The following is a 1,153,433-nucleotide window of genomic DNA, read 5'->3' on the forward strand; positions in this document are numbered from 1 at the left end:
AAAATTGTCATAAAAAGGGTGTATCCCACTCAAACCGTAAGACCTAGGTAAAATAATATGGTATTCGTAAACTGCATGTCCTAAAAACTCCATATACCAAGTTTCATTCCAATCGTTTAAATTCTCATTTAAAGGGCGCATCCCATATAAACTATCATACCTAGATAAAAGAATATATGCTCTTCGTACACAGCATGCACGAAAACAACTACAAGCCGAGTATTATCGAAATCGGTTAAAATTGTCTTCAAACGTACGCACCCCACCTAAGCTATAAGACCTACGTAAAAATAAGTATGATATTCGTAATCAACATGCACGAAAGCCTCTATATGATCAGTTTCATTACAATCGCTTAAAATTGTCATAAAAAATGCTTATCCCACATAAACTATAAGACTTAGGTAAAAATAACTATGATAGTCGGAACCAGCATGTTCAAAGACCTGAGACAAACTGTCATATGACATAGTTAAAGAGTAGAAGGTGGGTTGAAATCAGGGGAGTCATCGATCACAATATTAGAAACTTATATGCATATATTTACAAATAGTAGTTCCAGAAACGATGGAAACAGAAACAAAGATTGAAAAAAATGAATGGAAGAGAGGCTGGCGTAAAACATATACACAGCGCAAGATCTTATCGGGACACAATTATCGTTTCTATAGATACACGCAGATCAACTTTCTCTTGTTCCAGATATGATCCATATATAACATTCATACATAACTACATATGATATGATCCACTTTTACACTACTTTTTTCTATCGTTTGTCTAAGAACTCTATAGTTTAAATAATAATAAAGTAAATATTTCTTTCAACTTTTAACAAATAAAATCTCACAACATAGTTTACTAATATGTTGTATACAGATTTTTTAAAATTAATTCAAACATATAGAGTACGAAACACGTAAAGTGTATGGGTTGGCAAAGAACAGGTAGCGGCCACAGCCCTTGATTGTTGGACGGAGTGATAGGGCTAACTACATATTGTGTGAGTCTCAGTAGAATATAAGTGTACCTCTGTCGACCAAGCAGTCATAAACTAAAATAAGTTAACTTTAATTCCAAAGAGGCCAAATTATTAAAGCTCCAATATATGGTGTTAGCGTGTTGAAAGTGGTAAGTGTGCTGATTATGTATCGAGTAACAACATTTAGGTGACGGTCAAAGTGATATAATCCCACAAATTTTACGGGAAACCTCATCCTAGAAGATTAACAGTTTTTAAAAGAAAATCCTCAGTGACAGATCCTACGTACAGCTGTGCGATATTTCTGTTTATCGATTGATAAATATGTTTAAGTATCGAAAAGTTTTAATATCGATTTTCAATATTTTTCAATATTTCGGTATCTTTCAGTGTTGCGATATTACGATTCCTCTATGCATTTAATGCTTTAATATGTCCATGTTACGCAATATTTCGATATTTTCTATTTATCCTCTTCAATCCCAGGTAATTATCTGCAATCGTACAAATTTATAAATTTGTGTATTTATTTCGTAGAAAAAGCAAATTTGAATATTTTCTAATTGGAGTGCTATAAAACATACGTTGACGTTTTGTGAGAAGACAGTACTTATGTATATTTATTTTTATAACCCGAAGCTGCATTATCGAATAAACCAAAAAAAAAGTGAATTTCAGTACATTTTTTATCTAGTGCACTATGTATATTAGTATTCTTCAACTATTAAAATACGAGCACAAATCTCAATGCTGTGTACCAAAGGCGACTTGTTAGGTAATTGCGACAGTAGAAAATAAAATGGTATTACTTCAAATAATCAGCCGTAAAATTTTCTCGTGTTCTGACTGTTGGGAACAAAAGTAAAAACAGTAAGTAACATTTCTTCTCCCCGTGTGATGCGACAAAACTTTTAAGTTTTACGGACATGACTTCCCTCCCGAGCCGAGTCTGGTATTTAAATGGTAATTTTTATTATTACTATATCCCTTCTTTCATCTTCTGCATTTCATATCTATTTCACTTTGCAGGCAAATCATCTGGACAGTTTCTATTTTCTTTATACACAAAAACATCTTTCCCTTAGCTCACTTGAAATTTTTTTATATCGAACACCCAACCTTACTCCATCTTTGGTAGGTTTTGTCTTCAGCCTTCTGTCTTTGAATATCTGCATCACATTCACGTAAGAATTCTTGGTTGGTTCAAGGCTTATCATCCTATATAGTACAGATACTACAGGAAACGTGCAATACAACTTAAAGCGTTATCGTAACCACATGAGCTCCCACCAGAAATCGAATACCGGTTTCACACACAACATTCGTTTACAGCTGTTGTGTGCGTTTTATTGGTCTTATTAGATTGGATATATTATAATCAGCTTTCTGTACTTTTTGCGATACACGCACCGTAGGAGCAGTGACGACATCAGCTTTACTTTCTTGGCATAGGGTGTGTGTGTGTGAATAGGCAGATACATTTTTTGGATACACAGTTATATTTTCGTGTACCGATAAACTGCTGTACGATAATACAGCATGCCTGCGGTGGGCTTGTCACGAGGACGGAAGGCGAAAGAAGTGATCGGAAAGCTCCTTTCCCCTGGTCCCTTCTAGTGTGGTCACTGCGTAGGTGCCATAAACGTCTGCGATTTTTGTTTCAATACTGGACGAAATTAATATATAGAGAATATAATACGACAGAGGACGAAATACTGTACAAGCGTAGAAAGCATAGGAACTGGAATAACAATAGACTCTGATAATAATAATAATAACTCAAAAAATAATTTTTTACGATGTGAAGACTTTGCATTACATTTTTCACCTTGCCATGGCACTCTGGCACCCCGGTACGCCGGTTGCAGATCACTGACCTAGATACTGGGTGTATCAAAAGACCGAAACTTTGTTATGATAAAGATACAACAGAAGAAGGAATAGGAGCTTTTCAATCTAAAATCTCGGATTTATTCCAAGCGCACCAGCTGTTTCCGCTCCACACTTTAAGGTATCCAGTGTTAAACGTTGATAGTGTTTTTCTGTTTATTCTGAAGGATATACGAGTATATCGTATATATCGTATATAATACTCACTGTCACAGCTGCTTCAAGATAGATTCCCGGCGACGTCACCACCAAACATTTCAGGACTTTGGAGATACATTAGTATTGCGAGGATTGTAACTCACACTGTAATGGATGTTTGATACCTCATTTTATGTTCAGTATAAAGTCTACATCCCGAAATTATATCTTGGCTATGTCACTGATTTAGATACAATGAAAACAACCAGTAGGATTTTATCGATTATAAATCTTACGACCACGGCTGAAAATTACAACATGATTGCTTAATATGATGCTGGAGTTAATGATTAATGCTAATGAACTAATCCTTAAGAGAACAACAAAAACGGTAATGAAAATGATAAAATTAACGTCTTCTTTAACCAATAAGGACACAATTCTGCTTTGATAAACAAGGAGTATGGAGAAGATATTTCTTTGATTTTTATAAAAAGGTACGGGCTACCGCACTAGGCCTTATCGCTCCAATTACCTAAACTGTTAGGCCACAGCTAATATTGAAACATTCATTTGGGAAATAGGTATAAAACAATTTTTCTTGGAAAAATTAATTGAATCAACTTCACCCTTTCTCCCCAAAAATGTACCAAAACTTCAGATTTTTCATTAGACGTATGTCATACTGTATATGTTAGAGCAATTAACAAAATAATTGTTTTGCAATATTAACAAAATCCCCTTAGCCATTTTTTGAGAAAATCGTTAAAGATCTCACTCCAAGAGTAAACTACATTTTATGGATCATTTTCAATCGTGCGAGTTTAGCGATATTTTTAGCTTATCAATGAAACATTTATTTACGAAACTTGAAGAAAATAGTTTGTCGTTTGTCAGGAAAGTTCAGTTGTTTTACAAAACCAAAAGTAATCGAAAAAATACAATAATCTAGCCCTAATATGTTTCTCGTAGGGAAATTATTTTTACCACAATATAGGGTCATTAATGAAATATTTATGAATTATTAACAAAATCGTGAGACATTTTTGTGAAAATCGTCGATAAACAAATCACCCCCAATTCACAAACAGTCCCTCGTATATTTATTGACGTCAAATGACTTATGACATATTGCCAGGCTCTTCGTGAAGTACTTATCTATGAAATACGAATAAAATACCCTGAGCCGTTTTTGAGGAAAGTACCGATAAAAAGCTCAGCCCCAAGAATAAACTATCAAATTTTTCCCAGGGAATTGTTTTATACCACATAATAGGGTTCTTAATCAAATATTAATTTACGAAGCATAAAAAATATTGTTGGAGGCATTTTTAAGAAGATCGTCCTTTTCGATGTTTACTATTCAGTAAACTGCTCTAATTTGAAGAAACCTTAGCTAACGGACGGACAGATGTATACCGAAAAGTCACGTTTTCGATATGTACGTTTCATGAATGATGTAAATCCGTTGAGTTCCTATTTTTTTCAAGATCGCCATACTTTCTATCCGTTGTTAGAAAGCAAAAAGTAAAAAAATGGAGATGGTCTTACAGGCGAATCGAAAACTCACAAAGAAAAGTAATGAAATGGACGTAGAGAGAAATGGAAAAGAGAAGGATTGCAAAGAACAGGGAGATATCTAGGTATAACTGATAATTATAGTGATGAAGACGTGTACCTAGAAGTGTAATAGGTAAATTGCGGAGAAACCGGGAGGATGCTTATTAAAAGGAAAACTTCATATTAAAAAAGGAAAGTTGACATAAATTTTCATGTAGAAAACTTTCCTTTTAAAGAAAAGAAGAAGTTAATTTAGGTATTTTTATAACGATAAATGTCCTAACGTTATAGCCACGAAGATTTAGGCAGGACAGATGGCTTTTATAATGACATTTCATTAGTACTACGGTTCCATTCGCAAAATAATTTTTAGTTTTCTATTGTAAGAATATTACCATTAGCTTACGACGCTCATTGATCGGTTGGTTGGAATTAAATCTCCCTTTTTAGCACCTAGGCTATGTGACAAGAGACACACAAATGTAATAACCAAAGCAGATTGCTCGGGTTTGTATTTGAAGCAGCTACCACAACTAAAACTTCAAGCAAGATACCAAATCGTGGGATAAATCCATATTGAAGGATTTTTTAACATTTGCTTTTAGAAAAGGGATAAAGGAAGTTTTCGTCGAAATTAGCAGCGTAGGTTTATGGGGGAGTTTTACACTTTATCGACGTCAACAATTATTTTATGGACCGAAAATAGCCTAGTAACTCTGAAATCTGAAATCAGGTTAATTGTAATTTTATGCTAGAAGAAAATACATGGTAGAGGAAAATGTCATTAACAAAGCTGCTGTCGGCCTACAACAGACGTAAATTGTGCTCAGGTATTGAACAAATATACTGCGAAATGAAGAAATTTTCCAGTTTTTCTATTTCTTTTCTTTTTATTTTCATATTATTTTTTAGTTACATCCAGCAGAAGATCAGGGATCAAAGGAGTGTCAGGAATAATAAGTTTTTAAAATAAAATATGTTTGTTTCTGTCAACATACTAAATTCCTTCTTTCAAGGAAAATCATTCTTTAAAAGCTATTTGACAAACGTATAAATCGATATTTGCGGATAATTAATCATATATCACCACGAGGAATTTATAAACCACGAGATGAGATTTTATAACGTTTGAAGTTAACATAACTGATTTGAACGCATAATCGTAATCTGTCACGAAGGACAGAAAGTGGCAGTAATATTTTGGATTTATTGATAATATGTGCGGGACCACGTATACGAAAAATGCATTCGCGGTATCATTGTTAAGTCCCCGGGGTTACATATACAAGGAACGTTCAAATGAAAATTCACGAAACGTCGTAGAAACCAAACGTCGTACTTTGAAATAGCATTATGTATCGCTTTGAAATAAAGTACTGCGACATCTAACGAGAGAATGTAAGCTCCGGCCTCGTTGTGACCATGCGTGGCTGCCTTTCACATTATGCAGGAGAGAATCAGCCAATTATGTGTTCCGTCCAAGTCGAATTGAGTCGGCAATGTGTGGGAGGAAATAATAGCGTCACAATGAAACATTCGACGATTGAGGAGCAGCGCGGTATTATCCGATTTCTGACTGGGGAAATGGTTTAATCGGTCGCTATTCATCGCCGGTGACTGTATACGAGAGAGGCTGTGTGTTCAAGAATTCAGTTAGAAAGTGAGATTTTTCTGCTTGTCCACATGTCTCGTAGGTCACACAAAGTGTACTGAACAAGTTGAAGTCGAAGCAGCTTGAGCATATGTCCTACAGTTTGGACATAGCTCACTGAGACTTCCATCTGTTTGGCCCGCTAAAAAGACATCTCAAAAACAAGCGCTTGAACTCGGACGAGAACTGAAAGGAGGAGTGGAAGACTGGCCGCTATCACACCCACTGGATTTCTGGGAACAGGGAATCCTTCGGCTCATAATACAGTGGGATAGTTGTGCTCAGGCGTCTGGTAATTACTTTTGAATTAAGACTTCGATTATACCCACAGTGTCCTCTTTCACCCTTCTATTTGAACACCCCTCAAACATCAGACATAAATATAAAAAGAAATCAATACATTCTTTTTATCGAGTTTAGTTATAGAGAACGCTGAGAAGCAAAACTTGGCTGCCATAATGGTTCTCTGTTGATAAGAACGGCTTCTTAAATGTTATATAATGATCCTACTTTTTTTAAATCGCCAATTTTTAAATCGATAAATTTGTGTTCTTCTATCGCAAGCATGCATACTATTAAGTATGCACAGTGCTAATAATATTATCAAGGAAGCAGATGGTAGCAATGATCCTCCAGACCCCTGGAGGTGCGGTAAACCTCGAAACTGTTTTGCACAGGGATTTGGTATTATTCCAGTGACGAGAAAACTTATTTAAGAAGAGACCAAAAGAAAAAACAGATGGCGGGAGAATATTCAAAGAAAAAGAAAAAGTAGGTGATCTATACATTTTCTTAAGAAAGCTTCTTGTAATAATAAGTTAAATGATGGAAAGACTATAAAGTTCAAGTGGTAAATGAAATTTGTACAGCATTTTTACAAGTTTCTCACAATACTGATTAAAGTAGGGTTCATGGATTGTCAGAAGTGAAGTTAAATTCTGTAGCTCAGGACTCACATTGCGGACCTGATAGAATACTTCAGCCGGTGGTATCTGTCCCGTAGTCCGTAGTTTTCCTATCAATGTTCTAGTCTACAGATGGATAAGACGAAACCGGTTCCGTCACCACTGTGCCAAGTTGCTGCACATTTAATATCAGCACCAGACCTTAGTGATGTACTGGAAACTTTTGTTTACTTTTGTAAGGTGTTGACATTTCTCACTCCTATTTTTTGCGGTCATGGGTCACAGATTGTTTTCTTTCTTTAAGTGCAGTGACCATAACGACTAGCAAAGTTTGGGCTCTACACCAATCACAGAAATGTTTTGATTTACCACTGATACATCCAAAGATTTCGGTATATGGTTCGTGGAGCCTTTTTTCGAACGCACGCTTGAGGAATCGTAAAACACCAAAGTTTCACCAACAATATTGCCAAATTTTTGAGACGTGCTGAACGAATTAGTTTCGCAAAAACACATACTAAATAAATCTAAAGATAGTGTATCTTCATGAGATATTTTCCATGCTGCGCCGGAGATGATAGAGGCAAAATTTCATTCATAGGAGTTATCAACCGACCCTTCACTTTCTATGGGGTAAAAAATCGGTATAATTAGATGAACTAAGCAATGTAGGCAGTGTTGAATGATATTACGAGGAGTGTTCCATAATTCCTGATGTGAAAGAACTTCCACTTTTCCACATAACCCCCTTTCACTATAGTGCACTTCCCTCAACTATGTTCTAGATAAGTTTTTCTGAAAATCGGGTCCAAGGACCCCTGGGTGTCCACGACGCCTAAAAATTGAAATGTAATAAAATGGAACTCACATCAGTTATGCAAGAGTATTTTTTAAGATTAAAAAACTGTAGCTGTGGGCGGTACGTGTACAAAACAATAGCTATTAATCATTTCTAGTGCTCAAGGATTTTATTGATTTTTCAGTTGAAAAACTCTGCCGAAGTCCATAAAACACTTGTAGAACACTTGAGAGAATTAACTGCAAGCTATCGAGAAAACGTTCCTGCTCTGGTAATAGTTGGATTGAAAATCCTTCCACTAATGTAGAAATCCATGACATAGATTCTACAAGGTAAGAATCTCTAACACAGAACGAGAGCAACTTGTGCTACTATCGTGCCATACATAATGAAAAAGCGTTTTCAAAGAAAATGAGCTTTGAAGCTTTTGGTTGTGCGTGCGTTGTGAGAATGAAGTGTTGTCTAAAAAACCATTGCTACATTTGATGCCTTTCCCTACAACTTACTTATGTGAGCACACCTTTTGTGCCCTTTGCGGTATTAAAACATTAAAGCGAAATCGCCTTAAGGCGGAATAGGACATAATATTGATGGTGATAGAACTGAGTCCAAGCACTTCAATGCAGTTATGGAAAAATACAAAGAATGTCATTACTCACATTACGCACATTTGAGAACATTGTTTGCACCTGGATTTCCTTTTTTAAAGAGCCAATCTTGAAAGTTACTGTATTTTCAATTGAAATTTCGTTCATTAGGAAGCAATAATTTATCTTATAATAAATTCCTTATTACATTATTTTTATTGATCGTTTTCTTGTCAGTGATAATTTTAATTTGTATAATTTTTTAATACCATGTGATTTTTCAGATGGCATTGCACACCCACTTTACGAATGAACAGGGAATACGCGTTTTAGGAACGTTTGAGAACCACTATAAAAGTTTTTAGAGAAATCCTCAACGGCTATGACCGAAGCCATTCTTCGACAACCTGCATAACATGTTCATGGTTGGCAAGCTTTATTCCTCGCGGGTGCTACTCATCCTTCCGAAACAGGTGAACGTCACATGCGGCAAGAACTTTAGAGTTAGGAGAGTGCTCGAGTATTTCACACCCGACATTGGCAATAGCGCAGGGGTTAAGGTGGCCTTTGTGAGTAGAAGCATTATAATGCAGGAGCAGCACTTTTATGTGTAGCATGCCTCTGAGTTTCCCCTTGATTGCCTGCCTTACTTTTGCTATCAGTTGTAAATAATACTCACTTGTAATTGTCGTTGGACCCTGCAGACAATCAATGAACAGTTTGCCTTTACTATACCCCCTCCCAGAAAAAAAATGTTGCCATTATCTTGCCAGCTGATTGCATCATCTTAAATTTCTTGAGGAGTGGACACCGTGATGCCGCCACTGCATGCTATGTTGGTTGGACTCTGGACCGCAATGAGTACCCAGGTTCCACATAGCCATAAGAATACATAGTCAAATCAATTTAACTCTCTCCACATTTCGGATTTCCACGCACTCGTGCTATGTTCAACGAATTTTAAAATTTACAAGAGAAAAAGAATCCTTTTTTAAAATAATGTTACTTTAGTTTCGTATTTCAAGATAACTCATAAAGTGTCTGGTTTAAGATTGTTTAACTGTAAAAAGAATAGAAAAAGGTTCATTTTTCTAATGCTTTTCCGTAGTACGTAAGGTGTTAGTCAGGGCTGGATTAACATATCTGGAGGACCGGGGCTAGAAAAAAAAACATGAGGCCCCTGCTGACTTCACCTAATAAATTTCTCTCAAATTACAGTAGGAAAGTTAAAGGAATATGTTTAATATTTTTGGTTATATTTTATTTTATGATGATGATTATACGTTCAGGTTCTTTTCAGAAACCCAGTTGAGATTTTGGTCAGATTGGAGGATCCTATTGACCTAAATTCCCGATGCTACAGCCTCCCTAAGTCTCTTCCTTAATCCGGTCCTCGTGTTAGTGTATGTGCTTTCGTGTGCATTCCGTAAGCTGCTATCCCGATTGTAGTACGATCTCTGGTTTAAAATTACAGAGGTTCAAAAATTTCGTATCCAATTCTCTGAAACATATCGGCTATTTAAGTTCTTTCTGTGCTTTTTTTCTTTTTTTTTTTTTTTTTTTTTTTTTTTGCTGATGCAGTATTGGGAAGTCTCAATTATATATTTTGATTCGACTATAGGATATACATACACTTACTAACTGGTCAATATTTGTTCCCATTTCATTCTTTCTTCTAAAATTTTGTACGATTATTACAACGAACTTCTCAAATAGTGGACGTTTTTTCAAGAAATAGCTGACTTTTTATTAAAAACGACCTTTTTACATGTAAACTTGAAAACATTTTACCTTATAATTGTGTGGATGATGTTGAATCTGCATTGGTTCTTGAAGTTGCCCCACTCAGTATTTTTTTGACCGAAGTGCTGCACTATGTTGTTGCAACAAGTATTAGTAAAATTCTTCATAATTCATGTGTGAAACTACGAACATTTTAGTACAATGACTGATCCCGTAACTGACTGTATTAATTAGCGTTTTTACACTAAGTATTGATTAGAGAAAACATTCTTTACTCACTGAATTACCGTATTGCTAAAATCGGAAAATAAAGTTGATAAAGTTCACTGGAAATTTCAATGGTATTTTATTTCAGAAAAATGTCAATAACTACTCTTCAACAAGAGTTAAATTTTCATTCTAGACCAAGTACTGATAGAAGGTAAGGAATAACTAATGGGTTATTAGGACTAGGCTATATGCTATTGCCTATACTTATACAATTACTTACATAACTTTCGTCATTTATAGTTTCTTCTTCCATTGATTATTTTCTGAAATATCATAGTTGCTTAAAAATTACAAATTCAACCAAACTTACTTGATCAAACTTGGCATGGTTGTAAATCTTGAAAACATTCTATTCACGTGAAATAAATATGTGTTGAGGCTTGTAGGTCCCGAGTTAGATGAGATCAAATTTTAAGTTTGGGCTTCGACCCATTTTTGAGAATCAATCTTAATTACGAGTTGATTAGAAAACAATGAAGAACAGTTCTCTAACACAATTGAAAAACATACTAATATTTCAAACAAAATATTCACCAAATATAAATATGAATAAATAACAGACGACTCAAAAATAATTGAAACGAAATCTTGAAATTGAAGAATCACATTATGTCTGACGTGCTTTTCCAACGCCGGAAAGATGGCAACCCTAATTTCATTGAAATTACCTGTGAAGAAATATAAATGTTCTATTTCACTATCTTACAAATACCTTTCATTTACTAATATTGATATGATTCAAATGCCTGACAAAGGAGGGTAACGGGGACGAGGTCGCTCAGTGCTAGTGGGTTCGATCCCAGCCCCCGCCAAGTGAACTTTGTGGTGGACAAACACCGTGTGCGTGGGTTTTCTCGGGGTTCTCCCGCTTCCTCCCACTTTCTTCATTCCACAATCTCATTCATTTTTCATAATCACCGTCTCCTTTAGCCAAACCGTCATAAACGTGGGACGTAAAGCTCAAAAATAATGTGGGTAAGTACTTGTTTTTCTAACACGCTGAAACACAGAAACTATATCGGCAATTTAGACCCAATTCCAGATCTCCGATACAGATTCAAAAAACGATTGAGATTGTGATTCTGTTCCGATCTATTCCACCTCACAAGCCGGCAATTTTGTTATATAGTAGGCATATGCACGTTCGGCGCAAGACGCGGATTTGATTCCCGGCGGGAGCTCATGTGGTTCGATTGCCACGTTAATCAACAGGTTCACGTCTCATATATCCTTGCTGGTGAAAGGGGCGCTCAACTGAAATCAGCAACATTTCGTGGGGGAACTGAAGTGGTTAGGACACAACGATAAGGCGGAAGTTCATGTCAAATGATTCAGTGCTCAAAAGGCATGTTACAATTCTCACCAAACAAACAATGAAGCAGCAGAGGCACATGATATGTCCATGTACATTCAGCACAACAAAAGATTACGTAAGGCAACATATTTTTTTCCAGGGCACGGGAGCGATAGTGAATATTGAGAAAAGCACTATGTTATGAAAAATTATATAAAATACCTGTTTTAGATAAATGTTAATCTAAATAGTTAATTTCAGATACAGATTAAACATTTATGGATAAGATGTTTATCTCACAAGGAGACTTACGAAAGTGAAACTAACCGATTTGAATGAAACTTTGTACACTTCATTCACAGAATTTCGAAAAATTTCGAAAAATAATCGACATTTATTTTTTATATTTTTCGGCTTTGGTGCAGGTTTAAGAGTAGACACAAACTTTGAACGTAGAAGTGATCTTGAAGCTTACACAGAAAACAATTATTTAATGTAGATAAAAACATGCTGCGAGGTGGGGGAGTTTCAGAACAACTGATTTAGAATCTGACGTTAAAATTAGAAAATGCAAAATGGTGGATTCAATTTGATGATTACAATTACAAACGTTTTGTGGTTTGAAATGGTCTGCAGTTAGGCAAGAACAATTATAGTTGGCAGGGTTACTGCGAGGAGGATACAGACCGATTTGAAACACCTTTCTCTACTTATTTTAACGAGATGCTTGATTAAACTAAATTTCTATACCTTTCACAATTCGGGGTGTTTGTTTATAGTAAGTCTTCTTGCTTGTGGATATGTCCGAGTTTCATAAATCCTCAATTGTTATAATTATGAATTTAGTGCAAAACGTTTTACAGTATTGATATTCTTTAAAAAGATTTGTGAAGCATAAACATAGTTTACACAGCGCACGCCTTATTACAGCAATAACTGTGTAGAAATTAAAAAAAAATATATGCATAATTTTTGAAATAAAATTGTACGAAATTGTCAAACATAGGATGTTTTTATTACAAATAACCGCTTTCGTATTTTAGATACCTATATATTTGCAAATATGGGTGAAGAAAACCTATTTATGAATCAATGATTGGATCTTTATTACGAAGATGTTAATTTATGTTGTAGAGAAGGACAATGTCAAAAAAATGTCCCAAGAAATTTTTCCAGGGTCTAGAGAAAATACATCAAAATGGTAAATTAAATTGATCCTGAAGGAAAGGTTTCTTTTTTGAGATATTTTTTGGAGGTTTAACTCGGGATTCAAATATAATATAAATCACTTAAATAAGCACCCGATTAGCGAGATGCGATGTGAGTCACTTTCAATAAGCACTCCGAGTAGTAAGAGTCGAGGGGTTCGTTCTCAAGAAGCATCCCTAGTAGTGAGAAGCGATGCGAATCAGTTTAAATAAGCACGCCGAAGAGTGAGAGCGTCAGAAAGTCGCTTTAATCAAACATGCCGCTAAAATATGTAAAGAAAGAAGTTTCAAATCGATTTTCAACCTTCTCGCAATAACGCATGCCAACTATGATTGATCTTGACTAACTGCAAACCATTTCAAGCCAGAACATATTTGTAATTGTAATCAACATATTGGATTGATTTTTTTTAATTTTGATATCAAATTCTGACTCAGCTGTCCTAAAACGTCCCTCGGAGTATGTTTTCTTCTATATTAAATGATTGTTTTCTCTCTAGGCTTCAGAACCTTCCCTAACGTTCAAAGGGTTCCGAGTGACTTTAAAACCGTACAAAGGCCGAAATTTTTTTAACAAATAAGTGTCCATTACTTTTCTATGTTGTACAAATCTGCAAAGTTTCATTCAAATCGGTGAGTTGCACTTACGTAAGTTTCCTTGTTAGAGACTCATTCAGTTGTTTAAAACGACGGCCACAAGAATTGTCTTACATATTGCTATGACCAGATTTATTACAAGAATATCTTCTAATTTTAGAATTTACATACAAACTGTGAAAACAAAGTTGTCACAGTCATTTTCTAATATGCATTTTTTCTGAGTACTCATGTTTCAATGTAATTAAGTTGTCCCTTAAAAGGACAAACGTGTAATACATTTAAATTCATTTGGTCAGTACAAGAGCCTGATCAAGAGCATATCCAAAAAGCTATTCCAGTGTCCCATATTGAACGTCTAAGTACATAGCAAGAAAATTAAAAAAAAAACGCGTTAGAATTGTCAGCACTTCCTATTTATGTTTCTATATTTACATTTTTCTTTCGAAACAATTCAGATCTTATGCTTTTCCTTTCTTCCGTCGAATCTGGTATAAAAGGAGTCTCACTGCCGTGAGAATGTTTCTACGTCATCCTCACGCACAAAGTAAAGGAACTGTTTGAATGGCGGGAGAGTTAATCAAAAAGATGGATATGTCCTTCTGAGCATTTATTAACAAATGCAGCTAGCATTTATTAACTTGTGGTGATAGCAAAGTTCAAACTGCCTCTCGCCCGTTTACGAACGAGTTGTTTCTTTCGCAGTAAAACTTGTTTTAAATACCCACTTCTAATCCGATAAAGCGAAGTAGAGACTAAACAGAGTGTCTCTTGCTTTAACGCGGTTGCCAGTTTTAAGTAATAGTGTAATAAGTTAACTTGACGGGAATCGGGTAATTTAAATATAAACAATTATGTAGTTTTTTTACATACTTTTAAATTGTTGTAGACTTATTTCTCAAAAACTGCTTGTACTTATCTACTTTGTGCTATTATTCTACACTGTAGATAACTGAAATATTGTAATACTGTAGAGGTCCTAATAGCGCCTGTAATTTTTTAAAATTATATTAATAGTGGGTGTGTGCGTTTGACATTATATTATCCAGATATGTTATTGGTTCCAGTACCATTTATATCTTGTAGGTGACGTTGGCACCATAATTCATTAAATATACTGGGTTTGTCAGGAAAGTAATAGGACTGAGTCTATTTAAAAAAAAATATTAAGCCAATCGTTACAATTCTTTAAAAACTTTCAAAATAGGCACCTTTTGTTTCGATGCAGCGCTGCCAGTGCGATTTCCAAGCATTGAAGGCGTCACGGAAGTCATTCTCCGGAACAGCCTTGAGAGCCGCGGTACGAGCTGCTTGGATCCACTCTGTCGTCTCAAAATGCTTACCTTTCATCGGGCGTTTCAGACGAGGAAACAAAAAGAATTCCGGTGGGGCACACCTGGGCTGTAGGGCGGCTGCGGAAGCGTTGGGATACCGGCCTTGCTCAGGTAGCTGTTCACAAGAAAGGCAGTGTGAGCCGGGGCGATGTCGTGTTGCAGCTTCCAGTCGGCTGCGATGTCTGGTCGAACCCGATTGACCCTTCGTTTGAGTCTCTTGAGCACTTCCACGTAAACGTTGGCGTTGACGGTTTGTCCAGGAGGAACAAATTCATGGTGGACTATGCCTTTGAGATCAAAAAAGACCATGAGCATCGTTTTCACTTTGGATGTGCTCATTTTCCCCTTTTTTGGGCGAGGATACGCCGGCGTGTGCCACACTGAAGATTGCCTCTTTGTGTCGGGATCATATTGCTATGACCAGATTTATTACAAGAAGATCCATGATTTGCCTTATTACAAGAAGATCCAGTGATTACGTTATTCAAAAATTGGTGGTCACCTTCACAGATGTTCAAATTTCTTAGCACAGTTCCACTCGCCACAATTTCTGGTCGTCAGTGAGTACTTTTAGGACAATCTTCGCGCTCACCTTGCGCATGTTCAAATGCTCCATCACAATTTCATGAACCACAGTTTTTGGCAAACTTAACATCTGGGCAATTAAACGAATACTTAGTCAATGGTCTAAGTTCAAAACTTCGCGCACACGAGTCACATTGTCAGGGTTTGTCGAAGTCGAAGGTCTTCCAGCACGGTCTTCATCGGCGACCTCATCCCGGCCCTCCGAAAAGACCTTGTGCCACCGAAACACACCACTTCTTCCTAAGCATCATTTGGGTAAGCCTGCTTGATCAGTTTAACACAGAATTTAATCGGGTAACTCTCCTCTAACGAACGCTGCATTTTCGGCTTGCACCACGCACAGAAACACGTCGCGCGAAAAAGCCTGTTCTGACTCTCCATGGTCTCGGAGACAACTGACCAACCGCTTGTTCGTTAGCTTGGAACACCCTCTACCGGTTCCATTCGGTGCGCTTGGATCCAGTCACTCCTGTGCTCCACAATGTTCAATAGTAGTTGAAATATGTGTTCATATTTCTATGTATGTTGTAGCCTTTTGTAGTCTATGGTCTGCTGCTGCTGGTCCTGTCTTGAATCCGAACCGGGAGTGAGAGTTGGAACTGTAATTTATAATAAAATGGAACTGCTCATGCGTAATCAATTGTATATGAGTGTGAACGAAAAATAGGATATTGTCTTTTATAATGGTTCGAAAACAATGATCGTAACATCCCACTCTTTCCGTAGTCTGCTCTCAGGTACCGATCCTGATACTGGAACTTGACTCGGAGCTGGAGCAAGAACCTGGAACAATTTGCGCATGCGCCACCAAGTGTTTCGTAAACCTAGTTTGTGTTTGTTCCCGCATTCCTATCCTTGTTGGTACCTGAATATGGTTTAACACCTTACCAGTTCGGACCGGAAAAATTGTTGGTACATTTTCCGGTACAAATCAATTTTTAAGACTGCAGGAACTCCGTTAAAAACCACCTGTGCCTTCTGACCGAATTTTGGGAAGATCCCAATAATTATAGAAAAATGTGAGAATGTGTTAAAAACGTGTGTATGCTTTGTCGAATTAGCTGTCTCCTGATGGTCTCACACTTTAACTAAAAACGTAAGGCGCATACCGCATCTATTAGTACTGCCCTGCATACGGGATGGAGAAACTAAGGTTAGTGGAAGGAGGTGATGAGATGTGCGGGGGAATAAACCCACAAGTAAATGGACACAGTGCTTGTTGGTACAAATACAGCATTGGAATTTTAATTTGCGCAGTCGCGTCGACTCCCAGTAACTTGCCTGTCACATGACGTAAGTATAGGAGAGGGTGTGTTTATATGAGGGGAGGTGTTGATCGCAATTGGAGAAACGTGTATGCATATGTTTAAAACTCATACTTTAAGAAACGATGGGAACAGAAACGAAGATTATTATATATGCATGGAACGGAGGCTAGCCTAAAACATATACACAGCACATTATCGTATCGGGGTACAATTATTGTTTTTATCTGCACACGTAGTTTGAATTTCTGTTGCACCAGATACAAACGTTTGCGACCAGTGTCCGAAAGGAAAGTTTTTTCATTTGAACGAGACCTAAAACTAAATATGCTTCGAGGTATGCTATAATGGCCTTAGATTGAAGACTTACATGTATATTTGCAAATAACAGATTCATACATAACTACATACGATGTTCCAACTTTCACACTATTTTATTTCCTTCTTTTGTCAAACAACTCATTAGTTTAAAGATAATAATATTCTAAATATTTATTTTAACCTTTAACAAATAAAAAGCTCACATACATAGTTTATCAGTGGGCCCTATACGGATTTGTTCAATTAATTGAAATATGTAATTGGAAAGACCTAAGATATCAGGGTTGGCAAGGGACAGGCAGCGACTGCAGCATGTCATTTTTGCTGTGAATACGCATTCTTTCAGTCTCAGTAGAATAGCAGTGTGTTTGTATCGAGCAAACGGTTATAAAGTAAAATACGGTAAGTCTAAATTTGAAAGAGGACGTATTATTAAATCTCGGCACTATGGTATGAGCGTGGTGAAGGTGGTAAGTGTGTTCAGTGTCGGGAGTAACAACATTCAGGTGACTTTCAAAGTGATAAAATCTTACAAAATTTACGGGGAAACCACATCCTCGAAGACGAAAAGTGGTTTAAGGAAAATGCATGTTGACAGGTCCCACCTACAGCTGTGCGATATTTCGATATGTGGATTCATAGATATTTTTAAGTATCGAAAACTTTCAAAATAGATGAATTTAATATTTCGATAATTCAATATCTTTCAATATTTCAGTATTTTTCAGTATCACGATATTACGATTGTTGGATAATTTTATTGCTTTAATATTCTCATGTTTAACAGTATTTCGATATTTTCAAGTTAACCTCTTCAATCCGAGATACTCATCTGCAATCGTACAAATTTATATAGTTGTGGATCTGTATCGTAGAAAAATCATATTTGTATATTTTTAAATTGGAGTGCTATAAAACATACATATGACGCTTTGTAAGAGGACAGTAGCTACGTATATTTATGTTTATAACTCCATGCTGCATAATCGAAAAAATAAAGAAAATCTGTGAATTTCAGTATATTTATTATCTAGTGCACTATATATATTAGTATCGTTCAACTATCAAAATATGACCAAAATATATTAAAGGTGTCAACCAAATGCAGTTCGTAATTTAAATTACGACTGTAAAGAATAACGTGGTATTGCTTCAAAGAAACAGTCGTAAAATTTTCTCCTGTTCTAACTGTTGAGAACATATACAAAAACAGTTAGTAACATTTCCTCTCTGTTTGATATCACAAAACTTTTAACTTTAAAGACATGAAACGGGTCCGGTGTCTAAATGGTAATATTTATAATGTCTCTTCTTTCTCCTGTATTTTATATCTGTTTCAGTTTGTATGCAAATCATCAGGATGGTTTCTATTTTTCTCAATATAGAAAAACATCCTTCATTTACTTATTTGAAACGTTTTGATTACGAACACCCAACCAAACTTCATCTCTGGTAGTTTTTGTCTTCAGCTTTCCTTTCTTTCTTTACATAACTGCATCACATTCATCTTTCCGTTTCCACAATTAATGCAGATTAAATGTTCGCCTCCAGCCTTATATTCGCGATAGTACTTGGTTACTTGGAGTTTTTTTTTCTCCTATGTTACCTTACTAAGTTGAGTTCATAATTGTTCATGGAGGTGAAGGAATGGATAAAAGTAAATATTATAGTAGATTTATCACCGTAGAGTCACTTCAGTTCCGTACCAGAGTGTCAATGTTTCCCCCTCCACACGTCTTCATTTTCCTAAGTTTTAAACTATGTAGTGATCGAAATTAATCGGTACCTCAAGATGTAGGGAAGCGTAAGAGTAATTGGCAAAATTTGGCTTATATTAATATGCCACTACAAGAAAAATATTTTTTTTTTAAATTTTGGCAAACCCAGTTAAGATTTTCTTTATTTTATCAACTTCGACACGTTTCCCATACTTTAATCTGAACTCTTCTCAGATTCTGAAGCGCAGGATATTTTTTCTTAGAGATTCTAAATAAGAGACCACACTATTCTTTCGTTAGTTCTGGGGTCTCCAATGGCAGGGACAGGATACCGTGTGTATACTGTGATTTCCATAAAGCCCTTGTCGTTCTGAAAATCTTGTTCTTGGACTTGTTTCGCAATTGGAGATATATGCTATACTTGGCCAAGTGTTTCGGCATATTGAACATTATATTTGTCTCTTCTACAATTCGTTTTAACATAAAAGACCCTGTTCTTCATTTCATTTATCCAAATACATCAGTTGCAAATTAGTTGAGTAACAATAAAAATAGTTAGTATACAACAATATGGACACATTATTCTTGTTTTTAAAGTAAGAAAATCTCCTTCCGTGCTTTACCATTAGGTATGTTTCCTAGTATTGAAACTATATCACCTATCTGCACCGCCAAGCTTATTCTTTAGATTAGGAAGCTGGTTGCTCTTTCATTACCGGGTAACTGTGTGATGCATTTTCCGACTTTCTTTAAGACGTTTAGGCCTTCCCTTTCCTACGAGCCACCGGATCCAACTGCAGCTGGTAAGAATTGATATATTTCCATAAGATTGTTGTATTTTCATCCTTTCTCTATCTCTTTCCGATCTGATGAATTGAAAAGAAACGAAGGTTGGAAGGTGCAAAAGTGTCTGTGCATGTAAGGTCACAAATTAAGACTTAACCTTTCTTCCAAGGAAATGAGGATACCCCATCTGGTCTACTACAGCCATTTGGCTCCGTTATTGCCGGTACACGTGCGGAGATGATTGGTCAAACTATGATGTCGTTGCATTCCGAGGGTCGAGGATGTCTACCTGTGCTTTTATGCAGGAGAGACCATGCAGTCCTTTTTTGTCAACAGGATTTTTGCGCGCTTGTTATTTACTAGCTTCGCAAATATCTACTCCCAACCTTAACGAATTCCTATCCTAAGGGATTCATAATTCAGGTGAAGGCCTAGAGGACGTGATGGCAAACATTTGAACCAAGGACGATGCAGCGATCAGTCTGGCCTTGTTTTCTGGGTTGTCGGAAGACTGTATTAAAATGAAAAATTTCATTGTATGATAGGTTCTTCCCATGTGGATTGTTTAGCCCTGAAACTGAAGTCAGATAAATCGGAGCCCAACCAACAACGACCATGTGGACGAGGAATCTTGAACTTCAGAATCCCAGTGAAGATTGTTGTTCTGTTGGAGAAGTGATTTTATTACACATTGAGAGCCGTAGAATGATGCCAAGAAGTCGCGAATAGCCAAATCTAAGACTCTTCAAATCAAGATTAACTGGGAGAGATCCCTGAAGCCATTTGCAATCCTCAAGGACACAATTTAGGATAGACTCCAAACCAGATTTTATACTGTTGTCATATCTTTCTAATTAATCCTCTTCATTCCATGAAGGTGAACATAGAAGAAAATATAATAATCTTGGGATGGAAAATGATCTTCCTAGTAAGTAAAAGCAGAATGGTCAGGTATTGATGATAGATGTGATAAATACATGTGTAACTGGTTAAGCTTCTCAGTTAACAGAGTTCTCAATATTTCAGCTGAGGGAGTAGCTCCAAGGAGGAAAGCGTTTGATGGCGACATGAATTGGATACCTGGAGCTACTTGGTTGTTTGACGAAAACAGTGTGCGCTTTTGTTCATTTGTAGTTTCAAGAAAGCTGATTTCACATTTCGAGAAATTTAGTTGCAAACCAATTGTAGCTGTCTGTATGTTGATCATTTTCAATGTATTTAATACAATAGCGGGATCAACAGCTATTGCACCATCATCGAGGTACCAGATATTTAAGTCTGTCTTGATATTATTGTCTATATGCTGCAATGTTACTGCAAATAATGCTGGACCCAAAGGATTACCTTGTTGAACTCCTCTTTCTAATAAGATAATATCTTTGCCATAATATAAATTCTAGCTTGCTGGCTTCACCATAGATTTGGTGTACATAGGGGTATATCGAAGGAAAACTTTCTTTAACGATACATAGCATTGTATACCTGTCTATTTCATTGAATGCGTCCCTAAAATTTATTTTTAAGAAAGCTTTGGGTTTTTGGTGATGGTATGAGTAATAGATACGTGGTGTATGTGCTGCCGATTCAGCACCATATTGAATGAATTCTCCAAGTTGGTGTGGAGCAAGGAATTGGAGTAGTGTTTGTTTAATCCTCCCACAGATAATCTTGGATGCAAATCTGAATTTGAAGTATCTCCGATTCTGAGATGGAGAATATATATGTGAAAGGACAGATGGAGGAAATAGATATCCAAGAGATAGCACATAGTGTTTATAAGGAAGTATGTGCAGGAGAACACCACGCCAACAGGTATTCGGATCTATCAGTGAGACATAAAAAGCTAATGAAGAAAGCAGAAAAGCAGATCACGTAATAGCTCACGTAAAAGCAGCACACGATAATAAGAAGAACTAAAGGAGTGCAAGACAGTTAGAAAGAGACAGAAAAAGAGTGAAAATTAATAAAAATTTATCTACATTTGTGAGAGAAGCGATGAGACATTTGGACAATTAGTAAAAAAAATTGATGTGAAACGGAGAGAAAGTTTGAAGAAAATGAAAACAAACTAGGATGGTCTGAGCAGAAAGAAGTAAGTGCAAATAGCGTAATAGTAACTGGAAATGTAAAATTAACATACAAAATAAAGACATGTTTGGAATTAAGCGAGAGGTAAGCTATAAGCGGGAAACAGAAGAGAAACAACCATATTGGTCAATATTGTTGAAAAAGCAATGTTGCCAAGCACTAAGAGAGTCTTTAAGAGAATAGAAAAAGTAATGAAAAATAAGATTATAAGAAGATGCAAAAAAGAAGAAAGTATTGAAGTCCCTAACGCTGATATTGGATAATATGTATGCATGATTGGTGAGTGTAAAAGAGCCTCTAAGCTTAGCTTAGAGACTGAGCCTTGTAGTAGAGATTGTAGTGAACAGGTAGGCAGAGAAGGTATAAGGAGGAGGAAAAATCTAATAACATTTTGAAGAAATGTAAATGAATGCCTTGGAATATTGAAACAGACTAAGCGTCGTTTTGAGAAATTTGCTAAAACAATTTAGGATGGGAAAAGAAATTAGGCTAGAAATGAAATTGGACGGAGAAACGAAAATCAAATTCATGGACATGATATTAGAGAAAATTGGAGGAAAATTCGAGAAAACTAGGTACAGGAAAGAACCCAATGCTGAGATATACTTCATAAGAGGGGTGACGTAGACATAAGGACCGAGAAGAATTTTATACTGAACATGAGAAAGAGGGATAAAAATATAGATAGTCACGAAGAAAGAAACAAAGAAAGCAGACATAGGAATACCATGCCAGCTACTGAAGAGAAGCTTTAAAGGGAAGAAAAGAGGAAGATGTGAACAATGAAGGAAAGAATTTAACACCATTGAATGCCTTACAGAAACAAATCACTTCCTTATTTGACACATAGATTGAAATTATGTATGGCAATTATCCACCACTGAAACTGGATAATTTTATAATGCGTGTTGAGTAATATAGTACTTTTGCCAATTTTAAGATTTAAAGCTTATATAGTACCCTGTCATGTTACTTGATAACTCTAATCTCTTATATGATGAATTTGAATAGCTAAGTTCTTACTAGAGACTTTTATTGTTGTAGCTATCCAAGATTTGTTATTTGTTATTAGAATTGCGCGAAGGTCTCCAGGAAATGCCTTATTGAAGTAACGACTGTGTGCGTCATGGAAAATGTTACAAGCTTCTTTAAAGATTTTTTGGCGTATATTTTCTCCCAGCTTTCATGACTAGGTATAAAATTGAAATGGGAGATATTCATTCCATTAAAAATTCTTGTGTATGCAGATTTGACTTTCGAGTTTGTTTTGATTCCCTTTTTGTAAAATGAAAATATTGAAATGAAATAAGTGAGCTTTATGATCCGCGAAACCACTCTTTATGACCGTAACTGTGCTGTTTATATATATTTTCGTTATAAAGTAATTGATCGATTACGCTACGACTATGATAAGTTATTCTTGTAGGTACATTGACCATTCGTGTTAAATTATACGTATTTAAGAATAGGTTGAGTTGATCATCGATATCAGTTACATGATAATTTACATTCAGTCCACCTACTCTAACAACATAGTTATTAGACTGAGCAAAAAAGTCCATAGTTAATTCAAGGTTTTCAATAAAAATATTCAGATCGCTGTGAGGAGTTCTATAAACACATATTACAAACAGGTCATGAGTCTTATTGAAATACATAATCATAAAGTAATTCGAAACTAAGGTATCTATATTGGTAAGAATGTGCTTTCTTGTTCATTTTTTCTCCGTTGCTGAAAGGACAATGGAACCAGGTACAACGAACAAATAAAATGATCCATCCATGCTGGAATGAGAAAAGAGAAAAAGAAAAGGAGTTGAATGCCATTCTCTTTTAAAGTCAGTTATATTTCAACTCACGTACTTCTCAACGTGTGGTCATATTAGCTTGTAGGCTAACCACTAAACCTGTAATCGTAATATGGTCAGTTCGATTACAACATCGTTTATTCTTTTCAGTTTTTAATGATATTATCCTTAGTGCATAGATATTTCTTTTAAATAATTATATTTCAAGAACTCAATTGTATATGTATATATATTCAACGAATCAGTCGCAGACATAAGTTTGTTTTAATAATAACATTTTGAGTGGGCGTCTAGACTATATTATACATGAATGTTAAGTACTAATTAAGCAAAACTTGTAATGGCAATGCAACTCGTTTCATGTAGCTTACAGGCTACAAAGGACGCTGAACTCCAGATTAATCAAGTAAACAAGATTCAAACTGTGTAACTAACGACGATGTATTAGCTTTTCTATTAAATGTTTGCGTTTCGAATACAAATTGGAACTATTTAGCTTGTCCATTAAAAATAACCTGCAGTATATACTTCGCAGTATATAATGAAAATTCCGCACATTACTGTACCATTTAGAATAAGACTGATATTGTCATATAAAGATAAAGTTTCCTTATGGTTTTATAAAAATGAGAAAACGTTTTCAAATATCTCATTCAACACTTTCAATAATTTCAATACGTAGTGGGTATGACGTAGTCACTACCATTCGCCTATTAATATATAGGTACTAACATCAAAATGAGATGACGACCCTGTTGAAACAAGGTCGAATACAAAGGATTATACTGTTAATCGAGGATTGTAACGGAATAATTAACCAGATTCGCAGATTTGTATTACGGTTACTTTATATAGAAACATAGTATTCGTAAATAGTAATCGTTCATTTTATCACAATGTACTACAATTTTTACTTAACATAAAAAGACTATGGCCTCTTTTCTCAAACCCGTTAAATATATATTTATTTAACTTAGACTATATTACATTCTATAGAGCCTCTTTTGGACATGAACTATCTGGGTCGGAAGCCAAAGAGCGAATATTTATCCATGCATAACTTGTGCAATAGATTAAACTTCCGAACTAAATTGAACGTCGACCTCAAAGATTCAATATTAAACCAGATGGGAAGGACGAAAGATATTAAAATTCAGTTTATATATTTGGTGTTGTGGTCTAAAGTGAAGTATTTCCTATACGGCACAACATTTTAAAATCTGTTTTCACATTAGTCAATGTATCATCGACTACTATATAACATAAACGTTGTGACCGCAATGACATTTAATTATGTGTAGTCCATAATCAGTACAACATATTAAAATTATGTATCCAAACAAAGCAGTTGTCATTGACTATTATATACGACAAAAATTGTGAAAGATCAAATATCAAACCTTGTATAACTCAAAATTGTTGCGATATATTAAATTATTTTCCATCTTAGCAATGTTACATTGACTACTATATGCACCAAATTTGTGAACCTCGAGGTAAAAGGTTAAATATTTACTTGTTACAACATGCTAAAATTTTGTATGCTGTTTCATTGTAAGTACCGCAAAGATTTGATATGAAAAAAGCTGAGATCTCAAGTCAACTCTTATGGGCATGATACATTTTTCAAACCCTATTTAACATACCAGGAATTTCTTCTTTAATGTTTCTATGACAGTGTATATTTCTCTCTTTTTTCATCCTCTTTGAAGATTCTTTTTATCCCATGTTCGTGAAGAAGATCTATGTAGAAGCAAGTATTTCAACCATTAAATTTGATAATTTCTTTCCTTTATTTCTTTCTTAATTTTCTTCCTTTTACTTACAAACTTGATTTTTTAAATATTTATGTATTTTGCACAATTATAACCATTAACATTACCACTATTGACTAGTTCGAAGTTCCTTTGATATTGACAAATTTAGTTTCGGTGCAGCATCTTGGAACTTCGTATTAGTTCGTACATTTGTGTCCTACCAGACAAAATAATATATCACTCAAATAAACCAAGAAAGGTCATTTCAAAATGTTCAAAAATTTTCAATTTGTACAAAAAAATTAAATTCATATTAAACATTTTAAATTTTTTAAACACTTCAATGGCCTGTAATGCGACAGTTTCAAATTTGAAATTTAATTAGGAAAATATTCTGTACTTTTTCTACTCCGAAAACAATTTGTACCAATGTGAGAAACGAAGGATGATCATCTAAAATTTGAATTGCTTCTTTTCTTGCGCTGCTAAATCTCCAATTTTGTATTTTAACTAACACAGAAGTCTCTACGTTTATCGGATACGTCTGTAGCAACCAGGACAAATGTACTATTAGAATAAGCGACAAAGGGTCATTACAAAATTTGCGGACCAAGTTTGTATTCCAAATTTTCAAATCAACATTTAACTACCTTAAAATTGTGTACCAGTCCCATATCTTTTTATACATATAATGAAAATAAAATGTACCATTTAAATAAGCGAAGGAGAGCAATATTAAACTTTGTAGTTTCATTTAGTTTAGTGCGATCTTTTCAAATTCTAACTAAGTAACTAACTCAGTACCTTCTTACTGAATATTTATGTTCTATGATTTTCTAGTTACACATATTTAATAATCTATATAAAGCGTATCCAAAATGGAGTCTATAGAATGTAATTTAGACAGAGTAAATCTATTTTGTAAGGTTTAAAAATCAGTATATTATCTTTTATAATGTATGTATAGTTCCTGCTATGATAAATTACAGTGAATAATTAATGCCCCGTTAGTGCAATTGTGTTACATAGGTGTCGATATAAGGCTTACGGTTTCCTTGTGTAATTTGTGCCATGCTGAATAGAGATTCGGAAAAGAATGTAGTAAAATAAATCCATCTGCTATGCTAAATAACTTTTAAAAAGTTTGGTTTATTCTTTCGTAACAGAGTCTGCATTTAACATAATTTGTACTATGTCATTTAGGAGTTGAGAGTGTGTTGTAGTCCTTCATAAAAACCTTACCACAAATCTATAGTTATAGTGTAAACTCTGCTATGGTAAAGATTGGTTTGACGAAATGTTTTAGTAATTTCTGTTATTATTAATAGGGTTATTTAAGATAGGATTTTCTTAGACCTTACAAATTCCTTGCCTTTAAATAGTGGTTGAAAACGTGCTCGTGCTCTTGCCTAAGTTTATGTTGGTAACATGGGGTTGAAATTATGCTCGTGCTTTGCGAAACATTGGTGAAGATATTTTTGTACCATTTCATAATATGTGGTAGGAAAATTCGCTAAATTCCTTTTTTGTTTTTATGCTCAATTTTTGCTTATAAACGGTTGAAAGGTGCCCGTAATATTTTATTAGATTTTTATATAACTTTTGTTATGCTAAAATATTAGCTTGGTATATGTGTTCATATTCTCTGACTATCATTTATGCTGTGTTAAGTATTTGATAATGTGCTTAGGGGATGAAAAACGAGCCTTAGTCCTTTGTCAGCGAATCAGAAAGGGCCGTACAAGGGCCCATTTTAGCATACGTTATGATGTGTAAATTCCCAGGAAGATATTTTTCGGGAATGTTCATCGGAAGACTCCCCAAAATGGGAATTTTCCGGGAGTTTATGTACACTCACGTCCAAGATTATTTTCGTATATCTATAAATATGTTGTTAGAGAAATATAGTTTGATAACGAATTCGGCCGGTATTTCTTATAATGTTAGTATGTGTATAATCGGCGAAAACATGTGGGTGGAAAATTTTATTTAAAAAGATCAGTAAATAAGAACAATAAAATGAAAATAATACTTTCTTGTCCATTAGAAACATTTTGTTTTACTCATTCTAATTTTCGTATTTATATGTCTATTCCTATGAAAATTACCACAAATATACATGTTCTGATTATACACATACTATCAGTATTAAAAGTACCCTGAGAAATCATTACCGAAATATACAGACGTGTGCAAATTATTAGAGTAAAGTTGGAAAAATGAAGAATCTTAAACATAATTTTAAATAAATCCTGAATTCCTGCGTTCTTTCACCTTGTTACAACCTGTTAGTACTTTGTACGCATTCCTTTCAATTTTATTACCATTTCTATACACTTTGTCATGTTTTGCATTAACTTTGCAAAAGTATATTTCACTTCCTCATCGCGATGCCATATTCTGATAAGTGCTGCGATGAGATCAATCTTGGTAGTTACACTTTTTCTCTTCACTTTTTTCTTAACAATAGCCCACAAGTTTTCGATAGGGTTTAAGTTGGGACAATTTCCTGGCCATGACAGAACCTGAATACCATTTTCCCTCACAAAATAAATTATAGTCATTGCTTTATGGTATGGGGCTCCATCATGCATATAAATAAAGTTCCCATCCGGAAATCATTCCTTCATTTGTGGTTCTAGCACCTTTAGATATTGATTTTGATTTATCATTCCTTTCACGAGATACAGTCTACCAGCACCATACACTGACATACAGCTACAGACCATTAACTGATGTTGGGTGCTTTACTGTTTGGGAAACACAGTTTGGTAAAAATGTTTCATCTGACGTCCTGCAAACATTTTGGGTACTTTCCTCACTTATGGAAAATATTTATTCATCAGGGAAACATGCCTGGAAATAGCATAATGTATATCAGTGTATTGATTTTAAATTTTACCACAATATCATAAACCAAACATCATATTCGGAGAAGCAACTCCTCCCGTAAACTCTTGTACAATAAAGTTAAAAATATTCAAGTGTACTACAACCTCCCAAAGATGTCCCAATTGACAAAATATATAGGATAAATATGTCAAGTTTGGTACTTTACCTTGCTCCAGTCATCCTTGAATCTATTTTTCATTTCCTTTGCCCATTCCAACCTCCTCTTTTTCATTGCTGTGGTTAACTCCGTCTTTGTGCAGGACCTTCGCGCTGGTAAGCCCGCTGCACAAAATTGTCTTCTCACTGTAGATGAAGATATGTCACATTCGTACGCCTTTTAATGATCTGACAAATCTTTGCTAGTAGTTCTTCTATTCGATTTGGCCATCTGTAATAGTTTCCTTTGAACACGAGGACTGATTTTCGCTTTATATCGACATTTACCTGAGCGGTTTTGTGTATATGATGCACCGAGCTTCAATGCCCGACTTATTCGACTACTGTGTTTTGAGAAATACACAGTTTCCTATCTATTTCTTGCTTGTGTAGCGTTTTTCGTGCACAAGACATTCATTTAATGTAATTTTACGTGGTGATACGTCTTTGGTTTTGCCCATAATTGTCACTTTCGCTAAAGCTCAAAATACAGAACGAAAGAAATTTCAATACTTTTTTCCTACAGATCTTTAGCTAAAAATAACACTTAAGAAAGCAAAAATGCATGTGTTTTGAACTTAATACACATTAAACTATCATTTGGAGTATTAAAAACATAATAACATTGAATGCAAATTTAATGCGACGTATAAAGAATGGACCATCATGTGCTAATATAAGTATACAATGATGCAGTTGTTTAATATTGTTGCCAGTTTCTTACCACTGTTGACAGTAAGAAATAAAAAGGATCATTACTTTCTATTGACAAGGTATATATAAAGCCTAGAACATACTTTAGGTTTTAAAAATATCAACTGTACACAATACAAATGGAGAAAAAACCAAAATTCCTCGAAAATCCTGAAGAATCGACATTTAGTGTAATAATTTGCACACGTCTGTATTCTTACAAGAAAACAGTTATAGATATGCCCCAATCATTTTGGAAATGAGTGTACAATCACAAAGAAAATTGCATTCTATTACTATATTATGATTTTAAAGTTAAATTCGTTTTCATATCACAGTATTACTGTCACCCCAAAGGAGTCTTCAAAATGTATATTCTGAACGGTATTGTGTTCTTTTATAATACTTTATTATATTTAAAAACTACGCATAAATGTATATTTACTTACAATATCTACTTATTTACTTATATATTATTTATTTATATTGAAGTAAATATGTGTGAAAAATAGTATAGGTAGTACACATACATAACGAATAAACAGTATAAATTTATATGTAAGTGGATTTTCTAAACTTGACCCTACTACTGATATAAACATGTAAAATTTCTAAATGTTATAAAAAGTTAGGTTGGGTAACTGCCAGAAGAAACAGGTCTCACAATTAATCAACATTTGCAAATACATATTTATATTCACAATATCTCCAAGACACTGATATATCTCTTTAATTTTGCACACACACTGCCACACACAAAATTTATTCCTACCTATTCCTCAAACTTTTATGGTGTAATTCACATGTAAGGGAAATTTGAGTTTTTTTTTCAGACACTCGAATCAACAACAAGATACACACCAACGTCTATTTCAAACAGTGGTTCGGGTGTACTAATAGTACCTATTTCATCTCTATTTCTACATAATTTCTACATTATTTAAAAAGCAGTTCCTTTTCTACATTTGTAAGTTAGTATTTTGCTACTTTTTAGTACAAATGGAAATACAACATAGAAGTTAATATTATTACTTATATAAAGTACAGGCAACGAATTATTTTTTTTATCCTCCAAAGTATTTATTTAAAACCTACAAGTAAATCATATTAAATGAAAATAAAACAATTAGTTACATGGATCTTATAATTTTTAGCATAATGTAAAGAATTCGAAATTCCTTCCCGGGAAACCCTCAACGGTCTCATAACCCTCAACGGTCATAAATTCCACACAAATGGACAAAACTCCCACACGCAATAACGGTCACAATCACCACAAAAATGGTTAAAACTCCTACAAAAATGGAAAAAACTCCCACATAATCGGAAAAATACCCGATAATTTAAAATGATCCTAGTAGCCCTTCTTTTATGCTTCACACGCTGAAAATAATAAAAGGAAATCGAAAGAATGCTTATGATCTAAAGTGAACAAGGTGATAAGTGGACAAGTCCATTGAATTTTAGATCTTAAGCGATGTCGGGACATGCTTTTATTATTTTCAGCGTACTGAGCTTGCAAGCAGGAGCCTTTCAAAGTGTGGGAGATTTGTCTGATTGTGTGGGACTGTCAGTCATTTGTGTCGCGGTTGTGACAATTTGTCGTGTGGGAGTTTTCTCCATTTCTGTAGGCTAGTGGGGTCCTGCTACCAGTGGAGTTCAATTTGTATTTAAACGGCATCACAACTGATAACAATTACCTTAGCTATGATAGAAATTTATGAATTCATATTACATTGGTCGATTTCGATACTTTACGGTCACGAATTCACACCACTGAGTGCAAATAATAGCTTATATGGTTGTAACACAACTGATTTACGCGACCCTGAAAACAATTAATTCCACTCTAGTATTAAAGTTTCCCATCGCTTTTATATGCTGCTCTCTCCTGCTTCCCATTGGTGTGTTAGGAATGTTACCCAAGCAGCACTCCTTTTCAAATTGCACACTTTCCAATTCCAATGTGTACGATTTATGGTTGAAACAACTTAAATCATACCAAATGTAAGTAGGAACTCTCTCTCTCTCTCTCACACACACACACACACATACATACAGACTGTTCCATAGCTCGTGTAATTTTCTACAGTACTGGTAGAAGATGAAGTTTTCACACTAAATATATAAAATTTGGCACTCTTATTGAGAAATAGAAAAAATATCTAAACACAAAAGTTCATTTTCCTTTTGAGAGATTCAATACTAAATTTTGGGAGCAGTTCTCTCAAATAGTTTTTCGTAAAATTTTGCGGCAAATGAGTTGTATTTTTTAGAAAATGCAGAAATACTCATTCACAAAGGTAGTAAACTTGTCTCAAACATTATTTTGGGAAGGCCCTCCCTTCGGGGGCAAGGGGCGTAAAAAGGAGGTGGGTGATGTGATATCAAATTTCCAAAATTTATTTTCGGAGTGCCAGTAACCGTCACATTATTCACGAATGTCACAGAACTAACGCCGCAATGCTCCTTGCATGTAAAAGTGAATGATAATGGGGCTACAGCTCCCTTGCAAAAATAAGAAAATCACAAAAATTTCCTTAGTAGGGACATACGAGAACAATGTAATTTTTGTTTTTTTATTGTGAAATTTGGCGTCATTGTAGCAAAGGAGTATGCGCTTTTGAAATCTGGAATGCTATTCTGGTACCGCAGCGCCTTAGGGGGCAAAGGGGGCGAAGCGTTAGATGATTTATCCTCATAAAAGTTCAAAATTTGGTTCCCGAAATGCCAGTGAGCGTCAGAGTTTTCAGAAATGTCACAGAATTGTTATTCTAATGCTCCTGGGATGGCCAGTGTCTTATGTAGGGCTATAGTTCGCTTTGAAAAATAAAAAAGACGATAAATATCCTTAGTAGGGACAAACGAGAAGAAGGTATTTTTGTCAATTAATTTGAAATTTGGCGTGGACGAAGCAAACGAGTATGCTTTTTTGTATCTGTAACATTATTTTGTTAACGTACTTGCTTAGGGGGCACACGGGGTGAAGCATAAGTTATTGGATCTTTATTAAACTTTCAAATTTTATTTTGGAAAATCCAATGTGTGTCAGATTATTCACAAATATCACAGAATTAGCATTCCATTGCTCCTTGCATGTGAAAGTGACTGATCAGTGCTTTACCACTGATACATCGATTCGTGGAGCCTTGTTTCGAACGCACGCTTGAGGAATAGTCAAACACCAAAGGTTCATCAACAATATTGCAAAATTTTGGATACGGGCTGAACGATTTCGTTTCGAAAAAACACATACTAAATAAATCTAAAGATACTGTATCCTCGTGAGATATTTTCCATACAGCGCCGGAGATGATAGAGGCAAAATTTCATTCATATGAGTTGTCAACCGACCCCCTCACGTTCTATGGGGTGAAAAATCGGTATATTTAGGTAAACGAGGCAACGTAGACAGTGTTGAATGATATTATGAGGACTGTTCGATAATTCCTGATGTAAAAGAACTTCAGCTTCCCATTTAGCTTCCTTTCGCTATAGTGCACTTCCCTCAACAATGTTCTAGATCAGTTGTTCTCAAAGACGGGTCAACGGACCCCTGGTTGTACACGAAACCTCTAAATTGAGATGTAATAAAATGGAACTCACATCAGTTATACAATAGTATTTTTAAGATTAAAAAATTGTAGCTGTGGTCGGTACGAGTAAAAACAATAGCTATTAATCATTTCTAGTGCTCAAGGATTTTATTGATTTTTTCAGATGAAAAACTCTGCCGAAATCCATAAAACACTTGTAAAACACTTGAGAGAATTAGCTGCAAGCTATCGAAAAAACGTTTCTGCCCTGGTAATAGTTGGATTGAAAATCCTTCCACTAATGTAGAAATCCAATATATAGATTCTACAAGATTCTACATTATTTTTGTTGATCGTTTTCTTGTCAGTGATAATTTTAATTAGTATATATTTTTTTAATTTCATATGATTTTTCAGATAGCATGGAAGTGGGTCCGCACACCTACTTTCCGAATGAACAGGAAGTAGGCGTTTTCGGAAAATTTGAGAACCACTGTACCAGTTTTTAGAAAAATCCTTGACGGCTATGCTTGAAGCCATTCTTCGGCAACCTGCATAACATGTTCATCGTTGGCAAACTTTGTTCCTCGCAGGTGCTACTTAATCTTCCGAAACAGGTGAAAGTCACCTGGAGCACGATCTTTAGAGTGGGTAGAATGCTCAAGTATTTCATACCTTACATCGGCAATAGCGCTGAATGTAATTATAATGCAGGAGCAGCACTTTCATGTGTAGCATGCCACTGAGTTTCCCCTTGATTGCCTGCCTTACTTTTGGAACCTGTTATGAATAATAGTCACTTGTAATTGTCTTTAGACCCTGCAGATAATCAATGAACAGTATGCCCTTAACATAGCTCCTCCCAGAAATTTTTCTCCCATAATCTTGCCAGCTGATAGCATTTTCTTATATTTCTTGAGGGTTGGACATCATGTTGGAGCCACTGCATCCTATGTTGATGGACTCTGGACCGCAATGAGTACCCAGGTTCCACACAGCCATAAGAATACATAGTGAAATCAATTTAAATGTCTCCACTGTTCTGATTTTCACGCACTCGGGTTATGTGCAAGGAATATTAAAATTTACAAGAAAAGAAGGATCTTTTTTTAATATAATGATACTTCAGTTTCGTATTTCAAGATAACTCATTAAGTGTCTGGTTTAAGATAGATTAACTGTAAAAATAATAGAAATATTTTCATTTTTTAATGCTTTTCCGTAGTATGTAAGGTGTTAGTCAGGGCTCTATTAAACTATGTGGAGGACCGTTGCTAGAAAAAAAAATATGGGGCCCCTGCAGACTTCACCTAATAAATTTCTCTCAAATTACAGTAGGAAAGTTAATGGAATATGTTTAATATTTTTGGTTATATTTTATTTTATGATGATGATTATACGTTGATGTTCTTTTCAGAAACCCAGTTGAGATTTTGATCAGATTGGATGATCCTATTAACCTGTTGGCCCGAGGCTATAGCCTTCCTAACTCTCTTCCTTAATCCGGTCCTCGTGTTAGTGTATGTGCTTTCGTGTGCATTCCTAAAGTTGCTATCCATATAATAGTACGTTCTCTGGCTTAAAATAAGAGAGAGGTTGAAAAATTTCGTATCCGATTCCCTGAAACATTTCGTCTATTTAGTTTATTTTTTCTTTTTTCTTTTTTTTTTGTTGATTTTGTAGTGTGAATCTGCATTTGATGTTTTGATTGGACTATAGGATATAAATACACTTACCAACTGGTCAATATTTGTTCTCATTTCATTCTTTCTTCTAAGGTTTTTTACGATTATTACAACGAAATTGTAAAACAATGGACATTCTTTCAAAAAATAGCTGAATTTTTATTAAAAAGCTGAACTTTTTTACATGTAAATTTGAAAACATTTTACCTTATAATTTTCGTGGATGATGCTGAATCTGCATTGTTTCTTAAATCTTAATTGTTTCTTGTAGTTGCCCCAGCCAGCATTTTTTGACCGAAGAAATGCATTATGTTGTTGCAACAAATATTTGTAAAATACTTCATAATTCATGTGTGAAACTACGTACATTTTAGAAAAATGACCGATACCGTAACTGACTGTAATAATTAGCGTTTTTACACTAAGTATTGATTAGAGAAAACATTACCGTACTGCTAAAATCGGAAACTAAAGTTGATAAAATTCACTGGAAATTTCAATGGTATTTTACTTCAAAAAATGCTAATAACTACTCTTCAACAAGAGTTAAATTTTCATTTTAGACTAAGTACTCATATAAGATAAGGAATACAAAATTGATTACTAGGATTAGGATATATGCTGTACGACTATGCTTATACAATTACTTACATAACTTTCGTCATTTACAGTTTCGTCTTTCATTGATTATTTTCTGAAGTATTATAGTTAGTTACAAATTACAAATTCAACCAAACTTACTTGATCAAACTTGGCATGATTGTAAATCTTGACAACATTTTTATTCACGTGAAATAAATATGATTTGCAGGCTTTTAGTTCCCGAGTTACATGATATCAAATTTGAAGTTTGGGATTCGACACATTTTCGAGAATCAGTCTTAATAATGAGTTGATTAAGAAACAATAGACAGTTCTCTAACACAATTGAGAAACATAGTAATGTTTCAAGCAAAATATTGAAAAAATAGAAATACGATTAAATGTCAGACTACCCAAAAATAATTGAAATTAATTTTGATATAGAAAAATCACATAATATCGGACATGCTTGGCCAACGCTGGAAGGATGGCAACCCTAATTGGGCACGTTAATCAGCACGTTCACGTCTCATATACCCTCGCTGGTGAAACGGGCTCTCAACTGAATCAACAACATTCCGTGTGGGAACTGAAGGGGTAAGGCGGAATTTCATGTCAAATGATTCAGTGCTAAAAGGCATGTTAAAATACTAACCAACCAAACAATCAAGGTGCAGAGGCACATGAGATGTCCATGTACATTCAGCACAACAAAAGATTACGTTAAACAACTTATTTTTTTCCGGGACACGGGAGCGATAGTGAATATTGAGAAAAGCACTGTGTTATGAAACATTATATAAAACACATGTTTTAGATAAATGTTAATCTAAAACGTTAATGTTAAATACAGATTAAACAGTTATGTTTAAGATGTTTATCTCACAAGGAGACTTACCAAGGTAAAACTAACCGATTAGAATGAAACTTTGTACACTTCATTCACAGAATTTCGAAAAATTTCGAAAAATACTCGACACGTATTTTTTTTATATTTCGGCATTTGTGCAGGTTTAAAAGTAGAACCAAACTTTGAACGTTAGAGTTGATCTTGAAGCGTAGACAGAAACAATTATTTAATGTAAAAAACCTACTGCCAGGTGGGTAGTTTCAGGACAGCTCTTTGTGACGTTTAGCAATAGCCTCGATTCGCTTAGGGTCTATTTTTACCCCGTCGCGTCCTACGACAAATCCTAAAATAGGTAGTTCAGAATACATGATGGATTTAATTTTAAGTTAGCTTCTCGCAACCGAGTGAATACTTTTCTAAGTCTATCTAGCTTCTCGTCTATTGATTTTCCAAACACTATCAAATCGTCCATATAACAGGCCATGATATCGAATTTCAAACCGGCAAATACTTTATCTATCATTCTTTGAAATGCTGCGGGGGAAGTGGATAGTCCTTGTGGGGTAACGTGGAAACAAAAGAGGCCCGCGGAACAGATGAAGGCTGTTTTCAATTTGTCCTCTTCCCTTAAGGGGATTTGGAAAAATCCTGATCTTAAATCCATGGAGCTTACAAATTGAATATTTGCGAATAGATCTATCAAATCGTTGATTAACGGAAGAGCATAACAGTCTGGAGATATTATAGAATTTAATTTTCTGAAATCCACTACCAATCTCTTAGTATTATCTTTCTTATTGACTAATAGGACCGGAGACGCATAAGGGGATCTACAAGGAAATATGATGTTTTGTTTGAGCAATCTGTCTATTTCTTCCTGCATGGCTCTCTTAGTCTCTAAGGTCTCTCTATAAGGAGGTGAAGATACCGGAATGTTGGAAATTAATTCAATGGAGTGTTCATATTCATGCGTGACGGTCATATCGTCAATTGTCCACGCTAAAATATCTTGAAATTCAGTTAATAAATCTACTACTCTCTTTCGATCTTCAGGGGACAGGTCCGAAGAAATATCAATTTCTTTACCAATATCGTGTTGTACTTTAGAATTCGATTTCTTTACTTTCTCAGGGGAAGGTGAGCTGGCCTTAACCATATTCACTCTTGCCTCTGGTGTTGGAACACATTCCTCTAAATGTCCTATGATTTGAGCATCTGGAATAGTGACGTCCCGCTTACTCAAATTAAACACAGGCAATCTAACATATCCATTTTCTTCTTCATACATTGTAGGTGGTATTAAGCATGAGTAGGTGCGATGCAAAACATCATTCGCTTCAACATAATAGTTTCCAGTTATAGGATAACTTGGTTTCACTTGCACTAACCCAACCTTCCCAGCAGGTATTCGCATGCGCTCGGCAGTTGTGATCAAGTTACGAGAGGTTTGCTGCTCAATACAATTGATTTTCAATATAGGACATTCATCCTCAGGTTGGGAACCACAATGTGCGTCTTCAGAAAGGGAAATTGACTCATGAAGTTCTAAACTACTTTGAGGCACATCAATATTCGTAGGGGATACTAATGTTGAACTAACTTTCCTATTCGTCCTAGAGTTACCATTTTTGTTATAAAACTGAACATGCGATAAATTAAGTACTGTTTGCTCCTTACGATTTGGCAAATACTGGACATAAAACTTCATGTTAGGATGTATGTGATTACCCTTAATGAGAATGGACTGTAACCCAATGCCATACGTATAACGCTGAAGGAAATCCATTCCTAGAACCAGTTTCTCGTCTAATTGAGACTGTTTAACTAAGGCCACATTTAACCACAAGCGACGCGATCTTCGACCATAAGTTCCAACTTGGAAACTTAATCGAACCACTGGGAGTGGTTCAGTTAACTTATCCCCCAATGTGCGCAAACGAATAGTGGCACGCATTCGCTTAGCAATTGGAAAATTTTGAGGGATCATTTCTTCAGCTAAAACCGAAATTTGGGAACCGCTGTCCAATAAAGCATCTACCTTTTTATTAAAAATACGAATTGGTATCGTGGGCAATCTGTGATCACACAAATTCGTTCGAGCTCTTTTCACTTCAATTGGCCTACCATCTCTCCCGATTTCACGTCTATATGTCCACATTCTTTTAACAAACGAATTGTCTTTAGCACCCATATAAGGTTTTACATGATGTGGTCTTAATTCTCTACCTTTTTTCTTCATTTCCCGATGAGATTCAGTATAAACGTCAGCTAAGTACAATAACCGCAGCACATGGATAACTTGATCTATGGTCGATACTTCCTTTAAGACTAAAGCTTGGACATAGTTACTAGGCAATGCCTTATATAGTAGGCGTAATAACTCTCTTTCTCCAATTTCAGGTCTCACGAATTTCCAATCCCGTATTAAAGTATACGCGAAGTTATCAGGTGGAAAACGAGGAGGAAGTCGTTTCCTCTTCAACTTTTGTTCAAGCTGACCTTTATACAAATCATCAGGAAATGCTCGAGAAATCATTTGCTTTAATTCCCGAAATTGTATCTGTCGGATGGCATCTTTATGACATAAAAACCAATCAAGAGCTGAATTTTCAAGACAGGCTACTAAATATATATGCTGCTCCAGGTCATCCCAGTTTAAGGCACGAGCTATGGTCTGATATTCATCAGGGAATTTAGTAACCGATTCGTTAGGGTTTCCTTTAAATTTTGGCAATTTAAATACCGGGACATTGGCTACTTGATTATCAGTTTCTTCCTGTACAATTGTTTCATTAAGGTTTTGCCCATTTTCTACTTGGGATTCTTTCGGAGAGGGTGAATTAACTTTTATAGATTTATTCTCGTCCAATTGTAATGAATCCTCTGAGGGAGTCTTCATATCGCGATTATCTAATATTTCATGCCTAATATTCTCATATAACAACAATGCAAGTGCATTATCGGCAGTGGGGGAATATTTCACTGGAGGAGGGTGAGAAGCAACTTGCGGATATTTAGGAAAACTTAGATTTTCTATGCAAGGTTCGTCATTTGCAAAATCTTTGAATTCTTCATTTGATTCATATGAGAAAGGACTTGGTGTTAGTACATCATGTACAGTCTTTTCCTGATAGAGCTCCTTCTTTGCCAATTGCTTAATTTCATCTTCTGAATCATATTTACTTGATTCAGGTGGTGAATTTTCTGGGAGTTTACTTTTCAAGGGTTCGCCCACATGAGGTGGTATATCAAATGGAAAATAAACTTCATCCTTAACTGCTTCTGAGGCAACTACTTGCTGCTGTGCTTCGGTCTTTAAAGGTGTCGACACAAACCTAGGATCAAACTCAAAATCACTCGTCATAATACCAGGGGATTCTTCGGAAGAACTAACTGCATCTTCATTAGAAGGGTTAGTCAGTTGTTCTGGCTTAAGAAAAATTGTCCGTTTCGCGACCACCGGTTTATATTGTGTACTGTCCAAAGGAGTCAAGGATGACATTTTATTACAAGTTTCTTCAAACTTAGCCAGATTTTCCTTATAACGTTGCGTTTTCGTTATCGGTTGCTTATCCACAGGATCTGGTAAACTATACTGCTGTGGATGATTTATTCGCGGTTCAAGAGAAGTAGGCGAACTAGCTACTGGCAAACTAGCCGGCTGCACTGGCAAATCGGTTGCTTCTTTTGCCATGGGACATAACTCGGAACGCAAAGTCTTCGTGAGCGCAGTTTTCTGAGCGAGAGATTTCCTACAATATTTGCAATTTGCCTCTCCTGATTTTGTAATATACCAGGCATTATACTTCGGCGGAGATTTCTTAGGTTTGAAAAAGGGGAACCAATGGAAAGACATTTTAAATTATGAATTAAAATTTTTGTTTTCTCTAAGCGAAGGAAAGAAAGAAAATATATATATATATGGGGTATTTCACTATGAGTAATGTAATCAATCACTAATTGCCATTATAATCCACAATAATACATTAGCAAAATTGCAACAATTCACATAATTTACGTAAAGTAAAATGCACTGTGAACAATATACCAAACAAAACATAAACAAAAACAGAGAAAAAAAATGATGTCATAGCAGCACTGCAAAATTTTTCGTCCCGAAAAATGGAAAAGAAAGAAAAGGCTTTGGACGTGCCCCCATTTGTGACGTTTTGCAGACTCCATTTTTAATTATTTAGCTCGTAATTTCCACACAAAGATGAGATCTGCTCGCACTATAAGTTAGTGGATGTCACAAAAGTATTTTAAACAAATTACACCATGACTTTCATGGGAAAAGTGGATTAACCTAGGGGAAAATGACAACATAAATTTAAATTATTGAGTTTATTATACAACTAAAATGGTAGTATACATCAACATTTAATTTAGGTATTTTACAAAATTAATTAGTAAAAGTAGTGATATTTGCCTCTTCAGTGATCTTTGACTACATTATCATAATTTGAAGAACTAAATAGACTTTCAAGTATTTGAGTTAGCAAAGATAAAAAAAATGAATTACGAGTATGCGACGTTTACTCTTATTCGTGAGAGTTTTACTATCAACTGATGAATCATTTTGCAGTGCTGACTGACATATTATTACTTGAGCTCAAAATAGCAAATGTGCATGTACATACCTTGAATAGAAGTCTTGTTACACCCTGCAACTTGGTGTCCCGAAGGTCTGAGTTCTTATACACGTCGTCACTACGTCGTTGCCGCCCGAATGAAAAAATTATCTAGACCTTGAGGTCCCTTTTTATTATTTTTGCAAGGGCCACTCCCAAACCGCACATCAGTCATCACATCCTGGTCGTCAGATTCACAAATATGGAAACTTATTGCTCTTTGCATTCTGATTGGCTATTAGCAAGTAACCGCACCCAAAATTATGGCGTGATCCAGCACACACGTGGATGGCGTGACTGTTACCGCCGGAAGATTTCAATAACAGGATTTCCAGAATTATCCACATTTATCTATGACTGGTCCAGAGATTCTTAACTATTAACCAAAAATTTCCGCAAATGCGGGGTCACGTTGACAAATTTGTAAACATCCTATGACCTTTTTGCGCAGTAAAACAACCACAATCACCTTCGAGGTTTTGCGTAGTTCCGTTCTCTGTTACCAGCTCATGATAAGCTATAAGAGAAAACCGTCCTGTAATTGCACATTAATCCAAAATAGCCTTTTTCAATTCCTTCAATAAAGAGCAATGTAACCATATTTTGAAACTGGCGTAACATCATTTAGAATCTGACGTCAAAATTAGAAAACGCATAATGGTGGATCCAATATGGTGATTACAATTACAAACGTTGTCTGGTTTGAAATGCTCTGCATTTAGCCAAGAACAATTATAGTTGGTAGGTGTTACAGCGAGGAGGATACAGACCGATTTGAAACACCTTTCTCTACTTACTTTAACGAGATGCTTGATTAAAGTAAATCTTTATACCTCTCACTATTCGGGGTGCTCGTTTATAGTAAGTCTTCTCGCTTGGGAATATGTCCGACTTTCATATAATGCATAATTTTTTAAATTATGTTACGAAATTGTTAAGCGTAGGAGGTTTTCATTACAAATAACCTATTTCGTATCCTACATACCTATATATTTGCAAATGTAAGAGAAGAAAACCTTTTCAAGAATCAATGATTGGATCTGAATTACGGAGATGTTAATTTATTATAGAGAAGGACAGTGTCAAAAAATGTCACAAGACATTTTTCCAGGGTCTAGAAAATACATCAAGATGCTAAATCCAATTGACCCGGCAGGAAAGGATGCTTTTATGATATACTCTTTTGAGATCCAACTCGGGATTCAAATATAATATAGATCACGTAAATAAGCACCCGATTAGTGAGAGGCGATATGAATCACTTTCACTAAGCACTCCGAGTAGTAGGAGCCGCGGGATTCACTTTCAAGAAGTATACCTAGTAGTGAGAAGCGAGGTGACTCATTTAAAGTAAGCACCCCGAATAGGGAGAGAGTTAGAAAGTCACTTTAATCAAACATGCCGCTAAAATAAGAAAGGAAAGAGGTTTCAAATCGGTTTGCAATCTTCTCGCAATAACGCATGCCAACTATGATTGTTCCTGGCTAACTGCAGACCATTTCAAACCAGAAAACGTTTGTAATTGTAATCACCTTATTGAATCCACCATTTTGATATTTAAAATTTTGACGTCAAATTCTTAATCAGCTGTCATAAAGCCTCCTTCGGAATATGTCTTCTTCTATATTAAATTATTGTTTTCTGTCTATGCTTCAAAATCTTCCCTAACGTACAAAGGTTTACCGAAGGACTTTAAAACCGTACCATGATCGAAATTTAAGAAAAATAAGTGTACATTCTTTTTCCATGTTGTACAAAGCTGCAAAGTTTCATTCAAATCGGTGAGTTACACTTCCGTAAGTTTCCTTCTTAGAGACACATTCAGTATTGCCTCATATAAAAAGAGTCTCACTGTCGTGAGAATATTTCTACGTCATCGTCCCGAAGAAAGTAAAGGAACTGTTTGAATGGCGGGAGAGTTAATCAAAAAGGTGGTTATATCCTTCTGAGCGTTTATGAACAAATGCAGCGACCACTTGTGGCCATAGCAAACTTCAAACTGCCTCTCGCCCGTTTTGGAACGAGTTGTTTCTTTCGCAGTAAATACCCACTTCTAATCCGATAAAGCGAAGTGGACACAAAACTTATAGTCTCCTGGTTTAAAGAGGTTGCCAGATTTAAGTAATAGTGTAAGATGTTAACTTCACGGAAATCTGGTAATTTAGATATAAACATTTCTGTAGTTTCTTTTTACATACTTCAAAATTCTTGTAGACTTATTTCTCCAAAACTGCTCGTACTTATCTACTTTTGCTATTATTTTACACTGTAGAAAACTGAAATATTGTAACACTTTATATAATGTTAATAGTGTGTGTGTGCGTGTTTGACATTAGATCATCCTGATATGGTATTGGTACCAGTACGATTTATATCTTGCAGGTGATGTTGGCACCAGAATTCATTACATATAGTACGGTACCACACGTGTTCCCAAAAATCTGCCATAAATAGCGAAATAAGTATTTTCCCTCCGCAAATATGAACAAATGCATTTTGATCTCACTCTCGTTTTCGTATCTCTTCTAATTTTTTATGCACATTTCGTTCCAACAAGTCGGTCTCCCAACTCGGAGCCAACAAGTACGCAAATACGCGTGTATATATATATATATATATATATATATATATATATATATATATATATATATATATATATATATATATATATTAACAACCTCCAACCGTCGTGCCTAAATTGCATGGGGATAAATCAATGTGTGACTGTTGAAGATCGCTACTACTCACCATCTGTGATGAGTAGGTTTGAAGCGGGAACAGAGAAAAACCACACAAATTTAACTTTCATTTAAATATCTGTATTCTATGAAATATCATGTGTTAATTTTGTTAATGTAGACTGTGTATAACGCGTCAGATCACATATCGTAAGCATCTAAGAAGTCAGTCACGAATAACTTGTACATAGCTGAGATACACATACCTCGCTAATAGATGACTGCCTGGACTGGATGTTGAAGTTCTACAACGATGAATAGTTCGTGCTGCGAATAGTCTATGTTAGCCGACTATTGTTCAACCATAATCCAAGTTAATGGTTGCACTGGATAATGCTAGATCTTCCTAGATCTTCTCCTGGACTGGACTCACAGTTGACTGATTACTGTGATAAGAGTACAAGTGGTTCTCTCTGTCGATCCTCCACTTCTGATCCCAATCCTTTCGGACCAGAGGTTTTTATTCTCATTTTCCAGACATTCTGGAATTCCTGTTGTTGACTTTTTGTATATCTCAGCTATTGGTAAAACATTGGTTTCACCCGAATTACATCGTGATCAAATTCTCAGACCAACAACATTCTGCAAATCTGACAGTTATGCCACAGTCAAAGTGTGTCACTGTTACAGCATTACATTATTGATGACATTTGAATTATTCAACCAAAACATTGCAAATCACAATAACATACAAACTGACGACTTAGCGTCTAGCCATAACAAAACATAACATTCAACGCATTTACAAATTATTGACGTAAACAAATAAACACAAACACGTGTTTACACTATATGACAACATTTCATTACTATACTTTGATACAACATTTAATAACTGAGGTGCTCTATCTCCTAAATAATATGTTCTAAAACCGTATATATCCACATGCCCCCCCTTCAAAAGGAGGGAACTGCGTTCACGAATAAATTTCTCTACAGAAATTGACAAAATATTAGGTATAAAATACAAACAAAAATAATTAAATATTTTTGTTCATCGCCCTGTATATATGCATATTAATTTAACCATTTATCATACAAAAAAAATCTGTCAAACATCGTTTATTTATTTCCATTCATTCTTTTTTTAAAAGAAATCTTGACGAGAGTCTTTATAAAGAGTATCGGCTCCTGCCATCTATTGGATTTTACACATAACTACATGTAACTATCTTTTACTTCCTGCGCTCTCAAACGCACATACATATACTTTTTATTCTCTCGTTCTCGAAATTTTCCATTGCATTTAGTAGCAAAGTCCAAAACAGTGTTTGTTACCACTGCACTTATTTCACCAATATCAGTGTCTTCACCACTGATGTTTTAATGAACACAAAACACTTTATTATACACTCTTCATCTCCTAATGATACACTAATTCAGAAACAACGTCCCATCTCGTTGCATGACTTTTACAACACAATTAAAATTTGAAAATATAACAATCACTTCCCTGTTAGTATCTTTCCTATTCATACAGTTAGCAACTCTGCGTAACTTCCTTGCCATAGATTGATTGCTCAGCAGAGTTTTTGGCAATGACATCGAGAATGTTCCACGTAGTTTCCTATTAGTTGCGTCGCTTCGATACTTACAGTTGACCATGAAATCGTGTCCGCACTTTTCGTTAAAAATTTGAAAATTGTTCACAAAATTAAGATATCACACTTACGTACATAAACTTTTTCACCTCTCGAGTTCGCGGATAAATGTTCATCCGTTTTTTCCGTCTCGAAATTAGATAATTTCGTGATTTCTGGTGCATCACTCTGAATTTTGGTGTTGTGGAACGTCTCTTGTGTACCAACTACATCTGAATTATTTTGTGCTAACTCTCTGTGCTTTGGATAGTGATCTGAATTATTTTCTGTGTTACTAGTGTGTTTTCTAGTGTGATTTTTATTAACTAGTGCATAGATTGGAATTGAATCGTAGTGCTCTATGTGATTAACATCGTCATATGCCTTATTTTTATTTTCAACATTTCCTATCTGTTCTTTCTTCCTACTAAATTTACGTAATTTAATAACTAAATACACTATAACTATAAACGTCGCTAGTACTAACACGGTTAAAGTTGTTAATGCAATAGTAACTATTATAGACTTCTTCTCTATATTGCCTCTAAATATAAATAACTATTTGTGAAATCCCGTTTTTATTTATTTTAAAACTAATATTACTAAATCTTTGTCTATGGTTCTTTTTCGTAAAAATATTACGTATTCTTACCATAGATCTAGTTTCAATGTTCTAAATCTGTTCATTATTCCCTATAAAATGCACAACAGATGCATATTCTGAACAATGACTAGTGTTCTAACAGTTATGTAACCTATTCGGATACTAAAATGTTACCCTTGTTACATTTTAATTCGTTTAACGCCGTATTTCTCATTTTTTTTCAAAGTCGTAAAATCCTACATTTTCACGCATATTTATGCATTTAAATACACTTTACTACTGGTTTTACTGTTATATGTAGGTACTACTATCTTTATTGATGGTTATTCCATCATTCTTTAACATTACAAAGTTCTATTTACTTTGAATTCATTCATATTGCATCAAAAATCGTCGTGAATGAGAGTAACTTCTCATGTGTAGGCGTGGCTTGTTGCTATGGATCAGCCATGTTGGCTTAGAAGCTCCACCCATAAATACGGATTCCTCTCTCTCTCTCGAGACAAGCGATTCCATCCACCGTGAGTAGAAACTTCCAGTGAACTGAAACGCTATAAGTTGTTACTTCTCTACACATGACTATTGAAGTAACTAATGAACTGAATACTTTAACTTATTATTATAATAATAATCGATATGCCAATTGATTATTCTATAACAATAATGAATCAATAGTTTTTACTCTCATTTTTTAAAAAACTTGAATTTAGAAAATGAATTTTAATTTAAAATAACTTGTTTACATACAACTTAACGACAATTATAGACATGATGCATTATGACTGTATTCTATTTTGACTATTTCTCGTCTATTATCTATTATTTTCTACTTTTCTATTTAAACTGTTTACTTCTTTTAACGACTTTTTCATACTTTTTACGACTTCTATTCTTCATTCGTACGCTAGCCTCTATAATATTTACTATTTGTCTATTTGTCTAGCTTTTACTAATAGACAATTTTTCTACTTTTTGCTGCTTTTCATAGCTTTAAGCTACTGATTTCACTAATATTATGCTGTTATATAACCTAGCTATTATCTATTTACGTGCTCGTATCTATTTTATCTATGATGTTCTATTTACTATGCTTATTGTCTACTGCTTTTCTTTCTCTACCAAAACACTGAATTTTGCCGTATTAGTACCGCGTAACCATTCTTATTCAAAAACTTATTCGTTTCACCAATTCAAATAGACTACTCCTAGTTTTGTCTAGGATCAAATAACCTAGGCTTTTCGACTCGTAACTACCACATACTGTTGGTAAGTATTTCTACATGTTACCAATTGTTTCACATACTAATAAAATATTCCTTTTCAGATTTTTATTTCAACTTAGAACCTTTTTTTCAAAAAAAATACCATTCTTCTTCATATCCAAAAATGTAAAACTTTTTTTTCACAACCCAAGGCACATACAACATCGATTTACATGATATGCTTACTTCATTAATACCTATTGATTATTATTATTATTATTATTATTATTATTATTCTTTATTTTGAAATTTATACTGCCCAATTGATCTATAAAGCCTACAATACAATACTAGTAACAATAATGTCGTTGATATTAATGCTATGATTATTCCAAATATTACATATATAATATAATCTGTTTTTAGATGTAGTTCTGGGAGTGATGTATCGACTTTTAATTTCAATAACTTTTCGGTTAAACTATTTAACTCCTGCGTATATAACGAAAAATTTACTTGTCTCTCCGTCCAATTTCCAATCAATTTAATATGTTTATTTTGAACGTGTATTATTCTCTTAGTTGGAATTACCAGCTCTCCTATTATTATGTTGTCAAATTTATCATACTTTATGAAACTTGATTTAGATTTAGTTTGATCTCGTTTCTCGTTTCTCGCTTCGCGATTTTACATTTGTTCTTCTCGATCTTTTGTAGATCATCTACAAACTTATCTAAACTAGCGTAGGCTATCGTCCCTACTTTCTCCATATAGTATGGATGTAATCCACCAACTATTATTCCAATTTTCTTTATATCCGTCATATTTGAGTCTAACCTCTCGCAAAGAACGAGCATGTCATATACATAGTTTATGACAGCTTCGTCTTCTTGTTGCAAACGTTCCTTAATCCTGTCTTCAATATCGAGCGTCACATTCGATTTAGTAAATTCCTCAACGATTTCTGCCTGTAAATCCTTATATTGGATTTCCGCTGTATTTTTCCGTTTCAGGAACAATTTTATCCAATGTCTCCCTACTCCTTTAAAAATATTTGGTATCAACTCTTTTCTTTTGTTTTCGGCGATACCTGCCATCTGACAAGCATCATCGAACTCATCAAAGAAAGAAACGATGTCACTATCGTTTTTCAAATCAAACTTTGGTAATTTATTTATGTCCGCGTAAAAAGTACTATTAGAAGTCCTTACTGTTACTATTTACTAAATTCTGATCTAAATTTATAATGGATGGAAAATCTTCCGACTCGGATTTTATCACAGGACTACTAGGAAAGTTGAACACCGGTTCCTTACTTAAAATAATTTTGGGACTCGCGGCTGTGACTTGACTAATAGAATGTTTTCGTCGTTCAGGTGTCCTTACACCAAATAAGTTATGTACTTCAATACTAATTTCCTTATTTGCCTTCTGTGCCCTCGTCAACACAGTATTTTCGTTCATTTATCAATATATACTTAATACAACTTATATTTCTGACTACGAAGTGGGGGAGGGTGGTGTGGATTAACCTGATTACATTATCTACTAGAGTCAATGTCTAAGCCTTTCGTGATCCGAACCAAATCTCGTATTCAATTGGTGAACGTTAACATTACAAAATTTTACCATCCTAAATTACTTAATCTACAATTATTTTAAACCGGGACTTGAACCAAAAAATCCTTCATCATAACAAGGTGAGCTATGCACTAGGACCGCTATAAAAACCAGCAAATCTCCACCATAACAACCTCCAACCGTCGTCCCTAAATTGAATGGGGATAAATCAATGTGTGACGGTTGAAGATCGCTACTACTCACCATCTGTGATGAGTAGGTTCGAAGCGGGAACAGAGAAAAACCACACAAATTTAACTTTCATTTAAATATCTGTATTCTATGAAATATCATGTGTTAATGTTGTTAATGCAGACTGTGTATAACGCGTCAGATCACATATCGTACGCATCTAAGAAGTCAGTCACGAATAACTCGTACATAGCTGAGATACACATACCTTGCTAATAGATGACTGCCTGGACTGGATGTTGAAGTTCTACAACGATGAATAGTTCGTGCTGCGAATATTCTATGTTAGCCGACTATTGTTCAACCATAATCCATGTTAATGGTTGTACTGGATAATGCTAGATCTTCCTAGATCTACTCCTGGACTGGACTCACAGTTGACTGATTACTGTGATAAGAGTACAAGTGGTTCTCTCTGTCGATCCTCCACTTCTGATCCCAATCCTTTCGGACCAGAGGTTTTTATTCTCATTTTCCAGACATTCTGGAATTCATGTTGTTGACTTTTTGTATATCTCAGCTATTGGTAAAACATTGGTTTCACCCGAATTACATCGTGATCAAATTCTCAGACCAACAACTTTCTGCAAATCTGACAGTTATGCCACAGTCAAAGTGTGTCACTGTTACAGCATTAATTCTTGATGACATTTGAATTCTTCATACAAACTGACAATAACATACAAACTGACGACTTAGCGTCTAGCCATAACAAAACATAACATTCAACGCATTTACAAATTATTGACGTAAACAAATAAACACAAACACGTGTTTACACTATATGACAACATTTCATTACTATACTTTGATACAACATTTAATAACTGAGGTGCTCTATCTCCAAAATAATATGTTCCAAAACCGTATATATCCACAATATATATATATATATATATATATATATATATATATATATATATATATATATATATATATATATATGTGTGTGTGTGTGTGTTAGTGTGTGTGTATTTGTGTATTAATATCTGTTTCACTGGTTTCTTCGTAGAAGAGTGAACTAGGAAAAGAAATGGACTATCTTTGTTATCTAGGCGACGCTTCTCCATTTCTGCATGTGGTCATAACATTTCCACTTTGGTGTGAGAATATTTGTTTCGTCGTTTTTTGCTGCGGGGACAATTCCTTTCTTGCGATATCTTGAAATGTCTGCCATGTTCGTAGTGGGATCCAGCTTCTCCTGTGTTGTGTATTCGGAACCGGAATTTGTACCCCAACTTGAGTCGGAACAGTTTGCGCATGCGCCACCAAGTGTTCCGTAAACCAGTATGTGTGCGTGAGAGAGAGAGAGAGAGAGAAAGAGCTGGAAAGGAAACCAGACGCTAGCGGTGAGCGGATCACTGCTCTACAATGTTTCAATAGTAGTAGAAATATGTGTTCATATTTCTACGAATGTTGTAGCCTTTGGTAGTCTATGGTCTGCTGCTGCTGGTCCTGTCTTAAATCCGAACCGGGAGTGGGAGTTGGAACTGCAATTTCTACTAAAATGGAACTGCTCGTTCGTAATCAAGTGTATATGTGTGTGAACGAAAAATAGGCTATTGCCTTTTATAATGGTTCGAAAAGAGTGATCTAGTACTGGAACTTGACTCGGAGCTGGAGCATGAACCTGGAACAATTTGCGCATGCGCCACCAAGTGTTTCGTAAACCTAGTTTGTGTATGTACCCGCATTCCTATCCTTGTTGGTACCTGAATATGAACACCTTACTAGTTCGGACCGGAAAAATTGTTGGTGCATTTTGCGGTACAAATCAATTTTTAAGACTGCAGGAACTCCGTTAAAAACCACCTGTGCCTTCTGACCGAATTTTGGGAAGATCCCAATAATTATAGAAAAATGTGAGAATCTGTGTAAACCGTGTGTAAGCTCTGCCGAATTAGGTGCCTCCTGATGGTCTCACACTTTAACTAAAAACGTATACACTTAGTAGTGGCGCATACGACAACTACTGGTACTGCCCTGAATACGGGATGGAGAAACTAAGGTAAGTGGAAAGAGGTGGTGAGATGTGCGGGTGAATAAACACACAAGTAAATTGGCAAAGAGATTGTTGGTACAGATACAGCGTTGGAACTTTCATTTGCGCAGTCGCGTCGATTCCCAGTAGCCTGCCTTTCACATGACATAAGTAAAGGAGAAGGTGTGTTGATATCAGGGGAGGTTTTGGTCGCAATTGGAGGAACGTGTATGCATATGTTCAAAACTCATACTTCAAGGAACGATAGGAACACAAACAATGATTTTGATATATGCATGGAACGGAGCCTAGCCAAAAACATATACACAGCACATGATCGTATCGGGATACAATTATTGTTTCTATCTGCACACGTAGCTCGAATTTCTGTGGCACTAGGTAAAATCGTTTGCGACCAGTGTCTGAAAGGAAAGTTTATTCATTTGCTATATTGGTCTTAGTTTGAAGCTTTACAAGTATATTTGCAAATCGCAGATTCACACATAACAACATACGATGTTCCAACTTTAACACTATTTTATTTCCTTCTTTTGTTAAACAACTTTAAAGATAATAATATTCTAAATATTCATTTTAACCTACAACAAATAAAAATTACCTTCAATAAATATCTGGGTTGGCAAGGAACAGGCAGCGACTGCAGCATGTTATTGTTGCTGTGAATACGTATTCTGTCTGTCTCAGTAGAATAGCAGTGTGCTTGTATCAAGCAAACTGATATAAAGTAAAATACGTTAAGTCTAATTTCTAAAGAGGACATATTATTAAATCTCGCCTTTATGGTGTGAGCGTGGTGAAAGTGGTAAGTGTGTTGAGTGTCGTGAATAAAAACATTCATTTGACTTTCAAAGTGAAGATCTCTTATAAAATTTACGGGGAAACCACATCCTCGTAGACGAAAAGTGGTTAAAAGAAAATTCATGGTGACAGGTCCCACCTACAGCTGTGCGATATTTCAATATGTGGATTCATAGATATTTTTAAGTATCGAAAACTTTTAAAATCGATGTATTAATTCTTTCGTTATTTCAATATTTGGGTACTTTTTAGTGTCACAATATTACGATTCTTAGATAATTTTATTGCATTAGTATGTTCATGTTTAGCAGTATTTCGATATATTCAAGTTAACCTCTTCAATCCCAGATACTCATCTGCAATCGTACAAATTTATATAGTTGTGGATTTGTATCGTAGAAAAATAATATTTGTATATTTTTAAATTGGAGTGCTATAAAACATACATATGACGCTTTGTAAGAGAGAGTAGCTACGTATATTTATGTTTATAACTCCATGCTGCATAATCGAAAAAATAAAGAAAATCTGTGAATTTCAGTATATTTATTATCTAGGGCCCTGTATGTATTAGTATCGTTCAACTATCAAAATATGACCAAAATATATTAAAGGTGTCAACCAAATTCGGTTCGTAAGGTAAATTACAACTGTAAAGAATAACGTGCTATTGCTTCAAAGAAATAGTAGCAAAATTTTCACCTGTTCTGACTGTTGAGAACTTATACAAAAACAGTTAGTAACATTTCTTCTCTCAGTTTGATATCACAAAACTTTTAACTTTAAGGACATGACATACCTCCCGAAACGGGTCCGGTGTCTAAATGGTAATATTTATTATGTCCTTTCTTTCTCCTGTATTTTGTATCTGTTTCAGTTTGTATGCAAATCATCCGGACGGTATCTATTTTTCTCAATACAGAGAAACATCCTTCACTTCGCTCATTGGAAACGTTTTGATTTCGAACACCCAATCTAACTTCATCTCTGGTAGTCTTTGTCTTCAGCTTTCCTTTCTTTCTTTACATAACTGCATCTCATTCATCTTTCCGTTTCCACAATTAATGCAGATTAAATATTCGCCTCCAGCCTTATATTCGCGATAGTACTTGATTACTTAGAGATTTTTTTCTCCTATATTACCTCACTATGTTGAGTTCATCATTGTACATGGAGGTGAAGGAAAGGATAGAAGTAAATATTATAGTAGATTTATTACCGTAGAGTCTCCTCAATTCCGTACCAGAATGTCAATGTTTCCCCCTCCACACGTCTTCATTTTCCTAAGTTTTAAACTATATAGTAATCGAAATTAATCGGTACCTGAAGATGTAGGGAAGCGTAAGAGTAATTGGCAAAATTTGGTTTATATTAATTTGCCAAAACAAGAAAAAAATATTTATTATTTAATTCTGGCAAACCCAGTTAAGATTTTATTTATTTTATCGACTTCTACACTAGTTTTCCATACTTTAACCTGAAATCTTCTCAGTTTCTGAAGCGCAGGATATTTTTTTATTAAAATTCTAAATTAAGAGACCACACTATTCTTTCGTTAGTTCTGGGATCTCCAATGGCATGGACCGGATACTGTGTGTGTACTGTGATTTCCATAAAGCCTTTGTCGTTCTCAAAAATCTCGCTCTGGGACTTCTTTCGCACTTGGAGATATATGCTATACTTGGCTCGAGAAACGTACGGCGAGATTTTGGCCCGCGAGGTCTTGGCTACGCGAGGTTCTGGCCCGGCGAGATTTTGTGCGGCGATGTTTCAGCCACGAAATTTTGTCCGTATCCCTGCCGGTACACGTACGGAGATGATTGCTCTCAAAATGATGTCGTTGCAGTTCGAGTGTCGAGGATGTCTACCTTTGCTTTTTATGCAGGAGAGAACATGTAGTCATTTTTTGTCAACAGAATTTTTGCGCGCTAGTTATTTATGGGGTTCGCAAATATCTACTCCCAATCTTAACGAATTCTTATTCTAAGATTCATCGTTCAGGTCAAGGCCTAAAGGACGAGATTGCAATTATTTGCGCCAAGCACCTAAGTCAATGGACGATGCAGCGATCAGTCTGGCCTTGTTTTCTGGGTTTTCGGAAGACTGTAGTTAAAAATGAAAAATTTCATTGTATGATAGGTTCTTCCCATGTGGATTGTTTAGCCCTGAAACTGAAGTCGGATAATCGGAGCCCAACCAACAGCGACTATGTGGACGAGCAATCTTGAACTTCAGAATCCAAGTGAAGATTGTTGTTCTGTTGGAGAGATGATTTTATTAGACATTGAGAGCCGTAGAATGATGCCAAGAAGGTGAAAATAACCAAATCTAAGGCTCTTCAAATGCCTAATCCATTAAAATTAACCGGGAGAGATCTCTGAAGCCATGTACTATCATCAAGGACATAATTTAGGATAGACTCCAAACCAGATTTTATACTGTTGTCATATCTTTCTAATAAATCCTCTTCTTTCCATGAAGGTGAACATCGCAACAAATATAATAATCTTGTAATGGAAAATGATGTTCTTAGTAAGAAAAAGCAAAATGGGCAGGTATTGATGATAGATGTGAGAAATACATGTGTAACTGGTTAAGCTTCTCAGTTAATAGAGTTGTCATTGTATCAGCTTTGAAAGCAGCTCCAAGGGGGAAAGCTTTTGATGGCGACATGAATTGGATACCTGAAGCTACTTGGTTGTTTGACGAAAACAGTGTGCGCTTTTGTTCATTTGTAGTTTCAAGAAAGCTGATTTCACATTTCGAGAAATTTAGTTGCAGACCAATTGTAGCCTTCTGTGTGTTGATCATTTTTAATGTATTTAATACAATAGCCGGATAAAAAGCTATTGCACCATCATCGAGGTTGCAGATATTTAAGTCTCTCTTGATATTATTGACTATAGGTTGCAATGTTACGGCAAATAATGCTGGAATTAAGGATCACCTGGTTGAACTCCTCTTTCTAATAAGATAATATCTTTGCCATAATATAAATTCTAGCTTGCTGGCTTCACCATAGATTTGGTGTACATAGGGGTATATCGAAGGAAAAGTTTCTTTGAGCAAGGAATTGGTGTAGTGGTTGTTTAATACCCCCACAGATAATCTTGGATGCATGTCTGAATTTGATGTACCTCCAATGCTGAGATGGAGAAAATATAAGTGGAAGGACAGATGGAGGAAATAGATATCCAAGAGATAGCACATAGTGTTTATAAGGAAGTATGTGGAAGAGAACACCACGCCAACAGGTCTTCGGATCAATCAGTGAGACAAAAAAGCTAATCAAGAAAGCTCACGTTGGATATCATAATAAGGAGAACTAAAGGAGTGGAAGACAGGGAGAAAGGGACTGAAAAAGAGTGATAATTAAAGAAAATTTATCTACATTTGTTAGAGAAGTGATGAGACATTTGGACAATTGGTAAAAGAAATTTGATGTGAAACAGAGAGAAAGTTTGAAGAAAATGAAAAGAAACTAGGATGGACTGAACAGAAAGAAGTAAGTGCAAATAGCGTAATAGTAACAGGAAATGCAAAATTAACATACAAAATAAAGACATGTTTGGAAATAAGCGAGAGGTTTAAGCTCTAGGTGGGAAACAGAAGAGAAAGAACGATATTGGTCAATATTGTTGAAAAAGCAATGTTACCAAGCACTAAGAGAGAGTGCGTCTTTAAAACAATTGAAAAAGAAATGGAAAATAGGATTATAAGAAAATGAAAAAAGGAGAAAGTGTTGAAGTCCCTAACGCTCATATTGGATAATATGTATGCATGATTGGTGAGTATAAAAGAGCCTCTAAGCTTAGCTTAGAGACTGAGCCTTGTAGTAGAGATTGTAATGAACAGGTAGGAAGAGAAAGTGTAAGGAGGAGGAATCTAATAACATTTTGAAGAAATGTAAATATTTGGCTTGGAATATTGAAACAAACTAAGCGTCATTTCGAGAAATTTGCTAAAACAATTAAGGACAGGAAAAGAGATTAGGCTAAAAATGAAAATGGACGGAGAAAGGGAAATCAACTTCATGGACATGATATTAGAGAGAATTGAAGGAAAATTCGAGTAAACTAGGTACAGGAAAGAAACAAATGCAGAGATATACTTCATAAGAGGATTGACGTAGGCAAAAGGAACTAGAAGAATTTCACACTAGACATGAGAAAGAGGGTTAAAAATATAGATAGCGACGAAAAGAGAAACAAAGAAAGCAGACATAGAAATACCATGCCAGCTACTAAAGAGAAAGAGATACTGAAGAGAAGATTTAAAAAATAGAAAAGAGGAAGATGTGAAGAATGAAGGAAATAATGGTTCAGAAATGTGATAAAACGGAGGTACTGAAGAAACGTTGAAGAAGGAAGAGATTAAAACTTATAGAAAAGAAGGAAAGAGGATAATATAGTTACTGAGAGAAAAAGGAAAGACGAGACAAAAGGAAGACAAGATCAAAAGAGGAAGGAGTAATGAATCAAGTTAATTGTAAAAAGTGCTAGATGAAGTACGGAGTGGAAAGAGGAAAGATATTAGAACAAAGGAATATATGATGCTACACTAAAAAATAAATAAAATGAAATGATTTTTTTTAAATTTTACGTCGCACAGTTACGCAGGCTTGGCTGTAGAACACGGTAGTGATGAGAAATGAATGGAGTTGTGGAATGGATAATTGGAAGAAACAGGAGAACTCCGGGAAAGCCTACTCACACGGCTCTTATCCACTACGCGCAAGCTCAGATCGAACGAGGGACCCCAAACGCCAAAGCTGAACGCCCTATCACTGAGTTAAGACTACAAAGACCGAAGAACGCAATATATTAAAGAAGCCGGACATGAGATAAATTGGGAATGAACAAAGGATTATAGAGGGAAAAGGAATTTGATTAGGAAATGGAAAAAAACCTAGTATATTAAGAAATATGGAAAGAGAAAATGTATGTGAGATATATTAAAAAATGCCTTATTGTATTTACGGAAGAAGAAATGTCGTATTGCTAGGGGTGTTTCATCTAAACTATTGATTCTTCAAAAAATGTATAGGACCTTGTTGCGGTAGTCGAATAATAAACATTTTTGTTACAAAATATTGTTAATAAAATCTCCATTCTAAATGACAATAAGAGAAATAGGTCTAAATGTTTTGCAAGTTGTCCTGGAGTTATCTATCCCTAGAAGGTCCCATACTTCCCGCTGCATGGCGCTGGTTGTGCCTGTATGCTCCTCTGGAGTGTGCAGGTAACGAGCGGCGTATTGTTCCAAATAAATGAATTGGGTGTAGTTCGTTCTAGATTTGTTGCGACTTGATAATATGGAGAAGTAAAATGAAATTTTGTTAACTTAGTGGAAAGAAGGACTGAGATTTATCCATAGTATGGATTAAGGAGGTTCTGGCCAAATCAAACCACGAAATTAAATAAAGAAGTGGTTCTTTTTAAATAAAAATTATTCTTTTTAAATAAAGAAGTGGTTTGACCTGGTTCGTATGGTAGATTTAAGTCTCCTTAGATTACTATTATACTGAGGCCATATCTTTTGACTTAACAGCTATTTATGAGCTGGTGTTGCTGCTTGCTAACCTATTTGTCATAACCAGTTAATTTTAACTACTAAAATATGCACAAAATCACATAAACTAATTCGTTGCTTTAAATATAGTATTTTATGAGTATAACAACCCTTATTGTTCTTTGGTCTGGGGATTTTATACTCCATTCGTTCTTTGTCAAATAAAACCTTGAAGAAAGTGCTGAAAACTACTTGTTACCGACAGTTGAGATGTATTTAACAGATTTATGTGAAGTCGAATACTATATCAATAACATATGTATTTCTTGTTATTGAATTTCTTCGTATTATAGTAAAGTTTGTTATCTCTTTTGGGAAATAGGTTGTTGTAATTGCGACTATAACTGGTAACCTGCTATACCGCTTACAATCATACAAAGTCACTGTTTCCGTTAATTTTCTTCTTTTTTTGTCTCTGTGTAAGTATGATAGTTTTGGATTTATCTCTTTAATACCAAATAATTCTTTACTGAGAATTTCCGTTGGGATATAATTCTATATGTGTGTTTATTCCGCAACAACCTTATTACAGCAAATTTTATGCTCTTTCTTTTGGATAATAATGTATTTTGAGCTAGAATGTAAGGGATCCAAGTTTTTTTTTTAATTTTATAATGCTAGTTTAGGAGGATTCTGGTTTAGGCCCCATTTTACCAAGATTGTTGCACCAGCGTAAATCCGAATAGGATACAAATTTAGTATGCTATTTAGATGATCGTAATACACAGGTTTATCAAGTTTTTAAAGCTACCTCACTTAATGAAATCAAAACGTAATTATTCACTGGACTACTGGTTTTAAATCCTTGTTCGTGGGAGAAAAGAAACATGCTTAGGATGACTGGTTTTCTAAATATTTTATCTGCATTTTAAGTTTTCTTAATACTCAATATAACACTTTTTTGTTATATGGATTTCTCGTTTACAGAGAAGAGATACCATTTTTTTTAATTAAAGAAGATTAGCAAAGTAATCTCAAAATTTAATTTGCATTGCAGAAATGTAAATTACAAAAAATGTGACTATAGAATTGAATGGTTGTTTTGTTTCATATTTTCAAAATATTTGTGTGTGAACTGAGTTTGTTTGTAATTTTCTTTTGTAACACCATTGAATACCTTACAGAAACACATCAGTTGCTTAGTTGGCACATAGATTGGAAGAAGCTTTTTATATTATTGCCAGCGTTTCGTGATTTTGGTAATGCAATTTTTATATTTCTTTTAGTGGAAAACTTGAATATTATTAAAAATAATTATAAGTTTCTTTACGTCATCACTAGAATTAGTTTATGTTGAAATTATGTATAGTAATTATCCTCCACTGAAACTTTTCCATATCAGGAAAATTTGATTAACATGCTTTACTGAATTTAGCTATTAGGGTTTTAACTTTTGCCTAGGTTTACTTTATTCTTAGAATTTTATCCATAAATTCTTTACTAGTCTGGAGGAAATCCATCGAAGCTAAAAATTTCGGTATGTCTATTGTTTCTCGGTGGCTTTTACCTAACTTGCGGGTGCTGAATCGTAATCTTCTGGGTGTACAAATGTACACCTTGGGCATTTCGAGTAATTCAAGATGGCGGCCACAATGGCAGCTGTAAAATTGATAGGAATAGTTTTGTATATTTTATCAAGATAGGTATCAAATTATATGCTTTTTGGGTTGCAGATTCTAATAACAATGTCAAGAATGTTATGAAATCTATACAAATCGAGGTATTTAATATGGCACCCTATATGGCGGCCGTAAAATTGATAAGAATATTTTTGCCGTATTGTGTGGACATGGGTATCGAATTATATGTTCTTTGGGTTGCAGATTTTAATAGTTACTTCAGAAATCTTATGAAATTGATAGAAATCAATCTATTCAATTTGGAATATTCAGATTTACGACCCCCGAGCTAGGTACATACTTAGAACAATATCTGATACACTGAAATGTTGGATTGGGTGTTGATGCTTTCTCCGTCACCGCAACTCACCTTGTTTGCGCTCCAGAACATTTTTTTACCCACATTTTGGGCTTGTCTATATTTATTTACAAAAACATTCCTTTCTGTGTGCAAAAAAAAGCTTAGGTTTGAAGATTTTCTTATATTTTTTGCTGGACGTTTTCTTCTTAATCAAGAATTATGTTGCTGGCCACATTAATGCGAAACATGTACATTTACAATACAAAATGCTGATGTTTCTATGTTACTCCGCAACAAAATAATAAACATCACAGATCAGTCACTTGTCAGTCTTCGTCAGAAGAAGTATCCATGTTTTCGTATTCTAGATTCATAGTATTTTGACGTGTGAAGATATTGTGGCATAGTTTAGAGGCTTCACAATTGCAGAAGTCAGTCCAGCTATTATGATTTGCCACACAGCCACAACGTCCTTTACACATGTTTTCAGAAGAACAGCCGCAATTCACCATCTTCAAGATGTCTTTCGGTGGCACCACAGTTGTCGGAGGTACATTAACTGGTTCCAATATTTTGTTCAACTCATTACGATACTACCCAAAATGTGTCGGATCCATGTCTGGTGGGTCTGGTTTATCTGCTTGTTTCCAAATACAAGGCTGGAAATGAGCTTTTTCTACATTTTCAGAGAATGCCTCCGTAGTTGGTGGCAAGCTCTTAATTTTCGGGATATGTACGGCAGACTTCTTTGACAATTTCTTCAGCCAGACATCTCTTCTGACATCAGACATTGTAAGGCCAGTTATCCTACCACCATACCAAAAAGCTATAAACTCAGTTGCCTCCTGAACCACATCTTCAAGTAGTGTTGTCTTATTTCCAAGCTTTTGAAGTTCCTTCCCACATTGTAGTACTTTCATTGCCTTCTGCTTTCCAATGCCATAAAGAGTAGGAACTGTATCGCAGCCAGAAATATAATAAAGTGCTAGTAAATTTGAAATAATGCCACGGGTTTGGACACAGACAATCCAATGTCAATAACTCCTCTATGTCTTTGAGTTGCCTCCATAAACATGTTACAAGTAAGTTTATGTGTGCGGTAGTGGTGCATCAGGAGGTGAAGAACATCCGTGTCATCACTAATTACATTTATTGTACAATTTCTGTCCAGCTGATTGGCTACCATCACTACTTGTGTGATAATTATGACATCAGCCTCCTCGTGAGTGTTTTTCATATCTGGACGTTCCTTGATACAATCAGCAGTTATTTCTAGGCTTTTGGTGGAATCTTATGCAACCCTTCTGTCATTAGATACTTGCAGATCAGCTGTACTAGTTGTACCTTATTCTTCGTAACATTCAGCACAACTTTTTGGGAGGGCAAGGACGTGTTGAAAGACAATTTATGATACCCGCTACATGTTGATCCTATTCTGACGCTTCTTATTCCTCCTTTGGTGCTGTACTCCTTATATTAGTCAAATATAAGGTACATGTTGCATTTGTTCAATTTTCCAAGCACATATGACCGATACAATTTTTTGAAGTCAAGAACAGTTCCGTTAGATGGCCAGTTGATCACCCACAAAACAGCATACCCAAATATGATAGCATCTTCGTGCTTGTACGATCTCATAGACTTCTCTACCTGTAATATTTGTTTCAGTATTGACTTTCTTTTGCAGAACCTGTGAGTCTCATATTCATGAAACAAAGATGTTGAAGACATCGGGAAGCTCATATGAAATCACTCCTTTAGCATCAATATCCCTTCTAGATGTGAGTCACATTGCACGCGTGTACAAGAGTTCTGTGTCAGTTACGCCAATACTAGCTGTTCTTTTAACGTCATCTCAGGAAACATTACGAACCGTTGTTTAGATTGGATCGTGAAAACCAGTTGGTAGTTTTTCTTCGTAAGAGCAACGCCTTCTCACCTATGTCAACAGCATTATCAACATTCACTTTCTGGGAACAAATTTTCAATGTCACAATATTCACAATAGTTTTTGGGTGATCACCGGTCTTCAGAGGATCCATACAATGAAACAGCTTTTCCTTTAACTTATTTCGATCTGCATGATTTCCTTTTACTCGAGGTGGCATTCCTTCCGTATGCTTAGTTATTTCCATATCTCATCCAGCATCTCTCATGACATAAATGTCATTTACTAAACGACTGCAGGTGTTAAGACTGAAAGCCCATCGCTTCACTGCTGATGGATTTAGTGTAAGTCCGATTATGCATCCTGTTACATGGCCATAACGCATAAATGTATTCTCAATGAACATGTCTGAACGTATAGCATTCCAGATACCTGGTTTGTGACGCAGAACATGTCCGCCTTTCATAAATCGTTCTAGTATTTCACTTGGAAGTATCTCTTATTTTGTTTCTGAGATTTTCCTAAATTCTGTGAAAATGCTGCCATCTGTGAGCACAAAATTAAGATTTTATGATTTATTATTACTCATGTCAGTATATATTTTACAAAAATGGGTTTCAGAAATGACAACATAAACTCCTTTTGCAGCCGCCATATTGGGCGCCATATTTAATACCTTGATTTGTATCAATTTCATAACATTTTTTACTTTATTATTGGAATCTGCAACCCAAAAAACATATAATTTGATACCCATCTTGACAAAATATACAAAAATATTCCTATCACTTTTATAGGCGCCATATTTGCCGCCATCTTGAATTACTCAAAATGCTGAAGTTGTACATTTTTACAACCAGCAAATTCATATTCAGCGCCATCAAATGAGCTAAAACCGCTGAAAAACATTAGACACACTGAAATTTTTGGTTTGGTCCAAAACTAGGGTTTATTCACCAGACTATACGCTTTACCCTTTCCAGAAATCATCTCACCATTATTTCTCTCCTCAAAATTTAGTAAAAGAACGCTAATATACTTTAGAGTACCAAAGATTGGATATCGTAAAATGTAAGTATGTCATACTGTAAAATATGTGCCAAGATATATTGAAAGATATTTACTAACGTGATAAATTTACATAATTGTGTCAGAAGGGCTAAGTGAAGAAACATCGTTTCGTGCGAGAGCTTGAGGTTAAATATAACTTGTATTGCAGCGGCGGAAGGTTGCCAAGCGCTCTCGTTTATCCCTCAGCAAAGAAGGATATTTTTTTTTGAAACTCATGTTCCGTAGATGTAGACAGTCTTGATTTTTTGATTGTTTTGATTTTTTGCTTGTTAGAAGGAATTACTTTGGGTTTTTTTAAACAATAATTGCTCTGAAAGAGGCTGACTATTTGAACCTATAGTTTTCTAAATATTCATTAAATGATTGTTCAAAATAATATCAATAATAAATGGATCACTAGTAAGATTGCCTCTTGATTCAATTTCAATGTTTTCTTCAATTACTCGTTCTTTAGTATGCTTCATGTTTAATTATCTTCCGTAATTTGGCGGTCTTATTTTCAGTTTTATTATATTTTGCCAATTTTCAGGTATTTTTATTTTTTTATATAGCTTATATAGTGTTCTGTCATGTTACTTGGTAACTCTACTCTCTTATATGATAAATTTGAAGATCTTAAGTTCTTACTAGAAACTCTTATTGATGTAGCTATCCAAGATTTGTTATTTGTTATTGGAATTGGGCGAAGTTCTCTAGGAAGTGCATCATTGAAGTAACGAGTGTATGCGTCCTGGAAAATGTTACAAGCTTATTCAAGATTTTTTGGCGTATATATCTTCCCAGCTTTCATGGCTACATATAAAATTGAAATGGGAGATATTTCTTTCACTAAAAATTATTGTTTATGCGGGTTTGACTTTCGAGTGTGTTTTGATTCCCTTTTTGTAAAATGAAAATATTGAAATGAAATAAGTGAGCTTTATGATCCGCGAAACCACTCTTTATGACCGTAACTGTGCTGTTTATATATATTTTCGTTATAAAGTAATTGATCGATTACGCTACGACTATGATAAGTTATTATTGTAGGTACATTGACCATTCGTGTTAAATTATACGTATTTAAGAATAGGTTGAGTTGATCATCGATATCAGTTACAAGGAAATTTACATTCAGACCACCTACTGTAATAGAATGTTTATTAGACTGAGCAAAAAAGTCCATAGTTAATTCAAGGTTTTCAATAAAAATATTCAGATCGCTACGAGGAGTTCTATAATCACATATTACAAACAGGTCATGTGTCTTATTGAAATACATAATCATAAAGTAATTCGAAACTAAGGTATCTATACTGGTAAGAATGAGCTTTCTTGTTGATTTTATCTTCGTTGCTGAAAGAAGAATAGAAGCAGGTACAACGAACAAATAAAATGATCCATCCATGCTGTAATGAGAAAAGAGAAGAAGAAAAAGAGTTGAATGCCATTGTCTTTTAAAGTCAGTTATATTTCAACTGACGTAGCTCTCAACGTGTGCTCATATTAGCTTGTAGACTACCCACTAAACCTGTAATCGTAATATGGTCAGTTTGATTACATCATCGTTTATTCTTCTCAGTTTTTAATGATATTATTCTTAGTGCATAGATATTTCCTTTAAATAATTATAATTCAAGAAATTACTTGTATATGTGTATATATTTAACGAATCAATCGAAGACATAAGTTTGTTTTAATAATAACATTATAAATGGGCGTGTAGACTGAACTTCGGTATATTATACATGAATGTTAAATACTAATTAAGCAAAACTTTTAATGACAATAGAACTCGTTTCATGTAGCTTACAGGGTATAAAGGGCGCTGAATGCCAGTACAATCAACCAAATAAGATTCAAACTGTGTAACTAACGACGATTTACTATTAGCTTTTCTATTAAATGTTTGTGTTTCGAGTACAAATCGGAACTATTTAGCTTTTCCATTAAAAATAACCTGCAGTTTATACTTGGAAATTCGCAACTATAATGAAAATTCCGCACATTCCTGAACGATTTAGGATAAGACTTATATTATAACAATAAAGTTATAACTTTCCTTATTGTTTTGTCAAAAATGAGTAAACATTTTCAAATATCTCATTCAACACTTTGAAATAATTTCAAAACGTAGTGGGTATGACATAGTCACTACCATACGCCTATTAATATATAGGTATTAACATCAAAATGAGAAGATCACCATTTTGAAACAAGGTCGAATAGAAAGGATTATACAGTTAACCGAGGATCATACCGGAATAATTAACCAGATTCGCAGCTTGTGTATTACGAATAACTTATATTGAAATATAGTATTCACAAATAGTTATCGTCCATTTTATCATAATGTACTACAATCTTTACTTAACAAAAAGCATACAACCTTTATATGTTCTCTTTTCTCAAACCCGTTAAATATATATTTATTTAACGTAGACTATATTACATTTTAAAGAGCCTCTTTTGGACATGAACTATCTAGATCGTAAATCAAAGGACGAATATTTCACCGTGCATAACTTGTGCAATAGATTAAAATTCAGAACTAAATTGAACGTCGACCTCATAGATCATATATTGAACCAGATGTGAAGGACGAAACACATTAAAATTCAGTTTATATATTTGGTGTAGAGGTCTAAAGTGAAGTATTTGATTATGTGCAGGCCATAAACAGTACAACATATTAAAATTCTGTATCCAAACAAAGCAGTTGTCATTGACTATTATATAGGGCAAAAATTGTGAAAGATCAAATATCTAACCTTGTATGACTCGATATTGTTACGATATATTAAATTATATCTTCTAAATTAGCAATGGTACATTGACTACTATATACACCAGATTTGTGAACCTCGAGGTTAAAGGTTAAATATTTACAACATGTTACAACATGTTAAAATTTTGTATGCTGTTTCATTGTAACTAGCGCAGAGATTAGATATTAAAAAAGCTGAGATCTCAAGTCAACTCTTAAGGGCATGATAAATTTGTCAAACCCTATTTAACATACCAAGAATTTCTTCTTAAAAGTTCCTATGTCACTCTATATTTCTCTCTTTTTTCATCCTCTTTCTTTCAAGACTCTTTTTATCCCATGTACGTGAAGTACGTTTTTCTTAATTTTCTTCCGTTTACTTTCAAACTTGATTTTTTAAAATATTTATGTACCTTACACAATTATAACCATTAACATTACCACTACATTTAATAGTTCCAAGTTCCTTTGATATTGACACATTTACTTTCGGTGCAGCATCTTGGAACTTCGTAATAGTTCGTACATTTTTGTCCTACCAGACAAAATAATATATCATTCAAATAAGACAAGAGGGGTCATTTCAAAATGTTCAAAAAATTTCAATTTGTACAAAAAAATTAAATTCATATAAAACATTTTAAATTTTTTAAACAGTTCAATTGCCTGTATTACGACAGTTTCAAATTTTAAATTTAATTAGCACATAATTCTGTGCTTTTTTCTACTCCGAAGGCAATTTCTACCCATGTAAGAAACGAAGGATGATCATCTAAAATTTGAATTGCTTCTTTTCTTGCGCTGCTAAGTCTCCAATTTTGTATTTTAACTAGCACAGAAGTCTCTACAATTGTCGGATACGTCTGTAGCAACGAGGACAAATGTACTATTAGTATAAGCGACAAAGAATCATTACAAAACTGGCGGACCAAGTTTGTATTCCAAATTTTCAAATCAACATTTAACTAGCTCAAAATTGTGTACCAGTCCCATATCTTTTTATACATATAATGAAAAGAAAATGTACCATTAAAGAAGCGAAGGAGAGCATTATTAAACTTTGTAGTTCCATGAGTTAGCGCGATCTTTTCAAATTCTAACTAAGTAACTAACTCAGTACCTTCTTACTGAATATTAAAGTCCTATGATTTTTTAATTACACACATTTAATAATCTATATAAAGCGTATCTAAAATGCGGTCTATAGAATGTAATTTAGACAGAGTAAAACTATTTTGTAAGGTTTAAAAATCAGATTATTATCTTTTATAATGGATGTATAATTTCTGCTATGATAAATTACAGTGAATAATTAATGCCCCGTTAGTGCAATTGTATTACATAGGGGGCGATATAAGGCTTACGGTTTCCTTGTGTAATTTGTGCCATGCTGAATAGAGATTCGAAAAAGATTGTAATAAAATAAATCCATCAGCTATGCTAAATAACCGTTAAAAAGTATGGTTTATCCTTTCGCATCCTTTCGTTCTGCATTTAATATAATTTGTACTATGTCATTTAGGAGTTGAGAAAGTGTTGGAGTCCTTCATAAAAACTTAACCACAAATCTATAGTTATAGTGTAAACTCTGCTATGGTAAAAATTGGCTGACGAAATTTTTTAGTAATTTCTATTATTATTAATAGTGTTATTTAAGACAGTTTTCTTAGCCTTTACAAATTCCGTGCCTTTAAATAGGGGTTGGAAAAGTGCTCCTGCTCTTGTCTATAAATATGTTGTTAGAGAAATATTGTTTGATAACGAATTCGACCGGTATTTCTTATAATGTTAGTATGTGTATAATCGGCTAAAACAGAACAATAAAATGAAAATAAAGCTTTCTTGTCCATTAGCAGCATACTGTTTTACTCATTCTAATTTTCGTATTTATATTTCTTTTAATGTGAAAATTACCACAAATATACATTTTCTGAATAAACACATACTATCAGTATTAAAAGTACCCTGCAAAATCATTAAAGAATTATATTCTTACAAGAAAACAGTTATAGATATTCACCAATCATTTTGGACATGAGTGTACAATCACAAAGAAAATTGCGTTTTATTACTATATTATGATTTCAAAGTTAAATTCGTTTTCATATCACAGTATTACTGTCGCCCCAAAGAAGTCTTCAAAATGTATATTCTGAACGGTAATGTGTTATTTTATAATATTTTATTATATCTAAAGACTACGCATAAATGTATATTTACTTACAATATCTACTAATTTACGTATAGATTATTTATTTATATTGAAGTAAATATATGTGAAAATGGTATACTTAGTACACATACATAAACAATAAACAGTATAAATTTATATGTAATTGGATTTTCTAAACTTGACCCTACTACCGATATAAACATGTTAAATTTCTAAATGTTATAAACAAATTAGGTTGGGTAACTGCCAGAAGAAACATGTCTCACAATTAATCAGCATTTCCAAATACATATTTTGTTCACAATATCTCCAAGACATATCTGATACATCTGCACAATATCTGATTTATCTTTATACTTTTGCACACACACTGCCACAAACAATATTTATTTTTACCTATTTCTCAAACTTTTATGGTTTAATTCACATGTAAGGGAAATCTGTTATTTTTTTCAGACATTCGAGTCAGCAACAAGAGACACACCAACGTCTATTTCAAACAGTGGTTCGGGTGTATTAATAGTACCTATTTCGTCTCTAATTCTACATAATTTCTACATTACTTTAAAAAGTAGTTCCTTTTCAACATTTGCAAGTAGTACTTTGGTACTTTTTAGTACAAATGGAAATACAACTTAGAAGATAATATTATTAGTTATATAGAGTACAGGCAACGAATTATTTTTAACCTCCAAATTATTTATTTAAAACCTACAAGTAAATCATACTGAATGAAAATGAAACAATTAGACACATGGATCGTATAATTTGGAAGATAAATTTAAAAATCGAAATAAATTCCTTCCCGGGAATTTATATGCCAGGGGAAACACCCGAGAATATTCCCGCTGCCCATATCTAGGCATACCTGGTCGATACTTGTGGGCAAACACGTCTCCGAAAACCAAACCTCTCACACTCAGAAAATGTCAAAACGCAAATACAAACCGGGTAACCCGCACACAAATGGACAAATCTCCCAAATTCACGATCATAATTTCCTCAGCCAAAACTCCCCCACAGGTAAGATCTCATAACTCTCAACGGTCATAAATTCCACACAAATGGACAAAACTCCCACACGTAATAACTGTCACAATCACCACATAAATGGATACAACGCCTACAAAAATGGACAAAACTACCACATAATCGGAAAAATCCCCACTAACTTAAATTGATCCTAGTGGCACTTCTTTTATGCTTCACACGCTGAAAATTATAAAAGGAAATCGAAAGATGCTTATGATCTAAAGTGAACAAGGTGATAGGTGGACAAGTCCCTCGAATTTTAGATCTTAAGCGATGTCGGGACATTATTTTATTATTTTCATCGTACTGACCTTGCAACCAGGATCACTTCAAAGTCTGGGAGATTTGTCTGATTGTGTTTGACTGTCAGTCATTTGTGTCGCGGTTGTGACAATTTGTCGTGTGGGAGTTTTCTCCATTTCTGTAGGCTAGTGGGGTCCTACTACCAGTGGAGTTCAATTTGTATTTAAACGGCATCACAACTGGTAACAATTACCTTAACTATGATAGAAATTTATGAATCCATATAAAATTGGTCGATTTCGATATTTTTCGGTCACGAATTCACACCACTGAGTGCAAAAAATAGCTTATATGGTTGTAACACCACTGATTTACGCGACGCTGTAAACAATAAATTGCACTCTAGTATTAAAAGTTTTCCATCGCTTTTATATGTTTCTCTCTCCTGCTGCCCATTGGCGTGTTAGGAATGTAACCCAAGCAGCACTCCTTTCCAAATTGCACTCCTTTCGAATTCCAATGTTTACGATTTATGGTTGAAACAACTTAAATCATACCAAATGTAAGTAGGAACACTCACACACACACACACACACACACATATATATATATATATATATATATATATATATATATATATATATATACAGACTGTTCCATAACTCGTGTAAATTTCTACAGCATGGTAGAAGATGAAGTTTTCACAATATTAATATAAAATTTGGCACTCTTATTGAGAAATATCTAAAATATCTAAACACAAAAGTTCATTTTCCTTATGGGAGATTCAATATTAAATTTTGGGAGCAGTTCTCTCAAATAGTTATTCGTAAAATTTTGCTGCAAATGAGTTGTATTTGTTAGAAAGTGCAGAAATACTCATTCACAAAGCTAGTAATGCAGTCTCAAACATTATTTTGGGAAGGCCCTCCTTTTGGGGGACAAGGGGCGTAATAAGGAGGTGGGTTATGTGATACCAAATTACCAGAATTTATTTTCGGAGTGACAGTAAACGTCACATTAATCACGAATGTCACAGAATTAACGCCTCAATGCTCCTTACATGTAAAATTGGCTGATAATGGGGCTACAGCCCCCTTAAAAAATAAGAAAAACATCATAAATATCTTTAGTAGGGACATACGAGAACAATGTATTTTTATTTTTTTATTGTAAAATTTGGCGTCATTGTAGCAAAAGAGTATGCGTTTTTCTGAACGCAGCACCTTTGGGAAGCATTAGATGATGGATCTTTATAAACGTTCAAAATTTTGTTCCCGAAAGGCCAGAGAGTGTCAGAGTTTTCACAAATGTCACAGAATTATTATTCTAATGCTCCTTGCATGACCAGTGTCTTATGTAGGGTTATAGTTCCCTTTCAAAAATAAAAAAGGACGATAAATATCCTTAGAAGGGACATACGAGAAGAAGCATTTTTTGTCAATTAATGTGAAATATGGCGTGGATGAAGCAAAAGAGTGTGTGTTTTTCATATCTGTAATATTATTTTGGGGGGGCACAGGGGGTGAAGCATAAGTTATTGAATCTTTATAAAAATTTCAAAATTTTATTTTGCAAAATCCAATGTGTGTCAGATTATTTACAAATGTCACAGAATGAATATTCCATTGCTCCCTGCATGTAGCAGTAACTGATCAGTCCTTTACCACTGATAAATCGAAAAATTTCGGTATACGATTCTTGGAGCCTTGCTTCGAACGCACGCTTGAGGAATCGTCAAACACCAAAAGTTCACCAATAATATTGCCAAACTTTGGAGACGTGCTGAAAGATTTAGTATCGCAAAAACACCTACTAAATAAATCTAAAGATACTGTATCTTCGTAAGATATTTTCCAAAGAGCGCTGTAGATGATAGAGGCAAAATTTCATTCATAGGAGTTGTCAACCGACCCCCTCACGTTCTATGGGGTGAAAAATCGGTATATTTAGGTAAACTAGGCAATGTAGGCAGTGTTGAACGATATTACGAGGAGTGTTCGATAATTACTGACGTAAAAGAACTTCCATTTTTCCAACTTAGCCCCCTTTCACTAGAGTGCACTTCCCTCAACAATGTTCTAGATCAGTTGTTCTCAAAGTCGGGTCCACAGACCCCTCGGTGTCCACGAAACCTAAAAATTGAGATGTAATAAAATGGAACTCACATCAGTTATGCAAGAGTACTTTTAATATTAAAAAACTGTCGTTGTGGGCGGTACGTTTACAAAACAATAGCTATATATCATTTCTAGTGCTCAAGGATTTTATTGATTTTTCAGTTGAAAAACTCTTTGCCGAAATCCATAAAACACTTGTAGAACACTTGAGAGCATTAGCTGCGAGCTTTCGGGAAAACGTTCCTGGGCTGGTAATAGTTGGATTGAAAATCCTTCAACTAATGTAGAAATCTAAGACATAGATTCTACAAGATCTCTAACACCGAACGAGAACAGCTATTTGAGCTTTCGTGCGATGCGTCATGAAAAAGCGTTTTCAAAGAAAAACAGCTTTGTAGCTTTTGGTTGCGTGTGCGTTGTGAGAATGAAGTGTTGCCTAAAAAAGCATTGCTATATTTGATGCATTTCCCTACAACTTACTTATGCGAGCACACCTTCTCTGCTCTTTGCAGTACTAAAACCTAAAGGCGAAGTCGCCTTAAGGTCGAGTTGGACCTAATATTCATAGTGATAGAACTGATTCCAAAGATTTAAATGCAGTTATGGAAAAATACAAAGAATTTCATTACTCACATTACTCACTCACCCCACATTCGAGAACATTTTTTATCAAGTGGATTTCCTTTTTTAAAAAGGCATTCTACTCTATTTTTAATTGAAATTCGTTCATTAGGAAGCAATTATTTATCTTAGAATAAATTACTTATTACATTTTTTTTTGTTGATCGTTTTCTTGTCAGTGATAATTTTAATTAGCATATTTTTTAATTTCATGTGATTTTTCAGATAGCATTGCAAGTGGGTCCGCACACCCACTTTCCGAATGAACAGGATGTACGCGTTTTCGGAACGTTTGAGAATCACTGTACCAGTTTTTAGAAAAATTCTTGACGGCTATGCTCGAAGCCATTCTTCGACAACCTGCATAACATGTTCATCGTTGGCAAACTTTGTTCCTCGCAGGTGCTAATTAATTTTCCAAAACAGGTGAAAGTCATCTGGGACACGATCTTTAGAGTTGGTAGGGTGCTAAAGTATTTCATACCTGACATCGGCAATAGCGCTGAAGGTAAGGTGGCTTTTGTGAGTAGAAGCATTATAATGCAGGAGCGGCACTCTCATGTGTAACATGCCTCTGAGTTTCCCCTTGATTGCCTGCCTTACTTTTGGGACCTGTTATGAATAATAGTCACTTGTTATTGTCTTTGGACCCTGCAGATAATCAATGAACAGTATGGCCACCTCCCAGAAGTTTTTTTTTAAATCTTGTCAGCTGATTGCATTTTCTTATATTTCTTGCGGGTTGGACATCATGTTGGCGCCACTGCATGCTATTTTAATGGACTCTGGACCGCAATGATTACCCAGGTTCCACACAGCCGTAAGAATACATAGTGAAATCAATTTAAGCTGCTATCGCGATAATAGTACGTTCTCTGGTTTAAAATAAGAGAGAGGTTGAAAAAGTTCCGATTCGCTGAAAGATATCAATACTGGTCAATAGTTGTTCTTATTTCATTTTTTCTTCTACGATTTTGTAAGATTATTACAACGAAATTGTCAAACAGTGGACATTCTTTCCAAAAATAGCTGACCTTTTATAAAAAATCTGGACTTTTTTACATGTAAATTTGAAAACATTTTACCTTATACTTTTGCGAATGATGCTGAATCTGCATTGGTTCTTAAATCTTAATTATTTCTTGTAGTTGCCCCAGCCAGCATTTTTTGACCGAATTAGTGCATTATGTTGTTGCAACAAATATTTGTAAAATTCTTAATAATTCATGTGTGAAACTACGAACATTTTAGTACAATGACCGATCCCGTAACTGACTGTATTAATTAGCGTTTTTACACTAAGTATTGATTAGAGAAAACATTCTTTACTCACTGAATTACCGTACTGCTAAAATCGGAAAATAAAGTTGATAATGTTCACTGGAAATTTCAATGGTATTTTACTTCAGAAAAATGCCAATCACTACTCTTCAACAAGAGTTAAATTTCCATTCTAGAGTAAGTACTCATATAAGATAAGGGATACATAATGGATTATTAGGAATAGGCTAAATGCTATACACCTATGCTTATACAATTACTTACATAACTTTCCTCATTTATAGTTTCGTCTTTGATTGATTATTTTCTGAAATATTAAAGTTAGTTAAAAATTATACTATATTATAGATAAATTACAAATTCAACCAAACTTACTTGATCAAACTTGGCATGGTTGTAAATCTTTACAACATTGTATTCACGTGAAATAAATATGATGTGCAGGCTTTAAGTTCCCGAGTTACATGAGATCAAATTTGAAGTTTGCGCTTCGACACATTTTCGAGAATCAATCTTAATAGTGAGTTGATATAAAAACAATGGACAGTTGTCTAACACAATTGAGAAACATAGTAATGTTTCAAGCAAAGTATTGACCAAATAGAAATATGATTAAATGTCAGACTACTCAAAAATAATTGAAATGAAATCTTGACATAGAAAAATCACATAATGTCGGATATGCTCGGCCACCGCCTGAAGGATGGCAACCCTAATTGGCCACGTTAATCAGCAGGTTCACGTCTTATATATCCTCGCTGGTGAAACGGGCGCTAAACTGAATCAACATTCCGTGTGGGAACTGAAGGGGTAAGGCGGAAGTTCATGTCAAATGATTCAGTGCTAAAAGGCATGTTAAAATCCTTACCCACCAAACACTCAAGCAGCAGAGGCACATGAGATGTACATGTAAACTCAGCACAAGAAAAGATTACGTTAAACAACTTATTTTTTTCCAGGGCACCGGAGCGATAGTGAATATCGAGAAAAGCACTATGTTATGAAACATTATATACAACACATGATTTAGATAAATGTTAAACTAAGACAGATTAAACATTTATGTATAAGATATTTATCTCACAAGGAGACTTACCAAGGTGAAACTAAACGATTAGAATGAAACTTCCTAGACTTCATTCACAGAATTTCGAAAAATTTTTAAAAAATAATCGACACGTATTTTTTATATTTCGGCATTGGTGCAGATTGAAGAGTAGAACCAAACTTTAAACGTTAGAGTTGATCTTGAAGCCTAGACAGAAAGCAATTATTTAATGTAAAAAAAAAAAAAAAAAAAAAAACTACTGCCAGGTGGGTAGTTTGAAGACAGCTGATTTAGAATCTGACTTCAAAATTAGAAAACGCAAAATGGTGGATCCAATATGGTGATTAAAATTACAAACGATTTCTGGTTTGAAATGGTCTGCAGTTAGCCAAGAACCATTATAGTTGGTAGGGGTTACTGCGAGGAGGACACAGAACGATTTGAAACACCTTTCTCTACTTGTTTTAACGAGATGCTTGGTTAAAGTAAATCTTTATTCCTCTACTATTCGGGGTGCTCGTTTATAGTAAGTCTTCTCGCTTGTGAATATGTCCGAGTTTCATATAATGAATAATTTTTGAAATTAAATGTTACGAAATTGTCAAACGTTTTCGTTACAAATAACCTATTTCGTATCCTACATACCTATATATTTGCAAATGTGGGAGAAGAAAACCTTTTTAACAATCAATGATTGTATCTTCATTACGGAGATGTTAATTTATGTTATAGAGAAGGACAATGTCAAAAAGTGTCCCAAGAATTTTTTCCAGGGTCTAGAAAATACATCAAGATGCTAAATCCAATTGATCCTGCAGGAAAGGATTCTTTTTTGAGATACCTTTTTGAGATTCAACCTGGGGTTCAAATATAATATAGATCACTTAAATAAGCACCCGATTAGTGAGAGGCGATATGAGTCAATTTCAGGAGCACTCCGAGTAGTAGGAGCCGCGAGATTCACTTTCAAGAAGCACCCTAGTAGTGAGAAGCGAGGTGACTCACTTTAAATAAGCACACCGAATAGGGAGAGAGTTAGAAAGTCACTTTAGTCAAACATGCCGCTAAAATAAGTAAGGAAGGAGGTTTCTAATCGGTTTGCAACCTTCTCGCAATAACGAACGCCAACTATGATTGTTCTTGACTAATTGCAGACAATTTCAAACCAGAAATCGTTTGTAATTGTATTCACCATATTGGATCCACCATTTTGATATTTAACATTTTGACGTCAAATTCTGAATCAGCTGTCCTAAAGCATCCCTTGGAGTATGGTTTCTTCTATATTAAATGATTGTTTTCTGTCTATGCTTCAAAAGCTTCCCCTCTGCGCAAAGGTTATCGAGGGAGTTTAAAACCGTACCATGGCCGAAATTTAAGAATAATAAATGTCCATTCTTTTTCCATGTTGTACAAATCTGCAAAGTTTCTTTCAAATCGGTGAGTTACACTTCCGTAAGTTTCCTTGTTAGAGACTCATTCAGTAGTGCAATAATGATGGCCACAAGAATTGTCTTACACAGTGCTATGCGTGCATTATTACAAGAATCTTTTCTAATTCTAGAATTTACATAAAAAACTGTGAAATCAAAGTTGTCACAGTCATTTTCTAATGTGCAATTTTTGTACCGAGTGTTCATGTTTCAGTGTAACTAAGTTGTCACTTAAATTGACAAATGTGGAATACATTGAAATTCATATGCTCAGTACAAGAGCCTGACCAACAGCATATCCGAGAAGCAATTCCAGTATCCCATATTGACAGTCTAAGTACTTAGCAAGAAGATGCAAAAAATAACTACGCGGTACAATTCTCAGCATATCCTATTTATGTTTGTATATTTACATTTTTCTTTCGAAGCAATTCAGATCTAGTGCTTTTCCTTTCTATCGACGAATCTGATATAAAGAGAGTCTCAATGACGTATCACAAAGTAAAGGAACTGTTTGCATGGCGGGAGAGTTAATCAAAAAGGTGGATATATCCTTCTGAGCGTTTATGAAAAAATGTAGCGACCACTTGTCATCATAGCCCGTTTGGGAACGAGTTGTTTCTTTCGCAGTAAAACGTGTTTTAAATACCCACTTCTAATCCGATAAAGCGAAGTGGACAACAAAACTGAGAATTTCCTGGTTTAACGCGGTTGCTGATTTAAGTGATAGTGTAAGAAGTTAACTTCATGGAAATCTGGTAATTTATATATAAACAATTCTGTAATTTCTTTTTACATACTTTTAAATTCTTGTAGACTTTTTCTCCAAAACTGCGTGTACTTATCTACTTTGTGCTATCATTCTACAATGTAGATAACTGAAATATTCTAGCGCTTTAGATAATGTTAATAGTGTGTGTGTGTGTGTTTGACATTAGATCATCCAGATATGTTATTGGTACCAGTACCATTTATATCTTGCAGGTGATGTTGGCTCCAGAATTCATTGCATATAGTACGGCACCACACGTGTTCACAAAAAACTGCCATGAATAGCGACATATGTATTTTCCCTCTGCAAGTATGAATAAATGAATTTTGATATCACTCTCGCTTTTGTATCTCTTCTAGTTTTTGTTTATGCACATTTCGTTCAAACAAGTCAGTGTCCCAACTCGGAGCCAACAAGTACGCATATACGCTTATAGGTAAATGTGTGTGTCTCTCTGTGTGTGTGTGCATTAATATCTGTCTCACTGTTTTTTTCGTAGAAGAGGGAACGAGGAAAACATATGGATTTTGTATGTTATCTATTCGCCGCTTCTCCATGTGGTCGTAATATTTCCACATGGGAGTTCGAATATTTGTTTCGTAGATTTTTGCTGCTGTGACACAGCCTGTCTTGCGTAATCTTGAAATGTCTGTCATGCTCGTAGTCGGATCTAGCTTCTCCTGTGTTGTGTATTCGGAACCGGAACTTGTACTCCAACTTGAGTCTGAACAGTTTGCGCATGCGCCACCAAGTGTTCCATAAACCAGTGTGTGTGCGTGACAGAGAGAGACAGCTGGATAGGAAACTAGACTTTAGTGGTGAGCGGACCACTGCTCTGCAATGTTTCAATAGTAGTTGAAATTTGTGTTCATATTTCTACGTATGTTGTAGAATTTTGCAGTCTATGGTCTGCTGCTGTTGGTCCTGTCTTAAATCCGAACCGGGAGTGGGAGTTGGAACTGTATTTCTACTAAAATGGAACTGCTCATTCGTAATCAAGTGTATATGTGTGTGAACGAAAAATAGGCTATTGTAATTTATAGTGATCTTAACGTCCTACTCTTTGCGTAGTCTGCTCTCGGGTACCGGTTCTGGTACTGGAACTTGACTCGAAGCTGGAGCATGAACCTGTAACAATTTGCGCATGCGCCGCGAAGTGTTTCTTGAAACTATGTTGCCGCATTCCTATCCTTGTTGGTACCTCAATATGGTTTAACACCTTACCAGTTCTGACCGCAAAAATTGTTGGGACATTTTCCGCTACAAATCAATTTTTAAGCGTGCAAGAACTCCGTTAAAAACCACCTGGACCTCCCGGTCGAATTTTGGGAAGTTCCCAATAATTATAGAAAAATGTGAGAATGTGTGTAAACCGTGTGTATGCTCTGCCGAATTAGCTGTCTCCTGATGGTCTCAGACTTTAAATAAAAACGTATGGCGCATACCGCATCTATTGGTACTGCCCTGCATACGGGATGGAGAAACTAAAGTAAGTGGAAAGAGGTGGTGAGATGTGCGGGTGAATAAGCACACAAGTAATGGGCACAGTGCTTGTTGGTAGAGATACAGCCTTGGAACTTTCATTTGCGCAGTCGCGTCGACTCCCAGTAGCGTGCCTGTCACATGACATAAGTAAAGGAGAAGGTGTGTTGATATCAGGGAGGTGTTGGTCAAAATTGGAGGAACATGTATGCATATGTTCAAAACTCATACTTCAAGGAAAGATGGGAACACAAACAAAGATCGTGATATATGCATGGAACGGAGGCTAGCAAAAAACATATACACAGCTCATGATCGTATCAAGATACAATTGTTTTTTCTATCTGCACACGTAGTTTGAATTTCTGTTGCACCAGATAAAAACGTTTGCGACCAGTGTCTGAAAGGAAAGTTTATTTATTTGAAAAAGAAATAAAACTAAATATATGCTTAGAGGTATGCTATAATGGTTTTAGTTTGAAGCCTTACAAGTATATTTGCAAATCACAGATTCATACATAACTACATACGATGTGCCAACTTTCACACTATTTTATTTCCTTCTTTTGTCAAACAACTCATAAGTTTAAAGATAATAATATTCTAAATATCTATTTTAACCTTTAACAAATAAAAAGCTCACAGACATAGTTTATCAATTGGATCTATACGGATTTGTTCAATAAATTCAAATATGTAATTTGAAAGACCTAAGATATCTGGGATGGGAAGGGACACGCAGCGACTGCAGATTGTGATTGTTGCTGAAGATGAGAGGGCTAATTACGTATTTTGTGAGTCTGAGTAGAATAGCAGTGTGCTTGTATCCGGCAAACGGTTATAAATAAAATATGTTAAGTCTAATTTCGAAAGAGGATATATTATTAAATCTCGGCTCTATGCTGTGAGTGTGGTGAAGGTGATAAGTGTGTTGCGTGTCGTGAGTAACAACATTCAGGTGACTTTCAAAGTGATGAAATCCTACATAATTTACGGGGAAACCACATCCTCGAAGACGAAAAATGGTTTAAAGAAAATCCATGTTGACAGGCTCCACCTACAGCTGTGCGATATTTCAATATGTGGATTCATAGCTATTTTTAAGTATCGAAAACTTTTAAAATCGATGTATTAATTATTTCGTTATTTCAATATTTCGTTACTTTTCAGTATCACAATATTACGATCCTTCGATAATTTTATTTCCTTAATATGTTCATGTTAAGCAGCATTTCGATACTTTCACGTTAACCACTTCAATCCCAGATACTTGTCTGCAATCGTACAAGTTTATATAGTTGTGGATTTGTATCGTAGAAAAATCATATTTGTATATTTTTAAATTGTAGTGCTATAAAACATGCATATGACGCTTTGTAAGAGGACAGTAGCTACGTATATTTATGTTTGTAACCCCAAGCTGCATAATCGAAAAAAATAAAGAAAACCTTTGAATTTCAGTATATTTATTATCTAGTATACTGTATATATTAGTATCGTTCAACTATCAAAATATGACCAAAATATATTAAAGGTGTCAAAAAAATGCGGTTCGTAAGGTATATTACGACTGTAAAGAATAACGTGGCATGGCTTCAAAGAAACAGTCGTAAAATTTTCTCCTGTTCTGACTGTTGAGAACATATACAAAAACAGTTAGTAACATTTCTTCTCTCAATTTGATATCATAAAACTTTTAAATTTAAGGACATGACTTACCTCCCGAGACGGGTCCGTTGTCTAAATGGTAATATTTGTTATGAGTCTTCTTTCTCCTGTATTTTGTATCTGTTTTAGTTTGTATGCAAATCATCAGGATGGTTTCTATTTTTCTCAATACAGAAAAACATTCTTCACTTAGCTTACTTGAAACGTGGACGAGCAATCTTGAAGTTCAGAATCCCAGTGAAGATTGTTGTTCTGTTTGAGAAGTAATTTTATTAGACATTGAGAGCCGTAGAATGATGCCAAGAAGGCGGGAATAGCCAAATCTAAATTTCTTCGAAAAAATAATCCATCAAGATTAACTGGGAGAAATCCCTGAAGCTGTGTGCTATCCAAACCAGATTTTATACTGTTGTCATATATTTCTAATAAAACCTCTTCCTTCCATAAAGGTGAACATCGCAGGAAATATAATAATCTTGGGTTGGAAAATGATGTTCTTAGTAATTAAAAGGCAGAATGAGCAGATATTTATGATAGATGTGAGAAATACATGTGTAACTGGTTAAGCTTCTCAGTTAATAAAGTTCTCATTGTTTCAGCTGAGGGAGGAGCTCCAAGGAGAAAAGAGTTCCGTGGCGACATGAATTGTATACCTGGAGCTACTTGGTTGTTTGACGAAAACATGACATGACATTTTTTTTGAGTTTTACGTCCCACGGTTATGCCGGTTAGGCTAAAGGAGACGGTGATGATGAGTAATGAATGAAATGGTGGAATGAAGAAAGTGGGAGGAAACGGGAGAACCCCGAGAAAACCCACGCACACGGTGTTTGTCCACCACAAAGTTCACTTGGTGGGGATCGAACCCGGGACCCCAAGCACCAGAGGTGAACGCTCTACCACTGAGCCACCGTGGCCCCTTTGACGAAAACAGTGTGCGCTTTTGTTCACTTGTAGTTTCAAGAAAGCTGATTTCACATTTCTTGAATTTTAGTTGCAGAACAATTGTAGCTGCCTGTTTGTTGATCATTTAAAATGTATTTAATGCAAGAGCGGGATCAACAGCTATTGCACCATCATCGGGGTACCAGATATTTAAGTCTGTCTTGATATTATTGACTATAGGCTGCAATATTATTGCAAATAATGCTGGAACTAAGGGATCACCTTGTTGAACTCCTCCTTCTAATAAGATCATATCTTTGTCATAATATACATTCTAGCTTGCTGGCTTCAACATAGATTTGGTGTACATACGGGTATATCGAAGGAAAACTTTCTTTGACGATAGATAACATTGTATACCTGTCTATTTCATTGAATGCGTTCCTAAAATATATTTTCAAGAAAGATTTGGGTTTTTGGTGATGGTATGAGTAATAGATACGTGCTGTATGTGCTGCCGATTCAGCACCATGTTGAATGCCTATTCCGAGTTGGTGGAATTGGAGTAGTGGTTGTTTAATCCTCCCACAGATAATTGTGGACGCAAGTCTGAATTTGAAGTACCTCTGATGCTGTGAAGGAGAATATATAAGTGGAAGGTCAGATGGAGGAAATAGATATCCAAGAGATAGCACATAGTGTTTGTAAGCAAGTATGTGGAGGAGAACACCACGCCAACAGGTCTTCGGATCAATCAGTGAGACATAAAAAGCTAATCAAGGAAGCAGAAAAGCAGCTCACCTGGGACAGTATAATAAGGAGAACTAAAGGAGTGGAAGACAGGAAGAAAAGGACTAAAAAAAAGGGAAATTAAAGACAAGTTACCTACATTTGTGAGACTGAGCTTATAGACTGCGCCTTGTAGTAGAGATTGTAATGAACAGGTAGGAAGGGAAGGTATAAGAAGGACGAAAATCTAATAACATTTTGAAGAAATGTAAATGATTGCCTTGGAATATGGAAATAGAATAAGCGTCATTTCGAGAAATTTGCTAAAACAAATAGGGACGGGAAAAATTAGGCTAGAAATGAAAATGGACGGAGAAAGTAAAATCAACTTCATGGACATAATATTAGAGAAAATTGGAGGTCAATTCGAGAAAACTAGGTACAGGAAAGAACCCAATGCTGAGATATACTTCATAAGAGGAGTGACGTAGACATAAGGACCGAGAAGAATTTTATACTGGACATGAGAAAGAGGGATAAAAATATATATAGCCACGAAGAAAGAAACAAAGTAACCAGTCATAGAAACACAATGCAAGCTACTAAAGGGAATCATATACTGAAGAGAAGCTTTAAGAAATAGAAAAGAGGAAGATGTGAAGAATGAAGAAAAGAATTGTTTGGAAATGAAAGTTTATGCGATAAAACGGAGGTACTGATAAATGTTGAAGAAGGAAGAGATCACAACTTATAGAAAAGAAGGAAAGACGATAATATAGTTACTGAGAAAAAGGGAAGACGAGAGAAAGGAAGACAAGATCAAAAGAGGAAGGAGTAATGAACCAAGTTAATTCTAACAAGTGCTAGATGAAGAACGTAGGGGAAAGAGAAAAGAGGTTAGAACAAAGGACTAGATGTTACTACACTAAAAATAAAAAAAATGGAATAATTTTAAAAAATTTACGTCGCAGAGTTAGGCAGTCTAGGCTGAAGAACATGGTAGTGATGAGAAATGAATCGAGTTGTGGAATGGATAATTGGTCGAAACGGGAGAACTCCGGGAAAACCTACTCACACGGCTCTTCTCCACAACAAAGTCCACTACGCGCAAGCTCGGTTCAAATGAGGTACACCCAAACACCAAAGCTGGACGCTCTATCACTGATCTAAGACTTCAAAGACTGAAGAACGCAATATACTAAAGAAGCGGGACATGAGATAAATTGGGAATGAATAAAAGGATTATAGAGGGAAAAGGATTTTCATAAGGGAATGTAAAATAGCCTAGTATATTAAGAAATATGGGAAGAGAAAATGTATGAGAGATATGCTAAAATTACCTTATTGTATTTACGAAACAAGAAATGTCGGATTGCTAGGGGTGTTTCATCTAAACTATTGATTCTTCAAAAAATATATAGGACCTTGTCGCGTTTAGTCGAATAATAAACATTTTTCTTACAAAATATTGTTAATAAAATCTCCAATTTAAATGACAATAAGAGAAATAGCTCTAAATGTTTTGCCAGTTGTCCTGGAGTTATCTATCTCTGGAAGGTCTCATACTTTCCGTTGCATGGCGCTGGTTGCGCCTGTATGCTTTTCTGTAGTATGCAGGTAGCGAGCGAAGTATTGTTCCAAATAAATGAATTGGGTGTAGTTCGTTCTAAATTTGCTGCGACTTGATAATATGGGTAAGTGAACTCAAATTGTGTTAACTTAGTGGAAAGAAGGAAGGGATTTATCCATAGTATGGGTTAAGTAGATTCTGGCCAAATCTAACCACTAAATTAGTATTCTTTCTAAATAAATGAGTGGGTTGTGCTGGTTCGTATGGTAAATTTAAGTCTTTTTAGAATACTATTATACTTAGGTCATATCTTTAGACTTAACAGCTATTTAAGAGCTGAGGTTGCTGCTTGCTAACCTATTTGTCATAACCAGTTAATTTTAACTACTAAAAGATGCACAAAATCACATAAAGAAATTCATTGCTTTAAATATAGTATTTTATGAGCTTAACAACCCTTATTGTTCTTTGTCTGTGGATTTTATACTCCATTCGTTCTTTGTCCAACAAAACCTTGAAGAAAGAGCTGAAAACTACTTGTTACCGACAGTTGAGATGTATTTAACAGATTTAAGTGAAGTCGAAGACTATATCAATTTCATATGTATTTCTTGTCATTGAATTTCTTCGTATTATAGTAAAGTTTGTTATCTCTCTTGGGAAATAGGTTGTCGTAATTGCCACTATAACTGGTAACCTGCTATACCGCTTACAATCATACAAGGCCACTGTTTCCGTTAATTTTCTTCTTTTTTTGTCTGTGTAAGTATGATAGTTTTGGATTTATCTCTTTAATACCAAATAATTCAGTACTGAGAATTTCCGTTGGGTTATAATTCTATATGTGTGTTTATTCCGCAACAGCATTATTTACAGCAAATTTTACGCTCTTTCTTTTGGATAATAATGTATTTTGAGCTAGAATGTAAGGGATCCAAGTTTTTTTTTTAATTTTATAATGCTAGTTTAGGAGGATTCTGGTTTAGGCCCCATTTTACCAAGATTGTTGCACCAGCGCAAATCCGAATAGGATACAAATTTAGTATGCTATTTAGATGATCGTAATCACAGGTTTATCAAGTTTGTAAAACTACATCACTTAATCCAACCAAAACATAATTATTCACTGGACTACTGGTTTTAAATCCTTGTTGGTGGGAGAAAAAAAACATGCTTAGGATGACTGGTTTTCTAAATCTTTGATCAGCATTATAAGTTTTCTTAATACTCAATATAACACTTTTCTATTATATGGATTCCTCGTTTACAGATAAGACTTACCAATTTTTTTCTAATTAAACAAGATTTGCAAAGTAATCTCAAAATATAATTTACATTGTAGAAATGTAAATTACAAAAAATGTAACAATAGAATTGAATGGTTGTTTTGTTTCATATTTTCAAAATATTTTTGTGTGAACTGAGCTTGTTTGTCATTTTCTTTTGTAACACCATTCATTGCCTAACAGAAACACATCACTTGCTTAGTTGGCACATAGAGTCGATGAAATGTTTTATTTCATTGACAGCGTTTCGTGATTTTGGTAATGCAATTTTTATATTTCCTGTAGTAGAAAACTTGAATATTATTAAAAATAATTATAAGTTCCATTACGTCATCACTAGGATTAGTTTAGGTTGAAATTATGTATAGTAATTATCCTCCACTGAAACTGTTCCATATCAGGAAAATTTGATTAACATGCTTTACTGAATTTAGCTATTAGGCTTTTAATTTTTGCCAAGGTTTACTTTATTCTTAGGATTTTATCCATACATTCTTTATGCTTTACCCTTTCCAGAAGTCATCAAAATTTAGTGAAAGAACGCTAATATACTTTAGAGTACCAAAGATGGGAAATCCTAAAATGTAAGTATGTCATACTGTAAAATATGTGCCAAGATGTATTGAAAGATATTTACTAACCTGATAAATTCACATAATTGTGTCAGAAGTGCTAAGTGAAGAAACACCGTTTCGTGCGAGAACTTGAGGTTAAATATAACTTCCATTCCAGCGGCGGAAGGTTGCCAAGCGTTCTCGTTTATCCCTCAGCAAAGAAGGATATATTTTTTTTCAAACTCATGTTCCGTAGATGTAGACAGTCTTGATTTTTTGATTGTTTTGATTTTTTGCTTGTTACAAGGAATTGCTTTGAGTTTTTGTTAAACAATAATTGCTCTGAAGGAGGATGACTTTTTGGACCTATACTTTTCTGAATATTCATTAAGTGATAGTTCAAAAGAATGTCAAAAACCAATGGATCACTGGTAAGATTGCCACTTGATTCAATTTCAATGTTTTCTTCAATTACTCGTTCTTTAGTATGTTTCATGTTAAAATATCCTCCGTAATTTGGCGGTCTTATTTTCAGATTTTATTATACTTTATCCAATTTTAAGATATTTTTATGTTTTTATATAGCTTATATAGTACCCTGTCATGCTACTTGGGCACTCTACTCTCTTATATGATAAATTTGAAGATCTTGAGCTCTTACTAGAAACTTTTATTGTTGTAGCTATCCAAGATTTGTTATTTGTTATTGGAATTGGGCGATAATCATCATTGAAATAAGGAGTGTATGCGTCATGGAAAATGTTACAAACTTCTTTTAAATATTTTTTGGCGTATATATCCTCCCAGCTTTCGTGACTAGGTATAAAATTGAAATGGAAGATATTCGTTTCATTAAATTCTTGTGTATGCGGATTTGATTTTCGAGTGTGTTTTGATTACCTTTTTGTAAAATGAAAATATTGAAATGAAATAAGTGAGCTTCATGATCCGAGAAACCACTCTTTATGACTATAACTGTGATGTTAATATATATATATATATATTTGTTATAAAGTAAATGATCGATTACGCTACGACTATGATAAGTTATTCTTGCGGGTACATTGACCATTCGTGTTAAGTTATACGTATTTAAGAATAGGTTGAGTTGATCATCGATATCAGTTACAAGGAAATTTACATTCAGACCACCTACTATAACAGTATGTTTATTAGACTGAGCAAAAAGTCCATAGTTAATTCAAGGTTTTCAATAAAAATATTCCGATCGCTACGAGGAGTTCTATAATCACATATAACAAACAGGTCATGAGTCTTATTGAATTCGAAACAAAGGTATCTATACTGGTAAGAATGTGCTTTCTTGTTGATTTTATCTTCGTTGCTGAAAGAACAATGGAAACAGGTACAACGAACAAATAAAATGATCCATCCATGCTGTAATGAGAAAAGAGAAGAAGAAAAAGTGTTGAATGCCATTGTCTTTTAAAGTCAGTTATATTTCAACTGACGTAGCTCTCAACGTTTGCTCATATTAGCTTGTAGGCTAACCACTAATTCTCTAATCGTAATATGGTTAGTTCGATTACTACATACATTCTTTATTCTTTTCAGTTTTTAATGATATTATCCTTAGTGCATAGATATTTCCTTAATTAATTATAATTCAAGAAATCACTTGTATATGAGAATATATTTAACGAATCAATGGAAGAAATAAGTTTGTTTTAATAATAACATTTTAAATGGGCGTCTAGACTGACCTTCGGTATATTATACATTTATGTTAAATACTAATTAAGCAAAACTTGTAATGGCAATACAACTCGTTTCATGTAGCTTACAGGCTATAAAGGACGCTGAACTCCAGAGTAATCAACCAAATAAGATCCAAACTGTGTAACTAACGAAGATTTATTAGCCTTCTATTAAATGTTTGTGTTTCGAGTACAAATTGGAAATATTTAGCTTTTCCATTAAAAATAACTTCCAGTATATACTTGTAAATTCGTAACTATAATGAAAATTCCGCACATTCTTGTACCGTTTAGAATCAGACTGTTAACGATAATGTTATAACCTTCCTTATTGTTTTATCAAAAATGAGTAAACATTTTCAAATATCTCATTCAACACTTTGAAATAATTTCAATACGTTGTGGGTATGACGTAGTCACTACCATACGCCTATTAATATATATGTATTAACATCAAAATGAGAAGACGACCCTCTTGAAACAAGGTCGAATAGATAGGATTATATTGTTAACCGAGGATCATACCGGAATAGTGAACCAGATTCGCAGCTTTTGTATTACGAATAATTGATATAGAAACATAGTATTCACAAAAATAGTTATCGTCCATTTTATCATAATGTACTACAATCTTTACTTAACATAACAAAAAGCATACAGCCTTTATTAAAGACTATGGCCTCCTTTCTCAAACCCGTTAATATATATTTAATTAACTTAGACTATATTACATTCTAAAGAGCCTCTTTTGGACATGAACTATCTAGGTCAGAAGTCAAAGGACGAAAATTTAAGCGTGCATAACTTGTACAATAGATTAAAATTCAGAACTAAATTGAACGTCGACCTCAAAGATCAAATATTAAACCAGATGTGAAGGACGAAACATATTAAAAGTCAGTTTATATATTTGTTGTAGAGGTCTAAAGTGAAGTATTTGATTATGTGTAGCCCATAAACAGTACAACATATTAAAATTCTGTATCCAAACAAAGCAGTTGTCATTGACTATTATAAACGGCAAAAATTGTGAAAGATCAAATATCTAACCTTGTATAACTCGAAATTGTTACGATATATTAAATTATATTTTTAACTTAGCAATGTTACATTGACTACTATATACTCACAATTTGTGAACCTGGAGGTTAAAGGTTAACTATTTACTTGTTACAACATGTTAAAATTGTGTTTGTTGTTTCATTGTAAGTACCGCAAAGATTTGATATGAAAAAAACCTGAGATCTCAAGTCAATTCTTATGGGCATGATAAATTTGTCAAACCCTATTTAACATACCAGGAAATACCTTCTTAAAAGTTTCTATGTCAGTCTGTATTTCTCTCTTTTTTCATCCTCTTTCAAGACTTTTTATCCCATGTTCGTGAAGTAGATCTATGTAGAAGCAAGTAGTTCAAACATTAAGTTTAGTAATTTCTTTCCTTTATTCCTTTCTTAATTTCTTTTCTTTTACTTACAAACATAATTTTTTTAATATTTATGTACCTTACACAATTACAACCATTAACATTACCACTACATCTTCTAGTTCCAAGTTTCTTTGATATTGACACATTTAGTTTCGGTGCAGCATCTTGGAACTTCGTAATAGTTCGTACATTTTTGTCATACCAGACAAAATAATATATCACTCAAATGAACCAAGAGGGGTCATTTCAAATGTTCAAAAATTTTCAATTTGTACAGTACATTTTATTCATATTAAACATTTTTAATTTTTTAAACAGTTCAATTGCCTGTATTTCGAGAGTTTCACATTTGAAATTTAATTAGCACATAATTCTGTACTTTTTTCTACTTCGAAGACAATTTGTACCAATGTAAGAAAAGAGGGATGATCATCTAAATTTGTATTGCCTATTTTCTTGCGCTGTTATGTCTTCAGTTTTGTATTTTAACTAACACAGAAGTCTCTACATTTGTCGGATACGTCTTTAGCAACCATAACAAATGTACTATTCCAATAAGCGGCAAAGAGTCATTAAAAAATTTGCGGACCAATTTTGTATTCCAAATTTTCTAATCAACATTTAACTAGCTCAGAAATGTATACCAGTCCCATATCTTTTTATGCATGTAATGAAAAGAAAATGCACCATTTAAATAAGCAAAGGAGAGCAATATTAAACTTTGTAGTTTCATTTAGTTTAGTGCGATCCTTTCAAATTCTAACCAAGTAACTAACTCAGTACCTTCTTACTGAATATTTATGTTCTATGATTTTCTAATTACACATATTACTTAATATATATAAAGCGTATTCAAAATGCTGTCTATAGAATGTAATTTAGACAGAGTAAAACTATTTTGTAAGGTTTGAAAATCAGATTATTATCTTTTATAATGGACGTATAATTTCTGCTATGATAAATTTCAGTGAATAATTAATGCCCCGTTCATGCAATTGTGTTACATAAGGGTCGATATAAGGCTTACGGTTTCTTTGTGTAATTTGTGCCATGCTGAATAGAGATTCGAAAAAAAAATGTAATAAAATAAAGCCATCTGCTATGCTAAATAACCGTTAAAAAGTGTGGTTTATCCTTTCTTAACAGAGTCTGCATTTAACATAATTTGTGCTATGTCATTTAGGATTTGAGAGTGTGTTGTAGTCCTTCATAAAAACTTAACCACAAATCTATAGTTATATTGTAAACTCTGCTATGGTAGAAATTGGTTGACGAAATGTTTTAGTAATTTCTATTATTATTAATAGGGTTATTTATGATAGTTTTCTTAGCCTTTACAAATTCCTTGCCTTTAAATAGTGGTTGAAAACGTGCTCGTGCTCTTGCCTAAGATTATGGTGGTAACATGGGGTTGAAATTATGCTCGTGCTTTGCGAAGCATTGGCGAAGATATTCTTGTACCGTTTTAAAATATGGGGAGGAAAATGCGCTTAGTTCCTTTTTTGTTTTTATGCTCAATTTTTGCTTATAAACGGTTGAAAGGTGATCATAATATTTTATTTGATTCTTATATAATTTTTGTTATGCTAAAATAAGAGGTTGGTATATGTGTTCATATTCTCTGACTCTCATTTGTGCTGTGCTAAGAGTTTAAAAATGTGCTTAGGGGATGAAATACGGGCCTTAATCCTTTGTCAGCATATTAGAAAGGGGCCGTACAAGGGCCCAATTTCGCATTCGTTATGAATTGTAAAATTCCAGGAAGATATTTTTCGGGTAAATTCACCGGATGATTCCCCAAAATGGGAATTTTCCGGGAGTTTATGTACACTCACGTCCAAGATTATTTTCGCATGTCTATAAATATGTTGTTAGAGAAATATAGTTTGATAACGAATTCGCCCGGTATTTCTTATAATGTTAGTATGTGTATAATCGGCGAAAACATGTACGTGGAAAATTTTATGTAAAAAGATCAGCAAATAAGAAAATTTAAAATGAAAATAAAACATTCTTGTCCATTAGCAACATTTTGTTTTACTGATTCTAATTTTTGTATTTATCTTTATTTTCCTATGAAAATTACGACAAATATACATTTTCTGATTAAAAACACATACTATCAGTATTAAAAGTACAATGCAAAATCACTATAGAATTATATACTTACAAGAAAACAGTTATAGATATGCACCAATCATTTTGGGCATGAGTGTACAATCACAAAGAAAATTGCATTATATTACTATATTATGATTTCAAAGTTAAATTCGTTTTCATATCTCAGTATTACTATCGCCCCAACGGAGTCTTCAAAATGTATATTCCGAACGGTATTGTGTTATCTTATAATACTTTATTATATTTAAAGGCTACGCATTAATGTATATTTACTTACAATATCTACTTATTTACTTATATATTATATATTTATATTGAAGTAAAAATGTGTGAAAAATGGTATACTTAATACACATACGTAACCAATAAACAGTAAACATTTATATGTAAGTGGGTTTTCTAAACTTGACCCTACTACTGATATAAACATGTTAAATTTCTAAAAGTTATAAACAAATTAGTTTGGGTAACTGCCCGAAGAAACAGGCCTCACAATTAATCAACATTTGCAAATACATATTTATATTCACAATATCTCTAAGACGATGGTATTTCTATTTAATTTTGCACACACACTGCCACACACAAAATTTATTTCTACCTATTTCTCTAACTTTTATGGTGTAATTCACATGTAAGGGAAATCTGAGTTTTTTTCAGACATTCGAGTCTGCAACAAGAGACACACCAACGTCTATTTCAAACAGTACTAATAGTACCTATTTCGGGTGTACTAATAGTACCTATTTCATCGCTATTTGTACATAATTTCTACATTACTTTAAAAAGTAGTTCCTTTTCAACATTTGTAAATAGTACTTTGCTACTTTTTAGTACAAACGGAAATACAACTGATCATATAAAATACAGGCAACGAATTATTTTTAACCTCCAAATTATTTATTTAAAACCTGCCAAATGATAATAAATGAAAATAAAGCAATTAATCACATGGATCTTATAATTTGGAAGATAAAGTAAAAAATCGAAATAAATTCCTTCCTTGGAATTTATATGCCAAGGGAAACACCCGAAAATATTCCTGTTGCCCATAACTAGGCATGCCTGGTCGATACTTGTGGGCAAACACGTCTCCGACAAGCAAAACTTCCACACTCAGAAAATGTCAAAACGCAAATACAAACGGTCATAACCCGCACACAAATGGACAAATCTCCCGAATCCACTAACGATCATAACTTCCACAGCCAAAACTCCCTCACACGTAAGATCTCATAACTCTCAAAGGTCATAAATTCCACACAAATGGACAAAACTCTCACACGTAATAACGGTCACAATCACCACATAAATGGATAAAAGTCCTACAAAAATGGACAAAACTACCACATAATCAGAAAAATCCCCAATAATTTAAAATGATCCTAGTAGCACTTCTTTTATGCTTCACACGCTGAAAATAATAAAAGGAAATCGAAAGAATGCTGATGATCTAAAGTGAACAAGGTGATAGGTGGACAAGTCCATTGAATTTTAGATCTTAAGCGATGTCGGGACATGCTTTTATTATTTTCATCGTACTGAGCTTGCAACCAGGATCATTTTAAAGTGTGGGAGATTTGTCTGATTGTGTGGGACTGCCAGTCATTTGTGTCGCGGTTGTGACAATTTGTCGTGTGGGAGTTTTCTCCATTTCTGTAGGCTAGTGGGGTCCTGCTACTAGTGGAGTTCAATTTGTATTTAAAGGGCATCACAACTGGTAACAATTACCTTAACTATGATAGAAATTTATGAATCCATATAAAATTGGTCGATTTCGATATTTTTCGGTCACGAATTCACACCACTGGTTTACGCAACCCTGAAAACAATGAATTCCACTCTAGTATCGAAAGTTTTCCATCGCTTTTAAATGTTGCTCTCTCTTGCTACCCATTGGTGTGTTAGGAATGTTACCCAAGCAGCACTCCTTTCCAAATTGCAGTCCTTCCGAATTCCAATGTTTACGATTTATGGTTGAAAAAACTTAAATCATACCAAATGTAAGTAGGAACACTCACACACACACGCACACACACACACACACACACACACATATATATATATATATATATATACAGACTGTTTCATAACTCGTGTAAATTTCTACAGCACTGGGAGAAGATGAAGTTTTCACAATATTAATATAAAATCTGGCACTCTTATTGAGAAATATCTAAAATATCTAAACACAAAAGTTCAATTTCCTTATGGGAGATTCAATGTTAAATTTTGGGAGCAGTTTTCTAAATAGTTATTCGTAAAATTTTGCGGCAAATGAGTTGTATTTGTTAGAAAATTCAAAAATACTCATTCGAAAAGCTAGTAAAACCGTCTCAAACATTATTTTGGGGAGGCCCTCCTTTTGGAGGGCAAGGGGCGTAAAAAGGAGGTGAGTGATGTGATACCAAATTACCAGAATTTATTTTCGGAGTGACAGTAAACGTCACATTAATCACGAATGTCACAGAATTAACGCCTCAATGCTCCTTACATGTAAAAGTGACTGATAATCTGTCTACAGACCCCTTGCAAAAATAAGAAAATCATAATAAATATCCTTAGTAGGGACATACAAGAACAAGGTATTTTTTTATTGTTTTTATTGTGAAATTTGGCGTCATTGCAGCAAAGGAGTATGCGTTTTTGAGATTTGGAATGCTATTTTGGTAACGCAGCACCTTTGGGCGGCACAGTAGGCGGCTGCAGATATGAAAAAAAAAACGCCTAACCCTCAAAAAATTCCTACAAAAGGTTTCTCAACGGTTTTTTGTAGTATCAAATGTGCTAAATAACATATTAAAAGTTTACCAAAATTTGACTCCCGGAAAGGCCCAATTTTTAAGATGGCGTTCAAAATGGTTGTTAACTCTTACAATTTTAGGCTTTCAGTCAAGTAGCTACTAAATCATCACTATTTATCCTTGATTTATGGTTCGTGCATCATTCTCTTTAGAATAAAACAAGCTTTCGGGTGGTGCCATTCAAATGTGTGCGTGACCTATGTGGAAAGGAAAATTAAGAATAATTTGAGAAATTTCCCTCTTTAAAATCCCTTTTCAAAAGTTTTGCGCCCTATGAAGCGGCTCCAGGTAAGAATACACGACCCAAACCTTCCTAGAGAAATACTATGGGATATAGACTATGTATGTGCCAAATTACTTGTGAAATCTTTAGTAGTTACGAGAGAATAAAATATTTACCAATATCCTACTCTGTGAATATATCTAACCAAATATATAAGAGACAATAAATAGTACAGAACATAAAAGTTTCTAACACAGTACTATTAATCTGGGTGTTATCATTCGTGACTTATTGTTTTTAGAATGAAGCAAGCTTTCCTATTGTATCATTCCCATGCGTCAATGATGCACGTGGAAAGGGAAATTGTGGATAATTCGGAAAAATTCCCCCTAAAGTTCCCTTTTCTAAAGTTTTACGCCATTTGAAGCGCCCCTGGACAAGATTACACTACCTTAATGTTTCTAGAAAATTACTATGCGGTATATGGTATGGGTCTGCTAAATTTCATTCCGATATCTCATTATTTTACTATGTTATTTGTTATTACTTTACTGGATTAATTAACATAGTATGGCAATGTAATAATGTTTTATTTTATTCCTTTCAACCTTCAGTATGAATGCTAACCTTGCAACCCGCGAAATCTGTCCTATTGGCCATGAAAACTTAAGTTGTGGTTCAGACATTGTACGACTTCGTCAGAAGGAAGCTGAAGGAGTCAACAAAGCAAGTTCAGAAAGAAGAGATAAGTTGTTAATTTCAACAGGAGAAAAAATACACTCAAAATGCAAGCAGCGCTACAGCAACAAGAAATACATTAAAAACAAACAACAAAAAAGATTTGAACCACCAAAGAGAAGTGCTAGGGTATCTTCAGGTCCTTCTAACAGCCAAATAAATTGTCTCTTCTGCGGTATTACAGTCACACCAGGAAGTACTGGTATTAGTTATGTGAAAACAGAAGTAATTGTGAACAGTATTATTGAGTGTTGTAATAGTCGTTTAGATGAACGGGTGAGTATAGTGAAAGGAAGAATAGAATATAATGGACATTACCTGCACGCCGCTGGCTGTGTTTGCCATCACTCTTGTAGCAGTAATTTTCGTTCTGAGCTTTGCATGCTGCTACAGTTCCATAATGACTAAGAGGCGAAACGCAGTAGATCTGGCCGACCCAAAAACAAAGATTAAGAGCAAGCATTCTTCAAAGTTCGATCTTATCTAGAAAATAATGATAATGAACCCTTTCTTTCATACCTGATTTCCTGTAAAAATTGGTAAATGGTATTTTGTAGGTAAAATATAAAGTATGATGACCGGGAAACCAGTACAGAGGGCTTTACGTGGACATCTCGTGTTAGACAGATGTCTCAACTTTCTAATTGTCTCAGATCTAGAAAAAGACAGCGCACAATTTGTGTCACTAGTGAATGAAGCAGAAACGCTACATTCATCAATAATATTGAAACAGATTACAATCGAAAGTGACATAAAGTCGGATACGCTAATCGAAATAAAGAAAATTATTGACATAAGAATGACAGAATTTGGCCACAGGTCAGAAACAAGTTTACTTTGGACAAATTATCAGAAAATGTTGCAGGTTGCCCGATCACTCATCAAAGCACAGGGTCCTGGATGATGCATCTGCAAGCGGTGTTAGACTGTCTGCCAATATTTGCTGCAGCTGGACACTATAACTACCTAAAATCTGTTTATATCTATGTGCAAGAAATGAGTCAACTGCAGAGCCGCATCCTGATGTATATACCGCATTTGCCAAGGGATTCCATGTAATTCGCCGCAGTAAGCAGTTCTGGGCAGGCCTTAGTCCAGATATAGTAATCGAGCAGACATTAATGAGATCCTTAAAGAGCAGTGGCAGGTTGATCTAAGGAAGTGGCATGACTGAAGAAATGCGTGCTTTGTGGACAATGTCCACATCTATCTCATCTCAATATCACGATGACACGCAGGAATTCAATGGTCTTACATACACAACCAGTCATCAGCATCGAGAAACAACATTGCCAAGGATGAAAAGAGATTACTGAAACTTGGAGAAGATTAAAGAAAAACATGTAATCTGTATGTCATTCTCACCAGATTCTTCTTTGGGAAATATTGTTACGGGTAAATTGCCATAGAGCATGTCAATGTGCATAATTCACAGATGATCGGGAAAAATATTGTACAAAATATAATTTGAAAACTAATTTTAATGTATCATTTAAAATAAAAGACCAAGCAAAAACCCTTGCCAACGAGTCCAGCATTAAAATTGACAAAGACAGAACCATTGCTCCTGCTCTTCTCTGTGAACGATTTTTGGTTGTCAAAAACTTCAGAACTTTCTTTAGAACATGTATTGAGCTATGAGCTCAGTCCATTTGCAGTAGCCATGTTTGACGCCAAGTACATTTCGTAAAAGTGACAAAGCTCAACTGGCTAATGCGATTGAGGTGTATATTACTAAGCAATCTAAACAAGCTATCATGGATTCGGGTTCACCAACTGAACATTATGTGTTAGATGGTAGTTCACTTTTTCATCGGCTGCCTTGGATAAAGAGCAAGAGTTATGGTGGCATTGCAAGTTCATACGTAGAATTTACCATAAAACATAATGGTAAAGCAAATGTTATTTTTGACTTTTACGAAGCTCTTCCTTCCATCAGGGATAATACTCATCATCGAGGAGGCCAAATCACCCATTTCATTATCCGCTTCAATGAAGCAACAGTTTCTAGGGGAAAAAAGATGATTTTCCTGCCACAACTAGCAACAAAAAGGAACTTTTCACATGGTGGCAGAAGAACTGCAGAAAAGAGGCTGCAGTGTTATCAATGCATCAGGAGATGCAGACGTAGGCATCGTCAAAACATCTGTCAAGTCGTGAGAGCAACATTCATTAACATTGATTGGGGAGGATACAGATTTACTCATCCTACTTCTTTATTGTGCTCAGTTTGATAATAAAGGCCTATATTTTCGTTCGGACAAGTATACACTTCATAAGATATATGACATCAATGAAATGAAACGTGTTCTGGGTGGTAATGTATATTCGCAATTGTTGTTCATTATGCTTAAACAGGATGTGATTCAACTTCGCACATATTTGGGGTAGGCAAGAAGTCAGTATTCCAAAGATTCGTAAGCAGTGAAAAAAATCAGAACTGTGGAAATGTGTTCCTGCTGCCACATCAAACAAAATCTGTTGTAGCATCGTTAGGGGTAAAGGTAATGGCTATCTTGTTTATACTCAGAAGTACTGACATCTTTGCGCTACCAAATCTTCAGTAAAAGAAAAACTGTTTCTTCCATGCCATTCATCACTCCAGAGTGCCTCCCTCCTACTGAGTCCTCTACAAAATGCCACAGCTTTAAAGTTTATTACCAAATCAAGGTTTGGACCAGAAATGACAGTGATATGAATGCAGTTGGTTGGAGGTGGAAACTATGGCAGAATCAGTATATACCTGTTATGACAGATACATCTGTTGCACCAGAAAGTCTTCTTCATATGCTCCATTGTAATTGTTCAACTGCCTGCCTAACAAAACGGTGCAGTTGCAAGAGATATGGACTACCATGCACATCTGTTTGCAGACCTTCCCAAACAGAAAACTGTGAAAATATTTTTAATGAATCTGTTTGGGATGAAGAATGTAACAAGGACTATTCTTAAATACGTTAATGTTTAATAAAACGTATATTAATTTTGTGTAAACTAAGGACAAAGAAACTATTCTTTACCATTTCGATGTAACAAATGTATTTGAGACTATAAAAAATACACTTCAAATACATTAGAATGAAAACTGAGGAAACAAAATATTTTGAATGAAATACTATGGGAAGAAAAAATCTTACAATGATTGTTGTAAATATTTTAAAGAAAAATTCTGTTAATTTTTGCTAACATAAGAATAAAGAAAGTACTGTTTAGAATTTCGGTGTAGCAGATGTGTGTTAAGTCCATAAAGTTGTGAGTAGACACTAGAATAACTTTTGTGTGATGAAAACTGTAGGATGTGCTATTTATTGCCTACTTATAGGTTCGGTTAGGTATATTCACAGAGTAGGATATTGGTAAATTCTTTGTTTTCTCGTAACTACTGAAGACTTCAGAATTTAATTTCTCACACATATAGTCTATTCATCATAGTAATTTTTTAGAAACGTTAAGGTAGTGTACTTTAACTGGGGCCGCTAAAGAAGACGCAAAACTTCTGAAAAGGGAATTTTTAGAGGATTTTTTCGAATTATCCACAATTTCCCTTTTCACATATATCATGGACGCATGTAGATGATACCATAGGAAAGCTCGCTTCATTCTAAGAATAATGAGTTACGAATTATATACCCGGATTAATAGTACTGTGTTAGAAACTTTTATGTTCTGTCCTATTTATTGTCTACTTACATATTTGGTTAGATATATTCACAGAGTAGGATATTGGAGAATATTTTATTCTGTCGTAACTACTAAAGATTTCACAATGTAATTTGGTGCGTGCATAGCCTACATCTCATAGTATTTTTCTAGGAAGGTTTGGGTCGTGTATTCTTACCCGGGGCCGCTTCAGAGGGCGCAAAACTTTAGAAAAGGGATTTTTAAGAGGAAAATTTCTCAAATTATTCTCAATTTCCCTTTCCACGTAGGTCATGCACACATTTGAATGGAACCACACAAAAGCTTGTTTCATTCCGCAGAGAATGATGAACGAACCATAATGCTAGAATAAATAGTGATGACCCAGTACCTACTTGAATCAAAGCCTAAAAGTGTAAAAAAAATAACAACCATTTTGGACGCCATCCTGAAAATTGGGTCTTTCCGGTGGTCAAATTTTGGTAAACTTTTAATATGTTATTCAGCATATTTGATACTACAGAAAATCGTTGAGAAACCTTTTGTAGGAATTTTTTGTGGGTTAAACCGTATTTTCAGCCGCCTACACGGGGCGGAGCATTAGTGAGGGATCTTTATAAAAGTTCAAAATTTTGTTCTCGAGGATTTTTTTTTGAGATACTTTTTTGAGATTCAACTCGGGGTTCAAATATAATATAAATCACATAAATAAGCTCCCGATTAGTGAGAGGCGATATAAGTCAAATTCACTAAGCACTCCGAGTAGTAGGAGCCGAGGGATTCACTTTCAAGAAGCATACCTAGTAGTGAGAAGCGAGGTGACTCACTTTAAATAAGAACACCGAATAGGGAGAGAGTTAGAAAGTTATTTTAATCAAACATGAAGCTAAAATAAGAAAGGAAAGAGGTTTCAAATCGGTTTGCAACCTTTTCGCTATAACGAATGCCAACTATGATTGTTCTTTGCTAACTGCAGACCATTTCAAACCAGAAAACGTTTGTAATTGTAATCGCCATATTGGATCCACCATTTTGATATTTAAAATTTTGACTTCAAATTCTGAATCAGCTGTAGTAAAGCCTCCTTTGGAATATGTTTTCTTCTATATTAAATGATTGTTTTCTGTCTATGATTCAAACTCTTCCCTAACGTTCAAAGGTTTACTGAGGGACTTTAAAACCGTACCATGGCCGAAATTTAAGAATAATAAGTGTCCTTTCTTTTTCCATGTTGTACAAATCTGCAAAGTTTCATTCAAATCGGTTTGTTACAGTTTCCTTGTTAGAGACTCATTCAGTAGTGTAATAATGATGGCCACAAGAATTGTCTGACACAGTGCTATACCTGCATTATTACAAGAATATCTTCTAATTCTAGAATTTACATACAAACTGTGAAAACAAAGTTGTCACAGTCATTTCTAATGTGCAATTTTTGTACCGAGTGTTCATGTTTCAGTTTAAATAAGTTGTCACTTAAAGTGACAAATGTGGAATACATTTAAATTCATATGGTCAGTAGAAGAGCCTGATCAAAAGCATATCCGAAAAGCAATTAAAGTGCACCATATTGAACGTCTAAGTAAGTTACTTAGCAAGAAAATGCAAAAAGTGGCTAGGCGTTACAATTCTCAGCATATCCTATTAATGTTTCTATATTTACATTTTTCTTTCGAAGCAAATCAGATCTTGTGCTTTTCCTTTCTATAGACCAATCTGATATAAAAAGAGTCTCACTATCGTGAGAATGTTTCTACGTCATCGTCACGCACAAAGTAAAGGAACTGTTTGAATGGTGGGAGACTTAATCAAAAAGGTGGTTATATCCTTCTGAGCGTTTATGAACAAATGCAGCGACCACTTGTGGTCATAGCAAACTTCAAACTGTCTCTCGCCCGTTTGGGAACGAGTTGTTTCTTTCGCAGTAAAACGTGTTTTAAATACCCACTTCTAATCCGATAAAGCGAAGTGGACACAAAACTTTTAGTCTCCTGGTTTAACGCGGTTGCCAGATTTAAGTAATAGTGTAAGATGTTAACTTCACGGAAGTCTGGTAATGTAGATATAAAGAATTCTGTAGTTTCTTTTTACATACTTTTAAATTCTTGTAGACTTATTTCTCCAAAACTGCGTATACTTATCTATTTTGTGCTATTATTCTACACTGTAGATAACCGAAATATTGTAACACTGCAGATAATGTAAATAGTGTGTGTGTGTGTGTTTGACATTAGATCATCCAGATATGTTATTTCTACCAGTATCATTTATATCTTGCAGGTGATGTTGGCTGCAGAATTCATTACATATAGTACGGTTCCGCACGTGTTCCCAAAAAATGCCATAAATAGCGACATATGTATATTCCCTCCACAAGTATGAATAAATACATTTTGATCTCACTCTCGTTTTTGTATTTCTTTTAGTTTTTGTTAATGCACATTTCGTTCAAACAAGTCGGTCTCCCAACACGGAGCCAACAAGTACGCAAATACGCGTATAGGTAAATGTGTGTGTCTGTGTGTGTGTGTGCATTAATATCTGTCTCACTGTTTATGTTCGTAGAAGAGGGAACAGGGAAAACAGATGGAGTTTGTATGTTATCTATTCGCTGCTTCTCATTTCTCCATGTGGTCATAACATTTCCACTTGGGATTTCGAATATTTGTTTCGTAGTTTTTTGCTGCTGTGACACAGCCTGTCTTGCGTAATCTTGAAATATCTGCCATGCTCGTACTCTGATCCAGCTTCTCCTGAGTTGTGTATTCGGAACCGGAACTTGTACTCCAGCTTGAGTCGGAACAGTTTGCGCATGCGCCACAAAGTGTTTCGTAAACCAGTGTGTGTGCGTGAGGGAGAGAGAGAGCTGGGAAGGAAACCAGACGCTAGCGGTGAGCGGACCACTGATCTATAATATTTCAATAGTAGTTGAAATATGTGTTCATATTTCTACGTATGTTGTAGCCTTTTGTAGTATATGGTCTGCTGCAGCTGGTCCTGTCTTCAATCCGAACCGGGAGTGGGAGTTGGAACTGCAATTTCTACTAATGTGTGTGAACGAAAAATAAGCTATTGTATTTTATAATGGTTCGAAAACAATGATCGTAACATCCCCCTCTTTTCCTAGTCTGGTCTGGGGTACCGGTTCTGGTACTGGAACTTGACTCGGAGCTGGAGCCTGAACCTGGAACAATTTGCGCATGCGCCACCAAGTGTTCCGTAAACCCAGTTTGTGTATGTTCCAGCATTCCTATCCTTGTTGGTACCTGATTATGGTTTATCACCTTACCAGTTCGGACCTTTCTCCGTTAAAAACCAGCTGGGCCTTCTGGCCGAATTTTGGGAAGATCCCAATTATAGAAAAATGGGAGAATGTGTGTAAACCGTGGGTATGCTCTGCCGAATTAGCTGCCTCCTGATGGTCTCACACTTTAACTAAAAACGTATGGTGCATACCGCATCTATTGGTACTGCCCTGCATACGGGTTGGAGAAACTAAGGTAAGTGGAAAGAGGTGGGGAGATGTGCGGGTGAATAAACACACAAGTAAATTGGCACAGTGCTTGCTGGTACAGATACAGCCTTGAAACGTACATTTGTGCAGTAGCGTCGACTGCCAGTAGCGTGCCTGTCACATGACAAAAGTAAAGGAGAAGGTGTGTTGATATCAGGGAGGTGTTGGTCAAAATTGGAGGAACATGTATGCATATGTTCAAAACTCATACTTCAAGGAAAGATGGGAACACAAACAAAGATCGTGATATATGCATGGAACGGAGGCTAGCAAAAAACATATACACAGCTCATGATCGTATCAAGATACAATTGTTTTTTCTATCTGCACACGTAGTTTGAATTTTTGTTGCACCAGATAAAAACGTTTGCGACCAGTGTCTGAAAGGAAAGTTTATTTATTTGAAAAAGAAATAAAACTAAATATATGCTTAGAGGTATGCTATAATGGTTTTAGTTTGAAGCCTTACAAGTATATTTGCAAATCACAGATTCATAATTAATTACTTACGATGTTCCAATATTCACACTATTTTACTTCCTTCATTTGTCAAACAACTCATAAGTTTAAAGATAATAATATTCTAAATATTTATTTTAACCTTTAACAAATTAAAAGCTCACAGACGTAGTTTATCAGTTGGCCCTATACGGATTTGTTCTATTAATTCAAATAAGTAATTGGAAAGACTTAAGATATCTGGGTTGAGAAGTTACAGACAGCGACTGCAGATGGTGATTGTTGCTGAAGATGATATGGCTAATTACGTATTCTGTGAGTCTCAGTAGCTCGTATCGAGCAAACGGTTATAAAGTAAAACATGTTATGTCTAATTTCCATAGAATACATATTATTAAATCTCGGCTCTATGGTGTGAGCGCGGTGAAAGTGTAAATTGTGTTGCGTGAGTAACAACATTCAGGTGACTTTCAAAGTGAAGAAATCCTACAAAATTTACGGGGAAACCACATCTTCGAAGTTGAAAAGTGGTTTAAAGAAAATCCATATAGCTGTTTGACAGGTCCCACCTATAGCTGTGCGGTATTTCGATATGTGGATTCATAGATATTTTTAAGTATCGAAAACTTTTAAAATCGATGTATTAATTATTTCGTTATTTCAATATTTCGGTACTTTCCAGTATCACAATATTACGATTCTTCGATAATTTTATTGCCTTAATATGTTCATGTTTAGCAGCATTTCGATATTTTCACGTTAACCACTTCAATCCCAGATACTTATCTGCAATCGTACAAATTTATATAGTTGTGGATTTGTATCGTAGAAATATCATATTTGTTTATTTTTAAATTGGAGTGCTATAAAACATACATGTGACGCTTTGTTGCTACGTATATTTATGTTTATAACTCCAAGCTGCATATTCGAAAAAATAAAGAAAACCTGTGAACTTCAGTATATTTATTATCTAGGGCACTGTATATATTTGTATCGTTCAACTATCAAAATATGAGCAAAATATATTAAATGTGTCAACCAAATGCGGTTCGTAAGGTAAATTACGACTGTAAAGAATAACGTGGTATTGCTTCAAAGAAACAGTCGTGAAATTTTCTCCTGTTCTGACAGTTAAGAACATATACAAAAACAGTTAGTAACATTTCTTCTCTCAGTTTGATATCACAAAACTTTTAACTTTAAGGACATGACTTACCTCCCGAGACGGGTCCGGTGTCTAAATGGTAATATGTATTATGTCCTTTCTTTCTCTTGTATTTTGTATCTGTTTCAGTTTGTACGCAAATCATCAGGACGGTTTCTATTTTTCTCAATATAGAAAAACATCCTTCACTTCGCTCATTGGAAACGTTTTGATTTCGAACACCCAATCTAACTTCATCTCTGGTAGTCTTTGTCTTCAGCTTTCCTTTCTTTCTTTACATAACTGCATCTCATTCATCTTTCCGTTTCCACAATTAATGCAGATTAAATATTCGCCTCCAGCCTTATATTCGCGATAGTACTTGATTACTTAGAGATTTTTTTCTCCTATATTACCTCACTCAGTTGAGTTCATCACTTTCATGGAGGTGAAGGAATGGATAAGAGTAAATATTATAGTAGATTTATTACCGTAGAGTCTCCCTAATTCCGTACCAGAGTGTAAATATTTCCCCCCTCCACAGGACTTCATTTTCCTAAGTTTTAAACTATGTAGTAATCGAAATTAATCGGTACCTCAAGATGAAGGGAACCGTAAGAGTAATTGGCAAAGTTTTTCTTATATTAATTTGCCACTACAAGAAGAAATATTTATTTTTTTTATTTTGGCAAATTTTCTTTATTTTATCGACTTCTACACTAGTTTTCCGTACCCAAATCTGAACTCTTCTCAGCTTCTGAAGCGTAGGATATTTTTTATTAGAGATTCTAAATTAAGATACCACAACATTCTTTCGTTTGTTCTGAGGTCTCCAATGGCGTGGACTGGATACTTTGTTTGTACTGTGATTTCCATAAAGTCCATGTCGTTCTGAAAATCTCGTTCTGGGACTTGTTTCGCACTGGGAGATATATGCTATACTTGGCCAACTGTTTCGTTATATTGAGCATTAAATTTGTCTCTTCTACAATTCGTTTTAAGATAAAACACTATGTTCTTCATTTCATTCATCCAAATATATCAGTTGCAAATTAAAATTGCATTGTTACAGTTGAAAGAGTAACGAATAACAATAAAAAATAATTAGTATACAACAATATGGACAGATTACTCTTATTTTAAAGTAAGAATATCTCCTCCAATGCTTTACCTGGAGGAGTTTCCTAGTGTTGAAGCTACATCACCTCTCTGCACCGCCATGCTTACTCTTTGGATTAGGAAGGTGGTTGCTCTTTCATTACCGGATAACTGTCTGATGCGTATTTTGTTCCTTTCCCTATCTCTTTCCGATTTGTTGAATTGAAGAGAAATGAAGGTTAGAAGGTGCAAAAGTGTCTGTGCATGTGAAGTCCCAAATTAAGTCTTTACTTTTCTGACAAGGAATTAAGGATATCCCATCTTTTTTTTTCTTCTGTTCTCACAATGATGTATTACAGTTCGACTGTGGAGGATGTCTAACTGTGCTCTTTATGTAGGTTCGCAAATATCTACTCACAGTCCTAACGAATTCCTATTCTAAAAGATTCATCATTCAGGCGAAGGCCTAGAGAACGTGATGGCAAACATTTGGGCCAATGACCTGCCTCAACGGACGATGCAGCGATGAGTCTGGCCTTGTTTTCTGGGTTGTCGGAAGACTGTAGTAAAAATGAAAAATTTGATTGTATGATAGGTTCGTCCTATGTGGATTGTTTAGCCCTGAAACTGAAGTCGGATAAATCGGAGCCAACCAAAAACGACCATGTGGACAAGCAATCTTGAACTTCAGAATCCCAGTGAAGATTGTTGTTCTGTTGAAGAAGTGATTTTATTAGACATTGAGATCCGTAGAATGATGCCAAGAAGGCGGGAATAACCAAATCTAAGGCTCTTCGAATAAATAATCCATCAACATTATCTGGGAGAAATCCATGAAGCCATGTGCAATCCTCAAGGACACAATTTAGGATAGATTCCAAACCAGATTTTATACTGTTGCCATATCTTTCTCATAAATCCTCTTCTTTCCATGGAGGTGAACATCGCAGGAAATATAATAATCTTGGGTTGGAAAATGATGTTCTTAGTAAGTAAAAGGCAGAATGAGCAGATATTTATGATAGATGTGAGAAATACATGTGTAACTGGTTAATCTTCTCAGTTAATAGAGTTCTCATTGTTTCAGCTGAGGGAGGAGTTCCAAGGAGGAAAGCGTTTGATGGCGACATGAATCGGATACCTGGAGCTACTTGGTTGTTTGACGAAAACAGTGTGCCGTTTTGTTCACTTGTAGTTTCCAGAAAGCTGATTTCATATTTCTAGAAATTTAGTTGCAGACCAATTGTAGCTGTCTCTGTGTTGATCATTTAAAATGTATTTAATACAACAGCCGGATAAACAGCTATTGCACCATCATCGAGGTACCAGATGTTTATGTCTGTCTTGATATTATTGACTATAGGCTGCAATATTAGGGCAAATAATGCTGGAACTAAAGGATTACCTTGTTGAACTCCTCTTTCTAATAAGATAATATCTTTGCCATAATATAAATTGTAGCTTGCTGGCTTCACCAAAGATTGAGTGTGCATAGGGGTATATCGAAGGAAAACATTCTTTGACGATAGATAGCATTGTACACCTGTCTATTTCATTGAATTCGTTCCTAAAATATATTTTAAGAAAGCTTGAAATAGATACGCGCTGTATGTGCTGCCGATTCAGCACCATGTTGAATGCCTACTCCAAGTTGGTGTGGAGCCAAAAATTTGTGTAGTGGATGTTTAATCCTCCCACAGATAATCTTGGATGCAAGTCTGAATTTGAAGTAACTCTGATGCTGAGAAGGAGAATACATAAGTGGAAGATCAGATGGAGGAAATAGATATCCAATAGATAGCACATAGTGTTTATAAGGAAGTATGTGGAGGAGAACACCACGCCAACAAGTCTTCGCATCAATCAGTGAGACATAAAAAGCTAATCAAGGAAGCAGAAAAGCAGCTCACCTGGGTCAACCTAATAAGGAGAACTAACGGAGTGGAAGACAGGGAGAAAGGGACTGTAAAAGAGTGAAAATTGAAGACAAATTATCTACATTTGTGAGACTGAGCTTAGAGACTGAGCCTTGTAGTAGAGATTGTAATGAACAGGTAGGAAGAGAAAGTATAAGGAGGAGGAAAATGTAATAACATTTTGAAGAAATGTAAATGATTGCCTTGGAATATTAAAATAGACTAAGCGTCATTTCGAGAAATTTGCTAAAACAATTAAGGACGAAAAAAAATAGGCTAGAAATGTAAATGGACGGAGAAAGGAAAATCAACTTCATGGACATGATATTAGAGAAAATTGGAGGAAAATTCGAGTAAACTAGGTACAGGAAAGAACCCAATGCTGAGAGGAGAGACGTAGACATAAGGACCGAGAAGAATTTTATACTGGATATGAGAAAGAGGGATAAAAATATAGATAGCGAGGAAGAAAGAAACAAAGAAAGCTGACACAGAAATACCGTGACAGCTAATAAACGGAAACAGATACTGAAGAGAAGCTTTAAGAAATAGAAAAGAGGAAGATGTGAAGAATGAAGGAAAGAATGGTTTGGAAATGAAAGTTTATGCGATAAAACGGAGGCACTGAAAAAAAGTTGAAGAAGGAAGAAATCACAACTTATAGAAAAGAAGGAAATATGATAATATAGTTACTGATAGAAAAAAGGAAAGACGAGAGAAAGGAAGACAAGATCAAAAGAGGATGGAATAATGTACCAAGTTAATTGTAACGAGTGCTAGATACTAGATGAAGTACGTAGGGGAAAGAGGAAAGAAGTTAGAACAAAAGACTAGATGATGCTACACTAAAAATTAAAAAAATATGAAATGATTTTTTTTAAATTTTACGTCGCACAGTTACGCAGGCTAGGCTGAAGAACACCAGGGATGGGAAATGAATCGAGTTTGGAGTGGATAATTGGAAGAAACGGGAGAACACCAGGAAAACCTACTCACACGGCTATTCTCCACAACAAAGTCCACTACGCGCACACTCGGGTCAAACGAGGGACCCCCAAACACCAAAGCTGGATGCTCTATCACTGAGTTAAGACTACAAAGACTAAAAAACGCAATATATATAAGAAGCGGGACATGAGATAAATTGTGAATGAATAAAAGGAGTATAGAAGGAAAAGGATTTTGATAAGGAAATGTAAAATTGCCTAGTATATTAAGAAATATGGGAAAAGAAAATGTATGAGAGAGATACTAAAAATTACTTTATTGTATTTACGGAAGAAGAAATGTCGGATTGCTAGGGGTGTTTCATCTAAACTATTGATTCTTCAAAAAATGTATAGGACCTTGTTGCGTTTAGTCAAATAGTAAACATTTTTGTTACATAATATTGTTAATAAAATCTCCATTTTAAATGACAATAAGAGAAATAGCTCTAAATGTTTTGCCAGTTGTCCTGGAGTTATCTATCCCTCGAAGGTCTCATACTTTCCGTTGCATGGCGCTGGTTGCGCCTGTATGCTTTTCTGGAGTATGCAGGTAGGGAGCGAAGTATTGTTCCAAATAAATGAATTGGGTGTAGTTCGTTCTAAATTTGCTGAGAATTGATAATATGGGGAAGTGAACTGAAATTGTGTCAACTTAGTGGAAAGAAGAACTGAGATTTATCCGTAGTATCGGTTAAGAAGATTCTGGCCAAATATAACCACTAAATTAGTATTCTTTCTAAATAAATGAGTGGTTCTTGCTGGTTTGTTTGGTAGATTTAAGTCTCCTTAGAATACTATTATACTTAGGTCATATCTTTTGACTTAACAGCTTTTTAAGAGCTAAGGTTGCTGCTTGGTAACCTATTTGACGTAACCAGTTAATTTTATCTACTATTAAAGATGCACAAAATCACATAAAGAAATTCATTGCTTTAAATATAGTATTTTATGAGTTTAACAACCCTTATTGTTCTTGGATCTGGGGATATATAAATTTCATATGTATTTCTTGTTATTGAATTTCTTCGTATTATAGTAAAGTTTGTTATCTCTTTTGGGAAATAGGTTGTTGTAATTGCCACTATAACTGGTAACCTGCTATATCGCTTACAATCATACAAGGTCACGGTTTTTGTTAATTTTCTTCTTTTTTTGTCTCTGTGTAAGTATGATAGTTTTGGATTTATCTCTTTAATACCAAATAATTCAGTACTGAGAATTTTCGTTGGCATATAATGCTATATGCGTGTTCATTCCGCAAGAACCTTATTTACAGCAAATTTTATGCTCTTTCTTTTGGATAGTAAAGTATTTTGAGCTAGAATGTAAGGGATCTGAGTTTTTTTTATTTTATCACGCTATTTTAGGAGGATTGTGGTTTAGGCCCCATTTTACAAAGATTGTTGCACCAGCTCAAATATGAATAGGATACAATTTACTATGATATTATATGATCGTAATACACAGGTTTATCAATTTTTTAAAACTACCAAACTTAATGCAACCAAAAGCTAATTATTCACTGGACTACTCGTTTTAAATCCTTGTTCGTGCGAGAAAAGAAACATGCCTAGGATGATTTTGGTTTTTCTAAATCTTTTATCTGCATTTTAAGTTTTCTTAATACTGAATATAAAATTTTCTGTTGAATGGATTTCTCGTTTACAGAGAAGAGTTATCAAATATTTTTTTTCTAATTAAACAAGATTTGCAAAATAATCACAAAATAAAATATACATTACAGAAATGTAAATTATAATATATGTAACAATAGAATTGAATGGTTGTTATGTTTCTTATTTTCAAAATATATTTGTGTGAACTGAGCTTGTTTGTAATTTTCTTTTGTAACACCATTGATTGCCTTACAGATACACATCACTTGCTTAGTTGGCACATAGAGTGGAAGAAGCTTTTTATATTATTGTCAGCGTTTCGTGAATTTGGTAATGTATTTTTTATATTTCTTTTAGTAGAAAACTTGAATATTATTAAAAATAATTATAAGTTATATTACGTCATCACTAGGATTAGTTTATGTTGACATTATGTATAGTAATTATTCTGCACTGAAACTTTGTTCCATACTAGGAAAAATTGATTAACATGCTTTATTGAATTTAGCTATTATTCTTTCAACTTTTGCCAAGGTTTACTTTATTCTTAGGATTTTGTCCATACATTCTTTACACTTTACCCTTTCCAGAAGTCATCTCACCATTGTTTCCCTCCTCAAAATTTAGTAAAAGAACGCTAATATACTTTAGAGTATCAAAGATTGGAAATCCTAAAATGAAAGTATGTTATACTGTAAAATATGTGCTAAGATGTATTGACAGATATTTACTAACGTGATAAATTCACATAATTGTGTCAGAAGGGCTAAATGAAGAAACACCGTTTCGTGCGAGAACATGAGGTTAAATATAACTTCCATTGCAGCGGTGGATGGTTGCCAAGCGCTCTCGTTTATCTCCCAGCAAAGAGGATATTTTTTTTTCAAACTCATGTTCCGTAAATGTAGACAGTCTTGATTCTTTGATTGTTTTGATTTTTTGCTTGTTAGAAGGAATTGATTTGACTTTTTCTTAAACAATAATTGGTCTGAATAAGGTTGACTATTAGAACCTATAGTTTTTTGAATATTCATTATGTGATTGTTCAAAAGAATTGCAATAATACATGGTTCACTAGTAAGATTGCCACTTGATTCAATGTCAATGTTTTCTTCAATTACTTGTTCTTTAGTATGTTTCATGTTTAATTACCGGTCTTATTATCGGTCTTATTTGGCGCTCTTATTTTCAGATTTTTTTATGCGTATTGAGTAATATCGTGCTCTTGCCAATTTTAAGATATTTTTATGTTTTTTATAGCTTATATAGTACCCTGTCATGTTACTTAGTAACTCTGCTCCCTTATATGATAAATTGGAAGATCTTAAGTTCTTACTAGAAACTTTTATTGTTGTAGCTATCCAAGATTTGTTATTTGTTATTGAAATTGGGCAAAGTTCTCTAGGAAATGCCTCATTGTAGTAACGAGTGTATGCGTCATGGAAAATGTTACAAGCTTCTCTTAAGGATATTTGATGTATATTTCCTTCCAGCGTTCATGACTAGTTAGAAAATTGAAATGGGAGATATTCGTTTCATTAAAAATTCTTGTGTATGCGGATTTGACTTTGGAGTGTGTTTTCATTAGCTTTTTGTATCCTCGTCGCCATAAGTGCCTTTACATCGCAGTGACGGGTATGTGACCGCGCAGTACTCCAAGGAAGGGATGGTTGTATAAGAATTTGTGATTAATTTTGAAGAGTTCTTATTTTGACTAGGGAATTAACATAGGTGAAGTGAGTAAAGACACAGATTTGAAGCATCAGTTCACTGCTATTGAAGCATCAGTGCACGAAAAGATTCGTATTCTCAGTTTTTCTATTTATTGTTTTATATGTTAAGTTAAACACCACAATATGTATCACTGATATCGCAGATCGTATTATTTTTTAAAATCGTGTTTGTAACCTATTGTCAAAACATTCATCTCCAGACATGATGTAGAGAGAAGAGAAAGAGATACGACATCTGTAATATATGTATATGTGATTCACTAAGTAACTGTAGAAATTAGTTAAAGGACAGATAAGAGAGCGAAAAGGAGCTCTAGAAGTCTGAACTTTTTAGAAACGTCCCAGATAGGTGAAAATATAGTTAAAAATTGCAAAAGGTATCATGTAAATTACCTCTCTTTTCTTATATTCTAGTATACTTTTTCTTTCACATCCAAACATCTCTATTCAGAATTACGAGATAAAGGTGGAGAGAGAAACATTCCCATTTCAAGAATTATATCAGGAAAAAAATCTTTTAACTTAGATTAGATTCGAACTCGCAACCCTTGAATCCATGGCTCAGCGCTCTACCGATTGAGCTAACAACTACTGTTGGAAAAGCCAGATTTCTACAACTACCGGTTGCTGAATGGTGTGTATTAACCAAATTTGCCGAGATAATTGCTTCATATAGCTATAATAATAATAATAATAATAATAATAATAATAATAATAATAATAATAATAAAGTAGAAGAAGAACAGAATCTAAAAAGTCACATATGTTAAAAGTTTGACGTGCAGAGTAAGTCCTAATATGAGATTTTATTAATTATATATAATAAATGTAGCGTGGTTTATTCGTGCGTGCTACTCAAACTGCGCAACTCACTACCTAGTCCCATAAGGATTGTACGCGTATGGTACAGTAGCCTTGCGTCCTCCAACCGTGAAGAATGTTTCTGTTTGAACCTATGCGTGTCCTAAGAGGAAGGAGGAGATTGAAAGAAAGAAAAGTGGTTTAGAAATTATGCAAACGTAGAATATCTCACGAGGCGAGGTGATATAGAGTTCAGCGTGTCTTTCAGCTACTACTCTATACAAGACGTACATCCACGACTTAACGTGGAACCCGAATCACACGACTCCTGACGGGAATCGAAACCCGTATCACCTCTAGTTCTATCATGGGAGACACAGGAACATGTAAAAATAATCGGAAATGAACGATATTAATGTTAAATCCATAGCTTTTGAGTGCATGAATTATGTATGATACCCTCTATATCGTTCACATCGAATTTTAGCGTTATCTGCATGGAGGTTTAATAGGAGGGGTGAAAATTAAAAATTCCTAATTGAAATATATGAGTGTCTATTCAATAGCTTTCGGGGTCACTGAAATGCATAATTACACTCCCGATACTATTAAAGCCCAAAGCTTTACTCTTTCGTTAGCAGGAAGTTTATTCATTTACTTAACTCAGGACACCTTAAAGTTAAGGATATGAAACTCGATGCATATATTTCTAATTCAAAATTATTAGATACGTATTGTAGCTTAGACTTCTAAGGAGGGGAAGGGACAATTTACGCAATGATTTCCTTCACATTCGAATAAAATACTGCCTCATTATATTGCAAAAACTCATTTCGAGTGGTGTCATTGCTAATAGTTTTCCGTATTTGTTTATATCCCTACTCATTTATAACAGTATCTCACTTTTCCTTTGACGGGAGCAACACCTAAGCGAGCATTCAGTAAAGTAAATGCCATTAAAATCTATATTCATAGCACAGTGGTGTAAATAAAGTTGAGCTCTTTGGCAATCTTTAGCATGGGAAGCGAATAAAGCCACCACATTGGAAAAGCAGCTAATGAATTCCTCTCCGAAATAGATCACCCGCACATTTATTTTACAGGTGGTGGTTTATAGCTATACTTAAGTTTGACGAAATTGCTCCAGTGAGGCGAGACACTGAAGTCATTCGTAATAAGGGGGAAGGGACATGTAAAAGTAGTCAAATATGAACAATATTAGTATCGAAATCATAGTTTTCGTGGTCGCAGATGAATAGTGACGCTGTCGATGTTGCTTAGGTAGAAGTTAAGCCTTGGTTGGCATGGAGGTCAGAGTGGGAGGGTGACAGGTAAAAAATAAATAAAATAAAATCAAAACATCCTATATTTGTGTCGAATATATATTTTTCGGTATCTCTGACATAAATAGTAATATTCCAGATGTGGTATATGACCAAGGTCGGCCCCATTCGCATGTGGTTTCAGAGGAGAGAATCGGTGAAGATTTCAGAACAGTTCCTTTGACTTAAGTTTCAGTACACTGAGAGGGAAGAGTGGTAACACACAAATACTGGTGTCACATCCGGACCTATCAGAGGTATGATTTCTGGGGAACTGTCGTTGCTCCAGGGAGGCATTACCCCCTGATCAGTCCCTAACATTCTTACTGCTTTACAGGGGCGTAGGCAGGAATTTATTTCAGTGATCGAAAGCATTTTTAGGGGTAAATTGTGCACCCTCCAGGAGCCCATGTAGCATCGTACGTTCAACAGTACTTTTTCTGAGTCAAAACTTTGTCTCTCTCTCTCTCTCTCTCTCTCTCTCTCTCTATATATATATATATATATATATATATATATATATATATATATATATATATAACAGTAACAGGGGCGGTTGTAGACATTTCGTAACTGTAAGCAAATAATATTTAGGCGCCCCGCCTGTATGATAATAAAAGAATTGAATGCTGTAATGGACAAAAATTCTTCAGATAATTGTTACAATTACAAATTTCTTCAATATATAATAATTCAGTCTTCCAGTGAGTATTAAAGGAAGATGGCAAAATTAAACCTAATTAACTGTGGATGAATCATGACCAAAGTTCCAGTTGTAATAACTTATATCTTTTTATTATTATTATTATTATTAAATAAGCACAGGAAACAACTAAAATGTATACCTAAGATGTATTTTGACAAATACAGTTGAAACATAAAAGTCGAAATAGAATAAAACTAATGAGCTTCAAGTCTAACATTATCACAGGTTTGATTTTGACAAAGAGATACGCTCTTACACTTCATTAAAAGCATATTTAAATAGTGTTTCCTAGTGATACAAATATGGTAATTAGCTTAATTTCTCGTTTTCTTTGTTACTGTAAAGTTCATGTTATAAAGACACTTTTCTGGCTTTCAATTTGGCAAAATCTCTTATTATTGCATCCATATCAATTTCATTCAGAATGTCATCTTCAATGGCCATCAAAGCTAGTCCATTTAATCGTTCTTGAGATATACTTGATTTCAAATAATTCTTTATTAATTTTAGTTAAACTAGTTCAATACACAACAAATGACAAAAGTGTGTCTTAATTTATATGTAATTTGTCCCCGATCAGTGGCAGAACTTTAAAATCATGTTTCTCCGCAAAAATTCTTTTCAGGGCCCCTTATGCCTATAGAAAAATTCAATTCTTTCATGTTTCTTTCCAACATAGACGTTCGAAATCAGGCAGTAACACAATGTAAACACAAGTAATGATGCACCCATTGAGGTCCGAAGATTTTTTCGGAATAGCCTACAAAATGCAAATAATTTTGTGTATTTGCCCCCTGAAATTATGCTAATTGGGGGATCCAGACTCTCAGACTGCCTGTTCAGTGTTTCGTCCACACATATTTTAGGGGGACACTCCCCCCGGGAGGAGATCAAAATAATACGTCTATAATATAATAATAAATAAAAGAGTACCAGCAGTGGCCCTACTAAGTGTGCCCCCCGGAAGATGTTTTCTGAATAGAAAACTGCACCTATTAGGGATGCGCACGATACAAGATTTGTGGCTGTCTCGTCTCGAAAATGTGCTGTAAAAGTGATGGCTCGACTCGAAAAATGTATATTTCTCTATTGGAAGAGCCGTGTCTCGACTCGAATTTTGTCTGGAAAATTCTGTCTCGACCTGGCCCCTTGCGCATCCGTAGCACCTATGTCGTTACATCCCTGAACACAAGTAACTAATATTCAAAACTCTACTTTGCATTAGAATTATTACTAATTTAAAATATCGCTCCATCTAAATTTATTAGCAGAGAATGGATTAATAATTATTGTTATCTGTCATAATAAAACGAGCATCTGTATACGCTGCTGTGATTGAAAGTGAGAGTACTGAAAAAAAATACTTGTCATTCAAATGACCTTTCGTCGCTTTCGATTATATCCTTTCAAGTTATATACTTATATGCCACGTGAAAACTAATTGTATTCAAACAAATTTTGAAATACACGAAATTTTGAATTCAGACCCGTAACCGAAATGACCGTATCGTTCCATTTAAATTCAACAATTAAATTACTGCAATCAGGTTAAAATAAATTTGTCAGCTTCAAAAGAATGTCGACCTGCAAATGCTTCGTTAACAGTGACTGATATTGACAACTCCCCACCTCAATATTTGTCTAATTTTGTCCAGCACTCGAAAGAAACTTTTTTAGAGCCTTCGGTTGCCTCTTATCTTCTTTCACGTTTTGTAGCTTTCTTTTCCGATAAAATGCTCACTTGGTTTTATATTGTTGGTCATTATTATTACATGAAAACCAAAGTACTATTAAAAAGTGAAAGCACACATCATTATAAGTTAAAAATATAAACAAAAACAAAATGACTTAGGATAGAAATGAAAATGTTGACGAATGACAAATGACTAATAGATATTAACAAAGTGAGCATTAAGCACTGGACAGCGATTGTGAGTCATTAGGAACTTAAGTTAAAATTTCCCTCAGAAATGATTTTTAAAGAACCCATTTGTACCGCCCGTCTTTTCTTAGTATTCGCTCCACTCCCTGGACAAATGGACAAGAAAGCCTACTTGCTTGCATGGGGGCCCGAAGAATGTTTTTAGGGTGGTCATCTCCCTCGTTACTATATTACGTTTGGTATTTTTATGTGTATTAAGAAAATCTTAAGAAATTATACATATACATTATACTTGTCGTAAGCCAGGTGGGGCCTGGCCCTTTCGTCCCCTTTTGGGTGCCCATGCTTGCTTCAACTTTGATAATGTGCATTTCATTTACGGTGATCTTTCTCAACCCTTAACTGTTGAGAAAGGAATGAAGAGTCTGTTATATTTGTATTTTGTGCATATGGTGGGATTGGGGAAAGAATACCAGTCTTTAGCTCTACGGTCATAGTGCTTAATACAACATCTATTGGAAAGCTAAATTTACATTGATTTTATCTCATATTCGTAAAATATCCCTTTTCCCTCTTTAAAAGATCTATCCTGTGCCATGGAAATTTTCCTCAAACTAGCATCTCTTGTGAGTGTGGCATTGGCATCAATTTCTAGAGGATATCAGGCTTAGCGCCTATTTTGAATTCTCCCTGTATGTTGTTATTGTTCTTCAAACAAGAAATTGTAATTATTAAATAATAAAGAAGAGACTTCCCTATGTTGTCACCTCATCCCAATACAAATTCATGCTTACCATTCTCTTCCTAGTTTCCGTAACTTCATCAAAACAAGCTCAGCCACGCCGTTTCAGCAATTAACAAACTTCCCTATTGACCAAGATAATTGTGATGAGCTAGTCATCCACGTGCGGAGCACCAGGAAGAAGCGAAAGCAAAGAAGTAGAACAAAACCAGGGGACACGGGACCCTCGAGGTGAGAAGTGTGACAGAAACCGCCAGAAACACACTTTGGACCCCTATTCAGAAGAGTCGTCGTAGCAGCAATTGAAAGACGGTCGGCACGCCTGGGCCCTCACCAACCATTGCATGACAGAGGTGTCATTCTGAAGAGGCCAGGACATCTGGGAGCTGTTGCCCTGAGGTCGAGAGGTTCTTCACTCTCGAACGTGAGGTCCGGGATCGATACCAGACGGAAACACTCAACGAATTGGAGGATAAGGCTTCACCCGATATTTGAAGAGGTTCATCATACCGAAATGGCTGAGGTACAGTAAAACCCTTTCCTTTCCTAACCTTTGTGTCTCTGTGATTTCTTCTATTAGAAAACATGCATTTCATTTCATTCATCCCCAATTAATTACTTCAGCGCTGTACTGCTCAGATCCCCACGTACTTTCTCTCTTGCCATGCAAAGTGCTATCCCCACATTCTTTCAGTAAAGAACTGATAATTGAGCAAATAACTGTGGTTGTAACTCCACAGTACAGTACAGCAAGAAATTGATGTGCGAGTCCATTTCATTTGTAAAGGGGTGTTTTACAGCCAACCAAGCGAAGATTCGACTTTATTGTCCTTTTGATGTATTTTATCTGTACCTCAGTCTGTACAATATTTATTCGAAGCTATATGAGGAAAATTTTTCATCATAACATTTTTAAAATGAATATTTACATTTAAAACAAAATTCATTTTTCTAATTTGGTGGCCTGTTCACCTGGCGCCTCCTGCGAACGCGTAGTTCGCAGGATTCAAGATCCGGCCCTGCAGTAACAATGGAATTCTGGATTACCGCCCGACTATCGTTGTTGTGAAAACATTCATCATAATATGACGTAGGAAAATGAGTTACATTAAGGTCTAAGATCTAACATCAAAGTTGAAACATCGCAAGTAAAACAAAAACATATAATAGCAAAAAGTTTTGAAAATAATTTCAGTTTAAACTAGCTGCGACTACATTTATTTCAAAATTGAACTTCTGGAGCGCAACATATGAGCGTAACTAAAAGAAAAAATCAATAAGAACAGTCAGGATTTGAACCTAAAGAAAACAAGTAGGAGTCCCTTATACTAACAATTCATCTACTATATTTTGTTTACTAAAAATATTTTCCATGCAGCAAAATGCCATTTCACACTGAAACATTAACAACATAAGAACAAAGTTTTCAAGAAAATTTCCCAAAGCTTATGTATTAAAAGTATCCCGGTATTCGCCCAGTGGTACTGCAAAATCACTAGTCAGGATGCCTCGTATCGAAATTTGAACCGGGAGACTCTCAATTACGAAGCGTCAACACTAACCAGTAACCTTCGTTTGCTCAGTAAATGTCTTCAAATTACTTTTCTGTAATTATTTTTCAAAAATGTTTATTATTTTCATGAAGCAAAGAGTGCATCTTCTACTTGGGTTGAGAACTATATCTACTATACTTCTAACAGTCAACTAATAGTTGATGTTCATTATTTCTATCGATTTTCTACGTCTACTAAGTTATTTCAATTTTTTATAAGTTTTCCCTTCCGTTTATGACAATGATTAGAAATGAAGGCTCCTCTTCTTACACAAATCTTGATCATTGTAATATTTTTTAGTCTAAATTCTGAATTATTGAAAATATTTAAATTAGTTAGAATGAAGAGGATAATACTAAGAAACATGATTAGAAAAAAAAGAAACATTGTTGTTTAACGAATTGATAGAATCAAGCTTTTTCAAAACATAAAAAGTACTGTATGGCATGGGATGATCATGGAAAAAGTAAAAATAGCCATCGAGGACACACTAACCAATCACTGTACGCAGGTAAGTCAAGGTTCGTTAACTTGAAAATGAAATGAAATGAAATCTTTGACTTTTACGTCCCGCGGTTATGCCGGTTAGGCTAAATGAGACGGTGATGATGAATAATGAATGAAATGGTGGAATGAAGAAAGTGGGAGGAAACGGGAGAACTCCGAGAAAACCCATGCACACGGTGTTTATCCACCACAAAGTTCACTTGGCGGGGACTGGGATCGAACCCGTGACCCCAAGCACCAGAGGTGAACGTTCTATCACTGATTCGTTAACTTGGTTATATGAAGAAATCACTAACAGAAAATAGCTGATAGCTTTACGCCTAACCATCTCAGCGACCTCGAAACTATGAACTCTACATGAACATCGGTTGTCGTTTTCGATCATTTTATATGCTACTCCCTTCGAAGGTCGCAAGCTGTCTTGCCCCTTATCCTAATGCATGAAAAGCAAATAATATTTTCGCCAGCGAGGGGCAGGGAAGGGAGAACGCACACAACTCGCTGTATAGCTTTAGGGCAAATACCTAAAGGCACAAGCAATAAACCACTTGACCAAGAGCAATGTTGCGAAACATAAGGCAGGGTAAGCCCACGCTCAGCCTGTTCGGCACAAAATCACTGACCCTTCGAACAAGATAACATTATTGCGCTCTCAGAGTCAGGTTTTAATTGCATTTGTGTTGAAGTACGTTTTCTTTGATTTTTAAACATTTGATGAATTTCTTACACACTGTTGTGTATGATATTTTCTATGTGGAATATTATTGAATATTTTCTACTGTACACATTGTGTAAATAGAACTCATCTGTATTTCTTACATTGACTTGAAAACTTTAGCAATGCCCTCATGCGCTGTGTACGGCTTTAGAATGAACACACGAAATAGAAAAGTAGGTGATGCGAATGTCAAGTTCCGTTCATTTCCAAAGCAGGGAGATTTACAGCAATTGTAAAGCAATAGGGGTGTAATTTTGTCATCTGTGGTTGGACCCAAAAAGCCGTAGGTCCACGCTGCTTATGCCCTTAGCAGAGCTGAGCTGATTTTGAGTTTAACATCCCGTTCAGCAGCGAGGCTATATGATATGTAGACCTACTGGTTAACGTGGAATCCGAATCACATGAACTCCCACCGAGAATCGAACCTGGGTCTCCCACGCCAAACGCGCGTACGCTAAGCTTGTACCCTTAGTTTTATGAAATTTACCAAATGAATTAATATCTACATATTTTAACACAGTATATGAGTTCTTTGCTATATTGCTTTTGTAGTAATATTTTTGTCATTAATTTGCTTTATTATGTATCTTTCTATATAAAATAACAAGTTCTGGCTGGCTGATTGATCAACGCTAGGCCAAACCGCTTAAGCTAGAAACTTGAAGTTTAGAAAGGGCATATGATTTGTAATGTAAGGTTCCATTAAAAGAAGAATATTTGGAAATTTGAAGGGAAAAGGGAGAAAGAGGAGTGGCAATTATCTTAAAATGCCCATACCTTGGAATCTTTGAGTGTTAACGACATGAAATTTGGTATATGGACTTCTCATTTAAAATAATTAGATATGTATGTAAGCGTTTTTATGATATTTGCCCTAGAAAGGAAGAAAATAGGGTAAAGTTACAATTGTTATAATTGGATGGTCATAACTCGAAAATCGTTAAGGCTATTGACATGAAAATTGGTTGAGTTGATTTTGAGTTCAACGTCCCATTCAGTAGCGAAGCTATATGAAACGTTAACCTACTGATTAACGTGGAATTCGAAATACATGAGCTCCCGCCGGGAATGAAAATTGGTGTTTAGGTTTTGCAAGTAAAACAATTATAGACATGTTTCTGCGTTTTTTCATTTTTCCTTAGAAAAAAAGGTTTAAATTGTAATTGGTAAAATAGAATGGCCATATTCCAAAATCCCTTAAGAGTAGAAACATCTTGATTAAAGATGTATTTCAGCGTTTTATATATATTACGGTTAGAAGAAAAACAGCAGGAAGTCAAAGTTGGGAGTTGAAATTGTTACAATAAGATAGCCATATCTCGAAACCACTTAAGATCAGAGGTCTTAGGGATATGAGAAGTGAGAGGTCGGAGAAAGAGCAAATGCAAGCGTCTGGGGGCGGACTCCCCGCCTAGCCGAAAGCAAGTTATGCAATAAAAAAATTTGCATCAGTTAGACTTTACACGGCGGTTTCTGGGTGTTGGTTTTTGAAGCTCCAAGTTAATCACATAACTTCAATTTACATGTCTTTATTTTCTAAAATTCAGCAGTTGTTTATAAGTGGGTATTTTGGACTCAAATTTTACATTTAAATTCATATGTTTTTTCGTTATTTATATCTGGTATCAACTTTGTTTTCTTTATCAGAAAGATAGAAGAAATTTTCGATTATTTTTACATGTTCCTGTGTCTCCCATGATAGAACTAGAGGTGATACGGGTTTCGATTCCCGTCAGGAGTCGTGTGGTTCGGGTTCCACGTTAAGTCGTAGATGCACGTCTTGTATAGAGTAGTAGCTGAAAGACACGCTGAATTCTATATCACCTCGCCTCGTGACATATTCTACGTTTGCATAATTTCTAAACCACTTTTCTTTCTTTCAATCTCCTCCTTCCTCTTTGGGCATGCATAGGTTCAAACAGAAACATTCTTCACGGTTGGAGGACGCAAGGCTACTGTACCATAAGCGTACAACCCTTGTGGGACTAGGTAGTGAGTTGCGCAGTTTGAGTAGCACACACGAATAAACCACGCTTACATTTATTATATATAATTAATAAAATCTCATATTAGGACTTACTCTGCACGTCAAACTTTTAACATATGTGACTTTTTAGATTCTGTTCTTCTTCTGCTTTATTATTATTATTATTATTATTATTATTATTATTATTATTATTATTATTATTATAGCTATATGAAGCAATTATCTCGGCAAACTTGGTTAATACACACCATTCAGCAACCGGTAGTTGTAGAAATCTGGCTTTTCCAACAGTAGTTGTTAGCTCAATCGGTAAAGCGCTGAGCCATGGATTCAAGGGTTGCGAGTTCGAATCTAATCTAAGTCAAAAGATTTTTTTCCTGATATAATTCTTGAAATGGAAATGTTTCTCTCTTCGCCTTTATCTCGTAATTCAGAATAGAGATGTTTGGATGTGAAAGAAAAAGTATACTAGAATATAAGAAAAGAGAGGTAATTTACATGATACCTTTGCAATTTTTAACTATATTTTTACCTATCTAGGACGTTTCTAAAAAGTTCAGACTTCTAGAGCTTTTTTTCGCTCTCTTATCTGTCCTTTAACTAATTTCTACAGTTACTTAGTGAATCACATATACATATATTACAGATGTCGTATCTCTTTCTCTTCTCTCTACATCATGTCTGGAGATGAATGTTTTGACAATAGGTTACAAACACGATTTTAAAAAATAATACGATCTGCGATATCAGTGATACATATTGTGGTGTTTAACTTAACATATAAAACAATAAATAGAAAAACTGAGAATACGAATCTTTTCGTGCACTGATGCTTCAATAGCAGTGAACTGATGCTTCAAATCTGTGTCTTTACTCACTTCACCTATGTTGATTCCCTAGTCAAAATAAGAACTCTTCAAAATTAATCACAAATTCTTATACAACCATCCCTTCCTTGGAGTACTGCGCGGTCACATACCCGTCACTGCGATGTAAAGGCACTTATGGCGACGAGGATACAATGAAAAGATTTAAAAGAAATAATTGAGCTTAATGATCCGAGAAACCACTCTTTATATCTCTAACTTTGCTGTTTATGTATATTTTTGTTATAAAGTAATTGATCGATTACGCTACGACTATGATAAGCTATTCTTGTAGGTACATTGACCATTCGTGTTAAATAATACGTATTTAAGAATAGGTTGAGTTGATCATCGATATCAGTTACAAGGAAATTTATATTCAGACCACCTACTGTAACAGGATGTTTATTAGACTGAGCAAAATAGACCATACTTAATTCACGGTTTTCAATAGAAATATTCAGATCGCTGTGAAGAGTTCTATAATCACATATTACAAACAGGTAAAGAGTCTTATTGAAATACATAATCATAAAGTAATTCAAACTAAGGTATCTATACTGGTAAGAATGTGATTTCTTGTTTTTATCTTCGTTGCTGAAAGAACAATGGAAGCAGGTACAACGAACAAATAAAATGATCCATCCATGCTGCAATGAGAATTGAGAAAAAGAAAAAGGAGTTGAATTCCATTGTCTTTTAAAGTCAGATATATTTCAACTGACGTAACTCTCAACGTGTGCTCATATTAGCTTGTAGGCTAACAACTAAACCTGTAATCGTAATATGGTCAGTTCGATTACATCATCGTTTATTCTTTTCAGTTTTATGATATTATCCTTAGTGCATAGATATTTCCTTTAAATTATTATAATTCAAGAAATCACTTGTATATGTGTATATATTTAACGAATCAATCGAAGACATAAGTTTGTTTTAATAATAACATTTTAAATGTGCGTCTAGACTGAACGTCGGTATATTATACATTTATGTTAAATACTAATTAAGCAAAACTTGTAATGGCAATACAACTCGTTTCATGTAGCTTACAGGCTATAAAGAAAGCTGAACTCCAGAATAATAAACCAAATAAGATTCAAACTTTGTAACTAATGACGATTTATTAGCTTTTCTATTAAATGTTTGTGTTTTGAGTACAAATTGGAACTATTTGGCTTTTCCATTAAAAATAACCTGTAGTATATACTTGTAAATTCGTAACTATAATGAAAGATCTACACATTCTTGTACCTTTTAGAGTAAGACTGATATTGTCACATAACGATAAAGTTTCCTTATTGTTTTATCAAAAATGATAAAACATTTTCAAATATCTCATTCAAAATTATCAAATAATTTCAATACGTAGTGGGTATGTCATAGTCACTACCATATGCCTATTAATATATAGGTACTAACATCAAAATAAGAAGACGACCCTCTTGAAACAAGGTCGAATAGATAGGATTATAATGTTAACCGAGAATCATACCGGAATAATGAACCAGATTCGCAGCTCTTCTATTACGAATAAGTTATATAGAAACATAGTATTCATAAATAGTTATCGTTCGTTTTATCATAATGCAGTACAATCTTTACTTAACATAACAAAAAGCATACAGCCTTTAGAAAAGGCTATGGCCTCTTTTCTCAAACCCGTTAAATATTTATTTATTTAACTTAGACTATATTGCATTCTAAAGAGCCTCTTTTGGACATGAACTATCTAGGTCGGAAGTCAAAAAACGAATATTTAACCGTACATAACTTGTGCAATAGATTAAAATTCAGAACTAAATTGGACGCCGACCTCAAAGATCAAATATTAAACCAGATGTGAAGGACGAAGCATATTAAAATTCAGTTTATATATTTGGTGTAGAGGTCTAAAGTGAAGTATTTGACTGTGACAATTTCCTATACGGTACAACACTTAAAAATCTGCTTTCACATTTGTCAATGTATCATCGACACTATATAACATAAGTTTTGACCTCGATATCAAAGTAAAATATTTAATTTAGAATAGCCCATAAATAGTACTACATATTATAATTCTGTATCCAAACAAAGCAATTCTCATTGACTATTATATACGGTAAAAATTGTGAAAGATCAAATATCTAACCTTGTATATCTTGAAATTGTTACTATATATTAAATTATATTTACTGACTTAGCAATGTTACATTGACTACTATATACACAAAAAGTTGTGAAACTCGTGGTAAAAGGTTAACTTTTTACTTGTTACAACATGTTGAAATTTTGTTTGCTGTTTCATTGTAATGACCACAAAGATTTGATATGAAAAAAGCTGAGACATCAAGTCAAATCTTATTGTCTCAAGTCAACTCAAATTTGTCAAACCCTATTTAACATACCAGGAATTTCTTCCTAATTGTTTCTATGTCAGTCTATGTTTCTCTCTTTTTTTATCCTCTTTCAAAATTCTTTTTATGCAATGTTTGTGAAGTGGACCTATGTAGAAACAAGTAGTTCAACCAATAAATTAAAAAAAGATTCTTTCCTTTATTTCTTTCTTAATTTTCTTCCTTTGTCCTACAAGCTTGATTTTTTTAAATATTTATGTAGCTGATACAATTACAACCATTAACATTACCACTACATCTACTAGTTCCAAGTTTCTTTGATATTGACACATTTAGTTTCGGTGCAGCATCTTGGAACTTCGTAATAGTTCGTACATTTTTGTCATACCAGACAAAATAATATATCACTCAAATGAACCAAGAGGGGTCATTTCAAAATGTTCAAAAATTTGCAATTTGTACGAAAAAAAAATTAAAATTTTTAAACACTTCAATTGCCTGTATTGCGACAGTTTCAAATCTTAAATTTAATTACCACATAATTCTGTATTTTTTTGTACTTCGAAGGCAATTTATACCCATGTAAGAAACAAAGGATGATCATCTAAAATTTGAATTGCTTCTTTTCATGCGCCGCTAAATCTCCAATTTTGTATTTTAACTAACACAGAATTCTCTACATTTGTCGGATATGTCTGTAGCAAAAAGCACAAATTTACTATTCGAATAAGCGATGGAGAGTCGTTACAAAACTTGCGGACCAATTTGGTATTCCAAATTATCAAATCAAAATTTAACTAGCTCAAAATTGTGTACCAGCCTCATATCTTTTTATATATATAATGAAAAAATGTAGCGTTTAAATAAGCGAAGGAGAGCAATATTAAACTTTGTAGTTTCATTTTGTTTAGTGCGATCATTTCAAATTCAAACTTTAAGTAACTAACTCAGTACCTTGTTACTACATATTTATGTTCTATGAATTTCTAATTATACATATTTAATAATCTATATAAAGCGTGTTCAAAATGGGGTCTATAGAATGTAATTTAGACAGAGTTATGTAATTTAGACAATATAACCACAAATCTATAGTTATATTGTAAACTCTGCTATGGTAAAAATTGGTTTACGAAATGTTTTAGTAATTTCTATTATTATTTATAGGGTTATTTAAGACAATTCCTTGCCTTTAAATAGTGGTTGAAAACGTGCTCGTGCTTTTGCCGACGTTTATGTTGGTAACATGGGGTTGAAACTATGCTCGTGCTTTGCGAAACATTGGTGAAGATATTCTTGTACCATTTCATAATATGGGGTAGGAAAATGCGCTGAATTCCTTTTACTGTTCTTATGCTCAATTTTTGCTTTTAAACTGTTGAAAGGTGCTCATAATATTTTATTAGATTCTTATATAATTTTTGTTATGCTAAAATAATAGGTTGGTATATGTGTTCATATTCTTTCACTATCATTTCCGATGTGTTAAGTGAGTGAAAATGTGCTTAGTAGATGAAAAACGATCCTTAATCCTTTGTCATCATATCAGAAAGAGTCCGTACAAGGGCCCATTTTAGCATACGTTATGATGTGTAAATTCCCAGGATGATATTTTTCGGGAATATTCACGTGAAGATTCCTCTAAATTTCTCAAAATGGGAGTTTACGTGCACTCACGTCCAAGATTATTGTCGCATGTCTATAAATATATTGTTATAAAAATATAATTTGATAACGAATTTGACCGGTATTATTTATAAATTTAGATGTGTATAATCGGCGATTACATATACCTCGAACATTTTATGTAAATAAGAAAAACACAAAGAAAATAAAACTTTCTTGTCCATTAGCAACATTTTGTTTTACTCATTCTAATTTTCGTATTTATATTTCTTTTCCTATGAAATTTACAACAAATACACATTTTCTGATTATACCAAACTATCAGTATTAAAAGTATCCTCCAAAATCATTATCGAATAATATTCTTACAAGAAGACAGTTTTCATATCACAGTATTACTGTTGTCCCCAAAGGAGTCTTCAAGATGTATTTTCTGAACGGTATTGTGTTATTTTATTAATACTTTATTATATTTAGAGAGTACGCATAAGTGTATATTTACTTACAATATGTCCTATTGAGGTAAATATGTGTGAAAAATGGTATACTTAGTACACATACATAACCAATAAACAGTATAAATTTATATGTAAGTGGATTTTCTAAACTTGACTCTACAACTGGTATTATAAACATGTTAAATTTCTAAATGTTATAAACAAATTAGGTTGGGTAACTGCCAGAAGAAACAGGTCTCACAATTAATTAAAATTTGCAAATACATATTTATATTCACAATATCTCCAAGACGCTGATATATCTTTTTAATTTTGCACACACACTCCCACACACAAAATTTATTTCTACCTATTTCTCAAACTTTTATGGTGTAATTCACATGTAAGGGAAATCTGAGTTTTTTTCAGACATTCGAGTCAGCAACAAGATACACACCAACGTCTATTTCAAACAGTGCTTCGGGTGTATTAATACTACGTATTTCATCTCTATTTCTACATAATTTCTACATTACTTTAAAAAGTAGTTTCTTTTCAACATTTGTAAGATAGTACTTTGCTACTTTTAAGTACAAATTGAAATACAACTTTGAAAATCATATTAGTTATATAAAGTACATGCAACGAGTTGACGCTAAATTTAAAATCAAGTCAACACAGGCAACGAATCTAGTTTTTTATCCTCCAAATTATTTATTTAATACCTACAAGTAAATCATAATAAATGAAAATAAAGCAATTAGTCACGTGAGCTCCCACATAATCGGAAAAATCCCCAACAATTTAAAATGATCCTATTAGCACTTCTTTTACGTTTCACACGCTGAAAATAATAAAACTAATTCGAAAAACATGTTTACGATCTAAAGTGGACAAGGTGATAAGTGGACAACTCCCTTGCAGTTTAGATCTTAGCGTTGTCTGGACATGCTTTTATTATTTTCACCGTACTAAACTCGCAACCATGATCATTTCAAAGTGTGGGAGATTTGTCTGATTGTGTGGGACTTTCAGTCATTTGTGTAGGGGTTGTGACAATTTGTGGTGGGGGAGTTTTCGACATTTGTATGGGCTAATGGGGTCGTGCTACCAGTTTAGTTAAATTTGTATTTAAACGGCACCACAACTTTTAACAATTACCTTAACTATGATAGAAATTTATGAATCCATATTACATTGATTGATTTCGATATTTTACGGTCAGAAATCCACAACACTGAGTGCAAATAATAGCTTATGTGGATCTAACACCACTGTTTTACGCGACCCCGAAAACAATCAATTCAACTCTAGTATCGAAAGTTTTCAATCGCTTTTATATGTTGTTCCCTCCTGCTACCTATTGGTGTGCTAGGAAAGTTACCCAAGCAGCACTACTTTCCAAATCCAATGTGTACGATTTATGGTTGAAACAACTTAAATCATACCAAAGGTAAGTAGGAACGCACGCACACACACACACACACACACACACACACGCACACATACATACATCCAGACTGTTCCATAATTCGTGTAATTTTTTACAGCACTGGGAGAAGATGGAATTTTCACACTTATTATATAAAATTTAGCACCCTTATTGAGAAATATCTAAATTTTTCAATTTTCTAAACATAATAGAAGATAATTCTTTTTAGCACCCCTTTTAGGGAATAAACACAAAAGTTCATTTTCCTTATGGAAGATTCAATGTTAAATTTTGGCAGCAGTTTTCTCAAATATTTATTCGCAAAGACGGCAAATGAGTTGTATTTGTCACAAAATGCATATATACTCATTCACAAAGCTAATAAAGCCGTCTCAAACATTATTTTGGGAAGTCCTTCCTTTTCGGGGGTAAGGAGCGTAAAAATGTGGTATGTGATGTCTTACCAAATTCCCAAAATTTATTTCCGGAGTGTCAGTAAACGTCACATTGATCACGAATGTCACAGAATGAACGCCCAAATGCTCCTAACATGTAAACGTGACTGATAATGAGGACATACGAGAAGAATGCATTTTTTTATTTTATATTGTGAAATTTGGCATCATTGTAGTAAAGGAGTATGCGTTTTTGAAATCTGGAATGCTACTTTGGTAACGCAGCGCCTTAGGGGGCATAGGGGGCGAACCAGTAGATGATGGATCTTTATAAAAGTTTATTTTTTTCCCGAAATGCCAGTAAGCGTCATTATTTTCACAAATGTCACAGAATTAATATTCTAATGCTCCTTGCATGGATAGTGTCTTATGTAGGGCTATAGTCCCTTTTGAAAAATAAAAAAGGACGATAAATATCCTTAGCAGGGACTACGAGAAGAAGGTATTTTTTGTCAATTAATGTGAAATTTGGCGTCGATGAAGCAAAACGGTATGTGTTTCTCATATCTGCTATATTACTTTGTTAATGTACTGGCTTAGGGGGGCACAGGGCGTGAAGCATAAGTTATTGGATCTTTATACAAATTCCAAGTTTTATTTTGGAAAATCCTATGTGTGTCAGATTATTCACAAATCTCACAGAATTAATATTCTTATGCTCCTTGCATGTGGCAGTGACTGATAATGGGCTACAGCCACCCTTCCAAAAATAACATAATTTACGGTAAACATCCTTAACAGGGACATACGGGAAGGAGATAAATATGCTTTACAATTAATGTGCAATTTGCCATTATTGTAGAAGAATATTGTGATTTTTTTAAAATTTCGAATTTAGTGTAAATGAATATCGTCTGTCAGTGTAACAGTTTGAGGATATAGCTTTATTCTTTGGCATGACTGGAATAAAAATTGTGTGTGTGTGTGTGTGTGTGTTAATCTCCGCTTCGGTCTTTTAGTCGTAGAAGAGAACGAGTAAAACGATTTGATTTCTTATGTTATTTATGCGCTGGTTCTGCATTTCTGCATGCTGTCACAGCTTTTATAGATTTGTAGTTGGAATATATGTTCATTTTATACCTCTGTAGGGTTGCGAAATATACCATAAGTTTCTGCATGTTGTCAAGCGACTGATGCTGCTGAGTTCAACTGGAATCGTAACTGGGAGTTGGAAGTACAATATTCTGCGCACTCGTGTAATTTCTACTAAACTGAAAGTGCGCATTCGTCACCAAGTGCTCCGTAAACCATGGGTCAGTGTGTGTGTGAGAGAGAGCCGAAATGCAATCTTTAAATTTTAAGTCCCACCAAAATGCCGGATAAGCTGAAAAATACATTCGAAGAGAGAGCGAAACACTGAGAAACCGCAGTTTTACTCTAAGGCCTAGAAAAAAGCAAAGAATATATTCGTATTTAACATGTCCGAAAACACCTACATACCGGCCAAATCGTTTAAAATTGTCTTAAAAAGTGTATATCTCACATAAATCGTAAGACCTAGGTCAAAGAATATGGTATTCGTAATCAGTGTGTCCGAAAACTCTATACGTCGAATTTCTTTCAATCGTTTAAATTTTCATTATAAAGGGCGAACCCCATATAAACTATAATACGTAGGTAAAAACATATATGTTATTCGTACCCAGCTTGCACGAAAACCACTACAAGCCGAGTATTATCGAAATCGGTTAAAATTGTCTTCAAATGTACGCACCCCACATAAGCTATAAGACTTACGTAAAAAAAAATATGATATTCGTAATCAACATGAACAAAAGCCTCTATATGATCAGTTTCATTACAACCGCTTAAAATTGTTATCAAAAGTGCGTATCCGACATATACTTTAAGACCTAGGTAAAAATAAGTATGATAGTCACAACCAGCTTGTTCAAAGTCCCCTTTATGCCGAGCTTTATGAAAATCAATTAAAATTGTCATACAAATAGCGTATCTCACATAAACTCTAAGAACTAGAAAAATAAATGACAGTCGGAATCAGCATGTTTGAAAATCCCTATTTACCAGGTTTTATACAAATCAGCTGAAATTGTCATAAAAAAGGGCGTATCTCACTTAAACTACTTGGCTGAAGTAAAAATAAATATGATGTTTGTAATCAGCATGCTGGAAAACTCATATTTGCCGAGTTTCATCCAAATCGGTTTCAAATGTCATACAAAGTGCGTAACGCACATAACTGTATGACCTAGGTAAAAAAGATAATATTTGTAATCAGCATGTTCGAAAACCCCTATACACTGAGTTTCATGCAAAATGGTTAAAATTGTTACAAAAGGGCGTAGCCGACATACTTCACTATACGCCATAGTCATAAAAAAAGCCAAAACACCGCCGTCAATGTCATACTCGTGCTGCTCCTGTGTGTTATCGAAACTGGAACTGGAACAGTAGTCGTAATCGGAATTGTAATGTTTCTGTGCATCGTTGTTATTTGCACTAAATTCGAAATGTAATTTTATTGGGCATGCGCTACCAAGTGCATCGTGAACAATGTGATTGTTTGCGAGTTTGCGTGTGTATGTATGTGTGTGTGTGTTCCCGCAATCCTATCCTTGTTGGTACCTGCATATGGTTTAACACCAGTTGGGACCGAAAAAAAGTTGGGGCATTTTCCGGTGCCAACAACTTTTAAGCCTACTGAGGCTTCGTGCCGAACCCCTGAGCCTCCTCGCCGAAATTCGGGAAATTCCCAATAATTATAGAGAAATGTTAGAATTTGTGTAAACCGTGTGTATGCTCTGTAGAATTAGCTGTCTCTTGATGGTCTCACACTCTAATTAAGAAATGATGTGTAAATATGACGCATACCCCATCTATTGGCACTGCCCTGCTTACTGGATGGAGAAACGTAAGGGAAGTGGATAGAGGAGGTGAGTCGTGTGGAGGAATAAACACACAAGTAAATTTTCAAAGTGCTTTTTGGTACCGATACAACGTTGAAATTTTCGTTTGCGCAGTCGCGTCGACTCCCAGTAGCCAGCCTGTCATATGACATAGTTAAAGAGTAGAAGGTGGGTTGAAATCAGGGGAGGCATCGATCACAATTTTACAAACTTATATGCATATATTTACAAATCGTAGTTCCAGAAACGATGGAAACAGAAACAAGGATTGAAAAAATGAATGGAAGAGAGGCTGGCGTAAACATATACACAGCGCATGATCTTATCGGGACACAATTATCGTTTCTATTCATACACGCAGATCGACTTTCTCTTGTTCCAGATATGATCCATATATAACATTCATACATAACTACATACGATATGATCCACTTTTACACTACTTTTTTTTATCGTTTGTCTAAGAACTCTTTAGTTTAAAATAATAATAAAGTAAATATTTATTTCAACTTTTAACAAATAAAATCTCACAACCGTAGTTTACTAATATGTTGTATACAGATTTTTCTAAAATTAATTCAAACATATAGAGTACGAAACACGTAAAGTGTATGGGTTGGCAAAGAACAGGTAGCGGCCATAGCCCCTGATTGTTGGACGGAGTGATAGGGCTAACTACATATTGTGTGAGTCTCAGTAGAATATAAGTGTACCTCTGTCGACCAAGCAGTCATAAACTAAAATAAGTTAACTTTAATTCCAAAGAGGCCAAATTATTAAAGCTCCAATATATGGTGTTGGCGTGTTGAAAGTGGTAAGTGTGCTGATTGTGTATCGAGTAACAACATTTAGGTGACGGTCAAAGTGATATAATCCTACAAATTTTACGGGAAACCTCATCCTAGAAGATTAACAGTTTTCAAAAGAAAATCCTCGGTGACAGGTCCTACGTACAGCTGTGCGATATTTCTGTTTATCGATTGATAGATATATTTTATATGTATCGAAAAGTTTTAATATCGATTTTCAATATTTTTCAATATTTCGGTATCTTTCAGTGTTGCGATATTACGATTCCTCTATGCATTTAATGCTTTAATATGTCCATGTTACGCAATATTTCGATATTTTCTATTTATCCTCTTCAATCCCAGGTAATTATCTGCAATCGTACAAATTTATAAATTTTGGTATTTATTTCGTAGAAAAAGCAAATTTCAATATTTTTTTATTGGAGTGCTATAAAACATACGTTGACGTTTTGTGAGAAGACAGTACATATGTATATTTATTTTTATAACCCGAAGCTGCATTCTCGAAAAAAAAACAGTGAATTTCAGTACATTTGTTACCTAGTGCACTATGTATATTAGTATTCTTCAACTATCAAAATACGAGCACAAATCTCAATGCTGTGTACCAAAGGCGACTTGTTAGGTAATTGCGACAGTAAAAAATAAAATGGTATTACTTCAAATAATCAGCCGTAAAATTTTCTCGTGTTCTGACTGTTGAGAACAAAAGTAAAAACAGTAAGTAACATTTCTTCTCCCCGTGTGATGCGACAAAACTTTTAAGTTTTACGGACATGACTTCCCTCCCGAGCCGAGTCTGGTATTTAAATGGTAATTTTTATTATTACTATATCCCTTCTTTCATCTTCTGCATTTCATATCTATTTCACTTTCGAGGCAAATCATCTGGACAGTTTCTATTTTGTTTATACACAAAAACATCTTTCCCTTAGCTCACTTGATTTTTTTTTTATATCGAACACCCAACCTTACTCCATCTTTGGTAGGTTTTGTCTTCAGCCTTCTGTCTTCGAATATCTGCATCACATTCACGTAAGAATTCTTGGTTGGTTCAAGGCTTATCATCCTATATAGTACAGACACTACAGGAAACGTGCAATACAACTTAAAGCGTTATCGTAACCACATGAGCTCCCACCAGAAATCGAATACTGGTTTCACACACAACATTCGTTTACAGCTGTTGTGTGCGTTCTATTGGTGTTAACGGTAAGTTTGGATATATTATAATCAGCTTTCTGTACTTTTTGCGATACACGCGCCGTAGGAGCAGTGACGACATCAGCTTTACTTTCTTGGCATAGGGTGTGTGTGTATGTGAATAGGCAGATATATTTTTTGGAAACACAGTTATATTTTCGTGTACCGATAAACTGCTGTACGATAATACAGCATGCCTCCGGTGGACTTGTCACGAGGACGGAATACGAAAGATGTGATCGGAAAGCTCCTTTCCCCTAGTCCCTTCTAGTGTGGTCACTGAGTAGGTGCCATAAACGTCTTCGATTTTTGTTCCAACACTGGACGAAATTAATATATAGAGAATATAATACGACAGAGGACGAAATACTGTACAAGCGTAGAAAGCATAGGAACTGGAATAACAATAGACTCCGATAATAATAATAATAACTCAAAAAATAATTTTTTTACGATGTGAAGACTTTGCATTACATTTTTCGCCTTGGTATGGCACTCTGGCGCCGAGGTACGCTGGTTGCAGATAACTCGTCTAGTATACTGGGTGCATCAAAAACCGGAACTTTGTAATGATAAATATACAACAACAGAAAAAGGAAAGTTGTTGGAAATAGGTTTTCAATCTGAAATCTTCAATTTATTCGCACCAGCTGTTTCTGCTCCACACTTTAAGGTATCCAGTGTTAAACAGTGATAGTGCTTTTGTGTTTAATCTTATTGATATACGAGTATATCGTATATATCGCATATAATACTCACTGTCAAAGCTGCTTCAAGATAGATTCCCGGCGACGTCACCACCAAACATTTCAGGACTTTGGAGATACATTAGTAATGCGAGGATTGTAACTCACACTGTAATGGATGTTTGATACCTCATTTTATGTTCAGTATAAAGTCTAAATCCCAAAATTATATCTTGGCTATGTCACTGATTTAGATACAATGAAAACAAACAGTAGGATTTTATCGATTATAAATCTTACGACCACGGCTGAAAATTACAACATGATTGCTTAATATGATGCTGGAGTTAATGATTAATGTTAATGAACTAATCCTTAAGAGAACAACAAAAACGGTAATGAAAATGATAAAATTAACGTCTTCTTCAACCAATAAGGACACAATTCTGCTTTGATAAACAAGGAGTATGGAGAAGATATACTCTTTGATTTTTTATAAAAAGGTACGGGCTACCGCACTATTCCTTATCGCTCCAATTACCTAAACTGTTAGGCCACAGCTAATATTGAAACTTGCATATGGGAAATAGGTATAAAACAATTTTTCTTGGAAAAATTAATTGAATCAACTTCACCCTTTCTCCCCAAAAATGTACCAAAGCTTCAGATTTTTCATTAGACGTATGTCATACTGTATATGTTAAAGCAATTAACAAAATAATTGTTTTGCAATATTAACAAAATCCCCTTAGCCATTTTTTGAGAAAATCGTTAAAGATCTCACTCCAAGAGTAAACTACATTTTATGGATCATTTTCAATCGTGCGAGTTTAGCGATATTTTTAGCTTATCAATGAAACATTTATTTACGAAACTTGAAGAAAATAGTTTGTCGTTTGTCAGGAAAGTTCAGTTGTTTTACAAAACCAAAAGTAATCGAAAAAATACAATAATCTAGCCCTAATATGTTTCTCGTAGGGAAATTATTTTTACCACAATATAGGGTCATTAATGAAATATTTATGAATGATTAACAAAATCGTGAGACATTTTTGTGAAAATCGTCGATAAACAAATCACCCCCAATTCACAAACAGTCCCTCGTATATTTATTGACGTCAAATGACTTATGACATATTGCCAGGCTATTCGTGAAGTACTTATCAATGAAATACGAATAAAATACCCCGAGCCGTTTTTGAGGAAAGTACCGATAAAAAGCTCAGCCCCAAGAATAAACTATCAAATTTTTCCCAGGGAATTGTTTTATACCACAATATAGGGTTCTTAATCAAATATTAATTTACGAAGCATAAAAAATATTGTTGGAGGCATTTTTAAGAAGATCGTCCTTTTCGATGTTTACTCTTCACTAAACTGCTCTAACTTGAAGAAACCTTAGCTAACGGACGGACAGATGTATACCGAAAAGTCACGTTTTCGATATGTACGTTTCATGAAAGATGTAAATCCGTCGAGTTCCTATTTTTTTTTCAAGATCGCCATACTTTCTATCCGCCGTTCGAAAGCAAAAAGTAAAAAATGGAAATGGTCTTACAGGCGAATCGAAAACTGACAAAGAAAAGTAATGAAATGGACGTAGAGAGAAATGGAAAAGAGAAGGATTGCAAAGAACAGGAAGATATCTAGGTATAACTGATAATTATAGTGATGAAGACGTGTACCTAGAAGTGTAATAGGTAAATTGCGGAGAAACCCGGAGGATGCTTATTAAAAGGAAAACTTCATATTAAAAAAGGAAAGTTGACATAAATTTTCATGTAGAAAAGACTTTCTTTTTTAAGAAAAGAAGAAGTTAATTTAGGTATTTTTATAATGATAAATGTCCTAACGTTATAGCCACGAAGATTTAGGCAGGACAGATGGCTTTTATAATGACATTTCATTAGTACTACGGTTCCATTCGCAAAATAATTTTTAGTTTTCTATTGTAAGAATATTACCATTAGCTTACGACGCTCATTGATCGGTTGGTTGGAATTAAATCTCCCTTTTTAGCACCTAGGCTATATGAAAAGAGACACTTTAATATAATAACCAAAGCAGATTGCTCGGGTTTGTATTTGAAGGAGCTACCACAACTAAAACTTCAAGCAAGATACCAAATCGTGAGATAAATCCATATTGTAGGATTTTTTAACATTTGCTTTTAGAAAAGGGATAAAGGAAGTTTTCGTCGAAATTAGCACCGTATTTTTATGGGGGAGTTTTACACTTTATCGACGTCAACAATTATTTTATGGACCGAAAATAGCCTAGTAACTCTGAAATCTGAAATCAGGTTAATTGTAATTTTATGCTAGAAGAAAATACATGGTAGAGGAAAATGTCTTTAACAAAACTGCTGTCGGCCTACAACAGACGTAAATTGTGCTCTGGTATTGAACAAATATACTGCGAAATGAAGAATTTTTTCAGTTTTTCTATTTCTTTTCTTCCAGCAGAAGATCAGGGAACAAAGGAGTGTCAGGAATAATAAGTTTTTAAAATAAAATATGTTTGTTTCTGTCAACATACTAAATTCCTTCTTTCGAGGAAAATCATTCTTTATGAGCTATTTGACAAACGTATAGATCGATATTTGCGGATAATTAATCATATATCACGACGAGGAATTTATAAACCACGAGATGAGATTTTATAACGTTTGAAGTTAACATAACTGATTTGAACGCATAATCGTAATCTGTCACGAAGGACAGAAAGTGGCAGTAATATTTTGGATTTATTGATAATATTTGCGGGACCACGTATACGAAAAATGCATTCGCGGTATCATTGTTAAGTCCCCGAGGTTACATATACAAGGAATGTTCAAATGAAAATTCACGAAACGTCGTAGAAACCAAACGTCGTACTTTGAAATAGCATTATGTATCGCTTTGAAATAAAGTACTGCGACATCTAACGAGAGAATGTAGTCTCCGGCCTCGTTGTGACCATGCGTGGCTGCCTTTCACATTATGCAGGAGAGAATCAGCCAATTATGTGTTCCGTCCAAGTCGAATTGAGTCGGCAATGTGTGGAAGGAAATAATAGCGTCACAATGAAACATTCGACGATTGAGGAGCAGCGATTATCCGATTTCTGACTGGGGAACTGGTTTAATCGGTCGATATTCATCGCCGGATGGTGACTGTATACGAGAAAGGCTGTGTGTTCAAGAATTCAGTGAGAAAGTGAGATTTTTCTGCTTGTCCACATGTCTCGTAGGTCACACAAAGTGTACTGAACAAGTTGAAGTCGAAGCAGCTTGAGCATATGTCCTACAGTTTGGACATAGCTCACTGAGACTTCCATCTGTTTGGCCCGCTTGAACTCGGGCGAGAACTGAAAGGAGGAGTGGAAGACTGGCCGCTATCACACCCACTGGATTTCTGGGAACAGGGAATCCTTCGGCTCATAATACAGTGGGATAGTTGTGCTCAGGCGTCTGGTAATTACTTTTGAATTAAGACTTCGATTATACCCACAGTGTCCTCTTTCACCTTTCTATTTGAACACCCCTCAAACATCAGACATAAATATAAAAAGAAATCAATACATTCTTTTTATCGAGTTTAGTTATAGAGAACGCTGAGAAGCAAAACTTGGCTGCCATAATGGTTCTTTGTTGTTATAACTGCTTCTTAAGTGTTATATAATGATACAACTTTTTTAAATCACCAATTTTTAAATCGATAAATTTGTGTTCTTCTATCGCAAGCATGCATACTATTAAGTATGCACAGTGCTAATAATATTATCAAGGAAGCAGATGGTAGAAATGATCCTCCAGACCCCTGGAGGTGCGGTAAACCTCGAAACTGTTTTGCACATGGATTTGGTGTTATTGCAGTGACGAGAAAACTTACTTAGGAAGAGACCAAAAGAAAAAACACATAAGACAATATTCAAAGAAAAAGAAAAAGTATGTGACCTGTACATTTTCTTAAGAGAGCTTCTTGTAATAATATGTTATATGATGGAAAGACTATAAAGTTCAAGTGGTAAATGAAATTTGTATAGCATTTTTACAAGTTTCTCAGAATACTGATTAAAGTAGGTTTCATGGATTGTCAGAAGTGAAGTTAAATTCTGTAGATCAGGACTCACATTGCGGACCTGATAGTATACTAAGCCGGTGGTATCTGTCCCGTAGTCCATAGTTTTCCTATAAATGTTCTAGTCTACAGATGGATAAGACGAAACCGGTTCCGTCACCACTGTGCCAAGTTGCTGCACATTTAATATCAGCACCAGACCTTAGTGATGTACTGGAAACTTTTGTTTACTTTTGAAAGGTGTTGACATTTCTCACTCCTATTTTTCGCGGTCATGGGTCACAGATTGTTTTCTTTCTTTAAGTGCAGTGACCACAACGACTAACAAAGTTTGGGCTCTACACCAATCACAGAAATGTTTTGATTTACCACTGATACATCGAAAGTTGTCGGTATACGATTCGTGGAGCCTTGTTTCGAACGCACGCTTGAGGAATTGTCAAACACCAAAGTTTCACCAACAACATTGCCAAACTTTTGAGACGTGCTGAACGAATTAGTTTCGCAAAAACACATACTAAATAAATCTAAAGATAGTGTATCTTCATGAGATATTTTCCATGCAGCGCGGGAGATGATAGAGGAAAAATTTCATTCATAGGAGTTGTCAACCGACCCTTCACTTTCTATGGGGTAAAAAATCGGTATATTTAGATGAACTAAGCAATGTAGGCAGTGTTGAATGATATTACGAGGAGTGTTCCATAATTCCTGATGTCAAAGAACTTCCACTTTTCCACATAACCCCCTTTCACTATAGTGCACTTCCCTCAACTATGTTCTAGATCAGTTTTTCTGAAAATCGGGTCCAAGGACCCCTGGGTGTCCACGACGCCTAAAAATTGAAATGTAATATAATGGAACTCACATCAGTTATGCAAGAGTATTTTTTAAGATTAAAAAACTGTAGCTGTGGGCGGTACGTGTACAAAACAATAGCTATTAATCATTTCTAGTGCTCAAGGATTTTATTGATTTTTCAGTTGAAAAACTCTGCCGAAGTCCATAAAACACTTGTAGAACACTTGAGAGTATTAACTGCAAGCTATCGAGAAAACGTTCCTGCTCTGGTAATAGTTGGATTGAAAATCCTTCCACTAATGTAGAAATCCATGACATAGATTCTACAAGGTATGAATCTCTAACACAGAACGAGAACAGCTATTGCTACTATCGTGCCATACATAATGAAAAAGCGTTTTCAAAGAAAATGAGCTTTGAAGCTTTTGGTTTTGCGTGCGTTGTGAGAATGAAGTGTTGTCTAAAAAACCATTGCTACATTTGATGCCTTTCCCTACAACTTACTTATGTGAGCACACCTTTTGTGCCCTTTGCGGTATTAAAACATTAAAGCGAAATCGCCTTAAGGCGGAATAGGACCTAATATTGATGGTGATAGAACTGAGTCCAAGCACTTCAATGCAGTTATGGAAAAATACAAAGAATGTCATTACTCACATTACCCGCATTTGAGAACATTGTTTACACCTGGATTTCCTTTTTTAAAGAGCCAATCTTGAAAGTTACTGTATTTTCAATTGAAATTTCGTTCATTAGGAAGCAATAATTTATCTTATAATAAATTCCTTATTACATTGTTTTTGTTGATCGTTTTCTTGTCAGTGATAATTTTAATTTGTATATTTTTTTAATACCATGTGATTTTTCAGATGGCATTGCAAGTGGGTCCGCATACCCACTTTACGAATGAACAGGGAATACGCGTTTCCGGAACGTTTGAGAACCACTATAAAAGTTTTTAGAGAAATCCTCAACGGCTATGACCGAAGCCATTCTTCGACAACCTGCATAACATGTTCATCGTTGGCAAGCTTTGTTCGTCGCGGGTGCTACTCATTCTTCCGAAACAGGTGAAAGTCACATGCGTCAAGAACTTTAGAGTTAGGAGAGTACTCGAGTATTTCACACCCGACATCGGTAATAGCGCAGGGGTTAAGGTGGCTTTTGTGAGTAGAAGCATTATAATGCAGGAGCAGCACTTTCATGTGTAACATGCCTCTGAGTTTCCCCTTGATTGCCTGCCTTACTTTTGCTATCAGTTGTAAATAATACTCACTTGTAATTGTCGTTGGACCCTGCAGACAATCAATGAACAGTTTGCCTTTACTATACCCCCTCCCAGAAAAAAATGTTGCCATTATCTTGCCAGCTGATTGCATTATCTTAAATGTCTTGAGGAGTGGACATCGTGATGCCGCCACTGCATTCTATGTTGACTGGACTCTGGACCGTAATGAGTACCCAGGTTCCACACAGCCATAAGAATACATAGTCAAATCAATTTAACTCTCTCCACATTTCGGATTTCCACGCACTCGTGCTATGTGCAACGAATTTTAAAATTTACAAGAGAAGAAGAATCCTTTTTTAATATAATGTTACTTTAGTTTCGTATTTCAAGATAACTCATAAAGTGTCTGGTTTAAGATAGATTAACTGTAAAAAGAATAGAAATATTTTCTTTTTTCTAATGCTTTAACGTAATACGTAAGGTGTTGTTCAGAGCTAGATTAACCTATCTGGAGGACCGTGGGCTAGAAAAAAATGCTGCTGACTCCACATTATAAATTTCTGTCAAATTACAGTAGGAAAGTTAATGGAATATGTTTAATATTTTTGGATATATTTTATGATGATGATTATACGTTCAGGTTCTTTTCAGAAACACACTTGAGATTTTGATCAGATTGGAGGATCCTATTGACCTAAATTCCCGATGCTACAGCCTCCCTAAGTCTCTTCCTTAATCCGGTCCTCGTGTTAGTGTATGTGCTTTCGTGTGCATTCCGTAAGCTGCTTTCCCGATAGTAGTACGATCTCTGGTTTAAAATTACAGAGGTTGAAAAATTTCGTATCCAATTCTCTGAAACATATTGGCTATTTAAGTTCTTTCTGTGTTTTTTTTTTCTTCTTTTTTTGCTGATGCAGTATTGGGAAGTCTCCATTATATATTTTGATTGGACTATAGGATATACATACACTTACCAACTGGTCAATATTTGTTCCCATTTCATTCTTTCTTTTAAGATTTTGTACGATTATTACAACGAACTTCTCAAATAGTGGACGTTTTTTCAAGAAATAACTGACTTTTTATTAAAAACGACCTTTTTACATGTAAACTTGAAAACATTTTACCTTATAATTGTGTGGATGTTGAATCTGCATTGGTTCTTAAATCTGCATTGGTTCTTGTAGTTGCCCCAGTCAGTATTTTTTGACCGAAGTACTGCACTATATTGTTGCAACAAGTATTAATAAAATTCTTCATAATTCATGCGTGACACTACGAACATTTTAGTACAATGACCGATCCCGTAACTGACTGTAATAATTAGCGTTTTTACACTAAGTATTGATTAGAGAAAACATTCTTAACTCACTGAATTACCGTACTGCTAAAATCGGAAACTAAAGTTGATAAAGGTCACTGGAAATTTCAATGGTATTTTACTTCAAAAAATGCCAATAACTACTCTTCAACAAGAGTTAAATTTTCATTTTGGAGTAAGTACTCATATAAGAAAAGGAATACAAAATTGATTACTAGGACTAGGATACATGCTATACGACTATGCTTATACAATTACTTACATAACTTTCGTCATTTACAGTTTCGTCTTTCATTGATTATTTTCTGAAATATTATAGTTAGTTAAAAATTACAAATTCAACCAAACTTACTTGATCAAACTTGGCATGATTGTAAATTTTGACAACATTGTATATTCACGTGAAATAAATATGATGTGCAGGCTTTTAGTTCCCGAGTTACATGATATCAAATTTCAAGTTTGGGCTTCGACACATTTTCGAGAATCAGTCTTAATAATGAGTTGATTAAGAAACAATAGACAGTTCTCTAACACAATTGAGAAACATAGTAATGTTTCAAGCAAAATATTGAAAAAATAGAAATATGATTAAATGTCAGACTACCCAAAAATAATTGAAATTTAGTTTTGATATAGAAAAATCACATAATATCGGACATGCTTGGCCAACGCCGGAAGGATGGCAACCCTAATTGGCCACGTTAATCAGCACGTTCACGTCTCATATACCCTCACTGGTGAAACGGGCGCTCAACTGAATCAAAAACATTCCGTGTGGGAACTGAAGGCGTAAGGCGGAAGTTCATGTCAAATGATTCAGTGCTAAAAGGCATGTTAAAATACTAACCAACCAAACAATCAAAGTGCAGAGGCACATGAGATGTCCATGTACATTCAGCACAACAAAAGATTACGTTAAACAACTTATTTTTTTCCGGGGCACGGGAGCGATAGTGAATATTGAGAAAAGCACTGTGTTATGAAACATTATATAAAACACATGATTTAGATAAATGTTAATCTAAAACGTTAATGTCAAAGACAGATTAAACATTTATGTATAAGATGTTTATCTCACAAGGAGACTTACCAAGGTGAAACTAACCGATTAGAATGAAACTTTGTACACTTCATTCACAGAATTTCGAAAAATTTCGAAAAATAATCGACACGTATTTTTTTTATATTTCGGCATTGGTGCAGGTTTAAAAGTAGAACCAAACTTTGAACGTTAGAGTTGATCTTGAAGCGTAGACAGAAACAATTATTTAATGTAAAAAAACCTACTGCCAGGTGGGTAGTTTCAGGACAGCTCATTTAGAATCTGACGTCAAAATTAGAAAACGCATAATGGTGGATCCAATATGGTGATTACAATTACAAAAAGTTTTCTGGTTTGAAATGCTCTGCATTTAGCCAAGAACAATTAGAGTTGGTAGGGGTTACTGCGAGGAGGATACAGACCGATTTGAAACACCTTTCTCTACTTATTTTAACGAGATGCTTGATTAAAGTAAATCTTTATACCACTCACTATTCGGGGTGCTCGTTTATAGTAAGTCTTCTCGCTTGGGAATATGTCCGAGTTTCATATAATGCATATTTTTTTAAATGAAATGTTACGAAATTGTTAAGCGTAGGAGGTTTTCATTACAAATAACCGCTTTCGTATCCTACCTACCTATACATTTGCAAATGTAGGAGAAGAAAACCTTTTCAAGAATCAATGATTGGATCTGAATTACGGAGATGTTAATTTATTATAGAGAAGGACAGTGTCAAAAAATGTCACAAGACATTTTTCCAGGATCTAGAAAATTCATCAAGATGCTAAATCCAATTGACCCTGCAGGAAAGGATGCTTTTATGATATACTCTTTTGAGATTCAACTCGGGATTCAAATGTAATATAAATCACGTAAATAAGCACCCGATTAGTGAGAGGCGATATGAATCACTTTCACTAAGCACTCCGAGTAGTAGGAGCCGCTGGATTCACTTTCAAGAAGTATACCTAGTAGTGAGAAGCGAGGTGACTCGTTTAATTAAGAACCCCGAATAGGGAGAGAGTTAGAAAGTCACTTTAATCAAACATGCCGCTAAAATAAGAAAGGAAAGAGGTTTCAAATCGGTTTGCAACCTTCTCGCAATAACGCATGCCAACTATGATTGTTCCTGGCTAACTGCAGACCATTTCAAACCAGAAAACGTTTGTAATTGTAATCACCATATTGAATCCACCATTTTGATATTTAAAATTTTGACGTCAAATTCTTAATCAGCTGTTATAAAGCCTCCTTCGGAGTATGTTTTCTTCTATATTAAATTATTGTTTTCTGTCTATGCTTCAAAATCTTCCCTAACGTTCAAAGGTTTACCGAGGGACTTTTAAACCGTACCATGATCGAAATTTAAGAAAAATAAGTGTCCATTCTTTTTCCATGTTGTACAAAGATGCAAAGTTTCATTCAAATCGGTGAGTTACACTTCCGTAAGTTTCCTTCTTAGAGACACATTCAGTATTGTCTCATATAAAGGAGTCTCACTGTCGTGAGAATATTTCTATGTCATCGTCACCCACAAAGTAAAGGAACTCTTTAAATGGCGGGAGAGTTAATCAAAGAGGTGGATATATCCTTCTGAGCGTTTATGAACAAATGCAGCGACCACTTGTGGTCATAGATAACTTCAAAATGCCTCTTGCCCGTTTGGAAACGAGTCTTTTCTTTCGCAGTAAAACGTATTTTAAATACCCACTTCTAATCCGATAAAGCGAAGTGGAGACCAAACTTATAGTCTCCTGGTTTAACGCGGTTGCCAGATTTAAGTAATAGTGTAAGATGTTAACTTCACGGAAATGTGGTAATGTAGATATAAACAATTCTGTAGTTTCTTTTTACATACTTTTAAATTCTTGTAGACTTATTTCTTCAAAACTGCGTGTACTTATCTACTTTGTGCTATTATTCTACACTGTAGATAACTGAAATATTGTAACACTGTATATAATGTTAATAGTGTGTGTGTGTGTGTTTGACATTAGATCATCCAGATATGTTATTGGTACCAGTACCATTTATATCCTGCAGGTGATATTGGCACCAGAATTCATTACATATAGTACGGTACCACACGTGTTCCCAAAAAACTGCCATAAATAGCCATATATGTATTTTCCTTCCGCAAGTATGAATAAATGTATTTTGATCTCACTCTCGTTTTTGTATTTCTTCTAGTTTTTGTTTATGCACATTTCGTTCCAATAAGTCGGTCTCCCAACTCGGAGCCAACAAGTACGCAAATACGCGTATAGGTAAATGTGTGTGGCTCTCTGTGTGTGTGCATTAATATCTGTCTTACTGTTTTTTTCGTAGAAGAGAGAACGGGAAAACAGACGGACTTTATGTGTTATCTATTCGCTGCTTCTCCATTTCTGCATGTGTTCATAACATTTCCACTTGGGTGTTCGAATATTTGTTTCGTAGTTTTTTGCTGCTGTGACACAGCCTGTCTTGCGTAATCTTGAAATTTCTGCTATACTCGTAGTCGGATCAGGCTTCTCCTGTGTTGTGTATTCGGAACCGGAACTTGTACTCCAACTTGAGTCGGAACAGTTTGCGCATGCGCCAAAAAAGTGTTTCGTAAACTTGTGTGTTTGCGTGACAGAGAGATAGAGAGCTGGAAAGAAACCAGATGCTAGCGGTGAGTGTACCACTGCTCTACAATGTTTCAATAGTAGTTGGAATATGTGTTCATTTTTCTACGTATGTTGTAGCCTTTTGTACTCTATGACCTGCTGCTGCTGGTCCCGTCTTAAATTCAAACCTGGAGTGGGAGTTGGAATTGTAATTTTTACTAAAATGGAACTGCTCATGCGTAATCAAGTGTATATGTGTGTGAACGAAAAATAGGCTATTGTACTTTATAATGGTTCGAAAACAATGATCGTAACATCCCACTCTTTGCGTAGTCTGCTCTGGGGTACCGGTTCTGGTACTGGAACTCGACTCGGAGCTGGAGCATTAACCTGGAAAATTTGCGCATGAGCCACCAGGTGTTTCGTAAACCCAGTTTGCGTATGTTCCCGCATTCCTATCCTTGTTGGTACCTGAATATGGTTTAACACCTTACCAGTTCCGGCCTTACTCCGTTAAAAACCAGCTGGGCCTTCTGGCCGAATTTTGGGAAGATCCCAATAATTATAGAGAAATTTGAGAATGTGTGTAAACTGTGTGTATGCTCTGCCGAATTAGCTGCCTCCTGATGACACTTTAAATAAAAACGTATGGCGCATACCGCATCTATTGGTACTGCCCTGCATACGGGATGGAGAAACTAAGGTAAGTAGAAAAAGGTGGTGAGATGTACGGGTGAATAAACACACAAGTAAATTGGCAAAGAGATTGTTGGTACAGATACATCCTTGGAACATACATTTGCGCAGTCGCGTCGACTCCCAGTAGCGTGCCTGTCACATGACATAAGTAAAGGAGAAGGTTTGTTGATATCAGGGGAGGTGTTGGTCGGAATTGGAGGAACGTGTATGCATATGTTAAAAGATCATACTTCAAGGAACGATGGGAACACAAACAAAGATCGTGATATATGCATCTAACGGAGGCTAGCCAAAAACATATACACAGCACATGGTCGTATCGGGATACAATTATTGTTTCTATCTGCACACGTAGTACGAATTTCTGTTGTCCCAGATAAAAACGTTTGCGACCAGTGTCTGAAAGGAAAGTTTATTCATTTGAACAAGACCTAAAACTAAATATATGCTTAGAGTTATGCTATTATGGTTTTAGTTTGAAGCCTTACAAGTATATTTGCAAATCACAGATGCATGCATAACTACATACGATATTTCAATTTTCACACTATTTTATTTCCTTCTTTTGTCAAACAACTCATAAGTTTAAAGATAATAATATTCTAAATATTTATTATAACCTTTAACAAATAAAAAACTCACAGACATAGTTTATCAATTGGCCCTATACGGATTTGTTCAATTAATTCAAATATGTAATTTGAAAGGCCTAAGATATCTGGGATGGGAAGGGACACGCAGCGACTGCAGATTGTGATTGTTGCTGAAGATGATAGGGCTAATTACGTATTCTGTGAGTCTCAGTAGAATAGCAGTGTGCTTGAATCGGGCAAACGGTTATAAAGTAAAATACGTTAAGTCTAATTTAGAAAGAGGACATATTATTAAATCTCTGATCTATGCTGTGAGCGTGGTGAAGGTGGTAAATGTGTTGCGTGTCGTGAGTAACAACATTCAGGTGACTTTTAAGGTGATGAAATCCTACAAAATTTACGCGGAAACCACATCCTCGAAGACGAAAAGTGGTTTAACAAAAATCCATGTTGACATGTCCCACCTACAGCTGTGCGATATTTCGATATGTGGATTTATACATATTTTTAAGTATCGAAAACTTTTAAAATCGATGTATTAATTATTTCCTTATTTCAATATTTCGGAATTTTTCAATATCACAATATTACGATTCTTCCATAATTGTATTGGCTTAATATGTTCATGTTTAGCAGTATTTCATTATTTTCAGGTTAACCTCCTCAATCCCAGATACTTATCTGCAATCGTACAAATTTATATAGTTGTGGATTTCTATCGTAGAAAAATCATATTTGTTATATTTAAATTGGAGTGCTATAAAACCTACATTTGGCGCTTTGTTGTTACGTATATTTGTGTTTATAACTCCAAGCTGCATAATCGAAAAAAGAAAACCTGTGAATTTCAGTATATTTATTATCTAATGCACTGTATATATTAGTATCGTTCAACTATCAAAATATGACCAAAATATATCAAAAAAGTCAACCAAATGCGGTTCGTAAGGTAAATTACGACTGTAAAGAATTACGTGGTATTGCTTCAAAGAAACAGTCGTAAAATTTTCTCCTGATCTGACTGTTGAGAACATATACAAAAACAGTTAGTAACATTTCTTCTCTCAGTTTGATATCACAAAACTTTTAACTTTAAAGACATGACTTACCTCCCGAGACAGGTCCGGTGTTTAAATGGTAATATTTATTATGTGCTTTCTTTCTCCTGTATTTTATATCTTTTTCTGTTTGTATGCAAATCATGAGGACGGTTTCTATTTTTCTCAATAAAGAAAAACATCCTTCACTTAGCTCATTTGAAACGCTTTGATTTAGGACACACAACCTAACTTCATCTCTGGTAGTTTTTGTCTTCAGTTTTCCTTTCTTTCTTTACGTAACTGCATCACATTCATCTTTTCGTTCCGATAATTAATGCAGATTAAATATTCGCCTCCAGCCTTATATTCGCCATAGTACTTGGTTACTTGGAGATTCCTTCCCCTATATTACCTCACTAAGTTGAGATCATCATTTTCATGGAGGTGAAGGAATGAATAAGAGTAAATATTACAGTAGATTTATTATAGTAGAGTCTCCTTAATTCGGTACCAGAGTGTCAATATTTCCCCCTCCACATGTCTTTCTTTTCGTAAGTTTTAAACTATGTAGTAATCGAAAGTAATCGGTACCTCTAGATCATGGGAAGCGTAAGAGTAATTGGCAAAATTTGGCTTATATTAATTTGCCAAAACAAGAAAATATATTTATTTTTTTTAATTTTGGCAAACTCAGTTTGAATTTTGGCAAGATTTCCTTTATTTTATCGACTTCTACACTACTTTTCCATACTTAAATCTGAACTCTTCTCAGCTTCTGAAGCGTAGGATATTTTTTTAAATTAGAAATTCTAAATTAAGAAACCACACATCCTTTCGTTTGTTCTGGGGTCTCCAATGGCATGGACCGGATACTGTGTGTGTACTGTGATTTCCATAAAGTTCTTGTCGTTCTGAAAATCTCGTCCTGGGACTTCTTTCGCACTTGGAGATATATGCTATACTTGGCCAACTGTTTCGGCATATTCAGCATTATATTTGTCTCTTCTACAATTCGTTTTAACATAAAAGATTCTGCTCTTCATTTCATTCATCCAAATACATCAGTTGCAAATTAAAATTACATTATTACAGTTGAAACAGTAACGAATCACAATAAAAAATAATTACTGTACAACAATATGGACACATTACTCTTGTTTTTAAAGTAAGAAAATCTCCTCCAGTGCTTTACCAGGAGCTATGGTTCCTAGTATTGAAGCTACATCACCCTTCTGCACCGCCATGCTTATTCTATGGATTGGGAAGCTGGTTGCTCTTTCATTAGCGGATAACTGTGTGATGCGTTTTCCTACTTTCTTTATGACGTTTAGACCTTCCCTTTGCTACGAGCCACCGGATTCAACTGCAGCTGGTAAGAATTGATATTTTTCCATAAGGTTGTTGTATTTTCTTCCTTTCTCTATCTCTCTCCGATCTGTTGAATTGAAGAGAAAGGAAGGTTATAAGATGCAACAGTGTCTGTGCATGTGAAGTCCCAAATTAAGACTTTACCTTTCTTCCAAAGGATTAAGGATATCAAATCTGTTTTTTTTATCTACTACAGCAATTTGGCTCCCTTGTTGCCGGTACAAGTGCGGAGGTGAGTGCTCTCACAATGATGTCATTGCAGTTAGAGTGTCTAGGATGTCTAGCTGTGCTTTTTATGCAGGAGCTAACATGTATTCCTTTTTTGTCAACATGATTTTTGCACGCTTGTTATTTATGGGGTTCGCAAATATCTTCTCCCAATCTTAACGAATTCCTATTCTAAAAGATTCATCATTCAGGTGAAGGTCTAGAGGACGTGATGGCAAATCTTTGAGCCAAGCACCTGCGTCAATGGACGATGCAGCGATCAGTCTGGCCTTCTTTGCTGGGTTGTCGGAAGACAGTATTAAAAATGAAAAATTTGATTGTATGATACGTTTTTCCCATGTGGATTGTTTAGCCCTGAAACTGAAGTCGGATAAATCGGAGCCGACCAATAATGACCATGTGGACGAGCAATCTTGAACTTCAGAATCCCAGCGAAGATTGTTGTTCTGTTGGAGAAGTAATTTTATTAGACATGGAGAGCCGTAGAATGATGCCAAGAAGGCGGGAATAGCCAAATCTAAGCTCTTCGAATGAATAATCCATCAAGATTAACAGGGAGAAATCCCTGAAGCCATGTGCTACCATGTGCTGAAGGACACAATTTAGGATAGACTCCAAACCAGATTTTATAATGTTGTCATATCTTTCTAATAAATCCTTCTTCTTTCTTGAACATCGCAGGAAATATGATAATCTTGGGATGGAAAATGATGTTCTTATTAAGTAAAAGCAGAATGGGCAGGTATTGATGATAGATGTGAGAAATACATGTGTAACTGGTTAATCTTCTCAGTTAATAGAGTTCTCATTGTTTCAGCTGAGCGAGCAGCTCCAAGGAGGAAAGCGTTTGCTTGCGACATGAATTGGATACCTGGAGATACTTGGTTGTTTGACGAAAACATTGTGCCCTTTTGTTCATTTGTACTTTCAAGCAAGCTTATTTCAAATTTCTAGAACTTTAGTTGCAGACCAATTGTAGCTGCCTGTGTGTTGATCATTTTCAATGTATTTAATACAACAGCTGAATCAACAGCTATTGCAGCATCATCGAGGTACCAGATATTTAAGTCTGTCTTGATATTATAGAGTATAGGTTGCAATGTTACGGCAAATAATGCTGGACCTAAAGGATTACCTTGTTGAACTCCTCTTTCTAATAAGACAATATCTTTGCCATAATATAAATTCTAGCTTGCTGGCTTCACCATAGATTTTTTGTACATAGGAGTATATCGAAGGAAAACTTTCTTTGACGGTAGATAGCATTGTATACCTGTCGATTTCATTGAATGCATTTCTAAAATCTATTTTTAAGAAAGTTTTGGTATTTTGTTGATGGTATGAGTAATACATACGTGCTGCATGTGCTGCCGATTCAGCATCATGTTGAAAGCCTATTCCAAGTTGGTGTGGAGCAAGGAATTGGAATAGTGCTTGTTTTATCCTCCCACAGATAATCTTGGATGCTTCTCTGAATTTGAAGTATTTCTGATGCTGAGAAAGAGAATATATAAGTGGAAGGTCAGATGGAGGAAATAGATATCCAAGTGATAGCACATAGTGTTTATAAGGAAGTATGTAGAGGAGAACACCACGCCAACAGGTCTTCGGATCAATCAGTGAGACATAAAAAACTAATCAAGGAAGCAGAAAAGCAGCTCACGGGGGACACCATAATAAGGAGAACTAAAGGAGTATAAGAAGGGAGAAAGGGACTGAGAAAGAGTGAAAATTGAAGACAAGTTATCTACATTTGTGATACTGAGCTTAGAGACTGAGCCTAGTAGTAGAGATTGTAATGAACAGGTTTGAAGAGAAAGTATAAGGAGGAGGAAAATCTAATATCATTTTGAAGAAATGTAAATGATTGCCTTGGAATATTAAAATAGACTAAGCGTCATTTCGAGAAATTTGCTAAAACAATTAAGGACGGAAAAAAAAGGCTAGAAATGTAAATGAACGGAGAAATGAAAATCAACTTCATGGACATGATATTAGAGAAAATTGGAGGACAATTCGAGAAAATTAGGTACAGGAAAGAACCCAATGCTGAGATATACTTCATAAGAGGAGTGACGTAGACATAGGGACCGAGAAGAATTTTATACTATTCATGAGAAAGATGGTAAAAATATAGATAGCGACGAAGAAAGAAACAAAGAAAGCACACATAAAAATACCATGCCAGCTACTAAAGGGACACAGATACTGTAGAGAAACTTTAAAAAATAGAAAAGAGGAAGATGTGAAGAATGAAGAAAAGAATGGTTTGGAAATGAAAGTTTATGCGATAAAACGGAGGTACTGATAAATGTTGAAGAAGGAAGAGATCACAACTTATAGAAAAGAAGGAAAGACGATAATATAGTTACTGAGAAAAAGGGAAGACGAGAGAAAGGAAGACAAGATCAAAAGAGGAAGGAGTAATGAACCAAGTTAATTGTAACGAGTGCTAGATGAAGAACGTAGGGGAAAGAGGAAAGAGGTTAGAACAAAGGACTAGATGATGCTACACTAAAAATAAAAAAAAATGAAATTATTTTTTAAATTTTACGTCGCGCGGTTACGCAAGATAGGCTGAAGAAGACAGTAGTGATAAGAAATGAATCGAGTTGTGGAATGGATAATTGGAGGGAACGGGAGAACTCCGGGAAAACCGAACCACACGGCTCTTCTCCACAACAAAGTCCACTACGCGCAATCTTGGGTCAAACGAGGGACCCCCAAACACCAAAGCTGGATGCTCTATCACTGAGCTAAGACTACAAAGACTGAAGTACGCAATATATTAAAGAAGCGGGACATGATATAAATTGGGACTGAATAAAAGGATTATAGAGGGAAAAGAAATTTGATAAGGAAATGGAAAATAGCCTAGTATATTAAAAAATATGGGAAGAGAAAATAAATGAGAGAGATACTAAAAATAACCTTATTGTATTTACGGAAGAAGAAATGTCGTATTACTAGGGGTGTTTTATCTAAACTATTGATTCTTCAAAAACTGTATAGGACCTTGTTGCGTTTAGTCGAATAATAAACATTTTTGTTACAAAATATTGTTAATAAAATATCCATTTTAAATGACAATAAGAAAAATAGCTCTAAATGTTTTGACAGTTGTGCTGGAGTTATCTATCCCTGGAAGGTCTCATACTTTCCTTTGCATGGCGCTGGTTGTGCCTGTATGCTCCTCTGGAGTATGCAGGTAGCGAGCGAAGTATTGTTTCAAATAAATTAATTGGGTGTAGTTCGTTCTAAATTTTCTGCGACTTGATAATATGAGGAAGTTAACTAAAATTGTGTTAACTTAGTGGAAAGAAGGACTGAGATTTATCAATAGTATGGGTTAATGGAGATTCTGGCCAAATCTAACCACTAAGTTAGTATTCTTTTTAAATAAATGAGTGGTTTGTGCTGGTTCGTGTGGTAGATTTAAGTCTCCTTAGAACACTATTATACTTAGGTCATATCTTTAGACTTAACAGCTATTTAAGAGCTGAGGCTGCTTCTTGCTAACCTATTTGGCGTAACTAGTTAATTTTAACTACTAAAAGATGCACAAAAAACATATAGAAATTCATTGCTTTAAATATAGTATTTTATGTTTTTAAAAACCCTTACTATTCTTTGCTCTGGGGATTTTTTACTCCTTTCGTTCTTTGTCAAACAAAACCTTGAAGAAAGAGCTGAAAACTACTTGTTACCTACTGTTGAGATGTATTTATCAGATTTAAGTGAAGTCGAATACTATCTCAATTTCATATGTGTTTCTTGTTATTGAATTTCTTCGTATTACAATAAAGTGTGTTATCTCTTTTGGGAAATAGGTTGTTGTGAGTGCCACTATAACTGGTAACCTGCTATACCGCTTACAATCATACAAATTCACTGTTTCCGTTAATTTTCTGTTTTTTTTTCTGTATGTGTATGATAGTTTTGGATTTATCTCTTTAATAGCAGATAATTCAGTTCTGATGATTTCCGTTGGCATATAATTCTATATGTGTGATTATTCCCCAACAACCTTATTTACAGCAATTTTTATGCTCTTTCCTTTGGATAATAATGTATTTTGAGCTAGAATGTAAGGGATCCGAGCTTTTAAAATTTTTGTCACGCTATTTTTGGAGGATTGTGGTTTAGGCCCCATTTTACCAAGATTGTTGCACCAGCGCAAATCCGAATAGGATACAAATTTAGTATGCTATCTAGATGATCGTAATACAGAGGTTTATCAAGTTTTTAAAACTACCTTACTTAATGCAACCAAAACCTAATTATTCACTGGACTACTGGTTTTAAATCCTTGTTCGTGGGAGGAAAGAAACATGCCTAGGATGACTATGATTTTCTAAATCTTTGATCTGCATTTTAAGTTTTCTTAATACTGAATATAACATTTTGTGTTATCTGGATTTCTCGTTTACACAGAAGAGTTATCAACTATTTTTTTTTCTAATTAAACAAGATTTGCAAAGTAATCACAAAATATAATTTACATTGCAGAAATGTAAATTACAAAAAATGTAACAATAGATTTGAATGGTTGTTTTGTTTCGTATTTTCAAAATATTTCTGTGTGAACTGAGCTGTTAGTAATTTTCTTTTGTAACACCATTGAATGCCTTACAGAAACACGTTAGTTGCTTAGTTGGCACATAGATTGGAAGAAGCTTTTTATATTATTGCCAGCGTTTCGTGATTTTGGTAATGCAATTTTTGTATATCTTTTAATAGAAAACTCGAATATTATTAAAAATAATTATAGGTTCCTTTACGCCATCACTATTATTAGTTTATGTTGAAATTATGTAAAGTAATTATCCACTGAAACTGTTCCATATCAGGAAAATTTGATTAACATGCTTTACTGAATTTAGCTATTACTCTTTTAACTTTTGCCTAGGTTTACTTTATTCTTAGGATTTTATCCACACATTCTTTACTAGTCTGGAGGAAATCCATCAAAGCTAAAAATTTCGGTATGACTAATGTTTCTCGGTGCCTTTTACCTAATTTGAGGGTGCTGAATCTGAATCTGCCGGGTGTACAAATGTACACCTTGAGCGTTTCGAGTAATTCAAGATGGCGGCCAGAATGGCAGCTAAAATTGATAGGAATACTTTTGTATATTTTATCAAGATAGGTAGCAAATTATATGTTTTCGGGTTTGCAGATTCCAATAATAATGTAAAAAATGTTATGAAATCGATACAAATCTAGATATTCGATATGGCACCCAATATGGTGACCGTAAAATTGATAAGAATATTTTTAGAGTATTGTATGGACATGGGTATCAAATTATATGTTTTTTTTGTTGCAGATTTCAATAGTTACTTCAACAATCTTATGAAATGGATAGAAATCAATATATTCAATATGGAATATTCTGATTCGCGATCCTGGAGCTAGGTACATACTTAGAACAATATCTGATACACTGAAATTTTGGATTGAGTGTTGATGTTTTCTCCGTCAGCGCAACTCACCTTGTTTGCGCTCCAAACCTTTTTTTCTTACAGTTTGGGCTTCTCTATATTTATTTACAAAACCATTCCTTTCTGTGTGCAAAAAAAAAAAAAAAAAAATTAGGTTTGAAGAGTTTCCTATATTTTTTCCTGGACGTTTTCTTCTTAATCAAGAATTATGATGCTGGGCAAATTAATGCGAAATATGTACATTTACAATACAAAATGCTGATGTTTCTATGTTACTCCGCAACAAAATAATAAATATCACAGATCAGTCACTTGTCAGTCTTCGTCAGAAGAAGTATCCATGTTTTCGTCTTCTAGGTTCATAGTATTTTGACTTGTGAATATATTCTGGCATAGTTTAGAGGCTTCACAATTGCAGAAGTCAGTCCAGCTATTATGATTTGCCACACAGCCACAACGTCCTTTACACATGTTTTCAGAAGAACAGCCGCAATTCACCATCTTCAAGATGTCTTTCGGTGGCACCACAGTTGTCGGAGGTACATTAACTGGTTCCAATATTTTGTTCAACTCATTACGATACCACCCAAAATGTGTCGGATCCATGTCTGGTGGGTCTGGTTTATCTGCTTGTTTCCAAATACAAGGCTGGAAATGAGCTTTTTCTACATTTTCAGAGAATGCCTCCGTAGTTGGTGGTAAGCTCTTCATTTTCGGGATATGTACGGCAGATTTCTTTGACAATTTCTTCAGCAAGACATCTCTTCTGACATCAGACATTGTAAGGCCAGTTATTCTACCACCATAGCAAAAAGCTATAAACTCAGTTGCCTCCTGAACCACATCTTCAAGTAGTGATGTCTTATTTCCAAGCTTTTGAAGTTCCTTCCCACTTTGTATTACTTTCATTGCCTTCTGCTTTCCAATGCCATAAAGAGTAGGAACTGTATCGCAGCCAGAAAGATAATGAAGTGCTTGTAAGTTTGAAATAATGCCACAGTGTTTGGACACAGACAATCCAATGTCAATAACTCCTCTATGTCTTTGAGTTGAAATCATACACATGTTACAAGTAAGTTTTTGCGTGAGGTAGTGGTGCATCAGGAGGTGAAGAACATCCGTGTCTTCACTAATTACATTTATTGTAGAATTTCTGTCCAGCTGATTGGCTACCATCACTACTTGTGTGATAATTATGACATCAGCCAATAAGCTAAAAACCGCTGAAAAACATTAGACATACTGAAATTTTTGGTTTGGTCCAAAAGTAGGGTTTTTTCTCCACAATATACGCTTTACACTTTCCAGAAGTCATCTCACCATTGTTTCTCTCCTCAAAATTTAGTAAAAGAACGCTAATATACTTTAGAGTACCAAAGATTGGAAATCCTAAAATGTAAGTATGTCATACTGTAAAATATGTTTCAAGATATATTGAAAGATATTTACTAGCGTGATAAATTTACATAATTGTGTGAGAAGGGCTAACTGACGAAACACCGTTTCGTGCGAGAACTTAGGTTAAATATAAATTCTATTGCAGCGGCGGAAGGTTGCCAAGCGCTCTCGTTTATTCCTCAGAAAAAAAGGATATGTTTTTTTCATACTCATGTTCCGTAGATGTAGACAGCCTTGATTTTTTGATTGTTTTGATTTTTTGCTTGTTAGAAGGAATTGCTTTGATTTGTTTGTTAAACAATAATTGCTCTGAAGGACGCTGACTATTTGAACCTATAGCTTTCTGAATATTCATTCAGTGATTGTTCAAAAGATTATCAATAATAAATGGATCACTGGTAAGATTGCCACTTGATTCAATTTCAATGTTTTCTTCAATTACTCGTTCTTTAGTATGTTTCATGTTTAATTATCCTCCGTAATTTGCCGGTCTTATTTTCAGATTTTATTATATTTTGCCAATTTTAAAATATTTTTGTTTTCATATAGCTTATATAGTACCCAGTCATGTTACTTGGTAACTCTACTCTAGTGTATGATAAATTTGAAGATCTTAAATTCTTACTAGACACTTTTATTGATGTAGCTATCCAAGATTTGTTATTTGTTATTGGAATTGGGCGAAGTTCTCTAGGAAGTGCATCATTGAAGTAACGAGTGTATGCGTCCTGGAAAATGTTACAAGCTTATTCAAGATTTTTTGGCGTATATATCCTCCCAGCTTTCATGACTAGGTATAAAATTGAAATGGGAGATATTTGTTTCATTAAAAATTCTTGTGTATGCGGATTTGACTTTCGAGTGTTTTGATTAGCTTTTTGTACAATGAAAATAATGAAATGAAATAAGTGAGCTTCATGATCCGAGAGACCACTCTTTATGACTGTAACTGTGCTGTTTATATATATTTTTGTTATGAAGTAATTGATCGATTACGCTACGACTATGATAAGTTATTATTGTAGGTACATTGACCATTCGTGTTAAATTATAGTATTTAAGAATAGGTTGAGTTGATCATCGATATCAGTTACAAGGAAATTTACATTCAGACCACCTACTGTAACAGAATGTTTATTAGACTGAGCAAAAAAGTCCATAGTTAATTCAAGATTTTCAATAAAAATATTCAGATCGCTACGAGGAGTACTATAATGACATATAACAAACAGGTCATGAGTCTTATTGAAATAGGCTACATAATCATAAAGTAATTCGAAACAAAGGTATCTATACTGGTAAGAATGTGCTTTCTTGTTGAATTTATCTTCATTGCTGAAAGAAGAATAGAAGCAGGTACAACAAACAAATAAAACGATACATCCATGCTGGAAATAGAAAAGAGAAGAAAAAGGAGTTGAATGCCATTGTCTTTTAAAGTCAGTTATATTTTAACTGACGTAGCTCTCAACGTGTGCTCACGTTAGTTTGTAGACTGCCCACTAAACCTCTAATCGTAATATGGTCAGTTAGATTACAACATCGTTTATACTTTTCAGTTTTTAATGATATTATCCATAGTGCATAGACATTTCCTTTAAATAATTATAATTCAAGAAATCACTTGTATATGTGTATATATTTAACGAATAAATCAAAGACATAAGTTTGTTTTAATAATAACATTTTAAATGGGCGTCTAGACTGAACTTCGGTATATTATACATGAATGTTAAATACTAATTAAGCAAAACTTGTAATGGCAATACAACTCGTTTCATGTAGCTTACATGCTTTAAAGGACGTTGAACTTCAGAAGAAACAACCAAATAAGATTCAAACTGTGTAACTAACGACGATTTATTAGCTTTTCTTTTAAATGTGTGTGTTTCGAGTACAAATTGGAACTATTTAGCTTTTCCATTAAAAATAACTTACAGTATATACTTGTAAATTTGTAACTATAATGAAAATTCCGTACATTCCTGTGCCATTTAGAATAAGATTGATGTTATCATATAACGATAAAGTTAAATCTTCCTTATTGTTTTATCAAAAATGAGAAAACATTTTCAAATATCTCATTCAACACTTTCAAGTAATATCAATACGTAGTGGGTATGACGTAGTCGCTACCATACGCCTATTAATATATAGGTACTAACATCAAAATGAGAAGACGACCCTCTTGAAACAAGGTCGAATAGAAATTATTATACTGTTAACCGAGGATCATACCGGAATAATTAACCAGATTCCCAGCTTTTGTATTACGAATAATTTATATAGATACATAGTATTCATAAATAGTTATCGTTCATTTTATCATAATGTACTACAATCTTTACTTGACATAACAAAAAGCATACAGCCTTTATAAAAGAATATGGCTTCTTTTCTCAAACCCGTTACATATATATTTATTTAAATTAGACTATATTACATTCTAAAGAGCCTCTTTTGGACATGAACTATCTAGGTCGGAATTCAAGGGACTAATATTTAACCATGCATAACTTGTACAATAGAATAAAATTCAGAACTAAATTGAACGTCGACCTCAAAGATCAAATATTAAACCAGATGTGAAGGACGAAACATATTAAAATTCAGATTATATATTTGGTGTAGAGGTCTAAAGTGAAGTATTTGACTGTGACAATTTCCTATACGGCACAACATTATAAAATCTGTTTTCACATTAGCCAATGTTACATCGACTACTATATAACACAAAAGTTGTGACCGCACTTAAAATTACAAACGTTCCCTGGTTTCAAATGGTCTGCAGTTAGCCAAGAACAATTATAGTTGGTAGGGGTTACTGCGAGCAGGACACAGAACGATTTGAAACACCTTTTTTCTACTTATTTTAACCAGATGCTTGATTACAGTAAATTTTTATCCCTCTACTATTCGGGGTGCTTGTTTATAGTAAGACTTCTCGCATGTGAATATGTCCAAGTTTTATATAATGCATAATTTTTGAAGTCATGCATCATGAAGAATGCATAAAATGTTACGAAATTGTCAAACGTAGGATGTTTTCATTACAAATAAACGCTTTCGTATCCTACATACCTATATATATGTTTGCAAATGTGGGAGAAGAAAACCTTTTTAAGAATCAAAGATTGGGTCTTCATTACTGAGATGTTAATTTATGTTATAGAGAAGGAAAATGTCAAAAAATGTCCCAAGAATTTTTAAAAGGTCTAGAAAATACATTAAGATGCTAAATCCAATTGATCCTGCAGGAAAGGATTCTTTTTTGAGATAGTCTTTTGAGATTCAACTCGGGGTTCAAACATAATATAAATCACTTAAATAAGCACCCGATTAGTGAGAGGCGATATGAGTCACTTTCACTAAGCACTCCGAGTAGTAGGAGCCGCGGGATTCACTTTCAAGAAGCATACCTACTAGTTAGAAGCGAGGTGACTCACTTTAAATAAGCACTTCGAATAGTGTGAGAGTTAGAAAGTCACTTTAATCAAACATGCCGCTGAAATAAGTAAGGAAAGATTTTTCAAATCGGTTTGCAACCTTCTCGCAATAACGAATGCCAACTATGATTGTTCTTGGCTAACTGCAGACCATTTCAAACCAGAAAACGTTTGTAATTGTAAACACCATATTGGATCCACCATAATGATATTTAAAATTTTGACTTCAAATTTTGAATCAGCTGTCCGAAAGCCTTCCTCGGAGTATGGTTTCTTCTACATTAAATGATTGTTTTCTGTCTATGCTTCAAAATCTTCCCTAACGTTCAAAGGTTTACCGAGGGACCTTAAAACCCTTCCATGGCCGAAATTTAAGAATAATAAATGTCCATTCTTCTTCCATGTTGTACAAATCTGCAAAGTTTCATTCAAATCGGTGAGTTACACTTCCGTAAGTTTCCTTGTTAGAGACTCATTCAGTAGTGCAATAATGATGGCCACAAGAATTGTCTTACACAGTGCTAAGCCTGCATTATTACAAGAATATCTTCTAAATTTAGAATATACATACAAACTGTGAAATCAAAGTTGTCACAGTCATTTTCTAATGTGCATTTTTTGTACCGAGTTTTCATTTTTCAGTGTAATTAAGTTGTCACTTAAAGTGACAAATGTGGAATACATTTAAATTCATATGGTCGGTGCAAGAGCCTGATCAAAGCATATCCGAGAAGCTATTCCAGTGTCCCATATTGAACGTCTAAGTACTTAGCAAGAAGATGAAAAAATAACTACGCGTTACGATTCTCAGCATATCCTATTTATGTTTCTATATTTACATTTTTCTTTCGAAACAATTCAAATCTTGTGCTTTTCCTTTCTATCTACGAATCTGATATAAAAAGAGTCTCAATGTCGTGAGAATGTTTCTACGTCATCGTCACGCACAAAGTAAAGGAACTGTTTGAGTGGCGGGAGAGTTAATCAAAAAGGTGGATATATCCTTCTGAGCGTTTATGAAAAAATGCAGCGACCACTTGTCATCATAGCAAACTTCAAACTGCCTCTCGCCCGTTTGGGAACGAGTTGTCTCTTTCGCAGTAAAACGTGTTTTAAATACCCATTTCTAATCCGAAAAAGCTAAGTGGAGACCAAACTGAGAGACTCCTGGCTTAACGCGGTTGCCAGATTTAAGTATTAGTGTAAGAAATTAACTTCATGGAAATCTGTTAATTAGATATAAAAAATGTAGTTTCTTTTTACATACTTTCAAATTCTTGTAGACTTATTTCTACAAAACTGCGTGTATTTATCTACTTTGTGCTATTATTCTACACTGTAGATAACTGAAATATTGTAACGCTGTAGATAATGTTAATAGTGTGTGTGTGTGTGTGTGTGTTTGACATTAGATCATCCAGATATGTTATTGGTACCAGTATCATTTATATCTTGCAGGTGATGTTGGCACCATAATTCATTACATATAGTACGGTACAGCACGTGTTAAAAAAATGCCATAAATAGCTATATATGTATTTTCCCTCCGCAACTATGAATAAATGCATTTTAGTCTCACTCTCGTTTTTGTCTCTCTTCTAGTTTCTGTTTATGCATTTCGTTCCAATAAGTCGGTCTCCCAACACGGAGCCAACAAATACGCAAATACGCGTATAGGTAAATGTGTGTGACTGTGTGTGTGTGTGCATTAATATCTGTCTTACTGTTTTTTTCGTAAAAGAGAGAACGAGGAAAACAGCTGGACTTTTTGTGTTATCTATTCGCCGCTTCTCCATTTCTGCATGTGGTCATAACATTTCCACTTGGGTGTTCGAATATTTGTTTCGTAATTTTTTACTGCTGTGACACAGCCTGTCTTGCGTAATCTTGAAATGTCTGTCATGCTCGTAGTCGGATCCAGCTTCTTCTGTGTTGTGTATTCGGAACCGGAACTTGTACTCCAACTTGAGTCGGAACAGTTTGCGCATGCCGTACAGTGTTCCGTAAACCAGTGTGTGTGCGTGAGAGAGAGAGAGAGAGCTGGAAAGAAACCAGATGCTAGCCGTGAGCGTACCACTGCTCTACAATGTTTCAATAGTAGTTGAAATATGTGTTCATATTTCTACGTATGTTGTAGAATTTTGTAGTCTATGGTCTGCTGCTGCTGGTGCTGTCTTAAGTCCGAACCGGGAGTGGGAGTTGGAACTGTAATTTCTACTAAAATGCTCATGCGTAATCAAGTGTATATATGTGTGAACGAAAAATAGGCTATTGTATTTTATAATGGTTCTAAAATAGTCATCGTAACATCCCACTCTTTGCGTAGTCTGCTCTCGGGTACCGGTTCGGGTACTGGAACTTGACTCGGAGCTGGAGCATGAACCTGGAACAATTTGCGCCTGCGCAACCAAGTGTTCCGTAAACCTAGTTTGTGTATGTTTCCGCATTCCTATCCTTGTTGGTACCTGAATATGGTTTAACACCTTACCAGTTCTGACCAGAAACATTGTTGGGACATTTTCCGCTACAAATCAATTTTTAAGCCTGCAGGAACTCCGTTAAAAACCACCTGGGCCTTGTGGCCGAATTTTGGGAAGCTCCCAATAATTATAGAAAAATGTGAGAATATGTGTAAACCATGTGTATGCTCTGCGAATTAGCTGCCTTTTGATGGTCTAACACTTTAACTAAAGCGTATGGCGCATACCGCATCTATTGGTACTGCCCTGCATACGGGATGGAGAAACTAAGGTAAGAAGAAATAGGTGGTGAGATGTGCAAAGGAATAAACACACAAGTAAATGTGCACAGTGCTTGTTGGTACAGATATAGCCTTGGAACTTTCATTTGCGCAGTTGCGTCGACTCCCAGTAGCGTGCCTGTCACATGACACAAGTAAAGGAGAAGGTGTGTTGATATAAGGGGAGGTGTTGGTAGCAATTGGAGGAACGTGTATGCATATGTTCAAAACTTATACTTCAAGGAACGATGGGAACACAAACGAAGTTTGTGATATATGCATCTAACGGAGGCTAGCCTAAAACATATACACAGCACACGATCGTATCGGCATACAATTATTGTTTCTATCTGCACATGTAGTTCGAATTTCTGTTGCACCAGATAAAAACATTTGCGACTAGTGTCTGAAAGAAAGTTTATTCATTTGAACAAGACCTAAAACTAAAAAAAATGCTTAGAGGTATGCTATAATGGTTTTAGTTTGAAGCCTTATAAGTATATTTGCAAATCACAGATTCATACATAACTACATATGATGTAGAGTAATCTGTAAACGTCCTTTTTTTGACTTTGAAAGTACTTATACTCTATGTACATACTGTCGTTAAAGTAATGAATATTGTAATTAATCTAAGTACTCTCATTGAAGTACAAAGGTTCAATTGTAATTAAATTATTACGGCTTTTTTTTACCGGTACTTTAGAAACAATTACAGACATGTAATTATACTGTACCGGACTGTGGTCTCATTACTTCAGTGGCGCCTGTCTGCGTACGTAATAACGACCTACATATTTTTTGTCCACTTTTCTTTTATATGCGTTCCTCTGTAAAGCATGTTAAAGTGACAGGATGAATTATTTTTTTGATAAAGTTTTAAATATGAAATTGAACGAAACGGTCGGCTGTGTTTGTACTTCATGTTGATTAATTATTTCTTGTCTACTTTGTAACATTTTGAATGTCTAAACAGAGCTCGCCCATATATAAAGTGATAAGTTGAATGGATTTGTAATGAGGGTGTGAGATAGAACGAATCGGCAGACTTTGTAGTGCTTTGAATTATAGTGACAAATTTAAATAAAACAACGTTAGTTACTGAAAATAAATTATTTTGGGTTTAAATGAGAAAAGAATGTTAATTTAGTTTTGGGTAGGGTGGACATTTTAATATAAAGAAGTAATTAATAATGTAAAGAATTCACGCATGGTTCTTGAAGTGTATAATTAATGTCAACCGTTTGATTTTGATAGACTTTTTTGAAACGGAAACGGAATCCTTTAAAGATTATTTTTTTGGGAAAGAACAGGTAAACTGCAACGCGACAGGTTCAGGACGCGACAGGAAAATTAATTCAGAACGACAAGGGTTCTTTAAGAAAAGAGACCACCATTTGTTTAAGTGCCCGCAGGGGAGGTTGGGCGACACAGAGGATGTAATATATGAGTCACGGAGAGTGAGAGTAATAAAATCATTCTAGAATTTGGTAGAACTTTTTGGATTTATTTTCGTTGGTATACAAACTTTGATGCAAATCAAGTGGTTACATTTGAAGAAATAAAAGTGCACGATGCGTTTGAGTTGGTGAATTGTATTTTATAGAATTTAACAGAGAAGTAGAATTTATCTGTAAGTACTGGCTTTGTTTTTTTCTTGTTTTATGTTTGTTGTTTTTTTATATGAGAAGGGACATTGGAAATGAAATACACGTAAACACTTGTAATTGTTGGGAGTATAAGGGGGACGGAAGTGTTTGTTTTTTTATTGGGAATTGATTGCGGATTTTCCGGCATCGAAAACCATATGATTCGGTGTATTTTTATGGAATTATAAATTAACTAATGTATAGTGTAATGTAATATGGAGGCTACAGGGATTTAATATTGGTTATTGCACTTTGATTTGAACCAGGGCTCTCCCACGTGGAAAACCGTAAGCTAAATTTTTTGTTCGATGGAGTATTTACTTATTTGGCACTAAAATTGAACACAACCTGTGACGCTGCCGGGAATCGAATCAGGATCTACCGCGCCGAAGTGAAATTTCTCGAGTTACTACTCGCCAAATTTCACAAGTTTCGTGGATACGAGTTTCTTCTTTTTCTGGCATGAGAGCAAAGCAAAAACACTTATTCTGGCATGAGTCTTATATACTAGAATACAGAATTTTTATTGTTACAACATTAAACATTAACTTTTGCATTAAAGTGTTTTACTAACATTATGTTACTAACCGTTTTGTTAAACGAAGTTCCAGAAAACTTTTTCTTGCAGAAAATTACACTACATATTGTTTCTTCGGATAAACTAAAATGAAGAATGTTTATTGCTACAACACTATACAGATAAAATGTTGCACTAAAAAATTCTTTTACAAACATTTTGTTACTAACTGTTTTGTTAAACGAAGTTCCAGAAAACTTTTCTTGCAGGCAATTACACCACATATTGTTTCTAACATTACTGATAAACTAGAATGCAGAATGTTTATTGTTAGAACATTAAACATTAACTTTTGCACTAAAAGTGTTTTACTAACATTATGTTACGAACTCTTTTGTTAAAGGAAGTTCCAGGAAACTTTTCTTGCAGACAATTACACCACATATTGTTTCTAACGATTCTGATAAACTAGAATGCAAAATGTTTATTGTTAGAACATTAAACATTAACTTTTGCACTAAAAATTTTTATTAACATATCTTGTTACCAACTTTTTCTGTTAAACTAAATTCCAGAAACTTTTCTTGAGAAAATTACACTATATATTTTTTAACTTTTCTGATAAACTAAAAATAAATAAACTTATCGGTAACTTTTCTGTTACAACACTATACAAATAAATTTTGCACTAAAAATGTTTTACTAACATTTCGTTACAAACCTTTATTTTTTGTTGTTAAACTAAATTCCAGAAACTTTTCTTGCAGAAAATTGACATTACATTTTTTTTCTAACTTCTGAGAAACTAAAATGTAGAAACGTTTTGGTTACAATATACATTAACTATTGCACTAAAATTTTTATTAACATTTTTTTACCCACTTTTTCTGTTAAACTGAATTTCAGAAATATTTCTCTTGCAGGGGAATACACTACATATTGTTTCTTCGGATAAACTAAGATGCAGAAAATTTTCCTTTCATTGAAAATGTATTATAGAAACTTTTAAATAGTATGAATACAAACATTTACTTATATAGATAATAAACAAACTTTAAACTTAAATATGAAACTAAAATATCAAAAAGTAATCATAACAAGTGCACTTACAATTGGAATCCAATTTTGAACAATTGAGATAGTTAACATCTAAACCTCCACTGCTAAAGACTTAGAAATAATTGATTTGCTCAATTATAATTTATTATGATGTAACGTAGTCTTCACAGTAATAACTAGTTGGTTCATAAGTTAAAAATTTACTGATTTAAATGTGCAACTGATGGATGTAATTTAATAGTGGATGAACAAAATAAGTTCATAAAATGCTGAATAGCTTATATCACGTATTAGAACCTTGGAAAACAAAACATATGGCCAAAATACATATCAGTATGATTACTTTTCAGCTATATAGTCAAAACAATTATATATCGTTAAAATAATATTCAGGCATATCTTCAAAAAAATGTATCAATATACCACTAAATGTCTTCAAATACGTGTCTAACTACATTACTTGTGAATAGCGTGCACATTTTTAACTGGATATGTCAAATAAAATTATAGAAAATTTTAAAAATCTTTATCAAATATTTTAGATTAATAACTAATATGATTTCAATTGTCTCTCTAAATTCATGAATCTCTTATTTCCTTACACATTCTCCTTCTACAAATTTTCATCATGATTCTGTTTCACCCTTCTTCTGTAACTTAAAACATGCTCATATCACAATACTCTAAGGTTTCCATAGTCGTCTAGTTACACAAAACATTTCAACTATCTTCTAGTAATTAAAATAATATACCAATCAGTACAATATCAAATAATTAAAACTAACTGTATAAACAAAATGCTTTGCATCTTCATGTGTATAATAAAAAACGAAAATACAATTAATGTATGTGAGACTAAAAAACTATTAGGACGTAAAAGTAAATAATTTAAATCATCCACCGTCTGTGCTTCTAACGTTTTTCAGTGTTGCCAACTGATAGATCATTTTCCTATCGCTGTAGAAAAAAATGTAACGTTCAGCTTAAATATAAAAGTGTAACTTTCATATGTATTCAAATGATATCAATCATCTCCTGAACGAAGGTCTCCATTATTTTCTTCTACATGTTTCCATCAGCTGATCTCCATCCATTTGTACAGTTTCTGCTAAACGGCAGAATATATCTATACATTTTGTATTCGATTGTCTTCTATGTACATCGCTTCTTATCTCTAGAAAATCCAATGTATGTTATTTCTCGTCCATCTTCTATCTGTTCTAGGTATGTGACCCACCAGTTCCGTTTCTGCTTCATTGCAGAGTATGTCACATCCTACATAGCATAAGTTTGCGCTTCACTTGCACTAGACTTGCGGAACTTTAAAAAGTTTTCTGATCTCTAAGTTAGCAGCAAGCGAGCATCTGCAAGATTCTAACAATCTGTCAGTTACATACTAGTAGCCAACTTGCATTAAAAGTTGTGAATTGCTGATTTACACACAGTTGGGGCCATTTTCGTTTCGCTTGCTATTCTTCACTTCCTTCTTAGAAGTCTTACGATCATAGTACAGCCGGAAATTCCTCAATATCAAATATAAGAACACAATTATATTTCAAACAAAACAACTTAAATGCAATATGTTTTGTTAAAAATATTAAGCAGTCATTTCTTAGGGCTAAGTCTCGATTTTGTTTGAAGTATAGCAAATATAATTATAGTAATAATTATATAAATACAAAATAGATTGCAGCACACTTCCTAATGCATTTTTTTTTGTCACAGAAATCACAAACTTCCAAAAAGAAACTTATGAAACATTACTTAAAAATACGTTATTTTTACGTAGCATAAATGTCAAGTATACTGCGTAAAGCTTTCGTTATATCTAAAATGCAACCCATCCTAACTCTTAATAGAGCTAGTTACATCATGCAGACGGTGTGTAGGACAATTAAAGGGTATGCTTTATCCAGTGCTATCTTAAAACAAGCCATTTCTCATTTGCTTGTTTTTATACAGTAGATATTGTTACCGAATTAAAACTACTATCCTTATTGTAACAACAAGGCGTCTCAGTAACTCAGTCACGGTAATTCCTAATAGGTCGGTTAAGCCAATAGTTGTTATTATCTGAGCTGCCTCGTATCTGACGGCAAACACGGCGCTAGTGAACAGAAAAATTTGCGGACGACCTACAGAATTTCAAAGTTAGTAAATCTTGTCATAAACTTAAATACTATAATCAATATATAAGGCTAGTTCCAATAATAAGTACATTAATCACACTATTAGATGTCGTTGCCTGCACTGCCGAATAAACGTTTATCTCTTATATTCCGTAACAAAAAAGTGTCGCTACCTACCTTGATTAGATGACTACAAGTTGTCTCTGACGTACACTACCTGTTATTACATATATATCTCCTCTTACTAGTCACTTCTCATACAAAGTCGCTCGGCGAGAAACAAATATGATTTCTATATTTAAAAAGTGCCTTTAAACCATGCAATCATCGTGATTAATATTAGACAACTTATTCTCGGATCATTTTAGCACACTGCAGTACGCAGTATTAGTACTGTGTACTAATTTCATACACAGAATTTCAATAAAGAGAATTCTTCGTTAACTAATACCGTATCATGTTCTAATTAATTTTACATTATCCCCATCTAAAAATGCTTGATCTAAAAATCTATGAACTAATGCCCCAATAAAATAGTATGGTTATGTCTCATACGAAATGTCTTCCTTTCATCTGAAGAAACATTATGTCTGTTTCCGTCTACCACTATTATTCCTTCCCTTCATAAATTACTTATAAGTATTCGCTTTCATCCGTCTACTTTACGCTAAACCCTAGATATATAATACTAGCAAAACAAAATAATCTCACTGATAATGTTAGAATAAAAACGTCCCAGCCTGTATGTCACATACGCACGTAGAATTACATTCTTGGTGCTAATTCTTATTCTCCATACTGTCTAATATATTCCTATAAATTAATGGGTAGCTTGGGCGCTTTTCGTACACGTTGGCCCAAGTTCAATTCTCGGTGCTTCTTTCATATAAACCATAGTAATCGTTTTACTTTTTAAACTAGTTTCCCATCTTTCATAGCCAGGAAATGCAAGCCTAAGGCGTTAAAGTGAAATAACACATGCTCTATACCTACAAAAGGCGCTTGTCCGGTATTCAATTAATGAAACTGAAACGTGACTTTGAGCAAAATAACATTTTCAAATACTCTCCTCCCATTTACAACACAAAACTCCTATCTATTAATTTACGACCGCTGTAAATCACGAGGTGAATATACCGTATTTTAGTTTACGTAACAGTTTTAAACACGAATAAATCATCTTTGTGGCTAAGTGGTTAGCGTACGCGCCTTTGGCGTGGGGAATAAATTTCCTGCTGAAGCTCAAGGATTCTGATTCCACGTTAATCAGTAAGTCCATGTCTCACATAACTATGGTGCTAAAAAGGCACACTAAACTCCAAATCAAATACGATTATTTGTACCTTCAAGGAACAATAAGAAAAAATCTAAATTTTCTCATAAAATTATTACAAAAGTATCACATACCAAGCTTTATTCAGCTCCTGCATTTCACAAAGTTAACTTTTTTCCAGGTGCGCCTCAAAATGAAAAAAGTTGGGAACCACTGACATATGCTAACAAATATAAAAATATTATTCGTCATCAAAATTCAAACTTATGTTCAGTTCAATATTACTAAAGATAAAAACGAGCAAAATTCAAAGCAGGTGTAGGCTACCCAGTTCCTTTCCCCTACTGTAAATGTTAATACCACACACAAAAAATAATAAAAAATAATACTATATTACATAAGTAATCAGTTTCACCCATCATTTAATGGTCTTTTCATGTAGCACTAACTTCTTATATTCTGAAGATATGCTAGAATTCTATGAGCAAAAAATAATCGCATATTTATAATGAAATTTATCTGTCTGTGTGTCTATGCATCTATTCTTTTAATATGAAAATAATAACTACGCCTCGTCCTGACGGAGAGGTCCAAACAATCCAAAATTCCTTGCTATTTGTTTATTGTGTTTGGCTTTCGGCGCGGTAGATCCTGATTCGATTCCCGGCAGCGTCCAGGTTGTGTTCAATTTTAGTGCCAAATAAGTAAAAACTCCATCGAACAAAAAATTTAGCTTACGGTTTTCCACGTGGGAGAGCCCTGGTTCAAATCAAAGTGCAATAACCAATATTAAATCCCTGTAGCCTCCATATTACATTACACTATACATGAGTTAATTTATAATTCCATAAATATACACCGAATCATATGGTTTTCGATGCCGGAAAATCCGCAATCAATTCCCAATAAAAAACAAACACTTCCGTCCCCCTTATACTCCCAACAATTACAAGTGTTTACGTGTATTTCATTTCCAATGTCCCTTCTCATATGAAAAAAAATCAAACATAAAACAAGAAAAAAACAAAGCCAGTACTTATAGATAAATTCTTCTTCTCTGTTAACTTCTATAAAATACAATTCACCAACTCAAACGCATCGTGCACTTTTATTTCTTCAAATGTAACCACTTGATTTGCATCAAAGTTTGTATACCAACGAAAATAAATCCAAAAAGTTCTACCAAATTCTAGAATGATTTTATTACTCTCACTCTCCGTGACTCATATATTACATCCTCTGTGTCGCCCAACCTCCCCTGCGGGCACTTAAACAAATGGTGGTCTCTTTTCTTAAAGAACCCTTGTCGTTCTGAATTAATTTTCCTGTCGCGTCCTGAACATGTCGCGTTGTAGTTTACCTGTTCTTTTCCCAAAAAATTAATCTTTAAAGGATTCCGTTTCCGTTTCAAAAAAGTCTATCAAAATCAAATGGTTGACATTAATTATACACTTCAAGAACCATGCGTGAATTCTTTACATTATTAATTACTTCTTTATATTAAAATGTCTACCCTACCCAAAACTAAATTAACATTCTTTTCTCATTTAAACCCAAAATAATTTATTTTCAGTAACTAACGTTGTTTTATTTAAATTTGTCACTATAATTCAAAGCACTACAAAGTCTGCCGATTCGTTCTATCTCACACCCTCATTACAAATCCATTCAACTTATCACTTTATATATGGGCGAGCTCTGTTTAGACATTCAAAATGTTACAAAGTAGACAAGAAATAATTAATCAACATGAAGTACAAACACAGCCGACCGTTTCGTTCAATTTCATATTTAAACCTTTATCAAAAAATAATTCATCCTGTCACTTTAACATGCTTTACAAAGGAACGCATATAAAAGAAAAGTGGACAAAGAATATGTAGGTCGTTATTACGTACGCAGACAGGCGCCACTGAAGTAATGAGACCACAGTCCGGTACAGTATAATTACATGTCTGTAATTGTTTCTAAAGTACCGGTAAAAAAAAGCCGTAATAATTTAATTACAATTGAACCTTTGTACTTCAATGAGAGTACTTAGAGCAATTACAATATTCATTACTTCAACGACAGTATGTACATAGAGTATAAGCACTTTCAATGTCAAATAAAGGACGTTTACAGATTACTCTACTTATATGCATCTAACGGAGGCTAGCCTAAAACATATACACAGCACACGATCGTATCGGCATACAATTATTGTTTCTATCTGCACATGTAGTTCGAATTTCTGTTGCACCAGATAAAAACATTTGCGACTAGTGTCTGAAAGAAAGTTTATTCATTTGAACAAGACCTAAAACTAAATATATGCTTAGAGGTATGCTATAATGATTTTAGTTTGAAGCCTTACAAGTATATTTGCAAATCACAGATTCATACATAACTACATACGATGTGCCAACTTTCACACTATTTTATTTCCTTCTTTTGTCAAACAACTCATAAGTTTAAAGATAATAATATTCTAAATATTTATTTTAACCTTTAACAAATAAAAAGCTCACAAATGTAGCTTACCTATTGGCCCTATACGGATTTGTTCAATTAATTCAAATATGGAATTGGAAAGACTTAAGATATATGGGTTGGCAAGGGACAGGCAGCGACCGCAGCTTGCGATTGTTGCTGGGGACGATAGGGCTAATTACGTATTCTGTGAGTCTCAGTAGAATAGCAGTGTGCTTGTATCGAGCAAACGGTTATAAAGTAAAATACGTTAAGTCTAATTTCGATAGAGGACATATTATTAAATCTCAGCTCTATGGTGTGAGCGCGGTGAAAGTGGTAATTGTGTTGTCGTCAGTAACAACATTCAAGTGACTTTCAAAGTGATGAAACCCTACAAAATTTACGGGGAAATCACATCCTCGAAGTTCAAAGTGGTTTAACAAAAATCCATGTTGACATGTCCCACCTACAGCTGTGCGATATTTCGATATGTGGATTCATAGATATTTTTAATTATCAAAAACTTAAAATCCATGTATTAATTATTTCGTTATTTCAATATGTCGGTACTTTTCAGTATCACAATATTACGATTCTTTGATAATATTATTGCCTTAATATGTTCATGTTTAGCAGTATTTCGATATTTTCCTCTTCTATCCCAGACGTTAACCTCTTCTATCCCAGATACTTATCTGCAATCGTACAAATTTATATCGTTGTGGATTTGTATCGTAGAAAAATCATATTTGTATATTTTTAAATTGGAGTGCTATAAAACATACATATGACACATTTTTTGCTACGTATATTTATGTTTATAACTCCAAGCTGCATAATCGAAAAAATAAAGAAAACCTGTGAATTTCGGTATATTTATTGTCTAGTGCACTGTATATATTAGTATCGTTCAACTATCAAAATATGACCAAAATATATTAAAGGTGTCAACCAAGTGCGGTTCGTAAGGTAAATTACGACTTGAAAAAATAACTTGGTATCTTCAAAGAAACAGCCGTAAAATTTTCTCCTGTTCTGACTGTTGAGAACATATACATAAACAGTTAGTAACATGTTTTCCCTCAGTTTGATGTAACAAAACTTTTAACTTTAACGACATCATTTACCACCCGAAACGGACCGTTGTCTAAATGGTTATATTTATCATGTCCTTTATTTCTCCTGTATTTTGTATCTCTTTCAGTTTGTATGCAAATCATCAGGACGGTTTCTATTTTTCTCAATACAGAAAAACATCCTTCACTTAGCTCATTTGAAACGTTTTGATTTCGAACACACAACCAAACTTCATCTCTTGTAGTCTTTGTCTTCAGCTTTCCTTTCTTTCTTTACATAATTGAATCACATTCATCTTTCCGTTTCCACAATTAATGCAGATTAAATATTTGCATCCAACCTTATATTCGGGATAGTACTTGGTTACTTAGAGATTTTTATCTACTATAATACCTAACTAAGTTGAGTTCATTACTTTCATGGAGGTGAAGGAATGGATAAGAGTAAATATTATAGTAGATTTATTATAGTATAGTCTCCTCAATTCCTTACCAGTGTCAATATTTCCCCCCTCCACACGTCTTCATTTTCCTAAGTTTTAAACTATGTAGTAATCGAAATTAATCGGTACCTGAAGATGAAGGGAAGCATAAGAGTAATTGGCAAAATTTGGCTTATATTAATTTGCCACTACAAGAAAAAAAATTTTTTTGGCAAACCTAGTTAAGATTTTCATTATTTTATCGACTTCTACACTAGTTTTCCATACTTAAATCTGAACTCTGAAGCGTAGGATATTTTTTAGTAGAGATTCTAAATTAAGAGCCCTCAACATTCCTTCGTTTATTCTGGGGTCTCCAATGGCATGGACTGGATACTGTGTTTGTACTGTGGTTTCCTTGTCCTTGTCGTTCTGAAAATCTCGTTGTGGGGCTTCTTTCGCACTTGGAGATATTTGCTATACTTGGCCAACTGTTGCGGCATACTCAGCATTATATTTGTCTCTTCTACAATTCGTTTTAACATAAAAGACTCTGTTCTTCATTTTATTCTTCCAAATACATCAGTTGCAAATTAAAATTACATTGTTACAGTTGAAACAGCAACGAATAACAATAAAAAATAATTAGTGTACAATAATATGGACACATTACTCTTGTTTTTAAAGTAAGAAAATCTCCTCCAGTGCTTTAACAGGAGCAATGGTTCCTAGTGTTGAAGCTACATCACCTATCTGCACCGCCATGGTTACTCTTTGGATTAGGAAGCTGGTTGCTCTTTCATTACCCAATAACAGTCTGATGCGTTTTCACACTTTCTTTATGACGTTCAGGCCTTCCCTTTCCTACGAGCCACCGGATTCAACTGTAGCTGGTAAGAATTGATATTTTTCCATAGGGTTGTTGTATTTTCATCCTTTCTCTATCTCTCTCCGATCTGTTGAATTGAAGAGAAAGGAAGGTTATAAGATGCAGAAGTGTCGGTGCATGTGAAGTCCAAAATTAAGACTTTACGTTTCTTCCAAAGGATTAAGGATATCCCATCTGTTTTTTCATCTTTTCTACTACAGCCATTTGGCTCCCTTGTTGCAGGTACACCTGCGGAGATGAGTGCTCTCACAATGATGTCGTTGTAGTTCGAGTGTCAAGGATGTCTAACTGTGCTTTTTATGCAGGAGCTACCATGTAGTTCTTTTTTGTCAACAGGATTTTTGCACGCTTGTTATTTATAAGGTTCGCAAATATCTACTCACAGTCTTAACGAATTCTTATTCTAAAAGATTCATCATTCAGGTGAAGGCCTAGAGGACGTGATTTCAAACATTTGAGCCAAGGACCTGCCTCAATGGACGATGAAGCGATCAGTCTGGCCTTGTTTTCTGGGTTGTCGGAAGACTTTAGTAAAAATGAAAAATTTGATTGTATGATAGGTTCTTCCCATGTGGATAGTTTAGCCCTGAAACTGAAGTCGGATAAATCGGAGCCCACCAACAACGACCATGTGGACGAGCAATCTTGAACATCAGAATCCCAGTGAAGATTGTTGTTCTGTTGAGGAAGGATTTTATTAGACATTGAGAGCCGTAGAATGATGCTAAGAAGGCGGGAATAGCCAAATCTAAGGCTCTTCGAATAAACAATCCATCAAGATTAACTGCGAGAAATCCCTGAACCCATGTGCTACCCTAAAGGACACAATTTAGGATAGACTCCAAACCAGATTTTTTACTTTGGCATATCTCTCTAATAAATCATCTTGTTTCCATGAAAGTGAACATCGCAGGAAATATAATAATCTTGGGATGGAAAATGATGTTGTTAGTAAGTAAAAGGCAGAATGAGCAGATATGCAACTGGTAACTGGTTCATCTTCTCAGTTAATGGAGTTCTCATTGTTTCAGCAGAGAGAGGAGCTCCAATGAGGAAATTTTTGATGAAGACATGAATCGGATACCTGGAGCTACTTGGTTGTTTGACTAAAACAGTGTGTGCTTTTGCTCATTTGTAGTTTCACTGTGATTTCACATTTCTAGAAATTTAGTTTCAGACCAACTGTAGCTGCCTGTGTATTGATCATTTTCAATGTATTTAATACAACAGCTGAATCAATAGCTATTGCACCATCATCGAGGTACCAGATATTTAAGTTTCTCTTGATATTATTGACTATAGGCTGCAATATTACGGCAAATAATGCTGGACCTAAAGGATCACCTTGTTGAACTCCTCTTTCTAATAAGATAATATCTTTGCCATAATATAAATTCTAGCTTGCTGGCTTCACCATAGATTTGGTGTACATAGGGGTATATCGAAGGAAAACTTTCTTTGACGATAGATAGCTTTTCTATACCTGTCTATTTCATTGAATGCGTTCCTAAAATCTATTTTTAAGAAAGCTTTGGGTTTTTTGTGATGGTATGAGTAATAGATACGTGGTGTATGCGCTGCCGATTCAGCACCATGTTGAATGCCTACTCCAATTTGGTGTGGTGCAAGGAATTGGAGTAGTGGTTGTTTAATCCTTCCACAGATAATCTTGGATGCATCTCTGAATTTGAAGTACCTCTGATGCTTAGAAGGAGAATATATAAGTGGAAGTTCAGATGGAGGAAATAGATATGCAAGATATATAGCACATAGTGTTTATAAGGAAATATGTGGAGGAGAACACCACGCCAACAGGTCTTCGGATATATCAGTGAGACATAAAAAGCTAATCAAAGAAGCAGAAAAGCAGCTCACGGGGGACACCATAATAAGGAGAACTAAAGGAGTATAGGAAGGGAGAAAGGGACTGAGAAAGAGTGAAAATTGAAGACAAGTTATCTACATTTATGAGACTGAGCTTAGAGACTGAGCCTAGTAGTAGATATTGTTATGAACAGGTAGGAAGAGAAAGTATAAGGAGGAGAAAAATCTAATAACATTTTGAAGGAATGTAAATGATTGCCTTCGAATATGGAAATAGACCAAGCTTCATTTCGAGAAATTTGCTAAAACAATTAAGGACGGGAAAAAATAGGCTAGAAATGAAAATGGACGGAGAAAGGAAAATCAACTTCATGGACCTGATATTAGAGAAATTGGAGGAAAATTCGAGAAAACTAGGTACACGAAATAACCCAATGCTGAGATATAGTTCCTAAGAGGAGTGACGTAAACATAAGGACCAAGAAGAATTTTATACTGGATATGAGAAAGAGGGATAAAAATATAGATAGCGAGGAAGAAAGAAACAAAGAAAGCAGATATAGAAATAGCATGCCAGCTACTAAAAGGAAACAGATACTGAAGAGAAGCTTTAAAAAATAGAAAAGAGGAAGATGTGAAGAATGAAGGAAAGAATGATTTGGAAATGAAAGTTTATGCGATAAAACAGAGGTACTGAAAAAACGTTGAAGAAGGAAGAAATCACAACTTAAGAAAAGAAGGAAAGACGATAATATAACTACTGAGAGAAAAAGGAAAGACGAGAGAAAGGAAGACAAGATCAAAAGAGGAAAGAGTAATGTACCAAGCTAATTGTAAAGAGCGCTAGATGAAGTACGTAGGGGAAACAGGTAAGAAGTTAGAACAAAGGAGTAGATGATGCTACACTAAAAATAAAAAAAAAAATGAAATGATTTTTTAAATTTTACGTCGCACAGTTACGCAGGCTAGGCTGAAGAACACGGTAGTGATGAGAAATGAATCGAGTTGTGGAATGGATAATTGGAAGAAACGGGAGAATTCCAAGACTACAAAGACTGAAGAACGCAATATATTAAAGAAGCGGGACATGAGTTAAATTGGCAATGAATAAAAGGATTATAGAGGGAAAAGGATTTTGATAAGGAAATATAAAATAGCCTAGTATATTAAGAAATATGGGAAAAGAAAATGAATGAGAGAGATACAAAAAAATACTTTATTGTATTTACGGAAGAAGAAATGTCGGATTCCTAGGGGTTTTTCATCTAAACTATTGATTCTTTAAAAACTGTATAGGACCTTGTTGCGTTTAGTCGAATAATAAACATTTTGTTACAAAATATTGTTAATAAAATCTCCATTTTAAAAGACAATAAGAGAAATAGCTTTAATGTTTTGCCAGTTGCCCTGGAGTTATCTATCTCTGGTAGGTCTTATACTTTCCGTTGCATGGCGCTGGTTATGCCTGTATGCTCCTCTGGAGTATGCAGGTAGCGAGCGAAGTATTGTTCCAAATAAATGAATTCGGTGTAGTGCGTTCTAAATTTGCTGCGACTTGGTAATATGGGGAACTGAACTAAAGTTGTGTTAACTTAGTGGAAAGAAGGACTGAGATTTATCCATAGTATCGGTTAAGGAGATTCTGGCCAAATCTCAAAACGAAATTAGTATTATTTCTAAATAAATGAGTGGTTTGTGATGGTTCGTATGGTAGATTTAAGTCATCTTACAATACTATTGTACTTAGGCCATATTTTTTTTTACTTAACAGCTATTTAAGAGCTGGGGTTGCTGCTTTCTAACCTATTTGACGTAACTAGTTAATTTCAACTACTAAAAGATGCACAAAATAACATAAAGAAATTCATTGCTTTAAATATAGTATTTTATGAGTTTAACAACCCTTATTATTCTTTGGTCTGGGGATTTTATACTCTTTTCTTCTTATTGAATTTCTTAGTATTATAGTAAAGTTTGTTATCTCTTTTGGGAAATAAGTTGTTGTAATTGCCACTATAACTGGTAACCAGCTATACTGTTACAATCATACAAGGTCACTGTTTTCGTTAATTTTCTGTTTTTTTTTTTTTTTTTTTTTTGTCTCTGTGTAAGTATGATAGTTTTGGATTTATCTCATTAATACAAAATAATTCAGTACTGAGAATTTCCGTTGGCATATAATTCTATATGTGTGTTTGTTCCGCAAGAACCTTATTTACAGCAAATTTTATGATCTTTGTTTTGGATAGTAATGTATTTTGAGCTAGAATGTATGGGGTCCGATTTTATTAAAATTTTATCACGCTATTTTAGGAAGATTGTGGTTTAGGCCGCATTTTACCAAGATTGTTGCACCAGCGCAAATCTGAATAGGATACAAATTACTATGCTATTTAGATGATCGTAATACACAGGTTTATCAAGTTTTTAAAACTACCTCTTTTAATGCAACCAAAACCTAATTATTCACTGGACTACTGGTTTTAAATCCTTGTTCGTGGGAGAAAAGAAACATGCCTAAGATGACTTTTGTTTTCTAAATCTTTTATCTGCATTTTAACTTTTCTTAATACTGAATATGACATTTTTGTTAAATGGATTTCTCGTTTACAGAGAAGAGTTACCAAATACTTTTTCTAATTAAACAAGATTTGCAAAGTAATCACAAAATATAATTTACATTGCAGAAATGTAAATTATAAAAAATGTAACAATAGAATTGAATGGTTGTTTTGTTTCGTATTTTCAAAATATTTGTGTGTGATCTTAGCTTGTTTGTAATTTTCTTTGTAACACCATTGAATGCCTTACAGAAACACATCAGTTGCTTAGTTAGCACATAGATTGAAAGAAGCTTTTTTATATTATTGCCAGCGTTTCGTGATTTTGGTAATGCAATTTTTATATTTCTTTTAGTAGAATATTAATAAAAATATTATTAATAAAAATATAATATTAATAAAATATGAATAAAAATAATTATAAGTTCCATTACGTCATCACTAGGATTAGTTTATGTTGAAATTATGTATAGTAATTATCCTCCACTGAAACTGTTCCATATCAGGAAAATTTGATTAACTGAATTTAGCTATTAATCTTTTAACATTTGCCTAGGTTTACTTTATTCTTAGGATTTTATCCATACATTCCATACGCCTTACCCTTTCCAGAAGTCACCTCACCATTGTTTCTCTCCTCAAAATTTAGTAAAAAAACGCTAATATACTTTAGAATACCAAAGACTGGAAATCCTAAAACGTAAGTATGTCATACTGTAAAATATGTGCCAAGATGTATTGAAAAATATTTAATAACGTGATAAATTCACTCATCTTCCGTAGATGTAGACAGTCTTGATTTGTTGATTGTTTTGATTTTTTTCTTGTTAGAAGGAATTGCTTTTTTTTTTGTTAAACAGTAATTGCTCTGAAGGAGGCTGACTATTTGAATTTATAGTTTTGTGAATATTCATTAAGTGATTGTTCAAGAGAATATCAATAATAAATGGATCACTGGTAAGATTGCCACTTGATTCAATTTCAATGTTTTCTTCAATTACTCGTTCTTTAGTATGTTTCATGTTTAATTATCCTCCGTAATTTGGTGGTCTTATTTTCAGATTTTCTTATACTTTTTCCAATTTTAAGATATTTTTATGTTTTCTTATAGCTTATAACCCTGTCATGTTACTTGGTAACTCTACTCCCTTATATGATAAATTTGAAGATCTTAAATTCTTACTAGATCTTAAGAATTCTTACTAGAATTCTTAAATTCTTAGGTATCCAAGATTTGTTATTGTTTGGAATTGGGCGAAGTTCTCTAGGAAGTGCATCATTGAAGTAACGAGTGTATGCGTCCTGGAAAATGTTACAAGCTTATTCAAGATTTTTTGGCGTATATATCTTCCCAGCTTTCATGGCTAGATATAAAATTTAAATGGGAGATATTTCTTTCACTAAAAATTATTGTGTATGCGGGTTTGACTTTCGAGTGTGTTTTGATTCCCTTTTTGTAAAATGAAAATATTGAAATGAAATAAGTGAGCTTTATGATCCGCGAAACCACTCTTTATGACCGTAACTGTGCTGTTTATATATATTTTCGTTATAAAGTAATTGATCGATTACGCTACGACTATGATAAGTTATTATTGTAGGTACATTGACCATTCGTGTTAAATTATACGTATTTAAGAATAGGTTGAGTTGATCATCGATATCAGTTACAAGGAAATTTACATTCAGACCACCTACTGTAACAGAATGTTTATTAGACTGAGCAAAAAAGTCCATCGTTAATTCAAGGTTTTCAATAAAAACATTCAGATCGCTGTGAGGAGTTCTATAAACACATATTACAAACAGGTCATGAGTCTTATTGAAATAGGCTACATAATCATAAAGTAATTCGAAACAAAGGTATCTACACTGGAAAGAATGTGCTTTCTTGTTGATTTTATCTTCGTTGCTGATAGAATAATGGAGCAGGTACAACGAACTAATAAAATTATCCATCCATGCGAGAAGAAAAAGGAGTTGAAATCCACTGTCTTTTAAAGTCAGTTATATTTCAACTGACGTAACTCTCAACGTGTGCTCATATTAGCTTCTAGGTTTACCACTAAACCTCTAATCGTAATATGGTCAGTTCGATTACAACATCGTTTATTCTTTTCAGTTTTTAATGATATTGTCTTTAGTGCATAGATATTTCCTTTAAATAATTATAATTCAAGAAATCACTTGCATATGTATATATATTTAACGAATAAATCAAAGACATAAGTTTGTTTTAATAATAACATTTTAAATGGATGTCTAGACTGAACTTCGGTATATTATACATGAATGTTAAATACTAATTAAGCAAAACTTGTAATGGCAATACAACTCGTTTCAAGTAGCTTAAAGTCTATAAAGTACGTTGAACTCCAGAATAGTCAACCAAATAAGATTCAAACTGTGTAACTAACGACGATTTATTAGCTTTTCTATTAAATGTTTGTGTTTCGATTACAAATTGGAACTATTTAGCTTTTCCATTAAAAATAACCTGCAGTATGTACTTGTAAATTCGTAACTATAATGACAATTCGGCACATTCTTGTACCGTTTAGAATAAGATTGATATTGTCATATAACGATAAAGCTATAACCTTCCTTATTGTTTTATCAAAAATCAGAAAACATTTTCAAATATCTTATTCAACACTTTCAAATAATTTCAATACGTAGTGGGTATGACGTAGTCACTACCATACGCCTATTAATATATAGGTACTAACATCAAAATGAGAAGACGACCCTCTTGAAAGAAGGTCGAATAGAAATTATTATACTGTTAACCGAGTATCATAACGGAATAATTAACCAGATTCGCAGCTTTTGTATTACGAATAATTTATATAGAAACGTAGTATTCACAAATGGTTATCATCCATTTTATCATAATGTACTACAATCTTTACTTAACATAAAAAAAGCATACTGTTTTTATAAAAGTCTATGGCCTTTTTTCTCAAACCCGTTATATATTTATTTAACTTAGACTATATTACATTCTAAAGAGCCTCTTTTGGACATGATCTATCTAGGTCGGAAGTCAAAGGACGAATATTTAACCGTGCAGAATTTGTGCAATAGATTAAAATTCAGAACTAAATTGAACGTCGACCTCAAAGATCAAATATAAAACGAGATGTGAAGGACGAAACATATTAAAATTCAGTTTATATATTTGGTGTAGAGGTCTAAAGTGAAGTATTTGACTGTGACAATTTCCTATACGGCGCAACATTTTAAAATCAGTTTTCACATTAGTCAATGTATCATCCACTACTATATAACACAAAAGTTGTGACCGCATTGTCAAAGTTAAAATACTTAATTATATGTACCCCGTAAACAGTACAACATATTAAAATTCTGTATCCAAACAAAGCAATTGTCATTGACTATTATATACGGCAAAAATTGTGAAAATTCAGACATCTAGCCTTGTGTAACTCGAAATTGTTAGGATATATTAAATTATATTTTCTAACTTAGCAATGTTACATTGACTAGTATATACACCAAATTTGTGAACCTCGAGGTAAAAGGTTAAATATTTACTTGTTACAACATGTTAAAAATTTGTTTGCTGTTTCATTGTAAGGACCATAAAAAATTGATATGAAAAAAGCTGAGATCTCAAGTCAAATCTTATTGTCTAGAGTCAACTCAAATTTGTCAAACCCTATTTAACATATCATGAATTTCTTCTTAAAAGATTCTATGTCAGTCAATATTTCTCTCTTTTTTCACCCTCTTTCAAGACTTTTTTTATCGCATGTTCGTGAAGTAGATCTATGTAGAAGCAAGTAGTTCAAACATTAAATTTTGTAAATTCATTCCTTTATTTCTTTCTTAATTTTCTTCCTTTTGCTTACAAACATGATTTTTTTTAAATATTTATGTACCTTAAACAATTATAATCATTAACATTACCACTACATCTACTAGTTCCAATTTTCTTTGATATAGACACATTCAGTTTCGGTGCAGCATCTTGGAACTTCGTAATAGTTCGTACATTTTTGTCCTACCAGAAAAAATAATATATCACTCAAATAAACCAAGGGGGGAATTTCAAAATGTTCAAAAATTTTCAATTTGTACGAAAAAATTTAATTTATATTAAACATTTTAATTTTTTTAAACACTTCAATTGCCTGTATGGTATATGTGTTCATATTCTCTAACTATCATTTGTGCATTGGTAAGTGTTTGAAAATATGCTTAGGGGATGAAAAACGAGTCTTAATTATTTGTCAGCATATCAGAAAGTGGCCGTACAAGCGCCTATTTTAGCATACGTTTTGATGTGTAAATTCCCAGGAAGATATTTTTCGGGAATTGTCACCGGATGATTCCCCAAAATGGGAATTTTCCGGGAGTTTATGTACACTCACGCCCAACATTATTTTCGCATGTCTACAAATATGTTGATAGAGAAATATAGTTTGATGACGAATTCGCCCGGTATTTCTTATAATGTTAGTATGTATGTAATCGGCGAAAACATGTACGTGGAAAATTTTATGTAAAAGGATCACTAAATAAGAACGATAAAATGAAAATAAAACTTACTTGTCCATTAGCAACATTTTGTTTAATTTTCGTATTGATATTTCTTTTCCTATGAAAATTACTACAAATATACATTTTCTTATTAAACACATACTATCAGTATTAAAGGTACCCTGCAAAATCATTTTCGAATTATATTCTTAGAGAAAACTGTTATAGATATGCGCCAATCATTTTCTACATGAGTGTACAATCACAAAGAAAATTGCATTCTATTACTATATTATGATTTCAAAGTTAAATTAGTTTTCATATCACAGTATTACTGTCGCCCCAACGGAGTCTTCAAAATGTATATTCTGAACGGTATTGTGTAATTTTATAATACTTTATTATATTTAAAGAGTAAATAAATGTATATTTGCATACAATATCTAGTTATTTACTTATATATTATTTATTTATATTGAATTAAATATGTGTGAAAAATGGTATACTTAGTACACATACATAACCAATAAACAGTATACACTTATATGTAAGTGGATTTTCTAAACTTGAGCCTACTACTGATATAAACATGTTATATTTCTATACGTTATAAACAAATAAGGTTGGGTAACTGCCAGAAGAAACAGGTCTCACAATTAATCAACATATGCAAATCCATATTTATATTCACAATATCTCCAAGACACTGATATATCTTTATAATTTTGCACACACACTGCCACACACAAAATTTATTTCTACCCATTTCTCAAACTTTTATGGTGTAATTCACATGTAAGGGAAATCTGAGTTTTTTTCAGACATTCGAGTCAGCAACAAGAGACACACCAACGTCTATTTCAATCATTGGTTCGGGTGTTCTAATAGTACCTATTTCATCTCTATTTCTACATAATTTATACATTACTTTTAAGAGTAGTTCCTTTTCTAAATTTTTAAAGTTAGTATTTTGCTCAGAAGATCATATTATTAGTTACATAAATTGCACGCAACGAATTTAATTTTTTAACAACCAAAAAATTTATTTATAACCTACAAGTAAATCATAATAAATGAAAATAAAGCAATTAGTCACATGGATCTTATAATTTGAAAGATAAATTAAAAAATCGAAATAAATTCCTTCACAGGAATTTTAATGCCAGGGGGAAAACCGGAGAATATTGCCGCTGCCCACAACTAGGCATATCTGTTCGATACTTGTGGGCAAACACGTCTCCACTCCGACAACCTCAGAAAACCCTCAAACTCAGAAAATGTCAAAACGCAAATACAAACGGTCATAACCCGCACACAAATAGACAAATCTCCCAAATCCTCTAGCGATCATAACTTCTAAAGCCAAAACTCTCTCACAGGTAAAATCTCATAACCCTCAACGGTCATAAATTTCACACAAATGAACAAAACTCCCACACGTAATAACCGTCACAATCACCACATAAATTTATAAAACTCCTACAAAAACGGACAAAACATCCATATAATCGGAAAAATCCCAATAATTTAAAATGATCCTAGAAGCACTTCTTTTATGCTTCACACGCTGAAAATAATAAAGGGAAATCGAAAGAATGCTTATGATCTAAAGTGGACAAGGTGATAGGTGGACAAGTCCCTTGAATTTTAGATCTTAAGCGATGTCGGGACATGCTTTTATTATTTTCAGCGTACTAAACTTGCAACCAGGATCATTTCAAAGTGTGGGAGATTTGTCTGATTGTGTGGGACTTTCAGTCATTTGTGTGGCGGTTGTGACATTTTATCGTGTGAGAGTTTTCTCCATTTCTGTAGGCTAATAGTGTCCTGCTACCAGTGGAGTACAATTTGTATTTAAACGGCATCACAACTGATAACAATTACCTTAACTATGATAGAAATTTATGAATCCATATTACATTGGTCGATTTCGATATTTTACGGTCACGAATTCACACCACTGAGTGCAAATAATAGCTTATATGGTTGTAACACCACTGATTTACGCGACCCTGAAAACAATGAATTCGACTCTAATATCAAAAGTTTTCCATCGCTTTTATATGTTGCTCCCTCCTGCTACTCATTCGTGTGTTAGGAATATTACCCAATCAGCACTCCTTTCCAATTCCAATGTGTACGATTTATGGTAGAAACAATTTAATCATACCAAATGTAAGTAGGAACACTCTCACACACACACACACACACACACACACATACATACATACATACATACAGACTGTTCCATAACTCGTGTAATTTTCTACAGCACTGGGAGAAGATGAAGTTTTCACACTATTATTGAGAAATATCTAACATATCTAAACACAAAAGTTCATTTTCCTTCTGGGAGATTCAATGTTAAATTTTGGGGGCAGTTTTCTCAAATAGTTATTCGTAACATTTTGAGGCAAATGAGTTGTGTTTGTTAGAAAATGCAAAAATACTCATTCACAAAGCTAGTAAAGCTGTCTCAAACATTATTTTGGGAAGGCCCTCCTTTTGGGGGGCAAGGGGCGTAAAAAGGAGGTGGGTGATGTGATACCAAATTCAAAAAAAATATTTTTGGAATGGCAGTAAACGCCACATTAATCACGAATATCACAGAATTAATGCCTCAATGTTCCTTACAAGTAAAAGTGACTGATAATGGGGCTACAGCCACCTTTCAAAAATCAGAAAATCACAATAAATGTCCTTGGTAGGGACATACGAGAACAATGTATTTTTTATTTCTTTATTGTGAAATTTGGCGTCATTGTAGCAAAGGAGTATGCGTTTTTGAAATTTGGAATGCTATTTTGGGAACGCAATGCCTTAGGGGGCACAGGGTGCGAAGCATTAGATGACGGATCACAAGTTCAAGTTCAAAATTTTGTTCCCGAAATGCCAGTGAGCGTCAGAGTTTTCACAAATGCAACAGAATGAATATTCTTATGCTCCTTGCATGGCCAGTGTCTTATGTAGGGCTATAGTTCCCTTTGAAAAATAAAAAAGGACGATAAATATCCTTAGTAGGGACATACGAGAAAAAGGTATTTTTTGTCAATTAATGTGAAATTTGGCGTGGATGAAACAAAAGGGTATGTGTTTTTCATACCTGTAATATTATTTTGTTAATGTACTGGCTTAGAGGGGCACAGGAGGTGAAGCATAAGTTATCGGATCTTTACAAAACTTTCAAATTTTATTTTGGAAAATCCAAGGTGTGTCAGATTATTCACAAATGTCACAGAATTAATATTCCATTGCTCCTTGCATGTGCCAGTGACTGATCAGTGCTTTACCACTTATACATCGAAACATTTCGGTATACGATTCGAGAAGCCTTCTTTCGAACGCACGCTTGAGGAATCGTCAAACACCAAAGGTTCACCAAAAATATTGCCAAACTTTGGAGACGTGCTGAACGATTTAGTTTCGCAAAAACACCTACTAAATAAATCTAAAGATACTCTATCCTCGTGAGATATTTTCCATACAACGCGGGAGATTATAGAGGCAAAATTTCATTCATAGGAGTTGTCAACCGACCCTCTCAAGTTCTATGGGGTGAAAGATCGGTACATTTAGGTAAACTAGGCAATGTAGGCAGTGTTGAATGATATTACGAGGAGTGTTCGATAATTCCTGATGTAAAAGAACTTCCACTTTCGCACATAGCCCCCTTTCACTATAGTGCACTTCCCTCAACAATGTTCTAGATCAGTTATTCTCAAAGTCGGGTTCACGGACCCCTGGGTTTCCACGAAACCTAAAAATTGAGATGTAATAAATGGAACACACATCCGTTATGCAAGAGTATTTTTAAGGTTAAAAAACTGTAGCTGTCTGCGGTACGAGTACAAAACAGTAGCTATTAATCATTTCTAGTGTTTAATGATTTTATTGATTTTACAGGTGAAAAACTCTTTGCCGAAATCCATAAAATACTTGTAGAACACTTGAGAGCATTAGCTGCAAGCTTTCGAAAAAACGTCACTGCCCTGGTAATAGTTGGATTGAAAATCCTTCCACTAATGTAGAAATCGAAGACATAGATTCTACAAGATATCTAACACCGAACGAGAACAGATATTAGAGCTATCGTGCGATACATCATGAAAAATCGTTTTCAAAGAAAATGAGCTTTGTAGCTTTTGGTTGCGTGTGCGTTGTGAGAATGAAAAGTTGTCTGAAAAAGCATTGCTATATTTGATGCCTTTCCCTACAACTTACTTATGCGAGCACACCTTCTCTGCCCTTTGAAGTATTAAAACCTAAAAGCGAAGTCGCCTTAAGGTCTAGCCGGACCTAATATTCATAGTGATAGAACTGATTCCAAAGATTTAAATGCAGGTTTGGAAAAATACAAAGAATATCATTACTCACGTTAGTGACCCCACATTTGAGAACATTGTTTATCAAGTGGATTTCCTTTTTTAAAAAGCCATTCTACTGTATTTTCAGTTGAAATTTCGTTCATTAGAAGCAATAATTTATCTTATAATAAAATACTTATTACATTATTTTTATTAATCCTTTTCTTGTCAGTGATAATTTTAATTTGTATATTTTTTAATTTCATGCGATTTTTCAGATAGCATTGCAAGTGGGTCCGCACACCCACTTTACGAATGAACAGGAAGTAGGCGTTTTTGGAACGTTTGAGAACCACTGTACCAGTTTTTAGAAAAATCCTTGAGGCTAAGCTCGAAGCCATTCTTCGACAACCTGCGTAACATGTTCATCGTTGGCAAACTTTGTTCCTCGCACGTGCTATTTAATCTTCCGAAATAGGTGAAAGTCACCTGGGGCGCGATCTTTAGAGTGGGTAGGGTACTCAAGTATTTCATACCCAACATCGGCAATAGCGCTGAAAATAAGGTGGCTTTTGTGAGTAGAAGCATTATAATGCAGGAGCAGCACTTTCATGTGTAGCATGCCTATGAGTTTCCCTGTGAGTGCCTGCCTTACTTTTGGAACCTATATGAATAATAGTCAGTTGTAATTGTCTTTGCATCCTGCAGATAATCAATGAACAGTTTGCCCTTACTATACCTCCTCCCAGAATATTTTGGGCATAATCTTGCCAGCTGATTGCATTCTCTTATATTTCTTGAAGGTTGGACATCATGTTGGCGCCTCTGCATGCTATGTTGATGGACTCTGGACCGCAATGAGTACCCAGGTTCCACACAGCCATAAGAATACATAGTGAAATCAATTTAAATCTCTCCACTGTTCGGATTTTCACGCACTCGGGCTATGTGCAAAGAATTTTAAAATTTACAAGATGAGAAGAATCTTTTTTAATATAATGTTATTTCAGTATCTTATTTCAAGATAACTCATTAAGTGTCTGGTTTAAGATAGATTAACTGTAAAAAGAATAGAAATATTTTCATTTTTCTAATGTTTTTCCGTAGTACGTAAGGTGTTAGTTACGGCGGTATTAATCTATGTGGAGGACCAGGGCTAGAAAAAAAACTGTAGGAGATTGATTGGACTATAGGATACAAATACACTTACCAACTGGTCAATATTTGTTGTCATTTCATTCTTTCTTCTACGATTTAGTAAGATTATTACAACGAAATTGTCAAACAGTGGACATTCTTTCAAAAAATAGCTTACTTTTTATTAAAAAGCATTACTTTTTACATGTAAATTTGAAAACATTTTACCTTATAATTTTGTGGATGATGCTGAATCTGCATTGGTTCTTAAATCTTCATTGTTTCTTGTAGTTGCCCCGGCCAGCATTTTTTGACCGAAGTAATGCGTTATGTTGTTGCAACAAATATTTGTAAAATTCTTAATAATTCATGTGTGAAACTATGTACATTTTAGTACAATGACCGATCCCGTAACTGACTGTATTAATTAGAGTTTTTACACTAAGTATTGATTAGAGAAAACATTCTTTACTCACTGAATTACCGTACTGATAAAATCGGAAAATAAAATTGATTAAGTTCACTGGAAAATTCAATGGTATTTTACTTCAGAAAAATGCTAATAACTACTGTTCAACAGGACTTAAATTTTCATTCTAGAGTAAGTACCCATATAAGAAAAGGAATACATAATGGGTTATTAGGACTAGGCTATATGCTATACGCCTATGCATATACAATTACTTACATAACCTTCGTCATTTATAGTTTCGTCTTTCATTGATTATTTTCTGAAATATTATAGTTAGTTAAAAATTACAAATTCAACCAAACTTACTTGATCAAACTTGGCATGGTTGTAAATCTTTACAACATTGTATTCACGTGAAATAAATATGATGTGCAGGCTTTTAGTTCCCGCGTTACATGATATCAAATTTGGAGTTTCGGCTTCGACAAATTTTCGAGAATCAATCTTAATAATGAGTTGATTAAAAACAATGGACAATTCCCTAACACAATTGAGAAATATAGTAATGTTTCAAGCAAAATAGTGACCAAATAGGAATATGACTAAATGTCAGACTACTCAAAAATAATTGAAATGAAGTCTTGACATAGAAAAATCGCATAATGTCGGACATGCTCGGCCAACGCCGGAAGGAGGCAACCCTAATTGGCCACGTTAATCAGCAGGTTCATTTCTCATATCTCCTCGCTGGTGAAACGAGCGCTCAACTGAATCAACAACATTCCGTGTGGGAACTGAAGGGGTAAGGCGGAAGTCGTCTCAAATGATTCAGTGCTCAGAAGGCATGTTAAAATTTTTACCAACCAAACAATCAAGCTGCAGAGGCACATGGGATTTCCATGTACATTCAGCACAACAAAAGATTACGTTAAACAACTTATTTTTTCCAGGGCACGGGAGCGATAGTGAATATTGAGAAAAGCACTATGTTATGAAACATTATATAAAACACATGTTTTAGATAAATGTTAATCTAAAAAGTTAATCTCAAAGTCAGATTAAATATTTATGTATAAGATGTTTATCTCACAATGAGACTTACGAAAGTGAAACTAACCGATTAGAATGAAACTTTCTAGATTTCATTCAGAGAATTTCGAAAAATTTCGAAAAATAATCGACACGTATTTTTTATCTTTCGGTATTGGTGCAGGTTTAAGAGTAGGACCAAACTTTGGACGTTAGAGTTGATCTTGAAGCGTAGATAGAAAACAATTATTTATTGTAAAAAAAACCCTACTGCCAGGTGGGTAGCTTCAGGACAGCTGATTTAGAATCTGCCGTAAAAATTAAAAAATGCAAAATGGTGGATCCAATATGGTGATTAAAATTACAAACATTTTCTGGTTTGAAATGGTCTGCAGTTAGCCAAGAACAATTATAGTTGGTAGGGGTTACTGCGAGGAGAATACAGACCGATCTGAAACACCTTTCTCTAATAATTTCAACTAGATGCTTGATTAAAAAAAAGTCTTTATACCTCTCACTATTCGGAGTGCTCGTTTATAGTAAGTCTTCTCGCTTGTGAATATGTCCGAGTTTCATTTAATTCATAATTTTTGAAATAAAATGTTACGAAATTGTCAAAGGTAGGAGGTTTTCATTACAAATAACCGCTTTCGTATCCTACACACCTATATATTTGCAAATGTGGGAGAAGAAAACACTTTTAAGAATCAGAGATTGGATCTTCATTACGGAGATGTTAATTAATGTTATATAGAAGGACAATGTCAAAAAATGTCCCAAATTTTTTTTCCAGGGTCTAGAAAATACATCCAGATGCTAAATCCAATTGGTCCTGCAGGAAAGGATTCTTTTTTGAGATACAATTTTGAGATTCAACTCGGGATTCAAATATAATATAACTCACTTAAATAAGCACCCGATTAGTGAGAGGCGATATGAGCCACTTTCAATAAGCACTCCGAGTAGTAGGAGCCCCGGGGTTCACTTTAAGAAGCATCCCTAGTAGTGAGAAGCGAGGGGACTCACTTTAAATAAGCACCCCGAAGAGTCAGAGATTTAGAAAGTCACTTTAATCAAACATGCCGCTAAAATAAGTAAGGCAAGAGGTTTCAAATCGGTTTGCAACCTTTTTACAATAACGCATGACAAATATGTTTGTTCTTGACTAACTTCAAACCATTTCAAACCAGAAGACTTTTGTAATTCTAATCAAAATATTGGATCCGCCATTTTGATTTTTAAAATTTTGAAGCCAAATTCTGAATCAGCAGTCCTAAAGCCTCCCTCGGAGTATGTTTTCTTCTATATTAAATGATTGTTTTCTGTCTATCTTCCCTAACGTTCAAAGGTTTACCGAGGGACTTTAAAACCGTACCATGGCCGAAAGTTTGAGGAAAATAAATGTCCATTCGTTTTCCATCTTGTACAAATCTGCTAAGTTTCATTAAAATCGATGAGTTACACTTCCGTAAGTTTCCTTGTTAGATACTCATTCTGTAGTGTAATAATAATGGCCACAAGAATTGTCTTACACAGTGAGACATTATTACAAGAATATCTTCTAATTTTAGAATTTACATACAAACTGTGAAATCAAAGTTGTCACAGTCATTTTCTAATGTGTAATTTTTGTACGAGTGCTCATGTTTCAGTGTAATTAAATTGTCACTTAAAGTGGCAAATGTGGAATACATTTAAATTCATATGGTCAGTACAAGAGCCTAATCAAAACCATATCCGAAAAGCAATTCCAATGTCCCATATTGAACGTCTAAGTACTTAGCAAGAAAATACAAAAAATATCTACGCATTACAATTCTCAGCATATCCTATTTATGTTTCTATATTTACATTTTTTCTTTCGAAACAATTCAGATCTTATGCTTTTCCTTTCTATCGACGAATCTGATATAAAAGGAGTCTCACTGTCGTGAGAATGTTTCTACGTCATCGTCACGCACAAAGTAAAAGAGGTGTTTGAGTGGTGGGAGAGTTAATAAAAAAGGTGTTTATGAACAAATGCAGCGACCACTTGTGGTGATAGATAACTTCAAACTGCCTCTCGCCCTTTCGCCGTAAAACGTGTTTTAAATACCCACTTCTTATCCGGTAATGCGAAGTGGAGACCAAACTGAGAGTCTCTCAGTTTAAAGTGGTTGCCAGATTTAAGTATTAGTGTAAGAAGTTAACTTCACGGAAATCTGGTAATTTAGATATAAGCAATTCTGTAGTTTCTTGTTACATACTTTTAAATTCTTGTATTGACTTATTTCTCCAAAACTGCGTGTACTTATCTACTTTGTGCTATTATTCTGAACTGTAGATAACTGAAATATTGTAACACTGTAGATAATGTTGTAAGTGTGTGTGTGTGTGTCTGACATTAGATCATCCAGATATGTTAGTTGTACCAGTACCATTTATATCTTGCAGGTGATGTTGGCACCAGAATTCATTACATATAGTACGGTACCACACGTCTTAAAAAAACTGCCATAAATAGCGACACAAGTATTTTCTCTCCGCAAACAGGAATAAATGCGTTTTGATCTCACTCTCGTTTTTGTATCTCTTCTAGTTTTTTTTATGCATATCTCGTTCCAACAAGCCGGTCTCCCAACTCGGAGCCAAAAAGTACGCAAATATGCTATAGGTAAATATATATATTTGTGTGTATGTGTGTGTGTGTGTGTATATTAATAACTGTTTCACTGTTTTTTTCGTAGAAGAGAGAACGAGGAAAACATATGAGCTTTGTATGTTATCTATTCGCCGCTTCTCCATTTCTGCATATGGTCATTACACTTCCAATTGGGAGTTCGAATATTTGTTTCGTAGTTCTTTGCTGTTGTGACACAGCCTGTCTTGCGTAGCCTTGAAATGTCTTCCATGCTCGTAGTCGGATCCAGCTTCTCCTGTGTTGTGTATTTGGAACCGGAACTTGGACTCCAACTTGAGTCGGAACAGCTTGCGCATGCGCCACCAAGTGTTCCGTAAACAAGTGTGTGTGCATGTGAGAGAGAGAGAGCTGGAAAGGAAACCAGACGCTAGCGGGGAGCGGACCACTGCTCTACAATGTTTAAGAGTAGTTGAAATATGTGTTCATATTTCTACGTATGTTGTAGCTTTTTGTAGTCTATGGTCTGCTACTGCTTGTCCTGTATTCAATCCCAAACGGAAATGGGAGTTGGAATTGTAATTTCTACTAAAATGGAACTGCTCATGCGTAATCAAGTGTATATGTGTGTGAACGAAAAATAGGATATTGTCTTTTATAATGGTTCGAAAGCAGTGATCGTAACATCCTACTCTTTGCGTAGTCTGCTCTCGGGTACCGGTTCTGGTACTGGAACTTGACTCGGAGCTGGAGCATGAACCTGGAACAATTTGCGCATGCGCCACCAAGTGTTCCGTAAACCTAGTTTGTGTAAGTTCCTGCTTTCCTACCCTTGTTGGTACATGAATATGGTTTAACACCTTACCAGTTCGGACCGAAAAAATGTTGGGACATTTTCTGCTACCATCAATTTTTAAGCCTGGAGGAACTCCGTTGAAACCACGTGGGCCTCCTGGCCGAATTTTGGGAAGATCCCAATAATTTTAGACAAATGTGAGAATGTGTTTAAAACGTGTTTATGCTCTGCCGAATTAGCTGTCTCCTGATGGTCTCACACCTTAACTAAAAACGTAAGGCGCATACCGCATCTCTTGGTACTGCCCTGCATATGGGATGGAGAAACTAAGGTGGTGAGATGTGCGGGGGAATAAACACAAAAGTAAATGGGCACAGTGCTTGTTGGTACAGATATTGCCTTGGAACTTTCATTTGCGCAGACGCGTCGACTCCCAGTAACGTGTCTGTCACATTACATAAATAAAGGAGCAGGTGTGTTGATATCACGGGAGGTGTTGATCGCAATTGGAGGAACGTGTATGCATATGTTCAAAACTCATATTTCAAGAAACGATGAGAACACAAACGAAGTTTGTGATATATGCATCTAACGGAGGCTAGCCTAAAACATATACACAGAGTGATGGGAAGTAGGAATATTCCCGGTGGGAAGGAATTTAAAAATGGGAATATTCCCGCGTTTTGTTCCCTGGCCTATAAATTCCCGGGAAGGAATTTATTTCCATTTCTTTACTTTATATTCCAAATTATAAGAACCATATCACTAATTACTCTATTTTAATATATTATAATTCACTTCTAGGTTTTAAAGAATTTGGAGGTTAAAAAATTTAAAATTATTTGATAACTAATAATGTGATTTTGTAAATTCCATTTCCATTTGCACTAAAAAGCAGGGTAATTGCTTAGTATTGAAGGCCAAAACTAGCAAGAAGTAGGATGATTTACGGAAGAAATGAGTTGACAGTTATGTTCAAGTTGTCAAGAAAGTATCGAACACATTTGTTTTAAGGCAGTAGAGGCTTTATACAAAACGGAAAGGTAAGTGGAAGTGATTTATGTGAGAAAAAAAATGAATTGTTGATAACGAAGATAGAAAACAACTTGCCATGTGGGGCTCTAACCCGCCTTCATTCGCTAACGCTCGTTCTGCAATGCTGTCTGAATTTAATGTTGGTAACGTAATTTAAGGTATGAAACCATAAAACAACCGCATCGGAATAGAATATCGCAAAAAAAATGTAGGTGCAAAAGCTGGCCCCCAATGCTAAAGAACAGCCAAAATTAGCAAAGTACTAAGTTAAAAATAATAAAAAGGAACCATTTTGTAAAGTAATTTAGAATTATGTAGAAATAGAGATGAAGTACTATTAATAAACCCTGAAACACCATTAGTAATAGACGTCGGTCTGTCTCCTCTCTCTGACTCGAATTTCTGAAGTGGTACTCGGACTTCTTTTACATGCGAATTAACGAATGGAATTTCGAGAAATAGGTAGAATGAAAGGTCGTATATATCAACGTTACGTACTAAAATATAAAGATAAGTATGAAAGTATCTTGAAAATTTTGTGAACATAAATATGTATAAGCAAATGTTGATAAATTGGTGAGACATGCATCTTCTAGCATTTACCCAATCTAATTGGTTTATAACATTTATAAATTTAATGTGTTTATAATATCAGTAATAGAGTCATGTTGAGCAAATCCACTTAATATAAATTTAAACTGTTACTATATAATTTACTATATAATTTTTTACATATATTTAATTCATAGAACATACTGTAAATAAATATGCATTTATGGGTACGTTCTAAATATAATAGTACCGTTCAGAATAAATAGATTTTAAAGAGTCCTCTGGGGACAACAGTAATAATATGCTGTGATATAAAAATTAATTCCACTTTGAAATCATAATATAATAATAGAATGCAATTTTCTTTCTGATTGTAGATAAATTCCCGGATAAATTCCCATTTTGGGAATCTTCCCGGGAATATTCCCAGGGAATATTCCCGAAAAATATCTTCCCGGGAATTTACCCATCACTATATACACAGCACATGATCGTATCGGGATATAATTATTGTTTCTATCTGCACACGTAGTTCGAATTTCTGTTCCACCAGATAAAAACGTTTGCGTCCAGTGTCTGAAAGGAAAGTTTATTCATTTGAACAAGACCTAAATCTAAATATATGCTTAGAGGTATGCTATAACGGTTTCAGTTTGAAGCCTTATAAGTATATTTGCAAACCACAGATTCATACATAAGTACATACGATGTTCCAACTTTCACACTATTTTATATCCTTCTTTTGTCAAACAACTCATTATTTTAAAGATAATAATATTCTAAATATTTATTTTAATCTTTAAAAATAGAAAGCTCACAAACGTATTTTACCAATTGGCTACGTATATTTATGTTTATAGCTCCAAGCTGCATAATCGAAAAAAGAAAACATGTGAATTTCAGTATATTTATTATCTAGTGCACTGCTTATATTGGTATCGTTCAACTACCAAAATATGACCAAAATATATTAAAGGTGTGAACCAAATGCGATTCGTAAGGTAAATTACGACTGTAAAGGATAACGTGGTATTGCTTCAAAGAAACAGTCGTAAAATTTTCTCCTGTTTTGACTGTTGAGAACGTATACAAAAACAGTTAGTAACATTTCTTCTTGCAGTTTGATATCACAAAACTTTATCTTTAAGGACGTGACTTACCTCCCGAGACGGGTCCGGTGTCTAAATGGTAATATTTATTATGTGCTTCCTTTCTCCTGTATTTTTTATCTGTTTCAGTTTGTATGCAAATCATCAGGACGGTTTCTATTTTTCTCAATACAGAAAAACATCCTTCACTTAGCTCACTTGTCTGGTAGTTTTTGTCTTAAGTTTTGCTTTCTTTCTTTAAATAACTGCATCACATTCATCATTCCGTTTCCACAATTAATGCAGATTAAATATTCGCCTCCAGCCTTATATTCGCGATAGTACTTGTTTACTTGGATGTTTTTCTCCTATATTACCTCACTAGGTTGAGATCCTCACTTTCATGGAGGTGAAGGAATGGATAAGAGTAAATATTAAAGTAGATTTATTATACTAGAGTCTCCTTAATTCCGTACCAGAGTGTCAATATTTCCCCCCTCCACACGTCTTCATTCTCGTAAATTTTAAACTATGTAGTAATCGAAATTAATCGGTACTTCAAGATCAAGGGAAGCGTAAGAGTAATTGGCAAAATTTGGCTTATATTAATTTGCCAAAACAAGAAAATATATTTATTTTTTAATTTTGGCAAATCGAGTTTGAATTTTGGCAAGATTTTCTTTATTTTATCGACTTCTACACCACTTTTGCATACTTAAATCTGAACTCTTCTCAGCTTCTGAAGCGTAGGTTATTTTTTATTAGAGATTCTAAATTAAGAAACCACAACATCCTTTCGTTTGTTCTGGGGTCTCCAATATCATGTATCGGATACTGTGTGTGTACTGTGATTTCCATAAAGCCCTTGTCGTTCTGAAAATCTCGTTCTGAGACTTCTTTCGCACTTGGAGATATATGCTATACTTGGCCAACTGTTTCGGCATATTCAGCATTATATTTGTCTCTTCTACAATTTGTTTTAACATAAAAGACTCTGTTCTTCATTTCGTTCATCCAAATACATCAGTTGTAAATTAAAATTACATTGTAACAGTTGAAACAGTAACGAATAACAATAAAAATAATAAGTATACAACAATATGGACACATTACTCTTGTTTTTAAAGTAAGAAAAACTCATCCAGTGCTTTAGCAGGAGGTATGGTTCCCAGTATTGAAGCTCTATCATTTCTCTGCACCGGCATGCTTATTGGTTGTATTACGAAGCCGGATGCTGTTTCATTACCGGATAACTGTCTGATGCTTTTTCCTACTTTCTTTATGACATTTAGGCCTTCCCTTTTCTACGAGCCACCGGATTCAACTGCAGCTGGTAAGAATTCATACATTTCCATAAGATTGTTGTATTTTCTTCTTTTCTCCATATGTTTCCGATCTGCTGAATTGAAGAGAAAGGAAGGTTAGAAGGTGCAAAAGTATCTGTGCATGTGAAGTCCCAAATTAAGACTTTACCATTCTTCCAAGGAATTAAGGATATCCCATCTGTTTTTTTATCTGTTCTATAACAGCCATTTGGCTCCCTTACTGCCGGTACACCTGCGAAGATGTGTGCTCTTACAATGATGTCATTGCATTTCGAGTTTCGAGGATGCCTACCTGTTTTTTTATGCAGGAGCTACCATGTAGTCCTTTTTTGTCAACAGGATTTTTTCACGCTTGTTATTTATGGGGTTCGCAACATCTACTCACAGTCTTAACGAATTTCTATTCTAAAAGATTCATCATTCAGGTGAAGGCCTAGAGGAAGTGATGGCAAAGCTTTGAGCCAAGCACCTGCCTCAATGGACGATGCAGCAAACAGTCTGGCCTTGTTTCCTTGGTTGTCGGAAAGCTGTATTAAAAATGAAAAATTTGATTGTATGATAGGTTCTTCTCACCAACAGCGACCTTGTGGACGAGCAATCTTGTCCCAGCGACTTCAGAATCCCAGTGAAGATCGTTGTTCTGTTGGAGAAGTGATTTTATTAGACATTGAGAGCGGTAGAATGATGCCAAGAACGAGGGAATAGCCCAACCTAAGGCTCTTCGAATGAATAATCCACCAAGATTAAGTGAGAAAGACCTCTGAAGCGATGGGCTGTCCTCAAGGACACAATTTAGGATAGACTCCAAACCAGATTTTATACTTTGACATATTTTTCTAATAAATCCTCTTTTTTCCATGAAGGTGAACATCGCAGGAAATATAATAATCTCGGGATGGAAAATGATGTTCTTAGTAAGTAAAAGGCAGAATGAGGAGATATTGATGACAGATGTGAGGAATACATGTGTAACTGTTTAATCTTCTCAGTTAATAGAGTTCTCGTTGTTTCAGCTGAGGAAGCAGCTCCAAGGAGAAAAGCGTTTAATGGCGACATGAATTGGATACCTGGAGCTACTTGGTTGTTTGACGAAAACTGTGTACCCTTTTGTTCATTTGTAGTTTCAAGAAAGCAGATTTCACATTTCCTGAAATTTAGTTGCAGACCAATTGTAGGTGCCTGTGTGTTATTCGTTTTCAATGTATTTAATGCAATAGCGATATCAACAGCTATTGCACCATCATCGAGGTACCATATATTTAAGTCTGTTTTGATATTATTGACTATAGGTTGCAATGTTACGGGAAATAATGCTGGACCTAAAGGATCACCTTGTTGAACTCCTCTTTCCAATAAGATAATATCTTTGCTATAATATAAATTCTAGCTTGCTGGCTTGACCATAGATTTGGTGTACATAGGGGTATGTCGAAGGAAAACTTTCTTTGACGATAGATAGCATTGTATATCTGTCTATTTCATTCAATGCGTTCCTAAAATCTATTTTTAAGAAAGCTTTGGGTTTTTTGTGATGGTATGAGTAATAGATACGTGGTGTATGCGCTGCCGATTCAGCACCATGTTGAATGCCTTCTCCAAGTTGGTGTTGAGCAAGGAATTGAAGTAGTGTTTGCTTAATCCTTCCACAGATAATCTTGGATGCAAGTGTGAATTTGAAGTACCTCTGATGCTTAGAAGGAGAATATATAAGTGGAAGTTCAGATGGAGGAAATAGATATGCAAGATATAGCACATAGTGTCTATAAGGAAATATGTGGAGGAGAACACCACGCCAACAGGTCTTCGGATCAATCAGTGAGACATAAAAAACTAATCAAGGAAGCAGAAAAGCAGCTCACGGGGGACACCATAATAAGGAGAACTAAAGGAGTATAAGAAGGGAGAAAGGGACTGAGAAAGAGTGAAAATTGAAGACAAGTTATCTACATTTGTGATACTGAGCTTAGAGACTGAGCCTAGTAGTAGAGATTGTTATGAACAGGTAGGAAGAGAAAGTATAAGGAGGAGGAAAATCTAATAACATTTTGAAGGAATGTAAATGATTGCCTTGGAATATGGAAATAGACCAAGCGTCATTTCGAGAAATTTGCTAAAACAATTAAGGACGGGAAAAATAGGCTAGAAATGAAAATGGACGGAGAAAGGAAAATCAACTTCATGGACCTGATATTAGAGAAATTGGAGGAAAATTCGAGAAAACTAGGTACACGAAATAACCCAATGCTGAGATATAGTTCCTAAGAGGAGTGACGTAAACATAAGGACCAAGAAGAATTTTATACTGGATATGAGAAAGAGGGATAAAAATATAGATAGCGAGGAAGAAAGAAACAAAGAAAGCAGACATAGAAATAGCATGCCAGCTACTAAAAGGAAACAGATACTGAAGAGAAGCTTTAAAAAATAGAAAAGAGGAAGATGTGAAGAATGAAGGAAAGAATGGTTTGGAAATGAAAGTTTATGCGATAAAACAGAGGTACTGAAAAAACGTTGAAGAAGGAAGAAATCACAACTTATAGAAAAGAAGGAAAGACGATAATATAACTACTGAGAGAAAAAGGAAAGAGGAGAGAAAGGAAGACAAGATCAAAAGAGGAAAGAGTAATGTACCAAGCTAATTGTAAAGAGCGCTAGATGAAGTACGTAGGGAAAGAGGTAAGAAGTTAGAACAAAAGACTAGATGATGCTACACTAAAAATAAAAAAAATGAAATGATTTTTTAAATTTTACGTCGCACAGTTACGCAGGCTAGGCTGAAGAACACGGTAGTGATGAGAAATGAATCGAGTTGTGGAATGGATAATTGGAAGAAACGGGAGAATTCCAAGACTACAAAGACTGAAGAACGCAATATATTAAAGAAGCGGGACATGAGGTAAATTGTGAATGAATAAAAGGATTATAGAGGGAAAAGGATTTTGATAAGGAAATGCAAAATAGCCTAGTATATTAAGAAATATGGGGAGAGAAGATGTATGAGAGAGATACTAAAAATTACCTCATTGTATTTTCGGAAGAAGAAATGTCGGATTGCTAGGGGTGTTTCATCTAAACTATTGATTCTTCAAACAATGTATATAGTATAGGAAAATTAGTTCGAAGTGCGGAAAAATAGTATAACAAGCTGAAAATTGGTGGATGGGTTCTTTGGATTCCCCTGATTAACATACTCAAAATCCCAAAAAATCCCACCTGGGCAACATGCCGCCATTTTGGAAAATGGCCGCCATCGAAAATTGTGTTGCTTAGGTTCCTTTTGAAGGCCATAACATCAGACACAAGAGAGATATTGATGTGCGGTTTGCGCGAGGTTATCGCAGACACTCCAGACTATTCACTGAAAACAACATTTAAACCTTTAATTGGAAATCTATGTAAACAAAGTATATAAAAATTTCAACTGCGAAGTTGTCGTCTCTATAAGGGGAAGTGAACTGAAATTGTGTTAACTTAGTGGAAAGAAGGATTGAGATTTATCCATAGAAGGAGTAATGGAGATTCTGGTCAATTCTAACCACTAAACTAGTATTCTTTTTAAATCAAATTTCTGAGACAAGAAGTGAAAAATGAAAAAAAACGAAATGAGTGGATTGTGCTGGTTCGTATGGTAGATTTAAGTCTCCATAGAATACTATTATGCTTATGTTTCCCATTTCATATTAAATTGTTCTGACAAGAAAAGAAATGTAATGAGAATTAATTCTAAATTAGGTCATATCTTTTGACTTAACAGCTATTTAAGAGCTGGGGCTGCTGCTTGCTAACCTATTTGACGTAACCAGTTAATTTTAACTACTAAAGGAAGCACAATAACACATAAAGAAATTCATAGTATTTTTTGAGTTTAACAACCCTTATTGTTCTTTGGTCTGGGGATTTTATACTCCGTTCTTTGTCAAACAAAACCTTGAAGAAAGAGCTTAAAACTACTTGTTACCTACTGTTGAGATGTATTTAACAGATTGAAGTGAAGTTGAATACTATCTCAATTTCATATGTATTTCTTGTTATTGAATTTCTTCGTATTATAATAAAGTTTATAATCTGTTTTGGGAAATAGCTTGTTGTAATTGTCACTATTGCCACTATATACAAGGTCACTGTTTCCGTTAATTTTCTGTTTTTTTTTTGTTTTTTTTTGTCTCTGTGTGTGTATGATAGTTTTGGATTTATCTCTTTAATACCAAATAATAGAGTACTGAGAATTTTCGTTGGCATATAATTCTATATGTGTGTTTATTCCGCAACAACCTTATTTACATCAAATTTTATGCTCTTTCCTTTGGATAATAATGTATTTTGAGCAAGAACGTAAGCGATCCGAGCTTTTTTAAAAATTTACACGCTATTTTAGGAGGATTGTGGTTTAGGCCCCATTTTACCAAGATTGTTGCTAAAAGCGCAAATATGAATAGGATACAAATTTAGTATGCTATCTAGATGATCGTAATACACAGGTTTATCAAGTTTTTAAAACTACCTTACTTAATGCAACCAAAACCTAATTATTTACTGGACAACTGGTTTTAAATCCTTGTTCGTTGGAGAAAAATAACATGAATAGGATGATTTTGGTTTTGTAAATCTTTGATCTGCGTTTTATATTTTCTTAATACTGAATATAACATTTTTGTTAAATGGATTTCTCGTTTACACAGAAGAGTTACCAAATATTTGTTTCTAATTAAACAAGATTTGCAAAGTAATCACAAAAAATAATTTACATTGCAGAAATGTAAATTACAAAAAGTGTAACAATAGAATTGAATGGTTGTTTTGGTTCGTATTTTCAAAATATTTTTGTGCGAACTGAGCTTGTTTGTAATTTTTGTTTTGTAACACCATTGAATGCCTTACAGAAACACATCAGTTGCTTAGTTGGCACATAGAGTCGATGAAATGTTTTATTTCATTGACAGCGTTTCGTGATTTTGGTAATGCAATTTTTATATTTCCTGTAGTAGAAAACTTGAATATTATTAAAAATAATTATAAGTTCCATTACGTCATCACTAGGATTAGTTTAGGTTGAAATTATGTATAGTAATTATCCTCCACTGAAACTGTTCCATATCAGGAAAATTTGATTAACGTGCTTTACTGAATTTAGCTATTAGGCTTTTAACATTTGCCAAGGTTTACTTTATTCTTGGGTTTTATCCATACATTCTTTACGCTTTGCCCTTTCCAGAAGTCATCAAAATTTAGTGAAAGAACGCTAATATACTTTAGAGTACCAAAGATTGGAAATCCTAAAATGTAAGTATGTATACTGTAAAATATGTGCCAAGATGTATTGAAAGATATTTACTAACCTGATAAATTCACATAATTGTGTCAGAAGTGCTAAGTGAAGAAACACCGTTTCGTGCGAAAACTTGAGGTTAAATATAACTTCCATTCCAGCGGCGGAAGATTGCCAAGCGCTCTCGTTTATCCCTCAGCAAAGGGGATATTTTTTTTCAAATTCATTTTCCGTAGATGTAGGCAGTCTTGCTTTTTGATTGTTTTGATTTTTTGCTTGTTAGAAGGAATTGCTTTGATTTTTTGTTAACCAATAATTGCTTTGAAGGAGGCTGACTATTTGAACCTATAGTTTTCTGAATATTCATTAAGTGATTGTTCAAAAGAATATCAACAATGAATGGATCACTGGTAAGATTGCCACTTGATTCAATTTCAATGTTTTCTTCAATTACTCGTTCTTTAGTATGTTCCATACTTAATTATCCTCCGTAATTTTTTCGGTTGTATTTTCAGATTTTATTATATTTTGCCAATTTTAAGATATTTTTATGTTTTCATATAGCTTATATAGTACCCTGTCATGTTACTTGGTAACTCTACTCTCTTATATGATAAATTTGAAGATCTTGAGTTTTTACTAGAAACTTTTATTTTTGTAGCTATCCAAGATTTGTTATTTGTTATTGGAATTGGGCAAAGTTCTATAGGAAATGCCTCTTTGAAGTAACGAGTGTGTGCGTCCTGGAAAATTTTACAAGCTTCTTTTAAAGATTTTTTAGCGTATATATCCTCCCAGCTTTAACGATTATGTATGAAATTGAAATGGGAGACATTCGTTTCATTTAAAAAAATCTTGTGTATGCGGATTTGACTTTCGAGTGTGTTTTAATTAGCTTTTTGTACAATGAAAATATTGAAATGAAATGAGTGATCTTCATGATCCGAGAAACCACTCTTTATGACTGTAAATGTGCTGTTTTATATATATCTTTTTGTTATAAAGTAATTGATCGATTACGCTACGACTATGATAAGTTATTCTTGTAGGTACATTGACCATTCGTGTTAAATTATACGTATTTAAGAATAGGTTGAGTTGATCATCGATATCAGTTACAAGGAAATTTACATTCAGACCACCTACTATAATAGGATGTTTATTATACTGAGCAAAAAAGTCCACAGTTAACCCTCGAGAAGTCGCGCTGAGAAAGTAACGCGACTAGTCGCGCGCGGTCAAAAAGACCGCACGAACTTAATGTGTTCCAGATATTGTTTTAAACATTTTTGTTGGATTAGAAACGTAATTTTGTATATTTTCTGAATATAAGGGAATATTTTTTTTACTATTATAATAAGTTTTACAGTAATAACTATTAGCCCTTAATATCGCAAGGTGTGTCCAATGGACATAGCTTTGAATTTTTGGAAGCTGTATCTTTATTATTTTTAAAATTTTCTTTTCCTTCTAGGTATGATTCTAACTACTCAACAGCATTATAGTACCATAGTAAGTTCGTTCTAGGTGCTGATTCTTGTTGCATATGGCGGTTTTTATTACTTTTAGTTCGTTAATGCCGCAAGATGTGTCCAATGGACACATATTTAAAGTGTATTGAATAATTCTATTTTCAAAATTTTTGAATCAATTATCAGACGTTATATCCTCCCCTCGTTCTTATTTGCGTTCTTCTTTCGTGTTTTCTTTCTTTGTTTGTCTCTTTTTCGATATTTATGTTGATAAAATTTGATAAAGTATATCTTGTATGTAGTTGCTTTCTTGACAGATGTGGCTGGCAATATTGTTATGCGTTTTTAGTAATTCATTTGTTTTCCCTTGCTTTTCTGTTGATGGATGTTATTCCAGATTATTTATCTTTTGAAATATTTTCCTTTGTCTTTGTGAGTGTACTTTATCTGTAAATATAGCAAAAAGAAAACTGAATGATACAGAAATTGGACAAATACTTGCTGATGATGAATCGCGTTTAGATTACAGTATAAATTCAGATGAAGAATTGCTATTGCTAGAATTGAAAGAATTGCTAGAAAGTGATTCGAGTGAGGCGGATCACGTGAGTAATGTAAGTGAACATGAAGATCAAGAAAGTGCTTCAGATAGTGCTAATGACATTCAAGTTCCTACTCATTCAAGTGTAAGTGAATATGTAAGTAAAAATGGGACCCGTTGGAATACGGACGTTCCAACTCCTACCAAAATAAAAGCACGAAATATTGTTAGAGGCAGTTGCAATAAAGTAGTTCTTCCTGCTAACTGTGAAGTAAAGGCTCCTGAAGATGTGTTCCACTTATTCGTTGGAATGGAACTCGGAAAAACCTTACTAAGAAACGGTCTAACAATACTAGACACTGTGAGAGAAAACAAACCATTTGTTCCTGAAGAATTGAAACCAAGCAAGAACAGGGTTGAGCAATCATCTATCTTCGGGTTCACAAGTGATTTTACATTAGTTTCCTATTGCTCGAAACCGAAAAAGGCTGTTATTCTTTTGTCAAGCATGCACACACTGACGATATAGTTGTTGGTAAAGAAAAGAAGCCAGAAATAATACTATATTATAATGAAACAAAATGCGGCGTTGATAGTTTAGATCAATTAATACACTCCTACTCCTGCAAAAGGAAAACCAATCGATGGCCTCTAGCATTCTTCATGAATCTTCTGGATGTATCTGCTGTAGCCGCCTATGTTGTGTGGTTGAATATCAATCCTCAGTGGAACATAAGAAAAGCGAACTCGAGACGACATATGTTTCTTGTGGAGTTGGCGGAATCCTTGGTTCTCCCTCAAATCCATCGAAGAAAAAAATTAGGACTTCAGAGACCTGTTCTTACTGCAATCGACGTGACACGTTATACTTCTTTAGCTCAGTCAAGTATATCATCCACAGGTGTTGTCACACTGAAATCTACGCCCAAGAGAAGATGTTACATGTGTAACCCCAAAAAGTGCAGAATGCAGAGACAAGTGTGTGATATTTGCAAGACGAATGTCTGCTCTGAGCACTCAAGTGTTATCAGAAAGTGTCTGAAATGCTGCATGGGTAACTCTTAAGGAGAAATATACAAAAATGTAATGTCAATGATATACCAAAGCATTTGTACTAGAAATATTAAATATTTTCAAAGGTTTTCAAAATGAGTCGCTTATCATACATTAAATACTCGAGGATGGAAACCCTGAAAAATATATATATTTTGTCTTGTATTAGAATGTAGAATGTAGTGATGTTAAATGTGTGAAATGTTGAATGTTTTGTCAACAATACCAAACAAGTCTATGAAGAAAACATTAGTGTTCTGTTTTTCAAAGTAGTTGCTTATCTTTGGTATTACAAAGAGATGGAAACACTGAATATTATATATATTTCCTTATATTAGAATATTTTGATGTTCAATGTACAACTTAATCCATGTTATGTCAATAATATACAAAAATATATCTATGAATAATATATTTGTCTTTACTTTTACAAATTTGTAGAACTTATCTTTAGTAATACAAAGAACTTGGAAACACTGAATATTATATATTTGGCTTATGTTAGAATGTATTGATTTTAAATGCACATTTCTACAAAATTGCAGTTATGAAAAAATAAAATATTAAAGTATTGAAAACGAAATGAGGTGAAAAATCGTAATGTATCCATTGGACACACCTTACGGTTTTGTGTAACTGAAATACCTTGCGGTATTAAGGGTTAGAGAAACCTATAATTAGACATGTACTCTTTTTTATTTCTTATTTCGAATAAAATGTTTTTTTTTCGTTACATATTTCTTTAGATGTAGCTACGCACTGGTTTTATTGAAAATTCTAAATCTGATTATGATCTTTTGTTTTTGTCAACTCTTTGGTTCATCTAAAATTAGAAATGCAATAGTTAATTAGTAAAATAAATACTGTATAAACATAACAATAACATAAAGCTTCACGGCGCATTTTACATTCAACTAGAGCTCACTCGTAGCTACTCGGTTAGCATACACGCCTTTGGCGTGGACTTCTGGGTTCGATTCCCGGTGAGAGCTCATGTGGTTGGTATCCTACGTTAAGCAGTAAGTCCACGTCTTACATATCCTTGATTATGAAAAGGGCTCTAAATTGAAATCAAATCAAATTTACATTCAATTATTTTACGGTCCTGTTATTTTGAAACTTCACCTATACAACACTACATTGAATTATTCTAGGTTATCCTCAAATTTACACTGTTATACACTCGTCGTTGCTTATTTTGTCCTCTCCTGCTCCGACTACATTCAGGGAATCGTTGGTCATTTCTGGGTTTTAAATCATCAGATTCGCCGCAGAGTCCTCACTTCACATTTCGTGTATATATATTTGTTATGATCTTCCACAGACAAAGCTTCCACGATATCATCTCGGCGGACTTAATTAAATAGTTCATTCCTAATATTTCCCTCCGTTGTTTTAAGCTGTTCATTTTTAACTTTCTCTTTTTTCACACTTGGTCTTAGTTTGTTAACTCTGTCGACCTCTCTTCCGACCATTAAAATTATATTTATGTTTATAAAGCTTAAAACATCTCCAAAGCAAAGGTCACGTGCAGAGTGAAACACTGAGAAAACACATTACACGGTTAGTCGCGCGCGGTGGAAAGCACCGCGGAATCACTAAACAATCACTAGTAGTTAAACTAAACAACTGAAAACGGAGTGATTGAGCAGGAATATTCGAGAAGGTGAGGGAGAAGATTAGTTAGACGGAGAAGTATGTCGGACAGACAGAATGGACACACGATCAAAAATAATTTCCCTGCAGTGCCTTTGACCGCGGCGCGACTACTCGAAGGTTAATTCAGGGTTTTTAATAACAAATATTCAGATATCTGTGAGGAGTTCTATAAACACATATTAAAAACAGGTCATGAATGTTATTGAAATACATAATGATAAAGTAATTCGAAACTAAATATCTATACTGTTCAGAATTTGCTTTCTTCTTGATTTTATCTTCGTTGCTGAAAGAACAATAGAAGCAGGTACAACGAACATATAAAATGATCCATCCATGCTGGAATGAAAAAAGAGAAAAAAGAAAACGGAGTTGAATTCCATTGTCTTTTAAAGTCAGTTATATTTCAACTGACGTAACTCTCAACGTGTGCTAATGTTAGCTTGTAGGCTAACCACTAAACCTCTAACCGTAATATGGTCAGTTTGGTTACAACATCGTTTATTCTTTTCGGTTTTTAATAATATTATCCTTAGTTCATAGATATTTCCTTAAATAATTATATTTCAAGAAATCACTTGTATATGTGTATATATTTAACGAATCAATCGAAGACATAAGTTTGTTTTAATAATGACATTTTAAATGGGCGTGTAGACTTAATCTCGGTATATTATACATGAATGTTAAATACTAATTTAGCAAAACTTGTAATGGAAATACAACTCATTTCATGTAGCTTACAGGATACAAAGAACCCAGAACTCCAGATTAGTCAAGTAAACAAGATTCAAACAGTGTAACTAACGACGATGTATTAGCTTTACTATTAAATGTTTGTGTTTCGAGTACAAATTGGAACTATTTAGCTTTTCCATTAAAAATAACCTGCAGTATATACTTCTAAATTCGTAACTATAATGAAAATTCCGCACATTCCTGTACCATTTAGAATGAGACTGATATTGTCATATAACGATAAAGTGATAACGTTCCTTATTGTTTTATCAAAAATGAGAAAACATTCTCAAATCTCATTCAACACTTTCAAATAATTCCAATACGTAGTGGGTATGACGTAGTCGCTACCATAGGAATATTAATATACCAATATCAAAATGAGAAGACGACCCTCTTGAAACAAGGTCGAATAGAAAGGATTATACTGTTAACCGAGGATCATACCGGAATAATTAACCAGATTCGCAGCTTTTGTATTAGGAATAATTTATATAGAAACATAGTATTCACAAATAGTTATCGTACATTTTATCATAATGTACTACAATCTTTACTGAACATAACAAAAAGCATACAGCCTTTATAAAAGGCTATGGCCTCTTTTCTCAAATTCGTTAAATATATATTTATTTAACTTAGATTATATTACATTCTAAAGAGCCTCTTTTGGACATGAACTATCTAGGTCGGAAGTCAAAGGACGAATATTTAACCGTGTATAACTTGTGCAATAGATTAAAATTCAGAAATAAATTGAACGTCGACCTTAAAGGTCAAATATTAAACCATATGTGAAGGACGAAACATATTAAAATTCAGTTTATACTGTATATTTGGTGTAGAGGTCTAAAGTGATGTATTTGACTGTGACAATTTCCTATACAGTACAACACTTAAAAATCTCTTTTCACATTTGTCAATGTATCATCGACTACTATATAACAGAAAAGTTGTGACCTCGATGTCAAAGGTATAATATTTAATTATGTATAGCCCATAAACAGTACAACATATTAAAATTGTGTATCCAAACAAAGCAATTGTCTTGACTATTATATATTGGAAATATTGTGAAAGATGAAATATCTAACCTTTTATAACTCTAAATTGTTACGACATATTAAATTATATTTTCTGACTTAGCAATGTTACATTGACTACCATATACAGCAAAAGTTGTGAACCTCGAGGTAAAAGGTTAAATATTTACTTGTTACAACGTGTTAAAAATTTGTTTGCTGTTTCATTGTAAGGACCGCAAAGATTTGATATGAAAAAAGCTGAGATATCAAGTCAACTCTTATGGGCATGACAAATTTGTCAAACCCTAGTTAACATACCAGGAATTTCTTCCTAAAAGTTTCTATGTCAGTCTATATTTCTCTCTTTTTTCATCCTCTTTCAAGATTCCTTTTTGTGCAAAGTTCGTGAAATGGATCTATGTAGAAGCAAGTATTTCAATCAGTAAATTTAAAAATTTCTTTCCTTTATTTCTTTCTTAATTTTCTTCCTTTTACTTACAAGCTTGATTTCTTAAATATTTATGTTCCTTACACAATTATAATCATTAACATTACCACTACATCTACTAGTTGCAAGTTCGTCTTATATTGACACATTTAGTTTCGGTGCAGCATCTTGGAACTTCGTAATAGTTCATACCTTTTTGTGCTACCAGACAAAATAATATATCACTCAAATAAACCAAGAGGGGTCATTTCTAAATGTTCAAAAATTTTCAATTTGTACAAAAAAAATTCTTATTAAATATTTTAATTTTTTTAAACACTTCAATTGTCTGTATTACGACAGTTTCAAATTTGAAATTTAATTAGCACATAATTCTGTACTTTTTTCTACTCCGAAGACAATTTGTACCAATGTAAGAAACGAAGGATGATCATCTAAAATTTGAATTGCCTATTTTCTTACGCTGCTATATCTTCATTTTAACTAACACCGAAGTCTCTACAATTATCGGATACGTCTGTAGCAACCAGGACAAATGTACTATTAAAATAAGCGACAAAGAGTCATTACAAAACTTGCGCACCAAGTTTGTATTCCAATTTTCAAATCAACATTTAACTAGCTCAAAATTGTGTACCAGTGCCATATCTTTTTATTCATATAATGAAAAGAAAATGCACCATTTAAATAAGCGAAGGAGAACAATATTAACTTTGTAGTTTCATTTAGTTTAGTGCGATCTTTTCAAACTCTAACTAAGTAACTAACTCAGTACCTTCTTACTGAATATTTATGTTCTATGATTTTCTAATTACACGTATTTAATAATCTATATAAAGCGTATTCAATATGGGGTCTATAGAATGTAATTTAGACATAGTAAATCTATTTTGTAAGGCTTAAATATCAGATTATCTTTCATACCGGATGCATAATTTCTGCTATGATAAATTGCAGTGAATAATTAATGCCCCGTTTGTGCAATTGTGTTACATAGGGGTCGATATAAGGCTTACGGTTTCCTTGTGAAATTTGTGCAATGCTGCATAGAGATTCGAAAAAGATTGTAATAAAATAAAACAATGTGCTATACTAAATTACCGTTAAAAAGTGTGGTTTATCCTTTCGTAACAGACTCTGCATTTAACATAATTTGTACTATGTCATTTAGGAGTTGAGAATGTGTTGTAGTTCTTAATAAAAATTAACCACAAATCTATAGTTATAGTGTAAACTCTGCTATGGTAAAAATTGATTGACGAAATGTTTTAGTAATTTCTTAAGAGGGTTATTTAAGACAGTTTTCTTAGCCTTTACAAATTCCTTGCCTTTGAAAAGTGGTTAGAAACGTGTTCGTTCTCTTGCCTAAGTTTAAGTTGGTAACATGGGGTTGACATTATGCTCTTGCTTTCGCAAAACATTGGTGAAAATATTCTTGTACCATTTCGTAATATGGGGAAGGAAAATGCGCTTAATTCCTTTTCTGTTCTTATGCTCAATTTTTGGTTATAAACGGTTGAAAGGTGCTCATATTATTTTATTAGATTCTTATATAATTTTTGTTATGCTAAAATAATAGGTTGGTATATGTGTTCATCTTCTCTGACTATCATTTGTGCTGTGTTAAGTGTTTGAAAATGTGCTTCCAGGATGAAAAACGAGCCTTAATCCTTTGTCAGCATATCAGAAAGGGATGTACAAGGGCCCATTTTAGCATACGTTATGATGTGTAAATTCCCAAGAAGATATTTTTCGGGAATATTCACCGGAAGATTCCCCAAAATAGGAATTTTCCGGAAGTTTATGTGCACTCACGTCCAAGATTATTTTCGCATGTCTATAAATATGTTGTTAGAGAAATATAGTTTGATAATGAATTCTCTCGGTATTTCTTATAATGTTAGTATGTGTATAATCGGCGAAAACATGCACGTGGAAAATTTTATGTAAAAAGATCAGTAAATAAGAACCATAAAATGAAAATAAAACTTTCTTGTCCATTAGCAACATTTTGTTTTACTCTTTCTAATATTCGTATTTATATTTCTTTTCCTACGAAAATCACCACAAATATACATTTTCTGATTATACACATACTATCAGTATTAAAAGTACAATGCAAAATCATTATCGAATTATATTCTTACAAGAAAACAGTTATAGATATGCGCCAATCATTGTGGACATGAGTGTTCAATCACAAAGAAAATTGCATTTTTTTACTATATTATGATTTCAAAGTTAAATTCGTTTTCATATCACAGTATTACTGTCGCCCCAACGGAGTGTTCAAAATGTATATTCTGAACGGTATTGTGTTATTTTATTAATACGTTATTATATTTAGAGAGTATGCATAAATGTATATTTACTTACACATCTACTTATTTACTTATATATTATTTATTTATATTGAGGTAAATATGTGTGAAAAATGGTATACTTGGTACACGTACATAAGAAATAAACAGTATAAATTTACATGTAAGTGGATTTTCTAAACTTGACCCTACTACTGATATAAACATGTTAAATTTCTAAATGTTATAAACAAATTAGGTTGGGTAACTGCCAGAAGAAACAGGTCTCAATTAATCAACATTTGCTAATACATACATACATATACATATATATATATATATATATATATATATATATTCACAATATCTCCAAGACACTGACATATCTTTATAATTTTGCACACACACTGCCACACACAAAATTTATTCCTACCTATTTCTCAAAATTTTATGGTGTAATTCACATGTAAGGGAATTCTATTTCAAACAGTGGTTCGGGTCTATTAATAGTACCTATTTCATCTCTATTTCTACATAATTTCTACATTGCTTTAGAAAGTAGTTCCTTTTCAACATTTGTAAGTTAGTACTGTGCTACTTTTTAGTACAAATGGAAATACAACTTAGAAGATCATATTATTAGTTATATAGATACAGGCAACGAATTTAGTTTTTTAACCCCCAAATTATTTAATTAAAACCTACAAGTAGATCATAATAAATGAAAATAAAGCAATTAGTTACATGGGTCTTACAATTTGGAAGATAAAGTAAATAAATCAAAATAAATTCCTTCCCGTGAATTTACATGCCAGAGGAAATACCCGAGAATATTCCCGCTGCCCATAACTAGGTATACCTGTTCGATACTTGTGGGCGAACAGGTCTCGACTCCGACAACCAAAACCACCAAACTCAGAATATGTCAAAACGCAAATTCAAACGGTCATAACCCGGACACAAATGGACACATATCCCAAATCCTCTTACGGCTATAACTTCCACAGCCAAAACTACCTCACAGGTAAGATGTCGTAACCCTCAACGGTCATAAATTCCACACAAATGGACAAAACTCCCAAACATAACAATGGTCACGATCACCACATAAATGGATTAAACTCCTACAAAATTGGACAAAACTCCCACATAATCGGAAAAAATCCCCGATAATTTAAAATGATCCTAGTAGCCCTTCTTTTATGCTTCACACGCTGTAAATAATAAAACGAATTGGAAAGAATGCTTATGATCTAAAGTGGACAAGGTGATAGGTGGACAAGTCCATTGAATTTTAGATCTTAAGCGATGTCGGGACATGCTTGTATTATTTTCAGCGTACTAAACTTGCAACCAGGATCATTTCAAAGTGTGGGAGATTTGTCTGATTGTGTGCGACTTTCTGTCATTTGTGTCGCGGTTGTGACAATTTGTCGTGGGGGAGTTTTCTCCATTTCTGCACGCTAATGGGGTCCTGCTACCAGTGGAGTTCAATTTGTATTTAAACGGCATCACAACTGCTAACAATTACCTTAACTACGATAGAAATTTATGAATCCATATTACATTGGTCGATTTCGATATTTTGCGGTCACGAATCCACACCACTGAGAGCAAATAATAGCTTTTATGGTTGTAACACCACTGATTTACGCGACCCCGAAAACAATGAGTTCCACTCTAGTATGGAACATTTTCCTTCGCTTTTATATGTTGCTCTCTTTTGCTACCCATTGGTGTGTTAGGAATGTTACCCAAGCAGCACTCCTTTCCAATTCCAATGTGTACGATTTACGGTTGAAACAACTTAAACCATACAAAATATAAGTAGGAACACACACACACACATACACACACGCACATACATACAGGCTGTCCCATAACTCGTGTAATATTCTACAGCACTGGGAGATGAAGTTTTCACACTATTAATATATAAAATTTGGCACTCTTACTGAGAAATATCTAAAATATCTAAAAACACATAAGTTCATTTTCTTTATGGGAGATTCAATGTTAAATTATGGGAGCAGTTTTCTAAAATAGTTATTCGTAACATTTTGAGGCAAATGTGTTTTATTTGTTAGAAAATTAAAAAATAATCATTCACAAAGCTAGTAAAACCGTCTCAAACATTATTTTGGGAAGGCCCTCCTTTTGTGGGGAGAGGGGCCTAAAAAGGAGGTGGGTGATGTGTTACCAAATTCCCAAAATTAATTTTTGGAGTGACAGTAAACGCCACATTAATCACACTCAAAAAAAAGAAACCTTACTAGTAAACGAGAAAAAGGTGGACACTAACCAAGTTAGTTTGTCAATATATAGACAACAGAGTCGTGTGTCCCAGCAGCCAAGCCAAAAAGGTTAACGAGGGAAGGTGATCGTAACCTTGTGTTACAGGTTAACATTGCTAAGTTACAGTGTAAAAACTCACAGGTGTACGCTAACCCATCACGTAATTACCACTATCAATCATAGCCTGTAACCGGTAACCTTGTTAGTATGTTGGAATAACCGACTGCTCGGTTAACGAAACAGGGTGCGACAACTTTCTAACCGTGTATTTTGATTAGTATAACTTATTTAATAAATAACAGTAACAGATATTCACTCAGCCACGAGCACATCAAAAAATACAATACTAAAATAAATAATAACTACCTAAATTTATCTTCATTTCTAGTATGTACTTTTTTTGTCCTCATCCCGTTTAAAGGATAACGCACGGGCACGTCACCTTCACGGTAATTTTGTGGTTATGTATAGAGTATCACGCCGGAGCCCCTGACTCCATGAGTAATATGTTATAAAGAATATATCAAGATGTGCTGGTGGTTTGTTGGATGTTGCTATTGTTTTGGTATGTATGGGAGACTACATCTGCAACTGTCGCAGAGTAGCTGATTATGAATTCTTTACCAGTTCTGGAGAGATTTTAAATGTGTGGTGTTCGATGGACGTACCGCAGTGCATATTCGCTGCCGATATTAGCTATAGCTGGATGTATATGTCTGGGTAAAGTACGCCAGAACTTATTGTGGAGATGCCGTAGAACGTCTCTGACAGTGGGTAGCTCTAAGTCTTCCAGGATCTGGCTGTCTAGTGTCTATCTGTGGTGACCAGTGATTATACGACCAGCTCGAGTTTGCACACTCTCGAGAGTTTGTACGTGACTATGGGAAGCATGTTGCCAGGCAGGGCATGGATAAGAGATGGTAGACAGGATTATCATTTTGAAGATGTGAACTCGGACCTCATGAGAAAGGGAGCTAGAGCGCAAGATGGGGTACAACGCTGAGATTTTTCGTAATGCTCTCTGTTTTATGTCTCTAATGTGTGCGGCGAACGTTAGACTACGATCTAAAGTTACACCCAAATATTTGGGGTGAGTAGCATGAGGAATGCGTGTGTTCTCATAGTTTAGATTTCGATGGACTCGGATGCGTCTCCGACTGTGGATGACAGCACAGCTTTTGTCTGCATTAATTTTGATTCTGCAACGTCTTGCCCATTGTTGAAAACCTATGAGTTGGCGTTGTATGTATACGTAACACTGTGGAAGTGAGCTACTGGTCGTGAAAAAGGCAGTATCGTCGGCGTATGTTGAAATAAAGCAATGGGGTAAGGTCGGGATATCTGCTGTGTACAGATTATATAAAAGCGGTGAAAGTACAGCGCCTTGTGGAACACCTGCTTTAATAGGTTTAGACGTGGATTTAACACCGTCAACAGACACATGGAATTTTCTGCCAATGAAGTAGGAACGCAGTAAATGCAGAAGACGATCTGAAAAACCTTGCGTTTATAGTTTATATAAAAGTCCAGCTAACCATACTTTATCAAAGGCTTTTGAGACATCCAGGTAGACTCCAAGGGTGTGTTGTTTTCTGTTGAAAGCCACTGTTAAATGATCCACTACTCGCACGAGTTGTGTAGCAGTGCTATGTTGTGCACGAAACCCGAACTGATGAAATGGTAAAAGGTCCGTAGTAGCTACATGCTGTTTTAGCCTCCAAAGAAACACACGTTCAAAGAGTTTACTTAGGTGTGACAGAAGACTTATTGGCCTATAGTTTCCCGGGAGAAGTGGATTCTTCCCGGGCTTGGGGATGGTGATAATACGAGCTTCCTTCCAGGTCTTCGGGAAATAGCATAAGTGAAAGATGGCATTGAATAAATAGGTTAGGATGACCAGTAGTTTTCTGGTTGGATGTTTTAGGATATCAGATCGAATCCTGTCGGGCCCGGATGCTGTCTCCGCCGGCAGACATTTGATGTGTCTTTCTATTTCTCGAGGTGTAACTAAGATGATGTCATGTATAGGGTTTTGTGTAGTTAGGCTATGTAGTGTGGTTCGGATGTGCTGTTTGAGATAGGGATCAAGACGTGATCTGTTAGGCTGGAACTGTTCTTCCAGGGAGTCAGCGAAAATGTCCGCTTGCGACTGTGGGTATTGAGTCAGTTCTAGTGGGCCTTGAAGGACTTTAGCTCTGGAAGCATTTGTAGCACGCTGAAAGGATTCAGAGAATGTCCAAATTTTTCGATCATTTGCTGTGATATTTCGAAAAGTATCTTCCCAGTACTGTTGATTTTGTCGCTGTGTGAGGATCTTGAGCTTCGCACGCAGTTTGTTACATAATGTTTTGTATGCTGGATGTAGTGTGTGCTGCCATCGGCGTCTAGCCCAACGTTTTAAATGGAGATAGATCTGCAGATGTAGACTGTCACATTGTCCTGTGTGCGTTGGAGAGATTTTGGTAGTGGAGTTCGCTGCCTCTGCTGTTCGAAGTACTAATGAGATGTGAGAAACCGCTTGGTCGATGTCTTCAATAGTAGCTGGCCGATCTCGGAGATCGATCATATTGTTTAGTTTTTGTTTAAAGATATCCCAATAGGTTTCTATTTGCTTAAAAATAGGGACACAATGGGCAATGCTGCGGTGTGAGACGTGAAAAATGACTGGATCATGGTCAGAGTCTAAATCTGAGATAACATAAGGATGGACAGTAAAGGGTACGTCTTTACAAAGAGCGACGTCAAGCACATCGGGTTGTCCGCCGAACTTTGGATGATGAGTTGGGTCTGGCGGAGCACTGATGTTGAAGTTGGACGTGAGGAGGTATTGGTGTAAATCGTCTCCAGCACTGTTTGAAGTAATCGAGTTCTATTCTCCATGTTTAGGATTAAGATCTCAAGCTAAAATGACCTTTGGCCCTAAGTTTGCGATGACATCGAAGTCTGTGGGCTGTAGTTGTGTGGCCGGGGACCTGTACCCGGTAACCAATATTAATGGAACGCCTAGAGTTATTAGCTCAACAGCAAGTGCCTCCAAAGTAATTAGAGGTGGTATTGTAACCAACCTGACTGGGAAAGCCTTTTTAATTATAAGTAGTAATCCTCCTTTCTGTCTGCCCACTCTATCCTGCCGATAGAAAATGTAATTGGGTAGTCGCCAAGTAGTGATCCGAGCAGTAAAGTATGTTTCTTGCACAAACATGACATCAACTCTATGGTGTGTGAGAAATCTAATTAGCGTTTGTTTCTGCCCCTCGAAACCATCTGCATTCCATGTAGCAAAGATAAGTGTATGATGTACGACGCTGGAGTTAGAAACAGCCATCGTCAACCATTTCTGCTATTGTTTCTATTACTGCTGCAGCCTTGGAAGCTGAGTCTGCTGCTTGACGGAAACGGGTAATACCACGTTTAATATGCGTTATGATTTTGTGGAAATGTAACCCCTTGAGGAATGAAAGAATATACTTTAGGTCCAGGTCTTCTTTGGGGCTCTCCTGCTTTTCGGCAGAAGCTGATTGGATGTGGGAAGCAGGAGGGGCTGCAGCGTCTTCATTGTCCGTAGCCATAGGTTGGACATTAATAATAGTGGGATCGGGAATTGTCTCTGCTGCTGGTTTGTTGACAGTTTTCTCCGCTTTATCTTGAAGTTTTCTCGGCTGCTGTGCCGGCAATTTAAGAGCCTCAGAATAGGATTTGAATACTGGACATCCACGATAATTTGCGGGTGATGTCCCTGACAATTTGCGCAAGTGGCGGGTGTGAAGGAGTCGGATTTACTGCAGGACTGGGTAAAATGAAATTGACCACATTTGAGGCAGCGCGGATGCGCTTGGCAGGTGTCCTGTGAATGCCCCAAGCGTTGGCATCTGTAACACTGTAGCACCGAGGGAGGCTTATATGGTTCGATTTAGACCTTGTAATGAAGTAGGTTGTTGATAGCATAGATCTCTTTAATAGCTGCACTTCGTTCCAGAGCAATCAAAAACAGTGGCATCATAATTTTCTTGTTATCTGTCTTGCTTTTGCGAGACATTTGATGAACGCTTGTTGGTTTGTAGCCCAGTCGGATAAATTCATCCTTCAGCTCGTCTAAGTCAGTGTCAATAGCCAGTTTTCGGACAACCACCTTAATAGGCCTTTCATTTTTTGCTACCCCTGTGGCATACTCAGTTTTTGTTTGATCGCAGTAAGCCTGGATAGAATTGTAGTCATCTTTGTTTGCCACTTGAATCCGAATGCGCTCCTTAGTTGACTGAGCTAGAGGGGGCTCCTTCAATGCTCGTGACAAATTCTTAATAAATGTATAGGTGTTAGTAATTCCGTAAATGAAAATCGGAGGAGGCTTGAAACTGGGTGGCTGTTTGGTCGTGGCAGCTTTAGTGCTGGTACAAGCATTATCTGATTGTGCTGGGGACAAGACCTCAAACTTATTACTGAGTGGAAGAGGTGGATAGTCGGAGACACTATTAGTGAGGTGTTCTGTCTTGATGTTTGCTAAAGAAGAACTACGTCGCTTCAGCGTTCCTACTACCGTGAAGTCCATGTCTTCAGGCTTACTCGAAGTGGATGGTTGTGAAGCACTGGACTGCTTAAGTGCAGTGGATTTCAATTTTGCTGGGGCGGCTACTTGCTTCTTTTTTGCCTAAAGGCACTAGAAAATCTTCTGGTTTGTAAGTTGGTTTTGCTATTTTGGCCCTGAGACCTGGAATCCGGGGTGACTGTACTTTTTTATCTGACTTTGCTGCTGGCTTGTGAGAAGCCATCTTAGTAACTAAACTGGGAGATGGCGCCAGCAAAAGAGAGTACTTATCGCCCCTGTATACTGTGGTGTCTTAGAGCAATGCTCTAAGGGTGAGTTTATTTAAGGTGCCTACTCCTCCGAAGAGGAAGCACTAATATAAATCGTTATCCGATAGATATGCCAAAGTCGTCAACTAGTTTTAGTATTATCAGCCTCCGAAGAGGAGAATATCGAAAACAAATCGTTAACCAAGAGAATAGCAAGTTCGTCAACAGTAATAATCAATTAGGAGTATTAGCCTCCGTAGAGGCTTAAATCCCATTCGACGGTTGTTTCCTTAATCCTCAGAGAGGTAAGTAATCCAACCGTATTAATGAAGTTCGCGATTTAATTAATGGGGATGGACTCACTAAAATGACTTGCTTATTTTTCTCCGCCAAATACGGATACCCTATTTTTTTTTACCTAGTTAGAGATTCCAGGTGGCCAGTTCCGGATAACGCCCTACCCTTATAAGCCACCAATATCACAAGTATTTAACAACTAACAGTGAGAGTTTGTTTGGGTGATACTCTTCCCTATAAGCAAAGACGTAAAAGCATTTTGGTATTTGTACCGTAAAGCAACGTAAAACGCATTACGTTTCCTGAACACATTACAAAATTATTGTTACGAGTGTGTGAATTATTTGACGACAATTACATAACTAGTAGTGCTACCATCTAGTGTGGATATTTGTACTTGAAACATGTTACATAACATTTTATTCATTTAAATCTCAGAATATGCATAAACCTCCGTAAATAAACTTTCCTTCACATTTGTCTATTAATTTATGTAGAATCCATATTTTAATAACTGTTTTCCTATTCCTTCGGATGTATTCATAATTCTTAAAACATTTCGTTCTTAAAATTGCAAATGGCGACCTTGCTTTCTGTACTTCTAGTAATGCAGTGTTACCAGTAAACAAGTTTCGGAGGGTTAAATTTGCCTTGTGTGAAAATCGGTTGATAACAACACAGTGTTTTAAATTAAATTAACCTTCTTCAATTGGTTACCTTCTTCTAAATTATTTTATAGGTTAATAGCAACCAAACACTGGATTCTTTCTACACATTTTCTAGTAACCTTTCTTGATTGATTACCGGCGATCTCGTAAAATTAACCTTTTTTGTCTTAGAATGGTTGTTACAAATTATTAACTGGCTCTAGCAGCTAAATTGTCCATTAACCGCCACTAGGTTACCACTTATATTTCTCAGTGCACGAAAGTCACAGAATTAACGCTTTAATGCTCCTTACATGTAAAAGTGACTGATAATGGGGCTACAGCCCCCTTTCAAAAATAAGAAAATCACAATAAATACCCTTAGTAGGGACATACGAGAAGAATGTATTTTTTAATTTTTATTGAGGAACTTGCCGTCATTGTAGCAAAGGAATATGCGTTTCTGAACTTTGGAGCGCTATTTTGGTAACGCAGCGCCTTAGGGGGCACAGGGGGCGAAGCATTAGATGATGGATCTTTATAAAAATTCAAAATTTTGTTCCCGAAATGCCAGTGAGCGTCAGAGTTTTCACAAATGTCACAGAATTAATATTCTAATGCTCCTTGCGTGGCCAGTGTCTTATGTAGGACTATAGTCCCCTTTGAAAAATAACAAGGACGATAAACGTCCTTAGCATGCTGTCACAGCATACATTTCTGCATGCTGTCACAGCTTTTATAGATTTGCAGTTGGAATATATGTTCATTGTATACCTCTGTAGGGTTGCGAAATATACCATAAGTTTCTGCGTGTTGTCAAGCGGCTGATGCTACTGTGTTCAACTGGAATCGTAACTGAGAGTTGGAACTACAATTTTTGTGCACACTCGTGTAATTTCTACTAAACTGAAAGTGCGCATTCGTCACCAATTGCTCTGTAAACCATGTGTTAGTGTGTGTGTGACAGAGAGCCGAAATGCAATCTTTAAATTCTATGTCCCACCAAAATGCTGGATAAGCTGTAAAACATATTCGAAGTGAGAGCGAACCACTGAGAAACTGCAGGTTTACTCTAAGACCTAGATAAAAGACTATATTCGTATTTAACATGTCCGAAAACACCTACATACGGTGTTCCATCCAAATCGTTTAAAATTGTCATAAAAAGGGTGTATCCCACATAAACCGTAAGACCTACGTAAAATAATATGGTATTCGTAATCAGCATGTCCGAAATACTCTATATGCCGAGTTTCATTCCAATCGTTTAAATTGTCATTTAAAGGGCGCATCCTATACCTAGGTAAAAACATTAATGCTTTTCGTACACAGCATGCACGAAACCCACTAAAAGCCGAATATTATCGAAATTGTTTAAAATTATCTCCAAACGGACGCAACCCACATAAGCTATAAGACATACGTAAAAATAAATATGATATTCGTAATCAACATGCACGAATGCCTCTATATGATCAGTTTCATTACAATCGCCTAAAAGTATCATCAAAAGTGCGTATCCAACATAAACTACAAGACCTAGGTAAAAATAAATACGATATTCAAACCAGCATGTTCAAAGACCCATCTATGCCGAGCTTTATAGAAATCAATTAAAATTGCCATAGATATATCTTATCTCACATAATCTATAAGAACTTGGAAAATAAATGTCGGAATCAGCATGTTCGAAAATCCCTGTACACCAAGTTTCATAGATATCGGCAGAAATTGGCAGAAAATGGGCGTATCTCACATAAACTACTTCGCTGAAGTAAAATTAAGTACGATATTTGTAATCAGCATGTTGGAAAAGTCATATATACCGAGTTTCATCCAAAACGGTTACAATTGTGATACAAAGTGCGCATCCCACATAACAGTAAGACCTAGGTAAAAAATATATATGATACTTGTAATCAGCATGTTCGAAAACCCCTATACACTGAGTTTCATCCAAATTGGCTGAAATTGTTACAAAAGGGCGTACCCGATATAAACTGTAAGGTAAGAACTTCACTATACACCATAGTCATAAAAAAAGCAAATACACCGCCGTTAAAGTCATACTTGTGCTGCTACTGTGTGTTATCGAAACCGGAACTGGAACAGTAGTCGGCATCGGAATTGTAATGTTTGTGTGCATGGTTGTTATTTCCACTAAATTGGAACTGTAATTTTATTGGGCATGAGCTACCAAGTGCTCCGTGAAGACGAATCCCACTTTCCGAATGAACAGGAAGTAGACGTTTCTGGAACGTTTGAGAACCACTGTACCAGTTTTTAGAAAAATCCTTGAGGCTAAGCTCGAAGCCATTCTTCGACAACCTGCATAACATGTTCATCGTTGGCAAACTTTGTTCCTCGCAGGTGCTACTTAATCTTCCGAAACAGGTGAAAGTCACCTGGGGCACGATCTTTAGAGTGGGTAGGGTTCTCAAGTATTTCATACCCAACATCGGCAATAGCGCTGAAGGTAAGGTGGCTTTTGTGCGTAGAAGCATTATAATGCAGGAGCAGCACTTTCATATGTAGCATGCGTCTGAGTTTCCCCTTGATTGCCTGCCTTACTTTTGGAACATATATGACTAATAGTCACTTGTAATTGTCTCTGGACCCTGCAGATAATCAATGAACAGTTTGCCCTTTCTATACCTCCTCCCAGAATTTTTTTGCCATAATCTTGCCAGCTGATTGCATTCTCTTATATTTCTTGAAGGTTGGACATCATGTTGGCGCCACTGCATGGTATGTTGATGGACTCTTGACCGCAATGAGTACCCAGGTTCCACACAGCTATAAGAATACATAGTGGAATCAATTTAAATCTCTCCACTGTTCGGATTTTCACGCACTCGAGCTATGTGCAAAGAATTTTAAAATTTACCAGATAAGAAGAATCTTTTTTTAATATAATGTTTCTTCAGTTTCTTATTGCAAGATAACTCATTAAGTGTCTGGTTTAAGATATTCATTTTTCTACTGCTTTTCCGTAGTACGTAAGGTGATAGTCACGGCTGTATTAACATATGTGGAGGACCGGGGCTAGAAAAAAATATGTGGCCTCTGCTGACTTCACTAAATAAATTTCTCTCAAATTACAGAAGGAAAATTAATGGAATAAGTTTAATATTTCTGGTTATATTTTATTTTATGATGATGATTATACTTTCATGTTCTTTTCAGAAACCCAGTTGAGATTTTGATCATATTGGAGGACCCTATTCATCTGTAGGCCCGAGACTATAGCCTCCTTAACTCTCTCCTTTAATCCGGTCCTCGTGTTAGTGTATGTGTTTCGTGTTCATTCCTTAAGCTGTTATCCCGATAATGGTACGTTGAAAAAGTTCGTAACCGATTCCCTGAAACATTGTCTACTTTTTTTTTTTTTTTTTTTTTTTTTTTTTTGGTGCGGTTGTGAGAATCTGCATTTCAGGTTTTGATTTTACTTTAGGATATAATTACACGTACCAACTGGTCAATATTTGTTCTCTTTTCATTTTTTCTTCTACGATTTTGTAAGATTATTAGAACGAAATTGTTAAACAATGGACATTCTTTCAAAAAATAGCTGACTTTTTGTTAAAAAGCTGGACGTTTTTACATGTAAATTTGAAAACATTTTACCTTATAATTTTGTGGATGATGCTGAATCTGCATTTGTTTTTAAATCTTCATTGATTCTTGTAGTTGCCCCAGTCAGCATTTTTTGACCGAAGTTATGCATTATGTTGTTGTAACAAATATTTGTAAAATTCTTAATAATTCATGTGTAAAACTACGAACATTTTAGTACAATGACCGATCCCGTAACTGACTGTATTAATTAGCGTTTTTACACTAAGTATTGATTAGAGAAAACATTCTTTACTCACTGAATTACCGTACTGATAAAATCGGAAAATAAAGTTGATAAATTTCACTGGAAATTTCAATGGTATTTTACTTCAGAAAAATGCCAATAAATACTATTCAACAAGAGTTAAATTTTAATTCTAGATTAAATACTCATATGAGATAAGGAATACATAATGGGTTATTAGGACTAGGCTATATGCTATACGCCTATGTTTATACAATTACTTACATAACTTTCGTCATTTATAGTTTCGTCTTTCATTGATTATTTTCTGAAATATTATAGTTAGTTAAAAATTACAAATTCAACCAAACTTACTTGATCAAACTTGGCATGATTGTAAATCTTGACAAATTTGTATTCACGTGAAATAAATATGATGATCAGGCTTTTAGTTCCCGAGTTACATGAGATCAAATTTAAAGTTTCCGCTTCGACACATTTCCGAGAATGAATCTTAATAATGAGTTGACTAAACAACAATGGACACTTATCTAACACAATTGAGAAACATACTAATGTTTCAAGCAAAATATTGACCAAATAGAAATATGATTAAATGTCAGACTACTCTTGACATAGAAAAATCACATAATGTCGGACATGCTCGGCCAACGCCGGAAGGGTGGCAACCCTAATTGGCCACGTTAGTCAGCAGGTTCACGTCTCATATATCCTCGGTGCTGAAACGGGCGCTCAACTGAATCAACAACATTCCGTGTGGGAACTGAAGGTGTAAGGCGGAAGTTCATGTCAAATGATTCAGTGCTAAAAGACGTGTTAAAATCGATTAGAATGAAACTTTCTAGACTTCATTCACAGAATTTCGAAAAAATTCGAAAAATAATCGACACGTATTTTTTATATTTTGGCATTGGTTCAGGTTTAAGAGTACAACCAAACTTTAAACGTTAGATTTGATCTTGAAGCGTAGACAGAAAACAATTATTTAATGAAAAAAAAAAACCTACTGCCAGGTGGGTAGTTTCAAGACAGCTGATTTATAATCTGACGTCAAAATTAGAAAACGCAAAATGGTGGACCCAATATGGTGATTAAAATTACAAAAGGTTTTCTGGTTTGAAATTGTCTGCAGTTACCATAGAAGAATTATAGTTGGTAGGCGTTACTACGAGGAGGATACAGATAGTGATGGGCAGTGGGAATATTCCCGGTAGGAAGGAATTTAAAAATGGGAATATTCCGGTTTTTTCCCTGGGCTATAAATTACCGGGAAGGAATTTATTTCCATTTCATTACTTTATCTTCCAAATTATAAGAACCATATGACTAATTACTTTATTTTAATATATTATGATTTACTTCTAGATTTAAAAGAATTTGGAGGTTAAAAAAATTAAATTATTTGACGGTACTTTATATAACTAAGAATGTGATTTTTTTGTTCCATTTCCATTTATCACTAAAATGTAGGGTAATTGTTTAGTATTGGAGGCCAAAACTAGCAAAAACTAGGATGATTTACGGAAGACATGTGTTGATAGTGATGTTCAAGTAGTCAAGAAAGTATCGAACATATTTTTAAGGTATTCGGGGATTTATACAGAATGGAAAGGCAAGTGGAAGTGATTTATGTGAGAAAAGAAAGTGAATTGTTGTTAACGAAGATAGAAAACAACGTGTTGTGCGGGGTTATAACCGCCTTCATTCGCTAACGCTCGCTCTGCAATGCTGTCTGAATTTAATGTGGTAACGTAATTTAATGTGTGAAACCATAAAACAACCGCATCGGAATATAATATAGCAAAAAAAGTAGGTGCAAAAGCTTGCCCCCAATGCTAAATAACATCGAAAATTAGCAAAGTACTAATTTAGAAATGATGAAAAGGAACAATTTTGTAAAGTAATTTAGAATTATGTACAAATAGAGATGAAGTACTACTAATAAACCCTGAAACACCATTAGTAATAGACGTCGATCTGTCTCCTCTCTCTGACTCGAATTTCTGAAGAGGTAGTCGAACTTCATTTACATGTAAATTAACATATGGAATTTCGAGAAATAGGTAGAATGAAAGGCCGTGTATGGCAATGTTACGTGCTTAAATATAAAGATAAGTAAGTATCTTGCAAATTTTTTGAACATAAATATGGATGGGCAAATGGTGATAAATTGGTGAGACATGTATCTTGTAGCATTTACCCAATCTAATTGGTTTATAACATTTATAAATTTAATGTGTTTATATTTGGTCTAGGAATTAATTCGTGCGGTTGGTACGCACACATTGAAGCTGTAGTACAAACACAAAATACATAAATACCTTAAGAAAAATATTGTCCATCGCTAGCCACCACTTTCGCCCATCTGTCAGGCAATGTACGGATTCCGTGGCGAAAGAAGTCCTCATCCTTGGAAGCGATCCAGTCAGAGACCCATGTTTCGATATCTTCTGAAGAAGTAAACCGCTGTCCAATCAAATCGTTGTTCATGCAATCGAACAAGTAGTAGTCCGAAGGAGCAACGTCTGGTGAATACGGCGGGTGGGGTAAATCTTCCCATCCGACATTTTCTAAATAGGTTTTGACCGGTTTTGCGACATGTGGGCGAGCGTTATCATGTTGAACAATAAGTTTATCATGTCTGTTCTCCCATTCTGGTCGTGTTCTGGCCAGAGCTTGCTTCAAATGCATTAATTGTCGTCGATAACGTTCTCCATTCATAGTTTCACCCGGTTGCAGCAGCTCATAGTACACCACACCTTTCATATCCCACCATATGCACAGCATAACCTTTGCACAGTGAATATCTCGTTTTGGTTGTGAAGGACCTGGTTCACCTGGTTTCACCCAGGCCTTTTTTCGTTTAGGGTTCTCGTAATGGATCCGCTTCTCATCACCCGTAATAATTCGATGCAGAAACCCCTTTCTGCTCTGTCGTTGAAGCAGCAATTCGCAAATGGTTTTTCGTCTTTCAACGTCTCTGTCTTTCAATTCATGTGGAACCCAATGTGACATCTTTTGAATCATTCCCATGGCTTTCAAGCGTTTGGAGACTGTTGTTTGATCAACGCCTAATGCTGCTGCAAGTTGTTCCTGCGTTTGACACGAATCCTGCTCGAGCAATGCTGTCAATTCTTCGTCTTGAAATTTTTTTGGCTGTCCAGCTCGCTCTTGGTCTGCCAAGCCGAAATCACCACTTCTAAACCGTGCAAACCACTTCTGACACGTTCGCTCAGCTAGAGCATGGTCACCATACACTTCCACCAAAATACGATGACTTTCAGTCGCACTTTTCTGCATGTTAAAGTAATGCAGCAGGACACCCCGCAAAAACACTTTATCAGGCACAAATTGCGCCATGTTCACTTAACTACAAACTGGTGTTGTTGATGCTTTAATCCACTGCCCTATACTACGAGCGATACGCGATGGCAGGGGTTTGCAACACATGTGTGGATACACGGAACTGTGGGACGCTCCGTTCGTTTCGCCATCTCTTGTCCACCCGCACGAATTAATTCCTAGACCAAATAATATCAGTAATAGAGTCTAGCTGAGCAAATTCACTTACATATAAATTTAAACTGTTACTATATAATTTTTCACACATATTTACTTGAAAGAACATATTGTAAATAAATATACACTTATGCGTACTCTCTAAATATAATAAAGTGTTAATAGAATAACATAGTACCGTTCAGAATATAGATTTTATAGAATCATCTGTGGACAACAGTAATAATATGCTGTGATATAAAAATTAATTCAACTTTGAAATCATAATATAGTAATAGAATGTAATTTTCTTTCTGATTCAACATAAATTCCCGGATAAATTCCCATTTTGGGAATATTCCCGGGAAGTTACCCATCACTAGATACAGAACGATTTGAAACACCTTTCTCTACTTATTTCAACGAGGTACTTGAAAAAATAAATCTTTATACCTCTCACTATTCGGGGTCCTTGTTTATAGTAAGTCTTCTCGCTTGTGAATATTTCGAGTTTCATAAGATGCATAACTTTTGAAATTAAATGTTACGAAATTGTTAAACGTATGAGGTTTTCGTTACAAATAACCGCTTTCGTATCCTACATACCTATATATTTGCAAATGTGGGAGAATAAAACCGTTTTAAGAATCAATGATTGGATCTTCATCACGGAGATGTTAATTTATGTTATAGAGAAGGACAACGTCAAAAAATGTCCCAAGAATTTTTTTTCCAATGTCTAGAAAATACATCAAAATGCTAAATCCAATTTATACTGAAGGAAAGGATTCTGTTTTGAGATACTCTTTTGATATTCAACTCGGGGTTAAAATATAATATAAATCACTTAAATAAGCACCCGATTAGTGAGAGGCGATATGAGTCACATTCACTAAGCACTCCGAATAGTAGGAGCCGCGGGTTTCACTTTCAAGAAGCATCCCTTGTAGTGAGAAGCGAGGCGACTCACTTTAAATAAGTACCCCGAATAGTGAGAGAGTCAGAAAGTCACTTTAATCAAACATGCCGCTAAAATAAGTAAGGAAAGAGGTTTCAAATCGGTTTGCAACCTTCTAGCAATAACGAATGCCAACTATGATTGTTCTTGGCTAATTGCAGACCATTTCAAACCAGAAGACTTTTGTAATTCTAATCACCATATTGGATCCACCATTTTGATATTTAAAATTTTGACGTCAAAATCTGTATCAGCTGTCCTAAAGCCTCCCTCGGATTATGTTTTCTTCTATTTTAAATCATTGTTTTCTGTCTATGCTTCAAAATCTTCCCCTCTTTTCAAAGGTTTACCGAGGGACTTTAAAACCGTTCCATGGCCGAAATTTAAGAAAAACAAATGTCCATTTTTTTTCATGTTGTACAAATCTGCTACGTTTCATTCAAATCAGTTTCTTACACTTTCGGAAGTTTCCTTGTTAGAGATTCGTTCAGTAGTGTAATAATGATGGCCACAAGAATTGTCTTACACAGTGCTATGCCTGCATTATTACAAGAATGTCTTCTAATTCTAGAATTTACATACAAACTGTGAAAACAAAGTTCACAGTCATTTTCTAATGTGGAATTTTTGTACCGAGTGTTCATGTTTCAGTGTAATTAAGTTGTCACATAAAGTGACAAATGTGGAATACATTTAAATTCATATGGTCAGTACAAGAGCCTGATCAAGAGCATATCCGAGAAGCAATTCCAGTGTCCCATATTGAACGTCTTAGTACTTAGCAAGAAAATTCAAAAAAAATCCTACGCGTTATAATCCTCAGCATATCCTATGTATGTTTCTATATTTACATTTTTCTTTCGAAACAATTCAGATCTTTTGCTTTTCCTTTCTATCGACGAATCTGATATAAAAAGAGTCTCAATGTCGTGAGAATGTTTCTACGTCATCATCATGCACAAAGTAAAGAAACTGTTTGAATGGCGGGAGAGTTAATCAAAAAGCTGGATATATCCTTCTGAGCGTTTATGAAAAAATGCAGCGACCACTTGTCATCAAAGCAAACTTCAAACTGCCTTCGCCCGTTTGGGAACGAGTTGTTTCTTTCGCAGTAAAACGTGTTTTAAATACCCACTTCAAATCCGACAAAGCGAAGTGGACACCAAACTGACAGTCTCCTGGCTTAACGCGGTTGCCAGATTTAAGTATTAGTGTAAGAAGTTAACTTCACGGAAATCTGGTAATTTAGATATAAACAATTCTGTAGTTTCATTTTACATATTTTTAAATTCTTGTATTGACTTATTTCTCCAAAATTGCGTGTACTTACCTACTTTGTGCTATTATTCTACACTGTAGATAACTGAAATATTGTAACACTGTAGATAATTTTAATAGTGTGTGTGTGTGTTTGACATTAGATCATCCAGATATGTTATTGGTACCAGTACCATTTATATCTTGCAGGTGATGTTCGCACCAAAATTCATTACATATAGTACGGTACCACACGTGTTCCCAAAAAACTGCAATAAATAGCGACATAAGTATTTTCCCTCCGCAAGTATGAATAAATACATTTTGATCTCACTCTCGTTTCTGTATCACTTCTAGTTTTTGTTTATGCACATTTCGTTCCATCAAGTCGGTGTCCCAACTAGGAGCCAACAAGTACGCAAATACGGGTATAGGTAAATGTATCTGTCTCTGTGTGTGTGTGCATTAATATCTGTCTTACTGTTTTTTTCGTAGAAGAGAGAACGAGGAAAACATATGGGCTTTGTATGTTATCTATTCGCCGCTTCTCCATTTCTGCATGTGGTCATAACATTTCCACTTGGAAGTTCGAATATTTGTTTCGTAATTTTTTACTGCTGTGACACAGCCTGTCTTGCGTAATCTTGAAATGTCTGCTATGCTCGTAGTCGGATCCAGCTTCTCCTGTGTTGGTACAGATATAGCCTTGGAACTTTCATTTGCGCAGTCGTGTCGACTCCCAGTAGTGTGCTTGTCACAAGACATAAGTAAAGGAGAGGGTGTCTTGATATCAGAGGAGGTGTTTTGGTGGCAATTGGAGGAACGTGTATGCATATGTTCAAAACTCATACTTCAAGGAACGATGGGAACACAAACAATATTTGTGATATATGCATGGAACGGAGGCTAGCCAAAAACATATACACAGCACATGATCGTATCGGGATACAATTATTGTTTCTAACTGCACACGTAGTTCGAATTTCTGTTGCACCAGGTAAAAACATTTGCGACCAGTGTCTGAAAGGAAAGTTTATTCACTTGAACAAGACTTAAAACTAAATATATGCTTAGAGGTATGCTATAACGGTTTCAGTTTGAAGCCTTGTAAGTATATTTGCAAACCACAGATTCATACATAATTACATATCATGTTCCAACTTTTACATTATTTTATTTCCTTCTTTTGTCAAACAACTTATTAGGTTAAAGATAATAGTATTCTAAATATTTATTTTAACCTTTAACCAATAAAAAGCTCATAGACATAGTTTGTCAGTTGGCCCTATACGGATTTGTTCAATTAATTCAAATATGTAATTGGAAACACTTAAGACATCTGGGTTGGGAAGGGACAGGCAGCGACTGCAGATTGTGATTGTTGCTGAAGATGATAGGGCTAATTACGTATTCTGTGAGTCTCAGTAGAATAGCAGTGTGCTCGTATCGAGCAAACGGTTATAAATTAAAACACGTTATGTCTAATTTCGATAGAGGACATATTATTAAATCTCGGCTCTATGGTGTGAGCGCCGTGAAAGTGAAATTGTGTTGTCGTGAGTAACTACATTCAGTTGACTTTCAAAGTGATGAAATCCCACAAAATTTACGGGGAAACCACATCCTCGAAGTTGAAAAGTGGTTTAAAGAAAATCCATGTTGACAGGTCCCACCTACAGCTGTGCGATATTTCGATATGTGGATTCATAGATATTTTTAAGTATCAAAAACTTAAAATCGATGTGTTAATTATTTCGTTATTTCAACGTTTCGGTACTTTCCAGTATCACATTATTACGATTCTTCGATAATTTTATTGCCTTAATATGTTCATGTTTAGCAGTATTTCGATATTTTCACGTTAACCTCTTCAATCCCAGATACTTATCTGCAATCGTACAAATTTGTATAGTTGTGGATTTGTATCGTAGAAAAATCATATTTGTATATCTTTAAATTGAAGTGCTATAAAACATACATATGACGCTTTGTTGCTACGTATATTTGTTTATAACTCCAAGCTGCATAATAGAAAAAATAAAGAAAAACTTTGAATTTCAGTATATTTATTATCTAGTGCACTGTACATATTAGTATCGTTCAACTATCAAAATATGAACAAAATATATTAAAGGTGTCAACCAAATGCGGTTCGTAAGGTAAATTACGACTGTAAAGAATAACGTGGTATTGCTTCAAAGAAACAGTCGTGAAATTTTCTCCTGTTCTGACTGTTGAGAACATATACAAAAACAGTTAGTAACATTTCTATTCTCAGTTTGATATCACAAAACTTTTAATTTTAAGGACATGTCTTACCTCCCGAAACGGGTCCGGTGTCTAAATGGTAATATTTATTATGTCCTTTCTTTCTCCTGTATTTTGTATCTGTTTCAGTTTGTATGCAAATCATCAGGACGGATTCTATTTTTCTCAATACAGAAAAACATGCTTCACTTAGCTCATTTGAAACGTTTTGATTTCGAACACCCAACCTAACTTCATCTCTGGTAGTTTTTGTCTTCAGTTTTCCTTTCTTTCTTTACATAAGTGCATAACATTCATCTTTCCTTTTCCACAATTAATGCAGAATAAATATTCGCCTCCAACCTTATATTCGCGATAGTACTTAGTTGCTTGGAGATTTTTTTCTCCTATATTACCTCACTCAGTTTAGTTCATCACTTTTATGGAGATGAAGGAATGGATAAGAGTAAATATTATAGTAGATTTAATATAGTAGAGTCTCCCTAATTCCGTACCAGAGAGAAAATATTTCCCCCTCCACACGACTTCTTTTTCCTAACTTTTAAAATATGTAGCAATCGAAATCAATCGGTACCTCAAGATGAAGGGAAGCGAAAGAGTAATTGGCAAAGTTTGGCTTATATTAATTTGCCACTGCAAGAAAAAATATTTATTTTTTTTATTTTGGCAAATCCAGTTAAGAGTTTCTTTATTTTTTCGACTTCTACACTAGTTTTCCATACCTAAATCTGAACTGTTCTCAGCTTCTGAAGCGTAGGATATTTTTTATTAGAGATTCTATTTTAAGAGACCACAACATTCTTTCGTTTGTTCTGAGGTCTCCAATGGCATGGACTGGATACTGTGTGTGTACTGTGATTTCCATAAAGTCCTTGTCGTTCTGAAAATCTCGCTCTGGGATTTCTTTCGCACTTGGAGATATATGCTATACTTGGCCAACTGTTTCGGCATATTGAGCATTATATTTGTCTGTTCTACAGTTCCTTTTTACAAAAAAAGACTCTGTTCTTCATTTCATTCATCCAAGTACATCAGTTGCAAATTAAAATTACATTGTTACAGTTGAAACAGTAACGAATAACAATAAAAAATAATTATAATACAAAAATATGGACACATTACTCTTGTTTTTAAAGTAAGAAATTCTCCTCCAATGCTTTACCTGGAGGTATGGTTCCTAGTGTTGAAGCTACATCACCTCTCTGCACCACCATGCTTACTCTTAGGATTAGGAAGCTGGTTGCTCTTTCATTACCGGATAACTGTGTGATGCGTTTTCTTACTTTCTTTATGACGTTTACATCTTCCCTTTCCTACGAGCCACCGGATTCAATTGCAGGTGGTAAGAATTGTAATTTTTCCATAGGGTTGTTGTTTTTTCTTCCTTTCTCTATCTCTTTCCGATCTGTTGAATTGAAGAGAACGGAAGGTTAGAAGGTGCAACAGTGTCTGTGCATGTGAAGTCCCAAATTAAGACTTTACCTTTCTGACAAGGAATTAAGGACATCCCGTTTGTATTTTTTCATCTGTTCTCTCAATGATGTATTGCAGTTCGACTGTCGAGGATGTCTAACTGTGCTTTTTTTGTAGGTTCGCACATATCTACTCACAGTCTTAACAAATTCCTATTCTAAAAGTTTCATCATTCAGGAGAAGGCCTAGAGAACGTGATGGCAAACATTTGGGCCAATCACCTGCCTCAATGGACGATGCAGCGATCAGTCTGGCCTTGTTTTCTGGGTTGTCGGAAGACTGTAGTAAAAATGAAAAATTTGATTGTATGATAGGTTCTTCCCATGTTGATTGTTTAGCCCTGAAACTGAAGTCGGATAAATTGGAGCCCACCAACAACGACCATGTGGACGAGTAATCTTGAACTTCTGAATCCCAGTGAAGATTGTTGTTCTGTAGAAGAAGTGGTTTTATTAGACATTGAGAGCCGTAGAATGATGCCAAGAAGGCGGGAATAACCAAATCTAAGGCTCTTCTAATAAATAATCCACCAACATTAAATCCCTGAAGCCATGTGCTATCCTCATGGACACAATTTAGGATAGACTCCAAACCAGATTTTATACTGTTGTCATATCTTTCTAATAAATCCTCTTCTTTCCATGAAGGTGAACATCGTAGAAAATATAATAATCTTGGGATGGAAAATGATGTTCTTAGTAAGTAAAAGGCAGAATGAAAAGATATTGGTGATAGATGTGAGAAATACATGTGTAACTGGCTAATCTTCTCAGTTAATAGAGTTTTCATTGTTTCAGCTGAGAGAGGAGCTCCAAGGAGGAAAGCGTTTGTGGCGACATGAATCGGATACCTGAAGCTTCTTGGTTGTTTGACGAAAACAGTGTGCGCTTTTGTTCATTTGTAGTTTCAAGAAAGCTGATTTCACATTTCTTGAAATTTAGTTGCAGGCCAATTGTAGCTACCTGTGTGTTGATCATTTAAAATGTATTTAATACAACAGCCGGATCAACAGCTATTGCACCATCATCGAGGTACCAGATATTTAAGTCTCTCTTGATATTATTGACTATAGGCTGCAATATTACGGCAAATAATGCTGGAACTAAAGGATCACCTTGTTGAACTCCTCTTTCTAATAAGATAATATCTTTGCCATAATATAAATTCTAGCTTGCTGGCTTCACCATAGATTTGGTGTACATAGGGGTATATCGAAGGAAAACTTTCTTTGACGATAGATAACATTGTATACCTGTCTATTTCATTGAATGCGTTCCTAAAATCTATTTTTAAGAAAGCTTTGGGTTTTTAGGTGATGGTATGAGTAATAGATACGTGCTGTATGTGCTGCCGATTCAGCACCATGTTGAATGCCTACTCCAAGTTGGTGTGGAGCAAGGAATTGGAGTAGTGGTTGTTTAATCCCCCCACAGATAATCTTGGATGCAAGTCTGAATTTGACGTACCTCTGATGCTGAGAAGGAGAATATATAAGTGGAAGGTCAGATTGAGGAAATAAATATCCAAGAGATAGCACATAGTGTTTATAAGGAAGTATGTGGAGGAGAAAACCACGCCAACAGGTCTTCGGATCAATCAGTGAGACATAAAAAGCTAATAAAGGAAGCAGGAAAGCAGCTCACAGGGGACACCATAATAAGGAGAACTAAAGGAGTATAAGAAGGGAGAAAGGCCCTGAAAAAGAGTGAAAATTGAAGACAAGTTATCTACATTTGTGATACTGAGCTTAGAGACTGAGCCTTGTAGTAGAGATTGTAATGAACAGGTAGGAAGAGAAAGTATAAGGAGGAGGAAAATCTAATAACATTTTTAAGAAGTGTAAATGATTGCCTTGGAATATGGAAATAGACTAAGCGTCATTTCGAGAAATTTGCTAAAACAATTAAGGACGAGAAAAAATAGGATAGAAATGAAAATGGATAGGGAAAGGAAAATCAACTTCATGGACATGATATTAGAGAAAATTGGAAAAAAAAATCGAGAAAACTAGGTACAGGAAGAAACCCAATGTTGAGATATACTTCCTAAGAGGAGTGACTTAGACATAAGGACCGACAAGAATTTTATACTGGACATGAGAAAGAGGGAAAAAAATATAGATAGCGAGGAAGAAAGAAACAAAGAAAGCAGACATAAAAATACCATGCCAGCTACTAAAGGGAAACAAATACTGAAGAGAAGCTTTAAAAAATAGAAAAGATGAAGATGTGAAGAATGAAGGAAAGACTGGTTTGGAAACGAACGTTTATGCGATAAACGGAGGTACTGAAAAAACGTTGAAGAAGGAAGAAATCACAACTTATAGAAAAGAAGGAAAGACGATAATATAGCTACTGATAGAAAAAAGGAAAGACGAGAGAAAGGAAGACAAAATCAAAAGAAGAAGGAGTAAGGTACTAAGTTAATTGCAACGAGTGCTAGATGCTAGATGAAGTACGTAGGGAAAGAGGAAAGAAGTTAGAACAAAGGACTAGATGATGCTACACTAAAAATTAAAAAATGAAATGATTTTTTAAAAAAAATTTACGTCGCACAGTTACGCAGGCTAGGCACAATAACACGGTAGTGATGAGAATTGAATCGAGTTGTGGAATGGATAATTGGAAGAAACGGGAGAACTCCAGGAAAACCTACTCACACGGCTATTCTCCACAACAAAGTCCACTACGCGCAAGCTCGATTCAAACGAGGGACCCGCAAAAACCAAAGCTGGACGCTTTATCACTGAGTTAAGACTACAAAGACTGAGGAACGTAATATATTAAAGAAGCGGGACATGAGATAAATTGGGAATGAATAAAAGGAGTATAGAAGGAAAAGGAGTTCGATAAGGAAAAGTAAAATAGCCTAGTATATTAAGAAATATGGGAAGAGAAAATGTATGAGAGAGATTCGAAATTTTACTTTATTGTATTTTCGGAAGAAGAAATGTCGGATTGCTAGGGGTGTTTCATTTAAACTATTGATTCTTCAAAAACTGTATAGGACCTTGTTGCGTTTAGTCGCATAATAATAATATTTGTTACAAAATATTGTTAATAAAATCTCCATTTTAAATGACAATAAGAGAAATAGCTCTAAATGTTTTACCCGTTGTCCTGGAGTTATCTATCCCTGGAAGGTCTCATAGTTTCCCTTTCATTGCGCTGGTTGTGCCTGTATGCTCCTCTGGGGTATGCAGGTAGCGAGCGAAGTATTGTTCCAAATAAATGAATTGATTGTAGTTCGTTCTAAATTTGCTGCGACTTGATAATATGGGGAAGTGAACTGAAATTGTGTTAACTTAGTGGAAAGAGGGACTGAGATTTATCCATAGTATCGGTTAAGAAGATTCTGGCCAAATCTAACCAGTAAATTAGTATTCTTTTTAAATAAATGAGTGGTTGGTGCTGGTTCGTATGGCAGATTTAAGTCTTCTTAGAAAACTATTATATTTAGGTCATATCTTTTGACTTAACAGCTATTTAAGAGCTTGGGTTGCTGCTTGCTAACCTATTTGACGTAACCAGTTAATTTTAACTACTACAAGATGCACAAAATCACATAAAGAAATTCATTGCTTTAAATATAGTATTTTATGAGTTTAACAACCCTTATTGTTCTCTGGTCTGGGGATTTTTTACTCCTTTCGTTCTTTGTCAAACAAAACCTTGAAGAAAGAGCTGAAAGCTACTTGTTAGCGACAGCTGAGACGTATTTACCAGATATAAGTGAAGTCGAATACTATCTCAATTTCATATGTATTTCTTGTTATTGAATTTCTTCGTATTATAGTAAAGTTTGTTATCTCTTTTGGGAAATAGGTTGCTGTAAATGCCACTATAACTGGTAACCTGCTATACCGCTTACAATCATACAAGGTCACTGTTTCCGTTAATTTTCTTCCTTTTTTTTGTCTCTGTGTAATTATGATAGTCTTGGATTTATCTCTTTATTACCAAATAATTCAGTACTGAGAATTTTCGTTGACATATAATTATATATGTGTGTTCATTCCCCAACAATCTTATTTACAGCAAATTGTATGCTCTTTCTTTTGGATAGTAATGTATTTTGAGCTAGAATGTAAGGGATCGGAGCTTTTTAAATGTTATCACGCTTTTTTAGGAGGATTGTGGTTTAGGCCCCATTTTACCAAGATCGCTACACCAGCGCGAACCTGAATAGGATACAATTTACTATGCTATTTAGATGATCGTTATACACAGGTTTTTCAAGTTTTTTAAAACTACCTCACTTAATGCAACCAAAAGCTAATTATTCACCTGAGTACTGGTTTTAAATCCTTGTTCGTGGGAGAAAAGAAACATGCCTGAGATGACTTTGGTTTTCTAAATCTTTTATCTGCATTTTAAGTTTTCTTAATACTGAATATAACATTTTGTGTTAAATGGATTTCTCGTTTACAGAGAAGAGTTACCAAATACTTTTTCTAATTAAACAAGATTTGCAAAGTAATCACAAAAAATAATTTACATTGCAGAAATGTAAATTACAAAAAGTGTAACAATAGAATTGAATGCTTGTTTTGGTTCGTATTTTCAAAATATTTGTGTGTGAAATGAGCTTGTTTGTAATTTTCTTTTGTAACACCATTGAGTTCCTTACAGAAACACATCAGTTGCTTAGTTAGCACATAGACTCGAAGAAGCATTTTTATATTATTTCCAGCGTTTCGTGATTTTGGTAATGCAATTTTTATATTTTTTAGTAGAAAACTTTAATATTATTAAAAATAAGTATAAGTTCCATTACGTCATCACTAGGATTATTTTATGTTGAAATTATGTATAGTAATTATCCTCCACTGAAACTGTTCCATATCAGGAAAATTTGATTAACATGCTTTAATGAATTTAGCTATTAGGCTTTTAACTTTTGCCAAGGTTTACTTTATTTTTGGGTTTTATCCATACATTCTTTACGCTTTGCCCTTTCCAGAAGTCATCAAAATTTAGTAAAAGAGGGCTAATATACTTTAGAGTACCAAAGATTGGAAATCCTAAAATGTAAGTATGTCATACTGTAAAATATGTGTCAAGATATATTGAAAGATATTTACTAACGTGATAAATACACATAATTGTATCAGAAGGGCTAAGTGAAGAAACACCATTTCGTGCGAAAACTTAGGGTTAAATATAACTTCCATTCCAGCGGCGGAAGGTTGCCAAGCGCTCTAGTTTATCCCTCAGCAAAGAAGGATATTTTTTCTTCAAACTCACGTTCCGTAGATGTAGACGGTATTGATTTTTTGATTTTTTTTGATTTTTTGCTTGTTACAAGGAATTGCTTTGAGTTTTTTGTTAAACCATAATTGCTCTGAAGGACGCTGACTATTTGAACCTATAGTTTTCTGAATATTCATTAAGGGATTTTTCAAAAGAATATCAATAATAAATTGATCACTGGTAAGATTGCCACTTTATTCAATTTTAATATTTTCTTCAATTACTCGTTCTTTAGTATGTTTCATGTTTAATTATCCTCCGTAATTTGGCGGTCTTATTTTCAGATTTTATTATACATTTTCAAATTTTAAGATTTTCTTGAATAGCTTTTATAGTACCCTGTCATGTAACGTGGTACTTCTACTCTCTTATATGATAAATTTGAAGATCTTAAGTTCTTACTAGAAACTTTTATTGTTGTAGCTATCCAAGATTTGTTAATTTGTTACTGGAATTGGGCAAAGTTCTCTAGGAAATGCTTCATTGAAGTAACGAGTGTATGCGTCCTGGAAAATGTTACAAGCTTCTTTTAAAGATTTTTTGTCGTATATATCCTCCCAGCTTTCATGACTAGGTATAAAATTGAAATGGGAGATGTTCGTTTCATTAAAAATTCTTGTGTATGCGGATTTGAGTTTCAAGTGTGTTTTAATTAGCTTTTTGTACAATGAAAATATTGAAATGAAATAAGTGAGCTTCATCATCCGAAAAACCACTCTTTATGACTGTAGCTGTGCTGTTTACATATATTTTGTTACAAAGTAATTGATCGATTACGCTACGACTATGATAAGTTATTCTTGTAGGTACATTGACCATTCGTGTTAAATTATACGTATTTAAGAATAGGTTGAGTTGATCATCGATATCAGTTACAAGGAAATTTACATTCAGACCACATACTACAACATTATGTTTATTAGACTGAGCTAAAAAGTCCATAGTTAATTCAAGGTTTTCAATAAAAATATTCAGATTGCTGTGAGGAGTTCTATAAACACATATTACGAACAGGTCATGAGTCTTATTGAATTCGAAACTAAGGTATCTATACTGGCAAGAATGTGCTTTCTTTTTCATTTTATCCTAGCTGCTGAAAGAACAATGGAAGCAGGTACAACGAACAAATAAAATGATCCATCCATGCTGGAATCAGAAACGAGAAAAAGAATTCCATTGTCTTTTAAAGTCAGTTACATTTCAACTGACATAACTCTCAACGTGTGGTCATATTAGCTTGTAAGCTAACCACTAAACCTCTAATCGTAATATGGTCAATTCGATTACAAGATCGTTTATTCTTTTCTGTTTTAGTGATATTATCTTTAGTGCATAGATATTTCCTTTAAATAATTATAATTCAAGAATTCACTGGTATATGTGTATATATTTAACGAATCAATCGAAGACATAAGTTTGTTTTAATAATAACATTTTAAATGGGCGTCTAGACTGAACTTCGGTATATTATACATGAATTTTAAATATTAATTAAGCAAAACTTGCAATGGCAATAAAACTTGTTTCAAGTAGCTTACAGTCTATAAAGGACGCTGAACTTCAGAATAATCAACCAAATAAGATTCAAACTGTTTAAATAACGACGATTTATTAGCTTTTCTATTAAATGTTTGTGTTTCGAATACAAATTGGAACTATTTAGCTTTTCCAATAAAAATTGTACCGTTTAGAATAAGAATGACTATAATGAAAATTCCGCACATTCCTGTACCATTTAGAATGAGACTGATATTGTCATATAACGATAAAGTGATAACGTTCCTTATTGTTTTATCAAAAATGAGAAAACATTCTCAAATCTCATCCAACACTTTCAAATAATTCCAATACGTAGTGGGTATGACGTAGTCGCTACCATAGGCCTATTAATATACCAATATCAAAATGAGAAGACGACACTCTTGAAACAAAGTCGAATAGAAAGGATTATACTGTTAACCGAGGATCATACCGGAATAATGAACCAGATTCGCAGCTTTTGTATTACGAATAATTTATATAGAAACATAGTATTCACAAATAATTATCGTCCATTTTATCATAATCTTTACTTAACATAACAAAAAGCATACAGGCTTTATAAAAGGCTATGGCCTCTTTTCTCAAACCCGTTAAATATATATTTATTTAACTTAGACTATATTACATTCTAAAGAGCCTCTTTTGGACATGAACTGTCTAGATCGGAAGTCAAAGGACGAATAACTTGTGTAATAGATTAAATTTCAGAACTAAATTGAACGTCGACCTCAAGGATCAAATATAAAACCAGATGTGAAGGACGAAACATATTAAAATTCAGTTTATATATTTGGTGTAGAGGTCTAAAGTGAAGTATTTGACTGTGACAATTTCCTATACGGCACAACATTTTAAAATCAGTTTTCACATTAGTCAATGTATCATCGACTACTATATAACACAAAAGTTGTGACCGCAATGTCAAAGGTAAAATATTTAATTATGTGTAGCCCATAAACAGTACAACATATTAAAATTCTGTATCCAAACAAAAAATTGTCATTGACTATTATATACGGCAAAAATTGTGAAAGATCAATGTCTAACCTTGTATAACTCAAAATTGTTAGGATATATTAAATTATATTTTCTAACATAGCATTGTCACATTGACTACTATATACACCAAATTTGTGAACCTCGAGGTAAAAAGTTAAATATTTACTTGTTACAACATGTTAAAATTTTGTTTACTGTTTCATTGTAAGGACCACAAAGATTTGATATGAAAAAAGCTGAGATCTCAAGTCAACTCTTACTGTCTCAAGTCAATTCAAATTTGTCAAACCCTATTTAACATACCAGGAATCTCTTCCTAAAAGTTTCTATGCCAGTCTATATTTCTCTCTTTTTTCATCCTCTTTCAAGACTCTTTTTATCCCATGTTCTTGAAGTAGATCTATGTAGAAGCAAGTAGTTCAAACATTAAATTTTGTAATTTCTTTCCTTTATATCTTTCTCAATTTTCTTCCTTTTACTTACAAACATGTTTTTTTTTAATATTTATGAACCTTACACAATTATAATCATTAACATTACTATTACATCTACTAGTTCCAAGTTTCTTTGTTATTGACACATTTAGTTTGGGTGCAGCATCTTCGAACTTCGTAATAGTTCGTGCATTTTTGTGCTACCAGACAAAATAATATATCACTCAAATAAACCAAGGGAGGTCACTTCAAAATGTTCAAAATTTTTCTATTTTTACGAAAAAATTAAGTTCATATTAAACATTATAAAGCTTTTAAACACTTCAATTGCTTGTATGGTATATGTGTTCATAATCTCTAACTATCATTTGTGCTGTGTTAAGTGTTTGAAAATGTGCTTAGGGGATGAAAAACGAGTCTTCATCTTTGTCAGCATATCAGAAAGTGGCCGTACAAGGGCCTATTTTAGCATACGTTATGATGTGTAAATTCCCAGGAAGATATTTTTCGGGTATATTCACTGGATGATTCCCCAAAATGGGAATTTTCCGGGAGTTTATGTACACTAACGTCCAAGATTCTTTTCGCATGTCTATAAATATGTTGTTAGAGAAATATAGTTTCATGACGAATTCGCCCGGTATTTCTTATAATCTTAGTATGTGTATAATCAACGAAAACATCTACGTGGAAAATTTTATGTAAAAGGATCAGTAAATTAGAACAATAAAATGAAAATAAAAGTTTCATGTCCATTAGCAACATTTTGTTTTACTCATTCTAATTTTCGTATTGATATTTCTTTTCCTATGAAAATTACCACAAATATACATTTTCTGATTAAACACATACTATCAGTATTAAAGGTACCCTGAAAAATCATTATCGAATTATATTCTTACAAGAAAACAGTTATAGATATGTGTCAATCATTTTGGACATGAGTGTACAATCACAAAGAAAATTGCATTCTATTACTATATTATGATTTCAAAGTTAAATTCGTTTTCATATCAGAGTATTACTGTCGTCCCAAAGAAGTCTTCAAAATGTATATTCTGAACGGTATTGTATTATTTTATAATACTTTCTTATATTTGAATCACTGATTGGAAAAAGGGAATAAGTGCATCAGACCTAAGTTTTCAAAAACGCTAAAAAACCTTCCCGAGGCGTTGTTTGTATTTGTTGCAAAAAGTGTATAATTGATTACTTGTAGCAAAAGAACTAACAAACACTAAGACAAGAAGAAGAATCTTGTATTACAGCACTGCAATTGGTTAGATAAGTTTAAAAATGGAAAAAGTATTCCCTTTTTCCAATCAACTGGAGTTGGACGCAATTCTAATTGTATACAGGGTATGTAATGTGCAGTTTATGATAGAAAGCTATGAAAATATACATGCTGAATACAATGTTGTATGTTAATCTTGGATATATGTATCCGAACTATCACACAAGTTAGGCTTCTAACACTTTTATTGTCACTTTTTTTTTTTTTTGTAAAACACACGTTATTCGTACAGCAAGAAAATTAATACAATAGACAGCTGAACAAAATACGTAGCAAAATACGTTGTCAAAATAGAATGACTTTACATAGGGTCCTATGCGTCTGCATCTTCGTCTTCTACAGTTTCTTGGTCAGTAGTTTTCCATGAACAAATCATCCTATAAAACTTTTTGTATTGGTCAGGTATGCATTTGTGAAGAATCGTTGATCTTTTTCTGATTGATCGGGACTTGCCAATCGTATGCCTTTGACGTTGGCAGTGGAACGTTTGTGACATTACTTTTGAATAATCGAAAAAATATCAGTTCTTAGTTCATTGATAAACTTATGAGCTTGCACATAACCTAGATATTCTGCTTTATAAACAGTGTCTTTATTTACTTACTTGGAATTTCGCTGTTTTGTCCACAATGCTACCTGAAGATTTCTTGTAAAACGGTTACCACCAATGTTCAAAATCTAAGATTTCTTCATTGACAACTTCGTAAACCTGAAATGGAGTATCAGTATTTCTTGCATTCGTAATCATGTGGTTATACTGTGCTGGTAAATAAATGCGATTGTGTCGTTTGTGTTCTCGTTTGATTATAACAAAATTTCGGTCACATGGTAAAAACTGTATCCTCTGACAGGCAAATATTGCTGTACAGTGGTAAACCGTTATGACACGATCAGACTGAGAAGCATTAATGTCATTGTATGATTGCAGTTTTGGTATTGTATGATCACAACTTGTATCACTGAAAACACGTAAATTTGTAACTGATTGGGGCAAATATTTCTCTATAAATTGTGCAATGCAAAGACAAGGCGAAGTATGGTAACGTCAGCAGAGGGCTCTAATGGTTGTCTACATACAGTCTCACAGTTGTGATCATCAACTGATGGTGTATATAGTGACTGGAAGAAGGAAATAAGAAACGTAGTTATTCCCTTTTTCTAATCAGCGAGAGATTTTGTCTTCTACATTGGTCATATAGAGTTGCCCAAACATTCCTATTTTCTACTCAACGATGTAACTATCTTAAAGGAACACATCTGCTATCTCAGGTTAAAATCGCAAAAAAATGTACTTATTCCCTTTTTCCAATCAGTGGTTCATTTAAAGAGTACTCATAAATATATATATACTTACAAAATCTACTTATTTACTTATATGTTATTTATTTATATTGAAGTAAATATGTGTGAAAAATGGTATATTTAGTACACATACATAACCAATAAACAGCATAAATTTATATGTAAGTGGGTTTTCTAAACTTGACCCTACTACTGATATAAACATGTTAAATTTCTAAATGTTATAAACAAATTAGGTTGGGTAACTGCCAGAAGAAACAGGTCTCACAATTAATCAACATTTGCAAATACATATTTATATTCACAATATCTTCAAGGCATTGATATATCTTTATGATTTTGCAAACACACTGCCACATACAAAATTTATTTCTACCTATTTCTCAAACTTTTATGGTGTAATTCACATGTAAGGAAAATCTGAGTTTTTTTCAGAAATTCGATTCAGCAACAAGAGGCACACCAACGTCTATTTCAAACAGTGGTTCGGGTGTATTAATAGTACCTATTTCATCTCTATTTCTACATAATTTCTACATTACTTTAAAAAGTAGTTCCTTTTCAACATTTGTACGTTAGTACCCTTCTACTATTTAGAACAAATGGAAATACAACTTAGAAAATCATATTATTAGTTACATAAAGTACAGGCAACGACTTTAGTTTTTTAACATCCTAATTATTTATTTAAAACCTACAAGTAAATCATAATAAATGAAAATAAAGCAATTAGTCACATGGATCTTGTAATTTGAAAGATAAAGGAAAAAATCGAAATAAATTCCTTCCCGGGAATTTATATGCCACGGGGAAAACCCGAGAATATTCCCGCTGGCCATAACTAGGCATACCTGTTCGATACTTGTGGGCAAACACGTCTCCACTCCGACAACCTCAGAAAACCCCCAAACTCAGAAAATGTCAAAACGCAAATACAAACGGTCATAACCCGCACACAAATGGACAAATCTCGCAAATCCTCTAACGATCGTAACTTCTAAAGCCAAAACTTTCTCACAGGTAAGATCTCATAACCCTCACCGGTCATAAATTCCACACAAATGGACAAAACTCCTACACGTAATAACGGCCACAATCACCACATAAATGGATAAAACTCCTACAAAATGGACAAAACTCCCACATAATTGGAAAAATTCCCAATAATTTAAAATGATCCTAGAAGCACTTCTTTTATGCTTCACACGCTGAAAATAATAAAAGGAAATCGAAAGAATGCTTATGATCTAAAGTGGACAAGCTGATAGCTGGACAAGTCCCTTTAATTTTAGATTGTAAGCGATGTCGGGACATGCTTTTATTATTTTCAGCATACTAAACTTTCAACCAGGATCATTTTAAAGTGTGGGAGATTTGTCTGATTGTGTGGGACTTTCAGTCATTTGTGTCGCGGTTGTGGCAATTTGTCGTGTGGGAGTTTTCTCCATTTCTGTAGGCTAATAGTGTCCTGCTACCAGTGGAGTACAATTTGTATTTAATGGCATCACAACTGATAACAATTACCTTAACTATGATAGAAATTTATGAATCCATATTACATTGGTCGATTTCGATATTTTGCGGTCACGAATTCACAACACTAGGTGCAAATAATAGCTTATATGGTTGTAACACAACTGTTTTACGCGACCCCGAAAACAATGAATTCCATTTTAGTATCGAAAGTTTTGCATCGCTTTTATATGTTGCTCTCTCCTGCTACCCATTGGTGTGTTAGGAATGTTACCCAAGCAGCACTCCTTTCCAATTTCAATGTGTACGATTTATGGTTGAAACAACTTAAATCATACCAAATGCAAGTAGGAACACACTTTCTCTCTCTCTCACACACACACACACATACATACAGACTGTTCCATAACTCGTGTAATTTTCTACAGCACTGGAAGAAGATGAAATTTTCACACTATTAATATAAAATTTGGCACTCTTATTGAGAAATATCTAAAAATATATAAACACAAAAGTTCATTTTCCTTTTGGGAGATTCAATGTTAAATTATGGGGGCAGTTTTCTCAAATAGTTATTTGTAAAATTTTGCTGCAAATGAGTTGTGTTTGTTAGAAAATGCAAAAATACTCATACACAAAGCTAGTAAAGCCGTCTCAAACATAATTTTGGGCAGGCCATACTTTTGGGGGGCAAGGGGCGTAAAAAGGAGGTGGGTGATGTGATACCAAATTCACAAAATTAATTTTCGGAGTGCCAGTAAACGTCACATTAATCACGAATGTCACAGAATTAACGCCTCAATGTTCCTTACAAGTAAAAGTGATTAATAATACAGCCCCCTTTCAAAAATAAGAAAATCACAATAAATGTCCTTAGTAGGGACATACGAGAACAATGTGTTTTTTATTTTTTTATTGTGAAATTTGGCGTCATTGTAGCAAAGGATTATGCGTTTTTCAAATCTGGAATGCTATTTTGGTAACGTAGCGCGTTAGGGGGCACAGGTGGCGAAGCATTAGATGATGGATCTTTATAAAAGTTCAAAATTTTGTTCCCGAAATGCCAGGAGCGTCAAAGTTTTGTAATCAATATTTACGTCGTGGTTCGGAGTGACTTATTTCTCATATATTCCCCTTTGCCTTAGTTGTGATTCCCAGTTACACTACGACGATTCTGATTACTGCCCATGCCTACAATTTCAACTTGCGATGACTGGGAGCACGGCGGATGAAAATGTAGACAACGTAAAACTTTTTGTTAAGCTACACACACAAAAGAGTTAAGTATTAAATATATAACAAATGACAAAATGACTTTGTATAGAAAAAATGTAATATTACTGTATAAGCACAAGTATTACATGCATGTACGTCTCAAATACATTCACAATTACAATTCAGCATTAATAACACGACGGTGTGGTGGCTTAAATAGTAGGTAACGTGGTGTCTTAAAATGGTATGTAACTCACGTGTTTCTTCGGCTAGCCTGTTGAGGTTGCTCCTTCGATGTCCTGTATTCGAGTATATGCGGTGTTTCTGAAGTTGCAGTCAAAAGTTTGAATCCGGGCTGCGATTTTCTCGATAAGAGTTCCGGATTGCCGTTATGAATGTGGGCCCTGTTCCATGGGGTCGTTATCGACGTACTATCAGACAGGTGCACTTATGTAAAAAACCACTGTGAGAAAATACGAACTGTCACTTTTGTATATATATAAAACTTCGTCACACAGAACGTTTATATGTGCGTAATCATCTAGTAATACAATAATTATAGGCAGCCTGAATGCTGCTTTTAGAAAAGCGCACTATGCGCGAGCGAACACCGACAAGTTTCTCGTCGATGAGACACAGGGCGACTGCACGCTTTGTTCAATTCGCTATTCTGTATATGTTCCGGAGGCTAGAGCTCTCCGGTGATGACGTATGATAACAAGTTCACACTTTTTGGCTGAAGACGTGTGGACATTTTAAATAATCGAATCAGCGTTGGGTGATGACAGGAAGTAAGATGTATTTGCAACTTTCCCGTTTTTTCCGGACTGAGAGCGTTCACAAAGGAAATCATTGTCTCTGCGTCTTATGTCCATATTTGGTTACGAAATCTAACGGAAGTCTACTAACACAGATGAAAAGACATTCCAAAGCGATGAGAAGCGATTCTAGAACATTTGGAACTATACGAGGGTTGGTTATTAAAGTTCAGGATAAGTCTATTTTTCCTATATTTCTTTTAAATTCGGAAAAATGAGCTATAGGACGGTGACATACTATTGGGGCATGAACAGTGTCCGAGCAAATTGATTCAATTTGTGAAGAAAACTCTTTCCGTTGAAGGGTTAATAGTCCATACTAAAATGTCACTCGAGGGTTTTTATGTTTTGAAACGTCCTATATATGAATCGACTGTCACTGAGAATTCACCATAAAGATTCAGTATATCGGGACTACACTGTATGTAACATGCTTCACTAGTTCACTGAAGTGTTATTAGAAAATCACTGTATTATGGAACACTCTGTTTATAAATTGAAGATCGTTGGGGACTCACTATGAAAATTCGGCGTATTGGGACTGCACCGTGTATAAGAAACTGTGAGGTTTTTCACCCTATATGACAACAAGCCACCTTTGATAAAGCCACCTATAATGTTTTTTAAAGGCACTTTTCATTTATATAAAGCCACCTTTAAGTTCTAATTAAGCCACTTTTAAGTCCTGATTAAGCCACCTTTAATAAAACGTTCATTATTATTTCACTTATTTGTATCTTCAGTTCATAGTTTTCTATTTATTCATTTATTTTTATTCATGTACTTATTATTTTTCGAAATATCGGTTTCTCACCATAGCTATATGCATTTCAGTTTACTTTTCAATCATTTTTGTTAAACACGTGACATATTTAAGTATGTTACCCAATGAATATACAAATAAACACTAGTGCAAAAATACTTAATTCCTAAACAATAGTAAAAATGTGTATACCGATTTCGGAAGTGTTGCTTAACCACAAAATAAACGATAATATCGGAATTCCTAATGTGTAATTTGTGTAATGTAATGTGTGTACATATGCACCTTTTTACAACAACCTTAGTTAATACTTAAATTCTCTTATTCAAGATATTTTATGATATTCAACTACCAAATATAAACGTCTAATGTAACATCAAAATGATTATATCAACTAATATATATTCATACATATAAAATATTAATAATTCCAAAAGAAATTTCAAAACAAGAATTCGTAAAATAGTTATGACGTAAATCACATACTAATTATCCAAAATCTATATTCCAACTTATTAAACAACAAGATACTAAAAGAGTCTAAAATCAAATATACTATTAAGTTTTAATAATCATATTGCTCAAACAACAAACAAAAGATTAATTGTTTTGTTTCAAATAAATTTAGAATCACATGTCAACTCACTTTTTTTAATTATCAGCATTGCTCACTGCAAACGTAAACTTTATTTTACTTATTTATTAATTGCAATAAATATGCGGGCATCAACACTAGTGCACGGATCTTATATAACATTGGCGAACATACGACTTTTGGCTGATACAATCATTTCCTAATCTCATTTTCAACAAGCACCTCATTGGAAAAGGCATAATACAACTCCATTTTACGGGCATTAAACGCAAACACATATCGCATAATAAGAGGGATTTGCAATTCACCACTAAAACATTAAACACTTAGAAAAGACGTTCCCTACTCATCTAGGAGCAAACTAGGTATTCAGGAAGTAACAAGGAGTATCCACCTCCAAACGCGAACTGCACTCTAATGGCCTTTGGTGTCACGTTAACATACACATACATCATAAGAATAAACTCATAGAAGAATGCCGCTCTATACAGCCTTTGGCATTTCGAAAATAGCCCTAATTAACTCGTAATGCTCAATTGCCATTCGGTTGAAAAACGTATACAGCTCAAAACCCTTTACACTCAATGATTTTGTTCGCTCGATGACCATTATCAATATCAACGTGACTAACAGATTTAAACCTGATTTCCTCAACATACTATAAGCAATGGGATTTATTAATTACTATTAAATTGTACAACAAACCAATTTCTTTCCATTATTTCTTTCCCTTTTTTTCAAATTTCAATTCTCAAATTCAATCTAAATTTCATTACATATTACTATTATTATGTGAGTTTCTTGACAAGTGTTGACTCGAAACGATACCTTCTCTCCTTGCAAACTTTTTAACGTAAAAAATAATCGGTTAAACAACATAATAATTCGCTAATTATGATCACTCTATTCAAATGAACTGTGTAGCGAAAGCTTCAACTAACACTTTTCTCATATTAAAATGAATAAAACTCTAATAAAGTGAATTAAACTAAATTTTTTCACCTGTATGAATTATTGAAGACAAAACAAAACAAAATTAGGTATTATCTCCTTTGTGTGAGTCGTTGAGCAATAGATAAACTTGTAAAAACTATGAAAGCAAACTTTTTTTTATACTTTCCACATTAAGATTACTTATTCATTTCTAAATATCTGTTTTCCAGAATAATAATTGGAATTATACGAATATACTATGTAAATATAATACGATATATGAACAAAGTTTGAATTCTAACTACGTTTTCTCACTAGATACGGAAAATCTATTCATAAGACTAGTAAAGTTCAAACTGGACAAAACCTACCTATATACTAACATTTTTACGTATTGTATCATAATATGCAAAACAATTAAAATATAGATCTTTATACTTGTAGTACATAACCTAACTAGTAAACTTTCAAACATTTTTATATATACATGAGTTAAACGGCGGTTAAGCCTTTCGAAGTGCCATCCTGAGTGTCATTCGTTGACAACACAGGTTGTAAGTCCTTAATTATACAAAAATATAGGTTAGTGAATTGGTCCCAAAGACCAAAAGGCACCGACTTACAATCTCACGTAGCTGGAGTGTGCCGGGTCGCCGGACTCCCCGACGATTTGAATAAATCGCTCCTGCACTAAATCCTAGTCCCTCGCAGCTGAATGCTTCACGCATTACAGCTATGACACAATCGGGTAAATTTTTTCCAACCCCAATTGGACTGTCAGTATCTAGACCTAAAGAAGGAGTTTTAAGAAAATAAACACGTGAAGAGGACAACAAGAATACTCTGGGGGAGGGGAGTTCGATACTACAGTCCTGCATCTCAATATCATCAACCATTCAATAACTATTAATTATTTTTTGTCCGCTCATACCTATAAAATTAGTAGGTTTGCAATTGCATCCACTAAAAGAGCGCCAGCCGATACGAAGATGTGCGGCCTATCTGGCAAAATGCACTTATCAACTCCAGGTATATAGTCACATCCGAGATTAAAGTCACAATCATGTAAATCTTCCACCAATCTGACACCACAATTATCTACAACTTGAAATGACAATTTTCCAGTAGACTGATAGAATTTTGAATGCGTAAGGGAACGCTAATCGGCTTTGAACACGAACGTATCATGCTTAACATTCTTTCTTTCTTTTAAATGGGTAATGAAAAATAAATAAGAAAGTTGTAATGACCTCAACGAAACAAGAAAATAAGGTCAATACTACGAGTCCGACCATGATAATCAGTGGGTTGAAAATTATACAATGTTCAATTAAGAACCAACAGACTCTTCTCATACAAAAAGGATTGAAAAGAAATGAAATAGAAGAAAATTTTCAAATCCTCAATTAATCGTTACATTCGACAAATATCATTTAAAATTGGAACATCATGTTCATGATTTAACTGATTCTATTCTAAACAATTATTATTTACATTTTCATTTCCGAAAATAAATTCATCTTAAAATTTTGAACACCATTTATCAACTTTTATGCAAAACTAAACCAATGATGTTAATGAATCCAAAATTAATAACAAATGTTATTATCAAATTTTTATGCTGGTTATGACACGCTATTGTTTTATGTACTGTTCATTTCACAACTCACATTTATCATAGGTAATTATTACCTAAACAAAACAAACACTTTATGCATCGATACCAAATTGTGTTGGTTATTATTGGTAGTTCAGTTTCCGTGAAATATTATAACAAAGCTTACAATATATTATATTTTCTAACGGTACTCCATGCACTTCTTATTATTTTATTTCACGAAAACAGGACTACATGAAGGAAAGAAGGGAGCAAAATTATTTACTAAAATCCCAAATAAATGTAATTTATTATCTCTTTTACGTCAATTAAAAATGAATATCTAATAAAAACATGAAATTTTTAAGCGTCAAGTAACTATCTTGTTCTTAAATAAATATATTTAAAATGCCGCAAGCCGAAATGGAATTTAGAAGTGTGTGTGTCTAAAGGCCAAATTCACACACTAGCTGAGGCCCAATCGGACGCCATCCCGATTTCGTCACTGTAATTTTGAAATATAGTAGTGACGTCTCTAAGGGTTGGATCATATTTTTCAACCTTTTGCCTCTTCTCAACTTGTAGAACAGTTTCTGTAATTAAATTAAACTAAATTCGAACTTCATTAACGTCGTAACAAATACCCATTGACTTTGCATAACGAACATCATATGTGAATAGTTTCATAAACAAATTTATTAAATTCAACAGTATTTTCAATTACTTACAAAACCATACTAAGTATTATTTAATTTTCAGTATTTCGACGCCTAACCAGTCTTATATTGCAAAACTCATTATGCTTTTGCACATACTTAATGACAAAGTCGGATCAAAAGATTCATTAACTGAAGGACGCACTTTTTTTTCAAAATCCAAATTTCATAATTATTGTGATATTCCTCAATATTTCTCTAATTGAATTTGAAGTATCTCTAATTGCCTAACATTTCTCTAAATGCCTAATGGTATGGGGACAGCTAGATGTTTATATAAATTTAAAGGTGAGTGAATAAAAACTCAAAAGAAAACGGAATGGTAAAATTTTATTAATGACATTTGGTTCCCAAAACTGGAAGCACCTGAAAAGAAATAAGACATACAAAACATAAATATCCTAAGAAATATTTGATACAAAAGTTCTGTATCCAAAACGGGATAACCATAGTTTTCAAAAGTGGAGGGGCATTATTAAAATTTCAAAGTCCGAAATCGCGATCTAAAATGATTACCTATTTAAAAGTTCCAATGCTGTCCTTCCTCTGCTTTCCACATTCCTCTTTCATCTCCCAAAACTGTAAAGAAAGATTAAAATATGACATTTCAATGAAAGTACCTGATTATAAATGGATACTGTGGTACCTACGGATGGGCGCATCGGTGACGGTATGCACACACTTGAAGCTGAAAACAAATTCCTAACTTTCGAAATTGGATAGGGAATAATTTAAAATAAAAGAGGTGACAATCTTTACGTTTCTATTGATGTCTCTAAAAGAAGAAAGGTACGACTTCTTACTTTTCAATTTCACTTACTCCCCCTTTTTTTCAATGCCATAGTTGGAGTCCGCTGGAGTAGTTAGGCTTAATCACCTTAAGACACTCGCTAGTCCATTCAGGTGAGCGCATACAATAATCAGTGAGGTACAAATCACGTGTTTTGTACAGGAAATAATTTATCTTATGCATATTTTCCAATCGTACAGAACGTTGTTTAAGCTGTGTTTCATTACTGCCTTCACTCATTGGTTCTTGATGGTTGTGAATTTCACACTCAGGTTGCAACAGAGGTAATGGATCATCGATTGTTTCAAGTCGATGGGGAAGGTTCTGCAATTTACCAATTTCATCTTCAGGTAAATGTTTCTTAGCCAATAATAACCAAGTATTGTACGTTTGCGGTGTAGGTGTCCAGATTTTGACCCTATCCATAGATTGATATCCTATACTTTCACCACTCAAAGGGTCCCGTAACTCAACTGCTCTGTCATTACTTGACACACTAGTACATATGTATGGCCCACGGAAAAGTTCAAAAAATTTTGCGATTTGTTTCTTTATAAGGCTGCTCACATTATGCTGTCGCACAAATACAAAATCTCCCACGCGCACTAGACGTCTATGTGTTTGGGTTTCATTCCATCTTTTATTCCTCTTTTTGATTTTTTCAGTTCGTTTCATATTGGCCAAAACTAATTTATTGCTCCAATTTACCCCATCCTCATCAGACACATCTTCCTTAATATTAATACCGAAATGCAAAAATATGCGGCGTGAAGAGTCAATGTTTAGATGTAAACTTGCTGGTGAAACTCCTAAATTTTGTGAAATAGAGTAATTATACAAAAGCACAGCCTGTGTCAGATTCTCAGCCCACTCCGTATGTGATTGTGAACATAAAGTTCTTAACGTTTGGACTAGTTCTTTATTCACTCTCTCTACCAAAGAACTTTGAGCATGATAGACAGTACAATACTTGATGACCACATTGTATTTTTTCATAGCTTGAACGAAACATTTAGAATGGGAAACCGGCGCATTATCTGATAAAATAAAACGAGGCAGTCCAAGCATAGGAAAATAATATTCTTCAAAACATCTAACAATCGCTTTGGCTGTAGAACTCCTTAATGCAAATGCTGTACAATACCGTGTGTACAAATCCATAATAACAAGAGCAAAACGCTTCTGTGATTTTCCAATTGGGTACGCTCCTAGCATGTCAATGGAGATGCAATCTCGCGGTCTTCGTGAAGGAATAGTACTTAACAACTTAGCTGGTGGGTGTTGATCTAACTTATAATTTTGTTTCCATGATCTACTGTTTCGAAATTCAATTTCGTCCACCGTTCCTTCTAAAACACGTATGACGTTTCTGTAGTCTGGACATTCTCTTTGAAGATCTGCTAATCGCTGAGGAGAAATATTAAGAACTTCATCTTGTAATACTTGGAAGGAATGTACCTTAAGCAATCTATCTTCATGCGATGGAAATAATCTGCTAAGGTCGTCACAAAATTTATTAGTCTCTCCCTTGACAAATTCTATGTCATGTTGGAATTCGCTGATTTCTGCACCCCAGCGCGATACCCTATTGTTCCAAGATTTTACACGTTTAAGAAATAAAAGAGCATGGTGGTCAGTGACAATAATAATTCGTCTTCCTAACAACATGGGTCCCCATTTTCTCAAAGCGTATATGACTGCAAGGCATTGAAGTTTCGAAATCGAGTACCGATGTTCGCATGGGATCAAGGTATGGCTAATACACTGAATAATTCGTGGTTTCCCATCTTGTTCTTGCCATAATTTACACCCTATTCCGACGGTCGAAGCGTCTACCTGGACATAAAAAAGGTTTTGTAAAGTCAGGATGTGACAACAAAATATTTGCACAAATGTCATCTTTAATTTGATTAAAGACTCTCTCACATTCTTCAGTCCACTGCCATTTTTTACCCTTCTTTTCCAATGCGTACAACGGAACGACTTTCGTAGCATAATCCGGTATGAAATTTTGACACCAATTAAATAATCCTAACGCAGATTGCAAGCTTTTAATATTGGTGGGTACGGGTAATTCCCTTACTGCCTTTATGGTCCTTTCATCTTTCTTTATTCCTTTTGGGCTAATAATGTACACCAAAAATGATACTTCTGGTGCGCAAAATAGGCACATATCGATATTCAACGTTATATTATACTGTTTGAACTTGGCAAAAATCTTATCTAACAACTGTAAATGATCCGGGAATCTGTCATTCGTGATCAAATTATCATCTATGTACCGAATGATTTTGCTGTGTAACTCCGGGCCTAATACATGAGACATCATAGCGTTAAGGCTTGCCCACCATTCCTATACCCAAAAGGTACTCGCTGATATTGATAGCACTGTCCCTCGAAATTGAATGCTGTGTATGACTGAGACTTGGGATGCAGAGGACAATGGTGGTACGATGAATTTAGATCCAAGACGCTAGTAAAAGGTTTACCCTGTAATTTGGCTAACAGATCTTCTATTCGTTCTGGTTCGACTTGTCTTAAAACTGAGTGTTCATTGACAGCCCTCAAATCAATGCATAATCTTTGTTTATTGTTCTTTTTCGGGACAACTAGAATGGGGTTGCTGTCAATAGACTAACTGTTAGTGATTATTCCCAATTGCAATAACTTTTTATTCTCTCCTCGTACAAACGGTAAATGCTTGTATGCTATGGGATACTGTTTACGAACCAAGGGTTCATTAGTGTCAATCTCCATTTCATATTGAAAACCTTTACATTTGCCGGGATAGTTCGAGAAGATTTCTCTATATCGAAACAATAAATCCAAAAGTTGTTCCTTTTGATGGGGGCCTAATGTACTAGCACGATCAACAGCAGCTTTCAATTGTTGTGATGTTGCTACCCGTTTAAGAATAGTTACTTCCTGACCACAATTAATATTATTTACACATGGTTGTCTTACACTGACGTCTTCTTCATCAGCTGACCCAACACAAGACTCGCTGTCATCGTCACGACCTGATGGTTCAATGGGCAGGAGGGAAACAACCACCCTAATGTTATCATATTCTAATGAAATATTACCTTGACTAAGATTGATGATACTTTGCAATTGTTCTAATGCATTCAAGCCAACTATAAATTGCTCATTAAGGTCTGCCACAACAAAAACTTCCAATGTAAATGTAAGTGAATCTATTTCGACTGGCATGACGGTCCTACCCTTGCACTTTTTCTTAAGCTTTCCACTGTAATCTACAATAAGAACATCATCAGCTGGTTGTAATTTAGGAAATGAGATTTCTTTTGTAATTTCTTTCCACAGGTCATAGGAGGCTAGCGAAGTCTCTGCTCCCGTATCGCACAGTGTTTTTACTTCGATTCCATTCACGCGTGTACTAATGTAAGCAGAATATTGCCTACCATACGCTTTGACTATCTTTTCTTCAAGTTTATCTTCTTCGGTGTCACTCCTAGCATCCTGATCTAAATCTGAGTCACATTCGAATGTAAAATTTCGAACACGGAATACATTGTTGGGGATTTGATTAGTGGTTATTTCGACGGATGTCCCCCCTTGAAACCCGTCTTCATTCAGTTTTCCGATTCTTCGCGTGACTGGTCTTGGGTTCGATTCTGGTTTGACCTATCATTATTCTGGGCTCTCCAATTGTGTCTATAGTTTCCCCGTCCTCTATTATTCCCGCGACGTTGTCCTGGTCTACGGTTATTATTACTACGCCAATTATTGTCCCTTTCACTACGGAGTTCTTGGGTTCGATTCTGTTCGTTGTTCGTGCGTGCATTTTCAGCATCCTGATTGTTCGTATTACGAGGGTTTTGTCGATTACCGTCTCCTTGATTGTTTCGTCTGTTATTCTTTTGTTGAGCATTAGATAAATTATTTGTCGTTCGAGCTTGTTGTACGTGAAATGTACGATTATCTTTATAATTATTGCTATTATACGTATTGTAATTTCTCTTCATGTTACCATTTTCAGTAAGTCGTAATGATTCAATTCTGGCAATACTTGCTAAGAACTGTTGAAAAGAAGTACACGGATGTAACGTCAGTTCTTCGCGATACCTGCGCGGCAAAGTATCAATAATGCTTGCAATGATCTTCGCAGGTGAACTTTCCGGGTTCAAGTCTCTCAATTGTTGGTACTGTTTGGTAGCAAAACTGCGAACATTGTCGTGAGTCTTGGTATCAAATCTTTTGCTTCTACACGAAGAAATTTGACTAGCGACAATGGTGTCTGAATCAAATGTATCTCTTAGTGCCCTTTCGAACTTACTAAAAGTTTCGGATTCTCGAGGGTAATTGGTGACCCATTCTTTAGCGACTTGTTCCACAAGACAGGGGATGAGATTAACTAAATCATCTTCATATATACCTACAACTCGAGGTTTTTCATTCAAATCTTGAATATATGAGCGGGCAGTTGTACCATCCAAGAGTCCTGTATATTTTGGTAAGTACTTTAAATCTCTGACTTGAATGACGCGTTTAGGCTTAAAAACTCTACGTGAGTATACTCGTTTGCCACTACTATCAGATCCATCGGATTCGAATCCCTCACTTTGATAGTCTGAGTCGTGGTACTCATGATTAGATTGACTTTCCTTACGTGGAGACCTATGAGTATCAGTATGTAGTTGTTGTAATTTGTTTTCAATATGCTCTTGTCGTGCTAACAATTCACGGTTTACTTTTTCGAACCTATGCAATTCATGAGTAAAGTCGCGGTCATGTTCGGATTTTACAATGACAGTGGGCTGTTTTTCAAAATGCTCGGTTATCATTTCAACAGTGGCTTTATGATGTTCTCTAAAACTTTCTAAGGTATGTTCGATTCCATCTGATCGCTCACTATTTAATTTCAAAATTTGCCGGTGCGCATGCACATCTTCACCTATCTCACTTGCTTTTTCCGCGAGTTCTTTAACATACCCGTTCAATTCATGTATGGTGCTTTCATGTTTGTTTACACGGAAACTAATAACCTCACATTTCCCATTCATAAGTACCTGATATTTTTCTATTTCATCCACTTGATCTTTTACCCCTTGCACTTCTTCTTTCAGAACATTAATATCGCGTTGTTGTTTTTCAGTAGCTTGCCTACACTCAATCTGTACCATTTGAACAACTTCTCGTAACTCATTAATATTTTTCTTATGTTCCGCGTTGTCCGTCTCGACGCGTTTGGTTAAGTTAGCTAATGTAACGCGAACCTCAGTAATGGAATTGTTGGTGGTTGTAATATCGGTACTTAATTGGTCGAATTTACAATCAAACTTATTTTCTAGTTCTAACTTGTTGTTCGTGCACTCGTTTGCCAATTCCTTTATTGACTCTTTGCATTCATTTCCTAATTCGTCTATTCGCTTGTTCTTACTATCAATTTTATGTCCTACGTTCACTATTATTTTCTAATTTTTGCTCTAATTTCTCAGACTGTATCTCTAATTTTTCCTCTAGTTTCTCAGACTGTTTCTCTAATTGTTCTGTTAACATTGCCTGAAATTGTTCTAAAATATTCGCTTCCATATTTACTTAAATTACAACATAAACCATCTAAAAATAAACAACTGACTTCAATGATGTAATATGAACAAACACTTTTCTGAAACTATTTCATCATTCCCATTTCCTTAGTTGTGATTCCCAGTTACACTACGACGATTATGATTACTGCCCATGCCTACAATTTCAACTTGCGATGACTGGGAGCATGGCAGATGAAAATGTAGACAACGTAAAACTTTTTGTTAAGCTACACACACAAAAGAGTTAAGTATTAAATACATAACAAATGACAAAATGACTTTGTATAGAAAAAATGTAATATTACTGTATAAGCACAAGTATTACATTCATGTACGTCTCAAATACATTCACAATTAGCAATTCAGCATTAATAACACGACGGTGTGGTGGCTTAAATAGTAGGTAACGTGGTGTCTTAAAATGGTATGTAACTCACGTGTTTCTTCGGCTAGCCTGTTGAGGTTGCTCCTTCGATGTCCTGTATTCGAGTATATGCGGTGTTTCTGAAGTTGCAGTCCCAAGTTTGAATCCGGGCTGTGATTTTCTCGATAAGAGTTCCGGATTGGCGTTATGAATGTGGGTCCTGTTCCATGGGGTCGTTATCGACGTACTATCAGACAGGTGCACTTATGTAAAAAAACACTGTGTGAAAATACGAACTGTCACTTTTGTATATATATAAAACTTCGTCAAACAGAACGTTTATATGTGCGTAATCATCTAGTAATACAATAATTATAGGCAGCCTGAATGCTGCTTTTAGAAAAGCGCACTATGCGCGAGCGAACACCGACAAGTTTCTCGTCGATGAGACACAGGGCGACTGCACGCTTTGTTCAATTCGCTATTCCGTATATGTTCCGGAGGCTAGAGCTCTCCGGTGAGAACGTATGATAACAAGTTCACACTTTTTGGCTGAAGACGTGCGGACATTTTAAATAATCGAATCAGCGTTGGGTGATGACAGGAAGTAAGATGTATTTGCAACTTTCCCTTTTTTCCGGACTGAGAGCGTTCACAAAGGAAATCATTGTCTCTGCGTCTTATGTCCATATTTGGTTACGAAATCTAACGGAAGTCTACTAACACAGATGAAAAGACATTCCAAAGCGATGAGAAGCGATTCTAGAACATTTGGAATTATACGAGGGTTGGTTATTAAAGTTCAGGATAAGTCTATTTTTCCTTTATTTCTTTTAAATTCGGAAAAATTAGCTATAGGACGGTGACAGTTTTCACAAATGTCACAGAATTAATATACTAATACTCCTTGAATGGCCAGTGTCTTATATAGGGCTATAGTTCCCTTTGGAAAATAAAAAGGACGATAAATATCCTTAGTAGGGACATACGAGAAGAAGGTACTTTTTTGTCAATTAATGTGAAATTTGGCGTGGATGAAGCCAAGGAGTATGTATTTTTCATATCTGTAATGTCATTTTGTTAATGTATTTGCTTAGGGGGGCACAGGGATGAAACATAATTTATCGGATCTTTATAAAACTTTAAAATTTTATTTTGGAAAATCCAATGTGTGTCAGATTATTCACAAACGTCACAGAATTAATACTCCATTGCTCCTGGCATGTGCCAATGACTGATCGAGAAGCCTTCGAGAAAGACTGATCGGTATACGATTCGAGAAGCCTTCTTTCGAACGCACGCTCGAGGAATCGTCAAACACCAAAGGTTCACCAACAATATTGCCAAACTTTGGAGAAGTGCTGGACGATTTAGTTTCGCAAAAACACCTACTAAATAAATCTAAAGATACTGTATCCTCGTGAGATATTTTCCACACAGCGCTGGAGGTGACAGAGGCAAAAGTTCATTCATAGGAGTTGTCTATAGACCCCTTCACTTTCTATGTTGTGAAAAATCGGTATATTTAGGTAAACTAGGCAATGTAGGCTGTGTTGAATGATATTACGACGAGTGTTCGATAATTCTTGATGTAAAAGAACTTCCACTTTCCCACATAGCCCCCTTTCACTATAGTGCACTTCCCTCAACAATGTTCTACATCAGTTGTTGTCAAAGGCGGGTCCACGGACACCTAGGTGTCCACGAAACCTAAAAATTGAGATGTAATAAAATGAAACTCACATCAGTTATGCAAGAGTATTTTTGAGGTTAAAAAACTGTAGCTGTGGGCAGTACGAGTACAAAACAGTAGCTATTAGTCATTTCTAGTGCTCAAGGATTTTATTGATTTTTCAGTTGAAAATTTTTTCCGAAGTCCATAAAACACTTGTAGAACACTTGAGAGCATTAGCTCCAAGCTTTCGAGAAAACGTCCCTGCCCTGGTATTAGTTGAATTGAAAATCCTTCCACTAATGTAGAAATCCAAGACATAGATTCTACAAGATCTCTAACACCGAACGAGAACACCTATTGGAGCTATCGTGCGATACCTTATGAAAAAGCGTTTTCAAAGAAAATGAGCTTTGTAGCTTTTGGTTGTGTGTGCGTTGTGAGAATGAAGAGGTGTCTGAAAAAGCATTGCTATAATTGATGCCTTTCCCTATAACTTACTTATGCGAGCACATCTTCTCTGCCCTTTGCGGTATTAAAACCTAAAAGCGAAGTCGCCTTAAGGTCAAGTCGGACCTAATATTCATAGTGATAGAACTGATTCTAAAGATTTAAATGCAGTTATGGAAAAATACAAAGAATATAATTACTCACATTAGTGACCCCACATTTGAGAACATTGTTTATCAAGTGGACTTCCCTTTTTAAAAAGCCATTCTACTGTATTTTCTAATTGTCGTTCATTAGAAGCAATAATTTATCTTATAATAAATTACTTATTACATTATTTTTATTGATCGTTTTCTTGTCAGTGATAATTTTAATTTGTTTATTTTTTTTAAATTTCATGTGATTTTTCAGATAGCATTGCAAGTTCGTCCGCACACCCACTTTCCGAATGAACAGGAATTAGGCGTTTTTGGAACGTTTGAGAACCACTGTACCAGTTTTTAGAAAAATCCTTGAGGCTAAGCTCGAAGCCATTCTTCGACAACCTGCATAACATGTTCATCGTTGGCAAACTTTGTTCCTCGCAGGTGCTACTTTATCTTCCGAAACAGGTGAAAGTCACCTGGGGCACGATTTTTAGAGTGGGTAGGGTGCTCAAGTATCTCATACCCAACGTCGGCAATAGCGCTGAAGGTAAGGTGGCTTTATGAGTAGAAGCATTATAATGCAGGAGCAGCACTTTCATGCGTAGCATGCGTCTGAATTTCCCCTTGATTAACTGCCTTACTTTTGGAACCTATATGAATAATAGTCACTTGTAATTTTCTCTGGACCCTGCAGATAATCAGTGAACAGTATGCCCTTACTATACCTCCTCCCAGAATTTTTTTGCCATAATCTTGCCAGCTGATTGCATTCTCTTATATTTCTTGAGGGTTGGATATCATGTGGGCGCCACTGCATGCTATGTTGATGGACTCTGGACCGCAATGAGTACCCAGGTTACACACAGCCATAAGAATACATAGTGAAATCAATTTAAATCTCTCCACTGTTCGGATTTTCACGCACTCGGGCTATGTGTAAAGAATTTTAAAATTTACAAGATAAGAAGAATCTTTCTTTTAATATAATGTTATTTCAGTTTCTTATTTCAAGATAACTCATTAAGTGTCTGGTTTAAGATATTCATTTTTCTAATGCTTTTCCGTAGTACGTAAGGTGTTAGTCACGGCGGTATTAAGCTATGGGGAGGACCAGGGCTAGAAAAAAAACTGTAGGAGATTGATTGGACTATAGGATACAAATACACTTACCAACTGGTCAATATTTGTTCTCATTTTATTCTTTCTTCTACGATTTAGTAAGATTATTACAACGAAATTGTCAAGCAGTGGACATTCTTTCAAAAAATAGATGACTTTTTATTAAAAAGCTGGACTTTTTACATGTAAATTCGAAAACATTTTACCTTATAATTTTGTGGATGATGCTGAATCTGCATTGGTTCTTAAATCTTCATTGTTTCTTGTAGTTGCCCCGGCCAGCATTTTTTGACCGAAGTAATGCGTTATGTTGTTGCAACAAATATTTGTAAAATTCTTAATAATTCATGTGTGAAACTATGTACATTTTAGTACAATGACCGATCCCGTAACTGACTGTATTAATTAGAGTTTTTACACTAAGTATTGATTAGAGAAAACATTCTTTACTCACTGAATTACCGTACTGATAAAATCGGAAAATAAAATTGATTAAGTTCACTGGAAAATTCAATGGTATTTTACTTCAGAAAAATGCTAATAACTACTGTTCAACAGGACTTAAATTTTCATTCTAGAGTAAGTACCCATATAAGAAAAGGAATACATAATGGGTTATTAGGACTAGGCTATATGCTATACGCCTATGCATATACAATTACTTACATAACCTTCGTCATTTATAGTTTCGTCTTTCATTGATTATTTTCTGAAATATTATAGTTAGTTAAAAATTACAAATTCAACCAAACTTACTTGATCAAACTTGGCATGGTTGTAAATCTTTACAACATTGTATTCACGTGAAATAAATATGATGTGCAGGCTTTTAGTTCCCGCGTTACATGATATCAAATTTGGAGTTTCGGCTTCGACAAATTTTCGAGAATCAATCTTAATAATGAGTTGATTAAAAACAATGGACAATTCCCTAACACAATTGAGAAATATAGTAATGTTTCAAGCAATATAGTGACCAAATAGAAATATGACTAAATGTCAGACTAATCAAAAATAATTGAAATGAAGTCTTGACATAGAAAAATCGCATAATGTCGGACATGCTCGGCCAACGCCGGAAGGAGGCAACCCTAATTGGCCACGTTAATCAGCAGGTTCATGTCTCATATTTCCTTGCTGGTGAAACGGGCGCTCAACTGTATCAACAACATTCCGTGTGGGAACTGAAGGGGTAAGGCGGAAGTCGTCTCAAATGATTCAGTGCTCAGAAGGCATGTTAAAATTTTTACCAACCAAACAATCAAGCTGCAGAGGCACATGAGTTGTCCATGTACATTCAGCACAACAAAAGATTACGTTAAACAACTTACTTTTTTCCAGGGCACAGGAGCGATAGTGAATATTGAGAAAAGCACTATGTTATGAAACATTATATAAAACACATGTTTTAGATAAATGTTAATTTAAAAAGTTAATGTCAAAGACAGATTAAACATTTATGAGTAAGATGTTTATCTCACAAGGAGACTTACGAAAGTGAAACTAACCAATTAGAATGAAACTTTCCAGACTTCATTCACAGAATTTTGAAAAATTTCGAAAAATAATCGACACGTATTTTTTATATTTCGGCATTGGTGCAGGTTTAAGAGTAGAACCAAACTTTGAACGTTAGAGTTGATCTTGAAGCGAAGATAGAAAACAATTATTTGATGTAAAAAAAAAACTACTGCCAGGTGGGTAGTTTCAGGACAGCTGATTTAGAATCTGACGTAAAAATTAGAAAATGCATAATGGTGGATCCAATATGGTGATTACAATTACAAACGTTTTCTGGTTTGAAATGGTCAGCAGTTAGCCAAGAACAATTATAGTTGGTAGGGGTTACTGCGAGGAGCATACAGAACGATTTGAAACACCTTTCTCTACTTATTTTAACGAGATGCTTGATTATAGTAAATCTTTATACCTCTCACTATTCGGAGTGCTCGTTTATAGTAAGTCTTCTCGCTTGTGAATATGTTCGAGATTCATATAATGCATATTTTTTTAAATAAAATGTTACGAAATTGTCAAACGTAGGAGGTTTTCATTACAAATAACTGCTTTCGTATCCTACTTACCTATATATTTGCAAATGTGGGAGAAGAAAACACTTTTAAGAATCAATGTTTGGATCTTCATTACGGAGATGTTAATTAATGTTATAGAGAAGGACAATGTCAAAAAATGTCCCAAGAAATTTTTCCAGGGTCTAGAAAATACATCAAGATGCTAAATCCAATTGAACCTGCAGGAAAGGATTCTTTTTTGTGATACTATTTTGAGATTCAAGTCTTGATTCAAATCTGGATATAAATCACTTAAATAAGCACCCGATTAGTGAGAGGCGATATGAGTCACTTTCACTAAGCACTCCGAGTAGTAAGAAGCGAGGCGACTCACATTAAATAAGCACCCCGAAGAGTGAGAGAGTTAGAAAGTCACTTTAATCAAACATGCCGCTAAAATAAGTGAGGAAAGAGATTTCAAATCGGTTTGCAACCTTTTTGCAATAACGCATGACAAATATGTTTGTTATGACTAACTACTAACCATTTCAAACCAGAAGACTTTTGTAATTATACTCAAAATATTGGATTCGCCATTTTGATATTTAAAATTTTGAAATCAAATTCTGAATCAGCTGTTCTAAAGCCTCCATCGGAGTATGTTTTCTTCTATATTAAATGATTATTTTCTGTCTATGCTTCAAAATCTTCCCTAACGTTCAAAGGTTTACCGAGTGACTTTAAAACCGTACCATAGTCGAAATTTTAAGAAAAATAAGTGTCCATTCGTTTTGCATGTTGAACAAATCTGCTAAGTTTCATTCAAATCGGTGAGTTACACTTCCGTAAGTTTCCTTGTTAGATACTCATTCTGTAGTGTAATAATGATGGCCACAAGAATTGTCTTACACAGTGCTATGCCTGCATTATTACAAGAATATCTTCTAAATCTAGAATTTACATACAAACTGTGAAAACAAAGTTGTCACAGTCGTCTTCTAATGTGCAATTTTTGTACCGAGTGCTCATGTTTCAGTGTAATTAAGTTTGTCACTTAAAGTGACTAATGTGGAATACATTTAAATTCATATGGTCAGTACAAGAGCCTTATCAAAAGCTTATCCGAAAAGGAATTCCAGTGTCCCATATTGAACGTCTAAGTACTTAGCAAGAAAATACAAACAATAGCTACGTGTTTTAATTCTCAGCATATCCTATTTATGTTTTTATATTTACATTTTTTCTTTCGAAACAAATCAGATCTTGTTCTTTTCCTTTCTATCGATAAACCTGATATAAAAAGAGTCTCACTGTCGTGAGAATATTTCTACGTCATCGTCACGCACAAAGTAAAGGAACTGTTTGAATGGTGGGAGAGTTAATCAAAAAGGTGGATATATCCTTTTGAGCGTTTATGAAAAAATGCAGCGACCACTTGTGGTCATAGCAAACTTCAAACTGCCTCTCGCCCGTTTGGGACCGAGTTGTTTCTTTCGCCGTAAAACGTGTTTTAAATACCCACTTCTTATCCGGTAAAGCAAAGTGGAGACCAAACTGAGAGTCTCCTGGTTTAAAGCGGTTGCCAGATTTAAGTATTAGTGTAAGAAGTTAACTTCACGGAAATGTGGTAATTTAGATATAAACAATTCTGTAGTTTCATTTTACATATTTTTAAATTCTTGTATTGACTTATTTCTCCAAAATTGCGTGTACTTACCTACTTTGTGCTATTATTCTACACTGTAGATAACTGAAATATTGTAACACTGTAGATAATGTTAATAGTGTGTGTCTGTGTCTGACATTGGATCATACAGATATGTTATTGGTACCAGTACCATTTATATCTTGCAGATGAGGGTGCCACCAGAATTCATTACATATAGTACGGTACCACACGTGTTCCCAAAAAACTGCCATAAATAGCGACATAAGTATTTTCCTCCGCAAACAGGAATAAATGTATTTTGATCTCACTCTCGTTTTTGTATCTCTTCTAGTTTTTTTATGCACATCTCGTTCCAAGAAGCCGGTCTCCCAACTCGGAGCCAACAAGTACACAAATACGCTTATAGGTAAATGTGTGTGTGTGTATGTGTGTGTGTGTGTGTGTGTGTGTGCATTAATATCTGTTTCACTGGTTTCTTCGTAGAAGAGAGAACGAGGAAAACATATGGGCTTTGTATGTTATCTTTTCGCCGCTTCTCCATTTCTGCATATAGTCATAACATTTACACTTGGGAGTTCGAATATTTGTTTCGTAGTTTTTTGCGGCTGTGACACAGCCTGTCTTGCGTAATCTTGAAATGTCCGCCATGCTCTTAGTCGGATTCAGCTTCTCCTGTGTTGTGTATTCGGAACCGGAACTTGTACTCTAACTTGAGTCGGAACAGTTTGCGCATGCGCCATGAAGTGTTCCGTAAACAAGTGTGTGTACGAGAGAGAGAGAGAGAGAGAGCTGGAAAGGAAACCAGATGCTAGCCGTGAGCGGAACACTGCTTTACAATGTTTCAATATTAGCTGATATATGTGTTCATATTTTTACGTATGTTGTAGCCTTTTATAGTCTATGGTCTGCTGCTGCTGGTCCTGTCTTAAATCCGAACCGGGAGTGGGAGGTGGAACTGTATTTCTACTAAAATGGAATTGCGAATGCGTAATCAAGTGTATATGTGTGTGAACGAAAAATACGGTATTGTCTTTTATAATGGTTCAAAAACAGTGATCGTAACATCCTACTCTTTGCGTAGTCTGCTCTCGGGTACCGGTTCTGGTACTGGAACTTGACTCGGAGCTAGAGCATGAACCTGGAACAATTTGCGCATGCGCCACCAAGTGTTCCGTAAACCTAGTTTGTGTATGTTCCCGAATTCCTATCCTTGTTGGTACCTGAATATGGTTTAACACCTTACCAGTTCTGACCGGAAAAATTGTTGGGACATTTTCCGCTACCGTCAATTTTTAAGCCTGGAGGAACTCCGTTGAAACCACCTGGGCCTCCTGGCCGAATTTTGGGAAGATCCTAATAATTATAGAAAAATGTGAGAATGAGTTTAAAACGTGTGTATGCTCTGCCGAATTAGCTGCTTTCTGATGGTCTCACACTTTAACTAAAAACGTAAGGCGCATACCACATCTATTGGTACTGCCCTGCATACGGGATTTAGAAACTAAGGTAAGTGGAAAGAGGTGTGAGATGTACCGGGGAATAAACACACAAGTAAATGGGCACAGTGCTTGTTGGTACAGATATAGCCTTGGAAATGTCAGTTGCGCAGTCCCGTCGACTCTCAGTAACGTGCCTGTCACATGACATAAGTAAAGTAGAAGGTGTGTTGATATTAGGGGAGGTGTTGGTCGCAATTGGAGGAACGTGTATGCATATGTTCAAAACTCATACTTCAAGGAACGATGGGAACACAAACAAAGAGTGTGATATATGCATCTAACGGAGGCTAGCCTAAAACATATACACAGCACATGATCGTATCGGGATATAATTATTGTTTCTATCTGCACACGTAGTTCGAATTTCTTTTGCACAAGATAAAAACGTTTGCGACCAGTGTCTGAAAGGAAAGTTTATTCATTTGAACAAGACCTAAAACTAAATATATGCTTAGAGGTATGTTATAATGGTCTTAGTTTGAAGCCTTATAAGTATATTTGCAAATCACAGATTCATACATAAGTACATACGATGTTCCAAGTTTCATACTATTTTATTTCCTTCTTTTGTGAAACAACTCATTAGTTTAAAGATAATAATATTCTAAATATTTATTTTAAACTTTAACAAATAAAAAGTTCACAAACGTATTTCACCAATTGGCCCTTTACGGATTTGTTCAATTAATTCAAATATGTAATTGGAAAGACCTAAGGTATTTGGGTAGGAAGGGACAGGCAGCGACTGCAGATTGTGATTGCTGCTGAAGATGATAGGGCTAATTACGTATTCTGTGAGTCTCAGTAGAACAGCAGTGTGCTTGTATCAAGCAAACTGATATAAAGTAAAATACGTTAAGTCTAATTTCTAAAGAGGACATATTATTAAATCTCGGCTCTATGGTGTGAGCGTGGTGAAAGTGGTAAGTGTGTTGAGTGTCGTGAATAACAACATTCAGTTGACTTTCAAAGTGATGAAATCTTACAAAATTTACGGGGAAATCACATCCTCGAAGACGAAAAGTTGTTAAAAGAAAATTCATGGTGACAGGTCCCACCTACAGCTGTGCGATATTTCAATATGTAGATTCATAGATATTTTTAAGTATCGAAAACTTTTAAAATCGATGTATTAATTATTTCGTTATTTCAATATTTCGGTCCTTTTCAGTATCACAATATTACGATTAATCAATAATTTTATAATTTTATATTACGATTAATCAATAATTAGTATGTTCATATTTAGCAGTATTTCGATATTTTTAAGTTAATCTCTTAAATCCCAGATACTTAACTGAAATCGTACAACTTTATATAGTTGTGGATTTGTATCGTAGAAAAATCATATTTGTATATTTTTAAATTGGAGTGCTATAAAACATACATATGAAGCTTTGTAAGAGGACAGTAGTGACGTATATCTATGTTTATAACTCCAAGCTGCATAATCGAAATAATAAAGAAAACCTGTGAATTTCAGTATATTTAATATCTAGTGCACTGTAGATATTAGTATCGTCAAACTATCAAAAAATGAACAAAATATATTAAAGGTGTCAACCAAATGCGGTTCGTAAGGTAAATTACGACTGTAAAGGATAACGTGGTATTGCTTCAAAGAAACAGTCGTAAAATTTTCTACTCTTCTGACTGTTGAGAACATATACAAAACAGTTAGTAGCATTTCTTCTTTCAGTTTGATATCAAAAAACTTTTAACTTTAAGGACATGACTTACCTCCCGAGACGGGTCCGGTGTCTAAATGGTAATATTTATTATGTGTCTTCTTTCTCCTGTATTTTATATCTGTTTCAGTTTGTATGCAAATCATCAGGACGGTTTCTATTTTTCTAAATACAGAAAAACATCCTTCACTTAGCTCACTTCAAACGTTTTGATTTCGAACACCGAACTTTACTTCATCTCTGGTAGTTTTTGTCTTAAGTTTTGCTTTCTTTCTTTGCATAACTGCATCACATTCATCTTTCCGTTTCCAAAATTATTGCTGATTAAATATTCGCCTCCAGCCTTATATTCGCGATAGTACTTGGTTACTTGGAGATTCCTTCTCCTATATTACCTCACTAAGTTGAGATCATCACTTTCATGGAGGTGAAGGAATTAATAAGAGTAAATATTATAGTAGATTTATTACCGTAGAGTCTCCTTAATTCCGTACCAGAGTGTCAATATTTCCCCCCTCCTCACGTCTTCATTTTCCTAAGTTTTAAACTATGTAGTAATCGAAATTAATCGGTACCTCTAGATCATGGGAAGCGTAAGAGTAATTGGCAAAATTTGGCTTATATTAATTTGCCAAAACAAGAAAATATATTTATTTTTTTTTTAATTTTGGTAAACCCAGTTTGAATTTTGACAAGATTTTCTTTATTTTATCGACTTCTACACTACTTTTCCATACTTAAATCTGAACTCGTCTCAACTTCTGAAGCGTATTCTATTTTTTTTTATTAGAGATTCTAAATTAAGAAGCCACAACATCCTTTCGTTTGTTCTGAGGTCTCCAATGGCATGGACATGATACTGTGTGTGTACTGTGATTTCCATAAAGCCCTTGTCGTTCTGAAAATCTCGTTCTGAGACTTCTTTCACACTTGGAGATATATGCTATATTTGACCAACTTTTTCGGCATATTGAGCATTATATTTGTCTCTTCTACAATTCGTTTTAACATAAAAGACTCTGTTCTTCAGTTCATTCGTCCAGATACATCAGTTGCAAATTTAAATTACATTCTTACAGTTGAAACAGTAACGAATAACAATAAAAAATAATTAGTAATCAACAATATGGATACATTACTCTTGTTTCTAAAGTAAGAAAATCTCCTCCAGTGCTTTACCAGGAGGTATGGTTCCTAGTATTGAAGCTACATCACCTCTCTGCACCGCCATGCTTATTGTTTGTATTAGGAAGCCGGTTGCTCTTTCATTACCGGATAACTGTGTGATGCGTTTTCTTACTTTCTTTATCACGTTTAGGCCTTCCCTTTGCTACGAGCCACCGGATTCAACTGCAGTTGGTAAGAATTGATATTTTTCCAAAGGGTTGTTGTATTTTCTTCCTTTCTCTATCTCTTTCCGATCTGCTGAATTGAAGAGAAAGGAAGGTTAGAAGGTACAATAGTGTCTGTGCATGTGAAGTCCCAAATTAAGACTTTACCTTTCTTCCAAGGAATTAAGGATATGCCATGTGTTTTTTTTTCATGTGTTCTACTACAGCCATTTGGCTCCTTTATTTCTGGTACACCTGTGGAGATGAGTGCCCTCACAATGATTTCATTTCAGTTTCAGTGTCGAGGATGTCTACCTGTGCTATTAATGCAGGAGCTACCATGTAGTCACTTTTTTGTCAACAAGATTTTTGCACGCTTGTTATTTATTTAGTTCGCAAATATCTACTCACAGTCTTAACGAATTCCTATTCTAAAAGATTCGTCATTCAGGTGAAGGCCTAGAGGACGTGATGGCAAAGCTTTGAGCCAAGCACCTGCCTCAATGGACGATGCAGCGATCAGTCTGGGCTTGTTTCTTGGTTGTCGGAAGACTGTATTAAAAATGAAAAATTTGATTGTATGATAGGTTCTTCCTATGTGTATTTTTTAGATCTGAAACTGAAGTCGGGTAAATCGGAGCCCACCAACAGCGACCATGTGGACGAGCAATTTTGTCCCAGCGACTTCAGAATCCCAGTGACGATCGTTGTTCTGTTGGAGAAGTGATCTTATTAGACATTGAGAGCCGTAGAATGATGCCAGGAAGGAGGGAATAGCCAAATCTAAGGCTCTTTGAATGAATAGTCCACCAAGATTAACTGGGAGAGACCCCTGAGGCGATGGGCTGTCCTCAAGGACACAATTTAGGATAGACTCCAAACCAGATTTTATACTGTTGTCATATCTTTCTAATAAATCCTCTTCTTTCCATGAAGGTGAACATCGCAGGAAATATAATAATCTTGAGATGTAAAATGATGTTCTTAGGAAGTAAAGGACAGAATGAGCAGGTATTGATGATAGATGTGAGAAATACACGTGTAACTGGTTAATCTTCTCAGTTAAAAGAGTTCTCGTTGTTTCAGCTGAGGAAGCGGCTCCAAGAAGGAAAGCGTTTGATGGCGACATGAATTGGATACCTGGAGCTACTTGGTTGTTTGTCGAAAACAGTGTGCCCTTTTCTTCATTTGTAGTTTCAAGAAAGCTGATTTCGCATTTCTTGAAATTTAGTTGCAGACCAATTGTAGCTCCCTGTGTGTTGATCATTTTCAATGTATTTAATACAACAGCCGGATCAACAGCTATTGCACCATCATCTAGGTACCAGATATTTAAGTCTGTTTTGATATTATTGACAATATGTTGCAAGATTACGGGAAATAATGCTGGATCTAAAGGATCATCTTGTTGAACTCCTCTTTCTAATAAGATAATATCTTAGCCACAATATAAATTCTAGCTTGCTGGCTTCACCATAGATTTGTTGTACATAGGGGTATATCGAAGGAAAACTTTCTTTGACGATAGATAGCATTGTATACCTTTCTATTTCAATGAATGCGTTCCTAAAATCTATTTTTAAGAAAGCTTTGGGTTTTTGGTGATGGTATGAGTAATAGATACGTGCTGTATTTTCTGCCGATTCAGCACCATGTTGAATGCCTACTGCAAGTTAGTGTGGAGCAAGGAATTGGAGTAGTGGTTGTTTAATCCTCCCACAAATAATCTTGGATGCATCTCTGAATTTAAAATACCTCTGATGCTGAGAAGGAGAATACATAACTGGAAGTTCAGATGGAGGAAATAGATATCCAAGAGATAGCACATAGTGTTTATAAAGAAATATGTGGAGGAGAACACCACGCCAACAAGTCTTCGTATCAATCAGTGAGACTTAAAAAGCTAATAAAGGAAGCAGAAAAGCAGCTCAGGGGGACACCATAATAAGGAGAACTAAAGGTGTGGAAGACAGGGAGAAAGGGACTGAAAAGAGAGTGAAAATTAAAGACAAGTTAAATGCATTTATGATACTGAGCTTAGAGACTGCGCCTTGTAGTAGAGATTGTAATGAACACGTAGGAAGAGAAAGTATAAGCAGGAGGAAAAATCTAATAACATTTTGAAGAAATGTAAATGATTGCCATGGTATATGGAAATAGACTATGCGTCATTTCGAGAAATTTGCTGAAACAATTAAGGACGGGAAAAGAAATTAGGCTAGAAATGAAAATGGACGGAGAAAGAAAAATCAACTTCATGGACATGATATTAGAGAACATTGGAGGAAAATTCGAGAAACCTAGATACAGGAACGAACCCAATGCTGAGATATGCTTCCTAAGTGAAGTGACGTAGACATAAGGACCGAGAAGAATTTTATACTGGACATTAGAAAGAGGGATAAAAATATAGGTAGCTACGAAGAAAGAAACAAAGAAAGCAGAGATAGAAATACCTTGCCAGCTACTAAAGAGAAACGAATACTGAAGAGAAGCTTTAAAAGGAAGAAAAGAGGAAGAAGTGAAGAATGAAGGAAAGAATGATTTGGAAATGAAAGTTTATGCGATAAAACAGAGGTACTGAAAAAACGTTGAAGAAGGAAGAGATTAAAACTTATAGAAAAGAAGGAAAGAGGATAATATAGTTACTGAGAGAAAAGGGAAAGACGAGAGAAAGGAAGACCAGATCAAAAGAGGAAGGAGTAATGTACCAAGTTAATTGTATCGAATGCTAGATATAGTACGTAGGGGAAAGAGGTTAGAACAAAGGAATATGTGATGCTACACTAAAAATAAAAAATGAAATGATTTTTTAAATTATACGTCGCACACTTACGCAGGCTTGGCTGAAGAAGTGGGTAGTGATGAGAAATGAATCGAGTTGTGGAATGGATAATTGGAAGAAACGGGAGATCTCCGGGAAAACCTACTTACACGGCTCTTGTCCACAACAAAGTACACTACGCGCAAGCTAGGGTCAAACGAGGGACCCCACACACCAAAGCTGAATGGTCTATCACTGAGTTAAGACTACAAAGACTGAATAACGCAATATATTAAAGAAGCGGGACATGGGATAAATTGGGAATGAATAAAAGGATTATAGAGGGAAAAGGATTTTGATAAGGAAATGGAAAATAGCCTAGTATATTAAAAAATATGGGAAGAGTAAATATATGAGAGAGATACTAAAAATTACCTTATTGTATTTTCGGAAGAAGAAATGTCGTATTTCTAGGGGTGTTTCAGGGTAAACTATTGATTCTTCAAACAATGTATAGGACCTTGTTTCGTTTAGTCGAATAATAAACATATTTATTACAAAATATTCTTAATAAGATCTCCATTTTAAATGACAATAATAGATATAGCTCTAAATATTTTGCCAGTTGTCCTGGAGTTAACTATCCTTGGAAGGTCTCATACTTTCTGTTGCATGGCGCTAAAGTGCGTCCAGTAAGAGAACGTCTTTGACAGCTCGCAGTGACATTGCCACTACTCGCGTGTCAAGGTTTTTTTCGGTGCAACTGTAGTGGCAATTTAATTAATGGTATAAGACAGAGTGATCGTGGTTGGTAACACTGGTATCAAAGTAGGGGCTGCAATGTCCCACCGCATGTGGTAAGAAATATCAGAGACCATCTCATCTTGGCCGTGCTATAGTTGTGCCTGTATGCTCCTCTGGAGTATGCAGGTAGTGAGCGAAGTATTGTTCCAATTAAATGAATTGGGTCTAGTTCGTTCTAAATGTGCTGCGACTTGATAATATGGGGAAGTGAACTGAAATTGTGTTAACTTAGTGGAAAGAAGGACTGAGATTTATCCATAGTATGGGTTAATGGAGATTCTGGTCAAATCTAACCACTAAATTAGTATTCTTTTTAAACCAAATTTCTGAGACAAAAAGTGAAAAATGAAAAAAAAAAAAGATAATGAGTGGATTGTGCTGGTTCGTATGGTAGACTTAAGTCTCCATAGAATACTATTATACTTATTTTTCCCATTTCATAATATATGTTGTTTTGACAATAGATAAAAGTAATGAAAATTAATTTTAAATTAGGTCATATCTTTTAACTTAACAGCTATTTAAGAGCTGGGGCTGCTGCTTGCTAACCTATTTTACATAACCAGTTAATTTTAACTACTAAAGGAAGCACAAAAACAAATAAAGAAATTCATTGCATTAAATATAGTATTTTATGAGTTTAACAACCCTTATTGTTCTTTGGTCTGAGGATTTTATACTCCGTTCTTTGTCAAACAAAACCTTGAAGAAAGAGCTTAAAACTACTTGTTACCTACTGTTGAGATGTATTTAACAGATTTAAGTGAAGTCGAATACTATCTCAATTTCATATGTATTTCTTGTTATTGATTTTTTCGTATTATAATAAAGTTTATTATCTCTTTTGGGAAATAGGTTGTTGTAATTGCTACTATAACTGGTAACCTGCTATACCGCTTACAATCATACAAGGTCACTGTATCCGTTAAGTTTCTGTTTTTTTTTTTTTTTTTTTTTTTTTTTTGATCTCTGTGTGTATGATAGTTTTGGATTTATCTCTTTAATACCAAATAATTCAGTACTGAGCATTTTCGTTGGCATATAATTCTATATGTGTGTTTATTCCGCAAGAACCTTATTTACAGCAAATTTTATGCTCTTTCTTTTGTATAGTAATGTACTTTGAGCTAGAATGTAAGGGATCAGATTTTTTTAAAATTTTATCACGCTATTTTAGGAGGATTCTGGTTTAGGCCCCATTTTACCAAGATTGTTGCACCAGCGCAAAACTGAATAGGATACAAATTTAGTATGCTATTTAGATTATCGTAATACACAGGTTTATCAAGTTTTTAAAAGTAACTCACTTAATGCAACCAAAAGCTAATTATTCACTGGACTACTGGTTTTAAATCCTTGTTAGTGGGAGAAAACAAACATGCCTAGGATGATTTTGGTTTTGTAAATCTTTGATCTGCATTTTAAGTTTTCTTAATTCTGAATATAACATTTTGTGTTAAATGGATTTCTCGTTTACAGAGAAGAGTTACCAAATATTTTTTGTAATTAAACAAGATTTGCAAAGTAATCACAAAATATTATTTACATTGCAGAAATGTAAATTACAAAAAAATGTAACAATAGAATTGAATGTTTGTTTTGGTTCATATTTTCAAAATATTTGTGTGTGAACTGAGCTTGTTTGTAATTTTTGTTTTGTAACACCATTGAATGCCTTACAGAAACACATCAGTTGCTTAGTTGGCACAAAATAGGAAGAGGGTTTTTATATTATTTCCAGCGTTTCGTGATTTTGGTAATGCAATTTTTATATTTCTTTTAGTAGAAAACTTGAATATTAATAAATATAATTATAAGTTCCATTACGTAATCACTAGGATTAGTTTATGTTGAAATTATATATAGTAATTATCCTCCACTGAAACTGTTCCATATCAGGAAAATTTGGTTAACATGCTTTACTGAATTTAGCTATTAGGCTTTTAACTTTTGCCTAGGTTTACTTTATTCTTAGGATTTTATCCATACATTCTTTACGCTTTACTCTTTCCGGAAGTCATCTCACCATTTCCTCAAAATTTAGTAAAAGAGCGTTAATATAATTTAGAGTACCAAAGATTGGAAATCCTAAAATGTAAGTATGTCATACTGTAAAATATGTGCCAAGATGTATTGAAAGATATTTTCTAACGTGATAAATTCACATAATTATGTCAGAAGGGCTAAGTGAAGAAACACCGTTTCGTGCGAGAACTTGAGGTTAAACACAACTTCCATTCCAGCGGCTGAAGGTTACCATTCGCTCTCGTTTATCCCTCAGCAAAGAGGATAATTTTTTTTCAAATTCATGTTCCGTAGATGCAGGCAGTCTTGATTTTTTGATTGTTTTGATTTTTTGCTTGTTAGAAAGAATTTATTTGATTTTTTGTTAACCAATAATTGCTCTGAAGGAGGTTGACTTTTTGATCCCATAGTTTTCTGAATATTCATTAAGTGATTGTTCAAAAGAATATCAATAATAAATTGATCACTGGTAAGATTGCCACTTGATTCAATTTCAATGATTTCTTCAATTACTCGTTCTTTAGAATGTTTCATTCTTAATTATCCTCCGTAATTTGGCGGTCTTATTTTCATATTTTATTATACTTTTGCCAATTTTAAAGTATTTTTATGTTTTTTTATAGCTTATATAGTACCCTCTCATGTAACGTGGTAATTCTACTCTCTTATATGATAAATTTGAAGATCTTAAGTTCTTACTAGAAACTTTTATTGTTGTAGCTATCCAAGATTTGTTATTTGTTATTGAAATTAGGCGAAGATTTCTAGGAAATGCCTCATTGAAGTAACGAGTGTGTGCGTCCTGGAAAATGTTACAAGCTTCTTTAAAAGATTTTTTGGCGTATATATCCTCCCAGCTTTAATGACAAGGTATGAAATTGAAATGGGAGATATTCGTTTCATTAAAAAATTCTTGTGTATGGGTATTTGATTTTCTAAAGTGCTTCTATTAGGTATTTGTACAATGAAAATATTGAAATGAAATAAGTGAGCTTCATGATAAGAGAAACCACTCTTTATGACTGTAACTGTGCCTTTTATATATCTTTTTGTTATAAAGTAATTGATCGATTACGCTACGACTATGATAAGTTATTCTTGCAGGTACATTGACCATTCGTGTTAAATTATACGTATTTAAGAATAGGTTGAGTTGATCATCGATATCAGTTACAAGGAAATTTACATTCAGACCACCTACTATAATAGAATGTTTATTATACTGAGCAAAAAGTAAATAGTTAATTCAAGGTTTTCAATAAAAAATATTCTGATCATTTCTATAAACACATATTACAAACAGGTCATGAGTCTTATTGGAATACATAATGATAAAACAATTCGAAACTAAGGCATCTATACTGTTAAGAATGTGCTTTCTTGTTGATTTTATCGTCGTTCCTGAATGAACAATGGAAGTAGGTACAACGAACAAATAAAATGATCCATCCATGCTGGAATGAGAAAAGAGAAAAAGAAAACGGAGTTGAATTCCATTGTCTTTTAAAGTCAGTTATATTTCAACTGACGTAACTCTCAACTTGTGCTAATATTAGCTTGTAGGCTAAACACTAGACCTCTAATCGTAATATGGTCAGTTTGGTTACAACATCGTTTATTCTTTTCAGTTTTATATGATATTATCCTTAGTTCATAGATATTTCCTTTAAATAATTATATTTCAAGAAATCACTTGTATATGTGTATATATTTAATGAATCAATCCAAGACATAAGTTTGTTTTAGTAATGACATTTTAAATGGGCGTCTAGACTGAATGTCGGTATATTATACATGAATGTTAAATACTAATTTAGCAAAACTTGTAATGGCAATACAACTCGTTTCATGTAGCTTACAAGACACAAAGGACACTGAACTCCAGATTAATCAAGTAAACAAGATTCAAACTGTGTAACTAACGACGATGTATTAGCTTTTCTATTAAATGTTTATGTTTCGAGTACAAGTTGGAACTATTTAGCTTTTCCATTAAAATTAAGTATAATAATATACTTGTAAATTCGTAACTATAATGGAAATTCCGCACATTCCTGTACCATTTAAAATAAGACTGATATTGTCATATAACGAAAAAGTGATAACCTTCCCTATTGTTTTATCAAAAATGAGAAAACATTTTCAAATATCTCATTCAACACTTTCAAATAATTCCAATACGTAGTGGGTATGACGTAGTCGCTACCATAGGCCTATTAATATACCAATATCAAAATGAGAAGACGACCCTCTTGAAACAAGGTCGAATAGAAAGGATTATACTGTTAACCGAGGATCATACCGGAATAACTAACCAGATTCGCAGCTTTTGTATTACGAATAATTTATATAGATTCATAGTATTCACAAATAGTTATCGTTCATTTTATCATAATGTACTACAATCTTTACTTAACATAACAAAAAGCATACAGCCTTTATAAAAGACTATGGCCTCTTTTCTCAAACCCGTTAAATATATATTTGTTTAACTTAGACTATATTACATTCTAAAGATCCTCTTTTGGTCATAAACTATCTAGGTCGGAAGTCAAAGGACGAATATTTAACCGTGTATAACTTGTGCAATAGATTAAAATTCAGAACTAAATTGAACGTCGACCTTAAAGATCAAATATTAAACCATATGTGAAGGACGAAACATATTAAAATTCAGATTATATATTTGGTGTAGAGGTCTAAGATGAAGTATTTGACTGTGACAATTTCCTATACAGTACAACACATTTCAATCTGTTTCACATTTGTCAATGTATCATCGACTACTATATAACACAAAAGTTGTGACCGCAATGTCAAAGGTAAAATATTTAATTATGTGTAGCCCATAAACAGTAGAACATATTAAAATTTTGTATCCAAACAAAGCAATTTTCATTGACTATTATATACGGCAAAAATTGTGAAAGAACAAATATCTAACCTTGTATAACTCGAAATTGTAACGATATATTAAATTATATTTTCTGACTTAGCAATGTTACATTGACAACTATATACGCCAAAAGTTGTGAACCTCGAGGTAAAAGGTTAAATATTTCCTTGTTACAACATGTTGAAATTTCTGAGATCTCAAGTCAACTTTTATGAGTATAATAAATTTGTCAAACCCTATTTAACATACCAGGAATTTCTTCTTAAAAGTTTCTATGTCAGTCTATATTTCTCCCTTTTTCATCCTCTTTCAAGACTCTTTTTATCTCATGTTCGTGAAGTAGATCTATGTAGAAGCAAGTAGTTCAAACATTAAACTTAATAATTTATTTATTTATTTATTTATTTTCTTCCTTTTGCTTACAAGCTTGATTTCTTAAATATTTATGTAGTTACACAATTATAATCATTAACATTACCACTACATCTACTAGTTCCAAGTTCCTTTGATATTGACGCATTTAGTTTCGGTGCAGCATCTTGGAACTTCGTAATAGTTCGTACATTTTTGTCCTACCGGACAAAATAATATATCACTCAAATAAACCAAGAGGGGTCATTACAAAATGTTCAAAGTTTTCAATTTGTACAAAAAAAAAATTAAATTCATATTAAACATTTTAAATTTTTTAAACACTTCAATTTTCTGTATTACGACAGTTTCAAATTTGAAATTTAATTAGCACATAATTCTGTGCTTTTTGTACCCATGTAAGAAACGAAGGATGATCATCTAAAATTTGAATTGCTCATTTTCTTGGGCTGCTATATCATCAATTTTGTATTTTAACTAACTCAGAAGTCTCTACAATTGTCGGATACGTCTGTAGCAACCTGGACAAATGTACTAATCCAATAAGCGACAAAGAGTCATTACAAAACTGGCGGACCAAGTTTGTATTCCAAATTTTCAAATCAACATTTAACTAGCTCAAAATTGTGTACCAGTCCCATATCTTTTTATACTAACTAACTAACTAACTCTATGGCCTATGGAACCCGGAGGTTCAGTGCCGCGTTCACAAAAGCTCTCCACTGACTTCTATCCTTAGCTAATTGCATCCAGTTTCTACTTTGTATTCCTATTTCTGCGAGATCCATCTTAATATTATCCTCCCATCTGCTCCTAGGTCTTCCTAATGGTCGTTTTCCTATGGGTCTACCAGTCAAGACTTTGAAAGCGTTTCTACTTTCTTCCATTCTAGCTACATGACCTGCCCACCTAAGCCTCCTAGACATGACGACTCTAACAATGTTGGGTAAACCGTATAAACTATGTAGTTCCTCGTTATGAAGCTTCCGCCATTCCCCATTCTCGTTCCTCTTGGGTCCGAATATTCTTCTCAGGATCCTGTTCTCAAATACTTTCAGTCTATGTTCTTCCCTCAGAGTAAGCGACCAGGTTTCGCAACCATACAGAACAACAGGCATGATTATCGTTTTATATATTTTAAGCTTCAAATTCCGCGACAGATTTCGCGACGACAAGAGATTTTGTACCGAATAGTAACATGAATTCCCTGCTTTTAGTCGACATTTAATTTCTTCGTGAATATGATTTTCGTCTGTTAATATTGATCCTAAATATTTGAAAGTATCCACTTTATCAAAAGCATTATTTAATATTTTATAATAAAAAGAAAATGAACCATTTAAATAAGCGAAGCAGAGCAATATTAAACTTTGTAGTTTCATATAGTTTAGTGCGATGTTTTCAAATTCTAACTAAGTAAATAACTCAGTACCTTCTTTGTGAATATTTATATTCTATGATTTTCTAATTACACATATTTAATAATATGTATAAAGCGTATTCAAAATAGGGTCTATAGAATGTAATTTAGACAGAGTAGATCTATTTTGTAAGGTTTAAAAATCAGATTATTATCTTTTATAATGGATGGATAATTTCTGCTATATAAATTACACTGAGTAATTAACGCCCCGTTAGTGCAATTGTGTTACATAGGGGTCGATATAAGGCTTACGGTTCCCTTGTGAAATTTGTGCTATGCTGAATAGAGATTCGGAAAAGACTGTAATAAAATAAAGCCATCTGCTATGCTAAGTTACCGTTTAAAAGTGTGGTTTATCCTTTCGTAACAGTTTCTGCATTTAACATAATTTGTACTATGTCATTTAAGAGTTGAGAATGTGTTGTAGTCCTTAATAAAAAGTTAACCACAAATCTATAGTTATAGTGTAAACTCTGCTACGGTAAAAATTGGTTGACGAAATGTTTTAGTAATTTCTATTATTATTAATAGGGTTATTTAAGACAGTTTTCTTAGCCTGTACAAATTCTTTGCCTTTAAATAGTGGTTGAAAAGGTGTTCGTGCTCTTGCATAAGTTTATGTTGGTAACATGGGGTTGAAATTATGCTCGTGCTTTTGCGAAACATTGGTGAAGACATTCTTGTACCATTTCATAATATGGGGTAGGAAAATGCGCTTAATTCCTTTTCTGTTCTTATGCTCAATTTTTGCTTGCAAACGGTTGAAAGGTGCTCATAATATTTTATTAGATTCTTATATAATTTTTGTTATGCTAAAATAATAGGTTGGTATATGTGTTCATATTCTCTGACTATAATTTGTACTGAGTTAAGTGTTTGAAAATGTGCTTAGGGGATGAAAAACGAGCCTTAATCCTTTGTCAGCATATCAGAAAGGGTCCGTATAAGGGCCCATTTTAGCATACGTTATGATGTGTATGCTTCCCAAGAATATATTTTTCGGGAATATGCACCGGAAAATTCCCCAAAATGGGAATTTTCCGTAAGTTTATGTACACTCACGTCCAAGATTATTTTCGCATGTCTATAAATATGTTGTTAGAGAAATATAGTTTGATAATGAATTCTCTCGGTATTTCTTATAATGTTAGTAAGTGTATAATCGGCGAAAACATCTACGTGGAAAATTTTATGTAAAAAGATCAGTAAATAAGAACAATAAAATGAAAATAAAACTTTCTTGTCCATTAGCAACATTTTGTTTACTCATTCTAATTTTCGTATTTATATTTTTTTTTCCTATGAAAATTACCACAAATATACAATTTCTGATTATACACATACTATCAGTATTAAAAGTACCCTGCAAAATCATTATCGAATTATATTCTTACAAGAAAACAGTTATAGATATGCGCCAATCATTTTGGACATGAGTGTACAATCATTAAGAAATTGCATTGTATTACTATATGATGATTTTAAAGTTAAATCCGTTTTCATATCACAGTATTACTGTCGCCCCAAAGGAGTCTTCAAAATGTATATTTTGAACGGTATTGTGTTATTTTATTAATACTTTATTATATTTAGAAAGTACGCATAAATGTAGATTTACTTACAATATCTACTTATTTACTTATATATTATTTATTTATATTGAAGTAAATAAGTTTGAAAAATGGTATACTTAGTACACATACATAACCAATAAACAGTATAAATTTATATGTAAGTGGATTTTCTAAACTTGACTCTACTACTGATATAAACATGTTAAATTTCTAAATGTTATAAACAAATTAGTTTGGGTAACTGCCAGAAGACACATGTCTCAGAATTAATCAACATTATCTAATACATATATATATTCACAATATCTTCAAGGCATTGATATATCTTTATAATTTTGCAAACACACTGCCACACACAAAATTTATTTCTACCTATTTCTCAAACTTTTATGGTGTAATTCACATGTAAGGGAAATCTGAGTTTTTTTCAGACATTCGATTCAGCAACAACAGACACGAAAACGTCTATTTCAAGCAGTGGTTTGGTTGTATTAATAGTACCTTTTTCATCTCTATTTCTACATAATTTCTACATTACTTTAAAAGGTAGTTCCTTTTCAACATTTGTAAATAGTACTTTGCTACTTTTTAGTACAGATGGAAATACAACTTAGAAGATCATATTATTAGTTATATGAAGTAGAGGCAACGAATTTAGTTTTTTAGCCTCCAAATTATTTATTTAAAACCTACAAGTAAATCATAATAAATGAAAATAAAACAATTAGTTACAGGGATCTTACAATTTGAAAGATAAAGTAAAAAAATCGAAATAAATTCCTTCCCGGGAATTTACATGCCGGTGGAAATACATGAAAATATTCCCGCTGCCCATAACTAGTCATACCTGTTCGATACTTGTGGGCGAACAGGTCTCGACTCCTACAACCAAAACCCCAAAACTCAGAAAATGTCAAAACGCAAATTCAAACGGTCATAGTCCGCACACAAATCGACAAATCTCCCAAATCCTCTAACGGTCATAACATCCACAGCCAAAACTCCCTCACAGGTAAGATGTCATAACCCTCAATGGTCATAACTTCCACACAAATGGACAAAACTCCCAAACATAATAATGGTCACGATCACCACATAAATTGATTAAACTCCTACAAAAATGGAAAAAAACACCCACATAATCAGAAAAATACCCGATAATTTAAAATGCCCTTCTTTTATGCTTCACACGCTGAAAATAATAAAGGGAAATCGAAAGAATGCTTATGATCTAAAGCGGACAAGGTGATAGGTGGACAAGTCCCTTTGAATTTTAGATCTTAATCAATGTCGGGACATGCTTTTATTATTTTCAGCGTACTAAACTTGCAACCAGGATCATTTCAAAGTGTGGGAGATTTGTCTAATTGTGTGAGACTTTCAGTCATTTGTGTCGCGGTTGTGACAATTTGTCGTGTGGGAGTTTTCTCCATTTCTGTAGGCTAATGGAGTCCTGCTACCAGTGGAGTTCAATTTGTATTTAAACGGCATCACAACTGATAACAAATACCTTAACTATGATAGAAATTTATGAATCCATATTACATTGGTTTCGATATTTTACAGTCACAAATCCACACCACTAAGAGTAAATAATAGCTTATATGGTTGTAACACCACTGTTTTACGCGACCCCGAAATCAATGAATTCCACTCTAGTATGGAACATTTTCCATCGCTTTTATATGTTGCTCTCTCCTGCTACGCATTGGTGTGTTAGGAATGTTACCCAAGCAGCACTCCTTTCCAATTCCAATCTGTGCGATTTACGGTTGAAACAAATTAAACCATACAAAATGTAAGTAGGAACACACACACACACACACACACACACACACACGCACACACACACAAATACATACAGGCTGTCCCATAACTCGTGTAATTTTTTATACTGAGAAATATATACAATATCTAAAAACACAAAAGTTCATTTTCTTATACGAGATTGAATGCTAAATTTTGGGAGCAGTTTTCTCAAATAGTTATTCGTAAAATTTTGCGGCAAATGAGTTGTATTTGTTAGAAAATTCAAAAATACTAATTCACAAAGCTAGTAAAGCCGTCTCAAACACTATTTTGGGAAGGCACTCCTTTTGGGGGGCAAGGGGCGTAAAAAGGAGGTGGGTGATTTGTTACCAAATTCCCAAAATTAATTTTCGGAGTGACAGTGAACGCCACATGAATCACGAAAGTCACAGAAATAACGCCTTAATGCTCCTTACATGTAAAAGTGATCGATAATGGGGCTAGGGCCCCATTTCAAAAATAAGAAAATCACAATAAATATCCTTAGTAGGGACATACGAGAACAATGTATTTTTATTTTTTTTTATTGTGAAATTTGCCGTCATTGTAGCAAATGAGTATGCGTTTTTGAAATCTGGAATGCTATTTTTGTAACGCAGCGCGTTAGGGGGCACAGGGGGCGAAGCATAAGATGATGGATCACAAGTTCAAGTTCAAAATTTAGTTCCCGAAATGCCAGTGAGCGTTAGAGTTTTCACAAAGGTCACAGAATGAATATTCCAATGCACAGAATTAATATTCTAATGCGTGGCCAGTGTCTTATGTAGGACTATAGTCCCCTTTGTAAAATAAAAAGGACGATAAATATCCTTAGCAGGGACATACGAGAAGAAGGTATATTTTGTGAATTAATGTGAAATTTGGCGTGGATGAAGCAAAAGAGTATGTGTTTTTCATATCTGTAATGTTATTTTGTTAATGTATTTGCTTAGGGGGCACAGGGGGTGAAGTATAAGTTATCGGATCTTTATAAAACTTTCAAATTTTATTTTGGAAAATCCAATGTGTGTCAGATTATTCACAAATGTCACAGAATTAATATTCCATTGCTCCTGGCATGTGCCAGTGACTGATTAGTGTTTTACCACTGATAAATCGAAAAATTTCGGTATACGATTCGAGAAGCCTTCTTTCGAACGCATGCTTGAGGAATCGTCAAACACCAAAGGTTCACCAACAATATTGCCAAACTTTGGAGAAGTGCTGGACGATTTAGTTTCTAAAAACACCTACTAAATAAATCTAAAGATACTGTATCCTCGTGAGATATTTTCCATACAACGCGGGAGATGATAGAGGCAACATTTCATTCATAGGCGTTGTTTATCGACCCCTTCATATTCTATGTTGTGAAAAATTGGTATATTTAGGTACACTAGGCAATGTAGGCAGTGTTGAATGACATTACAACGAGTGTTCGATAATTCTCGATGTAAAAGAACTTCCACTTTCCCACATAGCCACCTTTCATTATAGTGCACTTCCCTCAACATGTTCTAGATCAGATGTTCTCAAAGTCGAGTCCACGGACAGCTAGGTGTCCACGAAACCTAAAAATTGAGACGTAATGTGTAACGCGATCTCCACCTTTACTCGTACAAGTGATTGAATGGAGCCGTCGTTAGGTAGAACAAATGTACCATTCGGGCATATCCACACTTATAACGTATAGCAGGTTCAGAAATTAAATTATTTAATGCATAAACAATGTTAATTAAATATATAGTAATCCTGAGTTCAAAAATATTAGAGCAAATGCAGCTACTATTCATAAATATACTTAATAGTATGGTTAATCGGAAAAATAATATTCTTTGTTCTATTCATTAACTTTATAACAAATTCAATAAAGTAATACATATAATGACTGCTAATAAAGAATTCCATCCAAAGAGGCTACTTCAATAGACAAATATTTCTCCAGCAAATAAGCTGATAACCTTAACTTCCTAGAAAATTACATATAATCTGTAAGAATTTTTTAAATCTGAACAATTCTTAGTTACTTATATCAAACTTATTTCTTTATAATTAATAAATACAGTAATTAACTCAAGAATATTTTGAATACAATATTCCTCCTTGTTATTTGCATACTATAGGCATGGAACTTCACACAAAACATGTATTAACAGGATCAAATGGAAACACACTTTTTTTTAAACGTAGCACCAAATAACTATAACTTATTTCACACATACACCGATCCTCAATTGAATTCTTAGAATATAATAATATCACGTAATAAGATTTTAACTTTCAGAACTATGCTTTCAAGATACAAAATAGCAACTGGTTAACTGGTTTTACCCATTTCGAACAAAATTCGAAACTCAGGATAGCTCAGACTTCTACCTTTGGATTCAACAGCTAAAGTGCTGTTGCCTATAGACAGAAATTAAACGTAGGAAGATAGTTCGCACAAATTCCGCTGTTGGCGCTATTATAATGTGAAGCTGGTTTACTTTTTTTTTAAACTCTAAATAAACATCTCGTTACACATTCACCTCTCCCTCAAAAAAAATATTTTTTTTTTGTTATGAAATATGCAGAATCTCGTTTGTCTCAAAGTCATGATTAATCACCAAACTATTATCACTATACCTACTAACTAGCAGAAACATACTTCCCAACTACACCAACTAAAGAAAAATAAACTAAAAATAAAAAAATAACCCCAAAATACAATCAAACCACTACCATACTCTACACTCTCTCTACAGTTAGCAACTATAGTAATTCGTCTATGATTCGCATCTTTCATAAATTTACAAACACTTCCAGAAAAATTATGAAATAGCACCTAAATGCAATTTCCTGATTTTCCTAAGCAATATTAAATATAAAGCGAAAGATATATATATATATATATATATATATATATATATATATATATATATATATATATATATATATATATATATATATATATTACATATTCAATAATAGAAAAAGAAATTACATTGTAACTTACAATTTCTGTCTTGATTACATACTGAACGAATAGTTTCCAGTTGAAAAATAATATGTTGATTTATCCATAACCAGTTTTATCGGAATAATCCATTTCCATCCAAGAGACATGACAAACAGACTGGAATCCGGTCCACGGAATTCTCCATTAACAATTGACGATACAATCCAGACTATTGGACTAAAAGCCCAATTTACAATTAAGGAAGCAATACATTAGACATATTTAGACCGACACATTACAGGCCTGCAATGAGAAAACTATTTTAACATATAACAGTTTAAAAATTACTTAAAATTATGTTCATCTATTGTCTTATAGCACCAACGTAAAGCTTCAATAACACTTTATGATTCTTAATTTTTCTTTTTTTAAATTTTTTTCTTTCTTTTTTTAAATGAAGATTTCTAATTAACAATAGGGATTCTCCTTTCTCTGAAAGGTTTTGTCATTGAGACATGTACTCTACGAATATCTCTGTCATTTACAACAGATTTAACCTGTAAGGAGTTTTCACCAAGGAATTTCTGGAGTTCGAATGGCCCCAACCACCTTTCTGATAAACTCTTCGTAATGCTATCAGCCAAAGATGACTTGGTTTGGGCTTTAATTAAAAGTTTATCACCCACTTGATAATTAGTAGGTATTCTTCGTTTATTAAAAATTTTCTTTTTCCTATGCCATGCTTTCTCCATATTATGGAGCGCATTTACCCACAAATTGGGGTCTTTCTTTTGGATATCTAGCTCCTGCACATTCCATTTTACCTCTAATGGGTCTCCGCAGTTATAGTTACAAACTAAATCAAAGGGACTACACTTGGTGTCCTCATGAACAGCGCTGTTAATCGAGTACTCTATTTCGTATAGACCAGTATCCCATTGATTCTGTCTCTTACTAAAGTATATCCTCAACGAATTTTTCAAAACTGAATTGTATCTTTCAGCTGCGTTTGAGGCACTATGGTACGGAGAAATTCGAATATCGCGAATACCATTACTATATAAAAAATCTTTAAATAGTGCAGAGCTATACACACTAGCATTGTCATGTGCCAAAGAAAATAAACAGCCATGTCTACACATTAATTTATATAAACGATTGATAATGGCTTGACTAGAGAGTACACGGAGTGGTTCTAAGAAAACTTGCTTAGAAAACGAATCTACCACAATCAAACAGTGGCGTCCCGATCGTGTATTGCACATTGGACTTATTGTGTCCGTATACCATCTCCCATTTACAAATTTTTCAAAATCTGATGTTAATTGACCCATTTGTTTCCTATTATTAGGTTTATTTTTCTGACATAGCTCACAGCATGACACAAATTGTTTTATATCTTCTACCATCCCACTCCAAGTATATTTGGCTGCTATACGCCCAATAGTTTTTCTTGTCCTTAAATGGCTTCCGGGTAAAATACAACTATGATGAAACTCTATAATACTATTGGCTAGACATTTTGGAAGACAAATCTTATACGGGTTTTTTATAGCTTTAGTCTTTTTACACAGAATCCCTTTAATTAACTTATAATCCTCTAATCTCTCCTTTCGTTCTAAACGATGTATAATCTCCATTAATTCAGGATCTCTAGCTTGATGATCTTTTATAGATATGTTAGCAAATGGCATATTCCAGAGATTTACTAAGCATAAATTATTAATCTCTTGTTCCATGGTTGGCTCCAAATACATAGATTCAAAATTTTCTTCGTCAAACAATCGTGACATAAAATCTGCACTTATATTCAAGTTACTTGAAACAGATTTTACAGTGAAATCAAACGCTAATAATCGATACAATAAACTACCATACCTTTTGACCCTTCGTATGTTACGTATAGCATACGCTAAACCCACATGGTCTACCCTCAGTTCGAATTTATTATGCAAAAAGGTTTTATATCGTTCCATGCATTCAACCGTTGCCATAAGTTCCAACAAAAAGATGGGCTTATTTAAATCATATTTACGTAAGCGTCTAGAAAAGAATGCTACCGGAACTCTATTTCCCTGACTATCTAATCGTTCTAACGTGCCTCCTAAAGATTTTAAACAGGCATCCGATGTAATTATAAAGGGTTTATTCAAATCTGCAAGTTTCAATACTACATAAGCTTCAAATAATTCCTTTATCTGATCTAAAGCTCTTTGCTGTTCTTCTCCCCACTCAAATTTACACTTCGATGAACGAAGTCGAGTTATCGGTTCCATCACATCATGAAAGTTTGGTATAAACCTACTATAAAACTGTAAAAAACTAGCTAAGCTAATCAAACTTTTATGATTTTTCGGTGCAGGTAATTTCCTGATAACTTCTATTCTAGAAGGATCCATACATAGATTTCCGTTTTCAACAACAAATCCCAAATATGAGATCTTTTTCTGAAATAATGCAGATTTATTAATCGACAATGTTATACCAACCTCATTAAACTTCTGCTAAATCGACTCAATTAGCTGTTTATGACCCTCTATATCTTTACTTACTGCCACTATATCATCAAAAAACCAATCCACACCTTGTTCTTTCAAAGGATATAGCAAATCAGTTAAAACCTTTGACAAAATAAATGATCCTGAAGATATACCAAAAGGCACATACTTATATTCAAATAAACCGCGATGAGTTAAAAAGGCGGTATATTGAGTCGAATTTTCACTAAGTTTCAAATGATGATATGCTGCGTGAACATCAAAATGGCTGTAAATAACTCCCTGTGATAGACTAGCTAACACATCTTCCATACGAGCAGTATATTGTGCATTTAAACACAAACGAGAATTTAGAGATTGATAATTCACAACAAGCCTTTTACTTCCTGACTTATTGTTGACAAGAAAACAAGGAAAAGCCCACTGGGAATTACTAGGACGAATTATTCCTTGAGCAAGTAAATCATCCAAAATTACATCCATTTGCTTTTGTTCTGCCCGCGAAAGAGGGTAAGGTTTTTTCCGTATAGGTGTATCGTCTTTTAACAATATTTGATGTTCAAATCCATTAATACATCCTATCTTATTACTAAAAACATTAGGATATTTATTTATTAAATTATCAACATACCCTTGTAAAGTATGATCCTGTTCCAAGAAACTAGGGTCTACTGTGATTGGTGACAATGCTGATGGCCGCTGTTCAAAATTCCCTGACCTCTCCGGATACAATGAAGAAAAAGTCTCTCCTGGGTTGGCAACAATGGGAGGATCCAAGGGCGCTGACGATATGGAAACCTTGCAGACCCCTGGCGACGAAGTCATTTTCCTTTCTCTACAACCGTCCATCCTCATAAACAAATTGGCATAAGCAGAAGCACCATCGATACAAAATAAATCGCTTTGCGCAGAATAAGAATTATCTTTATGGGAGGGGGGTGACAGATTTTAAGTAAGGGGTACCACGGCACGTTCTTGTTTCAATAAAAGTTTGTTATTGTCAAAGTCTATCTGAGCACTTATAAATTTTAGTTCCTGGACTCCTACGATAAATGTAGGTTCTAAACCTTCCACTAGAAAGAATTTCAATTTGTAAGTTTTCTTATGAAATCTAATAAATAAGAAAACACAGGAATTCAACTCGATCTTTTGTCTGTCCACACCTACTCCACTAAATTTTTGCTCATAGAGACGCACAGGATTATTTAAAGTTTTATTCCACTTCTCAAAGTACTGTTTATACACCAAGGAAACTGAGCTACAACTGTCAAGTCCTCCTTTTAATTGTTTCCCCATAATAAAGGCATTGACAAATGCTGCAATTAAGTTCTTAAATGTTCCTTTGTTTGGATTCTCAATCTTAACCTCCTTAAAGTTTGAAGAAAGTTTATTAACTGGACCTTTATTGACCTTACTTGCTTGGGAACGAACCCGGGACCTCTCACTATTTGTAACACTGCGTACCCGCTCACCGCTTTCAATGTTCAACTTAGCTATACATTGAGAAAGTTTATGTGGGCACTGAGAAACTCTATGATTTCCTTGACAAAAATAGCACTGAACTACTTTTCTTCCTACTGTTTCCTTTTGTTGATGTTTAACTAAACTATTGTAAACAATTAAGTTCCGCTGATGTAACTCATATTTTTCCACTTCTGCTTTCACAAATTCCAGAGATACTGGACGATTATATTTAAAAAAAGTTCATAACGTATTTGAGGCTTCATCCCATTTAAAAGAATGTCAATTAATGTTTGTATATCTTCTCTCCCGTGTGTGATCACATAACTATCCACCACACTCTCGACGTGAGATACTATATTAACCTCCGGCTTTTGCAAACAATAAATATATTTACGTTCTATTTGTTGTTTACCTATCGGGGTCACAAATTTTGAATACAATAGGTAACTAATATGTACCCACTGATTTGAACCCTTTATCAAATTAGATAACTCATGATTGATAAGGCCACTACTCCTTCCTAAAGCTATAATAAACAAAGCTTCTTTCGGGAACAAGTTGAGTTTCATAATCTTATAAATCTCTAATAAGAAAAGAAAAATCATTTCGTCTTTAGTTCCATCACAAAAAGGGATTCTTTTTATTTTTTCCGAAAAATTCTCATTGGCAGCTGATACTGCTAATTTATTCATATCCACAGAGAACGGCATAAAATTATGTAAATATGGCTTACTACGTTCATTCTCTGTATTGATTTGCTTATCAATTTTCCAACAGTCTTTTTCATTTAAAGCAAAACAGCTCTTATCTACCACAGGTGCGCTGAAACCAGTTTGCCTTAACTGACCTACCGCAACACTCTCACTCTCATTCCTCAAATCGTGAGTCGTTGCACCTGCCATGGTCGAAGTGTAAACACTGCTGGTATCTGAATCTAACAACGGTGATAAACTACCAGCTGTTTGTGGCTCAACTGCCCTACAGTAACTGTCCCTATATCTTTCGTTTTCTAAAAACGAAAAATCTTGCTCCCTCAAAAAAGGATTTAATGGATTAGATATTATCAAACCACCATCTCCATTAGGAAAATGATTTAAATTTAACTGGCCCTGATGGGTACGTTCACTACTCGTATCTGACATGTTTCTGGTTCGAACTCCGCAATATATAAAACTCAACTCTCACAAAATTCTTTCGATATGTTACCAAACAAGTGATATCCTGACAAGTAAGAACTAGATACGTGTATCGTAACAAAATTAACTACACTGGTGCTAGCAATACTATATTTCATGTAGATGAAAAACAGAACCTGCTTTCCCAAATCTATCCTTCCTACTACTTAAAATAATAATATCTCTACTAATGAAAAATAAGAAGGAAGACTTTAGCTGTTGAATTTGTGTAACGCGATCTCAACCCTTTACTCGTACAAATGATTGAATGGAGCCGTCGTTAGGTAGAACAAAAGTACCCTTCGGGCACATCCACACTTAAAACGTATAGCAGGTTCAGAAATTAAATTATTTAATGCATAAACAATGTTAATTAAATATATAGTAATCCTGAGTTCAAAAATATTAGAGCAAATGCAGCTACTATTCATAAATATACTTAATAGTATGGTTAATCGGGAAAATAATATTCTTTGTTCTATTCATTAACTTTATAACAAATTCAATAAAGTAATACATATAATGACTGCTAATAAAGAATTCCATCCAAAAAGGCTACTTCAATAGACAAATATTTCTCCAGCAAATAAGCAGATAACCTTAACTTCCTAGAAAATTACATATAATCTGTAAGAATTTTTTAAATCTGAACAATTCTTAGTTACTTATATCAAACTTATTTCTTTATAATTAATAAATACAGTAATTAACTCACCAATATTTTGAATGCAATATTCCTCCTTGTTATTTGCATACTATATGCATGGAACTTCACACAAAACATGTATTAACAGGATCAAATGGAAACACACTTTTTTTTTTAAACGTAGCACCAAATAACTATAACTTATTTCACACATACACCGATCCTCAATTGAATTCTTAGAATATAATAATATCACGTAATAAGATTTTAACTTTCAGAACTATGCTTTCAAGATACAAAATAGCAACTGGTTAACTGGTTTTACCCATTTCGAACAAAATTCGAAACTCAGGATAGCTCAGACTTCTACCTTTCGATTCAACAGCCAAAGTGCTGTTGCCTATAGACAGAAATTAAACGTAGGAAGATAGTTCGCACAAATTCCGTTGTTGGCGCTGTTATAATGTGAAGCTGATTTACTTTTTTTTTAAACTCTAAATAAACATCTCGTTATAAATGGAACTCACATCAGTTATGCAAGAGTATTTTTAACGTTAAAAAACTGTAGCTGTGGGCGGTACGAGTACAAAACAGTAGCTATTAATCATTTCTAGTGCTCAAGGATTTTATTGATTTTTCAGTTGAAAATTTTTTTTCCGAAGTCCATAAAACACTTGTAGAACACTTGAGACTTTTAGCTGCAAGCTTTCGAGAAAACGTCCCTGCCCTGGTAATAGTTGAATTGAAAATCCTTCCACTAATGTAGAAATCCAAGACATAGATTCTACAAGATCTCTAACACCGAACGAGAACAGCTATTGGAGCTATCGTGCGATACATCATGAAAAAGCGTTCTCAAAGAAAATGAGCTTTGTAGCTTTTGGTTGTGTGTGCGTTGTGAGAATGAAGAGTTGTCTAAAAGAGCACTGCTACATTTGATGCCTTTCCCTACAACTTACTTATGTGAGCACACCTTTTCTTCCCTTCGCAGTATTAAAACCTTAAAGAGAAGTCGCCTTAAGGTGTAATCGGACCTAAGATTGATGATGATAGAACTGATTCCAAAGATTTCAATGCGTTATGAAAAATACAAAGAATTTCATTACTCACATTAGTGACCCCATATTTGAGAACATTGTTTATCAAGTGGGTTTCCTTTTTTTAAAAAGCCAGTCTTGAAAGTTAGTGTATTTCCAATTGAAATTTCGTTTTTTAGGAAGCAATAATATATCTTAGAATAAATTACTTATTTTACTATTTTTATTGATGTTTTTTTGTCAGTGATAATGTTAATTAGTATATTTTTTAATTTCATGTGATTTTTCAGATAGTCCGCACACTTATTTTTCCAAATGAAGAGGGAGTACGCGTTTTCGGAACGTTTGAGAACTAAATTTAGATACCAAATTTAGATAAATCCTTGACGGCTATGCTCGAAGCCATTCTACTCGTATCGTCTATTTAGGTTCTTTCCTTTTTTTTTTTTTTTTTTTTTTGCTGATGCGGTAGTAAGAAGTCTGTATGTCATGTTTTGATTGGGCTATAGGATATAAATACACTTACCAACTGGTCAATATTTGTTCTCACTTCATTCTTTCTTCTACGATTATGTAAGATTATTACAGCGAAATTTTCAAACAGTGGACATTTCTTTCAAAGAATTGCTGACTTTTTATTTAAAAGCTGAATTTTTTACATATAAATTTGAAAACATTTTACCTTATAATTGTGTGGATGATGTTGAATCTGCATTGGTTCTTGTAGTTGCCCCAGCCAGCATTTTTTGACCGAAGTAATACATTATGTTGTTGGAACAAGTATTTGTAGAATTCTTCATAATTCATGTGTGAAACTACGTACATTTTAGAACACTGACCGATCCCGTTGCTGACTGTATTAATTAGCGTTTATACTCTAAGAATTGATTAGAGAAAACATTCTTTACTCACTGAATTACCGTACTGCTAAAGTCGGAAAGAAAAGTTGATGAAGTTCACTGGAAATTCCAGTGGTATTTTATTTCAGTAAAATGCCAATAACTACTCTTCAACAAGAGTTAAATTTTCATTAGAGACTAAGTACTCATATAAGAAAAGGAACATATAATGGGTTATTAGGACTAGGCTGTATGCTATACGCCTATGCTTATACAATTACTTACATACAATTACTTGGCATGGTTGAAATCTTGATAACATTTTATTCACATGAAATAAATATGATGTGCAGGCTGTTAGTTCCTGAGTTAGATGAGATCAAATTTGAAGTTTCGGCTTCGACAGTTTCCGAGAATCAATCTTAATAATGAGTTGATTTAAAAAAAACAATGAAGGACAATTCTCTATAACAATTGAGAAACATACTAATGTTTCAAGCAAAATATTGCACCAATAGAAATATGATTAAATGTCAGACTACTCAAAAATAATTTTAATGAAGTCTTAACATTGAAAAATCACATAACGTCGGAAGTGCTCGGCCAACCCTGGAAGGATGGCAACCCTAATTTCACTGAAATTGCCTGTGAAGAAATGTTCTATTCCGTTATCTCACCAATACTTTTCATTTACAAATATTGATATGATTAAAATGTTTGACATAGGTTGGTAACTACTTGTTTACTAACACGATGAAACACAAAAACTATTCTCCAATTTAGATTAAATTCTAGATCTCGGATACAAATTCAAAAAAACTTTGTAGATTGTGATTCTGATCCGATCATTTCCACCTCACAAGTCGGCAATTTTGTTATATAGCAGACATATACACGTTCGGCGCAAAACGCGGATTTGATTCCCGGCGGGAGCTCATGAAGTTCGATTGCCAGGGTTAATCAGCAGGTTCACTTTTAGCAGTATTTCGATATTTTCAAAGTTAACCTTCCAATCCCAGATACTCACCTACAATCTCTTAAATCCCAGATACTTAACTGAAATCGTACAAATTTATATAGTTGTGGATTTGTATCGTAGAAAAATCATATTTGTATATTTATAAATTGTAGTGCTATAAAACATATATGACGCTTTGTAAGAGGACAGTAGCTACTTATATTTAAGTTTATAACTCCAAGCTGCATAATCGAAAAAATAAAGAAAACCTGTGAATTTCAGTATATTTTTATCTAGTGCACTATATATATTAGTATCGTTCAACTACCAAATATGACCAAACTATGTTAAAGGTGTCAACCAAATGCGGTTTGTATGGTAAATTACGACATTAAAAAATAACGTTTTATTGCTTCAAAGATACAGACGTAAAATTTTCTCCTGTTCTGACTGTTGAGAACATAAACAAAAACAGTTAGTAACATTTCTTCTTTCAGTTTAATGTCACAAAACTTTTAACTTTAAGGACATGAGTTACCTTCCGAGACGGGCCCGGTGTCTAAATGGTAATATTTATCATATCCCTTCTTTCTCCTGTATTTTAAATCTGTTTCAGTTTGTATGCAAAACATCAGGACGGTTTATGTTTTTCTCAATACAGAAAAACATCCTTCACTTAGCTCATTTGCAACGAAAAATAATTAGTATGCAACAATCTGCACACATTACTCTTGTTTTTAAAGTAAGAAAATCTTCTCCAGCGCTTTACCAGGAGATACGGTTCGTAGTATTGAAGCCACATCACCTCTCTGCACCGTCATGCTTACTGTTTGGATTAGGAAGCTGGTTGCTCTTTCATTACCGGATAACTGTATGATGCGTTTCCCTAATTGCTTTATGATTTTTAGGTCTTCCCTTCCCTACGAGCCACCGGATTCTCCTGCAACTCGTACGAATTTATATTTTTACATAAGGTTGTATTTTCTTCTTTCCTCTATCTCTTTCCGACCTGCTGCATTGCCCGCCTGGATTGAAAAGAAAGGAAGGTAGGAAGGTGCAAAAGTGTCTGTGCATGAGAAGTCCCAAATTAAGGCTTTACCTTTCTTCCAAGGAATTAAGGATATCCCATCTTTTCTTTTTCCATCTGTTCTACTACAGCCATTTGGCTCCTTTATTGCCGGTACACCTGCGGAGATGAGTGCTCTCACAATGATGTCGTTGTAGTTCGAGTGTCAAGGATGTCTCTCTGTGCTTTCTATGTAGTCCTTTTTTGTCAACAGAATTTTTGCACGCTTGTTATTTATCGGGTTGGCAAATATCTGCCCACAGTCTTAACGCAATTCCTATTCTAAAAGATTCATCATTCAGGTGAAGGACTAGAGGACGTAAGGGCAAAGGTTTGAGCCAAGTACCTGCCTCAATGGATGATGCAGTTTTCAGTCTGGCCTTGTCTTCTGTGTTGTCGGAAGACTGTAGTAAATATGAAAAATTTGATTGTATGATAGGTTCTTCCCATGTGGATTGTTTAGCCCTGAAACTGAAGTCGGATAAATCGGAGGCCACAAACAACGACCATGTGGACGAGCAATCTTGAACTTCAGAATCCCAGTGGAGATTGCTAATCTGTTGGAGATGTGATTTTATTAGACATTGAGAGCCGTAGAATGATGCCAAGAAGGTGGGAATAGCCAAATCTAAGGCTGTTCAAATGGCTAATCTAACATTATTAATTGGGAGAGATACCTGAAGCCATGTGCTATCCTCAAGGACACAATTTAAGATATACTCCAAAACAGATTTTATACTGTTGTCATACCTTTCTAATAAATCCTCTTCTTTCCATGAAGGTGAACATCGCAGGATATATAATAATCTTGGGATGGAAAATGATGTTCTTAGTAAGTAAAAGACAGAATGAGCAGACATTGATGATATCTGTGAGAAATATATGTGTAACTGGTTAATCTTCTCAGTTAATAGAGTTGTCATTGTTTCAGCTGAGGTAGCAGCTCCAAGGAGGAAAACGTTTGATGGCGACATGAATTGGATACCTAGAGCTACTTGGTTATATCACGAAAACAGTGTACCCTTTTGTTCATTTGTAGTTTCAAGAAAGCTGATTTCGCATTTCGAGAAATTTAGTTGCAGACCAATTGCAGCTGCCTGTGTGTTGATCGTTTTCAAAGTATTTAATACAATAGCCGGATCTCCAGCTATTGCACCATCATCGAGGTAGCAGATATTTAAGTCTCTCTTGATATTATTGACTATAGGTTGCAATGTTACGGCAAATAATGCTGGAATTAAGGATCACCTGGTTGAACTCCTCTTTCTGATAAGATAATATCTTTGCCATACTATAAATTCTAGCTTGCTGGTTTCAGCAAAGATTAGGTGTACATACGGATATATCGAAGGAAAATTTTCTTTGACGACAGATAGCATTGTATACCTGTCTATTTCATTGAATGCATTCCTAAAATCTATTTTTAAGAAAGCTTTGGGTTTTTGGTGATGGTATGAGTAATAGATAGGTGCTGTATGTGCTGCCGCTTCAGCACCATGTTGAATACCTACTCCAAGTTGGTTTGGAGCAAGTAATTGGAGTAGTGGATGTTTAATCATACCACAGATAATCTTGGATAGAAGTCTGAATTTGAAGTACATCTGATGCTGAGAAGGAGAATAGATAAGTGGAAGGTCAGATGGCGGAAATAGATATCCAAGAGCTAGAACATAGTGTTTATAAGGAAGTATGTGGAAAAGAACAACACTCTAACAGGTCTTCGGATCAATCAGTGAGACATAAAAAGCTGATCAAGAAAGCAGAAAGGCAGCTCACGTGGGACACCATAATAAGGAGAACTAAAGAATTGGAAGACAAGAAGAAAAAGACTGAAAAAGACTGGATATTAAAGACAAGTTTTCAACATTTGTGAGAGAAGTGATGAGACATCTGGAAAATTAGTGAAAGAAATTTAATGTGAAACAGAGAGAAAGTTTGAAGAAAATGAAAAAAAAACTTGGATAGACTGAGTAGAAAGAAGTAAGTGCAAATAGCGTAATAGTAACTGGAAATGTAAAATTAACAGAACAAATAAGGAAATGTTTGGAATTTAGCTAGAGGTTTAAGATATAGATCGGAAACAGAAAAGAATAAACCACATTAGTCAATATTGTTGATAAGGAAATGTTGCCAAGCACACAAAGAGTGTGCGTCTTTACAACAATAGAAAAAAACATGGAAAATAACATTATAAGTAAATAAAAAAAGGTAAATAAATAAATAAAAGTCCCTAACGCTGATATTGGATAATATGTATGCATGATTGGTGAGTATAAAAGAGCTGCTAAGCATAGCTTACAGACTGAGCCTGGTAGTAGAGATTGTAATGAACAACTAGGAAGAGAAAGTATAAAAAGGAGGAAATATCTAATATCATTTTGAAGAAATGTAAATGATTGCCTTGGAATATGGAAATAAACAAAGCGTCATTTGGAGAAATTTGCATTAAGAAATATGGGAAGAGTAAATGTATGAGAGAGATACTAAAAATTACCTTATTGTATTTACGAAACAAGAAATGTCGTATTGCTAGGAGTGTTTCATCTAAACTATTGATTCTTCAAAAACTGTATAGGACCTTGTTGCGTTTAGTCGCATAATAATAATATTTGTTACAAAATATTGTTAATAAAATCTCCATTTTAAATGACAATAAGAGAAATAGCTCTAAATGTTTTACCCGTTGTCCTCGAGTTATCTATCCCTGGAAGGTCTCATACTTTCCCTTTCATTGCGCTGGTTGTGCCTGTATGCTCCTCTGGGGTATGCAGGTAGCGAGCGAAGTATTGTTCCAAATAAATGAATTGATTGTAGTTCGTTCTAAATTTGCTGCGACTTGATAATATGGGGAAGTGAACTGAAATTGTGTTAACTTAGTGGAAAGAGGGACTGAGATTTATCCATAGTATCGGTTAAGAAGATTCTGGCCAAATCTAACCAGTAAATTAGTATTCTTTTTAAATAAATGAGTGGTTGGTGCTGGTTCGTATGGCAGATTTAAGTCTTGTTAGAAAACTATTATATTTAGGTCATATCTTTTGACTTAACAGCTATTTAAGTGCTGGGGTAGCTGCTTGCTAACCTATTTGAAGTAACCAGTTAATTGTAACTACCAAAAGAAGCATAAAAAACACATAAAGAAATTAATTTCTTTGAATATAGTATTTTATTAGTTTAACAACCGTTATTGTTCTTTGGTCTGGGGATTTTTACTCCTTTTGTCCTCTATCAAACAAAACCTTGAAGAAAGAGCTTAAAACTACTTGTTACCTACTGTTGAGATGTATTTAACAGATTTAAGTGAAGTCGAATATTATTTCGATTTCATATGTATTTCTTGTTATTAAATTTGTTCATATTATAATAACATTGTTATCTGTTTTGGAAAATAGACTGCTGTAATTGCCACTATAACTGGTAACTTGCTTTACCGCTTACAATCATACAAGGTCACTGTTTTCGTTAATTTTTTTTTGTCTCTGTGTGTGTATGATAGTTTTGGATTTATCTCTTTAATACCAAATAATTCAGTACTTAGAATTTTCGGTGGCATATAATCATATATGTGTTTATTTCGCAACAACCTTTTTTACAGCAAATTTTATGCTCTTTCTTTGGAGAATAATATGTTTTGAGCTAGAATGTAAGGGATCCGAGTTTTTTAAAAATTTTATCACGCTATTTTAGGAGGATTCTGGTATAGGCCCCATTTAACCAAGATCGTGGCACTAGCGGAAACCTGACTATGATAGAAATGCGGTTTGCTATTTAGTTGATCTAATACACAGGTTTGTCAAGTTTTGAAAACTACCTCACTTAATGCAACCAAAACCTAATTATTCACTGGACTACTGGTTTTAAATCCCTGTTCGTGTGAGAAAACAAACATGCTTAGGATGACTTTGGTTTTGTAAATCTTTGATCTGCATTTTAAGTTTTCTTAATACTAAATATAACATTTTGTGTTATGTCGATTTCTCGTTTACAGAGAAGAGTTATGAAACATTTTTTTCTAATTACACAAGATTTGCAAAGTAATCATAAAATATAATTTACATAGAGAAATGTAAATTATAATATATATAACAATAGAATTGAATGGTTGTTTTGGTTCTTATTTTCAAAATATTTGTGTGTGAACTGAGCTTGTTTGTAATTTTCTATTGTAACACCATTGATTACCTTACAGAAATACATCAGTTGCTTAGTTGGCACATAGAGTGGAAGAAGCTTTCTATATTATTGCCAGCGTTTCGTGAATTTGGTAATGTATTTTTTTATATTTCATTTAGTAGAAAACTTGAATATTATTAAAAATAATTATAAGTTCTATTACATCATCACTAGGATTAGTTTATGTTGAAATTATGTTTAGAATTATTCTCCACTGAAACTTTCTTCCAAATTAGGAAAAATTGATTAACATGCATTACTGAATTTAGCTATTAGGCTTTTAACTTTTGCCTAGGTTTACTTTATTCTTAGGATTTTGTCCATACATTTACACTATATCCTTTCCAGAAGTCATCTCACCATTGTTTCCCTCCTCAAAATTTAGTAAAAGAACGCTAATATTCTTTAGAGTACCAAATATTGGAAATCCTAAAATGTAAGTATGTCATACTGTAAAATATGTGCTAAGATATATTGAAAGGTATTTACTAACGTGATAAATTCACATAATTATGTCAGAAGGGCTAAGTGAAGAAACACCGTTTCGTGCTAGGACTTGAGGTTAAATATAACTTCCATTCCAGCAGCGGAAGGTTGCCAAGCGCTCTTGTTTATCGCTCAGCAAAGACGGATTTCTTTCAATCTCATGTTCCGTAGATGTAGACAGTCTTGATTATTTTATTGTTTTGATTTTTTCTTGTTAGAAGGAATTGGTTTGATTTTTTCTTAAACAATAATTGCTCGGAAGGAGGCTGACTACTTGAACTTATAGTTTTCTGATTTTCATTAAGTGATTGTTCAAAAGAATATCAATAGTACATGGATCACTAGTAAGAGTGCTACTTGATTCAGTGTCAATGTTTTCTTCAATTACTCGTTCTTTAGTATGTTTCATGGTTAATTATCCTCCGTAATTTTGCGGTCTTATTTTCAGATTTTATTATATTTTGCCAATTTTAAATTATTTTTATGTTTTTTATGGCTTATATAGTACCCTGTCATGTTACTTGTTAACTGAAATCTCTTACATGATAAATTTGAATATATTATTTTCTTACTAGAAACTTTTATTTTTGTAGCTATCCAAGTTTTGTTATTTGTTATTGAAATTGGGCAAATTCTCTACGAAATGCCTCATTGAAGTAACGAGTGTATGCGTCATGGAAAATGTTACAAGCTTCCTTTAAGGCTTTTTGATGTATATTTCCTCCCAGCTTTCACGACTAGGTAGAAAATTTAAATGGAAGATATTCGTTTCATTAAAAATTCTTGTGTATGCGGATTTGACTTTCGAGTGTGTTTTGATTAACTTTTTATACAATGAAAAGATTTAAATGAAATAATTGAGCTTAATGATCCGATAAACCACTCTTTATGACTCTAACTGTGCTGTTTATATATATTTTCGTTATAAAGTAATTGATCGATTACGCTACGACTATGATAAGTTGTACTTGTAGGTACATTGACCATTCATGTTAAATAATACGTATTTAAGAATAGGTTGAGTTGGTCATCGATATCAGTTAGAAGGAAATTTATATTCAGACCACCTACTGTAACAGGATGTTTATTAGACTGAGCAAAAAGTCCATAGTTAATTCACGGTTTTCAATAGAAATATTCAGATCGCTGTGAGGAGTTATATAATCACATATTACAAACAGGTCATGAGTCTTAGTGAAATACATAATCATAAATTAATTCGAAACTATGGTATCTATACTGGTAAGAATGTGCTTTCTTGTTGATTTTTTCTCCGTTGCTGAAAGAACAATGGAAGCAGGTACAACGCACAAATAAAATGATCCATCCATGCAGTAATGAGAAAAGAGAAGAAGAAAAAGGAGTTGAATTCCATTGTCTTTTAAAGTCAGTTATATTTCAACTGACGTAACTCTCAACGTGTGCTCATATTAGCTTGTAGGCTAACAACTAATCCTGTAATCGTAATATACTCAGTTCGATTACAACATCCTTTATTCTTTTCAGTTTTTAATGATATTATCATTAGTTCATAGATATTTCCTTTAAATAATTATAATTCAAGAAATCACTTGTATATGTGTATATATTTAACGAATCAATCCAAGACATAAGCTTGTTTTAATAATTTCATTTTAAATGGGCGTCTAGACTGAACGTCGGTATATTATACATTTATGTTAAATACTAATTAAGCAAAACTTGTAATGGCAATACAACTCGTTTCATGTAGCTTACAGGCTATAAAGAAAGCTGAACTCCAGAATAATCAACCAAATAAGATTCAAACTGTGTAACTAACGACGATTTATTAGCTTTGCTATTAAATGTTTGTGTTTCGAGTACAAATTGGAACTATTAAGCTTTTCCATTAGAAATAACCTGTAGTATATACTTGTAAATTCGTAACTATAATGAAAATTCCACACATTCTTGTACCATTTAGAATAAGACTGATATTGTCATATAACGATAAAGTTTCCTTATTGTTTTACCAACATTTTCAATTATCTCATTCAAAATTTTCAAATAATTTCAATATGTAGTCGGTATGTCATAGTCACTACCATACGCCTATTGATATATTTGTACTAACATCAAAATAAGAAGACAACCCTCTTGAAACAAGGTCGAATAGATAGGATTATACTGCTAACCGAGGATCATACCGGAATAACTAACTAGATTCGCAGCTTTTCTATTACGAATAATTTATATAGTAACATAGTATTCATAAATAGTTATCGTTCGTTTTATCATAATGCAGTACAATCTTTACTTAACATAACAAAAAGCATACAGCCTTTAGAAAAGGCTATGGCCTCTTTTCTCAAACCCGTTAAATATATATTTATTTAACTTAGACTATATTGCATTCTAAAGAGCCTCTTTTGGACACGAACTATCTAGGTCGGAAGTCAAAGGACGAATATTTAACCGTACATAACTTGTGCAATAAATTAAAATTCAGAACTAAATTGAACGCCGACCTCAAAGATCAAATATTAAACCAGATGTGAAGGACGAAACATATTAAAATTCAGTTTATATATTTGGTGTAGAGGTCTTAAATGAAGTATTTGACTGTGATAATTTCTTATACGGTACAACACTTTAAAATCTGTTTTTACATTAGTCGATGTATCATCGACTACTATATAACATAAAAATTTTGACCTCGATATCAAAGTAAAATATTTAATTTTGTATAGTCCATAAACAGTACTACATATTAAAATTCTGTATCCAAACAAAGCAAATCTCATTGTCTATTATATACGGGAAAAATTTTGAAAGATCAAATATCCAACCTTGTATAACTCGAAATTGTTACTATATATTAAATTATATTTACGGACTTAGCAATGTTACATTGACAACTATATACACCAAAAGTTGTGAACCTCGAGGTAAAATTTTAACTTTTCACTTGTTACAACATGTTGACATTTTGTTTGCTGTTTCATTGTAAGGACCACAAAGATTTGATATGAAAAAAGCTGAGATCTCAAATCAACTCTTATTGTCTTAAGTCAACTCAAATTTGTCAAACCCTATTTAACATACCAGGAATCTCTTCCTAAATGTTTCTATGTCAGTCTATATTTCTCTCTTTTTTCATCCTCTTTCAAGATTCCTTTTTGTGCAAAGTTCGTGAAATGGATCTATGTAGAAGCAAGTAGTTCAATCAATAAATTTAAAAATTTCTTTCCTTTATTTCTTTCTTAATTTTCTTCCTTTTACTTACAAGCTTGATTTTTTTTAAATATTTATGTAGCTGATGCAATTACAACCATTAACATTACCACTAGTTCTACTAGTTCCAAGTTTCTTTGATATTGAAATATTTAATTTCAGTGCGACATCTTGGAACTTCGTAGTACTTCGTACATTTTTTTCCTACGAGACGAAATAATATGTCACTCAAATAAACCAAGAGGGGTCATTTCAAAATGTTCAAAAATTTTCAATTTGTACGAAAACAATTTAAATTTTTAACCACTTCAATTGCCTGTATTGCGACAGTTTCAAATTTTAAATTTAATGAGCACATAATTCTGTATTTTTTCTACTCCGAAGCCAATTTGTACCAATGTAAGAAACTAAGGTTGATCATCTAAAATTTGAATTGCCTATTTTCATGCGCCGCTAAATCTCCAATTTTGTATTTTAACTAACACAGAATTCTCTACAATTGTCGGATGTCTGTAGCAACCAGCACAAATGTACTATTCGGATAAGCGATGAAGAGTCATTACAAAACTTGCGGACCAATTTTGTATTCCAAATTTTCAAATCAAAATTTAGCTAATTCAAAAATGTGTACCAGCCTCATATCTTTTTATACATATAATAAAAATGTAGCATTTAAATAAGCAAAGGAGAGCAATATTATACTTTGTAGTTTCGTTTAGTTTAGTGTGATCATTTCAAATTCAAACTTTAAGTAACTAACTCAGTACCTTCTTACTGAATATTTATGTTCTATGAATTTCTAATTATACATATTTAATAATCTGTATAAAGCGTGTCCAAAATGGGGTCTATAGAATGTAATTTAGACAAAGTAAATCTATTTTGTAAGGTTTAAAAATCAGATTATTATCTTTTATAATATATGGATAATTTCTACTATGATAAATTGCAGTGAATAAATAATGCCTCGATAGTGCAATTGTGTTACATAGGGGTCGATATAAGGCTTACGGTTTTCTTGTGTAATTTGTGCTATGCTAAATAGATACTCAAAAAAAATTGTAATAAAATAAAGCCATCTGCTATGCTAAATAAGCGTTAAAAGTGTGGTTTATCCTTTCGTAACAGAGTCTCCGTTTAAAATAATTTGTACTGTGTCATTTAGGAGTTGAGAATGTGTTGTAGTCCTTCATAAAAACGTAACCACACATCTATAGTTATAGTGTAAACTCTACTATGGTAAAAATTGGTTGACGAAATGTTTTAGTAATTTCTATTTACAATTAATAGAGTTATTTAAGACAGTTTTCTTAGCCTGTACAAATTCCTTGCCTTTAAATAGTGGTTGAAAACGTGCTCGTGCTCTTGCTTAAGTTTATTTTGGTAACATGGGGTGGAAATTATGCTCGTGCTTTTGCGAAAAATTGGTGAAGATATTCTTGTATCATTTCATAATATGGGGTAGGAAAATGCGCTTAATTCCTTTTACTGTTCTTATGCTCAATTTTTGCTTTTAAACTGTTGAAAGGTGCTCATAATAATTTATTAGATTCTTATATAATTTTAGTTATGCTAAAATAATATTTTGGTATATGTGTTCATATTCTTTCACTATCATTTCTGATGTGTTAAGTGTGTGAAAATGTGCTTAGTGGATGATAAACGAGTCTTAATCTTTGTCAGCATATCAGAAAGGGGCCGTACAAGGGCCCATTTTAGCATACGTTATGATGTGTAAATTCCCAGGAAGATATTTTTCGGGAATATTTAAGTGAAGATTCCTCAAAATTCCTCAAGTTGGGAGTTTACGTGCACTCACGTCGAAGATTATTGTCGCATGTCTATAAATATGTTGTTAGAGAAATATAATTTGATAACGAATTCGACCGGTATTTGTTATAAATTTAGATGTGTATAATCGGCGATTACATATACGTCGAACATTTTATGTAAATAAGAAAAATACAAAGAAAATGAAACTTTCTTGTCGATTAGCAACATTTTCTTTTACTCATTCTAATTTTCGTATTTATATTTCTTTTCCTATGAAATTTAGAAGAAATACACATTTTCTGATTATACACATACTATCAGTATTAAAAGTATCCTCCAAAATCATTATCGACTTATATTTTTACAAGAAGACAGTTTTCATATCACAGTATTACTGTTGTCTCCAAGTGTATATTTACTTACAATATGTCCTATTGAAGTAAATATGTGTGAAAAATGGTATACCTAGTACACATACATAACCAATAAACAGTTTAAATTTATATGTAAGTGGATTTTCTAAACTTGACTCTACTACTGTTATTATAAACATGTTAAATTTCTAAATGTTATAAACAAATTAGGTTGGGTAACTGCCAGAAAAAACAGGTCTCACAATTAATCAACATTTGCAAATACATATTTATATTCACAATATCTCCAAGACACTTATATATCTTTTTAATTTTGCACACACACTGCCACACACAAAATTTATTTCAACCTATTTCTCAAACTTTTCTGGTATAATTCACATGTAAGGGAAATCTGATTTTTTTTTCAGACATTCGAGTCAGCAACAAGAGAAACACCAACGTCTATTTCAAACAGTTGTTCGGGTGTATTAATACTACCTATTTCATCTCTATTTCTACATAATTTCTACATTACTTTAAAAAGTAGTTTCTTTCCAACATTTGTAAGTTAGTACTTTGCTACTTTTTAGTACAAATTGAAATACAACTTTGAAGATCATATTAGTTATATAAAGTACAGGCAACGAGTTGAGCTCCTTCGTGGCTATGGGGTTAGCGTACGCGCTTCTGGCGTGGGAGACCCGATTCCCGGGGGGACCTCATGTGGTTTCGAATCCACGTTAATCAGTAGGTCCACGTCTCATATAGCCTTGCTGCTGAACGGGACGCTAAATTTAAAATCAAGTCAACTCAGGCAACGAATCTAGTTTTTTAACCTCCAAATTATTTATTTAAAACCTACAAGTAGATCATAATAAATGAAAATAAAGCAATTACTCACATGAACTCCCACATAATCGAAAAAATCCCGAACAATTTTAAAATGATCCTAGTAGCACTTCTTTTACGTTTCAGACGCTGAAAATATTAAAACGAATTCGAAAAGCATGCTTATGATCTAAAGTGGACAAGGTGATAAGTGGACAAGTCCCTTGGAGTGTAGATCTTAGCGTTGTCTGGACATGCTTTTATTATTTTCACCGTACTAAACTTGCAACCAGGATCATTTCAAAGTGTGGGAGATTTGTCTGCTTGTGTGGGACTTTCAGTCATTTGTGTAGCGGTTGGGACAATTTGTCGTGGGGGAGTTTTCGACGTTTCTGTGGCCTAATGGGGTCCTGCTACCAGTGGAGTTCAATTTGTATTTAAACGGCATCACAACTGATAACAATTACCTTAACTATGATAGAAATTTATGAATCCATATTACATTGATCTATTTCGATATTTTACGGTCACAAATCCAAAACACTGAGTGCCAATAATAGTTTATATGGTTGTAACACCACTGTTTTACGCGACCCCGAAAACAATCAATTCAACTCTAGTATCGAAAGTTTTCAATCGCTTTTATATGTTGTTCCCTCCTGCTACCTATTGGTGTGCTAGGTAAGTTACCCAAGCAGCACTCCTTTCCAAATTGCACTCCTTTCCAAATCCATTGTGTACGATTTATGGTTAAAACAACTTAAATCATACCAAAGGTAAGTAGGATCGCACGCACACACACACACACACACACACACACACACACACACACACACACACACACACACACACATACACACACACACACACACACACACACACATACATACATCCATACTGTTCCATAATTCGTGTAATTTTTTACAGCACTGGGAGAAGATGAAGTTTTCACACTATTAATATAAAATTTAGCACCCTTATTGAGAAATATCTACATTTTTCGATTTTCTAAACATAATAGGAGATTATTCATTTTAGCCCCCTTTTAGGGGTGTAAACACAAAAGTTCATTTTCCTTATGGGAGATTCAATGTTAAATTTTTGGAGCAGTTTTCTCAAATAGTTCTTCGCAAAGATTTTGCGGGAAATGAGTTGTATTTGTCACAAAATGCATATATTCTCATTCACAAAGCTAAAAAAGCCATCTCAAACATTATTTTGTGAAGGCCCTCCTTTTTGGGGCTAAGGAGCGTAAAAAGATGGTATGTGATGTGTTACCAAATTCCCAAAATTTATTTTCGGAGTGTCACTAAACGTCACATTGATCACGAATGTCACAGAATGAACGCCCAAATGCTCCTAACATGTAAACGTGACTGATAATGACATCCCCCTTTGAAAAATAGAAAAATCGCAATAAATATTCTTAAGTAGGGACATATGAGAAGAATGCATTTTTTATTTTATATTGTGAAATTTGGCATCATTGTAGTAAAGGAGTATGCGTTTTTGAAATCTGGAATGCTGCTTTGGTAACGCAGCGCCTTAGGGGGCATAGCGGGCGAAGCGTTAGATGATATATCTTTATAAAAGTTTAATTTTTTCCTTGTAATGCCAGTGAGCGTCAGAGTTTTCACAAATGTCACGGAATGAATATTCTAATGCTCCTTGCATGGATAGTGTCTTATGTAGGGCTATAGTCCCCTTTAAAAAAAAAAGACGATAAATATCCTTAGTAGGGACATACGAGAAGAAGGTATTTTTTGTCAATTAATGTGAAATTTGGCGTCGGTGAAGCAAAAGGGTATGTGTTTCTCATATCTGCTATATTATTTTGTTAATGTACTGGCTTAGGGGGGCACAGGGGGTGAAGCATAAGTTATTGGATCTTTATACAAATTCCAAGTTTTATTTTGGAAAATCCTATGTGTGTCAGATTATTCACAAATGTCAGAGAATTAATATTCTTATGCTCCTTGCATGTGGCAGTGACTGATATTGGGCTACAGCCACCCTTCCAAAAATCACATAATTTACGGTAAACATCCTTAACAAGGACATACGGGAAGGAGATAAATATGCTTTACAATTAATGTGCAATTTGCCATTATTGTAGAAGAATATTTTGATTTTTTTTAAAATTTTGAATCTAGTGTAAATGAATATCGTCTATCAGTGTAACAGATTGAGGATATAGCTTTGTTGTTTGGCATGACTGGAATAAAAAAATGTGTGTGTGTGTGTGTTAATCTCCGCTTCGTTCTTTTGGTCGTAGAAAAGAACGAGTAAAACGAATGGACTTCTTATGTTATTTATGCGCTGGTTCTGCATTTCTGCATGCTGTCACAGCTTTTATAGATTTGTAGTTGGAATATATGTTCATTGCATACCTCTGTAGGGTTGCGAAATATACCATAAGTTTCTGCATGTTGTCAAGCGGCTGATGCTACTGAGTTTAACTGGAATCGTAACTGGCAGTTGGAACTACAATATTCTGCGCAATCGTGTAATTTGTACTAAACTGAAAGTGCTCACTCGTCACCAAGTGCTCCGTAAACCATGGGTCAGTGTGTGTGTGTGAGAGAGCCGAAATGCAATCTTTAAATTTTAAGTCCCACCAAAATGCCGGATAAGCTGAGAGAGAGCGAAACACTGAGAAACCGCAGTTTCACTCTAAGGCCTAGAAAAAAGCAAAGACTATATTCGTATTTAACATGTCCGAAAACACCTACATACCGGCCAAATCGTTTAAAATTGTCTTAAAAAGTGTATATCTCACATAAATCGTAAGACCTAGGTCAAAGAATATGGTATTCGTAATCAGCGTGTCCGAAAACTCTATACGCCGAATTTCTTTCAATCGTTTAAATTTTCATTATAAAGGGCGAATCCCATATAAACTATAATACGTAGGTAAAAACATATATGTTATTCGTACTCAGCATGCACGAAAACCACTACAAGCCGAGTATTATCGAAATCGGTTGAAATTGTCTTCAAACGTACGCACCCCACATAAGGTATAAGACCTACGTAAAAACAAATATGATATTCGTAATCAACATGCACGAAAGCCTCTATATGATCAGTTTCATTACAATCGCTTAAAATTGTCATAAAAAATGCTTATCCCACATAAACTATAAGACTTAGGTAAAAATAACTATGATAGTCGGAACCAGCATGTTCAAAGACCCCTCTATGCCGAGCTTTATGGAAATCAATTAAAATTGTCATACAAATAGCGTATCTCACATAAACTATAAGAACTAGAGAAAAATAACAGTCGGAATCAGCATGTTCGAAAATCCCTATTTACAAGGTTTCATACAAATCGGCTGAAATTGTCATTAAAAGGGCGTATCTCACTTAAACTACTTTGCTGAAGTAAAAAAATAAACATGATATTTGTCATCAGCATGTTGGAAAACTCATATATACCGAGTTTCATCCAAATCCGTTAAAATTGCTACAAAAGGGCGTACCCGACACAAACTTTAAGGTAATAATTTCACTATACGCCTTAGTCATAAAAAAATTGAAAACACCGTCGTCAATGTCATACTCGTGCTGCTTCTGTGTGTTATCGAAACCTGAACTGGAACAGTAGTCTGAATCGAAATTGTAATGTTTCTGTGCATGGTTGTTATTTCCACTAAATTCGAACTGTAATTTTATTGGGCATGCGTTACCAAGTGCTCCGTGAACAATGTGATTTTTTACGAGTGTGCGTGTGTATGTGTGTGTGTGTGTCTTCCTGCAATTTTATCTTTGTTGGTACCTGCATATGGTTTAACAGCTTCAAGTTGGGACCGAAAAAATTGTTGGGGCATTTTCTGGTGTCAACAACTTTTAAGCCTACTGAGGCTTCGTGCCGAACCCCTGAGCCTCCTCGCCGAAATTCGGAAGGTCCCAATAATTATAGAAAAAGGTAAGAATTTGTGTAAACCGTGTGTATGCTCTGCCAAATTAGCTGCCTTTTGATGGTCTCACACTCTAGCTAAGAAATGATGAGCAAATATGACGCATTCCGCATCTATTGGCACTGCCCTGCTTACGGGGTGGAGAAACGTAAGGGAAGTGGAGAGAGGAGGTGAGTCGTGCGGCGTAATAAACACACAAATAAATTTTCACAGTGCTTGTTGGTAGCGATACAACTTTGAAATTTTCGTTTGCGCAGTCGCGTCGACTCCCAGTAGCCAGCCTGTCATATGACATAGTTAAAGACTAGAAGGTGGGTTGAAATCAGGGGAGGCGTTGATCACAATTGTAGAAACTTATATGCATATATTTGCAACTAGTAGTTCCAGAAACGATGGGAACAGAAACAAAGATTGTGATAAATGAATGGAAGAGAGGCTAGCGTAAAACATACACAGCGCATGATCTTATCGGGACAGAATTATTGTTTCTATATACACACGCAGATCGACTTTCTCTTGCACCAGATACGAAGGTCTGGGACCAGTGTCTGAAGTGAAAGTTAATTCATTTGAAGAAGAACAAACATAAATATATGCTTAGAAGTACACTAGAAGAGACTAAGATTGAATACTTACAAGCACATTTGCAAATCACATATTCATACATAACTACATACGATATGATCCAACTTTCACACTAATTTATTTCTATCGTTTGTCAAACAGAACTCTTTAGATTAAAAATAGTAAATATTTATTTTAACTTTTAACAAATACAACCTCACAACCGTAGTTTACTAATATGTCGTATACAGATTTATTAAATTAATTTAAACATATGGAATAGGGAACACGTAAGACGCCTGGGTTGGCAAAGGACAGACAGCGGCCGCAGCCCTTGATTGTTGGTCGGAGTGATAGGGCTAACTACGTATTGTGTATCAGTAGAATAGTAGTGCACCTCTGTCGACCAAGCAGTCATAACTAAAATAAGTTAACTCTAATATTCAAAGAAGCCAAATTAATAAAGCTGAAATATATGGTGTTATCGTGTTGAAAGAGATAAGCGTGCAGAGTGTGTAGCGAGTAACAACATTTAGGTGACGGTCAAAGTGATATAATCCTACAACATTTACGGGAAACCTCATCCTAGAAGAGGAACAGTTTTTAAAAGAATATCCCCGGTGACAGGTCCCGCGTACAGCTGTGCGATATTTCGGTATATCGAATGATAGATATTTTTAAGTATCAAAAACTTTAAAGATCGATTTTTAAATTTTTCATTATTTCGGTATTTTTCAGCGTTACGATATTACGATTCCTCGATGCTTTTAATGCTTTAATATGTCCATGTTTCGCAATATTTTGATATTTTCTATCAACTATCATAATACGAGCACAATATCTTAATGCTGTCTACCAAAGGCGACTCGTAAGGTATTATACGACAGTAAAAGATAAAGTGGTATTACTTCAAACAAGCAGCCGTAAAATTTTCTCATGTTCTGACAGTTGAGAACAAAAATAAGAACAGTAAGTAACATTTCTTCTTCCAGTGAGATGTGACAAAAGTTTTACGGACATGACTTCACTCCCGAGCCGAGTCTGGTGTTTAAAAGGAAAATTTTATTATTACTCTAGTAGGGGAGATATGTAGGTTCTGCCCCACTTTCCCTCTCCACCCCCTAACTGCCCCAAAAATTTATGAAGCCACCCCTGACCATTGTACTTTAACACAGAAGGATACCCCAAAGTGAGATTGAATATGCTTTTATGACATTGAAATCATAAAAACTTACATCTAAAACTTATAACTAAAACTACACTACATATAATTATATCTACTCCTCTTATATCTTATAATGCCCCCAAGCTAACGTATTTATACCATCTCGCGCTATATATCTTTTATCGTCCGAGGAATCTAGTGCCAGCTTATGAACGGTTATGGTATATATATCGTGCTTATAACTTCTAATGAGGTTTATGTCCTTATACGTTTTAACATTTTTAAATAAGCTTTCTTTATAATCATCAAATTGCAACTCCTTGGCAACTACGCATTTAGTTACTCCTTTAGCTTTTTTTCTTTTCTTTATTTTCTACTCTATTAGCATACATCTTTGATCTCAATCCAGTAAACTCTGTCGTTATCTTACCTTTATTCTCATCTTTCATCTTACCTATTACTTTTTTGTTTATTAGTGGTAGTCCATATATGTTATTTTCCTTGTATTCACTCGTGTCAAACTGGTCAATTATTTCTGCTATATCTTTGTAAAAGTCTTCAGTCTCAATCTCATATATAAAGCTATCGGTGTCCATATAACATAAATCTATATTGTTTCCATATTTCGGCTTCATCGTGTTATAATGAAAATCATACATTAACAGTTTTGATAGTTCTAATACACTCATACCAACATATATTGGCTTATTAAACGTTAATCGCTCTTTTTTCATATGTATAGCACACAAGTTCTCACTAAATATTGTTCTGTAATCAAAGTTAAGTTTAGCAATTAATGCTTCTACCCTCTTAGGATCACATTCTAATTGTATGGGCTGCCTCTTTCTAATATTTTCCATTGTTTTTCCGAATACCGAGTTATTCATGAGCTTATAAAAATCTTTTTCAAACTCATTTTTAGCTTGCGTCCTCATCTCTGTATTTAAATCAATGTATTTCTTTAGCCAGTTTGATTGTTTAAACTCTAATACCCTATGCACTTTCTTCAATCTCATTCCAAGTGACATATAAAGTTTTAAGTTTCTATAGTGAATTACATATCTTTCCTTATTGTAAAGCGTTGTTAATAATTTCGATTGTTTTGAGCCGGGTGGACACATGTTTTCTGGAGCTAATGGTAAATCAGAATGCTTGTTATGTAAATGCTTTGGATATTCTAAATCTACTTCTAATATGTAGCAAGTTTCTGAGTCATCTGGAATGTTGTTTATATCTATATATGGTTTAACCCACTTAAAGTCTTTATAAGGCATGTATTGACTCATCGCCCACTCTTATAAATTGTTTGCGTCTAGATATGCTAGGTATGTTGAACACTCATCCTTATTATAATCTTGCATATATTTGTTGTTAGCTTTTACATATCTTTTACTGCATTGTGAGATTCCTCCTCGTATACCCTTTTCTAACATTAGTATTTTATCATAATCAGTCAGCATTTCTAAGTTAATTTTAGTCATTTTTAACATTGCATCCCACGATAGGCCTGGTGCTGTATAATACCAAGCAGGATCTAATCCATATGCCTTTAAACACACATCTCTAAAGTTTTCAAATATATCTGTTAATTGGAGGATATCCGTTTTGTTATAATGTTCAGTTAAGTCCTCCAATAACTCTAGATTGAATTCTTTACAAACTCGCACATGAAGCTTATAACGTTCAGGACTCATTTTTTCTCCTGTTAATCTGTTTGTAAATTTGTCTGGAGATAATGACACAGGTTCTTTCAATTTTTCAAATGAATCAACATAATCATATGGATAATCACCTTTAGTATTAACTAGATCAAGTTTATCAATCGGGAAAAACTTTAATGTTTCTCGAAATTGTTCTGGCTTTAAATTCTTTGTTAGCTCTGCTAAACTCTTTGACATAAATCTAAATGAATCAACAAATCTTAAATTTATTCCATCTTTTTCTGGTCCTGCTTTTACATATTTTTCATATGTTATGTACCTTTCCTCATTATTAGCGATCAGTTTAATTTTCTGTGTATCATAAGCTAACTCCTTAATAAACAAATGCGTATCATAGCCAGTTAAGTTGTGAAGAAATACAGGAACAAAGTTGGGATTTTTATAGTTTAAATTGCAATAACTGTGAGCTGCACCTCTAAACTTTCCAGTTAAATGATCATGATCTCTTACCTTTGCTTTATTTTTATTTATCTTATACAAACATTTTTTTAAGTCATGCTTCCATTCTTCTATTTTTTCACTCATATCATCTTTATCCTTGTAGAACTGTATTTTCTTCTTCAGTATATTTATTTTTTTCTCAACAGCTGGTGGTAAGTCATTCAAGTTTTTCTCACATATATGACAAGTATCCGACCTGTTATAAACTTCTATTTCCTCCTCACTAAGCGGGGTCATATTAACTACTCTGTTATATATTTTCATAATTTCTATTGCTTCTTTTTGTAACATTTCAATAAATACTTTCGCAGCATCTGGACCTATATAACTAACAGGGGCTTTGTTGTCTCAATTTGAATACTTGACATAGTAACAAAAACTCATTGGCTTATGCTTTTGATATTTTACTGTTTTACTACAATTATGCTCTATTTTTAACTTACATAAGATACATTCAAAGTCAGCAATTATCGTAAATGGAACTCTTAATGATCGATTATAGTTTTGAAACTTTATTTGATTGTCATATGGTTTAGGAAGTTCTATTCTAACAGCCTCATGCTCCTTGCAATATAGCTCATGGTTTTGCAACTGCTTCTCATTTCGAAAGTGTCTCGTTAAACATCTGTCGAAGAAGTATAGTTTTTCCTCATGTTTTGTCACTTGACTTCTTACTAATCGTGATAGGTTTTTTATCCAACAAAAATGATTGTTTTTTTCTTCCAAAAGCTATCTGAAGAATTTGTTAATGAGTTTATAGATAAAGTTGATTTTGATGCTATATCTTACAAAAACGAACTCTCTGAAGCGTTTATACGAGAACATGCAGATAGAGTTAATTGGAGGTACATATCTGGAACTAAACAATTATCAGAAAACCTTATAAGAGATTACGCTGACAAAGTAGATTGGGAAATGATTTCAATGTCTCAAAATTTAACAGAAGAATTTATTGCAGAGTTCGAAAGCAGAGTTCATTGGGTTAACATTTCAACTTATCAAGACCTATCTATAGACTTTATATATACATATAAATATTTTGTGGATTGGAGAGCTATAATAAGAAAATATCATAATAATCCCAATTTAGGTGATATGTTGAATGTAGCATTCACTGTTGCAGCAGAGGTAATGTTTAACTAATTATCTTTTATGGCTATTATACCATAAAAGTTGTTACCTTTACAAATATCTAAACACACAACTTATTGTTAATTGTCTCTTATACTCAAAAAGAAATCAACAACAAACTCGTCGTCTTCTTCAATATCCACGTGACAACCATACGAAACAACACGGCTGTATTTTTCTTTGCCTTTGTTTAGGAGGTTGACTGAGTTTGGATCCTTGGTCTCTGATAACACTGACATACTTGGGTACTTTTCTTTGAGACACTGAAGTCTTGCTTTGATGTTTCGCTGCTGAACCCTTCCAACCCAATATTTGTATGACTCGTAACGCCTAACCTGATCGTGTTTGTCTGTGTCGTACTTGTCTAGTATGTCTTGAAGCTGACCAGCCGTGAGGTTCTTTTTAATAATAAGTAGTTTTTGTACTTTCCCTGGATCTTTTTTTATGTTCTGCAGCTATTGACTTGAGTTCTTTGTTTTGAATCCTTAATTTTTCCATTGATTGCTCAACTTCTTCTAATCTGGTTAGTAACTTTTCGCTGTTTTGTGCATATTGTCTAAAGTCTCGAGTGAAGTAATTGATAATAATCTGGTTACATTTAAGATAAAACTCAGGAGAAAGCCATAAAGATATAGCAAGAATTAATTCCTTAGTTACGTATTGACCAGTTATTTTCTTTGTTAACCCATCTTTATTATCCCCAGTTACTTCGTAGTCGGCGCCAGATATCCCGCACCGGCTTTGATTTATGTAAGAGACCAACTCTATGCTATGTTTGCTACATTTCCAATCTCTGAACCTTTTACCAGCACTCTGACACAACTTGGTAGCGTTAAAGTATCCAGTGTCCTTATCTATAATCAATTTAAAATCTCCAAACAGACCATACCAATAATTGTCTTTAATCTGTTCATAACAAATATCGTTTAAGCTAAGTGAACTATCCATAGTACTCATATTTATTATATAGAAAATCTTTATTTTTAACTTCATTTTCGTTACCAGCTAGTTTTACTGTGTAAGATGAGTTTCTGAAGTTCCTAGCTTTGGAGGAATTTTGAAGTGGTCTATATCTAGACCGCTTATCTTTTCTGAAATGAGCTTGTCTTCTGATGTTTTGTTTTGTCATGATGGTGTATTTTGCAACCGGAAAATCTTCCGTTCGGGGGGTTTGTTTGTTCTAATACAACGCTTTGTACTTTGATGGGCTAACCCATAAAAGCAATAGTATATTTAGTTTTTCGTATTTTTATGCTTAAATGTCTCTTAACTGAATAAACCTGTCAACAAGATCTATATCACTTAAATCTGTGTTCATATGCGAACCGTGCCAAGTTATCTTAACATCATAGCGTTCTTTAGCTCTGTTGTATAAGTTGATAGAGTTTGGATCGTTGACGTTACGCACAATACTCATACTTGGATACTTAAGTTTGAGTTGTTTAATCCTACTTTCGTAATTGTATGTTTGTACTCTTCCAACCCAATACTTATATCGTTCTATTCTTTCTTTTTGATCTCGTTCTTCTTCGTCATAGTAAAGGAGTATATTTTCAAGTTGTTCCTTAGTAAGGTTTTTCTTGATAATGAATAGCCTATGTATCTTTCCTGGATCTTCTGTATATGGTGCTGCAACTGTTTTAAGATAATCAACTTTGCTTTCTAGTTCTTGGTTGTGCAAACGTAATTCATCCATTTGTTGTTCTATCTCTTCTACTCTTGATTGCAGCTCTTCTTGGTCTTCTTGAATTTGTTTAAAATTAGAAACGAAATAGTCTTCGATGATATCATAGCACTTGTCATAGAAGTCTTGTGATATCAAAATGGCAATAGCGAGAAATATTTTCTTATGTACATATGTTCCTGAGATAACTGAGGTCGATTCTCTGTCACCCCTTTTACTGGATATGTGGAAAAGCAACTCCCAGGAAGCCGGGAGTTGAATTTTTCATCATAATACCTCATTAGATCTTTTGATTGTTTATTTTGTAACCAGTGATCGAACCTTTTACCTCCATCTTGACACAACTTGGTTGCATTGAAGTACCCAGTGTTCTTATCTATAATCAGCTCGAAGTCACCAAAGACGCCGTACCAATAGTTGTCTTTAATCTGTTCGTAGCAAATATCGTTTAAACTAAGAGAACTGTCCATAGTACTCATATTTATTATATAGAAAATGTTGATTTTTCACTTCATTTTCATCCACCTAGTTTCACTGTGTAAGATGAGTTTTTCAAAGTGACTCAATTGGGACCACCAGCACTGGCCCCCTTTCAAACATACAATCTCATACAATTTTCATTAACGAGCCTGCGATGATAGCGGAGCAATATGGTTCCTTTTGACTCAACTATGTAAATTGGGTTTTGATGGTGCAGATCTGCTACAGCTAATTTTTATGTAGAGCAACAGAGCAAAAGTGCTCCATTGTTTTATTCCATTATGTTGTTAATTTCTAATAATTTCTACAGCCGGAATTCTGGCCCTGGAAATACACGGTTTTGCAGCTCCCCGGAAAACTGGGAAGCTGGTTTTCTTTGATAATTTCCACAGCCGGAATACCGACCCTGGAAATATATGTTATGAGAGTAACGTTTCATTACTGTATAAGATGAATTTTCAAACTAGCCCGAAATAGGTCCACTTAGTTTGTTATTAACTTTGTTTTGGAGCGACCCCTCGTATAAATACTAGCGCTGGAAATATATGTTATGGGGGTATCGTTTCGTTACCCCCTTATCTCATTTAAACCAACCTTTTATGGCATAATATCCATAAAAGACAAACATTTATATTTACACTACAACATTACTTTTATCTATCCAACTATTATGCGAATCATCAAACCCTAGCCATTTAACGTATACTTTGTCACCTTTCTTTCTCAACACTTTCTCCACCAAGTATTCATCTTTATGTTTCGTCTTTAATAGTTCTGGTTCGTAAAATCTACCTTGCACATCCTCTTCTTCTAAATCTTTAATTCTATATGTAGGTGGATTGGATGGAATAACTTCACTAATAACAAATACTTCTGTTGACGAATTAGGTGTATATCCTTTCTCAAATAACCCTTTCGAGTTACTTATACGAACATGATCACCTAACTTGTATTTGGGCTTAACACGCTTATATTCTTTTTGATACACTTTCTCCAATATTGTTTGCTCATTCTTCTTATTAACTTCTATAGGTTTTAAACCAATTGTTCTATGAATTTGACGATTATACTCTTTAACTAGTGTTGGTAATATCTCTATCCATTTATAATTCCCTTGTGTTGTGAACCTTTTCCACATGTTCTGCTTAAGTGTTCGATTAAATCTCTCAACAACAGAAGCTTTCTTACCACTATAGGTTGAGTAGTGATTAATCTGATTTTCCTCCATCAATTTCTTAAACTCTTTATTATAAAACTCTTTACCTTGATCAGTTTGTAAGTTACTAGGTTTTCTCGTTCTTAATATGGATTCGAATGCTTCTGTAACATTCTTTCCACTCTTATCTTTAACAGGAACAGCAAGCGCATATTTCGAGAACACATCTATAGTCGTTAGCAAATATTTATAACATTTATTGATTTTGGAAACGCCTTTTGACACACCACTATCCATTTCTACAAGATCAGCTTGCCAAAGATCATCGATACCTTTTATAACTACACTTGATCTGTCAAAGATTTTTCTAGATGGTTTGCGAATTTCTTCTATAATGTCTCCTCTAACACCTTTACCTTATTCTAGTCAATCAGGCTTTTTAACGAATTGAGTTTTAGTAACACCACATACAGAGCAAATACCTTTTTTTAGATATCTTCCATTCTTTGTTGGTTCAAGTCTAATAGTATCTTTCTTCGTATCTGTTAACTTCTTACACTTAACACAATACATCCTGTTTATTATATAGAAAATCAATAACTATCGCTGTTTAATAATATGCTATCAACATTCTCACCATCATCATCATTATCTTCGTCTTATCTTTCTACATGCATAAGAAGCAAAAGTAATTTACCATGTTTCAGATCAGAACCTTTAGATGGTCTAACTGCTAATTTATCATTTGTATTAAAGTGCAATGGAAAAGTTTCAACTAGAGAATCATTTAAATATATATATATCTATATAATACGTATTGTAAGATGATTCTATATGCATTAACCTACCTTTATAAAGAAATTTGTATGTGATAGAGAGATTATGTATTAAAAAGAACGGAGTCTCAACATTTTCTGATATCAATCGACTATGAAGCTCTATAACATAACTCCGTTTGATGAAGTCAAGCTCTTCTTTTAACATAGCAATGTCTTTTCTCACAACTGTATTATCTAACTCTGATGTCATTTTAACATTACCAAAGATATCCATATTTATTATATAGCAAACGTCTTTAGGAAAGCTCTCTTTCTATGTACATTACAACAAACAATAATTGTCCTTCTTCCATAGCAGAATTTTTATTTGGTTTAATCGTAATTATATCGTACTTCTTAAAGTCAAAAGGTATCTCTTTAATTAAAGTATCGTCCAGATATATATCTAGAAAGTATTTATCCAAACTTAAGTCCATGTTCATTATTTTTCTATTATAGAGAAATTTGTAACCGTTAGAGAGATTAAATATTCTAAAAATTGGCTCCTTAACGTTTTTAGCTCTTAATCGATATAGTAGAAGCATGTTTTTTTTCTGCATAACCAATTTAGTAGTATCCATCCTAATCTTTTCAATATCTTCTTTCTTGACGTATGTGTCTTGTAACGTTTCTAATGCATCTTCAAATCGTTTTCTATCGTTCTCTACTTGACCTTCTATTGATCTAAGTTGACTTACGCTAACAAGATCATTTAAATTCTCCAACAATTTTAATTTTTCTTCACTAATATCAACATTATCTTTTCTATCTTTAACATTACCAAATATATCCATACTCATTTATTATACAGAAAATGCCCATCCTAATTTTTCAAAACATTTCTTTAACATCTCTATTTGTTGAGGTGAGTGTTTAAAATCAATATCAACATGAAGATCGTGCTTTTTCAACAGATGGTACAATACACATTTCAAGTTAATAAACAATACTCTTTTCGGATACAGCTCCCTAAAGACCTCGTGTAAGTTTTCGAACTCACTTTTAAGTGCTTCCTCCATATGTTGTAATTTTAATGGTTTTTGATCGGTAAGGTGATAGTGTTTGTTTTTCTTTAGTACTTCTAGAACATCTTTTGTTGATATTAAATGTTTTGGCATATCTCCAAATTTATCATTTAACACCTTGAACACCTCTTCGGGAATAATTCTATCCTGTAAAGCTTGCAAACCAGATAACTGTAACTTAAATCTTTTTGTAGTATCGTACCATGGTTTTCTTACGCAAGCAGCTTTCACTTCTTCACAAGTACTGTAAACCCAACCACTCTCTACAGAACAATCGTCACAAATGTATCTACTTATACCTTTTGTTAATGACTTACTACCACAATAACTGCATTGTAATGGTCTAGAACTATAATTTGTCAACAACTTCTTTAAGGTAATTATTGGACGTAACTTTTCCAACTCTTCTTCTGTGTACAAAAATTTAGGTATTAGCATTTTCCATAAATCAATAGCATTATATACGTTGTCTTTTAAGTCTATTTCGCTAACATCCTGAAAATACTGATAAAAATTATATCTATCTAGTGCATCGAGTTCATCCTCATGCTTCTCAAAATAATCTAAAAATCTATTGTGTATAGCTTCCATATTTATCTTAAAGAAAATTTTTATGGATACAAACCATAAAAGCACTTAATCATTTTTAATCATATACATAACGTCATTAAAAGAATACCCTTGATTTAGAAGAGTTAAAACCTTAACAGAAAGATGACCACATATAACTGAATTAAAGTCTTGTATTCGTTCGTCATTGTAAAGTAAGTTTTCGGTACCAAGATATTGTACCAGTTGTTTAGGAGGAACACCACCATAAGAATCGAACACGTACTTTATGTTGTTATCTTTCCAATAGCATATCCAATGAGTACCAATGTTTTCTGATTTATCAAGGTTAACTACACCACCACAGGTTTTTGTGGAAGTTCATCACTCACAAATACACCTCTAAATCGTTTCCTCTCTATATCGAAGTTGGTCAATGGTTTTAGTTTCTTGACTTCTTTGGTTTACCTGCCGCCTGCTTCCATAGCCATATTGTGTCTTTTTTGTTCTTCAAGTTCTTGTTTATTCTTCTTAGCATCAAGTACAGTTTTAGTAATCGCTGCTGCACCACCTGCTAATGAGCCAACTGCTCCTAAAGCTGCTAAAATGGCTGGAATTGGAAAGATAAAACCGCCAATATGCTCTTTTTTAATCTTTTTCATTTGTATAGTAGTTAAAGTTAAATCCATTCCTTTACCTTCTTTATCGTTAAGTTGTTTCTTTGTTAATACATGATCAATATTTAAATCATTTAGTTCGTTATAAGGAACACTAAACATACAACCTTTAATGAAGCACATCTTCTCTATTTATTTAAGAGAAAATCTTAGTTTGTAAAAGTACAGTTGTTTAGCTCCACCAAAATCAATTACGGAAACATTCTCATCTGTTATCCTTATCTCAAAATTGTCAACCTTGTCTTTGGATATAGGGAAAAATAATGGTTAAGTAGGTTCGTAAATGATGCTATGTTTAAACTCAGCATCTGTTTTAAATGATGCTATGATCCCTGTTTCTCTATGTGTGTATTCTCTCTTTAACAAACATGCCATCTGCTATATTACAGTGAACATTTATAGTATCAAACGGATGAAACTTTGGCAACTTACTTCCAATATGGGTTTTGTTCTTTTCTAAAACTTCAAAAACATTAAACCCGAGGACAGTGCCTATACTCCCAATTGTAACATCATTACTATCAGTTTCAATTTTAACTCTATTTCTTAAATGATCTTCTGATAATGTTATGTTGATGGATTGAGATTTTAAATATTCATTAAGACTGTTTAAGCTGTATTGCCCTCTGGTATAAAAACTTGTCTATCACCATATGAGAAACTGTTTTTTTCTGTTGTTATATTTGGTGTTAGATATGTACTGTAAAACCCAACTAGTCCTATACTTAAATTGTTGTTACTGTTGTCTAATTCGTAATGGAGTTTCTTCTTTAAAACCGAAGTATCACTCGTTAGCTTAAATACCTTAGCCATTTATTATATAATAAATGAACGAGTTTGATTTACCTAGAGATATTCCAAGAGAGAAAGTAATCAAGCTAATAGAAGATGTCATTCGAAAGTTAGAATACAGTTTAAAGAAGAAAAAGAGAAAACTACAAATTGTTAAATATGCATACTACAATTTGATCACGTTATCAGTTACTCTTTCTGCAACAACTGGGTTTATTAATATTTTTATACCTGTAACAATTTATTCAATATTAACAACGTCTCTTGCAACTGGAAGTGCTATAATAACAGGTTTGTCTTCTAAGTTAAACATAAGCAAAAGAAAAGACGAATATAAAACCATTGTCACCTGAATTAACTCATTTAAAGAACAGTTAGAGATGATAATAACATTGAATGGTGAAATGGATAGCGAATATATAAAAGATACGTTACTTAAGATCAGAGAACAACTTAAAGATATAAGATCATAAAATTTGCCCCGCTGTATTCGGAGGTCCAAAAAGTCCAAGACTTCAACGTGTATATTTTTGGTTGCACCGATCGGAGCTCCCTATCTATTAAGTATTTTCTCGCATCTAAAGGTTCAAATCCAGCAGACCTCTTAATCTCAGTCACATACTACAAGAAGGCACTTGCTACGATCCTAACTCTATCAATCTGTTTAACCGCCTCAAAGAACAAGAAGCTATGCAAATACAAGTCAAGCCCTTAAAGATAACGTAACACCTGGAGACTACAAATGGTGTCCGCATTACGGACACCCTTCCAAATGAACAACCTCACACAACCTTCATCAACGAACCGGGTCTGTACTAGTACTATGAGCAGAAAATTAATCATCGGATTTTTAAAGGTGAGCAAAACGCTCACCCCTGATTTTCCCTATAATAAATGAGTAAGAAAACTATTAATTGGGATGTAAAAGAGATGATAAAAGAAACAACAGCTAAGAAAAGAAATGGAGAACTTATACCTGATGATGTTCGATGCCTTATCGTGGGTCCGTCGGCGTGTGGTAAAACTTTTTTGCTATTTAACTTCTTATTACAGCCAGGTTGGTTAAACAATAATTACTTCTACACATATTCTAAAAGCATGAATCAGCCAAAGTATCAGCAGTTAAAAGATCGATTTGAAAAAGCAGAACCAAAGTTTAAGAAGCAAATAGCAACGATCTTAAGCGGTAATGATTCTATTGTACCTATTGATGAATGTGAAGAATACTCTGTTGTTGTGTTTGACGATTACATTTTGGAGAATCAAGATACTGTTAGAAATTACTTTACAAGACGTAGGCATAGACATTTAGATTGTTTCTATCTTGCACAAACATATTCGAAAGTACCTAAACAGCTTATAAGTGATAACGGTAACTTCCTATGCATATTCAGGCAAGATGATACTAATCTTAAACATGTGTATAATGAGTTTGTTGGAGGAGATATGTCTTATGATAAATTTAAAGAGTTATGTTCAAAATGTTGGCAAGAAGATTATGGTTTTATAGTAATTGATATGACAAGGAAGGTAAACAATGGTAAGTATAGGAACAAGATAGAACACTTCTTAAACGTTTGATGTTTATTGACGTTTTACGTTTTAACGTTTGACGTTCTTTGACGTTTATTGACGTTTTCGCACGTTTATTGACGTTCTTTGACGTTTATTGACGTTTGTTCGTTTCCTATACAATAAATGGATGAGAAAGAAATTGATAAGAATATTAAGTTGAAGGAGTTCTTGATAAAGGGCTTCAAATCTTGGAAGAAAGGAAGAGCAGGTATATACGATAAATTTAAAACACAAGAGCAACCAGTAATTGATGCTATTCAAAACTTGGGAAGTGAGATCAAAGAAGTAGCAGAACAAAATAAAAATCTAATAACTGAACTTGTTCCAGTTGCACATAAGACGGCTTCAATAGATCCTAGTCTACTAGAAACACCTAAAAAGATAACTTATGATAGTTCTCCAAGTAGTAGTGATACGCCTATAACGGGAGAAATAAAACAAATGAGGAAACAAATTAAAGACAAAGTGGAAGGAGTAGAACCTTTAACAACAGCACAGTCATTTGGTAAGATTGCAAGGAAATATTATAGTAAAGGAAATGATACTGTGTTTGGAATAAGAACTGTAGAATAAGATGGAAAAATAATAAACAAGATAGGAAATTTGGAAGTTAAAGTGAATGGTGATGATTTGATAAGTAATTGTAAAACTTATAAAGGAACAGAAGGTCTATGGGAATTGTTAAGGACGAATACTAGTAAAACCATTGAAGATTATGATGATGAAGATTTTGAACAGTACAAGAAAATAATAATAGAATCAGATGCTGCCTTCCAAAAATATAGCCGAGATAAAAAAGTAGCATCTAGCAGACGTTCTAAGTACATTAATATTATCAAGCCTATTTGGGATAATTATATTAAACCATCTTTACCTCCAACTCCTAAAAAGAACACGACGCCTAAAAGGACTGGTGAAGGAATTAAACAATATACAGAGATACCTAAAGAATATATATGGATGGATAATGTGAGAAAATTAATTGATCGGCTAATAGTTATAGATGGAGAAGAAAAGGCTGGCAATAATAACTTTTACAATGAGAAAGTAGGTATAGTGAGTATGATTAATAATAAGCTTTCACAGTTTATTCCAAATGATCCAAAAGGTATAGGTTATTTGATTAAGATCTTAAATACATTACCACCACGATTCTGGAATGATGAGAAGCTTGGGAAAGGATTAGTAAATGATTTGATTAATAAACTCCCATTTGAATTACATATTCCAGGTTTTAGATTTTGCGGTCCGGGAACTAAGCTTCAAGAAAGGTTAGAAAGAGGTGATGAAGGTATTAACCCATTAGATGAGGCTTGTAAAGAACATGATATATACTACAGAGACAATAAAGATACAGAGTCAAGACATATTGCAGATAAGGAACTAGAAACTAAAGCATGGAAAACAGCATTTAGTAGTGATGCGCCAATTGGTGAGCGATTAGCTGCTTTTGGGGTTGCTACTGCTATGAATGCTAAGGTTAAGTTGGGATGGGGATTATAAGTTTTTAATTGTTATTATGCGTGAATCTTTTATGGGTATATCAAATAAAAGCGTTGTTTCAAAATTTTCTTTATAATAAATGGATAGTGTTGAGAGTTACAAGTTACAGAGCTTTAAGGCTAACACAAGAACATTTAATAATTTGAATGAAGCTAACAAAGATATTGAATTCGGTATCGATGTGGGGGATGGGTTTGTACATCCACACAAAGCAGATTGTCATATGACTTTTGAAGTTGTTGGTGCATCAGTTGGAGGAACATTTGGTGCAATTGATACTATAAAACTTGTAGATAACTTCTTACCATTTTCTTTTCTTAAATTGAGGTTAGAAAGCATGGAGTTGTTATAGATAAGATTGACCTACCAGGAATAACATCTACAGCTATTTAAACATTAAAGATTTCAAAACTAGAAGTTGAATATTTAAAACAAGCAGGATTTGAAACAGATGATAAACTTGGTCTGAGAAAAGACTTTAGTGTTTTGTATCCATTAAGATTAATTCCAGGCTTTTTAAGTGATTATAAAGAGGTTATGTGGAAAGGTGGATTGAGAATAACATTTACAAAAACTAACAAAAATAACGATGTTTTGTACAAATGTACTGGATTTGGAGCAGCTCGACATGATGGAAAAATAACAATAAAAAGTATGGAGATAAGAATGCCTATTGTTGAATACGAATCTAATTACGAAAACAAGTTAAAGTTGAATATTCTTAAAGAACCCAAAATCATGTTTTCATTCCATACTTATCAATGTGTTCAAAAGACTGTTGTAGGTCCTTTCTTGGAGGTTGATGTTACTACTCAATTTAATTCTAGACAATTTGATATGCCTGATTTCGTAGTTGTAATGTTCCAAACTGATAGAAGTGGCAAACAAACACCAGACGCAAGTAAGTTTGATCATTGTAAGGTAAAGAATATCTATCTTAAGAATGGGAGGAATGAGGTATTTCCAAAAGAATCAAGAAACTTAGATATTGCTAACAAGGATTATTTTAAGATGTATGAAGATTATACTGCGTTTAAGAGAATAACATGTGGTAACACTGAAATGTACTATGACCCTAAAGAGTTTATAGATAACAGACCAATGTATGTGATTAATTGTAGTAAGAGGAAGAATGTATCGGTAAATGAGAGAACAAACATAAAGATTGTTGTAGACTTTGCAGAAGCTGTGGCATGCTTATACTATATGTTATGCGATTTTAATTGGGCGAAAGAACTTTACATATGATCCCAAGAATGAGAAAGTAGTAGAAAAGTTTTAAATAGTTAACAAAATATCAACGGACATATAGAGATTTTATGGGTGAGCATTTTGCTCACCTTACGGTTCAAGAATCTAACCGCGCTGGCCCTTTATCAGTTAGCCATAGGCAACCATATAAGAGAAAAATATCAAAAAACAGTATTCGACTTTAAAGGGTATCGAAAAGATACCCTTGCATCCTCAAACTGTTTTCATTAACGATTGTTTTATGGAAGTTTTTCCATAAAACGAAATTGATAAAAAATGATTAAATATTTTTTTGTTGAAGATAAGAATTGAAGAGTGTTCATTGATTTTCTATATAATAAATACGATGGCAAAACACGTTGATTTTTTAAACAAGCTTGGAAGTCTTAAACAAAAACCGGTTATTGGATTAAGAGAATTAGAAATAAATACGGAATATAAAATTGTAAAAATGGAAAAGATTAAAACTAAGTTTGGAAAGAGCATTTTGGTCGAGTGTGAGGAGTTCAAAGTTTTTCTTCCACCTAGATTTACAAAACACTTAACAGATAAAATGATTGATGAGATCTTTAAAGATGGAATAAAAATCAAATACACTGGTCTAAAAGAAAACTATCCAACTGTTGAGTTCTGTATGTAAATCCAAAAAAATGAACAAAAATGAACAAAAATATGTCGTCAGGAGTAAAAAATGGAGTGGTTAGAAATGGATCCCCAAAAGTAGTTTATACTTACTAACAATTTCTATGTAATTGTGAAAAATGTGCAAACCGAAGTTCAAGTAGTTTTTGATATTAACGGCTGTCTATTCAGCTTGAATTATGATCAGTGGACAGAGTTTAAGAAGTCATTGTTTCCTATTGAGAACGAGGTTAGCAGAAGATTCCATTATCAGTATCCGAACTTGTAATTTTAAGTATGTTCTAAGTGCTGTTTGGTTATAAAGCCATAAAACTGAGATCTTTAGACATACGCAATGCATAAGGAAAAGCAGTGCTTTTGAATGTCATTCGAATTTTAAATATCCATATATAAACAAGAAATTTATTTGAGTTTTTAAATAATATCCTTAAAGTTATGCAACCTACACTACATTCCGAAAAATTTAAATTTATTTCTCTATTGATTGACGTTCAAATTTTAAAAATCGGTTAATATTTGACGATGTTATAGCCAAATCAAAATTTCGGGAATTTTTACGGGTTTATTTTTGAGTTTTCGGGAAACTGTTATTCTTTTAAAAAGTCTTAGAATTTTATGTCGATTATGCTATTTTTTTATTTTTCAAATTTATGAATTTTTATGTTTTGCAGTGTTGCAAACTTAGAACCAAATTTGTTACTAGACTTAGTGATTTTTTAATTTTATAGGTTGGCAACACTTATGGGTCAGCCAAACACTAATTGCCAAAAATTAAATATCAACCCTCTATCTCTTATAGGAACCAATATATCCACAATTTTCTTATTTTTCGTTTTAAATTTGCCGGGCAGGCGAACATATTCAAGCAGTTACTCACCTACTCAATAGATGGCGTTACATATCACTTAGTTTATCACTTTGCTAATAGATGGCGTTACTTGTAGAAGTATTTGTTCATATATAAGGACCAATTTTCTCTCCTATATACAGCGTTAACCCGTAGCTCAGTTGGTTAGCGCGCAGTTCCATAAAGCTTGTGGTTCGTAAACTGATAACGTAGGTTCGAATCCTAGCCATGGAATTGCAAATTTATATCTACGGCCGGGGTATAAATTTGTTATTTCTCAAGGAACTGTAAAGTGAACTGAGCTATACGGCTGTCTTTCATCACAGATGGCTACAGTGTCCTCACCTCTGACTCATGTATGGGATAAGGCTTGGAGTCTCTGCTACTTGGGACAGCAAAAAGGGAAGGGGAAGGGAGGGGAACCTGGCGCCAGGAATGGGACGGGATGGATGCAATAAGATTGTGAGCTGTGTGGGTGAATGTTGTGACTCGTATTCCGATAGGTAGCTATACTGAGGCTGGGTGGAAAGCCACAAGTTCGCTTACAGACCTCAAAGGAAGGAAGGAAAGAAAGAAAGAAAGAAGAAAGGCACATAGAAATTGAACTAAAAATCCTAGGATCTATCTGGGGGGAAAACAACAACAACAACATCATCGCTGACCTCTCAGATGGATCCTAGGATTTCTGCGACGGCAGTTTTGCTGAAATAAACTATGATTTTTTAAAACATATTTCTTATGATCTCGTGTGGTGGTGTTCCAATGTTAGAACTGGAATCGTTCAAAATGAATCAGTGACAGATCACCTGTTCCGGAGCTGTATGTATTCCTTCTCATTGAGTTTTTAAAGCTAATTATTAACGGATTTTCATGATTCAAGAGTCAAATGAAAGCTTATAAACTGGAGATTAAGATGCGATAAATATATTTTGTGTAGGATTGTAAGTTTTTATGATTTTAAATGTCATAAAAGCATATTCAATCTCACTTTGGGGTATCCCTCTGTGTTAAAGTGCACAGTGGCGGCTTCGTAATTTTTGGTAGTTAGGGGTGGAAGGGGGAAAGTGGGGCAGAACCTACATATCTCCCCTACTTACTCTATCCCTTCTTTCTTCTTCTGTATTTCGTATTTGTTTCACTTTGCAGGCAAATCATCTGGACAGTTTCTATTTTCTCTATAAACAAAAACATCTTTCCCCTAGCTGACTTGAAACTTTTTGATATCGAACACCCAACCTTACTCCATCTTTGGTAGGTTTTGTCTTCAGCCTTCTATCTTTGCATATCTGCATCACATTCACGTAAGAATTCTTGGTTGGTTCAGGTCTTAGCATCCTATACAGTACCGATACTATAGCAAACGTGAAATACAACTTAAAGCGTTATCCTAATCATATGAGCTTCCACCAGAGATCGGACACGGGTTTCACACACTTCATTCATTTTCAGCTGTTGTGTGTGTTCTATTGGTCATAACGGTAAGTTTGGATATATTATAATTAGCTTTCTGTACTTTTTGCGATACACGTACCGTAGGAGCAGTGACGACATCTGCTTTACTTTATTGGCATAGGGTGGGTGTCTGTCTCAATAGAGAGATACATTTTTTGGAAACCCAGTTATATTTTCGTGTACCGAAAAACTGCTGTATGATAATAAACCACGCCTGCGGAGGGCTTGTCACGAGAACGGAATGCGGACAATGTGAATGAAGGGCTATGTTCCCCTGGTCCCTTCTAATGTTGTCACAGCATAGCAGTCATAAACATCTTCGATTTTTGTTCCATCAATGGACGAAATTAATATATAGAGAATAAAATACGACAGAGGACGAAACACTGTACAAGCGTAAGAAGCACAGGAACTGAAATAACAATAGACTCTAATAATAATAATAATAATAATAATAATAATAATAATAACTCAAAAAATAATTTCTTACGATGTGGAAAATTTGCATCACATTTTTCACCGAGCTATTGCACTCTGGCGCCGAGGTACGCTGGTTGCAGATCACTCGTCTTGTATACTGGGTGCATCAAAAACCGGAACTTTGTAATGATAACACAACACAAAAGGGAAAGTTGTTGGAAATAGAAGGTCTTCAATCTGAAATATCAAATTTATCCCAGCGCACCAGCCGTTTCCTCTCCACACTGTAAGGTGTCCAGTGTTAGACATTGATATTTTTTCTGTTTAATCTTAAGGATATACGAGTATACCGTATATATCGTATATAATACTCATTGTCATAGCTGCTTCAAGATAGATTCCCGACGACGTCACCACCAAACAAGTCAGGACTTTGGAAATGCTTAAGTAAATCGAAAAGTGTAACTCACACTGTAATGGATGTTCGATAATTCCTTTTATGTTCAGTATAAAGTCCAAATCCCAAAATATATATCTTGGCTATGTCTCTGATTAAGTACAATTAAAACAAGCAGTACAATTTTATTGATTATAAATCTCACGACCACGGCTGAAAATTGCAACATGATTGCTTAATATGATGCTGGATTTAATGGTTAATGCTAATGAACTAATCATTAAGAGAACAACCGAAACGGTAATGAAAATGATAAAATTAACATCTTGTTTAACTAATAAGGACAGAATTCTGCTTTGATAAACGAGGAGTAGGGAGAACATATATCTTTGATTTTTTATAAAAGGTACGGGCCACCGCATTAGACCTAGTCGCTAATAATCCATAGCTAATATTGAAATTTGCATTTGGGAAATAGGAATAAAATAATTTGTCTTGGAAAAATCAATTGAATAAACGTCACCCTTCCTCCCCAAAATATACCAACTCTTCAGATTTTTCATTAGACGTATGTCATACTGTATATATTAGAGCAATTAACAAAATAATTATTTTGCAATATTAACAAAATCATCTGAGCCATTTTTGAGAAAATCGTTAGAAATCTCAACCCAAGACTAAATGGCATTTTGTTGTTCATTTTCAATCATGAGAGTCTAGCCATATTTTTAGCTTATTAATGAAACATTTATTTACGAAACTTGAAGAAAATAGTTTGTCGTTTGAAAAAAAATGTCAGGAAAATTCAATTGTTTTACAAAACCAAAAGAAATCGAAAAATACAAGAATAAACTACCTCTAATAGGTTTCTCGCAGGGTAATGATTTTTACCACAATATAGGGTTGTTAATGAAATATTTATGAATTATCAACAAAATAGTGAGACATTTTTGTGAAAATCGTCGATTAACAACACAACCCCAATTCGCAAACTGTCCCTCATATATTTATTAACGTCAAATAACTTATGACATACTGCCAGGCTATTCATGAAATATTTATCTATGAAATACGAATAAATTAGCCTGAACTGTTTTTGAGGAAAGTGTCGATAAAACGCTCAACCCCAAGAATAAACTATCCCTCACAAATTTTTCCCAGGGAAATGTTTTATACTACAAAATAGGGTTGTTAATTAAATACTGAATTATGAAACATAAAAAAATTGTTGGAGGCATTTTTGAGAAGATCGTCTTTTTCGATGTTTACTCTTCACTAAACTACTCTAATTTGAAGAAACCTTATCGAACGGACGGACAGATGTATATCGAAAAATCACGTTTTCGATATGTAAGTTTCATAAAAGATGTAAATCCGTTGAGTTCCTAATTTTTTTTCACGATCGCCGTACTTTCTATCCGTCGTTCGAAAGCAAAAAGTAAAAAATGGAAATGGTTTTACAGGTGAATCGAAAACTGACAAAGAAAAGTAATGAAAATGACGTAGAAAGAACTGGAAAAGAGAAGGATTAGCAAAGAACTGAGAAATGTCTAGGTATAACCGATAATAATAGTGATGACGACGTCCTACGGCAGAACCTAGAAGTATAAAAGTTAATGGCGGCGAAAGCGGGAGGCTGCTCATTAAAAGAAAAAGCTTCATATTAAAAACGGAAAGTTGACGTAAGTTGTCATGTAGAAGAGATTTTCTTCTTTTAAGAAAAGAAGAAATTAATTTAGGTGTTTTATAACGATAAATGTCCTAACATTATAACCACGACGATTTACGGCAGGATGGCTTTTATAATGACATTTCATTAGCACTACGGTTCCATTCGCAAATTATTTTTAATTTTCTAATTTATGAATATTACCATTAACTTACGACGCTCATTGATCGATTGGTTGGAATTAAATCTTCCTTTTTAGCACTTAGGCTATATGAACGGAAGCACACTAATGTAATAACTAAACCAGATTGCTCTGATTTGTATTTGGAGCAACTACCTCAAATAAAACTTCAACCAATGATACCAGCTCGTGGGATAAATCCATATTGTTTGATTTTTTAGCATTTGCTTTTAGAAAAGGGATAAAGGAGGTTTTCGTCGAAATTAGCAGCGTAGGTTTATGTGGGAGTTTTACAATTTATCGTCATCAACAATTATTTTATGAACAGCCTAGTAAATCTTTAATCTGAAATCAGGAAAATTGTAACTAAATGTTAGAAGAAAACACATGGTAGAGGAAAATGTCTTTAACAAAACTGCTGTCGGCCTACAACAGACGTAAACTGTGCTCTGGTATTGAAAAAATATACTGCAAAATGAAGACTTTTTTATAGTTTTTCTATTTCTTTTTTTACAATATTTTCTTTAATTACATCCAGTAGAAGATGATAGCACAAAGGAGTGGCAGGAATAATAAGTTTTGAAAATAAAATATATTTGTTTCTGTCAACATACTAAATTTATTCTTTCAAGGAAAATCACTTTTTAAAAGCTATTTGATAAACGTATAAATCGATATTTGCGGATAATTAATCAAATATCGCAGAAAATAACAGTTAATGCTTGTGTTTTTCTTACTTTGCAAGTGGAAATTGAAGAGCAAAATGGGAATTTCTACACCACGAGATGGGATTTTATAACCTTTGAAGATAACATAACTGATTTGAACGCATAATCAAAATCTGGGGCGAAGGACATTAAATGGCGGTAATATTGTGTATTTATTGATAATGTGTGCGGGACCACGTATACGAAAAGTGCATTCGCGGTCTCATTGTTAAGTCCCCGAAGTTACATATACAAGGCAATTTAAATGAAAATTCTGGAAACGTCATAGAAACCAAACGTCGTACGTTGTAATTCGCAATATATATCGCTTTGAAATAAAGTACTGCGACATCTAAAGAGAAAATGTAGTGTTCGGCCTGGTCGTGCCCAAGCATGGCTGCCTTTCACACGATGCACGAGAGAATGAGCCAATTATGTGTTTCGTCCAAGTCGAATTGAGTCGGCAATGTGTGGAAGGAAATAATGGCGTCACAATGAAACATTCGACGATTGAGGAGCAGCGAGGTATTATTCCATTTCTGACTGAGGAAAGGGTTTAATCGGTCGATATTCGTCGCCGGATAGTGAATGTATACGGGAGAGGCTGTGTGTTCAAAATTTCAGTGAGAAAGTGGAGTTTTTGTCTGCTTGTCCACACGTCTCGCAGGTCACACCAGGTGTATTGAATAAATCGAAGCGGGAGCAGCTTGAGCATCCGCCCTACAGTTTGGACATAGTTCATTGCGACTTCCATCTGTTTGGCCCGCTAAAAAAGACATCTCAAAGGCAAGCGCTTGAACTCGGACGAGAACTGAAAGGAAGTGTGGAAGACTGGCCGCGATTTCTGGGAACAGGGAATCCTTCGGCTCATAATACAGTGGGATAGTTGTGCTCAGGCGTCTGGTAATTAATTTTGAACTAAGACTTCGATTATCCCCACTGTGTCATTTTTCACCTTTCCATTTGAACACCCCTCGTATATCAAACTTAAATATATAAAAAAATCAATACATTCGAGTTTAGTTAGAGAGAACGATGAGAAGCAAAACTTGGCTGCCTGTTGATAAGAACTGTTGGTTCTAATCAACCAACCTGTTGATAAGGCTGCCTGTTTGTTCTCTGTTGACAAGAACTGCTTCTTAAATGTTATATAATGATCCCACTTTTTTAAATCGACAATTTTTAAATTGATAAATTTGTGTTCGTCTATCGAAAGCATGCATACTATTAAGTAACCCACTGTGCTAATAATATTAACAAGCAAGCATGTGGTAGCGACGATCCTCCAGACCCCTGGAGGTGCGGTAAACCTCGAAATTGTTTTGCACAGAGCTTGGGTGTTATTCTAGTGACGAAAAAACTGATTTAGGAAGGGACCAAAAGAAAGAAAAATAAAAACACTTTTGCGGGCCAAGATTGAAAGAAAAAGAAAATTAGGTAACCTATACATTTTCTTAAAGAAAGCTTCTTGTAATACTAAGTGCTATGATTGAAAGACTATAAAGTTCAAGTGGTAGATGAAATTTGTACAGCATTTCTTCAAGTCTCTGACAATATTGATTAAAGTAAATTTCGCGGATTGTCAGAAGTGAAGTTAAATTCTGAAGATCAAGACTCATATTGCGGACCAGATAGAATGCTGCAGCCAATGGTATCTGGCCCATGGGCCGTAGTTTTCCCTTCAATGTTCTTGTCTACAGATGGATGAGACAGATTCGGTTCCGTCACCACTGTGCCAAGTTGCTGCATAATTCTTATCAGCGCCAGACCTTAGTGATGTACTGGAAACTTTTGTTTACTTTTGTAAGGTGTTAACATCTCTGCACTCCTACTGTTTTGCGGTCATGGGTCATATAATGTTTTCTTTCTTTAGCTGCAGTGACCATATCGGCTAGCGAAGCCTGGGCTCTACACCAATCACAGAAATGTTTTGCTTTACCACTGATACACGAAAGTTTTCGGTATACGATTCGTGGAGACTTGTTTCGAACACACGCTTGAGGAATCGTCAAACACCAAAGGTTCACCAACAATATTGCCAAACTTTGGGGACGTGCTGAAAGATTTAGATTCGCAAAAACACAAACTAAAGATACTATATCCTCGTGAGATATTTTAAATACAGCGCTGCAGATGATAGAGGCAAAAGTTCATTCATAGGAGTTGTCAACCGACCCCTCACGTTCTATGGGGTGAAAAATTGCTATATTTAGGAGAACTAGGCAATGTAGGCAGTGTCGATTGATATTACGAAGAGTGTTCGATATCAATTCCAATTTCCCACATAGCCCCCTTTCATTATAGTGCACTTCCCTCAACAATGTTCTAGATCAGTTGCTCTCAAAGTCGGGTCCAAGGACCCCTGGGTGTCCACGACGTTTAAAATTGAAATGTAATAAAATGGAACTCACATCAGTTACGCAAGAGTATTTTTAAGATTAAAAAACCGTAGCTGTGTGCGGTACGAGTACAAAACAATAGTTATTAATCATTTCTAGTGCTCAAGGATTTTATGGATTTTTTTAGGTGAAAAACTCTTTGCCGAAATGCATAAAACGCTTGTAGAACACTTGGATTATTTTTATTGATTGTTTTCTTCTCAGTGATAATTTTAACCCTGCAGTGCTCGCTTGCGGACTCTCAGTCCGCTGTCAACAATGGTTGATTTTTTCCCGCGCAAAGGACTCCTCCCCCTTCCTTGTTTTTCATACCACCTAACAATCGGCTTCTGGTTATCAGTACAGAGTTGCACTTCGTAGCGTGCACAAGTATTGGAGATGTTAGGTAATGAGGTGCGTGAGCCCGCAGCGACCAATAATGTTAGCTAAATATAGTTGTCACCAGAAAGATGTGGGAAAGCTCAGTGGGAAACAAATATAAATATGACGAAGAGAAAAGGCCTATCCAGCGTTTGTTGGATGAGTGCTCAGTCATTGGAAATGATACCGTGTATGAAGATGATGAAGATGAGAGAGAAGACGACAATTTGACTACTGAAATCATCGACACGGACACCGAACAGGAAATATCTGATGAAGAGGAAGTGCCACATAGCAAACAAGTTAGTCCATTTTATCTGGGGAAAGATCAGAAGACACAGTGGATTTTGCACGTACCCCCGAAAAACGTAAGAACAAGATCAGTGAACATAGTGACGCATTTATTTAGTGTAAAACTAGCCACGAGGGATTTGAAAGACCCACTCCAAATTTGGAAATATTTTTTCCGAAAGAAATAATGAACGCTAATGTAGATAATACAAACCAAAATGGCACATGTAAGACAAAAACTATACGCGTGACCTAGATGCAAAAGAAACAGATGTTGCTGAAATTCAGGCCCTCATTGGCCTGATATATTTAGCAGGAGTTTTGAAATGTAGTAAGCTTAACGCTGATGACCTGTGGTGAACGGATGGTACGGGCGTAGAAATTTTCAGATTCACTATGTCTCTATCCAGATTTCGATTTCTTTTACGTTATGTTAGGTTTGATGACGCCGCAACTCGTGAACAGCGCAAAGCTCAAGATAAGTTACCTGCGATTAGATTCGTTTTTGACACATTTGTTCAAATATGTAAAACTGCTTACACACCTTTCGAGTTTGTAACCGTGGATGAAAAACTTGAAGTATTCCGAGGAAGATGGGCATTCCGCCAGTATATACATAGCAAACAGAATAAGTATGGAATTAGAATATTTGCTCTTTTTGATTCAAAAATGTACTATACAAGCAATCTGGGAATATATGTTGGCATGGAGCCTCCGGGATCTTATCGAGTGGATAATATACCGTCATCTGTGGTTGAAAGACTTTGTGAACCTATAAAAGGGACGGGTAGAAATGTCACCACGGACAATTGGTTTACGAGTGGGGAACTAATGAAGACGTTAAAAGTAAACTAACGATTGGCATTGCTGGGTACCATCAGAAAAAACAAGAGAAAATTACCCCTTGAATTTTCAAAGCCAGTTAGTCATCCCTAGAGATCATCCATGTTTATTTTCCAGGAAGATTGTACCTTAGTGTCACACATTCCCAAGAAGAAAAAAAATGTTCTCTTTATATCAAGTATGCATCATGATGACAGTGTTGACGCAGAAACTGGAAAACCTGAAATGATATTGACAAACAATGAAACTAAAGTTGGTGTAAGGTGGACAAACTTTGTTCTGTCTATGTGCAAGAAACACTCGCCGATGGACATGGTTGTGTTCTATTCTATGCTCAACATTGGAGGCATAAATTCCTACATTGTTTACAATACGAACAACTGTAACTTGTGTGTTCCTCGACGAGAATTTTTGAAAGAGTTGTCCCTACGAATGGCAGAGAGCCTTCTGAAAATTAGAGCAACTGTCTGCAATATTTCCGGCGGTCTGAAGAACCGAATTCATGAGTTTCTTGGAACGGAAGCTACTCAAAACGTACCTGAAACTTCCAAAGGCGTCTGGGGAAGGTGCAGTAAATGGGACAGAAAGAAGAACCGACCTACTAGGTATTGTTGCATTCTATGCAAAACATTTTTGTGCTTAGAGCATTCATCAGTTGTGTATGTAGAATGCATTGAAAGTGCCTCGTGAGAAAAAAAGTGATTGGGAAAATATTACAGAATGTAATTGTATCTAGAACATGCGTAGTTTGTATTGAAAGGCCTTCATAGAAAAAATTCAGTGTTGACGGATTTTTTTTTTGTTTGTTTTGCGAATGACACTATAATATAACAATATACATACTATCTATTTTATATTATATAAGCTCTGAGTTACAATAATGTTAAACAATTGGGATTTTAATTAAATCTTATCACGTAAAACATGTTCTGTAACTCATTCTAAAGCAAAGATTTACTACAACAAAATTAAATAAACAAAAATATGCTACCGATAAATTCAATTACAAAATCAAGTGAAATAATAATAGTTTAAAACAAGTGTTTTCGTGAAGGTGTATATTTTTTCAATAAAATATTAATATTCTTTGCGATTTTTGTAATATCATTTATTTAGTATGCAATTAAAAACTTACCTGCGGAATGGCAGTCCGCAAGGACTACTCATGTCATAAAATGAGCGCGACTACAGCAGTGTTAATTAGTATATTTTTTAATACCATGTGATTTTACAGATAGCATTGCAAGTGAGTCCGCACACCCACTTTTCGAATGAACAGGGAGTACGCGTTTAAGGAACGTTTGAGAACCACTGTACCAGTTTTTAGAAAAATCCTTGACGGCTATGCTCGAAGCGATTCTTCGACAACCTGCATAACATGTTCATCGTTGGCAAACTTTGTTCCTCGCAGGTGCTATTTAATCTTCCGAAACAGGTGAAAGCCACATGGGGCACGATCTTTAGAGTGGGTAGGGTGCTAAAGTTTTTCATACCCGACATCGGCAATAGCGCTGAAGGTAAGGTGGCTTTTGTGAGTAGAAGCTTTATAATGCAGGAGCAGCACTCTCATGTGTAGCATGCCTCTGAGTTTCCCCTTGATTGCCTGCCTTACTTTTGGAATCAATTGTGAATAATAGTCACTTGTAATTGTCTTTGGACCCTGCAGATAAACAATGAACAGTATGCCCTTACTATACCTCATCCCAGAAAAAAGATGTTGCCATAATCTTGCCATCTGATTGCATTTTCTTAAATTTCTTAAGAGGTGGACATCATGTTCGCGCCACTGCATGCTATGTTGATGGACTCTGGACCGCAATGAGTACCCAGGTTCTACACAGCAATTAAGAATACATAGTGAAATCAATATAACTCTCTCCACTGTTCAGTTTTTCACACACTCGTGCTATGTGCAAGGAATTTTAAAATTTACAAGAGAAGAGAAATCTTTTTTAATATAATGTTATTTCAGTTTTGTATTTCAAGATAGCTCATTAAGATTCTGGTTTAAGATAAATTAACTGTAAAAGGAATAGAAATATTTACATTTTTTAAATGCTTTTCCGTAGTTCGTAAGGTGTTAGTAAGGGCTGGATTAACATATATGCAGGACCGGGGCTAGAAAAAACTTATGTGGATCTTAACTTGGTCACTTATGTGCTGACTTAACTTAATGAATTTCGCTGAAATTACAGCAGGAAAGTTAAAGGAATATGTTTAATATTTTTGCTTATATTTTATTTTATGATGATGATTATACGTTCATGTTTTTGTTTTTAGAAACCCAGTTGAGATTTTCTCCGGGATAAGAGAAGCCTCTCTAAGTCTCTTCCTTAATCCGGTCTTCGTGTTAGTGCATGTGCTTTCTTGTGCATCCCTGAAGCTGATATCCCAATAGTAGTACGTTCTCTGGTTTAAAATTAGAGAGGTTGAAAAATTTCGTATCTGATTCCCTGAAACATATCGTCCATTTAGGTTTTTCCCGTTTTTTTTCTGATGCTGTAGTGGGAAGTCTGTATTTGGTGTTTTGATTGGACTATAGGATATACATACACTTACCAACTTGTCAATATTTGTTCCCATTTCACTCTTTCTTTTACGATTTTGTAAGATTATTATTACAACGAAATTGTCAAACAGTGGACATTCTTTCAAAAATTAGCTGACTTTTTATCAAAAAACTGGACTTTTTTACATGTAAATTTGAAAACATTTCACGTTATAAATGTGTGGATGATGTTGATCTTCATTGGTTCTTAAATCTTTATTGTTTCTTGTAGTTGCCCCAGCCAGAGTTTGTTGACCGAAGTAATGCATTATGTTGTTGGAACAAGTATTTGTAAAATTCTTAACAATTCATGTGTGAAACTACGTACATTTTAGTATAATGACCGATCCCGTAACTGACTGTATTAATTAGCGTTTTAACACTAAGTATTGATTAGAGAAAACATTCTTTACTCACTGAATTACCGTATTGCTAAAATCGGAAAATAAAGTTGATAAAGCTCACTGGAAATTTCAGTGGTATTTTCGTTCAGAAATATGCCTATAACTACTCTTCAACAAGAGTTAAATTTTCATATATAGACTAAGTACTCACATAAGATAAGGAACATATAATAGGTTATTAGGACGATGCTATTTGCTATACGCCTATCCTTATACAATTACTTACATAACTTTCGTCATTTATAGTTTCGTCTTTCATTGATTATTTTCTGAAATATCATAGTTAGTTAAAAATACAAATTCAACCAAACTTACTAGATCAAACTTGGCATGGTTGTAAATCTTGGCACCATTGTATTCACATGAAAAAATTATGATGTGCAGGCTTTTAGTTCCCGAGTTACATGAGATCAAATTTGAAGTTTGGACTTCGACACACTTTTGAAAATCAATCTTAATAATGTGTTGATTAAAAAAAACATTGAAGGACAGTTCTCTAACACAATTGAGAATCATACTAATGTTTCAAGCAAAATATTGAACAATTTGAAATATGATTAAATGTCAGACAACTCAAAAATATTTGAAATGAAGTCTTCACATTGAAAAATCACATAATGTCGGACATACTAGGCCAACGGCGGAAAGATCGCAACCCTAATTTCACTGAAATTATCTGTGAAGAAATATAAATGTCCTATTTCGGTATCTTACCAATACTTTTCATTTACTAATACTAATATGATTCAAATGCCTGACAGAGGTGGGTAACTACTTGTTTACTAACACGCTGAAACACAAAACCTATATCTCCAACTTAGATTCAATGCCAGATCTCGGATACAAATTCAAAAAACGATTTAGATTGTGATTCTGATCCGATCACTTCCATCTCACAAGTCGGCAATTTTGTTATATAGTAGGCTTATGAATGTTCGGCGCAAGACGCGCATTTGATTCCAGGCGGGAGCTCATGTGGTTCGATTGCCACGTTAATCAATAGGTCCACGTCTCATATAGTGTAGCTGGTGAAAGAGACGCTCAACTGAAATCGACAACATTCTGTGTGGGAACTGAAGGTGTTAGGACACAACGATAAGGCGGAAGTTCATGTCAGATGATTCAGTGCTCAAAAGGCATGTTAAAATCCTAACCAAACAAACAATCAAGCAGCAGAGGCAAATGAGATGTCCATGTACATTCATGACTACAAACTATTACGTTAAACAACCTTTTTTCAGGGCACGAGAGCGATAGTGAATATTGAGAAAAGCACTATGTTATGAAACATTATAAAAATATATATTTTAGATAAATGTTCATCTAAAAAGGTAATTTCAGAGACAGATTAAACATTTAAGTATAAGATGTTTATCTCACAAGGAGACTTACGAAAATGAAACTAACCGATTTGAATGTAACTTTGTAGACTTGTAAAATTTTGAAAAATAATCGACACGTATTTTTTATATTTCGGCAGAGGTGCAGGTTTAAGAGTAGAACCAAACTTTGAACGTTAGAGTTGATCTTGAAGCGTAGACAGAAAACAATTATTTAATGTAGGAAAAAGCATACTGCCAGGTCTGTAGCTCAGTACAGCTGATTCAGAATCTGACGTCAAAGTTAGAAAATGCAAAATGGTGGATCCAATATTTTGATTACAATTACAAAGGTTTTCTGGTGTGAAATGGTCTGCAGTTAGCCAAGAACAATTATAGTTGGCAGGGGTTACTAGAAGAAGGATAGAGAACAATTTGAAACACCTTTCTCTACTTATTTTAACAAGATGCTTGATTATGAATTTATTAAAAAAACGTCTTACAGTTTTGATATTCCGTAAAAAGATTTGTGATGCAAGTAGTGTACACATGTAGGTTCTAGCGCACTTTCCAACTCATCAGTTCTAGTGCACTTTTTATCCCTCTCAAATTGTCCTAGCTAAAAACATTTACAAAAGAAGCACGAAAAGGACAAAAGAAATTTTAAGCCAATGCACATAACATTGAAAAGAAATAAACAATCTAGAACACTTTTTATTTTTCTTCCAGTACTTTGACCATTAGCACAGAAGGAAAGCACAAAGGCATTTTACATAAGGGATTCAAAAACTATACATAGCGCAAAGTATTTAGATAACAACAATTCTAAAGTGAGATTGACTTGGCTTTTATGAGATTTAAAATTATAAAATCTTACATCTAAAAACTCTAACATAAATAAATTTTCAAAGTAAAAAGCAGCAAAACCTGTGCACAGGTGGACCTGAGAGGACTTACGCCTTTCTCTTATTTGTTTGTTTGGTTTTGCTTTTGGCTGCCTCTCAGGCTCCTTTTTCTCTGTTTCTCGTTCTGTTGTTTCTGCTGCTTCTTCTCTTGTGCCTCCGTGTTGCTTTCTCGACTAGTGTTAGTCTCTATTCACGCCAACTCGCTCTGATCTGTATGGCTTGTAGAGGAGAGAGTGAAAATCCTTTTTCCGGCTTGGAGGCGATTCGAACATGCGCCGACCACGCCGATAACTACTCACAGTTGCAAGACTATGAGCAAGGACGCTCGGCTAACACGTACTCAGAGAAATCAAGTGAAAATCAGTCCTTATATATGAAGAAATACTTCTACAAGTAACGCCATCTATTAGCAAGGTGATAAACTAAATGATATGCAACACTATCTATTGAGTGAGTGAGTAAATGCTTGGATATGTTCACCTAGCTTGCAAATTTAGCTTAAGCATAAATGTTCAAAAAGAAAAAGTCAGTGTTGCCAACAGAATTATCAATAATTATACTGTTTCCTCAAATATTTTTAAGAGGATAGTTTTACCCATCCATAGTTACAATATGATAACTCATCAATTAAAATTTGGCAAACTTAAAAAAATAAGAGTTTTCAACACCGCAAAAGTAAAAATTCAGATATTTGAAAAAAGTAAAACTGGCATAATATACATAAAATTCTAAGACTTTTTAATGAATACCATTTTCCCGAAAACTCAAAGATAAACCCGTAAAAAATTCCCGAAATTTTGAAGTTATTATAACTGCCAAATATTAATCGATTTTCAAAATATAAACGACAATCAATAGAGAAATAAATTTACTATGTTTTCAATGTCTTTAATTATCTTTAGGACCACTGTATTTGATTTTTAACGCATCATTAATGATCTCATCAATCATTTTATATGTTATGTGTTTTGTAAATCTAGGTGGAAGAAAAACCTTAAAGTCATCGCATTCAACTAATATGCTCTTTCCAAACTTTGTTTTAATCTTTTCCATTTTCACAATCTAATATTCTGTATCTAACTTATTCTCTTAATCCAATAACTTATTTTTGCTCAAGATTTCCAAGTTTTTTTAAAAGCTCAATATGATTCGCCATTGTATTTATTATATAGAACATCAATGACCACTCTTCAGTTTTTATCTTTAACAAAAAAAAATTAATCATTTTTGCTAATTTTAAAATAACGTTTAGGGAAAACTTCCATAAACATTTCAAAAATACATTTAACTATTTCAAACTCATCTACTACTTTCTCATTTTAGGGTCATATGTAAAGTTCTTTTGTCTAATTAAAATCGCATAACATATAGTATTACCAGGTACAGCTTCTGCAAAGTTTACTAGATCTTCATGTTTGTTCTCTCATTTACCGATACATTTTTCCTTCTACTACAATTAATCTCATACATTGGTATATTATCTATAAACTCTTTAAGATCATAATACATTTCGGTATTACCATATGTTATTCTCTTAAACGCAGTATAATCTTCATACATCTTAAAAATTTCCTGTTATCAATATCTGTTTCTTGATTCTTTTGGAAATACTTCATTCGTTCCATTCTTAAGATAGATATTCTTTACCTTACAATGATCGAACTTACTTGCATCTGCTGTTTGTTTGCCACTTCTATCAGTTTGGAACATTACAACTACGAAATCAGGCATATCAAATTGTCTAGAATTAAATTGAGTAGTAACATCTAACTCCAAGAAAGTACCTACGACAATCATCTGAACACACTGATAAGTATGGAATGAGAACATTATTTTAGGTTATTTAAGAATATTCAACTTTAACTTGTTTTCGTAATTAGATTCGTATTCATTAATAGGCATGCTTATCTCCATATTCTTTATTGTTATTTTTCCATCACGAGGAGGTGTTGCACCTGCTCCTGTTTCAACCCATTTATACAAGACGTCAATATTGTTGTTAGCTTTTGTAAATGTTATTCTTAATCCACCTTTCCACATTACCTCTTTATAATCACTGAAGAAGCCTGGAATTAATCTTAATGGGTGCAAAACGCTAAAGTCCTTTCGTAAACCAAGTTTATCATCCGTTTCAAATCTTGCTTGTTTTAGATATTTATTTATTTATTTATTTATTTATTTATGACTTCTTTTACGTGGCGAAGTTAAAGCTCTGCAGCCTTCTCCGAGCACTTAACCACGTGCATACATATTTTTTTTAAAAAACATCAATATATAGAAAACATTAACAATTACAAAATAAAATTATTGAACCACATAAAAAGAAGAATATACTACTTAAGTAAAAAAATAGTTAAACACTTGAAAAACAAAAACTGAAATTAATATACAATATAGGAAACAAAAATAACACGGAGAAACTTAAAATGCATAAATCATATAGCGGTACCAGAACTATGAATATATAAGCTGTACAAATTAACATAGGTTACCTATTGGTTGTGTGTACATATGTGGGTTATTAATAATCTCGTAAAACGAAGATGACTCATGAGCTACCAGTATCCTTATCTTTACTTAAGAGAAGGGAATTTACAGATTTTTTTTAATTTTGGCAACTGTGGAAACGTTGTGTATTAATTGAGGTAAACTGTTCCAGAGGCGTGTAGTACTTACTGTGAAGGATTTTGAGCATGAATCGGAATTGTGACTGGGTATGGAGAGTAAGAAATTATCTTGTGATCTTGTGCTTCTAGTATGAAAGTCTGATAAATATAAAAATCTACGGGCAAGATACGATGGTTCTGACGTAGTAAGCATTTTGTACAATAGGGTAAGATTATGTAAATTTCTTTTTGCAACTAACGTCAGCCATGACAGTTTTTTTATAAAAGGATGTGAGATGTTCCCTGTAAGTTATATTGAAAATAAATCTAACGCATGCATTTTGCGCTCTTTGCAAGCGCTTTGATTGATTTTCTGTTAGATCAGAATAGACTGAGTCGCAATAGTCAAGATGTGGAAATACCAGTACCTTGAGAAATTTGATCTTCAGAGATATTGGTAAGAAATTTTTTAGTCGATTTAACGTATGCAGGGCACCAAATGCTCTCCTACAAACTCCATGTATTTGATCTGACCAGGAGAGATTTTGATTTAGTATGATTTAGATTTAGATGATTTAGATGATTTAGTAGTTTGTTTAAATCAGTATTTATTTTTTCAATCGCATTATTAATATCTTGTGAAAGAAAAGAAGCATATAACTGAAAATCATCAGCGTAAATATGTTATTTACAATAGGTTAGAATTTTAGGGAGATCATTAATGTAAAGGGCAAAGAGAAGGGGACCTAGTACGCTACCCTGCGGCACTCCACTGTTGATACAATGCCATGTCGATATGTGATCCTGATTGATCACTACTGATTGATTACTACAAGATATTCAACTTCTGGTTTGGAAATCTTTAATGCTCCTATAGCTGTAGATGTTATTCCAGGTAGTTCAATCTCATTTATAACTCCATGCTTTCTAACCTCAATTTGACAAAAGAAGAATGGTAAGAAGTTATCTGCAAATTTTATAGTATCATTTGCACCAAATGTTCCTCCAGCTGATGCACCAACAACTTCAAAAGTCATATGACAATCTGCTTTGTGTTGATGTACAAACCCTTCCCCCACATCGAAATAAAACTCAATATCTTTGTTAGCTTCATTCAAATTATTAAATATTTTGTGTTAAGTTTAAAACTCTGTAACTCGTAACTCAATACTATTCATTTATTATAAAGAAAATCTTGAAGCAACGCTTTTATGGAATCGAACCATAAAAGAATTATACATAATAACATTTAAAAACTTATAATACACATCCTAACTTAACCTTAGCATTCATAGTAGTACCAACTCCAAAAGCAGCTAATCGTTTACCAATTGATGCATCACTATAAAATGCTCTATTCCATGCTTTAGTTTCTAGTTCCGTATCTGCAATATGTCTTGACTCCGTATCTTTATTGTCTCCGTAGTATATATCGTGTTCTTTGCAAGCCTCATCTAAAGAGTTAATACCTTTATCACCTCTTTCTAATCTTTCTTGTAGCTTAGTTCCTGGAACACAGTACGAAAATCGTGGAATATGTAGCTCAAGAGGTAATTTATTAATTGAGTCATTTACTAATCCTTTTCCAAGCTTCTCATCACTCCAGAATCGTGGTAGTAATGCATTTAAGACCTTAATCTAATAACTATACTTTTCGGACCATTAGGAATAAATTGCGAAAGCTTATTATTAATCATAATCATTATACCTACTTTCTCATTATCAAAGTTATTATTACCAGCCTTTTCTTCTCCATCTATAACAATTAGCCTATCTATAAGCATTCTAACATCATCCATCCAAATGTATTTTTTACGTATCTCTGTATATTCTTTAATTCCTTCACCAGTCTTTTTAGGTGGCATGTTCTTTTTGGGAGTTGGAGGTAGATATGGTTTAATATAATCATCCCAAATAGGTTTGATAATATTAATGTACTTAGAAAATCTATTAGATGCTACTTTTTATCACGATTACATTTTTCAAAGGCAGCATCTGATTCTATTATTATTTCCTTGTACTGTTCAAAATCATCATCCTCATTATCTTCAATGGTTTTATTAGTATTCATCGTTAACAATTCCCATAGACCTTCTGTTCCTTTATAATTTTTACCATTAATTATCAAATCATCACCACTCACTTTAACTTCAGAATTTCCTATCTTATTAATTATTCTTCCACCTTCTTCAACAGCTCTTATTCCTAATACACTATCATTTCTTCTGCTATAATATTTTGTTGCAATCTTACGAAATGATTGTGCTGTTGATAAAGGCTCTACTTCTTCGACTTTGTCTTTATTTTTTTCTCATTTGTTTTATTTCTCCTGTTATAGGTGTATCACTACTACTTGGAGGACTATCGTAAGTTATATTTTTAGGTGTTTCTAGTAGACTAGGATCTATTGAAACCGTCTTATGTAGAGCTGGAACAAGTTCAGTTATTACATTTTTATTTTGTTCTGCTACTTCTTTGATCTCACTTCCTAAATTTTGGATAGCATCAATTACAGGTTGTTAGTGCGTCTTAAATTTAGCGTAAGTCTTTATCAAGAACTCCTTTAACTTAATATTCTTATTAATTTCTTTCTTATCCATTTATTATATAGAAAACGTCAAAAAACGTGAAAAACATGAAAAAACATCACACTTTTATAAAGTGTTTTATCTTGTTCCTATACTTGCCATTGTTTACCTTCCTTGGCGTATAAATTACTCTAAAAACCATAATCTTCTTGCCAACATTTTGAATATATCTCTTTAAATTTGTCATAAGGCATATCTCCTCCAAAAAGCTCGTTATACATATGTTTAAGATTAGCATCATCTTGTCTAAATAAGCATAGAAAGTTAACGTTATCTCTTATAAGCTGTTTAGGTACTTTTGAATATGTCTGTGCAAGAAAGAAACAGTCTAAATGTTTATGTCTACTTCTCGTAAAGTAATTTATAACAGTATCTTGGTTCTCCAAAGTGTAATCATCAAACAAGACTGCAGAGTACTTTTCTCATTCATCAATACGTACAATACAACCATTACTGCTTAAGAACGTTGCTATTTGCTTCTTGAATTTTAGTTCTCCTTTTTCAAATCGTTCTTTTAATTGCTCATACTTTGGCTGATTCATGCTTTTAGAATATATGTAGAATTAATTATTGTTTAACCAACCTGGCTGTAATAAAAAGTTAAATAACAGAAAAGTTAAATAACAACCAGATGGACCCACAATAAGACATCGAATATCATCAACTATAAGTTCTCCATTTCTTTTCTTAACTGTTGTTTCTTTTATCATTTCCTTTACATCCCAGTTAATAGTTTTCTTACTCATTTATTATAGAGAAATTTTTGATTCAGACCCGCTAAATCGTCGGGTCCTTATATTATAAGTTAAGCCCTTGGTGCCAGCACCTTTTATGATCTTATATCTTTAAGTTGTTCTCAGATCTTATGCAACGTACCTTTTGTATATTCTTAATCCATTTCGCCATTTAATGTTATTATCATCTTTAACTGTTCTTTAAATGAGTTAATAAAAGTGACAATGGTTTTATATTCACCTATTCTTTTGCTTATGGTTAACTTAGAAGACAAACCTGTTATAATACCACTTGCAAGAGACGTTGTTAATATTGAGTAAATTGTTACGGGTATAAACATGTTAATAAACCCAGTTGTTGCAGAAAGTATAATCAATAACGTAATCAAAGTGTAGTATGCATATCTAACAATTCGTAGTTTTTTTCTTTTTCTTCTTTAAGCTGTATTCTAACTTTTCAATGATATCTAATATTAACTTGATTACTTTCTTTCTTGGAATATCTCTAGGTAATTCAAACTCATTCATTTGTTATATAATATATGGCTAAGGTATTTAAGTTAACGTGTGATACTTCTATTTTAAAGAAGAAATTCAATTTCGAATTAGACAACAGAAACAACTATTTAAGTATAGGACTACTTGGGTTTTACAGTACATATCTAACTCCAAAAGTTACACAAAATTCGTGGTTTAACTATGGAGATGAAACTGTTCTTATACCAAATGGACAATATAGCTTAAACAGTCTTAATGATTATTTAAAATCTCGTTCCATAAACATAAAGTTAAAAGAGGATCATATAACAAAGAGAGTAAAAATAGAAACAGGCGATATTGATACCATAATGGGAAATATAGGTACTGTTCTTGTATTTACGTTTTATTAATTTTTAGAAAAAAACAAAACACATATTGGAAGTGAGTTACCAACGTTTTATCCGTTCGATACAATTAGTGTTCACTGTAATATAGCAGATGGTATGTTTGTTGAAGATACAAAGTACACACATAGAGAAACAGGAATTATAGCGTCATTTAAAACAGATGCCAAGTTTAGACATCGTATTATTTATGAGCATACTTATCCATTATTTTCCCTATATCTAAAGACAAGGTTGATAATTTTGAGGTAAGATTAACAGATGAAAATGATTCCTTAATTTATTTTTGTGGAGCTACAACAACTGTACTTTTACAAACCAAGATTTTCTCTTAAATAAATAGGAAGATTTCTTCTATTAAAGGTTGTATGTTTAGTGTTCCTTACAGTGAACTAAAGGATTTAAATATCGATCGTGTAATAACAAAGAAACAACTTAACGATACATTCAAGAAAATTAAAGAAGGTAAAGGACTGAATTTAACTCTAACTTGGGGTCGCGGTAGCTCAGTGGCAGAGCGTTCACCTCTGGTGCTTGGGGTCCCGGGTTCGATCCCAGCTCCGGCCAAGTGAACTTTGAGGTGGACAAACACCTTGTGCGTGTGTTTTCTCGGGGTTCTCCCGTTTCCTCCCACTTTCTTCACTCCACCATTTCATTCATTACTAATTATCACTGTCTCCTTTAGCCTTACCGGCATAACCGTGGGACGTATAACTCAAAGATTTCATTTCATTTTTAACTCTAACTAAAATTTCGTATTTGATTTTAAGAAAAATATCGTCTATTTAGGTTCATCCCGAGATTTTCTGAGCTCCATGTTAATTATTTATTATATGCCCTCATAATATGATTTACTATGATCCTTTTTCTTATATACTGATGCGGTAGTGGGAAGTATGCATTTGATGTTTTGATTGGGCTATAGGATATAAATAAACTTAACAACTGGTCAATATTTGTTCTCATTTCGTTCTTTCTTCTTCGATTTTGTAAGATTATAACATCGAAATTGTCGAATAGTGGACATTCCTTATGAAAATAGTTGACCTCTTATTAAAAAGCTGGACTTCTTTTACATGTAAGCTAGAAAACATTTTACCTTATAATTGTTTGGATGATGTTGAATCTGCATTTGTTCTTGGATCAGAATTGTACTTGCCGAAGTATTGCATTATGTTGTTGCACAAATATTTGTAAAATTCCTCATAATTAATGTGCGTGAAACTACGTACATTTTAGTTCATTGACCGATCCCGTAACTGAGTTTATTAATGTGCTTTTTTCCACTAAGCATTAATTAAAGAAAACACTCTTTATTCGCTGCATTACCATTCTGCTAAAATCGCAAAATAAGGTTGATAAGTTGATAGAGTTTACTGGAGATTTCTATTGTTACTTCTAAAAAATTTCTCTCACCACTCTTCAGCAGTTAAATTTTCGTTCTACACTAAGAACTTATACAAGATTAACATATAATGAGTTATTAGGCCTAGGCTATATGCTTAACTACATACATAACGCAAACTTTTTAAAAATTTGTGTCATTTATAGTTTCGTCTTTCATTGATTATTTTCTGAAACAAAGGGGAATTATACAGTACGAATTCAACCAAACTCATCGATCTCAATCTAACTTATGAAATATTATGATGTAGGCTCTTAAAATTGAAATCTTTGAATACGTCATTCGGTCATGCCGGATAGGCTAAAAGTGACGGGAATGATGAGTAATGAATGAAAATGTGGAATGAAGGAAGCGGAATGAAACCCACGCACACTGTGTTTGTCCACTACAAAGTTCAGTTGGCTAGGTATGGGATCGAACCCGAGACCCCAAGCACCACAGGTGAACGCTCTAACACTGAACTACCCCAGACCCATGCAGGCTTTTAGTTTCTGAGTTACAGGAGATCAAATTTGAAGTTTAGACTTCGAGAAATTTTCGAGAAATAATTTTGCTATAAGTTTGATTATAGACCAATGAAGTACAGCTTTCTAACGTCATTGAGAAACATATTAGTTTTAATGCAAAATATTGAACAAATAGAAATATGAATAATGTTACACTTTCAATAATAATTGAAATGACGTCTGGACATATCAGAAGATCACAAGATGCCGGAGATGGCCAGCAAACTTAGATGGCAACCCTAATTTTACTGAAATTATCTGTGAAGAAATGGAAATGTTCTATTTTGGTATGTTACTTATACTTTTCACTTTACCAATGTTGATATGATTCAAAAGCCGGAAAGAAATGGGTGACTACTTATCTATTAACATGCTGAAGTTCAAAACAACTATATCTACAATTTAGATTCAATTCCAGTTCTCGGATACAAATTTAAAAAAGAACTATTTAGATTGTGATTCTGATCCGACCACGTCCACCTCACAGTTTGGCATTTTTCAAAAAAAAACCCTGCAAATACACACTCTTTCCTTAGTGTAATATGGATGGCATATGCACAAGACGTCGGTTTTATTCTCGGCGGGAGCTCATTGTGTTCGATCTTTACGTTTATCAATAGATTCACGTCTCATATAGCCTCGCTGGTGAAAGGGACGCTAAACCAAAGTCAACAATATTCCCAGAGGGAACTGAAGGGATTCTTACATGACGATAAGCACACCGATTATCGACAGATGCAGAGACCGTTTAATCACACATAACGTTAAAATAAGTACGGAAAGGGTTTCAAATCAGTCTGCAACCTTCTCGCAGTAATTCCAGTCAACTATGATTGTTCTTGGCTAACTGCAAACCATTTCAAACCAAAATACTTTTGTAATTGTAATCATCATAACGGATCCGCCAATTTTAATTTTCTAATTTTGAAGTCAGATTCTGAATAAGTTGTCCTACACCCCTGGGCGTAGGTTTTCTTCCAGAATAAATGATCGTTAAGTGTCTGTGCTTTACGACCCCTTCTAACATTCTAAGGGTTGTTTCTACCCCTAAACTCGCACCACTGCCCAAATGAAAAACTACATCTTGATTATTTTCAGATGTTCTACAGATCCATTCAAATCTGTAACTTTCACTTCCGTAAGAGACGCATTCAGTAATGTACGAATGGCAAGGATTATAACAAGAACATTTTCTAATTCTCTAATTTACATACGAACTGTGGAAAGAAAGTTGTAAGATACATTTTCTAATGTGCAATTTTTGTACTGAGTGTCCATGTTGTTTCTCAAAGAATCAAATGTGGCATATATTTAAATTCATATGTTGCATGTGGTCAGTACAAGAGCCCGATCAAAAGTCCGCTTCGTCTATCCGACACACAATTTCAAATGCCCCAAATTGAACGTGTAAGTACTTAGTAAGAAAATACTTAAAATTACTACACGTTAAAATTCTCCGCTAAATCTATTCATGTTTCTGTGTTAACATTTTTCCTTCGAAGCAGTTGAGATCTTGTGCTTTTCCTTTCTATCGACGAAGGGGTAAAAAGGAGTCTCACTATCGTTAGAATGTCACGAAGAAAGTAGAGGAACTGTTTGAATGGCGGGACAATAAATCGAAAAGGTGGACACATCCTTCTGATATTTTATTAACAAATGCAGAGAGGACTTATGGTCATTGCAAACCTCGAACTGTCTCTCGTCCTGTTTACGAAAACTTTTTACCCGGTAGAATTTGTTTTAAATACCCACTTCTAACCCGATAAATCGAAGTGGAGAACCAACATACAGTCTCCCGGTTTAACTTCATTTCCGGAATTAAGGAGTAGTTGCTATCCCTTGATGAAGGAGGTCGCGTGAATTAGCCTTGCACTTCCGACTTTCGTTCACCACAAAGTAAAATTCTTCCAATCATCCCCTTCGTTAGGATGCATAAACATGCTTTGCCAACCTCCATCCAAGCTTGGAAAGACCTGAATGACAAGATTAGTCGAAAGCGGTCGTTTACGTATGAACTATCATAATTTAAGAGGCAAAAAGAAAAATGTATATTAACTCTACCTCCTTTTTTCACCTGCAATTGTCTACCGCGAGGTATAATTAACTACTTCCATATCAAAGCGACGTACATGCCGCAAACTAAACTCTCGTGTTGAAATTAGGTTTTACACTCAAAGAAATTAAATAACAAATCGAACACCGGGAATTCTTTTTAAATTATCATATTTGCCCATAAAATTACCTGTCTTACATGGAAGAAGTGACACAATGAATTTCATCTATTAATATTGCCTAAAACATGTACAAATATTAAACATATACACAATGAAATAAAATTTACACTGTTGATATCAATTATGCGGCCATAAAAAAGATTACATGAAAGGTGTCCTACTTTTATACCAACGAGAAATGCCAATTATACTAACCAGAAAAAAACGAAAAAGTATCATTTTAACTAGCTAAGAATTTATGTATCTTTTGTACCACTCCTATAAACGAAAGGTTAAATATATGTGTTCTACTTTTTATTCCCACGAGAAAAAATGAACGTCCATTTTAACTAATAGAGTATTTTATATTATTTTGTAGTATCAAAATAAAGAAAAGCATAGATTTGTGCTAACCAGAAAAAGCAAAAAGAGACCATTTTTACTAATTCAGAAGCTCTATATTATTTTGTATTACTCAAGCAAACGAAGAAATAAATTTGGATGATATATTTAGTTTTGATCCAACCAGATAAAAGTGAAGAATGGATAAAATTTGAGTGGATTATTTCCTTTATTACAACTGAAAAAGAAGAAGGGCCATTATATATTTTGTATTATTCAAATTAACGAATGAATAAATATGCACTTACCGAAAAGGCGAAGGTTGAGCATTTTAACTAACTCAGCATTTTATACTTTTTTGTGCTATTCAAATAATCGAAGGAACAGATTTGAATGATATATTTTATTTTTGTACCAACCGGAAGAAAATTAAAAATTCCATTTTAACATTCTGAGCATTTTATACCTTTTTGTATTATTTAAAAACTGAGGATAATTTGAGTGGGCTACTTCATTTGTGTACCAATCAGGAGAAAAGCAAAGAAGGTCCATTTTAACTATCTCACCACTTTATACCTTTCGTGCTATTCAATTAAACGGAGAGATACATTTGTACCAACCAAAAGAAAAAGGGAAGAAATGCCATTTAACTAACTAATAGTTTTATGCTACACAAAAACAATAAATTTGCACTAACCAGAAAAAGCGAATAAATACCATTAAAAATAACTCAGCATGTTATACCATTTTGAGCGACTCAAACTAATTAAGGAATAAATTTGAATGGTCTATTTTTTTTTCTGTGCCAACGGGAAATGCCATTTTTAACTGGATCATAATTCCTAGACCATGTTGCACTATTTTAACAAACGAAGGGATAAATTGAGTTGTCCATTCAATTTTGTGTCAATGAGACATGCCATTTTAACTAGTTCAGAATGTATATAGCTTTTTGTATTGTTTAAACAAAAAAACGAATAAATTTTTACTAACGAGAAAAAGCGAAGAAGTTTCATTTTAACTAACTCAAAATTTTATATCATTTTGTAAAACTCAAATAAATGAAGCAAGAAATTTTTGTTGCCTTTCAGTTTTAGCAACTTGGAAAAAGGAAGGATTTGACATTTTGTACTAATCAAATGAACTAAGGAATACATTTGGGTGGCCCATTTAGTTTTGTACCAACCACGAAAAAAGCGAGGAAGATCCATTTTAACTAGCTTAATATTTCTGTACTACTCAAATAAACAAAGGAATACATTTGGGTATTCTATTTTATTCCTGTACTTTTCTTCGTTTATTTGGGTATTGCAAAATGATATAAAGTTCTGAGTTTGTTGAAATGAAACTTCTCCGCTTTTTCCTCGTTAGTACAAATTTACTCCTTCCTTTATTTGAATAGCACATAAAGTTATAGTCATTCGGAGGTAGTTAAAATGGCATTTCTGATTGCCACAAAATTAAATAGTTCACTCATTTTTTCTTTCTTTATTTGAGAAATACAAAATGGTATAAAATGATCAGCTAGTGAAAACTGTCATTATTTGTCTTTTTTATATCAATACACCGTAGAACATCCAAATTCATTCTTTCGTTTACTTGAATAGTATAAAAGGAATATAAATTGACCTTCTACGTTTATTTAATCTTTTTAATAGAAAAGTTGAGAAGTGTTCATATTCTTTTCTGCTTGGTGTAAAATTGAATAGGTCACTCAAATTTATTACTTCGTTTATTTGAGTAGTAGAAGATAGTATAAAGTGGTGAACTAGTTAAAATGGACCTTTTTGATTTTCTTCTAATTGGTACAACAATAAAACGGAATACCCAAATTTGATTGAGTAGTACAGAAATATTGAGCTAGTTAAAATCTACTTTCTTCGTTTTTTCGTGGTTAGTACAAAAAAAAATGAGCCACACAAATTTATTCCTTCGTTTATACGAGTTAGTACAAAATGTTAATTCCTTTCCTTTTTCCAGCTTACTAAAAAACTGAATAAGCCTCACAAATGTATTGCTTCACTTATTTGAGTATTACAAAATGATATAAAATTTTGAGTTAGTTAAAATGAAACTTCTTCGGTTTTTCTGGTTAGTACATATTTATTAGTTTGTTTTGTTTAAACAATACAAAAAGTTATAAATATTATGTGCTAGTTAAAATCTCATTTCTCATTGGTACAAAATTGAATGGGTCATTCATTTTTTCCCTTCGTTTGTTTAAATAGTGCAACATGGTTTAAAAAATCTGAGGTAGTTAAAAATTGCATTTCCTGTTAGTACACATTTGAATAGCCCAAATAGGAATAAAACACTCAACGAATTAAAATGGGCTTTCTTGTTTATTTCTCATTAATACAAAAGTAAATGAATCACTCAAATTTATTTCTTCGCTTTTTCTACTTGGTCACAAAAATTTATCCGTCGCTCCGTTTACGAGTTATTTACGTTTAAATGTTTAATTTTTGACCGCGATAGTTAGTACTTTTGGGCCATATAGTAGGTAGTAGTATAACTAAACGTCGAAACAAGTCTTCAATGCATTGCTCCCTTTACTAGTTTTTCGAGTTTAAATATTTTATCTTTCACCTCGATATTATATACTTTTTGCAAAATATAGTAGTTGGTGACCCATTATTAAATGTGGATGCAGGACCTAAATGCGTTGCTCCGTTTACGAGTTATTCAAGTTTAAATATTTGACCTTTGACTTCGATGGTCAGTGCTTATGGGACATGTAGCAGTTGGCGACCTGTTACTAAATGTAGAAATAACGTCTCAATATGTGGATCCGTTTACCAGTTATTCGGGTTTAAATGTTTGACCTCTCACCTCGATAGACCGTTTCTTTGGAAATGTAGTAGTTGATGACCCATTACTAAATGTGGAGACAGGAGTAATTGGTCCAGCGTTACGTTTATTAGTTATTCTGTTTTAAATATTAGACTTTGACCTCAATGGTCAGTACTTTTGGAACATGTAGCAGTTGACGCATTGTTACTAAATGAGGAAATAACAAATCAATACGTTGCGAAGTTTGCGAGTAATTCGCGTTGACATATTTGAACTTTGACCTCGATGGTCAGTAGTTTTGGGATATTCAGTAGTTGCCAAATTTTTACTAAATTTGGAAACAGCATCCTAATACGTTGCTCCGTTTAGGAGTTATTCGGATTTAAATATTTGACCTTAGACCTCGATGGCCTGTACTTTTGCCGCATGTAGTACTTGATGACCTGTTACTAAATGTGGGAACAGCATCTCAATATGTGGCTTCGTTTATGAGTTATTCCAGTTTAAATATTTGACTTTGACCTCGACGTTCAATTCTTTTGGGACATCCATTGCTATATGAATGCTTGTGTAATTTCTGCAGTGTCACATAGGTGTTCATAAAAGGGAACTTGTACACATATTCTCTACTGTATTAAATAGGGGTTGTTAAATAGTGGTTTAAAAATAAGTTATACTCTTTTATACATAGAAAGTTGAGAAAATAGGTTCTCATAGTCTCTGTGTTAAAATTGGGGTTCATATAAGTAGTCCTAAAGGAGAACATATAAACTCCCCATTATGCACTGTTATGTTTGAAGTCTTTTATAGGTTACATAGAAGTGCTTGTAAAATATGCGTTCGTAGTCTCTGTGTTCATAGCTTTATGTAACTCTTGCTATGTTAAAATAGGGGTGAAAAATAAGCCAATCTCGTTTATCAGCTCTGCTCCGTGTTCGTAGTCTTATATAATTTCTGCTACGTTACATACGGGTTCGAAAATGTGTTCATAATCTTTTATTATCTCTGCTACGTGTCCGTAGTCTGCTATGTTAACGGACGGGATAATGGACGGGAAATAGGACTAGTACGCCTCTACTATGTTAGTATCCTTTCTTCTATGTTCCGTAATCTTGTGTAATATGTGCTATGTTAAATAGGAGTTGAGGAATAAGTCATTTTTATCAGATCTGCTATGATACATAGGAGTTGAAAAAATAGGCCAAACCCTTTTATGCACAGGGGTTGCGTAAATATATGTTCATAGTCTCTTTGTAATTTCTGCTGTGGTAAAATAGGGGTTGTGAAAGTGGTCAAAAAAGGGAACGAATACACCCTTAAAATGGGGTCGTAAAAAACGAGTTTTCCATGGCTTGATGGTACGTGTGTCATGGGCTATGTTATATAGTCTTATGTAATTTCTGCCATGTTAAAATAGGTCTTGAAAAAGTGGTCATAAAAGGGAATGAATATACCCCCAAAATGTGCTCATAAAAGAGAACGATTTTTCAGTGTGTTCGATCTTCCATGGTTGGACGGTATGCGAGCCATGGCCTATCCTGCGACACTGGACTATCAAGTACTTCGGATCAGGCACCACCGAACTCTTTTGTGCCAGATCGGTAATTTTACCTCTACTACCTTCTTGAATAATATTTACCTATATATTTTTTAAGAACTTGGATTTAGCAAACACTAACACCCACAGATAAAATTCGAGTTGAGTATTTGATGAAACAAGCAAAGAGTACTAATCGTCAATTAGAAACAAATATGTATATCTTATAACTTATTTTTAGAAAGGTAATGTAATATAACATTTTACATTTGCTATGGAAGAGAATCATCGTCCCAATTCAGATGAGAATATTTCTTTATTTATTTCAGTTCATGTGTGAAATTTAGCTAACAAGATGATTTAATTAACGTTCCTTCCTATTACAAAAATAAATTGTGACAAGGATTATGGAATTTAATAATCGTTATACTTCAGGACAATGGAAGAAAACTCGTCTTTTTATCACGAAAAATGGATGTGTTATTTTTGTAATTTCTCATGGATTGTATTTTTTTAGTTCATTAGTGAGCACTACTTTTCCTCCAGTTTATTGAATAAATGAATTTCGGCTCGCTCTTTGCTCTAAATATCATACAACAAGCACATTACTGGTTCATTCCAAGAATCGAGCTGAACATAATGTTTGGTTGATGATTCTAAGTGGTAAAATAGTGTAGGGACAACGTACTATAGTTGTCACTAATACAGCTAATGAACATAATTTCAAACCCTTTTCCACACAAGTATATTTACAAAACTATCGCGAAGAATGGAAGACTGACTTCCTATTCTAAATGAACATTCCTTAAGAGGGGTGGAAGGAAGGTATCACAGAGACGATTTTCAAATGTTGGTTGGGAAAGGACAAATATACCCGAGATTACCAATGCAGTTCAAAACTTCATTGATCTGAAATATTTTCTTTTATTTTACTGTTCTTGGAATCCAACTCTGTTCTGCTATTCATGTAAACCCTGTCCCAGCCGATGAATCAGTGCTTTTATCATATATTAAGAAAATATACTCCGTATAAAAAACAAATTACTTGAATGCTCATAGAACCTAGGTTAGATAAGGGAACAGGATTGTTATGCATGATCGAATAGTGGCTGATCGATAATCCTTTGAACGACCGCGAAATTAACCTTACAAATAATTTATCCATTTATCATAAACGCCGCATATCTCGTGCACTTCGAGTGATGATTTGTATTATTGGTAACTGGAAGAGCAAGATGAGACGAGATTTGGATCAGGTTTGTGGACTTATTTAGGTAGAAGTTTATGTTCCAAACCTCACTCAGTGTTTATTGGATACTTCTATAGGCCTTCACAAGACCAACCCCCATTACAACTTAGAATCTTGCTTTGACGCACTGTTATACGCGTTGTTACATAGTGAAGTCTTGGGTGATTGCAACCTTTGGGTGATTGCATATTGGGTGATTGCAACCTTTCCATGACGTGGCAGGACAGTATGCATGGGATAACTAAAGATGGAAACGGCATTTACTTTATGAACAATTTTATTCATAGACTTGGACTAAGTCAACATAATATGCTTAATATCTGCATAAAATGAAGTCTTATTACGTTCACTCTAACTTATAACCTCTTCCGTTGTACCATACAGAGTTTTCCTCAAATTTCGATTCCTTGGATGTTTCTTTCGATTTTGTAACGCTTCCATCCCCAGCGTTTTGGAGTAATTGAAAAAATCCAATAAAGGCTGCAGGAGAAGCCTACACCAGACACATCAAATATGCGCTGCTGATTTCAGTTTTTCGAAAATCCAGAGAGAAATTTACACACAAATCAGTTAAATACTTTAAATAAATAACAAACAACACTTCCAATTTAAAAAGTTATTACAATACTATTACAATTTATGAAGTTTTCTGCAAAATTCAGGACTAAATCCCACCACTCGATCACAACAACTCCAAGATTAAGGGTAGTTAAAGATTTTGTCATTCCTCAGGCGAACTTTAAAAAAAATGTTCAAAGCTTTATTCCAAATAAGCAATCGTAGTTTAACTTTCAATGGCCAATCAAGGACCTTACCACTACACCACTAATATTATATCTTTTTGCAAAATATTTTATATTTTAAGTCAAGCATCAAATGCGATTTACACATGAACTCTTCTAGTAAAATTTGAAAAATTCCTTTGCTTTCCGACAAATAAGAGGTCTCACTCCCACAAAAACTTCAGATAAATTAGCAAATGAAGAAAGAACAGAAAGCAAAAATTAATTTTATGAAAAAATTTAGATCCTTCACAGAATATTATAGTCAGAAAAATAATCAATAATCCAAAAGTAAAATTATGTTTTATAATAAAACTTATCAAACTTAGACAGCGCAATCAAGACCAAACAGTTCAAACAACGATAACTTTTTTTTTACCTTTTAGAAAAACTAATTTAATCACACGCCCGGAATATTTATCTCGGAATTGACCTTATATAAAAATAAGAATAATGAACGGGAATATTCAATTTTAGGAACATTAAACCTGTAAGGAAACAAGTAACCAATTATATTATTAAGGATTTGGATACAATCCTGCTGCTTTTTTCTCTCCCTGGATTTTCAAATATTAATTGAGTCAATTCTAACAATTTAATTCTAATCGAATGTGGACACAAAATCACAACCCAGATTAACACTTATGAACGAGGACAATACACGCTACAGTCAAAATAAAGAAAATTCAACTCGCCTTTAATCATTTTTACCTCGAGTTCCCCGAGTTTACGAATTCCTGGCCGTAATTTGCTCCAGACTCAATAAGAAAGAGAATAAACCAAGGTCTAGTGAGCTGCAGTTTCTTCCAAATTAACCTTTCCCAATTCTCCCACTAACACAAAGTGAAAAATAGGACTTCAATCCTCAATTTCCCTCATGCAAAAATTTAAAAGATCTTTTATTTACTGCCGTTTTATACTTGAGTTAAAAAGGTGGCTTTACTTCATTCTCTTGAAACTATTAGTAACCAAACGGAAATAATAAATCAAAGTTCCTTTTTTGTCTTTTAACAAGGCTTCAGTTAACTCTGAATTCACACAAATTTGAAAAATCACGTATACGGAGCAAAGCAACAGAAGCAACATAATTCTCACTACAGTTGATTATTCTCACTTCACTTTTTGAGACTCTTATTCTGCCACCAAAAGGAAACCAACTCAAACATGATAGCAATCAAAAGACGAAAATTCAAACGGCCTCCATTCAAACGCTGCCCACTTAAATCGAGCAACACAATATCGATTCATCCAGTATCACGATTCAACCTTGCTGAAGCGACCTGCTTGCAGTTGTCGAAAACCGAACATGCGCAACGCCCTACCAGCGCTAACGCAAACGACCTTGGCAGAGCTTCACAGAAAGCAAAGGAAATCTTCTCACATTCGATATCACAATTTAACCTGTCTTTCTCTCGCTGATTTATTTTTTTATCTTTTTATGTTTGACAAGTTTTTATCTTTCCTTTTTAATGATGAAGAGATAAATAATTGAACAGATAATATATCTAAATATACAATACTTATTTGTTGTGACGATTCTGTTACAACCTCGACGCCTCAGAGAAAAATTCTCCAACTCTTCTTTCTGGATAGCTAAGAAACACAAAAAGATTATTAACCACGTCAAACAATTCAATTTACATAATTTAAACGAAAAATTTGAAATATATTCAATTATTTTTTGAATAGTATATATATTAAATATTTTTCTCTTAGTATGGTAACAGTAATATTTATTTTATATATATCAATAAGTTAACGTTTCATCAATATTAACTTCAACAAACTGTATTTATATACACTTTAATTAAAATTTTATCTTCGAATTTCGAATTCTAAACTCAATTAAGAACAATCTAAACTATTTTAAAAATAGTTTGTAATATAAATTCTAAGGATTCAGCAAGGATGTTTTTATTGAGAATTACTATTATTATGAACTTCTCGATTTAAAATTTTTCTAGATTTATATACTTTAACTTAAGGGCATGCGATCTATGATAAGATTCTGGTGAATCATTTCATCTGATATAAGATCTGTTAAAAATCTCCTTACAACAAGTGGACCATACCATTTTTGGCTAATGATGTAGCAATTCTGTCTTTCAATGATGATTTTACATTAGACTTCAATAATACCTTGTCAGCAATAAAAAAAAATTACTGGATTCCTCCTTTTCATCATCAAATTACGCCTTTTACCCCAGCTTTTCTCCATGTTTTCCATTGCATTATTCCATAGTTCAGCAACAGACTTATCTCCATAATCGGAACTTACGATGTTCCATCGATTTTCTAAAGGTGTTGAATATGGACGTCCTAAAAACAACTCGACTGGACACATCTTCAGTACCTGATGTTCACTGATGTTTAAGGTGAACTTTAACTGCAGAATTAGTTTGGACCACAGATGTTGTTTCTTGGAAATGTAAGCTCATTAAGCCGCCTTCATGGTCTTGATAAATCTTTCAAATGCATTTCCTCGAGGCTGATATGGACTCAATCTAATATGACGAATACCTAATCCAAATAGGAATATTTTAAACGTCTCTGACACAGAATTGAAGCGTTATCCGTCGATATGGTCTGCTGGAAACCTGACCGGCTGAAAATCCCCATCATCTTATTGACTATCACCGTTGAATTGATATTCCTCAACTTTTCTAATACAACAAATCTACTTGCATTATCGACTCCAATTAAGATGAACCTATACCCATTTGAATTTGGAAAAGCTCCTACAATATCAAACCTCCAATTGGCGTTTATTCTTCTGCTGAATTCAGAAACCAAATTTCCCATCTTCTTCTGATTCACGTCTTTCGTTTTGTGACAAATATCGAACGTGGTAACATACTCCTTAAAGTGTTCCTTCATATTCTTCCAAGTACATTTCCTCACTAGCTTCTTCAGTGTTCTATAACTTTCAGAATGTCCCTCAACTATTTTATCATCATGATGGTATTCAATCAGAACTTTTTGTAATTTCTTAGGAATTACAATAGTTTTCTTCATAGGATCTTATTATTTAGAAATAGCCAGAAACATCTTCCCCACGCTCTAATTGTTCTATTATCGCATTAGCTCGATATCTTCCCGCTGCAACTTATCTGTAGAATCTTCAACCAAAGGAAGCTTCCACATATTTGCCTTTTTCATGTTATTCTTAAAGGCAGCTAATCCAACTGGTCCTTCTAAAACTGGAAATTCAAAAATGTCGTACATCCTGATTAAAAAATCTGCTACTGTGTTATCAGCTGACCGAACATGTTTGATCTTAAAATCAAACTGACATAACGTTTATATCAATGGACCAAATTTGAGGAGTCTTTTACTATTGTTTAATATTCAGGTTAACGCCTTATTATCCATGAGCACGTCAAATTCATTTACTAAATAACGTTTATAACAGGATATAGTTTTGACAACTCAACAACTCAATAATTTAATAAACTCAATTTCATAAATACCCCGGTGCTTATCAGCCTCAGAGAGTCGTTTACTGAAATAAGCAACATGATGAAAGTTGCCTTTCTCGTTTTCTTGTGAAACGCACCCCGCTACGCTCTTCCCTGACACGTCGACATTAACAACGAATCCTTTATTTAAATAAGGCGTTGTTAAAATTACATGTTCAATTAACAAATTATTTAGCCTACCTAACAATCTTCGATGTTCCATGGTCCACTCAAATTTTACCTTAGGTTACTTCAAAGCACTAATTGGTCGCATTAACTCTTGAACTTCATATGTAAACTTGGAATAATAATTAAATAAACTCAAAATTTTCATCAACCCACGTCTGTTTCTCGGAGGTGGTATATTTTTAATAGCTGAAACTCTACTAGTATCTATTTCCATCTGGTTGCCTTCTATAACATAGCCTAGCTAGTTAATACGACAAATAAAAACATTTATCCAAGTACACAGTAATATTATATTCTTTAAACCTTTCCAAGACTTTCTCAAATGTTTTCATATGCTCTTCAATGGAATGGGAAGATATAAAAACATCATCAAAAAAGTTTAACTCCTTCATCTATCATATTTCCTAATACTCTTTCCATTGCTCTCGACAAAATATTACTTACAGTCTTGGTTCCGACTGCTAGACAGGTATACTGTTAACACGCCTTAGCCATTACAATAGTGGTAATGTCTCGGGACTTTTTATCTAATTGAATTTGAAAATAGGGCTGGCGTAAATCGATTTTCGTATATACGCGCTTATCTGCTAACCAAGTAAGACATTCTTCCAAATTAGAATCCTTGTTAAATCCTAATTTATTTCACGCACGTACTTAAAATTTAGTATCCTCCATTCACTAAGAAAGGGACAATGTAAAATCATACACTTTAATGCTATTAAACATTACTTTCCAACGCATATTAGAAGAGAATATATATATATTTCCAAACTATTAATATTTGATACTAACTTTTCATAAAAACAAAACATTTACAAACGCGTGATAACACAATAACGCTTTTGAACTATTCTCAAAAATTATCACTTGATATAAAATGGCCCAACAACTTGTACACGATCACGGGACGATATCGTTAATGCGCACGAAAGGAAAGGAAAGAATATAAGGTTAAAATTTAATAATTATATAGAGGGAACTAATAAGAAAATTGCGTAGCAAACGCTTTACAAACTGTGAATAACTCATTGTCTTGGAGGGAAACTTTGCTTCTACGTTTTCAAGTTACCGCGGTGGCTCAGTGGTAGAGCGTTAACCTCTGGTGCTTGGGGTCCCGGGTTCGACCCCACCCTCCGACAAGTGAACTTTGTAGTGGATAAACACCGTCTGCGTGGGTTTTCTCGGGGTTCTCCCGTTTCCTCCTACTTTCTTCATTCCACCATTTCATTCATTACTCATCATCACTGTCTCCTTTAGAATAACCGGCATAACCGTTTGACGTAAAACTCAAAGATTTCATTTCAACGTAAAACACTCTTAATGGTTGCATTTCGCATGGAGTACAAAGTATAATATCTAGTAGAAACATCCATAATTGACAATGCACACTTATAACCTGATGAAGAAGAAACATACGGCCCTAAGATGTCAATGGAAATACGTACTGCGATTAACAGTAATACTTTCCATTGGTCTTGCCGGAGGTGATGTTTCTACCTTTGGTTTTTTACATACTATAAAGTTATTAATAAAATTACTAATATCTTTTCTCATGGATTTCCAATAAGAATTTCATTCACAAAACCAAAGTTCTTTTTCTCAATTCCGAAGTGAACTCGTTGACAATGCACATGTTCTACAACGACACGAACTAATGAAGGTGGAATAGAAATTCACCAGGAATTTGGGAAAGTAATTTTTTTTTAAAAAAAGTACACCATTCTCAAGTTTATAACATTTTTCGAGATTTCCGGTTTTTCGCTTTCGAATATGGGTCTGTAGGCTTTTGAAGAAATTCCATGACTGAATTATATTCTGGATGTTCACGTTGTTTTCCAATTTATTTCTGTATGGTCATATTTCCGGAAAACGATGGTATTGTTTCGGAGTTATTCGCCGTATGAATTTCAGTTTCAGGAGCTAAAATAATGCGAGACAAGGCGTCACTAGCTTTATTCCGCGAATATGAATGATTTTCAAATCAAAACTTTGTAATTCAAGACTCCAACGAGCTAAACGAAAGTTCCAGTTTCTGACTTTATGTAGGTACTCTAATGACTTAAGGTCAGTATACACCTTAACATGTTTACCATACAGTAGATGTTCCCATTTACGAATAGAAATTCTATCGCTAGTGTTTACTGTTCAGTTGTAGTATACGCTCGCTGAGCTTCATTTAAAGTTTTACTTCAGAACCCAATAATATTACGTTTGCCAGTAGCTACGTCCCCGACTAATATGCATTTACAAGTACAGCTTTATTTTCGTATTCTTTTCAACAGTTAACCAATTTAAAACTATCGTAAAGAAGAATATGTAGTCAATTTCTTAAATACTTCGCTCCGCAGGAACCCGTTCAGCGCGTGCAACAAGCAAAAACATGTTTAACGTCTCACAAATGGCAAAGGAGAAAAAAAGCAAAACAGCACGGCAGTGCCTCATCGCAGTCAGAGCTGACAACATGGTTTCGGTCGTCACATACGCCAATAGTCCTACAAGCGGTTTGCAATAGTTATACAGTTACAATATACGTTGTGCCACAGTAGAACTACAGACGGAATGTGCACGAACTGCAAATGAAAATGTTTGTTACAAGCATGAGTCACTGTTGCACCCTCTTTACAATCTACACATCATTGTTCTCCCACTTTTTGACCTTGACAAACAGAAGTACTAGGCTTTCCGAGTTCACAACCATAGCCTGTTTTTGTACAGAGTACGTTTTCAGTTCTTCGATTGACTGTGCGCGCGAAGAACAAGGGTGATGATCGGGCTACCGTATACTGCAGTCAGAAACACCCGGTTGCAATAATAAATGTAAAATAAAAATGTAGAGCCTTGACAATGCCCTGAGGAAAAAAAATATATAGATAGATAGATAGATAGATAGATAGATAGATAGATAGATAGATAGATATAGATATAGATATTTGCGAAAATACTTATATTTGATACTAATTTTTCATGAAAATAAAACATCTAAAAACGCGTGATAACACAATAACACTTTTGAACTATTCTCAAAAATTATCACTTGTTATAAAATGGCCCAATAACTTGTACACGATCACGGGACGATATCGTTAATGCGCACGATTTTTACAACCGAATGAGTGCGGTGAATGAACTAATGACAAAAGAATTCTCTGCAGATATTTCACTCTCATTATGTTGCATAAAAGGTTCTCTTCGGCATATAAAATATCACGATCTTCGTGGTACAAATTTCAATTACATCTTCTTCTAATTCGCCGTCACTTATAGGCAGACGAAACCATTGTAAGTTCGTCATTGACGTACAACACAATAAAATGTTAGAAACAAAGTTGCATTCTCTTACACAATTTTATACTTCGATGCCAGATATATTGAATTATTTAAACACTAAATATCTATGCAACTTAATAAAGATATCTGAAAGTGCAAACTCAATACATAGTACTATCATGAAGTTTGTAAACACTCTGACGCGCGTCTTTTGAGAGCCCCAGTTTGTAGCCTTTTGAGCAGTGCAAGAATACACTATCAATACAAAACAGTTCATAGAAAACACTGAATTTTCACTTCACTGCTCCACTACTAAGGAACAATAAATCAATTTTTTCCCAATTGAACTTGTATAGGAAATATTGATGCGTCCATTAATATGAAAAAGTTAATAATTATGAATAAAACTATTATTACGTAGAATTTGTTGTTTTTGCTCATGTCTATTTTGCGTGGGTGTCAGTAAAGAGAGTAGAAAAATTCCTTACCTAGTTTGGTCTGACGGGGGATGCAGGGCTGTCTGGAAAAGCGAGGAATTGTTTGGGTAAAAAATTCCTGTGCTTCGCTCTCCTCTGAATGTTTTCTGGTTGCATTTTATTTCCAAGAATTGGCGTTAATTAATACGAGGGTTTATTTAAAATTTCTGTATATCTATATTGTTATAATGGTTCGATAGGTAGTTTTGCTACAAAAACAGGATATCTTTTCGAACCTCACATATATATAAAAGGCATTCTCGTGAGGTGGGGAACCATTTAGTGATTCGAATAACAGGAGAGGGAGTTTTGTTTTTCTCTGGTTCCATTTCACGGAATGGGAATTCCTTGGATAAAACAGTTTAAATGATGACTGTCGTGAGGGTATTTTCAGAATTAGCAGAAAGGTTCATGAATAGTATAGCGAGTTGGCAAGTGAATTTACGGGTAGCGTAGAGCTTTATTTGTTTTACTTCTCAATCTAAGGAAATAAATAAATATATTTTGATTTTGGATAATGTTTAGCTCGCGATTTCTCTTTAAATGCTTTAACAAGGAAATTCAGTATTAGTAGTTTACATTAGAGTTTGCCTTGGCTCCTTGCCTGGGTCTAGTGTATAGGCTTATTGCTTTTGAATTGGAGGGCTCCTGGTTCGAGTGCGGCTGACGTATGGCTATGTAAGGCCAGGCTGATTGTTTGCTTTTGAAATACACATGTAGTTCCGCTCTAGAATGCTATTGGACTGGAATAGGTTTAAGCTGTCTGTATAGATCTGACTGCTGATCTAGAAAGGTCTCTTATTAGGGTATATTCCTATTTCCTCTCTGAACCTATTCCTAGTAAATCGTTAGATAGTATCCCTCTTGAGGATGGTCTGGTTCCAGGATTTTCCTCGCTTAGGTTTAGGCCAGGTGCTGGATAACTGGTGAAGGCACCTTTAGTACTGTAAATTCCTTCGCTTTATCAGCTTGTAAGAGAACGTGTCGTGAGTGGACCGTGATTAATTAGAGTATTAGTTTATGTAATTTTGTCTTAAGGACTAAAGTAGGAACTTCTTAGATCTATTATAGTAGAAACTAATTCCCTATTCTTTACGGATTAGTATAGAGTTATACTTAAGCCCTTCTCAGTCTCGGGAGGGCAAATAGAGACAAATAAATATTTTATCTACAAATCATAGACAATTCTGAGCTATACTTCACTCTTTATTGAAATAAAGATATCAAAAAGAGGAAATTTGATGAGTTTTCATTATAATTTGAGTCTGGTATGCTAGTTGTATTAAGAACTACCCAAGATTCTTGCAAACGGAGTGAATAAAAAGGTTAATCTAGAATTGGTCGACAAGAAAGCTTGTTCTAGGATATTTAAAGTATTAAGAGATATTTAACGCATCTTTTCTCTCTGCCTCGCTTGAGTAAGTTCAAGGAAATAAAGGAAAAAGGGGATCTTAAACCGATCTGGTCGAAAACAAACTTCGTGAAGTTAATTATTTGAAGTTAGTGGTTCTATCATTCCTCCTCCAGAGGAAGTGAAATGAATGAAATGAGATCTTTGTTTTACGTCCCACGTTATGCCGGTTAGGCTAAAGGAGACTGTGATTATGAGAAATAAATGAAATGGTGAAATGAAGAAAATGTGAGGAAACTGGAAAAACCCGAGAATACCCACTCATACGGTGTTTGTCCACCACAAAGTTCACTTGGTAGGGGCTGGGATGGAAACCGGGACCCAAAGAACCAGAGGGGAACGCTCTACCGCTGAGCCACCGCGGCCACTTCCTCCAGAGGAGTATTCTATTTGGAAAGATAGCTGTTTACTGGTGGGTGAGGTAATAACTTTAGATACTGGGAGTCTGGTAATAGCACTCGCACGCAGAGAGGTACGCCCATAAATGTTGCAACTGACGGCTCGTAGTTGGAGAGATTGCAAACAGTGGACACGTACACAGCGTTTACACTCCGCCCATTTTTTCATGAAAATACGAAATACGTATTCCCTCCTTTTACGCCTACATAATCTGTGCACAATCTCATTCATTTCGGCAGAGTTCTTCTTGCCTTTCGGGCGTCAACTTTCAAACATTTAGGTGGGGCTTCTGCAGAAAGTAAAAAAAAAGCACGTATTCATTTACGTGTGATATCTACCTCCGAAATTTTATCAGAATTGGAGTGTTACACTTGGGAAGTGTTACATGTAAATCAATCGGTCATCCTACTCTGGAAAATTGCCAGTAAAATATCTTCCTCTTTATTAAACCATATGCGCTTTTACATTCTGAAACCGGATTTACTTTACGATTCAAACTCAGTTGTCTCTCACCGAAGACAAGTATGCTAATAATTTTTAAAATATTATTCTAGCCTCAGAGGTCTTGAGTTCGATTCCCGCGCAAGGGAACCTTTTTATCTGTTTTCCGAAATATTAATTTTATACATTTTAGCCTCAATTAGTATTTTATCCAAGTTACACACAAAACAAATATCGATAATTGTTTTGCGAACTAGGTTTATGAAGTGGTACTTAGTAATAGAGTTATTATCAGAGGTCATAGGGTTGTTTACAACAAAAACAAACCATTTTTGTTGCAATTTGTATTTTCTTGCAAATAATTTACGACTAATTTACATAATTTTTATCGAAGTTAAAATGTAGGGATTGTTTATTTGAGTACAAAAGAGTACACATAAATTTGTTACTTTGCGAGAGAATTGAAACTAGGATCTCTGGTTCCGCAGGCCAATATGCTAGCCGTATGAATACACAAAACCGGGCTACCATCCCACAATTTCATAACTTTTCAGTTCCTTTCCTTTGCTTATGTAAGTGCTTATTCAAGTGTTGTGCATCACCCTCCCGAAATAAAATTCTAAATGCGCCTATATATATTGATATCACTAGTTATATTATGGTTACCATAGTCGTTGTGTAAAAACTGTTTTTAGTCTTCGTGTCCTTATCAGTGGACAGTGCGAATTACAAGGGGGATAAGGGAAAATTCTCTTTCGCAATGCTGGATGTATTCTATAACCAGGGGTCATTTCAGATGACAATAGCAAGAGAGACTATGACAGATGTAGCCAAGTGCGTCATTGAGGGCAAACAGAGGGCACAATAAACCCACGAGAGTTTGAGGAATATATATACTTTAATCAATTGTCTATTAATATACTAGTACAAAATGTGAAAGTCTTATGTCGGTGGTGCTCTTGCCTCCGTCAAGCGAAGTCTCAAATGGTGCCTCTATTTGTAGCATACATCCAGCATTACCAAAGGGGATTTCCCCCTCATATTCCTTGTACTTCGCACTTTCCACGGATATGGATAGGAAGCGTCAAAAACAATCAATATACAGTGGCGTATTTAAGAATTTTTTTCGGTGAGGGACACGTGAATAACTACTTACATTTTTCCTTTTGGGTGGCGACAAATTGTAGTGAAAATGTGCATATATGAAATTTATTTCGAGGGTGCACATATAAAGTATTCATATTACAAACTGGGAGAGCGTAAACAATTCAATTGGTGACAAATCTATATTTTTCCCTTACCTCCAGTTCTGTCTCTGCTTTTTCTCTGTCATATTATATTGTCATCAATTGAATTGTTTTCATGCCGAGAAGAATGGAGCGTGTAATACATTCAGAAAGGTCTTGGCCACAATGTTAATATCTCCACCTTAACCCGCAAATACAACCCTTTCCAGGGCTACATACAAATTTCTGCAAATATTTATAGCAGTAAAGCACACCTTGTATCCGACTTTTGTGCAATACTACTAACAAAATATTAGCTGCTGCCTTTCATTTAACATGAAAAGATAAAACCAATATGAAGAAACACAACTTTGAATTTCTGGTACTCAATGACAATGATACTCATATATGTTGCAACCGTTGCACTAAACTTGGAATAATGCGAAACACTTACATACACACACACACACACAAAGCGAGACGGTGAGAGATGCACATAGGAAAGCATATCAGAGAATTAAACTGAAACACTATGTAAAGACTCTCCGTTGTAAAAGAATTTAAGTCTCTTCACGTGACCTTAGGGGTATCTGGAAAATTTGTTCGTCTGGAACCACTATCCGACTTTCGATTGTCTGTTTAACACATTTTTATCCCTATAAGAATATATTTCAAGAACATAAATAATATGCTGTTATGAGAGTGTTGTGAAGTGCACTCTATATAACAGTAGCAAACAAATATACTTCATAGGATATAATGTAAATATTTTATATAATTTTTTGGACATTACGAAAAAAAGAATTTCATAAGAAAACGAATGAAGCATTTGGTAATCGAACTCTTGACATTACGATTTGAAATCCAACAGCTTACTACTAAGCTAATACATGCACTTTTGGTAATCTTCTTCTAGAGACGTATAGCGGACTTACAAGGCAATGAAAGTTTTATTTACTGTTCAATTTTGATTTTTTTCACTACGTAGGCGAGAAATATGTTCTATGTCTTAACATCCATCAGTCATTTGCATAAGGAAAGGATATTTTACATATCGAGATGTTATTTTATATTTATTATATATTATTTCTTATACGTATTAACCATATACTGAGATCAATGTTTCGAAATAATGCATCATTGAGTACCGTATTTCAATCAATATTGGTTTTTATCTACACTTCATAAGAAGTATTATTACATTTAAAAGAAGAAACACACAACTGCAAATCATTTCCCGGTTGCAAATATTGGTTTGTAGGTTCAAACCTGGTTCCCTTTCTTCCGTCGATACCCGATGTTGGGCTTAGATATTTTTTCCTGAAAACAACCTTAAAGAGTGATGCCATTCTTTATGGAATAGCATGTACTTGGTAAATTTCTCCCTTTAATCCTCAGTTACGTGAAGGACAGTAGAGAGAGAGAGAGTTTATTTTTTGCGGGGCGACTTTAATTCGCAACCCATGATCTCAAGGGAGTGTAATTGGGCCCATGGCATTTCTCCTATATATGGATGATCTTTACTCGAACTTATCACTTAATCCTAGTGTCCTTCTGCTTTTCGCTGAAGACAGAGAATCTCGTGTCTCCATGAATCAATTGTGTTACAGAAAAGCATGGATTACCTTATAGGCTTATGTAAAATCTTGCACTTGAAAACGAACAGTAAGAAATTGTAATTAGAGTTACTTTGTAAAAACTTTCTGTTCCCTCCACATAAGGTATAATTGATTTCCCTTTTACAATTTCTTCCAGTCTCAGTGATCATGATGTCATCTTTGATTCAAAATTTACATTCCCTAAAAACAACATCCCAATCTACAAGAATTCCTTGCGCATATTGGGGCTTCTTTATCGATTTACTGAACGAAGTACAATTTCATCATAAGCAACTTTCCTAAAACTATAATAGCATCCAAGATCGAACATTGCTCTCGCATACAGGCCATGACACCAAATACACATCTCATCAAACTTGGCTCAAATCTCAATTTCTTTATTTCTGTACTCTAGTTTCGTGCTCTTGCACGTCGAATATTATCTAAGGATGAACCTTTGCGCCATCCTAATACCCAGAAAATACGCAAAAATATCTCTAACCTGAAATTTCATCGTAAAATAGTTAATCGAAACTTCAGAACGGAAACATTACTTCAGGAACTAACTTTATATGTCTCTTCCCACGTTAGCCAGAATACCTACCTTTTCAACCTTGCCCACTCTAGATTGGCAATTATATAGAGATTTTTAGTTTTGCAGACTACCGAACTGTTATAATAATTTAATAACTGACGTGGATTTTTTCGAACTACCCGGTATCAGGAACAGCAATTAAGTGATTTCTGACGAAATACTGTTACTCTTACAGCGTTTTTTTAACACGGTTCTTTTATGTTATTTTAGTTGTCTTTTTTTCTTTCGTCAATATTTTGCTGTGTAAAATGGCAAAGTTATGCTCTTCCTGGGAATTTGCTCAATAAATAAATTTAGTCCTGGAAACGTTATTCTAAGTATATAATGATTATGATATATTCATGGAAATAAACGTGTTAATGACACCTAAAATTTCACAGAATTTCCTGTAAATATTTCTGTTGAAAATATAGTCATTATCCTGCTATACCGTCTGTATCGTCGTACAAAAAGTGTGAAACAAGACAAACGTTAAGCCAAAAACTTTAAATAGCAGAATTTATATTATTTTATAAATTATATTATATTATTTTAAGATATAGCTCATTGATTCTTTTCTGAAGATGGAATCCTTTAATCTAATAATTTCAAAAATATAACAAATCAATGCAAGTTTAAGTTAGAAGCTAAATGTTCATACGTGTTTGACAAAATGACGATCAAACTAATAATTTTGATAAGGTAGTGTTAAATGAAGCTACTAAATATGTTTAGATAGTTCGTTCCATAAGAATCAAATGGAACATCATATTTGAAACATTACAAATATATTTAAAGCGTATCGTAGATTTAAAAGCAATATCCTTATTATGTGTAAATAACAGTATGGATGTCATATTTTACTTCTAGGTGGCGTAAAAAATGGAAGTATTTAAAACAGTTGCTGTGCTCCTCACCATTTTCTATTTGATGATATGTGTTCCACATATTGATGGTAAGTGCGTTTTTACAAACCTGTCCGTTTTTACAATCATCTTATATAGCTTTCATAATCTAAGGAACAAGTCTTCGTTAGAGACAAAATAAATTTATTTAATATTGATATATATTTTAAATCAAACTTGCTGCTGCAACTACGAATACAGACCTTAATAGCTTAATGATACTTTCCAAATTTTAAATAATTTCGAATCGATGTAACTAACATGAACACTAACCTGAAAATGAATATCAATTTCTTGAAAGCTGTAATTAGGGAAGACAAGCTAAGTTATATCTCTTTGTTTTACTGTTTTTGTTTTCCGTAACATAAAAGCGCTTACTTGTGTATTGTTGTCCAAATGTTTAATGTTACAAAGAAAGTTAAATTTGAATATGGATTTTTAATTTTGAGTTACTTCCTGAACAGCCTTGACGAATTCTCTTACAGGAACAAGAACGCAAATGAAGTAATTGTAATAATTACCTTACAAGGTTTAGAGATTTTTTTAGATAATAATTTGAGAACGTCAGTTAAGAAATGAATGATTATAATGATATTATGAATTTATAGTGATATTCTATATTTATAACTGAAATATTAGTTTAGAAAATAGTCAAATCTACTGACGTCATACAGGCTGTGGTTAAAGATTTTGTGCCCTTCCGTAAGAGACCTTCTTAAAGTTGCCCCCGTCGTTTGATGAGGAACTAAAGTGCATACTTCGCAACAAAAAGTGCATTGAAGCTATGGAAGGATTTTCCCAGTGAATATACTTACAAGAACTTTACAGATATTACAAGTCATAGTAAATATCTTATGAAAAGAAAGTACGAGTAGTACATTGAGCCCATTACAATTGATACAAGTAATATTCTAGACAATAATTAACAAATAGTTCTAGTATACGGACTAAACTGACCTACAAAAATGCATGTGCAAATGAAAAAGTCTAAGGTTTTTAATGAATATTTTGCTAGTAGCTTTGCTTCATCCCATCCCGCTTCTCCTTCCTTCCCTCTCCCTCTTCACCCTGTTTATTCTTTATCTTAGTCTTCTACCAATACCACTTTAAGGTGGACCCAGCAGCTGGTCTATGGGCCAGAAGAAATTTACACTTGCTTCCTACGCAGCGTTCCCAATTCACTTTCTCAAAACCTTTCGAATTTATTAAATCGCTGTTTTGTAGAAAGTGTCTTTCCTACCTGTTGGAAGAGAGCTGATCCTCTCTCACTCGTTTGTGAAAAGATAATCAAAAACATGATTTTTCAATTTGTTGCTCCAGTTATAAATCTCACAACACGGCTTGTTGCCAGGAAAATCTTGTGCTACTAATTTAACTGTTCTGTACGATGCTGTGGACAGAATCTCAGTAAATTCTCAACTCAACATTTTCTATTTGGACCTAGATAAGGCTTTCAATTCATTCCCACACTATCTTCTTGTATAAAAACTTCATTCTAGATTGAATTTACATGGCAAATTACTTAGTCTTCTTTAAATCTATCTCCGTACTAGGACACAACGAGTTTCATTTTAAGGTTACTTTTCTGATTTTATTCCCGTAATTTCTGGAGTTCCTCAAGGCAGTGCCCTTGGATCATTTCTCATCCTATTATACATATATTATCTGACTTCTTTGTTCACAAAAAGCTCCACCAATATTCTTTTATTCGTTGATGACTGCAAACCCAACAGACAAGTTCAATCCGAGTACAAGGCGATAATTCCTCAACATTATTCTTCCATCCTTCTCAACTTGTGTAACTCCTGGAAACTTAGCTTAAACATTAAAAAACGTGCTTCTCTCACGATTTCTCTAAAAAGGAACCTATAACACATTTACAAAATTGGTCGTAAGATCATAAGCCCCGTCTCCTCTTTCAAAGATCTTGGTACTATAATTACAGTAAGCATACTTTTGAGGATCATATAAGCACAATAACGTGTACTGCTATGAGAAAACTGGGACTCCTTTAACGCTTCACTGACACAAAAATTCCTAATTACTTAAGCTTTTTCTATAAGTCATATGTTGCTCCCACTCTTGACTACTGTTCTCTTAACTAGTCTATGGCCTGCCTTACTCACTAAAAAATTAAATTCCGTAATTAATTCATTTTAAGCCATTTTATACTACCGAGTGCCTCACCTAAGAACACTTCCAAAAAATTACGTTTTAAAATCCCTCAATATCTAACCTTCCATAGTGAGAAATAACATTTCTGACCTAATATTTTTGCAAAAAAGTGAAAATGGCCACATATCATGTGAACAGTAGTTAAGTCAGATAAATTTTCCTGTTCCCGCTAGAACAGCACGGTCTAGTAATCTCTTTGACACTCGAGCGGCGAGAGTTAATATTGTCCAAAGGTCTCTTCTAAACCGAGTTGTCAGCACCAATACTAGTTCCCAGAAACTGTAGACGTTCTTTTAATTGAGTATACTTTCATATCATCTATTAATTAACTATTCTTGTAATGTCGCTGTTGTGTTGTACCACCTTCACCTCAAATTATTATTAAATTCTTATAAAACGCCTAAAATGTTTCAATGCAAAATGACATATCGCTGTATCTGAAACATCTCTAGCGCCATTGGGTTTATTACTGTATATACAGTGCCTAACGGGAACCCTTGTATACTAACATAAACCTTTAGGGATAACAATAGTGGTTATATTCTCGTGAGTCATTATACAAAACAATTTGGTTACATGCTTGGCGTAAGTCATATTTACTGAAAAGCATTTTATCTGATAACCCTGACAAACATTCCTCAATGTTCGGAAATCGTTAACTAGTAATTCATTTGCCTTTACTATCGTTAACTATTAATTCATTCTCAACTATTAATTCATTCCCAGGATCGTTAACTATTAAGTCATTCCCAACAATGCTATATGTATTATTTTTATTTCTAACTAGAAAACAACTACTAGTGTAATCGGAATGATCCACCTCAATTAACATTCCTTGCCGAATTAAATCTTGTATTTGTTCTTCACATATTTTCTCTTTGTTTGTTGGTACATTAAAATGGTTTTGTTTAAACGGTTTTTTTTCAGACAAGGATAACCTACCTACATAACCATTAACACACCCACTCTTTCCGTAATGACATCAGTATACTTTTCTTTAATCAAATTAATGAATTAATTTACATCCGATAATATTGAGAAATGAACATCGTTTTACCTTTTCTGATCCGTCATTACATGACAGATATTCAGGCTCTCCCCCGAATATTAACACTTAAAATAACAAACAAAATCTTAACAGATACCTAGAGTTAGGAAACTATTATAGAATAGCCTCGGATATCCTTAGTTCCACTCCTAGAGTAGGGAATAACAGATTTGTTATAAATTCCAATAATCAGTCAGAAATTTGAGTTCATGATTTTGGTAAACGAGAAGAAGCTATTCAAAATACAGCTTCTCAGCTGGGAGCTAACCGTATTCATTTGAATTTAGAACACAAGTTAATGCTAAGGTATGCTCACATGAAATCTTATTCTTATTTAAAAAATAGACTATCGAGTATCAGGAATGTGAGTGGAAATAATAGCTATCATATTTTTGAGATGTTGGTCAAAATAGATCAGATTCAATTGGATAGTAATTATTCGTTTAATGTGATTTTGTCCATCTTGATTTCAAAATGTGAAGGCATTGTACTGAAGTCAGTAGCTTCAGCGTTGAATAATAACATTAGTTGGGAAAATTTAAATACAATATGGTTTCAAGATTTATTACTCTAACTAGTTTTCATTCATTAATAAGTAAAAGGGTCTATAGAAAGCAACATTTTAGTGAGCTTCTTAATGACTAATAATAGTCTCAATGAATATTTTAAACTTGGGTTTTAGTGAAGGGGATATGGTCATGATTATACTTAGTGGTATGAATCCGAATCAGAGGTTCAGAATGCCTAATAGTTATGTACCGAATAATAGCATGGAACTTCTTCAAATTTCACAGCAGGTTGTTTTGCATACTCGGGAACAAGTATAATATAATAAACAGATGGGTGTTAATAAAGGAAAGGAAACAATGGTTGTTTCTAAAAACTTATCAAAAGTTTCAGAAGTCAGATCGAATGATCAAAAATATTCCTTAAGATCTAAGACAAAATCAAATCAAATGAGTGATGACGTCAGGATTTCGATGGCTCCGGGTTCCTTAAATGGAAATAATAAAAAGTATCAATGGGTAGTTCGCTCAAATGAAAGGTTTAATAGTATTCCGTCGGGGACAGATGATTTAGTAGCAACTTTTGTCTCCGGAAAATTTAACAATGTATTGACAAACATTTGCGTAGATGGAGGATCGAGATTTAACCTTGTCACGAGGAATTTGGTTAGTCGTTGTTGTGTTAATCGATATATAAGCAAGATTGACGTACGGACTGTGCATACTCCTTTGGGATTCAACTTCACCACGAGTGAAGAAATTTAGTTAATTGAATTTTTAAGGGCTTTTTCAAACTGTAATTTTTAGAATGGTTGAGATGTTACCCTGTGATTGCCTGTTGGGTATGCCGTTCCTTCATGTTACCTCTGCGATGTCAGACTATAAAAATAATTGTTTGAAGTTATGCGACGGAAGAAAGAAACTGCGTTTGAACTATCATCGAGATTTCTTCGATCGACTTAAAAAGGGATTGAAATCAAGTGACCAAGATGACCAACGGAAGTTTTCGCTTGGAAATGAGCAACAAAAAATATTTTTTTAAATCACGATACTCCTAGATTATTTCTGATATTTATTAGAGATGATTGTTCTCTGTTCGGATGTTGCAAAAAAGGAATCCAATGCGAATTGGAACTTCAGCAATTGGAAAGTCAGCTTCGATGTTCCGACTATATGGCAGTTGAAGAAATATGATAGAGTGTGAACTTTCGAACAATTATATTAAGCCAGTCAGCAGTATACCGTATAAAGAAGGAGAGGAGAATATGGATATTATATTTACAGCTTGTTTCCCACTTGTAATAATAACAATTCTCTCTTATCTCCATATAGCCCTATTGGTTTATTACTGTATATATAGTGCCTATAGATCTACTAGCATGGTGTAGAATTAATTACTAAATAATATTGAGAAATTGGAGGAAAAACTAGATATTTTGTAGAGAAGTAGTAGGACATGGTCACTTCGGGGCCAAAAAATCTAGACCAACCCATTTCGGACATATTTTTAACCAGCGCAGAAGTAACCAACTAATTATACAAAGCTACACGGCGCAAAGTATTCCCATAACTACAATGTTAATGGGAGATCGCATAGGCTTTTATGACATTTAAAATCATAAAAACTTACATCTGACTACAAAAAGTCACTAAATCTAATTACAAAAATAAAAAAATCACTAAATCTAGTTACCAAATTACAAAAATCACTAAATCTAGTTACAAAATTACAAGAAAAAATCACAAAATCTAGTTATAAAAATTATAAAAAATCACTAAATCTAGTTACAAAATTACAAATAAATCACTAAATTAAGTTACAAAATTACAATAAATCACTAAATGTAGTTACAAAATTACAAAAAATCACTAAATCTAGTTATAAAAATTATAAAAAATCACTAAATATAGTTACAAAAATTACCAAAATCACTAAATCTAGTTATAAAAATCACTAAATCTAGTTACAAAAATTACAAAAAAATCACTAAATCTAGTCATAAAAGTTACAAAAATTTAGAAAATCTAGTTATAAAAAATTACAAAGAATCATTAAATCTAGTTATAAAAATTACAAAAAATCACTAAAATCCAGGTACAAAAATTACAAAAATCATTAAATTTAGTTACAAAAGGATTTACATAAGGATCAAATAGAACTTTATAGCACTTAACTATAAACAATTTACATCTAAAACTTACATCTAAAAACTTACAATCTAAAATCTTACATCTAAAACTTACATCTAAAAATTTACAATCTAAAATCTTACATCTAAAACTACAACTCTTCTAACTTAGAATGTCCCCATGATAGAGTAGTTACCCCATCCTTTAAAACACATCTCTTATCATCCACAAAACTTAATCCTAACTTATTTACTTCTATACTGTACAAATCGTGCTTATAACTTCTAATCAAATTCATCTTCTTATAATATTCTTTTTGGTTGAACAAGCAGTCTTTATAATCGTTAAATGATAGTTCTTTACTTACAACATATTTCTTAACTCCTTTTGCTCTCTTACATTTATCTTTTTCGAATCTGATTGAATACATTTTTGATATTAAACGAATAAATTCTTCTATGATTGTTCCTCTAAGTTCATCTTTCATCTTACCAAGTATTTTCTTATTAACCTGTGGTATCTTATATCTGTTATCTTTAGAGTAATCACTCGTGTCGAAGTAATCAATATAATTATTCATGTCTTCGTACACATCTTCTGTTTGGATATGGTATATATAACTATCGGTATCTGTATAACATACTTCTATTTTGTCTTGATATTTTGGTTTCATCACATTATAATGGAAATCGTACATTAAATATTTTGACAAACTAGAATTGACATACCAAGATAAATCGGTTTGTTAAATAGCACTTTAACCTTGTTCATGTGAAATGCTACTAAATTTTCCGTAAAAACTGTAGTACTCTTATAATTTGGTTTTGCTACAAGCTTCTCGTATTTTTTCTCATCACTTACAAGTTTAATATTAAATCTCTTTCTAATATTCTTCATAGTTTTCCCAAATACTGAATTATTCATGAGTTTATAGAAGTCTTTTTTAAAATCATTTGTTGTTTTCGTTCTCATTTGTGTGTTTAAATCAATATATTTCTTTAACCAATCTGATTGTTCGAACTCTATTACTCGATGTATCTTGTTAAGTTTTAATCCAAGTGAAAGACATTGTTTTAGGTTTCGATAGTGAATTACATATTTTTCTTTGTCATATAGGGTTGTTAATAGCTTTGATTGTTTGGAACCAGGCGAACATATATTTTGAGGAGCTAATGGATACTATTTGTGATAGTCATGTAATTCTTTAGGATATTGAAGATCAACTTCTAATATGTAAATAGTATCAGAATTATCAGTTATACTTGTAAAATCTATTTCTTCAATCTCATCTTCACTTAACCATCTAAATCCCTTGTACGGTAAATATTAACTCATTGCCCACCCACACAAGTTATTGGCATCTAGATACATTAAGTAAGAACCTTCTTTATTATTATCATAATCTTCCATATATTTATTATTTGCTTTAACATATCTTTTTGAGCATTGACTAGTCCCGCCCTTTATACCTTTCTCTACCATCAATACCATGTCATAATCCCACAACAATTCTAAATCTATATTTGTCATCTTTAACATTGCATCCTACGCTAAACCTGGTGCTGTCATATACCAAGCAGGATCAAGGTCATAAGCTTTAAGACATGTTTTTCTAAAGTTCTCAAACACATCTGCTAACAAGAATCTGTTTTCAAATATAAATCATGGTATTGTCCGAGATTCTTACTGTCAAATGTTTCCCATACTTTCTTTGCATGTTCATAATCTTCATCACTTATATGTGTATTCATAAGCTTGATGAAGAATGCTTCCTTTAGCGGTAATTTTTTTCTCTAAACCTATCCCAATTGTTAACATAATCATATGGGTAAACACCTTTTCTTATACAAGGTGAAACTGTTCTTGATTAGGATAAAAGTTTTGGGTATGTATCATTTTCTCAGGTTTCATGTTCGATGATAATTTGTCTAAACTAGAAGCCATAAATCTAAATGAATCTACAAATTTCAATTTAATAGTTCCAACCTTTTTACTGAATGATATGTATCTTTCTTCATTATTGGGTATTAGATCTATTTCTTCTTTATTACATCCAAGTTATTTTATAAACAAGTGTGAGTCATATCCTGTCAAGTTATGTATGATCACTGGTACAAACTTTGGTATTTGACTTTTAAATTGCAATTACATAGAGGCGGTACAAATTTTCTTGTTATATGATCATGATGCTTAACTTTATAATTTTCTTTAGTATACTCCTGCTTACAGTGATAACAACATTTAGATTAATTGAACTCTTTTCTCTGAATTTTGTTAATGGTAATTCGTTATTTTGTTTGTATATGTTCGATATGTGTTTAGCTTTTTTGTTAACAGTCTTATAAATTTACTAGCAGCGTTCTCATCTCTATACAAAACAGGATTGGTTTTACTTCCATCGCTCTGTACTACATAATAACAAAATCCAAATGGTTTATGTTGTTGATATTTTTTCGTATATGGCTCGTTATTTGGATAGCATTCTTCACAACCCATTACTTTATGTAACAAACATTCAAAATCAGCATAAATCACAAATGGCATTTTCATTGTGTATTGGTAGTTTTTTAATTCATCACATTTACTTTCATCAGGCATTATTATTTTTACTGGTTCATTTAACGAACAATCTAGCTCATGTTTATTTAAAGCGACTTGTGAGTAAAAGTATAACATCTATCACATAAATATTTTCGAGCACTCTTTTTAGTTAACAGTGTACATACTAGTCTGCTTAAATCCTTAATCCAACAATAGTGTGTTTTAACTTGATCTTCATTCTGTTCTTTTATATATAATAAATTGACATGATTTTCTTGCTTGTTTTGTGTGTGATGTAGTACATAGATTGAATAGTCTTTATGATACGCATAGAGATTTATAGAAACATTAAGTATTTTTTCAGCATTTGGAATATCGCTTAGTTTTACAGGAAAATGAATATTTTTTAATTTAGATTCTGTTTAACAATTGTTCATTATTTTTTGGTACTCGTTCAGGATGTGAATTTGTAGGATGTAACGCTCTGTATAATGAATATAAGAAACATTTTTCATCTTCATTCTTTACATTAATTACTGCCTTTATGTTTTGAATTTGTTTAGGTAATTGTATGTATGTTGATCCTCTATACGGTGTATATTTGACGATTGCTAGTTGTAAAAAGTTATAGTTTATAAGAGCCCAACCAGAACCTCTAGCTTGAAGCTCATCCAATCTTGTTCTTAATCTTTGTTTCATCTTAGTTATTTCTTCTTTTAAATTACTTGATTGATATATTTCTTGGTTTTCAGTGTTAAAATAGAAGTTTTGAGTTTCTTCACCCTCCTTATATGTACAACTTATATAAAGATTAGCTTTTAATGAACTATGTCTAATTAAGCTAATTTGTAATCTGTTGAATATGGCTTTAGATGTTGCAGTAATATATTGTTCAAGTTGATCTTGTGGTTTGTAATCTGTTGTAAATTCTCATGTTTCAATCTTGATTTCATTGTCGTTTCTTTGAGTTTTACATGAATTGGTACTGATTCAACTTTGATTTTTGGTTCTTCAATTATTTCTTGTTTAAATAGAATATATCTCTAATCTGCATTCTGCTTTGTTCATCATCATATTGTTTAAGAAGGTTTATTAGTTCATGTTTTCTTAATCGGGAATATCTTCTGATTCCCCTTTCTTTACATCGTCGCCTTAACTCCACTACAGTAAATCTAATATAATTACTCATCTTTTAGTATATAGAAAAGCCTACTACTCAAGTTTTTATCATCGCCGGATTATTTCTGTTCATTTTTGTACTATTTTTACTTCCATATATACCAATACAACACTTAACATTGTACACTCCTGCCATTGTCCACATATTACGCGTTGTATTAGAACGCGGCTTTCATGGGAATAAACCATTAAAGTTACATATACACATATTAAAATTAAATCATTTTGTAAACTTACTCATCATCGTCATAATCATCACTACCATATTTATATTCATCGTCAATACTCAAATCAAATGATTTTGTTGCATTATTAATAATTATTTTTCCTTTATCAGTATTTGTTTCTCTAATAGTGCTGCTAAGAGTTTAAGATCATGATGAAATAGTTTAAGTCTATCATGTAATAAATCAAAATGTGCTTCCATATTTATTATATAGAAAACCAACAAAAATTAGATAAATTTAATAAATCTAAGAATAAAAACGAACAGGTGAATATGACTAGTGGTAAGGAAATATTATCTTACGTACCTATATTTGATTGTGTATGTAAACATTTAGATATTGGTGGTTATAATGATGAAGAGGAAATAAATTTTATCGTGTCCATAGGTATGTAGATCATTTGTTCAAGAAAGCCACTAAAGAAAAGAACGCATTTATTATACAAAACATTCTCTATGTAAAAGTTATGAATTTGTTTGATGAGATGTTTGGTTCACTGAATGATGAACAATGGTTATCTATAGGTTATGATGATTATGAGGAGGAATATAACTATGATCACATTACAGAAGACTTCAAACGTAAATATCCCCAGAAAGTTAATTTGAGTAAAATATGTTCATGGAAAAAGCTATCAGAAGAGTTTGTAAGAGAATTAGCTGATAAAGTTGATTGGGAGAATATTTCGGATAGCCAAGACTTATCCGAAGACATTATAAGAGAATTTGCACATAGAGTTGATTGGGGAGAAGTATCGTTAAATCAAAACCTATCTGAAGAATTTATTAATGAATTTATAGACAGAGTTGATTTTGATGCTATATCTTATGGAAGCAAACTCTTTGAAGCCTTTATACGAAAACATGCAGATAGAGTTGATTGGTGGAGCTTATGTAGGACTCAGCAATTATCAGAAAACCTTATAACAGATTACGCTGACAAAGTAGATTGGAGAACGATTTCAATAATTCAAAATTCAACAGAAGAATTTATTGCAGAGTTCAAAGACCGCGTTTATTGGGATAGCATTTCAATTTATCAAGACCTCTCTGTAGAGTTTATATATGTATTTAGACATTTTGTGGATTGGAGTGTTGTAATAAGAAAATATCATAATAAATCTGATTTAGGTAGTATATTTAATTTAGCATTCGATGTTACAACATTTTATTTGTTTAATGCTTAACTAATTACCCACACAAATAAATTCTCATTCACCATCTTGTCATATGAAGTATTAACTCTTTCGAAATCGTTACACCCTTACATAATCGTCTAACATAGAGAGTAACGGTTCGCTAGCCTTTTATGGTTATTATTCCATAAAAGACAAATATTTATATTTACATTACAACATTAATTTTATCTATCCAGCTGTTATGTGAATCATCAAAACCTAGCCACTTAACATATACTTTATCACCTTTCTTAACACCTTTTCCACCAAGTATTCAACTTTATGGCTCGTCTTTAATAGTTCTGGTTCGTAAAATCTACCTCGTACATCCTCTTCTTCTAAATCTTTAATTCTATACGTAGGTGGATTAGATGGAAACACTTCACTAATAACAAATACTTCTGTTGACCAATTAGGTGTATATCCTTTCTCAAATAACCCTTTCGATTTACTTGTACGAACATAATCGCGTAATTTGTATTTGGGTTTAACACGCTTATATTCTTTCTTATACACTTTCTCCAATATTGTTTGCTCATTTTTCTTGTTAACTTCTATAGGCTTTAAACCAATTGTTCTATGCACTCTTTTATTATACTCACTAACCAATGTTGGTAATATCTCTATCCATTTGTAATTCCCTTGCGTTGTGAACCTTTTCCACATATTTTGTTTAAGTGTTCTATTAAATCTCTCAACAACAGAAGCTTTCTTACCACTGTAGGTTGAGTAATGATTAATCTTATTTTCCTCCATTAACTTCTTAAATTCTCTATTGTAAAACTCTATACCTTGATCAGTTTGTAAGTTACTAGGTTTTCTCGTTCTTAATATGGATTAGAATGCTTCTGTAACATTCGTACCACTCTTATCTTTAACAGGAACAGCAAGCGCATATTTCGAAAACACATTTATAATCGTTAGCAGATATTTATAACCTTTATTTAATTTGGAAACACCTTTTAAAACTCCACCATCCATTTCAACAAGATCAGCATGCCAATGATCATCGATACATTTTATAACCACACTTAATCTGTCAAAGTTTTTTCTAGATGGTTTGGGAATTTCTTCTATAATGTCTTCTCTAACACCTTTACCATCATATAGTCAATCATTCTTTTTAACGAATTGAGTTTTACTAACACCACATACAGAACAAATATCTTTCTTTAGATATCTTCCATTCTTTTTTGTTCAATTATAATGGTATCTTTCTCCGTATCTGTCGATTTCTTACATTTAACACAATAATCACCATTATTTATTGTATAGAAAATCAATAAAATAATTAAAATTTATCACTACCTAATACTATGCTTTTAACATTATCATCATCATCACTTGATTCGTTTTCACCTTCAACTTCTATTTCTATATACATAATAAGCAATAATAATTTACCTTCTTTCAATTCAGAATCTTTAGATGGTCTAATTGTTAGCTGATCATGCATATTAAAGTGTAATGGAAAACTTTCAACTAAAGCGTCATTTAAAAATAAGTCTATAAGATGTTTATTAAGACTCGATTCTATATGCATTAACCTACCTCTATAAACAAAGTTGTAGGCCTCAGCTAAATTATATACAAAAAAGGCTTTTTTCCCACCATCATCTTCTGTCAATCGACATGGAAATTCAACAATTTCTTTTCGTGTAAGTAAATTAAACTCTTCTTTCACTGATTCGAGCTGTTCTAATCTTACAACATCTTGTTTATGAATAGCATTAGATACATTAACCAATCTTTTGTTCTTAAAATCATCCCAGGATGTGTAATTTGACGTAAAAACTTTTCTAGATTCTTCTTTTATACTTTTTAATGTTACCAAAAATATCCATATTTATTATATGGCAAACGTCTTTAGAAAAGCTCTCTTTCTATGTACATTACAACAAACAATAATTGACCTTCTTCCATACCTGAAAATTTATTTGGTTTAATTGTAATTATATCATTCTTATTAAAGCTAAAATGTAAATTTTCAATCAAAGTATAACACAAATATACCTCTATAAAGTATGGGTGACATCCAGAAGTCCTAAAGTGCAGAAGTCCTAAAAGGCAGAAGTCCTAAAAATATGGGCACTAGACATAAATTTTAGGACTTCTGCACTTTAGGACTTCTGCAGTTTAAGACTTCTGCCTCGGTATGATTTTTAGGACTTCTGCCATCTAGGACTTTTGCCTTTTAGGACTTCTGCCGTTTAGGACTTCTGCCGCGATATGATTTTTAGGACTTCTGCCGTTTAGGACTTCTGCCGCGATATGATTTTTAGGACTTGTGCCTTCTAGGACTTCTGCCTTTTAGGACTTCTGCCATTTAGGACTTGTGCATTTTTCATTCACTTGCTTTAGTTCTGAAATTTACCACCACCATACGAAATTGGGACGATGCAGCAACTAGTTGGCAATATTGTTACGAACGTATCTAATTCCAATAGTAACAGCTATATTTGTACTGCTAAGATTATTATTATCACCATCTGTTCTTCACTTATACACGAATTACATAATACAACCTATTTCATTCTAAGAATTAATTACATAATTAGTTAAGAAATTCGTTTCTTTCGAATGGAGATACGAGAATTCCAAGACAAATTCAACTTTTTTTTACCGTTTTCCCGAACCTAAAAAAACGAAAAGATTGGGAAAAATTGAAATATTCGAATGTTTCACACATTATGCTTTCAAAATAAAAACTACACTATTTTATATTTACAGTTACAGTTAAGATCATTGAGTAGTTATGTTTCTTGTATTAGAATAGGGAAATTTAATGGCAATAAATATATTTACACTATTCCTTTAAAGTTAGCTCCTTGATAGAATGGAGTTATGGCTACAAAAAGTTCTGAAATATAATCGAAGTTAGATTAAATAATATAGACGCATTTAAATTATCTTAAGTAATCTTATAAAGTTACCGTTTCATGGCAGGGAAGTGTTAAAATAACAGGGCCAGAATCATTTTAGTTAATACCAGTTTGTTAAAATCGAATATCTATTTTATGGATACACGTATCTTCCTTGTGCTGTGTAATTTTTTTTAAATTTTGAACCCATTAGAAAAAAATCTTTTGTTCGGAAATATTGGCAAAACCCGGATAATGTAATTTAAAAACTATTTATTCACCTGATGCTAATCTTATTTGCTGTAACTTGTCTGCAGCATCTATACATACAACGTATTTCGCTAGCAGGAAAAATTGTTAAAGCAATATCTTTTAATTTTACTTTTTAGTTTTCTGATAAAAAATACCTCTATTATTTGTATACTTTTCGAAGAACTCAAAAAGAGAAAGGATTTTCTTTACATATACACACATACACCGCATAAGTGCGTAAATTTGAGCAGCGACAAATATATTAAAGAATTTAACATGTGAAACTTCCGTTCGTTATTCTTAAAGACTAGCAGAATACCCGTTCTTCATACCTGGAGAATAGTTTCATTTTTGGTATAAGGAGCATCAAAACTGTCACCAGTGAACTTAGGAACCCCAAAACTATGAGTTTGACACTAGTATCAGTCATTTTCACTTACTATTACATGTCATCCTCTCCCTTTAGGAGTAATAATTGGGGCTGATTTTGGATTTAAACGGCATCGGAAGTGTCACTGTTCAACTCAGCCACCCAGAAAAGTATGGATTCGACACAGATATCGACAATTTTCGACCATTTTTATATACCCACATCTTCTCCCCACACGTTGCGTTGCTGAATTTGGATTTAAATGTCATCGGAAGTGTCACTGTTCATCTCAGGACCCCAAAAAACATGAATTCAACACTAGTATCGATCATTTTGGATCATATATATATCCGCCTCCTAGTTGCGGGGATGCATTTGGATCTAAAGTTCATCGGAAGTGTTACTGTTCATTTCACCGACTCTAAAAACTATGGATTCGACACTAATAACGGGCATTTTTAGGGATGCGCACGAGTCGAGACAAGTCTCGAATCTCGACTCGACTCGACTCGAATTCGAGACGAGTCGAGACAGATGTATTTCTCGACTCGAATTTTCGAGTCGAGAAACAAGTCGAGTCGAGACTGCTCGTAAAAATCTCGAATCGACTCGAATGTCTCGAAAATCTTTCTATATTTTTTAATATTATTTTGAAGAAAGTACTTGCTCAGAAACAGTCTTGAAACTAATTCAAGTGATCGCCCATGCAGGGGGGCAAGGGAGATAACTGCCCCCACATTTCTGAAGTCTATTAGGGTAGTCCTCCAGTGTTATCTATAAAATGATCTGAAGCGAATACAACACCATTTTGCTTAATTTTATGTTTTGTTTCACAGTATTAAGATCTTTAGGCGACTAACGAGGCCAAGAGAAAGGAGGGGCAAAGAAGTGAAAAAACAGCGACCCTGGCCTGAAAAAAGATACTAGGTTTAACCTCAGTCACTCAGTCAGGATGGGCGATCGGAACAGAGTTCGTGGCTATGCCCCACCTTTAAAATGCTGCTTGTTAGGCATACACACTGCCCAGGGCTTAAGGTGGCTTCAGTGAAAAGCCACCGCACTAGAATGCTTATCCACAGTGATTTGCGAGAACGCAGTCAACAATGGAAGTAAATAATCCCTGATCCATGTTCCAGATCTGGTTTGATAGATCATATTATTAGTCGTTTCATAGACGGAACCAAAATATTAATTAAAAATTAATGCACAATGTTTCTAAAATGACAATTGTTGTACACGAACAGGCTGATTTGCCAGAACTTACTGCCGAGTGTTCCGGTTCACTTTAAGCCTTGACACTGCCTCTCTACTACTAGCTGGTTAATTGTCACTCAATTTCGATGCATGCGATCTGAATTGATTCTCACCTCACTTTATTGCTTTTTTCGTTTTTAGACATTACATGTTCCTTTACGACGGTAATAATAATTTATAAACTGTATTGTCATGATTTCTTTTTTTTTTTCTGTTACATCAGAAATGCCTGTAATTTGAATAAATATAGGACTTATTCAGATCATTTTTGGGGGTGGGGGTGGAGGATCACAGAGGCAGTGTAAAATTCTGATTGAATATATCTTTTTTAAAAAATGCTCATATTCAGAGATGTTCATATACCTTCTCCCTTACTGATTCTGGCTGTTTCTTAGGCAATGGACAGTTATTAAAAAAATTGTCTTACGGTATCTATGCTGATATTATTATAAAATGTTCGACTGTAAACTGTCCTTAAGTCTGAAAAAGTTCTATAATAACAACGGGAATGGAACTCTGATTTTAACCATATCTGGTAATGTCTTGCAATAAATGTTTTGCCACATTTATCTTAATAAAGGTCAGTGAACTTTGAGCGTGCTGGAGAAAGGGGATGTGGTGTTCGTTGATGGTCAAAGGAAGAACAGGTCGGTCTGTTGTCTGGGATACAGGAAGTGTTTTATAAGGGTAAGCAGAAACATTCAGAACTCGGCTCTTTGTCGGAAATCTTGTGGTCCTAAATACAAAAGATATTTTATTGCTTTCCCTGTAAGTCACAAAAATAGCAACATCTGGTATTGTTGTAAAGTGGAATGGGAGCATTGTAAGGTTAAAACAACGATTTTTTTACTAATAGCCACCCTGGCACCCAAACCAAAAATAATACACTTGATTTAGTCTGAAGTTTGTGTTTGCAGTGAGCAAGGGCCAGGGGACCAGGCCCCCAAAACTCATATGGGTCCCATGTATTTTTCTGAATATGTATTTTGTATTTTTTATGAACATACAAACCTACGTCTGAATGCCCCCGCCCCTAAAGTTAAAAAGAAATCGGCGCCCTTGGCAGTGAGCAGTTCGTTTCAAGGTTTTTTTCGTATATATGGCCTTCACGTGTATCGGTGTATAGTGGTTTCATATTTTATATTTTACCTGGTGTATTTGAACATTTCTCAAGTTTCACAGAAAGTTGTTGTGACTAATATGCAGTGCTCCAAAAAAAAAAAAAAAAGAACTGTTGAAATATTTTAGTAAGAAGCCGAAACTTAGCAATATTGACAGTGCCAGGGGAGAGAATTAAATAGTGACTACACAATATACTTCTTGCATTTCAGAAGATAAGAATTCAAGTGCTAGTGTGAAAACAGTGTCAGAAGATGAATTCTCTGTAGATGAAGTCTCAGAAGATAAGAATTCAAACGACAGTATTACTTTGGAAACAGTGTCACAAGATGAAGTTTCAGAAGATCGTGATCCAGTCAAAGGTTGTGAAAAGGCAAAGACATTTTTGGCAGTAGGTCTAGGTCCCTTCCAACCTCAATTGAAAACGTAACCCAATAAAAATGACCGCCAGTTCCGATCTGAGTGGTATAGGCCAGTGTTCGAAGTGGAAAAAAAGCACAGGTTGTATGTTTTATTATGATTTTGATTCAACATACCGGCTATTGATCACTGAAAAAACAGAGACGGTATGTCCTCATTACTGAAAAACCAGAGACAGTATGGCATACCACCGCATACCGTCTCACTTCGACCACTGGTATAGGCAATTTATTTGGTTAGAATATAACATTTCTCGAGATAGTGTTTTTTGCTTTTATTGTTGCACATTCTCCGAAAATATTCCGAAATCTGAAGACAGTTTTACTAAAGAGGGTTTCCGTAACTGGAAGAAGGTCGTAGATAAATTCGGTACTCATGAGGCAAGTAACGCTTATAAGACTTGTATTTCTAAGGCTGCGGAATTCCGAAGCGTACACTATTGCACGGATCAGTTGCGCGTAAATTAGATTTCCAGACGAACCAAATAGTTAACGGCAATAAAATATATTTGGAAGCACTTCTAAATAGTATTTTGTATTGTGCTCGCCAATGTGTTCCTCTTAGAGACCCTAAGGAAAATAACGAAAGTGAGACTAAGGGAATTTACAAGAACTCTTAAGAATCGCTAAAATCCAAAGAAAATAACGTGATTTTTCGGTATTATGTTAACAAAGAGAAAACATTTAGGTACGTTAGTCCCGAATACCAAAATCAATTTCTAGATTTAATATGCGAGTATGTGCTGAGAAAAATAATCGATCGTGTGAAGACTGCCGGTATATATGGTGTCATCATGGATGAAACTCAAAGTTTGAAGCGACTGTGATGAAACATTAAACGTTCACGAAAGTTTTATCGGGTTTAACAATAGAGAAAAATCACGGCGAAATAATTTGGACAAACTGTTAACAAATGTGTTAATATCACTGGGTCTGAGCGTAGATAACATCCGAGGACAATGTTACGATGGTGCAGCCGCTGTGTGTGGTCAGTACTCTGGCGTTGCAAAGAGGATCAGGGGTGTGCGGAAAACTGTCTACGATTCGAAACATGTTTGGTGTTCTGAGCAGTTGCATTCCTTCATAGAAGCGCTCTCAAAAAAGCACGCTATTTTTGAAAATGTTCAACGTCAAGGAGAAAACTTTAAGCATTACATAACATTAAAATCTTTGAGCTACACTAGAGGGAACTGTAAATCGGAAGCTATTCGTGCAGTTTTAGAAAATTTTGGACCTGTAGTTGAAACTTTAGAGGAAATAGCACTATCAAATTTACGGTTCAGATGCGCATTCCCTGTTAAGAAATGTTCATGATCTTTTTTAAAATTTTTGTTTCGTCTTAAACTGATGAGACCTGTTCTTGAATACACGAATCAACTGTCCATGCACTTACAGAATACACGTACCTATCTTTCTACTGTGAAAAATTTGTCGCAAGCTAATATCTGCAGCCTTCAGTCCTTTCGTAGTGAGAAAAGTTTCAAAACGCTATGGACAGAAACAGAAGAAATTACAGAAACCATGGGATTCAGTGCACCGAACGTTCCGCGAAGACAAATCCCACGAGCATTGAATGCTGGTGATACTTCTTCGAGTGTGAGACAGCAGCTGAATATCACAGATTCAAAGCGTATTTTTCCTTTATTGACAATCTTGCGCGAGCAGATATTAGCAATAAAAGTTCAAAGAAAATGATATGCAGGTTCTTCATTCCCTGCACGACGTGTTGAATTAACACAAGCCATCAGCAGAAAGTATCACAATTGTCAGCAACACCTACAACATCCCTAAAGTTAAGCTGACATCAGAGTTAACAGTTTTTTCCAATTTGTGTGCAGAGAGATAGACTGAAAATGATTTTTCATCGCTTCTAAATTTGTTTTAAAAATTGAATCTTTACGCATGCTTCCCAAACATGAATCAAGTTTATAAGACTTTTCTAACCGTGCCTGTTTGTTCCGCAACCAATGAACGTTCCTTTTCGTGATGAGACGGCTAAAAACATACGTTCGTAGCACTATGGGTCAAGAAAAATTTCGTAGTTTAGCTGTGTTGTGCATAAAAAGGTCTTACGACATGAACGTTTCTCAGATTATCGACAAATTTGATTCAGAAAGGCGGCTGCGGCTCCATTAACAGTTCAAGTCCAGTTTCCATATCATTACATTTAGTGGTAAGTGAAATATTAACTTATTAAATCAAAATAATAAATGTGATATTTACTGGCTAATATTTGGATTTCCTAATATTGTGATTTCCCTGTATTATTGATCAGCAGTATTTCTTTCAGAGGGTGAGCCGGGGCTTCCCCTTTATACACACACAGTCAAGTGCAAAATACGCTTCAGGCAAATTTTCAGGGAAAATCAGGATATCAAGAAACATTTGTTTAACCCTTGGATGCATAAGCAGGGCCTCCGAGGCCCTATGTAGTTTTGTTTCCTTAGCCTTTGAAATATTTTATTGTGTAAAAGGCTGTGGCTTTGCATAATCTTCGGATTGAGGATGTGCATTGTGTATTGTATTTCTGTACCCATTAGCTGTCAACGCTTTTTAGTAATTTGCATTTTTTCATTTATACCCTATCAATGCATATGCAGGGCCTGCGAGGCCCTTGGCCAGATTGCGTTCGCATTGTATTATTTTCAAACTTTTTGACGTAAAATATATCTTTCTATAATATTTTCAGACCTGGCATTGAATAACTGGGTGCTTTTATACATTTTAAGATTGTCAATAGATGGCACTACGCACGTTGATAGTGATTTTCTTGTGGATTTTTTCCCCAAAGCATTTTACATTGTAAATTCGCAAAGAAATAAAATGTGTTTAGTAAATTGTATCCAACTTATATCAATTTTGTAAAATGTAATAGATATTGATGTAATTATGAGTTTTGTTGTATTATTTGGCACTTATAAATTATGGAAGGTTTTGCTATTTTAGGAATGTATTTGTGTTGCCGTTGTTATGCGTTTCCTGTTATGTTTTTATCTCCTCTATTATATATTCTTTATGTAGCCGACATGCCTCAACCTCAGCCCCTACTATATGCCTTACAATTTGCTGATGATACCGCTTATATCGCATTGGGATCTTCAGTGGATCGCATTAATCAACTCCTACAACCAGCTTTGGACAAACTAGTTACATGGTGCCTGAAATGGAAGTTAAAGCTGAATTCCACTAAGACTCAAATGACTCTCTTTGGGCTCAAACGCAATAAATACTGCAACAGTCGCAATCCGGAACGTCTACATTTAACCCTTTTTGACTCTCCAATTCCAATTCAAAACAGTCTCAAATATCTGGGAGTAATATTTGATAAACATCTTACTTGGAAGCCTCATCTAAAACAATTGGAAGCTAATATCCGGCGCCGTTTGAACCTTTTACGAAACCTTAAAGGCACCACGTGGGGTCTTAATACACAACTTCTACTGCTAACATATAAAGTCTTCGTACGCCCAGCTCTCACGTATGGACATCTTGCCTGGTTATCAGCAGCACCAACTTACTATGAACGTCTGAAAGTTCTCGAAAGACATGCCTTACGTCTGGCCTACTCTCTCGCTTTCGATACTCCCACTGCTGAAATATATCGTCGTGCGCAATTTCCAACTATTTTGCCACACCTCTACCATCTACGCCAACGCTACATAGCGACACGAATACAATTGGCACATCCCATTGTCCATGAGCTGTTAGACCAAGTTCCTGCTGTACCGCGCTATGCCTACCCACCACTGGATCATCTGTTAGCAATATACGAATACACCGAAGCCATAGATCAGTATAATCCTGACCGCCGTATATACCAACGAAATCCACATATATATTGCTCATAACCTCTGCACATGTACCCAAGAAACATTTTAACACAATAGCCGCCTCTTACAGATCCTCGTCAACTTGATTTGCTATTAGTTTCTTACTTCAATCCACATTATTCTATAGCCTGAAATCATTCTCCATGTCATCTACTTCCAAAAGTTGAGAATATCTCTGGCCACAGAGAAGGTGTTGCCTTCTACGGCCCGCCCATCCATTGGATGAGAATGAAACTCTAGTTAAAAAAAAAAGTTGCCGTTGTCATACTCCAGATCTATACTTATTTCGATCTATCAGCTGTGACGTACCACACGTCAGAACGGCTGTTTTTTTTTGCTACCTTCCTGCTCCTCATCCCGGGTTTTTTCTCTTGCCTTACTTTCGAGCACTCTACGTCAGACTAATCAAGCCAAGGGCGTCGAGTGCTACGAGTTCGGCACCTGAAACTACTCAACCTTGACGGCTATCCAAACGGGTCGTCTCACCTTACATTTTTCATCTCATAGCATCACATCATCGCATTACTAGCCCGAACGGCTTTGTGCCTCTTGATCGGCTTTTCTGATGGCGGACCCTGGCTTAGTTTCTGGACAATCCTTAGAACGTCGTCACGATTTTTAACCGCCAGTGGTCCCTGGTCCAGCTGGTCACTCTGCGAAGGTAGAGAAGCGGAAAGACCGCAAAGAGAGACGTCGCCAAAACTCTGAATGTTCTACTGCTTCCGCAGCTTCTGGCACTTCAACTCGGACGAGGTCTCGATCACCTCAGAGTCGTACGAGTTTCGCTGCCAAGGTAAAACATTCACCACCAGCTAAGAAACAACACTTTATTTCCGCCTCTGAATCTTCAGATATGGAAGCCGAAGGCACTTCAGCAGTACGCAAATCATCTGACGAAATCATTTCATCAAACGCTACTCCATCTCTGCACTCTTTCCTAATCCAACACTATGATTCTAAGTTCTCCAATGAAAAACTCATCATCTTGCAATTACGAAAATATCTACCTAGCCTCCCACTTCACGTAATGGCTATATCTTCAAGTCTCCCGATCCAAATTTCGCAACTACTGTTCGCAACAAAGCATCCTTTGAAATATTCGGTAAACAATCAATCCTCACCAACCTCACATCTTCCCGTCGTAAACAACCTCCTCCTCCGAAGCGACCCCCCATGTTGTCTTTTGTTATTCGAGGAGTCGATCCTAGCTACTCAGATGAGGAAATTACGGATGAATTACAATCCGAAGGGCACACGATTCACAAAATCATCCGCATTCGTAACAACAGCGGGGCCACCTACATGGTGCGTGTCCTTACACCATCACAGGAAACTATTGACCGCCTTCTTACCCAAGGTGCATACATCTATAAACGCAGACACCGCCTGGAACCTTCCCGGTCACCTGCACCTATGCCACTCAGGTGTGAGAAATGTCAGGCGTACAACAACCATTCAACGGCCAAATGTACAAACCCTGCTGTCTGTGGCTATTGCTCCGGTCCACACCAAACACGTCTCTGTCCGAATATGCAGCTCCCTCCTCAGTGTTCTACCTGTAAAGATCAGCATCCTTCTTATAGCTACAAATGTAAAAGTAAACCTCTTCCTGACCAGGCACATCCTGAATAAGTGACACCCTTACGCACACAGTCAACCTCAACAAACACAGATCAGCATGTTGATGATCCCGTTACAGTAGGCAAATTGTTGGAATTCCTTACACTTGCTCTTCAGAACATTCACCCCTTCCATAGACAGCATGTTCTCCAACAACTCACCTTAGCAGCAAAACAAACCTTTAACGTTTCTCTGTATGCTACGTATTCAAATAATTACGTTCATTTTCATACCATTCGATACGAAACTACAGTCTAACTTCATACGCATCATGGATTTTAACTTTTTATTTCTCAACATCCGCTCACTCCCTAAAAACAAAGTCCTTTTCCAGGCAGTACTATTAGAGGAGGATATCACTGTATTTCTTCTAAACGAAACTTTTCTCAAAAAGTCCATCTCGTGCAAAATCCCTCGCTATGACTTGATTCGACATGACAATACCCTACCAACCCTTCGCGCTAACGGTGGAACTGCTATTGGGTTTCGCAATAATCTGCCATACAGACAGCACTCTTGTCCTCACCTGCAATTACCTGAATATGTCATCACCACTATTTATTTCAAGTCCATAGCAATTACCTTCGCTACAATCTATGTTCGACCTGGCAATCCCATTCCAACCGCCTTCTTTTCATATATATCCGATACGTACAAACATTTCATTATCCTTGCAGATATAAACCTTCACAGTCGATCAGTCCAGGAACGCACTCAGTTTTGTGACTTCATCACCACTCATACAACTGGCATACTACTTGCACTTCCTTCTCCTACTCGACCAATCTCAAACACCACGCCAGACATCGCACTTACTTCCAATACATTAGCTACTCATTGCACTGTCACAGTCTTAGATTTGCTCGGTAGCGATCATGCTCCTATCAAACTGACCTACCATACGGGTCTTGCATTTCCATCACATTTGCCTACTTCTCGAGTCACACCTCGATATGACAAGGCCGACTGGCTTAATTATCGTACTTATATATCTTCTACCATAGAACCCTACCAAGGCCCAGTCACTTCTGATGATCTTGCTGAACAAATCGGCACACTCACTACAGCAATCCAGCGCGTATCTACCCTCTATATCCCACAATCTTCATCCGTTCCATATCGCCCCAAACTTCCATCCCATTATCTTGCTCTGGTTCGACGCTCACGCCAATGCTATCGCGACTATCTTCGCACACGTAATCCTGATGCCCTTATACTTCATCATCAATTGCAGCGTACTGTCCAGAATTATCTCTCCGCCTATAAACAACGCCAGTGGATTAAAACATGCAATAATCTAGCAGACACTTCACATCCAACAATCTATTGGAAACGTTTCAACGCTTTATGTGGCAAAACCACTAAGACAACATATCCTCTCCTTGTTCATGATAAGCCGCTCCAAATCAGATCTAGACATATCAAATGCCTTCGCTGATCACCTTCAAAGCATTTTTACCCCATCAGTTTCCGATCATACCTACTGCACTCATCCTACTGCTCAAGTCAACACTGATTCACCTCAATTACAGCCCAACATCACTCACACTCTTCCGCAGCATGTTCTAATGAAATCACCGCTGTATTACGCCGGAAGAGAAACACTGCTCCAGGATTCGATGGCATCACTTATAGACATATTAAAGAATGTCCCTTTGCTCTTCTCTCACTACTTGCTCTAATATACACCTTCATTCTCCGCACAGTTCTCTTTCACACTGACTGCAAGGTTTCGAAATCACTCATGTTTCTCAAACCTAAAAAAACACCATTCGAATTTTCATCCTATAGGCCAATACAACTAACCTCCACTTTTAGTAAAATTTTTGAACGGATCCTGGTTAAAAGATTACACCCATACTTAAACGATCATCATATCATTCCATCACATCAAGCTGGCTTTCGGCCCTCATATTCAATAAACGACCAACTCCTTCGTCTTACGTCACTTGTCACCAATCATTACAACTCTATTCAGCCATCTTGTCTTGTTCTCTTCGACCTTGAAAAGGCGTTTGATAAAGTTTGGCACCTAGGCCTCATCTATAAACTTATCAAATTACGACTTCCTGTTGCATATATCCGACTTATCTTTCATTTCCTTACCTGCCGTCTTGCCTATGTTGCCATTAACGATCAGCTGTCACACCCGATCTTCTTGTTATCAGGCGTTCCACAGGGTTCAGCATTATCACCACTCCTCTATCTGATTTTCGTTGCCGACTTTCCTGAACTACCTCCGGACGTCTCTTTATTCCAATACGCCGATGATACTGCATTTCTTGCCCTCTGTCGCACAATAGCACAAATCAATCTTACTCTTCAGGAAGCAATTAATCGTTTCACGCACTGGTGCCACACTTGGCAACTGACCATCAATGCCGCCAAGACACAAGCCATCGTTTTCATTCCACCCCGAAAACGTACGAAGGTCCATCGGAATCCTTACAAGCTATCCTTACAAGTCAATGACGTACCGTTACATCCTAGCAAAACAGTTACCTATCTAGGCATCACATTCGACCACCACATCACCCGGACACCCCATCTCAATTCAGTCAAGGCAAAAGCATATAACAGACTTAATTTTCTGAAGCGTTTAACAGGTACCACGTGGGGTCTCTCTTCGAATCTTGTTCTTAACACTTACAAAGTCTTTCTTAGGCCAGTACTGACATATGGTTTTCCAGCCTGGATCTCTGCACCAACCTCATATTACGAAAAACTTGCCATTCTTGAACGTCATGCATTTAGAATTGCCTTTCGCATCTCATTGCCTAGCCCTACACAAGACCTCTATTGTCGTATTTCTTTTCCTATTCTAGAAGCCTTACGCTGCAAGTTCATTACCGACCGCTTCACTCATCACCAGCCACTTCTTTTTGATGCCATTCATTATCTTACACTCCATCCCTACCGAGCACGCTATACTTATACACCTCTACATTTACTCTTCACGCTATATTATTACACATTACCTCCCAGTCATCCAGCTCATGCACTCATAGAGGACTTTTTCATTCCCGCTCATCTACCTCATATATTTCCATCTTATATCGCACAGTGATTTCCTCTGTTACTAACAGGGCTTCCCCATGTCTACATCAGCCTAGAGTCGCCCTTAGGCAGAAGTTAACTGCATTCGTTTACTTAACATCTTCCTAGTGTTGTGACGTGTCTGCACCTCATCCCATCTATCATACTCATAACGCCTTTTGTTCTCTTTTCACTTTGATTCACTCATTCTTTTTTTTACTTTTTTCTCCATCACCATGTATTCAAATTTCAAATTTGTTTCGTAAATATTTTTTTCTACCCTGCTTACATTGTAGTATACTCTTTGTATCGTACTATAATATTTGTATTGTATTTGTGATATGTCTGTGTTCCCAAGTTCCTTTCAATACCGATATCATAATGATTATGATCGCAAAGATCATAATGTCCATGTTTTTTGATTTAATAAATAAATAAATGTATATAATGAAAACTATCACCCAGTACTCTAGCCTCGCTTAGACCATCCACAAATCATCCTTGCAACCAATATTTCCTACAACTTCCCATCCCTGAAAGAGGGCGTATCCCTCTTAGAGGTAGGTAGCTTACAAGCAAGCATTTTAAAAAAAATAAATAAAAAAAAGTTGCCGTTGTAAGTTGAAGATTCGTGTGTTTCGTGTTACATTTGGTGCTATAATGGCCTCTACTCAGAAAAGGAAAGCATCAGACGAAGACTTCAGCAGTTTTGTGCGTATGTGTCTTGACGAAGAGACAGTGATATCCGATAGTAGTGCGACCGACTCTGAAGTTGAGGATTGTTCTAGTACTGCTCGGCCTATTAGTGCTCGTGAGGAAAGTGATCAGGACTATTCTTCATCAGGTTCAGAGTATTGTAGTGACAGTGAGTGCATACAACAAACACAGAAAGATGATACCTTCATTAGCGTAAATGGAACAGTATGGAAGAAGAACGCTCCGTCTACTTCACGTACCCGAGCTCATAATATTGTAAAATGTACCCCCGGTGTTTCAAGGGAAGTGAAAACATCGTGTCCCAAAGACGCATGGGATTGTTTCATTACCCATTCAATAATAGAAGAAATTATACATTGCACTAATTTAGAAGGGAGAAGATTAGCAACGGAAAAGGGAAGCAGTGGAAGAACGTTTCCGTTGAAGAAATGAATGCGTTCTTCGGTATTCTGTTACAAGCAGGAGTTGAAAAGAGTTGGGATGTGCCTATTCGTGAGATATTCCTGGACGAGAGGTCTAATCCTCTTTACAAAGCAACAATGTCTGTCAACCGGTTTGAAGATATCCGTAAAGCACTAATATTTGACGACAAGCGTACACGAAGTGTTCGTCTGCAAACGGACAAGCTTGCACCAATTAGTTATGTGTGGAATCTTTTTCTTGATAATTGCAGAAAAGTAATTATTCCCAGTGAGTTTGTAACGATTGATGAACAATTAGTGCAATTTCGCGGAAAGTGTAGTTTCATCCAATATATGCCGAAAAAACCTTCCAAATATGGCATAAAGATCTTTTGGTTGTGCGATGCCAAATCATCATACGCTGTTGATGGGTGTGTATATACAGGCAGGAAACCAAATGAACCAGTTCAAAGAAATTTGGGAGCAAATATTGTCAAAGAACTCACTCAAACCGTGAAAAACTCTTCAAGGAACGTAACAATGGATAATTATTTTACCAGTATTAGTCTTGCAGAGGATATGCTTCAACAAGGACTAAGAATAGTGGGAACAATAAGACAAAACAAACCTGATATCCCGAAGGAGCTGAAACCATCCCCCTCAAGAGAAGTAAGATCTTCAATTTTCGCCTTCAAAAATGTCGTCACTCTTGTAAGTTACGTACCCAAAAGGAACAGATCAGTAATTATGCTTAGTACAATGCATCATGACAAATCCATTGTTGAAGACAATCCGAAGAAGAAACCGGAAATAATAAGTTTCTATAACTCAACAAAGGGAGGTGTCGACGGAATGGACCAGAAAGTTCGTTGCTATACTTCCAAAAGTCAAAGTCGAAGGTGGCCTTTTGTATTATGGACGAATATGATGGATGTTGCAGCTTTGAACAGTTATGTTGTCTTCTCCACTCAACATCCAGGCTATTTTCCTAACAGAACAGACAAACGTCGTCTTTTTCTTAGAGAACTCGCAGAAGAATTAGTGAAACCTCAGATGATCATGAGACTTCCAATACCTAATCTCCCAAAGTCAGTTCAAGATGCCTTGAAAAGATGTGGAGTTTCCAAGCCAACCGAAGAAGAAGTCATAGCTCAAGAACCAAAAAGAAGGAGATGCGGATTCTGCCCTTACGATCTTCACAGAAAAAGCACCTTGACATGCTCCAGGTGTGGAAGAAACGTTTGTAAGCAATACAGTAAGTTAGTTTGTAACTCATGCTTCTCATAAGTGAACAGTGTTTCCTGAACTATTGAACTTTGCAAACTGGACGGCACATGCTTAGAAAAGTTTATGTATTGTGATATAGGAACTAATGTTACTTAAGTCATTCTATTGATAATATAAATGTCATAAAAGGCTTATAATCCCAATAATAATCAAATCACTAAACCTCTTGGTATACATGCTGCATAGTTAGAGTTCAAAAGCTTATATATATATATATATATATATATATATATATATATATATATATATATATATATATATATATATATTAATGTATGTATTTTAAGTATGTGTTTCTCAAATTATGTATCTGAATTTTGGTTACCAATTTCTACAATATGATAGTAAGTATCTTATGAACATTGATATAATAAGTGTTGAGGACATTGCTATGTTTAATTTAGTGAAAAAAATAAACTACAAGAAAGGAAAATCAAAATTACCGCATTGAAAATAAATATACAAATATCTGAGACGCGTATCTCATTACTGTTTTTTTTCTGAAAATAAGAAATTATAGACTATAGTTCTAATAAAATACATTATTACAAACGCCATAGCATGTTATTTAGGGGAAATGATTTAAAAGCGTATTTTTTCCATTGAAAAATCTACAGGGCCTCGGAGGCCCTGCATATGCATTTATGTATAATTTCCATACCATGAATCTAAGGGTTTACTATAATTCCCCTCTTTACTTTTAAAATACCCTCTTTGGAGATTTTTTCTGAAAGAAACACTATTAATGAGCTGGGGTAAATAAATATGTTAATGATGTGCTGATAGGTTATTCCAGGCAATTCCTTAACAACATTTAAGGCTCAGGTCAATATGAGGGATTGGGCAAAGATCTGGGAAAGATTGGCTAAGCGGGGCTTAAAATGGGCCGGAACGCACCAGTTCTGCGTTTCAGTAAGTCAGTGCGTTGTCCAAATTCAGTTCCTGTGCTGTACTTGTCTCGCTCCAAATTTGTATATTTTAAGTTTATTATTGTCATATTTTTAAGCAGATTAATACCCTGTTAAAGCACGATAAAGAAATAATCTAGAACTTTTCGATCTTCGCCATTGTTTTCCACGAAAATTATTCTAGGGAAAGGCGTTCCGGCTATTGACTAAAACAATTTTTAGCATAGAGCCAAAGGCTTAATTTTAGGTCTCATCCTAAAAAACTGACGTAAAGTTAGGCTGGATTTATATCATAAAGTTAGGCCTGAGTAGTATTTATATCATTCACACACTCCAACTACACAATGGGTGATCCAAAATCAGAGTGAGTTTCTCGAAACTACGTACTAAACATTTGGTTAAAACATTAGAAGCAAATGTATGGTTGGTTTCAAAAAGTGACAATTTAAGGTCGAAGGCTACCTGCCCAAGTGGAAATTTGTGAATATGTTTTTGTGGAAACAAAGAAAAGGTTAACGTGCACAAGTGAGTAATGTATATTACATACTTTTAATTACAGCTTCTGAATCTTAAAGTCAATAAATAAAACTTGTTGCCTCTTAATAATGAAACAAAAGAAGAATCGCAGTTCACACTCATGCCATGTAGCTGCCAATGCAAATTCTAACTTTATAATCGATTTTTATACCAAAGACAATAATATGAAATATGTTGCTGCTTCCAATCAAAAAGTAGGAACTAAAATCTACGCTTGGTTGAATTCACAACTTTCTATGATCAGTTGTTAATGTATAATGCACCTTTTTCTTCCAAAGGGAGAGAGCATATACAACTCAAAGAAGCATAGAGAGATGTATGTTTGGAATAACCCGGAGAGATAGAAAAAGAAATACATGGGTAAGGAAGATGACAGGAGTGACCGATATCATGGCGAAAATAAAATATCTCAAGTGTCAGTGAGCTGGTCATATTGCAAGAAGAACTGACGATAGGTGGACAAAAGCAATCCTTGACTGCATCCTAAGGAAACGAAAACGATCCAGAAAAAAGTTGTAATACAATGTGGTGTGACGAAATTAGGAAGCACTGTGGAGTAACGTGGAAACGAACTGCCAAAAATAGATACGTGTGAAATAGAATTGGAGAAACCTTCATCCAGAAGTGGGTCGGCAAAGGTTGAGAATTATATATATATATATATATATATATATATATATATATATATATATATATATATATGTGTGTGTGTGTGTGTGTGTGTGTGTGTGCATGAATGTCCCCCCCAACCATATGGGCCAAGGTTATGCTTATGCATCCATGTGTCTAGTGGAGCTCGAGTAAAGCACCATGACAGCTGAGGCGTATCGCACACTGCTTGAAGACTACCTTCAATGACGCCTTCATGACGACCATGTTTCCCAACGGTAGTGGCATTTTTCGACAAGATAATGCACCATATCACAAGGCCAGGAGTGTGATAGAGTGGTTCGAGGAACACAGGGAGGTGTTCCAAGTGATGTGTTGGCCCCCAACTCGCCGGATCTGAACTCAATCGAACACATCTGGGATGTGAATGAACGTCACGTCAGAACACATCGCCCCCTTGCCCGGAATTTACGGCAATTAAGTGACCTGTGTGTGCACATGTGGTGGCAACTCTCTCCAGCGACCTACAAAGGATCATTACGTCCATACCAAGAGCATTCGCCGTTGTTATCCGTGCCAAAGGTAGACATACTGACAATTAGGTAGGTAGTCATAATGTTCTGGCTGATGTGTGCGTATATTTTAACTCGTATATATTGTCTCGACTCGAATTTCGAGACGTCTCGACTCGAATTCGAGTCGAGTCAAGACAGATACTGTCGAGTCGGTACACGAGTCGAGACAGAGACATATTTTCGAGTCGAGACAACATTTTCTCGAGTCGAGTCGAGACAGGCTTAAATCTCTACTCGACTCGACTCGTGCGCATCCCTAATCATTTCGATCATTTGTATATATCTCTCCGCCTCCTAGTTGCGGAGATGAATTTAGATGTAAACGGCATCGGAAGTGTTACTGTTCATCAAAGCAACCCCAAAAACGATGTATTCGACTATAATATCGGTCACACACACACACACACACACACACACACACATATATATATATATATATATATATATATATATATATATATATATATATATATATATATATATATTGTTATATGATGTTTTGTTTGTTCTGAAATTGGCGTAGCAATTGTGTACACTTTCTTCTGTGAAATCGTAATTGAGATCACTTCTTCACTCTCCACCCAATATTACAAAGTTGGTTCGGAGTCCAACTCCCTTTTAGCCTCGGTCTCGAAAACGTCTTTGGCTTACTGGTTCGAAGATGATGAGAAAGTGCACTAACAGTGGTAGAGCTTGGTACAGGAAATCGAAACCCAGGTAACATATGAAGACTGTGAGCCGAATCTAGACAGGTGGGATTAGCGTGACTAAATTAAAGAGACCATTCCAATTGACTTTTTATTAAAAGAAATAAAAATAAGAATACAGATGAATTTTAAAAAATCGATTACTTGGAATTACCACTTGGAAGTTTCACTACATCACTTAAGTGGGAGCACAACCCCTATAACACTCAATGGGTGCTAGAAGGTTTTTATGCTAAACCGCGATTTATTGAAAATAGTGAAATGTGAACTTCGTACATCGCAACTTGCATTGGCCCAAAGGGAAAAATGTTAATTCTTGAAGAGGGAATTTGGTCTCAATTTGAAGGGACTTCGTATTCGTCACTAAACATTCTCAAAGTGCGACTACAAATCTCAAAGTGCTCATCCCGAGTTGAAGGGGGGGAACTTAGAAAAAATAATCACATACCTGATTTTCTGAAGAGAGTCCCGAACAAGATCGAAGTACACTGGAGGTCGGTCTACTACAGAATCAACCGGAGCGGCGAGCAGGCCTCGCTTATAAAGGCGTTACGTCCCACGCATTTCTGCCAGTTTCTGACGTAGCTCGAAGGCGACGTCACGAGCCTCATCGATCTTGGGAGAGACTTCTTCACGCGCATGCTCAATAGTGGTTAAGACTTCTAGTGTTTTCTATGATTTTTCTCTATCACGCCGGGATTGAAATTCCTATATTACATGTATTTTTAGTTTTTATTTTTACACCTAGCTCTAACTACATAATATATTTCATGTATTTATTTCTTTCGTGGTATTCCCTAAATTTTGCACCTAGGACCCAGCTCTGTGATCTGAGTAAATCAAAGCTAGGGTCATACCACTAATACATGCGTGTGGATTGGTGTCAATGAGACATCAGGTCGCTAAATCAATCTGACCCTCAACTGACTCCGTTCTCCCTATCTTTCTTTTCCTTGCTACACTCACAATTTGAAAAGCGCGGGTGTCTTGCCCCATAATTTGAGTCCGGCATAGTACTTCGAGGCACAACTGTGTAACAGTTATCCGCCGACCTCGGTAAAAAAAATAAACAAAAAAATGTCGAAAGTTATCTTTCTGCCATCTATATTCAATTACAGAAACGGTTGTCCAAGGCAAGTTGCTGGGAGTTAAAGGGTTAATATAGAACTGGCCTTACACAAGGCGCTAGGAACTAACAACAAAACTCTCTTGAGGGATTGGAGATTATGCACGACTAAACTGCAAGAGAGCGTGATTGTAAGATTTCATGTGCAAAGTTTATAGTACGTTTAAATGTTACTCAATTCCATTAACAAAATAGTAGATTAAAATATGTAAGATGAAACCTTACAATCTTGGAATCCTTCTAGCTTATAGTTATCAAAGGTTTCGTGTTAACTCACAATAATATATATATATATATATTTTAAACCAATTCCTAACCATATTATTAAGCATGACTTCGAACCGATTATTAGTACAGCTTCTAATAGTATAAAGAAAAGTAAGATTTTGTGAACCAATGATTTGCTAATTACAATTGTATTTACAGTACTGAGTACAAGTATAGTTATACGTGTTAAATGTGCTTGTCGCAGGCTACTAAGTTTATTCAACTATAAATGAAAGAAAGTTGAACATTATATACACTCAAACAAAAAAAATAGCGTGAAGCGCTTTTAAAGTTTGACTGAGAAGGACGATAAATTACAAGAGAAGTTTTCGTTGGTTATAGTATAAGTCAAATGGGAAAAACATGCAATGATATAGACTAGGACACTCAATTGTGTTGCCTGAATTGTTTTTTTTAACTTATTGCGGGGTTGTGCTTTACAGTTTGTGAACAACATTTCTTATGTTGTTTCAATATACCAGTTATACTTCATAAATCATAGGCTATACTCTACTTTCCAGAATCAAGTGAATATTTTATAACCTGTAATGTATTGAAAGTATTTGAGTACTCCCTTGAGTAAACCTTGGAAAATATTTGAGTAATCCATTACATATCTGGTAATATATTTATTTGTAACATAGAAGCGATTGCATACTAAATGATTATACCGCATATGTAAAATAACTTGAGTAATTAACAACTAACGTTTAAAACAGTTGCTGAATGCTTAATAAATGTTATAAGTGCGTCTATACGCATTTTATATTAAACTCATCCTATTGTTAGCAAGAATGAATCTCACATTATAAGTTATTTCTCTTTATAGTGATAATGCAATAAATGTAATATATTACAAACTTACTGTATAGCTCTGGTCTATACAGGGTAATCATAGTATGTACATGTGGTTTTCTAAACTTCTACTCAGTTTGATTGCTATTTCGACCTCGATTTGGTTTCTCTCATTCTGTGTGGTATACAGTACGCCTGACACATTGACATTTTTCGTATACTGGCAATATACAGACATTACCAACCAATTAGTGCATTTTAGCGCACCTAAGGATTTATATACCAGTACTTTAGATTTCCTTTTTTTCCTAAGTGGTTCTGTTAGCAAAGGAGGAGTCTGAATGGTTAAAATACTGACCCTATGGTTAGTGCGTTAGCTTATGCCCTAATGGCCTATGGTAATATGGTATATGGCAGGGGTGCAGTTACATTTACTATACTAGAGTACATGCTTTTACAGAGGACTGTCTAACGTTTCTTTTATAATTAGGGGGGAATGTTAGGGGGGTTTATAGGTTAGTATTGTTAGTATTCCTATTCTTATTATTACGAAAAATAGTATTAGCATTCGTATTTTATGTCTTGTTTTTTTTTAATACAACTCGACATCGAGAGGGATTTTTTTGTGGTTACAAAGGAAATTTACGAAGTAAAGTTACATCATGTTTCATCATGTTGGTGATTCTTGTTGATATATAAAATAGATTTTAAACACAAAAGTTAACCACAACATAAGCTATGATTGATATGGTTTTAAAACACACCGGAAGTATGTTCCGTTCTTTTTTTTTAAATTCTACTAGCCTTGACTGATAACAGGCCTCGGTTTCCGTTGTGGTGATCTTTTCTGTTTTTAAATCTTAAATACATCGTGTAAGTGATTTAATTATACGGAGAATAATGCTATATGAAGACGTCATGGTGACCTTGTTGTTAAGCAACAGGTAAATCCAATGTGCAATGGATAATTTAAAAATTTACTTCCTTGTCTTTTTCGCTTCGGTGTTTGCCAAAAGATAGCTTTACAGAGGGTTCCAAAACTTACAGTCTTTAACATGGTGGAATGAAAATGTGTAAACTCGATTACCATACTCACTTATAGGCTTCGTTACATGTTTAAAAACAAACTTGTGCTTTTACTTGACCAAACAATAGACATTCAATTTTTTACATTTAGACAATAACTGTCCATGGTTTTTGGTACGTTAGATCGTGGTTATTACAAGGAAATTGAGTTGTTTCATATATTGAAAAAGTTTTAAAGTCTCTTAACATTGCTTACAATCTTCTTATGATTTTTCACAACGCTGATTTGAAGGAGTTTTTATTCCTTTTACTTTTGAGTCTTATCACTTGTCCAAATTTTGTGTTTGTACTGATACGAGAAAAGTTTTTCACCTGTAAGCAATGAACTGAGGTAAGTCAATGGGAGTCTGTCAAAAGATAAAAGAGATTTTCTTGTCACAGTAGAAGTTGATAATTCATACGGCACAGAGAAAGTTCTGTATCCGGATGGAAGTTTAGGTTTTAGGTCATTGTTGTCCATTAATAAACAGTGATGGATTGAACAATAATAATAATAATCAATTTTCATATCGTCCCTCTGGATTAGCCCTGGATGGGGCCGACAGGGGGCGATCTGGAACCTTGGGTACCTCCAGATACCAGGGGGGGCCTTACTCTAGATATCACACTGGGTAGGCAATGGATATATATCTGCAATCAAAGAGGCTATTAGACTACATAATCATTAATGCGTTACAGAATAACCTTTGGATTATGCGAAGTACTTGTTTATATAGGAAGTCCACCGAATCCCTTTTGTAATTGTTTGTTATATATATTTATTCAACGGGGCTGACCACACATCAAATCTAAGAAAGATATAGTAATCAATGGAACCTGCAGGGGTTACCCACAAAATGAGGCTATTCGAAGATGAGATTCGAATACAGAATGTTTTTCCTCCAGATGTCCTGAATGTGCTGACCACACATCGTCAGCATCTAGGTATAGAAACCTGTTTAAATATTGTATGTGATTGTAGTAATATCACAAGAATCAATTTTGTATCATTGAACAAATAAACCAGAAGCCTAGAATTAAGTGTAGGTGCGCTGACCACACATTATTGTTAGGATGCCTCTTGTGTTCAAGCTGTGACTGTGGATGAAGATCGAACAACGTCCTGGTAAGACAAGTTCTTCTCAAATTGATTGATGTACCTAACTCGGTTTTTTTTTGTGAGTGGAAGGATAATGATGGAGGAAACTGAATTATTAAACATTCTTTTCATTTACTGTAATGATTAATGGGTGATAAATCATATGGTGAGTAAGTCCAAGGTACTTTACAAGATGGGCAATACCTGGTTTGTTATGAAAACGTCAGGACGTAATTGCCATATTAACATACATTTGCCGTATATTTTGTTTTCAGATGTAGTCAGGTTGAGGACTAGAGCGTTAAAAGGAAGTTTGAATTTGGCCAGCGTGGCGGAAATGAGCTAATTATACAGCTTGGTATAATGATAAGTGGCTTGTAAATTATCAGCTCAGCTGACGAATGTTCGGAGCGAGAGGGGGAAAAGGGGGTTTTGCATCGCAACTGAGAGAATACATCTAGTACACTGTTACAGACGCCGGCTTCCGACCATGGACTTCTTAACATTGTCAGATAAGTATTTTTGCATTGTTTTCCTAATTTAGAGAATAAGAAGTGGTCAGTCGTTCGGATTTCTATGCATGAGTACAAGAAGTCTATTGTATACAATCTTTTATGCCTTGAAATGATAATATTATCTTTCGAACCCCTTTTTTTTTAAGTAACTTTAACAAAGATTGTGAGATTTGAATTTAGGTTACTTCGTACACCATAGAACTATTAACCAGAGTTGAGATTCAACAAGATTTAATTAAATCTAATTATACTTTTACAAATAGGCCAGTTAAAATAATTGGTTCCAAAGTATCTTCAAAATTTATATCAATCAATCTTAACTAAAAATTTAACACAAACTCAAGCAAACGAGTATCAATTTTTATAGGTGTTTCAACATTGAAATTCATGGCTAGTTTTACACTTTATTACACTTTTTAATACTTTATTGAAATTTTTCAATTAGATTAATCAGACTGCTATGAATTTGAATCGTGTATTATTTCCTAATTGATAGTCATTTCCATTTTTACACATTATTACACCTGTGTGTACCCATAGTGTTCAAGATAAGACGTATCTCACAATAGGTCAATCCAGCACTTGAGAAATTCTCGGTTAATGTGCATATTATCTCAATTGTTAGAGATTTGTTGAAATAATATTGTAGGGTTTTGAGCTCTATAAAGCTAATTAATATAACTAAGACCATCAGAGGAGGGAGTCTTATCTTGCGCACAATGTGATTTGTTCATTATATTTGCAACCCTTTTGTAGGTAGCATAGTAAGAATAACAAAGAAAAATACCAAATTCCCTTTTTCTGTTTTGAACTAGTCTTATTTAAGTGATTAGAAACTTATAATTTTTTAACAGAAGTATAAAAAGGAAAACGAATACTCAGTTATCTCCAAGGCGTAGGTCCTTACACTGCTTGTACCTGGGCAGGTTCTGCTACTTCGGCTTCTGTAAGGAAGAACCTGAAACGAAAAATGCTCACACACACACATAGCACTATAGGTTGGACACGGGGACCTGAAGTTGAGTGCAGTGTCCCGGGTACTTATTAGCCGAATTTAACGAAACTGGTAGTTAAGGCGTGACTGGATTTAAAGAAGATTTATCTTTATTTATTTATTTTTTTTAAATATTAAGTATGATGCTAATTATTGCACTGTGTTATTATTGAATATGATAATCAACGAGTTTAAATAAGATCTTAACTTTGTGGTTCATATTTTTCAGCTTGGTGGAGTATATGTATCATCTATTGCTCCGAGAACGCAAAAGAAGGGGAAGGGAAGATTTACGTCTCCAGAGACAATAAGGGGAGTTTTCTTGTTACAGGGTAAGTACTATCTCCTTGACTTGTGGGTGTGTTATTTTGGAAGCATGCATTTAAATTTCTTCACGTCAAGCTATCAATTGGTTTTACTAGTGAATATTAACATAGTTGAGCGCTAACTCGAGTGCAACGAAATCACAGTTCATATCCTGGGAGCATTCCATACCGATTTTATTACTACTGAATTAATTGAGAAAAACAAGAAATCATAATGAAAGAGTGTGACCTAAGTTACAATGTAACAGTGATTATACGAAGTGCGGGTTGCATTACCTGTGAATTTAGTGTTTCCCTAAGGAAAAACAAAAACGTTGTTTAGTGTGTGTCACTCATACAAAAAGTGCGTGAGTCGGGACTCGATCTCCGACTTATCTGTTCCCTTTCAACGTGTGATACAATTGCGTAACTGCCAATAAGCTCCGGTAATTGAGACCACGTTTACAACGATATAAATTTTGAATTGAATATTTCGGGGCTCGGACTCAGGACCTCTAGTGTAGGTAGTGATGATATATGATCCACTAAGTGTCTATTGAAAGTATTTGATTCTAGCCTACTTTTTACATAACCATTTCAAATACAAACTTGCGCTCGTGATGAGCTATAATTTAGATATAGGATAAAAGAAATGATCCATCAGGGGATCGAACCAAGAATCGTCAAGAATCAATTGATTAGCAGAAAACTATGGTGTCTCCCGATCGTGATGATTTAATGGGCAACATTATTATTATTATTCATTTCATTGTAATGTCATTTCCCTATTTTCTCTTTATTTAGCTATTTTCCTGTTATAAATGCTGGTGGGTTCTTTGCTGTTGACTTTTCGCGCAACCTTCATCCTGAGTCGGATGCACTTCCGTCATCTGATAAGAGTTGATTTCCTGTTTAGTTTTAACGCTGACTGAGAGCCGGGTTTTGAACAATTTAAAAACAGAAGTATCCGCGAACAATTTAAAAAAAATTCGTAAAGCACAATGATATAATTTCGCTTAACATTATACTTACCGTCACGCTTTTATCTTTATATCCTGACGGTCGTGTGCGCCATGCGCTGTTGTGAAGCAGTATTATCTACTTATGAAACAGGGTTACTTATGGAGGGGGCCACCAAATTTTGAAGGTCTCATGACTTGTAGTTCTAACTCATTTGACGGGTATAATCATAAGTGTTATTCTAAATAGATTTAAACAATTTATACTATATTCATTATAAACAAGTTGACATAGCTAGAGTGTCCTTAAAATGTGCCATGTAAAGTATGATGGATTCTATTACTCGAGTATTGATTTCAATACGACCTGATGTACGAGTAGTGATTGTCCTTCAGTGATTTTCCCTCCGTGAATTATTATTATTATTATTATTATTATTATTATTATTATTATTATTATTATTATTATTATTATTATTATTATTATTATTATTATTATACGAGTGCTAGCATGATTTATATAATAACTTATATCATTCTGCGGTATATTACCCGCGTTATGTGCCTGTTAAGGGGACAGGCCTGGAACGGATGTGAAGGTTTTGGAAACGGTCATAACCGCGACGAATGCACAATTCACTTTTAGAGTCGTGCGAGCAAGATCAAGCTATAATAGGATTGATCGAGCAATCCAGAAACAATGTTGTGTGAATCGTGCAGTGCCTACCCAAGTTTTACTTGCTCGTAATTTAATTGCCAAGGAGTGATGAATATCACTACCAAGGGTGTCATTCAAATGAGCTGTAAAATCGGTGGGGCTCCCGGGGCCGTAGGGTTCCCGTTAGGGGGTCTGGTGGTGGTTGGATTCGATGTGTGCCAAAATACCTCATCTAAAGATAGATCGTATGGCGCAATTGTTGCATCGTTAGAGATGTAGTCGTTACGGCTCTACCGTATCTCCTTACACCAATGGAGAAGAATTATCGAACCAACTGCCGGTTAATTTATTGAAGGCCGTGCGTAAGCACCATGAAGTGAATAGATCACTACCTCAAAGAATTATTATTTCGCGAGATGGTGGCAGTGACAATCAGAGTAGATACGTGCTTGTTCATGAGGTTAAAATGTTGAAGCAAAGCCTGGCCCAAAGCCATGTTTGAGGCGGCGATGTAAGAATGCCGTCCATCATTGTGTCAAGAACAAATAAACAAACACCCGGTCTATTTGTGTTCAATGGGGGAAAACCCACTACCAGGAACTGTTGCAGACGATTGCATAACGCTACCAGTAAGGTTAACTCGAAGTGAGGTTAACTCGAAGAGAAGGCAGTTTCCTTGGATGAGAGCAAAAACACTACTCAAATTTCATTTGAGGGAAACCGAAGCCCTATTCGAGGCACTCTGGGGGAGAGCATCCCCATCTAGAGGTGGCACTCACAAGAGCACAGTCGCAGTTTCCAACGGAAGAACATTGATGGCAAAAAGCGGTGATAAGTCGGTGATAAGTGCATAGTTTTTTTTTTAATGGTAAAAACCCAACACCAGGAACTGTTGCACATAATGACATGAGAGTTGATTAGCTTGCATTCGTAATATGACTCTTATATGGTTAAGAACCGCATGGTGATAAGTCTGTGGTGTGCATTGGGGGGGGGACTTGAAATACTCCCAACGTCCTTATGAGATACATATATTAACCTTAACGCTAAGTATACTTATGATTAATGATAGTATGATTACCAATTCATTTGATAATTAGTTAGTCTCTCTTATAATATATAATTCCTCCTTTGTTTGTTCTTATAATTGAAAACATTATACTAACATGAGCAACACTGCTAATACTTTACCATAATTCAACATGACTTAACCTAATTAAAGGTAATGTAATACTTTACCTAATTCTTTAATGGCTAATACTTTACCATAATTCGACATGACTAAACCTAATTAATGGTAATGTAATCTTACTACTAAAGGTAGCGAAATATAGTACACAGGTAGCTATTTACATTATTAAAAAAATGATCGGTACACATATAATTGTAAACGCATTATGTACAATATGCGCAGTATGCTAGTACATTGCAGTAGTTTGCCAGAGATTGGCCTTCGCTAAGAAATTTGCAATTTTACAGCAGCATAATGTCACTTGTGTTCACCCAGAAGGGTCGCAGAAAAAGTACGAAACATATATATGATTTCAAGGTCCACAGCAGCAGCAAGCATAACGGAGATGAAGGCGTATTTCTCCATTATTCTTTGATAGCTTTTTTTTAATTTTAATCACTGCGCTTCCCGCCCCAACTACGCGAAAAAAAAATAAAAGAAATACAAAGTTAGGGAGAAGTGATAACGAAGCTCGAAGCCATCAAAACGGGGCAGGTACGTGTGGAGTACGCAAAGACGGGGGCTAAACATAAGCGTATGTCAGGAGAGAGATGGAAGAGTGCCTCTGGCAAAGCGGAGAGCCGTAACGTATACAAAAAAAATTAAGACAGGAGGAAAGAGGGAAAGGAAAAACAGACATGTGGGGTGAAGAAAGGGGCAGAAGGAGGCTGGCCATCCCCATCGGAGTACCAGTTGGGTACGTCCACCTCTCCACGGACAAGATTCCGGGGTAACACCTGCGTCCATGTGTTACATTCTCTCTGGGTCATGTACTGAGTTTTCCACGGGGCCGCGTAACAAAGGGGGCTGCTATGGCGCCCCGCCTCCGACCTGTTATCAAACAGTGGGGTTGTACCCATCTGGTGTGCAAATGGTTCCGGGTGCGGATGATACATCAGACTGGGGAGGATTAGACATCAGAAGCACCCGAGTCCGGGTCCCAGTTACTGGGATTCGGGGAGGGCAGATTCCAATTCAAATAACTGTGATACATACTCTCCAAGATGCCGTGGCTACACCGGGTTCGATCAATCCCATGGTGAGTCGCCACTGGGCAGGAGAATTCAAGCCCCAACGCCGGATGGGCAAGCCAATGATGCCACGGGTTAGGACACACCACCGCCAGGTCCATAAATGGGCGCCTTGGGAGCTTGACTTGGAGAAGCTTGGTGGCGGTCTTCCCAAATGTAAAAATGACTGTCCCATAAGGGACATGGGTCATCCATCTCCCCAGGACGTCTTCCAAATGATGGTGTGCAGCATTGAAGGGGGTCTCGGTGGATGCTTCGTGTATAGCAACACGAAGTTGGTTAGCATAGGATAGATCGGTGACAGAAGAGAAAGGGGAAGCAAGAAGATAGTTATCTATATCATGGACGACAGGGCCGTCCATGGGGGCTTCGTTGGTTATGAGAAAAGAAACCTCAGTAGGAATAAACAGATTGGGGTCCAGAGTGAACCCAGCGACAGAAAGGAAATAAGCTGTGGCAACAGAGTTCACATTACCAAGGGGTAAGTGATGCTCATCAGGGTGCCCTTGTGCCATTGCCATCGTTAATCGCAGAAGTCAGATGCGATCCTGGAAAGGAACAACGGCATAATTAAAACGCCTATATAGCCTAATAGTGGGGAGAATCAAATTCCCTCTTTTTTTTCAATTGTATAACCCAGAACAAAGCAAGTGACACGTGACCTTAACACGTGTATCATAGCTAAGAGTGAGTTTGTTGTGGCTTTGCTACAAAAACAAGCGATAGTGACATTGCTTTTATTTTCCAGGTTAACGCACTCCTAGACACGAGGAGGGAGAGCGGCGAGTTTTACTTTTAGAGAAAACAAAGAAGCAAAATAATCCGGCGGCGGCAGCGGATGGAATCCTATAAGGTGAATGAGGAGTTAGTATACCATTCAGGTACACTTGTGCATACAAATGTTTGTGATCACTAACGACATTTTCTCTTTTCAGCTACGTCGACACCGGTGTTTCTTATAGGTTTTCCGTGTTTGACACCATATTGGGAGTCGTATAGAAGAGGAAGAAGGGTAACTCATTCGTTGCCGGCAACATTCACACAAAGAAAAAAAAATCATATTTGCCCCAATATGTTGGCAAAAGATTCCTTTAGGTATCAACTCGACATAACCTTTCTTGTGACGCGTCAAACTTTTACCGCGGTATAGTAGTTATGTTAGGGCCCTGATTCCAAAAATGACTTATTTGCTCCTCGATTCAAGTTTAGCGCCGCCGACTAAGGTGAGTGCCTATTCCCATAGTAGGCCATGGGTATGGATCCCAGGAAGTAACCTTTAGTTCCTGCCTGTCGAAGAGTTTACGAAAATAGTTTTTTTTCACAATTCCACAACGTAGATTGGCTCTATCTATAGCCCTGTATGCAAGTGTTCCGGCATGCCAGAGGTCATGTGTGACTACATGTACTCCACCAATTAGAGGTCTATACAATATATGAGACATTCGACACACTCACTAATGAATATACGCCAAGTTTTTCCTCTTTTTTTTTAAATCCGTCTCAATTGAGGCGACCAGGTCTTATGAGCGACCTATATGTTACACTTAACATTCATCGTCCTCACTATCGCTAGAATCTTCCGGCTCGCGTAAGTGGTCTCGGGGGAAATACTTCTTTAACCTTTCAATAGTTACAATCTGAGTGTGGTTAGGTTTTGCTACTAGTTCAATTTTGCAAGCATTTGTGGGAGAAATACTCCTTAAGTAATACGGTCCCATATACTTGGGTGTCAACTTTGGAGAAATATCCTTCTTAGGTAAATAATCTCTACACAATACTAAGTCACCAACCTTTAATTTAATAGGTTGCCTAGTGCGATCAACGCGTAATTTAGTCTGCTGCTGTGCATGTGTCATAGCCTTCTGGGCTAGTTTACGGATTAACTTTAGCTGTTTCTGATGTTCCTGTATTTTCGTGAATTGATACTGGGTGTCCAATTGAGTGGGAAATCTGGCCTTTTGACCAAAGACAATCTCATATGGGGAATATTTCCTAATAGGGGAGGTTGATATATTATAAGCATATGCACACAAGCGGACATATTCCGCCCACTTAGTAGGCCTTTTAGCCGTGTACTTAGTAAGGAAACTTGCAATGACAGAGTTGAATTGCTCACACAGTCCGTTCGTTGACGGTTTAAATGCTGCAGTTCGAACATGTTTAATGTCAAATAAGTCATTCAGTTCGGCCATTATCGTTGATAGAAAATTACTTCCTCTATCCGTCAGTACCTCTTTAGGGCCAAAACGCGTGATTAACTCGTCCAACATGGCCCTAGCCACTGTCGGGGCTTTAATATTTCGTAGCGGTACTAATATTGCGAAATGTCTGAGATATTCTATCATAGCCAGGATATAGCTGTAGCCTGCGCTACTATGTAGCGGGCCAAAAATATCTAAACTCCAGCGGGAAAACAATTCCTCTTTTACCGGTAAAGGGTGAAGAAAACCTTGTTTCTTTTCTCTAGGGATGTTCACCCTCTGACATTCGTCACAAGAGCGGACATATTCCTTAACTATTTTCCCCATGTTCGGAAAATAGTAACGTTCGTTTACTTTACACAGCGCACAGCGGAGACGAATGGGCCTCTTGTAATATGTCGGGAATAGCCTTTTCTGGTATCACTAGTTTCTTATCTTTGTTCATAACTCGATATAAAACATCGTCAACTACAACATAGGGTTTTAAAGCATGATCAGTGGGGTTATCTTTCTTCTGTTGTATTAGTTCTCTAATTTTATCGTCCTCTTTTTGCATTGTTTTGATATCTATTTTGGGACATAACACTAGGTTGCACACCTCTGCACAATCTTCTTCTTGACCAAATTTGGAGGGTAATTCATCCTTTAGCGGACATCTTGACAAAAAGTCGGCGGTCACGTTATTGCGGCCTTTGACGTGTTGAATCGTAAATTGATAGGGTTGCAGACGAATTGCCCAACGCATTAAACGAGAATTTAGCATCTTATTATTTCTGAGGTAACATATGCCGTGAGCATCGGTCCGCACAATAAAGGAATGGTCTGCCAATAGAAAGTGGAAATGCAAAATTGTCTTAGTAACTCCTAGCGCTTCAAGCTCAACCGTGGAGTAGTTGAGCTCCGCTGGAGACAATGATTTCGAAAAATAAGCGATTGGGTGTTCTTGGTTATCTTCTTTAATTTGTGCGACATATCCACCTATTCCGTCCCGACAAGCATCCGAATAAACTATGGCGTCCTGATTCGGGTCAAAGTGGGTAAGGACGGGAGCAGATATAAGACAAGATTTCAAAGTATCCCATGCTTGTTTCTCAGTTTCTCCAAATTCGAATTTGGCGTTCTTTTTAGTCAACGAAATAAGTGGTTTGGCAATAGTAGAAAACCCTTGAACAAAAGCTCTGTAGAAAGAACAAAATCCAATAGAACTACGTATTTCTTTAACTGTTGCAGGGTATGGTACCTTTGATATAGCTTCCGTTTTTGCAGGATCTACACAAATCCCTCGCCTGCCGACGATGTGACCAAGCACCAATGCTTCTTCATAACCAAAGTAACACTTCTTAGGGTTGAGTTTTAAGTTGGCCTCCCGGAGTCGAGATAAAATAATTCTCGTTCTTTCTATTAAGTCTGGGAAAGAAGGACTAGAGCAAACCAAATCATCTAAATAACAGACTACATACTTCCACATAATGTCACCAAAGATAACGTTCATCATATTTTGAAAAAGAGCCGGGGCCGTGCTTAGTCCGAATGGTAGTCTCAAAAATTCGAATTTTCCACGGCTGCAGATGAATGCAGTCTTCTCTATATCACACGGACGGATTAATGATTGGTTATATCCATTTTGCATATCCAGCGTATTTATGTATTTGGTACCATTCAGAAACGCTAATATATCATCTATACGCGGCACTGGCGTATAATTGGGCCTTAGTATCCTATTTAGTCCTCTAAAATCCGTACATATGCGCGGGGAGCCATCTTTTTTAGTTACTATCACAATTGGTGCAGAATATGGGCTTTGACTTTCTCGGATAATATTGCTATCTAACATTCTCTGAATCTCTGCCGCGACTATCTCTCTCTGTTTTGGTGTTTCTCTATATGGTGGATGAGAAACAGGTATATCTGTAATGACCTCTAGGGGACACATAAATTTATCGGTAGCCGCAGTCAGACGAGACTTGTCCCAGGCTACAACGTCCATAAATTCCATCAATAAGTCCAGTAATTGGTTTCTCTCTTCGGGGTTTAAGTTTGGACCAATATTTAGTACTTGAGCTAATTCTTCCTTGGTTTGGGGGACTTTCTGGGGTTGTTCAGGGATTTCCACGTCCTCTGTTTCATCTCTGTTAGTAAGGTGTATGATCTGATTAACGGCCTGTACGTTATTATCCGTCTTGTCATTTAAGGACTCGACCTGGGGAACAAGTTTCCCTAAATAAAGGCTTTTAGACAAAGATCTGGTTCGATCTGAACTATTAAAAATAGTCAGAGTAATATTTCCATTGTCAGTAAAAACTGGACCTCTTGGGATCAAACAGGAGTGCCAATATCGAATTCCTTTGGACGGTAAGAATTCCCAAATCTGCACGTTTCCGGTTGGTGCGGTAATTTCTATGTCATACGAAGCCTTGGACGGCACACGGACATTTGCTGGAAGGTGTACTTTGTAGGTAGTGTCCGGATAGATATCAAAAAGTTCATCGTTCAGCCCCAAGGGGTCTGGCACGACCTCTTTCTGACTATGATCCTGAGCAGAACTCTCTACATCAGGGAGGGTTGCGGGATCATTTACACTTCCTTGCGTTATCAATTGTTTTTCTAATGTTTCTAAATGTCCACTATTTGATTGGCCCTCTACAGGCTCATAAGGCGCCTGGGAGGCCAGGGGTGGCTTTACAGAGTGTTGGTTCTTTTTGTTATTTCTTGGCGCATAACACGCTTTCTTTTTCTTTCTAGGAATAATCTCTGTATCCGAACTTTCTGTAGAACTAGTTACCGAAGTTCCACTAGGGCCTGATTGAGGGTCAAGACTGCATAGATTCCTTTCCTCTTTCTCTAAGTCAGGCGAATTGGTAAGTTCCAGCTCAGGAGCACTAGAAGACACCTTGCTTTTCTTAGTTCGTTTACGTCTTGCCTTTCTACATCTATTGACTTTTCCATTTGTTCTATTCGTAGGCTCCGAGGGAAATTTTGTAGTTTCCCTGGAACACACGAATACACGAGATGTAATTTCCTTAACCGGGAGTTGTTGTCTCCTATCAGGTACACTAACAACGAGTCTTCTATGATTTCCGGTGACCAATTTTAGAGACGGATCCGTACTCCTAAGTGGGAGGTTCCGTTTCCTATAAATTGGTTTGTTTGTATGAGGGGGGATAGAGAAAGCCGTTTGTCTAGCATTATCGTTCTGTCTTGATTGGGAATCGCTAAGCGATCTTTTTCCTACTGATGGTGGGTACCGTTTAACATGTTTTAAGTCTAAGGTATGAATCACACCTTGACGAGTCCCATATGTACATTTTGGGATTGTAAACCATAGATCTTCGACATGATTCCCGTCTTTATCTGCTAGTTCCATATATTTGGAATGAATGGTTGTGACATACTTGTGCAAAAAATCTATCCCCAAAATAACGTCATAGGCGCAAAACTGTGGGTCAACTATAGCTACGTCTAGAAATCTTCGTTTGGTTGTTTTCAAGTGATCCTTGAAGCAACACGCTATTCTCACCACAGGAATGTAATCTGTGGGTTGGGCCCCTACTCCACGAAGCTTTACATAACCCTTCAATCTTTCCGTTAGTGGAAATCTTGGGGGTAAGAGGGTTTTTGAAGCTATCGAAATTTCAGAGCCAGAATCTATAAGAGCTTGCGCCCAGCGGTCTCCTATTTTTATCTTGACTGTACAAAGGTGCGCCTGCCCATGGCCAAGGCCATAGGTATTTTGGTGATTGTTCCTATACGTTTTGTAACCCGGTTCTGCTACTACTTCGTCTGTGTAACAAGAATTAATCTGTACAAATCCTGGTTGGTGTTGTTCTTTAATGCTAGACCAGTCCAGGCGGTCATTTTCCCATATTACGTCATGGCTAATTCTCTGACTAACTAATCTTTGTGCTGTGTGAAATTTTCTAAGATATTGTAGGCACTGTTCGAGATTATCGCAATCATCCACTTCAAGCATCAGCTTATTTAGGATGTCTGGCAACAAACTCATTCTAAGTTTACTCATCAATTCTCGTTCATTAACCCAACCTCGTAAGAATTTCAAATCCTTTATTAACTTATAAATGAATGCTAAAGTACTTTCATTGGGTTGTTGTTTTCTTGTATCAACGTCATATTCTAATCTTGCAGTATACTCAATACTAGGAAAAGCCTTTTTAAGTTTTTCCTTCATCTCGTTATAGTTTAAAGGTAAAATGTTTGCTAGGTCTACTAAATAGAAGGAGAAAGCTTCCCCTTTTAGACAGTAAGGAAGATAATTTACTACTTCTAGGGTTGACCATTCGTATATGCTAGCCACTAATTCATATTCTTGCAGGAAAAGTTCCACACACTCATGTATATTACCAGAGAAGGAGGGAATTTCAACATTTGGATAGATCTTGAATGCTTGTGGTTTAGCACCAATAGTAGAATTTTGGTTGTCACCCTCGGGAGGAGAATTGCTAACTTTGCCTGTTACTACTGTATCCGTAAATTTAGGTTTCTCAAAACTATATGGTATTGATGGCTCGGTAACCGGACTAGTTTTAATTTCTTGCTCAGGTTTTAAATTTATGTGAGGCTTATCCTCAGGATCTACTTTTAAAAAGGACGAAAAATTTAATTTTTGCTCATCAGAGGTCTTATCTTCACTTGATGAATGTGAAACGGGCTCATCTTTCAGATCTAAGGACCTGTCTAAAGAAGCCGAGGTGTTGAAATTTTCAGAGACGGACCTATAGTCGGTATCAGTTACGCTTCTATTTTCTAACTCGGAGGTTTGTTCCGAACTAAATTCTGATGTATAAGTTCTATCTTGTTCGCTAAATACTGATTTTTCTGTCTTTTTCCCTTCGCTAAACTCTAATTTCTCCGCTGGGGTCGTGGGTGTAATTACGCTACTAGGTGGCGAAACAAACACTATCTGTAAGGGATCTAACTTTTCCTCTTGTTGGTACTTTTTCATTTCTTTGGTCGCAGGTGATTCACCAGTTTCATTATAGAAACTAAATTTAGAACTAGCACTAGCTGAAGGTTGTAAACCAATATTCTTAACACTATCATTTTGTTTGTTAGACTCACTTTCGGTTGGAGAGGTTGAGAGATCGTCTCTATTTTCTACTTCGTTTAAACAAATTACAGACGCACCAAACTCCGCGTAATCAAAGATTTTACCAATGTTTTCGTTTATTCTACTTTCAGACCAGGAATCGTTATTTTCTTTTTCTTCCTCTTCAATTTGCTTCTGGTGGTCAGAGCAAACTGAGGGAAAAGCATCATCACTTTTCTTCTCTTCACCTAACCTACTCTCAATTGGAGCAGGGGCGACGAGGTCATTTCTCTGGTCAGCGTGCTCTGTGGGAGGGTCTTGGTTCGCTGCTCGGGGAGTAGAAACCGTGGGAGGATCCCAGTGGTCATATCGGAGTTCTCCGTCGGAGTTCCACGAAGGTTTTGACTCATCCTCCAGGGATGACGCAGGAGGAGACTCCGGTTTGTCGTTTTGTAATTTCGCTATTTCTTCGTTTTGTAATTTCTGTAGTTCGTAACCTAACCAATCGTCTTTCAACGACTCACCCCCATCTGAGTCGGCACTACTAATATCTCCGTTTGACCACCTAACTTTACTAACTACACTGAGTACGTTATCTATACTGTCCAAATATTGCAGTTTCTCTTGGAGGGTAAGGCTATCTTCAAACATGACAGGGTTGGTTTGAGTAGCGGAGAACCGAATAACCTTAAGTTCACGATCTGTGTCAATCCGGATCATTTGTACAGGAATGCGCAAGCCAAATTTTCGTTTGTACAATATTAGCGGCACCGTCAGAACGAAAACAATGTGAGGGATGTCTAAATGTTAGCTTCCTATTTCCAATTCAATCACAAATTGTGACAATCGTTTCTACATCGTTTGTACAAAAATGTGAAGGCTAAATTTTCCATTGTACATAATTAAGGGCGCCGCCAGAACGAAAACAAAGTGGGGGCTGTCTAAGATATAGCCCCCACCATGTCCAATTCAATCACAAATTATCGCAATCGTTTCTACATCGTTTGTACAGAAATGTGCTTGCGAAATTTTCGTTTGTACGTAATTAGGGGCGCCGCCAAGGCTAAATCAAAATGGGGGGCTTTCTAAGTGATAGCCCAATCACCACGTTCAATTCAATCACAAATTGTCGCAATCATTTGTACATCGTTTGTACAGAAATATGCAGGCGAAATTTTCGTTTGTAGACAATTAGGGGCGACGCCAGAACGAAAACAAAGTGGGGCCTGTCTAAATGGTAGCCCACCACCATGTCCAATTTAAGCACAAATTGTTGCAATCGTTTGAATATAGTTATACAGAAATGTGCAGGGGCGAGTTTTGTTTGTACACAATTAGGGGCGCCGCCAGAACGAAAAACAAGTGGGGGCTGTCTAAGTGGTACTCCCCCACTATGTCCAATTCAATCAGAAATTGTCACAAACGTTTGTACAGAAATCTGCAATCAAAATTTTCGTTTTTAGACAATTAGGGGCGTCGCCAGAACGAAAAGATAGTGGGGGACTGTCTAAATGCTAGCCCACGACACCATGTCCAATTCAATCACAAATTATCGCAATCGTTTCTACATTTTTGTACAGGAATGTGCAGGCCAAATTTTCGTTTGTACACTATTACGGGCGCCGCCAGAACGAAAACAATGTTCGGGCTGTCTAAATATTAGCCCGTCCACCATGTCCAATTCAATCACAAATTGTCGCATTCGTTTCTACATCGTTTGTACAGAAATGTGCAGGCGAAATATTTGTTTGTACACAATTAATAGCGCCGCCAGAACGAAAACAAAGTGGGGGGCTGTCTAAATGGTACCCACTCCACCGTGTCAAATTCAATCACAAATTGTCGCAATCGTTCCTACATCGTTTGTACAGAACTGTGCCGGCGAGATTTTAGTTTGTACACAATTAATGGCGCCGCCAGAACAAAAACAATGTGGGGGCTGTCTAAGTGGTAGCCTCCAACCACATCCAATTCAATCGCAAATTATCGCATTCGTTTCTTCATCGTTTGTACAGAAATGTGCAGCCCAATTTTCGTTTGTACACAATTAGGGGCGCCGCCAGAACGAAAACAAAGTGGGGACTGTCTAAATGGTAGCTCTTCACCATGTCTAATTCAAGCAAAAATTATCGCAATCGTTTTTACATCGTTTGTACAGAAATGCGCACGCGAAATTTTTGTTTGTACATAATTAGGGGCGCCGCCAGAACGAAAACAATGTGGGGGCTGTCTAAGTGATGCCCTCACCATGTCCAATTCAGTCACAAATTGTCGCAATCGTTTGTACATCGTTTCTACAGAAATGTGAAGCTATATTTTCGTTTGTACACAATTATGGGCGCCGCCAGAACGAAAACAAATTGGGGTCTGTCTAAGTGATAGCCCCCACCATGTCCAATTCAAGCCCAAATCGTCGCAGTCCTTTGTACATCATTTGTACAGAAATGTGCTGGCGAAATTTTCGTTTGTACACAATTAAGGGCGCCGCCAGAATTAAAACAAGGTGGGGTCTGTCTAAATGGTAGCCCTCCATTTCCAATTTAATCACAAATTGTCGCAATTGTTTCTACATCATTTGTACAGGAATGCGCAAGCCAAATTTTCGTTTGTACAATATTAGCGGCACCGTCAGAACAAACACAAAGTGGGGGCTGTCTAAATGGTAGCACCCTACCATGTACAATTCCAGCAAAAATTGTCGCAATCGTTTGTACTTCATTTGTACAGAAATGTGCAGGCGAGATTTTCGTTTGTACACAATTAGGGGCGCCGCCAGAACGAAAACAATGTGAGGGATGTCTAAATGTTAGCTTCCTATTTCCAATTCAATCACAAATTGTGACAATCGTTTCTACATCGTTTGTACAAAAATGTGAAGGCTAAATTTTCCATTGTACATAATTAAGGGCGCCGCCAGAACGAAAACAAAGTGGGGGCTGTCTAAGATATAGCCCCCACCATGTCCAATTCAATCACAAATTATCGCAATCGTTTCTACATCGTTTGTACAGAAATGTGCTTGCGAAATTTTCGTTTGTACGTAATTAGGGGCGCCGCCAAGGCTAAATCAAAATGGGGGGCTTTCTAAGTGATAGCCCAATCACCACGTTCAATTCAATCACAAATTGTCGCAATCATTTGTACATCGTTTGTACAGAAATATGCAGGCGAAATTTTCGTTTGTAGACAATTAGGGGCGACGCCAGAACGAAAACAAAGTGGGGCCTGTCTAAATGGTAGCCCACCACCATGTCCAATTTAAGCACAAATTGTTGCAATCGTTTGAATATAGTTATACAGAAATGTGCAGGGGCGAGTTTTGTTTGTACACAATTAGGGGCGCCGCCAGACGAAAACAAAGGGGCGGCTGTCTAAATGGAAGCCTTCACACCATGTTCAATTCAACCACAAACTGTCGCACTTGTTTGTACGCCTATGTACAGAAATGTGCAGCTGAAATTTTCGTTTGCACATAAATGTGGCCCCGCCAAAACGATAACAAACTATGGGCTCTCTAATTGATAGCCCTCCCACCATGTCGAATTCAACCACAAACTGTCGCACTTGTTTGTACGGTTTTGTACAGAAATTTGCAGGCGAAATTTTCGTTTGTACACAATTGCGGGTGCGCCAAAACGATAACAAAGTATAGACTGCCTAATTGGTAGCACCTCCCTACCTCCGATTCAAAAGAAAATTATCTCAATTGTTTGTACATCGTTTGAGCAGTAATGCGTAGGCGAGAGTTTTTTTCTACGCTATCAGGTGCGTGGACAGAACGAAAAAAGGGGGAGTTGTCTAAGTGCTAGCCCCACCATGTTCGATTGAACCACAAATTGTCGCGATCGTTTATACATCGTTTGTGCAGAAATCTGCAGGTAAAATTTTCGTTTGTAATAAATAATATACGGATGTGAGTATTTTTAATATCTGCGATCAACGTTAACCGGTTTGAATAATGGTTGCTGAGTTTGAAAATGGTACCTATTACACTAGTCGAAAAAAAAATATTTTTCTCTGGCATAAGGAAGAAAATGCCTGATTCTAGTAGAACGTTTAAGGTGGAATTCGAATCTGCAATCAGTTTTTCTCCATCAACCTCAGTATTCCCGTGACAGAGGTGTTTTCGGAGAATTCCCCCTCAAATTTCTTTTCTTTTTCTTTTTCTTTTTTTTTAAACCATTTTCATACTTGTAGCTTGGGTACCTTAGGTATATAAACGCACAAATTATATTGTATGTTAGCATGGTTTATACTTAGTAAGCTCTCTTAGTTTCATAAGAATAGCATTATTCTATCTAGAGAAATACACATATTTATATAAAATATGCTATGTGTACTGTTCATTTTACAATATTCATTAGTGCAGATAAAATCACATATAACTTTCACGAAAATTACAATATAAGCACGGTTTATATCTTATTGGATTTGAAATAAAACATATTTTCAATGATGTATACACCGTGTCACCATTTTATGTCTACTTAATAAATAATACAAAAGAAGTGAGTGGTATCTTCTTAATAAATGGACACTTACTTACCTCAATTAATATGTTTTAGTTGTCGACTTTCTTCTGTGTTTGGTTCGGGGGGAGCGGTGGCTCAGTGGTAGAGCGTTCACCTCTGGTGCTTGGGGTCCCGGGTTCGATCTCAGCCCCCGACAAGTGAACTTTGTGGTGGACAAACACCATGCTCGTGAGTTTTCTCGGGGTTCTCCCGTTTCCTCCCACTTTCTTCATTCAACCATTTTCATTCATCTCTCATTATCACCGTCTCCTTTAGCCTCACCGGCATAAGCGTGGGACGTAAAACTTAAAGATTTCATTTCACTTTTTTCTGTGTTTGGTTTCTGGAACATCTCTTTTAAGTGTCCAACAGTAATCAGCTAGCATTTTTGAACTCCACTGTCATTGGTATCTCTTTTCCATGGAGGAAATGTCCTGATGAAAATGTTCCTCCTACTCATCACTAACAGCACCAAGGTTTTCAGGAAAGAAATGCAGGTGGGAGTCTAGAAAGTGAACTTTAAGGGACATGTTGCAACCCATTTCATTGAATGATTTTCCGGAAATCACTCACAATTTCACGGTAATTTGGGGCTTTCTTGTTTCCTAAAAAATACTCTGTTAAACATTTAAATGGACGCCAAGTTGCTTTCTCAACCAGAGTTACGAGATCCTCAAATTTTTGGTCACGAATCAAACATGTTATTTGGGGTCTACAAAAATCTTTAGCGTCACTAACCCGAGGAATTTTTCCTTGAGGTAACAAGATCCTGTATTACTTTTGTCCCTTGCCCTAACAAAGTTTTTTGAGCCCCAACTTTATGTGAAGAGGAGGTAGAATTATCTAATCAGGGCTCACCAGTGAGGAATAAACAGCATTCTTCTGTCCAGGAGTTAATACATACTTTGGCCATTCCTTCTTGATGTAATGTTCCGCTTTGTCCCTGCTCTCCCATTCGCAGTGGAAACAACAATATTTCGTATAACAGAGCTGCAAACCCATTAACAAAGAAATGAGTTGTAAATCACAGCAAACGGTCCACTTGTATTTCTCATGCTGATTTTTTGTAACACTATTTCGATGTTTTCATAGGTTTCCTTCATATTAGTTGCATACGCCAAAGGCACTGAAGGAAATTTGTTGCCATTGTGCAAAAAGAACAGCCTTAAAACTATTTTTCGAAGAGTCAATAAGCAATCTTCACTCTGTACTTATATGTGCATGTCCAAGTGTATCCATCACAGCACAGACATTATTACAATACACTAAATCATTTTCTTGAGAATAATAGTTTTGAAACTCTGTATGAAAGTTTCGAAAAATACACACTTTAGTGTCACGATGGAGGAGATTCCAGCCTTAAGTTTAGAATCAAGAAGTTCTGTCTGTATCTTGGAGAGTTTTAAATCCCGTACGAAGTCATTTAGTTCACCCGGAGTTATCAGATGGGGATCCAATGTAGATGTGCTTCCTACATAAGTAGGATCATCTTCTTCATTTGGAACTTCAATAGTTGCCTCAAGTACGTAATCCTCATTTACCGTAAGATGAGCCGAAAGTACTGGTAAAGGTAATTCTGCACTGTTTGGAACTGGCCTAATTGCTTGTGGCAAATTAGGCTGCTGTACTGTGTGGTTAGATTTACTGCTTATTTCTTTTATCTGCGTCAAACAAAAGTAGCAGTCTGAAGAATGATCTTTTGGTTCCCTCCAGATCATCGGTACTGCGAAGTTCATGTTTCGTCCACCATTTGCCCACCCAGTCAGACGTTTCACGCAAGTACAACAAATGTCGTGAGGAACCCAGTTCTTATCCTGGTCTCCTACACAGCAACCAAAACATAACTGATAACACTTCCTCACAAGTGGAGTAAAACATCGACGTTGTGATTTAAATATCAGCTCCCCACATACATAACAGAAATTGTCCGGTTTATTTACACACTTCCTCGACATCTTGTATCCTGTAAGGTATCACACACACACACACACACAGGAATCTACACTCCATCAAATTCCCACAAAATCCCTCTAGAAATTCCCTCATACAAAAATGGTGACATGGTGTACACATCCAATGAGGTCCAATGAGGTATAAACCGTGGTATATTGTAATTTTCGTGGAAATTATATGTGTTGAAGACCGTCCCGACCCCACCCGTGACACGAATTGACTGACCCGACCCGACAACCCGGCCCAAGCTGACCCGATTGGCCCGACCAAAAGTGACCAGAGTGAACCGACCCGAGGTGATCTAACATGACAACCGACTGACCTGACCTTACAATCTAACCAGTTTGAGAGAGCTAGAACCTTACAAAACTGCCACCAGAAAAAAATGCTGACCAATTCTTATGCATAAACCATTGTTTCGGCTTTTTTTATTTGTAGTATAATTATCCTCCTCCTCCTCCTCCTCAGTGTTCTGCCATTAATGACAGGCCAGTTTCCGTGGACTAGGTAAGAAGCTTCTACTTTTGCGATTTCCCGCTAATATCTGCCTCGCAACCCAACATAAAGTACCACCCTCCTTATTACAATCTATCAATTGCAACCTTCTTACACACTCTCGCTCTCCTGATTATACTCCCTTTACTACATCATTCAGAATGCAATCCCTTAGCAAGATCGAAACTTGTGATCCGTCCATTTTTTCGCTTCCTTATATCGTCTAATATTGCTCTCGTATCTTGCATTTTTCAGCATTTCCTAATTCGTTTTCCTCTCTACCCTGCTAACCTTCTTTATTTTACTCCACATCCAAATTTCCATGGTTAAAATTTAGGCAATCAACTTCGAAAGTCAAAATAAAATTTGACTGAGTTCTGAAGACAAGTTCTGAAGACTAAAAGAATAAAAGTTCTGAAGACAACATTATTTTCTAGTAAGGAACGTATATAGAACTTCTTTTAATATTTTTGCTGTGTAACAAACAAAAATTTCATCACGTTAACATTCCGATTTTTCTATTTAAAAACAGCCTTGCTGTCTGATAGAATCATAAGGAACTAATTGCACTGAAATGTCATTCTGTAGGGAATTACCTTTCATTTTTTTCTTGATTAATTTATCTAGAAGATATTTGCAACGTTATATAAAATTAGCAAGTATTATGTTGCGGAGAAAGTCAAATCACTACCGCAGCAATAATAATAATAATAATCTGAAGGTGACCAAGAAAGTTCTGTCTCTTTGTGGAGGTTTGTGTTCAATTGGCTCTCACACCGTGAGTTGAATGCGAATCGATATAAGGCGAAGGTCAATTGTTGGACGAGACGAGACGAGACAGAATTTTTATGAAGGGGTACGAGATGAGACAGAGCTCTTTCAATAGAAACATATGCACTTTTCGAGACGAGACTACCTTCACGGCACATTTTCGAGACGAGAATGCCCCAAAGCTGTTCTCGTGAGCAACACTAGTAAGTATATAAAACATAGTACTTGGTTGTGGCTATTCAGATACACCGTGAACGTGCGTAAGGACTGAGTGAACATGGGGCTTTCACAGAGCGTCATAAGGGCTTGTTTGCTGTACGAGTTCAAATTGTTGCTCCGCGGGGCGGAAGATATGACAGGCCTTTGGTGAGGGTGTCGTGACTACGCGGAGAGTGCAGTGGTATGACGGTTTAAGGACGGCGACGAAACACTCGAAGACGCACCAAGTGCCGGAAGACAAACAGATGTTCAAAATACAGATCTTCAGGCAGCAATTGAGGCAAAGACAGAAATGTGAGGAACTGGTACTACATTTCAGTGTGAGTGGAGAAACCATTCGGCACCACCACCATCAATTTGGGAAGCACTGCAAGTTGGGTTGATGGGTCCTACATGATTTGACTTGGAGCCAGAAAGCAACGCGAGCAGACACCTGTGTTTCTTTGGTATCTCGTCTGAGGAAGGAGCAATTTCTGGACAGGGTGTTGACATGTGATGGGAAGTGGGTCCTGTACGAAGCTCCACGGTGCCGTAATTGTTGGTTAGCATCCCATGAACCGGTTCAAAAACAGCCCAAGCCAGCACTACACCAGAATAAGGTTCTCCTGTGCATTTTGGGGACTGCTCGAGGCATCGTCCATCGGGAACTGTTACCAGCTGGTCAGATCATCAATGCAACTGTGTACTGTCATTATGTACTGTCCGAATCCAGCAGTTCTGAATCGCAAAGGGGTCCTCCTGTTACAAGGCAACGCTAAGCCCCACGTGGCTAAAATGACCCTGTACACCATTCTACGCCTTGGATGGAAACACTATTGGATCCGCCATACTCTACGGACATTGTACCGTCCGATTATCACCTGTTCCATTCCTTGGACAATCATCTTGGAGAACGCCAATTCAAATCGCTAGTAGAAGTTCAAAATGCACTTGATACCTTCTTCACTTCACGACCCACCAAGTTCGACTGCGATGGAATCCATAGCCTTCCAGAACGTCGGCAGAAGGTCGTCGAGGCTGATGGAGACGATTTTTGATATTCCAGGTACGTCTTAGGTTACATATCAATGTTCGAAGGTGTTGGTCAAAAGGCGGCGGAACTTAATTGGGCACTCTTAAAGTTATAATAATAATAATAGTAATAATAATAATAATAATAATAATAATAATAATAATAATAATAATAATAATAATAATAATAATAATAATAATAATAATAATAATAATGTATCTTGCCAAAGGCAGATGTTTGACCCGAAGGTCCATGGGTATTGATTCCAGCTCGTACCAAGTAAGTTTTCTGGTGGACAAACACCGTGTGCATGGGTTTTCTCGTTGTTCTCCCATTTCCTCCCACTTTCTTCATTCAAACACTTCAATTATTTCTCATCACCACTGTCTCTCTTAGCGTTGGTGCGTAACGTGGGACGTTAACTAGATATTTCCTTTCAATTTCACTTAATGTGACATTTAACTTGACATAAAAACGCAGAAGGGAAAAAAGTCAGTAGTAATATTAATTACAATTACAATTACAATGCCAATTAGTTAATATAGGGTAAAATTAAAATTTTATTAGTATTTCACCTTCAATTAGTCACAATTATCATTCATTCACCAACTTCGAATTGAATTCTACAACAAAGCTCCTTATAGTATTCCGTATAGAAAATAAGTGAAGAATGTGACGACCCGACCCGAGTGACCCGACACGAGCTAAACCGACTGACCGGAACCGACAACCCGACCCGACCCGTTTGAGAGCACTATCAGAGGGGTACAATTTACAGTACAATTTATTTTGTATGGTTTAGCATACTTTAAGACTACCATACTTTTTGAAAACAGAAAAAACGGGACATCTTACAAATTAGTAGTAAATATTGCATTTTGTATTAATTTTATCTTTCGAATTCTCCTACAGTATCGCACTAGTTATACAACTTAAAATAATGTATTAATATAGTCCATACTTAATCAACAGTGCTAAAAATTATTATAGAAGCTAGAAGCTGTTGTACAATATAAACGCAATCAGTTAACATACAATATTTAGGCAAAAATTATATTTTCAATATTATTACACATACCACCTTTACATGCTCTACACGTCTATAAAGAAAAAAAATCCAGATTAATGAAGTTTTTTCCAAATTGCAATAGACTGATTTATTTTTGTTAACCTAAAATGCGAACTAAAAGAAAGCAATTCGCATAATTGTTTTTCTGAAGCAGAAAAAAAATGTGTTTTTTGGGGCTGGTCTGCAACGTCACAAGAAATTGTTGCCATCTCGGGGTATACATTCTTACATTTAGTGATAAGAGTGCTACTTAGGAGGATTTAAACATTGCATGTTATATCCGGGGAAGCAGCGTTTGGAATAATAATAAAGATTAGAATGAAATTGTTCCTATAGTATTGTCGGAATTGAAAGCAAAAGGAATAAGTCGATTTTATTAACTTTTCAGAAATTTTGATATGTAATTAATAATAATAATAAAGAAAAAAACATTACAAGAATTAAAATTTCTGCACACCGGGACAAATTTTAAGAAACCTGGGCGTATGGTAGCCTTACATACTTATTTACATGCGGAGTGTCAGTACAGAGCCATTACGTAGCAGAGTTGAAACAAAACCTCGTAAATAGGTTGCCAACTCAGGAAAACAAAATTACCGGCACACCCTCAAAATTCTCTGTACAAATGAGAAACTGAAGACTGTATTGATCGTTATTGTATTTACCAGCAATTGCCACTTGTTTAAAATTATCGAAACAGATGAATAATACTGGATATTTATCTTTATGTAACAATAGTTGATTCATAAAATGAAATTTACTCTATAAACTTACACTGCAAACAAAGGAAATTGCTTTAAAAAGTCATTTTCTACTCTCAATAAATGTAAAATTATTTTACAATAAAATATAAGTGTTATCAAATTTCTTATGTTAAATAAATAAAAAAACTGCCATACATTAAAAAAATATCGATAATGTATAATACAACGGAAATTTGTGTTTATCAAGGCCCTGTTGAAAAATTTCGATGTTCAATGTTATATTCTGGATTGCAGATTGCAAAATACCGGTCAGAAGGGGGCTAATAAGAAGTTTGTACAGGTCACCGGCCTTAATAAAAATCACAGCAAATACCGGCCAGTTAGCAACCACCAAAATACTTCATCATGCATTCTATAGTTTCTGCAAAATGAGCTTAATGAAGATGATCAAATAAAACAAAACACTGTGTTATAATTTTCCCTTTAACAGTCTACTTTCTGAATTTGTTATATCTTCCACTTATCAATTTCCTGTGCGAGATGAGAATAACGGTTTCTGCGCAAGATAGAAAGAAAAAAATATTTTTTTCTCATAAGGATTCAGTTCACGTAAGAAATAATGAATTAGTTTAATAATAAGAGCCGAGTTTAATAAACTAACTCCGCAATAATGATTGTAAGTATAAATATAAGTATAAAAAAACAAAAGAGGAAAAACATTTAATTCCATCATCGTTAGAATAAGATCAATATAGTGAATCACACCATAGTGTGAACATACCAAACCACACAATAGTGTGAACATAGTCCTGTTAGAAAAATACTCCATAAATCTGACACTTTTTTTTAATGTTTCTACTATTTATACAGTCCCCCACATTGTTTTCGTTGTGGCGGCGCCCCTAATAGTGTACAAACGAAAATTTCACCTGCACATTTCTGTGCAAATGATGTACAAGTGATTGATATAATTTGGGATTGGATTGGATATGGTGGGGGCTACCATTTAGACAGCCCCACTTTGTTTTCGTTCTGGCGGCGCCATTAATTATGCACAAGAGAAAATTTCGCCTGCACATTTCTGTAAAAACGATGTACAAACGATTGCGACAATTTGTGATTGAATTGGACATGGTCGGGGGCTACCACTTAGACACACCCCACTTTGTTTACGTTCTGGCGGCACCTTTAATTGTATACAAACAAACATTTCTCCTGCACATTCCGTACAAACGAAGTACAAACGATTACGACAATTTGTGATTGAATTGGACATGTTGGTGGGAAGATACCACTTAGAAAGCTCCCACTTTGTTTTCGTTCTGGCGACGCCCCTAATTGTGTGCAAACGAAAATTTTGCCTGCACATTTTTGTACAAACGACGTACAAACGATTGCGAAAATTTGTGATTGAATTGGACTTGTCGATGGGAAGCTACCACTTAGACAGCCCCCACTTAGTTTCCGTTCTGGCGGCGCCCCTAATTGTGTACAAAAAACATTTCGCCTGCCCGTTTCTGTACAAACGAAGTACACACGATTGCGACAATTTGTGGTTGAATTGGACATGGTGGAAGGGGCTACCACTTAGACAGCCACCCACTTTGTTTTCGTTCTGGCGGCGTCCCTAACTGTGTACAAACAAACAATTCGCCTGCACACCTCTGCGCAAACGACGTACAAACGATTGCTACAATTTTTGCTTGAATTGGACATGGTGGGGGGCTACCACTTAGACAGCCCCCATTTTTTTCTGTTCTGGCGGCGCCCCTAATTGTGTACAAACGAGAATTTCGCTTGCGCATTTCTGTACAAACAAAGTACAAACTATTGCGACAAATTGTGATTGAATTGGACATGTTGGTGGGGGGCTACCAATTAGACAGTCCCCATTTTATTTTCGTTCTGGCGGCGCTCTTAATTATGTACAAAGAAAAATTTAGCCTGCACTTTTCAGTACAAACGAAGTACAAACGATTACGACAATTTGTGATTCAATTGGATATCGTGGGGGCCGCCACTTAGCCAGCCCCCACTGGGTTTTCGTTCTGGCGGCGCCCATAATTTTGTTCAAGCAAACATTTCGCCTGCACATTTCTGTACAAACAATGCACAAACGAAAGCGACAACTTGTGATTGAATAGGAAATGGTGGGGAGCTACCACTTAGACAGCCCCCATTTTTTTCTCTTCTGGCGGCGCCGCTAATTGTGCACAAACGAAAATTTCGCCTGCACATTTCTGCACAAACGAAGTACAAACGATTGAAATAATTTGTGATTCAGTTGTACATGGCGGAGGCTACCATTAAAACAGCCCCCACTTTGTTTTCGTTCTGGCAGCGCCTCTAATTATGTGCAAAGGAAAATTTTGCCTACATATTTCTGTACAAACGATGTAGAAACGATTGCGAAAATTTGTGCTTAAATTGGACATAATGGGTGGCTACCACTTAGACAGCCGCCACTTTGTTTCCGTTCTGGCGGCGCCCCTAATAGTTTACAAACGAAAATTTGGCCTGCAAATTTCTGAACAAACGGTGTACAAACGATTGAAATAATTTGTGATTGAATTGTACATGGCGGAGGCTACCATTAAAACAGCCCTCCCACTTTGTTTTCGTTCTGGCGGCGCTCCTAATTGTGTACAAATAAACATTTCGCCTGCACATTTCTGTACAAACGAAGTACAAACGATTGCTAAAATTTGTGCTTGAATTGGACATGGTGGGGGGCTAACACTTAGACAGCCCCCATATTTTTTTTGTTATTGCGGCGCCCCTAATTGTGTGCCAAGGAAAATTTCACCTGCACAATTCTGTACAAACGAAGTACAAACAATTGCGATAATTTGTGATTGAATAGGACATGTTGGTGTGGGGCTACCACTTAGACAGCCTCCAATTTGTTTTCGTTCTGGCGGCGCCCCTAACAGTGTACAAACGAAAATTTGGCCTGCATATTTCTGTACAAACAATGTACAAACGATTGCGGCAATTTGTGATTCAATTGGACATGGTGGGGGCTATCATTTAGGGGAACTCCCTCGAGAGGTATCACTCTACTTAATTATTGCAAAAAGCAGAATTTAAAAATTCGCATTCGTCCAAAGTTATCGTGTGAAGTAACAGCCGTTCGTATGTACGTACTAATATCGATAAGTTCCACTACGCGATCCCAATTAATACTTCATATACCCGCGCCACACACACACACACACACTAGCATATGTACACACGAAAGTATACCTGGTTGTATCCACACGCTTACGCCGGAAAGTACAAACAAAAACACACACCCACAGAGAGAGAGAGAGAATATATTGTACCTTTATACTGAATGCACAATTACTCACAAAATCAATTAAAAAAGAAAAAAGGAAAAAAGTTGTAAATGAAACTTTCAAAGATTGGTACCACTGCTGCGTGTCACACATGAGATTGTTCCATAATGATTGATTCGTAATATGATGTATATGGGTTTCCTAATGGTAGTATAACAAAATGCCTTCAAATTGACCACTAAATAAAAAGTGAAATTTATTTCTCAAATTTTGTAAAATCGAAGTCGGTGGGCATTATGGGAACAGTCTACAATAACAATATATGCAAATAAATATTAATATACTTCACGTTTTCCAGTGGGTGCAAGAAAGCTTCGAATAGTATTTGTTGTCATAAGCATTAGCTGATGTAATATATATATATATATATATATATATATATATATATATATATATATATATATATATATATATATATATATACCCCTCTCCTCTGTCCCCAGGTCACGGCGCTTAATTTGGATTTAAATGGCATTAGAATCGTCACTGCTCATCTCAGCAACCCCAAAATCTATAGATTCAACAATAATATCAGTCATTTTCGATCACTTTTTTATATATCACTCCCTTCCCCCTCCCTAAAGTTTCGGCGTTGAATTTGGATTTAAACTGCATCGGAAATGTTACTGTTCATCTCAGTGGCCCTCAAAACTTTGGATTCACACTAATGTCGATTATTTTTCAACATTTTAATATACCTCCCCCTCCCTCAATTTGCGGGGACAAATTTATTTTTTTTAAACAGCATCGAAAGTGTCAGTGTTCACCTCAGCGTCCCAAAAAACTATGGATTCACATTAATATCAGTTATTTTGCATCATTTTTATTTAACTCCCTCAATTTGCGGGAGTACATTTGAATTTAAACGGCATCGAAAGTGTAACTGTTCATCTCAAGGACCGCAAAAACTATGGATTCGACACTTATAGCGGTCATTTTCGATCATTTTATACATCTTCCTCTCCTTCCCCCAATTTGCACCTTCAAAGTGAAATGATAAAACCATCTCAGGCCCGAACCTCATCTATGTTGAAAGTTTTTGTCGATATCAGTCTGGTGCTTCAAGTGTTGTTAAGTTACAAATATAGTTACTCTCATATATATATATATATATATATATATATATATGGTTACATTCTTTCATTTATATATATGTTTATAAAAAAACTCAGCTATTGCTTCTGCACTATTTCAATGGTTCGTACTTTAATACATCCCTTCCTCAACCATGGTTGCGGAATTGATTAAACGTAATGTTCTTGTATTAAATAAATGTATTTTAAATATATATTTCTCATTAATTTCAATTAAGTTGCTTTTCAAAGATCCTCTAAAATTTGAGTGACGCACTATGGGCTATAAGCCATTAACTTCTATGGCCACCCTGCTACAAACTACAGACTTAAATATTCGATAAAGCATTTCAGTACTAAGTAGTTGCCACAATGCCAATATGAACGTATTTAATTCCAACGGTAATAACTATGTTAGTAACACTAAAATTATTATTAATAATGACAACGAGTAAGGGTTTAGGATGTTTCGGTGTAGGACGTTTCGATGTAGGATGTTTCGCTGTAGGATGTTTCGGTGTAGGACGTTTCGGTGTACGGATGTTTCGGCCTACGGACGCTACGGTGTAAGGACGGTTCGGTGTAAGGACGCTTGCTTTAAAGGACGTTTCGGTGTATAGCCTAGTATTTGATTGCATTAATCATATGCTTGTAATGAACAGGCATGAAGTGTCATAGTGTAGTCACTCTGCAATAGTGTAAACTGATTAACATCGTTATTGAGTCTCATTGTTATTGCGACAGGATGATAATACAACACCAATCCATTCGCAACAATAATTTCTATTCAGACATGTCCATAGGCGAGTTTTATAGAATAATAATCAAATTTACTGCAAAATATTCAGCATTATTTCTAAATTGAAATAAATATGTTGTACAAAGTTCCTGAGACACAGTAATAATGTATACAAACTGAATAATACCTCAAAGGAATTTTTGGCGATTTCCGATTGGCGATTTCGATTTCCGGTGAGAGCTCATGTGGTTCGGATTCCACGTTAATCAGTATGTGGACGTCTCATATAGCCTCGCTTCTGAACGGGACGTTATCCTCAGAATCAACTCATCGCAACTCAAAGGAATTTTGTTGAAAAATATAATTACAAAGAGTCACTTAACTAAGAATATAAAATTGTACAATATTCCTTTTAAGACTATAATCAAATCGTCAGATTTGTAATTTTCACAAACGTTGTTCAGTCTCTTCGTAACATCGGCGTATTTTTTCTTTGTTCTGACTTCATATCTGCAATTAACTTATTATTTTTTCATTTGAACAGCACTAACAAGGAGACTTACGGAAGTGTAATTTACTGATTTGAATGAAACTTTGGATACTTGTAGAATATCAAAAAATAACCGTCACTTTTTTTAAAATTTTATTTTTGGCAATGGTGCGGGTTTAAGGGTAGAAACCACTCTTTGAACTCTAGAGGTGGCATCCAAGCATAAACAGAAAGCAATCATTAAAATAGAAGATTAAATGATACGACCAGCTTACTGTCAAGGAGGTTTTAGGAAGGTGATTCAGAACCTGACGTTGAAATTACAAAATTCAAATTAGCGGATCCAATATGATGATTACAATTACAAATAGTGTTCTGGTTTGAAATGTTCTGCAGTTAGCCAAGAACAATTATAATTGGCAGGGGCTACTGAGAGAAGGTGCAGACTGATTTGAAACCCCTTTTTGTACTTATTTTAACAGGACGTTTGATTAAATCTATAGCCAAAAAGTTAGAAGCCAATGCCAATGCATTTGTCGCGAATGTGAAGCAACACATATTGAAAAATTAAATATTTATAACTCTGATCAATAGGTTTAATTTTTAAATGCAGACGGGACGTACTCTAGTCTTTACAGGGACACAAACAGTAGAAAGTGTGGTACAGTCAGTAAATTCTATGATTCGTAGCTACATCATACAGCCTTTAATATCTGCAAATATTGTTTTGTTATAACCACTTTTAATTGTTTTGTAGGAAAACAATGGAACATTTAGTCTTATAGTCCAACACAACCTCTTTAAATTTGAAAGTATCCTTGTAAAAGCATCAAATCCGGAAAAATTAACATCAAGTCTTGTAAGATCATTGTTCCAAGAGATTTTTCTTCAAGCGTCTAATGGAAAGTCCATTTTGTTATTAGTTTCGTGGAGTGGTCACAATTCAACTTTGACCTATTTTAAAAACAAAAGAGTAACTCATAATAGAAACAATTTCTGCAGGAACAACTGGTAGGATTCAGCCTCTTGTTGTGTTCTTTAGGGCGTTAAAAATTTTCTTGAGACATTTTTCTGACACTGTCTTTCTCTACAACTATAACATGAATTTACATCTCCGTAATAATATAATTAAGATCTCATCACTGATTCATAATCAGTTTTCTTTTCCTAGGTTTGCTAATCTTATTGGGTATGCATGATATAAAAGCGGTTATTGGAAGAAAAACCACCTGTGTTTGAAAATTTTCTTTCACAGATTGTGCAGCTCTTTTGCGATTTGTGCACAGTTATTGCCGTAATAAGGTGTGTGTGGTGTACACAATGTTTATGCATCACACATATTTTTTTTACTATATATCAGTACCGTAAAACGTTTTCCCAATCAATAAATAATTATAACATTTGAGGATATAAGAAGTTCTGACATAAAATGAAGCGAGGGGACTCACTATAAATAAGTAACCCTTGCCAATTACAGAAACGTTTAATTTTTATTTTATTTATTAATTTATATATTCTACTTCGTGAATTTATTTCTCCCTAAAGAAAAATTTTCATTTTGAAGAGTGGACGTTTCGGTGAAAACATTAGAACTTTTACACCGAGCATTCCGTACACCGAAACGCCCTGCACCAAAACGTCCTACACCGAAACAGCCGTATCCCAGGAGTAGCTAATTACGAGTATGACAATTGTTTGCTACAGAAAGACTTCTGTACAAGAAATATATGTGTAAAAATAATTTACTTCAAAACAACACAAGGAAAGCAAAATTTATGACGTACATAACTAAAACACAATATTATGTTACTAATATGAATCAATGGTGTGGAAATAGAGAAAAACAGACATTATAAAAGATCTGGGAATCACATTTGGTAGAAAGTTAAAATTTTGTCAACATAGAAATATATCATGGAAAGAGTAAGAAAGGACAATAGGCTTCACTTATTTATATATTTATTATTTCAGAACGATACAATATGTATTTATACAAATAACTTGTAAGAACTAAGGCTCCGTAATATGAAACAGTATATCTAAAACTTTGACTAAGAGATTGACAGTATTCTTCTTACGGACACGATGGTAGCGCCACAGGAGATTTTTAGGACTTCTGCACTTTAGGAGTTCTGCAGTTTAGGACTTCTGCACTTTAGGACTTCTGCCTTTTAGGACTTCTGCCTCGGTATGATTTTTAGGACTTCTGCCGTTTAGGACTTCAGCCTTTTAGGACTTCTCCCGTTTAGGACTTCTGCCGCGATATGATTTTTAGGACTTGTGCCTTTTAAGACTTCTGCCTTTTAGGACTTCTGCCATTTAGAACTTGTGCCGCGGAATAATTTTTAGGACTTGTGCATTTTAGGTCTAATGCCGTTTAGGACTTCTGCCTTTTAGGACTTCTGCCGTTTAGGACTTCTGCCGTGTCCCGTAAAGTATTTATCCAAACTTAATTCCATGTGCATTATTTTCCCATTATAGAGAAATTTGTAACCATTAGAAAGATTAAATATTCCAAAGATTTGTTCCTTAATGTTTTTAGCACTTAATCGACATAAAAAGGGTATAGTTTCTTTCTGCATAATCAATTTAGTAGTATCCAACCTAATCTTTTGAAAATCTTGTTTCTTTATGTATGTGTCTTGTAACGTTTCTAATGCACCTTCAAATCGTTTTCTATCGTTCTCTAATTGAGCTTCTAATTGAAATTCTCCAACAACTTTAATTTTTCTTCACTTATATTAACATCACCTTTTCCATCTTTAACATTACCAAATATATCCTTACTCATTTATTATAAAGAAAATGCCCATCCTAATTTTTCAAAACATTTCTTTAACATCTCTATTTGTTTAGGTGAATGTTTAAAATCAATATCAACTTGAACAAAGTGCTTTTTCAACAGATAGTACAATACACATTTTAAGTTAATAAACAATACTCTTTTCGAATACAGTTCTTTAAAGGTTTCGTATAAGTTTTCGAATTCATTTATAAGTGTTTCTTCCATATGTCGTAAGTTTAATGGTTTTTGATCGGTAACGTGATAGTGTATTAAATAGACATCATCATAATATTTTGTGTATTTATTTTTCTTTGGTACTTCTAGAACATCTTTTGTTCATATTAAATGTTTTGGTATATCGCTAAATTCATCATTTAACACCTTGAACACATCTTCGGGAATAATTCTATCCTGTAAAGCTTGCAAACGAGATAACTGTAACTTAAATCTTTTTGTAGTTTCATGCCATGGTTTTCTTGCGCAAGCAGCTCTCATTCCTTCATTAGTACTGTAAACCTAACCACTGTCTACAGAACAATCATCTCAAATGTATCTACTCCTACCTTTTTTTAATGACTTACTATCACAATTACTGCATTTTAATGGTCTAGAGCTATAATTTGACAACAACTCCTTTAAGGTAATTATTGGATATAACTTTACCAAATCTTTTTCCGTGTACAAAAATTTAGGTATTAACATTTTCCATAAACCAATAACATTATATACGTTATTTTTATCTTTTAAGTCTATCTTACTAACATCCCGAAAATACCAATAAAAATTATATCTAACTAGTGCATCTAGTTCATCCTCATGCTTCTCAAAATAATCTTAAAATATATTGTGTATAGCTTCCATATTTATCTTAAAACAAAATTTTTATGAATATAAATCATAAAAGCGCTTAAACTTAATCATTTTTAATCATATACATAACATCAGTAAAAGAATACCCTTGACTTAGAAGATTTAAAACCTTAACACAAAGGTGACCACATAAAACTGAATTAAAGTATTATATTCGTTAGTCATTGTAAAATAAGTTTTCAGTACCAAGATATTGTACCAGTTGTTTAGGAGGAATACCACCATAAGAATTAAACACGTACTTTATGTTGTTATCTTTCCAATAGCATATCCAATGAGTACCAATGTTTTCTGATTTATCAAGGTTAACTATACCACACTCATTTACATAGGGTTTTGTGGAAGTTCATCACTCATAAATACACCTCTAAATCGTTTTATCTTTAATTTTTTAACCAACCTCTCTATATCGAAGTTGGTCAATGGTTTTAGTTTTTTGACTTCTTTGGTTTACCTGCTCCATGTTTTTCTTCTATAGCCATATTGTGTCTTTTTGGTTCTTCAAGTTCTTGTTTATTCTTCTTAGCATCTAGTACAGTTTTAGGAATCGCTGCTGCACCACCTGCTAATGAGCCAACTGCTCCTAAAGCTGCTAAAATGGCTGGAATTGTAAAAATAAAACCACCCATATGCTCTTTCTTAATCTTTTTCATTTGTTTAGTAGTTAAAGTTAAATCCATTCCTTTACCTTCTCTAATTTTCTTAGATTTATCGCTAAGTTGTTTCTTTGTTAATACATGATCGATATTTAAATCCTTTAGTTCGTTATAAGGAACACTAAACATACAACCTTTAATAGAACACATCTTCCTATTTATTTTAGAGAAAATCTTGGTTTGTAAAAGTACAGTTGTTGTTGCTCTACCAAAATCAATTAAAGAAACATTCCCATCTGTTATCCTTATTTCAAAATTATCAATCTTATCTTTGGATATATAATGGATAAGTAGGCTCATAAATAATACTATGTTTAAACTCAGCATCTGTTTTAAATGATGCTATAATTCCTGTTTCTCTATGTGTGTACTCAGTATCTTTAACAAACATACCATCTGCTATATTACAGTGAACATTAATTGTATCAAACGGATGAAACTTTGGTATCTTATCTCCAAAATGTTCTGTATTCCTAGCTAAGTTTTTTCACTAAAACCTAATACAGTATTAATGGTATCAATGGTTATATTACATCGTTCGTTAAATATTTTAACTCTATTTTTCTCTCTATCCTCAGTAAATTTAATATCTAAACGAGCATTAAAAGCATCAGATTATGGAAGATTTGATTTAATGTATTCCTCTAATTCTTTTAAATTATATTGACCAGGTTGAACTATAAGTTGATTTGTAAGATTAGAAAAGCCAGGAAAGACACTAAATGTTAGTTTATCATTTTTTTCTGTAATGTTTGGAGTTAAGTATGTTGTGTAAATCCCACTAGTCCTATACTTAAATAGTTGCTACTGTTGCCTAATTCGCAATGGAGTTTCTTCTTTAAAACAGAAGTATAACACGTTAACTTTAATACCTTAGCCATACCTTAGGGGCTTAAACAAGTAAAACCTTAGCCATTTATAATATAATAAATGAACGAGTTTGATTTAACTAAAGATATTCCAAGAGAGAAATTAATCCAGTTAATAGAAGATATCATTCAAAAGTTAGAATATAATTTAAAGAAGAAAAAGAGAAAATTACGAGTTGTTAAATATGCATACTACACTTTCATCACGATATCGGTTATACTTTCTGTAACAACTGGGTTCATTAATATTTTTACACCTGTAACATTTTACTCAATATTAACAACGTCTCTTGCAACTGGAAGTGCTATTATAACAGTTTTGTATTCTAAGTTAAACATAAGCAAAAGAAGAGATGAATATAAAACCGGGGTCGCTTATATTAACTCATTTAAAGAACAGTTAGATATGATAATAACATTGGTGAAATGGATAACGTATATATAAAAGATACGTTGCATAAGATCAGAGAACATCTTAAAAATATAAGAACGTAGCAATTTATTGAGTCTGAATCAAAGTTTCTCTATAATATATGAGTAAAAAAACTATTAATTGGGATGTAAAAGAAATGATAAAAGAAACAACAGTTAAGAAAAAAATGGAGAGCTTATACCTTATGATATTCGATGTCTTAATGTGGGTCCATCTGGGTGTGGTAAAACTTTTCTGTTATTTAATTTTTTATTAAAGCCAGGTTGGTTAAACAATAATTACTTCTATATATATTCTAAAAGCATGAATCAGCCAAAGTACATGCAATTAAAAGATCGATTTGAGAAAGCAGAACTAAAATTTAATAAGCATATAGCAACGTTCTGAAGCGGTAATGATTCTATTTTACCTATTGATGAATGTGAAAAATACTCTATAGTTGTGTTTGAGGATTACATTTTAAAGAATCAGGATACTGTTAGAAATTACTTTACAAGAGGTAGACATAGACATTTAGACTGTTTCTATCTTGCACAAACATATTCAAAAGTACCTAAACAGCTTATAAGAGATAATGTTAACTTCTTATGCATTATCAGACAAGATGATACTAATCTTAAACATGTGTATAATGAGTTTGTTGGAGGAGATATGTCTTATGATAAATTTAAAGAGATATGTTCAAAATGTTGACAAGAAGATTATGGTTTTATAGTAATTGATATGACAAGGAAGGTAAACAATGGTAAGTATAGGAACAGGATAAAACACTTATTAAACGTTTGACTTTTTTCACGTTTTACGTTTTAACGTTTGACGTTTTTCACGTTTTTGACATTTATTGACGTTTGTAAGTTTTCTATATAATATGGATGAGAAAGAAATTAATAAGAATATTAAGTTAAAGGAGTTCTTGATAAAGGGCTTGATAAAGGGCTTGGAAGAAAGAAAGAGCAGGTATATACGATAAATTTAAGACGCAATTAAAACCTGTAATTGATGCTATTCGAAATTTAGGAATTAAAATCAAAGAAGTAACAGAACAAAATAAAAATCTACTAACTGAACTTGTTGCAGCTGTGCATAAGACGGCTTCGATAGATCCTATTCTACTAGAAACACCTAAAAAGATAACTTATGATAGTTCTCCAAGTAGTAGTGATACGCCTATAACACGAGAAATAAAACAAATGGGAAAACAAATTAAAGACAAAGTCGAAGGAGTAGAACCCTTAACAGCACAATCATTTGGTAAGATTGCAACGAAATATTATAGTAAAAGAAAGGATAATGTATTTGGAATAAGAACTGTAGAAGAAGATGGAAAAGTAATAAGTAAGATAGGAAATTCTGATGTTAAAGTGAGGGGTGATGATTTGATAGTTAATGGTAAATCTTATAAAGGAACAGAAGGTCTATGGGAATTGTTAACGATGAATACTAATAAAGCTATTGATGATTATGACGATGACGATTTTGAGCTGTACAAGGAAATAATAATAGAATCAGATGCTGCCTTCCAAAAATATAATCGAGTTGAAAAAGTAGCATCTCATAGAGGTTCTAAGTACATTAATATTATCAAGCCTATTTGCGATAATTATATTAAACCATTTTTACCTCCAACTCATAAAAAGAACACGACACCTAAAAGGACTGGAGAAGTAATCAAACAATATACAGAGATACCTAAAGAATATATATGGATGGATGATGTGAGAAACTTAATTGATCGATAACTTTTATAATGAGAAAGTAGGTATAGTGTGTATGATTAATAATAAGCTTTCACAATTTATTCCTAATGAACCAAAAGGTATAGGTTATTTGATTAAGATCTTAAATACATTACCACCGCGATTCCGGAATGATGAGAAGCTTGGAAAAGGATTAGTAAATGATTTGATTAATAAACTCCCATGTAAATTACATATTCCAGGATATTCGTATTGAGATCCGGGAACTAAGCTACAAGAAAAATTAGAAAGAGGTGATAAAGGAATTAACCAATTAGATGAGGTGGTAAAGAACACGATATATACTACAGAGACAATAAAGATACAGTGTCAAGACATACTGCAGATAAGGAACTAGAAACTAAAGCATGGAATATAGCATTTAGTATTGACGCATCAATTGGTGAACGATTAGCTGCTTTTGGGGTTGGTACTTCTATGAATGCTAAGGTTAAGTTAGGATGGGGATTATAAGTATTTAAATGCTATTATGTATGATTCTTTTATGGGTATATCCCATAAAAGCGTTGTTCCAAGGATTTCTTTATAATAAATGGATAGTGTTGAGAGTTACGAGTTACAGAGCTTTAAAGCTAACACAAGAACATTTAATAATTTGAATGAAGCTAACAAAGATATTGAGTTTGATTTCGATGGGGGGGAAAGGTTCATACATCCACAAAAAGCAGATTGTCATATGACTTTTGAAGCTGTTGGTGCATCAGTTGGAGGAACATTTGGTTCAAATGATACTATAAAACTTGTAGATAACTTCTTACCATTCTTCTTTTCTCAAATTGAGGTTAGAAAGCATGGAGTTGTTATAGATAAGATTGAACTACCTGGAACAGAATCTACAGCTATTGGAACATTAAAGATTTCCGACCCAGAAGTTGAATATTTAAAACAACCAGGATTTGAAGCAGGTGACAAACCTGGTCTACGAAAAGACTTTAGAGTTTTGTACTCACTAAGATTAATACCAGGCTTCTTAAGTGATTATAAAGAGGTTATGTGGAAAGGCGGATTGAGAATAACATTTACAAAAGCTAATAGCAATAACGATGTCTTGTACAAATGGGCTGGAACAGAAGCAGGTGCAACAGCTCCTCAATATGGAAAAATAACAATAAAAAGTATGGAGATAAGAAAGCCTAATGTTGAATACGAATCTAATTATGAAAGCCAGTTAAAGTTGAATATTCTTAAAGAACCAAAAATCATGTTTTCATTCAATACTTATCAATGTGTTCAGAAGACTGTTGTAGGTTCTTTTTTTGAGTTTGATGTTACTACTCAATTTAATTCTAGACAATTTGATATGCCCGATTTCGTAGTTGTAATGTTCCAAACTGATAGAAGTGGTAAACAAACAGCAGATGCAAGTAAGTTCGATCATTGTAATGTAAAGAATATCTATCTTAAGAATGGGAGGAATGAGGTATTTCCAAAAGAATCAAGAAACTTAGCTATTGCTAACAGGGATTATTTTAAGATGTATGAAGATTATACAGCATTTAAGAGAATAAGATGTTGTAATACCGAAATGTACTATGACCCTAAAGAGTTTATAGATAACAGACCAATGTATGTGATTAATTGTAGTAAGAGGAAACATGTATCGGTAAATGAAAAAACAAACATAGAGATTGTAGTAGAAGCTGTGGCTGCCAATACTATATGCTATGCGATTTTAATTGGACAAAAGAACTTCACATATGACCCTAAGAATGAGAAATTACTAGAAGAGTTTTTAGATAGTTAAATGTATTTTTGTGATGTTTATGGAGATTCTCCATAATCATTACAAAAATAATTTAAAAGTTTTTTGTTAATGAGGAAAATTGAAGAGCGGTTATTGATTTTCTATATAATAAATTCGACGGCGAGTCATATTGAGGTTTTAAATAAACTTGGAAGTCCTGAGCAAAAACAAGTCATTGGATTAAGAGAATTAGAATTAGATACAGAATATAAGATTGTAAAAATGGAAAGGATTAAAACTAAGTTTGGAAAGAGCACTTTAGTTGAGTATAAGGAGTTTAAGGTCTTTCTTCCACCTAGATTTACAAAACACTTAACAGATAAAATGATTGATGAGATCGTTAAAGATGGAATAAAAATCAAATACACTGGTCTAAGAGATAATTATCCAACTGTTGAGTTCTGTATGTAAATTTCAAATGAGGATCGGTTTTGTCAATCAAAAAATAATAAAAATGACCTAAATATGTCTTCAGAAGTAAAAAATGGAGTGGGTATTATGGATCCTCAAAAAAAGTTCATTCTTACTAATAATTTCAATGTAATTGTGAAAAATGTGAAAACAGAAGTTCAAGTTGTTTTTGATATTAACGGCTGTCTATTCAGCTTGAATTATGATCAGTGGACAGAGTTTAAGAAGTCATTTTGTCCTTTAGAGAACGAGGTTAGCAGAAGATTCCATTATCAAAATCCGAACTTGTAATTTTAAGTATGTTCTAAGTGTATAAGTGTTTTTATGGTTTCATTATCAATATCCGAACTTGTAGTTTTAAGTATGATTTAAGTGTATAAGTGCTTTTATAATATCAAGACTAAAAAAACCAAGACCTTTGGATATACAGAACATAATGTCAATTGAATTTTAAAGATACATGTATAAATAAGGGATTTATTTGAGTTTTTTATAAGTATATTTTTAGAGTTATACAACCTAGAATACATCCGGTGGATAGCAAATTTATTTCTCTATTGATTGCCGTTTGAATCTTGAAAATCGGTTAATATTTGACAAAGTTATAACTAATTCAATATTTAGGCAATATTTTAAGGGGTTATTTTTGAGTTTTCCGGAAAATGTTATTCTTTAAGAAAAGTCTTATAATTAAATGTAGAATACGGTAATATTTTTATTTTTTCGACTTGATGAAATTTTGTAGAGATATTGACAAAGGGAAAAATATCCTTGGGTTATGCAACCATCTATGCATTTTGTAAAATTGGTTATGTTATTAGTATTCATTTACCGTTTGAATTTTTTAAATCGGTTATTTAGGCACCGAGCTATTGAATTTTAACGTTCTTTGGGGGTGTGGTTGCAGTGTTGACAATTCACTTTTTATAATTATCATATTTATTAGTAATGGCGTGAATTCACCCCTATATGTTTTAAAGCTATATCTTGAAAAATTAAAACCCTGGAAAGTTCCGAAAAAATATTGAGTTGGAAACACTGATTCTAAAAAAGAGATTTAGTGAGAACAGCATGTACAATTTGAGAATTGTGAATTTCTTTCTTTTATTTGAGGAAATGATGTGGAGGAAATCATGTTGTGCTATATGTAAGTCATTCTCTCTCTTGCTTGGAGTGGAAGGATATATGACGTGTATCAATTGACATCATAGTTACTGCGTAGTCCCATCCCTTGGGATTGCGTCATATAACAGCGCTATCTGATGTCTACTGCAACTAGAAGTTAGGTTGGTGTGAGGAGAAGGAAAGAGAGAGGCTATAAATCTCATGTATGCTCATGATTCTCTCAACTGAATATATATGTATATGCGTGTGGCGAAAGGTATATATATATATGTACGTAACAGCGAATCAACATACTTAAGTTCACATTACTCAGTTATTAGTAGACCGATTTCGATCAAACAAAAACTATTTTTCAATCAAAGACTGCACTATAAGTTATAAGTTTTAGATGTAAGTTTTTTATGATCTTAAATGTCACAAAAGCCTATGCGATCTCACTTTAACATTGTAGTTATGGGAATGCTTTGCGTCGTGTAACTTTGTGTAATTAGTTGGTTTCTTCTGCGCGGGTTAAAGTATGTCCGAAATGGGTTGGTCTAGAATTTTTGGCCCAGAAATGGCCATGTCCTACTACTTAGAGACAATGTGAATATTGCATTTAGTTTGTTTATCAAGTGTAATAATAATAATTCTCTTTGATCCCTAGCGCTATTGAGTTTATTAGTGTTTACATAGCGAATATATTACTAGTTTGGTGTGAACAGAGTTATAAAATAACATTGAGAAAGGCGAAGAATGACTAGATATTGTGTATAGATCATATGGACATTATGTTTGCATTTTGTTTTCCGATTGCAATAATAATAATTCCCTTTGATCCCTAGCGCTATTGGGTTTATTACTGTATATATTATGTCTATATTACTACTATGGTATGAACAGAGTGATAAAATAATATTCAGAAAGAAGAGAAATATTAAATAGTGTGTAGAGACCCTTTTGATATTATATTTACAGTTTGTTTTCCAATTGTAATAATAATAATTATCTTTGATCCCTAGCGATATTGAGTTTATTACTGTATGTATACTGCCTATATTACAAGTATGGTGTGAACAGAGTATAAAATAACATTGAGAAAGATTAGAAATGACTGAATATTGTGTAGAGGCCACATTGATATTATATTTGCATTTTGTTTTCCAATACTAATAATAATAATTGTCTTTGATCTTTAGCTTTATTGACTATATTACCGTATATATAGTTTCTATATTACTACTATAGTATGAAGAGAGTTATAATTAATATTAGGAAAGGGGAGGATTGATAGATATGTTGTCGAGACCCTATGGATATTATATATACAGTTTGTTTTCCAATTGTAAACCAACCCTGGATAGTATATTTATTTTTTGTGATCATTGTTGTATGTCCTTGATCACTAGCGCTATTTGTGAAGCATCCTGTGACCGTACATATAAATGTTATTATTTTGGAGCGCAACTGTAGTGATATTATTATTATTATTATTCACAATTGCAATTTGAGTGTAAAGCACCAGTATTTACGGCTAACGTTTTACGATGTTTAAAATTTTTAATCCTGTAACTTTTTTGCGTGAATGATTTATGCCTACCTTGCTTTGTTGTAATTGACTTTAAACATTTTACAATTTAATGTTTAAGTGTTAGCCGTGCAATGCTGCTTGTTTCTGCAGTGTGTTTTTAAAACAGTTCTGTGTAGTGCGGTTTAAAGTTTAGTCTGTAAGATTCCTTAAAAGGAGTTATGAATAAAAACGTTATTGTGCACGGAAATAAACGTAAATACGGTCAAACATCTATATTTTAAGTCTACTCATACATTTACTGCAACTATTGTATGTATGAAATATATTTTTAGTATAATAGTGCACTTCAATTCATACTCATAAATAATTTCAACTGAAATATTATTTACATGTTGTTTTCCGCATGGTGTTAAACATTTCATCTAATAAACATTCAGAATCATAGAGTTTTCAAAAGAGATCGACCCCATATTGGTTTTGCAATTCAACTTCTTCTCTTATTGACGGTATAGTGGTCTAACTTGTGACTAATATATTTTAGGTCTAACCCCAAAGGTTTTTCTTAACTCTCTATATGTGATTGTTTAGCATTTACATTGAAATATGTAATGTGACAGACCTGTTATAATAAATTGTTCACGAAATTACCGATTAATTGTAAATGTCTATAGCCTTCGGTAGATAAATTCGAATGTATACGTTATTTTTCGCTATAACGTATTCTTTAGCTTTTTGAAGCTATTGAAATTATACCAATTTTATGTATAGACAACACCACCATTCTACTCATCGGAGAATGGTGGGTGGAATGGGAAACAATATTTTTGAAGGTATAATGTTGTCGAATAGAACGCTGAGATTAACGCTGTCTTTGAACTCAGAGGGCTGGCAATAAGCTTTGTTTCCGAAATAACCGTAATACCGTAGTAGATAATGGTCCATATGACGCATTCGAGAAAAGTATCAACTTACTCAACTCCGTCGTGAATATTTCACGAAAACCACAAATTAATTTCTATTAGACCAGAACATTCCACTGATGCAAGATAGTATATTTTTCTAAGAAATACTACATCGGAGGATGTGCTGAAATCGTTCGTATGTGGATTGTACGGATAATGAAAATATTTTTTGCTATGATATTATATGATTATACCCACATGTTGTGGCAATAAAACCTCTTCCAATAGGACAACCTAAGATACAAAGTTGGCCAGATTTGACTGATGTTGGCCAGTAATATGATGACCAGTAATATGGAGGTTGTTAGTTCGAATTCACGTCGGGCTTTTTTTACTTTAGGATTTTTGATGGTCGATGACGTAGGTGTTATTATATTCAGATACTTGAACACTCGGATGTTATAATACTTGGACTATCAAACCTTTAGGAATAATAATAAGCTACTAATAATTATTAATATCTCGTACAAGATTAAGAGGTAGGATAGAATTATCGCTCAGGTCGTATAATTACAAGCAGGAACGTGACTTTTAGGAAGAATATTGCGGTTTCGTTTAAAGTTAAGAACGAGGAGAGGAATTTTTCATCTCGATTTTAAAAAAGGAAAAATAACATGAGAATTAACATGTTTAATTCCAGACGGAACAAGGTTAACTCAAATTATCGCCTCGCCTTGGAGATGAGAATCCAGAGAAGACGAAAGGTATCGTTAACATTTCTCGCCTTGTCTCGAGTCTAGAAATAGTGGATGTCGATTCTTTAAGTAAAACTTCCTTTGTAGAGTGAATCTTATATGCTATTTTGTTACTTTGCATTCCAGAGTTCATTTAATTACGGTCTATGTAGGTATTTTTGTAGCAAAGCTCTTATAAATACTTCTCCACAACCTTAAAATTAGTTTATTATATGCCTTACTGTTGCGTGATATTGAGTTAGTTTTATAACTTATGTCACGTAAAACATACAGTATAATACTTTATACATGAAACTTTAGACGAACGCTTTATTTTACAATTTGGGTAGTTACAGTCACTTGTCTTGACGGTACGGAACCCCTTCCAGGATGTCTCTACTTTTAAGCAAGTTTTGCCAAACTTTAGAACTTTTAATACCATTATTATTATTATTATTATTATTATTATTATTATTATTATTATTATTATTATTATTATTATTACTGAAATGTGAAATTAGTGGTTCACCTGGTCCACCCAGCTCCTGCCTAGTATGTATTGTAAAGGACAAACACCGTGTCAGTAGGTTTTCTCCGGTTTTCGTTTCCTCCCACTTACTTGATTCAAATACTCTTTAATTGTCATAATCAACGTCTTCTCTAGTTTAGCCGTTTTAACCAATAGTTGAGAGCAAATTTTCTTATGCCTCTTGTGAGTTTAGAATTACTAATTTGTACGTGAAATTTGTCTGGAAACTTTCCGTTTAATATTTAGTTATTTGAGGGGACAAATGCAGACGGTATATCCTGATAGTCCCTGACACTTTTCTTCAATCTTCACTTTTTTGTAGCATTTGCCCAACACTATAGGCGACTTTTCAGATTTTAATACAAAGTGTCATCATACGGAATTTGTTTTCTATTTTATCATTATCGTTATCATTATTATTATTATTTTTATTATTATTATTATTATTATTATTATTATTATTATTATTATTATTATTATTATTGAATATATGAGACCTCAATATTACGTCCTACGACAATGCAAATGAGCATATTGAAGTTAAGAAAGTGAAAACAAAATTTCTGTACCCTCGGTATGGATGAGTGGCCTTACAAGAAATACTTTGGAAGAAAAAAACGCATAAAAGAGGATGTCAGCTTCTAAACAATATGAAAATTGAATCGTCGGATCCCTTAAGATAAGCTAGGCAGGATGTGTCTTCATTGGGATACATGGTTACACCTTTTCTTTGTGTAAAATACTTTAGAATATATATATGCGTTACATTAATATTTTCACTTAATACTTAAAAATTTTGGTTGAATGGGTACTTGGAACGTGTTGGAAACGGCGAACGAATCTATTACTACTATTTCTAGTAAGAGTGAAATAACTTAGAAACAATTCTACAATGAGACAATAACGTTTAAAACAGATTTATTACTCTTACTAGGCCCTTAGGTTTATCTTTTCTATTATTATTATTTTTTTTTTTGCGAAAACCGCTAAGTTTTCACACAGGACGAATCGAGATTATAGACTGTGACGTCATTTTAGTGTTTCCCTTGTGAAGGAAGTCTTTTCAATTCTAACTTTTAAAACGAGATAAATTGAATATTTTTGATGTTATAACACATCAGAAATATCAACTTTGTAAATAATACTTTTTTCTGGATTTCCTCGGTTGGAATCGAACCGCGGACCCATCAGTGAAGAGACGAATGCTCAATTCATTAACATAAGACTGCTCTTTTAATCCAGACTCAATAAACACTTGTCTATGTAGCAAATTGCAAACGTTTACGATTCCAATATTTTAATAACGATGAAACACTGATTATGGTTTTGGTAAAAAAAACTACAGTCCAGAGAATTCAAGTTTCAATTTAAAAAACGACCGAAAGTATCTGCCTAACTTATCTATATTATATTCCGTTATTCTCATTTTACAGTCATTTCCAGTAACCTTTTACGACAAGGACGCGAACACAGGTATATCGAGGACATTTAATATTTCAAACGCTCTCCCACCAGGAATCGAAACACAATGACTGTAAAGTTGTAGTTTCTCTATGATTTATTACACGCATAACATAAAAAGTTAACATGAACATTCAACATTGGTTTCCTACTGAACGTATTTGTCTAATACGAGATTATTTTGCTCTAGCTTTGGTATGTACCTTTGCTAGAAATTTTTCTGTGCGTATTACAAACGAGATTCTAGCTGAACAAGAATATTATTAATGTGATCAATAGTTTTACAACTACTATAGGAAAACAGATACCGTATAAGATAATAGCCACTATCAATCGTAATACTTCAGAGTTGAAATATAAACACAATATATTGTCTGAGTTCACTTTATTCTCTTGACGAGATTAGTATATTTTTTAGAAAATGATTTATACAAATAATAGGTTTACATTGCTCATATTGTAACGACACTCTTCAAAAATAACTATCTTCGACGAAGGAAGTTCATTATATCTAGATAAAGCTTTTGTGTTACATTCGAAGGTACATGTACTACATAAATGACTGCCTTAATTCACATACATTCAACACATGAGTTACCGAAAATGCTAAATATCTTTAATTGTGTTAAGGCTTCAAATGTCTATCGCATTTGACATAGCCTCTTCATATAAACGAGGAACACGTAGACATTTTCTTAAAAATCAATAATAGTAAACAGAAAGAAAAGTGGAACTAAATCTTCAAGTAAGGTGTTTTTGTGTTTAGGAAATCACTTCTGTTCTCACTCAGAACATTTAATAAAAATACACTACGACGCTCACCACAGATAGAAGTAAGGAAAGCTGCGCATAGCACTTTCGTCTTGTAATGAGTACCTGGCACAAACCACATATCCACTTCCTTGGTAGTTTTCCTTGAAACACTACTGGCTATACACGTTTAAAATCTCTTGAATTTCAAAGAATACATTTCTTCATATCGTGGAAGTTTCCAGTCGTTTGTCTAACTAACTTCGATCTAAGGCATAACCAGGTCCTCAAGATACATCCTTCGTAGTATTTTGGGATTCTGGATTCGAGTTGTATAAGGAAAAGGGTTTATATCATCTTTATTACATATTGGAAAATAATTTATATTGGCCATACATTCTAATTAAGTTAATAAAGTGTCTTATTCTGGACAAATATAACAAGATATTTCCCTGGCTCTTTAGCTATGCACTTGGGTGATCTTTCTGATTGATTATGCCTTGTTATCGCATTCATTGCCAATTTATTTCCAAATAACATTTTAGATGAGGAGATATTCGAACAATCTGTAAATAGGTAGGTTTTTATCTCTTCCGTGCATGGATCAGAAAACATTCTTTGTATAGAATGATGACGCAATTCAATAATTTCAGTACGTTCAAGAAAGGGATTGCATTTCGTACGAATAAGGTTTTGAATCTTATGTTATCTCAGTATTTATCACTTACCGACGAAATCCAATTTTTAAGCCCATGCGACCGGCGCCCACCTTGGGATCATGTGGTATATCGTCATGAAGTCACGTGGTGTTAGGCCACGTCTCGTCGGGTCACGTGGTTTCGTCCTACAATTTTATGGACTAGGTCCTAAGTGAGTAGCATGTTGACCTAACTACGAGCGCATTTCCCTCCTCCCAATATTTTTTAACCAGCGCAGAAGAAGCCAGCTAATTATACAAAGTTACACGGCGCAAAGTATTCCCATAACTACAATGTTAAAGTGAGATTTAATAGGACTTTATGATGTTATAACCATAAAGTTTTAATGATTAGAAAATACATTTACAATTTAAACAATCCTCATTACCACATAAAGACTTGGAGTTAATAAATATAATTCTATAACAATTTCGATTATATTCATTCTGATATATATGTAATTTTCCATTTTTAATATTTTTTTTAAGATAATCATAGTTCTTTTTGTATCTGGATGGTAGTTTTAATAGTTTTTTCTTCTTCTTCTTGTGATGATAAAACAGCATAAATTTCTCCATTAATAATTATATAATCAAAAATATCTTGTAGTCCTTCTAAATGAGTACCTTTAGTTATTGTATATTTAAAGTCTGGTTTATTTTTTCTACATTCTATACATTTTTTAGCATTTACACATCCTGGGTTTATTTTAAATTCTTTTTGATACATTAAACATGTTAAGGGTGGTAATGTTTCGTACAGACTTTAACGACAAAGAGAATCTTTTTCTATATATCTAAACTGAGCTTTATATTTTTCTTTCTTACATTTCTTACAAATTTTAGTTTTACTATTTTCTTTATGTGTATTAGTCTTATTATGTTTTTCTATATCTAGTAAGTATTTGTTGCATGGTTCACAAAGCGTCCTGCTCATATTTGTAGAAATATATATATTTTATATTTAAATTCATTTTTATATAGCCTGCGAAAACTTTATATCCATAAAGTGAGATTGAATATGCTTTTATGACATTAAAATCATAAAAACTTACAATCTAAAATCTTACATCTAAAACTAAAACTCTTCTATCTTATAATGACCCCATGGTAGATTATCTATCCCATTCTTTAAAACACATCTCTTATCATCCACACAACTTAAGGCTAACTTTTTTACTTCTATACTGTACAAATCGTGCTTATAACTTCTAATCAAATTCATCTTCTTATAATATTCTTTTTGGCTAATCAAACAGTCCTTATATTCGTTAAATGAAAGTTCTTTATACACAACACTCTTCTTAACACCTTTAGCTTTCTTACAACACTTTTCTTTATCGAACTTACCTTTAAAGTCTTTATCTGTTAAATCTATTTGAGGTGCTTTTATACTGTACATCTTACTTCTTAAACCCACAAACTCTTCTATGATTGTGCCTTTAATCTCATCCTTCATTTTACCAAGTATTTTCTTATTGATTTGCGGTATCTTATATTTGTTATCTTTAGGGTAGTCACTGGTATCGAAGTAATCAATGTAGTTTTTCATGTCCTCGTACACATCTTCTGTCTGAATATGGTATATATAGCTATCAATATCTGTATAACATACTTCTATTTTGTCTTGGTATTTTGGTTTCATCACATTGTAATGGAAGTCGTACATTAAATATTTCGATAGATCTAAGATACTCATTCCAACATATACTGCTGGTTTATTGAAAGTTAATTTTGTTTTATTCATTATGATCGCACATAGATTCTCAGTATAAATAATTCTATCTTTAAAATTTGGTTTAGCAATTAGTTTTTCCACTCTTGTTGGATCACATTCTATTTTTATAGGTTTACATCTCTTTCTAATATGTTCCATAGTCTTTCCAAAAACTGAATTGTTCATGAGCTTATAAAAGTCTTTTTAAAAGTCATTTGTTGCTCTAGTTCTCATCTGTGTGTTTGAATCAATATATTTCTTTAACCAATCTGATTGTTCGAACTCTATTACTCGGTGTATCTTGTTAAGTTTTAATCCAAGTGAAAGACATTGCTTTAGGTTTCGATAGTGAATTACATATTTTTCTTTGTCATATAGGGTTGTTAAGAGTTTTGATTGTTTTGAACCAGGTAGACACATGTTTTGAAAAGCTAATGGGTAGTCTTTGTGATAGTCATGTAATTCTTTAGGATATTCAAGATCAACTTCTAATATGTAACCAGTACTAGAATCATCAGGTATATTTGTGAAATCTGTTTCTTTTATCTCGTCTTCACTTAACAATCTAAATCCCTTAAATGGTAAGTATTGATTCATTGCCCACTCATACAAGTTATTAGCATCCAAGTACATTAAGTAAGAATCTTCTTTATTGTTATCGTAATCTTCCATATACTTATTGTTTGCTTTCACATATCTTTTTGAGCATTGACTAATCCCACCCCTTATACCTTTCTCTATCATTAATACCATATCGTAATCAGTTAATAACTCTAGTTTTATAGTTGTCATCTTTAAAATTACATCCCAAGCTAAACCTGGTGCTGTCATATACCAAGCTGGATCGAGACCATAATCTTTAAGACATGTTTCTCTAAAGTTCTCAAACACATCTCCTAATAACAACACATCGGTTTTTAGATAAAAGTCATGGTATTGTCCGAGATTCTTAATTTTAAATGTTTTCCACACTTTCTTTGCATGCTTATAGTCCTCATCGCTTATATGTGTGTTGTTAAGCTTGTTGTAGAATGCTTCCTTTGGTGGTAATTTTCTTTCTCTAAACCTATCCCAATTGTTAAATAATCGTACGGGTAAACACCTTTTCTTGTTACAAGGTTAAATTGTTCTTCATCAGGACAGAAGTGTTGTGTGTGCACCATTTGTTCTCTCGTTAGGTTTGATGATAACTTGTCTAAACTACATGCCATAAATCTAAATGAATCTACGAATTTTAATTTGATAGTTCCAACTTTTTTACTGAATGATATGTAGCGTTGCTCGTTACTAATTATTAATTCTATTTGTTCTTTATTACATCCTAGCTCTTTTATAAACAAGTGAGAGTCATATCCAGATAAGTTATGTATAATCACTGGTACGAAATTAGGCATTTTAACTTTTAAGTTACAGTTGTTACATAATGCAGCTACAAACTCTCCTGTTATATGATCGCGATGTTTAACTTTATGGTTTTCTGTTGTATATTTTACTTTACAGTAAGTGCAGGATTCGGATTTGTTGAACTCTTTTCTCTGACTTTTTGTTAATGGTAATTCGTTGTTTTCTTTATATATGTTCGAAATTTGTTTGGCTTCTTTCTTTAACATTCTTATGAACTTCTTAGCTGCATCTTTACCTCTATACACAACAGGATTTGTTTTACTTCCATCACTTTTTACAATATAGTAACAGAACCCAGATGGTTTGTGCTGCTGATATTTTTTAGTATATGATTCATCTTCCGGATAACATTGTTTACATCCCATAACCTTATGTAGCAGACATTCGAAATCAGCATAAATCACAAATGGCATCTTCATCGTATATTGGTAGTTCTTAAATTCAACGTATGTATTTTTTGGTGGCATTTCTATTTTAACAGCTTCATGACTAGAACAATCTTTCTCATGTCTATCTAATGCACATTGTGAGTAGAAATATAACAAACATCTATCACATAAATATTTTCGGGCTCTCCACTTTGTCATTTTACTGCTAACTAACCTACTCAAGTCTTTTATCCAGCAGTAGTGTGTTTTAACTCGGTCTTCATTTTGCTCTTTTATATATAATAAATTCACATGGGTGTCTTTTTTGTTTTTAGTATGATATAAAACGTACAATATATACTTTCCATCATCATTATATGTATAAACGTTAAATGATATATTGAGTCGTCTTTCAATTTTTGGGATGTCACTTAGTTTTACAGGAAAATGAATATCTTTTAATTTTTCTTCTAAGTCTATAACGATATGCTTGTACTTTGGCGGTCGTTGTGGGTCTTTTTCAACAGGATGCAATGCAGAGGCAATTGAATACAAGAAACACTTTTCATCTTTGTTCTTTACATTGATAACAGCTTGTTTTTTTTGATTTCATTTGGTAGTTCTATATATGATGATCCTCTATATGGTGCATATTTATTAAGAGCTAACTCTAAGTAGTTTATATTTGTAAGAGTCCATCCAGAACCTCTAGCTTGGAACTCATCCATTCTTGCTCGTAATATTTGTTTAGCATCACTTACGAATTCTTTTAGATTGGTTGATTGGAATACCTCTTTGTTATTAATGTTGAAGTAAATGTCTTGAATCTCTTTACCTTTCTTATATTGACAGCTTATTAGGAGATTAGCCTTTAACGATCCATGTTTTTGTAAGCTGATGTTCAATCTATTTATTAAAGCTTTTGATGTTGAATTGATATATTGTTCTAGAGGATCATGTTCTTTATAAGTTGTTATAAATCTCCATGTTTCTAATCTTGATTTGAATGCTGTGCTTTTAAGTTTTACATCGATTGGTTGTGGTTCAACTTTGATTCTTGGTTCTTCAAATACTTCTTGTTTAAATCGGAATATATTTCTAATCTTCCTTCTGCTTTGTTCATCGTCATATTGTTTAAGAAGGTCTATCAGTTCTGCTTTTCTTAATCGGGAATATCTTCTGATTCCCCTCTCTTTACATTGTCGTCTTAACTCTATTACAGTAAACTTATTATAATTACTCATCTTATTTATTATATAGAAAATCTTCGTTAGTACTCTTCACCGGGTTATTTCAGCTCATTTTCATTTTTTCTAACACATCGTTTGAACTTCTGCACGCGTCTGCCATTGCCTACATATGTTTCCTCGTTGTGTTAGTCTAGAACTTTCATGGGAAGACCCATCAAAGTCACATATACACATTTAAAACTGAATAATTTTTGTAAGCTTACTCATCATCATCATCATAATCATCACTACAATATTTGTATTCATCATCACTACTCAAATCAGATGTTTTTTGTTGCATTACTAATAACTCTTTTTCCTTTAACAGTATTTGCTTCTCTAGTAGTGTTGCTAAGAGTTTAAGATCATGATGAATTAGTTCAAGTCTATCATGTAATAAATCAAAATCTTTCTCCATATTTGTTATATAGAAAACCAACAAAAATGAAATAAATTTAAAAATCTAAGAATAAAAACAAACATGACTAGTGCTAAGGAAATATTATCTTACAAACCTATATTTGATTGTGTATGTAAATATTTAGATATTTGTGGTTATAATGATAAAGACAAAATAACTTTTAGCGTGTCCATAGGTATGTTAGATCATTTTTTCAAGAAAGCCACTAAAGAAAACAACTCATTTCTTACCCAAAACATTCTCTATGCGAACGTTATGAACTTGTCTGATGAAATATTAGATTCACTGACTGATGAACAATGGCTATCTATAGGCTATGATGATTATGAGGAGGAATATAACTATGATCACATTACAGAAGACTTCATACGCAAATATCTGCAGAAAGTTAATTTGAGTGAAATATGTTTATGGAAAAATTTATCGGAAGAGTTTATAAGAGAATTAGCTGATAAAGTTGATTGGGAGATTATTTCAGGAAGCCAAGACTTATGAGAAGACTTTATAAGAGAATTTGCAGATAGAGTTGATTGGAAAGAAGTATCGTATCACCAAAAGCTATCTGAAGAATTTATTAATGAGTTTATAGATAAAGTTGATTTTGATGCTATATCTTACAAAAACGAACTCTCTGAAGCCTTTATACGAGAACATGCAGATAGAGTTAATTGGTGGTACATATCTGGAACTCGTCAATTATCAGAAAACTTTATAAGAGATTACGCTGACAAAGTAGGTTGGGAAATGATTTCAATGTCTCAAAATTTAACAGAAGAATTTATTGCAGAGTTCGAAGGTAGAGTTCATTGGACTAACATTTCAACTTATCAAGACCTATCTATAGACTTCATATATGCATAAAAATATTTTGTGGATTGGAGAGCTATAATAAGAAAATATCATAATAATCCCGATTTAGGTGATATGTTAAATGTAGCATTCGCTGTTGCAGCAGATGGTAATGTTTAACACTTAAATTGCACTTTGATGGGTTAACCCATGAAAGCAATGGTATATTTAGTTTCTCGTATTTTTTATACTTAAATGTCTCTTAACTGAATAAACCTATCAACAAGATCTATATCACTTAAATCTGTGTTCATATGCCAACCGTGCCAAGTTATTCTATCATCACATCTTTCTTTAGCTCTGTTGTATAAGTTGACAGAGTTTGGATCGTCGACGTTAAGCAGAATACTCATACTTGGATACTTAAGTTTGAGTTGTTTAATCCTACTTTCGTAATTGCATGTTTGTACTCTTTCAATCCAATACTTATATCGTTCTATTCTTTCTTTTTGATCTCGTTCTTCTTCGTCATAGTAAAAGAGTATATTCTCAAGTTGTTCTTTAGTAAGGTTTTTCTTGATAATGAATAATCTATGTATCTTTCCTGGATCTTCTGTATATGGTGCTGCAACTGTTCTAAGATAATCAACTTTGCTTTCTAGTTCTTGATTGCACAATCGTAATTGCTCCATTTGTTGTTCTATCTCTTCTACTCTTGATTGTAACTCTTCTTGGTCTTCTTGAATCTGTTTAAAATTAGAAACGAAATAGTCTTCGATGATTACAGAACATTTTTCGTAAAAGTCGTGTGATGTCCAAAAAGCAATAGCTAGGAAAATTCTTTTGTATACATATGTGTCAGAAATTAATAAATCTTTCTCGTTTGTACCTTTTGGTTCTATATAATACGTTAAATTTAGCCTCCTACAATTATAGGAAGCTAATTTTTCGTTGTAGTATTCCAATAACTCTTCCGAATCTTTATTTTTCAGCCAGTTGTCAAACCTCTTACCACCATTCTGACACAACTTAGTAGCGTTGAAGTATCCTGTACTCCTATCTATAATCAACTTGAAACCACCAAATATACCATACCAATAATCATCTTTAATCTGCTCGTAACAAATATCGTTTAAACTAAGAGAACTATCCATAGTACTCATATTTATTAGATAGAAAATCTTTATTTTTAACTTCATTTTCGTCACCAGCTAGTTTTACTGTGTAAGACGAGTTTCTGAAGTTCCTAGCTTCGGAGGAATTTTGAAGTTTGTTGTAGTCATAGCACTTGTCATAGAAGTCTTGTGATATCCAAATGGCAATAGCGAGAAATATTTTCTTATGTACATATGTTCCTGAGATAGCTGAGGTCGATTCTCTGTCACCTCCTTTTACTAGATATGTGGAAAAGCAACTCCCAGGAAACCGGGAGTTGCGTTTCGATACCACTATCTCATTTAAACATTTATATTTACACTAGATTAAGGAATACAGACCAGACTCGTTGATGAAGATTGTATGAGGATGTACACTTGACAATGTCCTGGAAAACGGGACCTTGATTTGTTTGTATGTAACTTTGTTTTGGAGCGACCCCTCGTATATGAGGAGTTGCTTATTTTTTGATAATTTTCACAGCTCGAATACGAGCGCTGGAAATATATGCTATGAGGGGTAACGTTTCTTTACCCCCTTATCTCGTTCAAACTATCCTTTTATGGCATAATAACCATAAAAGACAAACATTTATATTTACACCACAACATTACTCTTATCTATCCAACTATTATGTGAATCATCAAACCCTAACCATTTGACATATACTTTATCACCTTTCTTTCTCAACACTTTCTCCACCAAGTATTCATCTTTATGCTTCGTCTTTAATAGTTCTGGTTCATAAAATCTATCTTGCACATCCTCTTCTTCCAAATCTTTAATTCTATATGTAGGTGGATTGGATGGAATAACTTCACTAATAACACATACTTCTGTTGACCAATTAGGTGTATATCCTTTCTCAAATAACCCTTTCGACTTACTTATACGAACATGATCACCTAACTTGTATTTGGGCTTAACACGCTTATATTCTTTTTGATACACTTTCTCCAATATTGTTTGCTCATTCTTCTTATTAACTTCTACAGGCTTTAAACCAATTGTTCTATGAATTTGATGATTATACTCTTTAACTAGTGTTAGTAGTATCTCTATCCATTTGTAGTTCCCTTGTGTCGTGAACCTTTTCCACATGTTCTGCTTAAGTGTTCGATTAAATCTCTCAACAACAGAAGCTTTCTTACCACTATAGGTTGAGTAGGGATTAATCTTATTTTCCTCCATTAACTTCTTAAACTCTTTATTGTAAAACTCTTTACCTTGATCAGTTTGTAAGTTTCTAGGTTTTCTCGTTCTTAATATGGATTCGAATGCTTCTGTAACATTCTTCCCACTCTTATCTTTAACAGGAACAGCAAACGCATATTTCGAGAACACATCTATAATCGTTAGCAAATACTTATAACCTTTATTGATTTTGGAAACGCATTTTAACACTCCACTATCCATTTCTAGAAGATCAGCACGCCAAAGATCATCGATACCTTTTATAACTACACTTAATCTGTCAAAGTTTTTCCTAGGTGGTTTGTGAATTTCTTCTAAAATGTCTTCTCTAACACCTTTACCTTCTTCTAGTCAATCAGGCTTTTTAACGAATTGAGTTTTAGTAACACCACATACAGAACAAATACCTTTCTTTAGATATCTTCCATTCTTTGTTTGTTCAATTCTAATAGTATCTTTCTTCGTATCTGTCGATTTCTTACACTTAACACAATACATCCTGTTTATTATATAGAAAATCAATAACTATCGTTGTTTAATATTATGCTTTCAACATTCTCACCATCATCATCACTATCTTCGTCTTCTCTTTCTACGTGTATAAGAAGCAATAGTAATTTACCATGTTTCAGATCAGAATCTTTAGATGGTCTAATTGCCAAATTATCATTTGTATTAAAGTGCAATGGAAAAGTTTCAACTAGAGAATCATTTAAATATATATCTATATAATACGTATTGTAAGATGACTCTATATGCATTATCCTACCTTTATAAAGAAATGTGTATGTGATAGAGAGATTATGTATTAAAAAGAACGGAGTTTCAACATTTTCTGATATCAATCGACTATGAAGCTCTATAACATGACTCTGTTTGATGAAGTTAAGCTCTTCTTTTAACTTGGCAATATCTTTTCTCACAACTGTATTATCTAACTCTGATGTCATTTTAACATTACCAAAGATATCCATATTTATTATATAGCAAACGTCTTTAGGAAAGCTCTCTCTCTATGTACATTACAACAAACAATAATTGTCCTTCTTCCATAGCAGAATTTTTATTTGGTTTAATCGCAATTACATCGTTCTTCTTAAAGTCAAAAGGTATCTCTTTAATCAAAGAATCACCCAAATATATATCTGGAAAGTATTTATCCAAACTTAAGTCCATGTGCATTATTTTCCCATTATAGAGAAATTTGTAACCGTTAGAGAGATTAAATATTCTAAAGATTGGCTTCTTAACGTTTTTAGCTCTTAATCGATATAGTAGAGACATGGTTTCTTTCTGCATAATCAATCTATTAGTATCCATCCTTACCTTTTCAATATCATCTTTCTTTATGTATGTGTCTTGTAACGTTTCTAATGCGTCTTCAAATCGTTTTCTATCGTTCTCTAATTGGGCTTCTATTGATCTAAGTTGACTTACGCTAACAACATCATTTAAATTCTGCAACAATTTTAATTTTTCTTCACTAATATCAACATCACCTTTTCTATCTTAAACATTACCAAATATATCCATACTCATTTATTATACAGAAAATGCCCATCCTAATTTTTCAAAACATTTCTTTAACATCTCTATTTGTCTAGGTGAGCGTTTAAAATCAATATCAACATGGTCATCATGCTTTTTCAACAGATAGTGCAATACACATTTTAGGTTAATAAACAATGCTCTTTCCGGATACAGCTCCCTAAAGACCTCGTGTACCTTTTCGAAGTCGTTTATAAGTGTTTCCTCCATATGTTGTAATTTTAATGGTTTTCGATCGGTAAGGTGATAGTGTATTAAAAGACATCATCATAATATTTTATGTATTTGTTTTTCTTTAGTACTTCTAGAACATCTTTTGTTGATATTAAATCTCTTGGTATATCTCTAAGTTCATCATTTAACACCTTGAGCACCTCTTCGGGAATAATTCTATCCTGTAAAGCTTGCAAACGAGATAGCTGTAACTTAAATCTTTTTGTAGTATCGTACCAGGGTTTTCTCGCACAAGCAGCTTTCGTTTCTTCACAAGTACTGTAAACTCAACCACTCTCTACAGAACAATCATCACAAATGTAACTACTCATACCTTTTGTTAATGACTTACTACCACAATAACTGCATTGTAATGGTCTAGAGCTATAATTCGACAACAAGTCCTTTAAGGTAATTATTGGACGTAACTTTTCCAACTCTTCTTCCGTGTAAAAAAATGTTGGTATTAACCTTTTCCATAGATCAATAACATTATGTACGTTGTTTTTATCATTTAAGTCTATCTCGCTAACATCCTGAAAATACTGATAAAAATTATATCTATCTAGTGCATCTAGTTCATCCTCATGCTTCTCAAAAAAATATAAAAATCTATTGTGTATAGCTTCCATATTTATCTTAAAGAAAAACTTTTATGGATACAAACCATAAAAGCACTTAATCATTTTTAATCATATACATAACGTCGTTAAAAGAATACCCTTGATTTAGAAGATTTAAAACCTTAACACAAAGATGACCACATATAACTGAGTTAAAATCTTGTATTAGTTCGTCATTGTAAAATAAGTTTTCGGTACCAAGATATTGTACCAGTTGTTTAGGAGGAACACCACCATAAGAATCGAACACGTACTTTATGTTGTTATCTTTCCAATAGCATATCCAATGAGTACCAATGTTTTCTGATTTATCAAGGTTAACTACGCCACACTCATGTACATAAGGTTTTTGTGGAAGTTCATCACTCATAAATACACCTCTAAATCGTTTTATCTTTAATTATTTAGCCAACCTCTCTATATCGAAGTTGGTCAATGGTTTTAGTTTTTTGACTTCTTTGGTTTACTTGCTCCCTGCTTTTCTTCCATAGCCATATTGTGTCTTTTTTGTTCTTCAAGTTCTTGTTTATTCTTCTTAGCTTCAAGTACAGTTTTAGTAATCGCTGCTGCACCACCTGCTAATGAGCCAACTGCTCCTAAAGCTGGTGGAATGGCTGGAATTGTAAAGATAAAACCGCCAATATGCTCTTTCTTAATCTTTTTCATTTGCGCAGTGGTTAAAGTTAAATCCATTCCTTTACCTTTTTTAATTTTCTTGGCTTTATCGTTAAGTTGTTTCTTTGTTAATACATGATCAATATTTAAATCCTTTAGTTCGTTATAAGGAACACTAAACATACAACCTTTAATAGAACACATCTTCCTATTTATCTAAGAAAAAATCTTGGTTTGCAAAAGTACAGTTGTTGTTGCTCCACCAAAATCAATTAAGGAATCATTCTCATCTGTTATCCTTATCTCGAAATTGTCAACCTTGTCTTTGGATATAGAGAAAAATAATGGATAAGTAGGCTCGTAAATAATATTATGTTTGAACTCAGCATCTGTTTTGAATGATGCTAAAATTCCTGTTTCTCTATGTGTGTATTCTGTATCTTTAACAAACATACCATCTGCTATATTACAGTGAACATTTATAGTATTAAACGGATGAAACTTTGGCAACTTACTTCCAATATGTGTTTTGTTCTTTTCTAAAACTTCAAAAACATTAAACCCGAGGACAGTGCCTATACTCCCAATTGTAACATCATTACTATCAGTTTCAATTTTAAGTCTATTTCTTAAATGATCTTCTGATAATGTTATGTTGATGGATTGAGATTTTAAATATTCATTAAGACTGTTTAAACTGTATTGTCCTTCTGGTATAAAAACTTGTCTATAACCATATGAGAAACTGTTTTTTTCTGTTGTTATGTTTGGAGTTAGATATGTACTGTAAAACCCAACTAGTCCTATACTTAAATAGTTGCTGCTGTTGTCTAATTCGTAATGGAGTTTCTTCTTTAAAACCGAAGTATCGCTCGTTAGCTTAAATACCTTTGCCATTTATTATATAATAAATGAACAAGTTTGATTTACCTAGAGATATTCCAAAAGAGAAAGTAATCAAGTTAATAGAAGATGTCATTCGAAAGTTAGAATGCAGTTTAAAGAAGAAAAAGAGAAAACTACGAATTGTTAAATATGCATACTACACTTTGATCACGTTGTCGGTTATACTTTCTGCAACAACTGGGTTTATTAATATTTTTATACCTGTAACAATTTACTCGATATTGACAACGTCTCTTGCAACTGGAAGTGCTATAATAACAGGTTTGTCTTCGAAGTTAAACATAAGCAAAAGAAAAGACGAATATAAAACCATTGTCACTTGTATTAACTCATTTAAAGAACAGTTAGAGATGATAATAACATTAAATGGCGTAATGGATGGCGAATATATAAAAGATACTTTGCTTAAGATCAGAGAACAACTTAAAGATTTAAGATCATAAAAGACGCCCCGCTGTATTCGGAGGTCCAAAATGTTTCGTGTGAGTATAAAGAACTCTAATCCTTGGCCCTTCACATGCGAAGGGCCTGAAAGTGTGAGCAAAACGCTCACCCTACAGTTCATCCTCAAACTGTTTGAAAGGGGTCCAGTGCTGGTGGACCCCTGATTTTCTCTATAATAAATGAGTAAGAAAACTATTATTTGGGATGTAAAAGAGATGATAAAAGAAAGAACAGCTAAGAAAAGAAATGGAGAGCTTATACCTGATGATGTTCGTTGTCTTATCGTGGGTATTTCGGCGTGTGGTAAAACGTTTTTGTTATTTAACTTCTTATTACACCCAGGTTGGTTAAACAATAATTACTTCTACATATATTTTAAAAGCATGAATCAACCAAAGTATGAGCAGTTAAAAGATCGATTTGAAAAAGCAGAACTAAAGTTTAAGAAGCAAATAGCAACGTCCTTAAGCGTTAATGATTCTATTGTACCTATTGATGAATGTGAAAAATACTCTGTTGTTGTGTTTGACGATTACATTTTGGAGAATCAAGATACTGTTAGAAATTACTTTACAAGAGGTAGGCATAGACATGTAGACTGTTTCTATCTTGCTCAAACATATTCAAAAGTACCTAAACAGCTTATAAGAGATAACGTAAACTTTCTATGTATATTCAGGCAAGATGATACTAATCTTAAACATGTGTATAATGAGTTTGTTGGAGGAGATATGTCTTATAATAAATTTAAAGAGTTGTGTTCAAAATGTTGGCAAGAAGATTATGGTTTCATAGTAATTGATATGACAAGGAAGGTAAACAATGGTAAGTATAGGAACAAGATAAAACACTTCTTGAACGTTTGATGTTTTCGATGTTTGACGTTTTAACGTTTGACGTTCTTTGACGTTCTTTGACGTTTATTGACGTTCTTGGACGTTTATTGACGTTCATTGACGTTTGTTCGTTTGCTATACAATAAATGGATGAGAAAGAAATTGATAAGAATATTAAGTTGAAGGAGTTCTTGATACAGGGCTTCAAATCTTGGAAGAAAGAAAGAGCAGGTATATACGATAAATTTAAGACACAAGAGCAACCTGTAATTGATGCTACTCAAAACTTGGGAAATGAGATCAAAGAAGTAGCAGAACAAAATAAAAATCTAATAACTGAACTTGTTCCAGTTGCACATAAGACGGCTTCAATAGACCCCAGTCTACTAGAAACACCTAAAAAGATAACTTATGATAGTTCTCCAAGTAGTAGTGATATGCCTATAACGGGAGAAATAAAACAAATGAGAAAACAAATTAAAGACAAAGTGGAAGGAGTAGAACTTTTAACAACAGCACAGTCATTTGGTAAGATTGCAACGAAATATTATAGTAAAAGAAATGATACTGTGTTTGGAATAAGAACTGTAGAAGAAGATGGAAAAATAAAAAAACAAGATAGGAAATTTGGAAGTTAAAGTGAATGGTGATGATTTGATAATTAATTGTAAAACTTATAAAGGAACAGAAGGTCTATGGGAATTGTTAACGCCAATCACTAGTAAAACCATTGAAGATTATGATGATGATGATTTTGAACAGTACAAGGAAATAATAATAGACTCAGATGCTGCCTTCGAAAAATATAATCGAGATAAAAAGGTAGCATCTAGTAGAGGTTCAAAGTACAATAATATTATCAAGCCTATTTGGGATAATTATATTAAACCAACTTTACCCCCAACTCCTAAAAAGAACACGACACCTAAAAGGACTGGTGAAGGAATTAAACAATATACAGAGATACCTAAAGAATATATATGGGTGGATGATGTGAGAAAGTTAATTGATCGGTTAATAGTTATAGATGGAGAAGAAATGGCTGGAAATGATAACTTTTACAATGAGAAAGTAGGTATAGTGAGTATGATTAATAACAAGCTTTCACAATTCATTCCTAATGATCCAAAAGATATAGGTTATTTGATTAAGATATTAAGTACATTACCACCACGATTCTGGAATGATGAGAAGCTTGGGAAAGGATTAGTAAATGATTTGATTAATAAACTCCCATTTGAATTACATATTCCAGGTTTTAGATTTTGCGGGCCTGGGACAAAGCTTCAAGAAAGGTTAGAGAGAGGTGATGAAGGTATTAACCCATTAGATGAGGCTTGTAAAGAACACGATATATACTACAGAGACAATAAAGATACAGAGTCGAGACACATTGCAGATAAAGAACTAGAAACTAAAGCATGGAAAAGAGCATTTAGTAGTGATGCGTCAATTGGTGAACGATTAGCTGCTTTTGGGGTTGGTACTGCTATGAATGCTAAGGTTAAGTTGGGATGGGGATTATAAGAAGGTCGAGAGAAAGTTCAAGACTTCAACATGTATATTTTTGGTAGCACCGATCGGAGCTCCCTATCTGTTAAGTATTTAATTGTTATTATGTATGATTCTTTTATGGGTATGTCCCATAAAAGCGCCAAGGGGGAGTTTTAACCACCCCCACCTTACAGAACGTTCATCCTCAAAACGTTTTTATCAACGATGTTTCAAGATTTTCTTTATAATAAATGGATAGTGTTGAGAGTTACGAGTTACAGAGTTTTAAAGCTAACACAAGAACATTTAATAATTTGAATGAAGCTAACAAAGATATTGAGTTTTATTTCGACGTGGGCGATGGGTTCGTACATCCACACAAAGCAGATTGTCATATGACTTTTGAAGTTGTTGGTGCATCAGTTGGAGGAACATTGGCGCAAACGATACTATAAAACTTGCAGATAACTTCTTCCCATTCTTCTTATCTCAAATTGAGGTTAGAATGCATGGAGTTGTTATAGATAAGATTGAGCTACCTGGAATAACATCTACAGCTGTTGGAGCATTAAAGATTTCCAAGCCAGAAGTTGAATATTTAAAACAAGCAGGATTTGAAACAGATGATAAACTTGGTCTAAGAAAGGACTTTAGCGTTTTGTATCCATTAAGATTAATTCCAGGCTTCTTAAGTGATTATAAAGAGGTTATGTGGAAAGGTGGATTGAGAATAACATTTACAAAAGCTAACAACAATAACGATGTTTTGTACAAATGGGCTGGATCGGGAGCAGCTCCTCATGATGGAAAAATAACAATAACAAGTATGGAGATAAGAATGCCTATTGTTGAATACGAATCTAATTATGAAAACAAGTTAAAGTTGAACATTCTTAAAGAACTTAAAATCATGTTTTCATTCAATACTTATCAATGTGTTCAGAAGACTGTTATAGGTTCTTTCTTGGAGTTTGATGTTACTACTCAATTTAATTCTAGACAATTTGATATGCCTGATTTCGTAGTTCTAATGTTCCAAACTGATAGAAGTGGTAAACAAAAAGCAGATGCAAGTAAGTTTGATCATTGTAAGGTAAATAATATCAATCTTAAGAATGGGAGGAATGAGGTATTTCCAAAAGAATCAAGAAACTTTGATATTGCTAAAAGGATTACTTTAAGATGTACGAAGATTATACTGCATTTAAGAGAATAACATGTGGCAACACCGAAATGTACTATGACCCTAAAAAGTTTATAGATAACAGGCCAATGTATGTGATTAATTGTAGTAAGAGGAAGAATGTATCGGTAAATGAGAGAACAAACATAAAGATTGTTGCTGACTTTGCAGAAGCTGTGGCTGCTGATACTATATGTTATGCGATTATAATTGGGCGAAAGAACTTTACATATGACCCCAAGAATGAGAAAGTAGTAGAAGAGTTTTAGATAGTAATTTTCACTGTCCTTAACGTGGACTTACTTTAAGGGTATCGAAAAGACACCCTTGCATCCCCAAACTGTTTTCATTAACGATTGTTTTATGGAAGTTTTTCCATCAAACGAAATTGATAAAAATCATTAAATATTTTTGGTGAGGATAAAAATTGAAGATTGATTTTCTATATAATTAATACGATGGCAAAACACGTTGAATTTTTAAACAACCTTGGAAGTCTTGAACAAAAACATGTTATTGAATTAAGAGAATTAGAATTAAATACAGAATATAAGATTGTGAAAATGGAACAGATTAAAACTAAGTTTGGAAAGAACATACTAGTCGATTGTGAGAAGTTCAAGGTTTTTCTTCCACCTAGATTTACAAAACACTTAACAGATAAAATGATTGATGACATCGTTAAAGATGGGATAAAAATCAAATACACTGGTTTAAAAGGTAATTATCCAACTGTTGAGTTCTGTATGTAAATCCAAAAAATGAACGAAAATGAACAAAAATATGTTGTCATAAGTAAAAAATGGAGTGTTTAGAAATGGATCCCCAAAAAAAGTTCATTCTTACTAATAACTTTAATGTAATTGTAAAAAATGTGCAAACCGAAGTTCAAGTGGTTTTGATATTAACGGTTGTCTATTCAGCTTGAATTACGATCAGTGGACAGAGTTTAAGAAGTCATTGTTTCCTATTGAGAACGAGGTTAACAGAAGATTCCATTATCAGTATCCGAACTTGTAATTTTAAGTATGTTCTAAGTGTTTTATGGTTATAAAGCCATAAAACTGAGATCTTTAAACATACACAATGCATAAGGAGAAGCAGTACTTTTGAATGTAATTCGAATTTTAAAGATACATGTATAAATAAGAGATTTATTTGAGTTTTTTGTAATTATATCTTTAGAGTTATGCAACTTATAAGACATTCGGTAGATAGGAAATTTATTTGTCTACTGATTGCGGTTTGAATTTTGAAAATCGGTTAATAAACAACGGAGATATAACAAATTCGGAATAGTTTCCTTAGAAGTATGCAACCCGCAATACATTCAGAAAATGGCAAATTTATTTCTCTGTCGAATGTCGTTCGATTTTGAAAATCGGTTAATAAACAACGGAGATATATCAAATTCGGAATAGTATCCTTAGAGGTATGCAACCCACAATACATTCACAAGATAGCAAATATATTTCTCTGTCGAATGTCGTTTGAATTTTGAGAATCGGTTAATTAGGGGCCAAGGTATTAAATAATAACGTTATTTGGGGGTGGGACTGCAAGTGTTGCCAACTCATTTTTAACAATTATCATATTTATTAGTAATGGGGTGAATTCATCCCTATATGTTTTAAAGCGATATCTTGAAAAATTAAAATCCTGGAACGTTCCGAAAAAATATATTGAGTTGGAGACACTGCATGTGCAATTTGTGAGTTGTGAATTTCTTTCTTTTATTTGAGGAAATCATGTTGAGAAATTCATGTTGAGCTATATGTAAGTCATTCTCTCTCTTGTTGAAGGTGGAAGGATATAATGACGTGTATCAATTGACATCATAGTTATTACGTAGTCCCATCCCGTGGGATTATGTCATAGTTATTGCGTAGTCTCATCTCGTGGGATCACGTCATAGTTATTGCGTAGTCTCATCTCGTGGGATTAGATCATTAATAGCTCCATCTGGTGTCCACTGCTAGCTAGAAGCTCTGTTGGCGTGAGGAGGCTAATGTGTATATATGTATGTTGATATGAGAACAAGGAAAGAGAATCGGATTAACCAGTCCTGCGCTGGTACTGAAATCGTTCAAATGAATCAGTGACAGATCACCTATTCCGGAGTTGTATGTATTCTTTGTATGTATTCCTTCTCATTGAGTTTTTAAAGCTAATTATTAACGGATTTTCATGATTCAAGTGTCAAATGAAAGCTTATAAACTGGAGATTAAGATGCAAAAAATATGTTTTGTGTAGGATATAAGTTTTTATGATTTTTAAATGTCATAAAAGCATATGCGATCTCACTTTAACATTGTAGTTACTGGAATACTTTGCGCCGTGTAACTTTGTATAATTAGCTGGCTTCTTCTGCGCTGGTTAAAAAATATTGGGAGGAGAGAAATGCGCTCGTAGTTAGGTCAACATGTTACTTAAGTGTTAGATTTTGTTTCCTTTTATGACAAAATTTGAGATTGTTATTTTCTTTCATGGAGTATGTATAGACCATTCCGTGGTAATTGATTTTAACTTTTGCGCCCCTGGTGTGTGACGCCCACCGGAAGTTTGCGTTCCGCATCCTATGGCTTACATGGTTTTATGCTCTGCATGTATGGAATTGTCCCAATGAAGGAGTCATTTTGTTTCCTTCACGGCAGAGATTGTTATCACCTACTTTGATGGAGAATAGAGTGTATGAATAGACCACTTTAAATTCTTTTCGTTCCCTTTTGAGTATGAATGATTGATTTTGGCGGTTATTGATGTCTGTTATGATGGAGCCTTATTACGTTATACGTTTATTTGGAGAAGTACATCAGATCATTCCCTTAAATTTGATGTAGTAGAATATAAAATTCGTTATCCATTTCGTTCTTTAAAATATACCTCAGGGATTAACATGGATACCTTAAACGTGTATTGTTCACCTTAATCAATTTTAAGTTAATATAAGACCTCGTGATTTATATCGTTCTATTTGAATAATATTGATTAGTATGTTATATACATTGCAATTGTCCGGACACGGTCCCGAATTTGAACGTCCCATCAGAGGCTAAGGAAGACGATTATGAGATATGGTAAAATGACGAAGTGAGAGAAAACTTCATAAACTTGCTTGCGGATTGAAACCAGCTACCTCTCGCATCACAGACAACTGCTCTAACACTCAACCAGCATACCTCATTGAGAAGATTTAGTTTTTCGGTGCGACTAGTTTTTACAATAGGTTAATGTTTCATATAAAAGAGGAACTTTCTTTAGGTTTGTGTTAAAATCTCTTACAATTTAATTTTGTTTCCTGTAGGACTTTGATTTTGATCGAAATATTGCTCACTCATAATGCACTGCTAAGCATTAGCAATTAAACGTATTAATATAACATTATTGTTTAGTTTTGCTGTATGTAAAAATGAATCAGACCTTTAGGAATGCTCAATTGTTGGTTCGAGTATAGTTGTGTTCATATTGTTACTGAGAGTCTTAGGGGGATTACAACAGTCAATCGGAAACAATCGGCGCCCGATTTTTCAGTGCTGCTAAACTAAATTATATTTTGTCAGAATGAGTCGCTTCATTTAGTCAGAGCAGTTTTGAGACGAAAAGTTAATTTTGTTTCATACACATTTTTTTCAAGAACAGACTTTGTTTGGTACACAAAGCTTTTGGTAAAATTATTCTTAAACAATTTTGTTCCGTACACAAACCTTTTTTTAATTTCCTGGAAAAGAATATTGGTTACCACACAATTTTTTTTCCTGAAACAGAATTTTGTTTGTACGCAAAACTTTCTTTTAAAAAATCTCAAGAAGAATTCTGTTTTTACATGAAACTATTATACTTTTTTCTGACAAATTTCTGTAACGGATACGATCACATTCCATCAGTTCTTATCTCCCAGTTGTATCAATATTATTCTATATGCATTCTTTAAAAGTATATACCTAGCTGAACGTCCAGTACAGTTTGTAAATCCTAAGAAAATCGCCTTCGATTTTGATGGTTAAAATATTTCTGATGACTGTGTTGCGTCATTTTTTTTATTTATGGTGCCAGTTAATGGTTTGATTTGAACGTTTCGTGAATGACGATGATGTACCTTTTGTGAAGTGTGTTACATATATTCATGGAAAGTTGATCGCTCTCCTGATGCACACGGTGAGCCATTAAAAACTAATATGTTTCCTGTTATCATTGTTTACACTACACTTTCAAATGTGCCTTACTAGAGATGGAAATTCCAACCTTGCACCCCATACGTCGTTTCATATTATGTACAAGACGGAGAGATAGAATTAGAAGGAAATAATTCGCGTCAATAATTACGCAAAATATTTCCCCTCATCTCAAATAGATTGTATATGGTTCTGGAAAATATCGATAGTGTATAATTCGGTTCTAAGTATTTTTCATTGATACTCTGGTGGGTGCCCCCTACTGCAATTATAAAAAAGAGGAAAATTCTAGAGCAGTAAAATGATTGTTACACTTCGAAATGTAGTAACACAGGGCAATTCGTAAATTTGTAAGCTATTTAATTTTATGTAATGTTGATATTTATACTAAGTACTTATTATATGCTTCGTTCTTAGAGGGAAGATCTTGCCATTGTTTGGGTTAACTGCTCTAGCAACTAGACCTATGAATGAAAGATTGGCTGTTTACTCATTGACACCATCGTCTGGTACTTTAACGTCTTCCATTCAGCAAAACTATTCAGAACTTCACATACAGATGGATGGGTGACAGAACACGACAATTCTGCACGTTCTGTTGGCGCCTGGTCACTTCCTGAATCTGTAATTACAGCGTTATTTATTCCTGGTTAAGATAACTTTCATTTGAATTGGATCCGTAATGGTACGTGGTGAGCTGGAGGGTGAGGGCTCCGAGAAAAATTGTTTCTGCTCTTTCTCTCTGATCGGTGGCAAGATCTTTACCTTGAAATGATAACTATGTACCAAGAAAAAGGCCTCCTGGTACATATTCTTCCCTCAGAGGTTATTTTTGATCTATAAGGAGAATGTATATTTTCCCCAAGGGTTAATAACAGTTAGTTGAGGAAATTTGCAATGATACCCGATCATTATTCCACTAGAAGGTTTATTAATATCATGAACTGTATCGTATAGAAATATTCTTCCTTAAATTCTAGTTGGACACGAGAGTGGAGTGTTGTGTCATAAATTTGAAGCTCATCAGAATCATGTGTTACTGTTACTGTTAGAATCTTCTTATTGCTTCCTAAGATAATGCCAATAAATTTGTTATTAATATATGAGTGCGTAGGAGAATTTCCATTTGTAGTTGGAATATTAATTCCAATATGTGTATTGGGAGTCAGTGAGTGTGGATTGCTGACCCGTTTCGGAGAGGGCAGCGGAGAAGACAGCGACTCTTTCGTCTCCCCGGAGATACACTCCGTAACTTTCTTAGTATCTTGAATGTAGGCGGCGACACGCTTAGAATCCTGGTACGTTGTCAAATTAGAAGTATGTGATTCATTGGAAGAAGAAATAGTCCAACTCCATTCCAACTTTCTGGGATACATTGTTTTGATAACTTTCATCACTCGAGCTCTCAGTATACCGTGGCAGCTCAAATTCTCATAATTTTGCATTAAGTCACAATTGTGAGATTAAGCTTACCCAGTCTATTACTTTGTTTCTGGTTCCGCTCCTTTGGTAACTCAAATTATTATTCTTGAGAATAATAAAAGAGTTAGCAAACATAATGAGGTCTCGGACAATCGCCAGTATTTGTAAAAGCGTAAGATTAGCACCAACTATAATTTGCTAATAGAAAGAACTTTAGGGAATTGCAGCAAACTCCATGTAACGTTCTGTATTGTTATCAATAAAGTTTCAAAATAGCAAGGAACTCATAAAACTGAATAAGTCTTATTATGGCTGCAACCTCCTTGATTCGCTTCCAACCAATCGCAAATTGGGGTGGTAAGTACTGTTTAGGAACGTAACCTAAGGTCAGCTTACTGAACTGTGACCCATGACTAGTAATGCTGACGACCACTGTAATCCTATTGGTATTTTGGCAGTACAGAGATTTCCACCCAGTCGGTCAGTACTTACATCCGGGGTTTCTGTAAGTGTTCCGATAAGTCATTATCGAAGGTTCTGTTACAATGTAATCTGAAGAGAGACGAGATTGAACTACGCAAGAAGCAAGCACAGCAGTTTATAGCGCAGGCCAGTCTAGTCTGTCATTTTGCCAGATTATTAGACTTCTCTTTAACATACACTGTTTCTTTACCAGCCTCATATTTTCTACAAACTTCTATGTATCATTCTAAATTATTAATATAATTTACAGCAAGCATCAAGTTATGTGAAACATCTTACAATGAACTCATCTCAAACTTGTTCCTTAATTCAGACTAATCAATGCGTATTCTTACATATTTAAGAAACTACCTTATTTGAAAATTTTTGATGAATGTTTGCTTATTTCCGTTAGGCTACATTGTACTAATTTGCAATTCATGCTCCAGGTAAGCGAGATAGGTAATACTAGACAATGCCTTTTAATGCTGTTTTTTAGTTCATAATAAGTTACTAAATACAAGTTAATTGCGGCACTGTTGAGGTAATGGGTAGAAGCTTTACTAAATCAGTCAGAAACGTCATATTTTTTTACCCATCATTTCATAAGATTGCCGAAAATTTTATATAGACTCACATTTAGCAGTAGATGAGCATTTGACATTTGCTTTAATTACAAAATATGTATTTGAAGAATGATACCAGAATTTTCATGGACACCCTCAGGCTGTAGGGTTCGTAAATGATCTCTAAGCTTTAATTTTGAAAGTTCAGGTTTCTCTAGACTAATATTTGTAGGCGATTTGGTATTTGGACGGGACTTAAATTGTTGTTCACATTTGAAGCTTAAGTTAACAATAAGTTCCGATCCATTTTCTCCAGGAGTTTGAAACTGGTTGTTGTAGACCGTAAGTTCTATTCCTACTAGACATGGGGAGAAATTTCAGTTTAAACTATCAGTATTTTTTCCCTGTGCTGGTGCTCACTGAAAGTCGACACTACTCAGTGCGGTGACCTACACTACAAAATGAATAATAATCATAATTTGCAAAGGATATATATTTTCTTCATATCGGCAATTTTCCTTTCCTTTGTAGCTGGAGATTAGCTATTATTTTTCTTAGAACTAGTAATAACTACTATATAGACGGCGTATTGCTTCTACTTGTATTGCCCACCCGATTTCTTTAGGTGGGAAGAGAGGACTGAAGGAACTTCTTCGTTTTCTATTTCTTCTAAGTATTTAACAGAAGTACTATAATATGCCTAATCTGTATTAACTGCCTAGTCTGTTCAACTATTCCATTACCCTTACTTTGAATCGAAGAAGGCGACCCATTTTCTTTGCTTTATCTGTTAGGCCCTATCTAGAGGTCAGTGATTCGATGAGAACGCTGGCATAAAAAGGTTCAATACGTATATTAGCGAAGACTGTCTCATGACTACCATCTTCGTTGAAAGAATAGAAATCGGATTACCGCAATTTCGTTTGATATTTATCCCTTAAAACTTATGTTTCAAAGGAAAATGGGCCTCCTCGTTTATGTGAAGACATACGTACCACATCTTCATCACATAGTTCTAATTGAGTTCAAAAATTTTCTGGATCTGCTAAATGTATTTCTTTTATACCTACTTGGTGCGATGATACACCAGATAGGATGCCTGGCCTGAATTCTATCTCAATAGTTAATTCCAGACCTAACTGACCTGCAACTATAAATTCTGCTATTTCTAACTCGTCCCTTTAAATTAAACTCATTTACTAAAACTCCATTCCAGGTGGCGTTTGTACAATGTCTGAGTTAACAAATAAAGCTTTATATATTGGTGTTGGTCTTCCACTTTGTTCAGCAATTCATATTTCAGGATATGACAGTCTGTACAAGACTAGGCGAGGCCTGTGGAATCGTTTCACAGCTAATCACTGGAAGAGTTTGGATTTAGGAGATTGAGTTGCTGGTTTGATATACCTTCTTTATTTCATGTGTCGATAACTCTTGGCGCAGAATTTTCTTTCCAGCGACCACATTCAAGGAAAATACCCCTTAACCTTTAAATTTAAGATTGTAGAGATTAGCCTACTTATCCAACATATAACGATGTTTTCCATTCTTTGCTTCAGTGAATTACTTCCCCATCAAACTCTAATGATTGCTTTATTTTCTTTGCAACATTCATATTTTAAGTGTTATTTTTCTTCAGCTTCTGATCTATCTATCGCAGTGTTGAATCAAAAGGTCTTCTTATGAAAATAGGTTCATACTGAAAGAGCTGCTTCCCTTGGTAATATTTGGGCAAGTATGACAAATATGAGTGCTACTTTTATTTTGTTCTTTCGTGATTTTGTTGCATTTGAACACTTTCAACTTCAATTTATCAATCCCTTGTTTATTTCTTAAACAAAAGTTTATGGTTTACTTGCTGCATATGAATGGATTACAGACCACAATATGAATGAAAGTCTAGATCTCGACGGCAGTCCCCATACAGCTTGGGATTTTCTGTAACCCAAGAATTAGAATCATGCCATCTGAAAGTTTTGTTACGCTTTACATAAGAGCAAAAGTATCTAGCATCTTCATTCTACGACACTATCACAGAAAAAGTAAAAACTTAAAGAGAGGAAATGTGCTTATTAGTCTTATAAGTACATAATGAACATTGTAGAACATAACCTAATGCGACACTACTTTAATCATAAATGAGAGTTAATAAGTTGGGCACTGGCTTGGTAGGACATACATGGCAAGGATTGAAGGCTAATTAATTTACATATTAAATTTATATATTACTACTTTCAATACTATCTACTGAAAAGGAGACTTCAATTTAACTTCCTCGCCGTTATGTGCTTGAAGACATAGAAAAAATTTCAATTACAATTTAGACCGATGTGTTTTCAAGTTATAAGAAATAAATAACTCACCCAGAGGAACATCCACCTTTAAACTGTTACAATAAATTTGGACTTGAGTTAGATTCACCAGATAGTAATTTCGCATTCCACCATAAATTCTTACATGAAACGTGTATTATGATTCTGTGCTTTGTGTGTGTGTTAACAAACGTGCGATATCAATCACACAGCACTTTCCGTTTAAAAACGGTTGTCCATATACATTTTCCTATATTGTTTCTACCGACTTCTAACGCATGCTCTTTCCATAAAGTTTTGAGAAATGGAAACCTGCATTTAAGCCTAGGTGGTATACTTCAAAACGTTTAAAAGTATTAAAAAAAAGGTAAATACAATTCTAGATACCAAGAATAGAACATCGTGCCTCATATAGTACTGCGACCTCTGTGTAATAGTTCTCTAGGATTGTTCTCTCCGTTTTTGTGTAGACCAGTATCAATTTACACATGATTTATGACCACATACATTTTATTTATTCCCTTCAAGGATTAGTTTTCTACTTAAACTAAGGTTAGTAGCATTTCTGATTAGAATAGTGGGTACAACCAAGTGTTGTTTAATCCTTGTAACATTGAGAATACTGTGTTTCTCTGTAGCAACAGATTTTTTATTTGTAGTGCTACTTTCTGAAATACAACCGAACGAGCCCTGTTTACGAAAAAGGCGGATGCAGTTTTTGCGGACCTAAAATACAAAAAATGATATTGGCAACTTAGATCATATAATATGTGCAGCATCTTGAATCTTCTTTCATGAAAAATATATCCTAACCGGACTAAGCAAGGCGTACTTTAAAATTAACTATTAAAATATGCATCTACGATTTATAAGGCGTTAACGTGTAATCGACACTCTTGCATACTGGCACGGAATCAGAGTGGACCTAACTCAAATCTAAGCCAAATCTAACTACCCTATCTTATTAGAGTATGGCACGTAAGACGCAATGAAGTGTATTACCAGTGTGCATGAGGCTAGAGCGTGATGGTATCTAGAGGTGGAGCACTCCGTTCGTTTGCTAACCTCAAGGCTATACGAGAATTTGTCTTAACCAAATATGTTGCAACTTCGGTTCGAATCCCGAACAAAAACAATCTATTGTGATCCTTGCCTCAAGGTTCATAGGACCTTACGGTAGCAAGGCAACTTAGGGCAGTTGGAATAGTAAGTGAAATGAATCGTCGAGTCCAACATTTGTCTCGAGGATTCAATCATATATTTAAGGGAATATTTACACCAACCCCTCTCTGTGTAATACCATTGAATATAGTTCAAAGTCTCCACGCTGCGTGGTGAGACTGCACGATTATAAAAAAACTGCGCTACCGAATTACAACTGGTTAAGTACTACCGATCTTATTACATTGATGGAGGCTCTCGGTGGCAAATATTAAAGTGTGAATATGTACGTTTCAAAATTAAGTCTGCCTGATTTCTGACTTGTGCTAAAAGATTGTCACAGAAAATAAGATTGTATCTTTTTACCGGCGTCTTAATAGATCTCGTCATGATGGCCTATTTGTAATTTGGTATTCGTATAGAAGTAGGTATCCCAGTTTATCTTTAGACTACTGAAATTTGGATGGAATATTCTTTGGACCTTGGACCTGATCTTCTATATTCTGTAACTTTTTGAGAACATAGGAGAAGTAGTTAAAAAAATAACATTGAGTAACCCATTACAAGATTCTCATATCCTTAGTAATTCATACTACTTTCCTTGCATATATAATACCATGAATGTTTCAGTGAAAACAAGTTTAGATTCAAGAATGTTTGCATTGCCTTAAAATTACCATATATTATAAATTGCTATTAAGTATTCTTAAAAGAGCTTCCTGTCCTTTGATGATATTATATTTTGCAATAATACCGAGTTTAACACCTCCAGCGGAAGATTGTAAAATTTTAAAGACGAAAGAATGTTCTTCTGATCCTATTAAATGCAGCCAACTGCATTTTATAGGTTTCAATCCTGAAATAGAAAGTGCTACCACAGTAAAGCTCCTCCTTCTCACTTAATTTTACATATAAATGCGTTTTTAATGTGTGATGATTTATTGGGCTCTTTTCGGAAGCATATATATACACGAGTGGTAACTATTTAACAGTTATTTATCTCGCCTAGGTTTTGGTAATAAATACTTAATTTGGTAGAGTCTATAATATTAATACAACATAAGTACTCTAATTTATTTTTCCATTTGCTGGGAGATTCGTGATTGGAAACCATTATACATTAAGTATACACAGATCGCATATATATATATATATATATATATATATATATATATATATATATATATATATATATATATATATATATGTATGTATGTATCTATATATATAAAAGAGAACGCACAAAATCCTTTGTCCGCTCATCACGCTAATACGGCTGAACCGATTTCTTTCATTTTTGGGGGGTTGTTAGGATTTGGACCCTAGATGGTTTTTATCATATCACTTTAATTTTCAATTACCAGTGTCTTGAGATAATTGACCAATCAGGTGTCAATACGTACAAAAAATCCTTTGTCCGCTCATCACGCTAATACGGCTGAACCGATTTCTTTCATTTTTGGGGGGTTGTTAGGATGTGGACCCTAGATGGTTTTTATCATATCACTTTAATTTTCAATTACCAGTGTCTTGAGATAATTGACCATTCAGGTGTCCATACGTACAAATCCTTTGTTATTAGTTCATCATAGGTATAAAAATAAACGTATTTATATGCAACCCGCATGACCCTGTGACTCGGCGGGTTAACATAACTGACAGGCGCTATAAATCACTTGAAAGCGAAAAAGTAAAAATTATCTAAGTAACAAAGTTTATTGCGTTCCGGGATGACCGCAGCGAAGCGGGGCGGGTTGGGGTGACCGCAGCGAAGCGGGGCGGGTTAACATAAATGACAGGCGATATAATGTTAACATTAGTGCAATCTTCTATGGTTTTTATCATATCACTTGAAAGCGAAAAAGTAAAAATTATCTAAGTAACAAAGTTTATTGCGTTCCGGGGTGACCGCAGCGAAGCGGGGTGAACGCTGCTAGTATATATATAACTAACAGCTTTACTAACTCTCTCAACACGTACTCGTCTTCAACACATACTTTAATTATACATTTTCAAAGAAATTATATGTTACTATTATTTATTCAACCAAAAATGTAAGAGTTGTCTTACAGTATACTTAGTCCGTTAGATGATAGTAATTTTACCGGACATCGCTTTTCATGTTCTGTTTTCATTTTTCGAACTGGATCTTTGGATCACAACAAAACTGTGTTGCCTGGCTTTACTAGAATTATACATTTGAAATAGGGTGCTTAAATTTGTTTGTATAAAAATGTTTTCCTTTCTCTACAAGGATTACAATGAAATGCTTCTATAGTGTTGTAAATATAGCTAAGAATGCAAGATTTCACATTTTCCACAGATGTTTGCCTATTTGATTTCGACTTTCTGGATTTTAATTGCTCTCTTTACATTTTCAAATTCTGATCTGTGAAATATTTTAGTGCATTCTCTCATTCCTTTGATAAGACTACAATTTTAATATTCAACAAATCACACACTTCACTAGGTGCGCTTTTGTGGAAAATGTAAAAGAAAGGAGCATTAGTCATCCACACATTCAGCACTAAGTAGGCGAGAATAGTGTCCTGTTGTAGTGTAATTCATTGTGACTTAATAGCAGATTCACGAAATCGTATATTAATATTTAATATTTCAATGTCCTTTAGTACCCTACTCATTATTTCCTTATCTTATAACATGATGGTCTTTTCTTTTAACTATCCTCCGGATGAAGAAAACTGAAAACGGTATTTGTATTGTACTAAAACTAATCTTAGTTACATCTACTTTAGGGCCGTGCGCATTATCAGGCTACGTAATTTTGTGATTTTTCTGATTGAAATTTTGCTGCAAAATGTATGTTTTATTTCAAATTTATTTTAACTGAATAACATTTGTAGTGTCAGTGTTAAATGAATCTATTTAAAATAGTGACGTTTCTTGAGAGATTGGATCTGATCCCGAGGCTTGAGTACGTGAGCTTCAATTCTTATCGACGAAATGGTTCACGATTGAGAGAAAATTCATTCTGTGAAAGAAATTTTAAATGTAGTAGAGTCTTCGACAGTAGGTTACTAAACATCGAAATTTTGGATTGGCAATTGTCTAAGGAAATAAACTCTGTAATGAATCAATAAAGAATAGTTTAATACGGAAGTTTTAACATGGAACTTTGTATCACAGACGTAAGCAGTGAATTTTTAAGGATGGCTTTCCGGGCTCTATCCGAATGAAACTTTATTCAACATTTTAAACTAAATAAATAGCGTGCAGAATTTTCACTTTTAAAACAATAACGTTACGAAAGCCACCAAAAATGTTAAATACGCCACTGATCACCGGAAACACTTATGTTAAGACAAAGTTTGTAAAATTGATGGGAATTTATTCAGTGTATTTTCCTATCAAATTTCAAACCATGATATTATAATTAAATAAGAAGTCAGGATAAGGTATGTTCTTGATAATTGTATGCAATTATAGACTTGTGGCGGAGTTCTAAGGATTACTGAGCAAGTGCCAAGAGGGTGAAAAATCCCCTCCCCTTTGGACAAATTTCGCCACTGTATTAGTAGTGTTCCTCACGGTTCTTAGAATTATAAAAAAAACTAGTTGGTCAATATACAAGTGCAAAAGCAGTCTCATGAGGCTTTTAAGCCTTTACCACAATTGTTTATTTACATACATCGGCAGAATGTTTCTAATGACCATATATCTACCGCCTATACAACACTGGAACAAGTTATACTTCTATTGATTTGTAGGAGTCTAGGCTTTCAGTTACATAATGAACGGGAAATGTCTGCGTATAATGGAATAATAATTTAAGGAAATATAAGAAAGATAATCTTAAATGTCTCTTCTAGCCATTCCTTTAGTTATTGCCAGGCAGAAATTAAAAAATAGATGAGTGATAAATGAATTTATGTGTCCTTACTTATGTTCAAATTAAACTGAAATTTTACATTGATACACCAAATTGCACAGGATGAAATTTGCATTTTGCAGTTTACATAGGGTTCGTAATATTCGATTTTAATGGAAGTACAAGTATGGTTTCGTGCCAATGTTCCCACCGGCAGTGAAGAACTGGAAATAGTATACTTTGCTCGATTTCTAAGAGTGTAGGCTTTCAGTTTACATAACATAGAATACAAAAATAATTGAGAGACATTTAAGAAAATTAACCCTTAAAAACCCATCTCGCCAGTTTTTTCTAGTTGAATAATAAAATGTATTTATATGTCCTATTTTATGCTGAAGTTAAACTGAAAATTTCACCTTGATCCATCAGACAACAGCGTAGGAAAACATATATATTAGTCTTCACAAGAATAATGATAATTGATTTTGATGAAACTATGAGTATATCTTTGTGTAAAAGTTCCATTTTATTCATTTTTATGGAAATCAAATTGTACTAGGTGATTTTCTCATTTGTCATGTATGACAGATTATGAAATCCTCTAGGATGGTTTAGCGGCTTGTTAATACGTAGTCACGTTGAAACGTTTCAAGCAAATAATTTTACTCTTGTGTGTTACAATAAATTCTTTTGAAAAATAATTGTTTTATGGTGTTCTACAATGAATAGAATTACCGCATGTCCGCTGGTATGTGAAGTTATCAAAAAATATCAAAGTTTTTGCATAGTGCATGCATTAGTTTTGTACATGCATACAGATAATCATTCTTTCGTATAGTGCATAATATGCAGTTTCCTAATTCACGTAATACTTAACAATTTGTTATATTTTTGTGTTCTTGTTTGTCTGTAAGTTGATGATAGAAGCACATTCGCGTCACCATGCAGTGTCGCCGTCCTGCCCAGTTTTATTGACCTGAAGACTTTTATGGATTTATTTTTGATTAAACTTATCGTCTTCATGTCAGTCTTGTTTTATGAGTCCTGTGTTACACAGTTGCTTGAGTTATTGGAAACATCAATGTAGTTTCTTGTTTCAATTGTCGCGTATCAGACTGGTTTCTCTTTGTTGGCGATTCTACTTCAGAATAACAGAGAACACAAGGATCTCATCAAATATGCTCCTATTATAGTCACCATCGACAATCGTCAGTCCATTCTTATCTGTACAAGGCAAAATATCTACATTCAAAGAGCCTAAACTAACCCCATTTAATTATTTGTTTGTATCTATTCTTTCAACTGCATATAATAGTTTCCCCATTCTTCGCAAAATATTTTAAGTGTGCTATAGTTGTCAAAATAGATGTTCCTAGGTTTTTGTCACAAGTAATATTGAATTAAAGGATCTTATGAACCGTACGGCAATTAATCTTCATGTTCATAAATTATTAAATTACAAAGAACAATATATGTTTGTGTTTTCAAAAGCGGTGATGATCTCCAGAATTCTCGTCGGTCTTGAAAGATCGAGCTGTGTTCTTCCTCTTTCAATGAGATAAGTATTTGCGTATCAGTTCAGTTAAAATTGTAATTGAAAGCTGCAAGATGATATGAGTTGAATCAGGAATTTACCATTCCTGTTACGGGCGGCCACAAAATAACTCACGCCTACCGATGATGATTAAGAACAGCTCACAGTAATAGTAAAGCTGCTTTAACAACGTAAACACTTACTCAAATACCTGCACGGAGTTTGCATTCAACGAATTTGTCTTAAGATATTTCTCTTAAATGAACAATTTCCACGCGACAATCTGGGACATGTTGTGGTACTTCAATCCGAACTTCTTCCTTTCATGAAGTTCTCCTTCTTCCTCTTCTATTCCTATTACGGCACCTATTTCTCTTAGACGATCTTGCGTCTCTTTATTTACTACGATCTGCTCTTCTTCTTCTTCTATGACATTAATAAATACGGCAATCTCTTGTAACGAGTCTTGTGTACACTTGTTTTCCATTTTTACCACCACATGTATATACGTAATGCAAAAAATATATATTTTCCAATAGGTATAAGTAAATAGTAAATAGACGATATATAAGTATTATTTAAAATAGATTATAAATAAAAGTGTTTTAAAAGAATATACGAATAAATAAAAAGGGCTATATATAAGTAATTAACAAAGGAATAATAATATCAGTAAGAATAAGGAAAGGACTATACACGTATCTTTAGTGGTATTCAACCTAAAATAAAAAAGAAATGGATATCGTTACCTATATCCATATTGCAAATAAATATAAACAGTATATATACACACATAGATTTCAATTCGTTATACGGAAAAAGCGGAAATTTCAAGGGAAAAAATAGCATACCTTTTAAGTAGTTAAAATGGTTTATAACTTTTTTTCGTATTCCATGCGAGTGAAACAAATGTATGTTCACAGCCTGCTTCAAGTGTGTTGTCTAATATATAAACGTTCTGTATGTTAATTTTCTACTTATTCTTTCAGAGTTTCAGCGACCACTAAAAATATGTATTTGACACTAATATCGTCCGTTTTACAACGTAAGGAGCATATATATGGGATGTTAAACTGAAATATTTCTCTTTCTCTCTCTCTCTCTCTCTCTCTTACGAGGGTACGATGTCTGAATGATTACGAAAGTTATCACTTAGCTCAGTATGATATTTGTATTCCGTAGCAAATACGGAAACTCATTTTAAAGGTCGTCTAGCCCCTTAGATGATGTGTTATTGAGTTCATCATTAAACACAGGGGCCCCGGAAACTATGAATTTGACATTAATATTGTTCATTTGAAATTATTTTTACATGCCTCGATACCAACCCTGGAGACACCCAACATCAACCCCTTAGATGATGTATTAATGAGTTCAGAGTATCATCATTGAACAGAGCGGCCCTGCATGAGTGTTTTGGTTTGACCCCTCTCTCTCTCTCTCGTTGTATGGGTCTCGTTTGCTCGGTGTTAGAGCGTTCACTTCTGGTGCATGTGGTCACAGTTTTGAAATCCTATTCTCGCCAAGTAAACTTTGTGGTGGACAAACATCGTGTACGTGCAAGGTCCCAGGTCCAAAATCCTGTTCCAACCAAGTGAGCTTTCTGGTGGACAAACACCGAGTACGTGGATTTCCTCCCACTTTCTCCGTTCCAACATTTCTTATCATCACCGTCTTCTTTAGCCTAGCCGACAGAACTGTGGGACGTAAAACTTACAGATTTCCCATTAACATAATCGTCATAAGCGTTGGAAAAACAACTCAAAGATTTCATTTCATTGTTTCTCCCGTTCCACATATTTTTAATTCCATCGTTATTCACTTAGGGGGACACGGTGGCTCAGTACTTGGGGGTCCTTGATTCGATCTTAGCTCGGGGGCAGCGATTCTTACCATATTTCGATACCTTTTCATCAGGGGTCTTGGTAGCTCAGTGGTAGAGCGTTTACTTCTGTTGCATGGATTCACAGGTTTAAAATCGTGTTCTCATCAAGTGAACTTTGTGGTGGACAAACACCGTGTACGTGGATTTTCTCTGGGTTCTCCCGTTTCCTACCACTTTCTTCATTCCAACATTTCATTCATTTCTCATCATCACCGTCTCCGCTATCCTAGCCGGCATAACTGTGGAACGTAAAACTTATATTTCCCATTAGCCTAATCACCATAGACGTGGGACGTAAAACTCAAAGATTTCATTTCATTTTTTCCCTGGTACGATCTTAGCTCGTGGGGGCCTCGTTTCTCATCATATTTTAATAGCTTTTCATTAGGGGTGTCGGTGGCTCAGTGGTAGAGCGTTCACCTATGGTGCATGGGTTCCGGGTTGAACTCCCCAAAACGCTTCGTCTTTGTCTAGTACCATGACCATATTTAGTAACTTTTTGGCTCCCTTGTCTGATCCCCAGATCACAGACAGACAGACAGACAGATATACAATTTACTTAAAACTATCATATGATATTATCAATGATATCTTCGATTCGTCTTGTTCTGAGACCATGGCCAATTTTTCATACCTTTTCGGCAGGGGGCCTCAGTGACTCAGTCGTAGAGCTTTCACCTATTGTTTATGACCTATGACCCCATGCACCAGGTTCAAAATCCTATTTCCACCAAGAGAACTTTGTTGTGGACAAACACCATGTGCGGGATTTCTTCGGAGTTATCCCGTTTCCTTCCACTGTCTTCATTCCAACATATCATTCATTTCTCACCATCACCGTCTTCATTAAAATAGCAGGCATAGCTGTGTGATGTAAAACTAAAAGATTTCTAAACGTGGGACGTATAAAATACGGAAACGCAAAGTAAATACACTGTCTATAGTGCATTTATAGTTAAATGAAGACATAACATACTGTTTTATTCTTTCGGGGATAATCATAGACCGTAATATTTTTAATAATATATTTTTACTTACCTATTTGCATAAAAACGTCTGATGATAACATTTATTCAACATTTATTTAAGAAAGTGGAAGGAAACGGGAGAACTCCGAGGAAATCCCGCACACAGTGTTTCTCCACAACAAAGTTCACTTGGTGGAAACACATTTTCTGTATGAACTGAAAAAAAATGAAGAATAATTACAGCTTTTCTCTGTTAACTCTATCTTACAACTATTCTTTTTTCAGGTCTACACACACACATACACATATAACTGATTACCTTTGACAAATATATCATAACACGATCACACACGTTTTCAATAATCGGGGTCGCATACTAGTCATCGAAAGCATATCTCGTCACGGTTTCAATGCAGACATAAGATAATACCTTTCACATCAGACTTCAGAAAGTCATGTTTCATTTTGTTTATACATGCATCTCTATGGGAATGTGCCCTTGTTTTGTATGAGTATACAGATTTTCATTCTACGTTGTGAAAACATTATCAAATGAGATGAGATGCTTCCGTTATTAGATTATGTCCAATCAATGGAATCCAATACGTTTCAAAACAATCATATTCATCTTAGCAACCCAGGGAACGTTCCCAGGGCTAAACTTTTTCCACATATGATCCTAACTTTTAGCAACACGATTCAGTATGGGAATGTATTTCGCTGAAAATCATGAAATACAATATTTACGTTAGCAACTAAGACCAATTTCATACAAGCTGCTGAGAAGCTTCGATCACGTCTTCAGTTCATAACCTACAGGCATTTCGTGGGAATAGGACCAAGGGGCTAATTCGCTTATGTTCTTCGCCTTTGCAGGAGGAGTAGGGCGGGGTTCAAATAACTGTCCAATACGCGACGAGAAGACGAAAGGGCATGTTTTATCTTGATTCTATAACTGCTAGTAGTCCAAGAGTATACTTCTTTACTCTAGCATAGCAACATACTGGTTTAGGCAGTTCTAGGCCCCCTGACAACTGTTTTAGGGCCAAAATTTTCCCACGGGGATGAACGCCGTGTACATACGGGAATTGTTCGCTTGCGACTTAGCAGCATGTTTCCTGCAAAGAGGCTACTGGTCTACATTCACAGATAGTCACTTTCTTTCAATTCTCTGTTAGACTTGCCCAACTTTGAAACTTATATGTTTTTAAAACATTGATATGACATGGCTTGGACTTCGCTTTCTAGCAGGATTAGTTCTTGATCTTTTAAGTTCTGGTTGATTTTATATGTGTTTATTATTAAAAGTTGTAACTCGTGTTGTGTGACGCTTTTTGATTAATCTTTATACTTTTCTTTGTTCTTAAATTGTAAAAAAAAAAAAAAACTAAGCAATATAATTTGCCTCTTTGCTTTAAGAAATATGCTACCCACTACTCCAAGTTAGGTCATCTAATAGTGCAAGAACGTAGTGCAAAGTTATCTTTATTTTTGGTGTTTGTTCTAATCTGAGACTTGCCGTTTCTAAGTGAGACTTCTTGCAATTTTCTTATTATTTTGCGAACAAGTAAGACCGATAAGAGAGACTGACTACCCAGTCTTGAATGCAAGTTGGTTTTAATTACGAAAATTGAATCACTGTTGGAGAAAAAAAGCAAGCTATCGCATAAAACCCAACACCCGTACAATGAAGGTTACTTAAAGAACCTTGTATGAAGATCTTTACAACTTACAAGATGTCCGGTATGAATATCTTTACAACTTGTATGAAGATCTCTACAAAATGTCCTTCTTTATAATGGTCGATTTATATTATATGTACAACAAACACACACACACACAACATCAACAACAGAAACACGAAACAAACAAAATAAGCGGTATCAGATTTGGCGGTGGTCGCCTCTGGTTAAAGAACTACATTCTTGAAAATATCAAACAACTTTCTGACATTCAAGCGTATCACCGGTAAGTTGAAACTCTAATTTCTTACTTAGGGCAAATCGCGAATATGTTTTTTTCTAAATTCTCGAACAACCACTAGTGTTTTTGTGCGAAGCTGAAGCAAATAGAGGTTTCTTTCCTACCAGTTAGTCACTGAGTCCAGTATTATTTAAAGTCAAATACTTTCACAGAAGTATATTCTCCCCCGGTAATATTCAGGTTACAACACGGGTGTGCGTGCAATGTGGTGTTTTTTATTAAGTTGGGTTCGATACAGGTTTATTGTGTGGTTATAAATTACCAGTCCCAACTTCTCTCGCAATATGCTGAATGGTGCGAGTGGCATACTGGTTTCACTAGCGCTAAACATTACCCGATGATATATAAATATAAAATTGGAACAAAAATAATAAACGAGATCATTCAGGGGCGATGAATTTCAATTTAAACTTTTAGCCTTCTAAAGCTACTACTTTGTAGTTTGTCATTCTAAACAGCTCTTTCACATAACCGATTGATACCCGAAGCAAGGACCAGAGAAGATATTTGAGAAGTGCTACAGATTACAAAGTTGATAATGTACTTTGAATAAGTGTAATAAAGGGCAAACATATTTTTCACAAAATTTAAATGGCACGTAGAATTCCATCGGAAACCCGAAATTGATAGACCAACTACCGATATGGTGCAATAAAGATGCCACGCTGTAACCTGAAATCTAAAATTTCCTATCTAAATACCAAACAACTATCTTGCTAATAATTCACTGAAGAAGTAGCTAGCGAGTATATGGATGTCTTTTGCAGCGTCTACAATGAATTCCGGTAGTCTTTCTGGACATCATACTTACAACTGTGTTAAAATATGATCGCTTATGGTTTAATTATAACTTTAAGCATCGTTGCCACGGTGATGTAAATTATTCATCTCTATGGATTAGAAACCTTAATATCTGCCGAATAGTATGTAGAGTGAGATTATAAATGAAGTTGGATGTATAATGTGTTTAATATTGTTATGGACGTCTCTTGTTGATAATTGGAGAGTTTAGGAGCGCAGAGGAGATGTACAAAACGACTTTGATGTGAAATATTATTCATACTATTTTCAAAACTAACAAATATTGGTAATGTTTCAAGTTTGAATCATCACTGGTGTTATCATATATGTAAATCGGTCACACGGAATTCGTTATAGCTGATCCTTGTCCAAAGATGACTGCCGAGTGAAAGTAAATGACTAAATAAACGAAACAAAATATCATCCTCATTTCCACAGAGCACAATCTAATACGCCGCGGTGAATTACCTACTTTACTTTCTATTCTGGAACCTTAACATATTAATATCATAAGTAATAACATTATTTATGTTTGTGTTCACGAATAATTCCAACATAAAAATATATAGCTTGACTTTACATATAAGTATACTTTCCCGTGATTCAAAAATACTGTGCAAAATTACCCCTTAACTAATGGAAAAGAATATCGAAGAACAGCTATTGAAGGACAAGTTCGGATTCAGGAGGGAAAACGGTAATAATGGAAACAATACTGAGTAAGAATAAAAAATGATTAGTTAAAGCATTGTAGATATAAGAAAATCGTTTGAAAACCTAGATTTTAATACAATGTTCAGAGCGTTGACTGATCTAAAGATTAAATACATAGACACAATAATAATATATCAACTACACAGTAATGAGACAGCTGATATATGAAGATATCAAAAGGAAGCAAGCATAAGTAAAGATTTAACGCATGGATGTTGACTTTCATCTTACCTGCTTAACGTCTATATAGAAGAGGCTCTGAAAAATCCATTAACAAAAAACGAGAAAGTCGCAAATTGCTTGTAAATGGTAAGATTTGATTACAATATTGTTTTGTTGCTGGCATAGCACGGATACTGGAAAAGAAAAAGGAGATGAAGGAAGCACTTGCGTACCTAAACAGTCACCAAAAAAATGCAAAATGAAGATAAATAAGAAGTAAACCAAAATGATAAAGAGAACAAGAGCAGGACAGAAAAAGACAAATTAATGGTTTAAGGAAGATAAAATTGAAGACCCAATGAATTTCTCCTTTTTAAGTAATCTATTATTCTTGGACGGAAGCAGTGGAAGATCAAAAATAATGCAGGCTAAACATGTATGTAATACGAAAAGGTGACTGCTAAAATCAAGAAGTTTGTCATATGGTGTTCGACAACGATTTATTAAGACGATGGTATGGAGCGCGGGAACGGACCAGAGACGTCGAAAGTGAGAAAATCTGACATATATAAGCTGTAGGCATTTTAAAGGAACTATTAGCGCTGAATGTTGCGCATCTCATGATCCGAAAGGAAAAGGTATTAATAAGTACTAAAGGACGCTAAGGACGGCAGATAACGAAGGTGATATAAAAAGGAAGAGACAGCAATTTTTGGAATCTGATTCGGCACTATGATTGGATCACCGTGTGGATGGAGGGAAAGGCAAAAGGAAAGCCAGGACGATCAAGACCAGTGATAGAATATATCTAGATGGAGTTACGAAAAGGAACGCATAAAAGCATATCAAAGCAGGAAAGCATATCAAAGCATAAAACAGTTCCGCCAAGGGAGAGAAAAGTTTTAAAAATTTTCATTTACCCACAGTCCTATTGTTGAGGTGAGGAAGGAGAAGTTTTTCCTCCGTGTCATAAAAGATGAAATACTTGGCATTCTCCAGATATTGCTAAACCTGGACTAGGATCACAAAACTGCTTCTAAGACAACAAATGAATGAAACTCAAAGCACTTGATTTCGGGACACATTTTTCGTTTTGGATCCGTGAGAGGAAAGAACTCACGTGTAACTTAACATATGTATTATTGAGTATATTAGTTAAAAATTGAATCATATAGAAATAGTTTATTCAATGTACATGGACCGATGATTTATCTTTCAATACTCTTAACGTTCTACTACTGAAGTCAGCATTTTCATCCTTATGCTTTTGTCTGAAATATATCCACATGGAATAGTGGACATGTTTTATTATGAAGTTTAAATATGTTAATTAACTTTTCAGTCTGCATGTATATTATTAAAGGTACTCATAGTTACTGTTCATATATTACATGTAGTTTGCTTCAACAATATTATATTAATATTTTTCGTATTTACATAGTACATGTCAGTTTAACTTTTGTGTTTTATAAGGACATAGAAAATTAATACCTACCTGGATAGAACTTGAAGCTTTTCTATTATTTTTTATTTTTGTGGCGAAAGAATGGAATATTCCATTATCACATTATAAGACCGCTGAGTGGCAGCTTTGAGGCTTATTAGCACGGCATAACTCATTTTTAACACTAATGTAACATAGCGGTTTTTCGAGGGGCAGAGTCGATATGACATACAAGTGTAATGCAAAAGTTTGTTCTTTTACAGTACCCATATTATGTTTATAAACATTAAGTGAAACACATGCATTGTAAATATCTTCTAAGATTCCGAAACATGGTTTCGCTTTCGCGCTCGGAACCGGATTTTGAATTAAGACTTAAAATATGTTGACTACTAGCTCAAAACTAGATTTATACTACTCAGGAAAAAAATATTCAAATAGTAATTTGGAACTTGAAATATTGATTCCAGTATATTGATTTCATTGTCAACACTACTGCACCAAGAAATCAGAGAATGACCAGAAATTTACACACTTCGACCCTGCTTCTTCGTATGATTCACATCAAGAAATATACAGTTGTGACTGATTGTGATAGTTTCATTGCTTGGTATTTATATGTGTCAAGAATGACATTTATTACAGGAGCCTAGTATGCTTAATTCATAATGTTAAGATTTTATTGTTTGGAAAATGCTACTACCATGTTCTGTTTTGAAGATATAATGGTAGTTAATATTACTGTATGCCAAAAAAAAAGGAACTCACTTCACGAAAGTTAATAATAAAATTAAATGGATGCAATCAACATTTTTAAGAAAAAAACAGCTCATCTTGTTATCGTCTTTATTTTGTTATCAAAGTATTCAAATATTATATATTTGATAATTTCCATGTAAGAAACTGCTCTACTAAGTGTACAATTTTCACAATTTCAGGTCGTCGATCAAAAGGAAGACCAGGTAAGAATTGTTTAAGTACACTTTCTCCTGCATGGATATGGTAACTGCACGATAAGAATATACGACGACAACTAACGCGATATTCCGTTCGACTGACTACCGTGTACTTTCAGATAATAAAGGTAACTAACGAAAAAAAGCAAAAGAAAATATAAAAAAAAATCTTCGTGCTTCTCAAGTTCGAATGGTTACACAATTTGTTATTCTAGATTAAAATGTAAGTTTCTTCCACGGAATATATTGTCTTGATTCATGTAATTCTTCTTTTATAATTTCTTACGCCTTATCATTCGGATATGGCTATATCTTGACCTTCGCGCAGAAAATCTAAAATATTCTCATATTTCATTAAACACATATAATTATAAATATTCGGTATTGTATATATAATGTTTATATACAGTAAGAAAAATAATGTCTTCAAAATTTATAAAAGGAATAAAAATTAAATCTAAGACATATTTTTACTTAACATCGATGGCTCAGCGATTCCTCTAAACTCGCAAGGCATCTCAAGGTTTTCACAAATTATCGCTATCGTCTTACAAACTAAAAATTTAGATATACATTATTCCAGATACGATCACAGAAAGTGTATATTCGGTTCACTTCCGAAAATGACAGAGATAAAATTGATTAAAATTTTGAACAGTATTTGAATGAACAACAGTGATTAAATTTTCTTATTTGAAATGTTAATGAAAGCTAAAAGTGTTTATACTGATATTTTTTCTTTAAATTTACTAACTCAAGAATTTTTTTGAGCTAAGCATATTGTTCGACCCGATATTAATACTACTAACAACAAAATCAATAATAAAGAAAGTGAGCAATAATTTGAATTTATTGTATATATATATATATATATATATATATATATATATATATATATATATATATATATATATATATATTACAATAACAGTATACAGAGAGAGAGAGAGAGAGAGAGAGAGACAGTGAGTTCTACATATTTATATAGGATCATTTTGCACTCAGAGCTGTTTGTATAATTAAAGACAGCAGAGCTTATAAAGTAGATTCACTAAATAATTTTTGTTATCCCACTTTCCTTCATACGAACTTTTCTTTCGCTTAGGGAATTTTACTAATTTTTACATTGTCTTTCCTTTGGAACATCTCTTAAAGTTTTGAAGGATATAATATGTTGATTTCTATTATCTTTTATAAATTTAAATCTGATTCTATTTTGGAATAAAGAACCATATTAGATATCTATAAAACTTCTAGGTCTTCTTTGTTTTACGTATTTCATGTTAGGTGTTATGATCTACCAAAATAACACAGCCTGTTGGGTTTCACTTTGGAATATTTACTTATGAGTCACATATACAGCTTTTATATTATTGACTCGTATATCTTGCATTATAAATTAATGTTTTCCTAGCTATAAAATAGATTATTTAACTCTGATTGAATAAAACTCAATCGCACTATAAGCTGAATTTTAATTAGTAGAAGTATTTTAATAAAAGTTTGACAATGTAAGGCAAGGGAATTAGACAACTTTTGAATTCAAGCAGTCGCTCGATTTTGAGGAATGGGTAGATCGTCCAACTTTTAAGGAAAAAACTCATCAAATATGCACTTTTTCAAAAAAAGTTGAAAATTTGTAAACAGGCAGGAGAAAACGCATGATTCGTGTTTGCGCATTTTAACTATCATTCGGACATTCCATGTAGGTATTATATGGGCATTTAAACACTACTTAAATGAACGAATTGCTAAATATCGCTTATGTTGAATTCAACTTTGAAACATCTGCCATGGGTATAGAGTAGCATATTGACACGAGGTAATCTAATTGTTATAAACGATTCTAGGAATATTCTTCTATTGTTACAATAGACTGTGTGTTACAAATCTCAGAATCTAACCATATTTGACATTTGGCACAATGAATATACAGGATGGATCCAATAGCATTGGAGCTATGGAGTTTCGAATCTTTTTTGTTTTGTTTTCGGTATCCTATAACTCCGAAAGGAAGCATATGTGCACCCAAGCTTGTCTATACTTTTGCCTTCCTTGATGTCAGAAATAATCTCCGAAACGTCTTCAGTGTTTTTCTTTTAAAACAAGGCATATGTATGAGTTTTGCTGTTCTAACATCGGGCACCTTACTTGGATTTATATACCTCATGCTCACTCGCATAAGCGTAACAAGATAAGGGAGAGTGAGTAACAAATGGTGCAACTTAAAACAACTATTAGCTACCATAGGACGCTACTTGATCAGCGAGCGTTGCTAGCTATAACCCTGTGCCTTCCTGAAATCGAAAAGAAAGTTAACACTATGTAAGAAATACTAACTGTTGTTACAGTCTTCACCAGAAGCCTAATAAAAACAAATAGTGCCTACACAATTTGTAAAAGGAATAAAAAATTAAATCTAGGACATATTTTCACATAACAGCGCTTGCGCGGTGATTCCTCTAATCTCGCAAGGCGTCACAGGGCTTTCACAAATTATCGCTATCGTCTTACAAACTAAACATTTAAATATACATTAATCCAGATCCTATCACACAAAGTGAGTATTCGGTTCACTTCCGAAAATGACAGAAATAAAAATGATTAAAGTTCTGAACTGTACTTCAATGAACTACAATGATTAAATTTTATAATTTGAAATGTTAATGAAAGCTAAAAGTGTTTATACTGATAAAGGTTTACTTTAAATTTACTACCTCATGAAAAGATATTTTTTTTTGAGCTAAGCATATTGTTCGACGCGATATTAATACCACTAACTAACTAACTAACTAACTCTATGGCCTATGGAACCCGGAGGTTCAGTGCCGCGTTCACTAAAGCTCTCCACTGACTTCTATCCATAGCTAATTGCATCCAGTTTCTACTTTGTATTCCTATCTTTGCGAGATCCATCTTAACTACCACTAACAACAAAAACAATAATAAGAAAAGTAAACAATAATTTCAATGTGTTGTGTATATATATTACCCGATAATACAAACGTGGAGCGATAGGCAATAATAATACTTCGCAATCAAAGGAGATTCATTAGAAAAAGTAAATTGAAAAGATATAAACAAATAAATACATAAATAAATAAATAAATAAATAAATAATAGTGTACATCCACGATATCTTAATTAAAATGAATTTACTTACGAACCACGCCCTACTTTCAAGTTTTAATTACGGAGAATATAGAATATATAATAATAGGCAAAGGAAATATGATTATTCCCTCACAAGCACCTTTCATTGAACCCAAGTGCTATGGTGTTATGTTAATTTATGTATTAGTCCAATTAGTCCAAATTAGTCCAAATGGACCAATGATAATTAGTCCAAATTCTTTCCCGCTATTATTTTAAAGCTCATAACAATATCCGAGTTGAATATGGAAAGGAGATGAGCTTGGAGACCGAAAGGTAAGAATGTGCAACCACAATTGGACAAAATCAATTAACAAAGTATTATATCTAGTTATTTAAATATTTTTTCTTTAACAGTTTTAACAACAACTTATTATAAGAAATTATTCAAAGTAATACTTAGGTAATTCCGCCAATATATGGTCTGGTAGGCGGAATTCCACCTAATATTAGCGTGTTCCGTGTTCATGAAATACTCAATCATACTAAAAGCAAATAACTTTCCTCAATTAGCAGACAACAAAGGTAGAGAAGGGAAGAAGTAAATTGATAAATTCCAAGGATAATTTAGTGTTTTTGCAAACAAACCGTGCTAAAATAAAGTTCTATGTCTTATCTTTGAACTATGAAGACGTGCACTAACAAAATTATATAAAATATCGAACCATATATTAGGCCAATTATATCTATCCGTTCTTGTATTCAATGTTTCAGTGTTCCTTCTAAACCCCTAAAATTGTTATGTTCAACACTTACATTCTTTGCATTAGAGTGAAATAATAAGCATGTACCTACTTGTTTGTCTTTTGTGTACATGCTATTAGTCAATCTACAGCCCATATTTATACAGAATCTCTCATTTGACTGAGTATTACTTCAACTTGTTCAGAAAATATTGAACATTCAATACGATGAAATTAACAGTCCTGATGACGCTTTGTGTGCACTGCGTATAGTATATGACCCAGGAAAAATATTTGAAGGCTTAATACACAACACCTATTAGGTGATGGAAAAAAATTGACCACAATTTAGATTGTTTAATTTTTGCTAATGTAGTAACTGATTCTTGTTATGAGTCTCATTTAAAAAAAATATTATTTTCAATGAGTTTTTTCGTTTAAACATAAAATGTTTATCCATAAGCGAAATAGATCTACCCTTAGTAGCAAGTAAATTATTGTTGTGTGTCAATGTGTGTTGAAGAATCAAGATGATAATACAAGTTGATATATTACAAATTTCATACTGCTTTTTCATGCATAACACCATAGAATATTGGATTAAAAGAAAAGATAAGATTGATTTATAGAATTTTAGATTGTAATTTTGGTGTGGGATGAAATCTTTTTAATTGCATGTTATGGCAATCTCAATAACTGTGCCTGTCTCGTTAGACATATTACTTACTTTGCATCTTTACATGTTAAATTCAAACCCACTGTGCCACTACATCGCATTATTACAGTCTGATTGAAATAGATATTAACTCAATTTCTTAAGTGTCTAAATTTTCTAGTTCCTGTCATAATTATTGATAAAAGCAAACATATTTTGTATTTCAAGTAGAAGTCAATTTCAAATGTGTAGACAAGATGTTATTTGTTACTTAAGTTCTGGTAGATTAATTATGTGTAATCTATTTTATAGTTTAACTTCGTTCTCAATAGTATACACATGTTGCCCTTATATCCTATGAAGCTAATAAATGATAAATAACAAGGTGCACCTACACATTTTTTTCATAAACGAAATAAATTGCTAAAAAATCAGTTTTATGTTGTTTCCAACAAAGTTTGCTTGCCAGACATACATCTTTTTAACAAAGAGATTCGTATATAAAGCAGACACAAATAAATTGTTATAGCTCATGCTTGTCCGAAGCTAACTGTCGACTGAAAGTAAATGAGTACATGAACGAAACTGGATAGTCTCTTGATTTCCCTAGCACAACATAACACTCCGCCGTGAATTTTCGTCCTCACTCTTTAGTATGGAACTATTGGCATATTAATGCCATATGCAATACAATTGTGTGGATGTTCGCCAATAATGTCAATATGAACATATATATTTTGACTTTACATATAAATTTGTTTTCCCGTGCATGGGAAATACTGTGCAAAATTATAACAAAACGAGTGGAAGGAAAGTCGAATAACGGCTATCCGACGACCAGTTTGGATTAAGGAGGAAAACGGAATTAGGGGAAGCAAAACCGAGCCTACGGTTTATCATTAAACAGTACATTTGTAAATATAGGGAAATGTTTTGACAAGGTAGAGTGAAATATCATGTTCTAAGCGTTGAAGAAACTGGAGTTGGATTACAGAGACAGGACAATGATATAACAGCTTTAAAATAACAAGGCAGCTTTTATAGGAAGAAATCAAATGGAAGCGGGAATACATAAAGGAGTAAACCAAGGATGAGCATGTTCACCTCTTCTTTTTAACGTTTCCATTGAAGAATTTATGAATAAAGTGGATAGGATCGAGAAAGGCGTAAAGGTAAATGGTCATGCTTTCAGCACAGTCAGGTTTATTGTTAACATAGCACTGATATCTGAGAACAGAAACGTTTCTTGCAGGAAACACTTGCAAACTAGAACAATGAAGTGGAAGGCACTGGAAAGGAAGATAAGTAAGAAGAAAACCAAAATGACAATGTGCACAGGAACAATACAGAGAGGGGCTATAAAAAGAGTAAATCTAAGACTTTAAGACGTTCTCCTATTTAATAAGCCAAGTATTCTCGGACGGAAGTATTCAAAAATACACACGATAAAGAATAGTACGAGCTTAATAAGCATGCAATTGGAAGAAAGAGCCGCTGACATCACGAAATGTGTTGCTGTATTATCGGAAATGATTTATCAAGGCAATGGTGTTGACGAAGGGACTTACTTGTCAGACTGATAAACACTGAGATAAGTTGAATTATCCAAGCTGGAAAAGAATTAAATGTAGTTGGGGTGCAGAATCATGCGCATATAATAGGCCGAAAGGAAATATGTACGAAGAAGTACTAAAAGAAACTAACGAAGGATGAGAGATCATGAAGGTGGTAGAAAAGGAACAGCATGTTTAGGAAGCTTATTTGGTAATCCGTTTGAACAACCGTGTTGAGAGAGGGAAGGGCAGAAGACAACCTGGAATAATGAAAACAAAATTGAATATCTAAATGCAGCTACGAACAATGATCTTATCAAAGTATGAAGCAACTCCCACGAGAGAGAAAAGTTTTAAAATTTCCATTTCTGCACCAACATATGACTGAAGTGAGAAAAAAATATTTTAATGTACTGTCGTAAAAGCTGAGATATTTGACTTTCTTCAAATATTTCTGAATCTGGACAAGACGTACAAATTTGTTGGCAAGACAAGTAACAGTTAAAATTGAAAATACTTAACTTCGAGATACTATTTGCATTACTGAAAGAGTTAAATAGACAAGAACTGAAGTATAACAAAATGTATTTTATCCATGATATTAGTTGAAAATTGAAAAATATTGAAGTAGTTTCTTCTAGGTAGACGAACCAATGTTTCACCTCTCAATATATTCAACTTTATACTACTGAAGTGAGAAGCTTTGTCAGCCTTATGCATTTCTCTGATATATATCAGCAACAAGTTGGTGAAACAATTAATTATTAAATTTAAATGTTACAATTTTCTTCTTTATCCTACTTGCATATTCTTAGACATACTCATAATTTCTAATATATTTTGTATTTACCAACAAATATAAAATAATTCAAGTCTTTTCAAAATGTTTAGTATAATATCATATTACCATATTCATATTCAATCCTGGAAAGATAATTGAAAACGTTCATGTGACATACGGTGTTACGAAAAGTATGTTATCATATCTTGCTCTCATTATGAATACAAGCATTACGTGAAAAATATGGATTCTAAATTTGTCTAAGATAAAGAAACACGATCTTTACATTTGCATTGGAGGGTGGATTTTATCTCATGGTATAAAATCTGTTGAGTATACGTTTTACACTTAGTATCTTTATCCCTACAACATATGTTTTAAATTTTAAATGCATTATAACGGACGTACTCGACATTCGTCACTACTACATTGAAGAGAAGTATTTCATTAGCCATACAGTCAACATATGTCACCACTAGTACTATCCAGTGTTCCTTCTTTCTAATTGAGCTCGACGTTTGCACTTTGATAAAATGGCTTCCACACACATCCATGATTATGTGGATGCTGAGAATATTGTAGGTGTGCTTGGTGAACTATCAGCATTTGACGTAAGTCATTGATTTAGAAGGAGATGAAGATCAAGACTTTCTGCTAGGATGGAGTGGCGGAGAAAGCGACACTAGTTCTGGGTTGGGTGATGTTAATCCTTGTTGCTGGATGAACCATGTGCAGGTTCATCTAATAGCAATGTAAAAGAAAGTGACAGAAGGTGGTCCAATCGTGATGTCCAACCGTATTTTCCTGTTTGCAAAGTAACTGTAGTGTTTATCGTTGTTCTTGATCCTTCATTTACTCCGTTAGATTGTTTTTCTACTTTGTTTGGAGCAGATATGTTCAAACACGTGGAATTGGAAACTAATCTTTTTGCTGCTTATGAAATGGAATTGCTGGATCGTCAAGGAAAATTTAAACCACGTTCTGAATGGCACAAGTAGGTTACAGTCAAAAAGACTATTTCTAATTAGGACATTTTTATAGTAGTGAGAAGAGAATGATATGTATTATATGTACTAAATATTATGATATAATTACCAACAGTACATTGGCAATTTTTTGGCAATAAGATGATACTTGTATGGTTTCAGTCATAAAATACCATTTTTGTAAACCTTTTTATACTTTCGAGAAGGTAAAGATCCATCCTTTCAAAGACTAGTTACAGACATTTTCATTGGTCGAGAGAACTAAGATAGGGGCTAAAACACCAGAAAAACCTCCACATGCATAACATAAAACCTAAGGCCTCGCCTGTGGGCTAAAATACGAACAACGTACGGCGTACGGGCATAGTGCCATTAATGTTATAACTAAATTTGTAATATAAAGAAGGAAATATTCATAAAGTCATTTTGTAGTTGATATATCGATTGCAATACATTAATCTCATTGGCAACACTACTGCAGTAGAATGCAGCGTATGCCCAAAAGCTTTGACAGTGCTTCTTCGTATTTACTTTTTTGACTCACATGAAAAAATATACAGTTAAGGGTGATTGTGATAGTATCATACTTTGGCATTTATAGTCTCAAGAATGACATTTATTACAGGATTCTAGTATGTTTAATTCATAATGATAACATTTTATTGTTTGGAAAATGTTGCTACCATGTTCTGTGTTGCAGATATGATTGTGATTTATCAGATTGTGCTTTAATATTATTATATGCCCAAAATATAGGTACTCCCTTCACGATACTTAATAATACAATTATATGTATACAATCATCCTTTTTTAGAAAGAACCTCGTACCTCATCTTGTTACAGTACTCATTTTGTTATCGATATATTGAGAAATTATGTATTTGATAATTTCATTTAAGACAACGTGGTACTAAACGTACAATTCTCATAATTTCAGGGCATGGCCGAAGAGGTTTGTCAGGTAAGAATTGTTTAAGTACACTTATTCTTTTTTGATAAATCTATCCTAGCTATGCCACTAGGATTTGCGATTGTGTTCTATTGATAACCGTGAACGTGCAGCTATTAAAGATAACTGACGAACGAAAGAAAAAACTTCTTCGCACTCTTAAATTAGAATATCCTTTTGCATTTTAGATTAAAATTCAAGGTTCACCCCTTCAAGCCTCTTTTGGTATATGAAAATCATATTTTAGATTTTCTCATGTCTTGTGAATCGGATTTGTTTATATAATGAACTTCGTGGGGGAAATTGTGTAAATTATGATATTTCACATCGTATATAATTTGTAGCCTATCTATATAGGATCGTTTTGCACCAACACGAACTATCACCAGTCATTTGCATGCGGTTATTATTATATATTATTTTTGCTCCTAAAGCGAGCTCCGGCGGTCAAGAATATCCTTTTCCTCAACATCATGATGTAAAAAATCTTAAATGCATTAATTCTATGAATTTAGATGGCAACTGTCGTCGATCATTGGAAAGTATGGGAGATCTATGAAATAAAGTAAATAGACACGGATCATTTTGTTATACAAATACATGGCGAACGCATTCTATCTCATCAAAAACAGTTATTGTCTCATATATACGGTTAAAAGAACACTCTGATTGACTAAATTAAAACGATCTCAACGATTTATCCCTTTACAAGCGACATCTCCTTCATCGCCTGCGTGGCGAAGTCGGAAAAACACCCGCCCAGTAATCATAAGATTGGTGTTTCGAGCCTCCTTCGTTGTACTTTTCTGGTACTATTTTAGTGTTTTTAGACTCACCTTAAGGTAACCAAATCACACGTAAAGGTGATTTAATATATTTTGTGGTTCATTGGCGTTTTGTCGCGTCAGAAGATGCTGTCTACAATGGAGTGAGCAGGGAGGGTCGGTGGGTCAAAGTGCGTCGTGGTGAGTGGTCGGTAAAGATGCAAGGGCTCGGGAAAACGGCTTTTTGAAAAAAACTCGGTTTTTTCTGCTTCGCTTTTTTGCTTGGGAAATTTTGGGCTTTTTTGAAAAGTTTGCTTTAAACTGATAAAGCAGACTTTGTTTCGCTTCTCTGCAACAAAAAACTGGTTTAGTTAGTGGTTGATGCAAATAATAATATGAAACCTCGAAAATAAACCATGAATTACAAAAAGATATTTTTTTAAATTCTTAACATATTTACATTATGAATTCCAAACGATTAACCAATATATGTAATAATATTTATACAATAAGTACTTAAAAATGATACACAATATATATACAATACTCTTATATACAATAAGTACTAAAAATGATACACAAACAACTAACAAAATTATATGTAGCATTTTTACTTCAAAATATCACAACCCTCTTTTCTTGGGAAAATAAAGAAAAACATGAAAGAAATCTGCACATCAAGAGCTTCGTTTCGGGTGGTTCTGTATATTCTTGAAATTTGTCAGTTAAATTTTTATTTTCATATACATTGTGTGAATATTTCGATCCAATTTTTCACTGATTGATCAGATACGTAATAATCTGTTACCACCTATCAGGTGCTTCGGATCTGCGAAATCGGTAAAGTTCCAAATTGTGTAATGCACTGACTGTTCCTTAACACTAGAAGCACGAAGCAATCATTTTGACTGCCTCAAGAAACATAATTTCGTATCACTTCTGCAATGTTTTCGCTAAGGCCCTGAAATTCATTGAGTTTTAATATTTTTGTGCCCACTTTCTGATAGCATTAATAATAAGTTTATGCTTCTTTTTACAGGGGCGCTATTGTCAGTTATACCTAGAAGCACGAAGCAGTCATTTTGACTGCCTTATAAAGAGTATAGGAAATTAGTGTTTCTGTTTGTAAGTTATATATGGCAGTATTAAATATTTCTTATTTTTAGACAAAAGAAAAATTGAAACCTTTATTCATTGTAATTTAAGAGAGAAAAATTAAGATAACTTGTTGTTTTATTAGGCGTATTGCTATACATAGTTCCAACTATAACTTCATTTTTTTGTGTGTTATAAGATATTTCTCAGTGTTTTATGGTCGTTAAACAAATTAGTTCAGATACATGCGGCCAATATCTACATGTTACTGTGAACTTGGAGTTGTTTGACCTGAACCATGTACATTGACATTTTACGATGAGAACTCAAGAAATACTTCGAATTTTACATCATGTCTTAGAAGATGAATCTGAGGATTCGAGTGAAGGGTATGGAAACTGGAGTGATTTTGAACCTGAAGAGAACATTTTATATTCAAGTGATGAAGGAGAGAAACACAGCGATGGAGATAACAACGCCAGTAGTGGTGACAGTTTTATTGCTCCAGATGGAACATTTTAGAAAAAAATGGATTTGTGACAAGGTAACGTTGGACGTACATCTAAGCAGAATTGTTCGCGAAGTTCCAGGACCGACAAATTTTGCCAAGTGGCAAGTGTCTGAGGAAAAATGTAGTAGTGCTTTTAGTTTACTATTTGATAAATCTATGATGAGGCATATCCTAAAGTGCGCCGTTTCTGAAGCCTATAGGCAACTACAGTCAGCAATATGGACTTTTAACTCTTTCAAAACTACAGTCTTATTTCGGATTTATTATTTATGGAGGTGTTTCGGCATTTCCCAGTGGGGTTTTGTGGGAAAGATCAACAGAGCCATAATTTATAGGAAAATAATGAGTAGGGATAGGTTCTGTGAAATAAAACGGTACTTGATACTTGATGAAAAGGCTCAAGATCTGCATCACGTCAAGGGAACAAATTCGCACTCGAGTCGGAACTGTGGGATGATTTTATTGAGAACAGCATAAAATGTTACAAACCACATGACAACGTGAACTTGACGAGCAAATTTATCCTACAAAAGTGAGAGTTCGATTTCTGCAATATATATCAAATTATCCCGATCAATTTGGCATCAAAATTTGGTTACTAGCTGACGTACAATTACTCTATCCTCAATGGCTTTTAATATCTAGGCAATTATTTGTAACTTGTGTCCAGTTTGATAAATCCTTTTACTGGAAAAGGAATAAATGTGACAAATGTAATAACTTCTTCACAACAAGGAAACTAGCTGAAAGACCTGTATCACTGTGATGTTTACCGCGATCAGAGTAGTAATGAATTAGCTGTCTACAAATGTAAAATCAACAAAAGTGTCTGTGTGTTGAGTTCCATGCGTGAGTCAGTGTCAATTTTCAGGACATTATAAGAAAAAAGAAACGAAACTATAACGTATTATAATCATATGAAGTTTAGTGTAGACATCGTGGATCAAATGGTGAAGAAACACAAAGTGAGTTGTGCGTATTGATTCCTGGAAGATGTACAGAGAAGCTACTAGAAAGAAAATCAGTAGGTGACAATATCTCTTACGTTTTTTCGAAGATTTGATTGGTAATGTCACTGCGCGTCCACACACAAGCGAAAAAATGTCAAGAACCATTGTGTAAAAAAGAAAAGAAAACAGATGACATACTATGCTACAAATGTCTAAAGTATGTTTGTGGACAGTGTGTACTGTAGAGATCCGAAAGCGAATTATCTGCCCCAAGTGTGGGTGACTTTGTGATGGTCTTCTAAGAAGATATTTTAGAAGGATATCATAGTAAATATTATTTTACAATCAAATTTAAAACCTAAAAGTGACAGTAATCTCTTGTTTCTTTTATTATTTTAGAAATACTGATATTAAATTTATTACATTAATAAATATTTTTAATATTACATATTAACGCCCTTAGTGTTTATAAATAAAAACAATAAAATAAATCATATGCTTTCTAGGCTTACTTCTAGATGTGTCTCATTGAGAATGTCAATAAAATAGTCATCTTGTGTCACCATTCTTTTCTATTTTAGTCAAAAACAGAAAGCAGTCAATTTGACTGATTCGTGCTTCTAGGGGGTTCAAAATATCCGTGCTTCTAGTGTTAAGCTTGTTCAGGATCGGGAAAGTATCGAATTTTCTGTTCATGGATCATATACGTAATAAACGGTTCATCTGAGCTTATGGATTCCTAAGCTGTAGAATATATAACCATCATCACGGTTTACCCAGTCCTGAAGGTATTTGAATTTTTAACAAGAAAATTCAACATATCGTTACGAAACTTTTACTTATTTATTTTTTTTTATTTTATTTTTACAAAAAAACTATGGAATATATTTTAAAAAAGTGGAAAAACCAGTCACTGCTCCAGTTCACAAGAAAGACGAAAAATTGACTGTAATAATTATCGAGGCATTTCTCTTAACATTCTATTAATATGATTGACCCCATACGTAGATGAAATTTTGGAGATTGTCAGTGTGGATTTAGGCGAAATCGACCAGATATTTACCATTCGACAAATACCCGAAAAGAAATGGGAATATGGTGAAACATGGTCGCTTAGGCTGAGGGAAAAAGGCAGACTGAAATTGTTTGAGAATAAAATTCTGGAACGAATATTTGGACCCAAGAGGAACGGGAATGAGGAATGGCGGAATCTTCATAAGGAACAAATACAATATTTATACGGTTTACCAAACATCGTTAGAGTCATCAAGTCTAGGAGGCTAAGGTGGGCAGGTCATGTAGCCAGAATGGAAGAAATTAGGAACGCTTTCAAAGTATTAACTGGAAAACCAATCGGGAAACATCCATTATGAAAACCTAGGCCCAGATGGGAGGACAAATTACGATGAATCTAGCAGAAATAGGAATGCAGAGTAGAAACTGGATTGAATTGGATAAAGGGAATACGGACAAAATCTCGCGGGTGAAACTTCGGATGTAAAAATTCAGATATTATTTCATACTTTCATAAATATTATTAGATTTTGTTAGAATTTCCTAAGGTCAGCGTCAAAATTAAGTAAAATCCATCCCAGGTTCAAACCCCATATATGTTGCAAATTTGATAGGGACTAATCCAGTAGTTCGAGAGTTATTAAGTCACAAACGCAACCACTTTCATTTTTATGTATTTCTATATGTCTCCACCTTCCCCTCCCTGTACCTGTCAAAGTGGAATGATATAAGACATCCAAGATCGAGATTGGTCTCGTGGTTCAAGAGTTATTAAGTTTTATTTATATTTAAATATATCACAGTCATTTTCATTGTGCCGCCAAATGAAATTTTAAAATAAATCCCAGCCACAAACCTCATCTATATTGAAAAATTCATCGAGATTGGTCGAGTGGCTCAAGAGATATGATGTCCAAAAAAATAGTCATTTTCATTTTTATATAGGATAGATTTTCAAAGCACGCGTTAGAATTTTTCTTATCATTATTTAAAATGCAATTATGTGTTATTGCAAAACACATACAAGCAGCAATAGGGTACTCAACATCGATGAAATCGTGGCGACGACGTTTTTACGGACGACATTGGGTCTAGGTCAAAACCCCCTTGTGTGGGGGTTATGACCGTTTGTGTGGGCGTTTTGACATTTCTTGAGTGTGGGTGTTTAGGCTGTGGGGGTTTTGACCAGTTCCCACGACGACATTTCCTCCACGCGAGATTACGTCCTGCGTAGTTTAGACCAGGCGAGATTCTGTCACGAGATCAGGACCGCGAGGTTTTGGCCAGGCGAGATTTTGGGACGCGAGGTTTTGGCCGGCGAGATTTTTGCCCTCAGTTTTGGGTAGGCGAGGTTTTGGTCTGCGAGGTTTTGGCCAGGCGAGGTTTTGTACCCGAAACTGGATAAGGACAGAAGTCAATGGACAGCTTTTGTCCTAGAGAGAAAGAGAGAGAGAGAGAATACATTTAAGTTAAGCACAACTGTACAACAAAAATGGGTGAGTGGTTAGCTTTGGCGCTTCTATCGTGAAGCATGGGATTCCACCCCGCATTGGCCCATTTTCACAAAAGTTTTTCTTAATTCCATCTGTGAATGTAGAGATAGTGCGCGTATTGTGAGTACTGGCCGACTTCCTCCCTAATCGTTCTTAAATCTTTGTTCTTGCTAATTACCAGCAGTGGTGGATTTGCGAAAAGGGTTAGGGTGGGGATATCTTTCGGATTGAAGTCTCTACCCCGAAATTACGGAATTTAAAAAACTAACTAAACATTAGTTTTGCCTTTATTCATAAACTACAAGCTGTATTCAAATAAAAAATTAGGAATTTTTAGAAAAACTAAGCATTAATAAGAAACAACTCTCCCAAAATTCCTTTCTAAATCCGCCACTGATTATCAGTATAAAATGGTCTTAAAGGTTGTATCTGGAAGATTATACCTGAATATACAAACGATACGAAATATTTGTTATGTTTGTACTCATAAATTTTTAGAATTTTTAGAATTTTTAGAATTTTTAGAAAAACAACACACATTATTAAGAAAAAACCTTCGAAATATTTTTCTAAATCCGATACTGATTATTTCTATTAAATGGTATTCAAGATTGTTTTAGGAAGATTATAAAATCATTGCACAGCTACAGTGTAACGGAATCGTGGATGTATGCTTTTACGAATATATTGACAAACGTTCGTTCTGACTGATATATCAAGAACCATAAGATTAATTATGTGCTAGAAGCTTGAGCACTAAGCTCTAAGAAGTGAAACACGGATGACTAAAAAGAAATTCTCTAGAGAGGAAAAAATGTCGATAATTCAGAAGTTTTAATCAAGTTAAATAGCTTTTAAATTGCCCTCAAATACGACGTATTTTATTTTTACTTTAATTCATAAATCATGATGCTGAATTCCAGAGAAAATATGGCATTCAGGTAATGGAATCTTACTTAGCTTTAGATTATACTATAAGAAAGCTATTTAAACCATGGAAATGAAAAAAAGCCAAAATTTTCAAAATTCTCGTTTTTTCCAAAAGCCGGCATTTTATTTCCAAAGAAACATCGATTCAGAAAAGCCGGCTTTTTGCATCTCTAGTGGTGGGTGACGGTGGGTTGTGTGTCGCAGTGGGACACGGTGGATCATGGCTCGCAGTGTGTCACATGCTGTTGACCCACTCCCAACGACCCACACCAACTCTGAATTTTGCACCACATAGAAAATGAAAGACCAAAAATTGCATGATCACCGTATTCTGTTGTTTTACCACAGGCAACGGAAGAACGCGCGAATAGTGTTTATGATTTTTACTGTCCTCCATGTTTCTGTGTTTTTCTAAATCTTCTCAAAGAATTAGTGGAAAAACTGTAAATGTGAGTAAAACGCGTAAAAACAGGAAACGAATTACGGATGAAGGTTCGGTAAATTAATTACCTTGAAAAGATATTAAAGTGCCCTGAAACACAGGATTCCAATCAATATAAGTATCTGTCCAATGCCGTACCGTGAAAAAACAGGGCCCGATGCGAGAGCATATGGGAGCGCCTAGGCACATATGATTTGCAAATTTAAAATTGACTTCTCTGGACTATTCTTTCTGCATAATACTTTACTATTTTACCATGATTGAAATCAGAAAGTTTCAGCATTATTACATCGGATTCGTAAAAGTGTGTAATTGCTGAATTCACTACAGCTCCATTTTTCCTTCCCCCAGAACAGTGATGTCTTAGAGTAGTAGCTTAAGCGTTAGTTTCGTAACGTTGGGGACGATTCCGGGTGTGGTAATTCAGTAAATTTTACAATCTACAAAACTGATATTTCTGATGTGTAGTAACATGAAAGATATTCCATTTTTCTGGGTCTAAGATTTGAGACAACTTCCTTTACAGGTGAAACGCCAATAACACAAAATTACATCATCTGTATCAACCTTCGTAACTGTCTGGCAAGCAACGTGTTTGGACAACCATTGATGAACACATAAGGGCTAAACACGTATTCACTGTTGTAGTAGAGCCCAAAATAAGTACCGTTCGAAGCTGTGCACAAATTTCTAATAGTGATCGAACTTACAATAGGGATCGCTGGTCACGAGAATGATTCTATTTAAGATGTCACATCACCTTTCTACCTAGAAGAAGGGCGAAACAAAATGCATTACTGTTATCAGTTATCAAATATATATATTCCTTTTCTTGTCATAAAATGATAATTCTGTCTGTAAATCCGTAAACGTAATAATATTATTGCGTTGATCTGTAAGCTTAAGAAACATCTGACACACTCTATATCTTTTCTGTTCCTATGTATACCATCGACTATGTTGCTATTTCTTTCCATTGCGGTAGTAATAATAATAATAATAATAAAATAATAATAATAATAATAATAATAATAATAATAATAATAATAATAAAGGAATAACATAATTACAATACCAATTTATAATCATTATCTTCGAATTCAGAAAAATACTAACTACCACGACGGAATTTCAACCCAAGTAGCTGCAATGAGAGTTTCCTGCTTTCACATTTTTTTAAAACAAATCACCCCAACCGGAGTATTGTTCACCACTTACACCTCATATGCTTTCGCCATATTCCAAAAAGTACAGGAACACGAACACAGAAACACTGAGGACAATTAAATTTCCGACATTGCCCTTCAAAGGAATTCGAACTCCTAGTAGATTGTTCCCCGTGATCAGAAGCCGAATACCCGGGATCACTCAGTCAGTGCCACCGGTTCAATTTGCAACAAACTCCTCATATGAATATAAGAAAATAATATAGTAGTTATGGAACATAAACAAAGAAATGTATTTTGGATATTAAACATTGTGGTAAAGACGAAATTTAATGTATGTTATGACTATCCCTGCAACTGATGACCAGCGTCGTAACTTAGATTCTGTTCTGGGGGGCCTTTGGCGTGGGAGACCCGAGTTCAATTCCCTGCTGGAGCTCATTTGGTTCGGATAACACGTTAATCAATAGGACCACGTCTCGTATTGACTCGCTGCCGAACGGGACATTAAACTCAAAATCAACTCAACTCTTTTCTGGAGTGGCAAGCATTAATGAGCTTATTTAGCACCCTAGAAAAAGTTGATTTCTAATTATTAGGCCCACTCTCTCCAACAAATTCTTAATACTTAATGGCTTACCGGAGCCGGTGGGCCCTTCCGCACGGCAAGGTCCTCGATTCCGTTATTTATTCTCGGGGCCCATTCCATAAATTGCATAATTATTAATTGGACAATATTGATAAATCTCAAAGCCATACGAATAAATATTACTGAAATGGGTCCAAGGCTATTTTTTTCTTTTTACCTTTTGTGTGCTCTCTTGTTTATATAATGTAGCTACCCTATTCCATCCTTCATTTTTTTATTTCATGTTCGTTTCGTTCATGTTCGTTCATGTTCATAAGTTACGGCTCTGCCGATGACGTAGGCTCAACTTGACGAATATTTCGTGATACTTTCTTCATTGAGCAACGTCTATATAACTTGTTTTTTTGAGCTAAAAAACGAGGAAATCTCGGGTAAATCATTAAGACACTGACACAACTTGCTTATACTTTCTTATTTATATTTGGTTTATATATGTTTGTTTTTGTTATATTTGAATATCTTGTCTATATTTTTCCATGAAAAGAATTTTAATTAGTTATTAGTTTTGGTGCAAGGTTAAGTGGCGCGGTAAGTGAGTGGTTAGCACATTTCACTTCTGTTCGGTTTACCGGGTTCGAATACCGGTGAGGCTGAAATTTTTTCAACTGTTGCTGTCACAAATTTCAATTTCAATGAATACTGAATGTGATAAGCAAGATCTCCTCTTCCCTAAAAAGAAAAAGATGTTGGAATGAGGAGAATGGGAGGTCTCTCAATGGAGGCAATCATTTCCAAAGTTACTTACAGTAGCTTTACTAGATTTGATATTTTCAGTTACTTTGAAGCATTTTCTGATTCATATGTAATCAGTGATTTTATTTCTTTGACTATACAGTATATAATGAAAAAATACAGTATTCAGATTAAAATATGATGTTCATTGGACAACACGCTAGGAACCAACGGTTCACAATACCACCTCTTAGATCTGGACAGAGGGGTTTGTTTGATTGGCTAAATGAAGAGCTTCGCAATTTATGCTTTTAAGAACGATGTTTTTCACGTCGTATCCGTAATTGCTCTCCCCGCTGGTCCATTGAGTAGCAAATCCGCCTTTGGTGTATGTGGTCCTCGGTTCTATTCTCGATGCAGAAACCTTTATAATTTTAGTTGTCATGGATACGTAAGCATTAGTGTCCCTGTTGAATGTGGTAGAGGTCAAAGAGACCTTGCATACGAGAAAACTCTGGGTGTTCCAGAAACTGACGTATGATCATTTCGTTAACAACGTGACGAAGTCATAGCAATATGCGGCTAGTAAACTTAAGGTTGAATATTCGCACCCACCTCGAGCTCACGTCCTTTTGACCCACAATCCACTGGCCCACCCTCAAATCTTGACCCATTTTACCCACTAACCAACCGATCCATTGATTCACTCCATTTCTGATTTTAACATTTCTTATTTCATTCAAAAGAAGAAACGTACATCCACACAATTTTCTATCGATTGGGAAGGTTGCCTTTTTACATGTACTAGTCGAAATAGTCATTTCTTCTCACGGTGAGATATTAATATGGTTAAGAATTCCAGCTTAAAGTGGCTACAAATTATCATCCAAAGTTATTAGCAACGTTTTCGCGACTCCGTAAACTATGAATTGGACAAATATTTCAGTAATATTTGAAAATGTATTTTTAACTCTCCCTGCCCCTCATGCTGTGAAGATTATAACGAATTTTAATGTAAATGACATTAGCTGCAGAACAACCCATCTCAGCGACCGCGACAATTATGGATAATACAATGAGACCAGTCGTTTTACATCATTTTTAGATGTCACACCTCCCAACTTTCATAATTTTGGGTATCATACTAACACACTATTTCCCTCTTAGATTGAATGTAATATGTCACGACGTTTGGAAAAGATTGACCCAGACATTTTGGAGTTACGCTGGAACAAATATTTATGCAGAAACATTAAATGTTAGAGCAGTATGAACGTCTTCGATGCTGCAACTGTAAAGTTATTTATCTCCGTTATAACGAAACTATGGACTATATACTAATATCAGTCGTTTGAAATCATTGTATATGTTACTCCATTCGACTCTCAATAATATATGTGCTAGACGATCTTAACCCTACCGCAAGCTCAACGTGTAGGGCTACTTAAGGGTCATCAGAACTGCTCCCAATGAACTTACGGACCCTCAAATGTGTGGATTCCACACTAACATTGGTCATTTTCATTCTTTTACATGTCACAATTTAAAACAGCCCTTCTGGGTGCTAATAGGAACTTAACTTATATGACATCCGGACTGCCACACTTTATGTAAGCGACATCCTAAACTATGGATTCGTCACAAATGTCCTTTTTTAAATATTTTTTATGTCAGATCCTTTCATTCCTCCTAGGAGCTGGATATTGCCAGAAGATGCTACATCTACAACTATGTAGCAGAAACTAAAAATTGAAAATGTTCATAATTATTTTTTTTTTTATTTTTAAGCTATCATTAACATATTGGATTAGTAAAATTTACTGTTCATGAAATAATAAATTTGTTCTTGATTTGTTAACTGTTTTATATGAAAAAATATGTAATTTTTATACTTTGCGCTTTTCAAACATGTTGTCTTGTAGACACGGGCCTAGTTGGACTAATGGAAGATGCGGCACTGAAAACTTACGGTACGACTCTAATGTCGTTTGAATTCGGTATTTTTATATCACTACGTCACCACCTGGGATTCTAATGGAACATAATTGGACTTAAGCGGAATCGGAAGTACAACTATTTACATAAGAGACCACGAAATTATGGATTCGATACTAATATCAATCATTTTGTAGCATTGTTAATATGTATCCTGACAGTACTCTTTTCATGTCAGTATGGAATAAAGTTGGGTTTGCTCTAGACATCAGAATTATGTAGAAACACACACACACATATGTCTATCTATCTATCTATCTATCTATAGCTGCTCGAGGTTTATTTCGGTCCAAATAATAGATATTGCTTTTCATTTCAGATATTCGACATTTAGCTGTAATTTTGAGTCTATCGTAAGATTCTACTTATGATTGAAAGTAAAAATTAATAAAACAATATAATACTTTTCATATACGCTCTTTGTTAGAACATGTTACTTCATGAAATATGTACAGAGTTTATGTATTTTCTGTAAAATGGCTCTTATTTCGAAGGGAGTGAGATTTGATTCAACCATTTTACATTAAAATAATTATAAAACGGTTTATCTACTATATTATCGATTTACAAATAAAGAATGTTGCGTTTTCTGAGCAATAAAGTCTCTTTGAATCAGTAAAACCCACCAAAGCTTCTCTCTGTGAAGTCAAAAAATCGAAAAAGAAAAACGTTTTTGTTTTGGTTCAATTCCGGTTCAGAATAATAATATATTACAAGATGTATTAAAATAGAGAATTCCGTTAATTTATTATTTAAAAATGTTATATCTATACCATATCTATCGTTTTGGAAGGTTTATTTCGGAACTCATTTCCAGATAATTTTCGAAAAATGTTTAATAATTGATATGTTTTTGATCGAATTTAAGTAAAATTTTATAAATTTACGCTAATCGTTCATAGAAATGTTATTACAAAGTAACATAGTAAATAAACGAAAAATAAAGAATTAATACGCAATTAATTTTTTTGGTCATGAGGTCTTCTGTGCACTTTTTCTAGTTATTTCATAGTATTACAACTCACTAAGTTTCATATTTAAGAACTTGACCAAAGCAAATTGTACCACTACCATATGAAGGTTGTTTCCGCTTAAACATTTCTTAAATATTGTAGTTGGAACATTGAAGTTTGTCATGGCTACCGGCATTATGGATAACATTTCGACATAAAGAGACAATAGACAAACCACACGCTTCCCGTTGTAATCTTTTCGTCGGAGTAGCAGAGGGGAGGGGAGTATTTGTCGCCATACGGAGAAGAGGGGGAGTATTAGTTTCTTTACGAACTGGCCAAACTACCGCGTACCAGTCATATCTCGGTTGAATGGTTGATTGACAGTTCAATACACAATGACAGAGAAAGTGGTTTAGTGCTGTGATGATGTGCGTGTATTAGTAAACAAAAGAACTGAGAGTAGAGTTTAAAAACATCATCTCGTGGGCGGTACAACGAGGAGTTAACCTTATAAGCATGCATTTTCTTGTATATACATTCTTTTTTGTCGTAACTTCCTTAATACCCAACCGAATTTCTTCACATTTTCACCAAAGAAAGCTTATACTTTTTTCTTTTTATTTGTTAGTACAAGTAAAGTCAGGAACATACATTAACATTATTTTTTAACCGAAAATATAATTTCACTTCTGGCACTTCGAGCAATTAAAATAAAAAAAGAAAGGTAGAAAGAAATCTCTCGGGGAAAATGTATCTGGTAAGAATTTTAGGAATCGTTACAGCAGTTAGATCTATATTAGAGTCTGTATATCCATTACACTCAAATTATATAAATACATTAAGCAAAATCCTTTTAAGATATTTAATAATCTCGTGAAAATCATATTACTGCTATACCTACAGAGTAATCATTTCCTAATCGTCTATATACAATAAGAGCAAGCTTTTACGATCAGAGCCAGAAGAGAGAGAGAGAATGAGAGCAAGTTTAAAAAAAAATGAAATGAAATCTTTCAGTTTAACGTCTCATGATAATGCCCGTTAGGCTAAGGGAGACAATGACTAAGGCAAGTGAATGATGATGGAAGAATTGGTGAAATGAGATTTCGAAGGAAACGGGAGTACCCCGAGAAAACCCACAGACATGATGTTGTTCATCAAAATCTTACTTGGCCGGGGATCGAACCAAGGGCCCCTCATACCAGAAGGAAACGCTCTATTACTGGGCCACCATGTCCCCCTTAGAATAGCTTGAGAAGAGAAACGGAGGGAATGATGTGAATGAAATTGAATAGAAAAAAAGCTGGCATTATTCGATTAATCACGAATACACGAACAGTGCATCTGCAAAACTATCAACTTCGTCTTGTTTGACTGTATTTTATCAACAGTATGTGTGCTGCTTTCTTGCTTTCTACGTGTGATTTGCTGGGAACACGAGCAACAAACTGTGACGTCGCAGAGCATCCAGCTGAAAGTGATTGCTATAGAAGGATAAATTCTATCACGATCCGAAACTGTGTGTATGAAAAATTCTTAATTTATATTTGCATTGACACGAAATGCTCCACTCGGGACCATAGGCGTCAATACGTGGATGTTCCAGGACTCAGCGCCCATTTGAGATTCTTAATGGGTACTTACCACAAATTGGATTTCTGCGTTGAAATTGATATCGAATGTTATATTTTTATACCAATGAAATAATTAGGTATTATAAAATGAGCTTTAGCAGTGATGTATAATTGATCTAAGTACACGTTACAATTTTAAAAGTTAAGTCAATGACCAATGCTGCTTACAAATTTAATATGGGGAAATAAAATTTTAATGTTTAGTCCAAGTTCAATAAAAAAAATAGGTAATGGTGGTATGAAAAAAATAACGACTTTGCAGTTTGAAACTAATTTCACAGTTCATTTGATTTCAAAGGCCAGTGTCCCTCCCTTGATAGTCTTTCATGCATCTCAAAGGGGAACCTTAGATTGATAACCACTAATCTATTGAATCTGTTGAAAAAATTAGAATGAAAAACGTTGTAACTTTTCTTCAAAAACCGCAGATGAGCACCCACTGAAAACAATAATAAGTGAGTTTCGTTTCATAATGCGAAAGTACGGTAGACTTCCAAAATCTAGGAATTCAGCACTCAAACTTGAAGTTGTACATCTTTAAGTATTGGTCCTAATAGATTAATTAATACGATCACAAATAGAATATATTCCTTGTACACTGAATCCATATCAAAAGGTTATTACTCGTTGTACTTGGGGAATGGTTGAAACTGGAAATCGTTAATTTGAACCACTTTCGGATTGAGCAGCCGGTTGTTGGAGAAGATAAAACATACTCTCAGGGAGCTGAATCTGTTGCAGAACTCTCATCTAGATATATATCTCTTATCGTTTTTCCTCTGCGGAAATCAGTATTGGAACGGGAAGTAGTAGTAAATTCCGGCTTTGGTAGTGTTGTCTGTTGTGGGCTATGAAGATATGTTCTCTTGACGCCCTGAATCGTTTGCAGAAAACAGTTTGCCGCTACATAGACCTAGCACCATTTTTATTCTATGGTGATCAATGTTGAAACTAGAAGTGGTTAATTTGAATCACTTCCGGTTTCAATACATGGTTAATGAAGGAAATAGCTCCTATTCTTAGGATGATGAATCAATTGCAACATTGAGCATCTTCATATCTCTTACAATTTTTGTCCTATGAAAATCAGTACTCAAACCAGAAATAGTAGTAAATTTGAACCACTTCCGGTTTTGGTAATCTTGCGGGTTGCGAATATATGCTTTACTGAGACACTGAACCTATTCCAGATCACCATATACCGTTATCTATTACCACTTTTGTTGCATGACTGAATTTTAAAACCGGAAATGATGATTTGAACCACTTCCGATTTGAGTAGAGTTTTAATGAAGAAGGTGTGACCTATTCTTTGTACAATAAATCGATTCAGAAAACCGCATCTCGATATCTCCTAACATTTTTTTCTCTGTGGAAATCAGTATTGAAATCGGAAGCAATAGTAACTTGGAACAACTTCTGGTTTGGGATATTTATTGTATGTTGCCCGTTTTCGTTCTATGGTGATAAACGTTGAAACATGGAATGATTAATTTGAACCAGTTGAATGGAGAGTTAATGAAGGAGATAGTAGCTATTCTTGAGACACTGATTCGATTTCGAGAAAAAGCACCTCGATATCTCTTACTGTTCTTGACCTGATTCCTGTCGACAGACGGTCAGACGGAGAAAGTCGTTCTATAAGTCTTCCGACACTTACGCTTAGCAAAGTTTGGAAGTATAATAAAAATTGACGCTTATACTCAAGAAACAAATGTGATGATGAAAATCTTCACGTTAAATAAAAAAGTGTCAGTATCTCGAAATGTGTGGAAATGAATTTTGAAATTACATAGTAGAAACACTTTTAAGATTGGATTAAAGTTTAGCATCTCATTGTAGCAACAAACGTGGATTCATAGCTTATTGTGGTATTCATACCACATGAGCTCTCACCATAAATCGAACCAGGACGTTTCGTGCCAAAAGCGTGTACGCTACCCATATGGCTAAAAAGGAAGAGCTCATGTGGAAGTAGTGTATTATTATTATTATTATTATTATTATTATTATTATTATTATTATTATTATTATTATTATTATTATTATTACCAGAATGTTATATTTGAAATAGAGAAAGTATAGAACGATATAGAGATTAATACTTGAGCCTTCTACATTTTTTATCATAGATCAATCCAGGCGTGGCTGTTGCTACATTGTACTGACCACGAGAAGCGATTTGGGAGAGTCTTGAGTCGAAGTGGTGTCCTTAAAATGTTTTTGTCTCGAAAAATGTACCTTTGTCTATTAGAAGACCTTTCTCTCGCCTAATATGTCATCAAGAAAATCGTGTATCTCTCGTCTCGTGGACAACACTACTACTATATGTTACATGATTATTCAACCACTTATTTTTAACCACAAATATGCTTTTAACGTGTTTGTGCAAATGATAAATATATGCTCTCGAGCGCAAATTTGTTTCAAATATTAATATAAATAAAACTGAACAAGAAAGTACAGTTTACGTTTTTGGAAGATGAGTGCAGCAATTGCATGCTGTAATATTGAGTATACGGCAGAGAGTTTCAATTTCTTAACATAGATAAGCCCATTTATTTTTGTGGCTCTTCTACCTTCTCCCATTGTTTTCAAGTTGTTGCAGTCCACTTCACAATCACAAGCAGTATACTTCCATAATACTGTAGTTACAAACAGTGACGACGCATGCTTGCTCTTTATTTGCATTTTTTTAGGGCTGAGGGGTCACTAAAACAAAGAAGTTTGAGGGTGTTAGTTACTTGTCTAAATACAAAAAAGGATATTGTATACTTTTAACCTACATTACAATACATATCAGGGAAACCAGCCGTGGGACAGCTATGAGGGGCAAGGTGCACTCGCCCTTCTCAACCCCTCTGGTGTTGTTAATGCTTACGAATATCTCCATTTAAAAGTGTTTGACTCAAATATTTTTATCTCCGGTGAGTGACGAAAGAGTGAGAAGAAAGGGGAGAGTTAGAGGCTGACTGAAACGTTTTACAAAAATACACAAGTATGAGCTTGATGGTGGTGTATACAATAGTATTCGAGTTATTTCCACGAGGACAGGGAGGATGCTGTTTAATATATTCGGAATTTGTTTCAATCAATACCATAAATGTATATCTTATTTTATTATTAGTGTGCCAAGAGATTGTTGGAGTGGTTTCCAGTCCTTCAAAGGAATGAAGCACACGTAACAATACATTTTCTGCCTTGCAGTATATGATATATCTCATTTAAGTAGTGTATAATAAGGTAGAAGTAAAACTTTTGTTTAGAAGCAACTTACGTTGAACAGTAATACTTCAATATAATACGTTCAGTGCACGGTTATTTTTTGCTAGGTCCCATTACCAGGGTTACGCCCTCTATTCAGGGCGAGTGATGAAATTATTGGGGTAGTAAGGAGATTGGAGCTAGTCTATGGGATGTAGTTCAGTGCACGAGGAAATCAAGTCTATTTCTAGTCATTTTGGACATATTTCGTATATGAGATATCTACTTGAAGCTCCTTTAAGAACTTAAAAGAATCTTTTCCAAATGTTGTATATAGCTCTAATAATAATAATAATAATAATAATAATAATAATAATAATAATAATAATAATAATAATAATAATATAAAAATATTGACTTTTCCATGTACTTACATATAGGGCTGTAGGTCGTATACGCTATACACCTTCTGTTTAATCTTAGTCGTTAAAATATACCTTCTGCATCAAGGTGTATATAGCAGAACTTTTGTTTAGTTTAAACTTATTTATTTAATTGGGTTGATTCCAATAAAAACAATGTCTCTATCACCTTCTTTTCTATCCTATTCTTAGTTGCTGTTGAAATATACGGATCAGGCAAGAATATCAGCACGAAATCTTCGCATAATTGTGATATTCATATTTCCACTCTACAATTTCCTTAATTCTTTTTAGCACATTCGATTTTCTCTGTAAGATAAGTCTACCATGTTTTCAAAGCGCGAAATCGTTTCATGTTTCTGAAACTTAAACTTATCAACTGAATGATAAGAAAATAAAGAAAGCATGTCAATTATTGGCAATTTAATTTAGCATGAAACTTCAGCCACAATAGCAAGACTTAAAATACGGTAGGCTGGACGCACCGGAACGTCGTTCAAGCAAATTAGTGTCTTGTCGGATCTTCGGCCCCATGCAACACCTATCTCTTAGCAACTTCTGGACACTTCTTTAGTTGTTTATTATTATTATTATTATTATTATTATTATTATTATTATTATTATTATTATTATTATTATTATTATTATTATTATTATATGTTTATATTTCAAACCGCTATTAATCTTCGACATTTACCCAGAAAACATACCACTTAATCTACTGCGCAGAGCTTGTTGTTTACACTTTTCATTCAAGTCTGAGTAGGTTGGTTCATTTGCAGTTTAGCGTCCCGTCCAGCACTGAGGATATGTGGGACGTGGATATACAACGTGGGATCCCAAAAGGGTGTCTTCAACTTCCTATCTCCGACCGACTGTCTTATCAGTCCTTTCTTCGATCGAATTTCTTTACACTCAAATGGCACATCAACATAACTTATCTCTCTTTTCAAACCCTGCCAGCTCGAAGTACAATTTCCGACCGAACAGAATATACTATGAAAAATGTACATGCCTCATTTAAACTACACTCTTTACCAACGAAAGAAACATACAAATACATAGGATGTTAGTTCATTTTGCACCCCATATTGGGCTATTATTATGCAACTTCGAAGTTTTTGTAAATTTTAGCTTAGTACTGAACTTTTAACAACAGAAAAAAAATATTTGGTTTGGTGGTACATTTTAAAAGGAAAATACTATTTTAAAGGTAAAACCACATAATTTGAATGTCACTGCAGAACTGAATAGTAAGTTGGGGAGATAGATATGCACATAAATGTTGTTCAAAATTCATATGCAGTTATTTTTTTAAAAAAAGCTAAAAAGTATGTAAACATGTTGAAAATTCGCTGCAGTAACTTTATAATCACCACGTTAAAGTCAATCAAGAATCAGGGGTTGAATTAATCCCCCTTCCGTTAGGGTCTATTGTTTAGAAAGAACTCCTGAAAAATCTTCCGTAAATAATATTTGATTTTTACACAATACAGTATTTATGTACTTATTTTTTGATTGATCTCTAAACCAGTGAAGAAGAGATGAACTTATCGGCGTTTTCCTGTTATGCCTAATTCCTGTTCTGCCTAATGACCCTCCAGCACTTTGTAAGTCATTTTTGATCTAATCTTTAGGCATAACAGGAATTCCTCTTCTGCCTAACTAACGCAATAAGGGATATTTAGGTTTACTGGATATTTAATACTAATTATTTTCCCTATAATTCCAGTTGCTTTTAGGACCTCTTGATTTTCTTATATCATTTCAACTTCTCTGAAATTAAATTAGCAATCATACGCCACCATTATGTTACTACGAATATATCTACTTGATATATATAAATTTTCTTATTATTATTTTAAAGAATTTTCCGTCATGAGAAAGTATCAATCCACGGTTTCATAAGGGTAGTTTTAATAGAACTTTTAACTATGTTACTGTTCAATTAGTTGCAATTTGGTTACGCGATATCCTCGCAACCAGAAGGATAAGATCTCCTAGAAGTTGTAGCCGGACAAAAGATATCAAGTAGATATATCCGTAGTAAAATAATGGTGGCGTATGATTGCTAATTTAATTTCAGAGAAGTTGAAATGATATAAGAAAATCAAGAGGTAGTAAAATCAACTGGAATTGTAGTGAAAATAATTAGTACTAAATTTCCCGTAAACCCAAATATCCCTTATTGCGTTAGTTAGGCAGAAGAGGAATTCCTGTTATACCTAAAGATTAGATCAAAAATGACTTACAAAGTGCTGGAGGGTCATTAGGCAGAACAGGAATTTGGCATAACAGGAAAACACCGGTAAGTTCATCTCTTCTTCACTGGTTTAGAGATCAATCAAAAAATAAGTACATAAATACTGTATTGTGTAAAAATCAAATATTATTTACGGAAGATTTTTCAGGAGTTCTTTCTAAACAATAGACCCTAACGGAAGGGGGATTAATTCAATCCCTGATTCTTGATTGACTTTAACGTGGTGATTATAAAGTTACTGCAGCGAATTTTCAACATGTTTACATACTTTCTAGCATACCCGGCATAATCGTGGGACGTAAAACTCATTCCATTTCATTTTTCTTCGTTAGTAACATATTGAGTCATGTCCTCCTATAGAACAACTTGCTGTCTACATCCCTGAATGAATATGTGTTTGTCTCTGCATACGTCATGTGTTGTTTTACATTATTAGTCTAGCAATGTATGTTGAATTTCTTCGTTTTCATTTTCTTATGCATATTGATTCTATTACGGTATACTCCAAATGGAATCTAGAACGTTTTCGTGTGATATTGTTTGGTTGTAAGGGATGTTTCGTTATAAAAGATATTTGAGAGCATTAATTATATACTCGTAATGAGAAAAGGGGAGAATTAGTGCACATAGAAAATATAATATAAAACTTGATTTAAAAACAAAGAATTTTGAATTTTGTGATTTTATACTTGAATACACCGAAACTTTACACCAAACCAACTTCACACCAGCTTCACGTCCTTACATCGAAATGTCTTACATCGAAACGCCCTACACTGAAACAGCCGTGTCCCACTCCAAATTATTGAGTATGATTGACATGATTACGTGATGGATGACATACTTTCTTCAGAGTCTATTCCAGTATTAGAAATCTATTCAATGTTTATCTTGATAATCAGACTTAGTGTACGGTTGAGTGTGATTTGTGCCCATGAAAAAAAAGAATAAACCTGTTCAAGGGCTTTAGATGCGGCTATTGATAGTTGTGTCCAAAAGTTCTTTAGATAGACACGTTATTTGACGCCGTGTGGAACTGTTAGGCTCGATTCGATTCCATTCGATTAATTCTGAATTACACAAGTTGAATGTACTTTGTGGTAATAACGGTGGTATTTTTGTGGAAGGTTATTTTTCAAGAAGTATTAAAATATCGAACGTGAAGAAATGCGTTTGTTTCGAAGAAAACCACTCGCTAAACTATTAGTTGTAACGTTCGTGAAGAAATGCGTTTGTTTCGAAGATAACCACTCGCTAAACTATTAGTTGTAACGTTAGTTTCCAAGTAAAAGCAATCCTAAGGAGTCGTACACTATGATGCAATACCTATAATGGGCTATACATATTTCCCTTACGTTACAAACACCAAGGACAGTAAATTATGTTTGAAATTCAGAGTAAATGGTGTACATGTCATAGTGGAAAGCCATTAGAGTTCTACGTATTTTATAGATCAGTTCTAATTTAAAATGTGGAGGAATATCTGGCCTATTACATGCAAGAATTAGTTGACATTCAGTTTACTCGCCGAAGTAGCTCTAAAAATCAACAAATACTTGCTTCTGATTGCCGAAACTAGATATCAACTAATTCTTGAAAGTAATTGGCCAATCATTTTTCCATATTGAAATCTAAATTGTTTAAATATATAGCCCTTAGTTTCAGTTGTACTAGCTGGCAGAAATTGAATTATTTATATTATATTATTTAATCGGAGCTATTTTATAAAAAATAGGCCATTAGTTTTTAAATGGCTTTCCATAATAAAGTACATGCAAATTTAGTTGCATATCAAATAGAATTTTCTTTTTTGTTGATAGTCATATATAAGAAAAGCTTTGTTATGCTATAGTTTTCTACTTAATGGCCATAAAATGAATAAAATGGGAGACATAAGCCATGGGAAAAATCTTACTGAATATGAGTTGGTATACTATAATATAGTAGAATTTGAAATAAAGCAAAGTCTAGATTTATTATCTTACACTCATAGCACAATATAGGTACTGCACCATACTATACGACTCATTAAAATTGTTTTTACTGCAAAATTTATGTTCAATAAACAGTATTGAGGGTGTTCTTCCACGGGAAGTTTATGTTAAAGATAGAGCTTATGGGAAGTAAAGTTTTTGAACATGACTCCATGACTTGTTTTTTCGTAATGAATTACAGTATGTATATTCCCATTTCAGAAAATTTAATTTAAATTGTTCTGGAATGGCATTTGAAACTCCTTTAGAAGATCGAGCTAAATGTTAACTATGTTTACCATAATTGACTTAAAATTAGTATGGTTTCTTTCCGATCTTGTTTCCCCTTAAAAAGAAAAGGTATTTGTTAATTTATATTTCTCTGACTACTCTAAATATTGACATAAAGAAGCAACTTACTTAGTGCAGGCTGAATTCTATACAAATTAGTTTTTAAAAATAAGTGAATTAAAATTTGTAACAATATTATAAAAGACAACTAAGTGACTTCAAATCTATGCACACAGATCCTCCAAACCAGAGATACATATCTACAAGAGGGTTATGACGCAGGTGAGTCATAGAAATGAAATTAAATCTTAGGCTAAGGGAGGCGACGATTAAGGAAAGTGAATGATGATGGAAGAACTGGTAGAATGAAATTGTGAAAGGAAACGGGAGTAGCTGCAGAAATACTACAGACACGATATTGTCCACAGTGAATCTCTCTCACGAGAGGTAAGCGTTCTACCACTGAGCCACCTTGCCCTCCCTCCCATGTGGGTCATGGAATTTTATGCTAGAGGAAGGAGGAGAAAAATCATTGATAAAAACTTAAAAAAAAAACAATATTAACCATCTTCAACAAAGTACTAAACAGATATAATAATAATAATAATAATAATAATAATAATAATAATAATAATAATAATAATAATAATAATAATAATAATAATAATAATGCACTTAACAACAGAAAACAGTTATTTATCCTTATGTATTAAAAAATAAGTCTGTGCTGTCCCCCCAAAAAATTAATACCTAATATAAAATTTCCTATAATATAAATGCAGGAAAGATTAAAAAAGAAAGATAAACGAAGAAGACAAAAAGGAAAGAGAAACTTACAAAAGAAATTTTCAGGGAAAAAGAAAACTCTCATAGATATTATTAATTCATTACATCAGCTACTTCTGAGCTGGTTAGAGTGAAAATACTATATCTAAGGAAAAATGCCCCTGTCACATACATTATTCATAGTAGCTCGTTTCAGTCCGAAACCGGTCGTCGAACTGACACGATTGAGAAAAGAGATAATTATCTTGAAGTGCCATCTGTAGTTCGAAAATTCTTGCCGAAAGCATAAGTTCGCACCGGAAATCGAAACTGGGTCTCCAATGCCAAACTCGCATACTCAACTCTCCAAAGTAAACTATTGTTGTGGTAGTTATACTTTGGATACAGTATAATAAACTATGGCTTGCTTTTAGTTTCCTTTGATTTTCTTTACCAGCAGCACAGAGTAGTCATCGTATTAAGGTATAACTGTTGGAATTAATATACATATACTCGTCCCGGTTTCAGATTAAAAAGGCAGAAGTAGGATAAAAATAGAAGACTGTCCCGACAAAATCGGGATATTTGGTAGCCCTGAGGTTGGATTATAGTTTAAACTGCGTTATGTCAACGTCTTATAGCGAAAATAGACGTTATGTGGCTTCAGTAGCGAAAATAGACGTTAGATCTCAATATTGAAAAGTTCGGCAACTATGAGCAATCTCAAACCAAAAGATGTGACCTATTATCAACCGGGCTGTAGGATTAATTAAGGTTTATATCGCATTACAAGTGCAAAACTCTAACTAAGTAAGCGAAAGATAATATTATTATTATTATTATTATTATTATTATTATTATTATTATTATTATTATTATTATTATTATTATTATTCACTTATAATAAGTTTGTGAACTGACGGAGGGATCTTAGAGACTTTTCCCTTCACAAAAAATTGCATCCCCTGGAGAACTAAATTTTAATTCTTGACAGGATAACCTCTCCCCTTTCTATTTTTTTTTGAATGATCATAAAAATAGAAACAGGGAACAACTTTTATTTTGTCTAGCCAAACTGAAAAAAAAAACACTTTTATTTTAGCAGTCTGTGAAACATCTCACTTCTCAACATTCTTGTAATCATTAGAATCGTGCATTTTTGTTTCTTGAAATATTTATCACCTTATGAAGAAAATGCATTATTTTTACCATGAGCAAGCTAGAAAGCCTCGAAGAAGGTGGAAAGAAAAAAACAAATTGGAATATTTAAGTTTTACGTCCCACAATTATGATGACTAACGAATGAAATGGTGGAATACCAGAAAGCTCACTTGACGCTAGCTGGAATCGAACTAAGGACCGCTTGCACCACAGGTGAACTCTCTACCACTGAGCCACCGCATTCGTGGGAGTTTGAAAGGTCACCAATTGTTTAAATATGCAAAATAATAATAAGAATATGTAGACCCTATAGGTATTGTTTGTGTGTGTGATGGCTAGGTATGTATACAGTTTAAATTCATCCTTTCTGGAGAAAATTATTACCTCATACACTGCTTATAATGGCTAACAACATGAAAATAAATTATCAAAAAAGGAAAAATGTTTAAATTAAGGAATGTAGGGAACGTTCTTACAGGCAATTATAAAAAAAGATTCGTAATTTTTAACCATAATAGACTTACGGATAATTAAAAAGGAATAATAACATTCACAACGAAGTGGCTCATATAATGCCAAGTGGTTAGAGTGGTTGCGCATGGTTTTGGATTCGATTCTTGATTATATCCTCACATTTTCGGTTCAACCCTAGCATCGTGAAATAATTTGATATGTATATACAGGGTGTTTCAAAACAACACCGACAACGTTTGCGAGGTGATTCTTGACCCCAAGATAAGCCAAAAATATAGACCAACCTGGGTGCACAAATGCTTCCTTTCGGAGTTATGGGCTGTCGAAAACATGACAAATTGAACTTTAAAGGTCCATAGCTCCAAAATTATTTGATCTACCGTAGTCGAGTAAAGACTTCACTTAGGAAATAATATGTACCCTATCCAAATATCCATACTTCAGAATCCTGCGGAAGTTCCGCAACAATTTTTATAGAGGTAGTTGGTACTTCAACTCATACGCCCGTAAATAAACTCCCTCTGCAAAAGTTGCTACGTGAGTACCTATGATTCTAAAACACGTATTTTTGGATAATGTACATATTAGTTTCTAAGTGAAGTCTGGACCCGACAACGGTAGATCAAATAGTTTTGGAGCTATGACCTTTAAAGTTCAATTTTTCATCTTTTCGCAGCTTAAAACTCCGACAGGAAGCATTTGAGCACCCAGTTTTGTCTATACTGTACTTTATATCTTATCTTGGTGTCAGAAATCATCTCCTACACGTTGTCGGTGCTATTTCGAAACACCCTGTATATTGCTTCCACACATCTATGCCAGTATGGATGTATATTTAATTTTCAACTGTTCACTGCTTTAGTAAATCATAGGTCGCAAAATTTCAAGGAATTAATTGCTCCAAATTGTCATTCAAAAATACATTATTATTCACATTTCATTTTTGTTCAATTTTTCTTGTTTTACTTATTATTTACAGTCTTTCTTCAGGACCTGTTACGTATACTAAAAATATTAATTGGGTGTATAGCAGAATACCTGAACAACGAAGCCTTAAGTACTGATTAACAGCATACGTGGTATCGCTTATTATAATTCGTAATCTATCCCTTTGGCTCCGTGCTTATTCCCTCTTTGTGATTTTTAAAAAAATTATATTGTCGTCCTGGCATTCGCCCGAAGAGAAAAGGTTTTCCTCATTGATACAAAATCAACTATGAGTGAATGAAAATAGATATACTATCTAGCATGACATATCAGTCATTACTACACTACTGTTCCATATCTAATGTACTGTAAATACAAGTCCCTACTTAAACACTCCACAATTGTTTCAATAAAGAAGGATGAACAATAATATGCAAAAATATCAAAATTACCTCCTCGCTCGCCTAGTGGTTATCGCACTCGACATTGATGAGCTTGGTTGTGGGTTCGTTTTCCTGTGCTTGAACGTTGAACGCATTACGGTGATTTGAATTTGACGGTAGAGCCACCTTAAACTTTAGGTTCACATCATACGGTATCTGCACTGAAGAGGGACGCTTCTTTCTTCAATACTAAACTAAACTTTCTCTTAGTCTTTACGAAGGCTTTAGGCAGTAAAGTTGCGGTCTCATTTCGTAACCTGGCAGAAGATAGTTTCATTTCATCCCCTGAACCTGTTTGAACACCTAGAGTATTTCATGCATTATCTTACCACTATCCGTCGCAGGCTATTAAATTCCTTTTTAACCATGGCCATGCGTCACTGAGTACGTATTTATAATTAAATTGTAAATAGTTTTCTGTAGCTATATTTGATTTACTGTGGGCCTATAAGTCTACGTACATTGTGTTGTGTGCTTATCACGATACGCTTTGATAAGTATTTTTTTTAAAAAAAAAGAAAATTGATTTATACTATGTGCATAAATGATTCATATAAATCTACATCTATGAATTACCAGCTAATAGAAGGATGCAATTTAGAATTAAATAATATAGATGATAGTTAGTGCTTCTTATTGCACCAACCCTAACGTTAGTGCTTCATGAGTATAGGAACTACAAGTAAAAACTCTTTGGGCTTAGCATGAACTTTGTCCCCCAATTAAACACTAACAAAGTGATTAATGCCATTCGTTAGTGTATCGTTAGTGCTTCTCGAAAATACTAACAGTTTCCTTACTGTTTCACTATTACTGTGGATATAGCCAATTATAAGTCACGAAACTCCCATAAGAAAAATATGGAGAATTTTTCATTAGGTCAAATTCTCACGAAATTCAAAAGCAGTAGTGGTCTCTTCTGGTGGCATCTGGTGGCAATTATTGCTTGCTAGTGCACCAAGACCAAACATTAATGCTTTTCATCGTGAATGCTTTTATGGGCTAGCGTATAATTAGCTTCCGCTAAGTTTTATTTTCTACCGTCCGTACTGTTGAGGCATTAATGTTAGGAGTTATGCAATAAGAGCTACTAACACTACACTATAACTGTTACACTATATATGGTTATTAGTGCTTTTCAATATGGTGGAATTTTACAAAATGAAAAATGTCATGTGTCTAAATTTAGCCCCGCAGGCTTCTCAAGTGCTACGAAAACTATTTACATATTTAGTGCTTTGTTATTGCACATTAGTGCACTAAACTCTAACGTTAGTACTATCATACTTTAGAAGGTATTAATGAATAACTCGGGCGGGGCTAACTTTAGATTTTTCTACTTTAGACAATTTTTTAGTAATTGTGCCACAAAAGTGGGACTAACACTAGTGGTTAGTGCGTTAATAGAGCTCTATAAAACACTGAGTGCTGTCATAGTTTAGAAGTTATAAGTGAATAACACACTCGGGCTAAATTTAAACTTATCGAAGTTTAAAATAATTGTCTCACAAAGGTTTAATAAACGTCAAAGGTTAGTACAGCGTTAATTCTCCAAAAAGCTCTAATGTTAGTGCTACCTTAGCTCTAACGTTAGTGAAATAGTAGTTTGGGAATTATTAATGAATAACTCGGACGAGACTGAATTTCAAATTATCGAATTAACACTAATTTTCTCACAAAGGCAGAACAAACGCTAAAGGTTAATGCATCCTTATATCTTCAAAAAAATAATAATTACTAACGTTAGTGCTATCATATTTTAGCGCTTATTAATGAATAACTCAACCCTGTCTAACTTTAGATTTTTCAACTTAAACAATTTTACACTAATTGTTCCACAAAAGTGGGACAAACACAAGTGTTTACTGCATTGCTAGAGCTCTATAAAACACTAAGCATTGTCATTAGTGCTTTCATGAATAATCCGGATAGGACTGAATTTAAATTTATCGAACTTCACACTAACTGTCCCACAAAGGTAAGATAACCACCGAAGATTAGTTCACTGTTAGTGCTCCATGAAACACTAATCACTTAACTTCAGTGCCGTCACAGTTTAGAAGTTTTAACAAATAACTCGAGGGGTCCAACTTCAGGTTTTTCAATTTTCACACAATTAGTGTAAAATTTTATAAATTTTAATTGAGTTCCGCTCGAGTTATTCACTGATAACTCTTAAACTATGATAGCACTATCATCAGTGCTTAGTATTTTTGAAGCACTAGAAAAGCACGAACTTTTAGCGATTATCCTACCTTTTGATGAACAATTATTGTAAAATTCGATAAATTTAAATTTAGCCTCGTGCGTGTTATTGGTTAACAACACTTAAATTAAAATAACACTAACATTAGTGCTTAATCAGCGGACGACTAAACGCTGGTTTTGTCCAATTTCCGTCAGACAATTAGCGTAAAATTGTATACAATTTAAAGATCTAAAGTATCCCCCACCCGAGCTACTCATTTTTAACTCCTAAACTACGATAGGAGTAACGTTAATGGTTAGTGTCTTTCGGAGCACTAACGATGCACTAATCTTTGACGTTTATTCAACCTTTCTGGGACAATTATTGGAAAATTCGCTAAAATTAAACTTATTACAGCGTGAGTTATTCACTTATAACTCTTAAACTATAATAGAAATTAACGCTAATGCTTCGTGCTTTGGGAAGCAATAACGATGCACTAACTTTTGGCGTCTATCTCACCTTTGTAGGACAATAATTGTAAAATTAGAAAAAATCAATTTAGTCTGGCAAATGATATTCACTAATGAGCAATAACGAAGCACTAACCATGTGAAAAATTTTTTTTGTAGTATTTGAGATGCGTGCGGGGCTAAAAATTTAGACACGTAGCATTTTCCATTTTGTAAAATCCTTCCCCCAAATTCAAAAGCACTAATAATCATATATTAGTGTAATGGCTACTATTACGTACGGGAATTTAACGCAATGAAAATACTCATGCATTTCTTATGGGAGTTTCGTGACTTATAATTTGCTATATCTACTATAAATTGGGCACTAACGAAACTATTAGTATTTTCTAGAAGCACTAACGATACACTAATGAATGGCACTAAACTTTTCGTTAGTACTAAAAGTTGGGGGAGCAAGTTCGCGATGTGCCCAAATGGATTTTTACTTATAGTTCCTACACTAATGAAGCACTAACGTTAGGGTTGGTGCAATAAGAAGCACTAACGATTGCCCTAAAAGAGATTAGTGCTTTTGAATTTGGGGGTAATTTAACGCAATGAAAAATCCCCTATGCGTTTCTTATGGGAGTTTTGTCACATGTAATTAGCCATAACCACACTAATATTAAAGCACTAACGAAACTATTAGTATTTTCTAGAAGCACTAACGATGCGCTAATGAATGGCACTAATCTTTTCGTTAGTACTCAAAGTGGGGGGCCAAGTTCACGCTAGGCCCAAAGGTTGCAGTTCCTGCACTAATGAAGCACTAATGTTAGTGTTGGTGCACTAAGAAGCTCTGGCGATGCACTAACGATTGCATTAACAGATATCATTAGTATTTTTGAATTTGGCGGTAATTCGACGCAATGAAAAATTCCCCATGCATTCCTTATGGGAGTTTCGTCACATGTAATTAGCCATAACCACACTAATATTAAAGCACTAACAAAACTATTAGTATTTTCTAGAAGCACTAACGATACACTAACGAACGGCACTATTTGTTTTCTTATTGCTTGAAGTGGAAGAGGGAGCGTGTATCATTGTCTAGAGACTACACTAATGAAGCACTAACGTCAAGGGTTAGTGCACTAGGAAGCAGTAACGATGCACTAATGAATGGCACTAATTTTATCGTTAGTGCGTTATGTGGTGTTCAAATTCACGCACCTAAATAACACACTAATTAGAATTTTATTGTGGTTAACTAAGAAGAAATCTTGTCTTCTGTGATAACTCATAAGATTCATATTTCACGTCAATATGTAGAACTCCGTATTATATAGTTTCCTACGGGGTGTTAGCTTAGACCCTGAATGCAACTTACCATTGCCTAACGATTGATAGCAAGATGGATACCAAAAGTTTATATTATAGCACTGTGTTGTGTAAATAGTGTTTTAATCTAAATAATTGATTTTGAAAATTGCGATTTTACACAATCTAAAAAATGGAAACTATGAGAAAACCGTTTGTTAGATTTCTCTGATAAAATTTAAATCTCCTTTCGTACGTTTATCAAGCATAGTATTCAACAGTCTCGCAAATATGTGTATAATTCTGAAGTTTCGGATGGGGATTCGGATGCACTGGCTCCCGTTTTTAGTGCTCGCCTCTGCTACGGAACACAAATATAGTGTCTTTCTTCAAAATTTTAAAATATCATTGCCCTTTTCTTTAAAAAAAAAGTTTCCAAAGGTAAAGTAACAATCGAAACATCTAATGGAACTGGGCAAAATAGTATGCCTGAGGTAAAAAGCTCATATTTAGTTTTTTTTCTTTTTTGTAAAAGAAAGTCTGTAAACTTAAAAATTGATATAGGAGAAACATGATACTTATTGAGATGAATGTGATACTGAAATATACATTTATTAAACTCTTCATTACGATCTTAGCAAGATGATAGTACATAGTATGATTAATGAGATTTATATCCCAAAATTATTATTAACATGAACTTTAACATATGTTTCTTTGTGATATTGTGTATTTCATATAAAATATATGAATCAATAGACTATATCGACCTAAATAAAATCACATGTCAATGATAAGTTCTCATTCGTAGTTTTCAAGGTAAACGAAAAGAGGGGTTACGATTCTAGAAATATTGTGTCATTTATTTCAAATAACAACTGATTTTTATTTTCTGACATAAATTGTTATTGAATTACGTATTACATGACTAGTAAAATGAACTGTTAATTAGGAAAGTATAGATCTATTTATTAATGTTTGTCTTTTACAAACAGTGACACAAACACTTCTTTAGGCATATTTTACTTGCAACTCAACCTTACAATTCAACTGTGTCACATGTTGTTATTTTTATTATAATTGTTCATTCTTCAGTATCCAGTTCCTGACAAGAATATTGTCTTTCCATAGTTTCTGATATTCTTCCGCGTTCGTTGATTTAAGCCAATCTGAGCCAATGGCAGCAATTTTTTTTATTTCTGAGAAGGTCAAAGAACTGTCTTCTAATGCCAAGAGATAGCTGAATAACATCCTCAGTCAATAGGCGCGGTTGATCCGAGTTTGATTCCTGATGGTGATTCATGTAGTTCGGATCTCACGTTAAGCGGTAGGTCCACGTCTCATATAGCCTTGCTGCTGAAAGGGTAGCTTAACTCAAATGAAACCAATAATTTACAAGGTTACGTAAATAAGGTTCGATTAATCAGTATATTGAGAAGATTTACTACCCAAATAGGGGCATTCGAGGCGAGTGGTTCTTGGAGTTCAGATTCCTCCGAAATCCTTATTTTTCGAAACTTTAGTCTAAATTTAAAGTGACTTGATAACTTTTAATGTAAATAATAGTCATATTGAATATGGACCATTTTTCTGAAATAAGTTTATGCGTACATACCTGTATTCAATGGTTTAAAGTAAGTTCCCATTTATTTACTATATATAAAATTTTAATATTCAAATATGCACTGTACATTTCGAATTCCGACATGTTATTAGAAACTGTGTACATATATATAACTGTAGATTTGGAAACTCTAAGAAAACGTACTGTAAGGATTTAGTAGACCAGTAATTTCTGGATTTAGTTGACCATGACCAAGCGAACCACTTTACTATTAAACGTAAGATAGGAGATGCAACGATTAGAAGTTGAAAATTGACGCGAAACGAAATGTGAAGACGACACTGATAAGACATTCGGTTGGAAATCACACAGCTGATACACAATTCGTTCAAAATGGATGATCGTGCTAAAACTCCAGATGTCTAGCACTCCTATAGAGAAGGGGATACACGTTTGTAAGATAATTTTCAATTTTCTTCGACATTAATTCTCTGTCATTATCAACATAAAGTATAAATTCCTTATACGTAATAAATGAAAAATATATGTCCACTTGCGCCACACATACGTAGAACGTCTCTCTCTCTCTTGTATCTCTGAATTATCTTGTAAGACAGGTAACTAAGGAGACATGATGATCATAAGTTTTATTTGGAGATCTATCTCTCATTTAATTTCTTTAGAAGACTGTTTACTTTCTAAAGATCCTACATACAAAGGGAGATTTTTCTTTTAAGAAAAATAGACAACTATAGAAGAGTATTTCTCGATTTAAATAAAAAGCAATGAATCCAGCATTTCATACATATAAAGCTTGAAACAAACTGCATGAGTTCTAACTATTTTCACAGCTACCTACACCAAAATAAAATTTAAAAAGAGAACTTAATTTAGTCTTACGTAATATGTAGTTTTAATTCTCTGATTGAAAAAGATCTATCAGTCACTGAAAACTGAATATCTAGAACTTGTCTATAACTTCTATAAATAAAGCCATTTACTAATGAAAGCATATTTTGAAGCCACTTTTATAATATGCATGTAATCTATATTGAAGTTTACATTATTAAAACACTTACTTTCTTGATCCATAGCAAATAATAATAATAATAAAAAATTGCTACTAATAATAGAATTGCGTCTTAAATTTTTTACAATCCGAATCCATGGAAAACTTTACTTAATGTTTAGTGTAAGATATTTCGCAGATTGCATAAATATTAAAATCAAATTTTATTTCAAATACTAAGTAAACAGTATTTCGGAAATCCATAATTCTACGAGGTCACTTCAATTATGACGCTCTTGTTCCTAATTTTATTTATTTATTTATTTTTTTCATATGAGGCTCTTGAACTTCTTAACCCATTTTTCTTCGCTTACTCAAAGACAAGTTTTCACCAGATTTAATGAAAATCGATAGGACTATTTTCTAGATCAAATTTAAAAGGTAACGCCAATCAATAATTGCTTGCTTTAGAGTATAGTACTGGGGATCCCAAGTTACGTATGTGTCACATCTTTCTCCGAGTAATCGTGTTAAAAAAAGAAAAGAAAAGAACTTCTCATATATGATAAACACCATTATGTAAAATTTGAATATTTGTTACATTTTTAGGAATACTTGAAAGGACTCCATGTGAGAGTCGAACTACACTTATCGCGGATATATCTAACCAACTTTTTTTTAGTATTATCCAGTTCTGTGTTATTTGTTCCTTTCTTATAATTTTATATTTATAGAAATCAGAAACCAGTAGTACTTTCTTTTTAAAATGAATCATTAAATCAAATACGTTATTTCTTTTACTTTGCATACGACTGCGTCGCATGGAGAAAGTAAGATGCTATCTAGCATTCCCAATCTCAATATTGCAAAAGAAAGCCATAATAGCTATGTAATACCGAAATAAAGGGTTAGTTTGTGGAATCATATATACTGCTATTTGAGTTGAGTTGAGTTGACTTTGAGTTAAATGTTCCTTTCACCAGCGAAGCTTTATGAGACCAGACCTACTGATTAACGTCGAATCCGAACCACATGGGCTACCGCAGGGATTCGAACCCGGGTCTTCAACGCCAAGGGCGCATACACTAACCGCTTAGCCACGAAGGAGCTCTACTGCTGTTTGAGTCACTGATAATAATTCATTCTTGTATATATGTGTACAATGTACATAGACGTAATATACATAGTAATTTACATCTGATAAATAGTAAAGATCTCAATAATTATAATACGAGAAGAAAGAAACTGAAATAAACAATGTTACTTCAACAACCTATTGTATAAATTTAATTAAGTGTAATATCACTGAAACTTATAATATACTGCCTTCAAAGTTGAAGGTCATAAAGTTGATTTTTAGGATATTTCTTGAAAATTGGGAAAAGATATTTTTGCCTCCTTAGCACTACAACATCTATCAAAATTGTTCCGTAATGTTTTTTTTAATTTTCTTTTTGAAATGAAACACAAATTTTATTTATTTCGTTTCCAAGATGTTTGTAGATTCTGTCAATATCAGGACCTACCCAGAAAGAGGTCCATGTCCCTTCCTCAAAATATTATATAATTTAAAATTGTTTTATTCAATGTCCAAGAACACTCACTAACATAAAATAGAAACAAGTTTTAATTAACATAAATTAACAGCAAGAAGTATGCCCTCGGCATTGATGAGTAAGTGATAATCTTTTCAGAGACAACTCTCAGATGCGAGGGCACCATGATCATTTTTGATGTACATGAAGGTTTGCAGATGTTAGATAGGCTTTATATTTGTCGTATTGCGGCCGCAGTGGCTTATTGGTAGAGCGCTCATCTTTGGTGCTTCTAGTCCGTGGATTGATCCTAGCTCTTCCAAGTGGGTTTTGTGGTATACAAACACCTCGTGCGTGGTTCTTAGGGTTTTCGTGTTTTTATTCACTTTCGTTATTCTATTATTATTTATTTATTTATACATATTTCGTACATCACCGGTATCTAAAGCCTTAAACCCATCACATGTGAGGATAACGTCCCTCGGCGAGCACATTATCCGAAGAAATAAGGAAGGTAGGAAGGAAGCGGCCTGGGACTCGGAAGTTAGGTACTATCCCGGTTTGGTGTGAATGAGGAAACACGAGGAAATACTTCACTGAGGACTGGTCTGAAAAAGCTCTTACACCTTTTCGATCGAGTGCACCCGCAAGGCATCGAACTCGGGACAACTGGCGACAAAGCCGAGAGCATTAGCAACTACGCTACGGGTGACAACTCCACCATTATTATCTATCTCATCATCACCGTCTCCCTGAGATTCGGTGCATAAAATTGTGACATTGAAAAAGAAAATTTGTATCCAATTTGCTCTTAAAACTTTATATCTTCTAATGAGGAAAATATATTCTAAAATTTGCTAACAACAGTATATTAATACGCTAGAGTAATTTCTATTTTCCATAAAACATTGAAAAGCCAGGAAAAAAATGTCTATCCCGCTTTTGCTATATTCGCTCCTACTTACATTAGGTAAATAGGTTGGGGCCTGCATTTGGGTTTTGGGTAGAACTTTCACGAAAGGCGACATGTAGAATCTTAATAACTGTTGATAATCGAGCTCACTGTTAACAATTTGTACATTAATAGTAATAATATATGATAGATTCAGAAACAATCTTATTTGTTATTATTTCGCTATATTTATCGGAATAGTTTATTTCATAAAATAACAATAGTTATAAGCTTCAGTTTACATTTCTGCGATCATCACTAAAAGAAAATTCGGACGATGATATTAATTATATTGGGATAAATTGTTTAGGTGAGTTTCGTTTCCCCCTTTCGTGAACTTGTTAGAAAAATATTGTCTACAAAAAAATTAAATTTAATTGCAAATCATCATTAACGAAGAATATCATTTGACCAATCTTTATCATTTGACAAATTCACAAGTTAAAAAAGAAGAAAGAAAACAAGATAAAATTCCACGAAATGAAGAAAGAATCGAAGTCTTCCAGATGAAAAAAGTAGAGGCACAAAAAGAGGTACCGCTGATGAGTAAAGCTCTGAAAACAATTAGAATTGGATGCGTGTAAGCGGGTACACGTATTTCATCACAAGCAACGTATCGGTCATAAGAAAATCGATGGTCTTGTAGGTAACGCCAAAGTGAGTCAGAAGTTCAAATCTAAGAAGGAGGAAGAGAGAACGCGGTAGCTCAGTGGTAAAACGCTCACATCTGGTCTGAGAGGCCCTTCGATCCGAAATCGTATGAATTTCTGGTGGGCAACATCGTTTTCCCATGAGTTTTCTCAGGACTTTCCCCGTTTCCTTGCAGCTTTCATAAAAATTCACTTTCAGATTATCGAATTTTAAAGTGGAAATTTCATTTTATTCCAATTTTAAATATCTGTATTGTATCTATCTGTATAAAATTGATTGTCTTTAAAGTGTTGATTATTTTTATTACTATTGTGTACATAAAAATCTGAAAACTATGTAAAGTTAATCAAATTGAATTAGTGTAGATACTGTCATTTTTGTAGTTACAGTACACTTATGTAAAATTAAGCCCAACTTACTTATTAGTCAGAAGCTAAAATAGAATAATGATAATTAAGTTGTAATATTTTCTTGCCATGGTGAACTGTATCCGCAAGATCTGGGATTCAAAACGCTTATTGCAGCAGGGGCACCTGTCTCTCTGTTAGACCCACCATGCCCTCCTGAATTCTCGCGTCATCCTACAAGAAAGAAATAAAAAAACTCTAGCAATGACCTTCAATACCGATGAGATATGAGAGAAACGAAGAGAATTTAGGGCTGTATCAAGAATCTAAATGAGAGGTGAACGTGTCTACTCCAAATTATATTGAATACCGTTAAAAGTCTCACGAGTACATGTTCTACAAGCAAGAAAATATGACATCTCCTCTTCTTTCTAGGTAAGGCATAGATTAAAACATTTGACTTTTGTTTTCTTTATGCATTTTTTAAATGTAAACTTTATCTATTCGTTTTTTAAATCATCTATGTTTCAGTACTACCTCCTAACCTTTCACTGCGTCTAATCAAATTTCGACTGCTTATCGGCATTCAACCTCCGGGTTCCATAAGCTATAGAGTTAGTTAGTAGTTTTTTTTTTTTATCGTTGCGTCTCGTACCCTACGCACAATATATAGATGATTCATTTTAAAGTGGTTAAGCTTGCTCATGCTCCAGTAACTACAGAATTTCTCATCATAGTACCCTTTCTTAGAGTTGCCAATTATTCAAATTAACACAATCATATTTTTTAAAAAAATACTTCGTAATAACATATAAGTTTACGAAATCTATAGTGGTGCATATTTGAATATTATAATTTTATGCATAGTAAATAAAGGGAAATCTAGGTTATTGAGTAATAAATCTTTAAAGGTATGTTGATTATGCGTAACTTATTTACATAGTCGTATAAACTGTCGAAACCAAACTTCCGAAAACAAAGTGCTCCTACACGGTAACGTCTTTTCGGCTTCCTGTTACTGTGTTTCTGTAAAAATAAGAACCAACTAGAAAATAAGCCCTGGCATAACTTGTCAGATTGCTAGTAATATATGCCCTTTTCCAAGAATACGGCAACGATAATATCGGTGGAAGCGCCGATAATGTCGGCGGTGAAATCAATTTCAACGTACTCAAATCGTAGCTTGCACACGCCACCGACATTATCGGCCGATTCTCCGACACGCAGATGCTATCGGCCAAGCCACCGATATTGTCGGTAGTATCGCCGATAGCGATATTTTCGGGAGCAATGTTTTCTTATGATTGGATGCATATGCGGCCAATAATGTCGGCCGACCAGCGGGTTAGATGAAGAGAATGAGTGACAAGGCGTTGTGTATTTTTGTTTCGTTTCATGTCTGGAATTTTGTTATTTCCATTTTTTTCTATTACGATTGTATAATAATATTATTATTATCTTGTCCTATAAACAACTTCGAAACAGCTTATTATTTTTTACAGTCTCTATTTTGGAGTAGCTACTTATTTTTATTAAATAAGTATAAAATGTGGGAAGTCTGAAGAGTACTGCTTTCCCTCTAAATAGCTATTACCAAATAGAATATAGGAAATTTAGATAACCAATTTCTTGTTTATTTTCCACTCTTTCTCTCTCTCTCTCTCTCTCAAACACACACATTCTTTGATGGTATATTTTTAAATCTATTAATGCATTTAAATTTTAATACATTTTGGAAATTAATTTAAACCTAATTTTCAAAGTTTGATAAACTATGAACCAGCCACGTAGCCAAGGGGGGTCCGAGGGGTCCGGACCCCTCCTTCGAGATCAGAAATGAAAAAAATTAAGGAAGGATGAAACAAATGGAATGAAAAAAGAAGGATCAGGGTTAAAAAAAAAACTACAGGAAGCTTTTGGTTACTCTTTCTTATGAGGAGATTTGTATTACTTGCAATACATGGTGGCGAGGTAAGCGAGATATCCTGGAAGAGTCAGGGAATATGAAATTTCAAGAAAAGTTACGGAATTCTCAGACTCTGCTACTAGTCAGGGAGATTTTAAGCTTCCAAAAGCATAGTGCCGTTATGTATCCATGTGGCCATTTTTTAAATCATAATTTTTCGTCATCGCATCCTTGTAGTATCAAACATGTTATTTCACGAACAATTTCCTACTGCTCCTTTAATAACCTGTCATTTGGAACCGACAGTAGTTGACGGAATAATAAAAACAAAAAAAAAAAAAAAATATGTGGAAAGAAATTTCTGTTAGAATTTACTTCAACAGAGAAAGGAATGAAGATATTGTAAAATAGTTTATAAGACATTATTGAGTATGTACTTTTTATAATAGTTGAGGTCATAACGAAAGGAAAATTGTTATATTTGAATAAACAGAGGAAGGACGTAAATATTGTAAAATCTTTCTCAATACGTTTTTGTATTATTTTACTCGAGATTTCTTCATAGTTTGTTATTGAAATACTTACCAACATATCATCATTTTATCGTTCTAACAAACCAATACATGTTGATAATAAAGTAGTTTGGATTGATCGATCTCCTGGGCCTTCAGAATTTCATATCCCCCCTGTTACGAAATCCTGGCTAAAAGAACCAATATATGTTCCAGAAAATAGTTTAGAATGATCAAGCCCCTGGTGTGATGACCACAGTATTTCATGTCGCGGACCTCCCCCCCCCCCCCTTCAGGAAATCCTGGCTACGTCCCTGTGTGAACATAAGCAAATGGAAAAATCCTGATTATTATTACTTCCTTTTATTTTCATCAGAATTGTGTGCAAGATCACTTTTCCCGGTGCCACTCAATAAGCAATAATTGAATAGAATATTTGTTGACAAGTCAAAGTAGAATTATTATTATTTTGTAACGAAACTAGCACAATCAAACACTCTTTGCAAAGCTTCAAGGACAAGTGACTCATTTGGCATTTTCTTGATGGCAATCTCAACAATAGGGATGTAACTTCATGCTTCACTTGTTGCAATTTTTTTCTCTCACTCTCCTTCTCCTATGTTTGTTTGAATATCAGGGCCTGATCTCTGGGCTTTTCCATATTTATTTATTTATTTAATTTTTACATTTTCGGCTAAAGTTTTAACCGTTTATAGTTTTTTCGTATGTGATACATTTTGGATTAAATTCACAGGACAATCTGCTATGCTATAATTAATAACTGGAAGGCTTGAAAAGGCATTCAAATTTCATTGAGATTTAGAAATAAGTTACTTCTTATTTTGCGTAAACAAAGGTACATTTTTTCTAATCCACATGAAACTCTTAGTTTTTAAGTAGTGCAAGTTATTTACACCAAATGAAACGTTTGTGAAATATGAACATTTTTTTCTTTCGTTTTCTTTCTTTCTTTCTTTCTTTCTTTCTTTCTTTGTTTCTTTCTTTTTTTAAATCAAAAATTTGCTCTAATTAAACAGCCTCAAATCAGACTACCGTATGTAAGTAGACCTGTCGCTTAAAGTCGTAGACAATAAGCTATTGTTCTCTTAATTGCTTTATTACCTATCGACTTTTGATGTCAGTATGGCCCTGCTGGCCTTGGGGAGGTTTTTGGAGGAAGTGGTTTTATTACCCTGTTTGTTAGGTTGTTAGATGGGTTTCTTGAAATGGCTGGGTGTTAGGAGGGATGGCGTAGTTTCTAGAATAGAGGTTGAAGGACATGTATCACGTGATTTTGATAGGGTTGTTTCTAACAGCTATGCAATGATCAAATTAATTAATTTTAATTCTTTTATTTTTATAGGAAGCTCATTCTTATTTGTATTTTCCTAATAAATTAGTCGGAATAATTTGTATTGGATCGCTTGCTAAGCAAGCTTTTTATTTATTGGATCGTTTTTTCATTCTTTTGCTTCATTAGAAGCTCATTCTTATTTGCATTCTCTTAATAAATTATTCGGAGCATCTTATTTTACGGATCGCTTGCTAAGCAAGCTCCTTATTTATTGGATCGTTTGCTTTGCAAACACGTTGTTAAAAATGATTGTGACCATTTTTTCCCAACTCGTATGCTAAAACATACTCGTTGTTAAATTTGATTGTGATCATATTAATTAATTTGACCATTTGCATAGCAACTTGTATTTTGATGAATCGTTTTTCATTCTTTCGCTTCATTAGAAGCTCATTTTTATTTGTATTCTCCTAATAAATTAGTCGGAGCATCTTATTTTACGGATTGCTTGCTAAGCAAGCTCAGAACAGCTACGCTGCGATCCTATGAAGAATGTGATCATATTAATTACTTTGATCATTTGCATAGCAAATTCAGAACAATCTTTGATTGTGATCATATTGAAATGGTGGAGGGAATAAACTTTATTCATGCGGGACTTTTTAATTTGACGGATCGTATCTTTTATTTTCTCGAACACTGTGTGAGCATACTAGAAATTTCGTGTACGGAATATGTATACTTCGGTACGATAAGAAATGCTTGTACATATATAGAGCGTAGTTCTCGTACGTCTTTCGCTGGTGAACTCAAAACGTGAACTGAACTTTTCGCGCGCTTTTTGGAAACTGGTTGGGCAAGAGGGAAAGATGGCGTTGTCGGGTAACAGGTGCATGTTAAAACATGAAGACAAATACACAGGAAAACCGACGACGTGTTTAGTATACATCACAGAGTGCCGACAGAGTATTAAAAACAAGTATGGCGTCAGGGTAGGTGAACACAAGACATTGTCGGCGAAGAATACAAAGAGGATTGAGGTTGTGGCAGGTAAACATGATGAATCATGCCCCTATGCTAATTGGTAATATAAAAGAAGTTTTGCCCCGCGATAGGTGAAACACAAGATATTGTTGACGGCGAATACAAAGAAGATTGAGGTCGTGACAGGGAAACATGTTGAATTATACCTGTATGCGAGTTGGTAATAGAAAAGAAGTTTGGTACCGCGTTAGGTGAACACAACACAATGTCGATGGTGAATACAAAGAAGATTAAGCTTGCGGTAGATAAACATCACAGAATACCGACAGAGTCATAAAAAAACAAGTTTAACGGTATGGGAAATGAAAATAAAACATTGTCGACGAGGAATACAAAAGAAGTTTGGCACCGCGTTAGGTGAACACAACACATTGTCAATGGTGAATACAAAGAAGATTAAGGTTGCGGTAGATAAACATCACAGAATACCGACAGAGTAATAAAAACACCTTTAATGGTATAGGAAATGAAAACAAAACATTGTTGACGAAGAATACAAAAGAAGTTTGGCACCACGAATGGTGGTACATGACGCGACACTGAACGGAAATACAAGAGAACTGTTGAACCTGTTGAAACATGAAGCGGTACTGAATACAATAGAAGATTGTCACATTGATATGATACCGAATGAAAATACAAAAAAAAGTTTTGCAGTATGAACTGTGTTGACACTTTTATTTGTACGTAGATAACATTTAATTGATTAGCACAGGATATGAATAACATTATTGAGGGAATACCGTTGTAAGATGCGAATGATCTTGACACAGTGTAAATAATATTGACGATGTTGTTTCAAAAGAATGTTTGATCAATAAATGATACATGAGACCATAACTGCAATGTAAGTATATGTTTTCTCCGTCCCTTATACCTATTGAAAGTTGTATAGAGAATTGGGAAAGTACATCTGAAAATATTTTAAATGATGTAAGGATCGTGTTTTAAAGTACCACGTAATATGACGTCAACATAAGTTTTCCTTATATACGGGGTATGATGAGAAGACTGGCATAGTATCATCATGGATTCGTCTGCCAGTATAGTACAACGAGAAATTCAACTTTGCAACGAAGTAGATTGGGATTCTTCATTTAATTATGTTGAATCTCCCAACAAAAAGTTTAAATAGAATAGAGAATCTCCGGACTTGTTTATTGATGAAAAAACTTGCTATTTTTCACCGGCTTCTCCAGATGTTATTATAGAGGAAGAAATCATTGATTTAAGAGAAGACCCAATACTAATTCCAACTTCACCTGTTGGATCAAGAACAACTTCACCAGTACCAGTAGCAGGAACACCGGAGCAAAAGTTTCAAGTTCCAGCGATAAAGTGGAAACTTGCTGAAGAAGAACAAGAAGAAAGATCAACATCTCCTGATTTTTTTAATGAGGTAGAGGAGGAAGAAATTTGTAAGTTATTCAGTGAGATAGAAGAGTGCAAACCCAGCACGCCATCACCAAGTGTTTCACCTTGGACTTTCCATGTTCACCCCAAAAGGTCCCACTGGATTTGCGTGTGCAAACGAAACAGTGCCAGTGCAAGTGTAGTAGTGACTTTGTAAGTGAAACATTTGTTAAAGATACTATTTTAAAGTGGGAACCGAATACAGTTTTACTTTGCCCGGGTTGTACCCTAAATTATTTCAATCAGCTTGGGCACAGGTGCCTTCTTGTGAATATATTAACTCTTGAAGCAGAAGCATGGAAAATTATGGCTAGCAAAAATGTGAGAGACAAAGTGTATGAAAATTATGTTAAATCCCATTGTGTTAACAAAAGAAATGAACATTTATTTCATGAAAACTATGACAATTTATTAAAGAACCCAAATTATATTGAAGGACTAGTGAACATTTTATTAGAAAAAGATAGAAACACTACAAAGTGATTTCTTTGGTTTTGTATGTAATATAATCTGTATATATTATTTTCTATAGTTGTGTGTGTGTGTGTGTGTGCACATATATATTATTTTCTATACTTGTTTGCTTGTATATATCTTTATCTCCAAATAAATATATACGAATTTATTTCTTGATTTTTATTTAATAAAAAAATTCCCTAAATAAAAGGTGAAACTCCTTTATGCTTTCTACCGGTTACTTTTGGAAACTCGTTTAAAATTGGTATTTGATGATTGGTTTATATTTTTTCTTGATTTTTAATAATACTTTGAATTATTTAAAAGTTTGATGAGTATTTTACACGTTTGCGATTTTCGAAACATAGTTCCTCAGAGTTTGTGTAACAAACAAACATTCCTTGAATAAGAAGAGTTTATGTAACGAAAGATCCACATAAATAAATAAGAAAGAATTTGTGCAGCAATTATTTGATGAATTACACTCTGAGTATTGTGTTAAGAAAAGTAAGCAGAGTTTCTGCAATAATTTTTATTATATTCACAATCAAAGATTGTTCAAAGTTCCACAGAAACTTTTTAATATATTCACAATAAAAAAATAACACCGAGTTTGCAATGAGAAAGGATTTTCTAAGTTCACACTTAACACTAAATAACTATGATGATGAAAGAGTATTACGGTAAGTAAAACGAAATAATAATAAAATAAGAAGATTGTTCATCGGATTCTTAATGCGTTCACACAAAGTGTTCGAGTAAATAATTACGAGATATTAAATAATAAAAGAGAATAAAATATTCAAAACAACAACAAAAACATTAACACCGACTTTGCAATGGCAAAAGGAGAATATATATAAAAACAGAAACTGATCTAATAATGAATTTAAAAACTCAGTAATATTATAGTATGATTTATGTACTTACCTTACAAATGCAATAAGTTTTCACATATATGTAATATAACATGCAGAAACTGTTTTTACAAACGCGAATCATAACATGTGGAAAGTGTTTTACATACAAACATCATAACATGCAGAAACTGATTTTACAAATGCAAATCATATCATGTAGAAACTGTTTTACATACAAGCATCATAACATGCAGAAACTGTTTTACAAACGCGAATCATAACATGTAGAAAGTGTTTTACATACAAACATCATAACATGCAGAAACTGTTTACAAACGCGAATCATAATATGCAGAAAGTGTTTTACATACAAACATCATAACATACAGAAACTGTTTTTACAAACGCGAATCATAACATGTAGAAAGTGTTTTACATACAAGCATCATAACATGCAGAAACTGTTTTTACAAACGCGAATCATAACATGTAGAAAATGTTTTACATACAAACATCATAACATGCAGAAACTGTTTTTACAAACGCGAATCATAACATGTAGAAAGTGTTTTACATACTAACAACATAACATGCAAAATCTGTTTTACAAACGCGAATCATAACATGCAGAAAGTGTTTTACATACAAACATCATAACATGCAGAATTTGTTTTACAAACGCGAATCATAATATGCAGAAAGTGTTTTACATACAAGCGTCATAACATGCAGAAACTGTTTTTACAAACGCGAATCATAACATGCAGAAACTGTTTTTACAAACGTGAATCATAACATGTAGAAAGTGTTTTACATACAAACATCATAACATGCAGAAACTGTTTTACAAACGCGAATCATAACATGCAGAAAGTGTTTTACATACAAGCATCATAACATGCAGAAAGTTTTTAACATACATGTGGTATAAATGTCGTAAAGTATTTTCAAAAACAAATAATTAACACGGAACTTCTATTAAAGTGACTGAACAAAATTAAAAGTGAAAATGCAAGTTGTCAAAACTAAAATGTAACTTGTGAAAAATGAAAATGTAATTTTTCAAAATTAAAAATGCAACTTGTCAAAATAAAAATGCAACTTGTGAAAAAATGAAAATGCAAGTTGTCAAAATAAAAATGACACTTTCAAAACTAAAAATGCAGGTTGTCAAAAATGGAAATGTAACTTTCAAAATTAAAAATGCAACTTGTCAAAATGAAAATAAAAATTTAAAAACAAAATGCAGAACCGTAAACTAAAAATGTGAAGTTTTTCACATGCATGCAATATAAAAATGTACAAATAAATTTTAGGCACGCGGATCGTAACATACGGATTTTTTTGTTATATGCACATGTTAAAGTTTCATATGCACATATTAAAGTTTTTAGTTGAATGAAATAATTTTCACAGAATATTTGAAGTACGATAATGTAAAACGCATTTACACAAAAGAAAGTTTTAAAATCATACATCTAAGGAAATAATAAAAATGAAAACAAGTAATATACAATGATAAAATTTTATTTACAAATTACAATAAGATATATATATATATATATATATATATATATATATATATATATATATATATATAGTTTACATACAGATACATTTGTGATTTTAACATTCCTTGATATATTGTTTAATACAATCTATATTTATATTAGTATATACACAATTACATATTGACCAGTTTATTGCTGAAAGTTTTTTATCACTTGTTTTTGTTAATTTATACACATTGTTTTTATTATTTTGCTATTGATTAACAGAAGAGTTTTTATTTTCCATTATAACTATTTCAGATGGATATTATAATGTAAATCTTTTTCTAAGAATAACTCTGTAATTAACTGAATGTTATCTTTGTTTAAGAAAATGTTATATAATATATATGTAAATGTCCAATCATCAGTTTCAATATCACAATGCACTGTTGCAAAATCTTTATATAAGTCATCAAAAGTTTGTGTGTTTACCATTCTACGCCATGCATTATAGCATAACATATCATATTCTAAAGTAACACAGTCATGCTCATTTAAATTAGCGCGCTTTTGAAAACACCCGTAACACAAAAGTTCTCCCTGTGGTTTCCAACGGTCAATACATAATAACAAACATTGTTCATCTATAGGAAAAGAAGAACACCGATATTCGCAATAATCGTATGTATTTAGGAAACGACATTGGTATTCACAGTATGGATTGTTGATACACATTTTTATCGTGTTCAAGGTGTGCTTCTCTTAAATCAGAAATGTGATAATCATTAAATGTCATCTCCTGATATGAATAGTTAAATTTGTTTACAAGATGCGGAATAATGTTTACGTCTATATATTTCACATGGATCTTCAGATATTGTTTTAATATTTCTTCACGTGTTGATTTTTTAATTAGGAAATTCCACACAATAGTATTTAATTCTTCATCACTTTCACTTACACATTTATGCTCAGTTTCTTTATCACTACGAATTGCACAACTTTCACAAAGAAATGGTTCAGAAAGTTTATATTTTTCTAGTAACTGTTTTACACACAGTTCATTTACTTCATTTGGAGTACAACCACAATTCACATCATTGAAAATCAGAATGCCATTAGAAATTGTATTTTGATCTACCAATACTACTTCCTCTTCAAAGGGGATTTCATTCGGGTATCTAAAATTTCGTCTATACACAGCATCGTCTATGGTAATTTCTTGTGTTGGATAAATAATCTTATATCTTTCAGCGTCTTCTTCAGGAATGTCAGGATCATTTGTATGTACAAGAATAATTTTCTTTTGTTTTTCAAGTTCAAAATGTTTTTCACGTAATGAAATGTACTTTACATGTTTACTTTGCAATAAGGAAAGATTGGTTTCAATTTCTCCTTTCATTTTCTTATTATGAAAAGAAGAATATGTTCTTAATTGTTTAACATTATGCAGGTCTTTATTTATTTTTCGCTTTGCAACTGCTGAAACATCTACCTTTTGACTGTACATCTTAACAACGTATCACCCACTTTATTTGTGTTAGTACAAGCACACGCATGCGCAGGATTTATAGTGCAAAGGTAGGGGATGCGTGAAACAAATGCGCAGAAAATAAGTATGAATATTTTAAAAGCTTTTCCCCATTGTAATATTTGTTTACGTATTGAATTAGATTCCGTGTATTTTAAATATCAAAAATATTTAATTTGATACGTCAGACTAACTCCACTTTTATTTTGATTGAATATAATAATAACTTAAGAATCACATTAATTATATACATGATCTACTGAAAATATAGTGTGAGAAAGCATGATTTTATTCATACACATTTAATTGGATGACAATTAAGTATTTGGATGTTACAGTACTGTATCCATTTGTATTGTTTCATGATGCAGCACATATACACAAAGTAAAGAAATATGCATGTAACAGTAGACATATACGTGTAACGGTTGACTTACGTTTGGCTTATGTTACACATGTAAGGAAGAAGGTATCATTGAATGCACACATTGTGACGTCCAGCATGTCTTAACAGACACATATTGTACCCCAGAACTTCATAAAGCGTTAAAGACTGGATATAAAATTCTGCAAATTATTGAAGTACAGGAATTTGAACTGTTCGGTTCTGAGCTCAATCATTTAAATATTTTTCTTTAAATATAGCAGGAATCTTTAAGATTTCTAGCTCATGTAAACCAATGGAGACAAAGAAAAATACATGAAAGAGTATCATGTACATGAAGGAATATAATTAATGGAATATAACATTAGAACGAACCCATGCATGAAACATATTGGAAAAACAATCTACACTTCAATGTACGGAATATGGAAATAACGTTCAAACTTACTGCAAAACAAAAGATTTTGTTTTACTTGTTGTTAACGCAACGCCATGCTACGGGTGTGAGGGTAAACATGTAAACTTACTGCAGGCAGTATTCCTGCATTTTGGCTGTGTACCGACTATTGTGTTGAAAAGATGCAAGTCCGCAAGAAATATTGTTAATGTGTACTGTGTGGGCTTCTTTCGTCAAGACAATATGCTGAAAGCTAAGTGTGAAAAATTTAGTGAATTTGTGTCTGTATGGAAGACTACGGGGTTAACTGATGATGATTCCGACGAGTTATTAGGTGTTTTTCGGGGGTTAGTACGAGTTTTGCATCACAAAATAGTATATGTTCTACATTGGAACATACATTGTATGGTACAGGCACTCGGATTACTTTCCCATTGTTAATAGTAGAACTAGGCACTATCCTTATTTTGGTGTTCGTGGAAAAGGAAGTTACCATTGAATGTATGCACACTAGTGGTATCGAAGACCCGCAAACATATGTTCGCTCATTATTCGAGTTTGTACATGAACATAAGATAAATGACGTCAATGATGATATGTATATCGGTATTACTATTGAAAGTTCGTATATTGTATATTGTCTTCCTAAGGCTATCATCCTTGGAATGGGTAAGACTGATCATCGTTGTAACTACGTATACAAATTAAAGAATCATCCTGAGCTAGTATTAAAACAGGCTAAGGATTTGTGCAATGATCCCAATGTTAGTATTGCCCATCAACATGGTTGTACTATTGCAGATGCGAAGAAGTTCGAAAACAAACTAAGCTCTGAATACTAGATGTTCATTTATGAGAACAAATGAGTTAACAGTATAATATATCCGTGAATTGAAGCTGGCAAACAAAATTTACATCTTTTATGAGAAACAATTGATAACTAACATACATAAACGTTTGGAACCCAATGTTTTTGTGGTTATTGTTTCTAGGATCTTAAATGTATTATAGTGAACATCTATTATTTATTCAGTAAAAATTATCTATTCTTTCTTACATTATTGAACTTTTAACACATGCTAACAACTCATCAAGGCTTATAAACACTTATTCCCCAAATAATTCTAGCAGAGGAGTATATTTCAATATTTTAAATTGGGTTGTACATAGTTTTCATTTTTTTGTAGTGGTGTTAATCAGTTCTTCTTTTGCAACATTTACCACTTTGTTTTCATCATTATCAAACATATGTTTAAAATTATTGCACTATACTGAACCATGCAGTAACTATTTTCAAGTTTCTTAGAGAATTACATCAGTTAGATTCAATCGTTATCAGTTTTTACGCTCACAGAAGAAATCAAATCATATCAAATCCTTTTTACACTTTGTATGTGTCATACGCCTACAGAGGAATAATATTTTCATCCATACGTCTATTATTTCTTCATATTTTTCAATCACAAACACTATCACTATCACTATGGTTTTTATTCCAAATTAAGAATTTCTTAAAATTTTCTGCAAGAATATTTCTATCAGTTGATTAAGAAATGTATCATTATGAATGGCATCATCATATATATGAAAAAACTTCTAATTTATTAAAAGTATTGCCGTGCATCTTTTGAAACTCATACCAAATTTCATCCTGTATATCCACGTCCATAACAACACTTAGTACTTTTGTTTTCAATATATTTTTATCTAACAGAATACAGTCATGGTTTATTGCGTCTTTTAATCCGCGTGCACATCCACTGCAAAGAAGCATACTTCTTCTTTTAGACTCCCACAGTTGAAACGCATATATTAAGCACTGAGTGGTTATGCGAATGTTATCGCAGAAACAAAGCCATACGTTTTCAGCATTAGAAATTTTTTCAGTTCAAATCTTCAACAGTTTGAAAATATTGTTGTTTTTATGTATTTTTCTAAAACACTAGGCACAAATATTTTCACTCCCCACCATACGAAGAAGAAATCTTTTCATCGACTACAACAGCACAAAATTATTTATATGTACCTTTCTTAACTGGGGTATTTATACGTTTCACCGTGGGATGTATTGTATTATTTGGATTAACCAGTGAAAACAGGTTTGAACAAGTTTAAGTGGACCTGAAACTCATAGTTTCCACCCCCTATTAGTTTTATATACTATTCTTTTATGATTATGAAGTGATTCTTATATTCAAATTAACTTGAACATTTCATCTTTGCAACAGTTTTTTTTACAACAGACAAATTCACCCGTGCCATTTACCCGCGCTTTTTTGAATATCACATCTTTGCAATAAAATATTTTTATTTTTTACAAGAGTTTTTACAACAGATGAAGTCACCCTTGTCATCACCCACCCCGTTTACCCGCGCTAGCTTGAATTTCTATATACTGACATTTAGATTAATAATTAGAAATCACGATACCTGAACACCAATAGGTCCTTTGCATGTGTTTGTTTTAATTAGACTATTGGATTCCAAAACATTGTGACAGTTTGACTTGATCGATAAATAAACCTTTTAAAAGTTAAAGGGGAGATTTTAACAATGTCTGCTAGATTCTCCGATTCTTAAGTTGTCTTTGCTCTTGTTATTTTCCAATAATGATTATCTTAAGCTGTACCTAATTATCATTTTCTTACTTTTGACCAGACTTAAGTCTCTCTCTTGCTGAGTTTCCTACTTTGTCCACACTCGTCCCATCCTATTACCCATTGAAGCCTTAGCGGTTTACTCCCCTTTCTATTTGCTTTTGGTATTGCTTTTGATTTGGTTCCCGCGTAAAATTCAACAGAGTTGACAGCCGGATGGGGGGTAGTTGTTCTACAACAAAACATTACCTAAAATAATACTGGTCATAGGCAAGATCAAATGGGACTAATAAATTGTTTAAGGATCTGAGAAGTGAACTTTGTCCCGGACAATATTGTGTTCGTAACTTTTCTTTGGAATTTTCCCCGTTTTCCATCATAGTTTTATTCATTTCGCCATTTTCTTTAGCCTAACCGACATAAATGTGGTACGTAATACTCAAAGATTTCATTTATTACATTGTTTAAGGAGAACGAGAATGTTTGTCAGTATTGGTTAGTGTAGGTTGCGAATATATGTTGCAGTGTACTCGCTGTCCAAATCAGCTATTCTGCTACAAAACTTATACACATTCTCATATTCAGTTGATAAATCTCCGAATGCTGATATTGATCACAGTGCAGTACACTCTTTATAGACAAATAGCTAGTGAAACTTTCATAGCTAACATGTCCTTAAAGACTGATAAGCTCAAACAAAGAAAGAAAAAAATCTAATTCCTAATAATATTTATAGTAAACTGAGCAAATTATAAAAGTTTCCAACATCGGCCTCTGCCTCCTTTCCTTCTTACGTTTCATGAAATTGGAATTTATTTTTACGGATAAAGTGTAGTATATTGCCTATTTATCTGTTGTACAATCAAATAGCTTTATATGTAATAGGGTACGCATCTCTGATGTGTTAGTTTGTGATTCGATTCCCAACACTCATGTTTTCCTTCATTTATCCACCCGCGTGTCTTAAGAGGAGTTCTTCATACCCACTAGAAACAAAGATTTCAGTTCAAGTATACTTTCTGACTTGAGCCCATTCACCTTGTTGGTATTTAATAGCTTCAGCTATATATCAGGTCTAATTTTGAAGTGCTTACTTATCATTATTTAGTGTTCAGACAATTTTAACAAGGAGTCTGCTACGCATATGCACTCTAAAATAATAATAATACGAAAAATTACAGTGAGAACTATGAAATTGTTGACAAATCCATCATTAGGTTAGTTATAGCTTCGTATTTCTTATGAGGAATTCAATTGAGTCTGAAGATCGTAATGTTGGGAAGAAATAAAAATGATGTGAACTATCAAATCGTTGTAAAGAAAGATAGGAACATATTTCGCAAAACCATGAAGATTATTGAATACAAACTTTTTTGTAGACTGCATTGGCTCAGTGGTAATGTACATCCTCTCTCTCTCCCTCTCTGTACCTCCCTGTCTGTACCTCTCTCTCCCTCTCTGTACCTCTCTCTATCCCTATCTCTCTGGACCTCTCTCTATCCCTCTCTGTCTGTACCTTTCTCTATCCCTATCTCTCTGTACCTCTCTCTCTTCCTCTCTCTGTACCTTTCTCTATCCCTCTCTCTCTGTACATCTCTCTCCCTCTAAATGTACATTTTGTTTTGTTTTGATTGTCTGCATTATTCATTTCTCTTAGCTTACAGAGCATAAGGAAGGAGATTACACTCAATGATCGATGTATCTTAAATATTAGATTTCACATCTCATATAACCTCACTACTAAAAGTAATAAGAATAGTTTCTCTCTTTGTTCTAGCTTGCCTATGAGATGAGACGAGACGAGATGAAACAAAAGTTTGTGTGGTTAAGCGGATAGCGTGCATGTCTTTGACATCTACATTTTATTCGTACTTATATTTTTCTAATATCATTTTCCATTTATTTAACAAGTAGCTCTTAATATGTTCATAGACTTTAGTGTTTCGAAGGATTTTTTTATTGGCTCACAAATAAATTTGTTCATAGCTTGAATAAGCGAATCGTTAAAATTGAAATTGGTAAGTCAAAACACATGGTGCAAAAGCAGATAATCCAATAAAAGAAATACTCAAAAGAAGAAGAAATAAGTAATAAGAGGATTCGATTCCCAAGTAGAATGTTTAAAAGAACTTCAAAGTCTATCAGTTTACTGTCTAAGGACTACAAAGAAAATAGCTTTCATGATGGCGAACTCCAAACAAATTCATACATATCATGACTATCTTACGTAAAGTTTTCCTTAATCCTGCAACGCAAATGTGATGTCAAATAAAACAAGATTGTTTTCACATTACGCTCACAAATTCAAAACCAAGGGATTTTTACACCAATTAAATGTTAGAATGAGACTTGACATACAACTTGTAGCTTAGTGTTCCATCCTCACGAATACATATTTTCAAACTAATTGTTGAACCAAACTTCACCTTAGGTGGATGAGATCCCGGGTTCAATCTTTGACCAACTAAAATTATGTCTGAACATATTGTGTCTGTTACTTTTTTTTCTTGAGCATTTCCAAGCGTTCCCCTCACAGTTTCTTCATTTTACCAATTGCTTTATCCTAAACAGAATAATTGTGGGTGTCACATTTTATTTTAATACACAGTCAAGGGAAATCATTTCAATACATAGCGAAGAGAGACCACTAATTATTTATTTAACTAGTAAAGAATCTGATTTCAAATTTCAATATAAGACAGCAGTGGGTCAGTGGTAGTACCAGCAGCTAGACTTGTAGTGAACTTTCTTGGAGTTTTCCATTCACTTTTTTCAAGACGAAACAACATTAAATGATTGATTTCTCATAAATATTATCTCCTTTAGCCTAACCAAGTTTAAACTTTGATTAGCTTACCACAAGACAAAGAGACATATTACTGGTGAAAAATCAAATAAGCAATTACCAATAAGAAAATACTACTTCAATTTTCTTTCTCTCTTTTCAATTGTTTTGAAATCTTCAAGGTTTGTACAGTATAGTTACGTGTACAGTTTGTTTTCTACTGAAAAAGAAATCATGTAAGTACCAACTAAAATTGTTTCATGACCAAGTGGTTAGTATGATCGTCGTGGCTAACTAAATAGTACATCAGTGTTGGACATTTAATATTTTTTTATTTGTACGAAAACATTTACTAATATCACTCATCGAGGATTCGATTCCCGAAGATAGGTCATGTGACAACAGATTAATTCTTACAAGGAATGTTCTAAGAATTTAGAAAAAAATAGAGACATCTTGCTGAAAAATAGAGACATCTTGCTGAAAAATATAAACTCAAAATTCAACCATTCATCAAAATAGAACCTGCATTAATTTCAAGTATATATAAAAGAAGAAGAAACCTTATATGTTTTGCACAAAATGAATTTTCATTACACATTAGTTATTGTGACTATTATCAAAATACCTCATCACTGTTAAAAAAGTTAGAAAGGTTTTAAAAATTCAGAGGAAAGAAAACACACATTTCCCAGCACCCATCCAACAACAACACACGATTTATTTACAAATATATACACTTTTATTTTTCATCTCATTTCTTCATCCGTTCTTCAAGCGCTATATATTTTAATACGGCACCAAATTTAATTGTCCGATTTTCTTTATTACAATCTTTTTCAAATATAATAAATATCTCCTCTATGTCTTTTTTTGATAATTTGTATGTTTTGGTCCTCTGTTTCGTAACCGTGCCTACAGACCCTTCCATCTCATCCTGAATTTTCGTCGATGATGTTGATGGTTGTGGGTACCCGTCCATTTCTTCTGCAAAATAATAAAAATAAAAATTATTAGTACAACATAATTTCATCAAAATAGTGCAAATTATAATTAATGTTTTTAATGTGTACAATATATACTTAATACTTAATAGAAATAAAAATTCTGTTATTCTATCCACGTACGAAAATCAGTTTCTTTTAGCGTACAAAACCTATAAAAACTATCTTTAGTTTGCAAAAGCTATGTAGGATTCTGGGACAGTACTTTATACATTTTCGAATTCTCGATAAATCTGTACAAGCAAACTATCTGTGCTGTGTAAGACCCAAAGCTAAACGTGTCGTTAACTTAAGATCAAATCTAGTGTTCCCTCACAATATAATCGCTAACGCTCCTGCATTCAGTGCGAGCACCCCCGGGCTGAATTCCGGGTAGGAGAACTAGTGTTCCCTCACAGCGTAGTCGCTAACGCGTTTTGGCTTTAATGCGGGTGGTTCCGTGTAGCATACTCGCTTTCACTTTTGCGTTCAATGTAAGCGGTCCCGGGCCCGATTCCCGGTATAAAGGTGTTGCGACGCGCACGTACCCGAAAGGGCTTGCGAATTCCGGTCCGAAGGGGCGAATATATTCACAACGGCTCTGGTCCAATTACCGGCGGGGCATTCAGTCAAAAATAATAATAATAATAATTTTTATGATATTCTGAATAATGTTTTTTCTCATTTACACCAAACAAGTGCCTTGCGTGATACCTAATTTCCCTCTTTTCCCCAAAAGTGTGCTCGCTGAGAGTTGCATTCCCTCACAGGTTAAAATGTTTAGAGGTCGGAAATATAAAATCAAATCAATCTTTCATCAACGTATAAAAGATAAATCTAATTCGCCCGCAAAAGCTCTTGCACTTGTAAAATCCTTTATCTCAATCCCGATAAAAAACTTATATGAGTCCACTCCAACAACATAACAAACAAAATTTTGATGCAATAAAACGGAATTCATACAAAATTATTTATTTATTTAAAAAGTGGTAAGGTTATCACTTCATATGTTTAGGGGGTCTGTAGTTCAACCCTAGGTCGTGCCAACTGAACAAACACTATGTCTGCGGATTCCTTATACTTTTTTTAATACTAATAATACTACCAATATGTTTCCAAGAAAAAATTCAGAACCAGTACATTAGCAATAGTGATTTAATACTATTTTAATAGAACTACTAGTGACACATAGCGAAAAAATTCATAATTAAAGATTAGTTGTGCGTTGAAAGTTCAGCACTGCTGACGCGTGTGTTACAGAGTTCCGTATATTTCTATATATTTTAAGGTGAGTATAGTATATTTTGTTGGTCTTAATATTCTATGAAAGTATTGAAAATCAAATACGTATAAGTAAAACTATTGGGTTAAATATAAACCCAAGTCTTTCAGTGACAGAACGAGTATTTACTGAAGTGGTGCGGTACCGCATAATTTCTGGGGTATGAAGTCCAGTCTTTAAGTGAGGAACCACTACCTCCTCACTTCAGGGGGATGACCCCTCTCCTAGTATTGCTGCATACGTTTACTTTGAAATCCTAATACCAGAAAAAGACGGAGTAAAACCGACATCTCTCTCTCACTGCGAAATCCAAGTATAAAACAAGCAACGTTCAGTAATGGAAGGCATTACTCTTAAACACGGGTATAGTCCCCTCTTCTCCACGCAAAAGAGCACTTTCGCTATTTGGAAAAGTTATGAGGGGGAATTCACTCATAAACACGGGTATAGTTTCCTCTTCTCTACGCAAAGGAGAGCGTCCACACTGTATTGGATTCTCTTTCTGCATCCCTAACATGATATTTCGTATTTCATTTTACAAGGCACGTTCAATCATTTAGTTTTTCTGTAGTTCCAATATTTATTTTTCTCACTCATTACCTTGCTTAATATAGAGTTAGTATGTACAAAAATCATGTGACTACCATATGATTAAGATTCTGAATACTGCAACACATGTTAAAAATACGCAAGCTCATATTTCTTACATTTTTCACATATATTCCCAAAACTTATTCAGAAATAAAGAACATCTACCTTAAATTTCTCTCACTCAATTACATTCTTTTATTCGTCATGTCTTGGAAGAAGAACTATTTGAGTATTCACTACGTTTCGTGATAGATAAGCTATTCTAACATGAATTCAAAGGAAGAAGTCCGCCGTATGAACAAAATGAATCAATCAACGTAGTTCTTTTCTTTCGAGCCTAACTGTGGGAAAGTGTCATACATTTAAAGAAAAGTCTACACATTTACGTAACAAATGCAATATTCGCACGTATCTTGGGAAATTACATCGACAACAACTGAGAACTCTTTATATAAGTACATTTTTTCACTATAAAACACTTTTGCTTGGCTCTGAACACTTTTGCTCAGTTGTGAACACTTTGTGAATACATCTGTGCACTTAATACTAACTGATTTTCTAAATATTAGGGATACAAGGAAGACAAATGTCTATCTTTTCTGTTGAACTTAATTATTTTACACTAAACAATATATTTTGAACATTATCTGTAGTAAATATTCAATATGTATCTGTTCTAAAAGTGTTCTTTATGTGTAAATTGCTTATTTTCCGAAAAGACTTCCCAATATGAATACGGATTCTCGACAAATCATTCAAACACAATGTAGGCCCTATTTATATAAAATCTACAATTAAAAATATTGGACAGTACGCAATTCTGTTTAATCGCAATTTCAGTTATAAAGATTCAAAGAAATTGCACACTTGATTTTTGCCGTAAAGTCCGTCAGTGGCGGGTCTTAAGGCACATTGCCAAACGTTTCTAAAACTATAAAGTATCTCCTTGGCGGTTCTTAAGGGATGTCACCACGCATTTTTCTCTAAAAAGATTAACACTGCCAAAATATTTTCTGGTGTAAAGTTCCCCACATATTCTTAACTATAATAATAATGCTAGTTCCATTCCTCACTCTTTCCTGTGGTTAACTTGTCCAAGAAATGCAACCGAAACGGAATCGAAACTCAAACATAGTCTTCAAACAAAAGTTTAATTATTCGTAAAACAATTTATGGGGCGCTAACACCGTCAACTAATCTCTTTTAAAAAGCAAATATTTCGTTCCTTCGTGGGAGGAGGCCAGCCCGTTCAGGAAGCTAGCTTTTCCCGGTGTTGGCAAACACGGTGGCCGTTATGGGCCATGCGTAGTCCCCCCGATTTTGGTATACACGGAAGGCGTTATGCCGCATGCATGGTTCCCCCGATTTTGGCAAACACGGAAGCCGTTATAAGTCATGGGAGGTTCCCGCAATTTTGGCAAACACGATGGACGTTATGGTCCATGCATGGTTCCCCCCGATTTTGGCAAACACGGAAGGCGTTATAAGTCAGACACTGTTCCCCTCTTTGGGGGCGCTATGGTCCCCCACAAGTTGAAACATATTGACAAACTCTTAGTTCGTTTCTACACTGTGTTAATTATTTTCATAAGAAAAAACAATATGTGTCAATTTTCTAGGATGGGTCCCCCACTCGATACTTATGCAAATATATCTAATCAATTATAATGATATAAAACTTACATGAATATGATATCTTCTTCTTTGAACAAGACTCCAGAAAAAATCCAGAAAAAAACTTTAAAGAAACAACGTAAGCACGTCGCAATAGTAAAGTAAGTTTTCCAATGATTAAGTACTGCACTTATATAATATATTTTTTTATTTATTTATTAACATAAGGGGAATGAAATAGGGGGGAGAAAAAATAAAGTAAATGAATTTGCCTTGTAATACAGAATAGCATCACTCTACAAAGAAGAAGAAAAGAATTGGGGTATTTCGTTTGTCGGTATCTTCCCGAATCGAAGGAAATATTTCTTTCTTTCTTTTTCTATTGAGGTAAATGGATAATACATATCGTAAAGTAATACCAGGGAATTTTCATACAATGCCTAAAGTTTGAAAAACCTCGCCAGTATGTCTGAATTCGTACCTCAAAGACGCCAAATTGTCGTATTTTTCACGGCAAATAGTTGTTTACCAAGCAATAAAATTCGTTAAACTGGGCTCAAGCGGAATGTTCCTAAATTTCAAAATGTCGGCTTTATTCAGTGAAACTATATAGTTATCATTTTCAACATCTGTTTCAATAACTTGTATTTTGCCGAAAAGAACAGTGCAATTATTTTATGTGTCAATACACAGAAACCATTCTACAGGTTTTTTGTGTGTTGTTTGTCAAACTCAATATGAAGGACAACCGTTTATTCATGAGGTTATCGACATTGAATCCAAGGCCAGTCTGGCAACCATCACCTTGTTTGTTTGTCCGAACAGGGTAATGGGCGGGGAAGGTTGTTTCAATAACCAACCACCAAAAGTGGTTTGAGAAAAAAAAAGAAGTAAACATCCTCTGTGACAAGGAATGTATGTCAGTTGTCGCGGGGTGGGGAGAGAGGGTATAAGCCTGTTCACACAACCACATTGATGAGGCAAAGTGAGGAAGGGGGTGGATCTTCCGCTCACTCAAAACTAGAGGTAATGTTTGGCAGGTAACTATCTCCCATGGTTAAACATTGGAGGCGGAACAAACTGGTCTTTCCTGACCAATCATATAGCAAGGTTGTTTGCATAGGGTGTGAGAAACTGAACTTCATTCTTCCACCCTCAGTATTGCAATTGAAGTAGGAGAAAGAACACATCAGTCTGCGTATCTGCGAATTTTGTACTGAGCAGCACCGAAAAAAATAGCAAAGTTAAGAACCAAGCAAACTAAACGAAAGGAGTTCAGTTCGCAACAAAAAAAATAAATGAAAGTAAATAAATATTTCTTCCTTCCCTTCTCTTTCCTTTTTTAAATCTTAATACTTTACGCAGTAAAACAAAGCACCATTAAAAATCATTGGTAAACATAGGAGCTTAAAGGGTGTAATCATATTCATTATTCATAATTTTCTAGTTCAAATAAGAGTGTTCAATTAGTTACAAACTTTACAAGTCAGATCATAATTAAATTAATAGGGAAAAAGCTTGTGGGAGCTAGGGACCGCGTTTTGATCCATATACTGAAGTTCTAATTATCTAAACCATAGTTTTAATTCTAATTTGATTATAATTTTAAAATTTCGATTCAAAAAACGTATAGGTTCATGTTTAAAGCTAGAAACCGCGTTCAAAGCCGTATCCTGAATCAAAAATCGTGTTGGATCGCTTTCAAAGCCGTATACCGATGTTCTAATTATCTAAATCGTAGTTTTAATTCTAATTTGATTATAATTGTTAAAATTTCGATTGAAGAAACGTATAGGTTCATGTTTAAAGCTAGAAACCGCGTTCAAAGCCGTATCCTCAATCAAAATCGTATTGTATCATGTTTAAAGGTAGGGATTACGTTCAAAGCCGTATACTAATGTTCTAATTATCTAAATCGTAGTTTTAATTTTAATTTAATTATAATTTTTAAAATTTCGATTCAGGAATCGTATAGGAGCACGTCTGAACAAGAAAGGAGGTCATTCCACTTTTCCAAACAATCTCTATTGCACAACTAGTAAAACCACTTCCCCCGAAAACCTCCCCCAAGGCCGGGGCAGCCTCCCCACGGCCGACACGGCCATATTGACATCAAAAGTCGTTAATTAATAAAACAATTAATACTTTTGTCTACGACTTGTATCTCCAGGACTACTAATGTAGACTTTGTAATTACAAATGATTAGCAAGTAGTTGAGTTATTTATGGAATTTGTTAATGTAATGTCAGTAAAATCGCATGAGTCATATTTGACGATATAGTAAATATTAGCAATAAATAGGAACCGTTTTAAACATTTTCCTAACGAGTTATTAGTACAACATTGTAGAGTTATAAATGACATATAAACAAAATCCTAGTCGTTTTACGATCACCATACTTTCTTTTCTCCTATCAACACTTGAAAGTAAAAATGGAGGAAAATCGAAGAAAAGGATAAGATCACTGTCTTATAGTTACGCGATAGTAAACTGTCTGCATCCAGTCAGTTAAAGGAGGGCAACAAAATTGATGAATAATCAGTAACAAAGACGTAGGAAGAGAGTTGAGCCAAATCCACTCCCATTTAGTACAGTGATACTGAAATAGATTCTGCTTTCATGTAGTGTGTTTCATTTGTGACTCTTTTAATTCGAATTGTTAAGATTCTTTTATGCAGATAATTTGTCATGAGAAACAAGCTCTACATGAGATGTTTAAAGAAAAACTTACTTCCCATAAGCTATATTTTTAACCCTACATAAAAGTTCAGTGTTATATATAACAGTCTTAATTTTCTTAAACAATTTTTTGTTACAATAGCCATCAAAATTTACCATCTGCAGAAACGAGTAGATACCACTTAATATCTACTCGTGGGTGTTTATTTTTCTTTAAAAATAATATTATTATTTAGATCTAGTTTAACCTCATTGTTAGTGAATTAAGAGGTGGCGAACTGTGATCTAGAAAGCCACAAATAATGGCGTCTGGGAGCCGATGCACTGTCACCCCTCACCCAGTTGAATTTGAGCCATGTGGCTAGTCGTAGTCTTTCATGGCTGTAGCGTCAGGAAGTTTAATTTATTATTTACCAAAGTTAATCAGTATTTCAATACTGTGTAACTACAGAAAACTGGAAACAATTTAAATTCTTTCTTATCTGTCTCATCTGAAATTCGCCTCACCTCTATATGATGAAATACAATACTAAAATTCGTGTCACAAAAGCCCATGAAGCACTCTGGCTGACCATATGTCCCACATTTCAACCGATAACGTCACTTAATGTTTGCTGTATGGGTACGTGTACGTGTGTGTGTGTGTGTGTGTGTAAGCGTTTTTTTTCGTTACGCAATAATTAGTACTTTCTTTGGTATAGTATATTTATAGCCATCCCACTGATCAATATTGTACCAATTATTGAATTTGGGAAATTCATAATTGTTATGAGTTGACGTTGTTTAGATTTTTTTCTTCAGATCAATATTATTAAATACGGTAGTATAAGTAATTCGCTCATAAGCATAAAGGAATGCTTATAGGTAGAAACAAAATTTGGACAGGTGACTCCGTCACGAAAACAAATCATAAGAAGGCATTTTTAAAAATATGTATATAAGGGGTTCAAATCTTTTTCAAAGAATGAATTATCTGACATTAGGAAAACAAAACCTGGCATTTGAGTTCTCCATTAAAATTAACTGAAGTTGAATTTCCGTGCTTTCAGAAAATTCAGCTCTGAAATGGCGAAAGTAGGGTAAATTCTATCTTACGAACTTCGACTCTTTATTGTGAAACTGCTAAATGTGAGACAGAGGAAGGAATTCGATAATTAAACTTTTAATCAAAAATAGGAGAATACAAGTTTTGAGTGTTCAGGTTACATTGGGGAAAGGAAATAATTTCTATAATATTCAAATTTCACTTTTTTATTAATAAAACTTTATGTGAGTATTTGTTAAAGATAGAGGTAAGAAGTCTGGTACATAAGCTTTGAATTGAAATTAATCAAAAACGTTTTTCAGCCTTTCTAAAACTTCGGCAATTTCTATGAGTGGGGCAGTATCTATAACATTCAAATTTCCCATTTTATGTTCGTTTAAACCTCATTCTTCCCCGTGTGAAGAATGGACTCTTCTATTTGCTCTATTATAAGCATTCATTTGTTTTAATAAATATGTTGAAGTAAATACCTAACAGTCGAACTTCATTTGGGGAACAGGAATTCATGTGGGAGGTCGAACCCCAATTCGTCCCCGTGGGTGTAACCCTGCCCTCAACTAAAGGTTTATGGGTAACAGAAAAATGTCGAATTTTAAGTCTCGTTCGAAAATAGATGTAGATAAATACCCACATGAGGTCTAGACGGGACGTTATAAGCCAGTTTAGACCTCTTTTTCAAGGCATTCAAATACCATAAGGTCTATAGGAGACTGCAGGTATTTTTTTAAATTTTATTTTTTTTAAATAGCATAATTGGACTCAGCATCATGAAGTTAGTTTCAAAAAACATAATTAGAAATTTTTCCAAACGTGGGTATTGACTATGACATGATCGTTATTTCTTTAATGCCCACTTTCTGGGGTGAACCATATTTGTCAATTTTTAATTGAACGCTTTCGGTCCACATGATAAATGGATTGTTTTCCTACGTGTTTGAGAATGTACCTGCATATATTACATTACCCTACTCGCAATACCAAAAGTTCTACATATTTTTTGACTTCTTGGGCCTGAAAGCGTTAGTTTGATACCAGACTGCGCATTTACGTATATGGTTACAGTATATATGCGTAAACTTCCTTAAAAAACTAACGTTTATTTACACTTTATAACTCACTTTTCTTTTCACTATCTTGTATAGCTTATAATTACTCGTATAATATCAGGAGGTAAAAGTTTCTCTCTCGCTTCATGTACACAGACACAGACACACACACACACACACACACACACACACACATATATATATATATATATATATATATATATATATATATATATATATATATATGGGAGGAAAAGTTCATATGGATCTATTGCGAAAAGTGCACAGTTTTAGATCTAGGGATGTCCAAAATCGCGAAAAGCTAAATTTCAACAGGCCCTATTTCGAATTCCAGAAAGTGTGGCTGGTTATCCTTATCAGCATAAAGGAAGTCACGCACACACAATCCAAAAATACATATTACGTCAATTTTCAATTGGTATGCAGGGTATTCTGTACAGGGTATAACTCTCAAATATGTTCTCAATAGAGTTTTCAGATATACTCTCATTTCAAGGAGGGTACAAAGTAGGCAGGAGATAAGCCTTGACAAGAATCGACATCCAGTACTTCGGAGGGAAGTCAGAAGTGTTAGGAGCCGGCAGCTCCATGTTTTTTAGTGTTCGTAATTACGTGTAATGCGATGTATTTTGTCACGGTATATTTCACTTTTTCTTCACTTATAAGCATGAAAGAAAACATTGAAGCATGTTTTTTCTCGAGTACGAGAGTCCGTGTTGTTGACGATCCTTAACACTTCCGTATCGCGGCAAAGGATTTCGTGTTAATTGCTGTAAATGCTGATCATTTGCCTACTTTGGACCAATTATAAATCAAATCATATTTGGTTGATGGCATGTCTGGGAATTTCACCCTTTAGAGAATACTCTACACACCCATTGAACATTAATGAATTATGCATTTTGGATTGCGTATGCATGACTTCTTTATGCTGATGAAGACCACCACTCCACGATTTCTCGATTTCGAAATAGGGCCTCTTGAAATTTCGCTTTTTCGCTATTCTGGACAGCTCTATCCCTGAAACTATGTGCTTTTCCCACAGGTCCATAGGAACTTTTTGATCTGAGGAATCACCTCTTACAGTTTGTTGGTGTAGTTCATTAATATCCTGTATTCATATTGGGTGGTCTTTACTTTTCAACTTCCGAGGCTCTTTGAATCTCATCTCCTAAAATTGTTTCATATTATGTTATACAAAAGTAAACCATGAGGAAAATAAGCTCAATTGAATAATATTAAATGGTGCCCAAATTGACTGCAAGTTTTCAATGATTTACAATATACAATGCGAGGCAAAAATACCTTGTAAGTTTCTAACGGTTAGAAAAAGTGATATCATATCTTGAATAAGGATAATTAAGGTAGAATCGCATTTATTACTGTATCTCGAAGTCCTCCATCTCGACGTCCTCCATCTTAGGTTCAAGTGCAATATTTTTAATTGAAAAGTGTCAAATGATATGTTTTCGGGTGCGTCTAACCAGAACACACGTCTTATGTTATTTCCTTCTTATCTATAAACATTTAACATGTATTACTTTCATAATATATGGTTGTTAACTTACATTTGTCTTTCCAAATTTATAAGGTAGGCTACTTTTGGCTCATATTGTGTGTTGTAAATACATTCGAAACTTGAGGTCAGTTTTGGAACTATTTAATATTATTCAGCTGAACTAATTTCTCTCATGAGTTGGTTTGGTCTGATACGGAACCATCCTAGGTGAGATTTCTTAAAAAGAAAAAACCGGAAGTCGAAAAATAAAGAGTACCCTAATACTTACAACCAGGGTGCGAATTACTGGACAACGAGAGAGATATTCCCCCTCAATCCCATTTGAATAATCTCCAAAGAAACTAATTGAAACATCCCTTGAGGGAATGTTTACTTTCTTCCCGCCTCAAACTGTGTTTAGTGGTTTCAAGTTCGAAAATATTCCACTGGATTTGTTTTTTTTATATATAAGTTTAATCTGAATATGTAAACCTTTGACTTCTAATTTTAACTCAAAACTAATTACAATTTATTATATTTTCTATTTTTTCTTATCGTTGCCCACTGAAAGGATTGTATAGTCCCTATAGTTGTCACTTGTAACTGTGTTTTTAAATCCTTGAGTTTGTCATCGTAAGTGAATTTGTATGACGATGTTATATTAACTCTTTTAACGAAGTCGTTTATGGATTTGCAGATGTCTGACTTTGTACATATTTTTTTAGACACATTCAATACTTTACTCGAACGTTCGGAAAGATTACTGCTTAGTATCTCACAAAATACTTAGTTAATTTAATTGTTGTCAAAATTATTAATTTAAAAGTTTTATTTTCACGACTGTTACCAAAGCGGAAGAGGTTAAAAAAACGATGTATGATTTTGAATTATTGTATCTTTAGAAGTCTGTGTCATGTTGAGCGTTATTTTACTTACCCGCAATTTCGATAAACGAATTCAAACATTGTATACAACCACGAACGATCTCCCTTGTGGTATATAGTTAGTATACGCGTCTTTTGGACGGAAAATCCCCGGCGGGAGCTCTTGAGGTTGAGAGTCTACGTTAAACGGTAGGTCTCCGTCTCAAACAGGCTCGCTGTTGAATAGGGTGCTCAACTTCAATCGTTGAGCAAAAATAGTGATGTCTCCTAAGTATTATTATGATATACGTCTTGAATGCCGCAGCATCCTTGAAGTTCTTTTCCTTCTTTCTGGCTTGAATGTCCCAGACGAGTCTAAAGGAGACAGTGGTGACGAGACCGAACAAACTTGTGAAATGAAGAAATTAGCAGAAAACGGAAGAACACCGAGATAACTCATACACAAAACTTTCCCTCCACAATTCCCACTTGGGTAGGAGCTAGGATCGAACTTGGAATCTCATACACCGGAAGTGAGCGCTCTACCAATTACCATTGAAGGCTTCGTTACTAACTTTGGTTGAATATACAAAATTTTAGGTTTGTGCAGAAACACTCATTTATGTATGTGTTAACACCTTTTAACTTGTATCTTCATGCAACTATGGTTACTCACGAGACGGAACGATACAGAGTATTCGTGACGTGATACGAGACGAGACAGCACTCCTCCAAATGGAAATAGTATGTTTTCCGAAACAAGACATCCTTTCCACAACACCTTCTAGAGACGAGACAGCTTTAACTCTTATCACGCAGTCAACTCTAAAATAAAAACAAGTTACAGGGAAGGGTAAAAGGAAGATACATTATTAAAAAAATGCACGACTATACAAGAATAGATAATATATTCTCCAAGTGTTGATTTCATCTGTCTTTTCCTACATTTCATTTTGTTCTTGAAGCCTATGCTGCATGAAAATACAAGAAAGTTTTTACAGTTTGTATTAAATGTGTTTGTGACTTGTAACTTTTTTCTAACATCGATCTTTTGGAAGAACTGGATCGAATGCTGGTTTCAACCAATAATTGAAATGTTTATTTTGTTTACTACGTGGAAAATGAAGTCGATGGAATATTACGAATTGTCGTATCGTTTCATTAATGCGTTAAAACTATTAAATGAAGGGAATTGATGTTCAAAGCACAGTATTGTACGATGTTATATCAAACATGTTTTATTTCTTAAAGCCGCTTTGAAAAATACTACGTTCAATCATATATTATATTTATTGGATAGAAAGATCATAATGTAGTATAGAGCAATTTGATATCTCAAGTTGTTCCGTTCCCGGCGGAAGCTCATATGGTTCGGATTCCACGTTAATCAGTAGGTCCACGTTTCATATAGCCTCGCTGCTGAACGGGACGTAAAACTCAACAATCAATCAATCAATCAAGTTGTTCCGGAGATGTGATAAACAATGGAGATAAGCGTGCAACAATGCTAAGAATTACGTAATTCCGAAAATTTTCTATAGTTCCTTTTAACCAATTTGTGTTATAATAGTAATAATAATAATAATAATAATAATAATAATAATAATAATAATAATAATAATAATAGTCGAAGCCTTATAGTCAAGTACACTTTATCACTAAGATTGTTATGATGTAATTGCTTAACATAAACTGTTAACAAAATTGCCTGGACATGGATCCGAAGAGCTTGGTCTTAAGTTTAAAATAAGATATTGTGGTAAATAAACTTTATCGACGCCACATAAATGGAAATTTTTCTAAATAACATAAAGATCATACCAAAGTAAAAAAAATCTAAAATTGAAATAGTTAGAAACTATAAAAATCTTAAAAAACTATGAGCTTTTAAGCTCGTGTAATAATCTGGCGACCATCATCTTCTTCCTCGATTTGTTATAAATACAATTTTCAAAAACAATCGATATGTCATGGAAGCAAAGGAAACCAACAGTGTTTTAAAAGGTTCCTACAGATACGACATTTTATGCAGTACAACATCTTTAACAACGTTTTTTCATATGTAAGTACGGATTGATTTATCAAATTGTTGTAAACGGCATTTTAATCTTTGTGTCTATTGAAAACCATTATGCGGTTGCTTGTTATAGTTAGTACATTTTTCAAAATAAAGAATTTGATGTATCATTGTTTCCATTTCTTCGAAATAAGTCGTATTGTCATCGTAGTATTCGACAATAAGATACTCCCAATATGAATTTTCCCTTGCAATCCACTTGCCATATTATTGTGGTAGAGACCTTTGAAATTTGAATGTTTTCGATACTGCAGCGCCTTCGGTTTGCAGCAAAAACAATAAAAACAATAAGTTTTCATTTAACATGCAAATTTGAAATATAGAAAAACATTGCTTAGTGGTATTTGAAAAATCTTGCTATTGGGAAGCAACACTGTTAATTTTGTTGCACTAAATAATACATCAAACAACATCACTCTGTTAATATACCCATGGTACGAAATTTCAGCGATCTTTGTTTGTGTAAAATGCAAAACAATTTAATATGTCATCTTTCATTTTGATTCTTGAAGTTGTTTTAAAGTATGTTGGCAGTTCTGAAGTCACAATTAGACCTCAAAGGAGCTACTTAGACCTCGATAGGACCACGTTAGACCTCACGAGGACCGAAATAGACCAGTGAAGTTCGGCATAGACCTCATAGGTATTTGAGTGCTTGGAAAAACCGGTCTGAGCAGGACCTTTTTGGCATGAATAAACCTCATGCATCTATCTATGTATCTATCTATCTATCTATCTATCTATCTATCTATCTATCTATCTATCTATCTATCTATCTATCTATCTATTTATTTATTTATTTATTTATTTATTTATTTATTTATTTATTTATTTATTTATCTATCTACATATCTAAAGGATCTGTTACGTATGGAAATGCTCCTTTATACATCTAAATGTTCTTTTACATAATGAAATGTTCCTTTACATATCTAAAGCTTATTTTACATATGTAAATGTGTTTTTACATATCAAAATCTTACTTTACAGATGGAAATGTTCCTTTCCATATCTAAATCTTCTTTTATATATGGAAATGTTCCTTTATATTTCCAAATATTCTTTTACATATGGAAATATTCCTTTACACATCTAAATCTTATTTTGCAGATAGAAATGTTCCTTTACATATCTAAATGTCCTTGTACACATGAAAATATTGCTTTTTGTTTTCTATAGTTGGTAACTAGTCATTTACGTTTTGAAAAAAGAAAAACGCATCTGAATTTCTCCGATTGTAAAAGTTGGCTTGGGAGTTCGAATCTTGTAAACTTTTTATCCGAAGATACCCAAAGTTTGAAATTTTACCTCATAACAGCAATAGAGGGTTGTATTACTCTAAGTAGTGTCATAAAGACATTAAGTTCAAAAAGAACTAGAAGTAATACCAGGAAATATGTTTATATATGTGCAGCAATTCCAGAGAAATCAAACAATTTGAAAAAAAATAATATTTTTTTACAATTAACGTCCGTGACTGCCTGATTTTTTGTTAGTAACTGATAAAGAAAAATACATGGCCAGCAAGGACAATATGAGAACAGTCGAGCCCAACCGAAAACGCTCGATAATAATACTTTCTATATTAGTATTTCTATTTTAGTATATAAATAAGTTACTCAATTTTCTTCAAGAATTAGTACGCGATGTGTTTCTGCTCACCAATTCTTTAAATTTAATATATTTTCTGCTAATTAGTTAATTACTAAAATGAAATTCAATATATATTATTAGTACCTAGTATTTTTAGAAAAATTATATATATGCGTACGCATACGAATTATTTATGAGATTCCATAACTGACTATATATAATCGCATTCAGTACTTTACACATCAAACCAAGTACGTTACCAGTCTCCATTCACAGCAACAAATAGCCCCAAATTATTCTTTCCAATTATAAAAAAAAACTTTCTATTATGTACTATCGTTTATTCTGGGACTAATATTCAATATTAATTAATGGTATTGAACCCAAGGCTCTTATCATTCAAATGCAAGACATAGCCAGTCACCTCTCGCCCACAAGGTATATCCATCATATCATTCACTCAGTTGTAAATTGTAGCCGTTTTAAACAAGCCTTTTAGTGTATTGAAACAACTAATAAAGACGAGTAGAAAGTACCTCTCGCACTCAGTAATAATCGCTTTTAAATCGAGCAAACATTGGGAACAAATGTTGGTGATTACTCCCAGATATCTTTTTTTTATTTTAACTTTGTGTTATTTTTTCTTTTAACTGCCACAAAATTAGTAGGTTTGAGTCTTAAATAAACGCAAATATCATTTATAGTGATAACTATATTAGTGACTTCCAATAATTCTAAGTTACGAACGTTCATTTTGACTCAAAACCCTGATTCCGTACTTTCCCTAAGTATAACCTGTTTTACACTGCAACGAGACATTTGTAGCAGCCGGGCAGCTAGGTGGCAGCTTACGTCATCGCGCGAACACGCACGAGTCCTTTAAGGGGCGTCGCTTCCTACGAACTCAGATACAACTGCCAACGTAACAGCTGGTGGTTCGTAACAAACAACTCTCATAGCCTCAGTGACCAGATCGAACGGAGAATAGAGTATGCAAGAAGATTTTTTCTCCTTTTTTGGGGGGGTGAATCAATAAATTTCGCTACATACAAATTTAACAAGCCGCTCCAGAAATTTACCTACATAAAAAGAAATTTATTGATTACGTGGAAGAATTTTTGTTTCAGATATATATATATATATATATATATATATATATATATATACAAATATAAATAACAATTTAACTCAGATCAACGATAACAAAATAATTTATAATAGGTTAAAACTTTTAAACCCATTATTCCTTTTGAAGATGGTAATATCTTTATAGACATTTAAATTATTTCTGCTAAAGGAACTAGTTAATGTACCTTACAGAGACGCAGACTATTTTCTATCCAACAAAAGAATTACAGGTGATGTAAGAACTCCGTAGTTTCGTTGCTTTATGTCGGAAAACGTAGCTACTGCGAACAACCGTACAACTCTTACGACCAGGAAAGCATTCTAAAGGCTCTTGTAAATATAAAAGTTTGAACATTGTATAATTGGTATAACAACATTTCCTTAGTCTAAGCTACACAAATTACATTAGCTTACATTAGGTATAACTGTCCGTGATGGAATATATTTCTTTTTATAGGAATAGTCGGATCTTCTACCAGCTCGCCAGACAGTGTTTTTGGTGGAATAGCTTAATATTTTATAAGGATCTGCGAATGGGGTTGCGAATTTTGGGATAAAGTTTCTTTTTAAAGAGGCTTTCATAACCTTTTTAACAAGTACGAGTTCCCCAACCTCCAACATATTTGGAACACTGCTACTATTGTATAGCGCTTCTCGCCTCTTCCAAGATTTGTCAATATTGGCAGCGGCAATTCGTCAACTTGCTCTTTCGTAGCTTTATTATCTAAGATTCCAAGGTCACAAATCCACTTTACATCTACAGGCGTAAACAATTTCCTCGCTAAATAAATTTCCTCGCTAAATAAATAAATGGGCTTTACCAGTGAAATTACTTTGACTCGCTTTAATGGTAAATTGTAACTGATCTAATAATTGGGCCCATTTCTTTTGACATCTATTAACGCACGATTTCAAAATAGCCTTTACAGTACGAATTCCCCTTTCCGTGATATTACTGGAAGGATTATAAAGTGAGGTTTTAATATTATTTACACTATATAGAAGGTACTTGAAGTATTCGCTAGAGAATTAGCTAGCTCCGTCGTCCACCACCTGGTACAAAATCCGTATGAATGGAATTCAATTGAATTTTTCACAGATTAACTTAGAAGTTATAATTCTTAGAGGTTCTAAAAACATAAACCGGCTGGCTGCATCCATAATAACTAATATATAATTATAACCATAACTAGTATGTCTTCTACCCGCTAGGTCCAAATACCAAATGTTATTGGGCTGAGTTATAAAAGGAGCATAATATTTTCCGACTAATTTCGTATTCCTATCTCTGCATCGCTGACATACATCACACCGCTTCACATTATTCTTAAACAGTTCTATCATTCCCGGCCAATTAAATCTGGTAGCTATTTTATTAATTGTTTTATAAAATCCTTATATATAGCCACATATAATTTGATCGTGAAAATATTCAATAATAGTACCTCAAAAATTAACAGGAGCAACAGCTCTAAGTCCACCATTAACCTTTCATTCTGTTTTCTTTAATAAAACCTTATCCTTTAATAGGTAACCATCAACATGCTTCCTTTTTTAAACTTCTCTATTATCTCTCTTAACTTAGGATCATCTCGCTGCTGTTGAGCCAATGGTTCATTTAACAAAGGTAATTGCCAAAAGTTGGTATAATTTACAAAAACCCGTTTAACATCATGTGATTGAAGTTCTAGCATAGAATCATCAACGGGCTCAAATCTAAATAGTTTTACATCCTACTGAAAAAAATCAGCGACTTGGTTAGCCTTATTGCGCAAATAGATTATTTTAAACTTACATTTACTTACGGTCCAAATTAGCGTCCCATACTTTTTTGTCTTTTGTGATTATGTAGTAACCAATTCAAGGACCTATTGTCACAGTATACTTTAAAAAGAAAATGTAAAAACATTCAAATTTATCAAGAGCCATAATCAATGCATTCATTTCAAGTTCGTATATATTCTTACTCCTGTGAGCTTCAGGAATCATTTTTGAATGGAAATACACATGACGCAATAATCCATCTTCAGTATATTGACTGAGTATACAGCTATAGGCTTCCATTGAAGAATCGATATGCAGGACAAAGCTACTATTAAAATCTGGCACTTTTAATAAAATATGATTAGCGAAAGCTCCTTTATTTTCTCCAAAATTCTCTCTTCCTGTTCCCCCCACCTAAATGGTGTTTTTCAGGTCTTAATTTATTCAAAGGATCCAATAACTCCATAGTTGGGTATAAACCTTTTGTAATAATTACAAGTACCTAATATATGTGACAAAGCTCGTCCATTTTTAGGCCGTCGGATGTCATTAATAGCTTGCAATCGATTCTTATCGATAAACATATTGCCCCCACCAAATTCAAAACCCAAATACTTGATATTAGTTTGGAGAAAGCTAGTCTTTTTTGGAGATACTGTGATACCCCATTGTCTTAACCTATCTAACACTTGCTCAACGATTTGCTTATGTATCTCTAAGTCATCTGTATGTATTAGGAGATCATCATAATATATATCAACATATTCTTCTACAATGCTTATAAACACTTTTTGCATCAAACTGCTTAAAAAATCCACTATTATAAACCCCATTGGCAAACATCTGGGCCTAAGTAATCCGCGTGGAGTCGCAAAAGTGATATAGACTTTGCTATCACCCGTTAGTCGACATTGATTAAATGCTGATTTTACATCGTGCTTAGATATAATTTTGTTTCCCTAGATTTGCATTACAAGTATCAACCTGAGGACTCGGAAAGGCATTTATAATAACCCTAGAATTAAAGTCGCCGTAATTATAATAACAAACCGTTTAGATTTATCTTTATTAACTACAAGGAAACAAGGCGAGACAAAAGGAGAAGTATCAACATCTTCAACCACACCTTTATCAATTAATCATCGACATACTTTTCGAGTTAGGCAAGTTTATATTTTGGCAACTGATACGGCTGTTTGACACAAGGGGATTTATCCGTTATCTGAATTTGATATCTAAAATTTTTCACTTCTCCCATTCTATCTGTTATTACATCATCATAATTATTCAAAAGGTTTACAACATATTCATTTAAACTAGGAAACTCTTTATGTTATTCAGGGGAAATAATTATATTACCTTTTTCCGAATCATATTGGTTGGCATCAAAGCATTATTGACCCTTTGCTTCATGCCCCTCCGGTTGGTCCAGCTGATGATCTGGTAACTCCCAGGGTGATTTACTTTCAAAATCCAACGATACTCCTGACACCCTGTTGACCAACGCTGATTTTCGGAATGCCTCGTTGAATTATGCTGTGGCCAATCCGATAAACGATGCATTGTAGTATAATTCTGTGCGCCAATTGGGATGTTTGAACCAGATACCTTGAAGTTACTCGAAAGCCCCTCCGATGAATCCGCCACTGGACGCCGCTGCACCGAAATATCCTTGGAAGAACTGCCATAGGACCCGTCCTGCTGCTGTTTGGCTCCCATAGTTCTGCTCCGTGCAAGTTGCCTTTACTTCTTTGGAATTGCATCCTCCGACTGCATATATGACTGCGAACCATCAGACACAGCACGAAGTTTACCGTTCTCGTGACCGTCCATAAGCTGACAATGCATACAGCCTTTATCCCCTCTTTCCCGAAGTCCAAGGTGGCGTGGTGGACCGGGATCCGATAAGGAAACCCTACAAGTAGAAAAATTACTCGGCAGAAAACGATTATTCGGTAATGGCGTAACTAACAATTTTGCAGTTAAATTCTCACTCGGCATAAAAGCAACCCGAAAACCGTTTATTTTGGATCAAGAAGTATAGTTCCGCAGCTTTTGTAATGTTAACATTATTTTTCCCTAGGACGTTAAATTGTAATTGAACCTCCGAAACATTTGGTGAACACTTTTTAATAAGGTTATCAAAACAACTCTCACTTATAAAGCTCACGGACGAAGCTCTGTCTATTATTGCACGTTTCATCAAACCACATAATTTTACATACAAAAGAAACATATGTTAATATTCATCACTACTTACATTACAATGGAAGGTTTTATTTTTTGTTAACTGACCGCAGTAGCGTGCTACATGAAATTCAGAATTACATTTAAAACATCTACGCGCATTCTCTCCTTCATTTGCAGAACTAATTAGGAAAGCTCTATTTTGATTCTTTGGCAAAGCTTCTTCACCTAATACCGAAGAAAACATCTTCGGATCGTTAAATTGAATACTAGAGTAAAGCAAATTACTAGGAGGGCGCAACTGTTGATTTATTTTCACGAAATCCATAGTATACCTCTTTTGTTAATCATAAAGATCTGCCAATTGACGTAACTCTGCCAATGTGTTAGGTATCCCATTACTTAGGTATAGCGTATGTATTTGGGGGAGAACTAAATTATAAATTTGACTGTCAAAGGAAGCTTCGTCAAGAGTCATTCCAAGGCATTCGCAATAGACTGTTTTTCATGTACAAATTGCATGAACGAATTCATTAAATTCATAACGCGATATAGGTTTTGTTGTATAAACGTACAACGTGCAATCGTAGAAATAAATTTGACAAATAATCGAGAACAATTATATTTCCACCCAATGGTGATTCCTAAAAGACATAACAATTCACGATATAATTGACTCTTAGTACGGCTTAGACTAGCCACTAAGACCGCCTCTGACGTAATAGCTTGTCTTTCTGTCATATCATCAATCCCCACTATGAATTCAAATAGCATGTCACTATTCATGCCATCAACGAGTGACAATTGATTTATTTGTAATTGAATGCCCTCAATAAATCCTTATTAAATTCAAATCTTATAGCTGGCCTATCCATAGTTACGATTGGAGATTCAGCTTGATTACAGTCCGTTAAATTTACTAAATCTCCTATCTGAGAACTAGTATTACGCACATTACGCGGTTAATATGGTTGCATTACTAATTGTTTAAAGGATCAAGTTCACCGAAAAATTTAAACTTAAATTAATGGGCATATTACGATCTTCATTACACTCCACTATTAATATATATATATATATATATATATATATATATATATATATATAACAGGGCACAATATGTTGAATTTAATTTTATAGCAACACTCAAATCTAGTTTCTACTAACAACCATCTGACCTTGTTTGATTTTACTAATCAAATTTTCTGGGATGCGTGCATTGCAAATCTGACCTTTTACGCTCAAGCTAAGCAAGCAACACTGCGATGGTAATGTAAAACACATAACTTTAATATGTATTACTACAGGTAGTGTCATAAAGTCATTAAGTTCAAAAAGAATTAGAAGTAATACCGGGAAATATGTGTATATATTCCGCAATACCAGAGAAATCATACAATTAAAGAAAAACAATAACAATAATTTATTACAATTAACGTCAATGTCTGCCTGATTTTTTTGTCAGTAACTGAGAAGGAAAAATACATGGCCAGCAAAGCCAATATCTGAACAGTCGAGCCCAACCGAAAACGATCGATAAAATTACGGTTTATGTTAGTATGGTGCGTTGCAAAATGATAGGAACGATACAAGATATTATCATATCATGTGATCGGAAAGGAAACGAAAAATGAAACTGTGGGCGAATGACACAGTGTCGCGATAACAGGTATTGTAGAAATACACACGTATAAACGACAGGGCGAAATGCTTGTGTCGTGAACAATTTTCTTAAACTTGGGATGTAGTATGGCGTAAAGAAATCATCAAAAAAGCCGCGTAAACTAACGCCACAACAGGTTGTTCGAAAGCTAAGTTGTGGTGGAATATCCCTTACACAGTTGGCACGAGACCCTAATATTCGTGTACATAAATCTACCTTATCAGAAGCTGTGAAACGCTGCACTTATTTCCGATATAAGAAGTGCAAGTGACAGCCACGACTCACCGCGCAGCACATGGAGCGACGTGTGAATTGGGCCAAGACGCATGTGACCTGGAAGCACAACTGGCGTCGTGTCAACTCAGTGACGAAAATAAATTTAATTTGGATGGTCCCGATGGTTGACGATACTATTGGCACGATCTGTGGAAGGAGGAAGAGATGTTCTCTAAGCGACAGGAAGCAGGACAGCCGGTAATGGTGTGTGGGGGGCTTTGGTTATTATCGTACAACAAACCTCGCATTTCCTGCATCTCGTATGACATAAAGCACGTACCAAACAACACTTGCAGACAATTTCTTGCCATTTGCCACGCAAATTGCTGGTCCCGAATGGATTTTCCAACAGGACAATGCCACTATCCATGTTGCTGGAACTACCAGGGATTGGTTTCGGAACAAAAATGTGATTGTCCTTGATTGCCCTTCCAATTCCCCAGACATACACCCAATCGAAAATCTATGGGGAATATTGCGTCGCTCAATGTACGCCAACGGTACCTAGTACAAGAATGTTCGTGAGTTGCAGAATGCCATCATCGCTTTTTGGAATTAAATTGATGTGACTCGGCTACAAGCGCTGGTAGACAACATGTTTGATCGAGTGTTTAAGTTGGTGTTACGATAGGACTCTTTTATTGGTTATTAGGACTGGCTTTTGTATTGCGTTCGTATAATTTTGCAACATTTATTATTGTGTTGTTTTGGTTGATTTTTGTTTTCAATTTGGTTAGCCGTGGAAATGAGTGAACTATCTATGGTCTGTATACATATCCTAGCACGCGATGTGTTTCTGCTTACGAATTCTTTAAATTTATTATATTTTCTGCGAATTAGTTGATTACTAAAATGAAATTCAATATATATTATTAGTACCTAGTATTTTTAGAAAAATTATATATATGCGTACACATACGTATTATTTATGAGATTCCATAACTGACTACATATAATCGCATCCAGTACTTTACACATCAAACCAAGTACGTTACCAGTCTCCATTCACAGCAACAAATAGCCCTAAATTATTCTTTCCAGTTATAAAAAAACGCTTTCTATTATGTACTATCGTTTATTGTGGGACCAAAATTCAATAGTAATTACTGGTTTTGAACCCAGGGCTCTTATCATTCAAATACAAGACATAGCCAGTCACCTCTCGCCCACAAGGTATAACCATCAAATCATTCACTCAGTTACAAATTGTAGCCGTTTTAAACAAGCCTTTTAGTGTATTAAAACAACTAATAAAGACGAGTAGAAAGTACCTCTCACACTCAGTACTAATCGCTTTTATATAAAGCAAACATTAACGAACAAATGTTGGCGATTACTCAAAGATATCCTTTCTTATTTCTACACTTTTGTGTTATTTTTTCTTTTAACAGCCACTAAACCAGTAGGTTTGAGTCTTAAATAAACGCAAATAGCATCTATAATGATAACTGTATTAGTGACTTCAATACTACTTTTCGTTTTTTAAACATGTTTCAACAATAATTCTAAGTTACTAATAAGTTACTAACGTTCATTTTGACTCAAACCTTTGATTCCGTACTTTCCCTTAGTATAACCTGTTTTACACTGCAACGAGACATTCGTAGCAGCCGGGCAGCTAGGTGGCAGCTTACGTCATCCCGCGAACACGCACGAGTCCCTTAAGGGGCGTGGCTTCCTACGAATCCAGATACAACTGCCAACGTAACAGCTGGTGGTTCGTAACAAACAACTCTCATAGCCTCAGTGACCAGAGCCGACGGAGAATAAAGTATGCTAGAAGATTTTTCTGTCCTTTTTTCTTTTTGGGGAATCAATAAATTTCGCTACAGGGTGCGATAATTCTTAATGAAACATCTTGTACGAATTTCATATATATTGTCATAAAAGCTACAGTAATTACCACGTCCTTTCAAATTGTTCTGGTTTCATAACGTTTTTTTTAATAACGAAGATGTTTTCCTGAATCTAACGCAAACATTAAGTTTAATCCTTAGTTTGTTGTTATTGAGCTGGCGATAGACGAAGATTGTTATAGCCACATTGTCTTGCTGTGAAGAAACTTCAAATACACGTTTCATAGAGAATTTCTTGTAAGAAGACAAAACAATACATATTTTTTAAGTGAAACACTATCAGTAATAATGTACTCTTTGATATATAACGCTTTTGTTAACTTTCATTTTCATGTACGCATTTCTTATAGGTTTTCTTATAAGTTACTCTTAATATCGTGGACCTTCAAATTATCTTATTTTGCTTTATACGTTTTTTATGACGAATATATTTTTCCTGTATCTAACACGAACTTTGAATTTACTCGTTAATTTTTTTCTCCTTGAGATGGTGATAGAAGTAGACTGTTACAGCTAAATTGTCCTCCACTGGACAAACAATGTTATAACAGGGTATCGTGAAAGTAAACTTCCTTGCAACTGCTTTTAGGCTACTTTGGGACAGTCTGAATTTTCCGTTTAAACTTCTATATTATGTTCAATTTATATTATTCAGAAATATTGAATGCAGTTTTAAATTTGAATTTAGTTTAAGTCCTTTCGGCAACCCTATTGATGATGATGGAGGGATTTGTGAAGTGAAGAAAGTGGGAGGTAACGGGAGAACCTTGTCATAATCTCAAAGACGTTTTCTTGCTCACAATAGTGCTCACATGTTACGCACAGAGATCGAGTCGGTAATTAAAGGGACTAGTTTTAAAGTTCATGTGTACTTATAAAACTTGTACTTTAATATAAAAGATAAACATAAGAAAAAATTAACGGAAATAATTAAATTTAAATGAAAGTCATAACAAAATCCTTATAAATAATTAAGGCCGTGACACGAAAAATACCGTAAATCTTTCGCCCTCTTTCACACCTATCTCGTTTTGCTTCCAAATTTGTTATATTTTAAAAACAACATTTTTAACCCCCGTAATAAGAATGGATGTCTCAAAGGTCCACGGAATACCTTTCATATTTAATGTTATTATAAAATTTTCCTACTTACAATTTCAAAATATACTTATTAATTTATTTTTTCTCATATTTGTATTTTTAGGGTCGCGGAAGCTCCTATTGAAATTAGTTTCTCTTGAAGCTAAAAATGGTTCTCAAACAAGTTCTGTATTAGAATATAATATGGCATTACTTCTTATTTTATGATCCTTGTGGAAATTCTACAATTTTAGCAGTACTATTCTGATAAATTAGTATAATTATTACTTCATTTTTAGAGTTTACTTCGTCTCGATGTAACATAATAGATATTCTGTAGATAAATAATGAATTATAATTTTCTTTGTTACGTTTGTAGTAGGTGATGCGTCATACTAGTGTTTTAGTTTTAGTATACCTAGTGTTTCCCTGGGAAAACCTCATATCCCCTACATGTAGTCCACTTATCAGTGAAATATAACTTAAGTCCGGACCGAAGAGACGACGCTATCGTCTGGGAAAAGCAGTAAAAAATTGTCATTCTGAATGAAAGGGCATAACCCGTATCATGCTAATTAGTGCCAGCGATGATCAAGTATTGCAATACGTATTTGGGAGCATAGCACACTTAGACCGTTGAGGAAAGTTTTCTCTTTCGAAGATAAAACTTGCTTTCAGAACTACGTCTCATTATCTTGTTGATAATTTTCATCTTCGTCTAGGCTTCGGCCCTCGGCAGCTTCATGACGATGGCGAACTCTAGCAACAATAAAGGATAATCAAATCTTGGCAGTAATTTCTGATTACGCGCTATAGTTCATTCAAACCTAGCACACAGTCTGTACAAGCGGCACCCATTACACCGTCTAACAGCTCTTGGAACTTTTCTCAGGGAAGTCATCTAATACTATTTGTATGTATAGAAAAACATTAATCTAATGATTCTACACAGTTAGCGAAAGGAACACGGTCACGGTTCCCAACGGTCTCAATGGATGAAGAACTCATTCAACATTATATCAATATTCTACTGGTTTTCAAGGTACATACTCAAAACAGTCGAATGTCAATCTTTATCATTTCATACTCACAGGAAGTATACCAATCTCTAACTGATTTTTCTGCAACTAACGAAAGATGCTCCAAAGTTCAGGGATACTCTTGTCGAAATTGTTCCCACTTAAACAGCTACATACTAAAATCTAAAAAGATCCGACTTTCGGAATAACTATTTCCAACAAAGCCTTTTACGAAATCTTAGGTAAAAAGGTAAATTAACATAATTGACGGATAAGCTTCAGAAACAACCTCCTCCACCTTGAAAACCACAATTTCTATCTGTCGTTATTAGAGATATCTCTCCAGAAATCCAAAACGAATTAAAGCAAGAAGGTACATCAATGGATGAATGCATTTGAAATATGAATAATAATTGTCCGACCTACATGGGTTTAGTACTTTTTAAGCAACAGGACACGATTGATTACTTGTTACGTTTATGTGCACCCATTTACAAGAAAATACATCCCGTTGAACTATTCAAAACACATGGACCATTACCTATTCTCTGTGATAAGTGTCAGATTTACAACGACCATACCACGTCAACTTGTTCCAATCCATTTAAGTGCCGATATTGCTCGGGTCTAAATGAAACCAAAACATGTTCCCCTTACGAGAACTACATAAATGTCGAAGATCCTCTTCGTCACATCAGTTTGCTGCTTCAAAATAAGTTTTCCTTTTTGGCGAACGAATTTCCTTCACCACAATATCACCATATTACCACATTATCAACCTATCCCGCTAGAATATATATAATACATCGCCAGTAATCATCGAAATATTATTTTCATGGTATACATTAAAATCCATAGTGGAAATGATCGTGAAAATGCAGATTTTCAATAGTATTTAACTAGTAATACTATTTCAATAGTATTTAATTTATACATTGTCTTTCCCTCGAAACATCTCTTAAACTTTTGAAGGATATAATATGTAACATTTTTATTATCTTTTATAAATTTAAATCTTATTCTATTTTGGAATAATGTACCATATTAGATATCTATAAAACTTCTAGGTCTTCATTGTTTTACGTGTTTCATGTTAGGTGTTATGATCTACCGCTATAACACAGCCTATTGGATTTCACTTTGGAATATTTACTTATGGATTACATATACAGCTTTTATATAATTGACTCGTATATCTAGCATTATAAATTAATGTTTTCCTAGCTATAAAAAAGATTATTTAACTCTGATTGAATAAAACTCAATCGCACTATAAGCTGAATTTTAATTAGTAGAAGTATTTTAATAAAAGTTTGACAATGTAAGGCAAGAGAATTAGACAACTTTTGAATTCAAGCAGTAGCTCGATTTTGTGGAATGGGTAGATCGTCCAACTTTTATGGAGAAAACTCATCAAATGTGCAATTTTTCAAAAAAAAAGTAGAAAATTTGTAAACAGGCAGGAGAGAGCGCATGATTTGTGTTTGCGCATTTTAACTATCATTCGGATATTCCATGTAGGTATTATAAGGGCATTTAAACACAACTTAACTGAACGAATTGCTAGAAATATTGCTTATGTTGAATTCAACTTTGAAAACTCTGCCATGGATATAGAGTAACATATTGACACGAGGTAATCTAATTATTGTAAACGATTCTAGGAATATTTTTCTTTTGTTGCAAAAGACTGTGTGTTACAAATCTCAGAATCAAATCATATTTGACACTTGGCACAATGAATATACAGGATGGATCGAATAGCATTGGAGCTAAGGAGTTTTGAAGCTCTTTTTCTTTTGTTTTCGGCATCCTATAACTCCGAAAGGATGCATATGTGCACCCAAGCTTGTCTATACTTTTGCCTTGCTTGATGTCAGAAATAATATTCGAAACGTCTTCAGTGTTGTTTTGAAATACCCGGCATATATATGAGGTTTGCTGTTCTAACGTCGGACTCCTTGCTTGGATGTATAAACCTCATGCTCACTGGCATAAGCGTAACAAAATAAGGGAGAGTGAGTAGCAAATAGTGCCAGTTAAACCAACTATTAATTACCACAGGACGCTACTTGATCAGCGAGAGTTGCTAGCTATAACCCTGTGCCTTCCTGAAATCGAAAAGAAAGTTAACACTATTTAATGAATACTAACTGCTGTTACTGTCTGCACCAAAGGCCTAATAAAAACAAATAGTGTCTTCAAAATTTGTAAAATGAATAAAAATTAAATCTAGGACATATTTTCACATAACAGCGCTTGCGCGGTGATTCCTCTAATCTCGCAAGGCATCACAGGGTTTTCACAAATTATCGCCATCGTCTTGCAAACTAAACATTTAAATATACATTAATCCAGATCCAATCACACAAAGTGAGTATTCGGTTCACTTCCGAAAATGACAGATATAAAAATGTTTAAATTTCTGAACTGTACTTCAATGAACTACAATGATTAAATTATCTAATTTGAAATTTTAATGAAAGTTAAAAGTGTTTATACTGATAAAAGTTTACTTTAAACTTACTACTTCAAGAAAATATACCTTTTTTGAGCTAAGCATATTGTTTGACGCGATATTAATACCACTAACAACAAAAACAATAATAAGAAAAGTAAACAATAATTTTAATGTATTGTGTATATATATTACCCGATAATACAAACGTGGAGCGATAGGCAATAATAATACTTCGCAATCATAGGAGATTCTTTAGAAAAAGTAAGTTGAAAGGATATAATTAAATAAATAAATAAATAAATAAATAATAAAGGTGTACATCCACGATATTTTCATTAAAATAAATTTACTTACGAACCACGCCATACTTTCAAATTTTAATTACGGAGAATAAAGAATTTATAATAATACGCAAAGGAAATATGATTATTCCCTACAAACACCTTTCATAGAACCCAAGTGCTATGGTGGTATGATAATTTATTTATATTAGTCCAATTTCTTTCCCGCTATTATTTTAAAGCTCGTAACAATATCCGAGTTGAATATGGAAAGGAGATGAGCTTGGAGGCCGAAAGGTAAGAATGTGCAACCACAATTGGAGAAAATCAATTAACAAAGTATTATATCTAGTTATTTAAATATTTTTATTTAACAGTTTTAACAACAGCTTATTATAAGAAATTATTTAAAATAATACTTAGGTAATTCCGCCAATATATGGTCTGGTAGGCGGAATTCCACCTAATATTAGCGTGTTCCGTGTTCACGAAATACTCGATCATACTAAAAGCAAATAACTTTCCTTAATTAGCAGACAACAAAGGTAGAGAAGGGAAGTAGTAAAATGATAAATTCCAAGGATAATTTAGTGTTTTTGCAAACGAACCGTGCTAAAATTCAGTTCTATGTCTTATCATTGAACTATAAAGACGTGTACTAACAAAATTATATAAAATAACGAACCATATATTAGGCCAATTATATCTATCCGTTCTTGTATTCAATGTTTCAGTGTTCCTTCTAAACCCCTAAAATGGTTATGTTCAACACTTACATTGTTTGCATTAGAGTGAAAGAATAAGCATGTACCTACTTGTTTGTCTTTTGTGTACATGCTATTAGTCAATGTACAGTCCATATTTATACAGAATCTTTCATTTGACTGAGTATTACTTGAATTTTCTCAGAAAATATTGAACATTCAATACGATAAAAATTAACAGTCCTGATGACGCTTTGTGTGCACTGCGTATTGTATATGACCCAGGAAAAATATTTGAAGGCTTAATACACAACACCTATTAGGTGATGGAAACAAATTTACCACAATTTAGATTGTTTAATATTTGCTAATGTAGTAACTGATTCTTGTTATGAGCCTCATTTAACATAATTATTTTCAATGAGTTTTTTCGTTTAAACATAAAATGTTTATCCATAAGCGAAATAGGTCTACCCTTAGTAGCAAGTAAATTATTGATATGTGTCAATATGTGTTGAAAAATCAAGATGATATTACAAGTTGATATACTACAAATTTCATACTGCTTTTTCATGCATAACATCAATGAATATTGGATTAAAAGAAAAGATAATATTGATTTATAGAATTTAAGTTTGTAATTTTCATTGAATTTTAAAATGTTTTTACTTTCATATCTCTATTATATTTCGTGTATATATACGTAGATGTGTTTGTAATTCTATTTATTTCAAGATTCATATGACAAAGTTAGTTGGAGATAATAGTATTTCAATTTATTCGTTTGACAATGTCTTAATGGTGCGGGATGAAATCTTTTTAATGGCATGTTATGGCAAGCTCAATAACTGTACCTGTCTCGTTAGACATATTACTTACTTTGCATCTTTACATGTTAAATTCACACCCACTGTGCCACTACATCGCATTATTACAGTTTGATAGAAATATATATTAACTCAATTTCTTAAGTGTTTAAATTTTCTAGTTCATGTCATAATTATTGATAAAAGCAAACATATTTTGTATTTCAAGTAGAAGTCAATTTCAAATGTGTAGGCAAGATGTTATTTGTTACTTAAGTTCTGGTAGATTAATTATGTGTAATCTATTTTATAGTTTAACTTCGTTCTCAATAGTATATACATGTTGCCCTTATATCCTATGAAGCTAATATATGATCAATTACCATTTTTTTTCATAAAGTAAATAAATTGCTACGAAACCAGTTTTATATTATTTCCCACAAATTTTGCTTGTCACACATACATCCTCTTAACACAAAGAGATTCGTATATAAAGCAGTCACAAATAATTCGTTATAGCTGATGCTTGTCAGAAGATAACAGTCGACTAAAAGTAAATGAGTACATGAACGAAACTGGTTAGTCAATTGATTTCCACAGCACAACATAACACTCCGCCGTGAATTTTCGTCTTCACTCTTTAGTATGGAACTATTGGCATACTAATGTAATATGCAATACAATTGTGTGGATGTTTGATAATAATGTCAATATGAACATATATATTTTGACTTTTCATATAAATTTCCTTTCCCGTGCATCGGAAAAATTGTGCAAAATTATCACAAAACGAGTGGAAGGAAAGTCGAAGAACGGCTATCAGACGACCAGTTTGGATTAAGGAGGAAAACGGAATTAGGGGAAGCAAAACCGAGCCTACGGTTCATCATTGAACAGTACATTTGTAAATATAGAGAAATCTTTTGACAACGTAGATTGAAGTATCATGTTCGAAGCATTTAAGAAACTCGAGTTGGATTACAGAGACAGAAGAATTATATAACAGCTTTAAAATAAACAGGCAGCTCTTATAGGAAGAAATCAAATGTAAGCGGGAATACATAAAGGAGTAAAGCTAGGATGAGCATGTTCGCCTCTTGTTTCCAACGTTTCCATTGAATAATTTATGAATAAAATGGATAGGATCGAGAAAGGCGTAAAAGTAAATGGCCATGTTTTCAGCACAGTTAGGTTTATTGTTGACATAGCACTGATATCTGAGAAAAGAAACGTTTCTTGCAGGAAACACTTGCAAACTAGAACAATGGAGTGGAAAGCACTGGAAAGGAAGATAAGTAAGAAGAAAACCTAAATGACAATGTGCATGGGAACAATACAGAGATGGGCTATGAAAAGGGTGAATCTTAGACTTTAAGACGTTCTCCTATTTAATAAGTCAAGTATTTTCGGAAGGAAGTATTCAATAATACACAGGATAGAGAATAGTGCAAGCTAAATGAGCATGCAATTGGAAGAAAGAGCCGCTGACATCACGAAATGTGTTGCTGGATTATCGGAAATGATTTATCAAGGCAATGGTGTGCACGAAGGTACTTGGTGTAGCACGTGTGTACTACACAATATTTTTAGTACGTGTCAGACTGGTAGACACTGATATAAAGTGAATTATCCAAGCTGGAAAAAAATTAAATTTAGTTGGGGTGCAGAATCATGCGCATATAATAGGCCGAAAGGAAATATGTACGAAGAAGTACTAAAAGAAACTAACGAAGGATGAGAAATCATGAAGGTGGTACTAACGAAGGAACAGCATGTTTAGGAAGCTTATTTGGTAATCCGTTTGCACAACCGTGTTCAGAGAGACAAGGGCAGAAGACAAACTGGAATAATGAAAACAAAAAAAAATATCGAAATGCAGCTATGAACAATGATCTTATCAAAGTATAAACAACTCTCCCACGAGGCAGAAAAGTTTTAAAATTTCCATTTCCGCACCAACATATGACTGAGGTGAGGAAAAATATTTTACTGTGTAATGCTACACTTCGTGATCGATTACGAAATTTTCTTTATAGTTATTTCATTTACTGTTTTTATAGTTTTGCTGTTCTGAAAATTCTTAGCTACGATGTCCAATTGTTTATTCATTTAATAAGTTGTTCTATATTGTTACAATGTATGTATCATACAAATTTTATATAGGCAGTAGACAACTTGGATTTTAGTCTGTACCATATATTTACGATATTATAAAGAAAAGAAAAATTTTACGTGATATAAAAACAAGAGATTAAGGAAAATCCTCGAACTATGCGTATGAAATTAATCGGATTGCAATTTTTGGAAGTTCTTGGACCCATAGGATCCTCATAATGTTTCCTTCCAACCCGATGTTCCTGATGTCTATTGTATAGCTTCGCATTAATGTACCCTCCAAATTTTAGTTTCTGTAATGAAGTTTGATAGGAATGATTCATGTATGGTTTTCTGGATTTCATCTTCAATGTCGTTCTGAGTAGCTCATATAAGACCTGTAAGTGATAGGTGAGGATGTATATTAATTATGTGATTACGTATGAAAAAAAGCTTGTTGATGATTACGATAAATATAATTATACTATTTGAATGGATTGTGGTTATTGCGTTATTAAAGATGTTTATATAATCCAAAGAGGCAAGCAAATAAGTAATTAAAAAATATTAATGAAATGGCCTATATATTATTACTAGAGATTCGTTCAAAACTGAATTGTCACACATGGTCGTTAGTCATAGAATCAAGTTACCTCATAATGTTACTTAACCTAAGCTACCTAGTTAACTAATATACTTACCTGGAAATCCTAACCTAATCTAACCTATCAACTTAACCTAAAGCACAGAAGAATTAAAATACCCGTCTGCGATGATTGTTCTTTCCAAATGTATATTGGATACATGGGTACGTAGTGCTATACAACATGTAGGCCTCTAAAATTCAACCTTCTTTGTTTTCTGTTTTTATTGGTTATATAGTTTCATCTGATTCGTGGGTGGAAGCTTTTGTTCCAACGGACTTGGATTCTGATACAGAAGACTCAGATGCGATATACAATACTTTGCAAGATCTCTTGCTGGCGACCAGATTATGGGCTGGTGTCATCTCGTGGTGATAGCTATTTTCTTCATGAAGACTACGAGATGTCATCTGAATATTTTTTGTGTGTCTATTCCTACTTCATTTTCTATGGAATTTCAGTGGTTCGATGGGCTGCAGACTTTCGATACTTCTGGAAACCACACTGAAATTTATAATGAACCACCATTGTCTGCTGTCTTTCAGCTCCACACAGCAAAAGGGGTGCAGTTCAACTGTACTGTCGTAAAAGATGAGATATTTGACTTTCTCCAAATATTTCTGAATTTGGACAAGAGGTACAAATTTGTTGGCAAAACAAGGAACAGCTAAAATTGAAAATACTTAACTTCAAGATGCTATTTGCGTTACTGAAAGAATTAAATAGACAAGAAGTGAAGTATAACAAAATGTATTTTATCCATTATATTTGTTAAAAATTGAATTCTTCTAGGTAGACCAACCAATATTTCACCTCTCAATTCAATTTTATACTACTGAAGTGAGAGGCTTTGTCAGCCTCATGCATTTCTCTGATTTATATCAGCAACAAGTTGGTGAAACAATTAATTAAATTTAAATGTTACAATTTTCTTCTTTATCCTACTTGCATATTCTTAGACATACTCATAATTTCTAATATATTTTGTATTTACCAACAAATATAAAATAATTCAAGTCTTTTCAAAATGTTTAGTATAATATCATATTACCATATTCATATTCAATCCTGGAAAGATAATTGAAAACGTTCATGTGACATACGGTGTTACGAAAAGTCTGTTATCATATCTTACTCTTATTATGCATACAAGCATTACGTGAAAAATATGGATTCTAAATATGTTCTAAGATAAAGAAACACGATCTTTATATTTGCGTTGGAAGGTGGATTTTATCTCATGGTATAACATGTGTTCAGTATACATTTAACACTTAGTATCTTTGTCCCTACAACGTATGTTTTACATTTTAAATGCATTATAACGGACGTACTCGACATTCGTCACTACTACTTTGAAGAGAAGTCTTCATTATCCATACAGACAACATATGTCACCACTACTACTATCCAGTGCTCCTTCTTTCTAATTGAGCTCGACATTTGTACTTTGATAAAATGGCTTCCACATACATCCATGATTATGTGGATGCTTAGAATATTGTAGGTGTGCTTGGTGAACTATCAGCAGTTGACGTAAGTCACATTGATTTAGAAGGAGATGAAGATCAAGACTTTCTGTTAGGATGGAGTGGCGGAGAAAGCAAAACTAGTTCTGGGTTGGGTGATGTTAATCCTTGTTGCTGGATGAACCATGTGCAGGTTCATCTAATAGCAATGTAAAAGAAAGTGACAGAAGGTGGTCCAATCGTGATGTCCAACCGTATTTTCCTGTTTGCAAAGTAACTGTAGTGTTTATCGTTGTTCTTGATCCTTCATTTACTCCGTTAGATTGTTTTTCTACTTTGTTTGGAGCAGATATGTTCAAACACGTGGAATTGGAAACTAATCTTTTTGCTGCTTATGAAATGGAATTGCTGGATCGTCAAGGAAAATTTAAACCATGTTCTGTATGGCACAAGTAGGTTACAGTCAAAATACTAATTCTAATTAGGAAATTTTTATAGTAGTGAGAAGAGAATGATATGTATTATATGCGCCAAATATTATGATATAATTACTAACAGTACATTTGCATTTTTTTGGCAATAAGATGATACTTGCATGGTTTCAGTCATAAAATACCATTTTTGTAAACCTTTTTATAGTTTCGAGAAGGTAAAGGTCCATCCTTTCAAAGACTAGTTAAAGATATTTTCATGGGTCGAGATAACTAAGATAGCATATGGGGCTAAAACACCAGAAAAACCTCCACAGCCATAACATAAAACATAAGGCCCCTCCTGCGGGCTAAAATACGAACAACGTACGGCGTACGGACATAGTGCCATTAATGTTATAACTAAATTTGTAATGTAAAGAAGGAAATATTCATAAAGTCATTTTGTAGTTGATATATCGATTGCAATACATTAATATCATTGGCAAAACTTACTGTAATAAAAGCAGCGTATGCCCAAAATCTTTGACAATGCTTCTTCATTTTGATTTATTTGACTCACTTGAAGAAATATACAGTTAAGGGTGATTGTGATAGTATCATAGTTTGGCATTTATAGTCTCAACAGTGACATTTATTACAGGATTCTAGTATGTTTAATTCATAATGATAACATTTTATTGTTTGGAAAATGCTGCTACCACGTTCTGTGTTGCATATATGATGGTGATTTATCAGATTGTGCTTTAATATCATTATATGCCCAAAATATAGGTACTCCCTTCACGATACTTAATAATACAATTATATGCATACAATGATCCTTTTTTAGAAAGAACCCCGTACCTCATCTTGTTACAGTACTTATGTTGTAATCAATATATAGAGAAATTATCTATTTGAAAATTTTCATTTAAGACCATTTTTTACTAAACGTACAATTCTCATAATTTCAGGGCAAGGACGAAAAGATTTGTCAGGTAAGAATTGTTTAAGTACACTTATTCTTTTTGATAAATCTATCTTAGCTACGCCACTAGGGTTTGCGATTGTGTTCTATTGATAACCGTGAACGTGCAGCTATTAAAGATAACTGACGAACGAAACAAAAAACTTCTTCGTACTCTCAAATTAGAATATCATTTTGCATTTTAGGTTAAAATTCATGGTTCACCCCTTGAAGCCTATTTTGGTATATGAAAATCATATTGTAGATTTTCTCATATCTTGTGATTCCGATTATTTTACATAATGAACTTCGTGGGGGAAATTGTGTAAATCATGATATTTCACATCGTATATAATTTGTAGCCTATCTATATAGGTCGTTTTGCTCTCAAAGTTAGGTGTATAATTAATTACGGGATACCTTTGATGGTGGCTTGCGAGGTAAATATATTGATGGAATACATTGAGAGGTAAAACATTTATTCGTCTACCTAGAAAAAACAACTTCAATATGATTCAATTTTTAACTAAAATAATGGATAAAATACATTTTAAGTTATACTTCAGTTCTCGTCTATTTGGTTCTTTCAGTAATGCAAATAGTATCTCGAAATTAAGTACTTTCAATTTTAGATGTCCCTTGTCTTGCCAAAAAATTTGCAGGTCTTGTCAAGGTAAAGCAATATTTGGAGAAAGTCAAATATCTCATCTTTTACGACAGTACAGTAACATATATTTTCTCGCTTCAGTCATATGTTGGTGCTCAAATTGAAATGTATTAATTTTCTCTCTCGTGGGAGAGTTGTTTTTTTCTTTGATAAGAACTTTGTTCGTAACTGCATTTAGATTTTCTATTCTTGGTTTTATTATTCTAGGTTGTCTTCTTCCCTTCTCTGTTGACAGGGGAAATGGGAGAAATGTATTCGATAGGTACTTCGACGAACCGAATATGTGTCAGTTACGATTAGTAACGTAATCTTACATGTGTGTATAAGAAATGAAATGAAGTGAAATTCATGGACAAGCTGTTCATTCTTTTTCTACAACCTTCATTATCTCTCATCGTTCGTTAGTTTCCTTCAGTACTTCTTCGTACATTTTTCCTTTCGGCCTATTATATGCGCATGATTCTGCACCCAACCACATTCGAATTTTTTTCCAGCTTGGATAATTCACTTCATCTCAGCGTCTACCACTCTGACACGTAAGTTTAATTTCATTAGAGAGAGGAAAAAGAGAGTGAGGAAAAAGAAGCAGAGGAAAGGAAAAAAAGGAGAAAGGAAAAGGATACCACATGTAAAGGATTACTGGATAATTATAGAAATATGGTAAGTGAACTTGAATAGTTGTTAAGAGGTGATTAATGTTCGAAGGTTATTACTTGAGGATAAATTCTGAAAAAATCCCGAAGAGACAATTGTTCCCTCATACTACTCCAACCTGGGTCCAGCCAACTGCACTAGTGAGAGTTGTTCTAACCCAGCCCAGGAGACAACAAGTTTTAATTTAATGGTTTGTATATTATTTTGAAATGTTAAAGGACCTGTATCCAATATCTAAATATTTATAATGGAGATCGAATACATATCAGCCACGGAAAAAAATAAAGTAATGCATATATTTCCCACAAATAAAAATTTTGAGATTTCTGAAAAGAGTGTAGCTATTTAGGCTCATTATGTTATTTTGGCCTCTCTCCGAGAGAGGTTTTAAAATATTTTAAAATTAGTTATGTTTCATGACCTCCCTCAGATATTAATACATACAACATGCTATTCTACACTTATTATGAACAATACCATAGTAAACCAATATTAAATAGTACCACTTAAAACTAAATTGATCATTCATTCACACACACTGACATATATACAAAACAGCGTATCGGCATGGATGAAAAAAGTTTAAAGAAATCATCTAAGTACATTTATTACATCTATTAAAGTTTCAAACAGAATTTTATAGGCATGCAATAAACATACATATAATTATATCAACAAATACACGAGGTTGAACAATAGCAATCCAAGGATATGTAACTACATATATTTATATATGTATTAACAGACAGATTAAAAAGAAGAGAAATTATATTTAATAAAGTTTTCTTAAATACAAGTCCTTGAGGAAGTATAGTATACAATATGATGTGTGAAAGATAAAAATTGAAATGGTTAGAAATGAGTTTTTCTCTCATATATAAAAATATTTAAAGTAAAAATACGAGTTCTGTCTTGTACTCTCATACGAGCTATAATATTATACCTTTTTCCGAATCATCCTTTCTGGTGTCCATGCTTTTCACTTCATTTCATTTCTTATACACACATATAAGATTACGTTACTAATCGTAACTGACACATATTTTCTTCGTCGAAGAACATATCGAATACATTTCTCCCATTTCTGGGATCTAGAGAGAAGGTTTTGTCACTGACATCAGGGTGACGGTTACTTAATCTGTCATTTACTTACTATCCCATTCACTGACTATTTTTCGGTCAATATAGTACAAAATGATTTTGGACTGGCTGGTATACACATTTATCGTTAGATTCACAATATATATATATATATGAACGTGAATTTTTTAATTTCAGATTTTTTATTAATATTGGTATTATATTAACCCGCAGTCAATATTTTTAAGCAGTTAGGATTAGCAAAATTCCTTTATGTATTTACCATGTCCGTATATATAATGTGTGTGTGTGTATCTGTATGAGAGAGAGAGAGGGTCCGCCCGGGAGACATAAAGATCACTGCTATGCAATAAAGATGTTAGATTCACTATTATGCACAAAAGTTGAATTTGACTGTATCATGCGTGTCTTCAACTCCGGATTATTCTTAACTAGTATGATTAGAATGTGTTCAATTTTTACATCATCTCCGAGACGTAGCCATCTTAATCAGAGACTTATGCTATGGACGTTCCAGTAGTAAGCCAAACGAGTGAAATTTGAATCCAAAAGTTATAATTTCACCAATGCAAATAAAAAAAACTAGTTGATGCTTTGAGAAAAGTGCTTTGAGAAAATTCAAGTTATAATGTATTGGGACGACAAAACTATAAATGAAGCTCAGACGTATAAAAAACTGCTAGAGTATAAGAATGCTTGTTTATCTTGAGCTTCTTTCAGATGTGTTCTTGCCCATCTGACCTTAATGTACTTCAGAACATTATGCAATAAGAAATACAAATGTTGAAAATAGTGGAAGACGTTTGTAGTCATTTCCTGCATTCGAATTTCTAAAATTTGAGTAAATACTGTACTGAGAAACATTCCAGCATCATGTGAAATTCATTTGCTACAAAAAAAACTATAACGGAACATCATATGACTAAATAATTACACAAATAGCAGATATGTTTGAATCGAATGAAATACCATGTATTTACGCACTTCCATGTATTTAGTTTTCTCTACATTAACTTCTAAACCCATGTCCCTGCTAGCGTTTAATAAGATCTCTGCATTTCTTTATATTGTTCTCCGGTCATCTCCTATTAAATTTACATCTTCAGCATATGCCATAACCTGGTGAATACCGTTCAATTCTACGTCCTGGTTGCTATCTGATTTTCCTTATAGCGTATTCCAGGACAAAGTTCAATGATAATGGCGAAAAAGCATCTTCTTGTTTCAGGTTATTTTCGACCTGAATGCTCGTGGACAAAAATTTTGATACCCGGACTTCACCTTGGGATTTATTTAAACATGCATCCAAATAAGAAAATAAATAATAGTATCATCAGTAATTGATACTATTGCTTTTAAATCTTAATATTATTTTAAATAACAATTTATACAATAACAATATATAACAAATCTTTTTCATAGATCATAAGAACAGTAATTAAGATTTAAACGTAAATATAAGGATTATTTATTGAAAATAAAAGACCAGTTACTTGAATACATGATAGACACGCCTGAAAGATGTAAACAAATACTTGCTTCTGATTGGCCAAAACTGGAATTTGTAAACAAATCCTTATCTGTGATTGTGCGAATACCTGTCCACGATATTTGAAGGGAATGTCTAGGAATCCTTATATATATTTGTTTGTTTATACAATTTTATTTCCTTAACAGATTTTCAATAGCTATTTGCTAATGGTTACTTAGAATTCAAATGTATTTTTATTTTTTCTTTGTTAGTAACACGTTGAAATCTTTAAGTTTTACGTCCCACGCTTATGCCGGTTAGGCTAAAGGAGACGGTGATGATGAGAGATGAGTGAAGTGGTGGAATGAAGAAAGTGGGAGGAACTGGGAGAACCCCGAGAAAACCCACGAGCACGGTGTTTGTCCACCACAAAGTCCACGGGATCGAACCAGGGACCCCAAGCACCGGAAATGAACGCTCTACCACTTAGCCGCCGCACCCCCTAGTAACTCATTGAGATATTTGGATTTTGGAATTATGCAAAGATCAACTTACCAGTAGAGCGATTTGTCCAAATCACTCATTTCAATCACAGTTGTCCATTTTTATGAGCTAATTTAGATATCTCTTGTCAGATCTAGGTCGAAACATTTTCAAATTTTATATTAATTAAAATAATATAGAATCAAATTAGTATCTCTTATAATGTATTCACAGTTATAAAAAAGCATTGAAATTGGAATGAAGGAATTTGAAAAGCCAGCAAAACATACAATAATATAACTTCTGCATCCATATTAGTGCGAAACATATATATAAAATACATGCAAACTATATTTCCTTTAAGATGCTTATTAGCAGTACCATTTGACAACATCAGATATTTGGAAACAAACTGCAAACTAAAACACTCACCTTTAAACGAAATTAAAAATGGGGATTAAAGAATGCATAAATTGTTTTTTTTCTCATCTGAAATATAGCCACTATAGATGGTGTGAAGGCGTTAAGTTTAAATGAATTGTATATCGAATGTTAATGTTCTCAAAATGGAAAGGAAAAATAACCATAACACAAATGTCGAAGCATTTTCCCTAAAGCAAATGCTCGTACTACAAATTAGTTTTGGGGAAATAAAATATTTCTCAGTTCTTCATATAGTAGGGAATAATCTTCCAAAATTTACCTCCAGTCTTACTTCCGCGAATTTTTTTATAGTCCGCCATTTTAGGCAAAACGAGGATTAGGCCAAACTAGAAAAATAAACACACTGCTGAACAAGACTGCACTTATTTAATATAAAAACACATTTACACGTGACGTTTCGATCTTCTAGCCAAGATCCTCATCAGACGTACACTGAGTGATACAAAAAATTACTCAAGAATATATACACAATTCATCTCTATATCTGCTCTCTCATTGGCCCGTTCAAACAGCCAATAAGAAGCGTGGAAATCTATCTGAACTGACCAATGGGACAACATAACATTTTACCAGAAAGAAACAACAAGGAGCAAACAACCATTGAATACATTAATTCATATACATATTTCTGTATTTATCAATAATATTTCTCCATTCTTTATTAATGGTGATACCTTTGGTCCAATTCATTAAGTTTACATCCCCTTCCTTTTCTATCCACCAGGCCTCTTTCCACTTTCTCGGCCACAATCTTTTTTCCCGTTCCAGTACAATAACTTCTTCCCAGTTAACATCATGTCCCTTTTCTTTTACATGTTTAAAGATTGCGTTAGTTTCTCTGCCATATTTTACATCACTTTTATGTTGTTTAATTCTTTCTTTCAATAATTTCCCAGTCTCACCAATATATTTCATATCGCAATCCTTACAATTTATACAATAAATGACACCTTTCTTATCTCTCTTTTCTTTTTTCTTCCCTTTGCTTTTGACCATGCCCAACAACGTTCTGCTACCTTTTCTATACACTTTGACCCCTTGCTTTCTTAACATCTTCTTTAAAATCTCGGTATCTTCTCCTAACCCTATAATGCCTTTCCATACCCCCTCATTGTCCTCCCCACTTTTACCTTTCCCCGAGACCACAGATGCTTTAACGATATCCCGTTTACTATAACCATTCTCATAGAGCTGTCTTTTAAAGATTTCCACATTCTCTTCTACATTTTTGTTACAAATTTTGGAAATTCTTTCTAACATATTTGTTATGAAATTAACTTTTGTACTCCTATCTACATTACTTCTCTTATTACAATAAATACCAGCACTACATTCTTTTTGATACCATTGAGTCTTAATGCTCTTCCCTTCCTTACTCATTAAAATGTCAAGATAACATAATACACCTCCCTGCTCTGTCTCTAGTTCTAATTCTATTCCCTTCTCCTTATCTTCAATACTGCCAACGAACTCTATCAACTCTTCTTTTGATCCTTCCCATATCCCAAAACAATCATCAAAATCGAATCTTTTCTTTCCCCTTTTCTATCACATCCTTCTCCCGCACATTCATAATGATATCAGACAATACCGGACTTATCTTAGATCCTATACTTAAACCATCCTTAATCTTATATATGTCATTCTTAACTTTACAGAAACCAAACTCCCATATTAAGTTGAGGGCTTTTCTAACTTTTTCCCATTTCCAGCCTTTAACACATTCTCCCCCCATAACTCTCTTAATCGTATCAAGTATAGCACTTCTCTTTAGACTAGGGAACATGGCTTTAACATCTAAACTAAACAAAATACAATCATTATTAATTTCAGTATTACTGGTGTAGTTTATTACTTCTCTGTAGTCTTTAATTGCCAAAGTCTTTTGTCTGTCTCTTACCCACTCTAACACTGGTTTCAATTCACTTTCTAGCGGTTCCAAATAATTATTCCTACAGTCCATAACTGGCCTAAGCTTTACTTCCTTTTTGTGTATTTTTGGAAAACCCTTTAACACGGGCACTCTTCCATCTTCATTCATCCATTTCTAAAGTCCCTTCCTTTTACATTCTTCTTTTAATTCTTCTATAATTTCTTCTTTCTTCTTGTCAACTAATTCATATTGTCCATCCACCAAATCCTTCACCTTGTCCTCATACCACGTTTCATTCATTACCACTGTCGCCCCTCCTTTGTCAGCTCTCTCTACCACTATGTCCTTCCTTTTCCTAATGCTATCATATCCTCTTCTTTCTTCTTTTGTCAAATTCGAAGATCTTCTATGGATTTCTTTCTTTACCAAAACCATTGCCTTCCTTCTTAACCTATCTCTGTCCTCTTCTTCTTTAACTTCGTTCAACGCTTCTTCTACAGAATAGACTATGTCATCAACACTGCTCGTTCCGTCTTTCACTTTAAATTTACAACCCAATGAAAGAAAAGATTTCTCTTCTTCTGACACTTGCACTTGCCCTATCACCACTACCCTTTCTTTGGTCTTCTCCTCGCTTATGCCCAACGCTATTAATTTGTTTCTAAGTCTTTCTTCCACTTTGCCACTAAAACACACTTCCCATTCTCTTAAATATTGCACTAACCAGTCTCTTACAAAAATAGATGCCAAATCTACACATTCTACTTCTAATTTCTGTGTAAAAGCCTTACTCACGTTTAGTCTCTTCTTCAAACCAGCTGTCAGGCTCCTCACGTTCTCCATCTCTGTTCTCCTTATAAGCGTCCTTAACCTCACTGACTGTCCTTTTATGTTACTCCTTTGGATTCTCAAACTCCTAGGTATTACTTTCTTTTCCATACACTTCTGCAAAAACCCACTTGCTGCTCCATGTTGATTTCTCTCCTTCTTCTGTTCTTCCACTTCTCAACAGCCCTTTTCAGCTTCGGGCCCATTTCAAACTGACACACAAACATAGTCAACGTCTTGCGAATGAAATCAGAAAAATAAACACACTGCTGAACAAGACTGCACTTATTTAATATAAAAACACATTTACACGTGACGTTTCGATCTTCTAGCCAAGATCCTCATCAGACGTACACTGAGTGATACAAAAAGTTACTCAAGTATATATACACAATTCATCTCTCTATCTGCTCTCTCGTTGGCCCGTTCAAACAGCCAATAAGAAGCGTGGAAATCTATCTGAACTGACCAATGGGACAACACTAACGTATGCCTAAAATAAAATCCTATTAGAAATTCATTGCATAGAAGCATAAGGACAAGGAATTCCTTAGGTTGTCAAGATAAAGACACAAGATGTAAACATTGCTGAAATGTTCATTATCGATGAAAATAGGACGCCATAAGTCGAAACATTGAAATAATATAAAGACTTTAATAATATCTCTCAAATAAATCTTTTAGCTTTTCAGCTTTAAATTCAAATAAATGGTTAGCAACGATAATATTAACGAGAAAATTATTTCACCTAGATTGATTTTAAATTTTGGCATCGTCAAAAATTAACAGAATTTCGTTGGCATGGTATGAGTGATTAGTTCTTAAAATTGTATGCGTTCTTGTTTCACTAAATAGACAAACGCTACTGTTACTGAAATACAATAAAAGAAATATTTGAAATATATTACAATACATATTAACCTAGTTTTAAAATACATAAGACAAAATATCAATACACGAATATTTCACAAAATCAAAATATCACTTATACGGAAATACTTCAGATTCTTCGTAGAAATCTGTTAAAATATGCAATAGCATTAATACATGTCATAAATTCACAAATGTTGAAATATTCATCAAGCATAAAATACATTATAAATGTACTACAATAGAAAATAATTAAATTTTAATATCTAATATACACAGAAGCATATGTCGAAAATATAGGATATGAATACACAGGCTACAACGAAATCTCAATGTGTGCATAAAGAAGGGGAAAATTTCCAATAATTACCGAATGATGGGTGTCCAAGTATTTCATGGTTCACCACGCCATGTCTACCTAGAATGTAGCTTCGAAAATAAATTTAATCTTCCCTTATTAATATACCCTAAAATTCCTTCCCGAAGAATCGGTAGTATCAAGATGCTAAAGAAGCAGAAAGAAATGTTAATAAGAAACCCAAATAGTTTGGATTGATTCCAAGAGAAATGTTTAGTTACGGTGACTACCGCAAACGAAGGATACGAACGTACGTCTTGAATACATATCTTCTTGTGTTTCCTACGACAAGGTAAAAACTACATAAAATCATAACGTAAAACATCTTAAAACTTAACAGTCAAAAACTTTAATAAAAAAGTCTACTGAATCTGGCTTTTTTTCTCAAAATAGGCCTCTTCTCAATAGAAGTCCTCCAGTCAAGTTCGAAACGATCAGTTTGACAAACGAAGGTTGCCAGTAAGAAGTATTGAAATAATATTTCAACAAACGATCTCCTAAATATAAAGATAACAAACGGGTAGATATCAAATTATTTGTTTGAACTTGCTTTACCTGGGAATCATGTTTCGGGTTGCTATCCACACTTTCCTCTTCTGCTTCCTCATTGAGTATGGATAAATGAAATTTCCCGCTAGGAGTAAGAGAAGTAAGATTATTGGGAGTGTCAGGTGTTACTAAATTTAAATCTTGTAAAATTTGTTCTGCGGGTTGCCTTTGTGCCAAGGTTAACCAGATTCTGCAGGTTTCAGGCGTCGGATTCTAAAGCTTTGTCCTGTCCATGGAATGCAAACCTATATATTCACCTGTTGTGGGGTTAATAAATATTAATATAAGGTTTAAAAATTCTACAAATACACTAAACTATACCTAAGTAACTTAAAAGCGAAAATTGAACATTGAATCTAGTTTTAATGAAGGTCTGAGTGACGGCAATGTGACTTTTCATAATTTCGTTCGTTTTCCGGTGATTTTTGTCATTATCGGGATCACAGAATTGTCTATTGTTTATATTTTTTCGATGATCATTTCTTCGATCCTTAGAATCACCCTTAAGTGGTTTTGGTTATTTATTGTAATTATGAAGGTTACAATTCCGATTTTGCTCATGGTTAGTGTTCTGATTACGAGAACGTTGTTGTCGATCGTTGTTGTCACGACCATTTGTATTTCTCCTGTTCCAATTACCGTTTCTTTGAGCCTTGGTATTATTAACTTTCTGATTGTAATACCTATTTTGATTCTTATTACCATAACTGAAAGATCTCTGATAATTTTGAGAAGTTTGATTCTGCCTATTGTTAAAATTGTTACCCTGCGTAAGTTTTTCCTCTAGTTTGTTGAAAATAGAATGCTTCTAATTTCTGAATAGACGCCAAAATTCTCTAATATTAGTGCAAGAATGTAAATAAAGTTCCGTACGAAATCTCTGAGGTAACATGTGTATAATGTTTGTTAATATCAAATTCTCGGGTAATTGCGGTGTCAGTTCTTTAAGTTTGTTAAACTGATCTAAAGCAAACTCATGTACTGAATCATGAGTCTTAGGATTGAATCGAGTTGCTTTACAAGCTGACTGCCTGTGCTGTATCGTCGCGTCTCCAGAGAAAGATTCAACTAACGCTTTTTTAACCTCTTCTAAAGTTTTAAATTCCTCATTACGTGTGTAGTATCAGCTTAAGGCTACACCCTCCATTACATGAGGTATGCCTTGTACTAAAGCTTTTTCTGACAATTTTGCAACTTCCGGGGCTAATGCTAACTTGCGCAAATATGTATGTACTGACTTAGTAGCGGGATAACCTTTCAACTTAGGTAAATACGCAATAATTTTCGGTCTTTTGGTTTAGTTGTTTCTACTTCCCTATGTCTAGTTTCACGATTATTACGTCTAAAATTTCTGTTGGTAATGGCCTTATTATGGGTTTCGTCGCTACTGCTAATTTCACTACGTTCGGTGTAAGCTGAGTCACTGTTAGATTTGTATCCAGTTCTGACGTGAATGTCACTATCAGTATTGGGTTCCGATTCCGTGATTTGTTTTCTGCTTTTTCTACCTTTTGATATACTAACGCCAAATCGTGCCTAATTTCTCCTACTTCCCGCTGTGCTTTTTTAATTTCAGCGTTTTTCTCGAAAGCCTGTTCATTTTTAACTTTGACATGATAATCTAGTTGCCTAATTTCTTCGTAACACATCTGAAGTGACTCATCGTTCTTTCGAACTTGTTCTTTTAAATCTACAACTTCGTCGTCTATTTTGTCTAAATGACCTTCCGTTTCTCTATGCGCTACGAGACAACGTTCTTTATTAGCGTTACAGATGGTATGATTAGCCTCTATCTGACCTTGTGTCAATTCTAACCTTTAGGATATACCCATTAAATGATTTGTGTTTTTAGTGACTTTCATTCCCATTGAACGTACGTCGCGAACCATGAGCTCTATCTTATCTCTATTCTGCTGAATAGCTACTACATTACGTTCGATTCCCCTCTGAACTCTTTCAATATTTTGATCTACTTTATTCTCTAACGTTTGTATTCTATCAGCTATTTTTGTGGTTCCTTCATCGCATTTGATGTCAACTGCTTCTATTTGTGCTCGTAATTTGACAAGATTCTCTTCCTGACTATCTAATTTTTCTCTTACTTCTGCAAAATTTTCCCTGCTCTCATTCTGTGCCTGTTCCTGCCTATCTAATTTTTCTCTTACTTCTGGAAAATTTTCCTTGTTCTCAATCTGTGCCTGTTGTTGTCTATCTAATTTTTCTTCTTTCCTATCTAATTTTTCTTCGGTTTTCTGAAAATGTTCTCTGTTTTCAGCTTGCATTTGTTCAAGTATCTTAAGTAAGTCAACTTGTTGGTGAGCCATAATGAAAATACAACTACTAGTCGCAAATAAGAAATGTAAATAGAATTCAAATAAAGTACATATACTACAGAACACTGTATGAGTACGAAAATATTGAAGTTTAATATTGTTTGTACTGAGACAACATGTAAAAAGAAAATATGATTAATAAAATTTCCTATTCCAATATTACTACTACTTTCAATATATATAACTACTGTCTCCATGCACAAATCATTGACGGTCTTGGCTCGTGTCGCTAGATTGGGCGTCATTTAAAATTGCTATCTACCGTTTCCCTTGTTTGCTGGCTCCCGAAGAACTCCCTAAGAAAAGAGCTGATAACAATTCTGGTGCAGGCTCATACTCTGTTTGGGCGCAGATTGATATCATGGAAATATGACAACTGATTTGACACGTTGGCGCTTTTGAGACTCAGGTTGTACGCTACATATCCAGAAGGTACTTATTTGTCCTTTTGCTTCACATTCTATATATTGATGTAGCACCACAAAGTTCTTCATACTATCACTTCATACAATGTCTTGCACTGCCTCTCTCTATTACGAACTTTTGCTAGCTCCCCTTACGATGAACTCTTATTGCTAATTCCCTGCTCCTACTGAATCCCGGGAACAACCCGTTCTCTACACTTAGGGTTGACAATGCACTCTTTCAAATAATAAAGAAAATGTTAATGTTTTCTGCATTCATAGACCATGCCAATGAGTCGATGTTATAATAAAGAACACTGGCAACATTTAATTTGATCCCGTGAGAATGTAGCTTGGAAATAATACTTAAAAAAGTGTAGTAGTCTAAACTAATAAATTCTTCCCATTGTTATTTGCTTTTCATGCACTACTGTTATACATAAAACAGTTTAGAGAAAAGGAGCGAACGATGGTAATTGTATGTATGAGTCATTTCACTTACGACTCCTGCAGGACATGAACACTTGTTCTCACGCCAGGAAGGATGGCGTAATATGAGTGCGTGAGAACACGACAAACACAATATCATTCACACAAATATCAACTTCATATCCAAAAATATTCCCAATCTTAATAAATGTTATTATTAAAAAGTATATGCGGAGCAGTCATGGTGACGAAGACTATAACTTGGAAACTTTTTTAAGGAAAGAAAAAATAAATTTGCTGCGACGAAGCACTCTAGCTAGACGATAAGCGTTGCATTGAAAAACAACAAGTTCTTTGTTCTATCGTGAGAAACGATAAGATACGACTGAAGAACACCTGCATATACAAAAAGAATTGAGGTTCTCACCAGAAGGAAAAATAGCTGTTCGTTTCTATGAGTAAAGTAATAATTTCGCTGCATGAATAAAAGTTAAAAACAAATACACTGGTCGTCCGAAAACATAGTTTTGTGGCCGGGCAGACCGTCACAATTCTTACTGACTTAGCCCCCTTACATATTCATGGCCCTCCCAAACCTCTGATGCTGGTTGCGGGCCTGGTTGTGTGGCGGTGAAACTGGCTCTTCAGTCCCCCCACTTTCAGGACTTTCCCTCCGATTTTACCCCTGCTGCTAGTAATCTAATAAGCATAATATGAAACCAATCACATGAGAAGGCATAAAAGTCGACGATTCCCGCGTTGTAAAGGCGCTACTGACGCCAAAGAATATACATTTTCATTCAGCTTTTAATTTCTTTTAAATTCTGTAATATTTTAAAAACATTTCCTACACTTGAGTAAATGAATTTCAAATAGTGTGTTTTGTGTTATAAACTAAATAATTTGAAATAAGTTTTATTTCTAAAATTACACAGTAATGTTGAGTTAATTTGGAATTCATTGCGAAAAGTTCATTTCCTTTTGCTCAAATACATAGGTGAAGTCAGGCGTCATCTGCCCTACCTGACGAACCGATAGTGTTGGATACACACAATTTATTAAACTTTCTTCTTTCTTTAAATAAATAATTTTTTTCTGCTGTAATTGTACATGACTCTCTTGCTAAGAATGTCTATAAAAAGTGTAAGGAGTCTGCGGCAGTGGTTCTCAACCTAATTCCCATTTTGACCAGCTCGTGTGAGTACAAGTCCGAGCAAGTATGAGTCCAGTCTAGACAGGTGACCACGAGCCGCATTGGCCGCGAGCACGAGTGATTGTGAAAACAGTCGAGGAAAGTGGTCGGAAGCGCGAGCTCAATTGAGGTAAGTGATCGCAAGCCTGAGTGAGAGCGAGCCCAGTTGAAAGAAGTGAGCACGAGTGCGAGCCAGATTAGTGCAAAATGTAAATCTATGGTTTTTGTCCATGGCTGTTGTCTGTTTTCGCTCACGCGGTATTAGCGAGCCCAAGTGATAAGCATAAGTGATCTCGAGCCCAAGTCAGTGCGGCGGCAGTTGAAAGAAGTGAGCTCGAGCGTGAGCGAGCGTAGTACAAAATGTTCATCTGTAGTTTTTGTCAATGGGCTGTTTTCGCTCACGCGGTACTTGCATGTGCTACTTTTGTCCATGCGCGGTCTTTGTCCATGCACTGTTTTTGTCCTTATACCGATTTATCAAGGAAGAGTGTCTGCCCATTATGCCACCTGAAACACAGTAAAGACATTTGGGTTGTCAAACTTACGGGACTTATGATGTAATTCTTTCTGACTGCTCTTTTCTAAGGATGTCTATAAAAATTGTAAAGTCTGTGGCAGAGCCTCTAACCCTACTTGACCCGATCTTGTGAATGCAACCCCGAGTGAATACGAGTCCAGTCGAGGGATGTGAGCACGAAGTCAAGTGACCGCGATCGATTGCGAGAACAGTCGAGGGAAATGGTCGCAAGGTTTAGCCCAAGTGAGGTAAGTGATCGCAAGCCTGAGTGAGAGCGAGTCCAGTTGAAAGGAGTGAGCTCGAGTGCGAGCCAGATTAGTGCAAAATGTTCATCTATGGTTTTTGTCCATGGCTGTTGTCTGTGTTCGCTCATGCGGTATTTTCATGCGCGGTTTTTGTCCTTGAGCGGTTTTTCTCATGCGCTGTTTTGACCGGATACCCATACCGCATTCGTATTAAATTACCACGCTGTGTCATTTGTATAAGTACTATTACATAACTTTAGAAAATTACACTAGTTTCCTATTTCGGTGATTTATTTATTTGTGTTTATCATTTTGATTAAAAAAGTTATGTTTCAACCAACATGTATACATGTTATAACATATGTTATGTATTATCTACCAACTAACCTACAATGTATATGCTTCTAATTACTCTTTCATGTTTTACAGGACGTGGGGAGTGTAAGTATATAACTTTTGAACATTAACATTTTTGTGTTCTAATAATATTAATATTAGTTTGACCACCAAAAAAGCTTTCTACATCCCAATTTCTGTTCGGAGCACCTCAACTCATTGTAGGCATAGTAAATGCTAATACATAAGTAATTGAAACAAGAGTTACTTCTATTCAATATGTGAAAATAAGCGCCCTTCCTCAGAATTGTTTGTGTTTAAACTTCTGTAATGAATGTGAAAATAATCGAGTAAATGTTAAATTTATTGTTACTGCTTAACCCTTCTCCGAGCAAGACATTTTTGTAACGTAGACGGCAACCGAGGCCTGTGAGGCCTACTACATATTTTAAGTGCAGGACACTAAAAATTCAATGTCTATTGTAACATACTTGTCCGACTAATATATATATATTTCTAAACCAGCAAAATTTTATGTAATCCTTTCCTTAGCCAAACAGAATAGTAAATCCAGTAAACATATTTTTTGTAACGTAAACGGGCAACCGGGTTCTGTAAGCCCAGTATATACTTTAAGTGCAGAACACTTAAAATTCAATGTCTATTGTCACATACATTTCCGACTAAAGGTTACACTAACCACGTGTTCAATATATAATTATGTAACCATTTGATCTAATATTTAAGTGATAAAGTGATCTAGGATTTGCACTAAAGATATGCGGGGTCCCTTAGGCCCCGGTTGCCCGTTTACGTCAAGAAAGGTTTTGAACATTTTTGAAAAATGGTCCATTGGTTTTACCAACTCGATATATTCATGATTTTAACTTTGATTAAGGATAGATGAATTCAGAATTTCATGTCATCGAAAGAAATGTGGTTATTGAGAAATTCAAAACAAATGAAGTTACTGGGCCTGGGAAGCAACTGTTCCCCGCATAAGGGTTAAATCCTCGATTAAAGGTCGTTGAACTGATTTTGAGTTTAACGTCCCGCTCAGCAGCGAGGTTATAAGTGACTTGGACCTACTGATTATTGTGGAATCCGAACCACATGGATTACCGCCCGGAATTGAACTCGGGTTTCCCACGCCAAAGGCGCGTGCGCTAACCGCTCATCCACGAAAGAGCTCGATTCATGATTAAAGGACGTGTGCTACTGTTTACATAAACTAGTAATTCTAAACATATTGAATAATAATACCTTTTTCAAATCTCTATGAACCAATTTCTGGTATGTTTCTGTATAGTGTTCAGGTGTAATTTGAGAGCCTTGAGTACATGGTACTTGGTCTTGGAATGGTTACCTTACCTAGTTAAAGAATAAGAAGAGAAGAAAATTAGAAAACAATCGTATGAAGGCTCAATTGAGTGTTTATTAATACAATTCACGTCAGATGCTATGAACCTCGATACCTTTAGAAGTATTCACGTTATATTTCATAGAGCTATGGACACTTAAAGGAAATCATAGTAGCAAAACTAATATAGAAGAAATTACTTAAGCGAAAAATATTATAAAAAGGAAATTATAATAAACAAAAATAAAATATTATTTAAATTTAATAAAATAAATTCCATAGTCTGCTTGTGGAAAGCGACCATGGAAACTAGAGATGAGTCTCGACAAAAGCCGGCCCTAATGTTGTCCGAGTAACGTAGTAGAGGAATGGGAAGAAGGAAAGACGTTCCTCCTCGCCGACTTTCTCCTAGCTAGTTCGTGGTATGCAGGTCTCAGGGATTAATAAGGCATAAATTTGTTTCAGCGTGCTGCATGAGATTTACAATTCATGTTATCCTTGTTCAACACGCCGATTGTGATACGATTGCACACACATAGTGAACATCAAAAAGAAGCGACACATATTTTTATATCGGCCAACAAGCACGTTGAGACAGTCAAATAGGGACATAAAATGTGGTCAAAATGAGAATATGTAGAATATAGCGAGAAGGAGAAGAGATATTGGAAAAGGTTAAATATACGTATTACTACCCATAGTCGACGGAAAGCAACGATTTAGACACACCCATGCAAAAAAAGCATAATATCCGGAAATGGAGTAATCGCGTGTACGACATTGTCACAATGTGTTATGGAAATGAGTGAAGAGGGAAATGAATCAGTAAGGAGCAGAAAGGAAGAAGAGATGAAAACAGAAAATACAAGTTTTTCTGTTTGATCCATATGTTACCCGTATGCGAAAGAGACGCAGATTCATCTCAATTCACGAAAATGCGAAAACACACAAAGAAGGATGCAAATGCCATTCGTCTAGACAACCAGCAAGACAGTACTTCGCAGTGGGTAGCAGTGGGTTGGACACTAAAAGTGCAGGCAGTAGTAACACAAAACAAAAATGTTACTATTACTGTAATGTTTTACGTGTATTTCGTAATGATAAAATGTTGATACTCATGCGTGGTACTGATATTATTGTGACTATTTATCTTACGTATGAGAACTTCCTGCTCTTACATTGTACTCAGCTATGCATTTTTGTTCTCATTAGGCGATATATGCAACACACTTCGCAGTACTATATCGCTGGCTGTCTATACGGATTGTGTTTCCATCCTTCCTGCGTGTTCTCTTATCTGCGTGCATTATGATGAATTAACGTCTCTTTCGCATACGGGAGACATATTGTTAGAATTAGGAATTGTATATTTTATTATCAAGTTTCAAACATAACATTTGCTAAAACTTACACTTGATCCTTTGTAGGCTAGTATTTAATGTAAAGTTACATTTCCCTTTATATTATGAGAATTTACTCTGTAACTAAATGTCTTTATCACCTCCAGTCAGTACGTAGCCTACGTACTAAGGCCGGAGAGAATATACGACTAAAACGGTATGCGTGTATCGATTTTCGTAAAGCGCTCTTCAAACACTAACCTCCTCTACAGAAATCTTATTGTGACACTTTTTCATATGAAGTGCTTGCTATTACGACACTTGTTATTTCAGCTAAAAGATGCAATAGAGCCATCGTAGAAATTCGTAACTTCACATACTATGTTTGACCGGTGGCGTGTAATAATCTGCTCCATTCCTGTAACATATCAGACGCCATATAGTAAACAGTGAACCACCTCTTTATATACACACATGGTAACGGTAGTATAAATAACGAATACATTAATCATAATCGTGAAAATCGAATATAGAAATAAAATAATTTATCCTCCTTGCAAAAAGTAAACCTTTACATAGTCTAAACTACAATATAAAAGGAAGGCGAGTGGCGAATTACATTTTAAATTCCGTATGGCGGACTCTCAAACCTAAGATGCAATAGGGTCAATACATGCGAAGTATTCGAGAAAAAATGAAAATTCCGTTCGACCTTTTCAAAAAATCTTTGTTTTTCAGAAATGTTGAGAAGATATAAGGCTACTTCAAAACCACAATTTATTATTTTTTACAACATGCAATGGCGATACAGCGACTGCCGCAATTTTGATTTTTTCGATTTCCGGCGTTTACGTTGTTTGAAACATCTCAGCATGTATTTGTCCTATCAAATTGAAAATTTGTTTTGCATCTCCAAAGTGTGCAGATCTAAAAGTTTTATTTCTTAACATTTTACCCAAAGCAACACGAAATGGGTCAAGTCAGGGCTTACAGTAGCAGCATTTCTGGACTTTGGAAAGTTGATTGGTAAGAGGAAACAAGTGACGTAGGAGTCTGAATTTGTGTTTGCACATAGTACGGGGATACAAGTTTGTACAAAAAACCATTGCAGACCAGTAGCCTTTTCAAAAGACTTGGAAAAAATCGTAAAGTTAAGGAATTCTGCGATTTGGCAATATTTCACTGTCGAATATCTCCAATGGGCCCTGATAAAGGAAGTCTGAAACTTTTGGAATAGTTACACCTGAAAACACACAACAGCTCGTTATGTGTTTCTGACAGAAGGAGTGAAATTATTAGGGATTCATGTCATACTCTGTAGAGGTTTTGTTCACAAATTAAACTGTAAAGTCATTGTTGAGAAGTAAAATAAAGAAGTATAAATGGTTAGTATAGCTCGCTCAGCCTTCACTACAGAATATTATTTACTGCAGTACTTTACTTAAATTATACACCATCGATATTGCCCAAAACGCCAATATCATCGCTAATGTAAAACATAAACTGCTCCAAACCTTCTATTAAATATACCGATGTAAAGTATTTTACAGAGAGAATAACATAGTATATAGTTTATGGTAAAATCGATTTGATTATAGCAGTTCCGGACTACATACGCTCCCACATATATTTGCGTTTCATTCAAATCGGTTCACAGATTGTTGATTAATCAGAAGATGAAATTTAATAATAATAATAATAATAATAATAATAATAATAATAATAATATATATATATATATATATATATATATATATATTAATATATATATATATATATATATATATATATATATATATATATATATATATGAGAGTTGAAATGCTTCTTGTATATGGATATGAATTACATAATGTCTGGAAGCTTGCAGAAGCACATTTGACCTCTCTTTCTTGCAGCAAACAAGAAATTATCTTTTTCTGCCAAATGTATCTCATGCCTCTGTAATGTTTTATACCAGCTTGAGAAAGACTAATCAAGTCCGAAAAATGTGTCTGTTCATTTTAGATTCAGAATCTTCTTTATGTACTTATACTTATGTACCAGTTTTATACTTATGTACCATTTAAATAAAGTAATCAAAATACCAAAAACAATAGAAATAAATGTCGATTACAACAAGTTTTACGAAACTACCTTTTAAAACATCATAGCCACTTCACGTCCCTTTGTTTCCTGAGCACGCGATACAAGTTATCACGTTAAAGAACAGCACCATTATACAAGGTTTGCGTCAACGTATAGTGCATAGAGCCTTATTTCACTTCAGATGGGACTGAGTGGGGAATTTTAACAAATGGAATTTGAGTGAGGGAGGACACACACTCAGGGACGATGATCTTCATCGAAGATTATCAAAATCCTGGAATCTTGAGTTATTCCTCTTCTTAAAATATATTTTTCTGATGATTATTCCTCTTCTTTCTTGCAATATTAATTCTTGATATATTATGGTTCATTAACACTTTACACAAACGTAAATGGGCTATTTATTTTTATGGGCTATTCATCTTAAAAGGGATTTTTTCTACATTGTACAAGATAATATCTTTGTTCATAACACAATATTTTAACACAAATTGAATAACGTATTAATTATATATTACGTTTTTATTTTATATATACTATATATAATTTTCATATATTTATTTATATTTAATGACCTATATAGCTTGTACACCATAATATAAATCATAAGATTTCAGTTATATATATATATATATATATATATATATATATATATATATATATATATATATATATATATATATATATATATATATATATATATATGCATTTGTGTGACTTGTGTTATTATATCTTAAACTAAACATTTTAATTATATTACACTAAGTATATTTTACTTTCAACATTATAAAGAAAATGAAATGTAAAATGCAAAACTAAATATTTTCATGCTCATATGTGCTTACTCATAGCTAACTTTCTAAATAACTTTTAATAAAATATTATTTTCATTATTCAAACATTCAAAATACAGCATTTAAACAACATAATATCAACTTATTGGTTAACACCGATAATTATGCAATAATTCAGTAACATGAAACTACGAAACAAATTTTCTTATTAGTAAAAAAAAAGTCAAAACACATTACATATTAAAAATTTTATTTTCAACATTGCATTGAATAATATATTTTTGTCGAGATTTAATAAAAAAATATCTGACCATTGAAGATCCACAACTAAATTTTTACAATGTAATAATTCAGTTGTGCTTCTCTCTTACCACTCGACGGGGTTTGCCTCGCAAAGTTTTCAAGATACCTACAAACAATAAATAATTTTTTCCGTATCCCGAGATGAGGGCGGAAGATAGAACATAAGGTTAAAATCTAAAATAATAAACAATGGGACTTACCAAAATTGCTTACTAAGAGCTTTAAATAAATAAATTTCAATAAATGAAAAAAAATCAATAGAATTCAATTCAAAATTCAAAATTTGGAACTCGCATAGCTGGTAACTGATGCCTGACGATAACAAAAAATGTATTATTATTATTATTATTATTATTATTATTATTATTATTATTATTATTATTATTATTATTATTATTATTATATGTTTCTTGAGCTCGCTCATTCAACGACACGTAGGGATTTTGTAAATTTACCAACCTAAATTCCAATACATCGGATGAACATTGATTTTTACAGTACAAAAAATTCAAATATTTGTCAACATCCAACAATTTTTCTAGAATTTCGTTTATCCGTTTATTATTTCTTCTTGACTTAACCTTTTGAGACAAACATAAAGGTACTGCGGTTAGGGCATTACAAAGAACAGATTCAACACTACTTTCTAAATCTGAATTTATAAACTCACTTGAAATCGCATCGTGATACTTTTCAGAACTGTGTTTAACAGCTAAATCTAACCAAATCTTTCGAGTTGATTTCTTAGGTTTCCACACCTTAAGTCGATCTACAGAATGCGAGCCAATCCATTTACCAGTTAAAGGATCTATAAATTCGAACACCTTTTTTGAATTTGATGGTTTATTGACACAGAGATAGGATCCCTTAAATACATTAAAGAACTTCGAAATTTTCTTATCTGTGGCAGAACTTATATTTGTCTGTTTGAAAAAAAAAACATTTACGTTTATTTTCTGTATACTCTCCTGTTGTGAGTTATACCTCTCATTTCGTATTCGAATCACTTTTTTTTTCTTTTAAAATTTGCCATTACCAGTATATTGTCCCAACTTTTACTAATTATTTTCGCTTGTGTCATTCGTAAAAATACCAAAATGTTCGAAGATAGGTCTTTCAACCTGAATGTTCAAATATAAACTGGCTGGGCTGGCTCCAAGACTTCTTGAGATTCAATAATACAATAACACAACAACTAGCGTGTGACTTCCTGTTAGGTCCATATTTGTTACATACTTTGCAACCTGAAACTTCAACAACAAGTCATCTATTTTGTTTACGTTCAATTGTTTTATTTTTACATGGAAATTCAAAACTAACTCTTTCATTCTGATTCGAAGTTTCATAGTTATAATCACCTTCATAATTATTGTGATTCCTACCTTGACCCTGATTACGATCATTACTCCCAGCATGACTATTCTTACCTTTCTTCCAATAAAACCTTTTCATTTTTGAATTTTCTTTCTTATTCGGACCTTTAAACTTCCCTTTTATTTAAATTTTCACGGATTCCATTACTATAATTCCCCTTTTTACTGTACTTCTCATGGTTGTCTTGCACTTCATCTACCTGAATAACACGTACAGCCTACCGTGGGAATTGTCTCTATCATTAATGTTTCTACTATCATAATAGAACGCTTCAAGATTTTGTATGGCAGTTAAAAATGAATTGAAATCTAAATTTGGGAACAATGTCAACTGTCGTCGTTAAGAAATGGGTATCGGCTATTTAATCGTGTTCATGATAAATGTTTCCGGTATACCAGACGACAAACCACGCATCTTATTGAATCTTTTATAAACAAAGTCGGTAACGGTACCGTCGGTTTTTGGGTTAAGCGCTGGAGATTCCAACACTGATAATTTACTCGCAATAACTTGTACGGAAGCAAATTGAGCTTTGAATTTTTCAGTTAAGTCCCTGAATGAATGAAATATACCTAATTTTGACTTATAGCCCTCACGAGCATTACCGGTGAAAATAAATCCTAGTACATCTAAATATTGGGATTCAGGTAAATCTACAGCATGCGCAGCGTGCTCAAACTGCTTTCAAAATGCTGTTGGTTTCTCATCATCTTCTAAACCTGAAAACTGTGGAAACATTTCAATGTCACCGTGACGTAATATTGGCCGTTTAGCATTTCTCACTTCGCCCCTATTTGATTTTCTTACTTTGATTCGTTTTTTCAGTATTGCTATCTCGCTTGATGTCGAGGAAATAGAATTCGTTTGGTTACAACTACTACTTACTTCCTTACTGCACCTTAACTTATAGGTACTCGTATTATCACCCGATATACTTGATCTACGCGAATTAGGTTCACTCCCCTCTTTGTTAGCGCTCTCAGGTAAGGAAGTCAAATTCTTTCGAGTTTCATCCACTTTTATTTCCAACCCTGACAATCTATCACTTATAAAGCAATGTCTTGATTCATATTTATTACAACAATATCTTGAGAAATAGTGTTCTGTGACCAACTATCGACCCCACGGTGCAATATTGCGACATTTCTTTCTACCTTGTGAGTCGTGTCACTCAATGCTACTAACATATTTTCTTTATTTTCTAAATTACTTTCAATATTGTTTACAGACTTCTCGATCGGTCCAATTTTTTCGAAGGCTCGGTCCGCCTTTTCTTCACATTTACAAAATCAACCGTAATAATTTCAAGTTCTTTACAGTTTTGAACAGTTTCTCTCCATATTTTCTCACATTTATCATTTACCTTCTCGCATTTCTTGTGTATATCCTTAGATATTTGTCCATATCCACCCACACACTATTTCCTTACTAATTCTAATTGTACCTTGAGTTTATCATCAATTTTTTTTTTTTTGCTTCACTGATTTCTAACTTTTAACTTTCCAAAGATTCGTTAATCATTTCTATTTTGCTTTCTAAAGATTCGCGTACCTTATTAGTGTGTTCACTAACTTCAACTATTTTATTTTCCAAAGATTCGCGTAAAATTTGCATTTCATCTTTATTTGCGTTAATTGCGTCCAACTATAACTTGACATTACTTTCATTCATTTTGCACGACTACAGAAAATCCTAAACACGACTCAGACATTTCTTTTACCTTTACGTTTCTAAACATAAATCATTACTTTCAATTTAACGGTTCAAGAACGGTCGTTGTTCGGAGCGCCTTTCTTATGACCGGCCAGGTTCGATTTCCCATGTTCGGGCTATTAATTTTTATATCCGAAGTGGACTTAGTAGTCAGTAAGAACAACTACTTAACTATGCAGACAGCAGTGGTTAGAACAAAACATAAATGTGGCTCTTAATCAAGTCATAAACAAAAATGAACTCACGCGGAGGTTGCTTTCGTACCTACCCATCATCCTGGACGCGTCAATCGTTGAGGCGTACAGAGTATGTATAAATACCAACACAAAATGCTAAGAATTCCTGTAATGATTAATGTAAGAAACGTGGAAAACACAACTGAAAACAAAATAAATGCATAGGATAAAGTTTACTTGATCAGTAGGTAATTTACATTTCACACTTACTTACGTGTATCTTTTGTCATCTCGTGTCATCTCGTGTTTCCGAAACAAGACAAATTGTTATCTAGTCTCCTTTCTTTCGTAAAACTCATAACGATATAAGTAAGATTGGAAGCCATGCGAATTCGAAATATAACGAAGTTTACAAGTTACAATTGATAATCGGACAAGAGAGGGCTATTTAATGCTTTCGAGACATTTAAAACGCGATGAGTCCAGACAAGGACATATCTCGTCTTGTGTCGGAAAACGAGAAAAGACAGACGCTTTGTCTGGTCTCGTCTTGGATTTAACAAAGTCTATATTGTGTCTCCCATGCTGAATTGGAAACCTCTCACCAGAATTGAAGTGGGTCTTGTGTCAAGTGAGACATGTGGGTCAAGATGTGTAAATCGGTTAGTGGGCTGTGGGTCATCAAGATGTGACCCACTGCAATCCACCACGCACCGTGACCCACCATAAACCAACGATCCACCATAACCTACAGACTCACTACGACCCACCGACACACTCTGCTTAGTGCATTGTATATAGCATCCTCTGAACAGTGGTGAATATGTTTACATTTTACTTTTAGGGTCTCTATTTCCTTTTTTTGGCGTTTGTTTATATTTACTTACCTGAGATGACTGTATCGTACAAGGAAAAAGGAGACTTTGTTTAATGAACTTTCGCGAGGTAGTAGTGCATATTTGAAATGTTAATATTACAAACTGGGAGAAAGAAATAACCAGAAATTGCCTAGAAAATGCGTCTTAAAGTTTCGACTCGCCGTATATTTGATACGGCGCCTAAAATTCCCAATTGACGGTGTGGCAGAGAGTGGAGCATTCATGATTCACGCGTAAAGAATCGCCAGTTCGATTCCCGTTCGAGTCAACTTGTTTCTGTTTTAACAATATAGTAGTCATTTATAACTGCAAGTTAAATATTAATTCACCGTATGTTTATAATGCATGAAACAATAGGAAATTTTAAATCAGTTGTAAAACTTTTCAATGTTTCATGTGAACTAGATACAAATGTAACCTATTTTGTAAATTCGTTAAATGAAAAATTTTCTTGACGATTCGTGTCTATATCTGTGGACAGAGTGCGAATTGCAGGGGGGGGGGGATATTCGGAAGTCCCCTTTGGCTATAGCATATATCCAGTATTCCCTAGCGGATTTCGCCCTCATCCCCCTTGGAATTCGCACATTGTCCACAGATATAGACACGAAAGTTCGGAAACAAACACTGTGGTAACCGTAATACAGCTAGTGATATCAATATATTTATGAATTAGCTTATATTATGTAAATAGTTCACATCGTTTAGAATATGTGAAAATATAGTTAATTAATATTTTACTTGTAGTTATAAATGACTATTTTATTGGTAAAAAGCAAAAACAAGTTGACTCGAGCGGTAATCAAACGCTGGTCCGTTTACACGAGAGTCGTAAATTCTCCACAATCTGCCACACTGCCACTTGATAATTTTACGCGTCAAACCATATATGCGGCGAGTCGAAACTTTGAGACACTTTTTCTAAGCTATTTCTGGCTATTGCGCTCTCCCAGTTTAAATGTGCGCTACTACCTCGCGAAAGATGGCCCCTAAGTTCATTTAACAAAGTCTGCCTTGTCCTTGTTAGATATACTCATCTCAGGTTAGTAAACAGAAACAAATGCAAAAGAAGAAGAAGAACAACAAAATGGAGTTTTCCTAAAAGTAAAATTTAGACAAATTCGCCACTCTTCAGAGGATACTATATACAATGCACTAAGCAGAGTGTGTTGGTGGGTTGTAGTGAGTATGTAGGTTATGGTGGGTCGCTGGTTTATGTCAGAGTTGGGCAAATTTCAATTGAATTAACTATTAACAATTAATCTGTAAATTTAATTGTTAATTACAATTAACAATAGAATTAAATAACAGTTAATTGTTAATTGCAGCTGGCCATTAATAAAAGAAAATCAATTGCAATTAATCAATTGATTGAAAGTAATTGCAGTTGAATTTAGTAATTCAATTGCAACTGAAATTAATTGGAAATTAATTCAATTGCAAATGGTTTCCACAGCAATTACTTTCAATTCATTGATCAATTGCAATTGATTTTCACTGATTATTTTTCACTAATGTAGTCCAGAGAGCGCGTGGGGCAATGTCAACTTTAGCCACGACCGATTGACTCACCACCCATCGTAACCCACAAACCAATATGACCCACTCTGACCCACCGCCCACCATGAACCACTCTCACCCACTGTGACCCACAGACCCACCAAAACCAATTGTCATCAACCCATGATTCACGCCCTCTTCTCTACTGACTAAAGAGTTTAAACTTGTAATAAAACAAGCCTATGAAATTACCACTCATCGGAGTTCGAATTTCTACGATCAATCGCTCAAGCACCGCTCTATTACAACAAGGGCGGATCTGAACTTTCTAATATAGACAAAATAAATAGTTTGTTCGTGTCTGTATGTCTATCTTTGTGCGGCCTGTGAACCAGACGAGTTGACCGAAACTTTTCAAAATTTGGTCACGGGTAGCTTGGTCTAGGCCGCAGATCAAGACGAAGAGTTTTTTTTTTTTTAATGTCGAACTACGGGTCTCAAGGGGACGTTTACGGGACTGGCCTGGAGACCAGACAAGTTGACCGAGAGTTACGAAATTTTGGCGGAGCAGTGGGTCATTTGTGTCCCTCCTTTGGGGCCCATTTTGTCCGTCTTCCAGTGACGCACAAAACGTTGAAATAGGCGCAGAAAAGGGTACGCGATGTGAAACTAACGACCTCGAAATTCGATACTGGCGGAACTCTTGGCCATTTTCATCCCATCTTGGAAGCCCATTTTGACCCACTTCCGGTGACGCAAACACGTGAAAATAGGGGCACGAAACGGCACGAGACATTCACTAGACGATGCGAAAGGAAGGACCTCGAAATTCGGTACTGGCGGAGCAGTTGGTCATTTCTGTCCCACCTTTCAGGCACATTTTGACCGTCTTCCAGTCACGCACAAAACGTAGAAATAGGAGCAAAAAAGGGTACGCGATGTGAAATTAACGACCACGAAATTCGAATAGTGGCGGAACTCTTGGCCATTTTCGTCCCATCTTGGAAGCCCATTTTGACCCATTTCCGGTGATGCACAAAACGTGGAAATGGGGGCACAGAACGGCACGAAATTCAATATTCGATACGAAAGGAAGGATCTCGAAATTCTGTAGTAGCGGAGCAGTGGGTCATTTCCTTCCGTCCTTTGAGACCCATTTTGACCGTCTTCCAGTGACGCACAAAACGTCGAAATAGGCGCACAAAAGGGTATGCGATGTGAAATTAACGACCTCGAAATTTGATAGTGGGGGAACTCTTGGTCATTTTCGTCCCACTTTGGAAGCCCATTTTGACCCACTTCCGGTGACGCTCACAAAACGTGGAAATAGGGGCAGGAAACGGCAAGACATTGTGTTCCAAACGATGCGAAAGAAGCGACCTCGAAATTCGTTGGTAACGGAACAGCGATTCATTTTCATTCCACCTTGGAGACTTGTTTTAACCCACTTCCCATGACCCACAGAACATGGAAATAGACGCACAAAACGGCACAGCACAATGTGAATGGGGACCAGACAAGTTGACCGAGAGTTACGAAATTTTGGTTAAAGATACCTTGGTCCAGGTCTCACACCAAGGAGAAGCGTTTTTGACAAAATTCGAACCAGAGGGTCTCAGGGATCGTTTACCGGGAAATGTAAAAGTAGTAAAAAGTGACCGTAATCAGTGTCGATTTCATAATTTTCGCGGTCGATGATATCAATGGTAAAACTCCGATCGCATTAACTTCCAAATTCACGCTATTCGGCTGCGGGCCGCGGGTCTACGGAGTGGGGGGATACCGAAACGTACAAGTAATCCAAAATGACCGATATTAGTGTGAAATCCATAGTTTTCGCGGTTGCTGAAATCAATGGTGACACTACCATTAGCGATGACTTTCAAATTCATTCACCGTTGTAGGCTGGCCTTGGTTCACCAGAAGGGTGGTTCCGAGACATGTAAAAATAATCGAAAGTGACCGATATTAATTTCAAGTCCATAGTTTTCGGGGCCGCTGAGCTCAATGGTGAATCTCAATACCGCGTTTACTTTCACATTATCCCCCAACAGCTAAGGAACGGGGTCATTGTAAAGTGGATCATGAGACATGTAAAAATAATCCACGTTAGTATCAAATCCGTAGTTTTCGCGGTCGCTGAGATTATTGGTGATACTTTCATTAGCGATGATTTTCAAATTTAGCCACCATTGTATGCGGGCCGGGAGTTACCAGGGGTGGGGAAATGCGAGACATATAAAAATAATGGAAAATGACCGACATTACTGTCAAATCCATAGTTTTCGGTATCGTTGTGATGAATGGTGATACTTCCACAGGCCTTGACTTCCAAATACAGGCCCCAAATATAGGCTTCCAAATACAGGCTGCGGGCCAGAGGCGTTGTGTTTTCAAAATTGGAAACAGAGGATCATAGGGGCTTTGCCGGGATATGTAAAAAGGTAGTAGAAAATGGCAGATGTTATTTCACATTCATAGTTATCGCGATATCGGCTGGAGGCTAGAGGAGATTTTGTTCACAATTCGAAGCCAAGGGGGTCTGAGGGGGCGTTTACCGAGACATGTGAAAGTAGTAGAAAATGAACAATATTTGTTTCGAATCCGTATTTATCAGGGTTGCTCAGATATATAGTGACACCCCGGATAGCGTTTACGTTCAAATTCAGCCTCCATCGGCCTTATCAATAAAAACACATGTACACCTTGTCTCAAAAAGGTTGAGCGCATTCTTTATTGCTGTTTCGAGGCAAAAATTTTCTAAGTCCAACTTCGGGTATCTTCGGGAAAAAGTAAACCAGGTTCGAACCTCGAAGCCAACCTTTGCAATCGGGAAAAATCTTGCAGATGTGTTTTTCTTCTTTTAAATATAATAAGACTTGTTACCAATTATATATAAAAAAGCAACATTGATTGAAATACTTAATGATACAATATTTCGAAACTGTATTAATGCCAGCACATGCTTGTTTGTCATTTTGCTCTCCATACTTAATGGAATATTTAGATACGTAAACGAATCTTTCCATTTGTAAAAGAATGGTGAAAGTTAAGACATAAAACATTATTCTCTCCTGAGTACTAAAATAAGAGTCAAAGTAGAACAAAAACAGCGTTTGCAGTGGATATGAATGTAATTATTATCTTAAATACCGTTATATATCGCTAGAAGTATTGTTCGTGGAGCGCTTGTGTTAGCTCAGTGGTACGCCGTTGGATTTCAAATCGTAAGGTCGAGGGTTCGCTTCCGATCTGAGTCAATGTTTTTTTTATGAAATTCTTTTTTCCGCAATGCATGAAAAATTATATAAAATAATTACATTAAAATACGTTAGTTGTATATATATAACATATAATCATTGCAGAACATAATGATTATTATGTTTAAAATATAACAGGTGTTCACAGTACGTTGGTATTCTATGATAAATGTGAATGTTAAATACAAATTAAGAAAATAATATCATCTCAATAAATAAATTATGTAGTGTATTTATTTGCAGCTATTTGTCATATAGGGGTTACTTCTGAACATTCGTATTACAGCATGTCATTGATATTCTTGAAAAATTATCCGAGGCATAAAAAGAGGGTATAAACAGAGAATCCAAAGTCGGAACGCTCGCGAGAAATTCATGAACCCCAAAGGTCACGTGAGCAGACTGGAATTGTCCTTATGAAGCATGCCACAGCAGAAGGTCTTTACATAGATTTTCAATTCAATACCTGATATATGCTTTTGCAATGTGGAAGTGGTGATGCATTTGGTCGCTCTCTCTCACTTTCTCGCTCGCTCACTCTGTATTTATATATATGAAAGTGGATGTATGTGTGTGTTTCGACATAATTCTGATATGTCTAGAGCAATTTTAACCATATTTCTTACAATCTGGAAAAGAGTACTGTCGGGATATATACCAAAAATGCTAGAAAAGGATCGATATTAGTATCGAATCCATAGTTTCGTGGTCGCTTAGGTAAACAGTTCTACTTTCAATTCAAGTCCAATTAAGCTCCCATTAGCACCCAGGGTGGTTACATAGCGACAAAAAAATATCGAAATCAACCAATATTAGAGTCGAAGCGTAAGTTTTCAGTGCCGCATTTCCCATTAGTCCAACTAGGCCCGTAACATATTTGAAGAGTGCAAAGTTTAAAATTTTAATTTTTTCGTATGAAAAAGTTAAAAAAATCGAGAGCAAATATACTATTTCATGAGCAGTCCTCTTTTACTATTCTAATATATTTAATGATAGCGTAAGAAATCTGAAAATAATTCAGAACATGTTTACCATTTATTTTTTGTTACGTAATTGTAGCTGTAGCATCTAGTGAGTGGTATTTAACTGCAATAAATTCACTAATTAAGCATATTCGAATTAGGTTTTATTTGTAAGTTAGGGATCAAGGGACGGAGAAATGTGTAGTTATTGGGGGCGCCGAGAGCAAAAGTGCGTAGGGACGCCGATCTTCTAAATGCAGCACTGTTCGCTGAATTAATTGGTAGAAATTTTAATGCCATTTAAGACCAAATTTAGTCCTAGCAGTGGCAGTATCCGTTTGCTGTCCTAGGAGGAATGAAAGGGACTGACATCAAAATTATAAAAAAAGACCTACATTAGTGTCGAATCTATAATTTTGGGGGTCTCTTAGGTAAAGATTGGAACTTCAGATGCCATGTAAGTTAAGCCCTCATTAACACAATGAAGGAGTTTGTGAAATTTGACATGTAGAAATAATTGAAAATAACCAGTGTTAGTATACAACCCATATCTTTCGTGGTCGCCAAGTTCATTGGGAGCAGTTCTGATGACCTTTAAGTTTAAGTTCAACTTCCAGTAAGAGTAAGATCCCCCAGCACATCTAATAAGGAGAGCGTAGTTCTGGAATGTCTGGGACAACCTTTACCAAACTTGGGGGACATATTACTTTCAATCAAAGAAGAAAATATTGTAGTAGTATGAAGTTATGGAAGTTGGGAGGTGTGACATGTAAAAATAATGTAAAACGACTGATCTTAGTGTTTTATCCATAATTTTCTCGGTCGTTGAGATGGATAGTGATGCTCCAAATGGAGGTTACATCCAAATTCATCCCCATCTTCACAGGATGATGGCCTGGGAGAGCTAAAAATAAAATCTCAAAAATTACTTAAATATTTGTCGAATTCATAGTTTTCGGGGTGAGAAAGCGTTTCTAATAACTTTGGAAGGTAATTTGTACCCACGTCTAGATGGGCTTTTTAATCATATCAATTTCTCACCTTAAGAACAAATTACCATTACAATTATGATATTAAGCCAACCTTCGCAATCGATGAAAAAATTATGTGGATGTATGTTTCGTCTTTTAAATGAAACAAGACATGTTAAAATCAAAGATGGAGTGGGTCAGTGGGTCGGTTGGTAAGTGGGTGAAATGGGTCAAGATTTGTGAGTGGATCAGTGGATCGTGGGTCAAAAGGACGTGACCTACTGCGAAACACCACTCACCGTGACTCACACTGGCCCACCCGGTGGCCACCCTTTTAGTCCAAAGATATTTCGTCCAAAGAACATTTCGTCCAGAGACATTTAATCCAAAGACATTTGGTCCAAAGGACAATTCGTCCAAATGACATTTGGTCTAAAATACAATTGGTCCAAAGGACATTTCGTCCAAAGGAGAATTGGTCCAAAGGACATTTCGTCCAGGGATGTTTAGTTCAAAGCACATTTCGTCCAAAGAACATTTGGTCCGGTAACGCTTGGGGGTCAAGGGTTTGTTTCTATTAGAAGAGTAAAAGTGATTCATATAACATTATGACTCAGTAGCTTCTTATTTCTAAAGGAAATTTGAAATAGAGATTTATTCCGCAATTTTCATTTTGATAGAACAAATAATGCTGAGATATTCAGAAAAACGTAAACGCCTGAAAACAACATGGCCGAACAACAGGAGTGAGGGAAAGGTTGTAGTGTGAAGTATGTTGCTGTAATAACTGCTAACATGACATCTAAAATTTTCATGTTGTGAATGAAAATTTTCATGTGTTTTCATTTTATTAATCATATCTCCAAGCCCCTCATCCTGTAAAGATGAGGATGAATTTGGATATAATGCCATTGAGTGCCTCACTACTCATCTCAACGACCGAGAAAACAATGGATAACACTCTACAATCAGTCATTTTACACTATTTTTACATGCCACTCTTCCCAACTTCAATCCCTTGAGGTATCTGAATTCCACAATATTTTTTTCCTTAGATTGAAAGTAATATGTCTCCCATGTTAGGTAAAAGTTGCTCCAGACATTCCGGAGTTTCGCTGGAATATACACGTATACATACATCAAAACATTTAGAGCTGTGTGAGCAATGCTTTTGATGTTGCTCCTGTAAATTCAAAATCCAGGAGGCATAGTCGCTCATACCAAAACGTGGCATTAAATGATATTGTGTTTGTAACAGTGTCACGAACTCAAACTATGGATTTCACACTAATCTCAATCACTTGAGACATTTTATTTTTCATCCTTTATCGCCCGCCATAATAATGGGTTTTGAACCAATTGAATTGATTTTGAGTTTAACGTCCCGTCAGCAGTGAGGCTATATGAGACGTAGACCTACTAATTAACGCGAACTACATGAGCTCTCGCTGGGGGCCGAATCTGGGTCTCCCACACCGAAAGCGTGCACGCTATACGCTTAACCACAAAGGAGCTTTACGATGAGAGTTAAATTTGGACTTTAACGCTTTCGGAGTTGTAATTATTAATTTCTGCAACAACGAGAACTATGGATTCGACACTAATATCGATCGCTTTTACTTTATATATATTGGCGGAGAGAAAGGGACCACATCCATATACAAAAGCTTTGCAGATTATTGAACTGAAATCGTTTGGAAAGAAATCCTATTCTGCTTTCTTTCTCGAGTATAAATAAGTCTCTTAGACATGACTTCGTGTTCGTAAATTTCCTGTTTACATAGTTTTGGGGATCGGGAGTTTTGTGTCTGTAACGAAGATTGGAGTTTGTATAATAATTTATGTTTATACCTGAATGGTCTCTTTACCCTTCAGAAAGCGTAAATCACTTGCTGTAATGAGAAAATTCAGAAGTAACTTCCGATGACAAATAGCTCCAAATAAATACACTACATAATTTATTCATTGCAATGATATTATTTTCTTAATTTGTATTTAACATTCACATATATCATAGAATACCAACGTACTGTGAACACCTGTTATATTTTAAACATAATAATCACTTTGTTCTGCAATGATTGTATGTTATATATATACAGCTGACGTATTTTAATGTAATTATTTTATATAATTTTTCATGCATTGCGGAAAAAAGAATTTCATAAAAAAAACATTGACTCAGATCGGAAGCGAACCCTCGACCTTACGATTTGAAATCCAACGGCGTACCACTGAGCTAACACAAGCGCTCCACGAACAATACTTCTAGCGATATATAACGGTATTTAAGATAATAATTACATTCATATCCACTGCAAACGCTGTTTTTGTTCTACTTTGACTCTTATTTTAGTACTCAGGAGAGAATAATGTTTTATGTCTTAACTTTCACCATTCTTTTACAAATGGAAAGATTCGTTTACGTATCTAAATATTCCATTAAGTATGGAGAGCAAAATGACAAACAAGCATGTGCTGGCATTAATACAGTTTCGAAATATTGTATCATTAAGTATTTCAATCAATGTTGCTTTTTTATATATAATTGGTAACAAGTCTTATTATATTTAAAAGAAGAAAAACACATCTGCAAGATTTTTCCCGATTGCAAAGGTTGGCTTCGAGGTTCGAACCTGGTTTACTTTTTCCCGAAGATACCCGAAGTTGGACTTAGAAAATTTTTGCCTCGAAACAGCAATAAAGAATGCGCTCAACCTTTTTGAGACAAGGTGTACGTTGTTGGATATATATTCACACAAAATATATCCAATTTTAGAAATGTTTCTTTATTGTTCTCCCGTTGTTCAGTTTGTTTACATTAATATTTTATCTGATCCGTGCGAAGAACGGGCATAACAGCTAGTACGAAATGGTAAAGTGTTTGTCATGGATTAAATTACAATGAATTCAATTATATAGATAATTATTTATAATTATCATTGATAATTATTTCCTTGTTGAATTATAGATACATTTCAATGGAAAAAAGAATAAAATATGAGTCCCAAATCTACGTAAAATAGACGAATGTAAAGGACAAAATGTATAAAATTTTCCATATAATTAAGCTTACAAACTCAAACTTTCCATTTTTGTGTCATTTTGTGCGCCTATTTCCTCATTTTGTGCGTTACCGGAAATGGGTCAAAGTTATCCTACAAATATGGCGGAACATGTTAATGCTGTTAAGTCAGGAACAATTTCGAGGTCGTTTCCTTCATATCGTCTAGTGCCGTACCGTTTTGTAAGCCTATTACCATGTTTTATTAATCAACAGTAGTGGGCCAAAATGGGCATTCAATGTCGGAAGAAACATGACCCACTCTCCCACTAGTATCGAATTTCGAGGTCGCTTTTTCGCATTGTTTAGTGCATGTTTTTTTATCGTTTCTGCGCATTTTTCACGTTTTGTGCGCCAATGAAAGTGGATCAAAGAGGACCTACAAATATGGCAGAAAAATACATATTCATCCTACTTTCAAGGCCCATTTTGACCCACTTCCATTGGTCACGACCTCGATATTCGATTGTGACGAAATAGCATTAAGTTATTCCGCTATACTTGTAGGCCATTTTGGCTCATTTTCGTAGTCGTACTAAACTGGAAATACGAGCACAAAACTGTGCAAAACAGGCACTATACGATGCGAAAGAAACGACTTTCAAATTCGATAGTGACGGAACAAAGTCTTTTTTTCCTCACACCGTGATGGACCATTTTGACGCATTTCTGGTGATACTCAAAACGTGGAAGTAGGCGAGCAGAACGGTACAAAATACACACTAAACGATGTGAAGAAAACGTCCTCCAAATTTTTTGGTGGCGGAAAAGAATTAACTTTTTTCTTTATATTCGTAGATTATATTCGTTATATTCTGACCCACTTCCGGTGACGCACAAAACGTACAAAACAGGCAATAAACGATACGAAAGAACCGACCCCGAAATTCGATAGTGGCGTAACAGTGAGCCATTTAACTCACACTTTAAAGGCCCGTTTGACTCACCTCGGGTAATGAGCAAGACGAGAAATAGGTGCAAAAAACTTTAGAAAAAGGCATTAAACGATGCGAAAGTAACGATATAGAAATTCTATAGTGTCGGAACAGGGGTCATTTTCTTCACAGCTTGGAGGCTCATCTTGACACACTTATGATGACGAACAAAATGTGGAAATAGGGTCATATAACGGAACAAAACAGGCACTAGCCAATGCGAAAGATGAACCTCGAAATTCGGTAGTGGCGGAGCAGTGAGTCATTTAACTCCCATTTTGAAGGTCCGTTTAACTCACTTCCGGTGATGAACAAGACGAGGAAGTAGGCACAGAAAACTTTTTCAAAATAATATTCACTAAACAGTGCGAAAGAAAGACCTGGAAATTCGATAGTGACGGAACAGTGGGTCATTTTTGTCACACTTTGGAGGCCCATTTTGACACACTTCTGGTCTCGTACAAAACGTGGAAATAGAGACACGAAACGGCAGGAAAACTCACTAGTCGATACGAAAGGAAGGACTTCGAAGTTCGGTACTGACGGAGCAGTGGGTCATTTCCGTCCCACCTTTCAGGCCCATTTTGACCGTCTTCCAGTGACGCACAAAACGTCAAAATAGGAGCAGAAAAGGGTACGCGATGTGAAATTAACAACCTCGAAATTCGATAGTGGCGGAACTCTTGGCTATTTTCGTCCCATCTTGGAAGCCCATTTTGACCCACTTCCTGTGACGCACAACACGTGAAAATAGGGACACGAAACGGCACGAGACATTCACTAGACGATGCGAAAAGAAGGACCTCAAAATTCAGTACTGGCGGAGCAGTGGGTCATTTCCGTCCAACGTTTGAGGCCCATTTTGACCGTCTTTTAGTGACGCACAAAACGTAGAAATAGGGGCAGTAAACGGCAAGATATTGTGTTACAAACGGTCCGAAAGAAGCGACCTCGAAACTCGTTGGTAACGGAACAGTGATTCATTTTCGTCCCACCTTGGAGACGGAGACTCGTTTTGACCCACTTCCCATGACCCACAGAACGTGGAAATAGACGCACAAAACGGCACAGCAAAATGTGAAGGAAACGACCTTGAAATTCATTGGGGGCGGAACAGTAATAACTTGTTCCGTCATATTTGTAGGTCCTTTTAGATCCACTTCCAGTGACGCACAAAACGTGGGAATAGGCGCATAAAGCGACACAAAGCATCTAATAAAGATGCAAAACAATGCACCTCGAAATTCGTTGGTGGGTTAACAAGTTAATAACGCCGTGAGCACCAATATAAATATATACTGTAGTTCTTACCATCATGGCTGAGACCTGCACGGTCCATTTTTTTATCCAGAGTAGAAGCCCAACCGGGATAGTGATGTCACTGGTTCGGCTCGGTTCAACTTAGCGTACAGCTTGACCTGGCTTGGTTGAGATAACCCATCGACTGGGCTAAATTGAGCCGATGGCTCGAACCAGCTCCGTTGAAACGAGTCCACAGGCTGGGTTCGAGTCAGCTTAACTGAGCCGATTGCTCGAACCGGCTCGGTCGGGGTAATCAATCAGCTCGGTTCTTCTCGTGTGAGCCATCGGCTCGAGATGGCTCGGATGGGTGAGCTGTTCGCTCGGCTCACTTGTCGGTTCGGCTCGATAAGTGAATGAGCTATGAGCGAGCTGCTTGAGTCGTTGACAACCCTAAACCTGGGTCGAGCAGTATTGAACACGTTTGACTGGAGTCCTATAACTTCTAACAACTTTTGGCTGGAGCCCTATAACTTTTAACAATTTTTGGCTCGATCCCGAATACTTGCTCCTTCTGAACTCAAACCTAAAACCTCGTGACCGATGTCCTTACCTTCTGAAGATTTATTGACGACCGAGATCGACATTCAACTAATTTTTAGTACTCAGATACAAACCGCCTATATTCCATTTTTATACAGGTACAGGGTGTTATAATAATAATGAGTTATAGTAATAGTAGTAGTATCATTGATAATTATATTGTCTATGTATGATACTTGAAGAGAGTAGTACTTGGACTTAACAACGGATTTCCCTCGGATTGGCTCATTTGGGCTCGACTCGATGGAAACTCGATCCGATTTAGAGTCGAGTTGGGGGACATTTTTCGAGCCGAATTCTCAAGTCGAGCTCAAAGATGTCTGCTTCGATTCGAGTCGTTTTAAAGAAAACTCGCTCGGACTCGCTCGTGCCCGTTCCTATTGTATGCATGACGGGCATATAGAGTTCTTTCGAGGAGGATAGAACCATAAACATAATATGTTTTAAAAATGCTTAGTTTCACAGCTTTCGTGCCAAGGGCGAATGGATGGTAGTTATCCAGCATTTCTTATAAGTACCTTATTTGAAATATGTAAAACAGTAACAAGTGGACAACACAATGTACTCACATCTTCTTATCTTCAGTTTTAAGTGCTGATTTCAATTGCAATTAACAATTACAAGTTTCAATTGTCAATTGCAATTAACAATTAAATGTTTCAGTTGCAGCCTTTGCGATTGACAATTCACAATTAAAAGTTCCAATTGCCTAGTGACCAATTAAAATTAACAATTGACGAAAATTTAATTGCAAACTTTATGATTGAATTCAATTGCAATTGAAATTAATTGTCAATTACCAATTGAAATCAATTACAATTAAAATCAATTGCAATTAATTTTCAGAGCAATTACTTTCAATTGATTGTTCAATTGCAATTGATTTTAATTGATTTTGCCCAACACTGGTTTATGGTGGGTCACGGCGGATGGTGGGTTGGAGAGGGTCATGTCCTGTTGACCCACGGCCCACGATCTGGTGAGAGGCTAACAATCCAGCATGGGCAAGACAATATAGATTTTGTTAAGTCCGAGACGAGACGAGATAAAGGGTCTGTCTCGTCTCGTTTTCGTAGACGAGACGTGACAAGTCCTTGCCTGGACTCGTCGCGTTTTAAATGTCTTGAAAGCATTCCATAGCCCTCTTTTTTTGGATTATCAATTCTAACTTGTAATCTTCGTTACATTTCGAAGCCGCATGGCTTCGAATTTTACTTCTATTATTATGAGGTTTACGAAAGAAAATTAGACGAAAGGAGACTAGATAACAATTTGTCTCGTTTCGGAAACACGAGATGACACCGGGATAGTCACGAAACCAGTGGCTGATCTTCAAGGTAGAAACTGGGAGGGCTGCCTAAATTTAGACTATGATAAGTATATCATGACCTTACTATAAATTTTCAAAACTATATAAATAAAGCTTAAATTATTTTCGTCAATCTGAAAGTGGGGGGTCCTAGGCCCTCCGCTCCCGAGCTAGATCCGCCACTACAAAGACGAAACACAGGCTTTTTCTCGCCTCTCTAAAACGAGAAATTTTCTCATGACGAGACGAAATAGGCAACCATGTTGTGTCTTGCGCATCATAACCATTTATTTTATAAAATTCTCTTTTTATCTCATTATCAAGTTATTTCTCGAAATCCGACCTCGGATCATCTTCCTTTCATTGACTGTCATTGTTTCCTTCACTAAGTTGTGTTCATAATTGTAATTTTTAAGAAAATCATTCTATTTTCTACGGTTTTCATTCCACGGTCAGTCTACGGTTTTCATTCTACCACTTGTGAAGTGGAATTAACATATGATGGTATTGTGAATGTTTGTTATGTGTCTAATTGTTTGAAACTAATGTATATTTATACAATAGATATTATGTGGGGTTAATTGCATTCATCTATTACTACTTAACTGTTTATATATGGCATATATCAGGATATAGTTCGCACTTATTTATAGTAGAGCTATAATGTAATAACGTAATTGTATTTACATTTAATACCTAATAACGAACAACGATACACATCTTTAACTGAAAAGTTTGGAACTATCCAATTAAAATCCATAGATTCATTTAGATTTATGGCATGTAGTTTAGCCAAATTATCATGAAACCTAACGAGAGAACAAATGACTCATACACAATACTTCTCTCCTGATGAAGAACAATTCAAACTTGTAATAAGAAAAGCTGTTTATCTATATTTTTATGTTAGTGACTGGTATAAGTTTTGAAATAGAGAATTACCACTAATAGAATTACTTTTCAACAAACTTACCAACACGCATATTAGTGATGAGGACTATGAATATGCTAATAAGATATTGGAAGTATTTAAAGTTAATAATCTCGGGCAACACCATGATCTATACAGGGTGTGCCATTTTAATCAATCCACGGAAATATCTGAAAAATGATAAAACATGTTTGTTTGAAGTACAATGCTACTTGAAGTACAATACATACTGCTAATGGGAAAAACCAATTCCGCCAAAAGTAACTCTACCCTACGCCCTAATTGGGGTTAAGGGGGTAACTTTGAATTGTCAAATGGAAACATGGGTCTAGTAATACTCGTTCGAGAGGTCTTGGAAAATTAAGTAACGCTGTACCAAAAGATGTTTCATGTGAAGCACCACTTTTAAAATGGCCGCCATGATATAGTTCGGAAACTCCAGTACCCGTAGTATGAAAACCATGAATGGAACAAAATTGAAATACATAAATATCATAGTGCATAAAGAATGATGTGATTCCAGCGGCCTCCCCGAAGGGATCTTGGGGGCTAACTTCAAAATTTCAAGGTCCGACCGTTCAATGATTCGGGCATACGCTTGACCTACCCAATGTTATTTGGAAGGCAGACTTCATGGATAGAAAACGGATGCATTTAGTTAATGCGGATGGCAACAGTTAAATTTTGATTAGGCCTAACTATTAGCACTCATGTCATATTGTGTGCTTGAGGGACGAAACGGTGTATACGTTTATTCCCGAAATGCTTTCCGAATAACCAGCACGCATTGCATAAAAGTTCCTGTGGCGACAGAGATTAGCAAATTCACACGTTTGTAAGTTACAACAACTGGATTATTCGACAACTTCTTTCGTATAACGTTCCTTCTGTTTCCGGATGAAATCATACTCAGCCTTAGAGATATGCGTTACAATTCAAATAAAATTTCACCTTTTTTAGTCACTACAACCCTTGTAAAGCTGGCCCCCCCACCTCTCGGTACAAACGATTTCCGCATATCAATAAAAAGTACTTCGTTTGTACCGGTTTGTACCGCAAATATTTTTGTTTGTACTGTACTGCAATATGAAAAATTAAGAAAACAAAGTGGAGGGGCCAACATCACGCAGCCCACCCACATTGTCCTAGGATCGATTTAATTGGCTCATTTGAAAGACTTTCATTTGTAACGGATTTTACCGTAGTTTGTTCCATTTGTACCGTTCCCGATTATGAAAAATTAACGAAACAAAATGGGGGCCCAGATCAAGCAGGCCCCCAAATCAGGGCTTAATACACCGGGTACACATAATTTTTGTATGTCAAACGAAACTAGCTGGTTATTACCGGATTGTACCACAATGAGTTTTAGTTTAACCATAATAGATTATCAAAAATTAAGAAAACAAAATTTGTGGTCCTGTGTGAACCTGCCCCCCCCCAACACGTTGTACAAACGATTTAATTGGCTCATTTGAAAGATTTTCGTTTGTACCGGATCGCACCGTAGTTTGTTTCGTTTGTACCGTTCCCGATTATGAAAAATTAACGAAACAAAATGGGGCCCAGATCAAGCAGGCCCTCAAATCACGGCTTAATACATCGGGTACACATTATTTTTGTATGTCATATGAAATTAGTTGGTTAGTACGGGATTGTACCAGAATGAGTTTTAGTTTAACCGTAATAGATTATGAAAAATTAGGGAAACAAAATTGGGGGGGCTGTGTGATCCTGCCCCCCCTCACCACGTTGTACAAACGATTTATTTGGCTCATTTGAAAGATTTTCGTTTGTACCGGATTGTACTGTAGTTTGTTTCGTTTCTACCGTTCCCGATTATGAAAAATTAACGAAACAAAATGGGGGCCGAGATCAAACAGGCCCCCAAATCACGACTTAATACATCGGGTACACATGATTTTTGTATGTCATATGAAATTAGTTGGTTAGTACGGGATTGTACCAGAATGAGTTTTAGTTTAACCATAATAGATTATGAAAAATGAAGAAAAAAAATTGGTGTCCTGTGTGAACCTGGCCCCCACCACCACATCTTACAAACGATTTAATCGGCTCATTTGAAAGATTTTCGTCTTAAATTATACATTTTTTTGTTATTTGTGTCGTCGTAGATCACAAGAAATGAACAGAACAAAATGGAGACCCAGTTCAGTAACAGTCTCGAATCATTTTTAAAAACATCTGGTACACATGTGTTTTGTATATAATATGAAAGTATTTGGTTTGTACTGGATTGTACTCCAAATAAATTTGGTTAAACCGTTATTATGGGAAATTAAGAGTTTGAAATCCAGTGATCCAGGCTGAGCAGTCATATTCTCTACCGGCTATGAAATATAAATCGTTTCATAGCTTCAATCGAAAGACTTATATTTGTATTGGTGTGTACAGAAAGATGTTTCGTTTGTACTGTCTTTTAGTTGAAGAAATTAAGAACGAAAAATATTTTGATATTGGATACTAATGTTTAAACAAGATTTTAACGTACCAGAAATTGGATATTTTAATGGTTTTATATAGCTACACATATTTTGTATTAATTTGCTTTATAGTGTGTTTGTACTTATAACTATCGCACGTCATTAAATCATGTCTATTTGTGAACTAACCTATCCGTTTATCAAGTTACATACCCACCTTGAGAATCGTAATACTTGTAAAAGTTATACCAATCAATACTGTTATGTCAGTGCTCGTTATTCTTACAAACACAATCTTACTGCTGCAGCGAAAGGATTTTTTTAAATTAAAGTGACGATTTTGGTTTCATGTTAATTCAAAATTTCCACTTCTTCAAATAATTTGGAGAAGATCAAAAAGAGTGGCATTCGTTAGTACTGGTTAGTGCTACAAGCAGAAAGTTGGTGCTGATACGTAGAGATAGTTATTTTCCAAGCAAAGTGGCCATTGCTGGAATTGCCACCTTTTGGAAACAACTTAGAGGAGAACAAAAGGTTTGTCAATTGTTAGTGCTACGTTTGACCTCGTTAGTGTTAACTCACAACGTTAAAGCTGCTGCATATGAAAGTTATTAACAAACAGTTATTCTGGCTTAAAGTCAACCTAGAATCGCCACTTTATAAAATGTCTCTACTGATAATCAACGGTTATTTTCATGTTCGTGCTACGTACATAACGTTAGTGCTGTTACGTATGGAATGCTTTAACAAATAAATATATCGATTCTGGCTTGACATCAAGCTAGGACCGTCAATTTTTTTTAAAAAAAAATCTTTCAAACGTACAAGAATGATGCCAAAGTTAGTGCCGGTTAATACTTTTACGTACGGAGGGTTATTAACAAATAAATGTATTAATCGACACTTTTCCCCAGTAGCTTAGAAGAGGAAAGGAAGGATGTGAGTCGTTAGTCCTGCTCTTGAGTTAGTCAGTTCTACAAGTCAATGTTTTTGTATTGTAAAAAAAAATGAGCCTACATCCTTACGTTTCTCGAATCTGTGCCTACGGTGAAATCAGTTCCTCCGTCATTCTGCCATAGAGTAACATGTGTATCATTAAAAGAGCAATAGAGCATATTGCCGGCCAGTAAATAATCCATTTGAAGGTATTCGTGTGTAATAAGTTTATTAATATCCTTTATAGTATGTTTTTAGTATATTTTAAGCTACTTGAATTTCTCTTAAAATGTTTACAATCGTCTTAGTTCACTTTTCTCAAATTTCTATTGTGCCATTACTGTAATGTTTATACTGATTAGGAACTATAACTTTGGAATATATTAGACCTTCAGATGGGTTATATAACTGTAGTTTTAGATTTGCAAAACACATTTATTTTAGGATTAGAAAGCATTCCTAGTGAATCCAAACCCAACTTTGATGGTAAATAAATTGAAAACTTCAGATCTGTACATCATAATATTTCGTACTATGATTGCATGTGTACAATGCTCGTCCATGCCTACCATTATGTCAAGTTTAGTTAAGATATGATGAGTTTTATCTATTTCAATTTTGTAAAATTAAGCCCATTACCAAGCCCAATCCCTAATTTGGTGGCTTCTAATTGGGAAAACAATGGTCTGCATATCATAAGGTTTCATATACACACCAAGCTACGCGAGATCATTACAGATGTGGTCAAGATCGAATTGGTATGATGGATAGCATTTTAAATAAAATATCCTTTCACTATGTCCAACTTCAAATTTGATGTCCAATAACTTAGGAATCAAAGGCCTGCTTACCATGATATGTGTAACATACATGCGGAGTAAGCTCTTAATGTTACCATACTGACTTTGTTCAAGATCGGATTAGTTACATCGATTGCGTACTATGTATACTATCCTGATTATAGATTGTGTCTAGAAAAATCAATTGAAGGACGAAAAGTAACGTTCTAAGTCAATTTAAAATAATTTTCTACAAATATTGACATCTTAAAATAAATAAAAGCTTGAGATTTTACGGAACATGGGAATAGCAGTAGCGTAATCATGAATTTCACGACGTTATTTATTCATAAATAAAATATAATGCTGCCATCTTATTAAAACTAATTTATAGTAATCTTTAAATTATCTTTTGTTTTAGGCATTTTTTTGTTTTGCTGGATTATTTCCCTTTAAAGGAAACTTAAAAGTTAATAAAAAATTGTAACCGTTTTCATGAATTCTGCAAGTAACTAATGATAATAGATTAACGTCGAGCTTTCTAAAAACCAATGACACTGTACACTATAACAGTTTAACAGATTTAAATAATAAACAAAATTTATTTTGTACTTTTCTACAGATTTACGATTATTGTTATCAATTACAGATTAGTAAATCAGATTTGTAAAATATTTACACATGCTTTTAAAAAGTTTGTTTCCATACTAAAGATTTCAAACTACAAGATTTCCAAGTACTTTAATTTCCAATATGAGCTTCGCTGATGCATTTTAGGAAACCTGTAATTAACATAACTACTATTAGCAACAAAAATATTACAAAGAGAGAAATTGCTTTGCTTCAGTTCTATATATCTTAAGCGATGTAATGTGTCTTCTTATGTGGAACTGCTGTTGAAAATCGTGATATTCATAGCAACGGGAAACATATGATTATTATATTCATAGTTCTAAAAAAGGTACGAAATATTTCCAAAAACAGAAATATTATTCCCATTTACAATATGTTGACAACAACTAAGCGGTCAACTCGTGCAGGTTGTCATTCAAGCCTTCAGAAAATAACACAAATGATATGAGATGTTAAATTACTCTACGACATACAACTACAATGTTGCCCTAACAGCAACACGACTGCACCTTCTATTTTTACACAGATAACGTTATTCGAATAATTAAAAGTTACCAACTGTTTATTAATAATTAAATATTTTTATTATGTAACCCATAGAAAAAATTCTAGAACTACAACCAATAGTTTCTGAAGCTGTGTCTATAATACTATTGATGTCGTACGTAATCCTAAAGAGCAAATAGGAATATCAGGTGCATTTAAGTTCTAAGGTTTCCTAATTTATTTGTTGTAACTTCTCACTTTCTAAAATTGTCGTCACGTCCCAGTATCATCAACGCCAATGCTATAATAGCATGGCCACTATTAACACTCCTTAGAGTTATGATTTGTGTACTCATAAACTGGTTATGCAAGAGGAAACCTACTTTCAAATATCCAATTGCCCTCAATGTCGAAATTAGTCATGCAAAGTTAGGTTAGGACTGAGCATAAGATCCATCTTGCACTATTCGGGAATTTGAAGGTCTCTTTGTTAAAATCCAGAAGTAATGCAATGGATTGTTTAAAGAGAATAATAACACGAATTTCGAGTTCAGTTAATTCAGCGATGTTAAACTTTTCCACAAGTTCCTGATATATCTAGGTACCCCTAAGGATAGAAGATGAAAAATCAGTTTACCTGATTCGAAATAACTCGACTTTCAGAAGAAGATTATAAACAAAAAAAAAAAAAAAACACATGTTTGGGCATTGCGCAGTGTTATCTCCTACGGCCTTAGAGCCTTCAAGATTTTGAATAATGTCAACGATGCTTAACGAACTATTTTAAAGTTGTTGCCACCAAGAGAACGGATAAAAAGACCTCGCTTTCCAATGTAGAAGATTTCTTCTCAGAATCTAAACGATATAAAGTGACACACATTTTAATGAGCTTTCAATGAATCAGACAGTGATGGCATTTGTTCACACCCATGCTAAAGAATGCCTACCTCTTGTGAAAATATCTTACTTTTCTCCCTAATTTCACCCTGGGAGAGAAGGATTAGTTTACCTTAAAACTTGTATGCATCTCTTAATGCGTAAAGTATTACAACAGGGTATGTAATAAAATTCCAAAATGAAATTTCTGTGACTTTTTCGTTCTCTTTTCTTTACCAAACCATAAAATTTCGTAAAATTCTCAAAAGTGAATTTGTGTGCAAGTTAGGCTGAATTTTCATGCAAGCAATAGAAGCGTCCTTTGCTTGCGATTTGCTGGCGTCTAAAACCGACCATATAAATTTTCGGTGGTGATTTTTGACGTTTTATAAAAGAAAATTTTCCAGATTGTACTTATTTTTATACAGATACAAAGAATCGTGACACAAAAGCTAAATGTCGTGACTTTTTCTTGACTTTCATGACTGTTTTCTGATTTGTGACTTGTAGTGACCGATAGACACCCTGTACAAGATCTGTCAGCATTAAAACTATACTGTGTACTTTATATTGCTATAGACACAGAACATGCCATCTTTGTGTACACATAAGTTAGCTATGATACAACATAGAACAGCAAATGGGGATTTACTTCTGACCTTGCTTTTGCGATGGTAACATACTTCCCTAGGACATTGTATAATTCCCAGACGCCTGTTGTTTGCAAGCAAAATGCCACATAATGTCCAATCTGCTGTTTTGTTGATGTTGGGCCTGGAGATATGTAATGAATGACTGCCACTAAACGAAAATGTTTGTCCTCAATTTGAAGATGTGTAGGAATGTCCTTTAGTGTTAATCTGACTTCTGGTAGATCAATTCCATATAAATTTATCATGTTGTCAGCAAAGAGTGGAGGCATTTCTAGGAAATAAATGAATTCCAGGAGTCACTGTAAATTCAATATTTCCAGTACATCCCGGCACTGAACATGAACGTCCTATTTTCTGCAGCTCCTTTTGAATAGCAGTTTGTAAGTATTGTATTCCATGGTAAATAACCATCTCATGATCTAACGGGAAAATTTGTAAGGGCCTTTCACTCAAAGGAAATGAACATTTTGTGTTAGTACATTTTTTCACCTGTATTCCATTGTCAGTATCTTCTAGACACTTTTGGATGATAGTCACAACATTGCATGCTGCATCTACTTCCTCAATCTTGTTGGGTAAGCTCTGAACGGGGAAAATATTTCTTAGAATATTTCCTCTATGAATGTAAGTGTTCTTACTAATATTTGATTGTCCCAATTTTCTGGCAAGATTTATTGTTTCGTTTTGCGAATCATTCAAATATGCACTATAGGAATTTACATCACACAAACCCACCGCAAGAGACTGAGAAATTGAATCGAAGGCACATGTATTCTTGACCAGAATACGGAAAGAGTTTATGGATGTGGCTGGAAGTAGATTTCCATTCTTAAGTAGCCCAATCCTGACACAACTTTTCTTCGAAGATTCAATCAATTTCCATTCCGGACATGGAAATAAATATGAAGCTTTCTTCTTTCTAGTTGGTAATCCGAGCCCTTTCCAATTTTCTACTTCAAGTAAATCATTGTTGGTATTTTCATTAAATTCACAGAGCTTTTCCTGAGACACGACATTGGTTGTATCTCCTGATTTTATACACAAACCTTTCTCTATGAATGTTGAGAGTAATATTGGTCTCTTTTTGAAAGGCAAACACTCTCTGTTACTTTGAATAAATTCTTTTTTCTTTTCCTGAAAATTTTTACATAAACTATGGTCTTCGGAAATTTTATTATCAGTTGATTTTCGTAGAGATTCCTGTGCTGCAAGTTTCATCCTACCTTCAATGCTTGTTATGCGAATTGCGAGAAATTTGTTTATTTTCAATGGTAGGGTCTCATGTTTCAACGTAATTGTTTTCAAATCAGCAAATGCGGCTTCTGCTCGTGAGGAACTAGCTGTCACGTTCGTTGAATTAAAATAATCTTTCATGACAGCGGACCAGAGCGGAAATTCCTTGCACATTCGTACTAGATTTGTTACAAATTCTGGTAAATAGTATGGATTAGGTTCGCTTCCTCCTCTTAATGCAGTCCGTTACACATGGTCTAAAATATCATCTACGTATTTTGAGGCATTAGATGGTATACAAGAAGTGGCGTCTACATCATCACTATCTAACATGTGACAATTTGTGCAATGATCGTCAGGTAATGCAATCCCACTTATCATAGAAACGAGATTTTCCTTACTTCTAATAACATTTACTTCACTTGGAGACTGGGTATCATTGCAATCCAGTGTTTCATTATATGCTACTGTGAAAATCTATGTAAGCACATGCTCGAACTCCTTAAGATTAGTACATTTTATGAGTAAACAAAAACACCGCAGATAAAAATCTCTAATAAGTCTTTGTTTCTGGTGAAAACAATTCCATCTACAGACCATATGAATAAGGTCTGAGACATCAACACGAATGTAACATTCGGAATCTAGTGATTTCTTACCACTTAAAACTAAAAAACAGTCTTCGATATAACTTTTTAAATCGGGTGCATGTCCAAATGTTCTGGCCAATGCACCTAATTGTGTATTTGAATAATCTGATACAGCTTCGTGAGGTATGCGAGCGCCGTGCTTAATCCACTTTTGGAGCCAATACATTATAGAATTTGTGTCCTGTTTCTCCGAAAGCATTTGAACAACGGGAACCTGACCGAATTCTTTAGAGTGTAGAACACATTGATACAGAAAGATGTACCCAGATAAACCATTAGGTCGTTTCAACTTCTGCACCACTGATCCTGTAGCATCTACACTGATAGTGACTGGATCATACTTAAACGCATTATTATAAACAGCCATCTCAGAATTTGTCCAATAGTGTGTAAAAAACTTATCTAAGCCAATTTCATGAATTGACGCTGCAAAAGAAATATATTTGAAAGAAATTAAAGAATCAAATATATTACACTTGGAACTTTGGAAAGTTTCGGAAGAATTTTCATATTTGGCTCGACGAAGAACAGTAGTAGTAGGAATGTGAGATGGCTCCTTGTCTCCAAATTCCATAGCTGAATTAGCGGCTTCTCTGCGCCACTGGGTAACTGATATATTGCCTCTCACAAGCTGATTTGAAATTTCATTTCTTATTATACCTGAAAGAGGTTTTTTGTATCTAAATTTGTGATATATATTAGTTGTATCAGGAGCCCATCATTTAATAATAGTTCACTATTTGGTTCTGGTTCATCCTTACATATTCCTGTAATACGGGCGTTACATTCTTTGCAAATTCCACTAAAAGATAATTAATGTTTTCTTCTGTCTGATGTATATACTTTAGCTCTTTTAAAAATCCAACAACAAGTAAATTTCTTTTGTTTCCATAATGCCGTGTTTAGAACATGCGTCCAAATCCCAGGCTTCAAAACAGTATATCCTCTTGTCAAGTGTTTCCGTTTATATAAAACAGTTTCTGGTTTAATCCTTTCCCAGGATTCCGAAGAAATCGATATTTCAAAGTAATTTGGCGTTGAATCACTATTTGCTTCTGAGGATACGCAAGAAGTAGAAGTCGAATATCCTTCTTGAGGCTTTAGTTCGTAAGGCTCATCAGTATTTCTGATGTCGTCCACTACAGATGAACGTTTTCTCAATTTTTCCAGAATCCCAAATCTGTTTGTTTTCACAATGATGTATAGATACTTAGGGTCAATGCTACAATTAAGTTTCTCGCTAACTTTAACCCACACATCATCTTTTGGCACACGTACCAATCCATTATTATTAAGAACATTTTCTGTTGAAAGAATGGCATCTGTTATTTCACTTTTACTGAGCGCTGGCTTTCTTGGCATCTGAAAATCAGAAGAATGTTGATACTTAACGACAATATAAATCTACATAGTTATCACTATAATCATAATATTATAGTATAAGAGATTCATACACTTATGTTCTTAAATAAAATACCTTTGGGATACACTGCAAATATTGCAGGACTGCGACGATCGTAGTACGAAAATTTGTCCTACTTGGGACATACGTAAATTTTATCATACATTAAGGAACTATGGTTCTAGCTATCCCTGGCACTCCCAGATTAGTCTGTCGATCAGGACAGTGAATATTGGAACAAATGTTCAGTAAAATGTTTCTGAAGGCGGTTTTATGCGTTTGGCTCACAGCAAATGAATCGTGGGCATATGAGATGGAAGCACGAACATACATGGATGACACTAGATGTGGCCGAATCATTGGCTGATTAGAGAGCTCGGAATTCAGAAAGAGGAGCGGAAGTTGAAGATTGGTAGTAGTATCATTTGGCGACTGGCCGGTGATTTCAGGTGGATGCAAACATTCGACAGGAGCAGAAGTCGATCGTCCTTGAGAACGATGAGTTTATCTTAGTGAAAAAGCCAACTACTACAGTATTTGTATTCCTCAGATATCTTTTAGCAGCGTCTATGGGCCCCTGAGCCACCCTATCTCTGGACACAGAGGATCTCTTTTGCAAGGAGATGCATTGCACTTATATTTACGTACTTGCTATTAATCGCCCCTATCCTTGTGTGTTGCATAACATTCTTCGACGCCAGAAAAATAAACTAGTGTGCTCTTCTCAGATAGGCCAGATTTAGACTGAATTTATTTATTTATTGTTTCCATCTGATATCTACTGAACACGTTACAATGCAACTAATATTGCAGGGAGGTATCGTCATGACAGTGCAGGAATGAAGTCAAGAAAAGCACCATGTTAAGAGTGCGTACTCATATCCATGAGGAAAGCAGACTGAAACTATTTGAGAATTAAATCCTGAGACGAATATTCGGGCCCAAGAGGAACAGGAGTGGGATATGGCGGAAACTTCATAACGAGGACCTGCATAATTTGTACCGTTTATCAGCCATTCTTAGGGTTATCAAGTCTAGGAGTCTCAGGTGACCAGGAACGCATGTAGTCAGAATGAAAGAAAGTGGAAACGCTTTTAAAATTTTAACAGGAAATCCAATGAAAAAACTATTAGGAAGACCTAGGTGAATATAAGAGGGCAATATTAGGATGAATTTCTCAAAAAATAGGAATACAAAGTAGAAGCTGGGCCCAGTTGCCTAAGGACAGAAGTCATTAGGAAGCTTTTCTGAACGCGGCATTGAACTACTTGGTTCCATGTACATACAGTTAGTTAGATCGTATATCTACATGTGCACCTGAAGAACGCTTCAATTGTTGTGATCTACAAGGATACTCTCCTGCAAGAATATGCCACTTTTGGGAAAGATATCGATTTTGATACTGCCTGATGAACAATAAGATTCGACAATAACCATGGTACAATATCTTAACACGTGCATATGAAAAGTATAGACTGGCCACCTCGGCTAGCGACCACATAATATTAGACCATACCTGAGTGTAACAGGATTTATTCTTCTGTACTCTGCTCCTACGCAGGACTACCCAAACAATCACGGAATCCACTGCTTCGGAAGCTGTTATTTTGCAAACTTTATTGAATACAACCCACAAAGCAAAGAATATTTCCTCAACCAAAAGAAAATATTTTCCTTGGTTTCCAAAAGGTTTTCCTTCTCTGGAGATTTCCATACTGGTTTCCCCAATGCATTCCGAATGTTTCCCGAAAATATTTTCCAAAAAATGTTTTTAAAACATTTTAAAAATTACCGAGAGTACATTTTGAGAATACTTGCCGAAAAGTAAATCCAGGAAAATATTCACAAAATATATTACAAATATTGTTTTGGATGTAATTTAACATGTTGTCACTATTGAGAAGGAAAATATTTTCGAAATGATACTAAAAATGTTTTCCACATATGATACGGAAAACAATGAAATGAAATATATTCCATATATTTAAAAATGTTTTTAATACGTTATTTGCAATATTTTCTATTTTTAACATATTAGAAAACATATTAAATATATATTCTTAAAAACGTTTAAAATATTTTAAAAATAAATTATTTCGTAAGATAAGAAATATTTTTCAGAAATGTTTTAAAGAGGTTTACTTAATTTCTACAAAAGTATTTTTGGTAATCTTCTCCTATAACTTAAATGAAATATTTTCGTATGATATTTTAGTATTATTTCCAGAATATTTTTTTGAATTTTGAATATAAAACCTTGAAACATCTAAAAGAAAACACTAAAAATGAATAGAAAATGTTTTCCGTTGTATTTTGGAAAATATGTTGTGTTTTTAGTGATCAACATTTTCTGATATATTATAGAAACATTTTTACATTGTTTTCAGAATATACTCTTCCGTTACTGGAGAAAAAATATTCCTTGTTATATCTGAGAAGTATCAGAAATATTTACCGGAAATATTTTTAAAAATGTGTTTGCGAAACATTTAATGGAGTACAGGAAGCAGTGGCGTATTTAGGGGGCTTGCGGGCTTAAGCTCCCCCCTCCCCGAATTTTTATTTACTATATTGAATTAAATGAAATATCTTGTAGAATTTTCACATTTCCAGGAATTAAGTCAGCAAAGCCTTCCCCCCGAAAGAAAATTGTAAATACACCACTGGGTACAAGTATTGTACACAACAGATCAGCAGCAAAAGTTATTAATATGTATACTGCATTCACAGAAGTAGAATAACTATATTTAATTTTACTTGTTTTACAGTGTTCATTTTACTTTTTCATTTTTAATTTGGAATCTATAATTTTTGTTAGGTTTTATTTTTTCCAGAATTGTCATGTTCCTTGGAACACTAAGGTCTCATGCTGAAGATATTTTGGTTCAGTTACACTATTTTGTTACCCAGTTTGCCTAATAGAAGTTCCATCTTGCACAACTTCCATTTTCAATGTGACCTGTATGTAAACGGACAAAATCTGCCAGATGTATGTAATGTTACATATCTACAGAAGCAGCTGAAAGAACACTTTACTCTTGTGTCGACATTGCCTTTCTGACAGACACCTAGGTGAAGATAATGGCAATGCAACTGACTGTATCAGCATTGCCCCGACCTCGGTAGTGCTGTGAAATGAAAAGATCCATTTCTATGTACAGACTTTATTACTGGATATAGCTATATATTGTTTGTATCATACTTGGAGAGAACGATCCATTGAAGTTTTACTGTATTTTCTTTGAGTACATTGCTCTGTCCTGATCATACCACCCTGTCTGGATTCCGCATTCTTTAGTGTACTGCCGGCTTCAATGATAGAAAACTGCTGAATTGAACCTAGGAAGTGACTTCTGAATAAAATCCAGACTACAGGAAGGCTACGGACGATTCTGGTTAGAACCTCGGTCCGTCGTCTTTGTGATCATAAGTGAAAAGACATCCAACGAAAAGAGAAATAGTGGGCCCGGTATGGACAGGAAAAGAGGTATGTACACAAAGTCTCTCTGAGTATGATAAGACTTTCATCCTAGGCCAATAGACTCATTTATCAATAGGAAGGGAATAAATTCGTATATTAAAAGGTATAAATTTGAATCTGTTCATTTAATTCGCTCAAATGTTGGTTCGTCAGTGCATCCCCAAATCCTTACTACTCTCGCATAAGACTTGCTACGATCCCAATTAAGCATGGTGGAATGCTGGTCTCAAGCACTTATTTATTTATTTATTTTTCCTCTCTTCTGATTTTTCCTTATTATTTAGTAGTGCTTATAATACGCAACTTTTTTAGAATAAAATGTGAATTTATTTAGAATCCATTTCATGATTGGCATTGTAAAGGATGTTATGTAGATTATTCTTATTTTCTTTTGTTTTTGACGAATCAGCATCTGCTGTTTGAACTGTCTCGCATGTCGTGTTGTTTTCGAGTAATATTTTTTCCCTCTTTTTTTCTTTTTTCTCTTGTATGCATAGTAATGAATTCTTCTCTTGCTTTGTGTTAAAGGCCTCGTCTGCCAACGCTATTATGAATATGCTGAGTTGAAACTTCCTTTTGTGTGTATAAGCGGAATATTCTGTTTCAATAACCACGGAGGTCTTTAGTGGCGTACGTACGAGGGGGCAACTTCGTAGGCAATTAGAATCACAACGTAGCAAAATGACTAGTGAAAATCGGAATAATTTTATGGAGTGTATAGGACAGTTAGTGAAAATTCCGTCTTATACAGGTTATGAGCCTCATAAAGTAGATTTATTTTTTGAACAGTTAGAAAACGCCGGAAGATATTATAAGTGGAATAATGACAAGCTGAAAGAGGTTTTGCCTACTTGTTTGACAGATTTAGCTTTTGATTGGTTCTTAAATCATAAGAAGGAAAGTATATATGATGTAAAATCTTATGACGATGTAAAGAAAGACATGATTTCCACCTTTAGAGGCATATCTTCGCCTTTAACTGTAGAAGACACGTTACGTAGGGCTAAGCAATCTATTAGTGAATCTCCACAAATGTATGCCATTCGAAAAGCCAGATTAGTTGCGTTGTATTTGCCCACTGCTACCGTTCAGCAGACGTATATTATAGACGGTCTTAGGTCCAAGTACATGAGTGTAGTTGCTGACAAGCATTTTGGCTCAGTGGACGAATTAATAAAGCAGCTGAACAGTGTAGATCGAAAAGAAACAATGCTAAGTGAACGTATTAAGGAAGAACAGCAAGAAATTAATGCTTATGCACAAAATCCCTTCATTCCGCAGGGAATACCTTACAATTTTCCTGGTAGCTCTTGGATGTCTGGTCAGACGCCAATGTTCCCTCATGTACAGGGGAATTCTCATTCATTTCCGCAGATGCAATATGATTCTTCATTTCTTTCTTCGTATCATTTACCACCCACTTATCAACCGCCGGTACTAGCTCAAAATTCTTTTCATAACAATGAAATACAGAAACTTTCTAAAATATTAGGGGAGGTTAAACAAGCTTTAGCTCGAAGCCATAATGGGACGAGTAAGGGTGAAGTTAGCACCCCTAATTCCCAAACGTTTATTGAGAAAGTATGCGAAAATATGCAGAATCTTGTGTTAGCTCTTGAATCATCCATGAAGGATAAGAAAAATATAACAATAATTACAAGAAGAAAAAGCCGCAAACTCAGAATTATTTTAACCGGGAGAACGAAGCACAGGGTAGTTCAGCCAGTAACCAGAACACAGGTCAAAATAGTTCTGATTCGTACAAACCTATAATATGTAGGGCCTGCAAAGGAATAAACCACATTGCTAGATTTTGTCGAGCTCCAAAGCAAAATTTAAACTAGAATCATCTACGGATCGAAGGGGGGATCTGGTAGATATTCAAAGGCATCAAATCCCCATAAGAGTAGAATCAAGGTTATGTCTTATTACAGCTAAAGTTAATGCAATGCAACAGGACTTAGTAATTGATACTGAAGTCATGATTTCGGTTTGGCCTGAGCATTTCGTTCCAGAAAACGTGAAACGTGTAAAAATTACTAGCAATCTTATAGGGTGTCTAGTGCTAAAATTATTTCAAAGGAGGTAATATTTTTGAAATTTTTCTTAGGAAATAAGTCTTACGTATATTGTTTTAGAATTATACCTTTGAATTCTAAACCTTTATTGGGCATTGATTTTCTAAATCATCAAAATGCCTCCATTCCCTTTTCCGACTTGCCACTGACATTGTATAGATATGGTAAACCTCCCAAATCAAATTTTACGAATTCTCAGAAAATACAGTATGTTTTGCCAGATAGTATTTTGTCAAAAGTCAATATACAAGGACAGCCTCAATTAGTATTAAAGGTCAAAACAAAACTTTTGCCTCACACACGTACTTTTGTTCCTATAGACTTAGTAAATGTTCAGAATGTAGAGGAATATTCGTGTTTTGACCAAACTTAGATTTGTTGTTAAAGCGCAATATTTTTATTCCCAATGCATTGTTGCGGAATCAGAATAGACTGATTCCCATTATAAATCCAAATCCTCACAATGTAGTTTTAAAGAAGAATAGAGTTATTGGTCATGCATCGCCTTGTGACGTTGTTTGTAAAATATGTGAGGAAGAGGGAGAAGGCGAAAAGGCACTAGACTGGGAAAGTGAGTTAAGCGAAACTGAAAAAGAAGACCTTACAAAGCGTATAGAGTATCACCAGGAGCGCTATAATCCTCCTTTGTTAAATGTGAATCCGGCTTTGTCTCAGTCTCAAAAGGACACAATTTTAAACTTAATTTTTAAATACAGCGATACATTTTCTTGGGATCAAACTTGTACAGGTGTTACTAGTCTTATTAAGTGTGATATTCCTACTGATGGCACTATTGTTAATGTAAAGCAGTATCCTGTTCCATTGCACTCGGTAGATCAAATAAGAGATGAATTAGAAAAATTAGAATCTCAAGGTGTGTTACGTAAGTCTAGGTCTTCAGGATTTAATAATCCTGTTCTTCTTGTAAAGAAACCTCAAGGTGGTTATTGATTTATATCTGATTTTCGATTTTTGAATCGGATTGTGCGAAAAAATGAGAATTTTGCAATACCGTCCATGGAGCAAATATTTACGAATTTAGCAGGTTGCAAGTGGTTCAGTGTTCTTGATTTAAATTCTGGATTTTTTAACATTGAATTGACGGAGAGTTCTAAATCAAAAACAGCTTTTAGCATTCCTAATATTGGTAGTTGGGAGTACAATTGTATGCCCCAGGGATTATGTATTTCTTCCTCAGTGATGTGTCGCTTAGTAGCTATGATAACTGCAGGTATTTCAGCCTCTGAAATCTCCATGTTTGTGGACGATTTCATATTTTATTCTAAAGACTTTTCCTCTATGCTCAATACAATGGAAGAAGTATTTAAGAGACTTCGTAGAGCTAATGTGAGATTAGGAGTTAAGAAAACTCAGTTATTTTATAATGAAACATTGATTTTGGAACATCTTGTATCCGAGCGTGGTATACAAATTGCGCCGCATTTTCTTAATGCTGTGAAAGATTTTCCTCGTCCTACAACAGTTAAAAAAGTGAAGTCATTTTTAGGGCTTACTGGATACTTACGAAAACACATAAGGAATTATAGTAACATAACATTACCTCTTCAGGGATTATTAAAAAAACAGCGAAATTTCATTGGGACGAGCAATGTGAAAAAAGTTTTCAAATGTTGAAAAAGTGCATTGCATCCGCGCCTGTTTTAGCGCCCTTTCACGCGACGCGTAAGACCTTTTTACATGTAGATGCAGCTTATGACGGGCTTGGCGATTGTTTATTACAAGAAGATGAGAATAATGAATTCACCCAGTGGTATTTTGCAGTAGAAGTCTTAGACCACAGGAGAAAAACTTGATGTTATGTCTCTTGAAATTGCTGCTGCTGCTTATGCATTTCGTGTTTTTAGATTATTTTTGTTGGGATGTAAGAAATTTACTGTTATCACCGATAATGCTAGTTTAAGCTACTTACAAACATCCAAGAATCTTACAGGCAAGCTAGCTCGTTTGAGTAATTTCTTTCAAGACTATAATTTTGTCATTTTGCACCGTAAGGGTGTATCCAATAAAATAGCGGACGCATTGTCAAGAAACCCTGTAAATGAGCCAACACAGGAGGATAATGCAGTTGATATAGAAAATAGGCTTTATTTTCTTAAAGACGAAAATTTCGACATTTCTGTCTGTCAGAGGAAAGATAGTTACCTATCTCAAATTATACGAGTGTTAGAAACGGATGGTTTATGTAGTGAAGTGGAACCTAAAATTCAACGGGCAGCCTATCATTTCTCTTTGAAAAATGGTATACTTAAGCGCAGGCAGAAAATTGGTTAAGAAATTGTATATTTGATTTGTGTTTCCTTGTGTTTACGTAAACATGTTTATGAACAGTATCATGTTTCTCCATACGGCGGGGCCCATATGAGTGCACTCAAAGTTTATGAGAATATGAGGCGTCGATATTATTTTCATGATTTAAAGAGATATGTGTATTCTAAAGTACGATCATGTATAACTTGTCAACTTGTGCGTCCGATATATGGGAAAAAGCCCCACACATTACAAATGTGTGAGAACAGTCCTGTACCATTTACTTCGATCACTTGTGACATTTACGGGCCGAGTATACTAGACAAAAATAAACATCGTTATCTTTCTTTGATAATTGATGATACAACTAGATTTCTGGTGACCACAACATTGGAGAAAGTAGATGCAGAATCAGTGGCGAATGCTTTAGTGAATCATGTTTTTCTAAGGTACGGCACAACTAAATTTCTCTGATTAGACAGAGCTTCAAGTTTCAAGTCAGCATTGTTTAAGGAGCTGACTCAACGGCTGGGGGTTACTTTGAAATTTGCAGATACAATGGCCCACTTTAGAATTGGTGTTGTTGAGAAGGCTATACAAACGATTTCTATGCTTCTCAAAGCTTATGTGTATGATAAGCAAAAAAAGTGGTCTGATTATGTTCAATCCACTATATTTTCTTATAATACTGCCGTCCATTCTGGAATGAAGTTTTTCCCTGCTTATCTTTTAATGGGCTTTAATCCATCACTGCCAGTGGATAATACCATGTCTGTACCTGTTCAGTTTCAATCTAATGAAGATCGACTGAAGAAGATTAAAGAAGCTCGCCGTGAAGCATATATGAATCTTTGCAAGAAATTTGAATGTCAGAAGAAAGTATTTGACGCGAAAACATCGCACCCACAATTTTCAGTTCGGGAGACAGTCTTAATTCTGGACGTAAACCCGAAACCGGGAAAATCGAAATTTTTCAGTCAAATATACAGAGGCACTGGTATAATAACTAAGAAGAATGATGAGAATAGTTATATCGTGCAGTATTATTCTCCACGTGGTAAACTCGTAGAAGATTCCATTACTGTGTCCAGATTGAAGAAATTCTTTCCAGAAGAAGAGGACGAAGAAGAAGAGAAGGGAGATAATAACAAAGCAGAAGTAGAAGAAAAGGAAGGACAAGAATCTGAAAACAGAATGAAAATTAAACAACAGGATTTTGGGCAACAAAAAATACAATTGGAGTATAAGGAGACACCTCGAATCACGAAACATGATGAACATCCATACCATGAGCAACATAAAACCGGTGATGGCCCTAATCTTCGAAGATCAGAGAGACTCCGTCAGAAACATATGCAAATGAAGACACTTGTGTGATTGTTAAACAAAAAGACAGAGTAAATAACACTAAAGGGAATAAAAAATTAGATTAGGGACTAACAAAGGTGTTGGTCTCCAATAACGCTGTTCATTACAGTAGCATGGGCGAGTGGTGGGAGCCTGTGTGTTCCAGTTTGTCAATATCTGACCCCGATGGCCAAGCTACGATTTGTAGAAACACAAATCGTCCTTTCATTCTTCTATACTGTAATGGAGAGTGTTATTCCTTCTTTTAAACTATTTAGAATCATCTTTTCTATTCTTTGGTTAGATATAGGAGAGGAAATCTACGTTTAAACCGTAACATCTTTCGCGATTTAGAGATCTTTTTTATAATTAGAGATTACATATTTTATTTTGTTTTTTCAGCGTTCTCTTAGCAGAACGTGGTCAATAGGTCATACCCCTGACATCTTTACGTTTGCAGAGTTTTCTTTTATTGTTTTCTTTCCGTTGGTCGTTTTATCGTTGAACGCCTGTATATTTATGCTGTAATCAAAGTACAACATTCTCATTTACTTCCGATTTTTTTCTTTTTGTTTTTTGTATTTCGATTAAGCTGAGTTAGCGTATGATGATAATCAGTGAGTTTTGTTTTGTATCATGTTTGAAGTCTTATTTATTTTGATTTTATCGTTCAATTACAGGTTAGCTGTAATTCAAGATGTAAGACAGGAAAAATGAGTATATGTACGGGTAGTAATCAGGCCCGTGCTGGCCCACCGGGACACCGGGACGTGTCCCGGTGCGCCCTCCGAAATATCACAGTATAAATAAAGGTACGAGTTTTTAGTAATAAATTCTTACAGTTTTATTGGTAAAGAACCCATGAAAGGTGCAGTGCGCCCTTTACCTTAGGCGCCCTTCCGAGACCACATCAAAGATGAACAACTTTATTTACTCTTCTGTATAGCACAGTTCTGTACAATAAATACACACAGTTACTGTTGGCGAAGAACTCGTGAAAGGTACAGTGCGGTCTTTACATAAGGCGCCCTACGAAACATCACTTTATAGATAAGTGGTTTTAGTTATCCTGTATACCAGCTTTGTTTAATAAATTCAAATACTGACTGGTAGTACAGAACCTGTGAAGAACACAAGGCGCCCTTTACATAAGATGCCCTGCGAAATATAACTTTTTTTATTTCATTCTTCTGTATGTCAGTTTTGTATTATAAATTCATACAGTTGCTATTGGCAAAGAACAGGTAAACAGTATAATCACTTACAAAATTATTATAAAGTTATATAGCTATAAAACGAAACAATGTGATACATCAAGAATAGTTCGGATAGTCAAATGTAGGATGCATTTATGTAATACTACACTGACACTAGTCTCTTACGATTTTTACGGCATCGAAGCTTTCACAGTCTTAAAATGCATCGATATATCCGAGCATATTCATTGTTCCTGTGTGTTTTAAAGCAGTGTTCGGATAATCAGTACCTGTTGTATTTCTGAAATAAAGCTGTATTAATTTCCGTAAAATGTGGTCTTCCTGTCACCACGGCACGGCGCGTCCTCAGGTTGTAGATCGAGGAGAAGGCCTCTGGGATATAGAGGTTAGCTGCGAATATACTGAATAAGCAGTCGCGGACAGACAAGGGATGATAATCCAGCTTGATAATTTGGTGTGAGGCTAACAACCTCCCCCTGTAAAAAAAGATCGTTCAGATAATTTCACAGAATCCTCGGATCAGAACTGATAACTTGGCACGAACTCCACGAAGTAAAATCGACATGAGATTTGGAACATGAAATATAAGAAGTCTCTATAGGGCAGGCGCGTTAAAATTTGTAAAAAAAAAAAAAAAAAAAAAAAAAAAGAGTTTAGAAACAGAGGTTAGACCTATTTGGATATCAGGAAGTTAGATGAGAAGGAAATGGAGAAGTTAAGTCGGGAAATTTTACGTTCTTTTACGGGGAATAAATTAAAAATTACCAACTAGAAACAGGGCTTTCCGTTCACAAACAAATACGTAATATCAGCAATTATATAGGTTGAATTTGTTAATGATAGATTTTCTTTTACTTCTCTTAAGGGTCGGTTGTGTAATATTATTGTTTTAAATGCACATGCCCCAACAGAAAATAAGGATGGCGATTTAAAAAATACAGTTTTTATGAAAGAATAGTACGGGTATTTGATCATCTCCTGCAATACCATATGAAAATTCTGTTAGGCGGTTTCAATGCGAAGGTAGGACCAGAGGCTATTTTCAAACTGATTATAGGGAATAAATGTTTGCATAAGGAAGGTTGTGACAACGGCGTTAGACTCGTGAACTGTGCAATATCCAGAAACCTTATCGTGAAGATTACAAAATTCCAACATCGCGACATTCATAAATATACTTGGACTTCATCAGATGGAAAAACACATATTCAAACTGATCATGTTTTAGTAGACAGAAAAGAACAGTCTAGCACAACTGATGTTCGGTCGTTCAGAGGAGTTGATTGGGATAGTAAGAGAGAGAATATCGTTGAATAAAGGAAATATTCAATATCTGAAAACGGAGCGGTTTATTTTTTTTAAATAGAGGAGACTCAGGTGAGAGGGTAGCTAGATTGAAGTGTCGAATAGATTCTCGGTTTTAGAAAGTTCGGAGTGCACTAGTGTTCAAGATACTTGGTTGAAATTAGAGATAACATTAAAATTTCAGCAAAAGAAATATTGGAGCACGGAGAAATACGTAGGAACAAACCATGGTTTAACCAGCAATGTACTAAAGTAGCAGAGAAGAGAAAATAGAAGAAACTGCGTTGGCTACAAAATCCGAACGAAATAACTACATACAATTTCATTGTCGTCTGGCAGAAAACTTCTAAAACTTTTAGAACAAAGAAACGCGACTTTTGAAAGTTAAAATTAATTAACTTGAAGATAATAGTGAAAACAAAAGCATTCGGGACATGTATAAATGCATCAACGAACTTAAGAAAGGCTATCAACTTCGTGCTTATATATTAAAGAAACCTAAAGGAATAGTTCTCACTGATACAGATAGCATCTTAAATAGATGGAAAGATTTCTTTGACGATTTGCTTAACACATAGCCAAAAACTAATGCGCGTGGAGAAAGTGAAATGCATGCAGCATAACCGTATATTCCAGAACCTAACCAGACAGAAGTAGAAGTCGCTATTTAAAAAAATTAAACATACATCTCCGGGTGTAGACGAAATTCTGGTTGACTTAATTTTAGCTGGAGGAGAAAATGGTAGAGCAAGATACACAAACTCATTCTCATTATCTGGAGCAAAGAAGAATTACCACTAGAGTGAAGAGAATCAATCATTGTTCCAGTTCAGAAGATAAGCAACAAAACTGATTTAATAATTATCGAGGCATTTCTCTTCTGTCAACATCTAATAAATCCTCTTAAGCATTGTATTAGCAAGATTGACTCCATACGCAGATGAAATTATTGGAGATTATCAGAACGGATTTAGGTAAAATCGATCAACTATCGACCAGATATTTACTATTCGACTAATACTTGAAAAGAAATGAGAGGATACAACATCCTGGCACATCAATTATTGACTTTAGACTCTGGTAGGAGGGAAACATTGTACAACATGCTTACAGAATTTGAAATACCGAAAAAGCTAGATTAATTAAGATATGTTTACATGAATTCCAAAGTAAGGTTCGGGTAGAGAAATTCTTGTTCAAGAGCTTTCACGTTGAGAATGACCTGAAACAAGAAGATGCGTTGTCGTCATTATTATTTACTTCGTTCTGGAGAACACGATAAGTAAAATCAAAGACAGTAATCAGGTCCTAGAGCTGAATCGTATTCGCCAGGTTATGGCGTATGCCGATGATGTAAATTTAATAGGTAATGATAGAATAATAGAAAGGAATGCAGAAACCTTAATTAACGCTTACAGGGGTATAGGCTTAAAAGTAAATGCAGAGAAAACTAAATAAATGGAAGTTTGTCGGGATCGTAATACTGCATTTTATGGATGCGTTAAAATACCAAATATTATTTCTTTCGACAAAGTGGATACTTTCAAATATCTAGGATCGATATTAACAGATCAAAACCATAATCACTAAAAAATTTGATGTCACCTGAAAGCAGAGATTTCGTGCTATTATTCAGTTAAAAATCTTTTGCTGTTACTAATTCTGTTGAGGAATGTGTAGCTCAAAATATAAAACGATAATCATGCCTGTTGTTCTGTATGGTTGCGAAACATGATCACTGACTCTGAGGGAAAATCTCAGACTGAAAGTATTTGAAAACAAGATTCTTAAACCAATATTCTACTCCAAAAGGAACCGGAATGGGGAAAGGCGGAAACTTCATAAGGAGGAACTGCATAATTTTATACCATTTACCAAACATTGTTAGGGTCATCAAGTCTAGGAGGCTCAAATGGTCAGGTTATGTAGCCAGAATGGAAGAAATTAGAAACGCTTTCGAAGTTGTAACTGGAAGTCCAAATAGAAAAATGACCGTTAGGAAGACCGAAGCGCAGATGGGAGGACAATATTAAAATGGTTCTCGCAAAGATTGAAATATAAAGTAGAAACTGGGTTCAGTTTTCTAAGGACAGAAATCAATGGAGAGCTTTTGTAAACGCGGAAATGAGCCTCCTGCGTCCATAGGCGTGCTATATTAAGTTGTTGATACATTTAGCTTCTTTTTATTTGACAGAAATGTTATTACAGGAACTGAAAAGTTTTTCTGTAGTAAAGAGGATTTCGATTCGAGGTTAGCTATTTACGTTAATACTAAAACAAATTTGGTGGTGATTTTGATATAAAATGGCACCCATACTTTCTTTCAAAGTCTCTCTCTTTCTCTCTCCCTATATATATATATATATATATATATATATATATATATATTCCCGTTTGTATGAGCGCCCTTTTAGTAGACTTGTCCACCGCCCTCGTTAGTATCCCAGCACGGCCCTGGTAGTAATGATGCTATTTTAATGCAGAATAATAGAAGTATTAGTTTGTCCTTTTGTTAGGTACCAGGGACGTTGTTTACTATTGTTTTATTTCTATTCCATTACTAGTTATATTTAGAAAAGAAAGGATCTATTGGGAGTATTTCCAGTAGTATGTCCACGTATAATTCGTATCTATTATTCGTCTTCATTGATAGCATCTATTCGTGCATGTTTTGTATTTTTTTTCTCTACTGAATGCATGGAAGTTGATTTTCGTTTTCTTTTTGTTTGCTTACAGGAAACCGAATTGATCTTGCGATCTTTCCGTCTTATTTTGATGATCGTAAGCTTATCATCTCTAACCGCTACTCAGCATATGCAAGTAATTTCTGGCACCTATTTGAAACAAGCATTATTTCATATTCCTACAGTGTACCACTATTCCACAATTTCTTGGTCAGTACTACTGTTCCTTCATTTTGCATCCCTGCTACTCTCTACTTTTCGATTTTGCTTGAGAAATCTCTGTTGCTTTTGCAAAACGGAAACAATTCAATCACCTCGTCCTAAACTAACGATATCTCAGCCAGTAATTAAAACAACAACGGATTCTTTTCCTATATCAAACCAAGATTCTCCATTGCCATGCCTTCCTCCACCCCTTTCTATATACGAAGATTATTTAGAATCTAAAGTAATAATTAATAAGGCATACTCTGAAATTTCTTCTCTCGTTCATTTTAATCAAGTGTCATAAAGTTTATTTGGCCTAACGGTGAGAGTTATGTGTACTTTGAGAGCTATTTGTGGTGCATACTCCGATGCCCTTTTGGCCCAAGAGATAGTTATGAAACTATGTATATCTTTGTTGGATTTATATGTGATTATCATATTTAAGAATTATCATCACTACATAACGTCTTGTGTTCACTCACCATAGACTGCGCTAATATCGACCGGTGTGCTCGTGAATAAGACATTTGGTAAAAACACAGACTGGTTTACATCAATTGTGGTACAAAAACTTATTTATGAAATTTCAGAATACCACCAGCCTAATGGAGTTTTTAGAATTAAACTCATCCTTGTGTTCTTCATAGTGAACAGAGATAACGTTAATCCTCCTTTCAGTGATTGAAACATTAGTGTGACAGTGTTCTGCGATATTTGGTGATGGTGATAATTATTATTAGTACTTTGTGATTATTATAATATTTTTTTTTTAAAATTAATTCTGTGATGCCATGCTTCAGCAAGACAGTGTATATTGACATTTCAACTCAGTTTTCCTACATCTCCATAGACTGTATAGCAATAGTATGTCTGCGAACTGTATATTAAGACCATGGACGCAATTCATTTATTTTCTCTTAAACATTGAACTTTGTAGTGATATTTCTTATTCTGTATTCATTTTATTTTATTTTTTTTATTATGTTCTTGTTATATATGAAATTCGAATACGGTTGGTATTCGATGTCCACCGAGAGAATGTTTGTTTCATACTTGGAGAGAACGATCCATTGAAGTTTTACTGTATTTTCTTTGAGTACATTGCTCTGTCCTGATCATACCACCCTGTCTGGATTCCGCATTCTATAGTGTACTGCCGGCTTCAATGATAGAAAACTGCTGAATTGAACCTAGGAATTGACTTCTGAATAAAATCCAGACTACAGGAAGGCTACGGACGATTCTGGTTAGAACCTCGGTCCGTCGTCTTTGTGATCATAAGTGAAAAGACATCCAACGAAAAGAGAAATAGTGGGCCCGGTATGGACAGGAATAGAGGTATTTACACAAAGTCTCTCTGAGTATGATATGACTTTCATCCTAGGCCAATAGACTCATTTAGCAATAGGAAGGGAATAAATTCGTATATTAAAGGTATAAATTTGAATCTGTTCATTTAATTCGCTCAAATGTTGGTCCGTCAGTGCATCCCCAAATCCTTACTACTCTCGCATAAGACTTGCTACGATCCCAATTAAGCAATATATAATGCCCATTGCTGTTGAGGCATTTATCCCACCTCGACACGAGATTATGAATGCCCTGGAAGATGAATTCCTTGGATTGAGTATGACACCACTCTGTTACAGCTCGCTGCACTTCTTCATCCGATCCATAGTAGTGCTACCGGAGATGTTTCTTGAGTGGTCCAAAAACGAGAAAATCAAAGGGACTCAAGTCAGAACTATACACAGGGTGGTCTAGCACTTCCCAATCCCACGACGCCAAAAGATCCTCTTTGTTTGGCAACATGAGGCCGGGCATTATAATGCATTAAAATGATGACCTTTGTGAGGTTACCCCGGCGTTTGTTCTTGATTGCTAGCCGCAGCCGACGAAGAATGTGGCAATATTTGTTGACAGTTATTGTTTTTTCTTTGGGGAGGAACTCCACTAGCAGAGACCCCTGCTCGTCGAAGAACACACTCACCATGATCTTAGCAAGTGAAGTTGTGGAACGGATTTTCTTTGGTTTAGCTCTGCATGCTTTCACTGCATACTCTCACGTTTGGATTCCGGTTGAAAAGATGGGCATATGGATTTATCTCCGGCAATGATCTTTCTAAGGAAATCATCTCCCTCGTTCTGATATAGCGTCAAATGGTTCAATGATATTCCCATTATATTTTGTCGCTGTTCCTCGGACAAACACTTGGGGACCCATTGAGCACAAACCTTTCGGCAACCAAGTCTATTGTGCACAATGTCATGCACACTGCCATGGGACACCTGTGCTTGAGAACTAATGACATCCAAGGAGACCCGTCCGTCAGTTTGAATGCAACTCAACAGCAGCAACTGTCTCATCCGGATTAAGATTCGTCACTTGCTCGCGTACCATTAGGCAGTGTTTCCCTGCCACCACAAAAGCGCTGTCACCAATTTCGCACTGTTTTATTTGAAACACACATTGCACTATACACATACTACATTATCCTGCCTCTGTTCGCACAAAGAAAGCGTATCACGCCCTGCTGTTCATGCTTGGTAACGTTTGTCACTGGCACCTCCATTCGTGTGTCACACGTCACCATGTCTTGCATGGGGGAAAGAAAGGAACATTGATATGCAACGGACCTCTGCTACCGTGTTACACTACGCCCGTACGCAACAAATGCTACATTCATTACGACCTACACATACGTGGATATAAACAGCAAACAAGGCTAACATCTCTCTCAACACGTTGTCCGGATATATGCAATTGGACCTTTTCATTTGATTGAACCTTATACATAAACCAATTTTCTTTGCAATTAAAGGTCTAACCATTTTGAAATTACATACCTTTTACATTTTGAACATACATTTTGAAATTACAAAGCGACTACCTTTGAATCCTTTCTCCCGCCAGCACATATTGTTTTCGTTGTTCCTAATAACAATAAAGCAGTATTGTCAAAATAGCAGTAATAATATCACCATTAGTAGTATTCAATAAATACTGTTCGATATCGTTTTTGTTTATACATATCGGTACATAAATAATAATAATAATAAAAAACACAATGTGATTGATACCATATGCAAGAGTATATTTTTAAAAATTGAATATACCTATATCATGTATTTGAGTATTAATTTTTCTTTTTGAAAAATAGGGCTTAAAGTATTAAAACAGCTATAATAAAATGTAAAATATAAACTAGGACTAGGGGGATGCCAAAAAGTCACTTTGCCCGGGTGAAAATTTTGCCTTGATCCTCCCCTGATCACACCATTCCCACCCAGGATGGTGTAAAGGTGTCTTACATGGCATCGGAAGTATCACTATTCATCTAAATGACGGGGGCCGCGGTGGCTCAATGGTAGAGCGTTCACCTCTGGTGCTTTTAGTCCCGGGTTCGATCCCAGCCCCCGCCAAGTGAACTTTGTGGTGGACAAACACCATGTGCGTGGGTTTTTTCGGGGTTCTCCCGTTTCCTCCCACTTTCTTCATTCCACCATTTCATTCATTACTCATCATCACCGTCTCCTTTAGCCTAACCGGCATAACCGTGGGACGTAAAACTCAAAGATTTCACTTCATTTTTCATTTAAATGATCTCGAAAACTATTAATTTGACACTGCAACTACCTCCCCCTTAAGATTGTCAGGAATGCTGGTAGTTTAGGCATCTTACTCCTAAACTACTTGTTCTACATTTTGAGTCATACGTATACTAAGTTTAGTTGAAATTACTGTAGGTGTTCGAGTTATACTAGAACACACACATTTATATATGTGTAGAAATAATTAGAGGCAAGGCTGAAAATCACCTTACTATCAATTAGTAAAAAAAATGAGTTGAGTCTTTTGAGCATGAGATGACAATACTCTCAGAGATCTCAGGGTATAGAGTCCCAGCGGATCAGGCCTAACGTCATTTGGCAACTGACAGTTCAAACAAATATATGTGCAAAAAGTGTTGAATTCTTATAATCAAATATAAACCATTACACCATGAATATGAGTAAACTGCTATATGCAGGCTGAACCAAAAGTCCCCTACCATCCTTGTACTTTAAAAGCGGCTTGCGGAAAGACGGAGAAACTTTGGATGTAAGTAATTAAAATGGAAACGCACGCATCAGATGGGGCTATTTGGCATTATAGCGAGTATATTAAAATGCGCCATTTTGAATTCAGGCCCAATATTCCAAACGGAAAGAGGAGCGTGCGAAACATTATTTTATGGTAGAATTTCACCAGAAATACGAATCTGAAGTTATCTTTCACCTAACTTTAATCAGTAATGAAATTTTGTAAAGTACAAATTGGATATTACGTCATGTAATGGGTTTTGATTTGTCTTTTCAGGTAATACATGACTATCACCCGCCAAGAGATAATTTAAATTTTTCTCATCCGGTGGGAACGCAGTGACAAAGCCATTACTCATACCTTCAATGCCTGGCATTCAAAGAGGATCAACATTGCACATACCACAGTGTCGCGTATTTTACAGGACTGTACAGTTTCTGGATCTGTACACGACAAACCGCGCAGTGGACGCCCGAGGACTGCAACGGATGAGGCAACAGTAAAGCAGTTGTAGCATCCTTGGTAAAAAGCCCGAAACGCTGTATCAGGCGTTAAGCTGCAGTTTCAGATCGATACTCTGTGTATTGCACACAAACAAGTAGCATCCACACAAACTGCAACAATATGTAACGGAGCATGGCCCAGATAGAAGAATGAATTTGCAGGATGGACTGTGGCGAAATGTAACAAGAACTCCCCGTTTCCTCTTAGTGGGTTGTTTAGTGATGAGACTGTTTTATGTAAACAGTGAGGTCAGTAAAGAAAATTACCATTATTGTTCAGACACAAACCCAGCATGGACAAATGCCTCAAGGGTAATTGGTGCCGAAATGGTGATAGTATGTTGTGCGATAAGGAACAGTTGTATTATCAGATCGTTTCTCATCCATTTGAACCTAAATGGGGACAGATATCTTGACATGCTGCAAGAACAGGTGTGAACTCAGAAGGTGACTTCCCTGCCTTTTCCAATAAGATGGTGCGGCTCCTCACTGTGCATTATGTGTCAAGGAGTGGGTGGAGGCACAGTTCCTGGGCTACTTGATTGATCGTCAAGGGCCAATTGAGTGGCCACCTCGTTCGCCCGAACTGGCACCCTTAGACTTTTGTCTGTCTCCTTAAAGCAGTTTTTTTTATCAAGATAGTTACTGATCTCCGAAAAATCGAACAATGAATCAGTCACGCTTTTGACTCTGTGTATTACATGCCCATCAGAACTGGCAAGGTCGTCTTGTTTCATGAGTAACACACAACGGGTGAAACATAGAGCATACCTTGAACGATTCCACATGCAATGTTTACTTCACAAAATTTCATGACACAATTAAGCTAGGTGAAAAATAACTTCAGATTCGTATTTACGGTGAACTTCTACCTAAAGTTATGCGGGTGCAGAAACCTGATATGTGACACTTTTTTGTGAAAAGTGAGCTATCGCCATTTGTGAATTCTGCAAAGATCATTCGATTTTCTGAAGAAAAAAAAAGGCAGAGTTGTGGGAAGTTTACAATTCCACCAAAAGTTGAAGCGCAGTCTTGTAGTATTTTACTCTTCCTACTCTTGATGCAAATGACATTCTTGGACAGTGGGAGATGAAACAGCATGAAGTAAACAATTATCGGAAGTAAGAAAAGATTATACCGATAACTGATATTCCGTTTAATAATTTTTAAATAATATTTTGTATCATGACTCACTACTAAATCATATACCCGAAGAGACCCTAAAGATATACCCTAATCGATAGTATTTTTTCCCTGAATTAAATGAGGAAAAGCTCTCAGTATGCAAAAGAAAGAGCCATTCCGCCAGCAATATTCCACACTTTCAGGGATATGTTCGTGAAATATTTTAAACTTCATTTTGTATATCCCAAATTGGATACATGAAAACGTGTGATAAATATGTTATAGACATCAATAGTACAAGGAACGTAGACACACGAAAGACACTAATGTTTTCTGTTGTAGGCATCTTTGGACATATAATCTGGAAGTGTATGACGTAAGTGAATTCTTTATGCATGTCTGGCCAGAGATGTTGCCAGCCGAAGTTTACAAGATGTAGCCTCATGTCTAATGACCTATATAAAAAATAATAATGAAGTACTTCAAGGAAGGAGGAAACTAATAGCATGGTCCAATTCTTGTGGCGGCCAAAACAAAGCATTATACATTCTCATACCACTTACAAGGAAGGTCCATAAACCGTGAAAGTTGTATTTTGATGAAAATTAGTGACAAGATTGAGTTCGAGTTACTAAGCCACGTAGTAATAGTCACTTGATGCGCAAATGCTTCGTTGATCTGCTACACCGACGCCATTTTGAAATCCGGTAGGCAAAATCCAAGAATACCCTTTTGGCACCAAAATGGAAAAGCTTTCGGAAGATCTGACTTCACCATTGTAAACCGAAATAGGACATCTATAAAAAAAATGTTATGTTATGTTGTCCCATTGGTCAGTTCAGATAGATTTCCACGCTTCTTATTGGCTGTTTGAACGGGCCAATGAGAGAGCAGATAGAGAGATGAATTGTGTATATATACTTGAGTAATTTTTTGTATCACTCAGTGTACGTCTGATGAGGATCTTGGCTAGAAGATCGAAACGTCACGTGTAAATGTGTTTTTATATTAAATAAGTGCAGTCTTGTTCAGCAGTGTGTTTATTTTTCTGATTTCATTCGCAAGACGTTGACTATGTTTGTGTGTCAGTTTGAAATGGGCCCGAAGCTGAAAAGGGCTGTTGAGAAGTGGAAGAACAGAAGAAGGAGAGAAATCAACATGGAGCAGCAAGTGGGTTTTTTGCAGAAGTGTATGGAGAAGAAAGTAATACCTAGGAGTTTGAGAATCCAAAGGAGTAACATAAAAGGACAGTCAGTGAGGTTAAGGACGCTTATAAGGAGAACAGAGATGGAGAACGTGAGGAGCCTGACAGCTGGTTTGAAGAAGAGACTAAACGTGAGTAAGGCTTTTACACAGAAATTAGAAGTAGAATGTGCAGATTTGGCATCTATTTTTGTAAGAGACTGGTTAGTGCAATATTTAAGAGAATGGGAAGTGTGTTTTAGTGGCAAAGTGGAAGAAAGACTTAGAAACAAATTAATAGCGTTGGGCATAAGCGAGGAGAAGACCAAAGAAAGGGTAGTGGTGATAGGGCAAGTGCAAGTGTCAGAAGAAGAGAAATCTTTTCTTTCATTGGGTTGTAAATTTAAAGTGAAAGACGGAACGAACAGGGTTGATGACATAGTCTATTCTGTAGAAGAAGCGTTGAACGAAGTTAAAGAAGAAGATGACAGAGATAGGTTAAGAAGGAAGGCAATGGTTTTGGTAAAGAAAGAAATCCACAGGAGATCTTCGAATTTGACAAAAGAAGAAAGAAGAGGATATAATAACATTAGGAAAAGGAAGGACTTAGTGGTAGAGAGAGCTGACAAAGGAGGGGCGACAGTGGTAATGAATAAAGTGTGGTATGATGACAAGGTGAAGGATTTGGTGGATGGACAATATGAATTAGTTGACAAGAAGAAAGAAGAAATTATAGAAGAATTAAAAGAAGAATGTAAAAGGAAGGGACTTAAGAAATGGATGAATGAAGATGGAAGAGTGCCCGTGTTAAAGGGTTTTCCAAAAATACACAAAAAGGAAGTAAAGCTTAGGCCAGTTATGGACTGTAGGAATAATTATTTGGAACCGCTAGAAAGTGAATTGAAACCAGTGTTAGAGTGGGTAAGAGACAGACAAAAGACTTTGGCAATTAAAGACTACAGAGAAGTAATAAACTACACCAGTAATACTGAAATTAATAATGATTGTATTTTGTTTAGTTTAGATGTTAAAGCCATGTTCCCTAGTCTAAAGAGAAGTGCTATACTTGATACGATTAAGAGAGTTATGGGGGGAGAATGTGTTAAAGGCTGGAAATGGGAAAAAGTTAGAAAAGCCCTCAACTTAATATGGGATTTTGGTTTCTGTAAAGTTAAGAATGACATATATAAGATTAAGGATGGTTTAAGTATAGGATCTAAGATAAGTCCGGTATTGTCTGATATCATTATGAATGTGTGGGAGAAGGATGTGATAGAAAAGGGGAAAGAAAAGATTCGATTTTTATGTAGATACGTTGATGATTGTTTTGGGATATGGGAAGGATCAAAAGAAGAGTTGATAGAGTTCGTTGGCAGTATTGAAGATAAGGAGAAGGGAATAGAATTAGAACTAGAGACAGAGCAGGGAGGTGTATTATGTTATCTTGACATTTTAATGAGTAAGGAAGGGAAGAGCATTAAGATTCAATGGTATCAAAAAGAATGTAGTGCTGGTATTTATTGTAATAAGAGAAGTAATGTAGATAGAAGTACAAAAGTTAATTTCATAAGAAATATGTTAGAAAGAATTTCCAAAATTTGTAACAAAAATGTAGAAGAGAATGTGGAAATCTTTAAAAGACAGCTCTATGAGAATGGTTATAGTAAACGGGATATCGTTAAAGCATCTGTGGTCTCGGGGAAAGGTAAAAGTGGGGAGGACAATGAGGGGGTATGGAAAGGCATTATAGGGTTAGGAGAAGATACCGAGATTTTAAAGAAGATGTTAAGAAAGCAAGGGGTCAAAGTGTATAGAAAAGGTAGCAGAACGTTGTTTGACATGGTCAAAAGCAAAGGGAAGAAAAAAAAAAAGAGAGATCAGAAAGGTGTCATTTATTGTATAAATTGTAAGGATTGCGATATGAAATATATTGGTGAGACTGGGAAATTATTGAAAGGAAGACTTAAACAACATAAAAGTGATGTGAAATATGGCAGAGAAACTAACGCAATCTTTAAACATGTAAAAGAAAAGGGACATGATGTTAACTGGGAAGAAGTTATTGTACTGGAACGGGAAAAAAGATTGTGGCCGAGATAGTGGAAAGAGGCCTGGTGGATAGAAAAGGAAGGGGATGTAAACTTAATGAATTGGACCAAAGGTATCACCATTAATAAAGAATGGAGAAATATTATTGATAAATACAGAAATATGTATATGAATTAATGTATTCAATGGTTGTTTGCTCCTTGTTGTTTCTTTCTGGTAAAATGTTATGTTGTCCCATTGGTCAGTTCAGATAGATTTCCACGCTTCTTATTGGCTGTTTGAACGGGCCAATGAGAGAGCAGATAGAGAGATGAATTGTGTATATATACTTGAGTAATTTTTTGTATCACTCAGTGTACGTCTGATGAGGATCTTGGCTAGAAGATCGAAACGTCACGTGTAAATGTGTTTTTATATTAAATAAGTGCAGTCTTGTTCAGCAGTGTGTTTATTTTTCTGATTTCATTCGCAAGACGTTGACTATGTTTGTGTGTCAGGCCAAACTAGGATACTTATTTCGCCTAAAATGGCGGACACAAATCTTATCATTCATCTGCCATAAAAATGCCAGATAATTGGTTACGCGAAACGTGGATTAGGCCAAACGACGCAAGATCCGCGTAACCAAATTGCAACTAATTGAACAGTAACATAACTACCCTTACTGAACGTGGATTGATATATATATATATATATATATATATATATATAAATATATATATATATATATATATATATATATATATATATATATATATACTTTTAATAATAAAGTAATTCAATCAACATTTCCTCGTAAAGAAGTTGAAATATTAGGAATAATAGTAACATAAATATATAAATTGGAACAATAGAACCTAACAGAATAGGTTGCATATTATATAAGCAATTATGGACAACCATTCTTTTATTGTATGGTTAATTTACGGATCTATGTCCGTAGTCTAAATAACAATTATTACTATAAGCACATGTAAGGTGTTGTATACAAAAACTCTTCAGTTGTGTGGAATTTATGTGTCATAATATGTAATATTTAACCATCGAGAAAAAAAACATACTTTCCAATAGTAAAAGAATCTCCATTTGAAAGATCTAAATATAAGCTTGTTTGTGATTGTACGAAATTGGAAAATGTAAACAAATCCTTATCTCTGATTGGTGGAATGTATATTCACGACATTGAAATGAAACTTGTAGACATATTTGTATCTTTTGTTTTCTTTGATGCAATTTTGTTTTCTTAACAGTTTTCCAATAACTAATGAAGTTAGTCAGAATTGAAATATAACATTCCTTTGTCTTCGTGTTCGATCCCAGCCCACGCCAAGTGAACTTTACGATGGTCAAACGCCGTGTGCGTGGGTTTCCTCGGTTTTTTCGTTTCCTCCCACTTTCTTCATTCCACCATTTCTTTCATATCTCATCATCACAGTCTCCTTTAGCCTACCCAGCATCGTGGGACGTAAAACTCATTTCATTTCATTTTTCTTCGTTAGTAACATATTGAGTCATGTCCCCCTATAGAACAACTTGCTGTCTACATCCCTGAATGAATATGTGTTGGTCTTTGCATACGTCATGAGTTGTTTTATATTAGTAGTCTAGCAATGTATGTTGAATTTCTTCTTCTTTTCTTATGCATATTGATTCTATTACAATATACTCCAAATGGAATCTAGAATGTTTTGGTGTGAGATTGTTTGGTTGTAAGAAATGTTGCGTTATAAAAGATATTTGAGAGCATTAATTATATACTCGTAATGAGAAAAAGGGAGAATTAGTTCACATAGAAAGTATAAAATAACACTTGTTTTTTTTTTAAAAAAAAAGGATTTTAAATTTTGTGATTTTATGCTTGAATACACCGAAACTTTACACCAAAGCAGCTTCACACCAGTTTCACGTCCTTATACCGAAATGTCTTACATCGAAACGTCCTACACTGAAACAACCGTGTCTCACTCCAAAATATTGAGTATGATTGACATGATTACGTGAGGGATGGCATTTTCTTCTTCTTCAGAGTCTATTCCAGTATTAGAAATCTATTCAATGTTTATCTTGATAATCAGCCTTAGTGTATGGTTGAGTGTGATTTGCGCCCATGGAAAAAAAGAACTGTTCAAGGGCTTCAGATGCGGCTATTGATGGTTGTGTCCAAAAGTTTTTAGATAGACACGTTATTTGCGGCCGTGTGGAACTGTTAGGCTCAATTCGATTCCCTTCGATTAATCCTGAATTACACAAGTTGAATGTACTTTGTTGTAATAAGGATGGTAATTTTGTGGAAGGTTATTTTTCAAGGAGTATGAAAATATCGAACTTGAAGAAATGCGTTGTTTCGAAGAAAACCACTCTTTAAACTATTAGTTGTAACGTTAGCATCCAAGTAAAAGCAATCCGAGGGAGTCGTACACTACGATGCAATACCTATAATGGTCTATACATATTTCCCTTACGTTACTAACACCAAGGACAGTAAATTATGTTTGAAATTCAGAGTAAATGGTTTACATGTCATAGTGGAAGAGTTCTACGTAATCTATAGATCAGTTCTAATTCAAAATGTGGAGGAATATCTGGCCTATTACATGCAAGAATTCGTTAACATTCAATTTAGTTGTTGAAGTAGCTCTAAACAGCAACACATACTTGCTTCTGATTGGCCGAAACTAGATATCAACAAATTCTTGAAAGTAATTGGCCAATCATTTTTCCATATTGAAACCTAAATTGTTTATTTCAAATAAGAGGCATTATAGGCCTTAGTTTCAGTTGTATTAGCTGCCAAACGCTACAAAAATTGAATTATTTATATTATATTATTTTATCGGAGCTATTTTGTAAATAATAGGCCATTACTTTTTAAATGGCTTTCCATGATAAAGTACTGTACATGCAAATTTAGTTGCCATATCAAATAGAATTTACCTTTTTGTTGATTGTCATATATAAGAAAAACTTTTGTTATGCTACAGTTTTCTACTTAATGGTCATAAAATGAATAAAATGAGAGACATAAGCCATGAGAAAAAACTTACTGAATATGAGTTGGTATACGATAATATAGTAGAATTTGAAATAAAGCAAAGTGTAGATTTATTGTCTTACACTCATAGCACACTATAGTTACTACACCATATTATACGACTCATTAAGATTGTTTCTACTGCAAAATTTATGTTAAATAAACAGTATTGAGGGTGTTCTTCCACGGGAGGTTTATGTTAAGATAGAGCTTATGGGAAGTAAAGTTTTTGAACATGACTCCATGACTTGTTTTTTCGTAATGAATTACAGTATGTATATTCACATTTCAGAAAATTTAATTTAAATTGTTCTGGAATGGCATTTGAAACTCCTTTAGGAGATCGAGCTAAATGTGAACTATGTTTACCATAATTGACTTAAAATTAGTATGGGTTCTTTCCGATCTTGTTTCCCCTTAAAAAGAAAAGGTATTTGTTAATTTATATTTCTCTGACTACTTCTAAATATTGACATAAAGAAGCAGCTTACTTAGTGCAGGCTGAATTTTATATAAATTACTTTTCAAAAATAAGTAAAATAAGATTTGTAACAATATTATAAAAGACAACTAAGTGACTTCAGATCTATGCACACAGATTCTACAAACCAGAGATACATATCTACAAGTGGGTTATGATGCAGGTGAGTCATAGAAATGAAATGAAATCTTTCCGTTTAACGTAACACAATTATGTTCTTTAGGCTAAGGGAGGCGTCGATTAAGGCAAGTGAAAGACGATGGAAGATCTGGTAGAATCAAATTGTGGAAGGAAACGGGAGTACCTGCAGAAATACAACGGACACGATATTGTCCACAGTGAATCTCGCTCACGAGAGGTAAGCGTTCTACCACTGAGCCACCGTGTCCTCCCCCCCATGTGGCTCATTGGAATTTTATGCTAGAGGGAGGAGAAGAAAAATCATTGATAAAAACTGTAAAAAAAACAATATTAACCTACTTCAACAACGCGCTAAAAAGAAATACTACTACTACTACTACTACTAATACTACTACTACTACTGCTACTACTGCTACTACTACTAGTACTACCATTACTACTAGTACTACTACTACTAATAATAATATTAATAATAATAATAAAGCACTTAACAGCAGAAAACAATTATTTAACTTTATGTAAAAAAAAATAAATCTGTGCTGTCCCAAAAAAAAATAATACCTAATGAAAAATTTCCTATAATATAAATGCAAGAAAGATTAAAAAGAAAGATAAACGAAGAAGACAAAAAGAAAAGAGAAACTTACGAAAGAAATTTTCAGGAAAAAAGAAAACTCTCACAGATATTAATTCATTACAGCAGCTACTTCTGAGCTGGTTAGAGCGAAAATGCTATATCTAAGGAAAAATTCCCCTGTCACATAAATTATTCATAGTAGCTCGTTTCGGTCCGAAATCGGACTTCGCACTGACACGTTTGAGAAGAGAGATAGTTATCTTGAAGTGCCATCTGAAGTTCGAAAATTCGGTTGGTACTTACACTAATTTTCCGAAAGCATCGGGAATCGAAACTGGGTCTCCAATGCCAAACTCGCATACTCAACTTTCAAAAGTAACCTGTTGTTGTGGTAGGTATACTTTGCATACAGGATAATAAAATATGGTTTGCTTTTAGTTTCCTTTGATTTTCTTCACCAGCAGCACAGAGTAGTCATCGTATTAAGGTATAACTGTTGGATATATTCGTCCCGGTTTCAGATTAAAAAGGCAGAAGTAGGACAAAAATAGAAGACTGTTCCTACAAAATCGGGACATTTGGTAGCCCTGAGGTTGGATTCTAGTTTAAACTGCGTTATGTCAACGTCTTAAGTGGCTTGAGTAGCGAAAATAGACGTTAGGCGGGAATATTTAAAAGTACGGCAACTATGAGCAAGCTCAAACCAAGAGATGTGACCGTATTATCAACCGGGCAGTCGGATTAACCAAGGATTATATCGCATTACAAGTGCAAAACTCTAATGAAGTATTATTATTATTATTATTATTATTATTATTATTATTATTATTATTATTATTATTATTATTATTATTAATATTATTATTATTATTATTATTATCATTATTATTACTCTTAAAATAAAATAAGTTTCCAAAGGTAAAGTATCAATCGAAAAATCTAATGGAACTGGGCAAAATAGTGTGCCTGAGATAAAAAGCTCATATCTAGTTTTTTTTTTTTTTTTTGAAACTTTGTAAACTTAAAAATTGATATAAGAGAAACATGATACTTATTGAGATGAATGTGATACCGAGATATACATTTATCAAACTCCTCTTTACGACCTTAGCAACATGACAGTACATAGTATGATTAACGAGATTTATATCCCAAAGTTATTATTAACATGAACTTTAACATATGTTTCTTTGTAATATTGTGTATTTCATATAAAATATATGAATCAATAGACTATATCGACGTCGACCTAAATAAAATCACATTCAATGATAAGTTCTCATTCGTAGTTTTCAAGGTAAAGGAAAAGAGGATTTGCGACTCTAGAAATTGTGTCGTTTATTTCCAATAAAACTCATTTTTATTTTCTGACATAAAATGTTATTGAATTACGTATTACATGCGTAGTAAAATGAACTCTTAATTAGGAAATTATAGATCTATTTATTAATGTTTGTCTTTTACAAACAGTGACGCAGACACTCCTTTAGGCATATATTACTTGCAACTCAACCTTAGAACTGTGTCACATGTTCTTATTTTTTATTATAATTGTTCATTCTTCAGTATCCAGTTCCTGACAAGAATATTGTCTTTCCATAGTTTCTCATATTCTTTCGCGTTTGTTGATTTAAGCCAATCTGAGCCAATGGCAGCCATTTTTTTAATTTCTGAGAAGGCCAAAGAACTGTCTTCTAATGCCAAGAGATAGCTGAATACCATCCTCAGTCAATAGGCGCGGTTGATCTTAGTTTGATTCCTGATCGTAATTCATGTAGTTCGGATCTCACGTTAAGCGGTAGGTCCACGTCTCATATAGCCTTCCTGCTGTAAGGGTAGCTTAACTCAAATGAAATAAATAATTTACAATGTTATGTAAATAAGGTTCGAATAATTAGTACATTGAGAAGATTTACTACCCAAATAGGGGCACTCGCAGCGACTAGTTCCTGGAGTTCTGATTCCTCCGAAATCCCCACTTTTCGAAAATTTAGTCTAAATTTAGAAGTGACTTGATAACTTTTAATGTAATTTATAGTCATATTTAATTTGGATCGTTTCTAAAATAAGTTTATGCGTACATCCCTGTATTCAATGGTTTAAAATAAGTTCCCATTTATTTACTATATATAAAATTATAATATTCAAATATGCACTGTACATTTCGTAATCCTACATGTTATTACAAATTGTGAATATATAACTGTGGATTTGGAAACCCTAGAAAACGTATTGTAAAGATATTTTCGGGATTTAGTAGACCATGACAAAGCGTAACCACTTTACGATGAATCATACAGTAAATATGTTAAACGTAAGGAAGGAGATGCAACGATTAGAAGTCAAAATTTGACGGGAAACGAAATGTAAAGATTCATTGTAAATGAGTTTCAAGACGACACTGATAATACATTTGGTTGGAAATTACACAGCTGATATATATAATTCGTTCAAAATGGATGATCGTTCTAAAAATCCAGACGTCTAGCAATCCTATAGAGAAGGGGATATACGTTTGTAAGCTAATTTTCAGTTTTCTTCGACGTTAATTCTCTGTCATTGTCAACATAAAGTAGAAATTCCTTATACGTAATAAATGAAAAGTCTATGTCCACTTGCGCCACACTTTTACGCATTTGTACAATATGTTCGAAAGATACGTAGAACGTCTCTCTCTCTCTCTTGTATCTCTGAATTATCTCGTAAGACAGGTAACTAAGGAGATATGATGATCATAAATTTTATTTGGAGATCTATCTCTCATTTAATGTCTTTAGAAGACTGTTTACTTTGTAACGATACTACGTACAAAGGTAGATTTTTCTTTTAAGAAGGAAAATAGACAATTATAGAAGAGTATTTCTCGAGTTAAACAAAAAGCATTGAATCCAGCATTTCAAACATATGAACCTTGAAACAAACTGCATAAGTTCTAGCTATTTTCACAGCTACCTACACCAAAATAAAATTTTAAAAAAGAACTTAATTTTGTCTCACGTAATATGTAGTTTTAATTCTCTCATTGAAAAAGATCTATCAGTCACTGAAAACTGAATTTGTAGAATTTGCCTATAACTCCTATAAATAAAGCCATTTACTAATGAAAGCATGTTTTGAAGCCACTTTTATAATATGCATGTAATCTATATTGAAGTTTACATTATTAAAACACTTACTTACTTGATCCACAGCAAATAATAATTAAAAAAAACATTTGCTACTAATAATAGAATTGCGTCTTAAATTTTTTACAATCCGAATCCATGGAAAACTTTTTTATTTAATGTTTAGTGTAAGATATTTCGCAGATTGCATAAGTATTAAAATCAAATTATGTTGTATTTTCAAATACTAAGTAAACAGTATTTCGGAAATCCATAATTCTACGAGGTCACTTCTATTATGACGCTCTTGCTCATTATTTTATTTATTTATTTATTTATTTATTTATTTTTCGTATGAGGCTCTTGAACCTTTTAACCCATTTTTCTTCGTTTACTCAAAGACATGTTTTCACCAGATTTAATGAAAATCGATAGGACTATTTTCTAGATCAAATTTAAAAGGTATCGTCAATCAATAATTGCTTGCTTTAGAGTATAGTACTGGGAATCCCAAGCTACGTATGTCACATCTTTCTCCGAGTAATCGTGTTAAGAAAAAAAAGAAAAAAAAATAACTTCTCATATATAGTAAACCTCATCATGTAAAATTTGAATATTTGTTATATTTTTAGGAATACTTGAAAGGACTTCTTGTGAAAATCGAAATACATTTATCACGGATATATCTAACCAATCTTTTTTTTTTTTAGTATTATCCAGTTCTGTGTTATTTGTTCCTTTCTTTTAATTTTATATTTATAGAAATCAGAAACCAGTAGTATTTTCTTTTTAAAATGAACCATACGATAAGATTTGCATACGACTGCGTTGCATGGAGAAAGTAAGATGCGAAGGGCGACACTGTATTCCACACATCGGAATTTTCTCACATACAGTTATTAAAGATTGTATGATCTTCCATATTCAATACCTTACCTTAACTTACAGGCCTGTGTACAGTACATTAAAACAAGTAGCACTGTCACGTGTACACCACGTGAAGGAATTTGGATTTTAAAGGGTGATTTTTTTCAATTAATATTGAAACCAGAAGTGGTAGTAGATATGTACCACTTTCGGTTGAAACAGAGAAATTAAGGGTGGAATTGACACTTATTATTAGGACGCTTAATTAAGGAAACTACTGGGAACTGCTTCTCGCTCTCTTTTACGTTTTTACTCCATAGCGGTCAGCGTTATAACCGGACGTGGTTGACTTCTGGCACTTCTTGTTAGAAAAGAGGGTTAAGAGAGAAAACAGTACCTATTATTAGAACACTAAATCTATTTCAGAAACCACTTCTCGCTATATCTTATCCGTTGCTCAATGTTTATCAATATTGAAACGGACATTGTCGTATATGTATTTATATCACTTTCGGTTTTAATAGAGACTTAAGGAGGGAGATAAAATGAATTCTTGAGACGCTTTATCGGTTGCAGGGAACTGTTTCTAGCCATGTACTCCCTCTTTTAGCACTATAGTGATCAATGTTAAAATCGAAACTGACTAATTTCTATCATTTTCGGTTCAAACATCACCTCAACGAACTCGATTGCTAATTTTCGAACCTCTACATCCCGACCAAAGTTCGTGGTGATCCATCAAGTACCTAATGAGTTTTTATTTTTTTATTCTTATTTTTATTCATTCTTTTCGTCTTCAGTACGGATGAACGCACAAATGAACAGGTTAATATACGTATGAAGGAGTTTTGGAAAACCAAATTTCTTAATAGAACAGTCTGTTTTAATTTTATAGACTCTTTTCATTAGAAAATATTGTGTTCACCAACTGCTCGGTAGTATGTATTCAACTTTGAATTTCAACTTTGGATAATTCATTTCTGTTTCTTTCCTTGTTTGGTCTTAATTTGAATGAGAATACAGCCTGTTAAAAAATAACAGATTATCTACGATATTGGAAAGTAAATAATATGAACAACGTCTTTACTGAAGAGACAGTGTAACCGGCTCCAAAAGTTGAAGGGAAAATAAATCAAGAATCATCCAAAAAGTAGCTTTCATATGACGATTCATCAATTGCGCAGAAGCAACAATGAAAAATAATAAATGTATGCGCTTTAAATAACATGGTAACTGGCGAGTAGTGCCAGGTCTATAATACTAATGCCTGTATAATTATGATATCTAGCATTCTCAATCTCAATATTGCAAAAGAAAGCCATAATAGCTATGTTACCGAAATAAAGGGTTAGTTGTGGAATCAAATATACTGCTATTTGAGTTGATTTGAGTTGACTTTGAGTTAAACGTTCCTTTAAGCAGCAAAGCTATATGAGACGGGACCTACTGATTAACGTGGAATCCGAACCACATGGGCTACCGAAGAGAATCGAACCCGGTCTTCCACGCCAAGGGCGCGTACGCTAACCGCTTAGCCACGAAGGAGCTGTACTTCTGTTTGAGTCACTAATAATAATTCATTCTTGTATGTATATGCACAATGTACTACCATGAGCAAAATAAATGACGCGTCTCTTTATTCTGAAGATTTTTGAAAATATCTCCATTTTCTTTATATGTTCGAAATTTCGGAAGGTTTCCCCAGCAGGACAGGTTAATAACAAACCCGTTTTTAATATTTGTGTTAGATATTAGCTTAAAATAAATAAATTAGAAGCAAAAAACATTAAATCGACAGAAATCTCGAGAATTACCAACTCTGCTAAAGTGGGAAATTTTCAAGAACGCAAGGGAATTCTGCAGTTCAACACGAAGCAGCGACATCTATGCCATTGAGAGAGACGTGGATTAGATCTACAAACGAAACTTTTAACGAAACATTTCTAATGTGTCTTATTACATGCATTATCAGCGAACTCCAAATATATGAATCTATGCTAAGTATTAACGTATAGATAGAGCAAATGGTGGAAATTAACTATGGAAAAAGACGAATTCTTAGAACAATCGTAATGAAAAATAGTCTTTACCGTAGAACAGGGTCAGTTCACGTAAAAAACAAGTAGCTCAGTTAGTTAAAGCAACTAGTTTGTATGCCGAAGGTATTGCGTTCGGACCCCATAGAAGTGCCGTTGTAATTTTTATTACTCTGGTTATTTTATTTATTTTTATGTGGGAAAAAATCAAATTGTAACATATGTGTAAAACTCATGACGATACCAAAAAAATGCCGTTCTCACACTTGCATTAGTGTCTCTAATTTTTTTTGCAAACAGTTTCGCAATAATTTCCCCTGTGCTCACTACTCACTACATGCTCACTGGTGCATAACGAATGTTTTCCAGTAAATGTTAATTCTAATTTGGAGAATTTTATAAAGTTTCACAATGTTTCTCGCTTGATAGTCTTCTATCTACTTTTTTGGACACTTTGATAACAGATTTTTCTATTAAATGTTTAATATCCCCTATATATATTTAATTACAGAAAAGTTTTACATGTATTTGTCTTAAATTGAAATTGTTTTGAATTTACCACATGAGGCAAGAAGCCCGAAGGAGGAGAACTGAAGTAACTGATATTCTACGTAAACGCAACCTATTGTAGAATTATTATGCTTCTTAACTTCAGCACATAATCTTTACGTTGGTCAGACAGAGAAAAACCCTGTTTTTTCCTCTCCTATGACCACTCACCTTAAAGTTCTACATATAATAATTCGTGTCACATAATTTCGGCTTTCCAAAGACATTTATTATTATTATTATTATTATTATTATTATTATTATTATTATTATTATTATTATTATTATTATTATTATTATTATTATTATTATTCCTGAATATGCCACCCTTACATAATGTAACTTTAGATATCTTGGTTTAAAGTGCTTTCTTTAGTAATAATTTGAGCAACCATGTAACAAAACTTAAAATGTATGAGGGGGCACGAAGTTTTATTCCCCCCCCCTTTCTCTTTTCAGCACCGTCCCAACAGAAAGTATATAATTTCTGACAAGCAGAGTAGACAAAATGAATAAGAAATATATTTAAAGTAACCTTTCCTCCTTCGTGAATGGAATATCACGTAACATTTTTTATTCTACTGAAGACTAACCTAGGCCGTTATGGTTAGGTAACAAAAGTTGCTGTGACCAACTGAGTTTCGATTTCTTACGCGAAAGAAGTCTGTTATATTACGAGGCATGCTTTTCATTAGCAAAACTATTCTAAGTAATACGAAAATAGCTCAAGAACAGAGACGGAACTGAATTACCACTCGATTGACCTTGAGGCAAATCACCAAAGAGTAGCTATAAACGTAAGTTCAGCATGCATTTCTGTAGAGTTCTGTTCAGTATTCCTATCTGCCAATCACGCTTGTTTGTAAGAGTAATGTTTTACAAACCTAACCTTTGGATAGGGCACAATAGCAAAAGAATAAAAGGAAGGAATTATTGCCCTTGTGAACGTTGGATACCATCATGTGCAATAAAATATTCGCGTCTCCTTGAAGTGATATTTTATCGAAAATAACTCTTTTCCCTTTATATATCCGAAGCTTTTGAGGGTTTCAAAATGGGGAAACGTTACTGACAAACAAGGACTCATTTAGGGGTAGGTACAAGGGGTCCGGACCCCGTCTGAAATCCCAACTTTTCTGTAAATTTAGCCTAATTTTTGGGATTATCTTTTAAAATTTTATTATAATTTATCCTAATATTGAAGTCGGACCCTTTCCGAAATAAATTACTGTATACGTGCCTGCTGACAATTTTCAATATATTCGTTAAATAATAAAGTAAAATAATTAAATTAGGAGAAAAAAGCTTCAACACGGGCTAACTTTTGTCCACTGCCAATATTGTTAGAAGCGATATTAATAGCAAAAACTGCTAGTCAATGCTGAACCTTGAAACTTCACCCCGAACAGCAAGCCTATTATTGAGAACTACATATGAAACATTTTATCGAAACTTATCTAGCTTTTATCTGGCATGAAATTATGATATGCACTAAAATGCACTATCCTAAAATGTGTATCTAAACATTGCTCTACGTATCTACGAAGCAATGAAAATTTTTTATCGAAATATTTGGGCAGGAAACTCTAACAGCCAACCATTTTATTTAAATCGTAATAAACCCTGTAACCGTGCGTTAACGTGAAGACAAAGCTTGGTCCATTGGTAATTTGTTGGAAGAATGAAAACTCAATGTTCATAGGTTCGAATTTATCTACTGACCAGAACATTTTATTCTTATGTGTAACGATGAAATAAGAAATAAAAATGTATAACCGTTAAGACAAAACTTCAACCAAGTCTGAAGAGAACAATACTAAAATAGTAACACAATGACGTCAACGAAGAATTATTTCATGTAGCGTTTGGACGAAATTACAACTGTCAACAATTGCAGAAGTAAAAACAGGCTGATAGGCGTAATGTAGTCTAGACTTCTGAATGCATTTACTTCCTCAAAACTTCCGTCTAGTCATTGGTATGTCGTTAGTCATGGTAAAACCTTTCAATTGGAAGTGAAATGACAAACTAAAACAGTTTTAAATCAATAAATGTCTATGTGTAGGTGTCTCTTATCTGTAGTTCTGAGTTCCTTTTACTTTGAAGTGGCAAATGAGAGAAGAAGGTATAGTGATCGAAAAAAATCAAATTTGAGATTTCAACGAATTTACACGTATTATAGCCCCTAATACCGAAAAAGTTATTTTTTGATACAAGTAAATCTGTTCTTCCGTCCGTTCGCTACACTTTTCTGTGCACTCGCCTAGAGGCCAACCTTTAAACTTATCTGCACCAAATTTTAGTTTAAGATTTTCATAGTATTTCCTATATTTTCTTTTATTTTACTCCTACTCCCAAAACAAGGGTAGTTTCCTGTAATATGAAAATAGAAAAAATATATTTTCTGATAACTGGCTCTAACGATCTTGTTTTCTTTCTTTTTTTATAAATCAATATTTAATTAGCAACCCTATTTTGTGGTATAAGGCATTTATCTGAGAAAAATCTACAAGGGGTAGTTTATACTTAGGGGTGAGTTTTTTCTCAGAGATTTTCTCAAAATGGACTCAAATGTTTTCGTTCATATTTCATAAATAAATACTTCATTAATAACTTAACAATATGGCATAAATAACTCGTTTGTCCTAAAAAATGCGAGGGGTAGTTTATTCTTGGTGGAGTGTGTTGTCTGGGCGATTTTCTCAAAAATGACTCAAAAGAGTTTATTCGTATTTCAAAAACACATATTTCGTTAATAACCGAACAATATGGCAAAACTCGTTTGTCCTGAAAAAAATATACGAGGGGTAGTTTACTCTTGGGGGTGTTTTCCCTGCGCGGTTTTCTCTAAAATGAATCAAGCAATTTTGTTCGTACTCAGAAATAAATATTTCATTAAAAACCTAATAATATGGAATAACTCGCTTGCCCTGAAAGAATCCTCAAGAGATAGTTTACTCGGAGAGTTAATTTTCCCTCACGATTTTCTCAAAACTTACGTGGACAATTTTATTAATAATTCATAAATAAATATTTCATTAATAACCCTATATTTTAGTATAAGTCATTTCTATGAAAAACAATTACGACAGATAGATTATTTTGGGGGTCAATGTTTTTCCCAAAAATTTTCTCGAACGACAGGCGATTTTGTTCAAATTTCGCAAATAAATATTTCATTAATAAGCAAAAGTATATCTTAACTCATTGTTCGAAATATTTCACAAGAGGTAGATTACTTCTGACGTGTTCTTTTTGAACGACTTTCTCGAAAATGACTCATTTGATTTTTTCATATTTCATAAACAATTATTGCATTAAGTACTCTATTACATGTCTAATGAAAATGTGCTCAAAGTGTGAGTTAGTTTTGTAGTGTGGATTTTCTTCAATCGAAGTTTTTTATTCGATAATCTGACATTCGATGTATTTGAATCATACGATATTTTTTTTTCGTATTATCCAAATACACACTTCAGTAACAACTGCGGCCTAACACAGTTAAGAAATTGAATTGAAAAAGTTTAGTGCGGTGGCCCAGTAATTGAATATTTTTTGGTAAACACCCCAGCTTTTTGTGGTAAACTTAGGCTTTTCTTTTTCCAGTGACAAAAGAGAGAAGAAAATATAGTGATTGTGAAAATAGTATATCAAATTCAGATTTCAACGGATTTACCTACTTCGTGGCGTCTACATACCGGAAATGTGATTTTTCGATACCCGTCCTTCCGGTCCGTCCGTTCGGTACACTTTTCTGTGCACTCGCCTAGAGGCCATACCGTTCAACATATCTACATCAAATTTTAAACTTAGGGTTTAAATAGTATTCCTACAAGAGATTTTCCCATTTTTTCCTACCGCCTAAAATAAGTGTGGTTTACTAACAGCCGAAAATCGAAAAAAGCTATTTTCTCCAAAGTGGTTTTAACAATTTTGTTCATTTTTCATTAATCAATATTTAATTAACAACCCTATATTGTAGAATCAGATATTTCTCTTAGAAAAATTTACGAGGGGTAGTTTATTCTTGGAGGTGACTTTTTCTCGACGATGTTCTCAGAAAGGACATTAGCAAATTTTGTGCACACTTCATAAACAAATATTTAACCTTGCAGCATGGTATAAGTCAATTGACCTGTAGTAGCTTATTCTTGGAGTTGAATTTATTTCCAGTGAGTATCTCAAACACGACCAGTTGGCAACCCTGTATCTCGACAACGAAGCTGAACTCGAAAACTGCAAGAGGGCTATTTGTCTCCTTTTGATGTCACGAATCATCTCCCGAAGTTTGTGGACATCTTTCAGGTTCACCCTTAATGAAGCTTCTTTTCGAAAAGTTAACTATTAACTTTAGACATTGTTTATTTTTTTAAAAAAAATCACAAATGCCGTTATTAATTTTAAGGCAGAGAGCTACTTTTGAGAGAATAGATCTTTAAAAATAATTTTAAATCTTAGACGTTTGTTTTCGAGACATTCCAGACAAAACGAGACATTTTAAAAGCTATCTCGTGTCCAAAACATTTGTTACGTCTTCTTTTGGATGTCACAAAGTGTGTCTCGTCTCTTTCTTGAGACATGTCTTATCTCGTGCGCATTCAACACTTGGGAAAGATTATCTTTCTACTCAAAGCATTGTTTTTATAATGGTTGCATATATATGATAATTGCCGTCAACATAAATTACAGTTCTTTCAGTTGAATTAATTGTTTATTATTTATTTATTTATACATATTCCCCACATCACCAGTATCTAAAGCCTGAAACTCATCACATATGAGGATAACGTATCTCGGCGAGCACATTATCCGAAGAAATAAGGGAGGTAGGAAGGAAGCGGCCTGGGACTCGGAAGTTAGGTACTATCCCGGTTTGGTGTGAATGAGGAAACACGAGGAAATACTTCACTCAGGACTGGTCTGAAAAAGCTCTTACACCTTTTCGATCGAGTGCACCCGCAAGGCATCGAACTCGGGACCGCTGGCGACAAAGTCGAGAACATTAGCAACTATGCTACGAGGGACAACTCCACTATTATTATCTATCTCATCATCACCGTCTCCCTGAGATTCGGTGCATAAAATTGTGACATTGAAAAAGAAAAGTTGTATCCACATTTGCTCTAAAAACTTGATATCTTCTAATAAGGAAAATATATTCCAAAATTTGCTAACAATACGCTAGAGTAATTTCTATTTTCCATAAAACATTGAAAAGTCAGGAAAAAGAGTCTATCCCGCTTTTGCTATATTAGATCTACTTACATTAGGTAAATAGATTGGAGCCTGCATTTGGGTTTTGGGTAGAACTTTTACGAAAGGCGACATGTAGAATCTTAATAACTGTTGATAATCAAGCTCACTGTTAACAATTTGCACATTAATAGTAATAATATATGATAGATTCATAAACAATCTTATTTGTTATTATTTCGCTATATTTATCGGAATAGTTTATTTTATAAAATAACAATAATAATAAAGTTCAGTTTACATTTCTGTGATCATCTCTAAAAAAATTCGGACGATGATATCATTATATTGGGATAGATATAAATTGTTTATGTGAGTTTCGTTTCCCCTTTTCGTGACCTTGTTAGAAAAATATTGTCTACAAAAAAATTAAATTTAATTGCAAATCATCATTAAAGCAGAATATCATTTGACCAATCTTTATCATTTGACAAATTCACAAGTTGAAAAAAAAAAGAAAACAAGAAAAAATTTCAGGGAATGAAGAAAGAATCGACGTCTTCCTTCCAGATAAAAAAGTAGAGACACAAAAAGAGGTACCGCTGATGAGTAAAGCTCTGAAAACTATTAGAATTGGATGCATGTAAGCGGGTGCACGTATTTCATCACAAGCAACCTATCGGTCATAAGAAAATGATGGTCTTGTAGGTACCGCCAAAGTGCATCAGAAGCTCAAACCTAAGAAGGAGGAAGAGAGAACGCTCTAGCTCAGTGGTAAAACGCTCACATCTGGTCCGAGAGGCCCTTCGATCCCAAATCGTATGAATTTCTGGTGGGGAACATCGTTTTCCCGTGAGTTTCTCAGGGCTTTCTTCGTTTCCTTCCAGCTTTCATGAAAATTCACTTTCAAATTATCGAATTTAAACTGGAAATTTCATTTTATTCTATTTTTAAATATCTGTATTGAATCTACCGGTATAAAAATGACTGGTTTTAAGGTGTTGATAATTTTTATTACTATTGTGTACATAAAAATCTGAAAACTATGTAAAGCTAAACAAATTGAATTAGTGTAGATACTGTATTTTTTGTAGTTACAGTACACTTATGTAAAATTAAGCCCAACTTACTTATTAGTGAGAAAAATAGAATAATTATAATTAAGCGGTAATATTTTCTTGCCATGTTCAACCTGTATCCGCAAGATCTAGGATTCAAAACGCTTATAGCAGGGGCACCAGTCTCTATGTTAGGCCCATCATGCCCCCCTGAATTCTCGCGTCATCCTTCATGAAAAAAAAACTCTAGCAATGACTTTCAATACCGATTAGATAGGAGGGAAACGAAGAGAATTTAGGGCTGTATCAAGAATCAAAATGGTAGGTGAACGTGTCTACTCCAAGTTATATTGAATACTGTAATAAGTCTCACTAGTACATGTTCTACAAGCAAGAAAATATTACATCTCCTCTTCTTTCTAGGTAAGGCATAGATTGAAACATTTGACTTTTGTTTAATTTAGGCATCTTTTAGGTGTAGACTATTCGTTTTTTTTAATCATCTATGTTTTAGTACTACCTTCTAACCTTTCACTATGTCTAATCAAATTTCAACAGCTTATCGGCATTTAACCTCCGTGTTCCATAGGCTATAGAGTTAGTTAGTAGCTTTTTTTTTCTTTTTTTATCGTTGCGTCTCGTAACCTACGCACAATATATAGATGATTCATTTTTAAGTGGTCTCATCATAGTACCCTTTCTTAGAGTTGCCAATTATTCAAATTAACACAATCACATTTAAAAAATACTTCGTAATAACATGTAAGTTTACGAAGTGCATAGTGATGAATATTTGAATATTATAATTTTTTACATAGTAAATAAAGGGAAATCTAGGTTATTGAGTAATAAATCTTTAAAAATATGTTGATTATGTGTAACTTATTTACATAGTCGTATAAACTGTTGAAACCAAACTTCCGAAAACAAAGTGCTCCTACATGGCTCCTACATGGTAACGTCCTTTCGGCTTTATTAAAAAAGTCTTATAAGCATCATTTTTCTTCCTGTTATTGTGTTTCTATAAAATAAGGACTAACCAGAAAATAAGCCCTGGCAAAACTTGTCAAATTCCTAGTAATATACGTCCTTCTCCAAGAATACGGCACACAGCAACGATAATATCGGTGGAAGCGCCGATAATATCGGCGGTGAAATCGACTTCAAACGTACTCAAATCGTAGCTTGCGCACGCCACCGACATTATCAGCCGATCCTCCGACACGCAGATGCTGTCGGCCAAGCCCCCGATATTGTCGGCGGTATCGCCGACACCGATTTTGTCGGGGGCAATGTTTTCTTATGATTGGATGCACATGCGGCCGATAATGTCGGCCGGGCAGTGGGTTAGATGAAGAGAGTGGGTGACAAGGCGCTGTGTATTCTTGCTTCGTTTCTTATCTTTGGAATTTTGTTGTCTCCAGTTTTTCTATTACAAATGTATAATAATATTATTATTATCTTGTCCGAAACAACTTCGGATCAGCTTATTATTTTTTACAATCTCTATTTTGGAGTAGCTAATTCGGATAAATCTCAATTCAAGGGTACACATTTGTTATCGTGATTTTCATCAGAAGATTTGCTTCTTTCCTGGAGATCGTTCCACCTGACCAATTGGTCATACTTGACTTTCCCACGCGAGATGCTATGTGACTCTCCCCCCTCAGTTGTCATAGTTGTGATCAGCTCCTACGCCTAGGCGGTAAAACTTACACGATATCATTTCAAGGGCACACATTTTAATGAGTTGTCAACTAGTTTAGAGGCCAGTCAACATGGACACATTTAAAAGCATTACAGGGCTACGTAGAACTATCGCCACTTATTGACTGAAACAATTTATTTTGCAATGGCATCTAGTTCAAGCTTTGAAGTTCTGTGGTACATGCGGAGGCAATAGTAATATTTGTAAAAATGGGAATGATAAGTTATTTTAGGTCTCTTAACATATGTGAGTATTTATGGAAATAATGAAATGAAATGAAATCTTTGAGTTTTACGTTCCACGGTTATAACTGCTAGGCTAAAGGAAACGCTGATGATGACAAATGAATGAAATGTTGGAATCAAGAAAGTAGGAGGAAACTGGAGAACCCCATGCACACCACAAAGTTCACTTGGCAGGGGTTGGGATCAAAGACAGGACCTCTAGCACCAGAGGTGAACACTCTATCTCTGAGCCACCGCAGCCCTTTGAGTATTTATGGAAGTTTGCCAATACGATGAAATATGAATTATACAGGATATTTTCCTTAACGTCATAAATAACGAAGAGTTCGATTTTCATGTAGAATATTACAAATTATCTTGTATTGTTAAATGGTATTCTCTTTAATATCGAAAATTTTTGAGACTCATATTGTGCATTAGCATTTGCTATGGATGACACGTTCATAGCAGGCATTTACTTTTTAATTATGAACAGAATATACATACATTAGTTTTTTTATGACATCTTAACATGATGTTTGGAAAATTGCAAAATTTATGTACACAATATATACTGGTCTTTATATATATATATATTCTAATTACGTACTAATATCATTTTCCACCATGTTCTTTAAAAATTTGTGACTATAAAAAGTGACAAAAGATAAATGTAAAACGGCACTACTTTTAGAAATCTGTTGTGTTTTCTTTTTGAATATAACATATTTGTCAATATATTTAATATATATATCCCACTATATTTATTTAGTTTTTCGATAGGAAACTCAAATTTAGAATTATAATAGCAACCAATCTACAGTACTTTAAAAAAAATAGGTAAAGAACTCTGCTACAGATAGGATGAAATCTTCTATTCGACATGACACTTTGTTTTCGATAACAAAGTGAAACTTAACTTGTTTTTCGACGTCCAACTTGGGTGGTTTCTGCGATACTCAGCCTCGGTAATTACAAGTGAAACGGGTCTCAGTCAAAATACAATTTCAAAACTGTTAAAAGAATTTAGAGAGCTCCTTGCAATGTGGCTGTTAAAAACCAGTGCCAAAATTGGAGGTAAGGGTCACAAAGTTGAAGTGGACAGGAAGGTGTTTGGCAAACGCAAATACGACAGAGGCCGTATAATGTGTACGAAATGAGTTGTTGGAGGACTCGATCTACAAACTAGAAGAACTTCTATGGTGTTGATGTAAGCAAGAAATGCCGCAACTTTAGAAAACGTTATATCAAATAATGTCTTACCCGTCACAATTATAAAAACAGATTGCTGGAGATGATATAGCAGATGATGATATATATATCTGCTTTAGGATACCAGCATGAATTAGTAAATTACAGCATTAACCCCAGATGGGTAGACTTCATAAATATCAAGTAAGGGGTAGATATACGTAAAATTTACGTATTTCTCGTTTTTTGTTTTGTTTTGAGCTTACGCAAGTCAAACTTAATAATACAATACTTTCAAATATGCTGAATGTATTATAGAAGTGAACAATTGCAAAGTAAATTTCATTTATCGTACAATACGTAAAATACACAATAAAAACACACAACAATAAAATATACAATTTTAGAATAGCAGAAACTAGATAATCGTGAACTAAGGGGCTTCCAGTCCAGTCTGTTTTACATCTTCACTTTAATACCGCACTTACAGCATGCTTTCTCTAAAATTGCAAGTATATCATTCTTGCACGAAAAAACGTATACATAATTTAACAATAGCAGAAATTAGATAATTGTTCACAGAAGGGTTTCCAGTCCAATCTTTTTTTCTTTACATATTCAGTTTAATACCGCGCTTAGAGCATACGTACGCCACCTTTGAATCTTCCTATTACAACACATGCTTTTGCACATTTGATCCATAGTGTCCACCGAGCCTTTGGCGGCGTTATAGGTCATGAAAATTTCCAGCTTTTTAGACGTTGAGTTTATTGTCATGCATTGTTGAAATCAATTTGACGAGTTTGTTGAGCTTTGTCTGGTAAGAAACAGCAGTGACATTCTCACTGAAGAGGAAAGCAGATGAATTCACTTTTCTTCCCAAATACTTCACATCATTGAACTCTACGGGAAATTCTTTTTTGTTTTTCTTGATTGTACCCACTGTAGTCAACATATGGTCACGAAGGAGAGACTCTGCCAATGGTACAGTGGTGTACCAATTGTCGGTTGTAATATTTCTATGAGTTCTGTTCACTGGTGATACCAAGTTCTTGACAAAATATTCTCCAGCAGGTTCGTTAGCAGGCACCGTCCCTTTGCCCAGATATGGGATGGCGTTCACCAGGTAGTTTGTAGCACGTCACACATTACCACTATTTTAAGTCCGTATTTGTCTGGCTTAAATGGCAAATACATTTTGAAGGGGCACCGGCCACGGAATCCAATGAGTGTTTCGTCAATATTAAAGAAAGAACTGGGTCAGTTCATTTTCTTGTAGTTTTCAATGAATATTTGGAAAATTTCTGATATAGGAGCGAATGTTGTGAGTTTTCTCCGCTCCTTTCGGGTACTTTTAGCATCAAATCGTAGTGTGTTGATCAAAAAATTGAATCTTCTTTCAGACACGGTTGATCTATATCGTGAGCCTCAATATGAACAATTGAACAACAGTTCACTTGACAGGTAATTGCTTTCTAGTTCTCCTGATAATATAAGGAAACCCAGTAAGGCAAGCAGTTCATCCAAAGTCATATCGTCAAAGGAAGAGTCATCTTTCTTTGAGTATGGCTGACGTCTTCTTTCGGCTTCAAGATATGTACAGCGCACAATATTCTCTAAGATGTCAGTTGATAAAAATAACTTAAAACAATCACTAGGTGATTTATCTTGTGCATCCTGCGTGGGGCCTGGTCGGATGTGAACTATGTTCTTTTGAGGAACCTTGCCAACAAATCGAGTTTTTCCGTTTTTCATACATATCCATTTCTTCCTACAAGTTAAGAATCCGGAAATTTTAATATGTACTCCTCGTCTACTCGGGGCCGCGGTGGCTCAGTGGTAGAGCGTTCACCTCTGGTGCTTGGGGTCCCGGGTTCGATCCCAGCCCCCGTCAAGTGAACTTTGTGGTGGACAAACACCGTGTGCGTGGGTTTTCTCGTGGTTTTCCCGTTTCCTCCCACTTTCTTCATTCCACCATTTCATTCATTACTCATCATCACCGTCTCCTTTAGCCTAACCGGCATAACCGTGGGACGTAAAACTTAAAGATTTCATTTTCATTTTTTCTTCGTCTACTGTGGCAATAAGATTAGTATTTGATCTTTTCCTCTGTATTCCCTTTGTTTCTACATTGAAGACAGTCTGTAACAACCTTTCTTCTATTTGTTCTTCATTGAGTTCAACAGCGTCCTGCGCTCGATTATCAGGTGCTTCGTAATCTGGATCATCCACATCATCGTCGCTTAGAACATTAATAACGTTATCTTCTTCTTCAGAAACATCTTTGCCAAATAATATCGCAAACACATTCTCGTCAGGCACACGTTCCTTCCCGTTTCTCTCGAGTTAAGGTAGACATGCGAAAAAAATACGTAGATAAATGTATTGGTGTATAGGTAGATATTCGTAAAATTTACTCACTCTTTTTTAGAAGAGACAAAGCGAGGGCACCAGCTGAAGCAAAACTGGAAAGTTCTCTCGGCTGTAGATAGAGATTGCTACAATGGAGGCATTCCAGGCGGTAAAGCCTCCTGCGCGAGCTGGGTGCGCAGTGCCATACATAAACACAAGGTGAATGCGTAAACTTTACGTAGTCTACCCATCTAGGGTTAATTTTGTTGAATCGAATGACAATACAACATATACATCAATGATTGAATTTTATTGGGCGAGAGTAAAACGAGAAATTCAACGATTGATAATGAGGATGAGTATCAGAAGAACTGAGTCATATTTAACGGAATATGTATGCCGCAGTAGACTTCACACCACTGAAGAACTTTTTCAGATTCCTTACATGCCATGCAGTACTTCTATCCACAAAGTTATGAACTAAATGAAACAAAATAATGACAAGGAATTTAACAACTCCTTCCCATAAAAGCAGAAGATGATAACAAGGATCTGAATTGTTGTACAATTACCACATACAAACGAGAAGATATAAGATATTTTCACAACTCTTAAACACGCCAATGGAAAAACTGTTTCTAGTTTGGTAGAAACAATTGATTCATAATCAGTCCTAAGCTTGAGTAAAGTGTGAAGGGAAGTTACAATAAGAAGAAAATTGGGTTCTGAATTTGTATTTCCTATGCGTATACATCTCCCCATTCTGCATATAGTATTTCTACTTGAAGGATAACAATAATTATATATAATCCACCACAATCCAAGGATAACGAAGATATTGCTTTTTTATCTGGGTATTGTTTATTTGACACTTCCAGCGGCCATTTTCCAAAATGGTGGGCGAAGATTGGGTGGGATTCAGGGGACTTTAGTATGTTGCTTAGAGCATCATTTCCAACAACTATATCAACTTTTAGCTTGTTCCTAATTTGTTCCTTACTTTTTATTAATTTGTTTGCACTAAACGGCACATTGTAATTCATTGTAATATAATGTTACTGCAATATATATATATATATATATATATATATATATATATATATATATATATATATATATATATATATATATATATATATATAGGGCTATACACAGGATAAAATGAGCTTGAATCCTACTTTACACTGAATAAAACTGCAAAATATGGTTTAGCCCTTCCCTTGATCATATCCTGGATCCGCCACTGTATAGCCTATATATATATATATATATATATATATATATATATATATATATATATATATATATATATATATCAACATCTTCACAAAAGGCAGAATTTTGTAAATAATATTTATTTTATAAGGTGTATCAAAATCAAAATTTTGTATCAGTTGTGAAAAATAGTTACAGTTATTTCATTAAATAAGTCTAGAAAGATGTGTCACATTCTCCCGTAATGATTTTAATCATGATAAGACGAAAGCAGCAAGTTTTATAACTACTGCTGCTTGGTAGTTTATTTCCAGTTGATTGATTTGTATGACGTTCTTACCTGTTTTGTTATTTTTTTGAAAGATTAATGTTTTTCAGAAGTAGCTTATAATTTCCTAGTTTTTTTCAAATATCTGGTATTAAAGGAAAGGTCAACTTGTAAAAGGAAATATAGTTTGTATGAAGCATGAACAAATATATCGTTTGATTTTTTTTTACACGGATACAGTAGTACTGTTCCAATAAAATTACTCAGAATATAAGTATTTTTTTCTATGAGTTGGCTTTCATTACTGATATTTAGTTCGTATATTCTGAAAAAGTTCCAGTAGAAGTGATACGTGAACAATACAGAAGCATCTAATTAACAAATTTTACAATAATACTTTCGAATCACACTTACGATTTTTTTTAATGTACGCACTAATATACCTATTTCTAAAACAATTATGTTACCTCTTTAAATTCTTTAAAAAATTAATATCTTAATTATCCAAAAGAGATGGTAAAATCGATAGAACTCATTAAGCAGAATAAAATGAAATTAAATATTTAAGTTTTACATCTCACGATTATACCAGCTAGGCTAAAGGAGCCGCTAATGATGAGAAATGAATAAAATGGTGGAATAAAAAAGTACGAGGAAACGAGAAAACCCCAAGAAAATCTTCGCACACGGTGTTTGTAAACCAAAAAGCTCAGTTGGCGCGAGCTGGAATTGAACCAAGAACCCCATGTACCAGAGGTGAACGCTGTACCACTGAGCCACTGCGGCCTCTAAGAACAAAATGACGTCAGGTTAAATCCCTTCATTTGTAGTTTTTATAAAAGAAAATGTACAAAAGCGAATTTTTACGATAATAAAAAATATCATTCATGGCCAACAATAACAGGTTCAATAACATGGCACCTATATTAGAGTGAAACTAATTCTAAAACACATCGCTCAAGTTTTTCGTTATTACTTCTTCAACTTTAAGGAGATTAAATAGGAACTTTACCAAAATTCAGAATTGTATTTCTAATAATGTGTCCCCTTGAATTGGGATCGTATAAGTCTTACCGCCCTGGGACAAGTACTGATAACAACTATGACAATCATGTGGAAGTGGTCGCTTTAAGTGTGAGGAACTCACCAGAGGGTGATGTGGGCATTCACGTGGAACGATCTCCAGGGAAGAAGCAAATCTTCTGATGAAAATGACGATAACAGATGTGTACCCTTGAATTGAGTTTTATCCGCTAATTCCATTTATTAAATAAGTATAAAATGTGGGAAGTCTGAAGAGTACTGGTTTCCCTCTAAATAGCAATTACCAAATATAATATAGAAAATTTAGATAACCAATTTCTTGATTATTTTCCACTCTTTTCTCTCTCTTTCTCTCTCTCTCTCACACGCACACACTCTTTGATGGTATATTTTTAAATCTATTAATGCATTTAAATTTTAATACATTTTGGAATTTAACTTAAGCGTTATTTTCAAAGTTTGATACACTGTGAACCAGGCACGTAGCCTAGCGGGAGCCCCAGGGGTCCGGACCCCTCCCTTCGAGACCAGAAATGAAAAACTTAAGGAAGGATGAAACGAAATGAAATGAGAAAAAGAAGAATCAGCATTAAAAAAAAATACAGGAAGCTTTTGGTTACTCTTTCTTATGAGGAGATTTGTATTACTTGCAATACATGGTGGCGAGGTAAGCGAGATATCCTGGAAGAGTCAGGAATTTGAAATTTCAAGAAAAGTTACGGAATTACCAGATTCTGCTACTAGTCAGGGAGATTTTAAGCTTCAAAAAGCATAGTGCCGTTGTGTAACAGTGTGGCCATTTTTTATCATAATGTTTTGTCATCGCAACTTTGTAGTATCAAACATGTTATTTCAAGAACAATTTTCTACTGCTCCTTTAATAACCTGTCATTTGGAACCGACAGTAGTTGACGGAATAATAAAAACAAAAAAATATGCGGAAAGAAATTTCTGTTAGAATTTAATTCGACAGAGAAAGGAATGCAGATATTGTAAAATAGTTTGAGATATTGTTGAGTATGTACTTTTTATAATAGTTGAGGTCATAATGATTGTTATATTTGAATAAACAGTGGAAGGACGTATATATTGTAAAATCGTTTTCAATACGTTTTATTATTATTATTTTACTCAAGATTTCTTCATAGTTTGTTATTAAAATACTTACTAACATATCATCATTTTATTGTCCTAACAAACGAATACATGTTGATAGTGAAGTAGCTTATAATGATCGATCTCCTGGGCCTTCAGAATTTCATATCCCCCTTCCCCTCGTTACGAAATACTGCTAAAATAACGAATATATGTTCCAGAAAATAGTTCAGAATGATCAAACCCTGGTGTAATGACCACGTTATTTCATGTCGCGAACCCCCCCCCCCCTTCATGAAATCCTGGCTACGTGCCTGTGTGAACATAAACATATGGAAAAATCCTGATTATTATTAATTCCTTTTATTTTCATCAGAATTGTGTGCAAGATCACTTTTCCCGGTCCCACTCAATAAGCAATGATTGATTACAATATTTGTTCACAAGTCAAAGTAGATTTATTATTATTTTGTAACGAAACCAGCACAATCAAACACTCTTTGCAAAGCTTCAAGGATAATAAGTGACTCATTTGGCATTTTCTTGATTTCGATCTCAACAATAGGGATGTGACATCATGCTTCACTTGTTGCAGATTTTTTTCTCTCACTCCCAAAACTATCTCAAATTCCCCATTTTTAAAAAAAAATTGTGGAATGGTAATTGAAAACAAAGACTAAAACTATGTATTCAATCCCCTTTGTACCGGGATCAACCCCCTCATAGAGTTCTGCAGTTTAGCTACAGTGACTGGATTAGAAGGTTGTGTATTATTGCATTCTTACCTTTCTAGATTTGCTTAAATTTTTAGAGATGGCAAGAATTTTTCCATTCCATATTTTAACCCACATTGAACTTGTTTAATGTAGACTTTGCATATGGGATAAGATGACAGACTCTTTCAAGGAAAGAATTGAAAAACAAAAAGCATGGTGAGAAGTTTATGCAAGCCTTGTCCAGTATTTTGAGTTCATGGACAAAAAGAAACTAGCAACGACAGGTATGTATGCAACAGCGCAAATCTGTCTTCAACATTTGGGAGGGGGACGGGTAAGGTAAGTCGAGAAACAATGGTGTGGAAGATCAGGGGAGCTTAGTTTTCTTCAACATCGGGATTCGGACACTTTTGAGGCTTATTCTGAGTGGACATTAATTTCATCTCACTTTCCTTTCTGGCGACCGGACAAAAATAATCAAATTCCTCCCTCCAAAAACACATTTCAAATCGGATTATTGGGGGGGGGCAATCTCCCCAGTTCTAAGATTGGAGGGGACACGTTCCCTTCATCCCCCTGGGATTTGTGCCAGTGTATGTATGGAGCAATGTAAAACAAAATCACTAATTCGAATCTTATAATTTAATCTACTACGACATTAGTGTTAATTGCATGGAAAACAAAATAATATACGTTCATACAATATGTAACAGTGTTTCAACAAAAATTAAAAACTAATATAGTTTGCAATGTACCGCAGCATCAATTCTTATCGAAACAAAAAGAGTATGCTTACGACATATATTTAAAACGGCACTGTTAAATCTAAACATGTTTAGGCATAGGCCTATTTTTTCTGTTTTGCACTGTTCTCCACACCTCTTCAGAACAGTTTTTGTAATCCTTGTTTTAAAAAATAATTTTCCCGGTTTTTATTACTTTTATTTGTTTTCATATATGAAGAAGATTTATAGAAATAGTGCAGAATATATTGTGTGTCACTTACGTCACACACCACCGGTAACGACATTGTCGGGGCTTCCACCGATATTGTCGGCGACGTGTGCAAAGTACGCCGACACCGACATCGATGCAGAGATGGAGTGGGTCAGTGGGTCGGTGGGTCAGTGGGTCAAGTGGGTCAAGTTTTCTGAGTGGATCAGTGGGTCGCGGGTCAACAGCGTGTGACCCAACGTGACCCCCTGCGACCCACCACCTACCATGACCCACTGTGACCCACCACCCACCATGACCCACTGGGACCCACCGACTCAGTCTGAGCTACCGACCCTCTCTGCTCACTGCATTGTAGACAGTATCTTCTGAATAATGGTAAATTTGTCTTGGTTTTACTTTAAAGGCCTTCATTTCCCTTCGTTTTCCACTTGTTTCTGTATACTTATCTGAGGTGAGTATATCTAAACAAGTGAAAAAAAAAACTTCAGGACTTTTGGATATTGATATTTTTAATTGTAATAATAGCAATTGGACTTACACTTCTACTTGGCTTTCGAGATCTTTGAGTTTTTAGAGGAGCTAATTACTGGAAAAAATACATTTTTGAATCACTAAAATTGAATGTAACTATGTGTGCCTGATCATCACGGTCAAATTGCAAAGTCAAATGAAATTACTTTTGGTATATAGTTAGGCTTTAATCCAAAGTGAGATGTTATATTGCTTTTATTATAATGCAGAATATCCTAAAGAGATAGAGAGGATCCGAATTTTTGCGAAAAAAATGAGTATCTCGCAAACCGTTAAACTTACGGAGCTGAAATTCAGTGTATTAATTCTTTATTGAAAATAAACAGAATGTGTCATAGCATTTTTTTAAATTCTCCTTTGTGTGTGTGTGTGGGGGGGGGGGTATTTCCTATATATGGAAAATTGGTAGTGAGTTAGTATGTAAAAATGATCGAAAACGATCGATGTTATTTAAGAAAAAAATCAGAAACAAAAAATAGAGTGTCTGGCTTCATATATCCATTGTTTTCTACTATAATAATTGCTGAAGCTTATGTTTATTATATGGAGCGCTTACAGCACAGGGCAATCTACCCAAAAACTTGTGACTAAAATAGGCATAAAATTTGTACTATAAGCTTAATTGCACGGAAATTTTAAGTTTGGATTGTACGCGTAATTATATGGAAAATTTTACACTTTTTTCCCTTTACGTTGGTCTATTTACCTTGATTTGGAACTTTCAAATTTCATCCTTTTCTCCAATGAAAAGTATTGATAATTTAACAAGGAAATAATTATACTATGATAATTTATTTTAAATTCATCGTAATTTGGCACATCGCGAACAACAGTGTGCCAAAGGGAAGGGAAGAAAGGACGGACATTCCCATTCATCTCTGAAGACTCCAGGAACCTCGTTCCCTTTCGGTTTCTAGACGGGGAGGGAACTTGGTAATGGCATCAAACATTCATTTGTAATTGCAAAAATTAAATTTATAAACAAATAAGACATCATCAATTTATCAGGCTTTAATTGATAATTTATTCACAAGATTCCCTATCGAAGGCGTGGTAGATGAAATTCTGTTCTCCATGAGTTGACATTGCCAACTGGCATGGTCGATATGGAAAAGATGTTTTATGGTGATAGAGAGATTATACTTCTTGCTGAGTATTTCAAAACCGACTAAGAAAAATCGTTATCAGACTTAAGTCTAGCAAGCAGATTATCGATGAGGACTTGCAGAAATCGGGTAGAAGTATTATCAATTTCCACGACAGAGTGCGAACAGGGATTTCCCCTTATGAATTTACAGATGACTGATATTAGAAATAGACTAACGTAAGTGCTCAAACATTGTCTAACTTGTTGTTCATCAATGTTAATGGCCCACCGCTAGACAAGCTCAAAGTACACGAGGTAGTTATTTCTTGGCTGAAGGATGGACATCGTTCCGCTGCGGATGATTTACCACGAAAAAGTTACCAACAGGAAACAAACCCGATTTCAGGTTTGTTTTAAGGTGGAAAATTACGAGTTATAGAAAATGTATACTTGCATTAGTAACTGCTTATTTGTGTTATTCAACTTTGTACATGAGCTCCTTCGTGGCTAAGCGGTTAGTTTACGCGCCTTTGGCGTGGGAGACCGGAGTTCGATTCCACGTTAATCAGTAGGTCCACATCTCATATAGCCTCGCTGCTGAACGGGACGTTAAACTCAAAATCAACACAACTCAACTTCGTACATATTTTTAGTAAGTCTCTTCTATGCTTTAGGTAAACTTTGAATAAATATACTTTGAATAAATATTCATATTAATTGGAATTATGCATATTTGTAACTTAAATTTAACGTGGTGTTTGAGTGATTACACAAATCACAATTATGAGCATACTTTATGGAGATGCCGTCACATAGGGTACCCGAGCACCTTTATAAACTATGAAAAATTGATTTTTCAAGTTTTTTTGTGAGAAAAATAGTGTGAACTGAGAAACCATAACCTTTTCCATATTGTACAGGGATATTTTCCTGCGAATAGAAGTTTCTTTTGGAAAGCGTTCAGAAATTAACACTTGCAAGAATACTCTCTTAGTACAAGTATATTTTAAGCACACACTAATGCCACCAATCGAACTGTTTCAATTTCCTCACTGACAAACACTTTACCATTTTATATCATAAAAGTCAGATCCACCGTTATTGTAACAGAATGGTGCTTGAGCGATTGACTAGAAATTCAAACTCCGATTGGTGACAATTTCACAGTCTTCTTTTATTACAAGTATAAACTCTTTAGTCAGTACAGAAAAGGCCGTGGATCTTGTTCAGAGTTGACGATGGAGTTTGGTGAATCAGAATAGGTCACAGTGGATGAGAGTGGTACATGGTGGGTGGTGGGTCACGGTGGGTGGTGGGTCAGAGTGGGTCAGTGGGTCGTGGGTCAAATTTTCTTTGACCCACGCCAACTCTGCACCGATATTATCGGGGCTTCCTCCGATTTTATCGGTATCGTGTGCAAACATGCTAAGCCATACTCTGGCCCAGTAGTTGCAGAATTCAAAATGGTTGATTTACTCATAATACATGTAGAAAGATGCTATATTTATATTTGTATAAATAGATAAAAACCCGAATTTATCATTTGGGTATATAAAAGCCTCGATATTTGTATAAATAGGTAAAAACCATAATGCGTCCTTTGGTTAACTAAAAATAGGTTCGATCTTATTTTAGAGGAAACGCGATACTGCTATTATTGATTTGCTTTGATTTGATTTGAGTTTAGCGTCTCTTTGAGTATCGAGGCTACATAAAACGTGAACTTATTGTGGAATCCAAACCATATGAACTTCCACCGGAGATCGAAAAAAAATGAAATCTTTGAGTTTTACGTCCCACGATTAGGCTAAAGGGGACGGTGATTGTGAGAAATGAATGAAATGGTGGAATGAAGAAAGTGAGAGGAAACGGGCGAACCCCGAGAAAACCCATACACACAGTGTTTGTCCACCACAAAGTTCACTTAGCGGGAGCAGAATTTGAACCCGGGACCCCATGCACCAGAGGTGAACGCCCTACCACTGATCCATCGCAGCCCTCACCGGAGATGCCATTAATTTATTTTCTCTGCTTGGGAGACAACTGTTTCGTCTTGTCTGGAATTTAAAAGATGCACGTCCTTGATTAAGAGTGGCTAAAATCAACACATTAGAAAGAATATCAGAAACTAGTATCCCAGTATCGTTTTCGGGAACTGGATTATGACCTAAAGAATGAGCAAGTATAATAGAAAATAAAAGCATATGGCATAGTTGAATTGTAAGGTTAAGTTATAAGTAGTAATCCTGTGTGCGTAGAAGAGTGTGTGTGTCACTTCGAAAAAGAGAAAGATCTACAATTTGCTAGTTAACAGTGCATTAAGCTACTCATACATTACGCAAGCCAATCAGTATCTCTTTCAGTAAAATTAAACATTGTCAGTTATTATTGGTTAAAGAACCGCATAGTTTTCGTCTCCACGAAAGCATTTTTCTCGATTTTCTCGATACTACGCATAAGACATGTGGTTTTGTTCAGCCCAATGCATTATGTTGATTCATACACATAACTAATTAGGTATATCTTATTTTTGTACAATGGTATACTAAAACATATTTTTAAATATTAATAATCATTTTGGTATATATTTTGGAGAGAGGGAGAGAGAGATCGACAAAGAGAGAGAGAATTGAAGGGGGTAATTGGGCGGAAAACTTCTTAAAAATTTATATAAATATTTTGCATATCAGTATATTTCTATAGAATTTAATGACACACAAATTTTGGGTAGGTAGATGTTGATTAGGAAAAAAAAACTTAGGTGAATTTTGAAAGGGTCTAATAATGAGAAAAAACCAAAAAGTGATTTGATTGAGAAATGACATATTTGAAACCGAGTTTCAGAAGAGTATGTGTTTTGGTTTGAGTTACAATAAATCGCTCATCTATTAATGTTTTGAGCCAGAATTTTTCCTGCTGCTTAAAAACGTCCTAAGGATTGTACCGTGAAGAGCAGCAATCTTGAATCCTCACTGTGAGGCAGTTAAAATTCTGTTAAAATTTGTTTCTTCCAAATACATCCACGGGGTAATTGGGCGCATGGTGCGGGGGTAAATGGGTGGAATGCCTTATGTGAACATTTTTTGCTTAGAATTTATTTTAATGCTGTGCTCTCTTTATCTTTTGTTGTGTACACTTTTGTTTCATAATGCATTGTGTTTATTAAGGCTATTTTGTTCAACTTAAGTCTCCAGTGGCCGTTGCGTATGCCAATAGTGCTGATGCTGTAAATAGGATCTGTTTATCTATCCAGAGTTCCAATACATGAAATGTTTAAACAAAAAATTACTTCCCATAAGCTATATTTTTAATCCTACATAAGATTTCAGTGTTATAAATAACAGTCTTAATTTTTTAAAACAATGTTTCGTTACAATAGCCATCAAAATTTTCCATCTGTCGACACGAGTAGATACCACTTAAAAAGAAGGTGGGTTTTTATTTTTCTTTAAAAATAATATTATTATTTAGATCTAGTTTAACCTCATTGTTAGTGAATTAAGAGGTGACGAACTGTGATCTAGAAAGCCTCAAATAATGGCGCCTGGGAGCCGATGCACTGTCACCCCTCACCCAGTTGAATTTGAGCCATGTGGCTAGTCGTAGTCTTTCATGGCTGTAGCGTCAGGAAGTTTAATTTATTATTTACCAAAGTTCATCAGTATTTCAATACTGCGTAACTACAGAAAACTGGAAACAATTTAACTTTTTTCTTATCTGTCCCACCTGAAATTCGCCTCACCTCTATATGATGAAATACAATACTAAAATTCGTGTCACAAAAGCCCATGAAGCACTCTGGCTGACCATATGTCCCACATTTCAACCGATAACGTCACATAATGTTTGCTTTATGTGTACGAGTACGCACGTGTGTGTGTTAGCGTTTTTTTTCGTTACGCAATAATTAGTACTTTCTTTGGTATAGTATATTTATGGCTATGCCTCTGATCAGTATTATACTAATTATTGAATTTGGCAAATTCATAATTGTTATGAGTTGACGTTGTTTAGATTTTTTCCTTCAGATCAATATTATTAAATACGGTAGTATAAGTAATTCACTCATAAACATAAAGGAATACTTATAGGTAGAAACAAAATTTGGACAGGTGACTCCCTCACGAAAGCAAATCATAAGAAGGCATTTTTAAAAATATGTATATAAGGGGTTCAAATCTTTTTGAAAGAATGAAGTATCTGACATTAGGAAAACAAAACCTGGCATTTGAGCTCTCCATTAAAATTAACTGAAGTTGAATTTCCGTGCTTTCAGAAAATTTCGCTCTGAAATAGGGAAGGTAGGGTAAATTCTATCTTACGAACTTCAACTCTTTATTGTGAAAGTGCCAAATGTGAGATAGAGGAGAGGGATTTGATATTTAAACTTTTATTCAAAAATAGGAGAATACATGTTTTGAGTTTTCCGGTTACATTGGGGAAAGGGAATAATTTCTATAATATTAAAATTTCCAATTTTTTATTAATAAAACTTTATGTGAGTATTTGTTAAAGTTAGAAGTAAAAAGCCTGGTACATAAGCTTTTAATTGAAATTAATCAAAAACGTATTTCAGCGTTTCCAAAACTTCGGTAGTTTCTATAAGTGGGGCAGTGTCTATAACATTCAAATTTCCAGTTTTATGTTCGTTTAAACCTTATTTTACCCATGCAAAGAATGGACACTTCTATTTGTTCTATTATAAGCATTCATTTGCTTTAATAAACATGTTGAAGTAAAGACCTAACAGTCGAACTTTATTTGGGGAATAGGAAGTCATGTGGGAGGTCGAGCCCCAATTTGTCCCCGTGGATGTATCCCTGCCATCAACTAAAGTTTTATGGGTAACCGAAAAATATCAAATTTTAAGTCTCCTTCGTAAATAGATGTAGATAAATACCCACATGAGGTATAGACGGGACGTTATAGGCCCGTTTAGACCTCTTTTCAAAGACATTCAAATACCATAAGGTCTATAGGGGACTCGAGGTATTTTTTACATTTTTTTTTAAATAACATAATTGGACTCAGCATCATGAAATTACTTTTAAAAAACAGAATTAGAAATTTTTCCAAACGTGGGTATTTTACACTATTGACATGATCGTTATATCTTTAATGCCCACTTTCTGGGGTGAACCATATTTGTCAATTTTAATTGAACGGTTACGGTCTACATGATAAATGGATTGTTTTAATACGTGTTTGAGAATGTATATGCAGATATTATATTTCCCTATACGTAATACCAAGAGTTCTACATATTTTTTGACTTCTTGGGCCTGAAATTGGTAGTTTGATATCAGACTGCACAGTTACATTTAAGTTGATGGCGACAATTGCCCGTACTGTGGTCGTTGTACAGCTGACACTTTTCGCACCGGATTGGTAGCGGACCCTGAGTTTTAGATGGTTCGACGCGATAAATTTTCTTATAGATAGGTGCCCCAAATCTGAGAAGATAATCGATAGTATCTTGTCGCTGCGATAGAACTCTTACCATATATGTAGGGCCAGTATTATTGCGAATGCGAATACATTTGTCCACTGAAATGAGTTCTTGCGCTAATTCCTCTTGAATTTCGGCGTCAGTTAGATCAGGAGAGACACCCCTTATGACTACCAACAGAAACGGAGGTTTTATAGTAGGTGGCTGTTGTTTCGGTCGCTTGTCCGTGAGTTTAGTGAGTTTCGCGTTCTTACCACAAATTTCGTAAGAAGTTTTATTACGGATTGTAATTCCAAAATTTGGATCATAAGATTTTAAGATGTAGCCATTTTTGGTCTTAACGATTTGTACTAGGGTGTCTCGCACCCGAGGATCATACTTAGCAATTTGTAGAAATATCATTTTAGGCCTTGTGTACATAGTGTCATAATCAGTAAGTATGAAATGGAAAAGATAAGCGTGATTTGATGAAACTGCAGAAGATACACCAGAATTTTGTCGTTCACCCTCGATATCCATGGATGTTATTGGTGAGAGAGACCGGATGCGTTTCGCGGATTGCGTAGATTCGCTTGATGGATGTCTATCTCTAGATGCACACATCGGTTCATGGCCCCAAGAAAAATGCCGAGTGCGAGTGGATGGTTGTGCTACTGAAGTGGTGGGAATTGAAGGAGATAAAGATGGTAAGCCAGAATGTCTGCCAAGATTCGTCTGTCCAATGGTCTGCCAAGATTCGTCTCCTGAGACCGCCATCGTAGGTACGTAGTCTAGGGCCGAAGCCCAAATGAAGATGAAGATGTAAGAAAGAATGATAAGATGAGGTTCAAAAAGCAAGCTGCCCTCCGAAAGTGAAAATTGTCGTCAACCCTCTAAATGCAGTACGTGTGCTTTTCTCACAAATGCGTATTGCAACACTTGATCCTCGCTCGCACATCAACTCACTAAGAGACGTTAGGCCTCTTGATTCAGTATGTGAAGGAAGTTTTTTTAGGGGTAAGGGAATAGGGTTATAAGTGAACTGGATGATCTTTATTCATCAATTATTAACTGATTTGGGCTAGGTGATACTCTTACTCCCAGCCATTAGAGGATTACGCCCTCTGTTTGGCATAGATGCATTTAGATTTACATTGATTGTTAACACTGTGAGATGGTCAAAGTGCAGTTTTATAAACATGATGAAAAAGTGAGCATACTAAACTAGGTGTTACTGATAATTAATAATAATAAATCAAAAGTAGAACACATATGTGCAAATATATATAGTATATTGCTAAAGTATAAATATGATAGAAAAACAAAATGTATCACAAATGTAATAGAACTTAGAGCAATCATGATGAGGTATGAGATGAAGTGCAAGCACAACACAGACATAGTTAAATTAGCAAGACAGATGCAGTGTTAAATCTTTTGTCCCGGGTTGACTCGGGACTGACGAGGACAAGGGAAGCTCTTGTTAATAGTGAGGATTTCAGTGCTGATATGGAAAAGTATGAGGAAGATGATCATTAATAAAGTAAATGTCATATATTTCCCGTTCGTCAGCAGTCAGATGTGTATTTTGAACAAACACAGATACTAAGATGTTTAACGGTGAATGTTTGTAGCGTCAGTAAGAGCATCAGTCTGCAGGATGTCCAAGAATAGAAGATGACCTGTTTGAATACGTGAAGTGATATACTTTAGTCGTAGTTCTGCGAGGTGTTTCGTGATTTTTGAAAAATCGATATACTCTACGATTGCAATCGGATATTTCAAAAATATCCAGTTCGGACATATACTCCGCAAGCTTTAGGGCATCTCCCGGAATACCTGTTAGTCACTTTATACTTTCCATCGATCATAATCAATTTCAGTACGATATACATTCAACCACGACAACCTATACCATTAGAATATTTCCGTTACATAGGCACTAACCGTCGAAATATTCAAATGATGGCGATATTCATAGTCGTACTGATCGCGAAAAAACAGAGTTTCACGAGTACATAACTAATAATCTTCACCTTTATCTTCATGTTCTTCCTGCACATACCAGACCTATCAGCCAGACTACACCAGATGTTGTTATCACCTCTATCAATCTTCTTAATGACTGTCAGCTTGCATCGGAAGTGATCACCATCCAGTTAAATTAACATTAACTCGAGGAAAACCCCCACGTCGTATACTTACACCTCGTCGGGTTCCGAGGTATGATAAGGCGAACTTGGTTCATTTTCGGGAAGACCTGGAACATTAACTTTCTAGCATTACGCCTCCAAATACTGAAACCGAACTTACTACCTGTCTTACAGCTATTACTACGGCAATTCAAACCACTGCCCATCAGAATATCCCGATGCAACAAGTGCATTCCCACAAACCGGCTTTACCACCGACATATCTTACGCTCATCCAGAAAGCCCGAAAGCATCTTCGAGAGTATTATCGAACCGGGAATGAAGCACGTCTTCATCGACATCGCCAATGGCAAAGAGCTGTTCATAACTATTTTGCCGCTTATAAACGTCGTAATTGGATCAAGACCTGTAACACTTTATCCGAGGAAGCACACCGTCCTCGCTACTGGAAGCGATTTCATCAACTTACTGGCAAGACCACCACGATAACCTACCCGTTAGTTGCAGATGACATTCCTCTGTTTTCTGACGAAGAAAAAGCCAACGCCTTTGCTACACAACTACAGACCGTTTTTACGCCAACAGCGCTCTGAACAGAAAGATCTGTCTTGTATTCCTGCACTACAACCTTCCACAGAACATGTGATTGACCCGGAACACCCACTCGCTGCACCTGTTACTACCAACGAAATCCAATTGGCTCTAAAACGAAAAAGGAACACAGCACGTGGGATTGACAACATCTCTTATATACACATCAAAGAAGCGCCATACTCATTTCTCCTGATACTGACAACAATATATAATTTAATACTTCAAACTGGATTCTATCCTTCTGAGTGGAAAGTCTCTAAAATTTGTATGTTTCCAAAACCAAATAAGCCTGCCTTTCTGTTTGCTATTACAGACCAATCCAACTCACATCAGTATTTAGCTAGATTCTAGAAAAAAATACTGTCTCTCGACTTCATAGGTATCTTGAAACTACTATTCTACTGCCTATCCACCAAGCAGATTTTCGGCCTCGTTTGTCCATAAATGACAGGCTTCTTCGTCTCAGCACCATAATTACAGATCAGTTTAACATCATGCCTCATTCTTATGGATTTGAAAAAGGCTTTCGATAAGGTATGGCACTATGGTCTTATTACAAAACTACAGTCATTCAAACTTCCCGCATGCTATCTCAGGCTTATTTACTCGTTCATTACAAATCGCATTGCATATATCACAGTGGTAAAGCTCTCTCCTGGCCAATATTTCCGCTTACTGGAGTTCCACAGGGGTCGGCTGTAAGTCCATTATTGTATATTCTTTATGCTTCTGACATTCCAACAGTACTACGTAATGTATTTACTTTCCAATATGCAGACGACACCGCTTTTCTTGCACTTGGTAACACTAGCCATCAAATCAGCACTGTACTACAGGCAATTCTGGATAATTTCATCACTTGGTGCAAGAAATGGCATTTAACCATTAACAAAGACAAAACGCAAGCACTGGTTTTCATACCACCTTATAGACGTTCCAGAGTCTAACGTAACCCGAAACTGCTACGAAACAGTTGATGGATACCAATTACGCACTACTAGCACTGCTACGTACTTGGGCGTTGTTTTTGATTTCAAACTAACTTGGAGTGCACACCTGCAAAAACTCAAAACTAAGGCGACTACTCGTTTAAATCTTCTAGGTCGTCTCACGGGCACTACGTGGGGCCTCAAACCCGATTTTCTACTCCATACTTACAAGATGTTTCACCGTCCCCGTTTCTCCTTTGGACATACTGCCTGGTGCAATGCCTCTGTTTCCTTCTAAGAAAAACTTTGTATATTGGAGCGTCACGCTATTCGTCTAGCCCACCGACTTAAACTTCCGTATCCTACGTGGCTCACGTATGAATACATCAACTTTCCGAATATCACAGAGCATATTGCACAACTTCGTAATCGGTACATTACATCTCGCATAGAAACGGGTCAACCACTTTTCTTGGATATTCTTCGAACGGATGCTCTCACTGATGCCGCATATCGTTACAAGCATACCCCTTTGAATATACTCATTTCATTATATGTCCAACATGCAAACCTCACAGTAGCAGATGGCGACATCTATGCTATTTATATCATTCTTGCTCATATTCCTCATGTTTTTCCATCTTAGCACAGACACCCTCACAACTAACTAGGACTCCCCCTTGTGATCATTTGTCCCGAGTCGCCTCGGGACAGAAGATTTAACCTACATCTGTCTTACTAGCTTCTTTGTGTTTGTGATGTGATGGCACTTCATCTCTTATTACATCATCATTATCTTTTGTTTTGCTCACGGCCACAATTATCGCACAGTTTTGTCTTATCGCTCATTTGCACTTAATTTTCAATTTATATTTCACTCTTTATCTTATAATACAGTATTTATCCTTTTCTTATCATATATTTAAAATTCATTATATTTCGCTTTTCGCACCTCCATTTCACAGCCTGTTCTTGTGTACTTTATAATAAAGATATGTTTAATTAACATAAATTATGGAAAATAAAATGATGATATAACCTTCTTTCTCAACTGATGACATTACCCAAACTTCCCTTAGTCCAACAAATTATTTTCCAAATTGTATTTTTGATTAGTGAACCGCATGCCAAAGTGAGGGCGTAACCCTCTGAGAGGCTGGAGAAGTAATAAAGTTTTTGAAAACCATCGTCCTTATAAAAAGCCATTTCTCTCTTCTCCTTTCACAAAAAAAAACTTCCTTCACACGAACTCAGAAGTCAGAATTGACCATCGATTAATCGATCTGAGAACGATTACTAACGCTCTGCGAGCAACTGATATTTTTGTTCATTCAGTGAGGATTGTTCTGGTACAGACAATCGACATCCCCTTGCAGTCCGTATTGCTGACTCAAGTTGGAGCCCGTGGCCACCATCACCTATTCTTTTCTTCATCTAATTTTGTGGAGGCTTCCCATAACACCTCATCTCATTGCATTTCCTCTCATCTTCATTGTCAGAGTCGTCTAACATCTCAAGGGATGGCATCAGGTGGCCATCCGGGACTACCACCGCAACCTCCTGGTCCGTCTCTTGAACGTACCTCGGTGAGCAAGGGAGCCGATCGCCAGCAGAAAGCACCATCTCAAGGCTAGAATACCGGTAGATCCCGCTCCCGCACTCCGGACAAAACTAACAGCACTTCTCATCAGCTGCCTTTTAAACGCCATCACACTGTTAGTGACTCCGAACAGTCTATTAGTTCAATGAATCTAGACGACGACAAAGAATTCCCATCTTTTCAGGATATTTCCAAACCGTGTCTTTATTCATTTTTACTGAACTATTTTGATACCAAGTTTGATAATACAAAACTAGCCTTCCAACAATTGGTAAAATACCTGCCACGCGCTTCTGTATCACAGAAAGTTAGCACTCGTAACGGAATAGTTTTCAAATCTTACGATTCTACTTTTTTAACTGCTGTGAGAGAAAAGTGCAGCTTTGAAATCTTTGGTAAGCACGCCAGTATGAAGCGCCTGGAACCCAAGGCATTTCGACAAGCACCGCCACCATGTAAAACCCCGGCTCTCTCAGTTGTCATTAGAGGGGTTGACCCTTCTCTAACAGACGACGAGGTCATGGAAGAACTTACTCTTCAGGGACACTCCATTCTAAAATGCCTTCGTATTACAAACGACCAAGGAGCTACCTACATGGTACGGATATTAACCAACTCTCAAACTACTATTGATAACCTTCTCACTCACGGTGCCCTCATCTATAAAAATAAACATCGAGTAGAGCCATCGAAATCGCCGCCACCTTTACCATTGAGGCGTGAGCGCTGCCAAGCATACAATTCACATCCAACATCGAAGTGCACCCAGCCAAGCAAGTGTGGGTACTGCAGCGTAAACCACGAAACGAAAGCTTGCACTAACCTTACGAAGCCACCTCAATGCTCTACGTGCCGGGAACAACACCCCACATGTAGCTATCGCTGCAAAGCACGGTCAACGGCTGAAACTTTAAATCCGGAGCTCACTGTTCCGTTGCGACCCGTCCTACCAGAAGTTCAACAACATGTAGAATCACAACCTATTGATGAAGCAATTTCAGTACAGCAACTCCTTTCGTTCTTTACCATCGCTTTGCAGAACATTCACCCGTTTCTACGTCAGCATATTCTCCAGGTGGTTAACCATGCAGCCCGCATTATATTCAAATATTCTTTTCAAGCTACTTACTCTTGACTTCATATTTATTTTCACGCCACCCCTCTTGAGGAATTACATGTCTCTTCTGCAACTTCCAACATTACTGCTGCACCTTAATCTTGGGTATTTCTTTACTGTTTCTTAATATTCGATCACTTGCTTCCCAGTACACTGTCTTCGAACAGCTACTTCTAGAAGAAATTATTCAGGCCTTCCTTCTGAACGAAACTCTTCTTACTCCGTCTATGACGTTCAGGATACCTCGATACACCCTACCATCGCAGCACGCCGAGGAAATGGGGGAGTGGCCATTGGCATCCATCCTTCGATTAGTCACCGCCAATATCATCCTGCATTGACTAATATTCCAGAGTATCTCATTACGACGTATACTTCCACTCCCTTTACGTTATCGTAGCTACCATATATGTACACCCTGGACAACCCATCCCACGCTCATTGTTTCTTTAAATCTCCAACAACTTTAAATATTATATCATATTGGCCGACATCAATATTCACAGCCGTCCAGATAATCAGAAGCAAAGCCGTCCAGATATCATCTTCCTTGACTTCATTACTACTCATACCACCGGCCATGTTTTTGCTATACCTAAAGCAAACAGACCCATCACGAATACCACACCTGACGTACTTATTTCTTCTGGCAATCTCTTCCAGCGTTGCGCTCTTGCAGTGCTCGATTCCATAGGTGGTGATCAATTTCTCATCAAACTTCATATCGATCAACCGCAGACTTCTACTCTTCGTTTGCTCCCTGAACCTCGCCGTGTTCCACGATTTGATCGAGCAAAGTGGAATGACTATCGCACTACTATTGCTGAAGATTTGGTTACCATCGAGCCTCCTACTACCGAAGATGATCTCTACGCACGGGTCTCTGATTTCACTCACTCCATTCATCACACTTCTGACCTTCATATACCCACAACTGAAATATCCAGGTACCAACCACGTTTACCGCCAAACTACCTACCTCTCATACATCGATCTCGCGAGTTCTTTCGCGAATATCAGCGCACTGGTAATCTAGAAGCTCTTTTTCATCATCCCCAACTTCAGCGCACTGTGCGTAACTACGTCAAGGCAAATAAGCTTCGCAACTGGTTGAAGACGTGTAACAACTTAGCTGAAACTTCACACTCTACTGAGTATTGGAAGCGATTTCATATGTTAACTGGGAAGCTTACTCGCCTTCGCCCCGTTCCCATCTGATTTTGTTCGAAGACATCCTACTGATCGCTTGAACTTACCATCTCCCTATCTACAACCCAGTGCAGCACACACTCTTCCAGACGACAATCCTCTTACAGCTCCAGTTTCTACATCTGATATCGCCACCGTCGTAAACCGCAAGCGCAACACAGCTCCTGGTATCGACCACATAACTTATCGTCATATCAAAGAGTGTCCATATTGTCTTCTTCTGCTTCTTTCATATATATACTATTTTATTCTCCGGACCGGCTACATCCCTTGTGACTGGAAGACTTCTTCCACTCTTATGTTTCTTAAGCCCAACAAACCTCCAGATTCCGTTGCTTCTTACCGTCCAATACAATTAACATCCGTATTTAGCAAAATTCTTGAGCGCATCATTGTCATCAGACTACATCACCATCTTTCTCAATATAATCTCTTGCCTGAACACCAAGCTGGTTTCCGACTTAATTTCAGCATCAATGATCAATTGCTCCGACTTCTCAACCTCATCATGAATCATTATAACACTGCTCGGCCTTCATACCTCATTCTTTTTGACCTAGAGAAGGCTTTTGATAAAGTGTGGCATTTAGCCCTCATGTTCAAACTTCACCGTTTTAGGCTTCCACTCTCCTACCTCCGTTTCATATTCCATTTTCTTTCTAACCGCCTATCTTATGTTACATCAATAGTTATTCATCACATCCGATCTTTATCCATTCTGGTGTACCTCAAGGCTCCGCTCTCTCGCCTCTCCCATACCTTCTGTTTTTTAGCTGATATGCCAACCCTTCCTCCCAATGTTCATACTTTTCAATATGCAGATGACGCTGCCTTCTTTGCACGGCCAGAACTATTCAACAAATCAATTCTGCTCTCCGCTTAGCAACAGACTCTTTTCTCCGATGGAGTACTACGTGGCGCCTTCATATTAACTCGACTAAGACTCAAGCTGTCGTTTTCATACCACCTCGAAAACATTCTCGGGTTCAGAAAAACACATTCTACTCAATCTCGAGGTTCACGGCACACGGATATCACCTACTAAACAGGTTACCTACCTTGGTATCATCATCGATCATCACTCAACTTGGCGGCCCCATCTTCAAGCAATCATTCGCAAAGCGTATGCTCGGCTAAATTTACTAAAACTTCTAGTTGGTACCACATGGGGATTTCAATCCCCTACAATCCTTAATATGTATAAGGTATTCTTACGCCCTGTACTAACATATGGTCATCCCGCTGGGATCGCTGCACTACCTTTTTTCTATCAGAAATTACAAGTTCTTGAATACGCATTATAGGATCTGGCTTATAGGATCAAGTTTCCCAGTCCGACGCAGGAGCTTTACGACCCCATCACTTTTCCTACCATTCTCCGTCACCTTGAACAGTTACGAGTGAAGTTCACCACAAACCGGTTTCAGCAACGTCATGCATTACTTCTGGATACTATGGATGCCGACCGCCACTATTATTTAGGATATACATTTTTTACTTGCCCTCTTTCCCTACTCTTCTCTTTATATCTCAAAACCATTCCACCAGACCATCCAGATCATTTTGTCGCTTCAGCTTATTCTTCTGATCACCTTCCACTTCATATATCACCTACATATGCTGCACCGTAACCTATTGTGCTAACAGGGCTCCACTTGTCCACATTACTGTCCAGAGCAGCCCCTTGACAAGAAGATAATCTGCATTCGTCTAACTAACATATCCTTTTGTTGTCCTGTCATATGCACTTCATTGGCATTACGTTTTTCCTGTCCTCATGATTATGAACAAAGTTCATAATGCCCATTAAAATGGAATAAAATGCAATAAAAAACAATAAACTGAAATTATGATTTAAAAATAAAATAAATGATTTATCCGTTTCTCTTCAGTTAACATAGACCATCTCCAATATATTTCCTTCCCCAGTCTCTGCACTTCTCACCCCGGATAGAGAGCGTAACCCTCGCAAGGGAGCTAGCCTTCGGCTAGCAAAAAATAAGTATAACAAAAAACTTCCTTCGCTGTGCAGTATCTCAAGGATCGGCTCTGTCACCACTCCTCCATCTTCTCTATGTTTAAGATATGCCTCCACTTCCTGATAAATTTCACCTCTTTCGATATGCTGACGACACTGCCTTTCTTGCCTTAGGATCTACTATTCAATCCATCAATACTGGTCTACAGTTAGCAATTAACAATTTTCTTCGCTGGTGCGGCAAATGGCAGCTATCGATCAACGACACAAAAACGCAGGCCATTGTCTTCATTCCAACGAAACGAACATCAAGAGTCAGAAGAAATTCTAAACCTTTCTCTACAAGTAGACCAAACTCCCATCCAGGCACGTTCAACTGTAACTTACTTGGTCCTCACATTCGATAAACATCTCATTTGGAAACAACATCTTCCAACAGTCACTACTAAAGCCTACAATAGACTTAACTTATTAAAAAGGCTCACCGGAACCTCCTGGGAACTAAAACCAAACACAATTCTGAACACATACAAGGCCTTTCTACGGCCTGTACTGACTTACGGAAACGTTGCATGGATTGCGGCCACCCGCAAAATTTACGAAAAGTTACTAGTGTTAGAACGACATGCTTTCCGCATTGCATATAGAGTCAAACTGCCTATTCCTACAGCAGATTTGTACGACCGGGTTCAGTTTCCTACACTTCAGTTTCATCTTTAAACTTTACGTCTGACATACATATGCTCTCGTTACAAAACCCAACACCCTTTACTTCTGAATACTATGCACCACTTAGCTCTCCATCCTTCTCCATCTCGATATTACCCTCTACCGCTATCGTTACTCTATAGTCTCTACTGCTACACTCTACCCCCCTGACGCATTAGACCAGGAACTCCTCACAGACTATCATTTGCACGCTGAAACCATCTGCTTCCAAAAGGGCTCCCATTATCTACGTTGAAACCTCGATCAGCCCCTAGGTGAGAAGATATCTTCGTCTGTCTGACTAACACTTATAGTGTTGCGATGTGATGGCACACCTCGCCTCATTCTTCATGCTCATCATTCAAACTCTGTATAAATATGATATGCCTTACCACTAGGTACCCATTCTTATTATCATATTTCTGCTGTTTCAGTTCTGTACAATATTAAATTAAGTGCAATTCCTCGTCAATTTCCTACCAAATGTTAATGATCGGAAATATCCTTAAGACCTGAAAAATTATTATAATAAAGAACTTCTATGAGACCGTCACAAAATCTCTTAAATCTTCCATTTACGTAATACACTTCCCTAAGAGAGGGCGTAACGCTCTAAAAGGGTGCTAGTCATTATGACTAGCTATGAACGAACGAACGGACTTGAGAGATCACATCATACTGAATCAAGAGGTCTAACTTCTCTTGTGTGAGTTAATATACGAGCGAGGATCAAGTGTTGCAAAACGCATTTCTGAGCAAAGCACACGTACTGCACTTATAAGGTTGACGAAAGTTCTCACTTTCGGAGGGCAGCTTGCTTTTTGAACCTCATCTTGTCGTACTTTCTTTCACCTTCATCCTCATTTGGGCTTCGGCCCTTGGTTACACTCTTACGATGACTGACTCTGGCAAAACCTCTGGACAAATGAATCTTGGCAGACATTCGGGCTTACCATCTGTCTCTCATTCAATACCCACCACTTCGAAAGCACAACCATCCACTCGTACTCGGGATTTTTCTTGGGACCATGAACAGATCAATGTGTCTCGAGATAGACACCCATCAAGCGAATCGACACAATCCGCGAAACGCATCCGGTCTCTCTCACCTATAACATCAATGGATATCGAGTTTGAACGACTAAATACTGGTGTACCTTCTGCAGTGTCTCCAACTATTTCATCAAATCATACGCCTCTATTTCGTTTCATAGTAACAGATTTTGACGCGGAGTACACGAACCATAAAATGATTTTTCTTCAAATTGCGAAGTATGTTCCTCGGGTGCGAGACACCCTAGTTCAAATCGTAAAAACCAAAAATGGCTATATTTTAAAATCTAACGATCCAAAATTTGGTATCACCGTCCGTAATAAAGCTTCTTACGAAATTTTTGGTAAGAACTCTAAACTCACGAAACTCACGGACATGCGAATGAAACAACAGCCACCTCCTAGAAAACTACCATTTCTGTCGGTTGTCATTAGGGGTGTTTCCCTCGAACGAACTGACGCAGAAATCCAAGAGGAATTAACGCAGGAATGCATTTCAGTGGAAAAGTATTCGCATTCTCAATAATTATGGTCCTACATATATGGTACGCATTCTATCATAGCGGCAAGATACCATTGACTATCTTCTTAGATTTGGGGCACCCATCTATAAGAAAATTCATCGCGTCGAACCATCTAAAACGCAGGGTCCGCTTCCAATTCGTTGCGAAAAGTGCCAGTTATACCACGACCGCACTACGGCCAATTGTTGTAACCAACCTAAATATGGTTACAGATCCGGACTCCATGACATCAAAACATGCCCCAACTTGAAAGGACCACCTAAATGCAATACATGTGGTAGTGGGCTTCACCCTACATATAACTATCGTTGTAAGGCAAAACCAGCACCCGCTCCTGAGCATCCGGAACTAACTGTTCCGTTAAAAACAGCAGACAAAGCTACACCGCCTAAACAATCGCTATTTCCTCCGTTAACAGTCGAAGATCTCATACGCTATGTTAGTCTGGTGTTACAAAACATTTTCCCTTTTCAACGAGCTCACATCGTTCAACATATAATTTCTGCCGCCAAATCTATTTTTAATATTAATCTTCATGCAACTTATTCTAATAATTATGTATATTTTCACACTGGAATCCTGGAAAGCGCTGTTTAAAACAATCTACACAGTCTTCTTCATAATGGGGATTAACTTTCTTTTTGTCAATATTCGATCCTTTTCTCAACATAGAGTGTTACTTGAATCTTTATTAATGGAAGAACATATTAGTGTTATCGCTTTAAATGAAACCGCCTTAAAGCCGAGTATGCTTGCTCGTATTCCTGGATACCAACTGCAACGCTGCGACTTCCAAGATCAAGATTAACGGGTCCAAGGAGGAGTAGCAATAGGATATTTCCCAAAGTACCCAGTTCGAGCCTATACTCCACAAGCTTTAGGTAATCTCCCAGAATACCTATTATTCACTATATACTTTCCATCGATCATTACCAACTTCAGTACAATCTATATTAGACCACGTCAGCGTATCCCATTCGCATATTTCCGATATATAGCCACCAAATTTCGAAATATTATCATCATGGCGGACATTAATATCCACAGTCGTACTGATCGCGAAAAAGCCGACTTTGAGGATTACTTAAGTAACAATCTTCAGCTCCATCTTCATGTTCTTCCTGCACACACCAGGCCTATCAGTCAAACTACACCGGATGTCGACATCACCTCTGTGAATGTCCTTAATGACTGTCAGCTTACAGTACTGGACTCTATCGGCAGCGATCACCATCCAATAAAATTAACGTTCACTCGGGGACAACCCCAACGCCCTGTACTAGCACCTCGTCTAGTTCCGCGGTTTGATAAGGCGAATTGGCCTCATTTCCGGGAAGACCTAGAGCAGTCTGTTTCTACCATAACACCTCCAACTACTTAAACTGAACTTGCTTCCTGTCTTACTGCTATTACTGCTTCAATTAAACTATCACGTGTGAGAACATCAACTTTCCTAAGCTCACAGAACATGTTGCATCACTTCTCGCATTGAAACGGGCTATCCGCTATTCATGAACATACTTCAATCTGATGCTGTCACTGATGACGCCTATCGCTACAAGCATTCTCCTTTAAATCTACTCATTTCGTTATATGTCCAACATGCAAACCTCACAGAGGACGAACGTGACATCTATGCTATTTATATCATTCATGATCATATTCCTCATGTTTTTCCATCTTAGCACCGACATCCTCACAACTAACAAGGGCATCCCCTTGTGATTATTAGTCCCGAGTCATCAGAAGATTTAACCTGCATCTGTCTAACTAATCTCTTTTTGCTTGTGATGTGCTGGCACTTCATCTCATCTTTCATTTACATTATCTTACATTTTCAATCAGTTAAAATGCTATCTCGCATTATATCTATATATATATATATACTCTTTTATATATATATATATATATTCTTGCACATTTGCACCTATGTATTCTTCACTTTATTTTCGATATTCACATATCTTTTTATCTTTTCTTGCCTTATTTAAGTTATGTATTTTGTTACATATTTACACTTGGCACCTTGATTGCACTGTTTGGTTTTGTGTACCATATAATAAAGATGAAACATGAAAAAAATACCACTGTTAATAATCAAGCTTCCCTTAGACCACCGCATTCTTTTCAATAATATATATTTCTGTACAAAATCACTTGCCAAAGAGAGAGGGCGTAACACTCTGAGAGGCTGGGGAAGTTCATAAATTTTCAAGAAACATGATTTATATAATTAGTAAATTTTCTTTTCTCCTTTCCGTAAATAAAAACTTTAGAGATGCATATCTTTACCTTGAGCAGAACCCAGCCTATCTCATAGCTGTTAATCTGTTAGCTAGGACTAGGTGTAGCATACGCACTTGTGAGCATCACAGACATACGCTATTTAGAGGACTGATGAAAGTTGACACTTTCGGAGGATCGTTCATATTTTTGGAATCTTATCATCATCGTTATCATCTTTTTCATCGCTTTATCATCGCTTCAACACCGCGTCATCACACGGATAGGTTGTGCTGGTCTTTAGACCGATGCACAAGAACCTACCGCCGTACGTGGGGCCTCCGGCTCCTGGTTTCTCTCCACTAGACCGTGAAACTTTGTCTCGTTCCGGTCGTACCAGGCATATTTCATGGGTCAGTCAAACCAGTACGCGAGGAACTAGACCCAGAGAACGAACTGATTCTGGTGACACCGCTCATTCAAGCAAACGACCTCGTGACAGATCTCGGTCTCGTGTGGCAAATAACATGGACTCGGCAATGGACACTGCTTCTGGCTCAGGCTCAAATTTTTATGCAGCAAAAGAACCAATCTTTTCTTTTTTGCTCACCGATTTTGACACAAATATACTCATCCCAAAATGGTATTCCTACAAATAAACAAGTATCTACCTAGAACCAGTATAGAGAATATTGTTAAAACTAGAAATGGCTTTATCATCCGCTCAAAAGACCCGAACTTTGGTATCACACTTCGGAACAAAGCGTCATACGAGATCTTTGGCAAAACGGCTAAATTAATCAAACAAGCTCATAGGAAGACAAAACAACCGCCTCCTCCACGAAAACCACCTATTTTTTCCGTTGTTATACGTGGAGTAATACCTGACATCACCGATGAAGAAGTTCTTGAAGAACTCAAACAAGAAGGCATTGAGGTGAACAAATGCACTCGAATTAAAAAAAACAATGGTCCTACTTACATGGTGCGTGTTTTGTCCCAAAATCAGATAGCGCTTGACTATTTGTAGCTCATGGAGCTCCTATCTATAAGAAACTCCATAGAGTCAAGCCGTCCAATACCCCGGGGCCTTTGCCAATTCGGTGTGAGAAATGCCAAACCTTTAACTCACACTTTACTCGCCAGTGCCCAAATCCATCTAAATGTGGCTATTGTGGTGAATCTCACGACACCAAAGCATGCAAAAATCAGCAGCAACAAGCACACTTCTCTACTTGCAATGAAAACCATCCAACATGCAGTTACCGCTGTAAGGGAAAACCTCAGGCACAACCACAACGTCCAGAACTGACAGTGCTAGTACAAAGTTTTGACAAAGCCACACCACCCTTACAATCTCTTGCTCAACCTCTCACTGTTGAAGATCTTCTTCGTTATATCACCATTGTGCTACAAAATGTTTTTACTTTCCAACGGGAGCATATTCTTCGTGTAGCCATATCAACAGCCAAATCTCTGTTCAATCTTAACTTTACTGCTACATATTCAGGATCTTTCGTTTACTTCCATATCGCACCTTTAGAGACAGAATGGTGGTAAACCAATAACCAATATGGCGGTATATATTATGGCTCTTGCTTTACTATTCGTTAACATCAGATCATTTCAACAACACAAAGTACTTCTAGAACCTCTTCTGTTAGAAGAAAAAATTGATATCGTAGATTTCAACGAAACAGCCTTAAAACCAGCGTCTTCTGCACGACTTTCTGGTTACCAACTTCAACTCTGCGACTACCACGATGTACGAGCACGCGCTCAAGGAGAGGTGTTAATTGGCTTTTCTCCCAAACGGCCTTATAGACAATACAATCCTACTGCATTTGCAAAACTGCCTGAATATCTCTTATTCTCTATATACTACCCTTCTTTTACTGTTAATGTAGCTACCATATATATACGGCCTGTTCACCCAATACCTTACACCATTTTCGATTATATAGCCCATAACTTTAAAAACATAATCATCATGGCTGACATAAATATCCATAGCAGAAGTGCAAGGGAGAAACAACGGTTTATGGACTTTGTTTCAACTAGACTACAACTTATCATTCATAATCTTCCTGGTCCTACTCGACCAGCCAGCCAAACAACCCCGGATGTACTGATTACGTCTCTAGCACTTATAAATGATTGCGAGTTGAAGGTTCTTGATACGATTGGAAGCGATCACTGCCCAATCAAACTAACCATCAAGAAGACACAAAGTAATTTACAAAAGCTACAACCACAACTTGTCCGCCGTTATGATAAAGCTGATTGGCCTCAATTTCGGCACACTGTAAATAACCCTGTTTCCACTTCTCAACCACCAACTTCAGAAACCGAAACGTACAATGTTGTAAACCACATCACAGATGCTTTACATACTGGTGCTCAACAAGCTATTCCTGGGGAGAAAATTTATCCTTCTAAGCCAAAATTGCCTCCACAATATCTTTCTCTAATTTAGAAATCACGCCAACAATTTCGAGAATATAAACGAACCGGCAATCAAGAATGTCTCCGTCAACACAGACAATGGCAAAGCACTGTTACAAATTATCTCATAGCATATAAACGTCGCAACTGGATCAGCGGATATAAGAAACTAACCGATGAAGCCTCATCAAACCGATATTGGAAAACCTTTCATAGACTCACAGGTAAAAGCACTAAACTATAGTACCCTCTGTTGGACAATGATGTCCCTCTTTTTACCGACCAAAATAAGGCTAACGCATTCGCAACACAATTACAAATGGTCTTTACGCCTGCAATGTCATATATTTCTCATAACTGCGCAGATTTGTCTACTCTCCCAGCTCTTCAACCATCACTCTCACACGTCATAGATAACGACCATCCTCTTACAGCACCAATCACTACTCAAGAACTTCAACGCGCACTTCGTCAGAAACGAAACACTGCACCAGGCATCGATCATGTTTCCTACCGGCTCCTAAAAGAAGCTACACTCACTTTACTTACACTACCTGTTTCTCCCTATAACTTCATTCCGCGCACCGACTTCTACCCAATGGATTGGAAGGTATAGAAAATTTGCATGTTTCTTAAGCCTCATAAACCAGCGCATGCTGTGTCTTCTTATCGCCCAATACAAGTGAAAACAGTGTTCAGTAAACTGTTTGAGAAAATACTTGTCCATCGGCTCCATTTGCATATTCAAGAACATTACTTACTGCCCATACACCATGCAGGTTTTCTAACAGGTTTTTCCATTAACGACCAGTTACTTCGGCTGTCTGCACTAATAACAAACCAATGTAACAAGGGCTTTCTATCTTGCCTTGAATTAATGGACCTTGAAAAGGCTTTCGATAAAGTGTGGCACTATGGGCTTATACAAAAAGTATAGAAACTAAACTCCCCTGTCTGCTACTTACGTTTCATATATTCATTTCTGACTAATTGAGTATGATATGTGTACATAGGATCTGCCATCTCACATCCCATCTTTCCGTATTGTGGCGTTCTACAGGGCTCTGCCCTTAGCCCACCCTTATATATACTGTATGATTCTGATATACCTAAACCTATGCAAAACGTGTACTTATTTCAATATGCCGATGACACGGCTTTTCTAGCTCTTTGCAAAACTTTGCATCAGATTAGCATGAGATTACAATCCACTCTCTGTGAATTTATGCAATGGTGTAAAACTTGGAAACTTATTATAAAGGGTGATAAAACATAAGCGTTATTCTTTTTACTTCTGAAACGCCGCTCCAAGGTTCATCGCAACCGCGAAACCTCAAAGTCACGCTTAATGAACATTCTCTGCAAACAACATCTACGGCAAAATATCTCGGGGTTGTATTCGGCACAAAACTCAACTGGAAGGCTCATCTTGAAAAAATATCACAAAAGCCTAATATCCGGCTCAACCTTCTACGTCGGCTAACTGGAACTACTTGGGGATTAAACGCCCCATTGCTACTAATTACATATAAAATGTTCCTTAGGCCTATCTTAACGTTTGGTCACATTGCTTGGTGCAATGCTCCAACAAAGTTCTACGACCGTTTATCGATATTGGAACGCCATGCCATCCGACTTGCATATCGTATAAAGTTGCCATATCCGAACTTCCTGACATATGAACATATCAACTTCCCTCACCTTATTCAACATATTGAATACTATCCCGCATATATGCGAAATACATACTATCCCGCATACCAGCCTCCCATCAATTACTTCTTGATACTTTACAGGCTGATGCAGAAACTGACGCACCATATAAATATTTACATTCAGCATTAAACATTCTTCTCACGTTTTATCTAAAAACCACACATCCTACAGCTGAAGGACACGACATCTTTAATATATATCATATACCCGATCATCTTCCTCATTTGTTTCCATTGTAGCACAAAGTCTGACTTCAATATTAACTTTGGGCTCCCCCTTGTTTCCATCAGTCTCGAGTCGCCCCGAGACAGAAGAACTAACCTGCATTCGTATACCTAACACTGTGTTTGTGACTGTGGCGTGTATGCATTGCATTTTATTTTACATCATCTTCTTTATTTCTTAAAAGCACCACACTTTGTTTCTATACCAAAGTTTTTTTTTTCTGTTTATAACTGCACCATTTAGATGTTTGTTGCTTTCTTGTATGAACATTTCTCTTTATTCAGTTACCTAATATTTTGTTTGTTGTATTTTTTCAGCACTGTTTGTTTATAGAACTACTCTTAGACCATCCTCAATTATTTAATCAGTCAATGTCGTAAATACTGTGCCAAAGAGAGGGCGTAACCCTTTAATGCCTACGGTTAAGAAGACATACTGCAAAAACATTTATTCCTTTGTACTGCAAATCCATGAACAAAGTACAACCTACCAATCCCTAACTCTATTACACTAATAAAAAAAACTTGAGAGATAGTGATTAAGGCATTACCGCTCTCAATCTCTTCATGTGACCTTTTCGATTCGTAAATTTCTTATGTGATAGTTTGGGGCTAGCTAGTCGTTTGTCTTGAACCACGATCCAATTTTGGATATGCTCTGCCTAAATTACATGGTGTAATGTGAATATTGAAAAGTTACCTGCAAATGAAAATAGCTGCAAATAAATTCATCACATAACTTATTTATTGGTATATTTACATTCAGCATTAAACATTCTTCTCACGTTTTATCTTAAAACCACACATCCTACAGCTGAAGGACACGACATCTTTAATATATATCATATACCCGATCATCTTCCTCATTTGTTTCCATTGTAGCACAAAGTCTGACTTCAATATTAACTTTGGGCTCCCCCTTGTTTCCATCAGTCTCGAGTCGCCCCGAGACAGAAGAACTAACCTGCATTCGTATACCTAACACTGTGTTTGTGACTGTGGCGTGTATGCATTGCATTTTATTTTACATCATCTTCTTTATTTCTTAAAAGCACCACACTTTGTTTCTATACCAAAGTTTTTTTTTCTGTTTATAACTGCACCATTTAGATGTTTGTTGCTTTCTTGTATGAACATTTCTCTTTATTCAGTTACCTAATATTTTGTTTGTTGTATTTTTTCAGCACTGTTTGTTTATAGAACTACTCTTAGACCATCCTCAATTATTTAATCCGTCAATGTCGTAAATACACGATATTCTTAATTTTTATTAAATATTTACACATAACATACCGACGTTCCAAGACGTCAGATGTTATATTTTAAACCAAATAATTACTTATGTAGTGAAATAATTTTCTCTATCTACCTATCTACACACACACACACACACACACATATATATATATATATATATATATATATATATATATATATATATATATATATATATATATATATATATGTGTGTGTGTGTGTGTGTGTGTGTGTAGATAGGTAGACAGAGAAAATTATTTCACTGCACTATATATATTGGTTGCGTTCCAATTGCCCTATATTTGTAATTTATATTTATTGTTGCCATCGGGATTTTCTGGCTGCCGTATGCGGTGGTCCAATCAAAACCCTTGTTATTCGCACTCAGTCATTATAAGACCTAAAAGCATACTATGTACATAAACAGTTTATGGTTGTGAACAGGCAGCGCCTGGTTCTTCTGCTTATCAAGATCAAAAAGTGGTAGAAAATAGAATTTCTAAAATATATAATACTGATACTGGTACTAATTGGACTGATACTGGTAAGAAATATATTCATTTGCATTTCGTGCATATTCCGTATTTAGCGCCACTCTGGCACAACGTATATTGTAGCTGTATAGGCTCTTGTAGGTCTATCGATGTGAGGAACGAGGCCATGTTGCCAGCACTGGTTGTGATAAGACAATGCTGTGCTGCTTTTGTCTCCTTTCTTCTTCTTCTTCTTCTTCATCATCATCTTTGTTATTCTTTTTCCTCGTTTGCCATTTGCCTCTTTTGCCTCGTTAATAAATTAGTTTAGCTATTGAAAAAAAGAGAAAATAAAACTTTACATGTAAGATTAAATGTAAATTAGTCGAGGACATAACTACTCACAGTGTTGATTACAGATTTCCTAGCGCGAGGAATTTAATTACAATAGATGTGTAAAAGCAGTACTGCGATATTACTGGTAATTAACATTGAAAAGTTAGGAGGTAATATTTATTACATAATTTTCCCGGGCGGGAGAAAGGATTGAAGAAACGATTGGTGAATATAGTACTGTCTAAATCCTGGAGAGCCTGGAGGAAATGCACTGGAAGGAACACAATCACGGGCAATCACTGACTGCCATTTCAATTATGTGTTTTATGATGTTATGTCATTGTCCCCATCATTCCCCTGCCCTCAAACCTGGCACGGATACATATATTCTATGCACAAGTTTTGTGCTAGTTTTCTGAGGAAACCCAGAGTTTTGTGCTCTCATCGTTTTCGAGTTAGTTAATTACTTAAATTTAGGAGCCCCTTTCAACAGCGAGGTTATAAGTTGTACTTACTTCTTAAAACTTATGTGTACTTTCAAAGTAAAAAATAAACACAAATAAAAATTATAAGAAAATCATAAATCCCTCAGAAAAGCTTAAGAACATGATGAAAAATTACAGAAATCTCTCTGTCGCCCTCCTATGTCTTGATGCTATTAAAAGCACTAGCACTAAGATCTTTTAAAACACTAAAAAAACTCTATATTGTCACCTACAATGTTGGTGGGGAATAGAGTAGTTTTTTCTTAACACATGAGTTTATATTAATTAAATTCAAAATTTCCGTTCCAATTTCTTCTTACACAATATCTAAAATATCACTTCTGAAAACTATTGATTCGACTTTAATCTTATATTCGTCACTTTTAAAATGGAACACTTCCCAACTCCTCGGGGATGACCATAGAACGGCATTTAAACTGTCATCATACATCTCAGCGACTGACTATGAATTCAACACGAATATCGATCTTGGAAATAATTTTTAAAATATCATCCCATCCCCAATCCATAAGGTGCTAGGGATTCGTTAGCTTCACGAGTATTTCTTTTCAGATTGTAAGTTATAAATATGTATCAAATTTAGTTGGAATTTACTTTAAAGTTAATAGAGGCGACTCTTGAGCCGGAAGTGCCAGAAATTTACCTTGTTCGGTATAAGATTGAACACTGTAGAGCTAAGCCAATCCCAGATAGCTAATAGCGGTTTTGCCAATCGATTAGGCGGTCTAAGAATGCCTATCATCTCTATTCATAACCTATAACTAAAACAAGAAATAGTAGGATTGTACATTTCATGTTTTTTAACATTATCAGTTAATCATAGCAGGAATATAATTATGTCAACAATCCAATCTCTCTGCTAACACCGGAATGGCATAAATCTACGATCAATTGCGATTTCATTATTAATTGAGAAAATATTGCGTGAGCGTCCTTAGTTTCTTCACCACAGTTTATTCAATAATAAACTACTGCTAGTTGGGGATTTTGCTCTCAGACAGCAAATTTGTTCGGTCTGAGGTTTTGCATCTCAAACCTTCTATCATATTTGCTCTGCCTACACTCTTGCACCTCAAATACCTGCAAGTATACTGACTTTCATTTCTAATATTTGTGTGCTTCCCTCCCAGGCCACCACGATTGTTCGGCCTATCTCCTTGCACTTTATAAATACGCAAGCATACCAATTTCACTTCAAATACCTGTCTCCAACATTTACGGTATCACAGGATATATATATATACATGTTAGTATAATAATTACTGTAACCACAGCCTCTTTTCTGTTCCAAACCCTTTTCTTCCTTTCTAGATCACAATCAAAAAGGCTGAAACATGTATCTAATTATTACGATTACGCAGTAAGATTTATAATAATATTGTACAGTTAAAACGTTCGTCCGATTGTCCATTACACCGCACGAAAACTCTTGTAAAATCCGAATTTAACTTCTGTTCTTTGCAGTTGACAGCTAGAGTAATTATCTCCAAAGACTTCGTTAATAGAGGTGGATAAAAAAACCAGGACTGTTAGAAATAAACCATTTTTGCTTTCAACGATGATTACTGTAGTTCAAGAAGGTTGATAGATAGTAAGAAACGGTTTTCGGCAGTCGATTTTGCATCTCAAGAATACCTTTCTTCTCCATCCTTAATACTGTATTCAAACCGAAAGAGGTAGAAATACAATCTTGGGGTGTAATACAATCTTGTGTTACGTTTAAGTAATGTTTCCTAGTAACACATCATATTTTTCCAACTAACTGTAACGGTAACACGTTACAAATTTTATGTAATGTAACTAGTCTGAAAAACTTTCTTCGTTGCATTTCGATTTTTCTAAAACAAATATGTCTTTCCTGTAAATGATTTTTTTAAAGAATAGAATAATGGAACATGAACTACGTAGCCCTATGTCAGTGACCTATAGTCACCGACACAGAGAGAAACAGATAAGATCATTGTACCTCTTACTGTTTTTGGAAGATTAGGACGACCTCAGGGAAATCACGTGTACTGATTGCAAGCACCTGAAAGATTTAGTCATAGATTTAACAACTGCAAATCAACATTCAGTGTGTGAACTACTACTACAATTGTACCGGAAATCTATTTTACTTTGAATTGTGTTCTTTTTGTAAAGATGGAGAAGGAAACTATTTTACCGTTCTGACATTTGAATGAATACTTTTCCTTAAAACCTTAGGCTAATGGTGGATAGATAGGAAATTAGTTTAACAGAAAAATAATAAACTGCCACTTTTTCTGATGCATAGGAATAGACACGACTCGACTCGAATTCAAGTTGTTTCAACTAGAGTCTAAGATAATTTTCTTGAGTCGAGTTCAGAACCGATTAACAGTTTTTGACTTCGAGTTTTGACTCGAGTCGAGTTTGAAAATGGGTCGCTCGTTCAGCTGGTTTTAGCCTGATTTCACTGGTAAGTGGAAGTCATGAGAAATGAAAGCAATAATACTGAATACTTCTAGGATTGCTCACGAGAGGGAACTGCCCGAATCTCGTCTTGTCCCGTTAACAAGACCCCAAGAGATTTTATAACGAACTTACATCGGTTCGACTCAACTGAGCGGTGGCTCAACCCACCTTGCTTCGAGTGAACCATCGGCTCGAGCTGGCTTGGGTGGAATGAGAAATCTGCTCTGTTCAGCTCAACTGAGCCGAAGGTTCTAGCAGGCTTTGTTGGCTTAGCTGTTGGTTCGGATGATTTCTCGGCTCGGCTCGATCGTGAATGTGCTGCTTAAGTTGTCAATTCAAAACCTTGGCCAAGCAGTTTTGAACATATTTGGCTGGCACCATGTAACTTTCAACGTTCTCATCATTCAACAATAGTATGCCATCTTTGTGATATTCCATCTGCTTTGATATCTGATCTTCATGTCAGAAATATATTTGTGAAATCTTTCTGATTGCTCTTCACTTTCCTCGTCAATTTTAACAAGACAAAGGTAGAGATGATACTGTAGAAAATGTATCTTGCTGTTTATGTTACACACAAGTGCGCGAAAATGGGACAACATATCTTCTACAATTGTTACATAAGTGTTTATTGTTTGCAGCAAAGTTACGTACAACATTTTTTGAAACTTATCCAGGCGTTCTTTTAAAAGTTGATCAATTAATCTTCAAATGGTTCATCTACTAACCAATTTCTAATTTGTTGCCCTGTAAAATTGCCTTCCGAAAGTTTTGCTGCACTCAGTGATGGAAACGTTTAAACTATATATTGAACACACTGTCCATTCTTGTCCACAACTTGCACAAATTGCTTTATAATTCCTAGTTTCAAATGAAGTGGTGGAAGTAGCACTTTATTGCAATCAATTAGTGGAAAGTGCATTGTACTTTTCTTCCCTGCAAACAAACCTCAATACTGAGGCCCCCCTCTCACATTTCAGTGATTGTCTCTGGCCCAGCTATCCCATTTACATAAAAAGCATGGGTATTTTGTATATCCTGGCTGCATTCCTATTAGAAGACGTATGACTTTAAAGTCCCCGAAAACAGAAAATCTGTCTTCTCACTATTTTAATTTACAAAGTATAAATATTTAAGTTATTGTACGTTTCTTTCCATGTAACAGAGCATGCTACAGGAATTGATCCAAGTTTGTTTCCATTATGCAGAGTAACTTCTTTTAGGCCTGTTTTGGAAATATACATATATACATTCTGACATTTGAATGTGAATGTGAATGAGAATGTGAATATCCATTTGAATATATACATTCTGAGCACAGAAACAGTACCTGATTTTAAAGTGCCATATAATTAACATTTAATTGAATATTTAAATGAAATTTGGTACAGAGCTCAAAATATTTTCTGATCTATCTTTTCAGAATCCTAGTTCTGACCAGGTCAGCTAGAGGGCAGTATCATCAAAAATGGCGTTCACCCCACAGCAACGAAGCAGGTGCGTTTAGAATTTGTAAAAACAAGCAGCTTTGTGAGAGTGCTGAGTGATTTCAAACGAAAATTTAATGCTGATCCACCCACACACAAATCCATTGTGAAGTGGCATAGAAAGTTTATTGAGACGCGGTGCATTTGTGATCAAATAAAAGGACATTTAAGGCAACGTCCAGTCTCCGAGAAAACTGTGGAGCGCGTAAGAGCAGTCTCCGTACACAGCCCACAGAAATCTAAACGTGAAGCTAGCAGAGATTTGCAGAAACCACAAACAAAAGTAAGTGTATGCACCTCCACTACCAGCAACTCTGAACGATCTCCAAGAATGTATCAGTGATGTTGTCAACTCCATCATTCCGGATATGCTTCACAAGGTGTGGTAGGAGCTAGATTACCGCCTCCATATTTCCCGCGTTACAGGTGGCGCGCACATCGATTGTTTGTGATTTCCATTATTGCTACAAAAACTTTTGAGTTAATGTATCACTGTTCAAAATTTCAGCAAAATATTCCTTCGCATATTAAATTTACACTAATTTGAAACCTGGGACTGTGCTCTCCCTGTATATATATATACAAGGTGAGCACATTCCCAGGTTCCTACGTGCTATATATAATTTTGTTGTGCTACGTGCGAACCATACACACTTGCTGCGTTCCTCTGAGTCTCGGCTGCCAAGGTTATCTGAATGAGTACGAATCAAATAGACCTATTGTTTGTTGTATGATTTTTTGGGTTCGTGTGGGGAATTACAGGAGACAAAACACTTGCGATTGCCAGGATTGGACCGCCAAGCCAATCTAAATTGCATATCCCGCTGCAATGCGCTCTAACGAGTCATCTGGAGGTACCCTGTAGTTACGCCAACTTAGATGAACAAAACATATATTATTCGTACTTTATCGCTAAGTATACCAGAATTATGAGACTTTGGTTCTGGATCTGACCTAGACGAATTCTGGTTGAATAAAGCTCATTTCAAACTTTTGCAGTCAAGAATATATATAACAAAATACCCCCCCCCCCTCTCTGAGCAGGCATGTACAGATGGCGCTAACAAGAAAGAGGATCATACTCAAGATACTGCTTCACTTATTCACCACCACTTCTGAAAATATTTGTAAGCAGTGATATTCTCTGATCGCTCTATAATTATGTTGCTACATGTTCTTTTTAAGGAGCTTATATTTTTTTCTCTTTATGTTACAGGGTGTGTCTGCTGGCACGACATTTGGGGTAAGTACTTATAATCATTTACTTGCTTTTCTTGTTTAGCAGTAAAACTGTGATTGGTTTTTACTTTTATAGTCTCATACAGAGTCCCAACGAAAATCATCCACTGCATCGTTTTTTGATGTGGACTGGCTATAAAGCTAGTCGTCAAATTTGGGATATTCTAGCACATTCCGAAACGTGTATTTGATACAGTTAATGAAATTTGTACCCACTCATCAATATCTCTTGTTTTGTTTCTATCCACTTTTTGAATACAGAGTGGCAAAGTGTAGCGTTCGTATGCCACTATAGGCAAATTCTTTTATTTACTATCTTGCTTTCTTTATCTGGAGGGATTTTACAACTTTGCATGTTTTCACGATGTTCCGTGCCTTATGTCCATGTAAATCAAGGGTATAATACTCGAACTTGCCACGTACCAAGGACTCTTTTAAGTGCCTACATAGGACGAACGGAAAATATGAAATTAAAATCGCACACAAATATGATACCTAAATTTTCTCAGAAAGTACGTAAAAGCCTACTTTGAAATTGACTTCCATACTTTTTTCGATACTGTCATTTATAGATGTTTAGTGGCTTACACCGTTTTGGTTCTTGGCCTGTTTTCTTCATTTCCATCTAAGATGTCAGAACATTGGTTGCCTTATTTCACGGTTGTCTGCACCAGTACTTTTTTAAAACTCCTTAATCTTATAGACACTTCCTTATACGCCGTGTTTTCTACCGTTTTTCGACAGGAACACTTTCTTGATTTTTTGCATTCGCTCAGCCGCGTTACTGTCAGCCGGTGACTTGAGCATTCAAATCCGGCGAAGTATCATCATTGCGAATGATTTCTCTTTTGGGTTTATTTATTTCATAATTTTAAAGAAGGAAAGAGAAGGAAAAAAGAACGTGAAAGTAAAACAAGGGATTGAACAAAAAATAAAAGATAAAACGAAGAAACAAAAAATATAACTAAACTTAATATTTGCTTAACTCTACTCTCATTTCTGGTTTTGTGAGATTTTTTTTTGTTTTATTGAGTTTGAGTTTGTTGGTGTGTGTTGTTTTGAATGCGATATGTTTTGTGTTTTGGTGGTTACCATTTGGTCATCTCCTTCTTTCTTCTTTTCTTCAGGTTTTCACTCTGTATGTTTGGTGTCTCTGGTTTCTGCCTGCATTTCTCTCCTGTGTGTTCTATTTCATATTTTCCCTGTTTACACTGGCTTTTCATCTGTATGTATTTCCTCTTGTCACTATTCTACATTAACACTACACTACACTCACTACAGACATTGACACTGACTGCTTCTGATGAAATCACTACTATCAGCAACCAATACTTACACTAAAAAACACAAACACTACACTTACTTTTATCTAAATTCTCACATTTTCAAAGTTTTAATTTGCCTATCCTTCTATATAAGCGTTTCCTGTTACTTTTGCTTTGATGCTTTTGTGTTCTCAGTTGCGTGTCATTGTCAGTTTTAACACATTTGTGCTGGCTTGAGGCCCGGGGGCCACTCAGAGCACTTAGTACAGGAACTGGTCCGTTTTATTCTTCGGCCGGCACGACCGGAATGGGCCGTCCTATTGGAGAGAATTGCTGTATGTTTTCTTTCTGAAACACTATCCTCGCTTCCCCTCCACTCGTGCACTCGAGCAACATTCACTCTTCCACCATAGTTCCTTTCCAAACTGAGAGGCTGGAGGTGCAGCACGCATTCTGGTCCTCTGCGAAAGCGCGGTAATCCAGTGCTTAGTTTCCAGGAGTCTTTCTCCTGTCCGAAGACTTCACATATTCTTCCACTTGCATTCGTCCTTCTATTCTTCTTCTGTAAGTTTTTCATCTTAGTTCGGAGTATTCGTTTGTCAAAATTTTCAATTTTTTGCAGTCTTCCTATACTTCTACTATTTCTTTCAGCGGTTTTTCTCTTATTTTAGTTCTTAGTTCTAAAATTTCTTCTAATAATGGACACCACATGACATGGTGCTCAGGAGTTCCTTCTTCTCCGCATTCACACATTGGGCAGGGCTTTATCTTGATTCTGTGGAAGTTTTGTTCGTATGGTCCATGGCCTGAAAGGTAATGAACCAATCCATATATTGGATTTAAATGTTTTACTTTTAGTCTGTCGACGATACTAGAAAAGATTGTATGTAATCGTTGCGCTCCACCGTATTCCTGCCATTCTTTAACTCATATTTGTAATATGTTGTCATTAGTTTCATTTTCATCTTTTAGATCCTTGTTAAAAGTTTCTTTTCTCTTCTTTTCTTAATCAGCAACTAGTTGCCCTTTGCAATAACACATAGTTCATTGGTTGGATACCAAGGATTATACACAGTGCGCTATGTGAAGTAGTGTTAAAAGCTCCAGACATTCTGATTAATAGGTTTCTTTGTGGTCTATTGATTTCCTTCTTCTAGGTCTTATTTATTAATACTGTATCCATCCGCACGCTGGATGCGTACGCCATGGTAGTTGACAAAATAGTTTCTTGGTATAGTCTTAGTATTTTTAATGGTATCTGTTTCTTGCAATAGTGGTCAATTTATTCGCTACACTGTAGTAGATATCCCCGCGTATAGATGGCCGAGTCAGCAAAAAATTATCTTGTTTTCCTAGAAATCGATATCATTTCCTGGAATTGGGAGGTAAGTTTCGACAAGCCTTTGGTTGCTATGTTCATAGATTTTATGGGTAGTACAGAAGCGCGTGGGAAAATTTTGGTTTATTTGAACCTCCGTCACCCCCTACTCCTCTTTAGTTGCTATGTTCATAGCCTTTTACGGTTACCACAGAAGCCTGTGGGAAAATGTTGGTTTGCTGTTGCTATGCTCATAGTCTTGGACGCCTACTAGATGTAGAAAACAAGATAAAACATGCCTTTTTGTGTTCTTGTCGTTTATTGGCTAATAATTTGAATCCCCAAACCCCCCACCCCTCTTGCGAAGAGCGTAAGCGGAACGTATGTGGTTGTGTAGATCATTCTATTAGCAGCTGTTGCAAAGGAAGAAACGTCAAAAATTTTAAAGATGTCATCGTCAATGAGTTTATTAGATAAGCTTAATAAGCCATCAATGGTACCCTTTACAAAAATGCGAGATTTGGAGATTGGAGTACCATTTTGTATTGTAAACTGTGAGGTAATTACAACGGTATATGGTAGGAAGGCATGTGTGACATTTGAAGGAGATGAAAAAGTGATTTTACCTGGACGTTGTACTGAAAAATTGGAAGCAGACAATGGTGCATTATTAACGTATTTACAAAGTGGGAATGTCTGTTTAATATATAAAGGAATGAAGATTAATGTATCTGGACGTAACATGCAGAGTGGGAGAAACTTGTACATTTAACCGCATTTGTTACGGACTATTTAAATTCTCAAGTGGAAATTACATTTATAAAATCTCTTGGTCGAAAAAACGAATTGGTGGTGCGAAAACTAATGGGTGAAAAATTAGTGATGTTAGAGAAGAAAGGAACACTTCATGCTCCTCGAAACACTGTGTACTTAACTTCAAGTGATTGGCTTTATTTCTTGGAAATATTACCGTGTATTGAACATGCTGTACATCATTGAATTAAAAATCAGTTTTAGAATCTTTTTTTAAATCACTATGAAATTCTTTAATTCAATGACTTAAAAATATGTTTTATGATATGTGTATTTAATTACATAACTGATCATAAAACATATTTATTTATTAGGAAACGGAGAAAATAAGAAATAAAACATTTGTTTTCAAAGAGAAAAAAATAATACAAAGTGTTTATTGCTGATGAAACTATTTACACAATTAAAACGACGGTAAGTATAGTACATTTTAAAAGAACGTTAGATTTTGTTTTTATTGTTCATGTGATGATAACTTCACAGCTGCCATATACTGTTCACTGATGATACTACTGCTGTTGATGATGGTGATGAAACGTAGATAGAAGTCAATCTGTACAATGAAAATGATGTCCATACACACGATGACGATCTTTTACTCTCTGAAATGAAAAAAAATTGAAAAACAAACTTAAAATTTATTTTATCTATAATCATGAACAAATAAAACAAATAATAATAATAATACATACAAACACATTATAATAAAGAAGAAGAAGAAATGACTACCTGCAATAATATGAAAAGAAAGTAATCAAAACAAACAAAGAAGAAGAATGAAGACAAGATTACCTGTAAAAGTAAATACAGCAAGCGACGATCATTTTTTTCTGGAGTTGATGAGAAAGTGTAATGAAATTCATTTAAGGACTTTCCTTTAGCTTTGAAGCATGGAAAAAGATATGAATAATGCCCACATAGAGACGATTTCACACTTTGAATTTGTTTATTATTAAATGTATAAGAAGTGGAATTTCTACGTAGAAATTGAATATGTTGCATTACATATGGAGGAAATCCAAATGTATCGAAGTAGTGGGCACGTCCGTCAGTATGAATATATACGGAAATCCAGTGTGTGCCAAGTTTGTTCGAGGGATCTGTATTTATGATGATAGCTGCAGGTAGTGGAACATGTGGTGGTAATTCTTTGGCTGCATATACGCCAACGAAATGATTGTGAAATAAAGAATTTGTTTGCAAAGCATTCAATAAATCTAGTGTAGAGGACATCATGTTTAAAAATGCAGACATGTACATATATGATATGATATTTAAATAACGTACCTTTAAAAATCCATGATGATATTCCTCTGATGATCCACTTCTAAGAGAGATTGGAATTCTCCATACACAATGCAGGAGATAGGTGCTGGTAGAGGCTTCGTAAAATTAACTTCCAGACGAACACAGCCGTGACGTATAAGATTCCAATGCTGCACAGTGCTGGCTTCTCCATCTTGAGTAATGTCGAAAATAAAGATAGTGTATCCTTGAGAAAAGACAAGGCGAGGAATATTTTTGCCATGATTGGAAAAGTGAATGCCTGATCCACAGAATAAGGTATGATGTGAGGAAACATAGAGGTTGTTTTCGAAAATTGGTTGTAATGGTTTTGAAGGTACAGGTTTTCCATCAATGTATAGAGAGAAGAAATTGATGTCAAAATGCTTGAAATGAAATGGATTTGAAGTTATTGCTCCTGTATAGGCATCATTTTGTGTAAACGCCACAATCACTCGAATTGGTAATACTCCCATAAATAAATTATCAATTGTTTTTGATTGAAGATCCTTTGGAATGACGAATGACTTCTTTTGCACTGTTGTGGGAGGATATTTGGCTGTTGTTGATTGTAGAAATTTGTTATGTGCTAGTTTTATTGTAGGACTAACATTAATCTTTTTAATATGTAAAGCAGCGTCTAAAATATTCATTTTACCCTCAACAGACGCATCACTAGCGATGAGACAAAAGTTTGGCTTTGCAGGAATTAACTTGAGACGTAATTCTACTCCTTGGATTAAAAATTTATCTTGATTAAAAATATCACAATGAAGATGTCCAAGCATGTCGAATTTTGCACTTTTTTGTTAATTCATAACGTTGTTGAAATCCTCTATTACCACTAGATGTTGCATCCATATGTCCAGCAGTATCTTGAAACCAGAATGCACATTGAAGATGAGTATTTTTAGCAGAATCCTCGTAATTTAACAGTTTTTCAATGTATGATCGATATGGATGATTATGAGATGGAAATGAAATCAGTTTGTTATTTAAATACACTTCCACTTCACTGAACATAGAATTTAAAAAATCATTTATAGGAGCCACAGCTTTATCACTTTCACCAAATGCTGATCCATCAGGCTTAACGATTTGAGCTTCGATGTAAAGAAGAGTATGTGGTAGATCTATGTATTCATCACTTGTTCCTGGGATGACAAACTCTATAGGAGCATTATCAGCTAGTGAACTGATTGGTTTGTATGTAACAACATGATTATCCAATATACTGGTTTGCGTTTGTTTTGTAGAAAAAAATATCTAGTTCACTTTTTACACACTCGCAGGATTGATGATGTAAGAAAGCCATAATGATGATGATTTAATCAAAGATATCGTGTGATAACTTCCTCTTCTTATAAGACTGATTTTTCTTTGTTTTCTGTGTACGTTTCCTCTTGCCCTTCTTCTTCCTCTTGCGCTTGATGATGTGTAATGATGAAGGGTTAAAGATGGAATGATGTGTAATTCTTCTTTTCCTTCGTTGATATCCAGATCCTAGCATAGATTTCAGTTTATTTTTTGCTTTGTCTTGCAAGACGGATCTCGCTTCACCCATTCCTTGATGAAAGGATTCGTTAATAGGTTGATTATCGATGATCACATCAGTAATAACGTTTGCTCCAGATTTTAATAATTCCTTTCCTACTGTTTTAGCTCCTTGTTTTACTAGTGGCATGACAGAACGAAATAATCCTCCAAGGAAACTTCCAATACCATGTCCAACTTGATAAGGGGAACCAACATAAACGTTTCCAGTTCCAGAAAGAGCTTGTTTTTGATAATATTGTAAATATGGATTATTCATATTTGTCGATGTTGACGCACTGGTCGAAAATGTAGTTTAACGCATACAGTTCCGAAAGTGAATGCCAGTGGAGAGCCTGTACTATCTCTTATATCTATTTTGATGTGTTCAAAATGCATCTTCTCTATAGGCACATAATGTGGAGGATTAAACATTTCTTTAACACTACTTCCAAATGTATGATTCACAGGATTCATATTTATGATACGTAATAATGGTGCTACTGTATCTCCAACAAATACAGATTAATTATATCACAATACACATACAGTGTAGATGGAAATCCTAAACGTAAATTTGGAATGCTTTGGCCTTGTTGCATATTCTTTAAATCAACGCTTGGATCAAACCCCAACATCGCACTAACACTTGGTGATAATGCAACGTCTACATCTATGTCTTTATGAAGACGTCGTATAAAACAGGTATTACTCTCACGAGTATAAGAAATATGTAAATTTGTGAATCTGTTGTACGTATTTATTATCTTTATCAATTCTGATATGTCAGTGTAATAACGTACAGGAATAGTTATAAATTTCGATTCATCAGTTTTTGCAGGTTTGTAAAATTTTTTATTATTTTCGTCATTAATATTTAATATTGAATGAGGATAATGAATTTCAACAATAGCCACTTCCCACTTTTCATGGAATTCCATTCTTTGATGTAGTTTCGTAGTGTATGATGTTAAGGTGTTGTGAGGAAAATATTCCTTAGAACTATTACTGGGAAGCGTAACGTAAAAATCTCCATCAGGTTCCATTGTACTTCTCGATCTTCTTTACGGATGATGCAGGTATCCAGGAATCGAAAGAAGAAGGATATCATTTCCAATGAACAAGATATTCTTTTCTGCTGCCTTTTCTTCTTGTACGTATGATTTTATCTATGTAAAATGTCTTTGATAACGTCAGATTTTGTAATTCCTCTCTGTAAAATAATCCATCCAGTGGTTTCTTATTTAAATCTTCAATTTCATAAACAGGTGGATCTCTTGGTATTATCTTCTTCACTTTAAATATTTCCCAAGTCCAATTTTGCATATATCCTTTATCAAATGTACGTTTAGTTTTACTAATTCGTACTGTATCACCAATCTTAAGATGTTTTGAGGAATTTGGATTCTTCTTATTCTTCTTTATTTTATTATCATATTGATTATGCCATACTTGTAATAGGTTATTTTGAGAAACATTTGCAGTTGACATCTTTATGCTTGAATGATAACCTTCATTGTATGATTTCACAAGAAGAGGTAATACATTTAAATAATTATACGTTTGATACTTTGTAAAATACTTCCACATTTTTTTCTTTTAGAGTTCTGTTAAAACATTATACAATACTAGCTTTTATATCAGGATTTTTAGTTGTAATATGTTTTATTTTGTTGTCCTCTAAGTACTTCTGTATTGTTTTATTAGTAAACTCACTTCCTTTATCTGTTCGGAATGTAATTGGTTTTCTGTCTTTGAACACAATTTGCAATGCTTTTAAGACATCATTTGTACTTTTAGATTTTAATGGCACAGCCCATGCATATCGACTGAACACATCTATCACTGTAAGAATATAACGATATCCATCATTAAATTTATGAAGAGATTGAAGATCATTAATATCACTTTCCCACTCATCATCAATGTTATTCACTACATAGAAATCTCTTTTAATACGACGACGTACAGGTTTGTGTAACGTATATGTAGTTTGTTGCAGTAACCATCTTCTTATACAATGTATAGGAATTTTCTTCTTTGTAGCTATCCACAATTTTTTAACAGTTGAAAACGAGGCAGGATGTGAAGAGTTGTAGTAAATCTTGCTTAACTGTCTGTTTACGGTTTCCACCTTGACCATACTGGACGTTTACAGGCACGTTTCCTTTTCCTTATAGGAGATATTACTTTTTCCTTTTCTTCTTCTTCTTCTTCTGCTTCTTCGTCGTCTTCTGGAAACGATTTCAGAGGTATTTTTTCCCTTGACGATGATGCTGTTGGTGATGCTTTAGTTCGTCGTAAAATATATGACAAACGTTTTGGATTTCCAATAAGTTATTGAGGTGTGTTATTAGAAGATAAATAATTACAAAATTTCTCCCATCCCGGTGGACTTGTGTGTTTCCGGGGTCGCGACACATCAGAAATTAAATCTACAATGTGAGATCCTTCTAGTTTATCACCTCTGATGTAAACAGTTCCTTTATTATCCCACGTGATATTATCATCATGTTTCATTCTATGTAGTAGTAATTCAGCTCTTTTACGAAACATTTTGGGTATAGATAATAATATTTCTTCTTCTACTTCAGGCTTCTCTGATTTAGTTGACGTAATTGAAAGTGTCACAGGTTCTTCTTGTTTTCGTATTAAATGTAAATATTTTTGAAGAATATTATTATACTGATTCCACTTTTCTTCATCACTAAGCGATGATAACTGTAAAATCTCTTGCATTTCTTGATCCAAATTAGATTCACGTTTCTCCAGGGCTGATGATGATGATGATGCTCGTGTTTGTATACGATTCAGAAATTCAGGTGGAACTAAAATCATCTTCTTTGCGTGTTCCATTGTACTAACGGAATAGTAAACTTGATAATGCACCAGCTAATATAGGAGCTAATAATGCCGGTAGGAATCCACCCTGCTGCTGCACTAATAAATGCTTCTTCTTCTTTTGGATGGAGTTTTCTTTCTTCACAAGATATCTAAGCGTCCTCTTGTATCGCTTTAATCTTGCTTTCTGTGTCCTTGTAAGAGGTACATTCCCTTTTAATATATTATAACAACATTCACAAATACTTCGAATCACTGAAGAGTCTGCATTGGCCAGTATAGCTTTACGTAATTTAGGATTTGCTTTGCTCAGCGTAGGAAGAAGATCGCCGTGTTTTAAACTTGGAGACATATTGTCAGAATGAAGAAACACAGTTAAAACAAACATTATAAACACATCTTCTTCTATTTCGATGGAACATAAACGTAATGATAAATATCATCAGGAAAGATATTTCTTTGAAAACGAAGTTCATCTGACGTATCCTGTTTTAAATCAATAAAGAAATATCCATATGGTAACTTTGTTGCGTCGTTGAAACTTTCTTGAAGAAATTTTGGATTCTCAGGAGTTAGTTGATAACTCAAATGTTTAATTTGTGATTTATCTCTTGGATTATTAAATAATACGAGATAAGAACAATTGAAGCTCATATCTCTGCTTCCTTTTCCCTGATGAAATATGTTTTGTGTAATAAATAGTACACTAAGATTTCTATGATGAGAACCCTTTGTAAAGAAATCAACTATATTGCGGTTCACTTCACACATTTGATCATCAATAATAATAAGATGTGGTCCAGTTTCAGGTAAAAAGTCTTTTGTTCGAGGTAATCCTTCAATAAATTGTTCTTTTGTCGAAATTTCTCTGTATGCATTTTGCCATTCTGCATAGTACCAATAAATATGACGAAACGATGTATTAACCATACGTGATAAATTGGACAGGAATCGTATTACAAAGGAAGTTTTTCAACATCCACTTGGTCCGGCAACAATACATGAAAAGGGATGTTTCCACGTCGTGTCCATATTAAAGAGTATGATCATTCTTTCTTCATACGTATATTTATAAAGGGCTTTATTACATTTCTCTTCTTCTTTTGTTGGAAGTAGTGTAGCCATATGGAAGAGTATCATATGAATTTGGTATTCTACGTCGTTTAATATAATTTATCTTATAAATTTTTGTTTCGGGAATGCTGACGATAGTATGGTCTTTCCTGCGGCAATTTTTTTTCTCATTGGCAATTTTGACTTCAGTAGAACGAGATTCTTCCTCTTCTTCTTTTTCCGCATCCTCTTCACTATCTGCTATCATTTTCTTCATTACATCAAAATTTAGGTGTTTTGAAGATTCATAGTTTAATGAAAATCCTCGTATCTTGCATACTTGAAACTCCTTCTTCGTACTGGGATCAAAAATACGCAAGCTGTAATTCTTCGGGCCCGCCGATACATATTCTGAAATATAGGCTTCTTTACCATATTCGAGGACTTCATTTGTTAAATCGCCTAAAATGTCACTAGTTGGAATTGTACTTTCACCAGGTTTTTGCGTATAAATGACGGAATCAGTATCAAAATATAATACTCTTTCTTGTAGTTGATCTAAATATTTGTACAATTCTAATCTTGCTTTTGCTGTTGTGTATGCGGCTATGACAACATTTACTGTTGGTAGTGAAACAGGAACGTCATCGGTGTATTGCCAATATACATATAACATGTCATCATTTACAGTAAATATTTGATGAACATCTATATCATGAGATGTTAATTTCTCATTTAATTCCTTGGGTTCATTAATAATGCTGACATGACCCATTTTCTCACGTTGACCAAATTTTCCCAAAATGAATTTAGCATTAATTTAGCTAAACTTCTAAGTGCTGGATTATGTGTAATTTTGTTCTCATCTAGACGTATTCCTTCCTTTTCATAAAACTGCTGAATGTACTTCTTCTTTAATTCATCTGTTTCACACGATGATGGCCATCCACTAGCTTCTGCTTTTTTGTTTCAGGAAGGTGTTTATGTATTCTACAAATAATCCGCCACTTTTTGTTTTTTCATCATATTGAACAACGTCATATGCCCATATTTCATGAATATCTATTATTTTGTATCCTTTTTCTAATGCCTTTCTTACTTCATCTGCTACCCATGTTCCATGTAGAACTCGGTCTTCATCGTTGTGATTACAAGGTGCTTGGTTTAATTCACCACAACATGTACGGCAGAGTGGAAACATCAATCTATCATTTGATTTATAAGGGAGGACAGGATGAAACAGTTGTTTTGGAGGCAAAATACTGAGCTTAACTAATCCTTCTACTTCTTCAATGGTGGGAATATTTGAATCTCCAGGCAGGTAGATAGTAGGATGACGAATTGGAAACTTCTTAGTCTTAGAGATAAATGGATAAAGTGAAATAACATCTTTGTTTTGTATGGTTTCTCCTTCTGATTCTTGTGCTTTATGATACAAACGGATGGCATTCACACGTCCTCCATAAAAAGCGTCACGAGGATTTAATGGTGTTTTCTTTGTATACGGATGATTACTAACATACTTCTTCATCTCTTCATTTCCTGCCAATTGTTTTTTAAATTCACAACCCCATATTTCATGCACTTCACAGCCAAAATCTTTTAATTTTTGGATTTTCTTCTTTGTTGCTTCATATCGAAATTCCATGGTATCTGTAGCATTGTTATATATGAATTTATCTCTGTCGTTAGGGTAACACTTGATACAGGCATGCGTCCAGCATCCCTTATACTCCCACACGTGTATTTTTCCTGTATTGGGTTCTGTCCATACACCATCTACTTTCGTTGATGCTATTCGTTTTTCCTTACTACGTGCAGCATTCATAATTTGGATGTTTCTGGTTTTTTCTTCCCAAGCTATCCATTGTACTGCTTCAATCGATTGTACATCTCTCCATCGATATCCGTTCTTTGTTATGATACCAATTGTATTTTCCTTTAAGAAATTTCTACGATACACTAAATTATATGCACTGGCAATTGTAATACATTCAAGTAAGGGATTGACATTAGTTTCACATTCAAATGTATTCATAAATTAAATACAGGCTTGACGTAATACTTCGACATCCTGTACACAATACTTGATGAGTTCTTCTTTCATTTTAAAGGTGTCGTTTTGATGTTCGGTATACCATTCGAGAAACTTGCGTCTTTCGTCTACTTTCATATTATCTGCTCCATAATATTTAATGTCTGGAAGCGGCCCTTCATTGGTTTGGTTCTCACGTCGATTAAAGAAGTGTGGGAAATATCCTTTGCACGATTGAAGCCCAAAGGCACCACTTAATTTACTTAAGGGCAAAGGAAGAAAGCTTAGTGAATCGATGAAGGTTACGTTTCCTATTTTAAGAGAGAGAATTTTTGCTCAATTCATGATTACTTCTGGAGTCCAATTCATCTTCTCAACCATGGTCTTAATGATGAAATGTGTGTCATATCCCTTTGAATTATGGGCAACGCAGGTTATTGATTTAATGTTTGGTCGACGTTGTTGAAGATGTTTTAGAAAATCTTCTATTACATTTTCTCCGTCAAAAATATTTTCTCGCTTTCCACAAATGACAACCATTCTTGATGTTGTTATCTTCATAACACTGGTAACATACATGTTGACTAACCAAGACATTAGGTATGTGTTCATATATGTTTGCGTCCTCATCTTCTATTTTCGTATCTTGTGTGCATTCAATATCATAAAACAGAATCATAGCTTTCTTCTCCGTGATGATTTTTTCATTGGCTTTTTTCGATTTTCTTCTTTCATTCACTTTCATGTAACATTCATGATTGGGTGATACTATAGCATAGCAAACTTTGCAAAAAGTTTCTCCACATACGTGAGAACGTTTTTCTTTCACTACATGAATTTTCAATTACTGGTCACAGCATTTCACAGTTGAACATAAAGGCTTTCCATTTTGATACGGCGCTGACTTGTGATAGTCATAGCATGACTGGCCATAAAATTCTCGATTACAATCATTGCAAGTAATATGGGTTTCTTTAAAGTCACATGGTGGCTTCTGATGACAACGATAACATACAGCTGTACAATGTTTCAAATGTTCATGCTTTTTTTCACATTTCTTATGACAGCTTTCACAATAAAACTTACAGCTAAAACATGCTGTCAAGCTTTCAATGACGTTGTAGTGGTTATTTATGAAGAGTAAATTTAAAGCAGTTCTCTCGTTATCACTTGGTGGTGCTTCAAACATAACATCACTTCCTGAAAATCCCCTATACACTGTGATTTTATAATCCTTTAAATATTCCTGAAATTTACCAATTTCAGGAATTCCACCACCATGACTAAGATCTACATCGGCAGCTTCACACAGTTCTTCTGCTTTTTTTCTATGATATATTTACTTTGATTTTTTACATATCTAATGTATTCAGTTTGATTCCTTCCCTTGTATTCTTTCAGTCCTATCGCAACTACGATTGCATGTGCTAAACATCTTGTGCCTTTATTCTGAATTGTAATAATACCACGTTTTGCTTTTACATATTCTTCAGTATTCATAACATATTGTTTCAAAGGACCTTGCCCTCTAGGCATGCGTACATGATGAAAATTCACGATGCAATCTTCATTTATAAGAAAAGCCGCATTAATTTGCAGTACTTTCTCATAACTTGTCCATAGAAGTTCTGCTGAGAGATTTCTTGCTTCTCTGAACGATAACCAAAAAGGGCAATGTCCTTCTCTTTCATTTGTCATTGTTATTCCTACGTAATCATGCTGGTCCACATTACGTAGCAAATAATCTATTAGTGCCCGTAGACTTGCTTCAATTGCCGTAAAAGGGTTTTCATCTGCACGCACGGGGGCTAGACGGAATCGGAGCATTCTACCCTCCATATTGTATCTTCTGTATTGTCTTCTTCGTTCTTCTTTTATATGAAATCTATTGTGTCCATCACTACGGTTGTTATTTCCGAATCCTACTTGTATATTTGAATTTCGTTGTGCTTGAAATACGGCTAGCAATTCGTCCATTCTTTTTTCTATGTCGTCTAAATCGACTACTATTTCTTCGTTTTCTGTACTAGCCTCTGCTAATATTTCCATAACTGAGGGATATATTAGTTTTTCTTCTTCTTTTCTGGGATCGGGAAACAAATTGTTAATCCAATTTTCTAGTTCATTCTTGTAAAACTTATCATCTTCTTCTTCTATCTTCATCTCTTCCTTATTGTAATCCTCTCCTATTATTTCGGAAAACGTGAGTTTTAGCAGCTCTTCTTCATTTCTCCTTTCTTCGACGTCTTCTTCTGTTCCTTCTTGTAACCAGTTTATAATTTCTTTAATACGGCCTGATGCTTCCTCTTCTTCTTCTTCTGTTATCGATCTATTGCTAGCACTGTTCAATATTTGTAATAGTTCTTCTTCATCATATTCTTCTTTTCTACTGAAATTTGAATTTGAATAGTTTCTCTTTCTTCTTCTTCTTCTTCTTCTGTTGCCGATGCTGATGCTGTTGCTGCTGCTGCTTCTTCTATTCTTTCTTCTATTTTCATTTGTTCTTCTCCGTCTTCTTCTTCTTGCATTTTTTTCATGATGATGTATTTCCATTTCTTCTTTTGCGTCTTCTTCTTCTTCTTGCATTTCTTCTTCTTCTTCTATTCCGATTATGGCATTTATTTCAGTTAAAAGAACTTGCGTTTCGTTATTTACGTCCACTACCTCTTCTTCTTCTTCAATGTCATTAATGAAGACCGTAATCTCCTTCAGTAAATCTTGCGTACTCTCTTTTGCCATTTTTCTTCCTCAGATGTATATACGTAATGCAATATATGTAAATGGTATATGTAATAGTATATGAATATGATATATAATAGTATATGTAATAGGATATATAAATCTTATTTAAATGGAATACATATGTATATAAATATTTTGAAAGGATATATAAGCGTTTAAAAGAATATACGAATAAGTAAAAATGTGATATATAAGTAATTAAAAAGGAATAATAATATCAACATTAATAGGGAAAAGGATTATACTTATCTTTATTTGTATGCAACCTAAAATAAAAAAGAAATGAATTTTGTTACTTATAAATCAATATATATTAGATATATAAATATATACTATATAAGACAGAACTTCATGATGACAATGAAATAATCTCTCATCATACCTTTTAAATATTTTTAACTTTTCTTCCTATTCCACGGGATGAAAAGTGAAACAAATGTATGCTCACAGTCTCTTTCAAATGTATTGACTAATGAAAATATGTAGATTACACGACCTTTCATACTTATTCTGTTTTAGAATTTTATCGTTAATTTTACTGAACGCGAAATCCGTATTTCCTCCTCCTCTTTACACGTCCTTCTTTTATACTGTCATTAATTTTAGCGACCACAAATTCAATGCTATCTTCTTTACAACTTAACGAAAAGATGCTATTGACTTTCCCCGGAAAACCGTTCCTACATATATCTTACTTGTCTTATTCATATGCTCCCCTTAACGTGTGAATGAGGGAGGGAAGACATTTTGAACTAAAAGATTTCATCTCTTTTTCTTACGTGATACAGCGTTGACTTTCCAGGGAAAACCGTTCCTACATGTGTCTTACTTGTCTTATTCATATGCTCCCCTTAACGCGTGAATGAGGGAGGGAAGACATTTTAAACTAAAAGATTTCATCTCTTTTTCTTACGTGATACAGCGTTCATCTTTAGTGCAAGGGAAGTCACAGGTTGGAATCCTGTCACGATATGGAATCAACACTAGGAAAACTATGGAATCGATACTAATATTGTTTATTTTATACTAGCAGCGTTCACCCCGCTTCGCTGGGGTCACCCCGGAACGCAATAAACTTTGTTACTTAGATAATTTTTACTTTTTCGCTTTCAAGTGATATGATAAAAACCATAGAAGATTGCAGTAAATGTTAACATTATATCGCCTGTCATTTATGTTAACCCGCTGAGTGACACGGTCATGTGGGTTGCATATAAATACGGTTAGATTTAGCTATGATGAGCTAACAAAGGATTTCTACGTTATGGACACTTGAATGGTCAATTATCTCAAGACACTGGTAATTGAAAATTAAAGTGATATGATAAAAAACATCTAGGGTCCAAATCTTAATAATCCCCCAAAAATGAAAGAAATTGGTTCAGCCGTATTAGCGTGATGAGCTAAAAAAGGATTTGTACGTTCTCTTTTATATATATAGATTATTTTACGTGTAAGAATATCACCCCCGGGAGCCCACCACTTTTTACCCCTTAGATGTCACGTTACTGATTTCAAAGTGTCTTTATTGAATACAACACCTTCGAAAACTATGGAATCGATACTAATATTGTTTATTTTAAATTATTTTACGTGTATGAATATCACCCCCGGGTGCTCACCACTTTTTACCCCTTAGATATCATGTTACTGTTTTCAAAGTGTCTTTAATAAATACATCACCTTCGAAAACTATGGAATCGATAGTAAGATTGTTTATTTTAAAATATTTTACGTGTATGAATATTACCCCCGGGAGCTCACCACTTTTTACCCCTTAGATATCATGTTACTGTTTTCAAAATGTCTTTATTGAATACAACACCTTCGAAAACTATGGAATCGACACTAATATTGTTTATTTTAAATTATTTTACGTGTATGAATATCACCCCCGGGAGCTCACCACTTTTTACCCCTTAGATGTCATGTTACTGTTTTCAAAGTGTCTTTATTGAATACAACACCTTCAAAAACTATGGAATCGATACTAATATTGTTTATTTTAAATTATTTTACGTGTATGAATATCACCCCCCAGGGAGCCCCTCGACAAGTGAATTTTATGTTAGATAATATTATTACATTAGTACTGTACTTTGATCTAAGGGGACTCGGTGAATCAATGGTAAAGCGTTCACTTGTGATGCGTTCACTTGTGAGTTTCTTTCGGAGTTCTCCCGTTCCCTCAACCGTTGGACGTAATACATAAAATACCTCCTCGTAATAGATTAGAAATACATTCTGTTCATTATGTCCAGTCGAGACGTTTTTCACGTCATCTGTATCCTCTAAACATATAACACTGCATGTGTACTCTTTCTTATAAAAACAATCTGATACTATCATTTTTATGACAATATAGATGAAAGTATTTTACAAGTACTTATTGTCTTTTCGAGTGAAAAATAATACGCGTTCAATACTACACAGAGGCTTTTAGTGTTTGAGCCCCGTCGCCCAAAGCTTGGACCTCTCCCAACAAAAAATTTCTTAATGCACGCCTGTGTACATAACTAGTATACGAATTCTATGACGAGATTCTGAGCATTTTAGAAGAAATTGATGATAATAATAGGGAATATTTTAACTAGTTTCGTCCTTTTAAAGTAATATCACATACAGGTTAGACTATAATATGGAGAAAACTGTACAAAGTTCAACTTCCTAGATCAACTTAAAGAAATGGAGAAATGTTCTCTTATTTGAGAATAGACAATTGTTTTAACTTGAAGATTTGTGCCCATGTTGAAATCGTGGGTGTGGTGGATCAGTGGTAAAGCGTTCACCTCCGGTGCTTGGTCCTAACTCTCGCCGTGTGGACTTTGTGGTGCATATAGCCTCGCTGCTGAACGGAACGTTAAACTCAAAAATCAATCAACTTCATGTGTACATAGGTAACGACATCCGAGATGAATAGGCAACACTAGTTTTGTCAACTTTTAGATCTCAAACACTGTTTTAATGTTACCTAAAACACACACACACATACATATCTTCGCTTCGTGTTGTCTGAAACCATGACCTAAGATAATGTTGACGCGACAGCTGGAGAACAACATTGAAATACAAAACATGTTTTGTTATCTTTTTTTTTTTTTGCTCTTTCCAGGTAGACAGTGCAGATACAGAAACTCTCTCAGTTTGCTGACTTATGTATGTGTTTTTAACGACAAGCTCACTTATAGGTATGCGTTTTTAACTAGGTCAGTCTGTTATATCTCGTTGCAATACGAATCATCAAAACATTTGACAATGGCATCTTATCTGTTGCTCTTGAAACTAAACCATTTTAAGATGGAGTTCAATGTGCTAACAAACAGAGAAAGAAAGAGACTAGCAAAACAGACATTCACATATGTGTCTGTGTTTCTTTTAGTGTTAGAACATGAACGGAACTATGAATAAATACACTTGTTCTTTCAACTGTCTTTATAACTAAATGAAGAAAGAACATATATATATTTTACTTACCTATTTTAATAAGAACGACCGGTATCACAAAACACACACACTTCAGTTTTAGGTTGAAAACACAATCAATTGATAGGATTTAATCGTAATAAGTTAAAGCACAAAACACACACTACAGCTTTAAGCTGAAAACACAATCAATTGGCAGACTTCAATCGTGATAGCTGAAACGACTCTGATGAAGATCCGGTAGCCGTTCAAGAGTCTTTGCGGGAGGGGGCGGGGCTTGGGAATTCAAATTAGCTAACCAATACAAGACGACTATAAAAGGCATGTTTTTTCATGAACCTATAGCTGATGGTAACTCTAAAAGGCATGTTTCATCTTGTTTCTAGCAACAGGATGTTCTCAAAGGCTATGAACATAACAACTAAACAGGAAGTGATATCGATTTACTTGTCATAGCAGACATCATCATGTGAATATTCATATAACACATTTCACACTCTATGTTTTAAACAATATGATATGCTATGAGAAGTTTCCGTTATTAGAATATGCTCAATCCTTGGAATCCAATCGCAGGAGGTCTGGGGGGAGGAGTGTATAAGTATGTGTTTCGTTATGAGACTCATATATAGTTTCTTGTCTCAAGTCTTTAAAAACATTCTGAAATACAATATTTACCTTAGCAACTAAGTCAATTTCGTGAGAAGCTTTGATCATTTGATCATCTCGTGGGAATATGTCCAAGGGGTTAAATCGCTTATGCTCTTTGGCTTTCCAGGAGGAGTAGGGGGTGACGGAGGTTCAAATAAACCAAAATTTTCCCACGCGCTTCTGTACTACCCATAAAAGGCTATGAACATAGCAACCAAAGGCTTGTCGAAACTTGCCTCCCAATTCCAGGAAATGATATCGATTTCTAGGAAAACAAGATAATTTTTTGCTGACTCGGCCATCTATACGCGGGGATATTTACTACTGTTTCTCCTTTTTACTATATATTTCAAATGTTCATCAAATTTTAGCCTATCGTCTAGCATTATGTCAAGGTATTTCATGCTTTGCACTCGTCCTACTCCTACACCATTTAATTTTATGGTCGGATTTCATTGTAGTTTAGTGCCGAAAATGAGATATTTGGTTTTCTTTAATGATATCCTTAATGTACTCTTCATACTCCATTCTTCAGGTGTTTCTATTATGTTTTTAACTATTTCTTCTAATTCTCTTCGTCTGTTTCGTGATGTTGTTTATACGACGTCATCGACGAATGCCACTATTTTATCGACTTCTTTATTTTTGTTTATTTTTTCCAAGCATGGTTGTAATTCTATGTCCCATAGTACGGGTCCTAAACCACAAATTATCACATACTCCTTCTATGTCAATGAAGAGCATTAATACATCTCTTTTCGTATATCTTCTTTTGAACATCATGTAGAAGAGTATTTATGGCATCTTCTGATGATTGTCCTACTCTGAATCCAAATTGTAGTTTGTCTTCAGTTACGTTTCTGTATTTATGGAATCTGTTAAATATAACTGTATAATAAAATCGCTTGAAAATGTATTATTACTTAATCTTTATATATTAATTAGCTATTTTCAAGGTTCTCGTTGTACGCATGAATATTACGCCTTACATTTTCTTGGCCTTCATCCTGTCTCGTTAGTGTTCAAATTCAACAGTTATTACTAATTTATTGTTAGCCTCTAGTAATATTCCTACCATAAAGTCTGTGAATAGTACAACCTTACCTATTATTGTTAACAGCATTTTACCTTTTGCGTTCATACACACCTTCTATGTACAGCATATAACATAACTGATTACATCATTATTCAGGGTATAGGATTTTAATTAAGAAATCGGGGCAGTTTTTTCTTATTCGGTTCGTTTTTCTTCGATCATTATTTTATCTGCATCTTACAGTACAGCCCCTTTGGGATCTATCGTTGTAACTCCGTGGTGACAGGTCTTGTCTTTCTTCTTCCGAGCACAAAGAGCTTCGGTACATGGTAGGTCAGTCGTAGCTGTATTCTGGACACCTATACTTCATCCAGCATGACATTCATCACTTCGCTAGCTCGGTTTCGTTACTGTTCAATTTAACATTTCCTATTTGGACGAAAAATTGTAATATATCATAGATTTTTCGTTTGAAATGTACAAAAAGAGCAAATAGACTTTTTTAACATTTGATAGAACACCATGCAGTTCGAATCTATTAAGAATGAATACGTAATAAAGTGTAAATCTGAAATTAATTTAGAACATGTTTCTTATTTTTTATTTAGATTACGTAGTTGTAGCTGTAAGATCTAGTGACTGCTATTTGACTGTAGTTAATTGTTAATTTACTAATTTTACATAATTTTGTCAAGTTTAGTTTTACCCTAGGGATTAAGGGGTGCAGAAACTATTATTTAGGAGCCAACAAGAAAGTGTCTAGAGACGCAAAGCTCCTAAATGTGGGATTGTTCCGGATGATAATCTCTGTCTGTCCACCAGTGTTCATGAGCTGCAACATACTGGAGCTTTCATGTTCTCCGTCTATTCTCCTGGACCATATAGGACCATTTATTTACATTTTTCTGTGGCAGGCACTCTCCATGCTCTGGAATGTCCTAACCTTTGGACTATGTTTTCCACTATTTTTCTCACTATGTCTTTTTCCGACTACCTGTTTCACCATGTTTTCCTCAAACAAACGTTTCAATTTTGCGCATACAATTGTTGATTTGACAAGTTTTTTTTTTCAGTTGAATGATTTTTCATTTGGCTTCTTGGTAACAAAGAACACATCTTCCTCTTTCTTTTTTGGTTCTTTCACTTCCATAACACATTTCGTCACTTTATGTCCAAAAACATTCAATTGCTGTGAAAACGTGATTCTGGTGACCAATTGGACCCTTAGCTCTGTCCTGCACATTTTCTTTGAGAAGTTCTTTGCCGAGTTGTTGGAGGAAACTATACCGTTTGTTAGAACTTTTTTATGCCACTCTGGATTATTCAACACGTATATAGTATATGAATTGATACAATTGATATCCAACAACGAAAAAACACAGATAATGGCCATCTTCGGATGTTCCTGTTGATGGTATACTTCCCGGCCATTTGGTTAATGGGGTCGACTCTGCATTTGGTCAAGTTAAAAAACAGTATAATATCGCCTTATTTTTATTATTTCCAGCGCACTTTGTATCTGGATGCTGTGTCGAGAGCATGTAAAGTACTTTCTTTGGATTTTGCCGAACGATTTACGACACAAGTGTCATTACCAGAAGCAGGATCCGTAAATGCAAATATGTTAGAATGTAATTCTCTGCCTTTAGTGGACTTCAGTTCTTCTGGAATGTGCTTCATATTACACTGCATCGTTCCAACTACAGTAAGATTATAGTATGTACAATTCTTAGGTAAGCTCTACAGATGCTCTATAATACCTGTCAGCTGTCACATTGCGTCCTGTATTATCAATAGGAGCAACAAGTCGTTTCACTATTTCTTTAGGGCCCCTTGATTTTGGGGTCAATCCTTCTACTTTACCGGCATAATCTTCCATATTGATTATATAACTCTGTTCAGAGTCTGCTAACATTTCAACCAATATACTGTATTTTTTGGGCTTATCTTTCATGAACACCTTGAACGGGCATCTTCCCCTGAAAGACGTAAGCATTTCATCGACATCAGTGTTTCGGCCAGATTTGTAGTGCTTGGTAAACGTTTCATTTGCAGGAATATTTCACGTATAGCAAGAAATTTGTCTGTAACTCTTCTTTTAACCCTTGTACTTTTATAATCAAATCTGAGAACATTAAAAAGTAAAGTGAATCGATTTCGACTCATGCTTTTTATATATGATGACCTAGCATGTTCTTTTGATCATAAATCATGATAGTTCTATTCGTTCTCGTTCTTTATACCCATCAAGTCAAAACTCCAATCAAAGCTAGCATTTCAGTCTCATTGGTTTCAGTAATATTTCTTCTTTGCACCTCTTCATTATTGTGTTTAACACTTAGTGACAAAATGTCTTTCGAAAAAAAATTAGAGAATGACTCTTTATACTGCTTACCTTTGCAAATGGTCGCAAGCATGATTTTTCACGTATAATATTTGTTGCGTTCTTCGTGTCCGCCAGTCGGCCACTTTTAGCAATATATGCTATGCCCAATGAAGGGGAACTACCCTCTTCATCGTCATTGTAGCCATCACTATTATTCATTTCTTCGAATTCTTGATTAAAATTCGCATTGTGCATGTTTGCGTTTATCTGTTGATGGAAAATGTGTGCTGTTTACTCATAGTTTCCACCGAAGGATCGCTATTCTCAAATGTTTTTCACAAATACGTGGTACTAGAGTGAGGAGTTTACCGCTGAGGCGTGCTTTCAAATCTGCGATTGGCACAACGAGAAAGGTGAATGACAGTTTGTATCAGCTGTGCCCGCAGCAACGCCAGAATTTTAAAATTTAACTTGATACAACTTCTTGTACATTATGATGACATGTTGCTCCGAGGGTGGGTATTTTATGTCCAAAACGAAAACTTTTTTAAAAAATAAGTTAATTTTCAGAATTTAAAAACACTGAAACGTACAAGGTACAATTTATATTATTTTTTACACAAAACCTGAGTTATGTTGTGATTGTAACGAAATATATGGAACGAAATATAAGCTGTTACTTTGGGAAAAGATGGGCATTTGTAACCCCCCTTGGTGCATGTAGGGTTGATACCTATATCAAAAGGATAGTCATAAGAAACTACTGAAGCTAGGAAATCCAAATGTGGCATGAATGTTGTTTAATATGTGACGAAAAGATGCGAAATGTTCAAAAGCACGACATCTTGAATGCAAAATGTCGCATCACGTATCGAACGTATGTCCAGCTCAAACTACTGGCGTTCAGAAGCGAAATGTGGTATTTATGTTAATGGGTAACAACAAATATTCACAAAATAACAATGAGTATCATCATATCCAATATGGCTGCGAGTGAAAAATAAGTTTGCATATATATATATGCTATTTCTGGAATATTGTGACAAACCAGCAAAGTTTACGCTGCGCGATCCACTGAAATGATTTATACGTGGTATGGCTCTGTTTGCTAATCTTGTAAATGAATGTTTTATGTATATTTTATATTGCTTGAAATATTGTTACCAAACCAACGAATTGCAAACAAATGTAACTATGACGAGTACGTTACTATAGAGCACCCAACCGGGCTAGTGCAGCAAATCCTTTATGTATTAACTACGTATGATTAAAATAGAAAAATACCCGAAAGTACTCAACCTTTCTTTAGTAGTACGAATAGGAAGTCAAAGTTGTACGTTTTATCGCTTACATCGCATCAGATCGTAAATGATTTCGAGAGAACCGTGATTAACGTGCATTAGTAGGACAATTTATGTATATTGTTACGGAATAAAATAATAGTAGAAGTGAATCGAAATTAAATTGTTCTTTAGTCTTCATATTGCTTCAAAATACATAAAAGAGGAAAATAAAGATTTAGATTTGTATTGGTATGAATGGCATAGGTTTTAAGCTGCCATCTTGAATTCAAGGTGGAAATTAATTTTCAATTAAGCCTTGTTTATATTTGGTCTGTAGCCATTTTGCACATGGTTGTCGTACAAAGTCGAGATTTGCTCCATCTTCTTTCATTTAACAATTTTCAAACGATGTACTACTTAACCCCTCTTGTCATTTGAAACTTTTTGTGGGATACCTCTTGGGACCCTGTTCCCCTTTAACTTAATACCCTGTAGTTTGAAAATAATATCAAATTTTCTTTCCTGTTTTCCAATTTGTCTCACCGTTTCTTAATTATAGGGGTGACCATGGACTTTTCAATCAAGTTTTAGTTTACATTTTCACCCTCCGTCATTTTGCACAGGGTTGTCGTAGAGTCGAAAATTACTACATTTATTTCGTTTTATAACAGCTTTCAAACGACGTGATACTTAATATCCCTTGCCATGTGAAATCTTTGATCTGGACCCCATCTGGAACCCTTGGCGGAGCCTGGACCAAACTCTTTTTTATTGGAACAAGTGCCCTTCAATGTAATGTAATACGATTTCACCAAGCTTTCCATTCACCTAACCGTTTCCGAACAAATGAGCAGGTTCCAACTGTTCTGACAGTTTTGTAGCTTTTACATTAAAACATATGTTGTAACTCATGACATTCTGGTGTGGAAATTATTATGTGGGAAGCCGTTGCCAATGCACGTACTATAATTTTCTCAGACGAACAAACAACACATCTAGAATGATTCGAAAACCTACCAGCTGCAGAATATAGTTACGCATTACTTCTATTACTTACACGTTTCTAAAATGGCAGATAAGTGCATTGGATCTAAGCCCCAAAAATGAGATTTCCTTCATCTTTCTTAGAAACGGTCATTTGAAATCAATTAGGTCACTAAGATGCTGCATTATCACTCATACTACAAATAGTATTCTATCTCGACTACACAATACTCATGGTGCCCATAATTACAGTACTCGTCGGATATTTTATAGCCTTACTTCTACCAAATACGTATATTAACCTAAAGCTTCTATCAGGTGAAACGTTAGAAACTATGTGAACAATTCCTGCCCGCTTTAACGCTAATTTTCTTTTCTCTACCCTAATTTCGACTTCTGTATCTTTTAGACGAAATTCATCAGCCAGCCTTCAGCCTTAAAGAATTGAACATCAATGATATTGAGCTACGAATATTCGAACATCTTTCTTACAGAATTTGCCTCTTAACTAATCCCTGCCAATCATATAAATCTCAATTATTATATCTATTAGACGTCGACAATCCTATTGTACAACCTATTAATATCGATATCTGTATTCGAGCTACTGCAGCGGACGTACTCCACTCAGGAGCTATACCAGCGTTTGGTATTAAAGCCTAAATCAAGTTGTTGCTAACATCAGTCACACAGTTCTATTCTTCGGTCAATGTTCAGAAACTTGCGGTGCAAACCACAGAGTAATATAAATTGTTGTTGAAGAATGCCCTCACTCAGTTTCATTAACTGAATAATGACAATAGTACAAGAACTTTCGTTGGATGGCTGAAAGTAATTAATGGTCTAAAAATACAATAACATCCAATAGGACATTTTAACTATCTTATAAATATGTCAAGCTCACGTCAGCAATTAGCAGTATTTTTCAATTCCTCATATATCACCTCTAAAATGACTCTCAATATACCTTATATTCTTACGCTATCTGTTATTTGCATCCATTATGCATTTTAACTCAAACACCCCGGAGCCCTCCAGAATATATTAATATTTTAAAAAAATAACTATAAACTGGAGATGATAACATAACTTTTTTCAACTTTTGATCTCTCTACTTCAATCATAAATATATCATTTAACTTACTTAGAACAGTAACTGTTCTACTAATCTTTCCTATGTCATTTTGTTTCCTTTCTGGACGAAGAAACATCAAATGACATAAGATTACTCTAACTCTCCATAATAAATGCGAAACCATTCTTTGACCTCCTAGTCACAAAGGAAGAGCTTTTCATTCTATTTAATAACTTTATAAGTCTTTTCCTCCATGTATTTATTAGTTCAAGTCATTAATCTTCACACTAAAATTAACCTTCCTCCTATGATTAAGCTTCATAATGTACGCTTGATTTAGAATTGATCACACTCAACAAATATATGCCTCCCATATCTTTCATAGCATGTATTGAAATAATTAGTAATGTTATCCATCCGGGAACTATAGTTGTATATTAGAATTGCAGGACAGCTCTTTCTAACAATCTTAGGTATCACAGAACCATACTTTCAATATTAATAATTGACCAAATTACCCTACAAATAATAGAATCCAGTCTTGCAGTAATTTAATGCTATGTATTTCCAGTCCTAGTTGGATTATGTTCAAGAGAAAATACATATCTCAGCACAAACAAAACCATTATTACCACCCAGTTGATAAAGACTTTTACTGAGCCCCTAGCAACCTTAATTAGAACTTCACGCCTGACAAAATTACTTCAACAATATTGCCCTTTTCTATTTTTTCTTAGTATCCTATTCATGTTAATAATTATAATTCAATGATGTCGAGATGTAACGCAAAAATGTACTTATCAAGAACTTCATACTATTTAAGTAGCATTAGGCATGCGATGAAGTATAATTTTATTAATTATTTCCGAAGTATTTTTTCTTTATTTCATTTCTCTAAGAAGGGAACGTATTATATTGATAGCAACATTTCGCGCTCAAAGAGTGCGCAATCGACAGAGGACTGAAAAAAGGGAGAAATACAAATTTATACGTGCGGACACCCAAAAAACAGGAGATGCAGAGGAAAGAAGCAGCAATAATAATGTGCAGATAGCAATGTAAAATAGATATTCCAATAGAAATACCTGCAAAAGGAGCAAAGTCATAAAAAGGAGACTTTCACAACAGTATCGTATGCAATCATTGTACCCACAGACCTGCTCAATAACATAAGAGGTAACGCAGTGTTGCCAACTGAGCACAAAATAATCTTTTGTGCAATGGTACGGGATACGAATGAAAACATATATAAAATCTAATTATAATAAGTAATATACTTGTGAATTCCGGATGGACATTGTTGCCAACTTGCGAAGATAGCCCTAAGGTCCAAAGGTTTAACATCGCAGATGGAGAAGAGTACATACAGTACACGTGTGTAACTAGTGGAAACCAAATATGAGATCACTGTGACCGTCTGCTCGGCCACAAAACTATGTTGTTGGACTACCAGTGTATTTATTTTTAACTTTTATTCATGCAACGAAATTATTATTTTACTCATAGAAACGAACAGCTATTTTTCATTTTGTTGAGAACTTCAATTCTTTCTGTTGTATGCAGATGTTCTTCAGTCGTTATCGTTTCTACGATAGAACAAAGAACGTTTATCGTCTAGCCAGAGTATTTCGTCGCAGCAAACTTATTTTTTTTCTTTCCTTGAAATAGTTTCCAACTTATAGTCTTCATCACCATGACTGTTCCGCATATACTTTTTATAATAACATTTATTAAAATTGAGAATATTTTTGGATACGAAGTTGATATTGTGTGGGAATGATATTGTGTTTGTCGTGTTCTCACGCACTAATATTACGTCATCCTTCCTGCCGTGAGAACAAGTGTTCACGTCCTGCAGGAGTCGTAGGTGGAATGACTCATACACACAATTACCATCGTTCGCTCCTTTCCACTGAAGTATTTTGTGTATAACAGTAGTTCATCAAAATCCAATAACCATGGGAAGAATTTATCGATTTAGACTGCTACACTTTTTTTAAACTATTATTTCCAAGCTTCTTTCCCACGGGATCAAATCAAATGTCGCCAGTGTTCTTTATTATAACATCGACTCATTGGCATTGTGTATGAACGCAGAAAACGTTACCATTTCTTTATTATTTTACATAATGCATTGTCAACCCTAAGTAAACGGACGGGTTGTTCCCGAGCGTGAGCAGAAGCAGGGAGTTAGCAATAAGAGTTCGTAGTAAGCGGCGTGTTAACAAAAAGTTCATCGTAGAGAGAGGCAGTGCAAGATAACGTATGAAGTGACAGTATGAAGAACTTTGTGGTGTGATATTAATGTACAAGATGTGATGCAAAAGGATCAACAAATACTCTCTGGATATGTAAGGTAAACCATATAGTTATTGGCCACTTAAGCAAATTTTTTATTTTGAAATTATGTCCAAATTTGACTATTTGGCATAAAAGAAAATAATATACCTTTCTGGAAACTGTGTTTAATTCTTAATGCAATAGGCTATAAATGCCCTAGGAAGCTGCATAAATGGTGTACTAAAACTAAAATTAAATGAACATTTGCGAAAAGTTACAGTTATTGGCCACTCTTTAAAGTAATTGGCCACTATCAAGATAGTTATTGGCCACGTGCCAATTGCGACCTAAAATTAATTAATACTTTTATATTCATAAAATACAACGTTTACTGTAAGACTACTACGAAGTACAACTATAAATAGAATTGTTAGTACGATGTTCTGAAGCAAAAATAATATTCGTAACTAGAACTTTTTTTATTTGACTTTATGTTTAACTAGAATATGTAGAAATATAATAAAATCAAATAGTTCACTGATATTTAGAAAAGACAGCCGACTTGTAGGCCTATCCTCCATGCAATTATTCTTGTTTGAATTTGAAACAATATTTACAAGATCTTCCACATCGGTAGAATCTTCAGCAGCCAATTCATATGAACTACTTGTGTCGTCTGGATGGAAACAATTCTGACAAAGAAACCCGTCGCCATCATTTGGATTCGGAATGTGAATTGTGTGAGCTTTCGGAATGCATATTACGTGGTACAAATTTCGACACTGATCACACTTAATCACTTCTTTATCGTGTACACTACGTCTGCATGTAAAGCAATTTTCTTCAACTTTACTCTTGCCACTACTTTGAAACAAACCGTTCTTAACCTTTTTCTGTGGTATTTCATCAGTTTTACTCTCTGCCTCGTTGCGTTTTCTTTTCTTCTCATCATTATCTTCTTGTTTCTTCTTTTTAGACAACCGCTTATTTTCAAGTATTTCCTGATATTGTTTTGATGTTATAGCGTAAGGAAACAGTGTTTCTTTTGCCTTTTCTTTTTGGAGTTTCTGGCCATAGAAGGAAACTACCTAAACCAGAAGTTGATGTAGGCCTATTGACAGAACCCGATGGAGCAGGAGACTGCATTGGTTCACAACTTATTGTTATCATAATATCTTCATCCAAGTCGTGTGGACTATTACGATTGCAAGTTTCATCCTGCCTAGGGCTTGTTTCATTCGAATCACTTTGTGCTTCTTTCGGCACACATGTTGAAGGGTGATGTTCTTCCATGTTTTGATCTGTTTTGTTGAAATAAGGCCACAAACAAAAAAAGGCAAACTAGTCGGATCCATAATCACCGTGGCAACCATCTTTGTCCATTCTTTCAAATTCATTCATTCTGTCTTCTCCAACGATATCTGAGAACGATGAATAAGATAACGTGGGCTTATCTTCATCTTTCCAGCTTTGTGGTTGCGGGAGCATTTTTTTCGGTCGATTTACCAAGACATTTGAAGTAGTCTATAGCGTCTGGATCGAAGGGGTAAAGGCCATACGCTCTAAAGCCATTCTTTAAGTTCTCTAGTTTTAGCGAAGAATCGATTACATCTTGTAAGACAGATGAAAACGACACTTTGGTGAGTGCTTCATGGGGATGATTAGTTTTTCACTTTCGTACTGACTTACGCCACGCTACCTTGATGGGTCGAAACACTCCTACATCAGCTGGCTGTAAAATTCTTGTGGCGTTCGGATACAGTGCTATGACCTCTATATGTAGTTGGTTGCATAATACGCTCAGTTGATAAGTTAGGTGAGCCTTGTGCCCATCCAGGAAAATAATTACTGGAAATGTTACTTTTTGTTGGACGAGAAATGGATGAAGAATATTGCCTCATATTCAAAGAACACTTGTGCTGTCATCCACCCGTTGTCACTTTCTGCTACACCCCAAGTAGATGGAACTGATGTAGTAATCTTGTCAGGAATTCTTTTGTAAGGATAAACAACTAGAAGAGGACAGGAAGATCCATCAGCAGCAAACGTGTGAAGAACAGCGATTTGTTCTTTTGGCGAGCCTTGTTCTACATTGTATACATTTTTAGCACCTTTCTCAGCAAGGATTTTACCTGCTTTTGGACATATTTGGAAACCTGTTTCATCGCCATTTAAAACTCTTGAGGGATCTTTCAGGACATCTTCTAAATTTTTCTCATGGATATATTCGGAAATGTCTTTGAACCATTTTCTTATATTATCTTCACTTACACATGAACTTGCTAGTGTGACTCCCTCGCTCGTTCGTTCTGTTATTTCTGTGGCGAATATGTGTAATGCTTGTGGTGAATATGATGGTCGTTTTGGCATTGTGTAATCTGCAAAATAAAATAAAACTATCGGTTAGTTGGCTCAAATGCAATATGTTATTCAAAAAAGGAAGGGCGATAGTTATTAGCCATGCAGAAGATAGTTATTAGCCACCCCGGCTATTAACTGTAACCGAACATCGTAGGAACGTAAAATGTTTACAGATGAAATGTTTAAATATAACGACTATCTTCCGATAGAAAAATCAAGTTAGAATTCAATACATAGAAAATGTAGTTATTGACCAGGGTGGTTAATTACTGTCAAAGAAGAAAATTTAATGGTCGAGTAATTAGCCACCCCATTCCTGACATTGTGGCAATCAAAATGTCAGCTATTTTTAAATAATTTTTTCAAGTTATATGTTTACAATCTAAAAAATGCCAAACTAATACATTATTAGGCTCAATGCATAAGCTAGGATCTTAAGAAACTAGAAAGATTTCCTTAAGAAATCTATAAGAATTACCTGTCGAAAACAAGACGTCTACATGAAATCCGCCATATATCCTCACGTGACCAACTCAGTTCACCAACACAAACCCAACACACAAGTAAAGGATTGCTCTTTCCTTTGCTATAATGGTGATGCAGAAAATAAAACAGGTGTGCTTAATACAGGATTTAGTTCGTGAAATGGCCAATGACTGTCACCCGGCCAATAACTGTATGGTTTACCCTAGCGTCCTTTAGGAGTCAAGTTACTTCATCCATCAATATTTCCGCTTTCCCCTTATCATTATCACGTAGCGAAAGCCTTGACCCAGTGTGAAGAGTCAATTTATAATGCAAGAGATCTTTTATAAGGGCTATGTTTCTAGTGTTCGTAAATAGTGTGCGCATATCTACATTTACTATGCAGTGTTAAGAACTTATTCTTCATTTCGTTTATCCGATTGCCTCAGTGCAATTCCTTCTGTTTCAGCATTTAGCTCTATAAAATGAGAATTTTGTGTGTTGTTACATATATATTATTCCGTTCCGTACCCACACATATTCATACTCAATAAATAGGAATTTACCTAAGTAAATATTGCCTTGATTCATGTGTGTGTGAATTCCTGCGAGCAGACGACTTCCCAGCTGCGTATACGTATGCGTGTGCATACGCAAAAGTAAGTTAAAACAACCTGAGTCTCAAAAGCACTAACGTGGCTGATGCCAAATCACTTGTCATATCTCAACATTATCAATCAGCGCCCAAACAGAGTATGAGCCTGGACCAGAATTGTTATCAGCTGTTTTCTCAGTGAGTTCTTCTGGAGCCAGCACCCTAGGAAAACGGTAGGTAGCATCACTAATAAAAATAGAGGCACTGAAGTACTAAACGAAAGGACGAAGCACAGTGTCGAAGCTGTGTTGCCAAAGTGGAAAATCATAAAAGCAGAAAACACCCAAACGATGCATGCTCTGGGATGACCTATCTTCAATCATACATGTGGTTGACGTTCCACTTCCCACACGTGATGAGGGCTGAAGCGTCGCCCTTTCCACTTCCGGGCGATAGATCACGATTTTGTGGTTAGTTTTGTGTCAAGAATGCCTGATGTAGTTTGTACCAGTACTTTTTGGACCCCCTGTATAAATATATATACCTATTCTTACGTATACGTATATATATAGTATTCTGCATCCGGCAAACGTTGGAAACTGCATATCAGCCAATTGAAACGTCCTGACGTGGGATTGTGACGAAGGTGCTATTTAACCAAACGTGCCCAATCATGCTGTCCACGGGAATCTCAAACACGTATACAAAAACAAAAAATCAGTTGCGTGCAACCGGGTACGCCACTGGGAAGACATTCGTGTATGTATAGTTATTATTGAAGAGTACGTCGCTGGCAAGGAAGTTATAACAAACCCAATTCTGTGTTAGGACAGCTCCGCGGAGCGTATGAAGGGCTAGTTGACAGACATTGCTATCTTATTCCATGGTATTTTTATTGTTTTATGGCAAAGAAAGGGGCGGTACAGTACGCATGTGATGTTTGCGGAAAGAACATGTGTTCCAAGTGCTGTGTGTGTGTGTGTGTGTTTGCTAGTGTGTATTGAATGCTCGTGTTTGCTATCATTAAGGCAACAATTCGGGGATTACTCTATCTACAAGACACGAACGTACGTTTCATAAGTACAAAGCAACACAATGGACCCAGGGCGTGTTGTTGCTCTTTTGAACTTGAATTCGGTATCAACGAAACTACGCCAACTCCCGCTGATGTGGTTATGATTCGACAAATCAGACAGCAACTGACGAGGAATGCGATCGATGTGGAAAAAATCAGCACACTCGACGACCTTGATTCGGAATTGGATCATAGTGACGAGAACGTGATCGATAGTGACATTGAAGAAGCAGAAACAAGTTTTCAATCACAGAAGAAACCCTGCACACCACCCCAATCACTGACAAGTAGTAGTTCCGATTATCTGCAATCACCTCAAAAGAAAAAACATATAGATCTAACAACTGAATATCTAAAGAATGCGTACAAGTATTGGACCAGACAGTCAAAAAACTACAAGATGCAATTAGCACCACGTCATAAGGCAATTGACGGAAATTCCAACAGATTAAAATTCACAACGGTTCAGAACAAATTTAGATGCCTGCGTTACGCATACCAACTTTCTACATTTGAGAACAGTCCGAAAGGAATATCCATCAGACATATCGGAACAAGGAAGTCTGGAAATTGTTCAAAGAAGCCCGAACTAGTAACGCCATCGTTCATGACCGAACTCTTCGCGTGTGGGGATTGCACGTAAAACACCAATAGAAGGCTGAACCGAAGTATAGTGGTCATATTGTCACCTGTAATTTCGCAGCTTTACGGACATGGTTGCAAAAGTTTAAGCGAAAATATAATATAATATAAATTATAATACAGCTACCTATCGAGTTGGAAGATGTTACCACCTGGATTACAATAAGATATAGGAAAGTGCAGATCACTTTATTTCTGATACGAGAAGCGTAATCGCACCAAAGTACTCTCCTGAGCAGATATTTAATGCTGACCAAAGTCGCTTCGAAAAGGATCTGCAATCCCACCGGACTCTTGCTGTGAAAGGAGCTAAACGAATAAATATTGAGGTGTGGTCTCTTGCTGCTACTACATATTGTTATATGAACATGCTAGTGATTTTCATGTCTCGTAGTCTTTTCTCCTCTGTATGTGCTCGTGGCGGAACCCGCTGGTCGCTCTTTTAGAACTAAAGGTGTTTATCCACCAAACATTAGATCGTTCACCAGAACTAGTGCTGACATGAAAAGAGGCTACATTCAAACCTTCATGGCACAAGCGTTATTGCCTTCAATCCAAAAAAAAAAAGATTCCTACCAGTCCTGTTCTTATGCTTGTGGACTCATGGAGTAGAAATAAGAATATGACGCTTCTTCAGTACACCGTTCCTGACGGCATCGACATTGAGCGATGATTAATTCCCGAGAAATGCACTGGACTCATACAGCCTCTTGATGTTGGTTTCTTTCGCTCGTACAAAAACTTCGTCCACTTCGTTACGGAGAGTGGTTTGCCTACTGGCGAGTAACCATTATGAGAAGAGATTTTTATTACGTGTGGTTATACTGATGAAGTGCCAGCGTACTTTCTCACACCAATTTAATACTGCTTCAATGCCACGCTCTCAGACGAATGCCAGGAAGAAACATGTACCAATGTAAGCTTCGTCAAATGTGCATATTGCCCGAAGTGTTTCTGCTTATCTGACACCCTCATTACAAAAACTGTTCCCAATAAAAGAAGAGACCACAAGAAAACTGCGTGTGCTACGTTTTACGCCATTTCTTGTGATTATATTAGGGATACCCTTCTGGGGGTTTCTGTCAGTTTGTTACTATTTTCACGCTACCCTCTCCTCATAAACACCAACCTCTTGAGGACCGCTTTATACCCAGCCACAATGACATAGTGACTACCGGTAAGGTGTTGGTTGCTTAATATTGAGTGCACTACACAAGTGAGCACATCATTTCGGCGTTTGTGCTGTGTTTTCCTCTTTTTATGATTTTCCACTTTAGCAACACTGCTTCGACACTGTGCTTCGTCCGGTATTTCGTACTTCAGTGCTTCTATTTTTATCAGTGGTCTCATATTTTGGTTTCCACTAGTTAGACTCGTGTACTGTATTTACTCTTCTACGCCTGTGGTGTTATATCTTTGGACTTCATACAGCACTATCTTCACAAGTTGGAAATACTGTCCATCCAGAGTTCACAGGTATATTACTTATTATAATTAGATTTTATATATATATATATTATCACTTGTGCCCTGTGCCCTTGCACAAATTTTATTTTGTGCCCAGTTGGTAACACTACATTACCTTTGACGTTATTGAGCCGGTATGTGGGTGCAGTGTTTGCTTACGATACTGTTGTGAAAGTCTCATTTTGATGACTTTACTCCTTTTGCAGGTATTTCTATGTGAATGTCTATTTTACATTGCTATCTGCACATTATTGCTGCTCTTTTTTCCTCTGTATCTCCTGTTTTTGGGGTATCCGCACGTATAAATTTGTATTTCTCCCTTTTCTCAGTCCTCTATCGATTGCACACTCTTTGGTCGCGAAATGTCCCCTTCATATAAGATGTTCCCTTGTGAGCCTTCTTTCCTAGTATTCTTGCACCAACCGTAGAAATTGGGTCATTTTGGCCTACTACAGGAATTGTGCAATTTAATCCAATGCATGTACCTCTTCTCAATACTGCTATTCTTACAATCTCTGTAACATGTTTTCATCACATGCTAATAGAAGCAAATCACACTCAGGCAACAGAAGGTCTTCTCCTTGCTATTCGCTTAGGATTATATTTTAGATTACTGCGAGGAAACGAATATTATGAAGCCTCATTTACCATTTCAGACGAGGTATACGAATCTACATTTTGTACTGCAAAAGTCTTCCACGGACTTCAATAGATTTTCACATTTTAAGCCACATTCCATATGTTACCACTCTTTACCCTAACACATCATTTCGAATTTGATCTCCTGCTTGATATTGACTCTTCGTATTCTTAGTATGATTACTCCACTATATTTGTAATTATTGGCTTATTTAATATATAACGTAAAATAAAAAAAGACCATTCAAATGAAATAGACAATTATTACGATTTTAACAACTGTTTTATCAACCACTATCGGTGTCTTCATTGTTATTTCTATATGAACCCTACTGTTGAAAGCAATAAACGACCAAAAAAAGTTTACTCTTCGAATGTGGCTTTGATAATAGATGTTCCTTCACTTTGTGATACTCCCTCGTTGCAGTTATTTTCCTTATTTTCGACCACAAAATCACCCTTCTCCTTCATATAACATTTACTATCAATAACACTAAAACACTAACATGACCAGTCGTTAGACTAACCTTCCTATTAGTTCTCCTTTAAGGTCTATTCCTAAATGACATCCCTGTCATGGACAGACTAATCATGACTGAAAAAATAGTTAATTATAATATTTGTGTCTCCATGCATAAGGTGTTGTCATCAACTTATCTCAAATATAAAGATAGTCAAAAGAGTGTCGGGTCTATATGCTAAAATTGTGCAAAAAACGATGGTACAAGATGGTGAAAAAGAAAGTTGAAAACTCAGTGGCCACACTAAAAATTCTAAACAGAAACAGATACGAGCAGAGGTAAACACTTCTCTTCATATCACAAAATTGGAACCACCAAAGTAAAATGCTCCGTTGTAGGTTTATCACATGTATAATGTTAAATTCTGCGTTCCGCGATTTTGCCCTATAGCCTAAAGACAACGCGATTATAAATTGCGCAATGGATAGTAAAATATAGAAATGAAAGTAATGCTGGAACATCAATCATTCTGGGGCTAATGCTCTTATGTGGATAAGTGGCTGAAAAAGGTAAACGCAAACCAAAAATGAACTGTGGATATTGTCAAATTTAATACCGAACTGTCAATTCTACTGGTAAAGAGAAGTCATCTTTCCCAGCATTGCTTCCGTTTGTATATTCTGTCATTAATTTAATAATCCATCATCACCTCCACCTTTAGCGCAATAGTGGAACTTCGAATTTAATGTTTCGAATGTAATACGCCCACAATGGAGCGATTTAGCTTAATGCATCTTACTTTTGCAAAGATTACACATAGGCGCTAGCCGTTACTGCAGGCACAGAAGATACAATGTGTCATTCACCAAAGTCGCTGTGCCAATCGCAGATTCGAAACCACACCTCACACTAAATCTAGTTCCACGTATTTGTGACAAACAGTTCAGAATAGCGATCCTTTGGTGGAAACTATGAGTAAACAGCACACAGTTTTCTTTCTTTTGGAAGCATATACGGCATATTTGGTTTCCGATAGTGACATTGAACGCGAACTGGCAATGAACACAGATGATACTTACTCTGTATCTGTAGTTGATGAAATTCTAAGTGAGAGTGAAGATCACTTCAGCGATGTAGACAACGTGAATTATGATCAAGAATACGAAGAAATGAATAATAGTGATGGCTGCAATGACGACGAAAGGGAAGTTTCATTTCATCGGGCATGGCAGATATTGCTAAAAGTGGCAGAGTGGCCGACACCCAGAATGCAACAGAATATTATACACGAAAAATCAGGCTTGCAACCATCTGCAAAGGTAAGCAGTATAACATAGTTATTTTCTAATTTTTTTTCGATGGACATTTTGGCACTAAGTGTTAAATACACTGATAAAGAGGAGCAAAGAAGAAATGTTTCTGAAACCAATGAGACTGAAATGCAAGTTTTGATTGGAATTTTGATTTTGATCTCTGTAAAAAACGACAACAATTAGAACTATCATGATTTATGGTCAAAAGAACATGGTAGATCATCATATATAACAAGCATGAGTCGAAATCGATTCACTTTACTTCTTAGTGTTCTCTGATTTGATTATAAAAGTACAAGGGTTAAAAGAAGAGCTACAGACAAATTTCCTGCTATACGTGAAATATTCCTGCTTACAAATGAAACGTTTACCAAGCACTACAAATTTGGCCAAAACACTGATGTCGATGAAATGCTTTCAGGGGAAGATGCCCGTTCAAGGTGTTCATGAAAGATAAGCCCAAAAAGTACATGGTATTGGTTGAAATGTTAGCAGACTCTGAACAGAGTTATATAATCAATATGGAAGATTATGCCGGTAAAGTAGAAGGATCGACCCCCCAATCAAGGGGCCCTAAAGAAATAGTGAAACGTCCTATTGAAAATGCAGGACCCAATGTGACAACTGACAGGTATTATACATCTGTAGAGGTCACCGAAGAATTGCACAAACCATAATCTTACTGTAATTGGAACGGTGCAGTGCAATAGGAAGCACATTCCAGAAGAACTGAAGTCCACTAAAGGCAGAGAATTACATTCTAATATTGCATTATCGGATCCTGTTTTACACAAAGTGCGATGAAACTAATAAAAATAAGTCCGATATTATACTGTTTTATAGCTCGACCAAATGCGGAGTCGACTCCATTGACCAAATGGTCAGGAAGTATACCATCAAAAGGAACACCCAAAGATGACCATTATCTGTGTTTTTTCGTTGTTGGATATGATTTGTATCAATTCATATACTGTTTACGTGGTAAATAATCTAGAGTGGCATAAAAAGATCTAACAAACTGTATAGTTTCCTCCAACAACTCGACAAAGAACTTACCAAAGAAAATGTGCAGAACAGAGCTGAGGATCCAACTGGTCACCAGAATCACGTTTTCACGAATTAAATATTTTGGGACACAAATATTTTTATGTGTTACGAAAGTGAATTAATCAAAAACAGAAAGAGGAAGATTTGTTCTTTGATTCAAAGAAGATACATCGAAAAACATTAAATTAAAGAAACTTCCAAAAACAACAATTCTATGCGCAAAATGTGAAACGTTTGTTTGTAAAAATGTAGTTAGAAAACCATCGTATCCCTCGCTTGCAAATGCAATATTATTGATTCACAGTAACCGGCAAATGACTTTGGGCACGTAATAAAATAATATTTCCTCTGTAGCTTTCACAAATGGAAATAAACTTGTTTTACCTACCATGTCTTCATTCTTGTAATTAGCAAAATAAGCATTCTTTGTTTTTAAAGTGTATTGTGGGAATAAGCAATAAAAATGTTAACATACATAATAATTGTTCTGTTCGCGGCCTTTAGTTGTCTTAGTACAAAAATACAGTAGCGAATTACATTTTCTGGGACAGATAATTACAATTATTTGAATATTTTTTAACCCTTCATTGGTGCACGAAGTTACCCGCAACCCCTTGGTGCATGTAGGGTTAAGCTGGGCATAAACGTTTAATTAAACTTTTGATTAAATTCTGATCCGCCGTAAATTTGCCAGAGTTGTCACAGAGAGTCGAGACTTGCTTCATCTTCTTACATTTAACAACTGCTTTCTAACGTACTACTCAACCCCCTGGCCATTTGAAACCTTTTAGTTTGTCCCCAATTGTGACCCTGTTGAGACCGTGGAAGGAGACGCTTTAACTTGAATCACTGTACTTTGAAAATAATACCACACTTCCATTCCTATTTTCACATTAGCCTCATCGTTTCCGATTTAAATGGTGGGCATGGACCTTTCAACTAAGTTTTGGTTTACGTTTTGACTCGTCGCCATTTTGCACTGTGTTGCCTTAAATAGCCGAGACATGCACCATTTTCTTTCAAAAGATGTGCTACTTAATTCCCTTGCCATTAGAATATTTTCAGTTGGACCATGTCTGGGACCCTGGTTCAAAGTCTTTTACTCCAATAATAGCAAAAAAATAAGTTACGATGTTTGTCTATTTCAGTTATTTGTCCTCTCAGTACTCTTATTACAGTAGAAAATTTACGTTCTTGAAATATTATCTGAGGCGTAAAGAAAGAATACCCAAAATGGGATCGTGTTTCCTCAGAAACAAAGGTTGCAATAAATTCCTGAAGCAAATGAGTAACGGGAACAGAGTGGAATTGTGCCTATGAAGCAAGCAATCCACTACGGAAAACCTTTGCATAATTTTTGAGTTCAATATTCTTATATGATTTTCTAATCAGGAAGCGGTGGAGGCTTGGGTCTCTCTCTCAATATAAAAAAATGTATGTATAAACTTGTGCCTGTGTTTAAACATAATTCTGATATATCTAAGGCAATATTAAACATATTTCTTACAGTCTGAAAAAGAGTTCTGGCGGAATAGATATACAATGCTGGAAAAGAGTAGATATTAATATCGAATCCATAGTTTATTGGTCACTTAGTTAAAAAAATCGTTTTCAATTCTGCTTAATTCTTATTGAACTACAGTTAGCACAAAATGTTGTTACGCATGGACGTAAAAATATCGAAATCGGCAGATATTTGTGTCGAATTGTAAGTTTTCAGCGTTTCCGACAGTGTAACATTTCCCATTACGTCAAATAGGCTCGAGGCTATAGCAAAAAAAATTAATGCTAATAAATATAAAAATAAAAAATATGTTCTTCTTTTATGACAAAATTAGAAATTCAAGAACAAATATACTCTTTCATGAACCTCTTTTACCATTCTATTATAATTAGTGATAGCGTAAGAAATCTGAAAATGATTCAGAACATATTTCCCATTTGTTACTTCTAGTTATGTAGTTTTAGCTGGAATAACTGGGTGGTATTAAACATTCAAGAATTCCAAATTCACTAATTAATCATAATTGACTTACGTTTTTAAAGCTGCGTATCAAGATGTGGAAAAAGTTGTTATTAGTTGGTGAGCAAAAGTGCAAAAGTGCCTAGGAATACCTAGGTTTTAAATACAGCACTGGTCACTAAGTTCATTGATAGAAGTTGTAATACCGCTTGAGACCAATACCCTGTATCCCTCCTAGGAGGAAAGTCAGAGGCTGACATCAAAATGATAAAAAAAGACCGAATATTATCGAATAAATAATTTGGAGTGTTATGATCTTGAAGCTTTGCTGGCCTCTACTATTAATCTAATGTTCTTGGGATTGCTGCCAGAGTAGGTGTTGCTGTACTGAGCTTTCGTTACCATACAGCGGCAACATCTTTAGAGCTGTTGCCGCTGTATGGTAACGAAAGCTCAGTACAGCAACACCTACTCTGGCAGCAATCCCGAGAACATTGGATTAATTTGGAGTGTTGCTTAGATACCAAGTGTCACTTAAGATGCCAAGTAAGTTAAGCCGTCATTTGCACAGTGAAGGGGCTTGTGAAATCATAAGATATAAAATTAATTGAAAATCACCAATGTTGCTATCGAATCCATAGCTGTCGTGTTCCCTAAGTTAACTAGTTCTGATTATCTTCTTTTTAAGTTCAACTTCTAGTATGAGTAAGAACCCTTAGCACAGCTACAAAAGAATGTAAGGGAATAACATATACAATGATTGAAACCAACTAATATTAGTATAGAATATGTACTTTCAGGATCACCGACGTAAATAACAACGCTTTTTTGCGGTACTTATCTTGAAGTCTCCATGCATTGGGAGAAATAGGGACATGAAGAAGCGTTAGACTCATATTAGAAACGAATCTGTAGTTTAGGAAATCTGTATATTGATTGTCGTCAATTCCTACCAACTTTCTATGTTTAGCGTTTTTAGTACCCTGGGTTGATGTCCACTGGATGACATGTAAAATGTCGAATTTGTAATTGGGGATCATCAAGTCTTTAAATCTTTAAAGTAATAAGATTTAATGCCACGTTTATGCATGTCGGAAGGATTTTGAATTTAAAGGGCCAGCATGGAACCTGTTGCTTGTTCCGCTCTATTTTAGTGTTTTTGCAGATATGTATAGTCCAGCGTAACACTGGAATGATTGGAACAAATTTCACCAAACGTGGAAGATATGTTACCTACAGTCTAAGAAAAAATATTGTAGTATGAGACCCCAAGTAACTTAAGTTGGAAGGAATGACTTATAAAAATAAATGTATAACGACTAATAATAATGTATTACCTACGATCTTGTGCGTTATTAAGATGAATACTGATGCTCTCAATTGCTTTTACGCCCAAATTCATCTCCATCTTAAGAGGGTGGAAGATCTAAAAAAAACTAATGTAAAAGTTATTGAAATATTAGTCGAATACATAATTTTCAGTGTCGTAAAAGCGTTTCTAATAACATTGAAATGTACTTTGATCACTCTTCAAGACGGGCTTTTTAATCATATTAATTTCTTACCGTCAGAAGGAATGAAAATCTCTACAAGTCGATAATATTAAAATAACCTTCACAACATAGAAAAATTTTGTAAATGTATGTTTCCTCTTTTAAATGATATAAAACATGTTAATACCATACATGGAGTAGGTGAGTGGGTCAGGGATTTCCGAGCTGTTTAGTGCAGGCCCGTGCTTGCCCACCGGGAGAACAGGATATGTCCCTGTGCGCTCTCAAAAACATCATGTTCTAAATAAAAGTATACGTTTTTTTGATAATAAATTATTACACTTCATATAGGTAAAGAATCCTGATTAGTACAGTGCGCTCTTTCGATAAGGCGCCCTTATGAACCATATCAAAATAAACGGTTTTATTCATTTTTTGTATAACACAGCTCTGTACAATAAGTACGTACTGTTACTGTTGATTAAAAAAACATTGAAGGGTCCAGAGCGCCCAGTGAAACATCACATTATAGATAAGTGGTTTTAGTTGTTCTTCTATATAGCAAACTCAAGTAGTGACTATTGGTAAAAAAAAAAAAAACTGTGAAGAGTACAGTGCGCCCTCGTATAAGGTGGCTTGAGAAATATCACATTATACATATATATATATTTTTAAAATCTGTATACCAGATTGATATTGTTCATTCATACAGTTGCTATTGCCAAAGGACAGGTAAAGAGTACAATCACTTTTCAGAGAAAAATATGTATAAAACCAGTAATGCAATTGACATGTAGGTCTATTTGGTAAAATAATATATAATAATATAGCCATTTTCGTACATCTACTCCATTATAGTCAAAAAGCTCAGAAGCAAAGCACAATCGAAATAGAGCAGATTAAACAATTCAAGCTTTTTAAAGCTGTTTATTTACAAATTTATTTGTTTTTGTGTGTTTTGTTGCAGTTCAAATAATCACTGACTATTGCATGTATAAAATATAGCTATATTGATTTATCAATATATATTTAGCTTCATTTTGTTTCAAGAAAAATTAATTAGGAGAACTCGAATGTCTTTTTCTAGTAAAGACGTTTCCACAGTTTATATATTTACGTTACTAAATATATTTGATGGATTCAATATATAAAATGGACAGGACGAAAATTCATTAATCGTCGGAAGATGATTCCTGACACCGAGATATAAAGAAAAGTATACACAATTTGTGTGTAGAAATGCCTCGGAGCTATGGACCTCCGTGAATGTTCAAAACTGTGCAAAACACATAGCTATACTCAAAAACTAAATGTCGGAACGAAATCGGGCAAAATGAAATGTCCATTATCTTTAGTCGTAGATTCCATTAGTATAGAATCGGATGTAATGCTGTGGTGTCGCCAGAGTGACTCCCAAAGAAATTCAGGTATACCTACGAGTATTTTTTTCATCAAACGTTGAATGAGGAAAATTAACAACAATCAAGTACAAGATTTCAACAATCAAAAATAATATTACATCCTTCAAGTTAGAAGAACTCTTAGAATTCAAAAGAAAGAGAGAAACACATGTGTGATTGATCTATTTTGTCTTCACAAAACAAACTTTCGGAGGAAGTATTTAAAAGAAACTATGTCTTTAGCGTATCAAGGTTATATCTTTTATTGTAATGGTGACGGATGATAACGGAGCATATTCCTGCCGAATTTACAAGTGTGCGAAAATAAAAATATAACTGATCCAGATAAGGTTTAAAATGACTGTGCACAAGACAGGCGGCATTCAAAGTAACGAAACATGTAGTACCCAAAAATGCAAAGATCATATGTGATGTACAACTGCACAAGTTATTGTCCACGTTGCACAGGCACTTCCGAATATTGCGTGAATATACTATATATTGAGCAAAGTCAATTTTATTAATGGGTTTAATCCCCGTAATATGTAAGGTGTGGAATAGGATACTTCTGTGCACAGTATCAACAAAAATGGACGAAACAACAAATGTTGCACTCGTTGCATAATGACACAAAGAAATGGGCTGGGACAGGATACTGGTTTCATCCTTTAGGCGAATAATCTTCCAAAAATACTTCAAAAATATCGTCTCGTGTAGCCCAATTACCTTTTGATGGGTTAGTGCTGGAGAAATTTCCTAGAATAAAGCTCGTTGGAGTTACTTTCAAAAATGGGGAAAAGTCTTTTTCTACGTTCCAATGAACCTTGGAGCTAGACGCACCTACTCGGAGGAAATAGAATGTGGCATTTTTGCTACACGTTCGTAACTCACAAACTTTTACAATGAGTATGATACTTTGGTCGCACACTGCGGAACTATCGTCCCTTGTGTGTGAATTGTGAGTGGCTCGGAAAAGACTGTCTTGCAGGTTTTTTTTATAGAATTGCGTCAATTAAAATGCCTTATTATAGTAGGCATCTACGCAACTTGTGAGTGATATACATAGTCCGATGCTCTACAGTATGGGAAGTATTTCGTTCAACGGTAGAGGGTTTTATTCAGGTATTCACGGCCATGTAAAATTGTAGGCGTCGGTGTTTAAGTAAAATTGATTTTGTAAATCTGTTCGTGCCTGCGAAATGAGGGATTACCCTGTCCACGAGCTCGCAGATATGCACAGACAAGGGGATATAAGCAAGAGGCGAAACATTTATATCGTGACAGTCACCCTCAAAGAAGAGTAACTTTTCACGTATTTTCTCCACGCCTCCGTATTCGTCTTCGAGGGATAGAGTCTCCTCAATCTCTCCTATATGAAACCCGGAGGTTTGAGCTCCTGCGTGGCTAAGCAGTTAGCGTACGCGCCTTTGGGGAGGGAGACCGGGGTTCCATTCCCAGCGGGAGCTAATGTGGTTCGGATTCCACGTTAATCAGTAGGTCCACGTCTCATATAGCCTCGCTGCTGAAAGGGACGCTAAACTGAAATTCAACTCAACTCAACTCAACGAAACCCGGAGGAAGTGGTACCATGTATACAGTTGAATTTGAAAACAGTGTGCTGGGAATGATCAGAGACCTTCCTGAATCTAGCCACCTATAGGGCGTAAAAATTCTCTAATAAGCGGTAGCAGCAGAGATTTAGTGTGAGCGTGGGGTGCGGTATGGTGGACATTTTGTGGTAGGACCTTCTTTATTACCTGTAAGGGAGTTTGTATCTTTTATTTTTACGTAATATTCTCCCAACATTGTCAGAACATATCAGTAGATGTGATTCCAGCATGACTGTGCATCTCCACGTTTTGACAGGAATATGCAAACCTACCTAAATGAAACATTCCCAAATCGTTGAGTTGGGAAAAAAGGACCTGTGTTATGACCATATCATTTAACCAATCTCACGACCCTTGATTTCTTTTTTTCAGGGATTATGAAACACATTTTATGAACAACACCAACCACGACAGCGAAGAATTTGATGTTTGAATTTATAAAGCTTCTGCAGTCATCTCCGAAATTTCAGTTGTGTTTGATCGCACGCTTAAGTAGTAGAAAATGGATCGATCTGGAACAGTGTTTAACAACTCACAAGCCCCTGGAAAAATGACCACCGCGCACCGTGAGCCCACGGTCTTTTACGACCTCCATTTTAGGAGTGAATTCGTTCCCTTTTATGAGCACTTTTAAGGGGGTGTATTCGTTCTCTTTTATGAGCCCATTTTAGGGGTGAACTCATTCCCTTTTACGAGCATATTTTCCAACCCCTGTTTGAACATAGCAGAAATTACACTGAGACTAGGTAACACACAACAGAACAGATAATACATAAGAATATGTAACATAACAAGGGTGTATTCATTCTCTTTTATGAGCATATTTTTCAACCCCTATTCTCAACATAGCAGATACATAAGACTTGTTCCACCCTTATTTAGAGTATGGTATATTTTCCAACCCCTATTTGAGCCCACGGTCTTTTATGACCTCCATTTTAGGGGGGTGTATTCGTTCTCTTTTATGAGCACTCTTTCTGGGGTGAACTCATTCCCTTTTACGAGCATATTTTCCAACCCCTATTTGAACATAGCAGAATATGAACATACAACAGAACAGATTCGTTCCCATTTATGAACACTCTTTCAGGGGTGAACTCGTTCTCTTTTACGACCTCCTCCATTTTAAGGGGGGTGTATTCGTTCCCTTTTATGATCTCCATTTTAAGGGTGAACTCGTTTTCAACCCCTACGAACACACAGCAGAACAGATAACAGATAAGAATATGAAACATAGAAGGGGTGTATTCGTTTTCAACCCCTATTTTAACATAGCAGAAATTACACTGAGATTATGAACACAGAACAGAGGCACTTTTCCAACCCCTATTTTAACATAAGAGAAATTACACTGAGACTATGAACAGATAATACATAAGGGTGTATTCATTCCAACCCCTATGTTAATTACGAACAGATAGAAGAGCACATAAAACTACAACCTCCATTTTAAGGGGTGTATTCATTCTCCAACCCTTACGAACACATAGCAGATATTACGAACACACAGAAGATCAGATAACACATAACATTTCAAGGGTGTACTCGTTCTCATTTTTCAACCCTTATTTGAACAAACAGATAATACATTCGAACTCTATAGCAAAGATTCTTTTAAGGAGTGAACTTGTTTTAACCTATATTTGAACAAAGCAGAGATGATTATTTAAAGAATGCGAAACTTCCGTGTTTTGTTATCAGTTACATAATAACTTCCGCCATATGTAGATAATTCTCATTACGTCATTTATCCGGATTTGAAAAAACATTGACCTAGTTTTCTCTTTAACAGACAATAACTTGTCATTCAACGATAGGAATCCCTGAACGTAATGTAATCAATCACAAAGGTATAAAAAAAGATTGGAATTCCCGCTTATATGTGTTCGTAATCTTATGTTACCTACTATGTTAAAATAGTGCTATGTGTTATCTGCTCTTCTATGTGTTATCTACTATGTTCAGAATAGGGGTTGGAAACGAGTACACCCTTGCTATGTTATGTGTTCGTAATCTTATATGTTATCTGATATGCTGTGTGTTACGTAGTGTTATGTGTTATCTTCTCTTTTATGTGTTCGTAGGGGTTGGAAAATATGCTCATAAAAGGGAATGAGTTCACCCCTGAAAAAGCGTTCATAAAAGGGTACGAGTTCAATCTGCTCTGCTGTATGTTCGTTATGTTACGTAGTCTGATGTTCTGTTATGTGTTCGTAGGGGTTGAAAAATATGCTCATAAAAGGGAACGAGTTCACCCCCTAAAATGTGCTCGTAAAAGAGAACGAATACACCCCCTAAAAAGTGATCATAAAAGGGAACGAATTCACCCCTAAAATGGAGGTCGTAAAAGACCGTGGGCTCACGGTGCACGGTGGTCAATTTCCCAGGGGCTTGTGAGTTGTTAAACACTGAGCCAGGTCTGAGCCAGATCGATCCATTTTCTACTACTGTTTTGCGCCTATGATGTCATTTTAGGGGTAGATTTTTTGCATAAGTATGTCACAGGAATTCATTCCAAATACTTGGAGCTAAGCACATAAAGACGGGATCTTGCTGAAGACCTATGGCTCACAATCCCAAAAGGTACAAATGGTCACCGTCAAGGATTAATTCATATTTTAGATTTAGCACATGTTGAACGATACCGACCTTATGTAGTTGTTAGAAAAGGGATCGCTTAACGACTTCCATTTGTGACAGGACGATAAAGCTAGACAACCGGCCCTCCCTAAACCTCCTCATAGAAAAAACAAACTTATAGGAAACGGAACCTCCTACCAAGTCTCCAAATTTGGCCACAGGTAATCCCCTAAATCCTGTTGCTAGTGTAGCTAATAAGAAACAAACACTCCCTACTAAGGAAATCACATCTCGAGTATTCGTGCGTTCCAGGGAAAGTACAATATTTCCCCAGGAGCCTACGAATAGAACGGATGGAAACGTTAATAGGCGTAAGAGGGCAAGATGTGAACGAACTAAGGAAAGCTAGGTATTTTCCAGTGCTCCTGAGCTGGAACCTATCGACCTGCTTGGTTAAGGGAAAGAGGAGAAGAATCTATCCTACCTTGCCCCTCAACCAGGCCCTAGTGGGACTTTGGTAGTTAGTCGTACAGAAAGTTCTAGTACAGAGATTATTCACATAAAGAAAAAGAAAGCATTTCATGCAACGAAACATAGCAAAAAGAACCAATACGCTGTAAAGCCACTCTTGGCTTCACAGGCGCCTAATGAGTAGACAACAGTCAGAAACATTTGAAAAAAACATTTGACAACGCAAGGAAGTGTAAATAAACCAGCAGCGCTCTCTGATATAGATGAGTTTTGTCAAGATCATATTAAAAGGGGTCGTGCCACACCCTTTGGGATTAGATGAAGACATTTTTGATCTGTATGCGGACACTACCTATAAAGTGCACCTTCCAGCAAATGTCCGCGTGCCATCCAAGGCTTCGTATGACAGAAATTATAGCGTCAATAAGGAAAGTGCATATTTGGGAATTCATATCGTCCAAAGAAATTTGGTACTGGCATGATCCCCAGAAGACTAATTTTTACAGAATGAAAATATTTATCTGACTATTTTAATGGTTCGGATCGAACTAAAACTTTGTCTAAAAACCTTTATTTAGGGAAACTTGTTCCCCACGTTAAGTTACTAAATGACGAGACAGTGAAAGACGTGGATGTTGTTAATTCGATCATACGCTTTACTAACAAAGATAAAACAGACGATAAGGAAACCTCTGGACAACCCCAAAATGTCCCACAAACAAAGGAAGAATTACTTCAAGCTCTAAATATTGGTCCAAACTTAAACCCAGCACAAAGAAACCAGTTACTGGACTTACTGATGGAATTAAGGGATGTATTAGCCTAGGATGAATCTTGTCTCACTGCGGCTACCGATAAGTTTATGTGCCCTTGGAGGTCATCACAGATATGCCCTCCATATAGAGAGACACCAAAAAAGAGATAGATAGTCGTGGAAGAGATCCAGAAAATGTTGGACAGTAATATTATCCGGGAAAACATTAGCCACTATTCGGCACCAATTGTGATAGTATCTAAAAAAGATGGCTCTCCAAGGATCTGTATTGATTATAGGTCTTTTAATAAATTGTTAAGGCCCAATTATGTGCCAATGCCGCGCATAGATGAGGTATTAGCTTTCTTAAATAGTACCAAATTTATAAATACGTTAGATTTACAAAATGGCTATTATCTGATGCTCAGCCGTTCGTGCGATATAGACAAGACTGCTTTCATCTCCCGCCGGGAAAAAATAGAATTTTTTAGATTACCATTTGGCCTAACCAGGGCCCCGGTCCTTTTTCAAAACATGATGAATGTTATCTTTGGTGACATCATGTGGAAGTATTAGTATGTTATTTAGATGATTTGATTTGCCCTAGCCTCTAATAGAGAGGACGAGAATTATTCTATCTCGGCTCTGGGAGGCGAAACTAAAACTCAACCCTAAGAAAGCTATTGTGGTTATGAAGAAGCCTCGGCGCTTGGTCACATCGTCGGTACACAAAGAGTTTGTGTAGACCCCGCAAATATTTGAGGCTACATCAAAAGTAGCATACCTCACTACAGTCATAGAAATACGTAGTTTTATTGGACTGTGTTCATTTAACCGAAGTTTTGTTCAAGGATTCTCTAAGATCGCCAAACCAATCGTTTCATTGACTAAAAAGAACGTCAAACTCGACTTTGGAAAAACGGAGAAAAAGGCATGGGATACTTTGAAGTTTGTCTCATATCTGCTCCAGTCCTCGCAGACTTTGATCCGACTGAGGATGCGATAGTCTACTCGGATGTCTGTCGAGACGGAATGGGTGGATTCGTCGCACAAATTAAGGAAGATAATAAGGAACACCCGATATCCCATTTTTCGAAATCTTTGACTCCAGCGGAGCTCAACTATTCCACGGTTGAGCTTGAAGCTTTAGGCGTTACTAAGACAATTTTAAACTTCCTCGTTCTATTGGCAGACCGCCGCTTTATTGTTCGGACTGATGGCTGCGGCATATGCTATCTATGAAATAATAAGATGCTAAATTATCGTCTTATGCGCTGGGCCCTGAGTTTACAAACTTATCTGTTTACGATTGAAAATGTAAAAGATCGCAATAACGTTACCGCAGATTTCTTGTCAAGGTGTCTGTTGAAGGATGCGTTACCCTCCAAATTTAGTCAAGAAGAAGATTGTGCAGGCGTGGGCAACCTAGTGTTATGTCCCAAAATAGATATAAGGGCAATGCAAAGAGAGGACGATAAATTTAGAAAACTAATACAAAAGAAGAAAAATAACCCTACTGACCGTGCTCTAAAATGCTATGTCATAGATGACGGTATTCTATATCGAGTCATGAACAAAGATAGGAAACTAGTGACACCGGAAAAGGCTATCTACGACATCTTACAAGAAGCCCATTCATCTCCGCTGTGTGGAGGCCACACGGGATTCTCTCGCATGTACTCTAAAATGAACGAACGTTACTACTTTCCCAACATGGGGAAAATAGTTAAGTAATATATCCGCTCTTGTGACGAATGTCAAAGGGTGAACTACTCCCAAGAAAAGAAACAAGGTTTTCTTCATCCCTTACTTGTAAAAGAGGAACTATTCTCCCGTTCGACTTTGGACATTTTTGGCCCGTTACTTGGTAGTGCAGGCTACAGTTACATCCTAGTTATGGTAGAATATCTTAGCCATTTCCTAATATTAGTACCGCTGCGAAACGTGATAGCTCCTACAGTGGCTAGGGCTATCTTGGACGAGTTAATCAAGTCTTTTTGTCCCCCAAAGGAGATATTAACAGATGGGGAAACTAATTTCCTAGCAGTAATAATGGCCGAACTAAATGACTTATTTGACATTAAACATGTTCGAACCGTCAACCAACGGGCTATGTGAACAAGTTAATTCTGTCATTGAAAATTTTCTAAGTACACGGTTAAGCAGCCTACCAAGTAGGCGGAATATGTCTGATTGTCTGAATACGCTTATAATGTATCAACCTCCTGTAATAAGAAAATACTCCTCATACGAGATTGTCTTCTTTCAAAAGGCATGATTCCCCACTCAGTTGGACACCCGGTATCAATTTACAAAAACACAGGGACATCAGAAACAACTAAAGTTAATCCGTAAGCTAGCTTAGCAGGCCATGACACAAGTACAGCAACGAGTTGATTGCACTAGACAGCCTATTAAGCTAAAAGTTGGGGACTTAGTATTGTGTGGAGACTACCTGGCAAAGAAGGATGTTTCTCCTAAATTGACACCAAAGTTTATGGGACCGTAATACCATAGAAGCATTTCACCAAAAATGCCTGTAAAATTGAATCGGTAGCTTATCCCAGCCACACCCAGATTGTAACAATAGAGAGATTAAAGAAGTACTACCCACGAGATAGGTTAACATCAGAAGAAATATCTAGTAACAGTGATGAGGATTAACGAAGAAATAAAAAAACTTGGTCAACTACATTACTGTGTAGCCGCCTTGAGTGTTATGAACCGGCGCCAAAATCCTCACCATACCCAATGCCTCTACGCCGCAAAGAAAACGATATTCCTGGAAACAATATTTTCTCTTCTATTTTTGGAGGCCGGGAGGGAACTTCGGCAGCTATAGAGTATGAGTGCGTCCGTGCACCAAAGTTAGTTAGGAAAATGGTGAATATAAAATTTAAGTTAAAACATCTTCCCCCTAATCCTTAGCTCTTGCCCCATCCATCCTCCGGATCTTAACCTATTCGAGCTACTTAGAAAGAGTGATAAAGAAGCTTAATCCTAAGTTTAACTGGATTAGTATCAAAAAGGAGTTCCTTACTTCAGAAACATGAACAAGTTAGTTACGGGACTAAACCTTATAAATAAAACCGTACGGTGGTTGAACACAGGTTAACCACAGTATAAAGAGAGAACCCACTAAGTGCACTATTCTAAACTAGTTGTGTTGGGATCTCTTAAAATAAAAATACTAACAATAATCATAATAATACTTTCTTTAGTACTCAAAATTTTCAGTATTAAACCCAAGAAAATGTTAGTTTGAAATAGATAATTTACAAGTGTTATTACACTTTTGGCTGACAAAACACTTCTAGTTGAACACCGAAACGAACTCGTAAAGTGTATAAAGTCAAGCAAGTTATACCGAAACTCTAATAGATTTTGCTTATCTGCTTAACGCTTTAAAAACAGAGAAAAAACAATTTCAAGATGGCTACGGTAAATTCTACGACTATGTCAACTAAGGTTCCTAAAATGAAAATCGACAATTATGGCGGAGCACCGGGAGAATCCCTGGAGGACTTTCTCCAAACATTCAAATTTGCCGCAAAGTTATATAAATGGAATGATACTGACTTCATAAAGTACCTTGTTGGTTACTTGTATGGCCCTACACGTGACTCTTATGAGATACATTGTGATGAGCTACAGGCCCTAGCCAAATTTGATGATGAAACACAAAAAATACGCGCTGCTTTTGGAAACACTGACCGACTCTCAGATAGTTATGCTAGCCTTCATAATAGAATGAAGAAACCGAGCGAAACATACTCACAATATTACTATACTACGATGAAGCTGTGCCAACGTGTCTCTTCGTCCGTGAGTGACGAGGACAAATTTCAGCACTTATTTCGAGGCTTACCCGCTTACGCCCTTAGTTATGTCATTGAAAAGGTGTGTGACAACCCGGAAGAGGTAAAACTGTCTCTTGAGTGATATGAAAAAGCTCGAGTACGCCCACAGTTGCGGCGAGAGCAAGTTTCTCTATCAACCACCACTAAGCCAACACAAAAAAAAATATGTCCTATGACACATTAGACTAAGAGATGTATACTGATGTCTTGTGGTCACTGGAAATAATCCAGTAGTAATCAATTATGTGTCGTAGTACTTTCTCGGATATTAATTTTAATTATCCTGTTTGAATTTGCACCTTATTTTAGTTTGTGGTTCTGTCCTCCGTTGTCCTACCAATGAAAACAATGAAAAGACATCTTTGAGATTTACGTCCCACTTTATGCCGGCTAAGCTAAATGGGACGGTGATGATAAGTGATGGATGAAATAGTGGAACGAAGGTGAGCGAAACTGAAGAACCTCGAGAAAACCCACGCGCACGGTGTTTGTCCACCCCAGGGTTTACTTGGCAGGAGCTGGGATCGAACCCGGGACCCTAAGCACCAAAGGTGAATGCTCTACCACTTTTCTTTTTTATTCAAGAAAATTGCAATTACATAATTAACCACAAACTTAAACTAAAAGGAAACAGAAAACAAATTTTGAACCTTAATAAATGGCGTTCACATAATCAGCAAAATATTTCCGTTGTTGTTGATATGCCCAAAATGGGCCCGTTAGGTTACGGGAGGCGATAACTAAGGCAAGTGAATGGTGATGGAATAATTAGTGGAATGAGAATGTGGAAGGAAATGGGAGTACTCCGAGAAAAGCCATGTAACTGAGTGTTGCAATAGGTATCAAGAACATGAATAATTTTCAGTTTGGACTTATGGTTTAAGGTTGGTATTCAGATCACAAATCTGTTCTCATTATAACGGATGTGGTATTAACGTTAATAAGGATCGTTAACGTTCCACATTTTAGTGTCTTCGTATATAGCCTAATTGATGAACATAGTGAATAAATGTGACTGAGCTTTGAAAAGTGATTGTTCATCTGGTCTTGTGTTTTAAGCACTTCAAACTAGACATTTATATTTTAAAAAAATATTTCACTATATTGACAAAAAAAGCGTTCCGCACTCAGGCTCGAACTGCCACCCTTCGGTTCTAGAATTTCAACAACATTGCTAAACCCGCTTGGCCACGCAGGCATGTTACGAAATAACGCGTTCTGATATTAGAAATAGACTCGCTCCAAGCGCAGGTTTACACTTGTAGTTTTAAACAGCCATTTTCTGTTTTTTTTCAGTAATTTCAACTGAAGATATTGATTGATTTCCCATATTGGAACTTCACGTGAAGTGCGAATTGTATATTTATCTCAAAAATACATTATTTTCTGTTCCTTCAATTTTACGTATTTGTGAGTGCTCCTAATACCTGTGCACTGTATGGAGTAAATTTCCCTCGCGTAATTACCTGACAGACTAAAGTTTCATAACAATCACAGTTTTTTGCTTATAATTTTCTTATTTTGCTTTATTTTTTCACAAAAATCATAAATAATAATTCATTACTACACTGCTTTGTTAAGGAAAGCACAAAGAAGCGACAATATATATTAAGAAAAATGAGTTATTAATGAAAATGTGAAATGCCTTTGGGGAGGGAGACCGGGGTTCCATTCCCAGCGGGAGCTAATGTGGTTCGGATTCCACGTTAATCAGTAGGTCCACGTCTCATATAGCCTCGCTGCTGAAAGGGACGCTAAACTGAAATTCAACTCAACTCAACTCAACGAAACCCGGAGGAAGTGGTACCATGTATACAGTTGAATTTGAAAACAGTGTGCTGGGAATGATCAGAGACCTTCCTGAATCTAGCCACCTATAGGGCGTAAAAATTCTCTAATAAGCGGTAGCAGCAGAGATTTAGTGTGAGCGTGGGGTGCGGTATGGTGGACATTTTGTGGTAGGACCTTCTTTATTACCTGTAAGGGAGTTTGTATCTTTTATTTTTACGTAATATTCTCCCAACATTGTCAGAACATATCAGTAGATGTGATTCCAGCATGACTGTGCATCTCCACGTTTTGACAGGAATATGCAAACCTACCTAAATGAAACATTCCCAAATCGTTGAGTTGGGAAAAAAGGACCTGTGTTATGACCATATCATTTAACCAATCTCACGACCCTTGATTTCTTTTTTTCAGGGATTATGAAACACATTTTATGAACAACACCAACCACGACAGCGAAGAATTTGATGTTTGAATTTATAAAGCTTCTGCAGTCATCTCCGAAATTTCAGTTGTGTTTGATCGCACGCTTAAGTAGTAGAAAATGGATCGATCTGGAACAGTGTTTAACAACTCACAAGCCCCTGGAAAAATGACCACCGCGCACCGTGAGCCCACGGTCTTTTACGACCTCCATTTTAGGAGTGAATTCGTTCCCTTTTATGAGCACTTTTAAGGGGGTGTATTCGTTCTCTTTTATGAGCCCATTTTAGGGGTGAACTCATTCCCTTTTACGAGCATATTTTCCAACCCCTGTTTGAACATAGCAGAAATTACACTGAGACTAGGTAACACACAACAGAACAGATAATACATAAGAATATGTAACATAACAAGGGTGTATTCATTCTCTTTTATGAGCATATTTTTCAACCCCTATTCTGAACATAGCAGATACATAAGACTTGTTCCACCCTTATTTAGAGTATGGTATATTTTCCAACCCCTATTTGAGCCCACGGTCTTTTATGACCTCCATTTTAGGGGGGTGTATTCGTTCTCTTTTATGAGCACTCTTTCTGGGGTGAACTCATTCCCTTTTACGAGCATATTTTCCAACCCCTATTTGAACATAGCAGAATATGAACATACAACAGAACAGATTCGTTCCCATTTATGAACACTCTTTCAGGGGTGAACTCGTTCTCTTTTGCGACCTCCTCCATTTTAAGGGGGGTGTATTCGTTCCCTTTTATGATCTCCATTTTAAGGGTGAACTCGTTTTCAACCCCTACGAACACACAGCAGAACAGATAACAGATAAGAATATGAAACATAGAAGGGGTGTATTCGTTTTCAACCCCTATTTTAACATAGCAGAAATTACACTGAGATTATGAACACAGAACAGAGGCACTTTTCCAACCCCTATTTTAACATAAGAGAAATTACACTGAGACTATGAACAGATAATACATAAGGGTGTATTCATTCCAACCCCTATGTTAATTACGAACAGATAGAAGAGCACATAAAACTACAACCTCCATTTTAAGGGGTGTATTCATTCTCCAACCCTTACGAACACATAGCAGATATTACGAACACACAGAAGATCAGATAACACATAACATTTCAAGGGTGTACTCGTTCTCATTTTTCAACCCTTATTTGAACAAACAGATAATACATTCGAACTCTATAGCAAAGATTCTTTTAAGGAGTGAACTTGTTTTAACCTATATTTGAACAAAGCAGAGATGATTATTTAAAGAATGCGAAACTTCCGTGTTTTGTTATCAGTTACATAATAACTTCCGCCATATGTAGATAATTCTCATTACGTCATTTATCCGGATTTGAAAAAACATTGACCTAGTTTTCTCTTTAACAGACAATAACTTGTCATTCAACGATAGGAATCCCTGAACGTAATGTAATCAATCACAAAGGTATAAAAAAAAGATTGGAATTCCCGCTTATATGTGTTCGTAATCTTATGTTACCTACTATGTTAAAATAGTGCTATGTGTTATCTGCTCTTCTATGTGTTATCTACTATGTTCAGAATAGGGGTTGGAAACGAGTACACCCTTGCTATGTTATGTGTTCGTAATCTTATATGTTATCTGATATGCTGTGTGTTACGTAGTGTTATGTGTTATCTTCTCTTTTATGTGTTCGTAGGGGTTGGAAAATATGCTCATAAAAGGGAATGAGTTCACCCCTGAAAAAGCGTTCATAAAAGGGTACGAGTTCAATCTGCTCTGCTGTATGTTCGTTATGTTACGTAGTCTGATGTTCTGTTATGTGTTCGTAGGGGTTGAAAAATATGCTCATAAAAGGGAACGAGTTCACCCCCTAAAATGTGCTCGTAAAAGAGAACGAATACACCCCCTAAAAAGTGATCATAAAAGGGAACGAATTCACCCCTAAAATGGAGGTCGTAAAAGACCGTGGGCTCACGGTGCACGGTGGTCAATTTCCCAGGGGCTTGTGAGTTGTTAAACACTGAGCCAGGTCTGAGCCAGATCGATCCATTTTCTACTACTGTTTTGCGCCTATGATGTCATTTTAGGGGTAGATTTTTTGCATAAGTATGTCACAGGAATTCATTCCAAATACTTGGAGCTAAGCACATAAAGACGGGATCTTGCTGAAGACCTATGGCTCACAATCCCAAAAGGTACAAATGGTCACCGTCAAGGATTAATTCATATTTTAGATTTAGCACATGTTGAACGATACCGACCTTATGTAGTTGTTAGAAAAGGGATCGCTTAACGACTTCCATTTGTGACAGGACGATAAAGCTAGACAACCGGCCCTCCCTAAACCTCCTCATAGAAAAAACAAACTTATAGGAAACGGAACCTCCTACCAAGTCTCCAAATTTGGCCACAGGTAATCCCCTAAATCCTGTTGCTAGTGTAGCTAATAAGAAACAAACACTCCCTACTAAGGAAATCACATCTCGAGTATTCGTGCGTTCCAGGGAAAGTACAATATTTCCCCAGGAGCCTACGAATAGAACGGATGGAAACGTTAATAGGCGTAAGAGGGCAAGATGTGAACGAACTAAGGAAAGCTAGGTATCTTCCAGTGCTCCTGAGCTGGAACCTATCGACCTGCTTGGTTAAGGGAAAGAGGAGAAGAATCTATCCTACCTTGCCCCTCAACCAGGCCCTAGTGGGACTTTGGTAGTTAGTCGTACAGAAAGTTCTAGTACAGAGATTATTCACATAAAGAAAAAGAAAGCATTTCATGCAACGAAACATAGCAAAAAGAACCAATACGCTGTAAAGCCACTCTTGGCTTCACAGGCGCCTAATGAGTAGACAACAGTCAGAAACATTTGAAAAAAACATTTGACAACGCAAGGAAGTGTAAATAAACCAGCAGCGCTCTCTGATATAGATGAGTTTTGTCAAGATCATATTAAAAGGGGTCGTGCCACACCCTTTGGGATTAGATGAAGACATTTTTGATCTGTATGCGGACACTACCTATAAAGTGCACCTTCCAGCAAATGTCCGCGTGCCATCCAAGGCTTCGTATGACAGAAATTATAGCGTCAATAAGGAAAGTGCATATTTGGGAATTCATATCGTCCAAAGAAATTTGGTACTGGCATGATCCCCAGAAGACTAATTTTTACAGAATGAAAATATTTATCTGACTATTTTAATGGTTCGGATCGAACTAAAACTTTGTCTAAAAACCTTTATTTAGGGAAACTTGTTCCCAACGTTAAGTTACTAAATGACGAGACAGTGAAAGACGTGGATGTTGTTAATTCGATCATACGCTTTACTAACAAAGATAAAACAGACGATAAGGAAACCTCTGGACAACCCCAAAATGTCCCACAAACAAAGGAAGAATTACTTCAAGCTCTAAATATTGGTCCAAACTTAAACCCAGCACAAAGAAACCAGTTACTGGACTTACTGATGGAATTAAGGGATGTATTAGCCTAGGATGAATCTTGTCTCACTGCGGCTACCGATAAGTTTATGTGCCCTTGGAGGTCATCACAGATATGCCCTCCATATAGAGAGACACCAAAAAAGAGATAGATAGTCGTGGAAGAGATCCAGAAAATGTTGGACAGTAATATTATCCGGGAAAACATTAGCCACTATTCGGCACCAATTGTGATAGTATCTAAAAAAGATGGCTCTCCAAGGATCTGTATTGATTATAGGTCTTTTAATAAATTGTTAAGGCCCAATTATGTGCCAATGCCGCGCATAGATGAGGTATTAGCTTTCTTAAATAGTACCAAATTTATAAATACGTTAGATTTACAAAATGGCTATTATCTGATGCTCAGCCGTTCGTGCGATATAGACAAGACTGCTTTCATCTCCCGCCGGGAAAAAATAGAATTTTTTAGATTACCATTTGGCCTAACCAGGGCCCCGGTCCTTTTTCAAAACATGATGAATGTTATCTTTGGTGACATCATGTGGAAGTATTAGTATGTTATTTAGATGATTTGATTTGCCCTAGCCTCTAATAGAGAGGACGAGAATTATTCTATCTCGGCTCTGGGAGGCGAAACTAAAACTCAACCCTAAGAAAGCTATTGTGGTTATGAAGAAGCCTCGGCGCTTGGTCACATCGTCGGTACACAAAGAGTTTGTGTAGACCCCGCAAATATTTGAGGCTACATCAAAAGTAGCATACCTCACTACAGTCATAGAAATACGTAGTTTTATTGAACTGTGTTCATTTAACCGAAGTTTTGTTCAAGGATTCTTTAAGATCGCCAAACCAATCGTTTCATTGACTAAAAAGAACGTCAAACTCGACTTTGGAAAAACGGAGAAAAAGGCATGGGATACTTTGAAGTTTGTCTCATATCTGCTCCAGTCCTCGCAGACTTTGATCCGACTGAGGATGCGATAGTCTACTCGGATGTCTGTCGAGACGGAATGGGTGGATTCGTCGCACAAATTAAGGAAGATAATAAGGAACACCCGATATCCCATTTTTCGAAATCTTTGACTCCAGCGGAGCTCAACTATTCCACGGTTGAGCTTGAAGCTTTAGGCGTTACTAAGACAATTTTAAACTTCCTCGTTCTATTGGCAGACCGCCGCTTTATTGTTCGGACTGATGGCTGCGGCATATGCTATCTATGAAATAATAAGATGCTAAATTATCGTCTTATGCGCTGGGCCCTGAGTTTACAAACTTATCTGTTTACGATTGAAAATGTAAAAGATCGCAATAACGTTACCGCAGATTTCTTGTCAAGGTGTCTGTTGAAGGATGCGTTACCCTCCAAATTTAGTCAAGAAGAAGATTGTGCAGGCGTGGGCAACCTAGTGTTATGTCCCAAAATAGATATAAGGGCAATGCAAAGAGAGGACGATAAATTTAGAAAACTAATACAAAAGAAGAAAAATAACCCTACTGACCGTGCTCTAAAATGCTATGTCATAGATGACGGTATTCTATATCGAGTCATGAACAAAGATAGGAAACTAGTGACACCGGAAAAGGCTATCTACGACATCTTACAAGAAGCCCATTCATCTCCGCTGTGTGGAGGCCACACGGGATTCTCTCGCATGTACTCTAAAATGAACGAACGTTACTACTTTCCCAACATGGGGAAAATAGTTAAGTAATATATCCGCTCTTGTGACGAATGTCAAAGGGTGAACTACTCCCAAGAAAAGAAACAAGGTTTTCTTCATCCCTTACTTGTAAAAGAGGAACTATTCTCCCGTTCGACTTTGGACATTTTTGGCCCGTTACTTGGTAGTGCAGGCTACAGTTACATCCTAGTTATGGTAGAATATCTTAGCCATTTCCTAATATTAGTACCGCTGCGAAACGTGATAGCTCCTACAGTGGCTAGGGCTATCTTGGACGAGTTAATCAAGTCTTTTTGTCCCCCAAAGGAGATATTAACAGATGGGGAAACTAATTTCCTAGCAGTAATAATGGCCGAACTAAATGACTTATTTGACATTAAACATGTTCGAACCGTCAACCAACGGGCTATGTGAACAAGTTAATTCTGTCATTGAAAATTTTCTAAGTACACGGTTAAGCAGCCTACCAAGTAGGCGGAATATGTCTGATTGTCTGAATACGCTTATAATGTATCAACCTCCTGTAATAAGAAAATACTCCTCATACGAGATTGTCTTCTTTCAAAAGGCATGATTCCCCACTCAGTTGGACACCCGGTATCAATTTACAAAAACACAGGGACATCAGAAACAACTAAAGTTAATCCGTAAGCTAGCTTAGCAGGCCATGACACAAGTACAGCAACGAGTTGATTGCACTAGACAGCCTATTAAGCTAAAAGTTGGGGACTTAGTATTGTGTGGAGACTACCTGGCAAAGAAGGATGTTTCTCCTAAATTGACACCAAAGTTTATGGGACCGTAATACCATAGAAGCATTTCACCAAAAATGCCTGTAAAATTGAATCGGTAGCTTATCCCAGCCACACCCAGATTGTAACAATAGAGAGATTAAAGAAGTACTACCCGCGAGATAGGTTAACATCAGAAGAAATATCTAGTAACAGTGATGAGGATTAACGAAGAAATAAAAAAACTTGGTCAACTACATTACTGTGTAGCCGCCTTGAGTGTTATGAACCGGCGCCAAAATCCTCACCATACCCAATGCCTCTACGCCGCAAAGAAAACGATATTCCTGGAAACAATATTTTCTCTTCTATTTTTGGAGGCCGGGAGGGAACTTCGGCAGCTATAGAGTATGAGTGCGTCCGTGCACCAAAGTTAGTTAGGAAAATGGTGAATATAAAATTTAAGTTAAAACATCTTCCCCCTAATCCTTAGCTCTTGCCCCATCCATCCTCCGGATCTTAACCTATTCGAGCTACTTAGAAAGAGTGATAAAGAAGCTTAATCCTAAGTTTAACTGGATTAGTATCAAAAAGGAGTTCCTTACTTCAGAAACATGAACAAGTTAGTCACGGGACTAAACCTTATAAATAAAACCGTACGGTGGTTGAACACAGGTTAACCACAGTATAAAGAGAGAACCCACTAAGTGCACTATTCTAAACTAGTGGTGTTGGGATCTCTTAAAATAAAAATACTAACAATAATCATAATAATACTTTCTTTAGTACTCAAAATTTTCAGTATTAAACCCAAGAAAATGTTAGTTTGAAATAGATAATTTACAAGTGTTATTACACTTTTGGCTGACAAAACACTTCTAGTTGAACACCGAAACGAACTCGTAAAGTGTATAAAGTCAAGCAAGTTATACCGAAACTCTAATAGATTTTGCTTATCTGCTTAACGCTTTAAAAACAGAGAAAAAACAATTTCAAGATGGCTACGGTAAATTCTACGACTATGTCAACTAAGGTTCCTAAAATGAAAATCGACAATTATGGCGGAGCACCGGGAGAATCCCTGGAGGACTTTCTCCAAACATTCAAATTTGCCGCAAAGTTATATAAATGGAATGATACTGACTTCATAAAGTACCTTGTTGGTTACTTGTATGGCCCTACACGTGACTCTTATGAGATACATTGTGATGAGCTACAGGCCCTAGCCAAATTTGATGATGAAACACAAAAAATACGCGCTGCTTTTGGAAACACTGACCGACTCTCAGATAGTTATGCTAGCCTTCATAATAGAATGAAGAAACCGAGCGAAACATACTCACAATATTACTATACTACGATGAAGCTGTGCCAACGTGTCTCTTCGTCCGTGAGTGACGAGGACAAATTTCAGCACTTATTTCGAGGCTTACCCGCTTACGCCCTTAGTTATGTCATTGAAAAGGTGTGTGACAACCCGGAAGAGGTAAAACTGTCTCTTGAGTGATATGAAAAAGCTCGAGTACGCCCACAGTTGCGGCGAGAGCAAGTTTCTCTATCAACCACCACTAAGCCAACACAAAAAAAAATATGTCCTATGACACATTAGACTAAGAGATGTATACTGATGTCTTGTGGTCACTGGAAATAATCCAGTAGTAATCAATTATGTGTCGTAGTACTTTCTCGGATATTAATTTTAATTATCCTGTTTGAATTTGCACCTTATTTTAGTTTGTGGTTCTGTCCTCCGTTGTCCTACCAATGAAAACAATGAAAAGACATCTTTGAGATTTACGTCCCACTTTATGCCGGCTAAGCTAAATGGGACGGTGATGATAAGTGATGGATGAAATAGTGGAACGAAGGTGAGCGAAACTGAAGAACCTCGAGAAAACCCACGCGCACGGTGTTTGTCCACCCCAGGGTTTACTTGGCAGGAGCTGGGATCGAACCCGGGACCCTAAGCACCAAAGGTGAATGCTCTACCACTTTTCTTTTTTATTCAAGAAAATTGCAATTACATAATTAACCACAAACTTAAACTAAAAGGAAACAGAAAACAAATTTTGAACCTTAATAAATGGCGTTCACATAATCAGCAAAATATTTCCGTTGTTGTTGATATGCCCAAAATGGGCCCGTTAGGTTACGGGAGGCGATAACTAAGGCAAGTGAATGGTGATGGAATAATTAGTGGAATGAGAATGTGGAAGGAAATGGGAGTACTCCGAGAAAAGCCATGTAACTGAGTGTTGCAATAGGTATCAAGAACATGAATAATTTTCAGTTTGGACTTATGGTTTAAGGTTGGTATTCAGATCACAAATCTGTTCTCATTATAACGGATGTGGTATTAACGTTAATAAGGATCGTTAACGTTCCACATTTTAGTGTCTTCGTATATAGCCTAATTGATGAACATAGTGAATAAATGTGACTGAGCTTTGAAAAGTGATTGTTCATCTGGTCTTGTGTTTTAAGCACTTCAAACTAGACATTTATATTTTAAAAAAATATTTCACTATATTGACAAAAAAAGCGTTCCGCACTCAGGCTCGAACTGCCACCCTTCGGTTCTAGAATTTCAACAACATTGCTAAACCCGCTTGGCCACGCAGGCATGTTACGAAATAACGCGTTCTGATATTAGAAATAGACTCGCTCCAAGCGCAGGTTTACACTTGTAGTTTTAAACAGCCATTTTCTGTTTTTTTTCAGTAATTTCAACTGAAGATATTGATTGATTTCCCATATTGGAACTTCACGTGAAGTGCGAATTGTATGTTTATCTCAAAAATACATTATTTTCTGTTCCTTCAATTTTACGTATTTGTGAGTGCTCCTAATACCTGTGCACTGTATGGAGTAAATTTCCCTCGCGTAATTACCTGACAGACTAAAGTTTCATAACAATCACAGTTTTTTGCTTATAATTTTCTTATTTTGCTTTATTTTTTCACAAAAATCATAAATAATAATTCATTACTACACTGCTTTGTTAAGGAAAGCACAAAGAAGCGACAATATATATTAAGAAAAATGAGTTATTAATGAAAATGTGAAAGTTACAGTATATGCGAACAATTTATTGCGGATGAGGATACAAGTGAGCACCCAAACCAACTGGCCATTTGCTAAACGAGTAAACGTAACACACGAAGACACTGACAGACAAACAAAGATATTGTGTGTAAAATGTGTAAAATGCGAGTTCAGTGAGTAAATTTGAGCAATGCAATTAGAGCAATTCCTTTAAACACTAGTTAACTTTGTAACAAATGAAACACATGGATTAATGCTGTTGACTTTCTTGGATCCTCCAATTTCCTTCCACATTTCATTTGTACCAATTATTTCATAATCATTCACTCTCATTAATCACACGTCTATTATAAGCTATAGAGGATAACCAAGGGATGTAAAACTAGAAATTTAATTTCATTTCGAATGGAATAGCGCATTGATTCAATCCCCCGGGGAAGTTAGGTTGTGGTGGACAACATCGTTTCCATGGCTTTTCTCGGAGTACTCCCATTTCCTTCCACATTCTTATTCCACTAATTATTCCATCACCATTCACTTGCCTTAGTCATCGCCTTCCGTAACCTAACGGGCATATTTGTGGGACGTTAAACAGCAAGATTTAATTTCATTTTGAAATGGAATGGAGAGACTAAAGTAGGGTTATATCTATTTGTGTGTTTGATAAAGGTTATTGTTTCTTTGTGCACCGAGGCTGTATGAGAGGGAGACCTATAGTTCAAGGTGGAATCCGAATCACTATAATAGTTCAGATTTTATAATTGCTTCCATGAGACAACGTGACCAAAGAGGCACGTGCCAGCTACAAAGCCAGCGGGAGAACAATATTATATGCCTACAAGAAACACCGAAACAAGATACATTATTCATACCAGGTGGGAGACCCGGGTTTCCGGCGGGATCTGGTGTGATTCGGATTACATTTTAATCAGTGGGCCCGTCTCATATAGCCTCGCTGCTGAAGGAACGTTAAACACAAAATCAACAACTCAACTATTCCTCGCATCGAATTTAATATTTTTGTTAAAACGTCGAAAATGAAGTACTAAACGGCAAGAATACTGCAAAACAAGATATAATATAAAACAATAAAACGAAACAGGCAGTAAGTTTAAAATTGACAAGGGAGGGATTTTAAAACGTTAAGACATTATCATGTTACTTGCATTAACACGTAGTAACGACACACAAATATACAATTATACTATTAAACTAATATACTATTAGGTCATATAATATGACTAATATACTATTGAACGTCGTAATCTTGCATCACATAAAACTTCTGTTGCTCTGGAATATTATAATTTATTTGTCTAATCGAATCAATTCATCTATTTTACTATTTTATCCGTAGTAACTATGAAACAAACCATAGCTTATTCTAATACGCAATGTTTTCAATTTTAATGCGAATGGTTAGCAATAATCTGTTCATTCACTTTTTTGACAACTTTTTTTTTATCCGTCTGTCGTCACATATTTACAGTACTCATATTTTTTTTTACTTCGGTCTCTCCATGAAATCAATATATTTCCTCCCATGGGATTCAACTGTTAATTTAATGAGAGAATATCGAGACCATTGGAATCCAAAATTAGTGACCAACAAAACTTGATCCCTGGCTTCTACATATGCACCATTGTTCTCTCGGTTTTCTGTCCTACCGGCTTGCTTCAAAGACTCACTGTCCTTACGAACTATTGGGAAACTCAAATGCTACTAAATGATTCATATAAGCATTATATAACTACCTATGATATTTCGTAGTTGACTTCCCAACTTCATGGAACAAACCCTAATTGCAACATCCTATTCATTAATAATAAGAATTATTATTATATAGAGATGCAAGTCCTCGGAAAAAACGGCTTTTTTGGAAAAAATCGGTTTCTCTGCTTCGCTTTCTTGCTTGGGAAATTTTGGGCTTTTTTTTCAAAATTCTGCTTTAAATTGATAAAACAGATTTTGTCTCGCTTCTCTATAACACAAAAAGTCATTTAATTAGTGGTTGATGCCGATAATAATATACAACCTCGAAAATAAACCATGAATTTCGAAAAGATATTTCAAACAATTTTACTTCTCAACATATTTACATTATGAATTCAAAAGGATTAATCCAATGTATATAATAAGAATCTTTTTAACCTCCTATATATAAAAGTAAGCAGGGTTGGAAAGAACCATGGTTGTTTTTGAAAATGCCAAAACCCCGTTTTTGGGGGAAGTTTAACCTGGGCTTTTTTTGGCTTAAACCAGGTTTCTTGGGTTTAGATATTTTGCTTTATGTATTTATATTACATATTGACGGAAATAAGTTTGTTTCGCCTTGGTGTTATTATGCAACAACAGGGTTATGCTGCAAGAGGTCGCATAAGCTTAAAGAAGTTCGGTCACTAAATTTCTTAAATTGGGAAACTCCCGCCCTAGCCATCAGGAAAATCCCCTTATTACTCTAAATGTAAAACAATAATGGAAAAATCCTGTTATTAAAATTTGTAAAATTTAAAGGTTAACGTATCATAATCAATACGCTAAAACTGAGGTATTAAATAAAAAATTTAGTATGTACATATATGTATCATTGAAAGTCCATTCCAAGCTAGGGGCCGCGGTGGCTCAGTGGTAGAGCGTTCACCTCTGGTGGTTGGGGTTCCGGGTTCGATCCCAGCCCCCGCCAAGTGAACTTTGTGGTGGACAAACACTGTGTGCGTGGGTTTTCTCGGGGTTCTCCCGTTTCCTCCCACTTTCTTCATTCCACCATTTCATTCATTACTTATCATCACCGTCTCCTTTAGCCTAACCGGCATAACCGTGGGACGTAAAACTCAAAGATTTCATTTCATTTTCATTCCAAGCTAATGTTGGAAGCTACGTAGGCAATCGATAAATTATGCCAATTTCTATCAATATATTTAAGCAACCTTGGCTTCTTTATAAAATAACAGGCATTCAGGCATGCAGAAATAAACAATTTGGTTTCCTTTCGTACGTTCAGACTTAACATCCTTACGTAATACCGAGGTTATCAAGGAGAAGACTCGCTTAAAGTTACATCCGAACCGCCACTTTGTTTACGCATGAAAGAAGGGTTGTGGTTCAACCGAGAGTTGAACATGGGACACCTTGATTAAAAGGTGAAAAGGAAATAAAACTAATGCAGATTGTTTGATGTGTGGAAACATCACCATGAAGTTCACACGATTCGCATTTTTCGTTCTTTTTATTCTTTTGGTTTAAACCAGTTGTTTATTTAAGAAAAAGAAAAAAAACAGCTTGTGTAAACCAGCCAACCCTAAAAGTAAATAATTCTTTAAAAAACATACACAAACAACTAGCAAAATTCTATGTAGTATTTTTACTTCAAAAATATTCCATACCCCCTTTTTGGAACAAAATAAAATTAAAATAAAACATAAGAGAAATTCTTACATTTATATGATACACTTAAAGGATGCACAGGTAGAGCTTTTGGTTCTGTATATTCTTGAAATTCTATAGTTTTATATAACAACCATTACGGTTTACTCAGTCCTCAAGTTTTTGAATTTTAACAAGAGCGATTCAACATATGAAGGGTGTGAGGCAAGAACATGGTAACACACAATTTTACTGTTTTAAGAAATTAGAGATTTTCTGCTCCACAATGCATTTTGAAAGTCGGAAAGCTGATTTTTCACATAATACTATACATGAAGGACTGAACGAAGCGGTATACGTTGCTGTCTATCTTCTGCATAACTCAGCAATTGAAAATTTGTTGGCTACCATGTTCTTGGCTCACACCCTTCATATCATGACGGAACTCTCCTCACTCCACCACCACCAAAAAAAGGACTACAGAATATATTTAATTTAAGATAAATACAACTACACAACAAACATGACTGAGTGGGACTTTTGCGCTTCTATCGGGAAGTTCGGGATTCAACCCAGCATTCGAGCATTCTGACAAAGCTTTCCTTCATTCTATCTGTGAGGTAGAAATAGTGCGTGTACTGTGAATTGGCCGACTTCCTTGCGTTATTATTACTAATTACCAGCAGTGATTGTTTTACGAAGGTTAGAGGGGTGTTCTTTCGGACTGAAGCCTGTTCTCCAAAATTACGGAATGTCTAAAACAAAAGAAATATCTATTAGTTATGCCTTTACTCATAAACTTTAAGCTCCCGTCAAATAAAAATTACGAATGTTTAGAAAAACTAAACGTTAGTAAGAAAATCCCCTCCCAAATTGCTCTTCCAAATACGACACTGATTCTCAGTATAAAATGATCTTCAAGGTCGTATTCGGAAGATTATCGCTAAATATATCAACGAAACGAAATATTATGCCTGTACTCATGAACTTCAAGCTCCTCCCAAATAAAATTAAGAAGTTTTAGAAAACGAAACAATCAGAGAAACTCCTCCCAAAGTACTTTTCTCAATCCGCTATTGATTATTTGTATAAATTAGTATTCAAGATTGTATCCGGAAAATTATTGCTAAATCTTTGCTCAGCTACAGTATAACAGAAATGTAGAAGTACGGTTTGACGGATATATTAAGAAACATAAGCTTTGACAAATATATAGAAAAACATACGATAGCGTTTAATTTTTGCGCTAGAAACTAGAGTACTAAGCTCTTAGAAATGAAACAAGGATGACAAACTAAAATGATTTAGAGAAGAAAAAAATGTTGATAACTCAAAAGTTAAAATAAAGTTAAATAGCCTATAAAATTGCTCTCAAATACTACATTCTTCAGAGTTAGCTTTAATTCATAAAACATGTGCTCCATCCATCTCGATAGTAAATTTCAGAGCGAAATATGGCATTTAGGTCATGGAATTCTTATCTAACTATAGAACATACCATAAGAAACCTATTTAGATAGAAAAATCATGAAAATGAAAAAAAATTTCCAAAATTCTCGTTTTTTTCCAAAAAAGCCGAGTGTTTATGTAAAAAAAACATCGATTCAAAACACCCGGCTTTTTTTGCATCTCTAGTTGCTACTGTCGTTGCAACCATAACAACGATCTGAAAATAAACTAGCAATTATTTATTTCAAACTAATTTAGGGCTTTAAACTTGTTCCAGAAGCATATTGTAAAGTGTGTCACCTGGATATTGCTCTCGATAGATTTTCGTGCACCGGAATATATTCACTGAACCATCAGATATTTACGTACCCGACTATCTCTCCGCAAACTTGATTCGTGTTGCAAGATGATACATTAGATCTACCTCTAAAGACCCACAATGTTTAACTTCATTAGGGGTTAAAGAAAATGGGGATACTTCTTGTTTGTCGTCTGCAGCGAATCCATGTTTTCCACATATGACCGAGATATCAGAATCTACTCGTCCATCAACTAGTAAAGAGCTCTCTATTAGTGAACAGTTATAATCATTGACGGAAAATCGCAAGAGACGTTTAGCGTCACGCACCAGAAGAACTGAGTAAAGCGCGATTCCATATAAGAGGCAAATTGAAAGAAAAAGTGACTTTGGAAAATGAAGTAGCAAAGTAAGGTCACAAGAAGCTAATGAACCACTACACAGACAACTAAAAAATATTAACAAGAAAGCCCCACTAAATGTATGATTTGTGGTGAAACTTTCAATGAATGCTGGGTGCAGTGTGAATCCTGCGATGGCTGGGTTCATGAAACTGCACCTCAATTGAATCAACAGATATCCATTACACCCTACCACTGTTAGCTTCGTGGATAGGTTTTCTTATTGTTCCTTCTAGGTGTAGAATATGATGTTTTTCAAACATCTTACGTGTTCGTTAGTGCTCGCCAATATTCCAAATATGTGAAATTTAGCGATCTGTATTGCCATTTGTTTGTTTCATTATTTTAGCATTTATGTCGATATGTTCAGTTTGTTAATAAAGTTCACATTCCATATTTCAGGCATATTTCGGGGCAATTTTACATCTTTGCACCAAGAGGCAGTTCAATGTATTAAAATGTCTGGGACTACCTCCTTTCCCCTAAAAATGTGAACTAAATTTCACATGTTTTTATTTCCAGGTTTACTTTCGGAAAATGCTTAGCACTCTTGAGTTAGGTACTAATTTGTGCAAAACAAAATTTGGACACCAGTCAAGTCCCCTCCTGAAATTGGGGGAGGCAGTGCTCCCTTACACTACCCTTCCGTCTTGTTACGGCACTACGAGTTTTACGAATCCTGATGCAGGGACGACCATGTTTTCAATGATATTGTATCCATTCAGCACAGGCTGCTAGTATAGAACAGATAATTAGGCCCAAATGAAGATCAATAATACAGTGAGAGCAGCTAGGTTCACTTCTCCCACTCTTGAATAAAATTCACAAAATATGGTTACTGCCCTTTCCAGTAATGCTACATAATTTGCTATATCCATGCATAGTTAAACCAGTGCACTGCAGTGTACAAAAGCATTTTTACTCGCTACAAGTGAATGTTGCAACAGATCAATGGAAGATACAAATATCTATCAAGACAAACTACATAAAATCAATAGATTTCGTTCTGAAACAATCACAGGAAAATATGGATGTTATCAATATGGTTGTTTAGCATGTGGAAAACATTTTAGATATCAATGTTCAACTAGGAGCGCAGAATGTAGGAATTGCAACGAATATAATCATCTTGTACACTATTGTCCAAAAGGTATACAAATAAGTACTTAAGAAGAATCATTGAATTACCTGATGAAGATATTCAGACGGAAGACAAGATCTTCATCCTTACTGAATTACAGAAGAATTAGATGACAGAAGCAAATACGAATGTAAAAGATTAACGAAATTTTAGTTCAGTGGAGATATTATGTTAAGCTCCATTCCGGTAGCCAATATAGAGAAGAAAATATGTTCACTAGTAATTAATCGAATTTAATTAGTAAAACAACATTCAGGGGTTAAACATTAGAATCTGAACCAGAAAATCGATAACAGAGGAATCAGGTCTGTAGACACACCGACAAACAGGTAGTAGAAACAGAATGCCTTATTATGAGTCAGGGAATACCTTCAAGGTCAACAATAATAGAAGGAAAGAATTCAAATAATTAAGTCCAAAACAAATATGGTAAACAGGTGAGAATAGAAAATATAGTTAGGAAAGAAAGGAACAGAAGAAAACAATTGAGAAATATAGATAGCGGAATAATAAGGATGTGTAAAAATAAAAGAGAAAGCGAAGATATAGAGGAATTAGTCAAGAAAAAAGATGTAGAGGATAAGTTTAAAGAATTGATATAAAAAGATGATGGATGGAAGTCTGAAGAATTAAAGCAAACAGTTGAGACACAGGTGAATAAGAGAGAAAGAAAAGGAATGGGTACAAGTTTACTTTTGGAGCACCACTAGAAACAATTGTTAAAACTGATAATGCTTTTTTACTAATTTCCTTCTATTGTCCCTAAAAAGTTTCCCTTGGCGACATGAAAATGTCTCACTTGGCACAGATGAAATACAGGGATGAATAAGTGCAAAAACTCAAACCAACCTGTTTTACGTGGGCATTAAAACACGAATGCTATCCACTCTGGTCTGGGAAGAATAAAGCTGGTGGTCCCGTACGCTAGCACGGGAGTGCGTCCGAAAGGAACAAGTCTGTCAGCAGTCGGAGATATGTGCGCAAGCCAAGATGGAAAGCAATGGGTTTTATCAATGGTACGAATTTCAATAGCACTTGTAATGGTTTATTTTCTAGTAACGTTGCACTTGGACACATAAAATACAGGTTTACATTGTGCAAAAATATGCTGCCAGTGGAAAATAACATCTAATAGTGCCATATTTTGTAACTATACGGTCTAGTTGATCGATTATTAATGAAAAAAAAATTAACTTTTTAAATGAACCTCGCATAATAGTGCTCTCAAGAATTTTTCTCTCAGCGAACAAACGAATGTGCATATATGTATGTGCGTCTCGTCTGCGACGGAGATCGCAGAGTTCCCCTCTCCTTCCCAAATAAGGAGCTAAAATTCAGCACAAAGAACAATCGTCGTCTCAAAACATTCCTATCTATAAGTTGTCATAGCTATTTTTAACTTTTTACATCACCAAACTGAGTAGTGACTGAATTGTTGCCTAGCAACGCAAGGAGACGGGGAGAAAAAGTGTTTTAGTCTGACGAACACATTCACAGAAGTTACCAAGAGAATTTGGTGCGCATAATTGAATGAATAAGCAATTTGAAATAATGTTTAATTTTGATAAGTGCGAAACATAATAACATTGAACATTGTAATATTGAACCAATACCATGATAGCGAAGATACGAAATAATTTTAAAATGTTCATGTAGAAGTGTAAAACTAAAAGTCATTGTAGCAACATGGAGTAGGCGAGCAGCAAAGACCACCTGTTCATCGGAAAGAAGATGAGAGGAGACCATCCCGCAACCTTCTGGCCACCCCCCTTGGAACCCCCAAAAACAGTTTCTCTTCAATTGTCACAGTGAGTAAACAGTGCTAGTGAATAATAAAAATCAACCATGTGACGAAATATAACGAATAATTCGTGTCAACCGCGTCGACCGCGCCTTTCATATTAAATGGGCCTAAATTAAAATATCATTATTTTATTAGTTATCTAAGTTGAAGTGTTACAGCTAGTGTAATATTTGTTCGTGAAGTTCAAGTGTTAATTAAATCAAAATTCAAAGTTTGAGTATCTTTTCATAATAACCATTATGGTCTAAATTTTTATATGTGTTAATTTTAAGAAACGACCTAATTCATTTTTCTTTACAGCACGAGTGATTAGCGCCTATGCAACTTAGTAATACATATATTAATAAATTGCATTAGCGCTAAAGAATACAATCAGAGTTAGCTTTGTGCCGGTTTCCCGAAACGTTCTGACCGAACTCTGAACCTGTTGTCCAACGGCTATATGGTCAGCTTTGATGGTCGATCCAACCTGTTCTTAAAATCTAAAGAAGACACACGAACGGTGGAGAATCGAATCCAGACCATGGTAAAAGCGCAAGCCCACTTTGGGACCGTAGGACACGAACCACATACAGTAATGAAAGGGTTTATCCCGATAGGGAGTGAGTAGAATTGAACCTAATACTCTAGTATACGGTTAATTCCTATGTGAGACGTACCTGGATCGAACCCAAGACTGTAATATATGGCTAAGCCCTATACAGGGACAGAAATCTTTTAATGTAATATATGGCTTTGCCGAACAGGGACAGACGAGAATCGAACCCAGGACTGTAATATATGGTTTCCCCTCACAGGGACGTATAAGGTTCGAACCCAGTACTGTAATAATTTCATATACACTCACTGATTATATCCGACGCCAACCACTTGTAATCATTTTAGACTAGGAACACTACACTTGTAAACCTATAATACAGAGTATTACTTTGTATTTCATTCTGCCGCATGCAGATATTTGTTCCTTATAAACATGCCTATCCATAAAAAAATTGAATTTAACATGTAAATACTTCAACGGGTCTTGCGCCAAAGCTACACCCCCACATAAGAATGAGATACAGGTGAAGGCGGGGGTCAAGAGAAAAAGAATCTGCAAAAAGGAGTAAAAATGGAGAATTTTTTCTAATGGTTATTAGTAGCGAAAAATACATTAATGAAGTGTCATCTGACAAAATAGAAGAAGGAAAGAAAACGGGAAAAAATTCTGATATAGAACAGTTGAATATTTATTGTTTGTTATTGAAAGATAAAGTGTTGAATGTTTGTTGATTACGGTTCCTATTTTCTATTATTTCGTGAGCTTGAGAGAATTCAAACGACGTTTTCGAATATCGTAGCTTTTGATATGTTAATGGTATTTAGGGAAGTCGGCAGATTTATCGCGAGGCTGCGTTGCTATATTGTCAACGGTTTCCCAATCGTGCTGGGCAGTCGAGAAAAGCATTTCGTCTCTCATACGTGGTGTGCAGAGGACTGGCCATGTCCCTCCTCAACACAAAATACGTCAGCAGATCAGGCGTCGTGGTAAGGATAAACGGTCTCCCGGCATCCTTGGTGTAGTTCATGTGGTTCCCCAAATCTCGATAACACGATTCGCCAGGGATGCTGCGATAAGCAACATGACGGCTTGGAGGATTCTGCTCAACAACGTGCTCCATCTTGACCATGTTCATCTGAATCAGGAACTCCGAGAGCTTTACATATCCGTCTAGAGTTTTTTCAGTGGCTGTATGCCGAAAAACCCATATTTCCACCAGGACATTCTGTGGACGGATGAAGCGACCTTCAAGAGTAATGGAGATGTCAGCATAGACAACGCACACTACTGGTCCAGTTTCAATCCTTTTCTGAAGTGTCTACGTGCACTACGAACAGAGAAAAATACCTGTGCCGGGTGGCCTGATAGTAGCAATTCAACAGCAAATAACAGACGTAGATCCTAAAACGCAAAATTTAAAGAAGAGTTGTTCGCGTTAAAGTACTTTATATTTCAATAATACTTCCAAAGAATTCGAAATTGATACCAATTTCCATTTGAAATTTTGGAGTTGACCACCGTGGATGTATCCCCGCTTCGCCACTTGATATAGAAGCATCACCATTGATTCTTCAAGTACGATTTGGTCATTCAGTTTTTTGTTGTTGTTTGAAATGCCTGCGTGCACTACAAACAGAGGAAAATGCCTGAGATGGGTGGTCTAAAGTGGCAATTCAACAACAGATAACATAAGTAGATACCAAACCGTAGAATATGACGAAAAGTGTTTTCCGTAAAAGTGGTTTCTTTATCAGTAATACTTCGAAAGGAGTCGAAATTGATACGTTTCCATTAAAAATTTGGAGTTGATCCCTTTGATGCATTCCCGCTACGCCACTGGATATGGGAGTATCACCATTTTATTCTTCAGATACGATTTAGTCATTCGTTTTAAGTTTGAAGTGTCTCAGTGCACTACGAACAAAAAAATGAGTTGACCGGGTGGTCTGATAGTACCAATACAAGAAATAACAGACGTAGATCCGAAACCGTAGAATTTAACGAAAGTGTTTCCCGTACACGTTCATTCTTTTTTCAATATTACTTCTAAAAAATCAAAATTGATACAATTTTACATTAAAAATTTTGGATCTGACCTCCGTTGGTTTGTTTTCGCTACGCCACTAGATATGGAAGTATCACCATTTGATTTTCCAAGCACCATATGGTAATTCATTTTATGTTTCCAGCGTCTAATTGCACTAGAAGCTGAGAAAAATGCATAAGTCTGGTGGTCTGATACACAGTCTCCCCCTCCCTACATTGCACCGTCAAACTACAATGATAAAAGTCATTCCGTTTCCTAATTTCATCCATGTTGAAAATTTGAATGCGATCGGTTTGATGGTTCCAAAGTTATGAAGTTTTAATAGTATATACCCGCTTCGCTGGGTGAAATGAAAATTTAAATGCACAATCCCGTATTTCATTTGTTTTGTAACCGTGAAATTTGCTGTTTTCGTTTTTAATGGTATCGAATTAAACGGCATCGGAAAAATCATTGATCACCCCGTCGACCCCGAATACAATGTATTCGACGCTAATATTAATCATTTTCGATCATTTTAGTATCTCCCCATCTCCCAAGCTATGGGGCTGAGTTTGGTTTCAAACGGGATCGGAAGTGTCATTCTTCATCTCAGCGACCCTAAAAACTACGGATAAGACACTAATGTCGGACAATTTTGAACAATATATATATATCCCCCTCCTCTTCTTTCATGTTGTGCGACATGGCATTGGAAGGGTCACCGGTCATCTAAGTGATCCCGGAAACTAAGGATTCGACACTGATATGGGTTATCTTTTATTTCCCTCTTCCCCTTTCCCAAGACGCGCGGCTGAATTTGGAATTAACACCATAAGAAGTGTCATTGTTCATCTCGGCGATCCCAAAAGCTATAGATTCCACGCTAACTTCGAATCATTATATCCTCCTCCCCGTTGTTGCGGCCCATGTCATCGGAAGTGTCACCATCCATCTCAGCTTCCCCAAAAATGTGGATTTAGCACTAATATCGGTCAGTTTCGACTATTTTTAAACCTTTAACTCCCCCTCAACCAAGTTGAAGATTTGAATCTGAATTTAAACGGGATCGAGAGTATTACTGTTCATCTAAGCGAGCCAGATAACTATAAATTCTACTGATAATGGACATTTTCGACCATTTTAATATATCTCTTTCTCCCCATCCTTCAACTTGTGAAGCTTATTTTTTTCTTTAAACCGGATCGAAAATGCCACTGTTTATCTTAATGATCTCGAAAACTATGGATTAGCCACAAATACTGGTCATTTTCAATCATTATTATATGCAGCTTCTCCTCCCCCTCAACCGTGCTGCGGCACACGGCATCAAAATTGTCACTCTTAATCTCAGCAAATCCTAAAACTATGGATTCGACATTAATATTAGCCAGTTCCGATCATTTTAATGTTTATTCTCCTTCCCTACGTTGCAACTTCCCCCTTAACTATCAAGGTGAACTTGGATTGTTACAGCATCAGAAGTGTCACTGTTTCTCTCATCGACCCCAAGAACTATGGATTCAACACTAATATTGGTTATTTGGATAATTTTTAAATTTCTCCTCCTTCCCCCTCCCCTAGGTTGCATCGTCAAAGTGAGTAGCCTAAAGTAATCCCTGCCCGAAAACTCATGTATGTTAAAAATTTGATTGAGATCGGTCGGATGGTTCAAGAGTGATAAAGTCACAAAGGCAGTCATTTTTATTTTTTTACATATATCTCCCCTTCCCCCAAACCCTATATTCTGGCTCGTCTAGTGAAACGATAAAAAACACCCAAGGTCCAACCCTCATACATGTTGAAAATTTGATCGAGATTGGTTTTGTGGTTCAAGTTATTAGTTTATTAGTTTTTATTCATACGTTCCTCTCCATTCCCCCTTCCCTAGGATATACCGTTAAAGTGAAATTACAAAAATGTTTCCAGATCCGAACCTCATGCCTGTTGAAATGTTGATTGAGATCAGTTTGGTGGTTCAAGAATGATGAAGTCACAAAAACAGTCATTTATATTTTTTTTACATATATATCTCCCCCTCCCCGTCCCCTAAGCGGGCTCGTCATAGTGAATCAATAAGAAGCACCCAAGGCCCGATCGTCATACATGTTGAAAATTTGATCGAGATTGGTTGGGTGGTTCAAAAGTTATTAGTTTTATTAGTTTTTATTCATGTCCCCCTTCCCGCCCCCTTCCCTAGGATCTACCGTTAAAGTGAAATCGCTAAAATATTTCCTGATCCGAATCTCATGTATGATGAAAATTTGAATGAGATCAGTCGGACAGTTCAAGATTTATTAAGTTACAAAAATAGTCACTTTCTGTCTTATATAAATTGATTTTTATATACCTCCACCTCCTTCTCCACCCATACGTTGCTCAGTCAATTTTAAATCATAGAAACGATCCCAGGCCTAAACCTCATCCATGTTAAAAATTTCATCAAGATCGGTTGAGTGGTTCGGGAGATATTAAGTTTTATTTAATTTTATACCCTTTCCCCCTCCCCTCTCACTTTTACCGTCCAAGTGAATAGCCTAAAACCAGCCCGGCCTTGAACCTCATCCATGCTACAAATTTCTCGAGATCGATCAGGCGGTTCAGCAGATTTAAAGTTACAAACATAGTGATTTTCAATCTTATATATATATATATATATATATATATATATATATATATATATATATATATATATATATATATATATATATATATATATATATAGATTTATGTTTATATACAAACTTCTCCCTCCCCTCTCCCTCCTCAGTTCTAATAAAAAAACGTTTCAGACATAAGGTTAGTTTTACCTAATATTCATATCCGAGTTCTTACTGTGAATAATTCCTTGCTATAGCTGCTAATTTTATCTAACGCTACAACAAATACTTGATTGGCAACAATGGTGAATGCAGGGAGTTTGAATTGCTCTAGTTCCTGCTTGGAACACACACGTAGATGGCACTGTGTCGGAACACACCGATCGAGAAACAACATTTTGCAGTCTGAACACACACTTTACCCACACAACCGGCTGTATCCGTATAAACGAGCGGAGTCAAAAGAACTCGCGGGGGGACCCCAATAAAGGTTCCGAACGCGTGAAAAGTAAAAACCATTTCGAGCAACCACTAAAAAATGCTCGCTTTGCAAAAATTGCTCAGAGTGCTGCTGTGTCGACCGATCTACCTACAAAGAGTGGCGGGTTCAGCAATGCACACACACACACACACACAAATGGGCAACTTTTGAAAAATGTATCGTCGGCATCGTACATGGTCGGCAACACTTGAGATGGTCCCGAAACGAGGAATTATGTTCGTGTAAAGTTTCGAGACGATACTGAAGTATTTAAAATCAAACATATGTAGCTTTGGAAATGGATCATCTTCAGTGTCTCTTTCGTAAGCAATGTTCAGGGGGAGGGGAGTATTAGCCCGGGGGCACTGCTAATAACATACTATTTGTTATTGTATTATAATCGTGTTATTTTGATCTCGCCAGTAGCGCTCTGAGGAGGCAGTGTCCCAGAAAAAGAGTCTACCCCTCCCGAAATAAATTCCTGGGTACTCTACCGCACACACACGTTCATACACACACACTCACACACACACACACACACACACACACACACAAATGAGCACCTCTTGAAAATTGTCCCCTCGGCAGCGTACATAGTTATAATATATAAGATACCTGGAAAAGTGCCCCTTTCGACTTAATAGTTTTAGTTGCGGTCCGGTTGGAATGAAATTCCGTGTATAATAGAGTCAAGCTTATTTTCAAACACATATACTATAAAAATAAACTTTCAAAGGAAGAAAAAGTGAGACAAAAAGTTGTTGGGAATCTAACACAGGTCTCCTGCCCAGTAGGCTCATATCGTTCCCCTACATTACTCAAATTCCTTAGATTTTGGACTTCCTACTTACTGCTCACAGAGTACTGGTACGTAGCGGGCCCGCGTCTGTGGAATTATATACTTCTAAAGTCGGAAACACATATAAACACCAAATTTTGCATACTTGTTCGTCATGTGATGTGAGTAATGAGAAAATTCCGATATGAAAAAGGCGACATTTTCCATGTAAATGAAGTGTTGAAATTTTTCGCCGTTTCGAAATGCTGGTTTTTAGAGTAGTTCCGCATATGATAAAAACGTCATATTTTGTCAGATAGTAAAGATAGGAACATTGTTTATGCTAAAAAAAAGCATTAAAATTCGTAAATCGCGCAAATCGAAAAAAAATATGAAATATATAATGGCGTGTTTAGGACGTTGGAATTCCGAGGTGATCTTTATTCTGATGCGTAGTTTGCGAATCTGCTCTTATACTTGAAGCAAGTACTCATTTTCGATGTAAGAAAGTGCTAGGAATGTTATAAGAGGGCGTCTAATTCTATACAACTTGTAGATATGGTGGAATCACGAAATTGCGTTCAAGTGTGTAGATTACAGCTTAGGTAAGGGGAAAAATCGGACATGTTGGAAAAGTCGTCAACTTCGATTCAATACGGTGGATCAACAATTTGTAACCATGAAAATTGTAAGTTGTTTTCACGGTAGGACAGTCATGTTTCGCTATACTCTTATAGATGAAGTGCAGTTTCAATGGAGAAACAAATCGTTGGAGAAGTCGCCTTGTTGAATGCAAAGATGCCATGTTGTAAAATTGGCTTGATCTGCCTTGTTATAAGCTATGTTCAGCATAATAGAACAAACACGATTCAGCGTACGAGCATAGCTCAGAGGTAACGTGTGGGCTTTCTAAGTAGCAGGGTTGGTTCTATTCCCGACTAAACAATTTTCTATTTTTTTTCTAATCTCCATTTCTTCGTATTAGCAAAGTACTTTCTGTTCGTGTTGCGTAAACAAAATATTTTCATTATTATATACGTAGAGGGAAAATATTTATACGGCAACTTTTGAGATAGTCCCGAAACGAGGCAGCATGTTCGTGTGAAGTTTAGAGACGATACTGAAGTATTTATAATAAAACATATGTAGCTTTGGAAATTGAGCATCACCAGTGTGTCTTTCAGAAGCAATGTTCGGGGGGGGGGGGATTATTAAAACGGGGGCACTGCTGATAATATTCCATTGTTATTGTATTATAAACGTATTATTTTGATCTCCTCCAGGGGCGCTCTGAGGAGGCAGTGTCCCCCAAAAAGAGTCTAAAGGTAACGTTGGGCATCATTTTCACAAAATAGTGTCTATACAAGACAACAAAACATTAGGTCTCCCGACAACAGTGTCTGCTTTAAACCGGAAATGGTTGCAAAATATATCTCTCCAATTTTATATCCCTCGTTAAGATACATGCGTATACCAAGCTTGAAATCAATACCATTAGTGGAAAGTATAAAATATTAATTTTAAGGAAAACAAACACACGCACACTCATACAAACCCACAAACACAGAAATGGGCACCTCTTGAAAATTGTCACGTCGACAGCGTAGATAGTTATAATGTATAAGATACGTGTAAAAGTGTGCCTTTCGATTTAATAGTTTTAGTGGCGTGATTTAATAATTTTTGAAATGAAATGCCGTGTATAATAGAGTCAAGCTTATTGGCAATCACGTATGCTATATAAATAAACTTTCAAAGAAAGAAAAACTGAGAAAAAATTGTTGGGAATCGAACCCAGGTCACCTGCCCAGTAGCCTCACGTCATTACCCTACACTATTGAATTCCATAAACTTTCGACTTTCTACTTACTGCTCACATAGTACTGGTACGTAGTGGGCCCGCGTCTGTGAAATTATATTCCTCTAAAGTCGGAATCACAGTAAATTGTTTGTATACTTCCGCAAAACAAACACCAAGTTTTGCATACTTGTTCGCCATCTGATGTGAGTAATGAAAAAATACCGATATCATGAAAAAGGCGACATTTTCCAAGTAAATGAAGTGTCGAAATTTTTCGTCGTTTTGAAATGCTGGTTTTTGAGTAGTTCCCCATATGATACAAACGTAAAATTTTGTCAGAGAGTAAAGATGGGAACATTGTTTATGCTAAAAAAAAGAGCATTAAAATTCGTTTTTGTTTGACGGCGCAAATCGAAAAAATGTCAAATTTGTAATCGCTGTGTTTAGGACGTTGAGATTTCGAGGTCATGTTTATTCTGATGCATAGTTTGCGAACCTGCTCTTATACTTGAAAAAATAGTCATTTTCGATGTAAGAAAGTGCTAGCAATGGTATAGGGTGCGTCTAATTCTAAACATCTTGTAGATATGGTGGAATCACGAAATTGCGTTCATGTGTATTCGATTCAATATGGTGGCTCAAACATTTGTAACCCTGAAAATTGTAAGTTGTTTTCACGGTAGGACAGTCATGTTTCGCTATACTCTTAAGGATGAAGTGAAGATTCAATGGAGAAACAAATCATTGGAGAAGTCGCCATCTTGAATGCAAAGATGCTATGTTGTAGAATTGGCTTGATCTGCCTTGTTATGAGCTATGTTAAGCATAATAGAACAATCATGATTTAACGTACGAGCATAGCACAGAGGTAACGTGTGGGCTTTCTAAGTAACAGGTTTGGTTTCTATTCCCGACTATACTTTTTTGTAATCTCCATTTCTTCGTATTAGCAAAGTACTTTCTGTTCGTATTGCGAAAAAAAATATTTTCATTATTATATACGTAGAGGGAAAATATTTACTTATACGGCAACTTTTGAGATAGTCCCGAAACGAGGCAGTATGTTCGTGTGAAGTTTCGAGACGATACTGAAGTATTTAAAATCAAACATATGTAGCTTTGGAAATTGAGCATCACCAGTGTGTCTTTCGGAAGCAATGTTCGGGGGGGGGGATTATTAAGCCGGAGCACTGCTGATAATATTATATTTATTATTGTATTATAAACGTATTATTTTGATCTCCTCCAGGGCGTTCTAAGGATTCAGTGTCCCCCAAAAACAGTCTGAAGGAAACATTGGGCATCATTTTCACAATATAGTGTCTATACAAGACAACAATACATTAGGTCTCCCGACAACAGTGTCTGCTTCAAACCGGAAATGATTGCAAAATATATCTCTCCCCTTTTATATCCCTCGTTAAGACACATGCGTATACCAAGCTTGAAGCCAGTACCATAAAAGGAATGTATAAAATATTGATTTTAAGGAAATACACACACACACTCATACAAACCCACACACAAAGAAATGGGCACCTCTTGAAAATTGTCACGTCGACAGCGTAAATAGTTATAACATATAAGATACGTGGAAAAGTGTCCCTTTCGATTTAATAGTTTTAGTGGCGTGATTTAATAATTTTCGAAATGAAATGCCGTGTATAATAGAGTCATGCTTATTGGCAATCACTTGTGATATAAAAAGGCATTTTCGAAAAAGAAAAATATCAGAAAAGAATTTGATGGGGATCAAACGGAGGTCTTCTGTTCAGAAGTTCCACATTTTGTATTATAAGAGGTATTATTTTGATGTGCTCCGAGAGGCACTGTTAAAGCTTCGGCTGTCACCCCCCTCCAAATAAATACAGCTCTGAAAGTAACACTGGTCATCACTTGTACGATATTGTGTCTCGCGATTAAATGTGTGTTCTTCAAACCGGAAATTAACTGATATCCCCGAAACGATGCAAGACATCCGAAAAACGATCGCACAAAATCTCCCCGTTTATTGTCGTAGTTGATCCTCGTATAAAAAGTTTACAATGTATAGCTCACATCTAGCCTGCAAATCGGAAGTACTTTAGTATCGGAAAACGGTTTGGAAAATAGTCATAATAGATGCTCAAAAATCGCCTTTTGGCTGTTGTGTGGTCGGCAGCGTAAATAGCTATAATATGGGAGATACGAGGCCTGTCTAAAAAGTATCCGACCTTAATTTTTTCCACGCAAAGTAGTGATTCTCAGGCGGCGCCACCGTGCACGGTGGAAGGAGGAACCTTAATGCGCATGCTTGAATTTTTTCACCGCGTTCGTGTGTGCCAGTCGTGAGCTGGTGGTCGCGAACTGAGGCGCTGTTCGTCGTAGTGTTCGTCGGATTTAGTGTTTCTCACAAGATGACTGAACGAATTGAGCAAAGATACTGCATCAAATTCTGTCAAAGGCTGGGTGATTCTCAAAGCCAAACAATTCGTAAGATTCAGCAGGTGTTTGGAGAAGATGCGATTGGTATAACACAAATTAAACAATGGTTCAACCGATTCAAAGATGGCCGCACAACAGTCGAGAGTGAGCAGCGTACACGCAGGCCCCAAACTGCTCGGAATGCAGCTGTTGTTGAGCGGGTGCGAAATTTGGTGATGGCAGATCGCCGTTTGACAGTGCGGGAGATTGCAGAAAATGTTGGAGTGAGTAAAGATTCTGCACATGCAATTTTGCGTGACGATTTGAACATGAAACGAGTGGCTGCTAAATTTGTACCTAAGTTGTTGTCTCAGGAACAAAAAGACACCCGTTCTGACGTTGCACAGGACCTTTTGGACACCACCAACACTGATCCTGGGTATCTGAATTCCGTGATAACTGGAGATGAGTCATGGGTGTACGGGTACGACCCAGAAACAAAACAACAATCGTCTCAATGTAAGCATCCCGATTCTCCAAGGCCGAAGAAAACGCGGCAGGTGCGAAGCAAAATCAAGGTATTGCTGACTGTTTTCTCCGATGCCCGTGGAATTGTGCATCACGAGTACGCACCGGAAGGACAAACAGTGACAAAGGAGTACTATCAAGATGTTCTCAGGCGACTTCGTGACGCAGTCCGGCGCAAAAGACCAGACATGTGGACAGCGAAGAACTGGCACGTCCATCATGACAACGCCCCAGCACATTCATCCCAATTGATCCACAAGTTCTTAGCCAAACATGGAATTACAACCGTTCGCCAACCTCCCTACTCTCCACACCTGGCTCCTTGTGACTTCTGGTTGTTTCCAAAATTGAAGACGCCTCTGAAGGGATCCCGTTTTGAGAGTAGAGAAGACATAATGCGGAACACGACGACGAAGCTGAACAACATTCCAAAAGAAGACTTCCAGCGGTGTTTCCAGCAGTGGAAGGATCGGTGGGCTAAGTGTGTGGAAGCACAAGGGGCCTACTTTGAAGGGGATTAGGGTCCCAAATCTGTCACGTATTCGCAACTATTTTTCTGGCCAAAGGTCGGATACTTTTTAAACAGCCCTCGTACGTGGAAAAATGCTTCTTTCGATTCAATAGTTTCTCTGGCGGCCAAGGTGCGAATGAAATGATGAATATAATAGACTCAACCTTATTGACAATCAATATATGTTAACGAATCTTCGATTCAAGATGGCGGTTCAAAAGCTTTTAATCACGAAGATTGTAAGCTGTTCTGACGTTAGGACAGTCATGTTTTGTTATACTGTTAAGGATAAAGAGGAGTTTGAATGAAGATACAAATCATTAGAGAAGTCGCCATCTTGAATGCAAAGTTGCCATGTTGTTGAATTGGTTTGATCTACCTTGTTATAAGCTAGGTTATGCATAATAGAACAGATATAAATCAACGTACAGGCATGGCTCAGAGGAAACGTGTGAGCCTTCAAATTAACAGGTCTGGGTTCTATTACCGACTAAACCGTTTTCTATTTTTTCTTATCTCCATTTCTTGGTATTAGGAAAGTGCTTTCTGTTTGTATTGCGGGAACAAAATATTTTCATTATTACATACGTAGAGGATAAGAATATATTTACATGTCACCTCTTGAGATAGTGAAGAAACGAGGCAGTATGTTCGTGTGAAGTTTCGAGACGATACTGAAGTATTTAAAATCAAACATATGTAGCTTTGGAAATGGAGCTTCTTCAGCGTCTCTTTCGAAAGCAATGTTCGGCGGGGGGAGTATTAGCCATGGGCACTGCTCGTAAAGTTCAATTTGTTATTGTATTATAAACGTATTATTTTCATCTCGACAGTGGCGCTGTGAGGAGGCAGTGTCCCCCAAAAAGACTAAAAGAGACATTGGGCATCGTTTTCACGATATAGTGCCCATACAAGACAACATTTTGTTTCGCGACAACAGTGTCTGCTTCAAACCGGAATTGGTTGCAAAATAACTCTTTCCCCTTTTATGTCCCTCGTTAAGATACATGCGTATACCAAATTTGAAGTGAATACCACAAGTGGAAAGCATAAAATATTAATTTTAAGGAAATACACGCACAGACAGGGATGTACGCTGGGGGTGGGTCCTGATACCACCCCCGCAATTCCAACTTTTGTGTAAATTTAGCTTAATTTTAGGAACAAGTTTAGGAATTTTGAATATAAAATACCCTGATATTGAGTTTGGACCCCTCCTGAAATAAATTCCTGCGTATGCTACTGCACACACACGCTCATACAACCACATACACACACACACACATGGGAACCTTTTGAAAATTGTCTCGTCGGCAGCGTACATAGTTTTAATATATAAGATAAGATATATAAGTTAAAAAAAATTAAACAATCTCCAACAATATTCATATTTGTAAATTATCTAGTAAATTGTAGTCTTCATTGTAATAACAAGAATAAATGTGCAGGAAGCCTGAAATATTTTCCCACCCTTATATCACAGATATGAATTTCTTTTCCTGCAGGTAATATGTACAATCAACTACAGCGACACTATTATAATACATTGTACTAAATTACAGTGCAAAACATAATATTAAAAAATGCTACTAATAAATATTTAAAAGGTTGCCAAAATCACATTTGTAAACAGTGAGTGTTTTCGCAAAATGCATGGTTTAATAGGTAGGCTATTGTAAGACAGTGTCCGCTGTTTATGTTTCAGAAAATAAATTCTGTTATTGTCTCTAACATGTAAAGATGCGCGCAAAGTGTAAATAATAAGCCATGCACATGATTGCAAGAGTAAAAGTAGTAATAGAGTTCTTTCTAATATATTGTGTGCTTGTTTTTCAACGTTACATGGAAGGAATAATACCGGTTGAATTGAAGTATGCGTTGGTAAGAGGTGTCTCCTGTAAGGGAAGTGATTTCCTGAAGGAATAGTTTCCTAGAACATGACACCTCATGGGAATGACATGACCGGGAGTCTGAGGGTGGAGCGCCCAGCGAGCTTTAGCCAGTTATATATCTCTAAAGTCGGAGACACCCTTAATTTTTTGCCTACTTCCAGAAAATATAGACACCAAATTTCGCATATATGTTCATCATGTGATGTGAGTAACGGGAAAATTCCGATATCTTGAAAAAGGCAACATATTCCATGTGAATGAAGTGTCGGAATTTTTCGTCGTTTCGAAATGCTGGTTTCTATAGTAGTTGTACACATAATAGAAACGTCATATTTTGTCAGGCAGTGAAGCTAGGAACATAGTTTGTGCTAGGAGAAAGAGTATTAAAATTCGTTTTCTTTTAGAGGCACAAGTCGAAAAATTGTAAAATTTGTAACCTCTGTGTCTAGGACGTTGAAATCTCGAGGTGATGTTTATTCTGATGCGTAGTTTGCGAATCCGCCCTTAAACTTGAAAAAAGTAGTTATCTTCGGTCTAAGAAAGTGCTAGGAATGTTATAAGGGTTCGTCTAATTGTAGACAACTTGTACACATGGTGGAATAACGAAATTGCGTTCAAGTGTGTAGATTACAGCGTAAGTAAGGGGAAATATCGGACATGTTGGAAAAGTCGTTATCTTCGATTGAAGGTGGCGGTTCAAAAGTTTGTAATCATGAAAATTGTACGTTGTTTTCATGATAGGACAGTCATGTTTTGTTATACTCTTAAGGGTGAAGGGCAGTTTCAATGGAGAAGCAAATCATTGGAGAAGTCGCAAACTTGAATGCAAAGTTGCCATGTTGTTGAATTGGCTTGATCTAGCTTGTTATGAGCTATGTTAAGCATAAAGCAATGTACGAACATGGCTCAGAGGTAACGTGTGAGCCTTCTACTTGTCAGGTCTGTGTTCTATTCCCGACTAAACCGTTTTGTATTTTTCTTATCTCCATTTCTTCGTATTAGCAAAGTACTTTCTGTTCGTATTGCGGGAACAAAATATTTTCATTATTACATACGTAGAGGAAAAAGTTATATTTACATGACAACTTTTGAGATGATCCCGAAACGAGGCAGTATGTTCGTGTAAAGTTTGGAGACGATACAGAAGTATTTTAAATCAAACATATGTAGCTTTGGAAATGGAGAATCATTAGCGTCTCTTTTGGAAGCAATGTTCCTGCGGGGGGATTATTAGGCCGGAAACACTGCTGATAATATTCTATTTGTTATTGTATTATAAACGTATTATTTTTATCTCTTCCAGGGGCGACCTAAGGGTTCAAGGTCCCCCAAAGAGAGTCCGAAGGAAACATTGGGCATCATTTTCACAATATAGTGTCTATACAAGACAACAAAACATTAGATCTCCCGACAACAGTGTCTGCTTCAAACCGGAAATGGTTGCAAAATATATCTCTCCCCATTTATATCCCTCGTTAAGATACATGCGTATACCAAGCTTGAAGTCAATACCATTAGTGGAAAGTATAAAATATTAATTTAAAGAAAATATACACACACACTCATACAAACCCACACACAGAGAAATGGGCACCTCTTGAAAATTGTCATGTCGACAGCGTAGATAGTTATAATATATAAGATACGTGGAAAATGTCCCTTTCGATTTAATAGTTTTAGTGGCGTGATTTAATACTTTTTGAAATGAAACGCCGTGTGTAATAGAGTCAAGCTTATTGGCAATCACCTATGCTATAAAAACAAATTTTTGAAAAAGAAAAATATCAGAAAATAATTTGATGGGGATCGAACGGAGGTCTTCTGTTCAGAAGTTCCACGGTTTGTATTATAAGAGATATTATTTTGATGTGCTCCGAGAGGCACTGTTAAAGCTTCGGCGGTCACCCCCTCCAAAGAAATGTAGGTCTGGTAGTAACACTGGGCATCACTTGTACGATATTGTGTCTCGCGATTAAATGTGTGTTCTTCAAACCGAAAATCAGCTGATATCCCCGAAACGATGCAAAAACTCGGAAAAATGATCGCACAAAATCTCCCCGCTTATTCTCGTAGTTGATCCTCGTATAACAAGTTTACAATGTATAGCACACATCTAGCCTGCAAATCGGAAGTACGTTAGTATCGGAAAAAACAGTTTGGAAAATAGTCATAATAGATGCTCAAAAAACGTCTTTTGGCAGATGTGTGGTCGGCAGCGTAAATAGCTGTAATATATGAGGTACGTGGAAAAGTGCTTCTTTCGATTCAATACTTTCTCTGGCGGGTAACGTGCGAATGAAATGGTGAATATAATAGACTCAACCTTATTGACTATCAATATATGTTAACGAAATATAAGTTTGAAGAAAGAAAAAATATGAAAAAATCGATGGGGATCGAATCCAGGTCTCGCCCGCAACAGTCTGACATGTTTCCAATGGACTACTGAACTGCTTAAAATTTTATATATTCAAGTTTCTACTTAGTGCTGGCATGGTAGATAAGGGTCAGCATCTCATGGAATTATATACCTCTAAAGTCGGAAACACACTTAATTGTTTGCCTACTTCCAGAAAACATAGAAGCCCCAAATTTCGCATACATGTTCATCATGTGGTGTGAGTAACGGGAACATTCCGATATCTTGAAAAAGGCAACATTTTCCATGTGAATGAAGTGTCGAAACATTTCGTCGTTTCGAAATGCTGGTTTTTATAGTAGTTACACACATAATAGAAACGTAATATTTTGTCAGGCAGTGAAGCTAGGAACATAGTTTATGCTAGGAAAAAGAGCATTAAAATTCGTTTTCGATTAGAGGCACAAATCGAAAAAAATGTGAAATTTGTAACGGCTGTGTCTAGGACGTTGAAATTTCGAGGTGATGTTTATTCTGATGCGTAGTTTGTGAATCCGCCCTTAAACTTGAAAAAAGTAGTCATCTTCGGTGCAAGAAAGTGCTAGGAATGTTATAAGGGTGCGTCTAATTCTAGACAATATGTAGACATGGTGAAATCACGAAATTGCGTTCAAGTGTGTAGAATACAGCCTAAGTAAGGGGAGAAATCGTCCATGTTGGAAAAGTCGTTATCTTCGATTCAAGATGGCTGTTCAAAAGTTTGTAAGCATGAAAATTGTAAGTTGTTCTGACGATAGGACAGTCATGTTTTGCTATACTCTTAAGGATGAAGGGCAATTTAAATGAAGAAACAAATCATTGGAGAAGTCGCCATCTTGAATGCAAAATTGCCATGTTGTTGAATTGGCTTGAGCTGCCTTGTTATGAGCTATGTTAAGCATAATAGAACGAACATAAATCAACGTACGAGCGTGGCTCAGATACACTGGCGGTGGACCTGGAAAAAGCGTATGATAGCGTCGATCATGGCTTCTTAGCGTTAACTCTAGAAGCCTGGGGTTTCCCGTTAGCCTTTCGGAGTGTCATCTCCAATCTGTATGCTACAGCCAACTTTCGCATTCAGTTTAATGGCCATTTATCCCCCATTATTCAGTTACAACGAGGTTTGCGTCAGGGTTGTAATTTGAGTTTCACGCTCTTTGCATTGGTGCTAGACCCTTTGCTTCGGCGGTTGGCCAGATTATCGCCTCCTGGGCCCTCTATGTTTCGGAGCCAAAATATCTTTGCGTATGCGGATGATCTGAATATAACCGGAGTGGATCCCGCGGTTATGATGGAATGTTTTCCAGTTTTGCAGCGATTTTCGCGTTGTTCCGGTCTCCACTATAACACACGTAAGACTCACGTTCTACAGTTTCATGGTTTTCATTTACCTACTAGTGACCCTGGTACACCACCTTTACCTCATGTCACGTCTTTGACAATCCTCGTCAAACAGGGACTCCCTTTACGTCCTGTACCACTCCGAATTATGATGAGATTTGGTCCCCACTGTTATCACAAGTCCGTCAACTGTTGTATTCCATGCGTTTTCGAAGACTCCATCTATTACATGGAGTATGTGGCGTTTATGTGGCGACCAAATTGTGGTACCGGGCGAGAATCTACCCCCTCCCGGAACTGTACGCACGTAAATTTGAATCCCTGTTTCTATGGCATATTTGGCGCGGTTTCTTTTTCCGCATTCCTCGTACTGCCCTTTACCTTCCGCGTTTCCGTGGGGGATTAAGTCTCGTTCACCTTCGCCTTAAATGCCAAACTTTGTTTATGTGCGACTTCTATAATGCTCTTCTCATTGGAGACTCTGTAACACAACGATGGATTGGTTGCTTCTGGCCGAGCTATGAATCTCATCTGAACCGTCCTTTTATACAATTCGCGGCCCAGTGTCCATCTTATGTTTTGACCTTAATTCGTCATTGGACCTACCCTGGGACGATCATCGACCCCGCCCGTCATGATGCCCGTATATTATATCGTCTTCTTTTAGAGTTAACATATCCTCAGACACGACTTCGAATACTCCACCATTTCCCGCAGGTGATTTGGCCTCAAGTCTGGGCCAATATTTTTCATACTGTCTTACCTTCTTATATGCAAGAGGCCTGGTTTAAAGTTGTTCATCAGCTTATTCCTACTCGTGCGCGTTTATACGCAGTTCACCGCGCACCCGATGCGCTTTGCGAAAGATGCAATGAAGAAGATACATTGGACCACCGTTATACGCAGTACGTAAGTGCGCCCTCAATATGGAAAAGTCTGACGGTGATGTTAGGTCGTATTAGCCGGCGTCCACCACATCAGTTCACTGTTGATTACTTGCTACTTCCAGATTTTCGTTTCTTCCCACCCGCCAAACATCATGCTTTTCTCTTCCTAATTGCGTGTACGATAATTTATGTTCAGCGCTACACGCCTTTATTAGATGCATGCACGTACTTTGACTTTTTGCGCCGCACGTCTTTATTGAAAGAGTTGCTCTCTTGTGTTACTTTATACCGACAGTTGTCCGGTTCTTGTTAAGTTAGTGTATGTTCTGTCAGTACAATAAAAACTCAGAGGTAACGTGTGAGCTTACTAATTATCAGGTCTGGGTTCTATTCCGGACTAAACGGTTTTGTGTTTTTTCTTATCTCCGTTTCTTTGTATTAGCAAAGTATTTTCTGTTCGTATTGCGAGAACAAAATATTTTCATTGTTACATACGTAGAGGAAAAAGTTATATTTACATGACAACTTTTGAGATGGTCCCGAAACGAGACAGTATGTTCATGTACAGTTTCGAGACGATGCTGAAGTATTTAAAATCAAACATATGTAGCTTTGGAAATGGAGCATCACCAGTGTCAATTTCGGAAGCAATGTTCTGGGAGGGGGGAGTATTAGCCCGGGGGCACTGCTGATAACGTTCTATTTGTTATTGTATTATAAACGTATAATTTTCATCTCGCCAGGAGCGCTCTGAGGAGGCAGTGTCCCCCAACAAGAGTCTGAAAGAGACATTGGGCATCATTTTTACGATATAGTGTCCATACAAGACAACAATACATTTTGTTTCGCGACAACAGTGTCTGCTGGACACCGGAAATGATTGCAAAATATCTCTCTCACCTTTTATGTCCCTCGTTAAGATACATACGTACACCAAATTTGAAGTGAATAATACAAGTGGAAAGTGTAAAATATTAATTTTAAAGAAATACACACACACACTCACACACACACATACATAGGGATGTACGCAGGGAGTGGATACTGGGGGTCCTTACCACCCCCGAAATTCCAACTTTTGTGTAAATTTAGCCTAATTTTAGGGACAAGTTTAGGAACTTCAATATAAAATACCCTGATAGTGAGTTTGGACCCATCCCGAAATAAATTCCTGCGTACGCTACTTCACACACACACGCTCAATTACACACACACACACACAAGCACACACAAATGGGCATCTTTTGAAAATTGTCTCGTCGGCAGCGTAAATAGTTTTAATATATAAAATACGTGGAAAAGTGCCCCTTTTGATTTAATAGTTTTAGTTGCGGGTCCGGTTGGAATGAAATGCCGTGCATAACAGATAAAAGCTTATTTTCAATCACCTATGCTATAAAAATAAACTTTCAAAGAAAGAAAAAGTGAGAGAAAATCTTGTTGGGAATCGAATCCAGGTCTCCTGTCCAAAAGGCTCACGTCGTTCCCCTACACCACTTTTTTTAATAGTCACTTTATTTTCCTATATACCTGGTATTACGGAGTAGATTTACAATGGAGAACAAACATGTCTGATCAGCAAAGTGAAGAAATAAAGTAATGGTTTTATCCTACTTGTCCAATACCACCTTAAGAAAGTTTTCAAACGTTTTGTTTTCCTCCAAACACTGACACGTCTTCCATCTTGTTCTTCTAAAAAAATCCATGTAATCTTCCACTGTGAGGAAAGATCTATAGCTGCCAATATACCAAAGAGTATTCGCTATTAACCATGATACAGCGTTATTTTTACATTTCGGATAGTACCTGTAATCACGGTAAATTATTATTTCAGGCAATATAGCATTGGGGGATGTACGACATATTAACGCTAGCATCGTTACAAGTTGTATCCAAATGTTCTTAACGGTAGTACACGTTGTAAGTCTATGTATCAATGTATCATCATCTCCACATTTTGTACAGGCACTTGAATCGGAACGTTGTATCTCGGATAGGCGTTTGTTTGTCGAGAATAAATCATGTATAACCATATACCAAAAACCTTTCACCTGAGATGTCAAAAAGGTCCAATGCAAATTAGACCATATTTGGGACCAATGTCTGCATGGATTTTTTGTGACTACCCTTGGTACATATTTGGTAGTAGATCTGTCCAAAAGAAACTTATATAAAATTTTTGAAGTCTGACATATTCCAGGCACTTCCGTGGGTAAATAACTCCATTCAAGTATAATTGTTTGCATATATTTTGGGCTATGTTTTATGTAATCATAATTTGGTGGATTTGGGGCAGGTAATTGTGGTGTCCAGCAACGTAGCCATTGACTTGTATGTGTATCAACAAGTTGAAACAAGGTGTAGGTGCGCATGAGAATTAAAGCTTTACATTTAAGATCTATATTAATTAGTTTTAACCCTCCTAGATTGTAATCATTCATCATAACTTCTTTTGCATTTCTAAAATAGCACCCTGTCCAAATAAACCAGCCGATTACTGACTGGAGTTTCTTAACATATGTATCTGAAATTTGATAAATTTGTGCAGCATACCATAGCTTTGAACAGAGATAGGTGTTCATGTACCAAATACGCTGAACAAGATTTAAATTTCGATACCGAACTATTGCACTATCATGTCTAATTGCATTCACAATTGGAGTCCAAATTGCATTCTCTTGATCGTCTTCTCCACAAGTGAACGTAATTCCTAGAATTTTCAGTTTTTGTTCCGAATCATATTGCACAAGATTTGATGACATAGCTCTCCATGACCAATTATTAAACATCATGCATTTACTTTTGTTAAAATTTATTTTAGGGCCACTCGCAGAACAATATCTTGTTAAAGTACGTTGTACATGTATCATTTGTTCATTAGTAGTACATGTTACCGTGACATCATCTGCAAAGGCCACCACAGTTATAGTGCGGAAATCATGAAGATTGGCTTCCTTGTGGCAAATTAGTGTTCGTAATAATGGTTCTATTGCTAATCCAAAAAGTAGCATAGACAAAGGACATCCTTGACGGATCCCTCTCTGAATTTTGATTAGTGTGCTTAAGTGGCCATTAATTTGTAACTGAGAGGTAGCGTTTGTATACGGATCTTGTATGTTTTTAATAAATCGTGGTGCGATGTTATAAGCAGCTAAAACGGCATACAAATAATTACGTTCCAATAAGTCAAACGCATTTTGAAAATCTACAGACAGTAAACATGCTGGCACTTTCCGAAAACGAAAATATGAAATAATGTCACTTGTTGTACTTAGTGCATAATAAATATTCTTTTCTTGAGAGAAGGCTGTTTGACTGTCGCCTAGTATTTTGTCGACAAAGAGGCTGATGCGACGTTTATAAACTTTAGTAATTATCTTGATGTCTGTGTTTAAAAGCGTAATAGGTCTAAAATTTTGAATGTGTCCAGACATTCCCTTTTTGGGAATTATAATAATTACCCCGTTGTTTTGAAGTACATTGTCGTGTTCGAATATTTCGTTACTAATTTTTGTGAAGACGTCTCCAATGATATCCCAATATTTTTTGTAAAACATAAATAATTCCATCTTTACCAGGGCTGGTATGCTTACTTGTAGATTTAATTTCAGTGAACAATTCTTCTTTTGAAATGGGTGCAATCAAACGGTTATTATCAATATCTGACAATGAACCTGTTAAGTTATCAAAAAGGAAAAGGCCATTCATCATCTTTCGCCTGGTTGGCTGTAAAAAGATCTCTATAATATTCCTGAAATTGAGTCATAAGCTCTGAAAACGCTGTTATTTTTCTCCCATCAACTGTGGTTATATAATCTATAAAATTATTGTTTTTCCGTTTGAGTGTTCGAACTACATGATAGAGTGTCATGTGTTCATTCGTCAATAAATCGGCAGTTTGAATGTTATGTTTATAGGTATCGAAGTACTGCCTTTGTTTTATTAAAATTTTTGCTTTTATTTCTTTTACACGCCAATAGTTCTGGGGAGTCGCATTAGCTTTCAACAAATCATTTAATACACTATATAAAAATTCTAAAGTATTTCTACTGTCCCGTTGTTTTTCGGCACTCATCCATTGAAAAAACTTCCTATTTTTTTCTTTTATATAGTACACCCACCAAGCGTTTAATGTAGGAAAATATTTTTGTTGTGTACACCAATACTTCCATTTTTCATTAAATAGCAGCTTTGTATCGTCGGAAAACAAAAGCTGTTCATTCCGTTTCCAATACGAGCGTCCATATGTCTTACGTGTAATACAGGTAATAAAAGGAGGTCGGAACAATTGAAAGTGAGCATACATTATGTAATATTTGTTGGGAGACATACATTCGGTCAAGCCGTGATTTAACTGTCGAAGTTATGTACGTATATTCAATATGTGTATATTGAGTAATCCAAACATCGTGTAGCTTCAGTTGTAGCACTATATTGTCCAATGCATGACATTTATAAAAATGTCCTGTTGTATCTTCTTTTCTCAAGACACTGTTAAAATCGCCACATAACACATTATTGGTCGTTGTTGGTGGTATTAGGGGTATAAGGTCTTCATTAAAAAAGATTTCACGTTCAATCCGTTTCGTCGTTCCAGAAGGACTATATACATTAATATACAGGACATTATCACACACCACACTGATACCTCTCCCTCATATAATTCGATGCCTTGGTCTACCGATATTCCTTTTTTTATTACAAAAGCAGTACCTCTCCCATCTAACCCGATATTCACATATGCATTGTAATTTTGTAAAAATTCGAATTCCGAAAACACAACTTCCTGTAAACTCAGAATGTCGAAATCGTGGATTTTAATAAAATCCACCAGTGCTCGTTTTCTTACAGGACTTGTAAAAGCATTGATATTTAATGTACCTATACGCCTGGCATTGGGAACTACAATATTCATTACTTCTTAGTTAGTAAATATAGCTGCATATATATGGGTGCATACATACGTTCAGATTTAATTTGACCTAGTAGATCCAGAAATATCAACTCTTTTCATGTTTTCTGCACATGGAAATGGACTGAAGTAGAAACGAACATTATAGATGCATGTCATGGAACCACAGTAAATATACAAAAGCAAGAAAAACTATGTTGAAGGCTCGTTCATATTAGAATCATCCTGTACTTTTTCTGATTCTTTGCTCTGTAAGAGGTGTTCATTGCCAGTCTGACCTTGTCTTTGGCTGAGCTTCCTTTTCTTTTTCTTCGTTGAACATAATGATGGTGTACCGTTTTGTTCCCCATCCCGTAGCGTGGAGACAACACCAGCTTCGTTCATATTTCCCGCACTTATAGTCGCCTCGTGCACATTTGCTGACTTTGCGTCAGCTGAACCGGGTTGTTCCTGTGAAACTTTCTCGGCAAAAGCATCATTTTGATTAGAGACCTCAGTGTTAGAACAAACGGCAGTATGTACGTGTTTTGTCCTTGTGCTTGTACTCTGTTCATGTATTTGTTCTTGAAGGGTTAATGCTTGTTGGTTCGATAAGGTACTGAGCAAAGTCGGAAATTCAGTTTCAAAAACTGAGTCAGCAAGGACAGGATCTTGATTTATTGGATGTGCCTGTGCTAGAGTAAGTCTATCTTTTTCGTTAGCACTAATCCCAGCACTTACAGAGCTGGATGCACCATAAGGGTGTAATATTGCTTTTACTACTTGGTATCGTTTGCTCTGGTAATAAATCATGTAATGTTGTATTGTGGGACGGTTCCCTTTTTTGACGGTTTTTGTTCAATAAACTATGCACAAGATGTTGGTCTGAGCCACACAAAAACATGTTGGTGGCTGGCCATAGTAAGATACTGTTGCACGATGACCATTGGTTAAGAGTCGGGAGGGGATATGCTGTTTGATTTCCATGTAGACTAGTCTATTCCCATTATTTACAGGAAATAGAAATTTTTCTGACCACTGTTCTTCCACAATTTCCTTAATGTTTCCGTACTTACGTAATTCAGCACTGATTGATGGATTTTCAACTTCCATAGGCAAATTGACTATTTTAACTTTTGTTACATCCTCATTTGCACTCGTTATGAACACGTCACTTACAGTGCCGTCTTCATGCTCGGAAGGTAATTTATCCGGCAAAGTCCGTAAAATATTGTCCATGGCACTTTGGGATATAAATTTGACATATATACAATATTCATCACTATTTAACTGCAAGCCCTCGATTTGATCAATATGTCACTTGACAACATCTGCTAACCAAACATGAACTACAAAAGGTTTTGGTCGAACACTCATTGTCTGTCTATCAAATGAAAATTTAACTGTATTTTGCCTTACCTTTTTATTCATAACTGTGTTTCTCTTCTACTGGTGCAAAACAAGAGTTTATGCAAATAAACAGATTTTCTGTAGATATATCTATTAAAGAAGATAATGTGATATGTTTACAGCACGAAACTCACAGAAAAGCCTGCCCTATTGCACAGCGCGCAGAGGCATCCACACACTTCAGCAACCACACACAGACTCACTCAACTCGTCAGATGTTGGACTTCCTACTTAATGGTCACATAGTACTGGTACGTAGCGGGCCCGCGTGTGTGGAATTATATACCTCTAAAGTCGGAAACACGCTTAATTGTTTGCATATTTCCACAAAACATACAAACACCAAATTTTGCATACTTGTTCGTCATGGGATGTAAGTAATGGGAAAATTCCGATATCACGTAAAAGGCGACATTTTCCATGTAAATGAATTGTAGAAATTTTTCGTCGTTTCGAAATGCTGGTTTTTAGTGTAGTTCCGCAGACCATAGAAACGTCATATTTTGTCAGGCAGTGTAGCTAGGAACATAGTTTATGATAGAGAAAAGAGTATTAAAATTCGTTTTCGATTCGCGGCGTAAATCGAAAAAATGTGAAATTTGTAACGGCTGTATCTAAGGCGTTGAAATTTCGAAGTGATGTTTATTCTCATGCGTAGTTTGCAAATCCACTCTTAAACTTGAAAAAAATAGTCATGTTCGGTGTAAGAAAGTGCTAGGAATGTTATAGGGGTGCGTCTAAATCTACACAACTTGTAGATATGGTGGAATCACAAAATTGCGTTCAAGTGTGTAGATTACAGCGCATTTGAGGGAAAAAATCGGACATGTTGGAAAAGTCGCCATCTTCGATTCAAAATGGCGGCTCAAAAATTTGTAACCATGAAAATTGTAAGTTGTGCTCTTTATAGGAAAGCCAGGTTTCGCTATGTTATTAAGGACGTAGTTCAGTTTAAGTGAAGAAACAAACTTCTACAAATCATTGTAGAAGTCGCCATCTTAAATGCAGAATTGCCATATTTTTGAATTGCCTTCATTTGGCCTCTTATGCGGTATATTGAGGAGAATAGAACAAACAGAATTCAACGTAGTGAGGTAGTTCCGCGGTAAAGTGTCTGCTTTCTGAGTAGCAGTTCTGGGCTCGATTCCCCGCCGACCTTGTTTTATCTTGCGTTTTTTTTATCACGTTGCTTCGTTTTATCAAAATAGTTTCTGTTGGCATTGCGTGAACAAAATATTTTCGTTATTACAGCCATAGACGAAAATGATATATATTTATACGCTAACTGTTGAGATTGTCTCGAAATTAGGCAGTATGTTCGTGTGAAGCTTCGAGACAATACTCAACTATTTAAAAAGAAACATATGTAGCTTTAGAGATGGGGCAACACCAGTGTTTCTTTCAGAAACAATGTTCCTGAGGATCACAGTTAGTATTCCCAGGGGCACTGCTGATAGCATTCTATTTATTATTCTATTATACACGTATTATTTGGTCTCCTGTGGGGGCACTCTAAGCGCTCCAAGGAGGCAGTGTACTCCCTAAAAGCATTTTGGAAAAAACATTGAGCATCATTTCCACGATATAGTATCCATACGAGACCAAAATACATTTTGTCTCGCGAGAATAGTGTGTGCTTCCAACCGGAAATAATTGCAATATAACTTTTAAGGTAATACACACAAACACACACACACACACACACTCGTTGGCAGCGTATATAGTTATAATATATGGGATACGTGGAAAAGTGTCCCTTTCGGTTCAGTAGTTTGTTTACAGGACCCGTTGGAGTGAAATGCGTTTTATAATAGACTCAAGCTTATAGGAAGACAATATATGCTATAAAAATAAACTTTCAAAGAAAGAAAAAGTGAGAAAATGATTGTTAGGAATCGAACCCAGGTCTCCTGCCCAGTAGGCTCACGTCAATCCCCTACACTAATGATTTCCTTAGTTTTCTGATTTCCTTCTCACTGCTCACATTGTACTGGTACGTAGCGGCCGGCATCTGTGGGGAATTACACCTCTAAAATAGGAATAGTAATCGTGTTATTGGTCTATAAGCGTTTTCTAGTATCAATAAGGAAATGATGTCTTGTTTTTTAATTGTAATAAGAAATTAGAAAGACACCATTCTAATACACTGTTATACTACAATGCAAAAAGTGGTTTGTTTAAAATGCTATAAAGAAATTTTTAAAAAGCCTCCAATAATATTCATATTCTAAATTTTTTAGTTAATAATAGTCTTCATTGAAAATATAAGAGTAAAGATACACCAAGACTCTATGTAATTCCCCAGTGTATATAAACATTTCAAGAAGTCTTGCTGCCCAGTAAGTACATTTTTTACCAAAGGACACCATTATAATACTGTAAACTACGTTACAATGCAAAAACTAGTGTTGAATCGAATGTAATGAAGTAATGTTTTAAAAGCCTTAACAAAATTCTTATTTATAAATTCCCTACAAATTGTAGTCTTTATTGAATATACAAGACGAGAGATACAGGTTGACTGCAAGAAATTGTCCAGTAAATATGAAATATTTGAAAAAGTCTTGCTGCAGGTAATATGTACAACTATGCCCAAGGTTTCCATTATAATCCACTGTACTACATTACAGTACAAAAGTAGTGTTCACTCAAATGCTATGAAAAAAAGTTTAAACAATTTCCAACAATATTCATTTTTGTAAATTACCTAGTAAATTGTAGTCTTCATTGTAAATACAAGAATAAATATGCAATAAGCCTGAAATATTTTCGCACTGTTATATCACAGATGTGAATTACTTTTCCTGCAGGTAATATGTACAATTAACAACAAGGACACTATTATAATACATTGTACGTTCTAAATTAAACTGCAAAACATAATATTTAAAAGGGTGGAAAAATTCACATTTGTAAACAGTGAGGGCCATATGCAGAGTCCTCCTGACGTGCGATTAGTGCCATACTAAAGCGTTCGACTTGCATATGCTTCCTGCAGAAATCGGGCTTTTAGCATGTCGCTAATCATTTGTCAAAACGACTCTGCATAAAGGCGGTGAGTGTTTTCGGAAAATGCAAGGTTTAATTGGTAGGCTATTGCAAGACAGTGTCCGCTGTTTATGTTTCAGAAAATAAATTCTGTTATTGTCTCTAACATGTATAGATGTGCGCAAAGTGTATATAATTAGCCATGTACATGATTGCCAGAATAGAAGTAGTAATAGAGTTATTTCTTACAAATTGTGTGTTTGCTGTCCAAAGTTAAATTGAAGAAATAATACCGGTCCAAATGAAGTATGTGTTGTACGATTCTAATACACTGTTCTACTACAATGTAGAAAGTGGTGTTGTTTAACATGCTATAAACAAATTTTTTAAAAAAACTCCAATATTATACATATTCTAAATTACCTAGTAAATAATCGTCTTCATTGAAAATATAAAAGTAAAGATACAGGAAAATTTGAATGTAATTGTCCAGTATAAATAAACATTTGAACAAGTCTTGCTGCCCAATAATTACTTTTGTACCAAAGACAGCATTATAATACAGTGTACTACGTTACTGTGCAAAAACTGGTGTTCAGTCATATGTTATGAACTAATGTGTGCTGTAAAGGGAAGTGAATTCCTGAAGGAATAGTATTCTAGAACTTGACACCTCATGGCAAAGCCATGACCGGGGGTCGGGGGGCGGAGCCCCCAGTGAGTTTTAGCGAGTTACACCTCTAAAATCGGAATAATAATCGTGTTATACATGTGTTTTTTAGGATGATTAAGGAAATGATGTCTTGTTATTTGGTTGTAATAAGAAATGAGAAAGACACGATTCTAATACACTGTTCTACTACAATGTCGAAAGTGGTGTTGTTTAACATGCTATAAACATTTTTTTAAAAGCCTCTAATAATATTCATATTCTAAATTACCTTGTAAATAATCGTCTTCATTGAAAATGTAAGAGTAAAGATACAGGAAGATTGAATGTAATTGTGCAGTATAAATAAACATTTCAACAAGTCTTGCTGACCAACAATTACTTTTGTACCAAACACAGCATTATTATACAGTGTACTACGTTACTCTGCAAAAACTGGAGTTCAGTCATATGTTATGAACTAATGTTTAAAAAGCCTCCAACAATATTCATATTTGTAAATCACCTACAAATGGTAGTCTTCGTTGAAAATACAAGAATAAATATACAGAGAGACTGCAAGAATTTCTGCAGTATATATGAAACTTTTCAGAAATCTTGCTGAGGTAATATGTATTATCTGTCAGAAAAGGAAATGTACACCTATTTTTCGAGTCTGGCATTCCTGCGCTCCATCCGTGGAGAGTATGAGAATTAAATCAATCAAATGTTTACTGCGAGGCAAAAAGAAAAGTCTAATCTGAATAATACATTGCAGAGGGGCACAAGCTGTGAATTCGAATAGTGCCTAGTGTAAATAAAGGATGGCACCGAAAGAGAAAGCCAGAAACAGCTGTAAAACGGAGAAAAAAGACTAAAAATTGTCGAAGTGGGAACATAAAACCCCAATACAACAAATACGACGACAACTAAACGTTCACCACGCCATGATGTTGGTGTAGTTGTTAAGGTGCTGGCAATTATTATTGGTAATGTTTAGTATTGATAATACTTTTTGTCTTTGCGTATTGCTTTTATTCTTTTCTTCATTTCGAAAGAGAAGAATATCCGAACAAATGCCACCAAAATTCCTCTTATTTTGAATGTAAACGGCATTTGCAATTAGTAAAGAATAAAAATTTCCGACGTAGCTGCAAAAAGTAAAAAGAAAAACATGGAAGTGAAGGTGTTCGAATCCATACTCATGGTTATTAAAAGTACAATTTCTACACCCTTTACACCTCTCGACTACGTTTCTACATTAGCGAGTAAGAGGCTTGTGTTTAGGTTAGGCTGGTCAATATGTTTTGCAAAGAGGCCCGGTTTAGCTCTGACGCAGCACAGGTGCGAGAAGGGAAAAGGAAGCAAAACACTTTTTCTCTCTCCCTCTGTGTGTCTATTTATCTGTCTATGTGTGTGTATATATAAAACGCTATTTGTGAATGCCATAATCACCCTAAATTTCAGCAGATTGAGACAAAACTATTCCTCTTTTACTGAAATATTTGTGTGCAGAGATTTATCCTCTTTTATTGAAATATTGGACCTGATTAATCGCCTAAAAAGGATCACGCCTTTTCGCTACGGTCAGGCTTTTTTTGCAGGTGAGGGATTTTCCTATCGGAACAAGATGATTATTAGTGATGATATGAAATTACACATTTAAAGTGAAGTAAATTGTGAAACGTGTTATTTGAAAGAATAATATAATAAATGTGCTTTTCCCTAACAAAGAGAACTGTAAATCATGTATTTCGTGTTCGGGAGCGAGAATGGCGAGGAATGTTATTTGATTTGCTTTTTACCAACACATTGCATAGCAAATGAAGGTAGGCAACATTAGTAGTAAGTAAAAAAACAACAACATAAATAATAATAATAATAATAATAATAATAATAGTAATAATAATAATAGGTGTCGCTTGTGGCAAGGCAATATCTTCATCAATTCTTCTTCAAACGTAATGATTGCAACGTAAAGTAACGCTCTGCCTTACAGACAAAATATTAGCAATTTATATCAAGAGAACGGGGAATTGTAGAGTGATGGGACCAACGTTGGACAGTATGCACTCATAATACTCAGAAAAATAAGCGATTTCAATGCAAAATGAACGAAGAGTCATTGTCGTGGGGAGTCATGGGGCCACGGCAGAGCATACTTTAGGCAAAATGTCGATAACTTATATCGAGAGAACAGGAGATGATAACGGGATGGAACCAACGTTGGACACCGTGGACCCATAAGGCGCATCGAAAAAATTAGGTGGCGCTAGCCAGCCTTACTTATTTCTACAGAATAATATAAAATTATATTGTCGAAATACACACACGAGTTAGCTAGTAATATTTCATATTATTATTATTATTATTATTATTATTATTATTATCACCGTCTTTTCATTACGTGTGCATATTTGACCAAAAAGCAAAGAGAAGATCCATCATTCTTGAAAGAATAAGAATAGCCAGTTACTTTTAACTGTGAAGGACGGCGAAAAATACGACAAGGGTGACTACCTGGAGCGAAAAGAAAAATACTTTCTCTTAAATGGATAAAAAATCAAGCCGAGAAGAATCGAACGGGATTCTTTCCTAGTTCCGGAATTCTTCTAAATTCCGGAGTATAACTGAATTCCATAATTTTCCGAAATCCAGAAAATGAAAATTCCGCTTCCGAAAAATGAATTTATGTGGTTAATATGAATTGTGGCGGAAATAAATCTTTGACCAGGTAATGGCGACTGCTTTGTAAGAAATGGAGAGTATGAGAATTCAATCTGTCATATTTGTAGTTTCGTGTGGGGAAAAAACAAACTTGTGAACGAACGGTTTAAGAACAACTCAAGTTATTAATGTAAACTTTGCTGACATCATAAAAGAAATACGAAAGCCATTTTGAATCGAAGAAATATAACATAAAGTTTGCAAGCGGAGACAAAGAAACCTAACGTAACCAGACTAAAGACCAATCGTTTACCACGTAGCGATCGCGGTTCAGTGGTGCTGGTGGCAATAGCCGAGTGGTCTCGGGAGTTCGGCTTCAGATCATGAGGCGCAATCCACTTGAGGCTCGAATCCCCCTGAAGAGCAAGGTCGGAATTTTTACTGTCCTGGATCTTTCTGTGTTTGTGTCCCTGTCTTGTTTGGAATACGCAAGAAATTGCGCCAATTGCCAATGGCGAAAAGTATCCCGGTTGGGACGAACTTAAAATAAAAAGTAGTCAACGGCGTTGTGGGAATGCACGTTGCATATTTTTTTTTTTTTACTTTAGAATTTTTGATGGCGATTGATCGCCGATGACATATTATATTCAGATATTTGAATACTCAGATGTTTGAATAGTTGAACTATCAAATCTTCAGGAATAATAATAGTAATAATAATAAACTAATAATTATTATTATTATCTTGTAGAAGATTAAAAGCTAGGAGCTAATTATCGCTCAGTTCATACCATTACAAGCAGAAACGTGACATTTGGAAAGAATATTTCGGTTTGCTTTAATATTGCCCACGACAAGAGGAATTTCTCATCTCGTTTGTAAAACAAACAAAATAACATGAGAATCAACATTTTACATTCGAGACGGGACAAGGCTAACTCAAAATTTTCGTCTCGGTTTGGAGATGAGAATCGAGGCGAGACGAACAGTATCGTAAAAATTTCCCGTCTTGTCTCGATTCTCGAAATAGTGTATGACATTCTCTATGTAACAATTGCTCTGTAGACTGAAACTTTTAGGTTTTTTGTTACTTTGTATTTCAGAGCACATTAAATTATAGTCTCTGTAGGTATTTTTGTAGCAAAGTTCTTATATTTACATCTGTATATCCTAAAAATTGGTTTATTATATGCCTTACTGATGCGTGATATTCAGTACTTTTAATAACCAAGAGTATGGATTCGAACCCCTTCACTTCCATGTTTTTCTTTTTACTTTTTGCAGCTACGTCGGAACGTTCGATTTTTATTCTTTACTAATTGCAAATGGCGTTTACATTCATAATAAGAGGAGTTTTGGTGGCATTTGTTCGGATATTCTTCTCTTTCGAAATGAAGAAAAGAATAAACGCAATACGCAAAACCAAAAAGTATAATCAGTACTAAACATTACCAATAATAATTGCTACGAAAGACCTATTTTACCATCTCTCACGAGCTGTATGTATTATTAACAAATATTCTTAAAAACGTCCTTGCCTGGGATTCGAACTCCCGTCCTTTGCATTTGAATACCAACACCTTAACCACTACACCAACATCATGGCGTGGTGAACGTTTAGTTGTCGTCGTATTTGTTGTATTTGGGTTTTATGTTCCCACTTCGACAAATTTTAGTCTTTTTTTCTCCGTTTAACAGCTGTTTCTGGCTTTCTCTTTCGGTGTCATCCTTTATTTACACTATGCACTATTCGAATTCGCAGCTTGTGCCCCTCTGAAATGTCTTATTCAGATTAGACTTTTCTTTTTGCCCCGCAGTAAACATTTGATTGATTTAATTCTCATACTCTCCACGGATGGAGCGCAGGAATGCCAGACTCGAAAAATAGGTGTACATTTACTTTCCTAACAGATAATACAACTATGCCCAAGGTTTCCATTATAATCCACTGTACTACATTATAGTACAAAAGTAGTGTTCACTCAAATGCTATGAAAAAAAATAAAACAATCTCCAACAATATTCGTATTTGTAAATTATCTAGTAAATTGTAGTCTTCATTGTAAATACAAGAATAAATCTGCAGGAAGCCTGAAATATTTTGCCACCCTTATATCACAGATATGAATTACTTTTCCTGCAGGTAATATGTACAATTAACTACAACGACACTACTATAATACGTTGTACTAAATTACACTGCAAAACATAATATTAAAATATGCTACGAATAAATATTTAAAAGGCTGAAAAAAAAACACATATGAAAACAGTGAGTGTTTTCGCAAAATGCATGGTTTAATAGGTAGGCTATTGGAAGACAGTGTCCGATGTTTATGGTTCAGAAAATAATTTTTGTTATTGTCTCTAACATGTATAGATGTGCGCAAAGTGTACATAATAAGCCATATACATGATTGGCAGAGTAGAAGTAGTAATAGAGTTCTTTCTAATAAATTGTGTGCTTCTTTCTCAAAGTTACATGGAAGGAATAATACCGGTTGAATTGAAGTATGTGTTGGTAAGAGGTGTCTGCTGTAAAGGGAAGTGAATTCCTTAAAGAATAGTTTAGAATAGTTTTCTAGAACATGACACCTCATGGCAAAGGCATGCCCGGGGTCTGGGCGCGGAGACCCCAGCGAGCTTTAGCGAGATACACCTTTAAAAACGGAATATGAATGCGTTTTTTATTCTCATTAAGGATATCATGTCTTTTTATTTGATTGTAATAACAAATGACAAATACACCATTCTAATACACTGTTCCTCTACAATGCAGAAAGTGGTATTGTTTAAGATGCTGTAAACAAATTCTTGAAAAGCCTCCAATAATATTCATATTCTAAATTATCTAGTAAATAATTGTCTTCATTGAAAATGTAAGAGTAAAGATATAGGAAGACTGTATGCAATTGCCAAGTTAATATAAGCATTTCATGACGTCTTGCTGCCCAATAAGTACATTTGTACCAAAGGACACCATTAGATTACAGTGTACTACGTTACAGCGCAAAAACTGGTGTTCAATCAAATGTTACGAACTAATGTTTATAAAGCCTTAACAAGATTCATATTTGTAAACTACCTACAAATTGTAGTCTTCATTGAAAATACAAGACGAGAGATACAGGTACACTGCAAGAAATTGTTCAGTAAATATGAAATATTTCAAAAAGTCTTGCTGCAGGTAATATGTACTACTATGCCGAAGGATTCCATTATAAAGGACTTTTCTACATTACAGTGCAAAAGTAATGTTCTCTCAAATGTTACCAACAAATGCTTAAAAAGCCTCCATCAATATTCATATTTGTAAATCGCCTACCAATTGTAGTCTTCATTAAAATACAAGAAAAAATATACAGGGAGACTGCAAGAATTTGTGCAGTATATATGAAACTTTTCAAGAAGTCTTGCTGATTTAATATGTACAACTATGGCCAAGGTATCCATTATAATTCACCGTACTACCTTATAGTACAAAAGTAGTGTTCACTCAAATGCTATGAAAAAAATTTAAACACTCTCCAACAATATTCATATTTGTAAATTACCTAGTAAATTGTATTCTTCATTGTAAATACAAGAATTAATGTGCAGGAAGCCTCAAATATTTTCCAACTCTTATATCACAGGTCTGAATCACTTTTCCAGCAGGTAATATGTACCGTACAATTAACAACAACGACACTTTTATAAAAAATTGTACTAAATTACACTGCAAAACATAATATTAAAAAAATGCTACTAATAAATATTTATAAGGCCGCAAAAATTCACATTTGTAAACAGTGAGTGTTATCGGAAAATGCAAGATTTAATAGGTAGTCTATTGTAAGACAGTGTCCGCTGTTTATATTTCAGAAAATCGATTCTGTAATTGTCTCTAACATGTATAGATGTGCGCAAAGTGTACATAATAAGCCATGTACATGATTTCCAGAGTATTTATAGAAGTAGTAATAGAGTCTTTTTCTAATAAATTGTGTGTTTGCTTTTCAAAGTTACATGGAATTAATAATACCGGTTGAATTGAAGTATGTGTTGCTAACAGGAGTCTGCTGTAAAGGGAAGTGAATTTCTCAAGGAATAGTTTTCTAGAAGTTGACACCTCATGGAGAAGACATGGCCGAGGGGTCTGGGGCGGAGCGTCCAGCGAGTTTTAGCGTGTTATATATCTCTAAAGTCGGAGACACACTTAATTGTTTGCCTACTTCCAGAAAACATAAAAGCTCCAAATTTCGCATACATGTTCATCATGTGATGTGAGTAACGAGAAAATTCCGATATCTTGAAAAAGGCAACATTTTCCATGTGAATGAAGTGTCGGAATTTTTCGTCGTTTCGAAATGCTGGTTTTTATAGTAGTTGCACACATAATAGAAACGTCACATTTTGTCAGGCAGTGAAGCTGGGAACATAGTTTGTGCTAGGACAAAGAGCATTAAAATTCGTTTTCAATTAGAGGCACAAGTCGAAAAATTGTGAAATTTGTAACGGCTGTGTCTAGGACGTTGAAATTTCGAGGTGATGTTTATTCTGATGCGTAGTTTGTGAATCCGCCCTTAAACTTGAAAAAAGTAGTCATATTCGGTGTAAGAAAGTGCAAGGAATGTTATAAGGAGGCGTCTAATTGTAGACAACTTGTACACATGGTGGAATAACGAAATTGCGTTCAAGTGTGTAGATTACAGCGTAAGTAAGGGGAAAAATTGGACATGTTGGAAAAATCGTTATCTTCGATTCAAGATGGCAGTTCAAAAGTTTGTATTCATGAAAATTGTAAGTTGTTCTGACGATAGGACAGTCATGTTTCGCTATACTCTTAAGGATGAAGGGCAGTTTCAATGGAAAAACAAATCATTAGAGAAGTCGCCATCTTGAATGCAAACTTGCCATGTTGTTGAATTGGTTTGATCTATCTTGTTAGAAGCTATGTTAAGCATAATAGAACAGCTATCAATCCACGTACGGGCATGGCTCAGAGGTAACTGTCAGTCTTCTAATTAGCAGGTCTGGGTTCTATTCTCGACTAAATCGTTTTGTATTTTTTTTATCTCCATTCCTTCGTATTAGGAAAGTACTTTCTGTTCGTATTGCGGGAACAAAATATTTTGATTATTACATACGTAGAGGTAAAAAAATGTATTTACATAGAAACTCTTGAGATGGTCCCGAAACGAGGCAGTATGTTAGTGTAAGGTTTCGAGACGATACTGAAGTATTTAAAATCAAACATATGTATCTTTAGAAATGGAGCATCTTCAGCGTCTCTTTCGGAAGCAATGTTCGGGGGGTATTATTAGCCCGGGGGCACTGCTCATAACATTCAATTTGTTATTGTGTTATAAACGTATTATTTTCATCTCGACAGGGGCGCTCTGAGGAGGCAGTGTCCCCCAAAAAGCCTGAAAGAGATATTCGGCATCATTTTCACGATATAGTGTCTATACAAGACAACAATACATTTTGTCTCGCGATAACAGTGTCTGCTTGAAACCGGAAATGATTGCAAAATATCTTTTTCTTCTTTTATGTCCGTGGTTAAGATACATGTGTATACCAAATTTGAAGTGAATACCACAAGTGGAAAGTATAAAATATTAATTTTAAGGAAATACACGCACAGACAGGGATGTACGCAAGGTGTGTGTCCTGTGGTGTGTGTGATCTCCCCCGAAATTCCATCTTTTGTGTAAATTTAGCTTAATTTTAGGAACAAGTTTAGGAATTTAAATATAAAATACCCTGATATTGAGTTTGGACCCCTCCCGAAATAAATTCCTGCGTACGCTACTGCACAAACACGCTCATACACCCACACCCACACACACACACAAATGGGCACCTTTTGAAAATTGTCTCGTCGGCAGCGTACATAGTTTTAATATGTAAGATGAGATACAGGTGTGCTTGTTTTTCAACGTTACATGGAAGGAATAATACCGGTTGAATTGAAGTATGTGTTGGTAAGAGGTGTCTACTGTAAGGGAAGTGAATTTTTGAAGGCATAGTTTGAGTTTTAGCGATTTTTTATAGACAAAGGTAAGAGGAACTACTGTTTTTCTGCATGATCATCACGGTCAAATTGCAAAGTCGAATGAAACGACTTTTGGTATATAATTACTACTTGGAAGTTATCATACGCGTCTAGCTTTCATTAGAATACACATCCTAAGGAGGAATAGGGTCCGGTTGATTATCGCATAAGTCGTTCAACTTAGAAAGCTGAAATTCAGCCTATGAACTGCATATTAAAAACAAAGTGTTTCCTAACATTTTTTAAAAATTACTTTCATGGGAGGGGCACTTTGTTTGTATTGGAAATTGGTATCGGGTTTGATTTAAAAATAATCGAAAACAATTTATATTAGTTGACAGAAATTGAGAAACCAAAACTACAGCGCATGGCATTTATTTGACTGCTTTCTATTATAATAATTGCTGAAGCTTGTTTTTAATATCCCGAGTGTCCAGAGCATAAGGCAATCATGCTATATCGGTGTGACGGAAATGATCATAAAATTTGTACTCTAAGCTTAATTACATAGGAATCTTCAATTTGTATGGGGTACTAAATCTTAAGTTGTTTCCTCTTTACGTTGGTCTACTTTACCTTCATTTGAGACATTCAAATTTTATCCAACTTTCTGCTAAAAGTAGCTGTAAGCTAAAAATATTATTATATATTATCTTTAAATTCAACGTGAATTGGACAATAGAAAATACTTTAATACACTGTATCACATAGGTTTGGCCCACCTGCATTTTAACAAACAGGTGCTTGAGCGAATGACCGTAAAAAGTGAATCCCGCATGAATGAGAATTAATTAGTCTTGTTTCTTCACAAGCGTAACATATTTAGCCACTGGTGAGGAGGATGTGGATCATAGTCATAGCTGATGACGACGAGCTTTGGTGGATTGTAGTAGGTCATAATTTGTCAGAATGTTTCATAGTAGTTGATGGTTCAGAGAGGGTAATGACGGATTACCATGTCACGATGGGTTGTGGGTCATATTGAGTTACTGTGAGTCGCGGTTCGTCAGTCTGTTGTGAGACACGATTCGTGGTGTGTCAGCCGTACATGATTCAAGCTTTCACTGACCCACGCCATCTCTCTTTAAAATTGCACTAATGAGAAGGTCTGAAGCTGCAAGTCGGCGATTTTGCTCAACTTTTGCAGATAGATAGTACCCAACAAGAAAGCATTAAATGTGAAAGCATGAAATGAGGAATGTTGGGGCAACATGAGTTATATTTACCAGTAGAACAGACACTTTTGAAAAAAAATAACAACATCCACAGTTTGCTTTTATTTGCTTTTACTTTTTCTAAGCCCTACTTATGGAACAGCATTAGCATGATAGATGCATTTTTACCGTTTTATAATTCATAAGCACACTGTCCTTCAGCCTAAAACACACAAATGTGAAACGTAGAGTTTAATATTAAGAATGTAACAAGCCTACGATGGGGCACTTTTTGCTTTCCCTTGTTGCACTATACTTTCGTAATGATGAGACACGTGCATAACTCTTCTGATATCGGATTCATAGTTTTATATTTAATATGTTTAGGGGTGGCCGCGAAGTTTTCAATGAAGGATTTATTACCATTGCGCTATTTTGCACAAATTTAGGATAGAGACACGAGAATCTTTCTATCTTCTTCGAATTAGCTATAATTTTAAATGATATACTACTTGTTTTACTTCCCAATTGCAATTGCAAATTTTTGCATGGACCAATGGTAGTAGAGTGTCACCCTACTAGACTCCGCAAGACCGTAAGATAAAGATTTTTTCGTAGATGTGGGATAACTTTGAAATGATGAAATTCGTGTATTCTTCATGAATACCGTGCTTCTTTACTGTTTTATTTTTCAATGTTGTAGGCATCTGTGAACCACCAATTCGGAACCAACTAAAAATCACCAAAAATCACTTGCAGTGTCGATCCGCGTTGGCCTATTTACATTTTGAAAATTATACGACCAGAAGCAGAGACAATACGAAATGCCAACGCACAACATTATACCCCAAAGTGTAATAAATCGCCTATATGCGTAATTTCAAATCAGTCTTAAAAGAAGTTTAAAAACAGGTACCTAGGGTGAGCGCGAATCATCGACGTAATGGTTACTAGCGTGTTCATCTAACTTTGGTAGGAAACCGACAATGAAAAAATTCCTTTCAGAATAATATATCATTAAGGTCTTTGTTTAGACAACCAGACAGGTGTATCTGACCTTTACGATACACAATGGTAAAGCGTTTGTCCAAATTATTATGAATTTAAATTTATCATATATTATTATTTCTTAGTTGCTTTCCAGATCCTTTTCAGAGAAATTAGGTTTAATTTTGAAAGTCTCAAATAATAGTAAAGTAGATCAACGCAAAAAAATAAAATACATTTTCATTATAATTTGAATCCCTTGCCAATTTAACATTCACTTGTAACTAAACTAACAGTACAAATGTTATGGTCATTTTTCTCAGAACTTTATGACCTGATTGATTTTTGCTGTGAATGCTTCATATATTAAACACAACCTTCAGCAATTATTGTAACTGAAAGTTGTAATATAAAGTACTAAGCACGATTCTTTCTGTTCCTCAATTTGTTTCTCAACTAACATCAATCATTTCTGATTATTTTTACAAATCACCTCAGTACCACCTTCCTATATATAGTTCATGGCAACTCCTCATAAAAGGGAATTTAATAAAATGCTAGGATATATTTTGTTTATTTTTAAGAAAGAGATAATACGCTAAATTTCAGCTCTCTTAGTTTAACGGCGTATCATTATTTTAAAAAAGGTGGATCCCCATTCACCCTTTATGTGTATTACAATAAAAGTGATACGCGTGCGTCAACTGCTCACTTGGGATAGGAGTCAAAAATATTTTTCACTACTTACTTCCTGTCAAATCTCATAGTAACGAGGGGATACCAACTAGGGCGGTGGACAAGTTTACCAAAAGGGCGCCTGTACAAACTTGAACAGAGATAAAACAAAGAATTGCCTAGAAGCCATGACGGTCACAAAATGTTCATAACAATGCAAAAATAAACAGTTATACTCGAGAACAAAATGTCAGATCAGCCAAAAGGGAATGTCCATTATCTTTAGTCGTAGATTCCAGTAGTGTACAATCGGATTTAATGCTGCGGTTGCACTTGAGTGACTCCCAAAAATTGTAGTATTCCTTTGAGTATGTTTTATCAAACGTTAGATAAGGAAAATAAACAACAATCAAGTATAAGATTTCAACAATCAAATATCCATCGTTCAAGTTAGAACACTTAGAATTCGAAAGAAAGTGAGATAAACATGTGTGATTTATCTATTTTGTCTTTAAAAAATAAACTCTAGGAAGGAGTATTTAAATGAAACTATCGTCTTTATCGTATTAGCTTATAGGCTAATGGTGACGCACAATAACTGAACAGCTTCTTGCTCAAGTTAAGAGTGTGTGATAACCTTGATCCAGATTAGGTTTAATACGACTATGCATGAGACATTCCAACGCAAAGATCATGTACAATGGACGAGAGTGCAATGGACTCGTCAGATGACAACAGTAAATCTAACAATTTATTTGAATAAAGTTTGTCGAAAGTAAGCTACATTAAAATATTTTCTCCTCGTAATGCGCAATTCTGTGGAAAATAATAATTCCAAGCACTGAAACAATGATACTTGACGAAACACTAGCTGTTGCGCTTATTACACAATAACGCAAAGAAATACAGTTTCAAACTAGCGATCTACTAGGTTTTGTACAAAGTAGGATAACTGTGAAATAGTCACAGGTAACTAATACAGTATTTGTGCAATGGAATATGTGTTCACGAGACAGCAGTGAAGAATAATAGTTCACAGTCTGATATTGTCGACCGTTGACAGCATTGCAAATATTACATCTGCGAAGCAGATTATTAAGCGAGTAGTAGAAAATGGATCGATCTGGCTCAGACCTGGCTCAGCGTTAGCCAACTCACAAGCCCCTGGGAAAATGACCACCGTGCACCGTGAGCCCACGGTCTTTTACGACCTCCATTTTAGGGGTGAATTCGTTCCCTTTTATGACCACTTTTTAGGGGGTGTACTCGTTCTCTTTTACGAGCACATTTTAGGGGGTGAACTCGTTCCCTTTTATGAGCATATTTTCCAACCCCTATTCTGAACATAGCAGATAACACATAGAAGAGCAGATAACACATAGCACTATTTTAACATAGCAGATAACATATAATATTACGAACACATAACATAACAAGGGTGTATTCATTCTCTTTTATGAGCATATTTTCCAACCCCTATTCTGAACATAGCAGATAACACATAGAAGAGCAGATAACACATAGCACTATTTTAACATAGTAGGTAACATAAGATTACGAACACATATAAGAGCAGAAGACTACATAACATAGCAGGCCTCCATTTTAGGGGTGAACTCGTTTCCAACCCTATTTTAACATAACAGAAATGACATAAGAATACGTAACTCATTTCAACCCTTATTTTAACATAACGAGCAAAGATTACAATCGAATACCCACGGTCTACATATAATCATTTTAGAGGGTGTATTCATTCATTCTCTTTGATGACCATTTTTTCCACCCCTAATTGAAATAACATAGCAGAGAAGATAATACATAAGATTCGTTCCCTTTTATGATTACTTTTTCAACCCCTATTTGAACATTTTAACATAGCAGAAATGACAAAAGCATGTCCTCAAACTACTGACCATCGTGAACAAAGGTCAAACTAAGAAACGAAACAACATATCGAGGTGCTGTTTCCACATTTAGCAATTGGTCATCAAAAAAGTACTGACCATCAAGGTCAAAAATTAAAACTCGAAAAAAGAGCCACATTTAGCAATAGGTCATCAGGTACTACATGTCCAAAAATTAGTGGTCATCGAGGTCAAAGGCCAAAATACTTAAAACCAAATAACTTTTAAATGGATCCACATATTGAGGTGCTGTTTCCAAATCTAGTAACTGGTCATCAACTATCACAAGTTCCAAAATAGTGGTGATCGAGGTCAAAGGTCAAAGTACTTAAAACCCAATAACTCGAAAACGAAGCAACGTATTGAGGTGCTGTTTCCAAATCAAGTAATATGTCATCAACTAGTGCAAGTTCCAAAATAGTGACCATCGAGGTCAAAGGTCAAAATACTTAAAACCTAATAACTCAGAAACGGAGCCACATATTGAAGTGCTGTTTCCAAATCTAATAACTGGTCATCAACTACTACAAGTTCCAAAATAATGACCATCGAGGTCAAAGGTCAACATACTTAAAACCAAATAACTCTTAAATGGATCCACATATTGAGGTGCTGTTTCCACATTTAGTAATCGACCACCAACTACTACAAGTTCCAAAATAGTGACCATCGCGGTCAAAGGTCAAAACTCGAAAACGGAGCCAAATATCGAAGTGGTGTTTCCACATTTAGTAATTGGTCATCAACTATTACATGTTCCAAAATTAGTGGTCATCGAGGTCAAAGGTCAAAGTACTTAAAACCTAATAACACGAAAACTGAGCCACATATTGAGGTGCTGTTGCCACATTTAGTAATTGGTCACCAACCACTGCAAGTTCCAAAAAATAATGAACGCCCAATGAACCAATGAATGCGAATAACTCTTAAACAGAGCAACGTTTTGAGGTGCTGTTTCCAAATCTAGGAATACGTCATCAACTATTACATGTTCTGAAAAACAGACCATCGAGGTTAAAGGTCAAATATTTCATTTTTAACTAGCTGAGAATTTTAAATCATCTTGTATTATTTAAAGAAACGAAAGGATAAATTTTATACCAATGAGAAATGCCATTTTATACCATTTTGTATTACTCCAATAAACGAAGGAATACCAGAAAAAAAGAAGTAAAGAATGAATAAAATTTAGGTGGATTATTTCCTTTTGTACCAACTGGAAAAGAGAAGAAGAGCTACTTTAAATAACTGAGAATTTATGTAACTTTTGAACTACTGAAATGTTCTATTTTTGTATCAATCAGAAAAACCCGAAGAAGGATCACTTTAACAAGCTCATAATTTCGATGTTTTACTTTATATACCAACGAGAAAAAAATGAACTAGCTGAATATACGAAAGAATAAATTTAAGTGACCTATTTAATTTGGTACCAATGAGAAATGGCATTTTAATTGGCTCAGAAAAAGGCGAAGAAGGACTATTTTATATAATTTTACTACTCAAATAAACAATGGAGTATTTAGTTTTGTATCACCGAGAAAAAAAGAAATTGCACCATTTTGGAGTATTCCAATAAACAAAGGAATTATAATTTGTGTCAACTCTAAAATCAATTAAACGAAGTAATGCATTTGAAAAACCGAAGTTGAGTATTTTATACCATTTTGGATTATTTCAAGAAACAAAGGAATAAGCAAAAAAAGGATCATTTTATATCATTTTAAACTAGTCTATTTAATTTTGTAGCAACCAAAGGATTTTCACGAAAGAACAAAATTGTACTAATCAGAAAAAGCGAAGAAGACCCATTTTAACTAACTGAGAATTTTTGTATCTTTTTGTACTATTTAAACAAACGATGGGATAAATTTGAGTGACCTGTTTTTTGTACTAACCAGAAAAATCGAAGAAGGTACTTTTTACTAGCTCAATGAACGAAAGAACAAATTTGAGTGTTCTACTTTTTATACCAAACAAAGAAGAACCATTTTAACTTGCTGAGTATTTTATACCATTTTGTACTACTCAAATAAACGAAAGAAAAAGCGAAAAAAATACCTTTTTAACTAGCGCAGAATTTCTGAAACGCAAAAATTAATTTGGATGGAGTAACAAGAAAGAAAGCTAAGATATGCCATATTAACTATTTAAATAAACGAAAGAATAAATGTGAGTGATCTATTCCATTTTGTACCAAGGAGAAATGCCATTTTTATCTAGCTTAGAATTTCTAGTGCATGTTGTATTATTTAAACAAAACGAAGGGCTAAATTTGAGAAAGCGAACATGAACCATTTTACTCAAATTTGGATGGAGTATTTAGCTTTGTATGAACCAGTAAAAAACAGTGAAGAAGGACCATTTTAACTAGCCAAGCAGAAAAAAAAGGAAAGAATTAACACTTTGTACTAACCGGAAAAGGAGAAGAAGGAACAGCATTCTATACTTTTTGTACCAACGAGAACCATTTTTAACTGGCTTAGAATTTTATGCCTTTTTGTAAAATTTGTATCAAACCAAAAAATGCAAGGAAATACCATTTTTAAATAGCTCAGCATGTTACAGCTTTTTGTGTTTTTTTGGTCTACCCAATTTCTTAACCATGTTGTACTATTTAAACAGTGACCTATTCACTTTTGTAACAATCAGAAAAAGGAAAGAATAAATTTGAGTGGCTTAAGCAAAGAAGGTCAATTTATACCTTTTTGTGCTATTAAATTTGAGTGACCTATTGAAGAATGAATAAATTTTGTTTGCAATTAAAAAAGCGGAGAAGGTCTACTTTCTGTACAAACCAGAGAAAAACAAACGAATGAATAAATTTGTGTGACTTATACCAACCACGAAGGTCCATTATTACAAGCTCGGTATTTTTATACCATTTTGTATTACTTTTTGTACCAATCAAAAGAATATTTTTGTGTCATCCAGAGAACAATTTAAATTGCCTCTCAGTGACAATTCAGTTGCCAGAGTCCAATGTTTGTAATATTACAATACTACAAATTGATCCATTTATCAGTTCAAGTTCTTCTATTCATTCACAATCAAATGTATATGCTACAGTGTCTCAGTGTTCATTTGCAGAATTAAATAATTGTTTATCTTTCTCTAAAAACATTTCTACTACTTTGTTGATATAATAATCACACTCTGTAATGTATTCATATACCAGATTAAATTTTTTCTCCAAAGTATAAGTGTTCTTAATATTACAACTTTTAAAATGCTTCTCTCATTTCACGTTTAATCAAGATCGTCCACACCTTTTGCAATAATTCGTAATCATGCTGCAGCAAACAGTTGTGATCTTTTTCATTTCCATTACGTTTAGAACATGCTTCACATAATAATACTGAATTAGGTGTATACCCATTAAATAATTGTATAACACATGTATCACTAATAGTTTCACTAGTACACTCGCACTCATTAGCTTCCAGTTCAAAACAGGTAATATTTGAAACACTGTCATCATCACTTTTCGGGAGTATTTCATCATTATATCTATTATAGCGTCTAAAATAATATACTTCTTCTATTTCCTGTGTTGGATATATGATTCTCACTTTGTCACGTAATTCATCTGGCAAATCGGGGTCAGACGGCTGGATTAACAGTATAGGTTTCTCGTTTTCACGCTGAATTTCTTTTTCTCTAGGTGAAACATAAGCAATTTCCATGCTAGTCATTTTTCTACTCTTCCGCAAAATCAAATCATATAAATAATTTTATATATCTACAATACAAGCATTCTATGCATTCTCCGTCTTAAATAATATGTTCCAAGGCAATACAAAACATCATGATGTATGTTCTATTATTTTTCAATAAAATACATAAATGCAAAAATATATATTTGTCTTTTTGGACTTAGACGAGGAAGGAAAGTCTAAAAATAATAGAATCGTTGAACAATAGGCAGTACCTTACAAACTACACTATACTACCAATACAAATGTTAAATATCTGCAGCAACATGGAACTTTGAAAACTTTTCTTACTTTGATATGATCTCTTCTTCTGCTGTGATCAAAAATGATCATGCATGCTGTCATGATCCTTCATCAGTTTTCTTTAGTACGCTAATTGTTATGGAGTCGGTTCTATTGAATTAAGTTATAATTGAATTTGTAATCCTAATTGGCCAAATACACGTTAATACCCATATAGTGACGGGAGAGGCAATTTAAATTGTTCTCTGGATGACACAAAAATATACAAAATGTAGCACCACAAAATTCTGAGCTTTTCTTCTGATTGTTACAAAAAATGAATACACCACCCAAATTTATTAGAGTAATACAAAATGGTATAAAAATACCGAGCTTGTTATAATGAGCCTTCGTGGATGGTATAAAACTGAAATGGGCTTTTTCTGCTTTCTATAAAAGTGAATAAGTCACACAAATTTATTCCTTCGTTATTTGAATAGCACAAAAAGTTATAGAAATTCCTTCATTTGTTTGAGTAGCAGAATATGGTATTTCTTTGTTTATTTGAGTAGTACAAAATGTACATAAAATAGACCTTCTCCGTTTTTTTTTAATTGCAAACAAAATTGAATAGGTCACTCAGTTTTAATAGCACATAAGGTACAAATTGACCTTCTTTCCTTAAGCCACTCAAAATTTATTCTTTCGTTTCTTTGAGTTAGTTAATATGGTTATTTGATTAGTACAATTCTTTCCTTTTCCTGCTTGTTTTCAAAACTGAATAGGTCACAAAAATTTATTCCTTCGTTTATTTGATTAGTACAAAATGGTATAAAATTCTGAGTTAGCTAAATTGGATCTCCTTCGCTTTCTTCGTTTATTTAAATAGCACAAAAAGATATAAAATGCTGAGTTATTTAAAATTGTATTTCTTGTTGATACCAAATTGAATAGGTCACTCAAATTTATTCATTTGTTGATTTGTGTAGCACAAATATACTCAACTAGTTAAAATGGCCCTTCTTTGCTTTTCTTCTGATTGGTATAAAATTGAATAGATCACTCAAATTTATTCCTTCGTTTATTTAAATAGCACATAAAGGTATAAAATGATCCTTCTTCGCCTTTTCTGGTCAGTACAAATTGTTTTCTTTTCCTGCTTGGTTTTTTCATTTGTTTGAATGGCACAAAAGTACAGAAATTCTGAGCTAGTTAAAATGATCCTTCTTCGGTTTTTTGTTTATTTGAATACTACTGAGCTGGTTAAAAAGGCATTTCACGATGGTACAAAACATATATAAATTCTGAGCTAGTTAAATTGGTCTTTCTTTCATTTTTTTCTTTCGTTTATTTGAGTTGTACAAAATGGTATAAAATTCTGAGTTAGCTAAATTGAACCTCCTTCGATTTTTCTGGTTAGTACAAAAAACAGGCCACTCAAATTTATCCCATCGTTTGTTTAAATAGTACAAAAAGGTACAGAAAGTCTCAGTTAGTTAAAATGGACCTTCTTCGGTTTTTCTCTGGTCTCACTCATGTTTATGCCTTCGTTTATTTAAATAGTTTAAAATGGTCCTTTTTGATTTTTCTTTTGTTTGTTGAAATAATATAAAATGGCCGTTTTTAGACTTGACACACACAAATTATAAGTCCTTTGTTAATTTGAATACTCCAAAATGGTGCAATTTCTTTGTTTTTCTCGGTGGTACAAAACTAAATACTCCATTGCTTATTTGAGTAGTAAAATTATAAAATAGTCCTTCTTCGCTCTTCTTCTTAGGTTGGTACAAAACTAAATAGACCACTCAAATTCTGAGCCAGTTAGAGCAGCTCTTCTTCTCTTTTCCAGTTGGTACAAAATTGAATAGGTCACTTAAATTTATTCTTTCGTATATTTAAATATTCAGCTAGTTCATTTTTTCTCGTTGGTATAAAAGTAGAACATCGAAATTATGAAGTTGTTAAAATGATCCTTCTTCGGGTTTTTCTGATTGATACAAAAATAGAACATTTCAGTATTTCAAAAGTTACATAATGGTCAATTTTCGTTTGTTTAAACAGTACATAATGAGCTAGTTAATGTAGCTCTTCTTCTCTTTTCCAGTTGGTACAAAAGAAAATAATCCACCTAATCTTCACTTCTTTTTTTTTCTGGTTGGCATTCCTTCGTTTATTGGAGTATTACAAAATGGTATAAAATGGCATTTCTCATTGGTATAAAATTTATCCTTTCGTTTGTTTAAATAATACAAGATGATTTAAAATTCTCTGCTAGTTAAAAATGAAATATCTTTGCTTTCTTTCTCGAAGTAAGCCAGTCATATTTATTCATTCTTTACTTCTCTCTGCTTGGTACAAAACTGAATAGGTCACACAGGTTTTGTTTAAAGTTATTAAGGCTTAAATATTTGACCATTGACCTCGATAGTGAGTACTTTTGGAACATGTAATAGTTGATGACCTATTACTAAATGTGGAAACAGCACCTCGATATGTTGTTTTGTTTTCGAGTTTGACCTTTGACCTCGATGATTAGTATTTTGGAACTTGTAGTAGTTGATGACCAATTACTCAATGTGGAAACAGCACCTCAATATTTTGCTCAGTTTTCGAGTTATTAGGTTTTAAGTATGTTAACCTTTGACCCCGACGATCATTATTTTGGAACTTGTAGTAGTTGGTGACCAGTTACTAGATTTGGAAACAGCACCTCAATATTTTGCTCAGTTTTCGAGTTATTAGGTTTTAAGTATGTTAACCTTTGACCCCGACGATCATTATTTTGGAACTTGTAGTAGTTGGTGACCAGTTACTAGATTTGGAAACAGCACCTCAATATGTGGATCCATTTAAGAGTTATTTGGTTTTAAGTATTTTGCCTTTGACCTCGATGACCACTAATTTTGGAACTTGTAGTAGTTGGTGGTTGATTACTAAATGTGGAAACAGTACCTCAATATGTGGCTCAGTTTTCGTGTTATTGGGTTTTAAGTACTTTGACCTTTGACCTCGATGATCATTATTTTGGAACTTGTAGTAGTTGATGACCAATTGCTAAATGTGGAAACACCACCTGAATATGTGGCTCAGTTTACGAGTGATTGGGTTTTAAGTATGTTGACCTGTGACCTCGATGACCACTAATTTTGGGACATGTAGTACCTGATGACCAATTACTAAATGTGGAAACAGCACCTCAATATGTGGATCCATTTAAGAGTTATTTGGTTTTAAGTATGTTGACCTTTGACCTCGATGGTCATTATTTTGGAACTTGTAGTAGTTGATGACCAGTTATTGGATTTGGAAACAGCACTTCAATATGTGGCTCCGTTTCTGAGTTATTAGGTTTTAAGTATTTTGACCTTTGACCTCGATGGTCACTATTTTGGAACTTGCACTAGTTGATGACCTATTACTTGATTTGGAAACAGCACCTCAATACGTTGCTTCGTTTTCGAGTTATTGGGTTTTAAGTACTTTGACCTTTGACCTCGATCACCACTATTTTGGAACTTGTGGTAGTTGATGACCAGTTACTAGATTTGGAAACAGCACCTCAATATGTGGATCCATTTAAAGTTATTTGGTTTTAAGTATTTTGGCCTTTGACCTCGATGACCACTAATTTTGGGACATGTAGTACCTGATGACCTATTGCTAAATGTGGCTCTGTTTTCGAGTTTTAATTTTTGACCTTGATGGTCAGTACTTTTTTGATGACCAATTGCTAAATGTGGAAACAGCACCTCGATATGTTGTTTCGTTTCTTAGTTTGACCTTTGTTCACGATGGTCAGTAGTTTGAGGACATGCTTTTGTCATTTCTGCTATGTTAAAATGTTCAAATAGGGGTTGAAAAAGTAATCATAAAAGGGAACGAATCTTATGTATTATCTTCTCTGCTATGTAATTTCAATTAGGGGTGGAAAAAATGGTCATCAAAGAGAATGAATGAATACACCCTCTAAAATGATTATATGTAGACCGTGGGTATTCGATTGTAATCTTTGCTCGTTATGTTAAAATAAGGGTTGGAATGAATTACGTATTCTTATGTCATTTCTGTTATGTTAAAATAGGGTTGGAAACGAGTTCACCCCTAAAATGGAGGCCTGCTATGTTATGTAGTCTTCTGCTCTTATATGTGTTCGTAATCTTATGTTACCTACTATGTTAAAATAGTGCTATGTGTTATCTGCTCTTCTATGTGTTATCTGCTATGTTCAGAATAGGGGTTGGAAAATATGCTCATAAAAGAGAATGAATACACCCTTGTTATGTTATGTGTTCGTAATCTTATATGTTATCTGCTATGTTAAAATAGTGCTATGTGTTATCTGCTCTTCTATGTGTTATCTGCTATGTTCAGAATAGGGGTTGGAAAATATGCTCATAAAAGGGAACGAGTTCACCCCCTAAAATTTGCTCGTAAAAGAGAACGAGTACACCCCCTAAAAAGTGGTCATAAAAGGGAACGAATTCACCCCTAAAATGGAGGTCGTAAAAGACCGTGGGCTCACGGTGCACGGTGGTCATTTTCCCAGGGGCTTGTGAGTTGGCTAACGCTGAGCCAGGTCTGAGCCAGATCGATCCATTTTCAACTACTCAAAACTATAGATAAGTCTAGAAACTTTCGCCTGGTTGTCTTCAAGTGATTCCGGAAACAACACTCTATTCTCACCACAGGAATGTAATCTGTGATGTGGGCACCTATCCCGCGAAGTTTTACGTAACCCTTCAGTCTCTCAGTTAGTGGAAATCTTCGGGCTAAGAGGGTTTTCGAAGCCAGAGAGATTTCTGACCCTGTGTCAATGAGCGCTTGCGCCCAGCGGCCTCCTATTTTTATCTCGACTGTACTGAGCTGGGCTCGCCCATGGCCAAAGCCATAGGGGATTTGGTGAGTGTTCTCATACATTTTATAGCCCGGTTCTGCTACTACTTCGTCTGAGTAACATGAACTAACCAGTACAAATCCAGGTCGGGCAGTTTCATTAAGGCTTGACCAGTCCAAGCGGCTATTTTCCCATATTATGTCATAGCCAATCCTCTGACTGTGCTGTCTGATATTTACTAACATATTGCATGAACTGTTCGAGATTATCACAATCATCCACTTCAAGCATCAGCTTATTTAGAACGTCTGGTAACAAACTCATTCTAAGCTTACTCATTAGTTCACTTTCATTAATTCAACCTCGTAAGAATTTCAGACCCTTCATCAGCTTATAAATAAACGCTAGAGTACTTTCATTGCGTTGTTGTTTCCTTACCTCAACGTCATATTCTAATCTTGCGATGTACTCAATACTAGGAAATGCCTTTGAAGTTTTGTCTTCAACTCGTTATAGCTTAAGGGTGGAAGGTATGCTATGCCATCTGAGTAGAATGAGAAAGCTTCCCCTTTTAAACAACAAGGGAGAAAATTCACTATCTCTGTCTTCGACTATTCGTATATGCCAGCCACTGATTCATCTTCTTGTAGGAAAATTTCCACGCACTCATGTCTATCACCAGAGAAGGAGGGAATTTCAACATTTGGATAGATATTAAATGCTTGTGGTTTAGCACTAATAGTAGAATTTCGATTGTCACCCTCGAGAGAAGGGATGCTAACTTGGCCTGTTTCAACTGTATCAGTAAATTTGGGTTTCTCAAAACTGTATGGTATTGATGGCCCTGTACCCGGACCAGTTTTAATTTCTAGCTCAGCTTTGAAAATTATGCAAGGCTTATCCTCAGGATCTCATTTTAAATGGGACGAAAAATTTGATTTTTGCTTGTCAAAGTTCTTATTTCCATTTGATGTATGCGAAAAAGGATCATGTTTCATCTCTAAGAACCTGTATAAAGAAGTTGAGATGTTGAAATGTTCAGCAACTGACCTATAATCGGTATCGGTTTCTCCACTAATTTCTAACCCTCAGGTTTGTCCTGGACAAAATTCTGATGTATAAGATCTATCTTGTTCGCTAAGTACTGATTTTTATGTCTTTTCTCCTTCGCTAAACTCTAATTTTTCCACCGGACTCGTGGGTGAAACTACTCTGCTAGGTGGCAAAACAATCGCTATCTGTTAGTGATTTAAGTTTCCCCCTTGTTGGTATTTTTCATTTCCTTGGTCGCAGGAGATTCACGAGTCTTGTTATAGGAAGTTTAGAATTAGCACTAGCTGAAGGTTGTAATCCAATATTATTAACAGTGTTAGTTTAGTTTGTTAGATTCACTTTGGGTTGGAGGGGTTGAGGGATCGTCTCTATTTTCTACCACACCTAAACAAATTTCTGACACACCAATGACCGCGTAATCAAAAATTCTACAAATATTCTGGCTTACTCTACTCTCGGACCAGGAATCCTTGTCTTCTTTTTCTTTTTCTTCAATTTGCTTCTGGTGTTGGAGTAAACTGAGGGAAAAGCATCTTCAGTTTTCTTCTCGTCTTCTAGCATCCTCTCAACTGGAACAGGAGCTACGAGATCATTTCTCTGATCGGCGTCCTCTGTGAGAGTGTCTTGGCTCAGTACCCGAGTAAAAACCGCAGGAGGGTCCCAATGGTCATATCGGAGTTCTTCTTTGGAGTTCTAAGAAGGTTTTGACTCATTCTCCAGGGATGACGCAGGAGGAGACTCCGGGCTTCTTCTTGAAATTGAGCTATTTCTCCGTTTTGCAACTGCTGCAGTTCGTATCCCAACCAATCATCTTTCAAAGATTCACCCCATCTGAATCTGCACTATTAATATCTCTGTTTGACCACCTAACTTTTGTAACTGCACTAACTTTGTTATCTATACTTTCCAAATATTGTAGTTTCTCTTGGAGGGTAAGCCTATTTTCAAACATAACAGGGTTGGTCTGAGTAGCTGTTGCCCGAATAACTTAGAGATCCCGATCCTTGTCAATCCTGATCATTTTAGGAAACTTATATTCAGTCTGAATGCTAACATTCTTCTTTTGAAAGACTTCGGTCTGTATTTCCATATCAAAATTCCCAACTACACTTTCCTCAGGTAATAAATCTTCAAAGGGGGCTGAGGGGTTAGCTTGGAAAAGAATACCTAATTTCTCTTCATCGTCACCCTGGCGACGAACAACTATGATATGTAGTTTCTTGTTCCGTAGTTGCTTTGTTAAAGGTGGAATTAAGTTTCCTACTGCAGAAGACAATTCTGTTTGTAATGAATGCCTAATCTGCTCTATTAACGCTTCATCGTTAGGTTGTGTTTGGTTCGGTTCCAATATCGCATAAATTGACTCTTTATTCGTTAAAGTCTGGTGTTCGAGACCACCATTTTCTTAAATTGGCTCTTCAGTCGCTAAGGTCCGTGGTTCGTGACCTATGTTAGTTTAAATAGGCTCTTTACTCGTTGAGATTCGTGATTCAGTATTTAAGTCGGCATATACAGTTCTAGGGCCGATCTTGGTATAAACTGTTTCATCACTACTACCAGCATAAAAAGATTGCAATTCCGGACTTAATATTTCTAACGGCGTCTTAGGATCCGACGGTTCGTATTTAATAGGAAAATATAACGCTGCCGGGCTATCTGGTTCTTTTGAGACACCACTATCTTTATTTCCTGAACTTAACACTAAGTTACCTTACCAGTTAATTTATTATTTTTTAAGAGTCCTTGGTTCGATGGAACATCAGGTATTACACCTGATGTTGATTCTATCTCAATTGTTACTTGCGCGCATTTCTGACATGCAGTTATTATTTCTGCTATTTCTAGTTCTTCTTTTAAATTTAATTCATTCACTAGAATTTTACAAAGGATTCTATAAAGGAAGGCTGGTAATAAATTATTTCGTTTGAAAGATAACGGAAAGAAGTAAAACAATATCTGTCTTTAATAGTAAAATTTATATAATGTAGTAAAATTTGCAAAATTTCTTTTGTTTCGCTTTTCTTCTCTAGTATGTTAAAATTGATTATGACATTGATTATTACCACACACTAATAGTTTGGACTTAACGCAAAAATGAGATATTCAGTGTTAGAATATGGTTCTATCTTTTTTTTAACTGTTACATAGAGATCAGCCTAACATTAATATATTTAAATACCATTGTGACCGGTGTAATGCCGGTGTCTTGCTGGAATCTGATGAGTAATGCATGTCCGAACCAATCGGTGGCAGTAAGCTGCTTCTACCAATCAGTTTCCCACATACGGCAACGGCCGCAAGACTATAGGGGGAAGAGTTTTAGTATGTATTAACTGTAAATGGGTAGTAAAACAGGAATGTCCTTGCACTGTGTGTGAGTTTGTATGAACCGAGATATGTGTGACGAAAAATGGAAAATTTGTCGGGTTTAACTTCAGGTCGATAAGACCAAATTCTCGATGTTTACTTCAAAATCGCTTGTAGATGTCGTGTAATAGGATCAGTAAGTAGTTATTTTCGTTAACTTTAACTTGTTCCAGAATTGGATCGATAGTAATCTTAGAATTACATCAAAACGATGTAACGACGTTTTAACTAATATTTTCTGAACTAGATCGGTATGCATGACGCGCTTAGAAACAACAGCCTAGATTATGTTATCTCAACTTTCCTCCCAGAAAGTGATATCCGTTGTAAAAATTTAAATGTTTTTGACCGTGAGTCTCAAGAAGTAACATTGCTTGTTCCTGGTCTCATTTAATCCCTCACAACCATTAATCCATCGCAGAAAAATTTCTATCTGATTGGGTGAAAGTCATCTAAGCTGAAATTTGTAAAGCACTACGCACATTTCTTTGAACACTTCTAATGAAATTACAATAGAGTAAGCAGCGGATTAATTAGCCGATATTGTTCATATAACAGTAAGAGACTTTGTGCCGTTCAGAAAGGAACCACGATTAAAAGATTCGTCGCACTCTGCGAAATATCAATAATGTTTGCAAACTGTGGCATGCATATTTAAATATTACATTTTTGCTGATATAAGAGGTCACGCAAACAAAATACTGATTAAAAATATCGTACTGTAATTCAAAAAATTCAGGCATCAACATCAATATTCGTAAACAGTTCTGCTGTCCTATCAGATCTGGGTTTAAATCTTATGTGATAATTCTTGTGATCCACATTGGTGACTCAAATGCAGAATACGTGTAGAAACAGTAATTTTAATGTTTCTTAAAAACACATTTTTAAATGCAAATACAGTATCCACTTAAATATCTTTTCAATTCATATATCTGTTTACATTATCTCACATATCTACCAATCCCCCAGAGGTAGTCGTATTGTATTTGAGAATATGAGCTCGATCTTTTTGCTTCTCTCAACATCTAATACTTCCTCTACAAAATTTATCATATGTTCTAGAAGCCTATTTATCTGCTGATGAAATCAATACCTGCCTGCAAATTATCAAAGACAAGGGTTTTGAAATTACCCTCTCCATATCCTAACACAACCCAATATGGTTTCGTGTCGAATAGGCATATTCTAACATCAGAAAGCTGCTTAATCATGATGACTTGAGTTGATTTTTTGGGTTTAACGTCCCTTTGAGCAGCGAGGCTATACGATACGTGGACCTATGTGAATATTGTTTTCAACAATGTACTTCTTGACATAATCTTTTTCTTCGATTTATCCAAAGCCTTTGATTCCATTAATCATTATTATCTTATTTAAAGAGTCTACAATAGAGTCAGCATTCATATTTTTGGTCACATTTATCTTCGTTTTATAGCTACCTGAAAGTTCGCATTCACAGAATCGTCTTGCTGGATGGATCTCTACTCCTCTGTCTGTAACAGCTGGAGTAGCACAGAAAAGTGTACCATGATCCTTGTATTTACAATGTACGTGAATACCATGACTAGTCGTTTAGTTGAACTACCAGTAGAAGCCTGTTATTTGCAAACGACTGCAAAATTCTTCGGTTAAATGCCACTCCACTTCACTTAAATGCTACTCTAAGCCACTTCAAACTGGCATACATGACGTTTCGTACCGGTTTGATATATGGCTCCTAAAAGTCAATCGATAAGACTAGGACCTTAACCTTTTCGAACCCTGGTATTCAAACTGGCACACACGGATTGTCATTTTTTTTATTCCGTACCTGTATGGACGTTAATTCAGATACGGAGATATTTTTTGGCCAAATATGATTTGACCATAGTTTATCATATTAATTTCTGTTTCTTCAGGGTGTCGAATTTCTCTCTCATATTTCAGCCCAAAGTCAAAAATGAGAGAAATTTCAAAATTCGAAATTTATTTTTTCCTTTTTCTCCATGTAGCTTAATTCAATGTAAGGCGTTCACCTTAAGATCTCTCAGTGGACATTCATAGGTAGCAATGTGTAAGATTTGATCGTTACCTTTACCATGAAAAGGGCAAGCTAAAAATCAACCCATTCAACCCTTCAGCACACGGGTGAAAATGTTGTTACGTGAGTACACGAGTTGTGCCAGTGAGGCACCACAACATCTAATCAAGTTAAACATATGTAAAATACCTTTTTATATAACAAGAAATGGAGTAATAAAAGGATGGAAGGAGATAAAAGTGATGTGCAATTTTAATATTAAATTTGTAAATTGCCATGAAATCCCTTCTCAGGACATTCCAACGGAGTGAAGATATATTATAAGCGCGGATATCGCCACAGAAGTGGCATCAATGTTCATGTCGAATACAGAAGTAAAGGACAATAAACTTTAATAGGGAGAGGATTAATAGGGAGAGGATAAAAAATTAATAGGGAGAGGATTGTTGAGAAAATAATAGACTTATACAAGCCTATCGCGAGAAGTGCTTTCATAGCGCCTAAGAAGCAAAAAGAGCGAACGTCAACAACAAACGTTAGTTCAACTGTGATGGTAACAAATTAAAGGAACCCACGTCCAACGTTTGTTGAGGCATGATCTATTTGAGTATCTGCCAACGTTAGCACAACCGAATGCCGATCTGAAGAAAATTGTGAACTCTGACCTCTAGAATGTCGTCGAAAAAGGTACTTCTTGTAACCCCTGTAAGAATTACATTATCTAGAGAATCAATTGGAAGTTTTAAATGGAATGGTTCTGGTTCAAAGTGTTCCAATGTTTTATCAAGTTTGGAGGCTTCAATAGACGTTGAGGAGCTCCAACTAAGGAAAATTGAAAAGATTTCTCGACAACAGTACAACAACACGAGTGGATCGGTACAGTGGCCGGTTCAGTGGCAAATTTACATTACTCAAGGTGTTGAAAACGATTTGAGAAGTACTGAGAAGTTTTCTTGACTCATAAAAGCTCATAGTTATCTAAGATTCCAAAATAATGCTTTCGTTACATAACATTGCCTCAAAACGAAAGGAACTTCATCAAGTATATTTCAGAGTATATAATTCATAAAATCACAATTAATGTAGACAAACACTTTTCTATGTCCGGTACTTTTGAAAAAGAAAATTATTGTTATCTTGAACTTGATAAAGTAATAAAAACGTATGAAAACCTGAAAACTGACAAAAGTGAATCAGACACAAGAATTTTCCTTGCGATTGATTCAGTTAGAATTACCTGAAAGTTTTATCGTCGGAATTTATGGTTATAAGCTTTCCAACGAGATGTCTTTCATGTCTCTGAAGAAATTACGAGGGCTACAAGGAGCACCAACGAGACGGTCTACTATTTACTCCTCCTCCACTGTGTTTATCCCTCTTCCAAGTTGTCGAAAACACTGGGAGGCAAAGACATCGGTTTTCATGATCATTATAGTGTCTGTGACAATAGTCAGTAATAAAATTACGTGGAAATTTCCAATCAGGCTCAACCTCCCTTAGATCCTTGATTAATATGGGACGAGATCTACTGATTACCATAGAATCCGAACCACATGAGCTCCCGCAGGAATTCGAACCCTTGCATTTCACGCCATAAGCGCACAAGCAAGCCTCAGCCAAGAAAAGCTCTCACTTCTAGTATCATTACAGACTTTGAGCAGAGAAGGTGAAGCTTATTATTTGTTCGTTGAGTCAAATTTTTTATAACCGTTTCTGCACTTGCTATCATATTTGTTGATAATGGAGATTGTAGGCTGCTGCCATATATCAACAGGTTAGCTTAGAATTCGAAAATCCTGGCTTTAATTCCATACGAAATAGCATTATTAACGTACGAAAAAGACTTCTGTGTATAATTCACTTGTGGCTGGTCCCAGGGAGTAACCGACTAAGTCGAGAAAAATAAATTTTACAGGAGAACACTTTAAAGGTTTGGATAGTATATGAAGTTCGAAATATTGTTAAATCAACAACTCTTGTGACGATACATTAAACGGCTTGGAATTTACTACGGCACAAAGTTGCATCATGTATAAGTAAGAATGAAGTGCAGTTTTTTCTTTGTTTTATTGAGTTATCTGGTTATGCACTTAAATATTTTATTTATAGCATGTGTGAAAATCTCACAAATACCAAAAGTAAATATCACAAAGAAGTTTCTATTACAAAGTATTTTAAACAAAAAGTCAATGCTGAAACTCAAAGCTCTTAGCATTGCAAATTTCCAACAATATAATCAATATTTACAATATAGTTGTGCAGTAGCCCCTTGTCCGACTGAAAGCTCAGATAATGTGCTTATAAGTAACGCAATAAGGGATGTCAATACCGAAACGTTGAGCCCAGGATTTTGTATTCATAGAACTTGACAAAATCTGAGGTACGGGATCCAACCTGGGTTGCATTCAAATAAAATCCAACGCGGACAAAAGAAACAGACTGTGATGTGAAGGGGGATGAAAACGGGTAAGAAGGGAGTAACTTTCAGAAGTGGTTAATCTACTTGCACTTACTTGCGAGTCTGATTGTTGCCTTCTCGACGATTCCTCCAGCGGGCCGACGTACGTTCATCTCACTGTTTGGATGGCTGGTCAACCAAGTAACCAAGGTTAAGAGTCGGGAAACCCGGACTGAGAAACTAACTTTACGAAGACCGCAATTTTAGTTAGAGTCGAAACTTCTTCTCAAAAAACAATACATCGTCGTTATCGGCTGTCTGGCGTCAGTCGAAACAAAGGTGCTCTACAGAACAGAGCAAAGCTATGATTCGTAAATTTTAAAATGAATCTCGCGGTCTACATTCTAACTCGTTCCTAGCTCCATGTCGACTGTCCCTTCCAAAGGTCTTTAAATCGATTTTGTATGGCGTTCCTTCCGGGTTCATATCCTCGGTTATTCACTCTGATTTGCGTCTCGATGAAAAAAGTGCGTGCTCGTAGATTAAGCAAGGTAAGGTGATGATAGGAATGCGGACGGGGAAGCAACCTTTTATTTTATTAATTAAAAAAACTACAAACGTAAGAAGGAAAGACGAACAGCAATAAGACTTCGCAGTAAGAAAGGCAAATGAACTTAGAAAAGAAGTCGAAAGCTGATTTAACTTAAAACGAATGGTAATTCTTTCACTGTAATGTTCTTTTAAAATAAAATGTCCCATTGTTTAAAATAAGGTACTTTGCCATGTGTCCAAATACACATATCTTCGCATCCCCCCTGAAATTAAAGTCCTGAATGAAAACATTTTTGAGATAAACAAAAAAATTACTTTTTAGAATTTCTGTTTTAAAAATCATAAGCATCTTTGTTGTTCCATTCAGTCATCATGATAAACACAGCAGCAAATATAGTCTGGACAGAATCATATGATAAGAAATGATGAGTATTCCAGAAGTTTTCACACACTAACACATTTGATAGCATAACAATCAATGTTAAATGACGTAAGCACAGCAAGGTCCATGTTATAAACACAGCATCACTAAGCACAAAATGTAGGTTTGGAAATCACAGGTACAATGTCCTTACGCATCACATAACTTGAAAGTATATTCAGTACAAATAGATTATAGGAGTAGTGTAGACAGGTATATAATAGTAGCATCACAAAATTTATGGGATACACTCAATGACTGCCCATAACACGTAAAATATGAGAATAGGGACAATAATTGGATAATTTAATGGAATAAAAAAACAACGAAAAATCAGGGGGGACAATACAAATGTAATAACTAAACCATGATCCAAACGTATATATCTGTATATAGTAATTCATAGAATTGGAAATAATTCCTTTGTGTAAGTATAATTATGCAGAACAGCGATGAATAAATGTTTTGTGTTGCTTAAAATGTATGCAAATTGTTAGGAAATTTTCTAGAGAGGTGGAAAATATTCTTCTCAGGCTGGGACAACAGTAATTAAGTTAGTGCCAAGGAAAGAAAAACTAGAGAGGGAGAATTTCCCTAGCTTCCCCCTACAAATAAATCACTGGTCGTAACGAACGCTTTTCCTGACGTATGACCGTCTCTCACTGTGTGTGGCTCCGTGGATGAGTGAGCAAAGGCGTGGAATGGTAATCATGTGGTTTAGGGTTCGAGTCCGGTTGAGGCCAGTTGGTATTTTTTCCATTGTTCGTTCCCCATATCTTAAGATGTTTCTCTCCCTCCCTAATCATCTGATGCTCTCAACTGAGTTCTCCACTTGAATTCAACAACTGGTAATGGGATGCTCTCAAGTTCGGGTGAGCTTTTACATGTCTACTTACAAAATCAAAATTTTCGACAAAATATGGATGCTAACGGAACATTTTGTCTCCAATTCTGAATTTGCACATGTGAGTGTATTTCTCCTTCATCATATTTGCATCTCCCGTTCTCCTATGTTGTCAGTTATGAGAAAAGATGGCTTGGGAGCAAGATTTCAAATCATAAAAGCGCTATACCAATGGGCTCATTCTCGCTAAGCATTTGATTAAAAGTATATGTTTTTATACTGTAGGAGGGGAGCATTCGCTCTTCCTACCCCCCCTACTGAAGTGACAGAATATTTATTTAGGTTCTGCAAAGTTATTTCAGATCAAACGACTTAAAGAGAGTTCATTCCAACAGCAACAGGATTGGGCTTTCATTTGTTGTTGCACTTTATCTTCACGAATAGGACAAATATCAAGTAGTATGTTTGGCATAAGAACTAAACGTCTAAGATTCATCTCATTTTGGAAAAATGATGCTGTAGACGGTAGTGGGAATTTCACCCAAGTGTACGGGAATTTTCAGTGCCTGGCGATTATGCCACCCGCCTTCTTTTTAAGTTAATTCGGTTGCAATACTTCCCGGCAAATACTTTGGACTCAACTGGTGGAGCACTCTTGCCGTAAATCTCCATATGGCTGTACCATCCAGAAGTGTCCCCCGCTGTACAATGTCCTTACACATCAAATAACTGAAAGTTCATTCAGTACAAGTAGATCATAGGAGTTGGGTAGACAGGTTTATAATAGTAACACCACAAAATTTAGGGGATACAGTCAATGACTGCCTAAAACACGTAAGATATGAGAGTAGGGACAATAATTGGATAAAATAATTGAATGAATAAAAATCGACCAAAAATCAGGGGAAAAAGTGCAAAAGTAATGACTAAACCGTAATCCATGCGTATATATCTATATATAGTGAATAAAAACTCCAATTCCAATAAAATTGTAAGTCGATAATCAAAATAATCATTACGCAGTAGAAGAGAAATTCATCTAGCTACCTATAGAAAGAACAGATAAAACAGCACAAAAGGATGTTGATTTCAGGTTTTAGGAAAACGAATTGTGGAGAATTTAGTTCCACAATGTCCGACGTGTTGGCAGAGTTATAGCCCTCTGCACTGGCTATTAAAACCTTAAAAGAAATCAACGTGACAGACTATCACCAAACATATTCCTAAATCCCTAACTGAATATGCGATTTACAAAAGTACGATTTTCTTGTACAAAAGTAAAAGTACGTATACCCACAGGCAAATGTGGAATCAAGTCAAATCTTGAAATATATAAAAAATATATATGAAATAAGCACAAATCTTCGTCATACATAAATCCCAAGTCATCTTCATGATGAAATATGCAAGTTTACTATATACATTGCAGGCGATAAAAAATTGATCATTTTAAAAAATCACTAAAATTACACAAAAGGTTATAAAAGTGTGTATATTTCCTTTGAAAAGAATACATTGACTGAGTATATTCCCAATAACTAATAACAAATCGTAGGATTGAATCAAAAATCCAGGGAAAGAAAAACTTCATTTTTATTTACATCCACATTTAGGTCATAAAAAATATAAGAATTCCTTATTCATCACTATCACTACATTGATAGCATACAAATATCAATTCACAGTCGCATCTGTCTCCCTAGTTTTCTTCTGCAAAACATAATGTATTAATAAGATATTGACCTGGCGCCTAGATTCTAATTTATTCAGTTTATAAGCTGTAGATAAGATGACCAGGAAAAAGAACGTGTTCTACAAAGTTAACCAACAGTTCTAGGTAACTGAAAAACAATGATGTCTATATGAGTACTCCTTTTTCTCCTTCTCTTCGTTGTAACTGTTATTGCCGGCAAGACTTAGAAACACAAACAAACCAAAACAAATTACATAATGACATGGCCAGTGTCAAAACAAAATTCGTCACCAACCTCACAGATGTTCCTAATCCATCAAATCCTCCTTTGAGAACCGTCTTATTTTCCCCTTTTTTTAAAAAAAAAATCATTGCAGAGAAACAGCTTCCATTTCTTTTAATTCTTCCAAGGTAAAATACACAGGTAAAAGACGCCGATAGAGATCCCAATTCTCCTTGTCAAAAATACACAATACAATACGGTCCACATGATCCTCTGAAAATTTCCGTGTATTTAACAATGCAATTCTCGCAGCAGGTTCCTTAGGGAAATGAAATGCACCAGCTGCAATGCAAGAAAAAGCCACAGTTGAAAACTGATTTTTCAACAAAAAATCTAAACAATTGTTATAATAATTCTCCAAAGTCTTCTTGTTCGCATCTCTGGGACCACACGTCAAATATACATGATCAATGGGGAGATTACAGCCTGAAGCAATCTTCACTTGTCCTGGTTTCAAAGAACGTATTTTCTCGCAATCTTTACGAAATTCTTCTCCTGCAGCTTCTGGGATACTTCTATCTGCTCCTCCTAATGGAATTGGTAATTCATTCGTGGGGTTGACAACATCGTCAGCTTTAATCAGAGCAATATCTCCTCGAAAAACACTGGTTTTCTTCTTGATTGCAGAATTGGCACCAAATTTCGGTTTCAAACCGGAACAATTCTTCCGTGTTTCAGCCCAAGTCGGTAATTGGTTGGCAATAACAACCTCACGAAGGTTCACAGATGTAATATCTTCTTCCTTTTCTATCATGTTCACCACAGGATTAAAAATAATCTCATAGTGTTCTTCTGTTTCTTTCCCTCTCTCATGTTTTCCTTTCTGTTCTTCGGCACAGCAGGCATTCGAAGTACCATCCTCAACAACGTCTTGTATATCCAAGTCAACGTCATCTTCTTCTTCCTCGTTTTCCTTCTCCTGTTTCTCGTAGTACTTTTTTAATCTTTGTACTACAATCGAATCAACCTTGAATCTTCCTCGCGCAGTCCTGAACTTAACAAAATAGGAATTTGGGTGGTCAATATCTTCAATTATTCCTGGACGAAAATAACGTCCACTGAAAGCTCTGGTGGATCATTTCTTCATGGTGCTGTCCAAAATCCATACTTTGTCTCCGACTTTGAAATTGGGTTTCGAATGACGTTTGTCATAAAATTTCGTTGCCGTCTTATGTGTCTGGAACCATTTGTCATGGGCTTTGTCTCGTATTTCTCCAAGTTGTAAGCGTTCAGCATTGTCCTGAAATTGACAAAGGATGTCCAAACTTGCTTCATATAGCATTCTACATCTGAATCCATACCAAAGTTCAAAAGGGCTGTACCCAGAGGATAAATTAACAGTTAGATTATGGGCTAATACAACAGATGTCAGCAGTTCAACCAATTTTCCTTGATTTTTATTACACAACGCAGATTTCAGTGTCTATTCAATGTTTCGGAAAGCTATCTCAGCAGTCCCGTTAGCGTAATGAGCTAGAACATTTACAAATCAAACCTTAGCTCCAATCAATGCACATAACTACTTGAATAGGTTACTTGTAAAAATGGACCTTGTCTGTGACTAAATCTTTGAAATTACCGTATTTCAAAATTACATTTTCATAAAGAAAACTACTTACAGAAGACGCTGTTATATCTTCTAATGAACAACAAAAGTATACCGAGTAGCACCATCGGCAACGACGATCAAATACCTGTGTCTCAAAATATTACTTGAGGAGTACACCGCTCACATGTCTATGAAAATGCGATAGAAGGGCGGCACTTGAGGATACGTTTGCAATGTACCATAAGCAGAACCAGGATAATTTTTGCCTGACTGACATTTTAAACATTCCTTATATTTCTGATAGATATATTGTTTCATATTAGGGAAATACACATACTTCACTAAAAGATCTTATGTCTTAGAAAAGCCTCCGTGACTTGAACCAATGGCGGAAGTATGAGCCACATCAAAAACTTTATAGCGTAATGAAACAGGTACAGCAACTAAAAATTTCATACCACTAGATGTTTTTTTGTTTTCTATACAAAATTCCTTCCTTAACCGTGAAATAAAATGCCTGTCTTTCAATTTTTGGATTTTTCTTTTCCTTGTTTTCTAACCAATCAAAAATATCCTTATAAAACGGGTCCTTCATTTGTTCATCTCTCAGAGAAGGCTCGTCACTTAGCATATTGTTATACTCAGTAACAGTAAAAAAAGAATACTCGAGGGTTTTCCTAATTTTTTTGCTCGTCAGAAATGTCCCTGGGGGCACGAGAAAAACGTAAAATAGCGTAAGCTTCTATGTTAAACACCCCACATATGTGTGTCACAGTAAAGTTATATTGTTCAATAAAACTAAGCCATCTAGCAAATTTGCCTACATTTTTTGTCTGCATCAAAAACAAAAGACTCTTACAATCGGTTTTCAAAAAAGTGACGTCATATTAAAAAAACAACGAAAGGATCGAAAGCCATATATGATGCTCAAAAGTTCGAAGTTCATAGGGATGTCTAGACTTTTCACTTTTACTTAAGCTACGGCTACTATAAGCAATGGGTGCTAACTCTGGGTCATCTGGAGAAGATATAGGCTGTTTGAGCACGGCAGCAAGACCGCGAGTTGATGCATCACAGAACAAGTAGACAGGGTGTTTCGTATTATAATGCATTAAATATGGCGATTTTATGATAAGGTCTTTAGTTTTCTCGAAAGCATCGTTTTGTTTTTGTGTCCACTTAAACGGTACATCCTTTCTGACAAACGAGTTCAAAGGCTCCGTAATTTCAGAAAAATTGGGTAAGAATTTAGCTAATCGTACAAAGATAGCTACAAAGATAGCTATTTTACAAAGATATCTAATAGTAGGAAACTTTTCACATGTTTTTTCGTCATCGGACGTTCATAATTACTAGTGCAGTCAGTTATTTTCTTAGAAATTCGCAACCCATCGTACGAAATATCGTGTACCGAAACCGTTAATGAAAAATAAGCCAATTTCGTTTTTCTGGTACAAGTTTAAGACCACCTTCTCTAATTCTTTGAAATACCTTCTTGGTGAGATTGATAACATCATCAAAAGTGTTCCCACCCAAATAAATCAGCAAGGTACCCCAAAAATTTGTTCACATTCTAATGCTTCCAATGTCATTTTCACTAATCTGTTTAAACCAGCGGAACTAGTAATAACACCCTGTGGGAGGGCTGTAAAACAAATTGAACCAACTCACGGGATTGAAAAGGCAGTGACAGGTTGGTATTTCTCAGCGATCTTCACTTGAAAGAAACCACTGAGCAAATCGGAGCAGCACAGGTAGCGACACTAACTGAGACGCGAAAGAATGTATTCTATCGATGGTACAGGAAAACTCTTTAATGCAATGTGTAGGTTAAGGCCTCTGGCGTCCAAAATAAATCTGAAAGATCCCGACTTGTTTTTCGCGAGAAAAATAGGCGAGTTATAACTCGATATACACCTCCTAATAACCATTTGTTTGAGCGAAGTATCAATCTGTATTTAACTTCTTCTCTTAAGTGGAAGGGCATAGGAAACTGATTGGTGTGAACTGGGGCGTTATCTAGCATTTTGATTTCATGTACGTAGCCCTTCGCCACTCCAAAATCATTCTCTGACCAAGAAAAACAATCCTTATAGTCCTCTATGACAGAATAAAACATTTGCTTCTGATCGTCCGAAAGTTGAGGGTTAATGTCCACACGCTTGACATCAAAACCAACAGGAAAGTTATTGTTGTCTTGTTTACTGGCTAGACCATGATTTTGAACACTATCTGTATCATTTGGGTAATGTGCACCCGGCCTAATGTCAGTAGCTCTACCTAAATGAAGATTTTCTCTAAACACAACTTTTTGTTGGTTGGGTTTACTACTCTAATGACAGGTTTAAAAGGATCCACTCTAGACTCATTGACAAAAATTTCAGCTTTAAAACAGATTTTCTCATTGGGTTGCAAAATATTTTTAACTCCCACAAAATTATTAATTTTACGAACGGTACTGAAACACTGAAATTAGGTGGCAAGGTAACAGATTTCGACGTTATAAAATACGCTTGCATGAGGTTCGCTGTTTGTTCGGAAACTGTGGCTATAGCATGACTTTCAGGTAGTGCGTCATCAGTAGGCTTCCCAAACCTAACTATATGAACTGCGTTAATATCCTGGTTAATAGTAACATGTTGAGGAAGTAACCAATCATTCCCCAACAAAACAGAGGATGCAAATTTGTCTACAATTCTAAAAGTATGCGTAAATGAATAACCGTCAATTTTGAACTTCAGTACAGCTAACGTGTTAGTTTCAAGTCCTTTACCCGAGATGCCACGGATAATAGTACGTCTTTTGCCAAGTCTAGTGTTCGGAGGAAGAAGCTCCCTAGTGCAAATTGAAATTTGAGTACCAGAGTCCAACAACGCTTTATACTCTTTGTTTCCAATAGTAATAATGATACAAGGTAGAATACTATCCCTGACAATAAGCGTGTTTTTTGTGTGGGTCATAAAAGCAGGTCTCACCCCATTCCCTGAAGTATTTCCGCTATGTAAAGAATTACAATTATTACTTCCCTTGATTTGTGCCAAGTTGCACTCTAATGCTTTAGGCGGACAGTGTATTTTGTTATTCACGTGAGTAGTACTATGATTCCCATTGCGCTTGTTCTGTTCGTTCTTAGCAATAACACAAGTATTCGACGCAGAGCCCATTCTATCATTCATATTATTATCATCCTTGGCACTCTTACATTCAAAGGAACTAAAAGAAAAAAAAGAGTTACATTTCTGTTGATATGGCGGAATAGAATTTACAGACTGTTGATCACCGCATTCTTTCCCAGCGGATGAGATATCATAACGCAAACGTGCAAGGATTTCTTTTCTCGCCTGTTGTTCTTCGAGAGTAAGTGACCCATGAGAAATATCGCGTAATGAAACATCAGCTATCTTGGCGATAAATTCCGGTGTAATATACTGCAAGACTTGTTCTTTAGAATTAGCGTCAATGAGCGTCTTATAATTTACTATTAACTGAGCTGATTGTTCTTGTAATAGAAATTCACACAACGCATCAACGGATGGAAACGATTTGTTGCATGTAAGCTTAAAATAATGAGGCAATAACCCTTCAATTAGGAAATTGATTTGTTGTTGTATAGGCATGGCTTTATCAAAACTAAGTATGAGATCTAGCTTCTCATAAATATATGTCATAATAGGTTCCCCTTCTTTTTGATCTCTAGAGCGAATGGTGTGTTCCGTAACCTTCTTAACTACAAAACCTCCAAATAATGTAATCATACGTCTCTTTATGTCTACATACGAAAGGTTCACTAATTCGTCTGTCCTAGTTAAAGCCAAAAACCACGCCAAGGCTCCGTCCCGTAATAGATATGGAAGCAAATGGCGCTTCTTTACTGCATTGAACTCATAAATGACACAGTAAGATTCAATATACTAAAAAAAACGAATGACGTCTTCCCCATATTTGCCGTGAAAAAATGCGGGGCCCACAATCGAATCTAGAGACGTAATTCGAGCTTGTGCGATAATGCTACTATTCACCATTTTCTCTAAATATCTCTAAATAGTATGGCTAAAAAGACCATAAAAAATAACACAACAAATTGAGAGGGTGGGGGGAGGGTGGTAAAGCAAACAGAATTTCATCAAATTCTAACGTTGGGCAGCAAACAAACGAATACAAAATACATCTAAAATATGTTCAGCTAAATGGGAAAAACCGAGAGTCACAGTTATATATGCATCCACACAAATTAAAACCACATCTCCGCCATGTGCAGTCACCCATTGTCGGTTTCAAAGCTCAGATAATGTGCTCATAAGTAATGCAATAAGGGATGTCACTACCGACAAGTTGCCCCCAGGATTTTGTATGCATATAACTTGACAAAATCTGAGGTACGGGATCCAACCTGGGTTGCATTCAAATAAAATCCAACGCGGACAAAAGAAATAGACTGTGATGTGAAAGGGGATGAAAAGGGGTAAGAAGGGAGTAACTTTCAGAAGTGGTTAATCTACTTGCACTTACTTGAGGGTCTGATGGTTGCCTTCTCGACGATTCCTCCAGCGGGCCGACGTACGTTCATCTCACTGTTTGGCTGGCTGGTCATCCAAGTAACCAAGGTTGAGAGTCGGCGAAACCCGGACTGAGAAACTAACTTTACGAAGACCGCAATTTTAGTTAGAGTCGAAACTTCTTCTCAAAAAACAATACATCGTCGTTATCGGCTGTCTGTCGTCAGCCGAAACAAAGGTGCTCTACAGGACAGAGCAAGGCTATCAATCGAAAATTTTAAAATGAATCACGCGGTCTACATTCTAACTCGTTCCTCGCTCCATGTCGACTTTCCCTTCCAAAGGTCTTTAAATCGATATTGTATGGCGTTCCTTCCGGTTCATATCCTCGGATAATCACTCTGATTTGCTTCTCGATGAAAAAAGTGAGTGCTCGTAGATTAAGCAAGGTAAGGTGATGATAGGAATGCGGACGGGGAAGCAATCTGTTATTTTATTAATTGAAATATCACAAACGCAAGAAGGAAAGACGAACAGCAATAGACTTCGTAGTAAGAAAGGCAAATGAACTTAGAATAAAAGTCGAAAGCTGATTTAACTTAAAACGAAAGGTAATTCTTTTCACTGTAATGTTCTCTTAAAATAAAATGTCGCATTGTTTAAAATAAGATACTTTGCCATGTGTCCAAATACAAATATTTTCACATAGTAATATTTTGAATTCAAGCACAAATTTTCAATGGAGTATTGAAGCAAAAACACTTGTACTTTGTCCCACTCTAGCCGAAACTGCGATGTAGTACTTAAATAATATTAGTAGAATGATATTTATGAATGACAAAATCACGTGTAATAACTGCAAGCAGTTCAAGCGTCCAGATCAAATTATTCGTTAAAGGTAACCCAGTAAGTTCTGTTGCTTTTTTGGGGGTCTCTGTTCTATTGGAACTCACACCGTGAGTTGAATGCGAATAGAGATAAATCGAACTTGAATTGTTGGTGTATTTATACCATCTACAACCATCCAACATACCATCTGGTTGTGGCAGTTCAGTTACATATTGAACTTGCGTAAAGACAGAGTGAATATTGGACCTCCACAGTAAGTCATACGGGCGCGTATGCTTTACGACTTTAAACCAGAGTCAAACGACGCTGCATCTGGGCGGAAGATATGCCACGACTATTGTAAGAATGTAATGATTACGCGGACAGTGCAGTAGTGTTTTTACAAGTTTAAGCTGCGTGACGAAACATTTGAAGACGCACCACATGACGGAAAACCGACACGAACAAAGTGAAGATATTCCTGCATCGATTGAGGTGAACAGGGGCAATCATGTAAGGAACTGGGACTACAATTCAGTGTGAGTGGAGGAACTTTTCGGCAACACCACCATCAATTTGGGAGGCACTACAAGTCGGATCGATGGGTCCCATATAATTTGAACCCGAGACAGATGATAACGAGAGCAGATACTTGTATTTCTTTGCTGTCTCGTCTGAGGTATATCACATATCCTGAAATTATGTAGGAATGTGACGAGAAATGAGGCTTGTACGAGCCACTGTGTGGATCCTGTGGGTTCCGTGTAAGCCGTCATTGACTGCCATGCCATGAACCCGTTCCGAAAAAGCCGAAACCAGCACTGCAGCACAAGAAAGTCCGTATGTGTGTTTGCTTGACTTCTAGCGGCATCCTGCATCGACAACTACCAGTTGGTCAGAGCATCAATGTAACTGTGTACCATCAGCAGGTGAGTCGTGTTCAAGAAAGACTCAAAATTCGGGAGTCACTTCTGAATCGCATAGGAATCGTCTTGTTATAATAAAACACTATTTCCCTACGTGGCTAGAATGAACCGAGATATCATTCTACGCCGTGGATGGGAAACATCATTGCATCCGCTATGCTCCCCTAACATTGCACCATCCGATTATCACCTGTTCCATTCCTTTTACAATCACCTTAGAGGATGTCAATTCAAACCCATAGTAGAGGAGCAAAGTGCACTTGATGTATTCTTCGCCTCATAGCCCAGCAAGTTCTACCGCTATGGATTCATAGCTTTCCAGAAAGTTGGCAAAATGTGTGAGATACTTCTAGGTGTCTCTTAGGTGGCAAATTGATGTTTGATTGTGGTGGGTGAAAGAGCGAGAGAGCATCGTGATTATCTTTATAAATCGGGATTAATTTTGCGGACTTCGTCAGATGTTCGCAGACTCCTGTAGATTTCGTGAGAAACAAGACCCAACAAAGGAAGTGAATCCAATTAGTCCTTCTTCTTCCTTTAGTGATGAATAGAGGTCCTTCATGTGTAAAAAGTAATGGGGAAATATGGGGAAGCCTTTTGCTGTCGTCTGAATTTCAGATTCAGAAATAACTCCGCCTCTTTTAACGAGTGCTTGTATTTCAACTCGAAGAAACGTTTTCCACACTGAAGCTATTGCACTGGATTTCATAGTAATCTCTTCCCCTGTTCATTTACCTTAGTTATAAGAGAACGTCCTTTCATTTTACCCAAAAAGCTTAAATCCAAAATGGTCTCCCTATGTACGGAAACTACATTGGAAGGTACTTTCTTGTTACATGTACGGAGAATTTGCATCCAATCATGAGGGCAACGCATCTTCAAACCAGTTCGCTTCTTTTCCCTTTCTATTAGGGAATTATCTGTGCCACATTCCATGTGGGTATGTACACTTAGCAGGAACTTGTACTCTAGTTTCTGCAACTCAGTTTTCTTTTGAAGTGCATACCTAAACGTAAATGCGACATGACTATCTTTTTTTGCCCACATATGTATCGAAATAGAAAGTAACATCCTGAACATTGGATTGGAGGTTTGTGATGTTATCTTAAAGGCATGATGGAATTTGGTTAGCTCTTCTTCAGATGCAGATTCATCCCCCATGTAACATTTTGCATTATCAGTAGCAAGATTGTATCGTTAGATGAAACGTTGACAATAAACATTTGTAAAACGATACAAATGTTATCAAATAAGAAGTAGGGAGATATGGCTGAAGTCAAAAATAAAAGAAAATTTGATGAAGATTTCCTTGTCCTTTTGCTTGGCATTGGTCGCTTCTTCTGCGAGGGTATGATGTTTCTTACTTTCATAATAACGATTTCCCTTATACTTTCAGAGGAAACTATTCTCTGTTTCTTTATATGTTTAACTTCTATAAAATTATATTTATGGTAGGTATCGTTTTCTTCTTTCTTGACCCAAAATCCAATTCATGAAAGTATTTACAGTAAGATAAAATGCAATAGGATATTTTCTCCGTTCTGTATATAGTTTGTACATTTTGATGATCGTCAAATGTGAGTTTTAGAACTTTCTGGATGCTTTTTAGCGACGATTGTGATCCTCAATACTGTTTGCTGTACATTGGCTTTTGGTTCTTCAGACGACAGTGGAATCAAACGAAAGTTAAAACACACAGAGTTCTAGGTATGAACTTACAGTTCGCAATAATACCACGTGAGGTCGCACCACATAAGGTTAATTATTATGATTTTATCATAAAAAGACATCTAGATTTAGCCGCTTATTCACTCTCTGTGCGAATTTTAGAGTAATGTGCTAAAACAGGTAAACTGATATACGTCCTTCCTATTAAATACAGTGTTTTCGTGATTAAGAAATTAACGTGAGTTACCTGGTTAATATTGACATAACTGGTTATGCCCATGTTTCAACTTCCTCAATTTTAAAAATTCGTCGTAGCCGATTCTACGCAATGTAAAACTTTCCAAACGATGCTTGTAAAATCCCCAAAAGATACCTTTAAAATCTCAATTTTCAAAAAAAAAAAATCAACTTAGTCGGGTTATTCAATTGAACTCACCACATTTGCCATGGCTGCTTTATCATTATTGTAAGAGATTTGTTTAAGATATTTGTGTAAGAGATTTTTTGTGTTAAGGTAAAACCAATATATATGCTTAATTAACATACTTCTGCTACATATCTTAATTATAGTGAATGTTCCATTTCCAAAAACGATGCAGATCTTCTGACTGCATGGAAAGTTATATATTGGTTGCTCCGGTTTAGTACGAGAAACACGATTTTTGAATATAGTTCGTGACATACATTGAAAGTCTAAATACGCGATCAATAATACTCTAGAAATGGCATCCAAACTCATACTCATATTTGCACTCATATTTGGGAAAAAGATATCATGAATGAAAAACACTGGAAGTAAATTCTGTACCAAAGAAAGAGACATAGCATTATTATGTGAGGAACGTGTTACATCATTGTTGTGTTCTTGTGTGGACTAAAAACAGTTGACTCATTGCCACTTACGTTGTAAGAAATAAACTTTAAAATAACGTTTAACAGAGAGAAATTTCTTTCAAAGGCGCGAAAGGAAAGTGTTTACATGCATAACTGAATGTGACTAAAACTGGCCTCATCTAACCTATAGTCTAAAAGCTAAGATAGAATGTGAAAAACGAATGAAAGAAATTATTAATGATAAGTATTAACACAAAGATATATATTTTGTAAGGAAGAATTCGTAAAGTTCACATCGATTCTAGCGAAAGACATGTTAATACTCAAATCTCCGTGAAAACCCTCAGGTAGGTTTCCCTTTTATTCGTAAAAAGAGGACAGGCAAAAGTGGAGCAAGATAACCTCAGAGACGGTCATTTTTTTGTGTTTGTTGTATACTGAACAACCCATTCAAGAACACGCTCCGAACGGGTGAGTAAACACTAATTGAGAGAAAGGAACGAAAGTTGAATGATATACCGTATTATCATGCGTGATCTCCACAAACCCATGTTCTCTAATAGAGGATAATCTACGAAAAGTGCAAGGAAGTAGTTATTAATAACAAGTACGAGCATTCGAAAATTTATAATGAGGGAAAAAGAACAGAAATAACTTTCACCTGCGAGGTTTTAAATTCTATATATTTCACTCAGAAAGTGAAAATATTTACTAAATCTCGGTCGGATCATGCTGAAGGATATTTTGAAGTTTTATTTAAGCTGTACATTTATTAGGAAACAGAGCTACATAATATCCTTCATGCGCAAATTACTGCTGGGACGGGTTCATTCAAGAACTATGATTTGTTAGACTTATGAAAAAATTTTTTTAATTCTTGTTAAATCTGTTTTTTTTGTTTCTTTTAAGCAACCTTAGGTTCTCAACATAATACATACTTTAGTAATTCATAAATCGAAAATATGTGTTAGCACTTCTATAATTGCGAAAGGTTTTGCACTATTTAATACGTTGCATTGATCTGTACGCCAAATGCTATTGTATGGAACCAAGAGAGTTTGAACCATTGATACGCGCGGGTTTAAAATGGAGTTCTAATTACAAATGGATTCAAGGCTATCACACTTTGAGTACCGATTTTTTGTGACCTAAAAACACGTTTGTCGTTATCTGTGTACTAAATGCCGTTTCTTGGCATCTCATTTTAAAGGTTCTTGGATCAGTTCCTCACTTGAATTTTCAATTACCTTACTCAAGGTTTTAGCAGTTGAATGATGTTGGTGATCGCTACAAACAGAGATTTATCTAATGAAGGGAGAAAGAAGGTAAAGAGAATGATAGAACCTACGTTTGATAAAGCCCTTCCGTTTAAATTGTTCCCATGTTTTCCGCTAATTTCTTTCTCTCTTTTCTTGTTTTCTTCTTTTTTTATCGTTTTCCCCTTTTTTCTAAACTTTCTCTCTCTGCGCTTGATACTTATTACTATTTTCTTTTATCTATTAATTTCTCTCTTCTGTAGGTGGAGTTATCAAATGGAGTTTACGTATATCTATCTCGATTTTATTTAAGTGATATTCAACTACTCATACTTTTTTGCTCGAATTCCAGAAACATACTCTTACTTCTCTTGTCTCCCTATCAGGAGTACAGTGAAAGTAATTTAGGAAAAAGTTATAATTTTCTACAACGCCAACTACATTCAATTTTATCTTTCAGTGTATACTCTCCAGTGATTTTCTTACTTACCTTTTTATAATTGGATAATTCTGAAAATTAGAGCGTGTGGTCTCCTTAAAACTCTCCGATGAATTAGCGAGTAGATCAAAGCAAATAGAAAAAAACTTGGAGGTCGTTGACTAATGATTCGGAGCCAAGGGTATTAGGGCGTAAGTATTACTCGTTTGAAGGGATATAAAAAGTTATATTTAATATATATTGCTTTAAATAATGTATTTGTGGTGCAGCGGATGGTACATTCCCACAAACATTTGGAAGAAGACTATGAGAAGAATCCTGGACTTTACAGTCATCCTGTTCTTCAGAAGGAGAGAAGGGAAAAGAAACGTTTAATATGAACTGAAACATAGCTAGAAAAACGAAAATTTGAAGCATTCAACGAGAAATTCTATGTAAAAGAACTTTATTTTATTCATTATTTCCTTCTTTTCGTTTATCTGATTTGAAAACAAATGGTTTGTAACAGTTATAATATTTGAAACGTAGCTCCAAAGGATTCGTGGTAGAAGCTGACGTTTTTGTATGTCACAAGATCTTATGCAATTGGGGGTCTATATCATCTACCCAGGATAACGGGATCGAACTGAAGTTGAATGTGTCGCCGTCAAAGTGAGGAAGTGAACTAGTGCTTTGAATTATATATTATTGTCGTTTTCTATTTTTTCAACATTATACTTATTAATTTCTGAACAGAACTTCTATCTTTTGTTTCGTAGCTTGTTGAATAGAAATTATACATTGTTGTTGTGGAGAAGTATATTAATCTCCGGTTTTAGTCTTTGTTTGGTGTGCAAGTTGACTTTCGCTTGACCGAGTGCAGTAATTAATTGGTAAGTGGAATCAGCAGTTTGTTTCAAACTTCCTTTATTTGGGTCTATCAGCCTTAGTAGTTCACAGATTGGGATAAAAATATTTTTAGTGCTTTCTAAATCTAGAATGTTCCTTGTTTATACTAAAGTCGGTTACGTAGTAAAATCTTCTCATTGGATATAGATGTTACTATTACTAGATGTCTGTCATAAGCGACGTTCAGAAAAATCATCAGTTTGCTACCCTTATATTGATTTTAAGACGGAATTTTCTGTGTTGTTAAATTAGATTTCTCCTGATTTTCCTTTAGTTTTGTAGCTACGTTTCTAATATATTTTCCTCTTTTTTTTATATGTTAATATTTAAATAACTTTGACCGAGTTATTTGCTTACGAAGTTTATTTACTATTCGAATCGGTAACATTCTTCAATAATTGTTTGTAGCATTTAAATCATAGCAGCTTCCGTTCTAGATTACTATTTAAAAGAGAAAGCTATAATCGAATTACTATTGGCATTAGAATTCAAGCTTCTTATAAGACGTATGTTATTGAAAATAAAATAGTTGCACTCGTTATTAAGACATTAATTTTTAATTCAATCGTGTGAATTTCTGAGTTCACGTTGTATTTCTTAATTGATAATTGTAACAATTGTTTAATATATTTAACAGTTGATGAATCAAGTTTCTATGTAATGATAATTATAGCCTCTGGTAGCTGAGTTTGATATAAAAGGAAAATTAGACGATAGTTTATTACTTTTAAAATTTAGTATTATTTTTGACTGTTTAAATTATTGAGAATTTGTATTTCTTTATTAGAAATAGAGTTGTGGAATACAAACTTGAGGGAACTAACAGTAAACATCAAGGAAATTAAATGCAAACTACATTTTCAGTTTGAAAACATTGTTTGTTTTGTAATAATCTTTACTGATTTTGTTGAAACAGTCAGTAATCTTTATTAATTTCAACAAGATTATGATCTTAAATTCTGCAACAGTGGGCAATTCTTAAAACACTACACTCTCTAGTTGATTTGCTTAGCTTCTACTTCATTAGGCTAATGTTTTTTTTTTTTCTCGTAGAATGTCGGAATCATATAATTATGTCTTGCGTTTCAAACTCTACTTATTTTTAACATGGTCTTAGAGATAGAAGGAAGATTAGATATAGCAAGTTTATGTAAACAGTACTATAAGCTCCACAACTATTAAAAGCAATATATGTAATTGTATGTTATATGTATCCTGCCAGTTTCGCGAAATAAACACTTTGGAAAAATCGGATTTTTCAGTCTCTTGTTTATTATTTTTCTAATTCATTGGACGACAAATTTATTAAACAGGAATGTCATTTTATGTTGACTATCCTACTCTTTATTCATATGTTATTACTGATACAGGGGCTATCAAAGTAGGATTTTCTCTAACAAACGTAAAAGTTTACGTATTTGTTTCATATAAATTTATAATACAATAATACTCACGTAGTGTCATATGACATTATATATATACTCGCTAAAGCTCGCTGGGGGCTCCGCCCCCAGGCCCCCGGTCAGGCCTTTACCATGAGGTGTCATGTTCTAGAAAACTATTTCTTCAGGAATTCACTTCCCTTTACAGCAGACACCTGTAACCAACACATACTTCAATTCAACCGGTATTATTCCTTCCATGTAACTTTGAAAAGCAAACACACAATTTATTAGAAAGAAGTCTATTAATACTTCTACTTTGGCAATCATGTGCATGGCTTATTATGTACACTTTGCGCACACCTATACATGTTAGAGACAATAACATAATTTATTTTCTCAAACATAAAAAGCGGACACTGTCTTCCAATAGCCTACCTATTAAACCTTGCATTTTGCGAAAACACTCACTGTTTACAAATGTGATTTTTGCAACCTTTCAAATATTTATTCGTAGTTTTTAGTATTATGTTTTGCAGTGTAATTTAGTACAATGTAATATAATAGTGTCCTTGTAGTTAATTGTACATATTACCAGCAGGAAAAGTAATTCATATCTGTGATATATGGGTGGGAAAATATTTCAGTCTTCCAGCACATTTATTCTTGTATTTACAATGAAGACTACAATTTACTAGATAATTTACAAATATGAAGATTGTTGGAGATTGTTTAAATTTTTTTCATAGCATTTGAGTGAACACTACTTTTGTACTATAATGTAGTACAGTGGATTATAATGGAAACCTTGGGCATAGTTGTACATATTACCTCGGCAAGATTTCTTGAAAAGTTTCATATATACTGCACAAATTCTTGCAGTCTCCCTGTATATTTATTCATGTATTTTCAATGAAGACTACAATTTGTAGGTGATTTACAAATATGATTATTGTTGGAGGCTTTTTAAACATTTGTTGGTATCATTTGAGAAAACACTATTTTGCACTGTAATATAGAAAAGTCCCTTATAAAAGAACCCTTCGGCGTAGTAGTACCTATTACCTGCAGCAAGACGTTTTGAAATATTTCATATTTACTGGAAAAATCCTTGCCGTCTACTTGTATCTCTCGTCTTGTATTTTTATGAAGACTAAATTTGTTCGTAATTTACAAATATGAATTTTGTTAAGGCTTTTTAAACATTAGTTCATAACATTTGATTGAACACCAATTTTTGCACAGTAACGTAGTACACTGTATTACAATGCTGTCCTTTGGTACAAAGGTAATTATTGGGCAGCAGGACTTGTTGAAATGATTATTTATACTGGACAATTACATACAGTCTTCCTGTATCTTTACTCTTATATTTTCAATGAAGACGTTCATTTACTAGGTAATTTAAAATATGAATATAATTGGAGGCTTTTAAAAAAATTGTTTATAGCAACTTAAACAACACCACCTTCTACACTGTAGTAAAACATTGTACTAGAATCGTGTCTTTCAAATTTCTTACTACAATCAAATAACAAGAGATCATTTCCTTAATCATCCTAAAAAAAAAAAAAACACGATTACTATTCCGATTTTAGAGGTGTAACTCGCTAAAGCTCGCTGGGGGCTCCGACCCCAGGCCCCCGGTCAGGCCTTTACCATGAGGTGTCATGTTCTAGAAAACTATTTCTTCAGGAATTCACTTCCCTTTACAGCAGACACCTGTAACCAACACATACTTCAATTCAACCGGTATTATTCCTTCCATGTAACTTTGAAAAGCAAACACACAATTTATTAGAAAGAAGTCTATTAATACTTCTACTTTGGCAATCATGTGCATGGCTTATTATGTACACTTTGCGCACACCTATACATGTTAGAGACAATAACATAATTTATTTTCTCAAACATAAAAAGCGGACACTGTCTTCCAATAGCCTACCTATTAAACCTTGCATTTTGCGAAAACACTCACTGTTTACAAATGTGATTTTTGCAACCTTTCAAATATTTATTCGTAGTTTTTAGTATTATGTTTTGCAGTGTAATTTAGTACAATGTAATATAATAGTGTCCTTGTAGTTAATTGTACATATTACCAGCAGGAAAAGTAATTCATATCTGTGATATATGGGTGGGAAAATATTTCAGTCTTCCAGCACATTTATTCTTGTATTTACAATGAAGACTACAATTTACTAGATAATTTACAAATATGAAGATTGTTGGAGATTGTTTAAATTTTTTTCATAGCATTTGAGTGAACACTACTTTTGTACTATAATGTAGTACAGTGGATTATAATGGAAACCTTGGGCATAGTTGTACATATTACCTCGGCAAGATTTCTTGAAAAGTTTCATATATACTGCACAAATTCTTGCAGTCTCCCTGTATATTTATTCATGTATTTTCAATGAAGACTACAATTTGTAGGTGATTTACAAATATGATTATTGTTGGAGGCTTTTTAAACATTTGTTGGTATCATTTGAGAAAACACTATTTTGCACTGTAATATAGAAAAGTCCCTTATAAAAGAACCCTTCGGCGTAGTAGTACCTATTACCTGCAGCAAGACGTTTTGAAATATTTCATATTTACTGGAAAAATCCTTGCCGTCTACTTGTATCTCTCGTCTTGTATTTTCATGAAGACTAAATTTGTTCGTAATTTACAAATATGAATTTTGTTAAGGCTTTTTAAACATTAGTTCATAACATTTGATTGAACACCAATTTTTGCACAGTAACGTAGTACACTGTATTACAATGCTGTCCTTTGGTACAAAGGTAATTATTGGGCAGCAGGACTTGTTGAAATGATTATTTATACTGGACAATTACATACAGTCTTCCTGTATCTTTACTCTTATATTTTCAATGAAGACGTTCATTTACTAGGTAATTTAAAATATGAATATAATTGGAGGCTTTTAAAAAAATTGTTTATAGCAACTTAAACAACACCACCTTCTACACTGTAGTAAAACATTGTACTAGAATCGTGTCTTTCAAATTTCTTACTACAATCAAATAACAAGAGATCATTTCCTTAATCATCCTAAAAAAAAAAAAAAAAACACGATTACTATTCCGATTTTAGAGGTGTAATTCCACGGACGCGGGCCCGCTACGTACCAGTACTATGTGAGCAGTAAGTAGGAAATACCAAATCTAAGGAATTGAGTAGTGCAGGGGAAAGACGTGAGCCTACTGTGCAAAAGACCTGGGTTCGATCCCCAACAAGTTTTTCTCTCACTTTTTCTTTCTTTGAAAGTTTATTTTTATAGCATAGGTGATTGAAAATAAGCTTGACTTTATTATATACGGCATTTCATTCCAACCGGACCCGTAACTAAAACTATTAAATCGAAAGGGGCACTTTTCAACGTATCTTATATATTAAAATTCTGTACGCTGCCGAGGAGACAATTTTCAAAGGTGCCCATTTGTGTGTGTGTGTGTGCGTGTATAGCGTGTGTGCGCAGTTGCGTACGCAGGAATTTATTTCGGGAAGGGCCAAACTCAATATCAGTGTATTTTATATTGAAATTCCTAAACTTGTCCCAAAAATTAGGCTACATTTACACAAAAGTTGGAATTTCGGGGGTGGTCCGGACCCCCAGGAACCACCCCCTGCGTACGTCCCTGTATGTGTGTGTATTTCCTTAAAATTAATATTTTATACTTTCCATTTGTGGTATTCACTCCAAATTTGGTATACGCAGGTATCTTAACGAGGGACATAAAAGGGGAGAGAGATATTTTGCAATCGTTTCCGGTTTGAAGTAGACACTGTTGTCGCGGGACAAAATGTATTGTTGTCTTGTATGGACACTATATCGTGAAAAAGATGCCCATTGTTTCTTACAGACTCTTTTTGGGGAACACCGCCTCCTCAGAGCGCCCCTGACGAGATCAAAATAATACGTATATAATACAATAACAAATAGAATCTTATCAGCAGTACCCCCGGGGTAATACTCCCCCCTCCAACATTGCTTCCGATAGAGACACTGGTGATGCTCCATTTCCAATGCTACATATGTTTGATATTAAATACTTAAGTATCGTCTCGAAACTTTACACGAACATACTGCTTAGTTTCGAGACCATCTCAACAGTTAGCGTATAAATATATCCTTTCCGTCTATGTCTGTAATAACGAAAATATTTTGTTCACGCAATGCCAACAGAAATTATTTTCATAAAACAAAGCAACGTGATAAGAAAAAAAACGCAAGATAAAACAAGGTCGGAGGGGATTCGAACCCAGACCTGCTACTCAGAAACCAGACACTTTACCGCGGAGCTAACTTACTACGTTGAATCCTGCTTGTTCTATTCTCCTCAATATACCACATAAGAGGAAAAATTAAGGCAATTCAAAAATATGGCAATTTTGAATTCAAGATGGCGACTTCTCCAATGATTTGTTTCTTCACTTAAACTGAACTACGTCCTTAATAACATAGCGAAACCTGGCTTACCTACCAAGAGCACAACTTACAATTTTCATGGTTACAAATTTTTGAGCCGCCATTTTGAATCGAAGATGACGACTTTTCCAACATGTCGGAATTTTCCCCTCACATGCGCTGTACTCTACACACTTGAACGCAATTTCGTGATTCCACCATATCTACAAATTGTGTAGAATTAGACGCCCCCTTATAATATTCCTAGCACTTTCTTACACCGACATGACTATTTTCTTCAAGTTTAAGGGCGGATTCGCAAACTACGCATCAGAATAAACATCACCTCGAAATTTCTACCTCGTAGATACAGCCATTACAAATTTCACATTTTTTCGATTTGCGCCGCGAAACGAAAACGAATTTTAATGCTCTTTTTTCTATCATAAACTATGTTCCTAGCTTTACTGCCTGACAAAATATGACGTTTCTATGGTGTGCGGAACTACTGTAAAAACCAGCATTTCAAAACGACGAAAAAATTCGACACTTCATTTACATAGAAAATGTCGCCTTTTTCGTGATATTGGAATTTTCCCATTACTCACATCCCATGACGAACAAGTATGCAAAATTTGGTGTTTGTATGTTTTGTGGAAGTACGCAAACAATTAAGTGTGTTTCCGATTATAGAGGTATATAATTCCACAGACGCGGGCCCGCTACGTACCAGTACTTTGTGAGCAGTAGGTAGGAATTCCAGAATCTAAGGAATTGAGTAGTGTAGGGGAACGACGTGAGCCTACTAGGTGGGAGACCTGGGTACGATTCCCAACTAAATTTTGTGTCACTTTTTCTTTCTTTGAAAGTTTATTTTTATAGCATAGGTGATTGAAAATAAGCTTTACTCTATCATATACGGCATTTCATTCCAACCGGACCCGCAACTAAAACTATTAAATCGAAAGGGGCACTTTCCCACGTATCTTATATATTATAAATATGTACGCTGCCGACGAGACAATTTTCAAGAGGGGCCAATTTGTGTGTGTGTATGAGCGTGTGTGTGCAGTGGCGTACGCAGGAATTTATTTCGGGAGGGGTCCAAACTCAATATCTGTCTATTTTATATTGAAATTCCTAAACTTGTCCCAAAAATTAGGCTACATTTACACAAAAGTTGGAATTTCGGGGGTGGTCCGGACCCCCAGGAACCACCCCCTGCGTGCGTCCCTGTATGTGTGTGTATTTCCTTAAAATTAATATTTTATACTTTCCATTTGTGGTATTCACTCCAAATTTGGTATACGCAGGTATCTTAACGAGGGACATAAAAAAGGAGAGAGATATTTTGCAATCGTTTCCGGTTTGAAGTAGACACTGTTGTCGCGAGACAAAATGTATTGTTGTCTTGTATGGACACTATATCGTGAAAAAGATGCCCATTGTTTCTTTCAGACTCTTTTTGGGGAACACCGCCTCCTCAGAGCGCCCCTGGCGAGATCAAAATAATACGTATATAATACAATAACAAATAGAATGTTATCAGCAGTGCCCCCGGGGTAATACTCCCCCCCCGAACATTGCTTCCGATAGAGACACTGGTGATGCTCCATTTCCAATGCTAGATATGTTTGATATTAAATACTTCAGTATCGTCTCGAAACTTTACACGAACATACTGCCTAGTTTCGAGACCATCTCAACAGTTAGCGGATAAATATATCCTTTCCGTCAATGTCTGTAATAACGAAAATATTTTGTTCACGCAATGCCAACAGAAATTATTTTCATAAAACAAAGCAACGTGATAAGAAAAAAAACGCAAGATAAAACAAGGTCGGCGGTGATTCGAACCCAGACCTGCTACTCAGAAACCAGACACTTTACCGCGGAGCTAACTTACTACGTTGAATCCTGCTTGTTCTATTCTCCTCAATATACCACATAAGAGGAAAAATTAAGGCAATTCAAAAATATGGCAATTTTGAATTCAAGATGGCGACTTCTCCAATGATTTGTTTCTTCACTTAAACTGAACTACGTCCTTAATAACATAGCGAAACCTGGCTTACCTACCAAGAGCACAACTTACAATTTTCATGGTTACAAATTTTTGAGCCGCCATTTTGAATCGAAGATGACGACTTTTCCAACATGTCGGAATTTTCCCCTCACATGCGCTGTACTCTACACACTTGAACGCAATTTCGTGATTCCACCATATCTACAAATTGTGTAGAATTAGACGCTCCCTTATAATATTCCTAACACTTTCTTACACCGAACATGACTATTTTTTTCAAGTTTAAGGGCGGATTCGCAAACTACGCATCAGAATAAACATCACCTCGAAATTTCTACCTCCTACATACTGCCTAGTTTCGAGACCATCTCAACAGTTAGCGTATAAATATATCCTTTCCGTCTATGTCTGTAATAACGAAAATATTTTGTTCACGCAATGCCAACAGAAATTATTTTCATAAAACAAAGCAACGTGATAAGAAAAAAACCGCAAGATAAAACAAGGTCGGCGGGGATTCGAACCCAGACCTGCTACTCAGAAACCAGACACTTTACCGCGGAGCTAACTTACTACGTTGAATCCTGCTTGTTCTATTCTCCTCAATATACCACATAAGAGGAAAAATTAAGGCAATTCAAAAATATGGCAATTTTGAATTCAAGATGGCGACTTCTCCAATGATTTGTTTCTTCACTTAAACTGAACTACGTCCTTAATAACATAGCGAAACCTGGCTTACCTACCAAGAGCACAACTTACAATTTTCATGGTTACAAATTTTTGAGCCGCCATTTTGAATCGAAGATGACGACTTTTCCAACATGTCGGAATTTTCCCCTCACATGCGCTGTACTCTACACACTTGAACGCAATTTCGTGATTCCACCATATCTACAAATTGTGTAGAATTAGACGCCCCCTTATAATATTCCTAGCACTTTCTTACACCGACATGACTATTTTCTTCAAGTTTAAGGGCGGATTCGCAAACTACGCATCAGAATAAACATCACCTCGAAATTTCTACCTCGTAGATACAGCCATTACAAATTTCACATTTTTTCGATTTGCGCCGCGAAACGAAAACGAATTTTAATGCTCTTTTTTCTATCATAAACTATGTTCCTAGCTTTACTGCCTGACAAAATATGACGTTTCTATGGTGTGCGGAACTACTGTAAAAACCAGCATTTCAAAACGACGAAAAAATTCGACACTTCATTTACATAGAAAATGTCGCCTTTTTCGTGATATTGGAATTTTCCCATTACTCACATCCCATGACGAACAAGTATGCAAAATTTGGTGTTTGTATGTTTTGTGGAAGTACGCAAACAATTAAGTGTGTTTCCGATTATAGAGGTATATAATTCCACAGACGCGGGCCCGCTACGTACCAGTACTTTGTGAGCAGTAGGTAGGAATTCCAGAATCTAAGGAATTGAGTAGTGTAGGGGAACGACGTGAGCCTACTAGGTGGGAGACCTGGGTACGATTCCCAACTAAATTTTGTGTCACTTTTTCTTTCTTTGAAAGTTTATTTTTATAGCATAGGTGATTGAAAATAAGCTTTACTCTATCATATACGGCATTTCATTCCAACCGGACCCGCAACTAAAACTATTAAATCGAAAGGGGCACTTTCCCACGTATCTTATATATTATAAATATGTACGCTGCCGACGAGACAATTTTCAAGAGGGGCCAATTTGTGTGTGTGTATGAGCGTGTGTGTGCAGTGGCGTACGCAGGAATTTATTTCGGGAGGGGTCCAAACTCAATATCTGTCTATTTTATATTGAAATTCCTAAACTTGTCCCAAAAATTAGGCTACATTTACACAAAAGTTGGAATTTCGGGGGTGGTCCGGACCCCCAGGAACCACCCCCTGCGTGCGTCCCTGTATGTGTGTGTATTTCCTTAAAATTAATATTTTATACTTTCCATTTGTGGTATTCACTCCAAATTTGGTATACGCAGGTATCTTAACGAGGGACATAAAAAAGGAGAGAGATATTTTGCAATCGTTTCCGGTTTGAAGTAGACACTGTTGTCGCGAGACAAAATGTATTGTTGTCTTGTATGGACACTATATCGTGAAAAAGATGCCCATTGTTTCTTTCAGACTCTTTTTGGGGAACACCGCCTCCTCAGAGCGCCCCTGGCGAGATCAAAATAATACGTATATAATACAATAACAAATAGAATGTTATCAGCAGTGCCCCCGGGGTAATACTCCCCCCCCGAACATTGCTTCCGATAGAGACACTGGTGATGCTCCATTTCCAATGCTAGATATGTTTGATATTAAATACTTCAGTATCGTCTCGAAACTTTACACGAACATACTGCCTAGTTTCGAGACCATCTCAACAGTTAGCGGATAAATATATCCTTTCCGTCAATGTCTGTAATAACGAAAATATTTTGTTCACGCAATGCCAACAGAAATTATTTTCATAAAACAAAGCAACGTGATAAGAAAAAAAACGCAAGATAAAAGAAGGTCGGCGGTGATTCGAACCCAGACCTGCTACTCAGAAACCAGACACTTTACCGCGGAGCTAACTTACTACGTTGAATCCTGCTTGTTCTATTCTCCTCAATATACCACATAAGAGGAAAAATTAAGGCAATTCAAAAATATGGCAATTTTGAATTCAAGATGGCGACTTCTCCAATGATTTGTTTCTTCACTTAAACTGAACTACGTCCTTAATAACATAGCGAAACCTGGCTTACCTACCAAGAGCACAACTTACAATTTTCATGGTTACAAATTTTTGAGCCGCCATTTTGAATCGAAGATGACGACTTTTCCAACATGTCGGAATTTTCCCCTCACATGCGCTGTACTCTACACACTTGAACGCAATTTCGTGATTCCACCATATCTACAAATTGTGTAGAATTAGACGCTCCCTTATAATATTCCTAACACTTTCTTACACCGAACATGACTATTTTTTTCAAGTTTAAGGGCGGATTCGCAAACTACGCATCAGAATAAACATCACCTCGAAATTTCTACCTCCTAGATACAGCCATTACAAATTTCACATTTTTTCGATTTGCGCCGCGAAACGAAAACGAATTTTAATGCTGTTTTTTCTATCATAAACTATGTTCCTAGCTTCACTGCCTGACAAAATATGACGTTTCTATGGTGTGCGGAACTACTGTAAAAACCAGCATTTCAAAACGACGAAAAAATTCGACACTTCATTTACATGGAAAATGTCTCCTTTTTCGTGATATCGAAATTTTTCCATTACTCACATCCCATGACGAACAAGTATGCAAAATTTGGTGTTTGTATGTTTTGTGGAAGTACGCAAACAATTAAGTGTGTTTCCGATTATAGAGGTATATAATTCCACAGACGCGGGCCCGCTACGTACTAGTACTTTGTGAGCAGTAGGTAGAAATTCCAGAATCTAAGGAATTGAGTAGTGCAGGGGAACGACGTGAGCCTACTAGGTGGGAGACCTGGGTACGATTCCCAACTAAATTTTGTGTCACTTTTTCTTTCTTTGAAAGTTTATTTTTATAGCATAGGTGATTGAAAATAAGCTTGACTCTATCATATACGGCATTTCATTCCAACCGGACCCGCAACTAAAACTATTAAATCGAAAGGGGCACTTTCCCACGTATCTTATATATTATAAATATGTACGCTGCCGACGAGACAATTTTCAAGAGGGGCCAATTTGTGTGTGTGTATGAGCGTGTGTGTGCAGTGGCGTACGCAGGAATTTATTTCGGGAGGGGTCCAAACTCAATATCTGTCTATTTTATATTGAAATTCCTAAACTTGTCCCAAAAATTAGGCTACATTTACACAAAAGTTGGAATTTCGGGGGTGGTCCGGACCCCCAGGAACCACCCCCTGCGTGCGTCCCTGTATGTGTGTGTATTTCCTTAAAATTAATATTTTATACTTTCCATTTGTGGTATTCACTCCAAATTTGGTATACGCAGGTATCTTAACGAGGGACATAAAAAAGGAGAGAGATATTTTGCAATCGTTTCCGGTTTGAAGTAGACACTGTTGTCGCGAGACAAAATGTATTGTTGTCTTGTATGGACACTATATCGTGAAAAAGATGCCCATTGTTTCTTTCAGACTCTTTTTGGGGAACACCGCCTCCTCAGAGCGCCCCTGGCGAGATCAAAATAATACGTATATAATACAATAACAAATAGAATGTTATCAGCAGTGCCCCCGGGGTAACACTCCCCCCCCCCCGAACATTGCTTCCGATAGAGACACTGGTGATGCTCCATTTCCAATGCTACATATGTTTGATATTAAATACTTCAGTATCGTCTCGAAACTTTACACGAACATACTGCCTAGATTCGAGACCATCACAACAGTTAGCGTATAAATATATCCTTTCCGTATATGTCTGTAATAACGAAAATATTTTGTTCACGCAATGCCAACAGAAATTATTTTCATAAAACAAAGCAACGTCATAAGAAAAAAAACGCAAGATAAAACAAGGTCGGCGGTGATTCGAACCCAGACCTGCTACTCAGAAACCAGACACTTTACCGCGGAGCTAACTTACTACGTTGAATCCTGCTTGTTCTATTCTCCTCAATATACCACATAAGAGGAAAAATTAAGGCAATTCAAAAATATGGCAATTTTGAATTCAAGATGGCGACTTCTCCAATGATTTGTTTCTTCACTTAAACTCAACTACGTCCTTAATAACATAGCGAAACCTGGCTTACCTACCAAGAGCACAACTTACAATTTTCATGGTTACAAATTTTTGAGCCGCCATTTTGAATCGAAGATGACGACTTTTCCAACATGTCGGAATTTTCCCCTCACATGCGCTGTACTCTACACACTTGAACGCAATTTCGTGATTCCACCATATCTACAAATTGTGTAGAATTAGACGCCCCCTTATAATATTCCTAACACTTTCTTACACCGAACATGACTATTTTTTTCAAGTTTAAGGGCGGATTCGCAAACTACGCATCAGAATAAACATCACCTCGAAATTTCTACCTCCTAGATACAGCCATTACAAATTTCACATTTTTTCGATTTGCGCCGCGAAACGAAAACGAATTTTAATGCTCTTTTTTCTATCATAAACTATGTTCCTAGCTTCACTGCCTGACAAAATATGACGTTTCTATGGTGTGCGGAACTACTCTAAAAACCAGCATTTCAAAACGACGAAAAATTTCGACACTTCATTTACATGGAAAATGTCTCCTTTTTCGTGATATCGAAATTTTTCCATTACTCACATCCCATGACGAACAAGTATGCAAAATTTGGTGTTTGTATGTTTTGTGGAAGTACGCAAACAATTAAGTGTGTTTCCGATTATAGAGGTATATAATTCCACAGACGCGGGCCCGCTACGTACCAGTACTTTGTGAGCAGTAGGTAGGTATTCCAGAATCTAAGGAATTGAGTAGTGTAGGGGAACCACGTGAGCCTACTAGGCGGGAGACCTGGGTTCGATTCCCAACAAGTTTTTGTGTCACTTTTTCTTTCTTTGAAAGTTTATTTTTATAGCATAGGTGATTGAAAACAAGCTTGACTCTATCATATACGGCATTTCATCCCAACCGGACCCGCAACTAAAACTATTAAATCGAAAGGGGCACTTTCCCAAGTATCTTATATATTATAAATATGTACGCTGCCGACGAGACAATTTTCAAGAGGGGCCCATTTGTGTGTGTGTATGAGCGTGTGTGTGCAGTGGCGTACGCAGGAATTTATTTCGGGAGGGGTCCAAACTCAATATCTGTCTATTTTATATTGAAATTCCTAAACTTGTCCCAAAAATTAGGCTACATTTACACAAAAGTTGGAATTTCGGGGGTGGTCCGGACCCCCAGGAACCACCCCCTTCATACGTCCCTGTATGTGTGTGTATTTCCTTAAAATTAATATTTTATACTTTCCATTTGTGGTATTCACTCCAAATTTGGTATACGCAGGTATCTTAACGAGGGACATAAAAAAGGAGAGAGATATTTTGCAATCGTTTCCGGTTTGAAGTAGACACTGTTGTCGCAAGACAAAATGTATTGTTGTCTTGTATGGACACTATATCGTGAAAAAGATGCCCATTGTTTCTTTCAGACTCTTTTTGGGGAACACCGCCTCTTCAGAGCGCCCCTGGCGAGATCAAAATAATACGTATATAATACAATAACAAATAGAATGTTATCAGCAGTACACCTGGGGTAACACTCCCCCCCTTCGAACATTGCTTCCGATAGAGACACTGGTGATGCTCTATTTCCAATGCTACATATGTTTGATATTAAATACTTCAGTATCGTCTCGAAACTTTACACGAACATACTGCCTAGTTTCGAGACCATCTCAACAGTTAGCGTATAAATATATCCTTTCCGTATATGTCTGTAATAACGAAAATATTTTGTTCACGCAATGCCAACAGAAACTATTTTCATAAAACAAGGCAACGTGATAAGAAAAAAAACGCAAGATAAAACAAGGTCGGCGGGGATTCGAACCCAGACCTGCTACTCAGAAACCAGACACTTTACCGCGGAGCTAACTTACTACGTTGAATCCTGCTTGTTCTATTCTCCTCAATATACCACATAAACGGAAAAATTAAGGCAATTCAAAAATATGGCAATTTTGAATTCAAGATGGCGACTTCTCCAATGATTTGTTTCTTCACTTAAACTGAACTACGTCCTTAATAACATAGCGAAACCTGGCTTACCTACCAAGAGCACAACTTACAATTTTCATGGTCACAAATTTTTGAGCCGCCATTTTGAATCGAAGATGACGACTTTTCCAACATGTCGGAATTTTCCCCTCACATGCGCTGTACTCTACACACTTGAACGCAATTTCGTGATTCCACCATATCTACAAATTGTGTAGAATTAGACGCCCCCTTATAATATTCCTAACACTTTCTTACACCGAACATGACTATTTTTTTCAAGTTTAAGGGCGGATTCGCAAACTACGCATCAGAATAAACATCACCTCGAAATTTCTACCTCCTAGATGCAGCCATTACAAATTTCACATTTTTTCGATTTGCGCCGCGAAACGAAAACGAATTTTAATGCTCTTTTTTCTATCATAAACTATGTTCCTAGCTTCACTGCCTGACAAAATATGACGTTTCTATGGTGTGCGGAACTACTCTAAAAACCAGCATTTCAAAACGACGAAAAATTTCGACACTTCATTTACATGGAAAATGTCTCCTTTTTCGTGATATCGAAATTTTTCCATTACTCACATCCCATGACGAACAAGTATGCAAAATTTGGTGTTTGTATGTTTTGTGGAAGTACGCAAACAATTAAGTGTGTTTCCGATTATAGAGGTATATAATTCCACAGACGCGGGCCCGCTACGTACCAGTACTTTGTGAGCAGTAGGTAGGAATTCCAGAATCTAAGGAATTGAGTAGTGTAGGGGAACCACGTGAGCCTACTAGGCGGGAGACCTGGGTTCGATTCCCAACAAGTTTTTGTGTCACTTTTTCTTTCTTTGAAAGTTTATTTTTATAGCATAGGTGATTGAAAACAAGCTTGACTCTATCATATACGGCATTTCATCCCAACCGGACCCGCAACTAAAACTATTAAATCGAAAGGGGCACTTTCCCACGTATCTTATATATTATAAATATGTACGCTGCCGACGAAACAATTTTCAAGAGGGGCCCATTTGTGTGTGTGTATGAGCGTGTGTGTGCAGTGGCGTACGCAGGAATTTATTTCGGGAGGGGTCCAAACTCAATATCTGTGTATTTTATATTGAAATTCCTAAACTTGTCCCAAAAATTAGGCTACATTTACACAAAAGTTGGAATTTCGGGGGTGGTCCGGACCCCCAGGAACCACCCCCTTCATACGTCCCTGTATGTGTGTGTATTTCCTTAAAATTAATATTTTATACTTTCCATTTGTGGTATTCACTCCAAATTTGGTATACGCAGGTATCTTAACGAGGGACATAAAAAAGGAGAGAGATATTTTGCAATCGTTTCCGGTTTGAAGTAGACACTGTTGTCGCGAGACAAAATGTATTGTTGTCTTGTATGGACACTATATCGTGAAAAAGATGCCCATTGTTTCTTTCAGACTCTTTTTGGGGAACACCGCCTCTTCAGAGCGCCCCTGGCGAGATCAAAATAATACGTATATAATACAATAACAAATAGAATGTTATCAGCAGTACACCTGGGGTAACACTCCCCCCTTCGAACATTGCTTCCGATAGAGACACTGGTGATGGTCTATTTCCAATGCTACATATGTTTGATATTAAATACTTCAGTATCGTCTCGAAACTTTACACGAACATACTGCCTAGTTTCGAGACCATCTCAACAGTTAGCGTATAAATATATCCTTTCCGTATATGTCTGTAATAACGAAAATATTTTGTTCACGCAATGCCAACAGAAACTATTTTCATAAAACAAGGCAACGTGATAAGAAAAAAAACGCAAGATAAAACAAGGTCGGCGGGGATTCGAACCCAGACCTGCTACTCAGAAACCAGACACTTTACCGCGGAGCTAACTTACTACGTTGAATCCTGCTTGTTCTATTCTCCTCAATATACCACATAAGAGGAAAAATTAAGGCAATTCAAAAATATGGCAATTTCGAATTCAAGATGGCGACTTTTCCAATGATTTGTTTCTTCACTTAAACTGAACTACGTCCTTAATAACATAGCGAAACCTGGCTTACCTACCAAGAGCACAACTTACAATCTTCATGGTTACAAATTTTTGAGCCGCCATTTTGATTCGAAGATGACGACTTTTCCAACATGTCGGAATTTTCCCCTCACATGCGGTGTACTCTACACACTTGAACGCAATTTCGTGATTCCACCATATCTACAAATTGTGTAGAATTAGACGCGCCCTTATAATATTCCTAGCACTTTCTTATACCGAACATGACTATTTTTTTCAAGTTTAAGGGCGGATTCGCAAACTACGCATCAGAATAAACATCACCTCGAAATTTCTACCTCCTAGATACAGCCATTACAAATTTCACATTTTTTCGATTTGCGCCGCGAGACGAAAACGAATTTTAATGCTGTTTTTTCTATCATAAACTATGTTCCTAGCTTCACTGCCTGACAAAATATGACGTTTCTATGGTGTGCGGAACTACTCTACAAACCAGCATTTCAAAACGACGAAAATTTTCGACACTTCATTTACATGGAAAATGTCGCCTTTTTCGTGATATCGGAATTTTCCCATTACTCACATCCCATGACGAACAAGTATGCAAAATTTGGTGTTTGTATGTTTTGTGGAAGTACGCAAACAATTAAGTGTGTTTCCGATTATAGAGGTATATAATTAAACGGACGCGGGCCCGCTACGTACCAGTACTATGTGAGCAGTAAGTAGGAAATACCAAATCTAAGGAATTGAGTAGTGCAGGGGAAAGACGTGAGCCTACTGTGCAAAAAACCTGGGTTCGATCCCCAACAAGTTTTTCTCTCACTTTTTCTTTCTTTGAAAGTTTATTTTTATAGCATAGGTGATTGAAAATAAGCTTGACTTTATTATATACGGCATTTCATTCCAACCGGACCCGTAACTAAAACTATTAAATCGAAAGGGGCACTTTTCCACGTATCTTATATATTAAAATTCTGTACGCTGCCGAGGAGACAATTTTCAAAGGTGCCCATTTGTGTGTGTGTGTGTGCGTGTATAGCGTGTGTGCGCAGTTGCGTACGCAGGAATTTATTTCGGGAAGGGCCAAACTCAATATCAGTGTATTTTATATTGAAATTCCTAAACTTGTCCCAAAAATTAGGCTACATTTACACAAAAGTTGGAATTTCGGGGGTGGTCCGGACCCCCAGGAACCACCCCCTGCGTACGTCCCTGTATGTGTGTGTATTTCCTTAAAATTAATATTTTATACTTTCCATTTGTGGTATTCACTCCAAATTTGGTATACGCAGGTATCTTAACGAGGGACATAAAAGGGGAGAGAGATATTTTGCAATCGTTTCCGGTTTGAAGTAGACACTGTTGTCGCGAGACAAAATGTATTGTTGTCTTGTATGGACACTATATCGTGAAAAAGATGCCCATTGTTTCTTACAGACTCTTTTTGGGGAACACCGCCTCCTCAGAGCGCCTCTGGCGAGACCAAAATAATACGTATATAATACAATAACAAATAGAATGTTATCAGCAGTACCCCCGGGGTAATACTCCCCCCCTCCAACATTGCTTCCGATAGAGACACTGGTGATGCTCCATTTCCAATGCTACATATGTTTGATATTAAATACTTCAGTATCGTCTCGAAACTTTACACGAACATACTGCCTAGTTTCGAGACCATCTCAACAGTTAGCGTATAAATATATCCTTTCCGTCTATGTCTGTAATAACGAAAATATTTTGTTCACGCAATGCCAACAGAAATTATTTTCATAAAACAAAGCAACGTCATAAGAAAAAAAAACGCAAGATAAAACAAGGTCGGCGGTGATTCGAACCCAGACCTGCTACTCAGAAACCAGACACTTTACCGCGGAGCTAACTTACTACGTTGAATCCTGCTTGTTCTATTCTCTTCAATATACCACATAAGCGGAAAAATTAAGGCAATTCAAAAATATGGCAATTTTGAATTCAAGATGGCGACTTCTCCAATGATTTGTTTCTTCACTTAAACTGAACTACGTCCTTAATAACATAGCGAAACCTGGCTTACCTACCAAGAGCACATCTTACAATTTTCATGGTTACAAATTTTTGAGCCGCCATTTTGAATCGAAGATGACGACTTTTCCAACATGTCGGAATTTTCCCCTCACATGCGCTGTACTCTACACACTTGAACGCAATTTCGTGATTCCACCATATCTACAAATTGTGTAGAATTAGACGCCCCCTTATAATATTCCTAGCACTTTCTTACACCGACATGACTATTTTCTTCAAGTTTAAGGGCGGATTCGCAAACTACGCATCAGAATAAACATCACCTCGAAATTTCTACCTCCTAGATACAGCCATTACAAATTTCACATTTTTTCGATTTGCGCCGCGAAACGAAAACGAATTTTAATGCTGTTTTTTCTATCATAAACTATGTTCCTAGCTTTACTGCTTGACAAAATATGACGTTTCTATGGTGTGCGGAACTACTCTAAAAACCAGCATTTCAAAACGACGAAAAAATTCGACACTTCATTTACATGGAAAATGTCGCCTTTTTCGTGATATTGGAATTTTCCCATTACTCACATCCCATGACGAACAAGTATGCAAAATTTGGTGTTTGTATGTTTTGTGGAAGTACGCAAACAATTAAGTGTGTTTCCGATTATAGAGGTATATAATTCCACAGACGCGGGCCCGCTACGTACCAGTACTTTGTGAGCAGTAGGTAGGAATTCCAGAATCTAAGGAATTGAGTAGTGTAGGGGAACGACGTGAGCCTACTAGGTGGGAGACCTGGGTACGATTCCCAACTAAATTTTGTGTCACTTTTTCTTTCTTTGAAAGTTTATTTTTATAGCATAGGTGATTGAAAATAAGCTTGACTCTATCATATACGGCATTTCATTCCAACCGGACCCGCAACTAAAACTATTAAATCGAAAGGGGCAATTTCCCACGTATCTTATATATTATAAATATGTACGCTGCCGACGAGACAATTTTCAAGAGGGGCCAATTTGTGTGTGTGTATGAGCGTGTGTGTGCAGTGGCGTACGCAGGAATTTATTTCGGGAGGGGTCCAAACTCAATATCTGTCTATTTTATATTGAAATTCCTAAACTTGTCCCAAAAATTAGGCTACATTTACACAAAAGTTGGAATTTCGGGGGTGGTCCGGACCCCCAGGAACCACCCCCTGCGTACGTCCCTGTATGTGTGTGTATTTCCTTAAAATTAATATTTTATACTTTCCATTTGTGGTATTCACTCCAAATTTGGTATACGCAGGTATCTTAACGAGGGACATAAAAAAGGAGAGAGATATTTTGCAATCGTTTCCGGTTTGAAGTAGACACTGTTGTCGCGAGACAAAATGTATTGTTGTCTTGTATGGACACTATATCGTGAAAAAGATGCCCATTGTTTCTTTCAGACTCTTTTTGGGGAACACCGCCTCCTCAGAGCGCCCCTGGCGAGATCAAAATAATACGTATATAATACAATAACAAATAGAATGTTATCAGCAGTGCCCCCGGGGTAATACTCCCCCCCCCCCCGAACATTGCTTCCGATAGAGACACTGTTGATGCTCCATTTCCAATGCTAGATATGTTTGATATTAAATACTTCAGTATCGTCTCGAAACTTTACACGAACATACTGCCTAGTTTCGAGACCATCTCAACAGTTAGCGTATAAATATATCCTTTCCGTCAATGTCTGTAATAACGAAAATATTTTGTTCACGCAATGCCAACAGAAATTATTTTCATAAAACAAAGCAACGTGATAAGAAAAAAAACGCAAGATAAAACAAGGTCGGCGGTGATTCGAACCCAGACCTGCTACTCAGAAACCAGACACTTTACCGCGGAGCTAACTTACTACGTTGAATCCTGCTTGTTCTATTCTCCTCAATATACCACATAAGCGGAAAAATTAAGGCAATTCAAAAATATGGCAATTTTGAATTCAAGATGGCGACTTCTCCAATGATTTGTTTCTTCACTTAAACTGAACTACGTCCTTAATAACATAGCGAAACCTGGCTTACCTACCAAGAGCACAACTTACAATTTTCATGGTTACAAATTTTTGAGCCGCCATTTTGAATCGAAGATGACGACTTTTCCAACATGTCGGAATTTTCCCCTCACATGCGGTGTACTCTACACACTTGAACGCAATTTCGTGATTCCACCATATCTACAAATTGTGTAGAATTAGACGCCCCCTTATAATATTCCTAGCACTTTCTTATACCGAACATGACTATTTTTTTCAAGTTTAAGGGCGGAGTCGCAAACTACGCATCAGAATAAACATCACCTCGAAATTTCTACCTCCTAGATACAGCCATTACAAATTTCACATTTTTTCGATTTGCGCCGCGAAACGAAAACGAATTTTAATGCTGTTTTTTCTATCATAAACTATGTTCCTAGCTTCACTGCCTGACAAAATATGACGTTTCTATGGTGTGCGGAACTACTCTAAAAACCAGCATTTCAAAACGACGAAAATTTTCGACACTTCATTTACATGGAAAATGTCGCCTTTTTCGTGATATCGGAATTTTCCCATTACTCACATCCCATGACGAACAAGTATGCAAAATTTGGTGTTTGTATGTTTTGTGGAAGTACGCAAACAATTAAGTGTGTTTCCGATTATAGAGGTATATAATTCCACAGACGCGGGCCCGCTACGTACCAGTACGATGTGAGCAGTAGGTAGGAATTCCAGAATCTAAGGAATTGAGTAGTGTAGGGGAACGACGTGAGCCTACTAGGTGGGAGACCTGGGTACGATTCCCAACTAGTTTTTGTGTCACTTTTTCTTTCTTTGAAAGTTTATTTTTATAGCATAGGTGATTGAAAATAGGCTTGACTCTATCATATACGGCATTTCATTCCAACCGGACCCGCAACTAAAACTATTAAATCGAAAGGGGCACTTTCCCACGTATCTTATATATTATAAATATGTACGCTGCCGACGAGACAATTTTCAAGAGGGGCCCATTTGTGTGTGTGTATGAGCGTGTGTGTGCAGTGGCGTACGCAGGAATTTATTTCTGGAGGGGTCCAAACTCAATATCTGTGTATTTTATATTGAAATTCCTAAACTTGTCCCGAAAAGTAGGCTACATTTACACAAAAGTTGGAATTTCGGGGGTGGTCCGGCTCCCAGGAACCACCCCCTGCATACGTCCCTGTATGTGTGTGTATTTCCTTAAAATTTATATTTTATACTTTCCATTTGTGGTATTCACTCCAAATTTGGTATACGCAGGTATCTTAACGAGGGACATAAAAAGGAGAGAGATATTTTGCAATCGTTTCCGGTTTGAAGTAGACACTGTTGACGCGAGACAAAATGTATTGTTGTCTTGTAAGGACACTATATCGTGAAAAAGATGCCCATTGTTTCTTTCAGACTCTTTTTGGGGAACACCTCCTCCTCAGAGCGCCCCTGGCGAGATCAAAATAATACGTATATAATACCATAACAAATAGAATGTTATCAGCAGTGCCCCCGGGGTAATACTCCCCCCCGAACATTGCTTCCGATAGAGACACTGGTGATGCTCCATTTCCAATGCTACATATGTTTGACATTAAATACTTCAGTATCGTCTCGAAACTTTACACGAACATACTGCCTAGTTTCGAGACCATCTCAACAGTTAGCGTATAAATATATCCTTTCCGTCAATGTCTGTAATAACGAAAATATTTTGTTCACGCAATGCCAACAGAAATTATTTTCATAAAACAAAGCAACGTGATAAGAAAAAAAACGCAAGATAAAACAAGGTCGGCGGTGATTCGAACCCAGACCTGCTACTCAGAAACCAGACACTTTACCGCGGAGCTAACTTACTACGTTGAATCCTGCTTGTTCTATTCTCCTCAATATACCACATAAGAGGAAAAATTAAGGCAATTCAAAAATATGGCAATTTTGAATTCAAGATGGCGACTTCTCCAATGATTTGTTTCTTCACTTAAACTGAACTACGTCCTTAATAACATAGCAAAACCTGGCTTACCTACCAAGAGCACAACTTACAATTTTCATGGTTACAAATTTTTGAGCCGCCATTTTGAATCGAAGATGACGACTTTTCCAACATGTCGGAATTTTCCCCTCACATGCGCTGTACTCTACACACTTGAACGCAATTTCGTGATTCCACCATATCTACAAATTGTGTAGAATTAGACGCTCCCTTATAATATTCGTAGCACTTTCTTACACCGACATGACTATTTTTTTCAAGTTTAAGGGCGGATTCGCAAACTACGCATCAGAATAAACATCACCTCGAAATTTCTACCTCCTAGATACAGCCATTACAAATTTCACATTTTTTCGATTTGCGCCGCGAAACGAAAACGAATTTTAATGCTGTTTTTTCTATCATAAACTATGTTCCTAGCTTTACTGCCTGACAAAATATGACGTTTCTATGGTGTGCGGAACTACTCTAAAAACCAGCATTTCAAAACGACGAAAAATTTCGACACTTCATTTACATGGAAAATGTCTCCTTTTTCGTGATATCGAAATTTTTCCATTACTCACATCCCATGACGAACAAGTATGCAAAATTTGGTGTTTGTATGTTTTGTGGAAGTACGCAAACAATTAAGTGTGTTTCCGATTATAGAGGTATATAATTCATCCTCACGGCATTGTCAAGGCTCTATATTTGTATTTTACATTTAAAGTTGCAACCGGGTGTTTCTGACTGCCGTATTCGGTAGCCCGATCATCACCCTTGTTCTTCGCGCGCACAGTCATTCGAAGAACTGAAAACGTACTCTTTACACAAACAGTTTATGGTTCTGAACTCGGAACGCCTGGTACTTCTGCTTGTCAAGGTCAAAAAGTGGGAGAAAAAAGGATGTGTAGAATGTAAAGAGGGTGCAACAGTGACTGATGCTTGTAGGGAAACCTATTCATTTGTAGTTCGTGCTCATTCCGCCTGAAGCGCTACTGTGGCACAACGAATATTGTAACTGTATAAGTCTTGTACACCGCTAGTAGGTCTATTGGCGTTAGTGACCACCGAAACTATGTTGTCAGCTCTGACTGCGATAAGGCACTGCCGTGCTGTTTTACTTTTCTTTTTTCCCCTTTTTCATTTGTGTGACGCCAAACATGTTGTTTTTGCTTGTTGCACGCGCTGAACGGGTTCCTGCGAGCGAAATATTTAAGAAGTTGACTACATATTCTTGTTTGCGAAAGTTTTAAATTGGTTAATTGTTGAAAAATATACGAAAATAAAGCTGTACTTGTTAAAGTATATTAGTCGACGACGTAGCTACTGACAGTGTTGATTACAGATTTTCTCGAGGAAGAATTTACACAATTAGTGGCGCCGTCAGAACGAAAACAAGGTGGGGGCTGTCTAAATGAAAGCCCCCCCCCACCAACATGTCCTATTCAAGCACAAATTGTCGCAATCCTTTCGACATCGTTTATACAGAAATGTGCAGGTGAAATTTTCGATTGTACACAAATAGGAGCGCCACCAAGACGAAAATAGAGGGTGCTGTCTAAATGGTAGCCCCCACCAACATGTCCAATTCAATCTCAAATTGCCCCAATCGTTTCTACATCGTTTGTACAGAAATGTGAAGGCGAAATTCTCGTTTGTACACAATTAGGAGCGCCAGCAGAACGAAAAAAACGTGGGGGCTGTCAAAATGGTAGCCCCCACCATATCCAATTCAACCACAAATTGTCGCAATCGTTACTACATCGTTTGTACAGAAATGTGCACGCGAGATTTTTGATTGTACACATTTAATAGCGCCGCCAGAACGAAAACAAAGTGGAGGCTGTCTAAATGGTAGCCCCTCCACCATGTCCAATTTATTCACAAATTGTCGCAATCGTGCCTACATCGTTTTACAGAAATGTGCAGGCGAAATTTTTGTTTGTACACAATTAGGGGCGCCGCCAGAACGAAATCAATATGGGGTATGTCTAAATGGTATCACCTCCACCATATCCAATTTAATCACAAATTGTCGCAATTGTTTCTACATCGTTTTTACAGAAATGTGTAGGCGTGATTCTCGTTTGTACACAATTAATGGCGCCGCCAGAACGAAAACAAAATCGGGGGCTGTCTAAATGGTAGCCCCTCCACCATGTCCAATTCAACCACAAATTGTCGCAATCGTTACTACATCGTTTGTACAGAAATGTCCAGGCGAAATTTTTGTTTGTACACGATTATCGGCGCCGCCAGAACGAAATCAAAGTGGGGTCGTTCTAAATGGTATCCTTTCCACCATGTCCAATTTAATCACAAATTGTGGCAATCGTACCTACATCGTTTGTACAGAAATGTGCAGTCGAGATTATCGTTTGTACACATTTAATGGCGTCGACAGAACGAAAACAGAGCGGGGGTCTGTCTAAATGGTAGCCGCTCCACCATGTCCAATTCAGTCACAAATTGTCGCAATCGTTTCTATATCGTTTGGACTGAAATATGCAGGCTAAATTTTAGTTTGTACATAATTAAGGGCGTCGCCAAAACGAAAACAAAGTGTGGGCTGTCTAAATGGTAGCCCCTCCACCATGTCCAATTCAAGCACAAATCGTCGCAATCGCTTGTACATCATTTGTACAGAAATGTGCAGGCGAAAGTTTTGTTTGTACATAATTAGGAGCGCCGTAAAAACTGAAACAAATTGGGTGCTCTCTAAGTGATACCCCCCCCCCCAATGTCCAATTCAATCACAAATTGTCGCAATCGTTTCTACATGATTTGTACACAAATGTGCATGCGAGATTTTTGTTTGTACACATTTAATGGCGCCGCCAGAAATAAAACAGAGCGGGGGGCTGTCTAAGTGGTAGCCCCTCCCCCATGTCCAATTCAATCACAAATTGTCGCAATCGTTTCCACATCGTTTCTACAGAAATGTGAATGCTAAATTTTCGTTTTTACATAATTAAGGGCGCCGCCAGAACGAAAACAAAGTGGGGTCTGTGTAAATTGTATCCTTTCCACCATGTCCAATTTAATCACAAATTGTCGCAATCGTTTCTACATCGTTTGTACAGAAATGTGCAGGCGAGATTTTCGTTTGTACACATTTAATGGCGCCGCCAGAACGAAAACAATGTGAGGGCTCTCTAAATGGTAGTCCCCCGATTTCCAATTCAATCACAAATTGCCACAATCGTTTCTATATCGTTTGTACAGAAATGTGCAGTCTAAATTTGTGTTTGTACATAATTAAGGGCGCCGCCAGAACGAAAACAAAGTGGGGGGTCTGTTTAAGTGATCGCCCCCCACAATGTCCAATTCAATCACAAATTGTCGCAATCGTTTCTACATCGTTTGTACAGAAATGTGCAGGCAAAATTTTCATTTGTACACAATTGAGGGGCTTAGTGGAAAAGGGGCGTATCCCACATTTGAATGTTTTCGAGAAACAGAAGGTTTTGCGTTGCAACTGACAAAAGTTTTACTATGGAAGAAAGGTACATAAATATAACAATACATATTAGAAGAAGGTCTGATATGTTTCAGAAAAAATCACCATGCATCTTAGTTCTTATCTTTGAGAAGAAATAAACATAAGATATGCACATGATTATAGCTGCCAAACCAATACGAGCTTTCTATATTAATGAATCAAAATGAAAGTTCCAATACGCGAATATTGATGTAACATACAGAATAACACAACAAGTTAGAACATGTTCGTCTCTGTCAATAATGTTTGCGTACTCCACTCAGTGAAAAAAAATCATACATGTTAGTGTCGCCACTCAGATAACATGGTCTCGAGAACAAAAATATTTTCTTCGTACGGCAGCACTCTAATATGCTAGGACCGTACAAACTGTAAACACAACATTGCAGACGAGTATAATACACATTATATTGCTCAATAAACCATTACCCAGGGCACAGTACTCGCGTCTCTGAAGAGACACTTCACTTCATACAATCTTTCGATATCGCTACTGTCAATACCATCTACCCCTGCGTGGTTCGCGTTGTCATTGTCCCATTTTAGAGATCTATAATATTCGCAGTGGATGGGTGGAATGTAGTTTAACTTGCTCATTAGATTATCATACTTAGGTTTCTGAATAGGTCTTCCTTCCGAATACTTGGATACCAAAACCATATCTTGCAGAGAGTGTGGTCATCCTCTTTCTCGCTGCAAACTTAGAGTAGTCTAAGGCTCACATGTCGAGTATGTGTATTTTACCTGGACCAGTTGGCTGCCTTTCAAAAATTTCATGCTAGCCTCTGTTCCCATATTAAAGACTTTACCATCTTCTGTTTTCTTGCGAAATGTCAGAACAGATCGCAACGCTGGTACAACCTTCATGTCTTCTGTTGTCATTTTGATGACTTGAAATGGTTTCTTTTTGCGTGCTGTCTTTATCAGAGTGGCCCATTGAGCGAAGGTGTACACAGATTGTGTTTTCCTCTTCGCTCTCTCAATAATACCGAAATCAGCTTCCCGTGGGAGAAATGTGTGGCCAGGAATCAAAAATCTATGTCCTATTGTCTGGAGATCGGTCACGTCTAACGAATACACCCAGAGTCCCATAATGACAGAATTTTTATTTTGCCCGACGTACAAATCACCATACACTATTAAATTACGTCTGTAGCGAATATCCTCTGGTAGGTGCATCATCACTCGAAGAATACAGCTTCCAATTTCATCATTACCACGAGAAGCGACAGATTCTGGCCAGACACACATAACTTCAGAATCATCATGACAGAAATGGATCCCAAAACAATATATCCACAACTGCCAAAAATAGAAAACAGTTTCCGTGCTTATCATAGGTGTTGGAAGTGCTTGTTCTAGATCCATAGCAACAACTATAGTGCTGCTGTTAATGTATTTGCATTCCTGTTTTGCATTTCTCAAAGATTGGTAGGCTGCTTCGGCTTTACGAACGTGTATATGATATTCAGATGGTCTAGGTTGTACGTGTAGCATCGAATCACAAGTTTTGCATGTGTCGGTGCTTGGCATTTTAAATGCGATGTTAAATTCATTATTGAACACATATCGATATGTATGCAATTTCGCTGGACCGATTTCTCTTTCTTCACATTGTTCTACATACAAATCGTACATTTGTTGCACAGAATGCACCGAAACTATATATGAACGTTCAGGGTTTGCAGCTCTGCTGTAGTGAGAACGGTATCTTGGAAACGACCTAATATGATTCCTGACAATATCTAGTTTTTCTTCCGAAATAGCTTGGGGGCGGTTGTGATGTTTACCTCGACGGTTCTCTTTGGGAGAATGCAACGGTTTGATAGGCATATCATTCATATGTGTTCTCGATTCACCACAGGCGGTACGCAGTCTACGTTTAGTGATACCATGGGCATTGCAGAATGCTTGCTTGCATACATTAACTTCCATTCCGGATGATGAACGAGGAGGATAATGAAAAGTATTGGCGCGCCTGGAGACATTTACATTTTTCCTGTCTTTAATGTATACACGTTTACATTCTGACCTCCTGATTAGCCCAAATAGATAGGCATTTTGCGTGTTGAAATCTTTCATGTTGTAAAACCAAATGAAAATATTATCTTTGGTTTCAGAATCGATATCCTTCATATATCTATACCACTCAGTTTTACAACACCTCACATCACTTCGCATATTATCTGGTACTTCCTTACCTGTGTGTCCAACGTAACTCTTTCCTGCGTTCCTCTTACGCTTACGTTCATTATCCTTCCATTTGTCTTCGCTTCGTTGTCTTTCGTGGTTTAACAGGCGAATTTCCCAGACTGGAATTACTTTCAACGTCCTGCACAGCAACCATTATTACTGTCAACAGCAACATGTTTCAGCGATCACACTTGGCTGATTTCTAGACTCACAACCAATGACAGATAGTGTTATATCACCACAAACTCACAATATAGCTGGAAGCGGGATACGCCATTTTTCCACTCAAGAGTTGCAGCTGAAAGGGGATACGTCATTTTTCCACTAAAATTTTTGACACAAATATTTCCTCATTTTCGTCCTACGCTTATGGGATCCACAGTATAAGGAGCCGAGTCATAAGACTTCTTCTCAATATACCGGATAGTTACATGTATCCAAATATGTAGATATCTCGATTTTCCAAATTTTGTGGGATAGGCCCCTTTTCCACTAAGCCCCTCAATTAGTGGCGTTGGCAGAACGAAAACAATGTGGGGGCTGTCTAAATAGTAGCCCCCCACCATGTGCAATTGAACCACAAATTGTCGCAATCGTTTAATATAGTTATACAGAAAAGTGCTGCGAGATTTTCGTTTGTACACAATTAGGGGCACCGCCAGAAGGAAAACAAAGTGGGAGGCTGTCTAAGTGTTAACCCTTCCACCATGTTCAATTCAACCACAAACTGTCGCACTTGTTTGTACGCCTTTGTTCATAAATGTGCAGCTGAAATTTTCGTTTGCACATAAATGTGGCTCCGCCAAAACGATAACAAACTATGGGATCACTAATTGATAGCCCTCCCACCATGTCGAATTCATCCACAAACTGTCGCACTTGTTTTTTACGGTTTTGTACAGAAATTTGCAGGCGAAATTTTCGTTTGTACACAATTGCGGGCGCGCCAAACCGAGAACAAAGTATATAGGCTGCCTAATTTTTAGCACCTACCTACGTCCGATTCAAAAGAAATGTACCTCAATTGTTTGTACATCGTTTGAGCAGTAATGCGCAAGCGAAAGTTTTTTTTTCTACGCTATCAGGTGCGTGGACAAAACGATAAAAGGGGAATTGTCTAAGTGCTACCCCCACCATGTTCGATTCAACCACAAATTGCCGCGATCGTTTATACATCGTTTGTGGAGAAATGTGCTGGTAAAATTTTCGTTTGTATTAAATAATATACGGATGTAAGTATTTTTAATATCTGCGATCAAGGTTAACCGGTTTGAATAACGGTTGCTGAGTTTGAAAATGGTACTTATTACACTAGTCGAAAAAAAAATCTTTTTCTCTGGCACACGGAAGAAAATACCTGATTCTAATAGAACTGTTCACGTAGAATTCGAATCTACAATCAGTTTTTCTCCATCACCCTCAGTTTTCCCGTGACAGAGGTGTTTTCGGAAAATTTCCCCTCAAATTTCTTTTCTTTTTCTTTTTTTCTTTTTTCAAAGACATTTTCATACTTGTAGCTTGGGTACCTTAGGTACATAAAAGCGCAAATTATATTGTATGTTAGCTTAATTTATACTTAGTAAGTCCTCTAAGTTTCATAAGAATAGCACTATTCCATCTAGAGAAATAGACATATTTGTATAAATAATATGCTATGTGTACTGTTCATTTTACAATATTCATTAGTGCAGATAAAATCACATATAACATCCACTAAAATTACAATATAAGCACGGTTTATATCTTACTGGATTTGAAATAAAACATATTTTCAATGATGTATACACCGAGTCACCATTTTATATATACTTAATAAATAATACAATAGAAGTGAGTGGTATCTTCTTAATAAATTAACACTTACTTACCTCAACTCATATGTTTTAGTTGTCGATTTTCTTCTGTGTTTGGTTTCTTTAACATCTCTTTTAAGTGTCCAACAGTAATCAGCTAGCATTTTTGAAATTCACTGTCACTGGTATCTCTTCTCCATGGAGAAATTGTCCTGATGAAAATGTTCCCCATACTCATCACTAACAGCACCAAGCTTTTCAGGAAAGAAATGCAGGTGGGAGTTTTAAAAGTGAACTTTAAGGGACATGTTGCAACCCATTTCATTGAATCATTGCCGGAAATCACTCACAATTTCACGGTAATTTGAGGCTTTCTTGTTTCCTAAAAAAATCTCCGTTAAACATTTAACTGGTCACCAAGTTACTTTCTCAACCAGAGTTAAGAGATCCTCAAATGTTTGGTCACGAATCAAACATCTTATTTGGGGTCTACAAAAATCTCTAGCGTCACTAACCCGAGGAATTTTTTCCTTGAGGTAAAGAGATCCTGCATTACTTTTGTCCATTGCCCTAACAAAGTTTTTGAAGAGCCCCAACTTTATGTGAAGATGAGGTAGAATTATCTAATCAGGGCTCACCAGTGAGGAATAAACAGCATTCTTCTGTCCAGTAGTTAATACATGCGTTGGCCATTCCTTCTTGATGTAATGTTCCGCTTTGTTCCTGCTGTCCCATTCGCAGAGGAAACAACAATACTTCGTATAACCAAGCTGCAAACCCATTAACAATGAAATGACTTGTAAATCACAGCAAACGGTCCACTTGTATTTCTCATACTGATTTTTTTCTAACACTTTTCGATGTTTTCGTAGGTTTCCTTCATATTAGTTGCGTAAGCCAAAGGCACTGAAGGAAATGTGTTGCCAGTGTGCAAAAGGACAGCCTTAAAACTAGTTTTCGAAGAGTCAATAAGCAATCTCCACTCGGTACTTATATGTGTATGTCCAAGTGTATCCATCACAGCACAGACATTATTACAATACACTAATTCATTTTCTAGAAAATAATAGTTTTGAAACTTTGTATGAAGGTTTCGAAAAATACACACTTTAGTGTCACGATGGAGGAAATTCCAGCCTTAAGTTTAGAATCAAGAAGTTCTGTCTGTGTCTTGGAGAGTTTTAAATCCCGTACGAGGTCATTTAGTTTACCCGGAGTTATCAGATGGGGATCCAATGTAGATGTGCTTCCTACATAAGTAGGATCATCATCTTCATTTGGAACTTCAATAGTTGCCTCAAGTACGTAATCCTCATTTACCGTAAGATGAGGAGGAGGTACTGGTACAGGTAATTCTTCACTGTGTGGAACTGGCCTAAATGCTGATGGCAAATTAGGGTACTGTACTGTGTGGTTAGATTTACTGCTTATTTCTTTTATCTGTGTCATACAGAAGTAGCAGTCTGAAGAATGATCTTTTCGTTCCCTCCCGATCATCGGTACTGCGAAGTTCATGTTTCGTCCACCATTTGCCCACCCAGTCTGACGTTTCACGCAAGTACAACAAATATAGTGAGGAACCCAGTTCTTTTCCTGGTCTCCTACACAGTAACCAAAATATAACTGATAACACTTCCTCACAAGTGGAGTAAAACATCGACGTTGTGATTTAAATATCAGCTCCCCACATACATAACAGAAATTGTCCGGTTTATTTACACACTTCCTCGACATCTTGTATCCTGTAATGTATCACACACACACACACACACACACACACACACACACACACACACACACACGAATCTACACTCCATCAAATTCCCAAAAAATCGCTAAAGAAATTCCCTCATAAAAAAATGGTGACATGGTGTACACATCATTGAAAATGTTTTATTGGAAGACCAATGAGGTATAAACCGAGGTATATTGTAATTTTCGTGGAAATTAAATGTGTTGAAGACCGATCCGACCCCACCCGTGACCCGAATTAGCTGACCCGACCTGACAACCAGACCAGAGCTGACCCGATTGGCCCGACCCAAAGTGACCCGAGTGAACCAACCCGAGGTGATCTAACCCGTCAACTGACCCGAGTGACCTGACCTTACAATCTAACCAGTTTGAAAGAGCCAGAACCTTACAAAACTGCCACCAGAAAAAAAATGCTGACCAATTCTTATGCATAAACCATTGTTTCGGCTTTTTTTATTTGTAGTATAATTATCCTCCTCCTCCTTCTCAGTGTTCTCCCATTAATGGCAGGCCAGTTTCCGTGAACTAGGTAAAGAGCTTCCATTTTTGCGATTTCCCGCTAATATCTGCCTCGCAACCCAACATAAAGTACCACACTCCTTATTACAATCTGTCAATTGTAATCTTCATACACACTCTCTTTCTCTCCTCATATCACCTCCTTTACTACATCTCTCAGAATGCAATTCCTTAGCAAGATCGAAACTTGTGATCCGTCAATTTTTTCGCTACCTTATATCGTCTATTACTCTCGTCTCTAGGATTTTTTCAGTATTTCCTAATTCGTTTTCCTCTGTACCTTGCTAACCTTCTTTATTTTACTCCACATCCAAATTTCCAAGGTTAAAATTTAGGCAATCAACTTCGAAAGTCAAAATAAAATTTGACTGAGTTCTGAAGACAAGTTCTGAAGACTAAAAGAATAAAAGTTCTGAAGACAAAATTATTTTTTAGTAAGGAATGTATATAGAACTTCTTTTAATGTTTTTTGCTGTGTAACAAACAAAAATTTCATCACGTTAACATTCCGATTTTTCTATTTAAAAACAGCGTTGCTGTCTGATAGAATCATAAGGTTCTAATTGCACTGAAATATCATTCTGTAGGGAATTGCCTTTTATTTTTTTCTTGATTAATTTATCTAGAAGATATTTGCAACGTTATATAAAATTAGCAAGTATTTTATTGCGGAGAAAGTCAAATCACTACCGCAGCAATAATAATAATAATAATAATAATAATAATAATAATAATAATAATAATAATAATATGATGATGATGATGATGACCAAGAAAGTACTGTCCCTTTGTGGAGGTCTGTGTTCAATTGGCCCTCACACTGTGTCTTGAATGCGAATGGATATAAGGTGAAGGTCAGTTGCTGGACGAGACGAGACGAGACAGAATTTTCATGAAGGGATACGAGATAAGACAGAGCTCTTTCAATAGAAACATATGCATTTTTCGAGACGAGACTACCTTCATGACACATTTTCGGGACGAGAATGCCCCAAACCTGGTCTCGTGAGCAACACTAGTAAGTATATCCAACATACTACTTGGTTGTGGCTGTTCAGATACACCGTGAACGTGCGTAAGGACTGAGTGAACATGGGGCCTTCACACAGCGTCATAAGAGCTTGTTTGCTGTACGAGTTCAAATTGCTGCTCCGCGGGGCGGAAGATATGACAGGCCTTTTGTGAGGGTGTCGTGACTACGCTGAGAGTGCAGTGGTATGACGGTTTAAGGACGGTGATGAAACACTCGAAGACGCACCACGTGCCGGAAGACAAGCAGATGTTCAAAATAAAGATCTTCAGGCAGCAATTGAGGCGGAGACAGACATATGAGGATTTCAGTGTGAGTGGAGAAACCAATCGGCACCAACACCATCAACTTGGGAAGCACTGCAAGTTGGGTTGATGGGTTCTACATGATTTGACTTGGAGCCAGAAGGCAACGTGAGCAGACACCTGTGTTTCTTTTGTGTCTCGTCTGAGGAAGGAGCAATTTCTGGACAGGGTGTTGACATGTGATGGGAAGTGGGTCCTGTACGAAGCTCCACGGCGCCGTCATTGTTGGTTAGCATCCCATGAACCGGTTCAAAAATAGCCCAAGCCAGCACTACACCAGAATAAGGTTCTCCTGTGCATTTTGTGCACTGCTCGAGGCATCGTCCATCGGGAACTGCCACCAGCTGGTCAGATCATCAGTGCAACTGTGTACTGTCACTGTGTATTGTCTGGATCCAGCAGTTCTGAATCGCAAAGTGGTCCTACTGTTACAAGGCAACGCTAAGCCCACGTGGCTAAAATGACCTAGTACATCATTCTACGCGTTGGATGGAAAACACTATTGGATTCGCCATACTACACGGACATTGTACCGTCCGATTATAACCTCTTCCATTCCTTGGACAATCACCCTAGAGAACGCAAATTCAAATCGCTAGTAGAGGTTCAATATGCACTTGATACCTTTTCACTTCACGTCCCACCAAGTTTGACTGCGATGGAATCCATAGCCTTCCAGAACGTCGGCAGAAGGTCGTCGAGTCTGATGGAGACGGTTTTTGATATTCCAGGTACGTCTTAGGTTACATACCAATGTTCGAAGGTGTTGGTGAAGAGGCGGCGGAGCTTTCTTGGGCACTCTTAAAGTTATAATAATAATAATAATAATAATAATAATAATAATAATAATAATAATAATAATAATAATAATAATAATAATAATAATAGTGTCCTGCACAAAGGCAGATGTTTGATCCGAATGTCCATGGGTATTGATTCCTGCTCGTACCAAGTAAGTTTTCTGGTGGACAAACAGCATTTGCATGGGTTTCTCGGTGTTCTCCCATTTCCTCCCACTTTCTTCATTCAACCACTTCAATTATTTCTCACCATCACTGTCTCTTAGCGTTGGTGCATAACGTGAGACTTTAATTAGATATTTCCTTTCAATTTCACTTAATGTGACATTTAACTTGACATAAAAACGCAGAAAGAAAAAAAGTCAGAAGTAATATTACAATGATTACAATGCCAATTAGTTAATATATGGTTAAATTAAAATGTTATTACTATTTCAACTGCAATTACTCACAATTATCATTCATTCACCAACTTCGAATTGAATTCTACAACAAAGCTGCTTATAGTATTCCCTATAGAAGATAAGTGAAGAATGTGACGAGCCGACCCAAGTGACCCGACACGAGCTAACCCGACTGACCCGACCCGACCCGACCCGTTTGAGAGCACTATCAGAGGGGTACAATTTACAGTACAATTTAGTTTGTATGGTTTAGCATACTTTAAGGCTACCATACTTTTTGAAAGCAGAAAAAACGGGACATCTTACAAATTAGTAGTAAATATTGCATTTTGTATTCATTTTATCTTTCGAATTTTACTACAGTATCGCACTAGTTATACAACTTAAAATAATGTATAAATATAGTCCATACTTAATCAACAGTGATAAAAATTATTATAGAAGCTAGAAGCTGTTATACAATATAAACGCAATCAGTAAACATACAATATTTAGGCAAAAATTATATTTTCACCTTTACATGCTCTACATGTCTATAAAGAAAAAAAAAACAGATTTATGAAGTTGTTTCCAAATTTCAATAGACTGATTTATTTTTGTTAACCTAAAATGCGAACTAAAAGAAAGCAATTTGCATAATTGTTTTTCTGAAGCAGAAAAAAATGTGTTTTCGGGGCTGGTCTGCAACGTCACAAGAATTTGTTGCCACCTCGGAGTATACATCCTTACTTTTAGTGATAAAAGTGCTACTTAGAAGAATTTAAACATTGCATGTTATATCCAGGGAAGCACCGATTGGAATAATAATAAAGATTACACTGAAATTGTTCCTATAGTATTGTCAAAATCGAAAGCAAAACGAATAAGTCGATTTTATTATCTTCTAAGAAATTTTAAAATGTAATTAATAAAAAAAGCAGGACAAGAAGGGAATTTTCTGCACAACGGAACAAATTTTAAGAAACCGGGATATATGGTAGTCTTACATACTTATTTCCACGCGGAGTGTCAATACGGGGCCACTACGTAGAAGAGTTGAAACAATACCGCGTAAATAGGTTGCCAACTCAGGAAAACAAAATTACCGGCACAACCTCAAAATTCTCTGTACAAATGAGAAACTGAAGACAATATTGATCGTTATTGTATTTACCAGCAATTGAAACTTGTTCAAAATTATCGAAACAGATGAATAATACTGGATATTAATCTTTATATAACAATAGTTGATTCACAAAATGAAATATACTCTATAAGCTTACACTTCAAACAAAGGAAATTGCTTTAAAATTCATTTTCTACTCTCAATAAATGTATAAAATTCTTTTACTATAAAATATAAGTGTTATCAAATTTGTTATGTTAAATAAATAAAAAAGACTGCCAACATTAAAAAAATCGATAATGAATAATACAACGGAAATTTGTGTTTGTAAAGACACTGTTGAAAAATGTCGATGTTCAATGTTATATTCTGGATAGCAGATTCCAAAATACCGGTAAGAAGGGGGCTAATAAGAAGTTTGTACCGGTCACCGGCCTTAATCCAAATCACAGCAAATACCGGACAGTTAGCAACTCTACTCGTAAATCAGAATGCTGAATGCACCAAAATACTTCACCATGCTTTCTATAGTTTCTGCAAAATGAGTTTAATGAAGATGATAAAATACAAAATACTGTGTTATAATTTTCCCTTTAACAGTCTACCTTGTGAATTTGTTATATCTTCCACTTTTCAATTTCCTGTACGAAATGAGAATAACGGTTTCTGCGCAAGACAGAAAGAAAAAAAAATCTCATAAGGAATCAGCTCACGTAAGAAATAATGAATAAGTTTAATAATAAGAGCCAAGGAGTGATAAACTAACTCAGCAATAATGATTGTAAGTATAAATATAAACATAAAAAAAACAAAAAAACATTTAATTCCATCATCATTAGAATAAGATCAATATAGTGAATCACACGATAGTATGAACATACCAAACCACACAATAGTATGAACAAAGTCGTGTTAGAAAAATACTCCATAGATGCGACACTTTTTTTTAATGTTTCTACCATTTATACAGTCCCCCACATTGTTTTCGTTCTGGCGACGCCCCTAATAGAGTACGAAAGAAAATTTCGCCTGCACATTTCTGTGCAAGTGATGTACAAGCGATTGATATAATTTGTGATTGATTTGGATATTGTGGGGGCTACCATTTAGACAGCCCCACTTTGTTTTCGTTCTGGCGGCGCCATTAATTGTGTAGAAACTAAAATTACGCCTGCATATTTCTGCACAAATGATGTACAAACAATTACGACAGTTTATGATTGAATTGGACATGATGGACGGGGTACCATTTAGACAGACCCCACATTAATTTCTTTCTGTCGTCGCCTCTAACTGTGTACAAAAGAAAATTTCGCCTGGACATTTCTGTACAAACGACGTTCAAACGATTGCGACAATTTGAGATTGAATTGCACATGGTCGGGGGCTACCACGTAGACAGCCCCCACTTTGTTTTCGTTCTGGCGGGGCCTTTAATTGTGTACAAACAAACATTTCCCCTGCAAATTTTTGTACAAACGAAGTACAAACGATTGCGACAATTTGTGATTCAATTGGACATGTTGGTGGGAAGCTACCACTTAGAGAGCCCCCAGTTTGTTTTCGTTCTGGCGGCGCCCTTAATTGTGTACAAACAAACATTTCGCCTGCACATTTCTGTACAAACGAAGTACACACAATGCGACAATTTGTGATTCAACTGGACATGGTGGGGGATTACCACTTAAGACAGCCCCAACATTTTTTTCGTTCTGGCGGTGCCCCTAATAGTGTACAAAAGAAAATTTTGCCTGCACATTTTTTACAAGCGATGTAGAAACCATTGCGAGAATTTGTGATTGAATTGGAAATGGTCGGGGGCTACCACTTAGACAGCCCAACTTTGTTTTCGTTCTGGCGGCGCTCCTAATTGTGTATAAACAAACATTTCGCCTGCTCATTTTTTAACAAACGAAGTACAAACGATTGCGACAATTTGTGATTCAAATGGACATGGCGGGGGCTACCAATCAGACAGCCTCCACTTTGTATTCGTTCTGGCGGCGCTCCTAAGTTTGTTCAAACAAACATTTCGCCTGCACATTTCTGTACAAACGATGCACAAGCGAATGCGACAACTTGTGATTGAATTTGACATCGTGGGGGGGCTACCACTTAGACAGCCCACATTTTTCTCAATTCTGGCGGCGCCCCTAATTGTGTACAAACGAAAATTTCGCCTGCACATTTCTGTACAAACGAAGTACAAACAATTGCGACAATTTGTGATTCAATTGGACATGGTTGGGAGGGGTGAGCTACCACTTAGACAGCACCAATTTTTTCTGTTCTAGCGGCGCCCCTAATTGTGTACAAACTAAAATTTCGCCTGCACATTTCTGTACAAACGAAGTACAAACAATTGCGACACTTCAGTAGAAACGAAGCACAAACGATTGCTATAATTTGTGATTGAATAGGACATGTTGATGGGGGGCTACCACTTAGAGAACCCCCAATTTTTTTTTTCGTTCTGGCGGCGCCCCTAAATTTGTTCAGACAAACATTTCGCCTGCACATTTCTGTACAAACGATGCACAAACGAATGCGACAACTTGCAATTGAATTGGACATGGTGGGGTGCTACCACGTAGACAGTCCCCATTTTTTCTTTTCTGGCGACGCCCCTAATTGTGTACAAACGAAAATTTTGCCTGCACATTTTTGTGCAAACGAAGTATAAACGATTCCGACAATTCGTGATTGAATAGGACATGTTGGTGTGGGCTACCGCTTACACAGCCACCAATTTGTTTTCGTTCTGGCGGCGCCCCTAATTCCTTGCCAACATACATTTCGCCTGCACATTTCTGTACAAACGAAGTACAAACAATTGCGACAATTTGTGACTCAACTGGAAAGGGTGGGGGATACCACTTAGACAGCCCCCATTTTTTTCTGTTCTGGCGGCGCCCCTAATTGTGTACAAACGAAAATTTCGCTTGCACATTTCTGTACAAACGGAGTACAAACGATTGCTATAATTTGTGATTGAATAGGACATGTTGGTGGGGGGCTATCAGTTAGACAACCACCAATTTGTTTTCGTTCTGGCGGCGCCCCTAATAGTGTAAAAATGAAAATTTGGCCTCCACATTTCTGTGCAAACAATGTACAAGCGATTGCGATAATTTGTGATTCAATTGAACATGGTGGGGTGATACAACTTAGACAGCCTCCCACTTTGTTTTCGTTGTGACGGCGCCCCTAAGTTTGTTCAAAGAATCAATTTGCCTGCACATTTCTGTACACACGATGCACAAACGAATGAGGCAACTTGTGATTGAATAGGACATGTTGGGGGGGCTACCACTTACACAGTCCCCATTTTTTCTGTTCTAGCGGCTCCCCTAATTGTGCACAAACTAAAATTTCGCCTGCACATTTCTGTACAAACGAAGTACAAACGATTGCTATAATTTGTGATTGAATAGAACATGTTGGTGGGGGGCTACCACTTTGAAAACACCCAATTAGTTTCCGTTCTGGCGGCGCTGTAAGTTTGTTCAAACAAACATTTCGCCTGCACATTTATGTACAAACGGTGCACAAACGAATGCGACAACTTGTGATTGAATAGGACATGTTGGGGAGGCCTACCACTTAGACAGCCCCAATTTTTTTTGTTCCGGCGGCGCCCCTAATTGTGTACAAACGATAATTTCGCCTGTATATTTTTGTACAAACGAAGTATAAACGATTGCGACAATTTGTGATTTGAATAGGACATATTGGTGGGGGTACCACTTAGACAGCCCCATTTTTTTTTTCGTTCTCGCGGCACCCCTAATTGCGTGCGAACACACATTACGCCTGCACATTTCTGTACAAACGAAGTACAAACAATTGCGACACTTTGTGATTCAATTGGACATTGTGGAGGGGGGCTACAACTTAGACAGCCCCCATTTTTTTCTGTTCTGGCGACGGCCCTAATTGTGTACAAACGAAAGTTTTGCCTGCACATTTCTGTACAAACGAAGTACAAACGATTGCGATAATTTGTGATTGAATAGGACATATTGGTGGGGGGCTACCAGTTAGACAGCCGCCAATTTGTTTTCGTTCTGGCGGCGCCCCCAATAGTGTACAAACGATAATTTGGCCTCCACATTTCTGTACAAACAATGTACAAACGATTGCGGCAATTTGTGATTCAACTGGACATGGTAGGGGCTACCATTTAGGGGAACTCCCTCGAGAGGAATCACTACTTATTTATTGCAAAAAGCAGAATTTAAAAATTTGCATTCCTCCAAAGTTATCGTGGGAAGTAACAGCCGTTTGTATGTACGTACTGATATCGATATGTTCCACTACGCGATCCCAATTATTACTTCATATACCCGCGCCACACACACACACACACACTAGCATATCTACACACGAAAGTATACCTGGTAGTATCCACATGCTTACGCCGCAACCTAGAAAAAAATCACACACACACACACACACAGAGAGAGAGAGAGAATATCTTGAATGTACCTTTATACTGAATGCACCATTACTCACAAAATCAGTTAAAAAAGGAAAAGGAAAAAAGTTGTAAATGAAACTTTCAAAGATTGGTACCACTGCTGCGATTCACACATGAGATTGTTCCATAATGATTGATTCTTAATATGATGTATATGGGTTTCTTAATGGTAGTATAACAAAATGGCTTCAAATTCACCACTAAATAAAAAGTGAAATTAATTTCTCAAATTTTGTAAAACCGAAGTCGGTGGGCATTATGGGAACAGTCTATAATAACAATATATGCAAATAAATATTAATATACTTCACGTTTTCCAGTGGGTGCAAGAAAGTTTCGAATAGTGTTTGTTGTCATAAGCATTAGCTGATGTATATATATATATATATATATATATATATATATATATGTGTGTGTGTGTGTGTGTGTGTGTGTGTGCGTGTGTGTACATAAGACATCAAATGTTGGTACCTGCATCAGTTTAAACACCTTCACAAATGGTACCGGAAAATTTGTTAGGACAATTTCTGGTCCCAACAAAGAAAACAACTCTAAAATCTTCATTTTCATTCGTTTGCTATAGAAACCAAACTTGATGGTACATATATTTTATAAGGACAACAGAAAAAAATATTAGAAGTTGTAATCTCTTTCACTTAGTCTTCTATTCATTTTTTTCTTAGGTCCCAATAAGGACGCAATCATTAAAATGCATGTGTAAATAGTGTGTAAATATGTCGACTTTAATGACCTCTGGTGGTACCACACATGAACTAAAAAGGTGTGTAAACTTAAAATGCCGATTGCACGTATTGGGACCGAAGTGAGGAAACGTAAGAGGGGAAGTAAAGGGGTATAGAGACGTAAGGGGAGAACAGTGTGTATATCGATTATGAAAAATAATCTGTGTTCTTGGTACCAGGGCAATAACTCGGCTGATATTGTACGTAAGATGTTGGAACAAAAAAGGACATACTTTAAGGAGTTTAATTTATCAGAACTCCTTTATACATTTACCCAATCCATTCGTTTGAGAAAAAAAATATCTAATGACCTAATTGATCAATATTGATCGAATTCGGTCAAAATGTAGAAGATAAAAAGGTCGGAAACAAGTTCGTTTTTTGAACCAAAATTCCAACTAAAAATAACTAATGTCGGTTTTAACTATTGTCTGTTTTAATGTTGCTTGCTTTAGAGCAAAAATGATAGTAGATAGAGAGACGCGGCTTTCTGGAGTCGATTAAGCGTCCCAAGATTATATTAGTTCTTTAACTTCCAATTTAAACATAATATATTAGAAATTCAGGAATAATTGTTTCCAGCGCACAGTGGTCCAGAAGCTCCCAAAACCTGGCCAAAAACCAACTCCTTAAAAATAACAAACAACCAAATGTGTTTGAAAGTCAATGATCTGGGGTATTCAAACCTACCTGGGTCTTAAATAAATTGTCACCCCTTAGTCAGAAATTGACTTCCGAAGTGAGAGGTTGACCTTGTGCATTAATTACTGAAGATTTCTAAGTTAGCGCCAACAAAGTGTGAGAATGTTTTCTACCTAGTCTTCCTGTAGTCAGATGGAATGAAATACTTTTGTCACATCTATGAAGATTACTATTTATGATGATGAGTTTAGATTAGTGTGTAGCTATTAAATTTATCGATTTACAGGGGATGAAATGCAAGTAAATTGGAGCAAGAAATGTTATGTGTATTTTTGTGTTCTCGTATAGTTATCTTTTGACTTCCACGTACTTCCACTTTGGTATCGCACTCTGGAAGTAGTTCAACACTCCCTCTTTCAGAAACCGTAAACCAAACTTGCTCATTTTTGCTCGTCTGTGAAATATTTTTTGTTGTAGATAAGACTCATTGTACAAAGTGCAAAATTATTTTGTACTGTATTTTTTTCTTCTATTTTTCACCCATGTCCTATCAAACATCAAGAAAACAGCTATTCGAGGTCCTTCGGAGGGCAAAAGGAGACAGAGCTGTGAAAAAGAAGCACATGTTCACGTACCTCAAAGATAAAGCATCTGCTGAATTGTCAGAAGAAGCCAAGCAGAGTGTGCACGTGTTTTGCTCGGAATTGTTTCACAGGCTTGACAAGTACAACAGTAATTACCAAAAATTGGAAGAGGAGAATGTGGATTGGCTAAACGGTGAATTATTAATGATGACTGAACCTGTCAATGAAGACGACTGGGGGCCATCGACTTCAGCAGGTGTAGCTATACCTGGACGACCAGAGGTGGCTTTCTCTGTGAGCAGGGAGCGCTCGAAGAGGAGAAAAACAGGAACATTGCGCTCCTCATTCAGCGGTACTACTCTTGCTTATGCTAATCAAATGAAATATAGAGAGGAGAGATAATTGAAAAAAAAAACGAAACTTCTTCAAGAAATGGAAGAATCCCCTACCAGGGCTGGCAAGATTCGAAAGTCATGGGTACATACCCAAAAACAGAATCCCAAATTTTACAACCCAGAGGAAGCTTTAGCACTGATACTCGAAGGGGGTCTGACACGTCACCAGTACCAGCTTCTAAGAAACGGGGCAAAGGACTTGGATCACAATATATATTTTGCTTACAACCATGTTCTGGACGCAAAGAAAGACCGCTATCCTGAAGTCATTAACGTCACAGAATCTGTAGCTGAAGTAGCTCTACAATCTCTCCTCGACCATACAACTGTAAGAATTCTGCAAATACAGGAACTTGTGCTCGAAACCGTCCCAGAAAAGCATCAGAAATTTCTGCAGCTGATTACCAAGTCTGGATGTAACTGAACCTCCGGTCAAGCCCAATAGAAACAGACAGCTCTGGAGGTGGGCTTTCAAGACAGAGACAATTTTTCATGTCAGTTGTGCCTCTGCAACGTTATTATGAGAAAAAAGGGGTTAGAGTTGTAGTGTGGCAAAATCAACGTCCCTCATCGACAAGATATTGTCGGCCGATAAAGTTACAATTCAGGAAAGAAACTGAAGAACTTGCAAGGAAAGAAGCTATCCTAATGGAAGAGCAAATTAGGTGCCTGACTCCAAGTTGCATCAGTATTCAACTGTTAGGAGATTGCAGTATAGAAACAACTGAATTCGAGGTTACACACAATCTGCAGTTCACAATGGTGGATGGCGAAATATGTAACACAGACAAGATCGGCACAAACTTACTACTTATGCGGCGCTAATCCAAAAGAAATGAATACCTTCCAGAAGGGATCCAGAACTGAAAAACCGGAAACTTTCCGATTCGGATTGTCCACGCTACATGCCTGGATTAGATTTATGGAGTGGTTGCTGCATGTGCCCTACCGTTTGGAATTAAGAAATAGCAGGTGCGGAAAGGCGACCAACCGACCATGATGAAGAAAAAAGAGATCCAAGAGGCCATGAAAGCTGACTTAGGCCTCAATATTGACGAACCGAGGCAAGACGGAAGTGGTACTTCCAACTACGGCAATAGAGCCAGACGATTTTTTGGAAACCATCAACAAGTTGAAGCAACAATAGGTCTAAGTGAAAAGCTTGTTGAGCAGTGTGGCGTCTTGCTGTAATCATAGTCTTGTGGACTGGCTGTCGATCCAAACAAATTTGAAGCTTGGGTAAACGATATCAGAGATCTTTACACCAAGCATTATTCGTGGTTCTACATGCCCGCCTCCATTCACAAAATTCTCACTCATGGGTCCTCAATAATCTCGCACGACCTATTACCCGTTGCGCAGGTGACGGAGGAGGCCCAAGAAGCCCGACATAAGCATATTAAACATTATCGGGAGCATCATTCCCGAAAGTGCTCACGCAAAGAAACAATGAAGGATGTGTTGTAGCGGGTCCTCGTAACAAGCAACCCAAAGATATCCACGCTTCGGAATCCCATGGCACAGAAGCACAAGAAAAGAAACTTCAGCCGTACTGAACCTTTTGCAAGAGATGAAGGCTCCTGAGCAGCTGTCATCTGAGGATGAATCAGAATGGCTTATTGTGTAAAAATCATAAACTGTTAAGTTATTCTTTATTTCACATGCAAAAATATTATTCTCATTGTGCAAATATATTATCAAAATTGTTAGTAAAACATTTTGCCTTCTTGTTTCGTATTCATTAACAGCTGTCATCTGAGGATGAATCAGAATAGCCTTTATGTGTAAAAATCATAAGCTGCTGTTAATAACATGTTACGCTGTATTTTGTGGAAAAATATTATTCTTGTTGTACAAATATGTGCAAATACATTATTAAACATGTTCTTCCATCATTTTGTCTTATTTTTAGCATAACATAACATTTCTGCAACAAAAATCACAAGATTTCAACTTTTCGCACGAAAAGGTAATTTTGGCCAGGTTTTGAGGGTTTCTGGACCACTGTGCAGCGGTGAGATACTTCGAGCGATTGCCCCCATGCAACATATATATCAATCAATTCGTCTTGACGAAATAAAGCTATTTGTACAGGAATTGACCAATTGGTCACATGCGATCAACTAATTCCGGTATACGGTACCTAATAAAGCTTCCAGAAGTGGTGGTTGTATTTCCAGTAATTGCACAAATGCAACACATATATTAATGAATTTGTCTTGATAAAAGAAAGCAATCATTGCTGGAACTGATCACATTCGGTCAACCAATATTGGTTCACTGTGCCTAGTACAGTTTCCGGGGTTGGAACATTTTCAGCGATTGCACCCTTGTAATATATATATCAGTCAACTCGTCTTGACGAAAGAAAGCGATTGGTAATGAAATAGGTTTCTTTCGGTCATCCACTTCCGGTACACGGTATATAATATAGTTTTCGAGGGTAGAATATTTCCAGTGATTTCATGGGTGCAATATGTACATCAATCAACTCACCATGACAAAAAACGCAGTCGGTACCGAAATTGCTAACATCCAGTAAACTATATCTGGTACACAGTACCTAATACAGTTCCTTGCGTGGTTTGTTTTCACATGAAACATGCATCAATCAACTCGCCTCGAAGAAGAGAATCGTTCGGTACCGGAATAGATCACTTCCGGTCAACTACTTCCACTACATTTTCGGCCTACATAATAAAGTTTACGGGAGTGCGGTGATTCTATCAATTGCACTCACGCAACATATATACATATATCAACTCGTAACGACGAGAGAACAATCGGTACTGGAATTAGTCACTTCCGGCCAACTACTTAAAGGTACATCATAACTATTAGTTTCCGGGGTGGGGAATATGCAGCTATTATACACATGCGACATACATATCAATTAAGTCGTCTTGATAATCAAAGCAGTTGGTACCGCAATTGGTCACTTCCGGTCAATCACCTCCGGTATACGGTACCTAGTATTTTCCAGATGTGGGGTATTTTCAGCGATTGCAAAAATGCAACATATCTACTATGTAATATAAAAAAATAAAGAGTTTGTTTGTATGTTTGTCTGCCTGTGTGTCTCTGTGCAGCCTGGGGACCAGACGAGAGAACCGAGAGTTACCAAATTTTAATCAGGGGTACCTTAGTCCAGGCCCCCGATCAACACGAAGCGCTTTTTTAAATTTCTAACCAAGGGGGTCTCAGGAAGTTTAACGGGACCGACCTGGGGGACCAGATACCTTACGAAATTTTGGTCACGGATACCTTGGTCCAGGTTCCAGACCAGAGTGAAACGATTTTGTCAAAATTCGAACCAGGGGTCTCACGGGAGCGTTTACCGGGATATGTAAAAGTAGTAGAAAATGACCGATATTAGTGTCGAATTCACAGTTTTCGCGGTCGCTGCGAACAATGGTGAAACTCCCATCGGATTAACTTCCAAATTCACCCTATTCGGCTGCGTGCCGGGGGTCATCGGGGGTGGGATATACCGAGACATAAAAATAATCCAAAATGACCGATATTAGTGTCAAATCCATAGTTTTCGCTGTCGCTGAGATCAATGGTGATATATCCATTAGCGATGACTTGCAAATTCATCTACCATTGTATACGGGGCGGGCGTCACTGTGGGGAGAGGTACCGAGACATGTAAAAATAATCCAAAGTGACCGATATTAGTGTCAAATCCATAGTTTTCGCTGTCGCTGAAATGAATGGTGATACTGCCACAAGAATTGACTTCCAAATACAGCCCCCATGCAAAGGATGGGTATATTTAGCTAGTATATCAATAAACTCGACTTAAAAAAAGCGATTGATACTGGAATTAATCACATCTGGTGAACTACTTCCAGTACAAGGTACCTATTAGATTCCAGGGTGGGATATTTCCAGCGATTGAACCCTTACAATATATATATATATATATATATATATATATATATATATATATATATATATATATATATATATATAGAGAGAGAGAGAGAGAGAGAGAGAGAGAGGAAGCGATTAGTACCGGAACTGCTCACTTCCGGTGAACTGCTTCTGTTACATGATGTCTGCGTTTTTGCGGTTGGGGCATTTCCACGGATTGCACACAAGCAACATGTATATTAACCAGTTCTGAAGAAATAAACTGGTCGGTGCAGGAAATGCTCGCTTCCGTTCAAGCACTTCCGGTACACAATATATATAATATAGTTTTCGAGCTTGGGGTGTTTTGAAGAGTTGTATGCAATATATGTATGAATAAACTCGTCTTGACGATAGAAAGAGTCGCTACCGAAATTTATCACTTCCGGCTAACTGCTTTCGGTGCACAATACCTAATACAGTTTCCGAGGGTGGGGTATTTTCAGCGATTGCACACTCACAACATGTACATCAAATTGCCTTGCCAACAGCAAATAATACATATCAGGTATCAGTCACGGTGTATCGGATGTGGATTGGAAATGACTAATATCGGTACCAATTTGTTTCTTTCATTAGGTCGGATTGATTGTTACATATGTTGCATAGGTGCAATCACAGAAAACACTCCACCCTGGAAAATATTAGGTACTATATTCCGGAAGTGGTTGATCGGAAATGATCTATTCCGTATCAATAACATCGTTTCATCAAAGCGAGTTAATTGATATACTTGATGCATGTGTGTAGTCTCTAGAAACACTCTACCCTCGGAAACTAATTAGATGCCATGTACTGAAAGTAGTTGACCGCTAAATGAGTAATATTGGCACCGATAGCTTTCTTTTGTCAAGGAAGCTATCCACCCGGAACCTATTATTTCCAGAAATCCACTTCAACTCCGGTTTCGATATTCTACATACAGAAAAAATGATAACAAGAAGCAGTTCAGTTTCTTGGAATCGATTCAGTGTTCTAGGAATATGTGCCATCTTATATCTTAATTGTCTATTCAAACCGGAAATGACACAAATCAACTACATTTGATTTTACGTTGATCACCACAAAATAAAATTCGTAATATATAACGAGAAGTGGATTCCTGCAACCATTGAAGTGTTCCGAAAATACATTTCTCTCTATTCGAACCTCTTCATTAAAACTGAAAATGGCAGGAGTCAACCACTTCCAGTTTTAACGTTGATCGTTATAATGAAATCAGTAATAGTTAGCGAGAAGCAGTCTTGTGTAAGCAATTAAGAGCCTCAAGTTCTTAATCCATCTCTACTCATCTTTTTATTAATATCAAAATTGTAAAAATCAACTGTTTACAGTTTTAACGTTGATCAATATGTGACTAAAGCCGTAATAGATAGCGAAAGACAGTTTTTTGTACTCAATAAGAGATTCAAACAATATGTTCCATCCCAACACTAATGTTTCTACTCTAATAAAATCAAGTACTAAACTAGCAGAAACCAAGCACTTCAGGTTTTATCGGTCTCTTTTGAGCAAAGACGGTAGTAAAAAATCTATTTTCCAGAATCGACTAAACATCTAAAACAGATTACATCTTCATCCTTAACACTGTTTGAAAACCTAACTTGGTAGAAATTCACAACTTCCGGTTTCTATAGTGGGCTATATACACAGTAAAAGATAACAAAGCGAGAAGCTGTTTCTTCGAATAGATTTACCGTTCTAAGAATAGGTAATATGTTCTGTTTTAGTCATTTTTATGAAACTGAAGGCACAAAAAATCCATTTTCGTTTTTAATGTGAGCACCATAGAATAAAAATATTAACAGATAGAGAGAAACGGTTTTCTGTAATCGATTAAACACTCCAATTATATATTCATCTGTACTGTAATTTCTGTACTAAGATTGGAAGAGGCAGAAATCAACCAATTCCCGCTTTAACGTCAGTCGTTATAGAGTGAAATCGGTAACAGCAAGAAGCTCTTTTACTCTATCAGTTAATCGTCCTAAGAATATATTCTATCTCTGCTCTAATCTATCTTTATAAAGGACTGGTAGAAATTAACTACTTCCGCTTTCAATGTTGAACGTCATATAATAAAACCTGTAACATATAGCGATAAGCTGTTTCCTGCGATCAATAAACATTCCCAAAAATATGGCATCTCACCTCTCTTTACTGAAACTGGAAATGTCAGTAATCAATCACTTCCAGTTTAACGTTGATCGTTATAGAGTGAAAACTAATAGCAACAGGCGGATTTTGCAATCGATTTAGCGTCCAAATAATCCATCTCTAAACAAAATCTGTAAGGGGAAGAAAACAACCACTTCTGGTTTAAACGGCAGTCCTTATAGGGTAAAAGCGGTAATACATAGAACCAGTTTTCTGCAATCAATTAAGCTTCCAGTGAATAGACTACGTCTCCATCCTTAACACCTTATTGAAATCCAAAGTGAGAGATACTCACTATAACTTCTGGCTTCATTCACCACCTGCGTTTTACAGAGCAAGAATGGTAGCAGATGGGGAAAGCTGTTTTTCGTAATCGATTTATCGACCTAAGGATAGGCATCGTCTTTTCTTTTAATTCTCTGTTCAAATCAAAAGTGACACCAATCAACCACATCCGTTTTTAACGTAGATAGACATAGAATAAAATCCGTAATATATAGCGAGAAACAATTTCCACAATCGATTAAGCATTCAAAGACTATATTCCATTCATACTCTAAGGTCTACTGAAACTAGAAGTGGCAAAATGAACAACTTCGATTTTAGCGTTAATCGTTATAGTGAACTCGGTAACAGAATAGCAGTGTCTGCTATATATGTGCCTCAAACATATTTCATCTCTGCTATAATCTTTCTATTAATACCAGAAGTGACAAACAAACTACTTTAGGTTTTAACGTTGATTGTCATTAAATTAAAACATAATAAAGAGTGAGAAACTGTTTTCTGTAAAAAAAAAAAAAAAAAAAAAAAAGGCTCTCAAAAATATATTCCATCTCCGCTGTAATCTATGCTAAAACTGAATTGGCAGAAAGCAACCACTTAAGGTTTTAACAAAGATCGTTATAGAGTAAAAACGGTAAAAGATAGGGAGCAGTGCTTTCCGGTAGCGTCCCAAGCACAGATTACGTCTCTATCCTTAATTCCCTACTAAATTCGAAAGTGGTAGAAATCCACTAAAACTTCAGGATTTCGATATTGACTTACACAAAGCAAGGATGATAACAGATAAAGAGAAGCAATTTTATGCAATCGATGAAGTGTACCAAGGATATGTTTCATTTTAATTCTTCAGTTTCTACTAATACCAGGAGGTGGAAATCCACAACGACTTCTTATTTCAAAATTAGTCTACATAGAACAAAGGTGCTAAGATGTAGCAAAGAGCATAGAGCAAAGGTGCGGGTGTCTTGTACAATGGCTATGTTCGTCAATCCGTCTGGTCTTCCGTTCAACTGTCTGTGGACAAGTATTGCAGTTTATTTTTCTCAATTGTTTCAGCGTCTCAAAATGGTATACAATTGGCACCCATAACATTCTACGGAAACAGATAATGGTTGAAATACCGGCTTGAATTCCGGTACTTATACGGCTTGAATACTTATTTCCATGAAGCGAAAAAGGTAAAAGATATCAAGAAACTAATTTCCATCGATTCAGGGCCCCAAGAATCGATTCCGTCTTCTGCATTACATTCAAACCGGAAGAGGTAGAGATTTTTTTCTTAATTTTTATTATAGTTTAACACTGCTCTTACTTCTATTAACAGGTTTATTTAAGTACAAGCCCAAAATTTTGATGGCCAGTAACCTGGAAGCCAAAGACTTTCATTAAACCAAATTTAAAATGTTGGTAGATTTAAAAAGCGTAATATGTATACGCAATATTGTGCTGTATGAGCCTTTAGTTTATGACTTGTTGGCCATCGAGTTTGGGTTTTCCCCGAAATTTCATGACAAATAACACGAGAATCAGTTTTGCACACCATAATATATCATATGCATATTAAACTTATGACGGTCTACCCCATGTGAAACTTGGTGAAGATCTATGAGTTTCATGGTAAATTTGACTACATCCAAATTTCAAATTTGATAGCCAATAACTCGAGAAGTAACAGTCTCAACCTAATTAGATTTGAATTACTGAAATATTCTACTGCGCTTAGTGGGTATATGAATTACAATATGTTGAATGTTTTTGTTCAGGAGTAATGTTGCCCACGAGACGAGAAGTTTTTTCCTTGTTTCGTTTCGATTCTCGACGTTTTCTTGCTTGTCTGGTCTCGATTTGTTTATCGTCTCGTTTGTAAAATATATGTACTTACTTTACATATTGATATTCTTCTTAATGTCTTCTAGAAGTTAACCGATTGCTTCCACATGACGAGAGATCCACGAAGAATGTGTAATAATAACAGTTAAATCATATTTATTACTGACGTATATTGTATAGACTTGCATGCTTTTAAACTTTGATAGATGTTCTTCATACTTTTTGTACGATCAGTTTATAGTTTTCATACTATGAATCATGTAAACATTAAATAGTGACTGACTGACAGAGATCTAACACCTAAGTGAACAAGCGTTACCACGAGACTCAAGAAACTTCTCGTCTCGTCTCAATTATTTATTATTTTTTATACACATTTCTAGTAAATTATGGCGTCTATAACCTTAAACTCTTCATGTATGGGGGATGACTTATTTTGGTGAGCACCATATCCAGGGAAGGCGGAAAAGAAGAAAGGAATGGGAAAGAAGGAAAGCGGTCTGGGCCCTATATGTTAGGTACCATCCTGGCGTTTGCCTGCTCTGGAAGAGGAAAACCCAGGAAAAATTTCTCAGTATCCTGGCTTGAAAAAACAGTTACAACTTTTAGATCGAGTGTCCTCGAGAATCGAACCCGGGACCACATGCACGAAAGATACACGCGCTAGCCAATAGACCAGCGAGGAAGGGTGTGATGAATTTGTGATCAACTTGTTAATGCACGTGGTCTTGATAGAAATCTCGCGTAGGCAGAATCTCAAGTTGTCAAAACCACGCTGCCTAAAATTTCTATTGCTCAATTCCTCGCGGAACGAAATCTCTCTTGCCAAAATCTTATCATAAACATTTACTCAATGTATTTCTGGGGGTAAAATAATAATAATAATAATAATAATAATAATAATAATAATAATAATAATAATAATAATAATAATAATAGGGAGAAAAGGACAGAGTTAACTTACATGAGCCCAGGAACGCTTACTTAAGACACTAAAAGCCAGTGGCAGATCTAGAAGGTCTGGGGGGAGGGGCAGATAGACCCCCGACTATGATAGGTATATCAAGAATTTACTACAAACTGCCAGAAATATATAAATAATAGCTTAAATTATTTTATGTTTCCTCGTCCCCGGGCTAGATCCGCCACTAGAAGCGTAAAGAAATGACGGGTTCGGAATGAATGGATATAATACTAAACTATACCCAAATGAAGAGAAATCTTATACATCGAATCTAGTTTCCTGCTTCATTTTCCCCCTTGAAAATCAATGACACTATAGGTGTATTGTACGTACAAGTTCGAGATAGACCTTTACCTGCTATATAAGAGTTTGAAGTATTATGTTGTGCAGGCTTATGGTTCCCGAGTTATGGCCAGTCGAAATTTGCGTCATACTTTCGAAATCAAAAACCCATACACCAATTCATCCATCACTAGACACCAACATGTGAAATATTATGTTGTGTACGCTTTAAAATCCCGAGTTACACGCAAGCTAATTTCTGAATTACTGGACATAACAAAAGCATAATAAATGCCGTTTAGACAGCAATCAAAAATCAGTCTTGGGCAGGAATTATAAAAATCAATGCTTATTTCACTTGTAATATAATTATCTATGTGTTATCTTTTGAGTTTATACACATATGAAATACTCTAGAAGTCATGCCGAAGTGTTACACTAACGGAACTCTCTCCTAGGTACGATTACGTCCCGGAGGTTCAATCAGGCAAGATTCTGTCCCGAGAGATTTTGTTTGGCTTGGTTTTGGTCGGGGTGAGGGGAGATTTTGGCCAGTGAGGTTTTAGTCACCCAGCTTTCGACCAGATGGGATTTTTCGCAGCGAGATTTTGGCCACAATAATTTCAGCCACGCGAGATTTTGCCTGTGAGGTTTTATGCTCCAAGGTTTTGAATATATCAGGTTTTGACCAGGAGAGATTTCGAGCCGCAAGATTTTTGGGGCACACAACATTTTGACCAGGGCAAATATTGGCCCGGGGAACTTTTTGAGTGGCGAGATTTTGCTCGGGCGAAACTTTGGGCAACGAGATCTTGGCCTCAACATTTCGGCCGCGAGGCTTTTGTACTGAAACTGTTGGCACACGATGCATGTAGGATACCCACGTAAAAAGTATCTTCTTTTCAATACACAGTTTAAATGGAACGTCGCTAACAGGGTTGAAGAAAATCACGATTTAAACAAAGAAAAAAAACATTTTTCTTTATTTTTTATTTAAATCGATTTTTTTACTTAAATCACTCGTACTTCTTTTTTAAACGGAATACAATTTAAGTTATATTTCTTTTTAACTTTTTTCAGATTGGTTGTTATATAAAGTTAGAATAAAAACGAAATTGGGAGTTTCCTAACATTTATGTTACGTTTCTCTCATGTAACGGTTACTCAATAGAAATGAATTACGATTCTCCCAACATACAAGAAGGGTGGTCACAGTGATTTTCTACTTCTCAATAATTGGACACAAAAAGATACTTATGCTAATCATATTGCGTATTTGTTTTAGGAATCGTAATGAGTAACAAAACAAAGTACATTTATGCACGTGTAGAATTTGCTGCACTTTTGCAAATTACAAGAATTTTGCATTGCGTTGCACAGATAGTATGTAACTAACTAGCCTAACTCCAATGCCTATGGAACCCAAAGGTTCAATGCAGCGTTCACAAAAGTTCTCCATTGACTTCTGTCCTTAGCCAGCTGTGTTCAGTTTCTAATTTATATTCCTATTTCTGCAATGTCCATCTTAATATTGTCCTTCCATCTGCGCCTAAATCTTCCAAATGGTCCTTTCTCGATTGGATTTCCAGTTAAAATTTTTGTAGCGTTCGTACTTTTATTCAGTCTGAAAACATGACCTGTCAACCTGAGCTTCCTAGACTTGATGACCCTAGCAATGTTTGGTAAACGGTATGAAATATGCAGTTCCTCTTTATGAGGTTTTCCACCATTCCGCATTCCCGTCCTTCTTGGGTCTGAATATTCGTTTCAGGATTTTATTCTCAAATACTTTCACTCTGCGTTCTTCATTCAAAGTAAGCGACCATGATGCACAGGAATATAGCACAGGAATATAGCACAGGCATGATTATCGTTTTATATATTTTAAGTTATAAAATTCCTCGACATGATTCGCAAAGACAGAAGATTGTGAAGTAAATAATAACATGAACTTCCAACTTCCAGTCGACATTTAATGTCTTCAAGGATATGGTTTTGGCCTGTTATTATTGATCCTAGAAATTTGAAAGTATCTAAAGTGAGTATATAGGATATCCCGTTTAAAAGTTTTTCTTTTTAAATAAACTTTGTACTATATTTTATTATTATTTTCATCATAACATTCTCATTATGAATATAAGTGCATTCTGCTTTGAAACTGTATAATTATTCAAAGTAAATTTGCATAAGAACATAAATTCTGTATGAATAAAAATATCTGATTTCAGGTTATCTGCACTCAGTATGACAAATAAAATATGATATGTGTAACACCATTATAAGTAACATCTCTCAGTAGTAAGATATTTCTAACCAAAATGGCATTTTCTCTTCAAATATATTTTTTTTCTTTCTATTTCAGTATTAACAACTAGTAGAAATACCCGTTCTTAGTTCGGGTAGAATATGTATGGAAAATATATGAGAGGTATATTTATGCCCTCTTTTCCACCCCTTAGGATCCGTATTTGAATCGAATAGAAATCCAACTCGACCGAAGAGCTGTCTATCTTCAAAAAACCCTTTCAACTAGTGTGGCCGATAGATATTGTTTGCAAGAACTCGAAAAGAACCTTCCCCCTATCCCTTCTTACAAGAAACGGACATGAACGTGCTATCTGGAATCCGAATCAAACTTAGTACATTCAATAAACATAACAAAGATATGTTCATGCACAAAAATTAGGTCCATGGACAACGGAGTAAATTCCTGGGGCCCATTAGGTCTAACCCAGTTAGTATAAAGAAAATCGTAGACTCACAGTGAGAAAGCTATTGCATCAACACTGTTCATTGGAAAGTCATGGTTTATAGTTCATTCTCTTCAGCATGAAACAAACTTTCGAGAGGTTCTATGTATTGGGGACCATAACGTTCTTAACAGGGAAAATTGGGAGAATGTAGGGAAAGTTCCCCCCAGAAAGTTCCTCCCATCAACTTTGGACACCCCTGAACTAGCCCGGAGTAAAAGCACATGATCCAAATGTATCTTGAAAATACTATACGGAATAAGAAATGTTTGCCAAGTTTTGTATTGATAGACGGAATAGATATGAGGGAATAACTCGTATACCAATACACGCTTTCCCCTCATACCTATTCTGTCTATCAATATGAAGCATGGTAAACACATTTCATATTTACTATAATATTTTTCGATATACATTTCGATAATGTGTTCTTACCCGGGGCTACTTTAAAGGGGTCCAAAGTTGATGGGAGGGATTTCTGGAGGAAGTTTTCCCGACATTCTCCCATTTTTCTCTGTTTAAGTGCGCTATGGGCTCCAATACATAGCACATCTGGAAAGCTTGTTTCATGCTGAAGAGAATGAATTATAAACCATGATTTTCCAGTGAACAATGTTGATGCAATAGCTATTTTACTGCGAGTCTACGATTTTCTTTACACTAATAGGGTTAATGGGCCCCAGGGACTTTCTCCGTTGTCCATGGCACCTAATTTTTGTGAATGAGCATATATTTGTTATGTTTATCGAATGGACTAGGTTTCATTCGGATGTGCGGATGACACGTTTATGGCCGTTCCTTGTTAGAACACGTATTTTAATCCAAGTCGTTAATGATAAATATCGAAGTCAACAAAAAAATATGTTTAAAAATTCATTTTAAACAGTTCAATCTTATCCCTGCTCCACTGTGGGACACTTCTCAATTAACTACTGAGTTACATCACTCTAATTTAAAGGGTTAAAGAAGTACATATTTTTGTTATACATCTTGAATTCCTCCCCCTTGATATGCATTTTGGTGAAAGTCTCAAAATTAAAAACCCAGCGCGAGTGAATTGCTCTTTACTCAAGAATTCACTCCAAAGGATTGACTCATTTTTCCGTGATTATAAAACAGACAAAACTCATGTTTCTTCTCATATATCGGTAATAACATAGAAATGGCCTCCCCCTTAAATGAATTTTCTAAAACGCTGGAGAACGTTGCCATTTATTAATAATGAGGAGGTTATATATGAAGTTTCCGAACATGAGAGGCTAGTGACATATTCTATTTTTGGAATACAGTCCCTCTACCATCTCCTTTAAGATACACATTTTAATGAAAGTGACATGATAAAAATGGGCTCGATCCGAGTGGTATGTTCAAAAATTCATTTCAAACGGTTCAGCCGTTTATCAGTGATTATGAAATAGACAACGTAAATTTGAATGAAAAGGAAGAAAATATAGGAATTTACTCCTTTCCACCTTACAAGTGAAAGTTTTGGAAACGTATGGTCACGTGTCCAACTATTTTTAATGAGATATTTTCGTATACCAAGTTTTATTTCCCGAACTAGCGAGACCACTATAACACTGATTTTATCATAAATTTTGATCCCCAGGGGGAGCAACGTATGCCCCCTGTCACCTCCTATAAATGTAAATAGACTTTTTTTTTTAAATCTAGGTCCAAGAAATATGGATCCTATGATAATGAAAGAATATTATGATATTATGATAATGAGAGACTGGCGAATGTAGAGTAAAATAATACATTCACGTGTGAATAACATAGAAGAGCGGTATGCAATCCCAGTAGTATTATTAAGGTGAGATTTACGGTAGACACACACCATGTGAGTGGGTTTTCTTGGTCTTTTCAAGTTTCCTTGTAATTTCATCACTGCACCATTTTATTCATTTATCATCATCATTGTGTCATTGAGCCTAACCGGCATAACCGCCATACGTAAATCATATACTCCATGCATCGTGTAAGAAACAATAAAACTGGTGAATGAAGTAGAAAAGCGGTATTTCACCCAGTGTAGCTTCTCATGTTGTTTAGCTACCCGGTGATCTAGATTGAACGAGCCGAAATCTCAGTGAATATCTAGTCAACCTTAAGTTGTCGACTGTGAAAATTAGTGAATTTTAAGTTACAGAGTCAGCATGATTTTAACGGCCGCGCCAGACACATGGTTACATTTGAACATACATTAATACTTTATCGACCATCATTCTGCCTCCAATCGGTGCATAGTCAGGGTGCAGGTAATATACTTGTCTACAATACAAAGCACTCATTCATGCAGTTGGCCGCGTTTGGCAGTAGTTTCAGAAGAATGATTTTCACTATTCACATGACATATGCAGCAGTATAATTCGAATCCAATTAGATATGTATAAGATATAATCTTATTTTTGTTGAAGATTGATTGCACTGACGACACAAAAGTGAATCGGTCTTACACCGTGTAGAAATAAACACTGAATGTTTCCTTAACAAATATTATTTTCAATTATGTGCCACTGGACCTTAATTCAGCAACTGGAAAAAATATAACATTGATTGCAATTTCTTCAAGAAAGAATGGTCTGATGAAACCACCATTCCAACACCACTTTAGAGAGAGAAATCTGTAATGCAATTTTGTGTGATTTGGTATAATTCCAATAAGCACAATATTGCCTGTTCAAATGACCGTTCATCTTAAGTAGGGTCTCATGTATAAGTAAGTTTAGAAGTACTCAGATTTAATGTATTACTTCTCAATTTTCAGAGATTTCGGAAGGTAAGTTTAATTCTTATTTGATAAAATAGAAATCTTTGTAGTACGTGTGGTAATTTAATATAATTATGATCACTAATTAAAATGTAACTATATTTGTGTAATGAAATCTACCCTATCTAAATTAGTAGCCAATATGTAGTGTAATTACTATATCATACTTTTAGGAAAATCTGATTTTGACTATGTGTTAGAATTCAAGAATAAGTATTTTGTAAAGAGAATCGTGGATGTATCTCTCGTATGAAGATATTCCAGAAACGTTAAATCTAGATGTGTCTAGAACGAAAGCAAAATTAATTTAGCAAGATCAGGCCGCCTATACGATAATCAAATTAGCTAACGTAAACTTTATAAATTTTCGAATTCATCTGGAAAGAATTAAGATATCTGCAATATGTTTACATCTATCTATATGTCTATCTATCTATCTATCTATCTATCTATCTATCTATCTATCTATCTATCTATCTATCTATCTATCTATCTTTAGCTGCTAGGGGTCTAAAAAGGACGAAACAATAGATATATTCTAAATTTTCTAACTTCGATTTATTTGTTCCTCTCTATACTATATTGACTAAATCTTGATCTGAAGAAATGCTTGGAGCAATAAAACTATGGATATGCTATTGCCATCAACACGTTCTGTTCTAATGGAGTTTTCGAAATGTCATGATATTTTTCCTAAAATATCACTATTTTTGCAGAAACAACTTTTGATGTCATCGTTTTACAAAGAAATAAGTATAAAAAGCTTTATCGACCCTATTATCTATTCACAAATAAATATTTTGTTGTTTTTTAAGAAACAAAATGTATTTTGTTCATTACATACCACCAAGGCATCTTTCTGTGAGGCGAAAAAGTCGAAGGACAAAAAAGTTTATATTTTACAATAAATTTTGTTGAGAGTGGTAAAGGACTGTGAGAAACATCGTTATAAAAAGTTTCGTTAATTAATTTTAATAAATAACATATTTATACATATCTATAATTTTGAGGGGTTTAAACGGGACGAAATGTTTCCAATAATTTGGATCTTTTTTAAATAACAACGATAGTTTACATCTTATTGCAATGAATCTGACATAATTCAATCTAAGTAGCATAAGAAACGTTTTCCCGAGATGTGTCAGTAATTAGATAGAAATAACGTTGATTGATATGACGATATTTTTTATGGTCAAGGGGTTTTTACGGGACGATTTTTGGTTATTTCCAGGTATCCAACTCTCAACAGAATGTGTAAGAAAATGTCGGCAACTGTGAGCGTATTCTTTAAAACGTCTCTTCTCAAGCATTTCTCATTTCATAAACTATTCTGTTTAAATAGTTCACAGAAATTAAGATGGAAAATTGACAAAAACAGTGTCTACCAACATTTCAGATAGAACATCATGTCCATACACAATTGCTTCGGAGAAAGTCGCACCACCGTTCGCTCATAACAAACGCTATTGAGAAGGAGGAAGTATGTAGAGGAGGAGCCCTCCCCACGTGCGTCACGCAGCAGCTCAATAGTTGATTGACACCTGAAGTTCCTTTATAGCTGTTTTCTTCCGCTGGTTATAAAGCAGTAAAGCGAACAAGAAAGACTGGTTACAGATTTCAATAACAATTGTATAGGCTGTGCTCTACACAAACATATTTAAAGCTGAGAAAATATGTAGAAGCCCTAGACTAAAAGACACACACCATTTGAAATTATAACTACAATACATGTATATAGAATAAGAAATACATGTTACACAATGATAATTAAATAATCCAATGTAACACCACTCTACAATATATCCCGTATTTTCAGGAACACCATCAATAAGACCATTATATTAGTTTTATTTATGGTTTAGTGTCTCACTGGTAATTACACTGAAAGGAGAGGTTCCGACTTCATCTGATCGCATGCAGTTTTTTATATGGTTTCTTGCCTTTCACTTCTTACATTGTGTCGTTTATTTTTATTTTTATTATTATTAATTATTATTATTATTATTATTATTATTATTATTATTATTATTATTATTATTATTATTATTATTATTATTATTATTATTATTATTACATTATTAGAGAGTTGAGTTGATTTTGAGTTTAACGTCCGTTTCAGCAGCTAAGCTGTATGAGAAGTGGACGTACTGATTAACGTGGAATCCGAAACACATGAGCTCCTACTGGGAATCGAACCCAGGTACCCCACGCCAAAAACGCGTACGCTAATCGCTTAGGTATGGAGATACTACTACTACTACTAATAATAATAATAATAATAATAATAATAATAATAATAATAATAATAATAATAATAATAATAATACTAATAAAGTTTAAATTAAAAGACAAATTCTGACCAAAGCATATATTAACTAATAAATAATAGTATTACAGTTTCGGCAAATTAATTTGCCGAAACTGTAACGCTGTTATTTATTAGTATATATATGCTTTGGTCAGAATTTGTCTTTTAATTTATACAGGAAGTTCCAAAGCTAGAATTAGTGGTATTCAAATAATATAGTTAATAACATCAAGAAATTTTGAAAACAATAATTTTGGGAGAAAATAGTTTTTGTGGTGGTAAATTAAAGAAATGAAATTAGCACTAAAAGCATTTGCGAGATTAAATGTTTCTATAAACTAAACTACTTCCCTGATATTCGAGAAAACCGCACTCAATGTTTTTAATTTCTTCATTTTACTTTCTCAAAAATAGTTTCTTCTTTTTAATGCATTTTATAAAAACTTTGCTTTGTTATAATTTCAGCATCATCTTTACCAAAGGATTTACCAATGAATAAATTAGAAATTTATTTATGACCTCTTTCTAGTACCGAAGTTATACGTTGCTTGAAAGCAGTAATGGTTTTAGATTTTCCCTCAGGGGTGAGGATTTTAATACACTAGGTGTGAAAAGTAATATTGTTGAAATGGTGGGAAATTCACATTTACCATGTCCAGGAGGAATTCAATAGCTCCAAGGGGCTCCCTGCCACTCTCTGAAATAATCACTGCTTGAAAATGAAATCTCTGAGTTTAGTGCCACACAATTATGCTCCAAGGCTGAAGGAGATGGTAGCGAATGAAACAAACAAATGATGGTAAAATCTTGGCGATATAAAAAGAGGGAGGTAATGGAAGGTATTCGAGAAAACCCGTGCACATAGTTTTCATCCTCAATGAAACCGGCTTGGAGAGAACCAGGACCGAAGCTGGGGCCACATATCCTAAGAAATAGGTAGGTGCTCTATCACTAAGCCACCGAGGTTTCCGTATAAGTGAATCCTACCTTAAGATCGAATCAGATATACGTTAATGAGCTCAAATTTTAAGACTGATCAAGAATCGAACTCGGAGCCTCTTACATCACGCTCGCTAACCACCAGAACAGAGCGGAGACTGTAGGGGGTGAAATACAGGGACCTGATCCCTATTAATTGTAACTTCCTGAAGATAGCTCCCCACTCATCACAAATATATATTCCAAATATTATACTTTATTCCTTTTAAGACATTTTAGTACTCAAAGAGCATTCCCTAAAAATCTCGAAATCTAATTTTGTAAAACAAACACAGGGGCGGATCCAGGATGGCGATCGGGGGCGATCGCAACCCCAAGAATAGGATTTAAAAAAATAAAACCCATTACAAAGTTGTAGCTCTTGATTTTTTTTAAAACTTTGTATTATAATTGTATAATAAAACCTAAAATAAGTAAGTCTTCAATTGCAGAAGTTAAATGAATCAATACATCTCAATAAATTACTTGCATTGGAATTCTTGCTCAGAAAATGCCCACTTTTGAAAATGTAGGTGGCCGCTTCTCTTCTTTCTTTTCAAGATGCAATATTTTGAGCTATCCGTTCCTTCTCAAAACTGATTTCTGCTTCTTGTTAACAATTGGTAAACAGTAAGCTATAAACCCATTTATCCGCAAGTGTTTGCCAATATTCCTGTTTTAGAAAGTCAATTTTGTCAGTACAGAAAGTCAATAAACGTAATGGTTCTGGTATTTTACATGCATCATCATCATCATCATCATCATAGGTATTCTGCCTTTATTGGCAGGTCACTTGCCGCAGCTGAGAAGCTTCCATGCTCCACGATCCTCCGCTAACCTTTTCGTCTTCGCGTATGATCTTTCTGTTTTAATATCATCCATTAATTGCAGTCTCCTTCGCCCCCTCCCTCTCTTTCCCACCACCATACCCTCTAGGACGTCCCTCATGATACAATCTCTTCTTAGGCAATGTCCCAACCAGTTTCTCTTCCTCTTCCTACTAATATCTAAAAGTGTTCTTTTCTCACCCACCATTTCTAACACTCTCTCATTCGTTTTCCGCTCGACCCAACTAACTCTTTCCATTCTTCTCCACACCCACATTTCGAAGGCTTCCAGTCAGTTTTACCAGGCTACATGCAAGTGCAATTGAAAATACAAAGAAGGAAGTAATATAACTAGCGTATGAATAGAAATTAAAGTTCATGATTCAAGAAGAATTCGTATTCTTATTATTATTCTTACTCTACTGCTACTACTGTTATTTATTATTATTATTATTATTATTATTATTATTATTATTATTATTATTATTATTATTATTTGTAATCCATCAGTATCAACGTTTAAACAAGTCAACATGCATGGCAGTGCATGGCAACCAAGTTCCGCGAAGAAAATGAAAACTGGCCTGCACTGCCGTAAGCATATTATACACGAACAAGAGTTTTGGGTAAAATCGCCGATTTCGAGGCTCTGTAAAACCGATTCTAGTAAGGGGATAAAACATGAAATTTAGAATTTAAGGAGATATCCGAGAGATGCGCTCATATACCAAATCTCACATTCCTACCTTCAACCATATTCGAGTACTGGACCCCTAAAATATGCAGTTTTCAGGTTCGCTGACTCACTGACTCACTCACCAAATTGATTAGGTACTTCCCAATGAGACAGAGACGTGAAACTTAGCACAATGGTACCTTATAATGACCTGAGTATAGAAAAAGTCCGAAATCTGATGAATGTGCTATGGGAAATTTTTCATGGGCAAAAAACTGTCCTTAGCTAAGCAAGAAATCGTTTCACTCACTCACTCATCAAATTGATAAGGTACTCCCCAATGAGATAGAGACGTGAAACTTTGCATAAAGGTACTCCATAATGACTTGAGTATAGAAAAAGTCAGAAATCTAAGGAATGTGCTATGGGAATTTTTTTATTGGCAAGAAACTGTCCTTAGCCAGACAGGAAATCGTTTCATTGACTCACTCAACAAATTGATTAGGTATTTTCCAGTGGGATAGAGACGTGAAACTTTACATAAAGGTACCCTATAATGACTTGAGTATTGTGCTATGGGAATGTTTATAGGCAAAATACTGTCCATAGCCAAGCAAGATATCGTTTCACTGACTCATTCATCAAATTGATTAGGTAGATCCAACGAGATAGAGATGGGAAATTCTGCATAAAGGTACCCTACAATGACTTGAGTATGGGAAAAGTCTGAAATTTGAGAAATGTACTATGACAATTTTTTATAGGCAAGAAACTGTCTTTAACCAAGCAAGAAATCGTTTCACTCACTCACTCATTAAATTGATTAGGTATTTTCCAGTGAGATAGAGACGTGAAACTTTGCGTAATTAAACACATCATGTGCATTGTGATAATGTTGTCAATCGTCCGAGTAGTCGAGTTGGTGTCCTCCTCGCTGTCTATCATGTGCGCCTTTGGAGTATGGGGTCCCGAGTTCGATTCCCGGTAGAAGAGCCTTTGGAATTTTAACTCTCCTCGATGTTTCTGTGTTCGTGTCCCTGTCGTTCTAGATTAATAGAAAAACGAGCTAAGTTCAGCGACAAAAAATCGTTATCCGGACATCGGTATATTGTACAAATATACGGGATCCTTATGTTTACTATAGAAATCAATACTTAACATACGTTATCCATATGCTACATACGTACTGGCCTCTTTCCCGCTTAGATGTTACTCAGTCGCGTTACAGGAAGTCTGACATCTAACAGTCTTCCGTACATTACGTACGTCAACTATAAGTTACAAACGGCCATCTGTATGTGAGATCCTGACTGTCTATATAGTTCTTTCCTTCGTGCGGAAAGTACGTTTATTCGGAACACTTATACGGAAACTATGTCTAAAATATACTCTTTCAGTTATACGTTAAGTCCAAAAACTACAGGATTTACATATGTAACCTACGTACGCCACATATCTACCTATGTAACCTATGTACCTACATACATTTTTTTCTCAGTGTGCGAGTAAAATAAGTGAAAGCTAGTAATAAGTAGTTAAGCAAGTTAATGAGGCACATTCTGAGAATCAGTTAACTTTTAAAAACGTGGGCTAAGACACGTACATACTGCCGTAAATTTCGTGGTTAGAAACCCAGACAAGGGGAGCCAATATTTTTTCTTTTTTCAGTGAAGATTTTTCCTTTATTGCAGTCATTTGTATTAAATAGATATTGAAATTAATTGATAAGTAAGAGATTGTAGAAAAGAGTATATTTAGAATTAATAGTGTTTCCGAAGAAATGAGAAATTTAATTGTTCGAGTTTACGTAAGACTAGCAACAAAATGTAACCGATTTCGTGAATATATTGGTACCACGAGTTGCATTATGGTTACCACAGTCATTATGTAAAAATGTTGTTGATGCTTCGTGTCTCTATCTGTGAACAGTGTGCGAATCTCTTACGTATCAGCCTTTTCATCAACAGTGAATTTTGTGCCTTTGCTCTTCATATTTCCTGAATTTGCCCACCTGGGGGTTCGCCCCCACGCGTCCGCCTTTGCTCGGCCTACTTCCTCACACCTCTTAAGCTCACAATTCTACCGAATTTCAAATTTCTTTTCCTATTTCAACTATCTAAAACATAAGATTTTGTATCCCAGGAAAACGCCTATTTAAATAACATGGGGATTTCTTTATCTCCCTTTAGATTCCTTAAAAATTAAAAAAAAAAAAAATTCACTTTTAGCAATTTTCCTGTAGGTTAGTCGCGGGAGGCTACAATCGTGCCAAATTTCATCATTCTAATCTTGCCGGAAGTGAATAAACATTTTGGGGTGTAGAAGACATCCAATATAAATAACATGGAAATGTTTTTTCAGTTCCTCTTAAAACCACTCTAAAGTTGGAATTGTTTATTATTACTGATTACTTAGGTAATACTAACGAAAACGTAGAAGCATACTGAATTTCAAGATCCTATTCCAATTCCAAGTTCCTAAAACATGAGATTATAAGTCCAAAAAAAGACCCATTTAAATAACATGGGGAAATTCTTCATCCCCCCTCATCATTTCAACTTTCCACGTCAACCGGAAGCACCTCTTTAATTTATGTCGGTTCATGTATTTTATATACAGTTAGGATATGTTGGTGGCAAATATTATTAAGATTACAAGCTATTTGAAAGGTGTATATCGTTGGAAGGAAAACCCGAGGCTTTATGAAACTGCGCAACATGCGCGCCATGTAATGAACTCCGTAATTTTGCAATGTGGAATGGTAGAGAACAATTAAGTATATTGAAACACCAGCCATGTCTAGTGATGTAGCAGCAAGGATTCAGCATTAAGGGTTTTGGGCCCTGTTGATACTCTTCGTATTTAGGTAATGAAAAATGAGATGTTAGCGATCGTGATTTTGTAGTTCTGGTAAATGAATTAGAATCTCGTTTGGACATAACTCTATGACAGATATTTAATAGAATGAATCTTCCCCGCTGTTCTAGTGGCTAGCATGTGCGCCTTTCTTGTACGGCGTCCTGGGTTCGATTTCCGGTGGGAGAGCCCTTGGGAACTAATGTTGCATGTGACACATTATGACTCCTTTAAAAATGTACAATTTTAAATTTAAATCAAACAATATGCCACAATTGAGAATCCCAATATACGATATTGACATGGTGAACTGCAAAAAGAAGTGAAATATGAACAAAAACACCAGAGGTACAAAAAATGCAGCCAAGTTCGTCAGCTCAAAAAGTGTTGAGATGAGGATAGATGAACCAAGTTCCTTGGCCCTGCATCTGAAATGAACACTGGAACTTGGCGCGAGATGTCAAGGAAAATGATGTTAAGGAACCTTAGGGATAGTGGTGGTGGGCGTGGTGGGTTTGAGACCACCACCAACCTTAGGAATATCAACTTCGCTAAGGCGCTAAGGCACATATACAGTATATTGCAGTAAGATTGGTGGTTCGAAACCCAGACAAGGAAAACTTATATTCCTTCACGAAGTGTCAAGGTAAATGATGTTAACGAACCTTAGGGATGGTGTTTGTGAGCGTGGTGGATTTGGGGGTCACCATTAGCCTTATGGCTGAAATGTCCCGGGCGTGAAACTAGGAACAGACATCTTAATGTATTCGAATATGTTAGACATCTTGCGCCAAGTTCCAGTGTTCGTTTCAGATGCAGTGGTAAGGAACTTTGCTCATCCATCCTATTCTCAACACTTTTTGAGGCTGACGAACTTGGCTGCACTTTTTGTACCTCTGGTGTTTTTGTTCATATTAATTCTACAGAAGAGTCCATTCCCTTTTCTAAAATTGTTTCACTTTTCGTTTTTTCTTTCTTCTTTCTTTTTTGCAATATATTATTACCTTGTTTTGAGCTCGAACGACTGCCCCCCCCCCTTATTATTTAACTTGGATCCGCCTCTAGTTACACAGTTAAGGAATTATCCACAGAAAGATACATTTAAAATTTTTTGTTGTTTATTACAAGCGCTTGCATGCGTGGAATAAAAAGAAATTTCTATTTTACGTAGATACCAATGTAAAGCTAATTAATGTTAACTGGAAAGCAAAGTTGTTAATGTTTAATTTAGTCGGTAATGTCCTAGTGAGATCAGCGAAGTTAAATAGTACCGGATCTGGCCCGAGTGACCATGGGTACTGATTACATGGTATTGGCATTTCGGTATCCACCCAGCGTCGTGAGGACAATTGGGGAATTACTTGAAAGAAAGTATTGAACTCGGTGACTTCAACTTTCGGCCATTCAAGATTCGTCTAATGACCTAAGGCAATGAAATTTGCAGATGTTAACTCAAGAGAAAGTGTAAGCGAATCTTGAATTCAAGATTGCCTAATGTGAAATTATGTTGGTACTACTGACAAAAAATGACACAATTTAAGAAATTTGTACTTTCTAAATTAAAAAAATAAAAATAAAAATAAAAAGTACACATCAAAACAGTATAAGCGCAATTACACTATATGACTAGATATTATATGTTTGACACCAAGATATAAAAATATTACATGAAGTTACAAAATCATTATAGAAAATATAAAATGAAGTCATAAATTCGACGAGAGTTTGCATAATTCATAAAATAAAATTAAACAAAGCACTAAAGATCAGTATAAGCACAATTACGGTATAGATAGTATACGCTTCACATCGAGCATCACCATTAAAAGTGTAAATTTTTAATTAAGTGCGAACTGTTTTAGTGCAGTATGTAGGGGTCTGAACCGAAAAAAAAAAATAGTAACAATAAAACTTATGGGACAGCTTCTTCCCATCAAGTATAGGCATATTGTAAAAGTGACCAGATATTCACTTAAGCTTTACCCAATATGGCTGCCATATTTCATGTGATCGCCGCAATCTATGTTTCCTTGATTTCTTACCTTTCGTTCAATTATACGATTTTGAAACTTATAACAAAATATTTTGTAAACAAATTTCTTCTCGTTTGATATAAAGTACAATCTCTGTAGGTTAGGTAGATATAAAGTTACAAATGGAGGAGAGGGTTGTGTCGTTTAATCTTGTATCTGTTTCTCTCTCTCTCTCTCTCTCTCTCTCTCTCTCTCTCTCTCTCTCTCTCTCTCTCTCTCTCTCAAGCGTATTTTTCTGATTTTTCATAAAGAAAGCAGATTTCATCAATCAGTCAAAATGTTTAAATACATGGAAATACAGGAGGAAACATGGATGATGTGATGATATTTTTACATGAATTTTCAGGAAGTAACATGGCTTTGTCTCTGTTCCAAAAAGGGAAGAAAACCTTTGAAACTACTCAAGAGATAGACAGTTAATTGTAACAGGTTATGAGTATATTCAATAATTCTACCACGAATCCTGAAGAACTAGTAAAAGTGGGATAACGTTTCCAATTATATTTTTATGCATCCCATGGGGTGACGCACTGGCTTTCTGTCGATATTTCACATACAGAAGACTTATTTCACACCAGTCACTTACCCCTCAGTTTTACTCTTAAGAGCAAGTGCGAGCAGACGGCACGTATAGAAAGTGTACCATGAGGAGCTAGCTTTGCTGGAGCAACATATTCAAGTAATTGATATGGGGGAGCAACATATTTAAGTATTGGGGATGGGAAGAGAAAATGGAGAACGCTACCTAGTTCGTTCTTTGGACATAGCAATCTTTTGAACATCTTTGGTGAGAGGAAGGAAACTTCTATTGGTAATACAAAAATTTAGTGACTTTTGTATTGTTAGTTGGCTATTTTCAAGCCCACTCAGAGGGCTCCTTTGTGGCTAAGCGGTTAGCGTACGCGTACTCTGACTTGGAAGACCCGGGTTCGATTCCAGCGGGAGCTCATGTGGATCGGATTCCACGTTAAACCGTAGGTACACATCTCATATAGCCTCGATGCTGAGCGGGCCGCTAAAAATCAAATCAAATCAATTCAACAGAGATTATTAAAATACATGGGTCGGCAATCCCTTCATAGATTTTTTGAAACAAGATGGAATGTGCATGAATTGGAGTAGATTTGAGTTAAACATCCCATTCAGCAGCAGACTGAGACATGAACCTACAGCTTAACATGGAATCTGATCCAAATAAGTTTCCGCCGGTAATCTAACCCAGGTCTCCCACCCCAAAGGCGCGTACGCTATCCACATAACCACAAGGGAGTACTGTATACGATTTGATACAATAAAACCTATGGCAGAAGTAAACTAGCAGATTACATTTCTCTTGAACCATTAATTCTCTCGGACGTTTGGAGATAAAATTTAGACTATATAAATGTAAGAAGTTGAATTCCGCAATCGAAAGATACTGAACCACCCCCAGAAAAAAAGAATAATTTAAAATATTGTTTTTGTGATGTAATCGTACACAAGATCGTATCTCAGATGGATTCTCGGGGTGCAGAAATGAGAAATATTTGCTTAATGTTTCAAGCAAGTCTCAGAGTAAACACTTTAGATGACAGTGATGCAGTGGGTTCTTGTTTCCTACCACTTTCTTCGTTACACTATTTTCAATTCATTCTGATCATTACCATATCCTTTAGCTCACACGTCATAACCATGGGAAGTAAAACTGAAATATTTCATTTCATTTTTCTAAAGTATATAAAACCCAGTTCTTTAGTCGCGTAGCATAACGGAAAACGTAACATTTTGTAACAGCCCATATTAAAAACTCAGTTAAAAGAGAAAATGCAGTTATATCAATTTACTAAGCTTTTGTGATATTAATGATGTTTTGTGTTCAAAGGCGAGAACATTTATCACTTGTTCCAGAGAATCAAAAACAGAGGTGCCTTACAACCCTTCCTTTTACTCCAGGTGTGTGTGAACTTTCACGACAATGAGATATGGTAAGATCGGAATGCAAATCGTGGCAAAATCGTGGCAATCAACACGAAAATCGAGTCGTGGCAAACAACACGCCACTTGGAAATACTGGGGGAATAACTTCGTGAGAGAGTAACTTCCTGAAACTAGCTCGTCACAAAAAAAAAAAAAAAAAAAAAAAAAATCAAGCTCACTCTCGAAAATCTCGGTCTCTCATTTCGAATATCGACAAAAAAAAAATACATACATATATACACCATTGTCTTTACTCAAAATGCACGCATTGTTAAGTTACATTTCTGATAGTAAACAATTACCTTTGGGTGACCTTGTTCAGAGTGATATACACGGGAGAAAGAGGAATTCCACCTCTGAGGTGATTCACAAGGTATATCGAAAGTGTTTAAAACAACTCAAATTTTGAGTTGTGACTCGATATACTGTAGATCTATTCCCTTTCCAGTCACTTTTAATCAAAGAGCATGTTTTAAACAAATTCCGAAACCTAATTTTGTAAATCAAGCACATGAGATTGCAACCCTAAAATATTATTTTGTTACACATAGGGGTAGATCCAGAGTTTTTTTTTTTTTTTTTTTTTTTTTTTACGTTGTAGAAGTTTAATGAAGCAATACATCGCAAGAAATTACTTGCATTGGCGTTCTTCCTCAGAAAATTTCGACCTTCCAAAATGCAGGTAACCATTTCTTGTTCTTTGTTTTTAAGATTTGATATTTTGCGTTATCGCTTCGTTCTGAAGGTTTGGTGCTGATTGCCACGTGTGCTGACTGCCACAGCCATTATTGGTGCTGATTGCCACGACTGGCGCTGATTGCAAATATCAAGGTGCTGACTGCCACGACGGTGAGCTGACTGCCATGAGCCTGAGAGAAACTATTTGGAAAGAGCGCAATTAATCCCTCATACTAAATTTACTAATCATCATACTAAATTAATATGAGGGATTAATTTAGTAGTCGTCACAGCAAATCTATGTCGCATCCTGTAAGTTACAAAGTTACTCACTAAGTGTAACGACATACGCTTGGATGTTTATAAAGGAACTGTCTTTTCTGTTATATGTACAATTTGCACATTTCGTTGTTTAAATTAATTGTTTTATTGTAGTATTTAATGGATCAGTATTATAATGTAAAATTAGTGTGTATTTATTCACCCAAATAATGTTTTTAAAGTCAAAGGAAGGGGGTATTTAAACAATGCTAGATGGACAGTTCTTGGCATTAATAATAATAATAATAATAATAATAATAATAATAATAATAATAATAATAATAATAATAATAATAACGATAATAATAATTCCACATCTAAAGAACTAGATTTTCCGGATGATCATCTTTGCTTCGAAGACGGAACTTCCATTCTGCAGTACGATAGATTGGAAAAAGATAAACGGATTTTATGTTTTGGATATGATAGTCTGAAGTCAGCGCTGTCAAGAGAAGTTCGGGACAAAGCACTCGCCTGCAGAGAAACTAACGAGGAAACGGTCTCAAGTGTAAACAACCGATTTGTCTGGAGTCCGGATATCTGTTACGGGAGACCAAAGTAGGAGACACGTATTGTGGCGTTTGGGCCCATATGCAGAAATTTCCGAAATACGGGGCTCCAAAGTGTCCTCACATGCTATAACTAGGAAGCGAATGACGTTACTTGTACACAACCGATTTGGCTGGGGTCCAGATATCTGTTACGGAAAACCAAAAGTAGGAGACACGTATTTTGGCGTTTGGGCCCATACACAAACATTTCCGAAATACGGGGCCCCAAAGTGACCCTATATGATATAACTAGGAAGCGAATGACGTTACTTGTACACAACCGATTTGGCTGGGGTCCAGATATGTGTTACGGAGGACAAAAGTAGGAGACACTTATTATGGCGTTTTGGCCCATACGCAGAAATTTCCGAAATACGGGGCCCCAAAGTGCCTCCACATGCTATAACTAGGAAGCGAATGACGTTACTTGTACACAACCGACTTGACTGGGGTCCAGATATCTGTTATGGGAAACCAAAGTAGGAGACACGGATTTTGGCGTTTGGGCACGTACGCAGAAATTTCCGAAATACGGGGCCCCAAAGTGCCCCCACATGCTATAACTAGGAAGCGAATGACGTTACTTGTACACAACCGACTTGACTGGGGTCCAGATATCTGTTATGGGAAACCAAAGTAGGAGACACGGATTTTGGCGTTTGGGCACGTACGCAGAAATTTCCGAAATACGGGGCCCCAAAATGACCTTACATGATATAACTAGGAAGCGAATGACGTTACTTGTACACAACCGATTTAGCTGGGGTCCAGATATGTGTTACGGGAGACCAAAGTAGAAGACACGTATTATGGCGTTTTGGCCCATACGCAGAAATTTCCGAAATAGGGGGTCCCAAAGTGCCCCCACATGCTATAACTAGGAAGCGAATGACGTTACTTGTACACAACCGATTTGGCTGGGGTCCAGATATCTGTTACGGGAAACCAAAGTAGGAGATACCTATTTTGGCTTTTGGGCCCGTACGCAGAAATTTCCGAAATACCGGGCCCCAAAATGACCCTACATGATATAACTAGGAAGCGAATGACGTTACTTGTACACAACCGATTTGGCTGGGGTCCAGATATCTGTTACCGGAGACCAAAGTAGGAGACACGTATTTTGGCGTTTAGGCCCATACGCAGAAATTTCCGAAATACGGGGCCCCAAAGTGCCCCCACATGCTATAACTAGGAAGCGAATGACGTTACTTGTACACAACCGATTTGACTGGGGTCCAGATATCTGTTACGGGAAACCAAAGTAGGAGATACCTATTTTGGCTTTTGGGCCCGTACGCAGAAATTTCCGAAATACGGGGCCCCAAAATGACCCTACATGATATAACTAGGAAGCGAATGAAGTTACTTGTACACAACAGATTTGGCTGGGGTCCGGATATGTGTTATGGGAGACCAAAGTAGGATACACGTATTGTGGCGTTTGGGCCGATACGCAGAAATTTCCGAAATTCGGGGCCCCAAATTGCCCCCACATGCTATAACTACGAAGCGAATGACGTTACTTGTACACAACCGATTTGGCTGGGGTCCAGATATGTGTTACGGGAGATCAACGTAGGAGACACGTATTATGGCGTTTTGGCCCATACGCAGAAATTTCCGAAATACGGGGCCCCAAATTGCCCCCACATGCTGTAACTAGGAAGCGAATGACGTTACTTGTACACAACCGATTTGGCTGGGGTCCATATATCTGTTACGGGAGACCAAAGTAGGAGACACGTATCTTGGCGTTTGGGCACGTACGCAGAAATTTCCGAAATACGGGGCCCCAAAGTGACCCTATATGATATAACTAGGAAGCGAATGACGTTACTTGTACACAACCGATTTGGCTGGGGTCCGGATATGTGTTATGGGAGACCAAAGTAGGAGACACGTATTGTGGCGTTTGGGCCGATACGCAGAAATTTCCGAAATACGGGGCCCCAAATTGCCCCCACATGCTATAACTACGAAGCGAATGACGTTACTTGTACACAACTGATTTGGCTGGGGTCCAGATATGTGTTACGGGAAACCAAAAGTAGGAGACACGTATTTTGGCGTTTGGGCCCATACGCAAACATTTCCGAAATACGGGGCCCCAAAGTGACCCTATATGATATAACTAGGAAGCGAATGACGTTACTTGTACACAACCGATTTGGCTGGGGTCCAGATATGTGTTACGGAGGACAAAAGTAGGAGACACTTATTATGGCGTTTTGGCCCATACGCAGAAATTTCCGAAATACGGGGCCCCAAAGTGCCCCCACATGCTATAACTAGGAAGCGAATGACGTTACTTGTACACAACCGATTTGACTGGGGTCCAGATATCTGTTACGGGAAACCAAAGTAGGAGACACGGATTTTGGCGTTTGGGCACGTACGCAGAAATTTCCGAAATACGGGGCCCCAAAATGACCCTACATGATATAACTAGGAAGCGAATGACGTTACTTGTACACAACCAATTTAGCTGGGGTCCAGATATGTGTTACGGGAGACCAAAGTAGAAGACACGTATTATGGCGTTTTGGCCCATACGCAGAAATTTCCGAAATACGGGGCCCCAAAGTGCCCCCACATGCTATAACTAGGAAGCGAATGACGTTACTTGTACACAACCGATTTGGCTGGGGTCCAGATATCTGTTACGGGAAACCAAAGTAGGAGATACCTATTTTGGCTTTTGGGCCCGTACTCAGAAATTTCCGAAATACGGGGCCCCAAAATGACCCTACATGATATAACTAGGAAGCGAATGACGTTACTTGTACACAACCGATTTAGCTGGGGTCCAGATATGTGTTACGGGAGACCAAAGTAGAAGACACGTATTATGGCGTTTTGGCCCATACGCAGAAATTTCCGAAATACGGGGCCCCAAAGTGCCCCCACATGCTATAACTAGGAAGCGAATGACGTTACTTGTACACAACCGATTTGACTGGCGTCCAGATATCTGTTACGGGAAAGCAAAGTAGGAGATACCTATTTTGGCTTTTGGGCCCGTACGCAGAAATTTCCGAAATACGGGGCCCCAAAATGACCCTACATGATATAACTAGGAAGCGAATGACGTTACTTGTACACAACCGATTTGGCTGGGGTCCGGATATGTGTTATGGGAGACCAAAGTAGGAGACACGTATTGTGGCGTTTGGGCCGATACGCAGAAATTTCCGAAATACGGGGCCCCAAATTGCCCCCACATGCTATAACTACGAAGCGAATGACGTTACTTGTACACAACCGATTTAGCTGGGGTCCAGATATGTGTTACGGGAGATCAACGTAGGAGACACGTATTATGGCGTTTTGGCCCATACGCAGAAATTTCCGAAATACGGGGCCCCAAATTGCCCCCACATGCTGTAACTAGGAAGCGAATGACGTTACTTGTACACAACCGATTTGGCTGGGGTCCATATATCTGTTACGGGAGACCAAAGTAGGAGACACGTATCTTGGCGTTTGGGCACGTACGCAGAAATTTCCGAAATACGGGGCCCCAAAGTGACCCTATATGATATAACTAGGAAGCGAATGACGTTACTTGTACACAACCGATTTGGCTGGGGTCCGGATATGTGTTATGGGAGACCAAAGTAGGAGACACGTATTGTGGCGTTTGGGCCGATACGCAGAAATTTCCGAAGTACGGGGCCCCAAAGTGCCCCCACATGCTATAACTACGAAGCGAATGACGTTACTTGTACACAACCGATTTGGCTGGGGTCCAGATATGTGTTACGGGAGATCAACGTAGGAGACACGTATTATGGCGTTTTGGCCCATACGCAGAAATTTCCGAAATACGGGGCCCCAAATTGCCCCCACATGCTGTAACTAGGAAGCGAATGACGTTACTTGTACACAACCGATTTGGCTGGGGTCCATATATCTGTTACGGGAGACCAAAGTAAGAGACACGTATCTTGGCGTTTGGGCACGTACGCAGAAATTTCCGAAATACGGGGCCCCAAAGTGACCCTATATGATATAACTAGGAAGCGAATGACGTTACTTGTACACAACCGATTTGACTGGGGTCCAGATATCTGTTACGGGAAACCAAAGTAGGAGACACGTATTTTGGCGTTTGGGCCCGTACGCAGAAATTTCCGAAATACGGGGCCCCAAAATGACCCTACATGATATAACTAGGAAGCGAATGACGTTACTTGTACACAACCGATTTAGCTGGGTCCAGATATGTGTTACGGGAGACCAAAGTAGAAGACACGTATTATGGCGTTTTGGCCCATACGCAGAAATTTCCGAAATAGGGGGCCCCAAAGTGCCCCCACATGCTATAACTAGGAAGCGAATGACGTTACTTGTACACAACCGATTTGGCTGGGGTCCAGATATCTGTTACCGGAGACCAAAGTAGGAGACACGTATTATGGCGTTTAGGCCCATATGCAGAAATTTCCGAAATACGGGGCCCCAAATTGCCCCCACATGCTATAACTAGGTAGCGAATGACGTTACTTGTACACAACCGATTTGACTGGGGTCCAGATATCTGTTACGGGAAAGCAAAGTAGGAGATACCTATTTTGGCTTTTGGGCCCGTACGCAGAAATTTCCGCAATACGGGGCCCCAAAGTGCCCCCACATGCTATAACTACGAAGCGAATGACGTTACTTGTACACAACCGATTTGGCTGGGGTCCAGATATGTGTTACGGGAGATCAACGTAGGAGACACGTATTATGGCGTTTTGGCCCATACGCAGAAATTTCCGAAATACGGGGCCCCAAATTGCCCCCACATGCTGTAACTAGGAAGCGAATGACGTTACTTGTACACAACCGATTTGGCTGGGGTCCATATATCTGTTACGGGAGACCAAAGTAGGAGAGACGTATCTTGGCATTTGGGCACGTACGCAGAAATTTCCGAAATACGGGGCCCCAAAGTGACCCTATATGATATAACTAGGAAGCGAATGACGTTACTTGTACACAACCGATTTGGCTGGGGTCCGGATATGTGTTACGGGAGATCAAAGTAGGAGACACGTATTTTGGCGTTTTGGCTCCCGAAATACAGGGCCACAAAGTGACCCTATATGACAGCGTTTCCCAACCGGTGTGCCGCGGCACACTGGTGTGCCGCGAATGGGTCGCTACTGTGCCGCGGGGAAATCGAAACAAAATTATTAGTTCTATAGCAATCAAATTGCAACACATTGGGAAAAATGTATTTAACATTAACACGAACCTCTACTATGAATCTACAATTTTGAGTTTCACACTGTTACTTTTCTGTACATTTTTAATGTTGAAAATAGTACTTGTTATCATTGTTATGGCCACTATTGCTTCTTTATTGTTGCAGACTATTTCGTAACTTGAAATTTTAAAATACATTGAGTCCTTTTGACAAAGCAAACATGCATACAAATTACCTACATTTGTGTTTTAAAAGTAAAAGAGATTTGTTTGTTCATTCGTTATTTAGTGATCTTCCTTCTTAGTGAAAGGTTGGATGCAGTTTTCAAGAAAAGCTGTATTTTTAAAAGCCTTGGTCCCATATCTCATTGCAGTTGTTTTCTATTTTTAAATTAGAATTTAAAAAAATCAGCATAATGATTTACCACGGGGGGGGGGGGAATCAGTGATCGAGCTTTCTTCTCTGTGAGAAGGAGAGCAGTAATCAAAGAAAAAATTACCACTATATTTTATATTTACAAATAATAATAATAATATCTATGTGTGTGCCGCGAGAATTCAAGTTACACCTGTAGTGTGCCGCAAGTTGAAAAAGGTTGGGAAACGCTGCTATATGATATAACTAGGAAGCGAATGACGTTACTTGTACACAACCGATTTGGATGGATTCCGGATATGTGTTACGGGGGACCAAGGTAAGAAACATGTGTTTTGGCGTCTGGGCCAATACGCAGAAATTTCCGAAATACGGGGCCCCAAAATGCCCCTACATGCTATAACTAGGAGGCGAATTACGTTACTTGTACACAACCGATTTGGCTGGGGTCCGAATATGCCTATTATAAGCCCAAGTCGAAGAGATGCAGTTTTTTTTTTTTTCGACCGAACCTGACAGGCCGGCAAACTTTACTTCTTCCACACTGCCCGGTTTCCTGACAACACACGCCGTATCGATTAAATATCAATGATCACTCTCTGGCACAATAGTGTTCCGCCCAGTTTCCACACATCCTAGCCATAGAAATACAGGCGAAAATCGCAAACATTCTTTTGCTCCGTTGACACCCTCGTGGTCAGCAGATCCACCCTCAACGGCTCGTGCTAGCTGAACATTTGTTCACAATTGCATGGGTACGACATTTGCCAACTTCATGGGCTTATTGAAAATCTAGCAATATGGGACCATGTATATTCGACATTCCTTTTTGTGGGACCTAACAACAAACACAAGTCACTTACTTTTGCATATATATTAACATCTTATTCCAAGCCAAGCCAATTTTTCGTACCAGTAACGTCATTCGCTTCCTAGTTATAGCATGAAGGGCAACTTTGGGGCCCCGTATTTCGGAAATTTCTGCGTATGGATTAAAAAGCCAAAATACGTGTCTCCTACTTTGGTCTCGTGTAACACATATCTTGACCCCAGTCAATCGGTTTTATACAAGTAACGTCATTCGCTTCCTAGTTATAGCATGTAGGAGCACTTTGGGGCCCCGTATTTCGGAAATTTCTGCGTATGGGCCCAAACGCTAGAATACGTGTCTCCTACTTTGGTCTCCCGTAACACATATCCGGACCCCAGCCAAATCGGTTGTTTGCACTTTAGACCGTTTCCTCGTAAGCATGCCATTTGAAGGACCAATTCATGCTGATTTCAACAAGTAATAATATTCCTGTACAGTTGAGAACTGTTCGAGATATTCAGCTTGGAAGTTTATATGAAAAAATGAGTGGATGCATATTTAAACGCGTTAAGTATTTTCTTCCATAGCGAAGCCTGATGTTTTGAACTTGCTACTGCTTGATCACTGGGTCCATTCACTGACAAATTGTTCATTACAAGTTGCATGACGGATGACAAAAGACGTAATGGTTGAGAAGATACCAAAGAACTGCTGCACACGGGGATACAACCATTTGATGTGTTTGGATTCCTACCAATCAAAGATTATGGCAGAATATTTGTACAGAGTATGAAACAACTTCCTCAGGACGTTATGATGTACCAACGAAATAATCAAATACAGTTCGTATCCATACGAATCAGTTCCGATCACCGCAATACATTGGATTGTTTCAGTTTGCGTTTCACAAGGTAGGTTACGAACAAATTATAGGCCTATACCTTTTGAATCACTTATCGAATTTGCTTTCTGGTTTGGTTCTGCGAACTGTTTCCTTAACGAATGCAACGCAATTGCACATATAAAATGTTCATGATGCAAGGAAGTCTTTTGCCTGTGTCATTTCTTCATAAAACAGAAGAACAACAGTGATTAATTTTCATCTCTAACTTATCATTCTTGTGAACAATATAATGACTAATTGTATCTAACAAACCCGTTAGTTATTGCAAAACAGTCTTTTTTTTTTCTGTTACTTCCGATAGCATTCAATTCGTATGTCAATATTCATTGCTAATTATGTTGTACTTAAGGCGTTTAAATGCGCACATCCTCATTTTCTCATATAATGCCAAGTTGAATATCTCGAACAATTCTCAACCGTACAGGAATTTTATTAGCTTGTTGTAATCATCATGAATTAGGGCTTCAAATGGCATGCTTAGTTTCTCTGCAGGCGAGTGCTTTCTTCCGAACTTCCCTTGTGAGGCAGAGTTGGCGTGGGTCAATGAAAACTTGACCCACGACACACTGACCCACCACCCACCATGACCCACGACCCACTGACCCACCACCCACCATGACCCAATCTGACCCACGACCCACCATCACCCACCACCCACCGTAACTCACTCTGTCCCACCATGACCCACAATGACCCACCACCCATGGTGACCCACTCTGATCCACCACCCACGGTGACCCACTCTGACCCACCACCCACCATGAACCACTCTCATCCACTTTGACCTACTCTGACTCACCAAAATCCATCGTCATCAACTCTGAACACGATCCACGGCCTCTTCTGTACTGACTAAAGAGTTTACACTTGTAATAAAACAAGACTGTGAAATTGTCACTAATCGGAGTTCGAATTTCTACGGACAATCGCTCAAGCACCACTCTGTTACAATAACAGTGGATCTGACCTTTACGATATAAAATTGTAAAGTGTTTGTCAGTGAGGAAATTTAAACAGTTCGAGGTGGGGGAAATTAGTGTGTGCCTAAAATATACTTGTACTAAGAGAGTATTCTTGCAAGTGTTAATTTCTGAACGCATTCCACAAGAAACTTCTATTCGCAGAAAAAAAAAACCCTGTACAATATGGAAAAGGTTATGGTTTCTCAGTTCACAGTATTTTTCTCACAAAAGACTTGAAAAATCAGTTGTTCATAGGGTATAAAGGTGCTCGGGTACCCTCTGTGAGAGCATCTCCATAAAGTATGCTCATAATTGTAATTTGTGTAATCACTAAAGCACCGCGTTAAATTTAAGTTACAAATATGCATAATTGCAATTATTATGAATATTTATTCAAAGTAGTTTACCTAAAGCAAAGAAGAGACTTACTAAAAATTAAGTAAAAAGTTGAATAACAGAAATAAGCCATTAGTAATACAAGTATATATTTTCCGTAACTCGTAATTTTCCATCTTAAAACAAATCTGAAATCGGATTTATTTCCTGTTAGTAACTTTTTGGTGGTAAATCATCAGCAGTGGAATGATGTCCACCCTTCAGCCAAGAAATAACTAGCTCGTCTACTTTGAGCTTGTCTAGCGGTGGGCCATTAACATTGATGAGTAACAAGTTAGACAATGTTTGAGCACTTAGTCTGTTTGTAATATCAGTCATCTGTAAATTCATAAGGGGAAATACCTATTCGCACTCTGTCGTGGAAATTGATAATATTTCTACCCGATTTTTGCAACTTCTCATCGACAATCTACTTGTTAGACTTAAGTCTAATAATGATTTTTCTTGGTCAGGTTTGAAATACTCAGCAAGAAGTATCATCTCTCTATCACTATACTACATCTTTTCCATATCGACCATGTCAGTTGGCAATGTCGACCCATGTAGAACAGAAACTTCATCTACCACGCCTTTGATAGGGAATCTTGTGGATAAATTATCCATTAAAGCCTGATAAACTGATGGTTTCTTATTTGTTTATAAATTTAATTTTTGTAATTACACATGAAGGTTTGATACCATTACCAAGTTCCCTCCCCCGTCTAGAAAGCAAAAGGTAACGAGGTTCCTGGAAAGTGTTCAGAGTTGAATGGGAATTTCCCTCCTTCTTCAACTTCAATTACCACACTGCTGTTTGCCATGTGCCAAATTACGATGAATTTCAATTAAATTATCATAGTATAATTATTTCTTTGTTGAATTATCAATACTTTTCAGTGGAAAAAAGGATGAAATTTCAAAGTTCCAAATCAAAGTAAGTAGAACAACGTAAAGAGAGAGAAAGTGTAAAATTTTCCATACAATTATGCGTATAATCCAAACTTAAAATTTCCGTGTAATTAAGCTTACAGTACAAATTTTATGCCTATTTTTCTCACAACTTTATGGGTTGATTGCCCTGTGCTGTAAGCGCTCCATATAATAAACATAAGCTTCAGCAATTATTATAGCAGAAAGCAATGGATATATGAAGCCAAGCACTGTATTTTTTGTTTCTAATTTTTTTCTTAAATAACATAGATCGTTTTCGATCATTTTTACAAACCAACTTACTACCAATTTTCCATATATAGAAAGTGCTCCCCCACCAGTGGCGTATTTAGGGGGTGGCTTCCGGGCTTAAGCCCCCCCGAAATCTTACTTAGTATAATAAAGTAAATGAAATATCTTGCAGAATTTTCACATTTCCAGGCAAAGCCCCCCCCCCCCGAAAGTTAGCAAAGCCCCTCCCGAAACAAAATCGTAAATACGCCACTGCCCCCCACACATATAGGAGAATTTTTAAAATTGCTAGGACACACACTGTTTATTTTCAATAAAGAGTTAATACACTGAATTTCAGCTCCCAAGTTTAACGGCTTGCGAGATACTCTTTTTTTTTTTGTTTGTTTGTTTGTTTGTTTGCAAAAATTCACTACCTCCTTAGGATATTATGCATTATAATGAAAGCAATATAACATCCCAATTTGGATTAAGGCCTAACTATATACCAAAAGTAATTTCATTTGACTTTGCAATTTGACCGTGATGATCAGGCACGCATAGTTACATTGATTTTTTTAAATATGATAATTTATATATTACACTGATTCAAAAATGTATTTTTTCCAGTAGTTAGCTCCTCTAAAAGCTCACAGGTCTCGAAAGCCAAGTAGTAGTATAACTGCTATTGCTATTATTACTATTTAAAATATCAATATCCAAAAGTGCCTGAAGTTCTTTTTTCACTAGGTTAGATATACTCACCTCAGGTAAGTAGACAGAAACAAGTGGAAAAGAAAGGGAAATGAAGGTCTTGAAAGTAAAACAGAGACAAATTTACCAGTCCTCAGAAGATACTGTCTACAATGCAGTGAGCAGAGAGGGTCGGTAGATCATACTGAGTCGGTGGTACGCAGGGGGTCACGGTGGGTGGTGAGTCGCAGTGGGTCACGGTGGGTGGTGAGTCGCAGTGGGTCACGGTGGGTGGTGGGTCACAGTGGGTCATGGTGGTTGGTGGGTCGCAGTGGGTCACGGTGGGTGGTGGGTCGCAGTGGGTCACATACTGTTGACCCACGACCCACTGACCCACCCAGAAAACTTGACCCACTTGACCCACTGACCCACTCCATCTCTGTTGTGAGGGACAGCCAGCAGTGTTTTTTGATGGAATTTTCAAGAACTGCTCGAAACAATTTGCGCAGCTGTAAACAGTTCATGCTGACATAGGGAATTCAACTGAGAACATATAAATCGTACCAATTTTGTACGTACCGCTCCCTGACAAAACTGAAAGTACATACAGAGATCTGTTTACGTTTGTTAGAAATTGGTCTGAACAACACGATCCTAAGGTTGGTCACGTTTCTTTCATGCTTCTTGACGTCCGGTAATGCTACGTCTAGCAACTTCCTCTCAGGCTCGTGGCAGTCAGCACGCCATCGTGACAATCAGTACCTTGATATTGACAATCAGCGCCAGTCGTGGCAATCAGCACCAATAATTGGCTGTGGTAGTCAGCAGTAATGACAATCAGCACCGTTCTGAAAACCGATTTCTGCTTTCTTAAACAATTGGTAGACAATAAGCTTTAAACGCTATCTGTTCGCAAGTGTTTGTCAATATTGCATTTTTAGAAATTCTAGTTTGATAGTGCAGAAAGTTAATAGACCTAAGGTTCTGACATCATATTCTTCTTCTTCTTCTTCTTCTTCTTCTTCTACTACTACTACTACTACTACTACTACTACTACTACTACTACTACTACTACTACTACTACTACTAATAATAATAATAATAATAATAATAATAATAATAATAATAATAATTATTATTATTATTATTATTATTATTATTATTAGTAGTAGTAGTAGTAGTAGTAGTAGTAGTAGTAGTAGTATTAATCCATCAGTATCAATGGTTAAACAAGTTAATTGTACAGAAGAGTCCATTCCCTTTTATAAAATTGTTTGACTGTTTTTTTTTTTTTTTTTTTTTTTTTTCAATATAATATTACTGGTTTTGAGCTCGAACGACTGCTTCCCTAGCAATACTCAGCCTGAATCCGTCCCTGGTTACACAGTTAAGGAATTATCCACAGAAATATACGTTTAAAATTCCCTGTTGTTTTATTACAACCGCTTGTATGTATGGAATAAAAATAAATTTCTATATTACGTAGATAACGATGTAAAACTAACTAATGCAGTGGAAAGCGAAGTTGTAAATGTTTAAATAACTCGGCAATGCCCTAGTGAGATCAGCGAGGTCAAGGAGTATCGGTTCTGGCTCGAGGAACGATTGGCGACCATGCATACTCACTAGATTGTGTTGGCATTATGGCATGCACCCAGTGTCATAAAGACAATTAGGAAGCTACTTGAAAGAAAGTAGTAGCGAGCTCTGGTTGAGAAAGCCAGCATTAACGGCGAGGGTACTCTATGTACTGAGCACTCATCACCCCCACAGTCATGAGTGCCACAAACAGATTTTTAAGCCATGATACCCGAAAGGGGATATTTTTGTAAACTTTAATTCAATCATAGTATTCAGCATTCTGAGATTTAAATTTTTATTTTCTGTTATTGTTAGGCAACTGTGCTTTTTTCGTAATTATATCAAACATTTTAGCAGTTTCGTTTTGCTCCACTATAAACACGGAAGTATACAACAATTTGTAATTTTCATTCTTTACAACAGAAAAAAAAAACTTCTATATAATGCATCACGATCGTACGAGCTTGTATAAGAAACGGAAAGTGCAATTCGAACTACGAGAGACATCTGAGTTCAAACCTAACTCGATCTATGACGCAACTGAGACTATAGTTAATAAAAGGTGATTGTTTGATTTGAGTTTAGCATTCCCTTCTGCACCCAGAGTATTTGAGAAGTGGTCCTACAATTTAATGTGCAGCTATAGTATTATGGAGAATAAGCTCATCATAAGAATGTAAGAAGGTCGTGTTATAAAATATCAATTAAAGTTGGTCTTGTGAAAGGTAATAAAGCATTTCATATATTTGAAACAATTATTGTAGTAGTAAAATATATATTTGTTTAGATAATGAACGTGATTTTCTTTGTTTAACATGGCAGTCAAAGCAGAATGTAATCTATAGGCTATATACAAAATAAAAGTGACCACTTTTGTGACTTAATAACTCTTGAACCACCCAATCAATCACAATCAAATTTTCAACATAAGATGAGTTCCAGCCTGGGATGGATTTTATTATTTCATTTTAGCGGTACTATGTAAGGGAAGGGGAGGGGGATTATTTTAAAATGATTGAAAAATACCGATATTAACCCATTAGCGCCGTGCGTGATCATATGATGACAGCGGTTAGTGTTTATGAAAATAAGTCTTGTGTAACACACTTTTAGTGGTTTCGTCACATTGTTGGAGTGGTCTACTAGGAGAAGGTTCTGGCAACGCTATTCAAACAAAACAACTTCCACATTGCGGAGTGAATGCAACCTAGAGACTCAGTTATCAGCAGTGCGCAAGAAATAGAAGAAAAATGGAATTGTCCTCAAAGTAAGTATTAACAAATATTCTTATATCTTATCCTTTCAAGTGATTTTGTACTGGGTTTTATTTTAGAGATGTCAAAGTTTGTAACTAATTAGATTTGACTCACCTGAAAATATCTGGGGCACGCTTATTCAAGTTTTTCATCAATGTCATCGTGTGAACACGCACGGCGTTTAGGCAGGTTTTCTTTCTTACGATCGTATGTAAAAATATAAATAGTACAGTAAAATTTTGCAGATTTATCAATTTAGAACAGTTTATAAGTGATTTCATTTGACTTGCTTTATTCGTTTTACTTCTTTATTATTATTATTATTATTATTATTATTATTATTATTATTATTATTATTATTATTATTATTATTATTATTATTATTATTATTATTATTATTAGAAATGACTTTTGCTAGTACTGTTTCTGGTAATTATATATATATATATATATATATATTTGTCACAGAGGCCTTTCACTGCAACAAATCCTTGATAGTTTGGAATCGGACGACGTGCAAGACGTACAAGACATATATCTTGAACCCCCGGAACCAAACATCTTTTCGGATGAAGATTCAGGAGAAGAGGACGACAGTGGACTCATTGACAACCTTACAGGGCGCCAACTTACCAGTCACAGTGAAGTAGTTTTTAGGGATAACACCCGACTTGGTGAGGATGATACGCAAGATGAGTCACCAACAATGTCTTCCCACCAGACGAAGGGTAAGCGTTTTAAGAAAAGAAGACAGTGGCCAATATTTGGACACATGATGGCATAAAAGCGGCCGCAACTGTATTTCCTGAGGCAGATTTCTCGACATTTCGTGGAAACTCTCCTACAGAATGTTATGAAATGATTTTCGATGATGAAGTTTTAGATTTGCTTGTTTCGTAATCTAACAAATATGGTTTTCAAAAACTGTAATCCGCCTAGAATTACTAAAGGCGAAATGAGAGTTTTTATTGCAATTCTTTTGCTTTCTGGGTACAATACAGTTCCTTCGAAAAGGTCGCATTGGGAGGGAGCAGGTGGTGTAAGAAATGAACTGGTGGTGAATGCTATGCGAAGAGATCGATTTTTGGACATATGTCGTTTTGTTCACTGTGCTGATAATACTCGACCAACTGAAGATGATAAAATGTGGAAGCTGCGTCCACTCATGATGTTACTTCAAAAACGTTTCATTTCCTTATTTCAGCCAGAACAGAATATTGACTTTGATGAATGTATGGTGCAATATTTTGGTATGCATGGTTGTAAACAGTTTATCCGTGGGAAACCTATCCGCTTTGAGTATAAAGTTTGGTGTCTAAACACTTCATCTGGATATTGGATTAATTTTGATGTATATCAGGGAAAAAATCCGAGAGGACGGAGTGAGTATGAAGAACAGTTTGGTAAGTGCGCAGCTCCTATGCTTACCATGATAGACGAGTTAACATCCAGTATGAAATACCTACCATTCCACATTTACTTCGACAACCTGTTCACAGGAATCCCTCTTCTAGTGCACCTCAAGTGTAGGGGATACAATGCTACTGGTACGATTCGAGAAAATAGAGTGCCCAAGGACTGTCCTATTACAAATTCCAAGGAGATGAAAAAAAGAACACGCGGCACGTTTGAGGTATTCAAAAATGTTAATTAAATTTGTGTTGTAGGGTGGGTAGACAACTCTGTCCTCACAACTGCGTCTACATGTCATGGGACGCAGCCTCTTTCTAGTGTCGAGCGATATTCCCAGAGTGAAAAGAAGAAAGTGCGTGTTACTCGTCCATATGTATTCGGAGAATACAACAAGCACATGGGAGGTACTGATCAAATGGACCAGAATATCTCATATTATCGTATTGGGATCAGATCCAAAAAGTGGTGGTGGGCTCTTTTCTCTTGGATGATTGACGTATCGGTACAAAATGCATGGCTTTTGTTGAGAAAAACCAGAATGACATCTCACACTTAGAATTTCAAAGGCACATTGTCCAAACTTATTTGCAGAAATATAAGACCGTACCATTAGGTGCAGGACGTCCAGCTATTTCTAAGTTCAGCAGTCAACAATATCGTGTAAGCGATGATGTTCGTCTTGATGGAAGAGACCATTTAGTGATTCGCTCTGAGCGTAGACGTTGTGCAGGTACATTGTGTTCGAGCACAGTTCGTACGAAATATTTCAAATGTAATGTGAGCTTGTGCACTGACTGTTTTTCCCAATTTCCATAAAGTCCCATAGATAAGGGGCTCCATAAACTGAAAATTCCATAGTCCCAATACTGTGTTTCTTTTTGTCTTCTAGTATGTAACAGCTTGTAACACAATAAATGTTTTTCTTTCTTGCATATGTGTTAATAATTTAACAGGGCATCCATCTAATCATAATATTTGAAAGTATGTATTTAAACGCCTAGCGTGTTCATATGATCACGGGGTACCCCAACGAAACCGTTTACGTCACGAACTAAAAATTTCTCATGGGTGGTCTTTACACCTAAATGAACCAAAATTACAAATTTCATCAAAATTGAAAACAAAAAATAATTCCGGCGTTAATGGGTTAATGTCGAATCCATAGCTTTAAGTGTCGTTGAACAGTGACACTTCCTATGTCGTTTAAATCCAAATTCAGCTCTGCAAATTGAAGGAAGGAATGGGTATATATATATATATATATATATATATATATATATATATATATATATATATATATGTGTGTACATATGTGTACCCTTCGGGTCCTTGTCTTCAAAAGCGAATTGCACTTTGTGGCAACGTCGCAGATAAAGAATCGTTGATTAGATCTACCAATGCCGATTCTTGCCAGATGACAGTTAAGTCAATCATGGGCGTCTCTAGCATATTAAAATTGGGGGTCGGGGACGACTAGAATGCTAGTAGATCTCAACTAAAGTTATGTGAAAATTATGAGTAAACTGAAATCTACTTTACTAATGACATCCGCTCTTTCTAGCCTTAGCAACACAGTTCATCATAATTTTCTTCCATGACTTTTAGACTACTTGCCGAAAAAAATTATGTTTGTATATAATATGGATATTAGGTTATTTCTTCACCTTGACATTCCTACCGTTGAATTCCTACTCAGTTTTCTTAAACGCATTTGCAGCAGTGTAGTTTTATAGTTCTCATATATTTTGATTGTTTAGCTAACAAAATCTTAACTCTCTGAAAGAAGTCTTATGATGATGCTTGATTTGATTGTGAATTTCGATTTTTTTAAATTTTTTCTTCTTCTGCGTTCTTAATGAATATTATCTACCTTTTTGTTCTTCATTTCGCTGTATGTTTTTGAACTTCTCCAATGAACCATCCTCGTTTACTTCATTTTCCGTTTTAATGTATAAAATGTACTGTTTATTCTTGGTGTCATCCGACTCCTCAATGTATTCTTTCCATCTTCTTCAAACTCAATTCACTCATTAAACACTCATTTCTATCTTTAGTTTATATATTGTCATAGTAGTTGTCCCTTGCTGTCCTTCTACAGTATTCGCATGAAATTTACTCTCATATATAATATTCAAATTTCTCTATCTTTTAAAATTCTTTTTGGTCACCTTCGCTTCTATTGTATATTTCCGTCCTTGTAGATTTCCCTTCTTAATTCGCAGATAAACTTTCTATACGTCCTTTCCTCCCCTTATCCAGTCTCCCTTCGTCATGGAAACCAATTGTTGCTGGTTAAGCAATGAAAAATTTATGTTCCTGCAGCAGATACTACTTTGACTAACCAAGAAGCGTAACTTTAAAAATAAATAAATAAATAAATAAAATCCTTCTTTCAAAGTGACATACGTCAGGCGGACATTCTATTCACGTTAACCTAATGTTTAAGAACAGGCATAACTTTAATTTGTTCTGCCTATATTTTTACTTCTTCCACATATATCTAAATACTTTCAGCATTGATCCATTTATCTCGTACTCAGAATATTTGGGGGACGCGTCCCCTCTTTAGACCGCCAGAGACGCCCGTGAAGTCAATAGACGTTGATAGTAGCACCAATTATTATCTTAACAATCGATATAACTGTTTGATGGATTTGTAGAGCGATGCTAATGATCCAAATTAATATGCGATGTTGCCACATAGTGAAATTTTAATTCCCCATACCAGCTGAGGGAGGCCCCGAAGAGCATTCCATCATATAAGATTTTCCCTTTATTTTGACCTGCAGAATAGTGTTCTGTAGTTTGTGGGTGCCATTTTTAGGACATCCGATATACTATATATAAAAATAACCGATAGTAGTGTCGAATCCATAATTTTCGGGGTCCCTGAGACGAACAGTGACACTTCCGATGCTGTTTAAATCTTCCAAGTCCAGCTCCCATTAGTGCTCTTAAAGGGGATGGTGACTTAAAAATTATTGAAAATGATCGATATTAGTGTCGAATTCATAGTTGATTAATGACAGTATTTTTGCCATGTATGTCCAAAATGAAACTTATTCTCCCCGTGCAAAGAACGGGCATTCTGGTAGCGAACAATAAATGAGAAATTGTAAAATTTAAATTTCCTATCATTCAAATACATTCTTGCTGCTATCTACTGTGTTATCTGGTAGGATATTGAATAACTCTGATTCAGCAGGAAGGAAATTAACTATTGTATTGAAGTTGACTGTGAAGAGTTTCTCTGCATAGCAAGTACTGAGGTTATATGATAAGATCTGTTGTTTAAAGTGAAATGTGGATCACTATTCGAGTTTTATCCAATGTTTGATATACACCCTAATGATTGAACCCGCGAACACGCATAAAAAGCACGAGTGTTGGCCAACTAGCTACGAATGGATATGCCACACAACGATTCAAATTGAATAATAAAAGCAAAAAATGATACTACTTACACATTTTATTTATTTTGTACTATTTACTTTGAGACGAGATCGGGACTGAGGCCACTTTTGTCAAACGAGACGAAACCGGAACTGCAGCCTCGTGTGTATACCATCCCTACCCGAACTCCTTCAAATTCGACGATTCTTTAAAAGAGCTTTAGTCTCAAATTAAAAAAAAACTATAATTTAATTTAGAAAGTTTTAATGATTTTTTATTATCAATTTTATATCAATTTGCGATCATTATTAGCGAATCATTCATATAGGTATTGAGAGTAATCAATAAATCACCAGGACTGTTGTTCACACAGGCTGTGTCAGATACAACTATATGTAAAATTTGAATGGCTGATGCCATGAATGATAAGATGTTTTATTAAGCTTATTTCTACTGTATGTGCCAGATAAAAAGGAAAGACAACCATATCTTTGAAGTTTTTTAGGGTACACAGACAGTAGAGCCTACAAACAGTGAAAGCAAATATCTACTCTAAATGCACTAGCTCATTCGGAACACTTGAGCAAGTGACAAGAGAGCGTTGCTTTTTTATAATAAGAAAAAAAAAGAAAAAGAATGAAAAAACAACTGACAGTTTTCTTGAAACATTCATCGTAAAGGGAAATTCAAAGGATTTAAGAACACAAAGGAAAAATTTAACTTGATAGAACATCTATTTCACTCCCGTCACTAACAAAAATGCAGGTGTGTAAAATTTTTGTTCTATTTTCATGTATTGAACCAACAATTTGCCACATGGAAGGAGTTCCCCACCCCTTCCGCATTATGAAACCTTTAGCTTTATCCGTTTCCCGACTATCCACTACCGATTTCTTCACACAACTGGATACTTCAGATGTAGTTTACAGAGGTCACATGGATCACAAGCACTTTGGAAAGAGACACCTGTGAAAAAGGGGGAAAGGGTAATCGGGTTAGTGATCCCTAAAGGGTGCCGCAGTGACTAAATGCTAAAGGTATAACATCTGGTGATATTCGTCCTTTGTTCAATGGCAGGAAATTTCATGTGAATTTTATAGTGTACAACGCGGGGTTTGAGCTTTATTCTACCTTTCTTTTGCATTTTCATTACATGGGTTCCTCCATTATAATTCACTGTACATCATTGTTGTTCTTCATCTCAATGGGAGTAAAACGAAGTTGTTGAGGACTCATGCTTGGTTTAGAGGTTAGAACGCTTGCCTTCGGCGCGCGTAGCCCTAGGTTTGATTCCCACGTGATACGAAAAAAGTGGTTCTGATTCCACAATAATAAGTAGGTTCAGGTCTCCTTCAGCCACCACGGCGTAAGAGTGGGACGTTAAACTCAAACAAACCAAAAACAAAAATAGGTTAAGCTTTCATTTCGTGTCGAGTTTTTTTTCAATTATGAGTTTTATTTTTAAAAGTAGTGTACTTAACCCGTAGTTTTAAACACAACTTACGAGTAACGAGTAAGTTCTATGCTTAATTCTATGTCTAAAATCGGTCGATCGAGTTTTTCATTGCTGCAATGTTTTGAAATATTTTTCATAAAATTTATTCTACCTGTGCGAATAGCGGGCATCATAGGCGCCGACTTCGGGGGAAGGGGGCAGGACACTTTTGCCCCCTTCCCCAATATTTAAAGGTGGGGTCCTCGCCCCCCAATATAATCCAGTTTAGGAAAAAGTAACAAAAAGGAGAACTGTCGTAAACTTCGTCGTACCTTTAATTCAATATTAAGAACAACCTTCTTATTCGATACAAAACGCCACTTCCAAAGTTGTGTTTAATAGAGCACTGAAGCTTCAACTAACGCTATCGCAGCACTGATATGACAAGGGACGATCAATGTGGTGAGCAAAGTTGCAGTGAAGTTCCCAAATTTTGAACTTGAATTTGTTTTAGGCAAATTTGATTTAGGTCTTGAAATTCGCATCGGAACGGATGGAGCGGACCGAGATCCTTTGGGAGAGGGGCTTTTATCCAGCATTTGATAGAAAACGTCTAAATATGATGATATATTTATTCATTGTTTGCCCCCGCCCCGATAGGCGCAAATCCGTCTTCAACATTGAGCGGGAAGGGTAATATATATATATATATATATATAAGCAATGTTCAAAATATTTATGAAATTCAAAAACAATGTTGTGGAGGATCAGGGGAGCAGAGTTGTCTTCAGTGGCGTATAGGGTGCTATCGGGCTCAAGATCGCCCCGTAATAAATATGTTAGTTTTTCGCATTCCACTTAGAACAATAATCAATAATCCTTCTGAGCATTTCCAAGAATTTCATTGACTTTCCATTTTCTTATGCTCTTTGTTCAGAAATAATAGTGTATTTGCCAAATTTCATATAATGTAAGAATTGTGTCCTCTGTTTCTTTCTTTGTTCCTTTCTAATTTTCTGTTTCTTTTTCTTGATGTTACTATCTTTGGTTTCGCCTATCATACTTTATCGACCGTTGTTAGTTGTGATTCAAGTCGGCTGTCATCAGTAACACCTAAACTAACAGGAGTTGATAAGCGAAACTGGTGTTCCACACCAACTTGCGTGGATATCAACATAAGGGAACTTTAGTTATTATAACAAAGGAAAAATTATATCGTTTTGTTATTTTAAAAAGAAGAAAATGTTTGAATTAAATAAAATCAAAACGGGGGAATAATTAACCTAGAAAATTAGGTAGGCCAAGAATATACTTCCTTTTTCTTCTATGGATAGAATAAAAGGTGAGATTCACTCCTAAGTTTTTGTATTATACCATATAGAATTTATCGGTCTGCAATTCTTGCCATTGAAATTTCAATTCATGCATAAATTAAAATACATTTAATTCTCAAACTCAGGTGGGCAATTGCCACTTCCTTCTCTGTGTTGGGCGTAGCCCTTCGAAACAAAATCCTAAAGGCCCCACTGGTTGTGTGCAACATTGCGAGGTGGGCAGATTTGAGACTTATTCTAGGGAAGGGAGATGAAATCCATATTACGGTAAAGGGCCGCAGTGGCTCAGTGGTAGAGCGTTCACCTCTGATGCATCGGGTCCCGGGTTCAAACTCTGCTCCCGCAACGTGCACTTTGTAGTGGACAAACACCATGTGCGTGGGTTTATTCGCGGTTCTCCCGTTTCCTTCCACTTTCTTCGTTCCACCATTTCATTCATTTCTCATTATCACAGTCTCCTTTAGCACAGCCAGCATAACCATGGGACATAAAACTCAAAGATTTTCATATTATGGTAGATGAATCTGATTTCTGTGATGAACACGTTGTAGAGTATATTATATATTAGGCGATGTAGATGAAGTAGTAGTAGTGCACATCCGTATTACAAATCACTGCCGTGAACGCATTCTGAAATCTTAATACATGAATATTTATAATTGGTATGTTTCCAATTAGGCATCAACAATTATCCACGTTAAAATTTTGGACACTTGTTTTATAATAATATAAATAATGACTTCCCCAAAACTATGAAGAAAGAAAATTATGTATGACGCAACAATACTCTTATTTGAGCAAAATGATGATAATCTCAACAGGATTACAGGAATCGTTACAGAAATCTGACACGTGTCATATACACTTTAGTTAACAGATGTAACCTTAAGATTACGGAGAAAATATTCCAGCAATTAAATTCTTTTCTTTACTTACGAAGCATGAGTAGACGCTTAGGCTGATACTACAAATAGATGAAATGCGCGTTTACTGAAAAGATGGGTTCTACTGACGTAGGGTAGTCTATATACTCTTCGTGTGCTAGGGTCTAGGAGAGAGGAGAAGATAAGATTTCACATCAGGTTACGTCACGCACAGTCGCACACCTTCATTTTCATTAAAAATGGAACAGCCAAAAGAAATCAATTTCATCTCACTTTCCTTTGAGGGAGTCTTACACAAATCATCACACTTATCTGCAAAAAGCACTTTTAAAAACGGATTATAGGGGGAGCCTCCAGTTCCAATGTTGGGGGACATGTCTCCCAATTTCCCCGGGATTTTTGCCCGTACCTACAGCTGAGACAATTTTCCAGAATGAGGAGAGGGGCATATTCTCCTCTGGCATTTATTGCAATTTGTGCTCAAGTAGCGGATGTGGAATTAATACATATTGATGAAAGTACTAAACGCACTACAGCATGAAGTTCAGTTTGAAATACTACAGAATGCGATTCTTTCTTATATATATATATATATATATATATATATATATATATATATATACCGGTAAAAGCTAAGAGAAATAAATTCCATCATACATTCCTTTATGGCAGACGAACACAAATCATAACACTTATCCCAAAAAGCACTTTTCACGTCAGATTATTGGGGGGACTGTCCCCCAGGTCCAAGATTGGGTGACATGTCCCTCTCATCCTCCCGGGATTTGTGCCAGTGCCCCCCAATATTTTCTTCAAGTCGGCGCCTATGAGTGTTACATTCCTTTATTTTCATCTTTTTATTAAGCCATCTGGGGCATGATGTGTGTGTGTTTGGTATAAGTTATTATTAATGTCTGTATAACATGAATTATGATATATTCTTATTAACACTCCTAAAGGCAATATTTAGATGCATGTAGCAAATGCCTTAGTGTGTCGAATTTTCAACAGCTTCTCTCTCCCTACTATGTTCTAAGAAATATGGGTATATTTTATAGGTTTTAAAATATATCACCGATAAAAGCGTCAACCAGAATAGCTATAGCGCGAATTCCATTGCAATCAGTACAATAATTTCCAACTTACAAAGGTGTACAAGTATACACAATTTTGAATCAACCTTTTATCTTATCGGTGTCATTATGAGGTTTCACTGTATATTATTATTAATATTATTATTTTATGTCATTCTTTTTTCACGACGTAGCATTCATATTTCACACAGCTGGAAAACTGGGAATATAGTTCTGTATAGTTAATGAGACCATGTAATACATTCGTTTAATGTATCTTTTAATGTCTTTATTACTGATGTTGAACAATAAATCACATTTTACTTATTTTTGCATAAAACGTGATATTTGATATACTTCTTAGTAGATGTAGCGAATGTGTTCCTCAGGGATATTGCTATTTCAAGAATTTCAAACCAAAGTATTCTAAAATCAATACTTTGTATTTTTCTGTAAACATAAAGTATGTAACTGAATTAAATTATGTACCGCTGTATTTTCTAGTTTTCTTGTATTGCTGATAAAACATTCTAGTCTTGGATTTGTGTGCCTTAATATGCATCTCTATTACAGTACACAAATGGCATGTCTGTTACAGCATAAATATTCATGAGCCAAGTGAGTTTATATCATAAGATTTGTAAAAGAGCTTCAATTCTTCCCAGATTCTGTATGCAATAAATAAACTCTTTCTTGTAATCTTTGGTGACTTTGCCATTGCACCCTCGGTATTCATATCTCCCTCACATAAGAAATCCGTCTGGCTATTCGAGGCCACGGTGGCTCAGTGCTAGAGTGTTTACTTTGGTGTATGGGGTCCCGGGTTCAAACCCTGCTCCCACCAAGTAAACTTTGTGGTGGACAAACACCGTGTGCGTAGGTTTCCTCGTGAATCTCCCGTTTCCTCCCACTTTCCCCATTCTGCCATTTCATTTATTTCTCATCATCACCCTCTCCTTTAGCCTAGCCGAAATAACCTTGGGACGTAAGATTTCATTTAATTTTTCCGGCTGGCTATTGGCCCTCTAACGCCCCTTTTCCTCGTTAATAATACTTCTGTGTAATTTGCAATCGCGGAAAATAAACTTCCACAGATTCTAAACATTTCATCTCAGTCTCTACTGTGAAGGCACGGAAAATTCTGGAGTGCTAGATGTTAATAGACTGACGTCATAATTCTATCTTTTTAATCGATTAAATTTGGAAGTGGTAAAAACAAAGTAATATGGAAATCAAAGAATCGGAACAAAACTCTCCCTAAAGACAGAATCTACTGCCATGATGGCTTGTAGTTAGGGATGGACATGGCGAGTCCGAGCGAGTTTTCTTTCAATTCTACTCGAGAGCTCGGCTCGGAAAATTTATCCAACTCGACTCGAGTCAAATCCTGTGTAGTTTGAAGTACACTGGATGGGCGGATATATGAAGAGGAAAAGGATCACAAGCGAGCATTTTCTTTGTTCAAGGGAAGCATACAAGCAGGAGTTCGAGCACCTTCAGCACCGAGGTCACATTCGACCTTTAGGTTGGGCAAGGATTAAGAAAGAAAGGGGCTCTAGCCTAAAAGAGTAACTATCATCCCAGCATTCACCTGAAGGGACTGAATAAATCAGGAAACCCCTCAGTCAGGATATCCTACCGGAGCAGGGTTCTTGCCAACCTCGACCTACTAAATAACGCGTGGCAGGCAGAGTGATCTCTACTCCACCGGCTGAGTGATTACACGCGACTTCAATATTCATGGCAGTACCGTTACTACTCATACAAAAGAGGAAGGGCAAATACAAAAAAAAAAAAAAAAATTAAAAAAGAGTGAATTTTACTATACATATGTTTATTAAAACGTTGATATTTAGTTATGATAATAACAGAAAATATAGAAAAAGAAATATCTGTCTACTGAGCAATGAGCATTACTATCTAAATAGAAGTGGCCTAATAGATTAAAGAATTTGTCTTCAGAACAACAACTGGTAGTTAAATGTTAATTCGTACTGTTCTCCAGCGTTGGATAAAGGGAAAATGTCTGCCTATTAAACGGTTTATTCGTTTCACAATAAATGAAATTTCAACGTTGAATCAACGTATGTATTACTAAGGTTTGCGGTGACGCCAGTGCCGTGAACATTGAAGTGGGATGTGATCCTTCATCCTTCATATGCTCGTCTCTTCCTCTTTCATCTTTCTTGGTTCAGAACACTTCAAACTACCCCGTCTTTCATCCACTTTGTCCATTAATGGCGTGGCGTGGTAACGCTACATTATCCTTTAATTGAGCGCTACACAACTGTAGAGCAGAGATGTTTGGTCCAATTTGAAATATTGCAACATTTTAGACCGAAAGCCTATACTTTCCAGTAACATGGCTCTCTTATGTTTCATCACTTTTTCATATATTTAATCGCTATCTAGATGGCCTGTGCAACCAGACTTATGGGGCACCGTTTATTTATACAGTACACTCACATCCTATATAATATACTGTATATACGGGGATAATGTGTGCAGATGGACGTTTGTTGTTCATGAAAGTAATAATACATCAGATGTTTTTAATAATATTGAAAACAAATCTTTCACAAAGCCTGTAACACATTGTTGGAAATACCTGAGAAAATGAATCGTTGCAGAATGTTAAGCAGCAAGCAGGGGTGCAGCTGCACTGCAACAGAAAAAATACTTATTCCTTGTCCACTTTGTTGAAATGATCTGAATATTTTCTTAAAGAAACGTAGCATTCAGCAAACAATGCTCTGAATAAGTAAATTCCCCCCCCCCAAAAAAAAACGGGAACAGTAAATGAAAAATTAAAGTCGGGGTGTACATGCATTCAATTGGTGGTAGTTGGTTTAAAATGAATGAAAATAAAAGTTTATATAATTTCAAACTTAGTTTTAAATTCTATATAAAAGTGCACTCAAGGTACTCGTATTAGTAACTCCTGAATCAAAAGGCCACCCTAAAAAATAACTATATGCATGTGAGGGAAATGGATGAGAATAAAGTGTAACAGTTTCAAAAGTTTCAATTCTGTAAAAATGCTCCAAAGAACCCTGTCATAGTGTTTCTGAGGTCAACTTAAAAATTTTAAGTGATAACTGTTGCAAAAAGTAGTTTTCTAATTCTCGAAGTTAAAAAAGTTACTTCGGAGTCTAAGGGAGAAGCCTCGAGAGGAGCTTCGGGGACGAAACCCACATGCGTAGAAACATGGAATATGAGGGCCTATACCTACGCTTGGTTCGTCGGTGTCCGGGTCAGGGATCCTTGCGGCGGATTATCGGGGTTCTACGGTAATAGATTTTCACACTATTCTTCCGAGTTCATCCGCAGGTTAGTAAGCACTGTGTTAGCTTATTTTCGAACTACTGGGAAAGAATCCTATTTACAAAATTTTAGCTTGATTTTGCTACATACAGCGATGTTCATGAGATGATATTTCAGATTGTCTCGTGTTGTCTCAGAGTAATGCAGTCTCGTCTCGTTTTCGGGATGTGACGAGATGTGAGAATTGCCCTTTCTTGGGAGCAACACTGAAATTATTCCACATTACTGTTTACCTTTTCATAGCTTTCGTTTTCGAAACAAAGAAATCTATGATCTATAAATGTGCTAAAAGGAGCCGCACGGGTGAACGAAGTATCAAACTCGATTCGACTCGAAACTCGACCTAAAAAGTGTGACTAGAATACAGAAAATGTCTTTGCCTCGGCTGAAAACTCGACTCGTGCTCATTCCTATTTGTAATAATCTGTCAGTCTTCTAAGGCTATTCGTGGTATTTCTCGTGCCTTAACCGGCCTCTGGGGCCGCGATTGTGCACCATTTTGTGTAAAAGTAAACAAATCACTATTTTGGCAAGTTATCCTTAAATATTCACGAATATAACCACAACTAGGAATTCAGAATACATGTGTGTATGGTTTTGTTCGGAAAGTATGTCCGTGCTGAGGATAATGACGTATAATACACGACCCACATGACTACACCAGCAAATCAATTTGTAGTTGCAACTATATTTTCGGAATGTGTATTTTCAGTTCTCCGAGAAGTATTGAAACCCTTGCAAAATAGTCCAAATTGTTTGAAGTTTCAGTTTTCCTGAAATTATTTGTCTTTCCTCAAGAGAGTAACACATAAATAGGTGATTATATTACGATAATTATCGAACGATCCATGGACCCTCGGAAACGGACATTTTTCTTGTAAATATATGCTGATAGAAGAATTCTTCTTTAAGTCCAATTCCACTTTGAAACTCTTAAGTAACAAGACAATTTGGCCGTAGAAATAACAATGGAAATGAAGATAGTTTCGAAAGCAATCTATGTAATTTGAATTTCCTCATCTTTTGTTCCATTCTATTATTTTTATATATGCATCTTTAAAGAATTATAAATGGGTGACGATAAAACTCTATATTAAGAGAATTCAACTAGACAATAATACATTATAATTCATTTTAGAAACAAATTCAATCTCGAAAGTCGAGATGTGACTACGTGAGATTGCTTAGTGCCGCAACGTAGAATAGTGGTCAAAGGTGGTCAAAAGTGGTCAAAGTACTTGTTCCAGTTTCTATTCTCTGTAGCATACTAAGCCGTGAATGAAGAACAGACAAAACGGATCATATCATTACAGAAACATTATATTATGTAGCTTCGTTTATGAACAAGAACGTCAGATTACACCTAATAAAATAATTGAAAACTTATTTGTTATACTTTGCGCAATTTTATCACTACAAGATGCTATATACCCAGGAATACTTTCTTGTTACCAAATAAGCAAAAATCGACCGTACTCACCAGCTCGTTTCATTGATTGTCATATTCTTTGCATAGCCTGTTGTAAAGGCAGACAAAAGGAGCTGTAAAGCAATAAATCACCTCTAGTTTTCACGTGTCAGTACCTCACTAATATTCTTTTCCTCTTGGGAATTCACTTTACCTGTAGTTTTAACTTATACACGATATACCATAACAAGTAAGCGGAAATAATGTGTTTGTTATGATTTTCAGTAATAATTTTGTTATTTTTTTATTTTCAAAATTTAATACCTACTTAATACTAATCCATATTTAGTCAATTTATAAACACACAATAATCTCTGAGTTGCTTCGTGTAAATAGACAGAAGACATACTAGCTGAGACTAAGCGAAAACTTGCATTGACGCACTGTAGTGTCCATAAATCATGTCTATTTACTGTATAATTACAGTATGTTTTCTTCTTCACAGAGAGAATGAAAATACTGTAAAGCATATCGAGAATGTAGATTACACTTTATAGCCAAAAGCCATATTTGTAACAAGTTTTGGCTATTTTTGTCTCGTGTCTCTAGCTCTTCAGCCTTTTAAAACGGGAGTCATAACAGTGTATAGAAAAATAGTCGAAAACGTTGTTTCATTTAGTCGTCCGTTTTAGACCCCTTGCATATTTTAGTTTATTCCAAGATGGGTCTAAAAGTGCCGAAAACGACACGAATAGACCCCTTGAATATGAGGCGCTTCTATCTATCTGAACTTACAACAAATGGCAACAGCGAATCAAATGGCATACTTTGACTCAATCGTGTGTGGGCAACGCGTTGACTTCCAATAGTATTTATTGTTTTTTTTTTTTTGAAACAAAGATTTGATAGCTCATAATGTAAGGGTTTCCCAATTGCCTTAAAACACGATAGCAACACCGTAATAGTCATAATAAATTAAACTGTGAAGGAAAGAAATCTCGAAGAATCAATTACGAGAAGATAACTTACAGCTTAGAAGCTGAAACAGAACAATCTTATATAGAAAAATGGTCACGTGATGAAAAAGCAGTTGGAGACAGAAATATTTTTGTACTGTTAACAATATTAAAGTATTAGCAGAGAGTGGTGGGTCTGGTGTAACCAAACAAACTAAACATAAGAACATCAACATATTGTAATATAGTAATCAAAAATAGAAAATTTTCATCATGAGTTTAAAATACTTTTGTATCTGTATGTATATAAAACCATCTGCTAACTTTTATTTTGAACAGAATGCTTGGTTACAGGATTTTCCGATGGCAAATCAGTAAAGATTGCCGATGCTCGCCCAGTAAATGCACATCCTGCTTTGACCTCTACTGATACACATATTTGTGGGCAAGTAAACCTCAGTATGATGAAGCCGTAGTTACTCTGTTATTGTACACTAGAGACCTGCACGGGCCGAACTTTTCGGCCTAAGCCCAATCCAGTCTGAATGTACGTAGGCCCGGCCCAGCCCGGGCCCGAAAAATTTTGGAGATTTTCGGCCCGAGCCTGGCCCGATAAGTTTTTTAAAATTCTTGGCAAAAGCCCGGCCTGCGCCCGATAAATTTTGGAAGTTTCATTTTGTAACATTTTTCACGGGCACATTTTATTCTAATTATCGTTTAACGAATGTCAATAATTATTAAAGAATTGCAATTAATCGGCCCCAGCCCGGCCCGACCTAAAGAGAAATCAGTGTCGGCCTGCCCAAGCCCGGCCCGTACAGGTCTCTATTGTACACGTAAAATCTCTAATTCTATAGTTTTATACTCTGCAGTTTTTACATACATTTTTGAACATGTCAGAATTGCTCTCTCTAATTGTGTACTATTGGTTTACTAATCTCGACTGTGTCCAGCAGAATACTTCTTTACAAGTACACATACATGCACAGATGCATCACTTTCTAGTAGAAGATCCCTGGCAGGACTAGATTAACCCATCTGGAAACCCGGGGCTAGAAAAAAATAGTGAGCCCTGTAGACTTTGCTTAATACATTTCTGTGAAAGTGCAATAGGAAAGTTAAGAGAATAATATTTTTGGTCATATTTTATCTTATGATTGTATCTTGTATGATTCGTTTCAGACAGAGTTGAGACTGATCAAATTCGGGGGCCCCATCAGCCTTTAGGCTCAGGGCTACACCCCCCTAAGCCCTTCTTAATCCGGCCTTGTTCCGTGGGTAGGAAATGAAATGTAATCCTTGAGTTTTATGTCCCACGGTTATGCCGGATAGACTAAAGGAGACGGTGATGGTGAGAAATGAATGAAATGGTGAAATGAAGAAATTGGGAGGAAATAGGAAAATCCTGAGGAAATCCACGTACACGGTGTTTGTTCACCACAAAGTTCATTTGGCGCGAGCTGGGATCGAACCAGGAACCCCAAGCACCAGAGGTGAACGCTCTACCACTAAGCCAATGCGGCCACTAATCCCTGGGTAGGTTTAACAATATTTTTATTTAATTATGCTATATCAATTCCTGTTGTTCATAGAACTTTCGTGTGGCCTTAAACTTAAAGTAATTTGACAATAATTGAATATCGCAAAATAACTATAGAAGAATATACTCAAAACAAAAACTGCATAAAACATATATTTAGATGAGAAATTAGAGTAAATACTGGCATATTAAGAAACATTAGAAATTTTTAAAGTTGGAAAATTATGTGCATTAAAAATGATTACTTTGCATTGGAATGATTATATTTTTTAATAATATAAACAATAAAACACAGTGGCGTATTTAGGAGAGTCTTCCGGGCTTAAGCCCTCAGAAATCTTACTTACTTAGTAAAGTAAATGAAATATCTTGCAAAATTTTTTCACATTTACAGGCAAAGCCCCCCTCCCCGAAAGTTAGCAAAGCCCCTCCCGAAACGAAATCTTAAGTACGCCAGTGATAACACATATTGCGATTCTCCACTCATTCAATCTAATGAATGTAATCCTTCTCTCTTTGAATTATAGAATCTGTAAATCCGAGAATGTTAACACAAATAAAAAGCTAGTTGTTATTAATGATCCTATTAGCTGCATTGATTACTGAGGGAGTAATCAAAATTCGCATTACACTAAACTGTCAATTAAAGAAACACTCATCAGGTTAGCCCCTTTTGTAAGTTTGCATTCATGGCATGGCTTCCACACATAAGGGCACGGGTTCAATGAGATGACGTACATCTTTCATGTTTAACTTAAACCAAACATACCAGTGCCCCTTTGTTATTTAATATACATTTAGGCTTTATGTCTACCTTACCATCCATCTAACTGGAAGCTTCCAAATATCTAATCCTTAATTGGGTTGTAGTCAGGGAAGTGTGGAGTAAATGACAAAGTATAAATAAATCATTATGTGTACCTCTAAGAAGCCTGCGGTGATTGGAGCACGGTGACTAGAAACTGTTTGCCACTAGATGGATTTAAAATACTTTTTCGCAAGTTAAATTTTTTCCTTACCAAAGGCGTAAAAGTAGTGAACTTTGAATGCATACTACAGGTATCTCTTTACTGTTTCATAAGTTGAGACTAATCTAATTCGCTTCCGTGTATCACGACTTTTTTTATATATTTTTTTTATTTAGTTCTTGTGAAAGCTGGTAGATCAATTTTCGAGATGTAATATATACAGTTTCAATTTTTCCCCAAACTTTTTGCTGGTCTAGTAATTAACACGCACCCTTGGTTCATTAGATCATGGGTTCGATTCGTGATGAAAGAGTACCTAAATTTTAAAGTATTATGGTCGTTCACATTCCATATTTCAGCTGTAGATCTACGTCTTATATAGCCTTGGTGCATAAAAGAGATGCTAAACTTCAATAATCATCATAGTCTTTCCCCCACATACTTGTAACCGATTTGAGTTTTATGAAAGTTGAAACACATTTAGTTTGCAACATCATACTTGAAAAAGGACTTTGACCACATTTCGTGAAAATAGTGGAGCTTACAAAATGTTTTTTTCTACGGAGGCTATGAATCCTCCCACACTTGATAATAGATGAAACGGGAGAACCCGGAGAATACCGATGCACACGGTGTTTTTCTATCCCAAATCTGACTTGGCACTAGCCACCATCGAACCAGGAATCGCCACCATAAGCGGTCTACAACTTTATCAATAAGATATTTATAAACTATACCGAAAAGATGTTCCAAATTGTAAATGCTACATCAAGTGTTTAATGTTTTACGTTTCTATTTTAATGTTTTTGTGTATTTATCTTTTTATTTATTAAGTATTCCGAATTACCTGGAATTAAGATGTGTTTTGTTTACTTGGATGACTGTACTTTTAGTGATCTTGAAATAATGGTAGAGTTGGAAACTAGTATAATATTTTTCATTTTAAAAAAATCCCAAATGAGATGGAAGAAATATAATGGATATATGTAGTTTGATACTACAATGCTACCACAAGCTCTTATGCCATGGTTATTGCTATTCTCGTTGCTATAGTGGCTAGCACTCACGACTTTGGTACGTGGGGTTCCGAGTTTGATTCCCGGTTGAAAAAGAACAGAAATTGGAACGCACAAATGTAGTTCGGATTTCACCTCAAACTTTAGATTCAAGTTTCTAATAGCCAGTGTTGGGTAAGTTACTTGTAAAAATGTAACGCGTTACAAGTTACTTTACTTTCTCTTAAAATGTAACGCGTTAGTAACGCGTTACTTGCCCCCAAAAAGTAACTGTTACTTTACTTCGAAAGTAACGCGTTACTAACGCGTTACTTTTAGGTCCGAAATTTTAGAAATGTGAAAAAAATTATGACATTCAATTTTCTGTACTACTATTACTACCGCTATTATTATTATTATTATTATTATTATTATTATTATTATTATTATTATTATTATTATTATTATTATTATTATTATTATTATTATTGCACGTTCTGAATCGCTTTATGTAAATGCAAGGACAATTTTTTACTTGATATATGAACATTTTCACATAATGTAACATTGATAAAATGCCATACTGCGTTACTCGTAGGGATGGACACAAGCGAGTTTTCTTTGACACTCGATTCGACTAGAAACAAACATCTTTGAGCTCGACCCGAGAACTCGACTCGAAAAATTTCCCCCAATCCGACTCGAATTGGGGTCGAGTTTCGAGTCGACTCGAGCCAAATCCGCTGTGTTGTTTCGAGTACATTCTTGAAGTATATTACATAGACAGTATAATTATTATGAATGACACTACTACAACTACAATTTATATTATTATTATTATTATTATTATTATTATTATTATTATTATTATTATTATTATTATTATTATTATTATTATTATTATTATTATAACAACACTGCATATAAAAAGAAAAATAGGTGGTTTGTATTTGAATACTAAAATACTAATTGATTGCCAACCTCGGTAGTCGTGAAGTCTAGGAGTCAAGGACATTGTTCACGAGCTTCTGAGTTTGGGTTGAGGGTCTAGGTTGAGTATTAGGACTCGAGCCAAACACTGTTAAAAGTTAAAGGGCACTGGCCAAATATCTTCAAAACTGCTCGGCCCGGGTTTAGAATTGTCAACGACTCGAGCAGCTCGGCTCACCGCTCATCCACTATCGACCCGAACAGAGAAGTGAGCCGAACCAACAGCTCATCCAACCGACTCGGCAAGAGCTCTCGGCTCAGTTGAGCCGAACTGAACACATGGCTCATCCCCACCAAGCCAGCTCGAGCCGGTGGTTCACCCCAAGTGAGCCGGCCCGAGCCATCTTCTCAGTTGAGCCGAGCCGAGCTGAGCTTGTTGTAAAAATCTCTTGTGGTCTCACTATCGAGACGAGACGAGATGCGAGCAGTGTCCTCTCTCGTGAGCAACACTAAAAGTATTCCATATTACCATTTAGCTTACATTTCTCATGGCTTTCGTTTTCCAGTGTAATCAGGCCATGATTTCAAGACGACTTAAAAGGAACGAGCCATTTATCAAACTCGACTGGACTCGAAACTCGACGCGAGAAACGGAATCGGCTCGGAACTCGACTCGAGGATATTACCCTTGACTTGACTCGAAACTCGACTTGAATTCGAGTCGAGTCGAGTTTTAGCTTGACTCGTGCTCACCCCTATACGTTAGAAAAAATGGTTGCTTATTATTATTCTGCTAAACTAATTATATAATAATAACAATGTTGTTATGTAAAGTTAAAAATAAAGAGAAACATTACACTACTCTATAATCAACGGGACTCTAGGATAAGCAAACTGATCTGAAAGAACTCGAATATTACATACCATCAGCAAACTATTTTCTAGTAATAAAGTAGGCCTGCTCATCAGAACACAGTTTATTCATATTAACACCTTACTGTAAATCGTTAATTATGCCACCCTAGTTGTTGATAAATATTTTCCGTCGGGGTACTTCAGACACTTTACTTTTAAATTCTGTCCACCACCATCCTCAGCTCTTAAGAAAAAAGTATTCTTTCAAATGTTCGAAGGTAAAATACTTTAGCTCTCCATCTTTATTAAAAAAAAAACCACCAAAGTAAAATAGTTGCACTCCTAGTTCACTCACTGAATGTATTGATTTGGAGCTGTCAAAATCTACGACAAAATCTTCCAGGTTCTTGCAATCAGTACACGTGATTTACCTAGGGCCGTCCTCATCTTCCAAAAAACAGCAAGTGGCACTACGAACTTATCTGTTTCTCTGTGTGTCTATGACTGTCAGTCACTGACATACGTAGTTCATGCTCGATTGTTTCATTCTGAGAAATTCACTTATAGGAAAGAAACATTTGTTTCCGAAAAAAAAATATACATATATTGTAGTTACTCATCTGAAATGTAACGCGAAAAAAGTAACGCAAACTAGGTACGTTACTTAAAAATTTGTAACGCGTTACCGTTACAGTTACTTTTGAAAAAATGTAACGCGTTACTAGGAAACGTTACTTAAAAAAGTAACGCGTTACTTGCGTTACGTTACTTCCCAACACTGCTAATAGCCTTACTGCTGAAAAGAAACACTAAACTTCAAATCACTATCAGATGAGCATAATTTATAAAGTTTCAGTAAAACATATTGAACACTTCAAGAAAAGTGTGTTGGTAGCACTGGTCGTCCTACTTAGACCCCTCCGTCCCATTTAAACCCCTATCGTCCGGCTTAGACCCATTTTTGGTCCTCAATAGACCCATTCGTCCCGTATAGACCCCTTGTGCATTTTCGTGCACTGCAAAAGGGGTCTAAACTGAACGAAAACGTCCGGAATAGACCCATTGCAGCTACCTATCTATCTATCTATCTATCTATCTATCTATCTATCTATCTATTTTTATATATTGATGTATATATATCTTGAATCTGTTTTCCTTCTACAACTCTTACATTTATAAATTTCCTTTAATGTGGTATTCACCTTTGTATGACGACGTATTATTTTCAGGTTTTTCCTAGTCTTCATACTTCATACTTCATACATCACTTTTAACAAATCATATTTACCATCTCGTATCAATGTATGCTCATTTCTTGTCGTTACAATGACCAGTTTTAAAGAAAAATATGCATTTTATCACCCTCTTCTTTACATATTGTCGTTATACTTTTGATCTTTCTCGAGCCCTAGTGCCCCTACCTCTTCGACACTGCAGCTATAATTTTGGTTGCGCGAGTTTCCCGAGGTACTCTTCTATATGTATACACGACTTCAAAAGGGCATTGCCACCTGCAATTATCCTTGTCCTGCAATAGCAGGCAACCCAAAAAGCCCGGCGGTTGGATTGGTTGCAAATTCGAAAGGCGTAGGACTAAACTTCAATTTTGTCACAAATATGTCAGTGTGGCAAACTGCAAATAAGAGATTAAAACAAATTGTTAAGAATGACAATTTTATTATTGTGATGGAATTGGATGACATCAAAAGTTACAAAATGACTTACTTAAGCAGTTCAAGAAAGATGAATGGTAAGAAACAGATATAAGAAGAAATCATTTCTCTCTTTCCCCCCTACCCACCCAAAAAAAAGAAACTCACAAAAAGAGAAAGTTATATAATATAAAGGTTTCATATAAAAGCCTAACAGCGCAACAACAAATAGCTAACCGAAACAAAAAAGAGACAAACACACAATAGGGGACACCAGTGGCGTAGCAGACTTGCGGCCCTCCCATACAAGATAAAAAAATGGGACACTAGTTGTAAACCCCATTGTAATAATAATAATAATTGTAATAATAATTGTCATAATCAGAGTCAGAGATTTTGAAAAGAAACGACTTTTTAATAATAATATTAATAATAATAATTATTAATATTATTATTAAAAAGTCGTTTCTTTTCAAAATCTCTGACTCTGCCTATGAGCATGAATGCTTATAGCGATAATGTGTGCACGTTTTGTCAATGAGCCGCCCAAAGGCCAAAAGGGATGGAAATCTGCAAGAGAGAGAAATAAAAAAAACATTCTTGTGGTAAATTCTAGTTCAAAGTTCGAAGCAGTTGCTTTTGCACGTGACTTTCTGTTACTTTTTTCAGGGAACAGAAAAGTTCTGGCGCCTAAGAAATTATACCATATAATATTGTAAATTTTCAAGTGGATGTATTTACATTGCAATTTGTGGTAATATAAATATTATGATTAGAAAACAATATTATAAAAAGTAAGTTTAATTTCTTCATCCATCGCAAGTCTTAGGGGTCCCTTATACCTCGCCGACCCCCGAATATTGATATCGAAAATTTAGAATGATATATTGATGTCCATATATTCGCGATATCAAATGTATGATAATAAAGATATTGACGATAGCGATATATCGACATAGCACAGGCCCAGGTCCTAGAAGTGATGCTTGAAATATACTATAATCAACAACCAAATTCTGAATAAGTTCTCCATTTCCGTATTCAATGTTGAGGGGGATGGTTGAACCCGAATAAAAATTTTAAGAAAAACAAATGTCAAGATAAAAGTAGGTATTCCGCCTCCCCTTGAATACAAAGATTAACAGAAATCTATTACTGTAATTGACCTTTTACTTCTGTTTCTGAGTGTTATCACAAATCAGCGACCGTACACATACTTTACATAATATAACAATACACTCTATTACTTTTCACAACACAGCAAGCCAGAAGATGAATTTCCAATGATATTAAAGTAAAATGTTCTACAAAATAGTCATAATTCATTGGCCATATTACTATCAGTACTTTGGTATGGACTAAGAGCTACAAGGATAACAAAACTAGAAATTAGAGATGTCATTCCTTTATTCTCTCAGACTAAAATACTTCTGCACTCTCCTGAGATTTTCATTTTGTTAATATAAATCCCCTATTCTGGGCTAATTCTGGCAACCGCGGTTTCGAGGTAATCGATAAAAGAAAAAGTAAATTTTGTCGACTCTCAACTCTCGAAAATTTGTGAGAAGACATTTCACAGTTCACGTTTTATTTCTTCGTTACAAAAACACTTCTAGTTGACTATCCATGGTAAATTACTGAACTTAGAAACATTTACAATTATTGAAAAATGAATAATTATTTTTAAACATAAAAAGTCGTTACAATTCAGTAGAATGCCATAGTAGATGGAAGTGAAAGAAAATATTGTATATTTGATGAGATGTGGAAACTGAATGTGCATAATAAGTGATTCCCATTCTCTTGTCCAGAGGCGGATCTATGATGGACTTCTGGGGGCTTAGTGGTTCATAATACTCCTATTTAGAGTTACTTTTAAGAGTTCCAAACTCTGGAATGGGTTTTATTTATATATAAAATAAGAAAGATTCCCTTTCTAGGGGGCAAACACCATGATCGCCCCGTGGAACCCCCCAGCTCATGTGTAGGAGATTTGAAGACGTTTAGGTTATGTATGCCTCTGACGATTTTGATTAGGAATGGCTACAACTGGGTAATTTTTTATTCTGGTATTGCATAGAAACTTATCCGGATTTCAATATCCGGTTGACGGATAACAAAACGGATGACGGATAACAGATAATCTCCGGATAACGGATGACGGATAATATGCGATGACGGATAACATCCCGATAACGGATGAAGGATAAGATCCGGATAACAGTTGATATCCGGATGACGGATAACGGATAATATCTGAATGTCAGATAATATTCGGATAATGGATTTATCCGGATAATTTATAAAATTAAGATAGCGTATAATGTCTGGATAAATAAACATTCGAATTACTGATTACATCCGGATGTCGAATAAAGGATAGTATCCGGATAACATGTATCGTTTTAAAAAGACATAATAGGAGAGGGATGTATCAGTCTTTACTACTCATGGAGTTATTAAAAGACGATCATCGGGCAGTGGTCTTTGTCATTGAAAGATATTGCTTCTTAAAATGTATACTAGTAACTTCTGATTTTCTTGTTCTTGTTGTGGGGCGCGCTGGCTCAATGGTAGACCGCTTACTCTTTATTCTTCCGACCCCGGCAAAGTAAGTTTACGGTGGACAAGATCGTATCCGAAGCTTCTCTCAGGGTTGACTTGTTTTAATCACTGGGCGCGGTGGCTGAATGGTAGAGCGCTTCTTCTGGAGCGTGGGGTCCTTATTCTTTCCATCAACGGCCAAGCAAGTTTGTAATGGACAAGATCGTATTCGTGGGTTTTGTCAGGGTACTACTGCTCCCTCTCACATTTCATACCACCAATTCTTCTATTATCAGTGAATTGGTTTAATCATTGGGCGCGGCGGCTCAGTGGTGGAGCACTTCCTCTGGTTTGCCAAGTAAGTTTGTGGTGGATAAGATTGTATCCTTGGGTTTTTCAGGGTACTCCCGCTTCTAACCACGTTTCATTCCATCAATTCTTCTATTTTCATTGACTTGCATCAATCATTTGGCGCTGTGGCTCAGTTTTAGTGTTTCCTCTGGTGGGTCAAGTAAGTTTTGGGTCTACAAGATCGTATCTGTGGGTTTTGTCTGGGTACTGCCGCTTCCTCCAACATTTCATTCCACCAATTCTTCTATTATCATTGACTTGCTTCAATCATTCATCGCAGTGGCTCAGTGGTAGAGCTCCTTCTGTGGTGGGCTAAATAAGTTTGTTGTGGACAAGATAGTATCCGTGGGTTTTCTCACGGTACTCCCGCTTCTTCGCACTTTTCAGTTCAGCAATCCCTATATTATCGTTCACTTGTTTCAATCATTGAGCACGGTAGCTCAGTGGTACGACGCTTCATCTTGTGCGTGGGGTCCTTACCTTTTCGATCCCCGGGCTAGTAATTTTGTCGGTGACAAGATCGTATCCGCGGGTTTTGTCAGAGTACTCCCCCTTCCTCCCACATCTCATTCCACCAATTTTTATATTATCATTGACTTTGTTTAATTACTGGGCGCAGTGGCTTAGTGGTAGAGCGCTTCCTCTGGTGGGCAAGTAAGTTTGTCGTGGACATAATCGTATCCGTGGGTTTTCTCAGGGTTCTCCCGCTTTTCCCACTTTTACTCCACCAATTCCTGTATTATCATTTACTTACTTTAATCATTGGGCGCAATGGCTCAGTGGTAGAGAGCTTGCTCTGGTGGACTAAGTAAGTTTGAAGTGGACAAGACCGTATCCCTGGGTTTTTCAGGGTACTCCCGCTTCCTTCCACATTCAATTCAACCAATACCTCTATTATCATTGATTTACTTTAATCATTGGGTGCAATGTTTCAGTGGGAGAGCACTTCCTCTGGTGGGCAAATTAAGTTTGTGTTGGACAAGATCGTATCCGTGGGTTTTTTCAGGGTACTTCTGGATCATCCCACATTTCATTCCACAAATTCCTCAATCATCATTGACTTACTTTAATCATGTGGCGCGGTGGCTCAGTGGTAGAGCGCCTCCTCTGGTCTGCCAAGTACGTTTGTTGTGGACAAGATCGTATCCGTGGGTGTTTTCAGAGTACTTCCGCTTCTTTCCAATTTTCATTCCATCAATTCCTCTAGTATCATTCACTTCTTTTAATCATTGGGAGCGTAGGCTCAGTGGTAGAACGCTTCCTCTGGTGGTGGTGAACAAGGTCGTATCCGTGGGTTTTCTCAGGGTACTTCCGCTTCTTCCCACTTTTCATTCCACCAATTTCTATATTATCATTGACGCTTTAATCATTGGGCGCGGTAGGTCGGTAGTAGAGCCATTTCTCTGGAGCACTGGGTCCGTATTGTTTCGATTCCAGGCTTAGACGGTTTGTGGTGGACAAGGTCGTAACCGTGGGTTTTCTCAGGGTACTCCCGGTTCCTCCCACATTTTATTCAACCAATTCTACTATCACCATTTACTTGCTTTAATTATTGGAGAGGTCTTGGCCCCCAGAGCATTGCGGTGATGACAGAAATCAGATACGGTTCCAAGCATTTGGTTTGTGATGTAAACCTTTGCTGTTGTTCAATCTCATTATTTTATTACGCGAGATAAAACCATTAATACAGCTATAAATGTTGTTCTATCTTGAGGAGCCAGGTATTGAGATTGAGCCAATCCGGAAACTCATTTCTAAGGAAGCGCGGTGGCTCAGTGGTAGAGCATTCACCTCTGGTGCTTGTGGTCCCCGGCTCGATCCCAGCCCCCGCCAAGGGAACTTTCTAGTGGACAAACACCGTGCTCGTTGGTTCTCTCGGGGTTTTCCCGTTTCCTCTCACTTTCTTCATTGCACCATTTCACTCATCTCTCATCATCATTGTCTCCTTTAGCCTAACCGGCATAATCGTGGGACGTAAAACTTAAAGATTTCATTTCATTGTTTTCATTTCTGGTGCTTTGAGGCCAGGAACGAATTTCGGGCATTACGCTGTCCTCAAACGAGTAGGATCTTTCCAATGTTACCATCCGCGTCCAACAACTCCATTTTTAAAAGGTAATAGCAATGACCCGCGTCTAAAACATCAGGACCCAGTTTCTTGAGGTTCAAGGCTAGGGATCAATTTCTGACATCACAATTGTGCTCATCGGATTAAAAGCTTTCAAATGCCGCCAACGCCGTCCAACAACTTCATGTTTAATAGGTGAATAGAAAGGACCGGAGCGCATAACGTCAGGACCCCATTCCTTGAGCTTCTTGGCCTAACCTGATTTCTGGCATTACCAGTGCACTCAGGGCCCAGGACCTTTCCAACGCTACCACTCGCGTCCACCAACTCCATGTCAAACATGGTTACCCTAACGTAGGAGAATCAACTCCATGCTTTTCTCATAATTATTCTCCAAGTGGATTTGTATACAAGGTAGTTTTGTCAAGTTTAGCAGCAGGTCTAAAATAAGCCTCTTGAGAGCGGCTCTTATTTGTTAAAGAATACATAACGATCGCAATGGCTGTTGCAATGGTCTGTCCCATCGCCTTGGTAAAAGAAATCAGCGTAGCATAACAACAAAAAGGTGCTTCTCTTATATGTTAAAATAAAAACACAGAAATAGAAAGTCAAAGCTTGGTAACGTGAGTATCGGGGGACGCCGAATTCTACTTCGCCGAGGGCAACGAAATTTCTGGCTACGGCTCTGAGCTCCAACACTTATCGGTCTTTCAGAGTCTCGTCCCTTACCTACAACAACATAGTTTGATTAACCTGTTATACCAAAACGTTTGGAAAGAACCTGCGAGTGTGACTAATTGATAGCTATGCAACATATTGACAGAATGTCAGTCTTCAGTCTAGCAACGAAATATCACGTGGCTCTCTACTTTTGTCTGTGCTTTGTAAATCGTAAAATTGTGTTTAAAGGAAGACAGAAACAAGGTCAGTTGTTTAGGTCTTTGTAGAACAAATTAATAAGACGTTTGTGTCTTACACAAACACTTTTTGCCAGATTGTTGTTTGAAGGCTTTTTTGCATTATACACTATAAAACAACATATCCAGATTCAGAGAAGCCCACAACAATGTTAAAGAAAGGTGAAAAAATATCTTTATTATTCAGATGCTTTATTATTATTATTATTATTATTATTATTACTATTATTATTATTATCATTATCATTATTTACCAGTTAGTAGAACAGCTTCTTTTTGTTGAAAAAAGTTGTAATTTGGCATTTATTAAAAGTAATATGACTGGGTATAGAGACAGAAGAGAGGAGATCTTATTGCCAGATATAAAACTGAGAACTTTGTTCAACAGTGGCTACATATTAAATAACAAACGTATTGATTGCAACTTTTTTAAAAGAAAAATTAGTATAATTAGTAAAAAATGCATTCATTGAAAAACTCTGGGGTACCAAAGGGTCACGTGCTAACCACTACGGCAGCAGGGCGGACACCAACTCGCCCACATAGATAGCTAATTGATTTCTTACATTACCACTGCCCCTGAGTATAGTAGTAATGTCAGATATCAGGCCTAGGCCACGAAGCTCAAGGAATGGGTTCTTGGCGTTATGGCCTCGAGCCCCTTCTATTAAACATTTGTATTTCCCTCCCAAACATGGGGCTGTTGGACGCGGATGGTAAAATTGGAAAGATCCTAGTCGTTTGAAAAAAGCGAAATGTCCGAAATTGATTCCTGGTCTCAAAGCGCCAGAAACAAGGTTCCGAGTTAGCTCAATCTCAATACCTGGTTGCGCAAGATAGAACAACATTAATAGCTGTATGTATATATTTATCTCGCGTAATAAAATAATGAGATTGACCCAGAGCAAAGGTTTACATCACAACCCAAATGATTGGAACCGTATCTGACTTCTGACATCACCACAATACTCAAGAGAGCAAGACCTCTTCAATGATTAAAGCAAGTAAATGATGATAGAAGAATTGGTTGAATGAAATGTGGGATGAAGCTTAAGTACCCTGAGAAAACCCACGGTCTCGACCTTGTCCACAACAAAATTACTAGGCCGGGAATTGAAAGAATACGGATCCCATGCTCCATACAGATCCACCACTACGCTAGCGCGACCAAAGATTAAAAAGTCAATTATAATACAAAAATTGGTTGAATAATAAGTGGGAAGATGCCAGAGTACCCTGAGAAAACCCACGGATAGAATCTTCTCCACCACAAACTTACTTGACCCACCAGAGGAAGCGCTCTACCACTGAGCCACCGCGCCTAATGATTAAAGCAAGTTCTTGATAATAGAGGAATTGGTGGAATGACAATTGGGAATGAGTACCCGGAGAAAACCCACCGATACGACCTTGTCTACCACAAACTTAATTAACTCACCAGAGGAAGCGCCCTACCCTTGAGCCACTGCGAACAACGATTGAACCAAGTCAACGATAATAGAGGAATTGGTGGAATAAATTGTGGGAGGAAGCGGGAGTGACCTTAAGAAAACCATGGATACGATCTTGTCCATTACAAACTTATTTGGAACACCAGAGGAAGCGCTCTGCCAAAGAACCACCGCGCTCAATGATTAATGTAAGTGAATGATAATAGAGGAATGGGTGGAATGAAAAATGGGAAGAAGCGGGAGTACCCGCAGAAAACCCACGGATACGATCTTCTCCATCATAAACTTGCTTGGCCCACCAGAGGAAGCGCTTTACCAGTGATGCACTGCGCCCAATGATTGAAGCAAGTCAGTGATAATAAAAGAATTGGTGAAATGAAATATGGGAGGAAGCGGGAGTACGCTGATGAAACCCACGGATACGATATTGTCCACCACAAATTTATGAGGCAGGGTATGGTAACAGTAAGGAACCCATGCACTAGTAGAAACGTTCTACCACTGAGCTACCGTGCTTAATGATTGAAGCAAGTCAACGATAAAAGAGGAATTGTTTGAGTGAAAAGTGGGGAGAAGCGGGAGTACCCTGACAAAACCGACGGATACAATCTTGTAAATCAGAAATTTACTTAGCCCAACAGAGGAAGCACTCTACCACTGAGCCACAGCGCCCAATGTTTAAACCAAGTCAATGATAATAGAGGAATTGGTGGAATGAAAAGTGGGAAGAAACACGAGTACTCTGAGTAAACCAAGGGATACAATCTTGTCAACCACGAACTTAATTAGCCCACCAGAGGAAGCGCTCTACCACTCACCGCGCCCAATGATTAAACCAAGTCAATTATAATAGAGGAACTGGAGTAATGAAAACGGGGTAGAAGCGGGAGTACCCTGAAAAAACCCACCCAAAAACTTACTCGGCCGGAGATCGAAACAATAAGGACCCCACGTACCAGAGGAAGCGCTCTGCCACTGAACCACCGCGCCCAATTATAAAAGCAAGTCAATGATAATAGAGGAATTGATGGAATGAAAAGTGGCAAGAAGCAGGAGTACCCTGTGAGAACCAACGGATACGATCTTGTCCACCGCAAACTTACATGCCGTGGATCGAAACAATAAGAACCCCACGAACCAGAGTAAGCGGTCTACCATTTATCCACAACAAGACAGCGCGTCCCCACAAAAAGAACAAGAAAATTGAAAATTACTAGAAAACATTTTAAAAGGCAATATCTTTCAATGGTAAAGGCCACTATCCGATGACGGTCTTTAATAGCTCCATGAGCAGAAAAGACTGATACGTCCCTCTCCTATTATGTCTTTCTAAAACCATATACGTTATCCGGATATTATCCTTTATTCGTCGTCCGGATATAATCATTATCCGAATGTTGTATTATCCACACATTATCTGTTATCTTAATTTTATTAATTATCCGGATATTATATATTATCCCTACCCGTCATCCGGATATCATCCTTTATCTGGATTGTATCCGTCATCAGTTATCCGGATATTATCCGTCAGCTGTATATTATCCGTTATCCGTCATCCGTTTTGTTATCCGTCAACCTGCTATTGCAAATCAGGATAAGTTTCTATGCAATATCAAAACAAAAAAATATCCAGATGTGGCCATCCCTAATCAGCATCGTCAGAAGCATACACGAACTAAATGTCTTCAAAGTCTGCTACACAAGAGCAGAGGCGAATCCAGGTGGCGATCATGGAGATTGCCCCAGAAAGAGAAGCTTTCTTATTTTATATAAAAATTAAACCCATTCCAGAATTTGGAGCTTTTAAAAGCTGCTCTAATAGGAGTATTATGAACCACCGAGCCCCCAGAAGTCCATCGTTCATCCGCCTCTGGACAAGAGAATGGGAAACTCTTATTAGGCGCATTCAGTTTGCACATCTCATCAAATATACAATATTTTCTTTCACTTCCGTCTACTACTGCATTCTACTGAACTGTAACGACTTTTTATATTTAAAAATAATTATTCATTTTTGAGTAATTGTAAATGTTTATAAGTTCCGTAATTTACCTTGAATAGAGTCAACTAGAAGTGTTTTTATAACGAAGAAAGAACATGAATTGTGAAATATCTTCTCACAAACAATCGAGAGTTGAGAGTCGACAAAATTTACTTTTTCTTTTACCGATTACCTCGAAACCGCGGTTGCCAGAATTAGCCCAGGATAGGGGATTTATATTAAGAAAACTAAAACCTCAGTAAAGTGCAGAAGTCTTTCAGTCTGAGAGAAAAAAGAAATTAAATCTCTAATTTCTAGCTCTGTTATTCTTGTAGCTCTTAGTCCGTACAAAAAGTACTGATAGATATGTGGATAATGAATTATGATTATTTTGTAGAACATTCTACTTTAATATCATAGGAAATTTGTCTTCCCGCTTGCTGGGTTGTGGAAAGTAATAGAGTGTATTGTTATATTATGTAAAGTATGTGTACTGTCGGAGATTTGTGAAAACACTCAGAAACAGAAGTAAAAGGTAAATTACAGTAATAGATTTCTGTAATTATCTTGACATTAGTATTTCTTAAAATTTCTATTCGGGTTCACACCCTTTCCCCTCAATATTGAATACGAAATGGAGAACTTACTTAGAATTTGATTGTTGATTCAAGTATTTAATATATTTCAAGCAAAACTTCTCGGACCTGGGCCTGTGCTCTGTCAATACATCGCTATCGTCGATATATTTATTATCATATATCAACATTGGATGTCGCGAATATATGGTCGCGAACATATCATTCTAAAATTTCGATATCGATATTCGGGGGCGGCGAGGTATAAGTAACCCCTAAGACTTGCGATGGATGAAGAAATTAAACTATTTTTAACAATATTGTTTTCTAATCATAATATCTTTATTGCCACAAGTAAATACATCCACTTGCAAATTTGCAATATTATATGGTATAATTTCTTAGGCGCCAGAACTTTTCTGCTCCCTAAAAAAGTAACAGAAAGTCACGTGCAAAAGCAAATGCTCCGAACTTTGAACTAGAATTTACCATAAGAAAATTTTTATTTCTATCTCTTGGAGATTTCCAGCCCTTTTGGCCTTTGGGCGGCTCATTGACAAAACGTGCACACATGACCGCTATATGCATTCATCCTCATAGTCAAAGTAAGAGATTTTGAAAGGAAACGACTTTTTAATAATAATAATAATAATAATAATAATAATAATAATAATAATAATAATAATAATAATAATAATAATAATAATTCTTATTATTCTTACAATGGGCTTTACAACTAGGGTCCCATTTCTCTATCATGCATGGGAGGGCCGCAAGTCTGCTACGCCACTGGAGTCCCCTATTCTGTGTTTGTCTCTTTTTCGTTTCGTTTAGCTATTTGTTTTTGTGTTATTAGGCTTTTATATGAAACCTGTATATTATATAACTTTTTGTTTTTATGTTTCTTTTTTGGGTGGGGAAGGGGAAAGAGAGAACTGCTTTCTTCTTATATCTGTTTCTTACCATTCATTTTGTTTGAACTGCTTAAGTAAGTCATTTTGTAACTTTTGATGTCATCCAACTCCACCACAATAATAAAATTGTCATTCTTAACAATTTGTTTCCATCTCTTATTTGCAGTTTGCCGCACTGATATATTTGTGACAAAATTGAGGTTTAGTCCAACGCCTTTCGAATTTGCAACCAACCCAAACACCGAGATTTTTGGGTTGCCTGCTATTGCGGGAAAAGGAGAATTGCAGGTGGTAGTGTACTTTTGGAGTCGTGCATACAAAGTTCATGAACATCGGGCTCTGATAGATATCTAGAATTCCTTTTTCAGACTCTAATCCGCCGATTGTAATTTGTCTTTACCAGTAGAAAGACGATTTATAGTTGATTATCCTTAGGGTAGGGTGAGTCCTTATTTTGTTTCTTATTTATATGAAATATACAGAAACTACTGAAGAGATTCAAAAATCTTTTTCCTATCGTAGAATTTCAAAACTATTAATTTCGGTGACGATACGCTACATTTTATCCCGGATAATGTGATATCGGGCTCTGGAGCCGTCATTTCTTCCTTCATTATATATAAAAGAAATTTTGAGAATCTACTGAAATGATTTCAAAAATTCTTTCGCAGTGGGAAGCGTAAGTAATGTCTGTGAATTCATGCTATATTATATTCCAAAAAATAGGCCTTCGGCGCTGGGTACTTCATTTCTTGATTCATATCATATAAAAACTATACCGAAACTACTTAACCGATTTCAAAAATGCTTTTAGTGATGATACAGAAGCGCACCATAAGTATAGTGTATATTTTTTAAAACTTCCTTTCGCGACGTGTAATTCAACGCAACTGTATCTGATAGATAAAAAAGTGTCAATATTTGCTTTTGAGCAAAAGTTTATAGCATAGCATTGTGTATCACAGTCAATCATAGTGGGTCCTTGATCAGAGTGTGCCACCCAAGAAAGTGGCTTTATATTCACTGTACTGAAAACTAAATTTCAGTTTCGTATTCGGTGCTTTCGAATCTATAAGATCTGCTTCGCTACAGTTCAATGTAATTCCCCAGAAATAACTCTCTAGTTACGCTACTGAAAAATATATTTCAAATTCTTTGAACTATATTCATCTATATTAATCAGGTTTGAAACTATAAGACCTGTTGAGTTCCATCCTTGCCCCAAATGGATTGTAGACAGGGGTATTCCCCAAACTATCATCATTATAATTAATCATTTCACCTCCTGAAAAAGGGCCTTTCTAATTATGGCACTGAAAAATAAAGTTTAGATTCGTAATCAGCGCCTTTGAGTAAGATCAGCAAATTTTCAATCTCTCCTACTTTATAGTGGACAAAAAGCTCTAAAATAATGTTACTTCTGGTAAGTTTCTTTGACCCCCTCCACAAAAAGGGTCTTTCTAGACCTAGCACCGAAAACCAACGTTTATGCTATTAATAAGGTTCTCAAAAATGGAAGATATAAATCGGTTTTCAGTTGCAGGAAAATTGTTTTATCCAACTTATGATTTATCCTAATGTTTCCATTCCTCTCCCTAAAAAGTGACTTTTTAGTGACCACAATAAAAAATAAAAATCATATTCGTGATTGACACTTTCAAAAGTATAGCATCTGTCTGGTTTCATTCACCCCAATAGACAGTGATCTAGCGCACATTCTGAGGTTCTTACCCAGGCAGTCCGTAAAAGATACGTGTTTGAAGAAGTAACACGTAAGACTCACACTTATTTCTTATTTGACTGAAACCAGACAAAAACAATGCATTCTAAATACGTGCAAATTTTCTTCATAATAAAGTCATGCATGTGTATGCTAACGTAAAAGACATGCATACATAATTTTTTATTTGGTCTGAGAAAAGATGTTGAATGTGAAACAACACTACAACATGTTCCGTGCTCTATGCAAATGCAAGGCAAAAAACGAAAACAAATTTTACAACATGCTTTCAGGGATTTAAGGAGAACAATTTCTCAAGTATCTAAAAACACCATAAAAGGAAACATCCCCTTAAATTCCCGACACAAGCGACGTTTACGAAAATATAAAAAGATCTTACATGTTTTATCTCAACAGGTACAGAACTAAAGATGAAGAAGAAGAAGAAGAAGAAGCTTTTAGTGTTAAAAAAGTAATGCTCTTCTACCATTAATCTTGGGACCGCTTCTTTCAGCAGTATGCAGTAGCATATTACGCACAATGATTTTAGTTCCTGTAAAGGCTGTACAGTCCAATGAACATGAAATCCAATCCAATCTTCAGTCCATAGATTCGAACCAGTCATTTTAGATAAAAAAAATGAATAGCAATTTATAACGTCATGTTCTTAATGTAGAGCAAAGTGGAAATTATATCAGCAAGCTCTCCATTATTATTTACAATATACATCACGTTCACTTAATCATATGAAGAAGAAAAAGGAAAAAAGAAAAATCTTCCTCAACTTTCCAACATGATAACAGTACTTCTATTTTATCACTTGTACAGATTTTAAAATCAGTACGGAAAACTCTCCCAACGGAAACAGATCTATTATTACATTGGTTGACAAGTTCTGATAAAATTTAGTGGGATAAATCTGGTATAGTACTTATCCAAAGAAAAACAATACAAGGATCGAATATTACAAATTTTGTAACATACGGAGTTCGTACAAGAAAATATTCAGAAATCCTATACGTATCCATGAATTTAAAAATTTATAAGAAGATCTTAAAGCTGTTAAACAATTTATTGGCACAACTATTTGCAAATCCGCATCAAAGGTATATATTAATAGTAGTAGTAGTGAAAGACAATGTAGTTGTAAAGTAAGAAAATCATCTAGCCTTGCCACAGTAGCTAATTTATTTAAACATTTCAAAAAATATAGAATGTAAATGTCAAAATTATCTAAAATATATTATAATTATTCAAATCTTGATTCTTTATCATGTACAAAAACTATACATCGTAAAATAAATTTGTCTAAAAGGAAAATTAAGACATGATAAGCTTATCAAGATGCTTATACCGGGTCGCAAAATTTGAACATAAAAAGTATTATGTTAGTGCACGAAATGGAACGTTTCAAATGGCTGTAGCACAAATGCAAATTACTGCAAAGTATAATTATTGCAAAATACTGCAAATGTTGTATTGACATTTCTCACGTAATGCGTATTGTTTTCCCTTAAGAGGACAGAAAGGTCCTGAAACAGAAAAAAACAATAAGAAATATTTTCAAAAATTTCAAGTTGCCGGTGGTTAGTGTAAAACAGGTTTAGGTTTTGAGTTTTATAATCGTCATATAAAACAATTGTTTAAAGAATATGAAACTAATTGTTATAGTGTTCATTCCGAAATTAAATGTGCTTTAGCAGAACGATTTTTAAGAACATTAAAAAAATATATGGTTACTTTACGGCAAAGAATATTTTCGATTTATTAATATCTTGGATCAAATTGTAAATATTTACAATCACTCATATCATTCAAGTATTAAAGTAGCCCCTGTACAAGTAAATTAGTCCAATGTAAATCAAGTATAGGGAAACATTATAGGGAAATAGAATCAATAAAAATAATGTAAGTTATAAATTAAGTCCTTCTGATTAAGTCAGAGTTAGTGAGTATAAACATATATTAGAAAATGATATTTACTTAAACGGTCACAAACTATATTTCTTGTAGATAAATGTACTAATTTAAATCCTGTCACTTATAAATTAAAAGATTGGAATAGTGAAGTTATTAAATGAATATTTACGCACAAGAAGTACAAAAAGTAATTATAAATTCAAAGAAAAGTTATCTAATTGAAAATTGCTGAAAGGTAAAAATGGGTGGATGTATGTAAAATGATTGCGATATCCGTCAAGTATGAATTCGTGGATTAGATCAGGTTCTATTCAGTCTGCAAGATGAATTCAAACTTTACACACAAATTTTACGTTACCTTTTCTTCAAATGCAAGGAGTAAATCTTTGATAGCAATACTACAGCTTCATTTGAAGTTACATTAGCACAATATTTTGGTTTAAGTGATGTGGATGCGATGTTCCATTAACACAAATTAATATTCCGTGGAGTGTATATAATGTTGGTGAAAATGAGGAAATTATAATTATTAATATTATCGATGAGAAAGTTGAACGTAATGATGTTTAGATAACACCAGGATATTATTCATCTATTTAATCTATTCTTCAGTTGATTTCTAAAAATGTTCGTATATTACGACATTTACAAAAAAATCAAATCGTTATTAAATGTTCTTAAAATCAGAAGATCAATGTATGATTGGTTGTACAGCAGGATTACAATATATTTTTGAATTTATTAATGAAAATACACTTGATTTTAAAAACGCTGTACACACAAAAATTAGAAATGTTGGTTTGATTTTGGAGCGTGGAAAATTTCCACGTAATTTATAATATAATATTCTCAGTACAATAAATTTCTGCGTTGATATTGTAAAGAAACAAGAAAATAAAGGACCAATAGTTCGAAAACTTACTATATATAATGCACAACACGGTCATGTAAAATCTTTACACAACGTCTTATGTTAAAGTTGAAAAGAAATATTTTGATACGATATAAGTAAACTTGAAAGATGAACAAGCATTAAAATCACTATTTCACTTTGGGAGTTCAAAATTTAAACTTCACTGAGAGGAGAAATATTTTTGAAAGTATTGGCAATATTTTACATTACATTAGCTTCAAATACAAGTACCTGTTTACAACTTACAAATAGTCCAACATATTTTATTATTCAATAAAAATAATATACGATTATCAGAATCCGATTCGTACGTGGGATTAAGTGAGGTACATTTCCATTAGCATGTTATAATGTTACCGAAGGTGCAAATGTTATGTGGCACATATTTATAAATGTATCCTATGAAAAGTAAAGTTATTGTTGGATATTATCCAACCTTTCATCATTTAATAGATGAATTAAACACTGTATTAAGATTTAGTTTTTCAAATGGTGTAGATGTCCAATGTGATGAACGTGTAGATTTAATTACATTGTCATCTATATTAGCTTTATAATTAGGTTTTTCTCAAAAATCGGATCTTGTGTATGAACGTCGAGAATTCATACAACCGTATGTAGATCCTGTAGTTTGTTAGGCAATACAAATTTCAGGTGATGTAATGGAATTTCGTCCATGTAAGAATTTGTTATCTCACGTGTAAAAGAAGCTGGTAATAGTTTAAAGACAAAAGCCATTAATAAAGTCGGACAGTTGCTAACATGTAGTGGTAAGAGACAGCCACGCAAAATCAAGGCTCCTACAATTGTAAAGTTTGTATCACCGACAAAGCGTAAACCTTTAAACGATATCTTTTTAAAATTGCGCTCCAACGTTCAGGTAGTTCTGATTGTTCTATCAATAAATTTGATTTATTTTCTATTTCTATGACACAAACAACTACTGAAGCAACTACAAGTGCTGAATATCGTTCTGTTTCTATTTAACCTCAGTACGATCTATTCAACGATCTATTGGGTATTCATGGAGATACAAAGTAATTTACTCATCCTCAGAAATTTACTCTTTATGTACATTCTAAAATTAATAAAGCTGATTTAAAAAATTTAACTGAAGATGATACCATTGTGCTAGTAAATAATTTCTTGCATTCATTACTTAATTAAATTGATATATTATTAAATGATAAATTAATTAGTTCTTCGTCAGGGTCTTATCCTTATCGGGCATACATTGAAACATTATTAAATTTTTCTTATGATGCTTGTCAAGCACATTTTGCGCGTGGCATGCGGTATAAATGTATTAAAAAGCAATTTAATAAATTTGATAACACAGGTGCCGGTTTTGTAAAACGAGCTAATGACGTGAGAAAGAGTAAACCTTTGGAGATGTACGGACATCTTCATACTGAAGTTGTAAGTTTATGTCGTATGCTTCCCAATAAAGTAAGTTTCTGTGTAAAATTACACCGCATTAAGATAACTTTTGCTTAATATCTCCAGAAATACAAGTTATAAAGTTCCACTTGAGGACGTTACTCCTCATGTACGACGCATTGATGTAGTTACAGTTAAGGTATGCAATTAAATACGCAAATGGTTCCGGAAACAGCCAAGTTACTTCTCACAAGAGTAGAGATAAAATCTTATAATATTCCTGCACAATTAAAGTTTTTCAACCTTCATAATATCTTCCTGGGTAATGTTCCTAAAGACCTCGTTATAGGTTTCATATCCAACACAGCATTCAATGGGAAATCACATCTCAATATCCACGTGTTTCGTAACTTTAACGTTAAGATACTGCAATTACAAGTAAGCTCAAAATCATTTCCTCCCAACCCCGTCAATCTGATTTTATTGATGATGTATTCCTCCTAACAAGGGAACCTTCGGAAAATACCTTGCAGTGAAAGATGTGGCCTATGCCAATTGAAATAGCTGTAACAGAGATGAGCATTCCCAAAAAATTAGCTGCCCATAGCAAGAGGCTCAAGAAATATAAGGGGTTGAAGTTCGGGAAACAGCAAGGTAGGACAAGGGGGAAAAGTGCAAATTCCGCCAAAAAATACAAAAAAAAAATCAATGCTGACAAGTGATGTATAGAAAGAGACTTGCTACAACAGGGAATAAATAAAAGCCACCCGTGTGTTTAAACAGTGTTGCCAACTGCAATGAAAGGTACATGTTTTGGAAAGAGCACTATATGAAGTGAGTGCAATATTCAGTGTCAACCTGTCGTGTAGAACATAAGATATGGCATATATAATCAGTGGTACAGTCTAACAAAAAAAAAATAGAAAAAACAGAAGTACGAAAAATACGGAAAAGACGGAGTTGGCCATAATGCGACTCGGTACGTCCATTTGATCACGAGCTGTGCGTATTAGAATGAAATAACAAGAAGCACCGACTATACAAGAAACCGACGTACCGAAGTCGAAAAGAAAAACGAGTTCAAAAGTTGGCAACACTGCCCATGAACATCCAGACAAGTCTAATATAGTTAGGCCACTCGCTTCACAAAAAGAAAATCCGGCAACGGGCATCACTCGGAATGCATCAATGCTAGAGTGATTGGGGCAATGTCAAGTCGGGGATCATGAAATTGTTGGGTTGAGCCAACAACCAATAATAGAAGTAGTCAACACAATGTAATGGTTGGGTCGTAAGGTGGAATATAGAGGGTGTCCCGTCAAATTTTGTGACCTGAAAGATTTGCGAAACGAACAAAAATGTGACGGTTCCAGTTGCGCAGGAATGTACCAATGTCAGGGGGTGGTAAAAGTCGGTGAGAAGCAAGTGCCCCCAGGATCCCCATCATAGTGCCCCAGGAGTTAACTTCAAATTTTAAATGGCAACAGGGACCGAGTGGTACCTCTCTCGATAGATAATGGAATGTGCAACAACACCAATAGGAAACATTTGTTATATGAAGCATATTTTTCAAAATGGCCGCCACAAATATATGTTATGTCTTAACATGGCATCGAACATTGTGATTTCAAATTGCTGCGAAGCGAAAAGAGATGTTGCAAATCCAATTGCACAGGAATGTACTCATGTCGAGGGCCAAGAAAACTTTGTAAGAATCATGTCCCCAAGGCCCCCATCATAAGGCTCGAGGGGTCAACCGTAACATTTCCAATGGGAACAGGGGGCGGATGATATTTCTCTGGATAGATACAACACCGCCTATAAGAAACATTTGCTATATGAAGCACGGGTTTCAAAATGGCCGCCAAAAAGCAGTTGTTCTTGTCACCGAGCAGATATTTTTGTCGGCCATTTTAAAGTCCCATATTGTAAATATTTCTGATATGTGTTGTTGCATATTCTAAGATTAATCGAAAGAAATATAACTCGACCGATGTTGTTATTTAACATTTTGAAGTTGGCCCCTGGGACCCTATGATGGGGACTTGGGGGCACTTGCGTCTCACAGAAGTTTGTCTTCCTCTGACATGGGTACATTCTGCACAACTGGATGTGTCACATTTTTTTCGCTTTGAAACTATTTCAGTCACAGAGTTAGGTGGGATACTCTGGATATATTATATAGGCGGTGATAGTACTGCAGACAGCAACACACATCAGATCAAGCCTTTGTTTATGTTTGCTTTCTACAGATGTAGATATGTGATAGAAAGACCACCAAAGGTTCCGGCACCTCTAGAGTACTGTTTCGAGACATTCACAAGCCATCATTGTGCCATGTGTGACGGATTGGCAGTATTCTGCTGTGCTCACTGCAAATGTATCTTCTGTTTAGACCATTGTCTCATGGAACAATTGCCCGTACAATGTGGACTAGCATGTACAAATGATGAGAAGGCTAATGACTGTTGCCGGAATTATCATTTTGTGAAGCGAGTGGCCTAACTATATTAGACTTGTCCTGATTTTCATGACCAGTGCTGCCAACTTTGGAACTCGTTTGTCTTTTCGACTCTAGGAACGTCGGTTTCCTGCATAGTTGGTGCTTTCTTGTTTTGTTCATTCTAATATGCACAGCTCGTGATCAAATGTGGCGCATTATGGCCAACTTCGTCTTTTCCGTATTTTTCGTACTTCTGTTTCTTCTACTCTCTTTTGTTAGATTGTATCACTGATTATATACGTCATATCTTATATTCTACTTGACAGATTGACACTGAATATTGCACACACTTCATATAGTGCTCTTTCCAAAACATGTACTTTTCATTGTAGTTGGCAACACTGTTAACCCCTACTGGAGGCCTTCACTTGTTCCCTATTGTGGCAAGTCTCTTTCTATACATCACTTGTCAGCATTATATTTTGCCGTGTCCATTTTTTTTTTTTTGCGGAATTGGCATTTCCCCCCCTTCTCCAACATTGCTGTTTCCCGAAATTCCACTCCTTGTATTTCTTGAACCTATTGCTATGGGCAGCTATTTTTTTGGGAATGAACATCTCTGTTACAGCTCTTTCAATTTGCATAGGTCACATCTTTGACTGCAACTATCATTTGGGAAGGTTCCCCTGTAAGTCTCTATACTCTTATTTCAGGTACAGTTATATATTATCAAAGTAATTCTCATACTGTTACTCTTCATGATTATCCTAATTCTTATGCTCTGTGTGCGTTTAGTCTGATCACAAGAGTAACTATAGATGAGAATACATGGGACGTGGTACGTGATTCTCATGTAAATTTAAATGCACGATTTGATTACTTAGCACAAGCGGAAAAAGATTTAGTATTTCTACTTGTAACACTTAATTTCAGATGAGTATTCAGTTGAGTATAATGATGGGTTTTTGTAGATGATGATGATGATGAATTCCATAATAATGATGATGCATTTATTGTAAAGAAGTTAGCAATTGTAAATCCTGACGATCCCTTTTTTCAAACTTGGATATTTAAAACGCCATATCCTTTCAATAAATTATCTGAGCTGATCCCGTTACAAACAAGTATCAAGTAACAAAGAAGTAAGTGAGAATGTGTATGGTATTAAGTGTATAGTATTCCCATCTTAGGGATATACTTCAAACATACAACCCAGCCCCCGCCAAGTGAACTTTGTGGTGGACAAACACCGTGCTCGTGGGTTTTCTCGGGGTTCTCCCGTTTCCTCCCACTTTCTTCATTCCACCATTTCACTCATCTCTCATTATCACCGTCTCCTTTAGCCTAACCGGCATAACCGTGGGACGTAAAACTTAAAGATTTCATTTCATTTCATTTTTTTCAAACATACAAGAATTTACACTTACGGAATAACTAGAAAGGGTTTTCTTCAAGAAGTTATTCAAAGAAACGTTATTAATTTAGAAGAAATAGACTGTCCGTAATATAATGCATTAAGCTTTCAGGCTCAGAAGTGTGCGCGTAATAGACAGCGTTTCGGACAATATAGGTGCAGTGCTCATGAAGCAGCACACTATAGTGAATATCTAAAAGTGTACCTCTGGATAGCGGTTATAATTAGATAACTACTAAAATAAAGAATAATCATCATGCATAGCAACGAATTGTTAAAGTGTTACTAGATGATAATGTAACTGGTGCAAGTGTTACTGGGATTTACGCTATTGATTGACTTCCTGTAATGGTAGTCACCTGCTGCACTTGTGACTACTCTCGATACATTCGATTCTAGTGGATCACATAGGGCTGCAGTGCTCATCGATAAAAAAAACAACGATAATACTCTGATAGTCTTTCTATGGAATTAACAAGCAAATAAAACGCTTTTTCTATCACAAATACTAAGATATATTGTAAAAGTAATCAGCAATATCTAAATGATAATTCTGTGCTATATTGATATTTTGATTAATTACTTTACATCTTTTTATTCGTACTCAATCATTTCAAAAATGTTTAAAACTATTTTAGATCCGATTCAAGTGAATCACATAGGGTTGCAGTGTACATCGATGAGAAAAAACGAGGATACTACTGTGGTACTCTTACTATGGAATTAACAAGCAAATAAAACGTTTTTTTATCAAACAATACCATACGTATTTTAAAAGTAATCAGCAATATATAGATAATAATTCTCTGCTAATTTGGATATTTTTTAAATTCTTTTTACATCGTATTGTTCCTTTTCAATCACTTCAAAAATGTTTAAAAATATTTTACAAAAAGATTTGAAAAACGAATGATTATATCGTTTATAAGCATTAAAACAAAACTAAAAAAAACATAAATATTTTAATTATATATATTTACATTTTTGTTTTTATTATATATATATATATATATATATATATATATATATATATATATATATATATATATATATATATATATTTCTTAAAATTACAATTTTCATTTACTGTTTTCTAATTTTACATTTTTCAAAAAATTACATTCTTTCATATCATTTACAATTCCTATGAAAAAAGCTTACAATCTCCATAATGCTTTAGTTCATGCTGTTGATCTTACATATTTCCACAAATATAAAAATATAATTCAATTATTGTGCAAGTCTATTTGCACATCCGTATTTTGTTTCCAATATTTGCGTGAAAAGAACAATATTCATTAATTGTGTTTGCATACAATTCATTTAAGGAAGGACAATGTTTTGTTTCTAAATAAATAAATTATCTAATGCAAATATCCTCTTAATCCAAAGAGATTTGTCTAAAGTTGTAATAAAAGGTTATAATAAAAGGTTGAATTATTTCCACATAATTCATATGCAAGGTTTCCTATGAATGATACAGTATATCAAGTTATCCTATCGCACTTCAAACGCTAAATTAAATATTAACCACTCAATTTGTTTTAGGCAACCTAATGACAATACATTATTATTTCGGAAATTTTACCAAGCAATGGTAATTTAATGTACCGTCGCATGCCTTTAGACAAAACTCAAGAATAATAAATAGGTAATCAGATATTTTAAGAACTTAAATATCAATAGTATACTGATTTACGCATGTTGAAATTTCATTTGTGTGCCGAATGAAGAATGGTGTAATTTGTCGAACAAATTTTTCAATTTTGCTAAGAACACAAGTTTTACGCATAAAGCCTGTAAATGAGATTTCTGTAAGTTCTTGATCAAACACTTCGAAAGGTTCAGTAACAGTTTTATCAAGAGATGAGTATTTCGCTGCAAACTTTTCACTTTGCATTCTAGTGATTCAAATCGTTCATTATCAAGTAAGTATACTTTTATTGTTTTTAATATGCAAATCACATTAATATATTCAAGAATACATAATAAACATGATACACTACCACTATTCTAATACATTTTTTGAATTCAGAATATGCGATTTCCGTCTGAAATTTCATCATACATATTTCGCTATAATGCGCAATTTTTCAAGAAAATTATATAGCTTCTGTTCTTGAAATGAAACGTATAACATATAAATGAAATTTTAACAAGTGTTTCCTTTTAATATTACAAATTCCAAAACAACACTAGAAACTTGTTAACGATAAACAGCTTATATCAAAATGTGGGGTAACTCAGAAAATATTTAGATATGGGTAAATGCAAAAAGCACGTGGCCAGAAAAGCTACTAGATTCTTTAAAAAACTGTGGCTAGCCTGTTTCTTCCCAGAATGGCCAGATCTAAGTGCCTGAATTTGCAACCCTATGCAGTGTTAACAAAATATACAGTTTTAACCACAATTTGTTACTATGAACTAGATTGTTGTCGGATTTAGAGACACAAAGGCAAATATTACGTTAGTATCCTTTAGACGTCACACACAAGACGACACCTTTCAAGTCAATCAAGTGATTACAAAGTTTAAACAATGGCCTCACTATGTCAATTTACTAGGTTTCCATATCACTAGGTCAAAAAGGGGCAATTTTCACCTTGGTCGGGTCAAAATTATAACAAAAAGGTCAATGATTTTAAACATAGAAATACTTCATATTCACCAAGGGCCTGCAAAATTATTTGAATAATTATTATAAAACTATTAGGTGTTGACACTTGCCCTTCTTACAGAAGAATATACACATTTAGGGACATTGGAACTTTCAGACCCAAGCGATATATATATATATATATATATATATATATATATATATATATATATATATATATATATATATATATATAATACACGGGAACATCTTTCCATTCCACATATACCTCTACAAAACAAAATAATGAAGATTAATAACGGGTCTAAGGCATCTTGGAGTAGGACAACACACATTCCAATTTTCCGTAATTCGTTTATAGTAATCCCTATGAGGTGTGTAAAAAACATACATACGTATTCTTATAGTAACTCCCACCAACTCTAAGAAAATTTTTATTTTCATAAATTTGAATAATTCAGAACTATAATACTTTTTGATTCCGAGATTTGAGAATCATAGAAGGGGACCTGATCCTTTTAGTATCGTGAGTGTAACCAATACACTAATAACACAATGAGAAACACATATTTGCTATAGTGGAAAGTGATAGCCATTCTCAGAGACAGACATTTTATAAACTACATTAAGATGTAATTTGACTTACTACACAAATAGGTATAACTTCTGTTTCTGAAATGTTTAAAACTAACCTTAACAAAATGTAGAAAAATAGGACGATACACTCAATTTTCAATATTACGTCATAATACAATCACTTAACAAACATCACAGTAAGTGAGGTAACTGAACATGTTAATTATTCCAAAAACAACCATAAGTTTAGTCTGTTTTGTTTCAAAAAAATTTTCACTTTTCGAAATTTAAGTGAAACAAGTCAACACAAGAACAGTATGCGAAAAAGAAGTAATTTTTGAGAATAGCGAAATTTATGAGTTTGAAAGAAATGTTTTCTCATCTGATAGACAGGGCACAGTTGTTGGGAAGTATAACTTATGCTTATTTATAATATATACTGTGATTATAATAAAGGGAAATGTAGTTTAGATGAAAAATAAAAGAAAAATAAAATACCAAATTGTCATAAACATGTTAACGGTGAAACTCCGTAAATGTTTTTCAAACAATTTTTTTCAGGTGTGATTTTATATTCTGACACTGCTCGCTTATAAACAATCAAGAAATAACTTCTTTGAAAAACAAAATTTGAAGAGCGCAAATTACGGTGACCTTACTGAGGATTTCAAAAAATCTGGCAATGGTATAAATGATTTAATAGTTCTTTTGGATAATTAAAAGGGCAGTTAATGACATATTTTAGGGAGCCTATATAAGCAAATCTTGTGTGTGAAAATAACAAAATCAATTACAGTTGTTCAGGTTAAAATTTATATATATACCAAAGACAGCTTTCCATTACTTTGATAATTCTCGAGTGTATCATATATGTTCGAAATTAAACAGTTTAACGGAATACTACACACTTTAGTTTGCGTTTGATTAATGTCATGATATTTATAACTTATCAAATAGACACACCAACAATACTAAACTCTATGTCGAAGTCTAATGTATAACTAGATGTGGAAAGAGATCTGGATGCAAAATAGAATTGAAATGTTCTGAGGCATGGTTAAAATGCCGCGGTTCCTAACATGTTGTAATCAGACCATATCTACCATTAACCCTATAATACCCCGCGTTACATATATGTAACATTGGGATTTTACTTCTTTATATTGATACAATGGTGTTTTGCTGCTAATACCCACTGTGACACATCTGTAACAGTACGCTCAACACCACTTAGTGGATTATTGCTGAACTTTTTGTTATTTGGTCCTCCCACAAGTTCTTGAAAACATATTTTTTTGCCTCTATGATATCACACTCTGGGTATTATAGGGTTAATGTAATCCAATTACTATAGTTGTGTATGTATTCGACACTTTAAATACTGTACTTTCAACCAACCAACAGGGTTAATTTACCATCTATTAATAATTTATATCAAACTAAGTAATTCTATGGCCTACTGAACTCCTAAGTTTAATCCCGTTTTCACGAAATATTGTTCACGAAATATCTCCACTGAATTTTTTCCTTAGACAACTGGATCAAATTTCTACTTTCTATGCTTATTTCTCCATCTTAATGCTTTCTTACCAACAGCGCCTAGCTCTTGTAATGGACGTTTTTCGTTTGGATTTCCAGTCGAAACTTTGAAAGTATTCCAACGTTCTTCCGTTATGGTCACATGACCTGCCCAACTGAGCTTCCATGGCTAGACGGCGATGATAATGTTCGGTAAACCGTATAAATTTTGAAGTTCTTTTTAATGAAGTTTCCGCCATTATTAAATCACGTTCGTTTTGGATCCGAATATTCGTCTCAGGATGTATTTCTAAAAATATTTTCAGTGTGCGTTCCTCTCTTGCAGTACGCGACCATGTTTCACAACCATCAGCACAAAAGGAATGATTTTCGTTTTATACATTACAGCTTCAAATTCCTCGACATAATTCGAACCGACAAAACTTTTAAATTAAATAATTATAGGAATTCCCTGCCTTCACTGAAAAGTTATTTTTTTCTTGCATATAACTTTGATCTGTTGATATTGATCCTAGATATTTGAAGTGCCCACTGTTTCGAAAATATTACTTGAGAGTTTGATGCATCCATAATTTGCGGTACTACGATTCCGGTGAACATTCATGTGTATAGTTGTCTTTGCATTTACTTGTAAGCCGATGATATAGCAATTATTTCATAAGACATCTGCATTTCTTGTAATTTTATTTAAATTTGTTCAAATTTTTACAGTTTGCGGGAGCGTATTATGGAAAATTATAAAAATAATCTGCTTTGAAAGAAACTGACTTTTTATCCTATGTTAATACAGTCTACACTCACACGTAGAGGAATTTTACTATTAGGAAAAATAGAATTAAATTAACTTGTTATATAAACAGGAATAAGAGATTGTAACACATTTAATTGATTATAACACAAACAGTAGCGGAGAAACACGCTTTTACATTATGGGTGCACCAACAATATCTGACGGGTTGTTCAAAATGATGTCCAAAGTTATTAGAGTAGTTTTGAAATTTACCTCAAAGAAACATCGCGTTAATTCCATAAGAGAAACTACTTGAACAGTTTACAATAAATTAATAATCATGTTTTTGTTAACTACTCAATCATCAAATCCCTGTATTGTGGGTACTTGCCACCACGTGATGGCGCGTCCTCAAGTTGCCGATCGAGGAGACGGAAACTAGATAGAGGTTAGATGCGAATATGCGGAATAAGCAGTCGCAGAGAGACGACAAGAAGTGGTCCTCTAACTTAGGGGTTTCGATGAGGCTAAAAGCTCATCTCGGGAAAAGGCACTTGTTCAGCAACATACATGGAGCCCTCGGACGAGAACTTATAACTGGGCACGGCGTTATTAAAAGAAAATGGACATGAAATTTGGAATAGAGAATGTTAGAAGTTTTTATTGGGTAGGCGAGTAACGAATGATTTGTAGAAATACAGAATTGACTTCGTAGGATTTCAGGAAGTTAGACAGGAAGAAAATGGAGCTGTGAATTCCAGAATATTTACGTAATTTCATGCGAAAGGAAATAAAAATCTCCAATTAGGAACAGTTTTTTGGTTTATAAATGAATAATATGAGCAATTAAGAGGTTTGAATTTTGTGCTGATAGATTGTCTTTTACTAGTCTTAAGGGTGTTAAGTGTAGTATTATTGTTTTAACTGTAAGTGCCCCAACAGAAAATGAAGATGACGAAACAAAATACGCCTTTTGCGAAGAAGTGGAATGAAAATTTGACCAGCTCCCGCTATATCAACTGAAAATTCTATTAAAGGACTTCAATGTGAAGGTAAAACGAAAGGGTATTTACAAACTCATTATAGGGAAAGGAAGTCTAAATAAGGAAAAGTAAGGCAACATTGTGAGACTTGCGAACTTTGCAGCAACTAGATCTTCTCGTAAAGAGTACAAAATTCTCACATCGAGACGTTCAAAATTATACTTCTGCCTCACCAGACAGTAAACATTTAATCAAATCGATCATGATTTATTAGATAGAAAAATACTGTTTACCATAATTGATGTTAGGTCGTTTAGAGGAGCTGATTGCGACACTGATCACTAACTGGTAACTGGGATAATGAGAGAAAAATTATCGTTTAATAATAAAAATTTCCATTGTTTGAAATCGGAGATATTGAATTTAAAGAATTTAGAAAACAACCACGTAAGAGAGTAACACCAAATTAAAGTTTTGAATATATTCTTGGTTTTAGAAGATTCGTAGTTTACTAGTGTATAGTATGCTTAGATTGAAATTAGAAACAGCGTTAAAGGACAAAATTAGAACGGAATACGGAAATACGTAGGAACAAACCATAACTCAACCAGGCATGCATTCCACTAGGGGAGAGAACATTTCGTAGACATCATGCGAGAAACTTGGAAAGATTTTAGATAAAAGAAGCGCAACATTTTGAAACCTACAATTAAGGGAATTGAATATAATAGTAAAAAAAAATACAATCGGGACATGTGTAAAGGGTTCAACTAATTTAAGGGAGATTATCAAAGTCGTGTTTATATATTAAAGAAAGCTCATGGAACAGTTTTCACTGATACAGATATCATCTATGTTTTATCTCAAATCCAGAAAATATAATAAACTAGTTACACAAAGCACGCCCCAAAATCCTTGCACTCCTTGCATTCATACCAAGTTACAACATTGCAAAGAACTGTACAACCTGACGCGATAGGGGAAAACTAAGTGCATTTCCGTGATCAGCTTATCGATGTTAGGGGAAAATGTATTACCTTTAATACGCAAAAATATGTGTTACGAATGAATAATAATTAATATTTAACATATCAAATAATAATTTCGATAAGGTGGATACTTTCAAATATCTAGCAGGAATATCAACAGACGAAACCATACTCGCGTAGAAATTAAATTTCGTGTAAAAGGAGGGAAATCCGGTTATTCACTTCAAAATCTCTTACCATCGCGAATTCTATAGAAGCAATTTGAAGCTTAAAGCATATAAAAAAATATGAGAGCTGTTGTTCTGTATGATTGCGAAACATGGTCACTTACTCGGAAGGAAGAACATAGACTTAAAATATTTGAGAGGATACCAACAGAGGAATAATGGGACCCAATTGAAATGGGAATGACTGAAACTTCATAACGAATAACTAAATAATTTATACAGTTTACCAAACATTGTTATGTTATCAAGTCTAGAATCCCCAGGTGGGCAGTTCGCGTACCCAGGACAGAAGAAATTAGGAACGTTTCCAAAGTCTTAACTGGAAGACCAACGGAAAAACGACCATTAGGAAGATCTACGCGCAGATGGAAGGACAATAGTAAGATGGATAGAGTTAAGATGGACAGAAATAGAAATGCAGAAACTGGAAAGTAGAAACTGGATCCAGCTGGCTAAGGAGCTAACGGAGAGCTTTCGTGAAGGCAGCATTGAACCTCTGGATTTCAAAGGTCATAGAGTTAGCAGGTTAGTTATTCAATCACCAAATTGTGTTACCTATTCATTCTTGAAAATTGATATACATTCACGTATTCGCGCATAATTTAGCATACTTCAAACAAAATACATTGATTCAGTGATATGTCACGCTCGAAACTAATTTTATGACACTCTATAATGATTATTTTAAAGTAAAGAATCTTACTAGTGAAATTTCCTATACATTGGAAAAAAGTGAAATGTCCCTGACTAAAACTTTCAAATGTAATGAACGTTTCATAACAAGACAAAGAAATGATAGAGAAAAATGACGAAGTACTGAAATTTGCAGCAAATTTTGGTAGAACGGTTATATCTATATTTCCCTCTAATGTCAAGTCTCTCTCTGTATATATATATATATATATATATATATATATATATATATACACAACAAAATCACAAAACTTAAAAGGACGTATAGTAGGTGAATGAAAAACGTGTTAAGATTAGTGCCTCTATAAGTCCTGGCATGGAATCAAGAATCAATATGTATACATTCCTTTTGTATATTTCTCCATGCGGTTTCTACGCGAGTCATCAAGGCATATATATTTCCTGTGTTGAACTGTGACGCAGACCTTTTCGCTCAATTATAACTCAATGGGCGACATGTCTTACGACCGGTCAGGCCATGGAATTAATGCTATTCGGCGACACCCAAAGAAAGCTCGCACATTACGTTCTTCATATAGCTTTATATTGTCTGCGGAAATATGCTGTTTGGAGTTGCCTGTATGCGGTGCCTCATCACGAACTGTAATATCTCATTAATATACCACTTACTTCTCAGATTAGCCTGGACATGGTTGCGTAACGATAGCATGATATAACCATTATCGTTCACTACCATCACACATGCCACTGGATTGCTATGAAGCTCAACATTGCAAGCTAGGAAACTACACTTACCCAGATAACGTCGTACGTATTCAGCCGTGACCGTAGGAGAGGAAAAAACCAGACATAGGAAAACAGTTTTTTAGATTTAAAAAAACAGTAATACTAGTCTTGCGTCCTTATCATTCTGTTGCGTTTGTGGTTTCATGTCATGGGATTCTGTTATAGCAGCATGGAAACAGTGATCGAGGAATCAGCAAATTAAGTTAAGTAGTCGATGCAGATGTTGCAACAACCATGTTAATGGTTAAGGTTTGAGGGAACACTTTTGATGACACTGCTCAATCTGTTATGATCATTTGGACAAGGTTTCTGTCATTCCGTACCGTGGTCAATTTGCGAAGCCTTGTCTGTGCACGTCGTTTCGTACGACTCTCTTCTATCGAATGTTTCTATACTTGCGTAGTTGTTGTGACAACATGTTACATACGACCAGGATTTTCGCGACGCTTACCGATCATTCAAGCCCGTTCATCTTCGTATATTGGTATATTAGACATCATCGACACATATGAGAACCTGACTACATGTTTCGACATAAATAGATTACTATCCAGTACACTCGGCTACTATTGGTAGAAATCTGATAAAAGGAAGGAGGTGGTGGCCACCATACGTGTACCCCAAATGGTTGAAATTTAAATTCGTAAGATACGGATGTATTAGGGCCATTCATTCTGGATTAGCAATTTTCATGTACGTAACTGTATATATATTTACCGTTTTGTATTAGTTGTATGTGTATTTTGTTATATTGTAGAGTCCACCGTTCATAGCTGGCTAGACTGCATCAACTGTTACGTGTTGTTGTGTGTTAGTGGATGAGAATGAAGTGGCTCGCCAGTTGTAATGCGGCAGCCTATCACTAGATGTCGTGGGCTCTACAGTTTCAGGAAGTGTGGTAGAAATCGCACAGTGTGTGTTCGTGGTAAGGTAAGAACCACAAACTATCCCACTTAAGACAACTTTCATTATAGAGCTTTGTCTTATATGAATTTAGCAATTGTTCTCTCCCTCTTTCAACTTCCATACAAACTGGCTGTCATTTGTCAACATCTCGTATCCAATTTCGCATATTCTTATCTTTTTTCATTCGCTGGTATGAATCGAAGCTGAATGAGAAGACGAATCAAAGTCGTAGTTAAGCTGTTCGTTGCCTGTAAATAGATCTTTCACAGTACCCGTTTTACTACAACATCCTTGTAGAGTACGTTCAATAAGGAGATAAATTTCGGAATAATAGAGTTTATTACAAAATTCGAATAATTAGACAAGATGTTTACAAGGAGAGAAGAAGTGACTGTGTGGAAGACTACTTATTTATATCTGCCATTAACTATTGGATTTTTATCAAATTTAACTTATAGATAATCCCAAACGATTTAGTATAGAAACGCATCGATACTTCTCTATCCTCTTTGAAATCTTCATTCAATTTCAATGTAGAAAACTAGTTAAAAAGAGAAATCGTAAAAGGAGACGAAGTCAATGCGAACAGGATTCAAAAGAAAGATGAACATGTCTGATACATGCTTTGTGAAGAGCGATGTTGCATGCCGATCAAAGTTAAAATTTACATGCTATAGTGAACCTTAACTCGGAGGTTCAGTCTCACCATACCTGGTATACGTTGGAGACTCCTTCTTTTTCAACAGAAAGGATGAACACAATCATCCTGTTCGGCGTTCGAAGGAGTTATGGAAACCATAACATCATAAGTTTGTATTTCGACTCATTATTTAGTGTCTGTCACCTGCTTTGTCCTTGGTGAGGGAGAGGGGAAAGAGGTAGGGGGAGGGATTTCAAAGCAGAAACTAGGAGTGGCGGTTGGAGTAGGGAAACCGCAAAAATTCTTGGTGTTAAATGGGCTAGAAGTGCTCCAAGCAAGTCACACCAGCACCACCATTACACCTGGCTGCTAAACGGGAAATCCAGCCAGTGTTATTAGCTACAGAAATGCTTCGACAAAGGTGTTTTTATATTACGATTATTTTTTTTTCATGTCTCTTTTCTTGTCTTTGTAACCATTCTCTTACACAGGTATGAACATTTCTATTGTAATTATCTATACATAATTTCCTCAGCTTCAGCTAGCTTGAGGCTTACTTTAACAATGCTAATATGAACAATAAAATTGTTTCCTTAAACATCATTTTCTCTTACTCCGTTTATATCATAGCTTCCACATCCCTTCCCAATGAGTGCAGAGTTCACAATCCATGAATCGAAAGCCGGAATTGTGGCTTACAAGAGTCATTTATATATATATATATATATATATATATATATATATATATATATATATATGTGTGTGTGTGTGTGTGTGTGTGTGTGTATCGTTACGTTACATTTATTTTTCAAGTATATATATAAGAAAAAAACAAAGCATAGTATAACAAACTGTAGAACTGCGAACTGTAGTCTTCTCTTCGAAGTATATCTTGATCACAGTTGAACAGACTTATTCTTTGCCTACCATTGAAGCACTTTTAATTCTCAGCTTATGTACGAATTCTGTTGAGATGTGATCTAGGAGTTATATATACCCTGTAGGAGCAAATGTTTCACGTTATATCTATCTATCTATCTATCTATCTATCTATCTATCTATCTATCTATATATATATATATATATATATATATATATCTATATATATATATATATATATATATATATATATATATATATATGTAGTGACCAAATAGACATATTCTGATTATGAAAGTAGGACATAAAATATCCTAAGTTGGTAAAGACTTCAACTTCCCGGCTTTTGAATTGAATGAGCGACTGTTACTTTTGAACAATTTGGACACCTCTATGTTTGAAAATATATATTGTTACTTTCAGATTAGATGAAGTTTTTCTGCTATTTGGATGAATGTATGTAATCACTTCTCACAGTTTATCAGTATATTTTACTAACAATTTGAATATGCAACTTGTAGTCATAGAATATAAACATAAACTGTGGTCAATTTGTTCTTTACAGAAGCCATTGACAGTAAGTTGAGTGTTTCATTTTATTAAATAATAGTATTTTTAATTACTGTTGTGATTATATATATACCTGAAACAATGACGTTATATCCATTACGATGTGGCATGCCAAACTTTTTAGGAACAAAACAATTGTTCCAGATGTAGCAATCAGGCTTTATTAAGGGTTTTATGCCATGGCCAAACAATTATCAATTTAAGAGTCACTAAGCTTCTGCAATTTCAGAAAGGTTACGTCACACCAGATGCTAATTCTCATATCAAAGGTGTCTTCTTTTCGACTACTATCGTTTGAGTTTGAGAGCAATTATTGTATTTGACATTCTCCACATTGGCTATCTACCTACAGGAACCTAATTGATATTGCGAAAAGGAACATTGACTTGCATAAGACGTTTGGACACAATGTTATTTTATACATGCTCCAAATTCAAGAAAATTTAAAAATAAAGTGGTACTGCTAGATTGACGTTAATATATAAAGACTAGATAAAACTAATGTCAATAAATGAGAAAACGTTTCTGTACAAGTCGTTTGTACTGCGTTTGTCTTGGTTTGTACTGTAAAAAATTTGATTTTTATCCCTCTCATTTCCTAAAAAAATTACAAATTATATCCTCCTGCTAAGTTCAAGTGAACATAACAGGACCACTAATAACTTTCCACAAATTTGAAAATATTTCTGTACAAAGCGTTTGTACTGCATTTATACCAGATTGCATCGTAAGAATTTACATTTTTCGACTTGAAATTGAGTAAAATAAAAAAAATAATGTGTTCTTGATAAGTTACGTTAACTTACCAAAAGCAGAACACAAACATTTTCAAATCTATATTTTTTTGTGCGAACCGTTTCTTATGCGTTTGTACCTGACTGTACCGTAAATTTTCTTTCGTATTGGTTTAAAATTCAAGAAAGTTAAGAAATAAATTGGTTCTGCTAGGTTCACGTGAACATGCGTATTTCAATAATAATTATACAAAAATTCAGTCAACACAGTACTAAAGCCAAAATATATTTACACTTAATATTATCATCTCCATTTGCATCTACTATTTAAAATGTTTTAATAGAGGGTTTTACTTAAAATATGAACAATATCCCCAAAATCTTCGCAAAGTACAATTATAAATAACAAATAAAGGCAACAAATACACATGTAAAAGTATTCAGTTTCATTAATTGTTTTGCTCAATTGTTGCTATTTATGAAAATTTAATACTAATTTTAGCAAAGGTTAAAACGCATCATACCTTCAGTTAGTATTTTGATACCCACATTGAAAATGTAATAGGATTATACATAAAACCAATTCACACAAACATACTACATAACTTTTCTCTCAACAGTACCATTACTTACCCATTACACACGGATTTTAACGTAAAAATTTATGTAATGTTTATGAAGAGTTTTTCATAAAATAAATATTCTACCTCTACTTCCTTACCTCTCCAACGTTTAAATGAAAAGAAAATATTTCTGAATCATTACGTTCAACTCAAATGTTGTTCTGAATCTAAATAAAATATGAAGAAAAACGAGTAAAGTATCTTACACCTCAATTACCTAACTACTTGTATACAATTTATTAAAACATAAATGTTAACAGATTATGTGTTTTAAGTAATATTACTTTAGCGTTTTAACAAATTAATAGTTTCTATTTGCCATGTTCGGTTGGAAGTAATAAATACAGAGTATTTGCATTTGAATCAAAATAAGCTAAGGCATTTTTTCCATTTAATGTTTAATTTATGTATTGTTTAAAATCTCAGAAAACATTTTCTGAAATTACAAGTTGACAACTAAGATTTAAGTTTATTGTAATGATCGCAATTAAAAAGCAATTTGAGTTCAAAACTAAATAATTTTTCATTTTGATTAGAAGCAGCAGACTTACTTTAAATTATAATAAAGACGTAGGATTTTTATTTTTCGGCTATGATTAGACTTTTTTATAAATGACAAATATAACATAAATGCTTATGTTGTCTTATTATATTGTGCGTGAATTTGGGTTTTCTGAATTACTTTCTGAAGGAATGATATTTTTTATTGTTCTTATATTAAATTTTCCTTATTAAACATATTCAAAAAGTAAAAATTGTTGTACCTGAAAAAACATTTAGATGGAAATTTATATATTTTTTTTACTTATTATGTGTGTCTTTCATTTCATTGTATGGTTGTCATTTAAACTAAATAAGACTCCCAATATAAACATTTTAAAGAACACATGTTAAAAGATGCCTTATTTTTAGAACGTAAATAAATTTTGTTTGTTTTCTGTGTAGACTGATTTGTGTCCAATTATAACTTAATTCACATTTTATTCAAATTTGAATAAATTTCTCAATAGCCATGATATGTTCACGTAAACTTAGCAGGACACTTAGTTTCATTTTCGTGAATTTGAAAGCGGTATAAACGATATATTATACAATAGCACCAAGCGCAATACAGTACAAACGATTCATAGCAAAAAAATTACAAATTACTTGACATGCCACTTTTTAATAATTTTATTTGTATTTACTTTTAAGTGATATATAAGAAATTTCTTTTCTAATTTCCATAATTCGAAGAGAAACGTAAGAAAGAAGAATAACTAATTTCGTATATAATAAGCGAAATTAATTTTGATCGGGTTCAATTCTGCAGCGAACAAGTTTATAATTTTATGCCTTTATGGCCTGTCATAGAGAGATATAAGGTCAAATTTCCATAATTTAGTAATATTAAATATTGCGAAAAATTTGTTTTACATACGTCATATTTCTCTATTTTTTAACCTCACAAACTTTAGTTTTAATTAAGAAGTCTTGTGATTATTTATATTTTTCTTATGATGGTAAAGAAGATTTATGCAGCAATATAACTAGACACAAGTTAACTTTCATGCACCAGTTCTGAAGATAACCAGTAAAACAGAAAATTGTGACTCTTTTTCTGTTCGAAACGAAGTCATTTTTCTGAAAAGGAAAATAAAAGGTACTAATTATTTTCTCTTTCAGATAAAAACTTTTTATATTAAATAAATGCAGATTTCCTAAATATTAAATTCTTAAGAAATCGACATATGTGTTTTAATTTTTTTAAGTACGTTATGTTTTTATGATTTCCATAGAGGTATGGGTGGCTTAGAAAGAAGATGTTCTCTATTGAGGGGCTTTTATTTCTGATTGTATGAAAGTCTACTTTGTGTAATCGTATTTTGTTAGTTTTTGTGGAAATAACATTTTACCAAAGACTTAATCGCTTTGGTTTTGATTATTACAATTAGTGTTACAACCTCTACTACAGTCTTTTACTAAATGCGTCATCTTAGGATGCGCATTATATAGTAATTTCCTGCTATGAAATAATATATGAAATAATATATGAGTTTTTACGACTTCCCTTGATTATGTCTTGTAGGTTAAAGGAGACGTAGATGACCAGGATGAAGGAAATGATCGAATAAATAAAGTGGAAGGAAACGGGAATAACAACAGAAAGCCCGCACACACGATATTTTGTACCTTCTTCTTCTTCTTCTTCTTCTACTTATTATTATTATTATTAATTATTTTGTTTGTAATGTGGAATTGCATATTAAGAAAGACATTGGGTAAATTTTAAAGAAAAGTTTCATCGCGGCGAAGTTTTGGCCACGCGATGTTTTGGGTGCCGTGGTTTTGGCTCGGCTAGATTTTGAGCAGAGAGGTTTTGGCCCTGCGAGATTTTATCCGGCGAGGTTTAGGGCGGAGAAGTTTTGGAAACGCGAGGTTTTGGCCCGGCGAGATTTTGTACATCGAGGTTTTGGCGGAGATGTTTCGGCCGCGAGATTTTGTCCGTATCCCTCTTTCGTTCAACAAGCCTGAATGATTTATTCTTAAATATTAAATGTAAACCAATTTCCAACTCTGAATTATAAACATGCAAAATTTTATTAGTAAAAAAAAGAAAACAAGGCGTGGTGCTTACAATTCTGTTATATAGTCATCAGCATCATTATATAGATTGTGGACAAGCTTGTTACGTTTTTGTAGCATTAAGAAGTGAATAACCAGAGAAGTGAGTATTCAATGCATATAATCTTATTGTAATAAAGAAAGCGACTTCAATTATGAATTTCTTTACACACACACACACACTCACCAATGGATGGGTGTTTCTGTGTGTTAAAAAGTAAATCTAAAGCAGGCAGGCGTTATATTTTTGTAGCCCTGCGTTAAAGATTTCTCTCTGCAATGATATGTTGATTGTTCTCTCCTTTTCTACATTCTCCAATTTAGGTAAGTAAAGTAGATCTGACATTCTTTTTACAGCATCTACTGTTTGAGTTTGGTAAAACTTTTCTTATAGTTTTCTTTTAATATGTTGCTGTTGTAGCTTCGAATTGTTACGAGTAATTAGCTTATTAGAATTTACATTCAAATTGGGGTTTCAATACGAGTTTTGTGCTTTCTAATTTAATGTTTTCTAATGGAAATGAAACAGAATAATTCCCTACGTAATATAATGGTACATTGCAACTTATATACATGCATGGACAAAACAGTTGTATACAGCCGATCTACGGCAGTTTTTGCGTACTGTATTAAATACTTTCTTATGTCTCTGAATTTTATTTTTATAAATTGTATATGGGGTTTTTAGTTTACTATTCTATCTCGAAAAATTACAAAGATTTAATTTTTTCTATCTCCTTAAACAGAGTAAAATCAACCTTTCTACAATTACAACTATAATTATGAATATAAGACTTGTATTGTGGTTTTCGCTCGATCTCAAAGCTCATGTATTCTGTCTCCTTTACGTTTATGCAATTTTTTTCGTAATTAGAAAATTCCTTACTCCCCTTAGATCTGTATTATTTTTTAAAAAAGTATGTTTACTAAATGTAGTAGATATACTTGTAGTATATCTACTACAGGTAGACATATCGTCCACGTAGGACATGATTTTATTATTTTTTATTTCTTTGTACTGTTAACGTAAATATGAAACAGAAGAGGTAATGTTATCGACTTTTCGGAGCATCAGTAGAATTTTAAAAGCACTAGAAACAGTGTTGCCAATTCTAGTCTTTGAGAGTATTTTTGCAAAGAAGGAACCAGATATTTTTTAAAAAAATATATCTTATTCCAACTTTTCTTAGAGTATTTATTACACTTTGATGGGATACTCTATTGACAGATTTTTTTTCTAAACAAACAAATATTTTTGGATTAATTTCTTTTATAAGCTCTCTTAACAAGTCTTAGACAAATATCTTTGTATTTCTGCTGTCCACAAACCCAAACTGGACTCGATAGAAATAGTTTTTGTAATTTAGATATTCTGCAAGCCTAATGTATAACAACTTCTCTAAAAGTTTTAGACGTTCAAAGTTAAGCTAATTGGTCTACCGTTACCACTCTCTTGAACATTTCCTTATCCTTTAAAAATTTGTATTACAGTTGTTCTAGTAAATACACTTCGGAAATGGCCTTCTAAACACAGGTAAAGATGCACACTGAAGCATTAGTTATACGCACAGTTCTTATTATTAGTTACATATATAAGTAATAATAAGTTATGCAAGGTAACGATTATAAGTTATGAAAGAAATCTCAGGATGCGATTTTTCATTAAATTTTAGAGATTTGGGTTTCTATTTCTTTCCATGTTTCCAGTATATATTTTAGGTTGGAGTTATATAATATTTTTCAGATTCTTGTCCTCTTTTTTCCTATACAATGTTTTGTAGTTGTTGTTGAATGTTAGCGAAGAAATTATTTAGAGCATTTGCCCCTCCTGAAAATTGTACCGAGTTGGAATTTTTACGGGGTTAACATATGATTGTTTCTTGAGAACTCAATATCGATCAGTGTTTCTAGACACTCATTAACATATTTCCACATAGTGTTACAGTTCGATTTTACATCTTTTTTGTATTATTTTTCTCCGTGTATGTTTAGGTAATAACAAACTCTCGGAGCGTATTTTTTTTCAGGTTATACATTTCCCTTTCTTCCTATTGTGCTGCTTCCCCGAATAACAATAAGAATTCCTCGTGAAGTGCTTGTATTTTCTTTTGTTTTTATTTTTCTCGGAGTGTTACTTCTTTCTAGTTATGTTTGTTTCAATATTTGAGAAAATGTCTTATACACATTTTCTAGATTGTTAATTTCGAGCAGAAGTTTAGATAGTACAGAGACAATTCTTCTAAATTATGGTATAGAGTAGAGTTATTTGTATGGTCTCTAGCTGATCTAAAATTATAATAAGGCTGCACAGAAAACACTTATACACTATTAACATCGGATCTTGTTGTGTCAATTTACTAGTACTATCGAATATTATAGCTTCTTTTACGTTTCTTTGACGTTAGATTGTTCTCTCTTCTTCTTAGAAGGTTCTCCCCTTAATCGTATCAATAGAGTCCGGCGCAGTGATAAAGTTATTTCTTCTGTCGTTTGTAGTTGTTCTTTCCTTTCTTTCCTTCTACAACTTATGCTAGGTCTTCTCTCTGTTCCTTTCCACAAAACTTTTACTAAATTATTCTGCTTAATACTGGTCTCCGACGCTCGTCTGCATTCAGTCTCCCATAGTTTCTTCCGTCTTTTATGGAATAGTGATTGGGTTCTCTAGCAGTGCTTTTAAAAGGGAAGAGTTGAGAAACCTCATAGAAATATCTATGTTATGCAGTTTACTTCCTGGAAATTCACTTGCCTATCGTATTTAAACACAACATACGTATTGCTCAACTATAATACAATGCATATCTTGTAAGACAACAGAAAATAACTAGGTATTGCGCAAGCTAAGACCGTGAATTTAATACAACGCTGTATAAGGGATTAAACCAAAAATAGCAATAATCAAAACCAACGCGAGTAAGACTTGTGTATAATGATTTTACAAGAGAAATTAACATAGAAATAGAAATACAGAAAACAGATTTTTATAAAAAATAAAATTAAAACCCGACAATAAATATCTTCTTTTTATCTCGTACTCATTAAGATTTCTATTCTCATGTCTTTTTCAATACCTATTTCAATACCCATATCCATCCTTCTAAATTTTTTTACAATGGGTAAAATAAAATCTTTGTAAATAAATCTCGATAGAGACTAAGAAAACATATCCCCTTTATGAAAGTAAAATATATTTGTCGATTTCTTAACAGTTTAGTATTTAAAGAAATCGAATTTCATTTAATAAAAAATTAGAAACCATTATTCAAATAGACGCTAATTATTATACTACCTCTTACACTTTCTTACAATAAGTTATCTTATTCTTAATGCTAGGGATAACTTCGTTTTCCACAGAAGGAGAGTGAAATAGTCTAAGTTTTTCTCGTTAATTGCGGTGCTAGTTTATTCAGTTAATGTGTGTATATTTATATTCCTTGATGAATCTTCTTTACCATCATCTGAAGAATACAATGTATCACTGTACTTCTTAATTAAATATAAAGTTCGTGAGGTAGATATTTTTTTTTTTTCATATTTATACAGTAGAAAAGAAACAATAGTGAAACTACATTACACAAGTAAACTTGGATACGAATAAAGTTACCGGACAATAAATAGATATATGATACACTGATTTCTTGTATCCTTTCTTCATTTTCGTTTAATTTAATAGTTGTTAGTTGTTTAGAAGTAATCTCCGCTTAAGAGGAGAAGAATGAAATTTCTCTTTTCATTGGCACAAATACGCGTATCATTAGAATTCCTGTACCTATCCAGAAGTAGTATATCCCTTCGTATCCCTTCCAGAATATAGAGCAAATTAATAGTTTATATAAAGTGTCCGTGCAGATTAAGAAGACGAAGTAATAGACCTGGAGTATCAATAATAAAAACTATTCTCTGCAGCTGCAAAATTTAAGAGAGAGGCGAGAACAAATAGAAGCAGAATTAATTTCCCTATTGTAATTAATTGTATATATGTGCACTTATGGTTAAAGAAAATAATAAATTTTCTAGAATTTTTTAAAACCCGTTCCGTTTTAAAAAGTTTAATTAAGATGCACTTTGTAAACCCTTATGTGTATTGTAAATGTAAATTTATAAGCAATTGTTTCTATTTTTACCGTATAGAGATATGGATATTAATTATTTCCCATGTGAGAAAACATTTGCAGTGCTTAAGACAGATGGCGTGGAACATAAGAAAGTCATTCTTTTCCCTAAGCTCTAGTGTGCAAGAAGAATAAGTATATGGGATCTTTAATGATAATAGGGCATATTTATATTATACGCAAGACATTTTAGAACAAGGCGTTATTGTTAAAGTGGGAGATATTAGAGGTGCAAAATTTTCTAATTGTAGAAGATTGAAAAAAAATCTCGGAGATAGAATTACTTGTGACACTTTCAAAAGTAGTGCAATACATAAGTACAGCGCCAGTTTTTCTAAAACACGAACATGTACAGGATTTTTTTGTATTCAGTCGTTGGTTACGGCAAGAGATTAAGAAGAAAAAAGAATATAATTACAGTATTCCGAATATTTTGTATCAAATTAAAACTATTGTAATAAAAAATAAAGAGTGACTCCTAATTTTAATGTAGTTATTTTTGCGTTTTTAAAATCTTTATTATTATATTTTGTGAGTTTTCAAATATTTAAGTTTATTTCTTAATCTCTCCATTAATTTATTTTGATTAGTGTATTGACTAAGATTTTCTAAACAACAGAACTTTCCTTGTCGAATTTGAACATCTATGAACATCTTACTGCACGCGGGATAGTAGTATTGGCTGCACTTTGCCTAACTTTTTGGCCCCTGGGTCCCTGCCTCAGGACCCATGGTCCCTGGCCGGGGTCAATGACCTAGGGGTACCTAGGACCACCCCCTCTAAATTTTGGCAGGGGCACCTTGGCCCACCCCTAAATTTTGGCAGGGGTACATAGGACCTCCCCCCTTAAATTTTGGAAATTGCCAAATCTAAAAATTTGGTATAGTAGCCTAGAACCATAGTATGTACCTCTATTAGTATTGGGTGTGTATGTCGTTCCCTTTCATGAGTAAAAAATTGCCAAAAATTCAAATTTCGGAGGTTTTTGACCTAATTTATCCCCTTTGATGAGGTATTATTACCCTATATAGTTATATGGACGTATACAGGGGTCCATTACTTTTCATAACATATGGGTATATTAATGCACCCCTTGAAAAATTTGGGAGGGGTACCTTGGCCCACCCCTTAAATTTTGGAAATTGACCAATTTAAACATTGGGTATTATAGTACAGGACCCTAATATGTATCATGATAAATTTGGGCGGTCCACCTCGTTTCCTTCCAGGGGCACAAAATTGCCAAAATATAAACGTAAGCAATACGTTATACCACGTGTTTGATTTTTGGTCGATTTTATCCCCTTTGATGAGATGTTATTACCTTATATGGTTATATGGTCATGTATAGGGGTCTATTCCCTATCATAAGACATAGGTACATTTGTGCACTCTTTTAAAAATTTGGGAGGGGTACTTTGGCCCACCCCTTAAATTTTGGAAATTGACCAATTTAAACATTTGGTATTATAGTACTGGACCTTAACATGTATTATGATAAATTTGGGTGTTCCACCTCGTTCCCTTTTAGGGGTACAAAATTGACAAATTGTAGTACAACCACGTGTTTGGTCTTTTGGCCCAATTTATCCTCTTGGATGAGGTTCTATTACCTTATATGGTTATATGGTTATGTATAGGGGTCTATTCCCTATCATAAGACATAGGTACATTTGTGCACTCCTTTAAAAATTTGGGAGGGGTACTTTGGCCCACCCCTTAAATTTTGGAAATTGCCCAATTTAAACATTTGGTATTATAGTACCGGACCTTAACATGTATTATTATGATAAATTTGGATGTTCCACCTCGTTCCCTTTTAGGGGTACAAAATTGTCAAAATATAAACGTAAGCAATACGTTGTACCACGTGTTTGGTCTTTTGGCCCAATTTATCCTCTTGGATGAGGTTCTATTACCTTATATGGTTATATGGTTATGTATAGGGGTCTATTCCCTATCATAAGACATAGGTACATTTGTGCACTCCTTTAAAAATTTGGGAGGGGTACTTTGGCCCACCCCTTAAATTTTAGAAATTGCTCATTTTATATATTTGGTATTATAGTACCGGACCTTAACATGTATTATTATGATAAATTTGGGTGTTCCACCTCGTTCCCTTTTAGGGGTACGAAATTGCCAAATTTTAGTACAACCACGTGTTTGGTCTTTTGGCCCAATTTATCCTCTTGGATGAGGTTCTATTACCTTATATGGTTATATGGTCATGTATAGGGGTCCATTACCTATCATAAGACATAGGTACATTTGTGCACTCTTTAAATTTTTTTGATAGGGGTACTTTGGCCCACCCCTTAAATTTTGGAAATTGCTGATTTTATATATTTGGTATTATAGTACTGGACCCTAACATGTATTATGATAAATTTGGGTAGTTCACCTTGTTCTCTTTCATGCGTAAAAAAAATTGCCAAATTTTACTACAACCACGTGTTTGGTATTTTGGTTCACCCCTTGGATGAGGTCCTATTACCTTATATGATTATATGGTTATGTATATTGGTCCATTCCCTATTATAAGACATGGGTATATTGATGCACCCTTTAAAAAATTTGGGAGGGGTATCTTGACTCATCCACTCAGTTTTAGAAATTGATTAATATAAGCATTTGGTATCTTCGTACAGGTCTTCAATATGTACCACTATAAATTTGGATGGTCCACATCGTTCCCTTTCATGGGTAAAGAACTACCAAAAATCAAATTTCGGATGCTATTGACCCCTATTTAATACGTTATATGGTTTATTACCTCTATATGTTTATGTTCTCTTTTAAATTTGGGAATTATCAAATAACAAAATTCGGTAAACGTTTTCTAGGACCCATTGGTATTCCTCTTATGGCCAAATATTCAAAATTTAAAGGTTATTGACCGGCTTTATTATTGAATAAGTACAGGATTTATTACTTTTTCATAAGACACAGGTGTATTTGTGTACCAATCTTAAATTTTGGGAGGGGTACATTTCTTATTGTCATATCAATAATTGGTAATTGTTCTTTGGGTAAATCATTGTGATCACGTGATCAGTTATTGACCTATGATGGGATTAGGAGTCCAGGACATTGGTACATTGAAACTTTGTAGGATAATTTGAGAATGCGTCATTGGTATTGATTATTACAGCCAAATATAAACGTAAGCAAGACGTTGTACCACGTGATTGACCTTGATGAGGTAGTGTACAGGGATACATAGCTAACCTTATTGAAACTTATGACTCATAGTCTTAAGGGAATACATGCTACAACACTGGCAAAGTTATTGTTGATGCAATTTGATTGGCTGATCACTATCTTTCGTGCAATCTGATTGGTTGATCACTATCTTTCGTGCAATCTGATTGGTTGATGAGTTTTAAATCTTTGCTGTATTCAGTTTTAAGTTTTGTTTTACATTTAAAAATCTTGTTTTCGTTCAACATTTTGCACTCATTGATAAATATGATCAAAACCGTTTATTTGTTAATCGAATAGTTAAAAACCGGATAAAGTTTGACGGTTAACCGTGAAACGTAAAAATTTTTTAGTTTGAAAATTTTTTGTTTGAAAGTTTTTGTTTGAAAATTCTTGCTTTCAAATTTTTTGTTTGAATTTTTTGTTTGGGAATTTTGTTTGAAATTTTTTTTGACAACTTTTGTTTCAAAATTTTTTGTTTAAAATTTTTTTGTTTGAATTTTTTTTCGTTTCAAAATTTTGTTTGAGATTTTTTCGTTTGAAATTTTTGTTTGAAATTTTTTTCGTTTGAAATTTTTTGTTTGCAAATTTTTGTTCGAAAATTTTGTTTAAAATTTTTTGTTTGAAAATTTTCGTTTCCAAATTTTTTGTTTGAAATTTTTTGTTTCAAAATTTTGTTTGAAATTTTTTTCGCTTCAAAATTTTGTTTGAATTTTTTTTGGTTTGAAATTTTTTGTTTGAATTTTTTTTTCGTTTCAAAATTTTGTTTCAAAGATTTTTGTTTGAAATTTTTGTTTCAAAGTTTGAGTTGACATTTTTAAAAGTTTGTGCACTTATTAGTAAAGAACTGGAACTGTTTAGAACAAAAACCTCTGGCAACATTGTGTTGCAATAGTACACGTCAGAACATGATAATGCAACGTCATCAGTTTTGCATCATATATAAGTATCGTTCGAGTTAGTATTCATGATAACGTCATCATGGCTACTTGTCTGCAGTTTCTAAACACACGTGATGTGATAAAATCATTTACCAAGATTACTGATTTACAACAGAATGTACCTTATAGAATCTTAGCTAGCCAAATGATCCCTACAAAGTTTGGATTAAGAATCGTAGTGAAGCTTGAAAATGATAAGAATATAATTTTACCAGCAAGATATTTACCCATGGAACCATCAAAACAAGAAGAACTGCTGCGTTTCTTAAATACTGGATCTGTATCTTTATGTTACAAAGGATTCTTGGGTCGAAGTCATCAACTTGAATTTAGTACACAGCCAGATTCGTCAGCCATTGTGATGAAATCATGAATCAGCACATTTCTTTCCAATGACGTCAGCTGTAGTTGTATGAATTTGGTTGGTCAGCATGACGTCAGCAACTGTGATGAAACCATGAATTCAAACGTCAGCACATTCCTTTCCAATGACGTCAGCAATAACTATAAATCAATTAATACACTGTCATCCCACGAAATCATTTGAGCAAGTGCTTTTCAGGAGAAAAGATGTGTACTTCTAACGATAAAGAGTTCATCTTCGCAAGCTATTATCCAATAAATATATTTCAAACAAAACATGTGATGATTGGTATCAGTGCTAGAACATTTGAACCTGTGATTCGATTGGGCAAAGCAGAACAATTTGGTGTACAACTGACCTGTGAAGAATGGCAAATATTATGTTCACGAATCGACCAAATGAACGATTATTTTCATGATGAGCTGAATGTGACCATAGTCAAATCATTAGGCTCAAATCATGAAGTGGTGCTGCGTACAGTCCTCGAAGAGAAGATGGTGCTGTTACGTAAAAAGAGTACATTTCATGTCCCTCGCAACATGGTGTATCTAACGGAAACAGAATGGAACAAATTCATCAGCGTATTTCAGTGTGTGAAACATGCAGTGGAAGTGTGCAACAAAACCAGTATATTCCTGAAAAAGTACTATTTTGAAAAATGTGTCATGCATATTGTACAACATGTATCTAGATATTGTGATGGTTGTCAACATCGTTCGTGGGTGCATACCTGTATTGATAAACAGTTTATTTGTGATCAAATGGACATTGAGTTTCCACCAATTGATATTGCATTAGACCTTAAAAGACTTCAACTGGAATTAAAATTATATGCTAAAGACAAACTAGTGCAAGAAGTTCAAAATATATTGTATCGACAATATCCAGAACCACTATCTGGTATGGATGTATATGGAGTGTAATAAAATGATCCATTTCAAAGAATTGTGTTTTTTCATTTCAAGTACAACCCCAGGTTCTGACGTGTACTATTGCACCACAATGTTGTCAAAGGTTTTTGTTCTAAACAGTTCCAGTTCTTTACTAATAAGTGCACAAACTTTTAAAAATGTCAACTCAAACTTTGAAACAAAAATTTCAAACAAAAATCTTTGAAACAAAATTTTGAAACGAAAAAAAATTCAAACAAAAAATTTCAAACCAAAAAAAATTCAAACAAAATTTTGAAGCGAAAAAAAATTTCAAACAAAATTTTGAAACAAAAAATTTCAAACAAAAAATTTGGAAACGAAAAATTTCAAACAAAAAATTTTAAACAAAATTTTCGAACAAAAATTTGCAAACAAAAAAATTCAAACGAAAAAAATTTCAAACAAAAATTTCAAACGAAAAAATCTCAAACAAAATTTTGAAACGAAAAAAATTTCAAACAAAAAAATTTTAAACAAAAATTTTGAAACAAAAGTTGTCAAAAAAATTTCAAACAAAATTCTCAAACAAAAAGTTCAAACAAAAAATTTGAAAGCAAGAATTTTCAAACAAAAACTTTCAAACAAAAAATTTTCAAACTAAAAATTTTTTACGTTTCACGGTTAACCGTCAAACTTTATCCGGTTTTTAACTATTCGATTAACAAATAAACGGTTTTGATCATATTTATCATTGAGTGCAAAATGTTGAACGAAAACAAGATTTTTAAATGTAAAACAAAACTTAAAACTGAATACAGCAAAGATTTAAAACTCATCAACCAATCAGATTGCACGAAAGATAGTGATCAACCAATCAGATTGCACGAAAGATAGTGATCAGCCAATCAAATTGCATCAACAATAACTTTGCCAGTGTTGTAGCATGTATTCCCTTAAGACTATGAGTCATAAGTTTCAATAAGGTTAGCTATGTATCCCTGTACACTACCTCATCAAGGTCAATCACGTGCTACAACGTCTTGCTTACGTTTATATTTGGCTGTAATAATCAATACCAATGACGCATTCTCAAATTATCCTACAAAGTTTCAATGTACCAATGTCCTGGACTCCTAATCCCAGGTGATAAACAGAATTTTAACATAAGGTGCGAAATTTGAAACAATACATTGAACTTTAGTCACAGCTCATAGTCTAAGATCATTGGTGGTGATTGATTTGAAATCTGATAGCTAACCTTATTGAATCTTATGACTCATAGACGAAAGGCAATACATGCTACAACACTGGCAAAGTTATTGTTAATGCAATTTGATTGGTTGATCACTATCTGTCGTGCAATCTGATTGGTTGATCACTATCTTTCGTGCAATCTGATTGGTTGATGATTTTCAAATCTTTGCTGTATTCAGTTTTAAGTTTTGTTTAACATTTAAAAATCTTGGTTTCGTTCAACATTTTACACTCACTGATAAATATGATCAAAACCGTTTATTTGTTAATCGAATAGTTAAAAACCGGATAAAGTTTGACGGTTAACCGTGAAACGTAAAATTTTTTAGTTTGAAATTTTTTTGCTTGAAATTTTTTGTTTGAAAATTTTTTCGTTTCCAAATTTTTTTGTTTCAAAATTTTGTTTGAGATTTTTTCGTTTGAAATTTTTGTTTGAAATTTTTTTCGTTTGAAATTTTTTGTTTGAAAATTTTTGTTCGAAAATTTTGTTTAAAATTTTTTGTTTAAAATTTTTCGTTTCCAAATTTTTTGTTTCAAAATTTTGTTTGAAATTTTTTTTCGCTTCAAAATTTTGTTTGAATTTTTTTTTGGTTTGAAATTTTTTGTTTGAATTTTTTTCGTTTCAAAATTTTGTTTCAAAGATTTTTTGTTCTAAATTTTTGTTTCAAAGTTTGGTTTGGCATTTTTAAAAGTTTCTGCACTCATTAGTAAAGAACTGGAACTGTTTAGAACAAAAACCTTTGACAACATTGTGGTGCAATAGTACACGTCAGAACCTGGGGTTGTACTTGAAATGAAAAAACACAATTCATTGAAATGGATCATTTTATTACACTCCACATACATCCATACCAGATAGTGGTTCTGGATATTGTCGATACAATGTATTCTGAACTTCTTGCACTAGTTTGTCTTTAGCATATAATTTTAATTCCAGTTGAAGTCTTTTAAGGTCTATTGCGATATCAATTGTTGGAAAGTCAATGTCCATTTGATCACAAATAAACTGTTTATCAATACAGGTATGCACCCACGAACGATGTTGACAACCATCACAATATCTAGATACATGTTGTACAATATGCATGACACATTTTTCAAAATAGTACTTTTTCAGGAATATACTGGTTTTGTTGCACACTTCCACTGCATGTTTCACACACTGAAATACGCTGATGAATTTGTTCCATTCTGTTTCCGTTAGATACACCATGTTGCGAGGGACATGAAATGTACTCTTTTTACGTAACAGCACCATCTTCTCTTCGAGGACTGTACGCAGCACCACTTCATGATTTGAGCCTAATGATTTGACTATGGTCACATTTAGCTCATCATGAAAATAATCGTTCATTTGGTCGATTCGTGAACATAATATTTGCCATTCTTCACAGGTCAGTTGTACACCAAATTGTTCTGCTTTGCCCAATCGAATCACTGGTTCAAATGTTCTAGCACTGATACCAATCATCACATGTTTTGTTTGAAATATATTTATTGGATAATAGCTTGCGAAGATGAATTCTTTATCGTTAGAAGTACACATCTTTCCTCCTGATAAGCACTTGCTCAAATGATTTCACGGTATTGGTTGATTTATAGTTATTGCTGACGTCATTGGAAAGGAATGTGCTGACATTTGAATTCATGGTTTCATCACAGTTGCTGACGTCATGCTGACCAACCACATTCATACAACTATATCTGATGTGCTGACGTTTGAATTCATGATTTCATCACAATTGCTGACGAATCCGGCTGTGTACTAAATTCAAATTGATGACTTCGACCCAGGAATCCTTTGTAACATAAAGATACAGATCCAGTATTTAAGAAACGCAGCAGTTCTTCTTGTTTTGATGCTTCCATGGGTAAATATCTTGCTGGTAAAATTATATTCATATCATTTTCAAGCTTCACTACGATTCTTAATCCAAACTTTGTAGGGATCATTTGGCTAGCTAAGATTCTATAAGGTACATTCTGTTGTAAATCAGTAATCTTGGTAAATGATTTCATCACATCACGTGTGTTTAGAAACTGCAGACAAGTAGCCATGATGACGTTATCATGAATACTAACTCGAACGATACTTATATATGATGCAAAACTGATGACGTTGCATTATCATGTTCTGACGTGTACTATTGCACCACAATGTTGCCAGAGGTTTTTGTTCTAAACAGTTCCGGTTCCTTACTAATGAGTGCACAAACTTTAAAAATGTCAAACCACACTTTGAAACAAAAATTTCACACAAAAATCTTTGAAACAAAATTTTGAAACGAAAAAAATTCAAACAAAAAATTTCAAACGAAAAAAATTCAAACAAAATTTTGAAGCGAAAAAAAATTCAAACAAAATTTTGAAACAAAAAATTTCAAACAAAAAATTTGGAAACGAAAAATTTCAAACAAAAATTTTTAAACAAAATTTTGAAACGAAAAATTTTTTAAAAATTTCAAACGAAAAATTTTTAAACAAAAAAATTTTGAAACAAAAGTTGTCAAAAAAATTTCAAACAAAATTCTGAAACAAAAAATTCAAACAAAAATTTGAAAGCAAGAATTTTCAAACAAAAAGTTTCAAACTAAAAAAATTTTACGTTTCACGGTTAACCGTCAAACTTTATCCGGTTTTTAACTATTCGATTAACAAATAAACGGTTTTGATCATATTTATCAGTGAGTGCAAAATGTTGAACGAAACCAAGATTTTTAAATGTTAAACAAAACTTAAAACTGAATACAGCAAAGATTTGAAAATCATCAACCAATCAGATTGCACGAAAGATAGTGATCAACCAATCAGATTGCAGGAAAGATAGTGATCATCCAATCAAATTGCATTAACAATAACTTGGCTAGTGTCAGATTACATCACCTTATGATTAAATTTCAAACTGTTGTAGCATGTATTGCCTTTCGTCTATGAGTCATAAGATTCAATAAGGTTAGCTATCAGATTTCAAATCAATCACCACCAATGATCTTAGACTATGAGCTGTGACTAAAGTTCAATGTATTGTTTCTAATTTCGCGCCTTATGTTAAAATTCTGTTTATCACCATTCCCAAATTAAAGAATACTTCTCTTGATATACCTAAGTCTTAGAGTTAATCATATCAATATATGTTCATTAAGGTCAATAATGTCCGTCAATTGTTTACCTGAGTAGAACCAACTGTTTTCTAGAAGTGTGTGTACTCAAACTTAAGAAGTACCACAACAAAGGAAATGAATCCCTGTACACTATCTCATCAAGGACAATCACGTAGTACAACGTCTTGCTTACGTTTATATTTGGCGGGAATAATCAAAACCAATGACGCATTCTCAAATTATCCTACAAAGTTTCAATGTACCAATGTCCTGAACTCCTAATCCCATCATAGGTCAATAACCGATCACGTGATCATAATGATTTACCCAATGAATGAGATACTATCCAATTTTAAGAACAATTACCAATTATTGATACGACAATAAGAAATGTACCCCTTCCAAATTTAAGATTGGTACACAAATACACCTGTGTCTTATGAAAAAAGTAATAAATCCTGTACTTATTCAATAATAAAGCCGGTCAATAACATTTAAATTTTGAATATTTGGCCATAAGAGGAACATCAACATCTACAATGGGTCCTAGAAAACGTTTACCGAATTTTGTTATTTGATAATTCCCAAATTTAAAAGGGAACATAAACATATAAAGGTAATAAACCTCTGTACATATCCATATAACATGCTAAATAGGGGTCAATAACCTCCGAAATTTGATTTTTGGTAGTTCTTTACCTATGAAAAGGGAACGATGTGGACCATCCAAATTTATAGTGGTACATATTGGAGACCTGTACTATGATACCAAATGCTTATATTAAACAATTTCTAAAACCGAGTGGATGAGCCAAGATACCCCTCCCAAATTTTTAAAGGATGCATCAATGTACCCATATCTTATGATAGGAAATGAACCTATATACATGACCATATAAGGTAATAAAACCTCATGAAAGGGGAGAAATTGGGCCAAAAACCAAACACATGGTACAATATATTGCTTATGTTTATATTTTAGCAATTTTGTACCCCTAAAAGAGAACGATGTGGACCACCCAAATTTATCATGATACATGTTGAGTCATGTACTATGATACCGAATCCCCTCCCGGGGTGCATCAATGTACCTATGTCTTATGATAGGGAATGAACACCTATACATTACCATATAAGGTAATAGGACCTCATTCAAAGGAATAAATTAGGTCAAAAACCAAACACGTGGTTGTACTAAAATTTGGCAATTTCGTACCCCTAAAGGGGAACGAGATGGACCACCCAAATTTATCATAATACATATTAGGGTCTTGTACTATAATACCAAATGTTTAAATTGGGCAATTCCCAAAATTTAAGGGGTGGGCCAAAGTACCCCTCCCAAGTTTTTAAAGGAGTGTACAAATATATCCATATCTTATGAAAGGTAATGGACCCCTATACATGACCATATAACTAAATAGGATAATAACACCTCATCAAAGGGGATAAAATCGACCGAAAACCAAACACATGGTATAACGTATTGCTTACGTTTATATTTTGGCAATTTTGTACCCCTAGAAGGAAACGAGGTGGACCACCCAAATTTATCATAATACATGTTAGGGTCCAGTACTATAATACCAAATATATAAAATGATCAATTTCCAAAATTTAAGGGGTGGGTCAAGGTACCCCTCCCAAATTTTTCAAGGGGTGCACAAATATAACCATATCTTATGAAAGGGAATGGACCCCTACACATGACCATATAATCATATAAGGTAATAACACCTCATCAAAGGGGATAAATTGAGCCAAAAACCAAACACGTGGTATAACGTATTGCTTACGTTTATATTTTTGGCAATTTTGTACCCCTAGAAGGGAACGAAATGGACCACCCAAATTTATCATGATACATATTAGGGTCCGGTACTATTATACCCAATGTTTAAATTGGTCAATTTCCAAAATTTAAGTGGTGGGCCAAGGTACCCCTTCCAAATTTTTCAAGGGGTGCATTAATATACCCATGTCTTATGAAAGGTAATGGACCCCTGTATACGCCCATATAACTATATAGGGTAATAACACCTCATCCAAGGGGATAAATTAGGTCAAAAACCCCCGAAATTTAAATTTTTGGCAATTTTTTACCCATAAAAGGGAACGACATAGACACCCAATACTGATAGAGGTACATACTATGATCCTAGGCTACCATACCAAATTTTTAGATTTGGCAATTTCCAAAATTTAAGGGGGGTGGTCCTATGTACCCCTGCCAAAATTTAGGGGGTGGGCCAAGGTACCCCTGCCAAAATTTAGAGGGGGTGGTCCTAGGTACCCCTAGGTCATTGACCCCTGGCCTTGGGGCCCCTCATTGAGAATAATCAAAAACGCGATAGGGTGCCGCAATTACTACTGGGATGCTAGTTTCTGAAATAATTTTGTTTCTATTTACTGCTTCCAAGTCAACTCCTCCAGTGAACAAGTTAATAATTTTATATCTTTAGGCATTATACCATTATCCAAGGGATATATAGCTACATCTCTAAAATTTAGTATGATTCAAAATGGCGAAAAAGTTGTTTGACATGCGTCTCGTTTCTCAATTTTTCTGCCGGATAGATATGCAAAAAAATACTTCACAAACTTTAGATTTGATTAAGATTGTATTTGATTTTGGTTGATTGTATTTTGAATGATGCCAAAGAAGATTTATTAAGGAACATAACTATCAACGAATTAACTTTTTACACTTGCTCAAAAAGTGATATAAACATTAACCATTTTGACTCTTCTTCTGTGGAAATCAAAATCATTTTTAGCGTTAAGAGTAAGATAACTTTCCTAAAAAGGGTAACAAATAATATATTATTTTGTGTATTTGGAATAATGATTTATGTTTTTATTGAATACATGCCGATTTCTCTAGATTCTAAATTCTTAAGAAATCAACTTTTATTACTTCTATAAACGATGAATATGTTCTATGGGTGTACATCGAGATATTCGTTCGAAGGATTTATTTTTTTCTATTGCAAATAAATTTACAAAAATAGGTATGGTATGGAAATGTTAATGGAAATCTAAATGGGAACGAGAAGGACAGAACAAATTTATTTTCTTGATTTTATTCTGCATTTGTAAAAATATTTTTTGTGCATTTACATTTTGTTAGTTTCTCCTTGAACAACTTTATAGCAAAGTATTGATAGCGTTGGTTTCGATTATTCAACTTTTGGGGCAATCCCTTCTACAGTATTTACTAAATGCGTTTTCTTACTTTGTATCTAGTAATTTTGCCCAATATCTAGTAATTTTATGTTGTCTTCCAAGATATGCATTACATTATAGTTGCGCAATATGTGGCAAAATTTTTTGTAATGTTTCAGTAAGATAACTGGAGCAAGATAATTTCCAGGAAGTACACTACATAACCAAAAATGTTCCGTAATATTCCTCAACTCTTCCCCTTTAAAGGGACTGCTGGAGACGCAATGTCCACTCCACCATAGACAGAAAAAACTGTAAGAGACCCTAAGCAGGAGAGTTTCTCAGAGCATTGTTAATCAGGCGAATTAAATAAAAGTTTTGTAGAAAGGGACAGAGAGAATTTTATAGTTTTAAGAGGTGAGTTTCCGTGGGAAGCAGATAACTTTGTAAAATATTTTCTGGAAGGAAACATCAACTACAAAAGAGAGAAGAAATAATTTTATTAGTGCTGGGATTCTATTGATAGGGTTAAAGGGAACACTTTGTAAAACGATTGAAGAACCAATTTTCAAATGTAAGTAAAAGACGCTTACTGGTAAATTGACACAAAAAGATAATAGCACAGTTGTATGAGTAAGCTCTGAAAACTACATTGTTTGTGTAGAGGTTTTCTATAGGCTCTGAGTGAATTTATTTGTGTAGCGTTATTTGTGTATGAGTTTATTCTATGCAGCCTTATTATAATAAGATCAGCTAGAGTTAATAGTATTCTTACCAATAACTTTCTCTAAACCATAATTTAGAAGAATTTTCTCTGAGATCTTTAAAATTGTATTTGAAATTAATAATCCAGAAAATTTGTATAAGATTTTTGTTAAATATTAAACAACATTCAAAATTGTAAGAAGAACCACATCGAAATTAATAGAAACAGTAGGAAGATCATGGATTCCACAAGCTAGTAGGCTAGCAACAAAAGGAAATCTAGAACTTGACAAAAAATGCTTCGAAAATTTTCCAATACAAAATCAGACTTTGAGAAAAATAATATAATAGAACTATTATAAAATCGACCTGTAACTCTGTTTTTAAATTAATTAGTTAATATCTTAACAAGGACAGACCATTATTGCGTCCTCAAGAGACAAGCATATGTTAACCCCCTTAAACGCTCCAATTCGGTACAATTTTCTGAAGGTGTAAAGGGTCTAAATTATTTCTTCGCTAACATTGAACAACTACTATAAAACACTGTACCAGAAATAAGAAGACAAAGAGTAGAACAAGATAACATAAACAGAAGCCTAAAATATATACTGGTAACATGGAAAGAAACAAACCCACACCTCTAAAATGGATTGGTAAACAGCATACGGAGACGAAAATAGTGTTTATTTCTTATGAAAAATTATAGAAGCTTAAAGTCACGTCACATAATGCTTTTGTGTATAGTTTTAACCTGTGTTTAGAAGACCATTTCCCAAGTTTATTTGATAGGATAACAGTAATAGCGATCTACAAATGATAAGGGAATATACTTGGTAACTGTACACCAATTAGCTTAATTTCGAACGTCTAAAAAAATTTAGAGAAATGTTTATACATTAGGCTTGCAGAATATCTAAATTACGAAAACTATTTCTATCGACTCCAATTTGGCTTTGTGGACAATAGAAATGCAGAGATAAGTGTCTAAGAGTTGGGAGGAGAACTTAAAAAAGAAAACAATACAAAAATATTTGTTTGTTTAGGAAAACATCTCTCCATAGTGTCTCCGATCAAAGTGTAATAAACAGTCTAAGAAAAGCTGAAATAGGAAAAAAATTAAAAATATTTGGTTCGTTGTTGGCAAAGATACTCTGTAAGTCTAGAATTGGCAACACTGTTTATGGTGTGTCTGAATTAACTCTGGTGTTCTCATGGTTCGATAATGTTGCCTCTTCAGTTTCATATTTACCTTAACAGTAAAAAGAAATAAAAAGGTAAAATCTTGCTCTACGTTGACGATATGGTTTTAGCTGTAGTGAATATTATTGTAAAAATACTTTTCCAAAAGCTAAATGCAGATCTAAAGAGAATAAGGAATTCTCTAATTACGAACAAAATTTAAATAAACGAAAATCAGACAGAATACATGAGCTTTGAGATCGAGCCAAAACCACAATATAAGTCATACATTCATAATTATAATTGTAATGGAAGTAATTTTATGTGTATTATGTTTACGGAAAATTTAAATACTTTCTAATTTTTATAAATAGAAAACTAAATTAACAACCATATATATAACATAGAGAAATCAAATTCAGAGAAATAATAAAGTACTTAATACATTGTTCGAAATCTCCCTTAAATCTTCTGTACAAAACTGTTGTGTCCATGCATGTATATAAGTTACAGTGTACTATTATACTAGGGACTTCTTCTGTTTTATTTCCATTAGGAAACATTAATTAGAAATCACAACATTTGTATAGCTACCCTAATTTGAATGTAAATCCCAATAAACGTGGACGTACTCTTAACAATTCGAGGCTATGACAGCAACATATAAACAGAACAATATAAGAAAATATTTTATCAAACTCAAACAGTAGATGCTGTAAAAAGAATGATAGCTCAACCTTACTTAAATTCAAAAATTCAGAAAGAGAGAAAAGAAGAAACATTCTACTCAATTGCAGAGAAAATTGCAGAGAAAAATCGATATCACATTGCTACAAATATATGAAAACAGCCTGCCTTAATGTCCCCTTTGTCAGCTCATAGTGTAGCGAAAAAATCTGACAAAATTTCTGCAATAGATTCCTTATTGGTATCCAAGCAAAAAAGTTTATATGTCAGGAAATGCATCATTACGAAAGTACCACCATTGAGACGTCTGATTCTGAGAAATAGTCACATTATTGTCGCCCATTAATGTGACTCATTTTAAACCTCACTAGGTCACCTCTTAATTAAGCTAGAATTAAATTTAGTTTCAACGTATTTCTGTAGGACGAAACTTTTGCTACCATATATTTCATGTATGCGGTATTTAACACTGAGGACAGCGAAGGAACACTTTTTCTTGTATCAGGATTTTATAAATAGCATTCCTTCCCCATTGGAGTACCCTCATAAAATTTGGAATACGAGGTCATAATGTAGCCCATTATATTGTACCCCCAAGAATGTGGCTTGATGGGGCTAACTTGCACTGCTCGCCCTGATTATATACACGATTTTGTGTCTGTAGTTGTAGCAATTTTAACAAAAACGTAGACTCAGGTTGGAGGCCCAGGTGATAGTTGCTAATTATCACAAAGTCATGATTCATACCTCGCTGGAAAACTTATGGAACGCAGATACTTACGAAGTTATATATGTTCAATTATCTCCATGTTAGATTAAGAAGTTTTATATGGAGCCGTCCTGAAAATAAACGTAATTTACGTCTAAAAGTTAGACTCAAAAACTTGTCCAACTTTGCCCTCCACCCTCTTCGCATATAAGCAACAACTACACATACAGGAAAAAATTAAATGAAATCTTTCAGTTTTACGTCCCATTTTTATCCTTGGTTACGCTAAAAGAAACAGTGATTAAGAGAAATGAACGGAGTAGTGGAATGAAGAAAATTGGAGGAAACGCAAGGACCTTGATAAAACGCACTCGCACGGTGTTTGTCCACCACAAATTACGCAAGGCGCGAGCTGCGATCGAACAAGGGACCACAAATACATGAGACGAAATGCTCTACCAATGAGCCACCGCACGCCCTTGCAAATAAAGGAGTATTAGCTTATAGTGGATAACCTCATTGCTTCACAGACCAATTTTATGATTTTACCCGAAGGGGGAAAATGCCATTACCAAAATCTTGATGTACCCCCCACGTCCGCCGTTGTACCCCCACATAAATGAAGTACATATAGGCGGACATCTTGATCCATCAGGAACACATCGACACCTACCTTAATTGCAGTGTGAGATTTGAGGTTCAAATTGAGTCACATTAAGGGGCGACCAGAATGTAACTATTCCACAGCATGAATGGCCGTATCTCTGTAACGATGCATTTCTCAACATATGTTTTATTATCGTCACAAAGCTCATTTTTTTCAAATTTAAAAAGACATTGAAAAAAAACAAACTTAATTTGAAACTTTATTAACTAAGCCTCGTATATAAAAAGAACATTCTCAAAGCTTTCTTCATCCGTTTGGTATGTAGTGCCGTTGTGTTGGTAGGCCTCACTTCGATTTTTACGGTCATATATGGTCGAGAAGCAGGACTTTTGTTCACGTGATAATAACATGCTCTGCTCCTGAAGAAAAGCTAACAACATGTAAACCATGTTCCGGAAAGGGAAACTCCAGTCGTGTATGCGACGAGTAGACCGTACGAACCCTTGAGCTTACCACCATTAAACGCAAAACTGGGTGTGCTATTTGAGTTGCGGCTTTGCATTACCGAAGGTCGGCTCCCCTCATTCCTTTTGGGTTGAGCATAAAAAGTGATTTTATAATTAAATAACATTGAGCTATAGTTGAACAACTTATTGCCAGTGAAGTGAAGTTCTTAGTTTTATTAAACAAGTGAGCATCAGATCGTCAAAAACCTAAAAGAATTGCGCCAGTGTGGATAATTATTGTGCATCGCCAAGATAACGTTTATGGCGGACCTTTTGGTCTTAATTGACGTACCCCAAGCTTATTTCGGCTCCAGTACAATTTTTTTTTGGTGAAATTGTATCTAGTGGATTCAACTCCAGGGCCCGAGTGGTATCAACTGACTGGTCGAAAATTTATCGTGAGTAAGTCAAGCATTACTTACTGGAGCCACCTAGCCACTTCTTACTGAAAGAAAGTAAATAGTAAGAACGTAGTACAAAGAAAATAAATTGAAATGAGAGGTTAAAACGATCAAGGAGTATCAAAAAAAGTTACTCGTTTGATTGTAAAATTTTAATATTCTTTTAATTTGTGTAATTCATATTCAGCAACATAATATTTTTGCACAATTTAATTAGGTTTTCTTGATTTAGATCGTACGGCGATTTTTTATTCGTTAACATTTGTGCTGAAATTAATCATTTACACATATTTCTATTTTACGGTACTTATATTTTATTGACCTATACGCCAAGCTTCGGTTTCAATAAGATATAAGTGCGGATATAATTGTAATTTGCAGTAGTAAAGCTGGGATGAATGCAAAAAATGCTTAGGTTTATAGAATTTTAACAAAGGCGAAAAACACGATTACAATTTTTTAATGAACTTTTATCTTCTGTTCAGCGTCAAATTTCGTTGTACCTTTATGTTACATCAGGAGTTAATGAACTATACCGTCAAACATTAAGAGGTGATTTCTGACATGAAAATAAGATAAGTTCATATGGATCTGTGGAGAAAAGTGTATAGTCTCAGAGCTAGGCTTGTACAAAATAGAGAAAATGGCAAATTTCAAGTGGACCTATTTCCAATTCGAGAAACTGTGGATGATGGTCCTTATCAACGTAAATTAAAAATGAAAAATTAAATGAAATTTTTGAGTTTTACGTCCCACGTTTATGCCGGTGAGGTTAAAGGAGACGGTGATGATGAGAGATGAATGAAATGGTGGAATGAAGAAAGTGCTAGGGAACGGAAGAACCCCGAGAAAACCCCCACACACGATTTTTGTCCACCACAAAGTTCACTTGGCGGGAGTACAACGTAAATTAAGTAATACATACGCAATCCAAAAATGCATACTTCACTAATGTTCAATGGGTCTAGAGAATTTTGTGATATACTCTGACTTTATGATCGGTTAAAAGTAGGCAATTTATAAGCTTTGACAGCAGTGAGCATGGGATGCTTTGGGGCGACGTCGGAATTATTAAGGATCGTCAGAAGCAGTCTTTCGTACTCGGAAGAACGCACGCATCAAAGGTTTGTTTCCCGCTTATAAGTGAAGAAAACGTTAAATATATCGTAACGAAATACATCGCATCGTATATTATTCCGAACACATACAAAAATATGAATTTGCCCATTCATAACACTTCTGATTTCCCTGCGAAGCAACTTACTTCCATTGTTATCAATTCTTATCTCATGCCTACTGTCGACCCTCCTTGAAATCATTACATATCTTAAAACTCTGTTTTTGCGCAAATACGACAATTACATCTTGTATGGAATGCCCTTTACACCTATTGAAAATTGAAGAAAAATGCACTTTTGTACTGTGTCTACATGGCTTCCTCTACGCTGATAAGGACTACTATCTACAGTTTCTGGAAGTCGAAATAGGACGTTAAAATTTACTTTTTCGCGATTTTGTGCAGATCTAGCTCTGAAACTATGCACGTTTCACCATACGTCCATATAAACGTTTACTCTGAGAAATTTGCACATTTGCGATTTTTTTTTAAAATTTGACCCCATACAAGAGTTACGCGAGAAATTATAACCCTGATGCATGTCCAAACATCAGTAGAGCGATGACATTTTACATGTGTAATGAGGTGCTTCGAAAAACTCAAATAGTGAGAATTTAATTGCAATAGCGCGCAAAATTTTCAACTTGATGAAAGTAATAAATCTGCAAAATTTGAGGAAAATTCGGTAATAACTTTTACCGCCCCAAGAGAGTCAAAGTTTTAAAAAAATGGGGACAAATTGGGATTTTTTGAGTGATCGGAGGTAATACACTCAAATTGCAACAGCATGCTACAGTTGCTACTTGATTTAATTAATATATCTGTAAAGTTTGACTAAAATTCATTTATATATTTTACCGTTGCAAGAGGGCCAAAGTTGAAAAACTGAGGGAAAAAATACTTTTTTGAAGGACGAAAAAATACACTCAAGTAGAAATAGTATGCAAGAATTGCTACTTGGTTTAGGTAATAAATCTGCAAAATTGATTATTATATTTGCAAAATGTATCTTTATTAATATCACCGCAAGAGGGCTGAAGTTTCTAAAATTGGGAAAATTGGTAAGAAATGAGTATAGTTATAAAGATTAAAATGTGATAATCAAATCCTGAAAGCGCTTAAAATGTTGTTTGTTAACAGTAATAACATATAACATATTTTGCACAACTGTTCATAAGTTTTACTGACACAAGAAAGCGAAAAGTTTAGAAAGACTTGGAACTAATTAACCATAATCCATTCTATTGTTCTAAGGTACAACCTGTTAGTGTAAGAATATGTTCAAAAATTGAAAGAAAAATCATGAAAATAATTTTAAAATGTAGATCACATCTTACTTTTATTTTGTGTATTACACGACGTGTCTCATCTACAATTCCCGTATTTTCCAATTTGGCATTGAGTAGATTAATTTCTTAATTTAACTAACTTTGGTTGGATCAAGTTAACGCAATTATATTTTATCAATGCATTTATCGTGAATTTATCAATGCAATTGCATAAGGAGTAATTGTAAAACCATAAAATGAAGAACAAACTGTAGGCAATAATATACAACGTTAAAATTTTACTCAATTAGTATTGACAACTTAACGTAACTTTCAGTTTTTATGTATGTAAAGTTTACTGTGCTTTGTTATCGAACAACGGTAAAGACACTCTAGATGCCAAAGTTGTTCTGATGTAAACTTCCCTATTAACAGGAACGCCAACTCTTGCGTTACAAGTTCCACACACCTTTCCACAGCCTGTGTGGCAAGGGAAGTGATAACATTCCAAAATATTTTATGGAGTGAATCGTAGCAATTGTCGTCAAGTACTCCAAATTCAAATGGGCTGCAACAGGTGACTCTGTTACTTTCCCGTCTAACCAGTTTATCAAGTCAACGTAATCTCTGGCGGTAAAGTTGATATTTGGAATTGTGAAATCACAAATGATTCACGTAAACTTCGTGCTTTTTCAATCCGTTTCTGATCCACGTATGCTTTGGGCTTTTTCAATCCGTTTCGCTCCAAGCTTTATAATATAAGCTCTATCAACATCAAGCATGGCTACGAGAAGGTTTTCAGGATTAGCGAAAAACCAATTTCGTGAGATAACTGGATCTACTATCGTCTGGCAGGTAGCGAAAATTCCTTATTATATTTGGCTCCATTTGTGTTTGATGGATGTGTGTTACTGCTGAACCACCCCAGGCAATACACCTTCATTATATACTCCACCACTGCGATTAACTGGGAAGGAGGCTTCTCTGTTCCTATATATAATTTTAATATCCTATTGGCAGTAGTAAGCTACCTTCCATAGGAGACTGCCCCAGGATATCTCTTGGAATGATCAACTGAGCAAATTACAGCTTTAATGGCATGAGATATTTCCAGGAGGTACAAGTGGTCCCTGCTGAAACTTAAAGGTGAAACAACTGGAAGATCACAATCAATTACGTTGAATCGGGGAAGAGGCAATGTTTCACAAGTTTCCAGCACTTTTCCCATTGCTCCACAATATGTGCGTGGAGACGTTATTTTCTATCGAGAAAGTGGAATGGGTGACGAAATGGTAGTTTATTAAAGTGCAGAAATCAGGGAAACCACTGCAATGGCCATTTAATTTATGTCGAAAAATCCGAATGATGGCGCTACTCCGACCGATATTAACTCTGATGCTATCACATCCCACTGCTGTAAGTTGATCTTTTATCCCTCCGTTAAACAAACATATCTTAACTGATGGAAACAGCGTTTTCAGAAGAAGGAGTTATGTGTTCGCAATTACGGGTTCCTAGGTCAGGTATCATTGAAATATAGGCCTACTCCGCGATTTGTTCTTTACGATAACATTTTGCTCGTTCCTTCGCCTGAGAGATTGTCTTATTCTTGCGTCCGTCTAAATACAAGGCGATATGATCCTCTAGATTACCGCTGTTCTCAGCTTGCATTTGAATCTTAGTTCTTCTTTTTAACTTCTGTCTTGTTATTTTACTGTTAATAATTACCTGAGAAGTGTCATGTTCAGTTACGGCATCAGTGTCCTGACCAACTGCAGATGCTATTGGTGTCGTTGCTCTGTCTGAAATAACATTTCGGTGGCTCATCATTTGTGTTAAGGAAAATTACTCCGCATCTGTGAACTGTCACCTAGTTCCTGCTTGTGTTCGTCAAAAAAATCTTCATCGTCAGGCTTTACTTCTAATACCTATTCAAAGTCCTGAAGATCATTATTGACAATGCTGAGTTGGAGTTGTCTGTTATAGATGAATTATTGGAATTTAAATTGCAATAATTTCTCTTAGTTTTCTTCTGCAGGACTATGGTAGCGGGAATCTCAACACCAGTAATAGAAGCAAGTCTCAGGGATCTCTGACCATCAAGAAAGGCACGTTTTCTTTCAGGAACCTTCCTGGATATCTCACAGCTGCATTTGGCCGAATCTGTACATTTGCATGCAGCTATGTCAAATAATCTTCTTTTTGCTTTATGCAAGAAAACAATTATTTTACATCTTGTCACTTCTATAAAATTAGCAGGTAATAAATTAAAAGAAAATGGCGAAAGAGTATATCAAACGTTGTATCCTGTTTCTGTTTATTGTCTGGTAATTTTGTTCGTATCCCAGTTAACTTGTTTGTATCCTTATTCTCCCAATAGAAAATGGAAAATGCTCTCTCTTGTATTGAGAAATACAACTTTTTTTTAAACACCTGCATGACCTGGTACACATATTTCTACTTGGTATTATATAGTAGAGAGCATTCAGAAAATATTTAGTACTCTTTTTTATGAAACTTAAGCAAACTCTACCAGGATCAAAAGACTTAATTCAGGAATATTTCTCATCTAAATAATTTTAATGTGAACCTTCTAATCTAGTAATTCCGTACTTTCTGGCAAGGGGGAAGAAAATGTGTCCTTAGACGAAGGTCCGGGTAATCTGAAAGGTCCAAAAGTTGATTACCAATTTGCTTAGTAAGTGCAGAACTTGTTGTAGTACATAGTTTAGTACATTATTTTGTTATAAAATTTTACAGACTTGCTTTTAGAATTAAAGCATAATCAATCTCTTCCAATAGTATTATCATTTTAACTAAAACGAATAAATTCTGGAAACATGTCTCTTTGGTTTTCGTATATATTTTCTAAATAAGTTTCAAACTGTCCCTTTATACAGTAATCCATCCAGTCCTAATTTATCACTTCTTCCTCATTAAATACATCTAGAAAATCTTGTGTAATATCTATTTTATCAGTGATAAGTATGTGTATATCTTAATATGTCTTCGTATTATTTGATTAATGTCTTTCGCCCACTTTGTATTAGAATTTATGGTAAAGGGAGTCTGCTTTAACTCCATATTTTACGACTACCCTGTTACAGCATAGAGAACAAGAAAATAACAACCGTATCAACAAACATAATTCTTTAAAAAAAAAAACATCACTTAACTTTCCTTCACACTGTTGGAAATCCGTTAATTTCCATACGAGAAATGGTTCTGTAATTTTTTCTTAAATAACTTAATCCAGGTTATCTGTCTTTGTAATTTAAATCGCCAATATTTGTTAATATAATGTTGATGTTTTAATTCTCTATAAGCAGTCGAAATTATACCATTTATCTGTATTCTTGACAGTGTTTCCTACCAACTCTGTAACTGTATATTTGGTAGAGGAAAGTTTCTTCTGCACTTCAATTTCTTATAAGAAAAATAGTTTGGACAAGAAAACATTTAGAATTTAGGAAGAAGAAAATATCGTAACTGGAAAATATATGGGAAGACACAATTAGAAAACATTAGAAAATAAGTATAAAGGCAAATTCTAACTAGATGTTGTGTCTTGGAAATATGCAATTGTTACTTACGCTGGAGATCCTGGGAATTAATGTGGTTATATTAGACAATGGAAAAAGAAAAAAAGAATAAATGAATAAATGCAAATGCTAAAAATAATGGGGAAAATGCATTTTAATTGCATCCTTAGAAAATTAGTAGGAAAAAATATACTATAACTGAATTCTCTCAAAATATTGAAATTAAAATAATTGATAAAAATATGCGTCAAAAACAATTCGGAAAATGTTATAACTATATTATTGTGCTCTACACTAGTAAATATGTTGATCTTAAATTTTGGAAGTAGTTGTAATACCCTGTAGAAATTGAAGACTTCGAGGCAAAAATCCGTCAAATCCGAAAAGAAAAAGTGTAAAGAAGATAGTTTCATGATGTTTTTCCTCATTGTATTTCCTTCAAACTTGACACCTTTATACTACACCGAAACAACATCGACATGTGTTTTTCTTTCTTTCGAAAAATAGGTTATGGGGCAAAGGGCCCTTTTTCAAAAAAGGTCTTCTTAAATAAAAGGGCCAGATTAAAGAAACGAAACTCTGTGAAGAAAATATGACTTCAAAGTAGGAATATGAGTTTTGTCGTTTTTATAGAAATTGGTTACAGGGGCAATGCCCTCTTCTAAATGACAAAGCACCCTACACAATCCTTACGGAACTTGGATTTCGGTGGAATTGTTTGAAGCCGTGATATATTTTAGATACTGTGGTAATGAAAAAAGTCTTATTGGGCATAACCACCAATCACTGATCGTTCGACCGCTACAAGGACACATTTTTGAAAGCACCCGAATATAGTGATGTTCTAGAATTGGATGGAAAAAAATGAAACTGTGATATATTGTAAATACTGAGATCGTGAGAAACAGTCTCAATCAGCACAACTGCCAATCATTGACCGTGTGTGAACTACAGGGCCACATTTTGAAAACAGGATTAGGTAATGTTATTCTTGATTTCGGTAGAATTGCTTGAAACCGTGATATGTTGCATATATTGAGATCCCGAGAAAAAGTCGGAATTTGCAAGACTATCCATCAGTGACAGTTTGGACACTACATAATAACTTTTCTTTAAAACAGCTAAAGGTAACGGTATTCTGTATTTCGATGCAATTCCTAGATATATGGTAGATATTGTGATTATGACAAAAATAAAAAAGAGGCACCCCCAGCCATTACTCAACGTCTGGCCAATTTTTTTAAATGAGCTGGAGGTAACGATACTCTGGATTTTGTTGCAATAGCTTGAAACTGTGATATGTTGTACAGCTTGTACCGGAAGTGTGCGTACCCCTAATTGGTGTTTTTTGACGGTTCTAGGTTTCATCTACATTTGTTTGGTAGCATTGCTAGGCATGCATCTCCTGGAGGGAGCACCAGCGCACTTTGTTATTCACGTGCGTAGTTACCTGAATCAGACATTTCCTAGCCGCTGGATTGGAAGAGGTTGTACATCTTCACTTGCTCTCTTTGCCTGGTCTTAAAGAAGTTCCGATCTGACGACACTAGACAATGCTCTCTGGAGTTTCATAAAGGAAAAAGTAAGGAACACTCGAAATCACAAAACTAAGGAATGACGAACAGCTGTGAAAGACGCCTTCACGCTCGTGACTCCGGAGTTTCTCTGCAAAACACCTGCCAGAGCTTCTGGCAGAATTCATCTGTGTTATAACAGGGAAGGTAGTCATACCGATGTTTATGACTCTTAAGTGTGTTAAGACTTCAAGGTAACTATGTACATATATTCTACTAAACTAACACTATACTGGTGAACAGTTCTAGATGCGGACCACACTTTTAATACAGCAGACGGTAAGGATACTCTGCATTTTTTGTAGAACTGTGTGAAGCCCTGAAAATTCCTATCCCACAACACTGAAAAGGGATAGAGAGAGTAGCGGCCAACATCACTGCATACACAACACTCAGATGTTCATCTTGCGGAACAAAGGAAAGCCCTAGACATGCTTTCTTAAGATCATGATATCTAAAACATATCACAGTTCCATTCATTTACATTAAAGTCAAAAAATATCGTTATACTCACCTCCTTTTAAAATATCTGGACCTGCAGTGACCAAACAGTCATAATTCGATTATTCTTTTTATTAAGACATTTCATGGGAAGATCTTCAACATATCTTAGTTTTACTCAATCTTACCGAAATCCAGAACATAGTTATAATCGTCTTTTTTTAAGAAAGTGGCCCTGCAATGACACAGCGATTAGTGATTTGTCATTGAGACTTTGTCTCAGATATCTACAACATACCTATTACGGCTTTTGTCATTTTGACCGGAACATCACTATCTTCGATTGCTTTCAAAAAAAGTGGCCTCCTAGTTAAAAGAAAAAGTTAGTGAGTAGTAGTTTGCCCAATTAACCTTTTTCTCAGGGTCATAATATGTACAACATATCAATATTTCAAACATTTCCAGCGAAATATAGAATAACGGGTTACCTTTGCTGTTTTCAAAAATGTGGCACTGTAGTGGCCAAACGATCAGTGATTGGCGGTTATGCCCATTATTACCTTTTCTCTGGACCACAGTATTTACAATATATTACGGTTTTAGTCATTTCTACCGAAATCCAGAATGTTGGTATCTTCAGCTGTTCTCAAAAAAGTTGTCCTATAGTGGTCAAACGGTGAGTGATTTTTGGTTCTGCCTCTTGAGAATTTTTCTCAGGAACACCATATCTATAACATAAAAAAAAACTAACTAACTCTATGGCCTATGGAACCCGGAGGTTCAGTGCCGCGTTCACAAAAGCTCTCCACTGACTTCTATCCTTAGCTAATTGGATCCAGTTTCTACTTTGTATTCCTATCTCTGCGAGATCCATCTTAATATTATCCACCCATCTGCGCCTAGGTCTTCCTAATGGTCGTTTTCCTATGGGTCTACCAGTCAAGACTTTGAAAGCGTTTCTACTTTCTTCCATTCTAGCTACATGACCTGCCCACCTAAGCCTCCTAGACTTGACGACCCTAACAATGTTGGGTAAACCGTATAAACTATGTAGTTCCTCGTTATGAAGCTTCCGCCATTCCCCATTCTCGTTCCTCTTGGGTCCGAATATTCTTCTCAGGATCCTGTTCTCAAATACTTTCAGTCTATGTTCTTCCCTGAGAGTAAGCGACCATGTTTCGCAACCATACAGAACAACAGGCATGATTATCGTTTTATATATTTTAAGCTTCAAATTCCTCGACAGAATTCGCGACGACAAGAGATTTTGAACCGAATAGTAACACGAATTCCCTGCTTTTAGTCGACATTTAATTTCTTCGTGAATATGATTTTCGTCTGTTAATATTGATCCTAAATATTTGAAAGTATCCACTTTATCAAAAGTATTATTTAATATTTTAACGCCTCCACAATTTGCCGTATTACGGTCCCGACGTACTTCCATGTATTTAGTTTTCTCTGTATTTACTTCTAAACCCATGTCCCTGCAAGCGTTTAATAATATCTCTGCATTTATTTCTACTGTTCTCCTATCATCCCCTATTAAATTTACATCATCAGCATATGCCATAACCTGGTGAATGCCGTTCAACTCTAGGCCCTGGTTGCTATCTTTGATTTTCCTTATGGCGTATTCCAGCACAAAGTTAAATAATAATGGCGACAACGCATCTCCTTGTTTCAGGCCATTTTCGACGTGGAAGCTCGTGGACAAAAATTTTCCTACCCGGACTTTACTTTGGGATTCACTTAAACATATCTTAATTAATCTAATTAGCTTTCTCGGTATTCCAAGCTCTGTAAGAACGTTGTATAATGTTTCTCTCCTAACCGAGTCGTAAGCCTTTCTGAAATCAATAAATAGTTGATGTACCGGGGTATTGTATTCCCACTTCTTTTCGAGTATTTGGCGAATGGTAAATATTTGGTCGATAGTTGATGGATTTCGTCTAAATCCGCACTGATAATCTCCAATAATTTCATCTGCGTATGGGGTCAATCTTGCTAACAGAATATTTGAAAGGATTTTATAGGATGTTGACAGAAGAGAAATGCCTCGATAATTATTACAGTCAGTTTTGTCGCCTTTCTTGTGAACTGGAACAATGATTGACTCTTTCCACTCTTGTGGCAATTCTTCCTTGTTCCAGATAAGGAGAATGAGTTTGTGTATCTTGTTCCACAATTTTTCGCCTCCAGCTAAAATTAACTCAGCCGGAATTTCATCAACACCCGGAGATTTGTGTTTCTTTAATTTCTTTATAGCGGCTTCCACTTCTATTCGATTGGGTTCTGGAATATACGGTTCTGCGGTGTGTATCTCCTTTTCTCCACGCACCTTAGTTTTTGGCTGCGTGTTCAGCAAATCGTTAAAGAAATCTTTCCATCTATTTAAGAGGCTATCCGTATCAGTGAGAACTGTTCCGTCAGATTTCTTTAATATATAAGCACGAGGTTGATAGCCTTTCTTAAATTCGGTGATCCCCTTATACATGTCCCGAATATTTTTATTTTTACTATTATCTTCAAGTTCCTTAATTTTAGCTTTCAAAAAATCCCGTTTCTTTGTTCTAAAAGTTTTGGAAGTTTCCCGCCTGATATCTGCGAAATTTTGTATAGTTATTTCATTCGGATTTTGTAGCCACCGTAACTTTGCCTGTTTTCTCTTCTCTGCTAGTTTAATGCATTCTTGGTCGAACCATGGTTTGTTCCTACGTATTTCCGCGTGTCCCAATTTTTCTATTGCTGAACTTTTAATGCTATCTCTAATTTCAATCCAAGTATCCTCAACACTAGTGCACTCCGAATCTTCTAAAACCGAGAATCTATTCGAAACTTCAATCTGGTATTCCTCTCTTACCTGGCTCTCTTCTAATTTCTTTAAATTAAATCTCTCCGTTTTCGGACATTGAGTATTACCTTTATTCAACGATAATCTTTCCCGTATTATCGCTGCTACCAGGTAGTGATAAGTGTCACAATCAGCCCCTCTAAACGACCGGACGTCAATTATGCTAGATTGTCTTCTTCTATCTACTAAAACGTGATCAATCTGATTATGTGTTTTTCCGTCTGGTGATATCCAAGTGTATTTATGAACGTCGCGATGTGGGAATTTTGTACTCTTCACGATTAGGTTTTTGGATGTTGCAAAGTTCACGAGTCTAACACCGTTGTCATTACTTTCCTTATGCAAACTTTCGTTCCCTATAATCGGTTTGAAAATATCCTCTCGTCCTACCTTCGCATTGAAATCCCCTAATAGAATCTTCATATGGTATCGCGGGAGTTGGTCAAATATCCGTTCCACTTCTTCGTAAAAACTGTCTTTTATATCGTCATCCTTATCTTCAGTTGGAGCATGTACATTTAAAACAATAATATCACACCACCGTCCCTTAAGAGTAATAAAAGAAAGTCTGTCAGTAACAAATTCAACCCGTTTAATTGCTGGTAATATTCGTTTGTGAACGAAAAACCCTGTTCCTAACTGGTGATTTTTATTTCCTTCCCCGTAAAAGAACGTAAAATTTCCGGAATTCTCATATCCATTTCCTTCCCACCTAACTTCCTGAACTCCTACTAAGTCCATCCTGTATTTCTCTAACTCACTCGTTACAGATTTTAACGCGCCTGCCCTATAAAGACTTCTAATATTCCATGTTCCAAATCTCATGTCCATTTTCTTTTGCTGATGTCGTGCCAAGTTATCAGTCCTTGTCCGAGGCTTTTGTGAATGTTTCTGAACAAGTACCTTTTTTTACAGGATGAGGGTGTTAGCCTTACCCAAACCCCCAAGCTGGAGGACCACTCCTAGTCGTCTGTCCGCGACTGCTTATTCAGTATATTCGCAGCTAACCTCTATATCTAGAGGCCTTCTCCTCGATCCGCAACCTGATCTATAACATATCATAGTTTAAAGAACTTCCACCTTATGTTTGACAAAAGGCTGCAACTCTTTCCAACGATTTTATAAGCAACAGGTTCGAAATAACCTTACAAGTGGTGATTTGGATCCTCTGGAGTGATCTGGAGTTTCTACCATATATAACAACTATAGATGCAACTTTTCAATGTGTGAGCACATTCTAATTATCTATAAATAGTTTTCCACTCAAGAGCCACGCTAAAAAGAAGAAATCGATTCTCTTCAAAATATGTGCACATTCTGTATAGCAAAACATATATGTTATATTATGAAACATCGATATGATGAAACAATTTTTTGAATTAAGTGTACTAATGTAAGCCAAAACTAGAGAAATAGGTTCGTTTATTTAGAAATACACACTCAAAAGAATCTAAGTATCAACAAAAAATTGCAATGATAAGTATTTTCTTAGAAATAATAGACATTTGTGTACCGTAAGTGGCTACCCTCACAAATAGGAGGGTATGGTTTCTTAAGCAAAATGCACAATTTTCAGTATATTTTTTTCCACATAATATAATATGGCTAACAAACACTCAAGAAACAAAAAAATATTTTTTTCGGATTTTGCATTGAAAACAGATTTTGCATTGAAATAGTTAAGAATAATTACATTATTTTACCGAGGCATATTAAAAGTATTTTCTTCTCCTGTTATTATACACTTGCATTAGCACTTTGACTGCTGATCTTCATTTTTGAGAATTGACCATCTCCCAAATACATGTTTGTCTTATGGTTCCCACAAGACCACCAAGCGGACGCACGGTGGCTCAGTGGTAGGACACTCACCTCTGGCCAAAGGGTCCCTGTTCGGTCCAGCTTGCCCGAAGTAACATTGTGGTGTACAAACATTTTGTGTATGGTTTTCGTCGCGATTCTCCCGTTTCCTCCCACTTTATTTAATTCATTTATCATCACCATCTTCTTTAGCCTAGCCGGCATAACAGTGTTACATAAAACTCAAAGATTTCATTCTCATTTCAATACCACGAAACGATATTCAAATAATCTGTTTCTAGGAACATCAATATTGAATATTCCAAGTTTTATGAATCATATCTCTTCGAGGGTAAAATGCGTGAGCCGTATATAGGTTACAGGGTGTAGACGTAAATTTGTTTCTCTGAACAGATCTGATTCAAAAGAAAAAAACTTGGAATATTGAATATTAAAGTCTCTAGGTAAGTATTATTTGAATATGCTAGATTCTAAAATGCGAAATAGCACAACTGAATAAAACCCGAAACAAATTACATTTTCGCTTTTTCAGCAAGTTAACTTTTTGACACATTTTCCGTGGATATGGATGTATAATTGGAGAAGCAAGGACATACATTATAAACACAAACTTGGCCCAAAACATAGTATTGAAAAATTAAAAAAAAAATTCCTTATATTAGAGCCTCAGATAAGTATTAAAAGAGTCGACGTTTCAGCCATTTATGGCTCACTGTGCCCCACTTGTAGTTTTATTGTTAGCCATATAGGCTTAAATGCCTGTGTTACTCAATGGTACTGTGTTACTGACCTATACTGATGGTTTATACACATCCGTTTTTGCAAGTTATCATGTGAGTTAATACAGAGCACCATAGGTAGATGTGCCTTAGTCTCGCTCGCGATGGCGTTTCATTTTACCACTTTTTCCTTAAGGAAATTAACAAAGGACTCATGTGCTGTAAAAGCAGGAATATGATACAAGAGTGAATTGATTTCTTTTCTTCTGTAAACAAACTCCCAGGAAGATGCTCAACAGCGGCATTGCTAACTTTTTTATTTCAAATAATTTATTGCTTTTCAATATAGTATTTCATTGAAATAGCATATTACTAAATTAAACTACTGTACAGCATATACTGATATCATATCAACATCAATTTTTGGATCCAAGCCCTCGCCAAGTGAACTTTGTGGTGGACAAACACCGTGTGCTTGGGTTTACTCGGGGTTCTCCCGTTTCTTCCCACTTTCTTCATTCCATCATTTTATTCATTACTGTATTCATTCTTCATTATTCATTACTTACATTTCAGTATTGAAATGTAAGGAGAAAAGTTTAATCTGAATAAGACAATAAAGAGGAGCAGTACTGTGTATACCACTAGTGTATTGTGTAAATAAAGAACGACACCGAAAGAAACATTCAGAAACAGCTTCAAACGAAGAAAAGGAGTAAATATTGTAGAAAGGGGAGCATAACATACAAACGTGAAAATGTATGAAAACAACAAAACTACTGCCACTACGATATTAGTGTAGTGCTAAAGAATTCAAATCATAAATCCAAAGAAATTCAGTTCGAATCCATTGCAAAGAATATTTATTTGATAATAATGTATTAGGTCGGCTAGGAAAATCGAAGTCTCTTAGATCTATTTGCGGTAGTTTGGAAAAGTTATAAACTCCCACCATTAAAAGCTGTACACATCTTATAGCTCTGAATTGATATCTTCAGTCCCCTCAATACGATCAAAAGTAGCCAAATCGAGTTAAAATATCTTAAAATACAAAAATCAATAAATAATCAGAAATTCAGTTGATCAGTTTGCAGTAGTGCCTAAAAGTTACTATTTTTCACATCAAGTTTATATTTTTTGCCGCCTCAACGGCTCCGAACTTCGGAAATTGAAGGCACATTATTACTTTAAGATGTCTCGTTATACATACATCATTTTAATGCGAACATAAACTGTTTATTCCACCTTTCAATCATTCAGATTACAAAGGAATTATTGCTTTTGTATGTGGCGCATGGCCACAGAAACTTCTTTCCGAATTTCAAACAAACAAATCAGAAAAGCAATTTTGTTTTTGTATCTGCCGCCTGGTCGGCGCCCTCTTGTGTATGCTTGGGTTGCTTGTGCCATTAGAATTCGTTTCTGCAAATCGTATACTGTCATAACATGTTTAATTGCTAATGTAGTGTCCTTTCAGTACCGCGCACCTTTACAGTGCAACGCCAGCCGTGTATTTTGCATATGTTTTGTCGTATGGCTTTCCAAGGAAAATGTGTTTTAGTTTTGCGTATCTCATTGTCACTTTTATATATATATATATATATATATATATATATATATATATATATATATATATATATATATAGGTTTACAATAATAGAAATAGTAGATTCATCACAGTCAATGTTTTCACGTCGGAAAATGTTGGAATGTCCTATTCTTTGTGCACCAAAGGATTTTGTGCGCATGCTGCCAAAGTATAAGAACGTTGTAAGATGTTGCTCTCATGAGAGATGGTGCATTTATTCCGAAACTGATTTAAACTAAGAACCGTTTTTTTTTCAGTTATTGCAGAAAGTGCTGCCTAGAAGATTGAAAGTTAATACATAGATTGATCCATTCCTTCAGTTTCACATAAGCGTGTTTGTGATATGATATACACATATAGTAGAAAATACCGTTCAATTATGAAAAATATAAAACGTGCTGAAAGAAGCAGGACTACTCGGAAAAATATCGAGAAGCAAAAAGACTGTTATAATGGAAGCCAAAAGACTGTTTGACATATCCGCTTCTAAATGTATGTTTTTTTCAGAGTGTATCTGTCCAAAAAAAGCAAAGTACCTGTAAATGAACTGGAGTTCCTCACTGACCAAACAACTGAAAAAGAAATGTTCATTGGAAGTGTTGATGTTCGACAAACAAAACGGCTCAATCCGAAGGGAAGGGAAGACTTTACGTTTGGCAAAACAGGCGACTGCTGCTTCTTATTCAAGCTATTTAGTACAACATTAAGACGAAGCTGAAACAGAAGATGTGTTAGAAGCGGAGACGTGGAACACAAGCAGGACACCAACGAGGACGTGCCTTACTTACTTGCAAGCAAATCTCTTAAGCATTCTTTATTAAGTTCACAAATACGTTTAAAACTCGATGGTAGAGCTCTTATGAATCGAAGATGTGGTGTGTCCTATAGAGCCACGGTTGCTATTACATTTTCATGTTATGCAAGTTTTGGGTTTAATATATTTATACACAAACCACGTCACAGAAAGATATAAAATACAGAAGGAAAATCGAGAATTAAGAAAGACATAGTCTCTAAATCAAATGAAAATCTTTCCATTCTATCGAGCCTATATTTTGATATACGGCATGAGAAAACTTAACAACTGAACCACTCGGAGGAAAGCAGTTTCAGAAAAAAAGTATTGACTGATAAAGCCAAAGAGTTAGTTGACGAAACTGAAGCACGTGTTGAATTTTAATGAAAATATATAGTTTTGCTCAGCAAATAATTAGTTTATATTTAATAATAACACGTAAAGCTTCTACTTATGGAAAATATCACAGTTGGTGTGACTCCGATGCTGAAAAGGAGCATAGACAAATGGAAAGACAGGAGGGGAGCCGAAATATCGAAGAAGCAGCAAGGGTGGATTCAGAGGCAGTGTTTAGTGGAATAGGTTAAATGTATTGTCTTATGAAGCCAAAGAGTTAGTGGGCGAAACTGTAGCACGTGTTGAATTTTAAAGAAAATATATAGTTTTGCTCAGCAAATAATTAGTTTATATTTAATCAGAAAAAATTTAGAAGAGCATTACAGTATTGTATCGGAACCTGGGGAAATGTTGCACCTCAAATGGTATACTGTTCTTAAATGGAACATGCTACACCTCAAATTGTATTTAGTCTTGACATTTACAGCATTATATACGAATACTTGACAAATGTTTATTGCATGATTTCATTAACTTTATTGCTATTGGATGAAGCTAGTGAACACAGGAGCATTTATTTGTGTATTTCGGATGCTTAAATTGAAACTTCGGAGAACACTCCTGTGGATTATCTTCTTATTACATATCAATGAGTTGCCAATTAATTACGAGACCTATGTCAATTAATAAACGGCAAGCCACGTCTTACAAAGGAGACATTGTACTCAATTTGAAAGAGTGTGAAAAGCTTCGTATTGTTCCCTTTAATAATATTGAACGTAGTTTGATAGACATTGATCCTGCCATCCTAAGCTCTGATCAGAGATACTTATTAGACATTGGCACCGCTACTAATTCATTCGTTTATTCCTCAGATGTACCTAAGCGTAAACCGGGAATGTTGAATTTGCCTCGTTGTGGCTAACAACTGCCAATGTTGGTTAACAACTGCCAATCGCATACTGATATTGTATGTATCTACAACAGACCCACCAAGTGAGTTGCTGACTTTGGTTGTCTTCATTGTAACAGTCTATGCAACCTCATGGTTTCGTATTAAGAACCAACAGTCCATAAAGGACGGTGCTAGACAACTTTGGAATTTTATCACCTCATCTTGGTACTTGCCTAAGAAGTATCGTGACATAATCGACCGAGCAATTTCTCGCAACGCTTACTTTGCAGCTCCAGAAAACTTAATTTTGGGCTTTTTAACTGGTGAAAGATTCCATAGCTCGGCAGTTCGGCGGATTATCAAAGAAAGCGAAACGCTCAAAGATTGAAACTTTGCTCGCAGATTCGCTATTCATGCTGTTAACTTTGAAGCTACAGACCATGTAGAACTTATTGACTGGCAAACTTGTTATGTGAGACATCGTCTCCAGTTCTCAGATATATAAAAAAACATGAACTTCTGAAGATGGGTAAACGACGGTGTACCAATCGACGTCTGGGACATTATTAAATTTCCTTCACACACGAAAGCAGTTGAGAGGATTGTGAAACTAATCAATGAAGTCTGTGGGTAAACAGTTAAAGCACAGAACAGATATGAGCGTATTAGTACAAAACTATAATACAGAAAACAAATGTAAAATTTTAGTCCAAAAACGATTACAAAAAAGTTTATGTACTTGATAGATTGAGCATAGTTTCTACTCTCATTAAAATGAAATAAGTGTAACGTGAATTTTTCAGAAATTCGGTTTCAATTTCATTATTTGGTGTCTTTGAGGAGACATAAGCTACTAACCTATAATTATAACATATTGTACATTTGTTCTTGTTTAAAAATAACTTTTAAGCAATACCGAAAATCGATCAGCGAAACCTCTGATCACTATTTTATTTATTTTAAGAATTATTGTTCCTAGTTTCGAAATTTCGGTCTACAGAGTAGACAGAAGATATCAATTCAGAGCTTAAGTTTTTGCAGAGTTCTTAATGGTGCGAGTTTACAAGTTTTCCGTACTACCACAAAACGACCTAAGAGACTTCGATTTTTTCGAGCCGCCTTATAATGCATTCCCTACAAGAGAGGTTGTAAAATAGAGTTAATGTGTTAAGTAAAAATAAGCTTAAGATTTTAGTGAAGTGATTGGAGAGGTGAAAGAATGAAAGTAAGCTAGCATATATATCTAATCTGGGATATGTGTCATAGGACAGTAATTGAGAAAATGATTTTTTTTTTCGAATTTCGCATATGTGACAATCTAAAAAATGCATATTTCTTTCGAAAAGTGCCTATTACAGAAAAGAATATGTCAGAAATGTCTGAATATTTCTGTACACTTTTACCAATCATCATCGGCTGAGACGGGAACCACATTCAGTTCGAAAAAGTTTCTCTATCTTAAGAGAATATCAATACAGACAGATAAAGAGAGAGGGAGAAAAAGAGAGAGAAAGAGACATACTCCCCGAACGCAGAGTAAGAGACGTCGCTTTAAATCAACGAGATGATAAATAGACGATTAAATAATAAGAATGTCTAATACAAACAACTATATAACATCAAACTGATTAGTGCAAGTATAATACTAAACCGCCTGGTCACCTAATTTGTTCCAAGATCCGAACCACTTTCCATTCCTGTCCCGAATGCCAAACGTTGTGATTCACCTAACTACGCCCCTCTATAAAATGCATTGTGAACACAATCACAAGTTTTGAGATTTCGGTCACTATTGTGACCATAATTTCAAGCTATATAAACACTCTCTCACAGATTCAGCTATTTCTTCCCGCAACAAGTTTTTTTTCCTATATTATGTACAGTCAGAAACATTAGGAAATGGAGGTTTGAAATATAAGAAATTATAGCTTATTCCAAGAACAAAATACTTTCAGTGTATGCTTGATATTTATACAAGCGCCAAGACACCAAATACAAGCCCGAAAACAGGCAAAATATCAGGATATTTCTCTATTTGAAGCAAAAAAGTGATTAGTATCTGAAAGCATGACTTACAGAAACAATCGCGAGAGAAATAAGCAGAAATTCCATTCACGTGAAATTGCAAAGTTAAATGAAAATATTTCTCGTATATATTTCGGCACCGATACCAACTGGGAAGTTAACAAGCTCATATCGCTTCCATTATAATATATATCCTAAGCTCTAAGGGCCCGATTTTTTTTCGAAAAATTTACTATCTCACAATCGTTTCACGTACCACGTGGCGGTGGGAGAAGGGTAAATATCGTGTTCTTTTTTCTTTTCAAACGGTTTTTTGGGAGCCATTCCCCCTTTTGGGGGATAGATTCATGAAAATTGGTACGTGAAGCAATGCAGTAGGTCACTACATTGTAATATTGTGTATTTGTACTTCTTGCTTATATGTGGGAGAAGGGAGGGGGCAAAATTAGCCAATTTTTGCAGTTTCAGTTTTTTTACGTAAATTACATTTATTTTTGCAAGAAACATCAATAGATCAGCTCCTAATTAAGCTAGAATGATGATTTGGTACCAAAGTACTCCTAAGGAATGAAGTCTTCCGCTAGTATGCATTTTATTAGGGATGGACACGAGTCGAGCTAAAACTCAATCGCTAGAAGCAAATTCGAGTAAAGTCAAAGGTAATTTTCTCGAGTCGAGTTTCGAACCAAGTTACTGTTTTGAGGTCGAGTTTCGAGTCGATTCGAGTTTGATAAACGGCTCACTCGTTTAGCTCGTTTTAACTCGTTTTGAAATGATGGCCTGATTAGACTGGAAAGCGAAAGTCATAAGAAATGTAAGCAGTAATATGGAACATTTTTAGTGTTGCTCAGAAGATGGGACACTGCTCGCATCTCGTCTCATCTCGATTAACAAGACGAGTATGAATTTTTATAACGAGACAGCCTCAAATGTGAACACTAATGTAAACACCGGTATATACTGCAATTCTTACACCAAGGTTGAGACCTGCACGATCTAACTTTTGAGATGAAGCAGAAACAAAGCCCAGGTAGTGATGTTCAGTGGCTCAGTTCGGTTCAACTGAGGACCAGCTCGAGCAGGCTCGGTTGACATGAGGCACCGACTCGGCTCAGTTCGATAGTAAACGAGCTGTGAGCCGAGCCGAGCAGATTAGAACATGTTTGGAGGACTCAGACTAAATTTTAACGATTTTTGGATCGAGCCTGGATAGTTGATAGAACTGAAACCCAGAACTTCGTGAACGATGTCCATAGTCTTCAGATACAAACCGCTTTTTCATTCATGTTTATACATGTTAGTGTTGTTATAATAATAATAATAATAATAATAATAATAATAATAATAATAATAATAATAATAATAATAATAATAATTTGTAGTAATAGTAAGTATCATTGATAATAATTGTGTTGTCTATGTAGGATATTTGAAGAAAATACCTGAAACTACACACAGGATTTGGCTCGATTTGGCTCCACTCGAGTCGAGTTGAAGGAAATTTTTTGAGCCGAGTTCTCGAGTCGAGCTCAATGATATCGGTTTCGAGTCGAGTCGAGTTTCAATGAAAACTCGGTCGAACTCGCTCGTTCCCATTCCTACATTTTATGTATGTAGAGGGTATTTATGTACGCCCGAGATAGAGAGGATAAAGTTCGTTTTTTTTTAAATTGTTCATCAATTTTTTCATCAGATTTTGGAGGCCATTTCTCCCCCTTTGCGGTACATCCACAACATTAGTATGTGAAGCAATGAAGTAGTCCCCTACATGATAGTAACCTGTATATGTACTGTGTTTATAGAGGAGGGGGGTCAAATTTGGCTAATTTACATTTAGTTTTAGAACGGTTCCATATTAGACAAGATATATTTTACTGAAATGGTCTAGAAGCATAATTCTTGTTCGTATACATGATGTGTGCAGCAAAAATGATTTGCATATGGACGTGGTTCTGTCGTGGGGGGCAGGGAATGTCTAATTTAATGAATGTGTTTCTGCTTACTTTTAAAATACTTCCTACATAAAACAAACTCATTACGCAATGGCAGCAATGACTACCATTTCTTATATTACTGTCATAAGTATGTGGCCTACACATTAGCATCATTTTGTCAGCGCAGGTGACTGCAAGAGTTGCCTGGGCCCCGCAATTCAATAATTTCATATTTTTAGTGATTTTATGTCTGTTCGTTTCTACAAATACGGCGGGAATTTCAGGAATGTTACCTCGTTGGAATCTATGGTCTATAAACTTTCCAACTATGTATAAAGCATGACCCTGTGATAATTAGGAAGGTTAGCAGAGCTCCGAACGTGAGAGTCTACCATTTTGTTAAAATCCCTCGCGGGCGTCTAAAGTTAATTGTGTTGTTATGCCGTAGACACTAATCATTGCTAGCTCTCCGTGTTGCAGATAGAGACGTATCTTGAAAACTGTTTAGTTAAAAAATGTCAGTTGCTCCTTGTAGGCTAGAGACTGCTCTTTTCTACGAGTTGTATTGTATTTGTCAGAATATTTCTACTAGCTTATGATGTGAGAACTGTTCATTATTATGGAAATGATAGTGACCAAAAAAAAATTCAAGTTTTGAAATTTGTGAATTCGGATCTTAGAGTAGTGAATAGTGTGTTTAACCTCAGGTATTCTTGGAAATCAAGAAACGTTCAAATACTTCACTTGAATTTCTGTTGGTTTAGTTCTACGCACATTGATGTACAGAATTTCGTTCAGTAATTGCTGTTATAATAAGAATATAAATCTGCTTCTAATTTACTTCATGCACAAATCCTGCGGAGGATGGGATGGTGTTAGAAAATTAAACTAGCTTCTTCAAAATGAAATTTTAGTTGTTTTAAACATGTCGAAACACCACCGAGAAAAACACGTTAAAACAATTATTTTAAAACGTTTAAAACAAACTGAATAAAACAACAGCCCTCGTTTAAAACATGTTTTAAACGCTTGTTTTAAACATATCAACCCTGGATGTCACAAAGTGTGGTGTATGCGAACGAGGTTAACAAACTGATCGACGGTACCGGAACACTTCTCGGATTACCGTGGGCCAATGGAGAAGATTTCTGTGGAAATCTTTGGGTTTGTCCTCATTTCCTGATTCTGCTGCGTACTTTTCTATGTCTCATATTACCCATGAAACCAGTCTTGTTATCCAATAGGATCCTCACAAGAAGTAATTAGAACCTCAGATGCACGGATTGCTTACTTGTGGGGACGCATATCTCAAGTGATCGACGGGCCCATAGGGGGATTCTGAGTATGGGGAGAAAGTGCGGACAAAATAATCGTTTCCAAAAGAAACACTTCTCGCTATCTGCTAGTGTTTACCTTATATGGCGATGAGCGTTCACACAGAATATGACGAATTTTAAAAACTTCCGTTTTGAAGAAAGTGTCAACTGAGAAGGAGCAAACTACTTTGAGACGATGAATCGAATTTAAAAAAGTCATTTGTTAATTTCTCTTACCACTGTTGATTTACGGAAATCAATATTGGAACCGGAAGTACTAGTTAATTTGAACAATTTCTTGGTTTTGTAAGAATCATGTGAATAACAGCAATATGTTTGTTGAGAAACTGAATCGTTGGCCAAAATCACTTCTTGCTATCTGATGCTCTTTCCGTTTTATAGCGATAAACGTTGAAACCCTTATTGAAAGCAGAAATTACAGTAATTTTAACCATATCCAGTTTTGCTAGATATAGATTTTCATGATATGTTATCTTTAGACTCTGAATCGTTTCCAGAAACCGCTTCTCACTAAATATTATAGTTTTTCTATGGCGACAAACGTTGAAACCAAAATGGCTAAATCGAACTAATTCCAGTTTTAGTAGAAATTTAACAGAGGAAATCAAATCTATTCTTTAGATGACGAATTAATTACAAATGGCCGCATCATGCAGCATGAGTGGTTATACTTTACAGAAATCGAAATCAAAACTGGAAGTAATAGTACACTTCGGTACACTATAAGTCAAAAAGGTGTAACTTTACACCAAAAAGGTGGCAGCATTTAGGTTCCACCTCAATGTGTAAGTGAGGGATTAAAGTTTCCACCGGCTGATTTGTTACACCCCAAAGGTGTACAGTATCGAGTTCGCACAACTACACCCACGAGGTGTAAGGTTGCACCGAAAAGTGTTAACTAACACTTGTAAGGTGCTACCTAACACTTTATAAGTGTAACGAACCTGCAAATTTTGCCGCCAAACTATTGCCCCTTGGGTGTAAACAAACACCTTTGAGGAGTAACTTCACTGCCTTCACTTACACCCGTAGGTGGAACCAAAATGCTGCCACCTTTAAGGTTCAATTGACAAGTTGGAAGGTGTAACATTACACCTTAGGGTGAAACAATCTTTTCTTGTTTCACCCTAGTTACACCTTAGGGTAGAAAATTAGGGTTAGGGTGTAACCTTTGAGTTACACCATTGGGTGTAAATGCTTCCAAGCGAAAGGTGTAATGGAATATGCTCCCACCGAAGGTGTAAGATATCACCTTTCTGGTGTTCCCCCTTCGTACAGGTGAATGCTGGTTGCATAACGTTATCTGCAATGTATTGTGTTGTACTGTATATTGCTTTACATGCAGTGCACATTATAAGGGATTGGAGGCCTGTAGTCTCTAAAAATTGGGTGCAACTGGCATATTTAATCAAGAGTAGTATACGTGAAAGGTTATGCAACTTTTCAGATATAGCTTCTGACTACAACATTTCGCATGATGGGCTAGTGCTTTAAATGTTTTTTTTCTTCGTGTTTGAGGAAAAACACACCAACAAGTAAAGACAAAGTGAGAACAGCCCATCATGCGAAGTGATGTAGTCAGCAGTTACATCTAAAAAGTTGCATAATCTTTCACGTATGCTACTCTTGATTAAATCCGTCAATTGAACCCAATTTTTAGAGACTATAGGCCTTCACGCCTTACCGTTTGCACTGCATGTAAAGCAATATACAAATCAACACAACACACTGCAGGTAACGTTATGCAAATAGCATATACCTGCGGGAAGGGGAAGCACTTGAAAGGTGATATCTTACACCTTCTGTGGGAGCATATTCCATTACTCTTTGACAAAGTCTTGATTACAAGTGAAAATACATACAATGAACGTGCATCATTTACTATTCTACAAGTTGTACACTTTTAACAAAATCAATGAAAACTTTTGTTTTACATAGTTATTTCGTTTATTTCACTTAACTAAACATTACATTTACATACATGGAATACAAACTATAGGAGAAATATATCTATTAGTAACCTACAAGGAAATATGACAGGATTCCTACTTTTGTGGCGACAGAAAAGTTTCTGCTTTTTCCTTGTCACAATTTAGAAGTTTTTAGGTGTATACAGGGTGTTAGATTAATACGTATACAAAAAATGAATGTTAGATACTGGATGTGAAAACAAGATAAAGACTGTTCTTGAACTTTGGACAAAATATACGTTTCAGAGATATATGCTTACAAAAGGATGGGAAATAATTTTCAGAGGCCTATATTTCAAATATTATCCAACGTAGAAGGAAGTGCAGCTTAACAAATCACTTACGAAATCATAAATGTTTTATTTTAAAAATGCATTTGGTAACTGCGCGATGTGTGCGCAAGGGATTCCCCAGAGCTATCCATTTCTTAAACATCCATTTCTTAAACAGAACAGGTTAAAATTAAGGTAAAAATAGTACTTACATTGAAAACAAATTGCCGAAGCTATCGAGAAATTCTTTGAACTTTAGAAATATAGACAGTGCACACAGAACGGAAAACAAAATGACGGTCATAGAGAACCACCACCCCCCAAAAAAGAACAGATATATATGCCTCCTTAAGTGATTTAATAAGCCACACTTTCTACGCTGGATAAATAGTACTTCAAGTAAATAGTACTACTTCTCCGTGACCTTCCCTGACATTTGGTAGGAAAGTCCCTGACTTTCATGACAAGTGTAGGATGACGATACATAAAAAAGGAATAAATAACGGTGAGTATTTATATATATGAGAACATTTATTCTATAGGGACAAATAGTAATCAATTGTTCATACGTACATTTCACTTACTTCCAATAAAAATCTCAGCAATGTCCTATACTGTGATCATTAATGAATGGTTAAGCTCAAGTTGGTGTAGCTACAATTAATGTTAGAAAAGATATGTTTTATAAAATTTCCCTGACTTCCCTCGCTGGTGTTGGATGACGTTGACATATAAATAATGAATAAATAATGGTGAATATTTATATATGAGAACATTTAGAGACAAACAGTAATCAATTGCTCATACTTACATTCTACTTACCACCCATATAAATCTGAGTAACGTTATATACTGTGATCATTAATGGTTGGCTAAGCTGAAATTGGTGTAGCTACAATTAATGTTAGAAAAAATATGTTTTATAAAATTTCCCTGATTTCAAGTCATTTTCCCTGACTTCCCTGACCAGTAGGAACTCTGCATAAACATTAACTTATGGAGGCTTTTAACATTTTTACTACCTCTTACAATTTTAGAGATTTAGCATTTGTCGTTTTATTAACTACACAGGTTTAAACATACGCTGGACAATCTTTCCTGAACCAGCTTAATACAGTAAACTTTTCCAGCATGTCTGGTCGGTTTCGAAACCTGTTGCTGCATTGAGCATATCCAGCAAAACCCAGCAAGCTTCAATAATGATTCCAGCTTAAATTCTTGCTGAAACCAGCAAGGTATTTTAACCTGGTATAGCTTCTATTTTTCCCCGAGGTTTCAGAAAACCGACAAGGAATCTTTTATTTCTAAAGAAAGCCTTACACCGCTGCAAATAGTTTGATCAACCATCGCAATCAAAAGTGGTTCCCTTATTTATTTGATGAACTAAATAAAAGGGACACTAAAAACTGAAACAGGGCTGCGGCCTTCGAGATTCGAAATATGCACTCCGTGGTCCCGTAGTCCTGTGAAGTTAGCCATCACAGGTTTAAACTCTTTTTAAATAGTTTATACTAAAAACTAGGGCAACAAATCGTGTAAACTTCAGGCTCACATTTCTCTATATCTGAAAGACATTCCATCTACGTTGGTTGTATCTTATTTTCGAATTTTAGTCAGAAGATTCCGGGTTCGAAACCCGGTGGGCTACGAAATTACTAGGGTGAAAACCGGGGATCAGATCCTTTACCCCAAACCCGGGGTCAAATAAGGGTGTTAAGCCTAAACAAACCAATCGATATCAAACTATGTATATCTGCTATAGGATGGGCATGAAGTCCGCTGCCATCCCATAAAAGAGATGTCAAAACGAGAAAATACGCATTTCTTCATTTCTGTACCGTATCACGTATCGAGGTAACAAAATTTACCCCAGAGTTCCGCGGATTGTTCCAGGTAAGGTTCAGCTATAGCATTTTTAAATGATAAGAGAAGCCAATTAGTACATCGTTTGCAAGGTATTCTTAAAAGAAAAAAAGATGGAACAATTCCCGGAATTTAAAATCAAAATTAATGCAATGTTAGAGAATTTGAGAAGAAGCCGCGAAGACTACAGAATGAAACAAAAAGCCACGGCGAAGGTAACTGATACTAAAGGTAACGGCGGTTATTTTAAAATCAGAGGGAAAATCTCAAAACAACTAACTTGTTTCCAGTATCTAGATACCGTCTCGAGTCTCTACGCTAATCCTGTGCCAACTGGCGGAAGATAAAAATCTCAACACAATTTTTGTTAAAGTGTGTGGCCACTCCTCTAAATGTGAAACAGTGAAACAGATAGAAAAACAGAAACAAAGGGTATCATCATTAAAAAGGAAAATACAACGTATCGAGGTAAGAAGTTTTCCCCCTGCGTCCCCCCTAGGTTTCCAAACCATTTCATATTTCTTGGAGTAGCTATATATTTTTTTTTAAATTAAAACAGTGGTGATAGTTTTACCTAACTCCATTTTGCATAGAAATGAAATCTTTCAATTTTACGACCCACATTTATACCGGTTAGGCTAAAGGAGACGGTGATTATGAGAAATGAATGAAATGGTAGAATGAAGAAAGTGGGAGGAAACTGGACAACTCCGAGAAAACCCACGAACACGGTGTTTGTTCACTACAGTCCACACGGCGCGAACTGGGATCGAACCAGGGACTCCAAGCACCGGAGGTGAACGCTCTACCACTGAGCCACCGCGAACTCATCTATTTTGCATAGAAGATAACGTTGAGACTCGATTCTTATTTCTTCATTCTATTTGTGTATTTCAATAACAAAACCACTTGCATAAGTTTTTCAAAGTATGAAGCTTGAGAAGAACGAAGTTTGTCTTCCACTATTACCTCATTGCTCAAAGATACCGGTGATAAAACAACTGGCCGAAAATCACGCGGACTCTTCTTACATCAATTCGTGAAGAAGATGAGTGCCAATATTAGGTACCTAAATTCAAGATTAACAAAAAGAAAGCCATCCAACCTTTTACAACCATACGAAGTTCAGTTTAATACTTAGACCTGAAATAAAAATACAACTGTTTGATGACGATTGCCTTTGTCTTTGAATTTCATATGTGGATAACAATACAGGGCTTTTCATGTAGAGGAGGGGAGGGTCAGATTTTATTAAAGACGATCGTATATCTGATATGTTTGTACTATAGGCAAATTGTGCTTATGGGTTAAACTCAGTCCTCTGAAGTCAATCGACAAATAAATACGTATTACAGACACAAAGATAACATTAGGTTCCCTAGTTTCAAATTTATATTGTATGTTAAAACAATAATATTAATTCTTTCCATTTGAGACATAAAATCTGAAAGAAATTGTAGATTTATTATGTGCTGAAGCAATTACACTATCCTTACACTATCCACACGCTGATGTTTTATCAATACTTTTATTGCATATTTACCAAAACGCTGGATTTAAATAATAATGCTAAAAGAAAGATGCATTATAATCAGGTTTCACTAGTCAATCCCAAAAGACAAAATATCCAATCCCGTAGCCTTTTTAAAAAATAAAGGAAAATTTCTTCTTCACCTCCTTTTTCCCCAAACGATTCACATTCATCGAAAAAAAATATGAAATGAAAAATCACTAGTTTAACGTCCCATGCTTACGCTCTTTATGATAAAGAAGACGTAGCAAGTAAAGGATTCTAAAATTAATTTCTGGTTCTCACTTGGAATTTAACCCAGAACCACATACAGCAAAGGCACATATTCAAGCCGAGAGACCAACGGTGAGGACTTCCACAGTTCTCGAGTAGAAACGTATCTGAATTCTCCCCTGGCTAAAACAAGAGAAAATAATTTGTCAACCGATAAATGTATACTTAAAACAAATTCAAGCTTATTGAGCTTTAAACTGATTTAAACTTACAGTTACAAGATACTGTGTAAGTCTCTAAGTTATCAACACTAAAGCAATCCTTTAGTCATTGATATCGTCAGTGCTGTGCTTTACCGGTTGCTCCTGTTTTATGATGTACTCGAATAAAACGTATTTTTTTTACCCAATCTCCTTAAGGAAGTGGTGTAGTTTTGGCGCATCACATTTTGAAAGATTTAGAGGTAAAATTTAATACTTTGCACGAAAAGATATATTTATAAGAATATATTTCTCCAGGCGAAAAAAAAATGTGTATTTTAGGTTTACAAATGTAGGGTTACTAGTGTACAATCATTACAAGAGCCTTACGGTGGATAAAATAAGTGAGTGCATATGAGAGATTACTCTATTAAATGTTATTTTTCACTGGCGGTGTATTCTGTACAATGTACAGAAGCAGTATTTTATGTTTGGAAGTGGAATGCTACTAGCATGAAACCATGACAACTGCTATTGAAATTCATATATTTGTCAAAAATCCAGTTCTTTTTCACTATCTTCGCTTACGCGTATACCCACCAGCACTGACGCGCCTGCTCCCTTCCGTACGCACCCATCGCAGGCACACCAGCTTCGCCTACCCTGACTCGGTTAGGTAATATTTGTGTTTTTTTAGTGACGACCTATCACAGGTTGGTTTATGCTTTTGCACTGTAGTTCTTATGCATTACATCCGGGAACTGTATTTATAAGCAAATCGAAAAAGAATTGTAATATTTCAACAATTATCTCTGGTGGCCCCCTTGCATTTTATCTACGCAAATTGAGATATTTTTATGTCACCCAGCAAAAATGTTTTAGGAAACAATAGGAAGGAAATTGGTGAAAGAATTATAATTTTTCAACAATTATCTCGATTGGTGCGTCGAACGTAAACCCGCACGCTGCTTAATACTTGGTAGAATCTCACTTACGTACGTTTTACGTTGCTCTCAAATTGGTAATTTCCATCCATATGTCATTATACACAATAGTTCTGCATTTCTACAGGAATAATGAACCATTCCTTCATTTAATAACAACTATATATAATTTATGGCGTTCTTTATTAAGCGATGGGGCTACTTATAACATGTGGGCCTAAACTCTTCCCTCCCGGTATTTAGTTTCGTTACCACTGTTTTTATTGACGCAGATAATCACAGAAAATGATAGAAAAAATACGCATTTCTTGCTATACACTAACATACAAGTAGGTTGGCGAGCGAGCGTCAGCGAGTGAAGGCGCGTTAGAGCCCCACAGGATAGTTGTTTTCTATCTTTATTACAACTCAGTGGGAAGGGGGATCTGTATTGTAGAATCTTGCCTACTAAACTTGCTTCCTGAAATAAGTAAGCCTACCTGTGGCAATGTTCTACCCAGTGTTACAGAAATGTTATTTCGCAGTAATGCCAAGCGAAGTCATGTATGAAAGATGTTGGTTTAAGAGGAATCTAGGACCATCCCATTGTAGCGTTTTGCTCAAGGTTCAAAGTTGTAGCAAAGAAAAGTGCATCTCTTGTTCCAAGCTTTGCGAATTAAATATAACAACGTCTATTCCAGCTTTGAATGCAGCATGCAAGAGTTGCTTCAATATAACGTTCTTAAACATTTCTTAACTGGTTACAATCTTAAATAATAAAAAATGTTAATCCAAATGATACTAACATTATGAAATGCTACACTTTACCTGTAATAATGTTTTTCTTTCGAAAAGCGCGTGCCGTTTCCGGCACTACGTGAATCAACTTGTCATACTAATTTCTTACACCGCCCTCTATTATTTACACTTGTCGTATATTTCGTTTGAAGACCAACGTTAAAAATATTTATATTTGAAGAGAATACTATATTTGCATACCTGACAATAATATACATTTACCAGAGTAATAAAACGACTAATGTGAACTTCCTGAACCTCTGCGTAATCGTTTACTCAATAACCTACTAAGTTTACACCCTTTTCAATGGGTGTAAAGTAACACCTTATGCTTGCCTTACACCTGTATGTGGAACTTAAACACGGAGAGGGTGTATACGCGACACCTAAGGGTGTTTTATTCACAAAAACACCTCATAGGTGCTACATCACACCTGAAAAGGGTACTTTGGGGTGTTTCATTACACCATATGATTTACAGTGTAGAATATTTTGGAAATCTTGATGTCTTTACATAACGAATTGTTTGCAGAAGAAAGATCATCCGTGTACGTTGCCTTTTCATCTATGGATTAAATTGTAAAAGCGGAAATAATTAATTTGAACCACTTTAGGCTTCAATAAAGTTAGAGAAGGAGAGGGAACATATTATTTGGCTGATGGACAGAAAATGTGTTCTCGATATCACCTATTTCTTTTGTTCTGATATATCTCTACAGACACACGGATAAAACAGTTCTATAAGACTTTCTAACATTTAGGCTAAACATAGTTTGGAAAGTGCTTTCCATATCATTTTCAAGAATTAAAATAGCTTGTGACTCTACGAAAGGCCTTTATTGGTCTTTCTAGCTCAATACAACAACGAAAAATTTAATACTAGAACTTACTAGTATGATAGAACAGAATGCTGCCTTAGTATAATGTCCCCGACATTTATTAAAAAACTTAACGAGCTGGAACTCTCTCTTATGCCAAAGAACACTGTGCTGTGTAACGAATGCTAAGGGTTGTTCCATTCATACGCGCTGTCTAGGTGAGTGCTCTGGGGCTACAGTAATCATACAAACAATCCTGTGGGTGCTGCGCACACAGAAGATTTTTAGTTTGACAGAAACAAGATAAAATAAATATTTCTCACTTGTCATTTTCAAAAAAATAAACAAATCATTGTGGTGGATGTTATGTAACCTTAAAACATAAATGTTTTATTCAAGTGCGTTTGGCAAAGGCATCCAAGCAATATGCAAAGCAACCAATATAAATAATATGTTTGACTGTATGTCTGTCTATCTGTGTGTCTTTCTGCGCCCTGGAGACCAAATGAGACAACCAAGAGGTACTAAATTTTCGTTCATTCAAAATCCGAACCAGAGGAATCTAAGGAGGACGTTTGAAGGAACATGTAAAAATAGCACAAAATGACCGACTTTAATGACGAATTCATAGTTTTTGCAGTTGCAGAAATCAATTGTGAATCTCTGATTGTATTAACTTCCAAATTCACTTTTTTTCCTGCTGGCCGGGGCTCACCGGGCGGATACCGAAACATGTAAAATAATCCAAGATGACTGATATTTGTGTCAAGTCCATACTTTTCGCGGTCGCTGATGTGAATGGTGACTCTTCCGTTAGCGATCACTTTCAAATTCAGCTACTATTGTATGCGGGAAAGGAGTCACCTGTGTGGAGGCGAGTTATCGAAACATGTAAAAATAATCTTAAGTGACCAACATTAGTGTCAAATCCATAGTCTTCGTTGTCTGTCATATTCCCACAGGCGTTGGCTTATAAAACAGCCCCCATGAAGAGAATGGGTATTTCATGTACTTATTAATAAATACAAGAAACACAGACGTGTTGAAGGTATTAGACGCAACATTCAGTTTCTGAATATTTTGCTGTTCATACAATATAACTTCAGAAGACGGGTTTGAACTTAGTCCAAATTACTGTTCTGTAAATCTGTTATAATTTTTTGTGGTAATAGAAAATGCGTTTTAATGTCAATTAAACAAATGCGTACGTGCCACTTAAATATATACTATACAGTGTGTGCATCTAAATTGGAAACAAAAAATGAAATGGAAAATTTGCAACAAAATGATCTCTCACACAAATATTATTATTTCATATTATATCCTTTATACATTATTAAGTCTTCTAAGCTATATGTCATGCTATGTACGAGTTTCTCAAATTCATCTCATACGAGTTTCTCAAATTTGACTTAAATTCAGCATCATAATACCACAAACCTTTGATCTCGATCAATTGATGTTTGGTTGTAATATGCTTCTTCTTTAGCATTTCGTTCATGAAGCTCCAGGGCTTTTGAATCTGGTCCATATCAGGAATATTGCCCAATACGGATGAACACTAATTTCGTTGTTCTCGAAGAATTTTCTTACAGTTTTGCCCTGGTGGCATGATGCTCCATCATGCATAAAGATCAAGTGTGCGTCATCAAACCAGATTGCAGTCTGGGGAAGCAGTTCTTCTTAAAGAACTTCTACGTGTTGGTCGTGCTTCATTGCTCTTTTATTATATGCAGTTTCTTAGGTACGAAGAAAAACATCACACCAGACCGTGTCTGACGTACGATGTTTCAAGGTTTGTTGATGGTATTTCAACTTAAAGTCCTCCCCAGGTCGACGTCGCAAATATTCTGAACATTTTATCGGGCACGAACCCACATAATTAACCAATGAAACACCTATTCTCCAATCGTGCCCATTTGAGGCGCTCCTTTGCCATGATTATACCAGTTCTTACTTTCTTTCTTGGTCTAAGTGCTTTTATTCCCTCAGCACAAAGAATTCGAACATTTTCAGGCGTGACATCTACACCATACTCAGCCATTTTTATGCTCTAGAAATTGCGTTTCTGTTTAAAAGAGCCAATCCTTTTAGTTTTTTTATACCTCTTAGAGATAACTTTGGATTTCGTCCACACTTTCCAAGCATATTTAGCTGATACATCTTATTCTTACTCATCGCAACGGAGATTTTACTTACAGACTTTTGCCCTAGCCCAACTATAATAGCAATTAGTGGTTTTATATATCTTCCTTTCTCTGTAGCTTTTCAAATTATATCGCGATTACAGAACTTCAATGAACAAAATATTAATAAACAAAACACTTCAAGATTACTTTAAATTGCCCCATTTGAATTGTTGAACGGTTTTAATGTCGAAACTGCTTATGACTGCAACTACAATATTTCAGATTGTAATTTGTTGTTAGAAACCACAATAGTTGTCTAAAACTCAAATACCACTTTCAGGACTCCCTGCCTCTATTAATGCCATCTGCTGTTCAACGGTGATATCACCACTGCAACTGTACAGTGAACAAATGAAAGCTCCTATATTGGTTGTTTAAGACATTAATTTACATGTTCTAGAACTCCGAAACTAGGACTATAACATCAATTTTGCATTTTTCAATTGTGAGCCTAATAATTTGAACATGTCTGTAAATTATTAATAATATGTGGAAGCACATTTTGAACAGATAGGAATGCATTTTGAAAGAAAGTAACGAAATTGTAAATGTACATAACCATATCGAGCTTTAAATAATCTATAAAAATGTCAGAAAGTTAAAAAGCAATAAATAAGAACATATAGGAAGATATACTTTGAAAAAAAAAAAGTTTCCCCAAAATAATCTTATAAATTTAGGATTTACGATTTAGGTTTCTGGGGTTTCGTCATCTAAGGGCATTTAGAACGTCACATTAAAGGAATGACATTTCCACTCGAGCAGACTATTCGGGGAACGGGAAGGAAGAAAGGATTGGGGAAGGGAGGAAGCGGCCTGAGACCAAGGTGAATGTGTTGAACCTGGCATTTGCCTGATGAATGTGTGAAACCCAGGAACATCTCTTTCACAATGGCTGACCTCAAAAAAAGCGTTTTGCAGTTTCTCGGCCATGTGCCCGAACCGACACCGCGACCGCTTTTACGTAACCTTATAACTGTTGAATTGTCCATAGTATTTACATTGCGAATAGCTGAAATTGGTACATTATGGCATCGTAGTCGGTCAATTAGTTCTAATAAAACCTGTGTGCTATGCATAACAAATCCATTCTAGAACATATCCAAGGTCGGGGCAGTAATCCATATATGGTATAAGGTCGTATATATGGTCGAAAGAAGAACCAAATGAGTAAAGATACATATATGACGAATGAAGTACTCATACATGTATTTTAAAATTCCTGATTTTACTTAGCCTCCACTATGTTAAGTTAATCTACGAAAAATGCAAGAAAGCTATTATTAAGAAGAAATATAAACAAATAGAAAATTATTTTGAAAGGGACGTAATAGACGTGGTATGAACCTGGGTTGTCAACTCAACAAGCAGACATCTTAAAAGCTTATCCAGGGCAGAATTTTCAGTTCGTGGTTTCGAAGCTTTACTTATACTGCGTGCGTTACGTTTCAACGCTACGAGATGTTATTATTTGTGCGCCCACCTCCTTGAAGACCCGGTTTGTAGATTGATCGAAAATTAAAAGAGTGATATCATAAATCTACAAAACAGTTCTTGCGTATATATGTGTGTTGTTGGAACAGTAATTTTCCTCAAAATATAGATTACTTCATTCTTGATTTCAATCTAAGGAAAAATATTTTTCTGAATATTCAATCTGATCGTTAAAGGCAGTAAAAAATTCAAACTTCAAAAGGAACTTTAGTTAGTCGCCGACAATAGCTGACTTAACAGAATTTTTGATAACAGCGGATGTAATGGCTGATTTTAGAACTCACTTGTTATAGGTTGAGTAGCTAAGTGGACAGCGCGGCTGTGTCATTATAAACGTTTTGTGTTCTAATCCCAACCTGGGTTAATTTTTCAACGAATTAAGCATTGTAAATGACGTTCGACATTGATAATGAAAGAGATTGATTATCCATCAAAGTAAGAGAAACCAAAAACAGAGACAGAAGGAGGATTGAGTCTCAGGCTGGTTATGCTTAAACGATAAAATTCTATTTATTTCTAAGTCTTTCGCTCTTTTCTTTTCCTCTTTCCCTTGTTTCTCATTTGTTTCCCTTTCCATATTTTCTAGATTTTGCATTATGCTTAGTATTATTTTCCTTTTCTTTGACTTCATACGCAACTCAAAGAAATTGCGTGAATGAAATTTCTGCATATTTATCGCGTGATTATTCCTCTAAGTGATGCTCTCAGATACTAACAACTTTTATGCTTCAAATGGAGGAATATCTTGATATGTTATGTTTCCGGGCTTGTATATGATGTCTTGTTTGTTGTCCAACTGTCAGCCATATTGGCTAAATAAATTCAGGCAGTAAGAAATGTACATAAATTGCCTTCTTGGAAACACGAAAAGACAAGAAAGGCATCTTCCACTCATCTCCGTAGATTTATCTGTCCCGAATACTATTCTCGTTTTCGTTTTTTCAGGATATACCATTGTTATACGCACACAATGAAACCATTGTTTGAAGATGAGTTGATTTTTTTAAAATTTAGCGTCCCTTTCAGGAGCAAGACTATAAGAGACGGGAACTTACTAATTAATGCATCGGAACCGCATGTGATCCCGCCTGGAAACGACTCCGGCTCCCACGAAGACGTTAAATCAGCACGTTAAAGCTGAAACACCATAATCGCGTACTTCTTGTGATACTGATTAGCTTTTCAACCACTACTTCCTTTAGGATTCGAAACCGTAGTGAGCCCGTTATTGTATTGAGACTCAGTAATCAAGATGGTAAAAAAAACTCATTTCCTTACGATTAAACAATATTTCTTTCAGAGTAGACTAGGACTAGAGATTTTATAACCAAAGCACGAAAAATACGACGCGAAATTTTCAGTCAGTTAACTTTTTCAAACCAGGTTAATCTGCTTCTGCTTCGTAGTACTCAGGAACATACACACGGAATGTGCTTGCGTGCGTGATAGAAAATAGATAGTTGGAAAGACATGATGAGAAACGTCAAGAGATACACAGTCGAAAAGGCGTAAAAAAAAACACTTATCACTACAGCGTATGATGCAGAACTCTTACGATGTCTCCAAAATCGTACTCATTTTTGTCAATTCCCCTCTCCAATTGTTTTAGCTATACCTATAAAAACATCGATTTACAAAAAGTATTTTCCGAGGCTAATATACATCTTCTCATTTATGATCCTCTGCGAGATTCTCATCAGAAAAAGGAAGTAATGTACGTATGAAAAGCCCACCTGGTAAATATTCGCCTCTCGTGGTTATCCTAGACCTACACAGGTCTCCATTTCATAAATCCGAACCTACTACTTTCATTTTGTTTTTCCATTTGTCCAAGCTTACCTACAGCAACACTTAATTATGAACTACACAAATTATTTTAGGGCAAACATGTACACCCAGCCACAAAAGTAATTGGGAGAGTAAGCGCTCTAATTTCATTAGTTGTGGTCCAGGTAATTTGCAGTTGAGAACGCCTAGAGAGGTGCAACTCAACTTCCACGTAATATTTCTCGGCACTCACAGCTGCTCGTAGCTTTGATCCAGTGTTTATGCGGGTAAAATTGAAAAGTAGGTGACTAACGAAACAGTTCTGCTAATTTAAGAACAATCTCTCTGGTTCAGAGCGTGTAGCCCAATGAAAATCATATGTTAATATCAAAATTTCTGTGTACGTAATATATTTTTCATTATGTACTGTATAATCAAAGAAATATTAACACTGCACACGTATGAATCAGAAAATGCTTCAAAGTAGCTGAAAAAATCAAATCTAGAAAAACTGCTGGAAATAACTTTGTCAATGATTGCTTCCATTGAGAGATATTCTCCAATTATCCTCATTCCAGCATCTTCTTCTTTCTGGAGAGAAGATCTTTCTTACCTCACTGAGTAAACATTGCAATTGAATATAGAAAATCAATACGCTAACCATTCACCCACAGCATCATTTAAACTTCCACCCAAACTAACAGCTAGTTAAATTCGTTTCATGGAAAAATATAATCAAGATGCTTAAATATAACAAAAACAAACAAATATAAACAAAATATAAATAAAAATATAATAAGAAAATATAAGCAACTTGTGTGAGTGTCTTAATGACTTACTCGAGATTTCCTTGTTTAACTCAAAAATAAGTTATATAGACGTTGCTCAATGAAGAAAGTATCACGAAATATTCTTCAAGTTGAGCTAACGTTATTGCCAGAGCCGTAACTTGTGGGGACAGGGACCAACTGCCCCCTCTTCCCCAGATAATCTCCACGCCGTTCGAGGGGGACCATATTCAGACAAAATTTTCTTACTCCATATACGATACGAACATGAAATTAAAAATGAATCATCAAATAGGGTCTCTATATTACATCAAAAAGACACAAAAGGTTAATAGAACAAAATGAGTTCTGAACCCATTTCAGTAATATTTATTCGTATGGCTTTGAGATTTATCAATATTGTCACCTAAATAATTTTGCCATGTATCTAATGGGCCCAGGGAGTATTTAACGAAACCGTAGACCTAGCCGTGCGGAATGGTCCACAAGCTGCGGTGGGCTCACACAGATTAAGACAAAGTTAGAGAAAGGGGGCCCAATAACAATGGTCGGCAAAATGAAACATTTTTTCGCTCCCACGAACGAAAATAGGTGATTCGTATAGGTTTCGAGCTCCTCAGTAACCCTTTTTCTCCAGGACGTACCAGTTTTAAGGGAGGAGGCTGGAGTGTTTCAATATCAGTTTAAAGATGATATTCTCCACCTGTAATAATCTGCACGTCATAATTTAAATATCAATATAAATTATGCAGATAAACTTTCACGAAAAGTTAAAGTTTAACACTTAGGTGTCACTTGGTTTTCCTACTAGTCTTGTAATTACTACTCGCGTGTCTCGTGTGTAGTGTTGTAAATAGAAAAAAACGTTCGTATTTTTTTTCAGAAATGTACGATTTTTTAGAAAAAAAAAACATTGCCCCTCGTTTTTTTTTCTAAATTTCGTTTTTTTTCAAATAGTCATTTGTAATGCATCTTACGTCTATTTAAGTATAAAATATTTTTATGTAGGTGTAATCACCGTAAAATGCAGCATAAATTAAACGCTAGATCCTAATACGCTACAAATATCTGATAATTTACATGAATACCATACCTATTAACAATTCGGGTTTTAGCAGTTTTCATCAATATCTACTAAGAAATAAAAGTAGAAATGAAATTTTATTTTTTCGTGAAAGCAGGCCTTTAATATGTACGAAAATAATGTCACAAACAGTATAAAATTCAAATAACTTGTGTAAAGGTAAAAAATAATACTAATTTGCCTAATAGTATTTTTCTAAATATCATATAAATAATTTCTCTACTAAATATATATGATATGCAGAGCCGGCTCTACCATATCTGTAACACGTGCATTTGTATGGAGCGGCAAGTTTGGAGGGTCCGGCAAAATTTGTTATAAGTAGAGACCGGATGTTTAGGCATTAAAAACTTGAAAAATAGGCAGGCAAATAGGCACTAAAATGTAACTCGAAATAATGAAGATAAATACTCAATACAATTTAAAAAATAGATTAGTCATAAATAGTGTTCAAAGAATATAGCAACATGTACCATGTGCTTGTGTTATTTACAGTATATAAATTATATATATTTCCCAATTAAATCTTATTTTAAATTAAATGCATAGAATACGCAACATTAGGCACTAAAGCAGTTATTTAGGCAGTGAGGGGCGAAATAGGCAAAATAAAGTTGGCTTAAATCGAAACTATAATCCCCGATATAAACTTTAAAACTTTATTTTTTATCATATCTTTAGCATTAAGGAATAGGCATTTTGCCTAACATCCGGTCTCTAGTTATAAGTATATTATTTAAATTAAATATTTCTTGTTGGAAACAGACTTCATGATGATGGTAGTTACATTTGCTAAGCTGGCCTATTTGAATACTACATTCATAAATTGTGTTTAGGTTGTTAGTTTAAGGTTACATGGACAATGCTTAAGCAAATGGCCGAATCAATTCGAGCACACATTGCTTGATTGTTTTCAAATGCAAGAATTTAATTCTCGAATAGTAGCAAATATCTGTTCCATTTAGTACGTTATCACAGTTATGATGTGACAACTAGTCTTTTTTTTTGTCAGAAACAAGTTCCTTATCATTGAAGATAGAAACAACTTTTTTAAATAATGTTAATAGATGTAGAAGAAGAATCAAGAAATAAAGATAAAAGAACTAGTTGCATTGGAATTGCAAACCAATACATTGAGATTGAAGCTCGATATTGAATTTTATAAAAAAAATTACCATCTTTCTTCTGCAGGTGTGTTTGCTTTATCTTTCACTAACATAATAGATTAATATTTAAAAAAAAACAGACACAACGGGATTGCACTTCCCCTTCGTTGTTCATGCTGGAGTATCATACTAAAAATCATGACTTTTAAGATTTGTTCTTTCTGGAGAAAGGGGAATTATGCCATTATGCCATTGCACGGGGCGACAAATTGCCTAATGCCGGCCGCGTGTATGATGATGAAAGTTAGTAGTTGATAATAATGGCACTTCTTGTATATGTATATACAAAATATGAATATAGGATGACTGAATTTGAAGTAATGCAGGGTGTTTCAAAATTAATATTAGGGTTTTGAAACTTTGTAGTATCTATTACAATTAACTTACAATTATAAATATTATATCAAATGAAAGAGCAACTCAAACAGTTTTGTACGCACGCATGCACAGGCATTGTTTCTTTTGTATGCCGTTAGAAACAGCAGGTAGCAAAAATGGAGACTAGAGAGCAGAAAGCTTTTGTGTTTTAATAAAGACTGCATATGTACAGTGCAACCGTCTGTGTGAAGAATATTAAGGAGACGCTTGCAACTACGTCCTTATCGTTTGCAGTTGCTACAAGTCTAAAGCGTACAGACTACGATTTATGTGCGAATTTCGCTAGTGAAATATTGCTCTTTAACAATGAAGATTTTCTGGATCGTGTCGTTTCCAGTGATAAATCGACATCTCATCTAAGAGCTAATGTGAACACTCATAATGTTTGCATCTGGCCGTCAGCAAATCCTCAGAGATGGTACAGTTGAAACGAGACACCCGTAAATTGAATGTGCTTTGTGCCACATGGCGGAAGGTTTATGGACCTTCCTTGTCTATCGACTAGATGTGTACCATGTGACGAATGAATCTTACATCGGACACTTGTAGCAAAGACTGTTTGAGGTGCTCCTTTACTTGATGCATTGCTTATAATTGTACGTAAAATGTAATAAGTACTACGAAGACTTAATACCCCGATATTCATTTTGAAGCACTCTGCATTTCTCACTAACAGAGTTGGAACTAAGATGTAAAAAGGAGAGAATATTTTCCTTATAAAGTTATTGTTTACAACAACGATATTATTATTAGTCGAGACTATAACTACAACAACAACACGGGTTAGTATTCAAAAAATGTAATCAAATGTACACTAGGTGGCCAAAGTGGCACACACGGGTGTGTCACATTTTTAATCCGCTTCTGTGTGGACACTAATTAAGATATCGGGATATTATTTTTGTCAAATATTATTGGACTATAGTTTATCATATCAATTTCTTTTTCTTCTGGTGTCCAATTTCCTTCTCAAATTTCACCCATCAAAAATTCGAGAATTTTCTAATTTCGAATTTCCTTTACTCCTTTTTTTCCGGTAGCTTCATTCGTTGTAGAAAGACCTCCTTAAGACGTACCAGATAGATACCTCGGATGGATACCTAACTGTTGACATCAATTGGACAGGCCTGCGCATAGTGTTGCCAATTAGGAAAATTAAAACTTCCCTAAATTTGGGCAAAAAAAATCGAGATTTTTGTTTATAAATCCGTACCTATACGTCCGAGTGCAAGTTAACTTACGCCAATCAAACATTTGTCCTTAACAAACGCAAGTACAGATCGTTAAAATGGGTTAATTAGGGGGCGCACGGAAAATTCGTATTTAGGTTCTAAACCTTGATTTTTCTAGTTTTTACCTTTTACCGTAATAAATTTCTGGTAATTAGAAGTTTTGTTCCTTAAATATCGCCATAATTCTTGTAGGATATATTAGTGGTGTACCAATGTTTAATTTAAGATAGTTTGTGTCTGTGTGGTAGCAGTGTTGCCAGCTACAGAAAATTTTAATTCCAGATTTTAGGGGGGAATTTTGGAAAAATTATATGTTTTGTCTATTATTTCCCTTTTGTTGGCTACATTGAAACAAATGTACCACTACATGTAAGCTTACTCTTTTCCCTACAGAATGCACCATAATAAGTTTCAATAGGATAATTAGAGAAGCTGTAGCCCCGGCATATTTGTTGATTTTTGCTTCTGAGGCGTAAAAAGTGTCAAAATTTCATGTGTATGATGACAGAATTTTTTCTTTCCCTCTTTGAATGGAAGCCAGCGACTTCAGGATTTCACTGTACCTTGTAAACACACCAAAGAATCTGTTTAGGTGACTTGAACTCATATAACAGCAGTGGTGCTTGATACAAAAAAAAATTGAAATTCGGTTAGGGAATCTTTTGTAAATTTTCACCCCTACATTTATCTCAATAATTTCCCACCCGTTGTGAACACTGTAATGCTACTTACACCAAAACATAGTCATATCCATTTTCTGAAAAACAAGGCCCTAACCATATCAATCCAATGAATGGTTTTTGAGCAATAAGTCACTAACTGAAAATGTAAGAAACGCCAAAAATGACCTGGTCCGAAAGGAATAATCACACAATTTTGCTCGTATAGGTACAAAGAAAGAAACGGTTTGCAAGGTATGAGGGCTTTGACTCAAGTTCTGTTGATTATTTCAATAATCTGCAACATTAATCGATAAATAATAGTTGCCAGAAAAAAAAACAGACATTTAAAAAAAACATGAAAAAGAACAATGTTTTTTATTGAAAAAAAACTTCACAGAAAAAAACCGTTTTTTACAACAATACTCGCGTGCCAATTCCAACAGAAGTCTGCCAACACATTCACACTCCATTTATCACTGTAGGGCCTCTCCATGGTAGCTATTTGCTGGTGAACACTTTCCCCGTGTTCGTCAGAGACATCCTCGAAGCTATACATTTCAGGGAAGAAGTCCAGGCAATGCTGAAAGTATTATTTTAGAGACATATTACATGCCATGTTACGAAATGAAGTAATAAACCTGCTCAGAACGTCTTTGTAATCAGGTGACTTATGATTCCCTAGAAAGTTACTGCGCACTTCTAGAAACGCCTCCCAAGCCTCACTTTCCACTTCATTAATCTTAGAAGAAAATATAGTATCCTTAAAAGCGTCTCTCATTTGAGGTACCGCAAAAACATCTTCTTTTACCTTGACCTTAGTGATTCTTGGGAATAGTTTTTTGAGATGATTAAATGCTTCACCATCCCATTTCCGGGCCCTGACGAAGACCTTCATGAGCCCTAATTTGATATGAAGGTGTGGTAATAATAATTTCTCCGGATCCACATACATTAGCCATGTTCATCTCCCCTGGTACCAGTTGGTTCCTTGGCGGCCATTTTGTGATGGTGTACTGATCCTTGGCTCGGCTATCCCAATGACACAAGAAGCAGCAGTGCCTTGTGTAACCTCCGTGTAAACTGGTGAGGATGGCAATAACCTTAAGGTCAGCGCATACAGACAACTGGATCTGTTCGTACTTTATTTTAAGCAATAGGTTTCAAATGTTCTCGTATGTTTCTTTCATATGTACAGCATGAGCAATAGGGAGCAGTGACTGGCTTTTCTTTGCCATTTTGTAGTAACACTGCCTTGGCACTTATCCTAGAGGAATCCACGAATAGCCTCAAATCTTTATTGTTGTAGTTCAACTTCAGTTGTCCCATAAACGAGTGAATGTCACTGAAATACACCAAATCACCATCCTTTGTAAAATTAGGAACTAGGCTCACCTCTCTTTTCCTATACATCGATACATTCACATTTTGGTTTTTTAGATTCCATTGTTGAAGTTGTGATGCAAGCAACAGGGCCTTAGACTTGGGAAGGTTTATGTCTCTGATCTGATAATTGAGGTCTTCCTGACTTATCACATGTGTTTAATTAATGTCAGGCACTGGAGCGTAATTAGGATTTGACTGTGTACTCGAAGATTGTGCAACATCCTCACAAGAAGCAGGCTCTTCATCAGATGAAAAACTGCACTTGGTGTGAGTCTGGTGGTACGGGTACAGGCTGACAAACATCTTGTTTCACAGGTCTCCTCGCGGAAAACATGTGAGTATACTGTATTTTATGCTTCATGTTTTTTGATAAACCTTTTATATTAGTCAGGCAGCAGTAACAGTTTGAAACATGATTACGTGGCTCGCGCCAAACCATAAGTTAGGCCAACGGCATCGATTTATTTGTGCCTTTCAACCATCCTGTGAGAGTACGCGCACTTACAACTTTGTTTCGAAGCCCAAACGCGATACTGGTCGTCGATTTTACACCCGAAGTGCAGATGGTAGGCTATCTTCAGGAACGGTGACAATGGCGTACTTTGTCCCTTAAAAATCACTTCCCCACATATGTAGCATAATGAATCTGTCGAATGGTTGCAAGTTCTCGGCATGTTCGTTTAACACAAACGTCAATATTTCGCGGAGAAATATTTTTCATCTATGGTATACACTGACACAGCGTAACACCACCTTCGAAGATTAACTCGAAACTGAAATATTTGTTCCACGCGACAACGTGGTGTATGTCTTGGCGCCTTTTTTTTTAAAAAAAAATGTATGTCGTCTACACAAAAGTAAGCCGACGAATGATCGCAAGTTGATTACGAAATCTTTCTCCGTCAATAACGCCTAGGTTTTAGTGTATGCTGTGTGGAGCAACAACACATCTTTGCAACCCAAGGGTGGGGATACGTTTCCGTGGGGTCGTGAGCAAGAGAAAAAATGTTCCTGAGATATAGCTTAGTAACAGTTCTTGGATTAAGATATAAATTCAGAATTATGCACTGCGAACACGGAAAACACATTTCAAATACCAAAAATACTATTTTTGTCAATTATGGAAACAACACCTCGCCAAATGAAAAAAAAAACTTACGTGATGGAACATTCCCGTTTAGATATTCGTAATCAGCGTATAGAAATATATCCGGTACATTCTTTCACCCTCGTGGGAGGATTTTCATGCCGACCAGTGTAATATGAAATCAATCTTTTCTAGGGGCACATTAAAGCTTATCAACACTGCGTTTGTCGCGCCCTCCACCGTTACGTAAGAGGTCGGGTGTTCTACTATTGTAGAACATCAGTATTATTCTATAGTGTTATGACATTTAGCAGTATTCGGTTTCGGATAAAGTGCTTATACTATTATACATGTTTTAAAATATTTTAAAATTATTTTTTTTATTAATACAAGAATATTGACAAAATAAACATTTGGTATCTCTTATTTTAACATATAAGAACGTTGAACAGAAAATCAATATATGTGTTTAGGTAAAAGTGCTGAGATAGCATCATAAACATTCTTATATGGTAGATCGTACAGGCAGAATGATTTTATGTACTCTTTTTGAATGATTTTCTACTCCAAACAATCATTACACACGCTTTTGAGTTATTCTGGTCACGATTTTGTTATAGTCTGGGTTTAGTATTTACTATATGATTTTTCTTGTTGAGTTGTTGCGAGAACGGCCGCAACGGAAACATTTTTCTATCTCGGAAGTACTGTCTTCTGGTAATGAATTACCTTTTCTGAAGCCAAGCACACTCTTCCTATGCGTCGAAGTTGTTTTGGCATGGATTCCATGGCTAAACGTTGGCCGATGGCTGGTTTTATCAACTCAAAAGCTAGATCATGTAGGAAGTTCTTTTGTCTAAAATTCTCATCGTTCTAATTTGCTCTAACTATATTAAGAGCATTAACCCATTTCGGACAAAATTATTATTTTTGTGATTTCTTTCACTTTACGAATTTAATTTAGTTTATTATTGCGTAAGTATCACAAAAATATAACATTCTGATTTTTCCTGCGCATCAGATGTGACTTACGCCCTGTTCTATAAATAGGACGCTGGTCCTTTCTGGTATACTAGACGCTAAGTGCCTCAAGGCATTGAGTGATAAAAGCCGGTCTATCAAAGCATGAAATTATATATATATATATATATATATATATATATATATATATATATATATATATATAATATGTGTATGTGTATGTGCGTTATCAATTAACGTTTATTTACGAAAATTATACAAAATACGATATATGGTACATAACTAAACAGAACATACAAATACCAGTATTTAGAACACCCAACTGTTATGTTTGAAGTACAGATAATTGCTATTTTGTAATTTCGATCTACCTGTGCTAGTTAGTTACACGTGTTTGACTTTGATTCAAACACGTGTATTTATTTTTCTTTGCCTTCGTTGTATTTCACGAAACACTTTCAAACACAATGTGACATTACACTTTTCAAAGTTCGATGATTGTTTTGAAGTGCATTCATTATCATTGCATCTTTACGTCTTCCTTTCTGTGGTGAAGTAATCCCTTAGAGCGAAGCGTAGATCATTGAATACATTTGAAAGGTGACTACCAAGTTTGATATATTTGACAGAAATGTTGCTCCTAAATGTCAGAAGATCCACATTGGACTGAGTTAATTTCCTAAACGTAATCATGAATGTACGATCATTATGTTAATAATTCCAGTAAATGTCACCCGATTCCACTTCTTGCCTCTTATATCAATTCTAATTTTTTTATCCAGCAAATCGAGATGGTCGACACCTCCCGTGTGGTTATTGAAGGATGTTATAACGTGAGGATGCTGAATTCTAATATGTTCATCATATAGTCGGCTCCACCTCTTCGTTCGCGAAACAGAATGTACGCTTTTAAAATTTGTGCCAATTACAACAAGTCGATTGTCATGCCATTTGGCAATGAGAACTTACCTCCTAGTCGAATCTGTACTCATGTGAACTTCATACATATTTCTCAACTCTTTTGAATCAGTCAATGGATATACTGAGACACACGATTACTTTGCAGAAAATGGGTTGTTCTGAATTCCAATTCACGAAGATGAATCAGCAGATCTCTACTTGCGAAGAAATTCTCAGATATAGAACATGGCTTTTCGGATCATCTGGTATATTGAGAACCACTCTGGAATCTAAAGAAAAATATTCTTTATCATTATGTATATTGTCGCTAGAACTCTCCTTTATCTTCATATCATTTCCATAGCAGAGATAAAATTTTTATAACAAGTTTTATAATCACACAAGAGAAAATGATCATTCTTTATCTCCGCACCATACCGACCTGCTTGTCTCCATTGTGTCACTGTTGAAAATACAATAGAATATCTCTGTAGATGATTTGTTTTCAACATTTCTCTTTCAGTTCGCTCAAGTTTCTGTCAGTTTATACACCAACTTGGGCAAGCTTTGTGAATGATGCGTCCATTTCTTTCCAAATTTGAACATTATTATAAAGCAATTTTCTGTCTTTTCCATTTTCTTCTCTACTGTAACTATACTAAAGCTTAGATATAAATTGCATTCAATTGACAAAAGCAAAAAATTGATGTCATCAAGCGTTGAACAATGAATGATAAGCGTAAGAACTCGAAAAAATCAAGGGCGTTGGTCTATATATACATTCCGTTTTATTACTTGGTATTATATTGCTTTGGACCAGCGTCCTATTTATATGACACTAATGTTTCAACATCTATAGAACTGAAAGTTGTAACAAAACTAAAATAACTTTCCTATAGCGTGATTGCCGCATACCTATTGCTACCTAATACATATAAACCAAATGCATGGTTTCCATTGAAAACAAAAAAATAACGTTACCCTAATCATACCCAAATAAAGAAACTTACACGGGTAAATTTAACTGTCCTTTTTTTTACAGAGGGAAAGGAAAAATATATCAAAAGATTACAGTGCATTAGGACAGGTCTCCAATTGCTCCCTGTAATTAGCGGAACTCGAAAACTTTATTCTTCTTTGTTATAAAAAATAAAATATCAAGTGTCCTAAAAATAGGACGCTGGCTCCAAATGGGTTAAGACCAGCTATGTTCACCACCAATTCTTCACCAATTAGTCATAAAAATGATGCCTTGTGGGACAAGTCTATGAAAAGCTGGTATTCAAATTGGGAGTGTGTGAGTTTATTCGCTTTATGGGATCTACATGCCAGCGAGAAAATTCTACATTTTTCTTTCTATAATAGAAAGCGCACACCTATCGAGAGGATTGGTGTAGCATTACACATGTCTTCAACACTGTTTTTGCTGGAATGTTTACTTCATCTTCTGGAATATTGTTCCGTACATCTTCGGTATCACAGCACTCAATTGTTTCTTCAACAATATCTTCTTCGTGCTCCTCCATGTCTTCAATCCCAAATACACTTCCACAATCACTTTCTGGCTTTTCTAACCAAAGACACACCTATTCTCTGTGATGTTATCACATTTCAATATATACAAGCAGGTATTCCACAAAAATAACGTGAAATTGTAAAAGATAATATGACGCCAATCACAAATATGAAACAAACTAGTACGCCAACAGTCGCGCGATCTACAATAGTAGAACACTAAAGAAATCATGTAACAAATCGGAGCAGATGCAAGAACGAACGCTGAAAATAGCCTGGAATGTACACAAGATTGATGGAGAAAGATACATAACCGATTAAGTTCGAGTGTGTTGCCAATTGCTCAGGGTTCTACAAATTAAGACCTGTTCTACAATAGTAGAAGCACTGCAGTGTTAATGCTTGCTCACCCCAGAAAAGAGTTGAGTTGATTTTAACGTCGTTCAGCAGCGATGCTATATGAAACATGAACCTACTGAATAACGTGGAATCCTAACCACATGAGCTCCCGCCGGGAATTGAACCCGGCTCTCCCACGACAAAGGTACTTCAATAGGGGATCGAATTCCTCTGAAGAGCAAGGCCGGAACTTTAATTGTAATCAGTATTTCTGTGTTCGTGCTCCTGTAGTGTCAGAATCAGAAGAACTACTTTTTCTAGGGGTCCCAAATAAGCCGGCGCCGGTCATCGGTGGCAGGAATTGTGCCGATTTACATTACATTTCGACTTTTACATAACTTCTAATTTCGAAAGAAGGAAAGACGACAGAATTATTTTCATATTTTTTAAATTGCATCAACACGTGTAGAACTTGACAGTTCAATGTTTATCTTCCATAACTATTCGTTTATTTTATTATTTTCGTATGAGGAATTTGTGGCAAATTGAGGCAACATGATCATGAGGCGCAATCCACTAGGACAGTTGTTTTCAAATTGGGGCACGCGGACCTCTGGGGTCCGTGGGACGTAGCCAGGGGTCCGCAATGCGTCAAATTGAAATGTGTTATAATAGAATAGACCTCACTATTATGCAAGAAATAGTCTTTTCAGTTACTAAAAGGAAAGCAATTAGAAATTATAGACCTACTTAAGTTTGTAAATTTAAATGTTTTTCTACTTTACTAAATTTCTGCCCTGTGAGTATGAAGAGTTGTCTATAAATGCATTGCTACATTAGATGCCTTTCCCTACAATTTACTTATGTGAACAGACCTTTTCTGCTCCCTGCAGTATTAGAGCCTGAAAGCGAAATCGTCTTAATGTGGAATCTGACCTAAGAATAATGGTGACAAACTTATTCCGGATTTCAGTGCACTTAAGCAAAAACAGAAAGAATTTCATTCCTCATAGTAGTGACAACCACATTTAAGAACATTGTTTATCAAGTGAATTTTCTTTAAAGAAAAAAAAGTACATTCATTTTCAGTCTTGAAAGATACCGTATTTTAAACTGAAATTTCCTTCACTAGGGATCAATCATGTATCTTTAGAATAAATTACTTACTGCAATATTTTTCTTGATCTTTTTCTTGCCAGTGGTAATTCTAGCCAGTATAGTTTTTAATACTATGTAAAATTTCAGATAGCATTGCAGTCGGGTACGCGGATCACTTTCCGAATGAACGGGGGGTCCGCGGATCATTTTCCGAAACAACAGGGGGTCCGCGTTATGGAAAGTTTGAGAACCACAACACTATGGGTTCGAATTCCTCTAAAGAGCAAGGTCGGAATTTTAATTGTCCTCAGTATTTCTGTGTTCGTGTTCCTGTAGTGTTTTGAATACGTCCAAAGCACATGACGTGCCAGTGGCGGTTAAACTCTGGTTTGGGTGATTTGTTTAAAAAAAACTTGTGAAAGCAGGAAACTCTCATCGCAGCTACTTGGTAATTGCATCGCATCTCGTCGTGGTAATTAGTAATTTTTCTGAATGGGAAGAAAATGTTTATGTAATTGTTGTTGTAATTATGTTATTCCTTTATTATTATTATTATTATTATTATTATTATTATTATTATTATTATTATTATTATTATTATTATTATTATAACTACTATTATTTTTACCACAATGGAAAAAAAAGTAACATAATCGAAGGTATTCATAGGAACAGAAAATATATAGAGTATGTCAGATGTTTCTTAGGTTTACATATGAAACCCATAATAAAATTACGTTTACGGATTTACAGATAGAATTAATATTTTATAACAAGAAATTGATACAATGATTTGCTAGCTGGAAACAACAATGAGATTTGTTTCTCCCTTCTTCTAAGTAGAAACGTGAGGTGATATCTTAATGGGACCGTAAGGTAAGTTCGTATGGTAAGTTCGATCACTGTTAGAAATTTGTGCACAGCTACGAAAAATTCCTTAGAACTCATTTTGGGTCCATACTACAGCAGTAAGGACATGTTTAGCCTTTCTGTGTTCATTAATTCTTGTCCAAACACGTTACTTGCCTAACAGTTACGAAGGTTGATACAGATGATGTAATTTTGTGTTATTGGTGTTTCACGTGCAAAGGAACTGTCTCAAATCTTAGCCCCAAAGAAATTGCATATTTTTCATATTAGTATACATCGGAAGTATCGGTTTTGTAGATTGTGAAAATTTACTGAATTGCCACACCGTGAATCGAACTCGTGTCCACAACCGTACGAAACTAACGCTTAAGTCACTAGTCTAAGCATCACTGCTCCGGGAGAAGGGAAAACGGAGCTGTAGTAGAAACAGTAATTACACACTTTTACGATTCCAGTGTAATAATTGCTGAAACTTTCTGATTTCAGTCATGATAAAATTGTAAAGTATTATGCAGAGTGAATAGTCCAGAGAAGTCAACTTTAAATTGACAACTGATACGTACGGTGGCGCTGCCATATTCTCACGATTCGGGCCCTGATTTCTCACGGCACTGCATTGGACTGATACTTATATTTATTGGAATCTGGTGTTTCAGGGCACTGGATTATTTTATTAAGTTAATTAATTGAATCAACCTCTCTTAGAATGTTGTTTCCTATTTTTACGCGTTTTACTCACTTTTACAGTTTTTCTACTAACTCTTTAAAAAGAGGGACAAAAACACAGAAACATTAAGAAGAGTAAAAATCACAAAGGCTATTCGCGCGTTCTTCCCTTGCCTGAAGTAAAAAAAACTAAATATAGAGAACCTGTAATTTTTGGCCTTCCATTTTCTATGTGGTGATAAATCCCGAGATGAAGAGGCTCAATGGGTCGTTGGTGAACAGTGTGTAACCCACTGCGACCTACCATCGCCCGTAACCTACTACGACGCACAACCCACCGTGACACTTCACTCACTATGACGCACTCTGACCCACCGATCCTCTCTGCTCCCTGCATTGTAGAAAGCATCTTCTGACACGACAAAACGCCAATGAACCACAAAATTGCTCCCCCAAAATATGTTAAATCGCCTACATCAGTGATTTGATTACATTAAGGTGAGTGTAAAAAACACTTTAAAAAAGTAGCAGAAAAGAACCCAGGAGGAAGGTCGAACCATCAAGCTTATGAGTACTTGGCGGGTGTTTTTCCAATTTCGCCACGCAGGCGATGACGAAGACGTCGATTGTAAAGGCATAAATCGTTTATGTCGTTTTAATTTGGTCAATCAGAATGCTCTTTTAACCGAATATATGAGACGTTAATTGTTTGCGATAATATACAATGCGTTCGCCATGTAATTTTATAACAAAATCACGCGTGTCCATTTATTTATTTCATAGTTCTCCCATATTCACGTTCTAATGATCGGCTACAGTTACTATCTAAATTCATACAATTATCGCTCTCACGATTTTTCACTTCATGATGTTGAGGCAGATGTTATTTTTCACAGCTGGATCTCACTTTAGGAACAATTCATCAGGAAAAAATAATATATAATAATAACCGCATGCACATGACTGGCGATAGTTCGTGTTGGTCACTTCCGCGACGAATCGAAGGAGTGCGGACCAAAACAAAGTCATCGCTGCGACGTGTTAGTAACTTTAGCAACCCGACGCGTGATATCTGTTTCGACTACATGAAACCTGCCGGCAGTGGGGCACTACAGGCAATCCTTCGACTATATTGATGATCGTTGTTTACCCGCAAGTGGGCCGCAGGTGTTGGCGACGTTTACGGCATGGGATGGGTCCATTTCCATATAGCCTCGCTGCTGAAAGGACGTTAAAACCAAAATCAACACTACTCAACTCAAAACAAAAACTACAGAGCTTCGCATCATATATCCTTATATGCTTACTATGCGCTTAATAATAAATGCTAAGTGTTTGTTTATTATATAGAGAGCTTAGAGCACCCAGCAATCAAAACAAAGAAATATACATAAACTAGACATAGCCATGTGAGAAAAATATATATAAAATTTGTAATGTAAGCTTCTGTATGTAGCTCTCAGAGTTTCAAATTTCATAAGTTTTTCCACTGAGAAGTATTGATAATTCAACAAGGAAATAATTAGACCATCATAATTTAATTGAAATTCATCATAAGTTGGCCAATGACAAACCCTTTACAATTGTATATCGTAAACGTCAGATCCATCATTATTGTAACAGAGCGGTGCTTGAGAGAATGACCTTAGAAATTAGTTAGAATATAGTTAGTTATAATTTCACAGCTTGGTTTTATTACAAGTATAAACTCTTTAGTCGGTAGAAAAGAGGGCATGGATCACGTGTCAGGTTTGATGACGATGTGTTTTGGTGGGTCAGTGGTTCACGGTGGGTCATGGTGGGTTGTGGGTCAGAGTAGGCCAATGTGGGTGGTGATTATGAGTCAGAGTGGATCGCGGTGGATGGTGGGTAGGGTGTCCCTTATGCATACCCAAAAGAACGAAATTCGATATAATCACTGGGCCACCTCTTATATCTTTTTCCTTTCCACATAAAATTAATTTGAGCAAAATTTCAGTTTGATACGATAATAATTAGAGGTCGCTCAAGCTCAACAAAGTTTATTAGCTTTTTCTATTATAAGCCATTCATACAATTACAAGAGAGCCTTACCTGCGCAGGTCTACGTAACCGAATGGAAGAAAATATTTTGTTCGTAATACATTTGGTGTAAATACCACTTTTTAACCATACACGCATTATATACAATACATAATTACACACACTGATAAATCCCTAGTGATTTTCTTTACTAAGAGTTTCTTTCTTGCAGTTGAGGAAATTTCATCTGTGCTCTTGGACAACTTGCAGCAAAATCTGTCTTTGAGATTCATCACGAACAATCGACCTGTTAAACTCTTGTGTTCGAGCAACTGCTCTTTCAACACTATCATTCACAACGTTCAAACGCCGAACAATTGCCAGTCCCATTTTAAAGTCTTCTCTTTCATCCCATGTACTTGGATCACTCTGCAGGAAGTTTGTGGGTATGCCAAGCCACTGAAAGAACAGAATCGATTTTTTGGTCACAAATGAATCAATTTCCGCATGCAAGAATTTGCTTGGGTTATCAATAATCTTGCGTTGAGACGGAGTATTTTCCCCTTCACGTTCTTTTAGATTCTTTACCATTCTTCGTTTACACTCTAGTGACAACGTTTGGTCAAAAAAGCCAAAGCGACTAGCACCTCACTCAAATACCACAAATATCTCATCAGCTTCTAAAGCGCAGCCTCTGTAACATGTGGGATCTTGCTCTTTAATTGAATAAGTCCTTGAAGTAGTTCCAGATCTCAAGCGGGAGCAAGTTCAGCATGCGTTGCAGTAAACCATGCTTTAACATAAAACACAATCAAAAAAAATGCAGACTTCTTGGATTCCCTTTTCTTCCTGTTTGGTTATTCGAAGCTGAGAATAAAACGTGTAAATTTTGAGGCTGTATAGTGCCTTCGATAACCTACTGGCATGATGAATCACACCTGGTCTTCTAATGTGAACTCCTCTCTGTGGTTGCTGTCCAAGGAAAATTACTCTTAATTCTAGAAGTTCCAGATAATCATCTCTGTAATGATCTGACTGCAATTGGCGTTGTGCAAAATCCAGAACAGATTCTACGTTGTTTCTCAGTAAATCAGATATAACTTTGTTTAAGATACTGGGCTCATATTTGGTGAGATCGAGTTTGTCCCAAAATTGTTGTAATGTCTCGAACAATGCGACTTTTGGGCCCAGTCGTTACACCACCACAAACGCAAATTTTAAATACATTAGCAAGCATTAATTCCAAAATGTGATGACGACATGGTAAGTTGAGAAGTTTTTTCTTTAAAAGACGCTGTAAGTGCGTGCAGGTACCCGATGCGTTCCCTGTATTACTCGCAGTTGTGTTAAAACAAAGTGTAGCTACTCTGTCGGCAATATTCCAGTCCTTTAACAATTCAACAATTGCTGTAGCTTGTGCAAGACCAGTGGTTCTTTCTAATTTTGTGGCTCCTAGCACTTAGTCTTCAGTTTTACCAGACAAGTCCCTAACAACCACAGGTAAACGTTCTGTTTTCTTACTGTTGTACTCGTCATCCATTAGTTTGCTGTCCCACTGAAACTGAAGTGGCCCCTCAGGTTGGAATTTGGCTTTCAACATTTCCGCTGAAGCTTTACGATTATGTTGCCGACTACGTGAAACTGCTGAGCGGTTTATAGCTAGCTTAGTTCTATCATGTCCTAAGCTCTGTGCAGTAGCAGTTATTAAATACGTTGATTTCCTAACGCTCAATTTAGTTTTATCTAAATGTTGCAAACAATTCAGAAGTAAGCACACTCTGTCTTGCTCGTTTCCTTGGTGTTACCTTCTGTAGAGTTGGTTGAAAGTTGTAAGTAAAAGTGTCATTAGAAATTGAATTTGAGTCGTCACCTTCGATTTCATCAGAACAAATACTTGCATCCAAAGTCACCACTGTTTCCTTGCTTTGACGTTCCAGTTCTTTCTGTATCATTTTGTTAAATTTTTCCTGTATATCTCTAGATCTCGACTCTCTCACGGCAAGTGATTTATCCACACCACCCATTGTTCCTGGAGGGCCAGGTTGTCGCTGGGCTATGAGGAAGTCTTTGTCTTCTTTATTCTTCATCACATCCAAAGCACAAGCGATATCAGACATTTTTTCTAAATCACCCACAAACTGTTTTTCATTATTCACTTGTGTATTAGTTTTCCTACTGGCATTTTTCTTTAATTTGTACCACTTCTCAAATAACTGTTCAACTTTGGTGACCGTGTGCCTCCTCGCACGAATTGGAATGCGTGCTCTTTCTCAAAATTCCTCAACTTCTTGCATTACGCAGTGTGAACTTTCTCGTGCAGTCTTTTTCAACAATAGGTGATGATGCAGAAACAATTTTAGGACCTGTTTATTGGAAGGGAGTTTGCTACCTAGTGTCACGTGGTCTGTGCTGCCCAGCAAGTAAATTTCACTATTATGTTGCCGTGTTTAGGAGGTTTCCTTTTTCTGTTCCATTTCTCATTCTAAGTTAATGCACCGAGATCTTCTCAAACGTCTTACTGATTGATGGTACACCAAACATCACGATTTACTAACGCACGAGATACAGTAAAGAGAGCATTTTTTTATTGTCCGTTTTTTTTGTCCGTCGTCCCGGTTAAAGGGTTGTGCCCTTTCTTCGGGTAAGTGCTTCAATTTGATTTATTGATTTGAAGTAAATATAGGTGGTCTAAGAGGTTTCATATTTATTATTTCTTTATTCATTCATTCATTATATTAAGCATGGATTAAGTGAAGTTATTCAGAAAATGAAACACACGTACATGAACAGGAATATTTTAAGTGCTACAAATGAACATGTTAACATTGCCAGGTATTACATTAACACAAAGCATGGAATAAAAGGTAAATTGGACTCAAAAAATAATAATATTAAAGGTGCAAATGGAGCTGATGAAATAGATGAAATGAAGTGTTCTAGACGTCACATCACTAGGTTATGTTAGCTTAGACGAATGAAGTTATCTTCTGTTCCTGGGGCGATTTAGGAACTGATGATTGACAGAGGAGGCCCTTGTTAATAGGATCTTACGGTGCGTATGATGGATAGATATGAGATGAAAATTCATGCGGGCGATAAATTGCAAAGATTTCGGGGTCCAGCATAACGTTATCTAACTGTAAATGATATAGTGTCATGAAGTGCTGAATAGGAGTATCAATGTAATTGGGCGGTCCATCGTTATCACGGTCGTAGCGGAAGATTTCAAGCGTCAGGGGATGGTGCTGAGCAAATCGTCTGCAGATATAACGTATACGAAGTTGTTCAAGATGATTTAGTAATGGCGGAAAGTCGATCATCTCATAAAGTAATCTCGTTGGATGCGGCTTTTTGTCCGTTTTTTTTACAGTCTACCCGTTTAAAGGGTTGCGCCCTTTCTTCGGGGAAGTGTTGCATTGATATTGTGGAGGCTCTAACAATTATGGGTGGTCTAAGGGTTTTTCTCTTTATTCATTATTTGAAAGACATGAACATATATACATTAGAAACAAACTTGAACTGGTGATATACATAAATAAAATAATAATAACAGAAAATGTGCAGGGAGGCGATGAGTAATATGAAACAAGATACAAGAAAATAACAAAATTAGTGCAGTGCATTAGGTTCAGTGCGTGAATATAACAACAAATATGAAAAACATTAAAAGGAATAACAAGTCATAGCAAAACAAAGCAGGAATAATAGAACTCATAGCAATAATTACTTGAAATGATGATGAAATGAGGATGAATTGTTCTGGACGCCACAACACGAGGTTCTGTTAGTGAACAGATGCGGTTATCTTCTGTTCCTGGGGCTATTCAGGAACTGATGTAGACAGGAGAGGCCCATGTTAGTAGGTATTTACTGTGCATATGATGGATATATGGAAGATGACAGATGACGTGGATGATATATAGCAAATACTTCTGGGTCTCGGTCGGCAGGATCTATTTGCAAGTGGTACAATGTAAGATAGTGCTGTAGCGGAGAATCAACGTATCGTGGTGGTGCATCATTGTCTCGGTCATAGCGTATTACGTCCTGAAGCATGGGGTGTTGTAAGTCAAAACGTTGCGTAATATAACGGATGCGAAGCTGTTCTAGATGGGTAAGCAATGGTGGAAAATCTATGAGGTCATAGAGGAGCCTAGTTGGACTTGGTAATTTAATTCGATAGGCCAATCTGAAAGCATGTCGTTCCATTATTGATAATTGTTTATAAAATTTATCGGGGGCAGCGGCCTAAGCTGTATAGCCGTAAGTTAAAGTAGTCCTCATAAAAGCTTTGTAAGTATGGAGGACAGTAGGTGGTCGTAAACCCCAGCTGGTTCCGACTAAGCGTTTAAGGAGATTTAGTCTGTTCTTGGCCTGAGTAATAATTTTCTTAAGATGCGGTGTCCAAGTGAGCTTTGTGTCAAATATCACCCCAAGGTAGGTAAGAGAAGATGAAAGAGGAACTGGCGTGTTGTCCACATGAATGATTTGGATTGCGAAGCACTCTGGATCGTCTACCAGGTGATAGAAATACAATAGATTGTGTTTTCGCAGAGTTAATACTGAGTCTCCATACGCCACACCAGTGGACAAATGTGTCGATGGCTGGCTGCATTAGTCTGTTGATACGTTGGATAGTACGAGCCGTTCTTAGAAATGCTGTGTCGTCAGCGAATTGATAGACTTGGACGTGAGGAGTGACTCTGAGGTCAGCAACGTAAAGTAAGTACAGTAATGGAGACAAAGAAGAACCTTGAGGTACGCCAGAGTGTAAGAAAATTGGGTGTGATAGAGCGTTGTTGATAGAGATGTATGCAATACGTCCGGTTAAGAAGGCATTGATTAAGCGTATATAAGATATGGGTAGCAGATAATTATGCAATTTGTATATCAAGCCAGGATGCCAGACTTTATCAAATGCCTTTTCTAAATCAAATGTAACTAAACAAGAAGGAAATTCCGTATTGTATTGGTTATAAATGACAGTGGTAAGTCGCAATAATTGATCTAGTGTGCTGGAACGCGGTCGGAAACCAGCTTGATGGATTGGCAGAAGATTGTACGTAAGGAGGTGTTCGTGAAGCCGTCGAACGAGTATACGTTCGAATACTTTGCAAAGACAGCTTGTTAAATGGATTGGGCGATACGACTGGACATCAGATGGTGGTTTCTTTGGCTTAGGAAATAAAAGAACTTTGGAGTATTTCCAATCGAGCGGAAAGAAGCCAGTTCGAAGGATGAACGTGTAAATATGACTGAAAATCAGAATGAATGAAGGAGGTGCATGTTTGATGAGAGTATATGTAATAGAGTCGAATCCAGGCGCCGTATTGCGTTTAGTTCCTAAAATAGTTCTGATGTCATCTGGGTCTATAGCCTGAGTTAATGGATTATTAGGTTCCACAACATGCTGGGCAGATGGTTGTAAATGAGCAGATGAAGGATCAGCGTGACGGTTGATCGAAGATTGAAGGCGTTGCGGTGTGTGCCATCCAGGGAGCGGAGTGAAGATATCTTGAAAAAATGCAGCAAAAAGATTCGCCTTGTCGATGCCAGTATTAGGAGCTTGATTGTTGTGAATAAGAGGATAGGGCGTGCGAGACGTTTTGCCAGTGAGTTGATGGAATTTACGCCAATATTTGCTGGGATGAGTTTCCTTGCTAAGGGTGTTACACGTGTGAATCCACTGTCTTTTCTTGTAGGCTATAATATAGTTGTGTGTTATTCGGAGATATTGACGGTGTAAACGAAGTGCCTCCAAGTTGCCGCTTGTTCGATATTCTCGATAAGCTCGACGTGAAGCAGAAATTAATGTAAGATACCTTGGCGGCAAGGTAGGTTTATTCGGATGGACATGAGTAGATGGAATGGAATGATCCGCTGCACCTTTAACTGCGTGAGTAAGTTCCGTGATGACGTGATCAAGACTTGTTCTGAGGTAGGTACGGTGAGTGCGGTAATGGCATCATCGATGGTAGATCGATATTGATCCCAATTAGCCTTATGATAGAGATAAATCTTTCTAGCTGGTAAGGGATTTGTTGGCTTTGCTGTACATTGTAGTTCCAGCTTAATAGGAACATGGTCACTACCGATTGAGTCCAGTACAGTAATGTTGATAAGAGGAGATAAAAAAGACGAAGTTATTACTACGTCAGGAGTCGTGTTACTAGCTGGTCTCGTAGGCTGTGGCAAATTGTGAAATTCCCCAGTAGTGGATGTATGTATAAAATCAAGGAAGAGTTGCTTGTCGCGTTGTGTTCGACTATGGAAATTTAAGTCAGCCATGATAATATAATGCCTAGATTGTGTATCAATGAAACGAAAGAAATCGTAATTGATAATCTTTCCGGGGCGAACATAGATTGTAGCAAATGTGATTGTGCGACCGCGAAAGTAGATAGTTGCTATATTGTATTCAGGAAGATTGAAATCCTGGAGTATTGTAACAGTGCGGTATGGTATACGACTACTAATGCCGAGAGCTGTACCCCCATATAGTCGTGGTCCGGACGGAGCATCATGGCGTAGTATATTGAATTTTGGTATGTAACACTGTAGGTAAGGAGCCAGGTAAGTTTCATTGAGCGCAAAAACTGATATATGTTCTTCCTGTAATAACTGCGTAAACAGCACTTGATGTGTCAACAGAGAACGAATGTTCATAAATAATAAGTTGTAAGTCATCACGAAAATACAGAAATAGTAGCAAATAGGAGCTGCCATATTACACGTAGACTTCAAGAGGTTGAATTTGAAAATGGACTGTTGGTCCAGAATAGGTGGCATGTAGCTGGAGATTAAACAATATTTTAGCTGCGTGAATGATTTGGTTGAGAATGTGGGTGCGAAGAAACGGATGGATATTCTGTAAACTAATTGTGAGAAAGCGGAGCAGATCTTCGACAGTAACCGGATGAAGTAAAGTATTAGCAGGTGGAGTTGGACGGTCAGCAGACCTTATGGGTGCTACAAGTTCTGGTTTGGATGGCTCAGGTTGTGGCTTAGCCTTACATCTGTAGCTATAAGTTGGATGCTTCTCAGGACATGTACTGCATTGAGGCGGTGCCTTTTGATTGGGACAATCCTTGGTAGAATGTTGTAATGAACAATATCCACATTTAATATCATTTGTACATTCGGATGTGGGATGTGCATTATAGAGTTGGCATCTCTCGCATCGTAACGGGAGAGGAGGTGGTGTGCGAGAGGGTTCGACCTTATAACGTCGTCGATAAATGTAAGCTCCCGTGGATAGCAATTGGTCTATTAGTTGTGGCTGATCTGTGAGTACCCTCACAAGATAAGTTGCACCATTGTTGTTCCTTATCCTGATACATCGTTTTACAGGGAATCCTTCCTGATGTAATTCCTCACAAATTTCCTCATCGGTGAGGTCCGGTTCTACTCCGCGTATAACTACTGAAAGCATTGGCGATCGTCTAGGAGGAGGAGGAGTTTTGCGTGTGGTAGGAGTTAGTGCTGTTAGTTTAGCCTTTGGCCCAAATATTTCAAAAGTGGCCTTGTTACGCACATGTGATACAAAGTTTGAATTGCTAGACTTTATGATTATGCCTCTGCGAGTTTTGACTATTTCACGTATCTCAGGACGAGGTACATATTTAACAAGCTGTTGAAAAACTGCGCGAACTGTATCATACTTCTGGTCATAATCTGTTAACAGAAAATTATATACGGGTTCTGGTTGGTTGCGTGTGTTAGAAGTATCGACTGAAGTTGATGCCCAATCCATGTTGGAGCTGCTACTACTCTGATCTATTATAGGATTAATGCGTTGTTTCTTGGGATCCAGAGATTGTTCTCCATCCGAGAGAGACCGAGATCGAATGCGATGGCCTTTACTAATGCAATCAGCGTATCTAAGCGAACCAGAGGTGTTGAGTCCTGATCGTGAAGTGCCGGTAACAATCCGGGGTTGAGTTTTCTGGCGTCCATTTGGTCCAATATTAACAGGAAGTTGTTGATCGAGATACAGTGGTCCGGAAGCGTTGCCAAGGTCAGTCATGATGAGTAACGAGCCTAGGGCCGAAGCCCAAATGAAGATGGAAGCGAAAAGAAAGATGATGAAATGATGTTCAAAAAGCAAGCTTGCCCTCCTAATGTGAAAACTTTAGTCAATCCCCTAAGTGTCCTAATTGTGTTATGCTCACAAGTACGTGTTGCAATACTTGGTCCTCGCTGACACAGTAAGAAACACAAGAGAGGCTAGGCTTCTTGGTTAAGTATGCTTTTTTTTTGTCCGTCATTCACCAATTTTAAATTCCTAGTTTGCACGTGAACGACAACGGTAGTTTGGTTATTTAATAAGAGAAAGACCTTAAAATTGATCTTTAAATATAAATTGGAACAAAATCCTGCACATTGATTAACAAGACGTTGAACAGCAAGGCAATTTTGTGCAGTTATTGTCAATAGCTCTTTTCTTTTGTTACCATAGTGCTGCTATCTGTTAGTCATCTCTTGAAGTATATACGAATAGCAACATTCTGTATACCTGATTTCAAAAGCCTTGAGCGACCAGTAAATATTTGAATAATAAAAGAATTTTTTATGTGTAACCTATTCTAACGAAAAAGAAAAGAAATAACGGGTGGCCCTGCTATTTTTTTTTCCAATTTTCGAAAATAAGGGACACCCAAATGGTGGGTCAAGATTTTTATTGACCACGCCATCTCTGATCAAAACATGTAAAACCAAACCAAACAAAGAACAATAATACTACACAAAACGCTCAACATTTAACTGTTCATGACAAACATGATTGCATGATCCGAATAAGTCTAGTATATACACAAACCATCATTTGCCATATTTTACTGAAATACGCCATGACTTTTCTGACAATCTGATATGTGAAATGTTAACACGCAAAGTTCATTGATCTCAGCACTTATTCACTCATTGCCTTATGATCATCACAACCTTTAGGGTACTTCCCGAAGATATAGAAAGGTGAAATGTATCCAGGCTTGGTGTAGCGTGCAAGTAAACCAATGAAAAGCAGCATGATAATAGCTCCCTCCGCCGAACCCCCTAAAGTGAAGTGTGTTGATTCTTCAAGAAAAAAAGACTTAAAATCCAATCAGAAAATTCATAAAATATAAAATATGAGCCAAGTCTCAACTTTGCAATAATAATAATAATAATAATAATAATAATAATAATAATAATAATAATAATAATAATAATAATATAATAGAATTAACAGAATTACAAAATCAATTACGTAAACAATTGGCACGACGACGGGCCGTAACTTGTTGCGGCAGGAGGAAACTGCACCCCACCCTCAGGGAAGCTCCCTGCCGTTCAAGGGGTTCCCATTTTAAGACAAAGTTTTGTTACTCCACATACGATACGAAAATTAAATTATAAGTGAAGCGTCAAACAGGTTCACTACATTACATAAACAGAACAGCATACTAAAGGCAAATAAAACAATAATGAGTGGTAGGCCCATTTCAATAAAAAGCATGTCTACAATTAGGGGCACTAGAAATAATATATATTCATATATTACTGTCAGATTTGTCAATATCATCTCCTTATTTAATTTGTCGTGTATGAAACGGCACAGAAACGTAACTAACGACCCCGCAGACCTTGGTGTGTGGGAGATTCCAAGAATTTCAGATATCCCCTGATCTTATTGGCCGATACAGATAGAACATCAAGAGTCATGACCTACATATAATTGAAATTACGGCAAACTGATGTCGGCCCTCTTGTCCGAGTGTTCACGAGTTCGCTACGAGCCTTCATACCGCGAGGACGTGCTTTGTCGCTGCTGCTGTTTTTGTGGTGTGAGTGTTTGAACTACGTAGTACCCGTTATTAATATACTATTAGTGCCTTTCACTATCTGTATATATATATAGATAGATAGATAGATAAATAGAAGTGATATATAGATTTGTTTCTGTGTCGATACTGCATATACTGCATTGATATCAATATGTCCCAGAATACTGTACGAATACTGTGAAATTCGAATTCGATAAGAGTACACGATCCAGGCGGCCATTAGCACTTGAGATACATAAATGGCTAAGTGAGAACTTCGCACCTTTATTAACTGCGGCAACGGCCATACAACTGCATAATGAGGAATATTGTATATATGTGAAAATCGGTGATGTGCATAAGTTTAACGTATTTATGTTGAATAACCCAGGAACAGTGAATTTCCGCCACACTGATGGACTGATAAGTGAAGTACGAATTTCAGACGCCGCCTCTGCTTTGACTCGTGTACGCGTTTTGGATTTGCCTATGGAATTGCCGGATGAGATGGTAGTGAATGTATTAACTGAATATGGAACTGTACATAACGTTACGCATGAAAAATGGCCTGCATATATCCCATACCCTATTTATAATGGAGTGCGTATTATTTCCATGGAACTGAAAAAACCCATTCCCTCCAAAGTGTTTTTTGACAACCAAAATGCCACGGTGATGTACCAGGGGCAACAAACAACGTGTTGGATATGTACCTCCCCCGGACACGTCCAGTCCTTTTGTCCAAAGAAGAGAAATGTAAAACCACGCGCATCGCAACATGCTGAGGAACTCCGGATGACGGAAATATTTAAAGGAACACTTTCATCTACTAGGCGATATGCGAATGCGCAAGTTGTTGAGACTCTACCGCCAATGAGAACCCTCCCAAATGAACTGCCGAGAAGTGATAATAGTGTGCCTCCTCTTAATGATGAAGTTGCATTTCCGGCTTTATTCAAACCCGTTGATGCATCTCATTCGTCCCTAGCATCTCCAGCGATAGCGAGTGAAGTGACGCCTTCGGACATCTCTGGGCCTACTCAAGAACTACCTTCGCCAGTGCGCGCTTCTGAAACAAGTGAAATGTGTGAGTCGTCTTCCCAGCGAGTAAACACAGTAAATAGTAAAACCCACGAACAGCAATTAAGTGCCACGCATATATTGGAAGAGGAAACTGATTCGCTGCCTTTAGGTAAGAAACGAAAGCAGAATCTTGCTGATTCCCCCCATTCGAGTGATGTGTGTGAAACTGTAACCGAAACTTTTAGTTATGATTTAGATACTTCCTCCATAACATCTAATGACCAAGTAGAAACAGTATCATCAGTGGAAACAGTAGAAAAACATGCCAATCAGTTGCCTGTTGAATTTACCTACTCGACAAAATAGTCTGGGTCCAGAGTCAGTTCCATAGCATATTTCTAAGTATTGTGCATCGATATGTTGATTGGCCTTGTACCTTCTTTCCATCAGACATTTGTCTGCTTTTATCTTTTTTTCTGCAGTTGTAGTATTATTGTTTCCAACAGTAATATGCCTCTGCTTAATGCGCGGTCATTTTGTACACTCAATTTAAATGCTATATCAAACTCCTCTAATCAGTGCTTACTGCAACAATTTGTAACACAACTTGGTGCCGATTTTCTTATGTTTCGAGAAGTGGCATTCTCCTCATTTTCCTTTTTACCGGCATATACTGCTATTATTAATCAAGGTGAACATCAACGGGGAACTGCTATTTTGTACAAGAAAGGTATACAAGTGGACGACGTAAGATGTTTAACTTCCCGGCGGGCAATTCGTTGTCGCTCAGAGGGGTTCACAATTATTAACATTTATTCACCATCTGGGACGCAAAACCGCTTACGCAGGGAACAGATTTATAATGAAGACATAGTGCCGTTGTTACCAGTAGTACCAGACAAACTTATCATGGCAGGAGACTGGAATGCGGTGGAATTACCATTAGACACGTCAGGACATTATATACCATGTAAGGCTATGCAAACTCTTATCTCACAGTTTCACCTACGCGACGTTTGGTTATTATGTCATGCAGAACGACAAATGACGTACCGCTCCGCCCGAGTACAATCACGTTTAGATAGGATCTATATATCAGACGTATGCCGGCAACATATTACAGAAGCGGCCTTGCACATCCCCTCTTTTTCTGATCATGTAGCCGTCTACATTACCTGCAAGTTCCCACAAGCTGTGAGTCGATCTGTTGGTCGCTCATATTGGAAATTGCCATCTCGACTTTTAAACCGCGCTGATATTTAAAACTTGTTCCTTCGTAAGTGGCAGTATTGGTGTAAACAACAGCGCTATTACCACAACCTTAATCAGTGGTGGGTAGCTTACGCAAAACATAAAATTCGTTCATTCTTTCAATGGCAAGCTCGCGAAACAAAGACCGATCTTCTCCATACCCAGGAATATTATTACAAAATTCTGCATGACATATGGTCACAACCGAGCACACCGGAAAATTTTACTCTCATGAACCACATTAAAGCAAAATTACGTCAAGTGGAACATCAACTTTTTTCTCAGTTGTACCGCCGCACACATCTTGGTGAACAACTGGAAAATGAAAAGACCACCTTCTATCATTATATGCGCAATGTGTACCGTAATACCTCCAAATATATAGATTGTCTTAATGTAGGTGGGGAACAAACCCTCTACAAATTTTGAGGATATACAAAATGAGTTTGTTCGTTATTATCAGCAAATGTATGACACACCTCAGGATACGTTGATGGACATACAAGACTTTATAGATTTTCCTTTACCGCATGCCCCTCCCGACGCCTTGGATTCCCTCATGCACCCCTTTTCGATCGAGGAATTGATGAGTGTTTTGAAGAAATCTCATATCTCCAGCCTTGGGCCTGATGGACTCCCGTACCTATTCTATAAGCAATATTGGGATATTGTTGGTCAGACAGTACTTGAAATAATGAATGAATTATTGCACGCCTCTAATATTCCACAGAATGATGGTATCTTGATACTCCTTCCTAAAAAATCCGGACGATTTTCTCTTGAGGACTTTCGTCCAATTACACTTCTGAATACCGATCTTAAAATATTGACCAAAATGATTGCTAGCCGCTTAAAACCCATCTGTAGTCAGCTCATCAGCCCCTATCAAGCTGCAGTCAATCCTACGTATAATATGCAAGCAGCACTATCCAAACTGCGAGATATTATTTCATATTACCAGTTTAAACGTCTCCCAGCCTGTGTAGTCTCACTTGACTTTCGGAAAGCTTTTGACAGTATGACCCATCAATATATCTACGCGGTACTTAAGGCATATGCATTTCCTCCATCCTTCATCAGCCTCATTACTACGTTATACAACAATGCATCCTCCAAAATTCATTTAAATGGTCATTTGTCACCTGCTCTAGACCTTAAACGTGGTATCAGACAAGGCTGCGCACTTTTGATATATTTATTCAGTCTCGGACTTGACCCTTTACTACAAAAAATTGCGAGGGATCAAGATCCACTATTACATGATTTTCACAAGCTTAATATCCAAGCATACGCAGATGATGTTACATTACTCTCTACTGAATTTTCTCATCTTCAGAAAGCAATGCAACATATTGAGCGGTATTCCTTGCTCAGTGGAAAAATGCTCAATACACATAAATCTAAGCAATTATTGTTTCATAACTGGCAATGTCCGGATTCCCCGCCGAAACCTTGGAACGTGCAGTCGGTCTCCTTTCTTAAAATTCTTGGTATTACATTCACTAATGATGCCAAAAATCAACAGCAGCATATATGGAACCCGATCATAACCCAAATGCGTATACAAAGTCAAGCAGATAAACCACGCGCACTTCCCTTGTATCAACGGGTATGGTATGCTAACGCCTACCTTTGCTCCAAACTTTGGTATGTGGCACAAATTTTTCCTTTAACAGAAATGTATGCCAAGAACATAGACTCCCTCATTGGGTGGTTTCTATGGAAAGGATGCGTTTTCCGAGTACGACGGTCTGTTCTGTCCCTCCCATATGCTCACGGTGGGCTCAATATGATTAATATTCGACAGAAAACTAAAGCACTACTGTTAAAAAACATACATGTACAGTCTTTAAATGCACATTCACACACTGCACAGTGGTTAACGTGCTGGACAGCCAGCCTTCATGGAAATAACCCTCCTCACTGACGCCATGAAAATCTTTGTCCATCCTATCTTCGTGACCTCATCTTAAACTGGGCCTATTTGCCCACCTTGTCCCAAGAATAGGCCGGTAAAACACGCATTTTATACACCATACTTCACCAACAGCACGACAATTCTGAAACTGCTTCTATCATCACGCACCATCCACACCACAACTGGCCCGCGATTTGGCAGAATTTGAATCATCTTCTCCTCACCAGTGAACTGAAAAGTCTGTGGTACCAAGCAATTCATAATCTGATTCCCACCAATGAACGCTTATACGCTATTCATCGGAGTGATATGGATTTATGCCTTATTTGTGGCCACAGAGATACCTTACACCATCGCCTTTCGGAATGTTTAGATGCTAGACCAATTTGGAACCAACTTATTACTTGGCTGGCACTCATCTGCCGTAAACCTAAACAGTATTTTACGGCGAATATTTTTCTTTTCCCTGACTATCAATGATTTCCGCCAACTCGGAACACAACCGTTACCTGGCTCCTCGGCACTACTCTCTATTACTTGCTTCACACTAGACCTCACTGTACAGCAATTGAATATTTTGATTATTTGCAACGTTCCCGGTGGAAACTATGGCGTCGGGTGGAGGAAAACAAATATTTCGCGAATTTTTTACATGTCATATTTGATTAGTAGATTTTTTCCCTGGTAGTGTTAACTTCAAGTACAACGTCTTGACTCTTTGTATTTACATATATTTCTCATGTATAGATTCTAGTTTCATAATTATGTACTGTTTTAAAACCCATGGTTCTTATGTAGTGTTGTAACCTGGATTGTGTATTTCAGAACATCATGAAATAAAAAAAAAAAGTGTTCAAGGACAACGTTCTAATAATAATGTACTTTCTGGCGTGAGTTCATACCTTGCCAAATATTTTTTTTTAAAATTTTCTTAACACTTTTTTCATTAAAATAAGTTTGCAGTTTTACTATACGGGTCCATAGTATAAATAATAATAATAATAATAAGTAAAAGTAGTAGTGGCAGTAGTAGTAGTATCATTGATATTAATTATATTGTTTACGTAGGATATTTGTAGGATACTTGAAACTACACACAGAATTTGGCTCGATTTTCTTCTTTTCGACTCGACTCGACTCGAGTCGAAAATCTAGTCATATTCGAGTCAATTTGGAGGAAATTTTTCGAGTTGAGTTCTCGAGTCGAGCTCAGAGTTGTCTGTTTCAAGTGGAGACGAGTTTGTGTGAAAACACGCTCGAACTCGCTCGTGCCGATCCCTATAATTCTTCTTTACCTTCTAGTTTCCAATAAAGAAAAGACGATAGAATCTACGTTCACATTCTCTGAATTATATTGATACGTGTAGAAATAGTGTGTGCTATGATTATCTAACAAAACTACTAATTTATTTTCGGATCTTTATCCGAGGAATTGATGACAAAGTGTAAGAGCAGAGAACAGCATTTACAGTGAACTGGGTTCGAATCCCTGTTTGGCATTTTTTATTATTTCTTGATATGAAGGGATTGTTTACGTAATTGATGTCGTAATTCCTTTATTCCTTCATTACACTGGCTTACAGTGGTTTTGGTGCCGGGTGTTTCTTAGCTGATTTGAAGTAGAATTGGGACGCTGAATCCAAATATGGCGTTAGTTTTCCCCTAACAGCTTTAGTTTTTGAGATATAGGAATTGCAAGACTGACCTGCTACAACGTTGAAAATTGCATAGGTGCTGTTTTACTGTAAGTGAAAAGAAAACTATGACATTTAAATCTGTTATTTGGAACACTGTGAAAATAATGAAAACCATATAAACACAAACATCAAGTACATAATAACTCTGTAACTACATTTTATAATAGTTTTTATGAATAAAAAATCAAATAATTTGTTCAAAACGATCTATTCAACACTTCGGAAGCTTCGTTTTCGTGACATCCTTGAATGTTTCTTTGCACAGTCTCTTTTTAGGTTCCAGCAGTAATCTGCCATCATATGGGCATCCCATCTTCCTTGGTAGCGGTCCTCCATTGTTTTAATATCTTGGTGAAATCTTTCACCTTGTTCTTCACTCAGACTGCCTACGTTGTCTGGGAAACGGTCCAAATGGCTGTGCAGGTAATGAATTTTGATACTCATATTACATCCAAGTTTTTGGAATGCATTAAGCATCTGGTTCACTAGCTCAACATAGTTATCAGCTTTATTATTGCCAAGGAAATTCTTGATAACTTCTACAAATGAGGTCCAAGCTCTACGTTCAGTCTCATTCATGGACTCCACGAAAGCCGGATCTTTCATGAGTTGTCTTATTTGGGTACCATCAAATATTCCAGCTTTTAATTTTTCTGTGCTAAACTGAGGTAGCTTGTTTCCCATGTAAGCAAAGCACGGCCCGTCCTTATTTAGCGCCTTTACAAACTGCTTCATCAAACCGAGCTTGAGATGTAGAGGTGGCAAAATAATTTTGTCACACTCAACAATAGGCATGTTAATAATATTTTTCTTACCAACAACCATGTCGTCTCTCTGCGGCGACTCTTGTTTTGACCAATGGTTTGCTTTGTCTCTGCTATCCCACAGACATAGAAAACAAGGATATTTTGTGTAGCCACTTTGCTGTCCAAGAAGAAAGTTCACTATCTTTAAATCCACACAAATCACCCACTGATGGTCCTGATATTTAATTTTTTCCATAACCAAAGCAATTGCTTCATATTCTTCTTTCAGTCGTGTTGAATGAGAGATTGGAATTGAGCCATATTTATTGCCATTGTGTAGAAGGACGCATTTTAAACTTCACTTGGAGCTATCAATAAACAGGCGCCAATCATCTGGATTGTATTCTGGAAGACCCATGTGTTCTAGGAGACCTCTAACATCGTGACAGAATACGAGATTTGTGCCTTCAGTGAAAAATGGTAAAAACTCCTTTTCCCTTGTTCGGTAGAATGCGATTTTAGTTCCTTGTTCTAGTACGTTTTTCTCCTTCAATCTGGAAGCAAGTAATTCAGACGATTATTTTGAAAGATTAAGGTCCCTAACTAGATCATTTAGCTCATCTTGATTAAACTGTTGAGGAATTGTTGACATTTCCTCATAATCACTGTCACTCCCATCATCCATGTCACAAGAATATTCACTACGTTCGTTTTCAGTCTCACAAAGCTCTGGCAAGTGGTGAAACGTTGGGATTGGTATTTCATCGGAATGAACAACTGGACGTCTTGCTGAAGGCAGATCAGGATATGTCCACTTGTTCCGGTTACTTCTATTCATACCCGTAACATTTACCAGGCAGAAATAACAGTCATCAACATGGTTTGTGGGTTCCCTCCAAACCATTGGAACACCAAACTTAAGACTTTTTCTTTTTCCAGTTGTCCACTGTCGCAAGTGTTCAGTACACATTTTACACACAATATGTGGAGCCCACGTTTTATCTTGGTCCCCTAGGCGTACACCAAAATATGCATGATATGCTTTTTTTACAAAGTCACTGATAAGTTTTCTATTGTCTTTAAATGTGTACTCACCACATATGTAGCAAAACACATCAGGATGGTTAACACAACTTCTTCGACTTGAACTCATTTTATGTTCAGGCCACTAACACGGATGTTAAATATAATGCCTTAGTATACGCGATACAAGTTATGATTTCAGAACAAAACTCACATGTTCCAACATGTAACTCCACCTGCAAGACAACAACTACGATCCACTAGCCAAGTAGAATACCAATGCAATCTAGTGGACGTTCCTGGAACTACTATATGACTAGTTTCCGTTTAGTACCGACAGATAGCAGCACTAATGAGAAAAGAGCGCCGTTCTTCCAAATAGAAATCTCTATAGAGCACAGTAGGATTTATTTGAGTTGCAGAGTTTATAAGATCATATTCAAACTTGTTATTACGAGAATATTTGTATTTTTTTGCTTATTTTGTATACTATTGCAAGAAGCATGCAGAAATAGTGGTTACATAATTTATAATTTACATATTTATTTTGGATTGTAATATTTCTTCCACATCCATTGTAACGTAAATAACACTACTGGTACAGTAGCCTGTATCTACCAAAGTAGAGCTGATAGAAAAAAAAACTGCTTACATTATTGGATTCAGCGCCCCACACATAGTTAAAATCAGCTCTAAAATTTTAGGCACCAAGAAAATTTTTTTTCTGTAGGCCAGTGTTATTGTCATTACTATTATTATTATTATTATTATTATTATTATTATTATTATTATTATTATTATTGCAAAGTCGAGACTCGGTTTCATATTTTATATTTTATGAATTTTCTGATTAGATTTCAAGTCTTTTTGTTAAATAAACAACACACTCCATTGAAGGGGATTTGGGGGAGGCAAATATCATCCTGTTGCTTTTTATTTCTTTACTTCCTTGCTACACCAAGCCTGCATACTACATTTCACCTTTCTATATCTACGGGAAGTACCAAAAAGGTTGGGATAATCATAAGAGAGTAAGTGAATAAGGGCTGAAATCAATGAATTTTTGCCTATTAACATTTAAAGTGTCAGGATGTCAGAAGTGTCAATACGTATTTCGGTAAAATATGACAAATGAATTTTTGTGGATGTACTGGAGTTATTCTGATCATGCAATATTTATGTCATGAATAGCTAACATGTTGAGCGTTTTGTGTAGTAGTATTGCTCTTTGTTTGGTTTAGTTTTACAGATTTGACAACACATAGAATATGGAAAACCAAAAATTGCATATTCTCCATATTTTATTGTTTTACTTCACACAAGGAAAGAAAGCGCCAATAGTGATTGTAATTTTTCTCTCCTCAATGTTTTGTCCCTGTTCTTAAAGAGTTAGTGGAAAACTGTAAAAGTGAGTAAAACACGTAAAAATAGGAAATAAGGTACTGAGGAAGGATCGTTGACTCCAATCAATAGAAGTATATGTCCAATCCCGTTCCGTGTAAATCAGGTCCCGAGGCGATAGCGTATGGCAGCGCCTACGCACATATAAATTGTCAATTTAAAGTTGACTTCTCTGGATTATTCTTTCTGCATTATACTTTACTATTTTATCAAGAGTGAAGTCATAAAATTTCAGCAGTATTGCACTGGAATCGTAAAAGTGTGTTATTACTGAATTCACTACAATTCCATTTTTTCCTTCTCTCAGAACAGTGATGTCTTAGACTAATGGCTTAATCGTTAGTTTCATAATATTGGGGACGCGAGTTCGCTTTCGGGCGTGACAATTTAATAAATTTTTACATTCTACCAACTGCACAACTGATACTAACATGAAAAATATTCAATTTCTCTGGGTCTAACAATGAGAAGGCAAACTTTCGTTAGCAAACATCAAGACCATTTTTTGCGAGGTGGTAGTGCATATTTAGAGAGTTAATATTACAAACTGGGGGAGCACAATGAACAAAAATGACGGAAAGAACCGTCATAAAGTTTTCTACTCGAAGCATATACCGAACGACGCGCAAACTTATCAAATGACGGCGTGGCAGAGTGAGAACAATCAGCGACTCGAATGCAAAGGTTTCCGGGTTTGATTCTCGTTGAAAATAAATTGGGAGAATCCCTGCAACCGATGACCAGCTCTGTAACTTGCATATTTTTCTGGGGGTGCAAAGATGAATAAGTTTATTTGGGACCCTAGAAAAATTTCTTCCTTTGTTTTTTGGGTCCCCTCTTTCCAAATTTCTCTTAATCTATATTGGCCTTCCGGAACCTGTGGGCCCTACGGCATGGCAAGATCTGCAATTCGGTTAGTTACTCCATGGATCCATTTCATATATCACAAAATTATAAAAGGGACGAACACGCCTTACGAATAAATATTATTTCTAGAGCCCGTAATACTAGACATTTTTTACTGAAATGTTTCCGAGATTCATTTTGTTCTGTTTACCTTTTGTGTGTTGCTTTATTTATGTAACGTAGCGACATGATTTGATGCTTCGTTTCTAATTTTTTGTTCGTTAGGTATATGGAGTTAGAGAAAATTTTGTCAGAAAAATGGGCCCTTCGAACGGTGGGAAGCTACTCTTGGGAATGGCAGTAGCCCCATGCCCCCAAAAGTTATGGCTCTGGCAATGGCGTAGCCTCAATTTGAAGAACCTTTCGTGATATTTTCCTCATTCAGTTACGTGTATATAACTTGTTTTTGAGTTAAACAAGGAACTCTCAAGTAAGTCATTAAGACACTCACACAAGTTGCTTATATTTTCTTATTTATATTTTGTTTGTTTTTGTTATATTTGAGCATCTTGTTTATATTTTTCCATTGAAGGATCTTAACTAGGTATTAGTTTGGGTAGAAGTTTAAATGGCGCGGTGGGTGAGTGGTTAGCGCATTGTACTTCTATTTGGTGGACCCGGGTTCGAGCCTGACGCTTTTTTTGTTTCAATTTAAATTTCAATGCATACTCAGTGTGATAAGGAAGATCTTCTCTCCCCCAGAAAGATGTTGGAATGAGGAGAATTGGAGAATGTCTCTCAATGAAAGTGATAATTTACAAAGTTATTTCCAGCAGTTGTACTAGATTTCATATTTTCAGCTACTTTCAAGCATTTTCTGATTCATATGTGATCAGTATTTTTATTTCTTTCAAAGTACACATCAATATTCAGTTTGACATATTATGTTAAATGAACAACACGCTCTGAACCAGAGAGATTGATCTCAGAATGGAGAAATGTTTCGTGCGTCATCTAACCACAAATATACTTCCATACAGACTTGACTAAGTGTTACCAACTGCTGCCAGTCAAGAGTAAAGTTATTCTAAGAGTTAAGTATTCTGCATTTGGAAAATTCGTACCCAATTCTTTCACTTCCAATATCTAGTTGTTTAACACTAGAACGGCGGCTGGTTCAATTTTGACCCATTTCGAACTTTGCGTTTTAACAACTTTTCTATTTTCTCACGAATCGGGTCGAATTTTTGTGACTTTTACTAGTTCTCTTGAAGAAATATTTGTACTAAGTATCACGCTTATCCACACTTTGCTTTTCGAAATAACAAACAATTATACTAGAATGGCGGCGTGGGTCAATTTTGACCCAACTCTTTTGTTAGTGATATTTTGTTGCATTGTAGCAACACTGCTGGCTAGTGTCTTTATCTATTCTTTCTCATAATACTCTCCCAATCCACCTCGTGTTCAAGACCAGCTTCTCAGCAATTTTGTCAGTTTAGTTGGAGTTAGTAATACTTTAGAAAGTCTGTTGATTAGGAGAATCTCATTATTTTCGGACTGATGTGCTATTTCAAACACTGATTATGAGCAAGAAACTGATGACACTGGATGAAATACTTGCAAATTTCAATGACATAAGTGATTCCGAGTCTGACGCTGAATACCTTGATATTTCTTCAGATGAACACTACCTGCCGAATAACAACGAATATGATGATGTGGATGATATATTGAAAGAGGAAGAGATAAGCACAGAAAACCATACTTCTGCAAATAAGTGTCGTAAAATAGGTAAGACTATTATTATTATTATTATTATTATTATTATTATTATTATTATTATTATTATTATTATTATTATTATTATTGTTAAACACAAATTATATGTCTTACATCGTAACAAAATATTCATAATAATTTCAATCATTTTAACACAAAAATTGCAAACAATTTGCATGCTATTGTGAAAATATATAGCTAGTGTGTTTTTTTTCTGGTATCACTATGTTGAAATGTTTCATGAGGAGACGTTTATAGCACAAATAAATAATAATAAATAAACCACAGCCATATTCGATCCACTATTGGATGAGGCCTCTCCCAGGAGGAAGGACTTGGTCTACTGCTCCCACGCTGACCAGACGGTCTGGGACAAGGTTCTCATATACCAGACGGGTTGGGAGAAGAAAGCCGAAGTTCTCACTGTGATTGACACTATGTGACCGCCCCGCTGGTCTAGTGGTGAACGTGGCTGAGTACGGATTGAGGGATCCCGAGTTCAATTTCCGGCGCTGCCAAGAATTCTTAGACTACTAGCCTGTGGCATAACACGAAATTTCGAAGCTACCGAAACCAAAAAGATTAGAGGTCTAAATGGGAGACAACTTACTTTCTTGTATGTATCGATAAATTATATTTCAACCAAAGAAGTAGAATCTCTAACGGAGTTGTTCGAAAGAACAGGTAGTTTACCATTATTTTCATGTCAGAGCTTTCATGATTAGAACCTAGCGTATCATATTTATAAAACAATCACTAAATGCTGACTTTTTCTGGTTTGAACTACTGCAAGTTTACGACTGTGTATGCTACTTTAGGTTATCTGTTTCCACAAATGCTAAATAGGGAGAGGAAAGTTATAGAAATGTATAGATGCGTATTACAACCATATTAGTAAAATATTTTTTGTGTAATACGTCACGTTTCTATTCGTGAACAATGTTTTTGTAAAACCCTTCTTCTTGTAGAGGAGTGACTGAACTTTGTTCTGTGTAAGACTGCAAGTTTAGATGTGTGCAGATTTGGTTAGTTTGGTTCAGTTAGGTCATGCGCTTGAACAAACTATCTAAGAATAATAACTATGTAGGAATTAGAATGATATATAACATTACTATATAATAAACTGACATTGTATATAATACATTCAATAATATCATTCTAATAATATTATATTCACAGAAAATAACATTTTACTTAAATTTGTATTATTGGCGAAAATCACATTGATCAATAAATATTAAGCTAGAGTTCAAAGAAGTTTTTTGTTTTATTGAATGAAAGTCACGTTTTATTATGCAATAAATGTTAGTGGTTTAGAATACAAATATTTAATAAAATTGGAATGGGCCATTTTTGACCCACTCCCGCCGTTCTAGGGAGTATCAAAAACACCGCCGTTCTAGTGTTAAGCTAAACGTATCGAAACTCTTAACTAGGTGCTACACAACTTATTTACCGACGAACATGTTTTTCCTCTCACTACTGATGCTCTGCGATATTCTTATTAGAAAATGGAAGTAATGTACCTATGAAAAGTCCATAATTTCAAATACTCAACCGTAGTGTTTATCCTAAAAGTAGAGATGTCGCCATTTCGAAAATTCGTACCCACTTCCTTCACTTTCATTATCTAGTTGTTTTAGCAAACCACACTTAATTATGAGTTATACAAATTATTTTAAGACGAACATGTTCATCGTCTCGTTACTGATTCTCTGCAAGATTCTCATCAGAATATGGAAGTAATGCACGTATAGAAAGCCCACCTGGCAAATACTCGCATGTTGTAATGATCCTAGACCTACAGTGGTCTCGATTTCTAAATTTCGTACCCACTTCTACTTCCACTGTCTAGTTGTTTTAGCTATGGATATAGCAACACTTAACAACAAGTAACACAAATAATTTTCCGACGGACATGTTTATATTCTTACTGATCCTCTGCGATATTCTCATCAGGAAATGGAAGTAATGCACCTTTAAAAAGCCCAATTGGCAAATACTCGCCCATCGTGGTGATCTAGGAGCCACAGGAGTATATACTAAGTAAATTGGTAATTTCGTCTATCACTTCCACTCTCAGCTTGTTCTAGTTTACATATAGCAACATTTAACTATGATATACACAAATTATTTTCAGAAGGAAATGTTCACCCTCTCATTACTGATCATCTGCGATATTCTCATCAGGAAATGGAAGTACTGTGCCTGTAAAATACCCACCTGGTAAATAATCGTGTGTCGTGATGATCCTGATCCGTGTAAATTCGTACCTATTTCTTTCACTCCCGCTCTCTAGTTGTAGAGTTGAGTTGAGTTGATTTTAGTTTAGCGTCCCGTTCAGCAGCGAGGCTACATGAGACGTGGACCTACTGATTAACGTGGAATCCGAACCACATGAGCTCTCTAGTTGTTCTAGCTAACTTGTAACATTACTTAATTATGCACTACACACATTATTTTCGGACGGAAATTTACATCCTCTCATTACTGATATAGTGCGAGATTCTCATCAGGAAATGGAAGATAAGTACCTATGAAAAGACCGTGTAACAAATACTCGTCTCTCGTGGTGTACCTAGATATATAGAGGTCTTCGTTTCTTGGATTCGTACCTACATCTTTCACTTCCACTATCTAGTTGTTTAAGCTAAACAAATAGCAACACTTAACTATGAGCTCCACAGCTTATTTACCGACGGGCATGTATCCTCTCACTACTGATCCTCTGTGAGATTTTCATTTTAAATTGGAGGTATTGTATCCGTAAAAGCACCACAATTTCAAATACTCGTTTGTCGTGTTTATCTTAGACCTACAGAGTTCTCCATTTTTTAAATTCCTACCCACTCCCTTCACTTTCTTTATCTAGTTGTCTTATACATATTTCCACACTTAGTTATGATTTACAGAAATTATTTTCCGATGGACATGTACACCCTCTCATTACTGATCCTCTGCGAGATTCTCGTCGGAAAATGGAAGTAAGGTACCTATAAAAAGCTCACCTGACACATACTCGCCTGTCGTTGTAATCCTAGACCTTCACAGGTCCAAATTTGGTAAAATCGTACCTATTACTTCGTCCCCACTCTCTAGTTTTTCTAGCTTACCTATAACAACACTTACATTATTTTGAGCTACACAAATTATTTTGCGAAAATAGAAGTAAAGTACCTGTAAAGCATCACCTATCATATACTCTTCTGTCGTGCTGATCTTAGACATACAGAGGTCTCCATTTCGTAAACTCTTACACACTTCTTTCACTTCCACCCACTACTTGTTTTAGCTAACGTATAGTACACTTAAATATGAACTACACAAATTATTTTCGGACAGACGTGTACATTATCTCATTACTGATCATATGCAATATTCTCATAAGAAAACTGAAGTAATGTACCTGTTAAAAGCGAAACTCGCCAAACGTGGTGAAAGTAAATTCGTACCTACGTCATTGACTTTCACTCTCTACTTCTTTAACTTGCATATAGCAACATTTAAGTATGAGCTATACAAATTATTTTCAGAAGGAAATATACATCCTTTCATTACTGATCCTCTGCTGTATTCAAACCAGGAGATGGATGTACTGTACCTATAAAAATCCCGCCTTTTAAATACTCGAGTGTCATGTTGATCCTAGAAATAAAGAGGTTTTCACTTCGTAAATTCATACCTACTTTTTTCACTTCCGCTATCTGGTTTCACAAGCTAACTTTTAGCAACACTTAGTTATGAACTACACACATTATTTTCGGTCGGAAATTTACACCCTCCCATTACTGATATGGTGCGATATTCTCATCAGGAAATTTAAGAAAAGTACCTATAAAAAGAGCGCCTTGCAAATACGCGCCTCTCGTGGTGATCATAGACATACAGAGGTCTTCCTTTCATAAATTCGTACCTACTTCTATCACTTTAACTCTAGTTGTTTTAGCGAAACATATAGCAACACTTACTTATGAGCTACCAACTTATTTACCGATAGCCATGTTTATCCTCGATGGTCGAGTATTTGTCAGATGGGCATAGCTACATTACTTCCATATCGTGGTGAGAATATCGCAGATGATCAGTAATGAGAGGATCCACATGCAAGACCGAAAATAATTTGTGAAGTTCTACAAAGTTAACTAGAATAAGTAGAGACTGGAAGTCAAAGAAACAGGTAGGAATTTACGAAATGGAGTACTCTGTGGGTCCAAAATCAACAAGAAAGGCTAATATTTGAAAGCGACCTCCTCGTACGCACATTAATTCCATATCCTGGTGAAAATCTCGCAGAGGATCAGTAATGAGAGGATAAACATGTCCGTTGGAAAATTATTTGTGTAAGTGTTGCCATATGTATAGTTAAAACAACTAGACAGTGGAAGTGAAAGAAGTGGGTGTGAATTTTTGAAATGCAGACCACTGAAGATCACCACGACAAGCGAGTATTTGAAAAGCGAACTTTTTATAGGTGCATTATTTCCATTTCCTGATGAGAATCACGTAGGAGATCAGTAACGAGAGGATGAACATGTCCGTTGGAAAATTATTTCTGAAACTCATAATTAAGAATTGCGATAATTATAGGTAAAACAACTAGACAATGGAAATGAAAGAAGTAGGTACGAAGTTACTAAATGAAGACCTCTGTAAGTCTAAGATCTCCAAAAGAGGCGAGTGTTTTGCAGGTGAACTTTTTACAGGTACATTAATTCCATTTCTTGATGAGAATATCGCAGAGTATCGGTAATGTAAAGATGGACATGACCCGCGGAAAATAATAAGTGTAGCTCATAATCAATGTTCAATATGGATAGCCAAAGAACTAGAGAGTGGAAGTGAAAGATGTGTGTACGTATTTATAAATTGGAGACGTGTGTAGGTCTAGAATCACCACAGCAAGTATTTGAAACAAGGGCATTCCATAAGTACATTACTTCCCTTTTGTGATGAGAATCTCGCAAAGGATCAGTAACGAGAGGATAAACATGTCATTCGGAAAATAATCTGTGTAGCTCCTAAATTAAGTGTTCCTGTATTTCAACTAGAACAGGTAGAGAGAGGAAGTGAAAGAAGTAGGTACGAATTTGCTAAATGAAGACCTATGTAAGTCCAAGATCACCAAGAGTGGTGAGTATTAAATTTACATCTGGGCAATTAAACGAATACTTAGTCGACGTTCTGAGTTCAAAACTTCACGCACAGGAGTCACATTTTCGGTGTTTGTCGAAGTCGAAGGTCTTCCAGCACGGTCTTCATCGGCGACTTCTTCCCGGCCTTCCGAAAAGGCCTTGTGCCAGCGAAACACACCACTTCTTGCCAAAGCATCATCTGGGTAAGCCTGCTTGATCATATCAAACGTCTCTCTCGCAGATTTACCGAGTTTAACACAGAACTTAGTCGCGTACCTCTGCTCTACCGTACGCTGCACCACGCACAGAAACACGTCGCACGAAAAAACCTGTCCTGACTCTCCGTGTGCTCGGGGACAACTGACCAGGAGCTCATTCGTTATCTAGGAACGCCCTTTACCGGATCCAGTCGATGCGAGCACGCTCCGACGTACAGTTATGGCGGAATAAAATCAGTTCTATTTGTTCCCGGACAAACCCTGTATGTATAGCTGAAAAATCCAGAGAGTTAAATTGAAAGAAGTACGTGTGAATTTAAGAAAGGAAGACATCTGTATGTGTAGGTCTTTTCTGCAAGGCAGTCTTTTTTATAGGATTTTATAGGTACTATACTTTAGTTTCATGATAAGAATCTTGCACCATATCAGTAATGAGGGGATGTAAATTTAAGTCCGAAAATACTGTGTGTAGTTCATAATTAATTGTTGCTGTAAGTTAGCCAGAACAACCAGATAGCGGAAGGGCAAGAAGTAGGTACGAATTTACGAAATGAAAACCTCTTTATATCTAGGATCAACACCAAACTCGAGGAATTAACAGGTAGGATTTGATTGGTAGAGTACTTCCGTTTCCTGCTGAGAACATCGCATAGGATCACAATGAGAGGACGAACATTACCTTCTGAAAATAATTCGTGTAGCTCATAGTTAAGTGTTGCTGAAGGTAAGCTTAAACAAGTACAGAATGGAAGTAAAAAACGTAGGGACGAATTTACTTAATAGGGACCTCTGTGGGATCACCGCGAGAGCTAAGTATTTGAAAGGTAGGTCCATATAAGTATATTTCTTCCATTTTTAATGAGAATACCACTAAGGATGAGTAATGAGAGAGTAAACATGTCCGTCGTTAAGTAGTTTGTGTAGCTCATAAATAAGTGTTGCTATATGAATAGCTAAAAATAATAGAGGATGGAAGGGAAGAAAATGGCCTTGGACCAACAGGACAGGCGAATATCTGATAAGTGAGTTTTTTATAGGTACTTTACCTCCATTTTCTGATGTGAATGTCGAAGAGGATCAGTAATGAGAGGATGTGTATTCGGTCCGAAAAAAATAAGTGTAGTTCATAATTAAGTTTTGCTATAGGTTAGGTAGAACAAGTAGAGAGCGGAAGTGAAAGAAGTAAGGATTTACTAAATGAAGACATTTTTGGTCTAGGATCAACATGACAGGCGAGTATTTACAGGTGGACTTTTCACACGTACAGTACTTTCATCTCCTGGTGAGAATATCGCAGAGGATCAGTAATGAGAGGATGTACATTTCCTTCTGAAAATAATTTGTGTATCTTGTAATTAAGTTTTGCTATGCGTATTCTAGAACAAATAGAGAGTGGAAGTGAACACGTAGCTACTAATTCACTTAATAGAGACCCTTGTCGTCCTAGGATCTACGAGTATTTGTCAGTTGGGCTTTTTAAAGGTGCATTACTTCCAATTCCTAATGAGAATATAGCTGATGATCAGCAATGAGAGGATGTACATGCCCGTACGAAAATAATTTGTGTTGTTCATAATTAAAGACTCTGTAGTTTAGCTGGAACAAGTAGAGAGTGTAAGTGAAGGAAGTAGGTAAAATCTACGAAATGGAAAGCTCTGTAGGTCTAAATCAACACGAGAGGCGACTATGTGCAAGGTGGCCTTATAGTATACACATTAATTCCATATCCTGGTGAAAATCACGCAGAGGATCACTAATGAGAGGATAAACATGTCCAAAGGAAAATTATTTGTGTAACTCATAGTTAAGTGGTGCCATAGGTGTAGGTAAAACAACTAGACAGTGAAAGTGAAAGAAGTGGGTAGGAATTTTCGAAATGGAAACCGCAGTACGAGTAGGATCACCACGAGAAGAGAGTATTTGAAAAGTGAGTTTTTTATCGGTACATTACTTCCGTTTCCTGATTTGGAATCTCGCAGAGGATCAGTAATTGCATGTCCGTCCAAAAATATTTCGCGTAGCTAATAATTAAGTTTTGCCAAATTTATAGCTAATACAGATAATGGAAGTAACATATCTAGTTACGAATGTTCGAAATGGAGACCACTGCAGGTCTAGGATCATCACAACCGTGGAGAACTCACCAGATTGGCATTTCATACATTATTACCATTTTCTGGTGAAAAACTCAAGTATCAGAATCAGTAACGAGAGGATGAACATGGCCCTCAAAAAATAATTTGTGTAACTCATAATTGAGTGTGGCTATATGTACAGTTAAACAACTAGATAATGAAAGTTAAGGAAGTAGGTACGAAGTTTCGAAATGGCGACCTCTGTATGTCTAGGATCACCAAGACAGGCGAGTATTTGAAAGATGGGGTTTTACGGGTACATTACTTCTATTTTGTGATGAGAATCTCACAGAGGATCAGTAATGAGAGGATGAACATATCCGCTGGAAAGTAGTTGTGTACTTCATAATTAAGTGTTGCTATTCGTAAGCTAGAAAAACTAGAGAGTTCATGTGAAAGAAGTAGATAAGAGTTTATGAAACGAAGACCTCTGTATGTCATGGATCACCAAGAGAGGCGAGTCTTTTTTTTCAGGTTAACTTTTATAGATACATTACTTCCATTTCCTGATGAGAATATCGCATAGTATCAAGAATGAAAAGGTGGACATGGTCATCCGAAAATATTTCGTGTAGCTCATAATAAATATTGCAATATATAAATCCAAAAGAACTAGATAGTGGAAGTGAAATAAGAAATTAAACATTTACAAATCAGAGACATCTGTAGGTCTAGAATCACCACTATAGGCGAGTATTTGCCAGGCGGAATTTTTACAGTTACAATACTTCCATTCTCTTATGAGAATCTCGCAGTGGATCAATAATGCAAGATAAAATGCCGTGTGAAAATAATTTGTGTAGCTCATAATTACGTGTTGTTATATGTTTAGCTAAAAAAAGAGCTAGATAGTGGAAGTGAAAGAAGTACGGTAGCTATGAAGTTTCGAAATGGAGAACTCTGTTGGTCAGGGATAACCGGGACAGGAAAGTATTTGAAACGAGGGCTTTTATAGGTACATTACTTCCCTTCTGTTATCAGAATCTCGCAGAGGATCAGTGACGAGATGATAAGCATGTCATTCGGAAAATAATCCTTGTAGCTCATTATTAACTGTTGCTATAGGTAAGTTAAACAGGTAGAGAGTGGAAGGGAAAAAAGTAGGTACGAATTTACTAAATGAATACCTCTGTTAGTCTCAGATCACCAAGATAGGTGAATATTTGCAAGGTGGGCTTTTTATAGATACATCAATTCCTTCTCCTGGAGAGAATATCGCAAAGGATTAGTAATGAGAGAATGTATAAGACCGTCCAAATAATTTGTGTAGCTCATAACAAATTGTTGCAATAAGTTACCTAGAACAAGTAGAGAGAGGAAGTGAAATAAGTAGGTACGAATTTAGGAAATGGAGACCTTTGCTGTTCTAGGATCACCACGGCTGGTGAGTATCTGCCAGGTGGGCTTTTTGTAGGCACATTACTTCCATTTTCTGATGAGCATCACGCAGAAGATCTGTAATGAGAGGATGTACATATCCGTACGAAAATGATCACTGTAGCTGTTAATTTACTATTGCTATAGGGAAGTTAAGATAGATAAATAGTGGGAGTGAAAGAAGAATATAAACGTTTACTAAATGAATATCTCTGTAGATCTAACATCAACACGATAGTCGAGTATTTGAAATTGTAACGGCATAGGTCTCCATTAAGTAAATTCGCATCTACGTTTTCACTTCCACTCTCGCTGTTCTAGTTTACTTATAGAAGACTTAATTATGAGCCACAGAAACCATTTTCAGGCGGAAATTTACATCTTCTCATTACTGATATTTTCCGAGATTCTCATCAGAAAAGGGTAGTAATGTACCTATAAAAAGCCCGCCTGAGAAAACTCACGTCTCGTGGTGATCCTAGGCATACAGAGGTCTGCGTTTCGTAAATTCGTACCTACATCTTTCACATTCACTTTCTAGTTTTTTTTTAACTATACATATAGGAACACTTATTAATAGGCTACAAAAATGATTTTCCGACGAACATAATTATCCTTTCATTACTGATCCTCAGGAAGATTCTCATTAAGAAAGGAAGAAAAGTACATATAAAAATCGCACCAATTAAATACACGACTTTCGTGTTTTTCCTGGACCTAGAGAGGTCTCCATTTCTTAAATACGAATTCACTTCCATTGTATAGTTTCTATAGCTATACATATGGCAATACTTAATCATGAGCAACAAAAACTACATCCCGACGGACATGCCTATCCTCTCATTACTGATCCTTTTCGAGATTCTCTGCAGAAGATGGAAGTAATGTTCCCCATAAAAAGCCCACAATTCAAATACTCGCCTGTCGCGGTGAAACTAGATCAACAGAGGTCACCATTTTGTAAATTCACTCCTACTTCCTTCAATCCCAGTCTCTTCTTGTTCTAGCTTACCTATAGCAACACTTAAATAAGAGCTGCACATATTATTTTTCGACGGACATGTTTATCCTCTCATTACTGATACTGTAAGTGATTCTCTTCAGAAGATGAAAGGAATGTACCTTATATAGTCCACCTGTCAAATACTCGCCTGTCATGGTGACCCGAGACCTACAGATGTTTTCATTTCGTAAATTCATACCTACTTCGATCATTTCCAATCACTACTTCTTCCAGCTAATCTATAGCGACACTTAATTATGAACTAAACAAATTATTATCGGACGTATATGCACCTAATCTATTTTCTATTCCTCTCCGATATCCTCACCAGGAGATGAAAGTAATGTCCCTAGGAAAAGACCACCTTGCAAATACTCGCCTATCGTGATGATTTTAGACCTACAGAGGTCTCCGTTTTGTAAACTTGTCTCTACGTCTATCACTTCCACTCTCTAGTTCCTCCCTTACTTATAGCAACACCTAATTATAAGCTACACAAATTATTTTTGGACGGACATATTTACTCTCACATTGTTCATCCTCCGCGAGAGCCTCATCACAAAAGTAAGTAATGCAGCTATAAAAAGGACACCATGCAAACCCTCGCCTGACGAAGTGATCCTAGACCTACATACCTCTCGAATTTCTAAATAGGTACCTACTTCTTTAACTTCAAGTCTCTGGTTAGCCAGACTTATAGTAACACTTAATTCTGAGATACACAAATTTCTTTGAGATGTACATATTTATCCTTTCCTTACTGATCCTCTGTGAGATTCTCATTACAAAATGGAAGAAATGAACCTATAAGAGCCCACGATTTCAAATACTCGACTCTCTTTTAAATCCTAGATCTACAGAGGTCACCATTCCGCAAATTTGTATCCACATCTTTCACTTCCATTTTCTAGTTAGAATTGCTATACATATAGAAACACTTAATTATGAGCTGCACAAATTATTTTTAGGCCGACATGTTTATCCCCTCATTACTGATTCTCCGCGAGATTCTCATCAGAAGATGGTAGTAATGTTCTTACGAGAAGCCCACAATTCAAATACGTGTCTGTAGTGATGATCCTAGACCTACAGAGATCACTATTTCGAAAACTCATACCCACTTCTTTCAAATGCTCTGTCTAATTGTTTTAGCTAAACATGCAACTCTTAATTATTAGCAACACAATTATTATGAGACGGATATGTTCATCCTCTCATTACTCATCCTCTGTGAGATTCTCATCAGAAAATGAAAGAATTTTACCTATAAAAAGCCCGCCTGCAAACACTCGCTTGTCGTTGTGATCCTAGAAGTACACGTCTGCACACTGTAAATACGTACCAACTGCTTTCCTTTGCACTCTGTTGGTTGTTCTTGTTTACCTATAGCAATATTTAGTTATGAGCTACGCAAATTATTTTCGGATGAACATGTACGTGATGTCATTACTGATCCTCTGCAGGATTCCCACAGAAAATGGAAGTAATGCACGTATAAAAATCAACCTGGTAAAATACTCGCCTGTGGTGTTGATCCTAAAACTACAGATTTCTTCATTTCGTATATTCGTATCTGCTAATTTTACTTTCACTCTCTACTTGTTCTAGCTTACCTAGATCAACACTTAATTCTGAGCTACACAATTTTTGGAAGGAAATGTTCAGCCTCTCTTTACTGATCCTCTGCAAGATTCTAATTAGAAAATGGAAGTCATGTACCTATTAAAAGCCTGTCTGGCAAAAACTCGCCTGAGGTGTTGATCCTAGAGAAACAGAGGTTTTCGTTTCTTAAATTGGGACCTACTTTTTTCATCTCAACTATTCAGTAATTTTATCTATACATATAGAAACACGTATATATGAGCTACACAAATTACTTTCCAACGGATATATTTATTTCTCGTTACTGGTCCTCTGTGTGATTATCATCAGAAAACGGAAGTAGTGTATTTATACAAAGCCCTCCTGGTAAATACTCGTTTGTCTTGATGAACCTAGACCGATAGTGGTCTCCATTTGGAAAATTCGTACGCACATCTTACTATCTAGTTCGACTATCTAGTTGTTATAGCTATACATATTGCAGCACTTATTTATGAGCTAAAAAATTACTTTCCGACGGAAATATTTATCCTCACATTACTGATAGTCTGCGAGATTCACATGAGAAAACGCAGTAATATATCTATAAAAAGCACACATGGCAAATAGTCGAATGTCGTAGTGATGCTTGAACTATAGAGGTCTCCATTTCGTAAACTCATACCTACTTCCTTCACTTCCCCTCTCGAATTGTTCTAGGTTTCCTATAACAAAACATAATTATGAGCTACACAGATTATTTTCCGACGGACATGTTCATCCTCTAATTAATGATCCTCTGCGAGATTCTCATCAGAAAATGAAAGTAATGTACGACTAACCCTTAGCTAGTCGCGTGCGGAATTTTGTTACGCATAATAACTACATAGTAAAACTCGCGTAATATTTGTTTTTTTTTTAAATATTTAATTTAAGGTTAAAATATTTGTTTTAATAGGCGTCTTAATTTATTTTATACTATTGAAGACCTAAACTAATATAAAAATACGTTAGACATAAATACGTAAACAATGAAGAAACTATTCTGCTTTTTCTCAAATAACAAGAATAATAACATGTATAGTTAGACCTGATAAGAAATATAGTTTTCATGTATTTTGAAACGTTCGTGTATATTATGGTTTCGCCTCTCGGTTTACATATCCATATTACTTACATATCCTCATCTTTAAGTTGCTCCACTCTATCTTCATGGACACATTCTTTGCAATATGTGACAGTTTCTTTATGCACACCGCATACAAATTTTTGACTCTTGACACAACAATATTTGGTCTTCCTGTTTTCTTTCTCGTGCAGAAAGCACAACGCCCTGAAATTGGAACTGGATCAGACACAGTAGATGGATCTTCTGGTATTCCTGCATACTTTCGGATATTTGATTTTAATTCTCTGGGGAGATATTGCAGACTTACTCTTGCCTTCATGTTGTCAAAGCAGAGATCTTTAGCTAAGACCTTGAGAAAATCTTTCCTGTTCATGTTACTCTGTGTGTTGGACTGAAAAATTATTAAGCTGTTTATATCGGCGATATTCATCAAAGCAAAGAAGACAGCTAGTGGTCATCTATAAGTTCTTCTAGATACAGAATATGTAGCTTTCGTTTGGTCTAGCGTGTCTATACATCCTTTTGTTACATTGTAAAAAGTTAAGAATTTCTGGCTTTTTTTCTTCTCCGGAAGATTCATCAATATCATCAGAAAAATGCATGCAAGAGATCAGAGTAACCACTCGATTTTTCTTCGGTACATACGAAAGGAGAGTCATATTTTCACCGTAACCAAACAAACTACTCCATTTCTCCGGGCGCTTGCCTTCAGTAAATATAGCAGGGATCTCTTTTATTCTTCCGCAGAGTAGCAACTAGAGACAGTCCATGTTTTTGTAGTTCTTCAGCCCGTGGTATGGAACTAAACCAGTTGTCAGTAGTGACATTTCTTCCTGTTCCGGTTATAAGGTCTACTAGCCTAAGTACTATCTGATGGGGTCTACTGTCCGTCTGAAATGGTCCATCGGGTTGCTAACCAACATATACCTCCATGTTGAGAGCATAAAATACTCTTGCATGGCACAAACCAAATATTTTGATTCCATACTTAGCTGATTTTGACTTCATATAAACAAGGAAACTTCATCGTCTTCGAAAAAGCTCAAGCATTTCCTCAATTGTGGTATATTCCCCAACAATAGCAATTTTTGCAGTGCAAGTTGAATTCGTGAAAAATATCTCGAAGAGGCGCAAACTTTTCAAACTTTTTCTCTCGTATCTGTCAACTTTGTTATCAAAACGAAGAGCTTGTAGGAGAAATCTGTTTTCTAAGAGACATTGTTGCTGGGAAGAATTCAATTCCAGTTCCATCCTTTGCATAGAGATCGTCCAGATTTGCATGAGATGACATCAGTCCTCCTGTAAGATATAGAAGGCCCAGCAAGGCCTTTACTTGTGTTATATTAGTATTTTGAGCATCTCTTTATGTGCTATAAGCGTCGCTATGTGTTTCAGTCCATTGGTTTGTAAATTCAACGATTCTCTCTAGCATAGACGTACTAAAGAACATACTCCAACATTCGCTCGGCGTTTTCGCTTCTTTAGCATGTCCTTTGATTCCTGGTAAATGGGTCAAAATATTCTGGCTTCTTCTTCGTATATTTTGCCGTGGAGCATGTGCGTACCATTTAGTGACATTGTCCTTTCCTAGAAGATATGGTCCCCGTGCAGTAGTATTGAGAGTGGTTCCACATGATATCCTTGTGGCAACACTTCACCTTAATCTGCTGATTCTTCACTGGCAAAGATATAGTCGCTTTCTTCAATGATATCTTCTTCATCGCCATCTTCCATATCCGGAACATCTAAATTGTCGTTTTCAGCCAGAACTTCCAGCAACATGTTTCTAATTCTGTCCACATCACGTTCATAACGATCCATTTTGAAAGAAAAGACTGACTCTCTTCTCTATGTATTTATTTTCAGAGCGCGTAATGCACATATGAACCGCTTATAAGTTCAGTTGCTTACAAATGAACTGCACCTGAAAATATATTTTTGTAAAATAAATTTAAAAAAATAGTGGTGGTGGCGCTTGCTTGTGATATGTTTTGTAGTCACAGAATCGCTTAATTGTTGTCGGCAAAAACAATAAATTGAAAGAAAGCCTGCAATTTGTAGGAGAAAAAAGGGTAACTTAATTAACCGCTCCGCAAAATGCATCACTCCAAAATAAATAACAAAATATTAAGTAGTGGCTTGGGCAAAAATTCATATATGTATTGTTGTTTAATCATGGAACTTTAAAAGACAGCTAGACGAAACTTCAAAAGCATACGACCGAAAGTAAGGAAAACAAAAAGAAAAATGTAAAATTGCGGAACAAAATTCCGCATGCGACTAATTAAGGGCTAAAATGCTTGTCGTGTATATACTAGACCTACACAGGTCTCCATTTAGTTATATCCTACCTATTACATCGGTCCCACTCTTTAGTTGTTCTATCTTCCCTATAACAACACTTAATTATGAGCGAAAAAGATGTAACGACTAAGATAAGAAAATAGAAGTAATGTAACTATAAAACACCACATTTGAAATACTGGCCTTACGTGGTGATCCTAGATGTACTGAGGTCACCATTTCAAAAATTCGTACTTTCTTCCTTCACTTCCATTACCGGTATCTAATTGTCTAACTATACGTATCGTCACACTTAATTATGAGTTACAAAAATTATTTTTCGACGAACATTTTCATCCAATTGTTACAGATTCTCTGAAAAATTCTCCTAATAAAATGGAAGTAATGTACATATATAAAGCCAACCTGGCAGATACTCGCCTGTCATTTTGATCCTAGACCTACAGTGGTCTCCATTTCAAAACTTCTTACCCACTTCTTTTACTTCCACTATCTGGTTGTTTTACATATGGCAACATTAGTTTATTAGCTACACAAGATATCTTGGGATGGGCATCCTCTTATTGCTTATCCTCTGCGAGATTCTCACCAGAAAATGGAAATGATTTACCAATAAGAATCTCACCTTTCAAATACTCCCTTGTCGTAGCGATCCTACACCTACAGTGGTCTCCATTTCGAAAATTACTACGCATTTCTTTCACTTCCACTGTCTAGTTGTTCTAGCTTACCTATGGCAACACCTAACTATGAGCCACACAAATTATTCTCAGAAGGAATGTATATCCTCTCATTACTAATCCCCTTCGATATTCCCTCCAGCAGATGGAAGTACTGTACCTATAGAAAGCCTACCTGGTAAACACTCGAGTGTCGAGTTTATCCTAAACCTACAGTGGTCTCAATTTCGAAAATTCGTACAAACGTCTTTCACTTTCACCCTCTAGTTGTTATAGCTATACATATAGAAACACTTATTTATGAGCTACATAAATTACTTTCCGTCTGACATATTTATCCTCTGACTACTGGTCCTCTGCGTGATTCTCTTCTGAAAATGGAAGTAATGTACATATAAAAAGCCCACCTGGGAAATACTCTTTTGTCGTGGTGAACCAAGACCGATAGTGGTCTCCATTTGGAAAATTCGTATCCACTTTTTTAACTTTCACTATTTAGTAGTTTATGCTATACATATAGCAACACTTATTTATGAGCTACACAAATTATTTTCAGACTAAAAGTTACATCCTCTCATTACTGGCATGGTGCAAGATTCTCATAAGAAAATGGAAGAAATGCACCTATAAAAAGTCCGTCTGGCAAATACAAGCCTCTCGTGGTGAACCTAGACATACAGAGATCTTCGTTTCTTAAATTCGTATCTACATCTTTCACTACAAATCTGTAGTTGCTTTAGCTATACATATAGCAACACATATTTATGAGCTACACAAATTACATTCCGACGGACATATTTTCCTTCTCATTACTGATCAGCTGAATGATTCTCATTCGAAAATGAAAGTAATGTACATATAAAAAGCCAACTGGCAAATACTCGTTTTCGTGATGATCCTAGACAGATAGTATTTTCCATTTGGAAAATTCGTACCCAAATCTTTCACTTCCACTACCTAGTTGTTTAAGCTATACATATAGCAACACTTAATTATGAGCTACACAAATTATTATCAGACAGACATATAATTCCTCTCATTAGTCATCCCTTGGGAGATACTAATCAGAAAATGAAAGTAATGTATCTTTAAAAAGCACGCCTGGCAAATACTCGACTGTTGTGTAGATCCTAGACCTACGCAGGTATTCGTTTTGAAAATTCGTACCCACTTCTTTCACTTCCATTACCTAGTTTTTATCTATGCATTTAGCAAGTATATGTTATTAATGTGCCTATGAATAGGCCATCATGCACATGCTCGCCTGTAGTAGCAATTATACATATATATCAGAGGTATCATTTTCGTAAATTCTTACCTACTTCTTTCAATTCCACTCTCTAGTTGCTCTAGTTTACTGATAGCAACATTTAATTCTGAGCTACAGAAATTATTTTCAGACGGAAATTTACATCCTCTCATTACTGCTCTGGTGCGAGATTCTAATCAGGAAGTCTAAGTAACATCCATTAAAAAAAATGCCTTCCAAATACTCACCCTTCGTGATGATCCTAGACATACAGTCGTCTTCGTCTCGTAAATTCGTACCTACTTATTTCACTTCAACTCTCAATTTTTTATAGCTATACATATAACAACACTTATTTATCAGCTATACAAGTTATTTTCCGACAGAAATGTTTCTCTTCTCATTACAGATCCTCTGCGTGATTCTCATCAGAAAAGGAAAGTAATGTATATATACAAATACATCTCACAAGTACTCACTTCTCTTGGTGATAGTAGACCGATAGTAGTCCGCATTTGGAAAATCAGTAACCACTTCTTTCAATTCCACTATCTAGTTATTTAAGCTATACATATAGCAACATCTTATTGTTAGCAACCCAACTTACTTTCTGACGGAAATCTTTATCTTGTCACAACTGATCCTCTGCGAGATTCTCATCAGGAACTGGATGTTATGTACCTTTAAAAATTCCAGCTGGCATATACTCGCCTGTCGTGGTGATCCCAGACCTACACAAGTCTTCATTTTCTAAACTCATACCTACTTCTTTCACTTCCGCTCTCCACGTGTTCTAGGTCTACATATAAAAACAGTTAATTGAGAGCTACACAGATTACTTTCCGACTGACATGATTTCCTCCCGTTACGGATCCACTGCGAGATTCCCAGCAAAAAAGAGAAGTAATGTACCAATAAAAATCAACAATTCGAACACTCGCCTGTCGCGATGATCCTAGAACAAGAGAGGTCAATATTTTTTGAATTTTTACCCATTTCTTCCACTTCCACTCTGTAGTTGTGCTATCCCATTTATAACAACACTTAATTACCAGTAACAAATAAAACACAGTTCTGACCAGAGCAGAATGAAATATATTAAAAACTAAACTCACAATGTGTTACAGTTTCAAGGACCTAACGTCCTCTTCCACAGACACAAACACTGAGAAAAGAGAGGTGACAGCAGGTCTTATATACACGAGAAAGTGAAAGGCCACGCCATTTTCTTCTCTCTCATTGGTCGGAAGAAACCAATGAGGATAAAGGAAAATCCGCGCCAACAGAAAATTATAATGAGCCCTTTCACTTTTTCTAACGGTCCTTTAATCAGATGACATACAAAGAAAAGTAAATAGCAAATAGAAAATATTAAATAAGAACAATAAATAACTAAATATATATTCTGGTGAGTGAAGAACACGGAAGAATTGAGGAAGAGGATAGATGAGATTAAGTAGAATCAGGAGAAGGTGTTAATGTTTAGTGTAGATGTTAAAGCCATGTTCACCAGTTTAAGAAGGGATTATGTCATAAAGGCAATAGAAGAGGAGATGGAAGGGAAAGTTATATGTCAGTGGAAAAAAAGAGAAAGTCATAAGAGCGCTTAAGACTTTGTGGGAAAATAGCTATTGCATAATTGGAGAAAGACTAGATAAGATAAAAGAAGGTTTAAGCATTGGATCCAAGCTGAGTCCAGTTCTAGCGGAAATAGTAATGAACAAGTGTGAGAAAAAAGTGACAGAACAAGCAGGAGGAAAGTTACTGTTCTTTTGCAGGTATGTTGATGACTGTTTAGGCATATGGACAGGGAATAGAAATCAACTGGAGAAATATGTTGAAAGTATAGAAGACCAAGAGAAAGGCATAAAGTTAGAATTAGAAGTTGAAGAAAATAACTCTATCTATTTCATGGATATGAAGATAGAGAAGCAAGGTGAGAAAGTGACTACCAGTTGGTATCAGAAACCGTGTTGGCCAGTTATTTATTGCCACTGGAGAATTGATGTAGACAAAGCAACTAAGGAGAATTTCATTAGAAACATGGAAAGGAAGATAGACAACATCACGAGCGAGGAAGAGGGAAAGAAAAAAGATTTTGAAAAATTCTACAAACAATTGAACAATAATGGATATAGGATAGAGCAGTTTAGGACAAAGAGAAAAGGAGATAATATGGATAGGAAAGAAGAGGAAGACAAGAAGTGGTATGGAATTCAGAGCATACGCGAAAAGACCGAAGTCCTGAAGAAGTTATTAAGAAAAGGTGGTGTGAAGACTTATAGAAAAGGAGGAGAAACTTTGTTAAAGTGCATAAGGAAGAAAAGGAAAAGGAAGGAAAATCATATAGAGAAGCAGGAAGAAGGAGTGATATATGAAGTGAAATATAGTGAGTGTGACATGAAATACATAGGGGAGACTAGGAAAAGGCTTATGGGCAGATTAAAACAACATAAGCTTGATGCTAGACTGAAAAGGGAGGGGGCTAATGGTTTAGAGAAAGAGAAGGGGAAGATTATTAGAAAGTGGAAAGAGGCTAGAAGAATAAAGAGAGAACAAGAGGAGAACTTAATGAATTGGACAAGCGGTATGAATATACACGAACAATGGGAGAAATTGTTGGATGTGATAGAAAAGGAACAAGAAAAGTGCATATAGGCTATTAATATTTATTTATTTATTTATTTTTAAAAAAATATATAGTCCGGAGTCTTCAGGACTTCGGATTTGCCCTTATCCTCATTGGTTCCCTCCGACCAATGAGAGAGAAGAAAAGGGAGTGGCCTTTCACTTTCTCGTGTATATAAGATCTGCTGTCACCTGTCTTTTCTCAGTGTTTGTGTCTGATGAAGAGGACGTTAGGTCCTTGAAACTGTAACACATTGTAAGTTTAGTTTTTAATATATTTCATTCTGCTCTGGTCAGAACTGTGTTTTATTTGTTACTCTACTTATCCAGAGCCATGGAGTTTTTTCATTAATTATCAGCTACACAAATTATTTTCAGATGGACATGTACATCATCACATTACTGATCCTGTGCGAGATTGCTATCACATACTTATAAATAGCTCAAATTCCAAATACTCGCCCATCGTATTCATCCTAGACCTACAGTGGTAAAATTCAAAAAATCATACCCACTTCTTTCACTTCCACTCTCAATTTGTTTTAACTATACAATATAGCAACACTTAATTATGAAATTACATAAATTATTTTCAAACGGACTTGTTCATCCACTCATTACTCATCTTCTGTGAGATTTTCAAAAGGATATGGAAACGATGTGCCCACGAAAAGTCCACCTTGCAAATACTCGCCTGTCGTGGTGATCCTAAAGCAACAGATATCACCATTTTTAAATTCATAAATACTTCTTTCACTTCCACTCTCTACTTGTACAAGCTTACTTATAACAACACCTAGTTATGAGCTACCCAGATTATTTTCAGACTGACATGTTTATCCTCTCGTTGCTGATCCTCTGCAAAAACCTCATTAGAAAATGTAAGTAATATACCTGCAAAAAGCACGCTTGGCAATTACTCGCCCATTCGTGTTGGTCCTGGACATACAGTTGTTTCTATTTCGAAAATTCGTACCCACTTCTTCTACGTTCACTATCTAGTTGTCTTAGCTTTACCTGTGACAAAACTTGTTTATTAGCTACACAAAATATTTTTGGGCGGACATGCACATTTTCTCATTGCTTATCCTCTGCGAGATTCTCATTCAGGAAGTAAAAGTAATGTACCTATAAAAATCTCACCTTTCCTACTCCTTTGGCGTAGTGATCCTACAAATATAGTTGTCTCCATTTCGAAAATTACTTCCCACTTCTTTCACTTAAATTGTCTAGTAGTTTTAGCTATACATATGAAAAAACTGAATTATGGGGTACACAAATAATCTTCCGAGGAACATTTTTGTCGTCTCATTACTGATCCCCTGCGAGATTTTCACCAGGATATAGAATTAATAAGCGTACAAAAAAGCCACCTTTCAAATACTCGCCCATCGTGGTGATCCTAGAACCACAGAGGTCTCTATTACGCAAATTTGTACCTATGTCTTTCACTTCCACTCTCTACTTGTTCTAGCTTACATATGGCTACACCTAACTATGAGCCACACAAAATGTTTTCAGAAGGAAATATTCACTCTCTCATTACTAATCCTCTAAGATATTCTCACCAGCAGATGGATGTACTGTATCTACAAAATCGTCCACCTGGTAAATACTCGAGTGTCGTGTTGATCGTATACCTACAGTGGTCACCATATAGAAAATTACCACCAACTTCTTTCACTTGAACAAAATTCAGGGGCTTAATGGAAAAGGGGCGTATCCCACATTTGAATGTTTTGGAGAAACAGAAGGTTTTGCGTTGCAACTGACAAAGTATTTATTATGGAAGAAAGGTACATAAATATAACAATACATATTAGAAGTAGGTATGATATGTTTCATAAAAAAAATCACCATGCATCTTACTTCTTATCTTTAACAAGGAATAAACATAAGATATGCACATGATCATAGTTGCCAAACCAATACCATTTTTCTATATTAATGAATCAAAACAAAAGTTCCAATACGCGAACTTTGATGTAATATACAGAATAACACAAGATATACCATGTTCGCCTCTGCCAATAATGTTCACGTATTCCACTCAGTGAAAAAAATCACACATGTTCGTTTCGCCACTCAAATAACATGGTTTCGAGAACAAAAATATTTCCTTCGTACGGCAGCACTCTAATATGCTAGAACCGATCGCACTGTAAACACAACATTGCAGACGAGTACAATACACATATTACACAATAGACCATTTCCCAGGACACAGTACTCTCGTCTCTGTACAGACAGTTCACTTCGTACAAGCACTCGCTATCGCTACTGTCAATATCATCTACCCCTGCGTGGTTCGCGTTGTTATTGTCCCACTTTAGAGATATATAATATTCATGCTGGATGGGTGGAATGTAGTTTAACATGCTCATTAGATTATCATACTTAGGTTTCTGAATAGTTCTTCCTTCCGGATACTTGGATACCAAAACCATATCTTACAGAGAGCGCGGTCGTCCTCTTTCTCGCTGCAAACTTAAAGTAGTCCAAGGCTCACATGTCGATTATGTGTATTTTACCTGGACTAGTTGGCTGCATTTCAGAAATTTCCCGCTAGTCGCTGCTCTCATATTAAAGAGTTTTCCACCTGTTTTCTTGCGAAATGTCAGAACAGATCGCAACGCTGATACAACCTTCATGTCTTCTGTTGTCATTTCGATGACTTGAAATTGTTTCTTTTTGTGTGCTGTCGTTATCAGAGTGGCCCATTGAGCAGGGGTGTACACAAATTGTACTTTCCTCTTCGCTCTCTCAATAATACCGAAATTAGGATCGCAGGGGAGAAATGTGTGGCCAGAAACCAAAATCTATGTTCTATTGTCTGGATGTCGGTGACGTCAAACAAATACAGCCAGAGTCCTATAATGACAGAATTTTTATTTTGCCCGACGCACGAATCACTATACACTATTAAATTACGTCTGCTGCGAATATCCTCTGGTAGGTGCATTATCATTCGAAGAATACAAATTTCAATTTCATCACTGCCACGAGAAGGAACAGATTCTGGCCAGACTCACATAATTGCAGAATCATCATGACAGAAATGGAACCCAAAACCATATGTCCACAACTACCGCAAAAAGGAAACCGTTCCCGTGCTTATCATCTGTGTTGGAAGTGCTTATTCCAGATCCATTGCAACAATTATAGTGCTGCTGCTAATGTATTTGCATTTCTCAAAGATTGGTAGGCTGTTTCCGCTTTACAAATGCGTATATGATATTCAGATGGTCTAGGTTCTAGGCGTAGCATCGAATCACAAGTTTTACATGTGTCGGTGCTTGGCATTTTTAATGCGATGCTAAATCCATTATTGAACACATATCGATACGTATGTAATTTCAGTGGAAAGATTTCTCTTTCTTCACATTGTTTAACATACAAATCGTACATTTGTTGCACAGAATGCACCGAAACTATATATGAACGTTCAGGGTTTGCAGCTCTGCTGTAGTGAGAACAATACCTTGGAAACAACCCAATATGATTCCTGGCAATATCTAGTTTTTGTTCCGAAATAGCATGGGGGCGGTTGTGATGTTTAGCTCGACGGACCTCTTTGGGAAAATGCAAAGAGGTAGATATATAATTCCTATGTGTTCTCGGTTCACCACGGGCGGTACACAGTCTACGATCAGTGATACCATGGGCATTGCAGAATGCTAGCTAGCATACATTAACTTCCATTCCTGATGATGAACGAAGAACTTATGAAAAGTATTGGGGCGCTTGGAGACATTTACATTTTTCCTGTCTTTAATGTACACACGTTCACATTCTGAACTCCTGATTAGCCCAAATAGATAGGCATTTTGAGTTTTGAAAACATGCATATTGTAAAACGAAATGAAAATATTATCTTTGGTTTCAGAATCGATATCCTTCATATATCTACACCACTCAGTTTTACAACACCTCATATCACTTCACATTTAATCCGGTACTTCCTTAACTGTGCGTCCAACGTAACTCTTTTCTGCGTTCCTCTTACGCTTACGTTCATTATCCTTCCATTTTTCTTCGTTTCATTTTCTTTCGTGGTTTAACAGGTGAATTTCCTAGACTGGAATTAGTTTCAACGTCCTGCAGAGCAGCTATTATTACTTTCAACAGCAACATGTATCAGCGGTCACATTTGGCTGATTTCTAGACTCACAACCATTGACAGATGGTGTTATATCACCACAAACTCACAATATAGCTGGAAGCGGGATATGTCATTTTTCCACTCAAGAGTTGCAGCTGAAAGAGGATACGTCATTTTTCCACTAACATTTTTGACACAAATATTTTCTCATTTTCGTCCTACGCTTATGGGATCCACAGTATACGGAGTCGAGTCATAAAACTTCTTCTCAATATACCGGATAGTTCCATGTATCCAAATATCTCGATTTTCCAAATTTTGTGGGATACGCCCCTTTTCCATTAAGCAACTCAACTATTGTTGAAGATATACGTATATCAACACTTAATTACTACCAACACAAATTACTTCCCGACGGACATCTTTATTCTTTGATTACTGATCCTCTACGTCATTCTGATTGGAAGATGGAAGTAATGTACCAACAAAATGCCCACAATTCAAATACTCGCCTGTCGCCATGATCCTAAGCCAACAGATGACTCCATTTTGTAAACGCATACCTACTTCTTTCACTTCCACTCTCTACTTTTTCTAGCTTACTTATAACATAACTTAATTATGAGTTACACAGATTATTTTCCGACTGACATGTTTATCCTTTCGTTGCTGATCTTCTGAGAGAATTTCATCAGAAAATGGAAGTAACATACCTGTAGAAATACTCGCCCGCCTGGCAAATACTCGCCTGTTGTGTTGATCCTAGACCTACAGTCGTCTCCATTTCGAAAATTCGTACCCATGTCTAATACTTTCACTATCTGGTTGTTTTAGCTATACATGTGGCAACAATTAATTATAAGCTACACAAATTATTTTCCGACTGATATGGTTATCTTCTCCTTACTGAAACTCTGCGAGAGTCTCATCAGAAAATGGAAGTAATGTACGTGTAGATTACTCGACAAATACTCGACTGGAGTTGTGATCATAGAACGGCAGGGGTTTCAGTTTCGTGAATTCCTAATTACTTGTTTTACTTCCACTCTCTACTTGTTCTAGCTTAACCTATAACAACACATAATTATGAGCTACACAAATTATTTTCGGACCTTGAGGTAAATCCCATCTTTACTGATCCTCTGCAAGATTCACACCAGGAAAGAGAAGTAATGTGCCTTTAAAAATCCCATCTGACAAATACTCGCCTCTTATGGTGATCCTAGTCCTAAAGATGTCTTCATTTTGTAAATTCATACCTTCTTCTTTCACTTCCGATCTCTACTTGTTCTAGCTAACCTATAGCAACACTTAATTATGAACTAAACATATTATTATCGGACGGACAAATACATAAGCTCATTACTAATCCTATGCAATATTCTCACCAAGAGATGATATTAATGTGCCTACGAATAGACAACCTTGCAAATACTCGCCTGTGGTGCTGATTTTAGATCCACAGAGGTCTCCATTTTGTAAACTTGTACCTACGTCATTCACTCCCACTGTCTAATTCGTATGTTACTTATAGCAACATTCATTTTTGAGCTACACAAATTACTTTGAGATGTATACACAACTCCAAAAGTGCATTACCACCTGCAATTCTCGTTTTCCTGCATTAGCAGGCAACCCAAAAAGCTCGGCGGTTGGGCTGGTTCCGAATTCGAAAGGCGTTGGACCAAACCTCAATTCTGTTAAAAATATATCAGTGTGGCAAACTGAAAAATAAGGAAATAAAACAAATTGTTAAGAATGACAATTTTATTATCGTGACGGAGTTGGATGACAAAAAAGTTACAAAATGATCTTACTTAAGCACCTCAAAAAAGATGAATGGCAAAAGACACAGGAAAAAATTTTCTCTCCTTCTCCCAAAAAAAAAAGAATTTTAAAAAAGAAAATTTACATAAAGTAAAGGTTTAATATAAAAGCCTCACCCAAAATTTTGAAAATTGACACGCAAAAGGCAAGAATAACTGAACCGAAGTGAATAAAATTGTGAGAGATATTGCAGACGTAAAATGTGGGAATACAGGCTTTATATTTTTCTGAAAAAAACGGTAGGGTGGGGCACGGTCCCCTCCAAACCCTTGATCACGAGATATAAAAAATGCTAGTAACAGTATGTCAGATGTTTTAAAGGACATGAAGAATTGTAACGAAACGTTTTCTATGGACTACTCACAAAAATAAAGGAATACGAGTTTTTAATGTTCTGCGGAAAACAGTTTTAGGGGGGAAAGCCCCCACGAAAAATTTTGAAATTTGACGCCCGAAAGGTAAGAAGAAGTAAACCGAACTGAATGAAATTCTGCACAGATATTATAAACAAAAAATGAGGATATACGGGTTTCTTATTTTCATTTAAAAAACGGCTGGGTAGGGCACGGACCCCTCCAAACATTTGATCACGAAATACCAAAAGTGCTAGTAACAGTATGTGAGATGTGTGTAAAGAACATGAAGAATTGCAACGAAACGTAATGTATGGATAATATGCAAAAAACATACGAATACTTTTTTTTCTTATTTTCTGCGTAAAAATGGTTTTACGGGGAAAAGCACCCACCCAAAATTTTGAAAGTTGACGAACGAAAAGCAAAGTCAAGTGAATCGAAATGAATGAATTTGTGCACACATATTGTAGGCGTAAAATAAGTGAATACGGGTTTCGTATTTTCCTAAAAAAAACTGTTGGAAAGGGCACGGACCCCTAAAAGGTTTTGATCACGAAATATCAAAAGTACTAGTAACAGTATGTGCGGTGTGTGTAAAGGAAATGAAGAATTGCAACGAGACATTTTGTATGGAAAATAACAATAAAATAAATCATTACGAGCTTCTTATTTCCTGCGGAAAAAGTGTTTTAGGGGTCAAAAGCTCCCACCCAAAATTTTGAAAGTTGACACCCGAAAGACAAGAAGAAATGAGCTGAAGTGAATGAAATTTGCATAAGTACTGCAGACGTAAAATGAGGATAAGGGTTTCGTATTTTCCTAGAGAAAACAGTTGGGTGGGGTGCCGACCCCCCAAGCCTTTGATAACGAAAAATCAAAAATACTATTAATAGTATGCGAGATGCGCTGAAAACAAAAAATACGGGTTTTACATTTTTACGGAAAAACGGTTTTTTGGGGCACAAGACCCCATCCCAAAATTTTGAAATTTGGCGCCAAAAGGGAAGAAAAAGTGAACCGAAGTGGATAAAATTTTGCACAAATATTCTAGACATAAAATGAGAGTATACGGGTTTCGCATTTACCTAAAAAAAACGGTTAAGTGTGGCACGGACTCCTCCGAATCTTTGATCACGAAATTTCATAAGCGCTAGTAACACTATGTCAGATGTCTGTAAAGAACATGAAGAATTGCAACGAAACATTGTGTATGGAGAATACGCAAAAAGAAAATGAATAATTGTTTCTCATTTTATGCGGAAAAATTATTTTGCGAGCAAAAGAAAACCACCCCAAAATTTTGGAAGTTGACGCCCGAAAGGTAAGAGGAATTGAGCCGAAGTGAACGAAATTGTGCACATATATTGTAGACATAACATGAGGGAGTACGGGTTTCGTATTTTCCTGAAAAAATGGAATGGGTGAGGCACGGACTCCTCCAAACATTTTGATCACGAAATATCAAAAGTACTAGTAACAGTGTTTGAGATGTATGTAAAGGACACGAAGAAATGCAACATAACTTTTTGTATGGAAAATACTCAAAAAATAAAGGAATATGAGTTTCTAATGTTCTGCGAAAAAACGGTTTTAGGGGACAAAAGACCCTATCGAAAATTTTTAAAGTTGACGCCCGAAAGGTTAAAAGATATTAGCCGAAGTGAATGAAATTCTGCACAGATATTACAGACGTAAAATGAGGATATGAGTTTCGTATTTTCCTGAAGAAAAAGGTTGTGTGAGGCGCCGACTCCTCCAAACCTTTGATCACGAAATATCAAAAGCACTAGTAACAGTATGTAAGAGGTGTGTAAAGAAAATGAAGAATTGCACCGAAACATTGTGTATGGAAAATAACCAAAAAATAAATGAATACTGGTTTCTTATTTTCTGCGCAAAACTGTTTTAGGGGTTAAAATCTCTCACCCAAAATTTTGAAGTTGACACCCGAAAGAAAAGAAGAAATGAGCCGAAGTGAATGAAATTTGCACAGATATTGCAGACGTAAAATGAGGATACGGGTTTCGTATTTTCCTAGAGAAAACAGTCGGGTGGGGCGCCGACCCCTCCAAACGTTTGATAACGAAAAATCAAAAGTGCTACTAACAGTATGTCTGATGTGTGTAAAGGACATGAAGAACTGCACCGAAACTTTTGTATGGACAATGCGCTGAAAACAAAGGAATATGTTTTTTTTTATTTTTGCGGAAAAACGGTTTTATGGGGCAAAAGACCCCATCCCAAAATTTTGAAATTTGACGCCAAAAAGTAAGAAAAAGCAAACGGAAGTGAATGAAATTTTGCACAAATATTGTAGGCATAAAAGGAGGGAATACGAGTTTCGTATTTACCTAAAAAAAACTGGTTAGTTGGGGCCCGGACTCTTCTGAACCTTTGATCACGAAATATCAAGAGGTCTATTAACAGATTGTCAGGTGTGTGTGAAGCCCACCAAGAATTCCAAAGAAACTTTCTGTATGGACAAAACGCAAAAAATAAAGGAATACGTTTTTTTCTTTATTTTCTGCGGAGAAACAGTTGTAGGGGGCAAAAGAGCCCACCCAAAGTTTTGAAAGTTGATGCCCGAAAGACAAGAAGAAGTGAGCCGAAGTGAATTAAATTGTGCACAGATATTGTAGACATAAAATGAGGGAATACTAGTTTCGTATTTTCCTGGGGAAAACGGAAGCGTGGGCCGCCGACCCCTCCGAACCTTTGATGACGAAATATGAAAAGTGCTAGTATGTCAGTTGTGTGTAAAGAACACGAAGAATTGCAACAAAACTTTTTGTATGGACAATACGCAAAAAATAAAGGAATACGGGTTTTTTATGGTCTGCGGGAAAACGGTTTTAGGCGGCAAGAAACCAACCAAAAATAACAAAAGTTGACGCCCGAAAGACGGCAGAGAGTGAACCAAATTGAATCAAATATTGCACAGATATTGTAGGTTTAAATTGAGGGCATACGGGTTTCGTATTTTCCTGAGAAAAACGGTTAGGAGGCAGGGACCCCTCCAAACCTTTGATCACGAAATATAAAAAATGCTGGTAACAGTATGTCATATGTGTGTAAAGACCACGAAGAATTCAATGAAACTTTTTGTATGGACAAATACGCAAAAAAAATAAAGGAATACTTTTTATTTTCTGCAGAGAAACAGTTTTAGGGGGCAAAAGAACCCACACCAAAGTTTTGAAAGTTGACGCCCGAAAGGTAAGAAGAAGTGAACCGAAGTGAATCAAATATTGCACAGATATTGTAGGTTTAAATTGAGGGCATACGGGTTTTGTATTTTCCTAAGAAAAACGGTTAGGGGGCACGGAACCTTCCAAACCTTTGATCACGAAATATAAAAATGCTGGTAACAGTATGTCATATGTGTGTAAAGGCCACGACGAATTCCAACGAAACGTTTTGTATGGACAAATACACAAAAAAATAAAGGACTACTTTTTCTTCTTTTCTGCGGAAAGACGGTTTTATGGGGCAAAAGAACCCATCTCAAACTTTTGAAAGTTGACTCCCGAAAGGTACATGCTGTCTCAAAGGTAGAGGGCATTCTTTATTGCTATTTTGAGGCAAAGTATCTTTGAAAAAAAGTAAACCAGGTTCGAACCTCGAAGCCAATCTTTGCGATCGAGAGAAATTTTGCAGATGTATTTTTCGTCTTTTAAATATAATAAGACTTGTTATTAATGGTATAAAAAAGCAACATTGATTGAAATACTTAATAATACAATATTTCGAAACTTTGTGTTAATATCAGCACATGCTTATTTGTCATTTAGCTCTCCATACGTAATGGAACATTTTGATACGTAAACGAATCTTTCCACATGTGAAAGAATGCAGAAAATTAAGAGAGAACACAATTCTCGCCTGAGTACTAAAATAATAGTCAAAATAGAACAAAAACAGCGTTTGCAGTGGATATGAATCAGAGCCCTGCACGGGCTGGGCGTGTCCTGTTCGGCCCGGACACAAATGCTATAGCGCCAAACCGGGTGCATGTATTTCCGGGCCGAGCCACGCCGGCCCGGCTCGGCTCGGGCAAGCAAAGACGGGTTGGAAACTAATGTTGTAATTTTTTTTCCTTAAATGTCCTCCACTTCCCCTGCCTTTGCCGTGTTCCTACGGTCTTACTCTCATCTATGTTCATCGTAGTGTGTTTGGGAAACTGACTCTTTATTCAAGACTGCAAAGTACTTTAATACTAATAATATTACTCTTTCTATTACTACTACTTCTATTATTACTACTACGACCACAGTTAATACTACTATAACTGCTACGATTTCGCGTCAGAGTTGACATGTCTGGTGGTACAGAATTTACCTTCTAAGTTCAGTATTTTATAACAAGACGTTTCAAACAGTGCGAAATATCCCTATTTTCATTTTCCAACCACTTTTGACCATACATCGACTTTTGCGAGGTGAAAAAGGAAGATACGACAGAAGGAAAACAAATTATTGTAAAAGCATTATCATCAATATTTTGCATTCCAAAATACGAAATGTTTCTTCAAAAAACATAACTTTAAAAGAAATATCTGCTAAAATGAAAGAACAAATTATGGCATTTTAGGCGTGTGCGTAACAGTAAAATACAAAATAAAAAAATAAATAAATATTACAATACTTTTGAGGGTCTAGATCATTCAGATTATATATTGGTATTCCAAAGGTAAACAAATGAAATGTTTTTTTTTTTTACTTTTGACTGAAGACGTGATTTTGAATTATATATATATACTGTTCCATAATTCGTGTAATTTTCTATAGCACTGAGAGAAGTTGAAGTTTTCACACCATTAATATAACATTTTTCACTCTTATTGAGAAATATCTGAATTTTTCGAATTTTTAAACGAAATAGGAGAAAATTGCTGTTTAGCCCCCCTTTTGGGAGTGTAAACACAGAAGTTCATTTTCCTTATGGGAGATTCAATATTAAATTTTGGAAGCAGTTTTCTCCAATAATTATTCGTAGAGATTTTGGGGCAAATGAGTTGTATTTGTTACGAAATGCAAAAACACTCATTCACAAAGCTAGTAAAGCCGTCTCAAACATTATTTTGTGACGACCCTCTTTCGGGATACGAGAAGAAGGTATTTTTAGTCAAATAATGTGAAATTTGGCGTCGTTGTAACAAAAAAGTGTGCATATATCATATCTGGAATGTTATTTTGGTAACCACCACCTTATTGGGGCACAGGGCGCGAAGCATCCGATGATTGATCTTTATAAAAATTCAAAATTTTGTTCCGGAAATGCCAGTGAGCGTCAGATTATTCACAAATGTCACAGAATTAATATTCTAATGCTCCTTGCATGTGCCAGTGACTTATATGGGGCTATAGCCCCTTTCAAAAATAAAAACATAATCATAAATATCCTTAGTATTGACATACGGGAAGAATGATTTTTTCTCAATTAATGTGCAACTCGGCGTCGAATTAGCACAAAGTTATGCGTTTACCAAATCTGAAATATTGTTTTGGTAATGTACCGGCTCAGGGGGCACAGGGGGTAAAGCATAAGCTATTGGATCTTTTTAAAGTTTTAAATTTTAATTTGGAAAATCCAGCGTGTGTCAGATTGATCGTAAATAATGCAAAATTAATATTCCGATGCGATGTTCTGCTACAGCCCAACTTTCAACAATTACATTAAAAATTTATAATAAATATTCTTAGCAGGAACATACGGAAGAAGCTATATTTTGTCGATTAATGTGAAATTAGGCGTTGTGCTAGTAAAAATCTGGAATATTATTCTTTGAATAGGAGGCACAGGGCACGGAGGGTAATTTGGTACTTTTGGGGATCATAGGGAGGGGGCTGATAGAAATTCCAAATTTTATTTTGGGAGTGCTCATGAGTGTCAAATTAGTTGCAAGATGCGCAGAATTAATACTCCGTAGTGCTTTTATGTGCCAGTGACTAATATGTTACAACAGCTATCTTTGAAAAGCATCATAAATTCAATATGATTATTCTTACGCAAAGACTACTGGCAGAAGCATGTGAAATTTGCAATGTGAAATTTGGCATTATTTTTTAGAAAATAAATGTTGGTGACAATAAGATAATACTCACATGTGGATTTCTTTTAGGGGCGTGGACTCAGAATTTCTTTTGCCTAATGGGAGTGTGACATAGGTAAATTTGCATTTTTAGTTAGAAAATACAATAACACTCTTTCGCTTGTATCTATGATGGTGCATGTGTCTGGAATTTTATTGCGTCCATTCCTCCTTATTGGGCAACATAAAACAAAGAATTGTCCAGAGCGTAGTCATCCAGATATGTTGGAGAAGGTTTTCACAGTGGCTCTACTAAATCGCATTAATTCATTCATGTCTTGCTTGTTTACGAGAGCATGCCGAATAAAGTAAGTTCATTTTATCTGTCTTACACTTAGATTAATGAAATATTTAAGCAATTTAGTTAATGACAACAGAGCCAAAGAAAAGTGTTGTTTTTAGAAAGGGATAATATTTTTTTCTTGGATTTATGGTATAGCCTGACTCAACCTAATCCTTATCCCTCGCGAGACATTTGTTTTTACTATAACCATGTGTCCATAGTATACGATTTCCTAAAAATACGCTTTTTCTATGAATAATGAAAACAATATTTTATTTTTTAAAATATTACTTCTCTTTTCGTTCGTGGTACCCGCGGAATTTTCCAATGTCATTTTGTGTTCTATTTCGAGCTGGTTTGCTTAAGTGTGCAAAAAATATGCTGGTAACTTTATCTATGATTTTATGATATAAGAAGAGACCAATTTAGTTTTTAAAAACGCAACATTCTTTGATTATATTCCAGTGATGCCAAAAAAACGAAGCTATATCCTCAATCTGTTACACTGACAGATGATATTCATTAACACTAGATTCGAAATTTAAAAAGAAATTAAAACATTTTTCTACAATAATGACAAATTGCACATAAATTGTAAAGCATATTTACCCCTTCCCGTACGTTCCTACTAAGGATATTTACCGTAAATTATGTGATTTTTGGAAGGGTGGCTGTAGCCCAATATCAGTCACTGGCACATGCAAGGAGCATCGGAATATTAATTTTGTATTATTCGTGATCAATCAGACACACATTGGATTTTCCAAAATAAAATTTGAAACTTTAAAAAGATCCAATAACTTATGCTTCACCTCCTGTGCCCTCTAAGGCGGTACATTACCAAAACAAATATCACAGATTTGATAAATACATAACTCTTTGCAAACCCGACGCCGAGTTTCACATTAATTGAGAAAAATCATTTTTCTCGTATGTCTCTACTAGGGATATAAATGGTGATTTTTTATTTTTTAAAGTGGGCTATAGCCCCACATAAGTTACTGGCACATACAAGGAGCATTAGAATATTAATTCTGTGACCTTTGTGAAAAATCTGACGCTGACTGGCATTTCCGGAACAAAATTTTGAATTTTTATAAAGATACATCCTGTAATGTTTCGTCCCCTGTGCCCACCTAAGGCGGTGCGTTAACAAAACAGCATTCCAGATTTCAAAAATGCATACCCTTTTGCTACAATGACGCCAATTTCACATTAATTAACAAAAAATAACTTCTTCTAATATGTCCCTACTAAGGATATTTATGGTGATTTTCTTACTTTTGAAAGGGGTCTGTAGCCCCATTATCAGTCACTCTTACATGTAAGGAGCATTGGAGCATTGATTCTGTGACATTCGTGATTAATCTGACGTTTACTGGCACTCCGAAAATAAATTTTAGGATTTTGGTAACACATCACCCACCAACTTTTTACGCCCCTTGCGCCCCGAAAGGGAGGCGTCACAAAATAATGTTTGAGACGGCTTTACTAGCTTTGTGAATGAGTGTTTTTCATTTCGTAATAAATACAACTCATTTGCCCCAAAACCTTTACGAATAATTATTGGAGAAAACTGCTTCCAAAATTTAATATTAAATCTCCCATAAGGAAAAATGAACTTTTGTGTTTACACCCCCAAAAGGGTGGCTAAACAGCAATTTTCTCCTATTTCCTTTAAAAATTCGAAAAATTTAGATATTTCTCAATAAGAGTGCCAAATTTTATATTAGTGGTGTGTGAAAACTTCATCCTCTCCCAGTGTTGTAGAAAATTACACGAATTATGGAGCAGTATATATATATATATATATATATATATATATATATATATATATATATATATATGTGTGTGTGTGTGTGTGTGTGTGTGTTATAGTATTTTGACTCAGTTTTCTGACCAACGTTACGTTAGTTCTTAGAAATCTACGATAATTGCGTCACTTTTGAACATGGAGACGTTTATTCTTGTTTTCCCTATGTAGTTCATAACACTTCATAATTTTAGAGAAAAATACCTGTAATGTGTATCACTTCTACTCTGCTGATTTACATAAAGAACCAATTATCGCTTGGTCGCAAACTGGAATTATTATTTAACGCTGAGGAATCTTATCAAACTCTCAATCACATTTGGCCGACACATGAAAAGTAATGGCCTTGTCGCAGAGGAATGATCACAAATTGCGTGAAATCAATAAAAATATGTCCACAGAAAGCTATATTGGTCCGTATATCCACCCAAATTTGTTGATGATTTGCGAATGAAACATTGCAACCAAAATCTCACGGCCCAGAATCTCGCCTGGCGAAAATCTCACATATAGAAAGTCTTGCCAGACGAAATCTAGCCTGGCTAGATCCTCGAGCTATAAAACTTAGCCATCTAAACTCTCGCGGGAGCAAAACTTGCAGTAGCAATTTCTTCTGTATAGAATGTTTAAAATATATATTTAAAATATTCACTGTACACTTTGAAAATAATAATAATTATTATAAATAAACTACAAGACAGAACATAAGTGATTTTATTAATTTTTAAAAGAGGAAAAGAAAGATAGATAAGTAGTTACTTCCCGGCTTATTAACTCTTGCGTCGAAAATAGATCTTTAGATTTCACGCTCACCAAATAATTTAATTAAATAGAGAGACAGAACAAGAATTAGGTGGCCACTTGTTTTGGAAAAATTACGCATAAAACCCGTCAACTCAAAAACGAAGAACTTGTTTATGTAGGCGGATAACTTGTATCTCATGTAACTGAGATACAACACTAGAAAGTTTGTTCCATCACCATGATATTGTTCTATATGAACAATGCAATGAACATACGTATTTAGTAAAACTATGAAGTGTAACTTGTATTTATGGACTAAAAATTATGAAAAAATCTTTTGATCTGTGGCGTATTTATGGGCTATCGGGCTAATACCCACAGAAATAATTTCTTTATTACGTTTTCGCATCATACGTACAACACATATGATGATATAAAAGCAATATGAAGAGCATTTATCTACGTTTAAAATATCCTAGTCATTACACAATTTACTCCAATAATAAATGTGGTTTAAATGTTCTTATATCACACTATTCGTGGAACAATCGTGACGCGGAACGGTTTTGAAAATTCCTAATTGAAATTAAGAAAAAATAAGACATAAATTTTTTAAACACAAATTAGCAAAACTCAGCAATAAAATTTCGAAACAAGAGCGAAAAAAGTCTTCAATGATCGAGACTAGACTAGGCCTATTAAACATAGGAGACGAGACGATAAAACCTTACTTCTCGTCTGGTCCCATGAGGAACATTATCTGAACGAAGCAGATATCATTCTTGCTTGTAGTGACTAGCTGGGAGATGTTGGTGTATTTTTTGCATGAATAGTCGATTTTATGGCATATCAATTTGCAAGCATATAATCAATCTGTACGCTATTATTGGTTATATGCCAAGAATAGAACGCTGTAGAATGCATTAGGTTATTATTTAGAAATGAAATGAAGTCTTTTAGTTTTACATCCCACTATTATACCGGATACACTAAAGGAGACTGTGATGATGAGAATGAACACGAAATGCTGTAATGAAGAAAGTGAGAGAAACGTGAGGACCCCAAGAAAACCCACGCACATGGCGTTTGTCAACCACAAAGCTTACTTGGCGCGAGCTGAAATCGAACCTGGAACCTCATACATCGGAGGTGAGCACTCTACTACTGAGCCACTATGGTCCCCGTTATTATTCAGGGCATAATAACTGACGCAAAAAGAATTCTTGAAATTCCCATATCCTTAATTTGCACGAACATAGATTTAATGAATAATATTTCTTCTTTCTGTGTTTATTATACATCCAAACAATGTTATGCATAAGTATTGGAAATCTAATAGAACGGCTCTGCCTGTTGAAAGGTATCAGACCAAAAGCGGTAAAAAGAATATTGAGAAGGATTTTCCGGAATAGATTTAGCGTCAAAAGAATAGGTTCCATCTCCTCCGTCAAACTTCTATATAAATCGGAAGTGATGGAGATCGACAACTTGCGGGTCATAATAGCTAGCGACAAGCAAGTTTAGGGAATTGATTCAATGTCCCTCAAAAATGTGCCATTTCTACACCTATCTTTCTATCAAAACCGGAACTGGTAGAAATTTACTACTACTTCCAGTTTCAATATTGATTTTCATAGAGCGAAGACGATAAGATATATCGAGAAGCAGTTTTCTGGAATCCATTCAGCACCCCAAGAATAGGTTCCGTGTCCGTCTCCTCCAACAACCTTATATTTAAACCGTAAGTGGTAAAAATCGACTACAACCAGGTTCAACATTAATGGCCATAAATCAAAGACGGAAATAACTAGGGACGAGATGATTTCGGAAATCGATCAAACGTCAAGAAAATTTACCACTTATACCCTATCTCATTACTAAACCCGGAAGTGGTAGAAATTTACTACTATTTCCGGTTTCAATATTCAGTTTCATAGAGTAAAAACTGTCAGAGAGGTCGAGAAGTGTTCGGGAATTCAAACAACGTCTCAAGAATAAGCTTTCTTTCTTCCGTTAATCCTGCATTGAAATCAGAAGTGGTAGGAATAAACCGTTTTCGTTTTTAACATTGTTCGCCATAAAAAGAAATTGGTAGTAGATAGCGACAGTTTTCGAAAATCGATTGAGCATCTCAAGAAAAATACCATCTTCACCTATTTCTCTCTACCGAAACCGGAAATGGTGAAACAATTTTACTCTTCCAGTTTCAATATTGATCCCTATAGCTCCATAGAGCTCCGTCAGGCTATGTGGATAGCATACGCGTCTTTGGCGTGGGAAACTCGGGTTCGATTTCCGGTGGGTTCGTGTTCCCTTGCTGTAGGTCCATGTCTCATATAACCTCCCTGCTGAACGGTACTCGAAGCTGAAATCAAACTAAAATCAAATCCATAGATCCATAGAGCAAAATCAATAAGTGATATCAAGAAGCAATTTTTTATTATTATTAAAGTTCACCCACAATTTTCTCCTGTCCCACCAAGCGAATATCACCAGGATGATCTAAATGAAATCTTTGAGTTTTACGTCCCATGGTTATGCCGATTAGGCTAAAGGAGACGGTGATGATGAGCAATGAATGAAATGGTGGAATGAAGAAAGTGGTAGGAAACGGGAGAACACCGAGAAAACCTACGCAGACGGTGTTTGTCCACCACAAAGTTCACTTGGCGGGGTCTGGGATCGAACCCGGGACCCCAAGCACCAGAGGTGAACGCTCTACCACTGAGCCGCCGCGGACCCCAGGATGATGTACTCCCCACATATGCTCTGCCTGATTTCCACATTTCTTTGCCTTTGTTATTAATGTTTCGGTATAAAATGGCCTTTCGGCTCCATTTGACATTTCGTTTTCTAAAATAAATATTAATTAATGCATTTAAATTTACTCGGCAGTTGTGTGTGTGTAACACAGCAGCGGTCTGTTTCTCAAAACTACTCGTCTTGCAATGTTTTTTGAGAATTCATCAAATATCATGAAGCAGAAATACTAGAATAATAGAAAAATTCATTTCTAAGTACTATTGCTAACAATTTTCATTTGCCGCTTTTTTACAGTATATACAAGTGTAAAATATTTGATTTTGAGAAGTTTCACTAGCATTACAAGGCTAGCAGTTTTGAGACGTAGTCCCCTGTAGTCTCAAGTTTTTTGAAAGAAGGAAAAGAATTGGGTTCTCGATGTCATTCAAAACGCAGATAAGTAAATAAAATATATATAGTAAAAGAATCGTACGGACCGTTCTTTATTTTTACCCATTTCTAGATTTATTGGACAATTTTGATATAAATATACCTAACAGACAGTAAGTACCAGAATTTAGTATGTCGTCCGTTTTTCCTAAGACTTCTCTTTGATCTGTATGTAAACTTTTGTCAGTTGATGCAACAAATAAGCGAGTTTGCTCTACGCTTTACAGTTCGAAACTCATTTTATAAGATGAATAGACTTCCCTCACTTGAAAACAACATAGACAAATTTTCTGTAATCGTACCTTGTTAGCTGCAATATTCTTGCACAGGTAATTATTCGCGGAGATGTTTACGTAGAATCAAGGAAATCTTTACGATCTATGAAGAGAGAAAAAACACACTTTGCTCTTATCTGCGGTCAATGTGCATTCCATCGGTTTCTTTTTCTCCGCGGACAACCCTAAGTTCACGCACGTGACCTAGAGAGGGCAGAGAAAGAAATACATCTACCTGGTTAGCTGCTTCCTATCTGCTGTTCCGCACTGTTGCAAAATGCGGCCAATATCTTAAACAGCTTTTAAATGGAAGAAAATTATTTTTAATTAGCGCGCTCTAATATTACCTTAGCAAGAAAAAGTAAAAGTGAACATGCAATATTAATACTAATAAAATTTGGCCGAATTTTGAACTCTATAAAATAAATAGTTTTTATAAAATTTTGGAAAGAAATATGCTATGTTATTATATATATAACGTTCCCCTCGCGTTCCCCCTCAGTTTTACCCCTACTATATATGAGAATTAACATTTCCCTTGATACTAATTATGGAAATAACAAAATGGATACTCAGAACAGTTTTGGTTTTCAAACGCTTAAAGCCAAGAAGCAAGCATATCTCCATGAAACAAGCATATCGCTTCGTTTATATATTTCATTTTTGACTCCTCTAGTCGATCGCCTGAAGGCAAAACATCGTACAGCAAACAAGCTGATTCGACGCGTGCCAACACAAAACGAAAGTCTTGATTTTAGTACTGAAGCTACACTCAGGCAAAAAAAAAGCAAAATGCCCGCAGGCTTCTGTGCCTTGTAACATTGTGCTAAAAAAAACAGAAGGTCAGTTGTGAATTCCTTACTTCTTTCTAAAATACCTAATAAGACTTTTATACAAATCGTTGTTGTTTGAAACCTCTTTATTCCTCATAAAAACAATACATCCAGATTCGCGAAAGCCCACAGGGATTGTATTAGAAAGTTAAAAAAATATACTTATCATTCAGATCCTTTATTATTATTATTATTATTAGTAGTAGTAGTAGTAATAGTAGTAGTAGTAGTAGTAATAGTAGTAGTAGTAGTAGTAGTAGTAGTAGTAGTAGTATCAAATAATATTTTTCGTTAGTCCTTACAGCAATTAATACTTAGCAGCAGAGGTAAAAGTGCTTGGGAATGCAGGGGACGCCGTCCCCCACCTCCAAAAAATGTGTACGGCGCTACCTTTTCAGATTCACTTTATCTTTGCTTAGCAGGAAATCGATACAAGAGTTAGTAGGACAGCTACTCTTTATTGATAAAAATCGTAATTTGGAGGTTATTAAAAACAATATTTCTGTGTCTAGAGGTAGAAGAGAGGGGACCATGGAATTTACTATTGCCACGTACAAAAATGAAACCTGTATTCAACACTGACTACGTATAACTCAAGGATTATTTTTTTAAAAAAGCAAAACTTTTTCAAGTAAAGTTAACACATGGAAGACCCAGGTTCGATTCCCGGTGTGAGTTCATGTGATTCGGATTCGACGTTAATTAGTAGGTCCACGTTTCATATAGCTTCGCTGCTGAAAGGGACGTTAAGCTCAAAATCAACTCAAAAAAAGTTATAACAATGAGAATGTTTTCTACTCTTTTGGCGTATGCAATTCTATGTTAAATAAAACTACATACACTATTTGATAATGGAAGCATTGTGAGAAATACAGTATCCAATAAATTAAAGTTTTCGAGGAGGGTTTATCTGAAGATACACAGAAATATTAAAAATAGTTTAAAAAGGTGCATAATGCAGAAATACTATTTTATCGTGTATGAACTTGAGGCTTCTAGAACAGCAAGTTCTGACCAGATATTAACACCGCAGAACCAGGATATGATCAAGGGATGGACTAAACCATTGTTTCCAACTTTACCCAGTGTAAATAATGTAGGATTGAAACCCACTCTATCCAGTGTATACCTGAGCGTCAGTGGGGGGGCTGTAGACCTTATAAAATTCCTCTTGGATCCGCGCCTGTTGAAACCAATTCATATTTCATAACTTCATACACGGCATGATCAAGCACTGAATCTATTGAAATCTTACTATGTAAAATAATTATCGAGTGTCTACACGTTTTCTCTTAAAGCTCATAGTATATTATATCATAATATAAATTGTCACTCATGTAGTTTGTCCTAATGTAACTAGGGATGCGTACGGGACAAGATTTGTGACTGTCTCGTCTCTAAAATGTGCTGTAAAAGTGATCTCTCGACTCGAAAAATGTATATATCTCTATTGGAAGTGCCGTGTCTCGACTCGAATTTTGTCAGGAAAAACCTGTCTCGATTCGTCTCCTGCGCATCCCTAAATGTAACTCATGACAAAAATGTTTCGTTTTAAAACAAAATGAAACGGTTGAGGTGGACTCTGCCGAGTAGAAGACATCCAATTTATTAAATCGCCTCGTAACCCACTTGGCCGCACACTTAGGTTACAGTCTTCACCTTTTTCCCATGCTATCTAAAGTATTCGCTAATCTTAAATTCGCATTCCCGGCTAGGGTTTTCTAACAAGAATTATTATGTTCCAACTTAATTTGGATGTGAAATCCTGACTTAATTAGCATTTAAAAACTTCACAGTGTGCATTAAAATCATGACAGAAATATAGTTAAATCTCTGTTTTAAATTTCATGTCTACCTTGCATCCAAATACTTGTGCTGTCATTTCTTTCAATGTTGGTAGGAGCCGAAAGTTCCAATTGATCCCAGTTTTTCGCTTTAATTTCCTCTATTTGTTCATACAATTTTAAAGAAATATTATTATTAATAAGCAACACTTCTGAAATGTAACACTCCGATTTTGATAAAATTTGGAAGGTAGATACTACATATGAAATAAACGAATACGTGTTTCTTATTTTCTGCGGAAAAACGGTTTTAAGGGGCAAAAGACACCACCCACAATTTTGAAAGTTGACGTCCCAAGGGCAAAAACCAAGGAAACCGAAGTAAACGAAATTTTACACACATATTGCAGATATAAAATGAGGGAACACGTATTTCGTATTTTCCTGGAAAAAACGGTTAGGTGGGGATCGGACCCCTCCAAAACTTTCATCACGAAATATTGAAAGCGAAAATAACAATATGACAAATGTGTGTAAAGGACACAAAGAATTGCAACGAATCTTAGTATATGAACAACATACCAAAAAATAAAGGAACACGGGTTTTTTTATTTTGTGCTGAAAAACGGCTTCAGGGGGCAAAAGCTATCATCCAAAATTTTGAAAGTTAAGGCCTGAAGGCCAGAGGAAGTGAACAGAAGTGAATGAAATTGTGCACAGATATTGTAGACCTAAAATGAGAGAATACGTTTTTCTTATTTTCCAGAAAAAAAGAAAACCGTTTAGGTGGGACACACACCTCCAGAACTTTGATCGTGAAATATCAAAACTGCTAATAACAGAAGTGTTTGAAGGACATGACGAATTGGAACGACACATTGTGTAGGGACAATACGCAAAAAAGTAAACGAATACGGTTTTTCTTTTATTTTCTGCGGAAAAGACGGTTTTAGGGGGCAAAAGCCCCCACCCCAAATTTTGAAATTTGAGGCCCAAAATG

General features: G+C 35.4%; 1 long non-coding RNA gene across 1 annotated transcript; it reads left to right on the forward strand.

Moving 5' to 3' along the window:
- The first annotated feature begins 150,832 nt into the window (after nucleotides 1–150,832).
- Nucleotides 150,833–930,906, forward strand: LOC145682760 (uncharacterized). The gene is made up of 11 exons (XR_014130953.1): nucleotides 150,833–150,920; nucleotides 297,386–297,460; nucleotides 344,791–344,818; nucleotides 371,395–371,479; nucleotides 494,308–494,331; nucleotides 503,074–503,097; nucleotides 592,087–592,110; nucleotides 606,927–606,938; nucleotides 726,293–726,319; nucleotides 930,651–930,662; nucleotides 930,827–930,906. It is a non-coding gene; the product is annotated as an uncharacterized LOC145682760 (long non-coding RNA).
- The last annotated feature ends 222,527 nt before the right edge of the window (nucleotides 930,907–1,153,433 follow it).

This window comes from Thermobia domestica, chromosome 4, assembly GCF_964235325.1.
Source record: "Thermobia domestica chromosome 4, izTheDome1.hap1.1, whole genome shotgun sequence".
In the NCBI taxonomy this organism is placed as follows: Eukaryota; Metazoa; Arthropoda; class Insecta; order Zygentoma; family Lepismatidae; genus Thermobia; species Thermobia domestica.